Source organism: Schistocerca americana, chromosome 10 (assembly GCF_021461395.2).
Source record: "Schistocerca americana isolate TAMUIC-IGC-003095 chromosome 10, iqSchAmer2.1, whole genome shotgun sequence".
Classification (NCBI taxonomy): domain Eukaryota; kingdom Metazoa; phylum Arthropoda; class Insecta; order Orthoptera; family Acrididae; genus Schistocerca; species Schistocerca americana.
The window spans coordinates 144,089,392-145,242,824 of record NC_060128.1 but is presented as its reverse complement, the minus strand read 5'-3'; the positions used below and the strand labels follow the sequence as shown (position 1 = coordinate 145,242,824).

Here is a 1,153,433-nt window from a genome sequence, read left to right as displayed (position 1 = left end):
TTCAGTTTCGAGCGCAGGCTGAGGCTTCACTGTACGCTCTCCAGGGCACTAACGGCAGAAGGAAGGGCGAACGCGAACAAATGGAAGAGCGCACCATACTCGGACCGTTCGGTTTTGGAAAGCTATCTGGACTTGGGGCGTTCAATGATCACCGATACGAAGTATGACTTTGCAACACCTCTGCCCTACGTGACTGCACTGATTCGGTTGGGAAGGATGTCACAAAGCCACTGTATCCTCTCCTTTGGCAAGCTGCACCACAACTGTTCGATCCGGTCTCTGGTATCCCTGATGGTGGCACTAGGACAGAGTTTACTTCTGAGCTAACCGTATTTTGTGTTCACACATAATGACCTTTCTAGACTCTGAGAAGCTCATCTGCAGAAACCAGCACGGTTTTAGGAAACAGCGGTCATGCGAGACACAGCTGGCCCTCTTTGTGCATGATATACAACAGGCTCTAGACACCGGCTCCCAGGTTGATGCCATATTTCTCGACTTTCGAAAGGCGTTGGACTCATCTCCGCACTTTCGCATGCTCCAAAAAGTGCACGCTTACGGTCTATCCGATGACATATGCGGTTGGATAGAAAGTGTTCTAACAGACAGGTAGCAGTATGTCGTCCTGAATGGGGTGACTTCAACGGAAACAAGCGTAACTTCAGGTGTGCCCCAGGGCAGCGTAATAGGTCCAATGCTTTTTACGATTTACATAAACCATCTAGTTGATGGCATTGACAGCGGCCTGAGACTGTTTGCCGATGATGCTGTAGTCTACAGGAAAGTAGTATCACACGAAAGTTGTGAACAAATCAATCAGGATTTGCAGAAAATAAATGCGTGGTGTAATGACTGGCAGTTATCTCTCAATATTAGTAAGTGTAACCTACTGCGTAAAACAAGGCGAAAATCCCCATTAATGTAAGAGTACAAAATAAATGATCAGTCTTTGGAAGCGGTAATGTCCGTCAAGTACCTGGGTGTGACTATTCGAAATGATCTCAAATGGAATGATCAGATTACACAAGTAACGGGTAAGGCGAATTCTAGATTGCGGTTTATTGGTAGAATCCTGAAGCGATGCAGTCCTTCAGCAAAGGAAATGGATTACAATACATTAGTTCGTCCAGTCTTGGACTATTGTTCGTCTGTATGGGACCCTTACCAGTTGGGTCTGATTCAAGAGATTGAGAAGGTCCAAAGAAGAGCGGCAAGATTCGTGACTTGTACATTTAGCCACCGCGAGAGCGTTACAAATCTCATAGAAAGTTTGAACTGGGACACACTTGCAGATAGACGACGCGCTAAACAGAAGGGGCTTCTCACTAAATTCCGAAATCCGATCTTCACCGAGGATGTAGAGCATATATTATTACCACCAACTTTCAAATCACGCAATGATCACCATTCAAAGGTAAGGGAAATTAGAGCTCGTACTGAGGCGTTCAGACAGTCGTTTTCCCCTTGCGCGATCCGCGAGTGGAACGGAGGGGGGGGGGGGATGTGACTTTGGCGCGAATTGTGTCCTCCGCCACACTCCGCTTGGTGGCTAGCAGAGTACATATGTAGATGTAGACATATCTTCTACTGATGACAGTTCTGGGGCTCTTGCTGGCCACATGAGGACCACAAAATTCCGCAGACGAGTCGTAGAGGCACGTGCCATGTGTGGAAGGGCATTAGTAGCCTGTCGAAAAACGGCCCCACGATACATTTGCATGGGAGGTAAGACATGCAAATGAAGACTAAAAATGATCGTGTTGTACCATTGTCCTTCCCGAATTCCCTCAACCACTTCTGCTAAAGATGGCTCCCCACACCATGATGGCAGGATTAACGCTGCTCTGGCTCTTCTTAACATTGGAAAAAGGAGACCTCTCCCCAGGTAGCGCCCATATTGACAGGTGGTCATTCACGGTGGTGCACGACTGCAGTTCACTGCTGATCACAATACGACACTATCAATCAGCAGTCCATATCTCCCAAACACGGCACCACTCCAATTGTAGCCTTTAGTTGATCTTCGATAAGGGTATAAGGTGAAGTAATGAATTAAAATTTGTGCTAAGACTAGGACTTGAACCCAGGTCTCCTACTTACTAGGCAGATGTGTTATTCACTACACCACCCTGGCACTGTAGCTAACAAAAAAAATGGCTCTGAGCACAATGGGACTTAACAGCTGTGGTCATCAGTCCCCTAGAACTTAGAACTAGTTAAACCTAACTAACCTAAGGACATCACACACATCCATGCCCGAGGCAGGATTCGAACCTGCGACCGTAGCAGTCGCGCGGTTCCGGACTGCGCACCTAGAACCGCGAGACCACCGCGGCCGGCTGTAGCTAACACATCTGCATGCAATACTCTAGTCGAATCCTCGCCAGGAAAAAAAGTAATTACATCGAATCAATAGATCATCTATGCAGGAGGTACAGTCAAGATTTCCCCATTTTGTAAAACGTTTGGGTGCTAGTCCAGCATCGTAGAGCCTCAGCAATACTGCTGATTTAAAAAGGTGAAAATCAAGATGGTCCGAGGTGTGAACTGAAGTTTGTTCTGGGTAGGACATTGGACTAGAGTATTCTGCACAGCTGTTTTATCGACAATACGAAGGTGGTGTAGTGGATAACATCTGCCTGGTAACAGGAAACGCGGTTTCAAGTCCCGGCCTTGGCACAAATTTTAATTCAGTTTCTATTCTTATGACAGCCGTTTGTGTCATGGTGTTGACGCCAGCCTACATTCGCTAGTCTGACTGCTACTATAGTTCAATTCTTTTATCTTAGCGGCTCGCGCATGCCCGCCCAGACGCGGGAGATTGCTGCGTTGCCAGTTGCACACGACGCACGCGCCAAGAGAAGCAGCGCCATACTATAGCATAGTTCGCAAGCTTACGTTTAGGGGGGAGCGCGCAGTTCATGAAGTAAAGCCACCACGGCCGCATGAACCCTTTCGCTGCTACAAAGACGTGCTCCCTGCATTCCGCGCTGTGCGCGATTTTGTCACTGGACTGCTCGCCTGTGCAGACACATCGTGTTCCGACTGCTTTGACACTCTTATCAATCGATTCCACAAAAACAATTTGGCCCAAAAATTAGATTTTTACACATCTTCTTGACTGATACCTTCCCCTCATAAATGACGTAATTTTGTTTCGATGTTCAACGCAGTTATTATGCAGCATTAAATATAGTAAACCATTGCACGAAATTTTGAAGAGTTCGCAGAGGTAAAAGTCCATAGAGTATACAGTAAATTTTATATGAAATTTAGGTATCTTGTCCACATTTCACTCTCAACATTGTGGCAACTAAAATCGACCATACGGAAAGTATACGCTATGGACTTCTACCTCTGCAAACTCTTCAAAATTTGGTGCAATGGTTTACTATATTTAATGCTGCATAATAACTGCGTTGAACATCGAAACAAAATTAAGTCATTTATGGGGGGAAGGTATCAGTCAAGAAGATGTGTAAAAATCTAATTTTTGGGCCAAATAGTTTTTGTGGAATCGAATGATAAGAGCGTCAAAGCAGTCGGAACACCATGTGTTTGCACAGGCAGTGACAAAATCGCGCACAGCGCGGAATGCGACGAGCACGTGTCTGCAGCAACGAAAGGGTTAATAAAGAGACAAAGCACTAGAAATTTCAAAAGATTGCATTCAAACGAATATAATTCGTGAAGTAAGGCACTTCGATATTGTTTTTAAATAATGAAAATATTTAGCACCACACAAGGTTTCAACTCATAACCTTTCTGTTAGCAGCCCAACACCTTAACCGTTACGCTAACGCACCTAGTCTGACTACATACCGCCATGAGTGAGTACATAACCCAATAAGGACTATAATACGTCACACAAAATACTGACAAACACTGTTGGTATGACTACGAATTACTCACGCTTCGTCGAAGTACAATAGGAAATAAACAATTACCGCTGTTCTTTATTGCAAAAAAGCAGTTCGTGAGAGTGATACAAACACCTTTCCTTGCTATCGCCTGAATTAGGAGCCTTATTGCTTGTTTGGTTTAATTAATTAATAGAATATGAAGCAGTTGGTATAAAGAATGCTTTTTCCAAACTTTCTATAAAATAATGTCTGCTATCAAGACATTGCTTTTGTTCTATTACTTTATTTATGACTGAACGTTTCTAAAACTGAAGACACTCGTCCATGCTCTGCACTGCTGTCGAGATGTGGCAACGTCGTTCTCTGTTCATTGGCTGACTGTGTTTTGTGAGGTCAGATGCGCAGAACGAACCTAAACTCGGCCGCCAACATAAATGACGTGCACTTTAGTCCTCAACTGATGGTGCGGTACGACCATGTTGCTGCGAGTCCATTACTTGTTCTTGTCAGCGAGTATAGATGTGAAGGGGTTACAGTATGTTGGATGCACAGTACAGCGATCCTCCACTGTTGTGGTCAGACGTCGATGATCGGAACCTTGATGAGTATTCCTGCCCTCAGGTTCCCGAGCAGTCCAACATCTGTCCACTGTCACACTAGAGGTTTACTTTTGCAGTCTTCTATTGCCACACCAGATTGGTCAACGAGTGACTGAACATAACGGTTCGACATGCTTAGTGATTTTACGTAGGACCAGATATTGTTCTTGGTATCTAGGAAATATCCTTTGCTGAGGTATCATGGGAGTTTTTCTACGCACGAAATTCGACGAACTTTCGACATTATAACGTTCTTTTTTTTACTTGTGTGGACCGTTCGGTAGTGCACCATATTTTATCTTGAAATGGAACGTGATCTACCATGGAACACACGTTAGATGCAAATGAACTGAATCTCTTCCCTATCTCAACTATTTCCATCTTGAAAATGTGAATTAGTGTTAGTTGCGAATAGCTTTTATTTCAAAATATATTTAACCTGTACCTGGTTTTTGATGGAACTAAATTTGATTTCATTTAGTGATTATTGGTATACAGCATGTGACAGATCCTATTTTGGTTTAGCCAAGTATCTGAATACTGTGCGGGGCAAAGATGCAATATAAACTTGCCGGCGCTAAGAAGAAATATGTATGAAACCAGTGATGAACATTTATGGTTCAAATGGCTCTGAGCACTATGGGACTTAACATCTGAAGTCATAAGTCCCCTAGTACTTAGAACTACTTAAATCTAACTAACCTAAGGACAGCACACACATCCTTGCCCGAGGCAGGGTTCGAACCTGCGACCGTAGCGGTCGCACTGTTCCAGACTGAAGCGCCTAGAACCGCTCGGCCACACCGACCGGCGATGAACATTTATCTATATTCTAATGTTTCCTTAACCCGATATCAAATTTTTCATACTTCAACGATCTGTCTCTTCCCCTCCTTCATTCTGGGGGGACGTGTTGCGTGTCAGACAACAATATATATATTTATTATAAAATTTTTACAATTTATATTTTGGAAAGGGAGGCAGTCTCTTTCATTTCTAAATTGCTTAATCCTGAAAATGGTAAATGGATACACGGTGCCTGCAAACTTCGGAAAACACGGCGATATTATTTATGACTATTATACTGCATTCTTTATCACGGGGCTGGACGGTGCACCATTCAAGAAAGGAGAGGTAAAGATCTCTGTGTTCAATGGAGAGTTAATGTATCAATCTATTTTGGCTGTTACAATGGTAATTGTAGCGAGAGACTGTGGAGGTGCGAAGTTAGGCGCGTGAAATTGTGCTAGTGAAAGTATCCGCCAACCACATACACCTAGAAATAATGCACATTATTCGCACCTCCTTGTGGCGCCAGAACTTAAACAACAGATGAATAATGTAACACAGCACTGACAACATTTTGATTGCAATAGTTTTCAATTTAATTAGAATATTTGTTTCTTGGTAAGTGACTATATTGTTCTTTGGAACTACTTCTCACATTTGGAAAAAAACCTTAATTTTCTGGAATAGTTTTTGTAAATTGTTTTAGAGAAATAGTGCAACACTTAAAAAGTGAACGGAGTAAGAAAATAGTGGTCAAAATAAATGTAGCATATTGCTTTATTTTCAGTGCTGGACATAACAGGAAGCAAAACTGTTCTGTCAGATGCAGTCATGAAACAGAAATAAACCTAAACACAATATCAATTGATACACACAAACAAAAAATGAAAAAGCAAGACTTTCCAAAAAATTCCACTGCAAACATTCAGTTTCTTCTGAATATAATCTTGCATAGCACATTGTTTATGAACCATTTGGACCCTCGCAATTGGTGACACTTCTGAATGCGGTTAGGCATACCACTTACTAAACTGTCAACATAGGCCTGTGCGATATTGTTCCACTCCTCCGCAGTTGCTTCTTTGATGCCCTATAAGGTCTCTGGCGGGACTGGACGATAGCAAACCGCTCGTCTTAGCATGACCCACACATTCTCAATGCAGCTGAGATCTGGAGAATAGAGTGTCATTCCATCAGACTGATTATATGCTCCACTAGGAAGGTGCACACAATATTGTGGCGTTGGGGGCGTGCAGTGTCATCCGTCAGTGCGAATCCCGCTCTAAAATGTTCAAAAAAATGGAGCCACAGTCAAAATACTTCATTCCAGCCAGCTTTTCACGTATTGGCACACGGAGTGTCCTGAGACCACACACTATCCCACCTCAAAACATGACTGAACCGCCTTGATTAGATTAGATTCAATTTTCGTTCCATAGACCCAAAAAATGCACGGGTGTGGAACATGTATGACATAAAAACATAATATAATAAACATTATACGCTCCACTAGGAAGGTGCACACAAATTTTGTGGCGTTGGGGGCGTGCAGTGTCATCCGTCAGTGCGAATCCCGCTCTAAAATGTTCAAAAAAATGGAGCCACAGTCAAAATACTTCACTCCAGCCAGCTTTTCACGTATTGGCACACGGAGTGTCCTGAGACCACACACTATCCCACCTCAAAACATGACTGAACCGCCTTGATTAGATTAGATTCAATTTTCGTTCCATAGACCCAAAAAATGCACGGGTGTGGAACATGTATGACATAAAAACATAAAACATTTCAATATAATATTTACTACCCTGATCATTTGTCAGGAGATAGTCAAAATAAGTTTATACAATGCAGTAAAATGGGACAGCTAATATTTACAGAATCAACACACTATCAGAATGAAACACTGTTACGCACTATTAATAAATTTGTCATACACAAAATACCTACTCATGACTGTTGTCACCAAGTGTTGTCAAAACTGAAATCTAACATATTTTTACTTAAGCTGACTTAACCGTCTCTGTTAAGATATTCATCAGAGTAAGAGTTGCCTCTCAAGAAGTCTTTAAAACTCTGTTTAAACCGTGCTTTATGTGAAACCAAGTTTTTAATGATTGCTGGCAATATATTAAAATATGTGTTCCTGAAAATTGGACCCCTTTTTGGACCAAGGTAAGTGATTTTAGGCCTTTATGTAGATTGTTCTTATTCCCAGTATTGATACTGTGAACTGAGCTATTGGTTGGAAATAGAGATGTATTACCTGCAACAAATTTCATTAGGGAATAAATATACTGAGAAGTAGTGGTTAGAATACAAAGTTCCTTGAACAGGTTTCTGCAAGATGTTCTCGAATTTACACCACAAATGATTCTCATCACACGCTTTTGCAGCCTAAAAACTTTTTCTCGGTTTGATGAGCTGCCCCAGAATATGATCCCATACGACATAATAGAATGACAGTAAGCAAAGTATGCAAGTTATGCAAGTTTTTTTATATTTATATCTCCTACGTCTGACATCATTCTCACAGCAAATACAGACTTGTTTAGGCGCTTAAGCAGTTCTGTGGTATACCCTTACCAACTGAATTTATTATCGAGGTGTAATTCCAGAAATTTAACACTGCCAACCTCTTCGATCTGCATGTCTTCATACGTTATTCTGGAAGGAAATCTCTTACAGGTTCTGAACTGCATATAGTGGGTCTTCTCAAAGTTTAATGACAAAGAATTAGCTTTAAACCACTTATTAATGTCAGTGAAAATTTGATTAGCAGCTATTTCTAAATCTGTGCTTGACTTTGTACTTATTGCAATGTTTGTATCATCTGCAAACAACACAAACTTAACTGAGACGTGGATTCCTAAGACTCAACACACACATTAAAAAAGAGACGCAACCATGAAGGAGCTATCCGAAAGAGACGGACAAAGGTAGATGTCCTGTACAAGTACAAACAAATGATTAGTATCAGAAAAATTGGATGATTTATTGAAGAGAAAGAGCTTCACAAATTGAGGAAGTCGATAACGTGTTGGTTTACCTCTGGTCCGTGTTCAGGCAGTAACTCGGCATTGATAAAAGAAAAAAAGAAGTGTGTGAAATCTTACGGAACTTAACTGCTACGGTCATCAGTCCCTAAGCTTACACACTACGTAACGTAAATTATGCTAAGGACCAACACACACACCCATGCCCAAGGGATAACTCGAACCTCCGCCAAGATCAGCCGCACAGTCCAGGACTGCAGCGCCTCAGACCACTCGGCTAATCCCGCGCAGCTGGCATTGATAAAGGATCTTTAATGTGCTCATGAGGAATATCTCGTCAAATTCTGTCCAATTGGCACGTTAGGTCGTCAAAAACGGGGGCTGGTTGTATGATTCTGCTCAAAGTTACTGGTCAAGATACGGTTTGTTAAACGAGAAGATAATCAGTAGAAACACTCGCCGCTGTGCAGGCGGGCATTATCGTGCTGAAATGTAAGCCTAGGATGGCTTGCCCCAACATAACGGAGCGTAGAAAATCGTCGACGTAGCTCTGTGCTGTAGGGGTGCCACGGATGACAACCAATAGGCTTCTCATATATACACTCCTGGAAATGGAAAAAGAACACATTGACACCGGTGTGTCAGACCCACCATACTTGCTCCGGACACTGCGAGAGGGCTGTACAAGCAATGATCACACGCACGGCGCAGCGGACACACCAGGAACCGCGGTGTTGGCCGTCGAATGGCGCTAGCTGCGCAGCATTTGTGCACCGCCGCCGTCAGTGTCAGCCAGTTTGCCGTGGCATACGGAGCTCCATCGCAGTCTTTAACACTGGTAGCATGCCGCGACAGCGTGGACGTGAACCGTATGTGCAGTTGACGGACTTTGAGCGAGGGCGTATAGTGGGCATGCGGGAGGCCGGGTGGACGTACCGCCGAATTGCTCAACACGTGTGGCGTGAGGTCTCCACAGTACATCGATGTTGTCGCCAGTGGTCGGCGGAAGGTGCACGTGCCCGTCGACCTGGGACTGGACCGCAGCGACGCACGGATGCACGCCAAGACCGTAGGATCCTACGCAGTGCCGTAGGGGACCGCACCGCCACTTCCCAGCAAATTAGGGACACTTTTGCTCCTGGGGTATCGGCGAGGACCATTCGCAACCGTCTCCATGAAGCTGGGCTACGGTCCCGCACACCGTTAGGCCGTCTTCCGCTCACGCCCCAACATCGTGCAGCCCGCCTCCAGTGGTGTCGCGACAGGCGTGAATGGAGGGACGAATGGAGACGTGTCGTCTTCAGCGATGAGAGTCGCTTCTGCCTTGATGCCAATGATGGTCGTATGCGTGTTTGGCGCCGTGCAGGTGAGCGCCACAATCAGGACTGCATACGACCGAGGCACACAGGGCCAACACTAGGCATCATGGTGTGGGGAGCGATCTCCTACACTGGCCGTACACCACTGGTGATCGTCGAGGGAACACTGAATAGTGCACGGTACATCCAAACCGTCATCGAACCCATCGTTCTACCATTCCTAGACCGGCAAGGGAACTTGCTGTTCCAACAGGACAATGCACGTCCGCATGTACCCCGTGCCACCCAACGTGCTCTAGAAGGTGTAAGTCAACTACCCTGGCCAACAAGATCTCCAGATCTGTCCCCCATTGAGCATGTTTGGGACTGGATGAAGCGTCGTCTCACACGGTCTGCACGTTCAGCACGAACGCTGGTCCAACTGAGGCGCCAGGTGGAAATGGCATGGCAAGCCGTTCCACAGGACTACATCCAGCATCTCTACGATCGTCTCCATGGGAGAATAGCAGCCTGCATTGCTGCGAATGGTGGATATACACTGTACTAGTGCCGACATTGTGCATGCTCTGTTGCCTGTGTCTATGTGCCTGTGGTTCTGTCAGTGTGATCATGTGATGTATCTGACCCCAGGAATGTGTCAATAAAGTTTCCCCTTCCTGGGACAATGAATTCATGGTGTTCTTATTTCAATTTCCAGGAGTGTATATAAGACGGCGCCCAGATCACCACTCCTGGGTGTCGGGTTTTATGGCGGGTGACATACAGGTCAGCATCCCCCGCTGTCCGGGTCATCTCCAGACACGTCTTCGGCCTGGAAACTCATTGACTGGAGTAGAATTGTCTTCGAGCTGAACTCCGACGGCCAGCGAAAACGTGTCTTGAGACGCCCCAGACAGAAGTGGGATACTGACTTTATCAATTTGTGAAGCGCTCTCTCTTGAATGAATGATTCAGTTTTTCTGAAAATTTAAATTATTTGTTTGTCTGTACATGTACATCACATCTACCGACGTACGGTCCCTTCCGGATAATACATCTCCACATCTACATACATACTCCGCAAGCCACCTGACGGTGTGTAGTGGAGGGTACCTTGAGTACCTCAATCGGTTCTCCCTTCTATTCCAGTCTCCTATTGTTCGTCGAAAGAAAGATTGTCGGTATGCCTCTGTGTGGGCTCTAATCTCTCTGACTTTATCTTCACGGTCTCTTTGCGAGATATACGTAAGAGGGAGCAATATATTGCTTGACTCCTAGGTGAAGGTATGTTCTCGAAACTTCAACAAAAGCCCGTGCCGAGCTAGTGAGTGTCTCTCCTGCAGAGTCTTCCATTCGAGTTTATCTATCATCTCCGTAACGCTTTCGCGATTACCATATGATCCTGTAACGAAGCGCGCCGCTCTCCGTTGGATCTTCTCTCTCTCGTCTATCAACCCTGTCTGGTACGGATCCTACACTGCTGAGCAGCATTCAACCAGTGGGCGAAAAAGGGTACTGTAACCTACTTCCTTCGTTTTCGGATTGCATTTCCTTAGGATTCTTCCAATGAATCCCAGTCTGGCATCTGCTTTACCGACGATCAACTTTATACGATCATTCCATTTCAAATCACTCCTAATGCTTACTCCCAGATAATTTATGGAATTAACTGCTTCCAGTTGCTGACCCGCTATATTGTAGCTAAATGATAAAGGATATTTCTTTCTATGTATTCGCAGCACATTACGCTTGTCTACATTGAGATTCAATTACCATTCATTGCACCATGAGTCAATTCGTTGCAGATCCTCCTGCATTTCAGTACAGTTTCCCATTGTTACAACCTCTCGATATACTGCAGCATCATCCGCAAAAAACCTCAGTGAACTTCCGATGTTATCTACAAGGTCGTTTATATATATTGTGAATAGCAACGGTCCTTCCACAGTCCCCTGCGGCACACCTGAAATCATTCTTACTTCGGAAGACTTCTCTCCATTGAGAATGACATGCTACATTCTGTTATCTAGGGTCTCTTCAATCCAATCATACAATTGGTCTGATACTCCATAGGCTCTTACTTTGTTCATTAAACGACAGTAGGAACTGTATCAAACGCCTTGCAGAAGAGAAGAAACACGGCATCTACCTTGGAACCCGTGTCTATGGCCCTCTGAGTCTCGTGGACGAATAGCGCGAGCTGGGTTTCACACGATCGTCTTTTTCGAAACCCGTGCTGATTCCTACAGAGTAGATTTCTAGTCTCCAGAAAAGTCATTTTACTCTAACATAATACGTGTTCCAAAATTCTACTACTGACCGACGTTAGAGATATACATCTATAGTTCTGCACATTTGTTGGAAGTCCCTTCTTGAAAACGGGGATGACCTGTGCCCTTTTCCATTCTTTTGGATCGCTGCGCTTGTAAGTAGGCTGTTTAGGTTTTTTTTATTGGTAACGCCACCTCTGTATGAAAATCACTGGCTGTGCTGTGTGCAGTCTGTGGCTGCTTTGCATTGTTGTAATACTCGCCATTGTAGTGTTAGGCAGCTGGCTGTGAACAGCGCGTAGCGTTGCGCAGTTGGAGGTGAGCCGCCAGCAGTGGTGGATGTGGGGAGAGAGATGGCGGAGTTTTGTAATTTGTCATGAACTGCTATATATATTATGACTTTTGATGATACTAAGGTAAATACATTGTTTGTTCTCTGTTAATATCTTTCATTTGCTAACTATCCCTATCAGTAGTTAGTGCCTTCCGTAGTTTGAATCTTTTATTTAGCTGGCAGTAGTGGCGCTCGCTGTACTGCAGTAGTTCGAGTAATGAAGATTTTTGTGAGGTAAGTGATTTCTGAAAGGTATAGTTTAATGTTACTCAGGGCCATTCTTTTGCAGGGATTTTTGAAAGTCAGATTGCGTTGCGCTAAAAATATTGTATGTCAGTTTAAGCACAGTCTTGTATAATTGTTCTAAGGGGACGTTTCACGCTCTTCTAGACTCTGTCGTGGTGACTTTTTTATCTTAGAGTGTATATTGGTTCTCCCCTCACTTATCTTGCGAATGGTCATAAAGATGGCGGCTTACCAGCGATGATTCTTCTCACCAACCATTCTGAAGTCAATGTGGTATACAAAGTACCCTCCGCCCAACACCGCAAGATGGCTTTGGAGCGTACACGGAGTCAACTCACGCACTGATTGGTCTATCGTATGATGGGTCCCTTATGCCCTCCTCTCACGGGAAGTGGAAACGCACGTGGACGAGCTGTTTGAGTCACAGCGCAGCGTGGAACTCCACATTCCAGTAGAATGCGGACGTGAAATAAAGATTGCTCGTGTAGAGGAACATGGCCAAAGAGGTGCAACAACGTTCTATATCACTAGCAGAACTTAGGAACCGCTTCAAAACATCGTACTTGGTGCGTTTTCTGCACCACAGCGTATGTGGTATGAATGTACTGTTTCAAAGCATCAACAAATTAAGTATCTCTCGGAAACTTGTCGTTTGTTATAATAAAATGACAGGAAAGTGCATACCGGAAGATGGCGTCTTCTTGTAGTTCATGCTTTCAGTATTACACCTTGAATGATACGAAAGAATATCGTTTCAATACTATGGCACCATGATGATCTTCGAAAAGCGGACTTTCTGCATATTAAATATCAAGTAATGACAGTGTATGGCGCACAGGTGTACGAAAGTCTAGAATTTTCAAAATCTTTTAAAAACTGTATTAAAAGTTGAGACAATTAACTATAAGATTTGACTTCTTTCTAAAAATCAAGTTTAAATTTTAAACAGCTCATTCATTTCTTCATAAATTAAATAAATTTAGAGTTTCGTACACCTGTAAGTATGGTTTGCATGCAGCACAAAATTCATTGAAGAATCTCTTACTTATGAAGAAAAGTGTACCTATATCAACAAATGCAGCCAATAGTAGGTGAAAAATGATAATTTCACATGTAAAAAAATTTTTGTCATGCTTTTGAACTTCCAGTGCTATGAGTGTGAATCGTGAATCGTTCCTGGCCATGCTGACAAAGTTTTATGAATTTATTTGTAAAATAGACAGTGGAAATTAAAATGTCTGTAGTGCCTCTCTTGCTCAAAGTCAGCCCTTTGACGTCCTAGCCCCCCCCCCCCCACCTCCACCCCAAAGATCTTTGACCAACTTCTCAAAATTTTGTTCAAATGACTCTAAGCACTATGGGACTTAATATCTAAGGCCATCAGTCCCCTAGACTTAGAACTACTTAAACCTAACTAACCTAAGGACATCACACACATCAATGCCCGAGGCAGGATTCGAACCTGCGACCTTAGCAGCAGCACGGTTCCGGACTGAAGCGCCTAGAACCGCTCGGCCACAACGGCCGGCTTCAAAATTTTGTATAAGTTATACTTACAGTCCTGATCATATCTTCAGGACTGCTTTGTATACATTTAGTATTCGGACTTTTGCTTTTATACTTGTATATTTACATTCATGGCATGCACTACACATTTTAAGTAATAACTAATGCAATATGGTGGCTTAAATGATTTTAACCCTTGTAAGTAGTCATGTTATTTTGCACTTCATTGTAAAAACTTAACATTTCCTAAATGCTACATGTAATTATTTGTATGTTGGGATATCATCCCTGAAGATGGTCAAAAACCGAAACCTGTAGAGGATTTAAAATTAGAACAGCTGATGGTTCAAACCGAGCGAGGTGAAGCAGTGGTTAGCAAACTGGACTCGCATTCGGGAGGACGACGGTTCAATCCCGTGTCCGGCCGTCCTGATTTAGGTTTTCCGTGATTTCCCTTAATCGCTTCCCCGTCCTTCCCTAATCCGATGAGGCCGATGACGTCGCTGTTTGGTCTCTTCCCCCAAACAACCCAACCCAGCTGATGGTTCAAATACGCATTTTACACATTTAACCAGTGACTCCGTACTCCCCTTGGATCGTCATTGAGACGGGTGTTACGATTAATCAAGGAAAACTCCCAGTTGGGAAACGGGGCCAAAATTAGTTGGTTACTGTCGAGTTGCAATTTACAATTTCTTTATTGATTAATTCAACCACTAAAAGTCATTTCTTTATCACTTGACCAGGAGCTGATCCAAAAAAGCTAGTAGGCATGAATGCGTTTTCAAAACAATTTACTTTACAGTTAACGGCCAAGCCATTTCATTTAAAACCGACTTTGATAAAACATTTGAGAACAAATCAAAATTTTCCAAGTAATGAAATTAAAAACTACTTTACTGTTAATAGCCAAGCCATTTTACTTAAAACAGACTTTTATAAAGCATTTAATAACAAAATTAAAACTTTGCAAGTGTTGTTGTTGTTGTGGTCTTCAGTCCTGAGACTGGTTTGATGCAGCTCTCCATGCTACTCTATCCTGTGCAAGCTTCTTCATCTCCCAGTACCTACTGCAACTTACATCCTTCAGAATTTGCTTAGTGTATTCATCTCTTGGTCTCCCCCTATGATTTTTACCCTCCACGCTGCCCTCCAATACTAAATTGGTGATCCCTTGATGCCTCAGAACATTTCCTACCAACCGATCCCTTCTTCTGGTCAAGTTGTGCCACAAACTTCTCTTCTCCCCAATCCTATTCAGTATTTCATCATTAGTTATGTGATCTACCCATCTAATCTTCAGCATTCTTCTGTAGCACCACATTTCAAAAGCTTCTATTCTCTTCTTGTCCAAACTATTTATCGTCCACGTTTCACTTCCATACATGGCTACACTCCATACAAATACTTTCAGAAATAACTTCCTGACACTTAAATCTATACTCGATGTTAACAAATTTCTCTTCTTCAGAAACGCTTTCCTTGCCATTGCCAGTCTACATTTTATATCCTCTCTACTTCGTCCATCATCAGTTATTTTGCTCCCCAAATAGCAAAACTCCTTTACTACTTTAAGTGTCTCATTTCCTAATCTAATACCCTCAGCATCACCCGACTTAACTCGACTACATTCCATTATCCTCGCTTTGCTTTTGTTGATGTTCATCTTCTATCCTCCCTTCAAGACACCATCCATTCCGTTCAACTGCTCTTCCAAGTCCTTTGCTGTCTCTGACAGAATTACAATGTCATCGGCGAACCTCAAAGTTTTTATTTCTTCTCCATGGATTTTAATACCTACTCCAAATTTTTCTTTTGTTTCCTTTACTGCTTGCTCAATATAGAGATTGAATAACATCGGTGAGAGGCTACAACCCTGTCTTACTCCCTTCCCAACCACTGCTTCCCTTTCATGTCCCTCAACTCTTATAACTGCCATCTGGTTTCTGTACAAGTTGTAAATAGCCTTTCGCTCCCTGTATTTTACCCCTGCCACCTTTAGAATTTGAAAGAGAGTATTCCAGTCAACATTGTCAAAAGCTTTCTCTAAGTCTACAAATGCTAGAAACGTAGGTTTGCCTTTCCTTAATCTTTCTTCTAAGATAAGTCGTAAGGTCAGTATTGCCTCACGTGTTCCCACATTTCTACGGAATCCAAACTGATCTTCCCCGAGGTCGGCTTCTACTAGTTTTTCCACTCGTCTGTAAGGAATTCGTGTTAGTACTTTGCAGCTGTGGCTTATTAAACTGATGGTTCGGTAATTTTCACATCTGTCAAAACCTGCTTTCTTTGGGATTGGAATTATTAAATTCTTCTTGAAGTCTGAGGGTATTTCGCCTGTTTCATACATCTTGCTCACCAGATGGTAGAGTTTTGTCAGGACTGGCTCTCCCAAGGCCGTCAGTAGTTCCAATGGAATGTTGTCTACTCCGGGGGCCTTGTTTCGACTCAAGTCCTTCAGTGCTCTGTCAAACTCTTCACGCAGTATCGTATCTCCCATTTCATCTTCATCTACATCCTCTTCCATTTCCATAATATTGTCCTCAAGTGCATCGCTCTTGTATAGACCCTCTATATACTCCTTCCACCTTTCTGCTTTCCCTTCTTTGCTTAGAACTGGGTTTCCATCTGAGCTCTTGATGTTCATACATGTGGTTCTCTTCTCTCCAAAGGTCTCTTTAATTTTCCTGTAGGCAGTATCTATCTTACCCCTAGTGAGATAAGCCTCTACAGCCTTACATTTGTCCTCTAGCCATCCCTGCTTAGCCATTTTGCACTTCCTGTCGATCTCATTTTTCAGACGCTTGTATTCCTTTTTGCCTGCTTCATTTACTGCATTTTTATATTTTCTCCTTTCATCAATTAAATTCAATATTTCTTCTGTTACCCAAGGATTTCTACTAACCCTCTTCTTTTTACCTACTTGATCGTCTGCTTCCTTCACTACTTCATCCCTCAGAGCTACCCATTCTTCTTCTACTGTATTTCTTTCCCCCATTCCTTTCAATTGTTCCCTTATTACTTTGCAAGTAATGAAACAAAAACCACCAATTTGCATACAATTTCGCTACCGAACATGTAGGGAGCCAACTTCTTTTAAACTTTGGCACAAGAAGATATTAAATTACAAGGGCTCGCTAACAGGCAGGCAGAAGTAGCATTTTGAAAGGATGCCAAGTAGATTAAAACAATCAAAGTAAAGATCCAGTCATTCACCTTTTACAACAACTAACAATTTTAAAGCCACGTAATTTTTAAAAAAAAACACCAATGAAAGGCAAACTTAACCTTTTTAAACAGTGGCCAAAAACAATCAGAGTAAAATACAACCATTTAACATTTTACAATAACTAACAACTTTAATACCGTGTCCTGCCACCAGAATATCCTGGGATAGAAATAATTAACCGACCAGGTTTAAGGGCGGCCGCAATTGTCTCACGAAGGATGCTGAGGCTAGAAGCGGACAGAACAGACCCACAACGCCTCACATTCAGCAATCACATCGACCTCACGCGAAGCCAGGGGAGGAGGAATGAAATCAGGAACCATAATCCCTGCCCAAAAATACATTTCCTCCCAGGCAGTACTAATAAGAAGCCAAAAGATCACTGTCTATAATTACACCGGCGACAGGGACAGGAAATCCGAACGCAGGAGGCCACAAGGCAGAAAAAATGTGATATAACACAATCACTGCCAAAAAATACACTTCCTACCGGGAAGTACTAATAAGAAGCGGAAAAGATCACTGACTATAAATATACCGGCGACAGGGACAGGAAACCCGAACGCAGGAGGCCACAAGGCAGAAAAGACGCTGGTTGCACAAACCAAAATTCTTCAATTAACATCTAAACCTTTAAGCAACTTAACTTGCAGTTTATCAGAGAAACAGCAGCTGAACTCCGTTGAAAAATTTCCTCGCACACGACCGTGTCCACGTCGCCAGCGTACCAAACTTGGCACAGTCACGCAGCCACGCGCTCTGTCACCGGAGCCGTCGTCTTCTCTGCACCCACGGCGGCGAAATACCACTCCTCAGGTTAGGAGAGTTACTAGTCCATCATTCCCGCCTCCAGACGGGAAATTTAAAGACATCCGTTGCCGCTCCCACCAAGTAGTGACTCGGAACAGCCGTGGCCCCCGGGTGCTCACAGCAAGAGCTTACAGCATGGTCCCGTCAACTCGTCCCCATACGTCTCGCACCGCCAGGATAGACCACGCGGCTTCTCGGAACAGCCGACTCGCCACGCCGCGGCCTCATCGTACGACATTCTCTAATTCCCGATTTTAAAGACCAACCGACCGATTCGTCACCGCTAGGCAGCCAACCGGCCATCCCCCCCAAAGATCTTATTCCCTTACACAAGGCTAACAGGAAGCAACGGCTCTAAGGTCGATAAGACCAGACACGCCGCCAGGGGGGAGATCTCAGCAGAATCGTATGCAGCATAACGATAAATATGAAAGAATCAATTAACGATGGAATGGAAGGACTCAGAACAATCTTTACAGCGCGATATGTGTTGAGAGCCGACATACGGCTCAGTCATACGGACAGGTCTCTGCGCTGATCGGCGCTTGCTTTCGGAATACATCTGGTACGATGGCGACGTGAGGAGAGGAGTGGTTTTTCTGCAATGCGATCCGCGCGCAGGGCTACCACAGTCTAAACATAACAGTCGCGACACTTCGCCTCTATTTTGTTGCCTACAGCGCCAGCAGCGCCCCAAGCGGCCGGTAGGTTGAACTGTGAGTTCGGCGCGATCGTGAAAACGAATAGTGATTGTTTATTTTGATTTATACAATGGTTTTTACCATCGGGAGACAATAACAAACTAGTTTGGAATGTAATACCCACACTGTTTGACGTTCCAAATAAGCCCCCTCAACTGACGAAGAAGAAACTGCCACAAAGATTCGACAGTCAATCTAAAGCTGTAGAACAGTCCTGTGACACAGAAGCAGCCAGTTCGACTCTCCATGTATCAGTGCCAGATTTGTGTGAATCATCAACACAGATCTGCTTTGACGATGAAGTGGTTAAATTAAGTGTAGCTGTTTGTGTCTTAAAAAGCGTGTGAAGTGTCAGAATGTGCAGAAGCGAAACTATTACGGGACAAGGAAAGTGCCTACAGACAGATTGTTTGAAAATTATTCAAATATTTGGTTTTTCGTGAAATGTAATGTAATCAGCTCATTATAATGTTTTCAGCATATGTGTCCCACTATTTGGCAGTTGCTTGTCCCACTTAGAATAATATAAAAATGAAGGTCGTACTTCTGGCAACAGGCGACAATGACAAACACAGTAAGCCTACAGAACGATAAACGAGCTGTCGATCGCTTTTGCATGTAGAGGTACATGTCTGTGCTTCTTACATGTGAATCCATGTGTTTATATTCTTTTGATATCAACGTGGTAAGCTGAAATTCTGTCCAATGTCACAAGTGTTTCTTCACGAATGTGTTGTAGCTTGCCACTCTATTCACGGTTTTTGTCCACACTTGCGCATATTTTATAATCATTTTTAGAAACGTATATGCCGTCTGATACTACACAAACTCTTGGAGGCAAGAAAATAACTCGAATAATTCGGAAATTACGTAGGAAATGGATGCAAACAAATATTATGCTTACGACGCGTCTGACGTTCACCTTACCTGCCGCTTGGAGCGCTAGTGTCTCTCCATCTGTCAAACGGCAACAACTTTTACAGCAGTTGAGTGTCGCGACTGTTATGTTGGACTGTGGGGCTACAGTTACAGGCTGGTGGAGCGGCGCGTGTCGCAGGTAGTGGCTGCGGCCGTCCCTTCACCTTGGGCTGCCCCTCGCCTCCCCAGGCTCCGACACACAAGCTTTGTTTACGCGACAGCCGAGCACGTTAGGGCAGACACGTGGAGCGCTCTGACGCAGCGGTTTGGGCGTAAAAGCCGCGGCGGGATCAGCTTTCCTGCCGGGGCTGCGTGTGGCGGGATACCTCTCGTAAACAGATCTGTTGACGTAGCCAGCACGGATTAAGAAAACATCGCTCTTGTGAAACACAGCTGGCTTGGTTGTCCACACGAAGTTAAGTGTGTGGCTAGCCAGATTTCAGTGAGAAAAGATAGCACCGAATGTATCGACACTAACTGTCTAAATTTGTATTTATTACACATTTTCTTTACTGCATACTCAACACATTTTTCAGAATAAAATTCAGTCGTCAATTGCGAATGTATTTTTATTTCGCTTTACCAGTTTCGACAAATTTGACATCTTCAGAAACCTACAAAATTAGGTTGTTATAAATTTGGCTGTACATTTATGTGAAATGTTGTTGTTGTTGTTGTTGTGGATTTGCAGGAGAGCCAACCCAGGAATACTAGAGGAAGCCGAAAGGCACGCGTTTTAGCTCACGCAGGCTGGCGTGAGGTCTGGAACAGGACAGGGAAATTAGACTTTAGAAAAACGGACGTAGCTAGTGGAATACTTAACTTTAATCCATTAATGGTGAACGTCGGTCTGACGGTACATTCATCACGAGATCAATAGCAACTGATAATGGCGCCTTGCTAGGTCGTAGCAAATGACGTAGCTGAAGGCTATGCTAACTATCGTCTCGGCAAATGAGAGAGTATTTTGTCAGTGAACCATCGCTAGCAAAGTCGGTTGTACAGCTGGGGCGAGTGCTAGGAAGTGTCTCTAGACCTGCCGTGTGGCGGCGCTCGGTCTGCAATCACTGATAGTGGCGACACGCGGGTCCGACGTATACTAACGGACCGCGACCGATTTAAAGGCTACCACCTAGCAAGTGTGGTGTCTGGCGGTGACACCACAGTTGTGGTCCTCAGTCCTGAGACTGGTTTGATGCAGCTCTCCATGCTACCCTATCCTGTGCAAGCTTCATCCCCCAGTACATACTGCAACCTACATGTTTCTGAATCTGCTTAGTGTATTCATCTCTTGGTCTCCCTCTACAATTTTTACCCTCCACGCTGCCCTCCAATACTAAATTGGTGATCCCTTGATGCCTTAGAACATGTCCTACCAACCGATCCCTTCTTCTGGTCAAGTTGTGCCACAAACTCCTCCCCAATTCTATTCAGTACCTCCTCACTAGTAATGTGATCTACCCATCTAATCTTCAGCATTCTTCTGTAGCACCACATTTCGAAAGCTTCTATTCTCTTCTTGTCCAAACTATTTGTTGTGACTTGGCAAGACAGCCAAGTCACAATGAGAGGAAGCCGAAAGGCACACGTTAAGCTCACGCAGATTGGCGTGAGATCTGGAACAGTTAAAGGAATTGATAGTAGCAAATAAAGTACGTAGTTGATGTAATACTTAACTTTAATCCACAATTGTAGAACATCTCTCTTGACGGTACATGTTATAACCACAATATAAAATAATATCAAATGCTATGGCGCCTTGCTAGGTCGTAGCAAATGACGTAGCTGAAGGCTATGCTAACTATCGTTTCGGCAAATGAGAGTATAGTTGTCAGTGATCCATCGCTGGCTAAGTCGGCTGTACAACTGGGGCGAGTGCTAGTAAGTCTGTCTAGACCTGCCGTGTGGTCGCGCTCGGTCTGCAATCACTGACAGTGGCGACACGCGGGTCCGACGTATACTAACGGACCGCGGCCGATTTAAAGGCTACCACCTAGCAAGTGTGGTGTCTGGCGGTGACACCACACTATTTATCGTCCAGGTTTCACTTCCATACATGGCTACACTCCATACAAATACTTTCAGAAACGACTTCCTGACACTCGATGTTAACAAATTTCTCTTCTTCAGAAACGCTTTCCTTGCCATTGCCAGTCTACATTTTATGTCCTCTCTACTTCGACCATCATCAGTTATTTTTCTCCCCAAATAGAAAAACTCCTTTACTACTTAAAATGTCTCATTTCCTAATCTAATTCCCGCAGCATCACTTGATTTAATTCGACTACATTCCATTATCCTCGTTTTGCTTTTGTTGATGTTCATCTTATATCCTCCTTTCAAGACACTGTCCATTCCGTTCAACTGCTCTTCCAAGTCTTTTGCTGTCTCTGACAGAATTACAATGTCATCGGCGAACCTCAAAGTTTTTATTTCTTCTCCATGGATTTTAATACCTACTCCGAATTTTTCTTTTGTTTCCTTCACTGCTTGCTCAATATACAGATTGAATAAAATCGGGGAGAGGCTACAACCCTGTCTCACTCCCTTCCCAACCACTGCTTCCCTTTCGTGCCCCTCGACTCTTATAACTGCCATCTGGTTTCTGTACACATTGTAAATAGCCTTTCGCTCCCTGTATTTTACCCCTGCCACCTTCAGAATTTGAAAGAGTATTCCAGTCAACATTGTCAGAAGCTTTCTCTAAGTCTACAAATGCTAGAAACGTAGGTTTGCCTTTCCTTAATATATTTTATAAGATAAGTCGTAGGGTCTGTACTGCAAAGCACTGAAGATTTATAATATCCCTAATTTTGTAGGTTTCAGAAGATAACTAAGTTGTCAAACCTGAGAAGTTGTAATAAAAATATATTTGCAACTGACGACTGATTTTTTTTCTGAAAAACAGACTACAGTTGCTGCAAAGTACAGCTATGAATAAAACAATTATCAACACAATTACGAGGAGTACCTTTCAGTTGAGCGCGCAATTCTCAACTTTGTTTCCAACAGGCAGCGGGGCCTTATAAAAATCACTGCAGTTTTCACCATATTTGAAGGCTATGTGCAATTCAGTTTTTTATTAGATCAACTGAACACCTTTTCCGATCGTCCCTCTATTTAATGTTCATAATAAAGAAAAACCTTCCCGTGAAAGCGTTTGAAGGAAGTGCACTCTAAACAAATGTAACAAACACTGCACATTTCTGAACGCCAACAAAATAAATCAGAAACCATTGCGATCTCTGAACAAATTTTATCTACACTATTGGAATCAGAAGTACAAAATTTTTAAAGCCCTTATAATTGGTTCTGCCAACTGCAGTAGTACTTATTAGGCGACTAGTTTCGAATCCTTACCAGTTAATTTTCAAGCCCTGCCTACTGAAGCTGCACTGACAGCGACTGATCCTAATAATAAACACTGAGTGGTAATACATGCTCTATGGATGTTAGCAGCATGAATGTCACAATCCAAGTCAAAATCAAACTTACTTGTTTGTTTTGGGGCTCAAAAACAACTAAGGTCGTACGCGCCCATGCCAGAGCCGTAGAACACGAAGGCGAAAAAGGAGTTAAAAGCGACTGCTAGTTAGCACTAGGAATACCGAACTTTTCCGTGCCCCTAGAAGTACCATGTGGGTCATTTTTTACCCACAGTAGGAAACTATCATTTTATTCTTATTTGGGTGGTATTTTTTGAGTGCCACCATGTTAGCAATATGTTCAAGAAGACTCCAAACTGTAATCAAAGAATAATTTGACCTCTAAGATGAATAGTACATCGTCAAACATAGATTACCAGGAACAAACTTTCTTCTTTAATTTTACGGAAGAAATTCCACAGTCTTTCATTAATCATCATTAAAACAAATAAGGTATGTTACAGTGTTTTCCTTCATAAAATGATTGACACAGAATCAAAAAAGTATAGTTTATGGGAGTGCTAATAGTATTTTTACTTCCACAGACAAATTAAGTACGGAGTACTTGCGAAAGATTCTAAAACGCAACAGGTGACTAAATTCTTTGCCTGTTTTCTTCCTTTTTGTAATCGAGGAACTAAAAGATAAGGACAAATAACTTCAGTTTATAATTATAAATATTTGGAAATATTTAGAAACAAAGGCTTGACAATTGCCTAAGCAGGGATGGGCTCACAGTTCAGACATTCGACAAGACCTTTTGTCTGAAAGCTTTTGCATACACATTTGTTGCACTTTAAGCATACGTTTGATGTTTTATTCGCGTCTGTTCTTTTGTTGTTTGCAGGAAACTTGAATTTGACAACAGCTGTTATTTCCATATTGGCCAGCGCCAGTATCGAGTGTCTGTAAAGAGGTTGGCTCCTCTCTGCAGTTTGCGTAGGGCAGCAAGCTCAAGAATATTGTAAAATACATGTACTGGCCATCGGTGGGTGCCAGCTTGGACACTGCAGCGTCTAGCCATTTGGTCAATTATATAGGCTCCACTCTTAGTTTCATTATAAAACTTCAGAGTTTCTCGAAGTTTCTTCTCAGTATTCTCAGTCATCTGACATCCAGCATGCATGTTACTCAGAATAAGGATATTTTTTTCATTTTCCCTTGGTATGCCCCGGCCATTGTGGCCGAGCGGTTCTAGGCGCTTCAGTCTGGAACCGCGCGACCGCTACGGTCGCAGGTTCGAATCCTGCCTGGGGCACGGACGTGTGTGATGTCCATAGGTTAGTTAGGTTTAAGTAGTTCTAAGTCTAGGGGACTGATGACCTCAGATGTTAAATCCCATAGTGCTCAGAGCCATTTGAACCTCGGTATGCTGTGAGAAGTTTGTCGCAATCAATGCGTCGTCTCCACTCCACGCCGCAGGGAGGACCTCTTTGAGTCATCTCCGAAGAGTGCCAACTCAACTTGTTCCATTTTATTTCAGCTCAACCGCCAGTTTCATGGTGGCGAAGAAGTTGTCAAGACGTGATATTCCGTAAGGGGACGCGCCTGACTTCTGCTGTCGTGTAACAACTATTAGCAGTGATCCAGGCGTCCGCAGCTCGTGGTCGTGCGGTAGCGTTCTCGCTTCCCACGCCCGGGTTCCCGGGTTCGATTCCCGGCGGGGTCAGAGATTTTCTCTGCCTCGTGATGACTGGGTGTTGTCTGATGTCCTTAGGTTGGTTAGGTTTTAGTAGTTCTAAGTTCTAGGGCACTGATGACTATGGATGTTAAGTCACATAGTGCGCAGAGCCATTTGAACCAGTGTTCCAAGCAGTAGTGTAAGAAGAGGGGGCGGGGCGGCTTTCCCTCTGTTTAATATGTTGCTCTGTGGCTTCCCAGTATCTGTCTATAAGTCTATGTGTCGCCAGTTCGTATAAAATGGAAAACCGCGCTTATATACATAAAATATCGTCCGACCTCCAGATTCTTCGTATTTCGCGTTATTTTTGGCCCAAAGTGTCGTAATATACTCCATCATCTCGTGAATAATGTCTAGGCGCGCCAAGAAACTATTTAGTGTCTGAAAATCGCTGTTACTGAGTCCAAATAGCGTTAAAATGAGTATGGGTCAAAAGTGACTCACGTGGTACTACTGGTATAACAGGTAAATTTTTAATACTTCTAGGTGGGCTAGGGGGATGAAATTCTCGTTAGTTGTACAACCCCATACATGATAAAAGTCTCGGAAGGGTTTGGTCCTGCAATGATTATGGAGGGGGGTAGGGTCTTAAAAAAAAAACGTCGTGGGTCAAAAATGACCCCTGTGGTACTTCCAGTGTTAAACTAAATCGATGGAAGGAAAGGCAGCTAAAAACAGGGACTTTCTCTTGGTTGATGATGTTTGGTTTGTGGGGTGCTTAACTACGCTGTTATCAGCGCCCATACAAATTCCCAACCTTTGCTCAGTCCAATCTCACCATTTGAATGAATGATGATGAAATGATGAGGACCCAAACATCTAGTCATCTCGAGGCAGGTGAAAATCCCTGACTCCGCCGGGAATCGAACCCGGGGCCCCGTGCTCGGGAAGCGAGAACGCGACCGCGAGACCACGAGCTGCGGACTCTTGCTCTTGGAGAAAGGGCCGTGAAATAAGCCATAGACACAACGGAGGTCCTGAACTACAGATTAAATGCCCTTCACCAACTGCGACATGGTCGCGTATACAAACAGTGATCCAATACTGTCAAATGTATTTCATTCCAGTCTTTGATCACAATATGACTTCTTCAGACGATGACCGGTTTCAGTCCGCAATGACCATCCTCAAATCTATAATACACAAATATATACACCTAGTGTCTTTCAACATAATACAGCAATATGTATCACAATATACTATCATACAACCAGGGAGATGTACAGAAAATACGGTAAAACTTACCTTTTTTTTAATTTTTTTTACACCTTGTCCTGAAGTGATAAGGCCGTAATGGCATCGTCAAAACGTATAAATATAATCAGCATAGCATCGTCATATAGATCTAAAATAAGGTGTAGAATAGGCCGCATTATCCACACAGTCATTATTGCAACTGGCTACTGAAGTACAGTACCTACCAGAAATCTGTTTGCCTGCATCATCCCTAGATGTCGCTACTGTCGGCTTAGATGTGGGGAGAGGGGAGAAGAGGGAGGTGGGGAGAGGAGGGAGGAATATTCCCACACTGCCGAATTTATCCCGTGTTTATCTGAATGTATGGGGTGTGATCAAAAATATTGTAATCTGTTTTTCTTAAAGATCAAAATAATTCATATCATCTATACTTCTCATGTGCTGGCGCTTTCTCCAATTTGGGAAGCACTTCTCGGACTGTTTTCGCTATGGTTTTCAACTCCTCCATCGATTCTGCTTTTATCTCATCAGTGGTGGGAAAATGACGTCCACTCATGGTTCTCTTCTGCCTCGGCAATAGAGAAGTCTCAGGGGGCCATGTCCAGCGAATACTGTGGCTGAAGCAACAAAGGTTTTCTGTGTCGGCAGGAGCATTATCGTTATCCAAATTCGACCTTAAGTTTTGCAACAATTCTGCTCGTTTTCTTCTGATCGCTTCAAGCAAACGGTGCATTATTTCCAGGTAGTACTCCTTATTGCCCGTACCACCATAAGGCAGGAACTTATGATCTATCCCATTGTAATCGAAGAAAACCTTCACATGTGATCGAACTTGTCAATTTTTTTTCCGTCTTGTCTCTTCGGGCAGTTTCAATAGAGACGATTCGGCCTTTGTTCGGACGTCACAACTTTTTTTTTTTTTTAAATTTGTGGTAAGATCCTATGGGACTAAACTGCTGAGATCATGAGGGAGGACTTTAACGTCCGATGGGGATTGGGGGGGAAGCCGCACGGACCGTGGCAAGGCGCACGGACCGCGCGGCGTCATAACTGTATACCCATGTTTTGTCACCTGTTATGAACTGAACTGTTAACAGAATCTTCCGTCGTTTCTTGGTAGAACAACATTATAATAAATGAAAATCACCAGTTTTCTTTTGTTCTACAATATTACTTTTATTGTTAACCCGTTTTCGGCTTCATCTTCAGATAGCCTTGTAAACTGAAAACCAGTTAACAATAAAAGTAATGTTGTAGAACTAAAGCAAGCTGGTGCTTTTCATTTATTGTTATGAACTGCTTTAAAAGTTCTAGATCGTTGACTTCATTCAGCAATTCCTGGGCGGTGCCTATGTGACGTCATTTCTGATCGAAATACAGCAATTTCTGAACGAGCTGTGTTGCTACAAGTTTTATGCCCAAAGCATCCTAAAAATTTCTTGGCTTGAGACGAAAGATATGCTGATATTAGCAATCTCTCTGATGCAGCGATTTTCCAGAACCATTTCCTTTATTTCTTCTACAGTGCCGTCAGTAAATGTTCTAGCGCATGCAGGGTGGTTGTTTCCAACGTCTTCTCGACCCTCTTTGAAACGTTTGTACCACTTATAACGTCTAGTCTTATTCGTAGTAGACTCGCAAAAACCCACAGTAAACATTTCGAATGCGGTGCTACACTTTATTCCATTTTTCAAGTAAAAAATAATGTAAACTCTTTGATCCACCTTTTTCGTAAGTAAAAAAATTCGCCGAGGACTTGAAAACATGTACAACCTTTTCTACTGTCAAAAGAAACTAAACATTCAAAACAGCTGAAAATACAAACTTATCAGGAACATGTGTACCAACAAGATGAAAAAATTTGAAAATCGGGTGTTTACAGTGTGCAAAATTAAAAAAAAAAATTGTTACATTTCGATCAAACCTCACATAGCCACACAGTTACGTAAGTTAGCTCTAAGAGACTATCTCAGTACTATTCTCAGTATTTCTCAACACACAAAGCTCCTCTTACTAGGATAAGTGATTAGATCTCCGTGGTAGTTACCCGTGGAAAGTAACCGTTTCCTCTTTGCCGTATATCGATTAGCATCCATGGTACGAAGAATAAATTTTTCACTATGGATATAACGGATAAATAACTGCGTAAACACATCGGATCTTTTTCGAAGCTTTTTCTCTGACACCCTGCCCCCTCCACAAAATAGTGAAAGGAATACATTCTATCGCTTACTACTTTTTCCCTGCTCATGCATTACAAATTATGCATCAGGCTTGACATTTTAATTTATTACTTTTTTAATACAAACTCTATCCGCAAGTTTGCGGACAATATTCACGTTGTAACGCCGGAAATGCATATCCTCCTATTTCCATCTATTGTACTATAATTTGTTTTCCTTATTTTTGTTACCTGAATATATGACATTTCTGTGTCTTTACATATTGTAATTGTTTTACTATTTGTATATATATATATATTTATGCATTTATGTCGATGTATAATTGGTTTGTTTCGTAAATATTATTTGTATTTTTACGCTGGGTCTTGCCTAGGGAAAACTGCTATCGAACGATTACATCGATAGGTCGTGTGAAGACTCAAAGTGTGTAGGATCTTTGGTAGTGTTAACTCTGCCGCGTGGAGCGCGGGCAGAGCTGTGGGAGTCTGGCTGGAGTAGCGAGTGGAGCAGGTGTGTTGTGTGACGCTCCCGCGAGTTGCCGCGCTTTCGGGGTTTGGCAGCATGTAATTGCGCTCGACTCGCGATGATAGTTTCTGACATGGTGTCGCGGACGGGAACCATTAGCTGGCGCACATCAAGAGCCCGTTTCGCCTGGTGACCGTGTCGAGAAGAAGGCGCGCCAACATCCAGCTTCTGCAACAGCGACGGCCGACAATGAGTGACTGTCGCCACCTCCTCGATCGACGGCTTCAAACCTTCAATCGACCAACAAGGAAGACTAAAAGCACGTAAAGTTTCAGAACTGTATGGCAGACCTCAGCTTTTCAAATTGTTCCATTTGCCTCGCAAAATTACAGCAACTTAGCATGAACCTTTGTTGTTCATTGTCCCAATTGCATTGCCAAGCAGGGTCCCTTCCTTTTCCGAAATGAACCCGAGTGTCGTTGAAATTCAAACGCCAGCATAATTCCATTTCACTGCTTTAATTTCAAAGTTCAATTTAAGTATTCATAGCTGGCTACAATAGTTAGGTTACACAAGCACAAATTAAGAGTGCGAGTTTTGTTACCGTATTTTAGCTTACCTGTGACTGCAGCTCAGCTTGGTAGTACTAAATTTTACTATTGTTAATTGTTCAGAATCGTTTAATTCAAGTTCAAAGTTAAATCTCTTCTTTCTAAATTGCGTAGATTCAAGTAGCTTTAGAAATGATTGTTGAGGTAGTCCAAGACTAACTGTATTTCGATGTGCTTCAGAAAGAAAGCTCACTATTAACTTCAGTCACTAAATTAACTTTCGATTTTCCGGTTTCAGTAATTCTTTTGCTAAATTGAGTCAGAGTGTAGCGAAATTTATTACTTCTGACAAACTTTCAGTTTTCACACTACACGTGTCAACCTTCAGTTGCCACGCTTCTAGTGCTAATTATATGTGTAATAACCTTTCTTTTTCAGTTATTATAGTAATTGTCCATAGGACTGGCGACCGTAATTTCCCCCAAATCTCAAATATCTAATTACCGCTAGTTGATTGTTAACGTAACGGCCGCACATTTACTTTCTTTATTAATTTTATCCCTATTTCAAAATTAATTTCCACCAGTTTCACTTGCATTGTTCCTTTCATTTAGATGTAACCCTTTCCTCCCTCTTTACCGACAGGTTAACTTCGGTGACGATTGCTTTTCCAAAATTCCCATTAGGTACACGCGGTTTCATTTTTCACTGTCATTAAGGTCGATAAGTGAGGGGGAGGTTACAACGTATACCACTGAATGTACCTCACTTTTTATCACTGTACGACACGGTTCAAGATATGACGTCATGAACACACAGATGCCTGAAGAAGTAGGTTTTCTTAAAACCGATTCTAAATTACCCACACTATATCATTCAGTGTTTAAGGAGAGCATTTAGCTATTTCCAATGTTTTTCAAACCATCTGAAACCCTATCTAAACATTTTTTCGCTTACAGCCCAAAAATAATGAAAGAAAAGTAGTTTACCGTCTACTGAATCTGTAATCCGAAACTAATAAAACCAACATAATTAGGGGTTTGCGTCTTCGTCCGTGAAGATTTTACATGCTTAACGTAACATATTTACTACAGTATCTCGTCTATAAAGTAATCCTAATTAGACGCAGAAATCTAAACAAAAGAACAAGTACATTCTGGGCTTAAAGTCCCTAGACATGCATCAATTTATCAATCGACCGGTCGATCGACCAGTTTCGTGTCAATCTACACATCCCGACTGACCGTACTCTGCGTTTATAGCGCCGCCCTGCTGGTTTGTTTATCTCAAGTTCATGGAGTTTATGTTCTACGAGATCCCTCTGTTTTTCGCAGAAGCAAAAACGGGGTTTGCGTTGGGTGTTTTAGAAGCAACAAGGGAAAAAAAGCGGAGAGAAGGCTTTGGGCAAAAAAACGGATAATTGAAGAAAAGAAACTCACCCACGCTCTATTACTTAAACAGCTTGCAGCCGATGATTTTTGTGAATATCCAAGAATGGATGAAACATGCATTTCGGAGCTGCTGAACATCAAACCATTTCTAACGGAAAAAGAACACAGTGTTGAGAGAGGCTAAGCTACATTACGGTTTCTAGGCATTGGTAGAAGTTGGGATCCTCAAACTCTGTGCTCTTATCTCCACTATTATCTAAAGTCATTCCTGAAGCCTACAAGATGATTTATAGTTGCCTGAGGAAATAAAGTAAAGTAAAACAAAACAAAAGTTGAAGTACATGTTATTAATTTAGGTTTGTAGCATAAAAGATGACCTTTAAGTTAAAGAAATTCATTTCAAACTAGCTGTACCCAGCCACAGTTTACTGTGGCTTAGTCTGCTTAAATGGAAAAGTTTCTAATACTTACGGGAACTGGCGATACGTCCTAATCTCCTCCTTTCTGTTTTCTATGTCTATGTCTTGTTCCTCTGTCCATCTCCCCCCCCCCCCCCCCCCCCCCGCCCCTCCCACTTCTCCCCCATCCGACCAGAAGCTTACTTTACTGTTATTGCAAATTCAAATTCTGTAGTGGTATTCTAATCATAAACTAATAAGGCATAAATATTTTCCTGTTTGCTAACAACGTTTCACTATGGTATGTATGTGTATATATTAGAAAGTTTAGAGACTATGTCTAAACGTTTATTACAGTAACGTGTAAATATTTGAAGGAAATCGGAAAGGTAGATTTTGAGGCTTTTGGTAACAATGCTTTCCCTCCTATATTGTCAAAATTTCGAAGCAATCTGTCAAGAGCTTTCGAAAATTGATTTTGAACAAATGAATATTTACGTTTTTTTTATACAGGTTCGAAGAACAGACTACACATGGTGTCACACATCTAATAAACACAACAAACATTAGAAATGCGTCTATCAACTGTTAGAACTACATTTTAAAAAATCCTCACATTGTTCTTCACAGTAGAAGGCTTTTATACACGCTGGACTTCAACAGTTATGACAATGAACCAAGTATGTTTTGTGAATATTCTATTGAGTGTGTTTACGTTTTTAGATGAGATATCTGGCAAGTTTCAGAAATAAAAGCTAAGAACAGAAATACAGAAGTTCGACAGAATACCATTCTCTCTATGATATGTGCCACTCGATCGTTAAATAAATGGAAGTAGTTCATTTTTTTTGCGTCTGTATTGCTATATTACTCGCACGACATGTCCCACGAACATCAGCAATCTTTAAATTTCTCCAGAAACTCAAAGAATTCGGCACTCATACTCGGGGTGGGCATTCACGCCTATGACTTCAAGAATCTGCACTATTGCAGCTTTGGGCATATTGCCATTAACCAGTAGTACAGCTGTACTGTAGGACATGTCACAACCTAAAAATCTTCCAAATCTTATCTGTATGTTGAATCTGTTCACTGCTAGAAAGGGTCGTCATTAAATGAGCACGAGACTATCTACGTCGTAAAAATGCCGATGAGTTGTACGTAGCCTCACGGTTATTTAATGTCTAAGCATTCTCACAGTGAATAGCCTGAGCATACAGAAAACTTACACATGTCAGCTGATTTTTAGATTGATACGCCCTAAAGTAAAGTTGGACATTTGACAATAGTCCTACGCCGAAGTTGTAATAGTGCCAATAATTTTAGCACTGATAGGCGAATATGATTGTTTTACAAAATTCGTAATTTTAGCACACTTGAACTCTGTAAGGAAAACGTCTTCATTACGAATGGCAAGTAACCTGTTGATTTGTCCTATGAAAATACCTGTTTCAGTGTGCACGAAACTGTTCTCCGTTAGCTGCAACCAACAGCCGCAGTCAGCACGATTGCATCTCGGACGTCCGTTACTGGCTGCTGGCCTGTGAGAAGCCATTCGATGAGCGATACATCTGGCTGACGTCATCAAAACAGTCGCCGGCGCAGAAGGGGAGCATCCTCTCCTGAGTTTAACTACAAATTAAAGGCACCAATTTATCGGTCGGCCGACCGACCAATTTCGTGTCAGCCCACACACTCACGACCGACTGCACTCAGCGGCTACAGCGCCGCCCTATTGTGATTTGTTCATTGAGCTTTATGTTCTACGAGATCCCGCTTGGTTTTACGCGAGCAATAAGGGGGATTTGCCTTGGTTGTTTTTAAGGCAACAAGGCCAAAAAAATAGCCTAGAGGAAACAGTGGGCAAAGAATGCTTAATGCAATAAAAGAAATTCACCCGCTTCCGGTTAACTAATGCCCGTACACACGCACCAGTTTTTTGGGCGGCCGACCGACGGACAAATTCCGCAGCAGGCTACCTCTCGTCCCGACTGACTGCACTCAGCTATTACAAAAAAATGGCTCTGGGCACTATGGGACTTAACATCTGAAGTCATCAGTCCCCTAGAACTTAGAACTACTTAAACCTAACTAACCTAAGGACATCACACACATCCATGCCCGAGGCAGGATTCGAACCTGCGGCCGTAGCGGCCGCGCGGTTGCAGATGGAAGCGCCTAGAACCAACCGGCCACACCGGCAGGCTCAGGTATTACAGCGCCACCGTGTTATTATGATTTGTTTATCTTACCTTCATTTAGTTTATGCTCTACGAGATCCCGACGAATTTACCCAGAAACAAAAAGGGGGTTTGCAAGGTGATTTATTGAAGACTGAGGAAATGCGTCAGGGTGTAGCAAAATAAATAAAAGACGATCGTGTTAACCAGTGGCGGATACAGAAAAATGTCAAGGAGGGCGCGCCAAAGATATCTAGAGTTACCTTTACTTTTACCGTAATAAGAAATAATCAAGTCACATGCAAAGTTTAAGAAAGTTTTATTTAAACTGATTATACATGTATACAAGACAATGCCATTTTATGATATAATGAAGTTACTATTGTGGTTCCCTTCCTTAAATGATGAATTCTGTGCGCCTATTCTTCTTTGGAAATTGGTTAATTACATCGACAATAGGACAATCAATGCCAGGATGAATGTTCAAAAAAAAGCTAAGCCATTAAGTCGATCCTCCATTGTCGACCTCAGCCATGTCTTTGTACGCCACAATGTTGAAAAACTTCTTTCTATTGTAGCAATAGATTCAGTAATGCGGGAACACTGAAATCACGCACGACAAAAATATTAAAATACATGGGGCGTTCAATAAGTAACACAACAATTTTTTTCTCAGTCAATTTCGGTTGAAAGAAATGCGAAATTTGATGTGGGACATCGAGCAATATTCTCGTTTCCACTCCTATAAGTTCATTAAGTTCCGATAGGTGCCGGCACTATACATAACCTTCAAAATAGCGTTTGTAACAGAGATGCGTTCCAACCAGAAAGCTGAGTTTCTTTTGGCGGAAAACCAGAGCATCGCAGATATTCGTGAGCGCTTGCAGAATGTCTAATAAGACCTGACAGTGAACGAAAGAACGGTGAGTTGTTGGGTGAGGCACCTGTTATCATCGCGACAAGGTCACGAGAAACCTGTCCCATCTCCCGCTTGCCGACCGGCCGCACACAGCTCTGACTCCTGCAATGTTGGGACGTGCGGACACTCTCATTAGAGGTGACCGACTGATTACAGTCAAACACCTTGCTGCTCAACTGGACGCCAACTTTCTTATCGTGTTGTTTATGTAATTTTTACTGTGATGTTATGAGCATTACGCTAAATAAAATAAATTAATGACCAAACCAAAGTCCTGACACAGACTTCCAAATATTGGGACTGTGTCATCAAAGAAGCCATAGAGATCAGAGTAAGGGAGCCACAACTAAATCGTGACATCCTTAGCAAGGCGTGGGAACCCGCGATCACCCAGATTAAGAAGAAAAAGGATATTTCCCAGAGTGTACCGACTTCGGGGGAGGAGGGAAGAATAACGAGAGCGATGCCGGCAGACCCTCCTGAAGGAGAAGACCTAGGACGCAGCGCCCAGACGGCGGGAGAACGGCCGCTTTACCTGGACCGCACCGACTCATAGGAAGCGCCTAAGGGAGGAGCGGGAAGGGGATTGTTCTACACTCCTGGAAATTGAAATAAGAACACGGTGAATTCATTGTCCCAGGAAGGGGAAACTTTATTGACACATTCCTGGGGTCAGATACATCACATGATCACACTGACAGAACCACAGGCACATAGACACAGGCAACAGAGCATGCACAATGTCGGCACTAGTACAGTGTATATCCACCTTTCGCAGCAATGCAGGCTGCTATTCTCCCATGGAGACGATCGTAGAGATGCTGGATGTAGTCCTGTGGAACGGCTTGCCATGCCATTTCCACCTGGCGCCTCAGTTGGACCAGCGTTCGTGCTGGACGTGCAGACCGCGTGAGACGACGCTTCATCCAGTCCCAAACATGCTCAATGGGGTACAGATCCGGAGATCTTGCTGGCCAGGGTAGTTGACTTACACCTTCTAGAGCACGTTGGGCGGCACGGGATACATGCGGACGTGCATTGTCCTGTTGGAACAGCAAGTTCCCTTGCCGGTCTAGGAATGGTAGAACGATGGGTTCGATGACGGTTTGGATGTACCGTGCACTATTCAGTGTCCCCTCGACGATCACCAGTGGTGTACGGCCAGTGTAGGAGATCGCTCCCCACACCATGATGCCGGGTGTTGGCCCTGTGTGCCTCGGTCGTATGCAGTCCTGATTGTGGCGCTCACCTGCACGGCGCCAAACACGCAAATAACCATCATTGGCACCAAGGCAGAAGCGACTCTCATCGCTGAAGACGACACGTCTCCATTCGTCCCTCCATTCACTTGGTGCAGGGAGTGGCAACTGACCCTTAACATAGACAAATGTAATGTATTGCGAATACATAGAAAGAAGGATCCTTTATTGTATGATTATATGATAGCGGAACAAACACTGGTAGCAGTTACTTCTGTAAAATATCTGGGAGTATGCGTACGGAACGATTTGAAGTGGAATGATCATATAAAACTAATTGTTGGTAAGGCGGGTGCCAGGTTGAGATTCATTGGGAGAGTGCTTAGAAAATGTAGTCCATCAACAAAGGAGGTGGCTTACAAAACACTCGTTCGACCTATACTTGAGTATTGCTCATCAGTGTGGGATCCGTACCAGGTCGGGTTGACGGAGGAGATAGAGAAGATCCAAAGAAGAGCGGCGCGTTTCGTCACTGGGTTATTTGGTAACCGTGATAGCGTTACGGAGATGTTTAAAAAAACTCAAGTGGCAGACTCTGCAAGAGAGGCGCTCTGCATCGCGGTGTAGCTTGCTCGCCAGGTTTAGAGAGGGTGCGTTTCTGGATGAGGTATCGAATATATTGCTTCCCCCTACTTATACTTCCCGAGGAGATCACGAATGTAAAATTAGAGAGATTAGAGCGCGCACGGAGGCTTTCAGACAGTCGTTCTTCCCGCGAACCATACGCGACTGGAACAGGAAAGGGAGGTAATGACAGTGGCACGTAAAGTGCCCTCCGCCACACACCGTTGGGTGGCTTGCGGAGTATCAATGTAGATGTAGATGTAGATGTAGATGTCGCGACACCACTGGAGGCGGGCTGCACGATGTTGGGGCGTGAACGGAAGACGGCCTAACGGTGTGCGGGACCGTAGCCCAGCTTCATGGAGACGGTTGCGAATGGTCCTCGCCGATACCCCAGGAGCAACAGTGTCCCTAATTTGCTGGGAAGTGGCGGTGCGGTCCCCTACGGCACTGCGTAGGATCCTACGGTCTTGGCGTGCATCCGTGCGTCGCTGCGGTCCGGTCCCAGGTCGACGGGCACGTGCACCTTCCGCCGACCACTGGCGACAACATCGATGTACTGTGGAGACCTCACGCCCCACGTGTTGAGCAATTCGGCGGTACGTCCACCCGGCCTCCCGCACGCCCACTATACGCCCTCGCTCAAAGTCCGTCAACTGCACATACGGTTCACGTCCACGCTGTCGCGGCATGCTACCAGTGTTAAAGACTGCGATGGAGCTCCGTATGCCACGGCAAACTGGCTGACACTGACGGCGGCGGTGCACAAATGCTGCGCAGCTAGCGCCATTCGACGGCCAACACCGCGGTTCCTGGTGTGTCCGCTGTGCCGTGCGTGTGATCATTGCTTGTACAGCCCTCTCGCAATGTCAGGAGCAAGTATGGTGGGTCTGACACACCGGTGTCAATGTGTTCTTTTTTCCATTTCCAGGAGTGTATATATACCTGGCGCCGGCCCACCGCCGGTCAGTACATCAGCGCACCTGATGATGGCAACGTGGTCGATTGCCGAAGTATTGTGTCCTATGAACACTCATACCAGGCTGTTCACCCGAGATTTATTTCGTCAATCTATGACTTGGCGCCACACTATCTCGCCTCCGAAGAAAAAGTTCAAAGCTGCACCCTCAGCCGGTAAGGTAATGTCGAAGGTCTGAAGGCGATATACTGTTCGATGCTCTCCCTATGGTGCAACGATAAACTCTGAAGTCTATTGTGCTACCGTCACGAAACTGAAGACACGACTACAGCTTGTTCATTGCCACAAAAATGCAAACAAACTGCTCCATGACAACGCAAGGCCTCACATAAGTCTGCGCAACCCGAGAGGAGCTCACAGAATTTAATTAGATTGTTCTTCCACGTCTATCGTGCAGCCAAGACCTCGCACCTTCTGAATTGGCTCAATGAAGGACACACTCCGCGGGAAGCAAAATGTGGATGACGAGCAGGTTATTGATGGAGCAAAGACTTCGCCTCCGTCGTCGACTAGCAGAGTAATACCGCGCGAGCAGACAGGTCCTCCCAGTAAAGTGGCCTAAGGCCGTCGCGTTGAACAGAGAGTATGTTGAAAAATAGGGTTTCGAAGCCAAAAAGAGTGGGGCCTAGCATGGTGTACTGGAGCCCACAATAAAACCAACGTGCTTCCGGAAAAAAAAGTGTTGCATCAGTTAATGAATGGCCCTTGTATATGCAGTTCATCTGTGGTTGATTTTCCCCTTCTAAACCCTTCTTGCTGGAATCTAAGTACACTACTGGCCATTAAAATTGCTACACCACAAGATGACGTGTTACAGACGCGATTTTTAACCAACAGGAAGAAGATGCTGTGATATGCAAATGATTAGCTTTTCAGAGCATTCACACAAGGTTGGTGCCGGTGGCGACACCTACAACGTGCTGACATGACTAAAGTTTCCAACAAATTTCTCATACACAAACAGCAGTTAACCGGTGTTCCGTGGTGAAACGTTGTTGTGATGCATCGTGTAAGGAGGAGATATGCGTACCATTACGTTTCCGACTTTCATAAAAGTTGGATTGTAGCCTATCGCGACTGCCGTTTATCGTATCGCGACATTGCTGCTCGCGTTGGTCGAGATCCAATGACTGTTAGCAGAATATGGAATCGGAGGGTTCAGGAGGGTAATTCGGACCGCTGTGCTGGATCCCAACGGCCTCGTATCACTAGCAGTCGAGATATTATCCGCATGGCTGTAACGGGTCGTGCAGACAGATGGGGACGTTTGCGAGACAACAACCATCTGCACGAACAGTTCGACGACGTTTGCAGCAGCATGGACTATCAGCTCGGAGACCATGGCTGCGGTTACCCTTGACGCTGCATCACAGACAGGAGCGCCTGCGATGGTGTACTCAACGACGATCCTGCGTGCACGAATGGCAAAACGTCATTTTTTCGGATGAATACAGGTTCTGTTTACAGCATCATGATGGTCGCATCCGTATTTGGCGACATCGAGGTGAACGCACATTGGAAGCATGTATTCGTCATCGCCGTACTGGCGTAACACCCGGCGGTGATGGAAGGGGGGCTATTGGTTACACGTCTCGGTCACCTCTTGTTCCCATTGACGGCACTTTGAACAGTGGACATTACATTTCAGATGTGTTACGACCCGTGGCTCTACCCTTCATTCGATCCCTGCGAAACCCTACATTTCAGCAGGATAATGCACGACCGCATGTTGCATGTCCTGTACGGGCCTTTCTGGATACGGAAAATGTTCGATTGCTGCCCTGGCCAGCACATCCTCCAGATCTCTCACCAATTGAAATCGACTGGTCAATGGTGGCTGAGCAACTGGTTCGTCACAATATGCCAGTCACTACTCTTGATGAACTGTGGTATCGTGTTGAAGCTGCATTGGCAGCTGTACCTGTACACGCCATCCAAGCTCTGTTTAACTCAATGCTCAGGCTTATCAAGGCCGTTATTACGGCCAGAGGTGGTTGTTCTGGGTACTGATTTCTCAGGATCTATGCACCCAAATTGCACCCAGTTCTAGTATTCATTGCTCAAATATGAATTACCGTTTATCATCTGCATTTCTTCTTGGTGTAGCAATTTTAATGGCCAGTACTTACTTCCTCAGCATATGCTGTTAGCCGCCTCAGCAACAGCATGCTCAGTAGCTTGTAAAAAAAGAATTGTTGCATTACGTTTTGAACGTCCCTCGTATTAATTCTGACCGGTTGCAGTATTAAATCCTGGAAAAATGGAAATAGGAAAAGCTCTCACATGTCGTACTTAACACAACACAAAATTATCATCCTCATAAGGACGGTATTGTGACAGCTGTCTTACTTTTATTTATATTTTTCCTGGACGATGGTTTAAGACAGCAACAATTTGGAATAAATACAAAACTGAAAAACAGCACTGCGTCGTTGCATTTTATACGATATACTCCAATCTCTGGTCACTGTAATGTTTATATCATCCGCAAATAAATACTTGCAATCTAGTAACGTCGCTTATGAAATATCATTAATACACGACGAAAACGTAAGGGCGCTACATGCAACCTCGTGGGACGCGAGATGTAATTAAGTTTCCAGCTGGGTGACGCCTGATAACACAGGCCTCTTTGCTGTTGACACCCTTTGTTTGCCATCAGAGAGACACGATTTTAACAACTTCTCAACATTTCCTGTTTACGCTATGTTGTTGTTGGGGTCTTCAGTCCAGAGACTGGTTTGATGCAGCTCTCCATGCTACTCTATCCTGTGCAAGCTTCTTCATCTCCCAGTACTACTGCAACCTACATCCTTCTGAATCTGTTTAGTGTATTCATCTGTTGGTCTCCCTCTACGATTTTTACCCTCCAAACCGCCCTCTAGAACTAAATTGATGATCCCTTGATGCCTCAGAATATGCCGTATCAACCGATCGCTTCTTCTCTCCAATTCTATTCAGTACCTCCTCATAAGTTTTGTGATCTGTCCGTCTAATCTTCAGCAGTCTTCTGTAGCACCACATTTCGAAAGCTTCTATTCTCTTTCTGTCTAAACTATTTATCGTCCACGTTTCACTTCCATACGTGGCTACACTCCATACAAATACTTTCAGAAACGACTTCCTGACACTTAAATCTGTACTCGATGTTAACAAATTTCTCTTCTTCAGAAACGCTTTCCTTGCCATTGCCAGTCTACATTTCATAACCTCTCTACTTCCACCATCTTCAGTTATTTTGCTCCCCAAGTAGCAAAATTCATTTACTACTTTCAGCGTCTCATTTCCTAATCTGATTCCCGCAGCATCACCCGATTTAATTCGGCTACATTCCATTATCCTCGTTTTGCTTTTGTTGATGTTCATCTTATATCCTCCTTTCAAGACACTGTCCATTCCGTTCAACTGTTCTTCCAGGTCTTTTTGCTGTCTCTGACAGAATTACAATGTCATCGACGAACCTCAAAGTTTTTATTTCTTCTCCATGGATTTTAATTCCTACTCCGAATTTTTCTTTTGTTTCCTTTACTGCTTGCTCAATATACAGATTAAATAACATCGGGGATAGGCTACAACCCTGTCTCACTCCCTTCCCAACCACTGCTTCCCTTTCATGCCCCTCGACTCTTATAACTGCCACCTGGTTTCTGTACAAATTGTAAATAGCCTTTCGCTGCCTGTATTTTACCCCTGCCACCTTCAGAATTTGAAAGAGAGTATCCCAGTCAACATTGTCAAAAGCTTTCTCTAAGTCTACAAATGCTAGAAACGTAGGTTTGCCTTTCCTTAATCTATATTCTAAGATAAGTCGTAGGGTCAGTATTGCCTCACGTGTTTCATATCTACGGAATCCAAACTGATCTTCCCTGAGGAAATACACCGTTACACCATAAAATTTTAATTTATGTCAGTAATCCTCCAGGAGACTTCTCTTCTCCCCCCCCCCCCCTCCCCGCAATTCGGCGGGCTCCTGCTGAACTTGAAAGTTTTGTAGCTGTCAGTGGAAAACTCCTTCCGGGTTTCAGTCATGATGGACAAGTGTGAGTTGCGAACTGTGTATGCGTTGGATCTGTTTCTTGCTTCTTCTTTTCATTGTCTGCTGCAACGTATCTCCTTACATGTGAAGGTGCTACTTCCGTGGATGGAAATATCTTTCTGACTGGGGTTGGCCTTAGGGACCCTGTGACTATGTGGCATGTTTCATGAAGAGACACATCAACTAGGTTAGCCTATGCAGAGCTGTTCCAGACCAGTGCAGGTACTCCGCAACAGAGAAACACAGAGCAAGCGAGCATGTATGAAGGATGCTGGGCTGCAATCCCCTGCGTGGTGTTTGTCAGTTTGCAGAAATTGTTCTTGATGAATATCTTGTGTCCTTGTGCGTATACATTGTTGTTTGTAGGCTAATGCTCCTTCCAACTTTACCCCTACGTGTAGGGATGGTCACATAGATTGAGATTTATAAGAGAGGGTGTCAAAAAATAACCAGAATTACTTTTTTTGGATTTTAATGCGCTCGCACTTGAAATTGGTGTTGGCAGTACCGGAGAGTTCTGACGTTGAGTGACGTAATACCATACGCATCAGTCGCCTGGGGTTACACAGTTGGAGGCAAGCAGGGAAAGTGTTTATTGTACCTAACATGGATCTCAAGTTGCAGCAGCGAGCGTCAATTAGATTTTGCGTTCTTCTTGACAAAACTCCATCACAAACATTTGGAAACGTTGCGGCAGTCCTACACAGAGCAAGCCGTCGGGAAACACAAGTTTCTGAGTGGCATACACGATTTCGGGAGGGTGAACCTGCGTATGCTCCACACTCCAGGAGACTGAAAGCAACGTCAACACAATTGATGTCTTGTTGCGGGGAGAAAGTCGTTTATCGTTAGCAAAGATTGAAGAGATTATGAATATATCCTACGGATCAGCTAACGATATTGTTCGAAATATTCTACGGCATACAAAAGTTGCAGCAAAGTGTGTCTCGTGTGGTCAGTGACGAACAAAGGCTCACCGTGTGGTGGCGTGTCAACAATGGAAGAGAAGGCTTCAGCGAGAACCATGTTTTTTTGGAGAAAGTCGTCACATGCGAGGAATCGTGGTTTCATCATTATGACCCAGAGAACAAAACAGGACAGTGCCCAACAGAAACATTCTTCATGTCCAAGACCCAAAAAGGCCAAAGTTCAACCTAGTGCAAGAAAAGTCATGCATCTTGTCTTCTTCGATGAGCAAGGCATTGTGTACGATCACGTGGTGGATGAGCAACGTGCTGTTACTGCGAATTAGTAGTGTGATGTACTGAATCGGCCATTAAGGAGGAAAACTGCAACAAAAAGACCACATCCTGCTCAAATGGGATGGATCCTTCAACAGGACAATACACCGGCTCATCACTAAACTGGACATTGAGGTGTATCACATGCACCTTATTTACTGGACTTGCAGTATGACTTCCACCAATTTCCTGCTGTGAAAAAAGAGCATCAGGTCGGTATTTTCAGGGTGATCGAGAGCTTAAAAAATAAAATTTCATTTGTACTCAACAGACTATCAATAAGCGGGTTCGTGGCCGAGCGGTTCTAGGCGCTACAGTCTGGAACCGGGTGACCGCTGGGGTCGCAGGTTCGAATCCTGCCTCGGGCATGGATGAGCGTGACGTCCTTAGGTTAGTCAGGTTTAAGTAGTTCTAAGTTCTAGGGGACTGATGACCTCAGAAGTTAAGTCCCATTTTTTGAATAAGCGGCTTCAGAGAGTACTTTGAACATTGAATTGAACGTTCTGTGTACGAGGCAGATTGCTTTGAAGATATGTAATGGAATTTGAATAAAGGTGAGCAGAATTTTCCACTAAGTAAATAATTCTGGGTTATCTTTTGTATCCCACCGTAGCTACCATCAGACTGCCACCTCCAATTCAGTACGTGTAAAACCCTCAACAAGTTGAGAACAGCGGAGAAAAGTGAAAGATTAATTTGAAGAAGTGATGATGAGTGTTGCGATTGTGGGTGTGGTGGGACTCTGAACACCTGTTCTGCAGTAACCTGAGCGAGGCCTGTGACATGGAAGACTTCTTTGCAGTGAACAGCCCTGTCACGCTGGTTGCTGACACTGGATCCCCAAAATGTGAAATTCTCTGTAATCAGTGTTAGACTGTAGTTTTTAATAAATTGTATTGTAGTGTTCGGTGGACTAGGATAATTAAATACATTACTGGCCATTAAAATTGCTACACCAAGAAGAAATACAGACGATAAACGGGTACTCATTGGACAAATATATTATACTAGATCTGAAATGTGATTACATTTTTACTCAATTTGGGTGCATAGATCCTGAGAAATCAGTACCCAACACAACCACTTCTGGCCGTAATAACGGCCTTGACACGCCTGGTCATTGACTCAAACAGATCTTGGATGGCATGTACAGGTACAGCTGCCCATGCAGCTTCAACACGATACCACAGTTCATCAAGAGTAGTGACTGGCGTATTGTGACGAGGCAGTTGCTCGTCCACCACTGACCAGACGTTTTCAGTTGGTGAGAGATCTGGAGAATGAGCTGGCCAGAGTAGCAGTCGAACATTTTCTGTATCCAGAAAGGCCCGTACAGGACCTGCAACATGAGGTCGTGCATTATCCTGCTGAAATGTAGGGTTTCGCAGGGATCGAATGAAGGGTAGAGGCGCGGGTCGAAACACATCTGAAATGTAATGTCCACTGTTCAAAGTGCCGTCAGTGCGAACAAGAGGTGACCGAAACGTGTAACCAATGGCACCCCATACCACCACGCCGGATGATACGCCACTATGGCGATGACGAATACACGCTTCCAATGTGCGTTCACAGCGATGTTGCCAAACACGGATGCAATCATCATGATGCTGTAAACAGAACCTGGATTCATCCGAAAAAATGAGGTTCTGCCATTCGTGCACCCAGGTTCGTCGTTGAGTACACCATCGCAGGCGCTCCTGTCTGTGATGCAGCGTCAAGGGTAACCGCAGCCACGGTCCCTGAACTGATAGTCCATGCTGCTGCAAACGTCGTCGAACTGTTCGTGCAGATGGTGGTTGTCTTGCAATCGTCCCCATCTGTTTCCTCAGGGATCGAGACGTGGCTGCACGATCCGTTACAGCCATGCGGAAAAGATACATGTAATCTCTACTGCTAGTGATACGAGTCCCATGGGATCCAACACAGCGTTCCGTATTACCCTCCTAAACCCACCGATTCCATATTCTGCTAACAGTCATAGGATCTCGACTAACGTGAGCAGCAATGTCGTGATACAGATAAACCGCAATCGCGGTAGGCTACAATCCGACCTTTATCAAAGTCGGAAACGTGATGGTACGTATTTCTCCTCCTTACACAAGGCATCACAACAACGTTTCACCAGGCAACGCCGGTCAACTGCTGTTTGTGTATGAGAAATCGGTTGGAAACTTTCCTCGTGTCAGCGCGTTGTAGGTGTCGCCAGCGGCGCCAACCTTGTGTGAATGCTCTGAAAAGCTAATCACTTGCGTATCACAGCATCTTCTTCCTGTCGGTTAAATTTGGCATCTGTAGCACGTCATCTTCGTGGTGTAGCAATTTTAATGGCCAGTAGTGTAAATAAATTTTAATATATTTTGAAGGATGTTGTGGTTTACCCAGTAAACGCCTTTAGCAGATTACAGACCGTACCAGTAGACTGTGAATTCCCGTGTAACGGACTAAGATAGAAAAACTCAGAGAAGGGTCTCCGATCACCATACCTGTGACTTTTCCCTCATTGCCTGAACGCGGCCAGTAACTGCGGTATATTTCCCGCGCTGGAGGTAAATGTCTCGCCCGCCCGTCTGGAATGAGAAACGAGTGGCCACTTTCGCAATTTATCGGGCTCGCAGCCTTGGCTGGGCCGCATTTAATTCACCGGCCGGCTTGAGGCCTGCCCGAACCAGAAATAACACCGCTGCTTACCGTACTGACCGACTATTTCTAATCGAGCTGTTTTGCAGTGCTGGAGACGGGTTCTGAATGGGCGACGACTCAACATTCCAGCTGACGTAATTCACACAGGAATTGCGTCGTCTTGGCACGCCTCCACAAAGCTGTTGTTGCACCAGGGGCAGAGGGTCAGGTGCATGCAGATCAGCTAGGCGGCCCTGCACTTATGATTCTGCCAGGGCAGTCATAACTATCACCGCCAACAAATCAACCTGCTCTAGTGCAACTCGGTGTTAATCTATTCCTACATATTCACCCTTCAAAGCGTCACATTTTTTCTAGATGATAAACGACTTGTCGGAGACCTCGGTTGTGGAAGCCTGCCTTTTGCACTTCAGGAAACGTACCGGCTCGGAAATCACCTCGTCATTCTGCAACTACACTGGAGTGCAAAACTTAAGTGGCTTGTTCATGACGTGTCTCTGCCAAGTAGCATAGCTTGATGAAACTTGGACCATACACTGGTGTCCAAAATTAATGCTATAACATAGTTGTGTGGAGATAACAGCGATTAGTTTACTTATAATAAATTATTCAAAATGACAGTCACAATCGCATTATTTATTTTGCTGCCAACCGGTTTCAACTCGCGATACACAGCTGGAGGCAAGCAGGAAAAGTGTTTATGTACCCAACATGGATTTCGTGTTGCAGCAGCGCGCGTCAATTAGATTTTGCGTGCTCCTTGGCAAAACGCCATCACAAACATTTGGAAATGTTGCAGCAATCCTACAAAGAGCGAGCCATGGGGAAATCACAAGTTTCTGGGTGGCATAAACGATTTCGGGGGGGGGGGGGGGGGGGGGGGGTGAGGGGGTGAACCTGCGCCGGCCGGAGTGGCCGAGCGGTTCTAGGTGCTACAGTGTGAAACCGCGCGACCGTTACGGTCGCAGGGTCGAATCCTGCCTTGGGCATGGATGTGTGTGATGTCCATAGGTTAGTTAGGTTTAAGTAGTTCTAGGGGACTGATGACCTCAGATGTTAAGTCCCATAGTGCTCAGAGCCATTTGGACCATTTTTGATGAAACTTGGACCATACATTCGTGTCCAAAGTTAATGCTACAAACTTTTGTTTTAGACAACATACTTGTGTGCAGATAACAGCGATTAGTTTACTTATAATCAATTATTCAAAATGACAGTCACAATCGTATTATTTATTTTGCTGCCAACCAGTTTCAACTCGCGATAGGGTCATCTTCAGGGCAATTTACACTGTAAAGTTATAATATTTGTAAGTAATCATGTACGTAATCTACAAGCAATTAGTCAAAGTTACATAAACAAACAGATTTTTATACCCATTTGGTCGCTCGCTGGAGTCGTCACCCTGCCTGTGCACGGTTGGTAACTATAGATGGTTGGTTCTCTGCATGAGCTTCAATAACGGCCAACAACACGTGGACAAAATATGGATGTCGACGTTGCGCCAGCAGAATGGCAATCGATTACTCTTACAAGGGGAGGCCGCCAATTGTGAAATTCAGATTCGATTCATACTGCGCATAATAAAAGCTCATGGCCAGAGGAGTAATGTGGCAAAGCACCAAGATGCACTTCTCAGCCGTTGTCGAGAAAATCGACAGTTAAAAGAAACCGTTGCGGTGAAATACTCTCTACGATTAATAATTTTCCAGCGCGTCCTGGCGCAGCGGTAAGCGCTCGGGTTCGTAATCTGAAGGTCGCCGGATCGAATCCCGCGCCATATATATATATATATATATATATATATATATATATATATATATATATATATATATATATATATGAATTGCTTATGCATGTTGGTGAAGGCGGATCGCTCTTCAATTGTACCGCCTCCATTTTTCCGTTTTTTTAACAGGGTGTACCAAAGCTCTCCCGTCCGCACTGATTTTCGACGATGTTATAAGTTGCGCTAGGGACCGCACCTACCTTCTTTTGAAGTTAGCAGGCAACTACGCTGTTATGCGGCGGCTCGTTTCGGCCCATTCAACATCTGTCCTTCAAGTGTAACGAGCGAGTAACGGAGTTTATATTTCATACCTGCCACAGCAAATTTGTGTTCGTGGGGTTTCTATTCTAATTCGAACGTTTGACTTACGCTATAATATTCGTTTCGGAATATCGTTTCTACGTCTTCCGTTAACTATACGTGGTGAACATTATGAAGACAATTAATAACGTTTGTGAAATACAACTTTGTTTGCGGAAAACATAATGATGTTCGAAGTCGCCAGTTTTTCCACGACAAACGACTTTCAACAACTTATAATATGCATAATTGTTGCAACTGATTGCCGGGAATTATCTATATATATATATATATGAATTACAAAAAACAAATACTAAAAAAAAAGTTTGCATGGCGCGAGATTCGAGCCGGCGACCTTCAGATTACGAACCCGAGCGCTTACCGCTGAACCACAACGCTGTAGAAAATATTAATAATTTGATAAACATAGAAAAAGCCTTATAGACAAACAAAAATTACACGAAGCGAAATGTACTGTGAGGAGGGCTATGCGAGAGGCGTTCAATGAATTCGAAAGTAAAGTTCTATGTACTGACTTGGCAGAAAATCCTAAGAAACTTTAGCCTTATGTCAAAGCGGTAGGTGGATCAAAACAAAATGTCCAGACACTCTGTGACCAAAATGGTACTGAAACAGAGGATGACAGACTAAAGGTGGAAATATTAAATGTCTTTTTCCGAAGATGTTTCACAGAGGAAGACTGTACTGTAGTTCCTTCTCTATATTGTCGCACAGATGACAAAACGGTAGATATCGAAATAGATGACAGAGGGATGGAAAGAGAATTAAAATCGCTCAAAAAAGGAAAGGCCGCTGGACCTACCAGTTCGATTTTACACACATTACGCGAAGGAACTTGCCCCCTTCTTGCAGCGGTGTACCGTAGGTCTCTAGAAAAGCGTAGCGTTCCAAAAGATTGGAAAAGGGCACAGGTCATCCCCGGGTCCAAGAAGGGACGTCGAACAGTTGTGCAGAACTATAGACCTATATCTCTAACGTCGATCAGTTGTAGAATTTTGGAACAAGTATTATGTTTGAGTATAATGACTTTTCTGGAGACTAGAAATCTGCTCTGTAGCAATCAGCATGAGTTTCGAAAAAGACGATCGCGTGAAACCCAGCTCGCGCAATTCGTCCACGAGAGTCAGAGGGCCATAGACACGGGTTCCCAGGTAGATGCCGTGTTTCTTGACTTCCGCAAGGCGTTTGATACAGTTCCCCACACTCGTTTAGTGAACAAAGTAAGAGCATATGGACTATCAGACCAATGGTGTGATTGGATTGAAGAGTTCCTAGATAACAGAACAGAGCATGTCATTCTCAATGGAGAGAAGTCTTCCGAAGTAAGAGTGATTTCAGGTGTTCCGCAGGGGAGTGTCGTAGGACCGTTGCTATTCACAATGTACATAAATGACCTAGTGGATGACATCGGAAGCTCACCGAGGCTTTTTGCAGATGATGCTGTAGTATATCGAGAGGTCGTAACAATGGAAAATTGAACTGAAATGCAGGAGGATCTGCAACGAATTGACGCATGGTGCAGGGAATGGCAATTGAATCTCAATGTAGATAAGTGTAATGTGCTGCGAATACATAGAAAGAAATATCCTTTATCATTTAGCTATAATATAGCGGGTCAGCAACTGGAAGCAGTTAATTCCGTAAATTATCTGGGAGTAACCATTCGGAGTGATTTAAAATGGAATGACCATATAAAATTAATCGTCGGTAAAGCAGATGCCAGACTGAGATTCATTGGAAGAATCCTAAGGAAATGCAGTCCGAAAACAAAGGAAGTAGGTTACAGTACACTTGTTCGCCAATGCTCGAATACCGCTCGCCAGTGTGGGATCAGTACCAGATAGGTTTGATAGAACAGATAGAGAAGATCCAACGGAGAGCAGGCGCTTCGTTACAGGAGCATTTAGTAATCGCGAAAGCGTCACGGAGATGGTAGATAAACTCCAGTGGAAGACTCTGCAGGAGAGTCGCTCAGTAACTCGGTACGGGCTTTTGTTGAAGTTTCGAGAAAATACATTCACCGAGGAGTCAAGCAGTATTTTGCTCCCTCCTACGTATATCTCACGAAGAGACCACGAGGATAAAATCAGAGAGATTAGAGGCCACACAGAGTCATACCGACAATCTTTCTTTCCACGTACACTACGAGACTGGAATAGAAGGGAGCACCGATAGAGTTACTCAAGGTACCCTCCGCCACATTTCGTCATGTGGCTTGCGGAGTATGGATGTAGATGTAGATGCAGATGTAAATACCAGAGGCAGCGCCTGCGTTGGCTCCCGTGGAGTCTACACCTCGAACTAATATGAGCGTGTCAGCATGGGTCGATACCTGGTACCTCATAACCGCTTGTGTTATTGATCTGCAAATGTAATCATTTCACGTGCTCCATATGCAATGTTACAACAATAAATCTTGAGTGCATTGGAAACGTGTAAAAGGGTGTACTACCTTTTTTTCTGGCTGTGTAGAAAGAAATTCTTGTGTAGTGGGCAAGAGCTACACGACAAACACTGCAAGAGGTCGCCACCACAGAGGCCCAGCCACACGGCTGGCATCTCTCAAGTACGAGCAGTAGCTTCCAGTTGGCGCTCACAAACACGGACCACTCGCTGCTTCTGCGCCCCTTCCTTCAGCATGCTGTGTATGTCCGCTAATGATGTAGACAGCCTGTAGGGAATGCTGTCAACCATAGACTACTTTCCTTCTGCCAAGTACCGGCGGACCCGGAAATCCTTCGCGCTGACAGGCACCAAAAGACGATGTGCCACGGACGTGCACACACAGTTCCGCACCAGCAATTAGACAGTACCATTCAGTGCCTACACTTAGTACAGTAATCTGAAGACTATGATCCGACTTAGCAGACGCTATTTGCGTAGTAATTGGACTATCAAGGGTATTTGCAATATTAGTGTCAGTTGTACATAGACCGCCAAGAGAGAGCGAAGTTAAACTGAAGAGCCAAGGAAACTGTAACATCTGTCTAATATCGTGTAGGGCACGTTGAAGTGTTGCAACACGACGTGGCATGGACTCCACTACTGTCTGAAGTAGTGCTGGAGGGAATTTGAGCCATGCGTCCTGCAGGGCTGTCCATAAATCCGTAAGAGTAGGAGGGGGTGGAGATCTTTGCTGAACAGCACGTTGCAACGCATCCCAGATATGCTCAATAATGTTCATGTCTGGGTAGTTTGGTGGCGAGCGGAGGCGTTTAAGCTCAGACCAGTGTGCCCGGAGCCACACTGTAGCAATTATGGACGTATAGGATGTCGCATTGTCCTGCTGGAATTGCTCACGTCCGTCGGAATGCAAAACGACATGAATGGATGCACGTGATCATACAGGATGCTTACGTACGTGTCACCTGCCAGAGTCGTATCTAGACTTATCAGAGGTCCCAGATCACTCCAAACACTCCAACAGCACACGTCCCAGTCTATTACAGAGCCACCACCAACTTGAACATTCCACTGCTGACATGCAGGGTCCATGGATTCATGAGGTTGTCTCCATACCCGTACATTTCCATCCGCTCGATACAATGTGAAATGACACTCGTCCGACCAGACCAATGTGTTTCCGGTCATGAACAGTCCAATGTCGACGTTGATGGTCCTAGACGAGGCGTAAAGCTTTGTGTCGTGCAGTCATTAAGAGTACACGAGTGGGCCTTCGGCTCCGAAAGCGATTACCGATGATGTTTCGTCGAATGGTTGGCACGCCGACACTTTTCGATGGTCCAGCATTGAAATCTGCAGCAATTTGAGGAAGGGTTGCACTTCTGTCACGTTGAATGATTCGCTTCAGTCGTCGTAGGTCGCGTTCTTGCAGGATTTTTTTCCGGCCGCAGTGGTGTCGCAGATTTGATGTTTTGCCGGATTCCCGACATTTACCGTAACTCGTGAAATGGTCGTGCGGGAAAATCCCCACTTCATCGCTACCTTGGGGATGCTGTGTCCCATTGCTCGTGCGCCGACTATAACACCACGTTCAAACGAACTTAAATCTTGATAACCTGCCACTGTACCAGCAGTAACCGATCTAACAACTGCGCCAGACACTTGCTGTCTTATAAAGGCAGCAGCTCCGTATTGTACCTGTTTAAATATTTCTGTATTTGAATACGGATGCCTGTACCAGTTTCCTTGGCGATTCAGTGCAGTTGACAGTGACGGAACAGTATTAGAAAAATATTAAAGGTGACAATACCAGTGGGGGAGGAATAAAGAGAAGGAGAAAGTGGAAGAGAGGGAGAGCTAGTGATAATGAGAGACGGCGTCTGTTACACTGGCAACGAGGAAGAGAGTGTAGTGGCAGCAGCAGATGCAGTAATGAATGGGATAGCAGCAATCAGAGAGAGAGAGCAAGAAGGAGGCAGTGACAGGGAGAGGAGATAGTAGTAGTCGGACACAATGAAGTAGAATGCGGCTGTGACGCAGGAGACAGTGACAGAGGGACACAAAGAGATAAAGAAAATGAGTTGGGCTGCATGAGCGAGTGAGAATGAGCAAGTGGGAATGGATGGGTGTGAGTGACTTACAGAGATGGACTAGTGGGTGTGAGGGAGTTACAGTTAGGGGACCCTCTGGGAGTGAGAGTTTAGTTAAAAAGAGCAGGAGTATGTTCGCATGCCAAACTTTTTGGGAAAATTTTTAGATGTGCTGACGGTGATAGAATGAGGCAGCTGGTGGTCCACTTTTCAGTCAGTGTTTTTTGAACAGGAGTATATTAGCCTTGCGCATATTAGAGTCTTTCAAATAAACAGGAGCATAATCGCATTTTTTGTGCTGCAGTATAAGCCTTTTCTCACAGGTAATACACTACTGGCCATTAAAATAGCTACACCATGAAGATGACGTGCTACAGACGCGAAATTTAACCAGAGGACAAAGATGCTGTGATATGCAAATGATTAGCTTTTCAGAGCATTCACACAAAGTTGGCGCCGGTGGCGACACCTACAACGTGCTGACATGAGGAAAGTTTCCAACCGATTTCCCATACACAAACAGCAGTTGACCGGTGTTGCCTGGTGAAACGTTGTTGTGATGCCTCGTGTAAGGAGGAGAAATGCGTACCATCACGTTTCCGACTTTGATAAATGTCGGATTGTAGCCTATCGCGATTGCGATTTTTCGTATCCCGACACTGCTGCTCGCGTTGGTCGAGATCCAATGACTGTCAGCAGAATATTGTATCGGTGGGTTCAGGAGGGTAATACGGAACGCTGTGTTGGATCCCATCGGCCTCGTATCACTAGCAGTTGAGATGACATGTATCTTTTCCGCATGGCTGTAACGGATCGTGCAGCCACATCTCGATCCCTGAGTCAACAAATTGGGACGTTTGCTAGACAACAACCATCTGCACGAACAGTTCGACGACGTTTGCAGCAGCATCGACTATCAGCTCGGAGACCGCGGCTGCGGTTACCCTTGACGCTGCATCACAGACAGGAGCGCCTGCGACGGTGTACTCAACGACGAACATGGGTGCACGAAAGGCAAAACGTCATTTTTTTCGGATGAATCCAGGTTCTGTTTGTAGCATCATGATGGCCGCATCCGTGTTTGGCGACATCGCGGTGAACGCACATTGGAGGCGTGTATTCGTCATCGCCATACTGGCGTATCACCCGGCGTGATGGTATGGGGTGCCATTGGTTACACGTCTCGGTCACCTCTTGTTCGCATTGACGGCACTTTGAACAGTTGACGTTACATTTCAGATGTGTTACGACCCGTGGCTCTACCCTTCATTCGATCCCTGCGAAACCCTATATTTCAGCAGGATAATGCACGACCGCATGTTGCAGGTCCTGTACGGGTCTTTCTGGATACGGAAAATGTTCGATTGCTGCCCTGGCCAGCACATTCTCCAGATCTCTCACCAACTGAAAACGTCTGGTCAATGGTGGTCGAGCCACTGGCTCGTCACAGTACGCCAGTCACTACTCTTGATGAACTGTGGTCTTGTGTTGAAGCTGCATGGCAGCTGTACCTGTACGCGCCATCCAAGCTCTGTTTGACTCAATGATGATGATAATGATGTCGTGTAGCTAGGGCCTCCCGTCGGGTAATATTTGTCCAGTGAATACCCGTTTCATCTGCATTTCTTGTTGGTGTAGCAATTTTAATGGCCAGTAGTGTAACTGCTTAAACGCCTCTGTGCGTGCTATTATTACTGTAACCTTGTCCTTGCGATGACTCCGAGAGATATACGTAGGAACTCTCTCCGTCCAGGCAGGCCTTGAAGGCCCAACGGTATCGACCGACCGCCGAGTCATTCTCAGTCCATAGGCGTCACTGGATGAGGATATGGGGGGCATGTGAGTAGCACATCGCTCTGCCGGCCGTTGTCAGTTTTCGTGACGGGAGCCACTACTACTTAATCAAGCAGCTCCTCAGTGTGATTCAAAAGAGCTGAGTGCGTCCTGCCTTCCAACAGCGCCAGATGCCAATTGCTAGCCAAGCACGACAGCACTTAAGTTGGGGATCTCACAGGAACCAGTGTTACCACTGCGGCAAAGCCGTTGGCTATACGTAGTGGGTTGCAGTATATCCCTAGGAATATCTTAAAGTTAGTTCATGAAATTTTCTAATTAGGCATTCACGGGAAAGTTGACGTCTAGCGTCTGCAAGTGCAGTTTTTTCAGTGCCTCCGTGGCTTACACAAATCTGTGAAAATTTACCTTGACCTTATTTCTTTATGTTCAATATCCTCCACTAATGCTGTTTGGTTCGGGTCACACATACTTGACATACAGTCTGCAGTGGGTTACACCAGTGTTTTGTAAGCAATTTTCTTCGTAGAGTGATTACATTTTCGAGGTATTTCACCAATAACCTGGAGTCCACTACTTTACCTGCACTGAGCCTATGCGATCTTTACATTTCATACCCCTACAATTTGTTAAACACACGTTATTGTATCAATTAACAGATTCAGATCGTGACTCATAAGATTATATATATATATATATATATATATATATATATATATATATATATATACAATTATTGGTGTTTTGCCCTTAAAGAGCGCATTTGGACTCAACTACATGGCCAGTTCCTTTTGCTGACTTCCTTGCTGCCCAAACTTCCCTCATTCAATATATATATATATATATATATATATATATACAGGGTGAGTCACCTAACGTTACCGCTGGATATATTTCGTAAACCACATCAAATACTGACGAACCGATTCCACAGACCGAACGTGAGGAGAGGGGCTAGTGTAACTGTTTAATACAAACCATACAAAAATGCACGGAAGTATGTTTTTTAACACAAACCTACGTTTTTTAAATGGAACCCCGTTAGTTTTGTTAGCACATCTGAACATATAAGCAAATACGTAATCAGTGCGGTTTGTTGCATTGTAAAATGTTAATTACATCCGGAGATATTGTAACCTAAAGTTGACGCTTGAGTACCACTCCTCCGCTGTTCGATCGTGTGTGTCGGAGAGCACCGAATTACGTAGGGATCCAAGGGGAACGGTGATGGACCTTAGGTACAGAAGAGACTAGAACAGCACATTACTTCCACATGCTAACACCTTTTTATTGATCTTTTTCACTAACGCACATGTACATTACCATGAGGGGTGAGGTACACGTTCGACGGGCGTTTCATAGGACGTGGAGGACGCATAAATTGGCCAGCCCGTTCTCCTGATCTTACACCTCTGGACTTCTTTCTGTGGGGTACGTTAAAGGAGAATGTGTACCGTGATGTGCCTACAACCCCAGAGGATATGAAACAACGTATTGTGGCTGCCTGCGGCGACATTACACCAGATGTACTGCGGCGTGTACGACATTCATTACGCCAGAGATTGCAATTGTGTGCAGCAAATGATGGCCACCACATTGAACATCTATTGGCCTGACATTTCGGGACACACCCTATTCCACTCCGTAATTGAAAACGGAAAACACGTGTGTACGTGTATCTCACCCCTCATGGTAATGTACATGTGCGTCAGTGAAAAAGACCAATAAAAAGGTTTTAGCATGTTGACGTAATGTGCTGGTCCGGTCTCTTCTGCACCTAAGGTCCATCATCGTTCCCTTTGGATCCTTACGTAATTCGGTGCTCTCCGATACACACGATCGAACAGCGGAGGAGTGGTACTCAAGCGTTAACTTTAGGTTACAATATCTCCGGATGTAATTAACATTTTACAATGCAACAAACGGCACTGATTACGAGTTTGTTTATATGTTCAGATGTGCTAACAAAACTAACGGGGTTCTATTTAAAAAAACGTAGGTTTGTGTTAAAAAACATACTTCCGTGCATTTTTTTGTGGTTTGTATTAACCAATTACACTTGCCCCTCTCCTCACGTTCGGTCTGTGGAATCGGTTCGTCAGTATTTGATGTGGTTTACGAAATATATCCAGCGGTAACGTTAGGTGACTCACCCTATATATATATATATATATATATATATATATATATATATATATATATATGTGTGTGTGTGTGTGTGTGTGTGTGTGTGTGTGTGTGTGTGTGGACAAGCGACCGATTTCGTGCAATTAATACCATATCTTCAGGTGGCACATAACTATTATATTTATCCTCTAGTATAAGAGCATAATCTTAAATGTAACTGTAAGGTATTCGCGTATCCCCGTTCATAACATGAGCAACACTGGGGATATGCACTGAGGTGACGGAAGTCATGGGATAGCTCAAATGGTTCAAATGACTCTGAGCGCTATGGGACTTAACATCTGAGGTCATCAGTCCCCTAGAACTTAGAACTACTTAAACCTAACTAAGCTGACATCACACATATCCATGCCCGAGGCAGGATTCGAACCTGCGACCGTAGCGGTAGCGCGATTTCGGACTGAAGCGGCTAGAACCGCTCGGCCACCGCGGCCGGCTCATGGGATACAGATATGCACATATACAGATGCGTACGCAAAGTATAAAAAGGAAGTGCATTGATGGGGCTGTCATTCGTACACAGGTGATTCATGTGGAAAGGTTTCCAACATGATTATGTCCGGATGATGGGAATCAACAGACTTTGAACGCAGAATGGTAGTTGGAGCTAGACACGCGGGACGTTCCATTTCGGAAATAGTTAAGGAATTCAGTATTCCGAAATCCACTGTGTCAAGAGTGTGCCGAAAATGACAGATTTCAAACATTACCTCTCACCAAGGACGACGCAGTGACCGACGTCCATCTCTTAACGACTGAGAGCAGCGGTGTTTGCGTAGAGTTGTCAGTACTAACAGACAAGCAAAACAGTTCCTTCACTTTTTTTATGAAATGGAAAAGTACTTACAGGTAACTTCTAATTCATTTCATCTAAGCAAACTGCTTTTTCTCACCTGGCAACCAGGCGGACATCTTACAGTTCACTTTCAGTTCACTGTTTACGTTACACAACGCTGTAGCTGTCATCTTTTTAATACAGAGTTTCATTTGTTTTTCTAAGCGTTACCAACATTCTCAGTTTTCTGCATTTAACTGTTTTGTGAATGTGTGTGTGTGTGTGTGTGTGTGTGTGTGTGTGTGTGTGTGTGTAATAGAGAGAGAGAGAGAGAGTTTTTTAATAAAATAAAAATGATTTTATTTGTGTTACTATTTTTTATTCATTTATTTATTCTTAAAAAAAAATAATAATACTTATGAGAGGAATCAGATGTGTAATCATTTGTTGGCATTTCTGTCTATTATATGATCAATCAATGTAAACAGTAAGTTGTTAGTCATATTTTCTTGGTCATTTAGTAGTTGTTTCTTTTCAGCCTTTGTTTTGTATATATGATAATTTTCTTGTAATGTTAGATGTCTTTCATTACTTATTCTAATTATTTTCATATCATTTTCTCTTGTGGGTTTGTGGTTATTTTCTCTCAAATGTTCTGTAAAAGTTGAATGTCTCGTTCCATATTTCCATGCTCTGATATTTTCTTTGTACTGGGTGTCAAATGTTCTGCTGGTTTGTCCTATATACCTTCCATCACATGTGTTGCACTGTAGTTGGTATTTTCCTGCTTTGTGGTAGATATCTGTGTTTTTTGTTATTTTTTGGAATGTGCCTTTGGATTGAATTGTCTGTTTTGAATGCTATGTTTATCATTTGTCTTTTGAAAATGTTTGTTATTTTATGCGTGAGTTTGTGCTTGTATGTATGTCATTGTGTACCATCTTGAATCTTTTTTCTTGTTTTCCTGTATTCTTTGTGTGCTTATTGTTCTGTCACTGTTTGTGCCTGTTTGTGTAGTGTTTTGTTGTACTGTTGTTTGTGGGTGTTTATGTACTGTGTTCTCTGACTGTATTTGTTTTTTAATTTTTTGTTTAATTTGGTGACTAGATCCTTATTGTCCCCATTGTTTGTTGCTATTTGTGTGATGATGTCTAGTTCTTTCTGGTAATTTTTTGTGCTGAACGGTTTGTAACACTACCGCCCTGCTCGGACGTAGGTTAGCTCTATAAAGCCTGTACTGTAATAAGTTCACGGGCTTCACCTTATAAACAAGGATTTTTAGTACATTAGTTGACCGCGTGTACCTAATCGAAGCAAAATCGGACTTATCTTCAGTCAATAACTACAGTGACGCATCAAGCAAATGTACAGTATAATTATTCTTTCGCATGGACCAGAAATACACACAGTAGATGCTACCTATAACTAACAATTCGGTCGCCAGCCTACTTAGGCAATTAGTGAGTTTTTTCCTTGTACAAGTGGGTGCATGTACAAGCATAGTAACACGTAGTAATGATGCGTTATATGGCAAAGTTTGGAACTCGAAAAATCCACTGAACTAAAGTTTTCTCTTTTTGTACTAATTTGGACGAACTACATTTACACAACACCACACAGTAATGATTACTACTAACTGCATTTTGTATGTTGAGCAGACTGAAATCGGGCATAGATTACCCTATAATTAGCAGTTTTGAAAGCACATATACGATGTTACTATTAAAGATGGAAAAACAATAATACACTTAGGTATAATATAGAATTTAGCTTTACTGGTCAAATCTGAGCAGTACACATCAAGGTTTGAACGAATGGATAAGAGGAAAAAGGGGGGGGGGCGCCCTGAAACTGTTATAGTGGTTATACTGAAACTGTTAAGTACTGAAGGCAAATTAACACACAAAATTTATCAATCTCTGGATAACTACTCTTTTGTCTCACTTCTGAATAATTTAACTGTCATTATTTCTGTCTCAAATTAATTAAATAACATTGCTAACTCAATTCAAAAAAAAAAAAACTCTTTTGTTCTTTACCAACATTTGCAACAACACACAGAACTTTAGATCCCTTTATGGCATAGATTAATCTGCTGATAATTTTCATTAACACAAACATTAAACTTTCAGTTTAGGATACTCGGATTGCACAACACGAGGTAAGGATCCTGGCTAGGTCAGTGATCAGGATAAGTCATGGCTAAAGCAATTCTGGTAAAAGTCACGTTATTATTGAACCATTAGAAACAGTTTCGACACTGGTCCACACAGATACACTTCTAAAGATGAAATAAATGTTTGACCTGTGCAAGTCGGTGCGGCGGTTGGCGGGCAGCGAGATAGCGGGCAGCACGGCACACATGCAAGCACGGCTAAGGCTCACACAACATCGGCACTTTCCATCTCCTTAGCGTCGTAATCTTTCCAGTTTTGTGCCTCAGAATATAGCCATGCCAAGTAGTCGTCGGAATCGGTTCATCCGAGGCTCAATGGAATCCACTTTTCCTGGGTAGCCTCCTCGGTACAGTACGTGTACTTCCGACTGTTGCTCGCCTCCGACTGTTTTACTGAGCCCGTTGTGCAGAACCGCGCTAGTGTGCGTTTTCCCGCCTCGCCTGCCTCCACCTTTTCCCGCTCCCCTACAGGTAGGGTATTCACCACAGGTTTTCTACTACACATATCCTAACGCATTACCTACGTATGGACCAAGTGTATAAATTACAATTTTCACATCTTACAATAGTTTTAACACTAAATACACTTCCCTTTGATTACCACATTATTTGAAATCTAACAGAAATAATAATATTCGTTTCAAAAGTTACACACAGTTTCTTTAACATGACACGAAAAGAATCGAAAAAGAAATTCAACACATTGCTATTATTAATTTATCTAAATTCATAAAGAAAAAAATTTCTTATACGTATAATTCTCGTTACACATGCCCCTGTTTCCAGAAAATTTTCTTAAGTCCAAATTTTATGGGAACACTAAATCTTACAATTATACAGTGGTTCTGAATTTTTACTTAATTGTCCAAAAAGATTTACACTACATATTTCCTTTTGCTCACTGTATATAGGTTTACACTTTTTTAATACTTCAAGAATACTGACTTGTCATTTACTCAAGTGCCTTTCGCACAGTCCAACTTCCCATCACAATCTCACTAAAATAGCAATTTACTTATTTTTTCTAAATTTCTCAAAGAAATAATTTAAAATTCTGGAATACAAACATTTAACTACAAAAACAATTTCATATTTTGTGTACACTATAAGAAAATTTATCGCTGCATGCTTTGAATAGCAGTCCATTTTCTTACTTACTAAACAAAACACACACACATATATTCAGAAAATTAACTACATATATTTGCTGCCTATTATGTGGATTTGGGCAGTCCTTTTTACTTCATATTGTCACATCTCCTGGATCACATTTACAATTTTCCATCGATTATTTATCTGCCCTCATTGGTATTTGGCAGTCCTTCATATTATAGTTCATACACTGCCCATTTTCATTTTTGACAGTCCCATCTTTTATCTGGCTGATAGCATTTATCCTTTCTTTCAGCCCTTTTCTCCATACATTTTTACAGTTACAGTACAATTGGTAATCTGAAACTCACATAACTACATTAGCACACTTTCAAGGGTATACAGACATTTACAAAGATTAGATACATTTAGAATAATTTGGGTTCAGCATAAGATACAGCACATTTACTCGTTCCTAGGTACATACAATTTTAGGTCCACAATATTTCTTACGCCTAAAGGTCTTTTGGATTTTGGGTAGATCAGGTAGTAAGCATTGTCGTGTGGAATATTCTGTATTACATATGGTCCATTATAAATATACTTAAATTTTGAAATTTCATGGTTTAGTTGACTAGACTTTTCGTGGGTTTTTAAAAGAACATAATCTCCAATTTTAAATTTTGAAACTTTTAAATTTTTATTGTGTCTTTTAGATCTAGATTCAGCTTTTTGCTTTGCCCTTTTTATCACCAATTCTTTCTTTTGATCCAATCCCAAACTTGTACAAGGTGGAAACTCTAGTTTTTCTTCAATTAAACTTTTACTACTTCTGCCTAACAAAATTTCTTCCGGTGGAAATCCTGTAGTTTCATGATGTAAGGTGTTCATGACATTCTCAAAATCCGATATAAATCTGCCCCAGGCTCTATGATTGTGACTGCAGTATGTTCTACACAATCTCCCTATTTCTCGCATGTACCTTTCAACCGGGTTGCTAGCAGGATGATAAGCTGAGATATATTTAATCTCCACACCATTTCTCTCCATTCCTTCTTTCCAAATTTTGGATATGAACTGGGGTCCATTGTCAGATAGTACAGCTTTGGGCTTCCCGATGGTCCTAAAGTATTCGACCATCCTATTAAATACAGCTTTTGCTGTTGCTTTTTTTCAAGGGGTATAATTTCACAAATTTTGAAAATACTTCCAATATCACCAAAATATACGCACAGTTTCCCGAAGTCTTTGGGAGGGGACCATATAAATCTACTGATAATAAGTCTAGGGTGTCTTCAGGCAACGTACTTTGCATTGGTCCCTTACTAGTTTTGTTCGGCACTTTGGCTTTTTGACAGACATCACATGACTTAATTCGTTCCTTTACCTTCTTACTTATACTACCAGTAATCACTACTACATTATTCAATTTATCCAAACATTTCTTTGGCCCACTATGGCCCAATGCTAAATGAAAATAATCTATGACCTCGGTATCAAACTGGTGTGGCCAACATACTCTCCATTCCTCAGTGGCTAAATCTTTCCTCCTATATAAAATGCCTTTATAAATTTTGTAATATTTCTTAATTTGAGGATACTGTACACTGCCAAAATTTACCTTCACTGATTTCCAGGTTGAATCCTCATTCTGATGGTATCTCATATTTTTACATATCTGCTCAATTTTCCTCTTTCCTGAAACCTCTTTCATATACCTTATCTGAAAAGTACCCTCTTCCCCATTTTCATTTGGCACTTCACTCATACCATTAGGCAATCGAGATAAAGCATCTGCCACATAATTCTCAGTACCTTTAACATAGTAAATATCGTAATCAAATTGTTGTAGGTACAAAGCCCAACGAGTCAGCCTACCATTGAGTAAACGGCAATCTTTAAGAAAAGTTAAAGCTTTGTGGTCAGTATGTATGATGAGCTTATGGCCCCACAGGTAATTTCTAAATTTCTTTAGCCCCCATATAATGGCTAAAGCTTCCTTTTCCGAAATAGTGTAGTTCCTCTCGTATTTTGTTAGAGTTCTACTTGCAAATGCGATAGTCCTGTGTTCGATTTCTTTGTCATTACAGATTTCTTGGAAAACTTCTATACCAATTCCATAAGCGCTGCTGTCAGTACTCATATGGAAAGGTTCTGATAGTATGGGGTGATGCAAAATATTGTCATTCAAAAGTTCGTTCTTCAATTTTTCAAAATCTCTCATGCACCCTTCAGTCCACACAAAAGCACTATTTTTCTTAAGTAAATTATTCAGATGAGGACTATTAAAAACTTGCCCCTTGACGAACTTTCTATAAAATCCACATAAACCTAAAAAGGCTTTCAACTGTTTTCTATTTCTAGGAGCCGGACATCCTGATATTGCACTTAACTTTTCTGGATCCTTGCCAATGCCGCTTGTGGTAATAATGTGCCCCAGAAACTTTATTTCCGATTTCACAAATTCACATTTCTTCCACTTAAGTGTCATGCCCCCTGCTTGTAGAGCAACAAAAACTTTCCGCAACAACTCGCAATGCTCTTGCCATGCTTCTGTAGCAATCAGTAAATCGTCTACATAAATGGTTAGCCGGGAACTCAGTTCTCTCCCTAACACAAAGTCCAGTGCCCTAATAAATACTGCCACAGAAGTGCTAAGCCCAAACGGCACTACTTTATACTGATAGCATTTCCCGGCGAATAGAAAAGCGGTATATTTACGGGATTCTTTACTTAATGGGATTTGCCAGTATCCGGCTGTCATATCCAGACTGGTTAAATACTTCACGTTATAAAATTTTTGGAGCATTTCGTCCAGATTTTCAGGTCTGTCTATTTCCTTCTTTACAATTTTGTTCAAAGTCCTGGCGTCGATAACTACTCTCACTCCCCCATCCCTTTTGTTCACTATGATAAGGGGACTATTATACTCGCTACTACTTCGTTCAATTACCCCCCACTCTATCATTTTATCTATTTCCACTTGAACAGCCTGCCTCTTTGATATGGGTATCGAAAACGGTCTTACGAAAAAAGGTTTATGCTCTATGGTCTCAATCTGGTATTCAAAATTCTTAACTAGGCCAGGTTTGTCCGAAAATACGGGGCGGTTACTATCTAAAATTTCAAGCAATTCTGCTTTCTGTTCGGGAGATATTCCCTCTAAATTTTCCACCATTCCCTTAAATTCCTGCCCCTGCTCGTCACTCTCATTTAATATTCTCTGGACATGGTACACCTCGTACTTGTTTGTCAACCCATCATTCCCTTGGTCGATCTCCAACAACAAAGAATCGATTTTTGAATCAAACACTTTCCCACTTTCCTCAAAATTTAATTCCAAATTCCTAAATGTACTATTTATTTTGATCACTCCCTGGCTACAGTCAATAATAACCTTTTCTTTATCCAACCAATCTATCCCCAAAATCATTTCAGTACTCAAGTCTGGCACAACCAAGAAATCATGTTCAAAGTTTTGTCCTTTTATACTAAATTCAACCAAAATCTGGTTCTTTACCGGCTTGCTAGCCTTACCAGTTGCACCAACAATTTTTACACCTGTCACTGACATAATTACTAGCCCAGGTTTATCACAAATATGTTCGAAAAATGACTGAGAAATTGCACTTATCTGAGACCCAGTATCAAGAAGTACTTGCAATTCCACGTTATAAATTTCAATTGGTATTATAGTTTGTTTAACCGTCGAATGTTTTTCGTTAGCGTGGTCTTCCTTGAGCAAATCCGGGTCGACAATAACATCGTCCCAAGATAGGCTTTTAACATTCACTTCACATATATCTGGCGGTTTCTTGGGTTCCGGAAGTTCAAAGTTATTAATTACCTGAACTCTTCGCGAAATAAACCCTGAGTCGTCCGGTGGCTCTTTCTTTCTTTGTTCGGTCTCAACGTCTGGATTTTGCTTTGAAGTTTCTTCCTCATTAGGTACAATGCCACAATTAACTGCATCCCTATTATTTTCACTGATTTTCTCATACCCTCTTTCAGTAAAAGTATATTCATTTTCCTTTACACCTGAAAATTCATCTTCACTAGAGTCATTACTACTCTCTTCCTCAACATCAGATTCACTTAAGCACGCTACTTTTGCACAATAGGGAGAGTTAGTACATTCATTTTCGTCTGTATTTACGTATCTATCATCATCTGAACTATCGTCGGAATCCGACCATTCCGGATCGCTTTCAGGTTCTAACATAAAAGCTTTTCTGAGACAGGCACTAAGTTCTTCCTCTGTATTGTCGTCAGGCTTAGATTTTAATTCAATCTCCTCTTTTGGCAAAACGGCCTCATCCTCAGCTTTATTCACATCCACTGTGACTTCATATTTGGTGTAATCCTCGTGGACTTTAATTACTTTCAGGTAATCATCTACCCCTTCTCCACGGTGCCTCTCGGTAGCAGCTTGTACTATTGGCGGACTGTTAGCAGAAGTTATTTCTTCATCAATGCGGAGGATTTCATCCTCCAAATCCTTCCTATCATTAACCTTCATCCTATTGGCAGCACGCGTACTTTGCGCGGCGCTATTTATTCTCCCCTCTTCAAATTTGGGCCACGTCACTTTATGGACGTCCCTACTATCTCTCTTTCCACCAACTAATTTCTTCGCCTCATACTCCTTCTTAAAATCCTCCCACTCACATTTCTTTAGGCCCTTGTACAGATCATCGATCTGCACACGCCAATCAGTTACTTCTGCTAGTTCATCCTCGCCTTTTATCTCATTGCAAACACTGCTAACCGCACCTCTCTGTGTATTTACAGTTTCAATTATTGTTTCCTTTGCCACGGAATTATCACTCGTAAAATTTTCTTTAGCTCTGACGGCTATGTTCGTATCTACTGCTGCCGTATTGCTAGCGGCTTCTTTCCGAACAGATGTTCGGCTAGGCTGGGCCGTTGCCCTCTGATGCTCCACTCGCCTGTTAACATGTAGCGCTCTGTGCGGCAGCGATGATTCATTCTGGCTCGCACCTGACGCTTGTTTCGCCACAACACGTCGCGGCGTTCCACGCTCGTCCCTAGCCTGTCTTATTACATTACGGTCGGTCCGGTATCTTTTCTTGAATCGGGGCCGGTATATATTGTCCGCTTCCGTTTGGCCCGCAACGTTCGCGGAAATTAGTTTCCCGCGTCGTTATTATTTTGCGCGGTATACCCTCTACCGCGACCTGGATTATTTCCTCTACCTCTTCCTCTGCCTCTTCCTCTCTGTATTACATTGACGCGAAATCCATCGCCGTCATTTCGTTCGTCATTGTGTCGGTTATTACGGTTACCAAAACTTTGATAATTGGCACGACTTTCGCGCCAATGATCTTCGTCTTCGACTCTTTCGAGAAATGCTTGGAAGCTGCGATGATTGCTTCCTACATACCTTTTTGAATCCTCCGGAAGCTTTTTATATAGCTCCCAGATAATTTCCGAATCTGATCTTCTACCTCTTAGGTGTGTCAATTTCCGGTACCAATACTCACAGAAATCTTTCAAAGAATTTCTGCCCCGGTTATCATGCTGTTTGGCCATGATAAACTCGCGCCATAAATGGTCCTGCTTTTGTTCAGACCAATATTCTTCCGTAAATCTTTGCCTGAATTCTTCGAAAGTCATTCGTTCGGTATTTAAATTTATTCCCCAGCGCTTAGCGTCACCTGCTAAGGCGCTAATTACTACGTTTGACTTTTCCTGATCAGACAAGTGCTCAGGAAATACTCTCTCGCAATTTTTGATAAAATCTAACGGATGCCACCCGTTATGTTTCTTGGCCGGATCGAAGCGTTCCTCGCCTTCTAACAGCTTCGTAATTGGTGTGCCATTACAGACAACACCAGGCCTATCTTTAATTTTGCTCTCCAGATCGAAAATTTTGCCCTGAATTTTCGTAGTATTTTGTTCACAATTGTGAACACATCCGGTTACTTTTTTACTTAAATCACTTTCAGTGTCTGAAACTACCTTTTTCAATTGCGATATCCCGTGTTGACATTCGTTTACGATCTCAGTTTTAAGACCGAAAACTTTTTCGTCTACCTTAGTTTCAACCAAAGGTTCTACTTTCTCTTGGATGTTGAGAATTTCAACATCAAATCTACTATTAATGTTTCCAATTTCCTCCTGCATAGTATCCATATTTTTGTTAATGGTATCAATTTCAAATTTCAGAGTATTTACCACAGAACTTAAATTACCCACTTTTTGTTCTACCTGTTCTATCTGTTTACTAATTTTAATTCCCTGTCCTTCCACCTGTGCTTTAATTTGATCCACCTGTGTTTTGAGTTGCTCGTTAACGTGTGTTTTGAGCTGTTCATTCTGCGTTTTGAGCTGCTGATCAACATGTGTTTTAAGCTGATTAACCTGATTGCCGACTTGATTTTGAAGTTGCTCATTCTGTCCTGCAATTTGTTTGGTTGATTGTTCAAATAAGTCGTTCATACTTAAAATTTTTATACTGTTTTGTTCTACAGGATCGATGTGTTCCGATTCTACTTCAGAAGTTTCTTTCGGTTCTTTCTTTATCTGTGGTGAATCAAATATGTCAGTGGATTCGTTCACATACCCACTATCATCTACAAAGTCACCCTCTGCTTCCTGTTTTGTCCCTTGTTGTGTTCGAGGCGATCTCAACCTTTCAATCTGTTCATTGACATGTTCGTGGTATTGTATGTACGCCAACTGTCTTTCGCTAACGCCATCTGTTATTTGGCCGCGTAAACTCCGGCTACTGCCAGCCGCATTCTCCATTTCACTTGGCGCATCTACCCTGCCTACGTTCCTGTCCATATTGAATGCCAACTATACCACACTATTATACTTGACTCACACTGCAGTTTATTTTGCTAAACTTTATTGCAATTCGTGCCACTGAACATCCACTGTTCGGTATTTACATTAATTTGTAACCGACAACAGATGGATGTCCTGTCACCGGGAAGCCACTTGTAACACTACCGCCCTGCTCGGACGTAGGTTAGCTCTATAAAGCCTGTACTGTAATAAGTTCACGGGCTTCACCTTATAAACAAGGATTTTTAGTACATTAGTTGACCGCGTGTACCTAATCGAAGCAAAATCGGACTTATCTTCAGTCAATAACTACAGTGACGCATCAAGCAAATGTACAGTATAATTATTCTTTCGCATGGACCAGAAATACACACAGTAGATGCTACCTATAACTAACAATTCGGTCGCCAGCCTACTTAGGCAATTAGTGAGTTTTTTCCTTGTACAAGTGGGTGCATGTACAAGCATAGTAACACGTAGTAATGATGCGTTATATGGCAAAGTTTGGAACTCGAAAAATCCACTGAACTAAAGTTTTCTCTTTTTGTACTAATTTGGACGAACTACATTTACACAACACCACACAGTAATGATTACTACTAACTGCATTTTGTATGTTGAGCAGACTGAAATCGGGCATAGATTACCCTATAATTAGCAGTTTTGAAAGCACATATACGATGTTACTATTAAAGATGGAAAAACAATAATACACTTAGGTATAATATAGAATTTAGCTTTACTGGTCAAATCTGAGCAGTACACATCAAGGTTTGAACGAATGGATAAGAGGAAAAAGGGGGGGGGGGGGCGCCCTGAAACTGTTATAGTGGTTATACTGAAACTGTTAAGTACTGAAGGCAAATTAACACACAAAATTTATCAATCTCTGGATAACTACTCTTTTGTCTCACTTCTGAATAATTTAACTGTCATTATTTCTGTCTCAAATTAATTAAATAACATTGCTAACTCAATTCAAAAAAAAAAAACTCTTTTGTTCTTTACCAACATTTGCAACAACACACAGAACTTTAGATCCCTTTATGGCATAGATTAATCTGCTGATAATTTTCATTAACACAAACATTAAACTTTCAGTTTAGGATACTCGGATTGCACAATACGAGGTAAGGATCCTGGCTAGGTCAGTGATCAGGATAAGTCATGGCTAAAGCAATTCTGGTAAAAGTCACGTTATTATTGAACCATTAGAAACAGTTTCGACACTGGTCCACACAGATACACTTCTAAAGATGAAATAAATGTTTGACCTGTGCAAGTCGGTGCGGCGGTTGGCGGGCAGCGAGATAGCGGGCAGCACGGCACACATGCAAGCACGGCTAAGGCTCACACAACATCGGCACTTTCCATCTCCTTAGCGTCGTAATCTTTCCAGTTTTGTGCCTCAGAATATAGCCATGCCAAGTAGTCGTCGGAATCGGTTCATCCGAGGCTCAATGGAATCCACTTTTCCTGGGTAGCCTCCTCGGTACAGTACGTGTACTTCCGACTGTTGCTCGCCTCCGACTGTTTTACTGAGCCCGTTGTGCAGAACCGCGCTAGTGTGCGTTTTCCCGCCTCGCCTGCCTCCACCTTTTCCCGCTCCCCTACAGGTAGGGTATTCACCACAGGTTTTCTACTACACATATCCTAACGCATTACCTACGTATGGACCAAGTGTATAAATTACAATTTTCACATCTTACAATAGTTTTAACACTAAATACACTTCCCTTTGATTACCACATTATTTGAAATCTAACAGAAATAATAATATTCGTTTCAAAAGTTACACACAGTTTCTTTAACATGACACGAAAAGAATCGAAAAAGAAATTCAACACATTGCTATTATTAATTTATCTAAATTCATAAAGAAAAAAATTTCTTATACGTATAATTCTCGTTACAGGTTTTCAAACAAGTGACTAATTGGAATTTTATTTACTTACGTTGAACATACAGTCCTGGATTCTAAAACATCCGTAATGGATAAGCTTTCACTATCGCATTGTAATCGAAGAAAGCAATGAGAAGAACTTTCACATATGATGGAACTTACCGAGTTTTTTCGGTTTTGACTCTTCGGGCAGTTTCCATTGGGACGCTTGGGCCTCAGTTTCCACATAATACCCATATACCCATGTTTCGTAACCTGTTACAGCCTTCATTAGAAGTCCTGGATCGGTATCGACTTCATTCAGCGATTTTTGAGAGACGTCCACGCGACGTCGTTTTTGGTTGAAATTCAACTGTTACGAAACAAACTTTGCTGCTACACGTTTCATGCCCAAAACATTCAAAAAATTGCTTGGTATGAGCCAAAGGATATGCCGACATCATTAGCAATCTTCCGATTTGGCGATTTTCCAGAACCATTTTCTTTACTTCTTCCCCATTGTCGTCAGTAAATGATGTTATAGAGCATCCGGGTTCGCCGTCGTCTTCAACGTCTTCTCATCTCTCTTCGGAACGTTTATATAACTCGTAAACTCTCGTCTTAGTCATAGTAAAAATGGCTCTGAGTGCTATGGGACTTAACTTCTGAGGTCATCAGTCCCCTAGAACTTAGAACTACTTAAACCTAATTAACCTAAGGACATCACACACATCCATGCCCGAGGCAGGATTCGAACCTGCGACCGTAGCGGTCGCGCGGTTCCAGACTGTAGCGTCTAGAAAAGCTCGGTCACCCCGGCCGGCTTAGTCATAGTAGATTCGCCAAAAGCCACAATCAATATTCCGCATGCGGTGCTGCACTTTATTCCATTTTTCATGCAAAATTTAATGCAAAATTTTTGAGTCAATTTTTTCGAAGGCATGAATTGGCCAATCACCCTAACACATATAACCTTTTCGTCTGTCAACAGGAAAGTACATATTCAAAAGAGCTGAAAATGCAAACATACGGCCGGCCGGTGTGGCCGAGCGGTTCTAGGAGCTTCAGTCTTGAACCGTGCGACTGCTACGGTCGCAGGTTCGAATCCTGCCTCGGGCATGGATGTGTGTGATGTCCTTAGGTTAGTTAGGTTTAAGTAGTTCTAAGTTCTAGGGGACTGATGTCCTCAGATGTTAAGTCCCATAGTGCTCAGAGCCATTTGACCATTTTTTTTTTTTTTTTTTTTGCAAACATACATCAGGAAGATGTGTACCGACAAGAAAATTTTTTTTTAAATCGGTTGTATAAATCCCATGAAATTTTAAAAATTTCGTTATGTTTTAATCACATTTCGTATGTTCTCGATTGGCGACAGATGGTGATCGGGCAAGCCGAGGCCTCATGTCGACACTCTGTGGAGCATGTTAGGTTACAGCAGCGGTATGTGGGCGAGCATTATCCTGTTGGAAAACACCCCCTGGAATACTGTTCATGAAAGGCAGAACGACAGGTCGAATCACCAGGCTGACTTACAGATCTGAAGTCAGGATGCGATGGACGACCACGAGAGCGTTCCTGCTGTCACACGAAATCACACCCCAGACCAGTTGTAGATCTAGTGTGTAGAGCAGGAAGAAAGGTTGTGCCTGCAGGCTCTCAGCCGGCCCCTTCTAATCGACACACGGCCATCGCTGACTCCGAGGCAGAACCAGCTTTCATCAGAAAAGACAACAGACCTCCACCCTGTCCTCCAATGCGCTCTCGCTGGACACCGCCTAAGTAAAAAATGACGGTGGTTTGGGGCCAGTGGAATGCACGCTACAGGGGTACTGGCTCTGAACTGTCCTTGAAGAAACCAGTTCGTAAAAGTTCGTTGTGTCACTGGGGTGCCAACTACTGCTCAGATTGCTGCTACAGATGCGCCAGGGCCGTATGCCGAACCCGATGGTCTGCCCTATCGGTAGAGCCATGTGGCTGTCCGGGGCCCGGTCTTCTTGCGACCCTCTTAGTGTTTTTCTCCCGTCAGTGTATATTGAGCATGTGGCTCCTGTTTTTAAATTACTGGGGAAATTAGTGACAGAATGCATAAATAACTGCTCAAGACAGGCCACTTCGAACTGGTTTCATTTAGGTGTTCGCAGAACATGATGTCAAACCCTCTACCCGTCTGTCCAGTATACCGCATGGGGCAGTTATCACAGGGAATGCAATAAACCCCCGTGGTACTTCGAAATGCCTCAAGATCCGGCGTATTACTTATGCAGCTTTTTTTCAGACAGTACTTCACTGTACACAACCTCATTAACTGTGAAAAGTCTAAGGTTACTATTAATTGTTGTCTGAAAGGCCATTTGAACCGTGGTGCTACTCAATTCTTTGGAAAATCAAAATTACAATCTCACCACAGTTATTTAAAGGAAATAAGAAGCCCGGGATCAATAATGATGGACGAGCTTGAGATTGTTTTACAATTTTTATTTGACTCAAAACATACTCTATTATAAACTTCAATTCGGACATTTGCCCTCTTACTGATCCAATATCAAATCTTCACTTTAAATGAATAACATAAACACGAATAAGAGTCATATTTTGCGTCCGCGACCAAAATCATAGATAGTAGGCACGGTGAAATAACCAATCATAAACAATCGTTATTGTTTAACCATATCTCAAAAGACTAGTAACACTATACACTTCCAACCCAAAGTTACACAGACATATAATACCACAACTTCATTAAAAAACAAAGATCTTAAAGCTTAATAAAACTGAACTGCCCACATAAAGGTCCACAGTGAAACATGCTTATACTAAAAATGCAAAGTGGGCCAAGCAAAGTCGCAAAACTGGCACACAGGACAAATAACAGCTTGCACATTCATTAAAGATACACAAATACACTCCTGGAAATGGAAAAAAGAACACATTGACACCGGTGTGTCAGACCCACCATACTTGCTCCGGACACTGCGAGAGGGCTGTACAAGCAATGATCACACGCACGGCACAGCGGACACACCAGGAACCGCGGTGTTGGCCGTCGAATGGCGCTAGCTGCGCAGCATTTGTGCACCGCCGCCGTCAGTGTCAGCCAGTTTGCCGTGGCATACGGAGCTCCATCGCAGTCTTTAACACTGGTAGCATGCCGCGACAGCGTGGACGTGAACCGTATGTGCAGTTGACGGACTTTGAGCGAGGGCGTATAGTGGGCATGCGGGAGGCCGGGTGGACGTACCGCCGAATTGCTCAACACGTGGGGCGTGAGGTCTCCACAGTACATCGATGTTGTCGCCAGTGGTCGGCGGAAGGTGCACGTGCCCGTCGACCTGGGACAGGACCGCAGCGACGCACGGATGCACGCCAAGACCGTAGGATCCTACGCAGTGCCGTAGGGGACCGCACCGCCACTTCCCAGCAAATTAGGGACACTGTTGCTCCTGGGGTATCGGCGAGGACCATTCGCAACCGTCTCCATGAAGCTGGGCTACGGTCCCGCACACCGTTAGGCCGTCTTCCGCTCACGCCCCAACATCGTGCAGCCCGCCTCCAGTTGTGTCGCGACAGGCGTGAATGGAGGGACGAATGGAGACGTGTCGTCTTCAGCGATGAGAGTCGCTTCTGCCTTGGTGCCAATGATGGTCGTATGCGTGTTTGGCGCCGTGCAGGTGAGCGCCACAATCAGGACTGCATACGACCGAGGCACACAGGGCCAACACCCGGTATCATGGTGTGGGGAGCGATCTCCTACACTGGCCGTACACCACTGGTGATCGTCGAGGGGACACTGAATAGTGCACGGTACATCCAAACCGTCATCGAACCCATCGTTCTACCATTCCTAGACCGGCAAGGGAACTTGCTGTTCCAACAGGACAATGCACGTCCGCATGTATCCCGTGCCACCCAACGTGCTCTAGAAGGTGTAAGTCAACTACCCTGGCCAGCAAGATCTCCGAATCTGTCCCCCATTGAGCAAGTTTGGGACTGGATGAAGCGTCGTCTCACGCGGTCTGCACGTCCAGCACGAACGCTGGTCCAACTGAGGCGCCAGGTGGAAATGGCATGGCAAGCCGTTCCACAGGACTACATCCAGCATCTCTACGATCGTCTCCATGGGAGAATAGCAGCCTGCATTGCTGCGAAAGGTAGATATACACTGTACTAGTGCCGACATTGTGCATGCTCTGTTGGCTGTGTCTATGTGCCTGTGGTTCTGTCAGTGTGATCATGTGATGTATCTGACCCCAGGAATGTGTCAATAAAGTTTCCCCTTCCTGGGACAATGAATTCACGGTGTTCTTATTTCAATTTCCAGGAGTGTAACTACGCAGCCCCTGCAAAGTAAGGCAACCACGCTGACAGGAGAAAGCATGGTTGCGACCTTCGTACAGCACTATCCCGTAGGCAGCGTTACGGATGGCGGTTACAAGACCGGTTTTCGGTTATATCGTTTTTTTTTTTTACGTAATTTTGACCTGAGTGTCAAAAGCGCTCAGAATAGGCGGTTCATGAAATAACCGATTTTCGTTTGTATCACTAGCGCGTCCTGTAATAAACGCAGAAATCGAACAAACATTGAAAAGTTCAGACTCTTTTTCAAGAGATATAGAATAAAAATATTAAATGAAATAGGGAAATAAAAGAAAACTTTGTCCGCCCACTGTTCGCTGCTTTTCTCGAAAAGTGGTTGCTTACTATAGAAAGTCACCCGCATGCTCCTACTAATTCTAATTCTAATTTTTTGAAACTCGGCTCAAAAATCATGTTGCTATCGAGATCATAGCACTATTTGGGCATTACGAATAGTCAGCGCTGAAGAGTGAAAAATGAGGTTTAAAAACTCTATGTTCCATATTAATTCGTCCGTTTTCAAGGGCTTCAAGCAGATAAAGGCATATTATGTGGACAAGTAGCAGATTAGATACTTTCTATTTTTATTGTATACTATGAATGAATTACTGTCATCATAATTTCCTTCATCATTTTTACTTCACAGAAAGGGCAGACAAATCTTTAATCTTTTAAGCAAATGAAGCACTGTACCCCATTGCTACGTCACTTCGTAAAAATATTTCCACAATACAGTTGGTGCCATCCTGCAGTACCACGGATGTCCGGCGATGGTAATGAGAAACTGACGTACAGACCAGGTGGGGGCAAGTCACACACACTGCACGTGCACAGACGTATCTTAAGCCACGACACACGGCAACAGAGATATTATTGTCTCAACAATGCTGTAGCAATCCTTAAACCATTTTCTCGTTTCTGTCGGCATTGTTATTATAAAGGCACTGATCGCATTTTCTCATTTTCTATAATAACGTAATGTTTCAAACCAATACAGATTTTACGAATAAAAATTACTCCTTTTTCAAAGAGGCTTATTTAAAAACGAAAAATTTTAGCACTGCTGCTACGGGTAATTGATATTTCGGTTTCTTAACTTCTGTCTCTAAGCTGGTCGTAGGTTGTGTTCCAAAAATGAACAGCATAGAGACGCAAGTGATTACACTTTCTGCAGGACCTGACCATAATTTTGCAGGACAATGCTCAAGCACGTACAGTGCAAGCTGTTATTGATCTGTTTGACTGATGGGGCCGCTAAGTGCTATACCACCTACTGCACTCCCCTGACTTAAGCTCTCGTGAGTACAACTCGTTTTCTAAACTCAAAGAAACACTTCACGGCATTCACTTCAGAACTGCTACAGATTCGTCGGGCAATAGACCGCGCCGCTCGAGCTGTCAACACAACTGGCACTGCTAAGAGTATCCTACGACTTCCACATCGCTGGCAACGGGTTATACGCAATGCTGGTGACTAATTTGGTCAGTAAAACTTTGAAACACGTATCTATTTTGTGCGAGCTGTAAATAAATAGCTGCCACTATTAAACTTCCAACCCTTGTAATTACGATACAACGAAGCCACCTTACGGACAAGTAAAGTAAAAAAAAAAACCTGCATCATGAGCTCCTAGTAACCATGCTCGTCTTCCTTGCGTCCTTGCAGGAGCATGTACATGTAAATCAACAGCACACTACGTGTAAAGTTGTACGCGTCTTAGTAAGCTGGAAAACAGTAATGCTAGACAAAGCGGTAGCCGGCCGTTGTGGCCGTGCGGTTCTAGGCGCTTCAGTCCGGAACCGAGCGACTGCTGCGGTCGCAGGTTCGAATCCTGCCTCGGGCATGGATGTGTGTGGTGTCCTTAGGTTAGTTAGGTTTAAGTAGTTCTAAGTTCTAGGGGACTGATGACCTCAGAAGTTAAGTCCCATAGTGCTCAGAGCCATTTGAACCTTTTGAACAAAGCGGTAGACACGTTTACTTCCATATCTCCTTTAGCTGTCTTCTTCGACCTCAGGTTCCCTGCCTCAAATTGTTCATTGGAGCATTCTCTATGTGCTGTTACATTTTTGCACGCTCTTACGAAAACATCTTGTATAGAGCCCAACGGAGCAAGTCTTCCTCACTGTTCGATGGCCCACCTGAAGATGATTGGCAGGTGCCCACTCAATATATCGTGGGATGGATTAGACGACGGCGGGCTGCAAGTCTGAAATTTGCTAGAACATTCAATTCGCCGGAAAAACTCTAAAAGTCGCAACTTCAGTGTTGAGAGTGATTATATGGAAATGGAAATGAGCGTTTGGCGTCACTGGCCGGGAGGCCCCTTACGGGGCAGGTCCGGCCGCCTTGGTGCAGGTCTTATTACATTTGACGCCACACTGGGCGACCTGCGCGCCGGATGAGGATTAAATGATGATGAAGACAACACAACACCCAGTCCCTGAGCGGAGAAAATCCCCGGCCAAGCCGGGAATCGAACCCGGGCCTCTTAGGACGGCAGTCCGTCACGCTGACCATTCAACTATCGGGGCGGACATAGTGATTATAACAAAAGTTAGAAAGACTTGTCTAGCTTTTAATGTAATCCGTAAATACATGCAGGTTAACATTAAAAGCCTGAAGTTTCTATGTTGTCGTCCATATTCGTTGTAGTTTTGTGTATCTAAATTGAATTGCTAGCCTCTAACTGAACAAGTTGGCACAGTGCTGAAAATTTGACACGTATTTCAGAGGTCGGCGGTTCACACCCCTATCCCACCATTCAAGCTGCTTCTTTGTGGTTTCCGGAATTTGATTAAGGAAAACGCCGCGAGATGGCGATTTCCTTCCGTTAACGCATATATTCATAACTGAAGACTGCAGCCGAACATATATGTGCCAATTTAATGTGATAAATTTAGTAAACGGCGAGCAATTTTACCATATGCACTGCCTACCGAAGAAATTAATGGACACCTCACTGGGAGCCCACCCAGAGGTATTAAAGAGCACTGACATGGTTCCAGGCAGAGTATGGGTCGCCGGTATGGGAAGAGTCAGGCAGAGTAGGTGTAAGTAGGCTGTTTATGTTTTTATGTTGGTAACGCCACGTAGCGCTCTGTAAGAAAATCACTGACTATGCTGTGTGCTGGTGGCTGGTTGGACTCATTGTTGGAATATTCGCTTGTGTAGTGTTGGGCAGTTGGATGTGAACAGCGCGTAGCGTTGGGCAGTTGGATGTGAGCCACCAGCAGTGGTGGATGTGGAGAGAGAGAAATACGAGAGTTTTGAGAGGTTACTATAAGCGGACGATCTGGAAGTGTGTCCGCCAGAAAAAGGAAATTTGTAAAGATGGGTGTCATGACTTTTGAACATTATGAAGGTAAGTACATTATTTGTTCTCTATCAGAATTTTTCATTTGCTAACTATGCCTATCAGTAGTTAGTGCCTTCAGTAGTTAGAATCTTTTATTCGGCTGGCAGTATTGGCGCTCGTTGTATTGCAGTAGTTCGAGTAACGAAGGTTTTTGCGAGGTAAGTGATTCATGAAAGGTATAGGTTACTGTTAGTCAGCGCCATTCTTTTGTAGGGATTATTGAAAGTCAGATTGCGTTGCGCTAAAAATAAAATATTGTGTGTCAGTTTAGTGATGATCAGAATAAGTAAAGAGAAAATATGTTTGAGTACGTTGAGTTTTGCACAGCTGTTTGAAAATCAAATAACGTAGAAGCTTACCAGCACAGTCATTCACAAATTTTCTAAGGGGACGTTTCATGTGGATCGCCGGTATGGGAAGAGTCGGCTCTCGCAAAGCAATTACATGTTGCCCTCGATGAGGCAGAAAGAACTGTTGTTATTGGATGTATCAGACTTCCGCCTGCGACTGCTGTTTATCCCCTTGCGGATACAGCTACATCCGCAATCAGAACAGCAGTCGCTGCAGAGAACGGGAGGAAGATGCAAACAGAAGACCCAAGACGTACCGGGTGGTTGTAATTAAAGTACAGGTGCTCACAGAGGTCCATTGTGGGCTGTAATCATCACATGGCAGCCAAACTTGGTAGATATAGAAATGGTTCCAAATGTATTAGATTAGGCAGAAGAGGTCAAGAAAGTGAGGAAGGTGTAATGTTAATTTTATTATTAATCACCACTCACACAATTTGTTCAATATGAGCATCGGAGACTTCGATGAGGTGCTGCATCTGTAAAATGAAGCGATCAACAGTTGCTTGCAGCAGTTTCGGTGGAATCTGAACAACATATTCCAGTCTACTGGCCTTCAGATCAGATGGAGATTGAACGTGTCCCTGATAAACGCTGTCTTTTAGATATCCCCAGAGACAAAGGTCACATGGATTCCGATCAGGTGATCTTGCAAGCCACACATCTGGAAAACCTCAGGAGATATCACGTTCGTGGAAGGTTGCTTTAAGCAGATCTTTCACTGGGCGAGCGACTTGAGGTGTTTACCCATCTTGTATGAAAACAGTGGTTTCGACACAGCTGTGTTCTTCGAAAGTAGGAATCACATGCTGTACAATGTGGTCCAGATAATTCGTCATGGTATAGCTGACAAGCCCTATGGCTGTATTCTCTTCAAAGAAGAATGGACCGAGAATAAAGGTGTTTGTGAATACACACCACACAGTCACATACGGCAAATGCAAGGATCTTCGTGCACAAGACGCGGTTTAATAGTCCCTCAAATTCTGCACTTCTGTGAATTTACAGCCTGTAGCGCGAAACGTGTTCGTCATTCTATAGAATATTCCCTGGTCACGTGTCATCAACTTCGATCCATGCCGGAAACTGAAGAGCCGGAAACTTAAGAGTAAATTCAGAACGTTGCTGCGGAACATGAGGCTTCAGTTGCTGCGCCGTCCGGATGTTGTACGGATACAAGTGTAACATAGACCACAAAACTTTCCATACTGCTGAACATGGGATGGACAATTCTCGTGATACTGCCCGAGCACCAGCACTACCTGGGCACGTGCTGCGTGGTCAGTTACAGCAACAACAACCTCGTCACTAACTTTCAGCGGGACAGGACACGTCCCTCCTCCAGGTGCCACTCGAACTCTCAGAATTTCATCATCGTCTTTGAACCATTTAATGACATCGGGACGCTTCTCAGACCTTTCAGTCGGCGATACTCTCTCAGTGCAGCACTGTAATTGCTGCCATTCGCATAAAACAGTTTCATTAACAGTAGACAGTCTGAAACTTCCTGGCAGATTAAAACTGTGTGCGGACCGAGACTCGAACTCGGGACCTTTGACTTTCGCGGGCAAGTGCTCTACCAACTGAGCTACCCAAGCACGACTCACGCCCCGTCCTCACAGCTTTACTTCTGCCGGTACCTCGTCTCCTACCTTCCAAACTTTACAGAAGCTCTCTTGCGAACCTAGCAGAACTAGCACTCCTGAAAGAAAGGATATTGCGGAGACATGGCTTAGCCACTGCCTGGGGATGTTTCCAGAATGAGATTTTCACTCTGCAGCGGAGTGTGCGCTGATATGAAACTTCCTGGCAGATTAAAACTGTGTGCCGGACCGAGACTCGAACTCGGGACCTTTGCCTTTCGCGGGCAAGTGCTCTACCAACTGAGCTACCCAGGCACGACTCACGCCCCGTCCTCACAGCTTTGCTTCTGCCAGTACCTCGTCTCCTACCTTCCAAACTTTATAGAAGCTCTCCTGCTCCTGCGAACCTAGCAGAACTAGCACTCCTGAAAGAAAGGATATTGCGGAGACATGGCTTCGCCACATCCTGTGTCCGGCACACAGTTTTAATCTGCCAGGAAGTTTCATATCAGCGCACACTCCGCTGCACAGTGAAAATCTCATTCTGGAAACATCCCCCAGGCTGTGGCTAAGCCGGGTCTCCGCAATATCATTTCTTTCAGGAGTGCTAGTTCTGCTAGGTTCGCAGGAGAGCTTCCGTAAAGTTTGGAAGGTAGGAGACGAGGTACTGGCAGAAGTAAAGCTGTGAGGACGGGGCGTGAGTCGTGCTTGGGTAGCTCAGTTGGTAGAGCACTTTCCCGGGAAAGTCAAAGGTCCCGAGTTCGAGTCTCGGTCCGGCACACAGTTTTAATCTGCCAGGAAGTTTCATATCAGCGCACACTCCGCTGCAGAGTGAAAATCTCATTCCAGTAGACAGTCTCTCTTCTCGACAGCCATACTGTTCACTCCCGTTAGGGCTAGTCAAATGACAACGTGGCTGTCATGCTGTTATACAAACAACGTACAGCGCCAGATTTGCACCTGGTGGTCACAATTGGAATTAATTTGTTTCCGGCGTAAATTGGTTCCGCATTAACGCTTTAGCATATCTACCAAGATTCGCTGCCATACAATAATGACAACCCATACTAGAACCACGAGAGCCGCTGCACTTTAATTATCACCACCCGGTATGTTACACAGCGTGTCCCTAAAGGAATGCTCAACGTTGAGTGATGTGAAAGGAATGATCACGACCAACTTTGATGAGGTAATACACTATGTGATCAAACGTATCCGGACACCTGGCTGAAAATGACTTAAAAGTTCGAGGCGCCCTCCATCGGTAATGCCGGAATTCAATATGGTGCTGTCCCACCCTTAGCCTTGATGACAGCTTCCACTTTCGTAGGCATACGGGCAATCAGCTGCTGGAAGATTTCTTGGGGAATGGCAGCCCATTCTTCTCAGAGTGCTACACTGAGGAGAGGTATCGATGTCGGTCGGTGAGGTCTGACACGAAGTCGGCGTTCTAAAACATCCCAAAGGTCTTCTGTAGGATTCAGGTCAGGACTCTGTGCAGGCCAGTCCATTACAGGGATGTTATTGTCGTGTAACCACTTCGCCACAGGCCGTGCATTATGAACGGGTGCTCGATCGTGTTGAAAGATGTAATCGCCGTTCCGAATTGCTCTTCGACAGTGGGAAGCATGAAGGTGCTTAAAACATCAATGTAGGCTTGTGCTGTGATAGTGCCACGCAATACAACAAGCGGTGCAAGCCTCCTCCATGAAAAACACGACCACATCATAACACCATCGCCTCCGAATTTTGCTGTTGGCACTACACACGCTGGCAGATGACGTTCACCAGGCATTTGAGGTACGCACACGCTGCCATCGGATCGCCACATTGTGTACCGTGATCTGTCACTCCACACAACGTTTTTCCACTGTTCAATCGTCCAATGTTTACACTCCTTACACCAAGCAAGGCGTCGTTTGGCATTTACGGGTGTGATGTGTGGCTTATGAACAGCCTCTCGACCATGAAATCCAAGTTTCCTCACCTCCCGCCTAACTGTCATAGTACTTGCAGTGGATCCTGGTGCAGTTTGGAATTCCTGTGTAATGGTCTGGATAGATGACTGCCTATTACACATTACGACCCTCTTCAACTGTCGGCGGTCTCTTGTCAGTCAACAGTCGAGGTCGGCCTGTAAGCTTTTGTGCTGTACGTGTCCCTTCACGTTTCCATCTCACTATCACATCGGAGACAGTGGACCTAGGGATGTTTAGAAGTGTGGAAATCTCGCTTACACACGTATGACACAAGTGACGCGCAATCACCTGACCACGTTCGAAGTCCGTGAGTTCCGCGTAGCGCCCCATTCTGCTCTCTCACGATGTCTAATGACTACTGAGGTCGCCTATATGGAGTGCCTGGGAGTAGGTGGCCGCACAATGCACCTAATATGAAAAACGTATGTTTTTGGTGATGTCCGTATACTTTTGATCACACAGTGTGGTACACTCTTTCGCAGAAAGTAAAGCACACCGTGCCTTAGCAAAATTAGAGAAAAAATGGTGGGGGCTATGAGTCGAAGAAATGTGTAAAGTCTTGCTTGTCTCTTGTCGTTACTAGTTTTATGTTTTTCACACAAAAGAGGGGTCTAGTGAAGCAGGGGATACAACCCGTCGGCTTTGACCAATGACGTCATACATTAGTCATAGTAATGTCTTCACTTCGAGGCATAGATAATAAAACAGTTCTGTGCTCCCGATAAGCGCTATCATTGTACATTAAAATAATTATTCGTAACGATATTGAGGTAATTTGGAGTATTAGTTTGTTATTGTAGAACAATATTTAGTGTCTTATTTTCATTATAGGAATGGATTTGTCTGTTTGTGGGTATGTAATTTTCGTTACTGTCTGTCTACGCGAGCTTCGGTTATTCCTCGATATTTCCGTGTGGTGAGTTCACTTTTCCATTTGCTTCTTTCACTGTATTTCACTATTTTGACATGTTTCACTGTTTTATGTGTATTTTCGTGTTGTGAAGTACGTAATAGAAATTTCTCACCTGTCGATCTTCTTTCGTTTCCCAGCACTAGTATCAGTGACACATTTTCGAATGTCTACTTGCTATATTACAGGCGAAACCCCCGACACAACTAAAATTTGTATCCCGTCCTTCACTTCGCCTTTACACTGACACTATATATGTCAATTGGCGAGCAAGATAACAAATGTAACGAATGGGATACTATTAGCGTCCAAGGCAACAAGAAAAATGTACCCCATAGTGAAGTACGGGATACAAATTGTACATGTGTCGTATTCTTGTCTCCGTGTAGTTCAATTGAGGTACAGGTTGCAAATGTAACGTACGTCTATTTCCACCTTTTCGTTTCCAGTGTACGTATATAGAGGTCAACGGAAGTCTGGTATATATATATTACATACGTAGGTCCTTCTGTCGTCAGTAGTACTGATATGTGCGTAACAAAAGACTGTCAATAATAGCAGAGACGAAATAAACAACACATCTACAATTTGTATCCCATTTTCCACTTAGGCTTTGATAAATCGTGCAAGTGAAGAACAGGACAGAAATGCTAGTGAAAACGAAGAAATCGACGTACGATGAACTTGTATCCCGTACTGCACTTAAGCAATACAGTTCGAAAGAGTTTCGAGATACAACTGACACACATGTAACGTGATGTATTCTTTGCTAGTAATATACACTCCTGGAAATGGAAAAAAGAACACATTGACACCGGTGTGTCAGACCCACCATACTCGCTCCGGACACTGCGAGAGGGCTGTACAAGCAATGATCACACGCACGGCACAGCGGACACACCAGGAACCACGGTGTTGGCCGTCGAATGGCGCTAGCTGCGCAGCATTTGTGCACCGCCGCCGTCAGTGTCAGCAAGTTTGCCGTGGCATACGGAGCTCCATCGCAGTCTTTAACACTGGTAGCATGCCGCGTCAGCGTGCACGTGAACCGTATGTGCAGTTGACGGACTTTGAGCGAGGGCGTATAGTGGGCATGCGGGAGGCCGGGTGGACGTACCGCCGAATTGCTCAACACGTGGGGCGTCAGGTCTCCACAGTACATCGGTGTTGTCGCCAGTGGTCGGCGGAAGGTGCACGTGCCCGTCGACCTGGGACCGGACCGCAGCGACGCACGGATGCACGCCAAGACCGTAGGATCCTACGCAGTGCCGTAGGGGACCGCACCGCCACTTCCCAGCAAATTAGGGACACTGTTGCTCCTGGGGTATCGGCGAGGACCATTCGCAACCGTCTCCATGAAGCTGGGCTACGGTCCCGCACACCGTTAGGCCGTCTTCCGCTCACGCCCCAACATCGTGCAGCCCGCCTCCAGTGGTGTCGCGACAGGCGTGAATGGAGGGACGAATGGAGACGTGTCGTCTTCAGCGATGAGAGCCGCTTATGCCTTGGTTTCAATGATGGTCGTATGCGTGTTTGGCGCCGTGCAGGTGAGCGCCACAATCAGGACTGCATACGACCGAGGCACACAGGGCCAACACCCGGCATCATGGTGTGGGGAGCGATCTCCTACACTGGCCGTACACCACTGGTGATCGTCGAGGGGACACTGAATAGTGCACGGTACATCCAAACCGTCATCGAACCCATCGTTCTACCATTCCTAGACCGACAAGGGAACTTCCTGTTCCAACAGGACAATGCACGTCCGCATGTATCCCGTGCCACCCAACGTGCTCTAGAAGGTGTAAGTCAACTACCCTGGCCAGCAAGATCTCCGGATCTGTCCCCCATTGAGCATGTTTGGGACTGGATGAAGCGTCGTCTCACGCGGTCTGCACGTCCAGCACGAACGGTGGTCCAACTGAGGCGCCAGGTGGAAATGGCATGGCAAGCCGTTCCACAGGACTACATCCAGCATCTCTACGATCGTCTCCATGGGAGAATAGCAGCCTGCATTGCTGCGAAAGGTGGATATACACTGTACTAGTGCCGACATTGTGCATGCTCTGTTGCCTGTGTCTATGTGACTGTGGTTCTGTTAGTGTGATTATGTGATGTATCTGACCCCAGGAATGTGTCAATAAAGTTTCCCCTTCCTGGGACAATGAATTCACGGTGTTCTTATTTCAATTTCCAGAAGTGTATTTCATTCATTTCTTTCCATTGTATTTTGCGGAGAAATACTAAGATACAAACACGCGATATCATTAACGTGAAAATACTACTGGCCCTTATACAGGGTGTTACAAAAAGGCACGGCCAAACTTTCAGGAAACATTCCTCACACACAAAGAAAGAAAATATGTTATGTGGACATGTGTCCGGAAACGCTTACTTTCCGTGTTAGAGGTCATTTTATTACTTCTCTTCAAATCACATTAATCATGGTATGGAAACACACAGCAACAGAACGTACCAGCGTGACTTCAAACACTTTGTTACAGGAAATTTTCAAAATGTCTTCCGTTAGCGAGGATACATGCATCCACCCTCCGTCGCATGGAATCCCTGATGCGCTGATGCAGCCCTGGAGAATGGCGTATTGTATCACAGCCGTCCACAATACGAACACGAAGAGTCTCTACATTTGGTACCGGGGTTGCGTAGACAAGAGCTTTCAAATGCCCCCATAAATTGCCCGCATCTCGTGGTCGTGCGGTAGCGTTCTCGCTTCCCACGCCCGGGTTCCCGGGTTCGATTCCCGGGGGGGTCAGGGATTTTCTCTGCCTCGTGATGGCTGGGTGTTGTGTGCTGTCCTTAGATTAGTTAGGTTTAAGTAGTTCTAAGTTCTAGGGGACTTATGACCACAGCAGTTGAGTCCCATAGTGCTCAGAGCCATTTGAACCCCCATAAATGAAAGTCAAGAGGGTTGAGCGTGGAGACCATGGAATTGGTCCGCCTCTACCAATCCATCGGTCACCGAATCTGTTGTTGAGAAGCGTACGGACACTTCGACTGAAATGTGCAGAAGCTCCATCGTGCATGAACCACATGTTGTGCCGTACTTGTAAAGGCACATGTTCTAGTAGCACAGGTAAAGTGTCCCATATGAAATCATGATAACGTTCTCAAGCGTTTCCGGACACATGTCCACATAACATCTTTTCTTTATTTGTGTGTGAGGAATGTTTCCTGAACGTTTGGCCGTACCTTTTTGTAACACCCTGTATATGTGAAGTACAGTTTTTCTCTCTTGCATTCCATTGTTTCTGAACATTCTTCTGAGTTCTTTCATATATGTAATACATGCTCTCTGGCCAATTCTGACGTCATTGGTCAAAGCCTACGGGTTGTATCCCCCGCTAAACTAGAACCCAAAAGAGAAAGGTATTAGCTAATAGGCAAATAGAGTGCAAAAGTTTCTGAAGACTTCTTATTCTCCCTATCACAAATAACCCCAAAAGAGAAAGGTATTAGCTAATAGGCAAATAGAGTGCAAAAGTTTCTGAAGACTTCTTATTCTCCCTATCACAAATAACCCCATCCTGTATTAACTGTGAGGTTTTCTTTATTGTGGGGCGGGGGGGGGGTAGGTGAAAACCGACCGACTGGGAGTAGGAGAGGCACCACAGGACATTTTAATTTCCACTGCCCTGAATATAGACAAGGCTTCCATTACAAAATATAGACGTTAGAATTCCACAGAGCGAAATACAGTGACGTGCGACAGAAGAACGCTGTGTGAAGAGGCGTCTGGCACTGCACTTTAGCACCCTTAAGACCGAATAACATTCTTGCATTTCCTCGAATATATATGTTTTATATATCAAAGTATATATCTCAGACTACAAAATAAACATATGTTTGATAAATCGATTTCTCTAAATTTTTGACGTCCTGTCTCAAACGCTCGAGGACGAAGAGGGGAGCCAAAATCGAGTTTTTGCCCCGGTTCCGAAATATAGTAGATCCGGGGCTGACGTGCGATTCTATGTTGACCATACGACTCTAGTGTCAAGTGTTATGGTTACCATTTACAGCGTTTACTAGAGCAACAACCAAATACTAAATTACAAGTAATTATAAATGAAAGTAGTAACTCTACTTACTTTACTCGTCGGCCACGTCTTCTACATACATTCTACACTCCTGGAAATTGAAATAAGAACACCGTGAATTCATTGTCCCAGGAAGGGGAAACTTTATTGACACATTCCTGGGGTCAGATACATCACATTATCACACTGACAGAACCACAGGCACATAGACACAGGCAACAGAGCATGCACAATGTCGGCACTAGTACAGTGTATATCCACCTTTCGCAGCAATGCAGGCTGCTATTCTCCCATGGAGACGATCGTAGGGATGCTGGATGTAGTCCTGTGGAACGGCTTGCCATGCCATTTCCACCTGGCGCCTCAGTTGGACCAGCGTTCGTGCTGGACGTGCAGACCGCGTGAGACGACGCTTCATCCAGTCCCAAACATGCTTAATGGGGGACAGATCCGGAGATCTTGCTGGCAAGGGTAGTTGACTTACACCTTCTAGAGCACGTTGGGTGGCACGGGATACATGCGGACGTGCATTGTCCTGTTGGAACAGCAAGTTCCCTTGCCGGTCTAGGAATGGTAGAACGATGGGTTCGATGACGGTTTGGATGTACCGTGCACTATTCAGTGTCCCCTCGACGATCACCAGTGGTGTACGGCCAGTGTAGGAGATCGCTCCCCACACCATGATGCCGGGTGTTGGCCCTGTGTGCCTCGGTCGTATGCAGTCCTGATTGTGGCGCTCACCTGCACGACGCCAAACACGCATACGACCATCATTGGCACCAAGGCAGAAGCGACTCTCATCGCTGAAGACGACACGTCTCCATTCGTCCCTCCATTCACGCCTGTCGCGACACCACTGGAGGCGGGCTGCACGATGTTGGGGCGTGAGCGGAAGACGGCCTAACGGTGTGCGGGACCGTAGCCCAGCTTCATGGAGACGGTTGCGAATGGTCCTCGCCGATACCCCAGGAGCAACAGTGTCCCTAATTTGCTGGGAAGTGGCGGTGCGGTCCCCTACGGCACTGCGCAGGATCCTACGGTCTTGGCGTGCATCCGTACGTCGCTGCGGTCCGGTCCCAGGTCGACGGGCACGTGCACCTTCCGCCGACCACTGGCGACAACATCGATGTACTGTGGAGACCTCACGCCCCACGTGTTGAGCAATTCGGCAGTACGTCCACCCGGCCTCCCGCATGCCCACTATACGCCCTCGCTCAAAGTCCGTCAACTGCACATACGGTTCACGTCCACGCTGTCGCGGCATGCTACCAGTGTTAAAGACTGCGATGGAGCTCCGTATGCCACGGCAAACTGGCTGACACTGACGGCGGCGGTGCACAAATACTGCGCAGCTAGCGCCATTCGACGGCCAACACCGCGGTTCCTGGTGTGTCCGCTGTGCCGTGCGTGTGATCATTGCTTGTACAGCCCTCTCGCAGTGTCCGGAGCAAGTATGGTGGGTCTGACACACCGGTGTCAATGTGTTCTTTTTTCCATTTCCAGGAGTGTACATACATTCTAATTCCTCTCATTGTATTAAGCCGCCGGCTGCAATCCATTTTTCAACAGTCGTTGTCTCTGGTATTTCCCAATAGCCGTGTTCGATTCGTCTTATTTCAAAAACCTAGTTTTGTCTACCGATTGGAACACTCTCGTTCGTGACTATCAAGTAACAGGCTTCTTGGTAGAAATCGCAGTAGTCGCACACCGTGTTCGGTGACAATAGTGTTTCAGAAGCCGTCGCTTGTACCGCGTAGTATTTCATTCAACAAGATACTAAAATGATGATCTTTCGGTAATTTCCAAGAATGATTGCCTCTCGAAGTCGCGGGCTCCACACGATACATATCGAATGTGCAATCATAAATCGATTACGCGACTCTGGTGGCAGGCGTTATGATCAATTATTTGTGATCGTCATTTTCATCTGTTTTCCGTCGTTCCCTTAGTTGCTCCAAAATTACACATCTCTGCGAATTAATGGCAAAAAGGGAATTGTTCCCGTAGCGTGCACATCACATGGACTTTCACATGACGACAACACCGACAACGAGTACGGAAAGTCGTCTCCTTCGTACTTACAAGTATTTTTGTAACGCTCTTCTTTTGTATTTGCTGTAGTGACCACCGTAAACATACTCATAACGCACGCCACCAGAGTCGCGTGATCGATTTAGGAACGCACGTTCGATATGTATCGTTTGGACCCCGCGACTTCGAGAGGCAATCATTCCTGAAAATTACCCTCTTCGCAATGGATAACTAGGAAGAGTCAAACCACGTGTTCTTTCTTATAGAAGTTTTTTCGTCGCATTGGGCGCAGTACAACTGCGAAAGAAAATTAGCAGCCGCACCTTTCTTGTGAAGCTCCTTGGAGTTGATTCCAAGACAATCTTCCATTCCCGCTATAGTCATCTTAAGTTCTAACAAAATTTCAAACAACTTTCCACACTACATAACCGAGTAATTAACATTCGCCGTGTGAGACTATCAGCATTTCAAACTACAACGCTTTCACTCATTGCTATTCACAACCAAAAACAATAAACTATGTTCCCCTGGCACTCCACCAAACGTTTATTATAATTCGTGCCACCAGAATTGTGCGGTCGACATAGAATCCACGATCGATGTACATCGTTAGGGGCCGCGCATCCGATAAACAATTATTCTTGGAAATGACATAGGAGTGATATCGTTTAGGTATTGCTTGTGGTTAACTCGTGAAAAGATTTATTTCCACATATAAATTAATTATACAGAAGGATGCGGTTTGCATGGCATTCAGCGTCAACTAGACAACGCAAGGAATAACTACTCTACTGGCCATTAAAATTGCTACACCACGAAGATGACGTGCTACCGACACGAAATTTAACCGACACGAAGAAGAAGCTGTAAGACGCAAATGAGTAGCTTTCCAGAGCATTCACACAAGGTTGGCGCCGGTGGCGACACCTACAACGTGCTGACATGAGGAAAGTTTCCAACCGATTTCTCATACACAAACAGCAGTTGACTGGCGTTGCCTGGTGAAACGTTGTTGTGATGCCTCGTGTAAGGAGGAGAAATGCGTGCCATCACGTTTCCGACTTTGATAAAGGTTTATCGTATCGCGACATGGCTCCTCGCGTTGGTCGAGATCCAATGACTGTTAGCAGAATATGGAATCGGTGGGTTCAGGAGGGTAATACGGAACGCCGTGCTGGATCCCAACGGCCTCGTATCACTAGCAGTCGAGATGACAGGCATCTTATCCGTATGGCTGTAACGGATCGTGCAGCCACGTCTCGATCATTGAGTCAACAGATGGGGACATTTGCAAGACAACAACCATCAACACGAACAGTTCGACGACGTTTGCAGCAGCATGGACTATCAGCTTGGAGACCGTGGCTGTGGCTACCCTTCACGTTGCATCACGGACAGGAGCGCCTGCGATGGTGTTCTCAACGACGAACCTTGGTGCACGAATGGCAAAACGGCATTTTTTCGGACGAATCCAGGTTCTGTTTACAGCATCGTGATGGTCGCATCCGTGTTTGGCGACATCGCGGTGAATGCACATTGGAAGCGTGTATTCGTCATCGCCATACTGGCGTATCATCGGGCGTGATGGTATGGGGTGCCATTGGTTACACGTCTCGGTCACCTCTTGTTCGCATTGACAGCACTCTGAACAGTGGACGTTACATTTCAGATGTGTTGTGACCGGTGGCTCTACCCTTCATTCGATCCCTGCGGAACCCTACATTTCAGCAGGATAATGCACGACCGCATGTTGCAGGTCCTGTACGGGCCTTTCAGGATACAGGAAATGTTCGACTGCTGCCCTGGCCAGCACATTATTCTCCAGATCTCTCACTAATTGAAAACGTCTGGTCACTGGTGGCCGAGCAACTGGCTCATCACAATACGCCAGTCACTACTCTTGATGAACTGTGGTATCGTGTTGAAGCTGCATGGGCAGCTGTACCTGTACAAGGCCGTTATTATGGCCAGAGGTGGTTGTTCTGGGTGCTGATTTTTCAGGATATATGCACCCAAATTGCAATTTTAATGGCCAGTAGTGTATCTTATCAAGGGTAATGCTCGTTTCACAATAATCCCCGCAAATGTGACGGCAATTTGACGGCCAGCGCAACATCGACGATCAAATGATGGGGTATCGACTTTGTGATAAGGAAGAATATAAATATTATTGCTTCTGGATTCACGCGCAGCAGTTTGAACTGTCCTCTAGGTTCCTGTCTAACCACACACCCGGAAATCGCTACATATTCTCAAATAAAAACTGAAATATTTGTGACAAGGAAGAATGTGAATGTTAATCTTAATGCTCTTCGTTTCACTCGCAGCAATTTAAGCTGTCCTCGCCTGCCGGGGTGGCCGAGCGTTTCTAGGCGCTACAGTCTGGAACCGCGCGACCGTTTCGGTCGCAGGTTCGAATCCTGCCTCGGGCATGGATGTGTGTGATGTCCTTAGGTTAGTTAGGTTTAAGTAGTTCTAAGTTCTAGGGGACTGTAGACCTCAGATGTTAAGTCCCATAGTGCTCAGAGCCATTTGAACCATTTTAAGCTGTCCTCTTAGGTTCCTGCCTAACCACATACTCGGAAATTGCTAAATATTTATTTCATCCATCGTTATCATGTGACTGAATATACTTTAATTACATTCATAAGAAAGCAGCAGAACGAGTTAACAACTCTAACATGAAAAAAAAGAGATGCGCACGAAGCGGGATTCGTTCCAATAACTATAGACTCAAGAAACCACGCATAGTCATTTTGCGGTGTTTATTACAAGTTTTAGTTATATTCTACCTTGAAGACTTATATCGTTGATGCGTTGTTAAGTGACATTTAATGACAATGGTGATGTGCTCGTATACATTTTAAATGCTCTGCTTACTGAAACAGCATACTACAAATTATAAAAGACGTGTTTTTCATTCTTAATTTGTAAATTATTGACGATAGCAACCCACTCCTAAGAGAGCACTCTTATATGGAGGCATTAACCGCCGATAAACCATTACGTTGACATTTTATTATAGCAATAATTATAATACATCATTCCAAGAATAATGTGTTTTTTGTAAATCTCCGGTACGCGCACATGAAATCTTGAGAGGCCCATATCGAATGCTAAAGAAAGTCGATAGCGAATCATGCGGTCCTCGATATTGTTTGTGACGTCAAAACGACGTCACAATTGCGGGAGAGGGAAATGAGCTTTCACGATGACGTAGCGTTACGTCACTATGACGTAGGGTTCTCCTCATCCAGCGTGAGAATGAAGGGTAGCATTCTTCTCACGCTATGTGAGCAGGATCCTACGTCATAGTGACGTAACGATACGTCACCCTGACGTAAATAAACCTGAAAGAAGGAACCATAACAATAACGAAAATAAAAAAAGCGAGTAGTTATTTTTTAAAAAAATCTGATTAATTGAGCATAAATCATGTGGATAGAAACGTGAAACAGGGAGAAATTAAAGTGTTCCGTATTTTCATAAAAGCCAATGGATTGTACAAAATTCTTCTGAGCAGAAACGTTAAAGCGAGAAATTAATGTGGTTCCAAAAATAATTCGGAATGTTGCTGGAGTTTTAATTTTGCCTAGATGCTATTTTTGACTTTCGTTATTGTTATGGTTCCTTCGCTCAGACATTCATTACATTCAAGAAACACACACATACATCCAGAATTGTTGGGATTACAGCTTAATAAGTAATTCAACTGGGATGAGCATACCACACAACTGCTGTCACTTCGTTTGTACAGGTCTATTTACATTTAGTTTTCACATTATCGGTGCAACATCTATTGTACAACTGCAAAGAACGATGTACGTACTCATGTAGTCGATTTAGGCTATTTACATCAGGAAGACGTAGCGTTATGTCACTATGCCGTAGGTTCTCCTCATGCTACCCTGAGCCTTGACCCTAAAAAAACAGAGAATAAACACATTACGATACAGACCCATGGAATTCTCGTATAATCTACACCACTGTACCGTAGAACGTATATAGTAGGAGTCACTACTATTTCTTCTATGCATTTGTAGCTATTATCTGTTGGTAACTCTGATCTCTTGGAGATCGATGGTTGGTTCTTGGTTGGTAGAAATGGTTTCCCGACTGTAATCTATGGATACAGAAGTTAGGCGGACTGTTTGATGAGAAATTGTTGTCAGTGACAGGTACTGATATAACATTTTTTGTGTAATACATGCATATAGTGTATGTATCCATAACGTGAATAGTATTTTATTTTTCAGTATATGCTCCGTTGAAACAGAACGTATAGAGAATTTCAATCCGAGATATAGTTTTTTTGTCACATGTTGATGCGTCTAAGTAATTGTGTTGTATACTATTTTGTTATGCTAACTTTTTAAAAGTGTTCGATGATACGAACGTTACACTATGCCGCCGCTTTATCGTTGTCGCGTCCAGTTCTATATAGTACGGCATATCTTGATAGTGTGAACTGGATCGAGTTGTAGGGAGACGTGTTTCACGAAGCATTTATTTCGGTTTTGTTTTCTCTAGTTTATAATTCACACCCTGTAAGCAGCAGGGAATGCCGCCACCGTGAAACTTGGTGTGAAGTTATAATTAAACTCATTGCGTTTCTTTATTTTTACATCAGTAGAGGAATGGAATATTTCGCTCTATGAGACGAGATGCTGTGGGAAAATGATCAGATGCATATGTGGCGTCTGTTATGATATACTCGCGATCATTGGCATTGTATCCAACATCCCATGTGAAATGTAAGGAACAGTTACGTACCGCTCCCACCTTCCATTTATAGCAGTTTATGTACATAGTGTGCACGAAAATACTTTTTGTGTAATTGTATGGTGCGTAAAAATCCGGGCGTGGGGGGATATAGACTGTGTGACTGGCCCTTGTAAGGTATCTCAGATAATTATTCTCCTCCACCAACTTTAATTGTATTACTGGTATGTCATCATTTGGAAGACAGACATAATTTGTATGTATGCATAGCAGTATTTAGATTTTGATAAATTTTCTTTATAACTAGGCCTATAAATAGAATTTCATCATGTATTAACTGTCATACAGTCAGCTGAAGTGTAAAATTAAAAGTAACATTATTTACAGTACATCTGTCTTGATAGTGTTCCTGTGGCAGGTGTCTTGTGGCACACCTTATGATGTTGACACGGTCCTTTTTACAATAAATAAATAAAAAACAAAGTTATTGTTATGTTTTTCAGTTTCTCTAAATTGGAACAAGTATGGATGGAAGCAATCACAGCATTTTTGTGCATGGTTTGACAGAAATTGAAGTGAACCTAATGCGAGAGTTACTTGAAGTGTTCTGCAAAGATCGGAAAAGAAAATGGCTATCTTATACAGTGAAAAATACAAAAGATGATGACAGTACCATGTTCACTGTATTGCTGGTACAGGTATTTGTTATTCAGAATCTGCACAATTTGAGATCAGATATTATAGGAATGTTTTTGTAGAAAGTAAACACTTTAGGATTAAAGGATACTACTCATTCAAAAGTAGAGAGAGTGGGAGGGAGGGGGGGGCAGGTGGACAACAACAACAACAACAACAACAAAGCGCGCGCGCCCGCACACACACACACACACACACACACACACACACACACACACACACACACACACACACACACAGATATATATATAACAAAAATGTTTTGAACTTCAAATTTTCTCCCATGTAAAATCTATAAAATAGCCTTAACCCTTCTTCCCGTGTAGTCTTCATGATTTTATTGATGGACTGGATTCTTTTCATTAATTAAAAAATTGTAATATTCTGGACTTACATTAGCACTTTCTAAAATTAATTATCTACTGTATATGCCCTTACTTCATGTTATCTGAAAGTGCAAGAAGATGTGTTGTCTCTAGACGAGTCACCAGCCCTCCTAAATACATCCATATGCTCTGAGACATTTATAAAGTATAAAAGTCATTAGGTTCCCATGGAATGTGGGATACATTCGTAATTTTATTTCTGTCTCTACAGTAACAGAAATTTCCCTTGTGTAATATTCAGAAGGTAAAATTTATTATACTTAGTTATCAGATGTCTGGTCTCTGTAACACAACAAACGGTCCTGCAAACAGAATGCTTTGGCAAGATCTGTAACACAGTGTATCATTGAAACTGCATATCTTTGGAATATGCAAGTATAAATACGAAATCCACAGACTATGGCATGTTAGCTTCTGAAGCATTGCAATTAAAATGATGGCTGCTAGATTTACTAATGACACCCAGTCGTAGCAATCACAGGTCATGTGATCTAGTTGGCCAATTACAGTGAGCAGATGTGATCTAGTCAGCCAGTTACAACGTGACTTTTACATTGCATGCTCACACACATTCCTATACATACTGTATAGAAATAAGCAGAGCTATGCCTTCACATATAATTTTGGTTGTCACAAAAATTAGCTGCTTTTTAGGGGAGTTGTGGTTAGGCTGAGATTTAACAGTATAGCTTAAATTGCTCTAAACAAAGTAATGACATGGATGTTCCTATTATTGCACATTAGAAATGTTTGGCTTCCACCTCCCCAAATTGGTCGCAATCTTAGAGGGTGTGTTTAGGCTGTGTAACAAGAGTACAGCTTGGATTGCCACAAAAAGTCTTGTTCACAGCATATACGATTTAGTCTGTTAATTTGACTTTTCTTGAGTGTAACCTTTGGTTAATGTACATGTAAGCAAAGTAATGTCCTGTGTCTTCACACAATTCAGATTGTCACAAGAAATGGTCATTTTTTTCTTCAGTGGGAGGGGGTGGGGGATGAGGCTTGTGGTTGTGTTGCTATCGATGTGAGAGCACAGCTTCAGTTGCTGTGAGTGAAGTGATTACATTTCTATTCGTGGTTAACTGAGAAAAATGTGCCGTTATTATTCGATTATGTCACAATTTTGACATCATGATTTCCCAAGATATGTGTAGGCTTGCCCATCACAGCTTTAATTGCCATGAGTGAAGCGATTATGTTTGTATTCTTTGTTGTCAGAAATATTTGGCTGTTTTTCTCTGAGTAGGTCACAATTTCCAGTCTGGTTAGGCTTGGACACAAGAGCAGAACTTGAACTTCACAAAAAAAAAAAAAAACAACTTTATTGTGGTGACAGGTATATATGTAGCTTAGCTCAAGGTCTTGGTTAGGTTGGGATGTGACAGTTTGGTTGCGAGATGGCAAAGCAAATGAATGTAACGACCCCTCACCCCCCCGCCCTCCCCCGGGTACTCATCGCTCTTTGACGGATTCGTGCCTTGCCACCACGGGGCCCCAGCCATTGCAGCATCTTTTCCCTTCCGTGCTACATGTCTATCCTCTTGCTAATCTTTTTCTCCTCCCCTAGGGAACATGTCTGGGGTGTTTTCGGGAATGTCCCGCACTATCTATAGCTGACATACGAACAGTCACGCCATTGTTTTTCGTTCCTTTTTCCGTTCTTCGTTCACCTTCTCCTATCCTTCTTCCGCTTTGGTGTTTGAGGCTCCTCTTGCATCTGATGCATAACAGCTGACTGGGTAATGCGTAATTCCCAGCCCGACAAGTAGGGTTCGGATGTAGTTCCTGGTACAGGCCAGGCCTAGGAAGGGGTGATTGCTTGAGCTGCTACCTTCCCAAATTGCCGAGTGGTCCCTCTGTGAGGTGTTCGGGGGTGTGACCTGAGGTGTGAACAATCGCTTAAGGCGGGTGTGCCCCCTTGTGAAGGGGACCCCAGTGGAAGGAGCGTGCCATCAGTCATGGGGGATTTCCTCGCAATGAGCCAATCATCATCTTTGCAGTCCACCTCTACCAAATGTAAATTTAATGAAGCTCCCGATTCAAAGACCCAGCTCCACCACAGTTTTTTGTGGTTTCATGTACTGAAGACGGTCAGTTCTTTTCTACAGTAAATCCATTTATTACTGAGAAAGGTGTTGATGCAATTGCCGCCCCAATGAAATCCTGCTCTCATTTACGCAATGGCACTTTGTTTTTGAAGACTACTTCCGATTCTTAGGCACAACAACTGCTTGCCGCATAGCTTCTCCACAGCTATCTTGTTCGTGTCAGGCCCCTAGAACTCTGAATTCCGCCTGTGGTGTTATTTACATTATGCTGCTCAACAGTCTGTCAGAGGCCGAAACCCAAACATGCCTCTGTGATCAGCATGCCATTGCCATCTATTGGTTGATGAAAAAGGTAGATGCCTCCTTAGTGCTCACACACACTCCTTTTCTCACCATTGATAGAGTGGTGCTTCTGCCTGTGATCAAAGCAGGATATGAAGTTACCACAGTCTGACCGTACACTGCTACCAGTGTCATCATTTCAACCACAATTGAATGTCTTGTTGACACCCGGCCAAATGTGTAACTAGGGGTAGGGATGCACACGAGTGCAATTGTCCACCGTCTTCTCTATGCTGCCTCCTCTCGGGATTATCCCATGTACCTCGATGAGCGGGTTGTCCAGGAGATCCGGGTAAAGGAAAAAGTACCTTAGCCGCTCGCTCACAATGTATTGGGTAGTCGCAAACCCTGTGTTCTACCATCTGACACTTATAGTAATGTTCTTTCTACATCACGGTCAATAGAGGACATAGCCATGCAGACATGTGACCTCAAATTCAGCTCCGAGGTTGTGAAATCGCCAAGTGTTATGGTAGCATCGTCGTCCCCTCGTCCAGCTTTGCAACAAGCCATAAAACTCTCGCCTCACTGGGCGAAGTCACCAGCTACACAACTGGCAGGCCAGAAAGGACAGAAGGAATACTCCCGTGAAGACTTCCTACTTTCCTCCAGCCAACCAACCAACCCCTGAGTCTTCCTCTGCTAACTGGAAAACCTCTAAGAAATCCAACAAAGGCAAATGGTCTTCTCCTTCACTGCCTTGAAGATCCTCTTCAACGTTGTCGCCACGTGATACCTTTACCTGGTCAGCCTCTGTGTTGCCAGCGTGCACCACCCCTGCACTGTACTCTGCAGGCCAACAGCAGAAGAAAGTCAACGCTTCTGTAGACCTCATGGAGCAGGATCCTCCTGGCTCTGTGCGCTGTAGCAGTGAGTCTTCGCAGGCTGACACTCGCCAGCCACTGAGATGACAAGCCTTCATTTTTTCCTCATTGTGACTCTCCTCCAATGAAACATTTGTGGCCTTAGAGTGAACAAAGAGGATTTAAGTCTGGTTTTATAATTGCAGCATCCACTTGTACTCTGCCTTCAGGAAACAAAATTGTGTATTCATAACCACATTGAGCTTTTTCATTTCTTCCCGGCCCGTTTTGACCTCCATCCCGAGGTTGGCATTCTATCCCATGGGGGAATCATGCTGCTCGTACGGGATGACATTCATAGTCAACTCATGTCCCTGACCACCTGGTTTCAAGCCATTGCAGTTCGCCTGTTCCGTCCTCACTTGACCTTTTCCCTTTCTACCGTTTACATTCCTTCATCGTTCAGTGTCATCAGGACAGACATCCTCCAGTTTATTGGGCAGCTACCTCACCCGCTTCTGCTGCTTGATGACTTCAGTGTGCACCATCTCCTTTAGGGTTCTCCCAGAACCTGTCAGAGAGGTGTCCTCTTGGCTGACCTTCTTAATCAATGTAACCTCATATGCCTTAACACAGGAGCACCCATATTTCTTTCAGATTCCTCACACACCTATTCTCATTTGGACCTATCCTTCTGCACTGCCAGATTGCACATCATCTCAAGTGGTCCGTTCTTTCTGACACCTACTCAAGCGACCGTTTCCTGTGTGCTATCTGTTTGCTGACTCCTACGTAACCTTTGTGCACTTCCAAATGGCAGCTTACTAGGGCCGACTGGAGCCTTTACCCCTCACTGGTGATCTTCAACAAACAATATTTCCAAAGTTGTGATGACCAAGTGAAATATCTTACAGACGCTATCCTTACCGCTGTGGAACGTTCCATTCCTCACACTTCCTCTTTACCACACTGTGTCTCGGTCCCTTGGTAGACAGAGGCATGCCATGAAGCAGTCCGCGTGCGAGTATGTGCTCTCCACATTGTTAACAGTCATCCTACGATGGCAAACTGCATTCATTATAAACAGATGTGTTCTTAGTGTCGTCGCGTTCTTTGGTATAGCAAGAAAGCTAGCTGGATTTCATTCACTTGTTCTTTTCACAGTTCCACTCCCTCTTCCATAATGTGGTATGGCTCTCTGGGACCAAGATCAATCACTCAATTTCTGACCTGACAGTAACAGACGATGTCCTTGTGGACCCTATTGCTATCTCCAACACGTTGGGCCACCATTTTGCGGATATTTGGAGCTCCTCCCACTATCACCCTGTCTTCCTCCATCAGAAATGAGCGGAGGAGGCTCGGGCAATACCGTTCTCTTCTCAGAATTGTGTGTGTTACAATGCTGCCTTTACTGTGAGGGAGCTAGATCATGCTCTCACTTCATCTCGATCCTCTGCCCCAGGGCCAAACATTGTTCACATTCAGATGTAGCAGCACCTTTCTCTTGCGGCGAAGCACTTTCTGGTTAATACTTACAACCGCATCTGGGCAGAGGGCATGTTTCCCAGATGCTGGCATGAAACCACTGTCATACCCATACCTAAGCCCAGTGAGGATAAACACCTTCCTTCTAGCTACTGCCCCATCTCTTTCACCAGCTGTGTTTGCAAGGCGATGGAACGTATGATTCATGCCCGGCTGATATGGTGGCTAGAGTCTCGCAATTTATTAACTACTGTACAATGTGGATTTTGAACGCGCTGTTGTGCAGTTGACCATCTCGTCACTTTGTCTACCCATGTCATAAATAGTTTTCTGTGGAAATCAAAGACTGTGGCCATGTTTCTCGATTTGGAGAAAGTGTAAGACACCTGCTGGAGGTCTGTTGTAGCCATCTGCCCCATTTTCTGCCCCATTTCCTTGAGGAATTCTTAAAAGACCGAGTTTCCAAGGTATGTGTGGGTTCTGTCTTGTCAGACACCTTTATGCAGGAAAACGGTGTGCCTCAGGGTTCAGTGCTGAGCATCATCCTCTTTGCTATCGCCATTAACCCTATAATGGCCTGTCTTCTGCTGGGCATGTCTGGCTCCCTTTTTGTTGACGATTTTGCCATATATTGCAGTTCTCCATGTACCTGTCTCATTGAGTGTCGACTTCAGTGATGTCTCAATTGTTTTCGCTCATGGAGCATCAATGATGCCTTCAGTTTTCCACTGACGGAACCATTTGTATGAATTTCTGGCAGCACTATTGGTTTCTCCCACCATCTTTACATCTTGGACCTGTTGGTCTTCCATTTATTGAAACTATGAAGTTCCAGGGGCTACTGCTCAGTAGGAAACTCTGTCTGTCTTACCTGGCAGCCCACTGTACGCGGACCCTTGTTGTCCTATGTGTCCTCAGTGATACTTCCTGGGGTGCAGATCGAGCCACCCTCCTCTGTTTGTATCTTGTCCGTTCGAAACTAGAGTATGGGGGCTTTGTTTATGCATCTGGATGTCTGTTCCTCTTATGCTGTCTCAATACTATCCCCCACTATGGTATCCATTTGATCACTGCCGTCTTTTGTACTAGCCCGATTGAGAGTCTGTATGCAGAAGCTGCCAAACTACCACTGTCCTACCACTGTGACTTTCTGCTCAACAGATATGCATGCCATTTGTCTGCTAAGTGTGGCCACCCATCCTATGCCGCCTCCTTCGATGACTCCTTTGATTGCTAGTATGTGACACATCCCTCTTCTCTGTTACCTCCTTGAGTTCACTTTCGACTCTCGCTCTGGCAGATTAACGTCACACTACCTGCAACTTTCCCTGTGGGTGTGAACCCTTGACCATCTTGGCTTCGTGCGGCAGCCTGTGTTCACCTTGGCCTTTATTTGCTTCCTAAGGACAGCACTCCAGCCTTGCTCTATCACCTTCAGTTTCATGACTTTCGGATGGAACTTCGTGATACTACCTTTGCATACACTGATGGCTCTCGGACTGACCATGGTGTCAGGTGTGCCTTCATCATTGGCCCCTATGTTTTTTGTTATCTGCTTCTGGCACACTGCTCAGTATTTACAGCAGAGCTCTTTACCCTGTACCAAGCCACGGAGTACATCAAGCAACACTGGCGTTTCAATTGTCATCTGCTCAGACTCTCTCAGTGGTCTTCAAAGTCTCTGTACACTGTGCACCGGCCATTGCTTAGTGCATTGGGTCCAGGAAAACTGTCACTTGCTCACTCTTGATGAACCCACTTTGATGTTTATGTGGATTCCTGGTCATGTCCGTCTAACAGGAAACCAGGCTGCAGTCCTCATACGTCAGCCCGCTAATTCCCTCTGATCTGTGTGTTGCCGTATGTCTGGAGGTAGTGTCACTTTGGCATCACCACTGGTCCTCCCTTCATGGGAATAAGCTTAGGGTTGTTAAACTTCTCCCAGTGGCGTGGACGGCCTTCTCTCAGCCCTCCTGCCATGAGAGGTGAATCGAAAATATGAGGTTGTCATCGGCTGATTACATCATGAGTCATGTGCTCTGATTTTTGTGTGCTGCCATTGGCTGATGAGATCACATGTCCCTTGTTCTGATTGGCTAAGAAAAGCACATTGTGCAGTGCAATCTCAACTTAACAATATCTGAAGCTGTTTTGCCACATTTAGTGGCTCTCGTATTTATACTTGCAGGTTTCGAATATATGCAGTTTGTGTTACAGCACATTAAAAATATCTCAAAAACACATTGTTATTTGTAGGGATTGTTGTGCTACAGTGGCAGGAAGTCCGATAACGGTATATAAAAAAGATTCCATTCAGAATGGAGTTCTACAGAGTGTGGCAAAAGATGGTTAACTGGAATTGCAGTTCAGTGTTTTGTAGCTTTAGTGGTTTATACGAAGTAATTTTTTCTACTGAAATTGTTCAAAGTGACCTTTGTTACCCAGGCATCTAACACATTGTTCAGACACTTATTTATACCTTGTCATCTAACTCCCCATTATTACCAGAAATGTTTTCAAATTCTTATTTATTCAAATCAAGTGCTGTAGGTTTAATGGTTTTGTAGTAACAACATTGTCTTTCTGTAATCCCCGACATTGAAAAATGGCACAGTGTGAAGATCCATGACCAACTAATTTTACCCCCACCTACCTCTCCACTGTTGAAAATTGTCATTCAGAAATGCACAAACTTGGAAATCATAGTGAAGTGGAGCACCATCTTGCTGCAAAATGGGGTTGCTCCAAAAAACATCAAGTACAGGGTATTGTATTTACTAACTTCTCTTTAGTGTTTCAAGCATTAATAGACCCATCAAAAAATAAGGGCTTATCGCTCCTCTGCTGCACGTAGCAGCCCAAGCTCTGACTCCGAGAACATATACCTTCTCCTCAATAACAAATCATGGACTTTCAGAAGACCAGTACATACAGTTGTCTGTTAACTCTTCCATTTAACTCAAAACTTGCTTCATCAGACCACAGTATTGTTTTGTAAAAGTTAGGATAACTTTCACTGCAGATCTCTCACCATTCACAGAACTGATGTCTTCGATCAGGATCAGGCTTGTTTAGGGTGTGTAGTAAAGTAGGCTTAAGCGTCTTGGGATGTAATGTTTTTAACATTATCTTAAACTTCTGTAGGAAAATTGCAGTTCCTTAGAAGATCTTCTTTCAGATTTCTGGGGTGATTGAAAAAATGCAGATTATGTAAATTCTTTGAGAAAGAGATGTATTCTAGAATAGTATCTCACCTAAGAAACAATAATATCCTCAGCAAATTGCTTTGGATTTCAGATGATTTGCTCTTTTGGGAATGACATTTACATGTTCACTCACCAAATTTTACATGCTTTAAATAACAAAATACCACTAATTGGTATTTTCTGTCACCTTTGAAAGGCATTTGACCGTGTGAATCACAGTATCCTCATAGATAAACTGAAGTTTTATGGGATTGATGGTATAGCCACCCAATGGGTAATGTCATATCTAACCAAAGGAATGCAGGAAGTTGAACTTAGTAACTCAACCAATGTAATCCAGGAATTGCCAACTGATAGGGTGTTGTAACCTTTAAACATCAGTGTCATTCTTTAGTACCAGAGTTGTTGCCTTTGATCCCAAGTATCATTGCTTCAGTGCAATTTCATGGGCAATGTCCTAAGTACAGCTTTATTATGTACTTCACAGTGGTAAAAGTTCACACATAGGTCACTGCTCATGAAAGTTATTTTCTAAAGATAGTGAGGCTGATTTCTCAGTTTTGTGTGAATGAGATTCTGGAACGACAAGTTATAATTAATGCATTTTTGCAGTTTGGGAGGTTGTAGTAAGTGTACATGTTTCATGGAGCACTTTTTATGTTTGATGTTACCCTGCTGTAAATTAGTTTATTGTAGCTAGGTCATGCCTATTTTGCTGAAGATCTGGTGGGTAGCACATTATGTCCGCATCTACATCTACCTATATACTCTGCAAACCATCGTGAGGTGCATGTTAGAGGGTATGTCCCATTGTGCCAGTTGGTATGGTTTCTTCCCATTCCATTCACATATGGAGTGTGAGAAGAATGATTGTTTGAATACTTCTGGTATGTAGCCTTACCTTCATGCTCCCTATGTGAGCAATGTGCAGGAGGTCGTAGTATATTCCTAGAGTCATCATTTAAAGCTGATTCTTGAAACTTTGTTAATACTCTTTCTCAGGATAGTTTACATCTGCCTTCAAGAGCCTTCCAGTTGAGTTCCTTCAGTATCTCTGTGATACTCTCCCATGGATTAAACAAACCTGTGGCCATTCATACTGTCCCTCTGTATACATTAATTATCACCTGTTAGTCCTACTTGATGTAGGTCCCACACACCTGAGCAGTATTCTAGAACCAGCCTCACCAGTGATTTGCAAGCATTCTCTGTGGTAGACTGATTGCACTTCTCCAGTATTCTACCAATAAACCGGTCTACCACCTGCTTTATCTATGACTGAACCTGTGTGATCATTCCATTTCATATCCCTACGAAGTGTTACACCCAGGTATTTGCATGAATTGGCAGACTCCAACAGTGACTCATTGATGTTATAGTCATAGGATACTACATTTTTTTCATTTTGTGAAGTGCATGATTTTGCATTACTGAATATTTAAAGCAAGCTGCCAATCTTTTCATCACTTTAAAATGTTATCAAGATATGACTGAATACTTATGCAATTTCTTTCACACAGCATTTCATCATAGATGACTGCACCATCTGCAAAAAGTCTGAGGTTACTATTAATATTGTCTGCAAGGTCATTTATATGACACGGAGAGCAAGGGTCCAAACGCACTTCCCTGGGGCACACCTCAAGTTACTTTGTATCTGATTATGACTCTCCATCCTAGAAAACATGCTTTGTCCTCCCTACCAAAAAGTCCTCATTCCAGTCACAAATTTCACTTGATACCCCATGTGATTGTGCTTTCAACAATAAGCATAGGTGTGGCACTAAGTCAGATACTTTTTGAAAATGGAGAATACTGCATCTACCTGACTGCCTCGATCGAAAGCTTTCAGTATATCATGTAAGAAAAGTGCGACTTGAGTTTTACGTGAACAATGTTTCTGGAATCTATGATAGTTGGCGTTGAGGTGGTCATTATGTTCAAGATACTTCATTATGTTTGCACTCAGAATATACTCTAAGATTCTACAACAAATATATGTCAAGGACATTGGACGGAAGTTTTGTGGATCATTTCTGCTACCCTTCTTGTAGACAGATGTGACCTGTGCTTTTCTCCAAGACCTGGGAATACTTTTTTGTTTGAGGGATCTAAGGTAGATTACAGTTAAAAGAGGGGCTAACTCGCCACATGTTCAGTATAGAAACCGATAGGGAATCCATCGGATCCTGAAGCTTTGTTCAGTTTTAACAATTTCAGCTCTCTCTCGACACCACAGACACTAATTCTTATTTCATTCATCTTTTCAGTGGTATGAGGATTTTCTTGGGTTCTCCTTTGTAAAGGAACATTTGATAACATTAACTATTTCAGCTTTTGCTTTGCTACCATCAGTTTCAGTTCCTGTCTCATATGCTAGGGGTGTACACTAACTTTGGTGCCACTAACAGTCTTTACATTTGGACAGGATTTCTTTGGATATATAATAGCATATAAATGTGTAATAATATTTTGTAGTTTGAAAAGACAAATATGTTAGAAAGTTTGAAGTAAGCATTTAACATTGGCATTCCACAGTGGTAAATGTATGTTTCTGATCTCTTTGTAGCCTTGTACTGCTGGAGAAGAAGTGAGGGTGCAAGAATACAGCAGAACTGTGTGTGCCGATGATCTCCCAAATTCAGAAAAATCCATAGATGACACTAAACAAAGCTGTAAAAAACTTGGTGAAGCAGATTTTGTGATATAATTTAATTTTAAGAAATGCTTGAATATGTTTTTATTTAATAAGCAGTACCAGAGGCTTCTTCGGCTTCATTATTTATTTATTTTTTTATTTTATTTATTTTTTTAACAATATTATGAAAAGGATAGTTGCTGCTCATTCTGTTGCGGAGATACTGAGTTGCAGATAGGTGCAACAAAAAGACTGCAAGCAGTAGTGCATGGTGGGAGAGGCTGCTGGGTGGTGGTGGTAAGGAGGAGGTGGGGAGGGGGAAGGATGGAACGGTAGGAGTGAATGACAGTAAGTGTTGTTTGTGGGAGCAAATTGGGACGAGGTGTAGAGGGGGTAGGGCAGCTGGATGCAGTTGGGTTAGACGATGGGCAAGGGAGAGAGGGGGGGGGGGGGGTAGCGGAAAACGAGAGAAGTAAAAAGGCTGGGTGAGATGGTGGAATGAGAGATGTGTAGTGTTCGAATGGGAAGAGGGAAGGGGCTAGATGGGTGACGACAATGACTAACGAAGGTTGAGGCCAGGAGGGTTACATGAATGTAGGATATATTGCAGGGAGAGTTCTCACGTGCACAATTCAGAAAAGCTGGTGTTGGTGGAAGGATCCAGATGGCACAGGTTGTGAAGCAGTCACTGAAATGAACAATGTTGTGTTGGGTGCCATGCTCAGCAACAGCATGGTCCAGCTGCTTCTTGGCCAGTTTGTCAGTGGCCATTCATGCAGACAGACAGTTTGTTGGTTGTCATGCCTATGTAGAATGCAGCACAGGGGTTGCAGCTTAACTTGTAGATCACATGCCTGGTTTCACAGGTAGTCCTGCCTTTGATGGGATAGGTGTGCTATACTCAGTCCACCCTTTAGTACAATGGATCCAAGAAGGCCTCCACTGGTTTACTGTGGGGGGAACCAAAGTGGTGTTCCTGTGGGTTGTTGCTCACATTGTCATGCCAGGGAACAATGCTGCTGATGATGCTCCTCCCTCGGTCTGCTAGTCATTCTGTTCTCTCGGATGATCTTCATGTCGCTGTCTGCCGGCATGAAATACCACTTTCTACTGCAAAATGCTCTTCCTTCCAAGGGGACAAACTCTGGGATATTAAATATCTCCCAATAGCATGGTTGACTTCCTGTCTGCCCTCACACTGCGAGGAGGTCATTTTAGTCTGGTTGCGTATAGGACACTGTCATTTTAGTCACCACCATTTATTAAGTGGCTACAGTCTGTGCCTGTTGCCGTCAACCCTTGATGGTGTGTCACTTTGTGATCCGGTGCCCATTTTTTAACTGTTTGTCTGTTTTTTTGCCATCTACTTTGTCATATGTTTTAGCAGATGACGTGTTCTGTGGATCACGTCTCAAGTTTTATTCACTGCAGTGGCATGGCGAAGCAAATTTGTTTCTCCTCCCCACAGGGACCTCCACCATCTCAGCAATATTTTGAGAATTTTTTTGTAGGGACTTCCTTGTCCTTAGCTGCTCCTCTTTTAAAGTTGATTGATTGGGTTTTTGCATTTTTTGCCTCAGGTTTTTATTTAGTGCTTGTTTTTTCTTACATTATGATATGGGTGCTTGTGACCATAGCAGTTTTGCGGCCTAAAGCACGAACTACCCCTAACTAGGAAATACTTACGTGCTTCACTACTGTGTCTTCCTTACCTTAGTTCTCAGTTCTAGATTACTACCTTACCTTACCTTTGAATAAACTGTAAAATTACAGGGGTGCAGAATAGCTGGCCATTACTTGCTTCCTGGAGCCAAAATTCCAAGTGCTGGTGACGGCTGCATTTAAAAGCAGAAAAAAATTAGGTAGCTACCAGAACTGACAGTGCCTGCCCCAGAGAGGAAGGACAGCTAGGTAGTTAGGACAAGGTAAGAGATGAAGGTGAGGAAGGGGGGTGGGAGTTGCCGTAGCACTATAACAGCTTCAGTTCAGAGATGATAGGACAGAGTTAGAAGTAAAGAGGAAAAGAAGTAGGTAATAGAGTAAATATCGAAATTAAGAACTAGGAGGAACTCGGGAAAGGAGGCGAAGAAACACACACACACACACACACACACACACACACACACACACACACAGAGAGAGAGAGAGAGAGAGAGAGAGAGAGAGAGAGAGAGAGAGAGAGAGAGAGAGAGAGAGGAATGGGGGAGGATGAAAGTAAAAAATAGGAAAAGAAATACGTTGGAGAGCAAGTTCCCGTCGAGCTTCCTTTGTCCTCAGAACAGATGGCTGAGTTCTTCACAAGTTGTTTATCCTTTTCAATCCACCTCCAGCTATCCCTCTCTAAGAAAGGAATTTACATTTCTGAGAGTGAGATATAATTTTTTTCTACTTTTAGATGTGGCATATATTGACAGTACTTGGAAAGAAGCTGCTGCTTCCTCAGCTGTATTGAATTTCAGCTAACACTGATGTTCCTATTAATTAGGTATTAACCTTTTTGGTATATGCAATAGACAGCTGATAACATTCTCTTAAATCAGCAATGGTATGTAAATCCTTAGTATCAAATAGCAGAGAAAAACAGCAGGTTAGCAGTAAAGTAGGAAGGTGGATTAAAGTTGGTGGTAGAACGGATAATGAAATTAATCTTCCCCGCCCCTCTCTGCAATGTATCTCCTTTTTTCTAGTGTACATAACATTTTATAACAACAGTGGAAATTCCTGGATGGATAATATGTAAAAGAAATGAAAGGCAACCACTTATCTATAGCTGACTGGTATGTGGCACACAGGAACATTCAACAGAAAGCAGTGTTTGTACTAGCATTCGAGCTCTTGCTCTTTTGCTGGAAATAGTACGTATACAATCTCACACACACCCAAATGTGCTCACACATGTTCACAGCTCATGCGTTTGGGTGTCTCATTTTGTGCACGATGAATGTGTGCTTGTATTAGAGGAAGAGCAAGAACTCTATCAGTCAGCTATAGGTGAGTGGTTGCTTCTCCTTTATTATACAAGTATGAAATTGTGATTTATGATACGCTTTCAAATATATAGACTTAATTGCCCTAATGAGAAATGTACATAGATTAGCTCTAGTTATAACTGGCTGTTAGTATGTTACAGAAGCAATCAGAAAACGCTGCTTCTGCCCATTAACATATGGCTTAACTCATTGCACATCCCTGCAGGGTATACTTCATCATGGGATATGTGGAACAGGGTGTTATGAGACATCTTCTGCCTTTCAGTGGATGCTTGTTTTTAATAGAATTTAATCGTCAGTATTAATACTGCAGCAGAAATTTGATTTCTGTATCAGACCTCTCTACACTTTTTATTTAGGAAAGTCAAAAAGTAGTAGAATTCTTTTGTTACTCAAAATCTCAGTTCATGTAGTATTAACTCACTCCTTTAATTATGAGAGCTGACTGAAAAGTTCTCAATGGGCCCAATAAAGGTTGCCACTAGTTCAAATGTTTATGGCTATTTTTCAGTGTAGTTGTATTTCAATAGGCCCATTGTACCCACCTTGTAGAATATTTCTTCCTGCTTGGCAGAAAAGTCCTCCAGTTCAGCCACGATATCATCATCTGATGTGTACTGAGCTAGATGTTTATTGAGCTTAGGGAAGAGATGAAAGGTAGACGGGACCAAATGGGGTGAATAAGGTGAGTGCCAAAGCAGTTTGAAGCCATAGGAGTCTAGGGCAGTCATTAAAAAGCTGGATGTATGCATGGGTGCCTTGTTCTAACGAGAGCACTCATTTTGTCAACTTGGCATTCAGTGTCATACAGATTATTAACCCTTTCATCACTTATTGCTCCATCTTGGTTCATACAATCTCGTTGACTATCCTCTTCAAAATCAACATTTTCATTTTCATCTCCATTTGAACAACCCTTTTTGTCTCTTGGGTAACCAGTTTGTGTAATTGTTTCTGGTTGAATTGCTTGCATGCGCGTGCACACACACACACACACACACACACACACACACCACACTATTTCAGGAAAATAAACACAGTGTCCACAGTCGTCTTAATGAACCACATATCATTTTAAGTATTTAGCATCAAACTACTTCTGTTTTTGTGTAGGAATCCAAGCATAGCATTCTGTTCCAAATATCACCAAATTTTCCAAACAACCTTGTTTCTTCCAAAATATTTCATTTGGAGCTTTACCTTTAATCTTTGGGGGTCCAGATTGATTCAGAGTGTGTGTTGCTGCCAGAACAGCCTCCTCCCACAATGCTTTTGATAGGTATTGAGCAGAGAAGAGCCAAGAACTTACAATCTCACGAAGTATTCAGTTTTTTGCTCAGTAACTCCATTCTGCTGAGGAGTACATGGTGCAGTCATCGAACGTTTTAGTTCAATTGAATCAGCAAACGTATGTATATATTTATTATGGAACTCTGCCACTGTCTGTATGTAATTCTTTCATAGTAACATCAGCTTGAGTCTTTATCATTTTAATGAACAGTGGTAATTTTTCTTTAATTTCAACTTTATGTTGCAAAAGGTACGTTACTCTAAAACTGGAAAAATCGCCCTTAAAGACAGCAAAGTATCGATGACCCTGAAAATCATTTTCTTCTGTTGGTCCACAAATACCTGCATAAAATAATTCTCCAAGTTTAGTGGGTTCTGTACTCTTTCACCAAATGCTAGCCAATGATGTTTGTGATAGATACATACCTCTCAAAGGTTGCTGTCAGTCTTTGTTTCTATGCCATGATCCTTCAAAAACTGGTGCACATAGCATTTGTGTCGGTGACCCATTTTTTCATGCCACCTCTAAAGTGTCGTCATTTTCTGCAACAGCACAAGACTTTTCTTTATGAAAAACTTTCATGGGTAAACGATAAAGCTCATTTTCCCCACTGGATGTAGCAAACGCAATTGGAATATTGCTTTTGAAAAAAGTCTTTTTAACAGGAAATAGGTTATGGGAGTTTCAAATGGTTCATACATAGTGTAGCAAACATGTTGATTTGTTACAATGTGTCGCACCACTGTCAATGTACCACTTGTCACAGTCTAGGGGATTTACATCTACAGAAAAATTATTGTGTCCCATCATTAAAACTTTTCTCTCAATTTTTGAAGTAGGCCTATCTGTACGACGACAACTTCCTGAACGGTCCACTGGTGTTATACCCCTTGACAACATAGCACAGTCTTCTCTTTTGGCTGTTGTAGCACATGCATTTGACCAATGGCCCTTTTTCTTACATTTGAAACAAAGTAATCCTGTTTCACATTCTTCTGCTAAGTGACCTGCTTTACTACATGAAAAGTATTTTCTGTCTTTATTCCTTTTCTAATTAGATGTTGTAAATGTATCATATTCAGATGAAGATTGATTGTGTCTTTATTGCTGTTTGTTAATATTCATTTTCGACATCATTGCTGTAGCAACACTTTCATCATGGTCTGTTATTCTCGGTTCGTAATTTAAATACCGTTTTTGTAACTTATTCCATGTCTTCTCTTCAGCAGATAAGTTGTGCTACGTAATATGAATGTAATCGAACTCTTTGGGCAGAGTTTACAAAAATCATGCACAGAGATCACCACTGTCAACTGGCTTGTCTAACAAGGAAAGTTGAGTTTGTACTTCATCAAATTTGGCTAAATGGCCTTGTATACCACCAGGTGCTTCCCACAAAATGCTCCAAAATTTGTGTCGAAGCAGATCAATGTTTTCAGCTGAGTGAAAATCATAAATTTTATGTCACTTATCCCAAATCTCAGTAGCAGTATTGCATTCTCCAACAGGAAGTAAAGTCCACTTTTCCTGGCCTAAGCAGCTCACCATTTATGACTTCAAAAATTTTGTCACAATCCAAGATACTACTCATTATGATTCTCCAAGTCCCCAAATTGTCTTCGCCAGTGAGCTTTTCAATTTGGTGTCTTTTGTCAGCCATTGGCCATTGTCTCATGTTCTGCACTGCTACGTCAATTTGTCACGGAAATTGGCTTCAACTGTCGCACTTTAGCAAATCTTTATCTAGTACACACATTTGCTACCATGTTGACAAAACATGAAACATTGTTAAGAAATGAAACATTTATTTGAAGAACCACAAAAGCACAATAATACCACAATACTATCAGCGAATAACAGAGTCACACTATACATCACAGACAGCCATTATGCACAACTGAAAAACCAAAGAACAAAACCATGATGACCTGTGAAGGACAACTTCCAAAGATTATTAATAAAATGTCACCTGTATAACAACATTGAAAACGTTAATACTTTCACAACCCCTATGTGTTTCATGCTCGTGGGGCCCATAAATGCATTAGATGAGCAGCATAACATGTTTTGTTCACTGATTAACATTTTTTGAGGTATTCAGCCAGGATAACACCCCTCAAATACCGAAAAACAGAGACCAGCAGCTTGCCAGTTGGTGCCACTGATTTCAACTTCTTGGGAAATTGTGAGGAAAGGTGTTTCCACTGTTTCAACTGAACCTTGGATTCGAGTGGAAAGTGGTGAACCCATGCGTCATCCATTGTCACAAAACATTTGAGAAATGTCACAGGATATTCCCAAAAAAGACAAGGTTTTCACTGGTCATGACTTGTCTCTGGCATTTATTTTTTGCTGTCAACCTTCTTGATATTTACTGAGATGAGACCTAGTGCACATCAGGTACAACTCTTAGTGATCTGTCCAGCTCGTTGCTGAGACTTGTGCATTTAGGTCTCTGTGGTTTTGTGCGTAATGGATGTGTGTACTTCTACTAGAGGAAGAGCAAGAGCTCAAAAGCTAGTATAAATACCATTTCTGTTGCATGTTCCTAAATGCCACATATCAGTCAACGATAGGTGAGTGATTGCCTTTGCTTTGTTTTACGAATGTAAATACACTACTGGCCATTAAAATTGCTACACCAAAAAGGAATGCAGATGATAAACGGGTATTCATTGAACAAATATATTATACTAGAACTGACATGTGATTACGTTTTCACGCAATTTGGGCGCATAGACCCAGAGAAATCAGTACCCAGAACAACCACCTCTGGCTGTAATAAAGGCCTCGATACGCCTGGGCAATGAGTCAGACAGATCTTGGATGGCATGTACAGGTACAGCTGCACATGCAGCTTCAACACGATACCACAGTTCATTAAGAGTAGTGACTGGCGTATTGTGACAAGCCAGTTGCTCTGCCACCATTGACCAGATGTTTTCAATTAGTGAGAGATCTGGAGAATGTGCTGGCCAGAGTAGCAGTCGAACATTTTCTGTATCCAGAGAGGCCCGTACAGGACCTGCAACATGCGGTTGTGCATTATCCTGCTGAAATGTAGGGTTTCGCAGGGATCGAATGAAGGGTAGAGCCACGGGTCGTAACACATCTGAAATGTAACGTCCACTGTTCAAAGTGCTGTCAATGTGAACAAGAGGTGACCGAGACGTGTAACCAATGGCCCCCCTTCCATCACGCCGGGTGATACGCCAGTATGGCGATGATGAATACACGCTTCCAATGTGCGTTTACCGCTATGTCGCCAAACACGGATGCGACCATCATAATGCTGTAAACAGAACCTGGATTCATCTGAAAAAATGACGTTTTGCCATTCGTGCACCCAGGTTCGTCGTTGAGTACACCATCGCAGACACTCCTCTCTGTGATGCAGCGCCAAGGGTAACTGTAGCCATGATCTCCGAGCTGATAGTCCATGCTGCTGCAAACATTGTTGAACTGTTCGTGCAGATAGTTGTTGTCTTGCAAACGTCCCCATCTGTTGACTCAGGGATTGAGATGTGGCTGCACAATCCGTTACAGCCATGCTGATAAGATGCCTGTCATCTCGACTGCTAGTGACACGAGGCCGTTGGGATCCAGCACTGCATTCCGTATTACCCTCCTGAACCCACCGATTCCATATTCTGCTAACAGTGATTGGATCTCGACCAACGTGAGCAGCAATATCATGATACGATAAACTGCAATTGCGATAGGCTACGATCCAACCTTTATCAGCCTGAAACGTGACGGTACGCATTTCTCCTACTTACACGAGGCATCACAACGACGTTTCACCAGGCAACGCCAGTCAACTGCTGTTTGTGTATGAGAAATCGGTTGGAAACTTGCCTCCTGTCAGCATGTTGTAGGTGTCGCCACCAATGCCAACCTTGTGTGAATGCTCTGAAAAACTAATCATTTGCATATCACAGCATCTTCTTCGTGTCGGTTAAATTTTTGCATCTGTATCTCATCAATTTTGTGGTGTAGCAATTTTAATGGCCAGTAGTGTAAGTATACATCTACTGCCTTATAGTGGATGCACCGAGATATGTCCACTGTCTCAGTACCATAGCATTCTGTCCCACGGCCTCTGCGATGGTGATATCTTGGACTGCAATTGCGTTTTCCTCCATACTTGCTGTTACCAGTGTACCACTGTGAGGGCCATCTCAGAGGTGTTGTCACACTTGAATTCTGCACCCACTTTTTCACAGTGGAAATGGAAGGGAAATCCTGCCCTAATGTTTCCATCATTTGACTATGGACCCCCTGTGCAGTCATGCCCTTTTTCGGCAGGTATTGGATGACCACATGCTCACTCTCTTTATCCATTTTTCGAAATGTGGACACTTTGGACACTTGAGACTCTTGTACCTGAAACAGAAAAAGGATAGTCATGAACAGTTTTGTCTGTAATCTAGCAAAGAAATGTACTATTAGTTGATAAGCTGCCATTTGACAAGGACAAGTATTTCACGGCTTGGCTGTAAAACTTTTCAGTCACTCTTTGTTTGAGAAATAATACAGAACGTTGGTGAACACCAGTTTATTAATAGTTTCGCCAGCCTGAAGTTTATGTGGAGAGTGATTTCACCAATCTGGAAAAATCACATTGTCCATTAATTTTTCAAAGCTTTCTTCATGTAGTAGAGCCTTTCAAAGTTGCATTCCTTGACAATTCTTGGAGGGCTTTCCTGACATGGATCTGCTCCAGGCTGAAACTACAGTGTGTTGCCTGGTTCTTAGTGTACTTCTTGCTTGTCCCATTAGGGTCTATGAGATTGTGTGAGCCAAAGCTTCCTGTGTAAGGAGCAAGTCAGAGCATAGTTTACAGAGCACTAATTACAAAAATGAGAGACTAAAGAATTTATAAAACTCAGGAAAAATTATGAGAAAAATGTGATTAAATACCATATTACAAAATTATCTATGACTGTGAAGAACTCTTCTACAGAAATGCAGTGTGCCATAAGCAAACTTTTCAACTTGTATTTGAATACTATGGATTTATAACTACATTTTTTTTCAGTTCTGCTGGAAGACTATTGAAAATGAAACCTAATGAATAGTGCACACCCATCTGTGGAATACCTGAGGACTTATTATCCAAATATAAACTGAGAGTACTAAAGTCATGGGATGGTGATATGCTCATATGCAGATAGCGGTAGTATTGCATACACAAGGCATAAAATGGCAGTACATTGACGGAGCTGTCATTTGTACTTGAGTGATTCATGTAAAAAGTTTTCCGATATGATAATGATTAACAGACTTCGAAAGGAATTGGTGATCAGAGCTAGAAGCATGGGCCATTTAATTTTGGAAATCATTACAGAATTCAATACTCAGAGATCTACGGTGCCCAGAGTGTGCTGAGAATACCAAATTTCCGGCATTGTCTCTCACTGCGGACAACGCAGTTGCCAACGGCCTTCACCGAGAGCAACGGCATTTGCAGAGTTGTCAGTGCTAAGAAACAAGCAACTCTGTGCGAAATAATTGCAGAAATCAACGTGGGGCATAGAACGATCATATCCATTAAAACAGTGGGGCAAAATTTGACATTCATGGACTATGGCAGCAGACGAGTGATGCGAATGCCTTTGCTAAAAGCACACATAGCATGCAGCGGCTCTCCTGCACTTGTGACCTTATCAGTTGGACCATAGATGACTGGAAAACGTGGCCCGGTCAGACGAGTCTCGATTTCAGTTGGTAAGAGCTTATGCTAGGGGTTAGTGTGTGGCACAGACCCTATGAAGCCTTGGATCAAAGTTGTCAACAGGGCACTGTTCAAACTGGTGGTGGTTCCATAATGGTGTGGGCTGTATTTACATGGAATGGACTGTGCCCTCTGGTCCAACGGAACAGATCATTGACTGGAAATGGTTATTGTTGGCTACTCGGAGACAATCTGCAGCCATACATGTTCCCAAACAACGATGGACTTTCTGTGGATGACAGTGTGCCTTGTCACCGGGCCACAATTGTTCATGATTGGTTCGAAAAATATTCTTGACAATTTAAGCGAATGATTTGGCCACACACACCCGACATGAATCCCAGCGAACACTTATGGGTCATAATCAAGAGGCCATTTCTTGCACAAAATCCTGCACCAGCAACACATTTGCAATTAGGGATGACTATAGAGGCAGCATGGATGAGTATTTCTCCAGGGGACTTCTGATGACTTGTTGAGTCCTTGCCGCATTGAGTTGCTCCATTATGCCAGGCAAAAGGAGATCAGGCATGATGTTAGTAGGTATCCCATAATTTTTCCCACCTCAGAGTATATCTTTCTGGTTTACTGTTAGTCAGTATTGTGAGCTGTAAACACCAGTATGGGACTTGCACACAGGAATTACAGAGTTAAAATTCTGAGACAGCTGAACAGTGGCCTACACAGTGTTACCGATCTGACACCACAGATCAGTCTGACCATCCCTTTCTGGTCTGAGAACGTTCTCGGTGAGTGCACAGAATTCCTCATGTGAAATAATTTGAGAAAATGTAAGCAAAATAGACAATCCCTCATGCTTCAATAAGAATATAAAATAGTTGACTTCGTTGACTGTTTGATCACGTTGAGATAACAAAATTTCACTGTTACTAAAGTTCCATGTTGGAAACAGTATGCAGTGCATTATGTTGCAGTTAAACGTTAGTATGTTCTCTCGGTGCACAGTACTGATGTTACTGACTACCCTGTTCCCTATATCATTTGTTTTACATTGCACATCATTCACAATAACATTTGAAACATGGAAAGAGCACTCAGGAACCTATGAAACGCGCATAATACTTCAAAAATTAGCATCCTGCTAAAATACTCAAAACTGAAGCTGATGACACACAACAATGATGTCACAGGTGCCAATCCCCATGATATACTCACCGTTGTCGGAAGGGTCCATCCGAAAGAGGGAGCATTATAGTTCGGGGAAGGTTTTCGTGGCACTCCCTGGGGATCTCGTCACAGGCGCAATGGATGAACAAAAGTATTCATCTATTCTTGAAGATCATGTCCAGCTGTATATACAATTTGTTTTTTCTTGGTATAATGGCATCTTTTAAGCAAAGAAGGGAAAGCAGAAAGGTGGAAGGAGTATATAGAGGGTCTATACGGGGGCGATGTTCTTGAGGACAATATTATGGAAATGGAAGAGGAGGTAGATGAAGATGAAATGGGAGATATGGTACTGTGTGAAGAGTTTGACAGAGCACGGAAAGACCTAAGTCGAAACAAGGCCCCGGGAGTAGACAACATTCCATTAGAACTACTGACGGCCGTGGGAGAGCCAGTCCTGACAAAACTCTACCATCTGGTGAGCAAGATGTATGAGACAGGCGAAATACCCTCAGACTTCAAGAAGAATATAATAATTCCAATCCCAAAGAAAGCAGGTGTTGACAGATGTGAAAATTATCGAACTATCAATTTAATAAGTCACAGCTGCAAAATACTAACGCGAATTCTTTACAGATGAATGGAAAAACTGGTAGAAGCTGACCTTGGGGAAGATCAGTTTGGATTCCGTACAAATGTTGGAACACGTGAGGCAATACGGACCCTACAACTTATCTTAGAAGAAAGATTATTTACAATTTGTACAGAAAGCAGATGGCAGTTATAAGAGTTGAGGGGTATGAAAGGGAAGCAGTGGTTTGGAAGGGAGTAAGACAGAGTTGTAGCCTCTCCCCGTTGCTATTCAATCTGTATATTGAGCAAGCAGTGAAGGAAACGAAAGAAAAGTTTGGAGTAGGTATTAAAATCCATGGAGAAGAAATAAAAACTTTGAGGTTCGCCGATGACATTGTAATTCTGTCAGAGATAGCAAAGAACTTGGAAGAGCAGTTGAATGGAATGGACAGTGTCTTGAAAGGAGGGTATAAGATGAACATCAACAAAAGCAAAACAAGGATAATGGAATGTAGTCGAGTTAAATCGGGTGATGCTGCGGGAATTAGATTAGGAAATGAGACACTTAAAGTAGTAAAGGAGTTTTGCTATTTGGGGAGCAAAATAACTGATGATGGTTGAAGTAGGGAGGGTATAAAATGTAGACTGGCAGTGGCAAGGAAAGCGTTTCTGAAGAAGAGAAATTTGTTAACATCGAGTGTAGATTTAAGTGTCAGGAAGTCGTTCCTGGAAGTATTTGTATGGAGTGTAGCTATGTATGGAAGTGAAACATGGACAATTAATAGTTTAGACAAGAAGAGAATAGAAGCTTTTGAAATGTGGAGCTACACAAGAATGCTGAAGATTAGATGGGTAGATCACATAACTAATGAGGAGGTATTGAATAGAAATGGGGAGAAGAGGAGTTTGTGGCACAACTTGACTGGAAGAAGGGATTGGTTGGTAGGACATGTTCTGAGGCATCAAGGGATCACCAATTTAGTACTGGAGGGCAGTGTGGAGGGTAAAAATTGTAGAGGGAGACCAAGAGATGAATACACTAAGCAGATTCAGAAGGATGTAGGCTGCAGTAGGTACTGGGAGATGAAGAGGCTTGTACAGGATAGAGTAGCATGGAAAGCTGCATCAAACCAGTCTCAGGACTGAAGACCACAACAACAGCAACATGGCATCTACCAGCAGGACAATGCAACACGTCACACAGTTCACATTATACGTGCTTGGTTGAAAGATTACCAGGGTGAGTTTACCACACGCCCTTTGCCGTAAAATTCTCTGCATTTAAACCTAATCGAGAATCTGTGGGACCACCTCAGTTGGGCTGTTCACACTGTCGATCCTTGACTGAGAAACCTAGAGTAGCTGGCTACAGCACTGGAGTCAGCATGACCACACTTCCCTGTTGATACCTTCCAGAACCTAATTGACTCTCTTCCCACATGTCTACATTGCTTTTGACATGTGCTCACATTAATGTGACTGGACTGTCTGTGAAAATACTGGGAAATCAGTTTGATCAAGGTGTTGATGCTGTAGTATTTTCCATTTCTGTGAGTGTATGTGCCATAAGAATGGAACATGGAATTTTCATACTTCCTGATTTCAAATGGCAACTTTATTTTCAGATAAAGTGAGGAATGAATCTGTAGCATTGAAGCCCCATTTTGAAATAACTGAACAAAAACAGACTGGCAGAATTATCAAGGTGGTTCCTTATTGTCATTCAAGATCTGTACAACTGTTAGAAAATTATTTTGATGAAGACAGTAAAACAGCAGACGCTCCTGACGCACATCAACAAGAACACTGTGACGAAGAATCACTGGTGCGTTACAATGTGTCTAAATGCTTCTTTTTATTCTAGCATGTAGCTTTGAATGTGTTAAATAGCTGTTGGTAAATCTCAAACAATGGAAAGTGTAGGATGGAATAGCACCAATAGGGAAAAGAGAGATTACTATGCAGCTCATAAAGGACACTTTGAGTTAGACAGGTACAGTGAAAAAGAATGCTAAATATATTCAGCTTTCATACTATGTCAGTGTTTCTTTCGTAACATTGATCCACTACATTGTCAGAATGAGAACTGATATCCATTTGTTGCTCTATCTTACGGTAAGTTCACACTTGTATACAAAATTGAGTGATTGTCTGAACACATTGTAGAGGGACTGTCTAAAGACATGTTGATAGATAATATATACAGACAGTCTAGATATTTTGTCTCGTGTACACACTTGAATGCATTGTTAATCAATATTTGCTAAATATGGCTGAAGGGATTGTAGCTTGTGCAGTGATAACGGATAGTAAAAGAAATCAAAACAGGAGATGTTGGTGGAAACTTGTACTGTTTGCAGAGGGGTGTCACTTCAGCTATTGTTTATTTCAGAATTTGAAGGGAGAAGCAGTCTATTCTAACATTATTCACTGATACTTAATATTTTTTGATTGGCTCTTCCATGCAAATTTTTATACAGTCGAACCTCGGTGTAAAGAATTTCATGGGACCGTGAAAATTAAATTGTTGTACCAGGGTTATTGTTATTGTGACTTGGAGCAAGGAGCCATGTTTTCATGGCTGAGAAGTACGTTACTGTAGTACTTTTTTGATCAAAAATAACATTAAAACAGTCCACGGGTGTACTGCTGCTCTATAGTGTCCAACGGGCACAATATTTTGGTGATCAGACATGTCGCCATCGTCAGGTGCGCTGACGATCTGAGCTCCTGAGGGTGGGCAGCCGTCTTAAATGCCCTCCTCTCCCTGCGAGGTGTTCTCTCCGCTGTCTGCACCCGTGGCCATGCTTCGGTGGACGCTGAGATGCTGGCATCTCGACAACTTCAAGCTGAAAGACTCCGATATCCTGGTGAGTTTTGACGTTGTTTCATTATTCCCCAGGGTACCTCTTCAAGAGTCAGTTGAGCTTGTTGCACAGGAATTTGATGAGGAGACACCTGACCTTTTCGGTCACGTTTTTCTCTTTAATGGAGAATACTATGAACAGACAGGAGGAGTCACAGTGGGGAGCCCTCTCTCGCCTGTGGTCGCGAATTTCTATATGGAGCACTTCGAGGAGGAAGCTTTAGCGTCATCCAAATGGAAACCTACTTGTTTTCTCCGTTATGTGGATGACACGTTTGTGATCTGGCTCCACGGAAGGGACAAGCTCCTAGACTTCCTTACGCAGCTGAACTCCATACATCCAAACATCAAATTCACTATGGAGACCGAAGCAGAAGGAAGATGACGATTCCCGGACATCATAGTCAAAAGAAAAGTGGATGGCACCCTGGGCCATGGGGTGTACAGGAAAAAAATGCGCACCGACCTGTTTTTGCATTCGAATAGCTGCCACCACCCTTCACAGAGGAATGGGGTGCTAAAAACATTGCTGCACAGGGTGCGCACCATCTCTGATGCAGAGTGTCTGCCCCATGAGCTGGAACACCTCAAAATTGTATTCTGGAAAAATGGGTACTCAGAATGGCAAATCAGATGCGCTCTCCGCCCCACCTCTACAGTACAGCTTGTGGAGACGGAAGAAGTCATGGAGGAAGAGAGAGCCACTGCTTACATACTGTATACTGATGCACTATCGGGGGAAAATAGGACGAATATAGAGGAAACACTGATGAGGAACTGTCTTTTGCCTACCCAATAAAACAAGAGCATTACTGGGAAGTGTCAAAGACGATCTCGGTTTATGGAAGGTTGGCATATACCAGATTCCATGTCAGTGTGGGAAGACTCATATTGGACAGACGGTGTGCACCATCAAAGATTGTTGCCAAGAACATCTGAGGCACGCTCGACTTATGTACCCCGACAAGTCGGAGGTTACAGAGCACTGTTTGTCCAAAAATCACAAAATGGACTACCAATATACCAGGGTCTTAGCACAGACATGTAAATACTGGGACAGCGTCGTTAGAGAGGCTATCGAAATTTGTACCAGGGATGGACTCACCAACCGAGATTGTGGCTATAACCTCAGCAAGGCATGGGAACCAGCATTGAGTCTAATTAAAAAGACGCTCAGCAAAGAAAATGAACAGGTGGCCAGGGTGGACGAGGCAATTACACCAACGCCACCACAGATGCTGACGCCAGCATGTCAGTAACCACCGGCACGCGGGTGCGGACCACAGACAGAACGCCTCGCAGGGGGAGGGGACTTAAGATGGCCGCCCGTCCTCAGGAGCTCAGTTCATCAGCACACCTGACGATGGTGACATGTCTGATTGCCGAAATAGTGTGCCCGTTGGACACTACGGATCAGCAGTACACCCATGAACTGTTCGAGCAAGAAATACGCCAGGAGAAACTGAAGAATCGCACATTGAAAGACAAATATTGAAACACATTTTGTTCACTTCATTTACTAATACTGTACCTGTAGAATCTTACTTTTGTGTATAGAAAAAAAAAATCACTTATTTTCTTTTGTTTCTTTTTTCTTAAAGATTCTCTTGTGAATACTGTCTTTATCTCCTCAAACACAATCAATTCCTGTGCTGAAACACTGGGGACTGAAGATGCTACTTGCTGAATAGTTTCCAACTGACCTATTAGCTCCAGCACAGGAGAGGTATTCACACTTATCACATTACTGTCATCGTCAGAGTCTTCAATAGGCAGATTACCCTTTAACTCCTCGATTCGTTGGTATGTGCTTCAAACATGAACACTTCATCATCCACTGACAAGTATTCAAATACTGAAGCATCTATGGTTTTACCAGTAACTGCTGAATAAATCTCCAGGTCACTGTGAATATCATCCTGCATTATTTCATCCACCACAACATTCTCACCAACATCTTCACTTTTGGAAATTCTTGCATTTGTCCAGCAGTTCAGTCACAATTGGCTGTACACTGTTTCGGTGACTAGCAATTGTGTCGCAAGTCTACTTCACATTGAAACTGTAGGGATTGCTCACCTTTCTTTCAATGTTTCTGATCTGAGGTTGAACTAAACATGGGCAGTATTTTGTCTTAAAGTTCTTCATTATTCCCATATCTGGTGGCTGAAGAATCAAAGTACAGTTCGGGGGAGGTAGCATAGTTCAACGTTTTTCAGTGCTGGCCTGTTGTTATGCGCACTAAAAGTATCCACCAGCAATGCACTAGTCTTATTCTTTACTGACATCTCTGCATCAAGCAAAAGCAACTAATCAATAAAAAGAATAGACGTCATCTATGCTTTTCGATTTGCCTAGTAGTTGACTGCAGTAAAAGAAATCACGTAGCTGAAGCTATACTGTACTGAATTAACTTATAAATTAAAGGAAAGTAAAACAAAATGTATGTACCCTCTTATCTGGTAAGCTTCTTACATTTTTGAAGCACCGTGCGTTTGCTGATCATCTGATCACCAGTGGTGTCAATTTGTGTGTCTCTGACACATTGCTGCAGAGAAGAACAGTTAGATGTACTTCAGACTGCTTCCCTCTGGTACACTTTTCTCCTCTAAAGGCCATTGTCTTCTCTGGCATCAGTTGATAAAACAATGCTGTCTCACCTGCATTATAGAACTTATAAGTTCTAGAACTGTATTTCTGTAACAGTTTACACATGCTATTTTTCCTCCAAAATTATGCAGCACCTAAAGATTCTGATTTTTCTTCTCCCAAAATCACTTTAAAAATGATCTCATGCCTGTCCTCAAATCTTTGGAATTATTCGTTACTTGCCTTAAAATTAGAATCGCCAGGCAACTTAGCGAAATCTAAGGCTTTTTGACGTATCAGTCGACCATTAATTGGTACATTCTGCACAGGCATCTCATTAAACCACCGCAGTGGAGCACTGTCCACATCGTCAGCAGCAACCGTCATCATTCTTTTCCTTGAAGGGTTAAATTTGCCACCTACAAAACTTTCTCCAGTTTCTTTTCATATCTTAAGGAATGTAGTTAACATTGATTGTGCAAGTCCATAGTTCCTCACCACATCTACTTGTTTCATTCCATTATCAATGTCTTTGAAAACCATTTTTGTCTCCAACCTTACTGTATTTGTTTCAGAGTTCCAGCCATTGTTCAAATCTTAGCAAAGTCCAAAGCATTTATATCAACTAAAAACAGTTACAGATTGCAAAAATCACAGAGATAAGCAGCGTCTGTCTGCTACTGAAGCTCAACAGTGGACAAACTAAACACTCATTCAAATAAAGGAGCTCTTTGACGTTTGCCGCTCAGCACAGCTCGCCCACGGCTGAATACTATTTTCTTTACCACTAGAATAAATACAGTACTGTAGTATGTAGCAAAGCTTCTGGAAATAAAGTGCCAAAAGTCTAGTAGCTAAATAAACAGTACCTACCACTATAGTGAGCTGCTTAGAAGTAGGAAATAGTAAATGCCTTCATTGTTGTAATGAGGGGTAATTAACATAGTACATATAGCAAATCACCCTGGGCCATATAAAATTATTGCTGTACCCGGCTGTATCATTGTATTGGTAATTGTAATACGGAGGTTTGAGTGTATCTGGAATCACTAACTTCCCACAAATGCGATGCCACATGAAAATCTTCAGTCAGCAGCAACACTTTCTCCATTAGCCACATCTTGGTAAGTATTCTTTAACAATAAGAAAAAAATAATAAACTGATGATGTGTTTTCCACAGTGCAATGAGAATAATTGGAGGCCATGTCTACCAACATGTCCACACTACAAAGCGTTGCGCAACATTGTCTAGGAACTGCCTCATGTCTCCTATTTCAAACGGAAGTCGCAAGTTCTGCGATTTTGTTGCAAAAGCATGTCTATAGACAAGGAACATCTCTCCATTGTCTATATACAAAATAGCTTGATTATCTATAGACGCTGTCTAGATACAAAAATCACTCGACTATGTATACAGGGTTATTACAAATGATTGAAGCGATTTCACAGCTCTACAATAACTTTATTATTTGAGATATTTTCACAATGCTTTGCACACACATACAAAAACTCAAAAAGTTTTTTTTAGGTATTCACAAATGTTCGATATGTGCCCCTTTAGTGATTCGGCAGACATCAAGCCGATAATCAAGTTCCTCCCACACTCGGTGCAGCATGTCCCCATCAATGAGTTCGAAAGCATCGTTGATGTGAGCTCGCAGTTCTGGCACGTTTCTTGGTAGAGGAGGTTTAAACACTGAATCTTTCACATAACCCCACAGAAAGAAATCGCATGGGGTTAAGTCGGGAGAGCGTGGAGGCCATGACATGAATTGCTGATCATGATCACCACGACCGATCCATCGGTTTTCCAGTCTCCTGTTTAAGAAATGCCGAACATTGTGATGGAAGTGCGGTGGAGCACCATCCTGTTGAAAGATGAAGTCGGCGCTGTCGGTCTCCAGTTGTGGCATGAGCCAATTTTCCAGCATGTCCAGATACATGTGTCCTGTAACGTTTTTTTCACAGAAGAAAAAGGGGCCGTAAACTATAAACCGTGAGATTGCACAAAACACGTTAACTTTTGGTGAATTGCGAATTTGCTGCACGAATGCGTGAGGATTCTCTACCGCCCAGATTCGCACATTGTGTCTGTTCACTTCACCATTAACAAAAAATGTTGCTTCATCACTGAAAACAAGTTTCGCACTGAACGCATCCTCTTCCATGAGCTGTTGCAACCACGCCGAAAATTCAAAGCGTTTGACTTTGTCATCGGGTGTCAGGGCTTGTAGCAATTGTAAACGGTAAGGCTTCTACTTTAGCCTTTTCCGTATGATTTTCCAAACCATCTGCTGTGGTACGTTTAGCTCCCTGCTTGCTTTATTCATCGACTTCCGCGGGCTACGCGTGAAACTTGCCCGCACGCATTCAACAGTTTCTTCGCTCACTGCAGGCCGACCCGTTGATTTCCCCTTACAGAGGCATCCAGAAGCTTTAAACTGCGCATACCATCGCCGAATGGGGTTAGCAGTTGGTGGATCTTTGTTGAACTTCGACCTGAAGTGTCGTTGCACTGTTATGACTGACTGATGTGAGTGCATTTCAAGCACGACATACGCTTTCTCGGCTCCTGGCGCCATTTTGTCTCACTGCCTTCTTGAGCGCTCTGGCGGCAGAAACCTGAAGTGCGGCTTCAGCCAAACAAAACTTTGAGTTTTTCAACGTATCTGTAGTGTGTCATGACCATATGTCAATGAATTGAGCTACAGTGAATTTATGAAATCGCTTCAATCATTTGTAATAGCCCTGTATGTGTACAAGGCCTTACAAGTAGCCTGCGAATATACTCCTAAAAGTCTTTGAACATGTCTGGGGAAAAAAATCTTCATAGGCTTCACAGAAAGTGGCAAAATTGGAAAACAATTTAGTAATAAATTGCTCATTGAATTTCAGGCAGCTGTGGATGGCAAGTTTCCTGCACTGAAAACAGCATTTTGTGTATTAATGCAATTTTCAACCTCCAACCTTTGCAAAACTGGTTTTTCTGCATTGTTGACTCTGTAGACAAAATATAAATTTTAGCTAAACCAAGAGAAAAAAAAATTAATGTCTACTTCTAATATATTAAACCCTCCTTCAAAAACCTTTGCTCTGCAAACCAGACCAAACTGAGTCAGTAGTAATTACTAAACTTGTTTTCTTTTTAGTATTGAAAAGTTAATTATTAAATGCATTAGGAGGTTTGACCCACATCAGCTAATTAAAAATAATAAGTACCAACAAATAACACAAACCATCAAATTAACAGATGATCTAGAACAACTAGTGCCTAATCTTAAAAAAGAAGCAGAGAATCTAGCTCCCTTGAATCCACGAAGGAAACATGCATGGTGGACATCAGAATGTGACAAATTCCATGAAGATAGACACCAAGCATGGTTAAAGTTTCAAACACATAAAACTGAAGAAAATGCCATCAACCTAAAAAATGAAAGAAAAAAATTCACTCAAAATATTAGAAGAATCAAGAGAGGATTTCATAAAGATATTATAAAGTCTATAGAAGGTAATTATCATAAAACCAACTCCAGGAACTACTACAAAATCTTTGGGAAACAACTACAACAATATGAGGCCCCTACACTAATACTGAAAGATGAAGATGGAAGAATGACACACAGTAACAAGGAAAATGCAGAAATCATGGCAAAAGCATTTTACAAACTTCTGAATTGCGAGAAACCCAAAGAACCCTTACAAATCAACATAAATACCCCAATAAAAACCAAACCTAACAAACTAGACCCTCCAACTTTCCAAGAAGTAGAAGAAATTCTTAAAGAACAAAAAAATTATAAGGCATGTGGAGAAGATCAGGTTTTTGTTGAAATGTGGAAATATGCAAGTGACACAGTCAAGACTTCCTTACACATGGCTCTAACAAAAATTTGGGTAACAGAACAATTTCCCGAACATTGGACCACAGCTATCATCCACCCAATACACAAAAAGGGAGACAAGAGCAAACCAGACAACTACAGAGGCATCACTCTCCTAGATTGCACATAGAAAATTCTATCCAAGATCCTATATGAAAGAATAAGGAGCAATTAGAACAGGAGTTAGGGGAATATCAGGGAGGTTTCAGACCATGGAGAAGCTGTGCAGAGCAGATAATTAGTTTAAAATTGATTATGGCATACTACAAGAAACGGAACAAACCTCTGGCAATAACATTTGTAGATTTTAAGAAGGCATATGACTGTCTCCACAGACCTTCAATATTAAAGATTTTAAGAAATCTAGGACTCCATCCAAAACTAATTAAAATAATACAACTCACTCTAACCAACACCAAATCAAAAGTGAAGTTTAGAGGAGAAATTTCGGAACCATTCCTCATAAAAACGGGCTTAAGACAAGGTGACTGCCTATCACCATTACTTTTCAACTGTGCACTGGAATACATAATGAGAGAATGGTACAAGGACAATCCAAAGAGGATAAGAATTGGAAGTGCAAAAGATGATATTAGCTTAAACTGCTTGGGATTCGCTGATGATCTTGCTCTCCCAGCCAACACCGTTCAAGAAGCCAGGCAACAAGTGAAATCACTACAAGAAATAGCAGAGAAAGTAGGCCTTAGAATATCATTTGAAAAAATGGAGATTATGCTAACTGATCCACCACTTGCAAACAAAATTACAATAGGAGAACAGGAAATCAAAATTGTTGATAAATTTAAATGTTTAGGCGAAATAATAACATACGATCTAAATGAGAAGCCATCATGGCAAAATAGAATAAAAAAACTGAACTATGCAAATTACTTTACCAAAACTACATACAACAAAAAAACCTATCTATAGATGCAAAATTAAAACACTATAAAACAGTTACACAACCAGAAATAACATATGCAGCTGAAACTATTTTCAGAACAACTAATACAGCAGAAATTGACAGAATACTAAAAATAGAAAGAAGAATAGTTAGGACATGTATAAATAAACAGTATAAAATAAATGGACATTGGAGAATAGCATCAAATGAAACAGTATATAAGAAAATAGAACCAGTCATGAGCACAATCAGGAAGAAACACATCTCATTCTTTGGACATCTGATGAGAACTCCAGAAAACAGAATTAGTAAAAAAAGTAATACAAAAATTGTGGAATAGCTAGAGCGACATTAAATGGATCACAGAAATTAAGGAAGATATAAAAGAACTTCAAATTACAGTAGATGACCTAAAAAACAAGACAGAGAAAACCAGAATACTGCAAGACCCGCAAACCAGACTACAAATGAAAATCAATAAAAGGAGTACAGGAAGAGTTGTCTCAGATGCAGAAAGAAAGAAAATATCTGAAAGAATGAAGAAATATTGGGAAGACAGAAGAGCAAAACACCTTTCATATAAGAATAGACTCTAATTATTATATTACCTAAATATATTAAGTTATTGTCGAACCAAATTGTATCCATGTGTAACAACATGTTTAGAACTTTGTATTTTTGACCACAGTGGTCCAATGAAGGCCATAAAATAAATAATGATAATATTAAATGCATTGTGTAGTACTGAAATTCATTTCTGGGCTGCTGAAGGAAAAACACCAGTGGATATTAATCAGAGAATGAGGAATGTGTATGGGGCATCATGTCTGTTGAAAACCGTCATTGTGGAATGTGAATTTTAATTTTTTATTATGTCAGAATGTATGTTGCTTTCCTTTCCTTTCCTTCCAGTAAATTAATAAATTTTTGAATTAATGTTTTTTTTTGTTCTTTTCAATAAGGTAACACCCTCCATTTAGTGTTGTCATACCCCCCCCCCCCCCCCCCCCCCTAGGGTGATACATCCCACAAGTTGAGAAATGCAGCACTAAGTCCTTAATCAACTGCAGAAGACTCGCACACAAGCACAACTCTCACATGATTAGCACCGTTGTCTCCATGCATTAAGGTGTGACTGTTACTGTGTCTAAGGTGGTGGTGGTGGTGGTTAGTGTTTAACGTCCCGTCGACGACGAGGTCATTAGAGACGGAGCGCAAGCTCGGGTTAGGGAAGGATTGGGAAGGAAATCGGCCGTGCCCTTTCAAAGGAACCATCCCGGCATTTGCCTGAAACGATTTAGGGAAATCACGGAAAACCTAAATCAGGATGGCCGGAGACGGGATTGAACCGTCGTCCTCCCGAATGCGAGTCCAGTGTGCTAACCACTGCGCCACCTCGCTCGGTGTGTCTAAGGTAAACAGCAATCTTTTCTGGGGCTACAGAAGAGGAATGGGGTGGGAAGGGGAGGGGGAGAGATATCAATAGTGGGGTAGAGGTAGAGGAGGGGGGTGGGAGGGGGGGAGAGAGGGGGAGAGATAGCTTGGTGGAGATGGCAGAATGTGTTAGTGCTGCCTGTTGGAATGTGCAGGAACGGGATAGGGACAGGATAAGGCTGCTAGATGGATCATCGGAAATGTGCTGGGTAGGGGAGGTGGGAAGGGGAGAGAAGAGAAGTAGAGCAGGGTGAAAGACTATATAGGTGAACTTGGGGGCTTAGAAGGCATGTGAAGAGGGAGCAGGGAAGAGGATAGGCAGGTGGAGGTCAGGGACTAGTGGAGATTTGTAGGACTGCAGGCTACGTTGCAGGGAGTTTTCACACTTCAGAAAAACTGTTGCTTTTGGAAAGAATCAGAGTGACAGCTCGTCCACTCAGTTACTTTGCATGCGACCCAACCTGATGTGCTTCGCTTTATTCGCTGCTTCACAGCCTGTTCCATATGGATTCTTCCCACCACAACCATCTTTTCTGAAGTGCATGGGTGGAAACTCTCCAGTATTTCCGTAACCCCTCCTGTCCTCTACCTTTCGCTCCACTGCTACAAACCTTCTAACCACAGACACACATAGTCCTGTGTACTTCAGTCCCCCCTCCTCCACCTAGCAACATTAACCTATCACTGCATAATCTCACAGACAGCACTTCCATCTCCCCACTCCGCTCTCCTCCCCTACCCTACTATGGCCTCCCCATTCCTTCTCTGTATGACCACTATGCTCCCTAGCAAAGTTTGCTGCTTACCTCAGATACAAACACAGTGGGGCCTCAGCATTCAGAGATGGTACTGGGAACATGAATATATCTAGTACGCTTATTCGTTTGACATGTCTGCTGCTCATCACCTCCTCTGTGTACTGAGTAAGAATCTATCCTTTTCAAGTCATTGTTTGGAAATCTCTGTTATGAGTATCCATAGATGCTGTGTCATAAGGGGTGATCAAAAATTTTGTTTTGAGGGTATTGCTGCAGCATATATATTTAACATATCGTGACTCCGAAGCAGATATAGAAGCACCACCATGGAGACAAGGAATTACTGTGCCATTCATGTCTTTCTGTCACATGTGCAGTAAATGCAGAAACTTGTACTAAGGCTATGTTATTACCAAATGCTTCCAAAAAGGACCAATGTACTGTTATACTTCTCTTAGCTGCTGAAGGACAAAAGTCAGTAGACATCCAATGGAGATTGAAGAATGTGTATGGGGCAACATGTCTGTGCTTCATGTATGTCCCAGTATTCCAAATCACATGAATGTGTGGTGTCGATTCTTTCAGACATGTCCGAAAGAACAGACACCACTGTAACGAGGTGATTCACCTCGATGAGCTGCAAATGCACTATCTTCGTTGCAGATGCACTATTATGTTAGACTTCCTGCGGGAATCTCAGACTAGTGAATGTGAAGGGTCTGGAGGGGGACTGGGGACAGGTGGCACTCACTGAGTGTTTGGGCCAGCTGAGAGGCATGCTGAGATAGTCTATGCAATTGCGATAAACAGTGTGTTTGGGTGGCACAGGGTTAACGCAACTGTTTAGTAAGCAGGCGATCCTGGGTTCTATTCTTGCTCTACCGCACATTTTCACTCATTGCCGCTGATTCCACATAAAAGTCCCAATTCAGCTGATGTCAATAATTCCTTCTTTTTCCTTTGCTTTCTTCTCCCTCCACCTTTGGGTTACATAATAAATTTTGTAATGCAGAAGTTATGCCAACTCGAGTGGTCACACTTCAGCACCTGCCCCTATAATTGTGATCTCTCCCCATGCAATTATCATGCCCTCAGTCATTTAAAAAAAACCTTCATGGGTCTACAATTTCTGTCGAATGAAGATGTGCAGCAGCCAGTTATGGACTTCTTCACGCAACAGGACACAGTGTTTTGCCAAACAGGCATCTTCCCCTTGGTGCATCAGTGGAATGATTACCTTAATGCTCATAGCGATTTTGCATGATTGGCACACCAATTTTTGGCTGTACAGCCTTCATACAGGAATGCTTTGATTGCCCCTTAAACACTACTGGCCATTAAAGTTGCTACACCAAGAAGAAAAGCAGATGATAAACGTGTATTCATTGGACAAATATATTATACTAGAACTGACATGTGATTACATTTTCACGCAATTTGGGTGCATAGATCCTGAGAAATCAGTATCCAGAACAACCACCTCTGGCCGTAATAACGGCCTTGATACGTATGGGCATTGAGTCAAACAGAGCTTGGATGGCGTGTACAGGATACCACAGTTCATCCAGAGTAGTGACTGGTATATTGTGATGAGCCAGTTACTCGGCCACCATTGACCAGACGTTTTCAATTGGTGAGAGATCTGGAGAATGTGTTGGCCAGGGCAGCAGTTGAACATTTTCTGTATCCAGAAAGGCCCGTACAGGACCTGCAACATGGGGCCGTGCATTATGCTGCTGAAATGAAATGTAGGGTTTCGCAGGGATCGAATGAAGGGTAGAGCCACGGGTCGTAACACATCTGAAATGTTACATCCACTGTTCAGAGTGCCGTCAATGCGGACAAGAGGTGACCGAGACGTGTAACCAATGGCACCCCATACCATCACACTGGGTGATATGCCAGTATGGCGATGATGAATACACGCTTCCAATGTGTGTTCACCGCGATGTTGCCAAACACGGATGCAACAATCATTATGCTGTAAACAGAATCTGGATTCATCCAAAAAAATGACGTTTCGCCATTCGTGCACCCAGGTTCGTCGTTGAGTACACCATCGCAGGTGCTCCTGTCTGTGATGCAGCGTCAGGGGTAACTGCAGCCGTGGTCTCTGAGCTGATAGTCCATGCTGCTGCAAATGTCATGAAACTGTTCGTGCAGATGGTTGTCGTCTTGCAAACGTCCCCACATGCTGACTCAGGGATCGGGACGTGGCTGCACGATCCGTTACAGCCATGTGGATAAGATGCCGGTCATCTTGACTGCTACTGATACGAGGCCGTTGGAATCCAGCATGGCTTTCCATATTACCCTCCTGAACCCACCGATTCCATATTCTGCTAACAGTCATTGGATCTTGACCAATGCGAGCAGCAATGTCGCGATATAATAAACCGCATTCGCGCTAGGCTACAATCCGACCTTTATCAAAGTCGGAAACGTGATGGTACGCATTTCTCCTCCTTACAGGAGGCGTCACAACAACGTTTTACCAGGCAACGCCAGTCAACTGATGTTTGTGTATGAGAAATCGGTTGGAAACTTTCCTGATGTCAGCACATTGTAGGTGTCGCCACCGGCGCCAGCCTTGTGTGAATGCTCTGTAAAGCTAATTGTTTGCATATCATAGCATCTTCTTCCTGTTGGTTAAATTTCACGTCTGTAGCACGTCATCTTCGTGGTGTAGCAATTTTAATGGTCAGTAGTGTAGATTTTATCATTTATTGGTTGTGTAATCATTTGTTACTAAGCAATGAATACTCTTTCTACTTTAATACCACATGTTATCTATTCAGTGTCCCTTTTTCTGTTTTTAGCTGTGTGGCCTTCCTTTGTATGAAGTGAAGGCTAAGGTTAGAAGCAGACAGAGACTTAAAAAGATCAAGAATGTCGTTCTGCTAGGTAGTAGTCCTGGGTGGGTAATGTCTATACTAGTACGGAACTCTGTGGGTAGTGAATGGCAGGTAACATGATATTTTTAGACCATGTACATGAATCATTGATATCAACTGAGATTTCGAGATTTAAGCTTTCTTGAAAATGAGCTTGGTAAACATGATCGTGTAGTGGTTATTGGTGGGGGGGGGGGGGGGGAGGTGTGTAGGGAGGTGGGGGCTCAGGAACAGTCACAATTGAGGTTGGCATCAGGCACATTGTGAGGTGTTCCGTCCTGCTATTAGTTGTGATACTATTTTCCACTGGTTGCGGAATCTCTTAAATAGAAACTGAGCAAGGTGGTGCAGTGGCTAGCACACAGGACTCGCATTCGCGAGGACAATGGTTCAGACCTGCGACCAGCCATCTTGATTTAAGTTTTCCCTGATTTCCCTAAATCGCTTCAGGCAAATGCCGGGATGGTTCCTCTGGAAGGGCACAACCAATTTTCTCCTCCATCCTTCCCTCGTCTGATCGGACCAATGACCTCGCTGTTTGGTCCCCTCTGCCAAATCAACCAACCAGCCTTAAATATAATCTTAACAATTGAAAGCCTCTCAGTCTTAAATTACTTGCAGAGACATACCAGCATATTCAGGATATGGTGAAATGTTGTACTCTTGAAGGAAGAGGTGTTGAATTTTATTAAAATTTCTCAAAGAATGTGTCTGATATTACAGATGACCATGTGTATCAGCAGGACACCATCTCAGAGTAAAGTCTTCATAATTAATTTTTCATTAAATATGTCAGTGTCATATTATCACCTAGATGAGAGAAAACTGTGTTCTAGATTTTTAGTAAATTTTCTTCTTCATGTAAGGAGTAAATTTCGATCAATAACCAATAAGAAACTAAGAGTTGTTACTCTTCAAAATTCCTATGTTCATTTTCCTCTTTAATCTAAAATGATGATTGGTAAGCCTCACAGTTCCATCGTGCATTATTAGTTTGCAAAATTATCTCGTCTGTTCATGACTTCATAATTGATTTCAATAGTCGCCATCAGATAAAGGTAGAAGATCTATCTTTGCAATACAGTAGCACTCGGATGCCTTGAAAGATAATCTTACAAGCAGTCTAGCCCCAGTAACTTCATTATGGTTCAGTGGTACAATTACTATTCTATTCAGTAGACATAGTTGACACTCATGTGGTAAACATTCAGTTTATTTTACAAACACTGACAACATACAATGGTCATACAAGCTGAAGACCTGTAGAACTGGTACATTTTGATGTATTAATTTCAAACCTAAATATTTAATGAAGTGCAGAGAGATGATACTGATTGTGGTGACCCAATGTTCACAGTGCCATGGACCATTAGGGGTCTTGTGATAGTGACCAGCACTGACAAATTCCTGCGTCTGTGGAAAAGCAATGACTCACTTGTCAGGATCTCCTCTGTAAAACATGCAACAAACAGAAAACCTCAACTTTTCAGTACACAAATCCTAGTAAAGTTACATATGTGAAGCATTTGCTATTATGCTTTATCTGATATCACTCAAGTGAAAAGTAGGGACAGTGCTGATTACCATTTTCAAGCCCTACAATTGGTGAGAATGCTCCTCACACAAATGTGAAAATTGTCACTCTTTGAATGACGCACCCAGATAGCCATGCATGTAAGCACACTGCGTCTGGGATGGAGGATGGCATGCCAGCCATGGATCTAACAAGCCTGGCAAGATTAATGATCAGGGCCAATTTGCTGGCCGGGCTACATGTGCATTTAAAGTGGTTTCCTACATCTGACTAGGTCGAACACTTTCACATGGAGCAACCCTAAAGGCAGATGGATGGGGTACACAAATTATGTCTGGGGAGAGGGGGGGGGGGGGGGGGGAGACATAGGGAGGCCATCTGGCCACCAGCTACCACAAACATTGCGAGATCAAGAAATTGACGTGACGACTTTTTTAAGATAAGGGATAAAGACCAACAAAATGAAGATGATGTCACTCCTCCGAATCTCCGAATGATACAGAAAGTCCTGGCTGACATCTCCTATTGAACATGTAAATGAACGGCTTTGGGTGAGACTTAACAGATTGGGCCAGTCACACATGGGTGTGAAAGATGTGGCCACACCACACCTTGTGTCTACATCTGAATGTTTCCACGGAAAGGTTACTTGCACAACCACAGCTGATTTCCACAAGAATTCCAGGTAACTAGAACACTGTCCAATACCTGTGATTTACAGTAGTTGGCCTTTTTTGTGTAAATGTTTCCAAAAAACTGACCTTCCAAATAACTACAAAGTTCCAATAGGAAATAGGGAAACAAAAAACAGCTTGGGGCGTACAAAGGTGAAGTCGTTATACATTTAGAATTTTTCATCAGATCATAAGAAACTTGTTAAGTTAGAAAAATAAGTTTCTCATATCAATACAGGGCACTGAAAAATCTAAATGTATCCCTACAAATGTGTTGTTGTTGTTGTTGTGGTCTTCAGTCCTGAGACTGGTTTGATGCAGCTCTCCATGCTACTCTATCCTGTGCAAGCTTCTTCATCTCCCAGTACCTACTGCAACCTACATCCTTCTGAATCTGCTTAGTGTATTCATCTCTTGGTCTCCCCCTACGATTTTTACCCTCCACGCTGCCCTCCAATACTAAATTGGTGATCCCTTGATGTCTCAGAACATGTCCTACCAACTGATCCCTTCTTCTGGTCAAGTTGTGCCACAAACTTCTCTTCTCCCCAATCCTATTCAATACTTCCTCATTAGTTATGTGATCTACCCATCTAATCTTCAGCATTCTTCTGTAGCACCACATTTCGAAAGCTTCTATTCTCTTCTTGTCCAAACTATTTACCGTCCATGTTTCACTTCCATACATGGCTACACTCCATACAAATACTTTCAGAAATGACTTCCTGACACTTAAATCTATACTCGATGTTAACAAATTTTTCTTCTTCAGAAACACTTTCCTTGCCATTGCCAGCCTACATTTGATATCCTCTCTACTTCGACCATCATCAGTTATTTTGCTCCCCAAATAGCAAAACTCCTTTACTACTTTAAGTGTCTCATTTCCTAATCTAATACCCTCAACATCACCCGACTTAATTCGACTACATTCCATTATCCTCGTTTTGCTTTTGTTGATGTTCATCTTATATCCTCCCTTCAAGACACCATCCATTCCGTTCAACTGGTCTTCCACGTCCTTTGCTGTCTCTGACAGAATTACAACGTCATCGGCGAACCTCAACATTTTTATTTCTTCTCCATGGATTTTAATACCTACTCCGAATTTTTCTTTTGTTTACTTTACTGCTTGCTCAATATACAGATTGAATAACATTGGGGAGAGGCTACAACCGTCTTACTCCCTTCCCAACCACTGCTTCCCTTTCTTGTCCCTCGACTCTTATAACTGCCATCTGGTTTCTGTACAAATTGTAAATAGCCTTTCGCTCCCTGTATTTTACCCCTGCCACCTTTAGAATTGGAAAGAGAGTATTCCAGTCAACATTGTCAAAAGCTTTCTCTAAGTCTACAAATGCTAGAAACGTAGGTTTGCCTTTCCTTAATCTTTCTTCTAAGATAAGTCGTAAGGTCAGTATTGCCTCACGTGTTCCTGTATTTCTACGGAATCCAAACTGATCTTCCTCAAGGTCGGCTTCTACTAGTTTTTCCATTCGTCTGTAAAGAATTCGCGTTAGTATTTTGCAGCTGTGACTTATTAAACTGATTGTTCGGTAATTTTCACATCTGTCAACACCTGCTTTCTTTGGGATTGGAATTATTATATTCTTCTTGAAGTCTGAAGGTATTTCGCCTGTTTCATACATCTTGCTCACCAGATGGTAGAGTTTTGTCAGGACTGGCTCTCCCAAGGCCGTCAGTAGTTCCAATGGAATGTTGTCTACTCCGGAGGCCTTGTTTCGACTCAGGTCTTTCAGTGCTCTGTCAAACTCTTCACGCAGTATCGTATCTCCCATTTCATCTTCATCTACATCCTCTTCCATTTCCATAATATTGTCCTCAAGTGCATCGCCCTTGGATAGACCCTCTATATACTCCTTCCACCTTTCTGCTTTCCCTTCTTTGCTTAGAACTGGGTTTCCATCTGAGCTCTTGATGTTCATACAAGTGGTTCTCTTATCTCCAAAGGTCTTTTTTATTTTTCCTGTAGGCAGTATCTATCTTACCCCTAGTGAGATAAGCCTCTACATCCTTACATTTGTCCTCTAGCCATCGCTGCTTAGCCATTTTGCACTTCCTGTTGATCTCATTTTTGAGACGTTTGTACTCCTTTTTGCCTGCTTCATTTACTGCATTTTTATATTTTCTCCTTTGATCAATTAAATTCAATATTTCTTCTGTTACCCAAGGATTTCTACTAGCCCTCGTCTTTTTACCTACTTGATCCTCTGCTGCCTTCGCTACTTCATCCCTCAAAGCTACCCATTCTTCTTCTACTGTATTTCTTTCCCTCATTCCTGTCAATTGTTCCCTTATGCTCTCCCTGAAACTCTGTACAACCTCTGGTTCTTTCAGTTTATCCAGGTCCCATCTCCTTAAATTCCCATCTTTTTGCAGTTTCTTCAGTTTTAATCTACAGGTCATAACCAATAGATTGTGGTCAGAGTCCACATCTGCCCCTGGAAATGTCTTACAATTTAAAACCTGGTTCCTAAATCTCTGTCTTACCATTATATAATCTATCTGATACCTTTTAGTATCTCCAGGGTTCTTCCATGTATACAACCTTCTGTCATGATTCTTAAACCAAGTGTTAGCTATGATTAAGTTGTGCTGTGTGCAAAATTCTACCAGGTGGCTTCCTCTTTCATTTCTTAGCCCCAATCCATATTCACCTACTACGTTTCCTTCTCTCCCTTTTCCTACACTCGAATTCCAGTCACCCATGACTATTAAATTTTCGTCTCCCTTCACTATCTGAATAAATTCTTTTATTTCATCATACATTTCTTCAATTTCTTCGTCATCTGCAGAGTTAGTTGGCATATAAACTTGTACTACTGTAGTAGGCATGGGCTTCGTGTCCATCTTGGCCACAATAATGCGTTCACTATGCTGTTTGTAGTAGCTTACCCGCATTCCTATTTTCCTATTCATTATTAAACCTACTCCTGCATTACCCCTATTTGACTTTGTGTTTATAACCCTGTAGTCACCTGACCAGAAGTCTTGTTCCTCCTGCCACCAAACTTCACTAATTCCCACTATATCTAATTTTAACCTATCCATTTCCCTTTTTAAATTTTCTAACCTACCTGCCCGATTAAGGGATCTGACATTCCACGCTCCGATCCATAGAACGCCAGTTTTCTTTCTCCTGATAATGACATCCTCTTGAGTAGTCCCCGCCCGGAGATCCGAATGGGGGACTATTTTACCTCCGGAATATTTTACCCAAGAGGACGCCATCATCATTTGATCATACAGTAAAAGCTGCATGCCCTCGGGAAAAATTACGGCCGTAGTTTCCCCTTGCTTTCAGCCGTTCGCAGTACCAGCACAGCAAGGCCGTTTTGGTTATTGTTACAAGCCCAGATCAGTCAATCATCCACACAAATGTGTTATGTATAACAAAACATTACGTAGAAGTCACAGAGACTGAACAGTTGTACCCATGTGGATACGAGTTAGTATCACACTACTGTAGGTTTAATATGGGGAAAAAGGGAGTGGCTGTATGCAAAAGAAGTGGGAATAAAATCCCAGTGAATACTGTATTGAAAGCTGCAAGGGTGGTTCGATAAGATTGGTAAATTTCCATAAAAGATGGAACATTTTTTGTTGTGCTTTTGTGGTTGGTAAGTGTCATTGTTCTAAGAACAGTATAAAGAATTTGTACATTGTACAGAATACAGTTCACTGTTGACATCTGTTGGAATTGGTCAGTGTGTCGACTGTGATTTTAAATGGAGAAAAACTGAGCTTTGTACTGTTATTAAAGCTCCAAGACTAATTTTATTCCTCGTGTTCAAGTGACATCAGCACAGTACATATGGTGGCAGCTTGAATTAACAACTGTAAACAACAGACGTGGTTTGACCAGTGACTTGTGAGGAGGCAGTGTTAAGTAGTAGACGTGCAGCAATAGTGTGTCATTTGTTGTCACACATTACAGTGGACAACATCCCTAAATCAAATGTCCAAGACATTCTCCACGATGTTTTGAAGAAGAGAAAAGTGTGTAAAGAGGTTGCCTTAAACACCTTGACCCCCAAACAAAGACAATGATGTGCGGACACTTTCTGCAACTTGATTGAAATGCAAAATGCAGACAGATCTTTTCTGGAAACAATTATCATGGGTAATGATACAAGATGTTATCAATGCGAACCTACCACAGAATGACAAAGTATAGAATTTCATATGAAGGATCAGTGTTTCAATGAAATTACAGTCAAGCCAGTGCGATGGGTGAGTTGAAAACTTTGACAGTTTCATATGGCTGTAGGAATGTTCTGTGTGTTATACTTAAGTGCTTGGGGTCTCTGTATAATGCAAGCATTAAGAGCACCAGTGTAACTTTTCTCTATTTTTTAATTAATCAAGTCTCAGAACTTTTTGGGCTGATTGGGTACTTTGCATGCTTTCAATAATTTATGTTCTATGACACAATCATTCAGGCCAGTCCAGATAAGGTTAAAAGTATTTGTATGGAATAAGAATACTGTGTAAAGTAGATAATCGAACCTCTTTCAGAGTCCTCTTCGGGGACCTGGGGACTCCTACACTTAAATGCCAATCATATGCAAACACTCTAATGGTATTTATGGTTAATAAGAGTGAACTTAGGATGAACTTGGCAATTGATAACCACAATAGTAGAAGTAGATTACATACAGACTGTGCACATGTCTCTAGGGTTCAGAATAGTCTTACATTCTGGTGCAAAAGTCTATAACAGGTTACCAGTAAACATCAGGTAAGAAGTTAAAAATCCTGAAATATTTAAAAACAAAATAATACCTCATTACCCACTACTTCTATATTACATCAAAATACTTGCACTCAGGAATGTAAATTTCATGTAAATATAACATTTACAATGTGAATTAGGATTGATTTCTAATCACCATATAGAGTAGACAATGAGTGGCAGATACCCATATTTTTACCAAAAGTGGACTAAACTATCAGACAAAATTCTTATCAGATTTAGAGTGACACAAACACTAACATGTTCATAAAAACACACACACACACACACACACACACACACACACACGTCTCCAGGTGCTAAGGGCCTCTGCACCCAGAGATGACAGTGGTCATGTGTGTGAAATGTCACGCATACTGATTTGTACCTTAATGCACAGAGTTTCCATCACCCTGTTCAGATGAGAGCTGTTTTGAACACGTTAGTATGAAGAGCAAAAACTGTTTCTTATGAGGACTACTTGAAGTCCGAAATGATCCAACTGAAGCACGTGTTCCGATAGAATGGTTATGGTGTACACGATATAAAGACAGTGTTCTCCAAGAAAAGGAAATTTGAAAATGCTGCACACTCACAGGATGAAACACTGAGTGCGGTTCTTCCTTTTTGTGGCGCTATGTCCAGCAAAATAGGAAGAGTCCTGGGTAGAAGGGGTATATGACAAATTTTTCGTCCTCCTAGGAAAATTAAGGAGATGATGCGCCCTGTTAAGGACAGTCTCGGCCTCAGGGTCTGTGGAATTTATAATATCTCCTTTGAGTATGGAAGCAATTAGATAGGTCAGACCATTCGTACTGTTTCCGGTCACTGTGCAGAACACCAATGGCATATTAAAAATAGAGAACTGGAGAAATCGGCAATTGCGAACACAGCCTCACGAACAAACGTAAAATACTGTTCGATGAAACAAAAATTTTGTACCATGCCTCCACATACTGGGATTCTGTCATTAAGGAGGTTGTTGAAATAAGAATGAACGAGAAGAACTTTAACCGTGATAGCGGACACTATCGGAGCGGTGCATGGAAACAAGTGCTCGATGCAGAGAAGCAGCAGAGACATTCCTTTCAAGGTTTACATTCCAACGGAAGTGGTGCTCCCCCACCAGCGCACATATTGACACCATCTGTGACAGCAGTATGTAATCGCTGACCAATCAGAAGCTGTCCACAAGCTTTATAAGGCCACCAGTGAAGCTAGTCAGTTGCAAAACTGAGAATTTTTTTACATATAAGTGCCATCATGAAAGACTTCGTTCTCATTGTCTGGATTACTCATGGTATTTCGGAAAGGATGTTCCAGGGAGAAAATGAATGTGTGATAATTAGATTTCAGGATTTAGGCTCAAGAAGTTCCAATCCTGCAAATATTAAGTCTTCATAATAATTAGAGGAATTTGATCGACTGCAAGACATGTTACATAATCTAACAGATGTGAATGTATATAATGTGATGAAAACATTTGTTTCAGAATTAATGCTCATAAGAGTTTACTGTTTGATTGAAAAAATATAATTTCTTCAAGAATTTAATTAAGAAGTCATTGACATCAGAACACCAACCAATCTGAGCAGATGGTTGAAGGAGTAGAAGAAGCATTTAGCTATTGCTTCTCACAAATAAAACTTAGATATTAGAAAATGTAGTTGCTGTTTAGGAACAGAAGTGCAATATTTGATTTGTTTCTGATAATTGTGGAAGGAAAGTAATTTATTGAAACAGAATGAAATTGTTTACCAGCACACTCTAGACCTGCGTCAAATAATTTTTTTTGCTCTGGTAGTTACGAAACGCGTTTTTGGGCGTAAAAATGAAACATGGACCATTTTTACTTTGTGCGCAGAAACACACTGGTAAATCAAAGAGTATGTGGTTTAGTTGATTTTAATCATATCCTATATTTTTGTGATAAAAAAAAATCACAGCTATAAAATTATTAAAACAGTAACTGCACAGAAGTTAGTGTCACCATCAGAATAATCACATAATTAGTTTCATATCTCAGGAGCATTATAAGTAAGCGTATCATATTGTTCTTTTCCAGACATATAAAGATGCCAGATACTCCACTAAGAATAACCACAGAGAGGAAGAACCTCATATTGATACAGCCTCAGGGCTTGTTTACAGGTATGTTCGAAATATTCTTTTTCTCCTCTAAAGAAAAACTCAATTTATTTATTTTTTTTGTTTGCCTATGGTTTTATATTGTAGCAAGCCTAGACAACTGTTCATTCGATTTGGCTTCTGGAGTTGGTTGAGTGGATGCTACAACATATAAATAATATTAGATCACTTTGAGTAAAACTCTTAAATACAGGCTACTTAAATGTGAAAAATGCTGTAAGGTTGCAACTCCCCCCCCCCAACTAATGACTAAGATGATGGTGGTACTGAGTGCGGGTGATGAAAGTTGTGCACGTGGCACTGTGCTCTGATGTAAGTACACTTTTCAGCAACGACGACACACCAAGCCTCTCAAGGATATGTCATTGTTAATGTCTCTCATTCATGGCTGTTTCTCGCAGCAACTGTCTGCAGTTTGTTGTTCCGTTGTGAGATACCAAACTCTTAAATACAGGCTACTTAACGTGAGGGTGAATAATAGATATAATTGCAAAACAACCTCACTCTTTGGATGACTGCTGATTACTAATCTAACAACATGAGGGCTATACACAATATGTCATAACTGAAAAATAAGTCACCACAACAAAATTTACAAGCATGTCATATCCAAGGTGAGAGTTCAACTTTTTCATCCACATGGTTGTTCATTTAGACCCATGAGAGTTAGCAGAAATTTATACAAGAAACAACAAGACTGTAAAATCGGCAGTTTGTGTTATCTGATTCAATGTGTTTGGGAATGTAAATCGTTGCGGTCTTCGGTCTGAAGACTTGTTTGATACAGCTCTCGATGCTGCTCTATCCTGTGCAAGCCTCTTCATCAATGCGTAACTACTGCAGCGTACATCCTTCTCAATCTGCTTACTATCTCCAGCCTTGGGCATCCCTGCACTTCCCTCCAGTACCAAATTGGTGATTCCTTGATGCCTCAGAATACATCTTTATTTGATGTTAACAAATTTCTCTTCTTTAGAAATGCTTTTCTTGCCATTGGCAATCTACAGTTTATGTCTCCTCTACTTCAGCCATCATCAGTTATTTTGCTTCTCAAATAGCAAAACATACCTAATACTTTGTGTCTCATTTCTTAATTTAATTCCCTCAGCATCATCTGATTTAATTGGCTGTGTTCCATTTCCATTGTTTTACTTTTGTTGATGCTCATCTTTTAACCACTTTTCAAGACACTGTCCATTCCATTCAACTGCTTTTCCAAGTCCTTTACAGTCTGTTGGAAGTTTTTATTTCTTCTCTCTGAACTTTAATTTATTCTCCAAATTTTTCTTTTGTTTCCCTTGGTGCTTGGTCAGTACACAGATGGAATAACATTGGGGAATGAGCTACAACCTTCTCTCACTCCTTCTCAATTACTGCTTCCCTTTTGTGTTCTGCATGCTTATAAAAAGTAGTACGGTTTTTGTATAAGTTGCTCATAACTTTTCACTCTCTGTATTTTATCTCTGCAATTTTCAGACTTTCAAGCAGTGTGTTCCATTCAACATTGTCAAAAGCTTTCTGTAAGCCTATGAATGCTGCAAACATAATTTCCTTTTCTTCAACCTTCCTTTAAAGATAAGTCATAGGGTCACTCATGTGATCCTGCATTCCTGCATTTCTGCAGAACCTAAACTAACCTTCCATGAGATCGGCTTCTACCAAATTTTACATTTTTCTGTACATAATTCACGTCAGTATTTTGCAGACATCACTTCGTAAAATTATAGTTCAGTATTATTCGCACCTGTCAGCAATACTAAGCTGGCATTCTGTGTCAGGTGTTTGTTGATTCCCAATAACTTAAAAGGCTCTGAGCACTATGGGACTTAACATCTCAGATCATCAGTCCCCTAGAACTTAGAACTACTTAAACCTAACTAACCTAAGGACATCGCACACATCCATGCCCGAGGCAGGATTCGAAACTGCGACCGTAGTGGTCGCGCGGTTTCAGACTGAAGCGCCTAGAACCTCTCGGCCACCGGCGGCCGGCGCAATAACTTTTCGTAACAGAATGTAAAACTTTACATTCTGCGTCATGAGAAGGGTATTCTGGTAAAAGATGATTTGCATTGGTGAATCGTTCTTCCTTTATCTCTAGCTTCTCTACAATTCTCATAGCACAATTGCCACAGCTCTGCCTGACTGACCAATATACACTTTTTCACACCACTTGCAAGTGATTTTATACATCCCACTCTGTCCCAAGAGTTGCAGTTTATCTTTACTGCTAAATAAAACATGTGGTATGCTAATGGTATTATAAAATGCAGGTCTGCAGTTGCAAGACATCAACTTTTTGGAATGTTGTCTGAAATGTTGAAAGTATATGGGACTTTGCGCCAGGCGTTGTAGCTACTGACTAATGGCTGTTGGCCAGTGTACGGAAGTGGTTTAATTTTACGCATTTTCTTTTTTCCTTGATATTATCAATCTGGGAAGAGCTATGGCCATTGCTGGAATCGATGTGTTTGGTGATCTGTAGTTTTGTTTGAAAGGCTGCTTCACATAATGGAAAAGATATGAGGCTGATGGAAAGCTGCATGTTTCCACTTGTGTAGGTGCTGGGAGTGTGCAGGAATTACTGTGATTGTGGCTCAGTGTTTTTCTTTAAATGCTTATTAAGTGTCTTCTTGTACTAATGTCTATGTTAAGGCACAACAAATTTATATAAGAGCCTTCCAGCTACATTGTAAATCGAATTTTCTTATGTTGTGAGTATAATTGTTGTAGTAATGTACTTAATTGTCTATTGGTGCTGGTCCACAAACACAGCACATCATCCACATACCTGACCCAGTACTTTATTTTCAAGTCAGTGGCTCTTTCTATAAGAAAGTTTGTTTGAAATTGTCCATAAAAATTTCGGATAGTACAGAACTAAGAGGTGAGACCCTAGCTAGGCCATCAGACTGACTATAATACTTGTTTTGGAACGGGAAGTAATTCTGTTTTACACACATTTTAATAGCATTGATTATATCATGTAATTCTACAGAATTCAATTTGGCTTTGTTCAAGAGATCTGTTTGTATGTTTCTCCATTCATCAGTAGGAACACGCATTAATAAGCTCGTGATGTCGAACAATTTTTGTTTAGAATGGGATTTGATTTGCTTATCTTTAATTGTATCAACAAGAGCCATGGAATTTTTGATATCAAACTTAGATTTAAAAATGGTTTTCATTTTAATGATATAATTTACATGTTTTGCTAGTAGATAACAAGGGACAGAAAAGGATGACACAACTGGGCATACTGGAATGCCATCTGGGCATATACTTTAGGGACCATAGGTTTCAAATATAATAATACTTTTAAATGAAGATTTTAGTTTATTCATTGTAAGGTATAGCTGCATCTTTTTGTGCCAGCTGAAAGTAGGAACTATCAAGAAACTGTTACACTTCGATAATGTAATCACCAGTATGGTGTGTGTGTGTGGGGGGGGGGGGGGGGGTTAGAAATAATGCCAGCTTAACATTAAATGGTCACTCAAGTTCCTTTTTCCCCTTTCTTAAATAAAGTTTTCAGTACAAATACTAGATTCAAACTGTGTGTTCACCTTGTTTTTCATCAGTTGTTAAATGTATCTCCTCATAAAGTCTTTGTTGCCTGCCTCCCTTTTTTAGTTAATGTATTATTCCTGTTTGATGAAAACTGTGATTTTTTACTGTGTAAACAATGTTTGTTTCTTCTGTACAAATAATATCTGTGTAAGTTGCACATCATGTTCAATTGTGTTTATGACATTCAGTTATCACCTGAAAAAGTGTAAGAAGACAAAAATCAATTTGTGACCAAATAAATATATTTTAGCAGTACCTTACAAAGTGTCTTCCTATTATTATTATTTATTTACTTTCTCAGACGTTAAGTCTGGTTAAAAATGGAAAGTGACGCGGACCTTGATCAAGCGTCACTTCCTTTTAACTGTACGGTATGTGTTATATTGCATTTAGGAACTTTCGGGTAATTGAACATGTATCAATAATTACAGATTTCTGAAGTTGTATATACACGTTTGGATGTAGCTGTATTCCCTTAATATACTGGTGGATATTGTGTGGTATGACTCCTGTAGTTGATAGTATAATTGGTATAATGTCAACTTTATCCTGATGCCACATGTCCTTGACTTCCTCAGCCAGTTGGATGTATTTTTCAATTTTTTCTCCTGTTTTCTTTTGTATATTTGTTATATTGGGTATGGATATTTCGATTAGTGAGTATGATGTCAGGTTTGTTATGTGGTGTTGTTTTATCTGTTATAATGGTTCTGTTCCAGTATAATTTGTATTCATCATTCTCCAGTACATTTTGTGGTGCATACTTGTATCTGAGTAAACCCGTGGTCTAGGGGTAGCGTCTTTGATTCGTAATCAAAACGTCTTCGGTCCCGGGTCCGATCCCCGCCACTGCCTAAATTTTGATAAATAATTCAGCATTGGCGGCCGAAGACTTCCGGCATAAGTCAGCCTCATTCTGCCAACGGCCTTGTCAAAGAGGGCGGAGGAGCGGATAGAGGTTCAGGGCACTCTCTTGTCCTAGGGGTGGGAAATTGCCCCTAAAGGCGGAAGAATCAGCAATGATCCACGACATGAGGATGCAGAAGGCAATGGAAACCACTGCATTAAAGACACGTAACGTGTATCCACAGGACATGGGGCCTGTATTTGAAGAAGTGTCATGATGATCTCTCCATTGGCAAAAGATTCCGGAATAGTCCCCCATTCGGATCTCCGGGAGGGGACTGCCAAGGGGGAGGTTACCATGAGAAAAAGATTGAATAATCAACGAAAGGATAATGTCCTACGAGTCGGGGTGTGGAATGTCAGAAGCTTGAATGTGGTAGGGAAACTAGAAAATCTGAAGAGGGAAATGCAAAGGCTCAATCTACACTTCTGGAAATGGAAAAAAGAACACATTGACACCGGTGTGTCAGACCCACCATACTTGCTCCGAACACTGCAAGAGGGCTGTACAAGCAATGATCACACGCACGGCACAGCGGACACACCAGGAACCGCGGTGTTGGCCGTCGAATGGCGCTAGCTGCGCAGCATTTGTGCACCGCCGCCATCAGTGTCAGCCAGTTTGCCGTGGCATACGGAGCTCCATCGCAGTCTTTAACACTGGTAGCATGCCGCGACAGCGTGGACGTGAACCGTATGTGCAGTTGACGGACTTTGAGCGAGGGCGTATAGTGGGCATGCGGGAGGCCGGGTGGACGTACCGCCGAATTGCTCAACACGTGGGGCGTGAGGTCTCCACAGTACATCGATGTTGTCGCCAGTGGTCGGCGGAAGGTGCACGTGCCCGTCGACCTGGGACTGGACCGCAGCGACACACGGATGCACGCCAAGACCGTAGGATCCTACGCAGTGCCGTAGGGGACCGCACCGCCACTTCCCAGCAAATTAGGGACACTGTTGCTCCTGGGGTATCGGCGAGGACCATTCGCAACCGTCTCCATGAAGCTGGGCTACGGTCCCGCACACCGTTAGGCCGTCTTCCGCTCACGCCCCAACATCGTGCAGCCCGCCTCCAGTGGTGTCGCGACAGGCGTGAATGGAGGGACGAATGGAGACGTGTCGTCTTCAGCGATGAGAGTCGCTTCTGCCTTGGTGCCAATGATGGTCGTATGCGTGTTTGGCGCCGTGCAGGTGAGCGCCACAATCAGGACTGCATACGACCGAGGCACACAGGGCCAACACCCGGCATCATGGTGTGGGGAGCGATCTCCTACACTGGCCGTACACCACTGGTGATCGTCGAGGGGACACTGAATAGTGCACGGTACATCCAAACCGTCATCGAACCCATCGTTCTACCATTCCTAGACCGGCAAGGGAACTTGCTGTTCCAACAGGACAATGCACGTCCGCATGTATCCCGTGCCACCCAACGTGCTCTAGAAGGTGTAAGTCAACTACCCTGGCCAACAAGATCTCCGGATCTGTCCCCCATTGAGCATGTTTGGGACTGGATGAAGCGTCGTCTCACGCGGTTTGCACATCCAGCAAGAACGCTGGTCCAACTGAGGCGCCAGGTGGAAATGGCATGGCAAGCCGTTCCACAGGACTACATCCAGCATCTCTACGATCGTCTCCATGGGAGAATAGCAGCCTGCATTGCTGCGAGAGGTGGATATACACTGTACTAGTGGCGACATTGTGCATGCTCTGTTGCCTGTGTCTATGTGCCTGTGGTTCTGTCAGTGTGATCATGTGATGTATCTGACCCCAGGAATGTGTCAATAAAGTTTCGCCTTCCTGGGACAATGAATTCACGGTGTTCTTATTTCAATTTCCAGGAGTGTAGATATAGTAGGGGTCAGTGAAGTGAAGTGGAAGGAAGACAAGGATTTCTGGTCAGATGAGTATCGGGTAATATCAACAGCAGCAGAAAATGGTATAACAGGTGTAGGATTCGTTATGAATAGGAAGGTAGGGCAGAGGGTGTGTTACTGTGAACAGTTCAGTGACCGGGTTGTTCTAATCAGAATCGACAGCAGACCAACACCGACAACGATAGTTCAGGTATACATGCCGACGTCGCAAGCTGAAGATGAACAGATAGAGAAAGTGTATGAGGATATTGAAAGGGTAATGCAGTATGTAAAGGGGGACGAAAATCTAATAATCATGGGCGACTGGAATGCAGTTGTAGAGGAAGGAGTAGAAGAAAAGGTTACAGGAGAATATTGGTTTGGGACAAGGAATGAAAGAGGAGAAAGACTAATTGAGTTCTGTAACAAGTTTCAGCTAGTAATAGCGAATACCCTGTTCAAGAATCACAAGAGGAGGAGGTATACTTGGAAAAGGCCAGGAGATACGGGAAGATTTCAATTAGATTACATCATGGTCAGACAGATTCCGAAATCAAATACTGGATTGTAAGGTGTACCCAGGAGCAGATATAGACTCGGATCACAATATAATAGTGATGAAGAGTAGACTGAAGTTCAAGACATTAGTCAGGAAGAATCAATACGCAAAGAAGTGGGATACGGAAGTACTAAGGAATGACGAGATACGTTTGAAGTTATCTAACGCTATAGATACAGCAATAAGGAATAGCGCAGTAGGCAGTACAGTTGAAGAGGAATGGACATCTAAAAAGGGCCATCACAGAAGTTGGGAAGGAAAACATAGGTACAAAGAAGGTAGCTGCGAGGAAACCGTGGGTAACAGAAGAAATACTTCAGTTGATTGATGAAAGGAGGAAGTACAAACATGTTCCAGGAAAATCAGGAATACAGAAATAAAAGTCGCTGAGGAATGAAATAAATAGGAAGTGCAGGGAAGCTAAGACGAAATGGCTGCAGGAAAAATGTGAAGACATCGAAAAAGATATGATTGTCGGAAGGACAGACTCAGCATACAGGAAAGTCAAAACAACCTTTGGTGACATTAAAAGCAACGGTGGTAACATTAAGAGTGCAACGGGAATTCCACTGTTAAATGCAGAGGAGAGATCAGATAGGTGGAAAGAATACATTGAAAGCCTCTATGAGGGTGAAGATTTGTCTGATGTGATAGAAGAAGAAACAGGAGTCGATTTAGAAGAGATAGGGGATCCAGTATTAGAATCAGAATTTAAAAGAGCTTTGGAGGACTTACGGTCAAATAAGGCAGAAGGGATAGATAACATTCCATCAGAATTTCTAAAATCATTGGGGGAAATGGCAACAAAACGACTATTCACGTTGGTGTGTAGAATATATGAGTCTGGCGATATACCATCTGACTTTCGGAAAAGCATCATCCACACAATTCCGAAGACGGCAAGAGCTGACAAGTGCGAGAATTATCGCACAATCAGCTTAACAGCTCATGCATCGAAGCTGCTTACAAGAATAATATACAGAAGAATGGAAAAGAAAATTGAGAATGCGCTAGGTGAAGATCAGTTTGGCTTTAGGAAAAGTAAAGGGACAAGAGAGGCAATTCTGACGTTACGGCTAATAATGGAACCAAGGCTAAAGAAAAATCAAGACACTTTCATAGTATTTATCGGCCTGGAAAAAGCGTTCGACAATATAAAATGGTGCAAGATGTTCGAGATTCTGAAAAAAGTAGGGGTAAGCTGTAGGGAGAGATGGGTCATATACAATATGTACAACAACCAAGAGGGAATAATAAGAGTGGACAATCAAGAACGAAGTGCTCGTATTAAGAAGCATGTAAGACAAGGCTGTAGCCTTTCGCCCCTACTCTTCAATCTGTACATCGAGGAACCAATGATGGAAATAAAAGAAAGGTTCAGGAGTGGAATTAAAATACAAGGTGAAAGGATATCAATGATACGATTCGCTGATGACATTGCTACCCTGAGTGAAAGTGAAGAAGAATTAAATGATCTGCTGAACGGAATGAACAGTCTAATGAGTACACAGTATGGTTTGAGAGTAAATCGGAGAAAGATGAAGGTAATGAGAAGTAGTAGAAATGAGAACAGCGAGAAACTTAATATCAGGATTGATGGTCACGAAGTCAATGAAGTTAAGGAATTCTGCTACCTAGGCAGTAAAATAACCAATGACGGACGGAGCGAAGAGGACATCAAAAGCAGACTCGCTATGGCAAAAAAGGCATTTCTGGCCAAGAGAAGTCTACTAATATCAAATACCAGCCTTAATTTGAGGAAGAAATTTCTGAGGATGTATGTCTGGAGTACAGCATTGTACGGGAGTGAAACATGGACTGTGGGAAAACCGGAACAGAAGAGAATCGAAGCATTTGAGATGTGGTGCTATAGACGAATGTTGAAAATTAGGTGGACTGATAAGGTAAGGAATGAAGAGGTTCTACGCAGAATCGGAGAGGGAAGGAATATGTGGAAAACACTGATAAGGAGAAGGGACAGGATGATAGGACGTCTGCTAAGACATGAGGGAATGACTTCCATGGTACTAGAGGGAGCTGTAGAGGGCAAAAACTGTAGAGGAAGACAGAGATTGGAATACGTCAAGCAAATAATTGAGGACGTAGGTTGCAAGTGCTACTCTGAGATGAAGAGGTTAGCACAGGAAAGGAATTCGTGACGGGCTGCATCAAACCAGTCAGTAGACTGATGACCAAAAAAAAAACTTGTATGTGGGAATGTGTTGTTTTATAAGTTTATGTTGTAAGGCAAGCTGTTGATGTATTATTTTGGCTACATTGTCATGTCTTCTGGGTTATTCTGTATTTGCTAGTATTGTACAGCCGCTTGTGATGTGATCTACTGTTTCTATTTGTTGTTTACTAAGTCTGCATTTATCTGTTGTGGTATTGGGGTCTTTAATAATATGCTTGCTGTAATATCTGGTGTTTATTGTTTGATCCTGTATTGCAATCATGAATCCTTCCGTCTCACTGTATATATTGCCTTTTCTTAGCCATTTGTTGGATGCGTCTTGATCGATGTGTGGCTGTCTTAGATGATACGGGTGCTTGCCATGTAGTGTTTTCTTTGTCCAATTTACTTTCTTCGTATCTGTTGATGTTATGTGACCTAAGGGGTTGTGGAAGTGGTTATGAAATTGCAGTGGTGTAGCCGTTGTATCATATGAGTGATTGCTTTGTGTATTTTGCTAGTTTCTGCTCGTTCTAGAAAGAATTTTCTTAAATTGTCTACCTGTCCATAATGTAGGTTTTTTATGTCGATAAATCCCCTTCCTCCTTCCTTTCTGCTTAATGTGAATCTTTCAGTTGCTGAATGTATGTGATGTATTCTATATTTGTGGCATTGTGATCGTGTAAGTGTATTGAGTGCTTCTAGGTCTGTGTTACTCCATTTCACTACTCCAAATGAGTATTATTATATTATTATTATTATTATCATTATCTGCCAAGCACTGGTGGAAAATTCAGTTAATGTTATTAATGAAGTTATAACAGCTACTTCTCTTTGTTAATTTGCGCCTATTACTTGTGAACTATGGTTTATTCATCTCGTGATGTATGTTTACAAACCATTTGATATGTGCAAACTTACAGTCATTTTCATAAAAAAAACATTAAAATGATATTTCTATGAATGAGCAGCTCTATTTACCTAATGGCATAAATAATAAGTTTTATCCATCAGAAATTTATACTACAGCTTTTGTCAATATCCCCCATTGAGTAATTGGATCTCTCTGATAGCACCCATAATTTTTAGAATATATTGCACCTTTCCTGAATAAATTAGCATTTAAGTTCTAGTGGACCACTACAGATGATGATGCCAGACATGTTATTTGTTTAATTTCGTAAAACTGAACAAGAGAGCAGTACAAGAAATTGGACATGGAACTGTAGTAAGGATTGTACCATAGCCAGAGGCTGAGCAGTCTTGTGCCCTATCGTGTATGCGATGAGATCAACTGACACTAATTTTATCTGGCAGACTGCATGAATTTGCATATGTAACGGCCTAATTGGCTAACTTTAATGCCAACTAACTCAGAAATGGCACCATATCGAATTTTTTCGTAACAATTATTTCTCTGCACAACCTGATGCGCAACACCCTGACGAGCTTTTCAGACTGTTGCTGAGCACTCTCTGTGGGGATATGACAGTTGACAGTAAATGGGTTTCTGATGTGTGGTGCACATATTCAGATACATTTCTTGTCTTCCTTCGTCCTGTATATCTGTAGTGTTTGTGCTGCGATAGTTGAGTGTTTCCAAAGACACAATCCACACTAATTATATATTTAAAGTAATATCTATTTGCTACTTTCCATATATTGATGGCCAGTTGCAGCTGACATTCTTTAAGATTCTTTTATATGATAATATCTACACTGCATGGTGAATGAAAGAATGACCATGGAATGTCCGTATCTTTCCCTGAGTTTATTCAGTGATTGCTGTCCCCATCCAGACATTCCCCTATTTCCCTCGTGTGTCTGTTATCTTCTGAAAGAATAATATTAGCCTTTATTCTGCAGCCCTATGTTGCTTATTTGCTCAATCATGTCAGAAACACATTTTCTGGCTTTATTAGCATGTGTGTAACCTCCCTGGACAGAATGTTAGTCACCACTTAAATGAGCACAGTGGTTGCTTTGAAGCTCTGTGGATAGCATAGAACTGGTATTAGGTAGCCATGTAACCCTCCACTGCTGACAAAAATCATGCTGGTAGTATGTATAGAATCACCACAGTAACAGGCAATGAAATTACAAAACTGTCAAAATTGCACAGAAGTTTCTTATTTAAATGGATAATAGTTTCATTTTTAATATGTGGTCTTGCCTATTCTGTTTTTGACAGTGGTCATAAGATTATTCAAAGCTACTACTAGCAGGATGGTTCTGCTCAGTATGAATGGACTTCGCATGCATGATGTTAAATGTTATTCCAGTAATGTACGCACAATAAATGTTCTCTGTTGTGTGTTTGTTGATTTAGTTTCACATAATAGTGTATGCATTGCAGTGTATTTTATTGTCAATAAAAGTATATTGAAGTATATCTAAAAACAAAGATAATGTAACTTACCAAATGAAGGCGTTGGCATGCTGATAGACACACAAACAAACACAAAATTCAAGCTTTCGCAACCAACGGTTGCTTCATCAGGAAAGAGGGAAGGAGAGGGAAAGACGAAAGGATGTGGATTTTTCGTCTTTCCTTCTCCTTCCCTCTTTCCTGACGAAGCAACCGTTGGTTGCGAAAGCTTGAATTTTGTGTGTGTGTTTGTGTTTGTTTGTGTGTCTATCAACATGCCAACGCCTTCATTTGGTAAGTTACATCATCTTTGTTTTTAGATATATTTTTCCCATGTGGAATGTTTCTCTCTATTATATTCAAAATATATTAAAGCTTTGCTATGCTCTCGCTTAAGTGGTCTTGGACATTCAGTAATTTGGGCTGTGTATTTTGCCATCGCCATTTGTTAAGTGGCGATCCCAGTTCGCCATTTCCTGACATAATGTCCTTTTTTTAACCCTTACGTTCTCATTTATGTTAGTCATCTGAGTTATTAGCCATTTTGCGAACAATGTTCAGGCTTTGACCGCTTTTTATCTGTCATAGCAATATGGCGAAGGACATTTAATCTTTAGTTCAGGACCTCCGTTGTCTCTATGGTGTGATTTATAGACCTTTTTCCAAGTTCCTGGTTTTATGTGCCTATCTTTTCATTGATTGGACTTAACATGTAGTCACTTTTAGCTCCTTTTTCGTCTTTGTGTTCCACGGTTCTGACATGAGCATGTATGACCCTTGTTGTTTTTGCACCCTAAAAAAATTAAAAAAAGACAGACTGTATATTGTCATGAACAGTACATTCATTTGTTTATATTGATCGGTCACTGGTGGCACTACGAAGTGTAATGTTGGAGCGTTTGCAAAATTCTTCTTCTACTTGTTACTGTTGATTGTTTGACTTGGATATTTTAGTTTTTTATAAAAAAATTTAAATTGTGAACCATTATTTATGCTACAGTCATTTTAATGTTACACTGACTGGCCAGTGGCATCACTACGAGACAAGATGCACATATGTTCACAAGATTTCTTTTGTACATTCTTCTTCCATATTGTGACAGTTTTTTAACATCAAGCTAAAATGTGTATGACTTACAGTCATATGTAACCATTATTTTTTAAAATAAAACAACCTGTCCACGATGCTCTCCCTTCAGCACCATCCCTTGGCTTACCGAACAATGTTCAACGCTCACGTAACTTTGTTTTGCTGCACGCAACACAGGACTGTCATATGCAAATAGTACCTTGCACTGAGCCAATCATACAAACAGTGTGGTCAATGTACAAACATTATGGTGCTATGATAGGACTTCCATGGTATGTAATCATATTGCCAAACATACTTCTGCTTTGAGTGATCATATGTATTGTTTATGTTCATTCTAACACGGTGCATTTTCTTGTACAGGATGGCTTGATAATGGACTAAAGTCCAAAGCTGGTCGCCATTTAAATAATCAACATCTGTGCAACTTCGGTTACGTAATTTCATTGATTTTTGGTAAGTTGCTGCCTGTTGCCATCTGGTGTGCTAAAAGTGAGAATACACTAAGACTCTGATAATATAACAGAATGGTAGAAAGTAGCTGATGTGTTTGGATGTGTCTGTGACCGCACTGTGAATGAAGTTGCTCAATTTGTCAGTATATCAAAGAGGACTGTCCAAAGACTCTACAAGAAATTGTGTACAATTTGCAGCCACGTAACACAATATAAGAACAGTGATTGTACAGAGATCCTACTTGACAGGGTATGCTAACAGGAACTGCTGCAGTTGTGAATGCAGATCCATCTTGACGAGTTATCAAGTGAACATTTCGAAGGGAAATGCATGCAATAGACTTCAGGAGCCAGTCACCTGGCAAAAGACCATTGCTCACAGTATTACATAGAGCCACACATCTTAAATGGGCCAGACATACAGAAACTGGACTGGAGACACACAGTTTTGTCTGACGAGTCACGTGTTGGCCTTTTATCAAATGACGCAAGGTTTTGAGTGCACCAACTGTCCAGTGAGGCATTTAACACTCGCTGTAGTTCAAATCAAAGGAGGTTTCGTGATGTTTTGAGGTCATTTTTCATATTATATGTTGGTATACTCATTCACATTACCATGAGCATGGACCAGGATGTTAATTTCAACAGCCTCGGTGACTAAGTCTTGTCATTTCTGCTACATGTTGCAATGTTCATACTCTCAAATGAGATGTAAAAATTCAGTGAAAAGTTATATTTAAACATTGCATTTTCATTGACATAAAAATCAGGGATTTTTGCTAATCGTAGAAGTTTTTAGGGCAGAAAACATTACTTTTAACATTGTTACACATCTTGAAGAATCCAAGGACAATATTCATTGCTGCTTACAGTTGTCTGCAGTTTTTTTTTTTTTTTTTTTTTGGATAATGATAAATTCTTAAACAGTTTTCATAGGGAAGATTAGGGTTTAACACCGTGTCAAGATTAACATAGGATAACTTGTTGAAATCAAAAGATTAAACACTAATATACTATAAGTTTTGTTCATTTATTCATTTCAACTAATTCATACTTTTACTGCCATTGACAACTCACTTGAACCAATCAATAATTAAACAGAACTACCATCTCTTGCCGCAGTTGCGGCTATGATTACATATATATCTCGACTAAACATAGCACTTAGAATATTATTATATTTAATATTTTTATTATTTATCGTGGAGAAGAACCTGTACAATATTATTCATGCATTACACTGCGCTCAATAGGAAATATAAACCTATTTTGCTTAAATAGTTTCATAAAATAGAGAATCTTTCCAAGTTAAATTTTGTATGATGAATATTTTTAACAATGAATACTATGGTACAATATGCAAATTTTTGTCAGAAATAAATTAATATTCTGTGCACTCCCACTCAATCCTAAACCCTCACAATTTTGTACAAAACACAGTACCATCTTTTATTCAAGACAAGCAATTAAAATAGGTTTACAGTATGAACAAACATTTTTGACATTTAACAAGTTTATTTTGAGTCAGTATCCTCTTCACAGCAATATACAGTGACTGGTGTAAATTGAAAATTAGAACAGGGTGGTACATCTATTTTTATGTACTGAAATTTTCAATGTATTGAGAGGCATACTAAAATATGTATCATGTACTATTATTGTTGAATCTCAGTCTGTTACATTATAATTTTTATAATGAGTAAGCTGTGGACACTCCTGTCTTCCAAGATGACCACATCCATATGCACAGGGCTGCTTGAGTACATTTTCAGCTTGACGATCACTGACACAGCCTATTGCATCTCAATTGGTGCATTAAATAACCCCATCTTAATTCCATAAAAAATTTCTGGGATATTTTGGGAGAGCAGGTGAAATATTGTGGGACCTAATGATCAGTGATTGTCTTCAAACAGATATAGCATACCTCAAGAAATTTGTAGTCTCTCTTCCTCACCGATTGAGGCCTTTCTCAAGGCTAGAGCTGCTATTACACAGTATTAGCACAGTGTCTCTGAGAGTTGTTCTTATTTGGAGATTTTTTAAAATTTGTGTAATACACACTATTTCACTGTCAGTGTACATGATAAATATGATATGCGCAAAGTGTTTTTTTTTCTTTCAGTTTGGGTCCTCCATTTCCTTTATTAATGCTGAACAGTCAGCAACCGGAAAACAGTCACTACCACCTTATAAGATTTCTCGAACACCGCATGAAGAGGTCATCTCAGCTTGTGAGCAACTTGTATGAAAACCGTAAGTTATTTCCTCTGACAATGTATGTAGTCATTTCCATTTTCTGGAATCATTTTATTAAAATTAAATTAAATGGGAAAGCATATTACATCCTTATGCAAGACTTTTTCGTGATGTTTTATCAGATTGGTTTTATTGCTACAGTTGATGTAGCATTTGGCCAAATGGAACTCAGTTGTGCAAATCTCATTAGGAAGAATAAAGAAAAATGAAGATTGTGCTTCAACACATATCATGTTTTGAAAATAGATTAAATAAAAGCAGAGGGAGAATATACCGAGGTTGGACAAAATAATGTAGATGCTCTGGTATTGACACCACATTTTCGTAGTAATCTTTATGACTTCTATTCCTCGGGACTGGCTACAACAACCAACAAATATTGAAAGCAATTTCAGGCAATATCTGGAAACAGAGCACAACTGAGGAGGAGAGTGAGAAGCTCATATTTTTGCCATTCAGTGGTTCAGTGATGGGAGATTAACTAGCTGCTGAAGAGACATTACATCAAGTGGATGTTCAGGTCTCCATCTAAAATATGCCAAATCATAGGCCTATGGAAGATAGAGGAGCTTGATAAGTCCTGGCTTTTACAAAATAGCGTATGAGATCATCCAGTATTTATTCGGCCACACCTTGTATACAATAGACTGACATTAGATTGAAGGTGAGAGGTGTCTGCGACCATGCTGTCTAGAGAAATTAGCAGTAGTTGAACGTTCTTTGGAAAAGACCATAAAATATCATTTGATGGCATCCTGAAACATAATGAGGTCGAATAGATCCACTTGTTGTCATAGCTTTCCTAACATAAAATACTATATTTTTTCTCCTAGCTTTTCCATAAACAATACATATGCCAGATACACAAGAAATTTCCAAATTCTTCGCCAAGCTTTATTTTTCTAAACCTTATTATTCTGTGTATGAGATCTACGAGGGCAGTTCAGAAAGTAACCTCCGATTGGTCACAGTGCGGGTTGTGGGGGGAGTAGCGACGCCATCTGTGCGTTCACGCACTCAACAGGTCAGTCGGCATCAAGCCGTGGTCGAGTGAACGTCGTACCTGCGCTAGTTTAGTTTTTGTGGCAGTTTGAAATGTGTGCTGCAATAGAAAACCCCGCCAAATGTGAAGCGCGTGCTGTCATAAGGTTTTTTACAGCCAAAGGATATTCTGCAGCAGCTATTCATCGTGAGCTTTGTGCCGTGTACGGACCAAGAGTTATGAGTGAAGGAGTTGTCCGTGAATGGGTACATTTATTTAAAAGTGGACGAGAAAACGTTCATGATGAAGAGAGGAGTGGTAGACCATCATTGGTGACTGACGAACTCGTTCAGACAGTTGATGCAAAAGTTCGTGAAAATCGACGTTTCTCAATGTCAGAGTTGTCTACTGGTTTTCCACAGATTTCTAAGACTCTCTTGTACAAGATAGTGACAGCAAGATTGGGTTACCGTAAGTTCTGTGCACGATGGGTGCCCAAAATTCTTACCGACTACCACAAAACTCAAAGAATAGCCTCTGCATTAGACTTTCTGTCACGTTATGAGGACGAAGGAGAACCATTGTTAAACAGAATCGTGACCGGTGACGAAACCTGGATTAAGTACGTGAACCCTGAGACAAAAGAACAATCAAAGATGTGGGCACATTCAAATTCGCCTACCAAACCAAGAAAAGCCTCGCAAGATTTTTCTGCCAGAAAACTGATGGCAACGGTGTTTTGGGATGCCAAAGGGGTGTCGTTGGTTGAATTCATGGAACGTGGTACGACCATTAATCAAGACGTGTACTGTGAAACAATAAAAAAGTTACGACGGGCTATACAGAACAAACGCCGTGGTATGCTGACTTCCGGTATTGTTTTTTTGCACGATAACGCCTGTCCTCACTCTGCTCGCAGAACGACGGCCCTTCTTGAGTCCTTCAAGTGGGACGTTATCAACCATCCACCTTACAGCCCAGACCTGGCGCCAAGTGATTATCACCTCTTCATGCATTTGAAGAAATGACTCGGGTCACAGCGGTTTGATGACGACGAAGAGCTCAAAGATGCGGTCACAGGCTGGCTCCAGGCACAAGCGGGTGATTTTTATGCAGAAGGAATTTCAAAGCTTGTGAAGAGATACGATAAGTGCCTCAATCGCTATGGAGACTATGTAGAAAAATAGTGCAAAGATGTAGTTGTAAGATGTATATATTAAAATATTTTTATTTAACTTGGTGTATTTTTTAAATCAACCGGAGGTTACTTTCTGAACGGCCCTCGTACATTCTTCTGTTTGGTATCCATAAAGAAATATTCAATATTTATGGTTCATGAGAACCATGTAGGCTTGAAAATTTGACCCCGCTAATAATTCTTTGTTTTAAAATTGCCATACCTTATTTGAAAGCCTCATTTACATCTTTATAAATATCATCTTTTATGACATGTGATTCAAAAGTTATCACTATTCACTATTAGTTTTATTGTAAGAATTCAAAAATGTTCTAATCTTAAAATGCGGTCCATTCAAAAACCTGTTTTATAGTATTGTAGCTGTAATTTTCCTGTTTCGAAGTATCTATACCTTTATAGAGCAACCTGTGAAATATTTCAATCAGAAAATTCATTGCATCCTTTGCTAAGTCCCTGGGATAAAATGTCATGTCAAAAAATCCACACACAAAAGTAAAACCTGTTGTTTATATTATGAGAAGTACAAATAGTTGACAGTTAGACAAAATAACCCCATCGTTATATGTGTATGTACAAGGTTTACAACAAGACTTCCTGATCCTATAATTAAATAATTCGATAACAAAGATCGAACAGTACATTTATTGTGAAAAGTAAGAATTGTGTACAGAATTTCGAAGTAATAGTTGCAAAACTGCTAACAGATGGTGCTGTAACCTCAATAATAGTACCTATAAATAGTACTCCAAAGTTCAGAGCAATCAGTTCCACCACTGACATGTAAGAGGAGATTGAAATCATGTATTCCATTGCACAATGAGATTTTCTGATACTGGAATATCAGAGGCTAGAACACAGTATTATGGCAACAATGAATATTTTTCAGGCATGATTAAATTTCCAAAAGGGTCTGATGCCAATACCATTTGGAACCTCTTCACCAAATTCAAATTGACATACAGCATGGCTGATGATCTAGTGGGGAATGTTTGCCCCAGGCAAAGTATATTCTTGAAAGTGTTGACATAGTTCTAGATTTATTTACCAACATCTAAGATAATCTGTCTTAATAATTATAATAGACACTGGTTTGAAATGATCAGCATGCATAAAACACTGAATAACAGTTTACATAATCATGTTCCCATTCAAAATCCATAGTCATTATGTACAGTGAACATCATGACTTATGATGTATTGGATGGATAAAAAAAAATTACTCACGAAACAGCGTCAAGAGAACACACATATAAAAGATATTATGTGTGCAAGCTTTCAGAGCCAGTGGCTCCTTCTTCTGACAAAACGACTGAAGGAGAAGGGAGATAGGTGAATGAAAAGGACTGGTAAGATTAAGAAAAGGAGTCTTCCCTTACCTGGGGTTCTGGGTGACTTTTCCGAACTCTACCCTTTTCTGAACCTCATCAGTCATTTTCCTTGATCAGTCTTCCTTCCCCATCAGCCCCTCTGCCAGAAGAAATAACCACTGGCTCTGAAAGCTTGCAAACCTAAGACCTTTTATATGCATGTTCTCCTGCTGCCATTTGGGGAGAAGATTTTTTTATCTATCCAATACATTATACTTTCAGAGACTGATTATTTTCATTGGAACATCATGACTTGATACCCACCTCCATTCCCCCCCCCCCCCCCCCCAAACCTCCCCCCTCTCAAACCTGCCCCCTCGAACCCCACCCCATCACCAGTTGTGACATACTCCTCCAGAGGCACATGATTGGCCCACCTGTTATACCTTGAGCAGAGGAGTAGAAGGTCAAGCAATTATAAAAGAAACCAACACTTTGCCAGATGATGACCAGTAGGAAACTTGTTGAAACTTTACAACAAGCTGACACTACCATTCGGCTAATACCCTGAGATTTCATCAATGAAATACTCTGGGAATGGCTCACCAACTGGACACTTAAATAGGAAGATGACTTAGGAGGCATCCAACAGGTCAATAAAGTTATAACTTTTGTCATCACAAGTGCTAACATTTCTGGAATAGTGTAATGAAAGAAGGTATAGAGTAACAAAGAAAATGACTTGCAGCTCAGTTCAACCTGGAATTTGGCCATTGTGAGCTGTAGTCTTGTGTGGCAGAAGCAGGACATCAACATAGCTTTTGTATCAGTGCTGAAAGTGAGATACTTTGTTTTCCTTACAGCTGATATCACTACAGCACTGACCACCCTTCTGTGTTACGATGACATTCCAGCAAGCTGTCATGCAGGGCGCCGAAGTGGCATAGCAGCAGCTGTTGCAGCACCAAAACAAGTACCCACCAAAGCTCTAATTGCACGTGCCCATTCAGCCACCAGAGCATGCATCAATCGGTTGAGTCATTTGGCCACCATGCCGCCGGATCACCTGTGCATATGCCAGATAGCTGTTGTTCACTCATCAGCTACCACCCGTACAGTGACGTCTGGAGTTCAGCGCTCCAACTCACTGCCGCCATCAGCACTACTGTCGCAAACTGCAGTACCTCACGGGCCTGAGCAGTGAGGCTGTGACAGTCAGCTGCCACCGGATCAGTAGTGCCCACGTCTCTTGTAGTGCCATGTAAGCCGCCCGCCACATAGTTCCGCCTCTCGAGCCAGGCACAGTAAGACCCAGTTCACACAGAAATGGTGTGATGCAGATGTGTGGCAGGGAAGTGGTGCTGTTTTGTGCCACCTCCTTGTAAATAAATGAACATTCCACACAGAGATATAGCATGCGGGAACACGACACTTCATGGTCTGCACTACATCTGTTTGTCGCCGCAAATGGCGCACCGAAAGGGTGCATGGCAGAGACGTCAAAATGGCATGCTGCTGTTTTCAGCAATTTGAAGTCATCCGATGTGCCTTAAAAAAATTAATGCAGATGATGCAAAGATGAATCAGTCTCTGAAGGCAGTTTCTAAGTAAAACATGTACCTTTAATGTAAAAAAATAAAGGTACACAGTTTTGAGATTCACTTATGTTCACTGCTACACAGTCTTTCTTGTTCAATTTTGTGGGAACTATTTAAAAAAGTTTTTGATTTTATTTTATTTTTCCTCCAAGTTGTTGTCTGACATCACATTGTGGTAGTCAACTGGTTTTATTTTTGTTACTGTGCATAGTTATTGTGAAACTTCCAAAATAAATAACCACCAGGCATATTTTGAAAAGTTTGCAGTGAATAATGTAGTTGTTGACCAGTTTACGTTTGGTCAGTTTTAGGACATAGGCTGCTTTGTAGAAATGTAGCTAATACACCAAAATTGTTGTTAGTGGTGGAAGGATACAGATATCTCTTTCCAGTCCTGGGTAAATAAGTGATATATTTTGACATTTGGCGGCAATGAGCTATGAAGTGCAACAGTCGATGTTATGGTCTCACACAGTGCGGATTTGTGGCTCATGTTCCTCTTTCGTGTGTTGCTTATGAAGTCATTTGATCAATATTTTAAGTTAATATTCAGTTAAGAGTTATTTCCATTTTAAATCTAGAGGTAGACAATCACAGATCCAGTGTCAGAGTTAGCTGTGTACTGTGTATTGTATATTGTATATGTGAATTTTTTTTTGTCTACACAAACAGTTTCATTCACAAAACATTCAGTAACTATTTTTGTTCACATATTGTTGAAGAAATGGCTTGTGTTCCGGTGTGCAGTGAATGAGAAATGGTATTTTGCTATTGATATAACTAAAGTATTCTTTGTTCCAGATGTTTAATGTGTACCTATTTTATCTACATATTTGAGCTTTCTTAGTGCAGGTAGTGTATATGACATGAAATGACATTTTACATATTTTTGTTACAGTTATTACACAATTACTTATGGTATCAGTTAAAAAATAGTACTATCTTTTTTTATATTCTTGGACAAACAGTGTTGAATATAAGCAATTGCAATGTCATGCTGCTGAAACACTGGTTTTTTGTGTTACTTATTGCAGAAACAGAAACCTTATTTTGAGAAAGTATAACAACACATGTCAAAAAACTTAATGTTTACCACAATACAGATCTGCACAAGCAACAGCAGAAGATACACACAAATTTAATACTAGTCCTGCTACAATTACACTAAACATGTACAGTCAATATTACATTTTCCATCCTCGGTCAAAGATTTTGCCAGACAGACATGCAGATCCAATATTTTCTTGGTACTTGCTCATAGAAATTCTGTTTTTCAGCTGGGATATACTGTCACATGTCAAGTAAGGCTTTCTTCTTGATATTTTTTACTGGCAGAATTTTATCACACAGGAGAGGGCAAACTGTCAAGTTACCTAGTGGCAGATTCCTGTTCCTAGCATTTCTTGGTTTCTTTGCAGTGCTTTGACTAATTCATGGTTGCTGGATGTTATGACTTTTCCTACTCCGTAGTGTAGTAGGTTGTCAGATGAAATGTGTAGCCAGACATACCCAGTTACGTTGAATGAGCCTCTGTGCAATCTGTGATATGCTGTGCTAAGATCCCTGAAATCCTCTGGTTCCATCTTGCACAGAAGGAATGCATTGTCCTTGGTGTTGGCAATGACTTGAATCTAGTTTTATGGATAAAAGGATATTTTGATCCTCTCTATAAGGGCGAAATCTCTGTCACATGGTAGGAAACTGTGACCTATAACGAGAAATTTCTGGTGTACAGGAGGGAAATATTTATGGATGATCAGATTTTGGAAAAGTGTCAGAGTGTTTTGAACATCTGCCACAAAATCAGCAATCTTTAGGTTTACATTCATATGAAAAACAGGAATTGTGATCAAAACATTCCAGTTTCATTGCTTTTCTCTGAATGCTGTCCTCCACTTTGTCTAACACGATATAGAAACACTTTTGAGACATTCTATAATATGCTGGAAACATTCCGGATACATGTTTGTTGTTGTAGTCTTCAGTCCTGAGACTGGTTTGATGCTGCTCTCCATGCTACTCTATCCTGTGCAAGCTTCTTCATCTCCCAGTACTTACTGCAACCTACATCCTTCTGAATCTGCTTAGCTGTTTAGTTCTTTCAATACCTTGAACGTGCCATTATATTTCTTCCTTTTTTTCATCCATAACTGATGTACCTCGATGTACATCAATATCTTCATCTTATGAAGACAACATATTCTGATCCATTCATAGCATGATGGTCCCATACCTCTCTGACAGGCCAGTTCAGTGTGAAGTGTGGAGTGTGAACATGCCATATTAAACTGGAAATGCACTCAGACTGTATACAACTTGATTTTATATTTAACATTTCTCAACAACATAGATCACAAATCACATTGTCAGTATATTTCATTATTTTGGTGCACTGAATAATATAGTATTCGTGTGGGACAGACGCAGACAGTTTCACAAATTTTCATGCTCAGGTTGGCACGTAATCTTGACTGACTTAGTTTCAAACATCTTACACACACACACACACACACACACACACACACACAGGTCAAAAAATTGTTGCACTTTTGCAAACTCATTATGGGGACTTGGAAACTCTACCTGAGGAAAGCAATGTAGACATTCTGGACAGTTATAATATTAAAGGGAATTACTTTGCTGATCAATCAGTTACATCTGCATATGTGCAGGGGCTCTTGCAACTGAAACAACAAATGGTCTTGAAAACTGCTCGAAAACAGATGTTTGATTGTCAGTGTCCTCAAAATGTTTGGGGAACGATCATCGTAATTTTTCCAAAGCCACAATGAATTCTTCAGACCATGTGATTTTTTTTAGTACAGATGAGCTTAGGAAACTAGACAGTGTTTCTCAGAATGTGTTCCTTCTACAACATGGTTTTCTTTTTGGATCCATCAAATCAAAAAGAAGTTGTTTCTCACCTTGTAATGTCTTACTGTGGGCAGTATGCAGTCAAGTCCACTTAAAAACAATGTCAGCAATTAATTCTGGATGTTCTAATTTTTGTTGCTGACCCCCTTTTTCCTTCGTGAATTAAACAATAGCAAGTTTTAAATTGAAAAATCATTCCAGTCATGCCCCTTGACTTAGCCAATGTACTTCGCAGTAATATATACAAGTAAAGTCTCCATACTCTTTGTTCAGTTCCATCAAAAACTGTTGAAACTGACAGTGGGGTAATGCTTGTGACTTCAGGAATGTTGCTGTTCGTACCACCAATTTCTCCATGTATTTGTGATGTTATCTTTCAATAGTATAATGCAGGATTACATATGTGCTGTGTTGTCCTGACCTAGTTCGATACAAACAATGTTCAACTATTGCCCTGGCCATCACATTCTGCAACTTAAGCGCAAAGTACTTCATGAGGTACAGAACAATGAATTGCATCTGCTGATTGCTGTAATTTTTGGTCTTTAATTGTCAACTAAATATCTAGATTCTTTCTCCACAGTATTGTGGTGTTGTTTCATAACAAATATGTCGTACCTATCACTTATGCAACTTCATAATTTATACTGAGAACTCTCATCCCTGTTTTCTGTCATTCCCATTCATTGTGATAGGCTTGTGGTGATAGATCTCTAGACTGTCTGTTTTTGTGCAGACAGACATTGGATCTTTGAATGACCTTCACACCATGAACAAATAGTCTGTGTTCTTCCGAGAAGGACTGAGCAAATCCCGCCTGCAGCCTGCACACAAGAAGTTTGGCATGCCGTGGCCATTCATGTGTTTGATGTTACCTTAGTTACAGCTATGTGGAAGCATCAATACTTGAGCAGCTTAGGAAACAAGTGCTGTGTGTGGAGATTTGTGCCAACATTGCATGTCTGAGATTTCAAATCCTGTGCTATGAGGGCAGGTTGAATAGCAGCCTTATTCAAAGAATGATTGTTCTTGTTTAAATGTTCCTTGCATATAAATCATTATCTTTCATAGTTTATCTACATAGGTACACATTGCCTTATGCTAAGACCACCACGCAACGAGCTTGGCACATTGTTAGTTAGAGTGCATGTTCTGGGTTTCTTGCAGACACAGTTCTCCTGCAGATCGGATATCAGATGTTTCCAGAATGAAATTTTCACTCTGCAGTGGAGTGTGCACTGATATGAAACTTCCTGGAGGATTAAAACTGAGTGCCGGACCGAGTCTCGGACTCGGGACCTTTGCCTTTCGCGGGCAAGGTAGGAGACGAGGCGAGTTGTGCTCGGGTAGTTCCCCATCTGTTGACTCAGTGATCGAGATGTGGCTCCACGATCCGTTACAGCCATGTGGATAAGGCGCCTGTCATCTCGACTGCTAGTGATATGAGGCCGTTGGCATCCAGCACGGCATTCCGTATTACCCTCCTGAACCCACCGATTCCATATTCTGCTAACAGTCATTGGATCTCGACCAACGCTAGCAGCAATGTCGCGATACGATAAACCACCATCATAATAGGCTACAATCCGACCTTTATCAAAGTCGAAAACGTGATGGTACGCATTTCTCCTCCTAACACGAGGCATCCCAGCAACGTTTCACCAGGCAACGCCGGTCAACTGCTGTTTGTGTATGAGAAACGGTTGGAAACTTTCCTCATGTCAGCACGTTGTAGGTGTCTCCACCAGCACCAACCTTGTGTGAATGCTCTGAAAAGCTAATCATTTGCATATCAGAGCATCTTCTTCCTGTTGGTTAAATTTTGCATCTGTAGTATGTCAGCTTCGTGGTGTAGCAATTTTAATGACCAGTAGTGTATCTGTCATTTTAAGTGTGATGCAGCGTTTAATAAAAGTTATTTGACTTGCCATAATAATGTGTTACTTACTTTTGGAGTTCCCTCATATGACACCTGGATCTGCTAATAAAGTTTGTTTTTTATTTGTTGTTGTTGTTGTGGTCTTCAGTCCTGAGACTGGTTTGATGCAGCTCTCCATGCTACTCTATCCTGTGCAAGCTTCTTCATCTCCCAGTACCCACTGCAACCCACATCCTTCTGAATCTGCTTAGTGTATTGATCTCTTGGTCTCCCTCTACGATTTTTACCCTCCACGCTGCCCTCCAATGCTAAATTTGTGATCCCTTGATGCCTCAAAACATGTCCTACCAACCGATCCCTTCTTCTAGTCAAGTTGTGCCACAAACTTCTCTTCTCCCCAATCCTATTCAATACCTCCTCATTAGTTACGTGATCTACCCACCTTATCTTCAGCATTCTTCTGTAGCACCACATTTCGAAAGCTTCTATTCTCTTCTTGTCCAAACTGGTTATCGTCCATGTTTCACTTCCATACATGGCTACACTCCATACAAATACTTTCAGAAACGACTTCCTGACACTTAAATCTATACTCGATGTTAACAAATTTCTCTTCTTCAGAAACGATTTCCTTGCCATCGCCAGTCTACATTTTATATCCTCTCTACTTCGACCATCATCAGTTATTTTACTCCCTAAATAGCAAAACTCCTTTACTACTTTAAGTGTCTCATTTCCTAATCTAATCCCCTCAGCATCACCCGATTTAATTTGACTACATTCCATTATCCTCGTTTTGCTTTTGTTGATGTTCATCTTATATCCTCCTTTCAAGACACTGTCCATTCCATTCAACTGCTCTTCCAAGTCCTTTGCTGTCTCTGACAGAATTACAATGTCATCGGCGAACCTCAAAGTTTTTACTACTTCTCCATGAATTTTAATACCTACTCCGAATTTTTCTTTTGTTTCCTTTACTGCTTGCTCAATATACAGATTGAATAACATCGGGGAGATGCTACAACCCTGTCTCACTCCTTTCCCAACCACTGCTTCCCTTTCATGCCCCTCGACTCTTATAACTGCCATCTGGTTTCTGTACAAATTGTAAATAGCCTTTCGCTCCCTGTATTTTACCCCTGCCACCTTCAGAATTTGAAAGAGAGTATTCCAGTTAACGTTGTCAAAAGCTTTCTCTAAGTCTACAAATGCTAGAAACGTAGGTTTGCCTTTTCTTAATCTTTCTTCTAAGATAAGTCGTAAGGTTAGTATTGCCTCACGTGTTCCAACATTTCTACGGAATCCAAACTGATCTTCCCCGAGGTCCGCTTCTACCAGTTTTTCCATTCGTCTATAAAGAATTCGCGTTAGTATTTTGCAGCTGTGACTTATTAAACTGATAGTTCGATAATTTTCACATCTGTCAACACCTGCTTTCTTTGGTATTGGAATTATTATATTCTTCTTGAAGTCTGTGGGTATTTCACCTGTCTCATACATCTTGCTCACCAGATGGTAGAGTTTTGTCATGACTGGCTCTCCCAAGGCCATCAGTAGTTCTAATAGAATATTGTCTACTCCCGGGGCCTTGTTTCGACTCAGGTCTTTCAGTGCTCTGTCAAACTCTTCACGCAGTATCTTATCTCCCATTTCATCTTCATCTTCATCCTCTTCCATTTCCATAATATTGTCCTCAAGTATTTTTTGTAGTAGCTAACCCGCACTCCTATTTTTTTTATTCATTATTAAACCTACTCCTGCATTAGCCCTATTTGATTTTGTATTTATAACCCTGTAATCACCTGACCAAAAGTCTTGTTCCTCCTGCCACCGAACTTCACTAATTCCCACTATATCTAACTTTAACCTATCCATTTCGCTTTTTAAATTTTCTAACTGACCTGCCCAATTAAGGGATCTGACATTCCACGCTCCGATCCGTAGAATGCCAGTTTTCTTTCTCCTGATAACGACGTCCTCTTGAGTAGTCTCCGCCCGGAGATCCGAATGGGGGACTATTTTACCTCCGGAATATTTTACCCAAGAGGACGCCATCATCATTTAATCATACAGTAAAGCTGCATGTCCTCGGGAAAAATTACGGCTGTAGTTTCCCCTTGCTTTCAGCCGTTCACAGTACCAGAACAGCAAGGCCGTTTTGGTTAATGTTACAAGGCCAGATCAGTCAATCATCCAGACTGTTGCCCCTGCAACTACTGAAAAGGCTGCTGCCCCTCCTCAGGAACAACATGTTTGTCTGGCCTCTCAACAGATACCCCTCCGTTGTGGTTGCACCTACGGTACGGCCATCTGTATCGCTGAGGCACGCAAGCCTCCCCACCAACGGCAAGGTCCATGGTTCATGGGGGAAGGTTTTTTATTTATGTTTTGCAAATTAAACTCTGAAATTTCTCTTCCTTACAGCAGCTAATTTATTTTTTTCAGAAAATCAATTTCGTTTGAGATTAATAGAAACTCAGAAGGAAAATGATTTATTCCGTCAGCAGCTTCACACTTATAAGGAAGAACTGAACCAAGAGAGAAAGAGAGTGAGTATTTTACAATCAAAAATTTGTTTTTATGGTCAGTATTTACAGCACGATTGAAAAGATGTGAATCTGAATATCTATGGAAATTGACACTTTGACCTTGCAGCTGATTACAGGAGAGTGTTAAAAGTAGTTTCTACGTACGTTTTATGGCTCATCTGCTCAGTTTCCACTCCAGAAAATCAGACAACTTTTAAAGATAAGTTAGAATGAGAGATCCTCCAAGTGAACTAATTTTAAGTATATAGGTGTGCTTGTTAATAGCAAATTGCCTCGGTATCTTCATGTGTGGGTTTTTCTTTAGTGTATATAAAAACAAAGATGAGGTGACTTACCGAACAAAAGCGCTGGCAGGTCGATAGACACACAAACAAACACAAACACACACACAAAATTCAAGCTTTCGCAACAAACTGTTGCCTCATCAGGAAAGAGGGAAGGAGAGGGGAAGACGAAAGGAAGTGGGTTTTAAGGGAGAGGGTAAGGAGTCATTCCAATCCCGGGAGCGGAAAGACTTACCTTAGGGGGAAAAAAGGACAGGTATACACTCGCACACACGCACATATCCATCCACACATACAGACACAAGCAGACATATTTAAAGACTAGCCTGAGAAAATAAAATATGCGAGCGTAATCTGGCTAGGGCGAAGGCATGTTTGCGGAGGGAATGTAAATAAAACTTAATGGGGTCATTGTGGGGGTGTTGTGAGGGTGACATGGTGTTAGAAGGTGGAAAGTGTAACATGAGGTGAAATGAAAATGAAAATAAAAATATATATGGGGAGAGATAAAGGTGAACCGGAAAGAAACTGGAGATCTGGAATGAAAAAAGGCGAAAAGGTGTTGGTTACAGCTGGGCTATGTTGGACTTGGGTTGGTAGACAACGATGTGCATAAAGGTTAGGTGGTTGTGTTGCCGCCAAAACACGTTAAAGGACGGAGAAATTCGGGAAAATTTCGAAAAAACTGCGTGTAGTATATTAAAAGGAGTGGTATTGTGGTGGCAGATTATGAAAATGAGGCTAACAATTGTCTGACGAAGAAATAATGGCGTTAAAACCTGTGGGAAGCGGCTAAAAATGATCGGTGATGTGGGAAAAACGGAAATGGAAATAAAGCGAAAGTTATTAGAACTGGCCGAAATGGTTGTTTAAAAGGTGAAAGGAGCTGTTTGTGAACTAGAAACGGTGGATATTATAGCGGCGGTAGTGCTGAAAGCGGCAAAAAAATTTTTTGGTTATAGTTTGGAAGTGGGTTACGTATTGCTGAGTATATATATAGGCGGGATAAAATAGTATAGCAGATTACGGTAAAAAGGAGAAGGTGAATGCAAAGTGAAACTACTGGCAAAAACAGAAAGAGGAAAATAAGACGACAGAAAAGATTTCGAAATGGAACAGTAACAATAACAAACGTAATTGTTGGATTCAAATTAATGATATCAATATAATGGAAGGAAACATTCCACGTGGGAAAAAAATATATATAAAAACAAAGATGAGGTGACTTACCGAACAAAAGCGCTGGCAGGTCGATAGACACACAAACAAACACAAACACACACACAAAATTCAAGCTTTCGCAACAAACTGTTGCCTCATCAGGAAAGAGGGAAGGAGAGGGGAAGACGAAAGGAAGTGGGTTTTAAGGGAGAGGGTAAGGAGTCATTCCAATCCCGGGAGCGGAAAGACTTACCTTAGGGGGAAAAAAGGACAGGTATACACTCGCACACACGCACATATCCATCCACACATACAGACACAGACACAGACACAAGCAGACATATTTAAATATGTCTGCTTGTGTCTGTATGTGTGGATGGATATGTGCGTGTGTGCGAGTGTATACCTGTCCTTTTTTCCCCCTAAGGTAAGTCTTTCCGCTCCCGGGATTGGAATGACTCCTTACCCTCTCCCTTAAAACCCACTTCCTTTCGTCTTCCCCTCTCCTTCCCTCTTTCCTGATGAGGCAACAGTTTGTTGCGAAAACTTGAATTTTGTGTGTGTGTTTGTGTTTGTTTGTGTGTCTATCGACCTGCCAGCGCTTTTGTTCGGTAAGTCACCTCATCTTTGTTTTTATATATATTTTTTTCCCACGTGGAATGTTTCCTTCCATTATATTGATATCATTAATTTGAATCCAACAATTACGTTTGTTATTGTCGCTGTTCCATTTCGAAATCTTTTCTGTCGTCTTATTTTCCTCTTTCTGTTTTTGCCAGTAGTTTCACTTTGCATTCACCTTCTCCTTTTTACCGTAATCTGCTATACTATTTTATCCCGCCTATATATATACTCAGCAATACGTAACCCACTTCCAAACTATAACCAAAAAATTTTTTTGCCGCTTTCAGCACTACCGCCGCTATAATATCCACCGTTTCTAGTTCACAAACAGCTCCTTTCACCTTTTAAACAACCATTTCGGCCAGTTGTAATAACTTTCGCTTTATTTCCATTTCCGTTTTTCCCACATCACCGATCATTTTTAGCCGCTTCCCACAGGTTTTAACGCCATTATTTCTTCGTCAGACAATTGTTAGCCTCATTTTCATAATCTGCCACCACAATACCACTCCTTTTAATATACTACACGCAGTTTTTTCGAAATTTTCCCGAATTTCTCCGTCCTTTAACGTGTTTTGGCGGCAACACAACCACCTAACCTTTATGCACATCGTTGTCTACCAACCCAAGTCCAACATAGCCCAGCTGTAACCAACACCTTTTCGCCTTTTTTCATTCCAGATCTCCAGTTTCTTTCCGGTTCACCTTTATCTCTCCCCATATATATTTTTATTTTCATTTTCATTTCACCTCATGTTACACTTTCCACCTTCTAACACCATGTCACCCTCACAACACCCCCACAATGACCCCATTAAGTTTTATTTACATTCCCTCCGCAAACATGCCTTCGCCCTAGCCAGATTACGCTCGCATATTTTATTTTCTCAGGCTGGTCTTTAAATATGTCTGCTTGTGTCTGTATGTGTGGATGGATATGTGCGTGTGTGCGAGTGTATACCTGTCCTTTTTTCCCCCTAAGGTAAGTCTTTCCGCTCCCGGGATTGGAATGACTCCTTACCCTCTCCCTTAAAACCCACTTCCTTTCGTCTTCCCCTCTCCTTCCCTCTTTCCTGATGAGGCAACAGTTTGTTGCGAAAGCTTGAATTTTGTGTGTGTGTTTGTGTTTGTTTGTGTGTCTATCGACCTGCCAGCGCTTTTGTTCGGTAAGTCACCTCATCTTTGTTTTTATATATATTTTTTTCCCACGTGGAATGTTTCCTTCCATTATATTGATATCATTAATTTTTCTTTAGTGTGTTAGGCAAACAGTGTCCTGTTCCAAGTAATAAGGCTGTTCAAGGAAGGTTAAATGAAGCATTCTATTCCTTGATGAGGCCTCGTCTGGAGATTGCAGTTCCGTATGGGACCCATACCAACCACACCTGATTTCAAACCTCGAAGGCATACAAAGAGGGGCAGCAAGATTTATCCAGGAAAATTTTGAGCAGTACAGTAGTGTCACTGTCTTGTTAAAGAAGCTGAAATGTAACTCTGAAACCTGGAAAAAAATGGTCAGATTTGGTAACATGTATAGGGCTGTTGGATTGCATGCACTGGTATTAAAAATAAGGTGAATGTGGGGGAATGGAGGTTAAGGTTAGATCATTTCCATAAAATAAATGTGCTACTTTGCACCAAGTCTATGCCCACATTTTTGTTCAGAGGTAGAGGGAATTGCAGTGGAACAGTTTACCAAAAGAGGTCTTAAATCCATGGGCATTGATATTTTTTACCATAATAGTCATCAAGTGCATGTTCTCTGACATTTAGGCACATTATGCAGTTTTGTTTTAGCAGTGTGTAGCTGGAATAAACCCCAAAAAAATTTGCTCATTACATCTTTCATATGACACCCAGTTTTGATGAAAAGCAACAGTTTGCTTCTTATTACAAAGATTTTTTTTTTTTAAAGATGAATTTTACATGACCAAATTAGTCTAGTGCTATATTAATTTTATTGATATGTGTTAACAGGGACAGTAGAATAGAAAGAATAACCAGTGCTCCTTCAGTGACAGCACTGCCCCAGCCTGAAGTGCCTGCTGCCCCCTTGCGGAAATGATGCTCAGTTTCTGCTAGAATACTGATTCTTATTAATGTTTTAATATTCCTGTTAATACATGTAGATAAAATTAATATCACACTGAACTAATTTTGGACCCTCCTATTGAATGGGCACATAAAACTCTGCTTTAAAAATAATTTTGTTTGTAACAGGAAATACAATGACACTTTTCCTTATGCACTGAGTGTTGCATGAAAGACGTGATGAGCAGTATTTATCTGGGATGACTCCAGCTACTCACTGCAAAAATGAAATGTAGATACCTGCTGAAATACAAGAGGAAATGTGTCTGATGACTCATAGCAGTAACGCCAATATACAGGGTTGAGAAAAATTGTCACGAAATTTTAACCCCGGATACCTGATGCCAGTAGGAACCAAATTTACTGATGCTGTGTAGGTTGACAACGCACAAACTAATGCTAAATCACAGTAAGACACAGTTTTTACAGTTTCTAACACACAGTTCAAGTCGGCCGCGGTGGCCGTGCGGTTCTAGGCACTTCAGTCCGGAACCGCGTGACTGCTACGGTCGCAGGTTCGAATCCTGCCTCGGGCATGGATGTATGTGATGTCCTTAGGTTAGTTAGGTTTAAGTAGTTCTAAGTTCTAGGGGACTGATGATCTCAGATGTTGAGTCCCATAGTGCTCAGAGCCATTTTTGAACACAGTTCAACAAAACCTGATGTTTTAATTTCACAGAATGGGCATATGATTAGTGAAACTAGATAGTTCAATTTTCTAGGTCTTCAGATAGATAGTAAACTGTCGTGGAAAGCCCACATTCAGGATCTTGTTCAAAGACTTAATGCTGCCATTTTTACAATTTGAATGGTATCTGAAGTGACTGATCGATCAACACGAAAATTAGTCTACTTCGCTTATTTTCATTTGCTTATGTCTTGTGGTATTATATTTTGGGGTAACTTCTCCCATTCTGAATGGATATTTTTGGCTCAGAATGGGCGGTTCAGGTGATAAGTGGAGTAAGTTCACGATCTCTTGTCGACCCCTGCTCACGAGTCTGGGTATTTTGACATTGGCCTCTCAATACTTATGTTCCTTACTGTCATTTCGTGTTAACAATATTAGCTTGTTCCCAAGAATAAGGACCTTTCACTCTGTTAATACTCGGCAGAAATCAAACATGCATTTGGATCATATTCCCTTAGCTCTTGTGCAGAAAGCTGTGCAGTATACTGCTGTATCCATTTTCAGTAAGCTACCACCAGAATTCAAAAATCTTAGCAGTAATCCACATGCTTTCAAGTCAAAACTGAAGAGTTTCCTCATGGGTCACTCCTATTCTATCAAGAGTTCCTTGAAAAATTGAGCTGATTCATGTTGTATTGTTGATTGTGTTTAATGGCTTGACTTTTTTCGGCATCATTAACATTATATTTTTAGCTGTTATTACTTTTAAGATGTAATTTCATGTACTGACACATTCGATGACCTTGGAGATTTGCTCCTCAATTGAGAACTTGATGTGTAAATAAATAAATTAGTAATTTTGGTTGCTTCTGGCATCAGCTATCGAGGGTTCTCCACTGTGTGTGTGTGTGTGTGTGTGTGTGTGTGTGTGTGTGTGTGTGTTTATATACATATAATCTAAAAACAAAGATGATGTGACTTACCAAACGAAAGCGCTGGCAGGTTGATAGAAACACAAACATACACACAAAATTCAAGCTTTCGCAACCAACGGTTGCTTCATCAGGAAAGAGGGAAGGACAGGGAAAGATGAAAGGATGTGGGTTTTAAGGGAGGGGGTAAGGAGTCATTCCAATCACGGGAGCGGAAAGACTTACCTTAGGGGGAAAAAAGGACAGGTATACACTCGCGCGCGCACACACACACATATCCATCCGCACATACACAGACACAAGCAGACATTTGTAAAGGCAAAGAGTTTGGGCAGAGATGTCAGTCGAGGCAGAAGTACAGAGGCAAAGATGTTGTTGAATGACAGGTGAGGTATGAGTGGCGGCAACTTGAAATTAGCGGAGGTTGAGGCCTGGCGGGTAAGGAGAAGAGAGGATATACTGAAGGGCAAGTTCCCATTTCCGGAGTTCTGACAGGTTGGTGTTAGTGGGAAGTATCCAGATAACCTGGATGGTGTAACACTCTGCCAAGATGTGCTGGCCGTGCACCAAGGCATGTTTAACCACAGGGTGATCCTCATTACCAACAAACACTGTCTGCCTGTGTCCATTCATGTGAATGGACAGTTTGTTGCTGGTCATTCCCACACAGAAAGCTTCACAGTGTAGGCAGGTCAATTGGTAAATCACGTGGGTGCTTTCACACGTGGCTCTGCCTTTGATCGTGTACACCTTCTGGGTTACGGGACTGGAGTAGGTGGTGGTGGGAGGGTGCATGGGACAAGTTTTACACCGGGGGCGGTTACAAGGGTAGGAGCCAGCGGGTAGGGAATGTGGTTTGGGGATTTCATAGGGATGAACTAAGAGGTTACGAAGGTTAGGTGGACGGCGGAAAGACACTATTGGTGGAGTGGGGAGGATTTCATAAAGGATGGATCTCATTTCAGGGCAGGATTTGAGGAAGTCGTATCCCTGCTGGAGAGCCACATTCAGAGTCTGATCCAGTCCCAGAAAGTATCTTGTCACAAGTGGGGCACTTTTGGGGTTCTTCTGTGGGAGGTTCTGGGTTTGAGTGGATGACGAAGTGGCTCTGGTTATTTGCTTCTGTACCAGGTCGGGAGGTTAGTTGTGGGATGCGAAAGCTGTTTTCAGGTTGTTGGTGTAACGGTTCAGGGATTCCAGACTGGAGCAGATTCATTTGCCACGAAGACCTAGGCTGTAGGGAAGGGACCATTTGATGTGGAATGGGTGGCAGCTGTCATCTACATCTACATCTACATTGATACTCCGCAAGCCACCCAACGGTGTGTGGCGGAGGGCACTTTACGTGCCACTGTCATTACCTCCCTTTCCTGTTCCAGTCGCGTATGGTTCGCGGGAAGAACGACTGTCTGAAAGCCTCCGTGCGCGCTCTAATCTCTCTAATTTTACATTCGTGATCTCCTCGGGAGGTATAAGTAGGGGGAAGCAATATATTCGATACCTCATCCAGAAACGCACCCTCTCGAAACCTGGCGAGCAATCTACACCGCAATGCAGAGCGCCTCTCTTGCAGAGTCTGCCACTTGAGTTTATTAAACATCTCCGTAACGCTTTCACGGTTACCAAATAACCCTGTGACGAAACGCGCCGCTCTTCTTTGGATCTTCTCTATCTCCTCCGTCAGACCGATCTGGTACGGATCCCACACTGATGAGCAATACTCAAGTATAGGTCGAACGAGTGTTTTGTAAGCCACCTCCTTTGTTGATGGACTACATTTTCTAAGGACTCTCCCAATGAATCTCAACCTGGTACCCGCCTTACCAACAATTAATTTTATATGATCATTCCACTTCAAATCGTTCCGCACGCATACTCCCAGATATTTTACAGAAGTAACTGCTACCAGTGTTTGTTCCGCTATCATATAATCATACAATAAAGGATCCTTCTTTCTATGTATTCGCAATACATTACATTTGCCTATGTTAAGGGTCAGTTGCCACTCCCTGCACCAAGTGCCTATCCGCTGCAGATCTTCCTGCATTTCGCTTCAATTTTCTAATGCTGCAACTTCTCTGTATACTACAGCATCATCCGCGAAAAGCCGCGTGGAACTTCCGACACTATATACTAAGTCATTTATATATATTGTGAAAAGCAATGGTCCCATAACACTCCCCTGTGGCACACCAGAGGTTACTTTAACGTCTGTAGACGTCTCTCCATTGATAACAACATGCTGTGTTCTGTTTGCTAAAAACTCTTCAATCCAGCCACACAGCTGGTCTGATATTCCGTAGGCTCTTACTTTGTTTATCAGGCGACAGTGCGGAACTGTATCGAACGCCTTCCGGAAGTCAAGAAAAATAGCATCTACCTGGGAGCCTGTATCTAATATTTTCTGGGTCTCATGAACAAATAAAGCGAGTTGGGTCTCACACGATCGCTGTTTCCGGAATCCATGTTGATTCCTACATAGTAGATTCTGGATTTCCAGAAATGACATGATACGCGAGCAAAAAACATGTTCTAAAATTCTACAAGAGATCGACATAAGAGATATAGATCTACAGTTTTGCGCATCTGCTCGACGACCCTTCTTGAAGACTGGGACTATCTGTGCTCTTTTCCAATCATTTGCAACTCTCCGTTCCTCTAGAGACTTGCGGTACACGGCTGTTAGAAGGGGGGCAAGTTCTTTCGCGTACTCTGTGTAGAATCGAATTGGTATCCCGTCAGGTCCAGTGGACTTTCCTCTATTGAGTGATTCCAGTTGCTTTTCTATTCCTTGGACACTTATTTCGATGTCAGCCATTTTTTCGTTTGTGCGAGGGTTTAGAGAAGGAACTGCAGTGCGGTCTTCCTCTGTGAAACAGCTTTGGAAAAAGGTGTTTAGTATTTCAGCTTTACGCGTGTCATCCTCTGTTTCAATGCCATCATCATCCCGTAGTGTCTGGATATGCTGTTTCGAGCCACTTACTGATTTAACGTAAGACCAGAACTTCCTAGGATTTTCTGTCAAGTCGGTACATAGAATTTTACTTTCGAATTCAATGAACGCTTCACGCATAGCCCTCCCTACGCTAACTTTGACATCGTTTAGCTTCTGTTTGTCTGAGAGGTTTTGGCTGCGTTTAAACTTGGAGTGGAGCTCTCTTTGCTTTCGCAGTAGTTTCCTAACATTGTTGTTGTACCACGGTGGGTTTTTCCCGTCCCTCACAGTTTTACTCGGCACGTACCTGTCCAAAACGCATTTTACGGTTGCCTTGAACTTTTTCCATAAACACTCAACATTGTCAGTGTCGGAACAGAAATTTTCGTTTTGATCTGTTAGGTAGTCTGAAATCTGCCTTCTATTACTCTTGCTAAACAGATAATGGAGGTACTGTTGCTTGTTGGTGGGTTTGATGTGGACGGACGTGTGAAGCTGGCCATTGGACAGATGGAGGTCAACGTCAAGGAAAGTGGCATGGGATTTGGAGTAGGACCAGGTGAATCTGATGGAACCAAAGGAGTTGAGCTTGGAGAGGAAATTCTGGAGTTCTTCTTCACTGTGAGTCCAGATCATGAAGATGTCATCAATAAATCTGTACCAAACTTTGGGTTGGCAGGCCTGGGTAACCAAGAAGGCTTCCTCTAAGCGACCCATAAATAGGTTGGCATACGAGGGGGCCATCCTGGTACCCATGGCTGTTCCCTTTAATTGTTGGTATGTCTGGCCTTCGAAAGTGGAGAAGTTGTGGGTTAGGATGAAGATCTCTGCCCAAACTCTTTGTCTTTACAAATGTCTGCTTGTGTCTGTGTATGTGCGGATGGATATGTGTGTGTGTCCGCGCGAGTGTATACCTGTTCTTTTTTTCCCCCTAAGGTAAGTCTTTCCGCTCCCGGGACTAGGATGACTCCTTACCCTCTCCCTTAAAACCCAAATCCTTTCGTCTTTTCCTCTCCTTCCCTCTTTCCTGACGAGGCAACCGTTGGTTGCGAAAGCTAGAATTTTGTGTGTATGTTTGTGTGTCTATCGACGTGCCAGCACTTTCGTTTGGTAAGTCACATCATCTTTGTTTGTATGTATATATACAAAGATGATGTGACTTACCAAACGAAAGCGCTGGCAGGTCGACAGACACACAAACATACACACAAAATTCAAGCTTTCGCAACAAACTGCTGCCTCATCAGGAAAGAGGGAAGGAGAGGGAAAGACGAAAGGATGTGGGTTTTAAGGGAGAGGGTAAGGAGTCATTCCAATCCCGGAAGTGGAAAGACTTACCTTAGGGGGAAAAAAGGACGGGTATACACTCACTCGCGCGCGCACACACACACACACACACACACACACACACACACACACACACACACACATCCATCCACACATATACAGACACAAGCAGACATATTTGAAGACAAAGAGTTTGGGCAGAGATGTCAGTCGAGGCAGAAGTACAGAGGCAAAGATGTTGTTGAATGACAGGTGAGGTATGAGTGGCGGCAACTTGAAATTAGCGGAGATTGAGGCCTGGTGGATAACGGGAAGAGAGGATATATTGAAGAGCAAGTTCCCATATATATATATATATATATATATATATATATATATATATATATATATATAAAAAGAAAGATGATGAAACTTACCAAACAAAAGCGCTGGCAGGTCGATAGACACACAAACAAACACAAACATACACACAAAATTCTAGCTTTCGCAACCAATGGTTGCCTCGTCAGGAAAGAGGCAACCATTGGTTGCGAAAGCTAGAATTTTGTGTGTATGTTTGTGTTTGTTTGTGTGTCTATCGACCTGCCAGCGCTTTTGTTTGGTAAGTTTCATCATCTTTCTTTTTAGATATATTTTTCCCACATGGAATGTTTCCCTCTATTATATATATATATATATATATATATATATATATATATATATATATATACCATCATCTAGATGGAGAGATAAAAAATCTACTCACCAAGTGGTGGCAGGGGAACACACACACACACACGGATTTAACTTCTACAAGCTTTCAGAGCCATTGGCTCCTTATTCTGGCAGAAGAGTTGAAAGGGAAGGAAGAGGACTGGAGAGGCTTAGCGAAAGGGGTACGGTTTAGAAAAGTCACCCAGAACCCCAGGTCAGGGGAGACACACCTGATAAGGGTCTTTCCTTGTCATCCTGTTCAGTAAGTCTCCCCTGACTCATGGTTCTGGGTGACTTTTCTGAACTGTACCCCTTACCCTAAGCCTCTCCAGTCCTTTTCCTTCACCTCTCTTCCTTCCCCTTCAACTCTTCAGCCAGGAGGAGGAGCCACTGGCTCTGAAAGCTTGTAGAAGTTAAATCCTTTTGTGTGTGTGTGTGTGTGTGTGTGTGTGTGTGTGTGTGTGTTCCCCTGCTGCTGCTTGGTGAGTTGATTTTTTTTATCTGTCCATTTACATTGTATTATCAGTAATTGATTATTTTTGCTGTCATAAAGCCGTAGATTGCAACAAAAACAAGGAAGCTTCATTGCAATCTAATTTATAAATTGTAAAACATCATTCCATATTAAATGTTTCAGGTGAACTCGCTGGAACCAAAACTTTCACTCTTGAAGTCTCACATCAGAGCTTTCCAAAAGGATGTGGATGAGAAAGAACTTGTGTTACACATACTGGGGCGAAAGGTAAAGCTTTTAACCTCAATTCTACAAAAATGTATGCTGTATTGACGGACACTGTAATGCAAATGGAAGACTATGATATTTAGCAGATTGGTGTTAGACGCAAGTGCTCATTCTGCAAACAAAAGATTCTCCAAGAGTATCTGTTGTAGTCTGTGAGATTCTTACACAAACACAACAGAAACATTTCATAAGCACCTTCAAAGGCAACAGTAACACAACAGTTCAGATATACTCTCTATTACTTCAGCTTCCTTGAGGTGTGTATGCTCCAGGACAACCAGGAAACCCAGGAAAAATGGCAGAATAATACCGCAACGATAAAACATAACGAGAGAATAACACCAAACTAACACTATAGTTGCTAAGAAAATGTGCCATTTTCAACAACAAAATGCAGTGCATACAGAAGTGTCTGCTGACAGCAAAATGTGTCAAAGGCTTTAGGACGGAGACTTGTGCAATATTTTGTAACAACAAATTACTTATGATAAGTGTGACATCACACCTGTATACATTTCTAACAGGTCACGGGAGAATATTGAGTGGTGGTATAAGAAGCATTACTTTCAAAGTAAATTTCCTTTTACACAAAATGAATTAGGTTGTGTCACAACGTATATCACAAGCCAAAACTGATGTGTCTCCTGCACAATAAAATCAGATGATTTGTAATATGTATGGTATGAGATGAATAAAATAAAAGTACAAATACAAATTACATGTGAGAATGTGTGATCAGTTTCTTAAATCATGGAGTGTGTGTCTCTCTCATCCAAAACAAAAAGAATTATATGTGAAAGCTATTCTTTCCTTATAATTATACTGTATGTATATTAATCGAAATCCAGAAAAACCAACAACTTTTTCTGTTTGTGTGTTGGTGATAACTAACAGTGAGGTTGCTATTGTCTGACTATATGACATGAATATCTGCTGTCATTGGCTGGCAAGATAAAATAATGTGAGCTATGATTTGCTAACAAAACTACATCATGCAGTGCAATCTCGATTTCATCGCTTTGGAAGGCCCTGTGCTGTATTTGGTCGATTACTTATTCTTATTTTTGCAGTACAAAAATATGAAGTGCACATGTTACTGCACATCAAAAATCTTTCCAAAATGCATTGCTTTTTGCTGTGTTTCATGTGCCAAAGTGCCAGGAATCTCTACATCAGTGTATAAAAGCTTTACCATTCAAAGTATTGAGAAGCTTTGTACCTTTAAGGGAAAGTATATTGTCACTTAATGCAGAGAAAAAGGACTTTCACCCAGTTTTCCATATATTTTCACCTAGGAAAAAGTGTATTTTTAAATTGGGGAAAAATTTGATTTGTGGACCTTTCGGAGGTGGAAATCTGAAGCTTCCTCTGATCTTTGAACTGTCCTACCCATCAAGCTATGGGGGACCTGCAGTTTAATGTAGATTCTGAACCACGGCATCTTTAACATCAACAAACATTGCCAGAGGTGAAACAAGTGATAAGAGACAGATAAAAATCCTAGGATTTACTGGAGATCAAATCCAAGACCTCCGTGCTTGGCACTTTACCACAGCCACATTTCTGGTGGGAAGATATTCAACAAACAAAAGCAAGAAACTCTGTGTTGGATTAAAACTGTTTGCTGGACTACTACTCGAACGTGAAACCTTTTTCTTTAATGGGCAGATGCTCTACCGACTGAGCTATCAGAGTACGAATCATGACCCACCCTCACAGCTTAACTTCAGACAGTACGACAATTCCTACCTTCCAAAATTCACAGAACTTCTCTGACATTCCATGTGGAACTAGCACTCCAGGAAGAAAGATATCACAGGGGCCATACAAACGTCTTGGCTGATTAAAACTTTACACCTGACTAGAACTCGAACCTGGGACCTCTGCTTTTGGCCGGCAAGTGCTCCACCAACTGAGCTACATGAGTGCAACTTGAGACCTGACCTCACAGCCTTAGTTCCACCAGTACTTCTTGTCTTACCTTCCAAGCATCACAGAAGTTCTCCTGCACCCTTTGCACAAATAGTACTTCTTACAAGAAATGGTATTCTGGAGACATAGCTTAACCACAGCCTACAAGAGTTTTATCAGTGTGCGAAGTCTGGAAAGTAGGAGATCAAATACTGGCAAAATTGAAACATGAGAGTTAGTTGTGAGCCTGTGCACGTATAGCTCAATGAGCAGAGTACTTGGCCATGAAAGGCAAAGGTCTCAGGTTTGAGTCCCAGTCTGGCACATAGTTTTAATCTGCCAGGGAGTTTCAGATCAGTTCACACTCGATTGCAGTGTGTATATTCATTCTGGAAACAATCCCCTAAGCTGCGGCTAACAAGAGGGCTGTACAAACTTCCCCTCATCAATTTGATTGCTGTGTAAGACGTGACTAGACTTCAATATATGTATAAATAGCAAGAGGCAACTCTCAACCATTTTTGAGGAAATAGAGATTGAACATTTCATTCACACTTGCATACTTTGTATGGTCATTATTAATCACGGATTCTGCAGCCAAGCATAAGTGCTTAGTTTCCTAAGGGTGAGGTCTGAATCAAATCTTGCTTCCGGCACACACTTTTTATTTCATTCTGACATAATTCTACCAACAGATATGTGTGATATGCTGCAAAACTGTGTGATGACCAAGCACTGCTTATGAATGTGAACTAGTTTGTTTTGTAATGGATACACTGAAAAAACCAAACCACGCACACACAAAGATTCAGCATTTATTAAAAATGAACACAAAACAAAAATAAATTAACCTGGAAAGATTTTGCTTATTGAATGAACAAAAATTCCTGCTTTCTGCAGTTTCAATGTCCCCTGGAATTATTGGTGCCTGACATTGTGTGTCAGAATCAGTTAATGATAAAATCTTATTGGGTAATCAGCGAAGTGCCATTGGAATGTCCCTTGAAAGCCTGCAATCGTATAAAAGTCAGTAAATTTTCTGTCAAAAGATAGTTTCCTCTTTTCCAGCAACTTACACACTCTGCTCATTCTGGGTTAATTTAATCTTTATTTTAAAAACTGTGCAGCTGATTATGAGACTTCATTTTATAAAATACAAAAATAACTGGTACAAACAGTGATTAGATTTTAATATTTTAGCTCTGCTATATGTGATCTTCGTGTTGTTGTTGTTTCACTTGAAAAATGTTCAGGGGCAAGTAGCAGTTTTCATTCCTATACTTTCAGTCCATTTTGTTTCTGACACCCACTTTAGTCTGTCCTAGATATTTACTAGGATTTCCTCTTTTATGTACCTTGTTCACATTTCCCTGCCTCTATAACTTTGAATAACATAGTGAATTTAGTGGAATGTCAGTGAATTGTAGCATTTTGTGTTTTAGCTGCATGAGAAGGACCTTGCCCTCAAGAAACTTGAGCTGGAGAAAAATTTGATCAAACAGAGATATAGCAGCCTTCTTGTTTCTGAAACTGAAGAAATATCACAGAAAATGCAAAAGCAGTTGAAAATACAGTCGGAACTCAAGGTAACAAATGAACATTTTCCTGTTGTCCAATGAAACATAGTGTTTCATATTTCAATCTTACCAGTTCTTGCATTCAACGGTGAAATTAACTAAAATAAGCACAGTGTTGTCACTGGTCAGTTGAACTTGAAACTATAACAGACAGTGACAATAAAACTTTTAGGAAACCCCACATTTTTAATGCACCATTCTTCTTATCTGACCTCAGAAAAAAAGAGACAGAGAAAAGTGCTCCAAACTATGAAACATTATAGAAAGAAATAACTTTTTCTTGGTTAGTTGTTTGTGTTTTATCTGTAGGGTGTAGAAGTTTCATGTCCATCAAAATCTGATAGGCATTCTGAATTTATAGCAGTGTGGCATAGTGTATGGCAGACTTGTATCATTTGCACTTTTTTTCTAATATGCGATAATGATTATTAACTTGCACTTCACTAAATGAAAACCTTGTCCTCTTTGCAGAATACATAAATACTAGGGCAGTTCAGAACGATCTGCTGTTTTAGTGTGCCACTAGTGTTTTTCTGCAGCATCATTGTCACATTTGCATGTTCCCTGATTCAGTAAGCATCCAGCTGTGACAGTACGAACCTTGTTCTTCTGTACATTGTCTTATTATAACATCAAAGCATGAATGCTGTAATAAATAAATTACACAAAATGCAAAGTGCGAGCGGCAGTAGGATTTCTTTCAGCACAATTCTCCATGCAAGCCGACGAAAGGCCGCAAACTTTGTCATCAAGGAAGGTTATGGATGCATTTCTTGGAGATGCCGAGGGAATTTTGCTGGTTGAGTTAATGGATTGCGAAATGAATCATGCTGTGAAACTCTGAAGAAACTTAAGTGAGCTACTCCAAAGAAATGTTTCAGTAAGCTGACATCTGGGGTTGTATTTTTGCTTGACAACACTCGCCCTCACAGTGCCTGAAAAACTTGAGTGATTGTGAATCAATTCAAACAGGATGTTTTTATTATACCCCTTACAACTCAGACTTGGCGCCATCTGATTTTCATCTCTTCACTCACATAAAGTAGTGGCTTGCATTGCAGCACTTAGATGAAGATGACTAACTTCGAAATGCCGTAAAAAAATGGGGCTCACTAATTCTCCATGCAAGGTGTCAGAATTTTATGAAGAAGTAAATTAGTGAAAAGCTATGACAAGCACTTAGATCTAAATAGTGACTGTATTGAAAAATAGTAAGAAGCTGTAGTTAAATAATGTACATAATATTTAGTGCCATGGAAGTTGTTTTTTCTTTTCTTTTCTTTTCTTTTTTTTTTTTTTAAACAGCCAAACAGAGGTTACTTTCTGTTCCGCACTTGTCTAACAATAATCATTGGGAGGGGAGGGGAAGGGGGAGACAGCTAAATGAAAATTTGAAGATATCAACAGATTGTTCAGAGATAAAATTATCACTAAATGTATACATCTTCTTCTAAATTTACACAGTCACTCACTCACTCACTCACTCTCTCTCTCTCTCTCTCTCTCTCTCTCTCTCTCTCTCTCTCTCCCACCCACTCTTTGCAAAAATTGGTGGTGTGCATAGTAGAGGGTACTTCCCTGTACTACTTATTATGGCTTCTTCCTGTTTCATTCCATTCCATTCACATGTGGTGTGCAGGTAGAGTGATTCCTTAAATGTGCAATTAGTCTAACCTTGTCTTTGTGGTCCTAATGAGTATGAATTGTAGGGAGCTGTACATTCCTCTAAAATTCTAAAAGGTTTATCAGTAGGATTTTGTGTGATAGTTCAGGTTTCTGAGCATCTCCTACAGCCCAAACATACATGAGACCATTATCAACCTTACATGGCTCAGTATGCACAATTTGTTAAATGTCACACAATCCAACAACTTAAAATTATAATCCATTAAAATTCAGCACATAGATAAGGGTCCAGCTTCTGGAAGTACAGATATCTCATAAACTGAAATGGAAAATCCATTTCAGGTTTTAATGAAGCATCCTAGCTCAGTTACATGATTCCAGTTGATTGATTTAAAATGAAGAAGCTAGTCTTATCTGCCTTCAGAGTATTTGTGTCTAGTGTCAACGGAAAATGGCTACTTTCGTGTATCATTGAGGAGGGATGTTTCATCACTTGGTGGAAGAGATAAAGCTGGAAGCATCCCTTCTGTACTTTGAGGTGAAAATCACCTAAATAGGATTGTAGACATGGGTTGAGACCAGCGTTCTGGCCCACTTCAAAGATCCAAGAGACATGATACCAGGTAAAGATTACACGGGCATTAAAGTGCACGGTATCCCCTGCAAAAGCGGCAGCATCTGTGTAGGATAAATGATTTGGACTGTTGCTCAGAATTGTACTAGGCACATACACACCCCAAAAGACAAAGGGATCTTGGAAGTAGGCCATAACTGGACATTGCTTAGAGAACTGATGAAAAATACAATTTGAAAGGACAAGAGTATCAGCCCATGTGCTTTTGTGTTGAGGTTCCATTATACAGATGATGACTGACAAGATGTCCTTATGGACTGGGCCTCATCAATTTTATTTGTAATGTATAAGATTTAAGGCTCAGTGATCGGACATCTATTACCTAAAGTAGTGTGACACCATTTTAAAAAATGGAAAAAAGTTGCCTTTGATGAATGGAGGATTTAGAGTGCAACTGGTAGTTGAATGAACAGTGTAAAATTTTGATATTGTAAAATTGTTCCTTCAGGTCTCCATAGTAGCAACATTTTTTGTTACTTCTATTTAAATTTCTCATTTATTAAGAAGTGGAAATACTAATTAATAAATATAGCAGCAATTTTTTTAATAAAAATTATTATTTTTAGTTACTGCTCTTACGAAAATTAATTAAACCGTGATTCAAACATGTGAAATGTTAAAGTGTTAAATGACAGGGAATTTACATAAAAATATTTATTTTTATTTAAAAAGTATGATTCCATTTGTTAATAGCTATGGAAGTTTAAAAAAATGCTGCAGAGGAGATCCAAACCAGAAAAAAGACTTGCGCTACCCTCTAAGCTGCTAGCAAGTGGTTTAAATCAATAGAAACATTTTCGACTCACCAACGCTTAGTAATGTTCTAATTTTCAGGGGCTACTTTTTTCTTTTCTTTTTTTTTTTTTAACTAAAAAAAAAAATAAGGTGGATCTTTGGAGCTTATAGGTAGTTGGAAGCAACAGTTTCAGACATGGCACCATCCCCTCTCACCTCCAGATGTAACTCAATAGTGCAGAGGCTGCCTGAACTGCTTTGCCGCATGTGTGTCATTTTGCTCCTCATTTGGAAGGTTCTAGACATTGCAGTCATACCTATACAGGGTGTTTGGAAACCCTGTTACAAACTTCTAGGAGTTGTAGAGGGAGTGAGTACATAATGTGTGTGTGTGTGTGTGTTGACAAAGACCATTGGCTGAAAGCTTTAAGTGTGAAAATATTTTTGTTATGGCTATCTGCAGCTCAGCATCTCCGCTATATTGTGAATAGGAACTTTCCTTCTCATAATATTGTAGCATTTTGAATAGAAACTTATGCCTGGAAATGTACTGTTTCTGTGCTACAGCCATTCGAACACATTTGCTGGGTAGGTATGCAACAGGGCAGTTACAGTGGGGAGTGGTTAAGTCAGATCAGCTGGTGTCATTTGACGTCTGTACTACCTCTCCGACATGTTTCGAGCGTCATTCATGTATCTGTGAGTGTGGGAGCAATGTGGTTCAATACACATTTGCAGAACATCCAGACACGATCTTCTGAATGGCGAAGCTGTTCGTCACCTTTTTTTGAGATCATTCTCCACAGCGTCTGACTGTCGCACACTTTTTTGCCACAACTACACATTGGCTTCTAGAATAGGCACCTTCACTGTCAAAAGGTGGGGCTGTGGTGCTCCTAGGAGATGCTACACATCCTAATTGGAAGAGGCCGTACTGCATCACGTTGAAGAGAACCTGTCAGTGAGTGCATGAGTAATTTCTTTGGCTATTAATGAGTGTAATTGTAAAACAAGTGATCTACTGGGTCCCATCTAATCAGTTATGTGTGAAAGTGGTCATGTTACCAATATGTTTTCAAACAACTGTAGCACAGAAATTGTACGTTTCCAGACATGGGTTTCTGTTAAAAATATGGACACCCTTTATGAGCAGAAAACTGTGCATGACCCCAGAAGGTACTCCTGATTGTGACGGGGGAGATAGACAATTTTATTCGAAATGATGTGCTGTGAAAGCAGAAGTTTTCATCTGAACTAGTTCCATCTGCATCTTTCCACTGATTGATCAGGAATAGTCATTTTTTTAAGGAAATTGCATACAGAAAATTCTTCCTCAGAGTTCATTCATCACCACCTATAGATCCCACCAAGAATTATAAATATTGTATTAGTTCTAGAAGTTCCTACATGTAGATCTTTAAATAGCTTGTTGGTGTAACAACTACTTCACATTATATACACTAATTAATGTCCGTTCTCATGGGCCTACTACAAAACATGATAATACCAAGATGTCTGCAAATACTTTGTGGGTTTAATGATAGTTCGGATAGGAGTCAGACACTGGGATACACTTTCTTTCAACCACTTGCCACAGGATATTGAATGTTTTGAGGCAAATATGGTAGCACGAATTAAAGAACTGTTTAATGTCCAACTCAACCCAATCTAATGGAGAGTAACTTCACAAGGATTATCAAATATAATGTGAAATAATTGGAAATCTTTCACTGATGTGTCATTGTATTTACACCCAATGATATTTATGTTTACTAACAAAAATAAAATTTCATGTGAATTGTAAAATTCACAATTGCAGTACTAAAAGTAAAAATAATTTCCATGTAAACTATTCTTAACAAAGATTAAGATATGTAATGGCGTTTTATATTTCAGTGCCCAAATCTTTTGGAGGTTGCTGCAGATATGTCATGAAATTGAAAATCTCAGGATATTGAAAAATGAAATAAAAATTACTCCTTCCATAATTTATCATGGTTTTTGTAAATTCAATTTGACAGCAATATTCGTGAACCAGAATGAGATTTTCACTCTGCAGCGGAGTGTGCGCTGATATGAAACTGCCTTTCACGGGCAAGTGCTCTACCATCTGAGCTACCGAAGCACGACTCAAGCCTGGCGTGAGTCGTGCTTCGGTAGCTTAGATGGTAGAGCACATGCCCGCGAAAGGCAAAGATCCCGAGTTCGAGTCTCGGTCGGGCACACAGTTTTAATCTGCTAGGAAGTTTCACAGCAATATTCGTATTGAACAGGCACCGACTTTTCTAGTATGTAGACAGCTGATCACGTGCTCTGAAATCAGTAAAGTGAAAAGTATGCTTATATAATTTAAAAATAGCTGCTGACAAGGGAAGCTCCCCATCACACCCCCTCAGAGTTAGTGTTAAGATGACCCAGTGGATGGGCCATCAAAAACTGAACACAGATCAAGCATGAAAACAGGAGAACTGCATTCGGGGGCAGGGGGGGGGGGGGGGGCAGTGAATGGTCCAAGCTTAACAAGTGCAATATTGAGAGATATGCAACCACAGTGGTGTTAGGGTTGAGTGGCTACAGTGTTGGATTATAAACCGGGCCATTTATTTATTTATTTCACAACATTATGGTCATTGAAATGTTTGTTCTCTTTTTGTAGGCTTGGCAGTTGTCATACTATATACTAGTTACAGAATATGAGTCATGTCGTAAGAATATGTTAACATTGCAAGTAAATGTGATAAATGATGAGAGCAGGCAAGATATCACATAGACATCTCACAGAAATGAAGACAGCAAATAACAGGTGTGAACTATGTTATAACAAAGGAATTAAAACAGTCAAAGCTTCCAAAATGGAACACAACTTCAAAAACATTAAAAACATATGTTTTGACAGAGCACAAAGAAACTGGGAGATTGTGAAAATTTTGCTTATGTGACAAACTATTATGTTTTATCTTTTCTGTGGGAGTGATCACAATCACATTCGCATTCATACGAACACGCACAACGGAGATTTGAGCATGGCTCACCCACTGGGCTGTCCAACACCTTACCACAACACTATTGCTCATTCACCCTGCCTTATATTTCATTTCTTGTCGTTGGACCAGTCATTGTTTCTACTTTGTTTTTTTTTCCACAGTTCAATATACCACCTTCCTGTTTTCATGCTTGATCTGTGTTCTGTTTTTGACAGGCTGTCCACTGAGTGCTCTTCCTACTAAATCTGAGGAGAGTGCAATGGGGAGTTTGCCTTGTGTGTAGTCTGAGAAGTGCAGTTGCTGCTTCCAGAGTATCCACCTTTGTATCATCTATATCGAGATGTCTATAGTTAGTCCGCAATTCACGCTTAAGTATTTAGAAGAGGGTTAACTTACGGTGTAACACAGTCATACAGGAGAACTGCAATCATGTGAAAAACTTGGGGAAACTTATTCTAGTTCTGAATAGGTTACTAGAATAACAGGTCACTTTCTGTTCAAAAGTTCTCATTTACTAATGCATTTCAGGCACAGAACATCTGCAAAGTAAAATGATAAACCCAAAAATTCAAACATAAATGACGAAAGTCACTTAGAGTAAATTTTATTAAAACTATTGCGAAGAATGCTCGAGGAGAAGACATACCAAAAAGGAAAGTCTTTGTACAAAGTATTGAGTCACATGTATCAGCTGTCAGCATCAGAACTCGACAGATAGAGAGCGACGGCATCATAAAGCTTAACTAACAGAACTTGCCAGCAAGTGGTGTGAATGTATAACAACAGCGGCACTACATTGTGCCCACAGAAATAGCTGAACAACCTGATATTAAAACCAAAAGGATACCTATTTTGACAAGGCTGTCTTCCCATATAGTGAGAATGTAAGTAATTCATTATACAATAAATTACAGGCTGTTGCTACATTTTGTGATCTGTCAAAAGCATTTGGCTGTGACAACCACTAATCCTTTTAAATAATTTAGACTATTATGGTGTATCAGAAAATACTGCAAAATGATTCCAATCCTATATCTCTGCCAGGAAACAAAGAATGTCAACAAGAAACAGAAGTGCATCATCCGATTGGGAGCTAATTACACGCAATTTCCCCACAAGTTTCCATCTTAAGGCTCTTATTTTTTTGCGTGTACTAAAGACCTTCCAGTATCATTACTAGTTGTCAAGTTTGTTTTGTTTGGAGATGACACACTCACCGCAGTTAATAGTGAATAAAACATACTCTAAGGAAATCAGTTAATGAAATTCTTTTGAACATTAATAAATGGTTCCTCATCAATTCTTTGTCACTAAACTTTGAAAAGCACACTATATGCAATTCAGAACTTTTAAAACGTTTCCTGCTAGTACATTTGTAAAATACAATCACAAGCAGATAGAAGTACACTACTGGCCATTAAAATTGCTACACCAAGAAGAAATGCAGATGATAAACGGGTATTCTTTGGGCAAATATATTATACTAGAACTGACACGAGATTACATTTTCAAGCAGTTTGGGTACATAGATCCTGAGAAATCAGTACCCAGAACAGCCATCTCTGGCCATAATAACGGCCTTGATACGCCTGGGCATTGAGTAAAAAAGAGTTCGGATGGCGTGTACAGGTACAGCGGCCCATGTAGCTTCAACACGATACCACAGTTCATCAAGAGTAGTGACTGGCGTATTGTGACGAGACAGTTGCTCGGCCACCATTGACCAGACGTTTTGAATTGGTGAGAGATCTGGAGAATGTGCTGGCTAGGGCAGCAGTCGAACATTTTCTGTATCCAGAAAGGCCCATACAGGACCTGCAACATGCGGTCCTGCAGTATCATGCTGAAATGTAGGGTTTCGCAGGGATTGAATGAATGGTCGAGCCACGAGTGGTAACACATCTGAAGTGTAACGTCCACTGTTCAAAGTGCTGTCAATGCGAACAAGAGGTGACCGAGACGTGTAACCAATGGCACCCCATACCAGCATGCCGGGTGATAAGTCAGCATGACGATGAAGAAGACATGCTTCCAATGTGTGTTCACCACGATGTCGCCAAACACAGATGCGACCATCATGATGCTGTAAACAGAACCTACAGTCATCCGAAAACATGATGTTTTGCCATTCGTGCACCCAGGTTCGTCGTTGAGTACACCATCGCAGGCGCTCCTGTCTGTGATGCAGTGTCAAGGGTAACAGCAGCCACGGTCTCCGAGCTGATAGTCCATGCTACTGCAAACATCGTCGAACTGTTCGTGCAGATGGTTGTTGTCTTGCAAACGTCCCCATCTGTTGACTCAGGGATCGAGACATGGCTGCACAATCCGTTACAGCCATGCGGATAAGATGCCTGTCATCTTGACTGCTAGTGATACAAGGCCGTTGGAATCCAGCACGGTGTTTCGTATTACCCTCCTGAATCCACCGTTTCCATATTCTGCTAACAGTCATTGGATCTCGACCAACGCGAGCAGCAATATCGTGATACGATAAACCGCAGTCATGATAGGCTACAATCCGACCTTTAACAAAGTCTTCTCCTTACACGAGGCATCACATCAACGTTTCATCAGGCAACGCCAGTTGACTGCTATTTGTGTATGAGAAATTGGTTGGAAACTTTCTTCATGTCAGCATGTTGTAGGTGTTGCCACTGGCACCAACCTTATGTGAATGCTCTGAAAAGCTAATCATTTGTATGTCACAACATCTTCTTCCTGTCAGTAAAATTCCGCATCTGTAGCATGTCTACTTCGTGGTATAGCAATTTTAATGGCCAGTGGTGTAGTTGACAGTGTTAAATTCTTGGGGTCACAGACTGATAATGAAACTGGGAGGAGCTTACCACAGAACTGCTGAAGTGCCTAAACAAATCTCTATTTGCAATGTGAATGTTGCCAGATACAGGTGACAAAAATAAAAAAGCTAGCATACTTTCCTGACGTTCATTCCATAATGATGTAAGGATTATTTTTTGGGGTAATTCATCATGCTAATCTAAAATTTCTGAGTCCAGGAGCATGTATCAAAAACTGTTTGTGGTGCGAACTCGAGAATTTCCTGCAGAGGCCTGTTTAGGGCACTATGGATACTGACTACTGCTTCCCAGTGCCTCACACTACCTATGCCGTGACAAACCCAGACAACAGAGTGCGTTAATAAATCCCTTCTGGGATTCTGAGAGGCGAGCCTGCCCAATATCAAATCATCTCACAAATTAATGACAAGGGCCAGTGACCTGGCCAGCCCAAATATGCGTTTTAGGCAGTTTCCCCACACCTGACTACATGAGTATTGGGCTGGTAGTCATATCCTGCCTTGGATACACATTGCGCAAACATTTGGAAAATTCTCACACATTTGAACATGATGCATTCAGATGAGGTACACAGGTTCTGTCCTGGGGAGAGTGGCGGTGCCAGGAAAATCATCCAGCCACCAACATGGCCAAAACCTGTATTACTAATGCAGATCCCATAGATAACTGGGAAAATATGAGGATCCCATAGATAAATGGGAAAACCAAGAAGATGGAGCAGGAAGAAGAAGAAGAAGAAGAAGAAGAAGAAAACGCCGCCTACCTATGGCTATGCGTAACTATCATGTGAGTGGGTGTGGGCACAAATACGTGTGCGTGTCAGCTTTTATCTTCACCTAACTAAGCAAAAGTTTGCATACGATTTATATTATGTCTAATTGTTTTAAAAAAATAACTATTTCATTCTGGAAAGAATATTTCCTCTTGCAGTAGAGTATGCACTGCTTTTAATTTTCCTACCAGATGCCTTTCTCAGTGGTGCTCTGACTGACTTAAGCTGTGTGGGTGGCTCACGAGTAGTGGCCAGATACTAAGCTGGTAAGAGCACTAGCTGTAGAAGATGAGATTTTGGGATTTGAGAAAGACAGGCACACAGTTTTATCTCCTTCTTGTTACTTAAGAAATAATTACTGTATCTCTGACACATTACATACTATATATGTTAATCTTTCAGAGACATTTAGAAGTCAAGGACGAGAAATTGAGACAAATCAGACAGATACTGAACATTGCCCCTGCTGGCTCCCATATGGGTACATCCAGACTGAAGAGAAGCCATAGTTTGAGAGATGTTGCATTGGTAAGTGTGCTATGCAGTTAAAATTATAAGATACTATACATTTTAAAGACTCACCCAACTGACAAACAAATGTAGGCTCACAAAACCTACTTTTAACGAAGTAATTAATATCTCAGAGGACTTCAGTAGTTTTTCTCCTATAATTTGTTCACATTCGAACTTCTGTTCCTTAAAATTTTGATAATCTACTTTGCAGATGTGTACTAGAGATTTTATTTGTGATGGGCCCAGGAGTAACACCCCAGAATTCTGTAGTGTCCCTGTACAGTGATATGAGAATTAGCTCAATTACAATAACACAAAAATCAAATACAATACCTGGGGTTTTCTGGCCAAAGATAATCCCTAGCTCTTAATTGCATCACTTACAGACAATTTGTTTGAAAGGCAGCATAGAAGACGACAATCCTCGTAAACCCAATCGCAACTTTTTTCTACTTCAATCTCCACTAACAAAGAAGGAAAATGCAGTGGTTTGCAGAATATGTGAACAAGAGGCAGAAACGCCAATTACCTCAGAAGATTCTCTGTAAATAAAAGTGAAATGAGTCTGGTAAAAATTTCCAGTTAATTGCAGTAAACCTAAGATGGAGAAACCAATGACAACTGAACTCATCTACAGTGTTTAGTGTGTCATTGCCTAATGTAATTCCATCAGATGGACCTGACTTAATGTGACTATACTCCATTGTGTGTCCCATGCACACTAAAACTCTCAACTTTTCTGCCTGTTGACACTGATTAGATGGGGAGTCCATCTTCTTAAACCTCACTTCGATACACATCAACTGAGTGATAAAATCAATTGCACTGTTTTTGAAATAATTCTGTTTACAAGCTATCGATAGACACACATTACGATACTAGAAATAATTGTGTAAACAACTCTTCCTGCTGATTGGACAATATTGGTGGTCTTCAGATAATCCTTCCCACCACTGTATATGTCTACAAAGTGGTGCTGTGGTGTTTGCTCAATACTAGACTGTGCAAGGTGACACAATGGTTAGGACAGCTAATCAGATCCCTATCCAGCTATCCAGATCTAGGCAAATGCCAGGAAGGTTCCATTGTAAAAGACATGGCCAGATTCAAGGCCCAGTCTGAGTTTGTGCTTTTTATGTAACGACTTCATCATCAGTAGCACACTAATCTCTAATCTTCTTCACTCAGCCTTAAGCCGTCGGACACGGACCGTGCATCCGAACGTTGAGCGTGCCGACTTTCTGATGTCGTAGCGCAGAATAGCACATTCGGGAGTCTTTCCGAATGTGCAGAGCAATATCTGGCATGTCAGATATTCTGAGCATGCATCTGAGCGTTGACGAATGAGATGTCACAATGCCACCTACGTCACACGCACGCCGTCTCCCTTTAGTACAGAGTTGTGAGGCGCCATATTGGCATTCATTTCAAGCCTATATGTATATATGCCGTTTCTGAGCACCAGCAAATTGAGAATCACTGGAAAACCTGTTTTTTAACTGTGTAATTCGTTCCAATAAAATAATGAGAAACAACATATTCGTGGCAAGAGAATTATTGTAATTTGCATATTATGGGAGTAGGCTATTTGAAGGCAGCGACACACTGAAGATCCACCCAAAACGCATTGTTCTAGGTACAATTTGTTACAATTAAATTTCAATTAATAACATAATTATCTCCCCTGATACCTCAGAACATGTCCTACCAACTGGTCCCTTCTTCTTGTCAAGTTGTGCCACAAACTCCTCTTCTCCCCAATTTTATTCAATACCTCCTCATTAGTTATGTGATCTACCCATCTAATCTCCGGCATTCTTCTGAAGCACTACATTTCGAAAGCTTCTATTCTCTTCTTGTCCAGACTATTTATCATCCATGTTTCACTTCCATACATGGCTACACTCCATACTAATACTTTCAGAAACGACTTCCTGACACTTAAATCTATACTCGATGTTAACAAATATCTCTTCTTCAGAAACTCTTTCCTTGCCATTGCCAGTCTACATTTTATATCCTCTCTACTTCGACCATCATAAGTTGTTTTGCTCCCCAAATAGCAAAACTCCTTACTACTTTAAGTGTCTCATTTCCTAATCTAATTCCCTCAACATCACCTGACTTAATTTGACTACATTCCATTATCCTCATCTTATACCCTCCTTTCAAGACACTGTCCATTCCGTTCAACTGCTCTCCCAAGTCCTTTGCTGTCTCTGACAGAATTACAATGTCATCAGCAAACCTCAAAGTTTTTATTTCTTCTCCATGGGTTTTAATACCTACTCCAAATTTTTCTTTTGTTTCCTTTACTGCTTGCTCAATACACAGATTGAATAACAACAGAGATAGGCTACAACCCTGTCTCACTCCCTTCCCAACCACTGCTTCCCTTTCATGCCCCTGTGGGGCAGTGTGGAGGGTAAAAATCGTAGATGGAGACCAAGAGATGAATACACTAAGCAGATTGAGAAGGATGTGGGCTGCAGTAAGTACTGGGAGATGAAGAAGCTTGCACAGGATAGGGTAGCATGGAGAGCTGCATCAAACCAGTCTCAGGACTGAAGACCACCACAACAACAACAACAACAACAACAACAACAACATAATTATCTATGATTAACATTTTTAGCAAGGGTTGACATAATATCACTAAAAACCAAGCCTGTGTTGTTGGATTAGCGTAATGACTAGCGTCACCATCCACTGACGAATTCATCATTGGAGTGGTGGTTCGCGTCCAAACACTACCAAATTTTTTTTCCTAACATTCGCATTTTTATTAGGTTCTGATACTTTATTATTAGTTTAATATAAGTATATGCTATAATATTTTATGTTATGTAAATATAAGTTCACCTTTTTGGGGGGTGACTTTGTTCGATTGGCTTAATTTACAGGACAGCTTGCACTACTTGTATAAAGATATTTTGCTCCTTTTTCTTTTATGCTTCGTAATTCACATGTTGCAAAGATTCTGCTACTGGATAGGAACAGTGATCAAGTAAGACTGGCCTTGGGGTTTTACTAAAATGTGGGAATGATGAAATAATGTTTATCTTATGCGGAGAAGTATTCCAAATTTGTACCGCACTGTTTGTAATGGAACTTTTATAAGCCTGTGTCCTTATTGATTGGACATGGTACTTTCCTTTTCGTGGACGATGCAGGAAATGTGCGTTTTAATAGAGCTAACATTAGAATTTTATGTGCACCCGTTGAGTAAACAGTGTGATTTACGAACTAGAAACATCCCTCAACTGCCACTGGAGTGTGTGGCGATCGCGTGTACCACGTTGGAGCCCACGTACCATATGCACAAGTCGCATCGTTCCTGAGCGTTCAGCAGTACGTTGAACTTGGCATGCTCAACGTTAACATTCGACAGCATGGTCTGTGTGCCGACGGCTTTAGTGTGGACCAGGCAGGAGTGAGATATTTACCCATGAAAATCTTTGACCATCTACCCTGTCATGTAAAGAAGCTAATAAGGAACAATGAAATTGACGACGACAGTAATAATATAATAATTCTCTGTGGCTCAACAGCATGGTACAAGTATCTCGAACACCAGCTCATAAGCTCCTGTGTTCATTACCTACAACAATGATTTTCCTGAACAATTTATCACTCCTGCCAAATCTTGACATCACTGACAGATAAGGGCTAGGGTAGAATATACTCAAATATAGTAAACCTCTGTATGAAGAGAAGAGCACAAGATAATTATGTAAATGGTCAATATGTTGCCATATTTTCCACTGTTAAAGTGTACTTTAAGAGTAAAACTTACTCATTCCACAATACAGCAAGATATTGTAATCACAATCTGTAGAATAATTACTAACTATCTAATAAAATAGCTGCTTTCCTGTCCTTTACATTATTAGTGCTGTGTAAGGAAATTTATATTTAATGAACAGCTAAACTTGCTCATGCAGGAAAAACTGTGCTTTATTGTATCTAGGGAGATGCTGCACTGGGTGTTGATAGTGGTTCACAGATTGAAATACTGAGACAGTCAGCGGAAACGGGGAACTAATACCTGGAAAACAGTTGGACTGATGGAACAGTGCATAATACTTCAATCATATTGTGCTGTTCTTTGCCTCCAGGTTCATGAGGTCTCTTTTCTTCTTTGAAATGTATTTGGTTTTCTTTCTGTTGTTTGAGAGGTTAGACTAATTTTATTCTATTTGTTGAATTCTTTTTACAAATATTTAATGTTATTCTGTAGGACAAATAAAATAATTTGGCATTGTCTTTTACCCTGTTTGTCTTCAAAAGTGCATACACAACAAAATCAAAATGCCATGAAAATTTATATCATAAGTGACATTTATTTCTTTCACTGTTCATTCATTGTTAATAGAAAACCTTAAGGAGCATGAAACACATGAAGGTATACATTAATGTAGAAGCAGCTGTTAACTAACTCCAGTCACTTGCTGATCATTAACTGTTACTGTAGTGGTAAATTCTCTCCGTGCTTAAACTTTTGAGACCTATCATATGACTGGCCAATAAGATTGTGCCTGCACTATGAGACGATACAAAATTTTTGAGCTGGTCAGTATATGAATATAATTTCAGCATCAGTTGTACTTTTATTTTGTGTAAAATAATGGTGCAACTTATGCTCTAATTCTTTTCATATTGTACTTGTTAGTAATGAAATACTTTCTTGGGTGTTGCTCATGAAATGTTATTGATTCACCTACTTTTTTTTCCACCTTTTTAACAAGGTGTCCTCAGTGGGTGACAGTAAAATGTTTAATTCATTACTCAAAGATTGTGCTGTTTCCTACCATATGGAAAAGTGCTGTGACACACTAGAAACCAAAGATAACAGTTGGATTAATTTCTGTTATGAAACTATGGATGTCCATCTCCCTATTTTACCTTTTGCATTATTTGCTGAGTATTTTCTAAACATAAGTTACCCTCCATTCAGAGGCTGTTGCACGCAGCGATCATTATCTTTGATTTGTAAGTAATAGAATTCAGCGATCAGTCGTCCTTTGGAATTTTTATTGACAGATCATGTATTCAATGAACTGTGGACAAAGCCCGACCAACAGGCATTACATGCATGGACCAAAAGTGGTAGTGCATTGAGAATGGCTAGTTTCTAGCTGTAATCTGTTATTTACAAATAACTATTAAGCTTGCGACATATCTATGACAGCCACAAGTATTCTATATATATTTGTTCGAGGCAAACGCTTTTGCATCATATCGGAGGTAGTGTTACAGATTGTTTGTGTGGTGCTCTAGTACACACTTCTCCAAGTCTATAGATTTATTTATGTATTAATTCATTTAATAACTGAAACAGTGGATAGAAGATCAGCTGTATTGTGAAGAGGTCTGATAAATTTGTACTACAAATCAGCTGGGAAAATAGCTGTTCCAAGACTTACTGGGTGATAATGTATTTGTCCCACTTATTTGGTTCTTTCTTACTGTTGTGCTGAAACTCATCCCGAACAGTTATGTCACTGAGACATTAGTTTCACGAGCTTATACAAGTTTCATGGTTGCTAACCTTGCACCACTGCCAAATATATTAAACTCTCAAATCTCAGTTTTGTGGACAGGCTCTCAAATGTTTGCCCAGTCCCTCACCCTTCTGACACTACAACAATCCAGTGAACTCTATTGATGAAGTGTTAAACTGTGAACTTCCTTCCACACTCTTCTGCTTTGTTGTGGATGGAAAGGAACACACCGACAGAGAACAGACAGCTCACATTTACGTTTTAAGTGGCAGGTGCTTACTCGGAACGCCAGAGACAACTGCTGGTCGAACACTGCCCACACTGTAGCATAACATTTAGGATAAAATTGTAATGGCAGGCCTGTGGCGGTCTAGTGAGTTTGGGGGTCCTGGATAGAGGTGGGAATTTTTCCTTGTTCCAGCCCCTCCACGAAGGTTCCAGATCCACACAGCCTGTCCTTCAAAATGTGTGCCTGCAATCTGTCATAGGGGTGAAGAGCAGCCGGTCATCTTGTCAAATTTGCTGCCTTCCGAGCCCCTTATCCTGCTGCTGGTGCACACTTCGTTACTTTTGCAAGCTATTTCAATGTATTCCTCATAGTGACATGCTTATGACCGTGAATTAATACATTCAGATCCCAAGCACCCTGTTTCAATGACCCAGCCACATTTATGACGGGACACGAAAAAGCATTCAAGTCACCAAATTCTAAATAGAAGTTTTATAAACGTACCTGCTGAAAAAGGCAGAGAGAACCGCTGAAATAGTTCTGGTGATTCCAGCAGAGTGCAGAAACTGCAGTAAATGGGTACGTAATAAATTATGAGATTAAAAAAATTTTTAAAAATACAAGGCTCTATATCACAACATATTACACCAAAATTGAGATGGGTGTCACTTGGTCCAGCATAATATTAAATACAGATAAACAAGAGCAAGAACCTAGGAGCATCAGAGTGCAGCATATGTGGTGAACCTGTTGAGCCTGCCACATTGTGTAATACCTTTGGGTAATCGTAAAGGGGTATAAAATAGTGAACATGTGAAATCACTAATAGGAAAGTGAAGAAGACGACTCAGATTTTTCAAGGGGAATTATGGCAAATTAACGTGTCACCAGTTGGACTATTGCTGCAGTGTTAACTCCTTGTCATGTTAACAAGAAAAAAATTCAAAGATCGTAAAAGGTATATTGTAGGCATAATATCTAATTTTTCAAAGTGTTTACTTGCTTCACTGACAGTGTTCACTTTCAGTTGAATCTCTTCCATTTGCATGTGACAACACCTCTCTGTGTGGAGTAGACATCATTCATCAGATTGAGATTATTAAGCCAGTTATATGTAAACGATGAAAAATAACAGTCCCATCACGCCTCCAGAATTGAATCAATGCCAGTTTGATGACGTTGTCTGCTGATGATGTCTGTCTCTATTATTTTACAAATCCAATCCTGAGTTATGGGCAATTCATGGTATTGTGTCCTCTGTATCTAGTTTGTTCAGTGAATTCGTCCATAGTTCTATGAGGCCATTAAAAATAAAGCAGGGTATGATGTGACTCACCAGCTTATTGTATTGCACACAAGGAAAGACCAGAGGGCAGAAATATTTTAGGTTGATAGTTGACCATCATACTGCTGAGCCATCCCCAAACCTAGAATTTCTTTGCAATTATAATAAAAGTTATACATTAGTGTAAAATATATATTAAGGAGAAACATTACTAGCAAAAATTTCAGTTTTGACTGCTCTCTCTGTACCACATCATTTACTTCAGATTCTAGGCCACGCATGGGCAACCTTCGGTGATCTGCAGGCCTGATTGACATTCCCAAACTCAGGGGTCACTACATATGTGATGCAACAGCACCACTCTTGAGTGCATGAAGTAAAAAAATTATAGCATCCGTGACAATGTTTGAGGGGTAACATGCCAATATGAATGGCATGCATTTCCCTGCATACCATGCCAACAAATTATGCCTCAACGTGCTCTTTTTCGAGAGTACATTCATTTTATGTTCACCCCATGTTCAGATGTTTACATTTATTTACATGTATGAACATTATTACTTTACTCACGACATTTTACAACAGTTTTCTTAAAAATTGTTGTTGAAAAAGTCCTCACTGAAACAAGAAAAATAAACCCAGTGAACATAGGTCCAGAAGTTCATAATTAGAAGCCTATGGTATTGAGGTCTAGGCCCAGGTGTGAGGTCCGCCGCCCCCCCCCCCCCCCCCCCCCCCCCGCCCCAACCAATCCAGTTAGTTACATTTTGAGCAAGTACACCAAGTCCTTTTTCAGCCATACATGTATTTTTTCATCATTACTAACTTTTCTACAAGAACGAGTATACAATCTAAATGGCATATTACTATAGACATAACTAGGTCTACTATTAGTCTTTGGGTCAATTCCACAATATCACATCTTGTAGGCGATAACATCTTGATCGGTGAAAGATTCTAGTCCAGGAAGGGAGGCATTTTCACAATGGAGGATGGCTAGTGTAAGCCAACCACTACCATAATTTCCAGTAGTGACGTCCAGACTAAAATTAACCCTGCAGCCATGGAAGAATATAGGTCCATTTAATATAACTGCTTGGGCTGTTCCATTTCCTCCAAGTTTATTCTCGAGGCTAATTATGTGTTTGTAGACAAGCATGCAGTGACGGCGTTGATGATACACACGTCGATGAGGCATAGTGCTTCAAAGCTGTTGCAGATAGAGCTCACAGTGGAACGGTTCCGGCACACCAGGGTACATGTGCTGCTAGTGCTACTACAGCACACATACAGGATAACTCCCACCGGCTGGTGCCAGCAGAGTCTAAGTCCATTATCAGCGCGTTACGTAATCAAGGTCACCCGCTCTCTATCTAAGCGGGCAGTGCACGCCAGCGGAACCATTCCGCTGTGAGCTCTATCTGCAACAGCATTGAAGCACTATGCCTTGTCGACGTGTGTATCGTCAACGCTGCCACAGCATGCCTGTCTACAAACACATAATTAGCCGCATAACTAGCATAGCCTTCAGCTAGGTAGCCAGTATACTAATGAGAAAGTCCAGATAATGTGTGCCATTTAACCTCTGTGGTAGCAAGTATGGCCTTATTAATCTATTGCGAAGTATGCCGCCCATACATTGATTGACAGTCGGTGTTGATACCCTCTTTCCTGAACTGCTTGGGGATTTACATCTGCCCGTATATGCTGGTTATGGAAATACACAGCATCACCTCTCATAAACCCTGCCTCATCTTCAAATAAAATCTTAGATGTGAACAGTGGATCTGCGGCACACTTCTGCAACAGCCCTTGACAGAACTGTAATCTGCCATGATCGTCTTGTGGCCTTATGGCCTGAACTCACTCTAGATGATACGGGTACAGCATGCAGTAATTCATCCCCCCCCCCCCCCCCCTCCCCCCGATAAGAGAGTGAGACATGCCTTCTGATCATTGCACACAGGGGTTTCTTCCACCAAACGTAGCAGGCATGCAGACTGTGTTAGGCCTCCCACTGTCAGTCTTCCAAGGTGCAAGGGAACCTATGTCCCACAGACACTGGAAAAGTCTGCTGAACAGCTTAACAGAGGACATGGCTTGCAGCTACATCCATTTGCTAAACAAAAGCAGAAAATCATATCTGCCATTTCTCTTGTAGACTAGTAGGCTTCCATTGCTACTAAGTGACGCAAGAGAGAAAATGTAAATTTACTACACCATTTGTACTTACCGACACGGGTTACAGTAAACAGTTATGTGAAACCACATTTGGAACAAGATAAAACACCATGATACATACCCAGGGTAGACAGTACTGTGCAATAAGGCACACAAACATGACAAAAAGTAACGCAGCCCACAGCATGAGTCAAACCATACAACTGACTGCAGAGCGCATAATGGTAGGTAGAGTACTGTGAGTAGACACCTGCCAAAACATTTGACGGAGCGCCAAATGACTGTGGTAATATCCACAACCGAGAGTCGCACAACCCTTCCTATAGACGTGTGTGTATCTCCGAAAGAATGTATCTCCGGACCCTATGTAATGGACTTGTTTCAATGAGTACTACCAACTTTCAAAGTATTAGATACTTTTTTTCTGAACACCCTGTATATTATTTTGTGCACACTATTTTCTCTTCAGCTATATGATGTCATTATTTGTGCCACACATCATGTGATATTAAAAATCTGATTTCAGTAACAGAACCAACAAATGCTGTTATCCATTCAGATCATTGAAGCCAAGGAAGAAGGTTGAGCAAAACTTTTAATATCTTTTAAAACAAGATACAGTGTTTTAGTTTCTCTATACATATTAAACTAAAACAGTTTTACTTATGAAAAAAATTTAGTTCAATATATTTGTAACAGTATATAGCGGCAGTCTATCTTACTTCGAGAATATGGCAAAAAAAGGAAAGATAAGTTTCCAAAAATGGTACAAATTAAAATCTGTTATTGTTAATATTTTCAGCCATTTTTCCTCAGTTGCAACTTCAATTTGCTTTATCATACAGATTAGAAAAAAAATTGTTTTTTGCCAAGCAGAAGTAGCAGAGGGAGATGCGGAAGTGGTGAACAGTAGTGGTACACAGCAATCTTCAAGTTTCTTCATACACTTTCACACCACTGAACACACCCAGCATAAATACGAAATGTGTTCAGAACACACAAATAAAAAAAAATCAGCTGCTCAAGACACAACTTTTTCCTTATCTATGTGATAAAGCAATATTAAAATCTGTTCATGTTCTGGCTACAATGACAGTTTATGTATCACAATATCAATAAAAATCGGAACAACAGTAATGTACACATGTTCACAGTAATATAATTATTATTTCAAAATGGCACCAGTGCTTCAACTGGAAATAATGAGAACTAATCACAATAAATCATGAATTATGTGTAGTAAAAATGTTTTAAAAATGCCTGAAAATAACATCTGAAATGCATGCGAATGGAAAATGAATGACACGATGGGCTGAATGCTTCTTACAAACAAACAAATGGACGGGAGGAGATGTAAAAAGGTTTACACTTTAAATAAGGAGCACATTTGTAATCAACAAAGAAAACAACAACAACGACTTAAAAGCAATACACAATAAGCAATGTTGACTGAACTAAATTGTCCCTTCAATTTCTTACATTTTCTTTAAAAAATAAAACACTCCACTTATCCGGATAAAATTATCCAGAAACTACTTGTCATTCTACTGGAAGGGGTGACAAGATTCTTTGAGCTTTCAGCTCTCCTATAATTCTTGGAAGCACACACATCACAAATTCATGCTCCCCAGTGAAATGGGAGGAGAAAAAAGTGGATAAAATAACTGCTATGGTATAAAGATAATAATAAACTGAGATTAATATTAGAACAACAACATTTTTATGAGTATTTTATTCAGTGTTGACAGACAACCTAATACTCTATGCTGACGAATAACAGGGTATGATGAATGCTACACTATTGTAAATTCACAAATGAAATGATGGCATAGCAAGAAAATGAACTGTGACATTCTGAAACCTTCACCAGTGGTTCCCAAAGACACAGGTAGTGCCCCTAATGGAGAGGGTGGGGGAGGCATAAAAAAAAGTGTAAAATTATCCCCATGAAGTGCGGAAGTGGGAATAAAGACAGTAATGTGAGCAACAATTTCAATTTAGACTGAAAGCCTGTGATCCACCTTTCCCTGTTTTGAGAGAATGGATTGGATAGCAGCAGCTAAAGGAAGACACAAATTGGCATAAATGCTCCCTGAAACAAACTGTGAGCATGCAGTGGAACTGGTCAGCTTCCACATTTCTTAAAGCAAGAAGCAAACCAGCAGATCAGAAATTTCCCCAATTTTTTCTGTCTATGTGTGTTTACTTTCCAGTGTAATAAATACTGTCACATAGACATTAGGAAGTACTGGCAGTCTCCTTTCAGACTATTAATAGAATTAGTGTCTTGTTATGTACTTTTCTTCTCTTTTTGTTTAATAAAGGCACTTATGGGCAGTTTTAACTCCTAGCTAGGCACCTGCAGAATACCTTTTTCTGATGGAAGAAAAAAAATTTTGGAGACAATTTTGTGTTGTGCAAGATTATGGAGAGAACATTTGGTTTTTGTAGTTTCCAATATTCCACCGGGCTACATACAAGGAGGTAGATCGACAAAATATCTATTTTTCTACACAGTTCTCTCAAAACTGCAGGAAGAAAGAAATTTCTCAAGAAGAAGGATAAAAACACTGCCATATAAAATGCTTTCTCACAAAGATGGCAATTTGGCAACAGTGGCACATTATGATAAACACGTGCTGTATCATTTATTGCTGGTCAAGTGGAATGTTTACAACTTGAACAGGTAAATCTGTAAGGAGTACTAAATGCACATAGTGAAAACTTCGATGTATCTCCGGACGGACAGAATGAAAACGTTTGGGGGACAGGTTTGCAGCGTGCTGACAAGAGCTTCGAAGAGTGCCCACTCTCTTTATGCAGGTGCCTAGGTAGGAGGGTGTCTGCCACAAAAACTGTGTTACAGGACATAGGCCACTGATAAAGTACTCTTACAGATTCTACAAATACAATACAATATATGTAACAATTTTACAGTCACTCTTGGCTCCACGTCTGGGCTCTTGTCTTGACGAGGGTAAAATTATAACCGAAGCAAAATCGGCACAACTCTGTTTAAAATGTCTTATTCTGTATCGACGTTTGTTCACAAATGATTATTCCTAAAAAAAAAAACACACACAAATGACAATTTACAACAGCAATAAAATTCAGCATGCTAACAGAGAAACACAATAGTGAGAAATAATTGTCCTGTGGTGTAGCACGTAATGATTACTTGTAATATTCTTATAAACTATTGTATATAAAAATAAATTCAGAAGAGTAATTTTCATTTGGCACGATTTTATGCCCAAGACAAGGCAAAGAAGACCAAAAAAGTGGGAGAGATATCTTGATGTTCTTGAGGGGGAGGTGGGGGGGAATCAGTAAATGGAAATAGAAATTTGAATAGTCCCTTAGCCTGTGGGCTTGCTACAGTATCAGCAAGACAAGAATGAGTGTGATTCGTATTCTGAGCAATGTGAGCAGCTATAAGAAAACCTGCAGCAAACTTATAGCTGTCTTAGTAGTTATATTTATATTAAAATAAGATAAAATATGCTGTAAACTTCTTAAAGGAAATTTAAATTAGACCGTGATTGCTTCAGAGTAGCCAAATATAACAACACGGCACCAGAATGTAGCCAATACAGGCAGAGCATGTTAAACAAAACTAAAAGAACAACTCCATTAAAATGTATGCTTACTTGTCCTTTTTTCATACGTGACATTTGTCGTCTAGGAGGTAAGAACCCTCCTCCGAAAATTCAATGGTCTGACAATATTTCTCTCTAACACATACAATAACTAAGTGAAACTATACTGCCTTTTAAAACTGACCAACATTTTCAGAACTTCACCTTCAGAGGATCTGTCATCCTGCAATTGACTAACAAGTTGTAATCATAGAATGATGTCACTCTGCACCATTTACACAGTTTTGTCTGCACCGTGGCAGCAGGGAAAGTCACATGTAGTATAGAGGTGGACAGGCCCTCTCGAGTAAAGCAGAGATTCTCAGGTTTGCGTGTGACGGGAAACGGATTGCAGTGGGCCAGGAGCAGAGCCAAGAGTGGACCGGCCGGCCAAGGAACTGCCGGCCGAGCCGCGCCGCGAGGCCGGAAGCTGCCGTCACAGATCCGTGCGGCAGCGGCCACCTCACAGCGGCCGCGTGAAGTTGGCAGGGAACATGCCCTTCTCTCCTGTACCCTCTTTCACGCCCATCAGCCAGCCTTCCTCCTGGAACACAACAAAACCCATTCTATTAGTCTCCAAACATTCTTTATGACTATGGCAATATTTGAAATAGAATAGGAATGCTTATCTATGTAAAAGAATGCATAATGTTGCAATAAGGAACCCAGGGAGTGTGCACAATGAAACAACCTCTTCAGAATGTGGAATAATCACTACCGGTGTACTGGCTGGGTTTAATACCGGTTGCCATCTTGTTCTTATTCTATACTGGGTGGCTATAATTAAAGTGCAGCTGCTCACGGAGGTCCAGTGTGGACTGTAATCTTTGAATGACAGTGAAACTTGACAGATATTTTGCTGTGAATTAGAGACTATTTCGAGACAAGTGAAACAGTACACTGTAATGTTTCGATACGCTGTTTCGAAACAGTGAAACAGTTTGTGTTTCGTAATCTAATAAACCCCCACATTTTATCATCTTGAATGTCTACCGTATAAGTATGTCCATATAAACACAAAGGAGGTGCGAGAGCGCTGATCATATTGCAGAAAGTATGAAACTATCACTTAGGCGTCTTGCCAGTTTTGTATTTCCTGCAGCAAATGTGCTGCGTGTTGTGTGACTTCCATACTTTCCAATTGGCTGAGGACAGCCATAGCTGAAGATAGAAGAACCACCACGAACAGAACTGGAGGTGGAAGCAAACTGCAGAAACAACGGATGTGCAACTAGGATTACCACATTCCTTTAGTATGGTTAATATACCCATCCTGCTAATTTCCATGCACACAAAGGGAATCATTGTGGATAATAGGCACAGTGACTATAGACTCACAAATAATGCCAAGTAATTTGAATAAATAACAAAATATAACAAAAAATTTGTCTTTCAAGGTGTTTCGAACCGTTACTATAAATTCACCATGCTTCCCAGCCCTTCCCATTCACCATTACACTATCAGTGATATGTCAGATTGCTTGCAATTATACCTACATCAAATGTATGTATATGTCTAATAACTGTCACTCTACGCCTTTTTAATTCAAAATGTTGTAGGCTTACTTGCATTTCTTAATATGATTACTGTACATGAACAGAGAAGCGTATGTTATAAAAAAAGTGTAATTTAACTGAATGATTTTCACATATTATTTTGAATGTGAACAGTATGTGTTGTTTTATTGCTTGGTTAGTGTTTATAAAGCAGATGTTACGCCATTTCAGAATAGGACAGTCAGCTTGAAATGAAGCTTTATTTTCGGATATCTTAAGCTTCCTGCTTATTGCTTGTCAAAAAGATTTCGACACTCTTGAAAGTGTTTCACGAAGTGGTATGTTGTGTTTCAGTACCTGTGCCGAGCCCGAATCTTGTCCGACACAGAGCGGAATGAAACATCCCTGTTTCGATACAATTAGTCCGTTCCAAGCACAGGTGGACTGAAACAGCCTTATTTTGAAACAACGATACAGTTTCTGTGTCTGGCTCGAGATCGAATCTGGTCCGGTTATCTGAGACAGGGGAGGAATGAAACACCACTGTTTCGAAACAGTGAACCACAGCTGTTCCGAAACACTGAAACAGTTCCATGTATCGATACACTGTATCAAAAAGTAGAAACAGTGGCCAAGTCTACTGTGAATGCAAGAAAGACCTATAGAAATGTTTCCATATGCAATGGATTAGAAACGGGACATGGGCAGAAACGGTGAAATGAATGAGAAAGTCATAATGTTGATTTTATTATTAACTGCCATTTACACAATTTGCAGATGTACAGCAGCAGATTTGCACCTGGTGGCCAACATTAGAGCTATTTTTTTTTTCCAGTGTAAATTGGTTCTACATTAGCTCATCTGCCAAGTTTCTTTCTCATATGATAATTACGGCTCACACTGGATCTCCACAAGTAGCTGGACATTAATTATAACCACCCAGTATAAATGATACACCATTAAGCACCTGAGATGTCTGACTCTTTCTCTCTGCTTGCATTTCGGGAATTATAATTAAGGCTATAAGAATTAATAACTGGTTCTCTGCAAATGGACTTATGATACTTTTGTGAAAAAACTGTCTAAGATTGGCAAATAAACTGCTTTATTTTTATGCCATTTTTGGCTACTACTTTCATCAGTTATCTGCAATTAAGATTAAAGGAACATAAAGTGCAACAAGTTGTAGATCACTAAGCTACAATAAATTAAAAACAAAAGTTAAAAAATATATTTAATAAAGTTTACTGAACTTAGAACTTGCAAAACAAAGGTTCATTGTCAATCTTAAAGCTCTAATAATGGCATCAACTAACAACAGAGTTAAAAAATTATATGAAGATGGGTGGAGCTAGTGTGAGGTTGTTGCCTTCAAATTTTATTTTATCTTCTTTTTCTCCTTGTTCACTCCATTCTTGTAAAAAAGACAGACATTCTTTTAATTATAAACATACAAAGCTCAATTATAAATGGCAACAAATGAATATAGTTGGATACTCATGACATTAACTTTACAGATGGCGGCAATTAATCCGTGTGGACTTTGCTTAAACTTAACAAGTATTAATTGACTGTGTTGTATAGAAAATACTGTATAACAGCTGTGTGTACTTCAGTATTAAACATATTTTGCATTAACATAATGGGGAGTATTAATTAGTAATTGTTGTTACGATTACACATGTCAAATAAATAAAAAAACTGAACTAAAACTTAGCCAAACAATACTGTAAAATGTGTAGATTTTTAAAACAGACTGTAAAGAATAAAAGCAAATCTGATTGTTAAATTCAAATAATTTGGAACACAGCTCTGTCTAGGTCCACATGTTGCTACAATGAATGTCTTCATATTAGCTGACACCTCAATTAGGCATAGATTTTACGACTGACGTGGAACCTTGTTTTGCAAGTTCTAAGTTTTTCGGTGAGTGAACTTTCTAAAAATTTTTTTTTTTTAATGTTGAACAACAAACACCTGTCACTCTTTATGTTCCTTTTATCTTAATTGTAGATCTGACGTATCCAAAATAGCATAATAAATAAATCAATCAATTTGGTGAACTAGACTGTTTTATTCACAATAACCATATTGATAAGAATCTCACCTGGAAGTTACATGTTACGGCTCACCATAAATGCTTAAGCTTTACAACTGTTATATTACAGGTAGTATCAGATGTTGGAGATACCAGTGTCAAAGTCGACTTCACATTTTTTGGCACAACTCTCCATTGAGGAAGAAAGTGTTGTGGTACAGAACATGGACATGGCTCTTTTGAAATGTTGAGCATACTGACAATACCCTAACAGTACATTTAATTTCTTATAAAGTTGTTGACGGCAATTAATGACTGGTGAAAAACAACAGTATTATTCATAAATATAAGTTCAATGAATGGTCTCAGAAAATAAAGGAAACAATAGTTAAAAAAACCTTTCCTATTCTTCAAAATAATCACGTTTAGCTACAACACACTTCTGACATCAGTAGTAAAGTTTATAGAAACAGTCTGCAAATGCTTCCTGTGTAATCACTAGGCATCATGGTCATAAGTTGTTGGATATCCTTATCATTTGCAGGAGCTGAGTATGGGTTACCAATACAATCCACAGATCAAGTGACAGTTAATGGCACAGTGTTCATCATCTTGCTCACCTCCCCACAAAAGGGGGAACCTATCCTTCCTCAGAAGAAACAGAATTAATAATTCCAACACCATATAAAAGTAAATATTTTGCTTACTCAAGTTGAGTACTGGCCACTAGGTCTGTCTCATAAAGTAGAATTCTGTGATCAACAGAATCAAAGGCTTTGGGACATATCACAGAATTTTCCAACAGAACAATTTTTCTTTTTGAGCTCTGCCATGACATCATTTGTCAGGTCAGGTATTCCTGTATCTACCGAGATTTCTTCCTGAAAGTCAATGGGAGAGGCAGCAGACAAGTTCTGCTCACTTAAATGAAAACGTATTCTACCATAGGTCACTGTCTCAAACGCTTTTGCAAAGACTGGAAGGTAATAGATAGATCTGTAATTGGAGGTGGTTTCCATGTCTCCAGTTTTGCAAATGGCTGTTATTACGCGATATTTACGTCTTTTGTGAAATACACTCAGAGCTGTACATTCACTTCAAGAATAACTTACGGGTAATGCTATCAAGTCACTTTTTACACCACTTTCTGTGTTCGTGTTTTAACAAGAATTAAATATTCTGCTAGAAACACCACCACAGCCAGCAGATTTACTACTTTTTGGTGATCTGATGAATTTTGCAAATATTCTTAGGGGTTGTGTTTTTCAAACTAATATTTGTTGGTGGTACATGGAGTGTCTGTACAAGTAAATCTAACTTGTGTGCATTTTTTTGTTTGTTAGTGGGTGCAATGTCTGCTATCAATGTGAGGAAGTAACAACAGAATTTGTTGGTTGATGGTTTGCAAGTGTAACCATTTCTGCTAGGGGATGAATTTCATAATGGTCACTAAATTGTTTGTTTCATTTTTAATTACGATTAAAATAGTTTTTGGCTTATTCTTGGAGTAACGTATTTTTGTAGTAAAATACACAAGTTTTGAACTGCCTGGCAGATTAAAACTGTCGGCCAGACTGGGACTCAAACCTGGGATTGTTTCATTCAGCAGGCAAGCATGACCCACGGCCTGCCCTCAGTTCCATCAGTACCTCATCTTCTACCTTCCTACACGAGTTTTGCTTTTTTAATATCAGATTGGAGATTTTTACCATACTGGTGGTAATGCAGTTTCAACTCTTTAAATGAGTTTGAACATGGTGTGGTGTTACAGTTGGTGCACAAGCAATTGGACACAGCATCTCTGAGGTAGTGGTGAAGTGGGGATTTTCCCATATGACTGTTTCACGAGTGTACCGTGAATATCAGGAATCTGGTAGAACATCAAATCTCCGACATCGCTGCGGCCGGAAAAAGATCCTGCAAGAACGGAACCAATGACGCCTGAAGAGAATCTTTCAATATGACTGAAGTGCAATCCTCCTGCAAATTGCTGCAGATTTCAATGCTGGGCCATCAGCAAGTGTCAACGTGCGACCCATTCAATGAAACATCATCGGTATGGGCTTTCGGAGCTGAAGGCCCACTCATGTACCCAGCACAACACAAAGCTTTACACGTCGCCAGGCCGCATTAACACCAACATTGCACTGTTGATGACTGGAAACATGTTCCCTGGTTGGACAAGTCTCATTTCAAATTGTATCCAGTGGATGGATGTGTACAGGTATCCATGGACCCTGCATGTCAGCAGAGGACTTTCAAGCTGGTGGAGACTCTATAATGGCATGAGGCTTGTGCAGTTGGAACGATATGGGATCCCTGATACATCTATATACGACTCTGACAGGTGACACATACATAAGCATCCTGTTTGATCACCTGCATCCATTCATGTCCATTGTGCATTCAGGACGACTTGGGCAATTCCAGAAAGACAACGCGACACCCCACACGTCCAGAATTGCTACAGAGAGGCTCCAGGAAGACTCGTGTGAGTTTAAACACTTCCACTGGCCACCAAACTCCCCAGACATGAACATCATTGAGCATATCTGGGATGCCTTGTAACATGTTATTCAGAAGAGCTCTCCACCCTTTGTGCTCTTATGGATTTATGGACAGCCCTGCAGGATTCATGGCGTCACTTCCCTCCAGCACTACTTCAGACACTGGTCAAGTCTGTGCCACATCATGGTGTGACACTTCTACATGCTGGCGGGGGTCCTGCACAATATTAGGCAAGTGTACCAGTTTCTTTGGCTCTTAAGTGTATTTTATTATTAACAACTGTCTGCCATGGTAAGATAAACCATTTACTATTAACGTTAGTGCTAAATAAATGCAGACTGTTTGGTCTAAAACCTAATTGTCAATAGCTGTTGCACTATTTTGTTCACACACATCCATGCCCGAGGCAGGATTCGAACCTGCAACCATAGCAGCCGCGTGGTTCCAGACTAAAGTGCCTAGAACCGCTCAGCGACAAGAGGCCAGCTCAATCCTCTTGGGAAGTTTACTGAGGAAAATAATGCATAGCTGTACATTAACAACTTAGGTGCCCTTAGTCAGTACCATCTGACAGAAAATTGATGTTAAAGCCTCCAAAAACAATGATTCTCCAGGAACATCTGCATGACCTTATTAAAACTGTATCCAACTGCTTTACAGAGCTTAAGAGTCTTTCTTCATTAACCTGAAGGGTTGGAAACATTTTTAAGACCTTCATATGTCAAAACAGGTCTTGTTCTGCTATGCACAACAAGTCTGCTGAAATTCCATGTACCCTTTCATTTTCTTGAATGGATATAAGACAGTCACCTTTTATATTTATGAGGCTTCTGAGGTTTTAGTGGAAAATACTAAACACATTTCTTTTAATGTATGAGGTTTTGTTCAAGCAATATTTTATTTTGCCAGTAGCAGTAAATATTCAATCTGTGTCTGCACTTATCCTACAGCATTTGAAAGAATTGACCCTTAAATAGTTTAGGGAACACATGGTAGATCACTGGCATGGGATGGATACTGCCTTGGTCAGACTGGACAGTTTTGGGAATTAGCCATGCGGGCAGCCTCTTACCAGAAGCATTCGTTAACATACTGCAGCATGTATCGTGCGGCAGTACTGTGATGCATTAACAGATTTCCTGTTAACAATGAGTCTGTGTGTAAGGTCAGTGTGTAATAAGAGGTCTGTGAGCACTAGATGGAAGTCAAAACCAAAAGAGAGGGCACATAGTACAGAAAAAGTCCAGATACATTTTATTCGAGAAAATACAGTAAGGGGATTCATGTTGAACTTGGTGAAAGAATCAGAGCTTGACTGAGGATGAACAGTGCTCAGATTCCAGGATATCTTGCCCTCTCTAATCTAATACAATGCTCAATTTTGAGCCTTTTAGCCCCTGCTACTATTTGTAGAGAATAAAATTAAGTCTACTAGAAATGAGTTTCTGGGTTGCTACCACGAGCACATCAGTTGAGGAAGGGGGAGGGGGGGGGGCAGGTGATGAAAGAAAGGTGCACAGTGGAAGTGAGATGTGTTAATTTGTGCACCACTTACTAAAAATATCGTTTTCTGTCATCTAAGATAATCTGCCATCCAGAAATCATAAATTTCAGATAGCTTTTTTTTATTTATTGGAGTGCACAGCTATTTAAAACCAGTACCAGTAACATTAATTAGATCTTTGGTATTAAAAAAGCTGCATAATATATCATTCAAAGTAACATGGGGATATGCTGTTACCCTGGAAGTCACCATAGAAAAGAAATGTGACAAAAAATGATATCATCATAGCAAAATCACTGATAGACACAAAAGGTACAATTATATAGCTGTTATATACAACATGTAATAAATTAAAGTTTTATATTAATGACTTCATGTCCTCAGCAAAACAATATTTTACAAATGAGTATCATGCAGTCACACAAACAGAATATGGTACAAATCTGTGCCATATGTGTCAGTATCGTGAGATTGAAAGTGTTTAATTTTTGTCAAACATTTGAAAATTTCTTTGTCGAACACTTATCATCTTTCAGTGTGTCCTTTCAAGTGTACAGTGGAGTTGTCAATTCCTTTATTTTATGGGCACCTAACACTATCTATACCACCATGAAGGGACTCCTCACGAGGTGGAATCAAGTAGACAATTAAAAATGATAACTTTCTACAAAAGTATGGAATGTTGGAAATTAGAAAAGCAATTGCAAAAGCCATACAATGATGTACCACCAAAAGCTAAACTTAACTGATTCTGAACTGAACTGAACTGGAGAGCAAACAAAGAGACTGTCCGGTTAATAGCAACATCAGTACATAGAGTAACAGGCCATTTTATCAGTATATATGCCACTACACAGTTACATGAATGAAATATCTAAAGGTTCTGGTGGAATGAAGTGCATTAGGGAGAATGTTTTATGCACATTCTGCCACACTTTTATCACAGGGAATGCGTAATTTTATGCTTAAAGGAAAATAAAACGAAGAAGTTAATATAAAATGAGGCCCTTTCATGGTTGTCTTCAGTCTTAGGAATAGAAAGAAGTTGCAGGAGGCCATGGCAAATACAGTGGTTGAGGCAACATAATAGTTTTGTTTCTGTCGAAAAGTGATGAAAAAGCATAGATGTGCAAGCAGGAGCAGTATTATGATGCATTCAGATTGCTTGAGACAAATAGCACGTAACTCCCAGGAAGTATCCCTTATTGACAGTACGGCCATAAGACAGGAATTCATGATGGACGATTCCATTTTAATTGAAGAAAATAGTGAAAGGAACCTTCACACGTAATTCAACTTTAATTTTTTTCAGTTTTGGCAGTTTCGATTGGGATAATTAGGCCTCAGTTATGCCATCATACCCATATACCCATGTTTTGCTACCTGTTATAACCTTCCTTATAATTAGAAGTTCTGGATCATTGTTACTTCATTCATCAATTCCTGAGCAGTGTCTATTGTATGCGATGTCATTTTTGGTCGAACCTCAATAATTTCAAAACAAACTTTGGTGCTACACATTTCATGCTGAAAAAAAAAAATAGAAAAAAATTGCTTGGTATGAGCCAAAGGATATGCCGATATCATGAGCAACCCCTCTGATGGTGATTCAACAATTTTCCTGAATCATTTTCTTTATTTCTTCCTCATTGTCATCAGTAATTTATGTGCTAGGCTATCCTGGGCAATTGTCATCTTCAAAATCTTCTCAACCCACTTTGGAACATTTATACCGCTCATAAAACCTTGTCTTACTCGTAGCAGATTCACCAGGAGCCACAGTCAGCGTTTTGAATGCAGTGCTGCACTTTATTCCATTTTTCAAGCACAATTTAATGTACATTCTTTGATCTATCTTTTTTGAAAGTAAGAAGTTGTAAGGCACTTTACACCGCTTTTAACCTTCTCAACTGTCAACAATAAACTAAATATTCAAAACAGATGAAAATGCCAGCATACATCAGATAAATGTGTACTAACAAGATTTTAAAAATTGAAATTTGGATGTTTAAAGCCTGTGAAATTAAATTCCCATTATTTTTTGATCCCAGCTCCTATGAACTACAACGTTTCTCTCTACATTTCCCTTTCATATACATCCTCCCTGTTTAACTAACACTTAAGCAGCCTACAACACTTCGACTGGCAGACTAAATCATCCAATGTTAATCCCTAGAAAATGTGTAGGACTAAATGGAACAGCAAGTGAAAGCTTGATATTGACATCCCTGCAAAGTGGCAGCTCTAAAGGATCTAACCATCAGCTGGATACTCCATACCCAAAGAAACTTGTCAACATTTTTTTGTCTCATAATTGAGGCTGTTATTGATCCAATAGTGTTATACAGCATTAGCAAGATGTCTTCTTGTGGTAACTAATTTTTGGTGCAGTGTGATTATTTATGAGAAGAAATGCGGAACATGGAGCGGCATTCAATCAGGCATAAATAGAGTGCCATTAGTTGTCACTGACTGCACGTAAAATCCAGACACAGATTGGACAGTACAAAATCCTGCAACAAACCTGTAATGGCAGACTCTACACCAATAGACGCTCCCCCGTCACTCTTACTGAGCCGACAGCTACAAGTAGCAGAATGCTACAGCCACACAGAAGAGGAACCAGATGGGGGCACCACCGCTATTACAGACCTGTTCCTCCGGGTCGTCGTACTCCACGACTCTGATAATCTCGCCCACGTCGAATGACAGCTCGTCCACGTCCTCGCGATTGTACTTGTACGTCGCTTTCACACGGTACAGGACCCCTGGCGGGAGGTTGTCGGTTGTAGCACCTGTCGAGAAAATGGGTACATTTTTACAAAACAGTTTGCTAACAACTACTTGAGAAACTGGAGTCCATCACTGGCTTGCCTTAAATTAACAATTAAAGCATGTAGAACACATCAGAAAACAGGATTAGTATCACCTCCCTAAATTTGCAAATCTAACTGTGATGCCATGTCACCTGTGGGAAGCAAGAACAGACAAATGTTATCCCCTCTCACGTTCATTGCTAACCTTAGTGGCATGGCCTTTAATTTGGAAAGTCATTAACAGCAAATCTCTTATCTAAATATTTTCAGTAACATTCTTCTGCTGTAAAATATTAATTAAAAGGTGCAAAAGTTTCGAATAAGCAGTAAAATGCAAATTACACATACAGTCTATAAAACAAAATGGAAGCACTCATCTACTTGAAAAACAGGCATAAATAATTTCTTCCAGCCATCTGTAATCAGCTAAATCTTATATTCAGAAAGTGTGAATGCATAAGTAAACAGAAACAAAATTTATTCATTATATAAAAATTAATAGGTCTCGATTGTCATATTTGTGTAGTGCAGATAATGTGAGCATGAACACTGCAATGAGATAAAGAGAAAAGGTTGCTTCATCTGTAGTTATCTGAGGGTTCTTACTCACATAAGTTCAAATATAGCAACAAGTCATCAGCAGAATTTTATGTTATCATCTCCAATAGGCTCCACCTTGATAGCTGTGTGATGATGTTTACAACAGTGAATGTGAATTAAGTTTTGTGGCCATTATTTTTAAAATCAGCTTTTCATCAAATTTTTGTTGTTGTGGTCTACAGTCCAGAGACTGGTTTGATGCAGCTCTCCATGCTACTCTATCCTGTGCAAGCTTCTTCATCTCCCAGTACCTACTGCAACCTACATTCTTCTGAATATGCTTAGTGTATCCATCTCTTGGTCTCCCTCTACGATTTTTACCCTCCACGCTGCCCTCCAATACTAAACTGGTGATCCCTTGATGCCTCAGAACATGTCTTACTAACCGATCCCTTCTTCAAGTTATGCCACAAATTCCCCTTCTCCCCAATTCTATTCAGTACCTCCTCCTTAGTTACGTGATCTACCCATCTAATATTCAGCATTAATAAAAACATTTAGGAGAACAATGTACAGTTAATATTATGTTATTTGCTGGTTCTCAGTCATTATGTCATACACTGCAGTTTGTAATGGGACACCCTCCTCTAACATTGCCTGCCCCCCCCCCCCCCCCCACCCCCTTTTAATAGAAATGACAGATACAATGTATACTATCGATTATTCTATAGATGAACATTGTATCAGCTGTTTAACTGAATGAACTTCATTTGATTCTGTGTATGATGTATTACATTTCAGGCTGGAATGTATAAAAATAAATTAATTTGTTACAAGCAACATGTACTAACAGTTAAAATTCTTCTTCTTTTAAAAATATTTGAAATTACAAAATATCTGGCATATTTAAAATTCATGTTATTAATTGCACAATATAATGCTAATTATTAAATTTATTTCTGAATAATGATATATTCAAGAAAGTATGTAAACTCTTTGGAATATTGTGAGTATCGCAGAATGTTATTAGTAGTGTGCATGGTTCTGACGGAATCAGATGTGTTTTTGACTAGGTCACTAATAATGTAATTTGTGGTGTGATAGACGTGGATATTGTGTAGTCTGTGTGATATTTAATACAGCAAATCTTCTTCCGTTATTCAGTCATCAGGAACCCACAACATTAAATCAAAATTTCAGCCACAAGAATGTACCCCTAGATGCAGAAACTGGAGCCAACAACAAGAGAAAAAGAAGGTAAGTAAAAAGGTTTTCTTTTGCATCTTACACCTCACGAAGCTTTCAAAACTTGTGCAGAGACAGAAAATTTTAATAGTGATGTGTGGGAGGGTAATATTACAGGTTGCATGTAAGAGGTTGATTTGTATTTCATCTTCATCTCTTTCCATACTTAAAATTCAGCAATAGAATCAATCTTTCATGCCTAGAGGTCACTTCGTGATGGGACATATTTAGGAATATTACTCATTCAGGGATTTACTTCTCTGATAACACAAGGAAAAAACGTGTGCTTTATACACTAACTAAATTATGGCTATGGTATGGTTCAGTTACGTAATAAATCTCAATACAGAAACAATTTTAATTATTTCTGCACAAACAAGTCTTACTGTTAACACTGACAAGGTTTCTGAGTCCTATGGTCTACTGTTAGTCACCCTGGGAACAGATATGCTGTGTACATAAAAAGTTAATACGAACATGTTATACATTCAACAATAAATGTTATTTCCAAAATGCAACACTTATTTGTTAAAATGCTCAATTATTAACTACATAAAGTCAAAGACAGTACATTGTAGGGATAATGGGAAACCTTGGTTGTATAAGAAAGCTCTAGAACAAATTTAGAAAGAAATCATAACAACAGGTAATTGGCATTGCAGCACAAATAAACTCCTACTCAAAGAACAAGTTGAACAGTGAATAATCTTGCCTGTCTTCCAATTTGACAAAACTGAGCTTACACAATGACAGAAGAGGCAGCTGCATTGCAGAACAATGTATAAACCAACAGGAAAGAGAGACAGATTCAAGATATACAAAATAATATTTTCTAGCAAGTGGTTTCCAGCAATAGATTACTGTTACATGGTTATGTATAACTATTTGCTCACAAGAATAATTATTGTTCTCATTGTAATCATCATTTTTTTATAGTTTGGTCTTTTCATACAGAGTAGGTTAAATAAGACTGGATCAGAAAATATTTACAACAAGTGTGATGCGAGATTGACCCTCTTTCAGGGGGCTCCGACTGTGGGTGCTACAGGACTTGCGCACCCCATTCTAAATTCTTTCGGATGCTCAGCACCCACAAAATAAGAGGAGTGAATAATAAAAGTGATATAAAAATCATACCAAAAGCAGTTTTACAATGACAAGTGGGGATTGTATTGTAACCCACTCACCCACAAATGCATACAAAAATAAATTCAAAGTAGCATTGACGGTACTGATCTTTGAACCAGTTGAGTGATGGTCCATCTCTGAGGTGGACATTATGGAATGATGGATCAGCTCTCAGTCTGTGCAGATGGCTGCATCAGTCACAAATAGTAATTGATACGAACAGTTTTAAGTGGTTAGGTGTATAACGTTAGTGTGTGTAATGTCAGGCAAAGAGTCATAACTAGTGTTTTGTGTAATTGGGAAAACATAATGCAATTTATCAAGGAGGTTGAACTGCCATCAGCACAAGATGCAAGGCATAATAAAAAGTGTCTCCTATGAAGTGCACAATACATTTTGTACAAAGGGTGAATATGCAGACAAGAAAAACAAAACTCCCCAGATTTTTCCAGGATTTTGCAAGGGAAAATACAATTTTTGCAGGGTGAAAATACATTATGGCCCTGGTGAAAGAAAATTTTTCCGTGTTAAGTGACTGTATACTTATCCTCGGAGCTATAAAACTTATCAGTCCTCTGGTATACATTGGCATAGAACTTCCTGGAACTTCAGGAAACAAAAACCATGTGTTTTGGAAGATCTTTGATGCACTGCAACAGATACATTGCATATTTTCGTATTATGAAAGTATAAATATGAACTCCACCATATACAGCACAGTAGCTTCTGAAGCACTGAATCTGAAACTGCGATGCGCTTTTTCAGCCAATTTTAGTCCACGTCACATTCAAGAAATTCATCGCACAGTCTCACGTGCAACGTAATTCATCTTGCATAAAAAAAAAATCACTTTGAACGCAACACTTCTCAAACCGCCATTTGCAATATTTCCTGTGACCTGTTAGAAATGTAAACAGTTGTAATGTCATGCTCATCGAAAGCAGTTTGATATTACGAAGTACTGTGTAGCCTTCGTCCTAAAGGCTTTTGACACATTTTGCTGCCAGCAGACACTTTTGTGTCTTTTATGTTTTATTGCTGCAGTATTATTCTGGAGTAGCGGTTTAATTTAATTTTTTTTTTTTTTTTTTTGAATATCAGTTCATACCAGTCAAAATTACAAAAATTTAACTGAAAAGTAAACCAATGAAAAATTCCCAGGTTTTTCCCAGATGAAAAGATTCCCGAGTTTTTCCTTCATTTCCCGATTGTCCTGGGGCATATACACCCTGGTACAGTAGCTGAACAACCTATTAACCAGTCATCTGTTCTTTTTACTTGAGGAAAATAACAGGTCAGGGAACTGTGAAACAGATGCTGCACAGTAAATGGTAAGAACTCTAGAATGTAGCAGTAATAGGGGTCACCAGCAGACACATTCCCTACACAATAATATACCTATTATTCCATCCATCATATAATGCAGAACAATTAGATTGTTGTCATTATCGCATATTTATTTCAGGAATTATAGAATTTCATGGCAACAGTCACTTGTCAAAAACTGTATTAAAATTAGATACCAGTTTGCTGATAATACCACCATGCTATTTTTGAAGAGCACCAACCACGGAAAGTACAGAGAAAAAAAGAATTAGAAATGCTTATACGATACACATCAAACTAATTGTCGATTTCCATACTCACCCACAGGTATGTCGTACAGCTCTTCCACTTTCTTGCCAGGTGCCGTGCCATCCGGCACTGCCGAGGTAGGTGTCGGCTTGGCGTTACCGTTTACCTGCGGGCGGGGCTCGTCACCTTCTTTCGGAGCCGCCTCCGCCCTCGGTGGGGCAGCCGCTGTGGGGGGTGGGTTTTCGGCCGCAGGTTCCGGGGACGGAGCACTGGGAGGGGGGCTGCTAGGGGAGGGGGGAGGGGGGCCTTGGTTGTCATCGCCAGCTGCAACACACGGGGACCGTGCAGGGCATGCACACAACACCTCAGTCTCAGAGCCGAAAAGTCCGTACAGAATACCAGAAAGAGATTGCCAGGGCACATCTGTCACTCTTGTTCTCCCATAGTATGTGGTAATGAAGTAGTTATTGTGCACAATGCTGAATGACAAATCAAATGTCTTTGCTTAATACAAGATTTGTTTGGATTACCTGTATTCTGTCACTTGGAATACTCGTAATTACAAAATTTACTGTTTATACTGTGCTATGTTCTCAAGGTAAGTGTCATGGTGTTACTTTGCTATTATTTGACAAAGCAAACTGTGCACTTGGTAGAAGTGGATACTAATTCAGTCATATGACTAGGGACTGCCACACTACAGTTCAAAGTAGTATACGCTTTCACTACCACCCATGCCCAATTTGCAGGAATAAACACATTCATTGAACTCACACGAGGTGCGCATCAGGTAAGCCTACATCAGTAAACATATCCATACTGCAGTGTATCGCTTTTACTTTACAACCATCACTGCCAGAGAAACAAGCTCAAGACAGATCCAAGCAGTACTGAATGCAGGCTTGAAGGTAAAGAGTAAAGTGGGCATTACTGTCATCAACAGCAAGTACCACGAGTGAATGAAACAAATTTGTTTCCGAACAAGGCACACACAGCTCGTACCATTAACATTTGACATCTTTTATTTTACAGTTATACTGCATAATGTGCTTAACGATAGCTTATCCATTTTGGTTATATCAGTTGTGTGTGTCACCTATGTTCATAGCACTCTCCTCTACTGTTCTATTGGTCTGTCCCACATATGACGTACCACGTAGGCACAATATGTGGCATAAACCTAGGTATTGAATGCCTATATTGCTTTTATATTTATAAAAGCAAACCTTTAATTCTGTCATGGGAGTAAAGTATATTAAATGGAGTATTTTTGTAGCAGTCTTTCAATGATTTCCAAGTTCTGGGGTTAGCAAACAAACAGTTTGGTTTGAGTCCAAATGGTGAGCAAAAAGATTTCCACTCAATAACTGGTGAATACAGCTATGAAAGTGGAAAGAAAATGAACACCAACTTGGCTTCCACCACAGACACTGAGGAATCACCAAGTCTGGCAAAAGAATCTTTTAAAAGTGAGCCTACAGAGTTTTCAATAATCCGAGGCAGATAAGCAACTGTCTGTCAGCAGTCGGGCAGCAAGTACACAATGATGTAACTACATCTACATCGATAATCAAAATATTGTGCACATGAACTGGATCGTCAACTCAAATGGAAACCCAAACCGTACTATTGAATGTGCCACAGAAACTTCTGCAATAAAATTTCTCTCTCATACTCTGTACGAGATTGTATGAAAAATTGTGGAGCAATGTGGACTGTAATACCACAATTTTCTCAACAATCAGCTCTGAAACAACAGTTAGACTATTAATAAACACATGAAAGTTAATAGTATTAATACATATATGGTTCAGACGAAATGCTCAAGAACCAGGTATGCACAAACATTAATTAGTAGATGTACTCATGCTAATTCTCATTCACAATACTAAACAACAGCATACTTCATATATTCCTTGCAACTACAGCACAATGATACAGTAAGCCATACATTTGCTTAATTATCAATCTGGTTTTTATACCTAGAAAATCTAGTGACACACCAATGATTTTTTGTCTCCAGAAACAATCACTTTTACATTTTTAGACTACTTGTGTGACCATCACAAATGGTAATCTTCAGACCAAAATCAGTAACTAAAACCGTAAATGAGTCTCTGGAAATAAAAAATTATTGTAACAAGTACAAGAATCACAGTCACCTCCAAACAATAAAAATGGATAACTTTGTAACATCAGTGGTAATCACAAAACTTTGAACATTTTTGGATGAATTTTCTACATTGAAGCAAAAATATTCTTTTAATCAAAGTTTTAATATGGCACACAGGACGGTAATCTTTTGGAGAGATGGGCAACCATATCCCACAAGAAGATCTCTGCACTGTAGTTAATAGTAAGGTTCACTGATCAGAGACATAGTTTGCATTTCAAAACTCACTCAGTCATCTAGAACAGAAGACTAGGGTTCACATTACAAATGTAAGTCAAGTGGCTTTGGAGGCAACACAAACTACACAATTTCCATCCATGTTCACGTTTTCTATCATTTCCACAGATCCCTGTGTGTTAATGCCTTAATGGTTCTTTAAGAAAGGGCATCGCCTATTTCCTTTCTTGATCCAACCCATTCCATTTTTGTTTTCATATCCAGGATAGGCAATACAGTTATTTACAAAATTCAAATACAAGTATATACACAATACTTTGTAAATGTTAAACTGATTTTGAGGTCCAGAACCCAACAATATCAATTGTTGGAACATCCGATAAAACCAGGTCACCAGCATGCAGACTTCATACAACTTCTGGCAGACAAACCATGCTCGAGGCCATTTTGTGGAGTACATTTCACTGATGATGTTAAGCTCCATTATTACATTATTCTTCAGTTCTGCCAGGCGTGTAGCCACACACACACATTGGCATTCCTTTAAGGTAGCCTCACAAGAAGTATGGAGACAAATTGGGAAAATGTGGAGGCAATAAGACTTTAGAGATGAGTCAATCACAATAAGATCCACTGAAGAAACGATTTGTTTCATTAGATGTGTGAGAAGTGGCATTGTCCTGTTACCACCAACAATAACATTTATCAGCCTCTAGAAGCAAAATAAATGGCATAATGATGTCTCAATAAACAACACTGTTCACTGCAGTTAAAAAAAATTTGCCCCCACTATTTTCTGACACTTTATGGCACACCATACACCTATTTTTTGACTGGGCAAGGTATCTTCATGAAAGACACGTGGATTTTCAGTTGACCAAATTCTTGTGTTTTAACTAATCACATATCTTGCATTTTAACAAATCACATATCCACCAAGACCAAATGACAGCTCATCAGTGAAGAAAACATGTTCCCATTCTGTGATTCCAAGGATGTCAAAAAATCACTTAAACCATGTACAGTTTGCTAAAATATCTCTCTCTCTCTCTCTCTCTCTCTCTCTCTCTCTCTCTCTCTCTCTCTCTCCCTCCCTCCCCAACACCTTCAGTCAGTTCCTGCACACTACAAACATGATGTGCACAAAATTTTGTCTGTTCATCACTTTCTTATCACTCACATACAAAATCTGAGATTGGGCAGGTAATGTCCTCAAGTTTTTTGAAGGAAAACACACCATCACATCTATCTCCTCAGCCATGTTTCAAAATGACCTGTCTCCCTGTTCTCACTTTGTCTCCAACTGATCTGCATTGCCAGAAACATGTAATTAATATCATTATTACTGAATTGTCTGACACTGCGGCATTTGGATATTTCTCATGAAATGTCTACAATATACGCATAGGAAGGATGAAAACTCATTGCTCTTGGCAAAATGACATGCTTATCAAGCAATAAATTTTGCAATATTACAGACATCATGTCACCTCTAACCATAACACAGGTGTTGTCTGTTGTATGTAATACCTGTGGTACCATCTTGTGGTGGCTGATAGAATGAATGCAATTCGAGTCCTATTTGTAGACATTTATTTTCATGTGCGCGACTTTTCGATTGCACTGTACAATGATGGAGGGAGTGGGAGGAGCAATGTAGCAGAGCTGACAAGATGAGATGCAGGTAGGGGACAAATGGAAAATAGTGAAGAGGCCAAGTGTGATGGCTTGTGTTAAGACAAAAGATGCAAGGTTTTTGCTGCTCTTGGGTCACTCCAATTTAAAATCTCCACGGTTCCCCTTCGACAGGTGACTGTCAAGTATATGGATCCAGAGCTATTTGAGGGAGGGCGTGTTTGTGATGCAAATGCTCGGCTTCAGGACATGTTAGTAGAAATATTTATACAGTGTGTTTCAAACTGAATACACAGGCTTAAGGCTTTGTAGCATTTGTTATATTCAATTTACAACTATAAATAATATATCAAATGACTGACATAGTCAAACAGTTCTTCTTACAAGTAACAGTTTTTCTTTCAAGTGTTCAATGATGCACATTAAGTTCATAGGTGAGTTCTTCCCAAGCCATGATCAGTATGTCTGGAGTAATTGTTGGAACAATGCTGTTTATGAAGTTTGGTAGGTCAGTTGGTAGTATTGTACCATCTCGTGGGGACCTTCTGACCCCAGATGTGCACATTAAATGTGTTCACATTTACTCTTAGGTGAAATGTCAATTCATCACTGAAGATAACACAATTGAGAAAATCTTCATCGTCATGCAACAACATTTCATTTGCAAAATTGGCATGTAAACCGTGGTCTGTAGGCTTAGAGCTTGTAACAACTGCAGACGGTAAGGACATAGTTTTAAGCATCTCCTTTAAAGTTTCCATACTGAGACCACTGGAATTGCTGATTTACGACTAGCGTTCTGAACTGATTTCTTGGAGCTACAGGTGAAAGACGCACTCGTTCAACATATTCTTCAGTCACTCTTGGTCATTCCATATTCTTACCTTTGTGCACAGGTATAAAAACAAAACTATGAGTTGCTCTTTCATTTGAAGTATTATTTATTATTGTAAGTTGATTATAATCAATGTTCCAAAGCCTTAAAACCTACATGTTCATTTTGAAACATCCTATATTTTTACATATAGCACTTTCCAAATTCCTCTGCTAACTCTTGGAGAATAAAGTATCACAGAACTAACAGTCTCGAATATGGCAAGGAATTCTAGAAATTGCAGGCTACATTTAACACAGGATGCTTTTCAGTCCATTACCTGAAGAATAGCTCATATGGATAGGCCTCTTCCCCACAGCAGTTAACATACCTGTCATGAAAAGACAACCATTTACATATTGACTGTACACTGTACCTGTTGCCAACAACAAATACTACACAGTTTACGAGTCCATAGGTAGAACTACCAAACCACAAGTAGTTGAGTAAGGTGAGACAAAGGGGAAAGACCTTCCACTAAGGCAAAAGACTGATTTCCCCAATGTTGGCCAAATGACAAAGATACACTATTCTCTTTCTTAAAGCACTCATATAGCCACATACTTGTGTTCACAATACCATTGTTAAGTGACATACTGTCATTGGTCAGTGCACAGTTCAGTTTTATGTTGTATACCTTACAACACTGTCAAAGTTGACAGCATGTGATACTGTTACACGTCATCAATCATTTGCATGACACAGGTACCTCTCAAATTTTTTGACACGGGCTGCATTTCTCTGAATTGCATTTTCTTGGAAGTTATTCCATAACAGTGTTTCAATGTAAACAATTTATTATTATTATTATTAAACTCGTACATCCCTATTCCTAAGAACAGGAAAAAAAATGATTTTTTGGCCAATTTTGGTGTTAATTTTTGTCAAATCCGGTGTTATTTTCTGACTGCTTGTTGAATTATATTTATTTCCATCATACAACTCATTTTGTTTCATTATGTAAAAAGTTACTTCAGATCTATTAAATTTAACCAATTAAAGAACAATTAACTGTGCACCCAACCAGTGTTAAGTTTTCCAAAAGAAAAAAATTCCTATAACTAACAATTTCTATTTAGTGACAGCATGCTGTCAAAACCCTTATATGGTGTGAAAACTGCTGCTTGGAGTCCATATTTTCTATTTATATGAAAGTTGCTGTTTGACTAAATACTGAAGGGACTTGCATGTACCTGCCATTCCAGATATACACTACAGGCTCATGGCCATGTCATCATTAATAGCGTTCACCATCATCATCTTACTGAAATGAGAACCTACTGCTATGAACACAGAATTGCATTATATGTGGTCATAAGAGTTGGCAGTCTATTTGAAGGCACAGCCCAATGTGTTTCATGGTTTCATTCACCATTGCCTGAAGTTTCCTTCTATCTATCTATATCCGTATCCCGCTCCAGCTACTGCCGGGTCTGGGTGTTGACGAGTCCTCTCCATTTGGCTCGGTCCTCCCACCACTTTTCTTCCTCCACTTGCTGCCAGGTCACACCTCTCCTTTCTACAGATATTCTCACTCCCATTTTCCACCGTGTTCTTGGGCGCCCTCTAGGTCTTCTCCCATCCATCTTTAGTTCTTCCATAATTTTGGGAAGTCTCTCTGCCCATGCATCCTCTTAACATGTCCATACCATCTTAATCTCTTTCTTTCAATTTCTTCTCTCATACTTTCTTGTAGTATATTGCTTTCAAAACACAGAAGTTTCCTTCTAATGTTTTTAAAACATTTGTTTGCCACGTCATTAAAAATACTTTTTCTCATAATAATGAATTTACCCTTGAATCATTTTTATTTTTAACTGCTGACAGCACTTCTTCCCTATACTTTTGCACAACAAACAGTATCATGCATTTTGGAGAGATTTTTAATACTGAGACTTAAGTTTAAATACAAGAATCTTCAAAGACGGCACTTCAGCTTCACAAATACGTATATCAACATGGCACCTATTTGGTTTGTTACCATAAACCAATCACAACACAGGATACATGATGTCACGCAAAGGTGTTTCTGGTGTAGAAAAGAATACTGAGATTGTTTATTACAATATTTGCTCCATATTATTTCTACTATTTTGTAAAATGAATTCTGTGATGAGAACATGATCTGAGAGTAGCCCAAATGACTGACAGAAGGAAAACAAGGAGGTGCTATGCTGATTTACATGTTTGCAAAGCTAAAGTGCTGTACTTGGAGTTTTAATATTTGCTTGTCATTATAAAAATATGCTGTTTAACTGACATGCTGCATTAAGGATCTCTCCAAAATGTGACATTTTCCCCAGGTGTTTGTTGTGCAAAAGGAGGTACGAAATATGACTTCAGCAGAGAAAGCTGTTACCAGGCTGACATCACACCTAGGCATTTTTCATAAACGGGAAGTGAACTATCATTTTTGAGGTAATATGCATACCTCAGCCTAGAGAACAAAAGTCAAAACCCAATTTCAACATTAAATAACTATTGGTTGCCTTCAGAGTCACAAGATTTGTGTGCAGGAATGAGGGAAAATGCTAAATTTCATGATTTTTGTAAAAACTGCCAAATTAGTTTTACATGTCACATCATTCATTTATGTAATATTTTCTTGTCCCTGTTTATGGCACATTGCAAGCACGGATGGCAGCAAATTATAACTAGTGGGAGAAGTAACAAATTGAGCTTTCATAGAAGCCTTGGCGATGTCCTCCATAGATTGGACGAAAAGTTGGCTTTCTACAAGGTATTTATTCAACCACAATACTATACTCCAGAATATTTTAATAAGTATGGCCTTTAATGCATTTAGTTCTACTGACATATCTAAAGATTAATTCTACAGAACATTGGAGACTGTACACAGCCACTCTACATATGTGCTGCATGCTTCATTTTTGTTTTATTCTGAGACTGACTTACCCCCTATGGATGTCGGTGAAGATGGTACACTCTGGATCATGCTGAAACAATAAAAATATTATTATGCTAAAGTAATACATCTCAAAATTACAGCACTAATTAAAGTTGTCACCATATGAAAGTCATCGAATATTTTGCCTCGACGGACACACACATACTACAGGACAATCAAAAAAGATTTTATTTCTAATTCAGAATGTAATAGTGTGAGAGAACAGGTACCTGACATGCACAAACATCACTTTTCCAGTAACATTTTGTTAACTCTGAAGAGTTATACTCCGTTGTATTTACCCAGTACTGCTTCCGCCTCCTCCAATGCAGAACTGTTAAAGCTTTCTAGCCATCACTAGAAGAATGTAATCGACTTAGCCTGAGCCAATTTCGGGGCAAGTACAATTCGCCACTGATCAGGCGATAACAGACAAAAGCCTACTCAGAAGATAGAAGAGCAGCTTTCGTGCACTTTGTTACAGATCATCGACCACGGCTGACTTCGACAGGGAACGTCATTTAGTGAACTCTGAGAAGTGAACAGACAGTTGTTGTAAATTGCATTTGCTGTGTACTGTGTAGTTTACCTACGATTACTTGCACTTAGCCATTGAGGGCCTTTTTGGCATTATATTACATGCAGTGTTGCAGGCTTCATTATTCAGCAAGTCACCAAGATAAGTAACCCCTTTTAACTGATCTGTGTGACATTGTTACTAATTTGTTTGGGTGTTTTAGAACCTTCGTTCTCCTATCCTGTTACGTGATCCTGGAGGATAGCTGTGTAATAGCGGCAGGGAGAAATTTTCTTAGCGGTGTACTGCACAAGAAGCCATTTCATGAACTCACAAACTCTGCCTACAGCAACAACAATGGAACTCAGTCTCCCCAGCAGCAGTGATGAGGCCTTTGCAAAACTGAGGGTTTATGAAACACAGTAAGGAAATTCCTCGACAGTTGCTGCATCTCGTTGTGTCGCATTTCTTAAGTACTGGGGTGATGACAGACTGCTTCCATTCTGCCAGGATCCTTCCTCTACTCCAGATTAAACAAATCAGATAGTACACACTCTCGTAGGCTCCCCTTCTTTCTCTCAGCATCTCTGCATGTATTCCATCCATTCCTGATTCCTGTTCTTTCTTCAGCATTTTTATGATTACTACTGCCTTTTCTATGCTTGGCAATTCATTCTCCCCTGTTGGTACTGTTACTATTTCTTCATCTTCTCCCCCTCCTCTGTTCGGTTGAATGTTTTTTGCATAGAAAATTAGCCAAAAGCAGTTATGTCATTAGATAAATGAAGCATAACCTCTAAGCTTTCCCGAGTGCAGTCTAAACAGAAACACGGCAAGTATGAGAATTGATACAATAATGCATTATACTACTCACTTGTTATTACTAGTCGAAATCTTGGGCGACTTGGGTGAACTTTTCTTGACAGTGTATGATCCGCGTTGGCATTCAGTTGCTAGCTTGTCCACAATAGCCTCCAGTTCCCCGAAAACCTGCAGTACAGGAGAAAAAAGATATATCCTTAAAACGACAGCATAAGTGGATGACAGATAGCAGTCAGCATGCAGAGAAGAGGTAGCCAAGTCTCTACCAAAATGGAAGATTGACTGGAAATACAACAACTGCTGTTGTTGTAGAATGAAAGGCTTTCACGACCGGGTGACATGGCTGTTGATATACTTTCCGGGATGTGAGGTTGTGGTCCAAGAACTTTTCTGCTCCTTACGTTTCGCCCAGAACTGCGATAGACTTCCTCAGAGGCGCTGCTCCGCTGAGTCTTGCCGACTGACTGTCAGTCTCACTGACTCAGTCAGCACGACTCAGCGGAGCAGCGCCTCTGAGGAAGTCCAGCGCAGTTCTGGACGAAACGTAAGGAGCAGAAAAGTTCTTGGACCACGACCTCACATCCCGGAAAGTATATCAACAGCCGACTGCTGTTGTTGTTACTCTAAAAGAATAAGAGTGCAAAGAATTAGGATGTGTGAAATCAGTCAGTTTCAAGTGTGTGTTTGAAATGATATATTGTTATTTCATAAAACTGTAATATCAAGGCAGTTGCCATAAGCTTTGTGAAGTATGCAGAGAGCCACTAAATCCAATTTACAGAAATAAATAAATAAATAATTCTTAATAATATACAGATTGATACCAAATATCATATTGTATAACTTTCTCTGACATAAGGCACAGTGAAGAAAGAGCTGACTGTTCAGTAACATGAGTCAATGGCACATACAGTGCCACAGTTTGAGCAACACCTGGATTGCCGCATGCACAGTGATGGACATTTGACTGATAGGCCAGGCCAGGCCAGGCCAGGGCATCATGTTTGAGTATCTGCTGTCACCAATGGCAGACTTGCGGCAGTCAATGTGTTAAATGTGCTTCTCTCTCATTTGGATGATATCAGTGAATGACATCATCTAGTTGGACAGCCGCCAAGTTTCTCCTTTTATCTAACTGTAAAGAAGATGAAACTGGTGGACCTGTTTCTACACCTACAGCTACAGCTACATTACCTCTATAACTGCATCAGTTCTCCGTAAGTCACTATACAGTGCGTGCCAGATTGTACTTTGTACCACTACTAATCACATCCTTCCCTGTTCCACTCACAAAAAGAGCAAGTGATAAACAACTGTCTATATACCTCTGTATGAGCCCTAATTTCTTGTATCTTATCATCATGGTCCTTACACGAAATGTACATTGGCAACAGTAGGATCATTGTGCAGTGTGAACAACATACTGGTCATCTAAATTTTCTCCATAGCATTCCCTGAAAAGAATGTCATCTTTCCTCCAGTGATTTCCATTTCAGTTCCCTAAGCATCTTCGTAATACTTGCATGTTGTTCGAGCCTACCACTAACTTATCTAGCAGCCCATCTCTGAATTGCTTCAATGTCTTTCTGGTGCAGATCCTAAACACACTAAGAGCACTCATCAATGTGTTGCACTGACAACCTATATACAGTCTCCTTTACATGCGAACCACACTTTCCCAAAATTCTCCCGATAAACTGATGTCCACCATTCACCCTTTGTACCACAATCCTCAAGTGCTCGTTCCATTTCATATCGACCACATATTTAAACAACAAATGTGTCGAGTAGGACACTGCTAATGCCGTATCTGAGCGTTATGGGTTTGTTTTTCTACTCATCCTCCTTAACTTACATTTTTCTACACTTAGAGCTAGCTGCCATTCGTTACACCAACTAGAAATTTTGTCCATGTCATCTTGTGTCTTCCTACAGTAAATCAACTTCGACACCTTAACCGTACACCACAGCATCATCGGCAAACAACTGCAGAATGCTTCACGCCCCATCTGCCACATCATTTACGTATATAGAGATCAGCAGCAGTCCTATCACACTTCCCTGGGGGACTCCTGACGATAACCTCGTCTCCGACGAACACTCTCCGTCGAGGAAAACATACTGGATTCTATTGTTTAAGAAGTCTTTGAGCCATTCACATATCTGTGAACTAATTCCATATGCTCGTACCTTTGTTACCAGCTCTCAGTGGGACACCGTGTCAAGTGCTTTTCGGAAGTCTAGAAATATGGCGTCTGCCTGTTGCCCTTCAACCATAGTTCGCAGTATATCAGAGAACAGGGCAAGCCGAGTTTCGCATGAGCAAAGGTTTCTAAAACCGTGCTGATTCTTGGACATAAGGGTTTGAACTCAATTTACTACATTCAAACTGAGTGTATGTTCAAGAATTCTGCAGCAAAACGATGTTAAGGATATTGGTCTGCAATTTGTGGTTTCATTCTCTTACCCTTCTTATATCCAGCAACCACCTGCTCTTTATTCCAGTCACTCAGGACTTTGTGGTGGGTGAGAGATTCACAATAAATGCAGGCTGAGGAATGGCCAATGCTGTAGAATGTTCTTTATAAAACTGAATTGTGGTTCCATCTGGACATGGTGACTTATCTGGTTTCAACTCTTTCAGTCGTTTCTCTATGCCAGGGATGCTTATTACTACTTTGTCCATATGGGAGTCTGTTCAGTGGTCAAATGACAGTGTGTTTAAAGCCCATAACTGTGGTGTGTTCTTATTTCCCAGTGTCCACACCTTTACTTCATCTAGAACATGTAATACTCATCCCACAGACGAGTTTCTGCGGTTTCATTTGAAAGCTTTAAAGTTTATCTGGACCACCCACAGTAACGATGCATGAAGGTCATATTCTGCACCACTACTATTGTCTACTTCAATGGTAAACAAATGTAAACCAAACCATAGACCGAACCTTGGAAATTAACTTGGTCACATGGCTAGGTACAGCCATGTTCCAGTTCGAAGCAGAGCACGTAAAAAAGACTGAAGTCAGTGCTAACATATTTGACAATATTCTTCCTTGGGAGTTAATTAATTCAAACACTCATAAGAATTAGGATAATCTTGTGCTCCTTCCACTGTGTGTGTTCCATCAAAGACTAGTCTTACACTGAGAAGATCATACTCTTACGGAATACAATAGTGACCCTTTAATTGTATTTAATATCTGTCTCAAGATGACATCTTCCCCTGGAAGATTATTAAATGTCTTTATTCCCAATTGTGATTTTGGCCTATTATGCCATTCTCAAGTGACAGTTCACTATAAAGTATGTCAATGCCCAGTGATTCCTTTTAGGAAGACACCTTCCTCATCTCCACCATGTTTACATATTTCACATGCAAGGATTCTTTGTCATCTTTATACAAGGTTCATGCCATAAGTAATGCGATCAAATTTATAAAAAGTGATTTATTGACTGTATTCATACAAATAATCAAAAATTTTTCAAATAGCACCCTCTTGCGTCGATACACTGCCTCTAACGACAAAGAAGGCAATGAGCACGGTTTTGATCCTGGACTTGTTTATGCATGCCTTCTTGGAACATGGCGATGATGGGGTGTGCCACTCTAAACTCTGCCTTTTTGTCTCAGGGTCGTACAAAAAAAAATCCACGACTCATCACCAGTGATAACCGAGTTTAAAAAATGAGGATCATTTTCACACGTTTCCAACATTTCTCGGCACCGAAGCACTCACATGTGCTTGTGTTTGTCGACTTTTAGGTCGAGTTTGGCACACACCTTTCTCATGTTCAAATCTTCCGTCACAATGCAGAAAACAGTTGTTTTTGACATGTTTAGAGTTTGTGCTATCAATTGAAGGCTCAGCCGTCTGTCAGAGTACAAACAACTGCGCACTCGCTACATTTTTGTCGACTCGTGCCGTTGATGGCCGTTCACTGCGAGGTTCGTCGGTGATCTCCTCTCGGTCCTCTGTGAACGACATGTGCCATCGGAAAACTTGTGATTTGGACAAGCGATCATTCCCAAAGACATGCTGAAGTAATGGAAACGTTTCGGTGGCGGACTTCCCAAGTTTAACGCAAAATTTGATAGCATACCATTGCCCTACAGAATGATCCATTGTGCCGTGTTACATAAACTCAAAACGGGGTTGACGGAAACGCACGTCACGACTCTCCGGCAGCTCGCAGCCGAATGAGACAAAGAGCGTTTTGAAGCTAACACCGCCCTTCACTTAGCCCAGCCGGTTACAACACGCTACGGTGTTCCGTTGTGTCAGAAAAAAAAATTGGTCGCATTATTTATGGAACACACTCTGTAAAGGGGATGTGACACTTCATGTAAAAAATTTTATTCAATTTAAGGATCAGAATGCTTTCAGTTCCAAAAAGCAGACATCAATAGTTTATCCCCGATCTGCTCTATTTATGATGCACATATTAGAAGGATGCTCCTCCAGTCCTCTACCAGGGAGACTCGAGTACTGCGAGCACAATGAAGAAACCAAAATCCAAAGAAAAAGTAGGATAATAAAATGGAAAAAGGAAAAACAGTTCGATTTCCATTCACACAGGCAGAAGCATACTGACCTTCGCAGACTCGCAGTGAAAGACCTGTTCGGCAGCGAAGAAGGTCTGCAGGTTGGTGACGAGGAAGAGGACGCGCGAGTCGTAGAGGGCGGGCAGCTCGTCGTGTAGTTCCGAGTTGAGCATCTCGTAGGTGCGCTTCGCCTCCTCCAGCGACTCCCGCGCCCGCACCATCTTCAGCTCGTCGCGCTTCTTCGGGTTGCTCTGCTGTAGCGACTGATAGCTGTGTCGCTGGCTGTCGAAGTCCACCAGCTTCCGGCCGCGCTTCTCGATCTTTTTCTGCAATTACAAAATATTTGTTATAACGCTCAATTGCTTTTAACTCATTCACCCACTCGCACATCGTGTTCCATAAATCTCACTGTAAAGGAGAGCTTTCAAGGATGTGCAACGAGTCAACATACACATTAAAAGGCAGAAGGCAGCTCCTATGGTATACGAGGGTGAGTCAAATGAAAACCTTAAATTTGTAATAACAAAAAGAAATTTCGCGCCGTTACATTGTAAATTGGTAAGCGTCTTACAAACAGCGTGCAGAATGGCCTGTAGGTGGCAGCATAGTACAGATGCACACATACCGTCGCAGTATCAGTATAAAGATGGCCGCCGCACTTGCGACTTGCACCAGGGAAGAACAGCGTTCTGTTATTCGGTTTTTACGTAGTGAAGGTGTGAAACCTATTGAAATTCATGGACGAATGAAGGTTCAGTATGGTGATGAGCGTTTGTCACAGCAGCAAGTCTACGAATGGAGTAGGAAGTTCACAAATGGTGTGACTTCAGTGGAAGATGCTCTTCGTCTAGGTCAGGCGCAACGAGTTGTGACTCCACAGAACACTGCAGCACTTGAAGCCATAGTGAAGGAAAACCGCCGAGTGACACTGAATGACATTGCAGCATGTTTACAGATTAGTCATGGGTCAGCACACCACATTGTGCATGATGTGCTCCAGTTTCACAAAGTGTCTGCAAGATGGGTGCCACGGCAGCTGACTCCTGAAATGAGAGTATGACGTGTCGACGCTTGTGAAAAACTTCTTCGGCGCTTTGAACGAAAAGCCAATGGCTTCCTTGCTAGGATCGTTACTGGGGACGAAACCTGGGTTCACTTCCACCAACCGGAAACAAAGAGAGCGAGCAAGGAATGGCGCCTTTCCTCATCACCAAAACCAAAGAAGTTTCTAACAGAACCATCAGCAGGGAAGATTATGGTGACTCTCTTTTGGGATGAAAAAGGTCTCATTTTGGAGCATTACGTGCCTAGAGGGAGCACTGTCACTAGTGCATCATACACAGATCTCCAAAAAATCATCTGCGGCCTGCAATCAAATCAAAGCGACGTGGACTGCTGTCAGCAGGTGTCCTTTTGCAACTGACAATGCAAGGCCCCACAGTGCCCATACAACAGTTGCAACAATCACAGACCTGCATTATGAGTGTCTTCCTCGTCCACCATACTCAGCAGACCTTGCCCCAAGTGATTTCCATATGTTTGGACCACTCAAAGACGCAATGGGAGGAAAGAAGTTCCGTTCTGATGCAGAGGTACGCCACGCAGTGCATGAATGATTGCGCGAACTACCAAAAGAATTTTTTTCTAAAGGAATTTATGCGCTTTGTAACCGCTGGAGGACTTTCATTGAGCGTAGCGGAGATTATGTTGAAATTTGATACATCTTTGTACCACTTCTGCACAGTAAATAAGATTTTTTTTAAATATTTAAGGCTTTCCATTTGCTCACCCTCGTACTAACAGTAGACTATATATAGCGCTCATATAAACAAAGCAAAGAAACAAAATGTTCCCAGAGCGAATTTTCACTCTGCAATGGAGTGCACATCGATTCGAAACTTCCTGGCAGATTAAAACTGTGTGCCAGACAGAGACTCGAACTCGGGACCTTTGCCTTCCGCAGGCAAGTGCTCTACCAACTGAGCTACTCAAGCACAACTCACGCCCCGTGCTCACAGCTTTACTTCCGCCAGTACTTCGTCTCCTACCTTCCTAACTTTACAGAAGCTCTCCTGCGAACCTTGCAGGAGTAGCACTCCTGAAAGAAAGGATATTGCAGAGACATGGCTTAGCCGCAGCCTGGCGGATGTTTCCAGAATGAGATTTACACTCTGCAGCGGAGTGTGTGCTGATAGAGCACTTGCCCGCGAAAGGGAAAGATCCCGAGTTCGAGTCTCGGCACACAGTTTTAATCTGCCAGGAAGTTTCATATCAGCGCACACTCCACTGCAGAGTGAAAATTTCATTCTGTTCACGTGCTTCTGTTCGACGGAAGCTAAAATAGTTTAGCAGTATCACCGATTGCCGATTCAGCACACTGCGTTGTAAGATAAGGAGTAGTAAATTACGAGTAGTACGAGGGCAGTTCAATAAGTAATGCAACACTTTTTTTTCTCGGCCAATTTTGGTTGAAAAAACCGGAAATTTCTTGTGGAATATTTTCAAACATTCCCGCTTCATCTCGTATAGTTTCATTGACTTCCGACAGGTGGCAGCGCTGTACGGAGCTGTTAAAATGGTGTCTGTAACGGATGTGCGTTGCAAACAACGGGCAGTGATCGAGTTTCTTTTGGCGGAAAACCAGGGCATCTCAGATATTCATAGGCGCTTGCAGAATGTCTACGGTGATCTGGCAGTGGACAAAAGCACGGTGAGTCGTTGGGCAAAGCGTGTGTCATCATCGCCGCAAGGTCAAGCAAGACTGTCTGATATCCCGCATGCGGGCCGGCCGTGCACAGCTGTGACTCCTGCAATGGCGGAGCGTGCGAACACACTCGTTCGAGATGATCGACGGATCACCACCAAACAACTCAGTGCTCAACTTGACATCTCTGTTGGTAGTGCTGTCACAATTGTTCACCAGTTGGGATGCACCCTACAGCCCCGATCTCGCACCGTCGGATTTCCATATGTCTGGCTCAATGAAGGACGCAATCCGTGGGAGGCACTACGCGGATGATGAAGAAGTTATTGATGCAGTACGACGTTGGCTCCGACATCGACCAGTGGAATGGTACCGTGCAGGCATACAGGCCCTCATTTCAAGGTGGCGTAAGGTCGTAGCATTGAATGGAGATTACGTTGAAAAATAGTGTTGTGTAGCTAAAAGATTGGGGAATAACCTGGTGTATTTCAATGCTGAATAAAACAACCCCTGTTTCAGAAAAAAAATGTGTTGCATTACTTATTGAACTGCCCTCGTACATGATTACGGTGCTCACCCTCATCTCGGGGAACTGGCTCTGGTAGGTGTTGAGCGGGATGAGCACCTGGTCGCCCAGCTTGTGGCTGAAGTCCTGCCACAGCATCTCGCAGTTCTGCGCCTGCACGTACAGCAGGTCGTGGCCCGTCCAGTTGCTCTCGTAGATCTCGTTCAGGGAGTCCATCAGGGTTTTGCTCGCCGCCTGCACTGCTGTAAACCGAACAGACTCCCCGCTCTCACTCAGACAACGATCTGGTGCTTCGAGACTAACAGTAATAAGCGACTGCTCTGGAAGCTTTTACTTCACTTTCTACACTAGACAGTTCAGACAAACAACAGAAGGAGTATCATTAAGATATTCAAAGCATCATTAAGCTTCTAACAATATCTGCAACAGGGAAACAAAATACTTTAACCGAACCTTCACACACACAGACACACACACACACACACACACACACACACACACACACACACACACACAGAGAGAGAGAGAGAGAGAGATAGATAGAGAGAGATAGATAGAGAGAGAGAGAGAGAGAGAGAGAGGTCACACAGCGAGTGAATTATCCGAATTGGATGGAAATCTGTAGATGTCATGTACATGTATTAACAAGAAAATGGTTACAACGTCAGAAGAATTGGATGGTTTGTTCAAGAGAAAGATCTTCCCAAACTGAGTAATTCAGTAACACGTTGGTCCACTGCAGGTCATTATGCAAGCACTCATTCAACTGGGCTTTGACTGACACAGTTGTTGGATGTCCTCCTGGAGGACATTGTGCCAAACTGTGTCCAATTGGCACATTACATCATCAAAATCTCTAGCTACACTAATGCTCATAAATTAAGGATAACGTTGATACATGGTGAAACAACGCTCTGGTGGGCGGTTTCCGGGTTTAACTCACCTCGGGGTATGACCATGCGGTGCTTTTGACCTGCGCTCGTCGCACGGTAGCGCCGGCAGCAGTCCACATACGTAGTAGAGGTGTGTTGGTGCATGTCAGAGTACGGTGCAGCGAGTAAGTGTGCGGACGTTTTCAGACGTGCTAATGGTGACCGTGTGTTGAAAATGGCTCAAAGAACACATATTAATGACGTTATGAGTGGTAGAATACTAGGGTAACTGGAGGCTGGTCAAACACAGCAGGTCGTAGCATGGGCCCTCCGTGTGCCACAAAGTGTGATCTCAAGATTATGGCAATGATTCCAGCAGACAGGAAACGTGTCCAGGCGCTACAGTACCGGACGTCCACAGTGTACAACACCACAAGAAGACCGATATCTCACCATCAGTGCCCGCAGACGGCCACGGAGTACTGCACGTAGCCTTGCTCGGGACCTTCCCGCGCAGCCACTGGAACAGTTGTCTCCAGACACACAGTCTATAGACGACTGAACAGACACGGTTTATTCGTCCGGACACCTGCAAGGTGCATTCCACTGACCCCTGGTCAGAGGAGAGCCCATAAAGCCTCGTGTCAAGAACACAGTACATGGTCAATGGAACAGTGGTCCCCGGTTATGTTCACGGACGAGTCCAGGTATAGTCTGAACAGTGATTCTCGCCGGGTTGTCATCTGGCGTGAACCAGGAAGCACATACGAACCCCTTAATGTCCTTGAAAGGGACCTGTATAGAGGTCGTGGTTTGATGGTGTGCGGTGTGATTATGATTGGTGCACGTACACCCCTGCGTGTCTTTGACAGAGGAACTGTAACAGGTCAGGTGTATCGGGACGTCATTTTGCACCAGTAAGGCCGCCTTTTCAGGGGTGCAGTGGGTCCCACCTTCCTCCTGATGGACGATAACGCACGGCCCCACCGAGCTACCATCGTGGAGACCTTGAAACAGAAGATATCAGGAATGGAGTGGCCTGCCTGTTCTCCAGACCTAAACCCTATCGAGCACGTCTGGGATGCTGTCGATCGACGTATCGCTGCACGTCTTCAAACCCCTACAACACTTCAGGAGCTCCGACAGGCACTGGTGCAAGAATGGGAGGCTGTAACCCAGCAGCTGCTCGACCACCTGATCCAGACTATGCCAACCCGTTGTGCGGCCTGTGTACGTGTGCATGGTGATCATATCCCATATTGACGTCGAGGTACATGCGACACTGCGCAATTACCCTTAATTTATCAGCAGGACTGTAATTGGTGGGCCCAACCCGTTATGCACCAAACGTCCTCAGTTGGGGAGAGATCCGGCAACCTTGCTTACTGAGGCAGCATTTGGCAAGCACGAAGATAAGCAATAGAAACTTTCGCCGTGCTCGGGCGGGTATCACTTGCTGAAATGTAAGCCCAGGATGGCTTGCCATGGAAGAGGGCAAGAAAATGGGGCACATCATTTCGTCGACGTACCGCTTTACTGTAATGGTGCTGTGGATGACAGCGAAAAGTGTCCTGCTATGAAATGAATTGCAACCACAAAGCATCACTCCTGTTTCTTGGACTGTGAGGCAGGTGACAATTAGTTTGGTCTCCCACCGCTGTCTGGGGCGTCTCAACAGAAGTGTTCGTTAGTCACTGGGGCTCACTTCGAAGCGGAACGCGTCACTAAAATCAATTCTACTTCATTTAATGAGAATCCTGGACGACTGTGCACGACACCACTGCAAGCGGACTTGGTGCACAGAGGTATTCGAAGGCAGTGTTACAGCACCACTACTGTTCACAAAATAGAGTGCCTGGCAAAAAAATGTGAGGAGAAAACGAAATGAAATGTCATGGGTTGAGGGAGCATACAATGTTACTCCAGCGATTAAAAAAATCTAGTCAAATTTACAAAGAACTTGGCAGTATGAGCCCACATATCAGTACGTCACTGCAACCCTCTAGCTTGGATACCTGCACTGATTCACTTGAGAAGGGTGTCACAAGGTCATTGAATCCTCTCCCGAGTCACGCTATTCACGAACTGTTTACTCGGTTCTCAAGTCTCGCGCACCTCACACTTTCGGTGCATCTAAGAAATCGTTGATAGGGAAAGAATGAGCAGCTGGTGTATCTTAGCCAGCCACAATTCATTCATATCTGCTTAGCAACAAGTTTTTTTTGTTTTTTTTCCACACGAGTACGTAACAGAAGAAATACTGTACTTCAACTGATCGATGAAAGGAGGAAGTACAAAAATGTTCCGGGAAAGTCAGGAATACAGAAATACAAGTTGCTGAGGAATCAAATAAATGGGAAGTGCAGGCAAGCTAAGACGAAATGGCTGCAGGAAAAATGTGAAGACATCGAAAAAGAAATGTTTCTCGGAAGGATAGACTCAGCATACAGGAAAGTCAAAACAGCCTTCGCTGACATTAAAAGTAACGGTGATAACATTAAAAGTGCTTCCACTGTTAAATGCAGAGGAGAGAGCGGATAGGTGGAAAGAATACATTGAAAGCCTCTATGAGGGAGAAGATTTGTCTGATGTGATAGAAGAGGAAACAGGAGTCGATTTAGAAGAGATAGGGGATCCAGTATTAGAATTAGAATTTAAAAGAGCTTGGAGGACTTACGATCAAATAAGGCTGAAGGAATAGATAACATTCTCCATCAGAATTTCTAAGATCATTGGGGGAAGTGGCAACAAAACGACTATTCACGTTGGTGTGTAGAATGTGATAGTCTGGCGACATACTATCTGACTTTCGGAAAAGCATCATCCACACGATTCCGAAGACGGAAAGAGCTGACAAGTACGAGAATTACCGCGCAATCAGCTTAACAGCTCATGCATCCAAGTTGCTTACAAGAATAATATACAGAAGAATGGAAAAGAGAATTGAGGACGCGCTAGATGATGATCAGTTTGGCTTTAGGAAAAGTAAAGGCGCGAGAGAAGCAATTCTGATGTTGCTCTTAGTAATGGAAGCAAGACTAAAGAAAAATCAAGACACGTTCATAGGGTCTGTGGACCTAGATAAAGCGTTCGACAATGTAAAATGGTGCAAGATGTTTGAAATTCTGAAAAAAGTAGGGGTACGCTATAGGAAGAGACGGGTCATATACAACATGTACAACAACCAAGAGGGAATAATAAGAGTGGACGATCAAGAACGAAGTGCTCGTATTAAAAATGGTGTAAGACAAGTGTATAGCCTTTCGCTCCTACTGTTCAATCTGTACATCGAGGAAGGTTGAGGAATGTGAAGAAGAATTACATGATGTGCTGAACGGAATGAATAGTCTGATAAGTACAGAGTATGGATTGAGAGTAAATCGAAAAAAGACGAAGGTAATGAGAAGCAGTAGCAATGAGAACAGCGAGAAACTTAACATCGGAATTGGTGGTCACGAAGTAGATGAAGTTAAGGAATTCTGCTACCTAGGCAGTAAAATAACCAATGACGGACGGAGTAAGGAGGACATCAAAAGCAGACTCGCTATGGCAAAAAAGGCATTTCTGGCCAAGAGAAGTCTACTAATGTCAAATACCGGCCTTAATTTGAGGAAGAAATTTCTGAGGATGTACGTCTGGAGTATATCATTGTATGGTAGTGAAACATGGACTGTGGGAAAACCAGAACAGGAGAGAATCGAAGCATTTGAGATTCGGTGCTATAGGCGAATATTGGAAATTAGGTGGACTGGTAAGGTAAGGAATGAGGTTCTGCGCAGAATCGGAGAGGAAAGGAACATGTGGGAAACACTGATAAGGGGAAGGGACAGGACATTTGTTAAGACATGAGGGAATGACTTCCATGGTACTAGAGGGAGCTGTAAAGGGCAAAAACTGTAGAGGAAGACAGAGATCGGAATACATCCAGCAAGTAATTGAGGACGTACGTTGCAAGTGCTACTCTGAGATGAAGATATTAGCACAGGAGAGGAATTCGTGGCGGACCGCATCAAACCAGTCAGAAGACCGATGAAACAGAAAAAAAAGTAGGTTGTTACGGAATCTGCCACACATGTCGAGTTGAATAAATTGTTCATTCCAAATTCTGTTTTCTCTAAATCGTGATTAAAAAGAATTCGGGATAGGCCGCCGCCTTGTCGTGCACATGTTTTTATTCTGAAATGCTCTGAAGTTACTCCCATAAATTTTACTTTACAGACTGCATCAGTGTCTCACGGATTAGGTTTGCCAGTTTAGACTTTACGCCAAACTATCGAATTATTTGTCTATAGCTTCTCTATCAACAAAATCAAAAATCTTTTTGAAATTCGTAAACAAAACTACAATGTCCTTTGAATTAAGTAATCTGTGGTGAATTACTGACTTGAGATTAAATATTTATTCTGTGCATGACCTTCCCTTCGTAAAACCACCTTGATTTTCACCTAAATGACTGTCTAGTGTTGTTTCTATTATTATTATTATCTACATTTACATCCATACTCCGCAAGCCACCTCACGGTGTTTGGCGGAGGGTACCTTGAGTACCTCCATCGGTTCTCCCTTCTATTCCAGTCTCGTATTGTTCGTGGAAAGAAGGATTGTCGGTATGCCTCTGTGTGGGCTCTAATCTCTCTGATTTTATCCCCATGGTCTCTTCGCGAGATATACGTAGGAGGGAGCAATATACTACTTGACTCCTCGGTGAAGGTATGTTCTCGAAACTTCAACAAAAGCCTGTACCGAGCTACTGAGCGACTCTCCTGCAGAGTCTCTCTCTGGAGTTTATCTATCATCTCCGTAACGCTTTCGCGATTACTAAATGATCCTGTAACGAAGCGCGCTGCTCTCCGTTGGATCTTCTCTATCTGTTCTATCAATCCTATCTGGTACGGATCCCACACTGGTGAGCAGTATTCAAGCAGTGGGCGAACAAGTGTACTGTAACCTACTTCCTTTGTTTTCGTACTGCATTTCCGTAGGATTCTTCCAATTAATCTCAGTCTGGCATCTGCTCTACCGACGATCAACTTTATATGATCATTCCATTTTAAATCACTCCTAATGCGTACTCCCAGATAATTTATGGCATTAACTGCTTCATCTACATCTACATGTACATTTATACTCCGCAAGCCACCCAACGGTGCGTGGCGGAGGGCACTTTACGTGCCACTGTCATTACCTCCCTTTCCTGTTCCAGTCGCGTATGGTTCGCGGGAAGAACGACTGTCTGAAAGCCTCCGTGCGCGCTCTAATCTCTCTAATTTTACATTCGTGATCTCCTCGGGAGGTATAAGTAGGGGGAAGCAATATATTCGATACCTCATCCAGAAACGCACCCTCTCGAAACCTGGCGAGCAAGCTACACCGCGATGCAGAGCGCCTCTCTTGCAGAGTCTGCCACTTGAGTTTATTAAACATCTCCGTAACGCTATCACGGTTACCAAATAACCCTGTGACGAAACGCGCCGCTCTTCTTTGGATCTTCTCTATCTCCTCCGTCAAACCGTTCTGGTACGGATCCCACACTGATGAGCAATACTCAAGCATAGGTCGAACGAGTGTTTTGTAAGCCACCCCCCTTGTTGATGGACTACATTTTCTAAGCACTCTCCCAATGAATCTCAACCTGGTACCCGCCTTACCAACAATTAATTTTATATGATCATTCCACTTCAAATCGTTCCGCATGCATACTCCCAGTTGCATACTTCCAGTTGCTGACCTGCTATATTGTAGCTAAATGATAAGGGATCTTTCTTTCTATGTATTCGCAGCACATTACACTTGTCGACATTGATATTCAATTGCCATTCCCTGCACCATGCGTCAATTCGCTGCAGATCCTCCTGCATTTCAGTACAATTTTCCATTGTTACAACCTCTCGATATACCACAGCATCATCCGCAAAAAGCCTCAGTTATTACTACTATTATTACGCAAACTATGGTATGTTTTTGCGCCATGTGGCCTAAGACAAGACCTAATGGTGCACAAGATGGAGCTCGACGCTAGGCTTATTCAGTGTAACGGTGGCGCTACTTCTGTGACACTCACCCCGGACGCAGCGGATGTAGTTGTTGAACTCCTTCTGCAGGCGGTTTGCGGCATTCTGCTGGCGTGTGAAGTTCTGCAAGTGCTCGTCGAAAATTTCGTCTGCAGTGCGGTCCACCTTCCCCAAGTTCTGGAGGATCTATGAACAGAGAAGAAAAATGTCTCGTCAGCAAATAAATAGTAATAGACAGATTCACAGTTTAAGAGCTGGGAAAAGAAAATAATTATGGGCCTCACTGTACGTCAGCAACTTAGCGGAACAAGTCAATATTTTAGTTTTGCAGCCGACACGCTGAACGCATAAATCAGATTTAGCACAGAGTCAGGAACATGAAGAAATGAAAAGTGAGACTCTGCGCTAGGAGTCTGTCCATCGTGTTTCGTGCAGCTCTTTGGAATTCTGAACTTTTCTCTGATAAAATTCTTGTCTTTCGTTCACTTGCGCCGTGTTGTCCTGCAATGGTCGCAGGGTCGGCGTGGTTACAACGGATTTGGCAAGGTTAATTGAAAGGGGTGGCCGGATGCCCTTCCTGCCGCCCCCCCCCCCCCCCCCCATAGCGCGGAAGTGTTACAAATGTCTGCGTGTCGTGTAACTGAGGCGGGATGTGGGGACCAGCCCGGTATTCACCTAGTGGGATGTGGAAAACCGCCTGAAAACCACATCCAGGCTGGCCGACACAGCGGCCCACGTCGTTAATCCGCTGGGCGGATTCGATCTGGGGCCGGCGCGCCTACCCGAGTCCAGGAAGCAGCGCATTAGCACTCTCGGCTAACCTGGCGGGTCTTTTCTCGGATAAAATATAGGGTGCGAAAGATTATGTACAAATTTTACGGAAGCCAGAATGCAGTTATAAGAGTCTAAGAATGTGAAAGAAAAGCCATGGTTGAGAGGGGAGTGAGACACGGTTGTAGCCCAACCCCGAGGTTACCCAATTTATACAATGAACAAGCTGTGAAGGACATCAGAGAGAAATCTGTGTTGGAACTTTTAGTTCAAGGAGAAAGACTAAAACTTTGATGATTTTCGATGGCATTTTGTCAGGGACGACAAAATATTTGAAAGAACGTAGTTGCTGATGAATCTTCCAGAATGTATGACCGTGGCAGAAGAACCTTAAGTTCCTGGCTTGTCTGGAGACACTCTGGATACCAACCTGACTGATGCCCGTCACACGGTCCGACAACCAGGAATGATGGTCTGAAGTGGCATTTCTTTTCAAAGTAGAACCCCCCCCACGCCCCCTTTGGTTATCATCAGTGGCACCCTTGTAGCACAGTGGCACGCCTTGTTGCCCCTCGTCACAAGCCATCCTGGGCTTATACGATGGTAATCCCAAAAGTAAGGTCTCCTATATTTCTGTAAGTACAGAACTCTGTGTGGCAGTTGGTCACACTGTTATGAGGAGTGCTTCACGCGCTGTGTGTAAACATGCGCACGCCGCGCTGAGGCGCTCAGTCTTGGCTTGACAGCCGTTGAGAACGGAGCTCCCGTTGGATGTTACCGCCAAGTGCGAACTGCGAACAGTTATTCGGTTTTTGAGCGCAAAGGGCACTGCGCCGATTGAAATCCATCGGCAATTGACGGAAGCGTATGGTAAGTGCATGGATGTCAAAAGTGTTCTTAAGTGGTGTAGAGAGTTTACAGGTTGTCGGACCGAAATTCGCGACGAACAAAGGAGCGGGAGACTGTCAATTTCTGAGGAGACAGTGTTGAAGGTTGAGCAAAACATGCGTGAAGATCGGCGGATCACCCTGGATCGTCTCTGCACGTTGGTTCCTGAGATTTCCCGAAGCACCGCTCACAGAATTTTAAGGGAAACATTGAACTACCGGAAGGTGTGCGCAAGATGGGTGCCACGCATGCTGACTGAGGACCACATGCGTCAATGAGCTGATGCTTCCCGCGCATTTCTTCACCGCCTTGCAGCCGAACAGGACAACTTTCTGGGCTCAACTGTCACGGGTGACGAAACGTGGGCATTCCACTTTACACCTGAGACCAAGCAACAATCACGCCAGTGGCGGCATCCTTCTTCGCCAAAGCCGCGGAAGGTCAAACAAACATCGGAAAGGGGTATTGTTGGTCGACTTTATGCCCACTGGGACCACAATTAACGCTGACAGGTACTGTGAGACTCTGAAAAAACTCAAACGGGCAATTCAGAACCGGAGAAGAGGAATGTTGAGCAAGGGCGTACACATTCTCCATAACAACGCTCGCCCACACATCGCTCGGCAAACCGTTGCTCTCCTGCAACAGTTTCAGTGGAACATAATCACCCATCCACTCTCTATAGCCCTGACTTGACGCCCAGTGACTATCATCTGTTACCTAGGTTAAAAGAACATTTGGCCAGAAAGCAATTCAGCTCCGACGACGAGTTGAAAGAAGAGGTTCATAACATTTTGAACAGCATGGCGGCGAACTGGTATGACGTGGACATACAAAAACTGCCACAGCGTCTACAAAAATGCATCGACATAAATGGTGATTATGTCGAAAAATAGCTAAATGTTCAAGCTGTAAACTGATGAAAACCATTGTAGAAATAAAGAGGTCTATGTACTTATAAAAAAAAAAGGAGATCTTAGTTTTAGTATTACCCTCGCAATATAACACCCACCCGCGCACAGCGGAAGTTTCTACTGCTTGTGTTCGTTCTTGCCAAACCCTACCTTATCCAGCATGGTCGCCGGGATCTCTCCCCAACTGAACATTTGGAGCACTACAGGCAGGACCCTCAGGATTTTTACGATCTAACGCGCCAATCGGACAGAATACATACAACTGTATCAATTAACGTCAAGGCGAGTAAGTGCTTGCCTAAGGGTCAGCGGTGGACCAACGCGTTATTGACTTGCTCAATGGGTAAAGCTTTTTCTCTTTAATAAATCACCCCTTTTTTCTGAAACTGTATTGATTTGTTTGTCTGTACGTCTACATCACATCTCCCGATTTCGGCCCCATTGGGATAATTCCTTCGTGTGACCAATAGTACGTCCTCTAGCAATATGTGACTGAAGCATGGGACTAGGGAAAGGCAGGATTCGGTGTGGACGGCCGTTGGTTGCCGAGTTTCTTAAAAAAATCACATACACTTTATTTGGAACCAATAGCAATACAGTTGACAATAAGGAACAATTATCAAATTTGAATGTTAAGACACAATGTCTAATAAAATTCTTGAGCAAGTTGCACTGAAGGCTGAAGGGCTTATTGACAAGAAATTCAAATTACTTGTCGGATGAAGGCCCCAATAGTAGTAACTCAAATTTAAATTTAAAAAAATCAATCACCACAATCTGATCAAACCAAGAGAGAAGTGGGCCTCAGACAGTGCTCCAAGTATCAGCCTGGGAAAGTCGCTCAACTTCGTAACCGATGAGACAGGCAGCCAGAGCTGTATTCACTTAACCAGATGGCAACTCAAACTAGTGACAGTTCAAACGCACGCCAACACTCTTGCAAAATCTACCTAACGTCTGATAACCAACACAACGATGGTTAACCCAGGCCAGTCGGTACTGGCGGACAGTACTGCATCTTCAGAATCCGGTGTTTAGAACATCCGGAAGTAGAAAGAACTGGTACGACCAAAGTAGTCCAAAAGAAACAACACATCCGGACCACTATCAAGGAGGCCGTCTAACTACACACCTAACCGGACAGCAGCGGCAAGGCGAGGAAAGATTCACTCCGCGAAAATACCCTAACCTCCAGGGCAGGTAACTGGGGTGGTAGCGGCCACTAGGCAGAAAAATACCACTTGTTGAACTTCACCAATAAACACAAGGAATTCAATAATTAATAATAAGAAGCGGAGGACGGCTAACTACTTGCGCCAAGTCCAAATACTCCACTCGTTGCGCTTCATCTCAGCGACCCTGCGAGCAGCAACACGCGAACAAAGGGCGTGATCTCAAAATAGTGGAGGTTTCACCAATGGGTTAATGTTCACTCAGCTCAAACGTCCTGGGTCAGTGGGCAACGAGTTTGTGGCCCTCGCAACTACAACCCCTCGACCTGGCACTGCCTGCATGCCACCAGCGGCCCCGGCGTGTCCTCGTGCTGCTGGACCTCACTGCTGCTCCATCCCAACTGAACTGCCTGACACACTCCGACCTGGCACCACTTGATGTCCTTCCAAAGATAGTACCAAGGTACTAGATATCAATAACCGCTGCTTCTGCCACTCGCAAACAGACAATGCTAGCAAACATAGTGGCGCCAGTAAACACAAGATGAAAACGAGACGCTGTATCCCTATTACACGATGCCAACCTACCAACGGCACTAACGCGAGCCGCAACACGGCTCAGTGACACTTCTTTTAAACACTGTGCATAGCTTGTTTCTGGTCGTCCACTCTTTCACCCAACAGCCAAACATCCGATCTCAAACTTCCTGCCAGATTAAAACTGCGTGCCACCCGGGACTGGAATTCGGGACGTTTGGCTTTTGCGGGCAAGTGCTCTACCGGCTGAGTCCTTGCGGCTTTACTTTCACCAGTACCTCGTCTCCTACCTTCCAAACGGAAGAGCACTTGCCAGCGAATGGCAAAGGTCCCGAGTTCGAGTCCCGTTCCGGAAGGCAGTTTTAATCTGCCAGGAAGTTTCTTATCAGCGCACTCCGCTGCAGGGCGAAAAATTCATATGGGATCCGGTCTCTGTTTAGAGAGGTTTAAACAATATCCATTTTACAACTACAAATGCAATAATACTCTCAAGTGAACATCTACATCTACGTGATTACTCTGCTATTCACAATAAAGTGCCTGGCAGAGGATTTAATCAACCACCTTCAAGCTTTCTCTCTACTGTTCCACTCTCTAACGGCACGTGGGAAAAACGAGCACTTAAAAATTTTCTGTACGAGCCCTGATTTCTCTTATTTTATTGTGATGATCATTTCTCCCTATGTAGATGGGTGCCAACAGAATGTTTTCGCAATCGGAGGAGAAAACTGTTGATTGAAATTTCATGAGAAGATCCCGTCGCAACGAAAAAGGCCTCTGTTTTAATGATTGCCACTCAAGTTCACGTATCATGTCTGTGGCACTATCTCCCCTATTTCGTGATAATACAAAACGAGCTGCCCTTCTTTGTACTTTTTCGATGTCATCCGTCAGTCCCACCTGATGCAGACCCCACACCGCACAGCAATACTCCAGGATAGGGCGGACAAGCGTGGTGTAAGCAGTCTCTTTAGTAGACCTGTTGCGCATTCTAAGTGTTCTGCCAGGGAATCGCAGTCTTTGGTTTGCTCTACCCACAATATTATCTATGTGATCGTTCCAATTTAGCTTATTTGTAATCGAAAAAATGGCTGGCTCTGAGCACTATGGGACTTAACAACTGAGGTCATAAGTCCCCTAGAACTAAGAACTACTTAAACCTAACTAACCGAAAGACATCACACACACACATGCCCGACGCAGGATTCGAACCTGCGACCGTAGCGGTCTTTGTAATTGAAATCTCTAAGTATTTAGTTGAATTTACAGCCTTCCGATTTCTGTGACTTATCGCGTAATCGAAATTTAGCTGATTTCTTTTAGTACTCCTGTGAATAACTGCACACTTTTCCTTATTCAGGGTCAATTGCCAGTTTTCGCATCATACAGATATCTTTTATAAACCGTTTTGCAAGTCGTTTTGATCATCTGATGACTTTACAAGACGGTAAATGACAATGTTCAAATGTGTGCGAAATCTTATGGGACATAACTGCTAAGGTCATCAGTCCCTAAGCTTACACACTACTTAACCTAAATTATCCAAAGGACAAACACACACAAACATGCCCGAGGGAGGACTCTAACCTCCGCCAGGTCCAGTCGCACAGTCCAAGATTGCAGCGCCCTAGACCGCTTGGCTAATCCCGCGCGGCGGTAAATGACAGCATCATCTGCAAAAAATCTAAAACGGCTACTCAGATTGTCTCCCATGTGGTTAATATAGATCAGGAACAATAGACGGCCTATGACACTTCCTTGGAGAACGCCGCGTATCGACATGAGCCTGAACTACCTGTTTCTCTATACCACAGAAGGCATATCAGAACACAAAGTGTCAGTGTCGGTCGGCGGCCATTCGTGAAATGACCGCTCACTCTGTTTGCTCCGGTCGGCCTCAGACTGCTCGGCGGCTGCTGCGGCAGTACCGGAAATAACCGGAGGGAGGGCGCTGCTCGGTTAACCGGAGCGCGGCTGACCAGCTCTCCAAACAAGTGACCGACGCCACGTGAAGACGCCGGGGTCCCTCCTGTGGGCCAGATGGTCAGATGGGCTGCACTTCGCGACTCCGGCTCGCTAAAAATACGCGCCGCGCTGCACAGCGTTTCCAGGATGTCTCAAGTGGGCAGTGAGTCACGGCCCGGGGAAGCCAACGCGGCCCGTTCCCTCTCCAGGGGCACGCACGCCACTTACTTCAGCTGCGCTCTATCATCTCCTGATGGGAAACAACGCCTTATAAAAAAATCCGTCTGGGCACACACGTACAGTCACCGTGTGGTGTGTGCCTCTGGTCTCATAATACATAAGTTCAACAAAAATATGAAAACACCGCAAGAAATGCATCCTTGAACATAAATGTAGAGAGGAAATCAATAACGGGCTAAGAGCCAAAAAACTGACTCCGAGTTACTCAATTTTTCTGTTTTCACCAAGATGTTGTTGTTGTTGTTGTTGTTGTGGTGGTTGTGGTGGTGGTCTTCAGTCCAGAGACTGGTTTGATGCAGCTCTCCACGCTACTCTATGCTGTGCAAGCTTCTTCATCTCCCAGTACCTACTGCAACCTACATCCTTCTGAATCTGCTTAGTGTATTCATCTCTTGGTCTCCCTCCACGATTTCTACCCTCCACGCTGCCCTCCAATATAAATTGGTGACCCCTTGATGCCTCAGAACATGTCCAACTAACCGATCCCTTCTTCTAGTCAAGTTGTGCCACAAACTCCTCTTCTCCCTCTATTCAATATCTCCTCATTAGTTATACGATCTACCCATCAAATCTTCAGCATTCTTCTGTAGCACCACATTTCGAAAGCTTCTATTCTCTTCTTGTCCAAACTGGCTATCGTCCACGTTTCACTTCCATATATGGCTACACTCCATACAAATACTTTCAGAAACGACTTCCTGACACTTAAATCTATACTCGATGTTAACAAATTTCTCTTCTTCAGAAACGCTTTCCTTGCCATTGCCAGTCTAAATATTATATCCCCTCTACTTCGACCGTCATCAGTTATTTTGCTACCCAAATAACAAAACTCATTTACTACTTTAAGCGTCTCATTTCCTACTCTAATTCCCGCAGTATCACCCGATTTAATTCGACTACATTCCATTATCCTCGTTCTGCTTTTGTTGATGTTCATCTTATACCCTCCTTTCAAGACACTGTCCATTCCGTTCAACTGCTCTTCCAAGTCCTCTGCTGTCTCTGACAGAATTACAACCTCAAAGTTTTCACAAAGATATTATAATGAGAAAAACAGAGCAATATTTTTATTTATTTTCTACAGTAAGAGTCACATAACTATTACAGTTTTTTTTAAGTTCCCTTCCTTTTATCAATAAAAATACATATTTTATTCTGAAAAACGCATGGTGTGCTAAATGTCCTACACTTATCGACAAAAACGAGGTAAGTGCCAATGAAATCTCGATCATTTATCAGATTGTTGTGTCCACGCTAACCCATATATTGAAAAGCTTAGAATAGCTCTAGTCTTTAAGTTTGTACATTGTTCTCGTGTTGACGACACAAGGTGAAATTTTTTTCACTTGAATCCAACTGTATTTGGAAAAATTTATTTTTGTTGTGTTCATGTCTGTATGTTTTCCTAAAATCAAAAAGTCGTCAGGCTAGAGCATAGTAACCACGATTGTCTCCATAAGTTTTACAAGATCTGCAGGTACTTGACAGTCATCCAGCCTCTAGTGGCTAAGGTTGCTGCCTCTGTATCACGGGGTCCCAGGTTTGATTTCCCGGCCGGGAAATTTTCCAAATGGCTGTAGGCTGCATCTGGTTTACAGATGAAGCACACTTCCACCTGAATGGATACGTGAATAAGCAGAACTGGCGATTTTGGGGTCCCGAAAAGCCATATTGGTGTGAAGCGAAACCCCTGTATTCTCCTGAAGTTACTGTGTGGGCTGCAGTATGCAGCAGAGGCATTATTGGCCCTTTTTTCATTCGAGAAACGGTCACTGGTGCACGTTACGTTGCAATTTTGGAACAATTTGTCGCCACACAGCAAGCGTTTGAGGATCGACCAGGTACTGAATGGTTTATGCAAGATGGAGCCCGACCACATCGGACCGAACAAGTGTTTCGCTTTCTTGAGGAATACTTCGGGAATCGAGTCATTGCTTTGGAATATCCCAAATTTACTGGTGCAGGCATGGATTGGCCTCCATATTCGCCGGATTTGACTCCCTGTGACTTTTTTTTTGTGGGGCACAGTGAAAGACATGGTCTACCCGAAGCATCCCGCCACGCTGGACGAGCTTGAATCGGCGATCTCTGTGGCATGTGAATCCATTTCGGTTGAGACACTACGAAATGTGATGGCGAATTTCATTCTTCGTTTGCGCCACCTCTGTAGTGCCAATGGGGAACATTTTGAAAACATTGTGATGTGATTGTTTGCAAAGATTGTTTTCATACGATTATTTCACTTATGTATGCTGATATGAGCTGTACAGCGTACAGCACCATCTGTTAGCAGCTTTTGTAACTATTATTTCAAACTGCTGTATAAACTACTTACAGCTTTCACAATAAACATACCGTTTACTGCATTCCTCTATCGATCTTTGTTTTCGAGATATTTAATTTTGAAATCAGGGAGCCCTTTTCTGGACACCCTGTACATGCAGATGAACGCAGCCGAGTTGCTTCCTGTGAGTGCGGTGTGACGATCTACGGATCCTTGCTCATGTCGTCAGCTTCTGCATCCACTCGTGCATCACCAGCCATCGCTATTCCTCACCATCACGTCAGCCCCCCCTCTGGGATAACTCTTATTTCATCGAGCTAAATAGGCCGCATTCTGGCAATGCAAGGCCACGCAATTGTTGCGGTGAAGCCCTCACTAGTATACAACACTAAGCAGACCTGATAGCTCTTCCTTCCTAGAACATGTATACCTGCATGATTACTCTGTACTTAACACCCAGCTGTTTTAACAGACGGTTCGTCGAACCGCTGTCGAACTATTTCTCTACCGTGCTACCGCGCGAGAAACGCGCGCCTACATCTTTCCGTGAGAGCTCTGATTTGTCTTATTTTATTACGATCGTCATCTACCTGCACAGATGTGACTCAATAAAATATTTTCGCATTCGCAGGAGGAACTTGGTAAGCGATATTTCGTGACAATATATCGCCGCAACTGAAAACGGCTTTGTTTTAATGATCATCACCCCAACTCGCATATCATATCAGTGGCACTATATACAGGGTGATTATAATTAAACTTTCAAAACGCTGTAGAAATAACACCACTGGTCAGAATGACGTCAAATTGGAACGGAATATTATCGGAGAAGGGGGGAAAACGAATGGCAGAAGAAAAAAAAATAGTGTGAAAACTGATCAATAGATGGCGCTGCCATGCGCACGACCAAACGAAGTACACGGCTTTTCCTCCGTTCGCGTCTGCGACGTTCGCCATGACTGTCTCAATGCAGGATCGCGCTCTGCTTGTAAAGCTGTATTACAAGAATGATGACTGTTCACACGCCGCTCTGCAAAAGTTCCGGACACTGAAGGGTTTGAAAAAAGACGTTGGTCCGATGACTGCCGTGGGTCTGGAGAAAATGATTCGGAAATTCGAAAAGACGGGTGCTTTTAGTGTGCGACCTTGTACAAGAAGGACACGAATTGATTTGACGTTAGTGGCCACAGCAATGTAGGAGGAGACGAGTGGTGGTGTGCAAACGTGTAGTGCACGGAGAAATGCCCGAGCGTTGGACGTACCCGTGAGCACGGTGCGTAAAATCTTACGAAACATCCTTTTTTGCTATCCATTCAAAATTACCAATGTGCACGAGTTACTTCCTGTTGGACTGCCAGCAAGAGACATTTGCTTTAGAATTTCTTGCTCGCATGAAAGTGGACAATGATTGGCCGTGGACAGATGAAGCCCACTTCCATCCGACAGGATATGCCAATACACAGAACTGTCGAATATGGGCAACGGAAAATCCACACGCAAATCAACCAGTACCACTTCATCCTGAGAAGGTCACTGTGTGGTGAGGGTTTACGGCATCATTTATCATACGGCCATATTTTTTCGAAGAGACAGGTGCTTCCGGTCCTGTTCCCTGTACCGTCACTGGGAAGCGCTGTGAGTGTCTTTTGCACAACCACGTCATTCCAGCTCTTCAGCATCGTGGATATGTGGATGGGATCATTTTTATGCAAGACGGCATATGGTAGTATGAAATTTGAAAGTTATTTTTAGGGAGTGATCGTCTTGCCGTACTAGGAAACCATTTTGAAATGCCACCGAAGCATAATGTTCTAAAAAACAGACCCGGCATAACGATGAAGTCCGGTACAAAATCTAAAAAATACAGCTGCAGTGGCCATGCCTACTTTTCCTCTTTACTGTATCCACAGCAAGCTGCTTATGAAAAGTCAGTACAAACTTCACTGTACATTTCAACGGGAGCTATCCGTTCTAGCTATGTATTACTGAAAATACGCAGTGCGCTTACGAACATGCACCAGACAGCACCAAAGTCACATGACTTGAAGTCTGTGTACTATGACGACAGTAAACCTGTTGCGCGCATTTGAATGCGAACTCCTTAGATATTCCTATGCTACGAGTTGTTTTGAAGACGCCATCAGTGACGCTCGACAAACCTTTATTTGATACGGCTATATCACTATATCGGCCTGTATCACTAACGTCGAATTGCAGTAGGGTTTTGGAACATATACTGTATTCGAACATTATGAAAAACCTCGAAGAAAACGATTTATTGACACATAGTCAGCACGGTTTCAGAAAATATCGTTCTTGTGAAACACAGCTAGGTCTTTATACTCATGAAGTAATAAGTGCTATCGACAGGGAAAGTCAAATTGATTCCATATTTTTAGATGTCCAGAAGGCTTTCGACACCGTTCCTCACAAGCGTCTTCTAACCAAACTGCGCGCCTACGGAGTATCGCCTCAGTTGTGCGACTGGATTCGTGATTAACTGTCAGAGAGGTCACAGTTCGTAGTAATAGACGGAAAGTCATCGAGTAAAACAGAAGTAATATCCGGCGTTCCCAAGAAATTGTTATATGCCCTATATTGTTCCTGATGTATATTAACGACATAGGAGACAATCTGAGTAGCCGTCTTAGTTTGTTCGCAGATGATGCTGTCATTTACCGTCTTGCAAAGTCATCAGATGATCAAAACGACTTGCAGAATGATTTAGATATCTGTATGGTGCGAAAACTGGCAATTGACTCTGAATAAGGAAAAGCGTGAAGCTATTCACATGAGTACTAAAAGAAATCAGCTAAATTTCGATTACGCGATAAGTCACACAAATCTGAAGGCTGTAAATTCAACTAAATACTTAGGTTCAAAAATGGTTCAAGTGGGTCTGAGCACTATGACACTTAACAGCTATGGTCATCAGTCCCCTAGAACTTAGAGCTACTTAAACCTAACTAACCTAAGGACATCACACAACACCCAGTCATCACGAGGCAGAGAAAATCCCTGACCCCGCCGGGAATCGAACCCGGGAACCCTGAAATACTTAGGGATTACAATTACAAATACCCTAAATTGGAACTATCACATACATCTCATTGTGGGTAGAGCAAACCAAAGACTACGATTCATTGGCAGAACACTTAGAAGGTGCAACAGGTCTACTAAAGAGACTGCTTACACCACGCTTGTCCGCCCTATTCTGGAGTATTGCTGTGCGGTGTGGGATCCGCATCAGGTGGGACTGACGGATGACATCCAGAAAGTACAAAGAAGGGCAGCTCGTTTTGTATTATAGCGAAATAGGGGAGATAGTGTCACTAATGTGATACGTGAATTGGAGTGGCAAACATTAAAACAAAGGCGTTTTTTGTTGCGAGGGATCATCTCATGAACTTTCAATCAACTGCTTTGTCCTCCGATTGCGAAAACATTCTGTTGGCACTCACCTACACAGGGAGAAATGATCATCACGATAAAATAAGAGAAATCAGGGCTAGCACAGAAAAATTTAAGTGATCGTTTTTCCCGCGTGCCGTTCGAGAGTGGAACGGTAGAGAGACAGCTTGAAGGTGGTTCATTGGACACAGTGTCAGGCACTTTATTGTGAATAGCAGAGCAATCACATAGATGTATACGTAAAATCGACGCAGAACTTAACGTGTGAACAAGACAGCGGAAAACGCTTCCCGAAATTCCGTTTCCGTCTTGCGGAGGCTGTGAGACACTTAAACGTGGCAAGTGTTGCGCTGTAGCAGTGCGTGAGAGACAGCGGGCAGTCTCTCTCTCTCTCTCTCTCTCTCTCTCTCTCTCTCTCTCCGCGGCCCACGCCAACCGCCAACAGGTTCCCCGGCCGAGCCCCGGTCTCCGGGGGCACCAATGACGTCACACGGCGCCGCCTCCGCCAGCGCCCGCGCCACGCCCCGTAAGGCCAGGAGAGCATCCCACGACCAGAGGTCACAGCCCCGCCGTAACCCCTCGGAGGAGGCCGTTAAGGTCATTTTAAGCCCGCCATCCCGCTTGCTTCTCATCATACCAGCTCACGTCGCTTTGATCAGTCCTGTACTTAGTTGCCACGTTGTCGCGACAGGCGACATAAACGAGGGTGAAATATTACTGTGTCTCATTGCTACCTATCAGAACCCCTCGGAGAGCATTAAAGATAAACACCAGTCCAAACTGTCCAATTGTAAAGTGACCTGTTTCCAAATTACATACAAAAATAACCACTATTTCAGTAAACATATAATTCGAAAACGATGCTTTGCTGATTAACATTGTTCTTACGTGAGAAACACAATATAAATGTGAAATTAATACTGTAACTAATCGAAAGAAATGTAGCACATGGTCAGGATGTACCAGTAAACCTGTCAGTATAAAATTACTACAGCAAATTAAATAGAACATATAAATAAAGCATGTTAATTGAATCTCCGATATATGTTAGCACTAAAATTCAGGCACTAGTTGATTTGTTATAAACAAATTTAGAAATGTAATTGTTACATGTAACATAATTAGTCAGAAAATGTTATATTAACTCGTAACTAAGTTGAAAATAGGTTCACCTTGTTCAGCACTGAGATTGTAAATTTTTAGCAATGTGTATCTCATACTCGGTTTAACTTTTAATTGTGATTTTACATGAAATTGTAATTTTCATTGTAGGTAATTGTTAACAAAAGTATAAATAGGGGTCACGCAGGCGCCTTGGGACTAGAGATGGGCAAACTGAAACACGTAACTGTTTCGAAACAAATGAAACAGTACAATGTAATGTTTCGATACGCTGTTTCGAAACAGTATGTGTTTTGTAATCTAATAAACCTACACATTTTATCATCTTGAATGTCTACTGTATAAGTATGTCCACATAAACACAAATGAGGTGCGAGAGCGCTAATCATTTCGCAGAAAGTATGAAACTATCACTTGGGCGTCTTGGCAGTTTCGTATTTCCTGCAGCAAATGCGCTGCTTTCATGTCGTGTGACTTTCATACTTTTCAATTGGCTGAGGACAGCCTTAGCTGAAGACAGAAGAACCACCACGAACGAAACTGGAAGGAGGAGCAAACTGCAGAAACAACGGATATGCTACTGGGATACCCACATTCCGTTAGTACGGGTAATATACCCATCCTGCTAATTTCCATGTACACAAAGGGAATCATTGTGGATAATAGGCAAAGTGACTATAGACTCACAAATAACGCCAAATAATTCGAATAAATAACAAAATATAACAGAAAAAAATTTTGTCTTTCAAGGTGTTTCGAACCGTTACTATAAAGTCACCATGCTTCCCAGCCCTTCCCATTCACCATTACAGTATCAGTGATATGTCATACAGATTGCTTGCAATTATACCTAGATCAAATTTATGTATATGTCTAATAACTGTCAATCTACGCCTTTTTTATTCGAAATGTTGTAGGCTTACTTGCGTTTCTTAATACGATTACTGTACATGAAAAGAGAAGCGTATGTTATAAAAAAAAAGTGTAATTTAATCGAATGATTTTCACATATTTATTATTTTGAATGTGAGTAGTAATGCGTTGTTTTATTGTTTAGTTAGTGTTTATAAAGCAGATGTTACACCATTTCGTAATAGGTCAGTCAGCTAGAAACGAAGCTTTATTTTCGGATATCTTAAGCTTCATTGTATTGCTTGTCCAAAAGATTTCGACACTCTTGAAAGAGTTTCATGAAGTGTTATGTTGTGTTTCAGTATCTGTGCCGAGTCCGAATCTCGTACGACACAGAGCGGAATGAAACATCACTGTTTCGATACAATTAGTCCGTTCCAAGCGCAGGTGGACTGAAACAGCCTTATTTTGAAACAACGATACAGTTTCTGTGTCTGGCTCTAGATCGAATCTGGTGCGGTTATCCGAGACAAGGGCGGAATGAAACAGTGGTGTTTCGAAACAGTGAACCACAGCCGTTCCGAAACAGTGAAACAGTTCCACGTATCGATACACTGTATCGAAACATAGAAACAGTGGCCAAGTCATCTTGGGGCACTCGTTTTTTGGCAAGGGTTGCGAGCAAATGTATTGTAGGCTCACTCGTTTGTTGATTGTTGTGAACTCTGTGTCGTTTGATGTCAACTTTGGGTACATGTGATGTAACCAGTACAGTTCACCAGGCTCGGACGCCAGAGTCCTGGAAATATATTGGTATTAAAACTGCACTGTACTTTGGAATTTATTTGGGAGTCTTCCGCAATCCTTTTCATAGGCTGCACAGCGACGAGACACGAATCCAGGAATGTTACAAAACCCCGAGAACTAAACAACTCTCAATGTTGGTAGAATTGACGTGAAAACAACAGCGCATCGACTGGGCATTTCACTCAAAACGTTTGCAACGCGGAGGTGGTAAAATATAAACAAGGGACAGTCAGAATTTTAATAATCATCTTGGGGAAAAAGCTGCTTAATAATTTTTTGTCCGGAGATGCACGTCTGCAGTTGAGATTTGCCGATGTTTCGTTGTTTTGCCATAAAAGGAGAGCGCACATCGGTAGATGGTAAAATCCTCAACTCCCCACAAATACCCCCTTTTTTTTCATCCACAGTTGCTCCACATCACGGCATCTTTTGTGCTGCTGCTATACTGTTCATTAGACTCGAATAACCTGAAAAGTTTGCTGCCACTATTCTGTTAGAAACTGGCCCATCTCACTGTAAACATGCCACAACTGCCTACCTTCATCCCAGAGTGCTTTTTCCGTGTCGCTAGTGACGTCATTTTTTTCAAAAAAAAAAAAAAAAGGTTCAAATGGTTCTGAGCACTGTGCGACTTAACTTCTGAGGTCATCAGTCACTTAGAACTAATTAAACCTAACTAACCTAAGGACATCACACACATCCATGCCCAAGGCAGGATTCGAACCTGCGACCGTAGCGGTCACGCGGTTCCAGACTGAAGCGCCTTTAACCGCACGGCTACACCGGCCGGCCATTTTTTTCAGTCTCACAATTACGAAGTATGTTATGGCCACTCGTTCAATTTACAATGACACAAACGTCTAGAATAAGCACAGCGGAGTACGAAATCAGTTGTAATTTGTATATTTAACGCCTTCCGGGTGAAACAAAAATTTTATTTTCCATATTTCGCGTGGATATTGATTGAATTTAAAAATCTTAAATGCTCTCATAATGTGCTCATTAAGAGGTTATAATCTTATATCACTTATTTTACAAAATAGATTAAGGAAATCAAACCAACGTTTCTAGCATTTGTAGACTTACAGAAAGCTTTTGACAATGTTGACTGGAATACTCTCTTTCAAATTCTGAAGGTGGCAGGGGTAAAATACAGGCAGCGAAAGGCTATTTACAATTTGTACAGAAACCAGATAGCAGTTATAAGAGTCGAGGGGCATGAAAGGGATGCAGTGGTTGGGAAGGGAGTGAGACAGGGTTGTAGCCTCTCCTCGGTGTTATTCAGTCTGTATATTGAGCAAGCAGTAAAGGAAACAAAAGAAAAATTCGGAGTAGGTATTAATTAAAATCCATGGAGAAGAAATAAAAACTTTGATGTTCGCCGACGACACTGTAATGCTGTCAGAGACAGCAAAGGACTTGGAAGAGCAGTTGAACGGAATGGACAGTGTCTTGAAAGGAGGATATAAGATGAACATCAACAAAAGCAAAACTAGGATAACGGAATGTAGTCGAATTAAGTCTGGTGATGCTGATGGAAATAGATTAGGAAATGAGACACTTAAAGTAGTAAAGGAGTTTTGCTATTTGGGGAGCGAAATACACTCCTGGAAATGGAAAAAAGAACACATTGACACCGGTGTGTCAGACCCACCATACTTGCTCCGGACACTGCGAGAGGGCTGTACAAGCAATGATCACACGCACGGCACAGCGGACACACCAGGAACCGCGGTGTTGGCCGTCGAATGGCGCTAGCTGCGCAGCATTTGTGCACCGCCGCCGTCAGTGTCAGCCAGTGTGCCGTGGCATACGGAGCTCCAACGCAGTCTTTAACACTGGTAGCATGCCGCGACAGCGTGGACGTGAACCGTATGTGCAGTTGACGGACTTTGAGCGAGGGCGTATAGTGGGCATGCGGGAGGCCGGGTGGACGTACCGCCGAATTGTTCGACACGTGGGGCGTGAGGTCTCCACAGTACATCGATGTTGTCGCCAGTGGTGCATTTGTGCACCGCCGCCGTCAGAGTCAGCCAGTTTCCCGTGGCATACGGAGCTCCATCGCAGTCTTTAACACTGGTAGCATGCCGCGACAGCATGGACGTGAACCGTATGTGCAGTTGACGGACTTTGAGCGAGGGCGTATAGTGGGCATGCGGGAGGCCGGGTGGACGTACCGCCGAATTGCTCAACACGTGGGGCGTGAGGTCTCCACAGTACATCGATGTTGTCGCCAGTGGTCGGCGGAAGGTGCACGTGCCCGTCGACCTGGGACCGGACCGCAGCGACGCACGGATGCACGCCAAGACCGTAGGATCCTACGCAGTGCCGTTGGGGACCGCACCGCCACTTCCCAGCAAATTAGGGACACTGTTGCTCCTTGGGTATCGGCGAGGACCATTCGCAACCGTCTCCATGAAGCTGGGCTACGGTCCCGCACACCGTTAGGCCGTCTTCCGCTCACGCCCCAACATCGTGCAGCCCGCCTCCAGTGGTGTCGCGACAGGCGTGAATGGAGGGACGAATGGAGACGTGTCGTCTTCAGCGATGAGAGTCGCTTCTGCCTTGGTGCCAATGATGGTCGTATGCGTGTTTGGCGCCGTGCAGGTGAGCGCCACAATCAGGACTACATACGACCGAGGCACACAGGGCCAACACCCGGCATCATGGTGTGGGGAGCGATCTCCTACACTGGCCTTACACCACTGGTGATCGTCGAGGGGACACTGAATAGTGCACGGTACATCCAAACCGTCATCGAACCCATCGTTCTACCATTTCTAGACCGGCAAGGGAACTTGCTGTTCCAACAGGACAATGCACGTCCGCATGTATCCCGTGCCACCCAACGTGCTCTAGAAGGTGTAAGTCAACCACCCTGGCCAGCAAGATTTCCGGATCTGTCCCCCATTGAGCATGTTTGGGACTGGATGAAGCGTCGTCTCACGCGGTCTGCACGTCCAGCACGAATGCTGGTCCAACTGAGGCGCCAGGTGGAAATGGCATGGCAAGCCGTTCCACAGGACTACATCCAGCATCTCTACGATCGTCTCCATGGGAGAATAGCAGCCTGCATTGCTGCGAAAGGTGGATATACACTGTACTAGTGCCGACATTGTGCATGCTCTGTTGCCTGTGTCTATGTGCCTGTGGTTCTGTCAGTGTGATCATGTGATGTATCTGACCCCAGGAATGTGTCAATAAAGTTTCCCCTTCCTGGGACAATGAATTCACGGTGTTCTTATTTCAATTTCCAGGAGTGTAACTTATGATGGTCTAAGTAGAGAGGATATAAAATGTAGACTGGCAATGGCAAGGAAAGCGTTTCTGAAGAAGAGAGATTTGTTAACATCGAGTATAGATTTAAATGTCAGGAAGTAGTTTCTGAAAGTATTTCTATGGTGTGTAGCCATGTATCGAAGTGAAACGTGGACGATAAATATTTTAGACAAGAAGAGAATAGAAGCTTTCGAAATGTGGTGCTACAGAAGAATGCTGAAGATTAGATGGGTAGATCACATAACTAATGAGGAGGTATTGAATAGAATTGGGGAGAAGAGGAGTTTGTGGCACAACTTGACTAGAAGAAGGGATCGGTTGGTAGGACATGTTCTGAGACATCGAGGGATCACCAACTTAGTATTGGAGGGCAGCGTGGAGGGTAAAAATCGTAGAGGGAGACCAAGAGATGAATACACTAAGCAGATTCAGAAGGATGTAGGCTGCAGTAGGTACTGAGAGATGAAGAAGCTTGCACAGGATAGAGTAGCATGGAGAGCTGCATCAAACCAGTCTCAGGACTGAAGACCACCACCACCACAACAACAACAACAACAACAATAATCTTATATCAAAGGCTTAACACAACCAGACGGGTATTAAAGTTAGAGACAGTATACATTTGTATATGCGTAAGTCACGGCGCGCAAATTGCATAGACAGTAATGACCCAGTATTCGACACTGACAGCAATTAGCGACATCCAACAAACTTTACTCTTAATTTAAAACCCTTACGAAACATTTTCTCACTGAACAAAGACGATATATCTCCAATTTGGCTGTACATTTAAGTCTTCTAATTTTATTAGTGTTGATCATTTCCTAAGTTGGTTGTCTGGTTGACTGGGGAGAGGGGACCAAACGGCGAGGTCATCGGTCCCATCCGATTAGGGAAGGATGGGGAAGGAAGTCGGCCTTGCCCTTTCGAAGGAAGGTCTGAAGACCACAACAACAACAATCGATTCCACCACTGTGGCATTGGCGTTCACAAAATCATTCCACGTGCCCTTATAGCATCGAAGGAGTTGTTGTCTTATATGTCTGATAGGTCGTTTCATCGCACAACAGTCACAACTCGGAGACTCCCCAACATCACCTTTAGAGAGTGAGGCCCCCCGTCGGAGGTTAGAGTCCTCCCTCGGGCATGGGTGTGTGTGTGTGTGTGTGTGTGTGTGTGTGTGTGTGTGTGTTGTCCTTAGTGTGTAAGCTGAGGGCCCAATGACCTCAGAAGTTTGGTCCCATAGGATCTTACCACAAATTTGGAGAGAGTCAGAGCACCGATCACATCCGGTGCAGATTCTGTTTGATTTGACCCACAGTTTTCTGTCGAGTTCGACGTAAAAAAATATGGTTCAAATGGCTCTGAGCACTATGGGACTTAACTTCTGAGGTCATCTGTCCCCTAGAACTTAGAACTACTTAAACCTAAGGACATCACACACATCCATGCCCGAGGCAGGATTCGAACCTGCAACCGTAGCGATCGCTCGGGAGTTCGACGTCCACAGTATCACAATTATATTTCTCGAACAATTCTCGTTCTTGGTAATTTCCGATCTGTTGACAGTTCTCTTTCCAGAGGCCTCTTACTTTGGTGTTACCTGTAGACGCATGTAGACAGTCATTTTACCCTCACCCAATGCAGGTATGGAATAGGACGGAAAATCGATAGCACGGGTAAATGTCGGGCCGTTGACACGTGTGAACTGTAAATAGTCTAATCCAGCCCAGGAAGAATTTAGCTTCATCTCTTTCCAACAAACTCCCCGCAAGACAAAAATTTCCTGCCAGGCAGTCTTACCGGGATATTATGCCGTTCCCGGACCCCCCCCCCCCCCCCCCCCCCAACGCATGAAACAGAAAAAAACTTCACAGACTTAGCTTGCACCATGCTCCATTTCAGACAGTCGTATTAATTGTCAGGTGAAGAAGGTGGCACATGTGACTGATATCGACTAGTGTTCAGCGTAGCTTGGGCTAGACTGTATGCGTGTTGTTTTCACTGTCTAGCGAGCAGGCGTAAGACTTCGCGCACTTGAATGGTGAGCGGACGGGCGTAGTGCAACCAGCCGCGGTCCGTGTGCGTGCCGAGTGCGTGTCCGAAGCCCCGGGCCGAAGTTAAGCCTCTTATAAAACGCGAGGGGACCAGGCGGCTCTTGTCACACGCTACACACAACTCTGCAGGCGCTTCAGCCCGGTGAAGCTTCTCTGATGTTTTGGCATTATTTTTCCTACCATCTCTTGGACCCATTCATCCAGGTTACCGTGAACACCATCCATGATGTTTATTTGCACATGCTCGGTGACCGTAAGTGACCCTTTATTTTATGTCTACGTACACACTCCACAAGCCACCAGACGGCACACAACGGATGGTACCTTGTACCGTCGACAGTCATTTCTTTTCCTGTTTCACTCGCAAATGGAGGGTGGGAAAAACGACCACCTATACACCTCCGTACGAGCCCTAATGTCGGTTATCTTGTCTTCACCGTGCTTTGGCAGCGGTAGAATCGTTCTGCAATCAGCTACAAAAGATGGTTCTCTAAATTTTCTCAGTAGTGTTTCGCAAAAAGAACCTGGTCTTCCCTCCCATGTACCGACGGACAGGAACCGTCGTGCACTGCAGAGTCGTTGTAAAGAACAGTACGAAATTAGCGGAAAGAATGATTCGTGCGTTTGCACTCCGAATTTCTCCTTTTGTTTCCTTTACTGCTTGCTCAATATACAGACTGAATAATATCGGGGATAGGATACAACCCTGTCTCACTCCCTTCCCCACCACTGCTTCCCTTTCATGCCCCTCGACTCTTATAACTGCCATCTGGTTTCTGTACAAATTGTAAATAGCCTTTCGCTCCCTGTATTTTACCCCTGCCACCTTCAGAATTTGAAACAGAGTATTCCAACCAACATCGTCAAAAGCTTTCTCTAAGTCTACAAACGCTAGAAACGTAGGTTTGTCTTTCCTTAATCTCTTTTCTAAGATAAGTCTTCGGGTCAGTATTGCCTCACGTGTTACAACATTTCTACGGAATCCAAACTGATCTTCCCCGATGTCGGCTTCTATTAGTTTTTCCATTCGTCTGTAAAGAATTCGTGTTAGTATTTTGCAGCCGTGGCTTATTAAACTGATAGTTTGGTAATTTTCATGTCTGTCAACACCTGCTTTCTTCGGGATTGGCATTATATTCTTCTTGAAGCTCCCTGTATTTTACCCCTGCCACCTTCAGAATTTGAAACAGAGTATTCCAACCAACATCGTCAAAAGCTTTCTCTAAGTCTACAAATGCTAGAAACGTAGGTTTGTCTTTCCTTAATCTCTTTTCTAAGATAAGTCTTCGGGTCAGTATTGCCTCACGTGTTACAACATTTCTACGGAATCCAAACTGATCTTCCCCGATGTCGGCTTCTATTAGTTTTTCCATTCGTCTGTAAAGAATTCGTGTTAGTATTTTGCAGCCGTGGCTTATTAAACTGATAGTTTGGTAATTTTCATGTCTGTCAACACCTGCTTTCTTCGGGATTGGCATTATATTCTTCTTGAAGTCTGAGGGAATTTCGCATGTCTCATACATCTTGCTCACCAGATGGTAGAGTTTTGTCAGGGCTGGGTCTCCCTAGGCTGTCAGTAGTTCTAATGGAATGTTGTCTACTCCCGGGGCCTTGTTTCGACTCAGGTCTTGCAGTGCTCCGTCAAACTCTTAACGCAGTATCGTGTCTCCAATTTCATCTTCACCTACATCCTCTTCCATTTCCATAATATTGTCCTCAAGAAGATCGCCCTTGTATAGACCCCTTATATACTCGTTCCACCTTTCTGCTTTCCCTTCTTTGCTTGGAATCGATTAGAAACCTAGATATTAATATTTAGTCGTTTTATTTTGTTTTATGCAGTGACAATCATTACGTATTATAAATTTACTTCATGTGTTCATGCGAAAGAAAGTTATAACCGGTGGAGTAAAATCATCGCCCTTTCGTACACCCGGTAATTGCAACTGGGTTAGAACTTGAAATATACAAAGGTTAGCACTGCTTCAGTATGAGGAACCGTTTCGCGTACCCAATTATACTAAATTGCTAAAATATGAATATTCATATATGTATGTATAATAGTAGGCAGCTGAAAACATAAATTAGATTCGTCCAAAGAGTGTAAGACCTAAAACCACAATATCAACTGCTGACAGTGGAAATTAAAAAAATTGTTTTTCCACTGTCTGCAATTCTGCTTCCTCAACTTTAATACCATTTGGACATAATAATTGCAAAACAGAAAAAAGTTAAACATAAATGAATACTGTGAACTACAAATTACTCTACCACGCCAACATTTAGGGTTACACTCGTCTGGTATGAGAAGTTCCCGGGGGAGGGGGGGGGGGGGGGACGTTACACTGGGACCCCAACCGCACAATAACCCCGCGTTCGGTGTGGGGCGGCGGTAGCGTGGGTGGACTGCTGTGGCCTGTTGTGGGGTTGTGAACCACTGAGGGCTACGGTGGGACGAAGCCTCTCTGTCGTTTCTAGGTCCCTGGTTCAATACACAATGTGAACTACAACAATGGAAACGATAAATCTGAAGTACATCGAAGAAGAATGGTTCCACATCGACACAGACCGTTTACTAATGGAAAAAGAAGAAAATGTTGGCAGGGGAAAGTATAGCAAAATTTTCTATTTCTGTCAAATTTTAGCACCACACTTACACGCTGACGACCTCGCTCTAGTCACCTAGAGCACAGATTTTGCATCAGTGGAGAACAACCTCAAGAATGCCCTTGAAGATCTATCCAGATACTACAACACAAACCACTTCAACCAAACCCTTCAAAGACCCAAGTGTATGCTTTTAATTTGAGGAATAAGGAAGCCACTTGCAAGTTGAAAATAGTATGGTCGGGGGTCGAACTGGAACACTACGAGACTCCAAAATACCTAGGAGTGACACTCGATAGATCTCTCACTTTCATAAAGCACTGCATGAAGTCGAAAGTCTCCACCAGGAACAATCTCCTACGGAAACTGGCTGGATCACAGTGGGGTAGTCAACCTGAAACAGTCCGAACATCTGCAACGGCACTATGCTATTCTGCGGCAGGGTATGCCTGTCCTGTTTGGTATAATTCAACTCGTGCCAAACAGGTGGATGTAGCTCTCAACGAAACCTGCAAAATTACAAAAGGCTGCTTGAAACACACTACTGCAGTCGAATGGCTTTACCACACCGCAGGAATAGCACCACCGCCTGTTCGAACAGAGATAGCTGCGAACAAGGATAAAAAGGCAGTGGAACAGGAAATTACTCATCCTCTGTATGGACACGAACCGCATCCGCAACGACTTGGGGCAAGGACGAGTTTCCTTAGAACATCAAAGGAAGTTAGAACCGCTGCTGAAAATGCTAGGTTACAACTATCGAGGGTTACGACCTACCTTCCCCCTGGTTGGAAAAAAGAGTTGTTGAAGCTTTACCTCCAGGCCATGATAGAGAATGGACAACTCTGAAGTCCCTGAACAGACAGACCTGGAGTAGGAAGATCAAAAGTTAACTTGGCAAAGTGGATACATTGATCAAACTGACAATCGATCCAGTCTCCTGTACAGAAGATGACGCTCAACAAGCAACAGAATTAGCGCTTAAAGTGGCCAAGTTTTCGTCAAAAGTAATTTAACCATAACTGTGTGAAATGTATGTGCATGTAACTGTATGTTTCTGACACGAGAATAATAATACACTACTGGCCATTAAAATTGCTACACCAAGAAGAAATGCAGATGATAAACGGGTATTCATATGACATATATATTATACTAGAACTGGCATCTGATTATATTTTCACGCAGTTTGGGTGCATACATCCTGAGAAATCAGTACCCAGAATAACCACCTCTGGCCGTAATATCGGCCTTGATACGCCTGGGCATTGAGTCAAACAGAGCTCGGATGGCGTGTACAGGTACAGCTGCCCATGCAGCTTCAACAGTTCATCAAGAGTAGTGACTGGCATATTGTAACGAGCCAGTTGCTCGGCCACCACTGACAGACGTTTTCAGTTGGAGAGAGATCTGGAGAATGTGCTGGCCAGGGCAGCAGTCGAACATTTTGTGTATGCAGAAAGGCCCGTACAGGAACTGCAATATGCGGTCGTGCATTATCCTGCTGAAATGTAGGGTTTTGCAGGGATCGAATGAGGGTAGAGCCACGGGTCGTAACACATCTGAAATGTAACGTCCACTGTTCAAAGTGGCGTCAGTTCGAACGAGAGGTGAGCGAGACGTGTAACCAATGGCACCCCATAACATCACGCCGGGTGATACGCCAGTATGGCCATGACGAATACACGCTTCCATTGTGCGTTCACCGCGATGTCGCCAAACACGGATGCGACCATCATGATGCTGTAAACAGAACCTGGATTCATCCGAAAAAATGACGTTTTGCCATTCGTGCACCCAGGTTCGTCGTCGAGTACACCATCGCAGGTGCTCCTGTCTGTGATGCGGTGTCAAGGGTAACCGCAGCCGTGGTCTCCGAGCTGATAGTCCATGCTGCTGCAAACGTCGCCGAACTCTTCGTGCATGTGGTTGTTGTCTTGCAAACGTCCCCATCTGTTGACTCAGGGATCGAGACGTGGCTGTACGATCCGTTACAGCCATGCGGATAAGATGCCTGTTGGGATCCAGCACGGCGATCCGTATTACCCTCTTGAACCCATCGATTCCATATTCTGCTAACAGTGATCAATCTCAACCAACGCGAAGAGCAATGTCGCGATACGATAAACCGCAATCGCGATAGGCTACAATCCTACCTTTATCAAAGTCGGAAACGTGATGGTACGCATTTCTCCTCCTTACACGAGGCATCACAACAACGTTTCACCAGGCAACGCTATTTGTGTATGAGAAATCGGTTGGAAACTTTCCTCATGTCAGCACGTTGTAGGTGTGGCCACCGACGCCGATCTTGTGTGAATGCTCTGAAAAGCTAATCATTTGCATATCACAGCATCTTCTTGCTGTCGGTTAATTTGGCGTCTGTAGCACGTCATCTTCGTGGTGTAGCAATTTTAATGGCCAGTAGTGTAAATTTGAGTACCGGAAGTTCGCATTTGCTTGTTTGAGAAATGGACTAAGGACCGAGCCGCAGTCGATGAGATGATGAGCTCAGAAAAGGACCAAGTGTTACTGTTATCGATTATAGAGCTTTGGAACATGGTTTTCCAGAGAAAGAAAGAAACGTATAGTGCGGAAGGCTAGTGCGAAATAAAAGAGGTGTTTTCTTACCAAATACTGGTGCTGCGTTACCAGACACCTACTCGGTTATCTAAATAATTGAGTCACGGTATCAGTGCTCGACGATGTCGTATGGTGTCGAACAGCTTTTGAGAATTCTGACAAGACGACAGCGGGCGCTCGAGAATCTACTCGCACATAGGCAGCAGCACCAAACGGTGCTACAGGTGAGCATGAGCGGCGTCAGTCACATGAGCGAGCCGCCGCTAACAGCCGCTAACTGCTCGGTGACGGCCTTGGCCGACACTGCCGGTCCTTCAGCACGTGACAGCCCCAGTCTCTCTCTCTCTCTTCCTGTGTCTCGCACGGACTGGGCGTGCATCGCAAGCACAGACTTACACACCAGTATGGCAGGGAGTGGCAACTGACCCTTAACATAGACAAATGTAATATATTGCTAATACATAGAAAGAAGCATCCTTTATTGTATGATTATATGATAGCGGAACAAACACTGGTAGCAGTTACTTCTGTAAAATATCTGGGAATATGCGTACGGAACGATTTGAAGTGGAATGATCATATCAAATTAATTGTTGGTAAAGGCGGGTGCCAGGTTGATATCCATTGGGAGAGTCCTTAATGTAGTCCATCAACAAAAGAGGAGGCATACAAAACTCTAGTTCGGCCTATACTTGAGTATTCCTCATCAGAGTGGGATCCGTAGCAGGTCGGGTTACGGAGGAGATAGAGAAGATCCAGAGAAGAGCGGCGCGTTTCGTCACAGCGTTATTTGGTAAGCGTGATAGCGTTACGGAGATGTTTAATAAACTCAAGTGGCAGACTCTTCAAGAGAGTCGCTCTGCATCGCGGTGTAGCTTGCTGTCCAGGTTTCGAGAGAGTGCGTTTCTGGATGAGGTATCGAATATATCGCTTCCCCCTACTTATACCTCCCGAGGAGATCACGAATATAAAATTAGAGAGATTCGAGCGCGCACGGAGGCTTTCCGGCAGTCGTTCTTCACGCGAACCATACGGGAGTGGAACAGGATGGGGAGGTAATGACAGTGGCACGTAAAGTGCTCTCCGCCACACACCGTTGGGTGGTTTGCGGAGTATAATGTAGATGGCGGACGATGGAACAAAGCCTAGTAGCAGACTGTATGCTCAGGTCGACTTCTTTGGAGAAAATGGCGCGTTGACAGACTTCTCTGCAGGAAAATTGCTCTTAAGATAGTTTAGTCACACCACCTAGGTAGGTGGAGTGACTATTTGTCACCAGGTACAGATTGTTAGGAGCGAATGTGTACCCACACATCTACGAACCACAGACAATGGGTTGACGATGAGTTAACCACATACATTAGCCAAAACAAGAAAGACACGTTTTGAATACTAACCATCTCTGTGGTATGGTGCACTCATGTGGCTTGTTTATGGGGGAAGTATTTTCAGTATCCAGCATTGGGAACGTTTGTATCATCGCAAACCACACACTTTTTAGGGAGAGTCTTTGTGGTACCATGTATCAATACCAACCCATGGGAATAACAGTTGGCAATGCAATTGTAAGTTTCTGTCAGACGACGATAGCGGTTGTGCAGGATCTGGTGGACCCAATGGTGCAGGGATTGCAAGTTTCCGTCAGACGACGATAGTGGTTGTGCAGGATTTGGTGGACCCAGTGGTGCAGGAACAGCAAGCTTCCGTCAGACGGCGAGGGCGGTAGTGCAGGATCCATCGGACCCAATCGTGTGCGCCAGCTGAGCCAGACATTCAATGGCTGCGGACTACGAGCGCCCTCTGCTACCGCGATATACACTGAAGAACCAAAGAAGTTGGTACACCTGCCTAATATCGTGTAGGGCCCCCGCGAGCACTGAGAAGCGCCGCAACACGACGTGGCATGGACTCGACAAACGTCTGAAGTTGTGCTGGTGGGAACTGACACCATGGACCCAGCCAGGTTGTCCGTAAATCCGGAAGAGTGCGAGAGGGTAGAGATGTCTTCTGGACAGCACGTTGCAAGGCATCCCAGATATGGTCAATAATGTTCATGTCTGGGGAGTATGGTGTCCAGCGGAAGTGTTTAAAGTCGGAATAGTGTTCCTGGAGCCACTCTGTAGCAATTCTGGATGTTTGAGGTGTCGCATTGCCCTGCTGGAATTGCCAAAGTCAGCCGAAATGGACGAATGGACGCAGGGTTTCCATATCACTCCAACTGCACGCGCCCCACCCCTTTCAGAGCCCGCATCAGCTTGAACAGTCAACTGCTGACATGCAGGGCCCATGAATACATGAGCTTTTCTCGCAACCCGTACATGTCCATACGCTCGATACAATTTGGAAGGACACTCGTCCGACCAGGCAACATGTTTCCAGTCGTCAACAGTCCAATATTAGCGTTGATAGGCCCAGGCGAGGCGTAAAGCTTTGTGTCGTGAAGTCATCAAGGGTACACGAGTGGGCCATCGATTCCGAAAGCCCATATCGATTACGATTCGTTGAATGGTTCGCACGCTGACATTTGTTGATGCCCAGCATTGAAATCTGCAGCAGTTTGCGGAAGGGTTGCACTTCTGTCACGTTGAACGATTCTCTTCAGTCGTCGTTGGTTCCGTTCTTGCAGGATCTTTCTCCGGCCGCAGCGATGTCGATGATATGATATCGTACCGGATTCCCGACTTCAGCGCTACCTCGGAGATGCTGCATCCCATCGCTTGTATGTATCCTGTCTGATCACCTGCATCCATTCATGTGCATTGTGCATTCCGACAGACTTGAGCAATTCCAGCAGGTCAATACGACACCCCACACGCCCAGAATTGGTAAGAGTGGCTTCAGGAACTCTCTTCTGAGTTTAAACACTTTCGCTGGCCACCAAACTCCCCAGACATGAACATTACTGAGCACGTCTGGGTTGCCTTGGAACGTGCTGTTGCGAAGAGATCTCCACCCCCTCATAGTCTTACTGATTTGTGGACAGTCTTGCATGATTCATGGTGTCAGTTCCCTCCAGCACTACTCCAGACATTAGAGTCCATGCCACGTTGTGTTGGGCACTGCTGCGTGCTCGCGGGGACCCTACGCGATACTGGGCAGGGGTACGAATTCCTTTGATTCTTCAGCGTATACAAATGTGCGACACTTATTGTGAAATCCGGTTATAATTTTACAATTAATAACTACGACTTTGTATCTCCTAATTTGATTAGAGGCTTTCGTGAAATAACCTTCTACAGATATGGGTAAGTAAATGAAAACAAAAAAACAATAACACAAAATAAATAAAAACAGTAACCGGCATCCGAACACGAGGTGCAAGATTAAGAAGCCGCGTCGCTAACACTCCTCCCCCCCCCCCCCCCCCCCCCGAGTCTCCATTTTCTCTTGAGGTTATCGCGCGTTACTATTAGGGTAGTCCCAAAAGTAAAGTCTCCTATTTTTCTATAGGTACGTAGACCTGTTTATTTCTACAATGGTTTACATCAGTTTACAGCTTGAACATTTAGCTATTTTTCGACATAATCACCATTTCTGTCGATGCATTTTTGTAGACGCTGTGGCAGTTTTTGCATGCCAATGTCATACAAGCTCGCCGCCATGCTGTTCAGAAAGTCATGAACCTCTTCTTTCACCTCGTCGTCGGAGCTGAATCGCTTTCCGGCCAAGTGTTCTTTTAACCTAGGGAACAGGTGGTAGTCACTGGGCGTCAAGTCAGGACTATAGGGTGGGTGGGTGATTATGTTCCACGGAAACTGTTGCAGGAGAGCAACGGTTTGCCGAGCGATGCGAGGGCGAGCGTTATCATGGAGAATGTGTACGCCCTTGCTCCACATTCCTCTTCTCCGGTTCTGAATTGCCCGTTTGAGTTTGTTTCAGAGTTTCGCAGTATCTGTCAGCGTTAATTGAGGTACCAGCGATTCAGCTCCGCCGACGAGGTGAAAAAGGAGCTTCATAACTTTCTGAACAGCATGGCGGCGAGCTGGTATGGCATGGGCATACAAAAACTGCCACAGCGTCTACAAAAATGATGATTATGTCGAAGAATAGCTAAATGTTCAAACTGTAGTAAACCGATGTCGAAATGAACAGATCTATGTACTTATAAAAAAAATAGGAGATACTTTTGGGATTACCCTCGTTGTACATAATATACCTCGAAAACACTTGACCGCTGTTTTTTTTTTTTTTTTTCCAGAAACTTACGTTGCGCGTCTTCCACCGAGCCAGATTCCTGAGGAATCACTTGCCGTGTTGCGCTCGTAGGTAAACAGACTCGCCTTCCACATGAGATATTATGAGATCAATGTCTTTGCATGAATATCAAGAGCTCAGATGGAAATCCAGTAATAAGCAAAGAAGGGAAAGCAGAAAGGTGGAAGGAGTATACAGAGGGTCTATAAAAGGGCGATGTTCTTCAGGACAATATTATAGACATGGAAGAGAATGTAGATGATGTTGAAATACGAGATATGATACACTGTGAAGAGTTTGTCAGAGAACTGAAAGATCTAAGTCGAAACAAGGCCCCGGGAGTAGACAACACTCCATTAGAACTAGTGACAGCCTTGGAAGAACCAGTGCTGACAGAACTCTACCAAGATGTATGAGACAGGCGAAATACCCTCAGACTTCAAGAAGAATATAATAATTCCAATACCAAAGAAAGCAGGTGTTGACAGATGTGAAAATTACCGAACTATCAGTTTAATAAGTCACGGATGCAAAATACTAACGCGTATTCTCTACAGACGAATGGAAAAACTGGTAGAAGCCGACCTCAGGGAAGATCAGTTTGGATTCCGTAGAAATTGTGGAACACGTGGGGCAATACTGACCCTACGACTTATCTTAGAAAATAGATTAAGGGAAGGCAATCCTACGTTTCTAGCATTTGTAGGCTTAGGGAAAGCTTTTGACACTGTTGACTGGAATACTCTCGTTCAAATTCTGAAGGTGGCAGGGGTAATATACAGGGGGCGAAAGGCTATTTAGAATTTGTACAGAAACCAGATAGCAGTTACAAGAGTCGAGGGACATGAAAGGGAAGCAGTGGTTGGGAAGGGAGTGAGACAGGGTTGTAGCCTGTCCCCGATGTTATTCAATCTGTATACTGAGCAAGCAGTAAAGGAAACAAAAAGAAAAATTCGGAGTAGGAATTAAAATCCATGGAGAAGAAATAAAAACTTTGAGGTTCGCCGATGACATTGTAATTCTGTCAGAGCCAGCAAAGGACTTGGAAGAGCAGTTGAACGGAATGGACAGTGTCTTGAAAGGAGGATATAAGATGAACATCAACAAAAGCAAAACGAGCATAATGGAATGTAGTCGAATTAAATCGGGTGATGCTGCGGGAATTAGATTAGGAAATAAGACACTTAAAGTAGTAAAGGAGTTTTGCTATTTGGGGAGCAAAATAACTGACGATGGTCGAAGTAGAGAGGATATAAAATGTAGACTTGCAATGGCAAGGAAAGCGTTTCCGAAGAAGAGAGATTTGTTAACATCGAGTATAGGCGTAAATGTCGGGAAGTCGTTTCTGAAAGTATTTGTATGGCGTGTAGCCATGTACGGAAGTGAAACGTGGGCGATAAATATTTTAGACAACAAGAGAATAGAAGCTTTCGAAATGTGGTGCTACAGAAGAATGCTGAAGATTAGATGGGTAGATCACATAACTAATGAGGAGGTATTGAGTAGAACTGGGGAGGAGTTTGTGGCACAACTTGGCTAGAAGAAGGGATCGGTTAGTAGGACATGTTCTGAGGCATCAAGGGATCACAAATTTAGCATTGGAGTGCAGCGTGGAGGGTAAAAATCGTAGAGGGAGACCAAGAGATGAATACACTAAGCAGATTCAGAAGGGTGTAGGTAGCAGTAAGTACGGGGAGATGATGAAGCTTGCACAGGATAGAGTAGCATGGAGAGCTGCATCAAACCAGTCTCAGGACTGAAGACCACAACAACAACAGATGGGTAGATCACATAAGTAATGAGGAGGTATTGAACAGAATTGGGGAGAAGAGGAGTTTGTGGCACAACTTGACTAGAAGAAGGGATCGGTTGGTAGGCCATGTTCTGAGGCATCAAGGGATCACCAATTTAGTACTGGAGGGCAGCTTGGAGGGTAAAAATCGTAGAGGGAGACCAAGAGATGAATACACTAAGCAGATTCAGAAGGATGTAGGTAGCAGTATGTACTGGGAGATGAAGAAGCTTGCACAGGATAGGGTAGCGTGGAGAGCTGCATCAAACCAGTCTCTGGACTGAAGTCAACAACAACAACAACAACAACAACAACGTTTGAACACCTGAGAAAGTGTCAGAAAGTTGAGGTGTTGTAGCGTATGTTCTTTTTAAAGAATGTTCCGTTGTGGCAGTGCAGAGATCGGTGAATCGAAGCGCCGCGTGCTGTAGTGCAGCGGAAGCAGCCGACGAGTCTCGGCTCAGTGGGGGAGCAGTGGAGTGCCGGGGCGCTGACTCGACTGCCGGCTCTCGTCAGCAGAGGGCGCGCCCGCGGCGTCTGGTTACACGGCACGCCCGCACACCTCACCACCTCTAGCGGCACTCTGACGGCGCGATGGTATCCACACACTTGCCAGCGCTTCAATTGTCCTACGTCAACTTCAATTATCCTATGCGAGCGAACACGCGCGGGCTCTAATGCAAATCGCGATGCGACGAACTGGACGCGATTTTCTTCCTTCTTTTTGCGTGTCCACACAGCCATCTCCATGGTGAAAAAACGATCCTACAATGTCTTTTGAAAATTTCCTGTCAGTAATGACTATACGAATTTAAGGACAACACAACGCCCAGAATATCTCCCACCCGGTCGGGAATCGAACCGGGGCTTCATCGGCTAGCAGTCTGCCGCAGATAACGAGGCGGGCAAGACGCGATCAGTTAGCTTGATACCTTCGCGCGAACTGGACGCCGTTCGTGTTTCAACTGACGATGTCTGAAATTTTGATGAGATATGCCCTGTAGCGCAGCGTAAATTTACATCGATACTACACACACCAATGAAAAGTACATGGCAAAGAGTACGTTTCGTTGTACCAGTTGTTCGGGTTTTTTTCCGTTCTACTAGTGGACTTCGTGCAGAAGAGCTGCCATATCATGCAAATACGTCCACCGACCGGAAAAAACACTAATTTCAAACGAAATTATTTTCAATTATATGCACTAGTCGCCATTAAAATTGCTACACAACGAAGATGACGTGCTACAGACTCCAAATTTAACCGACAGGAAGAAGATGCTGTGATATGCAAATGACTAGCTTTTCAGAGCATTCACACAAGGTTGGCGCCGGTGGGGACACCTACAACGTGCTGACATGAGGAAAGTTTCCAACCGATTTCTCTTACACAAACAGCAGTTGACCGGCGTTGCCTGGTGAAACGTTGTTGTCATGCCTCGTGTAAGGAGGAGAAATGCGTACCCTCACGTTTCCGACTTTGATAAAAGTCGGATTTTAGCCTATCGCGATTGCGGTTTATCGTATCGCGATATTGCTGCTCGCGTCGGTCGAGATCCAATGACTGTTAGAAGAATATGGAATCGGTGCGTTCAGGGGGGTAATACGGAATGCCGTGCTGGATCACAACTGCCTCGAGATGACAGTCGAGATGACAGGCATCTTATCCGCATTACTGTAACGGATCGTGCAGCCACATCTCGATCCCTGAGTCAACAGCTTTTACCAGAAATATTGAGCCTTACACAATGTGTCTAACAGTGTATTTTAAATACGACAGTCTGCTATCTTAGGCACTGTATAACATTAAAACACTTGATAATGGCACTGTAAAGCCGCGGGATTAGCCGAGCGGTGTAAGGCGCTGCAGTAATGGACTGTGCGGCTGATCCCGACGGAGGTTCGAGTCCTCCCTCGGGTATGGGTGTGTGAGTTTGTCCTTAGGATAATTTAGGTTAAGTAGTGTGTAAGCTTAGGGACTGATGACCTTAGCAGTTAAGTCCCATAACATATCACACACATCTGAACATCATGATCGTGTAAATGTAACACTGCAAATAAAGACGTCTAATGGCGTTACTGACTTTAAAGAATTATATCTCCTGAATTATGTGTCGTAACATGGAATAATTTTGCCATTGCATTCAGTGATGTATGCCAATACTGTCTGCAATGTGTGTTGCCAATAGAGTTGGTAGTAGAGAAGTAATATATTAAAACGTCGTGCCGGATGCTCAAGTTATACTGCATGAATAGCTAAAGTGTAGTAGGAGAGAACCTTTGTTCCTTTCGTCGTCTCGCGGGTGTCCCTTTTTTTTTTTTATTATGGCTCTGAGCACTATGGGACTTAACATGTGAGGTCATCAGTCCCCTAGAATTTAGAATGACTTAAACCTAAGGACATCACACATATCCATGCCCGAGGCAGGATTCGAACCTGCGACCGTAGCGGTCACGCAATTCCAGACTGAAGCGCCTAGAACTGCTCGGCCACTGCGGCCGGCTTTTTTCTGAGAAACTGTCACATAAACCGCAGATTTCTCATAATTAATTCTCGCTGTCGTTAAATGTTATGGGCTGCTTATTTAAATTCATTGCCAGTATCTAACTACTATAAGCTACGGCAACCAGCAAAATATTGATGAAAGAGCTAAAATACGTTAGATGCTATTTATTATGTTACTAATATTTTTGTCAAAGCCATCGTGACTGAAATAGCGTAACGCAAACAGGTAGTACGTTGAATGCAAAGTCCAGGATAGAGTAGCAATATGGATTGGATAGACTGCTACTCACGATATAGAGAAGGCGTTGAGTCCCAGATAGGCACAACCAAAACGACTGCTAACATATTTAAGCTTTCGGGTACAGTCATTCTTCCGAGAAGCGCCGTCGGAATGAGTCTGTTTCTTTCCAGTTGCAAACAAAATATTTTCGAAGCGAAAATTTATGTTTTCATTCGATAAAGCACTCAGAGATTAGTCTAGTGTGGTATTCGCTTTATCGACGTGTATTAATTGGGACAGCAAAACACGAAGAATAACCAGTACTAAAGCAGCGACAGCACCGCCCAATTAATACACGTCGATAAAGCGAATACCACACTAGACTAATCTGGGAGTACTTTATCGAATGGAAACTTAAATTTTCGATTCGAAAATGATTTTGCTTGTACCTGGAAATATACCGATTATTTCCGTCCACACTGGATGTCTCGTGAACGACGTGACGAGCAGTATCTATTTGGGCTAACTTCACACTTCAAAAGTAAATTATAAGTTCGTGCCGAAACACCAGAGAAAATGCCTATAACGTGTTTTAGTAGGGAGACGGAGTGTCTGAAATTCTTTGCGACAGACGTCGCCGGTTGATAGATGACGTCACGGGAAACAACTGCCGTTAGACACAAACAAATATTCCCTGAAGCAGCGGTAGGTGTCTTTTTATATGTATTTCATTTGCTTGTTTCTTTCGCCGAGTTTTGCAGTAAGGAAGGGAACAGCAACAGCTAAATTAATTACAAAGCAAAGGAAAGTACGACTAAGCTGGCATTGCACCATGTCAGCGAAACTACTTATTTAAAATCTGCTAGCAAAAATAGTAAAAACCTGTGCTTGCACTCACCTTCTTCGACGGCTTAAGCCTCTTATACGCCATATTATTAGACTATAACTGCCTTAAGCTGGGTGCAAGGGTAAGACAGTATTTTAAGAAAGCTCGTGGAACACCAGCACGACTGTATTACTTACTATTATCTCTGGAGTTTATGCGCCCAGAGATACATCCAGAGAGTGATTGTTTTGTTTGCAACTAATTGTTTGTACGTGACATTTGGTTTTCGCAAAAACCATACACGACCGAAAAACTTCGCGAAACAGAAAATTATTTTCCACGTTGCAACACACCGCCGGTTCGTTACGTTCCACTGATATCCAATCCATTTGATACCGGGAATAAACCAGCTACGTAAATTTAAGGGCAAGTGATATTGCATTCTCCTTCTTCGCGATAGATGTCACAATTCAGATGCACTCGATTTTTGGTAGTTTTCGGTATGATCCGGCACTTTATAGTACTACAGAGCCTGACGCACATTTTTGCAGTGATAAGTCTTGCAAAACGACTTGACAGTACGCTAGCACTTTTGCAAGTGTCCGAAAAACATCGAATTTCCTCACATTAGTGGTTATATCCCTGCTAATTCGACCTTTTTTCTGCTATTTCTGCGTATTTATTTTCTCGTTTTTGCGATCTAAAGCACAATTTTTCTTATTGGTGACACTTTGAAGTGTTTATTTAACGCATTTTACGTACTTGCTCCCAGTTTATTAAATAAACAGTAGACTGAGTAAGAAGGGAGAAAAAGGCAGTCGGGGAATAAATGTACTGGAAAGCAAATACAGTTGGTCATGTAAGAGTCAACCCATTTAACACCATTAAGGGAAGTGGAAAGCGAGACAAATGAAAGAGTTTGGGGACATATTACGAATATTTTACGCTTCTTAATCAAATGATGATGAAAATAAATTGAAGGCAAAATACACCAAAGAAGATGAGTGTGTACTTTGATTAGCTACACTATTGTGTTTTTTATTTGATTTGTGCAGAAAATGTATTTAAGCTGAATGCAGAAATTGGTAGTAGGTGCTGTGGAAAATTAAAAATAGTTGGTATAGCATTACCTTCAGCCACACTCGTCCAAATTTTTCTCTTTCTAAACATTCCTCTTCAAAGTGTTTTGGACATACTTTGGAATATTTTGTGGGGACAAAATTACTCCTCATTTTCTGGAGCCACGTCTTTACTCATTGTTCATCCTTCGGGAAACTAAAATATAAATCACACATGATCATTCTCCATGTCCTAGACACACTTAACATGGTCTCCTACTGTAACTTTATAGTAAACAAAAGGTTTGGACACACATATTATACGAAGACAATTGCAGACTCCCAGTCTATTGAATTTATCTGTCTCCCGTCTTTCAAATCTATATACATAATCGACAAGTCACTGATAAATACATGGAAGTAGTAGTTCCTATTCCACTAGCAAATTTACGAGAGGAAGCGATTGTTTGTAAGCTTTTGTACGAGCCATAATATCTGTTATATAGTCATAAAATCGTAGAAAAATAGGTCTACAGAATCAAGCCTTAATTATAATGCGTCTCGAAATTTTTAAACATAGCACCCATGAAAAGTTACTATCCTTCCTTTCGCATATTTTTCTTTGCATCCGTAGCAACAACAGTAATTCACCATCCCTATTACACTATCAACAAACGGTGAAAACACAACAAAAACTCTTGATACAATAAACTTCAAACTCTGAGGAAAGCACACATGCACAGCGAAGTCCCGAAAACAAGTGACAATCCTGGTTTAATGTTGACAACATGCGCAGAACGCAATGTTCACTCCAGAGATATTTACTCTATGGAGAGAGAGAAAGAAAGAGAGACTGTGTGCAACATAGGGACAAATGTAATTACCATAGCCCATAACCCAACAGTTAGATTAACATTACATTAGCTTTTTGTTCCATAGATACGTACCAATGAGATCTTTAAGGATGTAGATGATGTCGTAAGACAGGAGTTCCATATTTATAAAAGAAACAGAGGACAAGAAGACTATAGATTTATGGACGCATACTGTATAAAGAATGGTCAGTAGCAGACTAACCAATTAGACCTTCAACTTACTAAAAAGCTACAATTCCAACCTTACATGGTTAACTGAAATTGACGAAGATACGAAAACCACTGGAATTAGAATAGACGTAATACTGTAGACAACACTATACTTTCTACAGTAGAAAAAGAAAGGACAGGTTTTTAAGAAAGAAAGACGTCAACAAAAGGAAAGAAATGGACCGACGAAGAGAAGGAACGACACTCTCGAAGAATGCAGAAAGTCTGGGAGCAACGAAAACTTAACACAAAGAAGCAAAACCAAAGTTGATTTATCGTACCCTCCAAAAGCGTTATTCGAATAAATAAATAAATAAAAATAAACAGAGAGGCTAACATATCTTCCACAGATTCTAATGAAATCATGTTCATGGATGTGGACTAAATTTAAAAAAATGGTAAGGTAATAACAAACTTGTCACAAAACATGTGAATCCATAATACACAGAAGTGCCTATGATGACTATTAGGTTATTGTGAACACGTGCGATCTCACAGAATAATAGTTTACGACACTTACATTGATCACATTAAAGTCTATTTTTCGTTATAGATTACATCTGTACCTACATACATAACCCGCAAGCCACCATACGGTGCCGGCCGGAGTTATCGTGCGGTTCTAGGCGCTACAGTCTGGACCCGAGCGACCGCTCCAGTCGCAGGTTCGAATCCTGCCTCGGGCATGGATGTGTGTGATGTCCTTAGGTTAGTTAGGTTTAATTAGTTGTAAGTTCTAGGCGACTGATAACATCAGAAGTTAAGTCGCATAGTGCTCAGAGCCATTTGAACCATTTTTTGAACTATACGATGCACTGCGGAGAGTACTTCGCCCACTACTAGTCATTTCATCTCCTGTTCGACTCGCAAAATAGTGTTCAGGAATAATAACTGCATCACTTCGGGCAGTATATGAAAGCAAAACAGTTTCCACAAAGCCAACTACCTTAGTGAAAGCCAAAGATAGTTATTAAAAAAATGGTTCAAATGGCTCTGAGCACTATGGGAATTAACATCAGAGGTCATCAGTCCCCTAGAACTTAGAACTACTTAAACCTATCTAACCTAAGAACATCACACACATGCATGCCCGAGGCAGGATTCGAACCTGCGACCGTAGCGGTCACGCGGTTCCAGACTGAAGAGCCTAGAACCGCTCTCAGAAAATTTCATTAACATTAGTGTCTACACATTCGGAACTGGGTCCATCGTTTCAAATCAAGCTATACGGCGCGGACGTGCCAGGAAGCCCGTCTCCTCGCTGTTGGCTGGCCCTTATCAAAATTAATGACAGTCAACTGGGAGAGGAAATCCTGGAAGGAGGGGGTGGGGGGACATCCAGAGCACACCGACCCTTCCCTCCTACTCCCTCTCAGCCTTCAGCCGCAGCACGGCCTTCCCTCCACCAACTGGCTAGTGCCGTCTGCTTGATAATATTGCAGCATGACAGGAGCATGGTGCAGTGTTCATTTGCTTGAAACAGTGGTGAGCGAAACTGTGAGCGATACACTACCTGAACGGAGGCGAATAGATTGGGTGTCTGTATGTGTAGGAGAATCGGATTCGTTTTTTCAAATGTACGTATGGCGGTTTGTTGGTTCCAGAATAGTAATTCTAAAGTTTGTTCCACTATTATATATGCATAATCCATAAGTTAGTACAATGTTAGGTAATGTTTCATTGGTAAGAATATTTAGACCAAAAAAACACAAGTTAATAACGATACGATACAAATTTTTTTAAGAACTTCCTATGAGACAATACGCATGATCTAATTTGGAAATAAAGTATTTAAAAATACAGTGTGAGAAAAAAGAAAAAAAGGAGAGGGAGAGAGAAAGTCACATATTCCTTGTCCAGACTAGAGCGATTCCTATAATTCTGTGTCCGGAAACCGATGCCTGAAGACATATGGGCCGTTGGAGATCCACAGTTAACAGTCTGTATTTTACTTTTACGTGAAGCAGAATTCAGAAGAGATGACCAAATAAATTATACAGCAGTATGCACATATGGGCAGATCCTCGAGCAATCATGGAGGTGAAGTGTCAGGAGCGGTTTATTGTCAGTGTGTGGGCAGAACTTGTCCATGACAAAATGGCTCTGAGCACTATGGGACTTAACATCTGAGGTCATCAGTCCCCTAGAACTTAGAACTACTTAAACCTAACTAACCTAAGGACATCACACACATGCATGCCCGAGGCAGGATTCGAACCCGCGACCGCAGCGGTCACGCGGTTCCAGACAAGCGCCTAGAACCGCTTGGCCACTCCGGCCGGCTTGTCCATGACAGATTTACAGGGCCACAACTCTACTAGACAAATTAACAGGTGCTGCCTATCACTGATTTCTGCGAGTTGAATTGCCAGCACTATGTGGAGAACGTTGCCCTTGCAGAAAAACTGGGTTGGGGGGGGGGGGGGAGTAATTGGGCTGTTTGGGGGAGGAGACCAGACAGCGAGGTCATCGGTCTCGTCGGATTAGGGAAGGAAGTCGGCCGTGCCCTCTCAAACGAACCATCCCGGCATTTGCTTCGAGCGACTTCCGGAAGGCGTTCGATACAGTTCCGCACTGTCGCCTGATAAACAAAGTAAGAGCCTACGGAATATCAGACCAGCTGTGTGGCTGGATTGAAGAGTTTTTAGCAAACAGAACACAGCATGTTGTTATCAATGGAGAGACGTCTACAGACGTTAAAGTAACCTCTGGCGTGCCACAGGGGAGTGTTATGGGACCATTGCTTTTCACAATATATATAAATGACCTAGTAGATAGTGTCGGAAGTTCCATGCGGCTTTTCGCGGATGATGCTGTAGTATACAGAGAAGTTACAGCATTAGAAAATTGTAGCGAAATGCATGAAGATCTGCAGCGGATAGGCACTTGGTGCAGGGAGTGGCAACTGACCCTTAACATAGACAAATGTAATGTATTGCGAATACATAGAAAGAAGGATCCTTTATTGTATGATTATATGATAGCGGAACAAACACTGGTAGCTGTTACTTCTGTAAAATATCTGGGAGTATGCGTGCGGAACGATTTGAAGTGGAATGATCATATAAAATTAATTGTTGGTAAGGCGGGTACCAGGTTGAGATTCATTGGGAGAGTGCTTAGAAAATGTAGTCCATCAACAAAGGAGGTGGCTTACAAAACACTCGTTCGACCTATACTTGAGTATTGCTCATCAGTGCGGGATCCGTACCAGATCGGTTTGACGGAGGAGATAGAGAAGATCCAAAGAAGAGCGGCGCGTTTCGTCACAGGGTTATTTGGTAACCGTGATAGTGTTACGGAGATGTTTAATAAACTCAAGTGGCAGACTCTGCAAGAGAGGCGCTCTGCATCGCGGTGTAGCTTGCTCGCCAGGTTTCGAGAGGGTGCGTTTCTGGATGAGGTATCAAATATATTGCTTCCCCCTACTTATACCTCCCGAGGAGATCACGAATGTAAAATTAACGAGATTAGAGCGCGCACGGAGGCTTTCAGACAGTCGTTCTTCCCGCGAACCATACGCGACTGGAACAGGAAAGGGAGGTAATGACAGTGGCACGTAAAGTGCCCTCCGCCACACACCGTTGGATGGCTTGCGGAGTATAAATGTGGATGTAGATGTAGATTTAGGGAAATCACGGAAAACCTAAATCGGGATGGCCGGACGCGGGATTGAACCGTCGTCCTCCCTAATGCGAGTCCAGTGTGCTAGCCACTGCGCCACCTCGTTCTGTGGAAAGACTGGTTTATGGACGTCGGAGCATCCCCCCCCCCCCCCCCCCACCATTTCCTTACGGCAGCACCTCACCACAACGTCTCATGGACGATAAACTGGTCGAGGAGATCCGCTGTCATAGCCTCCCCGTCCACCGGAATCCGATGGATTTCTGGCTACAGTGACGTTTACAGACTTTGGTGTATGTCCAACCCATCGACAATTTGCAGACTTTACAACGGTGTGTGATCAGTGCATGTTAAGTAATCCGAACGGAACTGGGAGTATTTCAGAAAGTGCATGATTCACTGCGGAAAACGGATGTGCCAGGACGCGAGGTAACAATGTGCAACAATGCCTGTAATGCCTACTTCTACGTAAAATACGGATGGGAATGAGACTGGTCTCTTTCTCAACAGGTATTGCTTTCCAGACACATCACTGTGGGGTCTTTTCTTCTAGTTTTGACCAATACTACCTCTATAGGAATGTACGATACTTTTTAAACATCTTGTTCAGGGTAGTGATCGAAATATCGCCCCCCGACTGCAGACTGCTCGCCAATTAAGCGCGAACTGCTGCCCGCCACGAGAAGGTACAACAACAATTAGATAAATCTGTAACAATTAGATAATAGAAAGATAATAAATAATCTAATGGAAAGGTCTACATTTACTGTATTGATATTGTCTTTTTCATTACATTAGGTGCTGAAAATGACCTAGTTCTTCAATACACTTTTGCGCGCGCCCTACATGTTAACGTAAACTTTGCGCTATTTTGCCGCACCAGTTTTCAAAGTTTAATTACGACTATTGTCTTGCAAGTCTTCTAACCTTATTTGGTTATTTGTATACACTTCTCCCTTCGGACTGTCTCACACACAACAGTCAAAAGTGGTTAGATCCGGTGAACGCGGCGGCGACAATCCTTTGCTGACACTCCTTTCTTCTGTGAATCTTTCACGAATTCGTGAGACTGACTCGCGTGAAGAGTTACGGGTCACCCCACCTGTTGAAAGACAGCGTACGTACTTTCATGAGGGGTCAACTCTGCCTAAAATTCCTCTAAGATTCGCATGTGCGCAGCAGTGTGTACTGTTGTTTCAATAAACATTGGACCCGCAATCCGACTTTTTCACTGTGAAGACGTTCATCATTAATCCTGTAGCGATTGTTTGTTGAGCAGTATCTGGTATTGTGTGAGTTCACATGTACTGTCAGAAGGAACCAGGGATCATCATTCATGGAACACAGCAGAACCGTTTTACATAGACACGTACAGCAGAACCGTTTTACATAGACACGTACAATAATCCACACGTTTTGCGTTATCTCCCTTCTTCAGTTCATGGACACATGACATTTCCAGAATGAAATGTTCACTCTGCAGCGGAGTGTGCGCTGATGTGAAACTTTCTGGTAGATTAAAACTATGTGCCGGACCGAGATTCGAACTCGGGACCCTTGCCTTTCGCGGGCAAGTGCTCTACCAACTGAGCTACCCAAGCACGATTCATGCCCCGTCCTCACAGCTTTAATTCCGCCAGTACCTCGTCTCCTACCTTCCAAACTTCGCAGAAGCTCTCCTGCATACCTTGCAGAACTAATCTGCCAGCAAGTTTCATATCAGCGCAGTCTCCGCTGCAGAGCGAAAATCTCATTCTGGAAACATCCCCCTGGCTGTGGCTAAGCCATGTCTCTGCAATATCCTTTTGTCCACGAGTGCTAGTTCTGCTGGGTTCGCAGGAGAGCTTCTGTGAAGTTTGGAAGGTAGGAGGCGAGGTACCGGCGGAATTAAAGCTGTGAGGACGGGGCGTGAGTCGTGGTTGGGTAGCTCAGTTGGTAGACCACTTGCCCGCGAAAGGCAAAGGTCCCGAGTTCTAGTCTCGGTCCGGCACACAGTTTTAATCTGCCAGGAAGTTACATGACATTTTGTAGGACTTCATCTTTATATCGTGTGAAACACGCTGACCAGTACTTTCACTTGTTGGGACAATTTACGGATCGACTCCTTTGCACTCTGGATCATTCGTGCTCGAATATCCGTGATCAAAGCAGGTATACGAACGGACAGGACTGGATTCTTTTTTGCGTTTCTAACTGACCTTGTACAAGAAACTTTGTCACCCGATCCTTTAAAGTGGTCTTCGCTGGTATGGAAACGCCAGAAAACTTCTTTGCAAAAATGTCGCGCGTTTCTTCAATTGAACCGGTAGACACGTACACCTCACTATTGCTATTCTTTCTTGAAGAGGGTACATCTCGCTGAGATATGTACTTCACACGTTTTAATCAAGTCGCAACGGATTTCCTACTGGAAGTACAAGACATAGTCACAACAGATTCGAAACAATAAATGACAACTGGCGGGTGACAACGAACAGTCTAGTACTAGGGGCCGGTTTTTCGTGCGCCACCCAGCATAAACGCTTCTACTAATATGAAGATAGTAACTGTTCCGAAAGAAGGGATACCAATGATGACCATGCAGCTTCTCTAGAAAGAAATGATAATTAATCGAAACCCTCAGCTGCCAACAGGTGTTGTTGATAGACTTCAATGGGGACAGCTGAGAATGTGTGCCCCGACCGGGACTCGAACCCGGGATCTCCTGCTTACATGGCCTACGCTCTATCCATCTGAACCACCGAAAACACAGATGAATAGCGCGACTGTAGATACTTATCTCTTGCACGCTTCCCGTGAGACCCACATTCCGAATTGTCCACAACATATATTCGTAATGTTTCTAAATGATATTTGCCCATTCACTCATTACTCGCGCCAACTAGGGTGACGATTTGCGTAAGAGTTGGGACAAAGGCCGGGTAGCCTTTAACTGTTGGCAGCTGAGGGTTTCCATTAATTATCATTGCTTCTACTAATGTATTTTCTGGAGAGTGGGAGGGGGAGGGGTGCGTCCATGATCCCCATGAACACCGGCCCCCTACACTCCCCCTCCTCACCCCCACCCCCAATTCTTTGACGAACGGCCGCTGCACTCGGCTGTCCTGGACTACGTCACAGTCACTGCCAGTGTACGCTGCAGCCTCCAGTCACCCCAGCCCAGCTCACAAGCGGCGCTGATTGGCGGTCTGGAGTCTCGCCAAGCGACGCGGGGCACGCACAAGACAGAACCAGACCAGACAGCTGCCCGTCACCAGCTAATGGAGCGCGCACACCTCTCTCTCTCTCTCTCTCTCTCTCTCTCTCTCTCTCTCTGTCCCGTCTCGGTGGCGAATAACAGCAGCCAGTGCAGTCGGCGTTTCTCTCAGTGGGCTGCGATTTGGAGGTAGGGAAGGGGGGGGGGGAGGTTAGAGGGCACGTCATCTACATCTACATCCATACTCCGCAAGCCACCTGACGGTGTGTAGCGGAGGGTACCTTCAGCACCTCTATCGGTCCTCCCTTCTATTCCAGTCTCGTATTGTTCGTGGAAAGAAAGATTGTCGGTATGCCTCTGTGTGGGCTCTAATCTCTCTGATTTTATCCTCATGGTCTCTTCGCGAGATATACGTAGGAGGGAGCAATATACTGCCTGACTTCTCGGTGAAGGTATGTTGTCGAAACTTCAACAAAAGCCCGTACCGAACTACTGAGCGTCTCTCCTGGAAAGTCTTCCACTGGAGTTTATCATCTCCGTAACGCTTTCGCTATTACTAAATGATCCTGTAACGAAGTACGCTGCTCTCCGTTGGATCTTCCCTATCACTTCTATCAACCCTATCTGATACGGATCCCACACCGGTGAGCAGTATCGCGTCTGGGTGCTTAAACAAAACTCAAAATTTCTATGTGCAGCATGCAAAAAAGGCATTTTCTTTGAAACAACTGCAATTTATATATAGCTGCTGCGAAAATGGCCACTACAAGAAATGTGAAATAGTAGAACTTATGCCAAGTTCCATCCAGCACGTGCCAGACGGAGGAGGCGATGCACCGTCGTTGAAGATGGTGGTGGAATCCAGAGTGATGAGCAGCGGTTATCTGGCCGGCTCCTGGCTGCAAAGGAACTGCTCTGCTAAGCTCGCACGCTGGGCTAAATAGCTGCCTCGTGGAAGGGCACATGCAGGCCTATTTTCGGCGCATGGCCCTCAAATGCAGGAGAAGGTGCGGTGCGTCAACGACCTCTAGCGCCGCCTGGTGACCGGGATGGAACGCTGTTGCCGCCACCTGCCGGCCTGACCCCGGAGTTTAGGCGGAGTCCGTTCCGTAGGGGCGGAGGTTGCGGCTACCCAAACGACGTACAAGTTGTGCGGGCTGCAGTCGGCGCCTGATGGCTAGGACGCCACGGCAATTAGGATATTAGATGTGGTGTTCTCCATAGAGCAGAGGTTCCCAACCTGGAGTGATTACCCCCGGAGGAGGTACACTACTGGCCATTAAAATTGCTACACCAAGAACAAATGCAGATGATAAATGGGTATTCATTGGACAAATATATTATACTAGAACTGACATGTGATTACATTTTCACGCAATTTGGGTGCATAGATCATGAGAAATCACTACCCAGAACAACCACCTCTGGCCGTAGTAACGGCCTTTACACCCCTGGACATTGAGTCAAACAGAGCTTGGACGGCGTGTACAGGTACAGCTGCCCATGCAGCTTCAACACGATACTTCAGTTCATCAAGAGTAATGACTGGCGTGTTGTGACGAGCCAGCTGCTCGGGCACCATAGACCAGACGTTTTCAACTGGTGAAAGATCTGGAGAATGTGCTGGTCAGGGCAGCAGTCGAACATTTTCTGTATCCAGAAAGGCCCGTACAGGACCTGCAACATGCGGTCGTGCATTATCCTGCTGAAATGTAGGGTTTCGCAGGGATCAAAAAATGGTTCAAATGGCTCTGAGCACTATGGGACTTAACATCTGTGGTGATCAGTCCCCTACAACTTAGAACTACTTAAACCTAACTAACCTAAGGACATCATATACATCCATGCTCGAGGCAGGATTCGAACCTGCGACCGTAGCAGTCGCGCGGTTCCGGACTGAGCGCCTAGAACCGCTAGACCACCGCTCGCAGGGATCGAATGAAGGGTAGAGCCACGGGTCGTAACACACCTGAAATGTAACGTCCACTGTTCAAAGTGCCGTCAATGCGAACAAGAGGTGACCGAGACGTGTAACCAATGGCACCCCATACCATCACGCCGGGTGATACGCCAGTATGGCGATGACGAAAACACGCTTCCAATGTGCGTTCACCGCGATGTCGCCAAACACGCATGCGACCATCATGATGCTGTAAACAGAACCTGGATTCATCCCAAGAAAAATGACGTTTTGCCATTCGTGCTCGCAGGTTCGTCGTCGAGTACACCATGGCAGGCGCTCCTGTCTGTGAAGCAGCGTCAAGGGTAACCGCAGCCACGATCTCCGCGCTGATAGTCCACGCTGTAGCAAACGTCGTCGAACTGTTCGTGCAGATGGTGGTTGTGTTGCAAACGTCCCCATCTGTTGACTCAGGGATCGAGACGTGGCTGCACAATCCGTTACAGCCATGCGGATAAGATGTCTGTCATCTCGACTGCTAGTGATACGAGGCCGTTGGGATCTAACACGGTATTCCGTATTACCCTCCTGAACGCACCGATTCCATATTCTGCTAACAGTCATTGGATCCCGACCAATGCGAGCAGCAATGTCGCGATACGATAAACCGCAATCGCGATAGGCTACAATCCTACATTTATCAAAGACGGAAACGCGATGGTACGCATTTCTCCTCCTTACGCGAGGCATCACAACAACGTTTCACCAGGCAACGCCGATCAACTGCTGTTTGTGTATGAGAAATCGGTTGGAAACTTTCCTCATGTCAGCACGTTGTAGGTGTCGCCAGCGGCGCCAACCTTGTGTGAATGCTCTGAAAAGGTAATCATTTGCATATCACAGCATCTTCTTCCTGTCGGTTAAATTTCGCGTCTGTAGCACGTCATGTTCGTGGTGTAGCAATTTTAATGGCCAGTAGTGTAAAATGAAATTTTCTGATGGGTAAAAACGAAACGATTCTATTCTGTTTCAGTCACGAAACTAAATTATTTCCAAAAGATCATTACGATTATCACAATTTAGTAAGACTCTGCTACCGGTTATAAAAGTTATCAATTATTACTTTTTTTAATAAGTAGCATTAATGCGGTGGAGGATACAGATTCTTCACATAGAACATCCACTACACACACATGATGTGCTTTGTCCTGTACATTGCTGATGATAAAAGTGAGAAATGCGTAACAAATGCTGAATGTCTCAAGATAATGTCTTCTCGAAGTTGTATATAGTACCTGCAGCAGGCCAGAAATTGCTTCATTACTCGTTTCGAAAGAGATAAATGAAGCAATTGACAGCACGACACAGCAGTAACTACCTAAGGCCTAAGATAGTTCCGTACACAGTATTATTGTTATTATTATGACTATTAGTGGCTGTGGTCAGAAACGAAGAATTAACAGTGTGAAGTCATCCAATTTCCGCCAATTCAGAAACAAGGAGTGCAGCAACGAAGTCATTTACAAACAGTAATTATAGTGCACACATCTGAACTTGTTTGATTTTCAGTGGGGGTTGCAGTGTGCAGGTCAAGCAAGTGCTGCAATGTAGAGGAGTAATGCAGAAAAAGCGTGTTTTGTAACAAGTGTGAACCCTTACTGTGGATATATAGCGTCCCTTTCTGAGAAGGAATTGTGAGTGGCACTTGCGATGCACCACGAATTCGTTCATCATTCATCCTGAAACATACAAACAGACAAAGAAACACACACACACAAACACACACACACACACACACACACACACACACAACATCGTTAATCTTTCATCATTTAAAAAATTAGTGTTCCAAGAAAAGTCTTTGAATATGCAGTTTAGTTAGCTGCTGAAGTTGGTGGCAATGTGAGGTTGGGGGGAGGACAACAAATGGGAAAAGGGGGGGGGGAATACCTAATGTCTAATTGCACTGAGAATTAATGGTCTGAGAAAGGTTGGGAACCACTGCTATTGAGCAAATAATGACAAAAAACTAGAAATTATGGCTGTAAGTTAATACAAGTAACAGAACCCTGACTTAATTCTTAATGATCAAATACAGTGTGTAACAAAAAGATATGGTCAAACATTCAGGAAGTAATGATCGAAAAAGACGAAATATATTTTAAAATTTGAGTTGCAGCCGGGACTCGAACCCGTGTCTCTTGCTTGCTAGGCAGAAATGCTAAGCATTACACCACCGCAGTACGATGGTCAATATTGCTGCACGAACTACCTAAGCTGAGTACCTTCCCCAACACAAACTTCATATGTCACTACTGCCAGAGCTCTCCGATATTGGCAAGCACTGGACGTAATGGGACGTCCTTGTACCGTTGGTGATCTTAGAGATCTTATAATTAAATGTTTCCCTGTTTTCATTTCGTCTGCTTCGATCATTACCGTAGGTAATAATAAAGAGACTTAAATGTGTCAGGGAAACATTTAATTATAAGATCTATAAGATCGCCAATGGTACAAGGACGTCCCATTACGTCCAGTGCTTGCCAATATCGGAGAACCCTGGCAGTAGTGACATATGAAGTTTGTGTTGGGGAAGGCACTCAGCTTAGGTAGTTCGTGCAGCAATATTGACCATCGTACTGCGGTGGTGTAATGCTTAGCATTTCTGCCAAGCAAGACGACACGGGTTCGAGTCCCGGCCGCAACACAAATTTTAATTCATTTCGTTTGCTTCGATCATTACCGAAGGTAATAAAAAGAGACTTAAATGTCTCAGGGAAACATTTAATTATTCAGGAAGTCATTTCAATGGATCGCTTCATTTCCCGTTTCTACAACTCTTTAACACAATCATAAGAAATGCACAGTAAAAGTACGTATGAGTACAATATGAAACAGTTTCCTGAATGAAACGTTCAGTACGGCCTCCTTTAACAAGGATGCAGGTTGTGACCCGTCGTCGCATCGAATTCCTGATGCGACCATGGATCTCTGGAAAACTGCTGCTGAGTGTGCCTGCACACGCTGTACATGGTAGGGATACGGCAGGTTCTAGTGTTGCAGCTAATTGTCTTTTACGCTAATACTAGGGTGTCCTGATCTGTACCAAAAAATTCCTCATCCAGCTGATGTCCTTCTAGGCCTACGTCCGGTCGAGAGTAGCAGGCTGAGACGTCCCGTGATCTCTAAGACCACAATCTACATCTACATCTACATCCATACTCCGCAAGCCACCTGACGGTGTGTGGCGGAGGGTACCTTCAGCACCTCTATCGGTTCTCCCTTCTATTCCAGTCTCGTATTGTTCGTGGAAAGAAAGATTGTCGGTATGCTTCTGTGTGGGCTCTAATCTCTCTGATTTTATCCTCATGGTCTCTTCGCGAGATATACGTAGGAGAGAGCAATATACTGCTTGACTCTTCGGAGAAGGTATGTTCTCGAAACTTTAACAAAAGCCGGTACCGAGCTACTCAGCGTCTCTCCTGCAAAGTCTTCCACTGGAGTTTATCTATCATCTCCGTAACGCTTTCACGATTACTAAATGATCCTGTAACAAAGCGCGCTGCTCTCCGTTGGATCCTCTCTATCTCTTCTATCAACCCTATCTGGTACGGATCCCACACTGCTGAGCAGTATTCAAGCAGTGGGCGAACAAGCGTACTGTAACCTACTTCCTTTGTTTTCGGATTGCATTTCCTTAGGATTCTTCCAATGAATCTCAGTCTGGCATCTGCTTTACCAATGATCAACTTTATATGATCATTCCATTTTAAATCACTCCTAATGCCTACTCCCAGATAATTTATGGAATTAACTGCTTCCAGTTGCTGACCTGCTATTTTGTAGCTAAATGATAAGGGATATTTCTTTCTATGTATTCGCAGCACATTACACCTCTCTACATTGAGATTGAATTGCCATTCCCTGCACCATGCGTCTATTCGCTGTAGATCCTCCTGCATTTCAGTACAGTTTTCCATTGTTACAACCTCTCGATACACCACGGCATCATCTGCAAAAAGCCTCAGTGAACTTTCAATGTCATCCACAAGGTCATTTACGTATATTGTGAATAGCAACGGTCCTATGACACTCCCCTCCGGCACACCTGAAATCACTCTTACTTCGGAAGACTTCTCTCCATTGAGAATGACATGCTGCGTTCTGTTATCTAGGAACTCTTCAATCCAGTCACACAATTGGTCTGATACTTCATATGCTCTTACTTTGTTCATTAAACGACTGTAGGGAACTGTATCGAACGCCTTGCGGGAGTCAAGAAACACAGCATCTACCTGTGAACCCATGTCTATGGCCCTCTGAGTCTCGGAAGAGAAAGTTGGTGATTGAAATTTCGTAAAAGAAAACGGCCTTTATTTCAGTGACTGCCACCCCAACTCGCGTCTCATATCAGTGACCATCAACTGCTTCTTACGCCGTCCTGTCCCCGTACTGTCTTTCTGGAAATCTCTCCCGACACAAACGTTAAGCGCCACAGACATTACCATTTGTTAATTCCCTCAGCAAATGGCCATCTGCCAGCTCCGAATTTGAGTACACTTCCACTGCACTGCACTGCACCGGAAAAAGTCCTTGATGAACACTAAACAGCTGGTGCTATGTGCTTGGTGTTAGTTAGTCGCATGTCAACACAAGCAACGTAGTCACATGTCAATATCTCCTTCGTTAAATTGGAACAACAAACGCTGGCGGTGAATCTAAGAATTTCAACTTAGTATATATTCTAACCAAACGTAACCAAGAGCGTATTTTGAACATTTATTGTGAGGAAAATGTTTCATGTAATGCTTATATCTTATGTTTTTGCGTGTTTCCCCTAATTAATGTGATTATGGAAAATAAAGCGTTTCCGTAGAGATGGCAACATAACTCTATTCTCTATGTGAGAGTAATGTTTCTTGAAAGTTTGTCCACACCTTTTATGTTACACGCTGTACAGTTCCATTATTCATCCTTGCTAAAGTATCAGCAGCCAGTTAATCTTTTTGGCACTATAAGGTAATACGATGGTTGTGAATAGTAAAACTCTTCTACATCCATATTCCATTAACTACTTCTTCCTATCTGCCCCTCGGTGCTTCCCCTTTTTTGTCTATCCATCACGCTTACCTGTCATTTTGTACAAATAACGTAGCACTCTTTGGTTCAAATGGCTCTGAGCACTATGGGACTCAACTGCTGAGGTCATTAGTCCCCTAGAACGTAGAACTAGTTAAACCTAACTAACCTAAGGACATCACTAACATCCATGCCCGAGGCAGGATTCGAACCTGCGACCGTAGCGGACTTGCGGTTCCAGACTGCAGCGCCTTTAACCGCACGGCCACTTCGGCCGGCTGTAGCACTCTTTGCCAGTACTCATTTGTCTACCGTTTTGCCCCCACATTCTCATACTTTTAATCTTAGAGGACAATGGAATAACAGGACCATTACTTCTCGCAATATACAGGGTGTTCCAAAATAATGTATTCACTTTTTGAAATTGAATATGTCTTCAATTAAGGGAGATGGAAATGCCGTTTCTACGGGTAATTATTCAGAAGGCAGCGTAAAACCTAACAACACTTACTTTTGTTCCAGGATTGTAGACATAGGGCCGGCCGGTGTGACCGAGCGGATCTAGGTGCTTCAGTCTGGAACCGCGCGACCGATACGATCGCAGGTTCGAATCCTACCTCGGGCATGGATGTGTGTGATATCCTTAGGTTAGTTACGTTTAAGTAGTTCTAAGTTCTAGGGGACTGATGACCTCAGAAATTAAGTCCCATAGTGCTCACAGCCATTTGAACCATTTTGTAGACATGGTGTTATTGTTGGCTAAACGGAAGTGGGTGCTAAAGTGTAACTGGAAAACAGAGAATGACAGTGAGGTATGATGATGATGGAGGGCTGAATTTGGAGCACCATCATCACCAAGGGTAACAATTACAAGAATCTGAGTTAAGTTTGACATCAAAGGAACAGTACAAAATATGAAGAAGCGACGTTTGCGGATGAAAGAGATTTTCAGCAGACAATGAAAGTGTTGACACAGTGATCCAGGCATACACACAATCCCGAATAAATCTGCGAGGCAATGCTCTCATGAGATTGGGACCTGCAAATGCAGTATTCATAGAATTCAGTGGGCTCAGAAATTCAAGCCTTACATTCCAAGACACTTCCATGCTCTTAATGAGGATGATCCTGATAGGTGAAGTTAATTTTGTGGTTGGCTCGTTAACAAATGAGAAGAGGAGCAAAATTTCCCCGAGCTAATTCTTGGATCAGAGGAAGTGACCTTTAAACTTAATGGAACAATTAACTACCACATTTGCGTGTACTGGGCCAGTGAGAACCCATACGTAACAGAGGAAAGGCATGTGAATCTATCAAGGGTACGAGTCTAGTGTGGTCTGTCATCTAGAAGGTTAACTGGGCTGTACTACTTTGAAAACACTCTCACATCTGAATAGCATATGATAATTTCTGGTCTTAATGACTTTTATGAAAATGAAGATTATTGCTTTCAACAGGATGGTGCACCACATCACTTTCACATTCATGGTTCGAATGGGTCTGAGCAGTATGGGACTTAACATTTGAGGTCATCAGTCCCCTACACTTAGAACTACTTAAACCTAACTAACCTAAGGACGAAAGCTCCTGGCAGATTAAAACTGTGTATCGGACCGAGATGTGCTCGCGGAATGCAAAGGTCCCGAGTTCGAGTCTCGGTCTGGCACAAAGTTTTAATCTGCCAGGAAGTTTCATATCAGCGCACACTCCGCTGCAGAGTGAAAATCTCATTCTGGTAATCTAAGGACATCACACACATCCATGCCCGAGGCAGGATTGAAACCTGCGACCGTACCAGCTGCGCGGTTCGGGACTGAAGCGCCTAGAACCGCTCGGCCACAACGGCCGGCACTTTCATGATGTGAGGATATTTGTCAGTTGTACATTTCCTGCAAGATGGATAGGAAAAAGAGGGAGAGTGGAGTTTCCAGCTCGATCTCGTGATTTAACTCCTCTAGACTTCTGTCTGTGGGGTACTCTCAAGGACACAGTTTACACTGCAAGACGACAAACACTGGATGACCTTAAAGAGCAAATTGAGGAAGCCTGTGATGCTATTGCGTTAGGAACAATACAGCTGGTATGTCGCTCTGTTCTAAGTCATTGTCGATGGTGTATTGGGGCTGAAGGAGGCCATTTTGAACATTTACCACCTTTATTTAGACCTTAAGGTACACCACAAACATTGTACTGTATTTCTATCTCCTTTAATTAAGGAAATATTCAGCTTCAAAAAGTGCATACATTATGTTGAGACACCGTGTACATAAATGACTCAGTAGAAACATCGTATGTTTGGTGAGGCTTTTCGCGCATGATGCTGTTGTATACAGAGGATTCGGGTCACTAGACAATTGCAGCGAAATACAGGAAGACCTGTAGAGGAACGAGGCTTGGTGCACGGTGTGGCAACTGACGTAACAAATAAATGTAACGTATTGGAAATACGTAGACAGATAGACTGTCATTGTACAATTACAAAATTGCAGAACAGTAACTGGAAGCAGTTACTTCCACAAAGTATCTACAAATATGCGCGCAGAGCGATTCAAAATGGAACGACCACATGGAATTAATCGCACTTACGGCAGATGCAAGACCGATTCTTTGGAAGAATCATTAGTAAATGTAGTCCATCAACAAAGGGAGTTGTTTACAAAACACTCGTTCGACCAATGCTTGAATATTGCTCGTCAGTATGGGATCTGTAGCAGATAGGACTGATAGAGGAAGTAGAGAAGATCCAAAGAAGAGCAGCACATTTCGTTACAGTTTCGTTCAGTAGACGCAAAAGCGTCGTGGAGATTGTCAGTCAGCTCCATTGGTTGTAAGACAGGCGTTCTGCATCACGGTACGGTCTACTGTTAAAATTCCGAGTTGGTATGTTCTTTGAAGAGTCAACCAATACATTGCTTTCTCCCACGTGTAACTCGCGAAAAGCTAGCCCCACATGGAGGCTTACCGACAACCGTTCTTCTCGCGGACCATTCGCAGCTGTAACTGGAAAAGGGGAAGTGATAGTGATACAGAAAGTATCCACCGTCACACACTGCAAGATGGCTTGTGGAGTAACGATGTAGAGGTAGATGTTGAAGGTTTATTTATTCACAACTTCTTTGTCTATTTCACTAGGTTTGTGTTTTTTCTATAGATGTGTAGTCGCAGAAGTAAAAGTACCTTTGTACAGCCGTAAATTGTCGCTGATGTGTTGACTATCTGTTGGGTCTGAAGTTGTTCGAGAACGGCCTAAAAAGGCGAAAGCCGTTCACAACGAACCATGAAATTAAGACAAAATTGTTAAGGCTTTCGTGGCCACTTGTTGACAAACTGCCTATTGACTTCTGTCTCGGGTTCTTCGACCGACGTTCATCTAATGAAATTAAGGTTGCTGTGGAGCATAAATACTGTGTATTTCAGTTTTTAATACTGTGGCTTTTTTCTGTTTCTTAGGATATAGTAAGCGGGAGAATCAGGAAATGGCTCTGCAGCTTTCCTACCCTTGTCCTCACCGTTCCTACGGGAATGACACGTAGCAGGCTAAAGAATTATGTCTTTACTCCTCACCTAACTGGTTCTTGAAACTCAAAGTTCGTTTTCCCAGAATAGTTGGATTGTCTGTCCGTTCAGGTTTTTTACTATCTCCGTCATTCTCTCCCATAGTTGAACAAATCTGTCTTCACTGGTACCGGCTTTTTTTTTTTTTTGTACGATCAATATCGCTTGTTAGTCCTATTTGGTACGGGTCCCACATACTCGAGCAATACTCTGGCATGGTTCGCATGAGTGTTCTGTGACTAATCTCCTTCGTATAATGATACCATTTTCCCGTATCCTACCAATGGACCCTTGTCTGGCACCTACTTATGAATGTTCCTATGCGATCATTTCATTTCACATCCCTACACAGTGTTACGCCCACTATATGTATGAGCTGACCGATCTCAACTGTAGCTCGTTGGTACAGAAGTCATACGATGCTACGTTGCAGCGTTTTGTGAAATACACAATTTCACGTTTCTGAAGATTTAAAAGACATTACTAGTCCCTGTACTTTATCAACTTCTAACTAAAATTAGCCATTGTTAAACCCCTCTACAAAAAAGGTGATAAACAACTAGTAGAAAATTACATACCACTCACTTTAACTTCCGTTTTTAGCAAGTTAATTGAAAAAATAATTCTGAAATATATGTTAGAGCATTTTAATAAGCACAACATCCTGGGAGATTTTCAGCATCGTTTCAGAAGTGGTCGTAACACCATGACTGCAACACTTCAATTTATTCTGAAAGCTCTTGACAAAATTGATGAAGGCATGCAAGTAGCTGGAGTTTTCCTAGACCTATCAAAGGCTATTGATAGGGTTGATCATAAGGGACTTCTGTCAAACCTGGGCAGAGATCGCATAATTGGGAAGCCATTGCACCTCATCACATCATATTTAAAAAGCAGAAGACAGTGTACCTCTATCTCACACAATAATGGAGAAACATTAAAAAGTTATACACCAAGGGACTGGAATATTAAATTTTGTGTGCCCCAGGGATCGAGAATTGGTCCCTTCCTTTTTATATGTTACGTTAATGACTTCCCAAAGATAGTAGAAAATGATACCTTCATTACAATGTATGCAGATGACACTTCAGGCCTTTGTTGGGGAAATGAAATTCTTACTCTCGGCATAGAGGTAAAAAAAAATTTATAGTTTTTGCAAAGAAAACGTTTGAAAATGACAATCTAAAAGACAACTTACAAAAAACAAATATAATACCCTTCAATGTTGGTGATTTGCAAATTTGTACTGACTCTTAAGATAGTAATATTTTAGGGAAAATCTGCAGTGAGTGTAAATTCCTAAGTACATGCAAAGATAACAAACTACTATGGGCACAACAAATTGACAATGTATGTGTACGGCTATCATCTAGCCTATATGTTTTAAGAAGAATAGTTCCATACGTCAAAAACCAAACAATGAGGATGATGTATTTTGGTTTAATACATCCATTTCTAGCATATGGTCTTTTATTGTGGGGCGGGGCTACCAAAACTCATATAGACGGAGTATTTAAACTCCAGAAAAGAGCCTTGAGAATATTAGGCAAAATAGATGCTAGAACATCATGTAAGGGATTTTTTTATAGAATTTAAAATTATGACTATCTATTCTATGTATGTGTTTGAACCAATAGAATTAACTGTAGAAGGTAAGAAGTATACATGTCGTAATGCAGAAATTCATGATAACAATACTAGACAAGTACAAATTTACTATATGATACACAGAAGACTGGAAAAAAAAAACAGCAAACAGTCCCTATATTAATGGAGCGAAATACTTCAATGCACTGCCAAATGAACTGAAGGTAAAAACTGGAGAGGGATTCGAAAAACATCTAAAATCTTGGCTGATTGAGCAGTGCTTCTATAGCCTACTGTAGAAACTAAAAATCTGAAGTATTATTATGTGAAATAATTTTGACCACATTCTTAAGTTCCTATTACAAAGTAAAATTAGATACTGTTGTACTTACTACCAATTGCTATGCATGTAATTACATTCTTTTCTTTCTTTCTTTCTTTCGTTTCTTTTGCTTGTGCCTTTTTCCCCGCAATGGCGCTGGGTCGGCACAGTTAATCGGATTTGGTAAGGTTAATTTAAGGGGTGGCTGGATGCCCTTCCTGCCGCCACCCCATACCCCCTGGGACGGAATTAGTGTACCCCAACTGTCTGTGACTAGTGTAATACATGGAATAGTGCGAATGTGTTCAGATGTCTACGAGCCATGTAACTGAGGCGGGACGTCGGGACCTGCCCGGTATTCACCTAGTGGGATGTGGAAAACCGCCTAAAAACCGCATCCAGGCCTCCGTCGTTAAGTCGCCAGGCGGATTTGATCTGAGGCTGGCGCGTCTACCCGAGTCCAGGAAGCAGAGCTCTCGGCTAACCTGGCGGGTGTGGTGTTCGGAATATGCCCCATAGATATCACGATCGAATACAGAGCTGCAAGGTACTGGTTACAGGTGGGGAGACTAGATAAGGTACACATAATAACCGGTGTGCCCATAGAGACGAAAGTTGGCGTTTGGATACATGGCAAGATGAGTGGAATGTAAGTGATAAGGGACGTAGACTGCACGACTTCCTCCCTGACATAAGGGAGCGGTTGAGAATGACACATATCGATCCCAGCCGCGGTATGGTAATTTCTCAGCCGGACACGTACCTTATCCCACGCACTTAAACCGAGTGAGTCTGAGGCAGACACCTACATGCACATGTGGGGAAGAAGGTTCCCCAGAAAACACTCTTTTTTTTGCGGGAAACACGCGGACAATAGACATACACTACACTTAGACTACACAGATACAGACATGGATATATACACAGCAATATGAGACGAAGAACAATGGGCACAATTAAACGCACTGACAAACAGTATTTCAAAAATAACACATGAAGAGTATATGCGGACACGACATTACAGACATGCGTATGCGCTGCGTGGCAACAATCTCCAGAGGGTGGACAGCGATACCCACAGTGACAGCGAAAACAGTGACAATGAGGAGGAACAGGAGGAGGAAGCTGAGGTGTGACAGTAAATAAGCAAAAGTGCTGGCGATCTAGCCAAGAAAACACCAAATGCTGTACATGGATGGGCACCTAAAGGAGTTACATATATAGTAATAAATAGGATAAGCAATATTATTTCTCTACTAATAACCATTTGTTTGAAACTTGCTGGCAGATTAAAACTGTGTGCCCGACCGAGACTCGAACTCGGGACCTTTGCCTTTCGCGGGCAAGTGCTCTACCAACTGAGCTACCGAAGCACGACTCACGCCCGGTACTACCTTCCAAACTTTACAGAAGCTCTCCTGCAAGTTTCATATCAGCGCACACTCCGCTGCAGAGTGAGAATCTCATTCTAGAAACATCCCCCAGGCTGTGGCTAAGCCATGTCTCCGCAATATCCTTTCTTTCAGGAGTGCTAGTTCTGCAAGGTTCGCAGGAGAGCTTCTGTAAAGTTTGGAAGGTAGGAGACGAGGTACTGGCAGAAGTAAAGCTGTGAGTACCGGGCGTGAGTCGTGCTTCGGTAGCTCTGTTGGTAGAGCACTTGCCCGCGAAAGGCAAAGGTCCCGAGTTCGAGTCTCGGTCGGGCACACAGTTTTAATCTGCCAGCAAGTTTCATATCAGCGCACACTCCGCTGCAGAGTGAAAATCTCATTCTGGAACCATTTGTGTGTGTGTGTGTGTGTGTGTGTGTGTGTGTGACTGGCGGTCAACGGCTCGAAGAAACCATTCCGAGGCATTCACCATCAGTCACATTCGGTGATGGCACTAACAAATCTCTCCTCTATCCTACCTTCTTTTTATATTCTTCTTAAAAAAAACAACAAAATTTGTCTTTATATTTCCACCTTAAATTATTGTTATTTTGAAAAGTATCATTCTTTGTAAATGTTGTAGATAAAACAAAAGAAAAGAAAACTGTAAAAAGTAAGATGTACGACCTGTTTTAAACATCAGGTAACAGGTCTATAATTTGGCAATAAATAAATAAAATAAAAAATAACCTGGCGGGTCGCTATGCATGTTATTACATGCTTCACGCAAATAAATTACAAATGAATGTTTCTGCAGGTTTTTTTTAGTTCTTCAGATACAGTAGAACCCCTCTAATCCGACCTTGGATGGTCCTTCACTCCGGTTAGTCCGACTATGCTGAGGCTCGCGAGCCTGTGCCAACTTGTCACTGACTGGACGCCTGTCGGGCCATTGTTGCGGTGTTTATCGCTGTGCATATTGTTATACTGTACGTTATTGTGCAGTTTTACCCTTTGTTGGGATTAACAAACTTCGCTGTTTGCTTTATTCCGCGTTCTCTACTGTACTTATTACTGTATATTCACTGTGTGTACGATAGTCTGTTTCTGAACATGTCTGGATTCGAACGTAAACACGCAACTCTTTCACGAAATGAAAAATTAGCAGTGCTACAAAGGCTGGACGAAGAAGATTCGCTCCAAAAAATTGCAAAGAAACTGAATATTGTTGTTACGACAATTAAGGATTGGAGGAAGAATCGGAAAGACATTGACTCCTATACAGTTACGATTGATGGTGAAAACACTCTGAAGAATCGCAAAACATTAAAAAAGCCTAATCTTTAACTGCTTGATAACGCATTGTGCATTGTGGATGTGGTTTTGTCAAGAAAGAAGGAAAGGAACTCCAATATCCGGGCCAATTCTCAAAGAAAAAGCGATACTTTAGCACAAAAAATCTGGAAGCCGAAACTAAATTTGCTGCCAGTGAAGGCTGGATTGCCGGCCGAAGTGGCCGTGCGGTTAAAGGCGCTGCAGTCTGGAACCGCAAGACCGCTACGGTCGCAGGTTCGAATCCTGCCTCGGGCATGGATGTCTGTGATGTCCTTAGGTTAGTTAGGTTTAACTAGTTCTAAGTTATAGGGGTCTAATGACCTCAGCAGTTGAGTCCCATAGTGGTCAGAGCCATTTGAACCATTTGAAGGCTGGATTGATCATCCTTGGAAAACTCGTCAAAAATGTATCCCCGACCTTTTTTTCAAGTAATCTGTTTTCGTTTTTACTGTAAAAACAATGCATACAGTATAATCATTTCTTAGTTTATACATACAGTAGTTTATTTCTTTGAAAAAAATTACCTTTTTATATGCAGTGCTATAAACATTTTTTAGTTTACAGTATATATCGTTTATACGTTATTATGTACAGTACAGTACTGTAATTTGTTTGTCGTTTTTCGTTTTAAAACCAATACATATTATAGTGTGTGTAGACGATTTTTAGTTAATATACTGTTTAACACTGTGTATAAAACATCTTTTTATATTCCTGTAGACATCTTTTAGTTCTTAAATCGTTTAATTTTTTGTACTAAATGTCTTTTTATATTTTTTGCGATAAATATTAGATTTTTTCGGATAATTCGACCTTTTTCTCGTTCCGACGATAGTGCCGGTCTCGAAGGTGACGGATTAGAGGGGGTTCTACTGTAGTACTTAATTGTAGGTAACCGAAAATCTGCAAGAATTCTGAAGTTGGCTATTCATATTTTCTGCGATGTTATTAACACTCAATATGAATAGCCCCGGTCCCAATATAATGCCGTGGGGATCACGCCTAAAGTTACTCGTCTACCTGTCTGTCTATGTCTATGTCTCTTCATCCAAAATAACTTGCCGCGCCTTCCTACACGCACTCCTCTGGCCTCTATCAAAAGAGCGCGTACAGGCGTTACGGGTCGCAGACCGGACTGGGGTAGGCACGGCGTGGAAGTGAAGGCGAGGTCGCCGTGTCGAGTTGGCCGCCCCCGCAGACAGGTGGGAGTCACTGTAAACACACTCCTATACACTCTATACAGTCCTCCCACCAGGCCGACTGCGAGCGCGCGCCGACAGCTCGAGGGCGACCGTATTTCTCCCGGTACTACAGAGCCATTCGTCTCACAGCGTGGCAGCCACTTGTACTGGGCAGCACAGTGCTACGCCGCACACTTGAAACGCGGAGCCCGCTACATTTCCTTAACGTGATTTAAAACGGACGTCCGGACGGGTATCTGCGTCAGAATGTGTATAGGAAACCGCCCGCCCTGATAGCTAAGTTGTCAGCGCGACGGAATGCCGCGCACTGGTTCGATTACCGGCTGGGTCGAGGATTTTTCTCCGCTTAGGGATTGGGTGTTGTGTTGTCCTCGTCCTTGTCATCGTGTTAAGTTGTCTTCATCATCGTCTCCTCCAAGGGGTGGCGACAGGAAGGGCATCGGCCACCCCTTTAATTAACCTTGTCAAATCAGACGATAACCATGCCGACCCTGCGGAGTGCGCGACACAGGCACAAGGAAAAAGAGAGAGATAGAGAGAGAGAGAGAGAGTATAGAAGACACAAAAGCAAGGGTGAGATTCAGTGGAGCACTGTCAGAAGAATTTGAGATCAAGACTGGTGTTAAACAGGGAGATGGATTGTCACCATTGTTGTTCAATATAGCACTGGACGAAGTGATCAGGCAGTGGAGAACAATAAACGAGGAAATGGGAATACCAAGGACCCATGTGGGGCACAAAAAGGACAACAGGGCTCAAGTGGATTGCCTAGCCTTTGCAGATGACATAGCAATAGTAAGTGAGACGGAATAAGACAACTCGACAACTTAAGTAAGGTACCCAGAAAAGTGGGACTGAGGTTCGCCTATAACAAGTCAAACACATTAAAAACCACTGCAGACTGGGAAACACCGGGAGGCACTGTGCAAATGTTGGACAAATTTAAATACCTAGGAGAATTTATAACAGGAAAGGAGCAAGGAGGGAGTAACAGAGAGAATAAAAAGATGAGGTCAGCCTTCTGCATGACGAGAGAGATATACAACAAAAAGAATATATCCACACAGGCAAACATAAGCTACTACAAGGCAAAGGTAAGGAATGCAATATTATATGCTGCTGAGACGATGACACTAGGGAGAAATGGGACAGAACAACTAGAGAAAGAAAAGAGAAAAATACCGAGAAAAATACTAGGTCCCAAAAGAGGTGGATGCGAAGACCTAGGGAACAATTGTACCGGAACACGAGAACAATATCCGGGGAAATCAGACTCTGCAAGGTTTGCTGGACATGTAGTTAGGATGAGTATGGACAGAATGAGGAAGAGAGTGTGGCAAACAACAGGGAGCACAAGGGCAAAGACAGGAACCAAGTGGGTTGGTGAACTTCGGAAGGACTGGTTGGAATTGGGGATCAAGGTCGAAGGAAAGGAAAATTGGAGGAACAAATATACACCAACCAATATGCCGGAGATCAGAGACAGACAAGAATACAGGAAAAGATTAGAGTGTCACCAGTGGAGGCGACAGGAGAAACGGAAACTGAAGATCTCGGAAGAAGAGCGGAAGAGAAGAGAAAGAATAAAGATGCTCTGGGAGAGAAGACGAAAATGCAGTCCACGAAGGGGCTACCCGTGGTCCTACAGAGGCCGTAACAGAAGAAGAAGAAGAAGAAGAAGAAGACACTCACAGTTACCTCTATATACACGCTCGGGGCATCATAAACTTGCTCGGTACTCGGACGGTGGCTCATAATTTCAAAGAAGAAGAGCCTTGCCGAAGGATAACAACACTCATGAATAGCGTTCCGAAGTCATTGGCCCTCATGTTGTCAAACTGTTTGGGCGTTCCATTCACAATGAAAAGAGCTTGATATTAATGCCGAGGGAGAAAAGAAAAAAATTCGCTTATCTACCTTATGGTCGCCCAGTATCTACATCTACATCCATACTCTGCAAGCCACCTGACGGTGTGTGGCGGAGAGTACCTAGAGTGCCTCTATCGATTCTCCCTTCTATTCCAGTCTCGTATTGTTCGTGGAAAGAAAGATCGTCGGTATGCCTCTGTGTGGGCTCTAATCTCTCTGATTTTATCCTCACGGTCTCTTCGCGAGATACAGGTCGGTGGGACTAATATACTGCTTGACTCCTCGGTGAAGGTATGTTCTCGAAACTTCAACAAAAGCCCGTACCGAGCTACTGAGCGTCTCTATTGCAGAGTATTCCACTGGAGTTTATCCGTCATCTCCGTAACGCTTTCGCGATTACTAAATAATCCTGCAACGAAGAGCGCTACTCCCCGTTGGATCTTCTCTATCTGTTCTATCTACCCTATCTGGTACGGATCCCACACTGCTGAGCAGTATTCAAGCAGTCGACGAACAAGTGTACTGTAAACCACTTCCTTTGTTTTCGGACTGCATTTCCTTAGGACTCTTCCAATGAATCTCAGTCTGGCATCTGCTTTACCGACGATTAATTTTATATCGTCATTCCATTTTAAATCACTCCTAATGCCTACTCCCAGATACTTTATGGAATTAACTGCTTCCAGTTGCTGACCTGCTATATTGTAGCTAAATGATAAAGGATCTTTCTTTCTATGTATTCGCAGCTCATTACACTTGTCTGCATAGAGATTCAATTGTCATTCCCTACACCATGGTTAAAATCGTTGCCGATCCTCCTGCACTTCAGTACAATTTTCCACTGTTACAACCTCTCGATACACCACAGCATCATCCGCCAAAAGCTTCAGTGAACTTCCGATGTGATCCACAAGGTCATTCACATATATTGTGAATACGAACGGTCCTACGACACTCACCTGCGGCACACCTGAAATCACTCTTGCTTCGGAAGACTTTTCTCCATTGACAATGACATGCTGCCTTGTGTTATCTAGGAACTCTTCAATCCTATCACACAATTGGTCTGATAGTCCATATGCTCTTACTTTTGTTCATTAAACGACTGTGGGGAACTGTATCAAACGCCTTGCGGAAGTCAAGAAAGACGGCATCTACCTGGGAACCCGTGTCTATGGCCCTCGGAGTCTCGTGTACGAATAGCGCGAGCTGGGTTTCACACGATCGTCTTTTTCGAAACCCATGCTGGGTTCTAGTCCCCAGAAAAGTCATTATTAACATAATACGTGTTCCAAAATTCTACAACTCCGTAACTTGTACGTTTACAACAGGTCACATTCACAAAACGCGATAGAAAACAGAGAAGCCTAGCGGAGAGAATGTGTTGCACTGCCCCCTACCGCTGAGGATAGGTTCGACAAGCCCAACCGTGACGTCACGTGTTCAGCATTTATGGGGTATTTCACGAAATTTGAACCCTATGTATCTCACATTAAATTACTTGTCTCAGCGACGTCTTCGTCACATGTGGCGTTTTGAAACGTTAACGAGAATCGTCCTGTATAGGCTATCTAGGGTGAGGCAGCCGCTTCGAGCGGACGGTAAGGCGGTGCCCCGCGGTCAGAGCCGTCCTAATTAATGCGACCTTTAAACTGCTGGCGCCGGGCGCCGCGCTAAAAGTGGACGCCGGTGAGTTCCTCACACCGCACGTTGCCTCAGCGGCGATCTGCGTCCACAACCGCAACTACACCCACACCCTGCGAACCACTGTGAATTGCTTCGTGATGTTTCCCACTGTACCAACTACACTACAGGCCATTGAAATTGCTACACCACAAAGATGACGTGCTACAGACGAGAAAGATGACGTGCTACAGACGAGAAATTTAACCGACAGGAAGAAGATGCTGTGATATGCAAATGATTAGCTTTTCAGAGCATTCACACAAGGTTGGCGCCGGTGGCGACACCTACAACGTGCTGACATGAGGAACGTTTCCAGCCGATTTCTCATACACAAACAGCAGTTGACCGGCGTTGCCTGGTGAAACATTGTTGTCATGCCTCGTGTAAGGAGGACAAATGCGTACCATCACGTTTCCGACTTTGATAAAGGTCGGATTGTACCCTATCGCGATTGCAGTTTATCGTATCGCGACATTGCTACTCGCGTTGGTCGAGATCCAATGACTGTTAGCAGAACATGGAATCGGTGGGTTCAGGAGGGTAATATGGAACGCCGTGCTGGATCCCAACGGCCTCGAATCACTAGCAGTCGAGATGACAGGCATCTTATCCGCATGGCTGTCACGGATCGTGCAGCCACGTCTCGATCCCTGAGTCAACAGATGGGGACGTTTGCAAGACAACAACCATCTGCACGAACAGTTCGACGTTTGCAGCAGGATGGACTATCACCTAGGAGACCATGGCTGCAGTTAACCTTGACGCTGCATCACAGACAGGAGCGCCTGCGATGATGTACTCGACGACGAACCTGGTTGCACGAATGACAAAACGTCATTTTTTCGGATGAATCCAGGTTCTGTTTACAGCATCGTGATGGTCGCATTCGTGTTTGGCCACATCGCGGTGAACGCACATTGGAAGCGTGTATTCGTCATCGCCATACTGGCGTATCACCCGGCGTGACGGTATGGGGTGCCACTGGTTACACGTCTCGGTCACCTCTTCTTCGCATTGACGGCACTTTGAACAGTGGACGTTACGTTTCAGATGTGTTACGACCCGAGGCTCTACCCTTTATTCGATCCCTGCGAAACCCTACATCTCAGCAGGATAATGCACGACTGCATGTTGCAGGTCCTGTACGGTCCTTTCCGGATACAGAAAATGTTCGACTGCTGCCCTGGCCAGCACATTCTCCAGATCTGTCACTAACTGAAAACGTCTGGTCAATGGTGGCCGAGCAACTGGCTCTTCACAATACGCCAGTCACTACTCTTGATGAACTGTGGTATCGTGTTGAAGCTGCATGGTCAGCTGTACCTGTACATGCCATCCAAGCTCTGTCTGACTCAATGCCCAGGCGTATCAAGACCGTTATTACGGCCACAGGTGGTTGTTCTGGGTACTGAGGATCTATGCACCGCAATTGAGTGAAAATGTAATCACATGTCAGTTCTAGTATAATATATTTGTCCAATGAATACCCGTTTCTCATCTGCATTTCTTATTGGTGTAGCAATTTTAATGGCCAGTAGTGTAAATTCCATGATTTTAAACTTCTATATTAGCTCAGGTATTACATGAAATATGCCACGAAGCGGGTAACTTCGATTATAGCGTCGTAGTGCGTTAGAGAACTGATGTGCAGTCTCTGAATCTGCTGTACGTATGAAGAAATTCGAGGCTGGGCAGTCAGTGTGGTCTCCTGGTGAACCCGCAGGCCGAGTATAGACTACTAGGCGGCAGGGTACCGGCGTAGCTTTCGCTGCCCGCTTCCAGGACGCCGCCCGCTGCGTTACGCAACGTGGCCGGCGGCGCGTGGCAGCTGCGTGTGCGTGAGGTCGGCGCACGCGACGGGCTCGCCCGTAGGCGGTAGGCGGCTCCGTCACTCACAGCGAAACACGCCACCACACAGTCTCTGCTTTCTTCCTCCATCCCGTACTGTATGTCACGGTCTGCCGTATCACATCTTGACAACTACTCCGCGGCACCAGGAAGGCGGCAAACAATAAACGTCAAACACATGAGGTCTACAACACGTACTTGGATATGCTACTTATTAACATGCATGAGTTTCTTAGAAGTAGATACCTTAGGGGTTGCGAAGCAACTCAAATCGCTTGATAGGGCAAGTCTTCAGGTCCAGATTGTATACCGATTAGGTTCCTTTCAGATCACGCTGATACAATAGCTCCCTACTTAGCAATCATATACAACCGATAGATACGTACCTACAGATTGCAAAATTGCGCAGGTCGCACCAGTGTTTAAGAAGGGTAGTAGGAGTAATCCATCGAACTACAGACCTATATCACTGACGTCGGTTTGCAGTAGGGTTTTGGAGCATATACTGTATTCAAACATTATGAATCACCTCGAAGGGAACGATCTATTGATACGTAATCAGCATGGTTTCAGAAAAACATCGTTCTTGTGCAACGCAACTAGCTCTTTATTCGCACGAAGTAATTGCCGCTATCCACAGGGGATCTCAAGTTGATTCGGTATTTCTAGATTTCCGTAAAGGTTTTTGACACCGTTCCTCAAAAGCGACTTCTAATCAAGCTGCGGGCCTATGGGGTATCGTCTCAATTGTGCGACTGGATTCGTGATTTCTGTCAGGAAGGTCGCAGTTCGTAGTAATAGACGGCAAATCATCGAGTAAAACTGAAGTGATATCAGGTGTTCCCCAGGGAAGCGTCCTGGGACCTCTGCTGTTCCTGATCTATATAAATGACCTGGGTGACAATCTGAGCAGTTCTCTTAGGTTGTTCGCAGATGATGCTGTAATTTACCGTCTAGTAAGGTCATCCGAAGACCAGTGTCAGTTGCAAAGCGATTTAGACAAGATTGCTGTATGGTGTGGCAGGTTGGAGCTGACGCTAAATAACGAAAAGTGTGAGGACATCCACGTGAGTTCCAAAAGAAATCCGTTGGAATTCGATTACTCGATAAATAGTACAATTCTCAAGGCTGTCAATTCAACTAAGTAGCTGGGTGTAAAAAATTATGAACAACTTCAGTTGGATACCACATAGATAATATTGTGGGGAAGGCGAGCCAAAGGTTGCGTTTCTTTGGCAGGACACTTGGAAGATGCAACAAGTCCACTAAAGAGACAGCTTACACTACACTCGTTCGTCCTCTGTTAGAATATTGCTGCGCGGTGTGGGATCCTTACCAGGTGGGATTGACGGAGGACATCGAAAGGGTGCAAAAAAGGGCAGCTCGTTTTGTATTATCACGTAATAGGGGAGAGGGAGTGGCAGATATGATACGCGAGTTGGGATGGAAGTCATTAAAGCAAAGACGTTTTTCGTCGCGACGAGATCTATTTACGAAATTTCAGTCACCAACTTTCTCTTCCGAATGCGAAAATATTTTGTTGAGCCCAACCTACATAGGTAGGAATGATCATCAAAATAAAATAAGAGAAATCAGAGCTCGAACAGAAAGGTTTAGGTGTTCGTTTTTCCCGCGCGCTGTTCGGGAGTGGAATGGTAGAGAGATAGTATGATTGTGGTTCGATGAACCCTCTGCCAAGCACTTAAATGTGAATTGCGGAGTAATCACGCAGATGTAGATTTCAGCCTCACGGAACGAAGTGTGTAAAAACGTCTTCAGGCTACAAGTGGCGCACCGAGACCATCCGAGCGCCGTGTCATCCTCAGTTGAGGATGCTGATACGAGGGGCGTGTGGTCAGCACACCGCTCTCCTGGTCGTAATGATGGATTTGTTTGACCGGAGCCGCTACTATTCGGTCAAGTACCTCCTCAATTGGCATCACGAGGCTGAGTGCACCCCGAAAAATGCCAACAGCGCATGGTGGCCCGGATGGTCACCCATCTAATTGTCGGCGACACCCGACAGCGCTTTACTTCGGCGATGTGACGGGAACTGGTGTATCCATTGCGGCAGTGCCGTTGCCCGAACTAAGTGTGTAGGGTGGTTATAGTTAAACTTTCCCTATTTAACACGTCATAATACGGAAACTAATTACCAGCCGAGGACCAAACTTGGTGGTATTAACGTAAAGGACTTGGGAAGAGAAATAATACAGAATCAGTTCAACTGAAACATGTTTACTATGCTGCTACGGTACATCATATCATTACATACTGGTACAAAAAAAAAAAAAAAAAAAGGTTCAAATGGCTCTGAGCACTATGGGACAACATCTGAGGTCATCAGTCCCCCAGAACTTAGAACTAATTAAACCTAACTAACCTAACGACATCACACACATCTATGCCCGAGGCAGGATTCGAGCCTGCGACCGTAGCAGCAGCGCAGTTCCGGCCCCCTCTTTCTGTTTGTGAATGGAACACGGAAGGAAATCACTAGTAGTGCAACAGGGTCCCCTCCGCCACGCACCATATGGTGGCTTGCGCACCATGTACGCAGATGTAGATCTAGAAACATCACTGATAGGGAGACGCATACACAGCATGTGGATTGGAGCCTAGATGACTCCAAACGTGAGAACTGTGGCAACTGGAGACACGAAACGAGTGAATCTTGCTTTACATGTGAATAAAATGTTATTGTCAAATGTAGGCTTGCCTACACATTGTTCTTGCATCCATAGACGAAAAGTTAGTGCAGGACCAAAGTCCGCCTCATTAAGCCACTGAACTCGTCGGAGGTGCTACCGCTACATTGCATCTAAACACTGCTGTGGTGCTTTCCAGGGATTTCTGTTGCACGTCTCCTTGTCCAGATTCCTGGAGACGTTTAGACTGTTTCCAGCAACACATCTTCAAGCACAGGTGTACCGCCTATCCACTCCTGCAGCATGTGCAAAGCTTGCAATGTCTCTGCGGCACCGATGCAGCCTTGCAAACGTTCGTCTTCGGGAGCTGTTTGCTTCTCGGTATAAGTCTGCAGCCTCCCGTACATTGCCGTTAGCCTTACTGCGCATGAAACGGTATGTCCGATCACATATACGGTTGGACAGAAAGTTTACTAACAGACAGGGAGCAGTATGTCGTCCCGATTGGGGTGACTTCAACAGAAACAAGCGTAACTTCAGGTGTGCCCCAGGGCAGCGTAATAGGTCCAATGCTTTTTACGATTTACATAAACCATCTAGTTGATGGCATTGACAGCGGCCTTAGGCTGTTTGCCGATGATGCTGTAATCTACAGGAAAGTAGCATCACACGAAAGTTGTTAACAAATCAATCAGGATTTGCAGAAAATAAATGCGTGGTGTAATGACCGGCAGTTATCTCTCAATATTAGTAAGTGTAACCTACTGCGTATAACAAGGCGAAAATCCCCATTAATGTACGAGCACAAAATAAATGCCCAGTCTTTGGAAGCGGTAACGTCCGTCAACGATTTCAAATGGAATGATGATATTACACAAGTAACGGGGAAGGCGAACTCTAGATTGCGGTTTATTGGTGCAATCCTGAAGCGATGCAGTCCTTCAACAAAGGAAATAGCTTAAAATACGTTAGTTCGTCCAGTCTTGGAGTACTGCTCGTCTGTATGGGACCCTTACCAGTTGGGTCTGACAGAAGAGTTGGGGAAGGTCCAAAGAAGAGCGGCAAGATTCGTGACTGGTACATTTAGACATCGCGAGAGCGTTACAGATCTCATAGAAGGTTTGGAGTGGGGCAGACTTGCAGATAGACGACGCGCTAAGCGGAAGGGGCTGCTCACTAAATTCCAAAATCCTATCTTCACGAGGATGTAGAGGATATATTATTATGACCAACTTTCAAATCGCGTAATGATCAGTATTACAAGATAAGAGAAATAAGAGCTCGTACTGAGACGTTCAGGCAGTCGTTTTTCCCTCGCGCGATCCGCGACTGGAACAGAGGGGGGGGGGGGGGGATATGACTTTGGCGCGAATTGTGCTCTCCGCCACACAGCGCTTGGTTGCTAGCGGAGTATATATGTAGGTGCAGATGTAGAAACGCATATCCGCGTACTTCTCGTTTCTGTAATGTTCCCTGTTAACACCGACACTCGCACAACGGAACTGAAGCTCCGCAAGCAACTGACATGAGTGGTCCGCTGACTGTATACCGTTATTGTCGTATCCATTCTGTGTACAACTCCACGTCTCGAAAATGTAAACAAAGACCACACCATGCGGTGTTTACACAGAATCACGTCAGCAGTGGCTGGCAAATACACATTCGCAATTATCTCGCAAACGGTTTGTTTGCGGACCTGTGTTTACCGCGGCTTGTCCGAAAACAATCGGCAAATTCCGCTATAGTTTTAGGATCAGTTGAATTATTCATTCACATTCTTCAATGAAACCAGTCAGTGGGAGCAATTCAATGAAATTAGTCGACGCAGTCCAATGAAATCAGTTCTTAGTGGAAACATTGTTGTGCCGTTGCTGAGTAATTTTTGATGGCTGCACTCAGTTATCACCTGTAGCCACTGTTACTTCCTTTCTTACTGAGTGCAAACAAGAAGCTTTCAGTTCAGTTTTTCGTCCTTATTTATGAATAGGTGTTTTGGTTTGGATTAGAATGCAGAAACGGTCAGCGGAGTGTGAATGCAAAAAATAGTATCAATGCATAAAAAGTTATCCTGAAGACAGATTCAGTATGTTTTACAGTGTCTACAAGGATAGTTCATATTAGGAAATTATATTAATTAAATGAGCCAATGGCCTTGCCGCAATGTAACACCGGTTCCCGTCAGATCGCCGAAGTTAAGTGCTATCGGGCTGGACTAGCACTCGGATGGGTGACCAGCCGGTCTGCCGAGCGCTGTTGGCAAGCGGGGTGCACTCAGCCCTTGTGAGGCAAACTGAGGAGCTGCTTGTTTTATAAGTAGCGGCTCCGGTCTCATAAACTGACATACGGCCGGGAGAGCGGTGTGCTGACCACATGACCCTCCATATCGGCATCCAGTGACACCTGTGGCCTGAGGATGACACAATTTGAAACGAGAGTCGTCTCACCAGGCAACATGTTAAGTCATCAACAGTCCGATGTCGGTGTTGTTGGGCCCAGCCGAGGCGCAAAGCTTCGTGTGGTGCAGTCATCAAGAGTACACGAGTGGGCCTTCGGTTCCGGAAGCCCAAATCGATGATGTTCCGTTGAATGGTTCGCACACTGACACTTGTTGATGACCCAGCACTGAAATCTTCAGCAGTTTGCGGAAGGCTTGCACTTCTGTCACGCTGAACCATTCCCTTCAGTCGTCGTTGGTCCCGTTCTTGCAGGATCTTTTTCCGGCCGGAGCGATGTCGGAGATTTTATATTTTGCGGGATTCCTGATATTCACGGTACACTCGTGAAATACTCGTTCGGGAAAATCCCCACTTGATCGCTACCTCGGAGATGCTGTGTCCCATCGCTCGTGCGCCGACTATAACGCCACGTTCAAACGCACTTAAATCTTGGTAACCTGCCATTCTAGCAGCAATAACCGATCAAACAATTGCGCCAGACACTTGTCTTATAAAAACGTTGTCGACCGCAACGCCGTTTTCTGCCTGCTTGCACATCTCTGTATTTGAATGCGCATGCCTATGCCGGATTCTTTGGCGCTTCAGTGTAAATCTGTGAAGATTTGTAGACAGAAGCTTTTCGCTTGATGCGGCGACTGTGAAAGCCATCGCGCCCTGCAAGAAAATCAGTTACTGACAGAGTAAACCGTTTTCTTATCATAAACAGCAGTAGTTTCAGCAATGTTCCTGGGAGCGTACGCATCTGCCGTGACTACAAATTAAAACCAGACTGCGACTGTGAATATAATATAGGTACGCGTCAATTCCAACAATTAATAAGAAGTAACTCAGCTACGAACCTATATAATAAAATCTTACCCTGCACATCTAACTGATGTTAGGTACAAATTTTTTTCGTCCACAGGATAGACTGACTGATTGATTGAGAGAGCTTATAGGATCAAACGACGAGGTCAGTCCCGTGATTCCGAAGTTAGTCACAGAAGAAAGAGCGTCCGCTAGAAGTGCACGGATCCAGTCAGGGAAGTCAAATTATAAAATAATGAAATTAAAACATACACATTAAAAGACATAAAAGGTGAGACCAAATCTAAAAACTGGAAAAAAGGCGGTCTTCCCATTGGGGAATGGTCATGGGATCCCAGGTCGAGAAGACATGACGAGTGGTCCAAACCACAATTACCCTGCCCCTGCTCCAGGAGTAAAGCCAAACCATATATCTGGAAATGAAAACCAGTTTCACAGATTAAACTGAGAACCAGTTCAACCACCCGTGAACCGTCCGCTAATTTAAGGAATCTGGAAGACTGTACTTAGCACGAAGGGCCAAAAGAAGGGGACATTCCATCAATATGTGCGATATCGTCAGTCTGGCTCCACAACCACACTGTGGGGGTGGTTCATTACGCAGGAGGAAACTGTAGGTGGGCCTGGTATGATCGATGCGGAGACGGCATGAAACAATGGAGTACTTCCGAGAGGGGCAGAAGGAAGAGCGCCACACTGCAGTAGAGTCCTTGCGGTTCACAGTGTGGGCGAATAAGGGTACTAAACGGTAAAGTACGTTCTGGGAACATCTCGTGTTCTGGTTCAGTTGGTAGGAGCCACGAGTACATTCCCGCAAGAGCTGATTTGCAAAAACAAACACACACACACACACACACACACACACACATATACATACATACAGAGAGAGAGAGAGAGAGAGAGAGAGAGAGAGAGAGAGAGAGAGAGACATGTTTGCAGAGAGTAAACACCTCAAGCGACGCAGCAGGGAAAGACAAGGGAAGACGTGACGTGTGAAGTCCAGGTGCGCCTGCTTATCCCCGGGACTCGTTACACAGTCGTCTCGCGTGTACAAAGCGAACAGTCGAGTTGAGGTACACAACCTGACGCCCGGCACGTATCTGCGCTGCAGACGGCAAACCGCGGACCCATCGCCTACGAAACTTTCAAATCCTAGGATGACTGACAACAGGCGGCATTCCTTCTTGTCAACAACAGAGTGCGAAACCTATGAAGCAACTGACAACGAAAGCATACGGATAAGGGGTCGCCGATTTCGCTCATCTCTCGCACTACTTTAGTAAGAACCTACCTGTAACAAAAGCTGGTCTATTACGCTGAGCCGCGCGCGATTAGCCGAGCGGTCAGGGGCGCTGCAGTCATGGACTGTGCGGCTGGTCCCGGCGGAGGTTCGAGTTCTCCCTCGGGCATGGGTGTGTGTGTTTGTCCTTAGGATAATTTAGGTTAAGTAGTGTGTAAGCTTAGGGACTGATGACCTTAGCAGTTAAGTCCCGTAAGATTTCACACACATTTGAACATTTTTTATTACGCTGCGTCCAGACGTTTCAGGAAATCAATGTTCCATGTTGTCAGATCCTATTCAACAGCAGGTGAGTACCACAGACGCCGAGTAGCGGTGTTAAGGGGGCTACAGCAGAGTATAATTTCTGTTTTTAAATTTTTTACTGGCTTAAAACCTCCCTTCTAGAGCCTATTTTTAAGATTCGTTCATACGAGGGTTGGAACTTAAATAGTGGCAACTATTTATTCACAACCGATACAAAAGAGTTACTTGTTTGCACCCCTTACTGTCCGTCAAAGTGAACAATGACCTATGAAGTCGACACCTAAACAGGCTTCGGAACGCGAGATCACATGAAAAAAGGCCGTAGCGTCACACGTTTTTCGATCTACGTTAGTAAACGAGTCATCGGATACAGACCGGAATGCCGGCAGGTGTGGCAGTGCGGTTCTAGGCGCTTCAGTCTGGAACCGCGTGACCGCTACGGTCGCAGGTTCAAATCCTGCCTCGGGCATGGATGTGTGTGAGGTCCTTAGGTTAGTTATGTTTTGGTAGTTGTAAGTCTAGGGGACTGATGACCTCAGATGTTAAGTCCCATAGTGCTGAGAGCCATTTGAACCATTTTGAACAGACCGGAATGAGCAAATTTTAGCGTGCCGTGCTTCAGCCCAATTTCCAAAAAAATGAACCGTGCCAAGGTTATGCTTTCAGATGAATGTGCAATATATTACAGCTCATGTGCTGCAAATATTGGTTTGGTCCAAAGAGAATCCTCATTACACAGTCGAGTTAGAAAGGAACCACCTCGCGTAATTACATGGTCGGCGATGACATCACGTCTCCATGGACCGTATTTTTTAAAAGGAAAGCATATTATTTTCAATTGTTACAAACGTGGTTAATACCCCAGCTTGAGAAACGAGGCCTGACACAGCGCATATGGTTGAAGGACGACGTAGCGCTTGCTCTCTACGCTCTTGCAGTGCACGATTTCCTAAGTGAATACTTTCCAGGACGGTGGATAGGCCGTGGTTCATCAGCAACACCGGCTCCCTTGAAATGGCCACCAAGAAGTCCTGACCTCAGGTGACAGCTCGTTATAGGGAGTCATTAAGGCGCATATATGTGCACGCCGTTATGCCACAAACGCAGAAATGCGCAATACTGTCGATGATGCATTTCGCACTATAACACCGGACATGCTGAAAGTGTGTCAAGATGAACGCGGAGGCGTGTGGAAATGCGTCTGCAGGAAGATGAGGAATATACTACAGACTTACTTACGTAAGTACTTGTGCTGAAACAAATCAAAGAGTCTACCCCAGGAATTGGAACCTCTGAGAACTGTATTTCGAGAAAAAAAGGGTACTCAGAGAGGCAGATTCAACGTCCTCTCCGCCCAACCACTGCAGCACAACCTGTGGAGATGGATGAAATCACGAGGGAGGAGGTAGGCACTGCGTTTATTCCATATACAGGCGCACTCTCGGGGAAAAATCGCCCGCATTTTGAAGAAACACCGGGTCGGAACTGTGTTTTGTCCTCCGAATAAAACTCGTGCACTGGTGGGGAGCGCCAAAGATAACCTCGGTCTGAGAAAGGCCGGCGTGTACCAGATTCCGTGTCAATGTGGGAAGTCGTATATCGGTCTGACGATGCGTACCGTCGAGGATCGATGCCGTGAACACCAGAGGCACACTCGACTGATGTATCTGACCAACTCGGCGGTCGCTGAACATTGTTTGTCGGAAAATCACGCCATGGAGTATGACCGCACAAGGATTCTGGTACAGACGTCGAGATACTGGGACAGCGTTGTTAGAGAGGCCATAGAAATTCGCACCAATGACGACCTCATAAACCGTGACTGTGGCTATAATCTTAGCAAGGCTTGGGAACCAGCGATTGGGTTAATCAAGAGTAAATCGAGCAAACGTATAGTTGTTAGGACCACGGCTGACAGAGCCATGACACCGACGTCATCTCAGACGCCGTCGCAATCTGTTCCACCGCGCAACCGTGGCGCGGGGCGCGGACGGCGGAGGGAATGCGCCGCGGGCGGAGGGTATTTAAATCGGCCGCCGCCGCCGCGACCTAACCCAGTTCCCCCCTGAGCAGCCATAACGTACGGATCTCCGTACCGGCACGTTCACAGGAGCTCAGTCCGTCAGTTCACCTGATAATGGCGACATGTATGATCGCCGAAATGTTGTGCCCGTTGGACACTGTAGACCGGCAGTACACCCGTGGATATTTTGATTAATTAAAATTCGTTACTGGGTGTTACGGGACTTCTAGCCCACCCTGTATACAAGTATTACAAGGGGCGTCTGACGATGAGACTCACAGTCCCGATTCGCTTATGCAATACAGAAATTCTACGACAAGGGTGGAAGCAGAAGAAATGAATTAAAATTTGTGCCACGACCGGGACACGAATACGGGTCTTCTTGCTTACTTTTTTCTAGCATTTCGTTCGTTATTGTTCGTTCTATTTGGTCGTAGCGGACGTAAGATGACATCCGTTGATGTCCGCTGTTGGTCCGTACACGCATTTATTTCTCTTTTTTTTTTTTTTTTTTTTTTTTTTTTTTTTACACTGCTCGCCATTAAAACTGCTACACCACAAAGATGACGTGCTACAGACGCGAAATTTAACCGACAGGAAGAAGATGCTGTGATATGCAAATGATTAGCTTTTCAGAGCATCCAAACGAGGTTGGCGCCGGTGGCGACTCCTACAACGTGCTGACATGACGAAAGTTTCCACCCGATTTCTCATACACAAACAGCAGTTGACCGGCGTTGCCTGGTGAAATGTTGTGATGCCTCGTGTAAGGAGGAGAAATGCGTACCATAACGTTTCCGACTTTGATAAAGGTCGGATTGTAGCCTATCCTGATTGCGGTTTATCGTATCGCGACATTGCTGCTCGCGTTGGTCGAGATCCAATGACTGTTAGTAGAATATGGAATCGGTGGGTTCAGGAGGGTAATACGGTACGCCGTGCTGGATCCCAACGGCCTCGTATCACTAGCAGTCGAGATGACAGGCATCTTATCCGCATGGCTGTAACGGATCGTGCAGCCACGTCTCGATCCCCGAGTCAACAGATGGGGACGTTTGCAAGACAACAACCATCTGCATGAGCAGTTCGACGACGTTTGCAGCAGCATGGACTATCAGCTCGGAGACTGTGGCTGCGGTTACCCTTGACGCTGGATCACAGACAGGAGCGCCTGCGATGGTGTACTCAACGACTAACCTGGGTGCACGAATGGCAAAACGTCATTTTTTCGGATGAATACAGGTTCTGTTTACAGAATCACGATGGTCGCATCCGTGTTTGGCGACATCGAGGCGAACGCACATTGGAAGCGTGTATTCGTCATCGCCATACTGGCGGATCACCCGGCGTGATGGTATGGGGTGTCATCGGTTACACGTCTCGGTCACCTCTTCTTCGCATTGACGGCACTTTGAACAGTGGACATTACATTTCAGATGTGTTACGACCCGTGGCTCTACCCTTCATTGGATCCCTGCAGAACCCTACATTTCAGCAGGATAATGCGCGACAGCATGTTGCAGGTCCTGTACGGGCCTTTCTGGATATAGAAAATGTTCGACAGCTGCCCTGGCCAGCACATTCTCCAGATCTCTCACGAACTGAAAACGTCTGGTCAATGGTGGCCGAGCAACTGGCTAGTCACAATACGCCAGTCACTATTCTTGATGAACTGTGGTATCGCCGGCCGGTGTGGCCTTGCGGTTCTAGGCGCTACAGTCTGGAGCCGAGCGACCGCTTCGGTCGCAGGTTCGAATCCTGCCTCGAGAATGGATGTGTGTGATGTCCTTAGGTTAGTTAGGTTTAAGTAGTTCTAAGTTCTAGGGGACTGATGACCTCAGATGTTAAGTCCCATAGTGCTCAGAGCAATTTGAGGCTTTTTTTTGCTAACCATTACACCACCGCAGCACTATGGTCAACATTGCTGCACGAACGACGCAAGTCGAGTGCCCTCCCCAACACAAACCTCAATTCATATCTTCAGCTTATTTCCCCCCTACATTGGCACTATTAGCATTTCTGCAAGAAGAAACGGGTTCGAGTCCCGGCCGTGGCACAAATTATAATTAATTTCTCCTGCTTCCATCATTTACGTAGAGTAAAGATGAGAAATGTATCGGGGAAAATTTAATTATAAGAACAAAGAAATTACAAACCATCTTCGCTGCCAGATGCTAAGTTGTTTACAGTGTAGCTGCGCATCATGTCACGGCACCTTTCCCATCACCCACTACGACGGGACTGGAGTAGTCTCACCGTGAAAAAAAGCTGTACAGGAATATGTGCACTATTCCGACTGTCCCATGTCCAGCAGGTTGGCAGAACAACACAAACCGTGCTCTCACTTGGGGCGGGCTTTGATCAAGGGAAACGTTACCTGTCGACATGCTCGGCGACCGCTGCAATGGTGCCCACCCGACGCTCCCTCTCACTCACCTGCAACAAACAAAGGGCCGGAGATGAGTCGTGTTGTCAATCATAGTTCTCACTAAAACGTATTACATTATTATCTTATTGGATGGGTGCTTAAGTTCGTAGAGTTTATTCATAAGTTTAATAAACACAACAGATACTCACAATAGAGACTTCAGTCACCAATACTACAGGGTGTACATTAAGTCCGCAAAAACTTTCAACTAGTTATTGCACAAGAACCAAACATTGTACAGATATCATACTTCACAAAGGTATTATGACTCCATCGACGGACAGACTCTTGTTACGATCCTGAAGAACAGAGGACTTTAGGGAACTACACAAGAACTCATAAAAGAAATTCTGACAGACACAAAAGCAAGGGTGAGATTCAGTGGAGCACTGTCAGAAGAATTTGAAATCAAGACTGGTGTTAAACAGGGAGATGGATTGTCACCATTGTTGTTCAATATAGCACTGGACGAAGTCATGAGACAGTTGAGAGCAATAAACGAGGAAATGGGAATATCAAAGACCCATGTGGGGGACAAAAAGAACAACAGGGCTCAAGTGGACTGCCTAGTCTTTGCAGACGACATAGCAAAAGTAAGTGAGACAGAAGAAGACACAACTCGACAACTTAAGTAAGGTACCCAGAAAGGTGGGACTGAGGATTGCCTATAACAAGCCAAAGACATTAAACACCACTGCAGACTGCGAAACACCGGAAGTCACTGTGCAAATGCTGGAAAAATTTAAATACGCGGGAGAATTTGTAACAGGAAGGACCAGGAGCAAGGAGGGAATAACTGAGAGGATGAAGATGAGGTCAACCTTCTGCATGACGAGAGAGATATACAATAAAAAGAATATATCCACAGAGGCAAAGATAAGCCACTACAAGGCAACGGTGAGGAATGCAGTATTATATGCTGCTGTGACGATGACACTAGGAAGACATGGGGCAGGACAACTAGAGGAAGAAGAGAGAAAAATACTAGGTCCCAAAAGAGGTGGATGCGAAGACCTAGGGAAGAATTGTACCGGAACACGAGAACAATGTCTGGGGAAATCATACTAAAAAGGGCAAGTTTTGCTGGACATATAGTTAGGATGAGTATGGACAGAATGACGAAGAGAGTGGTAAACAACAGGGAGAACAAGGGGAAAGACAGGAACCAAGTGGGTTGGTGAACTTCGGAAGGACTGGTTGGAATTGGGGATAAAGGTCGAAGGAAAGGAAAATTGGAGGAACAAATGTACACCGACAAATATGCCGGAGATCAATGAGAGAGAAGAATACAGGAAAAGATTAGAGTTCCACCAGTGGTGTCGCCAGGAGAAACGGAAACTGAAGATCTCGGAAGAAGAGCGGGAGAGAAGAAGAGAAAGAATGAAGAGGTTCTGGGAGAAGAAGAGGAAAATGCAGTGCACGAAGGGGCTACCCGTGGTCCTACAGAGGTAGTAACGTAAGAAGAAGAATATATCATACATATATCCATGGGCGTACCCAGCGAGGGGCAGGGGGGGCGCAGCTGCCCCCCCCCCCCCATAGAAGGTATTCGCAGTTTTTCACTAGTTTACTGTTTTATTTAATAAGAAGTGCTGTATGTTGCCTGAAGTCCTTGTTTCCTGAGACTAGTATGACCTGCACCCCCCCCCCCCCCCCAGTTCAGATCCTGGGTACGCCCTTGCATATGTCAGTTTGAAGATAAACCCTGAAAGTTTGTTTTTTCGTGTTTACCGCCACGGCGTAGTTTGGTAATTTGCCGATAGTCAGCGCTAGACGCAAACATGGCGGATTCGGGTGCGGAGGGAAGCTGTTTCATGAAATGGCCTCCCCGATCGCCAGATCCCACTCCGTGTGACTTTTATCTGTGGGGACACATTAAAGATCTGGTGTATGTACCGCCTCTACCACGTGATGTAGCAGAGCTCCGGGAGAGATTACGGGAAGTGATTGCCACAGTCGACGATGTCATGCTGGGACAGGTATGATAAGAATTCGGTTAGCATATTGACGCATGCCGGATCACTCATGGTTTGCATATCGAATGTTTGTTAAAAAAAAAAAAAAAACAAAAAAAAAAAAAACACTATCAGAATTTCTCTTCGAAATGCAATATGTATGACATCTGTACAATGTTTAGTTCTTGTGAAATAAATAATTGAAACTGCTCCCGGACTTTATGTACACCCCCATATTGTCTGTAAGGTCATTCATTATTACACAACATCAACAAAAATGTTCAAATGTGTGTGAAATCTTATGGGACTTAAGCTTACACAGTACTTAACCTAAATTATCCTAAGGACAAACACACAACCTATGCCCAAGGGTGGACTCGAACCTACGCTGGGACTAGCCGCACTGTCCATGACTGCAGCGCCTAAGACCGCTCGGCTAATCCCGCGCGGCCAACATCAACAGCAAGTGTCGCAATACACTATTCAATCTACGAAGTCACTCTGTCGAAGATCTCTTGTCTCCACAATCCATGATATTGTAACAGAAGGCCGCAGAATGAAAATCTGTGACATTGCTGAGACTTTACACGTCTCAACTAAGCGAGTGGATAATATCCTGCACGGAGAATCGGCCATGACGCAGTCCTATGCGGAGTGGGTGCACGACCGCTCACAGTCGATCAAAAGCGCATCCGGCACATTTCAACACAACGTCTGGCGATGTTTAATCGCAATCCACAAGATTTTTTGCGTCGACTTGTGACTTTTGATGAAACTAGCAACCACCGTTACACACCAGAGCCAAAACGGGCAGTCAAAACAACGGACTAACGCTGGTCAAAGTGCTCCGAAAGAGGCAAAGACAATTTTCTCATCTGGTAAGGTGCTGGCCACTGTTTTTTGGGATTCCCAATGAATAACCCTCATATCAAACTACGTATGCTTTCCCGGCGTAATAACTAATACTATTTTTTTCGGGTCTGCAGCCGGATCATGGAGTCAATTTGACACAATACTCCCGCGGAAAACAGATAAAGTGGCGATAGTATAGAGAATCACATAAATTACAAAAAGCTTTCCGAGTCCACAGAGGACTATAAAAATTACAAAACAAATAGCTAAAGAAGCCCAATGAATGAAAGCAGACTGCCGCACGTAATCATCACCCTCTGTTACGCTGACGCATAGGCGAGAAGTTGTTACCGCCAGAGGGCCCTTCGTACCCTGCAGCACGCCGTTCCAAGAGCTTGATTGTATGCCAGTTAGTCTCTGAACTTTTTCCTTTTTAACAATATAACTTTCGTCGTGTTTCATTTCACTGCTTTTTATTGCTGTAATGTCTCTTACACCTTATAAGCCCATTACAGACTTTCCTGATTGTATCCCCCTTTATTGTACATCGTACAATTATCGTTGAAGAACATGTGTACGCCTACAGTAGCGACACCTGCCGAACTCGCAACATACACATTTTGTGGCTACTGTACGGCAGTTTGTTTTCAACAGGCTCTTGTGTATACTGTTATTAGTGTATGTTTGACGATTCTGGCGCTGATTTTATGTTTAGTACTTGACGAAGCTACTATGGCTCCAGTATATTAGGACACGTTTTTATAAAACAGGTATGCATCATCACATTTAAAGCGCACAAATGCACATGTACTTTTCATCATGGCCCATTTCATTGTTTTGCGCTGCAGACAATCTGCTAGTTGTATTTGTGTTTTTCCCATTTCTGGTGCAGATTTGAAGATGGTCAATATAGACCGAAACCGGTAGTCTGATGACAAAAATTTGTGACTACAGACGTCAAGCAAAGGAAATTTATTTTAAGGGGTGTTCAAAAAGTCTCTCCGCAGTGCCGTATGATTGTTCGCCTGCCTGGGGTACTTCCCTTCAAGTGTATATTCTGTACCCATTCATAGGAGAACTTGTGTTAGGTGAAATACAGAACGGTTACTTTCAACAAGATGGTGCAACCGCGCATACAGCTCGCGTTTCAATGTCACTGATTGCTGATGTTTTTGGTGATCGCATAATTTCACAGCGACTTTGGACTCCACGATCGCCTGACCTAACACCACCTGATTTTCTTCTGGGGTGCAGCGAAAGCAACTGTCTAGAAAAACCGTCCAAAATCCGTCGACGAATTGGAAACTGCAGTATCCACTTCCAGTGCTTCTGTTACAGAAGAAATGTAACAGCTTATGTTTGGAAACATGATTAGACGAACTGAACTGTGTATTCAACAAGAGGGGGGACACTTTCATCGTTTAATGCTAAAATTTGTAAATAAAAATGAATATTAAATTAGTAACTTGTATTTCACTGAGTTTTATTTCGGTATATTCACTGCGACTTACGTCACGCGCGGCTAACAATCATACGGCACTACGGAGAGACTTTTTCAACAGACTGTGTTTTCGGGTCACTGTTCAATTCGCGACCATGTCGCAGATCTTGGAATAACAGACAAATATGTAAAAAATACGTAGGTGGACAATATTACCGACTTTTACATAAAAACAAGTGGCAAACGAGGATTTTGTAAAATATACATGATAGAAAATACTGATGGTTTTTAGAACTCGTTTGACGATTTTACATTACACTTAAAATATAGTCACTGTTGAATGTGAAGGATACCGTGGTGTAATGGTGATGCTAGGAGACACACAAAAAAATTATCATTGTTAAGGTGCCGACTATGGGGCCCTGTATTCAGACTTCGAATGACGGCTCCTTCACACCATCAGCGCGCACGAAAGAAATCATCGTTAAATGCCATATAGAGAAGGTGAAGGTTTGATTGAACGTATTTTTCCGGTGGGATGAAAAAGCTGGAGCATCGCTGGACCAACAGTATAACTTTCGAAGGAGACTATGATGAGAAGTGAAGTGAGTTGTTCATGAAACAAACCTTTTTTTCCCTAGCTTTTTTAGCAAACTCATCAAATCACCCTCGTACAATCACACGACAAAGGACACTGCTTACAAAACAGTCATGCATCCGATTCTTGACTATTGCTCTAGTGTGTGGCATCCTTACGAAATATGTGTAGTAGGAGACATCGAATGTATACAAAGAACGGTAACAAGGATGGTCAAAGGTTTGTTTGGCCCGTGGGAGAGCTTCAGAGGATCTTCCTGGCAGATTAAAACTGTGTGCCGGACCGAGACTCGAACTCTAGACCTTTGCCTTTCGCGGGCAAGTGCTCTATCATCTGAGCTGCCCAAGCACGATTCACGCCCCGTCCTCACAGCTTTACTTCCGCCAGTAACTCGTCTCCTACCTTCCAAACTTCGCAGAAGCTCTCCTGCGAACTTTGCAGAACTAGCACTCCTGGAAGAAAGGCTACTGTGGAGACATTGCTTAGCCACAGCCTGGGGGATGTTTCCAGAATGAGATTTTCACTCTGCAGCGGAGTGTGCGCTGATATGAAACCTCCTGGCAGATTAAAACTGTGTGCCAGACCGAGACTCGAACTCGGAACCTTTGCCTTTCCCAGGCAGTTTGGAAAGTAGGAGACGAGGTAATGGCGGAAGTAAACCTGTGAGGAGGGGGCGTGAGTCGTGCTTGGGTAGCTCATATGGTAGAGCACTTGCCCGCGATAGGCAAAGGTCCCGAGTTCGAGTCTCGGTCCGGCACACAGTTTTAATCTGCCAGGAAGTTTCATATCAGCGCACACTCCGCTGCAGAGTGCAAATCTCATTCCGGAAGCTTCAGAGGAACTTCAAAAATCCTGAACTGGCACACACTAAGACAGACGCCAGTGTCGAACTATCGCGCGAAAGCCTACCTGAAAAGTTTCCCAGAACCGGCACAACTGAGGAATCAACCAATAAATATACTCGAAACTCGTCCGTATTTCTTCCGTAGGGATCGCGAATACAAGATTATTGCTTCCGCGCTGCATATGGGCAAGAAAAGGGTCGCAAAGTCGAAAGTACCTCTGCCGTGAGCTTCACACTGTCGGCGTAGGTACGTAAGCACGTTGACGGGTACCGGCGAATGGTGGTGGAAACTGGCGAATTGTCTGTGAATGCTCGCTCGCCTTTGTTTGCTACCATTCGCTGCGGTGTGAACGAGTCTTTCAAATTCGCGTGAATGGGAGGCGTGCCTGCCAATACGGAATGGCGTGACCGGTTACCGTCGACAGCCCACAGTGGCAGCTGCCGCGTCAGTCGTCACAGCACAGGGAAGAACAGACTGTCATTCCAATGTCACTCACTGTCCAAAAGCGTACAACGATCCTGACGCCACGCTCTGCCGTCATTACATCTGCTAAACGGAGCTCCCAAATGTTTGTTTCCAAAACTCTTCAAAAAATTGTTCAAATGGCTCTAAGCACTATGGGACTTAACATCTGAGGTCATCAGTCCCCTAGACTTAGAAACTACTTAAACCTAGCTAACCTAGGGATATCACACACATCCATGCCCGAGGCAGGATTCGAACCTGCGACTGTAGCAGCAGCGCGGTTTCGGACGGAAGCGCCTAGAACCGCTCGTCCACAAGGGCCGGCTCCAAAACTCTGTCAATAAAATGTGACAATCCTCATAGTGATCCCGAGCACACTTTTCAACACGATATTGATCATCATCATCATCATCATCATGCTGATGATGGATTTGGGGCGCTCAACAGCACAGTCATCAGCCACTTGGTAAACTACCATTATTGCAGATGTCGATACCACTGTTTATAAAATCTACATCTACATCTACATTTATACTCCGCAAGCCACCCAACGGTGTGTGGCGGAGGGCACTTTACGTGCCACTGTCAGTACCTCCCTTTCCTGTTCCAGTCGCGTATGGTTCGCGGGAAGAACGACTGTCTGAAAGCCTCCGTGCGCGCTCTAATCTCTCTAATTTTATATTCGTGATCTCCTCGGGAGGTATAAGTAGGGGGAAGCAATATATTCGATACCTCATCCAGAAACGCACCCTCTCGAAACCTGGCGAGCAAGCTACACCGCGATGCAGAGCGCCTCTCTTGCAGAGTCTGCCACTTGAGTTTATTAAACATCTCCGTAACGCTATCACGGTTACCAAATAACCCTGTGACGAAACGCGCCGCTCTTCTTTGGATCTTCTCTATTTCCTCTGTCAACCCGACCTGGTACAGATCCCACACTGATGAGCAATACCCAAGTATAGGTCCAACGAGTGTTTTGTAAGCCACCTCCTTTGTTGATGGACTACATTTTCTAAGCACTCTCCCAATGAATCTCAACCTGGTACCCGCCTTACCAACAATTAATTTTATATGATCATTCCACTTCAAATAGTTCCGTACCCATACTCCCCGATATTTTACAGAAGTAACTGCTACCAGTGTTTGTTCCGCTATCATATAATCATACAATAAAGGATCCTTGTTTCTATGTATTCGCAATACATTACATTTGTCTATGTTAAGGGACAGTTGCCACTCCCTGCACCAAGTACCTATCCGCTGCAGATCTTCCTGCATTTCGCTACAATTTTCTAATGCTGCAACTTCTCTGTATACTACAGCATCATCCGCGAAAAGCCGCATGGAACCTCCGACACTATCTACTAGGTCATTTATATATATTGTGAAAAGCAATGGTCCTATAACACTCCCCTGTGGCACGCCAGCGGTTACTTTAACGTCTGTAGACGTCTCTCCATTGATAACAACATGCTGTGTTCTGTCTGCTAAAAACTCTTCAGTCCAGCCACACAGCTGGTCCGATATTCCGTAGGCTCTTACTTTGTTTATCAGGCGACAGTGCGGAACTGTATCGAACGCCTTCCGGAAGTCAAGAAAAATAGCATCTACCTGGGAGCTTGTATCTAATATTTTCTGGGTCTTATGAACAAATAAAGCGAGTTGGGTCTCACACGATCGCTGTTTCCGGAATCCATGTTGATTCCTACATAGTAGATTCTGGGTTTCCCAAAAACGACATGATACTCAAGCAAAAAACATGTTCTAAAATTCTACAACAGATCGACGTCAGAGATATAGGTCTATAGTTTTGCGCATCTGCTCGACGACCCTTCTCTCCACAGTAACTTACATCTGAAGTGCGTGACACATACGACGATATATAAGCAGTTACTTCATTCAGCATGTATTGTACTTCATAAAGGCATTTCTCCTGAGTGACAGTCAAGTGGAACATTTTTAACATATAGTAATAAAACTTTGTAAGCACATCGTTTATTTTAAAATAAACAAAATAACAGGCCGGCTGCTGTGACCGAGCGGTGCTAGGCGCTCCAGTCCGGAACCGCGCTGCTACTGTGGTTGCAGGTTCGAATCCTGCCTCGGGCATGGATGAGTGTGATGTCCTTAGGTTAGTTAGGTATCAGCAGTTCTAGGGGACTGATGACCTCAGATGTTAAGTCCCATAGTGCATAGAGACATTTGAACCATTTGAAAGAAAATAACACTTCATAGTCTCATTTATGTTATACTGTGTATTAAATACGTAATCTGTAAGCAGTATTTACAAAATTTGGCGAGTTTTTATTAAAAATGTTTCACATTAAACTTTATTATTTATTATTTAGTTGTCAGTTTTCTGACTATAATACAGTAGTGTAGTCAGTTTTATTAGAAACAATTTAGGTAAAGAAATATGATACAGGAAAATTACGATACCTAAAAGTACGTATTGCCTAAAATCTGTGCACAGGGGAAAGTTATTTGTGTTAGCCCTTACATACACCGTGTGTGTGTGTGTGTGTGTGTGTGTGTGTGTGTGTGTGTGTGTGTGTGTGTCTTAGAGAGAGAGAGAGAGAGAGAGAGAGAGAGAGAGAGAGAGAGAGAGGGGGGGGGGGGGGGGGGGGGATAGAGCCGACGACGGTATAAACATCATAAATAGAAGTTACTCTCGAACATGTACTTCGTTAGGTTGGCAACAAATAGGTAAACATACCAAAGAAGATGAAACACGTAATATTTACGTTGTGAAAAACAGTGTACGACGAAATAGTTGTATCGAGTGACGAAAGAACAACAGTCCACCACAAAAAAGAGTGAGAAACATGGTGAACAATGTGTGGAAGGCGAGGACACAAAGATGTGATTATATGGCAGTGATAAAAGTAGTCGTGCGACCCCCAGAACACTTGTGAGGAAACGCAGATCAGCAAATCGTAAGTAATTACCTTTTTTTTGCAAAAAAAATCGCGAAGTGGACTGTTTGATAATCTAAAACTAACAAAACTGTATCGTTATGGATCCCACTGATGATGCCTTAGAACAGGAGAAGGCGAAACGCGTATGGGATAAATAAAGTAACTAGCAGCAGGAAAAGGCAGTTTTGTTTACAAAACAAGTCCTCAACCTGATCGTCGCCACAAAAATGCAAACGAACTTATCCTTCCCATGACAAAGCAAGGCGTCACACAAGTCTGCGCACCCGAGACGAACTCGAGAAACTTCATTGCACTGTTCTTCGTCATCCATCCTGAAGTCCGGATCTCGCACTGTCCGACTTCTGTCCATTTGGCGCAATGAAGATGCACCCCGTCGAAGGCAGTACGTGGATGATGGGGCGGTTACTGATTCAGCGAGGCTTTGGCTCCGACCAGTTTGAGTGATACCATGCGGGGATACATGCACTTCGAGAAAAGTGTCGCAAGGACGCCGCATTCAAGAAATAAGGTTTAGTAGCCAAAAGACTGGAGAATAATATGGTATGCTTGAACACTTCTTCTTCTTTCTTGGCTCTACAGCTCATGATGAGCCTTGGCCTCTTCTACAATTTCCTTTGCCAGTACTCTCCAGTTTCTATAGCCCATCTTCCTAAGATCTTCGATTACTCCATCTTCCCATCTGGCTCTTGGCCGACCAGGTCCTTCCTGCCCTACTGACTTTCCTTGTACTATTCATTTTGGTACTTCTGTATCATTCATGCGAGCCACATATCCCGCCCACCTCAGTCTGGATGATTTCACTGTCCTTCTGATGGGTTGGTCTTTGTATATGGTATACAACTCATGGTCGTATCTCCTCCTTCATCTTCCTCTTTCCCAAATTGGGCCGATAATTCGTCAAAGTACCTTTCTTTCAAAGGCATCCAGTGTTTCAATATCTTTAGTTGTTAATGTCCAGGCTTCAGAGGCACATGTAAGTACTGGTCGTATAAGTGATTTATAGATAGTTAATTTCGTGGTACGAGTCACGAGCCTTGAGGATAGAAGTCTTGGTATGGCAAAATAGGGTCTATTGGCAAGTATTAATCTCTGCTTAATATCATAGGAGGTATCATTTAGATGTGTAGCTGTCAGGACCAGGTACTTGAAATGTTCAACTCTCTCAAACATACTGGACTACTAAATTAAAAAAAAACTGTTCTCAGAACAAAAAGTGTTGTATTATTTATTGAACGCCCCCTCGTACCTAATGACAAAACTCTTTGCTGATGACTAGCTTAAAACCATTCAAAAATTATATGTTACTGCCAAGAAATTTAACTGAACTGTTGTGTTGGCAGAAGAGCCAACACCGTGTTACTACTGGAGGCCGCAATGCACGCGTTTTAGCTCACGCAGGCTGGCGTGAGGAGGGAAGGACTACACGTGAGGTCTGGAACATGTCAAGGAATGAGAATTCAGAAAGCGGACGTAATTAGTTTGATACTTAACTGTAATCCATTAATGATGAACGTCGCTCTCAACGGTACATGATTCACAATATTATCTGTTCTGAAAACATTCGTAGTAATTGAATATGGCGCCTTGCTAGGTCGTGGCAAATGACGTAGCTGAAGGCTATGCTAAAATATCGTCTCTGCAAATGAGATCGTATGTAGACAGTGAACCATCGCTAGCGAAGTCGGCTGTACAACTGGCGACTGCTAGGGAGTCTCTCTAGACCTGCCGTGTGGCGGCGCTCGGTCTGCAATCACTAACAGTGGCGACACGCAGGTCTGACGTATACTAACGGACCGCGCCCGATTTAAAGGCTACCGCCTAGCAAGTGTGGTGTCTGGCGGTGACACCACTCCAACAATGTATTATTAATAAAAAGATCAACTAATAACATTTTACTGTATTGCTGTTGTCTTCTTCCAAGCCTCTCTAATCACGGCACCTTTCTTGTGTAGACAATATGCTCCATTATTTCGTTGCTTCGTCTTTTCAAGGACGCCTTGGACTACCCTGTTTCAGACTGCCAGGTGGCCTATATTCAAAAGTTTTCTCTGGCCATCGATGATCTGGCATTCTGAATGTCCATACCACTTTAATGGTTTTCTTTCAATCCTATCGATCACTTCACCATTATTTTGTTTTCTCTATTCTTCATATTATAACTCATCTTAGTAAATAATTCATTTTCATAATTATTAGTCTACTTTGGAGGTCAGCATTTATAATTTGTATTTCTGATCCGCAGCATGCGTTATCCTCCACTTTTCTTATTGTTTTTGGAAACGTGGAAACGTTCTTTTCCATTTAAAATTGTTCAAATGGCTCTAGGCACTATGGGACTTAAGATCTGAGGTCATCAGTCGCCTAGACTACGTAAACCTAACTAACCTAAGGACATCACACATATTCATGCCCGAGGCAGGATTCGAACCTGCGACCGTAGCAGCAGCGCGGTACCGGACTGAAGCGCCTAGAACCGCTCGGTCAGATCGGTCGGCTTTTCCATTTAATCTCGAGCCAAAAAAAAAAAAATCATCGCTTTTAAAGGTCAAGACCAAGTATCAATGAAAAATGTAACAAACGACTAGAAAACAGAAAAAGTGAATGAATTCGACTTTTTGAGGAATAACACCTCCTTCACAAACGAAGTCGGTATTACCGAAAGTAATTATCGATCAATAGGGGAAAGATCACGAGATAGACCAAGAAAAAGGTCGCGGGACCAAATAGCAACTAACCACCGTCAATGTAGGTACTCAACTAGAGACGTAACAGGCAAAGTCCTAACACGTGAAGAAAGAGTAAGAACAAGAGAAGGAGGTGACCGACTTGGACGGGAAACGCTGACCAGTCCCGGTTCCAGTAACGCTGCTAACCAGTTCTGCTATCACCCAGACGATGGCGGACCGCGTACGGTACCTTAGATAGCCAGCTAGTTTACATTCCTATTGTAGGTCACAGTTCCTGTGCTCAACCAGACGCGACAACGCGAGCTCCAAAGCCGTGGCTGCGCGTTGTAGTCGCTATACGGAGTGAGCCAGCTGCCCCTACCGATGTCATTTTATGCAACACGCAATGTTACACCGTGCCTTCCAAAACCACGCGCGAGTCTCCTATTATCTCGTTCGCTACGAGCAAGCTACTAGTCCTATAGCTGGGGACTAGGCACAGCAGTCAACTAACTGTTTGTGTGTTCCAAAATGATCCGAAACAAATTAAAGTGGTTGGTTCGCAAAGCACTTCAGCTCAATAATGCCTCGTCTCTATGGTTACCCTGGCCACGTCGCGATGACTGCGTTAGATAAGCGAAGAACGGTTAATGCTGAGTAGTGGGACACAGTTTTTCCAGAAGTCGCCGAAGAAATCGGGAAAAACAAACCTAAGCGTCGCACCATTCTTCATCACGACAATGCCCCATCTGTCACATAATACGCCATGCAGTCGACTGACGGAGAAACGTCCAAGTACTGTCTCATTTCTCGCATCCACTAATTTTAACGCCTAACGACTTCTTTTTATTTCATTGTGTCATATAAAAAATGCATAGCCAACGATTTTTATCACGCCAAGAAGCCTTCGGCTCTTACCAATAGCAGGCCAGGGTGGCCGAGCGGTTCTAGGCGCTACAATCTGGAACCGCGCGACCGCTACGGTCGCAGGTTCGAATCCTGCCTCGGGCATGGATGTGTGTGATGTCCTTAGGTTAGTTAGGTTTAAGTAGTTCTAAGTTCTAGGCGACTGATGACCTCAGATGTTAAGTCCCATAGTGGTCAGAGCCATTTGAACCATCTTACCAATAACCGAGCGAGGTGGCGCAGTGGTTAACCACATAAACAGGATTTTTTGCGGGAAATTAAATGCAGTTTAATTCTGTACTGGGACACTTTTTCCCTGGAGACCACGGTTTTTAAGTTATTCGAGAAAAACGTACTAAAGTGACCAAATGCTCTCCCACTGCCACACTCAGCCCCCACCAGTCAGGATTTCTATTATGTTGTTAGGGACTCCTTCCTACCACTGTACAAAAAATTTGGAACTGCGCGAATTATTTCTGTCTTTTTTTCGTCTTCACTGACTAGTCAAATTACGCCACTGGCTTAGTCAACGCCGGCCGCTGTGGCCGAGCGGTTCTAGGCGCTTCAGTCTGAAACTGCGCTGCTGCTACGGTAGCAGGTTCGAATCATGCTTCGGGCATGGATGTGTGTGATGTCCTTAGATTAGTTAGGTTTAAGCAGTTCTAAGTTCTAGAGGACTGATCACCTCAAATGTTAAGTCCCATAGTGCTCAGAGCCATTTGAACCAATTTGAGTTTAGTCAGCTAGTTACACAAACTGTAAAAATGAGGTCTGTGTAAAATTCACCCAAGAGTTCTGTGAATTTTAACAGTAAACAGTCAATAATTACGTGGATATATCTTTTAGGCCGTCTCACTACGAAAGTACTTTGGATATATGGCTTAAGTCGGGATCGAATTGCCAAAGTAATTAAAGTAACGTTTACAAAAGTCGTTTTTCTTTCATTACCCTCGTGGGCACGTTTAAATTATTAACGAAATAGACGACTAAGGTGGTGGCGCAACAGCCCAATCCATGAAGACCAAAAAAAATTCGAATATCGGGAGTAGTTCGTGTAGTCGGAAATTTTTCTGCAGTGGTAGGAGAGTGTGACAAGAACAACATACTAGAAATCCTGACTGGTGAGTGGTAAGTCTGGGGTGGACGTGCGTTCTAAGGTCCCTTTTGTACGTTTTTCTTTAGTGACGCGAGAACCGTGGCCTCTGGCGAAAACATGTCTAAGTAGAAAATTTAACTACATTATAGTTCCTCGCCAAGCGCAAATACCCAGACTGTATTCACCCAGTATTTGAGGAGCACTTTGCGACTTGCAACAAACTTCACACATAATTTCAAACCTAAAAAAGTTATCGCTCACTACATTTTCGCTATTGCTGCAGACAAATTTCAGCACTGATCATGATTATTTAATGTATGATTTCTTTCCTACTAATTCTGTTCGCTCACTACCTTGCAGTCAGTAGCCGCGTATACAATTGAATGTTCCTGGAAAATTATATCATCGTACAACACACAGTTCAGCAGATGTGACGTCAAAAACACTGAGGTGCTTGAAAAACTAGCTATTGCTTTTTAAAGGATCGCCAGTTTACTTCTATAAACTATTACACTAGTCAGAACCAATTCGAAAATATTTTTGTAGTCCCAAATTCCAGTCGAAGTAGCCCCATAGCGTATGAGCGTAGGGTAGAAGATGCAGGAATACTTCACCGCTGTTCTTTGTGAGATCCTTGCGTGGTTTGCCGTTGCTTTCCTCCGACTAGTTATGAAGTGTTAAGTGTGTATCTGCGTGGTGCGAATGACTGTGGTTCGAATGGCTCTGGGCACTATGGGACTTAACATCTGAGGTCATCAGTCCCCTAGAACTTACAACTACTTAAACCTAACTAACCTAAGGACAGCACACACAGCCAAGCCCGACGCAGGATTCGAACCTGCGACCGTAGCAGCAGTGCGGTTCCGGACAGAAGCGCCTAGCGAATGACTGATGAGTGCTTGTTCAGTGTAGTGTTAGGTTTGGTTGCATGAGAATGGTGATGATGATGATGATGATGATGGGGAGGAGGTGATCCCCGGTGTCTGCATACAGCCTACTCGTCTCGAATTGCACCAACGTGGCCGCCGAGCTTTACGTCCCCATCCGACGAATGGCTCACCAAGTGTCACTTGCCCTCACTTCATGAGACACTGCGAAGAGATTTGGAATTGAATCCAGGGCATTGGCGCCAAGTGTGGTGGTCAGGACAGTTACGTCAGCACCCTGCTCCCCTCGCCGGCCAGATGTTGGCAGTGAAAATTTCATCCATCACCAGTGCCTGGTACTCCTACGGATTTATGGATAGCCCTGCTGCCGGATTCATGGTGTCAGTTCTCTCCAGCACTGCTTCAGACATTAGTCGAGTCCCTGCCACGTCGTGTTGCACTACGTCTGTCCGCTTGCGGGGGCCCTACACGATATTAGGCTGATGTACCAATTTCTTTGGCTCTTCAGGACTGTGAAGCTACTGAGATTATCCCCAGTTCCTTAAATAAATGGCTGCAAGGTGATTTTTCCACGTCAGCATCTACAGGGTTATTACAAATGATTGAAGCGATTTCACAGCTCTACAATAACTTTATTATTTGAGATATTTTCACAATGCTTTGCACACACATACAAAAACTCAAAAAGTTTTTTAGGCATTCACAAATGTTCGATATGTGCCCCTTTAGTGCTTCGGCAGACATCAAGCCGATAATCAAGTTCCTCCCACACTCGGCGCAGCATGTCCTCATCAATGAGTTCGAAAGCATCGTTGATGCGAGCTCGCAGTTCTGGCACGTTTCTTGGTAGAGGAGGTTTAAACACTGAATCTTTCACATAACCCCACAGAAAGAAATCGCATGGGGCTAAGTCGGCAGAGCGTGGAAGCCGTGACATGAATTGCTGATCGTGATCTCCACCACGACCGATCCATCGGTTTTCCAATCTCCTGTTTAAGAAATGCCGAACATCGTGATGGAAGTGTGGTGGAGCACCATCCTGTTGAAAGATGAAGTCGGCGCTGTCGGTCTCCAGTTGTGGCATGAGCCAATTTTCCAGCATGTCCAGATACACGTGTCCTGTAACGTTTCTTTCGCAGAAGAAAAAGGGGCCGTAAACTATAAACCGTGAGATTGCACACAACACGTTAACTTTTGGTGAATTGTGAATTTGCTGCACGAATGCGTGAGGTTTCTCTACCGCCCAGATTCGCACATTGTGTCTGTTCACTTCACCATTAAGGAAAAATGTTGCTTCATCACTGAAAACAAGTTTCGCACTGAACGCATCCTCTTCCATGAGCTGTTGCAACCGCGCCGAAAATTCAAAGCGTTTGACTTTGTCATCGGGTGTCAGGGCTTGTAGCAATTGTAAACGGTAAGGCTTCTGCTTTAGCCTTTTCCGTAAGATTTTCCAACCCTTCGGCTGTGGTACGTTTAGCTCCCTGCTTGCTTTATTCGTCGACTTCCGCGGGCTACGCGTGAAACTTGCCCGCACGCGTTCAACCGTTTCTTCGCTCACTGCAGGCCGACCCGTTGATTTCCCCTTACAGAGGCATCCACAAGCTTTAAACTGCGCATACCATCGCCGAATGGAGTTTGCAGTTGGTGGATCTTTGTTGAACTTCGTCCTGAAGTGTCGTTGCACTGTTATGACTGACTGATGTGAGTGCATTTCAAGCACGAAATACGCTTTCTCGGCTCCTATCGCCATTATGTCTCACTGCGCTCTCGAGCGCTCTGGCGGCAGAAACCTGACGTGCGGCTTCAGCCGAACAAAACTTTATGAGTTTTTCTACGTATCTGTAGTGTGTCGTGACCATATGTCAATGAATGGAGCTACAGTGAATTTATGAAATCGCTTCAATCATTTGTAATAGCCCTGTATATCCTGCGATTACGGCAGGAGAGGGAAGGAGACGAGAACACAGAAACACAGGTGCTAGCGGTGACTCCCAGGCGCACAGCGGAATCTCAGATCGACTCCATACTCCTAGATTTCCAGAGGGCTTTTGATACAGTTCCTCACAAACGACTATTAATCAAATTGCGTGCATATGGGGTATCGTATCAGTTGTGAGACTGGATTCGTGATTTCCTCTCAGAGACGTCACAGTTCGTAGTGACGGTAAATCATCGAGTAGAACAGAAGTGATATCTGGCGTTCCGCAACGTAGTGTCATAGGCCCTCTGCTGTTCCTGATTTACATAAATGATGTAGGTGAATATCTGAGCAGCCCACTCAGATTGTTTGCAGATGACGCTGTAATTTACCGTCTAGTAAAATCATCAGACGATCAATTCCAATTACAAAATGATCTAGAGAGAATTTCTGTATGATGCACTTTTAAAGAAAAAAGTGCGAGGTCATTCACATGGGTACTAAAAGAAATCCGATAAATTTAGGGTATACGATAAACCGCACAAATCCTAGGACTGTCAGTTCAACTAAATACCTAGGAATTACAATTACGAATAACTTAAATTGGAAAGACAACATAGATAATATTGTGGGGAAGACGACACAAAGACTGCGCTTTGTTGGCACAACCCTTAGAATGGTTCAAATGGCTCTGAGCACTATGGGACTCAACATCTGAAGTCATCAGTCCCCTAGAACTTAGAACTACTTAAACCTAACTAACCTAAGGACATCACACACATCCATGCCCGAGGCAGGATTCGAGCCTGCGACCTTAGCAGTCGCGCGGTTCCAGACTGAAGTGCCTAGCACCGCTAGGCCACCGCGGCCGGCAACACTTAGAAGATGCGACAAACCTACTAAAGAGACAGCCCACATTACACTTGTCCATCCTCCGCTGGAATATTGCTGCGCGGTGTGGGATCCTTTCCAGGTGGGATTGACGGAGGACATGTAAAAAGTGCAAAGAAGGGCAGCTCGTTTCGTGTTATCGCGCTATAAGGGTGAGAGTGTCACTGATATGATACGCGAGTTGGGGTGGTAGTCACTGCAACAAAGGCGGTTTTCTTTGCGGCGAGATCTATTCACGAAATTTGAATCACCAACTTTCTCTTCCGAATGCGAAAATATTTTGTTGACACCCACCTACATAGGGAGAACTGGTCATCATAATAAAATTAGAGAAATCGGAGCTCGAACGGTAACATATAGGTGTTCCTTTTTCCCACGCGCCATTCGAGAGTGGAATGGTAGAGTAGTAGTATGAAAATGGTTCGACGAACCCTCTGCCAGGCAATTAAGTATGAATTCCATAGCAATCATGTAGCTGTAGGTGTATATGTAGAACGAACAACTGCATTGCCTGGAGGACGGACCCCAACACGTGAACATATCGGAAGACAACGTCGGACAATAAAGTGAAGTGTATTTGTACACAATTATTTAGTTAATATAACGCACCTTTCGCTATCGCAGATTTTATATTAAATTTTGCAAGCAGATAAACGGAGCGTATACATATCACCTTTATATTGTAAATTTGTAGTTCTTTTTCTATAACTGCACAAAATTTGTCCGTGAATAATAATCGAAACTGACAGTTGTTACCGATGTGTTTGAACTGTGGTTAGTTGTATGGCCGTGAAACCAAAAACCTAAATATATAAATAAAAGAACAGCGCACCTGACACGTAGAGCTACGAGGGTGAATGAAATGAAAACCTTAAATTTGTAATAACAAATCGAAATTTCGCGCAGTTATCCTGTAAGTATGTAAGCGTGCTACAAACAGCGTGCAGAATGGCCTGTAGGTGGCAGCATAGTGCAGATGCACACATACCGTCGCAGTATCAGTATAAAGATGGCCGCCCCACTTGCGACTTGCACCAGGGAAGAACAGCGTTCTGTTACTCGGTTTTTGCGTAGTGAAGGTGTGAAACATATTGAAATTCGTCGACAAATTAAGGTACAGTACGGTTATGCATGTTTGTCACGGCATCAAGTCTACGAATGGAGCAGGAAGTTCGCAAATGGTGTGACTTCAGTGGAAGATGCTCCTCGTCCAGGTCAGGCACAACAAGTTGTGACTCCACAGAACATTGCAGCAGTTGAAGCCATAGTGAAGGAAAAACCGCCGAGTGACACTGAATGACATTGCAGCATGTTTACAGATTAGTCATGGGTCAGCACACCACATTGTGCACGATGTGCTCCAGTTTCACAAAGTGTCTGCAAGATGGGTGCCACGGCAGCTGACTCCTGAGATGAGAGAACGACGTGTTGATGCTTGTGAAGAACTTCTTCGCCGCTTTGAACGAAAAGGCGATGGCTTCCTTGCAAGAATCGTTACTGGGGACGAAACCTGGGTTCACTTCCACAAACCGGAAACGAGCGAGGAGAGCGAGCAAGGAATAGCGCCATTCCTCATCACCAAAACCAAAGAAGTTTCGAAGAGAGCTATCAGTAGGGAAGGTTATGCTGACTCTCTTTTGGGACGAAAAAGGCGTCATTTTGGAGCATTACACGCCTAGAGCGACCACTGTCACCAGTGCATCATACACAGATCTCCTAGAAAATCGTCTGCGGCCTGCAATCAAATCAAAGCGACGTGGATAGTTGTCAGCAGATGTCGTTTTGCAACATGACAATGCAAGGCCCCACACTGCCCGTACAACAGTTGCAACAAACACTGACCTGCATTTTGAGTGTCTTCCTCATCCACCACACTCACCAGACCTTGGCCCAAGTGATTTCCATATGTTTGGACCACTCAAAGACGCAATGGGAGGAAAGAAGTTCCGTTCTGATAGAGGTACACCACGCGGTGCACGAGTAGACTACCAAAAGAAATTTTTCTAAAGCAATTTATGCGCTTTGCAAGCGCTGGAGGACTTGCATTGAGCGTGGGGGAGATTATGCTGAAAAGTGATGCAGCTTTGTACCATTTCTGCACAGTAAATAATATTTAAAAAAATATTTAAGGTTTTCATTTGACTCACCCTTGTACAATGACCGAATGGATCTTTTCACTGCATTTCCCTCATAGACTGATTCAAATGGCTCTGAGCACTATGAGACTGAACACCTGAGGTGATCAGTCCCCTAGAACTTTGAACTACTTAAACCTAACCCACCTAAGGACATCACACACATCCATGCCCGACGCAGAATTCGAACCTGTGACCGTAGCGGTTGCGCCGTTCCAGACTGTAGCGCCTAGAACCGCTCGGCCACTCCGGCCGGCTCGTAGACTGGTATCACTCGAACTAATTAATGAATAAATAAATGAATCAATAGTCCAACCGATACGTAAAGTTAGAACGGAATGAATTGTAGAAAAAGGCGACAGACTGGATTGTTTTGTTTCAGCTGTTTCCATCACAGCTCCCAGCGTTCCCGCATTCCCCTCTGAATATTCCTCCCCTTCTGCTGGAGGGGCAGTCGCTGGAAGCTGAGCACTTGCGCAGCTCTGGAAGCAATGCGGGGGAGTGGAAGTAAAGCCCTAACGAGGCTCCGCGTACCGGCTGGCGAGCCAGGCTTTATCACAGCAGCGCGGTCCTAATTGCAGCCGCGGATGAAGGCAGGTAGACTGCAGGCGAAAGGAGACAGAGCGACCCGGAAAATATCCAGCCGCAGCGAGCCAAAAAATCTGGAGGGCCGCACGCGCCCCGCCCGAAAGGCTCCAGCTGCACGTCATAATCCGCCGAATATGGCGCCGGCGCCATCTTGTTTTAAAGCAGACGTGTAGACCGGCAACTCGCTGTCACATGAACGCTAGTAATTGTTTCACAATAATGAACACGACAGCGTGCTCAGTTCAGTTCAACTAGTGTTCAAGTAATTACCGAATGTGTGGACAGGTTATTTCAGTATCATATTTTCCACTACATTTATACTCCGCAAGCCACCCAACGGTGTGTGGCGGAGAGCACTTTACGTGCCACTGTCATTACCTCCCTTTCCTGTTCCAGTCGCGTATGGTTCGCGGGAAGAACGACTGCCGGGAAGCCTCCGTGCGCGCGCGAATCTCTCTAATTTTACATTCGTGATCTCCTCGGGAGGTATAAGTAGGGGGGAGCAATATATTCGATACCTCATCCAGAAACGCACCCTCTCGAAACCTGGACAGCAAGCTACACCGCGATGCAGAGCGCCTCTCTCGCAGAGTCTGCCACTTGAGTTTTGCTAAACATCTCCGTAACGCTATCACGCTTACCAAATAACCTTGTGACGAAACGCGCCGCTCTTCTTTGGATCTTTATCTCCTCTGTCAACCCGACCTGCTACGGATCCCACACTGATGAGCAATACTCAAGTATAGGTCGAACGAGTGTTCTGTAAGCCACCTCCTTTGTTGATAGACTACATTTTCTAAGGACTCTCCCAGTGAACCTCAACCTGGCACCCGCCTTACCAACAATTAATTTTATATGATCTTTCCACTTCAAATCGTTCCGTACGCATACTCCCAGGTATTTTACAGAAGTAACTGTTACCAATGTTTGTTCCGGTATCATATAATCATAGAATAAAGGATCCTTCTTTCTATGTATTCGCAATACATTACATTTTTCTATGTTAAGGGTCAGTTGCCACTCCCGCACCAAGTGCCTATCGGCTGCAGATCTTCCTCAATTTCGTTACAATTTTCTAATGCTGCAACTTCTCTGTATACTACAGCATCATCCGCGAAAAGCCGCATGGAACTTCCGACACTATCTACTTGGTCATTTATATATATTGTGAAAAGCAATGGTCCCATAACACTCCCCTGCGGCACGCCGGAGGTTACTTTGACGTCTGTAGACGTCTCTCCATTGAGAACAACATGCTGCGTTCTGTTTCATCCTAGCCGTATCCCGTATCTTCGAAGACTCAGCATGTTATTCTAAATATGGCGAAGTGCGAGGGCGCTAAGCTTAGTTTGATAAATTTTCCTGAATCAATGGGACATTTTTGTTGCGCCCGTACGTTTGGTAAGCTTGATTATTCCATAAAGATTTTCAACAATGTACGGCGTACAGTTCATTGTTGACAGCCATCTGAAATGGTCAGTGTATTTATTGTCCGCGATTAAAAAATGGAGAAACCCTAGTTTCGTCCTGTTGTTAACCCTTCGTCGCTCGCGCGAATGACACTCGTCATCCACATGACTTTCCCGCTCAATTTTGTCTGACAGGGCAGGATTGAGTTCGTGCCACTTTCAGTACCTTTCCGTTAACTTTCTAGCAGTTAGCTCCAATCATTGTTGTCTTTCAATTATGAAAGATACATTGTTTATGAAACATTATTACAGACTGGAGGACACTTGTCATCCGCGCGAGCTCTGCTGCCACAATCTGAAACTAAGTAAGTCTGTGTTACTTTAGTGCTTTCCTGGACTCAATCTATCTCTCATGTGCGTAAATTTGGACTTATTGAAACTGATTGCAGTTACCTTCCGTGTTACCTAGTATTCTCTTTATTTTTAGATTGTGGAAGAAATGCCAACAGCAAAAAAACCTCGGACAGAGTTTAGTAGAGATCCTAATGTATGGTTGGTGATAGAGCTGACTCAGAGATTGAGGATTCTGTTCATGAAAGCGGTCATGATTCAGGAACAGGACAAGAAGTGCCAGAGAATGATGGATATGAGTCACTGGAAGAAGTAACTCAAGAGGATGCATTTGTTTTAGGGAAAGATGGAGTAAGTCAACGGAGGAAAAATAAATATCCTACCACTGTTAGAAGCAGATCTTGTAATATTATTACGCAATTGCCTGGACCAAAAAACCAAGCTCGTATAAAAAAAGACAGAAACAGAAATTCTGAATTTGTTCAAATGGTTCAAATGGCTCTGAGCACTATGGAACTTAACTTCTAAGGTCATCAGTCCCCTAAAACTTAGTACTACTTACACCTAACTAACCTAAGGACATCACACACATCCATGCCCGAGGCAGGATTCGAACCTGCGACCGCAGCAGTCGCGCGGTTCCAGACTGAAGTGCCTAGCACCGCTAGGCCACCGCGGCCGGCTCTGAGTTTGTTCTTGGATGAAAACATAATAAGCATTATTGCAAGATGCAGTAATATATCCATCAGTGAAGTTCATGGTAACTTCTCTAGCGAAAGCGATGCTAAAAAACAGATGCGATAGAGATCAGAGCTTTCATTGGTTTGTTATATGTGTGTGGATCTTTGAGATGTTCTAGGAAGAGTATATCGAAATTGTGGGATAACTCAAAGAAAAACGGACTTGAATCATGTTATTTGTGCATAAGTGAAAACCGATTCAGGTTTGTGTTGAGATGTCTGAGGTTCGATAATATCCGTGATAGAGGCGTTCGCAGAGAGACTGAAAAGTTGGCTGCTATCAGAGAGGTACTTTAACTATTCACGAACAATTGCCAAAAATATTTTTCACCTAGTGAATATCTTACTGTTTACGAACAGCTTTTGGCATTTAGAGGAAACTGCCCATTCCATTCAGGCAATATATCCCTAGCAAACCAGCAAAGTATGGGTTAAAAGTGTTTCCTTTGGTTGATGTAAAAACAGCTTACACTTTGAATTTAGAACCGTAAGACGGTAAGCAACCAGAGGGACCATGTAATGCCAGTAATTCAGCTGAAGATATTGTTCTTCGAATGGTCGAATTGTTTCAAACGTTAAAATATATTATACTGTGTACGAATATTAAATGTATTATATTTAGATGTAATAAAAAATGATAAAATCAGTCATAAAGACCGTTCAAAGTGAACAAATACACCGCTTGCTTTGTGGATGACACCTGTCATCCGCGCGAGTAACGGACGGTTGGAAGGGTTGGACTGCCGCACAGATCAAACAGAATTGAAGTTCTCCCGGACCCTGTACCATCACACTTTGCATTAATGAATTTAAAGGCGGTCGGGTAGGTACCGAAGTCGAATCACACTCCAGCAGTCCAATTGTGGTCACCACAAAGGAAACCATTGACAAATTCCGTCATAGGGTAATAGAAGACCGCCGAATGAAAACTCTTGGTATTGCTCCGACTGTAGGAATCTGAACTGAGTGAGTGCATAGCAAGATGCTGTGTGCGAGTTGGGTGCCGCGATTACTCACTGTCGACAAAAAGCACATCCGGCACATTACAACATAGTGGCTGGCGATGTCTAATCGCAGCCCGCTAGACGTTTTGCGCCGATTTATGACTGTTGATGAAACCTGGATCCATCACTACAAACCAGAGTCAAAAGGCCGTCAAAACAATGGACAAAGGCTGGTGAAAGTGCACTGAAGAAGGCAAAGACCATTGTCAGCTGGTAAAGTGATGGCCACTGTTTTTTGGGATTCCCTAGCAATAATCCAGCGCAACGGTCTTGCGAAAGTGGATACACCGGTTCCCGTCAGATCACAGAAGTTAAGCGCTGTCGGGCGTGGCTGCCATTTGGATGGGTGACCGTCCGGGCCGCCATGCGCTGTTGCCGTTTTTCGGGGTGCACTCAGCCTCACGATGCCCATTGAGGAGCTACTCGACAGACTAGTAGCGGCTCCGATCACAGAAAACCATCGTAACGACCGGGAGAGCGGTGTGCTGACCTCACGCCCCTCCTATCCGCATCCTCAGCTGAGGATGATACGGCGGTCGGATGGTACCGATGAGCTACTTGTGGCCTGAAGACGGAGTGCTTTTAGCAACAATCCAGATGGATTACTGGCAAAAAGGCACAGCCATAGCTGCACCCTATTATGGTTCATTGTTGGATCGTTTGAAACTTGCTTTGGCTGAAAAAAAAATAAAAAAAGGCTGGTGCGCAAAACAGTGCTCTCACCAAGACAATGCACCATCTCACACATCAGCGACAACTATAACGAAAGTGGTGCATGAACTCCGCTGTGTTTTCGCTCCCAATCCACCCTATTCACCAGACTTACAAGGCTAGGTTCCGAGTGCTGCGATCGACTTTTTGAAACTACCTATACAGTGATGTAGTTTAGGATCCCAGGTATCGCACACTGTAGCCATTCACCCCTTTGGGCCCTCGTTTGCGAGTGATAGACGAAAAAATAATCCTCAATTTCGTGTGACAACAATAGCGTTGAAAAAGTTGCATTATATAGTCTGGTTGTGTAGTGCAATGCATAGGAGGGTCAGCTGTGTTTCTGTTTAAGAGATCATTATTATTATCGCTATTTCGTGAGACTGTGATGCTTACTTATTACATAAGTTTTCAATAATTGCATTTTTTTAAAAAAGTACTAGCATTAACACGTGATACAATGTGGCAGGGGTTAGAGCTTGTGAAATGAATGGATGATCATCATCTGCCTCGCATTGTGCTCTGAATACACCCATACTTCGTACTGTTGTCGTCGTCGTCGTCGTCTTCAAGCCAGGGACGGGTTTGATGCAGCTTTCCATGCTACTCTTATCCTGTGTAAGCCTCAACATCTCCGACTAATTACTAAAACCTGCATCCTTCTGGATCTGCTTAGTGGTTCAAATGGCTCTGAGCACTATGGGACTTAACATCTGTGGTCATCAGTCCCCTAGAACTTAGAACTACTTAAACCTAACTAACCGAAGGACATCACACACATCCATGCCCGAGGCAGGATTCGAACCTGCGACCGTAGCAGTCGCGCGGTTCCGGACTGAGCGCCTAGAACCGCTAGACCACCGCGGCCGGCAATCTGCTTAGTGTATTCATCTCTTTGTCTCCCTCTTCGATTTATACCCTCCACGCTTCCGTCCAATACAACATTGGTGATCCCTTGATGCCTCAGAATGTGTCCCAGCAACCGATCCCTTCTTGTAGTCAAATTGTACCACAAGTTCCCCTTCTCCACAATTCTGTTCAGTACCTCCTGATTAGTTACGTGATGTACCCATCTAATCTTCAGCGCTTCGTACTATGAGAGTAGAATCGTGACATATGCACCACATACGCTTTAAGCTGTCATGAAAATGCCTTCTCAGAGTTGTAGATAGTTCCCGCAACAGACCAGAAATTGCTTCATTAGACAGCCGTCTGTTGTACACTGTACTATTATTAGTATTGTTATGATTATAAATGTTATTCGTGGCATTGGTCAGACACAAAGCACTGGCAGCTTTAAGTCTTCTGCCGGTTCAAAATTAAGGAGTTTAGCAAATAAATGTGTTACCGACACTAGGCCTAAGATTAGAATAAAGACTTTAGTGTGGTTTAGGATGTGGTTGAAGCAAGTGTCGGCACGGAGAGGAATCACGTTTTGTAACAACCGTCGACCCTCACTGACAAGGATACTCCTCATCGGACCCACTTCAGATTTAGTGGCAAGAGCGCCTAGTAGACAGCCCGCCAAAAAACTGAACACAGATCAAGCATGGAAGCAGGAAGAACGAGTACTGAATTGTGAGAAAAATATATGGCACGAGGGCTTTTGAACACGGCTTGTCCGGTTTTACACCGTGACCACTCAACTGCGACGCTGTAACTGATTTTCCTCGATATTGCTCTTATTAAGCTTGCTTTTCTTCACACTCATATCAAAAAAAGTTTTGCATCACTCCGGTTCCCAGAAAGCCTGAAGATAGCGTTGACTGTGGATATTGTATCACAGACTGTTCAGAGATGTCACTAAACCCGCCCAAAGATGTAAACAACCATACATGAGCAGTGCATAGTAGACGGGAGGGTCCGACAGCCGATCAGTTCCAGTCATTCCACCAGGAAGGAGGTACACGGCTCGTGTTGTCTGTAGGTCAACCGTGCCTAGACGGTCAGTACCGTTGCCCGCTAGCGTCCGCATTGTTACTTTGCGCCAGGAAGGGCTCTCAACAAGTGTACAGGCGTCTGGGAGTGAACCAAAGTGATGTTCGGACATGGATGAGATACAGACAGACAGGAACTGTCGATGACATGCCTCGCTCAGGCCGCCCAAGGGCTACTACTGCAGTGGATGACCGCTACCTACGGATTATGGATCTGAGGAACCATGACAGCTAAGCCACCATGTTGAATAACGCAGCCACAGGACGTCGTGTTACGACTCAAACTGTGCGCAATAGGCTGCATGACGCGCAACTTCACTCTTGACGTCCATGGTGAGGTCCATCTTTGCAACCACGACACCATGCAGTGCGGTACAGATGGGCCCAACAACATGCCGAATGGACCGCTCAGGATTGTCATCACGTTCTATTCAACGATGAGTGTCGCATATGCCTTCAACCAGACAATCGTCAGAGACATGTTTGGTGGCAACCCGGTCAGGCTGAACGCCTTAGACACACTGTCCAGTGAGAGCAGGAAGGTGGAGGTTTCCTGCTGTTTTGGGGTAACATTATGTGGGGCCGACGTACGCAGCTGGTGGTCAAGGAAGGCGCCATAATGGCTGTACGACACGTGAATGCCATCCTCTGACCGATAGTGCAACCATATCGGCAGCATATTGGCGAGGCATTCGTCTTCGTGGACGACAATTCGCGCCCCCATCGCGCAAATCTTGTGAATGACTTCCTTCAGGATAACGACATCGTTCGAGTAGAGTGGCCATCATATTCTGCAGACATGAATCCTATAGAACATGCCTGGGATATATTCAAAAGGGATGTTTATGGACGACGTGACCACCAAACAAAAAATGGTTCAAATGGCTCTGAGCACTATGGGACTCAACTGCTGTGGTCATAAGTCCCCTAGAACTTAGAACTACTTAAACCTAACTAACCTAAGGACAGCACACCCAGCCATCACGAGGCAGAGAAAATCCCTGACCCCGCCGGGAATCGAACCCGGGAACCCGGGCGTGGGAAGCGAGAACGCTACCGCACGACCACGAGATGCGGGCGACCACCAAACACTCTGAGAGATCTGCGTCCAATCGCCGTTGAGGAGTGAGACAGTCTGGACCAACAGTGCCTTGATGAACTTGTGGATCGTATCCCACGACGAATACAGGCATGCATCAATGCAAGAGGACGTGCTATTGGGTATTAGAGGTACCGGTGTGTACAGCAGTCTGGACCACCACCTCTGAAGGTCTCGCTGTATGGTGGTACAACATGAAATGTGTGGTTTTCATGACCAATAAAAAGGGCGGAAATGATGTTTATGTTGATCTCTGTTCCAATTTTCTCTACAGTTTCCGGAACTCCTTTTGGTGTGTCTATTTCAGTACACGTTCTGTTTTTCATGCCTGATCTATGTTCAGCTTTTGACGGTCAATATGCACTGGGCCATCTTATCACTAAATGTGATGGGGGGTTGAGGGGGGGGGGGGGGGGGTGCGCGTTTGGGAGTAATGCTAGCCGATGAGAAGTTGTAGGTAGCACTTGCGATCCATTGAGAACTGCTTTATCGTTCTTTAGGGATTAAGCAACCCATCTGCGTCACTGACTACAAAAAAGAAATACTGTATCATATATCTTTTGTGATTTTAAAAATGATTGTCCAAAGAAGTTTAAGCTGGGTGCTAATGTTGAAGGTGATAGTGCTGGTGTGCGTGAGTAGCGAGGGAGGGGGTTAACTGTAGCAGCGCGGGATTAGCCGAGCGGTCTCGGGCGCTGCAGTCATGGACTGTGCGGCTGGTCCACGCGGAGGTTCGAGTCCTCCCTCGGGCATGGGTGTGTGTGTTTGTCCTTAGGATAATTTAGGATAAGTAGTGTGTAAGCTTAGGGACAGAAGACCTTAGCAGTTAAGTCCCATAAGATTTCACACACATTTGAACATTTTTGGTTAACTGTATAATACAAGATTGCTCTCAGGTTCAATGGTCTCTGAGAGCTTGCGAGGCACTGGCCTAGGAAGTCACTTGCCCGCACCGGCTACGCTACCGTGGTGACTGCTAGCTGACTTGTCTGTCCCCCGCTCCTGTAGGCGCATCACGACTCGCTCCGATACGGCCTCGTTTGAAGATCTGCGCTGTGCCGCCGTGGCCGTGCGTCGCCTTTTAGCAACTGCCCCTTACCGAGTTCTGAGTACCGGGCACCGACCAGACAGACCCAGTAACCTCGAGAGGCGGGACTGGTTTTTTCTCGCCACCCGGCTACGTGCCGGCAACTGCAAGCTGCGTCACATCTGTGTCGAGCTGTAACGTACCAGCCCCGACTGCGACCGTGGACTCGTCCTTAATACGTAAATAATGTCGTGCATACAGGGTGATTCAAAAGTAACTGACCATTAAAACTGCTACAGCAAGGAGAAATGCAGATGACAAACCGGTATTCATTGGACACATATATTATACTAGAACTGACATGTGATTACATTTTCACGCAGTTTGGGTGCATAGATCCTGAGAAATCAGTACCCAGAACAACCACCTCTGGCCGTAATAGCGGCCTTGATACGCATGGGCATTGACTCAAACAGAGCTTGGATGGCGTGTACAGGAACAGCTGCCCATGCAGCTTCAACACGATACCACAGTTCATCAAGAGTAGTGACTGGCGTATTGTGACGAGCCAGTTGCTCGGCCACAATTGACCAGACGTTTTCAATAAGTGAGAGATCTGGAGAATGTGCTGGCCAGGGCAGCAGTCGAACATTTTCTGTATCCAGAAAGGCCCGTACAGGACCTGCAACAAGCCGTCGTGCATTATCCTGCTGAATTGTAGGGTTTCGCATGGATCGAATGAAGGGTAGAGCCACGGGTCGTAACACATCTGAAATGTAGCGTCCACTGTTCAAAGTGCCATCAATGTGAACAAGAGGTGACCGAGACGTGTAACCAATGGCACCCCATACCATCACGCCAGGTGATACGCTAGTATGGCGATGACGAATACACGCTTCCAATGTGAGTTCACCGCGATGTCGCCAAACACGGATGCGACCATCATGATGCTGGAAACAGAACCTGGATTCATCCGAAAAAATGACCGTTTTGCCATTCGTGCACCCAGGTTCGTCGTTGAGTACACCGTCGCAGGCGCTCCTGTCTTTGATGCAGCATCAATGGTAACCGAAGCCACTGTCTCCGAGCTGATAGTCCATGCTGCTGCAAACGTCGTCGAACTGTTCGTGCAGATGGTTGTTGTCTTGCAAACGTCCCCATCTGTTGACTCAGGGATCGAGACGTGGCTCCACGACCCGTTACAGCCATGCGGATAAGATGCCTGTCATCTCGACTGCTAGTGATACGAGGCCGTTGGGATCCAGCACGGCGTTCCGTATTACCCTCCTGAACCCACCGATTCCATATTCTGCTAACAGTCATTGGATCTCGACCAACGCGAGCAGCAGTGTCGCGATACGATAAACCGCAATCGCGATAGGCTACAATCCGACCTTTATCAAAGTCAAACACGCGATGGTACGCATTCTCCTCCTTACACGAGGCATCACAACAACGTTTCACCAGGCAACGCCGGTCAACTGCAGTTTGTGTATGAGAAATCGGTTCGAAAGTTTCGTCATGTGGGCACGTTGTAGATTTCGCCACCGGCGCCAACCTCGTGTGAATGCTCTGAAAAGGTAATCATTTGCATATCACAGCATCTTCTTCCTGTCGTTAAATTTCGCGTCTGTAGCAAGTCTTCGTGGTGTAGCAATTTTAATGGGCAGTAGTGTATTTTTTGAGTTCTGAAGGAACACATTTGCGACCGTCGATTTTCGAGATGCATGTCTGGACACAAGCATGGTTCCATAGCCGACAACAAACATTTTTCAGTGCAGGCATCGACCGTCTTGGCTCACAGTGGGATAAATTTATTAACAATTATGGCGATTACTTTAGATATAATAAAGTTTACTTTTTTTCCTCCATCTGTCTCATTTTCACTTGCTTACCCTTACAGATTAGAGCTCCACACATTGAGAAACATGTATGTGTGCTAAAATGCTGCAAACAGTTCCATAGGTAACAGTGCGCCGACATCATTTGTTTTGAGTATTATACAAGTGTGTCGTACTGATAGCGACAGCACTTTCAAAACAGCTGCTCATATTTCAGCCACAACAACTTCGTTACATAATCTATCAGGATCTTCAAAGCAAACAAAAGTTATGCCTTTTAGGGAGCAGGAGGAAATTCCCAACAAAATAATAACAAATGATCAGAAAATAGGCAGACTTAACTCGTTCAGCTTCTTACGATTTCCTACCTATTTCATGATATAAATGCAGATTCAAAAGAAAGCAGTAACCTTTAGTTACACTAACGGAACAATGTATAGAATCCTCAGAACTACAGGGAATAGGCAAATTAAGGTGAAAAGTCGTAGTAATAGGGTGGTTGTGTTTGACGGTCAACAACGCAGTGTTGTGCTGGTCTGTGCGTGTTCAGTACGGACTAGGCATCAGTGTAGGTTGTTTGCTAGTAGTACACACTTCGTATTTGCATTCAGAGGCCGATGTCGACGTGCAATGAAAGACCAACAGAGTTCCAAAGAGGGCAGTTTTTGGGGCCTCGATTAGCTGGAGCATCGGTAACCGAGACAGCCAACTTATTGAATCAAAGCATGAAAAGACATCTTCGTGTAAACGTAATAGTGGGCGCAAATCAAAACTAAATGACACAGATCGTCGCACGCCAACACGAACTGGTCAAAACAATGCAAAACTACGGGGGCTAAAGTGACTGCAGAGCTCAATACCCATCACCCCGTCTTTATCCACATTTTCCGCCGAGAACTAAACGGTTCAAATGGCTCTAAGCACAATGGGACTTAACATCTGAGGTCATCAGTCCCGTAGACTTGGAACTACTTAAAACTAACTCTCCTAAGGACATCAGGCACATCCATGCCCGAGGCAGAATTCGAACCTGCGACCGTAGCAGCAGCGCGGTTCCGGACTGAAGCGCCGCCTAGAACCGCTCGGCCAAATCGAGAAATCCGTAAAGCGAATATTCGTGGACGAGCTGCTATACCGAAACCATTAGTGACGACAACCAACGCAAAGAAGCGTAAAACATGGTGTCGGGAGCAGAAATCCTGGACGGCTGATCAGTGGAAACACGTCACATGATCCGACGAATCAACTTTTTCGTTATTTCCAACATCGGGCCGGATTTACGTCTGGAGGACGCCAAAACAAGCCTACATTCCTGCTTGCTTGATTCGATCGGTTAAGCGTGGAGATGGAAGTGTGATTGTGTGGGTAGCCATACTATGGTAATCTGCTGATCCCATAATTACTCTGAAAGGCCGTGTTACAGCGTACGATTCTGTGAACATTTTAGGTGATCAGGCGCACCGCATGATTCAGATGTTGTTGTTCCCCAACAATGGTGCCATATTTCAGGACGACAATGCACCCACTCACACAGCCAGGACAGTACAGTTGTGGTATGAGGAACATTCGACTGAACTGCAGCGTCTTCGCTGCCACCACAGTCCCCGGTCGTGAACATTATTAAACCCTCGTGGGCGCTATTGGAGCGCAGACTCCGGAGCAAATTGCGTGCTTATGGAATATCGTCAGTTATGTGACTGGATTTGTGATTTCCTGGCAGAGAGGTCATAGTTCCTAGTAATTGACGGAAAGTCATAGAGTAAAACAGAAGTGATTTCTGGCGGTCATCAAGGTAGTGTTAGAGGCCCTTTGCTGTTCCTTATCTATATAAGCTATTTGGGAGACAATCTGGGCAGCCGTCTTCGGTTGTTTGCAGATGACTGTCGTTTATCGACTAATAAAGTCATCAGAAGATCGGAACAAACTGCAAAACGAGAAGTGGAAGTTGACCCTAAGTAACGGAAAGTGTGAGGTCATCCACATGAGTGCTAAAAGGAACTCGTTAAACTTCGGTTACACGATAAATCAGTCTAATATAAAAGCCGCAAATTCAGCTAAATACCTAGGTATTACAATTAGGAAAAACTTAAATTGGAAAGAACACACAGAAAATGTCGTGGGGAAGGCTGCACAAAGGGTGAGTTTTATTGGCAGGACACTCAGAAAATGTAACAGACCTACTAAGGAGACTGCCTACACTACGCTTGTCCGCTGTGCTCCGCTGTGTGGGATCCTTACCAGGTAGGGCTGACGGAGTACATCGAAAAAGTTCAAAGAAGGGCAGCACGTTTTGTATTATCGCGAAATATGGGAGAGAGAGAGTCACAGAAAAGGGAACAGGATTTGGGCTAGAAATCATTAAAAGAAAGGCATTTTTCGTTGCGACGGAATCTTCTCACGAAATTCCAATCACCAACTTTCTCCTCCGAATGTGAAAATATCTTGTTGACACCGACCTACATACGGAGGAACGATCACCAAGATAAAATAAGAAAAATCAGGCCTCGTACGGAAAGATATAGGTGTTCATTCTTTCCGCGCGCTATACGAGGTTGGAATAATAGGGAATTGTGAAGGTGGTTCGATGAACCCTCTGGCAGGCACAAAAAAATGTGATTTGCAGAGTACCCATGTAGAACTAGACTAGTCGCCATTAAAATTGCTACACCACCAAGATGACGTGCTACAGACGCGAAATTTAACCGACAGGAAGAAGATGCTGTGATATGCAAATGATCAGCTTTTCAGAGAGTTCAGACAAGGTTGGCACCGGTGCCGACACCTACAACGTGTTGACATGAGGAAAGTTTCCATCCGATTTCTCATACACAAACAGCAGTTGACCAGCGTTGCCTCGTGAGACGTTGTTGTGAGGCCTCGTGTAAGGAGGAGAAACGCGCACCATCACGTTTCCGATTTTGATAAAGGTCGGATTGTAGCCTATCGCGATTGCGGTTTATCGTATCGCGACATTGCTGCTCGCGTTGGTCGAGATCCAATGACTGTTAGCAGCATATGGAATCGGTGGGTTCAGGATGGTAATACGGAACGCCGTGCTGGATCCCAACGGCCTCGTATCACTAGCAGTCGAGATGACAGGCATCTTATCTGCATGGCTGTAACGGATCGTGCAGCCACGTCTCGAACCCTGAGTCAACAGATGGGGACGTTTGCAAGACAACAACCATCTGCACGAACAGTTCGACGACGTTTGCATCAGCTCGGAGACCATGGCTGCGGTTACCCTTGACGCTGCATCACAGACAGGAGCGCCTGCGATGGTGTACTCAACGACGTACCTGGGTGCACGAATGGCAAAACGTCATTTTTTCGGATGGCTGGCTCTGAGCACTATGGGACTTAACATCTCAGGTCATCAGTCCCCTAGGACTTAGAACTACTTAAACTTAACTAACCTAAGGACATCACACACATCCATGCCCGAGGCAGGATTCGAACCTGCGACCGTAGCGGTCGCGCGGTTCCAGACTGAAGCGCCTAGAACCGCTCGGCCACCAGCGGCCGGCTTTTTTCGGATGAATCCAGGTTCTGTTTACAGCATCGTGATGGTCGGATCTGTGTTTGGCGACATCGCGGTGAACGAACATTAGACGCGTGTATTCGTCATCGCCACACTGGCGTATCAACCGGCGTGATGGTATGGGGTGCCACTGGTTACACGTCTCGGTCACCTCTTGTTCGCACTGACAGAACTTTGGACGTTACATTCCTGATGTGTTACGAGCCGTGGCTCTACCCTTCATTCGATCCCTGCGAAAACCTACATTTCAGCAGGATAATGCACGACCCCATGTTGCAGGTCCTGTACGGGCCTTTGTGGATACAGAAAATGTTCGACTGCTGCCCTGGCCAGCACATTCTCCAGATCTCTCAGCAATTGCAAATGTCTGATCAATGGTGGCCGAGCAACTGGCCCGTCACAATATGCCAGTCCCTACCCTTGATGAACTGTGGTATCGTGTTGAAGCTGCATGGGCAGCTGTACCTGTACACGCCATCCACGCTCTGACTCAATGCCCAGGCGTATCAAGGCCGTTATTACGGCCAGAGGTGGTTGTTCTGCGTACTGATTTCTCAGGATGTATGCACCCAAATTGCGTGAAAATGTAATCACATGTCAGTTCTAGTATAAGATATTTGTCCATTGAATACCCGTTTATCATCTGCATTTCTTCTTGGTGTAGCAATTTTAATGGCCAGTAGTGTAGATGTAGCACACTGGAGTCGCATTTTGGAGGCGAATTCTGGGATGGCTCCTTTGAAAGGGCACGCCCGACATCCTTCCGCATCCTTCCCTAGTCCGATGGAACCGATGAAGTCGCTGTTTGATCCCCTGCGCCAAATTAACCAAACGTCCAACCAACCTAAGATGTAGAAAATTAACAGACTAGCACGTGAGGTCCCATCGTAATTCGCAGGAACGGCGACGCGGCTTGAGTGTTTCCTGGGGACAGTGGACTGCCGACAGTTTGAGCGTGTCTCGGACGTGCAGCGCGGTGTAGCCACGCCGCTGTCTCAGCTGTGGGAGTCAGTGGGGCAGGCGCGTGTGCTGGCTGGGACGTGCCGACCGCGCCTGCCTCCCGCTATCTCCCGGCTCGGCCTCTCGACCGCCTCTCCAACGCGAGAGCCCGCCACCGGCTGTCCAGATAACCAACCGCCAGCTGCTCTCACACCAACACTTCCCCGCCTTTTGGAAGACGGCCGAGGTCCTGATGTTCAGGAAGCCGGGGAAAGACCACAGCCTCCCACAAAATTACCGACCCCACCAGCCTTGTTGAGAAGGTGATTCTCAAACGCATCACTAGGCACTGCATAACAAATGACATCCTGAGACCGGAGCAATTCGGCTTCAGGAATCACCACAACACAACAACTCTTACGGGTCGTTGAACATATAACACATCGCTTCAACACAAACAAAGGAACAGGGGCGGTGTTCCTGGACATCGAAAAGGCTTTCGACCGTCTGTGGCACAACAGCCTCATTCGCAGACTCAGCGACGCGGGATTCCTCGACGGGCTGGTGCGTCTAATACACTCATACCTCACAGACAGGAGTTTCAACACTGACGTGCAGGGAAAACAATCAACACGACACGGTATACACGCGGGAGTACTCCAGGGAAGCATCCTAGAGCCCCTACTGTTTAACCTCTACATAAACGATCTCCCAACCACACACAACACAACGATGGCAATCTACGCGGATGACACTGCCATCCTCGCGCAAGACTGGAAACCGTCAAACGTTACGTAACGCTTACAGACTGCACTCAGTGTGGCTGAGCCTTGGCTGGTGAAATGGCGTGTTAGAGTAAACGTCGACAAGTGCGAAGTCGTTCTGTTCACTAGAAGACCGAAGCAACTGCGCAAACACCGAGACTGCAGACCAATAACTCTACATGCACGCCCAATGCGTTTCCGCGAGAAAGTCAAATACCTCGGTGTCTGGCTGGACCGGAAATTACTCTGGGGGGACCACATACAACACACGACCAACCGAGCTAGCGCGAGGCTCAGACAGCTATGCTCAACAGGCGTAGCACACTGAACAGAAGGGTGTCTAGGTCCATGTACATGACACTTATCCGACCCCTGATGACGTACGCAGTCCCTGTCTGGGGATACGCTGCGCCTACACGCCTGCGCCGTCTGCAGCTCATACAAAACAAAGTACTCAAAATCATAAGCAATGCTCCACGACACACACGCATCGCGGACCTTCACCGGGAATACTGACTTGAGACTCTCACGGAGGTAATCCACAAACTCACCACATGACTATACAGAAACTCCAGACATTCGCAGAACCCGTTTATTCTGAATCTGGGGAAGTACGACCACAACCATAGATGGAAACATGAAAGATCAAAAGACGTACTTGTAAGGACCTAACATCTATGGCCAAACACACACAAACACAACGGTACAGGTGAGCCCCTGTTAATGAGACGCCATTACTGGATATCCAGCTGGAACACACGGCCGAATAACTGGCACCACGCAGCGAAGCCGTACCGTACACTGCATGCAGACAATCTCCACACATCCCCCACACAGTGAGATGATCTATGGCCGATCTCCCAGTACTACATAACGATCTCGATTGTTCCTGGAATGTAGCGGCTGCAGCAACTGGGATACATCGCCATCGCGTGAATGCATGATACCAATACTAACAAATCCAGCCTTGCATGAACTATCGCAGCTAACAAGCCACTACTGATTGCTCTTACTACCCATCCCACTGTGGCAGAGGTTTTTTCCCACGGCACGAGCTTTGGCACTTTTTTTCCCCTCTGCTCTTCAAATTGCTATCCTCACTCGCGTTTCGTCCACTATCTATCACCTGATGGACCGTGATAGTGCGTCGTCTTACCCAGACGCACGGATAACATCACAGCCCAGCATCCTGTGATCCATCTATTAGATAACTAACATGTTGACGGAGGTGACAGTAGAACTTTTGGTCTGGCCACCACGTTGGTGCGGGCGTGGAGGGGCCCCATCTCTATAAAAATGCTCTGCGGTTCCACTGCAGCAGGCCTCTTCTGTGGATGTTGGTGTCTGCCTCGGATATACGGCACAACTTCTCGTCTGCTTCACTAACAGACATAAGCGTCCACAGGAACGGGGTAGACTTTCTTATTATTTCAAAACCAGGGGTGTAAACGTAGACGAGAACAAAACAAAAAAAAATTCTGATATTTCCCTCATGTCCAAGTTGAAAATAGACTTTCTCACGGTTGAAAATACACCTTTTCCCGGGTGAAAATATACCCTTTCGTGTCAAGTGACAATGTATTTTCCTTCGGAGCTGTACCCCACAAATACTTTGAATGGTAAAGGTTTCATATACCGGCGTAGACCTTCCATGCACTTTAGGAAACGAAATCGAGCAAAAAAACAGCGCGCTGCATGGCAGCCGGCCGCGGTGGCCAGGCGGTTCTAGGCGCTTTAGCGCTTCAGTCTGGAACCACGCTGCTGCTACGGTCACAGGTTCGAATCCTGCCTCGGGCATGGATGTGTGTGATGTCCTTAGGTTAGTTAGGTTTAAGTAGTTCTAAGTTCTAAGTTCTAAGGGACTTATGACCTCAGAAGTTCAGTCCCATAGTGCTCAGAGTCATTTGAACCATTTTTTGTGCCAAGTGAGAGCTCATTGCAGGGCAGGGTGGAGGTCTGTTGTATTTTCCGATGGAAGCTGTTTCTACCTCGGCGCCAGTGACGGCCGTGTGTAAGTTAGGAGGAGGCCAATTGAGGACGTGCATTTAACCTGTCTGCTTGTTAGACACACTGGATCTACACCTGGGGTTGTAAATGTCGTGTGGCTAGGGCCTCCCGTCAGGTAGACCGTTCGCCGGACGCAAGTCTTTCGATTTGACGCCACTTCGGCGACTTGCGTGTCGATGGGGATGAAATGATGTTGATTAGGACAACAAAACACCCAGTCCCTGAGCGGAGAAAATCTCCGACGCAGCCGGAAATCGAACCCTGGCCCTCAGGGTTGACATTCTGTCGCGCTGGTCACAGAGTTACCGGAGGCGGATACCTGGGGTTGTGATTTCGTATGACATCAGGAGCGGCTGCGGAATGACTTCCCAACCGAACTCCTGTATGGTGTTTCCTGTCAGTCTAGCACAATGCGGGCAGGCGTTGCCGTGGAGTTCCGTCACTTGACGTAGTCTTCCCTGTCGCTGCTCTCCAATTCCGCCTGTAAGATGTTTCAGTTGCTGACAATAAATGTCAGCAGTGATAGTTCCACGTCGAGGAAGCAATTCGTAGTACACCACACAGTCACTGTTCCACCAGCTGCACATTATCTTTTGTAGAGGGAGGCTCAACCATTCCTCTGTCTTCCTTATGTCAGCATAAAAATACAATTTTTCGTCTCCAGGACAGGACAGGAATGGTCGGTGTTGTTCACGAGCCAATCAGAGTTGCAGATACGGCCATCCGTTGATTTTTGTGATTTTGGCTTAGAGCACCCCCGGTTTTTTAACCTTCCGCACTGCATACAGATGTTTTATTTTCACAAGTCCGTATTAATCACATAGATTTCTTTACATGTTTAACATGATGATGATTTATATCAGAATATTTTAACGTTACAACAGATCTGAAGATGGCGATAAACCGAAACTTGTGAAAATAAAAGTGCTAAATATAAAATGATCATGGGCTCATATACAGACTTTATGTCTTCAATTCATAAGCATACAAATGTGACACGATGGTGGGTTGAGCACAGTTCATCACATTTTCCAGTTCTAGAGTACACTGACGTCAAATATTGTGGATTGATGCGTTTAAGCAATCTTCATGAAACCCTCAAGGTCTTCCTGAACGTGGACAGTCACTAATGTCACGATCCTTTTTAAAACGACAAAAGCACTTTCTTGCGGTGCTCTGTTCAGTGGCACTATCCCCTAATCCGGCTCAAATGTTTCTCGCTACCTCCGCTGCTGTCAGCCCTGCATTGAAGCCACACAGAAAAATATGTCGGAAATGTTCCAATTTCTTGACTTGGTACTCCCATTTTCTAGCGTACACAGCTCCACTCACTGTCTTCAAATGGCAAAATGACAATACGGCAACTCAAATACGAACATTTAAGTACAGATAAAATACGACAATCTATAATTCTACATCTGCATAGATCCTCCGCAATCGGACGGTGTGTGGCGCAGGGTACCCTGTACTTGTCATTTCCTTTCCTGTTCCAGTCTCAAATAAAGCGAGGGGAAAACGACTGTCTATACAGGCTGAGTCACCTAACATTACCGCTGGATATATTTCGTAAACCACATCAAATACTGACGAATCGATTCTACAGACCGAACGTGAGGAGAGGGGCTAGTGTAATTGGTTAATACAAACCATAAAAAAACGCACGGAAGTATGTTTTTTAACACAAACCTACGTTTTTTTAAATGGAACCACGTTAGTTTTGTTAGCACATCTGAACATATAAACAAATACGTAATCAGTGCCGTTTGTTGCATTGTAAAATGTTAATTACATCCGGAGATATTGTAACCTCCGCTGTTCGATCGTGTGTATCGGAGAGCACCGAATTACGTAGGGATCCAAAGGGAACGGTGATGGACCTTAGGTACAGAAGAGACTGGAACAGCACATTACGTCCACATGCTAACACCTTTTTACTGGTCTTTTTCACTGACGCACATGTACATTACCATGAGGGGTGAGGTACACGTACACACGTGGTTTCCGTTTTCAATTACGGAGTGGAATAGAGTGTGTCCCGACATGTCAGGCCAATAGATGTTCAATGTGGTGGCCATCATTTGCTGCACACAATTGCTATCAAAAAATGGTTCAAATGGCTCTGAGCACTATGGGACTCAACTGCTGTGGTCTTAAGTCCCCTAGAACTTAGAACTACTTAAACCTAACTAACCTAAGGACATCACACACACCCATGCCCGAGGCAGGATTCGAACCTGCGACCGTAGCAGTCGCGCTGGTCCAGACTGAGCGCCTAGAACCGCGAGACCACCGCGGCCGGCAAAAACAGCTGTTCTTTACATCCGTATACAGTCCGCCACGCGCCCTCTTCCGTAATAAAAGCAGCGCAATCCTTCACTAATAAACATGAAAATATCAGTTCTGCACAAGCATCAAAGGATTCTTACGAAAATTCCAATAAAGTTTCAGTTTGTCAAGATAAGAAGGCTACACACAGCTTTTTTCCAGTCGCTTGAAACTTTGCGCTGGGCGAGGGATTTACGACAAATGCAGGTAAGGGGCCAGTGACGTAGAACACACTTCGTAAAATCCAAAACCCATAACAATATTAATATACTGAAGAAAAACGCTGCCTTCTTATGCACCACCCTAATACTTTGCGACCTCGGCATAAGGCACCGCCACAGCTCGCGAGGGCCAAGGAAGACCACTCTCCCTGCGAAAAAGCACTCGCATTATCGTGCCTATAGACTATAGACTTGTTGTCCGTCGCGCTCACATTCCGCCAGTAGCAGGCTTTACGCCTGCTAGTTAGACAGCCAGCTACACACGCCAGCTCCTATCTAGCTCCTCGCCACCTGCCTGTCAAAGCAGCAAGCATCTAGCCGCGCCAGTCTCTCATTCTCTTCACGAGCAAACTCAGCATTTCTTCTTTTAAAATATGTAAAATTAAATCAATACCTTTTTTAGTTTACTGCGAATACTACTTTTTGAAGCACTGTAAACATTTTCTTTGTTTAATTACAAAGAGAAGGGATAATATGGAAAATGTTCTCAAACATAATTTTGAACGACGGATGTGGAATATATATACGAGATTTGGAAGGCTTCCTAATACCAAACGCTGACTGGAAGTATCTTGCAACTGCAACAGATCCCAGCCATCAGCTTATTAGATTGCTAATTATCTCGTGAAACCTGTCCCATTGTGAGATTGTGCTTCTGGCTCGGGACGTGGGTCATTTTCTTGCAGGTATCGCAATTTTTGCTCATCCAGTTCTTTGTCCGGGTCAGAATGTATGGCATGGGAGCAGCCATGCGTAACGTTCTACGTATGAGATGCATACAGACGTATATCTCATTAAGGATATTATGAGTGTACTTATCGTGTTAGTTTGGTCGCGGTAAGAGGTAGTGGCTGAGTGAGGTAGGCAAAATCGGCGAAATATGGAGCGATAAATAGTGTTGCACCGAAGCGGTCGGCAACGCCTAGATAAGAGAACAAGTGTCTGGCGCAGTTGTTAGACCGGTTACTGATGCTACAATGGCAGGTTATCAAGATTTATGTGAGTTTGAACGTGGTGTTATAGTCGGCGCACGAGCGATGGGGCACAGCATCTCCGAGGTAGCGATGAATTGGGAATTTTCCTGTACGACCATTTCACGAGTGTACCGTGAGTATCAGAATTCCCGTATAAAACTAATCCCCGACATCGCTGCGGCCGGAAAAAGATCCTGCAAGACGGGACCAACGACCACTGAAGAGAATCGTTCAACGTGACAGAAGTGCAACACTTCCGCAAACTGCTGCAAATTTCAATGCTAGGTCAACAAGTGTCAGCATGGGAACCATTCAACGAAACATCATCGATATGGGCTTTCGGAGCCGAAGGTGTACGTTTGATGACTGCTCGACACAAAGCTTTACGCCTCGCCTGGGCCCGTCAACGCCGACATTGGACTGTTGATGACTGGAAACAGGTCGCCTGTTAGGACGAGTCTCGTTTCGAATTGTATCGAGCGGATGGACAGGTACGCGTATGGAGACGATCTTATGAATCCATGGGCACTGCTTGTCACCAGGGGACTGTTCAAGCTGGTGGAGATGTGAGGCCTGTGCAGTTTGAGTGATATGACACCCCTGAGACGTCTAGATATGACTTTGACAGGTGACACTTACCTAAGCAGCCTGCCTAATCACCTGCATCGGTTAGTGTCCAGTGTGCATTCCGACGGACTTGTGCAATTCCAGTATGACAATGCAACACCCCGCACGTCCAGAATTGCTACGGAGTGGCTCCAGGAACACTTGAGTTCAAACACTTCCGCTGGCCAACGAACTCTCCAGACATGAACATTATTGAGCATATCCATGATGCCGTGTATAATCTCCCATCTCCTTGGGAGATTACATGGGTTAATTAATGATTGTAACATAATAATCTTCTTGTTGTAGTTGACCGTGTATATCGAGACTTAGTTCATTGTTAAATGCAATGGCGTGGTACTAACTGATAGAGACGCATTAAGAACTGGTAAAATTTAATTTATTTCCTTTATCACACTGCACAAACACAAACACACAATTATTCAAACTGTGTGCCACTGCTATTAAACATAGAGATAAATCCTTCGCTACGCAACCGCCTTTGGCTCACGCAGCCTACACCTTCCACAGCCTCTCAACAACTGCCTCTGCTTGCGACTCTCTGCGCCACTGGGCATTGTCACCCTCCAAAGAACAACCACTTACAGATACTACACACTAGTACCCTCACACTTGCAACATGCTGTTCAGAAGAGATCTCCACCCCCCTCGTAACCATACGGATTTAGGGACAGTCCTGCAGGATTCATGGTGTCAGTTTCCTCCAGAACTACTTCAGACATTAGTCGAGTCCATGCCACGTCGTGTTGTGGTACTTCCTCGTAGTCGCGGGGGCTCTACACGATATTAGGAAGGCGTACTAGTTTCTTTGGCTCTTCAGTGTATATGACTTACGAACATTACCATATATGTAAAAATTTTTGATTGTTTCACTCTTGATGCAATGTAACGGTGATAGAGTCTTCAAGGTGTTTTATCAGTACTGTGGTGAATCGAGGCGAGTGGTTGTGATTGGCAGATACGTCAGTGTACTGCGCGATGTAGACCACTTAGTTGTCTTAGAAAAGGCTATTCTCTATGATTTTTTAACTTTATCATATTAGTTAATATACTCGCTTATAGAATTCTCACCCTGTTCCCTCCACACTGGCATTAGCGTTACGTTACGCAGAGATATTTAACCGCAGTTAACACAGCAGGGTCAGAGTCAGCTTAGTAACACTCTCTTAACATAATGCTATTTAAATTAAGCTCGAAAGGCGTGGAAGTTACTTTATTTCATTAGGCGTGCACTTTTCATTGCTTATACGTAATATATTGTTTTTACAATACTTGCTTACAGACTATATTTGCATTTACTGACGAAAACGCGCTAAATCATGAAGAGGATTATACATACGAAGAGTAAGCAAAATGCTTATCCGAAATCACTGTAGAGAACCGTTCGATTAATCATTTGTTAATTAGGGGTGGTTTTATCTTGTAGTCTATCTGGATTTATTTCTTTGTGTCTCTGTTGATTGTCGGCAAAGTGTAAGTAACGAAAACGCACTGATACATTAAAAACTGATCTATTTATTATAGTTTGAATGACGAAACTGCGCAAGCATCGTATGAAACAAATGTATTTTCACATGTACCGTAAAATTGGTAAATCACAGAGTATGTAGCTTTTCCTAAGAGTATTTGTTGCTCCGTATTTCACGAACTTTTGTTCGCCGGACTTAACCACTGCCGCGCACCAAGGCAAAAGTCCCTTACTAACAGCGTGAGACCAAGCGATATCTACCAACACAACCACGAGTGGGTGGTAGGGGGTCATGTAGAAAAGTCTGTCCGTAAAAAAAAAAAAAAAAAAAAAAAAAAAATAAATAAATAAATAAATAAATTCGTACGGCCTACCCAAACCATTGTTTTCCATTCGTGGTAGATGGCGCTGTAATCGACAAATATCAACTCTGCTGGTTTTTTCATTTAAGACACAAAGCATTTGGTTCTACTTTCATTTACGATGTAAATATAAACCTTTGTATTCTAAAGGTACATAGCGATCTTCAGCCGTTACTTTAGTGTGTTGTAAATGTGTACAATGCAAATAATATGGCTAGACATTTCTGGCAAATAAGCTACTTGCATAGCAACGTTGTCTTCTGTTTCCTACGGGGTTGGCTGTGACAAGTGCCCAAACCACCTGAATGGTTCAATTCGGTCGCCTCTCTCGAACCCCTCCAACAGGGTGTGCGTTTCCATCCAACCGCTGTAAATCTCACGCTGGCCGCTAGGCGGAATACAAACAACAACCAAGTTAAAATGCCCATGAGGTGATGATGACAGGTTCACCTCTCATGAATACTCAACGAAATCAAGCACTCCAACGGTGAGCGGCAAAGGTGCTCACCGATATTAACCATCCCAATGGGAACAAATTACTATTGCATGAAAGATCTTGTTCCTGGATCACGTTAAACGTCGATTTTAACCAGACATTGAAATCGCTAACCATATTACACTCTACAATCCAATTTGCAACAGTCGAGTTGGTATCCCACTGCTGACCAGGGCGACTCCAGACGCACCTTCGCTGAGCATTGGGGCTCAGTTCGAAGCGGGACTCAAGACGGAAGACAGATCTACCCCAGCCCATGAGATTCCAGGCCGAAGACGTTTGTAGCACCTCATTTATATGGTATACAACGTGTAAAAGTAAATGTCATTATTTGATATTTTAGTACGACAAAGTGTACCAAAAACGACGCACTCCTCATACATGATCACTGTGCCGCAGCACTGAAAAGCCATGGTTTCAGAGCAGTCACGTTATAGCACTGAAAGCATCAAATAGGAGGCCTTTGTCTACTAATATGTAGTTTCCCGTAATTTTATTATGGCAAATCTTAACTAAAAAGTCTCGTTTTCGACGGATCCTCAATTTGCTGATAGTTTGAAAAAGCTTATATTCATACCATATACGATGTTGTTGTTGTTGTTGTTGTTGTTGTTGTTGTGGTCTTCTGTCCAGAGACTGGTTTGATGCAGCTCTCCATGCTACTCTATTCTGTACAAGCTTCTTCATCACCCAGTACCTACTACAACCTACATCCTTTTGAATCTGCTTACTGTATGCATCTCTTGGTCTCCCTCTACGATTTTTACCCTCCACGCTGCCCTCCAATGCTAAATTTGTGATCCCTTGATGCCTCAAAACATGTCCTACCAACCGATCCCTTCTTCTTGTCAAGTTGTGCCACAAACTTCTCTTCTCCCCAATCCTATTCAATACCTCCTCATTGGTTATGTGATCTACCCATCTAATCTTCAGCATTCTTCTGTAGCACCACATTTCGAAAGCTTTTATTATCTTCTTGTCCAAACTATTTATCGTCCACGTTTCACTTCCATAGATGGCTACACTCCATACAAATACTTTCAGAAACGACTTCCCGACACTTAAATCTATACTCGATCTTAACCAATTTCTCGTCTTCAGAAACGCTTTCCTTGCCATTGCCAGTCTACATTTTATATCCCCTCTACTTCGACCATCATCAGTTATTTTGCACCCAAAATAGCAAAACTCCTTTACTACCTTAAGTGTCTCATTTCCTAATCTAATTCCTCAGCATCGCCCGACTTAATTCGACTACATTCCATTATCCTCGTTTTGCTTTTGTCGATGTTCATCTTGTATCCTCCTTTCAAGACACTGTCCATTCCGTTCAACTGCTCTTCCGGTCCTTTCCTGTCTCTGACAGAATTGCAATGTCATCGGCGAACCTCAAAGTTCTTATTTCTTCTCCATGAATTTTAATACCTACTCCGAATTTTTCTTTTGTTTCCTTTACTGCTTGCTCAATATACAGATTGAATAGTATCGGGGATAGGCTACAACCCTGTCTCACTCCCTTCCCAACCGCTGCTTCCCTTTCGTGCCCCTCGACTCTTATAACTGCCATCTGGTTTCTGTACAAATTGTAAATAGCCTTTCGATCCCTGTATTTTACCCGTGTCACCTTCAGATTTTGAAAGAGACTATTCCAGTCAACATTGTCAAGAGCTTTCTCTACGTCCACAAACGCTAGAAACGTAGATTTGCCTATCCTTAATCTTCTTTCTAAGAAAAGTCGTAGGGTCAGTATTGGCTCACGTGTTCCAACATTTCTGCGGAATCCAAACTCATCTTCAGCGAGGTCGGCTTCTACCAGTTTTTCCATTCGTCTGTAAAGAATTCGCGTTAGTATTTTGCAGCTGTGACTTATTAAACTGATAGTTCGGTAATTTTCACATCTGTCAACACCTGCTTTCTTTGGGATTGGAATTATATAGAGCCAAATGGGGCTGGACATGACAGGCAATTTGAGAAACGGAAGAAGACTCTCTCTCTCTCTCTCTCTCTCTCTCTCTCTCTCTCTCTCTCTCTCTCTGTGTGTGTGTGTGTGTGTGTGTGTGTGTGTGTGTGTGTGTGTGTGTGGAACGGTACGTTAGTTAAGAGCAGCTCTCTGGAACAGCAGTGTCGCTGCCGGAAGGTAGCAGAAGATAAAGCCGGCCGAGTTATCAGGGCTATGCTCTGTTCTGCAGGAAGCGGAAGTACACTCTGACTGAAGGCCACTCCGTGTCCAGGTTTAGTGGCACACATTACCGCTGTCTCCCTACTGGCCGCCTACTTCGGCAACAGGTTCGCAAGCATCGTCTTGAGCAGTTGTTGGACGAGCGACATCCGTGTCTCGTTTTGATGATGATCGAGAAACAGCACAGCTGTATTCATACACACTTGTTGTGTCACAAGCTGTTTATCTCGTCAGAACATCATGAGAGTGTCGAGTTTTGCATCACGTTATTGTCGAGTTGTGCCAATATGATGATATAAGAGGCGTAGTTGTCTTACGTAACGGTAGAGCAAAAATCTACAAATGAAGACGACATAAACATACCGCTGGCTGTCTGGCAGAAGCATGGTGAGGATTAAGTGCATGCGATACGGCATGATACCTACACTAGCCTCGAATCTCTCTCATTCTGTTCAAAGGTCGCCACATCTCTGCTTTCACTTATTTCCTTACTTTAATAGCTTGGCTTGTACATTCAAATGCCGGCCGGGGTGACCGAGCGGGTCTAGGCGCTACAGTGTGGAACCGCGCGACCGCTACGGTCGCAGGTTCGAATCCTGCCTCGGGCATAGGTGTGTGTAATGTCCTTAGGTTAGTTAGGTTTCAGTAGTTCTAAGTTCTAGGGGACTGATGACCTCAGATGTTAAGTCCCATAGTGCTCAGAACCATTTGAACCATTTTGTACATTCAACTCATTCCGAAAATTTTCATTTCTAATCAAATCATCATCTTGTGCAGTCCCTCACTCACCCCAACGATCTCACTTCTTTGTTTTGCTGTCTCTGTTTATTTATCCAGCTACCACTTCCATACAATAGTAATCTATTGCCTCGTGAAACACTCAGCAGTTTCAAACGTATGCCGGTTAGTTATAATTAAAGCATAGCTGCTTACGGAGGTCCAGTGTGAGTTGTAATTATTGTATGGCAGCGAAATTTGGTAGATATGGTAATGCGTTAATGCGGAACCGACTTAGGCTGCAAAAAAATTAGTTCCAATTTTGGCCACCAGGTGCAAATCTGGCGCAATGCAGCACCTAGTCGACTCCGGTGCTGATTTTGAACAAATTGTGTGTAAGTGTAGTTACTAATAAAATCAACATTATGTTTTTCTCACTTGTTTGACCTCTTCTGCCCAACGTCTTATTCCTAATTCATTACATACAGAAACAATTGTACACGTGATTCTTGCATTCATAGCGCCAGATTTGCTCCTGGTAGCCAATACTGGAACAGACTTTTTTTCGCCGGCCGTTGTGGCCGAGCGGTTCTAGGCACTTCAGTCCGGAACCGCACGACCGCTACAGTCGCAGGTTCGAATCCTGCCTCGGGCATGGGTGTGTGTCATGTCCTTAGGTTAGTTACGTTTAAGTAGTTCTAAGTTCTAGGGGCTGATGACCTCAGGTGTTAAGTCCCATAGTGCTCAGAGCCATTTGACTTTTATTCGTCAGCGAAAATCTGTTCAACATTAACGTATTAGTTTATCTACCAAGAAGAGTAATTCGTGGCGGGCCGCGTCAAACCAGTCAGAAGGATGATGACCCAAGAGAAACCAAGTTTCGTTGGCATACGGAAATTACAGCCCACATTGAGTTACTGCACTTTAATCACAACCATCCGATATGTACCCGCGCAACTGAGGGGTAGTGACGTCATCACACCGCCGCCTAACTTCGCAGAGACCCGACGACTTGTAGTTAAGGTCCACAACTTATTTAATTTCATCTTTGTTGATCCATTATGGACTGTGGGACAACGGCTGGCATGTATTTCTTGATGGAATAACTTACCAACAGCCGTACGTATTGTAGAAATTTATTTTATGAACTTCTTATATGCTACCAGTTTCGGCATTACATTGATGCCATCTTCAGGCCCCACTCGTCACAGTCGTAAAATCGCTACACACGGAAGGAGCCATATAACTGGATCCGCGAATCATACCGCTATACAACAGCTCTTGGTGGCCAGGCGACGCAGACTGAGGCGGTTTGCAAACATTGTTGTAAAATGGCTCTGAGCACTATGGGACTCAACTGCTGTGGTCATAAGTCCCCTAGAACTTAGAACTACTTAAACCTAACTAACCTAAGGACAGCACACAACACCCAGCCATCACGAGGCAGAGAAAATCCCTGACCCCGCCGGGAATCGAACCCGGGAACCCGGGCGTGGGAAGCGAGAACGCTACCGCACGACCACGAGATGCGGGCAAACATTGTTGTATCCTCCTCCTTTTCTGTAACGGGGTAGCCTTTTTTGAAAATTTCAGAAAACCGATTCATTTTATTGTTTTATTTATTTGCTTAAATGGTTTCAACGATGTCTACTTTATGGCAGTGTTCGTGCTAAGTTCTCGAGATTCTCAGTTACCGAGTTTCAAGGCGATTTGTCAAAAGGTACCTCCGAAAACCATTCACAGCGGAGGAAAAAAAAGGAAGTCGACATCACGGCCAATGTGGCAGCATGTAATTTCAAAGACGGTCCAACACGGATTACTAAAAGTATGAAAGTGCTCGAACTTGATATCCGACCAGCCTGTTACAACTTCTGCACAGAAACGGACGAAAAGCGTGTCGAGCGGGCAGACTAACTCAGCGGATGACAGAGGCTGCCAAACAGAGCCGCAGGACCGCCACACTCACGAAGAAGTAGAAGGAGGAGGAGGACCTGCTTTAGGAATCCTGGGATCGCTGACTTGAGGTGTGTTTAACTACAGAAAATGCAACCCAAAACTTTAAACGCGTTTTCCTCGAAACCGTATTTTTCGAATTGGCGCGAAACATAACTTTAGAACGACGCATACTACTTTGATCGGAATTTGATGTCAACATTCTAAATTGATTTCTCTATCAGCATATGTGCCAAAGGCCTTGTCGCAGTGGTAACCTCGGTTCCCGTCCGATCACCGAAGTTAAGCACTGTTGGCAAGTGGGGTGCACTTGGCCCTTGTGAGGCAAACTTGTTTGAGTAGTAGCGGATCCGGTCTCGGAAACTGACATACGGCCGGGAGAGCGGTGTGCTGACCACATGCACCTCCATATCCGCATCCAGTGACGCCTGTAGGCTGAGGATGACACGGTGGACGGTCGGTACCGTTGGGCCTTCGTGGCCTGCTCTGACGGAGTTTAGTTTTTAGTTTTATTAGCGTATATAGTTGCTTGCGATATCCTGATGAGTCTATTTTTGGTGCACGCTTCTGTCTCGATGTTTTGGACGAAAAACATATTTCCTTTCAACTCAATATTTTTAAGTTACCCTACGCATGATGACAGGCGATATATTTAAAATGACTTATGGAAAATTACCTTGTTACCACTCCAATAGGAGGGCTTCGGGAATTTCCGCCGATGACGAATGTTTCGGTTGCGAGGGGGCTTTCCACCTGGCGCAGTTGTAACAAGGAGCGTCCGATGTGAACACAGAAATGAGTTTATAAAGACAAAATAACAAAAGCAATGAAACAACATCATCAGATTCAGCATTACTCTTTACTTTACCAAAAAAAAATCAAGAAACGCCTATTCCTCATGCGTTCAATGCCGGCCGCTGTGGCCGAGCGGTTCTAGGCGCTTCAGACCGGAACCGCGCTGCTGCTACGGTCGCAGGTTCGAATCCTGTTTCGGACATGGATGTGTGTGATGTCCTTGAATTAGTTAGGTTTAAGCAGTTCTAAGTCCAGGGGACTGATGACCTCTAATGTTAAGTCTCATAGTGCTCAGAGCTATTTGAACCATTTTTTCATGCGTTCAAGGAGAGCTACCCCCTCAAAGTTGTTTTCGTGGTTTTCAATTTCCGTGACCCCTTTGTACATCCACCAAGTACTGATTTAATTTCGATAAAAACAATATGTGGGATAAATGAATTTGGTGGTTTCCTGTTGACAGCGCATGATATGCTACTGACGATTCATCCGCGTTTCCCCACACGAAAATTGTCCTTGTTTTCCGAGTTGTTATTTCTGTGTACGCTTGACCGCATGGGCAAGGGACTTTGTGACTGCATGTGCAAGTGGTTTTATACACTATCTTATCAAAAAAATCCGGATACGTGTTAATATGCATCGACATGGCGCGTGTGCACTCTTCGCCTTTACGAAGGTTTGAACTCTGCGGGAGACATTTCCGCTGAGGTGTCAGAATGTCTCTGGAGAGAAGGAAGGAAATTGGGTTTAACGTCCCGTCGACATCGAGGTCATTGGAGACGGAGCACAAGCTTGGATTGTCGCAAGGGCGGGGAAGGAAGTCGGCCGTGCTCTTTTAAAGGCACCATCCCAGCATTCGCCTGAAGCGATTTTGTGGAAATAACGGAAAACCTAAATATGGATGGCCGAATGCGGGTTTGAACCGTCGACCTACCGAACGCGAATCCAGGGTGCTAACTGCTGCGCCACCTCGCGCGGTGTCGGTGGAGGAGTGGCAGCCGAATCTTCCTCAAGAGCGAAAGTAAGAGAAGGTAGCGATATTGGTATCTAGGGTATAGTCTCCAGTGGAATGTTATGCCACTCTTCGATCACAACCTCTTCTAACTCCTGTAGTGACGATGGAGGCGAATATCTGCTCTGGAGTCCAATACCGCCCACAAGCGTTCGATAATGTTCAAGTCCGGGGACTGCGCTGGCCAGGAAAGACGCTGCAGTTCATTTGCATGATCCTCACACCACGATTGTACTGCCCTGGCTGTGTGAGTGGGTGCATTGTCGTCCTGAAATATGGCATCATCTTTGGGGAACAACATTTGAAACATGGTGTGTACCTGGTCACCTAAAATGTTCTCATAATCTTTGGCTATAACACGGCCTTTGAGAGTAATGATGATACAAGCAGAATACCATGATATGGCTGCCGACACCATCACACATCCACCTTCATGCTTAACCGTCGGACTCAAGCAAGCAGGAATGTAGGCTTGTTTTGGCGTCCTCCAGACGTAAATCCGGCCCGATGTTGGAAATAACGAAAACGTTGATTCGTCGGACCATGTGACGTGTTTCCACTGATCAGCCGTCCAGGATTTCTGCTCCCGACACCATGTTTTACGTTTCTTTGCGTTGGTTGTCGTCACTAATGGTTTCGGTATAGCAGCTCGTCCACGAATATTCGCTTTCTGGAGTTCTCGATTTGGCGGAGCGCTTCTAGGCGCTTCAGTCCGGAACCGCGATGCTGCTACGGTCGCAGGTTCAAATCCTGCCTCGTGCATGGATGTGTGTGACGTCCTTAGGTTAGTTAGGTTTAAGTAGTTATAAGTCTAGAGGGCTGATGACCTCACATGTTAAGTCCCATGGTGCTTAGATCCATTTGAACCATTTAGTTCTCGGCGGACAGTGTGAATAGAGACGGGGTGATGGGTATTGAGCTCTGCAGTCACTTTGGCCCCCGTAGTTTTGCGTTGCGCCCACTATTACGTTTACACGATGATGTCTTTTCATGCTTTGTGTAGGCTGTCATGACTGTTGAAGCAGTTGGCTATTACTGATGCTCCAGCTAATCGATCCCCCAAAAACTGCCCTCTCTGGAACTCTCTTAGGTCTTTCATTGCACGTCGACATCGGCCTCTGAATGCAAATACGAAGTGTGCACTGCTCGCAAACAACCTGCACCGATGCCTAATCTATAGGGAACACCCACAGTCCAGCGCGACACGTGCCTTATCTGCGTTGATGAGCATCAAGCACAACCACCCCTTACTACCACTGTTAACATTATTTTACCTATCCCCTGTATTTATACCCTATGGTTCTACAGCATGAAGAGGCGAATCGCTATGCACTGAAACGTGCCATGGGCAAAGGTCATCGATGAAACAAAATTCACAGAAACGAAAATATCATCCGTGAAAGCACAGGGGACACAAACATCGAACGAGCACACATTACGCGCTATCCTTGGGTACACATAGATGAAAAATTGAATTTCCACGAACACATAAGGTAACAACAGACAAAGCAGAAAAAATACTACACAAAGTGGTGAGGCTAAATTCAAAACAGTACCGACTACCTCTACCAGTCATACGTACATACCACTGTGCGCTCTTCGAATCAGTACTCAGCTTCGCAGCCAGCACGTGGGCACATAGACTGAACGTGGTCACAAACAAAGCATCCGTCAGACGAGGCTATCTGGAGCCTTCGGTACCACCTCAGCGGATGCACTGTGTGTGATGCTCGGAATATGCCCCATCGATATCACGATCAAATACAGAGCTGCAAGGTACTGGTTAAAGGTGGGGAGACTAGATAAGGTACACACAATAATCGGGGTGACGATAGAGACGATACGTCACCTTCAAAGTTGGCATTTGGATACATGGCAAGGTGAGTGGGATGTAAGTGATAAGGGATGTAGACTGCACGACTTCCGCCCTGACATAAGGGAGCGGTTGAGAATGAGACATATCGATCCCAGCCGCGGTATGGTACATTCCTTAACCGGACACGGACCTTATCCCACGCACTTAAACCGCGTGAGTCTGAGGCAGACACCTACATGCACATGCGGGGAAGAAGGTTCCCCAGAACACACTGTCTTTATCTGAGGGCAATACACAAACAATAGACATACACTACATTTAGACTACACAGATACAGACATAGATATATACACAGCAATAAGAGACGAAGAACAATGGGCACAATTAAACACACAGAAAAACAGTATTTCATAAACAACACATGAAGAGTACATGCGAACACGACATTACAAACATGCCTACGTGCAACGTAGTAACAACTTCCAGAGGGTGGACAGCGATACCCACAGTGACAGCGAAAATAATGATAACGAGCAGGAACGGGAGGAGGAAGCTGAGGTGTGACAGTAAATAAGCAAAAGTGCTGGCAATCTAGCCAAGAAAACACCAAATGCTGTACATGGATGGGCACCTAAAGTAGGTCATACATAGGATTAGTAATAAATTGTGGTTTGCTGTTGTCTTCAGTCCGGAGACTGGTTTGATGCAGCTCTCCATGCTACTCTATCCTGTGCAAGCTTCTTCATCTCCCAGTACCTACTGCAACCCACATCCTTCTGAATCTGCTTAGTGTATTCATCTCTTGGTCTCCCTCTACGATTTTTACCCTCCACGCTGCCCTCCAATGCTAAATTTGTGATCCCTTGATGCCTCATAACATGTCCTACCAACCGATCCCTTCTAATCAAGTTGTGTCACAAACTCCTCTTCTCCCCAATTCTTTCAATTCCTCCTAATTAGTTATGTGATCTACCCATCTAATCTTCAGCATTCTTCTGTAGCACCACATTTCGAAAGCTTCTATTCTCTTCTTGTCTAAACTATTTATCGTCCATGTTTCACTTCCATACATGGCTACGCTCCATACAAATACTTTCAGAAACGACTTCCCGACACTTAAATCTATACTCGATGTTAACAAATTTCTCTTCTTCAGAAACGCTTTCCTTGCCATTGCCAGTCTACATTTTATATCCTCTCTACTTCGACCACCATCAGTTATTTTGTTCCCCAAATTGCAAAACTCCTTTACTACTTTAAGTGTCTCATTTCCTAATCTAATTCCCTCAGTATCACCCAACTTAATTCGACTATATTCCATTATCCTCGTTTTGCTTTTGTTGATGTTCATCTTATACCTTCCTTTCAAGACACTGTCCATTCCGTTCAACTGCTCTTCCAAGTCCTTTGCTGTCTCTGACAGAATTATAATGTCATCGGCGAACCTCAACGTTTTTATTTCTTCTCCATGGATTTTAATACCTACTCCGAATTTTTCTTTTGTTTCCTTTACTGCTTGCTCGATATACAGATTAAATAACATCAGGGATAGGCTACAACCCTATCTCACTCCCCTTCCCAATCACTGCTTCCCTTTCATGCCCCTCTACTCTTATAATTGCCATCTGGTTTCTGTACAAATTGTAAATAGCCTTTCGCTCCCTGTATCTTACACCTGCCACCTTCAGAATTTGAAAGAGAGTATTCCAGTCAACATTGTCAAAAGCTTTCTCTAAGTCCACAAATGCTAGAAATGTAGGTTTGCCTTTCCTTAATCTAGCTTCTAAGATAAGTCATAGGGTCAGTATTGCCTCACGTGCCCCAACATATCTACGGAATCGAAACTGATCTTCGGCGAGGTCGGCTTCTACCAGTTTTTCCATCCGTCTGTAAAGAATTCGCGTTAGTATTTTGCAGCTGTGACTTATTAAACTGATAGTTCGGTAATTTTCACATCTGTCAACACCTGCTTTCTTTGGGATTGGAATTATTATATTCTGAGGGTATTTCGACTGTCTCATACATCTTGCTCACTAGATTGTAGAGTTTTGTCAGGACTGGCTCACCCAAGGCCGTCAGTAGTTCCAATGGAATGTTGTCTACTACCGGGGCGTGGTAATAAATAATAAATAGGATAACCAATATTATTTCTCTACTAATAAACATTTGTGTGTGTGTGTGTGTGTGTTTGTCTGTGTGTGTGTGTGTGTGTGTGTGTGTGTGTGTGTGTGTGTGTGTGTGACTGGCGGTCAACGGCTCAAAGAAACCATTTCGAGGTGTTGACCGTCAGTCACATTGGGTGATGGTACTAACAAATCTCTCCTCTATCCTATCTTCTTTTTATATTCTTCTTAAAATTTTTTTTTCATATTTTAACCTTCAATTATTGTTATTTTGAAAAGTATCATTCTTTGTAAATGTTGTAGATAAAACAAAAGAAAAGTGTAAAAAGATGAAAAACGAAAATTGTAAGATGTACGACCTGTTTTAAACCTCAGGTAACAGGTTTATAATGTGGCAGTAAGTAAATAGTAATGCTATCGCTAGTTTCAGAAACTTTACATTTTCTCTTCTTCGGCTATTTAAAAAAAAATTAAAACGACAGTAACAATACTGGTCCCAGCATCACGCCCTGTGGTGCACCCAAAGAGATCAGCTCCCCCAAAGACGCACGATCAGCGGCTGCGTTAAAACGCGCACCGACGCCTCCTTCCCAGCGTGGCTCGGCCGCTGAGCAGGCAGGCATCGGCACGCACAAGGGACAGAAATGCAGACAGTTGATCCGCGCGGCTGCCTAAAGCCGTCGACACACGGACCGTGCTGTCGAACGTTAACGTTGAGCGTGCCAAGTCCAATGTGCTGCTGAACGCTCTGGAACGATGTGACTTGTGCATACGGTACGTGGGCCCCAACGTGGTATACGCGATCGCAACGCACTCCAGAGGCAGTTGAGGGATGTTTCTAGTTCGGAAATCACATTGTTTACTCAACGGGTGCGCGTAAAATTCCCACGTTAGCTCTATTAAAACGCACATATCCTCCATCGTCCACGACCATTACAAACAGTGCGGTACAAATTTGGAAGCATAAGATAAACATTATTTCATCATTCCCACATTTTAGTGAAACCCCAAGGTCACTCTTACTTGATCACTGTTCCTACCCAGTAGCAGAATCTTTGCAACATGTGAATTACGAAGCGTAAAAGAAAAAGGAGCAAAATATCTTTATACAAGTAGCGCAAGCTCTCCTGTAGATTAACCCAATCGAACAAAGTCACCCCTAAAAAAAAGGCGAACTTATATTTACATAACATCAAATATTATAGTATATACTTATATTAATCTAATAATAAAGTATCTGAACCTATTAAAAACGCGAATGTTTTTCTTTTTTGTATTTTTGTCCGTTGTTCATCGTTGGGTTTGCTCGTTGCGGACATCACATGACATCCGTTAAAGTTCGTTTTGTTGATCCTTCCACTCAGTTTTTTTTAATTACAGATGCCAACCAGCTCCCTGACCGAACACGCTAAGGTACCGTGCCGGCGTGTTAGGAAATAAAATTTAGGGGTGTCAAAACGCGAACCTCCGCCCACACTATCAAATCAATTCAAGACAGTGACGCTTCTCATTACGCTAAACCAACAACACACACATTACAAGTAATCGAAGTATGTTACCCATTGCAGAAAACCTTATCGTAGATATGTTACTAATTGAAATTTAATTATAACAAATTGTACCAAGAAGAATGCGTTTTGGGTGGATCTTTCGTGTGTCGCTGCCCTCAAATAGCCTACTCTCATAATACGCAAGTTACAATGATTCTTTTGCCATGAATACGATGTTTCTCGTTATTTTATTACAACGAATCACACACTTAACGACGGGTTTTCCAGTGATTCTCAATTTGTTGGTGCTCAGAAACGGCATATATACATATAGGGTTGAAATGAATGCCAATATGGCGCCTCACAACTCTGTACTGAAAGGAGACGGCGTGCGTGTGACGTAGGTGGCGTTGTGCCATCTCATTGATGCACGCTCAGAATATCTGACATACCAGGTATTGCTCTGCACGTTCGGAAATACTCTCGAGCGTGCTATTCCACGCTATGACGTCAGAAACTCGGCACGCTCAACGCTCAACGTTCGGATGCACGGTCCGTGTGCCGACGGCTTAAGCCGGGTGGCGCAGCGCCCAGCAGTGCCGGACCGGGCAGGCTGGGAGCAGGGATTGCATATCGACCCGGCGGGAGGCGACGCGACGCGATGCGACCTCCCCCAACTGGGGGGGAGTCGCCCAGGCGGGGAGGCTGCAACCCCCGCCTGCCGCCCCCGCTAATTACCGGGGCACGCGCCAATTAGTCTGCTGCTGGCGGGCCGTCGCTCCACAGGGCACGACGCCGCTCACCAGTCCACTGACAAACAGCATTTCTGAAAATACACCCTATGCACGCTAATTAATATCGCGATTACAAACGGCTGCAACTACACTCCTGGAAATTGAAATAAGAACACCGTGAATTCATTGTCCCAGGAAGGGGAAACTTTATTGACACATTCCTGGGGTCAGATACATCACATGATCACACTGACAGAACCACAGGCACATTGACACAGGCAACAGAGCATGCACAATGTCGGCACTAGTACAGTGTATATCCACCTTTCGCAGCAATGCAGGTCGCTATTCTCCCATGGAGACGATCGTAGAGATGCTGGATGTAGTCCTGTGGAACGGCTTGCCATGCCATTTCCACCTGGCGCCTCAGTTGGACCAGCGTTCGTGCTGGACGTGCAGACCGCGTGAGACGACGCTTCATCCAGTCCCAAACATGCTCAATGGGGGACAGATCCGGAGATCTTGCTGGCCAGGGTAGTTGACTTACACCTTCTAGAGCACGTTGGGTGGCACGGGATACATGCGGACGTGCATTGTCCTGTTGGAACAGCAAGTTCCCTTGCCGGTCTAGGAATGGTAGAACGATGGGTTCGATGACGGTTTGGATGTACCGTGCACTATTCAGTGTCCCCTCGACGATCACCAGTGGTGTACGGCCAGTGTAAGAGATCGCTCCCCACACCATGATGCCGGGTGTTGGCCCTGTGTGCCTCGGTCGTATGCAGTCCTGATTGTGGCGCTCACCTTCACGGCGCCAAACACGCATACGACCATCATTGGCACCAAGGCAGAAGCGACTCTCATCGCTGAAGACGACACGTCTCCATTCGTCCCTCCATTCACGCCTGTCGCGACACCACTAGAGGCGGGCTGCACGATGTTGGGGCGTGAGCGGAAGACGGCCTAACGGTGTGCGGGACCGTAGCCCAGCTTCATGGAGACGGTTGCGAATGGTCCTCGCCGATACCCCAGGAGCAACAGTGTCCCTAATTTGCTGGGAAGTGGCGGTGCGGTCCCCTACGGCACTGCGTAGGATCCTACGGTCTTGGCGTGCATCCGTGCGTCGCTGCGGTCCGGTCCCAGGTCGACGGGCACGTGCACCTTCCGCCGACCACTGGCGACAACATCGATGTACTGTGGAGACCTCACGCCCCACGTGTTGAGCAATTCGGCGGTACGTCCACCCGGCCTCCCGCATGCCCACTATACGCCCTCGCTCAAAGTCCGTCAACTGCACATACGGTTCACTTCCACGCTGTCGCGGCATGCTACCAGTGTTAAAGACTGCGATGGAGCTCCGTATGCCACGGCAAACTGGCTGACACTGACGGCGGCGGTGCACAAATGCTGCGCAGCTAGCGCCATTCGACGGCCAACACCGCGGTTCCTGGTGTGTCCGCTGTGCCGTGCGTGTGATCATTGCTTGTACAGCCCTCTCGCAGTGTCCGGAGCAAGTATGGTGGGTCTGACACACCGGTGTCAATGTGTTCTTTTTTCCATTTCCAGGAGTGTCCCTCGGTTCACAGAGGAGAAACAAGGAAGACACCACACACAGAACAAGTGTCAACACAGACAAGATTTTCTTGCACATTTCTTCTTCCTTGCATTTGTACCTAGAGAATGGCAGGGTGTGCTCCTGTCGAAATATCGGCGGTGTTCGACGACGTCACCCGGCAGCAAACCCGTTAAGTTATTTGAACATTCGATTCGCCGGGAAAAGTTAAGGTCTCACAGTTGCAAAAATCATTGGAGTTGGCGGCAGAATTTTTAGCATCTGCATCCGCACTATGCAAACCACCGTGCAGTGGATGGAACTGCCATTGGTTACACGTCTCGGTCACGTCTTTTTCGGATTGACAGCACTTTGAACAGTGGACGTTACATTACAGATGTGTTAAGACTCGTGGCTCTACCCTTGTTTCGATCCCTGCGAATCCTACATTTCAGCAGGATAATGCACGACCGCACGTTGCAGGTCCTGTACAGAAAATGTTCGCTGTTCCCCTGGCAAGCACATTCTCCAGATCTCTCACCAATTGAAAAGTCTGGTCAATGGTGGCCGAGAAACTGGCTCGTCACAATACGCCAGTCACTACTCTTGATGAACTGTGGTATCGTGTTGAAGCTGTGTTTGACTCAATGCCCAGGCGTATCAAGGCCATTATTACGGACGGAGGTGGTTGTTCTGGGTACTGATTTCTCAGGATCTATGCACCTAAATTGCGCGAAAATGTAATCAAAAAAATGGTTCAAATGGCTCTGAGCACTATGGGACTTAACATCTATGGTCATCAGTCCCCTAGAACTTAGAACTACGTAAACCTAACTAACCTAAGGACAGCACACAACACCCAGCCATCACGAGGCAGAGAAAATCCCTGACCCCGCCGGGAATCGAAACCGGGAACCCGGGCGTGGGAAGCGAGAACACTACCGCATGACCACGAGATGCGGGCAAAATGTAATCACATGTGAGTTCTAGTATAATATATTTGTCCAATGAATACCCATTTATCATCAGCATTTCTTCTTGGTGTAGCAATTTTAACGACCAGTAGTGTAATTGGTAGTCTTTGCGGTATAGTTGGTGCCTGTATTCAAGCATCAATTTATTTATTTATTTTTAGCTTTGGGCACCGACGACCATACATCTAACAGTAGTTCCAAAAGCGCCATATTAACGTAATTGCAGTTTTCACAGTAGAACAATTAAAAAAAAGTTCGATGTACAAACATAGGTCCTGAATTTAAAATAAAAACGCTAAAAGATAAACACCAAACAGCCAGTGGTAGTTACAATAGCGCCAAGGTAACAAAGTACAATTTTGACAATTGAACAACGATAATAGTGTGAAGTACAAAGACAAGTTCGTTATATAATGAAAAAAGCACAAAATTACTACCCAAGGCTCGAACCAAGCCGGTTCCAGAGGAGAATAACATTCACAGCAACTTATAATTGAGAGCTAGGCATCGGCATAAGTTCTCAACGTAAAGTAAACAGAGGTCTCAGTTTTCGAAATGGACTGGTTCAATGGAAGGACAAGATCTACGGAACTTATAGGTAAAAGCTGGATACGGCATCTTTTAAATACTTCGTGAGCTAATAAGAACAGTATATATAGAACCAGTTAAGTAAAACAGTTACACTTGTGTTGTGTACATAGTTCCACGTACTCAGCGCGTACACAACTTTCCCACTCGAGTGCGTCCCGCTAAGCACAACAGCGCAGGCGCAGCGCTCGTTCGTCTCCGCCATAGAGACGGACCAAATTCTGCTTCCACCGATCCGCGTATTAATATGTAATGCAGCCAATGAGATTGCTGCTAACGTAGAACCTTTTCTCCTCGCGGATCACACTCGCGCAGTGATACCTGAACGCTCGAGGTATTATAACGAGTGTACAGACCTCCAATTAGTCAGTATGCACCAGTCTGCATTAGTCTGTACCAGTCTATAGTCAAATGGTTCAAATGGCTCTGAGGACTATGGGACTCAACTGCTGAGGTCATTAGTCCCATAGAACTTAGAACTAGTTAAACCTAACTAACCTAAGGACAACACAAACATCCAAGCCCGAGGCAGGATTCAAACCTGCGACCGTAGTGGTCTTGCAGTTCCAGACTGCAGCGCCTTTAACCGCACGGCCACTTCGGCCGGCTAGTCTATAGTCAAGTGTCAGTCTGTGCCTAATAAGATGACCATATTCCTGTACATAGCCATGAAGATAAATATATAGACACCTTTGTCAAGTATCAGAGATATATGTGAGAATAAGATTAACGTACCAAGACCAAAGGAACTTCAGATTGTCAATTGTAAACAGCATCCAGAATCAAGTTATGTCATGTCTATCCTTTTTATTATTTTAATAAATGTGTGTGAAAATTAATCAAGTTCTGTTTAAAGTTGGTCACCGTCAATCTGTTACTCTAAGCGTGCAAGTGGCATTTCTATCGTCTGACCTAACGGCAGAAGATAAACACGCCACGATAAGACCATGAGACATATTGCTGACACTCGCCCACTTCGCTAGAGCGACAAGTCAAATAATCTGATGGTGTGTGTGCGAGGTGCCGGGGCTAGCAGTGTATTTAACACTCAATTCTTCTAGAATCTACATATGTAAATGATGCTCTAAGCCCCCCCTATTCTAACTCCGACTTTTGCTGTTGCACAAGGATTTAAAAAAATACGCAAACTGACTCTAATCAACCATGCCAGTGGAGTAGAAGAGAGTTTAGCACCTGCAATAATTTAATTTGATAAATAAGTTAAATAAACGAAGGTTTCATTAACATAGTGAGAAATGATGGGTTGCTCTACCGATTAACAGAATGAAAGTTCTGTCCAAAATAACAATATGATTTATTAAGACTAAACACAAAATAATAAACAAAAACACATGAAACATTTATAATACATCAAATTGGCTCAAATTGGATACTCAAACAAAAGTTGTGAAGGTGAAGTTGTCCCTAAACTAGATTGTGAGGTTTAAGATGAAGTGGTATGTGAAGCCAATTCCTTGCCACTCAAATCTTAAGAGAGACACACAGCTAACCCAACATTAATTGCTGCTACTCAAGACAGAACAAAGTTAGAAAAAGACGAACAGGCGCGCTCTGCTGAGCTCTGATTGACTAGGAAAATCCCTATCTGCCGGTGCTGCGGACATACATTACCAAACTGTCTTCTTGACTGCCAGAACACGATCTGGCGTACCGTAGGCGATGGCTGGTTGCTTCGATATCCTCGACCGAAAGGCGAGAGCCGACTACTCTTGAGTACCCGTACATGCCGAACACCGAACATTCCCGCCCCCACGACAGTGGCCGTGGTTAAACGTTCCAATCAGCAACTCGAAAACCGGCGGAAAATTCCACTCCATTGCCGGAGCACTACCATTCCACCAATGGAGATTCTTGGCGCCAATTTCTGCGCTGATTTTGCTACGTCACGGAGCTATGCCCTGAGCAAGCCAATCACAGTTACTATTTTGCAGAAAGCGCGGGAATTTTCCCGCCACAACTGCCTGGGTACACAAGTCATTCCCACGCCTTGCTGGTAGCCCGCCAGAAAGTTTTTTCGCTAAGATTCTGCGAAGTAACGGAACCTCTAGCCCAGCCGCTACTTCAGACCCCTCCGGGCGTGTCTTTTGACAATGTCGGCGTCTGCAAAGCATTCACTCGACTTCCTCACACCCGTCGGCTTAACCCTTTCCAGATCAGCAGAGCCTGCCTGTCACCGGACCACCCGGGTGACGAGAGACACTGCGTGGGAAGTCCGCGTGTGAAGGAATAGCGACTTTTCACTGCATGCAATTAGAGAGGAAAATCGTAAGATAGAAATATGAGAGGGGGCTCATGCTACCTCTCATGTGTACCGAAGGTCTTACAGTACGCACACCACAGTCCGTCTGTACGGGACCCTTACCAGTTGGGTCTGATTCAAGAGATTGAGAAGGTCCAAAGAAGAGCGGCAAGATTCGTGACTAGTACATCTAGCCATCGCGAGAGTGTTACAAATCTCATAGAAAGTTGGAAGTGGGACACACTTTGCTAAGCGGAAGGGGCTGCTCACTAAATTCCGAAATACGATCTTCGTCGAGAATGTAGAGAAAATATTATTACCACCAACTTTCAAACCGCGCAGTGACCACCATTCCAAGATAAGGGAAATTAGGGCTCGTACTGAGGCGTGTATAAGGAACTGGGAGGCGGCAACTTCCTGACAGGTTAAAATGCCGGGACGAGCGCGAACAAGCAACACTCGGCAAGGCACCGCTAATTCCTCGATAACTGGATGAGTAAAAGTTTTTAGTAAGCGTTACAAAGTGAGCGGTAGCAGTACCAGTACAAAACAACCGGCCAGTGCTTAGACACGGGCCAAAAATATCGCGCGCGCTTCAGTTTAGCGAGTGCCGGCGCTGACTTGCTGAAGACGTGACCTGCCGAGTCGCGAGCCGCGGCGGAAGCACAATGGGTGATTCATCAGCCACGCCGACGGCGCCCCGAATAAACCGCTGCGCCGCGCGCGCTCTTTGCGGCTCCCTCCCCCACTCGCTTCAGCACGCCTAGGAAAAGTGCTCCATTCTGGGACCTAGCCGGGCGACCCACTTTGATGCCTACGCGCGCGAGCGAATAGTTTCCACCTGGTGCCAACTGAGCTCTGGTCTTCCGTGTACGGTACGCGCGGCGTGATTCAGCCGCCAGAAATATCTTCCGACATACTGCCGGCGGTGTTATAGTCTGTCACTTTTGGTGGGGGAAGTGGCCTTTCTCTTTGCGCTGCAGACAAAAATTACGCGAAGCGAAATGTAGTGTGAGGAGGGCTATGCGAGAGGCGTTCAATGAATTTGAAAGTGAAGTTCTATGTACTGACTTGACAAAAAATCCTAAGAAATTTTGGTCTTATGTCAAGGCGGTAGGTGGATCAAAACAAAATGTCCAGACACTCTGTGACCAAAATGGTACCGAAACAGAGGATGACAGTCTAAAGGCCGAAATACTAAATGTCGTTTTCCAAAGCTATTTCACAGAGGAAGACTGCACTGTAGTTCCTTCTCTAGATTGTAGCACAGATGACAAAATGGTAGATATAGAAATGGACGACAGAGGGATAGAAAAACAATTAAAATCGCTCAAAAGAGGAAAGGCCGCTGAACCTGATGGGATACCAGTCCGATTTTACACAGAGTACGCGAAGGAACTTGCCCCCCTTCTTGCAGCGGTGTACCGTAGGTCTCTAGAAGAGCGTAGCGCTCCAAAGGATTGGAAAAGGGCACAGGTCATCCCCGTTTTCAAGAAGGGACGTTGAACAGATGTGCAGAACTACAGACCTATATCTCTAACGTCGATCAGCTGTAGAATTTTGGAACACGTATTATGTTCGAGTATAATGACTTTTCTGGAGACTAGAAATCTACTCTGTAGGAATTAGCATCGGTTTCGAAAAAGACGGTCGTGTGTAACCCAGCTCGCGCTATTCGTCCACCAGACTCAGAGGGCCATGGACACGGGTTCACAGGTAGATGCCGTGTTTCTTGACTTCCGCAAGGCGTTCGATACAGTTCCCCACGGTGGTTTAATGAACTAAGTAAGAGCATATGGATTATCAGACCAATTGTGTAATTGGATTGCAGAGTTCCTAGATAACAGAACGCACCATGTCATTCTCAATGGAGAGAAGTCTTTCAAAGTAAGAGTGATTTCAGGTGTGCCGCAGGGGAGTGTCATAGGACCGTTGCTATTCACAATACACATATATGGCCTTGTGGATGACATCGGAAGTTCACTGAGGTTTTTGCGGATGATCCTGTGGTAAATCGGGAGGTTGTAACAATGGAAAATTGTACTGAAATGCTGGAGGATCTGCAACGAATTGACGCATGGTGCAGGGAATGGCAATTGAATCTCAATGTAGACAAGTGTAATGTGCTGCGAATACATAGAAAGATAGTTCCCTTATCATTTAGCTACAAAACAGCAGGTCAGCAACTGGAAGCAGTTAATTCCATATATTATCTGGGAGTACGCATTACGAGTGATGTAAAATGGAATGATCCTATAAAGTTGATCGTCGGTAAAGCACATGCTAGCTTGAGATTCATTGAAAGAATCCTAAGGAAATGCAATCCGAAAACAAAGGAAGTAGGTTACAGTACGCTTATTCGCCCACTGCTTGAATACTGCTCAGCAGTGTGGGATCCGTACCAGATAGGGTTGATAGAAGAGAGAGAGAGAGAGAGAGAGAGAGAGAGAGAGAGAGAGAGAGAGAGAGAGAGAGAGAAGATCCAACGGAGAGCAGCGCGCTTCGCTACAGGATCATTTAGTAATCGCGAAAGTGTTACGGAGATGATAGATAAACTCCAGTGGAAGACTCTGCAGGAGAGACGCTCAGTAGCAAGGTACGGGCTTTTGTTGAAGTTTCGAGAACATACCTTCACCGAGGAGTCAAGCAGTATATTGCTCCGTCCTACGTATATCTCCCGAAGAGACCATGAGGATAAAATCAGAGAGGTTAGAGCCCACACAGAAGCATACCGACAATCCTTCTTTCCACGAACAATACGAGACTGGAATAGAAGGGAGAACCGATAGAGGTACTCAAGGTACCCTCCGCCACAAACCGTCAGGTGGCTTGCGGAGTATGGATGTAGATGTAGAAGAATGCTGCCACAGGCCTACAGGGGCACCCCAAAATCAGTTTCCCGTTACCTGTCTAGTGGTATAGACCGGCGTGTAGTGATACATCGTTTCTGTCCATGGGGTCTTAGTTGCTAGTGTCAGTAAGTTAACCTTGTATGCTCACTGATAAACTTCGGTATCCGGAAGTGATGGATGTTCACCCTCATTGCAAGAAAATGTGCAGAATATTAATAAGAGGACGTGTTTGCGGAGTAACGAGCGTTCGATCGTCTCTAATGTTATTACAGCGTTTGTTAAAGAGGCGACACAAAAAGAACTTTTGGCGCAATATTACCAGTCCCAATCAAAGGGCTGCAATTTATGCAAACGTCAGTCTCACCACAATAGGACGCATAAGGAAGTAAAAGCAAAAATAGGCCGCATGCTTTACTGGAATCGCCACGAAAGAAGACTAATAATTTTGGGAGGAAACCCATCGTTATAGACAGTTGCACAATCACGTAAAACCTTAGATGCCTATGAAACAGCAGCATTTGAATATATTCTGTCACTAAATATCTATTTCGTTTACTATTCATCTGGTTGTAAGACATACTGCTTAAAACATGTGAGCAATAGCTACTCTAAACACTGTGAAATTTCCTTCGAAATGTGTAAAACGATATTGGACTTCTAAGTAAAAAGCTTGACATACGAGGTGGGTTCACATATTAATTTTTATTTTTTGCTAAGAACTTCGTTTGTTAATCTACAGCAACGTTATCATCTTCAAAATATATTCCATTACATTCTGTACACTTATGCCAGAAGCCGGCCGCTGGTGGCCGAGCGGTTCTAGGCGCTTCAGTCTGGGACCGCGCGACCGCTACGGTCGCAGGTTCGAATCCTGCCTCGGGCATGGATGTGTGTGATGTCCTTAGGTTATTTAGGTTTAAGTAGTTCAAAGTTCTAGGGGACTGATGACCTCAGATGTTAAGTCCCATAGTGCTCAGAGCCATTTGAACCATTTTGAACTTATGCCAGAACTTTATCCAATTTCCGAAACACTTCAGGAACTGTTTCCTTCAGGATAGTTTATAGGTCTCTTAACTGTGCATTTTTAATCTTATCTGTGCTTGTAAAACCGCTGTGCTTTAAGGTCTGCTTTGAAATGTTTATACCAGTTGTATTTCCTTGGTTTACTCATAACAGACACACCAAAAGCAATATTTAACATTTCGAAAAATTTCATAGACTTTACTCAATTCTTGTAACAAAATTTAATACAGATTCTCTAATATATTTTTGTAGAAAATAATCGTTGGTGCTACCAAAACACATGTAACATTTTTGACAGCTGACAACAGAGTAAATACCCAACATGCATAACATTTTTCACATACTTTTCAGACATGTTAACGAAGACAATGAGAAAAAAAGTACTGAAAATCTGACTAGTACAACATACAAGATTAAAAATTTTTAGTTACTTTTTGAACACTCTTCGTGTTGCAAGAATTGTTAAGTTTCAATGCAGCGCTTAAAAAAAAAACTATCTTTTAGTGGAATCGCGAAGTAAGAAAAAGCCTTAAATTATACAGACTGATTGCGTTACATGGAGTTCTTTTTACGAATAACAATAGAGGAACATACGTTCACATGAACAGGCATTCGGTTCTACGTTTGTAGTAAAATCCTGGAAACTGGGAATTTGTGGCAAGTTCCTATGGGACCAAACTGCTAAGGTCATCGGTCTCTACGCTTACACACTACTTAATCTAAATTAAACTAACTTACACTAAGGACAACACACACACTCACGCCCGAGGGAGGACTCGAACCTCCGACGGGAGGAGCCGCGCGAACCGTGGCAAGGCGCCCCAGACCTCGAGGCTACCCCGCGCGGCAGTAGAATCCCGACTTCCGTTCTTATGTTAATATTACTTACTCTATAATGTTGTGTTTCAGAAGAAGCTGTCGTCTTTGTATCCCTTTGGTATTAACGCATTTGTCTAAAAATAAAAGCAGCAGCCGGGACGTATATGTACACGGCGTCGCCACAGATTCAAAGCGCGCGCCGCGGCAGGGTCGGCACTACGTTGTGAAACAGCCTGTAGAAGCGCCCTGTGACGTAGCTGGGTTGGCAGAGTGGGGACTCGCTCACTCGCCCTTCAGTTTACCGACACACTGTAGTACGGTACTCGGAACGGGGACCGTGAAGCTACAATCCACACTGAACAGGAAGTTTTCAAAGTCCTTCATATCTAGACAGTCCTCACAAGCATTGTCAGATATTCGACCTTCAAGCCGCCACGAGGAATGTGGCCTGAATCTTTGACAACACTAGCCACTCGTGCTGACAATTAAAACTCAAACGCAGGGCTTCATGACAAATCTACATCTACATATATACTTCGCTAGCCACCAAGTTGTGTATGGCGGAGGGCACTATTCGCGCCAAAGTCATATTACCCCCCCTCTGTTCCACTCGCGGGTCGCTCAAGGGAAAAACGACTGCCTGAACGCCTCAGTACGAGCTCTAATTTCCCTTATCTTTGAATGGTGGTCATTACGCGATTTGAAAGTTGGTGGTAATAATATATGCTCTGCATCTTCGGTGAGGATTGGATTTCGGAATTTAGTGAGCAGCCCCTTCTGTTTAGCGGGTCGTCTATCTGCAAGTGTGTACCACTTCAAACTTTCTATGAAATTTGTAGCGGTCTCGCGATGGCTAAATGTACCAGTCACGAATCTTGCCGCTCTTCTTTGGACATTCTCAATCTCTTGAATCAGACCCAACTAGTAGGGGTCCCGTACAGACGAAAAATACTCCAAGACTGGACGAACTAACGTATTGTAAGCTATTTCCTTTGTTGAAGGACTGCATCGCTTCAGGATTCTACCAATAAACCGCAATCTTTAGTTCGCCTTACCCGTTACATGTGTGCCGGCCGGAGTGGCCGAGCAGTTCTAGGCGCTAGTCTGGAACCACGCGACCGCTACGGTCGCAGGTTCGAATCCTGCCTCGGGCATGGATGTGTGTGATGTCCTTAGGTTAGTTAGGTTTAAGTAGTTCTAAGTTCTAGGGGACTGATGACGTCAGAAGTTAAGTCCCATAGTACTCAGAGCCATTTGAACCATTTGAACCGTTACTTGTGTAATCTGATCATTCCATTTGAGATCATTTCGAATCGTCACACCCAGATACTTGACGGACGTTACCGTTTCCAAAGACTGATCATTTATTTTGTACTCATACATTAATGGCGATTTTCGCCTTGTTATACACAGTAGGTTACTATTACTAATATTGAGAGATAGCTGCCAGTCATTACACCACGCATTTATTTTCTGCAAATCCTCATTGATTTGTTCACAACTTTCGTGTGATGCTACTTTCCTGTAGACTACAGCAACATCGGCAAACAGTCTAAGGTCGCTGTCAATACCATCAACCAGATCGTTTATGTAAATCGTAAAAAGCAGCGGACCTATTACACTGCCCTGGGGCACACCTGAAGTTACGCTTGTTTCTGTTGAAGTCACCCCGATCATGACGACATACTGCTTCCTGTCTGATAGAAAACGTTCTATCCAACCGCATATGTCATTGGACAGACCGTATGCGCACACTTTCTGTAGCAAGCGACAGTGCGGAACTGAGTCGAAAGCCTTTCGAAAGTGGAGAAATATGGCATCAACCAGGGAGCCGGTATCTAGAGGCTGTTCTATATCATGAACAAAGAGCGCCAGCTGTGTCTCGCATGACCGCTGTTCCCGAAAACCGTGCTGGTTTCTGTAGATGACAAATAACAAAGTTTTACTTGTTGTGCGTGTGAGGGAGAGAACATAATTAAATTGGTAAGTGACTTGAATGTATGCAGGGTGCATAATTAACTGTACAGAAATGCCAACTCTGGCAGCAGCGACTGATCTAACCCAACTGGGCATAAGGTCGAACAGGTAAGCTTGGATGACATTTGCAGGGGCTGGGCAAAAATATGGAAAACCCTCACGAGAGAGAGAGAGAGAGAGAGAGAGAGAGAGAGAGAGAGAGAGAGAGAGAGAGAGAGAGAGAGAGCCGTCGGCACACACGACGGGCGCCTTATTGGAAAAAAAATCTTTATTTGCAATACATAATAATTATACAATATAACCCACCACCTTAATGGCTGGGTCTGAACACCATGGGACTTAACAAATGGCTTTGAGCACTATGGGACTTTTAGAACTACTTAAACCTAACTAACCTAAGGACAGCACACACATCCATGCCCGAGGCAGGATTCGAACCTGCGACCGTAGCAGTCACGCGGATCCGGACTGAGGTGCCTAGAACCGCTCGGCTGCCGCGGCCGGCTCCACCTTAATGATTAGTGGGTCTTAAGTGGTACAGTGGTCTATGTTATTTGCAGCCATTACAGTTAATTTGTAAATCTGGAAACTACAGACAGTGTAAACAGTACAAGTTAATGGGCAGACTTACGACTTTTGTTAAACTATACACTACTACCTACTTATTAGTAACCCGAACTGCCTGCACCGTTACAAGCGTGTCAGTGTAGATATAAACCTAGTTTTTAGAGCCTGGCTCATCGAGCTAATCCCAATGAGCGTGCCCCTGAACTGGGCAGGCCAAAACTACTAGTCGCTGCAGGTTCCTATTGTAGTATCTATTTCTATTCCTACTAACTACTAACTAACCTACGTCAAATCCGGTGCTGTGATAATCGTGAAGTTTATGTACCCCAGTCCCCCTAGCCCTGCACGTGGCGGATTCCAACTAGCGAGTCGACGTGTCCAAGCACAGGCGGTACAGGATTAGGGTACTAGGACACGTTCAGCAGTTGGTTTTAATCGCTAATATCCCGCAGTTACGCAGTCAGAACTTTACGTGATACCTCGTTTGCCAGGTTATTCAAAGTTTCGAAAGTCTCTTCGTGTCTCAGTAGGTCGTATGTATCGTTGTTTGGTAGTAGTTGTCGTAATGTAACTGCTGAATCATCGAATAGGGAGCACTCGTAAACCACATGGTCGGGAGTGCCCTGCGATGCGCCACGGTCACACTCAGGTGTAGCCCTCTTCTCAAACCGGCATAGATATGTCGGGTAGGGCCCATGACCAGTGAGAAAATGAATCAAACCCCGGGATGGCTCGAAATACCTCATGCCTAACATTTGGCAAGAGTCAGAAAGTTCTTCTACCAGATTCATCCATTTCCCATAATTCCTGCCACAGATCCTCGCCCCTTTTCCTTATCTCCCCCTTGTCCCTAGCCCGAACTCTCAGAATATTTTCTATTTTCATATCATTCCCTTTCTTAGCCCAGTACCATGTTGCTTGATTTCTAATTTTGATGTCCAGAGGACAGAGCCCCATTATCACTAATAGGGCACCCCCTGGAGATGTCCTATAAGCCCCCATAGATCTTAACAGCATGTTCCTCTGTACTATTCTCACTGTCATGGTGGCCACCACCCTTGTGAGCCTGTGTGCCGAGACTCCCGAGCCGTATCCCACTATTGAAGTTAGTAAAACTGTTATGGTACAATTTTATTACGTGGTGGGAGGGTGGGGGGGGGGGGGGGGGTGTGAAATCTTTTGTGTCCTATGGAGATGAGGTTATTGAGTACTTGTAATGCTCTTTCAGTTACGGATTCAATGTGCTTCCTGAGTTCCTTTCGCGAATTCCGCTCTCACCGATCCTCAGGAGCCGTTGTCAGCTGTATTTGGCCCCCAAACCACAGTTTCTGTACGGAAAACGATTCGCGGAAAACTGCTACGTTAACTCTATGAAAATGCACATTTCCTCCCTTGTCCGTATGTTAGTCACGTAATCCCCTGTAACGTACCTAAACAGAGACTTCAATATCCTTGAAACCGAGCGAGGTGGAGCAGTAGTTAGCGCACTGAACTCTCATTCAGAAGGACTACGATTCAAACCCGCGTCCGGCCATCCTGATTTAGGTTTTCCGTGATTTCCCTAAATCGCTTCAGGCAAGTGCCGAAATGGTTCCTTTGAAAGGGCACGGCCGAATTCCTTCCCCATCCTTGACGAATATACGAGGGGCGTTTGAAAAGTCTGTGCAAAAATAAAAACTACTTACGTGTTTGGGGTACACCTTTTTTATTTTTCGACATAGTCTGCTTGTAGACTTATACACTTCGTCCAACGCCGTTCTAACTTGTTGAGCCCTTGCGAATAATAGGAAATGTCCAAGTCTGCAAAATAGCTATTAGTTGCTGCAATCACCTCCTCGTTTGAACAAAATCTTTGTTCTGCCAGCCATTTCTTCAAATAACGGAACAAATAGTAGTCCAAGGGAGCCAAGTCTGGAGAATAGGGGGGGATGTGAAACGAGTTGGAATCCTGTTTCCATTAATTTTGCGACCACAACTGCTGATTTGTTTGCTGATGCATTGTCGTGATGGAAATGGACATTTTTGCGGTCCACACGCCGGCGTTTTTCTTGCAGCTTGGTTTTCAAACGGTCCAGTAACGATGAATAATATGCACCTGTAATAGTTTTACCCTTTTCCAGATAGTCGACGAGGATTATCCCTTGCGAATCCCAAAACACAGTCGCCACAACCTTTCCAGCCGAAGGAATGGTCTTCGCCTTTTTTTGGTGCAGATTCTCCCTTGGTAACCCATTGTTTAGATTGTTGCATGGTCTCAGAAGTACAGCAATGTATCCATGTTTCATCCACAGTGACGCCACAATGCTTAAAGTCCTGCGGATTCTTCCTGAACAGCTGCAAACCATCCTTGCAACACTTCACAGGATTCAGTTTTTGGTCAGGCGTGAGCAATCGCGGAACCCATCTTGCGGATAGTTTTCTCATGTCCAGATGTTTATGCAAAATGTTATGTATCCGTTCATTCGAGTTGACCACAGCACTAGCAAACTCACGCAACTTAACTCTTCGGTCATCCATAACCATATCATGGATTTTATCAATGATTTCTGGAGTCGTAATTTCCACAGGGCGTCCAGAACGTTCAGCATCACTTGTGCCTATACGGCCAATCCGAAAATTTTGAAACCACTTATAAACTGTTCTAATCGAAGGTGCAGGGTGACCGTAATGTTTATCAAGCTTCTCGTTAGTCTCCTCAGGCGTTTCCGGGTTCGATTCCCGGCGGGGTCAGGGATTTTCTCTGCCTCGTGATGACTGCATCTTGTGTGATGTCCTTAGGTTAGTTAGGTTTAAGTAGTTCTAAGTTCTAGGGGACTGATGACCTCAGAAGTTAAGTCCATAGTGCTCAGAGCCATATTGAACCTGAGGCGTTTTGCCTTTCATGAAGTAATGTTTAATCACCAAACGAAATTCATTTTCGTCCATTTTTTTGACAATCATTCGACTTCGTTGATTCGCACGAATACCAAACACAATGAAATAGACCAGTATGGCTGAAACTTGGTGTGTCTTCTTTCCAAAGATGCTACAAATTGAATATGACTTCGATACGCGCCGGTGGTGCCATCTCTCGGACTTTTCAAACGCTCCTCGTAATATGGCGTTTCCCAACTTTGTATATATATATATTAGTTAAGGCTCACCGGCCACTTGACCATCTTCTTCTTCTGTGCGGATGCACAAACAGTGCCCGAACTCTTACGGGAATCGGCAACGCGCCGCGAGTAATGAGTACAATGGGCGGGGGCACTACGAATGTAGTGCGGGACAATACGTTGAGTATGTGGGTGTCGCGGGAGGCGTGCCAGGGATAAATCCCTGCAGTCGCACTATCCTCTGTGTTCTCCCTTCGTTCTTGTGGCTTTTCCGTTTTGTGTTTCGTCCGTTTTATTGTCACACTTGTGGCATTGCTTTATTAGGGTAAAAAAAGATTGATAGAGCGTCTGCCATGCAAGCAGAAGCAGGAGATGCCGGGTTCGAGTCCCGGTCGAGGCACACATTTTCATCTGTCCCCTGTGACGTATGTCAACGCCTGTAAGCAGTTAAGGGTTGACTTTTCATTGTAATTTCATCCCAACTTTGTTTGTGACTTTTGTATTTCACTTTACGGAATAGCCCCTCAAGGTGAAATAGTAGCGAGTGACGTCACAAAACTCGTACAGGTCCACGTCAACGTTAAGGAAGTCGTCCCGTGTGAGGACGGCTTCAGAAGAGAGCGTTTTCCGCGGTCGGTCCCACGCTGCGACTGAGGCGAGGCGGTAGCGAGGCCCCGCCGCCTGGCAGGTGCGGGAGGCCCTCTGTGTGTGTGCGTGTGTGTGGCTGGCAGATTTTCAGGCAGGAGGGCTCAGAAAAGAGCAGACGGCGGAATGCGTCTATTCCCGTCCGCAAGTCTGCTGCCCTGCCCGCGACGCGTGGCCCACGTGAGCTCCCCACGCGCGCACAGTGCGGCTGCCTCCAGCTCTAGGCCTGGGTTAGCCTAGGCAAGGCTAGACTAGACTAGACTAGACGACCCGAAGATTCGCCTCTGGCGAGCCTCGATGCCCGCGGCTTCAAGAGCTGAGCAAAACCGGCGCCTCTCCACCCACGCTTAAATGGCTCTGAGCACTTTGGGACTTGACAGCTGAGGTCATTAGTCCCCTAGAACTTAGAACTACTTAAACCTAACTAACCGAAGGACATCACACACATCCATGCCCGAGGCAAGATTCGAGCCTGCGACCGTAGCAGTCGCGCAGTTCCAGACTGAAGCACCTAGAACCGCTCGGCCACCACGGCCGGCTAATAACTAATATCCAAAGACGTTATTAACTATCTTGTCTTCGGTAACGCAGCAACAAATGAAGGTGGCAAAAGGTCATCATCATCATCATCATCATCATCATCATCATCATCATTATTATTATTTTGAAAACCTGAAATTTAGTCGCCGTTACAGTGAAGATTTCTGTGGCTGCTCCATCTGATATCAGGCATATACAGTAGATAACAAACATCAGTATCTTACGTCACAGAAGTCGACAACGGCAGATCGACGGAGAGCGGCTACAACTGGCATAGGGCAGAAATATGGTGGAGTCAAATATATAATTATATAATGTGAAAATACGATTCTTCCATGAGCAAACTCAATTATTCTCGTTGAACACCCAAACCTGTCTCGGCGGGATGTTTCTCCATAGCCAGTGGGTTCATTTGTTTTCCTAGTATCACATACTGATGTTAATGTGCGTGTCGTTCGCAGTACAACGGATACGTTGCTCCAGTTTGTCGTATTTTTGGTTGGTTTCGCTTTTTCTTGCCTCTGTAGGGTACATAAACTGTGATTCCTAACACACACATTGTGTTACTGTTAATCAGATATTCAAGAGTTCAGTCAATAAAATAAAGAAAGGTGAGAAACCGAAGAAAAATACAAGCTGTACCGCAAATGATAACTAGCCACATAAACGTCAATGACAGTAAGGAGACAAATGAACCTACTGACGATGGTGAAACATCATCGAAACTCGTTTGGGTTTCACACAAGAACACTGACAATGCTCAATGCAGATCGTATTTGCACACTATGTATTTTGAAACATACACGGACAAAAAGTAAGGGTCAACAGCAAGATGAATATCGACGTTATTTTATCCATTATGTTTTGAGAATACCCCGGCTATTATCGTAAATATCACTCAAGAAACCCATTGAGACGTTTTGAGTGAACTGAATTAATTTTTCCGTAACTTAATACGGACCTGAGCCCTCTTTCATACGGCAGCTAGGATTACTTTCACAAATTTCACATATAACGAACGTTTTCACGGCAGGTGTTGTCATCACTTAACACTTCCGAGCTGAGATGCCGTGGTCCATACATAAAACTCTCGCCTGACGTTTCGCCTTCGACTGCCCAAGGCATCCTCTGAAGGAAATCGGCGAACTGATGAAATTTCACACATTTGTCTTGAGGAAAGGCTTTTCTTTATCTATTACGGCATGGAGGTGTACGTAACTGGAATAAAGCGTGTTGAATATGAGCAGCACTGCTCATGTACGGCAGTCTCCATTATAACGTCAACTACGGAAATTACTCATCCTCGAAATCAACCTAGTCGGCTTCGACCACCACCCATGTAGAAGGATCACGGAAAGACCGATCTGTCACCCTTAGGCCAAACAAAAAAAACCCTCCCTCCTGGAGCCCGGAACTTGCCAGGGCCACTGCAGTAGCGAACAGGCTAGCACACTCTAGCACACATGGATGGCCACGCAATAAGATACACTCTTCGTGTTTTCGGTGGATTACACTGAGCTTATCCCTACAGAGTACAGCCGTCGGTACATAGGAGGAGGTAGCTAACGCTGACGTGCAGCTCTGCCATTTTTGTGACGATATTTCTGCTATTTCACATTGAGGAGATCGAAACGCCCGCTAAACCCGCTGGGCAGAACAGGTGATTAGGAATGTGGAAAGGGCCAAATAAGGTGTCGGTCAGGTTCACTCAAAATTGTAATTTAATAACACCTTTAAACCAAAACGGCACACAGCCGAACTTTTAGAGCTACGAGTTTCAAAAAGGCAATTATTTCACGGCTGAAGGCCCCCAAACAAGAAATCTTAAAAAGCAACAAGATAAATCTCAAGCGGTAAAAACATGCAGTTAAAGTTGCAAATATATACAGCGAGGCTGAGAGCCTCAAGGCAAGGGTGAACAGACAAACACAATGCAATACAAACGGCTGAAGGACCACAGTAAAAAATTTTCAAGATTTTAAAATAAATTACGATAACCTTCAAAGGCAGAAGGCCGCAATGCTTTCTCTTTTTTTTTAAAAAAAAAAAATAAGGATAAATGGCTGAAGGTCCACAATTGATTTTCCAAAATTCTAAAATACATAAAATCTAGTAAAAGCAGGAATTTTTTAAATCATTGGCTATGATAGATTATAAACAGACAATTAAACACCGGTCAGAAGGACAATACAGAAAACGGCACTCACAAGCCTCCAGGGAGGTCGGTCTGCCCTCGTTCACTTAGGTGAGACAGGTGGTGAGCCCAACTACACTTGATCCGTCGGAACCCAACCAGGGGACGTGGACAGCCACAGACCGACTGACAAGACGACTTGCTTGCCACCAATCGGTACATGAGAACTCAAACACAAAAGTTACGAACGTGATTGTCCACAATGAAATATGTATTAAGCTGTTGAAACTACACAACCTGTTGGACAGCGACAACAGGTGAGGAAAGGACGCTGCCTGAAATTACGTTAGTGGCCAGGGCAGGTAACAAAAACACTAACGGCCACAAGGCAGAAAATTCCGCTGGTGCACTCGAATTGTAGTCAACCAATACAGTTCATTGCACCACATGGCGGCTAAATTTCAGCAATAGAAACACTCAGAGTTGATCACAGGAAAACCTCCCCAACGGCGAACCACCGAAACGAACCACACAACATGAATGGACGTGGCTTGGGTACTTGAAAAGCACTACTGAACTTTGATGTCCTGGGTCGGTGAGCCACGAAGCTCGTAGCGATCGGACAGCTCCACACACGCTCCGACACTGCGCAGGGACCGCCAGCGGACCCAGCCGACTGCACCGTGCGAAGGTATAACTTCCCTGGTCCGCAGCAACCGACCGACTGCCCTCAGAATGCCGTCCATATCTAAAATAGTCGTCAGTGGAAATAACGCCAACTACACACACAATCTGACAAACACTTGCACGAAGGCCTGAACGATACCCAACAGTAACTAAGCACGCACGAAGATAACTCGGGAGTCGATGCACACTCAAATATTTCGATTTCGGAAAAGAAGCTCTGTATTTCGCCAAGATGTCGAAGAAGTCCCTTACGTACTGGTTGTATCGAGTAAGATGTGGAGACGGCGGTTTGAAAGCGGACAGAAGAAGTACGAGGAAGGGCGTCCCTTGCCTGAGGGATCGCTACTCAAGCTACCTGGCGAAGGGGCAAGTGTGGCAAATGTCCGGCATTCGTCAGTAGCACGGACAGCGACCCGTGTGGACGCCTGGAGCCAACACCGACACAAAGGAATAAATCGGCGCTTGTTGGTGACGTCACGTCAGCTAGGCACGGCGAACGCCAGGTCTGTTGCAGGCAGAAACGCCCGGGCGAGCTGATCACTATAAATCTCTTATTTTTTGACAAAATGTTTGGTATTGTTTTGGACTCTGCAGTTTTATTTAGATGAAAGGTTTTCTTACTATCGTAAAGCTACAAATTAAGATCATAGTTCTGTATTACTGAATCCTGTCGAAACAAACGTAGATCAATATGAGAAGATGCTTTGCCCCATTGCAAGCTTCGGAAATTTTACATTCAAATAACTATATTTACCTGATCCATGTCGTTATCGAAACTTACCCCAACCCCCGTACAATTAACTCGTTACTTTTATTTATTTTTTTTATTTTCGTTTGACATCGTCACTGGAAATGTGAACTAATTTACATGTGTAAATGTCCAACTGTTGCCAGTCATTAGATCACAGTCGTTTTCAACGAAAGGAATTCTAAACAGGAAACAAAATAGCTTCACACATCGAAAATACCGCTGAGCTTAAACTTTTTTAAACATGCACATTAGAAAAGATAAATATTCCCCTCTTGAACTGAAAGGAGAAACTTTATAAGATAAAAAAAAAAAATTATTTGATAAAACAAGTATCTCTCTTTTGCCTCTTCTTCTGTCCCCCACCCCCTCCCCCAACGTGTACAATCGCAAGATATTTGATTGACATTCAGTGCTCCTCACCCCGTAGTCAACCAAGATACCTAAAGAAGAGCACCTAAATGTTCACAGTTTCTTGTAAAAGCAACCCAGTGCAAACGTAACTTCCTCAGATTTACAAATAAGGTAAAGAAGCACGAATTCTGTTGCTGCTGGACCGTGAAGTTGTTTTTGTATGTCAATTCTTAAAACAGGTGGCAATTTAAGTTCAGGAGTACACTATTTGTTAAGAAGTGTAATGAATTGCCCAATTAGTTGACTGCAGAAATCTCTAAGAACAATGTGTGTTGGTCAACTACCGCCAGTAGTTTCACATTTTCCTGCGTCAGAGAGGGAGACACCACCATTATGAGTATGCCTGCAACAGGCCTGGCGTTCGCCGTGCCTAGCTGACGTGACGCCACCAACAAGCGCCGAGGCCTTCCTCGCTGGAGCCCTCTCGCTCTATTTCCACCCTACCCCCACCCCTGCCACGCTCCCCCAGTGCGGCTCGGGCTATTCCGACGTGCCGTGACTCAGCCCGGCAGCCCGCGCTCCATTAGCGCGGTCGCAGCCCGTTCGGTTGGGCGAGGTCAGCGCTTCGCACCCCCGCGACGAGCCGCCGCCGACTTCCCTAGTAGCGAACAGTTCCGTTCGCAGCGCCGCCAACATCCAGCCGGCTATTTCGACCGCACGCTGGCCGCCGGACGGAAAGTAGTCCGCGCTAAAAGTAGCCGAAGCCAGCCTAATTCCTCGCGAGGGGTCGGTTTGTTGTGACGCGCCGCTGCCACTTTATTTTCCGGACGGCGTTTTGCCGGACCTTAGCACGTGATTCGCCCTCAGCGGAGTATCTCAACAGCGCGGCCGTACGACTTCAAAGAGCAGCAGTCACGACGCAGTTACACGCCACCCATCCGCGCTCGTATCACGTGATTTGTTTATTTCCCCATCAAGCTTTCGGACAGTGTGCGCTCTGAATTTATGTTTTAACACTGCTGGTACGGTCAACACAGCCATTATAAGCAGCAATACTGCTAAGGCTAACACACAGCGATTTTACTTGTTGCTCGCGTAACGAGGGTAGTATTATAGGCTCTCTACTGTTCCTAATCTAAAGGGTCGTCCTTTGATCGTGACCGGGTCAAATACCTCACGAAATAAGCGTCAAACGAAAAAGCTACAACGAACGAAACTTGTCTAGCTTGAACGGAGAAACCAGATGGCGCTATGGTTGGCCCGCTAGATGGCGCTGCCATACGTCAAACGTATATCAATTGCCTTTTTTTTTTAAAGCACTCCATCTTCAGGCCACAAGTGGCCCATCGGGACCATCCGACCGCCGTGTCATCCTCAGTTGAGGATGCGGATAGGAACCCATTTTTATTACACATTCGTGTAGTACATAAAGAAACATTAATGCTTCAGTTGGAACACTTTTTTCGCTTTGTGATAGATGGCACAAACATATGGCTCACAATTTTACACGAACAGTTGGTAACATGTAGGTTTTTTAAATTAAAAAATGGCTCTGAGCACTATGGGACTTAACATCTCAGGTCATCAGTCCCCTAGAGCTTAGAACTACTTAAACCTAACTAACCTAAGGACATCACACACATCCATGCCCAAGGCAGGATTCGAACCTGCGACCGTAGCGGTCGCGCGGTTCCAGACTGAAGCGCCCAGAACAGCTCGGCCACCACGGCCGGCTTTTAAAATAAAATACAGAACGTAGGTACGTTTGAACATTTTATTTCGGTTATTACAATGTGATACATGTACCTTTGTGAACTTATCACCTCTGAGAACGCATGCTGTTACAGCGTGACTACCTGTAAAGGCCACATTAACGCAATAAATGCTCAAAATGATGTCCGTCAATCTCAATGCATTTGGCAACACCTGTAACGACATTCCTCTCAACACCGAGAAGTTCGCCTTCCGTATTGTTTGCACATGCATTGACAATGCGCTGACGCATGTTGTCAGGCGTCGTCGATGGATCACAATAGCAAATATCTTCAGCTTTCCCCACAGAAATAAATCCGGGGACGTCAGATCCGGTGAACGTGCGGGCCACGGTATGGTGCTTCAACGACCAATCCACCCGTCACGAAATATGCTATTCAATACCGCTTCAACCGCACGCGAGCTATGTGCCGAACATCCATCATGTTGGAAGTACATCGCGATTCTGTCATGCAGTGAAACATCTTGTAGTAACATCGGTAGAATATTACGTAGGAAATCAGCATACATTGCACCATTTAGATTGCCATCGATAAAATGGGGGCCAATTATCCTTCCTCCCATAATGCAGCACCATACATTAACCCGCCAAGGTCGCTGATGTTCCACTTGTCGCAGCCATCGTGGCTTTTCCGTTGCCGAATAGTGCATATTATGCCGGTTTACGTAACCGCTGCTGGTCAATGACGCTTCATCGCTAAATAGAACGCGTGCAAAAAATCTGTCATCGTCTCGTAATTTCTCTTGTGCCAACTGGCAGAACTGTACACGACGTTCAAAGTCGTCGCCATGCAATTCCTGGTGCACAGAAATATAGTATGGGTGCAATCGATGTTGATGTAGCGTTCTCAATACCGAAGTTTTTGAGATGGACGTGTACGGGTATGGAGATAACCTCATGAATCCATGGACCCTTCATGTCAGCAGGGGACTGTTCAAGCTGTTGGAGATTCTGTAATGGTGTGAGACGTGTGCAGTTGGAGTGATACGGGACCCCTGATACGTCTAGATACGATTCTGACAGGTGACACGTACGTAAGTATCCTGTCTGATCACCGGCATCCATTCATGTCCATTGTGTATTCCGACGAACTTGGGTAATTCCAGCGGGACAATACGACACCGCACACGTCCAGAATTTCTACAGACTGGCTCCAAGAACACTCCTCTGGGTTTAAACAGTTCCGCTGGCCATCAAACTCGCAGACATGAACATTATTGAGCATATCTGGGATGCGTTGCAACGTGCTGTTCAGAGATCTCCACCTTCTCATACTCCTACGGATTTATGGACAGCCCTGCAGGATTCATGGTGTCAGTTCCCTCCAGCATTGCGAACATTAGTCGAGTCCAAGCCTTGTCGTGTTGCGACACTTCTGCGAGCTCGCAGGGGGCCCTGCACGATATTTGAGAGGTGTACCAGTTTCTTCGGCTCTTCAGTGCATATAAAATGATTCGTAAATTTGCGTGTATTTTGAATCTACTTTTAGATAAGTAAAACGTATTTTCTTGCGACACACTCTTTTTCAGAAAGGCTGGACAGTATGGCTATTGTTCCTGCTGCACACCGTATGGTAGGGCAAAGTCTCTGCTCTACAAGCGCGACTGGAGTTTCTAACCTCAGCCAGATGAAAATGTGAGCAAAATACACTCATGCTCATAAATTAAGGATCATGCTGATACATGGTGGAACAACGCTCTGGTGGGCGGTTTGCGGGTTTAAATCACCTCGGGGTATGGCCGTGCGGTGCATTTGACCTGCAGTCGTCGCGTGGTGGCGCTGGCAGCAGTCCACATACGCAGAGGTGTGTTTGTGTATGTCAGAGTACGGTGCAGCGAGTAAGTTTGCAGACGTTTTCAGACGTGCTAAAGGTGACTGTGTGTTGAAAATGGCTCAAAGAACACATATTGATGACGTTATGAGGGGTAGGATACTAGGGCGACTGGAGGCTGGTCAAACACAGCAGGTCGTAGCACGGGCTCTCTCCGTGTGCCACAAAGTGTGATGTGAAGATTATGGCAACGATTCCAGCAGACAGGAAACGTGTCCAGGCGCTCCAGTATGGGACGTCCACAGTGTACAACACCACAAGGAGACCGATATCTCACCATCAGTGCCTACAGACGGCCACGGAGTACTACAGGTAGCCTTCCTCGGGACCTTACCGCAGACACTGGAACAGTTCTCCAGACACACAGTCTACAGACGACTGAACAGACATGGTTTATTCGCCCGGAGACCTGCAAGGTGCATTCCACTGATCCCTGGTCACAGGAGAGCCCGTGAAGCCTGGTGTCAAGAACACAGTACATGGTCATTGGAACAGTGATCCCAGGTTATGTTCACGGACGCGTCCAGGTATATTCTGAACAGTCATTCTCGCCGGGTTTTCATCTGGCGTGAACCAGGAACCAGATACGAACCCCTTAATGTCCTTGAAATGGACCTGCTTTGATGATTTGAGTGGGATTATGACTGGTGCACGTACACCCCTGCATGTCTTTGACAGAGGAACTGTAACAGGTCAGGTGTATCAGGACGTCATTTTGCACCAGTATGCCCACCTTTTCAGGGGTGCAGTGGGTCCCACCTTCCTTCTGATGGATGATAACCCACTGCCCCACCGAGCTGCCATCGTGGAGGAGTAGCTTGAAACAGAAGATATCACGTGAATGGAGTGGCCTGCCTTTTCTCCAAACCTAAACCCCATCGAGCACGTCTGGGATGCTCTCGGTCGACGTATCGCTGCACGTCTTCAAACGTCTAGGACACTTCAGGACCTTCGACGGGCACTGGTGCAAGAATGGGAGACTATACCCCAGCAGCTGCTCGACCACCTGATCCAGAGTATGCCAACCTGTTGTGCGGCCTGTGTACGTGTTCATGGTGATCATTTCCCAGATTGATGTCGGGGTACATATGCAGGAAACAGTAGCGTTTTGTAGCACATGTGTTTCGGGACGATTTTCTCAACTTATCACCAATAGCTAGAACTTACGGATCTGTGTTGTGTGTGTTCCCTATGTGCCAATGCTATTAGTGCCAGTTTGGTGTAGTGCCACGTTGTGTGGCACCACATTCTGTAATTATCTTTAATTTATGAGCTCGAATGTAGAAACGAAACGAAATACACCAAGGTGTCAAATGATCACAAACTGCGAGTGGCCGCTAGTCGAAGACACCTACTGTACAAGACTTCCACTCGCTGAAGAAGCCAGCGACAGATGACGGTAGATAGCCCGTGCTGGAGGAAGAGATGATTGGGGCAGGATTCTGTTCCTGAAATTGAAAGCCAGGCCGAGTCTGGTATTGGCGGCTGAGTGGGCTGTCGTCGCGGAGCGCCGAGAGATGAGGTCGATACGGGAGGAAGGCGGCCGTCAGCACAGCGACGCTCGCTCCTGCAGAACACGCTGTGCATGTCACGAGGAGACGGCAGAACGCACGTCACGTATAAGGTATCACATAGCCAGACTGGCCACAGAAGATCGTTCGTAAACAAAAGCGAAACGCTTCTAGTGACATATTGAAACTGCAATAATTTAAGACGGAAAAACTAATAATGACTGATATATAGCAGCTACTGCGGAAGATGGTTCAAATGGGTCTGAGCACTATGTGACTTAGCCAGCCGTTGTGGCCGAACGGTTCTAGGTGCTAAGTCCGGAACCGCGCTGCTGCTACGGTCGCGGGTTCGAATCCTGCCTCGGGCATGGATGTGTGTGATGTCCTCAGGTCAGTTAGGTTTAAGTAGTTCTAAGTCTAGGGGACTAATGACCTCCTCAAATGTTAAATCCCATAGTGCTCAGAGCCGTTTTTTTTTTTTTTTTTTTTTTTTTTTTTTGCTGCCAGGTCTCCATACACATTCTGCAAGCGCGATGCTCTGGTTTTCCGTCAAAAGAAAGCAATGACAGCTCTCTGCTTGGAACGCACCTCCTTTTCAAAAAATCACATTGAGCACTATGGGACTTAACATCTGTGGCCATCAGTCCCCTAGAACTTAGAACTACTTCAACTTAACTAACCTAAGGACATCACACACATCCGTGCCCGAGGCAGGATTCGAACCTTCGACCGTAACGATCGCGCGGTTCCAGACTGAAGCGCCTAGAACCGCACGGCCACTCCGACCGGCACCTCCTTTACAGACGCCATTCTGAAGCCTACGTACAGCCCTGCCACTTGTATGAAACTATAAGCGTTGAAGCGGGAATATTCCACGATGTCCCATAACAAACCCCACTTTTTTCGCAATACTCATTGAGTGCCCCTCTTATACTGCTTACAGTTACTCCTTTGTCCTCTCGCAATTTGCTCATAGGATTGAGTTTGCGCTGTCACGTAACTTCCATAACATCGGCATATAAAAATTCAGGCGTTTCAATTTGTAAAACTAGTATGTACCAACTTCCTGCGCAAAATGGTCCACGTCAACAAGATTCTGAATACTTTCGAAAGCTGGAGGTTTAAGTTAAATACGACTTGGCTCGAACAGCAAGCAAATTTTACGCACAGAAGCCGTCGCGAAAAAGGTTCTGCGCCGAACTACTTACCTTGGCCGAATTATTTTTTTAAAAATTCTGCAGGTGACGTGACACGCCATTTTAAATCATTGGATAAAGAAACAGTCTACTCAAATGAATCTTGATAATTATACAGGGTGTCCATGATTAAATTCCAGTTTAAAAATCCTGTAGGAAGAGAACTATCATTAAAAATGACATCAAATTTGAACAGCGTATCAGTGGTGCAGAGGGAAAAAGTCATCGAACAAAAAACAAAACAAAAAATAACATGTAGCGAAAATTTGGCCCATAGATGGCGCTGTAAGCGTCAGAATGTGCACACCAAGGGACGCGCGACACTCGGCTGTACCTCAGTTTGGGTCCGAGACGCCAAACGGCTGTCTCCATGTGTAGGATCACACCCTGCTGGTAAAACACTTTTACAAGAACGATGATTACGCGCCCGTAGCCCTGCTTAAGTTCCGGACACTCGAGGATATGAAAAAAAAAAGGCATTGGTGAAATGTCTGCTAACGGTCTGGAGAAAATTATTACAAAGAAAAGACACGTCCTTTTGAAGTGCAATGGGGCAGAGGGAGGAAAGCAGCTGATTCGGCGTCTGCCACAGCATTGTAGAAGGGGTCGAACGGTGGTTTGGAAACAAGGAGTGCACGGGGAATTGCCCGAACTTTGGACAAGACTGCAATCACGGTCCACTGTTATCCATACAAAATCACCCATGCCCACGAGTTGCTTTCTACTGATCTGCCAGAAAGACAAACATTCGCTCTGGAATCTCTTGCTCTCATGGAAGTGGACAAGGAATGGTCGTGGGACGTTCTGTGGACAGACGAAGCATACTCCCATCTCCAAGGGCACGTCAATATACAGAATTGCAGAATATGGGCCATGGAAAATCTGCACGCATATCAGCCGGTACCACTTCAGTCTGTAAAGGTGACTGTCTGGTGTCGGTTGACGGCATCGTTTATCGTAGGGCCTTATTATTCCTAGTAGATGAGTCCTGCGGATTGTGTTACCTGTACAGTCACTGGCAAATGTTGTTGAAGTCTTTTGCCCACCAGCGTCATTACAATCCTTCGAACCGATGGATGGGGATGGGGGGGGGGAGGAGGGGGGTAGGACCATTTTTATTCAAGATGGCGCTCTTCCGCACATTACACAGCAACTGAACCACTGAAGCGGCTGCTGCAGAGGCATTTCGGAAATCTTAGAATTGTCGGCCGTCATTTCCCTACAGCCTAGCCATCCACATCACCTTAGTCCGTGTGACTTCTGGCTGTAGGATTATCTGAAAAATGTGTTCAGTGCTCCAATTACAAAAGTCTGAACCAAAGACACGCATTGCGCAACGAATTCTGAACGTGGCTCCCGAGACACTTGGACGTGGGCCGGCCGTTGTGGTCGATCGGTTCTAGGCGCTACAGTCTGGAACCCCGCGACCGCTACGGTCGCAGGTTCGAATCCTGCCTCGGGCATGGATGTGTGTGAGGTCCTTAGGTTAGTTAGGTTTAAGTAGTTCTAAGTTCTAGGGGACTGATGACCTCAGAAGTTAAGTCCCATAGTGGTCAGAGCCATTTGAACCAATTTTTTTGTTATCAACTTCATTTACGTTATTGCTCTTACAGCACCATCTATTGACAGAAGTTCCGCAAATTTTTTTTCGTGGTGTTTCTCCGTGCGTCAATAATGTTCTGTTTAAATTTGTCGTCATTCTGAGCAGTGGTTATCTTTCTAAAGCGTTTTGAAATTAATTATTGACACACTGCTTAACACTGCTGGCACAAAAAGCTTTCAAAAACATTGCACTGCGAAGCATTTACAAAAATGCACTCTGCGTTACGGAAAGTGATCCGCTGGTGGACATCGACGCAGCGTCTGCACTGTACCTGCTCTTAGATCCCATTCCTGGTACGCCACACACTCCCCATGCTGTCAGCTACTCACCTGAAAAGCAAACAAAAAGAGTAATTAACACTCTGTCCTGTTTACAGTCGTAAATACATTTGTATATCTGGGAACTGCACCGTCATGAAGGAATGGGGCAAATATTAAGAAACCTGAAGAAAGTTAATGGCTCGACATGACAAGTATTCTACACTACTGGCCATTAAAATTGCTACACCACGAAGATGACGTGCTACAGACGCGAAATTTAACCGACACGAGGAAGATGCTGTGATATGCAAATGATTAGCTTTTCAGACCATTCACACAAGATTGGCGCCGGTGGCGACACCTACAACGTGCTGACATGAGGAAAGTTTCCAATCGATTTCTCATACACAAACAGCAGTTGACCGGCGTTGCCTGGTGAAACGTTGTTGTGATGACTCGTGTAAGGAGGAGAAATGCGTACCATCACGTTTCCGACTTTGATAAATGTCGGATTGTAGCCCATCGCGATTGCGGTTTATCGTATCGCGTCATTGCTGCTCGCATTGGTCGAGATCAATTGACTGTTAGCAGAATATGGAATAGGCCTAAATACCGTGGAAAGTGGGCGCTACAGAATCGATGAGAAGTTTTTATCTTTGACGTACTATGATCGATAGTTATATTTTATCTCTGACATGGTTTATCTCTGCTGTCACGTGAAATCCAGACCACGACCACTTCCCACGGTATTTAGGCCATGCTTCGACATCCGACTCGTCAGTCGGCAAGACTCAGCATAACCAGGAGCACCTCCGGAGATGTCCAACGTAGCTTTGGACGAAACGTCAGGGATAGAAGAGTTCCATGGACCACGTCCATACAACCCGGAAGAATATTCGGCAGGTAAAACATCCGGTCGTGAAAGCATTCATTCACTGTATGAGTCTCGAAAGTCTTGGACTCCCTGGACCGATAGACTGCCAGTGTTATAGTCGACAAGAGACACATACCTAGAGATCATCGAATCGAAGAATGGTTGAACTGTACACATAAGATGATCACTCCAAAAGAAATGCACACTATTTTTTTTAAATCCATGTTTTATTCTACAGGTCTGACAGTTTTACAGTGTTTAGATACATCCTTTAGGAACAATATTTTCATTTCTCCACGTACTTTCCATCTCTCTCAACTGCCTTACGGCATCTTCAACCCAGCGCCTGTATACCCGCACGGTAAAATTCTGGACCAACCAGTTGGAGCCACAGTTTGGCAGCGTGCACAAGGGAGTCATCATCTTCAAAGCTTGTTCCACGAAGAGAGTCTTTCAGTTTCCCAAAGAGATGATAGCCACATGCAGCCAGGTCAGGACTGTAAGGCGGGTGTTTCAGTGTTGTCCATCCGAGTTTGGTGATCGCTTCCATGGTTTTTGGACTGACGTGTGGCCGTGCATTGTCGTGCAACAGCAAAACATCTTGCTTTTGCTGATGTGGTCGAACATGACTCAGTCGAGCTCGAAGTTTCTTCAGTGTCGTCACATATGCATCAGAATTTATGGTGGTTCCACTTGGCATGATGTCCACAAGCAAGAGATCTTCGGAACTGAAAAACACTGTAGCTTTAACTTTTCCAGCAGAAGATGAAGTTTTGATTTTTTTTTTCTTGGGTGAATTTGCATGATGCCACTCCATTGATTGCCTCTTCGTCTCTGGTGAAAAATGATGGAGCCATGTTTCACCACCTGTCACAATTCTTCCGAGAAATTCATCTCCACCATTCTCGTACTGTTCTAAAAGTTCGCTGCATAACGTTTATCTTGCTTCTTTGTGAGCCACTGTCAACATCCTGGGAACCTACTTGGCACAAACCTTTTTTAACGCCAACACTTTCGTATTCTGCAAACACTTCTTTCCCCTATCCCAACGTAGTGTGACAATTCGTTCACTGTGATGCGTCTGTCAGCAGTCACCAATTCGTTAACTCTCTGCACACTGTCTGGAGTGTGTGCAGTACGAGGCCTGCCGCTGCGAGGACAATCCTCAATATTGCCGTGCCCGCTTTCATCACGTAACCTGCTTGCCCACCGACTAACTGTACTGCGATCGACAGCAGCATCTCCGTACACCTTTTTCAACCTCTTGTGGATGTTTCCCACTGTCTCGTTTTCACAGCACAGGAATTCTATGACAGCACGTTGCTTCTGACGAACGTCAAGTGTAAGGGCCATCTTGAAGACATGCTGTGACGGCGCCACTCACGGGAACAGGTTGAACTAAGTTTGAAAACAAGCGGGAAGGATGTATCTACACACTGTAAAACTTTCACACATGCAGAATGAAAATAGTGTGCACTTCTTTTGGAAGTGCCCCTCTAAGCTTGTACTGAACCCTGAGTGTCCGAGTGCATCTGGCAGCTGGACAATATTTTTGTCGTCACCTTTTATAGGGGGAACCGTGGCTCGTTCGGATTGCCGATATTTGGGCAGGGCAGAGCAGAGCAGTGGAGAGGGGTGGTGAGGAGAGGGGAGGGGAGACAGGTATGATATGGTATGGCATGGCATGTGCGGCAGGCGCGCCGGCTCAGCTTACATAACGGTTCTGGCTGGGCTCGCAGCCACACACGGCCGCATTCTTGAGCCGGCGCTCTGCACAAGGCGAGGCCGTCACCGCCAGAACAGACTGCTGTAGCTTAGCTCCAGCTTTCACTGGTGGGACCGATCCACTTGTGGAAGCCGTCACTGCGATCGAACAGCCGCCGCCGTCACCTGAAGAGCCAGCGACAGCGCATCGGAGGCGGGTCCCGTTCGGGAACTCTGAGCTACACAAGCTGTCTCGAATGCCGGACATTTGCCACGCCGGACATTTGCCACACTTGCCCCTTCGCCAGGTAGCTTGAGTAGCGATCCCTCAGGTAAGGGACGCCCTTCCTCGTACTACTTCTGTCCGCTTTCAAACCGCCGTCTTCACATCTTACTCGATACAACCAGTACGTAAGGGACCTTCTTCTTCGACATCTTGGCCAAATACAGAGCTTCTTTTCCGAAATCGAAATATTTACAACTTTTGGGAAACGAAGGCAACGGCCTTGCCGCACTGGATACACCGGTTCTCGTGAGTTCACCGAAGTTAAGCGCTGTTGGGCGTGGCCGGCACTTGGATGGGTGACCATCCAGCCGCCATGCGCTGTTGCCTCTTTTCGGGGTGCACTCAGCCTCGTGATGCCAATTTAGGAGCTACTCTACCGATTAGTAGCGGCTTCGGTCAAGAATAGCATCATAACGACCGGGAGAGCGGTGTGCTGACCCGACGCCTCTCCTATCGGCATCCTCCTCGGAGGATGACACGCCGGTCGGATGGTCCCGGTAGGCCACTTATGGCCTCAAGACGGAGTGTTTTTTTTTGAGGGGGGGGGGGGACGAAAGCAATACCGACGATTATGTCAGTATGTAATTAGTTCCGCCAAGTATAAATATAGATCCCTCTGTCTGAAGCGTAACTCCCTTTCACACTTACTGATTGTGATAGAAACAGTCCATCGGCATGGGAGCAACAAGAAAGGAACGATGTAAAAAGAATGCGAATGTACGCTAATCATTTCTTCTTGATCACTGCATTTGTGCCTACTTTAATAACTACAACTGCAAAGACAATAAGGGGAATGGGAACGTGAATGTTTGAAGAAAAAAGAAAAAAAAGAACGACATACTCCATATTAATTTACTCTCTAAAAAACGATATTCCTTGCGGCGAAACATTAGTTAGTAAAGTGTAGCGGGACAATGTTCAAAACAAGACTGAAAATCTGAAAATACGTCCACTAAATAGAATAAGAACATCCATGAAGAACATGTCATCTAGAGTCGACGTACAATTTTTAAAGTGTTAGAAATAAGGAAATGAAGTACTACGGAATGCTATGTTTGTAACGTACGTTGTCGTTCTACATTGTTTAGCTCTGGTATTTACTGGGTCACAAAGAAAGCATCCTAGGTTTTGGAGGGAAAAGCCGTAATTGTAATGATCTGCACTACAACAGAAACAAAAAGCACAACTTAAGGAAAAATTATGTAATGTGTGTTTCAGCTCACAAGCGACATTGAAGCAGATAGTTCCTGTGACTTAGTGTGGGCAGAGGTTATATTCGACAACCGGAATAAATTAATAACTGGCTCCTTTTACCGACTCCCGGTCTCAGATGAAACAGTTGCTCAACATTTCAAAGAAAACTCGAGTCTCATCGCAAACAGGTACCCTACTCACACGATTATAGTTGGCAATGACTTCAATCTACTTTCCATATGTTGACAAAAATACATTTTCAGGCCCTATTGTAGATAGAAAACAACTTCCGCGATTGTTCTAATTGCTTTTTTTAAAAAAATATTTTGAACAATTAGTTCACGACGCCGTTCAAATTGTAAATGGTTATGAAAACACAGTTGACCTCTTAGCCACAAATAATTCTGAGCATCGCGACGGATACATTCGTAGCGAGGCTCAATTCCGTTACAAAGAAATTCACCAAAACTAAACGCGACATATATCTATTTTTAATGCTGCTAAAAATTCGGTTGACGTCTTTCTAAGAGACAGTCTCCAATCTTTCCAAACTATGTAAGTAAAGACCATATGTGACTTAAGTTTAAAGAAACAGCACTGGAGAGATTCATACCAAATAATTCAATAAGAGACGGAACTGATCCCCCATGGTACACAAAACATGACAGAAAGCTGCTGCAGGAGCAGCGAAAAAGGCACGTATAATTTAGACGAACGCAAAATCTGCAAGATTGGCGAAGTTTTACTGAGGCTCGAAATTTGGTGCGGATTTCAATGCGAGATGCGTTTAATAGTTTCTAAAACGAAGGTCTCTCTAGAAATGTGGCGGAAAATCCAAAGAGATTCTGGTTCTATGTTAAGTAAACCCGCGGAAAGGCTCAGTAAGTACCTTTACTGCGCGTCGGCGATGAGGAGGAGGAGGGGGAGACAAGGGACCCAACCCTTCGGAGCAGGTAAAACCGTGGCAAACGTCCGGCGTGGCAAATGTCCGCACACCGCTGTCTCTGCTCGACGTGGTGAGGCATTGGCGTGTTCCTAGTGTGGCATTGGTTCACAAGAGGGCTGCAAGTAAAGTCAGCATCCCAATGTTTTGTTCAAACAGTTTTGAAACGGCTACTTCCACTAAACACATTAGACATACACACTAAAGCGCCAAACAAACTGCTGTAGCCACGCGTATTCAAATACAGAGATGTGTAAACAGGCAGAATACGGCGCTGCGGTCGCCAATGCCTATAAAAGACAAACAAGTGTCTGGCGCAGTTGTTACATCGGTTACTGCTGCTACAGTGGCAGGTTATCAATATTTCAGTTTGGTGTTATAGTCGGCGCACGAGCGATGGGACACAGCGTCTCCGAGGCAGCAATGAAAGGGGGTGGGGATTTTCCACTACGACCATTTGGTTAAAATGGCTCTGATCACTATAGGACTTAACTTCTGAGATCATCAGTCCCCTAGAACTTAGAACTACTTAAACCTAACTAACCTAAGGACATCACAAACATCCATGCCCAAGGCACGATTCGAAGCTGCGACGGTAGCGGTCGCGCAGTTCCAGACTAGCGCCTAGAACCGCTCGGCCACCCCGACCGGCGTACGACCATTTCACGAGTGTACTGTGAATATAAGGAATCCGGTAAAACAACATATCGCCGACATCGCTGCGTCTGGAAAAAGATCCTGCAGGAACGGGACCAACGGCGACTGAAGAGAATCGTTCAGCGTGACAGAAGTGTAACCCTTCCTCAAATTGCTGCAGATTTCAATGCTGGACCATCAACAAGCGTCAGCGTCCGAACCATTCAACAAAACATCATCGATTTGGGTTTTCGGAACCGGGCAACCCGTGCGCATTCGCACAGAAAAAGGTCAAAGGCCGGGTAGCCATTTAACTATATATAAAGATAGTAACTGTTCTCGAAAGAACAGACACCACTGATGACCGTGCAGCTACTCTTACGGGAATCGTCACCCTAGTGTGCGCGAGTAATGAGTGGATGGGCAAAGTATCTATTAGGAACATTACGTATCTAGATTGTGGACAGATGGGAATGTGGGTCTCACGGGAAGCGTGCAAGGGGTAAGTCCCTGCAGTCGCGCTATTCCCTGTGTCCTCAATGGTTCAGATGGATAGAGCGTCTGCCATATAAGCAGGAGATCCCGGGTTCGAGTCCCAGTCGGGGCACACTTTTTCAGCTGTCCCTATCGAGGTATATCAACAACACCTGCCAGCAGCTGAGGATTACAATTAATTACCATTTATTCTAGAGAAGCTGCACGGTCTTCAATGGTATCTGTTCTTTCGAGAACAGTTACTATCTTCATATGCAATAAAGCGTGCCTGTGAAATAGCGCGGCACGTGGAAACATACTGTAGAGTTGAAGTAGGAGGTTTGTCCGGAAAATACGTATAAGCGTTGAATAATGTCTTTATGTTACAAGTTGCAGTCACCGCCAGGTGGGAGTACTGCTGTAATCAATCCCATCAGCGCTCAGTTCGAGTCAGATCACTTTGCGTGAAGGTGGGAGTGTGCAGCAGCTTGTTGACACGTTACCCTTTTCACCTGCCGTCGGCACGGAGCTCTCTCTGATTGACGAACAGCGCGTCAACATCAAGTTTCTTGCAAAGCTAGGCAAGAATGGCCGTGAGATTTTTGAGTGTTTGAAACAGGTTTACGGAGACAATTCTCTGAAGGAACCAACCGTGAACAAGTGGTTGAAAAGGTTCCGGGATGGCCGAGAAGAAGTGAACGATGACCCTCGCCCAGGACGCCCGTCGACATCGAGTTCCGATGCAAATGTTGAACGAATTCGGGCTTGTGTTCTTAAAGATTGTAGATTGACAGTCACAATGATTGCTGACGAGCTGTCAATCCCCAAAACAATCGTTCACGAAATCCTGACCCAAAAACTTGAAATGAAGAAATTGTGTGCGAAAATCGTACCGAAGCTCTTGACGCCAGAACAGAAAGCAAAGAGGGTTGAGTGCTGTGAGGATTGGTTGGAAGCAGAGGAACGAGGGGACTTTGTCAACAGAGTCATCACAAGAGACGAGTCCTGGTTTAACGAATTCGATGTGGAGCTCAAAGCAAGGAACGGAAAGTAGCAGGAGAACCGGGAGCAAAAAAGTCGCAAAAATCAAGGTCCAATGTGATGGCAATGATTGTTTTCTTTGATTCTAGGGGCATTGTTCACAAGGAATTTGTCCCTCCCGGCCAGAGAGTGAACGGAAATTTTTACGTTGAAGTTCTGACACGTCACAGAGCTCGTGTGGCCCGAGTTCGACCGGAGTTGGCAAAAGGGGGCAGGTGGATCCTTCATCACGACAATGCGCCCGCCCACACGTCGCTCGTTGTGCGCGAGTATTTGGCCCGAAACTCAATCACCGTGGCAGACCACCCGCCTTATTCACCCAATTTAGCCCCGTGTGACTTCTTCATGTTCCCGAAATGCAAAATGGTGCGTCGGGGGCGGCACTTGGGAGATGTGGAACCCATCAAGGCGGAAACGACACGGCAACTGAACAACATCACAACTGAAGACTTTCAGCAATGTTATCAACAGCGGAAACGGCGTTGGCAGAAGTGTATCGCGTCTCAGGGCGAGTACTTTGAAGAAGACCATATTGTAATACCTGAATAACTGTAAAATAAAGTTATTTTTCAGCTTTTATACGTATTTTCCGGACAAACCTCGTACACGGGACAGTACAATTGTTGTGGGAGAAACGTCTAAACAGCACAGAGAATGACCGTGAAACTCTGGCGGCATATGGGCAAAATCCAACGTCGCGTCCATCTGTAGTGAAATGTTGTCAGCAACTCGACCGAGTCCGCACAGACCTGGATGGTGCTGATCGGTACGTCAATGTTCTCCCCCACACCATTTCCCTCTTTTCTGCGAGCTGAAAGAACACGTGCGGGCAGCCGGGAGTGGTTTTCCAACGATGAGAATGTTGACGCGGTGTTCTCGGACTGCTGCAACAACAAGGAGCTGATTTCTACCGTCGATGAAAGGAGCGATTCGTTCCGACTGTTCTTTAGAGAGTCCTGGTGACTACGTTGAAAAACAGTGTCACGGTTTTTTTTTTTTTGGTAAATAAAACACGCCTTCTCTTGCTGTAGTGTATTTTATTTTCCCAGACACGTTTCGCCTTTTTTCACTTTAAGGCATCATCAGTGGGATGGATCTTCATGTTTTTAGTTGACATTGGTCACATGGAGGTCGCACTGCCGCTTTGTTTAGGAAACATAAGCAGGTTTCATCCCACTTTTCGTTTTGTTTGCCTCGTTACGTACATGTACGTAAAGAAACCAAGCGAGATGAGAAGTGCAAGGAAAATTGAAGTGTCCTTTTTGCTGTTGTTGTTGTTGTCTTCAGTCCTGAGACTGGTTTGATGCAGCTCTCCATGCTGCTCTATCCTGTGCAAGCTTCTTCATCTCCCAGTACTCACTGCAGCCTACATCCTTCTGAATCTGCTTAGTGTATTTATCTCTTGGTCTCCCTCTACGATTTTTACCCTCCATGCTGTCCTCCAGTACTAAATTGGTGATCCCTTGATGCCTCAGAACACATCCTACCAACCGATCCCTTCTTCTAGTCAAGTTGTGCCACAAACTCCTCTTCTCCCAAATTATATTCAACGCCTTTTTAACTAACAAAAAACCTGTGTAACAAGAAATCTGTATTCATAAATGCAAAATTCCGGCACAACAACACTGTCATTAGAACAGAATGCCTTTCGTTGAATACAGCCCAATAATTAGGTGAAATAGAAAAGAAAAAAAGGAAAATAATCATGAGAATGTTGGAACCAAGACATCACAATGTGAAATGGATATTAAGAAGTAATAAAAAACATTTATGAAAGATTAGAATGAATATTAGACACATTCATTCTACGAAGAATTGTATTCTATGGACATTTAAAAACAGTTACACGAAAGAAAGATACTGACAAGATTTTTAATTGTTTTGACAGAACCACTCAAAACATCAATAATGGGTATTAAAGTAGTTAAAGTAGACCTGGAGGATATGGAAATAACGAAAGAGGAAAGTTCAGAGCAGAAGTAAGAAGTTTCAAGGGCTTCCAAGAGAAAAAGAAAAATAAAGGCGCAATATGGACAGAAGAAAGAAGAGAACAACGTAGGGAAAGAATGACAAACTACTGGAAAGAGAAAGAAAGAAAGGGAGAGAGAGAGAGAGAGAGAGGGGGGGGGGGGGGGGGGGGAAGAAAGTATTCCAGACCAATGAAAACAGAAATCCCGTAAATGCGAGTAGAACTCGCGCTCTCAGGGCTCCGTACAAACTTAATTATGTATGTAGAGAGTTCATCCAGCCCAGGAATCTAAAATCTCGACGATTTTTGCTTGTTATCGATATCGCCAAGGTTGGTCCCGCGAATTCCAAAACTGCCGAGAATGACCAAAAAAAAAAATGTTTTTTCATGTTTCAAATGGCTCTTAGCACTACGGGACTTAACATCTGAGGTCATCAGTCCCCTAGAACTTAGAACTACTTAAACCTAACTAAGGACATCACACACATCCATGCCCGAGGCAGGATTCGAACCTGCGACCGTAGCAGTCGTGCCTAGAACCGTTCCGCCACACCGGCCGGCATGTTTTTCACGTGATAAAATTATGCATTAACAATTTTCGGATTTTTCGCTTTCTGCCAAATTTCATGAATCTAGCTCTAGTGAAGCACCCTCTAAGATTTGATGAGCGAGTTTGAGAGTATCAAAATATGTGACAGAACTGCCCGTATCTTTTGACTGCAATGACTTAGAAGCTTACATTTATTACACCGCCAAAGGACCGTTGACCTTAGTATGTGAGATAAATTTCAACTCGAAACGTCTGCCCATTCCTGAGAAAAATGGTTTCCAACAGTCGGACACAGACAGACAGGGCGACAACAAACTGATACTCTCAGGGTTCCGCTTTAACCGATAGAGGTTACAATTAGGTGCGCAGATAATATCCCTTTCCATGCGTAGTGTTTTATACGATTTTACCAAGCAATTTTTTTTGTTTTGAGTGGAGCACATTCATTGTTTGTGATATTGAAGTCAGTTTAGCAGCAGTATCATACTGTACTGACAAGATGGCTAAATTTCATCTTCTGCTTTCACTCATACTCTACGTTAAGTTTCCGCAGTCTTCAATTTTCGGACACCGCACTACTTACAAAATGCCGTAATCACTACCGTTGCCATATACTTCTGCAAAGCTGTTGCCCCCCCCCCCCCTTCCCTCGCTCCCTTTCTTGCTTGCTTCCTCCACCGCAGTGTCTCGCTCGCCCCAGTCCTAAATCGGTCACGCAGCATTACCGGTTCGATTCAGCACTTGTCCGCCGACTTCTTGAGACTCTTCAGTAGCGTAGCGAAGCAACAGCGAGAAATGCACTGTCAGTACAAGAGTGAGCGAGGAAGGAGAGCACGGCTCGTAACTGTGTCATGAAAATGAAGTCTACCCCGATATCTCAAAGAACCAATACCTTCTTTCTAATTTTATAATCACGTTTCTAGCATTTGTAGACGTAGAGAAAGCTTTTGACAATATCGACTGGAATACTCTCTTTCAATGCAGGGAGCGAAAGGCTATTTACAATTTGTACAGAAACCAGATGGCAGTTACAAGAGTCGAGAGGCATAAAAGGGAAGCGGTGGTTGGGAAGGGAGTGAGACAGGGATGTAGCCTATCCCCGATGTTATTCAATCTGTATATTGAGCAAGCACTAAAGGAAACAAAAGGAAAATTCGGAGTAGGCATTAAAGTCCATGGAGAAGAAATAAAAACTATGAGGTTCGCCGATGACATTGTAATTCTGTCAGAGACAGCAAAGGACTTCGAAGAGCAGTTGAACGGAATGGACAGTGTCTTGAAAGGAGGGTATAAGATGAACAACAAAAGCAAAACGAGGATAATGGAATGTAGTCTAATTAAGTCGGGTGATGCTGAGGGAATTAGATTACGAAATGAGACACTTAAAGTAATAAAGGAGTTTTGCTATTTGGGGAGCAAAATAACTTATAATGGTCGAAGTAGAGAGGATATAAAATGAAGACTGTCAATGGCAAGGAAAGCGTTTCTGAAGACGAGAAATTTGTTAACATCGAGTATAGATTTAAGTGTCAAGAAGACGTTTCTGAAAGTATTTGTATGGAGTGTAGCCATGTATGGAAGTCAAACATAGACGATAACTAGTTTGGACAAGAAGAGAATAGAAGCTTTCTAAATGTGGTGCTACAGAAGAATGCTGAAAATTAGATGGGTAGATCACATAACTAATGATAAAGTATTGAATAGAATTGGGGAGAGGAGGAGTTTGCGGCACAACTTGACTAGAAGAAGGATTCGCTTGGTAGGACATGTTCTGAGGCATCAAAGGATCACCAATTTAGTTTTGGAGGGCAGCGTGGAGGGTAAAAATCGAAGAGGGAGACCAAGAGATGAATACACAAAGCAGATTCAGAAGGATGTGGGTTGCAGTAGGTACTGGGAGGTGAAGAAGCTTGCACAGGATAGAGTAGCATGGAGACCTGCATCAAACCAGTCTCAGGACTGAAGACCACAACAACAGACGAGATAAAAGAAAATTCGCAGACCGCGCTTCGAGCGATCCAACAATAGGCGTAACGAGACTGCTTCCCGAAGTGAAAATGGAGTTGGGAGCGGTGTATCAATTGTGGAGAAGAGTAGTTTGAACGAGACCATGCACAATAAGTAAAAAGTAAGGATAGAAAAGTTTTGTGGACGAAGTTTCGAAATTTTTAGAACAGGCCTCGTACTATGACGGTTTCAGAGAGAGGAATTCTCCTTTACAATAGTCGAAAAGATGTTGCGAAACCCAACTCGGTCTGTTCCTCCATGAGGCCCATACCGTTGCAGATAGAAGCGTTCGATTTGATGGCGCCTTCTGCTATTTATGGCTGGAATTCGTTTCAGCCTCACACTGTCCTTTAGGGGGAAAAAGAAAATTACTAGCTTACTGTCTATTTTTTGAACAGATCTCGTTTTGAGGGATACGTTAGTTTCGGTAATCAACAGGTAGCTTACACACGTTGATGATAACACAGTATAGCCGTCGCTTGCAGAGAGCCCAGCAGGTAGCAGCGGTCCCGAGACAGAGCAGCCGCAGGTGAGGGCGGGCAGAGAGCCGGACGGCGGGCAGTGGCAGTGGGTCACCAGGACAGCGAGGTCGGCCTGAGGGTCACGGTCAGGGTCAAGAGCCGCCGCGCATGCGTACTGCCCCGTCTGTCGGCCCGTCCACACGGCTTTCCCCACCCGCACGCTTTCCACCACGGCGCGCCTCTTAGCCTTATTCCCCGAGATATGCCGGACCTGCTATAACCGGCTCCCCCCCCCCCCCCCCTCATCGCAATCGCCGCCCGCATCTCTGTGGGCCTCGCTTCCCCCTGGGTTTCCATCTCACAACCAGCCGCGCGAGGAGGGAGAAAACTGTTTACATCAAACCAGCACGCCTTCCCGTCTCCTTCGCTCACTACCCAGCGCATGTCCCTGCGTGAGAGTTTCGTTTCGGTTCGCATGCGACAGCATGCGCTGCTTAGCACACTACTGGCCATTAAAATTGCTACACCACGAAGATGACGTGCTACACACGCGAAATTTAACCGACACGAAGAAGATGCTGTGATATGCAAATGATTAGCTTTTCAGAGCATTCACACAAGGTTGGCGCCGGTGGCGACACCTACAACGTGCTGACACGAGGAACGTTTCCAGCCGATTTCTCATACGCAAACAGCTGTTGACCGGCATTGCCTGGTGAAACGTTGTTGTGATGCCTCGTGTATGGAGGAGAAATGCGTACCATCACGTTTCCGACTTTGATAAAGGTCAGACTGTAGCATATCGCGATTGCGGTTTATCGTATTGCGACATTGCTGCTCGCGTTGGTCGAGATCCAATGACTGTTAGCAGAATATGGAATCGGTGGGTTCAGGAGGGTAATACGGAACGCCGTGCTGGATCCCAACGGCCTCGTATCACTAGCAGTCGAGATGACAGGCATCTTATCCGCATGGCTGTAACGGATCGTGCAGCCACGTCTCGATCCCTGAGTCAACAGATGGGGACGTCTGCAAGACGACAACCATCTGCACGAACAGTTCGACGACGTTTGCAGCAGCACGGACTATCAGCTCTGAGACCACAGCTGCGGTTACCCTTGACCTGGTTACATGAATGGCAAAACGTCATTTTTTCAGATGAATCCAGGTTCTGTTTACAGCATCATGGTCACATCCGTGTTTGGCGATATCGCGGTGAACGCACATTGGAAGCGAGTATTCGTCATCACCATACTGGCGTATCACCTGGCCTGATGGTATAAGGTGCCTTTGGTTACACGTCTCGGTCACCTCTTGTTCGCATTGACGGCACTTTGAACAGTGGACGTTACATTTCAGATGTGTTACGACCTGTGGCTCTACCCTTGATTCGATCCCTGCGAAACCCTACATTGCAGCAGGATAATGCACGACCGCACGTTGCAGGTCCTGTACGGGCCTTTCTGGATACAGAAAATGTTCGACTGCTGCCGTGGCTAGCACATTCTGGTCAATGGTGGCCGAGCAACTGGCTCGCCACAATACGCCAGTCACTACTCTTGATGAACTGTTGTATCGTGTTGAAGCTGCATGGGCAGCTGTACCTGTACACGCCATCCAAGCTCTGTTTGACTCAATGCCCAGGCGTATGAAGGCCGTTATTATGGGCATAGGTGGTTGTTCTCGGTACTGATTTCTCAGGATCTGTGCCCCCAAATTGCATGAAAATGTAATCACACGTCAGTTCTAGTATGGTATATTTGTCCAATGAATACCCGTTTATAATCTGCATTTCCTCTTGGTGTAGCAATTTTAATGGCCAGTAGCGTATGTCCCCAAAACGCAGCGCGAAATACAGGAATTTTCCGGAGCTCATATCTTCGGTTCTATTAGTGATAGAAAAGCACTATCAAGAGTTTTGGGTAGTCCTTAGGCTATAAAATGTTCCGCACACCGTAAGACAGAATTGAAGAAAATACTTTCTTCAAAAAAATACCTTTATGGGCCTTCAATACACTCTGTATTCTTGCTTATGGCAGCTTCCCAACGTTTTGGCAATTTCGGTATTTCGGATGAGGCAACTTCTTTGTTGAGCTCTCTCATTACTCGGGTCATTTCACTGTAGCTTCCATCAATTGCATCACAATGTTTACCACTGTAATGACTGACAGTTCAGTTTTGGCTCAAAATCTCGTATCGAGGCTTCACAAAGTGAAGCGACTGTCCTTTTCAGAACCTTTTCTCCTCCTGTTCGATGATGTTAAAGCAATTCTTCTGCGACTCTTTTGCGACCTGCTTTCTGCATTTCACTCAGACGATACAGAACCCCTCTGTCAGCATTTTTCTCATCTTTAAATTTTCATACAATGTAGGCTTTCACGGCCGGTGTTGTCTTCAGTTGAAACTTCCGCGCTGAGTGACCGTGGTCGATGTATAAAATTTCCACCTAGCGTTTCGTCTCCATCTGCAGGAGACATCTTCAGAGGTTGTCGGGCTCCAGGTACTCTCGCATTTATAGAGCGCATAGAGGGCACCACCATTCGTCACGTGATGCCGACGGTATGCCTATCTTTGGAAGGCGTCATCATTCTCGATTAAGAGTAATCGATTGTCATTCTGCTGGCGCAACGTCGACATTCGTATTTTGTTCAACTTTAAAACTTCAACTTTTCTATTAAAATTATTATGGTGTTTGTGAATCTCTATTGCTTCTCTATATATGCGCGCATGGTAACGGGATGTTCGTGCTAGAACGCATGTCTCATTAAATTTAATTTCGTGGTTCCCATCTCGAAAAACATGCACTGCTAAGCGACAGTTTATATTCGGCTAAGCGGGTGTTTACATTTCTTTTGGTTGTTCCAATATATACTTGTCCACAACTACATGGAATTTTGTATACCCCAGGTGTTGCTAGAGGATGTCGGGCGTCTTTTGCAGTTCTTAAATATTCCTTAATCTTCTTGGTGGATCTGAAGATTGGTTCGATCCCATACTTAGCCAAAACTTTCCCGATACAGTCCGTGACTTTATTAATGAACAGTAGGAAAACTTTTCCAGTAGGTGACCGTTGTTGCTCTGGACTTCTAGCTTCTTCTCTCCTTTGATGGATGGCTCGATTAATTTCCTTGCTGGTATATCCGTTTTTCATGAAGGCTGACCGTAAGTGATTCAGTTCATCTTGTAAGTAAGCCGGCTCGCAGATTTTGTTGCCTCTGTCCACCAAGGTTTTCATGACACCTCTTTTTTGCCTAGTATGATGGTTTGATTCCTTGTGAAGGTATCGATCCGTGTGAGTGTTCTTTCTATAAACCTTGTGGCCCAGCGTCCTATCCACCCGTTTAATTACCGACACAGCCAGGAAAGTGAGTTGACCGTCACTCTCTTTCTTCATCGTAAACTGTATCTTCGGGTTAATACTGTTCAGATGCACAAAGAAGACATCCAACTCTTCTTCAACATGAGTCCACACTACAAATTTGTCATCAACATAGCGGCACCATTTAGCTGGCTCTTTACTGGCAGTCTGCAGCGCTCGCTGTTCGAAGATCTCCATAAATAAACTGGCAACAGCTGGACTGAGAGGGCTTCCCATCGCCACCCCGTCGATCTGATCGTAATGCAAATTTCATACACCGACTACGGCCTCTCAGCCCGGAAGTTTCGACTGAAGAGTTTAAGTTTTCAATTATGATTCTGTAAACTGAAGTGACATTCTGGTCTCATATGCAATTTCCTCACACGTTTGCCGTCGATCCTCTCCCACAGTGATATTAACAGCTACCTGAGAGTTTTAGCCTGTTGCCACTGATGGCCTCCCACTTTTCAGGTTGTCCTCAGTTCTTCCCCGACAATCGCGGAAACGGGCAGACCTGAGTGATATTGTGCTGGGATCCACTACAATATTCCCACACACCTCGCTCAAAGCATTGTAAATTCCCGCTGGGGTCTTTCCACGTACGGATTCGATATTGATATAGCAACGCTGGTCACTATGTGTAATCCGATTTGAGTCAGTTTCAGCTTCGATTTTAAAACTGAATTACTCACGACTGAGGCACGCGAACCAGTAAACAAATATACGATTACATCTACGTCATTACTCTGCTATTCACAATAAAGTGTCTGGCAGAGGGTTCAATGAACCACCTTCAAGCTGTGTCTCTACCGTTCCACTCTCGAACGGAACCCGGGAAAAACGAGCACTTACATTTTTCTGTGCCATCCCTGATTTCTCTTATTTTATCGTGATGATCATTTCTCCAACAGAATGTTTTCGCAATCGGAGGAGAAAACTGGTGATTGAAATTTCATGAGAAGATCCCGTCGCAACGGAAAACGCCTTTGTTTTAACGATTGCCACTCGAATTCACATATCATGTCTGTGGCACTACACCCCCCCCCCCACCCCCCCCCCCCTATTTCGTGATAATACAACACGAACTGCCCTTCTTTGTACTTTTTCGATGTCATCCGTCAGTCCCACCTAATGCGGAACCCACACCGCACAGCAATACTCCAGAATTGGGCGCACTAGCGTGGTGTAAGCAGCCTCTTTAGTAGACCTATTGCACCTTCTAAGTGTTCTACCAATGAATCGAAGTCTTTAGTTTGCTCTACCCACAATATTATCTATGTGATCGTTCCAATTTAGTTTATTTGTAATTGTAATCCCTAAGTACTTAGTTGAATTTACAGCCTTCAGATTTGTGTGACTTATCGCGTAATCTAAATTTAGCTGATTTCTTTTAGTACACATGTGAATAACTTCACACTTTTCTTTGTTCAGGGTCAATTGCCACTTTTCGCACCATACAGATATCTTATCTAAATCATTTTGCAAGTCGTTTTGATCATCTGATGACTTTACAAGACGGTAAATGACAGCATCATCTGCAAACAATCTAAGATGGCTACTCAGATTGTCTCCTATGTCTTTAATATAGATAAGGAACAACAGAGATCCTATAACACTTCCTTGGGGAACGCCGGATATTACTTCTGTTTTACTCGATGACTTTCCGCCTGTTACTACAAACTGTGACCTTTCTGACAAGAAATCAGGAATCCAGTCGCACAACTGAGGCGATACTCCGTAGGCACGAGTTTGGCTAGAAGACGCTTGTGACAAATGGTGTCGAAAGCCTTCTGGAAATCTAAAGATATGGAATCAATTTGACATCCCCTATTGATAGCACTTATTACTTCATGAGTATAAAGACCTAGTTGTGTTTCAAAAGAACGATATTTCCTTAAACCGTACGACTATCACGCCTGAAGTCTCGCTCACACTGACATGACTTTCAACTTGATTACACCACCGTAACACTCGCACATGCGCAGTGTGCAAGACTTTTGAAATGACCCTCGTACAGCCAACAGAAGGATCGTCTTACTGCAACACTCTACAGTAGAGGGGCAAACTTTGAATATTACACATTCGTCCAGATTACGCAAATGATGCAAATCGGTTGCCTCTTCTTGCATCAACTGTGGTCTGCGAAGCCCCTTAAAGGGGGATGTACGTAAAAATTGGTCAAGAATGTTGTAGTATCGCCGGCCGAGGTGGCCGAGCGGTTCAAGGCGCTGCAGTCTGAAACCGCGGGACTGCTACGGTCGCAGGTTCCAATCCTGCCTCGGGCATGGATGTGTGTGATGTGCTTAGGTTAGTTAGGTTTAAGTAGTTCTAAGTTCTGGGGGACTGATGACCTCAGAAGTCGTATTGTGCTAAGTGCCATTAGAACCTTTTTTTTTTGTTGAAGTATTTTGCCAAGATTTAGTTCTGTAGTATGTTACAAAGTATGTCTCAAATTTTCGGAGTGTAATTCGCACTGCAAATGCTGCAAAATTCATCTTGTTTCAACCAATGCGTAATGCGACACCCCCTTTTCTACACGACTCTGTTTGCGATGTTTTGTCATTTTCTGCGTTCAGAGAAGCATCTGAAGAGTATACAAGGCAGTGACGAAGTTTATGATGCGTTATCTTTGCCTGCCGTTAGCTATGTTCGCCTGCTGTCAATGTCTGGTGGAACACAAAACCTGAACAAAAGCTTCGGTTACCGATTTGGCAGAGATGCCCAAATACAACGTTCTGCGCATCTACTACGGTTAGAACTGGTCCATATGATGCTTGTTTGCTGTTAAACGACGGTAACACCGGAAGAATCATGACCCTTGTAAGACTAGGAGTTAATGCAGGCTGGTTAACTGAAATCCCAGTGAAGAAGATTGGTGATGTGCTTATTGCCCGTACTGAGGAGTCAGTGATGGATATCGTCGGTAGACGTCGAAGGGCGTCCTGAACGAGGGCCGTCCGACCATTTTCAAACCGTGTGAACCATTCGTGACACCGAGTACTACTCAAGCATTCATCACCGTAGACTTCCTGCAATATTTGGCGTCTTTCTGTAAAGGTTTTCCTGAGTTTCACGCAAAATTTAATGCAGGCGTGTTGCTTCTCTAATTCTGCCATCTCTAAATTCGCAAGCAGTGCGTCACAACGTTCTACTCAATACAGCACTGGACAATAACTAACACACATACACCAATGAAACTTCCGGCAGTTCCACATTAAACACAGGCGTTTGCTGGGATGTCAACTGCATTTCGCTTCAACCCATACCGCTAGCGCGAAATCACGGATGCTCCGGAATTTTCTGAACAGACCTCGTAGGTAAGCACATGTTGTTGTTGTTGTGGTCTTCAGTCCTGACACTCGTTTGGTACGGCTCTCCATGGTACTCTATCCTGTGCAAGCTTCTTCATCTCCCAGTACCTACTGCAACCTACATCCTTCTGAATCTGCTTAGTGTATTCATCTCTTGGTCTCCCTCTACGATTTTTACCCTCCACGCTGCCCTCCACAACTAAATTGGTGATCCCTTGATGCCTCAGAGCATGTCCTACCAACGGATCCCTTCTTCTAGTCAAGTTGTGCCACAAATTTCTCTTCTCCCCAGTTCTGTGCAATACCTCCTCATTAGTTACTTGATCTACCCATCTAATCTTCAGCATTCTTCTGTAGCACCACATTTCGAAAGCTTCTATTCTCTTCCTGTCCAAACTATTTATCGTCCATGTTTCACTTCCATACATGGCTACACTCCATACAAATACTTTCAGAAACTTAAATCTATACTCGAAGTTAACAAATTTCTCTTCTTCAGAAACGCTTTCCTTGCCATAGCCAGTCTACATTTTATATCCTCTCTACTTCGACCATCATCAGTTATTTTGCTCCCCAAATAGCAATACTCATTTACTACTTTAAGCGTCTCATTTCCTAATCTAATTCCCGCAGCATCATTGGATTTAATTCGACTACATTCCATTATCCTCGTTTTGCTTTTGTTAATGTTCATCTTATATCCTCCTTTCAAGACACTGTCCATTCCGTTCAACTGCTCTTCCAAGTCCTTTGCTGTCTCTGACAGAATTACAATGTCATCGACGAACCTCAAAGTTTTTATTTCTTCTCCATGGATTTTAATACCTACTCTGAATTTTTCTTTTGTTTCCTTTACTGCTTGCTCAATATACAAATTGAGAAACATCGGGGATAGCCTACAACCTTGTCTCACTCCCTTCCCAACCACTGCTTCCCTTTCATGCCCCTCGACTCTTACAACTGCCATCTGGTTTCTGTACAAATTGTAAATAGCCTTTCGCTCCCTGTACTTTACCCCTGCCACCTTCAGAATTTAGAAGAGAGTATTCCAGTCACCATTGTCAAAAGCTTTCTCTAAGTGTACAAATGCTAGAAACGTAGGTTTGCCTTTCCTTAATCTATTTTCTAAGATAAATCGTAGAGTCAGTATTGCCTCACGTGTTCCAACATTTCTGCGGAATCCAAACTGATCTTCCCCGGGGTCGGCTTCTACTAGTTTTTCCATTCGTCTGTAAAGAAATCGCGTTAGTATTTTGCATCCGTGACATATCAAACTGATTGTTCGGTAATTTTCACATCTGTCAGCAATTGCTTTCTTTGGGATTGGAATATAACATGTACCATAATTGTACAACCGCCGTCAGCGACATAAGCCTATGAATATGTGCATAATGGTAGTTCTGCTGTTGCTACGTGTATCGCTGCATTGGGAATGACTTCTGTTCCCGATACGGCGGCTGTGGCGCCGGAAGTTACTACGCGGCACGGGCCGGAAGAGGCAGGACGCTCTCTTCCGGCAGGCGAGCCACTGCTGCGTCCTGAGGAGACGACCGCTGGTTGACACTTCTGCAGGCCCACCTAAGTAAAGCCGTCCTCTCACGGGGCGTGAAAACGCACGTGGGAGCAGAGCTGGTGACGTCACAGTGTGCAACTCCACGTTCTGCTCCACCGCTGAGCGTGAAATAAGGGGAAATTTAAAATTTTCTCGGCGACATCTCTTCGAACAAAAGGTGAACAGCCTGTGATGCCAGACTTTTGCGTGGGGGAGAGGAACGCGGCCGGTGAGATGCGACAACGTTTTTACCTCACAAGCAGAACCGAATAGGCGCCATGTTCATTTGCGTTGAACTACACTACTGGCCATTAAAATTGCTACACCAAGAAGAAATGCTGATGATAAACTGGTATTCATTGGACAAATATATTATACTAGAACTGACATGTGATTACATTTTCATTCAATTTGGGTGCATAGATCCTGAGAAATCAATACCCAGAACAACCACCTCTGGCCGTAATAACGGGCTTGATACGCTCGGGCATTGAGTCAAATAGAGCGTGGATGGCGTGTACAGGTACAGCTGCCCATGCAGCTTCAACACGATACCACAGTTCATCAAGAGTAGTGACTGGCGTATTGTGACGAGCCAGTTGCTAGGCCATCACTTACCAGACGTTTTCAATTGGTGAGAGATCTGGAGAATGTGCTGGCCAGGGCAGCAGTCGACCATTTTCTGTATACACGAAGACCTGTACAGGACCTACAACAAGCAGTAGTGCATTATCCTGCTGAAAAGTAGGGTTTCGCAGGGAACGAACGAAGAGTAGATCCACGGGTCGTAACACAGCTGAAATGTAACGTCCACTGTTTAAAGTGCCGTCATTGAGAACAAGAGGTGGCCGAGACGTGTAACCGATAGCACCCCATACCATCACGCCGGGAGATACGCCAGTATGGCGATGACGAATACACGCTTCCAATGTGCGTTCACCGCGATCTCGCCAAACACGGATGCGACCATCACGAAGCCGTAAACAGAACCTGGATTCATCCGAAAAAATGGCATTTTGTCACTCGTGCACCCAGGTTCGTCCTCGAGTACACCATCGCAGGCGATCCTGTCTGTGACGCAGCGTCAAGGATAACCGCAGGCATCGTCTCCGAGCTGATAGTCCATGCTGCTGCAAACGTCGTCGAACTGTTCGTGCAGATGGTTGTTGTCTTGCAAACGTCCCCATCTATTTACTCATGGATCGAGACGTGGCTGCACGATCCGTTACAGCCATGCGCATAAGATGCCTGTCATCTCGACTACTAGTGATACGAGGCCGTTGGGATCCAGCACGGCGTTCCGTATTACCCTCCTGAACCCACCGATTCCATATTCTGCTAACAGTTATTGTATCTCGACCAACGCCAGAAGCAATGTCGCGATACGACAAACCGTAATCGCGTTAGGCTACAATCCGACCTTTATCAAAGTCGGAAACGTGATGGTACGCATTTCTCCTCCTTACGCGAGGCATCGCAACAACATTTCACCAGGCAACGACGGTCAACTGCTGTTTGTGTATGAGAAATCGGTTGGAAACTTTCCTCATGTCAGCACATTGTCGGTGCCGCCACCGGCGCCAACCTTGTATGGATGCTCTGAAAAGCTAATCATTTCCATATCACAACGTCTTCTTCGTGTCGGACGTGGGATGTGTATATGTTTCGGAGCACCGGCGAATTGAGGATCTCTCGAAAACGCACCATTTTAGCTACGATTTCGTGTATGAGGGTTGTAACTTTAATAGTGGCAATTATTTATTTACAGCTCGTATAAAATAGATACGTGTTTCAAAGTTTTACTGACCTTCGAAGTAATCACCAGGAAAGTGTATATCCCGTCGCCAGCGATGCGGAAGTCGTAGGAAACTCTTAGCAGTGCCAGTTGTGTTAACAGTTCGAGCCCGACGAATTTGCAGCAGTTCTGAAGCGAATGCCGTGAAGTGCTTCTTTCGGCTTAGAAATCGAGTTGAACTCACAAGTGCTTAAGTCGGGGGAGTGCAGTAGGTGGTACAGCACTTAGCAGCCCCATCAGTCAAACAAATCAGTAACAGCTTGCACGGTACGTGCTTTAGCATTGTCCTGCAAAATGATGGTCAGGTCCTGCAGAAAGTCTCATCACTTCTGTCTCTAAGCTGGTCGTAGGTTGTGTTCCAAAAATGAACACTGATAAGAACACGGGACAGAATGATAGGACATCTGTTAAGACATCAGGGAATAATTTCCATGGTACTAGAGGCGGATGTAGAGGATAAATACTGTGTAGGAAGACAGAGATTGGGATACATCCAGCAAATAGTTGAGGAGATTTTGACATTCTGCGTGGTTTCTGTTTGTTCTAAGTCGTGTCTTCCTACCACTTTCGCGCAACGACGCTCTCAGCGTGTTTTTTAGGGAATTGACTAGTTTGCCTCGCCTGTTGGGCCAGTGGCCGATTCTCCGGCAAGGTCCCGACAGTCACAGAGGGCGGGCCTATTAGTTATAGGGAGCTCCAACGTTAGGCGGGTTATGGAGCCCCTCAGGAAAATAGCGGGTAGGTCGGGGAAGAATGCCAGTGTGCACTCGGTGTGCTTGCCGGGGGGTCTCGTCCGTAATGTGGAGGAGGCCCTTCCGGCAGCTATTGAACGCACTGGGTGTGACTGGCTGCAGATAGTAGCACATGTCGGAACGAATGACGCCTGCCGCTTGGGTTCTGAGGCCATCCTTGGTTCCTTCCGGCGGCTGGCTGATTTGGTGAAGACAACCAGCATCGCACGCGGAGTGCAAGCTGAGCTTAATATCTGCAGCATAGTGCCCAGAGTCGATCGCGGTCCTCTGGTTTGGAGCCGTGTGGAGGGTCTAAACCAGAGGCTCAGACGACTCTGCGACTATAATGGTTGCAAATTCATCGACCTCCGTTATTGGGTGGAGAACTGTAGGGCCCCCCCAGACAGGTCAGGCGTGCACTACACACCGGAAGCAGCTACTAGGGTAGCAGAGTACGTGTGGCGTGCACACGGGGGTTTTTTAGGTTAGAGGGACCCCCCCTTGGGCGAAACGATAAAATACCTGACGGCTTACCAGAGAGGACATTATCATCGTTGATAAAGAACGTCCGTCCTCAGAGACCAAAAACAGGAAAAGTTAACGTAATATTGGTAAACTGCAGGAGTATCCAGGGCAAGGTTCCTGAATTAGTATCTCTTATTGAAGGAAATAGTGCGCATATAGTATTAGGAACGGAAAGTTGGTTAAAACCGGAAGTGAACAGTAACGAAATCCTAGACACAGAATGGAATATATACCGCAAGGATAGGATAAACGCCAATGATGGAGGAGTATTTATAGCAGTAAAGAATTCAATAATATCCAGTGAAGTTATTAGCGAATGCGAATGTGAAATAATCTGGGTTAAGTTAAGTATCAAAGGTGGGTCAGATATGATAGTCGGATGCTTCTATAGACCACCTGCATCAGCAACCGTAGTAGTTGAGCGCCTCAGAGAGAACCTGCAGAACGTCGTGAAGAAGTTTCGTGATCATACTATTGTAATAGGGGGAGACTTCAATCTACCAGGTATAGAATGGGATAGTCACACAATCAGAACTGGAGCCAGGGACAGAGACTCTTGTGACATTATCCTGACTGCCTTGTCCGAGAATTACTTCGAGCAGATAGTTAGAGAACCAACTCGTGAAGTTAACGTTTTAGACCTCATAGCAACAAATAGACCGGAACTTTTCGACTCCGTGAATGTAGAAGAGGGTATCAGTGATCATAAGTCAGTGGTTGCATCAATGACTACAAGTGTAATAAGAAATGCCAAGAAAGGAAGGAAAATATATTTGCTTAACAAGAGTGATAGGGCACAAATCGCTGAATATCTGAGTGACCACCATCTAACGTTCATTTCTGAGGAAGAGGATGTGGAACGAAAATGGAAAAAATTCAGAAACATCGTCCAGTACGCCTTAGATAAGTTCGTACCGACTAAGGTCCAAAGCGTGGGGAAAGATCCACCGTGGTATAACAATCATGTACGAAAGGTACTACGGAAACAAAGAAAGCTTCATCATAGGTTTAAGAGTAGTCGAATCATAGCTGATAAGGAAAAGCTGAACGAAGCGAAAAAGAGCGTAAAGAGAGCAATGAGAGAAGCATTCAACGAATTCGAACATAAAACATTGGCAAACAATCTAAACAAGAACCCTAAAAAGTTTTGGTCATATGTAAAATCGGTAAGCGGATCTAAATCCCCTATTCAGTCACTCGTTGACCACGATGGCACCGAAACAGAGGACGACCGAAGAAAGGCAGAAATACTGAATTCAGTGTTCCGAAACTGTTTCACTGCGGAAAATCGTAACACGGTCCCTGACTTCAGCCGTCGCACGGACGCCAAAATGGAAAATATTGAAATAAACGATATCGGAATTGAAAAACAACTGCTATCACTTAGTAGCGGAAAAGCATCCGGACCAGACGAGATACCCTTAAGATTCTACAGTGATTATGCTAAAGAACTTGCCCCCTTTCTATCAGCAATTTATCGTAGATCGCTGGAAGAACGTAAAGTACCTAGCGACTGGAAGAAAGCGCAGGTCGTTCCCATTTTCAAGAAGGGTCATAAATCAGATGCGAATAATTATAGGCCTATTTCGCTTACGTCAATCTGTTGTAGAATAATGGAACATGTTTTGTGTTCTCGTATTATGACATTCTTAGATAATACAAATCTCCTTCATCATAACCAACATGGATTCCGCAAACAGAGATCATGTGAAACTCAGCTCGCCCTATTTGCCCAAGAAATTCACAGTGCCGTAGACACTGGCGAGCAGATTGATGCCGTATTCCTGGACTTCAGGAAGGCATTTGATACGGTTCCGCACTTACGTTTAGTGAAAAAAATACGAGCTTACGGAATATCGGACCAGGTTTGTGATTGGATTCAGGATTTCCTAGAAGAAAGAACACAAAATGTCATTCTTAACGGTTCAAAATCTGCAGATGTAGAGGTAATTTCGGGAGTACCGCAGGGAAGCGTGATAGGACCTTTATTGTTTACAATATACATAAATGACTTAGTTGACAACATCGGTAGCTCCGTGAGGCTATTTGCAGATGACACGGTTGTCTACAAGAAAGTAGCAACATCAGAAGACTCGTACGTACTCCAGGAGGACCTGCAGAGGATTAATGCATGGTGCGACAGCTGGCAGCTTTCCCTAAACGTAGATAAATGTAATATAATGCGCATACATAGGGGCAGAAATCCATTCCAGTACGATTATGCCATAGGTGGTAAATCATTGGAAGCGGTAACGACCGTAAAATACTTAGGAGTTACTATCCGGAGCGATCTGAAGTGGAATGATCACATAAAACAAATAGTGGGAAAAGCAGGCGCCAGGTTGAGATTCACAGGAAGAATTCTAAGAAAATGTGACTCGTCGACGAAAGAAGTAGCTTACAAAACGCTTGTTCGTCCGATTCTTGAGTATTGCTCATCAGTATGGGACCCTTACCAGGTTGGATTAATAGAAGAGATAGACATGATCCAGCGAAAAGCAGCGCGATTCGTCATGGGGACATTTAGTCAGCGCGAGAGCGTTACGGAGATGCTGAACAAGCTCCAGTGGCGGACACTTCAAGAAAGGCGTTACGCAATACGGAGAGGTTTATTATCGAAATTACGAGAGAGCACATTCCGGGAAGAGATGGGCAACATATTACTACCGCCCACATATATCTCGCGTAATGATCACAACGAAAAGATCCGAGAAATTAGAGCAAATACGGAGACTTACAAGCAGTCGTTCTTCCCACGCACAATTCGTGAATGGAACAGGGAAGGGGGGATGAGATAGTGGTACAATAAGTACCCTCCGCCACACACCGTAAGGTGGCTCGCGGAGTATAGATGTAGATGTAGATGTAGAACCTGGGACCTGTTGGTTGGTTGGTTGGTTGGTTTAAGGATTAAAGGGACCAAACTGCAGAGGTCATCGGTCCCTTTTTCCAAAACACTAAAAATACCCACAGAGAATAAAAAATGTGCAACAGAATAGGAGACAGACGACACACAACAAAAGAAACATAGACAAGGACCAGACAAAACGAAATAAAATCACACGGAGTGTGACGGTGGTTGGCCGACCATAGGAACAAAAAAAAGGGAAAAGCTAACCACCGAAAACACATTAAAAACTTAGTTTAAAACCGTAGGCCAAAGGCCAGAATCAACACAAAACAATAAAATAAAACAGAAACACTCAGATTAAAGAATAAAAACTCCCTGCCCTAATAAAACGTAAAACTAAGGCAGCCATAACAGGGTCATCAGATAAAACGGCAGGGAGCGTATCAGGCAGCGCAAATGTCTGCCTGACCACAGCTAAAAGGGGGCAGGCCAACAGAATGTGGGCCACTGTCAAAGCCGCCCCGCAACGACATACAGGAGGGTCCTCCCGGCGCAGTAAATAACTGTGTGTTAGCCGTGAGTGGCCAATGCGGAGCCTACAAGGGACGACTGAGTCCCTGCGGTTGGCTCGCATGGATGACCGCCACACAGTCGTCGTCTCCTTAATGGCACGGAGTTTATTGGGTGTGATCCGATCGCGCCATTCAGCGTCCCAAAGCGGTAAAACTTTTCGGCGTAAGACTGCCCGCAAATCAGTCTCTGGGAGGCCAACATCCAGAGATGGTTGCCTGGTGGCCTCTTTCGCCAGGCGGTCAACATGTTCATTGCCCGGGATACCGACATGACCGGGGGTCCACAAAAAGACCACAGAGCGGCCGCAACGCGCAAGAGTATGCAGGGACTCATGGATAGCCATCACCAGACGAGAACGAGGAAAACACTGGTCGAGAGCTCGTAAACCGCTCAGGGAATCGCTACAGATAACGAAGGACTCACCTGAGCAGGAGCGGATATACTCTAGGGCTCGAAAGATGGCGACTAGCTCAGCAGTGGAAACGCTGCAGGCAGCCGCCAAGGACCGTTGTTCGGAATGGTCCCCTAGAGTTAGCGCATACCCGACACGACCAGCAACCATCGAACCGCCGGTGTAAACAATTCCAGAGCCCTGATACGTGGCCAGGATGGAATAAAAGCGGCGGCGGAAGGCCTCTGGAGGGACCGAATCCTTCGAGCCCTGTGCCAAGTCGAGCCGAAGGCAAGGGCGAGGAACACACCACGGGGGTGTACGCAGAGGCGCCTGGAAAGGAGGTGGAACAGGGAAAAACCCAAGCCCGCAGAGAAGCTCCTTGACGCGTACGGCGATCGGACAACCCGACCGGGGCCGACGGTCCGGCAGATGGACGACCGACTGCGGGAACAGGACACGGTAATGTGGATGCCCGGGCAAGCTAAAAACATGGGCAGCATAAGCAGCCAGTAATTGTTGGCGTCGTAACCGCAGTGGAGGGACACCTGCCTCAACAAGGATGCTGTCCACAGGGCTGGTGCGGAAGGCACCAGTGGCAAGTCGGATCCCGCTGTGTAGTATTGGGTCCAGCACCCGCAACTCAGAGGGGGATGCTGAGCCATAAGCCAGGCTCCCATAATCCAGACGGGATTGGATTAACGCCTTGCAGAGCCGCAACAGGGTAAATCGGTCGGCGCCCCAGCGGGTGTGGCTCAAGCATCTCAGAGCGTTCAGATGCCGCCAACACGCCTGTTTAAGCTGCCGGATATGAGGCAGCCAAGTCAACCGAGCATCGAAAACCACCCCCAAAAACCTGTGTGATTCCACCACTGAAAGAAGTTCGCCGGCAAGACAAAGCCGCGGCTCCGGGTGGACAGTGCGTCGCCGGCAGAAATGCATTACGCAGGTCTTGGCTGCCGAAAACTGGAACCCATGAGCACCCTGTAGCTGACGTTCAACAGCTGCAATGCCAGTAGAGCTGTAATAAAGGCAGAAGTCGTCAGCATACAGGGAAGCAGAGACAGAATTTTCCATGGCCGCAGCGAGCCCGTTACTGGCTATTAAAAACAGGCAGACACTTAAAACAGAACCCTGTGGCACACCGTTCTCCTGGACGTGGGTGGAACTATATGAGGCTGCGACTTGCACGCGGAAGGTACGATACGACAGAAAATTTGGGACCTGTTGCTGGTAAGGAGACGCCAGATCACATATGACATGTAGAGTTCAGTGAGACTAGCGATGATATAACCAAATACTTAATGATTTCAGCGTCAGCTCCACTGCACCCCCTGTAAAAGAATCTTAATACTAACTAAATTTAGTGGAAGGGGTTCAAGGCTTTCCTATTTTTAGTTAGCTGGGAAAATAACGTCGAAAAATCAGTTAAGTTTACCATTGCAAATTTTATTCTACTCACAAAACATTGTTTATAAATTGCACTATTGATAAAAGGAAATACACTCCTGGAAATTGAAATAAGAACACCGTGAATTCTTTGTCCCAGGAAGGGGAAACTTTATTGACACATTCCTGGGGTCAGATACATCACATGATCACACTGACAGAACCACAGGCACATAGACACAGGCAACAGAGTATGCACAATGTCGGCACTAGTACAGTGTATATCCACCTTTCGCAGCAATGCAGGCTGCTATTCTCCCATGGAGACGATCGTAGAGATGCTGGATGTAGTCCTGTGGAACGGCTTGCCATGCCATTTCCACCTGGCGCCTCAGTTGGACCAGCATTCGTGCTGGACGTGCAGACCGCGTGAGACGACGCTTCATCCAGTCCCAAACATGCTCAATGGGGGACAGATCCGGAAATCTTGCTGGCCAGGGTAGTTGACTTACACCTTCTAGAGCACGTTGGGTGGCACGGGATACATGCGGTCGTGCATTGTCCTGTTGGAACAGCAAGTTCCCTTGCCGGTCTAGGAATGGTAGAACGATGGGTTCGATGACGGTTTGGATGTACCGTGCACTATTCAGTCTCCCCTCGACGATCACCAGCGGTGTACGGCAAGTGTAGGAGATCGCTCCCCACACCATGATGCCGGGTGATGGCCCTGTGTGCCTCGGTCGTATGCAGTCCTGATTGTGGCGCTCACCTGCACGGCGCCAAACACGCATACGACCATCATTGGCACCAAGGCAGAAGCGACTCTCATCGCTGAAGACGACACGTCTCCATTCGTCCCTCCATTCACGCCTGTCGCGACACCACTGGAGGCGGGCTGCACGATGTTGGGGCGTGAGCGGAAGATGGCCTAACGGTGTGCGGGACCGTAGCCCAGCTTCATGGAGACGGTTGCGAATGGTCCTCGCCGATACCCCAGGAGCAACAGTGTCCCTAATTTGCTGGGAAGTGGCGGTGCGGTCCCCTACGGCACTGCGTAGGATCCTACGGTCTTGGCGTGCATCCGTGCATCGCTGCGGTCCGATCCCAGGTCGACGGGCATGTGCACCTTCCGCCGACCACTGGCGACAACATCGATGTACTGTGGAGACCTCACGCCCCACGTGTTGAGCAATTCGGCGGTACGTCCACCCGGCCTCCCGCATGCCCACTATACGCCCTCGCTCAAAGTCCGTCAACTGCACATACGGTTCACGTCCACGCTGTCGCGGCATGCTACCAGTGTTAAAGACTGCGATGGAGCTCCGTATGACACGGCAAACTGGCTGACACTGACGGCAGCGGTGCACAAATGCTGCGCAGCTAGCGCCATTCGACGGCCAACACCGCGGTTCCTGGTGTGTCCGCTGTGCCGTGCGTGTGATCATTGCTTGTACAGCCCTCTCGCAGTGTCCGGAGCAAGTATGGTGGGTCTGACACACCGGTGTCAATGTGTTCTTTTTTCCATTTCCAGGAGTGTATTTTAATACGGGGTGATAAAAACCAACTGCGTTCAACAAAAATGTGAACGAATATTCCCTGAATGGGTTCCCAAGTTCTACAATGGATCGAAGGATGACCTATGCCATATCACATCTACAATCTAGGTTTAAATTAAGTTTCACAAAAGTGACCCTCAATTATCTTTAATTACATATCTAACTTGTCGTAAATTACAGTGGCTGATGTGGCTTTTCAATAATTATATAACAGAAAAATCATCGCATTTCAGATTTTTACTTCAAGTGGCAAATGTGAACACCATGAGCTTTAATTGACGATCGACACTGGTATTACGCAAAAAGGGGGTGTAACAGATGAGACTTCTGCAGTTCTGAGTGAAGCCTTATGCGCTCTTAGGCGGCATCGCGTGCATTCATTACCTTGTCGGTGTTCGTCAGGGGGCGGCGGTCGGCGCAGCTCCATGCATCTCGCCGTCTCGGAAGCAACTCTTTCCTAACTTCTCCTTACTACAATTCACCGAAGTTGGTTTAAAAAAAAAAAACTATCTGGCTGTCTTTTCATCTGACCAGTTAGGGTCTCAATGTTAACCTTAAGCTCCGCCTACAAAAATTCTGTTTATCCAATGAGAAACGTTATACTTTTCGTGGTGGGGCAATGTTTTTAAAGTTTGCAACGTAACGGAGACGCGAAAAAGTCTCACGCTAAAACTTGCAGCTGGTGTGGCCCTTTTAGTGTTATCGTAAGATCTATACTGTTCTTCTGGAGGGCTCTAGCTTTTAACATGGGCTGGGGGGTGGTTCTGGCGGTTAGCTGGCGACGTGGGTGTCCATCCCTTATCGTAGAGCCTTCTAGCTTAACACGGTTCTGCTCTCGGCTTCTGTTCTCGTTTCTCCCCTCGGAACTGCGTCTGTCTCACGGTGGGAAGGTATGACATACATTTAGGCATTCTTGTGTTAGTCTGTGGTATTCCATTTGCTCACTCGTTACTCGTATTACTTTGGTTAATTTAATGTCACGATTTATTCGGAGCTATGTGACATACTACTGAATTTGCTTATCATGTCAGGGTTTTCATGGAAGGTGTTGGATTTGCCTGACACCTTACAACGTAGGTTGCAAATGCTACTCGGTTGCCACAAAATAGGAATTTATGGTGGACCACATCGAATTAGTAACAAGACTAAATGACATAACGTATATATTCGATGATTCTTGGAGTTGTGCTTTATCTGATAAGATAATGTTTACAATCGGGTAAATAATTTTTTAGATGTGTCAAAATCGAGGGCGCTGGCATTCATTTGAAGCCAGCAAGGGGGCGCTGAGTTGAAATATATTGGGAACCACTGTTCTCTCATATCCACTTGACGTAGCACCGCAGTCTGCGCACAGACTGGTTGCTGTCTTCGCAACTGCGAGCTTTCTGTGGGAAACCGAGGAGCTTCCGCGGTGGCCAGCTGTTTACCGTACTTTCCTTTCTTCCCCCATTCTGCAGATAACTTCGTCACTCCTTATTTTATCAGTCCACCCAATTTCAACGTTCTTCTGTTGCACATCTCAAATGCTTCGATTCTCTTCAGGCCTGGTTTTCCCACAGTCCATGTTTCACTACTACACAATACTGTGTTCCAATCGCACATTCTCAGAAATTTCATCCTCAGATTTGAGCGGATGTTTGATGCCAGCAGATTTGTTAGCCAGAAATGCTATGTCCCCCTTTGCTTGTCTATTTATGTCTCCGTTGCTCCGTTTGTCACACGCTATTTTGCTTCCAAGGCAGCATTCCTTAACTTCGTGGTCCCCAGTTTTGATGTTACGTATCTCGCTAATCTAATTTGTACTACTCCTCATCACTTTCGCCTTTCTTCGCTTCAGCCTCACGTCCTGCACTTCCAATGAGCACTTCTTTCAGCTAATATTATCACCGAATATTTTTTCAGCCTGAGATTTAATCTCAATTTTGAACCTTTTTTTGATTTCTCTGATTGCTTCTTCGATATAGTGAACAGTAGGGGGATGAAATACTATATCCCTGTCTTACACTCTTTTTAACTGGAGCACTTCTTTGTTTGTGTTCCATTCTTACTGTTCCCTCTATCTTATTGTTTACACTGTATATTTCCAGCCTTGTCCAATAGCTTACTGCAATTTTTCTCGAATTCCTACCAACTTGCACCATTTAAAATGGCCGAAAGCAAATGTGTGGCTACAAAGTAACGGGACTATTCCTGTAAAACATTTCATTTCGAAAACATACATATTTAGCTATTGCCACCCTCAGTGTACTCCCCTCCTCTATCCCCTCTACGTTCCATGGGAATTTTCCATTGATGGAAACAATGCTGCAAGTCTGTGGGCTGGCTAATGACGCGTGCCACTTTTTCTTTCTTTCACTGCTTCAACGGATTGAAATTTTGTTCCTTTTAATGCAGATTTGACCTTGGGGAATAGATAAAAGTCACATGGTGCTAGGTCAGGCGAATAAGGTGGTTCGTCTAACACTGTACTTCGCTAGAAACCTCTTAACAGACAACGCGGTACGAGATAGAGCGTTGTCTTGATGCAGACTTTCTTCCACCGTTCGGGTCATTTCCTTCTTACGGAGTTGGGCAAGAACCTCCAAGGCAGTAACGTTCATTATAGGAAAAAAAAACCCTAGCTCAGAATCTTTAATTGCTCATTCGAGTGAAATTGGGGCCTTTCCAGCGTGTAGATTGATGCTTTTTTTTCCTAGCTCTTCAGTGAAAACCCAAGATTTGTCACATGTTATCATTCTTTCCAAGAAGTTAGCACAATTTTCAATGGTATTCAAAGCCTCAGTACAAAAATTTTCACGATCATTTTTTTGTTCCATCGTGAGAATTTTTGGCAAGTGTTCTGCACGCATTTTTCTCATGTTACAATGGTTTTGTAAAATTTAACTTACTGTCACAAAAAATCAGTTTATCCACTTTTTTCGATATTTTCACCCTTTTCTGATGTTGATGGGCGACGCGAGCGTGAGTTATCTTCAACGTCTTCTCGACCATCTTGGAAACGCTTGAACCACTCAGAAACTCGGGTAAGTGATAAACAGTCTTCGCCAAACACTTATTTTAGTAAAAAGATAGGTTTCAGTAGGAACCCGCCAGAGTAGCCGAAAGCGCTAACGCGCTACTTCCTGGCCTCGGGTAGGCGCGCTGGCCCCGGATCGAATCCGCCCGGCGGGCTAACGACGAGGGCTGGTGTGCCGGCCAGCCTGGAAGTGGTTTTTAGGCGGTTTTCCACATCCTTCTAGGTGAATACCGGGCTGATCCCCACGTTCCGCCTCAGTTACACCATTCGCAGACATTTGAACTCGTTCGCACTATTCCATGGCTTCCACTAGATGCAGACAGCTGCAGTACACTTATTCCCTCCCAGGGGGGGGGGGGGGGGGTTTGGCAGGGGGGGGGTGGCGACAGGAACGGCGTCGGGCCACCCCTTAAAATTAACATGCCCGTTTAACCATAACAGCAGACCCCGCAACGTCGGGATTAATGCTTGGAAAGAGAGATAGGTTTCAGTAGGAGTTCTTCCAAGTTTCATGTGAAACTTAACGGCATTTCGTTGCTGCATTATTACGCTTATGATTTTTCCGGCGAAACAAAACGACAGTTTTAAGGCCACGTTAAAAACTAAACTCCGTCCGAACAGGATGTGGAAGGCCCAGCAGTACCGACCGGCCGCCGTGTCATCCTCATCCAACAGGCGTCACTGGATGCGGATATGGAGGGGCATGTGGTCAGCACACCGCTCTCCCGGCAGAATGTCAATTTACGAGACCGGAGCCGCTACTTCTCAGTCAAGTAGCTCCTCAGTTTGCCTCACAAGGGCTGAGTGCACCCCGCTTGCCAACAGCGCTCAGCAGACCGGATGGTCACCCATCCAAGTGCTAGCCCAGCCCGACAGCGCTTAACTTTGGTGATCTGACGGGAACCGGTGTTACCACTGCGGCAAGAGCGTTGGCTCTAAGGCCACATTGATTCGTCTATATACAACAGAGATGCCGCATTCGACTGAGAAGGCTTCACAGCTAATGGCCGTTCATCTTTGACGCATGCAAATTTACGGTGTGACAGCGGCAGTCCCATTATTTTATAGCCACACGTCGCACGGTAGCTGCTTCTATGTGGGATCCGTCCGCCGGCTTCTGTCAACCGAGCACTGCACCCGCTTCCTCATCGTCTGCCACGGAGGCAGCGGAGCCAACCGGAAACTCCGAGTTAGCCGCCGGTTAACCGGATCCGCTGAGCACCGCTACGGAGCAGACAGCCGGACAGCAGGCGCAGGTGCTCAGCTTCGGACGCTCCAGTTTCTTCGGCAGCAGCTGTAGCTGCAAACAGGAGCGGCGGCGCTCGTTAATCGCGCCGTGTGTAGCAGTCGCCCGTGGACGAGTAAACAAGCACGGCGCCAAACTCAGCACACACAGGCCGAAGGCGGACAGCTGACAGCGGGCGGCCAGTGGCACTGAACTGCGTCTCCATCGCGTGGTGCTGTGTTTCTGAGAGGGAATCTGACCATCGCCACCCTCCCTTCCCACCCACCCACCCCCCCCCCCCCCCAACCCCCGTAGATTTAATGGTAAAATGGCCCAGTGCATGTTGTTGTTGTAGTCTGTACTCTTCAGTCCAGAGACTGGTTTGATGCAGCTCTCCATGCTACTCTATCCTGTGCAAGCTTCTTCATCTCCCAGTACCTACTGCAACTTACATGATTCTGAATCTGCTTGGTGTATTCATCTCTTGGTCTCCCTCTACGATTTTTACCCTCCACGCTGCCCTCCAATACCAAATTGGTGATCCCTTGATGCAGCTCTCCATGCTACTCTATCCTGTGCAAGCTTCTTCATCTCCCAGTATCTACTACAACCTACATCCCTCTGAATCTGCTTAGTGTATTCATCTCTTGGTCTCCCTCTACGATTTTTACACTCCACGCTGCCCTCCAATACTAAATTGGTGACCGCTTGATGCCTCAGAACATGTTCTACCAACCGATCCCTTCTTCTAGTCAAGTTGTGCCACAAATTTCTCTTCTCCCCAATTCTATTCAATACCTCCTCATTAGTTATGTGATCTACCCATCTAATCTTCAGCATTCTTCTGTAGCACCACATTTCGAAAGCTTCTATTCTCTTCTTGTCCAAACTATTTATCGTCCATGTTTCACTTCCTTACACTGTTACACTCTATACAAATACTTTCAGAAATGACTTCCTGACACTTAAATCTACACTCGATGTTAACAAATTTCTCCTCTTCAGAAACGCTTTCCTCGCGATTGCCAGTCTACATTTTATATCCTCTCTACTTCGACCATCATCAGTTATTTTGCTCCCTAAATACCAAAACTCCTTTACTACTTTAAGTGTCTCATTTCCTAATCTAATTCCCTCAGCGTCACCCAACTTAATTCAACTACATTCCATTATCCTCGTTTTGCTTTTGTTGATGTTCATCTTATATCCTTCTTTCAAGACATACTTGTGCATACGGTACGTGGGCCCTAAATTGGTACACGCGATCCCAACGCACTCCGGCGGCAGTTGCGGAAAGTTTCTAGTTCGTAAATCACACTGTTTACTCAACGGGCGCTCGTAAAATTCTCACGTTAGCTCTAATAAAACGCACATTTCCTCCATTGTCCACGAAAAGGAAAGTATCATGTCCAATCAATATGGACACAGGCTTATAAAAGTTCCATTACGAACTGCGATACAAATTTGCAATACTTCTTCACATAAGATAAACATTATTTCATCATTCCCACATTTTACTAAAACTCTATGGTCAGTCTTACTTCATCACTGTTCCTACCCAGTAGCAGAATCTTTGCAACACGTGAATTACAAAGCGTAAAAGAAAAAGGAGCAAAATATCTTTATAGAAGTAGCTCAAGGTGTAGTGTAGATCAAGCCAATCGATCACCCAAAGAAAGGTGAACTTATATTTACATAACATCAAAAATTATAGTATATATTTATATTAAACTGATAATAAAGTAACAAAACCTAATAAAAACGCAAATGTTAGCAAAAAAAAAAAAATTACGTACTGGCGAGTCGCGAACCACAGCCCAAACATAAAAATTTCACAAATGACTGACGCTATTCACCACGCTAAACCAACAATTTGAGATTAATAGCCATTCCTAGGATCTTACCAATCTTAGCACTTGCTGAAAGCTTTAATGGTAACTATGCTACTAAATGAAATTTAATTATAACAAATTGTACCAAGAACAATGCGTTTTGGGTGGATCTTCAGTGTGTAGCTGCCTTCAAATAGCCTACTCTCATAATACGCAAGTTAGAATAATTCTTTTGCCACGAATATGATGTTTCTCATTAATTTGTTGCAACGGATCACACAGTTAGCAACGGCTTTTCCAGTGATTCTCAATTTGCTGGTGCTCAGAAATTGTATATATACGTGTAGGCTTGAAATGAATGCCAATATGGCGCCTCACAACTCTGTGCTGAAGGGAGATGGCGTGCATGTGACGTAGGTGGTGTTGTGCTATCTGATTGGTCAACGCTCATACGCACGCTCAGAATATCTGACATGCTAGATATTGCTCTGCACGTTCGGAAAAGACTGACTGAAATCAGTAGACAAACTACGTTTCTACACTTGTTAACTTGTAACTAGGCGTCTCCGTAGAAACGAAAACTGAATCTTATACTGCAATCTGCTATTATGGAATATTTCTGTTACTAGTCCTGTAATGATAGGAAGTACAAGGGACTACTTATAATCTGTTACGGCTGTACTGGCGTACAGTAAAACAAAATCATGCTAAAATGAATATCAGTTCCACGAGGCACCACTTCCAGCATGTAATGAGTACTGTTAAGCAGAATACAATAAACTGTTAAGCAGAAGACTAAATGCTATAAACACGCCGTTATAAATTTATATAGAGGATTGATCTTAAATTAAATTTTGCTGTACTATTATTGGCTCAAATGGTTCAAATGGCTCTGAGCACTATGGGACTCAACTGCTGTGGTCATAAGTCCCCTAGAACTTAGAACTACTTAAACCTAACTAACCTAAGGACAGCACACAACACCCAGCCATCACGAGGTAGAGAAAATCCCTGACCCCGCCGGGAATCGAACCCGGGAACCCGGGCGTGGGAAGCGAGAACGCTACCGCACGACCACGAGATGCGGGCTGTACTATTATTAATCAGTAAGACTTCATAATAGCAGATTCCAGTGGAAGATGCAATTCTCGTTAGTACTTACACGCCCAGCTGCGAGTTGACAGGTTTAGAAACGCATTTTGTCTGCTGACCTGAGCGAGCGAGAGAGTTCAGGACTACCTTCGTGACGTACGCGCCGCGGCCTGTCTTTCTCGTGGGCCTCGTATTCCACGCTATGACGTCAGAAAATCGGCACGCTCAACCCTCAACGTTCGGATGCACGGTCCGTGTGCCGACGGCTTTACTACAAAAACGCAGTTCCTCCTGCTTCGTAGCGTCCCTTCTGACGTTAGGTTACTCGTTTACTGGCACGCCCTGTGCTACTTTATACCCTCGGCTGTGGACTCACAACACTTCACGCTACACATTCGCGACAGTGGGATTCCACGCTGTGACGCCAGTCAACTCTAGTAACTGCTCGTCCACGAACGCATTCACGTCACGCGGGAAGACGCCTTTATTGGTGTCGGGCCGGTGTAGAGCAGCCGGGGCGACACGTCGTTCGAGCCTTTAAACTGCGAGGCGGCGGCTGGCTTTGTGGCTGTGGAGTAGGCGCGTCCGGTGCTTTGTGAGCCGGCGACATTGAGGGCCACTTACCTAACAGCTGGCCAATCACGGACCAGCGCACTGCAGTCTGCGACTGCGACGAAGACCCTCAGTCGTAAAGCTCCGGAGGCAATGGCTTAACAACAGAATGTAGCAACACGTCACAATAGCTAGACTGCACGAAACGTAGGACAAGGTAAACAGTTGTGTTTCCAAACTGCCCCACTTCCCACGAGACACTGCAGCAGACATTGCGTTAGCTTAAAATTAGCGAAAAAGCAGTCTAGATCGCGATCGGTATTTTACACTACTCGCCATCAAAATTGCTACACCAAGAAGAAATGCAGACGATAAACGGGTATTAACTGGACAAATATATTATACAAGAACTGACATGCGATTACATTATCATGCAATTTGGGTGCATACATCCTGAGAAATCAGTACCCAGAACAACCACCTCTGGCCTTGATACGCCCGGGCATTGAGTCAAACAGAGCTTGGATGGCGTGTACAGGTACAGCTGCCCATGCAGCTTCAACACGATACCACAGTTCATCAAGAGTACTGACTGGCGTATTGTCACGAGCCAGTTGCTCGGCCACCATTGACCAGACGTTTTCAGTTGGTGAGAGATCTGGAGAATGTGCTGGCCAGGGCAGCAGTCGAACATTTTCTGTATCCAGAAAGGCCCGTACAGGACCTACAACATGTGGTCGTGCGTTATCCTGCTGAAGGGATCGAATGAAGGGCAGAGTCACGCGTCGTAACACATCTGAACTGTAACGTCCACTGTTCAAAGTGCTGTCACTGCGAAGAAGAGGTGACCGAGACGTGTAACCAATGGCACCTCATACCATCACGCAGGGTGATACGCCAGTATGGCGATGACAAATACACGCTTCCAATGTGCGTTCACCGCGATGTCGCCAAACACGGATGTGACCATCCTGATGCTGTAAACAGAACCTGGATTCATCCGAAAAAATGACGTTTTGCCATTCGTGCACCCAGGTTCGTCGTTGAGTACACCATCGCAGGGGCTCCTGTCTGTGATGCAGTGTTAAGGGTAACCGCAGCCATGGTCTCCGAGCTGATAGTCCATGCTGCTGCAAACGCCGTCGAACTGTTCGTGCAGATGGTTGTCGTCTTGCAAACGTCCCCATCTGTTGACTCGGGGATCGAGACGTGGCTGCACGATCCGTTACAGCCATGCGGATAAGATGCCTGTCATCTCGACTGCTAGTGATACGAGGCCGTTGGGATCCAGCATGGTGTTCCGTAATGCGCTCCTGAACCCACCGATTTCATATTCTACAAACACTCACTGGATCTCGACCAACGCGAGCAGCAATGTCGCGATACGATAAACCGCAATCGCGATAGGCCACAATCCGACCTCTATCAAAGTCGGAAACGTCAACTTCAGCTGATGGTGCTATTTTGAAGATGCCCTCTTCTTAGGTTATTTAAAACATAATGACCATCGCGCTCTAGACTGTTGTCTGTCACTAATTTTATACAGCTTACAAGATAGCTTTTCCCCAAAAATGTTACAAAAAAATTGTGTTCACTGGATGAACAAACTGCAAAACGATTTAGAAAAAATATCTGAATGGTGCGAAAAGTGGCAGTTAACCCTAAATAACCAAAAGTGTGAGGTCATCTAAGTGAGTGCTAGAAGGAACTCAAACTTCGGTTACACGATAAATCATTCTAATCCAAAAGCCTTAAATTCAACTAAATACCTAGGTATTACAATTACAAACAACTTAAATTGGAAAGAACACAGAGAAGATGCAGTGGGGAAGGCTAACCAAAGGCTGCGTTTTATTGGCAGGACACTTAGAAAATGTAACAGACCTTCTAAGGAGACTGCCTACACTACGCTTGTCCGTCCTCTTTTAGAATACTGCAGCGCGGTATGGGATCCTTACAAGGTAGGACTGACGGAGTACATCGAAAAAGTTCAAAGAAAGGCAGCACGTTTTGTATTATTGCGAAATATGGGAGAGAGTGTCACAGAAATGATACAGGATTTGGGCTGGACATCACTTAAAGAAAGGAGTTTTTCGTTGCGCCGGAATCTTCTCACGAAATTCCGATCACCAACTTTCTCCTCAGAATGCGAAAATATTTTGTTGACACCGACCTACTTAGGGAGGAACGATCACGAAGATAAAATAAGGGAAATCAGAGCTCGTACGGAAAGATACAGGTGTTCACTCTTTCCGCGCGCTATACGAGATTGGAATAATAGAGAATGAACCCTCTGCCAGGCACTTAAATGTGATTTGCAGAGTATCCATGTAGATGTAGAACAACTTGTTGCTAAGGCGGTAAGAGCACACACTTCTTCACTGACACGGGGACACCCCTAGCTTCGGTTTGCTGTTGAATTCTTGAACACATTCACGAAGCTTATGCCCTCCAATCAGCATGGCTTTAGAAAGCATCGCTAGTACGAAACTCACCTTGCCCTTTTCTCACTTGAATGAAGGGCAACAGGCAGATTTCGTATTTCTACATTTCCGAAACCCTTTGACACTGTGCCCCACTGAACGCTATTAACGAAGGTACGAGCATACGGCATAGATTCACGGATACACCCCAGTATGTTTTACTTGACGGGGAGTGTTCATCAGAGACAAGGGTATCGTTAGGAGTGCCCCAGGGAAGTGTGATAGGACCGTTGTTGTTCCCTACACACATAAACAATTTGACAGACAGTGTGGGCAGCAATCTGCGATTGTTTGCTGACGATGCCATGGTGTACGTAAAGTATCGAAGTAGAGTCACTTTAGGAAGATACGACTTAGACAAAATTTCCAGTTGGTGTGATGAATGGCAATTAGCCCTAAATATGCAAAAATTTAATTTAATGAGGATGAGTGGAAGATACAGTGTTACTAGTTTCCTGCTTGACACAGTCAAGTCGTTTAAGTATTTGGGTGTTACGTCCAAAGAGAGACAAAATAGGACGAGCATGTGAGAACTGTGGCAGGGAAGGCGAATGGTCGACTTCGGTTCATTGGGAGAGTTTCAGGAAAGAGTGGTTCACCTACACGAGACTGTATTTAGGGTACTGGTGCGACCCATTCTTGAGCAGTGCTCGAGTGTTTGGGGTCCGGACCAAGTCGGATTGAAGGCAGGTGAGTCGTACGTGGCTCGTGTTCCCGCCATACACCCTGTTTTTAACGTACGAGGGCAGTTCAATAAGTAATGCAACACATATTTTTTCTGAAACAGGGGTTGCTTTATTCAGCATTGAAATACACCAGGTTTTTCCCCAATCTTTTAGCTACACAACACTATTTTTCAACGTAATCTCCATTCCATGCTACGGCCTTACGCCACCTTGAAATGAGGGCCTGTATGCCTGCACGGTACCATTCCACTGGTCGATGTCGGAGCCAACGTCGTACTGCATCAATAACTTCTTCATCATCCGCGCAGTGCCTCCCACGGATTGCGTCCTTCATTGGGCCAAACATATGGAAATCCGACGGTGCGAGATCGGGGCTGTAGGGTGCATGAGGAAGAACAGTCCACTGAAGTTTTGTGAGCTCCTCTCGGGTGCGAAGACTTGTCTGAGGTCTTGCGTTGTCATGAAGAAGGAGAAGTTCGTTCAGATTTTTGTGCCTACGAACACGTTGAAGTCGTTTCTTCAATTTCTGAAGAGTAGCACAATACACTTCAGAGTTGATCGTTTGACCATGGGGAAGGACATCGAACAGAATAACCCCTTCAGCGTCCCAGAAGACTGTAACCATGACTTTACCGGCTGAGGGTGTGGCTTTAAACTTTTTCCCGGTAGGGGAGTGGGTGTGGCGCCACTCCATTGATTGCCGTTTTGTTTCAGGTTCGAAGTGATGAACCCATGTTTCATAGCCTGTAACAGTCTTTGACAAGAAATTGTCACCCTCAGCCACATGACGAGCAAGCAATTCCGCACAGATGGTTCTCCTTTGCTCTTTATGGTGTTCGGTTAGACAACGAGGGACCCAGCGGGAACAAACCTTTGAATATCCCAACTGGTGAACAATTGTGACAGCACTACCAACAGAGATGTCAAGTTGAGCACTGAGTTGTTTGATGGTGATCCGTCGATCATCTCGAACGAGTGTGTTCGCACGCTCCGTCATTGCAGGAGTCACAGCTGTGCACGGCCGGCCCGCACGCAGGAGATCAGACAGTCTTGCTTGACCTTGCGGCGATGATGACACACGCTTTGCCCAATGACTCACCGTGCTTTTGTCCACTGCCAGATCACCGTAGACATTCTGCAAACGCCTATGAATATCTGAGATGCCCTGGTTTTCCGCCAAAAGAAACTCGATCACTGCCCATTGTTTGCAACGCACATCCGTTACAGACGCCATTTTAACAGCTCCGTACAGCGCTGCCACCTGTCGGAAGTCAACGAAACTATACGAGACGAAGCGGGAATGTTTGAAAATATTCCACAAGAAATTTCCGGTTTTTTCAACCAAAATTGGCCTTGAAAAAAAAATGTGTTGCATTACTTATTGAACTGCCCTCGTACTTCCACATCACTACGTTAATTTAAATTACTACGGTCACTGAGTTGCTGCTTTGCTTGATCGTGAGCGGCGCCGTATAGATGTATCCCCTCTCATAGTATCTTTCCTCGGCGGCTATTGCTTCCCGGTCGTTGTCTGTCGTGAGAGAGTTCGGGTTTCGAATCCGGGTCTGCCAGTCAGTTGGAACGCGTCTGGAGCGCAGTCCGGACCTGCCAGTCGGGGAGTGGCAGTGCAGTCGGGTTGTGTGTGTGTGTGTGTGTGTGTGTGTGTGTGTGTGTGTGTGTGTGCGCGCGCTGGTGTGTGTGTGTGTGTGTGTGTGTGTGTGTGTGTGTGTGTGTGTGTGTGTGTGTGTGTGCCAGCGCGCGCGCGCGGAGGCGCACATGAACTCCCGATTTGTCTTCGTGCATGCTTAGTTACTGTTGGGTATCCTTCAGGCCTTTGCTCAAGTGTTTGTCAGGTTGTGTGTGTTGTTGGCGTTATGTTCACTGACGGCTATTTTAGATGTTGTCGGCATTCTGAGCGAGTCAGTCGGTTGGCGCGGACCAGGGAAGTTATCTCCGCGCGGTGCAGTCGGCTGGGTCCGCTGGCGGTCCGTGCGCAGTGTCGGAGCGTGTGTGGAGCTGTCCGATCGCTACGAGCTTCGTGGCTCACCGACCCAGGACGACAGAGTTGAGTGGTGCTTTTCAAGTACCCAAGCCACGTCAATTCATGTTGTGTCGTCCGTTTCGGTGGTTCGATGTTGGGGAGGTTTTCTGTGAGCAACACCGAGTGTTTGTTTTGTTGAAATTTAGCCGCCATGCGGTGCAATTAACTATACTGGTTGACTACAATTCAAGTGCTCCAGCGGAATTTTCTGCCTTGTGGCCGTTAGTGTTCTGGTTACCTGCCCTGGCCACTAACGTAATTTCAGGCAGTGTCCTTTCCTCACATGTTGTCACTGCCCAACACGGTGTGTAGTTTTGACAGCTTAATACATATATATATATATTTGATTGTGGATAATCATTTTGAATTTAAATTCTCATGTACGGATTGGTGGCAAGCAAGTCGTTTGACGGTCTGTCCGTGGCTGTCCCTTAGTTGGGCTCCGACAGATCAAGTGTAGTTGGGCTCACCACCTGTCTCACCTAAGTGAACGAGGGCAGACCGACCCCCTAGAGGCTTCTGAGCGCTGTTGTCTTTACTGTCTTTCTCACCGGTGTTTAATTGTCTGTTTATAATTTATCTTTGCCAATGATAAAAGAAAAATTCTTGGTTTTACTGTGTTTTATGTAAGTAAGTTTGAATTCCGGCAAGTGGATATTTGCTGAAAGGTTATTGCCGTCGTGTTGCCTTTTCTTTTAGTCTGGTTTCAGCTATTTAAAACTTAAGGCTTATGGTTATATTTTTTTTTTAATTTTGGAAAATTGCGGACCTTCAGCTGTTTGTATTGTATCTTGATTGTCTATCCACCCTTGCCTTGAGGCTTTCAGCCTATTTTAATTACTTTATTTGCAATTTTAACTGTGGGTCTTCAGTCACTTGAAATTTACCTTGTTGATTTTTAAGATTTCTTGTTTGGAGTGCTTCAGCCATGAACGATTTGGAGTCTGAAACTCGTAAAAGTTCGGCTATGTGCTGCTTGGTTGTAAATGTGTTATTAAATTACAGTAAATTACAATTTTAAGATGAAACTGACACCAACCTTATTTGGCCCTTTCCACAGTCCTAATCACCTGTTCTGCCCAGCGGGTTTAGCGGGCGTTTCAGCAGGCATCGAAGCAATTCAGATGCTGGCTGGTAGATTAATTATCGGTAGGTTCGAACACGTAAGTGTTGCTTGGGGAACTCAAACGGGAATCCACGGAGGGAAAGCGACGTTCTTTCCGAGAAACACTACTGAGAAAATATAGAGAAACGGGCATTTGAAGCTGACTGTCGAACGATTCTACTGCCACGAACTGCACCTAAAGACCACGAAGATAACATACTAGAAATTCTCACACGGTGGCATACAGACACACTCTTTTCCTTCGCTCTATTTGCGGGTGGAACAGGAAAGGAAATGACTCTTAGTGGTACAGGATACCCTCCGCCATGCACCGTTCGGTGGCTTACTGAGTATCGACGTAGATGTAGGTGAACAGTTACTTGGCCGTCCATGATAATGCTTAACTCACTTTTTGACATCTCCTAGCGAGTGTATTTTCCTCTGAAAGTGACTGACTACCGAAAGTCGAATGAAGGTATCGTTGCTGTGTTAGTCACTCATAAAAATTGCAAAACATCGGTGCAACGAAAAGCTTGAAGCGAAATTTCCGTCTCTTCACAACTCTGTCCCTTTAAACGCTCATTCTCAAGAAACTACTGGGGCAATCTCTGATTTATTCTTTCGACAATAATCAATATTAAAAGACAGATTTTAACACAAGTGTCGTAGGACCGTTGCTATTCACAATATACATAAATCACCTTGTGAATAACATCGGAAGTTTACTGATGCTTTTTGCGGATGATGCTGTAGTATATCGAGAGATTGTAACAATGGAAAATTGTACTGAAATGCAGGAGCATCTGGAACGAATTTACGCATGTAGCAGGGAATGGCAATTAAAACTCAATGTAGACAAGTGTAATGTGCTGCGAATACATAGAAAGAAAGAACCTTTATCATTTATCTACAATATAGCAGGTCAGCAGTTAATTCCACAAATTATCTGGGAGTAGGCATTAGGAGTGATTTAAAATGGAATGATCATATAAAATTAATGGTCGGTAAAGCAGATGCCAGACTGAGATTCATTGGAAGAATCCTAAGGACATGCAGTCCGAAAACAAAGAAAGTAGGTTACAGTACACTTGTTCGCCCACTGCTTGAATGCTGCTCACCGGTGTGGGATCCGTACCACATAGGATCGATAGAAGAGATAGAGAAGATCCAACGGAGAGCAGCGCGCTTCGTTACGGGATCATTTAGTAATAGCGAAACAGTTACGTATATGATAGATAAACTCCAGTGGAAGACTCTGCAAGAGAGACGCTCAGTAGCTCGCTACGGGCTTTTGTTGAAGTTTCGAGAACATACCTTCGACGAGGAGTCAAGCAGTATATTGCTCCCTCCTCCGTATATCTCGCGAAGAGACCATGGGGATAAAATCAGAGAGACACAGAGGTATACCGAGAATCTTTCTTTCCACGAACAATACGAGACTAGAACAGAAGGGAGAATCGATAGAGGTATTAAGGTACTCTCCGCCACACACCGTCAGGTGGCTTGCGGAGCATGGATGTAGATGTAGATTTTAACGCAATAGCAGTATCTCGCATCAACAGCGGCTCCTAGTGGCCTGTTTCTAAGAGTGTCCTCTATACAAGCTGTTCCGCCAGAGCTACAGCTTGTGAGCAAGTATAATGGCGAACTTGTCTCCAGGAACGAAGCAACTGTTTTTGTGAATGGTGGTGGAAACCAGACAATACCCGAATCTGGAGCGCAGAAAATCCCTGGCCTTATAGCCACTACTAATCTTAATGTCAGGGGTTCAGTTCTCCGAGGACAATTTAACACTTTTTCTGTCCTTTATTGCTTCGTTCAACTCTTTCAGCAATTTTTTTGACTGAAAAATGACGATGGACTGTGATTAGGGGTCCACCTTACCGTTAGATGTGCTGGACCTTCACACAGGTTACTCCTGTTGGGTGGTGAGTAAGTCTTTAGGGAGGCCAAACAGCTATGGTCATCTGTCTCCTATATTCAACCCCCACCCCACAGCTCGTGGTCTCGCGGTCGCGTTCTCGCTTCCCGGGGGGCTCAGGGATTTTCACCTGCCTCGTGATGACTGGTTGTTTGTGTTGTCCTCATCATTTCATCATCATCATTCATGGAAGTAGCGAGACTGGGCTGAACAAAGGTTGGGAATTTGCACGGGCGCTGATGAGCGCCCCACAAATCAATCACCACCACCACCACCACCACCACCACCACCACCACCACCACCACCACCACCACCACCCCTCCCCCAAGGACAGCAGCATTGTGCCCAATCTGTCTGCGTATAGAGTAAATTACGTGCGCAAGTGTGGGAAAGTGCTCTTAATGCTTGCGTAGGGTGTATCTGAGGTAGAACACGGCAACCAACCCGGTATTCATCAAATGGCATGTGGGAAACTGCCTAAAAACCACGTTCAGACTGTTCAGCACACCTCCCCTTCGTCGTTAATCCGGGGCAGCATACCTCCCCGTCGAAAAAGCGGTCGCGTTAACACGCCTGGATACGCGGCGAGTACACGATCGATACGGTCATCGTAGACTGAACGTAATTTGCGCTCATAAACGCAAAATGAGAACAACGACAGATAACAATAGTAATAATCTCTTAAAGTACCTACACAAGAAATGCGCAAGTAGAAAAAGAAAACCAAAACACCGTATCACGGTGGTGAGACCACAATGTTTCTATCCATGTGACTGCTTCACGAAGAATTCACTCAAGAGCCAAAGAAATTGGAACAACTGCCTAATATCATGCAGGGCCTCCGCGAGCACGCAGAAGTTCCGCAACACGACATGGCATGGACTCGTCTGAAGTAGTGCTGGAGGGAACTGACACCATGAATCCGGCAGGGCTGTCCATAAATCTGTAAGAATACGAGGGGTGGGAGATCTCTTCTAAACAGCACATTGCAAGGCATACCACATATGCTAAATAACGTTCATGTCTGGGGAGTCTGCCGGCCATAGGAAGTGTTTAAACTCGGAAGAGTGTTCCTAGAACCTGTAGCAATTCTGAGAGTTTGGGGTGTCGCATTGTCCTGCTGGAATTGCCCAAGTCCGTCGGAATTCACATTGGACATGAATGGATGCAGGTGATCAGACAAGATGCTCACGTACATGTCATCTCTTAAGAGTCCTATCTAGACGTATCAGGGGTCCCAACTGCACACGCCCCACACAATTACAGAGCCTCCACGAGCTTTAACAGTCCTTTGTTGACACGCAGGGTCTATGGATTCATGAGGCTTGTACGCGTCCATCCGCTCGACGGAATTTGAAACGAGACTCGTCCGATCAGGCAACATGTTTACAATCATCAACAGTCCAGTACAGGTATTAACGGGTCCAGGCCAGGCGTAAAGCTTGGTGTTCTGCAGTCATCAAGCGCACACGAATGCGCCTTTGGCTGCGAAAGCCCATCTCGATGATGTTTCGTTGAATGGTTCGCACGCTGACACTCGTTGACGGCCCAGCATAGAAACCTGCAGCAATTTGCGGAAGGGTTGCCCATCTGTCACGTCGAACGATTCTCTTTAGTCGTCGATTCCGTTCTTGCAGGATCTTTTTCAGGCCACAGCGATGTTGCAGATACGATGTTTTGCCAGACTCCTGATATTCACGGTACATTAGTGAAATGGTCGTACGGAAAAATCGCCACTTCATCTCTACTTCGGAGACGGTGTGTCCCATTGCTCGTGCGCCGACTATAACACCACGTTCAAACTCACTTAAATCTTGATAACCTGCCATTGTAGGAGCAGTGACCGATCTAACAACTGCGCCAAACACTTGTTGTCTAATACAGGCGTTGCCGACCGCAGCGCCATATTCTGCCTGTTTACATATTTCGGTGCATTTGGATACGCATGCCTATACAAGTTTCTTTGGCAATTCATTGTAGAAGCTGCAAACAATAGAGGTACTTGAAAGACGGATTACTAGCAAAATAATGAATGCAATACGAACTACAGATAACTGGAAAATGAGAAGTTACGAAAATATACAGAAAATATCAGAAGTAATGGCAAAGCTAAGATTAACCTTCCTTGGACGTGTCTGCTGAATGAATGAGAACAGGCAACGAAACAAATATTGCTGTATTCCTGAAAAAACAAATCGGTAATAGCATGGATTACATAAATTAGAGGATTGGAAAGAAACAACATCAAAGAATCGGAAATAATAGAAAGAAACGCTATTAAGAATAAAATACTAAATTCATGATGAGACTTTCAAGGCAGAGTAAGACATCGGGAACAACTTGGACAGCATAAAGGAAAAGACGACGCGGGGAGAAGATTAAGGACTACTAGAAAAACAGGAACTATGATGTAATAAGAGGAACTGAAGTCGTTATGTGATTCTAGTTGTTCAACAGGAAGATTAAACAAAAAAACTTGAGATTTTTTCTCCACGACTGCATCAGTGTGTAATACTATGCCGAAAAATCAGCCGGCCGCGGTGGTCGTGCGGTTCTAGGCGCTTCAGTCTGGACCCGCAGGACCGCTACGGTCGCAGGTTCGAATCCAGCCTCGGGCATGGATGTGCGTGATGTCCTTAGGTTAGTTAGGTTTAAGTAGTTCTAAGTTCAAGGGGACTGATGACCTCAGATGTTGTCCCATAGTGCTCAGAGCCATTTGAACCGAAAAATCATAGCTACGGTGCACTGGCCAGACCTCTTCAGTCACTTCCAACTCCCATTAACGCAGATGTAATTTCAAGTGCATCGTTTAAGCACTCGGAACTACTGGAAAACAGTTTGACAGGTTATCAGCAACGTCGGCGGATTGTAAGATAAAAACAGAATACTACGAATAGTTTCAGATCTGATACCGACAGCTCACTGATAAGGTCTCCTATCAGAATATTTTAAATGCCGACCTGTATCTGAGCACGTTCGGAGCATGCGGGAGAAGTTATAGCCCCGGCGGTTGATGGCTATTTGCTGCGTTACCCAACGAACAAATACGAACGTATACTTTACACCGGCTACCGTGATTAACAGCAAATAACGACAAAGGGTACGTCCACAATAATAGAAATAAAATCATTACAGCGGAGCGAGTCTTTTCAGAGAGAAATGCGAATGGATGGTTACCAACCGCTACTTCAGTATCGTAAACCGGGTATACTTTGACCACTCATACAGTTCATGTTTTACAGCTCTCTGCTGGCTTTCAGTTGGGTGGTACAGTTACATCGATATACGTCAAATGGCGCCAGGTAGTGCCTTGCGTAACAGTTGGCGAACCTGTTGCGACTTTTAATTGTATACGAAAAAAGTGTGTCAAGATCAGTGCCAGTCTGCTATTTATACCCTCCTTGCTCCGTCCGTCATGGAATATTTTCTGCTTAAGTAGCAGAATTCCTTAACTTCATCTACTTCGTGATCACCAACCCTGGTAAGTTTCTGTCCTCATTTCTGCTACTTCTCATTACTTCCGTCTATCTTCGATTTACTCTCAACCCATTTTCTGTACTCATTACACTGTTCATTCCATCCAGAACATCATTTAATTCTTCGTCACTTTCTACATCTACATCTACACCCATACTCCGCAAGCCACCTGACGGTCTGTGGCGGAGGGTATTTTGAGTACCTCTATCGGCTCTCCCTACTATTCCAGTCTCGTATTGTTTGTGGAAAGAAAGACTGTGTGGGCTCTAATATCTCGGATTTTATCCTCACGGTCTCTTAGCGAGATATACGTAGGAGGGAGCAATATACTGCTTGACTCCTCGTTGAAGGTATGTTCTCGAGACTTCAACAAACGCCCGTACCGAGCTACTGAGCGTCTCTCCTGCAGAGTCTTCCACTGGAGTTTATCTATCATCTCCGTGACGCTTTCGCGATTACTAAATGATCCTGCAAAGAAGCGCGCTGCTCTCCGTTGGGTCTTCTCTATTTCTTCGATCAACCCTATCTGGTACAGATCCCACACTGCTGAGCAGTATTCAAGCAGCGGGCGAACAAGTGTACTGTAACCTACTTCGTTTTCGGATTGTATTTCCTTAGGATTCTTCCAATGAATCTGTCTGGCATCTGCTTTACCGACCATTAATTTTACATGGTCATTCCATTTTAAATCACTCCTAATGCCTACTCCCAGATAATTTATGGAATTAACTGATTCCAGTTGCTGACCTGCTATATTGTAGATAAATGATAAAGGATCTTTCTTTCTGTATATTCGCAGCACATTACACTTGTCTACATTGAGATTCAATTGCCATTCCCTGCACCATACGTTAATTCGTTGCAGATCCTCCTGCATTTCAGTACAAATTTCCATTGTTACAACCTCTCGATATACCACAGCATCATCCGCAAAAAGCCTCAGTGAACTTCCGATGTCGTCCACAAGGTCATTTATGTATATTGTGAATAGCAACGGTCCTATGACACTCCCCTGCGGCACACCTCAAATCACTCTTACTTCGGAAGACTTGCCATTGAGAATGACATGCTGCGTTCTGTTATCTAGGAACTGTTCAGTCCAGTCACACAATTGGTCTGATAGTCGATATGCTCTTACTTTGTTCATTAAACGACTGTGGGGAACTGTATCGAACGCCTTGCGGAAGTCAAGAAACACGGCATCTACCTGGGAACCCGTGTCTATGGCCCTCTGAGTCTCGTGGACGAATAGCGCGAGCTGGGTTTCACACGATCGTCTTTTTCGAAACCCATGCTGATTCCTACAGAGTAGATTTCTTGTCTCCAGAAAAGTCATTATACTCGAACATAATACGTGTTCCAAAATTCTACAACTGATCGATGTTAGAGATATAGGTCTATAGTTCTGCACATCTGTTCGACGTCCCTTCTTGAAAACGGAGATGACCCGTGCCCTTTTCAAATCCTTTGGAGCGCTACGCTCTTCTAGAGACCTACGGTACACCGCTGCAAGAAGGGGGGCAAGTTCCTTCGCGTACTCTGTGTAAAATCGAACTGGTATCCCATCAGGTCCAGCGGCCTTTCCTCTTTTGAGCGATTTTAATTGTTTCTCTATCCCTCTGTCGTCTTTTTCGATATCTACCATTTTGTCATCTGTGCGAAAATCTAGAAGGAACTACAGTGCAGTCTTCGTCTGTGAAACAGCTTTGGAAAAAGACATTGAGTATTTCAGCCTTTAGTCTGTCATCGTCTGTTTCAGTACCATTTTGGTCACAGAGTGTCTGGACATTTTGGTTTGATCCACCTACCACTTTGACATAAGACCAAAATTTCTTAGGATTTTCTGCCAAGTCAGCACATAGAACTTTACACTACATTTCGCTTTGCGTAGTTTTTGTTTGTCTGCAAGGCTTTGGCTATGTTTATGTTTGCTGTGAAGATCCCTTTGTTTCCGCAGCAGTTTTCCAACTCGGTTGTTGTACCACGGTGGCTCTTTTCCATCTCTTACTATCTTGCTTGGCACATACTCATCTAACGCATATTGTACGATGGTTTTGAACTTTGTCCACTGATCTTCAACACTATCTGTACTTGAGACAAAACTTGTGTGTTGAGCCGTCAAGTACTCTGAAATCTGCTTTTTGTCACTTTTGCTAAACAGAAAAATCTTCCTACCTTTTTTAATATTTTTATTTACCGCTGAAATCATCGATGCAGTAACAGTTTCACTCAGGATAGCAATTTCATCAGCGATTATTATCACTAAAATCCTCTCACGTTGAATTTTAATTCCACCCTTGAATCTTTCTTTTATTTCTGTCATTACTACTTCGATGTACAGATTGGACAGAAGGTGAGAAAGATTACAGCCTCGTCTTACACTCTTTCTGATTCGTACACTTCGTTCTTGGTCTTCCATTCTTGTACATATCGTATACTGACCGTCTTTCCCTATAACTTACCCTATTTTTCTCAGAATTTCGAACATCTTGGACTATTTTACATTGTCGAACCCTTTTTGCATGTCGATAAATCATATGAACGTGTATTTTTCTTTAGTCTTGCTTCCATTCTCAGTCGCAACGTCGGAACTGCCTCTCTGGTACCTTTACCTTTCCTAAAGCCAAACTCATCGTTATCGAACACGTTCTCAATTTTCTTCTCCATGTTCCGTATATTATTTTTGTCAGTATCTTGGATGTACGAGTTGTTAAGCTGATTGTACGATACTCCGCGCACTTCTCGGTTCTTTCAATCTTCGGATTGTGTGGATGATATTTTACCGAAACTCAGATGGTATGTCGGCAGACTCATACTTTCTACACTCCAAAGTGAATAGTCGTTTCGTTACCGCTTCCCTCAATAATTTTAGAAATTCTGTTGGAAATTTATCCATTCCTACTGCCTTACTCGATTTTAAGTCTTCCATAGCCCTTTTAAGTTCTGATTCTAGTAGCCGGCCAGGGTGACTGAGCGGTTCTAGGCGCTTCAGTCCGGAACCGCGCTGCTACTACGATCGCAGGTTCGAATCCTGCCTCGGGCATGGATGTATGTGATGTCCTTAGGTTAGTGAGGTTTAAGTAGTTCTAAGTCTAGGGGACTGATGACGTCAGATGTTGAGTTCCGTAGTGCTCAGAGTCATTTGAACCTTTTTCTTCTGATTCTAGTACTGGATCCGGCATGTCTCACACAAGACCCCTGTTCATTCTTCTCCATGTCATCAGCCGTCTTCCCCTCACAGAGGCCTTCAATGTATTCTTTCCATCCATCTGCTATCTCCTCTGCATTTTGCAGTGGAATTCCTATTGCACTCTTAATGTTAGGATCCTTGCTTTTAATTTGACAGAAGGTTGCTTTGAATTTTCTGTATTCTGAGTCACTTCTTCCAGCAATCATTTCTTTTTTTCCCTTCAAGTTTTTCAGGCAGTCATTTCACCTTAGGTTACCCGAACTTCCTATTTATTTTATTCCAAAGCGACTTTAATTTCTGTATTCCCGATTACCATGAATATTTTTGCACTTCATTCTTTCATTGATCTATTGAAGTATTTTTTCTGTGACCGTCTTTGTAGCTATGTTATCTCTTGAGTTTCTGTGGTTGTCGTTTTTAGAGATGTGCATTCCGTTTCAACTGAGATGCCTACAGAGCTATTCATTATAACAGCATCTACAGCCTCAGAGAATTTCCAGCGCATCTCTGAAGTCATGAGTCCTTCCGTATCCCACTTCTTTGCGTATTGATACTTCCTGACTAGCCTCTTCATTACTACTAAATTGTGATTCGCGTCTGTATCATCTCCTGGTTACGCCTTACAATCCAATCTTGTCACGGTCCTCGAGGCTCTCACCATCGGAGGTTCGAGTCCTCCCTCGGGCATGCGTATGTGTGTCGTCCTTAGCGTAAGTTAGTTTAAGTTAGATTAAGTAGGGTGTAAGCTTAGGGACCGATGACCTCAGCAGTTTGGTCCCATAAGACCTTGCCACAAATTTCCAATTACCAGTATCCGATTTCGGAATCTCAGCCTGACCATGATGTAATCTAACTGAAATCTTCCCGTATCATTGGCCTTTTCCAGGTATACCACCTTCTGTAGTGATTCTTGAGGAGAGTATTCGTTATTACTAGCTGACATTTATTACAGAACGTCTGTCATTCCCAATACCAAGCCCATATTCGCCCGTAACCATTTCTTCTATTCCTTCCCCTATAACCGCATTCCGATCCCCCACAGACTATTAAGATTTCCATATCCTTTTATGAATTACCTGTTCAAAATCCTCATATACTTTCTCTACCTCTTCATCTTTGGCTTGCGACACCGACATGTATTCCCTAACTATTGTTGTCGGTGTTATTGTAGGTTTGCTGTCGATCCTGATGAGAACAAGAGTATCATTTAACTGTTCACTGCAGGTTCCATTTGGTTGCCATCAACAGTATCATTACAGCACAGAGATCGGTCGACGATGCGCTACAGCCCTTTTTATTGCCCTCCATGGCAAGCCATCCCGGGCTTCTATTTCAGCAAGATAATGTACACCCGCACACGGCGATAGTTTCTGCTGCTTTTCGTCGTAGTTGGCTATCGCTAACTTGGCCATTAAGGTTGCCGGATCTCTCCCCAACTGAGAACATTTCGAGCATTATGGGCAGTGCCCTACAACCGTCTCGGGATTTTCATGATTTAGCGCGCCAATTGGACAGACTTTGGCACGACATTCCTGAGGAGGAAATCCAAAACTAAATCAATCGATGCCAAGTCGAGTAACTGCTTACATAAGGGCCAGAGGTGGGCCAATGCGTTATTGAGCTTCTCGATTTGTGAAGCTCTTTCTCTTGAATAAATCATACAATTTTTCTGAAATTGTAAAAGTTTGTCTATACATTTACAAATCTACCGATTTGTGTTCATTTCGGTAATCCCTTCGTAGTGCGTCGTCTTCTTTTTCCGCTTAGAGTGTATATTATCTCTCATTCGACACCATCGTGGTGACGTTCTTGAACAAATCAATCTCTCTTTCGCTTACGGCACGTGTGTCTGAACTGTATGCGTGATTTTGAGGTAGTCCCCTGATCAACTGGATCCTCAGATCTGGCCCCAACAGGATGTATGTAGGGTCACCTTCGACGTCATCTCCGTTACAGTGCCAGCACACAGGATATCAAGAACCAATTGCAACATTTGTGGGCCAGAATGAGAATTTCACTCTGTAGCGAAGTGTGCGCTGATATGACCCTTTTTGGCAGATTAAAACTGTGTGCCGGACCGAGACTCGAACTCGGGACCTTTGCCTTTCACGGGCAAGTGCTTTAGTGGTAGAGCACCTGCCTGCGAAAGGCAAACGTCCCGAGTTCGAGTCTCGGTCCAGCACACAGTTTTAATCTGCCAAGAAGTTTCATTTGTGTGCCAACTAGCCTCAGGACTGGACACGGCTTTATGATGCGCTTCCCAAACGAATCAGCGTGTGAATCGAGGCCAGAGTGCGTCTAATGTCATGATGGGATCTGGGGCCATAATGCCAACTTGTCTGTACATTTGACTCAATATTGTCATCCCTGAAATAAAATCAAATTATCTCTGAATCGGTCAGGATTCCTTTCGTTTCCTTCTCCTCCTCCTCCTCCTCCTCCTCCTCCTCCTCCTCTTCTTCCTCTTCTGCGTGCCTCTCTTTTCCAGTCAGCAAGTGTGACTGTTTCGAAAAGATTCTTCTGGGTGTGTGAGCGCGTCATACGATAAAACTAGCGACGTTTTGGCTATTGCTGCAGGCAGCTTTCATGGGGCTGGCTACATGGTGACCTGTGATTGCTGCTTTACATGTAGAATACCATTAGCTCTCGGCTGTCGCCAATAGCTGCAGACCTTGTTAGAATGAATGACCGACGTCCTGTTGACACGTGTGCCAGTTGAACGCTAACCGAGAGTAAGCGCAAATGAAACGGACGGCGCCTAAGCAACGATACACAATGTGTACTGTCATTTGGCACTTACCATCTGTCACTAGTACCTACCTTTCTTTGAGGCAGGAAATCATCTCTTCGGGATTGGCATGCAGACGTGCGCAGCGCGAACTCACCTGAAAAATAAAAGTACATATCAGAATGAACAGAGACCTTCCCTAAAACACTTTTATTTTTTAGTTAATTAGTTAATTGATTTTATTATTTTCCATGTGCCTGTTTGACGTTTACGATCTGATATCCTGAATAGAGCTACCTGTGTCGGGTATATTATTACGAAACATGACGGACGCACCTCAGCTTATTCTGATTCACGGGAGAGAGTGACGGATATGTCGAAAAACATTAACCAGTAAACGCCCGAAGGTGGATGCCAATTTCGCCGCTAAAGCCCACTTACTAAGTTTTAGGAAGCGGTATTAAGTGAAGACTGTAGATATAGTCATCTCGAAGGCTTATCTACTGTAGTCTGAGTCACGAAGACAGATTAGTCTTATTATAGGACGCACAGAGGTATTTAAGTTCCATATGCTGTTGAAAGGGAAATAATCCCTTACATGTGATTGTAACGGATCCGTTACATACGCTTTTTTATTCCCCTTTAAGGTATTATTTTCACGTATAAAGCAAGAAAATAGATATCGAACATGTAAATAACAGATTTCAGTTATCAGTCGTCCTTTTTAAATTTTATTGACAGATCTAGATTTCAGCTAGGAACTAGCCATTCTCAGTGCCCTATCACTTTTTTTTTATCAATTCATGTAATGCCTGTTGGTCGGGCGGGCTTCATCCACAGTTCATTGTATTCAACGACCCCCTCCACAAATCGATGAAAGGAAAAAAGTTTATCGCTTATTGCAGTTTCACTTTTTGTGTAGTAGAACTTCAGCATCGAGAAGGACATTTTAATTTATTACTTCTTCACTACTAACTCTATTTGCAACACACTTAGTAAACAGCGTCCATACATACGAATGAACGTATAGATTGTTCGATTTCTTAAAAAAAACTAGGGCTGGAGGAGGAGTTACTAATTGCAACTGAATAATGAGGAGAACGCTAAAAACTGCTCATCCTTCTTAACCTGCCCGACATCGATTGTTTAACAAGGAAAAACTACAGCTGTACAAACACATAATGAAAACTTAAAACAAGACTATATAAGGAAGAGTCTGAAGTACTTTGTATGTTGCTAGGAAAAAAAGTGAGTGTTGGCCTTAGGAAAAGGGGGACAATTAGCAAGGAAGTGTGACTTGGTACACTCACGTCCCCACTGATGACGGCAGAGTCCCGCCGAAACGTGTCGCGTCATTTTACTTCGTAAACAGAGACAGAAGCAAGAGGTAAGTATCTGCCACGTACGTAGAACACGCGCTGTTTTAATACTGTGTACGCTACATCCGAATCTGGAACACGGTTTCAACAAAAACTAATTTTTGAACCATCTCTATGTTTATTACGTTCCATTTCCTGATGTATGTGCCGCGCAATGATATAATTTTTAGGTACAAAAAATGGTTCAAATGGCTCTGAGCACTATGGGACTTAACAGTTGTGGTCATCAGTCCCCTAGAACTTAGAACTGCTTAAACCTAACTAACCTAAGGACATCACACACATCCATGCCCGAGGCAGGATTCGAACCTGCGACCGTAGCAGTCGCGCGGTTCCGGACTGCGCGCCTAGAACTTTTAGGTACATTCAATGATACATATGCGGATATGCAAAATGAATTGCGAATAGAGTTATTAATTAGTACAGAAATAATAAATTGTAACATAATGTATGGTGCTTAAGTTTTACTGCACGAACAACGAAAAATTAGTAAGCGATAAACCTTTTCCTTCCATTACTTTGTAATCACTACAACTGTTAAAGCATTTACACTAAAGCCGGCCGGAGTGGCCGTGTGGTTCTAGGCGCTACAGTCTGGAACCGCGTGACCGCTACGGTCGCAGGTTCGAATCCTGCCTCGGGCATGGATGTGTGTGATGTCCTTAGGTTAGTTAGGTTTAAGTAGTTCTAAGTTCTAGGGGACTGATGACCTCAGCTGTTAAGTCCCATAGTGCTCAGAGCCATTTGAACCAAATTTATACTAATGTGAGAGAAGTCCATGTCTTCGTGGAAGAAACTAGTGTAGGCATGTGTATTCAACTGCAGAGATATGTGAACACCAGAATACGGCGCTACGGTCGGCTACAGCTATATAAGACAATAAGTGTATGGCGCAGTTGTTAGATCGGTCACTGCTGCTTCAATGGCAGGTTATCAAGATTTAAGTGAGTTTGAACGTGGTTTTATTGTCGGTGCACGAGCGATGGCACACAGCATCTTCAAGGTAGCGATGAAGTGGGGATTTACGAGCATTTCATGAGTGTACCGTAAATATCAGGAATCCAGTAAAACATCAAATCTCCGACATCGCTGCGGACGGAAAAAGACAACGGGACCAGCGCCGGCTGAAGAGAGTCGTTCAACGTGACAGAAGTGCAACCCTTTCGCAAATTGCTGCAGATTTCAACGCTGGGCCATCAACAAACGTCGGCGTGCGAACGATTCAACGGAACATCATCGATATGGGCTTTCAGAGCCGAAGGCCCACTCGTAAACATTTGATGACTGCACGACACGGAACTTTATGACTCGCCTGGGGCCGTCAAGACCGACATTGATCAGTTGATGAATGGAAAAGTTTTGCCTGGTCAGACGAGTCTCGTTTCAAATTGTATCGAGAGGATGGACGTGTAGGGGTATGGAGACAACCTCATGAGTCCATGGACCCTGGATGTCAGCAGGGGACTGTTCAAGCTGTTGTAGACACTGTAATGGTGTTGGGCGTGTGCATTTGGAGTGATATGGGACCCCCTGATACGTCTATATACGACTATGACAGGTAACACGAACGTAAGCATCGAGTCTGTTCACCCGCATTCATTCATGTCCATTGTGCATTCCGACGGACTTGGGCAATTCCAGCAGAACAATGCGACTCCAACAGACGTCTAGAATTGGTATAGAGTGGCTCCAGGAACACTCATCTGAGTTAAAACACTTCCGCTGGCCACCAAACTCCCCAGAAATGAACATTTTTGAGCATTTCTGCGACGCGTTGCAACGTGCTGCTCAGAAGAGATCTCCACCCCCTCTTACTCTTATGGATTTATGGACAGCCCTGCAGGATTCATGGTGTCAGTTCCCGCCAGCACTACTTCGGACAATAGTCGAGTCCACGCCACGTCGTGTTGCGGCACTTCTGCATGCTCGCAGGGGTTCTACACGATATTAGGCAGGTGTACTGGTTTCTTTGGTTCTTCAGTGTACTATCGGCTGAGATAGGGACTGTGTGGAGGACGTGTAAGCACTTCGCAGCGACAGTTCTGGAGCGTGGTCGAAACGACCTTGGTAACATTTGGACGGGCATTTTCCTAAAAGAGACTTATGTCCGTCAACATTCCTGGGCGGCTGGACTGACCTGCAGAAGTTTCGCTGGAAAGCCCTTACACATCCTCCATACAGACCACAATATTTCCATGTACTCGGCACTCTGAAGAAAGACATTCGTGGCTGTCTATTTGCTACGGACGAACAAGTGCATGCCTAGGTACAATCATTGTTCCGTACGCAACAGCAAACATTTTTTCATGAAGGCATTGACCGTCTTGTCTCCCATTGGTATAGATGTATTAATTGTTTTGGAGATTACTTTTGAAATAAATATTTACTTACTTTTAAGAATTCTTTAAGTCAATCGGTAAAAACAAAACCGTTACAGGATAGATTTGTTGTCTGTCCGTTCGTCCGTCCGACTGTTAACACTCTGGCATCCGGCGACACTACAGTGGTGTCGCGAGCGTAGTGTCGCTCAGTGACCGGCGACACCACAGTGGTGTCGCGAGCGTAGTGTCGATCAGTGACCGGCGACACCACAGTGGTGTCGCGAGCGTAGTGTCGATCAGTGACCGGCGACACCACAGTGGTGTCGCGAGCGTAGTGTCGCTCAGTGACCGGCGACACCACAGTGGTGTCGCGAGCGTAGTGTCGCTCTGTGGCCGGCGACACCACAGTGGTGTCGCGAGCGTAGTGTCGCTCAGTGACCGGCGACACCACAGTGGTGTCGCGAGCGTAGTGTCGCTCAGTGACCGGCGACACCACAGTGGTGTCGCGAGCGTAGTGTCGCTCAGTGACCGGCGACACCACAGTGGTGTCGCGAGCGTAGTGTCGCTCAGTGACCGGCGACACCACAGTGGTGTCGCGAGCGTAGTGTCGCTCAGTGACCGGCGACACCACAGTGGTGTCGCGAGCGTAGTGTCGCTCAGTGACCGGCGACACCACAGTGGTGTCGCGAGCGTAGTGTCGCTCAGTGACCGGCGACACCACAGTGGTGTCGCGAGCGTAGTGTCGCTCAGTGACCGGCGACACCACAGTGGTGTCGCGAGCGTAGTGTCGCTCAGTGACCGGCGACACCACAGTGGTGTCGTGAGCGTAGTGTCGCTCAGTGACCGGCGACACCACAGTGGTGTCGTGAGCGTAGTGTCGCTCAGTGACCGGCGACACCACAGTGGTGTCGTGAGCGTAGTGTCGCTCAGTGACCGGCGACACCACAGTGGTGTCGTGAGCGTAGTGTCGCTCAGTGACCGGCGACACCACAGTGGTGTCGTGAGCGTAGTGTCGCTCAGTGACCGGCGACACCACAGTGGTGTCGTGAGCGTAGTGTCGCTCAGTGACCGGCGACACCACAGTGGTGTCGTGAGCGTAGTGTCGCTCAGTGACCGGCGACACCACAGTGGTGTCGTGAGCGTAGTGTCGCTCAGTGACCGGCGACACCACAGTGGTGTCGTGAGCGTAGTGTCGCTCAGTGACCGGCGACACCACAGTGGTGTCGTGAGCGTAGTGTCGCTCAGTGACCGGCGACACCACAGTGGTGTCGTGAGCGTAGTGTCGCTCAGTGACCGGCGACACCACAGTGGTGTCGTGAGCGTAGTATCGCTCTGTAGCCAGCGACACCACAGTGGTGTCGTGAGCGTAGTATCGCTCTGTGGCGGGCTACACCACATTGGTGTCGTGAGCATAGCATCGCTCTGTGGCCGGCGACACCACAGTGGTGTCGTGAGCATAGCATCGCTCAGTGACCGGCGACACCACAGTGGTGTCCTGTGCATAGTATCGCTCAGTGACCGGCGACACCACAGTGGTGTCATGAGCATAGTATCGCACAGTGGCCAGTGACAGCACTTTAGTATCTTTTTCATTCTGTTGGTATTTCGCTTAGGTAACAATAAGTTACACACGTCAACAAGTTTGTTTTCATAAGTAGTTGTGCCCTTTCATCATGGCGGACGGGAGTGACAATAGGATTATTAACGACGAATGCGCAGACGTCTTGTCTGACGTTCCAGACGACTTGGACGATTGCGAAGAAGACATTGGATATCAAAAAAGTGAAAGTGAAGCAGAATCGTCGGAAGATAGTGAAATACGTTCAAGAAGAATTCGGCGAACGCTACGGTTGCCAACTGATTCCGATGAATCAGGTGAAGAAGGCAGACTATGATTTACTCAGGACCGATAATAAATTTGAAGGATCTCCGGGTCCAAACATATTTCCCAAAGATAAACACAGCGTCGAGGATATCGTAGAATTATATATTGGGAACGATCTTTTTGAATGTATTAGCAACGAAACCAACAAGTACTACAGTCAAAGTTGCAAAGAATGAAACTGGATTAAAAAAAAAAAAGCCAAATTTGTCGACGTTACGGAACCCGAACTTAGAAAATGGTTTGGGCTTGCTATCCTTATGCGAATTGTAAGAAAAGCATGGATCAATTATTATTGGTCAACGAATCCGTTGATAGACACACCGATATTTCGCAAAACGATGTCCCGAAACCGATTCAGACAAATATTATCATTTTCACATTTTTGCGACAGCAACAATAAAACGGATAATGCCTGCTGAATTTCTTAAGTGCAATACGTAATGTATTATTTTTCCAAAAAGTTTAAAGAAACGTTTAATCTAAGTTGAAACATCTCAATTGATGAAGGAATGATACCGTGGCGTGGACGGTTAAATTTTGAAGTTTACAATCCGTCGAAAATTACGAAATACGACATACTCATTCAGATGCTGTGTGATTCGAGTACGGGGTACATTTCCTCATTCAAGATATATTCCGGTGCTGGACAGCCTTCAGCAAAAATAGTGATCGAACTATTGACACCTTCTTATGGAAATTGGCATCACCTCTGCGTGGATAATTATTATAGCAGTGTAGAACTTTCACAGAAGTTACTTGGAAGAAAATTCGAGTTTTGTGGAACGATACGGCAAAATAGAGCATTTCCGGAAAATTAAAGCGCGCAAAAGTCAATGTGTTTCAAGCTTGTCATCAACGGAAAGGTGACAAGCGGCCGGCGACAAGCCAAGTAATTCGAATTAGCGCTGCCGGCGCCAAGCGAATAAATTTCTACGAGACGTGCGGACGGCAAAGTGTTAAGCATCCCCTTTTCTCAGGAACGAGTGGACGTATCAAGCTCAAATTTCTGTCACAAAGTAAGTACTATGATCCCTTGGTGGTGTAAAAATCGTAAGTTTCTAAGTCAATGTAATGAGAAAACTGTCATTTACGTCACGTATTTTGATACTCGCATACTCATTCATCAAACCTATAGGCTGTTTCTCGTTGACCTAGAATCGCGAAATTTGGCAATAAACTAGGTTTCGCAGTACACACAACCGTTAACTTGTAATTATATACACGTAAAAATATTTTTGTTGTCATTTGTTATCCAACTGTGTCCACCTGTGTGAGAGACCATTATTTCTCACGAACAGATACACGTAGAACTTGCCAGTATGGATAGCTATAACAGGCAAATATCTTAGACATTCTCTACTCACGGGATGGATGAACTCTCTGTATACATAATTAAGTTTGTACGGACACACTCTGTTCGTGAGCCCACCTATCCAGGTTTTTGCCATTTGTCTCAATCTCATTTGATTGCCCCCTTAGACTTTTATTGCTATATTACGCCTTTAAGACAAAATTATACCTCTTGATTATGGCAGCACTTTAAATTTGTAAACTGCGTCATTAACTATACGAAATGAAAATCACATTTCTGTTGCCCCTGAAAGCAGTTAGATAGGCAACCTGCACCTAGGAGGCAACGTGCACTGTTTTAGACGTTACGCCAAATATTAAAGAGTAGAATTATTTACTGAAAAAAATCCTATGGTATAACACAGTTTTTACGTTAGCCATATTATAATGGATAACGTCCGATGGGAGCTGTACAAGTGCTTTATAGCAGAGCTGGTCACTGGTCCCGGTTAACCAATAAGTTCCCTTTCGTTGTTTGTAGTTTTATCACAGGATGCGGTGAGGTAGCGGATGAGGCGGTTATCTCACGAAAGACAGCTGGCGCGGCCGGCCGGAGTGGCCGAGCGGTTCTAGGCGCTACAGTCTGGAACCTCGGGACCACTACGGTCGCAGGTTCGAATCTTGCCTCGGGCATGGGTGTGTGTGATGTCCTTAGGTTAGTTAGGTTTAAGTAGTTCTAAGTTCTAGGAGACTGATGACCTCAGAAGTTAAGTCCCATAGTGCTCAGAGCCATTTGAACCATTTGAACAGCTGGCGCAAATTGACACTGTTGTGTTGTCAAACACTTTGTGTGCTGCACACAGAAGCAAGTACGTAGAAATTTATATACAGGGCTATTACAAATGATTGAAGCGATTTCATAAATTCACTGTAGCTCCATTCATTGACGTACGGTCACGACACACTACATATACGTAGAAAAACTCATAAGGTTTTGTTCAGCTGAAGCTGCACTTCAGGTTTCTGCCGCCAGAGCGCTCGAGAGCGCAGTGAGACGAAATGGCGACAGGAGCCGAGAAAGCGTATGTCGTGCTTGAAATGCACTCACATCAGTCAGTCATAACAGTGCAACGACACTTCAGGACGAAGTTCAACAAAGATCCACCAACTGCTAACTCCATTCGGCGATTGTATGCGCAGTTTAAAGCTTCTGGATGCCTCTGTAAGCGGAAATCAACGGGTCGGCCTGCAGTGAGCGAAGAAACGGTTTTACACGTGTATCTGGACATGCTGGAAAATTGGCTCGTGCCACAACTGGAGACCGACAGCACCGACTTCATCTTTCAACAGGATGGTGCTCCACCGCACTTCCATCATGATGTTCCGCATTTCTTAAACAGGAGATTGGAAAACCGATGAATCGGTCGTGGTGGAAATCATGATCAGCAATTCGTGTCATGGCCTCCACGCTCTCCCGACTTAACCCCATGCGATTTCTTTCTGTGGGGTTATGTGAAAGACTCAGTGTTTAAACCTCCTCTACCAAGAAACGTGCCAGAACTGCGAGCTCGCATCAACGATGGTTTCGAACTCATTGATGGGGACATGCTGCGCCGAGTGTGGGAGGAACTTTATTATCGGCTTGATGTCTGCCGAATCACTAAAGGGGCACACATCGAACATTTGTGAATGCCTAAAAAAACTTTTTGAGTTTTTGTATGTGTGTGCAAAGCATTGTGAAAATATCTCAAATAATAAAGTTATTGTAGAGCTGTGAAATCGCTTCAATCATTTGTAATAACCCTGTACATTAGTGGATTTTTCTCGCTAAATTGATTTATATGAGCGTATTATTATACTTCTACAAGGAATATAGATTTGAAGTTTCTCATAGTGAGAAACAAGGAGTGGTCTGTACGTACTGTAAAAGAATTTTTTTTAATAGCCAAGATAGGGTTAAAAACTTTTTTTTTTATTATTCGTTTCGATAGTTAACACTCATCCAAATCCCGGCCACGCCCGACAGCGCTTAACTTCGGTGATCTCACGGGAACCGGTGTATCCCCTGCGGCAAGGCCGTTGCCGGAGAATGGATAGGTCGCTTAATAATGAAGAGGTACTGAACCAAAATGAATAAAAAAAGTAATTTTTAGCACAAGTTGATTAAAGGAAGGGATCGGTTGAGAAGATACATTATGAGGCATCAAGAGATTGTCAATTTGGTAACAGAACGAAGTGCGCGGGGTTAAAATTTAAGAAGTTGACGAACATCTACATCTACATTTATACTCCGCAAGTCATTTACGTGCCACTGTCATTACCTCCCTTTCCTGTTCCAGTAGCGTATGGTTCGCGGGAAGAACGACTGCCGGAAAGCCTCCGTGCGCGCTCGAATCTCCCTAATTTTACATTCGTGATCTCCTCGGGAGGTATAAGTAGGGGTAAGCAATATATTCGATACCTCATCCAGAAACGCACCCTCTCGAAACCTGGACAGCAAGCTACACCGGGATGCATAGCGCCTCTCTTGCAGAGTGTGGAGTTTGCTAGGCCGGCCGAAGTGGCCGCGCGGTTAAAGGCGCTACAGTCTGGAACCGCAGGACCGCTAAGGTCGCAGGTTCGAATCCTGCCTCGGGCATGGATGTTTGTGATGTCCTTAGGTTTAACTAGTTCTAAGTTCTAGGGGACTAATGACCTCAGAAGCTGAGTCCCATAGTGCTCAGAGCCATTTTGAGTTTGCTAAACATGTCCGTAACGATATCACGCTTGCCAAATAACCGTGTGACGAAACGCGTCGCTCTTCTTTGGATCTTCTGTATCTCCTCTGTCAACCCGACCTGGTACGGATCCCACACTGATGAGCAATACTCAAGTATAGGTCGAACGAGTGTTTTGTAAGCCACCTCCTTTGTTGATGGACTACATTTTCTGAGGACTCTGAATCTCAACCTGGTACCAGCCTTACCAAAAACTAATTTTATATGATCATTCCACTTCAAATCGTTCCGCACGCATACCCCCAGATATTTTACAGAAGTAACTGCTACCAGTGTTTGTTCCGCTACCATATAATCATACAATAAAGGGTCCTTCTTTCTATGTATTCGCAATACATTACATTTGTCTATGTTAAGGGTCAGTTGCCACTCCCTGCACCAAGTGCCTATCCGCTGCAGATCTTCCTGCATTTCGCTGCGGTTTTTTCTAATGCTGCAACTTCTCTGTATACTACAGCATCATCCGGGAAAAGCCGCACGAAGAGATGAATACAGTAAGCAGGTTCAAACGGACGTAGTTTGAAGGTCGCTGATCGAAACATAACAGGCTCTCAGTTAAAATATGGCATCCAGAAATGTGTACTCCACATGCACCGCAAACGACCTTAGTTTCGTTCTTGGATTACGTGGAAGATGCCCCCTGTTAACAGCCACTTACGTAAGACGGACGATGCAGTCTACACAGGAGACTGTAGTTGTTTCAACACTCTCTTAAAGCGACTAGGCTAATAACGGCACCGCAGGGGCGCAAAGCCACAAGAAAATCTTGAGTCACACATTACACAGGTAAGCGGCCTGGCCAAGTACGAGAGTCACCGCTGATTCTGTGGACTCGGGCTCACCGCCGAGGTGCACACGGTCTAACGTCGCCACAACAACCGCCCATTCTGGAGTCAGGTCCATTACTGCAACGAACCACCGCCTCACCGCCCCCCCCCCCCCCCCCCCCGCCCCGTGAAAACGGCGACCACGACCATCTACATCTACATCCATACTCCGCAAGCCACCTGACGGTGTGTGGCGGAGGGTACCTTGAGTACCTCTATCGGTTCTCCCTTCTGTTCCAGTCTCGTATTGTTCGTGGAAAGGAGGATTGTCGGTATGCCACTGTGTGGGCTCTAATCTCTCTGATTTTATCCTCATGGTCTCTTCGCGAGATATACGTAGGAGGGAGCAATATACTGCTTGACTCTTCGGAGAAGGTATGTTCTCGAAACATTAACAAAAGCCCGTAGCGAGCTACTGAGCGTCTCCCTTGCAGAGTCTTCCACTGGAGTTTATGTATCATCTCCGTAACGCTTTTGCGTTTACTAAATGATCCTGTAACGAAGCGCGCTGCTCTCCGTTGGATCTTCTCTATCTCTTCTATCAACCCTATCTGGTACGGATCCCACACTGCTGAGCAGTATTCAAGCAGTGGGTGAACAAGCGTACTGTAACCTACTTCCTTTGTTTTCGGATTGCATTTCCTTAGGATTCTTCCAATGAATCTCAGTCTGGCATCTGCTTTACCGATGATCCACTTTATATGATCATTCCATTTTAAATCACTCCAAATAGGTACTCCCAGTTAATTAATGGAATTAACTGCTTCCAGTTGCTGACCTGCTGTTTTGTAGCTAAATGATAAGGGATCTTTTGTAATGATGACCGCGACCACGTTAGTGACCACTGCCCCTTTTGGAATGACGACCACCACCACTACAATGGCCGTAACCACGCCACTTTTGGAATAACGGCCACGAACACTACCACCACAGTGGTCAGGCGCTAAAGCGCGTGATTGAGAGGTCATGGGATCGAATACTGAACGGCCCACGGAAACTTTCATTCTGCATTTAATCTAACCTTCACTTCTCAACAATCTGAAATGTCGACACCAACGGCACGTGATTCAGATTCAGCTGATCCCCTTTTCCCTGTCGGATAACTGGGGTGGGTTAGGGACAGATGGTTCAAATGGCTCTAAGCACTATGGGGCTTAACATCTGAGGTCATCAGTCCCCTATAACTTACTACTTAGACCCAACTAAGGACATCACAAGCATTCATGTCCGAGGCAGGATTCGAACCTGCGACCGTAGCGGTCACGTGGTTCCGGACCGAAGCGCCTAGAACCGCTCGGCCGCCGCGGCCGGCCCAACAGGTAGTCATGGTGGGAGGCGGTTACGTCGGATCGGTTGATGTCATTTGACGTATATCCTACCCCTCTGATCGGGTTCGAGCCTCGTTCAGATGTCTGTGAGTTTTAAAGCAACATGGTTGAGTGCCCGTTTGCGGATCCTTCTGAATGGCTAAGCTTACGCTAATGGAACAGCTGCTTGTCGCCATTATCAAGAACGTTCTCCACAACGTCCGACTCCATCGCATACCCTTTTCGCTACAATTACGCAACGGATTCGAGAAGGAGTACTTCCACCGTCAGCAGGCGTGACTTTGGTGCTGCAACGAGACGTACTGCGTCACGTTGAAGGAAGCCCGCTAAGAGGAGTAGACGAGCAATCTCTTCGGCTATTAATGAGTGGTAAAACAAGAGACGTATTGGGTCGCGTCTGATCAATTCCTTGTTGTATTGGTGCGTTACTAACATTTTTTCAAATTTTTGTAGCACGGAATTGGTACTTTTCCGGACATGGGTTTCAATTCAGAATACAGGGCGTATAAAAAAGAATCATCCGATTTTTAAAAAAAAAATCATAACTATTATGTAATTTGAGATATGTGCGTGAAAAACATACTGTTGGAATGAGAAAACTCACGAGTTTTACGTGGTTCCCGCTAGGCAGCAGCAGTGTGCGCCCACTTCACTTCTACTAAAAATGGTGTCGGGGCAACAGAAAGCGTTTTGTGTTCTACCTTTTGAGCATTGCGGGTCATTGATAACTGTTCAGCGTGACTTCCGTACTGGGTATGGTGTGGATCCTCCTAGAGCACAGAGCATCACACGATGGTATGAACAATTCCGAGCCGGCAGCGGTGGACGAGCGGTTCTAAGCGCTTCAGTCCGGAACCGCGCTGCTGCTACGGTCGCAGGTTCGAATCCTGCCTCGGGCATGGATGTGTGTAATGTCCTTAAGTTAGTTAGGTTTAAGTAGTTCTAAGTTCTAGGGGACTGACGACCTCAGAAGTTAAGTCCCATAGTGCTCAGAGCCATTTTGAACCATTTTTGAACAATTCCGAGAAGCAGGTTGTTTGCGTAAAAGCAAATCGCCGAGTGTCCGACACAGACGTCGGACGGATTCGCCATAGTTCCACAAGGAGTCCGCAGAAATCTGTTCGCCGTGCAGCTCGACAGCTCAACATTCCCCCGGTGTCCGTCTGGCGTGTGTTGGGTCGACATTTACACATGAAACCGTACAAAATTCAGCTACCGCAAGCACTTCATTAACATGCCAAAAACGAAATTACAGGACTCCACACGTTATTGTTTGTCAAGATGGAGAATGACAGTTTTCTTCCACGTTTATTGTTTAGTGACGCGGCAACGTTCCATTTAAATGGGAAGGTGAACCGTCATAATGGGAGAATATCGGGTACAGAACAACCACATGAAGTTACACAATGCGAGAGGATCTCTCCAAAATTTAACGCGTTTTGTGCAGTTTAACGGCAAACAGTAAACAGGTGTAAGGTCCGTTTTTCTTTGCCGAGAACACTGTTACAGGAAGCACATATCTCGAAAAGTTTGAGTTCCTTTTCCTACAGTTGCGGACTGATTCGAACGACTTCATTTACCGACAGGATGGGACGCCGCCACACTGGTATCTAGAAGTGCGGGAATTTTTAAATCAAAGGAGTACTGCACGATGGATCGTTCGTACTGGACCACATGATTCAGCCTTACATTACGGGGCTCCAAGGTCACCGGCCCTGACTATATGTGATTATTTCTTGTGGGAGTTAATAAAAGACTCCGTTTATGTGCCTCCGTTACCAACAACAATGAATGAACTGAGACATCGCATAACAGCAGCTGTGGAAGCTGTAACTCAAGATATCCTCGCTGCAGTGTGGGAACAATCTGAATACCACATTGAGATATGCAGTGCATCTAAAGGGGGGCATATTGAACACCGATGAAAACGTATAAAAAACTGAGTTCCCCATTCATAAAAAAAATAAAAAAATCATTGTATTAGTTTCAGAACTATAGACGTGCCACATCGGATGATTCTTTTTGATACACACTTTGCAGTATTATCTGCTCACTTCGTACTAGAAGTTATACCGTCCCCAGTGAAATACTAAGAGAGACTTAAAACAGTATTTATAAAGAAGAGACAATTAAAAATTGAATAATAAGTGGACACTAGCCGCTCAGGCGAACATGTATACGTATTATAATAATTTATCCGTATAAATTTCGAGGGCAAAGAAATATAAAGATGCACTCTAAACAAAATGATCTAAAGGGACGACAAGATGCGCTCTTTTGTTAATTTTTTAGTCGTCTTGACTTCTTCTCTTGTCTTGGTTGCGTGTAGACGGACATCTTGCGAGTACTGGCAAATGTAAGCCTATTCGTAATAATAAAGCGGATAATATATTTATTTAATATTATTGTTCACTTTTAATTTGTCGGAGGTGATCCAGATTTCATGTCCGCCTTTCTTGAATTAACCTGCATTCGAGTAATTTACAGCGCAACAATCGCAGCGGCCGACGCAGCCAACGACGCCATTACGTGGCGATATTATAAAAATTAGCGGAAGCGAAAAACTCGCCCACTATTAACATAATATACATTTTTCTCCACAGCCGCCCGACGTTGTATAAAATACGTAGCATTAAGATTCTTATTTTCAATACAACAGCCGAGAGCCAGGACTCCAACTACAATGCAATGATTAACTGAGGTACGAAGAAATACTCTCAAGCGTGTGTGGGCCGCAACTGTAATTAATAACTACAGATTTTTTGCTTTTAAAGTCAACTGACTAGCCGAGAGAATTAATATCAAAAGTCTATTCCATTTTACAACTTACGAGGGCCACTCCGAAAGAAATGCACACTATTTTTTTAAAAATACAGTTTTCGTTCTGCATGTGTGAAAGTTTTACAGTGTGTAGATATAATCTTCCCGTTTGTTTTCAAACTTAGTTCAACCTGTTCCCGTGAGTGGCGCCGTCACAGCATGTCTTCAAGATGGCTGCTACACTTGACGTTCGTCAGAAGCAACGTGCTGTCATAGAATTCCTGTGCTGTGAAAACGAGACAGTGGGAAACATCCACAAGAGGTTGAAAAAGGTGTATGGAGATTCTGCTGTCGATCGCATTACAGTTAGTCCGTGGGCAAGCAGGTTATGTAATGAAAGCGGGCACGGCAGTATTGAGGATTGTCCTCGCAGCGGCAGGCCTCGTACTGCACACACTCCAGACAATGTGCAGAGAGTTAACGAATTGCTGACTGCTGACAGACGCATCTCAGTGAACGAACTGTCACGCTACGTTGGGATGCGGGAAGGAAGTGATTGCAGAATACTGGAAGTGTTGGCGTTAAAAAAAGGTTTGTGCCGGTGGGTTCCCAGGATGTTGACAGTGGCTCACAAATAAACAAGAAAAACGGTATGCAGCGAACTTTTGGAACAGTACGAGAATGTTGGAGATGATTTTCTTGGAAGAATTGTGACAGGTGATGAAACATGGCTCCATCATTTTTCACCCGAGGCGAAGAGGCAATCAATATAGTGGCATCATGCAAATTCACCCAAGAAAAAAAAAAAAAAAATTCAAAACCACACTTTCTGCTGGAAAAGTTATGGCTACGGTGTTTTTCGATTCCGAAGGACTCTTGCTTGTGAACATCATGCCAAGTGGAACCACCATAAATTATGATGCATATGTGACGGCACTGAAGAAACTTCAAGCTTGATTGAGTCGTGTTCGACCACATCGGCAAAAGCGGGATGTTTTGCTGTTGCACGACAATGCACGGCCACATGTCAGTCAAAAAACCATGGAAGCGATCACAAAACTCGGATGGACACCACTGAAACACCCGCCTTACAGTCCTGACCTGGCTCCATGTGACTATCATCTCTTTGGAAAACTGAAAGACTCTCTTCGTGGAATAACGTTTGAAGATGATGACTCCCTTGTGCATGCTGCCAAACAGCGGCTCCAACAGGTTGGTCCAGAACTTTACCGTGCGGGTATATAGGCGCTGGTTTCAAGATGGCGTAAGGCAGTTGAGAGGTATGAAAATTACGTGGAGAAATGAAAATATTGTTCTTAAAGGATGTATCTACACACTGCAAAACTTTCAAACATGTAGAATAAAAGATGGACTTAAAAAAAATAGTGTGATTTTTTTTTTGGAGTGACTCTCGCATACGCTCGTGTTTTAAGATTCAGCGAGTCTTACAGTGATTAACGTAACAAATAATTTCCACTGAAGAATAATATTGTTAAAAAAGGAAACATCACAAAAGCATTTAACTGTAAATCAAAATTGAATGAAATATTTTCATTAGGGCCCACCACGTAAGTCGGAAACAATCACCATTTCCAGTCAATTTGTGTAGTAAATAATAAATTAAATTACGACGGCCGACAGAAAGTACTGACAAGTTTGTTATGGGAATCTCCGAACATCCTGTATTTCTTCTTTACTCCTCTTTGTATACAGCGGGTTACCTAACTAGGCTTTACCAAGCTCAACTTGTGTACGCTGTCGCGTACAAGATTTACAGGAAAAACTCGATTACACTGGTGTGAGGCTTGCGTGCACAGGGAGCGTGCTTATTACCCAGAGCGGCTGGTGCGTGCGGAGCTCTCGAGCGCAGGGAGGGAAAAGGCGCCGAGATGGAGTAAGAAGGAAAGGAAGGCTTTACACGGAGAGACACGCAGAGGCACGTGGGATGAGGCGTGGCCGCAAACCGGTTGCGCGGCCTACGCGCCTGCCGTGCTACAGCTTCAGCTGTAACTGTTTGCTGAGAGAAGCGCCGTTGCTGCCTCCACACTATAAGCACAGTCTACAGTCGCGGCACTCACTGCTGTAAAAGTTGTTACCGTTTGACAGATGGAGTGACACTAGCGCCCCAAGCGGCGAGTAAGGTGAACGTCAGACGCGTCGTAAACATAATGTTTGTTTTGCATCCATTTCCTACGTAGTTTACAAAATATTTGAATTATTTTCTTGCCTCCAAGGGTTTGTGTAGTATCAGAAGACTAGTGTGTTTCCAAAAATGATTCTAAAATAAGCACAAGTATCGACAAAAACAATGAATCGAGTGGCTAGCTACAACACATTCGTGATGAAACACTTGTGACGTTGGATAGAATTGCAGCTTACCATGCTGATATCGAAAGAATATAAACACACAGATTCACACGTAAGAAGCACAGACATGTTGTTCTACACGCAAAAGCGATCGACAGCTCATTTATCGCTTTGTAGGGCTACTGTGTTTGTGATTGTCGCCTGTTGCCACAAGTACGACCTTTATCTTCATATTATTTATTATAAGTGGGACAAGCAACTGCAAAATAGAGAGTGAAATATGTTGAAAACATTATAATGAGCTAATTACATTACATTTCAAGCAAAACCAAATATTTGAATAATTTTCAAACAATCTGTCAGTGAACATGGTGCTAACAAAATAATGTCATCACACGAAGGAAGCAAGGAAAATTGACTAACAACAACAGAATGTTCAAATGTGTGTGAAATCTTATGGGACTTAACTGCTAAGGTCATCAGTCCCTAAGCTGACACACTACTTAACCTAAATTATCTTAAGGACAAACACACACACCCATGCCCGAGGGAGGACTCGCATCTCCGCCGGGACCAGCCGCACAGTACATGACTGCAGCGCCTGAGACCGCTCGGCTAATGCAGCGCGGCTGACTGACAACAGAAGTGAATGAAATACGTACCAAACATTACGCTTTTGTACGACACGAATAACTGCACTTAATCTAACCACTTCATCGTCAAAGCAGGTCTGTGTTGACGATTCACACGAATGTGACACTGATACATGGAGAGCTGAATTGGCTGCTTCTGTGTCATAGGACTGTTTTACAGCTTTACATGGATTGTCGAATCTTTGTGGCAATTTCCTCGTCATAGTCAGTTGAGGTGGCTTATTTGGGATGTCAAACAGTGTGGCTACTGCAATCCAAACGAGTTTATTATTGTCTGTGCTCATGAACTGGTGGTGTTCGGAATGTAGCGAACAAAACCTATTACTATCCTATAGGTAAACTGTGACTTTTTTCAAAAGGTCTTATATTAACTAGCCATTTTCTGCTCCTAAAACGTAACATTAGTCATTACACACGCGTAGTTTGCAAGTGAATCCCGACGATACAGTTTAATAACATAATGGTATATACCTCTTAGGATCCTCAGGAAACCTAAAAATAGACAGCTGTGGTGTCTATAGGGCGCTGTTGGCGCGGTAGGCAACAAAATCGAGACGAAGTGTCGTGACTTATGTTTTTAGTCTGTGCCATAAACCCGCACCGACAAATAAAGAGAAAACGGGGTCCATATTTTCCAGTTGTTACGATCGTGCGCCTTTCGGCCCCAATTGTTACCACTCATCTCCGCTGGTGCTCAAAGGAAACAATACTCATGTGTAGTGACAATCATTTCGTATCCGCTATCAAATGGTTCAAATGGCTCTGAGCACTATGGGACTTAACATCTATGGTCATCAGTCCCCTAGAACTTAGAACTACTTAAACCTACCTAACCTAAGGACAGCACACAACACCCAGCCATCACGAGGCAGAGAAAATCCCTGACCCCGCCGGGAATCGAACCCGGGAACCCGGGCGTGGGAAGCGAGAACGCTACCGCACGACCATGAGATGCGGGCTATCCGCTATCACTCCCTCAGATTTTTCGTACACTAAATACCTCCACCAATAACAGGTGAACCAGTAAATGAGAAGCAAACACCTTCTAACACAGAGAAGGGTCAGTGGCGCACAGTCAACGAGGTACCATTCGTTGTGCAACACATGTTTTCTACTGATCTAATGCAGTTCCATTTTCCTTAATACATGCTGTCGTTGTTGCTGTTGTGATCTTCAGACTGGTTTGACACAGCTCTCCATGCTACTCTATCCTGTGCAAGCCTCTTCATCTCCGAGTAGCTACTGCACCCAACATCCTCTCAATCTGCTTACTGTATCCATCTCTTGATCTCCCTCTACAACTTTTACCTCCCACGGTTCCCTCCTGAGTTGGTGATCCCTTTGTAACACGCCCGAGGGTACAAATGACGGGGGTACCTTTTAACTGGTTGTTGTTTCGACCGTGCCCCCTATCCCACACCGCGTACCTGATAATCCCGCGGCGGTCGTATTGTTCTGCTCCTGTACAAGTTTATGCGACATTTATTAATTTGTGTGATGCAGACTTGCCAGTCCTCGAGATACGCAGCCACTAGGCACACGGCGGCGCCGCTGCAGTTGAGTGAACGCGCTGTCGGACGGGCGTGGCAGGCTCGCCGGCTCTGCTTCCCTTCCTCGGCTCTGCTGACCTCCTGGCCTTCGCAATGGAATTCTCGCACGCAGCGCTCTCGGCAGGTGGCGGGAGCAGTGCTCGCACCACATCTCACGCACTCGACCGCGTCAGGTGATCAAACCTCGTCTCCTCGTCTGCTACGCTTACAATCTCAAGCGCAGTTTAAATCTGCGTACATCTACACGATTACTCTGCAATTCACATTTAAGTGCTTGGCAGAGGGTTCATCGAACCACAATCATACTATCTCTCTACCCAACTCGCTTTATTTGTTAATGACACCCAGAAAATATTAGATACAAGCTTCCAGGTAGATGCCATTTTCCTTGACTTCCGGAAGGCGTTCGATACCGTTCCGCACAGTCGCCTGATAAAGTAAAAGCCTACGGAATATCAGACCAGCTGTGTGGCTGGATTGAAGAGTTTTTAGCAAACAGAACACAGCATGTTGTTCTCAATGGAGAGACGTCTACAGACGTTAAAGTAACCTCTGGGGAGTGTTATGGGACCATTGCTTTTCGCAATATATATAAATGACCTTGTAGATAGTGTCGGAAGTTCCATGCGGCTTTTCGCGGATGATGCTGTAGTATACAGAGAAGTTGCAGCATTAGAAAACTGCAGCGAAATGCAGGAAGATCTGCAGCGGATAGGCACTTGGTGCAGGGCGTGGCAACTGACCCTTAACATAGACAAATGTAATTTATTGCGAATACATAGAAAGAAGGATCCTTTATTGTATGATTATATGATAGCGGAACAAACACTGCTAGCAGTTACTTCTGTAAAATATCTGGGAGTATGCGTGCGGAACGATTTGAAGTGGAATGATCATATAAAATTAATTGTTGGTAAGGTGGGTACCAGGTTGAGATTCATTGGGAGAGTCCTTAGAAAATGTAGTCCATCAACAAAGGAGGTGGCTTACAAAACACTCGTTCGACCCATACTTGACCATTGCTCATCAGTGTGGGAACTGTACCAGGTCGGGTTGACAGAGGAGATAGAGAAGATCCAAAGAAGAGCGACGCGTTTCGTCACAGGGTTATTTGGTAAGCGTGATAGCGTTACGGAGATGTTTAGCAAACTCAAGTGGCAGACTCTGCAAGAGAGGTGCTCGTCAGGTTTCGAGAGGGTGCGTTTCTGGATGAGGTATCGAATATATTGCTTCCCCCTACTTATACCTCCCGAGGAGATCACGGATGTAAAATTAGAGAGATTCGAGCGCGCACGCAGGCTTTCCGGCAGTCGTTCTTCCCGCGACTGGAACAAAAAAGGGAGGTAATGACGGTGGCACGTAAAGTGCCCTCCGCCACACACCGTTGGGTGACTTGCGGAGTATAAATGTAGATGTAGATTCCACTCCCGAACAGCGCGCGGGAAAAGCGAACACCTAAACCTTTCTGTTCGAGCTCTGATTTCTCTTATTTTGATGATCGTTCCTACCTATGTAGGTTGGGCTCAACAAAATTTTTCGCATTCGGAAGAGAAAGTTGGTGGCTGAAATTTCGTAAATAGATCTCGCCGCGACGAGAAACGTCTTTGCTTTAATGACTTCCATCCCAACTCGCGTATCATATCTGCCACACTCTCTCCCCTATTACGTGATAATACAAAACGAGCTGCCCTTTTTTGCACCCTTTCGATGTCCTCCGTCAATCCCACCTGGTAAGGATCCCACACCGCGCAGCAATATTCTAACAGAGAACGAACGAGTGTAGTGTAAGCTGTCTCTTTAGTGGACTTGTTGCATCTTCTAAGTGTCCTGCCAATGAAACGCAACCTTTGGCTCGCCTTCCCCACAATATTATCTATGTGGTGTTTCCAACTGAAGTTGTTCGTAATTTTTAACACCCAGGTACTTAGTTGAATTGACAGCTTTGAGAATTGTACTATTTATCGAATAATCGAATTCCAACGGATTTCTTTTTGAACTCATGTGGATCACCTCACACTTTTCGTTATTTAGCGTCAACTGCCACCTGCCACACCGTACAGCAATCTTTTCTAAATCGCTTTGCAACTGATACTGGTCTTCGGATGACCTTACTAGACGGTAAATTACAGCATCATCTGCGAGCAACCTAAGAGAACTGCTCAGATTGTCACCCAGGTCATTTATATAGATCAGGAACAGCAGAGGTCCCAGGACGCTTCCCTGAGGAACACCTGATCAGTTTTACTCGATGATTTGCCGTCTATTACTACGAACTGTGACCTTCCTGACAGGAAATCACGAATCCAGTCGCACAACTGAGACGATACCCCATAGGCCCGCAGCTTGATTAGAAGTCGCTTGTGAGGAACGGTGTCAAAAGCTTTCCGGAAATCTAGAAATACGGAATCAACTTGAGATCCCCTGTCGATAGCGGCCATTACTTCGTGCGAATAAAGAGCTACCTGCGTTGCACAAGAACGATGTTTTCTGAAACCATGCTTATTACGTAACAATAGAGCGTTCCCTTCGAGGTGATTCATAATGTTTGAATACAGTATATGCTCCAAAACCCTACTCCAAACCGACGTCAGTGATATAGGTCTGTAGTTCGATGGATTACTCCTACTACCCTTCTTAAACACTGGTGCGACCTGCGCAATTTTCCAATCTGTAGGTACAGATCTATCGGTGAGCGAGCGGTTGTATATGATTGCTAAGTAGGGAGCTATTGTATCAGCGTAATCTGAAAGGAACCTAATCGGTATACAATCTGGACCTGAAGACTTGACCGTATCAAGCGATTTGAGTTGCTTCGCAACCCCTAAGGTATCTACTTCTAAGAAACTCATGCTAGCAGCTGTTTGTGTTTCAAATTCTGGAATATTCCATTCGTCTTCCCTGGTGAAGGAATTTCGGAAAACTGCGTTCAATAACTCCGCTTTAGCGTCACAGTCGTCGGTAACAGTACCATCGGCACACCACATACAGATACGTTACGCAAACCACTATGAAGTGAATGGCAGAGGGTACGTCGCATGGTGTCAGTTATTAGGGTTTTTCTCCATTCCATTCAGAGTGTCTATTTCTAATATTAAACCCTTCTTCGAAAAATTCTGCTCTGCAATCCAGGCCCAAGGGGCAAACCGTTAATTACAAAACTTATTTTCAGTTTAGTATTGAAAAGTTAATTATTAAATGCATTGCGCAGAATTGATACAGTCCTGTTTATAAGCCCGTTATATCAGTGTTAAGAGTTAATTTCACTTTCTTATTGTGTCAGAATAATTTTGCTTTTCTTTTATTTTCTTGGAGTAAATCCTTTAATTTTTGAATTAATATTATTTTCTTTTCATTAAGCTCGCCCTCCCCACATTGTGTTACCACGCCCCCAATGTTAAAAATCCCGGCGCTAGGTAGACCCTCGTATTTAGCACAAATTTCAACTTGACACATCTTCCCCCTGCTGAGAAGAAGGGGTGGTAACAGACAGACAAAAATTGATCCACTAAGGGTCCCGTTTATACTGACTGAGGTGCGGAACACTATCTCCTTTCCTCCCCCCCCCCCCCCCCCCCCCCCCCGAACTACCACTTAACCTATCTGGTACCGCTCCCACAAGTCGAGCAATATTATCAATATTGTAAGGCGGGATACATAAGTGACTTGCAAGCAGTCTCGTTTATCGCAGACTGACTTCATTTCCCAGGTACTCTACCAATGATCATCTTGAGGTTCAAGCTATTTTGTCTGTGTTTGCTTTAACAATAACATATGTTTTTAGATGGGGTCCGCCTTTAGCAAAACAATTTTATTTTTTCTCTCAGACATGTTTCACCGCAGTTGCAGCATCATCAGTGGTTTTTTTTTATTCTTATGGCTGTGAAACATAAGGAATGTTCTTTACTGTTTAATTACATGTAAATATTAGTTTGTAAATCGTAATTACAGATTTTTGAAGACCACTTAAAATTATGCATTCATACCTTCTTACCACATGGTGTGGTTTCCCTGCTGTATTACGTTTTTACAGTGTCTGTTTTTTCTTTACAGTTTGTCATCTGCAACTATATACAACTTAATGTAGGCAAAATATTTACGCAAAAATTACGATTTCTGAACTGTTATGGCTATGCCTGAAATTAATAATTTATGTGAAAGGTTAAGTGAAGCCTACATTAAGTTGTATTTAGTTGCAGTTGACAAACTGTAAAGAAAAAAATCAGACACCGTAAAAACTTAATACAGCAGGAAAACCACATTATGTCGTAAGAAGGTATGAATACATAATTTTATGTGCTTTTCAAAAAATCTGTAACTCATATTTATATGTAATTGAACAGTAAAGAACATTCCTTATGTTTAACAGCCATAATAATAAAAAAACCACTGATGATTCTGCAACTGCAGTGAAACACGTCTGGGGCAAAAAACAATCGTGTTTTGCTGAAGGCGGACCCCACCAAAAAACAAATGTAACTCTACCAATGAACCAAGCTCTCCCACACCCTTTCCCTAAGACTGAGCTTATTTTATCATTCCATTTCATATATTTTATATCGCGCATGTTCTTACACCTAAAAGATTCCGGTTGTGACCTATAAATATTGTTATCGTTAGTTACTAAGTTTCAGCGTTTTGTAAAGTGCACAATTTTCCATTTCTGTACATATGAAGCAAGCTGACCACCTCTGCACCAGCTTAAAATCCTACTGTGTTGCTTTTCACCAGACAGCACTTTATTACAGCTAACCGACGTCTGTAAATAGTCTGAGGTTGCTATTAATATCTCTGCCAGGACGCTAACACTTTGACTGCCGCAGCAGTTCAGCGAGGATGAGCCCACCTCCGCCGTGTATGCTCGTATAGTTTATCGCTAAGCTGTAATTGAATATCAAGTTCATTACATTGCGCTTAAAAAAAGACTCATCATCTCTGACGAGATAATGCCTTTTGCTGACGAAGATTTATTATGTAGAACCGTTATGGCCGAGAGAGAGAGAGAGAGAGAGAGAGAGAGAGAGAGATAGATCCACAGTCTTCACAACCTGAAATTACTAGTGCGCTGTCAACGACACAACGACATCGAGGAGACAAACGGTCCTCGGATGAAGATACAACACAGTTCAAATGGCTCTTGAGCACTATGGGACTTAACGTCTGAGGTCATCAGCCCCCTAGAACTCAGAACTACTTAAACCTAACTAACCTAAGGACAGCACACACACCCATGCCCGAGGCAAGATTTGAACCTGCGACCTTAGCGGACGCCCGGTTCCGGACTGCAGCGCCTAGAACCGCTCGGCCACAACGGCCGGCTACAACACAGTCAACACACAAAAGACAAATGAAATGGAAACATGCAAATACAAATCCCGAAACGCATTCAGCGTCATCAGTCACAATAATGAGAAAATGCTGTGTACATAGTTGAGCGCTTACAAATCACTCCGTTCGATGCATCCTATAATATTGCTCCAGTTTGTGGGGCGCGTACCAAATAGGACTAACAGGCACACTGAACGTATACAGAGACAGGCATGGTTGTTTCAACCATGGGAGAGCGCCATACTGATGCAGAAACAACTGAACTTACAGACTCTTTAAGACTGACGAAAACTATCCTAAGAGAGCCTACTTACAAAGTTTGAAGGACCAGCTTTAGTTGATGACTCTAGGAATATACAGGATGATTCAAAAACAAAGTTTCCAATTGTTTATAAAAGACAAACAATAAAAAAACAGAAAGGCAATGCGCATGTCACTGGACAGAGGAGGGTTAAAAGTTTTATACTCGCATAGTCAACGGCCTTGCCGCAGTGGATACACCGATTCCCGTGAGATCACCGAAGTTAAGCGCTGTCGGGCGTGGTCGGCACTCGGATGGGTGACCATCTGGGCCGCCATGTGCTGTTGCCACTTTTCGGGGTGCACTCAGCCTCGTGATGCCAATTGAGGAGCTACTCGACCGAATAGTAGCGGCTTCGGTCAAGAATATCATCATAACGACCGGGAGAGCGGTGTGCTGACCCCACGCCCCTCCTACCCGCATCCTTCTCTGAGGATGACACGGCGGTCGGATCGTCCCTGTAGGCCACTCGTGGCCTGAAGACGGAGTGCTAATATTCGCATAGTCACTACACCAAACCCTCAACATGAGCACCGTGCCTTGCTCGAGAAACATGGAAACGGCAGCCCATTTCATTCCACACATGAATCAACAACTTCAACAAATAGATTTCTCAGATCCTGAAGAATAGCTGCCATAGATGGAACAACGACTGTCTTATGTACCCCTCTGAAAAAAACCTCAAGATGTGGTCTGGTGGCCTGGCACGCCAAAAGCAATGAAAAAGGTCTTTGTTGTCCACCTCTTGCCATCCATCGTTGTGGCGCGGAGTCAGAAGTCCTTGGACACCTTCACAAGTTGGAAGATTAAATGGAAAATTGAAATGATATGATGGGAACATAGGTTTGACGTGGTGCCGCAACTTTTGGAGTGAATGCCATTCATGGCCGCCATCTTGAAATCAGCGATTTTGGATTCAAGCCTTTTTTATTAAATGGGAAGGGGGGTGTATGACAACAAATAACACTTGCTTGAGCCCTGGAATTTAGTGGTGTAATTTGTTTTTGTCAATCTTATACAGTTTAGAAGTTATTAATGTTCAAAGTTACCTTGATACCGACTCATGTCTCTCTTTGTTCCAGGTCTGACACGTGAACAGAAGATCGAAATCATCCTTATATCAGGGGAAGGCAGCTACCGAACACTAGCAGCTGACTACAACAGACGGCACCCAGACAGAGAACCGGTATCGCACAGCACGGTGGCTCACGTGATCACCAAATTCCGAAAGACGGGCTCTGTTCACGATAGGGCACGTAGTGGGCGACCAAGGACTGCCACCAATGAGGAAACTGCAACTGCGGTTGTTGTGTCGTTTGTGAAAAGTCCTAAAAGAAGTACCCTTCGTGTGGCCCCAACATGTGGAATAAGCCAAACCTCCGTTGTCCGGATATTGCACACCAATATGGATGATTTCGATCTTCTGTGCTCGTGTCAGACCCATTTTAGATCACTTGGAACAAAGAGAGACATGAGTCGGTATCAAGGTAACTTTGAACATTAATAACTTCTAAACTGTACAAGACAGACAAAAACAAATTACACCACTAAATTCCTGAGCTCAAGCGAGTGTTATTTGATGTGTCATACACCCCCTTCCCATTTTTAAAAAAATTACTTGACTCCAAAATGGCTGATTTCAACATGGCGGCCATGAATGGCATTACCGAGCGAGGTGGCGCAGTGGTTAGACACTGGACTCGCATTCGGAAGGACGACGGTTCAATCCCGCGTCCGGCCATCCTGATTTGGGTTTTCCGTGATTTCCCTAAATCAATCCAGGCAAATGCCGGGATGGTTCCTCTGAAAGGGCACGGCCGACTTCCTTCCCCATCCTTCCCTAATCCGATGAGACCGATGACCACGCCGTCTGGTCTCCTTCCCCAAACCAACCAACCAACCATGAATGGCATTCACTCCTAAGGTTGCGGCCCCACGTCAAACCTATGTTCCCATCATCACATTTCAATTTTCCATTTAATCTTCCAACTTATGAAGGTGTCCAAGGACTTTTGACTCTGTGTGTGTGTGTGTGTGTGTGTGTGTGTGTGGTGTTCTTAGCATGAGTTAAAGTCAGTTTCAGTAGTGTGTAAGTCTAGGGATCGATGACCTCAGCAGTTTGGTCCCTTAAGAATTCACACACACACACACACACACACACACACACACACACACACACACACACACACACACACACACAAACCATCGTTGTGAGATGGTGGTGTTAACGCCGCACCTCAAGGTGAAAGAGTGACGAGGCGCCGTCATGAATAAAGATAAAATCATTGGAAACTTCGTAAAACTGAGAAAATTACCACTTTTCCAGCATGTCCCAGTACGACACTCCTGTCACAGCTTCCCCCGCAAAAAAGAAAAGTCCATAAAGTTTGTGAACAGAAAAGGTAAAAAAACACGTTCAGTTTCGGTCAATCTCACGTTCGACGACGACGCCAAGATTTTGTGACCCGAAAATTCTGACATTATGGAAGCTTACTTTAATCGAAAGATGAAACGTCGATTCGTCCGGAAAGGTGAGTCCTTTGCCATACCAGGGAGAACTGAAATGCAGAATTCGTAGCTTCTGTTATGGTTGGCGGGACGCAGTTGCTGCAGTAACTGCAACTCCATACGCAGGAGTCTTTCCACAACAGGCCAAACCGTTGTTTGATGAAGTTCCTGGGCTGCTCATCCTGTGTACTTCCGAGGGATCCGAGTGAACCCATATCTGATACGCTGGACATTTTCATCAGACATGGGAGGCCGGTCTTTGCGTACGAGGGGCATTTCAAAAGTCCGTTCAAAAATAAAAACTACTTACATGTTTGGGGTAAACCTTTTTTATTTTTCTACATAATCTCATTTTAGACATACACTTCGTCCAACGCTGTTCTAATTTGTTGATCCCTTCCGAATAATAAGAATTGTCCAAGTCTGCAAAATACCTATTAGTTGCCACAATCACCTCCTCGTTTGAATAAAATCATTGTCCCACCAGTCATTTCTTCACATTGGGGAACAAATAGTAGTCAGAGGGAGCCAAGTCTGGAGAATAGCATCATGTGAAACGAGTTGGAATCCTATTTCCATCAATCATACGACTGCAACTTCTGAGGTATGTGTCGGTATTTTTCTTGCACTTCGGTTTTCAAACGGTCCAATAACGATGAATAATATGCACCTGTAATAGTTTCACCCCTTTCCAGATAGTCGATGAGGATTATCCCTTGCGAATCCCAAAAGACAGTCGCCATAACCCTTCCGGCCGAAGGAACGGTCTCCGCCTGTTTTGGTACACATTCTCCCTTGGCAACACAGTGTTTAGATTGTTGTTTGGTCTCAGGAGTATAGTAGTGTATCCATGTTTCATCCAAAGTGACGAAACGACGCTTATAAGTCCTGCGGATTCTTCCTGAACAGCTGCAAACCATCCTTGCAACATTTCACATCATTTCGTTTTTGGTCAAGTGTGAGCAATATCGGAACCCATCTTGCGGATACCTTTCTGATGTCCAAATGTTTACCCAAAATATTATGTACCCGTTCATTCGAGATGACCACAGCACTAGCAATTTCACGCACCTTGACTCTTCTGTCATCCACCACCATATTATGGATTTTATCAATGATTTCTGGAGTCGTAACCTCCATAGGGCGCCCAGAACGTTCAGCATCACTTGTGCCCATGTGGCCACTCCAAAAGTTTTGAAACCACTTATAAACTGTTCTAATCGAAGGTGCAGAGTCACCTTAATGTTTATCAAGCTTCTCTTTAGTCTCCTGAGGCATTTTACCTTTCATAAAGTAATGTGTAATCACCACACGAAATGCTTTTTCGTCCCTTTTTGACAATCACTCGACTTACTTGATTCGCACGAATTCCAAACACAAAGAAATAGACCAATATGGCTGAAACTTAGTGTCCGTTCTTTCCAAAGATGCTACTCACTAAACATGACCTCGATATGCGCCGGTGGTGGCATATCTCGGACTTTGCATGGGCTTTTCAAACGCCCCTCGAATGGAACCAGTTCCCAAGAATTGTGTGTGCCACTCATAAGTCTGCTTGTTCAGAGGAGACTTCCTGCTGAATCGTTCCACGTGAACAATGAATTGACTTCGCGCGAATTCCCAAACGAAGAATGATCTCTCTTGCTGCTACAAACTAACAACAGCGCAGCTGTGCCAAAAATTTCAACTTTCCTCTATCCACGGCCCTGTGCAATGTCTTCCTATCTTTTGTACAATGAAGCGCCAAAGAATCTTGTATAGGAGTGCGTATTCACATACAGAGATACAGTGTACAAACAGGCAGAATACGGCGCTGCTGTCGACAACGTCTATGTGAGACAGCAAGTGTCTGGCGCAGTTGTTAGATCGGTTACTGGTCATACAACGTCAGGTTATCAACATTTAAGTGAGTTTGAATGTGGTGTTATAGTCGGCGCACGAGCGATGGGGCACATCATCTCCGAGGTACCGATGAAGTGGTGATTTTCCAGTACGACCGTTTCACTTGGTACCGTGAATATCAGGAACGTGGAAAACATCAAATCTCCGACATCGCTGCGGTCGGGAAAAAATCCTGCAAGAAAGGGACCAAAGACGACTGAAGAGAATCGTTCAACATGACAGAATTGCAACCTTTCCGCAAACTGCTGCAGATTTTAATGCTGGGTCATCAACAAGTGTCAGCCTGCGGATCATTCAAAGAAACATCATCGATACTGGCTTTAGGAGCCGAAGGCCCACTCATGTACTCTTGATGACTGCACGACACAAAGCTTTACGCCCCGCCTGAGCCCGTCAACACCGTCATTGGGCTGTTGATGACTGCAAACATGTTGTCCGGTCGGACGAGTCTCGTTTCAAATAGCATCGAGCGGATGGACGTGTAAGGGTATGGAGACAACGTCATGAATCCATGGACCCTGCATATACAGGGGATTGTTCAAGCTGGTGGAGGCTCTGTAATGGTGGGGACGTGTGCAGTTGAAGTGACATGGGACCCCTGATACGTCTAGATACGACTGACAAGTGACACGTACGTAAGCATCCTATCTGATCACTTGCATGCATTCATATCCATTGTGCATTCCCACCGACTTGGGCAATTCCAACAGGACAATGCGACACCCCACACGTCCAGAATTGCTACAGAGACGCTCCACGAACATTCTTCTGAGCTTAAACACTTCCGCTGGCCACCAAACCCCCCAGACATGAACATTTTTGAGCATATCTGGGATGCCTTGCAATGTGCCTAAGGCGCTGCAGTCATGGACTGTGCGGCTGGTCCCGGCGGAGGTTCGAGTCCTCCCTCGGGCACGGGCGTGTGTGTTTGTCCTTGGATAGTGTGTTTGTCCTTGGATAGTTTAGGTTAAGTAGTGTGTAAGCTTAGGGACTGATGACCTTAGTAGTTAAGTCCCATAAGATTTCAGACGCACATTTGCAACGTGCTGTTCAGAAGACATCTCCACCCCCTCTTACGGATTTATAGTCAGCCCTGCAGGATTCGTGGTGTCAGTTCCCTCCAGCACTACTTCAGACATTAGTCTTAGTCCATTCCAAGTCGTGTTGCAGCACTTCTGCATGCTCGTGGGGGCCCTAAACGATATTAGGCAGGTGTACCAGTTTCTTTGGCTCTTCAGTGTATTATGTCTGCAATAAACAATTAGTATCTTATTTCTTTTAGAATCACCCAGTACTACAACCCCCTACATACTGCTCCGGTACGGACGGCGAGCACGAGATTACACTCATTATAGCGCGCAGGGCATTTAGACAGTAATTCCTCCTGCGCTCCACACGTGAATGCGGCGGGGAAAAACTCCTCTTAGCTGGTACAATAGGCGTACGCTCTGTCATGCACTTCACAGTGGTTTGCAGAGTAGGATGTAGAACAGTTGTGAATACTTGCAAAAAAGCAAAAAAAAGTCGAAGATGAAATATGCATATGTGATCAATAACCACATACGTGTTTTGCACGAAATCTGTTGCAACAGTCGACATAGCTTTCTCCCGAATAAATAAGGAGCTCCGAAAAACTGCGCCAAGCAGACGCACCGCTAACTCGGACTGACTGCAGCATCGCCAGGCTACGTAGTCACAGGTGTGTGTGTGTGTGTGTGTGTGTGTGTGTGTGTGTGTGTGTGTGTGTGTGCGTGTGAGAGAGAGGGAGAGAGAGAGGGAGAGAGAGAGAGCGAGAGAGTAGAGAGAGAGCGAGAGAGGAGAGAGAGAGCTCTGCTAGGCGGCCGCCCACACACACTCAGAGGGCAATGACACGTGCCGTGCTGTTTCCACATCGGTCCTACACCTGCCCACCCGACGACGACTAAGCAGTAAGGAAGCTATCTACATCTACACCCATACTCCGCAAGCCACCTGACGGTATGTGGCAGAGGGTACCCTGAGTACCTCTATCGGTTCTCCCTTCTATTCCAGTCTCGTATTGTTCGTGGGAAGGAGGATTGTCGGTATGCTTCTGTGTGGGCTCTAATCTCTCTGATTTTATCCTCATGATCTCTTCGCGAGATATACGTAGGAGGGAGCAATATACTGCTTGACTCTTCGGTGAAGGTATGTTCTCGAAACTTTAACAAAAGTCCGTACCGAGCTACTGAGCGTCTCTCCTGCAGAGTCTTCCACTGGAGTTTATCCATCATCTCCGTAACGCTTTCGCGATTACCAAACGATCCTGTAACGAAGCGCACTGTTCTCCGTTGGATCTTCTCTCTCTCTTCTATCAACCCTTTCTGGTACGGAACCCACACTGCTGAGCAGTATTCAAGCAGCGGGCGAATAAGCGTACTGTAACCTACTTCCTTTGTTTTCGGATTGCATTTCCTTAGGATTCTTCCAATGAATCTCAGTTTGTCATCTGCTTTACCGATGATCAACTTTATATGATCATTGCATTTTAAATCACTCCTAATGCGCACTCCTAGATAATTTATGGAATTAACTGCTTCCAGTTGCTGACCTGCTATTTTGTAGCTAAATGATAAGGGATCTATCTTTCTATGTATTCGCAGCACATTACACTTGTCTACATTGAGATTGAATTGCCATTCCCTGCTCCATGCGTCCATTCGCTGCAGATCCTCCTGCATTTCAGTACAATTTTCCATTGCCTTCAAAGTAAAATTCTGCCTATCGACCCCACTGAAAAAAAACTTTACAAACCCTGGCTTTACGCAAAGCCAGCAAATCGATGAACGTAATCTACATACTCGCTCAGCGACCTAATTGGCAACAAGCAGAATGAGGATAACACAGGCAAAGCCGAAACGCCGAATTCGGGTTTCGGAAATCATTTCACCGCGGAAAATCGTTGTACCGCGCCTCCTATCAGTCACATCTTACCAATGCTAAAACGGTAAGTACTCAGGCAACTGTCTTCGAACACATCTACCTCCACATGCCTCCGGAAACCATTAAAACACATGACAGAGGAAGCTTACCATTCTAACCTGCACATTCACTTCTTCCCAATGCATTCGCGTTATTTACCACGCGAAGAATCTACGCCACTAAACAGTTAGCCCGGTACATGGTACACAGCTGCAGATTGCCTACCTAACAGTTTTCAGGAGCAATAAAAATTAGATTTTTCACAACTTCATGTTATTGACCTAATTTAAAAGTCTATCACAATCTGCTCATTAAGAGGTATAATCTTTACTTTTATACGCAGTAAGACAAGCATTAAAGTTGGGGCCGGCCGGAGTGGCCGAGCGGTTAAGGGCGCTACAGTCTGGAACCGCACAACAGCTACGGTCGCAGGTTCGAATCCTGCCTCGGGCATGGATGTGAGTGATGTCCTTAGGTTAGTTAGGTTTAAGTAGTTCTAAGTTCTAGGGGACTTATGACCACAGCAGTTGAGTCCCATAGTGCTCAGAGCCATTTGAGCCAATAAAGTTGGAAACTTTGTATATGTTTGTTTTGTAAATAAAAAGGCCTTCTCTTACTGCTCTGTGTTTGATTTTCCCCAGACGCGTTTCACATTTTTTTTCATTTTAAGGCATCGTCGGTGGGATCTATAATGATATTCAAAACCAATCAGTCAGCTAAATTGCTCCGTATCCAAATTACAGCAACAGCTGCACTGTTTTCCGCGTGCCCCGAGCTGTATACCCTCCACTGCTGGTGCTGCCACCTGTCACATGAGAGCTGTTATTGCACGATGACGTAGAATGTGGCAGTGGTCACCTTAATGTGACTCGGCCGTGTATAAACCGTGTGGTGGCTACCGTCGGACGCTCCGTGAGGCTGTTCGTGGATAATACAGTTATCTATAATAAGGGTGAAACGCCAGGAGACTGGCGAAATGCACGAAGACGTGCGCCGGATGGTGCTGGGACTGTAAGTTGGCCCTCATCACAAGCAAACTGCGTATACGCAGGCGACTAGAGGCTTTGATGTTCGATTACACTGCTGGCAGTAAGTCACGCGGAACAGAAACAACAGTAAATCACCTTAGAGTGGCCGTCCGTGGCCACCTGAAGTGTAACGGCCACATAAAACTAGTGTGGCGCAAGCAGATGTCAGGCCGAGATTTACTGGGAGAACCTCAAGGAAGTTTTAATACATCCACGGAAGATGCGACTCACAAGATACTCGTCCAACCGATTCTTGAGAATTGTTGATCAGTCAGGGACGCTTGTCATGTAGGATTCATACAGGAAAAAGGGAAGATCCAAAGAAGAGCGGCGGGTTTTATCACAGGGATCGTTTACACGACGCGAGAGCGTTACGCAGATGTTGAACAAACTGCAGTGGCAGGCGCTACAAGAGAGACCCGGGGCATCACGTACAGATCTGAGGGCCATTGACGCTGGACGTCAACAAAGTTGAGTGACAGATCATCGACTTAACGACGCATCGCTTAGCCCAGTACTGAAATGCGAAAGTGATGTTATGAAGTATCGACCGCGATACAGGAAGTCTGAATATACAGGGTGAAAAATTAACATCTTAGGTCATCAGCCCCCTAGAACTTAGAACTACTTAAACCTAACCAACCTAAGGACACCACACACATCCATGCCCGAGGCAGGATTCGAACCTGCGACCGTAGCAGTCCCGCGGTTCCGGACTGCAGCGCCTAGAACCGCACGGCCACCGCTATACAGGGTGAACTAAAACTCCAGAGATGGTAGTATCCTGTCGCTCGGTCCGTTGACTGTCTGTCGGTTGGCCGGGCGGGGTGGCCGAGCGGTTCTAGGCGCTACAGTCTGGAACCGCGCGACCACTACAGTCGCAGGTTCGAATCCTGCCTCGGGCATGGATGTATGTGATGTCCTTAGGTTAGTTAGGTTTAAGTAGTTCTAAGTTCTAGGGGACCGATGACCTTAGAAGTTAAGTCCCATAGTGCTCAGAGCCATTAGAACAATTTTGTCTGTCGGTTGGGTTGCCGTCGGATTGAGAATTTGTTGGGCCGACTGCCTGTCTCACCTAAACAAGCATTAGTGTTTGAATTCCAGGCCGACCCTTGGAAACTTCTGAGTGCTGTATGATGTGCTGCCTTTTCTTATTTGCCCTTGTTGTTTGTTTATATATGGCTTCTAGCCAATTTGAAATTGAAGTTGTTTTGCCCTTAAGGCGTGAGATTGTTTGGGCCTTCAGCTTAATTTAGAGAAATGTTTTAAGATAAGGCCTTCTACCTTTCAAAATTCAAATTCTTGTTTGTAAGTCTTAAGTGACTGGTCTTCAGCAGGTTTAAAATTAAAGTTGTTTTGCCCTTGAGGTGTGAGATTGAATGGCGCATTTTGCCGCGAATTAAGTTCTAAAATTAATGTTGGCTTGCTCTGTTTTTAATGTTTTCTTTACTCTTGTAATGTTTGTCAAATGAATAAAGTAGCATGTTCGAGTGCAACTGACAGCCATTCATTCATTTTGGCCCCTTTCCACAGATTAAACTATCTGTCCTGTCCTGCGGATATAGCAGGGGATCGCGGTGTGTTTTAACGTTTCATTCAGTAACGTACAGTGTAAATCAACCTTCCCCGTTAAAATTCCGAGCCGCCTTTTGCCGGCCGGCGTTCCCGAGCGGTTCTAGGCGCTACAGTTTGGAACCGCGCGACCGCTACGGTCGCAGGTTCGAATCCTGCCTTGGGCATGGATGTGTGTGATGTCCTTACGTTAGTTAGGTTTAAGTACTTCTAAGTTCTAGGGGACTGGTGACCTCAGAAGTTAAGTCCCATAGTGCTCAGAGCCATTTGAACCAGCCATTTAAAATTCCGAGAGCGTACCGTTGTAAAAACAGCATTAAGACATTACTTTCTTGTACGCATATGTCGGTAAGCGACCGTGACGAGAAAAATCAGAGGAATTATAGCTAAGAAGGTGCCTTACCAACGGTTGTTCTTCCCACGAATCATTCGCTAATGGAACGGGAGGAGAGCTTTGCAATGGACGAATTAGGAGTAACAGAAATTCCCGCTGGAAATGCCCTTTATACGCAGACGACGCCACACGCTGAAGGGGAATAAAGATGACGGACGAAGATAGTTTTTGAAGGAGAACGCCCTGTACGGACAAAAATTATAATTAATAACAGAACAGGCTGAACACTTTAGGTTGCTGCGCCACACATGAGTCTGACGAAGTATGGGAGTTTATTTCCAACAATAAACATATGTCTTAAAAATAAGCCGCGAGGGATTAGCCGAGCGGTCTGAGGCGCTGCAGTCGTGGACTCCGGCATGTGTGTGTGTGTGTGTGTGTGTGTGTGTGTGTGTGTGTGTTTTTGTCCTTAGGATAATTTAGGCTAAGTAGTGTGTAAGCTTAGGGACTGATGACCTTAGCAGCTAAGTCCCATAAGATTTCACACACATTTGAACATTTTTTTCTAAAAACAAAGAGAGGAAAGAAACGAAACTGAAGTTTTACAAGAGTATAGCATCTCCAATGCTTGTTTACGGGAGTGAATCGTAGGTTATAAATATATGCCCAAGAAAGTCGCATGCTAGCAACAGAGATCAGATTTACGACAGCAGAAAGGAGGTGAACAAGAGCTGGTAGATTAGGAGACAACTGAATATATTATCTTCAATAAACTACAAAAAAATATTGGAGATAGTTGGAACCACTCTTATTTGGATGAAAGATACGGTGCTATGATTCTTAGCGATTAGGAAGCACAAGGAAATAATATTTTAAAAATAGATATTCAGAAAATATGGACCTCAAAAAGCAAAAGAATTAAAAATAATGTAGTGTACGAAATATGAAGCTATTTGTTTCTTATTTTTTGTGTGTGTGTGTGTGTGTGTGTGTGTGTGTGTGTGTGTGTGTGTGTGCGTGCACGCGCGCGCGCGCGCGCAGTTCTTTGACTGCTAAGCGTCGGCGCTCTTTTTATCATGTTCGTTTATACTGATAAGAGATAAATATAAATGTTTTAAAGAAAAAGTCAATTTATGCACTGATCGATCAGAAACAAAAGTATTGGCTCTGAGCACCATGGGACTTAACAGCTATGGTCATCAGTCCCCTACAAAAGCATTGGGAAAATAGTTCCACAGTGGGAGTTTTGTGTATGAACAAACTTAACTGCTTCTGCAAGTGACAATTAATATAACTCGTAGCGTTTACGAGCTAGACGGCAATTTTCATTTAAAAATACAGGCTTTTATGCGATTCTCCTTTAACTAGTGGAAAACTAATGTATTCACAATTACAAAAGTGCATTTAAATTTGAAAAAAAATCAGAAATATTCAAATAACCTTTTGAAAACTAATTTTAATTTCTGTACAGCTTCTTCCGCAGAACTGTTTACCTATGTTTCGTAGCGAATACATGTAGGCTACGGAACTTTATCTTACACTGACATCGAGCGAGGTGGTGCTGTGGTTAGCACACTGGACTCTCATTCGGGAGAGCGACTGTTCAAACCCGCGTCGGGCCGTCGTGATTTAGCTTTTCTGTGATTTCCCTAAATCATTTCAGGCAAATGCCGGGATAGTTCCTTTGAAAGGCACGGTCGACTTCCTTCCGCATCCTTCACTAATCCGATGGACCGATTTCCTCGCTGTTTGGTCCCCTCCCCCAATCAACCAGCCGGAGGCTGTGGCCGAGCGGTTCTAGGCGCTCCAGTCCGGAACCGCGCTGCTGCTACGGTCCCAATTTGAACCATTTTTTGAATCAACTAACCAACCAACCAACCAAACCAACCAACCAACACCTGTTAGAGGATGTAGCGGTAGCAATGAAGTTCAGTGCCCAATTTGCTTTGAAAAGTTAAAAACGGTACACAAACTTGCAACATCATATATGTTGAAAACACCCACAATATTCTTTTAAATACTTACAAGTTACCGAGCGAGGTGGCGCAGTGGTTATCACGCTGGACTCGCATTCGGGAGGACGACGGTTCAATCCCGCGTCCGGCCATCCTGATTTAGGTTTTCCGTGATTTCCCTAAACCGCTTCAGGTAAATGCCGGGATGGTTCCTTTGAAAAGGCATGGCCGACTTCCTTCCCCATCCTTCCCTAATCCGATGAGACCAATGACCTCGCTGTCCGCACTTCTTCCCTAAACAACCCAACCTCAAATTAACCAACAAACCTTACGCTGACAAATTCATTTACAGAGTCAAAAAGTAGAAGACAGTACCATTCTTGTGCTGCTTTCCTTATCGGATACCAGAGATACCCACACATAAGAAATAACCGGCGCGATTAATTCGCACGCACGTATAACATGGAAGGAGACGGCACCAACCGAAACGAACATCTCTAAAGAGTGGGTGGAGGAAGATTACCTTTCCAGATATGAAGATTTAATCCAGTTGTGAGAAGAAGCAGTGGAAGCTATGGGTACCGTAACAGGAAAAACAAAAAAGGCCTACTGCTTGAAGTAAAGAAGAGGATTGTTGAACACCAGTGGTGTAAGGCGCGCCGCCCCAGGTCTCTAACCGCAGACTCCCTCGTCGGCGGCCCACTCTGCCGGACCACAAGAGTCCCTCCCAGCGGCGCTGCCTCCCCCTGGCCAGACTACGGCGGACACTTAATGAGGAAGCCCGCCGTCTGCCAGCAAAGCTCGGGCCACCGACCTACGTCGCTGACGTCACGCGCCGCCCCCGCCGCGGAGACTGCCAACCTGTCACCACAGACCGGCAGAGGACGGAAAACCAATTAGCTCCCCAGAGCTCGGTGATGCCCCCTCAACTATTCATCTCGCATGTAAGTGTTCCGTTTACATGGTAGGCTTTCTTAATCGGTAGCTACGCATATTCGAAGCTCACACATTAGGACGTTTCTGGATTCAGGAAAAACCACTCATTTTAAAGACGGCGTCGTTTATTCATACAAGAAATCTTTCAGACAATGAACGCAGTTCGACACGCGGACTCCGCCTTCCTAGAAAAGTCGTGAGAATAAGCAAGAGTCACTTAACATATTTTTAGTCGGAGAAAGCTAGAACAAGTAAAATTCTTTCTTTATCTGGGAAGTTTAATGACACGGAATGCAAGCTGTACAGAAGTAACAATATGTCGGATATACACTATCAGAAAAAAGTACACTCTTTATAGGCTTCCAATTCCCTCAAGATGTACTGTTGCAATAGTGCATATGGTGTATATGAAATGATTAAAAAAATGGTTCAAATGGCTTTGAGCAATATGGAACTTAACATCCGAGGTCATCAGTCCACTAGAACTTAGAACTACTTAAACCAAACTAACCTAAGGACATCACACACATCCATGCCCGAGGCAGGATTCGAACCTGCGACCGTAGCAGTCGCGCGGTTCCAGACTGAAGCGCCTAGAACCGCTTGGCCACCGCGGCCGGCGAAATGATTACAGATAAATGACATATCGGCTCAGAAATGCACACTATTTTTATTAAAACCATCTTTTATTCTACATGTTTGAAAGTTTTACAGTGTGTAGATACATCCTTTAGGAACAATATTTTCATTTCTCCACATAATTTCCATCCCTATAACTGCCTTACGCCATCTCGGAACCAGCGCCTGTATACCCGCACAATAAAATTCTGGACCAACCAGTTGGAGCCACTGTTTGGTAGCGTGCACAAGGGAGCCATCATCTTCAAACGTTATTCCACGAAGAGAGTCTTTCAGTTTTCCAAAGAGATGATAGTCACATGGAGCCAGGTCAGGACTGTAAGGCGGGTGTATCAGTGTTGTCCATCCGAGTTTTGTGATCGCTTCCATGGTTTTTTGACTGACATGTGGCCAGGCATTGTCGTGCAACAGCAAAACATCCTGCTTTTGCCGATGTGGTCGAACACGACTCAGTCGAGCTTGAAGTTTCTTCCGTATCGTCACATATGCATCAGAATTTATGGTGGTTCCACTTGGCATGATGTCCACAAGCAAGAGTCCTTCGGAATAGAAAAACACTGTAGCCATAACTTTCCCAGCAGAAGGTGTGGTTTTGATTTTTTTTTCCTTGGTTGACTTTGCATGATTCCACTCCCCTGATTGCCTCTTCGTCTCTGGTGAAAAATGATGGAGCCATGTTTCATCACCAGTAACAATTCTTCCGAGAAATTCATCTCCACCATTCTTGTACTGTTCCAAAAGTTCGCTGCATACCGTTTTTCTTGTTTATTTGTGAGCCACTGTCAACATCCTGGGAACCCACCTGGCACAATCCTTTTTTAACGCCAACACTTTCAGTATTCTGCAATCACTTCCTTCCCCTATCCCAACGTAGCGTGACAATTCGTTCACTGTGACGCGTCTGTCAGCAGTCACCAATTCGTTAACTCTCTGCACATTGTCTGGGGTGTGTGCAGTACGAGGCCTGCCGCTGCGAGGACAATCCTCAATATTGCCGTGCCCGCTTTCATCACGTAACCTGCTTGCCCACCGACTAACTGTACTGCAATCGACAGCATCATCTCCATACACCTTTTTCAACCACTTGTGGATGTTTCCCACTGTCTCGTTTTCACAGCACAGTAATTCTATGACAGCACGTTGCTTCTGACGAAAGTCAAGTGTAGCAGCCATCTCGAAGAATGCTGTGACGGCGCCACTCACGGGAACAGGTTGAACCAAGTTTGAAAACAAGCGGGAAGGATGTATCTACACACTGTAAAACTTTCACACATGCAGAATGAAAACTGTATTTTTACAAAAATAGTGTGCATTTCCTTTGGAGTGATCCTCGTATTAGAACGTGGAGCAGGCTCCACGAGCAGCAATGCAGGCGTTTACTCTGGCAACTAGTCGACCGTCCAGATGGCGAATACTGTCCTGAGATAGATTATGCTACGTCAGCTCAACCTGTCCACATAGTTCTGTAAGAGTTGTTGGCTGACGAGTCGCTCGTGAATTCTCGTTCCATCATATCACACACATGCTCGACTGGAGACAATTCCGGAGATTGTGATGGCCAGGGAAGCTGCTGCAGAGCACGTTGGGCTTCACGGGCATTGTGGGCGAGCGTTATCCTGTTGAAACAACAAATCACTTTCCTGCTGCAAGAACTATAAAAGAACACACGACATTGTGCATGCACTGAGCGCTGGTTAGCATCCCCCCGAGAAACACCAAAGATGAACGAGAGTTGTGGCTCATTGCACCACAGACCATAAAGAGTGGGGTGGGCGCAGTGTGCCTTGGGCGACAGCGCTCGCCTGGTCTATCTCATACGGACTAACGACCACCACTTGGGTGCAGGCAGAATCTGCTTTCATCGCTGAAGACCACGGTGCGACATCCCTTCTTGCAAGTGATCCTCTGACGGCATCAGATTTTAGAACATGCTTTTTGCTCGCGTATCATGTCATTTGTGGAAACCCAGAATCTACTCTGCAGGAATCAACATGGATTCCGGAAACCGATCGTGTGAGACCCAACTCGCTTTATTTGTTCACGAGATCCAGAAAATATTAGATACAGGCTCCCAGGTAGATGCCATTTTCCTTGACTTCCGGAAGGCGTTCGATACAGTTCCGCACTGTCGCCTGATAAAGTAAGAGCCTACGGCATATCAGACCAGCTGTGTGGCTGGACTGAAGAGTTTTTAGCAAACAGAACACAGTATGTTGTTCTCAATGGAGAGACGTCTACAGACAAACTAACGTCTGGCGTGCCACAGGGGTGTTATCGGACCATTGCTTTTCACAATATATATAAATGACCTAGTAGACAGTGTCGGAAGTTCCCTGCGGCTTTTCGCGGATGATGCTGTAGTATACAGAGAAGTCGCAGCATTAGAAAATTGCAGCGAAATGCAGGAAGATCTGCAGCGGATAGGCACTTGGTGCAGGGCGTGGAAACTGACCCTTAACATAGACAAATGTAATGTATTGCGAATACATAGAAAGAAGGATCCTTTATTGTATGATTAGATGAGAGCGGGAAAAACACTGGTACCAGTTACTTCTGTAAAATATCTGGGAGTATGCGTAAGGAACGATTTGAAGTGGAATGATCATATAAAATTAATTGTTGGTAAGGCGGGTGCCAGGTTGAGATTCATTGGGAGAGTCCTTAGAAAATGTAGTCCATCAACAAAGGAGGTGGCTTACAAAACACTCGTTCGATCTATACTTGAGTATTGCTCATCAGAGTGGGATCCGTACCAGGTCGGGTTGACAGAGGAGATAGAGAAGATCCAAAGAAGAGCGGCGCGTTTCGTCACAGGGTTATTTGGTAAGCGTGATAGTGTTACGAAGATGTTTAGCAAACTCAAGTGGCAGACTCTGCAGGAGAGGCGCTCTGCATTGCGGTGTAGCTGCTGTCCAGGTGTCGAGAGGGTGCGTTTCTGGATGAGGTATCGAATATCTTGCTTCCCCCTACTTATACCTCCCGAGGAGATCACGAACGTAATATCAGAGAGATTCGAGTGCGCACGGAGGCTTTCAGACAGTCGTTCTTCCCGCGAGCCATACGCGACTGGAACAGGAAAGGGAGGTAATGACAGTGGCACGTAAAGTGCCCTCCGCCACACACCGTTGGGTGACTTGCGGAGTATACATGTAGCTGTAGATGTAGATGTAGATCAGTCGAGTCGCGCACGTCGATGCTGTGGCATGTGTAGAAGACGGGCTACAGTTGTGCGTGTCCGTAGTCTTACTGCTAATAACGAGTTCGCAACAGTTCGTGTCGACACGTCTGGGGTCACAGGCCCTCTTATCTGTGTTGTGGTAGCTTAACGAATTGCCACTGCTGCACTTACAATACGAAGATCCGAGTGAGCGTCTGCACTGCGTGGACGTCCAGAACCTCGTCTGCAGATGTGAGAATGTTCTCGTAACCACGAACACCAGCATCTTTGAACAACTGACGCAGCGTCTCCAGCTTGTCTGGCAGTTCTCCGAAAGGAGCATCTCGCCACTCTGAAGACCACAATATGACCCCTTTCAAACTCTCTCATTTGGCTGTAGGAAGCACGAGTGCGTCTCCGTGTCATGGTTTCCTGATTGCTTAACTCGTTTACACCACACTCAACCTTCTAGCTGTGAGCGTTCCGTATTAATGGTAAGACACAGATGGCACTCAGGCCGCTATGCTATTCTGCTTTTGGCGGACGACACAAACCACTATCAGTACATCTACTATCTTCACAAGCTGCGACATCGTCGCGAAAAAAACAGTGACCCGTATATGTAGTAAGTTTCCTTTAATTTGCGTCTATGGTCACAAACTTTTTGTTAACACATTACCGGTTTCGGTCTTTAACGACCATCATCAGATCTGTTTCATAAAAACAAAGTCCTAATGTACTGCAGCCGTAGCGGCATTTAACATTTGACGATGCCACTATGGCTGCAGTACATTAGGACTTTGTTTTTATGAAACAGATCTGATGATGGTCGTTAAATACCGAAACCGGTAATCTGTTAACAAAAAGTTTGTGACCATATGCGTAAATTAAGGGAAACTTATTACATCTGCTATCCCCCAGACGGAATATGCTGTCATCGGATCGAAATCGACGTCGTCTTTCTAGGTGTATTAAATTTTTTCAGACAGAGTATGTGGGAAAGGGAGCATTTGAATATGTGAAGCACTTACTAATACCCAGAATATGAGTAATATTCCGATGGAACTGAGAAAAGACTTGCTGAATGTTATATGTGGAGTGTAGTATAACACTGCAGTGAATCGTCGACAAAAAGACAGAAGGAAGATATTTAGATAGTTTTGAAATATGAATACAGAGAAAGAGTGCTTCAGAATTAAGAATGTTGTTGTAAATAGGGAAAAAGTGCATATATTGGAATTGATCAGAAAGAGGAAAATACCTTGGCTGGGACATGAATTGCGCAGGAACTGTCTGCAGCAAAGCATAACAGAGGAAAATGTGGGAGGCATGTGAGCAACAGGTGGGAAGAGAATTGGAATATTGGACAACATTGAGGACGAACATACAACAGATGATGAAGATGCTCAGAACAGTGCACAACGGAAAGTGTCCTGCTGAGATCTGTCGTAAGGCGCGCGCGCGCGCGCACACACACACACACACACACACACACACACACACACACACACACATACACACAAAGAAGAAGACTACGCGGTCAGCAGCGCCCGTACACATTCCAAATCTGAACACAATCTAATCTTGTAACTTGCATGAATGATGATGGAATGATGAGAGACAGCAAAAACTCCCAGTCCCCAGGAGGACAACAAATACACGCAGTCCCCTTGGCAACGAAAATCCCCAACCCGGTCGGTAATCGAACCCGGGACCCCGTGATCCAAAGGTAGCCAACGCTAGCCACAAAACCGCGATCTGCCGACACATCCTAGTGGCGGCTCCATAAAGGTGACAGTTGTGTTTACATGGAATGCACTAGGTGGTCTAGTCCAACTAAATAGATCATTGACTGGTTATGTTTGGCAACTTCGAGATAATCTGCAGCCATTCACGTATGACTGACAATGCGCCATGCCACTAGACCGCAGTTGTTCGTAAATGGTTTGAGAAAAATACTGGACATTTCGAGCGAATGGTTTGGCCGCCCAGATCGCCCGTCATGAATACCATCCAACATTTATGGAACATAATCAAGAGGCCAGTTCGTGCACAAAATCCTGCACTGGTAAGACTCACAATTACGGACGGCTATTGAGGCAGCATGAGTCAGTATTTCTACAGGGGACTTCCAAAGAATTGTTGAGTCCAGGCGACGTCGAGTTGCACACGACGCCGGACAAAGAGAGGTCCGACACTACAGGGTGGTCCATTGATAATGACTGGGCCAAATATCTCACGAAATAAGCGTCAAACGAAAAAACTACAAAGAACGAAACTCGTCTAGCTTGAAAGGGGAAACCAGATGGCGCTGTGGTTGGCCCGCTAGATGGCGCTGCCATAGGTAAAACGGATACCAACTGCGTTTTTTTTACATAGGAACCCCCATTTTTTATTTCATGTTCGTGTAGTACCTAAAGAAATATGAATGTTTTAGTTGGACCACATTTTTCGCTTTGTGATAGATGGCGCTGGAATAGTCACAAACGTATAATTACATGGTATCACGTAACATTCCGCCAGTGCGGACGGTATTTGCTTCGTAATACATTGCCCGTGTTAAAATGGACCGTTTACTAATTGCGGAAAAGATCGTTATCGTGTTGATGTACGGCTATTGTGATCAAAATGCCCAACGGGCGTGTACTATGTATGCTGCTCGGTATCCTGGACGACAGCATCCGAGTGTCCGGACCGTTCGCCGGATCGTTACGACATTTAAGAAAACAGGAGGTGTTCAGCCAGTTGTGAAACGTCAACCACGACCTGCAGCAAATGATGATGCCCCGAGGTGTTTTAGTTGCTGTCGCGGCTAATCCGCACATCAGTAGCAGACAAATTGCGCGAGAATCGGGAATCTCAAAAATGTCGGTGTTGAGAATGCTACATCAACATCGATTGCACCCGTACCATATTTCTACGCACCAGGAATTGCATGGCGGCGACTTTGAACGTCGTGTACAGTTCTGCCACTGGGCACAAGAGAAATTACGGGACGATGACAGATTTTTTGCACGCGTTCTATTTAGCGACGAAGTGTCATTCACCAACTGCGGTAACGTAAACCGGCATCATATGCACAATTGGGCACCATAAAATCCACGCTGGCTGCGACAAGTGGAACACCAGGGGGTGTTAATGTATGGTGCGGCATTATAGGAGGAAGGACAATTGGCCCCCATTTTATCGATGGCAATCTAAATGGTTGCTTATTACCTACGTAATGTTCTACCAATGTTACTACCAAGATGTTTCACTGCATGACAGGATGGCGATGTACTTCCAACATGATGGATGTGCGGCACATAGCTCGCGTGCAGTTGAAGCGGTAACGAACAGCATATTGCATGACAGGTGGATTGGTTGTCGAAGCACCATACCGTGGCCCGCACGTCTACCGGATCTGACGTCCCCGGATTTCTTTCTGTGGGGAAAGTTGAAGGATATTTGCTGTCGTGATCCACCGACAATGCCTGACAACATGCGCCAGCGCATTGTCAATGCATGTGCGAACATTACGGAAGGCGAACTACTCGCTGTTGAGAGGAATGTCGTTACACGTATTACCAAATGCATTGAGGTTGACGGACATCATTTTGAGCATTTATTGCATTAAACTGGTATTTACAGGTAATCACGCTGTAACAACATGCGAAATGATAAGTTCACAGAGCTACACGTATCACATTGGAACAACCGAAATAAAATGTTCAAGCGTACCTACGTTCTTTATTTTAATTTAAAAAAACCTACCTGTTACCAACCGTTCGTCTAAAATTGTGAGCCATACGTTTGTGCCTATTACAGCGCCATCTATCACAAAGCGAAAAAAGTGGTCCAACTAAAACATATTTCTTTACGTACTACAGGAATATGTAATAAAAAGTGTGGGTTCCTATTTAAAATAACGCAGTTGATATCCGTTTGACCTATGGCAGCACTATCTAGCGGGGGAACCATAGCGCCATCTGGTTTCCCCCTTCAAGCTAGACAAGTTTCGTTCTTTGTAGCTTTTTCCTTTGACTCTTATTTCGTGAGATATTTGGCCTGGTCACGATCAATGGACCATGCTGTATATTAGGAAGTATTCCGTAACTTCTCTCACCTCAGTGTATTAAGCATGCCGACCCTGTGCTGATGCAGGTCAGAGATACAGTAAACGAACGCCTGATCGGGAAATCTTAGGACTTAAGCGCGGTGTAGTGCGTGTTGCTTAAGAGTATCTCCGACTAGGAGTTTGTCGAGAGTGTAACGGGCGACGTGCTGGGACTGCGAGACGAGGCAGCGGGGAATGCGGAAAGCGGCCCGGTCAGCTGCCGGCGCGGGGCGTGACGTCACAGCTCCCGTGGGCTGCGCGGCTCGGCCGCTTCCGCCGCTCCTCGGTGCAGTTCGTGGTGACGTCACGCGGAGACGGGTCCTTTCGGCGTCGGTTGCCAGGGAGACGGCCGGCCCGCCGCCGCCCGCGCTGCTACATTACTGGGAATGGCCCGAAAGGTCAGAGCAGTGGCCGAGGTGTGCGGGCGGCAGCACGCCTCAACCCGCTATTGCCGCACTCCGCGCCGGTCACGTCCACGTGGGCTACGCAGTACGGATGGCGGTTATCGCAGAAACAAACTTTTTTCGGTTATATCTTTTTTTCGTCACCACTTTAACCTGACCTTTAAAACCGATCAAAACCCGTTTTGGAAATAACAGATTTTTTCGGTTTTTTTTGCTACTATTTCCAATTTATAAATTTGGTCTCTCAACAAAGGTGAAAAATTCTAATAAAGGTGATCTCGATTAACTTCTCATGGTTGGGATTCAAAGTCGTAAAATATTTCTTAAAAGACATCATAGTTGCCGTTGACTGTATAAGGTGTCAGGCAAATCCAACACCTTTCATGAAAACCCTGACATGATAAGCAAATCCGGCAGTATGTCACCTAACTCCGAATAAATCCTGACATTAAATTAACCAAAGTAATACGATCAACGAGTGAGCAAATGGCATACCACAGACTAACACAAGAACGCCTAAATGCATGTCATACCTTCCCACCGTGAAACAGACTCAGTTCCGAGAGGAGAAACGAGAACAGAAGCCGAGAGCAGGAACCGTGTTAAGCTAGAACGCCCTACGATAAGGGACGGACACCCACGTCGCCAGCCGACCGCCAAGACCACCCCCAGCCCATGTTAAAAGATAGAGCCCTCCAGAAGAACAGTATAGATCTTACGATAACACTAAAAGGGCCACACCAGCTGCAAGTTTTAGCGTGAGACTTTTTCGCGTCTCTGTTACGTTGCAAACGTTAGAAACATTGCCCCACCACGAAAAGTACAACGTTTCTCATTGGATAGACAGAATTTTTGTAGGCAGAGCTTAAGGTTAACATTGAAACCCTGATTGGTCAGATGAAAACACAGCCAGATAGTTTTTTTTAAACCAACTTTGGTAAATTGTAGTAAGGAGAAGTTAGGAGAGAATTGCTTTCGAGACAGCAAGGTGAGCGGAGCTGTCCTGCCCGCCGCACCCTGACGACCACCGACAAGGCAATTAACACACGCGATGCCGCATTTTTGAGCGCATAAGGCTTCACTCAGAACTGCAGAAGTCTCATCTCTTACATCCCCTTTATGCGTAATACTAGTGTCGATCGTCAATTGAAGCTCATGGTATTCACATTTGCTACGTAAGTTAAAATCTCAAACGCGATGATTTTTTTGTTATATAATTATTGAGAAGCCACATCAGCCACTGTAATTTACGACAAGTTAGATAAGTAATTAAAGATAATTGAGGGTCACTGTAGACCATTTTGATAGTTTTCTCTTTTGTGAAACTTAATTTAAACCTAGATTGTAGATGTGATATGGCATAGGTCATCCTTCGATCCGTTGTAGAACTTGGAAACCCATTCAGGGAATATTCGTTCACATCTTTGTTGAGCGCAGTTGGTTTTTATCATCCTGTATTAAAGCATTTCCTTTTATTAATAGTGCAATTTATAAACAATGTTTTGTGAGTAGAATAAAATTTCCAATGGTAAACTTAACTGCTTTTTCGACGTTATTTTACCAGCTAACTAAAAATAGGAAAGCCTTGAACCCCTTCCACTAAATTTAGTTAGTATTAAGATTCTTTTACAGGGAGTGCAGTGGAGCTGACGCTGAAATCATTAAGTATTTGGTTACATCATCGCTAGTCTCACTGAACTCTTCTGAATTCTACATGTCATGTGTGGTCTGGCATCTCCTTACCAGCAACAGGTCCCAGGTTCAAACTAGTCAATTCCCTGAAAAACACGCTCAGAGCGTCGTTGCGCGAAAGTGGTAGGGAGACACTACATAGAACAACAGACACCACGCAGAATGTTAGAAGACCAAGAGATGAATACACTAAACAGATTCAGAAGGATGCAGGATGCAGTAGGTACTGGGAGATGATGAAGCTTGCACAGGATAGAGTAGCATGGAGAGCTGCATCAAACCAGTCTCCGGACTGAAAACCACAACATCAACAAGGAAAGCTTCACAAAAAATGCTAAAATTATGATAAACATGAACTGGACAGCATTCCAGAAGTCGCTTGAAAACGGATGCGGCACCTGACAGCTGATCGAGACGTTGGTTTCAATATAATGAGGTGATTCGCGGTCTATAACGTGTACTGTCTGAATAACTTTCCGCACGCGCCGTGTTTTGCCTCCTGTTTGGCGTAGCCCCGCCCGCTGAGGTTTTAAACTGCCCTCTGCAGCCCGTTGTGCTTCCGTTCGTGCCTTGAAGACGCGGGGTGTTCACCGGTCGAAATATGGAGCGCTGCCGAGGTCGTTACCCGGCTGTAACCTGAACGAGAGAAACTCGAGAAAATCTGGTCGGCCGGGGGGAATCGAAGCAACGACCTACCGAGTGCGAGTACAGTGTTTCACCCAACGCGCCAGCTCGCTGTTCTCGACTGCGACCTTCACCCAAGTGGAACCGGGTCCGCGTGTGGGAAGTGTGGCAGACACACGTGACGCAGAGAGAACACGGCAGAACACGCAAACGCCCGAGATTGCGCCACACTGCTGCCCACGGATACACTACACTAGCACTTACGCGTGAAATTTGTTTGGATAGCAATAGGTTTCTTACGTCTTATTAAGAACTTCAACCAATCGTGGTTAGATGTTGTTGGCGTTGTTGTTGCTGTTGTTGTTGTCTTCAGTGCAGAGACTGGTTTGATGCAGCTCTCCATGCTACTCTATCCTGTGCAAGCTTCATCATCTCCCAGTACCTACTGCAACCTACATCCTTCTGAATCTGCTTATTGTATTCATCTCTTGGTCTCCCTCTACGATTTTTACCCTCCACGCTGCCCTCCAATGCTAAAATTGTGATCCCTTGATGCCTCAGGACATGTCCTACCAACCGATCCCTTCTTCTAGTCGTTCCACAAACTTCTCTTCTCCCCAATTCTATTCAATACCTCCTCATTAGTTACGTGATCTACACACCCAATCTTCAACATTCTTCTGTAACACCACATTTCGAAAGCTTCTATTCTCTTCTTGTCCATACTATTTATTGTCCATGTTTCATTTCCACACATGGCTACACACCATACAAATACTTTCAGAAACGACTTCCTGACACTTAAATCTATACTCGATGTTAACAAATTTCTCTTATTCAGAAACGCTTTCCTTGCCATTGCCAGTCTACATTTTATATCTTCTCTACTTCGACCATCATCAGTTACTTTGCTCCCCAAATAGCAAAATTCATCTAGTATTTTAAGTGTCTCATTTCCTAGTCTAATTCCCTCAGCATCACCCGATTTAATTCGACTACATTCCATTATCTTCGTTTTGATTTTGTTGATGTTCATCTTATATCCTCCTTTCAAGACACTGTCCATTCCGTTCAACTGCTCTTCCAAGTCCATTGGTGTTTCTGATAGAATTACAATGTCATCGGCGAACCTGTAAGTTTTTATTTTTTCTCCATGAATTTTAATACCTACTCCGAATTTTTCTTTTGTTTCCTTTACTGGTTGCTCAATATACAGATTGAATAACATCGGGGAGAGGCTACAACCCTGTCTCACTCCTTTCCCAACCACTGCTTCCCTTTCATGTCCCTCGACTCTTATAACTGCCGTCTGGTTTCTGTACAAATTGTCAATAGCCTTTCGCTCCCTGTATTTTACCCCTGCCACCTTTAAAATTTAAAAGAGAGTATTCCAGTCAACATTGTCAAAAGCTTTCTCTAAGTCTACAAATGCTAGAAACGTAGGTTTGCCTTTCGTTAATCTAGCTTCTAAGATAAGTCGTAAGGTCAGTATTGCCTCACGTGTACCAACATTTCTACGGAATCCAAACTGACCTTCCCCGAGGAAGAACAAAAATTAAAAAAAGGCCCTGAGCACTATGGGACCTAACTGCTGAGGTCATCAGTCCCCTAGAACTTAAAAACTACTTAAACCTAACTAACCTAAGGACATCACACACATCCATTCCCGAGGTAGGATTCGAAACTGCGACCCTAGTAGTCGCGCGGTTTCGGACTGAAGCGCCTAGAACCGAATAAGGGTGTATCACAACCTTGTAAAAAATCCTCATCTCGTTATCTAATACCTTACAATTCTGAGACTCGTTATGCAACACTGACCACGAATGTATACCACCATACTTTGCGTCTTACCTCCTTGTGGAAGCTTTGATCGTAGATGTGTTATTAACTGACATTTAACTTAACAAATTGTATCAAGAACAATGCGTTTTTGATGTATCCTCAATGCGCTGTTGCCTTGAAAAGGCATACTTTCATAATGCGAAAGTTACAATAATTCTTTTACCATCATTACGAAGTTCCCGTCATTTTATTACAACAAATTCTACAATTAACGACTGGTTTTTGAGATCCTTAATTTGCTGTTGCGGCAGCATATACAGGGTGTTCATAATTCCCCGTTACAGACGTCTAGTTCTTTTAGAGGGGACTCAGTACATAATATTTTGAATAGGAACCCATGCCCGGAAACGTCATCCATCGACGTTAAAGAGCGTCCAAGTCATAGGCCCCGGCGCCTGTAATGCATGTACATAACACTCAAGGTGATATCGCGATGATAAAGATTTTCTAGTATGATGGAGAAGGATAAATGCATCAATTTGAGGTAAGAGCCCATGTACCGGAAACGAACGAAAACCGTTCTACTATGTCTGACAGTGGAAGACACGTACTGCCACTGTTGTTCCTAAGACTGTACGGTAGACAACAGCTTCTAGAGTTGGTAGTATGGACCATAACAAGGAAAAAATGTCCATGGACTCTGAAATGCTTACCGAGGAGCCGTTTTCAAGAAGGGACGTGGAACAGATGTGCACAACTATAGACCTATATCTCTAAAGTCGATCAGTTGTAGAATTTTGGAACACGTATTATGTTCGAGTATAATGACTTTTCTGGAGGCTAAAAATCTACTCTGTAGGAATCAGCATGGGTTTCGAAAAAGACGATCGTGTGAAACCCAGCTCGCGCTGTTCGTCCACAAGACTCAGAGGGCCATAGACACGGGTTCACAGGTAGATGCCGCGTTTCTTGACTTCCGCAAGGCGTTCGATACAGTTCCCCACGGTCGTTTAATGAACCAAGTAAGAGCATATGGACTATCCGACCAATTGTGTGATTGGATTGAGGAGTTCCTAGATTACAGAACGCAGCATGTCATTCTCAATGGAGATAAGTCTTCCGAAGTAAGAGTGATTTCAGGTGTGATGTAGGGGAGTGTCGTAGGACCTTTGCTCTTCACAATATGCATAAATGACCTTGAGGATAACATCGGAAGTTCACTGATGTTTTTTGCGGATGATGCTGTAGTATATCGAAAGGTAGTAACAATGGAAAATTGTACTGAAACGCAGGAGGATCTGTAGCGAATTGACGCATGGTGCAGGGAATGGCAATTGAATCTCAATGTAGACAAGTGTAATGTGCTGCAAATACATAGAAAGATAGATCCCTTATCATTTAGCTACAAAACAGCAGGTCAGCAACTGGAAGCAGTTAATTCCATAAATTATCTGGGAGTACGCATTACGAGTGATTTAAAATGGAATGATCATATAAAGTTGATCGTCGGTAAAGCAGATACCAGACTGAGATTCATTGGAAGAATCCTAAAGAAATGCAATCCGAAAACAAAGGAAGTAGGTTACAGTACGCTTGTTCGCCCACTGCTGAATACTGCTCAGCAGTCTGGGATCCGTACCAGATAGGGTTGATAGAAGAGATAGAAGAAGATCCAACGGAGAGCAGAGCGCTTCATTACAGGATCATTTAGTAATCGCGAAAGCGTTACGGAGATGATAGATAAACTCCAGTGGAAGACTCTGCAGGAGAGACGCTCAGTAGCTCGGTACGGGCTTTTGTTAAAGTTTCGAAAACATACCTTCACCGAGGAGTCAAGCAGTATATTGCTCCGTCCTACGTATATCTCGCGAAGAGACCATGGGGATAAAATCAGAGAGATTAGAGCCCACTCAGAAGCATACCGACAATCCTCCTTTCTACGAACAATACGAGACTGGAATAGAGGGGAGAACCGATAGAGGTACTCAGGGTACGCTCCGCCACAAACCGTCAGGTGGCTTACGGAGTATGGATGTAGATGTAGAAACGCACTTTCAGAATATCTGACGTGCTAGATATTACTCTGCACGCTCGGAAGACTCCCCAACGTACTTATCCACGTTACGACGTCAGAAACTCTGCACGCTCAACGCTCGAATGCACGGTCCGTGTGCCGACGGGTTTACAGCGTGCTCGCACAATTACGCCTCGCTCGGCGCTTGAGCTGTGTTTTAAATGCCGCGAGCCCGCAATGAGCAGAGCGTCCTTTTAAAGCATCGGGCACAGCACTGGCGGATGTTTTATGAACGGCTAGTAGCGCAGCGCGCTACCTGCTGAGGCGGCCCTCCAAGGTGACTCTGGGTACAGCGAGACAGCACACAACGGCCAGCTCTGCCGCTGCTCGCTCATCTACACTCCTGCTCCGCGTAGAAATGAAGTGCATGGCAGTGGGTACTCCCCACTACGTTATTTAGGGCTACTTCCCGTTTCATTCACGTTTAGAGGGCGCGAAAAGGCTCTTGCGCGAGCTGTAATTAATCTAATCTTATCCTCACGATCTAATCTCTTCTTCGGGAGAGCGACACACACACACACACACACACACACACACACACACACACACACACACACACACAGAGAGAGAGAGAGAGAGAGAGAGAGAGAGAGAGAGAGACTGATACATGAGAAGTGGAAACGGCTACAAACCGTCGGTGATAGACGGTTATAATTTCTGTTCCAATAAGCATCTCGTAGATGGCGCTGATACACACAAACGTGCGAGTAGAACATTTAAGTGTTTTTTTGAAATTAAATTCTTTAAATTGTACTTTCGCAGTTTGACCACAGTCATGAGAATGATGACTCTGATCAATTTAACCGGCAAAGATTTTATAATATTGTAAAGAGAAAGTCAAAATAAAACTCGTGTGAGCGTCCTTCGAATACTGCACTCTTCGACGAAACTCAGAACTCAGAATTTGGTTCAAATAAGGAAGAATATTAATGCCACTGCCAGCCGGAGTGGCCGTGCGGTTCTAGGCGCTGCAGTCTGGAGCCGAGCGACCGCTGCGGTCGCAGGTTCGAATCCTCCTCGGGCATGGATGTGTGTGACGTCCTTAGTTTAGTTAGGTTTAAGTAGTTCTAAGTTCTGATGACGTCAGAAGTTAAGACCCATAGTGCTGAGAGCCATTTTAATGCCACTGGATTACGCAAACTTCCGAAGTTGCCCCATAACTCACTACAATTACATGAAGTTACATTGAAATGAACACCCCTAGCTGCATACAGGCGTAGATATAAGTCAACGGGAACAGTTGAAAATGTGTGACCCGACCGGGATTCGAACCCGGAGTCTCCTGCTTACATGGCAGACGCTCTATCCATCTTTTTTTTGTCATAGTTCGTTGCATGTGTTCTCGGCGGACGTTTCCTGACGCCCGTTGAAGTTCTTAGTTGATCCATTCATTCATTTTTGTTTTATTACAGAGCGCAGCTAACCCTCTGACTGAACACTCTGAGCTACCGTGCCGGCATCCATCTGAGCCACCGAGCACACAGAGGATAGTGCGCCTGCAGGGACATCTCTAGCACGCCTCCCGTGAGACCCACATTAGCAACTTTTTGTTCCGCACTATACTCATAGTGCCCCTGCCCATTATATTCATTACTCGCGACTTTACCACAGATTCCCGTAAGACTTCGGGCATTGTTTGTGCATCCGCACAGAAGAAGATGGTCAAATGGCCGGTGATCCTTAACTATATATTTATATGAAGGCGGTATCTGTTCTTTCGGACAGCTATCGCTGGAGAGTGCTAAGAGCGCAAAATTACGTTAAGCAGCTTTTGCCACGTGTCGGCGGTGCTGTCTCTTGCGGCGTTGTACGCGCACATCCCATCTGCGTGCACGTCGACGTTAGCTGTCTCTTCCCGTGTGCCAGCAGCTTTAGGATCAGGCTGTGCGGGCGGGAAATGTACGACAGCCAGTAGTTCAGCGAGACTGCGAAACTGCTCATCCGCCTGCGCCGTAGATCGCGGTTAAGAGGCGAGAAGACACAGGCCCGCGCCACGCACCGCACTGCGGCGGTTATTTGCGAAGGAAGCGCCGCATCAGTCGGCTGCCAAGTGGCTGCCTTCCAGCTGCTGCCGACATCTCCGTCCAGCGCACGGCGTCCCGTGTCCCAGCCGGGCAGTACACGCCGCTACAGCCGCCCTCTCACGGGAACACGAGCAGCTGGTGACGTCACACCGTCGAATTGCGCGCCCCACTACTCCGCGGAGCGTGAAATAAACTGGTACGTCAGACTTTTTGCCTCGTGGAGAGGAACGTGGCCAATGAGATGCGATACAGTTTTTACGTCACCAGCGCCACTTAGGCCCCGCCATACTGTACGGAGTTAAACATCGTATTTGGTGAATTTTATTTGTCACAGAGTACGTGATACGAGTGTAAGCCGTTTCAAAGCATCATCAAATTGAATACCTCTCGAAAACGCGTCGTGTAACTTTGATTTGTTATACACTACTGACCATTAAAATTGCTACACGAAGAAGAAATGCATATGACAAACGGGTATTCATTGGACAAATATATTATACTACAACTGACATGTGATTACATTTTCACGCAATTTGGGAGCATAGATCCTGAGAAATCGGTACCCAGAACAACAACCTCTGGCCGTAATAACGGCCGTTCTACCGTATCTTCCTTCGCCGTCGGCGTTGTCGTGGTTACCGTGAGACACCGTTATACCAAGAGGAAAGGCGCTTCGATCTTAGAGCATGAGATATGATGACCTTAAGCCATTGACAACACACAACGGTCACGGTAGCACCTGATTCCAGAATAGCTGCAGTAGTTAAGATCTACGAACTATCCCCTGTTGACCAGGTCCCCAAAACTTAACTCGTAACGAGATCCCTTCAAAGCAAATTGTCATAACGATCGTCTATAAAGGCTTCGTACAACGCGAATAAATGTTACGGTTTATGGAATAATAACAGATACGACCAAACTGTCTTGTCTCTTCTCCTTTATTTAACATAATTTCGTTCACAGTTTCATTTCGCATTCACCACTCATTCACCGAAACCCTTTGATGAACAGTTTTGGTTGCTTAACACCAACAGTCAATAATAATGATACAGCTTTTCTCCTTTTTATAAATTGAAGCCCGCTCTCCGTGATATAATATAAAAAAAACCGGTCTCAATACCGCGTCCCTCGTGAGATGCGAATAGACTTATCCCGGAATTGACCGCCCTGTAGGTGTACTCAATTTAATGACCACACTTCACTGTCCGCTATTTCGCGTAACTGAATGTCCATTTGTTAGTCTGATTATACACTGTAGCTATTTAAAATTCGCCCCTATATTTTTCACAACGCACAATTAGCACTTCGTTACTTGTTTTTTTTCCTTTTTCTTCTAAGAGTAAACGGAAAAAAAGACGCCGTATCATCGGCTTAGTCGATACAAAGCAAAACACCTTAATATGCCCAATTTTACCTCTTCTTATAGGATCGGCTACCTGACTCATTAATTTATTACATATTATTTCCAATAACGCTAAACAGGTATCGCCGTGATATTTTAATTGTATTCAAAAGCATGTTACTACTATTATGACCGACCGAATCGTAACAAATCGCGCGGCGTGCGTTTTTAATGATAACTTTACGCTATTCAATTTCCGTTACAGCTATCTTGACTCGTAATGTTACACCGTGATACGCCTGGGCATTGAGTCAAACAAAGCTTGGATGGCGTGTACAGGTACAGCTGCCCATGCAGCATCAACACGATACCACAGTTCATCAAGAGTAGTGACTGGCGTATTGTGACGAGCCACCATTGGCCAGACGTTTTCAGTTGGTGAGAGATCTGGAGAATGTGTTGGCCAGGGCAGCAGTCAAACATTTTCCGTATCCAGAAAGGGCCGCACAGGACCTGCAACATGCGGTCGGGCATTATCCTGTTGAAATGTAGGGTTTCGCAGGGATCGAATGAAGGGTAGAGCCACGGGTCATAACACATCTGAAATGCAAAGTGCACTGTTCAAAGTGCCGTCAGTGCAAACAAGAGTTGACCGAGACGTGTAACCAATGGCACCCCATACCATCACGCCGGGTGATACGCCAGTATGGCGATGACGAATACACGCTTCCAATGTGTGTTCACCGCGATGTCGCTAAACACCGATGGGACCATCATGATGCTGTAAACAGAACCTGGATTCATCCGAAAAAAATGACGTTTTGCCATTCGTGCACCCAGGTTCGTCGTCGAGTACACCATCGCTGGCGCTCCTGTCTGTGATGCAACGTCAACGGTAACCGTAGCAATGGTCTCCGAGCTGATTGTCCATGCTGCTGCAAACGTCGTCGAACTGTTCGTGCAGATGGTTTCTGTCTTGCAAACGTCCCCATCTGTTGGCTCAGGGATCGAGACGTGGTTGCACGATCCGTTACAGCCATGCGGAAAAGATGCCTGTCATCTCGACTGCTAGTGATACGAGGCCGTTGGGCTCCAGCACGGCGTTCCGTATTACCCTGCTGATGCAATCGACTCCATATTCTGCTGACAGTCATTGGATCTCGACCAACGCGAGCAGCAACGTCGCGATACGATAAACCGCAATCGCGACATTGTCGGAAACGTGATGGTACGAATTTCTCCTCATTACACGAGGCATCACAACAACGTTTCACCAGGCAACGCCGGTCAACTGCTGTTTCTGTATGAGAAATCAGTTGGAAACTTTCCTCATGTCAGCACGTTGTAGGTGTCGCCACCGGCACCAACCTTGTGTGAATGCTCTGAAAAGCTAATCATTTGCATCGTTAGCTGCCTCGCCCCGCTTGCCGACGGCGTTGTCTCTCGTGGAGTCGGATGTCCCCTCCGCATCCACGCCAACGTTAACTGGCTCGCCCCGTGCTATGACGGCTTCAGGAAAAACTTTGAAACTTGTCGTAAGTACCTAAGGGATCAAAGTGCTGATGTCAGCGGTCCCAAGACTTACACACTACTTAAGGGGAGGTTTACTATCGTTTGGTTCAAAAAATCGTTTTTTTTAATTGCATTTTTGGATCCAAAAAAGTGTTTAGAATCCACCCCTGAAACGGTTTTTCCGAATACGGAACGGAAATGTTTGTTATTCGGGGTTGAACAAAAAAATGCACCTGCCTGAAATCGGCCTTTTTCATGCACCAGTTTTGTTCTTTCGGAGGACGAGTTACTGTACCGGTGCTTGGGGGAGGGGGGGCGTGGGGGAACACACAAAATTCAAATGAAAGTTTGAACGCGTGTGTTTGGAAGCTAGCCCCCAAGCATTTGCATTCTGGTGCGAAGACTTTGGAGATTGCGACTTTCCTGGCAGTGAGCAGCTTCAACGAGGAGTATTCAGCAATTCTGAAGACCATGACAACGATGGACGTCACCCTGGGACTCTATTCGACGCAGTTCGCCAAACATTCGGACGACCACCGGATTCAAGCGGCCGAAAACCGCTTGTCACCGGCCGTACGAGCGGCTCTGGAGCAGCGCAGGATGGCCCAGATCGAGCAGAACGCCCTCTGTGAGGAAGAGGAAGGACTAGTTTACGGACCCGGAATAGCAGGTTGAACGTAAGTTGCATAATATTGCGTTTTCATGTAGTCAATACTTCAAAGGCGTTTTTCTCGAAATGAATTTTTCATCGCGCGTATGGTAACTTCAAATCTACTGAACCGATTGGCATGATTCTTTGTTTCCGACGAAGCTAACTAAACTGTCTATGAGTTTTACCACTTTTATTGCGATCCATCAACTATAAATATTTTTACTTGGCCGACGAAGTCGAAAAATCGATGAATAAACCCTATCTTTTCCAATGGACGCCATTTTGTTTCCTATGGTCCGAATAACTTAAGCGAGGTACAACTCCTAATGAATCTTATATACTTCGCTAACGTCAACTCAATTTTGGTTTCAGACGAGCCGGCTGACCTGTGACATACGGCGCGTGGAGGTCTACATCGAAATTTTGTTTCGTTCCGATGGCACTTTCGCCTTTGCTCTTCGACATTCCGGTCGAAAAAATTCCGGTTTGTAGAGCAAATATCAAACATTTTGACCAAATTTGACATTGATATCTATAACACATCCCAGGAAAAAAATTCTCAAAGAACATGCTTTTTTCGGGCCAAAGACAGTAAACCTCCCGTTAATTAAACTAACTTACGCTAAGGACAACACACACGCCCATGCCCGAGGGAGGACTCGAACCTCCGACAGGGGGAGCCGGGCGAACCGTGGCAAGGTGCGTTAACCTCACAGCTACCCTGCGCGGCGACGGCTTAAGGCTGCGGTTACGGTGGCACCGATATCGATGTATTCCGCCGACGACCGACATCAAAAAATGTGTGTGAAATCTTACGGAACTTAACTGCTTAGTTCTTCAGTCCCTAAGCTTACACACTACTTAACCTAAACTATCCAAGGACAAACACACACACCCATGCCCGAGGGATGGACTCGAACCTCCGTCGGGACCAGCCGCACAGTCCATGACTGCAGCGCCTCAGACCGCTCGGCTAATCCCACGCGTCCGACATCGGCCGAAGACGTCCGATCTTTTCAAATCAGCACACCACTACGTACGCGGCCACAATGCAGCCGATCTCATCACCAGAACGTACAGTCTTCGGACGACATTTAGGAGCCCGTGTTTACTAGACACTTTTTCTTGTTTTGATCCACACTACCACGTCTCAAATGTGCCTACCGCACAGTCTTACCAACAACAGAAACGGTTCATGTATTGCGCTGCCATAGGTATCAAACGATTTTCGCTCACAACTTTGGACCCCGTCGTTTCCGAACCACGGTCCTTTACCTCAAACTGATGCATTTATCCTCCTCCATCATCCATTAAAGTTTGTAACGTCATCACGGAATAACCCTGTAAACATACACTGAAAAGCGAAAGAAACTGGTACACCTGCCTAATATCGTGCGGAAGTGCAGTAACACGGCGTGGCACGGACTCGACTAATCTCTGAAAGGTGCTTGAGGGAATTGACACAATGAATCGTCCAAGGCTGTCCGAAAATCCCTAAGAGTACGAGGGGGTGAGGAGATGTCTTCTGAACAGCACTTTGCAAGGCATCCGAGATTTGCTCGATAATGTTCATATCTGGAGAGTTTGGTGGCCAGCGAAAGTGTTTAAAGTCAGAAGAGTGTTCCTGGAGACACACTGTAGCAAATCTGGACGTGTGGGGTGTCGCATTGTCCTTCTGGAATTGCCCAAGTCCGTCGGAATGCACAACGGACATAAATGGATGCAGGTGATCAGACAGGATGCTTACGTACGTGTCACCTGTCAGAGTCGTATCAGGGGTCCCAAATCACTCCAACTGCACACGCCCCATACCATGACAGAGCCTCGACCAGTTTGAACAGTCTCCTGCTGACATGCAGGGTCCATGGACTCATGAGGTTGCTTCCATATCCGTACATGTCCATCGGTTCGATAGAATTTGATACGAGGCTCGTCCGACCAGGCAACATGTTTCCAGCCATCAACAGTCGAAATTCGGTATTGACGAGCCCAGGCAAGGGGTCGTGCAGTCATCAACGATACACGAGTTGGCCTTCGGCTCCGAAAGCCCAGGCCGATAATGTTTCATTGAATGGCTCGCACGCTGACACTTGTTAATGGCCCGGAAGGGTTGCACTTGTGTCACGCTGAACGATTCTCTTCAGTCGTCGTTGGTCCCGTTCTTGCAGGGTCTTTTTCCGGCCGCAGCTACGTCTGAGATTTTAATGTTTTACTGGATCTCTGATATTCACGGTTCACCCGTGAAAAGGTCGTACAGGAAAATCCCCACTTCATCGGCACCTCGGAGATGCTGTGTCCCATCGCTCGTGCGGGACTATAACATCACGTTCAAATTCACTTAAATCTTTGTAACCTGCTATTGTAGCAGCGGTAACTGATGTAACAACTGCTCCAAACACTTGTTGTCTTATACACGAGGGTCGTTTGAAAAGTCCGTGCAAAATCCGAGAGATGTCACCACTGGCACCATCGGCCCATGTTTCGTTAGTAGCATTTTTGGAAAGAACGGACACCAAGTTTCAGCCATATTGGTCTATTTCTTTGTGTTTGGCATTCGTGTGAATCAAGGGAGTCGAGTGATTGTCAAAAAGGGACGAAAAAGCATTTCGTGCGGTGATTAAACATTACTTTATGAAAGCCAAAACGCGTCAGGAGACTAAAGAGAGGCTTGATAAACATTACGGTCACCCTGCTCCTTCCATTAGAACAGTTTATAAGTGGTTTCAAAATTTTCGGATTGGCTATATGGGCACAAGTGATGCTGAACGTTCTGGACGCCCCGTGGAGGTTACGACTCCAGAAATCGTTGATAAAATCCATGATATGGTGATGGATGACAGAAGAGTCAAGGTGCGTGAAATTGTTAGTGCTGTGGTCATCTCGAATGAACGGGTACATAATAGTTTGCATAAACATTTGGACATGAGAAAGCTGTCCGCAAGGAGGGTTCCGCGATTGCTCATGCTTGACCAAAAACGGAATCGTGTGAAGTGTTGCAAGGATTGCTTGCAGCAGTTCAGGAAGAATCCGCAGGACTTTATGCATCGTTTCATCACTGTGGATGAAACATTGATACATTACTATACTCCTGAGACCAAACAACAATCTAAACAATGGGTTACCAACAGAGAATATGCACCAAAAAAGGCGAAGACCATTCTTTCGGCCGGAAAGGTTCTGACGACTGTCTTATAAGATTCGCAAGGGATAATCCTCATCAACTATCTGGAAAAGGGTATGACAGGTGCATTTTTTTTCATCGTTATTGGACCGTTTGAAAACCGAGCTGCAAGAAAAACGCCGGCGATTGAAACCGCAAAAAGTCCCTTTCCATCACGACAATGCACCAGCACACACCTCAGCAAATGTGGTCACAAAATTAATGTAAGTAGGATTCCAGCTCGTTTCACAACCCCCGCCCCTATTCTCCAGACTTGGCTCCCTCGGACTACTATTTGTTCCCCAATTTGAAGAAATGGCTGGCGGGACAAAGATTTTATTCAAACGAGGAGGTCATTGCAGCAACTAATAGCTATTTTGGAGACTTGGACAATTCCTGTTATTCGGAAGGTATCAACAAATTAAAACAGCATTGGAGGAAGTGTACAAGTCTAAAAGGAGACTAAGTCGAAAAATAAAAAAGGTTTACCCCAAACACGTAAGTAGTTTTTATTTTTGCACGGACTTTTTCAAACGCCCCTCGTAGCAGTTGGTGATCACAGCGCCGTATTGGACCTGTTTACATAACTCTGTATTTGAATATGCATGCCTAAATCAGTTTCAAAAATGGTTCAAATGGCTCTGAGCACTATGGGACTTAACATCTGAGGTCATCAGTCCCCTAGAACTTAGAACTACTTAAACCTAACTAACCTAAGGACAGGACACACATCCATGCCCGAGGCAGGATTCGAACCTGCGACCGTAGCGGTCACGCGGTTCCAGACTGAAGCGCCTAGAACCGCACGGCAACACGGCTATATCAGTTTCCTTGGCGCTTCAGTGTAGATAGATATACAGGTGCCTCTAACTTGTTTCCGGAGACGGGATTCTGTCCTCACTTTGTTCCTCAGGACGCCTTCTGTATCCCCTCGAAGTTTGTCGGTGTAATTCTGAAATACCGTGTATACGGGACACGAGTTTGAAAAGTTTTTCTTTTCTAGCTAATCCACGAATCTCACTAGCTCTGTGGAAACGTCGTCTACTCCATAGACAGACTGCTGTATTCAGTGCTGGCGCCGGACGCCACAGTGCGCGATTTTAGTGGAATTAGGCGAGTCGTAGTGGGGAGGAGAGACTGCGTTAGTAGGTGGAGGCCACGGTAGTTAGCGTGTGGGAGACGCGAGGAACAGGTAGCGAGAGATAAGCCCGCCTGGCGCTCACAAGGGGCAGGCAAGGCCAGAGGCACGTGGACTGCAGGGGGCGCTCCCACGCAGGCCCAGTCGCGGATTGGGGCCCTGCTAGGGACCTACAGCTAGTCATAAAGCTTCAGTAACCTCCAAAAAAATGCAAGGTTACGCAATTAAAATTGTTTGTTCACTGGCACACGACTACAGTACGGACAGTCGTTGAAAGCGCCGGCCGAAGTGGCCGAGCGGTTCTAGGAGCTACAGTCTGAAACCGCGCGACCCCTACGGTCGCAGGTTCGAATCCTGCCTCGGGCATGGATGTGTGTGATGTCCTTAGGTTAGTTAGGTTTAAGTAGTTCTCAGTTCTAGGGGACTGATGACCTCAGCTGTTGTTCCATAGTGCTCAGATCCATTTGAACCATTTGGACCGAAATTGTCTGTTATCCTACGTTGCAAAGCGCTTCATTTCAATACTAGAAGTTCAAAAATCTAATGGCTCTATGCACTATAGGACTTAATAAAATATGGTTCAAATGGCTCTGAGAAGGAGGAGGATATTAGTGTTTAACGTCCCGTCGACAACGAGGTCATTAGAGACGGAGCACAAGCTCGGATTAGCGAAGGATGGGGAAGGAAGTCTGCCGTGGTCTTTCAAAGGAACCATCCCGGCATTTGCCTGGAGCGATCTAGGGAAAATCACGGAAAACCTAAATCAGGATGGCCGGACGCGGGATTGAACCGTCGTCGGCCCGAATGCGAATCCAGTGTGATAACCACTGCGCCACCTCGCTCGGTCAAATGGCTCTGAGCACTGTGGGACTTAACATCTGAGGTCATCAGTCCCCTAGAACTTACAACTACTTAAACCTAACTAACCTAAGAGCATCACACACATCCATGCCCGAGGCAGGATTCGAACCTGCGACCGTAGTAGCAGCGCGGTTCCGGACTGAAGTCCCTAGGACCGCTCGACCACAGCGGCCAGAATACTAGAAGTAATCGAGTGGACAACCAAGAGTTCGTAACCGCTCAGAACGTTCGTTCGTTACTGCATACCGGAAATATATTTCTGTGTTGTTGAAATGGATTTAGTACCAGGACCTACAACAGGTTTGGCTCAGACAGACTCGGGGCCTGCCGCCATAGTTGGTTCCGCTAACGCCGCTGCTCGACCGCTAGCGATCTCGTACTTTACAACGTGGAACTTCGATTTCTTGGAAGAGTGCCGTAATAGATCAGCATTTGTTACAGTGACTTATGTACAACAACCGCGACAAAGATGAGCAAAATCGGCGACACGTTGGATCTAAGCTTCATTTGTAAACTGCCCTTCACACCGCAAGTGAAGCGAATGTGCATTCGTAGACAATTCGCCAGCGGTCACTACGATTCGCTTGCATCCGTGAACGGCAGAGAACAAAATAGAACGAGCGTAACCTATGAAAGTTGTGTTATTGTTTTTTGGCGCTAAAAATTGGTGCACTGGATGGAACGCTATAAGGGGTGGGAGGTTGGACGTGGTACTTCATGCCCAAATTTTGAAAATATAGTAAACTTATATTTTGAAAAAAAATGATTTTTAACGAATTCTTCTACCAGATTCCACGATTTTTTTAAATTTTTCTGCTACAAAAAATGGCTCTATGCACTATGGGACTTAGCATCTGAGGTCATCAGCCCCCTACAGCTTAGAACTACTTAAACCTAATTAACCTAAGGACATCACACACATCAACGCCCGAGGCAGGAATCGAACCTGCGACCGTAGCAGCAGCGTGGTTCCGGACTGAAGTGCCTAGAACCGTTTCTGTTACAGTTGAACCAAAAATTTAAGCTTTTGGAGTAGACATCACTTTCTCAGTGAGTGCGATATGCAATATTTTTATGTTCAGGACCTCGTTTACACATCACAGTATCTCTCTACATAGTATGTCGTGAGTAAAAGTCAACAATAATTAATGAAATTTGCATTTTTAATCATACTATTTTTTATTCCCCTTTATTAGTACACGTTATTGAAAATGTCGATATCGCTAAGAGCGTAGTAAAAGATGTTTCAAATAAAAGGTACAAATGGCTCTGAGCACTATGGGACGTAACATCTGAGGTCATTAGTCCCCTTGAACTTTTTTTTTTTTGTCGTCAGTCTACAGACTGGTTTGATACGGCCCGCCACGAATTCCTTTCCTGTGCTAACCTCTTCATCTCAGAGTAGCACTTGCAACCTACGTCCTCAATTATTTGCTTGACGTATTCCAATCTCGGTCTTCCTCTACAGTTTTTGCCCTCTACAGCTCCCTCTAGTACCATGGAAGTCATTCCCTCATGTCTTAGCAGATGTCCTATCATCCCGTCCTTTCTCCTTATCAGTGTTTTCCACATATTCCTTTCCTCTCCGATTCTGCGTAGAACCTCCTCATTCCTTACCTTATCAGTCCACCTAATTTTCAACATTTGTCTATAGCACCACATCTCAAATGCTTCGATTCTCTTCTGTTCCGGTTTTCCCACAGTCCATGTTTCACTACCATACAATGCTGTACTCCAGACGTACATCCTCAGAAATTTCTTCCTCAAATAAAGGCCGGTATTTGATATTAGTAGACTTCTCTTGGCCAGAAATGCCTTTTTTGCCATAGCGAGTCTGCTTTTGATGTCCTCCTTGCTCCGTCCGTTATTGGTTATTTTACTGCTTAGGTATCAGAATTCCTTAACTTCATAGACTTCGTGACCATCAATCCTGATGTTAAGTTTCTCGCTGTTCTCATTTCTACTACTTCTCATTACCTTCGTCTTTCTCCGATTTACTCTCAAACCATACTGTGTACTCATTAGACTGTTCATTCCGTTCAGCAGATCATTTAATTCTTCTTCACTTTCACTCAGGGTAGCAATGTCATCAGCGAATCGTATCATTGATATCCATTCACCTTGTACTTTAATTTCACTCCTGAACCTTTCTTTTATTTCCATCATTGCTTCCTCGATGTACAGATTGAAGAGTAGGGGCGAAAGGCTACAGCCTTGTCTTACACCCTTCTTAATACGAGCACTTCGTTCCTGATCGTCCACTCTTATTATTCCCTCTTGGTTGTTGTACATATTGTATATGATCCATCTCTCCCTATAGCTTACCCCTACTTTTTTCAGAATCTCGAACAGCTTGCACCATTTTATATTGTCGAACGCGTTTTCCAGGTCGACAAATCCTATGACAGTGTCTTGATTTTTCTTTAGCCTTGCTTCCATTATTACCCGTAACGTCAGAATTGCCTCTCTCGTCCCTTTACTTTTCCTAAAGCCAAACTGATCGTCACCTAGCGCATTCTCAATTTTCTTTTCCATTCTTCTGCATATTATTCTTGGAAGCAGCTTCGATGCATGAGCTGTTAAGCTGATTGTGAGATAATTCTCGCATTTGTCAGCTCGTGTCGTCTTCGGAACTGTGTGGATGATGCTTTTCCGAAAGTCAGTTGGTATATCGCCAGACTCATATATTCTACACACCAACGTGAATAGTCGTTTTGTTGCCACTTCCCCCAATGATTTTAGAAATTCTGATGGAATGTTATCTATCCCTTCTGCCTTATTTGATCGTAAGTCCTCCAAAGCTCTTTTAAATTCCGATTCTAATACTGGATCCCCTATCTCTTCTAAATCGACTCCTGTTTCTTCTTCTATCACATCAGACAAATCTTCATCCTCATAGAGGCTTTCAATGTATTCTTTCCACCTATCTGCTCTCTCCTCTGCATTTAACAGTGGAATTCCCGTTGCACTCAATGTTACCACCGTTGCTTTTAATGTCACCAAAGGTTGTTTTGAGTTTCCTGTATGCTTAGTCTGTCCTTCCGACAATCATATCTTTTTCGATATCTTCACATTTTTCCCGCAGCCATTTCGTCTTAGCTTCCCTGCACTTCCTATTTATTTCATTCCTCAGCGACTTGTATTTCTGTATTCCTGATTTTCCCGGAACATGTTTGTACTTCCTCCGTTCCCTTGAACTTAGAACTACTTAAACCTAACTAACCTAACGGCATCACACACATCCATGCCCGAGGCAAGATTCGAACCTGCGACCGTAGCAGTCGCGCGGTTCCGGACTGAAGCGTCTAGAACCGCTCGGCCACCGCGGCCGGCTTTTTCAGTAACTGAACCCTACTTACTCATTAGCACGTCTTCAAAAAGTGTCTTATTGGTACAAGTCAACAAGTAGTGAATTTTTTTTCAGCTACTTTTACGGTGGGCATGAAGTAACCCCCTCCCTCTGGTAACGCGCGCTATGGAAAATGCGTTGGCACTGCTACGCTTTAAGCCACGATGCAGAACCTTGATACTCTGTATTTTACATGGTGAGCGCACTGCATCTGACAAAGCAAGCAAAATGGCGTAGGAAAGCGAGAGTTTAAGTGTCTGAATTTGTACGTAAAAGAGAACTGCGTGGACGTAGCGCACTTTACGGTGAATTTGACCTCCAGCTTTCTTTAACATTATTCCACAACTGCACTTAACGTCGGTTGACGCTTTTCGCTGGCTTCTCATTACAACTGAAGAGGAAGTTTAAAAGCAGAACATTAATTACCGATGACCAACACAACCTCAAGAAACGCTAGGATTTACTATCTGATTATTAGCAACCGGTAACATTTACCTTAGTGGCTGTTTTGCTTTTCAGTAGCTGCTGTATACCACATAGTTTCTTATGTCAGCAGTCACAAGTGTGAGGCACTTCAAGGATTTTTTTGAAGTCCATAGAACGGAGAAAACGCCAATAAAATGCAATTACTGAAATGTGCAATATTCGCACGACCTGTCACATACGCTATTTGATAAAATCTGCTCTCTAGTTTGTTAGAAAACTGTTTTAATTTCCCATTAAAGATCTCTGTCCTAATAGTGACACATCAGCCATGAACATAAGCAACGAAAATCATTACGTTTTTCGTATTTTCTTAATTTTAATCAGTATAATAGATACACATTCGCGGTTTTTTTTACTTCCATGGATATTTGTTGTCCTTTTCCTTTTTAATAAAAAGAATTACAAAGCATGTGCTTATTTACTCTGTTGCCTCCTGGTTCAAGCATCTAACGCATTTATCAAAATTGGTTCAAATGGCTCTGAGCACTATGGGACTTAACATCTGTGGTCATCAGTCCCCTAGAACTTAGAACTAATTAAACCTAACTAACCCAAGGACATCACACACATCCATGCCCGAGGCAGGATTCGAACCTGCGACCGTAGCGGTCGCGCGGTTCCAGGCTGAAGCGCTTAGAACCGCTCGGCCACTTCGGCCGGCCTAACGCATTTATCGTCTTTCTCATCTTCGCACAAGAGCGGTTGAATGCTCCGAGAATTTTCTACCGATCTCATTTCTTTTCCTTCGCCATCTGTGCTGTGGATTTCGTGGCTTTCAGAAGGGCATATGGTATTCATAATCTTCTATCAGCAACACTGCATTTTTGTCGGAGCACTCCATCGCTAATAGCTCAAGCAGATCATGTCGACAACAACAGTATTACTCCGAGCACAATACAGAGTGTCCATCAAATATCTGCACAACTTAAGACTTAACTAACCTCAAAACTATACTAGATACTAACAAATGGTTTTCGAAATGTGATAACTCAGTGTTTTTTTTTTACCTTCCGGGTGACTCTGTTTTGACGTGAAATTGAACTTTAAAACGTGATAAAATGTGGACGCCACAGGAGAAAGCGCAGTATGTGGTCTGGTTCATACAGCGACACCCGACACCCAAGTGCAACGAAACTTTCAAATTCGGCATGGAAGGCAACCACTGTCCCGACAGACGATGCGGGCTCGGCATAGACCACTTACAAAAACAGGTAATGTCCTCCATAAGAAGGGGGCGGGTCGTCTTAGTTACAGACTAACATAGACAAGGTGCGGCAGGCGTTCGCAAGGAGTCGGACAATGTCGTTGCGTATGGCGGCCAGAGAGTTCGAAATGAAACACCCAACAGTGCACAATGTCTTGCACAAGAGATTACGGCTATATACCTGCAAGAGGCAGCTGCTTCAGGCAATAAAGCCGACGAACAAACCTCAGCGCTAGCAGTTTGCAGTGGATATGCTAGGCAAGACTGACGCAAACAGTGACTTTTTGGAAAAGATTTGCTTCTCTGACGGGGAACGTTTAATGTATCCGGCAAACATAATCGTCATGACGTTTGTATATGGTGAGATAAAAGAAATTATTGATATAGTGAGCGGAGACGAAAATTTAATGGTCATGGGTGACTGGAATTCGATAGTACGAAAAGGAAGAGAAGGAAATGTAGTAGGTGAATAACGATTGGGAGTAAGGAATGAAAGAGGAAACCGCCTGGTAGAATTTTGCACAGAGCACAACTTGGTTCAAGAATCACAAAAGAAGGTTGTATACATGGAAGAAGCCTGGAGATAGTGGAAGGTTTCAGATAGATTATATAATGGTACGACAGAGTTCAAGGAACCAGGTTTTAAATTTTAAGACATTTCCAAGGGCAGATGTGGACTGACCACAATCTGTTGGTTATGAACTGTAAATTAAAACTGAAGAAACTGCAAAAAGGTGGGAATTTAAGGAGATGGGACCTGAACAAACTGACTAAACCAGAGATTGTACAGAGTTTCAGGGAGAGCATTAGGGAACGATTGACAAGAATGGGGGAAAGAAATACAGTAGAAGAAGAATGGGTAGCTTTGAGAGATGAAATAGTGAAAGCAGCAGAGGATCTTGTAGGTAAAAAGACGAGGGCTAATAGAAATCCTTGGGTAACAGAAGAAATATTGAATTTAATTGATGAAAGGAGAAAATATAAAAATGCAGTAAATGAAGCAGGCAAAAAGGAATACAAACGTCTCAAAAATGAGATCGGCAGGAAGTGCAAAATGGCTAAGCAGGGATGGCTAGAGGGCAAATGTAAGGATGTAGAGGCTTACCTCACTAGGGGTAGGATACATATTGCCTACAGAAAAATTAAAGAGACCTTTGAAGAAAAGAGAGCCACTTGTATGAATATCAAGAGCTCAGATGGAAACCCAATTCTAAGCAAAGAGGGGAAAGCAGAAAGGTGGAAGGAGTATATAGAGGGTCTATACAAGGGCGATGTACTTGAGGACAATATTATGTAAATGGAAGAGGATGTAGATGAAAATGAAATGGGAGATACAATACTGTGTGAAGAGTTTGACGGAGCACTGAAAGACCTGAGTCGAAACAAGGCCCCGGGAGTAGACAACATTCCATTAGAACTACTGATGGCCTTGGGAGAGCCAGTCATGACAAAACTCTACCATCTGGTGAGCAAGATGTATGAGACAGGCAACATACCCTCAGACTTCAAGAAGAATATAATAATTCCAATCCCAAAGAAAGCAGGTGTTGACAGACGTGAAAATAACCGAACTATCAGTTCAATAAGTCAAGGCTACAAAATACTAACACGAATTCTTTACAAACGAATGGAAAAACTGGTCGAACCCGCCCTCGTGGAAGATCAGTCTGAATTCCATAGAAATGTTGGAACACGTGAGGCAATACTGCCCCTACGGTTTATCTTAGATGACACATTAAGGAAAACCAAACCTACGTTTGTAGCATTTGTAGACATAGAGAAAGCTTTTGACAATGTTGACTGGAATACTCTCTTTCAAATTCTGAAGGTGGCAGGGGTAAAATACAGGGAGCGAAAGGCTATTTACAATTTGTACAGAAACCAGAAGGCAGTTGTCAGAGTCGAGGGGTGGTGGTGGTGGTTGTTGGGATGTTTAAGGGGGACTAAACAGCGAAGGTCATCAGTCCCCCAGAGTCGAGGTGCATGAAAGGGAAGCAGTGGTTGAGAAGGGAGTGAGACAGGGTTGTAGCCTCTCCCCGATGTTATTCAATCTGTATATTGAGCAAGCAGTAAAGGAAACAAAAGAAAAATTCGGAGTAGGTATTAAAATCCACGGAGAAAAAATAAAAACTTTGAGGTTCGCCGATGACATTGTAATTCTGTCGGAGACAGCGAAGGACTTGGAAGAGCAGTTGAACGGAATGGACAGTGTCTTGAAAGGAGGATATAAGATGAACGTCAACAAAAGCAAAACGAGGATAATGGAATGTGGTCGAATTAAATCGGGTGATGCTGAGGGAATTAGATTAGGAAATGAGACGCTTAAAGTAGTAAAGGAGTTTTGCTATTTGGGGAGCGAAATAACTGACGATGGTCGAAGTAGAGAAGATATAAAATGTAGACTGGCAATGGCAAGGAAAGCGTTTCTGAAGAAGAGAAATTTGTTAACATCTAGTGTAGATTTAAGTGTCAGGAATTCGTTTCTGAAAGTATTTGTATGGAGTGTAGCCATGTATGGAAGTAAAACATGGACGATGAATAGTTTGGACAAGAAGAGAATAGAAGCTTTCGAAATGTGGTGCTACAGAAGAATGCTGAAGATAAGGTGGGTAGATCATGTAACTAATGAGGAGGTATTGAATAGGATTGGGGAGAAGAGAAGTTTGTGGCACAACTTGACTAGAAGAAGGGATCGGTTGGTAGGACATGTTCTGAAGCATCAAGGGATCACCAATTTAGTATTGGAGGCAGCGTGGAGGCTAAAAATCGTAGAGGGAGACCAAGAGATGAATACACTAAGCAGATTCAGAAGGACGTAGGTTGCAGTAGGTACTGGGAGATGAAGCAGCTTGCACATGATAGGGTAGCGTGGAGAGCTGCATCAAACCAGTCTTAGGACTGAAGACCACAACAACAAGAACAATACTGAACCACTTGATAGTATAGTAAAACTGTCTGGAAATCGGTCGCGGTATCGTGTCTTTTCCTCACTCGCCACTGTACATGTTTGCTGTAACGTCACCGCGTGGATGCGAGGCTAGGTGCAATAATATCGTGGTTGGATAGTAACAGCCGACAACTTTCCGTACTACTAGCGCCGAAGAGGACAGGACGTCAACTTCCTTTGAGGGATCGCAAGAAGACCGTCGCGAACGGAATACGACCGTAAGCTCGCTGCTCACGCACGTCTAGACCAGAGAGCATTATCGGTCGCTGTTGGATGTTCGCTCGGGTTCCCTACGGTGTGAAGGTGGACGAACAGCTGGGCCGTCGCCAGGCGACACAACCTGTGCTGGCCCGGCAGACAGGTTCGTGACGCAAGCAGGCGGCAGCGCCCGTGATGCAACCTGCGGAGGAAAAACGCCGCGGCCCAAGGTCTCTGCTACACGGGAACCCGCGTCCTAGCTGCAGGCGCCGCTGCCGACAAGTAGCTATCCTCAGGACGCCTGCAGCGTACACAGAAACACCGCAGCGCGGCCCCAACTCTTCAGAAGCGCAGACTGAGAATACCGTGTAAAGTACACTACTGGTCATTAAAATCGCTACACCAAGAAGAAATGCAGATGATAAACGGGTATTCATGGACAAATATATTATACTAGAACTGACGTGTGATTACATTTTCACGCAATTTGGGTGCGTAGATCCTCAGAAATCAGTACCCAGAACAAACACCTCTGGCCGTAATAACGGCCTTATTACGCCTGGGCATTGAGTCAAACAGACCTTGGATGGCGTATACAGGTACAGCTGCCCACCATGCAGCTTCAACACGGTACCACACTTCATCAAGAGTAGTGACTGGCGTATTGTGACGAGCCAGTTGCTCGGCCACCATTGACCAGACGTTTTCAGTTGGTGAGAGATCTGGAGAATGTGCAGGCCAGGGCAGCAGTCGAACATTTTCTGTATCCAGAAAGGCCCGTACACGACCTGCAACATGCGGTCGTGCTATTATCCTGCTGAAATGTAGGGTTTCGCAGGGATCGAATCAAGGGTAGAGCCACGGGTAATAACATATCTGAATGTAACGTTCACTGTTCAAAGTGCCGTCAATGCGAACAAGAGGTGACCGAGGCGTGTAACCAGTGGCACCCCATACCATCTCGCCGGGTGATACGCCAGTATGGCGATGACGAATACACGCTTCCAATGTGCGTTCACCGCGATGTCGCCAAAACACGGATGCGACCATCGTGATGCTGTAAACAGAACCTGGATTCATCCTAAAAAATGACGTTTTGCCATTCATACACCCAGGTTCGACGTCGAGAACACCGTCGCAGGCGCTCCTGTCTGTGATGCAGCGTCAACGGTAACCGCAGCCATGGTCTCCGAGCTGATAGTCCATGCTGCTGCAAACGTCGTCTAACTGTTCGTGCAGATGGATGTTGTCTTGCATACGTCCCCATCTGTTGACTCAGGGATCGAGACGTGGCTGCACGATCCATTACAACCATGCGGATAAGATGGCTGTCATCTCGACTGCTAGTGATATGAGGCCGTTGGGATCCAGTACGGCGTTCCGTATTACCCTCCTGAACCCACCGATTCCATATTCTGCTAGCAATCATTGGATCTCGACCATCGCGAGCAGCAATTTCGCGATACGATACACCGCAATCGCGATAGGCTACAATCCGACCTTTATCAAAGTCGGAAACGTGATGGTACGCATTTCTCCTCCTTACACGAGGCATCACAACAACGTTTCACCAGGCAACGCCGGTCAACTGCTGTTTGTGTATGACAAATCGGTTGGAAACTTTCCTCATGTCGGCACGTTGTAGGTGTCGCCACCGGCGCCAACCTTGTGTGAATGCTCTGAAAAGTCAATCATTTGCATATCACAGCATCTTCTTCCTGTCGGTTAAATTTTGCGTCTGTAGTACGTCATCTTCGTGGTGTAGCAATTTTAATGCCCAGTAGTGTAAAATAACTGACGATAATGAGAAGACGAGATTAGGAAATGAGACACAGGATAGAAAACGACTTTTGTTATTTCGGCAGCGAAGTAACTGATACACTGAAGGCTTTCTCTACCGGATGTTTCAGCTGCTGAGAATCTCAAAGTCTAGTGGACAGAGCTAAAAGTATTTCTACGCCGGAACACCTGGACGCCGATTTAAAACATCTAAAGCAGGCTTTTGAGAAGAATGGGTACTCTAGTAAGGAAATAGAGTTTTGCGACCGAATAACAGGAGGCCTAAGGACAACGATAGGCCACGGTTTCTCTACCCTTCATCAAAAAAGTAACAGATCAAATCGGCAAGATTCTAAAGAAACATGACGTTCGGCCGATTTTCAGACCAATTAAGAAAATAGGCCAAGCACTTCGCTCCGTTATAGATAAACGTCCCCATGTGTCTGCAAGTGGTGTATATAACATTCCGTGTACGTTTGGCAAAGTCTACATTGGAACTAAAAAGAGAAGTGTGTGTACACGTTAGGAGGAACATAGAAGTCTTCGACGACTAGGGAAAACAGACAAATCAGCCGTGGCGGAACATGCTATTCAGTCAGGTGATGACGGAGTGAAATTTTCGGAAACTGAACTTCTATGTACTATGACGAACTATTATCCGCGGCTATATAGAGAAGCGATCGAAATATATAAACATGGGGATGATTGTAACAGAAAAGAAGAAGCCATTAAACTCTGTGATATATGGACTGTGGCGCTACAGAATCGATGAGAAGTTTTAATCTTTGACGTACTACACACGATATTTAAAAAATTTTGTCTTTGTCAAGCTTCATCTCTTCTATCACGTGAAATCCAGACCACGTCCACTTTCCAGGGTACTTAGGCCGCTCTTCGACGTCCGACTCGTCAGTCGGCAAGACTCAGCACAACCAGGAGCACCTCCGAAGATGACCAACGTAGCTTTGGATGAAACGTCAGGGATAGAAGAGTTCCCATGGACCAAGGCCACACAACCCGGAAAAATTCGCATCAGCGAAATAAGTGCCGAAGGACGAAGTAGGGACGAATTAAATGAAGATTCCTTCTAGGAAAAAAAATTATAAAAAAAAGTGTAGTGGTGGCAGAAGCGCAAACACAGTGTTGCTAGAGGAGGCCGAAATGCACGCGTTTAATTACACGCTGACTGGCGTGAGGTCTGGAACAGGACAATATCTTGAGAACTGCAAATGAAGTACGTAGATGATGTAATACTTAACTTTAATCCACAATTGTAGAACATCTCTCGTTACGGTACATGCTTCATAATATTAATTATCAACTGAATACGGCGCCTTGCTAGGTCGTAGCAAATGTAGCTGAGGGCTATGCTAACTATCGTCTCGGCAAATGAGAGCGTATCGGTCAGTGTAGCTTCGCTAGCAAAGTCGGCTGTACAACTGGGGCGAGTGCTAGTACGTCTCTCTAGACCTGCCGTGTAGTGGCGCTCGGTCTGCTATCACTGACAGTGGCGACACGCGGGTCCGGCGTATACTAATGGACCGCGGCCGATTTAAAGGCTACCACCTAGCAAGTGTGGTGTCTGGCGGTTACACCACAAAAAGAATACTTGAAATCCAATATAAAGTTAAATAGTCATATTTAGAGCTTTGTACCTCAGTCTGTAAAAACGGAGCCTTACAAGATCACTTTGTTATCCGTCTGTCTGTCTGTCTATCTATCTATCTATCTATCTATCTATCTAATCCGTTCGTCCGTAATCAGTAACGGGTAACAGTTTCAAGTTGAAAATTATGCGACATACTAAGGTCTGTGGTCCCTTGGAGGTGTAATAAATGTGTGTCTAAGTCAACGCAGTCAAAAGACACAACCAATTATGTCACATATTTTTATACTTGCAAACTCACTCATGAAAACCTATACATTACCTCGGGTTGACCTGGAATCATGAGATTTGGCAGAAACCAAGAGTTCACAGTAAAAGTGAAGGAAAAAATTGGAAAATTATCCATTTGTAATTATAGCACACGAAAAAAAATTTTTTTCTCAGTCTCGAAAGCTTTGCAACTCTCGGGACCAATACCGTGCCATTCCTGGAATGGATAAACTGTCTACATACGTAATTAAGTTTGTTCGGAACTCTCAAGAGCGCGAGTTCTACTAGCACCTGGCCAATATTGTGTGTTTTCCATCACTCCTTACCCTCTTCTATCCGTCTACGCAACTAAGTGGAAGCCACTTTATTTTATGCCACATGCGTTTAGCTTTGGTTTATTTATGAAGCGGTTCATATATGGTTCATATGGCTCTGAGCGCTATGGGACTTAACATCTGAGGTCATCAGTCCCCTAGAACTTAGAACTACTTAAACCTAACTAACCTAAGGACATCACACACATCCATGCCCGAGTCAGGATTCGAACCTGCGACCGTAGCGGTCGCGCGGTTCCAGACTGAAGCTCCTAGAACCGCTCGGCCACAGCAGCCGGCGACTCATAGAGCGCCCCATCGCTTGGAGATATTTGGTGCCCATGTTGAAAAATAATGTCATACACCTGTATCATTTTGCAGTGTAGTACACCACTCAGTAACAGGTACTTGGCCTGCCATGATAATCTTTAAGTTACTTTTTGAAGTCTTCTCCTGCTACATGTCCACCGATGACTCCCGCAGGGACCACGAAAACAAGATTAGATTAATTACGGCACGCACAGTGGTGTTTAAAGATCGCTGTTCCCGCGCTACATACGCGAATGGAGCAGGAACAAACCACGATACGCAGTAGAACGGGAAGTGCCCTCTGCGGTGCACTTGTAGAGTATGGACGTAAACACACTATTGGCCACTAAAATTGCTACACCACGAAGATGACGTGCTACAGTCGTGAAATTTAACCGACAGGAAGAAGATGCTGTGATATGCAGATGATTGGCTTTTCAGAGCATTCACACAAGGTTGGCGCCGGGTGGCAACACCTACAACGTGCTGACATGAGGAAAGTTTCCAACCGATTTCTCATACACAGACAGCAGTTGACCGGCGTTGCCTGGTGAAACGTTGTTGTGATGCCTCGTCTAAGGAGGAGAAATGCGTACCATCACGTTTCCGACTTTGATAAAGGTCGGATTGTAGCCTATCGCGATTGCGGTTTATCGTATCGCGACAATGCTGCTCGCATTGGTCGAGATCCTATGACTGTTAGCAGAATATGGAATCGGTGGGTTCAGGAGGGTAATACGGAACGCCGTGCTGGATCCCAACGGCCTCGTACCACTAGCAGTCGAGATGACAGCCATCTTATCCGCATGGTTGTAATGGATCGTGCAGCCACGTCTCGATCCCTGAGTCAACAGATGGGGACGTTCGCAAGACGACAACCATCTGCACGAAAATTTCGACGACGTTTGCAGCAGCACGGACTATCAGTTCGGACACCGTGGCTGCGGTTACCCTTGACGCTGCATCACAGACAGGAGCGCCTGCGATGGTGTACTCGACGACGAACCTGGGTGCACGAATGGCAAAACGTCATTTTTTCGGATGAATGCAGGTTCAGTTAGAACATCATGATGGTCGCATCCGTGTTTGGCGACATCGCGGTGAACGCACATTGGAAGCGTGTATTCGTCATCGCCATACTGGCGTATCACCCGGCGTGATGGTATGGGGTGACATTTGTTACACGTCTCGGTCAGCTCTTGTACGCACTGACAGCACTTTGAACAGTGGACGTTACATTTCAGATGTGTTACGACCCGTGGCTCTACCCTTCATTCGATCCCTGTGAAACCTTGCACTTCAGCAAGATAATGCACGACCGCATGTCGCAGGTCCTGTACGGGCCTTTCTGGACACAGAAAATGTTCGACTGCTGCCCTGGCCAGCACGTTCTCCAGATCTCTCACCAATTGAAAAGTCTGGTCAATGGTGGCCGAGCAACTGGCTCGTCACAGTACGCCAGTCACTACTCTTGATGAACTGTGGTATCGTGTTGAAGCTGCATGGGCAGCTGTACCTGTACACGCCATCCAAGCTCTGTTTGACTCAATGCCCAGACGTTTCACGGCCGTTATTCCGGCCAGGGGTGGTTGTTATGGGTACTGATTTCTCAGGATCTATGCACCCAAAGTGCGTGCAAATGTAATCACATGTCAGTTCTAGTATAATGTATTTGTCCAATGAATACCCGTTTATCATCTGCAGTTCTTCTTGGTGTAGCAATTGTAATGCCCGGTAGTGTAATTCCCGCAAGATGTCATGGTCGAGAGTGGAGTCGGCAGAATAGAAAGATTGGGAAACGCGTGGAGGTTTCTCTTGCGGCCGGCCTGAACCTGAATTACAGAAATTTCGCTGCAAGTGACGCTGCGCTTTGGTTTCCACACAGCTGGCCACCTCTGCGTCCCTCGGTGATCTTTCTCACCCTCCTCCTACAGCATCTCCTAAATATATTTTTCAGTATTCTAAATATATTTTTCCAGTATTCCTACCATCTATGTGCACTACAGAAGCTGTTGTCTATAACAACAGGAGGTAGGAAAAGGTCGATGCGCTGGTCTGGCCACCCGAGTGAGGTCTGTTTCCCAATTTGCTTTACTGAATTGAGTTAGGACCGCATTATGAACCACCTTGGAGAAAATGACTTATTCATACACAAACAACACTGATTCAGATAGTATCGTTCTTGCGCAACACAGCTAGCTCTTCATTCCCATGAAGCAATGATTGCTGTCGACAAGGGATCTCAGATCGATTCCATATTCCTAGATTTCCATAAGGCTTTTGATATCGTTCCTCACAAGCGACTACTAATCAAATTGTGTGCATATGATCGTCTCAGTTGTGTGACTGGATTCGTGATTTCCTCTCAGAGAGGTCACACTTCGCAGTGATAGACGGTAAATCATCGAGTAGAACAGAAGTGATATCTGGCCTTCCGCAAGGTAGTGTCATAGGCCCTCTGCTGATCCTGATTCACATAAATGATCTAAGTGATAATCTGAGCAGCCCTCTTATATTGTTTGCAGATGACGCTGTAATTTACCGTCTAGTAAAATCATCAGACGATCAATTCCAATTACAAAATTATCTACAGAGGATTTCTGTACGGTGCGAAAAGGGGCAATTTGCAATAAACAAAGAAACGTGCGAGGTCATCCACATGGGTACTAAAAGAAATCCGATAAATTTTCGGTATACGATAAATCGCACAAATCTAAGAGCTGTCAATTCGACTAAATACCTAGGAATTACAATTACGAGCAACTTAAATTGTAAAGACCACATAGACAATATTGTAGGGAAGGAGAAACAAAGACTGCGGTTTGTCGGCAGAACACTTAGAAGACGCGACAAACCCACTAAAGAGACAGCTTACATTACACTTGTCCGTCCTCTGCTGGAATATTGCTGCGCGGTGTAGGATCCTTACCAGGTAGGATTGACGGAGGACATCAAAAATGTGCCACGAAGAGCAGCTCGTTTCGTGTTATCGCGCAATAGGGGTGAGAGTGTCACTGATATGATACGCGAGTTGGGGTGGCAGTCGCTGAAACAAAGGCGGTTTTCTTTCCGGCGAGATCTATTTACGAAATTTCAATCACCAACTTTCTCTTCCGAATGCGTAAATATTTTGTTGACAGCCACCTACGTAGGGAGAAATGATCATCATAATAAAATAAGAGAAATCAGAGCTCGAACGGAAAGATTTAGGTGTTCCTTTTTCCCACGCGCCATTCGAGAGTGGAATGGTAGAGAAGTAGTATGAAAATGGTTCGATAAACCCTCTGCCAGGCACTTAAGAGTGAATTGCAGAGTAACCATGTAGATGTAGATCAAAGTTCAAACTTGTCTGCCAAATTCGGTGTTGTGCCCGCACGCATTTGTCAAGCAAGGGTGGAGTCGTGCTTACTACGACGTACGTTTGTCAAACTTAACTTCACTTTTGAAGCAGCTGTCACTTGTGGCCAATGTAAGAGATGCAATGCACGATACAAACTTTTTAAATCTTCGAAGTATACTCCAGTTGCCAGATATCGCAAAATTATAGAAAACAGTCTGGCAAGCGACTGGCTATTTGAGAAATGCATATGTAAACGGTGAAACTTACTTGTCAAACGAGATTTTCACTCTGCAGCCGAGTTTGCGCTGATATGAAACTTCCTGACAGATTAAAACTGTGTGCTGCACCGAGAACCAAACTCGGGACCTTTGCCTTTCGCGGGCAAATGCTCTACCGAGAGAGAGAAAGAGATAGTTGCTACAAATACACTCCTAGAAATGGAAAAAAGAACACATTGACACCGGTGTGTCAGACCCACCATACTTGCTCCGGACACTGCGAGAGGGCTGTACAAGCAATGATCACACGCACGCCACAGCGGACACACCAGGAACCGCGGTGTTGGCCGTCGAATGGCGCTAGCTGCGCAGCATTTGTGCACCGCCGCCGTCAGTGTCAGCCAGTTTGCCGTGGCATACGGAGCTCCATCGCAGTCTTTAACAGTGGTAGCATGCCGCGACAGCGTGGACGTGAACCGTATGTGCAGTTGACGGACTTTGAGCGAGGGCGTATAGTGGGCATGCGGGAGGCCGGGTGGACGTACAGCCGAATTGCTCAACACGTGGGGCGTGAGGTCTCCACAGTACATCGATGTTGTCGCCAGTGGTCGGCGGAAGGTGCACGTGCCCGTCGACCTGGGACCGGACCGCAGCGACGCACGGATGCACGCCAAGACCGTAGGATCCTACGCAGTGCCGTAGGGGACCGCACCGCCACTTCCCAGCAAATTAGGGACTCTGTTGCTCCTGGGGTATCGGCGAGGGCCATTCGCTACCGTCTCCATGAAGCTGGGCTACGGTCCCGCACACCGTTAGGCCGTCTTCCGCTCACGCCCCAACATCGTGCAGCCCGCCTCCAGTGGTGTCGCGACAGGCGTGAATGGAGGGACGAATGGAGACGTGTCGTCTTCAGCGATGAGAGTCGCTTCTGCCTTGGTGCCAATGATGGTCGTATGCGTGTTTGGCGCCGTGTAGGTGAGCGCCACAATCAGGACTGCATACGACCGAGGCACACAGGGCCAACACCCGGCATCATGGTGTGGGGAGCGATCTCCTACACTGGCCGTACACCACTGGTGATCGTCGAGGGGACACTGAATAGTGCACGGTACATCCAAACCGTCATCGAACCCATCGTTCTACCATTCCTAGACCGGCAAGGGAACTTGCTGTTCCAACAGGACAATGCACGTCCGCATGTATCCCGTGCCACCCAACGTGCTCTAGAAGGTGTAAGTCAACTACCCTGGCCAGCAAGATCTCCGGATCTGTCCCCCATTGAGCATGTTTGGGACTGGATGAAGCGTCGTCTCACGCGGTCTGCACGTCCAGCACGAACGCTGGTCCAACTGAGGCGCCAGGTGGAAATGGCATGGCAAGCCGTTCCACAGGACTACATCCAGCATCTCTACGATCGTCTCCATGGGAGAATAGCAGCCTGCATTGCTGCGAAAGGTGGATATACACTGTACTAGTGCCGACATTGTGCACGCTCTGTTGCCTGTGTCTATGTGCCTGTGGTTCTGTCAGTGCGATCATGTGATGTATCTGACCCCAGGAATGTGTCAATAAAGTTTCCCCTTCCTGGGACAATGAATTCACGGTGTTCTTATTTCAATTTCCAGGAGTGTATGTACCGCCTTTCAATAATTAGGCATGCGCATCCACGAAACCATATTACTTTCATTTGAAGTTTATATCATAGCAACTGATTGGTACGAGTTGGGCACGCCTCTAAGTTGTCAATACTGGAAGACAAACAGTAAAAAATTGCTCCTGTCATATTCTCTAACACTCCATTTGCAGCACTACTTACCCTTCTGCCCCTTTGGTAAGAGGCAAACTTTACTTAGCTCACGACCCCAAATTCACCGACGTCAGTCGAAACTAAACACACCTGAAAATGTCACTGTCTCTAAGTATTTTTATTACTGAATAGGAAAACTGCACTCTCAAAAGCTCCAAATGTCAGCCGTTTTCGATTCGGTTCTTAGTCGCGAGATGCGAACAAGGTCTGTTGAAAGAATTCCAGAAAATTCGAAATTTCACGCCAACGGTCTGTTGGCGCGAAATGCGGTTGGCATTCCTGCACACGCCTGCCTTTAATGTGCCGGAAGTTCCATTCTTTTATGTCTATTAGTTATTGTTCAGCGCTGTATTCAGTAGAAATTGTGTCTCACAGTTTGCGAATTTCGAGATGGCACAGTTAGGGGAGCAACGCGTGTGCTTGAAATTTTGCGTGAAACCAAAGAAAACCTTTACAGAGAAACGCCAAATGATGCAGGAAGCCTACGGTGATGAGTTCTTAGGCCGTATTCGGTATTACGAATGGTTCACAGGGTTTAAAAATTAGAATTATATCAATACCTTCAGCTGCTGACAGACGTTGATATACACTCCTGGAAATGGAAAAAAGAACACATTGACACCGGTGTGTCAGACCCACCATACTTGCTCCGGACACTGCGAGAGGGCTGTACAAGCAATGATCACACGCACGGCACAGCGGACACACCAGGAACCGCGGTGTTGGCCGTCGAATGGCGCTAGCTGCGCAGCATTTATGCACCGCCGCCGTCAGTGTCAGCCAGTTTGCCGTGGCATACGGAGCTCCATCGCAGTCTTTAACACTGGTAGCATGCCGCGACAGCGTGGACGTGAACCGTATGTGCAGTTGACGGACTTTGAGCGAGGGCGTATAGTGGGCATGCGGGAGGCCGGGTGGACGTACCGCCGAATTGCTCAACACGTGGGGCGTGAGGTCTCCACAGTACATCGATGTTGTCGCCAGTGGTCGGCGGAAGGTGCACGTGCCCGTCGACCTGGGACCGGACCGCAGCGACGCACGGATGCACGCCAAGACCGTAGGATCCTACGCAGTGCCGTAGGGGACCGCACCGCCACTTCCCAGCAAATTAGGGACACTGTTGCTCCTGGGGTATCGGCGAGGACCATTCGCAACCGTCTCCAAGAAGCTGGGCTACGGTCCCGCACACCGTTAGGCCGTCTTCCGCTCACGCCCCAACATCGTGCAGCCCGCCTCCAGTGGTGTCGCGACAGGCGTGAATGGAGGGACGAATGGAGACGTGTCGTCTTCAGCGATGAGAGTCGCTTCTGCCTTGGTGCCAATGATGGTCGTATGCGTGTTTGGCGCCGTGCAGGTGAGCGCCACAATCAGAACTGCATACGACCGAGGCACACAGGGCCAACACCCGGCATCATGGTGTGGGGAGCGATCTCCTACACTGGCCGTACACCACTGGTGATCGTCGAGGGGACACTGAATAGTGCACGGTACATCCAAACTGTCATCGAACCCATCGTTCTACCATTCCTAGACCGGCAAGGGAACTTGCTGTTCCAACAGGACAATGCACGTCCGCATGTATCCCGTGCCACCCAACGTGCTCTAGAAGGTGTAAGTCAACTACCCTGGCCAGCAAGATCTCCGGATCTGTCCCCCATTGAGCATGTTTGGGACTGGATGAAGCGTCGTCTCACGCGGTCTGCACGTCCAGCACGAACGCTGGTCCAACTGAGGCGCCAGGTGGAAATGGCATGGCAAGCCGTTCCACAGGACTACATCCAGCATCTCTACGATCGTCTCCATGGGAGAATAGCAGCCTGCATTGCTGCGAAAGGTGGATATACACTGTACTAGTGCCGACATTGTGCATGCTCTGTTGCCTGTGTCTATGTGCCTGTGGTTCTGTCAGTGTGATCATGTGATGTATCTGACCCCAGGAATGTGTCAATAAAGTTTCCCCTTCCTAGGACAATGAATTCACGGTGTTCTTATTTCAATTTCCAGGAGTGTATATCAACGGGAACAGGTGAAAATGTGTGCGCCTACGGGGCGCATACCGACAATCCTTCTTTCCACGAACAATACGAGACTGGAATATAAGGGAGAACCGATAGAGGTACTCAGGGTACCCTCCGCCACACACCGTCAGGTGGCTTGCGGAGTATGGATGTAGATGTAGAACCCAGGATCTCCTGCTTACATGGCAGACGCTCTATCCATCTGAGCCACCGAGGGCACAGAGGATAGTGCGACTGCAGGGACTATCTCGCGCACGTCTCCCGCGAGACCCACATTCGTAGTGTCCCACCCCAACACACTCATTACTCGTGGAAGACATTCTTACCAAGTCCCGTAAGAGTTCGGGTAATATGTGTACATCCGCACAGAAGAAGAAGGTCATGGCCGGCATTGCCAGAACTATATACTTAAGTATAGTCATCAGCTGTTTAGGAAAGCCGATCCAGTTGCTGTAGATACCTTTGTAAACCTTATCAAGGAACAAGAGTGGCAAGATGTTTATAGCGCTGATACAGTAGACGATAAATAAAATATGCTTTTCTCAAGACTTTTCTCGTGCTCTTTGAAAGTTGCTTTCCGTTAGAACGTTCAAAACAGGGTACTAGCACAAACAGGCAGCCTGGGTGGCTGACTAGAGGGATAAGAACATCCTGTAGAACAAAGTGGCAATTATATCAATACGTTAGAAACAGTCAGAATCTAAATGCAGCAGCCCATTACAAACAGTATTGTAAGGTGCTTAAAAATGTTATTAGGAAGGCAAAAAGTATGTGGTATGCAGATAGAATAGCTAAGTCTCAGGATAAAATTAAAACCATATGGTCAGTCGTAAAGGGAGTGGCTGGTCTGCAGAGACGGGTCGAGGATATAGAATCAGTGCGTAGTGGGAATGTCCGTGTTACTGATAATTCGCATATATGTACAGTATTTAATAATCACTTTCTGAATATAGCATTTGAACTAAATAGAAACCTAGTCCCAACAGGGAATCATATGGCGCTCTTAGAAAAAAGTGTTCCGAGACTGTTACCTGAAATGCTCCTCCATGATACTGACAAGAGGGAGATTGACTTAATAATTAAATCACTGAAGACCAAGAACTCTCATGGATATGACGGGGTATCTAGCAGAATACTGAAGTATTGTTCTATGTATGTTAGCCCAGTACTTAGCCATATCTGTAACTTTTCCTTTAGGAGTGGTCGGTTTCCTGGCCGATTAAAGTACTCGGTAGTGAAGCCACTTTATAAAAAGGGAGACAGGGATAATATTGACAATTTTAGACCTATTTCTATGCCATCGGTGTTTGCTAAAGTTATCGAGATGGTTGTATATACAAGGTTACTGGAGCATTTAAATTCACATAATTTGCTGTCAAATGTTCAGTTTGGTTTCAGAAATGGTTTAACAACTGAAAATGCTATATTCTCTTTTCTCTGTGAGGTTTTGGACGGATTAAATAAAAGGTTGCGAATGCTAGGAGTTTTCTTTGATTTAACGAAGGCTTTTGACTGTGTTGACCACAAAATATTACTGCAGAAGTTGGACCACTATGGAGTAAGGGGAGTAGCTTACAATTGGTTCGCCTCTTACTTTAAGAACAGAAAGCAGAAGGTAATGCTCCGCAATATTGAGAGTGGTAGTGATGTTCAGTCCCAATGGGGCACTGTTTAGTGGGGCGTTCCCCAAGGGTCGGTGCTAGGGGCCACTACTGCTTCTTATTTATATAAATGATATGCCTTCTAGTATTACAGGCGATTCAAAAATATTTCTGTTTGCTGATGACACCAGCTTGGTAGTGAAGGATCTTGTGTGTAATATTGAAACAGTATCAAATAATGTAGTTCATGAAACAAGTTCGTGGCTTGTGAAAAATAATTTGATGCTAAATCACAGTAAGACTCAGTTTTTACAGTTTCTAACAATTCTAAAAGAACTGATATTTGGATCAGACAGAATGGGCATATTATAAGCGAGACGGAACAGTTCGTTCCTAGGCGTTCGGATAGATAGTAAGCTGTTATGGAAAGCCCATGTTCAGGGTCTTGTTCAGAAACTAAATGCTGCTTTATTTACCATTAGAACAGTATCTGAAATAAGTGATAGTTGAACACGAAAAGTAGTCTACTTCGCATATTTTCATACGCTTATGTCGTATGGTATTATTTTTTGGGGTAATTCTTCTGATTCAAAAAGGGTATTTTCGGCTCAAAAACGGGCTGTTCGAGCTATATGTGGTGCAAGTTCGAGAGCCTCTTGTCGACCCCTATTCAATAGCCTGGGAATTCTGAGATTGCCCTCACAGTATATATTTTCTTTAATGTCGTTTGTTGTTAGCAATATTAGCTTATTCCCAAGAGTTAGCAGCTTTCACTCAGTTAATACTAGGCAGAAATCAAATCTGCATGTGGAATGCACTTCTTTGACTCTTGTGCAGAAAGGAGTGCACTATTCTGCTGCATCCATTTTCAATAAGCTTCCACAAGAACTCAAAAATCTTAGCAGTAGCCCAGACGCTTTTAAGTCTAAACTGAAGAGTTTCCTCATGCCTCACTCCTATTCTGTCGAGGAGCTCCTGGAAGAGCTAAAAAATTAAGCAAATTCCAGTGTTACATTGTTGATTTTCTTTATTTAAACTTACGACTTGTCACCTGAATGCGTTTCTTGTATTTCATTTTATCTGTTTCTACTATCGTGTTATAATTTCATGTACTGACTCGTTCCATGACCATGGAGACTTCTCCTTAATTTGGTCCCACGGAACAATAAATAAATAAATAAATAATAAACCATGTTGCCGCCAAATTCGTCCCACGGCTCATGGGTCAAGACCAAAAGGACCTCTGCCTCGCAACCTGTGAAGAGCTTTTGGATCGCGCAAATGGGAACGAGGTGTTTCTTGGGAGAATCATAACTGGTGATGAGACGTAGGTCTACGGTTATGATTCTGAGACCAAAGTTCAAACTTAACAATGGGTCGGGAAAGGTTCTCCAAGACCAAAAAAAAGCTGGTGAGGTCAGGTCAAATCTCAAAACCATGCTGATAGTTTTCTTTTACTTTGAAGGTTTAGTTGATCAGGAACTAGAACTAGAGCCACAGGGACAAACTGTTAATCGATTGTACTACCGGGACGTGCCTCGACGCCTGCGAGAAAATATGAGAAGTAAACAGTGTGAAATGTGTCGGGACAATTCATGGCTCTTCCATCGCGATAACGCACCGGCACAGCACATTCATCCCCGTTGGTGCGTGACTGTTTTTTTTTTAAAAAAAAACGAAATCACTGCACTGCCTGATCTTCAGTACTCTGCACTCCTGGTCGCTGCGGACTTCTTTTATTTATTTTCAAAGTTGAAAACCCCGTTGAAAGGACGAAGATTTGCACCGATAGACGAGATAGAAGAAAATTCGCAGACGACGCTTCGCGCGAGTTAGTTAGTTACGTGTTCCATTGATCAATAGCACGGAAAAGCGTTATGATGTGGAACGTGTTAAATGCACAAGAAATGCGCACAGGAAACAAGTTTCTTTTTGTTTACATTATAGTATTTAACCTAAATATTCCTATTATATATCCCATTCCCTTAAATGGCACAAAATACATATATCTCCACATTTATTTACTCACATTCAAGAATTCATCTACGGTATAGAAGGAGTTTTCATGGAGGTAAGATTTCAATTTGTTTTTGAAACTATTACTGCTGTCTGTCAGACATTTTATTTCATCTGGTAATTTATCAAAAAGTTTTATACCAGCATATTTTACCCCTTTCTGTGACAAAGATAGGTTAAGTAAATGATAGTGGTGGTCTTTCTTTTTTCTGGTATTGTAATCATGAATTTCGCTGTTGATTTTAAACTGGTCCATGTTGTTGAGAAAAAAATTTCATTACTGAGTAAATGTACTATGAAGCAGTTTTAAGAATTCCTAACCTTTCAAACAGATGCATACAAGATGTGAGACTATGAACCCGCCACACTATTCTACACTACGGGGCATTAAAATTGCTACACCAACAAGAAATGCAGGTGATAATCGGGTATTCATTGGACAAATATATTATACAAGAACTGACATGTAATTACATTTTCACGCAATTTGGGTGCATAGATCCTGACAAATCAGTACAGAACAACCACCTCAGGCCGTAATAACGGCCTTGATACGCCTGGGCATTGAGTCAATCAGAGCTTGGATGGCGTGTACAGGTACAGCTGCCCACCATGCTGCTTCAACACGATACCACACTTCATCAAGAGTAGTGACTGGCGTATTGTGACGAGACAGTTGCTCAGCCACCATTGACCACACGTTTTCAATTGGTGAGAAGTATGGAGAATGTGCTGGCCAGGGTAGCAGTCTAACATTTTCTGTATCCAGAAAGGCCCGTACAGGACCTGCAACATGCGGTCGGCATTATCCTGCTGAAATGTATGGTTTCGCAGGGATCGAATGAAGGTTTGAGCCACGAGTCGTAACACATATGAAATGTAACTTCCACTGTTCAGAGTGCCGTCAATGCGAACAAGAGGTGACCTAGAAGTGTAACCAATGGCACCCCATACCATCTCGCCGGGTGATACGCCAGTATGGCGATGACGAATACACGCTTCCAATGTGCGTTCACCGCGATGTCGCCAAACACAGATGCGACCATCATGATGCTGTAAATATAACCTGGATTCATCCGAAACAATGACGTTTTGCCATTCGTAAACCCAGCTTCGTCGTTGAGTACACCATCGCAGGCCCTCCTGTCTGTGATGCCGCGTCAAGGGTAACCGCAGCCGTGGCCTCAGAGCTGATAGTCCTTGCTGCTGCAAACGTTGTCGAACTGTTCGTGCAGATGGTTGTTGTCTTGCAAACGTCCCCATGTGTTGACTCGGGGATCGAGACGTGGCTGCACGATCTGTTACAGTCATGCGGACAAGATGCCTGTCATCTCGACTGCTAGTGATATGAGACAGTTGGGATCCAGCACGGCGTTCCGTATTACCCTCCTGAACCCACCGATTCCATATTCTGGTAACAGTCATTGCATCTCGACCAACGCCAGCAGCGATGTCGCGATACGATAAACCGCAATCGCCATAGGCTACAATCTAACGTTTATCAAAGTCGGAAACGTGATGGTACGCATTTCTCCTCCTTACACGAGGCATCACAACAACGTTTCACCAGGCAACACCGGTCAACTGCTGTTTGTGTACGAGAAATCGGTTGGAAACTTTCCTCGTGTCTGCACGTTGTAGGTGTCGCCACCGGCGCCAACCTTGTGTGAATGCTCTGAAAAGCTAATCATTTGGATATCACAGCATCTTCTTCCTGTCGGTAAAAATTTCGCGTCTGTAGCACGTCTTCTTCGTGGTGTAGCAATTTTAATGGCCAGTAGTGTAACTCCTTTCTAGAATAATGTGTGGGGTTGATAGTCTCACATCTTGTAGGCATGTGTTTAAAAGTTTAGGAATTCTTACAACTGCTTCACAGTACATTTACTCAGTAATGAAATTTTTTCTCAGCAACATGGATCAGTTTAAAATAAACAGCGATCCAGCAAAAGGCGCACCAAGACTGCTTTCGGAACGGCGTTGGGAGACCATGCACAACTAGTGAAAGATAAACGTTGATAAATTTTGCGTGCGCGCTCGTCCTACCGCGTGTTCCTTATCGGCGCCACCCATGCATACGCGTAAACACACACACACACACACACACACACACACACACTACCCGCTGTGTCCTCGCCCTCCCACTGCCGCTTTTGTCTCGCGTCGCCCACATGTCCTTGCTACACCGCTGATAACCGCAGTATTTAGACACGCTACGGTGCCCCTATCTGCAACGTACCTTTCAACGAGTTATTCTTGAGAAACGTACACAGGTTCGCCACTTTTTGTCTGTTCAGCTCTTTGCCGAAGAGGGACTTCTCACACGCCACACACTGCTTCATTGGGACACAGTTGCTTCAACAAATGGGTCAAGACCAAGCCGCCAGAATGTATCGACATCGAAAACGACCCTTCCGTCGCGTCCGCGAAGCTTCCACTACGTCGCACAAAAGCCCCACATACGGCGGGAGTGGTAGCAAAAAATGTTCAAATGTGTGTGAAATCTTATGGGACTTAACCGCTAAGGTCATCAGTCCCTAAGCTTACACACTACTTAACCTAAATTATCATAAGGACACACACACACACACACACATCACACACACACACACACACACACACACACACACACACACACACACACACACACACACATGCCCGAGGGAGGACTCGAACCTCCACCGGGACCAGCCGCACAGCCCATGACTGCAGTGCCTAAGACCGCTCGGCTAATCCCGCGCGGCGCGGCGGTAGCCATAACCCTCACTCTCCGTAACATCTTGTACGTCGTATTGTTGCGTTTTCCAACCAAATCGCCGAAGCGCATAGTCCTTTCCGATTGGCAGTGTACGGGCGGGCGTCATCGTGCAACAGAATGATTCCGTCCGACAGTATTCGGACAGTCCGAGAGCAAACAACAAAGTCAATAGTGGAAACATCCCACTTCTCTCTCCGCCAAAGAATTCCAAAGCTCTTCGCACAGGTTCCAGTAAGGTAACGCTGACCACCGACCGTTGTGGCCGAGCGGTTCTAGGCGCTTCAGTCCCGGAACCGCGTTGCTGCTACGGTCGTAGGTTCGAATCCTGCCTCGGGCATTGGTGTGTGTGATGTCCTTAGGTTAGTTAGGTTTAAGTAGTTGTAAGTTCTAGGGGACTGATGACCTCAGATGTCAAGTCCGAAGTGCTCAGAGCCATTTGAACCATTTTTGACTAATTCTCAAATTGCAACTATAATCTTGCCGGATGGTGCTACTTCGATGAGGAACCACTATGCGACTGTCCAAACGGACGACCACCTACTGAAGTTCAAAAATGGTTCAAATGGCTCTGAGCACTATAGGATTTCTGAGGTCATCAGTCACCTAGAACTTAGAACTACTTAAACCTAACTAATCTAAGGACATCACACACATCCATGCCGGAGGCAGGATTCGAACTTGCTACCGTAGCGGTCGCGCGGTTCCAGACTGTAGCGCCTAGAACCGCTCGGCCACTCCGACCGGCATTACTGAAGTGCCAAACCCTCAGCACAAACTGTACCCCGCTAGATTTCGTTACCTAATAACAAGACCATCTGTGTAACTGATTATTGAGCAAAAAATATTTAAACTTTAAATTTCATTACAATTGGCATATTTTCTTTAAAGATTTCTTGGAGCCTTCAGTTCTGCCATCCTCTTCATTTCCTGTACGATTGTATAATTTCGGCCACAGTCCAATTTCAAGTATTTCATGGATGATTTTCTGGCAGCAGCTTATGTCATATACGTCGTTGCTCCTATGACATGTTATGCTCATAAAATAATTCCGAGGTGGTGTTTACGCTATTTTAGGAGCACGTTACCACCGAACAGTTGTTGCAAAGCTCTTTATATATGTAACTGAAGGCTTCAATAAGTCTTTCAAAAAAATTTATCGAAGCTACGGACCCTATCGCATTGAAAAAATGCCGTAACAAGATTAAAGCACCAAAAAAAGTAATGATTTCACAAAACACATTCTTCAAATGCGCGCCGAAATGAAATTTTTTAGCAAATGGCTGCTAACACTCTTTCCCAGAAAGCAGAGCTTCAGTTAAGTGGTCAGCAGCATAGCTCAAGAACGCAGTGAAAGTTCGTAGAACGTTGGTTTGTCCCCGTAGCTAAGGGAGTTGACAAATGTTGACAAGGCAGACAGCCTCATCACGTTATTTACAGTCGGCGCGAAGTACAGTGATATGAATTAGTACCTCAGGTGTATGGGAAGACGAGCCCGCGAAACTCCAAGACAAACAGAATTGTCTACATTTGAGTGGTATGTTCTGTTTGACATGTCCGACACCACTCAGATATAAACAGTTCTTTAAGACCGCCACAGCTCTATGACATTTGCTTCAGCTCGAATGCATTAATATCGTCAGAACTAACGGGAATTAACAACTTGCAAGCCGGCCGAAGTGGCCGTGCGATTAAAGGCGCTGCAGTCTGGAACCGCAAGACCGCTACGGTCGCAGGTTCGAATCCTGCCTCGGGCATGGATGTTTGTGATGTCCTTAGGCTAGTTAGGTTTAAGTAGTTCTAGGTTCTAGGGGACTGATGACCACAGATGTTAAGTCCCATAGTGCTCAGAGCCATTTTTTTGAGATGAACATCAACAAAAGCAAAACGAGGATAATGGAATGTAGTCGAATTAAGTCGGGTGATGCTGAGCGAATTAGATTAGGAAATGGGACACTTAAAGTAGTAAATGAGTTTTGCTATTTTGGGAACAAAATAACAGATGATTGCCGAAGTAGAGAGGATATAAAACGTAGACTGGCAATGGAAAGGAAAGCAATTCTGAAGAAGAGAAATTTGTTAACATCGAGTATAGATTTAAATGTCAGGAAGTCGTTTCTGAAAGTATTTGTATGGAGTGTAGCCATGTATGGAAGTGGAACATGGACGATAAATAGTTTAGACAAGAAGAGAATAGAAGCTTTCGAAATGTTGTGCTACAGAAGAATGCTGAAGATTAGATGGGTAGATCACGTAACTAATGAGGAGGGACTGAATAGAATTGGAGAGAAGAGAAATTTTTGGCACAACTTGACTAGAAGAAGGGATCGGTTGGTAGGACATGTTTTGAGGCATCAAGGGATCACAAATTTAGCATTGGAGGGCAGCGTGGAGGGTAAAAATCCTAGAGGGAGACCAAGAGATGAATACACTAAGCAGATTCAGAAGGATGTAGGTTACAGTAGGTACTGGGAGATGAAGAAGCTTGCACAGGATAGAGTAGCATGGGCAGCTGCATGAAACTAGTCTCCGGACTGAAGACAACAACAACAACAACAACAACAACAGGAAAGTGACACACATGGGTGGAGAGAGCATCTCGCTGTCTTACGATTCGAAATACGAGGCGTGGTCTAGCTGCACTAAGAGGCAGGCGTGGCAGAACATGGAGACAAATCATCTTCCCCGGAGTATCGAATCAGCTCGCGCCTGCAGACAGGCAACACAATGAACGGGTTTCCAAAGCGGGTTGCTGTCGCAGCTTTCCGCGCGTTTCGTGTCAGCGATCCCAGTGAACTACAAGCTGACGTTTGCCACATCACAAACTGTGCCCATTTTCTTATACTGAGCACACGTAATGTGAGTTAATCCGTCCGGCAGATTTGTGTCGAGGTCCGGTGAACCGGTCAGTCTGTGGATGGTTTTTAGGCGGTTTTCCATCTGTCTCGGCGAATGCGGGCTGGTTCCCCTTATTACGCCTCAGTTCCACTATGTCGGCGATTGCTGCGCAAACAAGTTCTCAACGTACGCGTACACCTCCATTACTCTACCACTCGTCTGGTGTGAGACGTTCCCTGGGATAGGGGGGCGGGGGGGGGGGGGTTTCCACCGGGGGCCGAACGGCACAATAACCCTGGGTTCGGCGTGGGGCGGCAGAGTTGTGGACTGCGGTAGTCGTCGTGGGGTTGCGGACCACTGCGGCTGCGGCGGGGACGGAGCATCTCCGTCGTTTCTAGGTCCCCGGTTAACATACAATACAATGTGAGTTATAAACTTGGACAGATGCTTTGTCCACTGATACGTGTCTACTTCCTGCATCTCTTGGAGTTTTCGTGGAGTCGTCTTCTGAAACCCAAGTTTTAACTGTCCGCCACTTCCTGACGGAATGCCAATTGTTTTAACCGTTTACGATCCCGCTTGGGTTTGCCGTCTGAGTTATCGGCCGTTTTAGCAAATGACGCGCGGACTGTCAACCGCATCTTACTCTTTATCAAAAAAATGGTTCAAATGGCTCTGAGCACTATGGGACTTAACATCTGTGGTCATCAGTCCCCTAGAACTTAGAACTACTTAAACCTAACTAACCTAAGGACATCACACACATCCATGCCCGAGGCAGGATTCGAACCTGCGACCGTAGCAGTCGCACGTTTCCGGACCGAGCGCCTGAGCCGCTAGACCACCGCGGCCGGCTTACTCTTTATCAGCCAAAGCAATATGGCGAAGGCCATTCAATTTTTCGTTTTGGACCTCCGTTTCCGTATAGTGTCTTTTTTAACCCTTTCTACACGTCCCTGTTTTTAGCTGTCTTGTGTCAGTTGGGACTGACGTATAGTCGTTTTTTAATTCCTCTGTTAACGTGTTCTATAGTTCTGACTTGGGCGCGTATGACCCCAGTTGTTTTTTGCGCCCTGAAGCAAAACAAAAACAAACCAACCGACGCACGACGAAAGGATAATCCGAATGAGACGGAGATCTGTACATGTGCAGATAAACAAATTATTATAATTTCAGAAAAATTGAATGATTTATTCAAGTAAGGAGCCACAGAAATTGGTCAAGACAATAACGTATTGTTCCACCTCTGGTCCTTATGGAAGCAGTTAGAGTTGCTGGGTGTGGTCCTGAGGGATATCGTACCAAATTCCGTCCAATTTGCGTGTTAGATGGTCAAAATCTCGAGCTGGTTGAAGGTACCTCCTCATAATATTCCCAAGGTTTTCAATCGGGAGAGATCTGGCGATCTTGATGGCCAAGGCAGCTGAAATGTAAGCCCAGGATGGCTTACCATGAAGACCAACAACACGTCTTCGGCCTCACCCGCCATACGGTCCGACAAGCAGGAGAGGTGGTTTGAAGTGCTGTTTCTTTTCAGAGCAGGACCCCTTTGGTTATCATCCACGGCACCGTTACAACACAAGTCGACGATATTGTACGCTCCGTTTTGTTGCCCTTCATGGCGACCCATCCTGGTCTTGCATTTCAGCAAGATAATGCACGCCCGCACATGGCGAGAGTTTCTACTGCTTATCAAATCCACCCCTGGCCAGCAATGTCTCCAGGTCTCGGAATTTGGCACGATATCCCTGAGGAGGACATCGAACAACACGACCAATCAATGCCAAGCTGAATACCTGCTTTCATATGGGCCAAAGGTGGACCAACGAGTTACTGAGTTGCTCAATTTGTGAAACTCTTTCTCTTGAATGTAGCATCCAGTTTCTCTGAAATCATAATAATTTGTTTGCTTTTACATGTACCGGGTGGTCAAGAAGTCAGTATAAATTTGAAAACTGAATAAATCACGGAATAATGTAGATAGAGAGGTACAAATTGACACACATGCTTGGAATGACATGGGGCTTTATTAGAACCAAAAAAATACAAACGTTCAAAAAATGTCAGACAGATGGCGCCTCATCTGATCAGAATAGCAATAATTAGCACAACAATGTAAGACAAAGCAAAGATGATGTTCTTTACAGGAAATGCTCAATATGTCCACCATCATTCCTCAACAATAGCTGTAGTCGAGGACTAATGTTTTTAACAGCACTGTAAAGCCTGTCCGGAGTTATGGTGAGGCATTGGCGTCGGATGTTGTCTTTCAGCATCCCTAGAGATGTCGGTCGATCACGATACACTTGCGACTTCGGGTAACCCCAAAGCCAATAATCGCACGGACTGAGGTCTGGGGACCTGGGAGACCCAGCACGACGAAAGTGGCGGCTGAGCACACGATCACCACCAGACGACGCGCACAAGGGATCTTTCACGCGTCTAGCTAAATGGGGTGTTTTTTTCTAATAAAACCCCATGTCATTCCACGCATGTGTGTCAATTTTTACCTCTCTATCTACATTATTCCGTGGTTTATTAAGTTTTCAAATTTATACTGACTTTTTGATCACCCGGTACATCACATATCCCGCTTTCCGTCCCGTCCCTCCTTCGTGGTGAGGCAGTTTTTCTTTTTGTGTGGTGTACTTATGAATGGCCGTGTATATCACGGATACTACAGCTACTTCAGGAACAACCTGATTGTTTAAATCACTGAAGCTGAATCCCCGCTCAGTGACGGAAACATACATTAACTGTACTCACGCGCTCACCGATTATGAAGCACACCCAACAAATGTAGAGTTCACAAACCTGCAACAGAATACAAAAGTTTGTATTAGGTACACTGAAGGGTAGCCACAAAATAAACGTAAACTTAATGGTAATAGAATTGGGTAACTTTGCAAACTTTCGCTCTGCAGCACGGAGCTCGCCGATACGAGATCTCTCGTGTAAGGAAGACTGTTTGCCGAGCTGGGTCTCTAAGATGGACACATTTTTGCTGCTGCTCATTTAGCCATCCCAGACTTCTTACGGACCCACCCAGAACTTGAATCTGCCACAGTACGCGTTTTGCTGGTTTCTGTTAATCTCGCAACATTCAAACTGTTACTTTTTGCTTGGTTTCCGGTTCATAGGAGGAACTTCTATCACCCGTTATGACGTTGTATACAGATTTTGCATCTCCTCAGTCGAACTTTTGCAGTCTCGGTCGACTTGTGCGTAATCAGATCTTTCCCCAGCGAAATGGTCAAACCAAATCGAGGTACGAGGCGTGTTTTTTTTTAAGTAAGTACCGTTTTCAAATCAAAAAAAGACGTGCTAAGGTATCTCAATAATTTTATTTTTACATCAAAGCCTCTACCTTAATCTACGCACTGACGCCATTAGTCTGATTCTTCCTTGTTTACGTTGTGTACTGAGTGTTTAAGATGCCTCCGATTATCGTGAGTCCCGCCGACTGTGAAGTACGGGCTGTCATAAGATTTCTTAGTGTTAAAGGCCTAAAAGCGATCGATATTCATCGTGAGATCTGTGTAGTTTACGGAGAAAACATTATGGAATGGTAAGATAGAGGGTGAAGGCATTTAAAGATAACCGCACGAATGTGCATGATAAACAACGGAGTGGGCGTCCTTCGGTCGTTAATGAAAGTTTGGTGCAGGAAGTGGGCAATAAGGTGGGAGAAAACAGACGCTTTACGATTTCCTCCTTGCGGGATGACTTTCCTAATGTTTCTCGTAGTGTTTTGTATGGCATTGAGACCGAGCACTTGAATTACCGAAAATTGCGCGCACGTTGGGTATCGAAAATGTTGACGGATGTGCACAAAACCAAACGTTTAGACACTGCATTGACTTTCCTTGAGCAGTATCACATCGACGGTGATTATTTCCTAAGCCAAATTGTTACGGGCGATGAAACATGGCTGGACTACGTCACACCAGAATCAAAGCAACAGTCCATGGAAGTTGAGCAAGGGCATCGTTTTGCTGCAAGACAATGCCCCTCCGCATGTGGCGAATCAGACCCAAGATCTCATCACATCTTTTCGATGGGAAACGCGAAATCATCCTCCGTACAGCCCCGATCTTGCGCCCAGTGTATACCATCTGTCCATGCACTTGAAGAAACACCTGGGCGGTCAGCGTCTTCAAGACGATGACGAAGTCAAAACAGTGGTGATGCAGTGGTCAACAAGTCAGGCGGCAGACTTCTATGAGGAGGGTATTCAAAAACTGGTACAACGTTATGACAAGTGCCTCAATATTGACGGAAATTATGTAGAAAATTAGATTAAGGCACAGGCTTTCATATAAAAATAAAATTATTGAGATATCTTAGCACGTCTTTTTTAATTTCAAAACGGTACTTACTTAAAAAACATGTCTCGTATGTATAAGGATGCACCTATCACTTTGTGAGTCATGAGTAGGTCCTCTTGAACCATAATACACAAAGCACGAATGATTTTTGGAAAGATAACCTATTTTGCACGACCTTTACCCAATTCCTGCACACCCACGGCGAAGTTCTGCAAACCGATCCTAAACAGTCTTTACTGAAGATAAGATTTTCAAAAGTTGAACGAAACGAATCTCGGCATTATAGAGTAATTAGGCATTTACGAAAACAGTAGTAAATCGCCCAACGAAAACCTTCAAGTTTCAACGTTTTCGTAAGAAAGTGTCTTTCATAGTCGCTGTAAACAAACTACTGGGATACTTTCTACGCTGCCATTGTTACAACAGCACAAAATGACAGTTTTTGAAACAATACGTACAGCGCATATCAACAGTATCAATCGATCGAGTGTTCGTTTGTAAAAAATTGAAATGGTGCCCGCAATATCCTTGTTCTGGACGAGACAGCCTCCGATTGTTCCTGAGACCACGAAGTCCAGGTAATGAAGACAGCGCTTTCCTGCCGTGTTATTGCGCAACGTGAAATGCGAGGCACTCGAGCTACGCGGAACAAACATACACTCTCATTATCTACGTCACAACCAGCGACGAGAGAAACTCACCTAATTTCCGGAAGGCATCAACAGAAACAGCGACATAACATTCTGTTCCGGGCTGCGAAACAGTGCGCTACCGACGACCCAGCTTTAAGTCTAAGACTGGTTCTACACAACTTCTACATCCACACCCTTGCAGTTCAGCTATGCAGAAAATCTAGGAGGATCTGTCTGTCAGGTCGAAACAGGCAAAGTCTTTACTTCTTGAAATGAAAAAGATAAAAAAAATGCAATTATGGTAGAGAATATCCAATCTATTGAGCGTCGTGTACGATTTGCCGCTGACACGCCAGAGGACAGGTTACAATGGTCAACAGCGAAAGTGCTTTGGAGATAAAAGTAACCATTTCTTACTAATCTGAGAGCGCTGACAACAAATATGACATTAGCATTTGAAGATCGGTGCTGGTTTCCAATGCCCAAGTGCGCAAAATAAGGGTTCGTGACAACTGCAGATGTCTGCTTATTTAATAAACATCCACTGTTTGGCGTTCAACTACGTAGCTCCTCTTATTGCTAGCACTGCAGAGGGGTCCAAAAAACTGTATCCATTGTTGTCTCATTTTTTGATGAAAGTGTAGCTTGAAGTCCAACTTAAAAATATCACTGTAGGTGTTCGAAATGGTCACCATCTGGGTCGTCCTCGTTCATTGCGTGTAACAATCGTTGGAAGTAGCACTTCGACTTTGCTGTCTTCAAAATTGGCCGAACACTTGAGCGACTCACTCCAGTTTCACGGGCACACTGTCTCACAGACTTCTGTGGTGGGCGAGTGAATTGTAACACACGAAGGGAGTTAGCTGGACTTGTTACCGTTACAGGTCGTCCAAATCGTTGTTTGTGTACATCTTTAACACAGCCTTCGGCTTCAAATTTGTCTCGAATGCGACAAATCGTTAGTGTCGGTGGCTCTGTTTGATACTCATTTCGCCATTGCCGTTGAAACTCAATGGTTTCGTACTGAAAATACCACTTCAAAACTGGCTTACTTTCATCGAATGTAAGCCTTGCGCCAGCCATGTTCACTCGAGTAACTAGCAACCAAGAACAAAACACTGACTATCTGGCGACTGTCATCTGACAAAACAAAACAACGCAATACATCGCTTGTGTGGCGATTGCCGGACTACAAACTATTACACTACCAAAGATGAGACAACTCCGTCAACTAGTTTGCCAGTTATGGACTTTTAAACAGTGGATACATTTTTTGGACCCCTCTGTATAATGCTGACAAAGAAACATCAACTTCAAAATCGTTTAAATGGCTCTGAGCACTATGGGACCTAACTAACCTAAGGACATCACACACACCCATGACCGAGGCAGGATTCGAACCTGCGTCCGTAGCGGTCGCGCGGCTCCAGACTATAGCGCCTAGAACCGCTCGGTCACTCCGGCCGGCAAACATCAACTTCATCAGTGTTGACAATGCAGTAGTTTTCTCACTAAATCTAGTGGATTTTGTATACTCTTCAGCGGGAAAAATCTTTCTGATTTTACATTGTTTATATGGTAGTTTATCGGGTGTCTAAATTGCTGCTAGTGGGGAAAATACATTTTTTACATTGAAAACAACTGGTAGCGGACTTTTTTTTTACCAGCGCTTCATAGTTTTGCTTGAAATTAATTAGCAACAATGGACATCTACATCTACATCTACATTGATACTCCGCAAGCCACCCAACGGTGTGTGGCGGAGGGCACTTTACGTGCCACTGTCATTACCTCCCTTTCCTGTTCCAGTCGCGTATGGTTCGCGGGAAGAACGACTGTCTGAAAGCCTCCGTGCGCGCTCTAATCTCTCTAATTTTACATTCGTGATCTCCTCGGGAGGTATAAGTAGGGGGAAGCAATATATTCGATACCTCATCCAGAAACGCACCCTCTCGAAACCTGGCGAGCAAGCTACACCGCGATGCAGAGCGCCTCTCTTGCAGAGTCTGCCACTTGAGTTTATTAAACATCTCCGTAACGCTATCACGGTTACCAAATAACCCAGTGACGAAACGCGCCGCTCTTCTTTGGATCTTCTCTATCTCCTTTAGTTTCTGTTAAAAACTTTTTCAGGGAAAGCGGGTTGTGTAGAGTTCTTCAGAAGTTACAATTTGCATTTCCAGGAGTGGTCGTTGTGAGATAGTATGTACTGAGTTGTGTTTTCTCTCTTGTCGTTATTTGAAGTGACTAATTTTACACATATCGCCTAAATGTGTTAACAGCGCACACGAAATTGATGTTCGAGATGATGTGACGCATGACCATCGGAAAAAAAGCACAATTTCGTGGCCATCAAAAAGAAGGCGTACCAGGACTTGTACGTTTGTAGTGCTCGTAATGTGAATTGACAATCGCAAATGTGATCGTAGTGACGTAATGTGTGCCTGCTTCTGTGTATGTGTGTATGTATGTGTAAACAGTGCTCACAACTCATGTTTGCGGTGAGATAACCTCAAAAACGAAATTTCACGTCAATCATAAAGAAAGCATAGTACTTGTATTTTGGTTGTAAACTGGGAGACATGGACAAGAAGTGCACGCCACACATTTGTTGCAATACACGTTCTATAAACTTGTGGGACTCGCTACACAGATAAAGACCAAACATGCCGACTGCTGTTCCCATGATACGGAGAGAGCTGAGCAAGCATTCCACAAATTTTTATTTTTGCATGGTTCCCCCAATTAAGGGCACATCCAGAAAAAAAAGTGAACTATCAATTATCGCAACATCCTTTTAGCTATTCCTGTGCCACATTCTGAAGAAATATTATCAGAAGCAGTTAATTAAATAAATAAACTGGTCTCCCCGTAATTTCCTTTCATACCCCTTTCCAATTTTACTACCCTTCAATCAGTTATCCCGTACTACTACTACTACTACTACTACTATTTTCCCTCCTCCTAATCCTCCTCTGCCTCCAGCCTCATTCATTTTCTCTTGCTGCCTCCTGCTTCATTCACTCCCTCCTATTCCTAATTCTCCCTTGCCTCCTGCTTCATTCACCTCCTACTAGTCCTAATTCTTCTCCTCTCCCAATTTTCTCCTACAATTACTTCTTCTAATTCTTCTCCCACATCATATAAATCTTATTCTACCACTCCTCTTACTTCTTTCTACTACTACTACTACTACTACTACTACTACTACATCTAATGTTTCTCCTACTTCTAATTCTTCCCCTTTTACTTTCAAGTCTTCTACTTCTTCCTTCAGCTCTCATCTACCTCTTCTTTTGTGGTTCATCTTTTTTTTTTCCTTTTTTGCTGCAGGTACACGGAAACGGTGCCCCAGCTGCCATACCCTGGCTACGGTGCTGGGTGGAGGGGACTTCCCTGGATTTGGACAGCAGACGTCTGTGTAGATTCTGCAGGGCAGCTGTTCCTGGTTTCCCTGCCCGGGCTCAGCCGGTGCCAGCAGCAGCGGGCGCGCCTAAACATAGCGGACAGCCGCCAGGCAAGCCAACCCGTCCCGGGGACAAGCGCGGCCTGGAAGTATCTGCTAGCAGCGCTCGCTGCCCGCTGCCACCTGCTTTCTTCATCTGCATCTAAACTCCGCGAGCCATCTCATGGTGCGTGGCGGAGCGTACTTCGTGCACCACTAACCCTCCGACTCCTTCTGCTGTTGCAGTCGAGAAAGGCCCGCAGAAGGAACGATTGCTGGTAGGACTCCGTGTGAGTTCGAATATCTCTGATCATACCTTTGTGAACTTCTCGCGAAATATACCGGGTGATCACAAAGTCACTATAAATTTGAAATCTTAATAAACCACAGAATAATGTAGATAGAGAGGTAAAAATTTACACACATGCTTGGAATGACATGGGGTTTTATCAGAAAAAAAGTTCACAAAATGTCCGACAGATGGCGCTGGACAGCAAAACGTCAATGACTGCGCATGACAATCGTGTATAAAAGGAGCTGTAATGAGACAGAGAATCAGGTGCACCGGCAGTCGCAGCATGTTGACGTTACCTGAAAAGGCGCTTTTAATGAAGCTGTATTATCACAATGGTGAATATGCTAGTTCAGCGTTACGATCCTATCGCGATAGGAAGGGGATTCGAACGGGTAAAGGTCCGTTGACAAATGCAGCTGTTGCGAGAATGATTTCGAAGCCACGGGTTGTTTAGACGATAGACCCCGTAGTGGCCGACCGAGCAGAAGGCGTAATGCTGCTGAGACAGTTCAGGAAGAAATGGAGACCTTACCGCAATTGTCTATGCACGGGGAAGTCAGCGCTCGTGCAGTCGCACGTCGCACCGGCATTCCATACACTACTGTTTGGTTGGCACTTAGGCGTACCCTCCGATGCTATCCGTACAAAATCCATCGGCATTATGAACTATTACCTGGCGATTTAGTGAAGCGTAGGGCATTTGCGGTGTGGGCGCTTCAAAAGGTGGCGGAAGATGACGATTGGTTGAGTAACGTGTTGTGGATCGACAAGGCTCATTTCACGCCCCGAGGGTCTGTCAACGCCCACAACTGCAGAATTTGGGCTACCGAAAATCCTAGAACTGTCGTGGAAACTCCATTGCACGACGAGAAAGTCACGGTATGGGTTGGATTTTCCACATCTACCGTTATCGGGCCTTTTTTCTTCGAGGAAATGCGTGATTCTGGTTTTGTAACTCCTACCGTGACGGATGAGAGTTACGCCGATATGTTACAGAATATCATCATCCCCAGCTTGGCTGATAAACACCTGCTGGAACGTACGATGTTTATGCAGGATGGCGCTTCACCCCATATTGCTAGACTCGTGAAAGATCTCTTGCGCACGTCGTTTGGTGGTGATCGTGTGCTCAGCCGCCACTTTCGTCATGCTTGGCCTCCCAGGTCCCCAGACCTCAGTCCGTGCGATTATTGGCTTTGGGGTTACCTGAAGTCACAAGTGTGTCGTGATCGACCGACATCTCTAGGGATGCTGAAAGACAACATCCGACGCCAATGCCTCACCATAACTCCGGACATGCTTTACAGTGCTTTCACAACACTATTCCTCGACTACAGCTATTGTTGAGGAATGATGGTGGACATATTGCGCATTTCCTGTAAAGAACATCATCTTTGCTTTGTCTTACTTTGTTACGCTAATTATTGCTATTCTGATCAGATGAAGCGCCATCTGTCGGACATTTTTTTGAACTTTTATATTTTTTTGGTTCTAATAAAACCCCATGTCATTCCAAGCATGTGTGTCAAGTTGTACCTCTCTATCTCCATTATTCCGTGATTTATTCAGTTTTCCAAATTTATACTGACTTTTTGATCACCCGGTACGTAGGAGAAAGGAGTACATTGGTTAAATTTGCTAGGAATGTACGCTCTCGGAAGTTTAACAGTAAACCACAGCGTGACGCGCAACGCTGCACGTGCACCGTCGCGCACTTGAGTTGGGTGGGCATCTCCTAAATGAATCTGTGAACAAGCACGCTCCTATTCTTTGAATCTTCTCTAGTTTCTCTATCGGTTCTGTCCAGTACTGATCCCAGACTGACGAGCAATATCCAAGCATTGGTCTGACGAGTGTGTTGTAATCTAGTCCCTTTGTTGATGGACTATATTTGCTGAGCATTCTTCCAACAAATTTGCTGCGATTAGTTTTGTGTTTTCGTTCCACCTCAAATCGCTCCATACACATACTCCCAGATATTTACACTGAGGTGGCAAAAGTCATTGTGCACCAAGCATCGATGTTCTGCAGGTCGCCATGCATTTCGCTACGGTTTTATAGCGCTGCAGCTTCTCTGTACACAACGGAATCGTCCGCGAATAGCCTCAAGAAACTTCCGACGTTATTCACTTGGTCACATATATACGAGGGCAGTTCAATAAGTAATGCAACACATTTTTTTTCTCGGCCAATTTTGGTTGAAAAAACCGGAAATTTCTTGTGGAATATTTTCAAACATTCCCGCTTCGTCTCGTATAGTTTCATTGACTTCCGACAGGTGGCAGCGCTGTACGGAGCTGTTAAAATGGCGTCTGTAACGGATGTGCGTTGCAAACAACGGGCAGTGATCGAGTTTCTTTTGGCGGAAAACCATGGAATCTCAGATATTCATAGGCTCTTTCAGAATGTCTACGGTGATCTGGCAGTGGACAAAAGCATGGTGAGTCGTTGGGCAAAGACTGTCTGATCTCCCGCGTGCGGGCCGGCCGTGCACAGCTGTGACTCCTGCAATGGCGGAGCGTGCGAACACACTCGTTCGAGATGATCGACGGATCACCATCAAAAAACTCAGTGCTCAACTTGACATCTCTGTTGGTAGTGCTGTCACAATTGTTCACCAGTTGGGATATTCAAAGGTTTGTTCCCGCTGGGTCCCTCGTTGTCTAACCGAACACCATAAAGAGCAAAGGAGAACCATCTGTGCGGAATTGCTTGCTCGTCATGTGGCTGAGGGTGACAATTTCTTGTCAAAGATTGTTACAGGCGATGAAACATGGGTTCATCACTTCGAACCTGAAACAAAACGGCAATCAATGGAGTGGCGCCACACCCACTCCCCTACCAAGAAAAAGTTTAAAGCCATACCCTGAGCCGGTAAAGTCACGATTACAGTCTTCTGGGACGCTGAAGGGGTTATTCTGTTCGATGTCCTTCCCCATGGTCAAACGATCAACTCTGAAGTGTATTGTGCTACTCTTCAGAAATTGAAGAAACGACTTCAGCGTGTTCGTAGGCACAAAAATCTGAACAAACTTCTCCTTCTTCATGACAACTCAAGACCTCACACAAGTCTTCGCACCCGAGAGGAGCTCACAAAACTTCAGTGGACTGTTCTTCCTCATGCACCCTACAGCCCCGATCTCGCACCGTCGGATTTCCATATGTTTGGCCCAATGAAGGACGCAATCCGTGGGAGGCACTACGCAGATGATGAAGAAGTTATTGATGCAGTACGACGTTGGCTCCGACATCGACCAGTGGAATGGTACCGTGCAGGCATACAGGCCCTCATTTCAAGGTGGCGTAAGGCCGTAGCATTGAATGGAGATTACGTTGAAAAACAGTGTTGTGTAGCTAAAAGATTGGGGAATAACCTGGTGTATTTCAATGCTGAATAAAACAACCCCTGTTTCAGAAAAAAAATGTGTTGCATTACTTATTGAACTGCCCTCGTACTATCGGTCAAAAGTTTCCGATCACAACTGTGGATTTGTGCTTAAATGAGGGATTTCGTTTCGAATATTCTGTCATATCCTCGTTCAGATAACAAAACTAGTATAAACATGTAAAGACTAAGCGTCTCTCTTCTGGGTTTGACGGATGTTCGCGTAGAGGGTTGCTGATGGGTATCCACAACAATACTGATGTGCCGTTACCTGAAAGGGTCCCATGCGAGTAGGTCTCATTCCTTCAACTATCCGTACAGCAATCATTGCACTTTAGTTTACAGTACACTGTGTGCATCTAGCTGATTGTTTGTATACCTGACCAGGTTCGTACCTGTTACTTCCTAATAGGACGGAAACAGGAGATTGGAACTGAAGGACGAGCTGTAATTTTAGCTCTGCATCAGGAAGGCTACTGTAGTAGAACAATCGCAGCGAAAGTTTGTGTATATACCGTAACCCTCCAAGCAAAACTGGCGTCAATGCAAGTGTTTCGCGATCTATAAGATCATACAATGAAGGTCAGTTCATGTGGGTACAGAGTAAACGTCAGAGGACTTCTACTGCACATGAAATTCGCCAGGAAGTAAACAGTGTGCGTTCAGCTCCAATCTCTGTCTCAACAGTGCATCATCATATGCGTGTAACGAGGTTTACAAGCGTGCAGAGCGGCCAAAAAACTTTTATTACGCAAAAGGAATAAGGTAAGAAGATTGCATTGGAAAAAGCAACATAAAAACTAGAGCGTGCAGTAACGGTACAAGGTGTTATTCACGGACAAATCTAAGTTTGAAGTGTCTGGGAGCCATTGTCGAATGCTTGTTCGTCGACTTCGTAGAGAACTTAGGCAGAGTCCGTGGGAGAACATGGTGGAGGGTATGTCAAGGTGTGGTGATGTAGTGAGAATTATTGGAACGTCAGAGGGGGAAGGATATTACGGGATACTGATCAACAATGTAGTTCCACGTAGGAAGAGACTTATTGGTCGTGAGTTTGTCCTGCAGAAAGACCACGATCCCACACATGCCTCTACATTGTGCAGAGCGTTTGTCAATATAAAAAGGAAATGTGAGGAACCGAGAATATTTGAAAACTATTGAACTCTTGTCGGATGAACCTGACAGGGAGGTCAGAGAACGGAGATCTTATAATATTTAAGACTTATGCATTAGTTTACACACGTGTTGGACTCCAACATCTGCAAAAACACTACAGATCTTCAGAATGCCAAGGATTTGTGCAAGACTCACGGTGGCTATTTTGGAGAGGCTAAAATCTAAACCTTATTGCATTGTACTGTGTGTGTGCGTGTGCGAGTGAGAGAGAGGGAAAGAAAGAATATGTATTTTCTTTGTCTATTTAGTTTGTACATTGACATGAAGTATATAGCTTTTCTTATGGGTGATCCAAAACTTTTGACAGGTAATATATACTCTGAACAGTAGTTGTCCTACAGCACTTCGTTGGATATGCCCGAAGTTACTTTTACGTCTAAAGATTTCTTACCGTTAAGAATGACGTGCTGTGTTCTTTTTGTTACAAACTATTCAGTTCATCGGACATTTGCCCTGGTATTCTGTACGATCTTATTTTCTTCACTATGCGACCGTGCGAAACTGTAATGCACTATGGAAGTCGGAGAAAAAGGCATGAGCCGTGGCGTATGTATACACCGCTTTCCAGGTCTCGTGGACAAACAGAGTCACCTGGGTTTCATATAGTCCTTATTTGCTAAATCCATGCCAACTGATAAAGAGGAGGCTTTCGGTCTCCAGAAGTGTCATAATATGCAAGCATACAACTTGTTCCAAAATTCTACAACAGACGTATCCAACGACTTTCTTTGAAGGCTGGAAAGACCTGTATGTTTTTTAACTAAGCGTAATGCTTCGTTCCTTCCGCGACATAGGTGCACTGCTGCCAGAAGAGAGGCAAGTTCTATAGGTAATATAACTGTCCCATGCAGTCCCCTTACATGTGTTGAAGGATTTTATAACTTTATTTTCTATTCCGCGGGCACTTACTTCCATATTAGTCATTGTGAAGTTCGTGTGACACGATGAGCCTAAAGTACAATCCTCCTCACTGAACCAAATGTGGAAGAAGGAATTTAGTTCTTCAACGTTTCGTCTCGGTGCCATTATGATCACTGACTGTTTGAGCAGATGGCTTTGCTCCGATTATTGATTAAGCTCGGAAAACTTATTCAGACTTCTTTTCAGATCGGTACACAATAGAATTCGTTGAATGCTTCACGATTGGCACTGCTTATACTATTTATGTTTCCGTACCTCTATCGGTAAAAACAGAACTCTCATACGATCACATTGTTGTCTTTCTGCCCAGCTACTCAAAAACCCTTTTTCTCAGGAACAGGTAGCGTATCATATTGAAATTTATGCCATATATTAAGACCTAAGTTCCTTCGGCCATGTAAAAAGGTGAAGCATCTAAGTCAATACAGACGGCCGGGGTGGCCGAGCGGTTCTAGGCGCTGCAATCTGGAACCGCGCGACCGCTACGGTCCGCAGGTTCGAATCCTGCCTCGGGCATGGATGTGTGCGATGTGTTTAGGTTAGTTGGGTTTAAGTAGTTCTAAGTTCTAGGGGAGTGATGACCTCAGAAGTTAAGTCCCATAGTGCTCAGAGCCATTTGAACCATAAGTTAATACAATCAAAAGATATCACCAGTTTGACACTCGCAAACTATGTCATCAACGGGATACCTCCTCATTGAAACAGAATCATGAAATTCGGCAACAAGAAAGGTTCCACAGTACATGTAATGGGGGAAAAAAAAAAATCATAAAATTGTTAATTATAACTGTTGTTGTTGTTGTGGTCTTCAGTCCTGAGACTGGTTTGATGCAGCTCTCCATGCTACTCTATCCTGTGCAAGCTTTTTCATCTCCCAGTACCTACTGCAACCTACATCCTTCTGAATCTGCTTAGTGTATTCATCTCTTGGTCTCCCTCTACGATTTTTACCCTCCACGCTGCCCTCCAATACTAAATTGGTGGTCCCTTGATGCCTCAGAACATGTCCTACCAACCGATCCCTTCTTCTGGTCAAGTTGTGCCACAAACTTCTCTTCTCCCCAATCCTATTCAATACTTCCTCATTAGTTACGTGATCTACCCATCTAATCTTCAGCATTCTTCTGTAGCACCACATTTCGAAAGCTTCTATTCTCTTCTTGTCCAAACTATTTATCGTCCATGTTTCACTTCCATACATGGCTACACTCCATACGAATACTTTCAGAAATGACTTCCTGACACTTAAATCAATACTGGATGTTAACAAATTTCTCTTCTTCAGAAACGCTTTCCTTGCCATTGCCAGCCTACATTTTATATCCTCTCTACTTCGACCATCATCAGTTATTTTGCTCCCCAAATAGCAAAACTCCTTTACTACTTTAAGCGCCTCATTTCCTAATCTTATAACTGTATCTTATCTTATAACTGTATCAAACTAAAAAATATTTCTTTTATCACTTGTTACCCGACTTCAGACTTCAAATTAAAACATTCTCGAAAGTCTTGGAATCCGTGGGACTGATGTCTCGCCAGTATCATTGTCGATAATGGGCGAAAATCCTTGAATACCGGAATGGATGAACTGCCTGTGTACATAATTCAGTTTGTACGGAACCCTCGCAGCGCGTGACCTACTCACACCCGGCCTTTTTTTGGCTTTGTTCATTTGTTTGTCAATACGGCTTTTTTACGGCGAGGCGCTCTCTGATTTGGGAATAGCTTTATAAGTTTTGTAGTCATCTAATGAAAAACATTCACTCTGTTGTTTATCTGTCGACACATCCGCGGGTTTTTGAACACAACTGACCGTGGTAAAAATTGCTGCTTTGAAGAGCGCGCCGCAGCGCGTAGTGTGAAGCAGTCGGCCTCCGTTTCTGGCGGTGGCGCCGCTGTGGCAATCGCAGCTTTGGTGTCTCCCTCTGGTGGGAAAGGGTGTGATGATGATGATTATTAGTGTTTTAGGGCGCACAACAGCGAGGTTATCAGCGCCCGTTCCCAAAAGTTCAATTCAGAGCCGAATTGTGAGAGAATGGGTATTGTTCAAATTGCAAGATTGGACACAGCACATCAAAACAGGGAGATGTGGGAAAGGGGAAAGGTTTCTGTTCACGTGCATTTAAGGGGCGCTATGAGTTCGGCAGGGGTCAGTCTGGGTCAGTCTCTCGTCCCCAGCTTGCTAGTCTGTCTCTCGTCCGCATTTGTTAGGCAGTTGGTGTCTGTCTGTCGTTCAGAGTGCTAGTATGTCTGTCATTCGGATCAACCTTTAAAGACGGCAAAATGAGAGTCTTTCCACTCCGCCAGTAAGAGAACTCAGCGAGTGGTCGCCCGGTCGGGGCTTAGTTCCTGCATCTGAGTCTGGGCGTTAGGCTGCCAGTCTGCCCGAGTTGCTCAGGCAATGGTCATTGACGGTTGGATCGATCGGTTGGTCGGTCGCGCACTGAGACACAAGATGACTTGTCCGCCTTGAGCGTCGGCACATGTGAGGTCGCCACGTGAGTGCAGTGGGCCGCGGCGTATAGCGAGGGGTAGTGGCTTCGCGGCTGACACGAGAGCAACAGGAGTCAACCCACGACATCGGGCTGGCCGGTGTGAGCTGCGACGCAGTGAGACGGGAGATCGGCCCGCCTTCCTGCGTCCGTTGAAGCGGCTGGCAGCGGACGGTTCGTGATTGCGATTTGGGGGTGCTGCCCCAGGTCTTCTCGAGAAATCGCAGTTTATTAGAAGTTAAGTGATTCGTGACATGTTTTTTGATTTACTCTTGTTAAATTCTACTCGTTTTCTTGGTGAGGTCACCAGCCGCTTTGTTTTGGGGTCGTCCCACCATTCTTCTCCGTTTGCCCACCCGCAGGAAGGTGGTGGTTTATGAATTGGGTGGTCCGTTTTTCCCTTGTGGAGTAGGGGCGGGTTAGAGCAACCTGCGGTTCGGGTTGTTCGGTAATCTCCCTATCGATCTACCGTACGTTAGTAGCTGCCTCTGTAATGTTTGTCGGATTCGGTGTGTTAACAGATTTATTGCTTGGAGTGTAACGGCCTAATTCCTAAAGTATGTTTTTATCTTGCCTATTGTCTTGAGAGGCGGTATATGTGTACTGTAGAGCATCTTAACTATTGTTTGGCCAACCTTGTCGAATTTTATATAAGATTGCATTTCATGGGCTTTTATTTAAATGATCATTTTAGTATATAAAGTTGCCACCCTCTCACTGTAAGACTTTCTTAGAAGTTAAAATCAAGTTGCAGCTTCGGTGGCAAGGTTAATGTTTTAATTGTTAGTGTTTTGTACCATTTCCATCCCTCCTACGGGGGTGTGCATAGTTTGTGCGCTTGTGTGAATTGTTAAAACTCTTAGTTTAAAGTAATCTGGTGTGTTTGCAGATTTGCACCAGTGTAGTCTTTCAGAGGCTGTTGTTAGCGGTCGTAACTACGGCCGTGTCAAAAGAGCTCGGCAAGGTTCTCTGCCCAAAAGCTCATACAGTCAAAACTTGTTTCTTTCTGCCTCTGAATAAATTGTAACTGATATTTGGAGCGTGATTTCTGATTGTAATTTTAAATCTGTTTCTTTTAAAAAATGCTTTTAGGCACTATTAAAGTGAATAAAATTCCCATTTGTTAAAAGGAATTTGCTTATGATTTCATCAGTTACTCCCTGGCAACTACATCCTGCGTACCTTGCAGAACTAGCACTCCTGAAAGAAAGGATACTGGCAGAAGTAAAGCTGTGAGGACGAGGCGTGAGTCGTGCTTCGGTAGCTCAGACCGAGTTCGAGTCTCGGTCCGGCACACAGTTTTAATCTGCGTGATTAAATGTGTTAATGTTCTTGATGAATCGCAAGTAAATAAAATAAATTCTTAAGAATATTCTTTGAAAATAAATCACGGATCAACAACAATAGAGGGCGATGTCAATGGAAAAACATTTAGAGCGAGACGTCGGCTGCAACTACTTCACAGAAATGAAGAAAGCAGGAAGGCGTGAGAGACTGGAGATCTCATGTCAACGAACCCTTGGACTGATCACTGGAGGAAGTCTTCACTTCACAAAGTCTCAGGACGTCTACTTTCAACGGCATCTAACGTTTTCTCATCTGGCACGATGTCGGACACTGTTTTTATGCTCCACGCTTCCGTACGAGGAACTGTGTACGTGTCTGTCCTCAGATGGAAGTGCGACTACGCTGTAATAGCAAGAATATCCTTAATTATGCGGATTCGGATCCGCCTCATTATGTAAATAAATAGTCCAAAATCTTTCAGCACATTTATGCTATCAACAGTGGGTCAGTATTGTTCTTTAGAATATCATGGTCTGTACACATTTATTAATAAAAGGAAATACATGTTTTGTCTAACTTTAAAACTTCCTTTTTTCTATTAAAATTGTTATGGTGTTTGTGAATATTGCTTCTCTATACATGCGCGCATGAGGTGTCATGAAAACCTTGGTGGACCGAGCCAACAAAATCTGCGAGCCGGCTTACTTACAAGATGAACTAACTTACTTACAGTCAGCCTTCATGAAAAACAGATATACCAGCAGGAAATTGATCGAGCCCTCCATCCAAGCAGCAGCCCGGAAGTCCAGAGCAACAACGGTCACCTACTGGAAAACTTTTCCTACCGTTCATTAATAAAGTCACCGACCGTATCGAGAAAGTTCCGGCCAAGTATGTGATCGAAACAATCTTTAGACCCACCAAGAAGATAAAGGAATATTTAAGAACTTCAAAAGACGCCCGACACCCCCTAGCAACACTTGGGGTATACAAAATTCCATGCAGTTGCGGCCAAGTATATTTTGGAACAACGAAAAGAAGTGTAAACACCCGCTTAGCCGAACATAAAAGAAACTGTGGCTTAGCTGAGCATGTTGTTAGAGATGGGAACCACGAAACTAAATATAATGAGACAAGTGTTCTAGCACGAACATCCCATTACCATGCGCGCATGTATAGAGAAGAAACAGAGATTCACAAACACCATAATAATTTTAATAGGAAAGAGGAAGTTTTAAAGTTGAACAAAATACGGATGTCGACGTTGCGCCAGCAGAATGACAATCGATTACTCTTAATCGAGAATGATGACACCTTCTAAAGCCAGGCATACCGTCTGCATCACGTGACGAATGGTGGTGCCCTCTATGCGCTCTATAAATGCGAGAGTACCTGGAGCCTCAGTGGCAGTAGCCGGACGACCTCAGAAGATGTCTCCCGCGGATGGAGACGAAACGTTAGGTGGAAATTTTATACATCGACCAGGGCCTCTCAGTTCGGAAGTTTCAACTGATGGATTATTTATGTCTGTTATCCTGCTTTCCAATGTGGTCAGATCGTTTTAAGTCTACCACTCCACCTATGTTTCTTGTCGCCTGTGATTAGCCCTGTCGAACAACGTCTGTGTTCCTTAGCAGTTGTGAAGCAATGTAGCAGTCCGCCTCTGGCGCGCTGAAAGGATATATGCGAGGATAAGCGGCGTTCTCTTGTATGACGTCTTCACCAACAGCATCGCATTCGGCTGCCAAGGCCTCTCCTGAGCACACGTGTAGAAAGCGCCCTTCTGCCCAAGAGCCACACTGCGGAGATTTCGCAACTGTAATAAGCTAAGAGGATAATTTGCTTGGCGCTGTGATGTAAACGTCACACACTAACGTGAAGGCAAATGCCGGAGAAAATAAATGATTGCGCATAATCGCTAATGACTATTCAGTTATCCGGAGAAAGGAGCTGCCATATTAAGTGACTGCAAACTGCGCGCCTTGCTCCTCGCACTCACAACCGGCCCGAAAAGGAGGCGGTTCGGTTTCAAATCCGCTGACTCCCTCAAATACTCTGTCCTTTAAGTCTACGCGGCCAAACTGTTACTTTTCGAGTACACGGAAATCTAGACTGAAGAACCCGTATCCAAAAACGAATGAGGTGTGTGTGTGTGTGTGTGTGTGTGTGTGTGTGTGTACCACTGTAGATGGCTCGAATGGCTCGGAGCACTGTGGGACGTAACTTCTGAGGTTATCAGTCCCCTAGAACTTAGAACTACTCAAACCTAACTAACCTAAGGACATCACATACATCCATGCCCGAGGGAGGATTCGCCACAAAGGAATTATCCGAATCGGACGAATTCGTGAATTCCGTCAGAGAGGTCAGAGTTCGTAGTAATTGACGGAACGTCATCGTGTAAAACAGAAGTGATTTCTGGCGTTCCCCAAGGTAGTGTTACAGGCCCTTTGCTGTTCTTCATCTACATAAACGATTTAGGAGACGATCTGAAGATCAAAACAAACTGCAAAACGATTTAGAAAAGATATATGTACGGTGCAAATATTAGCAATTGACCCTAATGGGAAAGTGAGAGGTCACCCACATGAGTGCTAAAAGGAATTCGTTAAATTTCGGTTACACGATAAATCAGTCGAATGTAAAGGTCGTAAATTCGACTAAATATCTAGGAATTACAATCACGAACAACTTAAATTGTAAAGAACACATACAAAACGTTGTGGGGAAGGCTAACCAAAGACTACGTTTTATTCGCAGGAGACTTAGAAAATCATTGACGGAGTACATCAAGAAAGCTCGGAAAAAAAGGGGAGCACGATTTGTATTATCGCGAAATACTGGAGAGTGTGTCATTGAAATGACACACGATTTGGGGTAGACATAATTAAAAGAAAGGCGTTTTTCGTTGCGCCGGAATCTTCTCACGAAATTTCATTCACCAATTTTCTCCTCCGAATGCGAAAATATTTTGCTGACACCGACCTACATAGGGAGGAACGATCACCACGATAAAATAAGGGAAATCAGAGCTCGTACGGAAAGATGTGTGTTCATTCTTTCCGCGTGCTATACGAGATTGGAATAATAGAGAATTGTGAAGGTGGTTCGATGAACCCTCTGCCAGGCACTTCAATGTGATTTGCAGAGTATCCATGTAGATGTAGATGATATAGATGTACCCGGTACGGTTGCGTAATACTCCCGGCGAACCCTAGCCTCCAAGGCGTACTCTACATCTACATCGATACTCTGCAAATCACATTTAAGTGACTGGCAGAGGGTTTATCGAACCACCTTCACAATTCTCTATTATTCCAATCTCGTATAGCGCGCGGGAAGAACGAACACCTATATCTTTCCGTACGAGCTCTGATTTCCCTTATTTTATCGTGGTGATCGTTTCTCCCTATGTAGGTCGGTGTCAACAAAATATTTTCTCATATTGAGGAGAAATTGGTGATTGGAATTTCGTGAGAAGATTCCGTCGCAACGAAAACGCCTTTCTTTTAATGATGCTCAGCCCAAATCCTGTATCATTTCAATGGCACTCTTTCCAATATTCCGCGATAATACAAAACGTGCTGCCCTTCTTTGAACTTTTTCCTCGTACTCCGTCAATCTTATCTGGTAAGGATCCCACACCGTGCAGCAGTATTCTAAGAGGACGGACAAGCGTAGTGTAGGCAGTCTCCTTAGTAGATCTGTTACATTTTCCAAGTGTCCTGCCAATAAAACGCAGTCTCTGGTTAGTCTTCCCCACAACACCCTCCATGTGTTCCTTACAATCCAAGTTGTTCGTAATTGTAATACCTAGGTATTCAGTTGAATTTACGGCCCCTAGATTAGGCTGACCTATCATGTAACCGAAGTCAAACCAATTCCCTTTCGCACTCATGTGGATGACCTCACACTCTTCTCTATTTAAGGTCAACTGAATGTTCGTACTATTCAGATATCGTTTCTAAATGGTTTTGCAATTTGTTTTGATCTTCTGATGACTTTATTAGTCGATAAACAACAGCGTCATCTGCAAACAACCTAAGACGGCTGCTCAGATTGTCTCCCAAATCGTCCATATAGATAAGGAACAGCGAAGGGCCCACAACATTACCTTGGTGAACGCCAGAAATCACTTCTGTTTTACTCGATGACCCTCCGCCAATCACCACGAACTGCGACCTCTCCGACAGGAAACCACAAATCCAGTCACACAACCGAAACGACACTCCATAAGCACGCAATTCCACTACAAGCCGCTTGTGTGGTACAGTGTCAAAACCCTTCCGGAAATCCAGAAATACGGAACCGATCTGAAATAGCACTGAACACCTCACGCGAATAAAGAGCCAGTCGTACTTCACAAGAACGATGTTCTCCAAACCCATGTTGACTGTGTTTCAACAGACAGTTTTCCTCGAGGTAATTCGCAAAGTTTGAACACAATATATGTTCCAGATTCCTGCTGAATATCGACGTTAACCATATGGGTCTGTAATTTAGTGGATTACTCCCACTGTCTTCCTTGAATGTTGGTGTGACCTGTGCAACTTTCCAGTCTTTGGGTACGGGTGTTTCGTCGAGCGAACAGTTGTATATGATTGTTAAGTATGGAGGTAATGCATCAGCATACTCTGAAAGGAACCTAATTGGTATACAGTCTGGACCAGAAGCCTTGCTTTTATTAAGTGATTTAAGTTGCTTCACTACTCCGAGGATATTTACTTCTACGTTACTCATGTTGGCAACTGTTCTCGATTCGAATTCTGGAATATTTACTTCGTCTTCTTTTGTGAAGGCATTTCGGAAGGTTGTGTTTTGTACCTCTGCTTTGGCAGCACTGTCTTCGATAGTATCTCCACTGCTATCTGTTGACAGTATTAGCGGGTGTGTCATACAATGGTCGTGCCGGCATGCGATCTGCTTATGGGAGTAGGGCTACTCGTGACGGGTGAGTTGCTACAGCCGAAGACGCGGCAGTGAGGCTTATACGAGGGTCACTCCAAAAGAAATGCACACTATTTTTTTTAATCCATCTTTTATTCTACATGTTTGAAAGATTTACGCTGTGTAGATACATCCATTAGTAACAATATTTTCATTTCTCCACATAATTTCCACCCCTCTCAACTGCCTTACGCCATCTTGGAACCAGCGCCTGTATAACCGCACGGTAAAATTCCGGACCAACCTGTTGGAGCCACTGTTTGGCAGCGTGCAGAAGGGAGTCGTCATCTTCAAACCTTGTTCCACGAAGAGAGTCTTTCGGTTTCCCAGAGAGACGATAGTCACATGGAGCCAGGTCAGGACTGTAAGGCGGGTATCTCAGTGTTGTCCATCCGAGTTTTGTGATCGCTTCCACGGTTTTTTGACTGACATGTGGCCGTGCATTGTCGTCCTGTCCTGCTTTTGCCGATGCGGTCGAACACAACTCAGTCGAGCTTGAAGTTTCTTCAGTGTCGTCACATATGCATCAGAATGTATGGTGGTTCCACTTGGCATGATGTCGACAAGCAAGAGTCCTTCGGAATCGAAAAATACCGTAACCGTAACTTTTCCAGCAGAAGGTGTGGTTTTGAATTTTTTTTTCTTTGGTGAATATGCATGATGCCACTTCCTTGATTGCCTCTTCGTCTCTGGTGAAAAATGATGGAGCCACGTTTCATCACCTGTCACAATTCTTCCAAGAAATTCATCTCCACCATCCTCGTACTGTGCCAAAAGTTCGCTGCATACCGTTTCTCTAGTTTCTTTGTGGGCCACTGTCAATATCCTGGGAACCAACCTGGGACAAACCTTTTTTAACGCCAACACTTTCAGTATTCTGCAAACACTTCCTTACCCTATCCCAACGTAGCGTGGCAATTCGTTCACTGTGATGCGTCTGTCAGCAGTCACCAATTCGTTAACTCTCTGGAGTGTGTGCAGTACGAGGCCTGCCGCTGCGAGAACAATCATCAATACTTCCATGCCCGCTTTCATCACGTAACCTGCTTGCCCACCGACTAACTGTACTGCGATCGACAGCAGCATCTCCATACATCTACATTTTGCAAGCCACCCAACGGTGTGTGGCGGAAGACACTTTACGTGCCACAGTCAGTACCTCCCTTTCCTGTTCCAGTTGCGTATGGTTCGCGGGAAGAAAGACTGCCGGATAGCCTCCGTGCGCGAACGAATCTCTCTGATTTTACATTCGTGATCTCCTCGGGAGGTATAAGTAGGGGGAAGCAATATAGTCGATACCTCATTCAGAAACGCACCCTCTCGAAACCTGACGAGCAAGCTACACCGCGATGCAGAGCGCCTCTCTTGCAGAGTCTGCCACTCGAGTTTGCTAAACATCTCCGTAACGCTATCACGCTTACCAAATAACCCTGTGACGAAACGCGCCGCTCTTCTTTGGATCTTCTCTATCTCCTCTGTCAACCTGACCTGGTACGGATCCCACACTGATAAGCAATACTCAAGTATAGGTCGAACGAGTGTTTTGTAAGCCACCTCCTTTGTTGATGGACTACATTTTCTAACGACTCTCCCAATGATTCTCAACCTGGCACCCGCCTTACCAACAATTAATTTTATGTGGTCGTTTCACTGAAAATCGTTCCCTACGCATACTCCCAGATATTTTACAGAAGTAACTGCTACCTGTGTTTGTTCCGCTATAATCATACAATAAAGGATCCTTCTTTCTATGTATTCGCAATACATTACATTTGTCTATGTTAAGGGTCAGTTGCCACTCCCTGCACCAAGTGCGGCACGTTGCTTCTGACGAACATCATGTGTTGCAGCCATGTTGAAGATGCCGCTCACGGGAACAGATTTAACTGTTTGAAAACAAACGGGAAGGATGTACGAGGGTGGGTGTGGCGCCACTCCATTGATTGCCATTTTGTTTCAGGTTCGAAGTGATGAACCCATGTTTCATCGCCTGTAACAATCTTTGACAAGAAATTGTCACCCTCAGCCGCATGACGAGCAAGCAATTCCGCACAGATGGTTCTCCTTTGCTCTTTATGGTGTTCGGTTAGACAACGAGGGACCCAGCGGGAACAAACCTTTGAATATCCCAACTGGTGAACAATTGTGACAGCACTACCAACAGAGATGTCAAGTTGAGCACTGAGTTGTTTGATGGTGATCCATCGATCATCTCGAACGAGTGTGTTCGCACGCTCCGCCATTGCAGGAGTCACAGCTGTGCACGGCCGGCCCGCACGCGGGAGATCAGACAGTCTTGCTTGACCTTGCAGCGATGATGACACACGCTTTGCCCAACGACTCACCTTGCTTTTGTCCACTGCCAGATCACCGTAGACATTCTGCAAGCGCCTATGAATATCTGAGATGCCCTGGTTTTCCGCCAAAAGAAACTCGATCACTGCCCGTTGTTTGCAACGCACATCCGTTACAGACGCCATTTTAACAGCTCCGTACAGCGCTGCCACCTGTCGGAAGTCAATGAAACTATACGAGACGATGCGGGAATGTTTGAAAATATTCCACAAGAAATTTCCGGTTTTTTCAACCAAAATTGGCCGAGAAAAAAAATGTGTTGCATTACTTATTGAACTGCCCTCGTATCTACACACTGTAAAACTTTCGCACATGCAGAATGAAAACAGTATTTTTACAAAAATAGTTTGAATTTCTTTTGGAGTGAGAGGCTCCTACTTGTTATTGGGTGCCGTAGCGGTAGCTGCCGTGTTGTGCGTGGCCAGCCGGTAGCGCCTGGGGCCCTAGGCCGCCCAGCACACACTCAGAAATAGGCAGGGGAGGCGCCTGCCAGCGCCCAGGCTCTGCTCTAGGTTACTACACCGGCCTGTAGTGGCCGCTACTCAATGGACCCGGCTTTACTATATGGCAGCCACGCGGCATCACTAACTGCACTTCTGGTATCAAGTCCCAAGGCTACGCTATGCTGTGAGTCTCTTCACCTCCGAGTTACGACTACATCCAACTGGACCTGCTAACCGTAGTCAAACCGTTGTCTCCCCGTACAATTCACACTCCACACCTCCCTCCACAATCTAACTGGCTATTCCTTGATGCTTCACCGTGTGTTCTTTCAACGGATCCCCTTCTTCAGTCAAGTAATGCCACAAATTTCTCTTCTCCCCAATTCGATTCAGTACCTTCTCATTAGTTATCCTATCTATTTATCTAATCTTCAGCATTCTTCTGTAGTTCCACATATCAAAAGCTTCTGATCTCTTCTGGTGTGAACTGTTTACCATCCATGTGATTACGTAGGCTTTCCCGGCGTAATAAGTCTTCGGGTTTGCTGCCGGATCCTAAAATCAACTCGACTCGATATTTCGGCGATCCACCTGGTCTCCATCTTCAGGAAAATGCTGCTTCTGCTGATGACTCCCGCTGAGGACTGACGCCATGCTGCAAATCGACGTCTTATACATGGTGTTACAAAAAGGTACGGCCAAACTTTCAGGAAACATTCCTCACACACAAGTAAAGAAAAGATGTTATGTGGACATGTGTCCGGAAACGCTTAATTTCCATGTTAGAGCTCATTTTAGTTTCGTCAGTATGTACTGTACTTCCTCGATTCACCGCCAGTTGGCCCAATTGAAGGAACGTAATGTTGACTTCGGTGCTTGTGTTGACATGAGACTCATTGCTCTACAGTACTAGCATCAAGCACATCAGTACGTAGCATCAACAGGTTAGTGTTCATCACGAACGTGGTTTTGCAGTCAGTGCAATGTTTACAAATGCGGAGTTGGCAGATGCCCATTTGATGTGTGGATTAGCATGGGGCAATAGCCGTGGCGCGGTACGTTTGTATCGAGACAGATTTCCAGAACGGAGGTGTCCCACAGGAAGACGTTCGAAGCAATTGATCGGCGTCTTAGGGGGCACGGAACATTCCAGCCTATGACTCGCGACTGGGGAAGACCTAGAACGACGAGGACACCTGCAATGGAAGAGGCAATTCTTCGTGCAGTTGACGATAACCCTAATGTCAGCGTCAGAGAAGTTGCTGCTGTACAAGGTAACGTTGACCACGTCACTGTATGGAGAGTGCTACGGGAGAACCAGTTGTTTCCGTACCGTGTACAGCGTGTGCAGGCACTATCAGCAGCTGATTGGCCTCCACGGGTACACTTCTGCGAATGGTTCATCCAACAATGTGTCAATCCTCATTTCAGTGCAAATGTTCTATTTACGGATGAGGCTTCATTCCAACGTGATCAAATTGTAAATTTTCACAATCAACATGTGTGGGATGACGCGAATTCGCACACAATTGTGCAATCACTTCATCAACACAGATTTTCTGTGAACGTTTGGGCAGGCTTTGTTGGTGATGTCTTGATTGTGCCCCATGTTCTTCCATCTACGCTCAATGGAGCACGTTATCATGATTTCATGTGGGATACTCTACCTGTGCTGCTAGTACATGTGCCTTTACAAGTACGACACAACATGTGGTTCATGCACGATGGAGCTCCTGCACATCTCAGTCGAAGTGTTCGTACGCTTCTCAACAACAGATTCGGTGACCAATGGACTGGTAGAGGCGGACCAATTCCATGGCCTCCACGCTCTCCTGACCTCAACCCTCTTGACTTTCATTTATGGGGGCATTTGAGAGCTCTTGTCTACGCAACCCCGGTACCAAATGTAGAGACTCTTCGTGCTGGTATTGTGGACGGCTGTGATACAATGCGCCATTCTCCAGGGCTGCATCAGCGCATCAGGGATTCCATGCGACGGAGGGTGGATGCATGTATCCTCGCTAACTGAGGACATTTTGAACATTTCCTGTAACAAAGTGTTTGAAGTCACGCTGGTACGTTCTGTTGCTGTGTGTTTCCATTCCATGATTAATGTGATTTGAAGAGAAGTAATAAAATGAGCTCCAACACGGAAAGTAAGCGTTTCCGGACACATGTCCACATAAAATCTTTTCTTTCTTTGTGTGTGAGGAATGTTTCCTTTAAGTTTGGCCGTACCTTTTTGTAACACCCTGTATAGGCCAACGTTCAGTACATGGCGCATGCGTCTCCCATCACGGTTTCAGCCTTCGAAGACAGGGAGGTGGCGCCGCCCTTGGTGGAACACTGCTGGCAAGGATATATCGCACTCAGGGCCGCACCGAAGAACGTTCAATTTTGATGCGAGACAATACAGGACTCCACGTTTTGCTAAGAGGAAACCCGTTGTCTCTGTTGATTGGCAACCTAATTTCAGTCGCCTCTTAAAGACACTGTTCCAGAAACCGGAAATGTTGGCAACTACGACAGTTTCATCAAATTTCATACTGTGTCCCTCATTTAGGCAATGTTCTGCTACTGCCGATTTTTCCGGCTGTTGTAGCCTCGTATGACGGCGATGTTCCACACACCTGTCATTCACTGTCCGAATCGAACGGCCAATGTAAGCTTTCCCACATTGACACGGAATTCTGTACACACCGGGTTTCCTGAACCCCAAATCATCCTTCACAGAGCCGAGCAGAGCCGAGCAGAGCCCTAATCTTAGAAGGTGGACGGGACACACTCTTAATGTTAAAATTCCTTAAATGTGGGAACGCTTACAGTGGCCGTTCGATTCGCACAGTGCATGACAGGTGTGTGGAACATCGCCGTCATATGAGGCTACAACAGCCGGAAAAATCGGCAGTAGCAGAACACTGCCTAAATGAGGGACACAGTATGAAATTTGATGAAACTGTGGTAGTTGCCAACATTTCCGGTTTTTGGAATAGTGTCTATAAAGAGGCGATTGAAATTAGGTTGGCGGATAATTTGATCAACAGAGACAGTGGGTTTCCTCTTAGCAAGACGTGGAATCCTGTATTATCTCGCATCAAAACTGAACGTTCTTCGGTGCGGCCTTGATTGCGATATATCGTTGCCAGCAGTGTTTCACTAAGGGCGGCGCCACCTCCCTGTCTAGGAAGGAAAAAACCGTGAAGGGCGGTGCATGCGCCGTGTACTGAACGGTGGCCTATATAGGACGTCGATTTGCAACCTGGCGTCAGTTCTCAGCGGGACTCATCAGCAGCAGCAGCATTTTCCTGAAGATGGCGACCAGTTGGATCGCCGAAATATCGAGTCAAGTTGATTTTAGGATCCGGCAGCAAACCCGAAGAGACTTTCAATGTTTACCATCCATGAAACTTCCTGGCAGATTAAAACTGTGTGCCGGACCGAGACTCGAACTCGGGACCTTTGCCTTTCGCGGGCAAATGCTCTACCATCTGAGCTACCCAAGCACGACTCACAACCCGTCCTCACAGCTTTACTTCTGTCAATATCCTTTCTTTCAGGAGTGCTAGTTCTGCAAGGTTCGCAGGAGAGCTTCTGCAAAGTTTGGAAGGTAGGAGACGAGGTACTGGCAGAAGTGAAGCTGTGAGGACGGGGCGTGAGTCGTGCCTGGGTAGCTCAGTTGGTAGAGCACTTGCCCGCGAAAGGCAAAGTTCCCGAGTTCGCTCCAGCACACAGTTTTAATCTGCCAGGAAGTTTCATATCAGCGCACACTCCGCTGCAGAGTGAAAATCTCATTCTGGTTTACAATCCATGTTTGACTTCCATACAAGCCAGAACTCCACACAAATAATTTCAGAAAAAACTTCTAACGCTTACATTGATAGTGAGTAAGTCCACCTCCTATTTTCCTCTCTCTCTATCGATCTCCCCCTCCCTCTGTCTATCTGCTTCTCCCCCTCTTTCCATCTTCTCCTTCCCCCTGTCCATCTCCTCACCAACCCTCTCTCTGTCCACCACCTCTTCTTCCTTTTTCTGTTCAGCGCCCACTTCCCCTCTGTCTGTCCATCCCCCCCCCTCCCCTATTTGTGCCCATCTCCTCTTCCCCCATCTATGTCTATCGATTTCTTTCTACGATGATGATGTTGTTTGGTTTTTGGAGCGCTCAACTGCGCGGTTATCAGCGCCCGTACAAATTCCCAACCTTTGCTCAGTCCAGTCTCGCCACTTTCAGGAATGATGATGAAATGATGAAGACAACACGAACACCCCGTCATCTCGAGGCAGGTGAAAATCCCTGACCCCGCCGGGAATCGAACCCGGGACCCCGTGCTCGGGAAGCGAAAACGCGACCGCGAGCTGCGGACATTTCTTTCTACCTCCTCCTCTTTGAACGTTATAACGCCTACCACTACAGTAGGTTGCTAGTTTTTACCCCCACTGTATTTCTTCCCAGACAGTAATATCTGTACGGAGTCTGGTTGAAATCGATCCAGGGGTTTCTGTGGAGTTTTTACCCTGTGGCTTTGCCCACGTACACACGTCACATATACTGAACATATTTCACAAATATTTGTACACCTGTATCTCTACCTAATCTCACACAGCAGTTGTGTTTTCTCGCAGTATACATTTTATGACATATCTCCTGAACCGTGTGTCGTACAGTGGCATATTTTTACAGGAACAGTCAGTGGTATATGTGAATACTGTCTGCAAAACGCGTTGCAAATAGAGTCAGTAGTAAATAAGTAATAAACTTTAATGTCACGCATGATGCGACAGTTTTTCCACGCAGCTCAGTGTTGTCACGTCTCCTGAAGTGTGTATCGTTCAATGACAGTTGTGCAAGTGCATTCAGTGGTGTAAGTTAATACTGTCTGCAAGATATGTCGCGAGTACTGCCACTGCTAAGAGAGTAATAAATTAGTACGTCATGTCCGAAGCGACATTTTTCTGCATGAAAAGCGAAAATGTAGTGAGTGATATGTGTACCAAGTTTCGTTGAAATCGGTCAAGTGGTTTAGGAGGAGACGGGGAAATTACATTCATCAATTTTATAGTATGTATGGGTATATATTTATTTAACACATGTTGTTGTTGTTGATGTCTTCAGTCCTGAGACTGGTTTGATGCAGCTCTCCATGCTACTCTATCCTGTGCAAGCTTCTTCATCTCCCAGTACGTACTGCAACCTACATCCTTCTGTTTAGTGTATTCATCTCTTGGTCTCCCTCTACGATTTTTACCCTCCGCGCTGCCCTCCAATACTAAATTGGTGATCCCTTGATGCCTCAGAATATATCCTACCAACCGATCCCTTCTTCTAGTCAAGTTGTGCCACAAACTCCTCTTCTCCCCAATTCTATTCAATACCTCCTCATTACTTATGTAATCTACCCATCTAATCTTCAGCATTATTCTGTAGCACCACGTTTCGAAAGCTTCTATTCTCTTCTTGTCCAAACTATTTACCGTCCGCGTTTCACATCCATACATGGCTACACTCCATATAAATACTTTCAGAAACGATTTCCTGACATTTATATCTACACTCGACGTTAGCAAATTTCTCTTCTTCAGAAACGCTTTCCATGCCATTGCCAGTCTACATTTTACATCCTCTCTACTTCGACCATCGTCAGTTATTTTTCTCCTCAAATAGCAAAACTAGTTTATTACTTCAAGTGTCTCGTTTCCTTATCTAATTCCCTTAGCATCACCCGACTAAATTCGACTACATTCCATTATCCTCGTTTTGCTTTTGTTGATGTTCATCGTGTACCCTCCTTTCAAGACACTGTCGGCGAACCTCAAAGTTTTTATTTCTTCTCCATGGATTTTAATTCCTACTCCGAATTTTTCTTTTGTTTCCTTTACTGCTTGCTCAATATACAGATTGAATAGCACCGGGGATAGGCTACAACCCTGTCTCACTCCCTTCCCAACCACTGCTTCCCTTTCATGTCCCTCGACTCTTGTAACTGCCACATACATTACAAAATATGTAGCCTATGTCCACTCAACACTTATTAGAGTATCGTGTAATGGTCTGGAGTAAATCGGTCAAGAACCTTTCGATATTTCTGGTAACAATATTAATAAACGATTTGTGTTTATATTGTACTATACACGTGTTTTATCGAGCACAGAAGTTAGGTAGCGTCCGTGAAACACTACGGGACCAGTGCGGAGTAAAACGAAGCATCACGCCCGTGAAAATCTCTGAATGTCAACCTAATCAGCGAGCGGCGACAACGAAAGCAAAGTCAGGGGTAAACACGGAACTAAGAGAGCATGCCAGCGCGAATGAATTCGCGACACGAACGCAAGCGAGCGAAGGCTGTGTAAACAAGAGTCAGAGTTAGGCCGGGATGGCGTTGGCTCCAGATCCGTGCTGCCGAACGTGGTGAGTTAGGACTGCAGAGGGACTGCCCAATGTATGTGACACCACGCTGCTACGGTGTAGCCGCGGATCACTACGACTCACGACCGCAAACAACTCCTCGTCTAACATGCATGACTGGCGGAGGTATCAAAACATCTTACCAAAGACCTGTTTTACAGAAACGCTTTTCTTATCACAGCCAGTCTTCGAATTACATCCTCTCTACTTCGGCCATTATTTGTTATTCTGCAGCTACGTAGGAAAACTGATTTATTATTATTATTATTATTATTATTTTTCACGTATGGGCCCAATAGGACTCCGCGAGGTACGATCAGTCAATGTCGCTTTTGATGGTTGACCTCCCTTTGTGACCAAATTTATTTCATTCTTTCATCAGACCACGGTGTTCCGCCGGCCGGAGTGGCCGCGAGGTTCTAGTCGCTGCAGTCTGGTACCGCGTGACCGCTACGGTCGCACGCTCGAATCCTGCCTCGGGCATGGATGTGTGTGATGTTCTTAGGTTAGTTAGGTTTAAGTAGTTCTAAGTTCTAGGGGACTGATGACCTCACATGTTAAGTCCCATAGTGCTCAGAGCCATTTGAACCATTTTTTGAACCACGGAGTTCCATTCCGTTTTCTTATTTCCCTCTGACCAACTTTCCAACCGAATATCTTTTGCCTGAATGTTTTTGTAACGTCTGCCTGAGTTATATCAGCTACTTTAAAACCCTCCTTAATAGGAGCGATCCATATACTTGGCTCAGGATTAGCCGAGTGGTCTGAGGCGCTGCAGTCACGGACTGTGCGGCTGGCCCCGGCGGAGGTTCGAGTCCTCCCTCGGGTATGGGTGTGTTTGTCCTTAGGATAATTTAGGTTAAGTAGTGTGTAAGCTTAGGGACTGATGACCTTAGCAGTGAAGTACCATAAGATTTCACAGACATTTGAACATACTTGGCTCAGTTTTGGCCTTACTTCTGGTTTCGTAGAATTCTACTATTTGTTTTGTCGATCTAATGAGTGCCATCCTTTTAATGCGCCCGCAAAATTTTAGACTTCGTTTTCTCATGTTAACCTGTATGTCTCTGTATTCTTCTATTTCCTTATTACTTCTCAGCCTATAAGTTTCAACAATACACTAAGCAGATTCAAAAGGATGTAGGTTGCAGTGGGTACTGGGAAATGAAGAAGCTTGCACAGGATAGAGTAGCATGGAGAGCTGCAGCAAACCAGTCTCGGGACTAAAGACCACAACAACAACAAGTTTCAACAGGTGCGGTGTGCTGCCTACGAGCGCAGAACAGGGAGTTCTGCGCTCATAGGCAGCACGTCGCGCCTGGTACACGCGGCGCTCGGGGACCACAGCACAGCTACGACACCTGAGGATGGGTTATAACGGTCCGAAACCGGTCGTGTGAAAATTAAGTAATTTACAACTGAAGCGGTGTTTTCAACCTCTGCTATAATGCTCAGTTGCGGATGTTCTTCCAACAGGATTGTCTGTATAAAAGTAAGTTAATGCGGATGAGTAGGAAGAACAAACCCGCAATGCTGGGATACAGCATTATAGTACTGTCCTGCTTGACACAGTTACGTCGTTTAAATATCTGAGCGCAAAGTTCCAGAACGATGTGAAATGGAACGAGCGTGTGAGGAAAGAGAAGGGTCGACTTCGGTTTATTGGGAGAATTTTAGGAAAGAGTGGCTGATCTGGAAAGGAGACAGCATATAGGACGCTTTCACGGTCTATTCTTGAGTACTGCTCGAGTGCTTAGTATCCACACCAGATCGGACTAATGGAAGACATCGAAGCAATTCAGAGGTGGGCTGCTAGACTGGTTACCGGTATGTTCGAACAACACGTATCTGTTACGGAGATGCTTCGGGAACTCAGATGAGAATCCATGGAGTGAAGGCGAAGTTCTTTTCGTAAAGGGCTAGTGAGAAAATTTAGAGAAACGGGCATTTGAAACTGACTGCCGAACGATTCTACTCCCGCCAACATACACTACTGGCCATTAAAATTGCTACACCACGTGGGTGACGTGCTACAGACGCGAAATTTAACCGACAGGAAGAACATGCTGTGATATGCAAATGATTAGCTTTTCAGAGCATTCATACAAGGTTGGCGCCGGTGGCGACACCTACAACGTGCTGACATGAGGAAAGTTTCCAACCGATTTCTCAAACACAAACATCAGTTGACCGGCGTTGCCTGGTGAAACGTTGTTGTAATGCCTCTTGTGAGGAGGAGAAATGCGTGCCATCACGTTTCCGACTTTGATAAAGCACGGATTGTAGCCTATCGAGATTGCGGTTTATCGTATCGCGACATTGCTGCTGGCGTTGGTCGAGATCCAATGACTGTTAGCAGAATATGGAATCGGTGGGTTCAGGAGGGTAATACGGAACGCCGCGCTGGATCCCAACGGCCTCGTATCACTAGCAGTCGAGATGACAGGCATCTGATCCGCATGGCTGTAACGGATCGTACAGCCACGTCTCGATCCCTGAGTCAACAGATGGGGACGTTTGCAAGACAGCAACCATCTGCACGAACAGTTCGACGACGTTTGCAGCAGCATGAACTTTCAGCTCGGAGACCATACTGGCGTATCACCCGGCGTGATGTGGTGTGCCATTGGTTACACGTCTTGTTCGCATTGACGGCACTTTGAACAGTGGACGTTACATTTCAGATGTGTTACGACCCGTGGCTCTACCCTTCAGTCGATCCCTGCGAAACCCTATATTTCAGCAGGATAATGCACGACCGCATGTTGCAGGTCCTGTATGGGCCTTTCTGGATACAGAAAATGTTTAACTGCTGCCCTGGCCAGCACATTCTTCAGATCTCTCGTCACAATACGCCAGTCACTACTCTTGATGAAGTGTGGTATCGTGTTGACGCTGCATGGGCAGCTGTACCTGTACACGCCATCCAAGCTGTGAGTGACTCAATGCCCAGGCGTATCAAGGCCGCTATTACGGCCAGAGGTGGTTGCTCTGGCTACTGATTTCTCAGGATCTATGCACCCAACTTGCGTGAAAATGTAATCATATGTCAGTTCTAGTATAATATAATTGTCCAATGAATACCGGCTTATCTTCTGCATTTCTTCTTGGTGTAGCAATTTTAATGGCCAGTAGTGTAGATATAGAGATTGCGTGGAAGTACCGATATGCACCATCTAGCAGAAGACTCTTTCAAAGAGGACCACGGAGATAAGATACGAGAAATTATGTCTCGTACGGAAGCATACAGTCGTTTCTCCGTCGCTCTATTTGCGAGTGGAACAGAAAGGGGAATGACAAGTAGTGGTACAGAGTATCCGCCGCGAAGCACCTTCTGTGGGGAGTATGGATGTAGATTAGATGCGGATGTAGATGAATATGAAGGGGGAAGGAGGGGGGACAGTGCATCCTCCCCACCGCACAGCCCGATGAGTCTTCAGGAAGGGAGGGAGGGAGGGAGTGGAGAGGGGGAAGGAAGGAAGGAAGGAAGGAAGGAAGCAGCAGCTCGCTGGCCGCCCCCGCCTCCCTGACCTTCCACAAGGTTTATTTTCCGCCCGCTGTCTCACGCCGAGCCGCAAACAAACACACGAGGCGGACAGACAGACAGACAGCTACTCGGCCTGTTTTCCTCCGGGCCGCTACGGCTTTCAGGTCAGGGCACGGTCCTCTTATTCGCCCAAGTCCAACTCGCCATGTTCCACTAACATGCTACTGGTCACAGTGCGAGTTAAACTTTAAGGTTGAAGTGCGATTGCAGGTCGAGACAATGTTATGGCCTTTCAACCTAAATACCCAATATGGTAAGAAATACTAATGAACAACGGAGTAATTTAAAAAGTGTCAAAATATGCCTATCTACACTCCTGGAAATGGAAAAAAGAACACATTGACACCGGTGTGTCAGACCCACCATACTTGCTCCGGACACTGCGAGAGGGCTGTACAAGCAATGATCACACGCACGGCACAGCGGACACACCAGGAACCGCGGTGTTGGCCGTCGAATGGCGCTAGCTGCGCAGCATTTGTGCACCGCCGCCGTCAGTGTCAGCCAGTTTGCCGTGGCATACGGAGCTCCATCGCAGTCTTTAACACTGGTAGCATGCCGCGACAGCGTGGACGTGAACCGTATGTGCAGTTCAAGGACTTTGAGCGAGGGCGTATAGTGGGCATGCGGGAGGCCGGGTGGACGTACCGCCGAATTGCTCAACACGTGGGGCGTGAGGTCTCCACAGTACATCGATGTTGTCGTGAGTGGTCGGCGGAAGGTGCACGTGCCCGTCGACCTGGGACCGGACCGCAGCGACGCACGGATGCACGCCAAGACCGTAGGATCCTACGCAGTGCCGTAGGGGACCGCACCGCCACTTCCCAGCAAATTAGGGACACTGTTGCTCCTGGGGTATCGGCGAGGACCATTCGCAACCGTCTCCTTGAAGCTGGGCTACGGTCCCGCACACCGTTAGGCCGTCTTCCGCTCACGCCCCAACATCGTGCAGCCCGCCTCCAGTGGTGTCGCGACAGGCGTGAATGGAGGGACGAATGGAGACGTGTCGTCTTCAGCGATGAGAGTCGCTTCTGCCTTGGTGCCAATGATGGTCGTATGCGTGTTTGGCGCCGTGCAGGTGAGCGCCACAATCAGGACTGCATACGACCGAGGCACAGAGGGCCAACACCCGGCATCATGGTGTGGGGAGCGATCTCCTACACTGGCCGTACACCACTGGTGATCGTCGAGGGGACACTGAATAGTGCACGGTACATCCAGACCGTCATCGAACCCATCGTTCTACCATTCCTAGACCGGCAAGGGAACTTGCTGTTCCAACAGGACAATGCACGTCCGCATGTATCCCGTGCCACCCAACGTGCTCTAGAAGGTGTAAGTCAACTACCCTGGCCAGCAAGATCTCCGGATCTGTCCCCCATTGAGCATGTTTGGGACTGGATGAAGCGTCGTCTCACGCGGTCTGCACGTCCAGCACGAACGCTGGTCCAACTGAGGCGCCAGGTGGAAATGGCATGGCAAGCCGTTCCACAGGACTACATCCAGCATCTCTACGATCGTCTCCATGGGAGAATAGCAGCCTGCATTGCTGCGAAAGGTGGATATACACTGTACTAGTGGCGACATTGTGCATGCTCTGTTGCCTGTGTCTATGTGCCTGTGGTTCTGTCAGTGTGATCATGTGATGAATCTGACCCCAGGAATGTGTCAATAAAGTTTCCCCTTCCTGGGACAATGAATTCACGGTGTTCTTATTTCAATTTCCAGGAGTGTAGATTGCGATATCCTGAATGCGTTCGGTACAGTTCCGTACTGTCGCGTGATCTATGTGAATAAACATGTAAATGTGTGTGTGTGTGTGTGTGTGTGTGTGTGTGTGTGTGTGTGTGTGTGTGTGTGTGAGTGAGTGAGTGAGTGAGAGAGAGAGAGAGAGAGAGAGAGAGAAGCCAAATAATTTGCTCTAAATTGCAAATAATGTTCTTCAAAACAATCGCGAGCTATTGGGGCCCGGTGACATGGTGCATTCTCATCCATAAAAATTGCATCGTTGTTTGGGAAGAGGAATTGGTGCAAATGGTCTTCAAGTAGCCGAACATAACCATTTCCAGTGAGTTCTCGGTTCAGTTCGACCAGAGGAACCAGTCCATTCCATGTAAACACAGCTCGCAACACTCTGGAGCCACCACCAACTGGCGCAGTGTCTTGTTGACAACTTGGGTCCACGACCTCGTAGAGTCTGCGCCACACCCCCAACGCTACCATCAGCTCTTACCAACTGAAATCGAGATCCATCCGACCTGGCCACCGTTTGCCAGTAATCCACAGTCCAACCGATATACTCACGAGCCCAGACGATGATGATGAGTTGGGTTGAGGGGGCGCTCGACATCACGGTCATCAGCGCCCTGACGAAAAACCAACAGGAAATCTCATGGGTGGGGACGAAGGCTGGCCCCACATGCAGAGCAGTTTATAACGTACTAAAGTCTGGCGCCCTTCCTCACAACTTTAGAGATGAGGCCTGATAGTTCACAAAATTTCACCACTCTGTAACACTGGTATCGGTATCTGCGAAGACGGTGGGCAGATCTCCAGCGAGAGCAAGGGCTGCCCCATTATCAGTATACAGAACACACGTAGCCACAATATGCTGAACTGAAAGCGGCACGCCACAAACTTCACAGAAAGGTGGATTCTCTCCCCTGGAGGAGGAATCTGTGTGTGAAAGGGCTATGTCCGATGCGCAATCTGGTAAGCAAAACCTCCTTAAAGCGGTGGGGCTGACACGAAGTCCGCCAAGCTTTTGTGGGGTCGGCCTGAGTGACCGCAGTTTGTTGTCCGACACCTGAAACCATTCTGTCTCCCACTGACGCATGATGCATCTGTCAGAAAATGAGACAATGGGGTGCAACCGGATGGGACACTGATGAACTATCCCTGCATGCTTCGTTGGCAGCTTTGTCAGCCATGTCGTTACTCTGTATCCCAACGTGGCCAGGTACCCAGCAAAAGATCACCTCCTTGCCAAGTCGTTGGATCCGCTGTAAGCAGTCATGGATGAGCTGAATCAGCGGGTCTACAGGATACATTTGGTGATGCGCTTGCAGTGCACTAATAGAGTCGGAACAGGCAAGACAACTCGTACGGTGATGTCTGTGAACCCTCCCCAGTGCCATTAGAATGCATATAACTCCGCATCGTAACTTGTAAATCGTTCTGGAATACGCACTTTAAAAGCCCTATCAGGTAAAACCACAGAACCACCGACAGCATTCTCCTGCTGGAATCCATCTGTATAAATAACGATAGAGCTATGGTACGTACTTAAAACAGACGAAAACAAAGTTGTAAAAACCATATCTGGAGTACAATTTTTCGGGTAGTGCGTGAAGCTTAGAATAACTTAGGGCCTCAGAAGACACCAAGGCGGCAGTGCGTTCCATCCCTGGGTGTGTATTTTCATGCCCGAGAGATCCATATCCTTGAGGCAGGCCGTAGCACGTATACCAAATAGCTGGGTCGCGAGGGGCCGATTCCTGAATAGTCGTTCGAAGGCAGGTTGGCTCACTGAACTAAATGCCAGCGACTGAGGTGACGCTGAGATTTTCAGCGCCTATCGAGCCAAAAGGATACGTCGCCGAATCCAGAGTGGTGGTTCACCAGCCTCTGCACACAGACTCTGAACTGGGCTGGTCCGAAAGGCTCCAATTGATATCCTAATGCCCGCATGGAGGACAGCATCTAACATCCGGAGGTAGGAAAGACGGGCCGATCCATAGACCACGCTGGCAAGCCCAGAAGAGGCGCTGCAGGCGATATCGCGCTATTAGCAAAAACACTCGCGTCGTTCGTCTACTGTACGCAGTACTGCCGCCATCTATATACACAGAAGAGCCATAGAAACTGGTAAACCTGCCTAATATAGTGTAGAGTCCCCGCGAGTTTGGTGGCCAGCGCAAGTGTTTAAACTCATAAGAGTGTTCCTGGAGCAACTCAGTAGCAATTCTGAACGTGTGGGGTGTCGCGCTGACCTGCTAGAATTTTGCAAGTCCGTCGGAATCCACGATGGACACGAATGGATGTAGGTGATCAGACATGATGCTTACGTATGTGTCACCGGTCAGAGTCGTGTCTAGACATATAGAGGGTCCCGCATTACTCCAACTGCCCACGCCCCACATCATTACAGAGCCTCCACCAGCTTCAACAGTCCCCTGCTGACACGCAGGGTCCATGGAATCATGAGGTAGTCTCCACACCCGTACACGTCCATCCGCTCGATACAATTTGAAACGAGACTTGTCCGACCAGGCAATATGTTTTCAGTCTTCAACAGTCCTATGTCGGTGTTGACGGCCCCAGGCGAGGCGTAAAGTTTTGTGTCGTGAGTTATCAGGAGTACACGAGTGGGCCTTCGACCCAGAAAGCCCATTTCTATGACGTTTCGTTGAATAGTTCGCACGCTCACACTTGTGATGGCCCAGCATTGATATCTGCAGCAATTTGCTGAAGGGTTGCGCTTCTGTCACGTTGAACGATTCTCTTCAGTCGTCGATGGTCCCGTTCTTGCAGGATCTTATTCCAGTCGCAGCGATTAGGAGATCTGATCTTTTACCGGATTCCTCGTATTCGCGGTAGACTCGTGAAATGGTCGTACGGGAAAATCCCCACGTCATTGCTACCTCGGAGATGCTCTGCTCCATCGCTTATGCGCCGACTGTAACACCATTTCACACTCACTTAAATCTTGATAACGTGCCCTTGTAGCAGCAGGAACTGCGCCAGACACTTGTCTTGTATATGCGTTGCCGACCGTAGCGCCATATTCTGCCTGACTGCCTATCTCTGTATGTGAATACGCATGTCTACTTGGTGGTCCACTGATCGTGACCGAGCCAAATATCACACGAAATAAGCGTCAAACGAAAAAACTACAAAAACGAAACTTGTCTAGCTTGAAGGGGGGAAACCAGATGGCGCTATGGTTGGCCCGCTAGATGGCGCTGCCATAAGTCTAACGGATATCAACTGCGTTTTTCAAAATAGGAACCCCCATTTTTTATTACATATTCGTGTAGTACGTAAAGAAATATGAATGTTATAGTTGGACCACTTTTATCGCTTTGTGATAGATGGCGCTCTAATAGTCGCAAACATATGACTCAATTTTAGACGAGTAGTTGCTAACAGGTAGGTTTTTTAAATTAAAATACTGAACATGGGTACGTTTGAACATTTTATTTGGTTTGTTCCAATGAGATACATGTACATTTGTGAACTTATTTCTGAGAACGCATGCTGTTACAGCGTGAATAACTGTAAATACCACATTACTGCAATAAATGCTCAAAATTATGTCCGTCAACCTCAATGCATTTGGCAATACGTGTAACGACATTCCTCTCAACAGCGAGTAGTTCGCCTTCCGTAATGTTCGCACTTGCATTGGCAATACGCTGACGCATGTTGTCAGGCGTCGGTGGATCACGATAGCAAATATCCTTCAACTTTCCCCACAGAAAGAAATCCGCGGACGTCAGATCCGGTGAACGTGCGGGCCATGGTATGGTGCTTCGACGACCAATCCACCTGCCATGAAATATGCTATTCAATTCCGCTTCAACCGCACGCGAGCTATGTGCCGGACATCTATCATGTTGGAAGTACCTCGCCATTCTGTCATGCAGTGAAACATCTTGTAGTAACATCGGTAGAACATTACGTAGGAAATCAGCATACATTGCACCATTTAGATTGCCATCCATAAAATGGGGGCCAATTATCCTTCCTCCCATAATGCCGCACCACACATTAACCCGCCAAGGTCGCTGAAGTTCCACTTGTCGCAGCCAGCGTGGATTTTCCGTTGCCCTAAAGTGCATATTATGCCGGTTTACGTTACCGCTGTTGGTGAATGACACTTCGTCGCTAAATAGGACACGTGCAAAAAATCTGTCGTCTTCCCGTAATTTCTGTTGTACCCAGAGGCAGAACTGTACACGACGTTCAAAGTCGTCGCCATGCAATTTCTGGTGCATAGAAATATGGTACGGGTGTAGTCGATGTTCATGTAGCATTCTCAACACCCACGTTTTTGAGATTCCCGATTCTCGCGCAGTTTGTCTGCTACTGATGTGCGGATTACCCGCGACAACAACTAAAACACCTACTTGGGCATCATTTCTTGCAGGTGGTGGTTGACGTTTCACATGTGGCTGAACACTTCCTGTTTCCTTAAATAACGTAACTATCCGGCGAACGGTCCGGACACTTGGATGTCGTCGTCCTGGATACCGAGCAGTATACATAGCACACGCTCGTTGGGTATTTTGATCACAATAGCCATACATCAACACGATATCGACCTTTTCCGCAATTGGTAATCGGTCCGTTTAAACACGGGTAATGTATCACGAAGCAAATACCGTCCGCACTGGCGGAATGTTACGTGATACCACGTACTTATACGTTTGTGACTATTACAGCGCCATCTATCACAAACCAAAAAAAAAGTGGTACAACTAAGACATTCATATTTCTTTACGTACTACGCCAATATGTAATAAAAAATGGGGTTCCTATTTAAAGAAACGCAGTTGATATCCGTTTGACCTATGGCAGCACCATCTAGCGGGCCAACCACAGCGCCATCTGGTTTCTCCTTTCAAGCTAGACGAGTTTCGTTCTTTGTAGTTTTTTCGTTCGAGCTTATTTCGTGAGATATTTGGCCCCGTCACTATCAATGGACCACCCTGTATAGGCGTTGCCGACCGCAGCGCCGTATTCTGCCTGACTGCCTATTTGTGTATATGAATACGCACGTCTATACTAGTTTCTTTGGCGGTTCTGTGTATACAGGGTGTTACAAAAAGGTACGGCCATACTTTCGGGAAACATTCCTCACACACAAAGAAAGAAAATATGTTATGTGGACATATGTCCGGAAACGCTTACTTTCCATGTTAGAGCTCATTTTATTACTTCTCTTCAAATCACATTAATCATGGAATGGAAACACACAGCAACAGAACGTACCAGCGTGACTTCAAACACTGTTACAGGAAATGTTCAAAATGTCCTCCGCTAGCGAGGATACATGCTTCCACCCTCCGTCGCCTGGAATCCCTGATGCAGCCCTGGAGAATAGCGTATTGTATCACAGCCGTCCACAATACGAGCACTAAGAGTCTCTACATTTGGTACCGGGGTTGCGAAGACAAGAGCTTTCAAATGCCCCCATAAATGAAAGTCAAGAGGGTTGAAGTCAGGAGAGCGTGGAGGCCATGGAATTGGTCCGCCTCTACCAATCCATCGGTCACCGAATCTGTTGTTCAGAAGCGTACGAATACTTCGACTGAAATGTGCAGGAACTCCATCGTGCATGAACCACATGTTGTGTCGTACTTGTAAAGGCACATGTTCTAGCAGCACAGGTAGAGTATCCCGTATGAAATCATGATAACGTGCTCCATTGAGCGTAGGTGGAAGAACATGGGGCCCAATCGAGACATCACCAACAATGCCTGCCCAAACGTTCACAGAAAATCTGTGTTGATGACGTGATTGCACAATTGCGTGCGGATTCTCGTCAGCCCACACATGTTGATTGTGAAAATTTACAATTTGAACACGTTGGAATGAAGCCTCATCCGTAAAGAGAACATTTGCACTGAAATGAGGATTGACACATTGTTGGATGAACCATTCGCAGAAGTGTACCCGTGGAGGCCAATCAGCTGCTGATAGTGCCTGCACACGCTGTACATGGTACGGAAACAACTGGTTCTACCGTAACACTCTCCATACAGTGACGTGGTCAACGTTACCTTGTACAGCAGCAACTTCCCTGACGCTGACATTAGGGTTATCGTCAACTGCACGAAGAATTGCCTCGTCCATTGCAGGTGTCCTCGTCGTTCTAGGTCTTCCCCAGTCGCGAGTCATAGGCTGGAATGTTCCGTGCCCCCTAAGACGCCGATCAATTGCTTCGAACGTCTTCCTGTCGTGACACCTTCGTTCTGGAAATCTGTCTCGATACAAACGTACCGCGCCACGGCTATTGCCCCGTGCTAATCCATACATCAAATGAGCATCTGGCAACTCCGCATTTGTAAACATTGCACTGACTGCAAAACCACGTTCGTGATGAACACTAACCTGTTGATGCTACGTACTGATGTGCTTGATGCTAGTACTGTAGAGCAATGAGTCGCATGTCAACACAAGCACCGAAGTCAACATTACCTTCCTTCAATTGGGCCAACTGGCGGTGAATCGAGGAAGTACAGTACATACTGACGAAAGTAAAATGAGCTCTAACATGGCAATTAAGCGTTTCCGGACACATGTCCACATAACATCTTTTCTTCATTTGTGTGTGAGGAATGTCTCCTGAAAGTTTGGCCGTACCTTTTTGTAACACCCTGTATATGTGCATATCGCTATCCCACGACCTGTATGTGGATGGACGGCGCGGCTTGCAAAGCTTGCGGCACCTAGCGGTGAGATGAGGCGGGGCTGCGGAAGGCGGTCAGCCGGCGCTCCTCCCGGACGTGTGGCGGGGAGCGGCAGCACGTAGAAAGTCCACTCCACTCCAGTCCCGGCTGTGCACTCCTCTCTTCCTTTCTCCCGGCTGATCGGCCGCTCACGACTCTCCGCTTTGTGGGCCGCTGACCTACACACACACACACACACACACACACACACACACACACACACACGCGGCCCTGAACCTGACCAGCTTTCTTCATCGTCTGCTCTCGCCCCTGCCCCGTGCAGCCACGGCGCTTGCTGCTATACCGGGAAGCTCTAACGACTGCCCGCTCTTCACATTTTCCAAGACGCACTGGCCAACTGCCGGACCAAGGCGCTGCACCTGGAGACGTTGGAAGCCGGTTAAAACCGATACCTGTATTTTATAGTCCGCTCCACGGATGAAGGCGGTTCGCGCATGCCGAGGCATAGACGGGGATTGCATTTTTGGCGATTCCAAACGACAGCTGCGGTCCGCGCATGCGTGTGCTTTCCGCTTGAAGAAAGCGTATATCCTGCATATTATGTCGCTCGCGTGCTTCTGCAGAATTCACTTACCACCACCATCTGTGATGACAACTCGCGACAAATGATATGGAAATTCACTAAACAACTCGCTACGGTCGTGTTTAATGCTAGCATTAGCTACGGCATTCACAGCAGAACACTTCTCAACGCTAATTGGCTGTCGGGTACACGTGACGTAGATGCACAGTACAAGCTTAAACTTCACGCCATCGTTCGTGACTCCAACTATAATTCTGAATAACCGATATTTTTCAATATTTGATCTCAGTTATAACAGCTGTTTTTTTATTTCTTACAAATAAGCGGACAAAAAACCAAAGTATCAATCGGCCACAACTGCATTGCTGAAATTTTTCGATTAAATATTATTTTCGAATAAATATTTAAAAAAAAGTAATGCTCGTAAAATTTCCATTTCTTTAATACACTACTGGCCATTAAAATTGCTACACATTGAAGACGTCATACAGACGCGAAATTTAACCGACAGGAAGAAGATGCTGTGATTAGCTTTTCAGAGCATTCACACAAGGTTGGCGCCGGTGGTGACACCTACAACGTGCTGACATGAGGAAAGTTTCCAACCTATTTCTCATACACAAACAGCACTTGACCGCCGTTGCCCGGTGAAACGTTGTTCTGATGCCTCGTGTAAGGAGGAGAAATGCGTACTGTCACGTTTCTGACTTTGATAAAGGTCGGATTGTAGCCTATCGCGACTGCGGTTTATCGTATAGCGACATTGCTGCTCGCGTTGGTCGAGATCCAATGACTGTTAGCAGAATATGGAATCGGTGTGTTCAGGAGGGTAATACGGAACGCCGTGCTGGATCCCAACGGCCTCGTATCACTAGCAGTCGAGATGACAGCCATCTTATCCGCATGGCTGTAACGGATCGTGCAGATGGGGACGTCTGCAAGACAACAACCATCTGCACTAACGACGTTTGCAGCAGCATGGACTATCAGCTCGGAGACCGTGGCTGCGGTTACCCTTGACGCTGCATCACACACAGGAGCGCTTGCGATGGTGAGGACGAACATGGGTGCATGAATGGCAAAACGTCATTTTTTCGGATCAATCCAGGTTCTGTTTACAGCATCATGATAGTCGCATCCGTGTTTGGCGACATCGCGGTGAACGCACATTGGAAGCATGTATTTGTCATCGCCATACTGGCGTATCACCCGCCGTGATGGTATGGGGTGCCATTGGTTACACGTGTCGGTCACCTCTTGTTCGCATTGACGGACTTGGAGCAATGGTCGTTACATTTCAGATGTGTTGCGACCCGTGGTTCTACCCGTCATTCGATCCCTGTGAAACCCTACATTTCTGCAGGATAATGCACGACCGCATGTTGCAGGTCCTGTACGGGCCTTTCTGGATACAGAAAATGTTCGACTGCTGCCCTGGCCTGCACATTCTCCAGATCTCTCACCAACTGAAAACGTCTGGTCGACGGTGGCCGAGCAACTGGCTCGTCACAATACGCCAGTCACTACTCTTGATGAACTGTGGTATCGTGTTGAAGCCGCATGGGCAGCTGTACCTGTACACGCCATGACCCAATGCCCAGGCGTATCAAGGCCGTTATTACGGCCACAGGTGGTTGTTCTGGGTACTGATTTCTGAGGATCTATGCACCCAAATTGCGTGAAAATGTAATCACATATCAGTTCTAGTACAATATATTTGTCCAATGAATACCCGTTTATCATCTGTTTTTCTTCTTGGTGTAACAATTTTAATGGCGAGTAGTGTATATTGCGTTATTGCAAAAAATGCGGAAAACCGATCAGTGTTATTTTAACAACAATGACGACAGAAACAAGCAATAATCACGTGGCAGAAGAATTGCTACAACACTTTTGAGACAATAATGTCCGTGTTGCCGTGTGTGTCGCCTTGCGGTACGCGAGTACGTCCGGTGTCCAACAGTTACCCCACCTCATCTATACGCTAGTTTCTCGCATTCGTCGCAAGACACCCACAAAGACTTATAGTTTATTCGTGTGTCTACGTAATATCCCGTTGTTTGCTTGTAGACCTTGAAAACGTTCAAAATAACACAAAAAATAGGATTCTGCAATCTCAATTTTCATTCGTAATGCCCATATAGTGGTATGACCCTCGATTACAACATGGTTTTTGATTAGAGTTTCAAGTAATAGAATCAGTAGGAGTACACTCTTGTTTTTTGTAGTATTCTATCACATGAATTTTCGTGAAAAGCAGCGAACGGTGGACAGAGTACGCTTTCTTTTATTTGGTTATTCAATGTTGATTCTATGTATCTTGAAATTGAGGGAGTCAAGATTTTTCTTATTCCGATTACTACGGGATATGATAAGAATTCGCTTACTTCAGAAACATGTTATTCTGATCCTTTTTAACTCTCAGATTTAACCGGCACTGTAAAAAAAGAGAAAACGATTTAACCTAAAACTGGTTATCTGTTTCAGCTATAAACACCACCCCTAGGCCCCCATTTGCTGCGAATCTACTACTTAGATATCTATTTTTTCCTTTTTTCTAATATTCACGTAGTGTGATAACTTTGTTTTCGTGGCTATTATCCGTAGCAAGTATGTTTACATTTATTTTATACATTTTCCTCGCAATTTATACTTGTTCCAGGCGCATTTCCCCCTTTTACACTATGGCATAAGATTACATTGAGTGACTGTATGAGAACAGAGGATGACTTGGATGGCATTTGTAACTTGCGTGAAGAATATGAGCTTGACCTAAATGGGGGGAAATGTAAATCTATGCAGATGAGTAGGAAAATCGATCCTGTAATGTCCAAATACAGTATTAGTCATGTGCTGCTTGACAGTCTGGTTGCTTAAATGTCTAGGCGTAACTCTGCGAAGCGACATGAAACGGAACGAACATGTCAGGATTGCAGCATGGAACGCGAATGGTCAACTTTAGTTTGTTGGGAAAAGTCCAGTAAAGTATGCGTTGTCTGTAAAGGAAACAGTATGTAGAACACCTGCGTGACTCGTTGTTTGAGCGCTGCTCCAGTGTTCTGGATCACCAGCAGGTTGGATTAAAGACATCGAAAAAATTCAGAGACATGCTACTGCATTTCATTTTAGTGTCGTGTGATTAGGGCCTCCCGTCGGGTAGACCGTTCGCTGGGTGCAAGTCTTTCGATTTGACGCCACTTCGGCGACTTGCGCGTCGATGGGGATGAAATGATGATGATTAGGACAACACAACGCCCAGTCCCTGAGGGGAGAAAATCTCTGACCCAGCCGGGAATCGAACCCGGGCCCTTAAGATTGACATTCTGTCGCGCTGACCACTCAGGTACCGGAGGTGGACGCTACTGCATTTGATACCGGTAGGTTCGATCAAGACGCGACTATTGCGGAAATGATATGTGAACTCAAGGGGGGGATCCATGGAGTGAAGACGACGCAAAACACTGTCCAGAAAATTTGCTACAGAAAGATATTACTGCCACCAACATACGTCTCACGTAAAGGCTGCGAAGAAAATGTAAGAGAAATCAGGACAGTCGTTTTTTCCTCGCTCCATTTGCGTAGTGGAATAGGAGAGGGAATGATTAGCAGTGCTATCCTCCGCCATGCACCGTATCGTGACTTGCCAAGTATATATGCAGATGCACCGAAAAACCTGGTCCTACGATACTGCATAGTACACGACCCAACAAAGGTCGCGGAAAGAAAGTATGAACATTGTCAATCGACTATGACTGCAGCTTCAGAGCGCATGGTATTTAAGAGATTCAGGCAGAGCATGTAGGCCTCACACGAATATTAATAAAACAAGATATTTATTACAATTAATGCCCCATCCCAACTGTGTTTCCTGCAGCGCTGAAGAGGGCATATAATGTGATACATTCAACTATCTATAAAAATAGTACGCAACGTTCAAAAAAAAAAATAGAGGTTACTTCTCTCAGAAGTCTGTGCAAAGTCCGAGAGATGGCACCACCAGCGCGTATCGATGTCATGTTTAGTTAGTAGATACTTTGGAAAGAACGCACACCAAGTTTCAGTCATATTGGTCTATTTCTTTGTGTTTGGCATTCGTGTGAATCAGGGAAGTCAAGTGATTGTCAAAAAAAATGGACGAAAAAGAATTTCGTGTGGTGATTAAACATTACTTTATGAAAGCCAAAACGCCTCAGGAGACTAAAGAGAAAGTCGATAAACATTTCAGTGACTCTGCTCCTTCGATTAGAACAGCTTGTAAGTGGTTTTAAAATTTTCGGAGTGGCCATATGGGCACAAGTGATGCTGAACCTTCTGGACGCCCTGTGGAGGTTACGTCTCCAGAAATCATTGATAAAATCCATGATATGGTGATGGATGACAGGAGAGTTAACCTGCGTGAGATTGCTAGTGCTGTGCCATCTCGAATGAACGGGTACATAATATTTAGCATACGCATTTGGACATGAAAAAGCTATCCGCAAGATGGGTTCCGCGATTGCTCACGCTTAAACAAGAACGGAATCGTGTGAAGTGTTGCAAGGATGGTTTGCAGCTGTTCAGGAATGCACAGGACTTCAAGTGTCGTTTCGGCACTGTGGATGAAACATGGATACATTACTATACTCCTGAAATCAAAGAAAAATCTAAACAATGAGTTACCAAGGGAGAATCTGCACCAAAAAAAGGCGGAGACCATTCCTTCGGCCGGAAAGGTTATGACGACTCTTTTGGGACTGGCAAGGGATAATCCACATCGACTACCTAAAAAAGGGTAAAACTATTACAGGTGCATATTATCCATCGTTATTGGACCGTTTGAAAACAGAGCTGCAAGAAAAACGCCGGCGATTGAACCGTAAAAAAGACCTTTTTCATCACGACATTGCACCAGCACACGCCTCTGCAGTTGTAGTCGCAGAATTAATGGAATATTCCCCAGACTTGGCTCCCTCAGACTACTATTTGTTCCCCAATTTGAAGAAATGGCTGGCGGGACAAAGATTTTATTCAAACAAGGAGGTGATTGCAGAAACTAATAGCTATTTTGCAGACTTGGACAATTCCTTTTATTCGGAAGGGATCAACAAATTAGAACAGCGTTGGAGGAAGTATATAAATCTAAAAGGAGACTAAGTCGAAAAATAAAAAAGGTTTACCCCAAACACGTTAGTAGTTTTTATTTTTGCACGGACTTTTCAAACGCCCTTCGTACTAGGTGCATTACTCGCTTTTACGTGTCCAACGATAAGAATGCAGTGGGAATGTATTCACATCTGTTGGACGAATGTAATGAAAACAAACACTCCAAACCGACGTAAGTCACATGCAATGAAAATCTGTAACGCAACCATCTGTGTGGCGTGCTTATAATTATGTATTATTTATATTTTAGGACAATTAATCTGTAAAAAAACGTTGTAATGAAGGCATGAAAACCGTCTGAAGATGAATGATAACGACTCGAAACCGGCAACGGTGCACTTTGAATAAAGAAACTGAAAATAAATTTGTGGCTGGTTGCTGTCTCGACACCATCAACATTTTTTGTTTATCATTATGTATACCTCCTTATATACAAATAAAGGTTTATATAAAAAAACTGTGTCTGCTACTACAATGGTGCTGTCAGATTAATGGAAGAGGGCGAGCCGAAAAAGTAGTGCCTTCGAACTTTTTATTCCGTTTTCAATATCGGTTGAGGCATTACATGTCTTGCATATTACTGTCGGCTTACCCGCTTGGCTGACAAGTTGCAACACACTGCCCCTAGAGGGCTCCGAATTGCAGCTTGTAACATGCCGCTGTTTAGCTTAAATTCTTCGGTGCGTGCGAAACAGCGGGCAGCAATCAAAATACCGAAAACATGAGCTCAAAGTGAGAGTCCATATGGAGCATCGTCTCTTTCAGCACGATAATGGCGGACCAAATATGAGCGCTGCGACATGTGCAACAATCCGACGCCTTGGCTTCACTGTCGTCGATCACCCTCACACACTCACGACTTTGCCCCACCCAATTTTCACCTGTTTCCAAAATTTAAAGGGAATCTTCGAGGACTTCCCTTTGACAGTGAAGGAGTGGTACTACTAAACACCTAGGAATTACAATTACGAACAACTTAAATTGGAAATAACACACACAATATATTGGAGGGAAGTCAATCCGAAGACTGCGTTTTACTGACAGAACATTTAGAAAATGTAACAGATCTAATAAAGAGACTGCCTACACTACGGCTGTCAGTCCTTTTTTGGACTACTGCTGTGCAGTCTGGCATCCTTACCAGATAGGATTAACTGAGTACACCCAGAAAGTTCAAAGAAGAACAGCACGTTTTGTAATCGCGAAATAGGGGAGAAAGTGTCACTGCCATGATAAGGGATTTGGGGTAGACATCATTAAAACAAAGGTGTTTTTCGTTGCGGCGGAAATATCAATGACCACTTGCTTATTTTCTTGACGCCGGCCTACATAGGGAGAAATGAGCATCATGATATATATATATATATATATGAAGTGTGACGAGGGCCTTCCGTCGGGTAGACCGCTCGCCTGGTGCAAGTCTTTCGATTTGACGCCACTTCGGCGACTTGCGCGTCGATGGGGATGAAATGATGATGATTAGGACAACACAACACCCAGTCCCTGAGCGGAGAAAATCGCCGACCCAGCCGGAAATCGAACCCGGGCCCTTTGGATTGACAGTCTGTCGCGCTGACCACTCAGCTACCGGGGTCGGACATCATCATGATAAAATAAGGGGAATCAGAGTTCGCACGAAGAGAGATGGATGTTCGTTTTTTCCGCGCACTGTTCGAGATTGGAATAACAGAGAAGGTAGTTCGATGAACGCTCTGCCAGGCACTTACGTGTAATTTGCGGAGTACCCATGTAGATATAGATGTAGACCAGGTGAGGTTGTGGCTCGGTTAACCAAATCAAACATTTTTACAGTGACGGCATCAATAAACAGGTCTCTTGTTGGGAGATGTGTGTTAGCCGCCAGAGTTACTATGTTGAGCAAAAACATGAAGAATAAAGATGTAGAATGTTGACAAAGCTTGTTTTATTTAAAATGCTTTACGAGTTTTCACAGAAATTCGGAGGCATTCTCGTTACTTTCAGATCACGCCTCGTACGGGCTTTCTTTACCACGGCCGACATTTCAGTGTTACTTTGAACGTCCAGTGTTGAGTTAAGCGACGTGACGTTGACGTTCCGCCTAGTTTGGAAACAGTGCCGTTTTGCGGTGGCGGTGACGTTCAGTATGGGCCGACCTTTATGCCGACGGCAGGGAGGCGTCCGCAGACAAGGGCTGACGTATCGCGTTCGGAAATCGGCCGACACGCCGCCTATTGTCTAGCCTCCGGCGATTGTTCTGCCCCCCTGATTAAGGCTGGCAGCCGGAGAACAGAATCGGATACGTAGATGACGCGCTTTCTGCCGACACGTATCGGATTTTAGCGCGCGGAACGCTTCACTGTGGGACAACACGGGGTGAGATGAATGAGGCGGAAAATAGCTTTCGCTTCGGCCCGTTTTATTATGGCACAAGGACGGAACAATGAACGTGCGATATTCCGCCCACTGCATTAAGTCATTAATATTCCATCAGGTTCAAAAATGTTTCAAATGGCACTGAGCACTATCGGACTTAACATCTGAGGTCATCAGTCCCCTACACCTTAGAACTACTTAAACCTAACTAACCTAAGGACACCACACACTTCCATGCCCGAGGCAGGATTCGAACCTGCGTCCATAGCGGTCTCGCGGATCCAGACTGAAGCGCCTAGAACTGCTCGGCCTCTACGGCCGGCAGTCCATCAGGTATGCGAGAAATAAAACTGTTATTGTAATAAGATATACACAGAATATCATACAAAAGTTGATAACAATTGGAGAAATGGATACATTAAATGTATTCGCAGTTGCGAATAAGAACACCAATCAGCCACATCTATCTACATCTACGTGATTACTCTGCTATTCACAATAAAGTGCCTGGCAGAGGGTTCAATGAACCGCCTTCAAGCTGTCTACCTTTCCACTATCTAACGGCACGCGGGAAGAACGAGCACTTAAATTTTTCTGTGCGAACCCTGATTCCTCTTATTTTATTGTTATAACCATTTCTCCCTATGTAGGTGGGTGCCAACAGAATGTTTTCGCAATCTGAGGAGAAAACTGGCGATTGAAATTTCATGAGAAGATCCCTCGCAACAAAAAACGTCTCTGTTTTGATGATTCCCATTCCAATTCACGTATCATGTCTGTGACACTATCTCCCCTATTTCGCGATAATACAAAACGAGCTACCCTTCTTTGTACTTTTTCGATGTCATCCGTCAGTCCCACCTGATGCGGATCCCACACCGCACAGCAATACTCCAGAATAGGGCGGACAAGCGTGGTGTAAGCAGTCTCTTTGGTACATCTGTTGCACCTTCTAATTGTTCCGCCTATGAATCGCAGTCTCAGGTTTGCTCCACCCACAACACTATCTATGTGATCGTTGCAATTTAGGTTATTTGTAATTGTAATCCCTAAGTATTTAGTTGAAGTTAAAGCCTTCAGATTTGTGTGACTTATCGCGTAATCGAAACTTAGCTGATTTCTTTTGTACTCATGTGAATAACTTCGCACTTCTCCTTATTGAGGGTCAATTGCCACTTTTCGCACCATACAGATATCTAAATCATTTTGCAAGCCGTTTTGATCATCTGATGACTTTACAGGGCGGTAAATGACAGCATCATCTGCAAACAATCTAACACGGCTACTCACATTGTCTCCTATGTCGTTAATATAGATGAGGAACAATAGAGGGCCTACAACACTTCCTTGGGGAACGCCGGATATTACTTCTGTTTTACTCGATGACTTTCCGTCTATTACTACAAACTGCGACCTTTCTGACAGGAAATCACGAATCCAGTGGCACAACTGAGGCGATACTCCGTAGGCACGCAGTTTTGTTAGACGCCGCTTGGGGGAAACGGTGTCGAAAGCCTTCTGGAAATCTAAAAATATGGAATCAATTTGACACCCCCTGTCGATAGCACTCAGTATTGCAGAATGAAATGACGACAACGAAAATTTGTGCTGGACCGGGGCTCGAACCCGGATTTCCCGCGTTACACAGTGGCCGCCTTAACCGTTTCGGCTATCCGTGCATGACTCACGACCAGATCTAAACTTCCAGATGTCCACAGCCACGCCTCACTGTCTGTACGATACACATGTTAAGTAATTTACGTACAGGTAGGGTCCTTCTGGATTGAAAGTCGCTGCCTGACATCGGCGGTTAAATACGATATTGCGGTGCATGTGTTACGAATAAAAACGTCTGTAGTCGCCGCAGTGCCTGTTCCTTCTGAAATGCGTCCATGTTTGAAGGAACACTGCACGATTCAAATGGCTCTGAGCACTATGGGACTTTTGAGGTCATCAGTCCCCTAGACTTAGAACTACTTAAACCTAACTAACCTAAGGACATCACACACATCCACGCCCGAGGCAGGATTCGAACCTGCGACCGTAGCAGTGGCGCGGTTCCGGACTGAAGCGCCTAGAACCGCACGGCCACCTCGGTCGGCCCACTGATTTGTTGTTCTAAACAACACAGCCACTGTAATATCGTACATTACATAAAGTTTTATTTTTGCTCGCACTACGGTCTACGAGTAGTCTGCAATATCTGACACACAGACACACACACACCTCTACATGTCTGCCTCTGCATACCGGTACACTTTAATGTCAGTCGCAGTCGGAGATTTGAAAGAGTCCTCTGCTAGATGGTGCATATTAATACTTCCACCGGCCGCGGTGGTCTAGCGTTCTAGGCGCGCAGTCTGGTACCGCACGACTGCTACGGTCACAGGTTCGAATCCTGCCTCGGGCATGGATGTGTGTAATGTCCTTAGGTTAGTTAGGTTTAAGTAGTTCTAAGTTCTATGGGACTGATGACCACAGATGTTAAGTCCCATACTGCTCAGAACCATTTGAACCATTTTTTTCAATACTTCCACACCATCTATCTCTACACTACTGGCCATTAAAATTGCTAAACCAAGAAGAAATGCAGATGATAAATGGGTATTCATTGGACAAATATATTATACTAAAACTGACATGTGATTACATTTCACGCAATTTGGGTGCATAGATCCTGAGAAATCAGTACCCAGAACAATCACCTCTGGCCATAATAACGGCCTTGATACGCCTGGGCATTAAGTCAAACAGAGCTTGGATGGCGTGTACAGCCCATGCAGCTTCAACACGATACCACAGTTCATCAAGAGTAGTGACTGGCATATTGTGACGAGCCAGTTGCTCGGCCACCATTGACCAGACGTTTTCAATTGGTGAGAGATCTGGAGAATGTGCTGGTCAGGGCAGCAGTCGAACATTTTCTGTATCCAGAAAGGCCCGTACATGCGGTCGTGCATTATCCTGCGGAAATGTAGGTTTTCGCAGGGAGCGAATGAAGGGTACAGCCACGGGTCGTAACACATCTCAAATCTAACGTCCACTGTTCAAAGTGCCGTCAATGCGAACGAGTGGCGACCGAGACGTGTAACCAATGGCACCTCATACCACCACGCCGGGTGATACGCCAGTATGGCGGTGACTAATAAACGCTTCCAATGTGCGTTCACTGCGATGTCTCCGAACACGAATGCGACCATCACGATGCTGTAAACAGAACCTGGATTTATCCGAAAAAATGACGTTTTGCCATTCGTGCACCCAGGTTCGTCGTTGAATACACCATCGCAGGCGCTCCTGTCTGTGATGTAGCGTCAAGGGTAACCACAGCCATGGTCTCCGAGCTGATAGTCCAAGCTGCTGCAAACGTCGTCGAACTGTTCGTGCAGATGGTTGTTGTCTTGCAAACGTCCCCATCTGTTGACTCAGGGATCGAGACGTGGCTGCACGATCCGCTACAGCCATGCGTATCAGATGACTGTCATCTCGACTGATAGTGACACGAGGCCGTTGGGATCCAGCACGACGTCCCATATTATCCTCCTGAACCCACCGATTCCATATTCTGCTAACAGTCATTGGATCTCGACCAATGCGAAAGCAATGTCGCGATACGATAAACCGCAATCGCGATAGGCTACAATTCGACCTTTTATGAAAGTCGGAAACGTGATGGTACGCATTTCTCCTCCTTACACGAGTCATCACAACAAAGTTTCACCAGGCAACGCCGGTCAACTGCTGTTTGTGTATGAGAAATCGGTTGCAAACTTTCCTCATGTCAGCACGTTGTAGGTGTCACCACCGGCGCCAAGCTTGTGTGAACGCTCTGAAAAGCTAATCATTTACATATTACAGCATCTTCTTCCTGTCGATTAAATTTCGCGTCTGTAGCACGTCATCTTCGTGGTCTAGTAATTTTAATGGCCAGTAGTGTACCTTGATACTCTGCATATCACACGTAAGTGCATGGCAGAGGACTCATCGAACTTCCTTCACGAAATTTTTCTATTATTTCACTCTCTAACAGCGCGCGGAAAAAAGAACGAACACCTCTGTCCCCCAGCGCGAGCACTGATTTCCCTCATTTTATTACGATGAACGTTTCTCCCTACGTAGGTCGGCGTCAACAAAATATTTTCGCATTCGTAGGAGAAAGTTGGTGACAAACTCTATGAGAAGATTGCGCGACAACAAAAAACGCCTTTGTTTCAATGATGTCCACCCTAAATCCTGTATCATGTCAGTGACACACTCTCTTCTACTTCGCGATAATACAAAACGAACTGCTCTTCTTTGAACTTTCTCGATTTACTATGTCAATCTTATCTGGTAAGGATCCCAGACCGCACAGCAGTACTCCAAAAGTGGACGGACGAGCGTAGTGTAGGCGGTCTCTTTAGTAGATCTGTCAAATATTCAACGTGTTCTGCCAATAAATCGCTTCTTCAGTTTGCCTTCCCCAAAACATTTTATATGTGCTCTTTGCAGTTTAAGTTGTTCGTAACTAATTCCCAGTTATTTAGTTGAATTTACGGCTGATTTACCGTGTGACCGAAGTTTAACGGGTTGCTTTTAGCAGCCATGTGGATATCCTCAACACTTTTCATTATTTAGTATCAATTCCCAACTTTCGCACCATACAGATATCATTTCTAAATCGTTTCGCAATTTGTTTTGATCTCTGATGATTTTACTAGACGACAAATGACAGCATCATCTGCAGACAACCTAAGACGGCGGCTCAGATTGTCTCGTAAATCGTTTATACAGATAAAGAACAGCAGAGGGCCTATAACACTACCCTGGGGAAGGCCAGAAATCTCTCCTGTTTTACTCGATGACTTTCCGTCAATTACTACAAACTGTGACCTCTCTAACAGAAAATCACGAATCCAGTCACATAATCGAGACGACATCGCGTAAAAGCACTCAATTTCACTACAACCCGCCTCTGTGGTACAATGTCAAAAGCCTTCTGGAAATCAAGAAATACGGAATCAACAACAGCACGCAACACTTCCCCATGGGAACCAGCTGTGTCACTCAATCTCTGTTTTTGCTGGCATACGATCAACGAGTTTTCTGCAAATCTCCGCAAACGGAAATCTATATTCTCACAGCCGATTGTTACTAGTTATATCTCCTACAAATATTTTTATCACATATTGACGAAATGTGTGTGTAGCAGCTATGTTACACAACGCTATCTTTGGCCGATCCTGCACTTCTCAGAAAGTGTGTTCATGGCAAAACCCAAATGAGTCTCAAAATTCACTATGGAAACAATGCCCTAAAAAACACATTAGCATCTGCTACAGTTGTCAGAATTGCAACTTATGATGCAGTTATTGTATTTGATGATGGGAACGTCGGGAGAATGAAGGTATTAGAAAGAATGGGCATCAAGATAAGGAATTTTACTAATGACATGCTGAGAAAAATAGATTTACAGCGCGTATCTGCAGCTCAAAAGTCAGTTGAAGACCTGGTAAAGGAAAGAAGACAGACAACAAGAAGCCAGAGCAGAAGCCTTAAAGAGAAAGACGATCCAGAGCACAAATGAGGTGCCTTCTGAAGAAGTGACATAAGGAAAAACATTAGGTTGAACTTTTAATTGCGTTTCCTGAAAAGTTTGTTTTTTAAAGTTTATGTACCTTTCCCTCAGATTCTGTGAATGCTAGAATTATGAAATTTTGTACACATATTTCTGTAAATCTAATAAACGTTGTCTCAAGAGCAAATTTTGAAATTTTGATTGCAAATGAGGTATGGGGCAAAGTGCTTGGAATTTTGCATGAATTAAAAATTGTACTTGTGGAATTATAATTAAAAAAATTATGAAAATTCTCCTATTTCACCTATCCCAAAGACCTCATGAGAGAAGCTTACCACATATAAGTAGGTGAAACAGAGAAATTTTTGTAGAAATCTCTAGAATACTTGCTGAGAAAAAGGGACATACATTATTTTTTGAAAATAGAACTTCAAATTTAATTAGAAAAAGTTTAATATATATAATCAAAGGATTTTATATGTAAATGTGTCACTTTCATGTAAAGTGTAGTACAAAATTTCATTGCCATATCTCCAAAACTGTAGATTTGGTGCATTTTTGAAATAGTGTTTTTCTCCAACGTCCCCCATTAAATAGTTATCAAAGATAAGGCCACTGGAGGGTTTCAACCGGAAGACGACGGTTCGTGGTAAGACTTGATTTCTTTTTAAAAAATCAGGACTCCGATATATCGATATTTTAAGAAATTATCACCATCAGTCCTCGATACATCGAGAAATGTCTCGATAATCGGAATATCGACGGATGAAATGTCGTATACCGGCCTATAAAAGAAAAACTACTTATTGTAAATATAATACCGGTTTTAGAGCTGTATATTTAAGTATTGATTTATTATTAGATATTCTGTACATCAATAAACTAGCAGTCTGCTTATCCCCCATAGAGCAAGAATTGAACGGCGAACTATGCACGCCTGGCGATAACCACTTTGCTACCAATGGTGACTGCATGTAAGTGCCACAATGAAAGGTATCCGATGGGTCCGTCGTTCGGTGTCGTTACACATCGAATTCGTCCGGAACATTTCATTTCATGTAGACTTCCACGTTTTCTATGTTTCCGCAAACACCAGCGACCTGGCAGTTGTAGTGTTAAAACTGCGCGGAGACGCTAAGCGTCGGGGCAACCCCGAATCCTCCCAAGCTCGCATGGTTCTGAAAAAACGATGGGACCGAATCCTCCCGTTTGAAGCAGGTAGCAGTTCTAAACGTCATGAATACTCCAATCAGGCAAAGGAAATCGTATGAAGTTACAGTAAAGGATGTAAAAATTTTTCGCGTGTATTATACGTTTAAAAGTTGTATCTTTTATCTTATTGAGATCGAGTCCAGCCTGCACAGCGCCAGCGACTAACAAGGGGAGGCTACGACGTTTGGAACGCGGATTTACTTCAGACTTCGTACACTCGTAATACTCCATGAGGACAACATGTGTAAGCAGTAGCGCGTACTTCTCAAGCGTTACTGAGAAAAGCGCAAGATAATTTCGGTCGTCAAATATATACCTTGCGATTTTCTCAGTAACGCTTGAGAAGTACGCGCTACTGCCTGCACATTCTGTTGCCCTAATGGAGTATTACGAGTGTACGAAGTTTGCAGTAAATCCGCGTTCCAAACGTTGTGGCCTCCCCTTGTTAGTGCCGCTCAAGCTGACGCGCAAAGTAAAACATGGGAGGGGTAGGGGAAGGAGACAAGGAACATGGCAGAGATAATTATATTATTGTCTATAATAAAACATACAATGTGTCAGTTTGGGAGGATTCGGTCCTGTCACCTGCTTACCTACCTGGTTTCTGGAGGATTCAAGCCTGCGCCCCTCACGTCTCCACCAACCGCAAAGACCAACCTTGTCATTTAGATTTTTGTGCATTATTTTCACCAACTGTTTTTGAAGAACGCCGATGTGAATAAATAGAACACTAGCTACGATAAAATTTTGCTTTAACGTAACTGGTTTGTTAACTCTTCTCATCGGAAATCTTGTGATTCTATTCAGATCTCCACCTCCCCTATCCCCCCCCCCCCCCCCTGCTTCTGTGACACTTATACTTGCTTCACGCAGTCAAAGCGAAAGATTGGGCGTGATTAAAGCTCAAAAAGTAGGACTGCTTCACACAGTATAAACAAAATTATGTTCTACCACCATTTAAAAAGAACAATTTACCGAAAATTACAAAAGAACTACAATATAAAATAAAAATATCGGCACTCTATATTGCCATTTCGAAACAGATAAAATGGTTCAATGGCTCTGAGCACTATGGGACTTAACTGCTAGCCGGCCGGAGTGGCCGTGCGGTTCTAGGCGCTACAGTCTGGAGCTGCGCGACCGCTACGGTCGCAGGTTCGAATCCTGCCTCGGGCATGGATGTGTGTGATGTCCTTAGGTTAGTTAGGTTTAAGTAGTTCTAAGTTCTAGATGACTGATGACCTCAGATGTTAAGTCCCATAGTGCTCAGAGCCATTTGAACCATTTTGAACTTAACTGCTGAGGTCATCAGTCCCCTAGAACTTAGAACTACTTAAACCTAACCGAGGCAGGATTCGAACCTGCGACCGTAGCGGTCGCGCGATTCCAGTCTGTAGTGCCTACAACCGCTCGGCCACTCTGGCCGGCCGAAACAGATACATCAGAGGAAAATGTCGCTGTTATATCTACATCTGCAGCTACATGGATACTGTGCAAATCACATTTAAGTGCTTGGCAGAGGATTCATCGAACCATCTTCACAATTCTCTATTATTCCAATCTCGTATAGCGCGCGAAAGAATGAACACCTATATCTTTCCGTAAGAGCTCTGATTTCCCTTATTTTATCGTGGTGATCGTTCCTCGCTATGTAGGTCGGTGTCAACAAAATATTGCGCTCATGTGGATGACCTCACACATTTCGTTATTTAAGTTCAACTGCCACTTTTCGCACCATTCCGATATTTCTTCTAAATAGTTTTGCAGTTTGTTTTGATCTTCCGATGACTTGATTAGTCGATAAACGACAGCGTCATCTGCAAACAACCTAAGACGGCTGCTCAGATTGTCTGCCAAATCGTTTATATACCGGGTGATCAAAAAGTCAGTATAAATTTGAAAACTGAATAAATCACGGAATAATGTGGATAAAGAGGTACACATTGACACACATGCTTGGAATGACATGGGGTTTTATTAGAACCATAAAATACAAAAGTTCAAAAAATGTCCGACAGGTGGCGCTTCATCTGATCAGAATAGCAATAATTAGCATAACAAAGTAAGACAAAGCAAAGATGATGTTCTTTACAGGAAATGCTCAATATGCCCACCTTCATTCCTCAACAATAGCTGTAGTCGAGGAATAATGTTTTGAACAGCACTGTAAAGCATGTCCTGAGTTATGGTGAGGCATTGGCGTCGGATGTTGTCTTTCAGCATCCCTAGAGATGTCGATCGATCACGATACACTTGCAACTTCAGGTAACCCCAAAGCCAATAATCGCACGGACTGAGATCTGGGCACCTGGGAGGCCAAACATGACGAAAGTGGCGGCTGAGCACACGATCAAAACCAAACGACGAGCGCAAGAGATCTTTCACGCGTCTAGCAATATGGGGTGGAGCGCCATCCTGCACAAACATCGTACGTTCCAGCAGGTGTTTATGAGCCAGGCTGGGGATGATGCGATTCTGTAACATATCGGCGTACCTCTCACCCGTCACGGTAGCGGTTACTGATGTTTTGCTGTCCAGCGCCATCTGTCGGACATTTTGTGAACTTTTTTTTTTTTTTTTTTTGGTCTAATAGAACCCCATGTCATTCCAAGCATGTGTGTCAATTTTTACCTCTCTATCTACATTATTCCGTGGTTTATTAAGTTTTCAAATTTACACTGACTTTTTTATCACCCTGTAGATAAGGAACAGCACAGGGCCAATAAGTCAGCATTTTTTGTAAAAATATCGCCATATCAACATTTTATGAACAGCCCTAGTTACAATTTCTACAGAAAGCAGATGGCAGTTATATGAGTCGAGGGGCATGAAATGGAAGCAGTGGTTGGGAAGGGAGTGAGACAGGGTTGTAGCCTATCCCCGATGTTATTCAATCTGTATATTGAGCAAGCAATAAAGGAAACAAAAGGAAAGTTCGGAGTAGGTATTAAAATCCATGGAGAACGAGGATAATGGAATGTAGCCGGCCGCGGTGGTCTCGCGGTTCTAGGCGCGCAGTCAGGAACCGTGCGACTGCTACGGTCGCAGGTTCGAATCCTGCCTCGGGCATGGATGTGTGTGATGTCCTTAGGTTAGTTAGGTTTAAGTAGTTCTAAGTTCTGGGGGACTGATGACCACAGCAGTTGAGTCCCATAGTGCTCAGAGCCATTTGAACCATTTGATAATGGAATGTAGTAGAATTCAGTCGGGTGATGCTGACGGAATTAGATTAGGAAATGAGATACTTAAAGCAGTAAATGAGTTTTGCTATTTGGGGAGCAAAGTAACTGATGATGCTCGAAGTAGGGGGGATATAAAATGTGGCAATGGCAAGGAAAGCGTTTCTGAAGAAGAGAAATTTGTTACCATCGAGTATAGATTTAAGTATCGGGAAGTCGTTTCTGAAAGTATTTGTATGGAGTGTAGCCATGTATGGAAGTGAAACGAGGACGATAAATAGTTTAGACAAGAAGAGAATAGAAGCTTTCGAAATGTGGTGCTACAGAAGAATGCTGAAGATTAGATGGGTAGATCACATAACTAATGAGGAGGTATTGAATAGAATTGGGGAGAAGAGGAGTTTGTGGCACAACTTGACCAGAAGAAGGGATCGGTTGGTAGGACATGTTCTGAGGCATCAAGGGATCACCAATTTAGTATTGGAGGGCAGCGTGGAGGGTAAAAATCGTAGAGGGAGACCAAGATATGAATACACTAAGCAGATTCAGAAGGATGTAGACTGCAGTAGGTACTGGGAGATGAAGAAGCTTGCACAGGATAGAGTAGCATGGAGAGCTGCATCAAACCAGTCTCAGGACTAAAGACCACAACAACACCATTTTAAAAGAAGAATTTCAAATTTTTAGTGAAAATTACGAAAGAAAAACAGTATAAAATAACAATATCGGCACTCTATATTGCCATTTCGAAACAGATACATCGGGGGATAATATCGCCGGTATATATCGATATTTTTTGTAAAAATGTCAACATATCAATATTTTATCAACAGCCGTAGTTCGTGGGTGCCATTAAAACCCGTGTGCCAGACGAAGGTATGTGGCAGCTTTCCTGGAGTGAAGGTACTAAACTGTCCTGTCGCTGCGGCGGCCACATTAGCACTGAATGGAGCGTGGAGCGCCGCCCGGCATGCAGCCTCACGCACCGGTCCCGGAAGCCACTTCTCGCCTACTTTCCACCTAGACCGGCCACCAGCCGCACGCGCCGCCTCATTTCTCCGACGGAGACCACATGCTGACACTCTGAACTGGAATCATTTACTACCACCACACATACCATTGCAGATGACCTCCGGCTGTCTCGACTAACGATGCTAGGCCGTATCTCCGGTACTGCCGTAGCGGGCGACGACCAAACCGAGCCTGGCCGGAGCAAAAGGAAAGGGCAGTCATTTGAGTGGAGCACAGCTAGTTATCGGTGCCGGTTAAACGGCGACTAAATCGGATGATGATGATGTTTGCTTTGTGCGACGCTCAACTGCGCGGTTATCAGCGCCCGTACAAATTCCCAACTTTGCTCAGTCCAAACTCGCCACTGTCAACAATGATGATGAAATGATGAGGACAGCACAAACACCCAGTCATCTCGAGGCAGGTGAAAATCCCTGAGCTGGCCGGGAATCGAACCCGGGACCCCGTGCTCGGGAAGCGAGAACGCGACCGCGAGACCACAAGCTGCGGAGATTCACCGTCGAGTGCACCAGCCTCGGTCAAAAAGCAAGATAACCAAGGTACCGTGATCACCGTAAGCAAGCCGCGTTTACAATGTCTCTGTGGAGCACCAACGTTAGCGTCGATTAGCAAACATTCGCAGGATAAGATAGGATAGCATATGTTGCTATAGGCGACGACAGAAAGGTTTTCATCGCTCGCGCGGAAACGGTTTGAGACGAGTGTCGGTAAGATACACTAAATAGGTACGAAATGGTTCAAATTGGACTTAACATCTGAGGTCATCAGTCCCCTAGAACTACTTAAACCTAACTAACCTAAGGACATCACACACATCCATGCCCGTGGCAGGATTCGAAACTGCGACCGTAGCGGTCGCGCGGTTCCAGAGTGAAGTGCCTAGAACCGCTCGGCCACACCGGCCGGCAAATAGATAAACTGAAGAGCCAAAGAAACTGGTACATCTGCCTAATATCGTGTAGGGTCCCAGCGATCACGTAGAAGTGCCGCAACGCATCTTGGCGGGGACTCGACCAATGTCTGGTAGTGGGCAGGGGCACTACGTATGTAGTATGTGGGCATTAAGTTGGGAATGTGGGTCTCATGTGGAGCGTGCAAGGGATAAATCCCTGCAGTCGCACTACCCTATGTGCCTTCGGTGGCTCAGATCCATTGAGCGTCTATCATGTAAGCAGGAGATCCCAGATTCGAATCCCGGTGGGAGCACACATTTTCCCTGTTGATGTATATCAACGCCTGTCGGCAGCAGTGTCTTAATTTAATTATCATTTCTTTCTATGGCGCTGCATGGTCACAGATGGTATCTGTTCTTTCGGACATGTCCGAAAGAACAGATACCCTCTCCATATAATGTCGGAAGTAGTGCTGGAGGGAACTGACACAATGAATCCTGTAGGGCTGTCCATAAATCCCGAAGTGTACGAGGGGGTGGAGATCTCTTCTCAACAGCACGTTGCAAGCCACCCAGATGCGCTCAACAATGTTCATGTTTGGGGAGTTTGGTGGCCAGCAGAAGTGCTTAAACTCAGAAGAGTTACTCTATAGCAATTCTGGATTTGTGGGGTGTCGCCTTGTCCTCCCCGAATTGCCCAAGCCCGTCGGATTGGACAATGGACATGAATGGATGCAGCTGATCAGACAGGATGCTTACGTACGTGACACCTGTCAGAGGCGTATTTAGACGTATCAGTGTTCCCATGTCACTCAAACTGCACACGCCCATTATTACAGACCCTCCACCAGCTTCAACAGTCCCCCGCTCACATGCAGGGTCCATGAATTCATGAGGTCTCCATACCCGTACGCATCCATCCGCTCCATACAATTTGAAACGAGAGTCTTCCGACCAGACAAAAATGTTTGCTGTCATAACAGTCCAGTGTCGGTGTTGACGGGCCCAGGAGAGGTGTAAAGCATTGTGTCGTGCAGTGATCAAGGGTACATGAGCGGGCATTCGGCCCTGAAAGCCCATATCGATGATGTTTCGTGGAACGGTTCGCACGCTGACACTTGTTGATGGGCCAGCACTGAAATCTGCAGCAATTTGCGGAAGGGTTGCACTTCTGTCACGTTGAATGATTGTCTTCAGTCGTCGTTGGTCCCATTCTTCCTCGATCGTTTTCCGGTTGCAGCGATGTCAGATACTTTATGTTTTACCGGATTCCTGAAATTCACGGTAAACTCGGGAAACGGCCATACAGGAAAATCCTCACTTCATCGCTACCTCGGATATGCTGTGTCCCATTGCTCGCGCACCGACTATAACACCACGTTCAAACACACTTAAATCTTGATAACCTGCCATTGTAGCAGCGATAACCGATCGAACAACAGCGCCAGACACTTGTCTTACATAGGCTTTGCCGGGCGCAGCGCTATATTCTGCCTGTTCACATCTCTGTTTTAATAGCCATGCCTGTACCAGTTTTCATTACGCTTCAGTGTCTATAAAACAGCACAGAAAATAAAGATAAAAAATGTTGGAAAAATATGTGCGTACCCACACACAAGCATGCAACGAAGTATTGCGCCATTATTAAAACACCAACTGAACAGGAAAAAAGAGGTATAAGGAATTAAAATATAGTATCAGTTGGACGTGGCTGGATGTTCCAAGAACAAAAAAAGGGTGAGCCAGGCATTTTGCAACACAGCAAAACCTCCAGCCTAAACGCTTAGGCCAGAGTCCAGGCACATCGCAAAACTTTAAAACTTTAGTCACACGCATGTCATCAGCAGCTAAAATAGAGGGCAGATCCCCACAGACTTTGCTTCTGGCCTTACATCACGTTATAAAATACAGGGTGTTACAAAAAGGTACGGCCAAACTTTCAGGAAACATTCCTCACACACAAAGAAAGAAAATGTGTTATGTGGACATGTGTCCGGAAACGCTTACTTTCCATGTTAGAGTTCATTTTATTACTTCTCTTCAAATCACATTAGTCATGGAATGGAAACACACAGCAACAGAACGTACCAGCGTGACTTCAAACACTGTTACAGGAAATGTTCAAAATGTCCTCCGTTAGCGAGGATACATGCATCCACCCTCCGTCGCATGGAATCCCTGATGCGCTGATGCAGCCCTGGAGAATGGCGCATTGTATCACAGCCGTCCACAATACCAGCACGAAGAGTCTCTACATTTGGTACCGGGGTTGCGTAGACAAGAGCTTTCAAATGCCCCCATAAATGAAAGTCAAGAGGGCTGAGGTCAGGAGAGCGTGGAGGCCATGGAATTGGTCCGCCTCTACCAATCCATCGGTCACCGAAACTGTTGTTGAGAAGCGTACGAACACTTCGACTGAAATGTGCAGGAGCTCCATCGCGCATGAACCACATGTTGTGTCGTAAAGGCACATGTTCTAGCAGCACAGGTAGAGTATCCCGTATGAAATCATGATAACGTGCTCCATTGAGCGTAGGTGGAAGAACATGGGGCCCGATGAAGACATCACCAACAATGCCTGCCCAAACGTTCACAGAAAATCTGTGTTGATGACGTGATTGCACAATTGCGTGCGGATTCTCGTCAGCCCACACATGTTGATTGTGAAAATTTACAATTTGAACACATTGGAATGAAGCCTCATCCGTAAATAGAACATTTGCACTGAAATGAGGATTGACACATTGTTGGATGAACCAATCGGAGAAGTGTACCCGTGGAGGCCAATCAGCTGCTGATAGTGCCTGCACACGCTGTACATGGTACGGAAACAACTGGTTCTCCCGTAGCACTCTCCATACAGTGACGTGGTCAACGTTACCTTGTACAGCAGCAACTTCTCTAACGCTGACATTAGGGTTATCGTCAACTGCACGAACAATTGCCTCTTCCATTGCAGGTGTCCTCGTCGTTCTAGGTCTTCCCCAGTCGCGAGTCATAGGCTGGAATGTTCCGTGCTCCCTAAGACGCCGATCAATTGCTTTGAACGTCTTCCTGTGGGACACCTCCGTTCTGGAAATCTGTCTCGATACCAACGTACCGCTCCATGGCTATTGCCCCATGCTAATCCACACCTCAAATGGGCATCTGGCAACTCCGCATTTGTAAACATTGCACTGACTGCAAAACCACGTTCGTGATGAACACTAACTTGTTGATGCTACGTACTGATGTGCTTGATGCTAGTACTGTAGAGCAATGAGTCGCATTTCAACACAAGCAACGAAGTCAACATTACCTTTTTTCAATTGGGCCAACTGGCGGTGAATCGAGGAAGTACAGTACATACTGACGAAACTAAAATGAGATCTAAAATGGAAATTAAGCGTTTACGGACACATGTCCACATAACACCTTTTCTTTCTTTGTGTGTGAGGAATGTTTCCTGAAAGTTTGGCCGTACCTTTTTGTAATATCCTGTATACTCTGTCAAAATATGGTGCACAGAGATTTGCACGCCACAAGCATCATAAAACGGGGGATCTCTCGCCGTAGTAAAAAGCCATGTGTAAGAGGGCAGTGCCCAGTTCTAAGATGTGTGGGGGTCAGTTCATCCTATGGGATGAATGCCACGGCTGGATGGTTGACTTCACCAACCGCAGCTTATTGTCCGTTACCGCCAGCCATTCCTCATTCTACAACTGCGTGAGCTTCCTATTTAGTGCAGGAACGACAGCCTCTAAGGGAACAGGACACTGTGACACATCCTGTCCTCTGCAGACCTCATTGGCAGCTCGATCAGCCTGTTCATTTCCCGGTATCCCTATATGACCTGGCACCCAACAGAATATAACCTGCTTTCCCTGCCGCTAGAGCAAGTATACGAGGTGCAATCCAAAATTTCCGGGACTGGTGCTGCCATCTGTTGAAAACCTTACCTTTGGACTAATGGTCACCATCACCCTCAAGTAGTTCCCATGTGCACGAACACACTGGTCTCATCACTTCCGCCACTGGTCAAACGTTTCCTGGAAGTCCTGTTCTTTGAGGGTGCGTATCACCGTCAGCGATGCTTCTTGAATCCTCTCTAGAGTGTCGAACCGGCGGCCTTTCAACTTGAGTTTCAGTTTTGGGAATAGCGCGAAGTCGCAAGATGCCAAATCTGGTGAGTACGGTGGGTGGGGTACAACCGCCATGTTGCTTTTTGCCAAAAAGGTCCTGGTGAGCAAGGACGTGTGACAGGGCGCGTTGTAGTGAAGCAACAGCCAGTTCCCTTGACGCCAAAGTTCGGGCCGTCGTCGCCACGCGTTTTCACGGAGCCGTCGCAAAACATCACAGTATGCGGAATTCACTTTCGGGTTGGGTGGGACGAATTCTTCGAGCACAATTCACTTTGTATCAAAGAAAACGATGATCATGCTCTTCACCTGTCTTGCGTTTTTGGGTCTTGGAGAGTCCGGGCTCTTCCAGTGGGACGATTGTTGCTTTGTCCAGTTGAATTAAAAAAAAAAAAAATAATAAAAATAAAAAAAAGTTCAAATGTGTGTGAAATCTTATGGGACTTAACTGCTAAGGTCATCAGTCCTTAAGCTTACACACTACTTAACCTAAATTATCCTAAGGACAAATACACACAGCCATGCCTGAGGGAGGACTCGAACCTCCGCCACAACCCAGTTGAATCACTGCAAACGTCTCCGTAGCACTTTTCCCGCACAGAATTTGACACACACACACACACACACACACACACACACACACACACACACACACACACACCTACACTCACTGTTGTGTTCGCAGATCAATCGTAAAATCGCCACACACCAAACACAGAGTATTACGGAAATCACTGTGGACACGCAACACGTCCTCTCAGCTGAATGCCACTCACACTGACTCATCAGTCTTCAAGAAGGGTCGTAGAGCAGATGCGCAAAACTATAGACCTATATCTCTGACGTCTGGCGTGCCACAGGGGAGTGTTACGGGACCATTGCTTTTCACAATACATATAAATGACCTAGTAGATAGTGTCGGAAGTCCCATGCGGCTTTTCGCGGATGATGCTGTAGTATACAGAGAAGTTGCAGCATTAGAAAATTGTAGCGAAATGCAGGAAGATCTGCAGCGGATAGGCACTTGCTGCAGGGAGTGGCAACTGACCGTTAACAGACAAATGTAATGTATTGCGAATACATAGAAAGAAGGATCCTTTATTGTATGATTATATGATAGCGGAAAAAACACTGGTAACAGTTACTTCTGTAAAATATCTGGGAGTATGCGTGCGGAACGATTTGAAGTGGAATGATCATATAAAATTAATTGTTGGTAAGGCGGCTACCAGGTTGAGATTCATTGGGAGAGTGCTTAGAAAATGTAGTCCATCAACAAGGGGGGTGGCTTACAAAACACTCGTTCGACCTATGCTTGAGTATTGCTCATCAGTGTGGGATCCGTACCAGATCGGTTTGACGGAGGAGATAGAGAAGATCCAAAGAAGAGCGGCGCGTTTCGTCACAGGGTTATTTGGTAACCGTGATAGCGTTACGGAGATGTTTAATAAACTCAAGTGGCAGACTCTGCAAGAGAGGCGCTCTGCGTCGCGGTGTAGCTTGCTCGCCAGGTTTCGAGAGGGTGCGTTTCTGGATGAGGTATCGAATATATTGCTTCCCCCTACTTATACCTCCCGAGGAGATCACGAACGTAAAATTAGAGAGATTAGAGCGCGCACGGAGGCTTTCAGACAGTCGTTCTTCCCGCGAACCATACGCGACTGGAACAGGAAAGGGAGGTAATGACAGTGGCACGTAAAGTGCCCTCCGCCACACACCGTTAGGTGGCTTGCGGAGTATAAATGTAGATGTAGATGTAGATATGCAGCTCTCGCCACCTAGCGGTGCAAAGATCTACTACTCCTACTTTCCAGGTGGCAGCACCAGTCCCGAAAATTTTGGATTCCACCTCGTAGTTGGTCATATATCAGCTGGGCGAACTTCTCACCTGGGTACAGATTTTGTGTTCATCAGCCAACCGTGCGTTTGACCGCGGTTAAATCCGTGGAAGCAAGACTGAACTACATCAAGACACGTTCATACGATTTGTCGACCTCGAAGAAGCGTTCACAGAGTAGAACGGTGCGACGTCTTCGAAATTCTGAGAAAAATAGGGGTAAGCTATAGGGAAAGACGGATAACATACAACATGTGCAAGAACCAAGAGGGGACAACAAGATTGGAAGACCGAGAATGAAATGCTCCAGTTAAAAAGGGTATAAGGCAGGGATGTACGCAAGCAATGACAGGAATAAAAGAAAGATTCGACAGTGTACCTGAAATTCAGGGTGAAAGGATATCAATGATAAGATTCGCTGATAACATTACTATCCTCAGTGAAAGCCAAGAAGAATTACAACATCTGTTGAATGGAATCAAAAGTCTAATGAGCACAGAATATGGACAGAGTAAATCGAGGGAAGACGAAAGTAATGAAAAGTAACCGAAATGAGAACGTCGCGAAACTTATCAGAATTGAGGATCAAGGAGCAGACGAAGTTAGGTAATTCTGCAACCTAGGGAGCAAGGAAGACATTAAAAGGAGACTAGCACTGCCAAAAAGGACATTCCCGGCCAAGAGAAGGCTGCTAGTAACAAATATAGGCCTTCATTTCAGGAAGAAAGTTCAGAAACTGTACGTCTGGATCACAGCATTGAATGGTAGTCAAACATGGAGAATGGGAAAACTAGAACAGCAGAGAATCGAAGCCTTTGAAATTTGGTGCTTCAGACGAATTTTGAGAGTTAAACGGACTGATAAGGTAAGGAATGAGGAGGTTCTCTACAGAATCAGTGCAGAAACGAATATGTGGAGAACACTGACAGAAAGAAGGGACAGGTTGTTGAGGCATCAAGGAACAGCTTCCATGCTATTAGAGGGAGCTGCAGCGGGTAAAAACAGAACAGGAAGCAAATAAATGAGGAAGTAGGTTGCAAGTGCTACTCGTGAGATGGAAATGTTGAATTCATTGCGGACCATATAAAACTAGTCAAAAGACTCACGACAAAAACAAAAACCTCCGTATACTGCAATGTAAGGCACGACCGCCTAAATATCTAAGCTTCTAGACAATCGCTGGTGAGTGACGTCATTGATACATGCTCTCACTTTCGTCAAGAAGCAGAAATGTGTTTATACTTCGCTAGGTGCAAGTTCGTTTACGTTTGGCGACTACGCTATTCACATTTCCGTTTCCTTGAGGTCGAAAGAAGATTAAAAATATGGCACCTGAAAATAAAATCTAAAGAATTACTTCCCTAAAAAAATTGAACTTTGTTAAACTGTTTATTTCCTGCGCGTCATTCAATCGAATTAGTTTTTTTTTTTTTTTTTTTTTCCTTCTTTCAGGGAAGTATCATTTTTACGTACTGGATACCGTTTCTTCCGCTGCTACATAAGGCAACATCTGAGTGTAATATTTGACACAAACAGGTGAAATGCCCTTTAACTTTGCACTTTCAGCTTTTTGTTGAGTCATTCTTTCCGCGGGTATCCTTTCAGTAGGCTTAGCACTGCACACTTCCCACTCGTTTATGTAGACTTTACCGTCACTAGCGTGATGTTTGAGCAACAGGACTTCATTTGACAGATAATCAACAAATTGAGCTTCATGGAAAAGCCTAATTTTGAATCTGAACATTTGGCACAGGCAAAAATCGAAGATCTAATTGACACGACCCTGCAGCTGACATTTGGCAAAAGAAGAAGCTAAGAGCTGCTAGATTGCTCGATAGATATTTTTAGACCTTTCGGCAACAATACTGTCATTCACATCGAAATGCGAGCATGTTGCCAACAATGTAGGAGCCGGGACAACCTGCTTTATACAAATATAGCACATTTCGGCGTCCACGTTAAATCGTAAAATACTCTTCTTTGCGATTTTCTTCCTTCCTCCTAATACCAAAAAGTTTTTTGTCGCTTCTTATAATTTCGAATGGATTATTTTCGACAGGTCGACGTACCAAAGCAATGTTGCTGCACTGCGAATCTGAATCTAACTATACTGGAGTGTGAATGTTAAGAGTAACTCACCTTTTTTTTTATATTTTATTTTCGCAGTTATATCGCGAATGTTACACGGCGTACAATGCAATAAAAACGTAAAGAATACAAAGTGAAAGGGCAGAGAAGATAGAAGCTGACTAATCCATTCATTTTCCTTCTCTCATTATTCATAGGTGATGTCACTCATTAAAATAAATTTACATTATTATCTACCGCAAACGAAAGTTCCATTCTAAGAGAAATATTTTCTAAGCAAGATATTGAATTTAACTTACGAAATGAATATTTTTTAGAATGAGATTTTCACTCTGCAGCGCAGTGTGCGCTGATATGAAACTTCCTGTCAGATTTAAACTGTGTGCCGGACCGAGACTCGATCTCGGGACCTCCCGAGTTCGAGTCTCGGTCCGGCACACAGTTTTAATCGGCCAGGAAGTTTCATCCGCATTTCTTCTTGGTGTAGTAATTTTAATGGCCAGTAGTGTATATATGTATAAGAGGAAAAAGGGGCGGGGGGTGGCTAGACCAGAGTGGAGCACTGATTCACACGAATGACTGAAGAACACAACCACGACAAAACATTTCTAAGTGTAAAATGGCAAAATCGTAAACAGCTACGTGCAGTATGAAAGCTGCAAAACGCCTACTCACGAGCAAGTAATGTGGCCGCTGAGCTGGGACTAAAAAAGTCCTACTGCATGCGGCTCGACCTTGGCTCCCGCTGACCTTCACACAGGCGCAGTCTGAAGCGCAGTCCGCTTGGCTTTTAAAGACAGTACGCAAGTCATTGGCGGAACAAATTACACGAGGGGTTTTCGATAGGTAGGGCAACACGTTTTTTCTCGGCCGATTTCGCTTGAAAAAAATGCCTCAGCTCCAATAGTTTCATGAATATTCAATAGGTGGCAGCGCTATACGTAAAATCCAAAATGGCGTCCTATAACGGAGGTGCGATCCGAACAGAGCTGTCATTGAGCTTCTTTTGGCGGAAAACCAGAGCATCGTAGATATTCGCACGCGCTTGCCCTAGAGAGCTGAAAGTGAACAAAAGCAAGGTGATTCGTTGGGCGAGGCGTCTGCTATCATCGCAAGAAGGTCACGCAAACCTGTCCAATATCCCGCATGCAGGCCGCCCGCTCACAGCTGTGACTACTGCAGTGTTGGAACGTGCCGACAACCTCATTCGGGGCGATCGACGGATCACAATCAAACACCGTGCTGCTCAACTGGACGTCTCTCTTGGTAGTGCTGACATTGTTCATTAGTCGGGGTACTCAACGTTGTGCCCACTGGGTTGCTAGCCTTCCGACTCGTATCTGTTTGGACCATGAAGGATGCACTCCGTGGGAAGCAGTATGTCGTTGATTAAGAGGTCGACGTTTGCTGTGACGTCGACCAGCAGAGGGGTATCAAGCGGGCATACAGGCTCTCCCAGTAAAGTCGTCCCATTGAACGGAGATTTTGTTGAAAAATAGGGTTTTGCAGCCAAAAGAGTGGGGAATAATATAGTGTATTGGAATATTGAATAAAACCAACTTTCTTTCAGAAAAAAAAAAATGTGTTCTACATCTACATCCATTTTCCGCAAGCCACCTGACGGTGTGTGGCGGAGGGTACCTTGAGTACCTCTGTCTGTTCTCCCTTCTATTTTCACAGAGGAAGACAGCACTGCAGTTCCTTCTCTAAATCCTCGCACGAACGAAAAAATGGCTGACATCGAAATAAGTGTCCAAGGAATAGAAAAGCAACTGAAATCACTCAACAGAGGAAAGTCCACTAGACCTGACGGGATACCAATTCGATTCTACACAGAGTACGCGAAAGAACTTGCCCCCCTTGTAACAGCAGTGTACCGCAAGTATCTAGCGGAACTGAAGGTTCCAAATGATTGGAAAAGTCCCAGTCTTCAAGAAGGGTCGTCGAGCAGATGCGCAAAACTATAGGCCTGTATCTCTTGACATCGATATGTTGTAGAATTTTAGAACATGTTTTTGCTCGCGAATCATGTCATTTCAGGAAACCCAGAATCTACTCTGTAGGAATCAACATGGATTCCGGAAACAGCGATTGTGTGAGTCCCAACTCGTTTTATTTGTTCATGAGACCCAGAAAATATTAGATACAAGTTCCCAGTTAGATGCCATTTTCCTTGACTTCCGGAAGGCGTTCGATACAGGTCCGCACTGTCGCCTGACAAACAAAGTAAGAGCCTACGGAATATCAGACCGCTGTGTGGCAGGATTGAAGAGTTTTTAGCAAACAGAACACAGCATATTGTTCTCAATGGAGAGACGTCTACATAAAGTAACCTCTGGCGTGCCACAGGGGAGTGTTATGGGACCATTGCTTTTCACAATATATATAAATGACCTAGTAGATAGTGTCGGAAGTTCCATGGGCTTTTCGCGGATGATGCTGTAGTATACAGAGAAGTTGCAGCATTAGAAAATTGCAGCGAAATGCAGGAAGATCTGCAGCGGATAGGCACTTGGTGCAGGGAGTAGCAACTGGCCCTTAACATAGATAAATGTAATGTATTGCGAATACATAGAAATAAGGATCCTTTATTGTATGATTATATGACAGCGGAACAAACACTGGTAGCAGTTACTCCTGTAAAATATCTGGGAGTATGCGTACGGAACGATTTGAAGTGGAATGATCATATGAAATTAATTGTTGGTAAAGGCGGGTGCCAGGTTGATATCCATTGGGAGAGTCCTTAGAATATGTAGTCAATCAACAAAGGAGGTGGCTTACAAAACACTCGTTCGACCTATACTTGAGTATTGCTCATCAGTGTGGGACCCGTACCAAGTCTGGTTGACAAAGGAGATAGAGAAGATCCAAAGAAGAGCGGCGCGTTTCGACACAGGGTTATTTGATAAACGTGATAGCGTTACGGAGATGTTTAGCAAACTCGAGTGGCAGACTCTGCAAGAGAGGCGCTCTGCATCGCGGTGTAGCTTGCTGTCCAGGTTTCGAGAGGGTGCGTTTCTGGATGAGGTAACGAATGTATTGCTTCCCCCTACTTATACCTCCCGAGGAGATCACGAATGTAAAATTAGAGAGATTAGAGCGCGCACGGAGGCTTTCCGGCAGTCATTTTTTCCGCGAACCATACGCGACTGGAACAGAAAAGGGAGGTAATGACAGTGGCACGTAAGGTGCCCTCCGCCACACACCGTTGGGTGGCTTGCGGAGTATAAAGTAGATGTATTCCAGAATCGTGTTGTTCGTGGAAAGAAAGATTGTCGGTATGCCTCCGTGTGGGCTCTAATCTCTGATTTTATCCTCATGGTCTCTTCGCGAGATATACATAGGAGGGAGCAATATACTGCTTGACTCCTTGGTGAAGGAATGTTCTCGAAACTTCAACAAAATCCCGTACCGAGCTATTGAGCGTCTCTCTTGCAGAATCTTCCACTGGAGTTTATCATCTCCGTAACGCTTTCGCGATTACTAAATAATCCTGTAACGAAGCGCGCTGCTCTCCGTTGATCTTCTCTATCTCTTATATCAACCCTATCTGGTACGGATCCCTCACTGGTGAGCAGTATTCAAGCAGTGGGCGAACAAGTGTACTGTAACCTACTTCCTTTGTTTTCGGGCTCCATTTCCTTAGTATTCTTCTAATGAATCTCAGTCTGGCATCTGCTTTTCCGACGATTAATTTCATATGGTCATTCCATTGTAAATCACTCCTAATGCCTACTCCCAGATAATTTATGGAATTAACTGCTTCCAGTTGCTGACCTGCTACATTTTAGCTAAATGATAAAGGATCTTTTTTTCTGTGTATTCGCAGCACATTACACTTGTCTACATTGAGATTCAATTGCCATTCCCTGCACCATGCGTCAATTCGTTACATATCAGTACAATTTTCCATTGTTACAACCTCTCGATATACTACAGCATCATCCGGAAAAAGCCTCAGTGAACTTCCGATGTTCTCCACAAGGTCATTTATATATATTGTGAATAGCAACGGTCCTACGACACTCCCCTGCGGCACACCTGAAATCACTCTTACTTCGAAAGACTTCTCCCCATTGAGAATGACATGCTGCATTATGTTATCTAGGAACTCTTCAATCCAATAACACAATTGGTCTGATGATCCATATGCTCTTACTTTGTTCATTAAACGACTGTGGGGAACTGTATCAAACGCCTTGCGGAAGTCAAGAAACACGGCATCTACCTGGGAACCCGTGTCCATGGCCCTCTGAGCCTCGTGGACGAATAGCGCGAGCTGGATTTCACACGATCGTCTTTTTCGAAACCCATGCTAATTCCTACAGAGTAGATTTCTAGTCTCCAGAAAAGTCATTATACTCTAACATTACTTGTTGAACGCCTCACGTAAATTTTGATTTCTCGTTCCGTATCTTTTTCCACAGACCACACCCTCAATTGAGCAAGACATAAATCTCTGCTGTCGAGTTATTTTACTCGTCACCATGAAAAATGAAATCAAGGAAATAAACGAAAGTGAAAATCGATATCACTCTCTGTTGCAACTCAGGAAGCACGCTCGTATTTGTAACAAGTTGGTGATAAAAATTGTGTGTCTCTTTACTTGCGTTGCCTACATTAAATAATAATCGTTCAATTACATATGTTTAAAGCAACAGAAGCAAAGGCCAAACGGAGGAACGTCTGAAACAATTTAGAGATTTATAATGCATACAATTTCTCGGGACTCCGTGCATATATTGCAATAACTTCCAAGTTAGCACCTTTTATTGATTGTTTTCTTCATATGAATTACGCCAGAAGTGCAAAACAGGAGTAATTTCGCGAAATTTGTTACACTTCAAAATATGTTCAAATGTGTGTGAATTCCTAAAGGAGCAAACTGCTTAAGTTATCAGTCCCTAGACTTACACACCACTTAAACTAACTTATGCTAGGAACAACTAACTTATGCTAGGAAACACACACACACACACACACACACACACACACACACACACACACACACACACACACACACACACACACGCCCGAGGGAGGATTCGAACCTCCGGCGGGAGGGTCCGCGCAGTCCGTGACATAGCGCGTCAAACCTCGCAGCCACTCCGCGCGAGTGAGCTCAAGCGACCAGTTCGTCTCGGTTGATGTTGGTAGTAGTCGGATCAATAAATTTAAATAAAAAATGGTTCTGTTGTTAAGTTATGGTGCACCGCATATAAAGGCCGGAAAAGAAAGTAAAATATTTAACCCCAACGCAAGTATGTTGTATGTTTTGCTCTTATGCTGAAACAGTACTGGTACGTCTCAAACATGAAAATGCGTATATGCTGATGTCCTCTACAAGCAAAGTGAATAGCCGCACAAACTAAAAAGGTTTGTTAACTCTGACGCATTAATTAAGGTATGCGTAGTATTCCTTTTTTTCGTATTGAAAGATTTCTGCAAAGCACCTGTCCGTGTAGCCGCATTTAGAGATATATTGCCAAATTTTGGTTTGCCACCACAATCTATTTTAATCAGATGGGAAACCTGGATAAGTGCTGCCGTCTTTTACTGTGCCAATTTTGATGAATTTACGTCGGTTGGGGACCGTAAATTATTGAAATTGACATCTGTTTGCTAACATCCATTTAAAAGCCTAACGCTGCTGCTGCTGCCGCTGCCGCCGCCGCCGCCGCCGCCCCCCCCCCCCCCCTCCCACCCCATCACCCCTTCGTCAAGTTTTGAGTCGTAGACACTTTCAAAGCCACTAACGCAGCTTGCGGAAGTACCATTCAAGAAAGCAGATTTGAAGAAAGACTTGATTTACATCAAATCAAATAGTGTGTATTTGCCTGCGGCAATAGCAAAGTTGGAAGTAAGTGGTTGAATCTCTGACGTTTATTGAAGAGGTTAAAAAATCTGTGTAGCAAAACATAAGATGAACAAAGTTATCGAAGCAAGAGCTGATTTTTGAGTTTATAAAAAATACTTTGTAGCCAAAAAATTACTTTCAACTTAATCTGACTTGTCCGAAATTTTTTCACTTAAGTATGCACCTGTCACTTTTCGACGTAGAAAGGTTGTAATTACTTTACCCCGAAGTAATTAATTACTCGCGTCGATTCCTCTGACTTTTGATATGTGTCGCCAACATGTCTCTACAAGATCATTTTCTATGTACAAAAATATTTTCCGATAAAAGCATGAGCCTGAGGGATGAAAATTTGGAGAAATTTTGTTGTTGTTTACTGTATTAGAAGAAAGTAAAAATAATTATGCAACAATTTTGATACCGCATGTTTTTGTTTTGGTGTCTCATTATGCGTGTTTAATGATGATATTACACGAATGCATGCATGTTTTACTATGTAATAGTACGTAAAAATCCAGATCTTATTTGTTATTTCAAGATTCTTTATACCACTGGGTTTTAACACACAATAAGGCCGATTGATGATTCAAACCATCAATTTCTCCTTCTGGTATTATACGAGTGTAATCCCAAAAGTAAGACCAATTTTTTTATTAGTACATAGACCTGTTTATTTCTACAATGGTTTACATCAGTTTACAGCTTGAACATTTAGTTATTTTTCGACATAATCACCACTTCTGTCGATGCATTTTTGTAGACGTTGTGGCAGTTTTTGTATGCCCATGTCATACCAGCTCGCCGCCATGCTGTTCAGAAAGTTATGAACCTCTTCCTTTAAAAAAAAAATAAAAAAAATGGTTCAAATGGCTCTGAGCACTATGGGACTTAACATCTATGGTCATCAGTCCCCTAGAACTTAGAACTACTTAAACCTAACTAACCTAAGGACAACACACAACACCCAGCCATCACGAGGCAGAGAAAATCGCTGACCCCGCCGGGAATCGAACCCGGGAACCCGGGCGCGGGAAGCGAGAACGCTACCGCACGACCACGAGATGAGGGCACCTCTTCTTTCACCTCGTGGTCGGGGCTGAATCGCTGGGACAATTAACGCTGACAGGTACTGTGAGACTTTGAAGAAACTCAAAGGGGCAATTCAGAACCGGTGAAGAGGAATATTGAGCAAGGGTGCACACATTCTCCATGACAATGCTCGCCCACACATCGCTCAGCAAACCGTTGCTCTCCTGCAACAGTTTCAGTGGAACATAATCACCCACCCACCCTACAGTCCTGACTTGGCACCCAGTGTCTATCACCTGTTCCCTAGGTTAAAAGAACATTTGGCCGGAAAGCGATTTATGAATGCGATCATTTTCGAACTGTGGTTGTTGACAACGAACTTCGTAAGGTGGCTGTATGCTCTTTAGGCAAAAATAATTAAATAAAATTTCATTAGGGCGTAAATGTATTGTGTTGCTGATGTCAGTATGCCCAAATATTTAAAGAGCTGGGCGCAAGTTTCACATGCGACATTATTGCGTGAGTCATCTAATTACATTACTAAACAATTCATATAATTCCTTCTATTCGATGTCTGATGGGTGGATATGTCCGGTGGACACACTGAACGCTTTATAAGTTTGTTAACCTAGCTAGGTGGGAGAGGTAGCATTCAGACAATCGCTATTTCGTGAAAATTTCTTGCGGATTGGTGAAGAGTTCTCGGGCTTCTAGCCGGGTGGCGGTCATCAAACTGCGACGTTTCGACGACTGACATACTCATCAAGATGATGAGTATGTCACTCATCAAGATGATGAGTATGGCACTCGTCGAAACGTCGCAGTCTGAAGAGACCGCCACCCTACTGGAAGCCCGAGAACTCTTCACCAGCTGTATACGCCGGGAAAGCAGACATTCACATTCTTGCGGATTGGTTATAAATAGGATTTTCGCTAGCGGAATGGATTGTCCAATGATAATCGGAACGAACCAAAACCGAAGAGCATACAAAGCGCTACCGAATGAGAAGAATCATCATCTGGTGCATTCCCATACAGTACTTGTTGAAGTACGGTAGTAATACACTTTTACAAGGATACTCGGTATATCGTGATATTACGGTGGGAAAAAAATTCTTGCACACTGGCGTTTACATATTTTTGCAGATCTAATTTAACAGGGACGGGAAAGGTAGTCAGCGGTGCCCCTACCGTAGGAACCATCTGGTATTTACCTGGAGTAATTTAGAGAACCCACGGGACATCTTCCATCAGGATGTTCGGGGAACTAGAATATCCATCCCCCTCCCCCGCATACAAAGCCAGTCAACTGACAACATCTCGACTTTCTACGCTTTATGCCTACCATACAATATTGTTTTGTTTATACATCACTGCAATTAAATTATTTAATAATTTAAAAAATTATTTCATTTCACTAATATATTGACGAAACTTCTGGAAACAATATATTCACTCACTTTCCGACGGTCATCCTTTTATCCACTTTCTTTAGCCCTTATTTCACCATACGTACAAACCGAACTGGTAACGAATGAGGCTTTTTTTTTAACTGGTAAATACGCAGAAAAAATATGTAATGGCATCTCCCCTGGCTTCGATCTAATTATTCCTGTCTAGGAACGCGACATGGACGACTTATTTTGGTGGTGTATTTTGCTCCTAATCCAATCGATTAGGAAGATCACTTGAGCCGCTGTCTCTGCTGTCAAACTAATTTTCAGGAATAAAGTTACGAATACAGTATTCGAGAAGGCGTTTGGTATATGAGCAAGAAGCTTATTATAATACATTTAATAAATCATTAGTGTGCAAAGTAGTAATCCCAGTGTGGGCTGTAACTTACATCGTTCTATTCAAATTATTACACCAAGTTACAGAAAATGAGTTGAAAAGAAATTAGCCCAGTAATTCACAACTCGCTGAACGGACAAACTGATTGACATTTAGATTAGTAAAAGAGGAATAACTGATGGAGACAAGTTTTCCATTCTAAAATAAAACTCATTTTTCCAAGAGTCACGAGGTGTTAGGGCGGTGGTGCTATAAAATACGCTATGAGAGGCTATGGCGCTCAACGTCTCCCACAAATTTCATGTGCGAAGGAAGAAAAGCCCAACGATGTAGAATGTATTGCCCGTAGAACCCGATCGCTTCCTTCTTAAGATACTGAGAGCGTAGCGTCCCACTAAGGAAAAATACTATTCACACCATATAAATAACCCCTCCCCCCCCCCCCCACCCTCTCTCTCGCGCCCTCTTATCTCTGCAATAAGGCAGTGATAGACGCTACAGAACAGGTGTCCGGGCGTCAAAGAGTGGTTTGCTATTAAAACTCGAAAGACAGACTACTCCGTCTCGTGAAATGATCTCGACAGAAAAGTGCAATCCCATAAGCAGGATTATTTAAGGCTGTTCTTCCCGTGCACCATTCGAGAAGGAAAAACAATAAACTCTCAAAAGGCCTGCTGTTCCCCGTTAGGAACGAGAGGAAAAAACGTTTCGAGAACGGAACAATTAACTATCGTAGCACGAGGTACGCGAAGTAACCTCCGCCACACACCGCAGGGTGGTGGCCTGCAGAGTATAGCAGTAAACGTAAAGTCGAACACTGAATTCCTGAAATACATCAGCAAACTGAAAATCATTTTTCTATTTGATTTTACACACACACACACACACACACACACACACACACACACACACACACACACCAACAAATTAACTAATTCACATGGAGAGATGTCAAAAATATTCAGACAGTAAGAATTCCCTCCGACGTAACTACAGCAACACTGTGTTCTCTGATGGCATTCTTCATCAGATGATGCACATCACTTCTGGAATCTGTTACACACACATACTAACAGAATTGTAAAAATATTTTTTTTAAAAAACTCCAACAAGAAGATGAACAGATCTAGTATATGTTCTGTAGTCAACTCGACGGACACAAAAAATTAAATGATCATGTACGACATACTTTTAGACGGACACAAAAAATTAAATGATCATGTACGACATACTTTTAAACACACTTCCAAAATAAACACGATACCGCGGACAATAATACTGAATCTTCGATGCAGAATTATGTTATCACAGAGAAGACGACATTTTAGACAAGGCCATGCGTATCAAACACAGAAAAACGGGCACCCACTTGTTGTTGTTCAGAAGACGTAATACAAAATGTAATAAAAATACAATCATTACATGGAGAAAAGTGCGATAAGGTCATTTTAATTAGGCTCCAATTAACATCTTGTCGACCTAACTGCATTCTCTCCGCGTCAATTGGCTCTTTTACTTTGCCTTATGAAAGGTGAATAAATTACAATTAAGGAAATGCTTCGAAACATAGATTTAACGGTATGTACGTACACTCTTCTTTGCAGAACTGCAACAAAGCATTGCGAAAAAAATGAAATTAAATACACAATACGATCCTTATTCGTATTAACACTTGAGACTTGGAAGAAAAGAAAATGAATGTACCAGAAGTTAAAAAGTTAACAACTCGCGTTATATCTGGATTCAGGTTGTCTGGGTTATTTTCTAAGTTAAAAAGTAAATTACTCATTTTTCTCGCTGTTAACGTTTCGTTTTTTTTAAAGACATAATCGAGATAAATTTACGCAAATCTCAGAAAGCATTGTCATCAGTTACAAAAAAAAAGTGGGAGTCACTATTGTTAAAGATCGTGTTAAGACGCCCACTACACCATAATTACTTCAAAATCACCACTGTTTTATTTTAAGCTAGTTTTAGACAGGATATAAATAACCTTAGGAAACTGAATACACGCCGGTGCTCTTGGTCGCGCTAGCTGTATTATTTTTACATTTCATACATCCAGGACAAGTGGGTGTTGCTTCTCCAATACAACGGGAAAAATGAGTCCTCTGTCACATGATTTAATTAAATTACGCACAACAAGAAGTTATTTAATACACAGAGTAATGGTATAAAATAAAACTTAGAATAACAGTATTTTATGTAGCGCGCCTGCGGTCAGCTGTTCGCATGTGATATTGACAGACGCGCAAACTACGTATTTTTATATCTTTGCACTGTCGTATTCGGTATGCTTACACAAGCAGCCGACCACTCCGCTTTTGGTAATAGTCTCATTATTTCGAGGTTTTGCGATCACAGCAAGAAAAGCTCTATGATTTAGAAAGAACACCACCCGAAAAAGGCGAAATAAATATTGTCATTGGAAACTCACCTTTTCTTTCGCTCTTCCCGCATGTTTTTGCACCGATTTAGCAAGTAAAGCACCCTTACTCTCTGCCATCTTGAGTTCACTTCAGAGAAAGCAACTGGTTCGCTTACGTTCCTTGCGTTAAAATATATACTGGACTGGCGCGCGACTCGAAACGTTCCTTGTACAAGAAGCGAAAAGCTTCCAAATACCAGGCTACAAAGACGCGATTCTGATGTCAGTGGGAGCAAAATTCCTAGTTGTTATTATAAACTAACATTCAATTGGAGGTTAGCGTAAGGCTACAATAGTATGAAGACCCGCTAATGTAGAAATGAGAAAACATGCCTACCGTTCCCTCAGTTAACCTATCCAGAGATAAAAAAGTTTAAAGTAGTTCGATTTAACATCAAATTACATCGTAAAAATTTTACGAAACAACTACTTGACGTTCAATTTTGAAAGGTGTCCCAAAACACCCCAGGACAAGGTGTTTTCACTACAGCTGGAAGAGTTATTTTGTTGATTAAAAACATAAAAATAAAAAATGCCGCGAATAGTGCAAAGAAAAGCTATCCGACGACAACGTTGTAATTATGCAATTCCATATTAATAGTTTTTTGTAAAAAAATATTCGTTTAACCAGACTTCGATTACGAACGAAAATGGCGATTGTGTGTGTTACGAAATGGGTGGCAAGGAGGGGTAGTTTGTTTTGAGCTATAGTATAGCTTCCTTCTGTTTATTTTGTGAGTTTATGTAGGAAATGTAGCCTTTTTAACACATAGGATATTGCCCCCAGGAGTAAGTCCAGTTCACCAGAAAAAAGTACTGTCATATAATAGGCAAAATGATTTCGTTCGAAGTTGGTGTCATCTTGCCGTCAGCTGGAACAGGTGAACGGGTCGGAGCATCGTCACCAAAACAATACATCGAAATAATGGTAATAATTAGTTTTAACTTCTTCTGAAGAATGCAATACCACAAGTGAATAATCGAAAACGCCTTTGTTTACAAACAATAGTTATGTTTATAAACATGACCTAACCTCAACTTCAAAAACGTTTGCCGGTAAATTTATGTATTACTGATTTTGGTGTTGATGATTTCGTAATTTTCCGGCCACATCATCTGATGTTAAGCCCTAATTAGCGTACATTCACCGAAAAATGTTTTTAAACTTTAGTACCCGTCTCTTTTTAAGTATGTGTTGTGTAGAACTTTAATACCAGTGCCTCAGATTGCACATTTGCATCAGTTTATTTTATATCACCTTTGCTCATCTATTTTTGTTCTGTTATTTGATAATATAGGCAGTCCATCTTGTTGATATTACACATATCTTCCGGGAATAGCAGTAAATTACTTATAGTTGAATATTGAAGTGTGACAGAGGGGGTGTTAGATATAACATTATTGCAGGAACTCTGCAACACACAGTATGAGCGATCCACCTTTAATTATGTTAATCCAGGGTAACATTGAATGCTGTTACTAACTCCATAACTGTGCATGCGATGAGCGTTCCTACGTACTGTAATACTATGACGTTTCACAAATTTAATTCGTTTAATTGTATAGCACTTCAACATAATGTAAATCCTTGAGTCCATTAGATACCCCAGACACCATATCCCATGGGATCTATAGCATGTGAGTAATGAAATGTAGTCCAACGTGTGGCCTGTGTTGACTGATCTCTATATATTACAACTATCTGGAGATTCAAATATTTCTCTGTAGTAAACGGCATGAATTTGACTAAGAGAAATCGTGTTAAAATTAGCTCAGTCTGTTCGCCCATTAAATCCAGTAGGTAGTAGATAGCACCGTAACTGATGTTGTATGGGTTGACTAGTGCAAAGTGTTCATTGCATTTCAGCCTTCTTCCGTAGTGCACAAAATATGGGCCTTCAGAATTCTGGACCCACATTGCAACATGATTGATTTTATGTCAATTTTAATTCTGGAATTTGAATCTGTAGCTAACATAGAATGCACCTTCACCTTTCCGGAGAAAGAGTAAGTTTAATGCATTCTGGCACCTGCATGCGCTTTGACTGCCTTTTCAATTTGCTTCAGAGGTTTCTTTCCTACGACTGCTAAACTGCCTTGACTTATTTACTTACTGTTGATATTTTACCATAAGCACTTCACTGAGCTTCATGTTTACAATCCATGCATCAGTTCATTATATGAAATTGTGTAGTAGGAAATGCCATGACGTCTTTTCAGAAGAAATACACATTTTTTGTACCATTAAAATAACTATGGACACTACCAACATACCAGCTTTTGTAGTCCTAAAATTATTGTATATACTTAGTGTTTTTTTAGTATGGTTTCACACTCTTACTGTTCCTTTTTGTGATTGGTGTGTGTACAGCTACATAAACAGAACTTTGTCTAATTTTAATGTCTTTATGATTATATGAGAAATGTTTGTGTAAAGAAGTAATACATAGGGCCTACCTTGATTTTCTTGGAATGACCAGTGAGCTTACACACTTCATTTCCTGTAGTTTTTTTTTTCCCTGGGGATTGTTGAGGATCTTCCCACCAAATGAACAAATCCATGATGAATTCTGCAATTTAAATTTGAAACAAATGCATTGTGCTCTGTAACCAGTTGGACAAATTTGCTTTATATGAGTGACCTTCAATGTTTGTCTCACAATTTCTTAGTATTTTTCAAATGAATATGCATTCACCACAACTGTTTCCAGTAATTGATATGGCTCCCTGCATCAACTTTCTGATTTATTTTTATTTATTCATGTCAGATTTGTGTTAAATATGTAGGAGGGATGGGCAGTCTTCGGGGATATGACAGGTACGATCATTCAAAGCAGACGTCTACTTATACAAAACCAGAAATCAGCCCATCTAAATGCCATCATAAGCATTTGGAACTAGATTTTGCTTAATATGGAAGTAGACAAAAATGAGGCAGCCTTCTCAGACGAATCAGTCCAGCAGTCACCTTTGGTGACTTACAGATTATTTCAAGTACTGAACACAACCCCAAAATCTTTTCCATGCTGTGTGTTGTTAAATTATAACTACACCAGGAATTGATTCCATCCCCAGAATTTCTTGAAACTACACTCACATTTATTTAGCTGATTTTCTATAAATATAAATAAATCACTATGTGAGTCCTTGATGTGATGCAGACCTTTGTTGTAGATGTCTGCACTTTGACTGTTGAGGAAATGCTCCACCTCTAAAATCACCTCTTTGTCATTCTGGAAATGCTTGCTGTGTAGTGGTTTTTTCCTTCTAGGAAAGAACAGTTCACTGGACGGGGTGTCAGGTTGTTAAAAGATGGGAGGCAAAATTTGATAGCCCAAAAAAAGCAGGAGAATGAGCAGGGGTTTTGTCATGGAACAAAACCACCTCCTCAGACAGATTCCTGCTATGCTATGTCTTGAAAGCCTGCCATAATGTCAGGAGGTTTTGGCATTATGCTCCCGTGATGGTTTGCACCATAAAATGTACTCTGTTGACACCACCCCAAGGCAGTCTCAGAATCACCATGCCTGATGATATTTGTGTCTTCGCCATTTTTGGTATTAATTAATCCACATGTTTGCACTGCTTGCTTTGCTCCTATGCCGCTTTGTCACAGTGATACACGCAGCACTTGTCCATGATGATCAAGTGGCTAAAGAAGTCATCTGGATCGGGTTGACACAGTTGCAATCTTTCCACTATCACATTTTATTCAGCAGGCTTTTTGAATGGGTACGAACAGTTGAGGAACTGAGCAGATGATGGCCTTTGTCACTATCAGAATATTGTATGAGGTGGGACTGTAAGCTTTCTGGGCAAATTTCAATGATGAAATCTTCTCAGTTTATTAGCCGAGTCGAGACATCACTCTGTGGCAACATTTCAACACCATCAAACTACCTTCCATTAGCAAAATGCAATGCACTCTGCGACTGTGATATAACTTTCGAAATGGTAATGGGCAGCAAAGTGTTGTCATTTCCATTGTAGTGTTATTAGAGCAGATCCAGATTTCGGCTAGTAAGTAGCCATTATGGATGCAGTATTCTGGAGTTGTTATACATGCCCTGGTACATCTACACCTGTTCCTTAAGCTCTCGTCCCAGTTCATTAAAGATTATTGTGACGAGAACCTGAACAAAAGTTGTAGACATACTAGGGCACGTATAATATCTAAGGAATACCGCATTGATAATGGCTAGTTACTAGCCAAAATCTGGAATTGCTGTAATAAAGCTAGAATGGAAATGACAACTGGTTGCTGCTCTTTACCATTTTGAACATTTTAACAAGTTTCTTACTCATCATCTTCAGGTGAAGTGTCTGTTTCATGTCCAGTTCATATCTGTATAGCCCCTGCATGCTCCTTTGCCTTGTCTGCAACAGCTGGTCCAATTATGTGCCTTAAGAAGGGGTATTGTGGACAGTGAAAGGGAGGGGGGGGGGGGGGGGGAGCGTTGTGGACAGTGGTGGTGGGGGCTCCCGCTGTGTTTGACGACCCTGGCATCATTTTTGGTGCTGCCTGTCTATTCCAATGCTGCCTTCGCCACTTTTGCATCAGAGTGCTCTTGATGTATTCCTGCTAGCATTACATCCCATTCAGAGCTCAGCTGGAAACCACTAAGCCGGTTGACAAGGTCATCACATACCCTTACCTCCACTGCCTCTTTGAAGATCACATCCCAAAACCTGTTTGTGTGGCACAACACCTCTGTCTGTTCAAAATCAAACACATGGCCTCCATTGAGGCTGTGCTCTGTCACTGCAGATATGTCCATTTGGCTGAGGCAGACACTTCTCACATCTTCCGAGTGATACTGTGAAATATACTGCTGTGTAGGCCAATATTGCTTGCCACATTTGCAACTGATGCTTAGGCCCCAGTCATGGTTCGCCTTTCATTGAACCAAGCATATATTTGATTTTAGCCGATGGCTGGAAAAAGACATAAATGTGTGTTGTTCCTTCCTTATGCTGGGCCATGGTCAAGGTTACCCGGCTACTAGAAAAAAACAACATGAAAACCATTTTCTGCTCATTGCCCCCAAAATCAAAAATATGTTTAGCTCAATGAAAGACCAACAAGGACTGCGGATATCAGGAGTCTATGGCATTAGTTGCATATTTGGCAAGCAGTAAATCGGCCAGATGCAGCAGTATACTTTGCAGCACAGCTCAGAACATCTGAGAAGCAGTCACCTCAGACGAACAGACAGCTCTGCAGTGGCAGAACACGGACTCTATGAATGTAATATGTTTAATGTTGAACAGACAGAGGTGTTGCACTGGAAAAATGAGGTCTAGGACTCGATCATCAAAGAGGCAGTAAAAATATGAGTCTGTGATGATCTTGTCAACCAGAGCAATGGTTTCCAACTTTGCTCCATATGGGATATAGCACTAGCAAGAATACGTCAGGAGGACTCTGGCGTGAAAGCAGCAAAGGCAACAAATGCAATAGACAGGCAACACCAGGACGTGACGCTGGGACCCTCCAATGTGCCAGAAGTCCCCCCTACCACTGTCCACGATCCCTCTCCACTGTCCACAATATCCCTTCTGATGGCGCGCAATTGGCCCAGCCGTTGCAGATGAGGTTGAGAAACCTGTCATCTACCGACTATAAATATACAAACTGTACATAAACCTGATGCTTCGCCTGATGGTGAGAGTAGAAAACTTGTCGAAATACTGCCGCTGAAAGATGTCTCGGCTCGGCTGATAACCACAGAACACTTCCTCATTGTGCAATCCGTGACTGATTTAAACTTGTTCCATCACTGCTTCGATAGTGATTCCCTGGTCTTTGAGCAAGAGGGTCACCAGTTCCTACGGTTCTCAATGGAGAGACGGCTAGCTACTTCATTCTTTGTCACTGAGACGTGTGTGGCCGCACTAGAAGTGCCTGCACCACCTGATCTCTGTATCATATGATGGTGTGTTGTTGTCTTACACTTTCACCAACTTAGCACAGATTTGTTGCAGCACTTTTTTCCCATTAGATGCAGAAAATCAATGACCTTACGATACTCTACCTTAATGGTGGACTGTGTTGTTTCGTTCTCGCCGTCTAGCAGAGTGGTACCGTACTGTGGTGTGGGAATTCAGTGTGTACCAGGACTGCAGATATGTACTTGCAAATAAACAAAAATTGTAATTAAATACCTTAATTTTTTGAGAGATAATTGAAACTTTATAACTACCCCTCGTAATAATGTGTTAACCCTTGCATTACTGAGGGGGGAGGGGGTACTTTGTGCCCACCTTTTAAAAATATTGTGATCTCGAGTGGTACTTTATATTTTAAAATTTTGAAAAAATGTTTATTGTTTTTGGTGATTTCTTATATCAGATTCCATAACTGTTTTAAATTTTCCAGTAAAACTTAACCAAAAATCTAAGTCCTATTACCCACTGTGACTTTTCACAACAAATGTGATATTCATATTTTCAGGTTTAGGTCCTGTCTTACACATCTGTAGAATTTTGAAAGGCATGATGTGAGGTGAAATCAATGACAGTTAATGAAATTTATATTTTTTTAATTTTTGGTCGTGGTCATGAAGTACCCCTGCACTTGGAGTAAACATTATTGAAAATATGTAGGTGTTGCTAAGATCATGCTAAAAAATGTTTTCAGGTTCCATACCCTTCTCATCCATCAGTACCTATGTTTAAAAAATATATTGTTAATAAAAATTAAATACATTTATTTATTTATTTATTTATTTATTTATTGGTGGTGTGGACAAACTAACTCCCTGCCCCAGTATTACACATTTTTGGAAAATGCATTGGTAACACTGTGGTTTACTGTAGTAAATATCTGAGATTTGGAATTTATTTCACTATGGTTATGGAATCCTTAGATGCTGTTTATTTCCTCTATAGATTACATTTTCTTTTTCAGTGACTGTCTGCTCAGATCTACAATGGATGCAGCATAGCACTGTTGTTACCGTGGACCAGTAGTTAGCTTTCTCAAATGAGGTTATTTTTTAAGCTTCTCAGTAAGTCTTACTGTGCCTATTTCTCTCTCCCTCTTCTTTTTTTTGGCAGTGTTTTCCTCATGCTCATTCACACATTCATTTCACTGTCATTCATTTGGCAACACAGTTTCTGAGCTATGTCACTGCACTATGTGTTTTCACTTAGACATTATGAGGACTAATAGGATCAGTTTTTAAACACATATCGCCTTACTCTTTTGCAAAACGTTTGCTTTCAAAATTTATACACCATTGCATGGCTTTGAACTAATTCTGGTCAATTTTTTTTTCCCACTCGTATGTTGATATCTCAAAATGTGATTTCGGACTGTTTCAAACCCTTAAAGGTGATGAAAATCACTGTTGTACATTGTTTGACGTAAGGCAACAAAAATGTGTCATTAAGTGATAAATCAGGTGAATGTGGGCAACAATGTTTTTCTCCATCAAATTCAGTTGTGTGTAGTGTGACTCTACAAGGAACAATGATACAACATTTTCAGTTGATTTTCCTGACTTCCATCAATGACTTGTGGCAGAACGTTGTATAGTACCTAGCATTGTACTTGGTCCTCTAAAGGAATGCTCACAACATGACCAGTGTAATCAAAGAAAGGAACTTAAACAATGGACTGTCCAGGTAAGAATTCAACAATGTAGGAAAAAGATGGATTGCTGGTGCTGTAAAGAAGACATATCAAGTTTCAGACAGGCACAGTTAAAAGACTCTCACATATAGCTTTTGACCACAGCCTTCATCAGTAAAACACACACACACACACACACACACACACACACACACACACACACACACCATACAAGCAAGCACACCTCACGCACACACGACCGCCAACTCCAACATCTTGGACTGGAATTCCAGCCCAAGATGTGCTTGCTTGTGTGTGTGTGTGTGTGTGTGTGTGTGTGTGTGTGTGTGTGTGTGTGTGTGTTTTACTGATAAAAGCTGTGGCCGAAAGCTATAAGTGAGTGTTTTTTAATTGTACCTGTCTGCAACTTGACTTGTCTTCTTTACGGTAAGTAGCAAGCTGTTTTTTCCTACATTATCAAAGAAAGGAACTATGATTTTGTAGGAAGTCGTGAAGTGCTTTGTTGGTGTTTGTTCACTTCAGAACTCTCAAACAGTTGACCATTCCTCAGTGTCCATCTCTTATGCAGATTCTGAAGATTCACCTCCCATTATGATCTCACATAAGGGTTTTGCATGTTCTAGGTCAAATGTTCCAGGCATTTCCTTATAACAATTAACATGGGCCAATTTTTGGACTTCTGTCAAGCTGTGCAGAATCCATCAGTAACAGATTTTTTTTGCAGTTGAATATCAATGCTGAATCAAATGTACCGAAGTCCTTGCTATACCTATGGATAACTCCATCTCATGATAAGTCACATACCCTTCAGTTATAAGTCTTTTCTGAAGGTGGTTAATTGATTGCCAAACATTGAGTCATTTTTGTCAAGTTTGGCATTTACGAAAATCATAAAAAAATCAAGTGACAGAAACCTTTATTTGAAATTGCCATTTTTTCACATTGTGGTCTTTTTAGCCAGTCACTGTGAACGATCTACTCAGTCAGTTTCTGGCTGCCACCATTTGATGAATAACCAATGACAAACATTAAAATAACAGTAATGCCAAATCTTACGGGGAGCTGCTCATGAACAGGTAGCATTTTCATCCTGTACTTTCAGAGTTCATTACTCTTTATATCTAACACTTAGGACATTGCTGTTTTATCTACATCTACATTTATACTCTGCAAGCCACCCAACGGTGTGTGGCGGAGGGCACTTTACGTGCCACTGTCATTACCTCCCTTTCCTGTTCCAGTCGCATATGGTTCGCGGGAAGAACGACTGTCTGAAAGCCTCCGTGCGCGCTCTAATCTCTCTAATTTTACATTCGTGATCTCCTCGGGAGGTATAAGTAGGGGGAAGCAATATATTCGATACCTCATCCAGAAACGCACCCCCTCGAAACCCGGACAGCAAGCTACACCGCGATGCAGAGCGCCTCTCTTGCAGAGTCTGCCACTTGAGTTTGCTACACATCTCCGTAACGCTATCACGCTTACCAAATAACCCTGTGACGAAACGCGCCGCTCTTCTTTGGATCTTCTCTATCTCCTTTGTCAACCAGACTCGGTACGGGTCCCACACTGACGAGCAATACTCAAGTATAGGTCGAACGAGTGTTTTGTAAGCCACCTCCTTTGTTGATGGACTACATTTTCTATGCACTCTCCCAATGAATCTCAACCTGGTACCCGCCTTACCAACAATTAATTTTATATGATCATTCCACTTCAAATCGTTCCGCACGCATACTCCCAGATATTTTACAGAAGTAACTGCTACCAGTGTTTGTTCCGCTATCATATAATCATACAATAAAGGATCCTTCTTTCTATGTATTCGCAATACATTACATTTGTCTATGTTAAGGGTCAGTTGCCACTCCCTGCACCAAGTGCCTATCCGCTGCAGATCTTCCTGCATTTCGCTACAATTTTCTAATGCTACAACTTCTCTGTATACTACAGCATCATCCGCAAAAAGCCGCATGGAACTTCCGACACTGTCTGCTAGGTCATTTATATATATTGTGAAAAGCAATGGTCCCATAACACTCCCCTGTGGCACGCCAGAGGTTACTTTAACGTCTGTAGACGTCTCTCCATTGAGAACGAGATGCTGTGTTCTGTTTGCTAAAAACTCTTCAATCCAGCCACACAGCTGGTCTGATATTCCGTAGGCTCTTACTTTGTTTATCAGGCGACAGTGCGGAACTGTATCGAACGCCTTCCGGAAGTCAAGAAAAATAGCATCTACCTGGGAGCCTGTATCTAATATTTTCTGGGTCTCATGAACAAATAAAGCGAGTTGGGTCTCACACGATCGCTGTTTCCGGAATCCATGTTGATTCCTACATAGTAGATTCTGGGTTTCCAAAAACGACATGATACTCGAGCAAAAAACATGTTCTAAAATTCTACAACAGATCGACGTCAGAGATATAGGTCTATAGTTTTGTGCATCTGGTCGACGACCCTTCTTGAAGACTGGGGCTATCTGTGCTCTTTTCTAATCATTTGGAACCCTCCGTTCCTCTAGAGACTTGCGGTACACGGCTGTTAGAAGGGGGGCAAGTTCTTTCGCGTACTCTGTGTAGAATCGAATTGGTATCCTGTCAGGTCCAGTGGACTTTCCTCTATTGAGTGATTCCAGTTGCTTTTCTATTCCTTGGACACTTATTTCGATGTCAGCCATTTTTTCGTTTGTGCGAGGATTTAGAGAAGGAACTGCAGTGCGGTCTTCCTCTGTGAAACAGCTTTGGAAAAAGGTGTTTAGTATTTCAGCTTTACGCGTGTCATCCTCTGTTTCAATGCCATCATCATCCCGTAGTGTCTGGATATGCTGTTTCGAGCCGCTTACTGATTTAACGTAAGACCAGAACTTCCTAGGATTTTCTGTCAAGTCGGTACATAGAATTTTACTTTCGAATTCACTGAACGCTTCACGCATAGCCCTCCTTACGCTAACTTTGACATCGTTTAGCTTCTGTTTGTCTGGGAGGTTTTGGCTGCGTTTAAACTTGGAGTGGAGCTCTCTTTGCTTTCGCAGTAGTTTCCTAACTTTGTTGTTGTACCACGGTGGGTTTTTCCCGTCCCTCACAGTTTTACTCGGCACGTACCTGTCTAAAATGCATTTTACGATTGCCTTGAACTTTTTCCATAAACACTCAACATTGTGAGTGTCGGAACAGAAATTTTCGTTTTGATCTGTTAGGTAGTCTGAAATCTGCCTTCTATTACTCTTGCTAAACAGATAAACCTTCCTCCCTTTTTTTATATTCCTATTAACTTCCATATTCAGGGATGCTGCAACGGCCTTATGATCACTGATTCCCTGTTCTGTACATACAGAGTCGAAGAGTTCGGGTCTGTTTGTTATCAGTAGGTCCAAGATGTTATCTCCACGAGTCAGTTCTCTGTTTAATTGCTCGAGGTAATTTTCGGATAGTGCACCCAGTATAATGTCACTCGATGCTCTGTCCCTACCACCCGTCCTAAACATCTGAGTGTCCCAGTCTATATCTGGTAAATTGAAATCTCCACCTAAGACTATAACATGCTGAGAAAATTTATGTGAAATGTGTTCCAAATTTTCTCTCAGTTGTTCTGCCACTAATGCTGCTGAGTCGGGAGGTCGGTAAAAGGAGCCAATTATTAACCTAGTTCGGTTGTTGAGTGTAATCTCCACCCATAATAATTCACAGGAACTATCCACTTCTACTTCACTACAGGATAAACTACTACTAACAGCGACAAACACTCCACCACCGGTTGCATGCAATCTATCCTTTCTAAACACCGTCTGTACCTTTGTAAAAATTTCGGCAGAATTTATCTCTGGCTTAAGCCAGCTTTCTGTACCTATAACGATTTCAGCTTCGGTGCTTTCTATCAGCGCTTGAAGTTCTGGTACTTTACCAACGCAGCTTCGACAGTTGACAATTACAATACCGATTGCTGCTTGGTCCCCGCATGTCCTGACTTTGCCCCGCACCCGTTGAGGCTGTTGCCCTTTCTGTACTTGCCCAAGGCCATCTAACCTAAAAAACCGCCCAGCCCACGCCACACAACCCCTGCTACCCGTGTAGCCGCTTGTTGCGTGTAGTGGACTCCTGACCTATCCAGCGGAACCCGAAACCCCACCACCCTATGGCGCAAGTCGAGGAATCTGCAGCCCACACGGTCGCAGAACCGTCTCAGCCTCTGATTCAGACCCTCCACTCGGCTCTGTACCAAAGGTCCGCAGTCAGTCCTGTCGACGATGCTGCAGATGGTGAGCTCTGCTTTCATCCCGCTAGCGAGACTGGCAGTCTTCACCAAATCAGATAGCCGCCAGAAGCCAGAGAGGATTTCCTCCGATCCATAACGACACACATCTTTGGTGCCGACATGAGCGACCACCTGCAGATGGGTGCACCCTGTACCCTTCATTGCATCCGGAAGGACCCTTTCCACATCTGGAATGACTCCCCCCGGTATGCACACGGAGTGCACATTGGTTTTCTTCCCCTCTCTTGCTGCCATTTCCCTAAGGGGCTCCATTACGCGCCTGACGTTGGAGCTCCCAACTACCAGTAAGCCCACCCTCTGCGACTGCCCGGATCTTGCAGACTGAGGGGCAACCTCTGGAACAGGACAAGCAGCCATGTCAGGCCGAAGATCAGTATCAGCCTGAGACAGAGCCTGAAACCGGTTCGTCAGACAAACTGGAGAGGCTTTCCGTTCAGCCCTCCGGAATGTCTTTCGCCCCCTGCCACACCTTGAGACGACCTCCCACTCTACCACAGGTGAGGGATCAGCCTCAATGCGGGCAGTATCCCGGGCAACCACAGTCGTAGTCCGATCAGGGGATGCGTGGGACGAGCTGGCCGTCCCCGACAAACCCCCATCCGGACCCCCACAGTGATGCCCATTGGCAACAGCCTCAAGCTGTGTGACCGAAGCCAACACTGCCTGATGCTGGGAGCGAAGGGATGCGAACTCAGCCTGCATCCGAACACAGCAGTTGCAGTCCCTATCCATGCTAAAAACTGTTTTGCAAAGAAGGTCTGAACTAATCTACAGAGAGCGCAAACAAATCAACAAAATTTAAACGGTTATTAAAATACAAGATTGCCTAGTAAATGCAGTAATGCTGCTACTTGCGCAATGCTGACACTGCTCGGCGGCGGAAGGAGACTAGGCGAATTTACACTATTCAGGTACATAAACGCGATGCTACACTCTCAAATACTGTAATACGCCCGAAATTTATGAATTAAACAATGCAAGTACCAAAAACACGCAAAGAAATTAAGAATGAAACTATGTAACAAATGAGTGAGCTAGGAGTATACAACTTACTGCTCAGCTGCTTATCCAACGGCGGCAGGAAGCACACTGAATGACATTAGGGTTGTTGCTGTTGTTGTGGTCTTCAGTCCAGAGACTGGTTTGATGCAGCTCTCCATGCTACTCTATCCTGTGCAAGCTTCTTCATCTCCCAGTACCTACTGCAACCTACATCCTTCTGAATCTGTTTACTGTATTCATCTCTTGGTCTCCCTCTACAATTTTTACCCTCCACACTGCCCTCCAATACTAAATTGATGATCCCTTGATGCCTCAGCTTATGCCCTACCAAGTGATCCCTTCTTCTAGTCAAGTTGTGCCACAAATTTCTCTTCTCTCCAATTCTATTCAATACCTCCTCATTATTTATGTGATCTACCCATCTAATCTTCAGCATTCTTCTGTAGCACCACATTTCGAAAGCTTCTATTCTCTTCTTGTCTAAACTATTTATCGTCCACGTTTCACTTCCATACAAGGCTACACTCCATACAAATACTTTCAGAAATGACTTCCTGACACAGACTTTAAGGTAAGTATTACTATAAATTGTATTTATTTATGTATAATACTTTAACTACTACAGCACTTTGTTTATGCAATGAATTTTGAAGACATGTTTTGTTTTTGGGGCCATAATCTGTGACATCATGTATTGTATTTATCACTCAGCTGTTTCAGGCATTTCTCAATACCCACACAATTGTGTAATGCCTCACATTATACAGTTTGGAACTCCAGATAGGAAGATCAACAATGTAGGAAAAGGTAGATTGCTACTCTTGTAAAGAAGACACATCAAGTTAGAGACAGGCATGATTAAGAGACACTTACATATACCTTTTGGCTGCAGTCATTGTCAGTAAAAACACACACACACACACACACACACACACACACACACACACACACAAACACAAAAAGCAAGCAAGCACACCTCACGCACAGACGACCACCAATTGCAGCATCTCGGGCTGGAATTATGTAGTTTGGAGTATACTACACATCATTATTGATGGTCATCCTTCAAGAAAATTACTGATTAGGTGAAACAATATTTAATGTATCTCAGACATACTCCAAGCTATATAATATGATACATAACATAGTTCTATGAATGTCGAGAGAGGCCTGACACAGTTTGAACAGTATTGGGTGAGATAATGATACTGAAAACTAAACCTAACTTCAAAATTCATCGCACAGACAAGCTGTTGTAATAATTAAAGTATTATGTATAAATAAATACAGTTTATGGTACTGCTTAACTTAATGTCATTCAGTGTTGGCATAAGACAGCAACTTAATAGCCCATCTAAGGGAGATGTGTAGAAATTTAATATGTGACCCTTGCAATAACGGCTGTGCTGAAATGTGTTTGTTGTTACTAGAACACCCAGCTAATTGTGAGTGTTTAAATTGCTGACAGGGCAGGCCCCTTTTGCTGTACGCTCTGGAGGAGGTGTTGCGGCCGCCGTGGGTTCGTCGTGTCGCGCTGGTCGTGGACTCCCCGGAGAAAGTGCAGACGGTTCTGGACGGGTCCGGCATCAAAGGTGCAGATCGTGTGTCTGTTGTCAGAGGGGGCTGCAGCCGACACCGCTCCATACGGAGTGGCCTGCAGGCACTCCAGAAAGCTGGTATGTCAATGTGTGGGGGATGGGGTTAGAGATCATTAATCTGATTACATACATTTACAAACTGTTTGGTTTGTATACAGGAATCATGTCAAAAATTATTCATAGAATAATTTTGGTACTAGAAAAGAATAATGCAGCAAGTTTCGAAAAGAATATATGTGTTTTGAACACTTACGTTTATTAAACTGTAAGATATAAAACTATGAAACTTGTACACTCCTGGAAATTGAAATAAGAACACCGTGAATTCATTGTCCCAGGAAGGGGAAACTTTATTGGCACATTCCTGGGGTCAGATACATCACATGATCACACTGACAGAACCACAGGCACATAGACACAGGCAACAGAGCATGCACAATGTCGGCACTAGTACAGTGTACATCCACCTTTCGCAGCAATGCAGGCTGCTATTCTCCCATGGAGACGATCGTAGAGGTGCTGGATGTAGTCCTGTGGAACGGCTTGCCATGCCATTTCCACCTGGCGCCTCAGTTGGACCAGCGTTCGTGCTGGACGTGCAGACTGCGTGAGACGACGCTTCATCCAGTCCCAAACATGCTCAATGGGGGACAGATCTGGAGATCTTGCTGGCCTGGGTAGTTGACTTACACCTTCTAGAGCACGTTGGGTGGCACGGGATACATGCGGACGTGCATTGTCCTGTTGGAACAGCAAGTTCCTTTGCCGGTCTAGGAATGGTAGAACGATGGGTTCGATGACGGTTTGGATGTACCGTGCACTATTCAATGTCCCCTCGACGATCACAAGTGGTGTACGGCCAGTGTAGGAGATCGCTCCCCACACCATGATGCCGGGTGTTGGCCCTGTGTGCCTCGGTCGTATGCAGTCCTGATTGTGGCGCTCACCTGCACGGCGCCAAACACGCATACGACCATCATTGGCACCAAGGCAGAAGCGACTCTCATCGCTGAAGACGACACGTCTCCATTCGTCCCTCCATTCACACCTCTCGCGACACCACTGGAGGCGGGCTGCACGATGTTGGGGCGTGAGCGGAAGACGGCCTAACGGTGTGCGGGACCATAGCCCAGCTTCATGGAGACGGTTGCGAATGGTCCTCGCCGATTCCCCAGGAGCAACAGTGTCCCTAATTTGCTGGGAAGTGGCGGTGCGGTCCCCTACGGCACTGCGTAGGATCCTATGGTCTTGGCGTGCATCCGTGCGTCGCTGCGGTCCGGTCCCAGGTCGACAGGCACGTACACCTTCCGCCGACCACTGGCGACAACATCGATGTACTGTGGAGACCTCACGCCCCACGTGTTGAGCAATTCGGCGCTACGTCCACCCGGCCTCCCGCATGCCCATTATACGCCCTCGCTCAAAGTCCGTCAACTGCACACACGGTTCACGTCCACGCTGTCGCAGCATGCTACCAGTGTTAAAGACTGCGATGGAGCTCCGTATGCCACCGCAAACTGGCTGACACTGACGGCGGCGGTGCACAAATGCTGCGCAGCTAGCGCCATTCGACGGCCAACACCGCGGTTCCTGGTGTGTCCGCTGTGCCGTGCGTGTGATCATTGCTTGTACAGCCCTCTCGCAGTGTCCGGAGCAAGTATGGTGGGTCTGACACACCGGTGTCAATGTGTTCTTTTTTCCATTTCCAGGAGTGTATTTTGAACACTTATGTTTATTAAACTGTAAGATATACAACTATGAAATTTGGGACACATGTTTACGAATCTCTCAAGTTAAGATTATAGATGGTCAATATGTCCCCTGCGAGCAGTATGAACAGTATCACAGTGATACTCGAATTCCTCCCATTGGAAGAATTTTGTTCAGATAGTCACGCACTTGGCAACTCCAGTGAGGAAGGTGATGTGTCTTAATAAAAAATGAAGTTGTCCTCTTTTTTTTTTTTTTAAGTACAAGTGTTTTGCTGCACTCTTTATTTATTTATTCATAGTGATACAATGTACAAGATGAGCTCATGTCAGTGATTTGCCATTGTCTAGTGTACGTCTTAGCTTGTATGATTGGAACCTAGGAGTATAAATGTCTTTTTTTGCTACAATAAGATCACATTATGCAAGGTGCGGGCCCACTAAAAGGGAGTCTCGGAAAAAAGCAAGTTTTGTAACTTAGCAAGGTACTGCTGACTGTTAACTGTGACTCCACCAAAGAAGAATGAGCTGTAAACAGACAAGTGGGATATCGCTCAAAACACATTGACTCTGGGTGAATGACATACAAGTTCAGTGTGTGCATGTGGATACTGTAGCCCCAATTTTGAACATTGTGTTTGTTCACTTTCCTACTAGGATGGCATTGTGTGAAAGTGTTGTTATTATCAACAGCATTCCGAAGCTTATCGAAAGATTGCACACGTTTGCATTTCCCGTCATGATGTAGAGCCTGTAACAGCTGTAACTTGTGCAGCTTCATAACCTACCAACATCTCAAAACATGCTAAGTTGTTGTTGTAGGCAGTTGTAACTCCCAACTTTTACAATGAGTTAACTTTATAGGACTGCATAGGAAAGCAGTTTGAATTCGTGCAACATTTGCATCGGAAGTACAAGGGCAGCCTGGACTCCTTCCTTTACATACACAAACTGTCGATACCATCTGCGAATGTTCCATCCATTCTGATTATTAGTTTGGTACCTCACCCTGAAACGTCTTTGCACTATAATCACAGAATTACACTTAGCAAACTCGAGAACACAAAATGATTTCTGTGCTGTATAGCATAGCCATTTTACAACCTGTGACATTGACCAAGCAAACAGAAGGATACCAACATGTAGTAGCAATTAATATAAACTAGAAAATGTATTTGTTCCTCCAATAACTGAGCCATGGCACAGTGATAGACAGTCTTTACAACATAGTGCTTTGTGATACATATATTCTTTTTGAAACACCCTGTATAACATTATAAGGTTAACTACACTGGACAAAAAGTGAGTCTTCCTGCAGAAACATCACACTAATAATGTGCTGTGTAAGACTGCATCTATAAATAGCCTCAATAATGGCTTCAATTTGCAAGGAAATGTGTCCACACATTTCTTCAGGTATGTCATACTCAGCTGGAGCCACTTATTAATAGTTAGATCCTGTAGAGCAGAGATCAGAGACTGCCCCTCACCATTTGTTCGTGTAAAAATTTTGTAATCATCTTGTATTCTTTCCCAGAGGAGAGAGGGTGGAACCCTGTGGAAACTACGAAATGGCATATTCCTTCCACCCCCTCCCCATCCCTGATGTGGTCACCAGTTAGGGGCTTGCAGCCTTTAGTACTGGGAAATCTGTACACCCCTGCTGTAGAACTGCCAAATTGCAAGCAAATTGATTCATCTGCTGATCCAAATAGTTCCAGATGATGTTTTCTTTAGGACTAAAATCAGGTGATTTAGCAGGGCTGTCGACGTGCAATAGTGTTCATCAAAGTGGGAACTTGTGCATGTAGGACTGTGAATGTGGCTGTTGTCCTCTTGCAGAATAGTAGTGTCCAGAGCATGCTCATCATAATGATATAGAAGAAAGGACAACAGTTGATCTCCAAATATATTGAAATAAGTAGCCCAGTTCATGTTCACCATGACCTTTACTGAGGAGGCCAGAGTTGTGTTATCAAAAATATCACAGAACTACCACTGACCTCCACTATGCTCTGCAGCTTAAATATTACATTGGTCATTCGTAAAGTAACCTGCAACCATTGATATCGGTGCTACAGGTGTCAACCACTGCAAAGAGCCCACACATCCCCCTAACGTCACAGGCTGCCATTCAGAAAGAAGAAATAGCAACACCCCCCCCCCCCCCTTCTGTCCCCGCCCCCACCCCTGCCAGATTTGCGAGGCGCCCTCACCGTGTCATGGCTTGAGAAGTGGCCACAGGTGAAAGAGTGGCAGTTCTGTTTTGACCACTGTCACAGAGAAGACATACTTCTGCCTCTAGTATATGCTCATTGTAACATCACACTGTTATTTTCCTACCAGTCTCTGTTATACAGTGTTTTACTGGCCATCAACAGACGTGTTTTTATTGTAACTGAATAATATTGTTCATTTTTCTACAGACTTGTGATTTCATGCACCTCAGAGTGTTTGACTGCTTCTTGTGTTTGGACCCCAAAACATTGAATTGCATACGTAGTTCCACATGTGAACATTCAGCCACAGCCATGTACACCACAAAAATAAGTGTATCACTTTTTGCTTCAAATAAAGTGTTCCATACTTAGACTAATAATTGCATTGACTGTTCTCTTTGGCCACCTGTGAGTTCGAAAGCAGAACACAAAAAATCTCCATTTATTTAAAAAAAAGTGTGAATGGAGTTACAGCATTTGTTTTACAATACTGTGAAAGTACACACTCTAATTTATTTTTCCTGAGTGTTTCCAGCCACATTGAGACATTTGTTGTAACATTTGATGAGCTGTGAAATTCCGCAATCATAGAATTGTGCTACCTGCACCCATTTGGCACTAAATTTCTAGTAGTCAAAATCTTCTGTAACAAGGGAAGGTGGTGTGATACAATGAAGCTGTATGTTCAAAAATGGGCAAACCAGTGTCCTTGCCGCAATTGTGATATTGTCAGGTCACCAAGTTAAGGGCTGTCGGGCATAGGTAACACTTGGACGGGTGACCGTCCAGGTCTGCTGAATGCTGTTGGCAAGTGGGGTGCACTCAGCCCTTGTGCGGCCAATTGAGGAGCTGAAACTTCCTGGCAGATTAAAACTGTGTGCCAGACTGAGATGCGAACTCGGGACCTTTGCCTTTCGCGGGCAAGTGAGGAGCTACTTGACCGAGAAATAGCAGGTCTGGTCATGAAAACTGACTGGCTGAGAAAGTGCCATGCAGGACAGGAGTGTCCAAAACATACTCACCATAAATATGTACAAGAAAGGACAATAATTAGTCTCCAAGAATGGTGAAATAAATATCCTGGTTCATGTTCACTGTAAACTTTAATGAGGAGGTCCAAGTTCTGTTATCAAATACATAGCAGAACTATCACCGACCTGAGATACCCTCACCATCCTCCCATATTTGCATCCAGTGATGCCTGTCAGCTGAAGATGACACAGCGATCGATCGGTACTGCTGGGCCTCCTGAGGCCTGTTTGGATAGAGCTTGAGTTTGACAAGTCCACGATGAAGAGAAATGTGCTTGGCCAAGTATTGTGAATGCAGATCTGTTTCGTCTGGTTCGGGAAAGGGCTACAGAAAACTGAAGACTCATCATGGTGGAACTTTGTATTCATTTTCCATAGATTAGTAGTAATCTTCTGTACAAAAGTGGTTACTGAGATTTGAGCTACAGGAAATTTGATGCCAGGTGGATGCAGACAGCAGAATTCTACAACTGCAGAATTTCAAAGCTTATCGTATGCTATGAGAAATCTCTCATTGTGGCTGGAAATTGTGTGGAAAAATAAATGGGAGTGTATTCTTTCACAATATTGTAAAACAAATTCTGTAACCTCATACACATAATTTTTTATTTATTTATTTATTTGTTATATATAATTGGAGGTTATTTTATGAATAGTCCTCATATGTTAAGCTGCCAGTGCACTAGATAGTTTGCATCATTTGAAAAAAAGTCAAAAATGACAACTCGTCAGACCACCCTACACACCTACTGTTTATAAGTTTTTATGGAAACTGGTTGAAATTAACCTGCGTTCACTGACAGCAGCAATTCTTTCAGGTTTGAAACTGATTGTCATTGATAAGACACGACAGATGTCTCCTGCCCCATTGGTTAGGATTTGTTTATGACCACTGTTCTTATACTATGCTACATGGTTGTGAGTGGTACATCATTGCTCATAGACATGTTAAATAGTCTCCGTTCATACATCAACAAGTCTACCAGCTTCGTTAAAGGAGTGATCACAGTCACGCCAGAACACGATAGCTCCTTCCTGGCATTCTGTGACATCTTCATGTCGACCCATCTCACCGTACTGATTCCATATAACTGACAGCACATACATGCCACTTCATTACCACGATTTGCTGCTCGACCGTGCTATTATTGCACTTGGCCACCCGTGGCCGTTACCGGAAATGTGTGGCGACACTACAATAAACAAAGGAAATAGTGACAGTGGGAAACACAGCACAGTGTGAGTGCTTTCAGGACAGTTGTGCTTGTACTGTCAGTACGTCCTCAGAAATATCACAATAAAAACTCACAGTAAGAAGACCAAATTGCCCTCACTCCCAAGTGTAGTAATAATGTAGTCAACTAATAGGTAAGTAGTGGAGGGTCACATTAGTGCCTGGTACCAATCCTGCATATTCTACAGTGCTCCAATTTGATGAAGGTGCTCTTTTAAGAGGATGAGTAAAATTTGTCCTGTGAGGTTACACATGAACACAGCAAAATGGTTCAAATGGCTCTGAGCACTATGGGACTTAACTTCAGAGGTCATCAGTCCCCTAGAACTTAGAACTACTTAAACCTAACTAACCTAAGGACATCACACACATCCATGCCCGAGGCAGGATTCAAACCCGCGACCGTAGCAGTCGCGCAGTTCCAGACTGTAGCGCCTAGAACCGCTCGGCCACTCCAGCCGGCATAAACACAGCATGTGGAGGGCATCACGACATATGCAAGTACCTCACATCGTGCTTTTCACGCAGAGGCGGGTGTGCGCGTGGTGGTGGTGCACGATGCAGTGCGCCCTCTGGTACCTGCGGAGCTGCTAGAGAGGCTGGTGGTACTGGCTGAGCACCACGGGGCGGCAGGTGCGACGCGGCCTCTCACGTCGACTGTGGTGCGCGCGTCTCCGGACGCCGGTGGGACGCTGCTGCTGCAGGCCAGTCTCGACCGCGACTCTCACCTCGCGTCGGAGACCCCGCAGGCATTCCGGACGGAGGTGCTGGCCACTGCTTACAACAAGGTACTGCTGTCCCGAGACTCAGATTTCTGTAGTACTCTGTCATTTCTGAAATATGGGCCAGATGCACTCAGTTCAGAGAATTTATGGACACACTTTACGAGTATGTGGAGACACTATCGTGTTGTTTTATAGCACTATGTTTTGGCCTGTTTTGGAATTGTCATACCTCATGGGATTTTATTTGCAGTAAGTTACACCTTTGTCTCATGGTTCCCCTTTTCTAACTCCATTAGTTCTCTACTGCATGGTATGAGTTGGAGGGTAGATAGTATTTACAGCATCCTGTTGAAAACCACTTGCAGTACTGCCTGAAATGTTGGTTTGTAAGACAGTGTAGTTACACACTTAGGGAAGTTTTATCGAAGATGAGGATGGCTGTACTTGCACAGTGTAATGTGTTAACTGGCAGCACCCTGTCTCATGCAACTGGAAAAGTCAATGATTTAGTTCGCTCTTCTACATCTACGTCCATCCTCTCAGGCCATTGTACCCATGTAAGGACTCTTCCCCGTTCCATTTGCACATGTAGTATGGAAGAATGTCTGCTTAATTGTCTCTGCGTGCACTGTAACCATATTGATCTGACTTAAAGCTGTTTCTTGAAACTTTGTACACTTTCACACGATTTTACCATTTCGCCAACAGGCATTGAACTGAATGCAGATTAGCTGGCATCTATATCGCAGTGAAATTATGCAGAATATTTTCACGGAAGGCACACATAAAGTGTGGTATCAGCTGACCCACTGATCCAGGTGTTTACTTGCCAGTTGCAATAGGCCTCGACCAGCAGCTCTTACAGAATTTCAGTGTGCTTGGATGTGGCTCTCACTTTGCACCATACTCGTGGTTTCCTTGTATCAACTTGCTCAGTCATTTGCAACAGTGACATTGTGTTTTCCTTTGTGCTCATCTCTGTGTTTTCTGATTCCCTCCTCCCCCACAGATTAACATGTTGGTTTTTTTTTCTTTCCTTTTTTTTCATGTCTTGTTCCATAATAGCAAATTGAGGAGCAAATCACCATTATAATGGAACGAGTCATTATATGAAATTAACATAAACAAAATAGAATGTAGACAAATCCTATGCAGATGACAAGCTGCAAATATATATATATTACTATAGTCAGGATTCAAATTAATGATATGAATATAATAGAGGGAAACACTCCACATGGGAAAAATATATCAAAAAACAAAGATTCTGTAACTTACCAAACGAAAGCATTGGTACGTTGATGGAGACAATAACAAACACAAACACACACACAAATTTCAAGCTTTCGCAACCCACGGTTGCTTCAACAGGGAAAGATGAAAGGATGTGGGTTTTAAGGGAGGGGGTAAGGAGTCATTCCAATCCCAGGAGCGGAAAGACTTACCTTGGGGGGAAAGAGGGACAGGTATACAATCGCGCGCGCGCGCGCGCGCGCGCGCGCGCACACACACACACACACACACACACACATCCATCCGCACATATACAAACACAAGCAGACATATGTAAAGGCAAAGAGTTTGGGCAGAGATGTCAGTCGAGGCGGAAGTACAGAGGCAAATATGTTATTGAATAACAGGTGAGGTATGAGTGGCGGCAACATGAAATTAGCGGAGGTTGAGGCCTGGTGGGTAACGGGAAGAGAGGATATATTGAAGGGCAAGTTCCCATCTCTGGAGTTCTGATAGGTTGGTGTCAGTGGGAAGTATCCAGATAACCCGGACAGTGTAACACTGTGCCAAGATGTGCTGGCCGTGCACCAAGGCATGTTTAGCCACAGGATGATCCTCATTACCAACAAACACTGTCTGCCTGTGTCCGTTCATGTGAATCGACAGTTTGTTGCTGGTCATTCCCACATAGAAAGCTTCACAGTGTAGGCAGGTCAGTTGGTAAATCACGTGGGTGCTTTCACACATGGCTCTGCCTTTGATCGTGTACACCTTCCGGGTTACAGGACTGGAGTAGGTGGTGATGGGAAGGTGCATGAGACAGGTTTTACTGGCCCCGGCCTCCTTCAGCAGCAGATTCGGTGTGGGGTACAGTTTTTTGTGCTGTGCGATCTGCTCGACATTACACAGGGGGTCCTTATGCTCGCACGTAGAATAGCAAAGTTTTCCATTGGTTGTCCTTCCGATGTTGCATCATCACATACTCCAGTTCCTGTGTGTGTCATGCTAGAGTCTCCCATTTGAAGGCTTTGGTGCTTCCTCACATCTAATGGCTGGCGATTGATCACGATATTGGACACCTTATGTGGGCTCCTGCACTGGGTTGCAATGCTGCATCAGTTTTCCACTTGGTCCCTTTCGGGGCACGCTCGGGAGAGCATGCACACAGTTTGTGGGCCCCTTTTCTGGAAGCATGTAGTTGTTTGTGATCGATGCATTGTCAGATTTTCTGTTTGTTTCCAAACTTTCCTCCATGTTATCGATGAGGACTCTCCCCAGACCCTTGTCCCTGAAATTGGTTTCCAGTTTGTGTCTCGGGGGTTTGCAGACTTTTGCATTTGCAGCGGTATCCAGCATCTGACTATTGCCCCATCTCACCTGGCGTCTAATTCAGAGGTGGAGGGATTCTTGCAAATATTTAAAACTCAAATGAAGAATTCTGTGTCTTCCTCATACTCCAACGATGCCCTGTCTGGTACCAGGCGATGCTGGTTAACAGATGCAGTGGAAAGTTTGCACCGGAGCTAGCTGCGGGATAGTTTGGATTTATTGCACCCCTAACCACAGGCCCCAGACCATTGCAGCCCACTGTGTTTTCCAACAGGGCTGCCGTTTTGGCCAGATTTTTTGGCTGGTAACAGGGGTGCCTGCTGGGTGGCATGATGCTCCACAGGCTGGCATTTATGTGTGATGAATGTCAGTCAGGAGCAACCGACCTACCATACCAGTCAGTTGAGCCCACGACCTGTCGGATCCTCAATACTGCCGTCTCCTAGCTTGTCATCAGGTGACAGGGTCTGTTGCAGCATTGTTCCATTGGGGGGGGGGGGGGGGGGGGTGGGTCCCTATTGTAGCAGTGTGCTCACCTGCTGCTGCCTCATTGCACCTTCCACTGCCCTACATTTGACCATGGAGAGGGTCATGGTGGGGATAGTTATCGTGACTACTGATGCAGAACCTGTGGAATATGAACCTGAGCGCTCTTTGTCCTACTCGCCAGTGGACGACAATTTGCCCCCAGCGATGCTGGTAGACGCACTGTTACCCCAGCTTCCAAAATCTTCTGCCCCTATGGTGGAGCCAGCCTTATCAGTGTCATCACCTCCATCGGCTAATTTGCTGTTGGAGAATTTCGAGCACTCTCCAGTTTTGCAGCGGATGTTGCAGCAAAAGCCAGGTCACTTTCAACCATACGTGTCCTTTTCAGCGGAGAGTGATCCGGTATTCCTACCAGCCGACATTGAGACAGATATGGGCGAGGGTATCGCAGTGGAATAGTGCAGAATGCTGTCACAGAGGACGCGCACGAAGCGTGGCATGGGCACAGAGCCACGGACATGAGTGTTTACTTCCTGGCAGAAATAGTCCGGGCATGGAAGTTGTTACGCTGGCATCGGCATACTCAAAACTGTGTAGTGAATCCAATGTGCTTTGGTGCTCTCGGTAGCTGCCATTTCTTCTCTCAGTTGCTGTAACAGGCTCGAAACTGTTCGTGATAAAAAGGATAATTCTAATGATGCGGCCCACACAGTATTTAATGCTGGAAAACAATCAATTTTACTTCGACTTGTGACATATTCACGAATGATGACCAGTTTGGGTTTCACAGTTCCCTTTTGCATGCAGTTAAGGGAAAACTACATACTGTATACACTCTTGATGATATAATTGACAGTAGTTCAGTGTGGCAGAGGACAATCAACTGAAATATCACAAGCACCACCACATTGTTGAGTGGCATATAATTACACCAGAGTAACAGACAGTATGTAGGTTGGAAAAAAAAACATCACACTTAAATACAGTTACATAGTGAAAAAAAAAGTTGGCACTAATTAATACTACCTCTACCAAAATGACCTCAGCAAACCTTTCTGTACAGTTTGACATAATTATTCATGCATGAGTAATTCCTGGTCACATATTCTTTCAACAAAGATTTAATGCGTTTCATATCTAAAGCTGTATTGTAATGATACTACATAATGATACTACATGATCGCTTGCTGGTCAGACTTTTAGATACATAGATGTTGCTCAAGTTAATTCTGGTGGTAGACTGCATGATTTTTGGGCAGGGGTGACTATTTGCAGACAGCATAAAAATATTGTGTGGTTTCTGAAAGTACCCAATGTTTTGAAAATTGGCTGTGTTACATTTTGTTATTTTGTATGTTACTGCTATCTGGTTTATGACAAATGTTGAAGGTCAGTAAATTATAGAATATATGGTGCAGTGTTACGCTTCTGTTGTTAGAAATCCCCTACTTATGATTATGGCATCTGTCTTGAAAATAATGTCATTTGATTCAAAAAGAAAAGGTCAGACTTTTATAAACATTAAGACAAAATAGTCAGTCAAAATTATGAGGCTCTGAACTTTCAGTGACAGTTATCTCAAAAGCTAATTTGTTTCAAGCAGTTTAAAATTTGTTTTCAAAAGGAGCAAAGTACCTACATTCAAAAGACTGGTAACTGCACTTTGTATTCTGACTATTAGCTCAAAGTGTTTCCCCATTACACACTACAGTCAAGATTTCAATTAGCTGTAACTTTTAATGAACTGAGCTCTTTAGTGAAGCTAATTGTATAATTGGAATCAGGAAGATAAATATAACCAGCTGAACTATAAATGTAACTGGAACTTTGTTTAAATAACGTTCTGAAACATTCAGGTACATATGACATATTACATGTGAACCTGCAGTGAAAAGAGAAGAACCAAAAAATTAATTATTGATGGGAGTAGAAAACATAGTGAATGGAGAAGCTTCCAACTTCCTATGTTTCGCTTGCCTCTAGTTTCCATGTTGCTAGTTGCTCAGACATTTGCACAAGTCATGCTCATCTCTACACAGTGTTAAAATCTTCTGTTCCCCTGTAGAAAATAGCGCACTTTGAGTTCATTTGCTTTCCTGAGGTTCATCTCCCTGGCTTTGCATTCAAGCCACCACTGATTTGTACCATTACATTTGTGGTGCCATTTGCAGATGCAGAGAGGATGGTTGCCGCATTTCCACAGGCATCTATAAGGGGTGTTCAAAAAGAAACAAGTCGGAGGCATAATTACAGAAGCCAGTACCTGTATGCTAGAAGTATTGACAGTGGCTGTTGAGACACTTGTCCCACTGTGACACAAGGCAATGAATGGCTGTCTCATAAAATTCCCAGGCATGCTATGTTAACTAGTTCTGCACGTACAGCTGGACGTCGTCATCCGATGTGAATCGTTTGCCCCTCAGAGCCTTTTTAAGGGGACCAGAAATGGCGTAATCACAGGGAGAGAGGTCTGGACTGTATGGAGGGTGGCCAAGAACCTCCCATTTGAATGTCTGCTGGAGTACCATGACTGTGTTGGCTGTCTGACGCTTTGCATAGTCGTGGAGCAGAATGACCCTGCAAGTGAGATTGACTTGTCGTTTTGATTTGATCACTTGGCGAAGGGTGGTCAAGGCTTGCAACAGGTTGAACTAAGTTTGAAAACAAGCGGGAAGGATGTATCTACACACAGTAAAACTTTCACACATGCAGAATGAAAACTGTATTTTTATAAAGATAGTGTGCATTTCTTTTGGAGTGACTGTCATACTATCATGACCATACTGGGTACTTACCTAGAAAGACCACAACTTTCATCTTATGTAACGAAGTTTTAAGACTTTATTCTATACATATATGTTTTACCCAATGTGCTATTAACTGGAAGTCATCTTCTTATACTCGAATTATTAGTTTTTCATGTGCAAATAGTAGTGTGCTTAGATTCATGTGTTTATCCAATTTAATTCCTGGGTAATCATCAGATTTCAAATTTTTAAGGACACTGTCACTATAGCTGCAGGCTAAATGTGTCATCAACCCAAAGGTTGCACTTAACACCACACTGCTTTACCAGACAAGGTCCTGCTTTTGCCTTCCTCCGACTTTTGAACTGACTTACCCAGCCAGTTAAAGGGGGTCTGCAGTTTAACACAGACTTTGAACAAGGTGCAGTTCAGCATTTATCGCATTAGCAAAGACTACCAGAGCTGAAAGAAGTGATCACTAACAGGAAAAAATTATAGGATGACTCAGGTTTGAACTCCAGGTCTTAGTCAGCATAAGTGTTAAAAATACACAGAGGAATTACAGACCTGGGCTGCGAGTGAGCATTGATTGTAATCAGTGGGGAAAGTCAAACCCGTGTCCTCTGCTTACTAGGCAGAATCTCTGACAACTGAGACATCTGCACCCGATCGGTTGCAGTCAATGCCTGCTCACAGCTAAGGCCTGTGGTAATTTCCAAGAAACAGGGCACATCAAAATTGCAGCCTCACTGCAAACGATATGTATCGAATGCTTGATCCTTGAAGTGGAATGTCACCTGAGAGTAGTAGAACGTTACATGAGAGTAAGCATTTCAGTTTTTATATTTTCACTACTTATGACTGGTAAATCTCTCTCCTGTTAGTTTCTCCCAATTTTCCAACAACGTGTGAAAAATGTATCCTGGGTACGGGGAGAAAGGAATGGTTCTTACGCCAGACACGGTATTGTACATGATGCCGATACCTGATGAATAATGTAAGTGATAGTATTCATTTCTTTAATTAATTCCTGTGAGTGAAATAAGTGCTGTTATTCTCTCATTTTTAATGACTTTCTATTTTCAATACATTTGTCATTTAGCGTCTCTCTTGTCAGCATCTCGAGAGTGAAGCAGTCAATCTGTATATTTCTCGTTGTCAGTCCATGATTTTGATGTGAACCATTTCTTGGAAATTACCAAGTCTGTATGTCCTTTTTGTATTAATTCATAGTGGCAGCTGGATCAAAAATAGTGTCTGTTCTTTTGGGCGGTTCTGAAACAACAGACGCCATACATATGTAAATGTTAATAAGAGTGGGTGAAAGAGAACACCCCTATTTCACTCTTTGGTTGATTTTTATCTCATCTGCCATCTTTTCTCCTGTATTTATTACTATTTTTATTTCACAATATAAGCTTTCAGTTATACTGATTAAGTGTGCTGGGTAGCTTGTATCATTCACTCTTGCCCATAATTTATCACAATCAGTTCAGTCAAGAGCTTTTCCAGAATCTACGGAGTGTTCAAAAAGTCTCTCTGCAGTGCCATGTGATTGTTAGCCACGCATGCCGTATGTCACAGTGAATATACTGAAATGAAACTCGGTGAAATGCAAATTATTAATTTATTGAATATTCATTTTTACTCACATATTTTCACATTAAATGTTGAAAGTGTCCCCCCTGTTGTTGAATACACAATTCAGTTTGTCTAACCATGTTTCCAAACACAAGCTGTAACATTTCTTCTGTAACAGAAGCAGTGAAAGTGGATATTGCAGTTTTCAATTCATCGATGGATTTTGGACGGTTTTTATAGACAGTTGCTTTCACTGCACCCCAGAAGAAAATGTCAGGTGGTGTTAAATCAGGTGACCGTGGAGGCCAAAGTCCCTGTGAAATTATGCGACCTCCAAAAACATCAGCAAGCAGTGACATTGAGACACGAGCTGTATGCACGATTACACCATCTTGTTGAAAATAACTGTTAAGTATTTCACTTAACACAAGTTCTTCTATGAATGGGTACAGATTATCACTGCAGTATCATTGTGTGTTTATTGTTTCGTTGAAAAATATGGGACCCACAATCCGACGTCTAGAAATTGCAATCCAAATTCCTATTTTCACAGGATGAAGTGGTTCCTCATGAATACACAATGGATTTGCAGTACTCCACGTACGAGAATTTTGCGAGTTCATGTACCCGGATAATGAAACTATGCCTCATCAGTGAAAAACGTTTCATTAAGAATATCCCTTCCATTTTGTTGAACGAAATTTGTGAACCATTGACAATAATGCAGTCTCTTGACATGATCAGTATTTTTAAGTTGTTGAACGACTGTCACTTTGTATGGAAAATGTTTCAATTTTTTCCTTACAGCTGTGTGGGCCATTCTGACACTAACATCGATTTCCTGGGCAAGTTGTCTTACAGACTTGTTCGGACTTGTTGACATTTTATTGGAAATATCGAGTAGTTTATCCTCAGACAAAACGCTAGGACAACCACTTGTCAGTGCATCTGTCACTAAACCCGTACTTCGAAATTTGTTAATCAAATCTCACACAGTATCGCGATGTGGGAGTGTTGTCTACGGGAAAACTGAATTAAATGTTTGGCAAACTGAAACTGTGTATTTGCTGCCAGCTTTGAACACTTGTTTGACTAAAAACACATTTTCTTCAATGGTTAGCATTTTAACACTGACAAAAACAAAACAAACGAACAAAGGAACTAAACTTAAACATTAACGTCAACATGTAACAACACACACCAACGATACTACTGACGCTGGTTGAGATAAATGAAACAGTGGAATGTTGGAAGAGTCCGTGGAATGTTGGAAGAGTCCACTTGAAGGGAAGTAACCCAGGCAGGCGAACAATCGTATGGCACGCATGGCTAACAATCATACGACACAGGGGAGAGACTTTTGGACACCCCAGGTAAGCAATGTGGATTGTGAGATAAATTATCTTTTCACTATGAGCCAGTTGATTGTGAAAATCTGGTCCCAGCGGAGGTTCGAGTCCTCCCTCGGGCATGGGTGTGTGTGTTTGTCCTTAGGATAATTTAGGTTAAGTAGTGTGGAAGCTTAGGGACTGATGACCTTAGCAGTTAAGTCCCATAAGATTTCACACACATTTGAACATTTGATTGTGAAAATATTGACTCAGTGTAAATTTAAGACACTTGTGCAGAGAAATGTTTTCCATTGCAGAGCACAGAGGATGAGCTGGATCGTGGGACGGAGTGCCTCGCGCTGGTTCTGCGACACGCCGGCGTGCGGCCACGTCTCCTGGAGGGTCCGCCAGACCTCTGGAAGGTCACCCACAAGAGGGACGTGTACGCCGCTGCTGGCTGCCTCAGGGGTGAGCTACAGCTGTGTGATAATGTCAGTGGGCAGAGTGCAAAATGTAGATGCAACACATTTCTGCAAAAGTGCAGACAATGATCATTTAACACTCAGGCTGCTACAGTCGATACTTGGTAGCCGTGCTTCTGGTGCACCACTGCCGCACTTGTCAAACGTACCGGGTGACAAATACTTCAGACGTGCTCGTCTTTTCTCATGAAGGGAACACACCATAGGCTGCTCTCTGATACAGTTGAAACTTGGTGGGTGAAAGAAGGGGGAAATAAAGTTACATGTATTTTGGCTCTGGTGCCAACGCTCAGTAGTTTCTGAACAAGTTGTGGTCAGAAGTTTCAGTGTTACTAGATCACTCCCATTGTGCAACGAGTATCCCCGAGACTTGGTAGCACAGTGGCTGAGCAAACCTGTGCTCTAGGGGTAATGTCTTTGGCCAGGCCAATAAAGAAAATGTCGTGGGTTCCAGGTTAGAACTCAGCTGCTGCTTAAATTTCAGAAGGTTGGAGTCCGTGGGGGGTGGGGGTGGGAGGGAAGAGGGAGATAAGGAGCACAGCTTCAGATTTTTGTGCCCCATGTTCAAATTCAGTCATATTTTTTTATTTTTCTTTACTATCTCACTCTCTCATTCTCAAGGAACGGTGTTACATCAATGCTTTTCGTGCCGTCATGAAATCTAGTGGAAGTACTTTCAGAAGAAATGATCCTTTCAAATCTTACTAGAAACAGATTTTATTCCCACAAATCTTATATACTAAGTGGCAACTGAAAATTAAAAACATCTTAGTATTTAAGTATTAGTATTTCAGTTTTTGCTTTGATTTTTACTTTTTTGCTCAAGAGAACCATTGTGTTCCCCAGGGTGATACCTGCAACAAAAGATGTTCAAAATATAGAAATTCAGAGCACCACGAGCATTGTGTTAAGTATCATATGCCACAGTCACATTTTTATACTGTGAATATAATTAGGAAAACATCCTCATTAACATAGCTAAATACCTCGCAATCTGGTAATGATTCAGGGTGAACTACGCATATTCAAGCATTTTCTCAATAGCTGGAACCTGATATTGATGTGTGTCAAACCGTGTATTTTAATAACATCACTTCTACTTGTGATTTCCCTTTGCTGTGCAAGGGAAACAGGACTCTTCTATAATCCGCGAATGCCATTCATCACTTTTCAGTAAAAGTATACATCACATGATTAACAAAAAGGCATACACTTTTGGTGGAATTACTTTAAATTAAAAGTTCGGTTTTCCTATTTCATCGACTAACAGCCAATCATGTAATGAGTGATGACTTTGTCCACTACTTAAGTCAATAATGTAGAGAAACGGCCTCATTTTTATGTAAGTTTGGAAAAGTTTTCCAAAAACTGATGAGTGGTTTCTTCTGTGAGCTCTCCCAATTTTGTGGCCATTGCCATTCTATTACTTGGTTTAAGTCTTATTGGACTAAATGACAAAATTTGCCACTGACTTATTAGAGACAAACAATTACTGTTGGCAACAGATTTCTGGAATGCCTTAATCCATTCCAGTTGTGATGGTAAAGGCTGTTTTTAATACCATTTAAATGCTTACTTCTTTTTTCAATAATTCCATTGTATTTCAAGATGTCACAAAAAATATTGATGTCACACACTTTTGTGACCAAAACAAAAAAAAAACACAAGACTGGATTTGAACACAGGATGTAGAAACTCGAAACTATGCTCCTGGCCACTCCAATACCAACTTACTTGGATACATGCCGAACAAGAGGACTGATGAAGTGGCATCGAAGCTTTGATTGCCGTTTTCTTGGAAACTATTATGTCTGGGCACATGAGCCAGAACAGGTGTCCCTTCATTTTCACCCTTCTTTCACCCTACTGAGTTTCAACTGTATCAGAGAGTGACCTATGACAGTTTTCCCTTTCTAGTTATCTTGTTCTGGATTTATGATGCACATTAGGATAGACAGGAATATTTATTTATATTATTTGCTGCAATCTGCAGTGACAGAACAGTTCCACAGCAAAGTGTGAAGACACAGAGTCGACATCAAGCATGGACCGTATATTGAAACATCATCTGTCCATTTCATATTGAATGACAAAGTGCAAAGAAATTCTGCCAGACACACTGACATACAGCGATGACAAAATTGTGTACTCTGTCACCTGAAAAAGTAAAGTGGTCGGGTTGGTAGCACTGTCATGTTTATAAGAATTTTTAACATGTTGCAGCCCTGTCAGCAGCTGTGATAAATTAATACATCAAATATCCGCCTCAGTTGCGAAAAGTTACTGGTCTTTGCCCAGGTTTCAGCTAGAGTAATCTAGCCTTCTTCAGAAGCATAAAATAAACTAATACATGCCAGAATAAGGCATGGTCAAACATAAAAAGCTAAAGTACTGTGGTACCATTACTTAGCTGAGGAACAGCCCCGGCCCTACTCCATGGAAAGCGGTCGGTTAGCCGCAGACGCTGCATCCCAAACATCAGCTGTACAATGGAATGACAGTAATGAAAATCCATGCCGGACTGTATTTTATAACAGTTGTAGTTGTCACAGTGCCTGTTCCTTTGGACCTGCATGCATGTCCAAAGGAACTTTGCATCATAATCAGAATAACTCAGGTGCTGCAATATTGTAAAAGTTTTGTAATCGTGAAGTTGCCAATTCGAACCTTGCTAGCAGCAATGTCGCTCTTTTTTCCTGGTTCAAGTTACCTTTTTATTTGCAAATAGAAAAGTTAGTTAACAAATATTGAATTACATTTTTAATAATAATAATATTATTAACATCTTTTTATGTTTAATTACAAACTGCATGAAAATACCAGTATTCACAATAAGTTTCTTGTTCATGTCTGATGACTGAAGACTGCATTAATGATTTACAGTGTGCGCACATGTGTGTGTTTTGTACTACTGGTTTAGGGAATTTATGTCTTGGAAATGATCTGCAAGTGGCTATAAATACTAAGAAATTCAAAGATTGTCTGTCCATAAGATCTCATTGTGAGAAGTAATGCAGCTATTGTTGAAACTTGGTGTGAAAATGCGAAACCCCAAATAAAGAATAAAATAGTCTTTTATTTTTAGAGATTGAACAGTATTGCTGATGTGCATAATGTTTCTCATTTAACAACAGGGTATTTTGCATGTATGTATCAAATTTTAATTTTTCATATGACCAGTAATTAAAAATAAAAAGATGGACTTTTTATTGAAAAATATGATTCACTGTTCATTAATCAACATTTTAATTTGCTAACAAATGTGGAATTTAAATAGAAAGAAAAATAATATTACTGCCAGTGAGAACTGAATCAGTGACTATACAATTCCCAAGCTTTTACGTTGCTCACTTGGCTACTGATGACTGAAGACTGCATTAATGATTTACAGTGTGCGTACATGTGTGTGTTTTGTACTACTGGTTTAGGGAATTTATGTCTTGGAAATGATCTGCAAGTGCTATAAATACTAAGAAAGTCAAAGATTGTCTGTCCATAAGATCTCATTGTGAAAAGTAATGCAGCTATTGTTGACACTTGGAAAGTGATAGGTTTTGTACTTGACAACAATAGTTGGTATTACTATAAAACTATGTTGACCTTACAGATGACATTATATGAGGAAGATACCATATCAACCAGTAACATCAGTTCAGTCTCAGTAAACAGCATGCATACTGCACCCAGTAGCCCACATAGCAGCTTTATTCACTGAACTGCAAAGTTTGTGATGAAACTGATAGCAGCCTGCACAGAACTAATATTTTTATTTAAGTGCAAAGAACTTTGTCATACAATGTGTACAGTTTGTTGGTACACTGAAACTGAAGGGGCAGCTTCTATGATTTGAAACAATGAACAAAACTTATAGGACATGAACAAGAGTTGGTGGTTTGTAAAGATAGCTTGACAGGTCTGCACTTTCCCACAGCCACATTGTGCTGCTGTGGCAAGGGAAGACAAAATGAGGATTGCCATGCTGACAGTCTGTGCTTCTACAGATGCTGTGTAAATAATTGTCTTGTTGCAAACAAACCCATTTCCTAACCTGAGGTACATAGTGTGCCTGTATGATCCTGCGTGTCTGAGCATACACTGTCTGTTCTCTCGTTCACTAAATACACGGTATTTAGTATGCCGCTCCTGAACCCATCAATTATAGTTGTGAGATGTCAATCAAAATGAGCAGCAATATGAAATCACAAACGACAATCACAATAGGCCACAGTAATGCCACTCCTGAATTCTGACATATGACAGTAGATGCCTTTTCCACCTAACACAATGCATAACACATTTTGCTCACAAACAACCGATATACAGGTGCAATTTATAAAAGAGAAACTCAGTGCATAATCATTCCTATATGCAGCTCCTTGCTTTCTGTGGTTGTGCTGAAATGACAATCTTTTGCATATTCGAATATGTGGTACTCTCAGTGTCAATTTGACATTTGTTACATGCTGTCTTCACGGTATTGTAATTTTAATGGTCCGCAGTATACTCTGTGCAGAACCAAACTTGGAAGCTTTGCCTATCCATCGCTGCAACAATTATAATCTTATGTTTTCCGTTGCCTGTAGACACTGACAGCCTTTTAAAATAACCCTCTATTTATACCACTGCATACCGGAGTTGAATGACAGTCGCCCGTCTCTGCAGAGCGCAGCACACGCGTGTGCGTGGTGGCGGCGGCAGACACAGAGGCGGCACGGCTGCTCGCGGAGGAGCTGACCCCGCGGGTGGGTGAGCTGGCGCGCATCACGACGGGTAGCCTCCCGGAGCCCGGGGACTCCCCGCCCGGCACCCCGCCCGCCACAGCCGCGGCAGCACCAGCGGTCACCTCCACGTACAACACGGTGGTCTTTTTCCACGTGCACGAGATCTCGCAGGACGGGCAGCTGCTCGACCTGGCCACGGTGCTCGATGTTGAGAAGCAGGTGTGTACATCTACATCTACATTTATACTCCACAAGCCACCCAACGGGGTGTGGCGGAGGGCACTTTACGTGCCACTGTCATTGCCTCCCTTTCCTGTTCCAGTCACGTATGGTTTGCGGGAAGAATGACTGCCGGAAGCCTCCGTGCACATTCGAATCTCTCTAATTTTACATTCATGGTCTCGTCGAGAGGTATAAGTAGGGGGAAGCAATTTATTCGATACCTCATCCAGAAACACACCCTCTCAGAACCTGGACAGCAAGCTACACTGTGATGCAGAGCGCCTCTCTTGCAGTGTCTGCCACTTGAGCTTGCTAAACATCTCCGTAACGCTTACCTAATAACCCTGTGACGAATCGCACCGCTCTTCTTTGGATCTTCTCTATCTCCTCTGTCGACCCGACCTGGTACAGATCCCACGCTGATGAGAAATACTCAAGTATAGGTCGAACGAGTGTTTTGTAAGCCACGTCATTTGTTGATGGACTACAATTTCTAGGGACTCTCACAATGAATCTCAACCTGGCACCCGCCTTACCAACAATTAATTTTATATGATCATTCGACTTCAAATCATTCCGTACGCTTACTCCCAGATATTTTACAGAAGCAACTGCTACCAGTGTTTGTTCCGCTATCATATAATCATACCATAAAGGATCCTTCTTTCTATGTATTCGCAATACATTACATTTGTCTATATTAAGGGTCAGTTGCCACTCCCTGCACCAAGTGCCTATCTGCTGCAGATCTTCCTGCACTTCGCTGCAATTTTCTAATGCTGCAACTTCTCTGTATACTACAGCATCATCCGCGAAAAGCCGCATGGAACTTCCGACACTATCTACTAGGTCGTTTATATATATTGTGAAAAGCAATGGTCCCATAACACTCCCCTGTGGCATGCCAGAGGCTACTTTAATGTCTGTAGATGTCTCTCCATTGAGAACGAGATGCTGTGTTCTGTTTGCTAAAAACTCTCCAATCCAGCCACACAGCTGGTCTGATATTCCGTAGGCTCTTACTTTGTTTGTCAGGCGACAGTGCGGAAACTGTATCGAACGCCTTCCGGAAGTTGAGGAAAATGGCATCTACCTGGGAGCCTGTGTCTAATATTGTCTGGGTCTCATGAACAAATAAAGCGAGTTGGGTCTCACACGATCGCTGTTTCTGGAATCCATGTTGATTCCTACAGAGTAGGTTCTGGGTTTCCAGAAATGACATGATACGCGAGCAAAAAACATGTTCTAAAATTCTACAACAGATCGGTGTCAGAGATGTAGGTCTATAGTTTTGCGCATCTGATCAATGACCCTTCTTGAAGACTGGGACTACCTGTGCTATTTTCCAATCATTTGGAACCTTCCGTTCCTCTAGAGACTTGCAGTACATGGCTGTTAGAAGGGGGGCAAGTTCCTTCGCGTACTCTGTGTAGAATCAAATTGGTATCCCGTCAGGTCCAGTGGACTTTCCTCTGTTGAGTGATTTCAGTTGCTTTTCTATTCCTTGGACACTTATTTCGATGTCAGCCATTTTTTCGTTCGTGCAAGGATGTAGAGAACGAACTGCAGTGCGGTCTTCCTCTGTGAAACAGCTTTGGAAAAAGGTGTTTAGTATTTCAGCTTTACGCGTGTCATCCTCTGTTTCAATGCCATTATCATCCCATAGTGTCTGGATATGCTGTTTCGATCCACTTACTGATTTAACGTAAGACCAGAACTTCCTAGGATTTTCTGTCAAGTCGGTAACAGGGAATTTGAGAAATTAGAACTTTAATTTATCTGAATGAAATAAAAATGTGTCTGAGAAAACTGTGAAATTATGAGCAGATGAAATGGCTGGTGTAACATTTGCATTCTGTCTAAAATGTCCAAAAATTATAATTTATCATCATTGTAATTGTCTCGAGTGTTTTTACAGTTCACGACCTATAACACATAACCACATGCCAGCAATAATGACAGAAATGTTAAATTACTGAACTGCAAGCCCATTTTAAAACTTATTTCCATAGCTGTATGTTTTGGTCCAGGTTTTTGCAGCTAGCTTCACACTATTGTCATAAATTTCCATTTATCTGAAAAATGTGCTATACAAAAATGTGCAGTCTGCTTGTCAAATCAATCTCCCATGGCCTCTGTCACATATACATTTATACCCTAACAACAATCAGCAGAATACCTCATAATAGTCAAAGTTCCATCTTGATTAACTTCATTACAGTACAGCATTTTTTTGAAAAACTTTTTAATCAGAATTATTTAGCTCTTATATTTATTATTAATTATGTAATAACTGTTCAATGTTTTTCCATTAGTCACATTCTACATTTCTTTTTCACATATTGCTACTTCTAACACTTGCCCACATTTATATATTATTTATTTAATAGGTTTTATCTGTGTCTATTTTAGTTTTTCTAATAACTACATTTTTTGCACAAAACATATGCAGACTTTGGTTACAATAAATAGAGGAGTATACATTATTAGTGTTGCATTATTTGCTACATATAATGTGAAAAATGTTATTTCACTGTTATTAAACTGAGAAACACGTATTTATATTGTCACGTGGGATCCAGACTCGAGTCCAAATCTGAAAGCAGGATCATCGGGAAAGTACAACACTTAGTAGTGAAAACATGTTTATTACGTGCAGCCAGAGCAGAGCAGAACAGAACAGCACTAAACTCTCAGGTGGAGAGTGCTGCTGTTTAGACAAACATTGAATATCCCCAAATATGCAACCATTAAAAATGTAGGAACTTTTGAGAACCTTCCGGAAATGACAAATACTAAATACAGATAACTGTTGGTGGTGGGGTTTGAACTAGCAACCCACAGCACACTGATCAGTGACACTAACCACAGTGCCACACTGCTTGCAGCACAGCTTGTGGCAGTATCTATATTTGAGAACTATTTAGTAATCGATATTTCGGAATGCTGCATAACTTCTTTGTTTTAGAAAAAGTAATCTTTTTGACTGCACAAATGGGGTGTCAGACACAGACGGTTCATAATGTACTGGTATTGGTCAGTTCATAGACTTCCTGTTGTATCAGTTACATCAAAATGGCTCTTACTTCCACAAGGGAAAATTCAGGACTGTACAACACCGTTGTACCTTAATTTACGTATCAAATGTGGCAACTGATCACGTAAAGTAGACACTGCACCAGAACCACAGGACAGGAGTTGTTCTTACTGTGTACCTGTTGTTCTCATATTTCTGTCTTCTGGAATAGGGAACTGTGGCTAATAATTATTTATGAAATGGTGAAATAAATTGCTGAATTTTACTGTTGGGTTTTTTTTTTTTTTTTTTTTTTTTTTTTTTTTTTTTTTTTTTATATATATCAATACAAGAAATCAAGCAACTTAATAATCTTACTTACTTACTTACTTATCCGTGACATGGGCCTTAGTGACCATATGCCTGCTCCACACCCCTCCTCCATCGTTCCCAGTTGCGAGCTTCCTGCCACCACTCTCCCGCTCCTAGTCCCATGTCCTCGGTGTCCTTGTCAATATTGTCCTTGCATCTTTTCTGAGGTACCTCCTTCCAGCTGCAGCTCCCAGAATCACATCATGGGGTATCCTCCCTTCATTCATCCTTGCTACATGTCCAGCCCAGGTCAATCTTCTTCTTCTTCTTCTTTTTATAATGTCAGGCTGTGCGTAAAGCTCTTTTAATTCTTGGTATTTTCAAATTCTCCATTCCCCTGTTTGTGAATCTATCACAGGATCATATATTTTTCGGAGGATTTTTCGTTTGAAAACAAGTAGTTTCTCTCCATCTTTTCTCCTAAAGGTGAGGCTTTCACAACTGTAGATAACCACTGGCATAATCATACTTTGGTACAGCCTGATCTTAAAACTTCTTGACAAGGATCTTTTCTTCAGCACATCCTAAAGGCTGAAGTATACTCTGTTGCCTCCAACAATTCTTGCATTTATTTCAATTTCACAGTGGTTCTGATCACTGCAGAGACTACCAAGGTATTTGAAAGCATTTGACCTTTTGAATCGGAGATTGTCCACCGTGAGCAGGTCCCCGTCTCTCTCTGACTTGCTCAGGACCATGTTTCTGTCGTATCTTCACTGACTTGCAGGCCAGCCCTACCAGCAATCTTGCAGTACGAGCCTGCCATTCTTCTGATCTCTTCTCTGCTACCGCTGATTAGTATTATATCATCTGCATATGCCAGTCAAGTCATTGACATGTTGTGTAGGGATATTCCAGTGGGATCAGTTTTCATAATTCCCGGTCTAATTTTTCAAGCACAAGGTTGAATAATATAGGGGAGAGGGCGTCTCCCTGTCTGAGGCCAGTTCAAACTTCGAACTGTTCAGTTAGACCAGTACTTGTCTGCACTTAACAGAGTGTTTGTTCTAGACACATTGTATATTCCCAGCATTTCTCCGTTGTTTGACGTAGGGTAAATAGATGGTCCACCATTGATCTGTTGCGTCTAAACCCACATTGGTAATCTCCTACAGCTTCTTCAGCAAGTGGTAGTATCCTATTTAGGAGGCATAAAGATAGCACTTCATAGCTGATATCTAGCAGAGATATTCCCCTATAATTGTCACATACCAGGGTGCCATTCTTTTTCAGTAATGATGGCCATTTTTGAAACTTCTGGGAGACTTTCTTGCTCCCAAACCTTCCGTATGAGGCTTACCATGGTTCTTACAAGGTCAAGTTCTCCATTTTTTTTGAGTTGTGCAACAATTCGGTATTCCCCAGCCGCTTTATTATTTTTTAATTTTTGGAGTATTTGTGTAATTTCATATTCAGTGGGAGTAGTCACGTCTGTGTCCACAGTTTGAGGGGACTCAAAAGGAAGAAGTTCTATAGGGTCTTTCCAATTTAGGAGCTGGGAGAAATATTCTGCGCATCTTTGCCCTCTCTCTTTTCCATTCACTAGTGTTCTCCCCTTTTCATCTTTAGTCAACTGTTCTTTCTTTACATACTTTTTGGTACATTTCTTCTCGTTTTGAACCATTTGTCTAGTCCTGCACTGAGTGAGATCCTCCTCTGCCTTGTTAAGTATGTCATTGTAATATTTCCTTTTTTCCTGTCTGAGAACTGTTGATGTTTCTTTCCTTATTCGAGTAAGTTCTCTTTTAGTTGTATATTGTTCATGTTTTCTAACCACTCTTTTCTGGCTCTCCTTCTTTCCTCAGTTTTTCTTTCGCCTATCTGGTTGAACCATACTCGGTTACGTTTTTTCTGTTTTCCCTAAACTTTTGCGGCTGCTTCATTCAGGGTGGTTTTGATTTTAGCTATTACTAGGAAATGATCAGTGTCAAAGTCTGCTTCTTTGTATGAACTGGTGTCCTTGATGCAATTTGCAAAATGTTTTTGGATACATACGTGATCTGTCTGGTTCACAGTGTGGCCATCAGGTGATATCCATGTCCCCTTACGAATATTTTTATGGGGGAACATGGTACTAGATATGCATAAGTTGTGATCTGTAGCAAATGTAATCAAACGGCTACCATTGTCATTACTTTTTTTATGTAAACTGGCATTTTCAATGACAGGCCTGTAAGTTGTCTCTCTTCCTACCATAGTGTTGAAGTCCCCATACTATGGTTTGCCAGTGAGTCATACGTGACATGCAGTTGACTATAGAATTCTTCTTTCATGAGTTCATCTTTGTCTTCACAAGGAGCATGTGCATTAAGAAAGATCTTATCTATGCTTTGTCCACCAATTGTTATGTATGAAATTCTGTTATTTATGGATTTGAATTCTTTTACCAAGTTTAGCACTGTGCTACTGACATAAAAGCCTGTTCCAAATTCTTGGTGGTCACCACAATCTCCATGTAGAATACTTCCTGTACTTGTTCTTACAGACCCTGTTCCTGGCCATCTGATTTCCTGCAGTGCCACAAATTGTAGTGTGTGTTTTGCCAGTTGGCTGACTAGAGTTTGCATGCTTCCCGGCCTGAACAAACATCTTACATTCCATGTTCCAATTCTTAAGTCCGGTTTTCTTTTCTGAGTTCTGTTCCAGTTAAGACAGTCCTGTTTCTGAGGCACGTGTATTATTCACTATTATTCGGTTTAAACAGTGGTTTTCAATCAGATTAGCCACTTGGATTGAGTCTTACAGTGGTTGCAAATGCTAAATTCTACAAGTTTCGCCATTAATAAATTCACCTTCAGAAAGGAAATTATATTCCTGCAAATTACTACATATCACTTAATGGTCATTGATGTTCAAAAGTAACTGACTGAAATGCATCCTGCCCACTAAATATTGTCACGGTGTTCTCCAATACACTGATGATACATGTCTGCCCTTGAAAAGATTCCATTTCTGACACTTTGATAAGCTGACCAAAACCCACATAAATTCTCAAACACAGTGTTGATGAAATCTACATCTGTGCTCTGCAAACCACTGTGAAGTCCATGAGATACGAGGGATCTTTCCTATCCCAGTTACTTATGGAATACGGGATTAAGAGTAGCTTAAACACATCTGCGTGTGTTGTAACAGGTGCCATTCTTATGGCATCAGAACTTAGGCAGTTGTACTATATTCATAGATTCCTCACTTAAAGCTCAATTGTGAAACTTTGCAAGTGGGCTTTGATGGGATGTCTGAAAGAACAGCCACTGTTGACAATCCACAGCTGTACTAAATACTTCAAAATTAATTGGCTGACTGCTAATTCTTTGATATAAGTTGTATCAGGTGTAGATTTAATACTCAGTAGTGACGTATTAAAATTTGTACTTGACCAGCACTTGAACCCAAATATCCCGTGTATCATGAGTGGTCTCTTTAACTACTTTGGCTATCCATGCATGCTCCCCAGACTGACTCAGACTTCCATATGTCACACTGTCTACATCCTCCATTGTACTCCACTAATTTCATCACCTAATGCTCACAACATTACATGGACTCAATAGTAAAATTGGTCTCAACTCCTCATCATCTCGTTCTCCCTGCTGCGGGAATCCACGTAATGGTGGGAGCATTTGGTGATGAAATAAGTGGCCACATAGATAGTGTGATATACTGAAGTTTGTGTCAGTCCAGAGAGCGTGCACAAATAGCTGAAGTGGTTAAGGTGACCGCTCACGGCAAGAGGAAATCCAAGTTTGAGTCCCAAGTCCAGCACAAATTTTCATGTCACTTTTGGGTAGTAGATCTATACCTAATATAGGTGATGCCAAGGAATTCACAGACAACAAATTAATTTTGAAGTATTTTTAAACAATTTGCATCCATTTTCTAGTGTCTGCCATTTCAGTTTTTTTACCATCCCCTCGGTGATCTTCAGTGAGGCAGATAAACATGTGACCATTTGTGCTTGCTTTCTTTACATGCATCCAATATTTCCTATTAGCCCTATTTGGTATGGGTCCCACTCACCTGAGCAATACTCTATGATGGGTAGTGTAATTGATTTGTAAGTGGTCTCCCTTGTAGACTGCATTTTCATACTATCCTGTCATTGAACCAATGTCTGCCACCTACCTTACCTTTGATTGAGGCTACGTGATCATTAGGTTTCATATTTGTAGAAATTGTTACACCCAACGATTTGTACAAGTTGGCCAAATCAAATTTGTGACTCATTGATATTGCAGTTATATTGTAACATATTATTTAATTTTCTTGAAGTGATGATTTTAAATTTTCAAACATTAAAAGCAAGTTGCCAATCTATGCACCACTTTGAAATTTTATCACACCGTGACTGAATATTTATGCAGATTTGTTATTTATGGGGCTTCATTATTATGGATAACTGCATCAACTGATAGAGACTGAGGTTACTACTAATACTGTCTCCAGGGCCATTAGAATACAACATGGACCTTGCCACGGTGGAATGGCTCGCAGGCCTCTATGCGACACATAGCTGTGCCATAGATTCAACCACAGTGCAACACAGCCATTATATTTCCTAAGGATATACAGCTCTAATTTATGGCATAATGATGCAGGCATCCTCTTGAGTAAAACATTCCAGAGGTAAATTGGTCCTCATTTGGATCTCCAGGCAACGAACACTGAGGGAGATGATGTGATCAGGAGAAACAAAACAGATGATCTACAGATCAAAGTGTGGAATGTTAGATAACTTAGTTGTGTAGGTAGCTTGAAGAATTAGGTATAGAGGAAATTAGTGAAGTATAGTGGCAGGAAGAAAAGTATCTCCCTTCAGGTGAATGAGGCTATGAATACTAAAAGAGACAGAGGTGATACAGGAGTAGGTCTAACAATGGATAAGAAAGTAGGAGTCCTGGTAAGCTACGCTGAATAAATGAATACATTATCTTAACAGAGGTAGACAGGAAGCAAACACCTACCACAGTAGTACATGTTGTAACCTACTGGCTCTGCAGATGATGAAGAGGCTGAAAAAATGTGTGATGAGAAATAATTCAAATTGATAAAAGAGATGAAAATTTAATAGTGGTGGAAGACTGGAATTTGGTAGTAGTAGGTGGAAGAGGAGGAAATGTTGTGGGAGAACATTGGGAGAGGGGGGTGAAAGGGGAAGCCACCTGGTATAATTTTGCACAGAGCAAAATTTAATCATTGTAAACATTTGGTTTAAAAACCATGAAATAAGGTTGTATGTGTGAAAGAGGCATGGTTCACTGTCAGGTTTCAGATTGACAATATAATGGTAAGACAGGGATTTCAAAACCAGGTTTTAAAACAGTAAGACATTTCCAGGGATAGATGTATACTCTGACCATAATTTATTGGTTACAAACTGCAGACTAAGAGTGAAGAAATTGCAAAAAGGACAGAAATGAAGGAGACAGACTGTGGATAAACTTAAGGAATCAGAAGCTACTGAGAGTTTCAGAGCAAGCATTTGGCAATGTTGGACTGAAACATGGGGAAAGCAATGCAGTTGAAGATGAGTGGGCAGCTTTTAGAGATGAAATAGAGAAGGCAGCAGAGGATCAGATATTCAAAAAGACTAGTTCCAGTAGAAATCATTGGACAACACCCAACATATTGAATCTAACTTATGATAGGCGAAAATATAAAAATGTAGCAAATGAAGCAGGCAAAACGGATTACAGATGACAAAAAAATGAGATGACAGAAAGTGCAAAATGTCTAAGCAGGATTGGCTAGGGGACAAAAGCAAGCCTTTAGAAGCATGCATAAGCCAGTGGCCTCGCTGCTAGTGGCAAAACCGGTTCCCGTCAGATCATTGAAGTTAAGCACTGTTGGGCTCAGATAGTACTCGGATGGGTGACGGTGACTGTCCAGATCTGCCGAGTGCTGTTGGCAAGCAGGGTACACTCAGCCCCTGTGAGACCAGTTGAGGAGCTACTTGAAAGAGCAATAGTGGGTCGGGTCACGAAAACTGAAAACAGCCGGGAGAGCGGTGTGCTGACCACATACCCCCTCTCAATATCTGCATTCATCAGGTGAGGGTGACATGGCAGTTGGGCAGTACCATTGTGCCATCCGAGGTCTGTTCAGACAGAGTGCCCCTCATAATGAGGGCTAATGTAGGTGCTACCTACAGAATTCATATCAGAGTTATTAATATTATTATTTGTACTCAAACTCATTTGATTTACAGAGACACAGTGTGACCTTTAGTATACCTAGTTTAAAACTTTCCAAATGATGTACAACCTCAGTTGTTAGTTACAATGTGGGCCCCTGCAAGTTAATAATTTTTATTGTCTTCCAGTTTTTATCACTAGTTACACATGCCACCATATGAGTGCTGGAATTGATGGATCAAAGTGCAAAAACAGTACAGAGCCTGTACTAAGTGCAGCGTTCTTTGAATATTGAATTAGGAGGCTTGAGAGAGAGGCCACGTGAGTGCCTCCCATGTCTCTCTACAGAGACAGACTTCAGAATTACACTATCTGGTAATTACCACCTCCTACAGAGGAGATAGCTTAAACCATCTGGCCCCCACTCTTGCAACTTACCTCTGCTTCTCTCTATTATTCAGCATTTGCCCCAGACATATTGTTGTTGTTGTTTTTTTTTTTTTCCTCTCACCGCTGTCACCCATGTGACTGGGTATAACTACATCCATTCCTAACGGTCCTAATGTAAAGCCAAAACTGCAATAATCGCATACAGTTTATTAGAACTTATGACTCTCAGTCACTCCTGACAATCACATCTCCATTTCTGCCTACATCCCTTTCACCACCCTGTACAATTATAAAACAATAAATAAATAATGTTACAGAAAAAATACATCCAATCTAACAGAACAGCACATTTAAACTGTGTAAAACTTTGCCTCTAGAAAATATAAATGAACAACCTAAAATTAAATTGTTTGCTTACAAACGGATGGCATAGGATGCAAAAATTGCAAAAGGTACTGACTGATACTGTGGCATCAAAATAATCAAAATAAGTGAACAATCCGATACCTCACAAAGTAGAACCCTGTGATACTCCTGATAATATTACAACTAGCACACTTGCTTTTGAGGCAGTTTAAATTACTTGTATGCCTACAGCTGGCCATCATTCCAGATTACATACCACACGCAGTTGTTTGCTGATTCCTCCATTCGGTAACTGATACGAAAATGAGTTGTCACGTAGGTCAAGGCGGCAGTAAGTGGTACACTTCTGTCGGCAGGGTGTCATCGTGCACGTGATCGAGCACCCGGAGGGGGACGGCATGCGCGGTGTGTCGGCACTGGAGCTGCACCGCTCTGGCCGCCACATGGCGCGCCACCACGAGAAGTTGCGCAAGGCGGTCGTCGTGGTGCACTGGCTCTCTGCCGGCGAGGAGCGCGGGCTCGCGCGTCTTGTCTCTGCCCTCGTCCTCTCTGATGACCCGCGCGCATTCTCGGGGCAGACGCTGTTTCTCTGAGTGTCAGTCGGGATAGAGAGGAGGAACAGGTAAGTGGAGGGAAGCTGTTGTCACTCTATGAAAGTGTATTCTTGTGTGCATATCTTGTCTTTTATATATCACTGATCATTCGAAATATGACAAAGCAACATTATGGACTACCTGTCCTCAGTTTTCCCCATGATTGTAGGATTTAAAGGTTAATGCCCTCCCATCTGTTAAAACAGTATGATGCACTTCTCAAAAACATTTGGTAAAACTGATTGTTTTAAATGATTTTTGAGAGCTTTTAAGTAAAAAAAAAAAAAAAAAGAGAGAGAGAAGAGAAGAAAGAAATATTGACCCCTTTGGTAAAGCGATCCCTAGCTGTATAGATTTTTGAACTTGTAATCATGAGGTTGTTGGTCCAATCTCTATATCTACATTTACATACGTAATCTGCAAACCATTGTGAAGTGCATGACAGAGGGTTATTTCTCTTCTACTCAATCCATTTGGGTATGAAGCATGGGAAGAATGACTACTTAATCCTCCATGGCTTGTGCAGATGACACTCATCATCCACATGATTTTCCCAGTGTATTGTGAATGATTGGATTGGATTTAATTCACGTCATTTTTTGGGATCTTTCTGTTAACTCTCCATCTGTTAGCATCAGCCATCATTGGCTTTCCGTTATGCAGGGTTGCATTGTTTCTGAGACATTACTGTAGCATGGAGGACACTGGTCATCCATGTGAGCACTATTGCTACAATCTGAAACAAACAAAGTGTATGTCACTCTACTGCTTTCCTACGAGCGTAATCCCAAAAGTAAGATCTCCTACTCTTTTTTATAAGTACGTAGACATGTTTATTTCTACAGTGGCTTACATCAGTTTACAGCTTGAACATTTAGCTATTTTTCGGCATAATCACCATTTCGGTCGATGCATTTTTGTAGAAGCTGTGGCAGTTTTTGTATGCCCATGTCATACCAGCTCGCTGCCATGCTGTTTAGAAAGTTATGAACCTCTTCTTTCACCTCGTCTTCAGAGCTGAATCACTGGGCCCACAGTTAACGCTGACAGGTACTGTGAGACTCTGAAAAAACTCAAACGGGCAATTCATAACCAGAGAAGAGGAATGCTGAGCAAGGGTATACACATTCTCCATGACAACACTCGCCCACACATCACTCGGAAAACCTTTGCTTTCCTGCACCAGTTTCAATGGGACATAATCACCCCCCCCCCCCCCCCCTATAGTCCTGGCTTTGCACCCAGTGACTATCACCTGTTACCTAAGTTGAAAGAACATTTGGCCAGAAAGTGATTCAGCTCTGACGACGAGGTGAAAGAAGAGGTTCATAACTTTCTGAACAGCATGGCGGCGAGCTGGTATGACATGGGCATACAAAAACTACCACAGAGTCTACAACAATGCATTGACAGAAATTGTGAGTATGTTGAAAAATAGCTAAATGTTCAAGGTCCAAACTATTGTAAACCATGTAGAAATAAACAGGTCTATGTACTTATAAAAGAAACTGGATACCTTACTTTTGGGATTACCCTTGTAGATTCAATCCAACATTCTTGCCCGTAGTTATAGTTAATTTGCTTTTTACATGGAATACTTACCTACAAAAAGTAAATATTTCCTATACTTTTAGTTTGTGAAATAAATGTAAAAGTTAAAAAAAAGCTAGGACAGAGTTTAGCAGAGATCTTGATGTATGTCTACAATGGTTCCATGAGCTGAGTGATGGAGATCCTGAGATGATATTGCTGACTCAGAAAATGAGGATTGTGTACAAAAAAGTGGTCATGATTCATGAAAAGAACAAGAAGTACCTGAAAATGACGAATATGAATCACAGGAAGAAGTAATTCAAAAGGACATATTTCTTTTAAGAAAAGATGGAATAGCTAAATGGAGGAAAAGTAAATATCCTGCCAATGTTAGAGCAAGTTCTTGTAGTATTATTACACATTTACCTGGACCCAGAAACAAAGCACGTATAAGAAAGACAGAAATACATATAACGAAGCTATTTTGGGATGAAAATATAATATTCATTATTGCTTCACGTACTAATATTTACATTAGTGAAGTTCGTAGTAACTTTTTTAACTAAGAAATGCTAAATGAACAGATGTTATAGAGATCAGAGCTTTCTTTGATTTTTAATGTCTGTCTGGGTATCAGAGACATTCAAGGAAGAGTTTATCAGAGTTGTGGGAAAATTCAAAGGGCAACTAACTTGAATCGTGCTACTTATCCATGAGTGAAAACCAATTCAGTTTGCACTTGAGATCTCTGAGGTTTGATAGCACACTCGATAGAGGTGTTGGCAGTGAGAATGCCAAGTTGCCTGCCATCAGAGATGTACTGGAGCTATTTACGAAGAATTCCTAAAAATATTTGTCACCTAGTGCATGTCTTACTGTATCTGTGTATTATATTTAAATTTAAATAAAACACTTCGTTAGCTAGCATGTGCCGTTCTGTATTTGTGTATTAAGTGTATTATATTTAGAATTAAGTAAAACACTCCTAAATCATTCACATACACCATTTAAAGTATCCAAATGCACCATTTATATTGTGGATGACACCTGTCATCTGCACAGGTAACTATGTCAGGAATTATTATTGCATGATTAACAGAGGTTAAATGCCTCTGTGAGCTGTAATTAGACTGAGCTACTGTCCCTACATGAGCAATAGATCTCAGTTATAGTAGTCTGCTGTGAAGCAGTTAAGGATGGAAGTAACTTTCTCATGATGCGGCACTGCCAAATAAGATAGCTCAGTAAAACTTGGACCATCACAGAAAGAACCACTACAATATAGTACAGAAGATAACTAAGAGAAATACACAATGACACAAACAGGAAGGTCACTTTCATTCGATGACTATAATTACACCGAAGTCAGTGCAATTCATGATTTTCTCCTGGAGATTACAAATGGTGGGACATGGTTCTTAATAGGGTGTGTGATCACCACAAATGGCAGAGCATGTTACAAATGTTGGACAGTTATTGGTGCCCGTTGTCATGCTGCCGTACATCTCCACAACACATACTACATGTGCTCGATGGAATTTAAGTTGGAGAATGAGCAGGCCACCCATTTGATGAATATCCTCTCGTTCTAGAGCTTTTTCGTCTGTGCAGTTTAAAGCAGTCGTGCATTGCCATCCATTAAAACTATGGCAGGGTAAAGTGACCCATGATGCACATGTGGAAGTAATCCGTTGTCACAATAATATTGAACTGTGAGTGTACTGCGTTCAAAGATTCGGAGATCAGTATGTCAATGCAACATTATGCCTCCTCACAACATAACACATGGACCACTAAAACGTGTTTGAAATGTTCACTGGCTGCCTTACGTGCTCCCACCTCTCACCGTATGAGGGTATGTATAGCATTGTCAAACATGATCCAGGTAGATGACAAAGCACGAGCGCATCGAACAGTGGTCGTGGAGGAGCTCTTGGAATGAAAGGATATTCGACGAATGAATTGGTGTGCCCATTCCCCCAACTTAAATTCCATCAAGCAGATGTGGGATGCATTGGGGATATGTATTGCAGCATGTCCACATGCGCCAATGACCATCCAGTAGTTGTCATCCATGCTAGTTGAGGAAATGGAATGCTTTAGCACAAGAATTCCTTACTAACTTTGTGGCCAGCATTGGAGGACTTTGCAGAGCATGCATTACCATCTGTGGTGATCACACAGCCTATTAAGAACCTTGTATTCTGTTCTCAATATCGGTTGAGGTATTACATGTTAACATTACATTACTCTGCTGCCAGAGGGCTCCGAATTGTATTGCGTAACATGGAGGTGTGTAATGTAACTATGTCATTGTGTGAAGAACAGACCCTCAGAAAACTGAAAGCACGAATTCTGAGAGTTTATCCTCACATGTACACCCTGTCCTTCAGCGCGACAATGCCAGACCACACTAGTGCTGTGACATCTGCAACAATCTGATGCCTCGGGTTCACCAGCGCCAGTCATCCTCCGTACAGTCCTGACTTGGCCTCATCCGATCTTCATCTGTTTCCAAAACTTAAAGAACACCTTCGAGAACTTCAGTTTGATAGTGATGAAGCAGTACAAGCAGAGGTGTGATTGTGTCTCCCTCAACAAAGTGAAACGTTCTACAGTGACAGTATCAATAAACCGGTCTCTTGTTGGGAGAAATGTCAGACAATGGAAACCCCACGTTGGAATATCAACAGTATAAGAGAAAGATAGATTGCCGACAAGTGCTTGTACTCCAGTGATTCGTGCAAAATGGTTTCTGATGCAATTGTGTCTGCACGGTGGGAATTAACCTACTCTGAATGCGGAATGATAGTTGGAGCTAGATGCATGGGACATTTCATTTTGGAATTGCTATGGAATTGCAGACAGGCACATTGAAAAGACAGTTACACATTTAGCTTTTGGCCAAAGCCTTCTTCAGAAATGGAAACACACACACATATTCATTCACACGAGATGCCACACACACACACACACACACACACACACACACACATGACATCTCCAGCAGCTCAGCTTGTGTGAATGAAAGTGTGTGTGTGTGTGGGGGGGGGGGGGGCAGGGGCTGTCTGCAATTCAATGTGTTATCTTTACGGTGAGTAGCCATCTATCTGTCCCTTATATTGTTGGGAAAAATGTGTTTGTCACCAGAATGATTATGCCCAGAAATAAATATGTAGACATGAGAAATAAATGTGTAGGCTGTTAATAAAGTTTGTTTTATTTGGAAAGCGCTAAGAGTTTTCACATAAAAAAATTCAGAGGCAGTAATTTTCAGCTTACCTTCATATATGCCAATTGTAACAAGCATGAAGGAAATATTTGGCTGGTATAGTAGTGATAGGATAGCAGCTACCAATTAATATTTCGATCGTTTTTTCTTAGTAACAAGGAAATATCCTGAAGAAGAAGAAGAAGAAGAAGAAGAAGAAGAAGAAGATGATGATGATGATGGTGATGATGATGATGATCCTGAAGAAGAAGAAGAAAAAGAAGAAGAAGATGATGATGATGATCCTGAAGAAGAAGAAGACAAAGAAGAAGATGATGATGATGATGATGATGATGATGTCCTCCTTGCCGTGTCTGGCGACAGCAACTCTGTCAGTCGTTTAGTCCATATTGTGGCGGGCTCAGATGTGGCTTCCAAAACTGAGCTTTGCTTTGAAGATCCGGTCGCATGAAGAGCAATACAGTTTCCCAGTGGAGTTATACGTATGGATGTAATTAGGCTTGGGCTTAGATTTGCGGAGCTTTCGTTTATCGTCCAGGTTCTTTAGGCGGATATGCTCGAATTGTTCCACACTCTTGTGTACAGTTGAGCGCCACTCTGATCGGTGCAATGCAAGCTCCTCCCAATGTTTGCTCAGAATGCCACAGGCTGTGAGGTGGCGTTTGATGGTGTCTTTATATCCCAGGTGCTGGCCACCTTGCTGCCGCTTTCCACACGAGAGCTCTGAGTAGGCCACTGCTTTGGCAAATCTACTGTCGTCCATGCGTTTGAGATGGCCACTCCATCTCAGTTGGTGTTTGATTAAGAGAGCTTCAGTACCAGGCAATTTCATGCGACGCAAAATCTCTGTGTTTGGAACACAGTCCTCCCATTTCATGCAGAGAATTGATCTCGGACAGCGAAGATGAAAGGTGTCTAGCCTCCCAATATCAGCTTTATAACAGCACCAGGTTTCCAAGGCATAGAGTAAAGTTGGTAATATTAATTGCTTTGTAGACCGCAATTTTAGTTTTTAGTCTGAGATAATGTGATTTCCGTACTCGGTGATTCAGTTTGCCAAAAACTGAGGCTGCATTGGCTATACGAGCTGCAATTTCTGTTGTCAGGCTGTTGTCACTTCTAATTTGGCTACCTAGATATTTAAAGTATGACACATTTTCCAAATGTTTATTGTCCAGCTTAATACTGCAGTCATCTGTATTGGAACACCTGAGTGGTTGTTGAACCTGCTAAATGACTCCTGCAGAAGATTTTGTGTAGTCATAAGCATCACCAAGGTGCAAATCGTGAATATAATAATTTTCTGTTAAACAATACTAGTGTGGCATGCATCTGTGCAAGTAGGCTAGCCGACAGTCAATTAATTGAAAGTGGAAAGTACACAGAGGTGACGGAAGTCATGGGACAATGAAACGCGCATATACAGACTGCATAAGCAAGGTATAAAAGGGCCGTGCTTTGGCAGAGCTGTCATTTGTACTCGTGCTCCAGAATGAAATTTTCACTCTGCAATGGAGCGTGTGCCAAAATGAAACTTCCTTGCAGATTAAATAAAACTGTGTGCCGGACTGGGACTCGAACTCGGAACCTTTGACTTTTGCAGGCAAGTGCTTATACTCAGATGATTCACATGAAAAGGTTTCCGCCAAGTGCTTGTACTCCAGTGATTCATGTGAAAGGGTTTCTGATGCCATTATGGCTGCGTGACAGGAATTAACAGACTCTGAATGCGGAATGGTAATTGGAGGTAGATGCGTGGGACATTCCATTTTGGAATTGCTACGGAATTCAGTATTCTGAGTATCGAGAGTGGGCTAAGAATATCAAGTTTCAGGCATTACTTCTCACCATGGACAACACAGTGGCTGATGGCCTTCGCTTAATGACCGAGAGCAGCTGTGTTTACGTAGAGTTGTCAGCACTAGTAGACGAGCAACGCTGTGTGAAATAACCACAGAAATCAACGTGTGATGTACAACGAACGTATCTGTCAGGTCAGTGCAGTGAAATTTGGTGTTAATGGGCTATGGCAGCAAATGACTGTCGTGAGTACCTTCACTAACAGCACGACATCGTTACAGTGCCTCTTCTCGGCTCGTGACCGTACCGGTTGGATCCCAGATGGCTGGAAAACTGTAACTTGGTCAATTGAGTCCCTGTTTCAGTTGATAGGAGCTGATGGTAGGGTTTGATTGTGGCACATACACCACAAAGCCATGAACTCAAGTTGTCAGCAAGGCACTGGTGGTGGCTCCATGATTGTGTGGGCTGTGTTTACATGGAATGGACTGGCTCCTTTGGACCAAGTGAAACTCTGTTTGTCTACTTTACCACCATTTCTTGGATTTCTACCAAAATGAATTGTAATGCAATCATTAATAGAAAACAACATAACAAGGAGACCATTTTCAGCCATTCGTGAACTTCACATGCCCAAATGATGGAATTTTTATAGATGGCAATGTGCCATGTCACCGGGTCACAATTGTTCGTGACTGGTTTGAAGAACATTATAGACAATTTGACCACCCAGTTCACCCAGCATGAATCCCTTCAAATGTTTATGGGACATAATCAAGAGGCCAGTTTGAGCACAGAATCTTGCTTCGGCAACACTGTCAAGAGTTATGGACGGCTATAGGGGCAGCATGGCTCAGTACTTCTACTGCGGACTTCCAGCAACTTGTTGAGTCTGTGTCACATTGAGTTGCTGCACTGCATCGGTTAGAAGGATGTCCGGCATGATATTAGGAGGTATTCCGCGACTTTTGTCACCTCATTGTACCTCAAACATTAATTTTAAAATTATTTTGATGTGTCTACATAAATTTCTCCTCAACATTATGTTAGAGTACAAAGGGAATGTGATTGTAATAGAGCACTGGACTAGTACAGGTTGCCATGTTGGAAGCTAAGCCGAGAGATGTGAGACTTCGTGGAGATTGAAGAATTTACATCACAGAAGCAGATTACTCATTTTCAATTCTAATACTTTACCTCTTTTGAGAACGTTTTTTCTAATATCTGAATTTGGTTCAAATAGCTTCCTTTGTGCTTCTTGGGCAGTTTTATTTCTGTCTTTCCCCCTTGTGATTCTATTTATGCTTTTTATTACAACAATACGAGAGAAGGAAAGTTGCTACTCACCATATAGCGGAGGTGCTGAGTCGCGGAGGTGCTGAGTCGCGATAGGCACAATAAAAAGATTCACACAATCATAGCTTTCGGCCATTAAGGCCTTTGTCAAAGTAGACACACATACACACACACACTCACGCAAGCGCAGACTGCAGATGTGTGTGCAAGTTGCGCTTGTGCGTGCGCGCGCGCGCGCGCCTGTGTGTGTGTGTGTGTGTGTGTGTGTGTGTGTGTGTGTGTGTGTCTACTGCTGACAAAGGCCTTAATGGCCGAAAGCTATGATTGTGTGAATCTTTTTATTGTGCCTATCGCGACTCAGCACCTCCGCTATATAGTGAGTAGCATTTTTCTTTCTCTCGCATTGTTACATTTCATCCTGGATTTTCCATTGTTCCATTTATGCTTTTTATTAGGTTTCTTAGCTGTCCTAAAGTGTTTCCATTCCAAAGCTGCATACACACTTTTTTATTATGATGACTAGTGGTCCATCCCAGCTTCACACAGATAGCACTAAGACTCTGGGACGGGGAAACTTGTCTGACATAGCTCTAATTTTGTTTATGGGCCAGTGCATAGAGTTAAGATTAAAATTCAGAGAACAATGGTTGGTAAATAAGTATCATAACTGTCATATAACTTCTGCAACCTGCCTAACAATGCGAGCCGGGCATCGGAGGTAACGAGCTGCCACAACCACTTATTTGTCAGTGGGGCAGTCACCAGCCTGTTTTGTATCCCATAGCGGATATAAGAGCCACTCATTACCTGGCAATCACCGGTGGACCCTGCTCCTGCCACTGTAGGTTGTGCAGTAGCTCACAGCTCCCACCATTGCAGCAAGATGTCACTCCAAACAGTAACTAACGATGGAAAAGATAACATTCTGCTGACTCCAGCACCAGCCCAACGGGAGTATGAAAATTTCTACAGTATTTTATGAGATTAGCCTTCACATACAGGTGTAAAAAGTAGCAGAGGACATTAAATTACAATATTTATAGAAGGACAATACATGACAGATTCTGATAATAATAATTTTGGATTGTTCAGTGGCCTGGTGCAAGTCTTTCAATTGGACATCACTTCAGTGACTTGTGTCTGCCTAACCATTTATCCCGTCAGAGAAAGGGGCCCTACAGTTCAACATGGAATCCAAACCGTTTTAGTTTCTGGTGAATCTCCACATCATTGTGCAGTGAATGCTGGGTTAAAAGGAAGAGTGAGAAATCCATGGTGTGCCTGGGATTTAATCCTGCAGCCTCTCACTTTCCAGACACACACTTTACAGATAGACAACCAGCCTCTACACGAATTTTGGTCAATATTTGCTCTCTGGAATTGCAGCAGGTGCACCGCTAAGTGGCAATGGCATCATTTTCACAGCGGTGGGACCTTTCATTCATTGTAGTTCACTCAATTTTCATGAAATATTTATATATACAAACTTTACTTATGAATCATTTTATGTATTAGTCAAAACTGGATCAAAATCTTCAAAGCAGTTCCCAAGATTAGCCCTAACATACAGACAGAAAGTGTGGCATGGGACTGTAATTTATGTAAGTATAGAAGACATATGGAAATGCAACTCTCTCTCTCTCTCTCTCTCTCTCTCTCTCTCTCTCTCTCTCACACACACACACACACACACACACACACACCAATCTGCAGTTGAATAGTTCCTGTCTTCATTTGTGTTTGTGTGCATTACTTTGCCGTCTTCGTTTAAATTTGTGACCCATTGTTTCTCGGATTTTTAATTTCTTATAGCAGTCCTCTATGTTTCTTCCTTTCCAGAGAAACACCTCTGCTACCTTCAGCACAGATTGTCAAGATTTCAAGCCTTGTTCATTTATCCCCTTCCAAGGTGTATACGCACCAGAAATCTGGGAAAACCCGGAAATTTTTCCATCCAGAAGAAAACCGTGAATTTTCATTGCTTTAGACATCAGTTAAATTTTTGTAATTTTGACTGGTAAGAACTGATAAACAGCAAAATGTGTCAAAGGCTTTAGGACTATGGAATACTTCATAACAATAAACTGCTGCTGACGAGTGTGACATCACAACTGTTTACGATAAGTTCGTTTGAGCAGTTGCCCGTAGGCCCATGCGCATGCGCAGTTGCGTTGAGTACGGGCAGTACCTTCACCTGCTTCTGGCTTCTTTAGTGTGGCTGTTAGCTGTATCAGCAGTAGCAACAAGCAGCCAGGTGCTATCTGGAAAAATTTTGCTGGTGTGCCCAAGCTGCCAGATTGCCAAAAACAAAACGGATATCTGTGGTTGGGAGCTATCGAGTGAATTAAAATACATTCACATAATTACAGAAGACTAACATCTATTATTAGTTTCATTTTTCTGCTTTTGTTTTGTTTCCATGTTTTTGGCAGTCAATTGCCTTGCAGAACAATGAAGTTATTTTTGTCGGTTTGCTAAATAAATGTGGCTTTTATTCATCTTTTCCTACCGAGCGAGGTGGCGCAGTGGTTATCACACTGGACTCGCATTCGGGAGAACGACGGTTCAATCCCGCGTCCGGCCATCCTGATTTAGGTTTTCCGTGATTTTCCTAAATCGATCCAAGCAAATGCTGGGATGGTACCTTTGAAAGGGCACGGCCGACTTCCTTCCCCATCCTTCCCTCATCCGATGAGACCGATGACCTCGCTGTTTGGTCTCTTCCCTCCAAACAAACAACAACAACAAACATCTTTTCCCGAGACGCGGCCAGTTTACTAGAAACGAAGTGTTTCATTCCATGCTACTGGCTAGTTTCAACTGCTCACTGAATTTCAAGTGCACATTTTCATCTTCTGGCACGTATGGCATTATGCCATAATATAAGAATCAAACATGAGCTAATACAGTACTGGTACTCCAAGAAAGTTTGCATCCCGAAAACCACTCTCAAATCTTAATATCAGGTTGGGGCCTACTTTATTGTGAGTCTGGGCATATGAATGTGCACTTTAAGCTGAATTATGCCTTTTACTATGGTGTACAAAATTCCGATGCTCTTTGAGTATCCTGTTTCTTTTATGATTTAATGTAAGGCCCCCCCCCCCCCCCCCCCCCCCACACACACACACACACACACACACACACACACACACACACACAAGCGCGCGCACACGCGAACATATGGGCTTCCTACGTCATCGTAGTTGCCCACACACAGTAATGCATGTTTTCTGGAATACTACTGAAACAAAGCTATTTGTAACATGTCGTGGGAAAATATTGTGAATGGTAATTTGAAAAGCGTTAGTTTCAAATTAAATTTCCTTTTACGCATGATGAAGTATGTTACAGTGCGAAAGTGCAATGAATTTCTTAAATCACATCGCATGTGACTCTCATTTAAAACTTAACACATTGAGGACTAGCCACTTACAAGTATTTTGAACCCAGAAGACCAGACATTAATGTCATTATTTAAAATTTTACTGACATATTTGTATGATGTATCTTAAAGTGTTAACACATGCTTGAAAGACCAATATTATATGCGAAAGCTTAGTTTTTCTTGTAGCTTATTAATCTTCATGACGAATATTGTATGTGAAGGCTTAACTTTTCTTATAGCTACACTATGTACATTAATTTAAACCATTAACTTTTCCTATTTGTGTTTTCACACTTCTTAACAGTGATGTTGCTATTGGCTGCCTATGTCACGCGTCCTATGCTCTGAATATCTGCTGTCATTGGCTGGCGAGATCATGTGGCATGTGCTATGACTGGCTTACAAAAGCGCATTTCAATCTCAATTTCAAAGCTTCAGAAACCTAACTTCAGAATCCATACTTTCATAATATGAATACAAAAATATGTAGCATATCATAAAATGAAAATAAGCAGTGCAAATGTTACTGCACATCACAGATCTTTTCAAAACTTTTTTCCCCCCTGAGATTTTTCATTCTCTGAAATTCCACACTGCTGTATAAAACCTTTACCATTCAAAGGATTGATATTTTTACAGCTCCAAGGTAAAGTATATTGTCACTTATCATGGAAAAAGTGTACTTTTCACCTTGAAGAAGAGCATTTTCATGTGGGAGAAAGTGCATTTTTGATTGAGAAATCTGGAATTTTTTTTTCCTGTGTGCATATACGCCGTGCCTTCCCTTCATATTTTTCATCTTCACTTTACTTCTGTGATTATGAGGTAACGTAAGTAATGCGAAGCTGTGGCATTTCTTTGAAGCTGTCCATAAAAAGTATTTGTAATTACAGCAATGATGACATTCTCATACAACAGTGCTATTTAAGAAGGTGTAATCTAAAAGCATATACCATATCCAGTAAGTGCAGCTTCAGTGGTTTCCAGATTACTGGAAGAACAGACAATTAACAGCACGAAAATTTCTAGTCATGCTTGCAAAGTCAAGGGTTACACTAAAGTAAATGCCTCGTGTTTGCCAGTATGATACAGACATTGCAATTTTAAAGTCGCTCCAACACCTTGTATTTCAATCAACCACTAGACCACAGGGGTGAAAACTGACCCAGTTTGCATTAGGCAATGCCACATTGAAATGCTGGAAAGGGAAGGATGGAAAACATACAAACTTCATGTGAAAATATTTACACAACTAAGTTTAAAACTTTAAAGCATGTATTCAGATAATTACTGTGCTGATAAATACACAAATTGGAGGTTCAAAGTGCTGTGGGGTCTGTTTCGTTTGAGAATTACACTAAACTAAAAGTACAGCAAACATTGTGTTAAATATTGCAAAATAATAAATTGTCATATATTTATTGGAATTATTCAAATACCATCCAAAAATATTCATAGACCTTGATTTCCATGCCCTTGATGATTTTATTGTACAGTTGCACATGAAATGTATCATTCCAGATAAACTGTTCAGACCCGCACACATCTTTTAGTTTGTGGCTGCCTGTGGACAAATCACTGTATCATAAAACACACAGGAGAAGATGAACATCTATGATTATGTGTGCTCACTTTTGAAAGTTACACTAAAGTTACAAAACATTACTGACAGAGAAGTATGTCCTACATTTTTTACATCAGTCTTATGACTTGTTTGATTTAGCCCACTACAGACAAAACTTTACTGGAGAATTAAGAAACGTGTTGGAAAATTTCTCAGCATCTGCATGCTTTCAACTGTGCAATATATGTGCTGTTTACATAGTGTACATATTACAGAAAAATCATTCACAAAACTAGCAAATACGTCTCATGATACAATAAAAATTAAGTTAGAAAGTTTTTTATGTGGTTCACAAGAAATGAGAGCAATGTCACAGACAGTCACTGTATTTTGTTCACTGTATAAAGTAACAGGATGCCTTTGACTTCATAAACATTGCAAAGAAAAAACTATTGGGTTGGTGCATGAATGTGTATCATTGTTCTGCATGTTTAATAAACACTAAAAAGAAATTAGTCATCAATAATATATTCTCCTTCACAATTAACAACTCTCTGCCAATGCTGGGGTAACTTTTTGATTCTGCAAGTGTAGAAATCATGTGGTCTTGAGGTGAAGAACTCATCAAGCTATGTTCAGAGTGCATTTCGATCTGGAAAGGGAGTTCCTTGAAGATTGTTCGAAAGAAAGCAGAAAGGTGAAACTCTGAGGGCGCAAGATCAGGTGAATAAGGTGGGTGACTAATGACTTCACAACCTATCGCCTTTACGAGGTGCATTCAAGTTCTAAGGGCTCCGATTTTTTTTCTCCGGACTGGAAAGAGATAGAAACATGCGCATTGTTTTAAAATGAGGCCGCATTCATTGTCAATGCGTCCCAGAGATGGCAGCACCGTACGGCAGATGGAATTTTACCGCCAGCGGCGAGAATGAGAACTGTTTTAAATACTTAAAATGGCGCCGTTTTCCTTACGCGAACAGCGTGCAATCATTCGTTTTCTGAATTTGCGTGGTGTGAAACCAATTGAAATTCATCGACAGTTGAAGGAGACATGTGGTGATGGAGTTATGGATGTGTCGAAAGTGCGTTCGTGGGTGCGACAGTTTAATGAAGGCAGAACATCGTGTGACAACAAACCGAAACAACCTCGGGCTCGCACAAGCCGGTCTGACGACACAATCGAGAAAGTGGAGAGAATTGTTTTGGGGGATCGCCAAATGACTGTTGAACAGATCGCCTCCAGAGTTGGCATTTCTGTGGGTTCTGTGCACACAATCCTGTGTGACGACCTGAAAATGCGAAAAGTGTCATCCAGATGGGTGCCACGAATGCTGACGGATGACCACACGGCTGCCCGTGTGGCATATTGCCAAGCAATGTTGACGTGCAACGACAGCATGATTGGGACTTTCTTTTCGGCGGTTGTGACAATGGATGAGACGTGGATGCCATTTTTCAATCCAGAAACAAAGTGCCAGTAAGCTCAATGGAAGCACACAGATTCACCGCCACCAAAAACATTTCGGGTAACCGCCAGTGCTGAAAAAATGATGGTGTCCATGTTCTGGGACAGCGAGGGCATAATCCTTACCCATTGCGTTCCAAAGGGCACTACGGTAACAGGTGCATCCTACGAAAATGTTTTGAAGAACAAATTCCTTCCTGCACTGCAACAAAAACGTCCGGGAAGGGCTGCGCGTGTGCTGTTTCACCAAGACAACGCACCCACACATCGAGCTACCGTTACGCAACAGTTTCTTCGTGATAAAAACTTTGAAGTGATTCCTCGTGCTCCCTACTCACCTGACCTGGCTCCTAGTGACTTTTGGCTTTTTCCGACAATGAAAGACACTCTCCGTGGCCGCACATTCACCAGCCGTGCTGCTATTGCCTCAGCGATTTTCCAGTGGTCAAAACAGACTCCTAAAGAAGCCTTCGCCGCTGCCATGGAATCATGGCGTCAGCGTTGTGAAAAATGTGTACGTCTGCAGGGCAATTACGTCGAGAAGTAACGCCAGTTTCATCCATTTCGGGTGAGTAGTCAATTAGAAAAAAAATCGGAGGCCTTAGAACTTGAATGCACCTCGTACAGTGCTTTTTGTCAGTCTAGCATAATGTGGGCAGATATTATTGTGGAGTAGCATCACTTCACATGGTCTTCCTGGTCATTATTCTCAGATTGTGTCTACAAGATGTCTCAGTTGTTGTTGATAAATGTCAGCAATGATGGTTACACCTCAGGGAAGCAATTGATAGTACGCCACACCATTGCTGTTCTGCCAGATGCAAGACATTGTCTCTTGCGGATATGCACAGTTTTTGCATGGGAAGTTGCTACTTTGTTGGGGTTCAACCATTCCTTTCTTTTACCTTACTTTAGCATAAAGACAATATTTATCATTACCAGTGATGATACAGGGTAGGAACGGTCAGTGTTGTTCACGAGCCAGTTGATGACGAGGAAGCAGAGATGCACATATGGCCACCTGCCGATTGTTTTTGGATTTTGGCTTAGAGCACGCGGCACCAATACATCTGATTTTTGAACCTTAACTGTCGCATCCAAGTGTTGCAGAATGGTGGAATGATCACGGTTCATCACATGTGCCAGTTCTTGAGTGTACTGACACGAATCATTGTGGATTAATTTATTTAAATGATCTTCATCAAACCCTGAAGGTTTTCCTGAACATGAAGAAGTACTAATGTCAAAAAGGAGCCTCCTTAAAACAAGAAAACAATTCTCTTGCTGGGCTCTGTGCAGTGGCATTATCCCCATACAAGGCACAAATGTTTCTGGTTACCTCTGCTGCTGTCACCTCTCTACTGTACTCACACAGAAGGATGTGTTGGAAATGTTCTGATTTCTGCACTTGGCATGGCATTTGTAGCATCCACAGCTCCACTCACTGTTTTCAAATGGCAACACGTGAACTCAAACAGCAACTACAAATAAAAAATGATAATTGATAAATTTGATGTGATTCGTTATTGGTCCAGTTTTATCATACAGGGCAAATTGTACAATTGATATTGGACAGGTCAAAGATAAGTTACAATAATACATAGTATTAGCAAAATAGTAGGCAAATTAAAAATAGGTACCTGTTACAATTAATTTTGTTACGTACTCAGAAATTCTCTGACAGAATAGAAACAGTGCTTTATTAGAAATGCCATTAGTTTAGCTTTAAATATTGGATGAGTAGCATTTTTTATATCCTCTGGTATCTTATTGTGTAATATTACACCAATGTTAATTATACTCCTCTGATAGGTGGTTGTTCTGTGATATTTTTGACGTATATTTGATTTCCCTCTAGTACTATAGTTGCGTACATTTTTGTTCTGTAGCAGTTTGCCTGTTTTCAGGAGGTAGTCCCTAGTGAACAAGATAGTTTCATAAATGAATAAACTTGGAACATTTAGAACACCAAGCTCAGTAAAATGGGATTTACAGGACTCCATCTTTTTAATGCCACAAATTATTCTTAGAGCTCTTTTTTGCATTCTAAAAACCTTTACACTGTGAGTTGAGTATCCCCAGAAAACGATCCCATATCGAACTAATGAGTGGAACTGTGCATAGTATGCCTGCAGTACTGTTGTTTTGCTTGTTGTAGCCTTTAAAATTCTTAGGCCATAGCACACAGATGATAGTTTTCTAGACAAGTTATTTATATGTGTGTCCCACTTTGTCTTGCTGAACCCATAGACCCAAAACTTTTGTGACACTTAGACCCATAGCAACCGGGAACATTCAAACAAAAACACTACGAACTTATGCACCAACCTAGTACATTGCTGATGGTCTTCACCCCTCATAAATTATGGAACTGTATAATCTGAACACCAACAGAAAGTTAAAAAAAAAATGTACATTTTAAAAATCAGATTTGTGCATTTCTTTATTTAGTAGGTGAAGAATATATGCATTACAGTAGGTGCTGCAGACATGCAGCTATTAAGGAACACTAAACTGCTGATTTATACTGAAATTGGATTGGGTTACCAAAATTGGATCAGAAACTACTGAAGGGAAAGATGTCTTTACATGTGTGCAGATTTGTAAAGGCTGTTAATTTCCAGACAGGCTTCAAAGTCAGAAACTAGTGTTTGCGGCTAGAATAACGTAAGTCTCAGTGGCCAAAAATCTTAGAGTGACAGAAGGAGACGGTGCAGGAAGCATTTCAGAAATATTCAGAACAGGGTGAACCCTGTCGCTGGGTTAATCCTGGCCCAGGTAGAAAACAAAACACAGGCTACTTAGCACAGGTAGACGCATCAGATGGTAATGGCACAGTGCTCAGCTCAGTGTGCAGCAAGCCTGTCTACAGCAACTAAAGTCCTCCAATTTTTCAGCATTATTATATTTTGGGTTTTGTAGATGATGTCTTCCTGCTTCTTTACCATTGTCAGGTGTCAGTACGGAGAGTGCTCATTGGTTACTAACTGGCTGGTTTGCTTTACCTCAAAATTCAAGACCCGATGCGTCTACCTGTGCTAAGTAGCCTGTGTTTTGTTTTCTACCTGGGCCAGGATTAACCCAGCGACAGGTTTCACCCTGTTCTGAGTATTTCTGAAATGCTTTCCGCACTGTCTCAAGTGTATCATGATTTCCAAACAGTCCAATGTGAAATAACTACTCTTTGTGCTCTATTACCCGTTCCTACAATCACGTAGTTGAGAATTAGTGCACAGTAGTACACCATTTTAAACTGAAACTGCCTTGGCAGCTTCTCTCCTTAAAGTGAAGGACAGTTAGTCAATAATCCATAAGAATAATTGTGGGAAAACTACAACCAAGTACAAATACAGAAATGTATATTTCTAAGACATCTGTAAGTTAGAAGGAAATTAAAAAATGAAGTTTCTTTTTCAGGCAGAAAAAGAGAAGATACAGGAATTGGGTCTATGTGAACTGTATGAGAAAGTTGTGCAGGACACGTCAATGAGGGGGACCCGTGACAGCATAGTGAGGACGTGTGAAAAAAACCAAACTTTCTGATACTTTTTCTGTATTTGTTTTTGTAATTTTATTTTCAACTGTTCTTTTCTTATAAAGGCTTTAATGAATATCAAAACTTATGAATTTAGTTCTTTCAGAGATGTTCGAAAGTTGAAAAACTTGCTGCTACATATTATTTTGTAAACTTTGTTAAGAGCATACTTATTATCGCATTTCATGATACACATTTATACAATATTGGACCGCACTAATAGACAATTACTTCTTAATTCATTTAAATTAATTTTGTTATTTGTAAGATCTGTATTGTATCCCCAGCTGCACAAGTAGCTGGAGTTGTACCAAAACAATGAATCTGTTTGAAGGATCTCACTTAATTTTTTAACATGTTATAGTAATGAAGAGGCATTATGTGTTGTACCTGATACATGTGCAGTCCCATCAGTGTTTGAGAAAATGGTCTTATTACTTTTTACTGGACCTTTTTTGGTTTGTCTTTTGGCAGCCTGTAGTGTGAGAGGAAGAAAGAAAAAACGGAAAAAAAACCGAGATGGGTTGGATCCCTCCTGAAATTGCCCCTGATTTGTCAGACTGTTAGTGTCATAGAATGCCACAGTATTAATGTGGTGTGTGCTTTGTAAATGTATATGTAGGTTTTTGGCAAGTCTCATTTTGACATATAAGTGTCTTGTTTATGTAGTAAATGTCATAAAGTAATATTCAGTAGATAGGTGGTGTAGCTGCTAATTCATGCCTGCATAATGTTATTGGTGTGTATTAAAAACGTAGAATATGTGTCTCGAAGTAGTTGTATAATATTAATGTAAACTGGATGTAAAGTCTGTTTAACTGAAACTTGAAACGGGTAAAATACCATATATTTACATGGATGTTGGTTAATGTTTCTTTGTAGTTTACACTTATATTAATGTTTACACTAACTGCAAATGATGGAGTTCTATTTTTCTGTAGCTTCTTGTGACTCCTGAAAGGAATGAGATTATATGTCGATTTACTTATATTAATCATTGAATACAATTGTATATACTGTATGAGAGTCAATTCATCAACAGATCTTAGAGATGCGGTGTATGTGCTTGTCTTCCTTCCTTTATTTTTTGATGTTAAAATTATTGGAATTTAACACTGAAGCCAGCAGCAAATATTGGATGTGTTATAGAGTAGTGTTTTAGCACACAACATATAATTCAGATTATTATATTTCATGTATATTTTACTCTAGAGATTTTCCTGGTGATCAGTGTGGTCAGGAAACCACAGTACAAAATAAAGTGATGAGAAAATATTGATAAATTTTCCTGCCATTGAGAGTACAACACATTGTTGTAGTCTAAAAAGATTAATTACAAAACTTCTTCACAGCAATAATTTTTATGAAGTTCCACATTATTAGGAGCTCGAATACAGCTGGACTAGCCAAAATTGCTAGATTTTGAATGCTGTTTCCATTAAAAATTTTAATATTCGTGCTGCATTATATTACTTTATTATGAAGTTAAAAGCTCGATTATAGCTGATCTAAGCTAAAATTGCAAGATTTTGAATGCTATTTCAGTGGCTCAAAGCTAAAGAAAATGTTGGATGAAGAAGGGACAGCTGTTAATGATTGCAGAACTTGAAAAGTGGCCAGTTCTGAAATAAACCAGATGTGGTACCTGGGCCACTAGACATGATTCCGCAAGAATATGTACTGTGATTTGTTCCTCTTACACGTGTAACAGTCCCGTCCCTTGATTTCAGTGTCACTTTTACAAATGTCTTGTTTGTCTTTTAAAAATTGTTGTATATTTTTAAATATGTTAGACTGATAATTATAATATTTAGTCAGCACTACTGACATCTAGATAAAAGAAATTTCTCCATTTAGTGCTAGTAATATAGTTCTGTGTCTGTAGTTATGTTAATTAAGAAAGTGGAAGTTGCTGAAAACTGAACTTTGCACAAAAAAAATGTATTTTGTTGGAAATTTAACTTAACAGGAGGTGGCTTTATGAGGTGGGCCATTGTTTCTGTTCTCCATTCCCTACAGTCACTAGGATTTTGACTCGAAAACTGCAGTGCTTGGGAAGACAGATATATTTTTGTAGATTGAGGCAGGTAATTGAAGACTACAAACTATAAGAAACACTGAAAGACATGAAGATTCCTGTGTTATTTTTGTGACCCAGCACAACAACTTACTACAATATCACATGTCAATTTTCGGGAATAATGCAACTTTGCATTACAAGTGCCACACATAAATAAACAGTGGTCCTCTGTTAGAAGTTCTAAAATGATAATGAGTCAGGAGAGTTCACTTGATGTGGCAGGCATTGAATGTTGGAAACCTGCAGTGAAATTTTCATTTACTTTATGTGTTGGTTGGTATCCCAGTATCAAATGGAAAATTGCTGATAGGCACATATAAAATATGCAACTCTATCCTAGTTTTTTGAAGCAGTAGTTCCTTCATTGGGAGGAGACAGGAACAGAAGAATAGGAGTTATCATGTCTACCCATTCGAGTTGATATTTCGAGTGCCACCCTTTCGATCATTGCTGAACTTGCAGTTCTCCACTAGAATGGTTCACACTGTTTCTGTGTATGCATCATTCAAACTACCACACTGAAGTATTTCGTCATTAGTGCACACACACTGACTGCCATTGCAAGAAGTAAAGAAGCACAAGTTGCTCTTGGACATCTGGCTCCAACTCCACTCGCAAGGAAATAACAACTTAGCTTCTATACCAGCTTGTCAGAGAAAATGAATATTACTTAGAAAATTGTCCCAGTGAGTTCCTAAAGATTTTAAAATGAAAGCTTTGAAGCATGAAATAAAAGGTGGATCAGTCATGAACACTTTACGAGGGTTATTTCTTAAACATGGCAGTTTTTTAAATACATTTCTGTGTAAAGTTTTTTTGACATTGCTGCTTTACAGTGCCCCAATATAGTCTTCGTGCTTCTAAGCGACATGTCCCAGTGTTGGGAAAGTTTTACAGTTTGATCTGACACGCAGACTTCGTTCAGATGACTAATGGCCCATGTAGCAGATGCACCAAGCTCTCATAGAGATGAATGCAAAATTGCTTAAACTTTGGGAATTAGTCAAAGACAGTGGGCTAATGTCAGAAGCTGGAGGTAACACTTTCTACCTGTATTGGCACAGCTTTTGAGTTATAACTTTGGCACTGTATGGATGGGCAAACATTGTCGTGGTGAATGAGTAACCTGACCTCGGCGGAAATGTTGGACTCTAATAACTGCTGGACCTTAGAGTTTGACGGAATTTTTTGGGCCACAGGGAAGTCTTGTACTCGCCACTCATCCGACTCGTGCTCAAAGCATGTAAGCCACATATCATCAGTAGTGACAATTTGGTGCAAGAAAGCTTGATCTTCAGTGTTAAATCTCTCTTTTTGAAAAGGTTATGATGACTAGGTGTTTGCACTTCAGTTCAGTGCTCAAGTAGTGAGGGACCTATCACAAAGAAATCATAGTGTGTCAGAAATTTCCTCATGTGTTGCGCTCCATTCTCCTTCGAGAACACCAGCCACAAGTTTCACACTCCATTACATCTACGTCTACATCTACATCTATACTCCGCAAGCCACCTGGCAGTGTGTGGCGGAGGGTACTTTGAGTACCTCTATCGGTTCTCCCTTCTATTCCAGTCTCGTATTGTTCGTGGAAAGAAAGAATGTTGGTATGCCTCTGTGTGGGCTCTAATCTCTCTGATTTTATCCTCAAGGTCTCTTCACGAGATAGACGTAGGAGGGAGCAATATACTGCTTGACTCCTCGGTGAAGGTATGTTCTCGAAACTTCAACAAAAGCTCGTACCGAGCTTCTGAGCATCTCTCCTGCAAAGTCTTCCACTGGAGTTTATCTATCATCTCCGTAACACTTTCGCGATTACTAAATGATCCTGTAACGAAGCGCGCTGCTCTCCGTTGGATCGTCTCTATCTCTTCTATCAACCCTATCTGGTACGGATCCCACACTTGTGAGCAATATTCAAGCAGTGGGCAAACAAGCGTACTGTAACCTACTTCCTTTGTTTTCGGATTACATTTCCTTAGGATTCTTCCAATGAATCTCAGTCTGGCATCTGCTTTACCGATGATCAACTTTATATGATCATTCCATTTAAATCACTCCTAATGCCTACTCCCAGATAATTTATGGAATTAACTACTTCCAGTTGCTGACCTGCTATATTGTAGCTAAATGATAAAGGATCTTTCTTTCTATGTATTCGCAACACATTACACTTGTCTACATTGAGATTCAATTGCCATTCCCTGCGCCATGCGTCAATTCATTGCAGATCCTTCAGCATTTTAGTACAATTTTCCATTGTTATAACCTCTCGATATACCACAGCATCATCCGCAAAAAGCCTCAGTGAACTTGCGATGTTTTCCACAAGGTCATTTATATATAATGTGAATAGCAATGGTCCTACGACACTCCCCTGCGGCACACCTGAAATCACTCTTACTTCGGAAGACTTCTCTCCATTGAGAATGACATGCTGCATTCTGTTATCTAGGAACTCTTCAATCCAATCACACAATTGGTCTGATAGTCCATATGCTCTTACTTTGTTCATTAAACAATTGTGGGGAACTGTATCGAATGCCTTGCAAAAGTCAAGAAACACGGCATCTATCTGGGAACCCGTGTCTATGGCCCTCTGGGTCTGGGTTTCACACAATCGTCTTTTTCAAAACCCATGCTGATTCCTACAGAGTAAATTTCTAGTCTCCAGATAAGTCATTGTACTCGAACGTAATACGTGTCCCAAAATTCTACAACTGATTGACGTTAGAGATATAGGTCTATAGTTCTGCACATCTGTTCGACGTCCATTCTTAAAAACGGGGATGACCTGTGCCCTTTTCGAATCCTTTGGAACACTACGCTCTTCTAGAGACCTACGGTACACCGCTGCGAGAAGGTGGGCAAGTTCCTTCGCGTACTCTGTTGATAGTTTGAGATTAATGGTCTCGGTTCATTTTCAGCACTCACACGACCTTCACGAAAATGATTAGTCCAGTGAGAAAGTGTATTGTGGCCCCGTGTTAACTGACATTAAAAGTTACTCATATCACTGGATTTTAATTGGACTTTTTCATGTAGTAGTTTGCACTTAAATGCACAGTTGCTGATCCTCATCAATCACAGTATCTAAGATTATTTATGAAATGACCCTTGTAGATTATAAAAATAGAAAGAGCAGTTGGGGGTGGAATAGGGACACGGGAGATATAATAGATCCCAGGATAACAGGACCACATACAGGTCAAAACTGTATCCCTCAGCAATAACTTTCTTGCATTACGTGAAAAGAAAATGGCAGCTCAGTTAAGACTCATATCAGTGTGACAATATGTGAAGTGCAGAACACACAAAAATTATATTCCTTGGTAAAAATAGCCTGACAGATGACAGGTGTGCAATTAATTATACGAGTCAAATTATAACAAAAAAAAAAGACTGAGTAATGGATGTGTTATGTCTTAAAATAAATGGTTATCCCTTGGTTTTTGTCTCAATGTGTTGACAATCAATTTTCCCTAAATCTGTTGAGCCTCAGCTGATGATATTTTACTCTTGCTTGTCAGAGAGTATTCTAATGTCTATTTATTGTTTAAGATGTTCACTTCATATTTACTGAAAAGTATCTGGTTTAAGAAATTTTCTACAAGACTGGATTTTGTATGTATAAATGTTCCACTGTGCTCGTGCCATATTTGCTATATTCATTGTAACACACTGATATTAGCGTCTCGCCAGCTGAGCTACAGTTTTGCTGCAGCTTCCACACGAGGTACTGACCGAGGCTGGCATTGTAATATTGTTGGCTACATAACTGTGCAAAGTATTTTGAGATTAATCTCGAAGTGATGTCTGCAAGGTGCTATTTTGATCACCACTAGATTCTTATTCTCGGCAAGTTACAGATTCCCAGAAGTAATCAGATAGTGAATACACACAGAGAGGATGGACAACAAGTTTCTACATTGATGCTTACGATGCAAAGATGTTGTGTAATTGTTATTTTTGCATCAGTCTCAAGAAGAGTGTCAGGCCCACAAAGTATTTAATTTTCTGTAAAAGTGCTATTCACCTTTCTATTCAGTCGGCTGTGCTCTAAGCCCTTTTTTGGCAGCTATATATGTGCTTCTGGACATTACACACACCTCCTGTGGTATACTGCCTGAAGGTGAAGATATTTGAATAATATTACTTCTTATGATCATCAGTCTAATGACTGGTCAACACAGCCCTTCTAATTAGTCTGCCCTGTGTAAGTGACTTCATCTTTGCACAACTACCGAATCCTACATCAATTTGCAACTGCCTACTCTACAATTGTTACCCACATCAGTTCTCCCCATAACCAAACTGATTCTGTGATGTTTCAGTATGTGTGCTATCAACTGATCTCATCTTTTAATCAAGTTGAGACATAAATTTCTTTTCTTCCCAATTCAGTGCAGTAGCACTTCACTGGTTGCCTTATCTACCCAATGAGTGTTTGGCATTCTCCTGTAGTAACAGATTTCAAAAACCTCTATTATCTTCTAGTCTGGACTATTTATCATCCACATTTAACCAAGAATATTATCATGTTTATCTTTTGTCAAGAAATCTTTTGTTGTTATTACCAGTAGTCTTCAAGTATATTCTCTTTACTTCTTAGTGCTCAAGACATCCAAATGAAGTAACAGAGCATCACATAATTCAGCTTATTATGTGACACACACACACAAGCTATTCCTCTGTTCCTATAAATTGTCGAACACACAGAGATAGAGGAGGAGGGTAGTTACACAGATTAGATATGCTGCCTTATGGTAACAGTGATAAAATCATAATTTTTTTATGATATACACTGTGTACCTCCAAAGATCCATCAGGTGCATTTTCTCTGGTGTTTCAGCAGGTATTTGTAGTTTTGTTTTTATAATGTGTAGGTGAAGTCAGCCCAAACCAATACCACTCATAATGTCTTTCATGCGACGTCCAGTGTCAGTGGATAGCATTGGTTTGTTTCCCATCGAAAACTTAATGATTTTTAAACTGGAATTTCAATTGCCTATTAGATGGTGTAGTCCCAAATTAATCTAGTGTGATATTAATTTACCAGTATGTATTAACAGGCACAGTAAAACATGAAGAATAACCAGTACTCCAGCAATGACTCATTTGTCACCCTGGCTCGTGCTGACTGTTACTGTCATGTAGCAGCACTGCTCATTTGCTGGTGGAGTACTGGTTATTCTTCCTGTTTTACTGTCCCTGTTAACTGATATTGATAAAACTGGGCATCATGTGAAAGACATGATGAGCAGTATTTATTTTGGGCTAACTCCATCCACACATTGCAAATATCTTCCGAATGTCAGAGAAAATGCGAATTATGACTTTTGGGAGGGACACACAGTATATCGGCCTGAAGTCACCTTGAGTCACCTGAGGCTGATATATATAAAATGGAAAAATAATTACAATTTGGTTTTCTTCATTCGAATTGCAATTATCAATGATATAACACCAGCTACAGACATTACTCCAACCCCTCCCCCCCCCCCAAAAAGGGGGGGGGGGCAGTGGAAATGTAATATTATGTGCCACTTTATTACAAGAAACACAATTTTACTAGCTGATTCTGCATCATTTCCTAATTATCAGTATCCAAAGCATAGTGCAGAAGCACTCTCCTGGTACATTTGATAGTCCCATACTTCATATCTGTCTACTGTCCTTTTTTTTTTTTTTTTTAATGGCAGCTGCTTTCTTATTTATCTCAGTCCTGAATTTGCTCTCCCTGATCTTGGAACTCCTAACACAATCAGACACCAGTATAACTAATTTTTCCCCATTGGCTTACTAATCCACAGTATTATTATTATTATTATTATTATTATTATTATTATTATTATTTTGCCCAAATCAGTTTTGAGGCTGAGTAGATTAAAGTATACATCTTGCTACTGAAATTCTGATACTTACATACGTAGTATCTGTGCAGTGGATAATGAGCAGAAAGAGTTCTGCAATGTGCATTACAGATAATGGTAATAACAATAATAATTTGGGGAGATTAGTTATTTGCCCATACAAATTAAATGGATTACAGTATGTGTTAGACTATATTCGCTTTATTGGAAACAAATCAAAGATTCACATCACATATGAAGGGAAACAAATTTTAGTATTGTGGACAAAGAGAAGTGGCTATAAAAGTAATAGTAGTTGGGATAACATTGTAACACACTGCAGACACCACAAAGAGTGTTATTCCGTATTCTTTTCCTCTGGTAAGGCACTGTTGTAGAATTAATTTCTACCATTAAGTCTATTTTAGATGTTTATAAAATAAAATTTTTATATATAAAGTACAGATATTTTCAAAGATTTATTTTTATCAAAACATTAAGGAGAGATTCCACTGTCATTTACAGCTGAAAAACTATTGTTGTTTAACAATTAATATGACATATGTTTAAAAATATATTTACAAATTAAAGCTGTGTTATTTGTTGAGGCCAGTAAGTGAACATAAGTGTATAACTATTTAAATTTTATAATTATATTCTACTCGCTAGCATGACTTCATAATTTTTTATGAACTTCCTTATTATTTCTTATCAGCAGATACATTGGTGTATACTAAATAATTATTTGACCCCATCAATTTGGAGAAACCTTGTGCACTGCTGAAAAATTAAAGAAAAAAAAAATCACGCACATACAGTTTAACTCATATGTCTTGACTGGAGAAACCAAAGAATCAATTTTCTGCTTTTTTTCTCTACATGCATACTCTCAAAAGGTATGTGTCCTACAGCAGTATTGTAATAGAGTAACATAGTCAGCTTTTATGTGTGCAGATTGTTAGCATGTGTGTTTCAACTAGAAAATATGTAACAGTATTCTCATGTGTATGTCAATATTTAGTGCTTATCATGTTCTGCAGCATACATTTGTTAGAAGACAAGATATTACAATGAAACCAAGCTTTAATAACCTGCAGCAGCTATAATAAATGGTTTTATATGCAAGGAAGCACAGGCTATTTTTATTCACATTTATTTTTTGTGCAAAAATATGTAATTGTGATGTTATGTACATAATAAAAACAGTTTAAAATGACATCTGCCCATTTTAAATTCCAACAATTCCTCCCCCTCCAAAATTTCTTCCATCTTTTTTCTACAGTTATTGTATTACTTTAAAATTAGAGAAATTTGTGGAATCTTTACTTTGGAGAAAAGCAACCACCACAGTCAGTGTGGTAGTTCAAGTGAGACCCATTTCTGGGACAGTTCTTGGATGCAACACCAGCTACATGTAGGTGCTTAGGTTCTGTCAGTATTAAAAAATTGACCTTTGTGTCTGGGAGCCTTTCGCTAATGACACATACTATACTGCATTTCGCTGGGCTTTTGTTGATTATATAAATGGAAACAGTTCTACCTATGTACCTCAATTTTCTATGTTCAAAAGACCCATTTTATATCTTTAAACTAGCACCATCTACAAATAAACTTCATATATTCACATTTATGAAAATGGCATTGTGAAGTACATTGCATGTTGCATACTGTTTCGAGGCAGGGAGGCAATTATGAAGCAACTTGGATCTCTCTTTACTTCCATTCAGTGCAACATACCGATAACCCTTCTTTCCACGAACAATACGAGACTGGAATAGATGGGAGAACCGATAGAGGTACTCAAGGTACCCTCCGCCATACACCATCAGGTGGCTTTCGGAGTATGAATGTAGATGAAGATGTAGATGCAGGGTGGTTATCTGTCTGTAAAATCGGGAATTCTCAGGGAACCTGTGTTTACTGGAAGGGTCAAGAAAATCCCAGAAGGAAATTCTGAGAGACTTAGAGAATTCTGGGGAGGGAGGCAGGAGGGGGTGGGGGTGGAACGGAATGCTATTTTGTTACAAATCACTCTGAAATTCTGCTTTGGAAAAAATTGATTGCGGAGCCCCGTAAGTAAGGTGGAGAAATGTATTGAATGTAATGTTTGTTACTCAACTACTCACAAAGTCCTTGCGAATCCTGGTGAATTTTCTTTATTGTCCATTGTGCAATTTTGAGTGTGATGGAGATCTGGTAGGTCAGCATTGAACATTCAGGATTTGGATCTTCTTTATTAATTTCAGTACAACACAGTATTTTGCCAGTTTTTTGCAGTGCCGTGTTTCAAGTTAATAATGATCGTAGTATGTGATGAATCAATATCAGAATCTATTGGCTTTACATTCCAGTGGCAACAATCTGAAGTGTGTTCCTGTGAAGATTTTTAATACACTTGAGGTTGTCACATGGCAACATGAAATAGTAATTGATGACAGTAACATAGGGATTTCCTGCGTCAGCAAGAGCATATAACCTGCAGAATTGTTGATAAGTATTAAAACAGTAAACCCCATATGAATTTGGAGTAATCACTAATAAGTTATACAACAACCGAAAAAAAATAATTTGTGGACTATTAAGGCAAAAATTGCATATATGTGATACACAAGAATTGGCACAGAAATATCTGCAGAGATAAGCACAACATTGGCTGTTAAATATAAGGGCAATTCAAAAAGTAATATCCATTTGCTTACTAAGATAACATTAACACATGGAATGACTCTTAACTGTATACAAAAAGTGCAGCTCCATCTTTGAGCTACTTCTCAACGTAATTTGCTACAACTGTTCCGCTAAGCACTAGAAACACAATTCGATATCTTCTTGAAGATGATCAATGTTTGTGAAACATTGTGAAGAAAGCCTTTTTATGCATTTATGGAACATAGGGTAACTGCTGGGAGCCAAAGAGGAAGGGCAAATGACTTCAATTTTGAGCTTGTCAACAGTTCTTAAATTTTGTTGACAGTATGCAGATACAGGATAAGCACTGTAATGCAACAAAGCACCCAATTCACAAATTGTCCCAGGAATATACTAATGACACCATATATTGTCTCAAGACAATGCTGATTACCTTCTTTGAAAAAATAATAAAATATTGTGGCTCCCTTTCGCTTATTTCCATGGTAAACATGCGTGAACTCAATTCCATTTCCTACAGGGTTGTTATGAGCAAGTGAAAATATCAGACAGCTTGTGAACCAATCATAACGTAATTGTAAAGAGTAATGAATCCACTTCCTGCAATGTGGGAGGCCCAAATCTCTGATGATCTCTTACTGCCAATTGGTGCTCGATGTGGAGCCCTCAAAAAATTATCAAACTCAAATGGCATTCATTATAGGGAATAAATAGACTTATTTTGGTACAGTATGTGTTTTCTTATTTTTGCATGTATTTTGATGGCATGTAAGACATTCTGGCATGGAAGAGCACCAAATTCCTAGGAGGCAGTAACAATATCAATGATCAAAAGTTAAGAAAATAGTTTTGAATTGTCTATAGTTCGTATGAGTTTCATCTGAAGAAAAGTTGGATGGTTTTTGAATGTGCAGCACTTGGACAATGTAATTAAAATGTTCAATTGCCTTGAAGGTGTTTTATTTTAAATTAAAGTAGAACATAAAATGTATGTGGTGTTTAGTCATTTGCAGGAAACAAGGTTAGATGATATGGTCATAGAATCTTTGTGGAAGATGGCATTTCTAGTGAGTGAATACCCACAAGTACACACAAAGAAAAAGTAACACCACAAATATCACAGTCGTTACCAATAACACTGATTGTAACTGATAAAATAACAATGCCACATAGGATGCGGAGTGCTGGGGGTGCCGCACTGGTGGCATAGGTTCTCAAACTGGTGAAGGGGTAGAGTGGGTTCTACCTGTGTAAAGGCTAGAATAATTATGAGTAATACATTAAAATTCTGCAATTCCAGCCCAGTAATAGGTTGTTGTTGTTGTTGTTGTTGTGGTCTTCAGTCCTGAGACTGGTTTGATGCAGCTCTCCATGCTACTCTATCCTGTGCAAGCTTCTTCATCTCCCAGTACCTACTGCAACCTACATCCTTCTGAATCTGCTTAGTGTATTCATCTCTTGGTCTCCCCCTATGATTTTTACTCTCCACGCTGCCCTCCAATACTAAATTGGTGATCCCTTGATGCCTCAGAACATGTCCTACCAACCGATCCCTTCTTCTGGTCAAGTTGTGCCACAAACTTCTCTTCTCCCCAATCCTATTCAATACTTACTCATTAGTTATGTGATCTACCCATCTAATCTTCAGCATTCTTCTGTAGCACCACATTTCAAAAGCTTCTATTCTCTTCTTGTCCAAACTATTTACCGTCCATGTTTCACTTCCATACATGGCTACACTCCATACGAATACTTTCAGAAATAACTTCCTGACACTTAAATCTATAATTGATGTTAACAAATTTCTCTTCTTCAGAAACACTTTCCTTGCCATTGCCAGTCTACATTTTATATCCTCTCTACTTCGTCCATCATCAGTTATTTTGCTCCCCAAATAGCAAAACTCCTTTACTACTTTAAGTGTCTCATTTCCTAATCTAATACCCTCAGCATCATCCGACTTAACTCGACTACATTCCATTATCCTCGTTTTGCTTTTGTTGATGTTCATCTTATATCCTCCCTTCAAGACACCATCCATTCCGTTCAACTGCTCTTCCAAGTCCTTTGCTGTCTCTGACAGAATTACAATGTCATCAGCGAACCTCAAAGTTTTTATTTCTTCTCCATGGATTTTAATACCTAATCCAAATTTTTCTTTTGTTTCCTTTACTGCTTGCTCAATATAGAGATTGAATAACATCGGGGAGAGGCTACAACCCTGTCTTACTCCCTTCCCAACCACTGCTTCCCTTTCATGTCCCTCAACTCTTATAACTGCCATCTGGTTTCTGTCCAAGTTGTAAATAGCCTTTCGCTCCCTGTATTTTGCCCCTGCCACCTTTAGAATTTGAAAGAGAGTATTCCAGTCAACATTGTCAAAAGCTTTATCTAAGTCTACAAATGCTAGAAACGTAGGTTTGCCTTTCCTTAATCTTTCTTCTAAGATAAGTCGTAAGGTCAGTATTGCCTCACGTGTTCCAGTATTTCTACGGAATCCAAACTGATCTTCCCCGAGGTCGGCTTCTACTAATTTTTCCATTCGTCTGTAAAGAATTCGTGTTAGTACTTTGCAGCTGTGGCTTATTAAACTGATTGTTCGGTAATTTTCACATCTGTCAACACCTGCTTTCTTTGGGATTGGAATTATTATATTCTTCTTGAAGTCTGAGGGTATTTCGCCTGTTTCATACATCTTGCTCACCAGATGGTAGAGTTTTGTCAGGACTGGCTCTCCCAAGGCCGTCAGTAGTTCCAATGGAATGTTGTCTACTCCGGGGGCCTTGTTTCAACTCAGGTCCTTCAGTGCTCTGTCAAACTCTTCACGCAGTATCGTATCTCCCATTTCATCTTCATCTACATCCTCTTCCATTTCCATAATATTGTCCTCAAGTGCATCGCCCTTGTATAGACCCTCTATATACTCCTTCCACCTTTCTGCTTTCCCTTCTTTGCTTAGAACTGGGTTTCCATCTGAGCTCTTGATGTTCATACATGTGGTTCTCTTATCTCCAAAGGTCTCTTTAATTTTCCTGTAGGCAGTATCTATCTTACCCCTAGTGAGATAAGCCTCTACATCCTTACATTTGTCCTCTAGCCATCCCTGCTTAGCCATTTTGCACTTCCTGTCGATCTCATTTTTGAGACGTTTGTATTTCTTTTTGCCTGCTTCATTTACTGCATTTTTATATTTTCTCCTTTCATCAATTAAATTCAATATTTCTTCTGTTACCCAAGGATTTCTACTAACCCTCTTCTTTTTACCTACTTGATCGTCTGCTGCCTTCACTACTTCATCCCTCAGAGCTACCCATTCTTCTTCTACTGTATTTCTTTCCCCCATTCCTGTCAATTGTTCCCTTATGCTCTCCCTGAAACTCTTTACAACCTCTGGTTCTTTCAGTTTATCCAGGTCCCATCTCCTTAAATTCCCACCTTTTTGCAGTTTCTTCAGTTTTAATCTACAGGTCATAACCAATAGATTGTGGTCAGAGTCCACATCTGCCCCTGGAAATGTCTTACAATTTAAAACCTGGTTCCTAAATCTCTGTCTTACCATTATATAATCTATCTGATACCTTTTAGTATCTCCAGGGTTCTTCCATGTATACAACCTTCTATCATGATTCTTAAACCAAGTGTTAGCTATGATTAAGTTGTGCTCTGTGCAAAATTCTATCAGGCGGCTTCCTCTTTCATTTCTTAGCCCCAATCCATATTCACCTGCTACGTTTCCTTCTCTCCCTTTTCCTACACTCGAATTCCAGTCACCCATGACTATTAAATTTTCGTCTCCCTTCACTATCTGAATAATTTCTTTTATTTCATCATACATTTCTTCAATTTCTTCGTCATCTGCAGAGCTAGTTGGCATATAAACTTGTACTACTGTAGTAGGTGTGGGCTTCGTATCTATCTTGGCCACAATAATGCGTTCACTATGCTGTTTGTAGTAGCTTACCCGCATTCCTATTTTCCTATTCATTATTAAACCTACTCCTGCATTACCCCTATTTGACTTTGTGTTTATAACCCTGTAGTCACCTGACCAGAAGTCTTGTTCCTCCTGCCACCGAACTTCACTAATTCCCACTATATCTAACTTTAACCTATCCATTTCCCTTTTTAAATTTTCTAACCTACCTGCCCGATTAAGGGATCTGACATTCCACACTCCGATCCGTAGAACGCCAGTTTTCTTTCTCCTGATAACGACATCCTCTTGAGTAGTCCCCGCCCGGAGATCCGAATGGGGCTAGGTCCATGGTTCATGGGGGGAAGTAATAGGTACCAGAAATAAATAATTATTTAATAGACTCCACATAGGCTATGAAGTACACTGAAACTAGCAAAATATTTCGCTTTACTGGAGCAATGTTGCCCAAGTATTGTTGTAAAATTTCTATACTTCACTTTCTTATCATATATCACATTTCTGTGATGCATGAATACATGAAGTGTTAAATGCCGTTTAGACAAATGACATTTCACACTCCTTGTGTAGTACAAGGAAAGATGATTGTGACACAATAATATTAAGTAGGGAGCAAGTCGGGGAACACATACTGTGAGTGAGTGTTTGTTTTCTTTATGTTCAGACATTAAATGGGATGTGCGGAATGCAAAAAAATGGCAATGTATGACAAAAAATAAACGGCTTCACCTGCTGTGGTTGGGTCTTCTACATTTTGGCGTCGCGGCTTGTTGGTGGCTTGACCATTGAATAGCAAAAAGTAGAGTCTAAAAAGTAATGACATGCCTGTCAAGGCAGAAAATGCAAACAAAGAACTAAAATCCGAGATAACAGGACATGCCAAACAGGAAACAGAAGCTAAATTAACTAACACTGCAAAACTTTGACTCAGTTGCCTCACAAGTCGAAGAATGAGACTACTAACCAATGCAGCTTAGTTCATGAGGCAGTAAAAGAGCAAATCTCAGAGGTGAATGAGCATGTAATTGTTTTAGAATAATGCAAAGAATTTGGAGAAACAGTTAATACACCTGAAACGGAATCTCATTTCAAGGAAAGATTACACAAATTTGTAAATTCTACCATACAAGAGAAAGTAGAATCATTAATTCTAACACTCTTTCTAAAAAAGATACTGAAGAACTTGAATGTTCGTCAAAATACGTTAAACTTTATCCCATTAAACAAGCAAATACAGAAATGCATTGTGTGCAAGAGTATTTTCCAGACGTGGGTAACCACAACATCTATTAACTGATAATGGCCCAGAATTTATAAGCCATAATTTTAAGGAATTCTTGGCTTGGGAAGGGTAAGACACGTTACTATATCCAAGTATAGTTCACAAATTAATCCTTGTGAACCTGTAATGTAGGAATTAGGACAATTGTGTAAAACATACTGTTCTACAAGGCACACTACCTGGGTACAACTAGTGCCGGAATTTCTAGCAATCCTTGATGAATTACTGCATATGTCAACAGAATTAGCTTCTTTAGAAATTATGAATAAAACTTTTATAACAGAGCCCTTGTTAAAAATTGTGTACATGGCGAATTCACCAACAATTTACTAGGAAAAATTGCAAAAGAAATTACAAGAGAATCTGATTACGCAGGCACAAAAAAAAAGTCAGAACTTTTAATGATAAGGCTATTGTACCAAACTTTAAAATAAATAATTTGGTATTAGTAAGGGATTTTCACCATAGTTCAAATTTAAGGAAGGAAACGAGCAAACATTCTCAGCATTACAATGGATCTTTTAAAGTTCAGAATATATCACATCTAAAAGCAGTATATCTAACTGATCCTGATACACAGCAAGGTAAAGGATTATACAATATAGAAATGATTAAAAGATTTAAGGCCCCTTGATAGTTCACGGCCTATGAGAATTTGGTGGATTGACACCACCAGCCATCCGAGATTTTATTGTTTCCGTATTTCTATCTTAGTTTTTTCGGGGACAATTCCTATCTTCTTTGACTATTCTATTATCTTTTATTAGTATTATACCTTCTACTACCACTTCTTCCAAAAACAGAACTAAAAAAAAAGTACGACCCCAGCACCTATATGCATTGTGTCTAGTGTTTATTTGGTAACGAATGTATCCGTACATTTACAAAGATAGCCATGAGCTTAGTTAATAAACTTAATTATAACTTAACATTTCAAGGAACATTTTGAAGATGTAGGATGTTCATGTAGTACACGATAAGCCAACAAGAACAACAATATTAGTTCTGTTATCATATGATAGTAATAGAAAGTGGAAGAGGTTATAGCTCTATGAGACTGCAGAGATATGTTTTAACTCACAAGGTCTTTGCATAAGCTATGGGTATAGCAAGCTAAATATTCTGGAATTTAGAATCAGAAATTATTAGTTTTGTACATTTAAAAGAAAGGAGAATAGAATGGTTGGGTCTGTATTTGAAATTTTTTACGAGATGTTAATCATGGGTAGTGATATAACCTCTATTGAGTATTGACCGATTAATAGACGGACCACAGAAGTTATTATTAATGACCATTGACAATGGCTTACATGAATATAACCTATTCCATTGCATTTCACAGGGGTTTGTTAGAATAAACGCTGAAGCTGTGACATGCCCTGTCTGCGGGGATGCCGAAGAACTTCTTCCTCCAGCACCATGGTGAAGTAACTTAGCATATGGGATCCCTGTGGAGGGGGTTGTAAGGGAATCCATCTAGGGGGTATGGTCCTCTTTTCCTCTTCAGTCCTAGCACACCTGTCTCTCTATTTCCTTTCCTCTTACTTCTCCTTTAGGAGTACCAAATCTATCTTCCTTCTGTCCATATGCAAAGTTTCTATTGCAAGATCTCTTCTTTTTACAGTCTGTATAGTAGATTTTACAACATACTACAGTAAGATTGTACTGGCATTTGAAGCATGACGATGACAATAGACTAACAGAACTTTTATTTTTTTCAGCGAAATAGGTGACACACATTTGTCATGCCACACATTATAGGGGAGAAGAGTTCAAGTAGGAGATGGAAGGCAAGACAAATTGATGGCGTGCTTACATGTTGTTGTTGTTGTTGTTGTTGTTATGGTCTTCAGTCCGGAGACTGGTTTGATGCAGCTCTCCATGCTACTCTATCCTGTGCAAGCTTCTCCATCTCCCAGTACTTTCTGCAACCTATGTCCTTCTGAATCTGCTTAGTGTATTCATCTCTTGGTGTCCCTCTACGATTTTTACCCTCCACACTGCCCTCCAATGCTAAATTTGTGATCCCTTGATGCCTCAGAACATGTCCTACCAACTGATCCCTTCTTCTAGTCAAGTTGTGCCACAAATTTCTCTTCTCCCCAATTCTAGTCAATACCTCCTCATTAGTTATGTGATCTACCCATCTAATCTTCAGCATTCTTCTGGAGGACCACATTTCGAAAGCTTCTATTCTCTTCTTGTCTAAACTATTTATCGTCCACATTTCACTTCCATACAAATACTTTCAGAAACGACTTCCTGACATTTAAATCTATACTCAATGTTAACAAATTTTTCTTCTTCAGAAACGCTTTCCTTGCCATTGCTATTCCACATTTTATATCCTCTCTACTTCGACCATCATCAGTTATTTTGCTCCCGAAATAGCAAAACGCCTTTACTACTTTAAGTGTCTCATTTCCTAATCTTAATTCCCTCAGCATCACCCGATTTAATTCGGCTAAGTTCCATTATCCTCGTTTTGCTTTTGTTGATGTTCATCTTATAACCTCCTTTCAAGACACTGTCCATTCCGTTCAGCTGCTCTTCCAAGTCCTTTGCTGTTTCTGACAGAATTACAATGTCATCGGTGAACCTCAAAGTTTTTATTTCTTCTCCTTAATCTTTCTTCTAAGATAAGTCGTAGGGTCAGTATTGCCTCACGTGTTCCAACATTTCTACGGAATCCAAACGGAGTCTCACTCCCTTCCCAACCACTGCTTCCCTTTCATGCCCCTCTTCTCTTATAACTGCCATCTGGTTTCTGTACAAATTGTAAATAGCCTTTTGCTCCCTGTATTTTACCCCTGCCATCTTCAGAATTTGAAAGAGAGTATTCCAGTCAACATTGTCAAACGCTTTCTCTAAGTCTACAAATGCTAGAAATGTAGATTTGCCTTTCTTTAATCTTTCTTCTAAGATAAGTCGTAAGGTCAGTATTGCCTCACGTGTTCCAACATTTATACAGAATCCAAACTGATCTTCCCCGAGGTCAGCTTCTACCAGTTTTTCCATTCGTCTGTAAATAATTCGTTTTAGTATTTTGCAGCTGTGAATTATTAAACTCATAGTCTGGTAATTTTCACATCTGCCAACACCTGCTTTCGTTGGGATTGGAATTATTATATTCTTCTTGAAGTCTGAGGGTATTTCGCCTGTCTTATTCATCTTGCTCACCAGATGGTAGTGTTTTGTCAGGACTGGCTCTCCCCAGGCTGTCAGTAGTTCTAATGGAATGTTGTCTACTCCAGGGGCCTTGTTTCGACTCAGGTCTTTCAGTGCTCTGTCAAACTCTTCACGCAGTATCATGTCTCCCATTTCATCTTCATCTACATCCTCTTCCATTTCCATAATATTGTCCTCAAGTACATCGCCCTTGTATAGACCCTCTATATACTCCTTCCACCTTTCTGCTTTCCCTTCTTTGCTTAGAACTGGGTTTCCATCAAAGCTCTTGATATTCATGCAAGTGGTTCTCCTTTCTCCAAAGGTCTCTTTAATTTTCCTGTAGGCAGTGTCTATCTTACCCCTAGTGAGATAAGCCTCTACATCCTTACATTTGTCCTCTAGCCATACATTTGTCCTCTAGTCATCCCTGCTTAGCCATTTTTCACTTCCTGTCGATATCATTTTTGAGACATTTGTATTCCTTTTTGCCTGCTTCATTTACTGCATTTTTTATATTTTTTCCTTTCATCAATTAAATTCAATATTTCATCTGTTACCCAAGGGTTTCTACAAGCCCTCATCTTTTTACCTACTTGATCCTCTGCTGCCTTCACTATTTCATCCCTCAAAGCTACCCATTCTTCTTCTACTGTATTTTTTTTCCCCCATTCCTGTCAATTGTTCCCTTATGCTCTCCCTGAAACTCTTTACAACCTCTGGTTCTTTCAGTTTATCCAGGTCCCATCTCCTTAAATTCCCACCTTTTTGCAGTTTCTTCAGTTTTAATCTACAGTTCATAACCAATAGATTGTGGTCTGAGTCCACATCTGCCCCTGGAAATGTCTTACAATTTAAAACCTGGTTCCTAAATCTCTGTCTTACCAATATGTAATCTATCTGATACCTTTCGTCTCCCTTCACTATCTGAATAATTTCTTTTATCTCCTCATACATTTAATCAATTTCTTCGTCAGCTGCAGAGCTAGTTGACATGTAAACTTGTACTACTGTAGTAGACGCGGGCTTCGTGTCTATCTTGGCCACAATAATGCATTCACTATGCTGTTTGTAGTAGCTTACCCGTACTCCTATTTTTTTATTCATTATTAAACCTACTCCTTCATTACCCCTATTTGATTTTGTATTTATAACCCTGTATTCACCTGACCAAAAGTCTTGTTCCTCCTGCCACTGAACTTCACTAATTCCCACTATGTCTAACTTTAACCTATCCATTTTCCTTTTCAAATTTTCTAACCTACCTGCCCGATTAAGGGACCTGACATTCCACGCTCCGATACGTAGAACGCCAGTATTCTTTCTCCTGATAACGATGTCCTCTTGAGTAGTCCCCACCCGGAGATCCGAATGGGGGACTATTTTACCCCTGGAATATTTTACCCAAGAGGACGCCATCATCATTTAATCATACAGAAGCTGCATGTCCTCGGGAAAAATTATGGCTGTAGTTTCCCCTCGCTTGCAGCTGTTCGCAGTACCAGAACAGCAAGGCCGTTTTGGTTAGTGTTACAAGGTCAGATCAGTCAATCATCCAGACTGTTGCCCCTGCAACTACTGAAAAGGCTGCTCCCCCTCTTCAGGAACCACATGTTTGTCTGGCCTCTCAACAGATACCCCTCCGTTGTGGTTGCACCTACGGTACGGCTATCTGTATTGTTGAGGCATGCAAGCCTCCCCACCAACGGCAAGGTCCTTGGTTCATGGGGGGGGGGGGGGGGGCCTTATATATGTAGCCAAATAAGAAGCAAGATCTTACGGGTTAACCTGAGAACAAGAAGGTTTGATAACTAGTATTCAACATGGAGCAGGTCCATGAGGAAAAAATTTTAGTAATAGGAGATGAAGTGCTAACATTATCTTCATGAATTCACAAGAAATACCTGGAATAAAATCTTTTGTATTGTCTAATTCTAGTAATTATAAGAAAGTAAAGGATAAGCTATATGCATCAGTAAGCAGGAGCAAAATACGTAAACATCAGAAGTATGTGTATGTAGTGATGTTATATGTGTTGTAAACAAGAGTAAGAAAACAAAAAAAAAAAAAACGTTAGAAGAGAGGAATTAATATGTTTGGATAGGGAGCAGTCAGGTAATGTCTGCAGAAAGCAATTATGGGAGAAACTTGTTCAGAGCGACTAAATACAGTAAAATGTGGCTAGTAACTGTGTTTACTGATGAAGTTAAGATGGGGTATACTCATCTAGTTGATAATCAAACAATGGAGAATTCAGGATGGAATGTAAGAATCTATGAGAAGGAAAGTTGCTACTCACCATAAAGCGGAGATGCTGAGTCGCGGATAGGCACAACAAAAAGACTCTCACAATTAAAACTATCAGCCATTAAGCCCTTCGTCAACAATACACATACATACGCCCGTGCGCACACACACAGTCTCAAGCAGCTGAAACCACACTGTGAGCAGCAGCACGAGTGCATGAAGGGAGTGGCGACTGGGTGGGGGTAAGGAGGAGGCTGGGGCGGGGAGGGATAGTATAGTGGGGGTGGTGGACAGTAAAGTGCTGCAGGCTAGACATAGAGCAGAGGAGTGGTGGGGAGGGGTGGGGGGGTGAAGAAGTGGAAAAAGAGAGAAATAAAAAGACTAGGTGCAGTGGTGGAATGACAGCTGTGTAGTGCTGGAATGGGATCAGGGAAGGGGCTGGATGGGTGAGGACAGTGACTAATAATGGTTGACGCCATGAGTGTTACGGGAACGTGGAATGTGTTGCAGGGAAAGTACCCACTTGCACAATTCAGAAAAGCTGGTGTTGGTGGGAAGGATCCATAAGGCACAGGCCATGAAGCAGCCACTGAAATGAAGTATGTCATGTTTGGCAGGGTGGTCAATTTGTTCCATTTCTCAACCACAGTTTGTCGGTGGCCATTCATGCGGACAGACAGCTTGTTGGTTGTCATGCCTACACAGAATGCAGCACATTGTTTGCAGCTTAGCTTATAGACCACATGATGGGTTTCACAGGTAGACCTGCCTTTGATGGGATAGGCGATGCAAACCCATTACACACATTGAAACTCTTGCCCTGGAGGAACTTGAGCAACATGCACAATGCCACCTCAAAAAGTTCTCCATCCTGCTCAGTTCCTACTCCCACCTTGGAATACCACTATCCATCACCTCTACAACCACCTCCAAACCTCCCCCACATTCCCTCATAGCTGACAAACCCTGTCTCGCAAACCTACTATACTTAACCCACCCTCCAAAACTCCCTCCCACCACCACATAGAAGCCAGAACCTAAACAGACCCACAACACAGTCATGAATCTTTCCTCCAGAAGCCTTAGCCCCACAGAAATATCAGTCCTTTCCAAAGGCCTCACCTTTTGTCCCACTCCCAAAGTCAATCATGCAGGACTTGTTACCAGAACTTCTCTCCTTCTCCCGGACCCTACGGTGAAATATTTTTTTGCCATCAACCCTACCAATCAGACTCAACCAAAGACCAATATTGAACCTTGCCTAACTCAGTTCACTCCTCCATCCAACCATGATCCACCCCCACTGCCTCCAAACCACCCCCTGTTAACTTTCCAGAATTTCTTATCCTCGAACCTTGCCTCACCATCATTCCCCAAATCCCTCAACATGCATACTAACCTTACATCCGCAGAAAGAACCGCAGTCCACCATCTAAAAACTGATCCTGATCTTATAATCCTACCTGCAGACAAAGGCTCCACCACCGTTGTTTTGAACTGCAAGCATTATGTGGCAGAAGGACTCCGTCAGCTGTCACATACTTCCACCTACAAACCATGCCACAGTGATCCCACCCTCCTATATAAAAAATACCAACCATTTCCTCCACCGACTCTCCACAGTTCCTGCCCCTTTACCACACAGTGCCCTGCTCATCACTATTGATGCCACCTCCCTGCACACTAACATTCCTAATGCCCATGGTATTACCACTATTTTCTACTACCTTTCCCAACGTCCTTTCCTAATTGCCATGACAAACTATATTCTCACCCACAATTACATCTCCTTTGAAAACATTACCTACAAAAAAATCCTGGGTATGGCTATGGGCACCCACATGGCACCATCCTATGCCAATCTATTTATGGACCATCTAGAGGAATCTTTCCAAAAAACTCAGAATCCTAAACCCCTCACCTAGTTCAGATTCATTGATGGCATCTTTGCTATCTGGACCGAAGATGAGGACACCCTTTCCACATTACCCCAGAACCTCAACAACTTCTCCCCCATTTGCTTCACCTGGTCCTATCATCCCAACAAGCCACCTTTCTAGATGTTGACCTCCACCTCAAAGATGGCCACCGTCAGTACCTCCGTCCATATCAAACCTACTAACCACCACCAATACCTCCACTTCGACAGCTGCCACCCGTTCCATACCGAGAAGTCCCTTCCGTACAGCCTCAGCCACCTGTGGTCGTCACATCTGCAATGATGAGCACTCCCCCTCAAAATATACCGAAGGTCTCACTGCAGCCTTCACTGACTGTAATTTCCTCCCAACCTTGTACAAAAACAAATCTTCCGTGCCTTATCTTTCCAGTCTCTCACCACCTCCCAAAGTCCTACTGTCCAGCCACAGAGGAGCATTCCCCTTGTAACTTGGTATGACCCAGGACTGGAGCAACTGAATTATATTCTCAACGATGATTTCGATTACCTCTTGTCATGCCCTGAAATGAGAAATGTCCTACCCACTATCCTTCCTACGCCCTCCCATAGTGGTATTCCACCGTCCACCGAACCTACACATATACTCGTCCATTCTTACACAACCCCTGCTCCTAACCTCTTACCTCATGACTCATACCCCTGTATTAGACCTGTCCCCTACGTCCTCCCACCATCACCACCTACTCCAGTCCGGTCACTAACATCACCTATCCAATCAAAGGCAGGGCCACCTCTGAAACCCATCATGTGGTCTACAAGCTAAGCTGCAACCACTGTGTTGCACCCTATGTGGGAAGGGCAACCAACAAGCTGTATATGTGCATGAACAGCCACCGGCAAACTGTGGCCAAGAAACAAGTGGACCACCCTGTTGCTGGACACGCTGCCAAACATGATATTCCTCATCTCAGTGACTGCTTCACAGCCTGTGCCATATGGATCCTCCCCGCCAACACCAGCTTTTCTGAATTGCCCAGGTGGGGACTTTCCCTGCAATACATCCTACAGTCCTGTAACCCTCCTGGCCTCAACTGTTGTTAGCCACTGTCCTCACCCATCCAGTCTCTTCCCTGTTCCCACTCCAGCACTACACAGCTGTCATTTCACCACCACACCCAGTCTTTTTATTTCTCTCCTTTTCCGCTACTTCCCCACCTCTCACCTGCCCGCCAACTAGCCTGCAGCATTTCACTGTCTACCACCCCTACCACACTATCCCTCCCCCTCCCTGCCCCAATCTCCTCCTTGCCCCCACCCAGTCGGCACTCCCATTGCCTGAGACTACTCGTGTGATTTCAGTTCCCTGAGACTGCAGTTTGTGTGTGTGTGTGTGTGTGTGTGTGTGTGTGTGTCCATTGCTGACGAACAACTAGTTGATAAAGTGTACGAGATGGAAAGAGTAGGTGGGTCTCTAGGACGAATGGCATATACCTTGGTTGTGTGAATCCATTGAGGGAATGCCCTATATCATATTTTTTAGGGAAATAAGGGTACACCCGCACCTACACTCATGCTCATAAATTAAGGATAATGCTGATACATGGTGAAACAATGCTCTGGTCGCTGGTTTGCGGGTTTAAATAACCTCAGGGTATGACCTTGCGGTGCATCTGACCTCCGGTCGTTGCACGGTGGCACTGGCAGCAGTCCACATACACAGAGGGGTGTCGGTGCATGTCAGAGTACGGTGCAGCGAGTAAGTGTGCACATGTTTTTGGATGTGCTAATGGTGACTGTGTGTTGGAAATGGCTCAAAGAACACATATTGATGACGTTATGAGGGGTAGAATACTAGGGCGACTGGAGGCTGGTCAAACACAGCAGGTCGTAGCATAGGCCCTCCGTGTGACACAAAGTGTGATCTCAAGATTGTGGCGACGATTCCAGCAGACAGGAAACGTGTCCAGGCGCTACAGTACAGGACGTCCACAGTGTACAACACCACAAGAAGACCGATATCTCACCATCAGTGCCCGCAGACGCCACAGAGTACTGCAGGTAGCCTTGTTTGGGACCTTACCGCAGCCACTGGAACAGTTGTCTCGAAACACACAGTCTACAGATGACTGAACAGACATGGTTTATTCGCCCAGAGACCTGCAAGGTGCATTCCACTGACCCATTGTCACAGTGAGCCTGTAAAGCCTGCTGTCAAGAACAGAGTACATAGTCATTGGAACAGTGGTCCCACGTTATGTTCACGGACGAGTCCAGGTATAGTCTGAACAATGATTCTTACCGGATTTTCATCTGGCATGAACCAGGAACCAGATACCAACCCCTTAATGTCTTTGAAAGGGACCTGTATGGAGGTTGTGGTTTGATGGTGTGGGGTGGGATTATGATTGGTGCACATACACCCCTGCATGTCTTTGACAGAGGAACTGTAACTGTTCAGGTGTATCGGGACGTCATTTTGCACCAGTATATCCGGGTTTTCAGGGGTGCAGTGGGTCCCACCTTCCTCCTGATGGATGATAACGCACGGGCCCACCGAGCTGCCATTGTGGAGGAGTACTTGAAACAGAAGATATCAGGCGAATGGAGTGCCTGCCTGTTCTCCAGACCCAAACCCCATCGAGCACACCTGGGTTGCTCTCGGTCAACATATTGCTGGACGTCTTGAAACCCCTAGGACACTTAAGAAGCTCCGACAGACACTGGTAAAGAATGGGAGGCTATACCACATTATGTGGCACCACATTCTGCAATTATCCTTAATTTATGAGCATGAGTGTATAATGGAATAGACGTTTCACACAGTGACTGCCCTTAGAAGGAGTGTCAGTGCATAGAAGACAGAAGTGTGAAGCTGTATAATGACTGGTGGTCACAATATGGAAGTTATCTCCAAACTGGTTCTATAATCTGATAGACTTAACTGTTAGTAATGAAGAAAATAGTTGGGCAGGAATGTTGAGTAGAGCCTGTGCTAAGATTTGACTCTAAGAGACCAAATAGTAGGCACATACCTGACAAGCAACTCCTAAGATAATAATAATGTGAGAATGAGTAAAAGGTAAGTAACTATGTACATATACAAAAAGTAAACAATAAAGTCTCAAGTATGTTGCCTTGAAGACAACATATTGTTAAATAAATAAATATAAAAACAGTAATTAAGTTGTCACAATAAATACATGTGCACACGCTCACTCATGGAGTGACTCCACTCTCCAAGAATGAAAATAAAAGACAAAATGGTTTTTTGAGAAATGACATATATTGTAATCTTGAATGTCATGTTGAACCTTTAAGGTAAATAGTATGAAAAGTTGTGTTCTACTCTAATTCACAAGTCACTAATGATCTGTGCACCCATTTAAGGAAATATATGTTTGTAGAAGGAAAGTAGTGAATGTGCTTTTTCGTTATATGAGTAGTAGTTATCTTCTTTTGCTCCAATAACAGCTGCAGAGCATGAAGAAGTTGAGCCTTTCCTGGGCTGCTCACGGGATTTCAGAGGCACTGATTAGTAGGACCTGTACTTCAAGAGAGTCAACTACAGCAACTAGATTAAAAGAAAAAGGTAAATACATCAGATGTTACATTGGAAGACAGATCTCATGAGGTGTTCTGACCCACCTTCAACTACAAAGTGTGAGCCATCAGCTACATAAAACCCTAAACTAACAAGGAAAACACTTCAATGAGTGCACCCTAGAGTGCACAACACACTTCAAGCTATAAACATTCTGAAGAAATGAGTATGTTGGAGTTATGCAAATAACATTTGTGTATGCATTTTTTCTTTCTTCTTTTTTTTCAGAGTAAAGTGTGGGTTTCATAGCACATGGCTTCACAGATTTGGTGGGAATCTCTTGTGCTGTTTAGCATACAACAGACAACTGGTGCCAATGTGCATTTTATTGTGCAATGTATTCTGTTTACGCATTTGTGCAATTTATGTCCAACGATGTCTGTTGACAGAAATTTGTAGCTGATTATAGCAAAAAGAAATTGCTTGTTACTCTTCTTCTAAAGATTATTTGAACAAAAGCTTCAGGTGTGATGCTTTGGGTGCCAAGGTTGGCTTGCTTTAGTGGGAACTAAAAATTATTTTATCTCCAGTCGTATTACTGGAAATAACAGGGGAACTTCAAAGCATGAAAACAGAGAAGAAGCAGTCAACAAATTTGTGGAAAGGTTATGTGTAAACTTTGAACAAATATCTTTACTTTGGTCACTCAATAATAAAACTGAGGAGGCAGCAGCTGAATGACTGACATGGGGGGCACACATGGAACTCGTAAACAAACTGTAACTGAAATGAACGATACAGGTATCCAGACTACTAAAAAATTTGGAAAATAATGCCTCTACTGCTGTGGATTCTCGAGTCAATGACATTTCCATCTTTGGAGAGTTGGAGAACATTTCCTGATTGAAGTTCCCCCCCTGCCCCAGGTACTTCCTTCCTTTGACAACCTAAATAGTCACTGTTGAGCCATAATACACTCAGTAAGTCTCATTCTTTTATTTGTGATATGCCAGCTTTCACAGTGTATATACATTGCCATTCAGTGTAGCACCTCTTGCTACATTACATCCACCGCAAACTTGCCAACTTAAACAACACTAATGAAAAATACTCAATGAACAACTGTTTCCTTTGTTCAATTATACCACATACAAAACTGTAACAGTAGCTGTCCTTTATTTTTAATCGATCAGATTTTTCATCTGATATTGGTAAAAATTGACAGGAATGGGGGAAAGAAATACAGTAGAAGAAGAATGGGTAGCTTTGAGGGATGAAGTAGTGAAGGCAGCAGAGGATCACGTAGGAAAAAAGACGAGGGCTAGTAGAAGTCCTTGGGTAACAGAAGAAATATTGAATTTAATTGATGGAAGGAGAAAATATAAGAATGCAGTAAATGAAGCAGGCAAAAGGAATACAAACATCTCAAAAATGAGACGACAGGAAGTGCAAAATAGCTAAGCAGGGATGGCTAGAGGACAAATTTAAGGATGTAGAGGCTTATCTCACTAGGGGTAAGATAGATACTGCCTACAGAAAAAATAAAGAGACCTTTGGAGAAAAGAGAACCACTTGTATGAATATCAAGAGCTCAGATGGAAACCCAGTTCTAAGCAAAGAAGGGAAAGCAGAAAGGTGGAAGGAGTATATAGAGGGTCTATACAAGGGCAATGTACTTGAGGACAATATTATGGAAATGGAAGAGGATGTAGATGAAGACGAAATGGGAGATACGATACTGCGTGAAGAGTTTGATAGAGCACTGAAAGACCTGAGTCGAAACAAGGCCCCGGGAGTAGACAGCACTCCATTAGAACTACTGACAGCCTTGGGAGAGCCAGTCCTGACAAAACTCTACCATCTGGCAAGAAAGATGTATGAGACAGGCGAAATACCCTCAGACTTCAAGAAGAATATAATAATTCCAATCCCAAAGAAAGCAGGTGTTGACAGGTGTGAAAATTACCGAACTATCAGTTCAATAAGTCACAGCTGCAAAATACTAACGCGAATTCTTTACAGATGAATGGAAAAACTAATAGAAGCTGACCTCGGGGAAGATCAGTTTGGATTCTGTAGAAATATTGGAACACGTGAGGCAGTACTGACCCTACGACTTATCTTAGAAACTAGATTAAGGAAACGCAAACCTACGTTTCTAGCATTTGTAGACTTAGAGAAAGCTTTTGACAATGTCAACTGGAACACTCTCCTTCAAATTCTGAAGGTGGCAGGGGTAAAATACAGGGAGCAAAAGGCTATTTACAATTTGTACAGAAACCAGATGACAGTTATAAGAGTCGAGGGACATCAAAGGGAAACAGTGGTTGGGAAGGGAGTGAGACAGGGTTGTAGCCTCTCCCCCGATGTCATTCAAACTGTATATTGAGCAAGCAGTGAAGGAAACAAAAGAATAATTCAGAGTAGGAATTAAAATCCATGGAGAAGAAATAAAAACTTTAAGGTTCGCCGATGACATTGTAATTCTGTCAGAGACAGCAAAGGTCTTGGAAGAGCAGCTGAACGGAATGGATAGTGTCTTGAAAGGAGGGTATCAGATGAACATCAACAAAAGCAAAACAAGGATAATGGAATGTAGTCGAATTAAGCCGGGTGATGCTGAGGGAATTAGATTAGGAAATGAGGCACTTAAAGTAGTAAAGGAGTTTTGCTATTTGGGGAGCAAAATAACTGATGATGGTTGAAGTAGAGAGGATATAAAATGGAGACTGGCAATGGCAAGGAAAGCGTTTCTGAAGAAGAGAAATTTGTTAACATTGAGTATAGATTTAAGTGTCAGGGAGTCGTTTCTGAAAGTATTTGTATGGAGTGTAGCCATGTATGGAAGTGAAACATGGACGATGAATAGTTTGGACAAGAAGAGAATAGAAGCTTTCAAAATGTGGTGCTACAGAAGAATGCTGAAACTTAGATGGGTAGATCACATAACTAATGAGGAGGTATTGAATAGGATTGGGGAGAAGAGAAGTTTGTAGCACAACTTGACTAGAAGAAGGGATTGGTTTGTAGGACATGTTCTGAGGCATCAGGGGATCACCAATTTAGTATTGGAGGGCAGCGTGGAGGGTAAAAATCATAGAGGGAGACCAAGAGATGAATACACTAAAGAGATTCAGAAGGATGTGGGTTGCAGTAGGTACTGGGAGATGATGAAGCTTGCACAGGATAGAGTAGTATGGAGAGCTGCATCAAACCAGTCTCAGGACTGAAGACCACAACAACAACAACAACAACAACAACAACAACATGGATAGAAAGATCTGTGATTGTGCTGTTTCCTCTGTGAATCAGAGCATACTGTTTCCACCAACTTCCTGGGATGATGACTGGAGGACCCCATGCTGGACCAAGTGGAATTTCACTTCATAAGCCCAAGATGTTCTCTTTGTTTCTGCCACCCAAGCTCATACAGTCATCCATACACTGTATAACATGTTTACGATAATTGTTAGTTTATTTTTCAAGCAATTAGTTTGGATATCCTCAACAACTATGTTCACCACACAAGCAAACCTTGCATTTGGTGCAAATAAAAGAGTACCCATGGACTGCCACAACTTATTTCTCATAAGGAACTGAAAAATAGTGAATAATAATAGTTTATTGTAAGAAAACGAAAGGAGAAATTTTTCTGATCAGTAATTTGCATTCTTCTTCATTTTGTCCAAGTCAGTGACAGTTCTAGGCAGCATACAGGTAAGTGATCTGCCCAAATGGTGGTGACGGATGCGTTGTCTGTGTAGGCTAGTGAGCCACTCGACGAGTCCAGTCTGTGCCGTGATGCCTGAGCCACCTATAGCCAGTCGGGATGTCCCGGTACAGCAGAGCTTGGCGCACCAGCCCAGGTCGAGCAGGCCCCGGCAAACGGGGTTGGGCTGAGCCCGCTGCCATATAGTCCGTGGTCACAGCTGCCCCGGGATCGATGAATTCCGACGATGACCAGATTGTTTTCTTTGGTCAAACTGATCAACATTCTTGCACATGAAATATGGAACTTGAGAAACTGATAAGTTTAGTCCAACAAGTCCAAGAGTGAGTTTGTGGCATCCTGATGATGAAAATATCATAATCGGGCTATAGTTCAGAATCTATGGACTGAAACTGAAGGTGTATTCGAAACCTCAAATAGGCAAAATCCTTATTGGAAAATTTAGTAATAGATTATAACCTCAAAAATAATTTGTTCAAGTGAAAAGGGTGGAGTACCTTATAGCTAGTGTAGTGGATCTTTTTTGTGGTAGATTGTCATTAGTTGTCCACAGATCATTAGTACTCTTTGCTGACGTTTTATGCAAGTATGGTAGTGATTCTGTTAATATGAAGTGATTTGCAAATGTGGCATACGATTTGTACTTCCACTTTTAAGTGCTTTAGGTTTTCTGAGTATCTTATACTACACTTTATGCTTGTCTTCCACCCGTGTGCTAAATGACAGTCGTTGAAGGTTAGTTGTCATTCGTCTGCACAACTTTAAATAAACGCAGCGAAACAGAATGTTTATGACTTGCTTTCAAGTTCGCCACCAATTATCTCGAGTATAAAACAGAACGTTTATCCCGTCAGCTCATATATTTGTAAAACTTATCTGGTTATTCCGATAATTGAGGACAGTCTGTATAGTACTAGCCACGTTCTTTACGAGACAGGAAAGCTTATTCACATGCATTCGGCTTCTCTTTAACAGCAGAAGCTGCTATGCGGGACTCGTAACCACCCACAGATGTATCGTGGTATCCACCTACCCTAAGAGATTAAAATCTAATCTACTTCATACATGGAATAGATTCTAACTTGACCTAACCCCCTTGGCCCGGCCAAAAACTGAGGAAGGAGATCGGATGCACTCTGACTACGCTGTTGGCCAAAGTCATCGGGCGACCTCTGGCGACGCGGTCTGACGACCGTTTTCGGTGCCACTGTGAATTACGGATGCCGGCCCGTCCGAGGTGGGCCAGCACTGGTTGGCGGCGTTCGATGCAAGCTTCTGGTTTTGTAAGATCAGTTCAGATCACGCACCGCAATGCCAGTATCGGCTGTTGAGTAAAAATGTTTCACGATCGCTGCCATAGACCAACAACATGACAAATGCGTAGGGTTAAAGAATTTTTCAAGTTCTATGACTGAATATTCAGAACGTCGTGGTGATACATGGCACTCCGGAGAAATGATGCGTATCCCTACATCTTCTTACCGACGAATCATATTCGCAACAAAAGTTATTTATAGAATATAAAATAACATGACGAGTATAAATGTACATATATCGTCAGTTGATTGTGTTTTGCAGGTGCTGAGCTATATCGAGAAATGGGACGGCTTTCACAGAGGCTTCACGAAAGAAAGCGACGATGAGTGTTCCGTGTATCGCCATCCTGGCTTATTGATGCGCACTGCGCAGACGGGTAAAGCTCGTTTCATAATTTCTTTATTCCCGTAAACGTGACGTCATTTTTACGTCACACACAATATCGACGACAACATGATCAGCTATCGACTTTGGTTAGCATTCGATACCGGTCTCTCACAAAATTTCCTTTGCGCGTACCAGATATTTACAAAAACTTGTCATTCTTATAATGAATTATTATAATAATTGTTGTAATAAAATGTCACTTAATGATTTATCGATGTTAATGCGTTCATGTAAGGGAGCTCTTTTAGATGTGAGTTGTTATCGTCAATAACTTACAAATTAAGAATGAAACACACTTATAATTAGCAGCATGTCGTTTCAGTATAACGGAACATTGAAAATTTGTCACAAACACATCAGCATTATCATTACATGCCACTTAATACGCACCAACAGTACAAACCGTCAAGATGGAATGCGATAACCAATACCGGAGTTAAACGTCGCATGAATAACATCGTGGTTGCTGGAGTCGGAAGTTGTTGGTTCGCATCCAGTTACATGTGACTTTTTTCATGTTGGTGTTGTTAATACGTTTTGTTAATGTAGTATGAATGTAATACGAGTATGTTCTGCAATATTGGATGTTATTTACATTCTGTCTGTTCTGAGATCGAAGGATGAAATAAATACTTAGCGATTTCCGAATGTGTGGTTAGGCAGGAACCTACAAGGACAGCTTAAATTGCTGAGACTGAAACGAGCTACAATAAAACTCACGTTCTTCCTTCTCATAAATATTTTGCCCTTTATTCCCGAATATGTGCTGCCTTTCGAGTGTGATTAGGCAGGAATCTAAAAGGACAGTTTAAATTGCCGCGAGTGAAAAGTGGAGCATTAACATTCATACTCTTCCCTGTCACAAATATTTTGTTGTTTGTTTACGAATGAGTAGCGTTCCCCGAGGGTGTGGTTAAACAGGTACCTAAGAATACAGCCGTAATTGTTGCGACTGAAACGAGCAGCAATAACATTCATATCCTGCTTTTTCACTAATATTTGGCTCTTTATTGTCGAATATGTGGCAGTTACCGAGTTTGTGGTTAGGCTGGAACCTAAGAGTACAGCTTTAAATGCTGCGACTAAAATGAGCTGCAATGAAATTTGTATTTCTTCTTCTCGCAAATATTTCTCTCTTTAGTTCCGAATATGTAGCAACTTAGGAGTGTATGGTTAAGCAGGAATCTAAGAGGAGAGCTTAAATTGCTGCGAGTGAATCGAGAAACAATGAATGAATGATATTTATATTCTTCCTTGTCACAAAATCGATAGCTGACCATGTGGTCGTCGATATTACGCGTGACGTCAATATGCATCACGTTCGCGGGGATTGTTGTGTGGAAACCGCGTTACCCTGCGCAGGCTGTCAAAGAACCATTATATTACCAACAGACGCATGTTGTAACAGACGGAGAATGGACTAGATTAGTATGACTCTTCTATACTGAACGACTGAATTTTGTAGCTCAATGTAGTTCATGTAACGATGAAAACAATGGACGGCTTGTTGACTCTTACTAGTAATGAAAGTTATTTATAATGAATAGCGAATATAGAAAGTATGGATTTTTAAGTAATTACGCCAGATTTGGAGAATGAGTCTGGGAGAATAACGATTACACAAATGTAAATAAGATAACAGCACACTCGAAGAAATAGTTACACCGCAACGTCTACTTTCGACGAGCTGAACACCAGGTAAGTACGCAGACTAGCGTAAAACGCTCGTAAAGTGTCTTGGGGTCTAAATTACACAAGAACTACTTACTTATGCTTTTCTTAATTTCACGAAGTTTATCATGTTCACACCACAGTTTCTGGGAGTATCGATGTAAACACGGAATCGATGCATCTCACGTCTAAAAGAGAGAAACGTAGTGAATAAAATTTAGCCGTGTTTGTACGAAAACTGCGCTAAAATTTATTCATAGTGTTTCTGGATGGAAGGGAAAACAAGGAGCTTCCAGTTACGAAGTTTCTGTATCGATGGCCTCGTGAATTAGTATAGGCGGCCGTGGTTTATGGCAGTCTTTGAGTCAGTAATAACCTCTGGTTGATCAGCTGACTTGGGGGGCGTGATTTTAAGTGTAGTACGGTTTGCGTGAACAGCTTGTGGAAAATGGCATTACATTCAGCCTACAAAGGAAAACTCGTCTCAGTCATTGGAGATGAGGTATGTTTTCTGACCTGGCTGGATGTCACACTTATTTTTTTACATGTGTTGTTGTTATTGTTTTTCGTTTTTAGGACACTTGCGTTGGCTTTCTTCTCGGAGGAGTTGGAGAAGTAAATAAAAGCAGACATCCTAACTTCATGGTGGTAGACAAAAGTACGTAAATTCTTCAAATAAATGCTAATAATATCCCATAGTTTATTAAATGAGAGTTCGTATTCCATTGCATTGGCAGAGTAATACCGTGTTGTCAGTGTCGTAAGAAGATCCATGTCCACTATCGTATGTGATTAGATCACGCTACCGGGCAAAAGATACGACTGCATTTTTCGTCATAATGTATTACTCTAGCAACAATATAAATAATTCCTTCTATAACATTCAAAAGGAGCGTGTAAGAAATACAGCGACTCTCCCCTTTTATCCACTGTGCTATTTTACAGACCAAAACGCTTGGTATTTAAACTAGTGAGATAGATTGTTATCTTTACATTATTCACCCCTATTTCTAACGAAAAAAATATTCAATTTTGCACCATTTGCGGTTATTGAAAACGCATCATCCATTTTTGTGATGCTAAGTTATGTAGATGTTACGTAGTTGCAACTTTCCTCTTTGTATTTTGGCTAGAGGAGTATGTTACATGATACTACCCTTTGTTAATTTCTGTAAACTTTTATCATTTCCTTCCAGCATTCTTCAACCTTGATACGCCTACCTAAAAGCAGGAGTAACAAATTGTCACCATGTTACTTTTCCAATTAAATCAATACATTTTACAGAAAACTTCAAAAACCTTTATTTTTTGTTAAATGATGATGAGTATTTCTACAACACATTATTGTCTACAGTGAAATGTGCAGCATTTGTGAGGAAACACAAAAAATAAGTGTATTCAAATGCTAGGCAGAGACGGGGGGACGACTGCTGCACTCGGACAATTTCACACAGTTAATTTCACATGTGTAATCATTATTGCTCTTTGACATGCTCTGATGGCCTGACGGATGTGCAGTTGCCCAGAAACAGCGAAGTGGCAGAAACATTTATTATATGAAAGACATAGCAAAACATGTATTACAAAACAAATTAGCACATCTCATTCAAGGTGAATCATTTATGGCTCTTCAGTACTGTATTAGATGTTAGTATCTGCTTCAGCTCTTTCTTAAATAAACCATATGTATTTATTTTTGTATTTTCGCGGGCAGTTCATTGAAGATTATTTTTGGTTAATACACTTTTCTGATATAGAATCTTTGTAGGCACTTCTGTATGAAAATCATACGTACTTCTGGTTTCATAATTGTTTAATACTGTGAATTATTTATTTGATTTCACATATATGTAATCCGAAGAATATAATAATTCCATTCCCAAAGAAAGCAGTTGTTGACAGATGTGAAAATTACCGAACTATCAGTTCAATAAGGCACAGCTGCAAAATAGTGTTGTGAAGTCTTTACAGACGAGTGGAAAAACTGGTAGAAGCTGACCTCGGGGAAGACCAGTTTGGATTCTGTAGAAATATTGGAACACGTGAGGCAATACTGACCTTACGACTTATCTTAGAAGAAAGATTAAAGAAAGGCAACTCTACATTTCTAGCATTTGAACACTTAGAGAAAGCGTTTGACAATGTTGACTGGAATACTCTCTTTCAAATTCTGAAGGTGGCAGGGGTAAAATACAGGGAGCGAAAGGCTATTTACAATTTGTACAGAAACCAGATGGCAGTTAGAAGAGTCGAGGGACATGAAAGGGAAGCAGTGGTTGGGAAGGAAGTGAGACAGGGTTGTAGCCTCTCCCCAATGCTATTCAATCTGTATATTGAGCAAGCAGAGAAGGAAACAAAAGAAAAGTTTGGAGTAGGTATTAAAATCCATGGAGAAGAAATAAAAACTTTGAGGTTCGCCAATGACATTGTAATTCTGTCAGAAACAGCAAAGGACTTGGAAGAGCAGTTGAACGGAATGTACAGTATCTTGAAAGGAGGGTATACGGTGAACATCAACAAGAGCAAAACGAGAATAATGGAATGTAGTCGAATTAAGTCAGGTGATGCTGAGGGAATTAGATTAAGAAATGAGTCACTTAAAGTAGTAAAGGAGTTTTGCTATTTGGGGAGCAAAATAACTGATGATGGTCGAAGTAGAGAGGATATAAAATGTAGACTGGCAATGGCAAGGAAAGCGTTTCTGAAGAAGAGAAATTTGTTAACATTGAGTATAGATTTAAGTGTCAGGAAGTCGTTTCTGAAAGTATTTGTATGGAGTGTAGCCATGTATGGAAGTGAAACATGGACGGTAAATAGCTTGGACAAGAAGAGAATAGAAGCTTTTGAAATGTGGTGCTACAGAAGAATGCTGAAGATTAGATGTGTAGATCACATAACTAATGAGAAGGTATTGAATAGGATTGGGGAGAAGAGAAGTTTGTGGCACAACTTGACTAGAAGAAGGGATCGGTTGGTAGGACATGTTCTGAGGCATCAAGGGATCACCAATTTAGTATTGGAGGACAGGGTGGAGGGTAAAAATCGTAGAGGGAGACCAAGAGATGAATACAGTAAACAGATTCAGAAGGATGTAGGTTGCGGTAGTTACTGGGAGATGAAGCAGCTTGCACAGGATAGAGTAGCATGGAGAGCTGCATCAAACCTGTCTCAGGACTGACCACAACAACAACATATGTAATCCTTTAAGAGTCAACTTTCATTTCCACAGAACAGGATGTTTTAGTCTTATCTACGAGGAATGTTGTGGAGCTAAAATTGAAGATTTGTTTTTAGAAATACTTGGGTGGAAACTAAAATTCCGCCACAGAATCTTAATACAAGGTGTTCAAAAATTCAATACCCAAACTTATAGATACAATGGAGGCATCAAGACATATATTTAATTTAGCAACCAGGTGCCACAACCGCATATTGAGTACCGAGTGTCCGGGAGATTGTTGACTGTGACTGAGAAGAAAACAATGTTAAATGTGTTCTAGTTCTTTATTATTCTGATCAGTCTTACAGTAAGTGCTTGAAATGAATGCCATTAACTTAAGTGTGCTGCCAATATCGATGCAGCAGGACGTCCCGTGTTTGATGGGAAGTATGTTAGGGTCGACAGAAGCGTCCGATCCCATGTGTCTGCATTGACCCGTGATGTAAGGGTGTTGTCGTGTGTGACGACATGACGGCGCGGAGTTTGGTTTGTGAGTGTGGCGTGTTTGTAGATGTCGTCGTGTTGTGGTTTGTTGTGTTCTCTGGTGGTATGTTCAGGGTTTTCGTTTGTGTGGTGTAATGGGCTCAGTTTGATTTTGTTCATTATCCAGAATTGTTCGAGTGTCGGCTGTGTTTTTTAGTGGAATTCGTTTCAGTGAGTTAACGATTTTGTGTGAAGGTTAATTTACTGTTGTTCGCTGTACATCGTGTGGTAATTTTAGTAAAATTAATTGGTTTTGTTTTTCTTCAGGAATGGGTATGACGGATAAAATTAACTATACGCAGGTCAAGGGAAGTGTTCGATCCCAATGTGTGGCTGTGTATGTTGATATTGGTATCGGGAGATGTTTTTGAGCTATATAGGCCAAGGGAAGTGTTTGGCCCTAATTTATGGGATCGGGAGCTGCTGTTGGGCTACATAGGTCGAGGGAAGTGTCCGATTCCAGATGATATTGTGTTTAGTGGTATTTGGGGAGTTTTGTGGTGTCGGTTTTTTTCGACGTTTTGTGTGGTTTTGTATGGGGGTGGGTGTCTAAATTTGTTTGTATTTAGTTTGCCCCCACCCCCCCGAAAAACACCCCGTTTCCCGCGCTTGTCCCGTTAGTGTCATTACACTTTTTGTGGAAAGTGTGTGTGTTTGTTTCTCGATGTATTTTCGTCCTCATAATGTGTACGTACAGACTTTATATGCGCCATATTGGAATCGTGGTTTATGGTCGTTTCAGCCATATTTGTGACGTCATGGGTCAAAGCAGACGGGCGGGATCGGATGCTTCCTTATTTCCATATGTTACATGTTTTTTACGTGTGGGGCCACTTTGAGAGTTCTTGCAAGTAATGCCTGTGGGCCCACAGGGGAATAGGGTGAGGTCAGGGATCTAGCATATCGATGTACTGGTCCTCCCTAGCCAGTAAGTGGGGTCAGTGCCGCATGTACTGTTTCTGCAAAGTGTGCCTGATCATCGGCGTGCTGGAACCACATCCTCTCACTGACACACAGGGATACCTCCTCCAGTAACATCAGCAGTTGCTCTTGCTAGAACATTCTCTATTGGCCACCACTCAAGAAGACAACATGTAGGACCCAAGCAAGAAGTCACCCACAATTCTGGTGTCTCCGATGATCTCACATAACTTACGTGGCTTTTTACCTACCCACACCTGCATGCATGTAAATTGACTTTCATCCGTAGAAAACTGAAGGTGTTTGCTGGCTTGATGCAGGACTTTGTGTACAAACTTGTAGGCTGTTGCAGAAATCTGTATACAAACTCGAGCTGAGGGGGGGGGGGGGGGGGGGGAGATAGTCATCTGGTCCCAGGGCCAGTACTCTTGTGGAATGTAAAGGACTAAGCACCTTTTAATGCAACACACCCTATACTAACCCGAGCTGAACACTGAAGTTGGCAGCAATAGCATGTGTTCATGCCTTGAGCCTGTCCTCAACACACAGTAATGTGTCTTCCTCAAACATTGGCGTACGCACTGTCCTTTACGTGCCTGCATTTGACCTGCATATCGCCAATATTGCTCAGTTGATGGTGGATGTCTGTAAAGGTGTGATAATGTGAACATGTTCATGTGGGGAAACTTTTGTGGTTAATTTGCCAAGCTCTTTGACTGTTGCCTTCAGCTGCACTGTTAAACAAAGTTCGTCTTGTAGTGTTCTTCACATACAGTGTTCAGTGTTACATACTGCAACTGGCAAGCATGTGCTGCAGCGTTATATGCCATTTACGGACTCACTTTGAATGTCGTGATGCCCTAACACTATGTAACTCAAATCGACTTTGGTGTTCGATATTTAAAGAAGGTACTTTTGTGAGTCACTGTTTACCTGCATGTTGAACTCACTCCATGCGCACTTCTGACACCTGCTTGTTTAACAAAATATATTTGTTGTTGGTGCTGCCTAATATTTCGGTTTGTGCATTTAACTGTTAAACGCCCTGTATAATGCCTTTGGTTGAAAAGTCTTTACTTGTCACTTTTCTCTTCCTTTTCTGTAGTCACTTTTGTAAGATTTACTGTGTAGTAAAAAGTATTTGTAACATGTTACTTAATGTGGTGTTTGTTGTTAACAGACACCAGCGTTGGTGAAATAGAGGAATGCTTCAAGAGATTTGTGAGGAGAGATGATATTGACATCATACTGATTAACCAGAATGTAAGTACTGCCATTTATTTCAGCTGGGCTTGGTACAATCGTAGGGGCTTAAGACAAAATAGGTCTTTATTCTTTATTGACCATGTTAAGTATAACTTACAACTCTCACAAAATTTTTTCCTCTCTCTCTCTCTGTGTGTGTGTGTGTGTGTGTGTGTGTGTGTGTGTGTGTGTGTGTGTGTGTGGTCGATATCAACCCCTTGGGGTCGATATCGATTTCCTAGGGGTCGACATAAACGAAAACTGATTTTGGGGGTCGACAAGGTCTAAGAATTGACCGCTATTAAATTAACACAATATTTAAAACTGTCTGCTAACTTAAAGCATTACTAATTCTCACTCTGTCTTCTTCTATTGACGTAAGTCAGAATGAAAAATAACACTCTGTAGCAGCTGCTTTAAGTTAGTAGACCATTATGAATAAGGGGGTTGGTCTTAAAAGTAGGTAATTTGGCCACGGGGGTCTGAGGTAACAGTTCATTTTGGAAAAGGGGTCACTTGTCCAAAATAGTTTGGGGATACCTGCTTTAGAAGAATGCCTATTGAACCAAATGTTATGTTTGTCTTTGATTAAATGTCTTCTCTATATGGTGAGCAGCAGCCTGGGAAATATGGAAGCATCCGATCCCGCCCGTCTGCTTTGACCCATGACGTCACAAATGTGGCGGAAACGACCATAAACCATGATTCCAATATGGCGCATATAAAGCCGTTACGTACACATTGAGGACGAAAATACATCGAAAAACACACACACACACACACACACACACACACACACACACACACACACACACATTCCACAAAAAGCCTAATGACACTAACGGGACAAGTGCGGGAAATAGGGGTTTTTTGGGTGGGGACGAACTAAATATAAACAAATTTAGACACCCAACCCCATACAAAACAACGAAAAAAACCGACATCACAAAACTCCCCAAATACCACTAAACACTATTATCATCTGGAATCGGACACTTCCCTTGACTTATATAGCTCAATAGCAGCTCCCGATCCCATAAATTAGGACCTAACACCCTTGACCTATACAACTCAAAAACATCTCCCGATACCCACATCAACAGCCACACATTGGGATCAAACATTCCCTTGACCTGTTATCCTTACGACATCTCCACATACAGCCGTCCCTGGTCCGAGATGCCGGAACTTTAAGTAAGCCTCATTTCTTCACGACATACTGAACACTTCATGACTTCATCCAAAAATCCGAATAGTTGAAGAAATTTTATTAGAGACAACCAAAAACTGTTGACTCAGTCAGTCATATCCATACCTCCCAAAGACATAAAAAAAGCAATTTACCAAAATTCGCTCATGATGCCACACTCGCAAACTAAACCAAAAACATCACCTAACACACCACCAGAGAGCACCACCAATCCCATCAAAACAACACCTACAAACACGCCACCCTCACAAACTAAATTCCGCGCCGTCGTGACGTCACACACCACAACAGCCTTACGTCACGGGTCAAAGCCGACGGGTGGGATCGGACGCTTTGATCGACCCGCAGCCTGTTATTTTCATCATAATATTGTCATTAATAAGGAAGAGCATTAAAAGAGCTCTGAGTATCAATCCTCCTAAACAAACTGACTACATAGTGACTAATCTGAATAGGATTTTCTCCTTGGACAGCCTGTTAGCTGGTGACTAGATGTAATCACACCAGTGTGCACAAGTGGCAATGTGGCACAGTGGCTTTCACCTTAAATGTTGGTTGACTATGTTTCACTGTTACATGGACAATGGAAAAAAAATTCTTATCCCAGGTTTCGGCTATTGCCGTTATTTGACAGTATAACTACCTCTTTATAGTTATTCAGCCACTTTTTCCTATATGGTAATGACCTGATTTCAGATAAATTATGAGCTTGAGAAACAAATAAATAACAGGGTGGTCAGAAACAGTCTGAAAAGCTTGTAAAGGTGTTGTAGAGTAGGTTATGCTAAGAAATAATTGTTAACAAAAAAAAATTCTGTATGCTATTTCTTTTCCAAATTGATTAGCTGTGAAATCAGCCATGTGGGCCATTGCACATGCCAATTCAAACAAGACACTAGATACATTTAATGTCTGTTGTTCTCATTGCGTAGATGACAGTGCACGAGGCTGCTCAGCCTTTGGTTCAGGTTCATGCCGTGGGTCCCTGTCACCAGTTGTCCTCCATACAGTCTCAACATGGTGCAACCCCATGTCCATTTCTTGTATTGCTGTCTTGTTCAGTAGTAGGAAATCAAATGAAGAACATATTTGGTGAAACCATCTCTGGCGGGCCACTTAAATTTGTGCGTTCAATGGCCTGATTGGCTAACTTCAATGTTAATTAACTCAGAAATGGTGCAACATGCAGAATTTTCTTTCTTAGCAATTGTTTCTCAGCAAAAACCTCTCCAGTAACATCCGTACAACCTTTGCAGACTGTTTCTTACTCTCCTGTACGTGAAAATTCTTAACATTTTTTAAATAAAACAAACTTTATTAACATTGTACATATTTATTTCTCACCTTTGTCGTCCTGATGCCTTATTTCTGCCAATGAGAGACCAGTTTGTTGGTACTGTCACTGTAGAACGTTGACCTCTACTGGAGCCACTTCATCACTATGAAAATGAAGTCCTTGAAAGTGTTCTTTAAATTTGAGAAACAGATGAAACTCGGATGGCACCAAGTTGAGACTGTATGGAGGACGATTGGTGACAGGGAGCCCACGGCGTGAAGTTGTTGCAGATGAGAGAGAGAGAGAGAGAGAGAGAGAGAGAGAGAGAGAGAGAGAGAGAGAGAGGGGATTTGTCTAATTTGTGTTAACTGATGAGTTGTGCAGTGTGGTCAAGACACAGGAGCAACTCATTGAGAAAGTGCATTGGTATATAGACTGGAACCATGTAAACAATGAAAGATTGTGTGAACAAACAGTTTTAGTGACAGAAAATTTATGCAGTTCAACAATAAAATCAGTGAATACATATTATGAGAATGAGGGGAGGGGGGGGGGGGGGGGGATATTAAATCCAAGGATACAAGATGGATCAAGACAAAATCTTAAACTTTCCAACAGAATTCTGAAATTGGATCAGTGTTCTCAGTATGCCCTTGCAAAAAGTCTTGCAAAAAAACAGCGTAGAAGTGGCTGTATTAACTGTAAAAGAAAAAGGCAAGTCAATTTTTGTACTGTTTAGTTTTTAAACGGCTCCATTTTATGATAAATTTAACATACAGTTTGACTATCAATAAAGGACAAGGGCCATCATACCAATGTTGTCGAATGAATTTATGAGAATTAGAATTGTGTTTCTCGCACAAACAACTGCACAGTGCGTGTTCTTGTGCTTGGCAGATTACAAAACTTATTTGTCTTTGTCTCCAAAGCAAAATACCAACTGTAGTTCATAATAACATAATTTGCATAAGTTATATACTATGCAGGTAAAATGATTAATTGCACTCTTTTTCCAGTTCAAAAATAAATGGAAAAAAGCCCAAGTGAAGCTGTTCATTTGCAGCTAATACTGAAAATGTATATTTTAACATTTCTCAGAAATAACTGGTCTTACTCAGATGCAATGAAAGTAGATGGCTTATTTTTGCACCAGTTAGTGTTCTTAATTTCAAGAACATTTAACAAAATAACTCCACATTGTAATTATGGTGGAGTTAAAATAAAAACATAATAGCAGGTATTGCAAACAAGGGGTTAATGGTCAAACTATGTTGAGAAAAGCTGCTTTGAACTGAGTTATTAAAATTTAGTCTCACAGACTGCAAGAACCTATTGTTTGTACCGTATTTTTAATAAAAGAAAGAAAACAAAAAGTGAATGAACAGCATGAAGTGGTGCGAAGCAGAGCCACAGTGACACAGAAAATTCTTTAGTTACTTGATATAACCTGTAGAAGCTTTTATTTCAGCCCAAAGGAGCTTCTCGAGGTATCGGCCATATAATATTCGTGTTAGCCTGTAACTTACAAGATGTACTTGCATCACCATTAGTTAGGTGTGGTATCAAATTAATGTCTTTAATTAGTTTCTTTACAGTTCTACAGCTTTCCTTGAGGAGCTATTGAGTTTCCAGAATGAATTTTCACACTGTAGGGGAGTGTGCACTGATTTGAAACTTAGTGGGAGATTAAAACTGTGTGTTGGACTGGACTGAACCTGCGACCTTTGACTTTAGCAGTAAATGCTGTGGAGACTTAGCTATTCAAGCACGCCCACATTCACAGCCAGTACCTCATATCATACCTCCCAAACTTTTCCATGATTTTCTACATACCTTGTGGGATTAGCAATCTTGAAACAAAGGCTATTGCAGGCACCTGGCTCAGCAACAATGTAGGGGAGGGTGTGTGTGTGGGGGGGGGGGGGCAGGGGGAGGGGGGGGGTTCCCAGAATTGAATTACCAAGTTTGTAAGGTAGAAGATAAGGATAAGGCACCAGTGGATGTAAAGCTTTGAGGGCAGGTTGGAAGCTGTGCTTGGAAAGCTCAATCAGCAGAACACTTCCCTGTAAAAGGCAAAGGTCCCAGGTTTGAATCCCAGTATGGCACAAAGTTTTAAGCTGACAGGAAATTTCAGCTGTTAAATTAACATAGCTGAGAAAGCAGCAGCTTTTATCAAAGCTGTGTCTTTATTTTTAATGTAGTACAGTGCATAGATAGATAGAGAGAGAGAGAGAGAGAGAGAGAGAGAGAGAGAGAGAGAGAGAGAGAGAGCGAGCAGCAGATTTTCTCATCAACTGTCCAACTTCTATTGAACAACGTTGGGTGTAAATGTAAGTGCTACACTTGTACTCTGGGCTGAAGAGAGGGAAACTGTGGTGAGCTGCATCAAACCGGTCATATTCAAACACAGTAAATGAGTGAATGAATTAAGACTCGGACCACCTAATTATTTTGAAGGTACAAGTGCAATGAGAGATCGCTGTGCATGGCAACTGTGATTGCAGAACATTGCCTCAGTGTCACTCATTTGATGGAATGTAACAACACAGAGTTTTCGGCTCTTATTTACAATTACTCTTGTGCTGTTAACAAAGAAGCTGTTGAGATTAAACGAGCAAGTGACCTTAGAGATAGAGATCTAAGTTTAAGCATAAAATTGCTTGAAATTGTGCTCTCTCTCAGAGTTCCCGGAGGGACAGAGTTAGTGCTGCCTGCTAACCCATTGTCGGTTAATATTTCACTATTGATAACGTCTGAATTTGGTCATCTGTTGTATATGCTGGCATTTGTTGTTAATGGTGTGTATCATCTTTCTGCAATAAATAACTTAATAGGATACATTGAAAAGTAAATGATACGTAAATATCTACAGGACTGTCTCAAATTTATTTAGGTTTTAAGCTTTTTCATGTAATTTACCCTCCCCCTCTCCAGTCCTTTTTTTCCTACTAACCTTCACTCTCACTTAGCCACAACACTGTAAAGTGCATCACATTAAGGAATCTGAGACCATTTATGTACATTCTCCAGATTGCCGAGATGATTCGACACGTAATTGACAGCCACTCGCAGCCCGTTCCAGCTGTTCTCGAGATACCGTCCAAGGATCATCCTTACGATGCCACCAAAGACTCGATATTGCGAAGGGCGAGGGTAAGCCAAAGTTTTGCGAGTGGCAACTTTCTCGAAGTTTCACTGTGTGTTTATTTATCCACATAACTGTTCATCGTGTGTAGATATTTTAATTGATTACCTTAGCTGCTAACGGTTTCCAGATTATTTTTAGTGTCCTTTCATAATTAATACCTCATTTGTGAAGTGTTATTTACAATATCAATAGAATTTCAGTTATTAGTGTTATAGCATGCAATATGTCTTTTAGTGTTCTTGTAAAATTATGAGATAGACTTACACCGGAGATACTAAATTTTTACAGCTCCTGATAAATACACATAAAAGTAGTGATGGGACAACCGACTGTTTTCAAGAACCGACTGCCCAGTTAACTTTTTTTTTCCCTTCAGTTGGTTTTTTTCACTCGAATGAAACAACCGAATGAGAGAGTCTCTGTGGCCATGTCAACTATGTGAATGTTTTCACTCACTTGTCTGATTTGAGTGATTTCATCCAATCTGAGACAATTGACTGACACAAATATCTTCAGTTTCACCAGTTATATGAATGTTTTCACTCAGTCTCTGGATTGAGTGATTTCACTCCCCTACTTTTTCACCCTTTTCGATGATGCTGACGGTCGTTAGGGCAGGCACGTGACGATGCCACCGTAGCCGCCTCCTGGTGCTGCCAGGACTAGGGTTGCAGCCAGCGAGAGTGCAGCGCAGCATTCCCGGGACCTATGCTGGCGGTGACTGGCCTCCACGCCACCTCCTCGCACCTGTTGCAACCCCGGCCCTGGCAGCAACAGTATACTGACATGGAACATGCACGATGCTCAGAGGCATTTTTTACTTGAAACATGGTATGAAAAACACCGAAGGGTTGTGCCAACTGTTTTCATTTGGTTGCTCCCATGGACTGGTTTCACTTAGAAGAAATGAATGTATAATAATCCAACTGATATATAAAGCTAGAACCAACTGATTCACTTGTTTTCCATTTGGTTGCTCCCATACATAGACTGGTTTCAGTCAAGAGTGAATGAATAATTCAGCTGAGACGTAAAGCTACAAGCGAATGAGTTGACTGTTTTCCAACAACCGTCTGAATCGATTGTTTTCATTTGATTGTTCCCAACACTCTGTAAAAGTGCCAAAAATTATCCTAACTCTTGGAACTACACTTGTGGTCATAAATTAAGGATAATTGCAGAATGTGGTGCCACACAACATGGCACTACACAAAACTGGCACTAATAGCATAGGCACATAGGGAACACACGCGACACAGATCTGTAAGTCTACGGTATTGGTGATAAGTTGAGAAAACCATCCCAAAATGCGTGTGTTACAAAATGTCACTGTTCCTGCGCATGTACCCCGACGTCAATATGGGGTATGATCACCATGCCGCACAGGCCGCACAATGGGTTGGCTTACTCTGCATCAGGTGGTTGAGTAGCTGCTGGGGTATAGCCTCCCATTCTTGCACCAGTGCCTGTCGGAGCTCCTGAAGTGTCCTGGGGGTTTGAAGACGTGCAGTGATACGTCGACCGAGAGCATCCCAGACGTGCTCGATGAGGTTTAGGTCTGGAGAACAGGCAGGCCACTCCATTTGCCTGATATCTTCGTTTTCAAGGTACTCCTCCATGATGGAAGCTCAGTGGGGCTGTGCATTATCATGCATCATGCATCAGGAGGAAGGTGGGACCCACTGCACCCCTGAAAAGGCGGACATACTGGTGCAAAATGACGTCCCGATACACCTGACCTGTTACAGTTCCTCTGTCAAAGACATGCAGGGGTGTATGTGCACCAGTCATAATCCCACCCCACACCATCAAACCACGACCTCTATACCGGGCCCTTTCAAGGACATTAAGGGGTTCTTATCTGGTTCCTGGTTCACACCAGATGACAACCCTGTGAGAATCACTGTTCAGACTATATCTGGACTTGTCCATGAACATACCGTGGGACCACTGTTCCAATGATCACGTACTGTTTTCTTGACACCAAGCTTTACGGGCTCTCCTGCTAACAAGGGCCAGTGGAATGCACCTCGCAGGTCTCCAGGTGAATAAACCATGTCTGTTCAGTTATCTGTAGACAGTGTGTCTGGAGACAACTGTTCCAGTGACTGTGGTAAGGCCCCGAGCAAGGCTACCTGCAGTACTCCGTGGCCGTCTGCGGGCACTGATGGTGAGATATCAGTCTTCTTGTGGTGTTGTACACTGTGGACGTCCCATACTGTAGTGCCTGGACAAGTTTCCTGTCAGCTGGAATCATTGCCATAATCTTGATCACACTTTGTGACACATGGAGCGCCCGTGCTAAGACCTGCTGTGTTTGACCAGCCTCCAGTCGCCCTAGTATTCTACGCCTCATAATGTCATCAATGTGTGTTCTTTGAGCCATTTTCAACACACAGTCACCATTAGCACGTCTGAAAACATCTGCACACTTACCCGCTGCACCATACTCTGACATGCATCAACACACCTCTGCGTATGTGGACTGCTGCCAGCGCCACTGTGCGACGACCGCAGGTCAAATGCACCGCATGGTCAAACCCCGAGATGATTTAAACCCACAAACCGCCCACCAGAGCATTGTGTCACCTTGTGTCAGCATTATCCTTAATTTATGAGCATGAGTGTATTAGATTCGTCCTCTTGAAGGAAATCGGGATCAATTGGGGAAGGGCAAGTCATTCAACACCAGGGTGAGATGGGACCCAGCATGTTGCCAGATAACTGTTTTAATGTCTTTCACACACTACCAATAAAAAAATGTGAAACACCCACAAGGGGAAGAGGAAATTAAATAAAACTTTGTGGGCTGAGATGGTATGTGATGTTATTTCAGAGATTACGAATCACATTAAATTTACAGAGAACATGGTAGTGTGGGCCCACTTTATCAGTGTGACATTGTTCCCTCTGGCTTTGATGTGTGTACCAATTTGGTGGTAAGAGCATCATAAAGCAGTTGTATCCTGTCTGAGGTAAGCTGGCCAACAACTGTCGTAACTAGTCCTCAATATCCCGGATATTGGCACTGCAATGTTGATGTCCGAACTGGTGTCGCGTGTTCTATCAAAGATAGATAAGGGAATCTAGTTGGCTGAGGGAACACCTCAGCATCAGACAGAAGGTTCATAAAGGCACGTGTACGTGTGGACGAGCTTTGTCCCATCGAAAAGTGGCACGAGAGAGAACGTGTAACAACACAGAATATCCGTGACATAGAATCGTGTCATAAGAGTTCCCCGATTCAGTACTAGCTGTGACCTGAAATCGTACCCTGTAGCTCACTGCACCATAATGCCTGTCCAAAACACTGATGAATGAGACACCTCTGCAGGTTGCTGCCATACTCTCGGATAGTGGTCATCCAGGGTACTGCAGAACTGGGATTCTTCATTATACACAACGTATCACCATTCATTACCAGTCCTTGCTTCCCAGTCACAGAATCACTCCGAGCTCAGCCATTTGTATTGTGCTGCTAGCGGCAGCCTACATGTGTGATTGCGGTTGTCTAGTCTGACTACTGATAGTCTCCAAACAGTGGTGCAGGATGACTTAGAATGTTGCAAGGAGTCCATTACTAGTTCTCGGATGGAAGGCACAGTTGTAAAACGGTTAAGGTGTGCTCGGTGCACGATATGGTGATCATCCCTTGTGGTCGACCACAATCTTTGTAAGTATATCTGCCCTGACCTCACCATGCAGTGAACAGTGGGCAACTCGCTGAATGGAGACCCACAATCGGGCCATTTTTCAAGATCTGTCGAGTGCTGATAATGCTATCTCACATTAGTACGTGGCCTTTGTGTGTCTTTCACAGTGATCACTTGACATCTGATGCTGTCACATCCCTTATATAGCCTACTGGGTCCAGTAACAGCACTAAACGTGAAAAATGCTAATGCATTCTGGTGGCCATTTTACCTGTCACAGAGGAGTCCAACATTCTGGAATCAGTTTACATGCCTGCTGACAGTATGTACATGTATGAAGTTACGTGGACATCTGACTGTGTCTTGTGAGTGGTTCACATTGTTTGTCAGTGTACCTGCATGTATTGCAAAGAAGAGCAACACAAATGGTGACAGGTTCGTTGATCCGTGGAAGGGTGTCAGTGAAATGCTGAAAAATCCAAATTGACAGACTATTGAAGGGTATCGTGCAAAAGCCTACCTATCAAATTTTTAAGAAAAGTGTTAAGTAAGGAGTCTAGGAATATACTACAGCTCTTTATTCATTCCTCCTCCTTGTGCAAATGGAAGAAGGGAACACCCTAATACTAAGTACAATTTGCCATGCATTGAACACTGGTTCGCACGCTGTGGCTGTATGTGTAGTTGTAGAATAGGTACAGTCTGCTCTACTAAGTACACTCCTTAGTAACCAGCTGAAAATGGTGTTCATTCTACTCTTCCAGTTGTTAATTTACTATTGCACGCCAGTTGTCATATCGAACAAGGTCTTTAAAGACATAAATAAGTAATTGGGATAGTGTATACAGTCAATTGTAAGACACATTTATGTCCCCTCTGTACTTATGAACTGTTTATCTTTATGCAAGCAATTTTCAACCTATATATGATTTAGAAAAAAGATAATTTTGTCTTACTGTCTCATACATTAAAAACTCTTAACACCACATTCCACAGTAAGTGGTTATGAAAATTTATAATAGATTTCAGGTGAAAATATTGACAGTATGGAATTAGATTTGCTGAAAGAAAATAACATGTCAACCTTGTGCAAAATTTGATTATTCAGTCACAGGATCGTTAAAAGGTTATAAATCTTCCTTTGTAGAGTAATCTGATAAACTTGTACAAATGTTGTAAATTAAGATTTTTTTTTTACACATTGTATGCCTTAATTATATTACTTACATTGATGAGTCTTCTGTACATTAAACTAGTAACTTATGTAATGAGATTTCATGTAATGAGATGATAAAATTGTGATTTTAGTGAGATGAAGAAACTTCTGCAAACCATTCTATCTATGTACAATGTAAACTTTAGTTTATTCTAGCCAGAGGTCAAATGTTTTGTGGTCCATAATTGGACTACATGAGTGCTTCCTTGCTTCCCTGCATAATTTGTCAAGGGTGCATTTACTGGGGCAGTTGGGACGGGTCATGAGGTGTTCCGTATCCTGATATTCTTCAGTCACATCCGACACCGTATTCACCTGTAAGGCTGCACTCGATATGATCTGCTTTCACTGGTGCCGTGCTCACTCTGATGCAGTTCAGGCCTTTCCAAATCGTCCATCTCGTTCTCTGCACTGGGTATCTCCCGTGGTGGATGATAGTTGTGCAGGGGCTCGAGTTCTTTGTTCAGGAAACTTTTGCAGGATGTAAGTTTTCCAGGTTCACCGGAAGCTCCAAATGAGGTGTGGCATCGAAGGTTCATTTAAGCTTCAGTATGTTCGTAACCAGCTCTTTGCCAGTTGGGATCTATAAGTCCGGCCACTTTATAAGTTTATCGAACAACGTGGGTTTCGTGCTACCTGTTATGAGTTGGCATTTGTAGTTTAAGCTTAACCTTTACAAATGAATGGCCATCCTCAATTGAAAGGGCAGACTGGATACCAGTGCTTTGCTAAGCAACGTGCTCGTGAGAGGTGATATGTTGTTCTTCTTTGTAATTAGCAGTGACTTTCCCAGACAGTTAGAGGATGACCCAGAATGTATTTTGAACTCCAGGCCACAGTGCAGCTTGTTGCTTTTTACAGATAGTTGTTTGTTAGAGGTGAAAGAAGCAATAAATCCCTGGACCAGTTGAGGTTTGAACGTCAGATCTTTGCATTGGTAATATAACACTTACCCACCGAGCCACAATTAAAACCATCTTATGAAAGTTTGATATCTGAGTGTTTAGTAGAACTTCGGTGGTTAAAATGTCATTTATGTACAAGAAATTGAAGAAGAATGTGACTGGGCCTAACAAACCGGAAGCTTTTACTTTCAATGATAATGGCAGCAAAGTCTGCAGACTTACGTAATACAGGGTGTTTCAAAATGAATGTACGGGTTTTAAGGCTTGGTAGCATTTATTACATTCAACTTACAGTTATAAATAATACATCAAATGAAAGAGCAACTCAGATTTGTTTGTATACCCGTGCAGAGAGGGAAGAGCATGGAACAACCGAGAATGAATGAAAAAAATCATGAATGAGTGAGTCTCACGCATATTCCCAAGAAATCAGTTCGTCCTTGTCGTTCGCAGTTGTTACAAGCTCTAAAGCCTACAGACTACATGCCAACTTCACAAACAAAATTTTGCTGCATGAGATGAAGATTTTCTAGATCGTGTTGTCTTCGGTGGTGAATCGACATTTCACCTAAATGGAAATGTGGACACATGTATTGTGTGTATCTGTGGGTTAGCATATCCTCATGAGATGGTACAGTTGCAACGAGACTCCTCAACTTTTTCGATGAAGTAACTGTAACTGGTGTTTCTCATTTTAATGCTCTAGTACTATGACACTCTCCTCAACTGGAAGAAGCTGAACCACAGAATTTTATTTGGCAGCAAAATGGTGCACCATCTCACTGGCATAACTCAGCATGCAACTGGTTAAATAACATTGTACGCGACCACTGGATTGGCCGCAAGGCACTGGATGAAAGAGCTCATTTTATATGACCTTCATGTTCACACATGTTCTTATCCCATTCCTTTGAGGATTCATAAAGGATGATGTGTATATGTCTCCGCTGCCAGCTGATCTCAGAAACAGCATCGTTGCAACAATTGATATAGACACAGAGATCAAGGTTTTGGAAGAACTTGCATATCAACTCTTGGTTCAGATTGAACACTTTTAAGAAAAAGTGTTATAGTTTCTCTTTCACTTGATGTATTATTTATAATTGTAAGTTAAATATAATAAATGTTACAAAGCTGTAAAACCCGTTTATTCATTTTGAAACAGCCTGTATATGCATAGTCTTTTCTGTATTGGGAACCAACATTGGAATGATTTACTGCTTTCCAACTTCTATTAATGCCCCACCCTTTTATCAAAATAACTCTCTCTTCCACATTTTTGTCTGCCTTTCTTTCTTGTTAACTCGCCCTCAAGCCTTGTCTGTAAGTTTATCCGAGATCTGTGCGTAGGTACAGGCCAGTTTACTTCTTAAAGTAGTCTGTGATGTTGATCTGGTTCTGAGAGTAGTACACATTTTTCACATGGAATTTTTAATTTTTCTTGCAGCAATTATATCATTTTACAAAAATCCCCTCAGCCCATATGATCTAGAAGAATATAAACACATTGCAGTACGGTACAGTGACTGACAAGGTCACTGTCTTCACCCACACATTCACATTCACTCTCCTCTTTGTTTTGTTGTGAAGCAACAGTCACAATTTTGGTGTCACTCGTATACTAGAAACTGGGTTCACATGCATTGTGGCTTCAGACACTCATTCAAATTTCAGTCATCGACACTTTCAAAACTAGTTGGAGCCATTGTCAGTGCACAGTTGTTATTTTTCATCACTGAAACCTTGAAAACCACTTTCTTCTATATGTGGAAGAATGTTCCTCCACAATCATTCTCATCAAATAGTATTCTCAGTAGACCAGCCTGGTAATACCGTTTTATTGATGCATTTATGCATTGGTCCTTTGGCCTTATTACAGCAGACAGTTTAAGAGGTAAGAACGTAGTTGGGATGAGACCATCGTATGATACGAGAATCTTCTGATCAAGATGTGAAGAGACATTATCAAGCAGTAGAACTGCATTCGAACTAGGGATACATTGTGTGCGTAGAACCAGTTTTTGAAAATTTCACTATCAGTCTGTGCTCCTTTATGACTGTTTAATCCACAGGAAGATCCTTAGCTGTGGTATCCTTGAATGCTCTTTCTTTCCCCCCAATCAGTAGCAGTTTCACTTTGTGGTTACCAGAAGCATTAAGGGTGCACAAAATAGTAATGCTTTCTTTAGACAGCATATGTCCAGGAGCATGAACTTCACTTTTAAAAGCAAGGATACTGTTGGCAGTTTTTACTAGGTATCTCTTTAATCAGCGTTGTGGGTAAAATCTTCTCAGGTATTGTTGAAAAGGAAGTGTGAGTATTAGTTGAGGACAAATTGGATGAAAATCAGTGTGGGTTAGGCCTCTTAGAGGTTGTCAGGACCAGATCTTTAGCTTATGGCAAATAATGGAGAAATGCTAAGAGTGGAACAGGGAATTGTATCTATGGTTTATAGATCTAAAAAAGGCATATGACTGGGTTCCTAGGAGGAAGTTATTGTCTGTTCTACGAGATTATGGAATAGGAGGCAAACTTTTGCAAGCAGTTAAAGGTCTTTACATGGATAGTCAGGCAGCAAAATTGATGGTAAATTGAGTTCATGGTTGAGAGTAGTTTCAGGGATAAGACAAGGCTGCAACCTGTCTCCACTGTTGTTTCATATTATTTATGGATCATATGTTGAAAACAGTAGACTGCCTGGGTGAGATTAAGATATGTGAACACAAAATAAACAGTCTCGCATATGCGGATGACTTAGTTGTGATGGGCAGATTCGATTGAAAGTTTGCAAAGTAATATTTCAGAGCTAGATCAGAAGTGTAAGGACTATGGTATGAAGATTAGCATCTGCAAAATGAAAGTAATGTCAGTGGGAAAGAGATATAAACGGATTGAGTGCCAAATAGGAGGAACAAAGTTAGAACAGATGGGCAGTTTCAAGTACTTAGGATGCATATTCTCACAGGATGGCAACATAGTGAAAGAACTGGAAGCGAGGTGTAGCAAAGCTAATGCAGTGAGCGCTCAGCTACGATCTATTCTCTTCTGCAAGAAGGAAGTCAGTTCCAAGACTAAGTTATCTGTGCACTGTTCAATATTTCGACCAACGTCGTTGTATGGGAGCGAAAGCTGGGTGGATTCAGGTTACCTTATCAATAAGGTTGAGGTTACGGATATGAAAGTAGCTAGGATGATTGCAGGTACTAGTAGATGGGAACAATGGCAGGAGGGTGTCCACAATGAGGAAATCAAAGAAAAACTGGGAATGAACTCTATTGATGTAGCAGTCAGGGCGAACAGGCTTAGATGGTGGGGTCATGTTACACGCATGGGAGAAGCAAGGTTATCCAAGAGACTCGTGGGTTCAGCAGTAGAGGGTAGGAGGAGTCGGGGCAGACCAAGGAGAAGGTACCTGGATTTGGTTATGAATGATTTTGAAGTAATAGGCTTAACATCAGAAGAGGCACCAATCTTAGCACTGAATAGAGGATCATGGAGGAATTTTATAAGCAGGACTATGCTCCAGACTGAACGCTGAAAGGCATAATAAGTCTTACATGATGATGATGATGATGATGATGATGATGATGATGATGTGATATTCTCTTCTTCCACAAATGTTTGGAACTCTTCTTGGAAGGAATCAGCTGCTGCAACATTGAATTAAGTTGCTCTCCTACCACAGTAAGCTCGCAAATCTTATGATGTCATATGAATCTGGTTAGCCGTACTGATGAGGCATTAAATTTGCCCTCGAACCCTAGAGCTTCATGAAAAAAGTTTGTTTGGTATGTATGAAAGGATGACACCTGTTTGTTTTTGGCTAAAAAGTTGAAAGGAGCAGCATTTAATTCATCAAATGTAAATCCCTTAATGTTTTTTCGTGTGCATGGTCCAGGATTAGAATTGCATTTCCTGACAAAATCCTGTATTTTCTGCTTATTCGTTTTATAATGTCCCAAACAGTCTGCATTTCAACACCATAATCAGCATTTGCAGCAGTTTCTCCCTTTTCAAATCTTTCAGTTTATTCTAATTTTTGTTCGAAGGTCAACACGTTTCTTTCGTTTCTCCACAATATCCTTTACAATTTTTTTTTAACTAGATTTGTCGACACTTACACGCCGATTAAAATTGTAAAACTGATTTTATTTTTGATTTACATGGAACATGATGGGCAATAACAATTGAAATGGTACTCTAATGTCAGTACGTCATTTAAACGATGGAAATGGCGTTTATGACCATGCTGTGTGTTGTTTATTCCTGTTTGCCAAAAAAAAATATCACACACCACACACACACACACACACACACACACACACACACACACACACACACACATTGTTACTTCTCATTTTCCAACCATTAATGGCCATTATTATTATTATTATTATTATTTGCTTTGGGGATTATAATTATCCCCATAACAGTGCCTCAGGTGCATACATAGCTGCACCACAAGTACACATAGAAACTGAGAAACTTGGTAAAAAAGAAAGGGGGAAAAAAACGGATTTGCAATAGATTGTGTCAATCATAGGAGCTGAAGGCCATGATCTAGTCATGATAAATTAAAAAATTTAAGAATTACTTTACTTGGAATTACTGTTATGGCTCATAGATATTGTGATGAGCCCTATTGTGCTGCTAGTGACCATTGGTTTATAAATATCTTTCATTTGTGCATCACTACTGTCACCCCAGCATATTAAACTTTGAAGAGAGAGTCTTCTTTTTCTAAACTATTGTTTTTGTTTTCATAATTTTCAGTTACCAAACTGAGCTTATTTTTCACAACTTCTTGCTTTAACATATGCCTTTTCTTTGCAGGGAATGTTCAACCCAGATGACTTCAAGTAAAATCATTGCATTGCAGATTCCAGATGGAATAATTTACATTTTACCTTATGTAATTACATGTATCTGCCTTGTATTGCTTAAAATTAATTAAGCATATACTATATTTAAGGCTCAAATGAAAATGGTGTTGGATAAATAGCTAATTAGAATATCAAACACATTCCAGTCTTGTAGTGTGACTGTTGTACAGTCCTGTGTAAATGCATTATTTATTGTGGGATCGACAAAAAGTAATACTGTTTCAGTTTAAAAGCTAGGGACCTGTGTTGTGATAAGGGTTGTAACTCTGCTACCCACAGTATTATAGTATGATTTGGAAATAAGTTGATTGTATCATGTGTAACAATATGGAGTTCTATTGGTAGCAGACAGAAACAATTCATAAAATATGTTAATATCTTGTTAACACTTATTGAATACTTTGTTGAACATGATTTAAAGTTGAATGGTTCATTTATGTAGAAATATAAAGCTACAGTTCTTATACTTTGTTTGCTGAAGCTGAGCAGTTATTTTTACATTATTATTGTTGTGATCATTGATATTTGTTGAACATCCTATATAATATTATGTAAATGGTACATTTGATGATTACAACAAATTAAGACAACAAATCGCAACTCATCGTAGTATTACTTCTGAAGTGACATTGCCACATTACCTTCTGGTTTTATGATGGCTTTCATAAGTTAAAGATGAAGTAAAATGCAAGTATAGTACTATCACAGTTATATGCTATGTGCTGATTACACTCAGTCTCCTCCTCCTCTTCAGATATTATGTGAAATAACCTGTTACGGTACCTATCTTGGGGTACTAGGAGTAGTGAGTGTTTTCTGAGAGCTGGTTACCAGCCATATCGCAGCCACCTTTCTAGGAGGACCAAGATTTTTTTTTCGAGGGTTATTTCTCTTAGCTGATATGTTCTGGTTATTTAAATGCACCAGAAAACATACCTTTCATCCTCTCCTGTTGACTACATAATGTACAGCCACTGTATGCCATGTACTGAGCAGAGGTCATGCAATTCGTGTCGCCTTGTATGTGGGAGCAGGGTTTGTTGGCAGAGCTGCCTTGAATTCTTCAAGGTCTGATTCATTTCATCAAATTTCAGTAGACGCTTCTCACAGTTTTGATTGTGAGCAGGTATAGGCAGCCTGAACCGACTGAGATCCTGTGCTAACCTTTGACATCTTTCAAAGTCATGTAATTGTATTTCCTGATATGATGATGATGTCAATATTTGTGGAAAACTGGTGGCTTCAATTTTTCTTACAAGGAAAATATTTGAGCTCGAGCAAACGCATTTACACCACAATCCTGTGAGGGATTATTGGAAGATCTCTAATTGCACCAGTGATATTCGTTTATCTGTGAACCTCTGCAATTGCTGTGCTGAATTCAACTTTTGCCTGCTACTATGGGAGTAGGGACCAGTAGAGATAATGCATTATGTATGTGAAGTTGCATTTTGTGACGTTACTTGTACAATGATGTGTCAGGTGAGTCAGCAATTAGTAATTGATCCTGCTAATGTATTGCAATTGGTTGGGCTGAAGATACAGTGAACTTTTCTTTGCGGAGATAGTTTTGGTGTAGAAGATGAATCATTCAATTGTTTTCTGATATCTATTATAGTGCAAATATTTTAATCACAGGTTACAACGGATAGTATTGTAACACATAACACAGGAATATTATGGTTGTGACTATAGTGATGAACACCTCACTGGAAGTGGTAGTGATATGACAAATCTGTAAAGAGGCGATGGAAGCAGTGACCTTGAACTCCAACTTTCTCCTGATAAGAAGTTTAAAGTGGAAAGTATAATCACGGTGTTTGACAACCCATGAAGAACATATACAATGATTATCATGTCAGGGGGTTTCAATGTATATGATAAGCTCCTGAAAAGATACCCTAAACTGAAGGCTATAAGCAATGTTAAAAGCTTACTGGACTATGTGGCAGAGAAAAGAGAAGTCAATACAGGTTTCAAAGAAAATAGTTCGTTGCATTTCGATATCATCAAGCAATGTGTAATGATGAAGTGCGAAAATGCGGTTTTTCCATTCATTCCATTCCACGGATTGCATTTACAACACTGGACGATGGATATAGCCAGAAACTGCGGGTGTACAATCTTTACATCCCTGGGCTTTATTACTAATTTGAAAAAAGTATTTAAGATGATGTGCTCCAAGTATGAAAAGATGAAGATGATGAAGAAGAGATGATTCAAAGAATTCAAACATTTGTTGATGAAGTTTATATGCATATCATGACAGAAAATATCTGAATGGGTTCTGTACAGAACTGTTAGCTTTTTCCAGAAGAACGCTGTCCATGAAAAGGAAGAGGAACGTTGTCTTGATGTTGCGATCAGTTAACAGTGCAACACAGAGCTACATGATCAATGTTGCTGTGTCGATGGATGGATGTTTGGCAGACAAGATATATATATACACATATGCTGCCAAGAACCAAATGGAAAGTTTGGACCCTGTGCATGCGTGGGGGAGGGGGAGGAGGGCACAACCTCTGGACGTGTATTTCTTCAGCCAATATAAAATATATGCCAAGAGAATAACAGACTTTCTTACATTACGTTCCAGGAATGTGCAGCCAAAATTCTGTGACAGATACTTTATCATGAAAATGCATTCTGTCATTTGCATTCAGTTATCTGCAGAAGTATACTGACCAATTCTTCGTAACGCAGGACAATATTGGTGAAGCTATGGACAACTTCAAAAGTTGATATGGCATTCAGCACTAATATTATAGACTGTAGACTGTGCAGTTTTGACATGTGATCAACTTGCTTTCCTTCACTGTGCATTTTGTAGGCGTTCATATTGATTGAAGCATTTTATTGAAAGTCATCACTTGCATTTGTAGTTAAGATATCTGTATTGTTTGCTTCTACATGGCATCTAGAGCGCATCTGCAGAGTCTTGGTGAAAAACGACTCTCTCCAGCAAATTGAGAGGTACGTAATGGTCTTGCAACCAAAACTTCACACAGACGTGTTCATTAAAACGCAAATAATTTCCTTGTTAGTGTCACTCACAAAAGCAGTTGCTGGTTGACTTAACACCCACGCGAAAAGTATGAATGATATAAATTACATTCCCATGTGGAGTGTAGCAAGCAAGTCGAGGAGTGTGATGGCTGTCGTGCAGAGGTGATGAGATGTTTCTGTGATGGAAATGCAGCCTTATGATGGATGTTGTCTACTACATGTTCGATCCAAAGGTGCGGGTGGGGGGGAGATGAGTTGCATGTCAGACATGATAATGGCTGGGAAGTCTTTTGCAACTGTTCCCTTAGATAAAAGTTTCTGATTTAACTTGGTGCATCAAATTTGGACAAAATCCAAAGCTTTTGATGACTGCCTGTATCCCTGGCATCACAGGCTACCATATTTACTCGAATCTAAGCCACACTTAGAAACATGAGACTCGAAATCAAGAAAAAAAATTTTCCCGACTCTAAGCTGCTCCTGAAATTTGAGACTCTAAATTCAGAGAAAAGTTTTAGACCACCCCTCCAAATCGAAACAAAGTTGGTCCATTGTAACATGAGACACAATTGAGGTCGAATGAATGAAGATACAGCTACAGTAGTTTGGTTCGAGTCGTAAGCTTAACAGTTAAGCTTTACCAAGTAGCCATTGCTACGTGTCAGGCGCTCCATCCGTATTTATACAGGTAACCCTTTCTTTTTCACGTGCTTCGTCTGGTTTGAATCAATTGATTATTTTGCTTTGATCTAATAAGTGCCATTCTCTTTGTTATAGGTGTTTACATCACTCTAAGCTGAAAATGCATTATTGTACTGTCATGCATTGTTTGTCGCATTCTGATAATGAGTGTTTACAACCTGTCGCCGCTCGCAGCATGGCTTGCTTTTGTGCGCGCTACTGCGGCTTACAATTAAAAAAAAAAAATAAAAAAAAAAAAGAGAGAGGAATTGTCTCATAACCGAAACAACGGCAAGAGACTGTTATTTGTTGTTACTTATACTGCTGTTTTTTTTTGATAATGATCAACAAGAACCAAATAATAGACTGCGTATGATAGAATTTGTTCCGAACGAGAGTTTAGCGAAAAATTTTCTCCGTTTGAAAATCTTTGTAGATGCCTCTTTAGTACATTACATTCTGCTCAGAAATTAGTCATCTTAGATTCGTGCTTCATTTCTGACTGTGTCACTATTCAGCATAAGAATAATACGAATGTAAATGTGACATTATATGTATATTCTTCTGCGTTTGCTGTTGTCTCACTCTAGTTTCGTAGTTTATTAGGCAGATGGGATTTAAATCAGATAGCAGCAAACACTAAAGAATACATGGCATAATGATTACATTCTTCTACCTTTCTTTTAATTTATTTACTGACGTATAGGTTTTGGCGCCAGTATTTATCTTTGTGCCTGCAGAGCATACCTGTTCAGTGCTACATATATTAGATGGCAGAAGTTAGTTGTGGCAGCACGTACCAACATTTTTCAGAACTTCCGCTTACTTTGCACTCGATTCTAAGCCGCACGTGGTTTTTTGGATTACAAAAACTGGAAAAAAAGTGCAGCTTAGATTCGAGTAAATACGGTAAGTCTGACCTTTGTCAAATTAGAGATGTTCCATCTTTTATGCCCAGAGGATGACATCTGATAAGGTAGATTATGTTATGACGAAAGCACAGGTATGCCGCACTCTGCATCCATAGATTTCATTTGTGCTCCCTGTCTAACACCAGGTGGTGAAGTCTTCCTATACGGTTTTTATTTGTTGAATGCTCACTTCCCTGCACTGCTAAGTTAACAGCTGGTCTCTCTTCCCTAATCAGAGCCCCAATAGTTTGAAGCACAAAGCAAAATCCTCACCTGCTCGGTCATAATCTTGTGTTTTTACATTAGACTGCTGAGCCGTCACTGATTTTCAAAATTTCTGTTCTTAAGGTGGCCGTGGTCACCCAGGAGTGATTAGCTCTGGTCCGTATAGACTGACTTAGGTATCTGCTGCATAATGAGGAATGTTATGAACCATTGAACTGTCCCCCCCCCCCCCCCCCCCCCTCTTTAAAGAATTAAACTCTCATGTATAAAGCAGCTTCAAACTTTTCATTACTTTACAAACAAATTAAAGTGTTAGATGCTTGATGTTAAGATTATAAGCGAGAAAAAGTATAGAAAAGGTTTGAAATTACTTTCACAGTTTGTTGCAAGTCGTCAGGAACTCTCATTCTGAAGTACTGGATGAAAATAGTATGGCTAATTTGTGCACCTCGAGCTACAGTGCCTCATGACATGTACACAGTTTCCAGTTTGTAATACTTACTTTAAAATTTTGATTTAAGATTATATATCATAATAAGTAGGTTGACAGCATTTTAATTTCAGTCAAGGATTATATGAAATACTGAAAACAAATTTTTTGTTACCCATGCAAGCCAGTAAATAAGCAGCTTACAAACTGGTGACTGTTTTAGCCATTTAGTAATATAGATTGTCTGTTCACAGAACAACTCAACCAAATAAGCCCAAACAAAATAATGAATTCTATATTTTTCATGATTATAAGAGGGCTGCCTTACCAGTATATTTTTATTTCAGTTTCTTGTGTCATGGGCCTCTAGGTTGCACCGGAGATGCCACTCTGGTGTGTGTGTGTGTGTGTGTGTGTGTGTGTGTGTGTGTGTGTGTGTGTGTGTGGTGTGTGTGTGTGGGAAGGGGGGGGAGGGGGGCGTAGTAGGAGCGCATTTTTGCCAGACTACCTAGCTATCTTGTCTGCCCCAAGTAGATTAAGATGAATGCTGGGATGGTCCCTTTGGAAAGTGACACTGCCCACATCTTTCCCAATCCATGTCCTATTTCAGCTTGTGCTCCATTTCTAACAACATTGCTGTTCACTTTCACCTTTTTTTTTTTCATTTGGTTTTTTTCTTTGCACTGAACACCTCTAGAAGTGTTAACCAGCTGCCATTACACCATTAACTGTTGTGATGGTATTAATCTACAGCTGTGCTGGGTGTCAGAAACTTCAAAAAATGACGAGTTAGTGGCATTCATATAATTGGTGTACATGTGACACACTGCATCATATTGATATTGGATTTTTTTTTTTTCTGATTTTCCGCTGGCTAGCTTGCACAAAGTTAAACAGAGAACTGTTTTAATCTCCACTTCTGTCCTAACTTTAAGCCATATATTTCATTTCGTTGGGTTTCATGTTGTTTTTTGAACAATGTGTTTGTTAGTGATGTGTTATTAGTAGGTCTTGGTGGTGGCAGTATATTTTCCTTTTTCTTTCCTGCAAGACGCTGGAGCGTGATCATTTGTATGTGACAGACGAAAGTCTTGGAATACATGAATCTGCAAGTTACATTCTTTAGTATAAGTCATTTGCAAATGAGAGGTCACACACATGAACCTGGTAAGCACTGCAGCTGCAGATTGATCTGTTGTTACAGTGTTCAGGTATTTGAAAGGTCAAATAATGATAGATTTTGCTCCTGCAAAGCCCGAGACTACTACTTGTCATTATGACTTGAATGATGTATTGTTAGTTTCAAAACATCAAGTAATGTCAGGTGATTTATAGTAAGAAAGAAACTGAATTATTTTCAAGTTTTGTAAAAATTTGAAGCCCCATAATGGACAAAATGTGTATTTCTATCTATAATTTGATATTACCTCTTTTTCCCCCTGAGGGGGTTCATGTTGTACTAGTTTCTGTTGTATTGTTTATTTATTGATTTATTTACTCATTTATTATGAAAGTGCTCGTGTAACATTCAAGATATGCACTCCAATAATATGTACCATGGCAAGAAAAGTGTTCCTGAAGAAGAGAAATTTGTTAACATCAAATGTAGATTTACGTATTGGGAACATCTTTTCAGAAGACAAGAAGAGACTAGCGGATTTTGAGGAATGTGGTGCTACAGAAGAATGCTGTTGATTAGATAGGAGACCATGTGAGTAATGAGGAGCTGCTGAATAGAACTGTGGAGAAAAGAAATATGTGGCACGACTTAACTAAGAGAAGGGACTCATTGATTTGACACATTCTGAACATCAAGGGATCACCAATTTAATGTTGAAGGAAGTGTTGGAGGTAAAAATCATAAACGAGCTGGATACAGTAAACAAGTTCAAAAGGATGTCTGTTGACTGTGTTGTTTGGAATGCATGAAACAGTCTTTGGACTGATGATCACAACAACAAATATGTAATTGGATAGATAAAATAAAAAATCTACTTACCAAGGAGCGCCAGAACACATGCATAAAAGACAGTTGTAATTGGCCAGCTTTCGGAGCCAATGAAGTGGATTAGATTGATATTTTTTTGTGAGGGAGGGGGGTGGAAACCAAACAGCAAGTCATGGTTATCATTATTGGATTAGGGAAGGACGGGGAGGGAAGCCGGCTGTGCCCTTTCAAAGAAACCATTCTGAAGCAATTTAGGGAAATGACGGAAAACCTGAATCAGGATGGCCGGACACGGGATTGAACCGTCATCCTCCCAAATGCGAGTCCATTGTGCTAACCACTGCACCACCTCACTTGGTTCAGAGCCAGTGGCTCCTCCTTCAGGCAGAAGGGTTGAAGTGGAAGAAGAAGGGTGAAGGAAAACGTCTGTAGAGGTGTAGGAAGAGGGATAGATTTCAGGAAAGTCACCCAGAACGGTGGGTCAGGGGAGACTTAGCTTAGCATACAGGATGAGAAGGAAATCTATCCAATTAAATAATTGTGTAATAGGTTTGTTTATAAATAACTCATCTGCTACCAGTCACAATTTACTTTATTTTTCGTATATAAACAAACTAATTTGCTTTGTCACAGGCTTTCAGAACCATTTATAATGGATCAAATCAAATAATTGTCTCTCAATAATTGATTGTTTTCATTGTTATATTACAACAAGTTTGCATTATAGCAAGGTATCAGATAGAGGGTATTGGTATATGAATCTTTGTGCTTTCTTGGAAGTCCTTGCCAGTAAAATGATTTCAAATCGACTTCCCCCTTTCCTCAGTGATTTTAAATTCTAAATGTGCTTTGGATTCAAGAACTACTGTGTCCAGTGTCAAGACAGTGCATAGAATTCACAAAGACTTTTTGTCTGATGAATTCAACAGTAGAAGAAAAACTAAACTTACTTAAGTCCATGTTACACAGGGCCAGTTTCACTTAAGTTTGCTTAAATGGTTTGTGTAACTGTTGAAGGCAACAGAAATAGTGGATCTGCTTGTTGAAAGTGTCACATGGAGTATGTTCTGCTGCAAGTTGTTGGGTAGCAAATATGCAGTATTTGCTGTAATGACTGGGAGTTTCTCAGTATAGCAGCTTGATTCATCCCCATATCCATCATGTAAAGCAAAATACTTTCTTTCACTGTAGAATCATGTGCAGTAACTGGAAGGCACTTTGAGGTTGGATTCTATCTGCACACTTCCTAGCATGGCTGCACTCGTGGAAAGGCCCTCCCTTCAGGTAGTGGAGCCGAACACTGACAGGACTCCTGATTGGTCTCGGCATAGGTAATTTGAAGAATCTCACAAGGAAGACAGTAAGAGAGCTATCACCAAAAAGCCTAGCAGTCAAAGCTGCATTTTTGGGGGCTGTCACGTTAACTGTAAGTTAAGTTACAATGATTCTTACTGTGTTAGACAAGAAGGTATTGAAAAAGGCTCATTAATCATAATAAGAGCACCACTGCCACGACATTGACTGACGAGTTTTAATATACACTGTCCAATCACATTAATGTGACCACCTGTCGGAAGCCTGATTAACTACCACCTGCAGTGCGGACTACTACGAGACATGCAGAAAAAGTCGTGAAGTTCTGGTAGGGATGTGGAGCCATGCCATCTGTAGTGCCCTGGCCTGCTACACTGGGTGTTTCAGTTGAAGGTACGTGGTGTGAAAGCTGGATTGTGGTGGTCCCACAGTGTCTCCTTTGGGTTTAAGGGGAGTTAGAACAGAAATTTTTTTTTCCACATTTTCCGATTTTTATCTTATTATAAAATTTGAAATTTTTCAATATATAAACTCACATTACACAGGTTGAAAATTTTAAAATTTTGACGTGCATTGCTTCAATATCTAATTGGTAATTTTTTTTTTTATATATGGAAGGCTATGGACAGCTGTGTTATGAAGGTTAAATTACATGTTAGTATTAGTAGCACTGTCAAAAACAGTATCGTATCATTTCACAATATAAACGCACATTTTATATTGAAGTGCTAACGTTTTACCGAGGAAAAGTGATGAATAGATTCGTAAATCTCTCAAAAAGTAAAGTAAGACGCCAAAACGAAGTGTTTTTAAGAAATGTGGGGTTCATGGTAATAGATTTTCGATAAGGGGAAACATTGTGTTCAACATGTGGCGTGGGAAGTTACAGACAGTGAAATACAAGCAAACTCGTCAGTATCTGGAGAAACACCCATTAGTGCTTCGAAGATTAAAATAAAACGTTGTGATACAAAGTTTTCTCAAAATGAAAGTGGCGTAAATGGTAGGTGAGGTTATATTCTGATAAGTTTACACATCCTAACAAGGGTGTTATGTGAATGTGTGTGTTTTAAAATATGTGGAGGCCCAGTTTACATGAAGACAGTGAGGTATCAAATGAACTAGCCAGGAAACTTATCATTAGTTGTGCCAGTTGTGAATATACTCATTCATCTTGGAATTCTGATAAGTGTAAAGATAATTATGTTGAAGCAAATGTTAGATGGTGTTATGGATTGAGAGCTAATGGCAAAGGACACACTGCAGCAGAAACAATGTGTGCCGCCATGAATATGCCACTCCCACCTTGTAAAATTGACAAGTATTCAGGATTTATTTGAGCTGCTGTGGAATCTGTTGCATAAGAGTCAGTGAAGGGTGCTGCAAACAAAGCTGTTCAAATAAATGATGGTATGACTGACATACCAGAAGCTCTTGATGGCACTTGGCAGAAGCGTGGCTACAGTTCTAAGAATTCTGTTGCTACGGTGAGCAGTGTGGATATTGGAAAGGTAATCGGTTTCCAGATCTTAACCAAACATTGTTAGAAGTGTAAATCAGGGAATGAAGAAGGGCATATCTGTGACAGAAATTATGAAGGAACAAGTGGTGATATGGAGGCCTCGGCAGCTATTGAAATTTTTAGTCGATCTGTGAACGAAAGGGAAGTGTGTTACACTAAGTTCTTAGGTGATGGAGACGCAAACGCGTATAGCAGTGTAGTAGCGCTCAGCCGTATGGTGAGAAGATTATTACAAAACTGAAATGTGTTGGTCATGTCCAGAAGAGGAAGCTGAAATGACGTTTGAGAGACAAACCTTCTGATGGTAAAACCGTGAGGCAGGCTGACAGACAAAATGATTGATGAACTGTAGCAGTATTGTGCGATGGTCATTAGAAATAATACTGAGGATTTGTTGAAAATGAAGCAGGCAGTATTGACTACCTTCTTTCACAGACTGTCAGTGATGGAAAAACCAGTACACCACCTTTTCCCTCCTGGACCTGATTCATGGTGCAGTTACGGCAATGCCCAGTACTCAAACAGTTCGTACAGCCATAAACATTCCATCCCAGCAGCAGTCGTGGATATCATAAAACCTATTTACAGAGAGCTGGAAAATCCTGAATTACTGAAGAAGGATCTGCATGGTCAAACTCAAAATCCCAATGAGTCCTTCAATAATCTTACGTGGACTCGCTTACCAAAAAAATGTTTTTGTTGGAAATAGACACTAAAGTGGGGGGCAAGTGATGGTGTTATTGCTTTTAATGATGGCAACATTGGTAGGGTGAAAGTGCTACAACATATGGGAATTAATCCTGGAGAAAACTGCATCAGATAACTTGAACAGGTGGACAAGGTTCACATTGATAAAGCAGAGTATGCAGCACAATTGGCCACTAAGGAGTACAGAAAGAAGGAAAAACTTGGAAAAAGGTGATATACGGTATGGTGCGGGGTACTTCTGAGTGACTAAATAAAAAATTAATCATATATTAAGTGAGTTACAGTGTTTTGAAACTTTAGAAGCCATTCCTGAAAAATTTACATTTTCTGTTGCATTTTTCCTTATATCTCAGAAACCACTTTGAGTAGATTATTCAAATTTTCAGCGAGTAATAACATACATACCCTGAGTCTACTGAACTAAAATAAGAACATAATGTTATGTATAATTAAAATTATACAGGATAATGTACAAAAAGTACACAAAATTTTTAACTGTGTAATTAAAAAATTGTATTTCCGAATGCAGTGGCTAAACTGCAATTAATGTACTTCAGTAGACTCAGAACATATAGTTTAATGTCCTGTAAAAGTTTCATGTCAATGGCTACAGCGGTTCCTGAAATAAGGGAAGCAAAGTCACTAAATTTAACATTGTCGAGATAGGGAGTTCCAACTCCCCTTAAATCCTGTGCGCTTGGTGGCTAGGGGAGTAAGCTGAACTCGTTCTGGTGCTCTTTGGACCACGCACATACACAGAGAGCTGCATGACACGTCGCATTGTCCAGCCGATAGGTGCCATCGCGCCAAGGCAAAACAAACTGTATGTGGGGGTGATGGTCCAGGATAGATGCATACTCGTGTTGATCCATTGCGCCTTTCAGAATGACGAGATGACCCAGCGAATGCAACAAAAATGTTTCCCAGGTCGTAACGCTCCCCCTTCCGACTATTATTGCAGGGTATTGGCTTTCATGAATTTCGCACAGATGGAGCATAAAACTTGATTCACCTGAAAAGTCATCTGTCACCGCTCGGTGGTCGTCCGGCTTCCACTTGTGGTCCGAAAGCCAATGATCATGCACTTTTGGATGTCAGATAATCTGCCCTGTTGTCCGTGTCCCTCCGACATGCTTTATATACCATCCACTGCTAGTGCTGTCACCTTTCATTCACAAACCCTTATGGGACGATGGGTAGCCCATTTGTATACTGCATTTTCGTCTCCTGCTTCAGAATCTCTTCACCCTCTTCCTTCTTCTCTCGTGCGCTTCTTCTGAGATCTTCGGGATCCTCTTCTCCTCTATGCTCCATTGATAATACTGTCTCTTTGTTCTGTGCCCTTCATTTATCTCAGGCGATGCACTGAGTGTGTACATGCTTCTCCAATTTTCCTTCCCTCCCACATTAATCCCCACTTCCAACCAACTTTTTCAGAGTTCAACAATTAGTTGGTTCCTCTCTTTCCTCTTATCCTGCTCACTGTCTACCATACTCCTTTGGTCAATATGCCCACATTCATTCTGGTAACACATCCTGTATATCTTGCCCACGTCAGTGTTGTTTCTCCTGATATTGTCCTTATACTTTGGTACAGTTCTTCTCTATGTTTTCACAACTGTTTTTCATAATCTCTGTCAAGCCCCGTATTCTCCTTAGTATTTTTCCCTCTTCTTTCTCTACTCATTGTGTACCATGTCTTCCTACTGTTTTTGTCCCAGCCACATATAGGACTGCATTTGTCACCACTGCATTATGGTGTCTTCTCTGTGCTTCAATAGCTACGAGGATAATCCCAAAAGCAATGTCTCCTATTTTTTATAAGTACATAGACCTGTTTATTTCTACAGTGGTTTACATCAGTTTACAGCTTGAACATTTAGCTATTTTTCGACATAATCACCATTTCTGTTCACGCATTTTTGTAGACGCTGTGGCAGTTTTTGTATGCCTATGTCATACCAGCTCGCTGCCATGCTGCGAAGAAGGATGCCGCCACTGGTGTGATTGTTGCTTGGTCTCAGGTGGAAAGTGGTATGCCCAGGTTTCATCACCTGTGAGAATTGAGTCCAGAAAGTTGTCCTGTTCGGCTGCAAGGCGGTGAAGAAATGCACAGGAAGCATCAACTCATTGCCGCATGTGGTCCTCAGTCAGGATGGGAGGTACCTATCTTGCGCACACCTTCCGGTAGTTCAATGTTTCCGTTAAAAATCTGTGAGCGGTGCTTCAGGAACCGATGTGCACAGATCATCCAGGGTGATCTGTCGATCTTCACACATGCTTTGCTCAACCTTCAACACTGTGTCCTCAGAAATTGACAGTCTTCTGCTCCTTTGTTCATCGTGAATTTTGGCCCAATCAGCTGCAAACTCTCTACACCACTTACGAACATTTTTGACATCCATGCACGACTCGCCATACACTTCCATCAATTGGCGATAGATTTCAATCGGGGCAGTGCCCTTTGCTTTCAGAAACCGAATAATACTTGGCGGTAACATCCAATGCGAGATCCATTCTCAACGGCTGCCAAGCCAAGACTGAGCGCCTCAGCACAGCGTGCGCATGTTTACACACAGTGCGTGAAGCACTCTTCATAACAGTGTGACCAACTGCCAAACAAACAGAGTTCTGTACTTATAAAAACATAGGAGACCTTACTTTTGGGATTACCCTCATATATTATTTCTATTGTATACATTATGGGTCACACATAAAGCTGATTTCCTCCTCCTCTTCATCCTCTTTATGATTGCCTCACTTCTCCTGTTTCTTTCTGTTATACACTATCCTAGGTATTTAAATTTCTCCACCTTTTGCACAGTGCTGAGAAGTCCTCTGTGTGTGACACAGATCTTGATCTCAAACTCTTCTGACAGTGCTCCTGTGAATCTTACTGTTGCCTTTATGTTTGTCAAAATTCCTGTTATCAGTAGTGGTGTCTAGTCTGTCTTTCAAAATCCTTCGAGCGGTAAGGATGTCATTGGAGTCGTATGCCTTCGTGAAGTCCACAAAGTTACCATTGTCTTTTTCTTCTTTAAAGCCCTGTGTTCTGTTAGTTGTTTAGGGTGAAGATCTGTACTGTGAATACACTTCCCTACTTTCAGTCTGTACCTTCTATCTGTTCTCCTACTCCCTTCAAGAGAAGTTTCAACATCATCTTGTAGCTCAGATGTAGTACCAATATTTCCATCTCTTCTGTCTGTACTCTTATGGATTGACACTAAGATCATATTGTTCCTCCCATCTTTGGCCTCCAAATTTAGCAGTACACTGTATTGTATTATGTAATTGCATCTTCTAACAGAAAAGGTGAGCAAAAGCTTAAATCTGTTCAGCATTTGTCATTTACCTCATTAAAATTTTAGCCATTTTACAGTAAAACAGAAATTATACTGCAAGCATGCACAAAAGTCTTTCAGAGACTAAAAATATTGAAATATATTATGCCAGAAAGGACAACAGAAAATTAACTGCATGCACAGAACTTTCATCACAGATATAGTATTGTCAAACATTAGTAAACTGGGTGAAGGTGAATGCAAAGAAGCAGCTTCAGTAGTTTTAGGAGCACAACACTTGGACCACCAGCCAGTGGAAACATGTCTAGATGACTGGAATCCAATGAGTCTTGTTAAGTGTCCGCTATGGAGGAATGTGTTTACCTGTGACAAAGAAACTGGACTGCCATCTTCCCACTGCTAAACTCTGTAATGTTTCAGAAAATTGTGTGGCAGTTTTCGAAGGTTGTATATTCGCACTAAACCATTGACCTCACTGAGATGGATTGACACAAATGCTTGAACGATACAGATACTTGGAACCGTAGGTACAATCACAACAGTGGGGTGTCTGTGGAGAGACCAAACAAACCTCTGATTCCTGAAGAGGGACAGGATCCTTTTCAGCACTTGCAGGCACAACAGTCTCAATGATTGCCTGCCCTGGCCTTGTAACACTAGCCCACATGGCCTTGCTGGGTACTGTGAATGGCTGAAAGCAAGGGGAAACTACAGCAATCAACTTTCCCAGGGATATTCGGGCTTAATGACAGTGGGATTCCAGAGGTAAAATAGTCATGTGTTCGGTTCTCTGGGTGGGAAGTACTTGGGAGGATGTCATCAAGAACAAACTTAACATGTTCTGCATGTGGAGTGTTGACTCTTACATCCCCTTCATTGGGTAAGTAAGTTGGAGAATTTAAAAAAAGAAACTGATGGATTGAAGGTAGATATAGTAGGAACTAGAGAAGTATGGTGGCAGGAAGAAGAAACAAAAGGACATTGTCAGGTGAGCTCACAGTTACAAACACAAAATCAAATAGGAGTAATGTGTGAGAAGATGTAATAATGAAAAAGAACATAAGAATGTGATTAAGCTACTATGAACAATGTAGCAACAGCAGTCCTCTTCGTCATCCGGCATAGTTTGTAAATGTACGGCCATTGAGTAGGGAAGCATCAGATCAGAACATGAAGTTGGATGACAACAGAGAACGAAAGCAAACTCATTGTCGCTCGGGATTAAATCGACAGGCTAGCTGTTCTCTCATGACCAGATGGCCAGAGGTGCTGTGTTCACCTTTCTGGCAGTGCCCTCACTGGATTTAGATGTAAAGACACTTGTTAATAATGCTGTATCTTTAACTGATATGTCTAGTGGTATTTCAAGTGACATTTTAATTTTGGTGGGAGAATAGAGCTAGATAGGAGAAGTACACTGGTATCCAAAATTAAAGCAACAAACCGCTATTTCCCCATTCTGTGTCTAATTCACAATATAATAATAAAAACTGTCAACAATGTCCATAACACTGTGTTCTGCATGGAAGATGGCGTTGTGGTCAACAGAAAATCATGCCACCGATGACGTTAGGGAACCTATTGAACGAAGCAGTGTTGGCCTGGTAGTCCCACACACAGTTGTAGACGGTGGAGTGTGGCACAGACAAGATTCCTACCATACTCTCTGTGGGGGAGGGCCGTAGGAAGAATGGAAACAGGACAGTTGCAAACTCATGTGGCCCCCTATGGCTTAAGGTGGATCGTTCTGCTGTTTTTTGGATGTGGCGACAGTGTAAAGGGATCAAAACTGTGTCCCGAAGGGAAGGGCAGGGCAAGCCAAGAGCAACACCAATAAGAGAGGACCGTTATTCGGCGGTAAGGGCATGACACTATCGCCTTAGTACTGCGCACCAACTAGCATCTGAATCTGACCTCACAGTGTCCACTGGACATACTGTATCCAGGCAAACAGTGTACAGAAGGCTTAAATAGAGTGGGCTTTATTGTCCAAGGCCTTATGTATGTTTACCTCCGACGTGTTTTCACAGAGGGAAACGTCTAGTGGAGCTGTCAATATGCCACTTGGGCAATCCAACAGTGGGCCAATGTTCTTTTCACAGATGAGTCCCAATTTGGTCTGGAGAGTGATTCTCGACGGTTTTGAATCTGAAGGGAATGTGGAACATGATTTTGAGACATTTCTGAATTGCAATAAGGTTTCCCGCTTTTGATGACAGCCTCCAAAATCAAAATCTTGTGGTTTTATCTTAATCCAATGTGTAAAGTTAACAGAGTACTTTTTATCTAACTACATTGTATTGTAGTGAAAGACTTCATAGACTTCTTCTTTTTTTTTTGTGAGTGGTTTCAAATAGAAATAATCATTTTCTTGACATGGCTAGATCCAGTGTTTGGAGGCCACGTAATAGGGCATAAAACACTGACATTAACAATATGCTTTTATCATTACCATTTATTTGCATTCTCTGTTCTTGTGGCTCTCAGGCTTCGGCAAGAGCCATACCGGCTTGCCCACATATTTCTTATCCTCCTGTGTCCCCGTCATTTGTTTTTCTTCACAACTACACTATCAGTTTTCATTTGAAAAAGATCGTGTGAATCGTCCACGTCTCGAGTGCCACCTACTTCATGCTATCTACATCTACACCATACTCCACAAGCCACTTAAAAGTGTGTGGTGCAGAATACATCTGGTACCGTTAACTGATGCCCCCTTCCATGTTCCAGTCACAAATGTTCCTTGGAAAAAATGATTCTCAGTAAGCTTATGTATTAACCCTAATTTCTCGCCATGGTCATTTTGTGAGATTTTATGGGAGGAAGTAATACGTTGTCCAACTCTTGCCGAATAGTGCCAATTTGGAATTTCAATATTAAACTTTTCCGTGATGAACAGCACATCTTTTGTAACGTTTGCTACCAAAGTTTGTTGAGCATTTCTGTAGGGTGTGCACAGAAAGCAGGCTACCTGCATAGCATGTGGCTGCTTGACCCAGTGTGAAAAATATCCCCTAATGAGGCAGAACACAATGGCAGCAATGGAACTGCGCCGACTAGTGAGGCCCTGCACCTGCTGGCGAGCCAGAATGGATGAGACATTCTTTAACTGCTTCAGTGCGCTGGCAGAATAACGATGCATACCCTGCAATGTTTCTCAAACAATTTTATACAAAATAATCGGCAAAAAATTAATTTTAGTGTTAGCTATAGCTTTATACGTCAGCTTCCCGGTGAAGTGCCCAAACGTTCAATGATGGTCATACTTAACGCGATATTCGCAACTAAGTATGACACTGCGTGAAGTTTGCAGCGGAAAATGGGTTGCTATGATTTTATGTTTAGTGGGTATTACACTATATGTTGCTGCAAATGAAATTAGGCTCAGATATTTAATTTCTGTTTAGAGTTAGAAAGAGCTCTCGATCTGTCTCCAATTTCGAGAAAATAGAATTTATGTAGCTCATTCATTTCTGACCTCACTTGTGAGAGAGTGAAATATTCATACACCATACACTATGTGATCAAAAGTATCCAGACCCCCCCCCCCCCCCCCCGCCCCCCCCCAGGAACATACTTTTTCATATTAGGTGCATCGTGCTGCCACCCACTGCCATGTACTCCATATCAGCAACTTCAATAGTCATTAGACATTGTGAGCAGAATGGGGCACTCTGTGGAACTCACGAACTTCAAACATGGTCAGGTGATTGTATGTCACTTGTGTCATACATCTGTATGTGAGATTTCACATCCCTAGGTCCACTGTTTCTGATGTGACAGTGAAGTGGAAACATGAAGGGACATGTACAGCACAAAAGCGTACAGGCCAACCTCATCTGTTGACGGACAGAGACCGCCGACAGTTGAAGAATGTCGTAATGTGTAACAGGCAGACGTCATCCAGACCATCACACAGGAATTCCTAACTGCCTCAAGATCCACTGCAAGTACTATGACAGTCAGGCGGAAGGTGAGAAAACTTGGATTTCGTGGTCGAGCGGCTGCTCATAAGCCACACATCACATCAGTAAATGCAAAATGATGCCTCGCTTGGTTCAAGGAGCGTAAACATTGAACAATGGAAAAACGTTGTGTGGAGTGACGAGTCACGGTACACAATGTGGCGATCTGATGGCAGAGTGTGAGTATGGCAAATGCCCGGTGAATGTCATCTGCCAGCGTGTGTAGTGTCAACAGTAAAACTCGGAGGTGGCAGTGTTATGGTGTGGTCGTGTTTTTTATGGAGGGGGCGTGCACCCCTTGTTGTTTTGGGTGACACTATCACAGCACAGGCCTACATTGATGTTATAAGCACCTTCTTGCTTCCCACTGTTGAAGAGCTATTTGGGGATGGTGATTGATCTTTCAACATGATCGAGTGCCTGTGGCAGAGTGGTTACATGACAATAACATCCCTGTAATGGACTGGCCTGCGCAGAGTTCTGACCTGAATCCTATAGAACATCTTTGGGATGTTTTGGAACACCGACTTCGTGCCTGGCCTCACTGACTGACATCAATACCTCTCCTCGGTGCAGCACTCCGTAAAGAATGGGCTGCCATTCCCCAAGAAACCTTCTGGCACCTGATTGAATGTATGCCTGCTGGAGTGGAAGCTGTCGTCAAGGCTAAGGGTGGGCCAACACCATACTGAATTCCAGCATTATTGATGGAGGGTGCCACAAACTTGTAAGTCACAGGTTTCCGGATACCTTTGATCACATAGTGTAACACCCCTCATACAGCCTAAACTGTTTGAGATATCTTTGAGATTTTGACAAGTGAAAGCATGCAGAGAGGAAAGTATTTTTCTATATAGGTTCTTATCTACTACGATATAGCAAGAGCTATGGTTTTTTTCCAGTATTGTAATTTTTTTAAGGTCTTTGACATCTCTTGAAAACAGACTTTGCTTGTACGAAAATAATCATGAAATTTCTTCTCTTATGTTATTGCAAACCGAAAGTATGAGGTTTTCTGTGAGCTTTTGACCTCTCTGATTGCCAACTGCTTAATATGACAGTTTTTCAGAATTACATATCACAATAGCTACAGCAAGGTTAGCTAGTCCAACTTATGTTGTATTTTGGCAAAAGATCAAAATGAAACAAGAGAAATGTGGCTGTTCCGTATAACTGATCGTGCTTCTTTGAATGACAAAAAATTAACAATTCAGACGAAAATAACTCGCTAATGCTGTTGAAATTTTGGGAGGATCCCATAAGCCATCGTATCTTGAATAGTGAATGACTTGAACTTACCAAAGGATTTTCCATTTCTGTTCCTGTCCCCATTCAGAATGAACTTCTCTACCATAATGAACTGTTAATGTATTTTAGATAGATTATAGATCTTTATGATCTATTTTTAATCTCGAGTGGTTCGTCCAGTAATGCACCACAAGGGTCCAGCTGACCAAGAAAAGATTGGACTAAACTCAACTGTATTCGAAGTGGCCACACAAGGTACAAGGCCGCGCTTTTATAAATGGGGACTTGTGGACAGCTCAGCTGCGACTGTGGACCGTATCATAAATATGTACCCAATAAGAAAATATGGTGGCTCAGTCAAGGAAGCTACAGCAACCACACTTCATGCTTCGAAGTTGATATAAAATCTGGGCATCGATGAGTAGTCACCAATTTGTTATGTGACACTTGTTACATCTTCTACATTCTCTTACGTGTTGTAGCACACTTTTATTCCCGTTTATTATTGTATTTATATTTGTATATATACTGCTGCCCAGTGCCATATGATAAAAAAATAAAATAACTATTCCTTATTTCATCGTCTGTTTCCTCTGTTATTCTAACAATCTCAACCTCACATCCAGTTGTTCCATGATGGATGTCCTGTGCAAGCGGTCACTTTGTATATTCAGCTGTTTTCACCCACTTGATTTTCTTCTAAGCTTTGTGTTATTCCATGCGGACGTGCACTTACTAGTTCTTTAGTCTGCACGGGTAGTTTCTGTGACAATTCTCCAATTGTGAGTTCATCACTCAAAAGAACCTCAACAACACACTAAAGTTTGTCATCTTCTCACAGTTTGCTTTTGTATTGCTCCCGCTACCCCAGACTACAATCATCAGGAATTCTCTTATGATTCTTGTCTGAATGGCATATTGCTGAATCAAGTTCTCTATACAGTCTTCAAACTGTACAATGTTTCCAATTTCGTAAGCCCAGAGTTGTCCACACTTAGATACTAACCAACTAATTTTATACTTTTTGCAGTATGACTAAAAATTATCATGTAGCCCTGTGGAATAAGGTCATGTCTGGATTATTTTGTAAATGTTTTTAATCTAACTTTTTTTTTTTTTGCCAGTGCAATTTCCTCTCACAAGGTGTCAACCTCAGCTTTAGAGTTACCTTGCTCTTCACAAATATCCTCATATCCTCCCTCCAGTCATCAGTTACCTCAATGTCTGCAGTATCTTCTCTACAAGCAGTCCTAAAATATCACCTGATACTTTGTGTGTGAATTTGCCTCCTTTACCACAGATATTTTGTCCTAAATTCTCGATATTCTCCTCTGTTTTTTTTTTTTTTTTTTTTTTTTTTTTCACCTCACCTTGTGTGATTTCCAAATCTGCTAAACTAGTCTTGGGACGTGAAATATTCTCTAACAAACTGTTTGACTTTGTCTCACAATTGTTCAGAGAGATTGGCCCACACCAATGTGAGTTTCTCCCACATAAATCAACTGTACATCAGATCTTCACCTGGAAGCAAATTTTAGAAAAGATAACTGAATCCAGGATCGGCACATATTACCTCTTCATTGACTAAAAAGCAGCATATGATAGCATGTATAAGAGCAACTGAAATGTGCTTTGACTGAACTAGTAACTTCTGGAAATTTGTAAAGGCTCTCTAGAACGATGATGAATGAGGGACAGAGTAGTCTAAGAATGGGAGGAATGAGGTCTCATCCACTAGATGTAAAAGATGGTCCGCTGGTGGTGGTGTTTCTTATGTAGCCGTGAAGAAGTTATGAAGGGGACAAACTTCCTGGGCGGAGAAATGATCTTTTACAAATCACTGCAGATATTCGCCCATGCTGATGACAAGAACTCAGAAGGAAATGGAGGAGACATCCACTGCATTTGAGCAAGCCAATAGAAATATGAAACTGAATATCAACCAGCAGAAAGCTAAAACCATGGTTGCTGGGAAAGCACATACAGAGAAAATGTCACCCTCGATAACTTTGAGCAATTACACTTTCGAGAGAGTTGAGCAGTTTAAATATATGGGATGGGCAGTTACCCACTCAAATGACACTTCTTATAAAATTAAACAGTGATTAATAGCACCCAACACAGTATTTTGCATTAAAAGACTATTTTCCTCGTGGCTCTCAATGTGTGCCATCTACTCAACCACTTATAAAACACTTATAAGGCTATTGCTTACATATGCTTCAGAAACATGGTCATTAACATCAAAAGATATCTGAATACTAGATGCCTTTGAGAGAAAGGTACATCGAAGGACAGCTGGCCCAACCTGTGAAAGAGGAAGATGGAGAAGAATGTAAAGTTACAAGTATCCTCCAATTAGAAGAACTGTGGAATCATCTGGACTGAGACAGACCAGGCACATGGTATGGATGAGTGATATGGAAGTGACCAAAAAAGATATTCGTTGGAAATCCAGGGGTGATAGAGGACGGGGTTTACCAATTACCAGATGGATTCATGGAGAACCTGAAGAAATTGGACTGTAGGGGTGGAAAGCTCAAGTACTAGATTGTTAAAACTGACAGAGAATTACTGAAGAAGCCAAGGTTCACAGTGAAGCTGACACTGAAGAAGGAGAAAGAGTCTTCGCCTTTGCTTCCATTTATTTGGCATATCAAATATGTGAGCAAGCAGTTTCCGCATTCTTCCTTGACTTTGATGTTCCCTCTGCCTGTCTTCCTACTCTAGGATGTCCACAGAACAGTGGTACTTATTTTACAGTTACTATCACTGTTTGCTCAAAACTACACGGTGGTGCACGAAATGATCCAACATTTGTTTCAGTAAAATACATTTATTTCAGTCAGGATACATAAATGTAAAATACAATGTGTTAACAACATACGTGAAGATTACGTTCTGCTTATTGCCTGTTCAATATGACCACCAACACATCTACCAACTTCTCCTTCACAAACTCCTATGTTTTGAATTACTCATCAAAATACATCTTTGGTATGACTCTTGCCTTAAAATTTTCATGCAGAAAGTTTAAGACAACATTAGCTGGATCCATCCTGCATGAGCCACTCGTTTTCTAATTTAAACCTTTTTGCAAGAAGCTGAGGACCAAAATTATTATTCAGCATGTTAAATAATGTTCATTGTTCGCTGTCTGCTCCAAAAAGAATGGCCGTATTATGCCACGATTTGAGATACTGGCACATACAGTATTATTGTAGTCAGATGCACCTTTTCATGAAACACGTTTGAATTCTCGGAAACCAAAAAGCACGCAATTTGTTTATTAACAAGGCCACCAAGGTGAAAATCTCTCATTCAAAAAGCAGACATTGTTAAACAGTACGCTGTGATTCACCTCCCATTCAGTGAATGTGACCGATTCTTCGACCTTTGTCACCCGTCATTAACTTAGGCAAAAGTCTTATTTTGTACATATACAGATGCAAATTTGTTTTTAAAATTTGCTGTACAGATTGTCTAGAAATCCCAAGCTGTGCCGCTGTTTTCCTTGTCGAGTTGCCAGGTTTCTCAATAATGCCGGTCTGACAGTTTCGACATTCTGTGGACCACGAACATTCGCAGGCCATTTGCGCTTCCTCTCAAATATTGAAACACCTTTATTAAATGTTTTGTAATGTCTACATATTGTTTTAAATGAGGGCAATCACTGAGTTTTAAAATGAACATGAAACTGTCTCTGTGAAAGCACCACACTTTTAATTTCATGAAAAAATAAGTTTTAATGTGCTGTTCAACAGGCGGTCTTCCTTTGTCTGCCATCTTGGAATAACACACAAACAGTGCACTTGGAAATAAAAGAAACTAATCTCCGTGAGATATTCTCACTTCTAACAACAAAATGCACAATAAAAATTTATTACCTGAAAAAATTAATGCCAATACAAATGCTGGATAATTTTATGCACCACACTGTTGTTCGAGGCAACTGCCCAGCTCCCATTTCACCTGGAATATCGTTCATTAGTTTTGACTATTATTTCTTCCACTGACAACATCCTTTATTTACTTAACCTATTCACATATGATTTTTTGAGAGCAGATTTGTCATTGGATTATGATTACTTTTGCGGTGTGTTTTTATTTCTCACACAGACATAATTATTAACAAAATATGAAAAAAATATACTTTTTCTAGGGACTTACATCATCACAATCATTCGCAGAGTTTAGTTGTGTATGGTATATCGTGAAACATTTGTCCACATGAAGGGCAACTTAACGTACTTCACATTCAAAACTTGTTTCTACATGATCGAGGACGTAGACAGGACTTCATTAATTGGGGGCAGGTCCAATTCATTAAAGAGGACCTTAAAAAGACTTGTGTTTTTCATTTTATGTTGAAAATATACATAATGAAATGTAATAAAAATGCCTCAAGTTTTCAAGCACTCTTTCATAAAGATGGGTCAAATGGAAAATACATTTTGTGTTGGATCTATTCATAGAGCTAAGAGCTACTCTTAAGAGAAAAATAAATCTTATTTGTTTTAAAATACAGGTATTATACAGCATTCCTGGATGATTTTATTTAATGATATTCATTAGCATATGTTCAGTGCTCTTCTTGAAGAGGGTCTTATTCTGTTAATAGTAGCAATATCTCTCCTCATGAGTGCTGACAGGGGAAACTGAATCATCTGGTTTCATGTGCTGTTGATGATATGATCTATATCCACTAACATTGTCCATTCCATTCTTGCTTGTTGGGCGAGCATACTATGAAAATCACTGTACGCTATTTCAGTGGAAGTACTGCTATACCATATTCGCCAGTTGGTGTGCACATTCATTGCCCTTAACACCAACTTGCCTAAACTGTGTTCTTGAAGTGCACATTTCATGAGAAAATTGCAAGCTCTTGCTTATAAAACATCTTCCACATAATCCAAAACTATTGCCTCAAATTATATCGTTAACTGCTATTGCAAAACTTTTCTCTGCACATTCATTTTTCTTTCCAGATATAGAATCCTACTGCAATATACTTTAGTTGAAAATTCTACCAGTTTCTGTAACAGGTAACACTCCATCTTTGATAACTAGTCATGAAGTGTAAACACTGATAATCTTCACAATGAACATAACACACAAGATAATATGCTTTGTTATTTAAGATATCAAAGTTGATGTGGCATGCAACTATTTGTTATGAAACATGTGCAGCCTACAAAACGTGATTCACATGGATTGCTCATTCGGTACTTCTAACCCCTGACTTATTAATTTTCGACCATTAGATCTTTATCTCAGCTTACTCAATTTATAATTCTCCACTGTCTGTATGATTTTGACCCTTAAGCTTACAGGCACCCTTTATCCGCCTCACTCAAGAGTGACAAAATAATGCTAAAATACTAAATTAAAAAAATTTTAGGCATGTAGCATACATGTTCCAACAAATGCACTTTAAAGGGGGAAAGGGACGAAAATAAGTAGATGTAATTTACATGTAAATGATTACAATGTCACAGAGACTGTACGACTTATTCAAGAGAATGAGCTTCACAAATCGAGCATGTCAATAAAGTGTAAGTACATCTCTGGCCTATTATTCGGCTTGGCACTGACAGACAGAATTGGCGGATATCCTCTTGAGGGACATCGAACCAAAATTCTGTCCAATTGGCATGTTAGATTGTCAAAATCCCAAGCTGATTGGAGGGTCCGGCTCATAATGCCCCAATGTTCTTAAATGGGGAGAGATTCAATGACGTTGCTGGCCAAGGTACAGTTTGGCAAGCATGAAGACAACTCTTGCTCTGTGTGTGTGTGTGTGTGTGTGTGTGTGTGTGTGTGTGTGTGTGTGTGCACGCAGGCAGGCATTATCTTGTTAGAATGGAGGCTCAGGATGGCTTGCCATAAAGAGAAACAAAATTGGGTTTGGAATACTGTCATCTTACTGCTGTGCTGTAGGTGTGCTGTGAATGACAACCAAATGGGTCCTGCTATGAAATGAAATGGCATCCCCAACCATCACTCCTGCCTGGCAGACGACAATTAGGTTGAAACTTCCTGGTAGACTAAAACGGTGTGCCGGACTGAGACTCGAACTCGGGACTTTTGCCTTTCGCGGGCAAGTGACCTACCCAAGCACGACTCAAGACCCATCCTCACAGCCTCAATTGTGCCAGTATCTCGTCTCCTACCTTCCAAACTTCACAGAAGCTCTTCTGCGAAACTTTCAGAACTAGCACTCCTGGAAGAAAGCACTTGCCCACGAAAGCCAGGTCCTGAGTTAAGAGTCTCAGTCTGGCACACAGTTTTAATCAGCCAGAAAGTTTCACATCAGCGCACACTGCGCTGCAGAGTGAAAATCTCATTCTGGAGACAATTAGATTACAGGAGCATGAATAGATTTTGGATGAAACAGGGAGCATGCAGAGCGCAATTCCCTTAGTGACTTCAAGCAGCCTGCTGAAAATATCTTTTAGGAATGAGCAAACTATAGAATGTGCTGTCATCACATACCCCTTGCACTCTCCACAAACTGACCCCCCCCCCCCCCCCCCCCCCAGCACCACCCACCCCTCTTCCCACTCCACTTCCATGTCATTCTACATTAAAACCCTTGTCTGGGGCGTCTCCAGACAGGTCTTGCTGATTACCGGAGTGCAGTGTGAAGTGGGACTCATCACTGAAGACAATTTTACCCCAGTCAAGGAGATTACAGGCTGAAGACATGTCTGGAGATAGCCCAGACAATGGTGTGGTACCAATCTGACTGTCACCTGCTATTTGGCCCAGCAACCAGGAGGGATGTTCTGGGGTGCCATTTCTTTTCACAGCAGGATCCCTTTGGTCGTCATCTTGCAGCACCCTTGCATCGCTGCAGTACGTCAATGATAGTCTACACCCCATTTTGTTCCCTTTCATAGCAAGTCACCTCACCTCCCAAATCCAATGACTGCTAGCTCAGTGCCCCAAGGCGCAGAGGTACACTGCTCAGTGGAGAATTTGGGAAAACTGGTTGTTGTACGTTCTTTTCAAATCAAATAAAATACACCACAAAAAAAGATGAAAATCTGATATTGCATGTTTCTCCTTCACATGTACATTCGATAGTGCATGAAAGCATGAATATTTTAACATTTAGTTGTGCAGGGAATTCGTTGCCTAAGTTATTATAGTATTACAAGAGTGTGAATAGATTTTGGATGAAACAGGGAGAATGCAGGGCGCAATTGCCTCAGCGACTTCAAGCAGCCTGCTGAAAATATCTTTTAGGAACGAGTAAACTATAGAATGTGCTGTCATCACATACCCCTTGCACTCTCCACAATACGATCCCCACACCCACCCACTGCCCACTCCACTCCCAAGTTGTTCTACATTAAAACCAGTTTTAATAACTGAGTACCACCTGTATGAACAGATTGGGCGATATTTTTGTTGATCAACGCAATTTCAGGGTGACATTGGCCAGTCCAAGTCCATTTTTATGCACTGATTTTAATTTAATGTTATTTGAAATGCACTGCTGCCTTGTGAAATGCTGAAATATTGTAACCCCAATGTTCTATCATTCTCCACATAACAACTCCAATGCTAACATTAAACTGCTATAGAAATTGTGCACACTATTTTATATGTAGTGCAACCACAGCTGAAATATTCCATGATTTGAATAAACAAGACCACTGTGGTTGTTAGAATTCTTTGTCGAAGAAGATGACCGGTTTCACAAATTAAATTGCACCTGAAGGTGCCTCAATGGATATAAACAGACAAAAGAACTTGTCAGAAATTGAGCCATGCCAAGAAATGGACAAATAAAAGTGATAAGGTCTGGGTCTATTTAAAAGATTTAAAGCAGACAAAGCCACTCCCAACATTTATATGCAGGTATTTAAAACTTATGACTCACGAATGTGTAACCATATTTCTTGTTACAGCTTATCCATTATTAGAAACTATCAGGACAGCATCCCACAAAAAACACTAAATGACAGCACTTACATTAAATTCAACTGCAAGTAAGAACTGAAATGATTAACAAAACAACAACTCGACTCAAGTAAGGGCAGTGATGTACAATGTTTGGTCTTGGCTAAAGTAGGGATGGTCGTCAGCCGTTAGGCTGAAATATCTATATATCGATAGCACTATCAGTGAACTTATTGACTGTTGATAGTTCATATTATTTTTGCACCATACGATGGAACATCAAAATACAAGGGGAATCGAAAAGTTTCTGTTTAAAGGCCGTACAGTCCACAAATGGTATGCCACTCGGGCAAAATCACTATGGGCATTGAGGAAATTATTCCATTAACGCACCATGTTGAAGGTAAAACAACATGATCTGCTGCATGAAGAAGTCTGTAACTGCCTGCTGCACATCCTTGTCCAACAGGAATAGTTGACCCTTCAACATCTTTTTTAAGAGAACAAAGGCATGATAATCACATAGGCAGAGATCAGGACTATAGAGCGGGTGCCCGAGTGTCTCCTACTCGAACTCGCTTAATGTCTGTGTTACAACATTTGCAATGTGGGTATGTGCATTGTCAGGGAGCAGCAGCACTCCAGAACATACCATAATGATGGTTTTCAACAGATGTGCTTCCCTGTACACATTATTCGTTTTCTTATGGATGTCTGCCAGTGTTTGCCCTTCCACAGCTACGAAAAAATTAACATCACATAGGTACTGTTTGGACGCATTTGGTAATAACGTCACCATAATTCACATTTCCACATTCATCCCACATGTCAGAAAGACACTAATGCCACACTAATCCTTTGCCCCTGTTGGTGCTTATACACCCAAATCGGAGTCGCACTACATTGCGTATATACAGCAGCAATGTTCTCAAATAGAAAATTTGATCGTCCCTTTTATCCTTCTATTTGATTACACAGTAACGTCATACTCTCATCGATGCTGACATTTTTACTACGAAAATATACTCTTTGAAATTTGTCGAGTACCTGTGAAACGACTGATCTCAGTTTACCATGTTGTGTTTCTGGTGATTCAGTAGCAAAGTGCAAATACTTAGAGATAACATCTTCTCAGTGGCATTATTTTAGCAAGTACTGGAGTCTCAATTATTTTTCTTTGTGACCAACTGTCTTGTACAGAAGGTTTTCATGTCTGTGACATGAGGATGCAGGGAGCAAAGTGTGCATTCAGTTTATCAGCTGTTATAGGAAACAAGCATGTGTTGTCACTGCTTGAATTAGTAGTCTGTGGTTTCGCTGCAAAAGAGATAGTTTCTCTCACAATGGAGTCAAAAGCTGTTGTTATAAACTGATTTACGACCTGAAGTTATGTAGGATTTTGTCCCAGATGCTGCAGAACCATTGTTTCTATTTCAGATGTTACGGAGCAACTGCCAGTTATAGGACGAGTAGCTACATTGTCCCAGTTTCAATGGGCCACCTTTCAAGATGCCGCAAAATATTTTGTCATCACATCGGCACAAGTTTCGCGTGACGCTGCACTTCATTGTGCACTTACAGTTTCCCTATCCTCCAATATGCTAACTGTTGATATCTCACTTGCACTCTCATTGTCTTCACCATTATCTGCATCACCAATATCACTCTCTTCGAAAAAATGTCAATTTTTTGTGGCCATCTTGTGGCGTGGCGTCAGTTTCATAAACATACAACTAGTGCCATCAAGCGGTATGGCTCACAATTATTACAGAAAGCACAGAGCTACAGAAGACTCGTATGTTGCATCTACAGTGCTGTGATGGGTGTACCAGTCATTGTAGCACAATACACAGAGCTGCTATGATGGCTATATCCATGTACTGTAGGTGAATGGGTTAATTTAGCTTGCAACCTTTTTAGTGTAAACAATGTCACTGGCACTTTGAAATCCTAGATTACACTCTCAGCCTCTTATACTTATTGTGTAATTATCAGCAACTGTCTGTCATCAAATAAAATGAGAGTTGACTGATGATAATGTACCAATAATGCCTGGGCTGTGGTACTCCAGCATCAGCTATCGTTACTACCACACTATCCCTCACCTGCCCTACCTCCCAAAATGAGTCAGTGGCGTTGAACTACTCTACTGTCTGGACAGTCTTCATTATTATAATTGTGTATGTTCTATCCTTGTTAACCAGTAGTGTAATACTGCACTACGGACTCTGGCAAATTACCAGCAGCAGTAGTTTGTTTTGTATATCGCTCTGTTGCTGTAGAATGACAATTGAATTTCGTCACAGACCTGATGGAGCTTTTTGTCACAAGGACAACGAGAGGTTATCTGTAAATGATTACCATGTGGTAGGTGTCACTGATAAGCTGTTAATGGTTGTGCATCACTTCTAATAGCACTGTTTTATGTTCGCTCGATAATCAAATTTATTTGGTACAAAAACCTTTTTCAAGCTAGAATACAATGCCCACGAACAAAAATACACACATGCCGCCATGTCTCGATCCCTGAGTCAACAGATGGAGACGTTTGCAAGGTAACAACCATCTGCATGAACAGTTCGACGATGTTTGCAGCAGCACGGACTATCAGCTCGGAGACCGTGGCTGCCGTTACCCTCAACGCTGCATCACAGACAGGAGCGCCTGCGATGGTGTGCTCGACGAAGAACCTGGGTGCACAAATGGCAAAACATTTTTTTCGGATGAATCCAGGTTCTGTTTACAGCATCATGATGGTCGCATCCGTGTTTGGCGACATCGCGGTGAACGCACATTGGAAGCGTGTATTTGTCAGCGCCATACTGGCGTATCACCCGGGCGTGATGGTATGGGGTGCCATTGGTTACACATCTTGGTCACCTCTTGTTCGCATTGACGGCACTTTGAACAGTGGACGTTACATTTCAGATGGGTTACGACCCGTGGCTCTACACTTCATTTGAGCCCTGTGAAACCGTACATTTCAGCAGGATAATGCACGAGCGCATGTTGCAGGTCCTGTACGGGCCTTTCTGGATACAGAAAATGTTCGACTGCTGCCCTGGCCAGCACATTCTCCAGATCTCTCACCAACTGAAAACGTCTGGTCAATGGTGGCCGAGCAACTGGTTCGTCACAATTCGCCAGTCACTACTCTTGATGAACTGTGGTATCGTGTTGAAGATGCATGGGCAGCTGTACCTGTACATGCCATCCAAGCTCTGTTTGACTCAATGCCCAGACATATCAAGGCCGTTATTATGGCCAGAGGTGGTGGTTCTGGGTACTGATTTCTCAGGATCTATGCACCCAAATTGCACAAAAATGTAATCACATGTCAGTTCTAGTATAATATATTTGTCCAATGAGTACCTGTTTATTTATTGGTGATTTATTTTTGGCCTGAACTTATCTGTCGTATGATAGACTCTTGCGTATAGCTTCCAAAAGAGCAGTGCAGATGCAGTCAAAAATCGTTTCCAAAATGAGTAAGAAATTTTACTGGCTTAACTTTCTGTAATCAAACTGGGAAATTGACCATCTTACGACACCATCAAGTTCCACAACCACATGCTTTACCTTACAATTTTTCATTCATTTCTGGAGCACTGTATTCCACAACTGAATTAGTTACTCTCTTTCAAGTCTGAGCTGTTCTAATATACTACTCTGTTCAAAAGACATTAAAAGCAGAATTTCTATCTGCGTTAGCAGTACTCAAACAAGTTACCCAACCGGTCAGTGTGCGCAACTTACCCTTTTCAACACATATATTTTTATCTTTTGCCTTTTATTTGAAAATATACAGGATCAAATGTGGTACTCACACTATAAAAAAGGTTCAGCAGTAATCAAATCTGTATTGGAAATACAGTATTTGGAAACTGTGTGTCGTCACAAATGCAGAGAGAGAAGTAAAGCTGCAGAATGCAGCTTACATCAGCAGTTTTCACATTAACCAAATCATTTTTTATGGACCTATTAGAAAATACACTGATCAAAGCTACAACCATAGACACAAACATGCAAACTAAAAATTAGCAATTCAAAACTCATTGCACATACAACGACGAATCTGATAATTTGATCAGTCATCAGATTTGCCAAGAGTACATTAAAATGTAATCAACTGCAGTTTTTCCATTACAAATTCAAAAAGAACTTTTTTTTTCTCATGCATATGATCTCACTATATATAAATGGTAGGTTTGTGATAGTTCACGAAGCGTTTTCTTCTTTCACTTTGAAGCGTAGTTACAGTAACAGTTCACAGCCTACGACGAATGCCGACCACTATTAAAATGCCTCTAGTTCTGCTGCTCGGTGGTGGGGCCCTCAACAGCCCCTGAGTCGCTGCCCACTGCCTGCTTCGTCTCCTCCTTTTTCTCTTCCTCGTTTGGCTGAGCTGGCTGCTTCTCGTCATCAACGTCCAGGCCGTAAGTGAAGCGCGCCGCTATACGCACTTTGCGGGTTTTGCGCGCTGCCGGCCCACCAGAGCCCTTGCTGGATGTGGAGACAACTTTGTCTGGAGTTCCCACGTTGCCCCCACTCGACTTATTCACAGGCGACTGCTCGACGGAAGTTGTCGAGTTCTGAAAATTTGTGGTGCACAGACATTAATAAACAATAAAAAGTAAAGGACCTTCCACACAAGTATTAAAAATCTGTTAAATTTGGATTACACGGTAAATATCACAAATGTAATGGTTGCTGATTCAAATAAATATCTAGGGATTACAATACGCTATTTTTTATATTAAAAATATGGTTCAGATTGTTGTTATTTGGAGTGATTATATCAGTTATTTGGAGTGATTATAACGTTCAAATCACATTTGCAATCAATATTCGCACAAAATCTCTCTTATTTTTGTGTAATTAAAGCTTAAAAGTCATTAAATTTCAAGATTTGGTCATATGATCGAAAATTCTCTGTTATTGACTGAAGCTCTGGTGACGTCACAGACTAGGAGTAAAACGAAGCTATATGTGTGTTACATGAGTGTTAGCCAAAGTTACTAGGTTTTTACGTACTTTTTCTGCAAATAGTTACACTATTTAGGTATGTAAAACACATTTATTTCTTTTAAGCAACAACAGAAAGGAATTTTATGAATGCTGACAGTGTAAACTTCGCAAAAATTGATGTGTTTATGCACCACTCATTCAGAGCAGTGATATGTGCAAGGATGGCCATTCTTTTCCCCCTTCTTGTGGAAAATCTTAGTGCTGATTTCCAGTATACAAGTTACGCAGCAGAGGAGCCACAAACAGTATGCACTCTGTTGTGCAATGGATAGCGTTTGTGATTATGGAAAGGAAGAATATAGGTTTGAGTCCTGGAGGGGTCATAATTTTACACAAAATCTGAAAATAGTGTTAGCAAGAACTCATTGTAGCAGTTGCTTCAATGATGAGATGTATTGGATATAGCTTCACGATAATCTACTCTGAAAAATGGACAACTGAGGATAAATGTATCTACTTTGCTTACAAACAATTACCTTTTTTGGAAAGCATTGCAAACAGTGAAGATATCACCATACTCCCACAGTACAACGAGGTTTAGTACAACATCCAGGTAACACAAAGGCTGCACTGTTTGCGAGTGTAAACTAACATCATGTCTGAAGCAGACTTAACTTCATTTTATGCAAGATGATGAAACTTCAAAAGCTTAAACAAAAGGATCCTTGCTGAACAGTATGAAGATTTCTTTTAAAAGAAAAACTACTACTACTACTACTAAAATAAGAAATTAGTGGTCACATTAACTAGAAAATATCTTTTTGAAAGTGATGTGTGTGAACAATTATTGCAAATGTACGTGCATGTAAATGCCAAGAAAAACATAAAAATACACTGTTTGTAATCAGTCTGGTGAAGTTATGTAATTGTGATTTGGTTTTCACATGAAAGGACTGTCAATTTGTTTTATAAAGAAGTTAAAATATTATTGCAGGCTAGATTTAAACCAGCGATCTACGGATATCATCTTCTAATATTCGACAGTCCACCGCTCTACCGACCAAGTTGCCAATGCTGTGCAAGGAAGTGGGTATAACAATAATTTTTATTAAGAGTTAATTTTCGTTGACTGACACTGTCCTTCTTTGTAACAGTGAGAAAGCATATCTCTGAGGTAAATTAATGTTAACTTCAGAGTGCAAAACATTTATAACTAAGTAAGGGAATTTTGGCGGCGACATGATGGCATTTTGCTGGTACAGTGCAACTAATTTTTTACATACCTTCTCACTCTCTGAAACAATCAAAAACAATTTTTCAAGAGTTTTTATGGATGTATTAGTACAGTGTAGTACTACACACCATTTGGAATCCATTTTCTGACATGTAAATTCCACACCAAGACATCACTGTGAATTAGCTTTATGACAGTACGAGCAGCGAGCTAGCCAGTTGACTCAAATGGAGCATTTTAGCAGGCATTCAAATTATTCAAATTTTATTTCTGTTTTTATAAAAGGGTGCTGAAATTCATGAAGGCAAAAAGCATAAAATGGCATAATTAACAATTTAAGATGAGTTCAAGAAAATAGTCAAATACCCTATTACAAACATCTTACGTAGAAGCTATCTAACAGAAAATGTTGTGGGGGAAGGCAAACTAAAGACTGCAATTTATTGGCTGAACATTTAGAAGATGCAACAAATCTATTTAAGATACTATCCACTCTACACTTGTCCATCTTCTTCTAGAGCATTGCTGCAAGGTATGGGATCCTTAGCAGACAGGAGACGGAAGATATCGAAAAAGTTAAAAGAAGGGTAGCTCATTATGTAGTATCACGAAGTAGGAGAGAGAGAGAGAGAGAGAGAGAGAGAGAGAGAGAGAGAGAGATGTTATGGATATGATAATCAAGTTGGGATGGCAATCATTAAACCAATGGCTTTTTCATTGCCACGAGATCATTTTGTGAAATTTCAGTCACCAACTTTTCTCCTGAATCTCACCAACATAGGAACCACAGTAATAAAATAGGAGAAATATGAGCTCAAATGGAAATATTTAGGTATTCATTTTTTCCATGTCCTATTCAAGAATGGAACAGTTGAGAAACTATCTGACGGCAGCTTGATAAACCCTCGAGAAAGGATGTAAGCGTGAATTTCAAAGCAGTCATATAGATGTCAATTAGTGAACATCTGCATCAGAAATTTACCCGAGAGGGACAACATTCTAAAATTACCATTGTTAAAAATACAACCGATTCCAAGAATTACATAATGTGTCATGCTCTAAGAAATTAATTTGATGGAAGGTATGTAAAATTCGTATCTCAAGTGCTTGTTACTGAGCTATTAAAATATGATTTGGAAGATTACTTTAATACACAAAAGGAAAACATATTTAATGAATACAGCAAGCTTCCAATTATCTAAGTGCAGATAATCCTGCTTGCAGATTATTCGGACACAGGTTGATGATTTTTGAAAAAATAACAAACAGTGTTGAAGTATTCTGTTTTAGTTAGATCAAATATTTTCATTCGTAGTACGTATTTTTGACTAAAAAAGTAGATGTTGAAAACATTAAGGAGCCATTAAATAGCGATGTCTGTGAGCTGGCATTCAAGTTGGAATGCGATGATGATACAGTGAAGAGTGACAGGTATGCTTACATAAATGGAAAGAGTTACAGCACAAAACATCAGGGGAACATTCATCAATAGGGACAGGAAAATTCTGCAAAAACAATAATGCAAAATTAGCATTTTTAGCAAAATTACGTGAGATAAATGGCACTGAGGTATTGGAACATTCATAATTTTGCTGCATAAAAATGTTATAAATCTGAGGACAGCAGTTCACTAATATTCATAACTGATCATTACTGAACATTAAAACTGCATTTTGACTTCTAAATTCCTAAAGGCTGAGGTTGGTGTATAATGTTAAACTGACACTTCATTTCCTTTGTAATGAGCTTCGATGTCACGATGATAATAGTACCAAAATTAGCAAAAATAATAAAGAATATAGCTATGAAACACTGAATTTGGCAAGGAAACACTAAATTTGGCAAAAAAAACTCTGCATTTTGGCAAAAAAGTAACATCTCTATTTGAGGAAAAAGTAACATCAAATGTGGCAACATGGTCAATGAATTTGGCAAAAAACTTACACCGTATTTGGCAAAAATAATAGAGACTTTGGCAGAAGAGATACCATATGTGGCAAAAATATAAGAAATTTGGTAAATAAATAATAAGAAATTAGTCAAAAAATAGCACTGAGTTTGATCATAGAACAAAAGGATTTTTTTTTCCAGTTCCTATTTATCACACTCTTCTCTTTTGTTCAGATGTTCATTGCATAATGAGTATTAAATGAGTACATTTTCATTCTGTTTGGTACTGATGTCCATTAGCAACATCATTATAAGTTGTGACCTAGGAATGTCATCTTAAGCAATTTCTTGCTATGCCTGAAGCACATGCTGTGTCACTTCACTAAGATTGTTGATGGGAGGCCAGTATGAAAGTATATCGCTTACCAGACATGCCCTTTCAGTGACAAATCAGTGAACTGGCCAGGTCAGTCTAGGATTGCCACAATTATCTAGACATCTATTGTGTGAACTGCAATGCGGGTTTTGCACTATCCTAGATGAAAATGCTATCTGGAACCCCAGTCATGAAAGGTATACCATTCTTGCCACATGCTAGTGAGCATACGGCCTCCCTTCAACAATTACCAAATCAGTCCTATTGCCATATCCACTAATTCCTCACACCAAGACTCTACAAGTCAGAGAGTGACACATCTCGAGAACCACTACCTCACCAGGTCATATAAGGACACGTAAGAGTCAATTTGATTACCACAAACAGAAGTGAGACCTATCACTCAACATAACAGAATACATTCGAAACATTGATCCAGCTCCCAGTGACCTGTTCCTGACGGTCTGTGGAGAACCTCTCGCCAGATCTCAGCTGTCATCATCCACAAGCTGTGCAACAATGCTACGACTTGCTTGTGGTGCAGTCCTCCTGGAACTTGCTGTGCTTACTCTTCCATGTACAATCCTTCTACTCACCACTCATTCTGCAGCCATCAGGCTCAAGGGCAAGGCTACATATGAAACCAGTCATGTGATTTACAAGCTAAGCTGCAACCACTGTGCTGCATTCTATGTAGGCAAGACAACCAACAAGCTGTCTGTCGGCATGAACGGCCACCGACAAACTGTGGCCAAAAAACAAGTGGACCACCCTTTTGCTGAACACGCTGGCAAACATGATATCCCTCATCTCAATGACTGCTTCACAGCCTGTGCCATATGGATCCTTCCCACCAACACCAGCTTTCTGAATTGGGCAGGTGGGAATGTTCCCTGCAATACATCCTACTTTCCCATAACCCTCTTGGCCTTAACCTTCCTTAGTCACTGTCCTCACCCATCCAGCCGCCTCCCTGTTCCCATTCCAGCACTACACAGCCGTCATTTAACCGCCACAACCAGTCTTTTAATTTCTCTCCTTTCTGCTACTTAACCCCCCCCCCCCCCCCCCAGCATCTTCTCTCCTGCCCTCTGTCTAAACTGCAACACTTCACTGCCCACCGCTCCCACCATACTATCCCTCCCCCTCCCCGCCCCACCCCCGCCCCAGCCCCAGCCTCCTCCTTACCTCCATCCAGTCGCCACTCCCATCATGCACTGGTGCTGCTGTTCGCAGTGTGGTTTCAGCCCTCTGAGACTGCAGATGTGTGTGCAAGTTGCGGTTACGTGTGTGTGTGTGTGTGTGTGTGTGTGTGTGTGTGGGCGCACGCGCGCATGCGTATGTGTCTACTGCTGACAAAGGCCTTAATGGCTGAAAGCTTTAATTGTGTGAATCTCTTTGTTGTTACTATCGCGACTCAGCATCTCCGCTATATGGTGAGTAGCAACTTCCCTTCTCTGGTATTGTTAAGATATTGAAAATCATTTTTCTTGCCCTAGAAGCTGTTAAATAGGCAACCTGCTGCTGTTACTAGGCTCCAGATTCTGGGATAGTTGGTTAGAAATAAAGGGTGTTTTAGGATCTAAAGATCACCAGTTGTTTGAAATAATAAAACCAGTGACCGACAGATGGAAAATAAGTCTACTGTCTTAAATTTACAATTTAGAGAAATTTATCAGATAGTTGTATATAAGATAGAGGGAGTGAACCGACCTGCACCTGCTCACTCTCCTGCCCTCTGTGACGACCCTCCTCGCCTTGCGAACCACGACCGGTGACGGCACGTGACTTGACGGCCGCCTGCAGCGGCACGAACGGCTGCGCCTGCTGCCCGAGAAAACGAGGGGGCAGTGCCCCTGGCGGAGGGGCCACGTTCTGGAAGAGCTGCTGGTGTGGCTGGTGGTGATGGAGGTTCTGCAGGCGCGGCGGGAGGCCTCCGGCGACGCCTCCGCCCGTGCCCGGGCCGTACTGAGCGTGGCCGGCCTCTGCCAGACCAGAGCGGCGGTTGTACTGCTGCTGTTGTGAACCCTGCAACAGAAGCCGTAAAGTGGGTGGTTGCCACAATCGTGAAACTTCTAAGTTTTAGAATATACTATAGTCCAAAGTAGCTAACCGTTCAGTTGCACTATCACCAGAATTTGTAACATTAGTGAAATATTTATGAATACCTATTTGGAATGGATTTCAGTTGGAACGATTGACTGAACATAGTTACAGGATATCAAAATTGAAAAACCATCTGTGAAAGTCTAATTCAAGCACTGACGGCATCATTCACAAAATTTGCCAGACTAATTCCTGACTGTACATCATCCTGGGCACCCAATTTGATTACTGGAAGGTAGAGACACATAACACGATGATGATTCAGTAATAAAGGGAATGAGTCATCTGTGAGAAAATGTTCATTTGGGAAGTTGAAGAGAGAGACAAAATTACTGAGGCGCTCTGTGTATTTATTTAGTTGGTGCATAAATTTGCAGCATTTTTGCACAAGTTTAATAAACACAACAGATACACATAGCGGAGACTAGTCGTGAACAATATATTCTCCTTCACTATTTACAACAGTCTTCCAATGCTGGGGTAGCTTTTCAATTCCATCACTGGTTTTGAGGAGAACAACTCGCCAAGCCATGCTCAGAGTGCATTATCATCTGTAGTGGAATTTCCTTGAACATTGTTTAATATGGAGTGGAAAAGGTGAAAATCTGAGGATACAAGAACAAGGGAATAGGTTTGGCACAGAATGACTTCCCAACTCAATTTCTGTGTAGTGCTTTTTGTCAGTCTAGCAGGATGTGGCCGGGTGTTATTGTGGAGTAGTACCACTTCACGCAGTCTTCCTGCTCACCGTTCCTGGACTGTGTCTGCAACATGTCTCAGTTGTTGACAATAAATGTGATTAGTGATGGTTTCAGCTTGGGGAAGCAATTCGTAGTACACCACATCATTGCTGTTCCCTCAGATGCATAACATTATCTTTTTTAGATGCATGCAGGTCTTTATACAGGGAGTTACTGCTTTGTTTGGGCGCAACCATTCCTTCCACTTCCATACGTTAGCATAAAGACACCATTTCTCAGCACCAGTAATAATACAGGATAGGAGGAGATTAGGGTTTAGCATCCCGTTGCCAATGAGGTCATTAGAGACGGAGCACAAGCTAAGACTAGGGAAGGGTGGAGAAGGAAAGTGGCTATGCCCTTTTAAGGGAACCATCCCAGTATTTGCATTAATGAATTAGGGAAATCACGGAAAAATTTAAATCAGGATGGCCGGACAGGTATGAACAGTCGTCTTCTCGAATGCGAGTCCAGTGTACTAAACACTATGCTACCCTGTTCACTTACAGGACAGGAATGGTCAGTGTTGTTCATAAGTGGACTGATGATGAGCAAGCAATGATGCACAAATGACCACCTGCTGATTTTTGTGATTTTGCTTTAGAGCATGAGGTGCCCTTTAAGGAAGATCATTCTGACATTAGTGACTCTCCATGTTCATGAAGACCTTTGAGGTTTGATGAAGATCATTTAAAAACATTAATTCAGAAAGTGTTATCCAAGCATTAGTGCAGCAGTTTCTTCTCAACAAGTCAATACTGCCAACAACAAATGTCACGGTGGAATATATGTACATGGTAACAGTTACAATTACACGACAGCTGAATGATGGCTTACACAAAGTTGACAAACCGACACTACAACCAACCTGACCGCCCCTTACTGGACTCGGAATGTTCTTGGCACGTGCACACACTTGCCCACAGATGTAACCCCGTACCAGATAATACGAGTGAAAGTAAACAAAGTGAGTAACCATTAGTGTTTTTGTGTCAGAGACAGTGGAGACCATTCGGATAATGCTCCATATTGCTTTTCCATTCAGTCACCACACTTGTTTGAGCATTCATTCTACTGGTAAACCAATCTGTGGTAAACACACAAGAGAACTCAGGCTCGAAGTTAAGGAGTCACTTAACAGCAGCCCACCTGTCTGTGCCAATTCTGAAGGAAGGGCCAGGCAGGTGCTTCTTTAATGGTCAAAGAGGTGAAAATCACTTGGAATGTGAGCCGGGCAATAAGGGTGTTCCAAAACAGTCCATTGGAAATGCCACACCAAATGCTGCATAACAGAGAATGTATGCAATCAGGTGTTTCCTTCTTACAGATTCTGAGGACAACTGTAAAGCCGAAACTGATTACATGATCCCGATTGAGTCCTATGATCAAAGGCAGCCAGTTTTTATATACATATAAGAAGAAGAGAGGGAGAGGTACAAACCTTGTTTCTAAGTGTAGCTGCATGGGTATGACTAAAAAATAAGGTGTTCATTAATGTTAACACTAATTGTGTATACATATTCCATAATTGACTCGTTCCAAATAATTTCAATAAAAGAATCATTCAAATAATCTATGGAACAACTAAATAACTGACTGATTAACTAACTAACTAACTACGTGTTATTTAGATATGAAGGTAACTTGTTTTCTCTTAAGGTTCAAAGTATTCTCATTTTAAGAAAATGTAATGCTGTCAAGTTTGCCAAACACAATATGTGAGACTCTCATAGATCAATTTAGTAAGGCATGGAGAGAAGAAATGGATGGTTCAACACCAATAATTATCTCAAGTAAAATGAGTAATCTTTTTTCCGTGATGACTGTTTCAGACTGTAATGCCCTAAATGAATGTCATAACTTACAGAATGAAGAAGTGAATTAACAAAACCATTAACAAATTTAATACACAGTTCAATTGGGAAAGTTTCATGATCATTTAAAAATCACTTAGATACCACCAGCACAGAAAGACAGCACCAACTGACACAGAATTACAGATCAACTTCCATGAACTCAGCACTGAGCAAGTTACCTGAAAGAGTAATCCTAGATAATAATTTTTTGAGGCTTTCAATAGCAAGCCACTTCAGTGACTTATGTCCCTAATCTACTCACATTATCCAGTTGGGGAAAGGGGATCTCTACAAGTTGATGAGCAATCCAAACAATGTGTTGTTTCTGACAACTCTTTTTCATCATTGAGTAGACAAGTAGTTTAAAGGCAGACTGAAAATTTCTATGCTCCGGCCAGGTTTCAATCCCGTGACATCTCAATTTCCAGTCACATACTTTAATGCTAGATCACTAGGACCAATCAAATGGAATCTTTCTTCAGTAAACGGAGGCTACTACACAACTTGCAGCACAGATTCAGAAAATAGCAATTCATATAAAAGCAGTAGTATCTTCTCTCATGAAGTGTTGAACAGAGTTGACATAGGAAAATCATTGGGACATTTATAGATTTCCAGAATGAATTTTCACTCTGCAGTGGAGTGTGCACTGACACGATACTTCCTTACATACAAAAGCTGAGTGCTGATTCGAACTCGAGCTCAGGATCTTCGCCTTTCACAGGCAAGTGCTCTACGAACTGAGTTACGCGACAACTTGTGACCTATCTTCGGAGCTTTATTTCCATCAGTATTTCATCTCCTACCTTCCAAACTTCACAGAGGTACCCGTGCGTAACATGCAAGACTACTATTCCTGGAAAAAAGGATATTGCGGGGACATGACATAGCAACAGCCTCGTGAGATTGTTTCCAGTGTGTGTAAGTTATGCAAGTGAACTCAAATGCAGTGACCAGGTTCATGAACAAAAGAGAAAAAAAAAAAAAAAAAAAATAGGAGCAACTAAGTGAAATGAAGTTTTTTGAGAAATCAGATAGGGGTGGTAAAAATGGAAAAGATTTAAAATAAAAGTGTTAGGTAACAACAGGTGTGAATATCAGTTTAATAATAAGTTGTCATTACAAAACAATGACAAATTATTTACAGAAGATGGAAAAAACTGGTAAACTCCACCTCAGAGAAGATCAGTCTGGGTTCTGGAGAAATGTAGGAGCAATAGTGGGGCCTTACTATGTGTTTTAGAAGACAAGTTAAAGAACAGCAGACCTGCCTGGATAGATGTGCATGTTAAAGCAGCACTTCTGGGAAGGGGAGCTGCACTGACCCCGGATCCAATCAGCCTGACAGGTTAAAGATGAGGGAGACATGCCAGCCAGTCTGGATGTGGTTTTTATGTGGTTTCCCACATCCAACTAGGTAAATACCAGGCTAGTACCAGAGTCCTGCATCAATTATGCAGTTTGCAAACATTTATGAAACTTTCACTCACTGTCATGTAAATAACACTATATGCAGACTGTTGGAGTACACATATTTTCTCCTGAGGGGGTGACAGGAAGGGCATCTTGGCACCTCATAATTAACCATGACAAATTTGTCCATAACAAATTTTGACCCTGTGCTAATGTGGAACAAAGGCACAAGATCAAAGTAAGGTTAAAGAATAGCTTTTCTATGTTTATAGCAGTCGTTAATTTAGGGAAACCTTTTGACAATGTTGACTGCAGCACACAAACTTTCAAATTCCGAAGACAGCAGGGAGTGGAATATTCTTGGCAATTTGTGCGTAAACAAGACTGCAACTATAAGAGAAGAAGGACATGAAAGGAAAGCAGTAGCTGAGAGGGGAGTGAGACAAGGATGTAGCCTATCCCCTATGTTTCTCAATCTCTACAGTGAGCAAACAATAAAGGGAACCAAGGAGACTTTGGAAAGGGAATTTAAGTTCAAGCTGAATAAATAAAAACTTTCACAGAATTACAATGTCATCAGCAATCCTCAGAAAATCTTAAAGGACTTGGAAGATATGTTGAAAGGAACATATAATGTCTTGAAATGAACTGAATATTAAGAAAGTAAAACAAATGTAATGAGATGTAGTCAAATCATATCAAACAATGGTGAGGGAATTAGATGAGGAACTCACACATTAGAAGTAGTCAACGAATTTTGCTATTTTGGGCACCAAAACACTGATGATGACTGTAGTGGATAGGCCGTAAAGTGCAGACTACTAATAGCAACTAGTTTATGGAAACATCAAATGTAAATTTAAGTGTCAGAAAGCCTTTTTCTGAAGATGTGTGTCTGAAGTGTGGTGGTGGACAAAAGTGAGGTATGGGCAAAGATTAGATATGTAGGCAGGTTAACTACCAAGGAGGTGCTGAACCAAACCCTGGAGAAAGGAAATTTGTGTCACAACCTAACTAAAATAAGAGGTCGGTTGATAGGACATACAAACTGAGATAAAAAAAATAATAGGAATTTTTCAATTTCATGGGCATTATAAGTCTGATTTTCAAAGAAATTTTATTATATTATTGGTACACAATTTCCCCATGTACATATGCATTTTCAGCTGCTTTTAATACTTAGTCTATTGTTGACAGTCAAAAAGGTATGTGTTTTTGAAGGCTTGGCAAATTTTTACTTTCGAAAAAGAGGGATTGAAGAATTTGCATTAAATTTTGCTTGAGAAATGGAATAATGTGCACCACATCATTCAAAATGTTGACCGTGGCTTTTGAAAATGTACTACATGTAAGACAAGAGTTTACAAGTGGTATAAACATTTCAGATAAGGCCGAGAAGACAAAGATGATGACTGCCCTTGATACCCTAGCACATTAATTACTAAAGAATTGTTGATTCTTTGAACCTCAGAATACCAGGTGTGATCGGAAAGTAACAAGAATTGCGTTTCTTGATTTATTCATCAATTTCAACTTTGTCCACATCAGAATAATCCCCCTGAGATATACTACACTCATGCCAGCACTTTTTCCAATCTAGGATGCACTACTGGAACTCACTTTTCATTGCTGTTGTTGTGGTCTTCAGTCCTGAGACTGGTTTGATGCAGCTCTCCATGCTACCCTATCCTGTGCAAGCCTCTTCATCTCCCAGTACCTACTGCAAACTACATCCTTCTGAATCTGCTTAGTGTATTCATCTCTTGGTCTCCATCTACGATTTTTACCCTCCACCCTGCCCTCCAATACTAAATTGGTGATCCCTTGATGCCTCAGAACATGTCCTACCAACCGATCCCTTCTTCTGGTCAAGTTGTGCCACAAACTTCTCTTCTCCCCAATCCTATTCAATACTTGCTCATTAGTTATGTGATCTACCCATATAATCTTCAGCATTCTTCTGTAGCACCACATTTCGAAAGCTTCTATTCTCTTCTTGCCCAAACTATTTATCGTCCATGTTTCACTTCCATACATGGCTACACTCCATACAAATACTTTCAGAAATGACTTCCCGACACTTAAATCTATACTCAATGTTAACAAATTTCACTTCTTCAGAAACGCTTTCCTTGCCATTGCCAGTCTACATTTTATGTCCTCTCTACTTCGACCATCATCAGTTATTTTGCTCCCCAAATAGAAAAACTCCTTTACTACTTTAAGTGTCTCATTTCCTAATCTAATTCCCTCAGCATCACCCGACTTAATTCGACTACATTCCATTATCCTCGTTTTGCTTTTGTTGATGTTCATCTTATATCCTCCTTTCAAGACACTATCCATTCCATTCAACTGCTCTTCCAAGTCCTTTGCTGTCTCTGACAGAATTACAATGTCATTGGCGAACCTCAAAGTTTTTATTTCTTCTCCATGGATTTTAATACCTACTCCGAATTTTTCTTTTGTTTCCTTTATTGCTTGCTCAATATACAGATTGAACAACATCGGGGAGAGGCTACAACCCTGTCTCACTCCCTTCCCAACCACTGCTTCCCTTTCATGCCCAACGACTCTTATAACTGCCATCTGGTTTCTGTACACATTGTAAATAGCCTTTCGCTCCCTGTATTTTACCCCTGTCACCTTTAGAATTTGAAAGAGAGTATTCCAGTCAACATTGTCAAAAGCTTTCTCTAAGTCTACAAATGCTAGAAATGTAGATTTGCCTTTCTTTAATCATTCTTCTAAGATAAGTCGTAAGGTCAGTATTGCCTCACGTGTTCCAACATTTATACGGAATCCAAACTGATCTTCCACGAGGTCAGCTTCTACCAGTTTTTCCATTCGTCTGTAAAGAATTCATGTTAGTATTTTGCAGCTGTGACTAATTAAACTTATAGTTGGGTAATTTTCACATCTGTCAACACCTGCTTTCTTTGGGATTGGAATTATTATATTCTTCTTGAAGTCTGAGGGTATTTCGCCTGTTTCATACATCTTGCTCACCAGATGGTAGAGTTTTGTCAGGACTGGCTCTCCCAAGGCCGTCAGTAGTTCCAATGAAATGTTGTCTACTCCCGTGGCCTTGTTTCGACTCAGGTCTTTCAGTGCTCTGTCAAACTCTTCACGCAGTATCGTATCTCCCATTTCATCTTCATCTACATCCTCTTCCATTTCCATAATTTGTCCTCAAGTACATCGCCCTTGTATAGACCCTCTATATACTCCTTCCACCTTTCTGCTTTCCCTACTTTGCTTAGAACTGGGTTTCCATCTGAGCTCTTGATATACATACAACTCGTTCTCTTATCTCCAAAGGTCTCTTTAATTTTCCTGTAGGCAGTATCTATCTTACCCCTAGTGAGATAAGCCTCTACATCCTTACATTTGTCCTCTAGCCATCCCTGCTTAGCCATTTTGCACTTCCTGTCAATCTCATTTTTGAGACGTTTGTATTCCTTTTTGCCTGCTTCATTTAATGCATTTTTATATTTTCTCCTTTCATCAATTAAATTCAATATTTCTTGTGTTACCCAAGGATTTCTACTAGCCCTCGTCTTTTTACCTACTTGATCCTCTGCTGCCTTCACTACTCCATCCCTCAAAGCTATCCATTCTTCTTCTACTGTATTTCTTTCCCCCATTCCTGTCAATTGTTCCCTTATGCTCTCCCTGAAACTTTTCATTATGATGTTCATTTCCTTCAGCATCCCCTCTGGCCCATGCCAAGCAATTTTCTCAATGTTTTAGGCATGAAACATGTAGCAGCAAATTTTCTTCCAAAATTGTTGAATTTCGACAAAAAATGTCACTCAGACATTGCTCATGAGCTGCTGAATGAAATCAACAATGATCCAGAGTTTCTGAAGGAGATTATAACAAATGACAAAATATGGTTATATGGGTATGACATTGAAACCCGGCCCAATCGTCCCAATGGAAACTGCCTGTAAAATCAAGATTTAAAAAGATTTATATATATATATGTGTGTGTGTGTGTGTGTGTGTGTGTGTGTGTGTGTGTGTGTGTGTATACCTGTGAGAGTGTATACCTGTCCTTTTTTCCCCCTTTCCGCTCCCAGGATCGGAATGACTCCTTATCCTCTCCCTTAAAACCCACATCCTTTTGTCTTTCCCTCTCCTCCCCTCTTTCCTGATGAAGCAACCATGGGTTGCGAAAGCTTGAAATTTTTGTCCTTTTTTCCCCCTTTCCGCTCCCAGGATCGGAATGACTCCTTATCCTCTCCCTTAAAACCCACATCCTTTTGTCTTTCCCTCTCCTCCCCTCTTTCCTGATGAAGCAACCATGGGTTGCGAAAGCTTGAAATTTTTGTGTGTGTTTGCGTTTGTTATTGTCTCTATCAACGTACCAACGCTTTCGTTTGGTAAGTTACAGAATCTTTGTTTTTACCATTTTCTTTGATTACAATGAGATGCTGTTTGTGTGAAGCAATCTGAAGAAAACAACTAGAATTGTAGCAAAACTACTTGTGGAAATTGTATCACAATAATTCTCCCAGTCACACCACATTACTTGTAAATGATTATTTCGGCAAAAAACAACTACTATGTTGCCTCAACCACTGTATTTGCTGGGTTTGGCCCCCTGTTACTTCTTTCTATGGCTGAGGCTGAAGAGAACCATGAACGCCCGTCATTTTGCCACCATTGATGAAACACAAACTGAATCACTGAAGGAGATGAACATTGTAACGAAAAGTGAGTTCCAGAAGTGCATCCAAGATTGGAAAAAGTGCTGGCATGAGTATTATATCTCAGGGGGATTATTCTAAAGTGAACAAAATTGAAATTGATGAATAAATAAAGACACTTTAAGAAACACAATTCTCATTACTTTTTAATCACACCTTGTATTCTGAGGTTCAAAGAGTCACCAATTTGGTAACAGAGGGAAATGTGGGGGGTAAAAATTGTAGGTGGTGACTAAAACCCAATGACAGTAAGAAGGTTCAGAAAGATATATGTTGCAATCATTATGAAGAGGCTTGCAGAGGGTTGAATTGTATGGACAGCTGCAAAAAATTAGTCTTGAATGGAAGACCACAACAACAGGGAGATAACGAACGAGGCAGTTATCAGCAAGCAATTGCCATTCAGCCTACCTGCCCAAACGGTGGTTGGAATCCCTGGCCATGACGTCCGTGATGTTGCAGGTGCTGCTGTTGATGCTGATGCTGCTGCTGATGTTGATGCTGATGCTGCCACCCTGGGCTGCCCCGAGATCCTTTCGGAGGGTGCCCCTGATGGTCCCTCAGCCGACTCCGGTCTGACGTGTCAGCTGGAAGGCAGATGACACCATTGTATGTTAAGCGTTGAAACACTGCATGGTGGAATATCTCTACTTGCTATAGAAACACTACTAACTTAAATCTATTTTGCTTTTCTGATAAATATATAACAATATGGTTTAGAGAGACAAGGATGAATTGCTGCATCTCCCCTGCCCACCAGTCGCCAGATCTCAATAATATAGATCCTTTTTGGTCTAATTTGGAGAGAAGAGTGAACAATCGTTAGCCACCTCCACCACTGTTATATGAACTTGCCACTATTTTGCAGGAAGAATGGTATAAGATTCTAAGAGTCCTATGAAAACCTTACAAGGTTTATCCATTCTGAGATGACTGGAAGCTATTTTGAATGCCAACAGTTTTCCCATATTGTATTAGTCATGGTAATGTGATGAGTTTTTGCTGTTTCCATATTTTTGTCCACCTTGTGTGCACTGGAGGCAGTAGGATCTTTTTGCAGTCACAAATGTCAGTTCTCTAAACTTTTCAATAGTGTTCCCATCAGGGATTCCCATTCAAGATTACAGAACATATCCGTAACACTAGTGTGTCGATTGAACCTTCTCGTAACAAATGTAGCAGCATGCCTCTGAATAGCTTCGATGTCTTCCTTTAATCCAACCTAGTGGTGATACCAAACATATATAGGAACCTTTTCTATATACTCAGGCTGCCAATAACAGTTTGCAGTGTGGCACTCTGGCAGACGCTTTCCACATACCTGGGAAGATAGCACCAGGATGTTGCCCTTCATCCATGGTTTGCAGGTTATTATGTGATTAATGAGTAAGCTGATTTGTCAGCATTGCTTAGTAATGAGCAAGTCCCTCATAGTCAGTCTCCCAACTTTAGATTGGGCTACTAAACCAATGTTCACCTATACCGGGAGCTGGTTTAAGGTGATGTGGGCCCATAACATTGAGCAACTGTCAAGGCTATTCAGCAATATGTGCTAATTTTTTAAAAAATATTGCTTAATCCCATACAAAATATGACGGCATCCTAAAATATATTTTGGGCCGCTACCTACATAGGCCATCTATTCACTAACATTGACCAAGAGACTCAACTGTTATTACTATTATTTTCGCTAGGTCGGAAGAATATGTATTGTTTTGTCCCAGAACATGTGCCTCTGTAGACAGATGTACTTACTGGGTACGTGCACTGAGTAATATGTTTATATTTTACGTATGTAATAGTGACGTATCACATATATGGTTATAGAAGATCCAATAACTGTTAAATTGATGAATAAATATGATACTCATTCTGCACTGATCGACTTGCGTGTTCACTTGCATCATACCTGGCAATATTTGTGAGCTCACTCCATAAAAGCAGGATAGCAGCGCAGGAGGTTATGAATTTGTCACATGTGCAGTAGTTGCCTTGAATTGAGGAGAAGGATATTATACCATTTTGAGTCCTACATGTGTTGCCTATGGTGTCCAGTGCTTGTTTAGAATGATGAAGTTGGCTGAAAATCCTGCTGATTGCGGGGTTGGATCTGTAATTAATTTCCTGAATGCGGAGAAGACCACACCACATTCATTTGTGAGGCTTGCAAAGAAAATATGAGTGATTCAATGGTAACAATAATATGAAAGGATAGAGTGCTACTCACCATAAAATGGAGATGTAATAAAATGGAGCACTTAAATCCATCCTTATGACGACGCTTATATGGCTACCAGTTTGGGGGCTTCAGAGCACCATCTTCAAGCCATAACTGACGCTGAGAGGGTTAACTCCAATTGTCTCAGTTATGTGACTGGATCTGTGATTTCTTGTCAGAGAGGTCACAGTTCGTTGTAATTGACGGAAAGTCAGCAAGTAAAACAGAAGTGATTTCTGACGTTCCCCAAGGTAGTGTTATAGGTCCTTTGCTGTTCCTTATCTATATAAACGATTTGGGAAACAATCTGAGCAGCCGTGTTCGGTTGCTGGCAGATGACACTGTCGTTTACCGGCTAATAAAGTTATCAGAAGATCAAAACAAGCTGCAAAACGATTTAGGAGAAATATCGGAATGGTGCGAAAAGTCGCAGTTGACCTTAAATAACGAAAAGTGTGAGGTCATCCACATGAGTGCTAAAAGGAACACGTTAAACTTCGGTTACACGATAAATCAGTCTAATCTAAAAGCTGTAAATTCAACTAAATACCTAGATATTACAATTACCAACAATTTAAATTGGAAGGAACATACAGAAAATGTTGTGGGGAAGGCTAACCAAAGACTGCGTTTTATTGGCAGGACACTTCAAAAATGTAACAGACCTACTAAGCAGACTGCCTACACTACACTTGTCCGTCCACTTTTAGAATACTGTAGCGTGGTGTGGGATCCTTACCAGGTAGGTCTGACAGAGTACATCGAAAAAGGTCAAAGAAAGCCAGCACGTTTTGTATTATCGCGAAATATGGGAGAGAGTGTCACAATCACCAACTTTCTCCTCCGAATGCGAAAATATTTTGTTGACACCGACTTACATAGGGAGGAACGATCACCAAGACAAAATAAGGGATATAGGTGTTCATTCTTCCCACACGCTATACTTGATATTGGAATAATAGAGAATTGTGAAGATGGTTCGATGAACCCTCTGCCAGGCACTTAAAAGTGATTTGCAGAGTATCCATGTACATGTAGTAGTCAACAACTATGAACTGATATTTGCAGACTGCCTGTAACAGTGATGTGGTGTCCCCGGCCATCAACTACAAACTATATCAACAAGTGGAGACGTAGAGTCACAGAAAGGTACCACAAGAAGACTGCTAAACAAGTACACTTTCAGTCGAGAGGCCTTCTTCTGAAGTAGACCACACACACATACATTCAGGCCAATACAACTCACTTACCATGACCACTGTCTCTGGCTACCGTGACCAGACTGGGAGCAACTGCGGATGAAGGGAGAATCAATCTGGAGAGGAGAGGGGGAGGGATAGCAGGGTAGGGGTGGAGGACAGTCAAGTGCTTCTTATGGGAACTTAAGGGATGAGGTGAGGAGAGGGTAGGGCAGTTAGGTGCAGTTGGATGGATGGATGGATGGATGGAGGGTGGGGAAGGAGAGACAGTGGGTGCATTGTTAGAACAGAAGGCTGTGTAGTGCTGAAGTGGGATCAGGAAAGGGTGAAAGACAGTAACTAACGAAGATTGAGACCAAAGGAGGTTACAGGAATGTAGGATATATTGCAGGCAGAGTTCCCATCTGCACAATTCAAGAAAGCTTATGTTGGTACACAGCTTAGACTGCTTCTCCCCTCATGGACAGTTGCTCAAAATCTGGCCTTGGTGGCCAGAAACAGTGGTCATGTGTGTGTTGAGTTATGTCTGTGTCTGTATATGAGTCAGTGTGTGTGTGTGTGTGTGTGTGTGTGTGTGTGTGTGTGTGTGCGTGGATGGGTGGGGGTAGTGGTTGTTTTGTCTACTTTAGAAGAAGGCCTTCTGGCTGACAGCTTACCTGTTTAGCAGTCTTTTTGTAGTGCCTGTCTGCGACTTAACGTCTCTACTTTACAGGGTGGAGAAAAATTGTCACGAAATTTTAACCCTGGATAGCTGATGGCAGTAAGAATCAAAATTACTAATGTTGTGTAGGTCGATAACGCACCATCTTTAAACTACGGAAGCTAAGGGCCCACATTCCGATTGGTCGTGGGATTGCCCTGTTGCCATTCATCAGCTGACGAGCAGCGCTATGGTTGTCGGTTCACACATACACTATGTGATCAAAAGTATCTGGACACTTGGCTGAAAATGACTGACAAGTTCCTGACGCCCTCCATTGATAATGCTGGAATTCAATATGATGTTGGCCCATCCTCAGTCTTGATGACAGCTTCCACTCTTGCAGGCATACATTCAATCAGGTGCTGGAAGGTTTCTTGGGGAATGGCAGCCCATTCTTCACAGAGTGCTGCACTGAGGAGAGGTATCAATGTCAGTTGGTGAGGCCTGGTACAAAGTCGGTATTCCAAAACATCCCCAAGGTGTTCTCTAGGATTCAGGTCAGGACTCTGTACAGGCCAGTCCATTACAGGGATGTTGTTGTTGTGTAACCACTCCACCACAGGCCATGCATTATGAACAGGTGCTCGATCGTGTGGAAAGGTGCAATCGCCATCCCCGAATGGCTCTTCAACAGTTGGAAGCAAGAAGGTACTTAAAACATCAATGTAGTAGGCCTGTGCTGTGATAGTGCCATGCAAAACAACAAGGGGTGCAAGCCTCCGCCATGAAAAACATGACCACATCATAACACCACAGCCTCCAAATTTCACTTTTGGCACTAAATACACTGGCAGATGACGTTCAATAGGAATTTGTCATACCCACACCCTGCCATCGGTTCGCCACATTGTGTCCCGTGATTCGTTCCACTACACACCGTTTTTTCCTCTGTTCAATCATCCAATGTTTACGGTCCTTACACCAAGCGAGGCATTGTTGGGCATTTATCGGCGTGATGTGTGGCTCATGAGCAGCCATTCAACAATGAAATCTAAGTTTTCTCACCTCCAGCCTAACTGTCATAGTATTTGCAGTGGGTCCTGATGCAGTTTGGAATTCCTGTGTGATGGTCTATATAGATGACTGTATATTACACATTACGACCCTCTTCAATTGTCGACAGTCTCTGTCAGTCAACAGACAAGGTCAGCCTGTATGCTTTTGTGCTGTACGTGTTCCTTCACATTTCCACTTCACTATCACATCGGAAATAGTGGACATAGGGATGTTTAGGAGTGTGGAAATCTGGCATACAGGTGTATGACACAAGTGACACCCAATCACCTGACCATGTTCAAAGTCCGTTGAGTTCTGTGGGGCACCCCATTCTGCTCTCACGATGTCTAATGACTACTGCAGTCACTGATATGGTGTACCTGGCAGTAGCTGGCAGCACAATGTGCCTAATATGAAAAATGTATGTTTTTGGGGGTTTGATCACATAGTGTACAAATGTCCCTCTTCCCGTTACTGCCACAATGTGATACACACACACACACACACACACACACACACACACACACACACACACGTCGAATAGGTCTTAGCTTCAGAGCACACACGTCACCTGCGATTTAATCATACAGTAAGCATGGTGGCACAGCATTCGTTTGAAGAACGAGCTATTGTAATGTGCATGAAGCTCGTTGGTTGTATGAGGAATGGTACCCAGCAAGATGCCACCCACACCTGCAAACTTTTACAACAATTCACTGGCAACTTGGCGAAACAGGCTCGTTAGCGGGATATCATAGTGATGCCGGAAGATCTGGAACACAACGTGATACTGCATGACAATAACATCCCTGTAATGGACTGGCCTGTACAGAGTCCTGACCTGAATCCTATAGAACACCTTTGGGATGTTTTGGAGTGCCTTTGAGAAAGCATCTAGACAAATACTCGAGGAGTTGGACATGACATGGGGGTCACTCATTGGTTAGTCTGGGAGGTTTTGAGGGATGATGGCCAGCATTCATTTAGTTTCCACCCTGTCCAAGACCTAAATCCTGTGGTGAACTACAAACACAGGCAAGGGTTTTGCCTGGGGTTTCTGCGATATGTTGTATGAGATCCCAGCTTCCCCACCATTGTGTTGTTTACAGATGAGTGCACCTTCCATTGGGATGTCCTCCACAACACTCGAAATGTTCACTACTGGGCAAGGGGAAATCCTCACATCAAGTAAGTCCGCAGACATCAGGAACGATTTTTGCTCAACATTTGGGCAGGCATTGTGGGTGACCATCTAATTGGGCCAGTCCATCTACCTCCCTGACTTACCAGGGCAAATTATCTTCACTTTTTTCATGAAACTCTGTCCAGCCTGCTGGAAGATGTTCCCCTGGACATATGGCTACGAATGTGGTTGCAGCATGATGAGGCACCCACACAATACAGTCGTGCTGTGTGCGGATATTTAAATGAACTCTTCGACAGCTGGGTAATTAGCAGAGGTGCTCGTATGACATGGCCCCTGCAATCACCAGACCTCATGCCACCAGACCTTTTCCTGTGGGTATTCTTCAAGGTTCTAGTTCACCCACCCAAACACGAACCACCTAGAAATGAAGAGGAATTAATGCCGCCAATCACATAAGGGCAATGCCGCGAATCTTTGAAAGAGTTTGGCAAAACACCACTCGACGTTACCAAGCTTGTCCCCCATCAGAGGGTCCCAAGTTCGAGCACCTGCTTTAAGCAAACAATGTCCTAACTACAAAAAAGGCCCTTTTTCAGAGCCGACATAATTTATAAAAGACTTTCTGTACGTGAACTAACAGCTGTTGATGGGTTTGTTCCCAGTATGTCTTATCACAAAACTACAATGGGTGTATCGGGACCACGGCAGATTTGTCCCCAGGCCACCAGAGTGGAAGGCTGGCCCACTAGCACAGAGCATGCGGGCCCGCCTTGGATACATGGCGAACTCTGGCAGGCAAAGCATTTGTGGTCATGCATTGTCCACAGCATCTGGCAACAGGGCAATCCCGGGGCCAATTGGAGCATGTGGTGCCAAGTTTCCATAGTTTAAAAATTGTGTGTTGTCGACCTACACAGCAGAGGTTCCTACTGGCATCAGCTATCCAGGATTAAAATTTCGTGACAGTTTTTCTCCACCCTGTCTAGTGACTAGCAATCTGTCCTTTTCATAACATTGTCATTATTCCATCCTGGATTTTTCACTGTTTGATTCAATAGTAAGAAAATGGGTCAGATAGGTCAATGAAGGACGATATCAAATGCAACGATGACAAAAAAAGTGGGTTTCCATGTTCGGTTAATAAAGAATTCATCTGTGCAGTTGAAAGACTCGTAGAGGAAACCCGAAAGATTACAGTTTCTGACCTTTCCACAAATTTTTGTCAAATTTCGAGATCATTTCTTCTCATTGTTCGAGCAGAGCATGTTCTAAACAGCAAAAAGAGTTCCAAAAGTGCAATACCTACCTGAATACCGGGTGCAATCTCTGGAGGAATATGACGTAAAGGCCAAAATTCAGTTAACTGAATTATTATTGGAAGTCGAATTGAAGGCTAACATTTATCCAAAAGGCAAGAGCGAAGACAAGTTATGCTAGAAATTGCAAAGTTTATTTGCAAGGAGGGTGTTAATTATTACAGACAACATGTTGGGTCAGACAGAAGGGAGGCCTCCGAACAGTTGAGAAATGTTTACCTGCTGTGTGTGACCTCCACTGCCCGTGTGGCTGCTGATTGAACCGGGCACTGGGGCTGCCATTCTGGAACCACTGCTGGGGAGGTGCTGGCAGTGCACCTACCCCTGCACCTTTGCTGTGGTGGACTCCACTCCCACTGCCAAACGGCTGTTGTTTTTGGTGCAACTGCATCCAGCTCTGGCCAGACGCTCCAAACTGCAGTGCACCGCCGGCAGCTTCCAACTCGGCAAGTGCCACTCGGGCTGCACTCTCTGATGCCTGCAGTGCACAGAAAAGGCACTTTAAAGATGCTCCTACCAATTATTAAACACTGAGCAATACGCAGGTATGTCAGATGTCATTATCAAAAAGTAAAGTTTTGAAGGCACTACAAAAGAAACGGGCAATTATACAGACTAGAGGAGGTCCCCAGTGGTGGGATCTACTTTTTGAAAACACTTGTACTGTAGTGTAGGTTCTTGTCCCAGGTACCACACCTGCTACCTTTCACTTTTTTACCTTGGTTGACCCTCAGTTAGTAATGCACAAAAAATTCAGGACTGATACGCAAGTGGTTGAGAGTTTGCCTCAATGAGTGCCCCCCCCCCCCCCCCCCCCCCTCTCTCTCTCTCTCTCTTTCTTCCTTTTCAACTATGTCCAAAATCTGATAACAAGAGGATGACACCACACACACACACACACACACACACACACATACACACAGAGGGAGAGAGGGAGGGGGAGAGGGAAATGTTGGGGGGGGGGGGGTGAGGGATAAGGGATGAGACAGAGAGAAGGATGAGCCAAAGGGAGAGATTAAGGTAAAGGGAAGGACAGTGACAGGTATGGGGAGGGAGATTATGTGAGAGGTATGGAGAGATGTGGATGAGGGGCAGATGTGGGGGGGGGGGGGGTGACGTGCAGATGCGGGGGGTGGGGGTGGGTAGACGTGGGCAGGTGCAGATACAGATATGTGGGGGACAGAGGCCGATATGTGGGGGGGGGGGGTGGCAGATATGCAGGGGGGGGGCAGTTATGCCGGGGGGGGGGGGCAGTTATGCAGGGAGGGGGTCAAAATTACGGAGCGGGGGGGGGGGGGGGGGTCATTCAGAGGAGGATGTGGCGGGGCAGGGGCAGATGCGGGGGGCAGGAGCAGGGGCAGATGCAGGGGATTTCTATAACTATCTCAGATGAGCATGCTATCTTTGCTGGGTGTTTGTGATGAGTTTTAGTTATCAAAGTACTGTGGCAAAAATAACTAACTATAATCAAAAGTGAATAAACTGATGAAAAAGGAAGAAGTTAAGTCATAAAATAAGTAGAATAATGAACTGCACATACAGCATATAAAAGTAGTGATGAATCCAGGGCTGTAAAGCCATGTGTACAATGAACTTCTGTGAAGGTCCGTGATACAAAACATAAGTAAAACTGTGTTGGGCTTCCTGTTCTCAAATATTTCTGAACATCGCAACATACCAGTTATTTTGGTGTTAAATGCAATTGGAAATGAAAATTTAATACATTTAATAGCTGAGAGCAGGAATAACACATTACACTGTTCGGTACAATACATTTCTTAGAAATGACACATTAATTCAAAGTCTTGTGCAGAAGCTGGATGCTGCTATCTTCACTACCACAATAATGTCATTGTGTCTGACTTTGAAACGTTAAGGCTTGTTTACTTTGCTTGCTTTCACTCTCCTATCTCACATGGCGTTACATCTTGTGGCTATTCTGTACAGTCACTATGAATACTCTTAGCCCAGAACCACGTAGTCAAACTGCTTTGCAGAGTCAGTTTGCTGTAGGCCATAGGCAATTTGTTGTTGCCAATATTGATTCATTAAGAATTAACTGCAACATTCAGTCACCGAATGGCAGATGGAAAAATGATATAATAGTTTCTTAAGCACTGTAGAGAAAAGTGTGCACCATTCAGCTGATTTCATTTTCAACAGGCTTACAGCAAAATTTTAAAAAAAATCGAGAGCTAAATCTGAAGTATTCAAATTCAAGTAGAGAGGTTTCCTCCTCGACATTCTACACTCTACATGAGTTATTCGCTGAAGCGAAGAACTTATCTCTATAATGTGTTTATTAATTCTTTAATTCTCAGTGAATCTTGAAATTTTCCCAGAGTAAAGAGGATTCCATGAAGTTTGGCTGTTGCAGCCCAATAGCAGTGACTTCTTGCCATAATATTTTGCCAGACAACGATTCAGCCATCTTCAGGTGACAGATTTGCACTGGAGATTACTAGTTCACATTGCTGCCTTTATACAAAAACCTGGCACAAAGACCGTTGCGCAAAGATAGCCACTACACGAGTGACCTCTGCCTAGTTACGCACCCTCTTCGAATATTGCTCCATCTATGCCGCACGCAGGATTGGGGGGGGGCAATGTTACTGCAACAAGACACTTTTCGACACTCCGTGGTCAGTTTCATGGATAAAGTTCTGGACAACATGATGCTGTCAGTGCTTGGGAAATGCTTGAAATTTGTGTTTGTGCCTAGAAACTTGCCTGTAACGGATTTTATTGGTGCTGGTGAAGAAGCTATTAGACCTCTTCCCAGTGATGCTGCAGAAGAAATAAGACGTGAAACTATCACGTACTCACGAGAGCTCCACCCCAGAAGAATAACATTTCCTTGACAGAAAGGACCACACTACGAAAGCTACAAGACGATCCACACACTGTGGTCCTTCCAGAGAATAAGGGAAATGCCACTGTGCTGCTATGTGACCTCTATTAACAGAAGATTTATAGCTTGCTGACTGAACCAATGCACAGGAAGATTGATAAAAACCCCACAGGGACAGGAGAAAGAGAAATAACAGTGGTGCTGTATTCTTCTTCTCTTCTGCAAGAAGCTGTAAAAAGATTAAGACATCGTAGCTCTGTCCCAACACGGTTATATGGCTTACCAAAAATACACAAAAACGGTCTTCCATTACATCCTATTGTGAGCAATATCGGCACTCCAATGTACGACCGAGATTGACGTACTGTATCTTTACTGAGAACTTTTGCGGGGAAGTGTTCATATCATATTCACATCGTGTGGGACATATTAGTAAGCTTTGATGTCATCTCACTCTGCACTAGGGTCCCTCTCATGGATTTGCTGTCACTCATCAGAAGTAAGTCTAAAGCTGATATAATAGCACTATTTCACTATGTCCTTTCCTCAACCAACTTTTTATTCAACAGTGAATATTTTGAGCAAATTGATGGTGCTGTCATGGGTAGTCCTCTGTCCCCTCTGGTAGCAAACTTTTTTTATGGAAGACTTTGAGGAGAGGGCACTTGATTCAGCGCAATTTAAACCAAAAGTCTTCTGGTGAAATGTCTTCCCATGGCGAAGAAGAACTGTCACGCTTTTGGCAGCATTGGAATTCTATCCACGAGAATATCAAATTTACGATGGAAGTGGAGAAGGGTGGCTGTCTGCATTTCTGGATGTCTTGGTCACATGGAAAGTGGACAGATCATTGCAGGATTCCGTTTATCTTAATGCCCACACATACAGACCAGTGTTTGCAGGCATTTAGCTGCCACTACCCGTCACAAAATATGGGCGTCCTTTGAATGTTGGTTCACCGGGCACATATTGTGTCTGATGGAGAGCCTTGCACAGAAGCTGGAGCTCCTTCAGTCAATGGTTAAAGATAATAGATATTCTCTATATCACATCAGCATAGCTTTACGGAAGAATAAACGTGACCATTCACATGATCAAGATGAGAACAACTGGTTCAAGTCCAGGGCATTCCTCTTGTATGTCAGCAACATTTTATTGGCATTAGGCAGAATATTATGAAAAAGTCAAGTCAAAGTAATCTTCCGCTTACCTACAAAGACATGTGCTCGTCTCAGTTCAGCAAAAGACAATCTGGGACTGTGGAAGACTAGAATCTGCAAAGTACCTTGCCAGTGTGGCAAAGCCTACGACGGTCAGACAACGTGCACTTTGCGTGACAGATGTGTTTAACTTGATTGCCACACTCACCTTTCGCAGCTCAGTAAGTCAGCCATAGCCGTGCACTGTATCTCCACAGGACATTCCATGGATTACTCTCCCTCGCAAATCTTAGGCTTCAACGACATCCTTCTGAGATTCAGTTATTAAGGAATTGGTCAGTTTAGTACAAGATCTTATTAATCATGGTGGCTTTCAACTGGATAAGGCATGAGACCTGGTGATATCTTTAATTTCTTCAGAGAGAAAACATTTTATGACCTATGATACATTCAGTGACATTTTATTTTATTAATTTTGAAATTTGAATTTTAACTCCGAAACTCCGCATTCTGATAGAGCACATGCATGCAGTATCTCATTACCCACATGCCTGTGCATCATAGATGAAACAGTACTTGAAGAAAGTGCTGAACTTGACAGAGGTCACTCATGTAGCGGCTGTCTTTGGGTATGCATCTTCTTGCCAATTTTTTGTATAAAGGTAGCAATGTTTACGAGCAATCCCTGCAACAAAATTTTCACCTGAAGATGGTTGAATGATTGTCAGCTAAAATATCATGGCAAGAAGATGACATCATCTGACTGAAATCCTAAAACTTCATGGAATACTTTTTAATTCTCTGTTTACAAATTTTCTCATTGTCATTTTGTGAAGTACGTACTGACTTGCAAGTTCGCATGAAACATTAAAAAAATACGTATTTTGAATCTCCAATGAAGTTTTGAAATATTACTTCATTTTCTTCTAATTATTTCAAGTTCTCGCATTTCTCTCCACCACTCAGTATTTTTGTATGTAGCTGCTAAAGAGCACAACACAGCAAAATTTTAACACATCTATGATACAGAGACTACAGCAGGTGAAGATGTGGCGAATGACAGACCTGTTCCCTGTTGGCAGCACACTCCCCGTGGTAGGTTGTGTTGTCCGGCATCTGAACGTTAGCCAGCACTGTCCCGTCTTCCTGGGGAATGTATGCATAGCGGGGGATGCCGAGTCCTACAAAAAGAACCACAGAAACATTTCATTATCCTGCTGCACACACACACACACACACACACACACACACACACACACACACACACCTCCTCAGATGTTAATACTATGTGGTCAGTAATTTTTACTGTCTTTTCATCGTGTTAAGATTATGCATTCAAGTGTCCTATCATCATACCCAGGCACACATCCTGCTACACAAGTGCTGAATCACTGGACCAAAGTCTGAAGGCAAGACAGAGCCCTACCAACGAGGAAACCACATGGCAATAAGATTTTTATAATTTTTTATATTTGTGGTACGTAAAGCTCACAACTCAAATATAAATGACCCAAAGCAGTTAGATACAACATTCTAAAATACTTGAGAAAAACAGCTTAGAATTTTTCCTCACATGTCTATCTTGCCAAAGCTAGAATGAGTCTTCAATGGACCACTTGGCTCCTCACACGTGTCGTTCAGGTTCTATTCCTGGCTGACGTAAATTTTTAAACAAAACTGCAAGTCCTGTGAACATTTACCTGAAGTGTAAAATATGTAAAGATAGGGATGGGGATACATGAGAGAGAGAGAGAGAGAGAGAGAGAGAGAGAGAGAGAGAGAGAGAGAAATCGGTAGCACTTGAGACCAGGAATTACTGGATCCCTGGTTCGAGTCTTGTTTCAGTCATTACCTTTTTCATTTTTTTTTCTAGCCAGTTTGAACTCCTACATCATTTGAATATGATATTCACCAAATATACACTAATTAAAACAAATCTAATTCACTTTTCATGAAAAGTGTGGATCTTCTTATTAATAATTACATATCACACACAAAATTCCACTTTTCATACCAAATATAAATGATTAATTACTGACTTTTAATAAATGATGGTCAATAAAGATTGTTTGAATTAAAAAAATAGAAATTAATTGATTTTATGTTTCACAGACACGCTTATAAGAGCATGCATCTTTGTTTAAAAATTTGAATCAGCTGGGAATCAAACCCGGACCACCCACACTGCAAGCAAGGAAAGTATATTTTCTCGAGAATTTTCGAGACTCGCTTGAAACTGCTTCGGGGATACATAATGGATCCCCAACTTCACATACCATAATAAAAAGGTCTGTTACAAAGTATATGGCCTTGGGCAGGGAAATAAAAGCTGGCTTACCTGGAGTGTTGGACACACAATCACAGTTCCCTTTAGACTCCACAAACTTCTCCCAGCAGTGCCACCATCGTTGGAAGCATGCCGAAAAAGCCTCTTTCTGAATGGAGTTTAGGTTGGCTGTTGTTGCTGCCATAATGTCCTCTCTTGTTTGAAATTGTGTCTCTTTCAATGGCCTCCTGAGTTTGGGGAACACCAGGAATTGCAGGGGGGCCAAATCAGAAGAGCAAGGAGCCTGTTGAAGCACAGGTATCTGATTTTTCCCCGAAAAAGTCTGTATCAAGTGCAAGGAAAGTGCTGGAGCATTGTCTATGTCTACATATATACTCCGCTAGCCACCAAGCGGCGTGTGGCTGAGGGCACAATTTGCACCAAAGTCATATTCCCCCTCCCCGTTCCATTCGCAGATCGCACAAGGGAAAAACAACTTTCTGAACACCTCAGTACGAGCTCTAATTTCCATTATCTTTGAATGGTGATCATTGCGCGATTTGAAAGTTGGTGGTAATAATATATGCTCTACATCCTCAGCAAAGATCGGATTTCAGAATTTAGTGAGCAGCCCCTTCCGTTTAGTGCATCGTCTATCTGCAAGTGTATCCCACTTCAAACTTTCTACGAGATTTGTAATGCTCTCGCGATGGCTAAATGTACTAGTCATGAATCTTGCTGCTCTTCTTTGGGCCTTTTCAATCTCTTGAATGAGACCCAACTGGTAAGGGTCCCATACAGACAAACAATACTCTAAGACTGAACGAACTACCGTATTGTAAGCAATTTCCTTTGTTGAAGGACTGTATCGCTTCGGGATTTACCAATAAACCGCAATCTGGAGTTCGCCTTGCCCATTACTTGTGTAATCTGTCATGCTGGAGGCATGAATTTTCTGCTGACCACAGTCTCTCATACCGCACAGCATCACATAGGTGACGGAGGGCATCCTGGTAGTACTCTTTGGTGATTGACCCTGCGGTGGATACTTGTGGTGTACCACACCACAGGAGTCAAAGAAAGCAGTCAGCATCATTTTGATATTGCTGTTCACTTGGCGGCCCTTGTTTGGTCTTGGTGAGGAGCAATGCTTGCACAGTGATGGCTGGGATTTGGTTTCCGGATCATACCTGTACACCCAGGACTCGTCACCAGCGATTATGGTTTTGCGAAGTCAGGGTCACTTGCTGTGGACTTCAGCGTGTCCTGCGAGACTTCAACATGAAGTTGCATTTGCTCCGCTGTCAGCAGCTTTGGCACGAATTTTGCCGACACTCTCTTCGTGGCCAAATCTTCTGTCACAATGGGATGTGCCGAAAAAGTGCTGATGCCCTCCTCTTCCAAAATTTCTCTGGCACTCACATGATGGTCCTGCATCACTACAGCAGAAATCCATCTGAATTCCCACATGACTGTCACACAGTTGCTGGCAAAATTTGATGCAGTAGCACCACTCCAGTCTGTCTGCCATTTCAATTGCAATGCAAACCCAACACGAGCACTACACACTACCTCAGTCAACAGCTTGCCAGCAACTACACTATCGACTGGTGGGAAAAAATTCACCCATGTGCATGAAGATTCAAGTCAGCTCATGCACCGAAGAAGAAGAAGGTAGGGGGGAGAGAAAGATAGAGAAAGAGAAAGAGAGAGAGAGAGAGAGAGAGAGAGAGAGAGAGAGTCTGATACTTTTTAAACAGACCTTGTGTAAAGAATCACAAAAATCCAACAGCCATGTGGTGACCTTGCAAGATGCAGTGCAGCCAGGAGGTAGAGAGACAGACCACATGGCTGCATCCAGCATCTGCCTGCAGAGAGATTGCTCGATTACACTCTCTTGTGTTTAGCATGTCATTCAGGACACACAGCTTTTTGCCATCTGTCTCTAAGACTCTAGTAATGTGCATCTGTTCCTATCTCTATTATTCAGCACTCACTCCTGTAACATTTCTGCACCTTTCTAACTTTTGCATGTAGCATATGTAATAACTAACTCCATCCTGGAGAGTTTCTTTGTACCCTGAATCGGTAATAAATGCAGAAACTATATTTGTGTCTTTTAATCACTCCTGATCATCACCTCTTCCATTTTGACCGCACAGTGCTCGCAGTCCGGCACACACACACACACACACACACACACACACACACACACACACACACACACACACACTCTCTCTCTCTCTCTCTCTCTCTCTCTCTCTCACCCATGCCAGTTGCATGGCTGCAGGTATGGGTGGGTAACACACACACACACACACACACACACACACTCTCTCTCTCTCTCTCTCTCTCTCTCTCTCTCTCTCTCTCATAGAAGAAATTATTCCCCATGGCTGCAGGCACGGGTGGGTGATGACACACACACACACACACACACACACACACACACACACACACACACACACCTCTTTAGAAGTGGTTATTTTGTTCGATTATATCTCCTGTAAAGCTTACCCCTGGCCTGGAACATGTGCAGAAGTTTCATGCAGCTGCTCTCTGTTGTAGGTTTCTGAATGCTCTTGGCTGGCGAAGTCTGGAAAAAAAAAAAAATAAAAAATAAAAAAAAAAATTAAAAAAAAATGCTAAATGATGAGTGTGCTGAAAAGTGAAGGACTAATTCTACACTTAATGGGCAATTATGGAAGTAAGCAGAACAGAATTATTACAGTATCAGGGTGCTGCAGAATTTACACAATGTGAAAGGAGTAATAATGTAAGGAAGGCGTTGCTGCTGTGGTCCTTCAGCCCACAGACTGGATTGATACAGTTCCCCACACTAGTCTATCTTAAGGATGCCTCTTCATCTCTGCATCCGTTTGAACCTGCTTACTGTATCAACATCTGCCACTACATCTACATCTACATGGATACTCTGCAAATCACACTAAGTGGCTGGCAGACAGTTCATCGAACCACCTTCACAATAATTCTCTATTATTCCAACCTCTAACAGTGCGCGGAAAAAACGAACCCCTATATCTTTCCATGTGTGCTCTGATTCCCCTTATTTTATTATGATGATCGGTTCACCCTATGTAGGTCAGCATCAAAAAAATATTTCTGCCTTCAGAGGAGAAAGTTGGTGACTGGAATTTATGAGAAGATTCCACCGCTTCAAAAAACACCTTTGTTTTAATGATGTTCACCCCAAACCCTGTATCATGTCAGCAACACGCTCTCCCTTATTTCACGATAATACAAAACGCGCTGCTCTTCTTTGACTTTCTCAATTTACTCCATTAATCCTATCAGGGAAGGATCCCAGACCACACAGCAGTACTTCAAAAGAGGATGGATAAGTTCAGCGTAGGCAGTGTCTTTAGTAGATCTGCAACATTTTCTAAAGTGTTCTGCCAATATAACACAGTCTTCAATTTGCCTTCCCCGCCATTTCCTATATGTTGTTTCCCATTTAAGTTGTTCAAACTGTAGTTTCTGCATATTTAGAAGAATTTGCGGCCTTTAGACAGGAACGATTTATCATGTACCCAATGTTTGATGGATTCCTTTTAACACTCGTGGATGACCTCAAACTTTCCATTATTTAGGTCGACTGCCAATTTTCGCACCATACACCTAGCATCCCTAAATTGTTTTGCATGTGTGTTGATCTTCTGACAATCTAGATGATAAATGGCAGCATCATCTGCAAACAACCAAAGATGGCTGCAATAAATCATTTATATAGATAAGACAGCAAAGGGCCTATAACACTACCTTGGGGAACGCCAGAAATCACTTCTGTTTTATTCGATGACTTTCCATCAGTCACTATGAACTATGACCTCTCTGAAAGGAAATCACAAATCGAGTCACACAATTGAGACAATATTCCATAAGCACAAAACTTCACTACAAGTCACTTGGGTGTTACAGTGTCAAAAGCCTTCAGGAAATGTAGAATCACAGAATCAGTTTGAAATCCCTCGTCTGTAACACTCAACACTTCATGTGAGTAAAGAGCTAGTTGTGTTTTACAAGAACGATGTTTTCTAAATCCATGTTGACTATGTGTCAATAGACTGTTCTCCTTGAGGTAATTACTAATTTTTCGAACACGATATACATTCCAAAATCCTGCTACAAATCGACGTTAATGATATGGGCCTGTAATTTAGTAGATTAGTCCTACTACCTCTCTTGAATATTTGTGACCTGTGCAACTTTCCAGTCTTTGGGTACAGATCTTTGGCAAAGAGAGCGGTTGTATATGGTTGCTAAGTACGGAACTACTGCATCAGTATACTTGAAAGGAACCTAATTGGTATACTGTCTGTGTTGAGTGTAGAATTTATGAGACTAGAGAAATTCCATTGGGATTTGGAAAAACATCATACATATTATCGTGAAGATAGGGAATGTAAGACATGTGGCACAATTAGCTTGCCATCTAAGGTGACCATGTTACTGACAAGAACAGTATAAAGACAACTGAGAATCTTGTAGATGATGATCCATTTGGTTCTAGCAAACATAAAGACACTAGAGAGGCAGTTCTGACAATGAACATGGTAATGGAGGCAAGATCTAAGAAAAATCAAGACACTTTCACTAAATTTTTCAACTTAGGAAAAGCATTTAGCAACATAAAATGGTGGCAGATGTTTGAAATTTTCAGAAAATAGACATATGCTATAGGGAATGACCATTTATAAACAATAATCAAACAATGGAAAATCCCGGATGGAATGTAACAATATTATGAGGAGGAAAGCTGCTACTCACCACATTAACGGAAATGCTAAGTTGCAGATAGGCACAACAAAAAGACTCTCACGATTATAGCTTTCGGCCATTAAAGCCTTTGTCGACAATAGATGAAGACTTTAATGGCCAAAAGCTATAATTGTGAGTGTCTTTTTGTTGTGCCTACCTGTGACTCAGCATCTCCACTATATCACGAGTAGAAATTTTCCTTCTCATAATATTGCTACATTCCATTAATAAACAATATATAGAATAACCAAGAAGGAATAATAAGAATGAAAACCGAGAGACAAGTGCTTGCATTAAAAAGGGTGTAAGACAAGAATGTAGTCTTTTGCCTCTACTGTCCAGCCTGTACAATGATCAAGCAAAATAAAAGAAATGTTCAGGAGTGGGATTAAAATTGAGGGAAACAACATCAATATTGAGATTCAGTGATAACACTGCTATTTTCAATGAAAATGAGGAAGAATTACAAGGATCTGTTAAATACAATGAACAATCTAGTGAGCAAAGAATATGTATCAAGAGTAAATGAAGGCAATACAGAAGTACTGAGGACTATAGCAGAAATCAGATTATTGATAAATTTAACATCAAAATTGGGGATCAGGTAGTAAATAAAATGAAGAAATTCCACCACCGTGGAAGCCAAATAATGCATGACAAATGAAGCAGTGAAAGATATAAGAAGCAGACCAGTGTACAAGAAGGGGCATTCCTTTCTAAATGAGGTCTACTGTTATCAGACATTGACCTTAACCTGAGGAAGACATTTCTGAGAGTGTATGTCTGTAGCATAGCCTTGTATGAAAGCAAAACATGGACTATGGGTAATGCAGAACAATCTTTGCAACAAATTTTGCACACACCTCTCTACCTCTATCACCTTTTTAATCTCTATCTGTCCTAGTGTCTGTATATTACCGTTTTTACCCAAATGTAATGTGACAATTCTTATCCTAGTGAGGCTGGCATTTATTCTAGAGTATCACTGTTCATCACCTGTGTCTCAGCAGTCACAGATGCAGCACCCGTCTTGCGTTTCTCTTTGGCTGCCGCACCGTCAGGGCCATCTGGCACGATTCTGAGCACTTTCTTCAACAGCTCTGTCCCCTGGTCTTCCACCTTCAGAACATACACACAGCATAAAACCACAGTCACCTTCCACCTTCAAATTATACTTCAACAACTATTCTGGTAGTATATTAGTAACTTATTTACCTGAGGAACACTTTACGATGATACACAATGTGTCTACTAAATACAAGGAAAAGCATAATTCACATATTCAAACATATGGGAACATAAGGTATACCATAATTATTAGTAAAGACTGACAATAGAAACAAAAACTTTCCAGTAAACATTGATATGAGTTGTTGATACCATAATTGGGAATGTGGTTACACGTTTCCCTGACTTCAGGACGAAACATTGGCCTAGTTTGTACAAATGTGAACTTTTTAATCAAGTCACCGTGCATTACATCTCTACTGGCCATCGAGGCTCAGTTTGAAGTGGGACTCATCACCTAACAGAGTTCTACTTCAGTCAATGACATTCCAGGGCAAAGACGTGTCTGGAGATGCCACCAACAGCTGTGAGATACCAACCTGACTGTCGCTTGCCATACGGCTCGACAACTGAGGGGGAAGGTCTGGAGTGCCATTTTTTCCAGAGCAGGACACCTTTGGCTGTTATCCACAGCACAACTGTACATCGATGATATTCTATGCCCTGTTCTGTTGCCCTTCATGGGGAGCCATCCTAGGCTTACATTTCATCAAGAAAATGCCTGCCTGCAAATGACGAGTTTCTACTGCTTGTCAAACCCTACATTGGGCAGCAAGGTCGTTGGATCTCTTCCCAATTCAGAATGCTTTAAGCATTACAAGTGTCGCTCTTGAACCTGCACAGAATTTTCTTGAACTAACATGTCAACTGGACAGAATTTGGGACCATATCCCTCAAGATGACATCCAACAATTCTATCAATTAATGTCACACACAGTAACTTAACTGCTTGTGTAAGGGACACAGGATGACCAATGCATTATTGGCTTACCTATTTGTTGTGAAGCTGTTTCTCTTGAATAAATCATCCATTTTTTCTGAAACTGTAATCATTTGTTTGTCTATATATACACATTACATCTACTGATTTCCATCCCATCCCATTCATGGATAAATTCCTTCATGGTGTGTAGTCCCTCCCCCAGAGTGTATACATGTAATTGGCCCACAACTACGGTCGTTCAATTTTTAATTTCATTGGCTGTCAGAACCTCAACAGAACTCCGCTGTACTTCTTTTTAACACATTCTTTCTTTTTATGGTTTGGATGTAGCAATTGATTTGGACTTGACAATGTGAGCATGAATCGTTCCGGAAAACGTCTTTGATCTACAATTGTAACAGCCTGATCTTGAAGGCCAAGGTGCGCACCATGCTTGACCTATCTGTCTCTGATCATACTGGCAAGTTAGATGTCTTACATCGGCAATACAATGTGCTGGTGCCGCAACACAGAACTACCACATTCTCTACTGTTGTGCAAGAGTAACATTCTTGAGCAATCATAGAAGGTCCTGCCACAAAACCTGGAGACAGCCATGTTCAAGTTTTCTCAGAAGAATGTGAAGCACAATAAGATGATCACCCAGAACCCCTAACTACTTTTTGAACGAGAAATGTTGCTCATGTATTGACTAATAAACAGCATACGGGTTCATGTCAAATTTCAGCCGAATTAGATGGAAGCTCAACTGAAAAGTTTACATTTCAATACATTTCTACTGATTAGGACAATACTTAATACTGAACTCAGTGGTGACTTGCAACCACAAATTTGCAATTACCTTGCAAACAACTCGTATACTGAGCTAAGTCTACTAAAATGGTTTTGCTTCTATTATCTTGTACATTCACCAATGTCAATTTTCTGTATTAACTATAGCACACACTGTGCATAAGTGCTTAATGATGACAGAAAATGTAGTCAGCTGTGGCCATGCTGAAGGCATCATCCTGATATTTGCCTGAAATGATTTAGGAAAACTTAAATCAGGATAGCTGGACACAGCATGAGCTTCTATCCTCATGAACCTGAGGCCAGTGCCTTAATAAATACACTCCTCATCTGTTATACGTAACAACATTGCTCTCATGTTTATACACAGTTGGATCAGGTTATCTTCCAGAATGAAATTTTCACTCTGCAGCAGAGCACGTGCAGATTACAGTTGTGTGGCAGACCGAGACTAACTTGGGACCCTTGCCTTTTGCGAGCAAATGCTACTGACTGGACTACGCAAGCATTACTCATGACCCATCCTCACAGCTTTACTTCCATCAGTAAATAATAAAAGTACACTGTTCACTGCCTTTAACATTTATCACTACACACATGCAGTCAACTTCAACAACATGTCCTTGCTTTCATGCATCTCCTTTTCCCTTCCTGAAAAACTGGTCCAAATTCCCTCATGGCAAGTGAGGTACTGAGCTCCGAGAAATAGTCAGACATTAGCATTATGTGCTCCCAATCTCAGGTGTGAGATTTTTCTGTAAAAGGCATTACATTGTGAGCGTATGTCAATAAATCAATATAGGTGTTTCAGTTGTGCCCCTATTAATTACTACTTTGAATTTTATAACTACTCTCTCTTAGTCACGTGAACGCTATAATGATTCGTTCAGTAAGGCCATGGCCAGCTCTTTACCTAATACTTCCAGAGATGTGCGAGAGCTACACTTCTAGCGACACCACTATCATTAAGATTACAATCCTTAAATCCTTGAAACTTCCTGGCAGATTAAAACTGTGTGCCGGACCGAGACTCGAACTCGGGACCTTTGCCTTTCGCGGGCAAGTGCTCTACCAACTGAGCTACCCAAGCATGACTCACACCCCATCCTCACAGCTTTACTTCTGCCAGTATCTCATATCAGCGCACACTCCACTGCAGAGTGAAAATCTCATTCTGGAAACATCCCCCAGGCTGTGGCTAAGCCATGTCTCCGCAATGTCCTTTCTTTCAGGAGTGCTAGTTCTTCAAGGTTCGCAGGAGAGCTTCTGTAAAGTTTGGAAGGTAGGAGACGAGATACTGGCAGAAGTAAAGCTGTGAGGACAGGGCGTGAGTCGTGCTTGGGTAGCTCAGTTGGTAGAGCACTTGCCCGCGAAAGGCAAAGGTCCCGAGTTCGAGTCTCGGTCCAGCACACAGTTTTAATCTACCAGGATCTTTCATATCAGCGCACAATCCACTGCAGAGTGAAAATCTCATTCTTAATTTCCTTCCTTATCAGCAATGTGACCATTTCCACTGTATATAATGTATGTACAGTTCCTGACATCTTTTGATTTCAGCTTAGACAAATGTAGTGGCTACATGGAAAAGTAATTAATACCAGTGCCTTACAATTGTGTGTGTATCTTTAGTTTCCTGGACAAATCTTTTCTAACAAAGGACTTGTCCCATTACTTTTTGAATAATGCTCATATTAAGAGAGGTTCACAGATCATCACCATACATTTCTTTTCAATGGCACGCAAAAACTATCGGCTCTTATCTTGTCAATATGAAGTACTGATTGTAATAACTTGCAAGCACCCTTACCATGGTGGTTACTTCTGGAATGTATTGTGGTGTTAGCAAGTAGGTAGTTTTGTTAGAGCATGTGCAATTTTTTATAAAAAACATAAAAAACAATTACACATGTACAAAATTGTTAGAAAATGAGTGTACATGAAAGAAAATACTTTTATGGACAAAGCTGCAGTTAAGCCAATGACAACTTATTTGATTAGATATTCAACTCCAGAACAACAAATAAACCAGATAAGAAATGTTTCAGCTTTTGTCCACTGTTGACAATATCACTCACCACAGAGTAGGATTCATATGTTTTTTACATTACATCTACATACATACTCTGCAAGGCACCGTATGTTGTGTGGCGGATCAGTGGATCACATTACCACTACTAGTTGTTTCATTTCCTGTTCCACTTGCAGATAGATTGAGGGAAAAAACAATTGCTTATATGCCTCTGTATGAGTCCTAATTTCTTGTATTTTACCTTTGTGGTCCTTACACGAAATGTATGTTGGCGGCAATAGGATCATTCTGCAGTCATCTTCAAATGAGCGGTTCTCTAAATTTTCTCATTAGTGTTCCTCGCAAATAATGTCATCTTCTCTCCAGGGATTCCTGTTTGAGTTTCCAAAGCACTTCTGTAACACTTGCATTTTGTTCATACCTACTGGTAACAAATCTAGCAGCCTGTCTCTGAAATTCTTCGATGTCTTCTTTAATCCCACCTGGTGTGGACCCCAAAAACTCGGGCAGTACTTTAGGATAGGTCGCACTAGAGTCCTATATGCAGCCTCCTTTACAGATGAACCTCAGTGTTCCATTACTTATGGCAGGTGGGATTATAAAACATGTTGGGAAATCTAACCAATTTTAGCAGTTCAATATTGTTTTGTGTGCATACGCCAACATAAAAGTATGAGCAAAGAATCCCAAAAGACATTTAGGTAACATACGTTGCAACCAACATAAAACCGTTCCCAGGAGGATCTAGTGTTTAATGTACGTACCTCTACAGATTTAGGCACCAGTTTCCCGTCAGGTTTCTTAGGCACCACACTGTTGTTGGCTGGCAGCTTCTGAAAACAGGAATAACAACATTTCTAAGAACATTATCTGGTCACGGGCAAAGTTTTATATCTGTCACCTAACACTACATAAACTCACCTGCAAGTTGCTCCATAGAGCACGGAACTCGGCACCTGCTGTATTCTCCTGGAGAACGGCTGCTTGTGGTGGGTTTTTACTTGCAGCACTCTACAGAGTAAAGGAAACCAAGTGAGAGAAAGGCAGAAAATAATTATGTATGAAGCTTGAAAGAACACAAAAAGGATAATGTACCAAATTTTATTACAAGATTTTCCTGTTGCTAGTTGCAATTTGCATTCGATCAAAGGACAACACAGTTGGGAAATGGGTCTCAATATTTATATCTACATCCATATTCTGCAAACCATTGAAGTGTATGGCAGAGGGTACTTCTCACAGTATAACATATTAGGGTTTCCTCGTGTTCCATTCAAATATGGAGTGTGAGAAGAGTGACTGTTTAAATGCCTCTGTATGCGCTGTAATTAGTTTAATCTCATTTTCGTGACCATTACAGGAATAATATATAGGGGGCTATAGTATATCCCTACATTCCTCACTTAATACTGCTTCTTGGAACCTTGTAAGTAAGCCTTTATGGAACAATTGTCATCCATCCTGAAGCAACTGCCAGGCCATGTTTTTGACAATTACTGTGACGCTTTCTGTGGATCAAATAAACCTGTCACCATTTGTGCTGCCCTTGTTCGTATATACAGTTCATCCAAAAAGTTACAAGCTTATTTTATTCTTGGCATACAAGCGACGTCAGTGCAGTAATTTACAGGGGCAGCTTGAACTAACAACTGGAAACAACATACATGTATTTCACCAGTCAGTGGTGTGCAGGCAATATTAAGTAGCGGACATGTGAACATAATCTGCCAACTTTATCATGTCATAATTTACAATGGAGCACTGAACTGAACATTTCTAAATCAAGTATCCAACAAATTCTCAAAAATGTTTTTAAGAATAGAAAAGTGTGTGGAAAGTTTGTACCACACACCTGGACTCCCAAACAAAAACAATGACACATGGACACCTGCAGCTCCTTAGTTGAAATGCAAAATGTGAACAAATCTTTTCTGGAAAAAACTGCCATGAGTGACGAGACTTTTAGTTACCAATACAAACCTACCACAAAATGGCAACGTGCAGAAACTCACGACAGGGCGATGGTTTGATGACATATATGACACTTGAGAAAATGTGATGAGCAAATTGAACAGCACCCCAAAGAAGAACTTATGTGGTATATTCTATGCTGCATGTTAAATCCGTTTGGTACAATGTCCACACAACTGAGAAGCATTCTAGGATGGGCAAGTAATTTGTAAACAGTCTCCAATGTAGACTGCATTTTTGCTAGTCTCGTACGTAGACTACATTTTTCATGCACTGCGCAAATGAACTGAAGTCTGACACCTGCTTTACTTATGATTAAGCCTACAGGATTGTTCCACTTCATATTCCCACAAATTGTTAAACCTAGGTTTTTTATGAGTTTACAGAATCCAACTGTGATTTACTGCCATTGTAGTCAAAGGACACTGTCTTTCTCGATCACATTACTCCACCATCAAAACACACACCTGAGAAAGTGGGAGTAACATCCAGAAACACTTTCTAGGGCTGCATGGGTGTGGGGAGTGATTGGCAGCAGTGTTCATTAACAAGTGCTTTGCACAAAACTTTTCATTATAATGAGTGCCAGTTACAAAAGTGTGTAGCAATTGAGTTGAAAATTACAAGTGATGCCAATACTACACAGGTACAAACTGAAGAGCACTGTTCTGTCATCACATAGGGCAATTTGCAAGCACCTTGAAACTTAGCAACACACAATACCTCCACTTCTTGTAATACCACTCCTAACATGAATATTATTTTCTCTTTCTGTTCTCCTTTTCATGCACAATTCCTAAACAGTGTATATATGAAATATACAAATTCTTTTTTAAGCCAAAATTTTCAAAATTTGCTATTCAGTACATAATTTGCAGGCCACTGATAACAACAGTAAACACAGAATGTGTAGTAGAATTTTATTCAATAAAATATTTGAAATTTATGATTCATAAAAGCCACAAGCACTCAAGTATTCCACTGTGCTAATAACTGTTTTATTACCAACTCACCTTATTTGAACACCTTCTCATTTTCTCTATTCTAAAAAAACATTAGATCTTTTTTGAAAATTATGTCAATGTCACTATTCAACATTACTATTAATGTAAGAATTCTATGATGTTTGAACCTCAAAATGTAATCCCTTCAAAACTCAAATATCACAGTACTGTAGCCCTGATTTTTCTGTTTCCAAAAACATTTTAATATATAATTTTACTAGATTACCACATTAAGTAATGAAATATTTCAGTTTGAAAATATGAATCAGCAGAAAACTCTTGCCAGGTTTTGCTAAATCCCGGGGATAAAGGAGCATGTCCGAAACTCCTGCTACCTGTGCTATTTTGAAGAGATTGAAGTAAAAATAACATCACTGCCTAATGTGTATATATAAACTCTTCTCCTCCTGTCTTTTGTGTTGCTATTTAAATTGTAACAAGTTTGTATTCAAAGAATTTGTATACACATTATTACAAGCATCTTTAAATAGGTTCTGCAGGCAATGCTAGATTCAGTCTACACCGAGCCAGGACAGAGTACAGTCAAATGTATGTAATTGCTGCTGGGCTTCAGTGGCACAAAGATCCATGCCTATCAGTATTATGTACAGTCAACTATTTAACACCCATCTGCTCCGAGCTATCACAGCACCCAATCACTATTACTGAACATGGTCAATGTATTACATATTCTCAACATACTGTCAGTTGGAACCATGACAAAAACAATCAGAAAAAAATTATTTGCTTTTGTCCATAGACTTTTATTTCATCTAACAACTACTGATTTTGATACCACTTGCCAACAACAGGCCATCACAAAATCACAGCACAGAGTGATAAGATCACTATACTTACAACTGCACAGTGCCAACAGGATTAGCACTTAAGTTAAGAGGACAACATTCTCATCATGTCTCCGTGGTACAGATTGGTGTTGTGGTCTTTGGGAAGGGGGGAGGGGGTTCTCCTAATGCTAAGGCTCATCGATATAATGCCTCACAACTTTACACTGCATACGAGGAGCAGTTATCACAGCCATAATGGCAGGTAAATTGCAACATGGTGTGGAGAAAGCACAATGTTGTGCTGCAGAGAACTCCATTGTACACACGGACACTGCTGAGACGAACTGGAAACTGGAAATACAGCCTAAGATCAGTTACGGAATAATATGTAGCCACACTGTGCGATTATTCCCTATGGTTGCTGATATCTTTCCATTATAAATAAATTTTGATTTTCAGTAAATAATGCTATTATTATGTACCAGGTGGTTCTAACTAAATTGCAGCTTCTCATAGACGTCCAGTGTAGGCTGTAATAATAGTATGGCAGTGAAACTTGGTAGATATTCTAACGCGTTAATGCAAAACTGATTTACTGTGGGGAGGGGGGAGAGGGGAGAAAGAAAGTTCCAATTTTGGTCACCAGGAGCACATCTGGCACTATAAATGCAAGAAAGAGGTATAGAAATGGTAGCATAAGTAATGGATTAGAAATGGCATGTGGGCAGAACAGGTAAAACAGGTGAGAAAGACATAATGTTCACTTTATTATTAACCGCAACTTACATAATTTGTTCAATATGAACACTGGAGACATTGGCAATGTAAGATGATGTACAGTGCCAGATTTGCAAATGGTGGCCAAAAATGGAACTAACCTTTTGCCAGTATAAATCAGTTCCGCATTAACACATTACAATATCTACTAAGTTTCACTGCCATATGACAGTTACAGCCCACACTGGGTCTCTATGGGTAGCAGCACTTTAACTGTAACCACCTGGTACAACATGTACTTGATTAGAAGATACAAATGGTACATGTTCAGGTCGTTTTATAGGGGTATGCATCATATACAAATGTTGGATGAAACACAGCAATTTAGATGAGTTATTCTGCCTTTAACATTTTATTACAGTGGGGATAGCTTCACCCTTTGTGTTTCAATATATGTTCGCTTACATTGTGACTCCCTCCTCTTTTGTGTCTGTGTGTGTGTGATGTGTGTGTATGTGTGTGGGTGGTGTGTGTGTGTGTGTGTGTGGGGGGGGGGGGGGGGGGGGAGGGAATAATTCTGCACACAGGGGGCACTTGTCGCTTCTGGCTGCAATTTGCACTTATTTAAAGCACAGTACTGACTGCATTAATTGACTGTTCTGTTAGGTTTTGGTAGAATATTTTATAGATTGAGAATGAAAAAACACATGGCACTGGTGTAATACTCAACAATATTTATTATTTTACAAACTAGTTTTTGGCTGTACACAGTCATCAGCTACAAAGATAAATATTTGTGGCTGTGAAATTTTGGGAGATCAAAAATTTTAAAATACTAAAACTACACAGTATCTCAGTTGTTTTTGCGAGATGACAATTGTTAATGTTTGATTTAGGATTAAAACGAGATAAAATCACTTGCAACTGTGGCAAATTCTGTATATGCCAGTCAGAAAGAACACTGTCTTCCTGCTTGAGGGAACACCAAAGAAGTTGACATAGAAAAGGAGACTAGTTTTGCACACCACCTGCTTAAAGAAGGCCACAATTACAGGATGCAACATGAAGTCTCACGTCACATCTATATTCATAAAGGTAGGAAGATTAACTACCTTGAAACAGTGGAAATCAATAAACTTATGTCCACTTGCCCAAGCTTGGAACTGAATGATCGGACACAGTTCCCTTGCTTGCTAGTAATCCCATTCAGACCACGTTATAAATTACCCTAACTAGGTACATACTCCATTTATTTTCTTTATTTCCATTACTGCAGTTTCACTTGAACTGTTAAAATTTTACTTTGAATAATTACAGTTGTGTCATTTAAATTTTTAATCTCGCTTGATACATTGCACCTGTTTGTAATTCTGGACCTTTTAAAATGCATTTAAAATAAGTTGCAACTTTTGACAGTTTGGTTAAGAGAGAGTGGAAGGAAGTGTAGTTGCCAGCATGTGTTAAGTGCACACTATCTGATAAAAAATTACAATTTTTGCACATGTTATAGCTTATGATTAACCATCCTTCATTTTGTTAATGGTCATGGTTATTGTAATATTTCAAATTAGGTAAGCTACTGTACAAAATTCTTAAAGTTTGCTATGAAAAATAGGGGTCGCTATGAATTTGCATTTTGTGTGTGTTATGTCGTATGTTGCTGCACATGAAATGTAGATAACATATTGAATTATTTTTAAACATGGAAGGATATCACTGTCTGCCTCCAATATCAAGAAAATGAAGCATCCGTAAAGGGCTCAGTCATGAACGGGCATGCCAGCAAAAATGCCAGAATAAAATACTCCTAAATCCCTCACACCTTATAAAAGCCTTGAGATATCAAAACAAGATTATGGCAAATGATAACACGCAAAGAGGGGAGTATTTTGCCATTTGATTAATACACAAAACTTCCATGTCTACCAAGATGTTCAAGCAACTATACCTCCCCCCCCTCCCCCCCTCCAATGAAGTAACGTTATTTTTAAGAGCCGCCGATAGCTTGTGAAACAATAAATGCTTTGGGTTCTACGAGAATATAAGTGAAGAAATTGCATGTTTACTGTTATACTGGGGAATGAGCTTCTTCATAAAATATGGACTTGTCTTGTCCTCAGTTGCTGCATTAGTAGGTTAGTGAGATGAGTATTCATAAATCTACCATGTTTTGGTACAAGAAGCAGATTTTAACATGGAAACAAGAGAAGTTACATATTACTCAAAACTTGTCAGTCATTCACGAATCCACATCTCCTGAACTACTGTCTCGATATGGCTGACAACTTGAAAAGAGTCCTATGGTGTCATCTGCAATGGCTTCTTTTGTCAGCATTTCAGTCTCTCTGAGCATAATCTTCTTCTTGTTATTTGCCACATTACTTTATGTGGGACCATATACTCTCAATCAGATTTAAACGAATGAGATATGGAGGAAGCTCGATTTAACTATGCTCTTCAGCATTAGCTACATTGTCAACTGGTAGCATGGAGTTCTTAACTTGTACAGCACTAAAAGTTCCGTTAACTCCATCTTACATGTGCTAGGTTCAACTTATTCCATGGAACACTTTTTTGCACTTAGATCAAAATATCGCTAAACTCCAGTGCACTGTTGGAGCTTTATCCATCACAACAGAGTTGTATGGTGACTTGTTCATTACTTTTGTCAAATTCGGAGGAATATTTTCCAATAAAATATTATTTCTCAGCTGGTAAGCATGTTCCTGGATGACCACTTTTATTTCGAATCTCGTGCTGAGACATGGTGCACTGTTAAATGTTAATGAAACACCTAAATAAAACACTCATTCACAAAACCTGACAATCACAGAAAACTTCAACAGCAAAAAATACCACTTTACAATGACAGCTGATGAGCGTCATGCATCTAATGCATGACACCACATGGTACTGTTTATTTATGCCGTGTTAACGGGGATGCTTTACCAAATGAACTGCTGGTGGCTTGCCATTGGTGTTACCTCGGCAAGGGCATCATATCACCTTCGGTGAGCCAAATGTCAAAATTCGCAACCAATTTTAATGCACTATAAGTGCAAGATTGTCTTGTTCAGTCAACTCCTAAGAACATATCACCTAATTTTACTGTATATTTTTCCAACTTATTTTTCCTCTTTGAACAATTGTTTTCACTTGTCACATAGGTTCATTATTTAATGAGCCACAAATTTTATCTAACCTAAATATACTGAGTCACATTTTTATTGAAATAATCCACAAAGTCATAGTCCTTAATCATATATTAACAACTGTCATCTCTGGAATCAACTGAGTTGCACTACTTTAAAATCTTTGATCTCATAAAAATTTCACAGTCGCTCATATTTATCTTTTTACCTGATGAGTGCATAAAATCCAAAAATTGGTTTATAAAATAATAAATATTATATAACAACACACCAGTGTCACGTGTTTTTTCATTCATACTGTAGTACTGACCTTTAGTTTTGAGAAAGCGTGTTTGACGAGTGCATGCCTATATTTTCAGGCTTTGCTGTTTACTAAATGTTACTTATCAAAGAGGAAAATATTTTGTAACTGTTTCTCAAAGCATATGTTAACTATTATTACTGTGAGGTTATGATCATATGATTGTCTGATGATGGTACATGGTAACAAAACCAGCAGTCACACAATAAGAGTGTGACTATAGGCTAAAGCGCGTACCTGTTTCTTGTCAATGTATTATTGTCACTTCCAATCTTTTGTTGAACTCTTTAAGTCTACATGATTTACTGTTTTGTTATGATATAAGTATGAAGTATGCTATACAAAAGTTGAGTATGATCAAATTGAGACTTGTAATAATTATGCATAAAAGTGAAAAGCTTCTTTGATGGGGTTGTGTAAAGACATTCAAAAATTATTCAGAGCCCCCAGCAACTGACAACTGAACTTCAGAAGAAGAGGAAGCATTATAAGGCACTCATTCAGACAGGTAAGTAAATTTACAGCCCAATTTGTGGAAAATGATTGCTGGCCAGTGCAATTTAGCAAAAACAATGGAGAATAACATCAGAACTTGCATTACACAAAACAAGTCATTGTTTAACTGCACCGCACAACTTACCAAAACAAACAGTGAAGTTGAACATTTTACATTCCTAGGACTATACTAAGGTGACGAAAGTCAAAGGATACCTCCTAATATCATGTATGACCTCCTTTTGCCTGGCAAAGTGCAGCAACTCAACATAGCATGGACTCAATAAGTCGCTAGAAGTCCCCAGTAGAAATATTGAGCCATGCCGCCTCTCTAGCCATCCACAATTGTGAAACTGTTGCCAGTGCAGAATTTTGTGCAAAAACTGACCTCTCAATTACGGCCCATACATGTTCGATGGGATTCATGTTGAGCGATATGCGTGGCTAAAACATTTGCTCAAATTCTCCACAATGTTCTTCAAATGGATAATGAGCAATTGTGGCCTGATGACATGTTTGGGGACATGAAGTGCATGAATGGCTGCAAATGGTCTCCTAGTAGCTGAACATACCTCTTGCCAGTCAATGACTGGTTCAGCTGGGCCAGAGAACCCAGCCCATTCCACGTACACACAGTCCCCACCATTTTGGAGTCACCACCAGCTTGTACAGTGCCTGGTTGACAGCTTGGGTCCATAGCTTTGTGAGGTCTGCGCCACACTCTAAACCTACCATTAATTCTTGCCACCTGAATCAGGCCTCATCTGACCAGACCACAGTTTTCCAGTCATCTAGCGTTCAACTGATATGGTCACCTACCCAGTGCAGGCACTCCAGATGACGATGTGCTATTAGCAAAGGGACTCGTGTCGTCATCTACTACCGTAGTCCATTAAGCCAAATTTTGCCATACTGTCCTAACGGTTATGTTTGTCGTACATCCCACAATGATTTTTGTGGTTATTTCATGCAGAGTTCAGTGATTAAATTTTGTAAAAGAAGGCTTAAGACAAATTGAAATTCATTTGCATCTTGTAAAAGTGTATTGCAGTTCTTCATCTTCAGCTTCCACTGTGCAGAGATGGGCAGCCGCGTTTAAAATGTGGCTGCGAAAGCACCCAAGATGAGCCATCTGTAATCATTGATAAAGTGCATTACAAGATTCTGGGAGATTGGTGTATAATGGTGCATGAAATTGCTAATGCTCAAGGTATATCAAAGGAACATGTCGGTCACATCTTGCACTAGGAATTGAACATGAGATAACTTTGTACAAGGTAAGTGCCCTGCATTCACTGTGGATCACAAATGTATTAACACGACACTTTCCAAAAACCAATAGATGCATTTTAAGAAAAACTGACTTAACTTTCTGCATTGATATGTGACAGTAGATGAAACATGGACTGAATCCAAACAGCAGTCTATGCAATGTACAGACTCTGGTTCTTCAGCTCCAAAGAAGGCAAGGAGATGCCATCAGCAGGAAAAATCATGGTGTCGTCATTTTGAGATGTGAAAGGAATTTTGTTGATTGGCTGTCTTGAAAAATATAAAGCCGCAAGGGGAGAATACTACTCTCACCTTGTAACAAAACTGGAAACAAGCATTCATGAAAACAGACCCGCCTTAAAGAAGAGAAAATATCATCTTCCATCAGGACAATGCACCTGCCCACAACAGTGTCTCGGCAATGGGGGAATCGAGTGATCTGCTCTATGATGTGCTGGAACATTCACCCTACTCTCCCATTTTGGCTCCCCCAGATGTCCATCTCAAAACCACAAAAATTCTTCCCCAGTCGCTATTTGGTCCAACTGATACGCCACTGCGACTTAAGGTGGCTACCTTGCAGCCCTTCCGGAGGAAAACAACAGACAGAGGGTAATGACATTGAAACACCACTGGATCAAATACGTTGATACTGTAGGAATTACATGGAAAAATAAAACTTCTTTGAAAGCATAAATTATCATTTCCACTATCAGACAGAGAACTTTTCAGACTGCCCTCATACACATGGGTACGCAGAGGAAAATGGAAATTTGATGAAAATAAAAACAACAGATAACTCTACTACCTAATACACAGGTTCACTGATACAATGTGTGTAGTGAGAGACAAACGTCATGACGACGACAATGACGACATTGGTGACGATGGACACAGGTGTAGACGAAGGTGTAGCTTACCACCAGAGGAGGTCCCTGCACAAACGCCACTGCAGGCGGGAACTGGTGCGGAGGCTGCACCTGGGCTTGGCTGTGTGCCGGCCGTTGTGGGGACGTGACGCCCCTGCCGGCCGTCCAGCTGACAAACGCTGAGCCCTGCTGCTGGTTCGGTTGCTGCCGTAGGGGAGACACTGACACAGGAGCTGCTGCCTTCTTCCACGGAGGTGCGAATGTGTGTACAGGTGGTGCCACTGGCAGGTTTGGTCCTGGGGATCAAGTGAAGCATTATGCACTATAGCTTATAATATGCCACAATTGGGTAGTTATCTATACAATTTGTACTTAGCTATGTTCAGTCTCTCTTAAGAATGAAGACAGAGACACACACACACACACACACACACACACACACACACACACACGTGCGCGCGCACACCCATGTGTGCACGATGTAATGTCACAAATCCATTTGTGACACTGTTTTTTCTCCAGCTGCCAAGCCAATGTATGTGTTAAGTATTTTATAATTATTTGTTGTGTTTATAAAGTATGAATGTCATTCTTTCTTGTAACTAAAAACATACGGCATTTTGTTCCTTTTTCTGTTTGTGGCAAGTAACAGAAACAAATGAGCTTTGCCGAGTGCCCTGATGCGCATGTGCGTTGTGCGCTGAAGACCGTGGCTCTTAGGAGAAGCACACATGCATTATCCCATGATGTTCTGAGCAATGTTAAAGGTTGTTTTATATTTTTCTTTCTCTGGTCGAGATATTCAGTAGTTACATCAACATGAGGCAGTCCGTAAAACCAGGATAGATGTATATCTTTTACACAGTCTCACAATAAGAAAGGCTTCCCATGAGTAACTTATGTTTGCTTTCTGACACAGACTGGCAGTCATGTTAAGATTTCTGGCAACTGAAGAAACATTCCAGTCTTTGGCCTATGCAATAAGAGGTACAGGAAATACAATATTTATAATAAATAACATCGACTATTGCAGATAATACTCCTATTAAATTAGTGAGAATGTCTCAGAATGTTTTAGGGGGAAAAAGGTAAAAGAAAAGGGGAAGTAGATGGACATGAACCTACAACCTAAATTTTGGCTTAAAAAAATTACAGTGTGGCCTATAATCAAGATTTCTCCCCTCAGATCATAAATTGTGAATTTCAAAGTGATGTGTACACCTATCTTGTGGGTTGAAATTAATATCATTATCAGTTACTGCAGTGTAACATCAGGAGCTCTTAAATAACATCAGCTGGGAAGCTTTCTCCCTTGGGGATGGGTGGTTGATTAAAATCTGCAACAGTGGCACTTTTGTCTGTCAGCTGTAATGCTCAACATCATTGTACACAGCTGCTTTCAGTACCACTTGTACATATTTTCACACTATGTTCCCCTACATTACTTACTGTGATGCTGTTTGGTACATTTTTTATTTGGGAATGTAAATAAAAAATTTTACATCAAAGCTGGATCGTGTAGCAATGGAAAGATTTCAAACTGTTTTTGTAAGCCTGAGACAGCTTTTCACGATTGCAGTTCTGCGAAGATTAGGTAAATTATTTCATTGCATGAATCACCGAACCCACTCATACAAAACTTTAAATTCCTTTGGCAAAAAGTTTCTTTTCCATGCTATTCATTTCCATATGGACCCAGAGCATATTATTGTTGCTCTGTACTGTTCACTTGTTATGTAGGGGTGCCAACATAGTTTAGTGTCTGCACTGAGAATGTAGTTGTAGTACTTAGTAATCTGAGGTATACTGGCTGTTTTATCTGAACTTCAAGCCACAGAATGTGCTTAATGAAAATGATGATAACAAAAATCATGAAGAAAGATAGAGAGAGAGTGTGTGGGTGTGTGTGTGGAGGGGGTGGTGATTCACCCCCAGTTATGTGAGAGCTGAAGAAGGGGAGTGAGACAGACATAACTCAGAGTACTGCCTTATTGAACTTTCTCGTTAATTCAGCAGTGTGGCCTATATTCGAGATTTATTTTTTACTGTAATCTCATGTCAGAAGTTCAGATGCAGCCTACATTCGCACAAATATGTTAGTCTAGGTGAATTTCATGTTGTGAGGTATGCTGTCTCAAGACATACATATTGTTTCTAACTGTAATACTTATTGTTGTAAACCTTTAAAGCAAGTCTAAAGCTCCTAATGTGTAATTACAACAGCATTTTAAATTTTTAAATTTGGTCAATGATTAAGAAAAACAAATCTTTGTTGTCGCTGGGGTCTGAGATAGTCTCATAGTAACATAAATTTTTGAATATTAGTGTTGTTTTCAAACTGTGACCGACTGTTGACAATAAACTTTGACAGTGAGTAAATTTTTTGTGAGGCTGTTGTCGGTATGCCCAACTTTTTAAAAAGCTGTCTACAAGAAGGAAGAGCAACGTTCAACATCCTGTCAACATCGAACCCATTAGAGACGGAGTGCACACTCTGAACGTTTTAAGGATGGGGAAGGAATTTGGCCATGCCCTTGTAAAGGAACCATCACAGCATCTGCATGGAACAATTTAGGGAAATCATGGAAAACTTAAATCTGGATGGCATTTGAACAGTCATCATCCCGAGTCCAGTATGCTAAACACTACGCCACCTCGCTCGGTTTGTCTACGAGATGTTCTAGAGAGGGTACAACACGTTATCCTCATTACATGCCTCTATACAACAGTAACGTTCTTCTTCAATGACAAAATACACCTAAATATGATGGCACAGAGCTTAATGAATGAAACCAGAAAAGGTTAGGCAATTATTTAACATTTTCATCTCCAAAATATGATATTATCCATAACGCAAAATCTGCAGACCTTACTTGTTTCAGAGAATTTGTAGTATGTAACTTCCATTTCAGATTCTCATCAACATAAACACATAAGAATTTAGGCTATACTGCTTCATTTATTGATTTTTTTCCCCCTCCTGCATTATTTCTAGTTGTGCAATCAGGCCTTGTGCAAATTCCTACTCTTCAGAACTGTATCTCCCTTTCCCAACTTTGAATAAAATCCTTAGATAACATCCACCTTTATTTATTTCCATTTTCCTGTTGTATTTTGTTTTTTGCCTTTTTCCAAGTGCTGAAGTTTCTCTTTTAGCCTTGAATGCGATACTTCAGGATTATTTCTGCATTGTGTATAGATGATGGAGGGTCATTTGTATTTAATGAGACCAAGAATGGACACAATATTGATCCCTATGGTACACTTGTGGCAATTACTCCCCAGTCAGATGATGCTGTTTCATTGTGTGCACTCCCTGGGTCTCTCAACGTGAAACTCTGCATACTTTTTGTTTAAGTAGCTTCTAGGCAGGCCTTTAAGTATCAAGCCATGTCTACTGCCTGCCACATAATCCTCTGCCTTATGGTGCCACGCAGTTGCGGTACGGAGGGGCGTGTGGTCAGCACACTGCTCTCCTAGCTGTTTTGCAGGCTTTCCATACCATGTAGCTACTACTACTGGTTTGAGTAGCTCCTCAATTGGCATCGTAATGCTTAATGCACCCTGTATCCATCCTCTCACCACGGAAAAATCCCTGGCAGCACCAAGAATTGGTCCTGAGTTCTCTGTACAGGAGCCATCTATGGAGGCAGCCCTTTTTTGTTAGATACATCAACAAAAATAATCAATTTTTTGAAAATGTAATTAGATACACAGAAACTCTCTCACCAAGCAGTAGCAGGAAAACACACTTGAGAGTTAATGAAATGTGCGTAGACCCAGTGCTCCTCTTTCTGGCAGAAGTGTTGAGGCAGAAGGAAGCGGGATGAAGGAAAAGACTGGCAACGATTACGAAACGAGCACGAATGAGGATATGTTACCCACAACCTCGGGTCAGGGGAGACAAACTGGACAGGATGAGAAGGAATGACTGAATGCATCATCTGGTGCAGTCCCCAACGATCAGTCTTTCCTTCCCATCCCACCTGTAAGTCTCCCCTGACCCACAGTTCACTCCGTCTTCAGGCCACAAGTGGCCCATCGGGACCATCCGACTGCCGTGTCATCATTAGATGAGGATGCGGATGGGTGTGTGGTCAGCACACCACTCTCCCGGTCATTATGATGGTATTCTTGACCGAAGCCGCTACTAATTGGCCGAGTAGCTCCTCAATTGGCATCACGAGGCTGAGTGCACCCCGAATAAATGGCAACAGTGCATGGCAGGGATGGTCACGCATCCAAGTGCCGGCCAAGCTTAACTTCGGTGATCTGACGGGAACCGGTGTATCCACAGTGGCAAGGCCGTTGCCCCCCTGACCCACAGTTCTCACCCATTTTTCTCTAATTATCCCCATTTCTTAAACCTTGTTAATCTTTTTCCTTTATCCTTCTTCATTCCCCTTCAACCATTTTGCCACAGGAAGGAGCAACTGGCTCCGTAAGCTTGCACATTTCGTTAAATTTTGTGCATTTTCTCCTGCCGCCACTTAGTGAGTAGATTTTTTGTCTATAATTTTAGTCAGACAGGATGAAAGCCAGTTATCAGTGTGATCTCCAATACCATACAATGTGCACTACCACATAAAAATGTAGATGTAATTATCAGTAAGGCCTCTGATCCTGGCTCACCTCCGGAGGGCTGCACGACGGCGGTGGGCTTGCTGAGAGGCTGCAGCTGGCGACGGCGCTGCTGGCGCTCCCCGTGACTCAGGTTGACGAGGGCCGCCGCCGGCAGTGAGTAGCTGCGCTTCTCCGAACACAGCAGCGACAGCCCACCGGGGAATGCCTCGTCGAACATCACGTCGTGCATCACGTCTGCCTCCTTGTCTCCCATCTGCCGTATACCTTCAGAGATGTATGACGGTGAGGTTTCACTTATTGTCTGTGTTGTACAACTGAATGTTTGCAAAACACAGTAAATATTCAAACTTCAAACACTTTTTTAAATCCATGAAGCCCTTACAACAGAAGTAGATTATGAAAATGCTACAAAAATTGTGCAACAGTTGGGAAAACATTGCACAAGCTATAAAATCCTAATGAGGACTGGAAAAACAGTGGAGAAGGTACAAAATCTGTGCCGGAGCTACAAAAACCGCCGGAGCTACAACAACTACGCAAGAGCTACAACAACTACGCAAGAGCTACAACAACTGCGCAAGAGCTACAACAACTGCGCAAGAGCTACAGCAACTGCGCAAGAGCTACAGCAACTGCGCAAGAGCTACAGCAACTGCGCAAGAGCTACAGCAACTGCGCAAGAGCTACAGCAACTGCGCAAGAGCTACAGCAACTGCGCAAGAGCTACAGCAACTGCGCAAGAGCTACAGCAACTGCGCAAGAGCTACAGCAACTGCGCAAGAGCTACAGCAAGTATTGTAAACAAGAGAAACTCCAGCATTGGTCATATAAATTTGAAACCATCTTTTTTATTATTGCACATCAATTTCGGTCACAGATTGATCATATTCACTGCAAGACTAAGTCCAGTGGACTCACATAGTCATGCACAAGATATAACTTCAAACATAGGTGTTTGTAGTGAAGAACATGCAAACTAGCAGGTAAGATTCAATTCTTAGTTGGCATTCAAATCTAACCTACTAGTTGGCATGTTGTTCACTATGAACACCTATGTTTGAAATTATGAGTCCACTGGACTTAGTCTTGCTCTGAAGATCATCATTGAAATCGATATCCAATAATAACTGAAAGGTTTCAAACTTATAGCACCTATGCTGGAGTTCTCCTCATTTGCATTATTTTTTGTGTGGTCGTAGTGCACAAATTTCCTAATGAAATCCAATCGCAAGAGCTACAACAATTGTGCAAGAGTTACAACAACTGCACATAAGCTATAACAAACTGTTCAAGTGCTACAAATCATACAAGAAAAAAAGATAAGCAAGAGCTACGGAACATATCACAATTACAAAGACTTATTGTGATCAGTCAAATGAGCAGATGGAAAAAAATTAGTAAACTGTTTATAATTTCAAAAGTAATTGCCACAACTGTTAATACATTTATCCCACTGTGAGATAAAGTGGTCAATGCCTTCACGGAAAAATGTTTGTAGTTGTCAACAGAACCACAACAGTACCCACATGTGCATCTCTTCATCTGTATCAAACGTCTTCCTTCTGGGCTAAAAGAAGAAGAAGAAGGAAATCAAAGGTGGAAAGATCAACATTGTCTGGAGGATGCATAAGGGCTTCCCCATGAAACTTCTGTAGCATTCTGATGTGTCTAAAACAGGTGACTGCCCCTTGTACTAGAAGAAAATTTGGTAGAAATAGCTATCAACATAGAAAATTGTGTACCAGAGGGAAGGAAGTCACAGAAGCATCATTTCACACCAGTAAGATATTAACGTCCAGAAGATTAGTGAAATTAAAAACTGGACAAAAGGAACAGTGTGACCCTCAGCCCACTGTTCTGTTACATGTTTCTAGTCACATAATAACATTGTCATTCAGAATTTTGCAACTGAGTGTTTTACTGGGGCTGTGCTTTTTGAAACTGATAGCCATCCTGATCATTACTCTGTCCAAACCAGCCTCAGTAGTTTCATTCTTTCCTCATGAGCAGCATACCTGCACCTCTCCACTTATTTCTTTACCATGCCATTTACCCTTGTGAGAAATCTCTTTGACAATACCGGCTCCATCAGTGCCACTACTGAAACCAGTTCATTTCATTAACAAGCCAGCTGTAACTATTGGTGAAAACAGTAAGTTGTAGTTTGGTGACATCACTAAACTCCCACAGACACAGGAATGTCTACTGCCAGGCAGGCAGCACAGTTTGCAAGTCGCGTGGAGGTGTGTGACAGGCTGCTCTTACTGATCGAGCTATTTGGAGACAATTTGAGACTGACCTTACAGTTACAGCCTGCCATATCCCATCTCCAGTGATCCAAACCTCTCAGAAACTGTTTCTATAACCCAACTGGACAAATATCCCATGGTCAATGGCTCATTACAGCACGAGTGGAAGGTGCATCCTGGAAACAACGCTGTGACCTCAGTGCTTCCGTCAGACCTCCCACCTTTGCATTGTTAGAGCCTACGCAGGAACTAACTACGCAACTCGTTTCAGTGAATCTTGTTACTGACCTGGGCGTCCGTTGTGGAAATCTCTCTACCAGAATGAATTGAGCACTCTACTGTGGAGTGCACATTGTTTTGAAACCTCCTGCCAGATTGATACTGCTTCGGACTGGAATTGGAACCCCAAAACTCGGCTTTACCCCCAGCTGAGCTATCCTGGCACTACAAACAGCCCAGTCTCTCTGCTTACTTCTGCCAGTACACATCCTACCTTCCAAACTTCACACAAGTTCTCGGGCATCTCTTGCAGGGCTAGCACTCCTGGAAGAAAAGCACTGGCAGAGAAACAGCTTAAACATAGTCTATGGGATTCGTTTCCAGAACGAAATTTTAAATCTGCAGCATATTGGCACTGTTCTGAAACTTACTGGTAGTTTGAAACTGAGTGCCAAACTAAAAAAGTTTTCAAAGTAGGAAGTAGGAGAGGTGTACTAGCTGCAGCAAGGCTGAGCGGGCAGGTTTTGTGTCACGCCCAGATTGCCCAGCTGGAATGTTGCCTGCAAAAGTCAAGGTTACAAGCTCGATTCTTGGATGGCACACAGCTTTGGGAAGTTCCAAAATCTCTCTCATTGCCTCTTCCTTTTTTCCTTATCCCCCACCCAGCCAGCCCTTACCCTTTACTCTTGAGGACAGCATTTACGTATCCCAACTTTAAATAAAATTCCTTTCCTTTTTTTATACTTTCTAGCTTGGACAATCATTTCTTTTCCTTCAGTTTTGGTCTCTTCTCCACAGCTTGACACAGGACGAGAAAAGTTGCTCAAAGCCCTCAATTAAAAAAAAAAGTGCTATTTCTCAACAACTTTTGTTTTATGTCTACTTCAGTGGAAATAAGTCACATTATGACAGGTGGCAGAAAACAAGTAGTCCTCTAGTATAATTTTCCATTTTTCTTTTTGAAATGTATCTCCAAGTATGCTCCAATTTCTCTAGCTTTACTCCTACAATCATTAATAGAAATGTAGGTGTGAGGGCAGTAATATATTTCTCAACACACTTTCTACTGTAAACTCTCAAAATATTAATTGCAAGCCTCTATGTTAGTATGACATCTTTAGTAACTGTACCCCACTAAAGATTGCTCAAGTGCGCAACTGAATGTTTTTATTCACAGAAACTTTTATTGTAAGGCACTATCTATGTGGATGAATCACATGCCAATAGTATTGTCATCTCAGTCTAGCATCTGATGGGCTTACTTTCTCCACCTTTCCTCTTACAAAGAATTTTTTTTATTTTTTTTACCCTTTCTCATCACCTCTGATAGCAGACATACTACACATATAAAAAAAAGTTTTGCATCACTTCAGTTCTGAGAGTTCCGGAACCTGCATAGAAAATTGGAATAGAGATCAACATAAACATCATTTCCACCCTTTTTATTCCTCAGGAAAACCATACACTGCAAGTTGTACCACAATACAGCGAGACCTTCAGAAGTGGTGGTCCACACTGCTGTACACACCGGTACCCTTATACTCAGTAGCACGTCCTCTTGCACTGATGCATGCCTGTATTTGTTGTGGCATACTATCCACAAGTTCATCAAGGCACTATTGGTCCATGTTGTCCCACTCCTCAACAGCGATTCGGCATAGATCCCTCAGAGTGGTCACGTTCGATAGGGTTCATGTCTGGAGAACATGCTAGCCACTATAGTTGAATGATGTCATTATCCTGAGGGAAGTCATTCACAAGATGTGCACGATGGGAGAGCGAATTGTCGTCCATGAAGACGAATGTCCTGCCGATATGGTTGCACTATCGGTCAGAGGATAGCATTCACGTATTGTACAGCCGTTATGGCACCTTCCATGACCACCAGTGGCATACATCAGCCCCACATAATGCCAACCCTGAAACAGCAGGGAACCTCCACCCTGCTGCACTCACAGGACAGTGTGTCTAAGGCCTCCAAACATGTCAGGGTTCCTCGAGCCTTAATCCATAGGTAGCGGTCATCCACTGCAGTAGTAGCCCTTGGGTGGCCTGAGGGAGGCATGTCATCGATAGTTCGTGTCTCTCTGTATCTCCTCCATGTCCGAACAACATCGCTTTGGTTCACTCCAAGACGCCAGGACATTTCCCTTGTTGAGAGCCCTTCCTAGCACAAAGTAACAATGCAGACGTGATCGAACCATGGTATTGACCTTCTAGCCATGGTTGAACTACAGACAACATGAGTCATGTACCTCCTTCCTGGTGGAATGACTGGAACTGACCGGCTGTCGGATCCCATCTGTCTAATAGGCACTGCTCATGCATGGTTGTTTACATCTTTGGGTGGGTTTAGTGAGATCTCCGAACAGTCAAAGGGACTGTGTCTCTGATACAATATCAGCAGTCAACGTCTATCTTCAGGAGTACTCGGAACCGCGGTGATGAAAAACTTTTTTTGATGTGTGTAAATCTGCGTTGCTGTGCTTGCTATGAACAGGGATCTAACAAAACTGAAATGGGAATATTAAATACCGCCATAAAATAACATAGGCTAGTTGGAGAAGTTTTTGTTAACTCACACTTTTATTTACATCTTCACACTTATCTTAGACATACTTTGACAGTATGGACATTAATACGAGCGTGGTTTGCTAAATTTTCTCACCTCTTTCATGTGTCTTCCTCTTGCAATAAAAAATGAAAGGAAAGTGGCAGCAGAATATAAATATTCAAACAAGCTTATAATCAACACTAAAATACATTAAGACGCAAAGATATATAGGATTAATTTATGTTGCAGCCAAAGGAGGTATAACAAGACATAACTCATCCTGCTAACATGTTCCTAATTAAATCTCATACACATTCCAATATAATTTACTCATTACATGGTAGCACAGAACCATACTGAAAGGTTGGAACATTGCATCAATTAGTATCCTCCAGTCTACTTCTGAATCGACTGTAAGTGTCTCATGCCTCCCCTGAAGCAGAGCTTGGAACAACTTCCCTTTCCTCAAGACATGTTGCTGATGCTGTTTTCAATCTGAGACAACCTACACTAATCTGAAACTGTTTACTGTGGTCAGGCCTTCATCTCCCTCTAAAAATTTTATCCCCCAGTCTTCCCTTTGTTACCAAATTGACAATTCCTTGATGGCTCAGGATGTATCCTATAAATGCATCCCTTCTTTTAGTCAGGTTGTGCCACAAATCTCTCTTTTCCCCACTTTGATTAAGTACCTTACTAATAATCTAACTTGCCCATCTAACCTTCATCGTGCTCTGGTAACACAATTCCAAATGCTTCTATTATCTTATTGTCTGACCTGTTTTCCGTCCATGTTTTACTATCATACAAGACTACATTCTAGACAAATACCATCAAAGGCTTACTAACACTTAAATTTCTATTCAATATTAACAAATTTCCCATTTTCTGAAATGCTGGCAGTCTGACTTAATATTCTCTCTACTTTAGCCATCTTGAGTATTTTTTGCCTTTTTTCTTTTCTAATCTAATACCTGCAACACTGGCCAATTTAATTTGACTACATTCTATCACACCTGTTTTACTTTTAAGCCCCTATTACACAATGCACGTAAACCATACACCTATGCACCAGCACCCCAAGTGTGCATATCTGTAACTACAGGCTGGTTCACATAGACCACATGGAAACACCTGGTGCACATGCATAGTAGATATTGATAACTTGTGAAACGCAAACAGAACTGTCTGATCTCTTGTAAACTCGTACATTCTATCGAGTGAAACACAAGGGGGACCGTGTGACATTGGAATGTCATTCGTTCAAATTATTTATGTGACTCAAGGTTCCCATTTAAGAAGAAATGTATTAATTGTTATTCTCTTATGTAGGTTACTACTGTTCTGAAGCACAGACTCAGCAGTTAGTTTTATATTACGACACTTGGTTACAACAAGTATATGTATTTATACTGCATTTTGCACATGGAGGGCTCACTTGTTTTTGGAGCTTTTGCCCTGCCAGCGACAGTAAATCTTCGAATTTGGGCAGAATGATGACGAAAACAAAAAGCCAGACGTTGTTGAATTCAACTCTGGCTGGAAATAAGGGACAAAGGCTGGGGATTATATTCACTACTTACGAAAGAACTGAGGCTTGAACATCCGGATGAATTTAGGAGCTTCATGAGGATGGACATGGCCTGTTTCGAGAAGCTGCTGTCTATGATACAAGATGGATTTAGCAAGTGTGACACAGTCATGAGGGAGGCTGTCTCACATTCTTGAAAGTAAGAATTAAATCATATGTTTATACATTTTATGATCAAACTGGTAAATGTCCCGTTATGTTTCAGGCTGGTTGTAACATTACGTTTCCTGGCTACTGGGGAATCTTTTTAGAGCCTGGCCTTTAGCCACAGAATGGCACAGCCCACCTTTTCAAAAGTTGTTGTGGATATATGCACTGTAATTTGCAACACTCTGAAGGACTGATACGGAAGGGTGCACTTGTGTTATTTTTCCAAGTTTTGAATATATATGTGCTACTCAGTTTTTTGCAGTCCTCGTCTGTCACATTCGGCCAAACTGCACTGACTTTCTCTCCTATCACTGCCAGTTTCTCTTCTCTGGCATGCTGAAATAAAGCAAGAGATGCAATCACATCAAACATGAACTTTCGTAAACTAAGGCATTACGATACAAATTGAAAATCACCGTATAATGTTATATGCATATTACTCAGAAAGAAACAATTACCAACATACTGTATTATGAGAGAGCGGGTCGTATATACACCTCTCCTCGCTGTATGCCGGAATTAAGACGCTTAAAGTCTCTTCGCTCCATTTCATCTCCAGATACAAAGCAACCAATAGAAAAATGCTTTCATAAACAGCTAGTATAAAAGTCTAATGAAAAAAAGTATTTTTTCTGCATTTATGAAACCTACTTACTGGGGAGGGCAGGGAAGGAGCAGGAGCAGAAAATCTCCAACACAAAAATCTGAAATTAGCCACTAGCTGCCGAACAATAAGCAAATAACAAGCAGAAAGCACTGTGTTACCCCCTTCTGTGCATGCGCAAGTTATCACTGCCTACTGTGCATGCGCAGATTGACATCAGTTTAGAACTGCTGTTTAGATTAGATTAGATTTACTTTCATTCCAATTGATCCGTAGTGAGGAGGTCCTCCTGGATGTGGAACATGTCAGAAAAACAACAATACATGACAAATATTTACAACTAAAACAAATAAGCTAATGTACCATTCCACAGGTCCCAAGTGGAATGATCGTCATTTTTAATGAACACTAAGAGTCATTTTACAAATACTAATGCACTGAATTTAAAATAAAAAACGTTTTTTATTTATTTATAAGGTAATAAACATGTAATACAACTACTGTAATACTTATTTACAATGAACACATTACTGCACTGAAATGGTGCAGAAGTCAGATTATACTTACACACACACACAAATTTTCAATGAACACATCACTGCACTGAAATTGTGCAGAAGTTATGTTGTACTTATATACAAATCAGTTGGTTTTACTAAGAAATTCATCAATGGAGTAGAAGGAGTTGGCCACCAATAAATCCTTTAGGCTTCTCTTAAACTGAATTTCATTGGTTGTTAAGCTTTTTATGGCTGCTGGCAAGTTATTGAAAATGTGTGTTCCTGAATAATGCACACCTTTTTGTACAAGACTAAGTGACTTTAAATTCTTGTGAAGATTATTCTTATTTCTAGTATTGATTCCATGAATTGAGCTGTTGGTTTGAAAAAGTGATATATTTTTAATGACAAATTTCATTAAGGAATAAATATACTGGGAAGCTGTAGTTAGTATCCCTAGTTCCCTAAACAGGCTTCTGCAGGATGTTCTTGAGTTCACACCACATATAATTCTTACTGCACGTTTTTGTGCCCGGAAAACTTTAGCTTGGCTTGATGAATTACCCCAAAAAATAATCCCATATGACATTATGGAATGAAAGTAAGCATTCTATTCTGGCACACAGATAATGTGTCTGCTAATTTTCGTAGATTCACCCATTCTACCGCTAGATGGCTGTCGGGCTAGACCAGTACCGTTTGTGGTGGATCATCGTGTAATATTCACTTTATTGGCATTCATCCTACAAACTCTCTTCAATCCACCATCTGTTCCATTCAACACTCTTTCAAGTCCTTCGGTGATACTCACTTTCTATCTTCTCCATGGACTTTAACCCCTTTCCAAATTCATCTTTTGTTCAATGTACAGACTGAATAACATCGGGGCAATGGATGGTCACAGCATATCTGCAAGCTGGGATGATGATAGAAATGTTACCACATTCACAGCACTTGCTGGTTGGCTGGTTTATTCTGTGTCATCAGGTCCTACCTTGGAAAGGAGACACTATGCAAGCCAAGGAATAAGAACGGCCCTGATATTACCAATGACATCACGGAGGAGGGGGGGGGGGGGGGGGGGGAAGTTATCTACCAGGGACAGACAAATGGAAACCAAACACCCGCCACAACAAGACCGTGGACTGATTTCATTCAAGAGTAGTAACAACATGCATTACGACAACCCACTGGGAGAAGAAGCAATCAATTCCTGTTCTGTAGAGGGCGTTTGGCCACTGACAGATCCACAACAGCACCCACTCTTGCATTTCCTCATCAGACTGAAACAGACGGCCGTGTGTGTCTTTCCTCAGGACCCCACAGACATGAAAAATCATGTGGTGAAAGATCTAGGCTGTATGGAGGATGTTGCAGTTTTTCCAAAATTACTGAAGAATAGCCTTCATCCAATTGGCAGTGTGGGGCAGGTATTATCGTGCAACAGGATGATTCCTGTCTGACAGCGTTCCTGGGTGGTTTGACTTTACGGTACGTCACCGTTACCGACAGTGTCTTCGTAGTGCTGAGCATTGATTGTCATTCTGCACTCTAGGAACACAATGAGCAGAGAGGCCCTAAAGTCGAAGGAGGAGGTCATTGTAATCTTACCAGGACTTGTGTGAACAGCTTCAGATTTCATTAGTGGGAGTGATGTGGGATGTTTCCACTGTTGGCGTTGCCTGCCCCTACACTGCCAATCAGACAAAGGCTAGAATGAGATTTTCACTCTGCAGTGGAGTGTGCACTGATATGAAACTTCCTGGCAGATTAAAACTGTGTGCCGGACCGAGACTCGAACTCGGGACCTTTGCCTTTCGTGGGTCAAATTCTCTCAAACAGGAATCAATCATCTAATTCTCCAGTGGGATAAATGCCTTTATGTGTGATGATTACTTTAGAATGGAACCATTCCACAGTCCTGTTGTCGTAGATGTTCGATTTTCACTGACTGCCCCTCATATATATTCAACTGGTACCTGTTAAGACAGACCATTTTAGATATAGTCTGAATTAATGTATCTGTGATGTTCTGAATAATAAGCACACTTTGTTATGGAAGGTCTTTGTAAATGACAGTACAATACACAACATGTTGTTTATAAGAAGCACTGTATTTATTTCGAGAATTTTATGTTGGACTCTAGTCTTAACTTCCAGTGTTAACTGCAGCACTTCAAGAAAGAACGTCCGACAAGACACTTACTGGCAAGGTTGATGAAATAAAAAGGTGAGCAAATGAACAATGAGAAATTGTAGTCTCAGAGCAAACTTGACATCATTACTCAATATCATGCTAATGAACCAGTGGAACATCGCGTTCTCTTCACAACTACTGCTTCTCTTTCACATCTTCTGGTTCCTATAACTGCAGTTAGGTTTCTGTACAAACTGTAGACAATATTTTGCTCCCTGTATTTTAATCCTGTTAATTCAACATTTCAAATATTGTATTCCTGTAAACACTGACACTAGGAAATCTTGCACTAAATCTGCAAATGTTATAAATGATGGTTTGACTTTCTTCTATCTGCCTCCTAAGATAAGTCATAGGGTCAATAATTGCCTTGTGTGTTTACCGTAATTCTCTGATACCGAACTGACATTCCCCCGAGACTGATTCTAAAAGTTTTTCCATTCCTCTGTAAACAGTTCATCCTACACGTTATATTCTTGCTTTTTCTTCTTCCCGCTGGCTCCCAATGAAAAAAATTTTATGGACTGTAAAGCTGTAATTTATTTACTTATTTATTTTTTATTTATGTATTATTCAGCCCTGCTCCAGTTTTTTCCTTTCTGTCTCAAATACTGTTGACATTATAAGATTTTTGTTGAATCTCATATTATAATTCTAGTTTATCACCTTACCTATGATGGTCCCCCTGAGGCCAAGGGGCACCGTGTAGCCCTCCCGCACATTTATGACTCGGTCCAGTAGACTGTACGTGGCCGTCGTATCAGGCGCGAGGTTCCCGTCCTGAAGTTCGTGCTTTAAACAGACACACATGTTACTGAAGCAAACTCACCTCAGGTTTCTTTCATGGAATGTCACGACTTGCACAACAGCTGTATCTCTTTGTATTACAAACAATCAGTTTTAGTCAGATAAAGGACTGCTCTCAGGTACAAAATATCACTTACAGAACATATGTCAGAACATGACAAATGTATCTACAACAATGCTAAAGGCCTTACAGAATTTGACTCACACATAATGTAAAAAGTTAAAGGGGTGAAGCAGATGGTTGTGTCTATGTGATCTTTATGAAAAAAAGATGTAAAGATGACGCAATGAGCTGCAGACAGGCATAACAAAAAGACTTGCACACAGAGTTTTTGGCTAAACCTTCCTCAGAAAAGAAATGTGCATACATGCGCGCGTCTCCCCCTCCCCCCCCCCCCCCCCCCCCCCCCCCCCCCCCCCCCCACACACACACACACACACCCACACACACACACACAGAGGGGGAAGGGAGGGGGAGGGAAGGGAGGGGGGCAGGGTGAGGGAGGGGGGCAGGGTGAGGGAGAGGAGAGGGGGAGGGGGAGGAGAGGGGGAGGAGAGGGGGAGGGAGAGGGGGGAGGGGAGGGGGACGGGCATGGAGATATGTTTGCAGCTCATGTTGATTTTTATGTAAGTATAACACACAAACACATGTAAATTTATCATTCCCATTTCTCTTATTTTCAGACCAAAATGTAAAACTTAATGTTTATGCCCATTACCAGACACAAGACTTTCCTCCATGTGAAGTGACAGATGCATCACATCACAACAGTATCAATGATATGGCAGCCACTCACGTTTCACTGTCATCCATCTATTGTACCTAGTATTTGCATTTAAAATTCCTTAGTGTGGCATAGAAACAATTGTAAAATACCAAGGATTGAAATAAACTCTTCTTCTTCTTCTTCTTCTTCTTCTTCTTCTTCTAAAAAAGAATCATATTGACCAACTAGGATCATGTTAACAACTTCAGTTCCTCTTCTTCCTTTGTTGTTGTTTCCTATTTTTCCAGTATTCCCTTATTTTCTCCCAATGAAATCTCTTCCTTTCTTCTGTCCATGTTGTTACCGATTTTTTATTTCTTCTGCTTTGAAAGCCTTCCAAATTTAGTATTTAATTTCTAAAACAGTTTCTTTCTGCTATTTCTGATTCTTTGATGTTTGTTTCTAGATTTTTCCTTACTTCTGTAATCCATGCTGTTGTCAACTTCTTCTTCCAGAAATATAGGAGTATTTGTTTTGTTAGTCTGTTTCCATCCATCCGGTAGAGGTGTCCGTGAAAGGTTAATCTTCGTTTGGCCATTACTTCAGATATTTTCTCTGTATTTTTGTAGATCTCCCCACTACTTCTTATTTTCAAACCATCTGCAGTTTTTATTGCACCCATTATTTTTCTAATAATCCTTCTTTCCAGTATCTCTAGTCTGTCCATCTTATAGTTCATCGTTAGGCATTCATTCAGATCCATATAAACATTCTGGTTGTACCACTGTGGTGTAGTGTTTTAGTGTTGAAATAATCTACTTATTCAGATTTTATTTGCTGGTTTTATGCTTGACTTTCCTTCTTTTATTTCTTTTGTTTGCTGTAACGATTCACTAAACGCAAGTAAACGAATGAGAAAACCATAAAGAAGTCTTTATGAATTTAATATTCACTAAACCAAATTAAACCATAATGATGTGTTGGATCAGTTACATATCATCATTGATTATTTCAACCATCTGCAGACAAATAAACAGCATTGATATGTCAAGGATTTTACCTCACATTATTCTGCAGCAACTTGAATAAAGAATTTGCACGAGGAAACCAATTCAGTTCTTTGTTACACAATATTCTCATCAGTGAAACTTAAACCTATAGGTGATGTAGTTAATGCTTGAAAATTCTGCTTGCTGCATACATCCCTTAAACAGGAATTCTGTAGAGTTTCCTGCCCTTCAGACCTTCAAAAGCGCAGCAGAGAGAACAATACTGCAGCATTATTTCAATGGAAAGTTCCGAAATATGTATCATTCCTATGCTAAACATGAACATGGGGACCTAATTTGGATGGGAGTTTCACGTGAAGTGATTAAAGCCAATTGTGAACATCAGATGGCAGCAAGCCAAGGGGAAAAGAAAGGCCATACATTCCATAAACAGAGCTTCAGTTTGCAAGACTTATGAATTTTTGCTGCCCTATACAGGTGAAAGTGTCAACATTTTTGTTTTGTGAGCTTATCTGTATACATGCTGAATGGAACTTATGACAAGAAAAGCATATGATAATTCTCTGTGAAGCACTCATACGTGTCCACAAAATACAGGGTGAGCTACCGGAAACACAATTTTTTTAGATTCACTAGTACATTCATGTTAGTGGTGGGAAGGAGATGGCACAGACTATTCATTTTGGGACTATCCACCATTTCAGCAGGAATGGAACTGTGACAACAAAAGATTGAGAGTTTGCATACAGTATGTTTGTCCTAAAAGCCATTGCAACATGGCAGATACTCTATTGCCATTCCTGTCACACAGCTCTGAGTTGAAACACAATACAATACTGAGTTTGCAATGCCCGGTTCTGATAAAAAAGCAAGAACACCTGAAAACATCATCATTGTGAGAGAATCAGTCATCGGAAGTGTAAAAAGATCGACACGTTAATATGTCTTCCATCCACAGATGAACTGGGAGTCTGTGAGAAAAAATTGTTACAACTAAATTTACAATTCCATCTGTATAAAACGCTGGTGGTTTAGCAGATCAAAGTTACAGACTTCCAACAATTAGACAACTTTGCTGTGTGTATGCAGATGAACTATGAGGATGATCCAAATGAAATAGTGTTTATGAGGAATGAGGTACATTGCTAGTTAAATGTGTCAATTAACAAACAAAACTATCACTTTTTGGGCCCCTAAACAGCTTCGAGTTCATTAAAGATCTCTTCACTCCTCAAATGTGACAGTTTGATGTGCCATACCTGCTATCGGTGTTCTTAACTGAACTTTATTTTTTGAGAATGTAATAATAGTGACTACGAACACTGAACATTATGTACAAATGCTGAACATTTTCTTTCAGCTAGAATTACGGAGATGGTAAATAAACATGCATAGTGTTCATTTTCAACAATATTATTATGCAACACTGCACACTGCAAATGCATCCATGGCAATTGTGAGTAACATTTCCCCCGGATGCCTCATTTCTCATTTCGGTGACATGCTGCAGCCACCAAGATCACCATTCTTGTCTGCTCGTGACTTTTTTTGTGGGAATATTTGAGAAGAGCTTGTCTATGTTACAAGCCCCAAAGTTTAATTGAGTTGAAAGCTGCCACTAAAGAAGAGATGGGCTTGACTGACCAATGCTCATTGCACCAAGCTGTGAGTAAGTAACTTCCGGCATAGACTTAAAAACTGTGTTCAAGAGGACACCTGCCTCTTGGATGACAAAATTTTTTATAAGTGATCATGCAAATGAAACAGCAGTTGTTTAGCTTTGATTTTATACAAATGCTGTTTTTCTTTAACAATTAACATATTACAATTTGAAAACCATATGTTTCCTATAAGTATAAGTAGTATTTCCACTACAACTGAGGATCTGCCTCAAATGAACATTTGTGTGTACACTTGTTATCTGACCTGACTTACCCTGTACAGAAGCCTTGGTTTCACATGCATGCCAACATTCTTGCTTGCTAACTTCTTTGCGTGGTGGGCATCCACGATCTCCATGAGCATTTCACCGACTTCCGGTTCCAAATACTGTGATCCACAGGGCCTCCGTTCAACAGACGAACAGTGCTGGTTGCGGATCCACGTATTTATTTGTGAAACATAGTTCCAGCTAGTAGAGAGAATGCAAATAGGACATGAGTTTTGAGCCTTGCTTGCTTTGAGTGTTAATTTGGGAGTGTAATTGTTAGGAATTCGACATAGTAAAGCACGACGTTGCAAAAAAAAAAAAAAAAAAATTACACACTAAATAATATGGACTGAATTTTGTAAACACTTTCAAAGAAGGAATCTTCACAGAGGAACTCCAAAAGAAGGAGAATATATTTTGTAGTAAATTCCATCAAAGGATTTAGAAAGATTGCACAAAATACACATTAGGGAAAACCTTCCTCGTGGACCAAATCAAACAATGGAAAATCCAGGATGGAATGTAACAATATTATGAGAAGGAAAGTTGCTACTCACCATACAGCGGAGGTGCTGAGTCACAGATAGGCACAACAAAAAGACTCTCACCATTATAGCTTTTGGCCATTACGGCCTTCATTAACAACACACGCACGCACGCATGCGCGCGCGGGCGCGCAACTCACACACACGACTGCAGCCTCAGGCAACTGAAACCACACTGTGAGCAGCAGCACCAGTGCATGATGGGAGTGGCAACTGGGTGGGGGTAAGGCCGGTATTACACTATCAAATTTCTTTGTCCAATATCTTTGTCAAAGATATTTAACAGTGTAATAGGGACTTTGTCAAATGTCGTCCAATATTTGATCAAATCTAGAGCCCCGCTGTATATTTGATCAAAGAAACCGCTTGTCTTCTGTTCACTGCAATGTGACATGTTACCACATGGAGCGCTAGCATCGCTGCAGCGTTCTGTCGTCTGTAGCCTTTTTATAACCATTGCCGGTAAATACAATTGGTGTGTGCCGACAACTACAAAATTAATAGAGATGTCTGAAGCTGATGAGGCGCTTTACAACGTGAGGCACCCTGAATACAGAAATAGATTAAGAAGATTGGAGACCTAACCTAACCTAACCTAACCTTACTTAACATAACCCTCTCCTGTAGCAAGGAATCGGAGTGTTATAGTGAGCCTGTCTTCTGAAGATGTAGCAGTTCTTAAGTGAATATTGTGCTTTGTGATATGAGGATACACTTCATTGAGCACATACAGAAATGTATGCTCATCCATTCTTAAGTAATTGATGTACGACTTGACATCTTCCACTGTAAGCTCACGTAACAAGTGTTGTTGAATGCTTTTATCGTGTCGTCGTAAAACCCACGGCTTCACCCAGATTAGATTAGTTTTTCGTTCCATAGATCCATGCTGAGGAGATCCTCGTGGATGTGGAACATGTCGATTTTTTTTAAGCTGAAATAACAATAATAATTATATGAATAAATACATCATTTGTTTCTATTAAAAATTTCGCCAATGTAGTAGAAGGAGTTGGCCAGTAGTAAGTCTTTCAGGCTCCTTTTAAACTGATCTTTATTTATAGCTAAATTTTTTATGTTTCCTGGCAAATTATTGAAGGTGAGTCTTCCTGAGTAGTGGACCACTTTTTGAAGTAAAGTAAGTGCTTTTAAGTCCTTGTGCAGATCATTTTTGTTCCCGGTATTGTATGTATGAACTGAGTTGTTTGTTGGAAAAAGAGATATATTATTTACGACAAATTTCATTAAGAAGTAAATATACTGAGAGGCAGTAGTTAGTATACCCAGTTCTTTGAAGAGGTTTCTGCAGGAGGTCCGTGAATTTACTCCACAAATAATACGTATTACACGCTTTTGGACCTTGAAAACTTTTGTTTGACTTCAAGATTTACCCCAAAATATTATCCCATATGACATTATGGAATGAAAGTATGCAAGCTTTTTACAGATTTGTTAAGGCCTTTCTGCAGTTCTGTGGTGTGCTCCTCCCAACTGAATTTATTATCAAGTTGTTAATCCCAGGACTTTTAAGACTGTCAACCTCGTATGTATGGTTCCATTCCCCCCCCCACTTCTTTTCCGCATGTACACACAATGCAGTTGGAGTACGTAGAACTGCTGCGGTTAATAACAAGTTGTTGTCAGCCATCTTGAACTTTGACGAAAAATTTGATGACAGTGTAATACCCCTTCTAGCGCTACGTCAAAGATCTTTGTCAAATATATTGGACGGAATATTGGATCACATCTTTGATCAAATCTTTGACAAAGAAATTTGATAGTGTAATACCGGCCTAAGGAGGAGGCTGCAGTAGGGAAGGGGGAGGGATAGTATGGTGGGGGTGGCGGACTGCGAAGTGCCGCAAGTTAGACTGAGGGCATCGGAGAGGTGGGGAGGGGAGAGTAGTGGAAAAGAAGATAAATAAAAAGACTGGGTGTGGTGGTGAAATGACGGATGTGTAGTGCTGGAATGGGAACAGGGGAGGGGCTGGATGAGTGAGGACGGTGAGTAACAAAGGTTGCGGCCAGGAGGGTTAAGGGAACGTAGGATGTATTGCAGGGACTGGTGGAAGAAAGGAGCTCTGAGGAATGACACTGTCCCAAAGTTATTATTATTTCTTGCTCGATCTGCCAGATACATTTTACAAAGAACACATAAGATTAATATAAATCACAATAAACGTTTGGAACTTACAATGTGGAAACAAATTATATCGGTTATTACATTACAATTATGTCAGGGAAACTACATTATTACATTAAATGGAACAAAAATAACATAAATTGAAGACAATTAATTACACAGTGGCATTAAGATTATGGAGTCATTTCCTAGCATTGTCCGTTAACTTGTGGAGTGATATCAGAGAGCCGTCTCTGAAACCATGAATGTTACAAACCAGAAGATGGTCCATTGTTTGTACCTCGCCACAGTCACAACACGAATCGTCTGTATAGCCCCATTTGGTTGTTTGCTGTCTGCATCGTCCAACTCCCGTGCGAAACCTGTTTAGGGCCAACCAGTGTTTCCTGTTGAGATTGAAGCCTTCAACCCTTTTGGTTGGGTCATGGATTAGGTGATGGTTTTCCACGATGCCTCTTCTCAGACCCTGCCATGCATTCTTCCATTCAGCATTGAGACCCTCTGTGCCCAATGTTCTGCTCCAGGCGATACGTTTCCTGGACTTGAGTCTCGTGGGTCCTCCCATGTCGGCATGTGTAGGTAGCCTTGGGTTTGCTTCAATTTTTTCTACTATGTCCTGGGTTGCTTTCTCTCTACGTATGGAAGCAGAGCAATGTTTGCCAGCACCAGAAGCCACTCAACGGGGGTTGGCCTGAGAGTACCGGTGACGGTTCTCAGAGTGGCAGCATTTAGTTGTACATCCACTTTTTGGCGTGCGGGCTTCTGCTCCAGACTGGGGCACAGTATTCTGCAGCGCTATACACCAGTGCCTGTGCAACAACCCAAAGTGGTGCCTGCCAGTCTGTTGAGCAGGTTGTTTCTCGTCTTTAGCTTTTGGGCAGTATCAGTTAGGTGTTGTCTGAAAGTCATGCTGCGATCTAGCTTAATACCGAGATATTTTGGGAAATTCTTGTGGCTTTACCATTTATAACCAGGCGCAGTTCCCCTCCTTGTTGTTTAGACGCATGACTGTGCTTACTGTTTTTTTCACATTGATTTTTAAATGCCATTTGTCATAGTATTTTTTCAGTGTAGCTAGATCTTCATTTAGTATTGATTCCAGGTTTTCAAACGAGATACTTTGTGCTGTAATAACTAAATCATCTGCGTAGGCAAATTTACGTGAGTGCAGATCAGGCAAAGCTGCTATATAGATGTTGAAGAGCCAGGGAGCTAAGACTGATCCTTGCAGAAGACCATTTTTTAGGGTATGGCACTTGCTGGTTTCACCATTTAATTTGACCCTGAACTTCCTTTCGCTCAGCATGTTGTTCATGAGCTTCAACGACGTTTTGCATTTGACTATCTTTGCCAGTTTTAACATAAGAGCATTTAGCCATACAGTGTCGTACGCTGATGTCAGGTCAATGAGGACTATCCCTGTTTTCTTCTTTTCCTCAAAGCCTCGTTCAATGTGTGTGGTAAGTGCCAGCATCTAGTCGCAGCAGCTTCTTCCTTGTCTAAAACCTGCTTGCTCCACTGGTAGTTGCTCCTCCAGTACTGGTTTAAGTCTTTCCAACAGTATCCTTTCGAACAGTTTGTAGGTTATGCACAGACTGTTCGAAAGGATACTGTTGGAAAGTGAAACTTCTCCAGAGAAAACTATAAAATTATCAAAAAGAACGGTTTGCTATAGTTTACCTTCAGGAAGAATGTCAGTACTTCCAATGGAACCATTTAAAGGTATGTGCAGTATCCCACTGAAGGTGCAGAAGAGATTGCCACATGACTAAAGATAAGACAGACAAGAATTGCAGATGACAAACGCCACTGTCTGGCAGCACAGCAAGCGTAAGCTTCTGTAGCCACTGTTATCTCCACTAAAATGTTTCCAGATATGTGACAGCTTTGTAGTGTTGCCTTTCAGACCAGTGTTTCGGCCACTGTTGCTAGCACCTTCTTCAGGGTGCTATAATTATGATTGGGCCACTGCTGTATTCATATTGTACATAGTCTAATTTAATCCCGCTCACAGTGTTAGTTTGCCAGGACTATTACTGAACTATATACACATACATCCACGATGACTAATAGATGTAATGTAATAACTTCAGTTACTCTTAATTCTTTGGAGTCTCCTATTTATACAGTAGTTCATCTCCCCCTGATGTTGTCTATTCCTTTCTTCTGTGTATGTTGTTGTAGTTTTATTATTTTTTCTGGTTCAAAAACTTTCTCAATTTAGTATTTTATTCTTTTAGTTGTTACCTATTCTCTGATTTTATTTTATTCTATTTCTTGTCTTATTTTTGCAATCCATGTTATCTTTTACTCCTTTTTTCCAGAAGTCCAGCAATGTTTGTTTCTCAGCCTAGTGTCACTTATTCAGTAGAGGTGCCCAAAGACGATTTTCTTTCTGTATATTTTGGTAACGCTCCTCATTACTTCTTTCTATCCAATCCTCTGTTGTTTGTACTGTACCAATTATTTTTCTATTCATGCAACTTTCAAGTACCTCTGTTCATTTGTGTTAGTGATAGCAGCTTTTATTTTAATTTCTGTTGGCTGGCATTGGCAAATGAAGGACAAGCAAGTTCAATGACTTGGCATTTTCGTCCCAAGGTGTCCAGTGGCAGTTGAGACAACTCAGTGGGTCACATGTTTTCGGATGCTATGGTTACTGCAGCACTTGACAGGGCAGTCTCAGAGTGCCATTAAATCCATAGGCCAACTACTACTGGCTGCAGAAATGATGGCAGCTTATATCTATCATCGCAGTTCTTGTTGGCAGGATGCATCAAATTTTAAATTTCCACTATTTATCTTTCTCTAGCAAATATGTGGCTGCCTGGTTACTATGCAAGCTTCCTGGATCTGTGTAGTTTTGCTTGAATCAGTGCCGTGTTCTGCCACGGTTGGCTTGTTGTGTTGTCGGAACCCTGTATGCCAACCGTATACCATTGGGTATGTGTTAACATAACTTCCTGCCTCACCAGTATGTACTATTCTGCACTCACAGCTAACTTCACAGACTCCATGCTTGTGCAGCTTGTCAGTGCATCCTCCATGGAGTCTAGCACATCTAGCAACAGATAGGGAATCCAGCCACCCTACTAGCCATTGCACATACAATGATAACCATGATGACACAATTAAAGTAGTAAATGAGTTCTGCTATTTGGGAAGCAAAATAACTGATGATGGTCGAAGTAGAGAGGACATAAAATGTAGACTGGCGATGGCAAGAAAACCGTTTCCAAAGGAGAGAAATTTCTTAACATCCAGTATAGATTTAAGTGTCAGGAACTCTTTTCTGAAAGTATTTGTATGGAGTGTAGCCATGTATGGAAGTGAAATATGGATTATATAGACAAGAAGAGAATAGAAGCTTTCAAAATGTGGTGCTACAGAAGAATGCTGAAGATTAGATGGGTAGATCACATAACTACTGAGGAGGTATTGAATAGAATTGGGGAAGAGTTTGTGGCACAACTTGACTAGAAGAAGGGATTGGTTGGTAGGACATGTTCTGAGGCATCAAGGGATCACCAATTTAGTATTGGAGGGAAGTGCGAAGGGTAAAAATCATAGAGGGAGACCAAGAGATGAATACACCAAGGAGATTTAGAAGGATGCAGGTTTCACTAGTTACTTGGAAATCAAGAAGCTTGCACAAAATAGAGTAACATGGAGAGCTGCATCAAACCAATCTCTGGACTGAAGATTACAACAACACTACTAGTTATGTGAGCTTTCAAAAGCTTCTATTTTCTTCTTGTCTGAACTGCTTATCATCAGTGTTTTGGTTACATACAGAACTACACTACAGACAAATACCTTCAGAAAAGACTGCCTAACACTTAAAATCTATATTTGATCTCAACACATTTCTCTTCTTCAGGAATGCTTTTCTTGCCATTGCCAATCTACATTTTACATCCCCTCTCATTCAGCCATCAGCAGTTATTCTGCTGCTCAAATAGCAGAACTCACCTATTCTTTTTAGTGTCTCATTTCCCAATCCAATTCCCTCAGCATCACCTTATTTAATTTGACTACATTCCATTATCCTTATTTTGCTTTTGTTGATGTTCATCTTTTATCCTCCTTTCAAGACAACGTCCATTCCATTCAACTACTCTTCCAGGTCCTTGGCTGTCTCTTACAGAATTACTATGTCATAAACAAACCTCAAAGTTTTTATTTCTCCTCCCTGGACTTTAATTCCTACCCCAAATTTTTCTCTGGTTTCCTCTGCTGCTTGCTCAATGTACACATTGAATAAAATCGGAGATAGGTTACAACCCTTTCTGCTTTTTGAATTGGAATTATTACATTCTCCTGGAAGTCTGAATGTACTTCACCTGTCTCATACATCTTGCAGACCAGATGGAACACATTTCTAATAGCTGGCTCGCTCTATGTTATCAGCAGTTCTGACATAATGTAACCTACTCCAGGGGCCTAGCTTTGACTTAAGTCTTTCAGTGTTCTGTCAAATCACTCTTGCAGTATCATAGCTGTAAATATCTGATGCAAAAAACCATCACCACATACTTCTTTTAGTTTTTAATTATTTCTATGTTATTATACAATAGGTGAGATATTCTTGACCATTGATTTCTTCATTTTAAATTTTTTCAGACATCTACTTCTCTTAATACTTCTCTTAATACTACCAAGTATAAACAAAAGAGGCAGCTGTTACACCAAAACTTAACACTAGAAAGTATCATGGATTTTATCTTACTCTTTCCCAGGGAAGACATCACTAGCGACAAAGCAGTCGTTGCCAACATTTGACGTGAGGTACTGAAACAAATCCGGAAACTCCCTCACGTATGCTGCCACAACATCCACTGCACGTTGACTGTACAACCAGGTCGTACCTTCTTTCCGTGTGTAGCCGGGAACCTGGAGTTGAGAAAATTTGAAATTAATAAATAGAACTATTCTCAAACATTTTATGTCATAACTGTTTCCAAATAATGATACTGCTAAATAATTCTGAAAAAGCCCTAGCAATATGAAGGGGAGAGGGGGGGGGGGGGGGGGGGGACAGAGAGGCAGTGATAAGCAGACAGGCACAGAGGAAGGACGATGGAAAAAGTTATCTTCCAATGCTTTAATCAAATTGGGACAAGTAGGGACCTTTGTTGGGGAGAGGGAGGCACAGGATGGGAGGGGTTAGTGAAAGTCGGTGGGAATTAACCGTGTACGAGTGTATAGGGTAACTGGAAAGGACCAATAGAAGCAATAATGGGGGATGATTTGGTGAAAGGTTAAAGCAACTGGAGACACAAGAAGAAAAATGAAATAAGGAGTGTGCCTTGTTACATCGCATAGCGGTAGATTACACTAGCTGAAGCTGAGTGGCTCTTGTCATATATAAAATTGACATAAAAACCAGAAACATCACATGCCGTGATTTAAGACAACAGCCAGATTACACTCAGCATATGTCAGAATAAATGCATAACTGTATTTGCCAAGTGGTAAAAGCTCTTGTCTACATTAAATTATGACAGGAGCCCAAAGAATAAAATATCTGCATAACGTAAGTATTTTATAAACATCAAAACCTAAGTTATGGGCTAAATAAACCTTTGGTTTGCAACTGGTTGGCTGATTTTTTCAACCTCTTCAAATTTATACAGTTGCTGAATTGCAGCCATGAAGATTTTGTAATGGTTCTGTGTTGGGAGAAACTGAATGCACAAAACTGGTGTCATCTGGGTAGGTGAGAAATTGCCACACAAAAGACTCAAGTGAGACCATTATGACAGGCTGGTGTGGACATTGTGACACAGGCTTCAGGATATGAATGCAGAATGTGTTTAATCGTATGAGGGAATGACGAGGAGGAAGTACAAAAGTAATTAAAAGTTTAGTTAAAAATTGTGATCGAGTAGGTCTTAAAATTTAAAGCAAAGGAGTGTGAGCTGACACTCACAACAGGAAAAAAGGATACTGGGTGGAGAGCAGCTGTAAAAGGTGGAAAATTTCACGTACTTGAGCTGTGTAACACAGGAAAATGGAAGAAATGACAGAGATAAGTGAATGTTCAATGCAAGCCAACAGCTGAGACATGTGAAGGAAATGAAATGTAATAAAGAAATTTTCCTGAAAAGTGGACGTCAAGATGCTGAGCACTCAAGTGAGACAGAGCATTATCAGCAACTGACAAAGTTTTATATGGGTTTCATTATGGGTCCCCATTTGGCTGGCCAGTTTAAATGTACAATATCCAGATTTGTGGAGCATTTGGGTGACAGTGGCCTGATGGTGGACTGAGGGCAGGCATATTCTTCTTTAAGGTCTGACATGTATTACAGTATTGTAGTACTTTTAAGTGATGTGTTGTGTACAGTAGCAAAGGTGATCCTTGATTAAAAACTCATCATCATTCTCCTTGTGTTTCCATTTGATTCTAGCCAGTGGACAAGTTACTTTACTTCAGGTACATTCACTGCGTGCTTTTACAGTAGAGTCAAAGGCAATTTTGTTATGTGCATTTTTCCCCACCCTCCTCCTGGAAAAAAAAGGATGTCTGGAGGGGGATAGGTAGCAAGATAAATAAAACACCTAGTATTAATGTGACAGCATATTGTCCCCAGATTATGAGAATGTTTTCTTTTGAAAAACTTTCAACATAGTTTGGATGAAGAGTTATTTCTTCCTTAGTGGGTTGATTTTAATATTTTTATATTAAAGCAAATTACAGAAATAAATGAGGCATGTGCTGTCAATAAATATAACTGACAGGTGTATGTTCATTTTCAATATGACTTAGAAGCAATGAAATATGACAAAAATACAGAACATATTTCAAAAATAATTCATCATGAAGTAACACCGAAATCGGGCAAAATGCAACATCAAAATCAGACAAAAAGCAACACCAAAATCAGGCAAAAAATAACAACAAAATTCTGCAAAAAAAAAAAAAAAAAAAAAAAAAAAAAAAAAAAAAAAAAAAAAAAAAAAAAAAAAAACTTTCCCTATACCTGTTTATCAGCTCTCTCAATTTTGTCTCAGTTTTGTTTTGCTCTGATACATACTGTATACTAATTCTATACACTGAACAAACATGAGTCAGGAAGGATCGAGAAAAAACAAAGTTAAATGACATTCTTCAGATGTCAGACAGTTAGAACAAAAATGGAAAACTAGAGAATTTAAAGTATTTGGGAGATAACACAAGAGGAATCCCTACAAGAGAAGACTGAGGATAAAAAATTAAAATGGTACAGGCATGTAAAGATAGTCTGCAAAGTCGAAGGCACCTCAGAAGGAGCCCAAGATGGATATGGGAGGCAAGAGACTGGGGGGAAGGACAGGGGACAAGTGGCAAAAGGGTAGGAAGACAACAGCTAGATGAGTGAAGCAGCTATAGCAAGGTTATTGGAAGATTGGAGAAGCTGGAGAGGCTCTTGTTCCAAGCAGATTCAGTCGGTGGTAGGAAGCTGTACAACATGGCTGAGAACCACTACCTTCCATAGGTGTGGGTGAAAAGGGCTAACTTAAAAGCTTAATGCATGAATGTCTGGGGCAATTTCAACCAAATTTTGTTTGCACATGGTTCATTACTTGTATCAAACAATGGAAACTCCAGGTGGGACGTCAACAATGTAGTAAAAGACAGATTGCTACTTAACGTAGAGAAGACACATGAAGTTGCAGACAGGCACAATCAAAAGAAACTTACTTATAGCTTTCGGCCATAGTTTTCATCAGTAAAACAAACAAACACCATTCACACACACAAGCAAGCACACCTCAGGCGCACACAACCACCATCTCCAGCATTTCAGGCCTGTCTGCAACTTGATACATCTTCTTTAAGATGAGTAGCACTCTGCCCCTTCCGACATGGCTCATTACTTGTAGGGAAACACTGTGTGGGTAATTTGTATCTTATGTGAGTTATTCGACATGTCAACCACGTCTGAGCACGAGACTGAAAAGAACCAATAATTTTGGCAGTGTGTTTTGAGGGTACAGATCCTGGCACGTGGAAGAGAGCCACAGATATAGTTTATGTCATCTCTGGAGGGGCATGCTATAAACTAGTGGAGAATCAGGCAGCCGTGAGTGACAGATTTTTCTAGATATGACAATCAGTTACTGTTGTAAATATGCCTCAAATGAAGTGTAGCCTATTGGACAGATCTGGCAGAAAAAAAAGAAAAAGTGAGACTACTGTGAAGAAATGAAACAGAATATCAGTAACACCATCGACTGCAGGCATATGGGCATGCAAAAAGTTAGTATAAAATAAAATAAAAATGTGCGGAGCAAAGGTTGTGACCAGCCAAATGAATCATTTGCACAGACACAGCCAGTTGAAATGATAGTGATGAACATAAGAGAAAAATAGGAATCAGCAATTCATGTAATACATAAAACTGCTGCAGTGACCACAGCTAAATGACAAAGGGAGGAGAGGAGTTTGACTGATACGAAAATGAGTTTGAGCTGTAACTGTCTCTCACCTCTTCGTTCCTCTTGTTGAACTTGAGATTGAGACCGAGGTTCAGCTTGGCGGACGAGGACGCCCCAGCCTGCTTGATGACGTAGACGGTGCCCGTGATGCGTGATAACAGGTGTGGTGAGATGCTCAGCCTCTGAGCTGCCTGTCCCACTGCAACATAAACAGTTTAAATTAATGCTGGAGACATAGTGGTTTTTCTGGAAGTGGAGCTTTTGCACCCTTCCAAATGGATCCTTGAAATTGATCCAGCTGATTCGTGAGAGAGGGAATTTCAAACAGCCAGCCTCTGCCATCCCAGGGTAGCATCACGGTCAATAATTACGTGAAATATTGCAAACCATATTTGTGTAGTGTCACTTCCTCAAACAATATGTGTAGCGTGAGGCAAATCTATACAACTTAACATTCATTTTGATGGTGTAAACACACTAATAATGCTTTTGCAGCATGACAAATAGTCACCACCAATAACCCCCTTGATTCTTTAAAGAATCAAACTTCCATGCAAAAACAGCTTCAAATTTGTGATTTTTTTACACTGAGTTAATGAGTAAAATAGTTGCTTTTAATCACTCTGTTGGAACATGCCAAGTTCTGGGAAATTTGTACTCCATTTTAAGTGAAAGGTACTTTCTCAAGCAGCTCAATGTTTATGATGTCAGCATCTCCAGAATCACGCATAGTACAACGACGCAATTTTTGAGCTACATTCAGTGATATATGCGGACACCGTAAGCAAATTGTGTTGCTAATAGAGTTGTTAGGTAAGGACTAATAAATTAAAATGCTGTACCTGGTGCTGCTGTTTTACTGTACAAACAGCAGAAATGTAAGTGATAAACATTTTTCCTTTCGTCATTTTGTGCGAGATGCCAATGAGAAAAAGTTTTGAAATTACATGTAAAGTTAGTTAGAGGTCGCTAAGTGTTCTCATTCTCAAATACTAGATGAATAAAGTGCTTTTGCACACTGGCAGTTACATTGCCTTGAGAGAAACGGACGTTTTCCTGTAATATTTGTCTTACTGCGTTAAATGTTTAACGCAAGCTTACACATCTTAATAACTTGTCAATATCAACATTTAAAATTGTTAAATTTGGTTATTAATTACATGAAATATTGCAAATGAAATTTTTGGAGCCCCTGGAAGCTACTGGATAGCCAACATGCAAATGGCTTCGGATACTGTGCCCCAGCCCGGCTTCTGCGACCATAGTTTAGAAACATAGATGGCCTCATAAAATTATGAAATATTGTTTTTTGCTCCTTCCAAATGAAACTATGTGTTTCATTTTATGTTCAGGATAGTTGTTCTAGATGAGTTCTACTGTTCTTTATGCATTCTGTACAAATTAGAATATTGGCAGATAATTCTTCACCAGTAAAAAATCACTGTATTTAAAACAGTCATAAATCAATAAATTCAGTAAGGTCATATACAATTCATAAAAAGAGCGCGCGCGCCCACACACACACACACACACACACACACACACACACACACACACACACACAAACATTAGAAATTTTTAATAGGTTTGCATAAAATTATCATCAGAATTTTTCATGTACAAGTTCTCTTTTACGAATTGGAAGACTCCCTTATTTTTTTGGCCTATCATCATTAGAATACTCTTTGTGGCTAGTATGAAACAATTGCACGGGGCTAGATGTTTCCTTGTCAGTGGCATGTGTTGTTGTTGTTGTTGTGGTCTTCAGTCCTGAGACTGGTTTGATGCAGCTCTCCATGCTACTCTATCCTGTGCAAGCTGCTTCATCTCCCAGTACCTACTGCAACCTACATCCTTCTGAATCTGCTTAGTGTATTCATCTCTTGGTCTCCCTCTACGATTTTTACCCTCCACACTGCCCTCCAATGCTAAATTTGTGATCCCTTGATGCCTCAAAACATGTCCTACCAACCGATCCCTTCTTCTAGTCAAGTTGTGCCACAAACTTCTCTTCTCCCCAATCCTATTCAATACCTCCTCATTAGTTACATGATCTACCCACCTTATCTTCAGCATTCTTCTGTAGCGCCACATTTCGAAAGCTTCTATTCTCTTCTTGTCCAAACTGGTTATCGTCCATGTTTCACTTCCATACATGGCTACACTCCATACAAATACTTTCAGAAACGACTTCCTGACACTTAAATCTATACTCGATGTTAACAAATTTCTCTTCTTCAGAAACGATTTCCTTGCCATTGCCAGTCTACATTTTATATCCTCTCTACTTCGACCACCATCAGTTATTTTGCTCCCCAAATAGCAAAACTCCTTTACTACTTTAAGTGTCTCATTTCCTAATCTAATCCCCTCAGCATCACCCGATTTAATTTGACTACATTCCATTATCCTTGTTTTGCTTTTGTTGATGTTCATCTCATATCCTCCTTTCAAGACACTGTCCATTCCGTTCAACTGCTCTTCCAAGTCCTTTGCTGTCTCTGACAGAATTACAATGTCATCGGTGAACCTCAAAGTTTTTACTTCTTCTCCATGAATTTTAATACCTACTCCGAATTTTTCTTTTGTTTCCTTTACTGCTTGCTCAATATACAGATTGAATAACATCGGGGAGAGGCTACAACCCTGTCTCACTCCTTTCCTAACCACTGCTTCCCTTTCATGCCCCTCGACTCTTATAACTGCCATCTGGTTTCTGTACAAATTGTAAATAGCCTTTCGCTCCCTGTATTTCACCCCTGCCAGCATGTAACTGCCCTTAAAAGCTACATATTGCTACTTTTTGGTCATCTGCATTTTCAAAAAATAGTCCCGTATCTGACCTTCATTTTTATCGTAGTATTTATTTTCTGATTACAGTGACAAAAGTCACTGGATACCTCCCAACATTGTTCCAGGCCTCCTTGTGCCCAGGGTAACGCAGCAACTTGATGTGACATGGACTCAACAATTCATGGGAAGTCCCCTGCAGAAACATTGAGCTGTCTATAATTGCCAGAGGATTTTGTGTACGAACTGACCTCCCGACTGTGTCCCATAAATGTTCGAAGGGGTTCACGACAGGTGAGCCTGGTGGCCGAATCATTCCCTCAAATTGTTCAGAACATTCTTCAGTCACCCAGTGACATGGCACACTGCCATCCATAAAAATTCCGTAGTTTTCTGGGAAAATGAAGTCCACGAATGGCTGCAAATGGTCTACAAGGAGCTGAACATAACCATTTCCATTCAATGATCAGTTCACGTGGACCAGAGGTGTCCGTCCATTCCATGTAAACACAGCCCACACCACTATGGCGCCACCATCAACTTGCACAGTGCCTTGTTGACGACTTGGACCCATGGCTTCATGGGGCCTGCATTGCACTCAAACCCTACCGTCAACTCTTACCAAGAGAAATAAGGACTCATGTGACTAGGCTGCAGTTTTCCAGTCATGTAGGGTGTAACTGATACAGTCAAGAGCCCAGGAGAGGTGCTGCAGATTATGTCGTGCTGCTAGTGAAGGCACTCACTTCAGTCGTCTGCTGCTGTAACCCATTATACCAGATTTTGTTGCACTGTACTAACAGATACATTCACTGTATGTCACATATTAGTGTCTGTGGTTTTTCACGCAGTGTTGCTTGTCTGTTAGCAATGACAGCTCTACACAAATGTCACTGCATTTGGTCGTTAAGTGAAGGCCACCACCGCTGCGTTGTCCGTGTGAGAAGTAATGCATGAAATTTAGCATTCTTGGCACTCTCTTAACACTGTGGATCTCTGCATATTGAACTCCTTCACGATTTTCAAAATGGAATATTCCCTGTATCTAGCTCCAACTACCATTCCGCATTCAAAGTCTGTTAATTCCTGTAGTGCAGCCGTAATCACATTGGAAAGCTTTTAATGTGAATCACCTGAGTACAAATGACAGTTCTGCCAAAGTACTGCCCTTTGTACTGCATGTGCGTGATACTACCATCATCTGTAGATGTGCATATTGCTACCCCAAGATTTTTGTCATATCAGTGTATGAGAATACACAGTGTCGGTCTGTCCACCGTCTCTCATCAAATGGTCACCTAATCTGTTTCCTCTTCGCCTCCCATGAGAGCAATGTAGATAAACAGAGGGACAACACTAGTCAGACACTCCAATGTGTTTGCCAGTTAATAAGATCTACTGACCAGCTCCACTTTATATGACACTGATGCTTGAAGGGTATTATGTACTGGCTTCAGAAAGTAAGTTACGTCATCTCACAGGAAGACCGCCACACAGCACAAATGAGAGTACATTTTCCTAGTTCCTACACATAAACTCCACTGTGGTATGCATAACGTAAGTCAGGTTACCTTCCATTAAGAAGGCTGTTGCACGCAGCGACTGTCATTGACTTGTAAATAATAGATTTCAGCTATCAGTCATCCTTTTTAAATTTTACTGGCAGATCTAGATTTCAGCTAGAAACTAGCCATTCTAAATGCACTATCAGTTTTGATCAATGCATGTAATGCCTGTTGGTCGGGCTTCATCCACAGTTCATTGAACTGTGGATTAAGCCCTGTTGGTCGGGCTTCATCCACAGTTCATTGAACTGTGGATTAACCCCAACCAACAGGCATTACATGCATTGATCAAAACTGATAGTGCATTTAGAATGGCTAGTTTCTAGCTGAAATCTAGATCTGCCAATAAAATTTAAAAAGGACGACTGAAAGCTGAAATCTATTATTTACATAACATAAGTATCACACGGTGAGAGGGAAATGGCACAGTGTAGTTGAAGCAAGTGGTACAGTACGATTCTTATGGACAAAACATCTAAACTGCACACAGATTCACTGTGAAATTGTGGTGGTATATGGACAAAATGCAATGTCACATCCAGCCAAAGAGAAATGGTGCTAACAGTTTTTCAAGGCTGTACAGACCTGGGTGTTGCCAATAGGGAGGTTCAAAATTTGCACTCTGCAATTTCCATCTCTGCGTCAAGCAGCAAGATCATCAAGAGAGAGAGGGGAAGAGATTTTCCAAAGACGAGGATGTTTACACAGCAATTCTCAAATGGCTTCACAACAAAGGAGCAAATTTCTGTCATTCAGAAACTGAACTATCGGTAGGGCATTCTGATTAATGTTTACGCAGACTGTGTGACTGTTGAAAAATAGTGTTGTGTATATGTGCCACATTGAAACATAGGGCAGCAATCAATAAAAGTAGCTTCACTTCCCATAATAATGTGAAACTTACATTTGGAAGCCCCCCTTGTGCAGGGTTTTCTACCTAGCATGACATAGAGGATGGGAGAACATTAAGCTTTGCGAGACACTACTGTAAAGAGCACATGCATAGGCCATCTGTATTACCTTCTTTGGCTCTTAACTACCAGAAGAAGGAAAATACTGCAGGGGTAAGTAATAATGTCCATTTACCATACATCTTAAGCAATACAGCTAAAGAATAAGAAAGAAAATAACTGTCCATCCAGCTTTGTTTACGAACTTTTACATTATTTATTAAATTCATTGTTTGTGTACAAACTTATTTCCCTGCACAACATGTAAAACATCTAGTTTTCTGGGTAATATCTACAAATTTATGAACAATATTTTGCAATTAACATGCATCTTGTTGGAAAATCTTACTGTGTTACTGCTTCTTATGTTGTTCTCTACCTGCTGAGAGCAGCAGCTGAATCAATAGAAATCAGGTGGCACTCATTGACATCGATTGCTTTCTAGTTATTACCAACTTAAGCCACAGTCTGTATGGGAAAGAAGAACGATGCCAGGTAAAAGTTGGCTCACTGTGCCTGCCTTGCACGTCTGCCACAACCGTCACTTAATGTGATCCTGCATACATCTCTACGGCAACATCTCACTGTCGCTGTCACGTATAGGAGATGACTATAATTTTCAGTGTTGCCAGAAGACTTAGCAATGAGCAGTCAAAAACTGGCAACAATTGCTGCCAGCCACCACGGATCATCGTATGGCGAAAAGACATACAGTATGTATGGCACTGTGAATAATATCAATATAATGGAAGGAAACATTCCACGTGGGAAAAATTGTGTTTGTTTGTGTGTCTATCGACCTGCCAGCGCTTTTGTTCGGTAAGTCACCTCATAACTGTGAATAATATGAATGACATCTTAATAAATAAAACTCAGTCACACATAACATTCCTAAGATTGTTAGAACTGCACACAACTTTGGCTTTCCTACATTTAAATGTCTAAAGATATTGTCATCTGCCAGTAATCAGAACTGGTCAATTCTGCAGCTCTTGTCAACCACACCCACTAGTGTCTTCATAGAGTGCATGCATAAAACAACCACCCCAAAATGTTTTCACTGTCAATGATGATGACAGGGTGTTCCATTTACATTAAAATTTCACAATGACATTTCTTCAGTAATTTCTTCCTTACAAATTCATTTTCTGGAGATAATATGACACCACTTAAATTTTTATTTCTACGATTTTTTGGCCTTCCTGTAGACTCTAAGACAAGAGGATTACATCTACCTCCAACCTCTATTTTCCAGCACAATCACACACAAATTAAATATGAAATTACCAGTTTCATCTTCAGATCATTAGGTTGAAGTAGCAGTACATTCCAACAGCTGAAAAAACTACACTGTCATTATTTTTGCTCAACATTATTCGACTACTGCATTTCCAGCTTTTGGTTTTCCTATGCAATTTTTCTCAACAAACACAAGAGAATGTAGTCAGTATGTTAAAACAGCAAACATTCATTAATCAACTACAGACCTACATAGATAACACTGAAAGTCATCAGTAACCCAACTGAACTTAAATTTTTAATTTTTTAGACAAATTGACTATTGAAACTTCGTGGAAGATTAAACCTATTAGCCAGATCATGCTTGGATAGGTCAGTCAGTACAGCACTTGCCCATAACTATAACTGATAACAGTGTTAGCTGTAGAAGGCATTAACACTGAGAGATTTCTGTAAAATGCCAAAATATATCAGTGGGAAGACTTTAAGAACAGAAAGCCAGCTCACCAGTCATATAGTTGGCCTGTATGTTCTTGTACGTTCTGAACAGCTGCGACAGGTCGGGCTCTACCGGCACTGACACAATAACCTTCAGGCGCAGGGTTCTGTTGTCCATTATACTCTCCTTCACCTTGTGACACAAAAGACAGATTATGCAGTTTTTTTACGTTCCATGGACCAAAATTACAAACTCTCACTACAATATGGAACAAGTCACAGTTTTACAATATTACTGTATATCTTCTCTGTGGAAAAAACAGCAAAATGCTCACCGTTTACATGACTCCTTAAGTTCATTTTACTTAATTAATTTCTCATACTTGGTTTATATACACACAAAATGACACATTCAGAATTCTTCTGTCTAATAGAAGGGCAGAAGTTATAAAGCAGATATGATTTCAGTTCGCATTTGAAGTTTATTTTATTATCCACTAGTAGGGGCCTGAAAAATCTGCAGTTTGCAATAAATACAAATATAAACACAAATTGCAATAAATGCAAAAATAAACACAAATTCCTACCCCCATGAACCATGGACCTTGCTGTTGATGGGGAGGCTTGCGTACCTCAGCGATACAGGTGGCCGTACCATAGGAGCAACCACAACGGAGGGGTATCTGTTGAGAGACCAGACAAACGTGTGGTTCCTGAAGAGGGGCAGCAGCCTTTTCAGTAGTTGCAGAGGCAACAGTCTGGATGATTGACTGATCTGGCCTTGTAACACTAACCAAAATAGCCTTGCTGTACTGGTGCTGCGAACGGGTGAAAGCAAGGGGAAACTACAGCCGTAATTTTTTCCGAGGGCATGCAGCTTTACTGTATGGTTAAATGATGATGGCGTCCTCTTGGGTAAAATATTCCGGAGGTAAAATAGTCCCCCATTCGGATCCCCGAGCGGGGACTACTCAGGAGGACGTTGTTATCAGGAGAAAGAAAACTGGCGTTCTACAGATCGGAGTGTGGAATGTCAGATCCCTTAATCAGGCAGGTAGGTTAGAAAATTTAAAAAGGGAAATGGATAGGTTAAAGTTAGATATAGTGGGAATTAGTGAAGTTCGGTGGCAGGAGGAACAAGACTTTTGGTCAGGTGAATACAGGGTTATAAATACAAAATCAAATAGGGGTAACGCAGGAGTAGGTTTAATAATGAATTAAAAAAATAGGAGTGCGGGTAAGCTACTACAAACAGCATAGTGAACGCATTAATGTGGCCAAGATAGACACGAAGCCCATGCCTACTACAGTAGTACAAGTTTATATGCCAACTGGCTCTGCAGATGATGAAGAAATTGATGAAATTTATGATGAGATAAAAGAAATTATTCAGGTACTGAAAGGAGACGAAAATTTAATAGTCATGGGTGACTGGAATTCGAGAGTAGGAAAAGGGAGAGAAGGAAACATAGTGGGTGAATATGGATTGGGGGAGAGAAATGAAAGAGGAAGCCGTCTGGTAGAATTTTGCACAGAGCATAACTTAATCATAGCTAACACTTAGTTCAAAAATCATAGAAGAAAGTTGTATACATGGAAGAATCCTGGAGATAGTAGAAGGTATCAGATAGATTATATAATGGTAACACAGAGATTTAGGAACCAAGTTTTAAACTGTAAGACATTTCCAGGGGCAGATGTGGACTCTGACCACAATCTATTGGTTATGAACTGTAAATTAAAACTGAAGAAACTGCAAAAAGGTGGGAATTTAAGGAGATGGGACCTGCATAAACTGACTAAACCAGAGGTTGTACAGAGTTTCAGGGAGCGCATAAGGGAACAATTGACAGGAATGGGGGAAAGAAATACAGTAGAAGAAGAATGGGTAGCTCTGAGGGATGAAGTAGTGAAGGCAGCAGAGGATCAAGTAGGTAAAAAGACGAGGGCTAGTAGAAATCCTTGAGTAACAGAAGAAATATTGAATTTAATTGATGAAAGGAGAAAATATAAAAATGCAGTAAATGAAGCAGGCAAAAAGGAATACAAACGTCTCAAAAATGAGATTGACAGGAAGTGCAAAATGGCTAATCAGGGATGCCTAGAGGACAAATGTAAGGATGTAGAGGCTTATCTCGCTAGGGGTAAGACAGATACTGCCTACAGGAAAATTAAAGAGACCTTTGGAGAAAAGAGAGCCACTTGTATGAATATCAAGAGCTCAGATGGAAACCCAGTTCTAAGCAAAGAAGGGAAAGCAGAAAGGTGGAAGGAGTATATAGAGGGTCTACACAAGGGTGATGTGCTTGAGGACAATATTGTGGAAATTGAAGATGAGGTAGATGAAGATGAAATGGGAGATACGATACTGCGTGAAGAGTTTGGCAGAGCACTGAAAGACCTGAGTCTAAACAATGCCCCGGGAGTAGACAACATTCCATTGAAACTACTGACGGCCTTGGGAGAGCCAGTCCTGACAACTCTACTATCTAGTGAGCAAGATGTATGAGACAGGTGAAATACCCTCAGACTTCAAGAAGAATATAATAATTCCAATCCCAAAGAAAGCAGGTGTTGACAGATGTGAAAATTATCGAACTATCAGTTTAATAAGTCACTGCTGCAAAATACTATCGCGAATTCTTTACAGACGAATGGAAAAACTGGTAGAAGCCGACCTCGGGGAAGATCAGTTTGGATTCAGCAGAAATGTTGGAACACGTGAGGCAATACTGACCCTACGACTTATCTTAGAAAATAGATTAAGGAAAGGCAAACCTACGTTTCTAGCATTTGTAGACTTAGAGAAAGCTTTTGACAATGTTGACTGGAATACTCTCTTTTAAATTCTAAAGATGGCAGGGGTAAAATACAGGGAGCGAAAGGCTATTTACAATTTGTACAGAAACCAGATGGCAGTTATAAGAGTCGAGGGGCACGAAAGGGAAGCAGCGGTTGGGAAGGGAGTGAGACAGGGTTGTAGCCAGTCCCCGATGTTATTCAATCTGTATATTGAGCAAGCAGTAAAGGAAACAAAAGAAAAATTCGGAGTAGGTATTAAAATCCATGGAGAAGAAGTAAAAACTTTGAGGTTCGCCGACGACATTGTAATTCTGTCAGAGACAGCAAAGGACTTGTAAGAGCAGTTGAACGGAATGGACAGTGTCTTGAAAGGAGTATATAAAATGAACATCAACAAAAGCAAAACGAGGATAATGGAATGTAGTCGAATTAAGTCAGGTGATGCTGAGGGAATTAGATTAGGAAATGAGACACTTAAAGTAGTAAAGGAGTTTTGCTAATTGGGGAGCAAAACAACTGATGATGGTCGAAGTAGAGAGGATATAAAATGTAGACTGGCAATGGCAAGGAAAGCGTTTCTGAAGAAGAGAAATTTGTTAACATCGAGTATAGATTTAAGTGTCAGGAAGTAGTTTCTGAAAGTATTTGTATGGAAGTGAAACATGGGTGATAAATAGTTTGGACAAGAAGAGAATAGAAGCTTTTGAAATGTGGTGCTACAGAAGAACACTGAAGATTAGATGGGTAGATCACGCAACTAATGAGGAGGTACCGAATAGAATTGGGGAGGAGTTAGTGGCACAACTGGACTAGAAGAAGGGACCGGTTGGTAGGACATGTTCTGAGGCATCAAGGGATCACAAATTTAGCATTGGAGGGCAGTGTGGTGGGTAAAAATCGTAGAGGGAGACCAAGAGATGAATACACTAAGCAGATTCAGAAGGATGTAGGTTGCAGTAAGTACTGGGAGATGAAGAAGCTTGCACAGGATAGAGTAGCATGGAGAGCTGCATCAAACCAGTCTCAGGACTGAAGACAACAACAACATCCATCAAACTTACTGTGCTGCATCAAATTAAGTAAAATGCACATGAAATGTTAAAGAGATTGCAGAGATATAAACACATCGTGTAAATGCATAAAATGTAGATTAGGTATTGATATTTCATTTAAAACTGCCAGCAGAATGATATCTCATTGTTTGTTCTTAAGTTACTGGGTTTCACCTCCAATGTAAAGCTGTGCGCAACATGCCCAGTTCTGTCCAGACAGACTTGCCAGCCGCTACGAAATACATTTCATTTGATTTTTTTTTTTTTTTAAAAAAAGAACTATTGTGTAAAAAAATTGATTTTGAGACATCTTACAGTCTAATATCTTTGCTCCACAAAGGACTGAATTTCTTTTCATTATATGCCACAGTTACTGTGGTGCATCAAATTAAGTAAAACACAGTGTGAAATTTTAAAGATTTAACAGAGGTAAAAAATTCATTCCATAAACTTTGCATATGGTTGATTTTAGCTCACACATTGCATTGAATGGAATGTAGACAAGAAAATGAAATTTTATTTACAATTTCAAACAGAACAATATCTTATTTCGTTCCTGAGTTATTAGGTTTTATATCTGATAGATGCTCACATGCAGTGCTCCCATTCACAGCCTTGCACATCATGAATCATGTAATCAAAACAAGAGGCATATTTTAAGAACATTTCAATGCACTAAAATTCAGTTTCTTTTTTTGACAACAGTGAGAGGTCAGCGGCTCAGGACACATACAGATGTCCATAGCAGTATAGGAAAACCCAAGTGGCATCCAAATACATGTTCACAGCACCTGGGGAACGGAGCAGCGTGTTGTGCGTGTGCATCCACAGCAGCGAAAGGGTTAAAGGGTTAAAAGAGTCACCCGTGTCATGTCCTCACTAAAGCCATCACAGGCCTTCTATCACAGATAGGATAAGCACAGTAAACAGTTGGATATCTATCTGTTGCACCTATGAACTTCAGTACTAAAGGGTAATAAATCACAACTGAAATATTTGTTCTGTTATTCAAGATTTCTTTGGAGCTACCCCCCCTCCTACTTCTATTATGTTGTTTGTTTGATTTTCCGTTGTTTGGAATGTCCATTCCTCTTAAACTCGACTGCCTACTACATTATTCATTGCTGCAGCATCTACAGCTTCAGAAAACTTTAAACACGAATCATTATTCCTCAGTGCTTCAGTAGCATCACTACTTCACACACTGGTTCTGCCTAATGATTCTGTTAAACTTCTGTCTTCCTTAATCATTACCAAAGTGAAAGCTGAACCTATATCTCCTTATATGAATTTGGAATCTCTATGGCATCATGACCTACCTAATCCAGGTGGTATCTTCTGATGTCTCCAGATCTTTCCCAAGTACATTTCCTCCTCTTGATCTGCGTATTTGTTATTACTAAATTTATTGCAAAACTCAGTGTCGCCTCTTTCTCACTCCTGCTACCAACCCCATATTCTCCCATAATTCTGTTTTTCATTCCTTCCACAAGGACAGTGTTCCTATCAACCAAGATAATTTCTTTTTCATCTCTCTTTACATATTGAATTATCTGTTCAGTATCCTTATATACTTTCTATATCCCTCTGCCTTATGCTTGTTTCAGTGGCGTGTAAAACTGAACCATTGTTGTTGACATTGGTTTGTTGTCAATTCTGACAACAGCCCTATTATTGAACTGTTTACAGCAAATAACACATTGCCATAACTTATACTCCAGATACACCATTTTCTGCTGCTGATAATATTACTCCATATTCATCTATCCAGGATTCCTTATCTTCTTTCTATTTCACTGATCATTACTGTATCACACTGAGTCACTGCATTTTGCTTTTCAGATTTTCTAGCTTCCCTAGCATACTCAGACTTCTGATATTCCACATTCAGACTCATAAAACGTTACCCTTTCACTGGTTATTCCATCTCTTTCTTCCCCTTGGTAGTCTCCTTCCTAAGGATCAGATGGGGGATTAATCCAGAATCTGTTCCAATGGTGAGATCATTGTCACACTTTTTCAATTTCAGACAACATGTTCTTTTGATAAACATTACCCGACCATAATGAAAGTGTTTCCATTGCCTTCTGCAGCCCTATACCGTTGATTACTAATTATTCTTCCACTTCCAGGGTAAATTTCTGACTTCATTTTCTTCAACAAGGCTGTTAGCGGAATGAGGGTGAATCATTATACCAGAATTTGTTGGCCAACACTGTTGTTGATATTTGTTTGAAATCAGTGATGGATTCAAACATGAGCCCCTGAATATTTTGATTAATAGTCAAAGACAAGGCCCTTAGACTATGTTGACAATACCTGGAGACAAAAACTAATCTTTCCTTGACTCCTGTTTGTGTAAGACAGCTTGCTGTTGCTGTCTGGTAAACTTTAAGAATTTTAACATCTTTATTCTGTCATAAATTATTCCACGACTATCATTACTGTAATCATTTTGTAGCATTTTAGAAGTTGGAGACCTAATGTGATTGGGGAAAATACATAAAAAAGGAAACAAAGTTATCTTGACATTATTCCCAACATTCCACACCAAGTTCGTCACTCATAATAATTGCACATTACAGCAAGATGAGTCACAACCCATCTGATGTCAATGCTCTTAGATATTTACACAGATCAGACACACTGCTGGCTCATACTTGTCTGGCAGTATCTTCATTTAACAGCTGTCTCTTTCTGGGTGTATGCACATGTATGGAAGTGGGCATGCTGCGCATTTCTGTCAACTAGATTTAAAAACCAATAGCTCGAGAAAGAAATGAGACACTACTTTGCTCTTAATTTTAAATAAAGTTTTGATACTTTTTGTGCATTTCATACACAGCAATGTACAGGTGCATTTACAAAGTTTCAAGAGTGGTCTCATAACAAAGAAATTTACTGAAAATTTATGTACAGTGAACTAAAAGTTTTCAAAATATGACCCCTGTCATAAAAACAGTGCTGCCAACATTTTTTCTATCATTCATAGGTTCCTTGGAACTTTCTGTGCAAAAGGCTGTCAAGGGACCTCATCAGAGCTGCCTGGACCACTGGAATCATGATAAATCACTACCTTTTCAGGTCTCTCTCGATTCAGGGGAACAAAAAGAAGTTGCTGGGAGCTAGGTTGGGACTGTAGGGTGGCTGCAGCAGTGTTGCCATGGTGAACTTGACTAAAACTTCGCTGGCAGTGAGCGACCTGTGAGAGGGTGATTTGTCACAGTAAAGAACTCTATAGTCTTTGGTCTCTTGGCAGACCCAATCCCCCAAATGGCAGAGCACTCCAGCTTAAAACTAACCTGCGACAGTCTATTTGGCAGGAACAAACGCACTTTCCCAAAAATTTTCATCAGTCCCGCTTGCTGAAGGTCTCCCAGTGTGGTCGTTGTCTTAAATGTCCTTGTAGCCATCTTTGAACCTCTTGTGCCACACAAAAACCATTACACATGACATGGTTTCTTCTTTACAGGCCTTTTAATCATACCAAAAGTCTCTGTAGTGGTTTCGTTTAGTATTGCACAAAACATTACCGAATAACGCTGCTCCAATCGACACCACATTAACGGCTCCGAGTTTTTGATGGTAGCCACTGACATGTACTCATGACACCAGCAATCTACTCCCTCCAATAACTCAGAGGCAACTGCCACCGGTGGTGTCGGTTAGCTGACGCCCCCCACTACTTCACTCAGTCAGTGGAACCAGTCTGTGCCCTCTTCCCCTACCTAGGAAAAAACCATTCTTGAAACTTTGTGAATGCATCCTGTATGACCTACCACAAACCACACAAAAAGTTTAGACTATATGCTTTTACCTCTGCAAACTCTTTATAATTTGTGAAATGGTTCACTTAATTTTATGAAATGCAATAACTATGACAAATAATGAATAGAAGTTCAGTCTTCAACTTTTGTAGTCCTGTCTTCCTCAGTTGTGTGTAATATTAAGGTATGTTGATGATTTTTACTTATGGACCATCTGACAGCAACTGAATAAAACACAATTTTAGTGCCATACACGTTTCACCTTTATTTTCTGCAGGGCATCATCAGTGGCCTGGAATATGTAGATATGTTTGCTATTTAATTTACATTTTTGTCACTGTGCATATAGGTTATAAACAGTTCTGGTGGTTGGTATTTCCTATTAAGTAGTAATGTTTTGAACTGTACTTACAGGTTGCATGGACAATTTCTTACATATTACACTCCTGTTGGGTTGGGTTGTTTTGGTGAAGGAGACCAGACAGCGAGATCATCGGTCTCATCGGATTAGGGAAGGACGGGGACGGAAGTCGGCCGTGCCCTTTGAAAGGAACCATCCCGGCATTTGCCTGGAGCGATTTAGGGAAATCACGGAAAACCTAAATCAGGATGGCCGGACGCAGGATTGAACCGTCGCCCTCCCGAATGCGAGTCACTCCTGTTGCATTTTTGCTGTTGTTGTTCTTCTTATGAATGCCAATTTGCGTTTTTTTTTTTCCCCACATTCCACAGCACTACGAACTGAACGCTTGTTTCAATGCAATGTTTTGGTTTCTGTTGCTGACTGTCAAATGTTTTTGCCGAACATCGAATGTTATTGCCAAACTTTCGAGTGTAATTATAGAAGTATCTGTGATCTGTTCGTGTATGCATTTGTGTGTGTGTGTGTGTGTGTGTGTGTGTGTGTGTGTGTGTGTGTGTGTTGCTGTGATATAATTCTTTTGTGCTGTGTGTGTGTGTGTGTGTGTGTGTGTGTGTGTGTGTGTGTGCCCACACACACACACACACACACACACACACACACACACAAATGCATAGACGAACAGATCACAGATACTTCAATAATTACACTCGAAGGTTTGGCAATAACATTCGATGTTTGGCAAAAACATTTGACAGTCAGCAACAGAAACCAAAACATTGCATTGAAACAAGCATTCAGTTCATAGTGCAGTGGAATGTGAAAAAAACGCAAATTGGCATTCGTAAGAAGAACAACAACACCAAAAATGCAACAGGAGTGTAATATGTAAGAAATTGTCCACGCAACCTGTAAGTACAGTTCAAAACATTACTACTTAATAGGAAATACCAACCACCAGAACTGTCTATAACCTATAGGCACAGTGACAAAAATGTAAATTAAATAGCAAACATATCTACACATTCCAGGCCACCGATGATGCCTTACAGAAAATAAAGGCGAAACGCGTATGGCACTAAAATTGTTTTTTATTCAGTTGCTGTCAGACGGTCCATAAGTAAAAACTGTCAACATACCGTAAGATGTTCAGTCCTTTATCGAGCAAAGATATCAGACTGTAAGATGTGAAAACATCAAATTTTTTCACCGAATAGCTTTCATAAAAGCAAATGAAAAGTATTTCGTAGCAGCTGGAATCCTGTCTCTCAGCGCAGATAGCAGCTTTAGACAAACAGTACAGCAACAACAAAGCTATGCTCAGCATAGAATGCAGAGAGCATGACTGCAGAAGTCTAAGGGTTGGTCTTAGACTTCCGAGTTACCAGCTTTATACAATTATGTTGTTAACAACAGCCTTCAAATCCACCAATCAGAGTGCAGATACGTGCATTATGTAAGCTCCCCCAAATCTGTTCAATGGATGAGTTAGTGTGTAGCTTTCTGAACTATGTACAGTTCTGCCTACAATCTAGTTTCATTTGTAATTTAGTTTCCTACTATCTCCACAGCCATATTCCTCTCTTATTCAAACAGATCACCTGATGATGACTTGCTAAAAAGTTGGAACCAGTTGTGATACCAACTGTGTGGCCCAAGGCGAAAAAATAAATAAATAAAATAAAATAAACCTATCAGATATACCCACCTCTCCCATAGCACCATAGTGTGGTGGAGCCATCACAAAGCACACGCAACCACGCGGGAAGAGATCGTCGATGGTGCGGTACTTCGGGCCGTCGGCAACCTTGTCTTTTGTCTTGATGTCCTTCACCGTCGTCTGGAGAGCATATGCTACAGGTGTGGAGCTCCACTGCAAAGGACCAGGTCAAGACTTCAGTGGAAATAACAATACTGTGTGACACAATTACATCGAGTGGAGTACTGATTGTCCTGAGGGACAGAGAGGACTTCCCTGTCTAGCAATAATGACCTAAACATGCAGAAAGATAAACAGTACAGGAGCTGAACAAAACAGTATGAACTCTTTGGAGCAATGTGTACTGTATCAATACCACCTATATACACTGACCCTCATCATTATGAAAATGGCAGACATAAACCTCTCTCAGTGATTTACAGTATGCGTAAATTGTAAATTGTAACCCCCCCCCCCCCCCCCCCCTTCCCCACACACACACCACAAAACATTTGTCTGGATGGGACAGACATTGGTACATGTGATGTACCTGTACAGACAAACAAATGATTACAACTTCAGAAAAATTGGACAACTTATTCAAGAAAAGAGCTTCACACATTCAGTAAGCCAATAATGCACTGGTCCATGTCTGTCCCTTACGCAACCAATTATTCGACTTGGCATAGATTGGTAAGAATTGTTGGACGTCCTCCTGAAGAATATCTTGCTAAATTCCATCCAACTGGTGCGTTAAATCATCAAAACACTGAGCTGGTTGGGTGCTCCAAACATTCTCAATTGGGGAGAGATCCGGCAACCTTGCTGACCAAGACAGGGTTTGGCAAGCACAAAAACAAACAGTATAAACTCTCACTATGTGCGGGCAGGCATTATGTTGCTGAAATGTACGCCCAGGATGGCTTACCATAAGACCAAGAAAATGAGCCTTGAATATCATTAGTGTACCACTATGCTGAAAGGGTGCCACTGATGATAACCATAAGGGTCATGCAATGAAAACAAATGGCACTCCAGGCCATCACTCCTGGTTGTCTGGCATTATGGTGGGCAACAGTCAGGTTAGTATCCCACCACTGTCTGAGGTGTCTCCAGACATGTCTCCAGCCTGGAACCTCACTGCTGGAGTAGAATTGTCATCAGCGGTGAGTCCTGCTTAGAACTGAGTCCCAATGACCAGTGAAGTAGTGTTCGGAGATGCCCTGGGTAGCAGTGGTATACCAGCCTGTCACCCATGATAACGCCTGACAGCCAAGAGTGGTGGTCTTGTGGCACCATTTCATTTCATTTCATAACAGGACCCTTTTCGTTGTCATCTGCGACACCCTTACAGTTTATTGGTACACTGACTACATTCTACATCTTGTTTTGTTGCCATTCATGGCGAGCCGCCCTGGGCTTACATTTCAGCAAGATAATGTTCGCCCACACACAAGTTCCTACCACTTGTATTCGTGCTTTCCAAACCATACCTTAGCCATTAAGGTCACCGGACCTCTCCTCCATGTGAGAATGTTTGGCATTACTGGCAAGGCCCTCCTACCAGCTTGTGATTTTGACAATCTAACACACCAACTGGACATCCAACAACTCTGTCAAGCAACACTAAGATGTATAATTGCTTGCATAACGGCCACAGGTGGACCAATGCATTATTGACTTCCTCAGTTTGTGAAGCTTTTACTCTTGAATAAATCATCCAATTTTATCTGAGATTGTATTCATGTGTTTGTCTGTACAGGTGCATCGTGTGTACCGGCGCATACTCGGTAGTGGGAAAATTTTGTTGGCTGAGCAAATAAGTGGGGAATATACTGAACTGAATGAGAGACAGTGCAGTGCCACAAAGCTGTTGGTTCTGGATCACTCAATCCTGCCACTTGCACAATCACAGTTAATGTCCAACTGTAATTAATTTTGTACTTCAATATATTATGAAGTTATTACATTTTATATTTTAATATGCTACATTTTCAATTTTTATATACATAAATTTTTTTGAACACTGTTACTTACTCCGTAATTAATAAAAAAATTTTAGGTACAGACACTATAACTTTTTGTCATCTTGCTGCATTACACCCTACAAGTCATTTTCTTACTGTCTTTGGGGTGGCTAGCTGACAATCCTCAACAAACTTGAGTCTTCTGTGGCACTTATTTACTTCAAAGGAAAGAGAAGCCTTGTGTTCGCCCAAAAAATCTTACACAGTTTATCCAAAAGTATTTGAAAAGGATCAGAAGACTGGAGCAACTAAACATACAGGTGACGCCATCACTGATCACAAAGTTGCACATTTTCCTTGCACTGAATAGCACTGGTAAAGTCACCTGCTCTTAGGTGAAATTATTTCTAAAATTTGGTTTTCATCAGGAGGTGTCTTTGCAGGTTCTACACTCTAGAAAACAATTATGCATCACCTGTTTGTGAAGAACCACCTCGCTGTTATTGATGATGTGTTTTATGCCACAAAGAATCGCTGCGTGGACCAAAACTGACGTAGAGCCGATTTCCACGCCCCTCTTGGTCATGTACCTGGTAGGAAAGCAAGCAATGAAATAATTTGTAACAAACGGAAAGCACATTGCTACAAACACTGCACACATCCTTCACACAGTCAATATGCAGAAGTAACAGCATTCACATTCATTTTCCTTCTATGAAACTACAGAACATCTTCAAAAGTTTTTTTGTGAACATTGCCAGAGCAGAGGAATAGTTAGCATCACATGAATGAGCTCAAGATGAAAGTTGTAGATTCACACTGGGGGGACACGTCACACCATCCCAGCCGCACTTCCAACAGCCACTGTACGTAACGCATCACGTTACATCACATTGAGGGTGAATCAAATATAAATGGGATTCTTGTTCCTGAGCATCAACAGTTGGTAGGAATGGATCTGCATTTCTAGTAGTGTTGGGTGGGACCATTAAGAGTAGGATACATACTTCCAACAGCATCATCAGTAATGCTCAAGATATCAAAGCAACAGGAGTACCCCTCCACTGCGCAGTGTGCAATTACAAAATTTCTTGCTTGTGAAGAAATGTACTGTGCAGTACATGTACTAGTAACAATGAAATTCAGAAGCTTAAACTCATCAATTTGTGCTGAAGTACAGTAGGGTTTTTTTTTTGTGCTGTACTTTACAGTAAACCATTAGAGAGATTGAGGCCGGTAAGTAAAATATCTTATCTCACTGTAAACACACAGTTGTCTAATGCAGTGAAAGAAATGTTGCTAACCAGACATAACCCCGAGTCCATGCATTAAAGCCGCACACAAGGGCTCAAAGCTAATGTCAATACTTGACTTAGGTTGGGATGATCAGGTGAAACAGACCGATAGGCTCGACTGCTGCAAATGTGGTGAGCTACATCATCTGGTGAGGTCACATGTTCAAAATTGTCATCCCCTTTCCACCTTTCAACGGCCTCATACCTCCTAAACTAGTAGGTTTCTTTCTAATTCATACAATTAAATTTAACTGGTTTATGCATTAATCTTTTTGCTTCTACAGACAGGCTCTTTGCTTTCTGTGCTGAGCCAGTTTTTGTTATGGCTGTACTGCTCACCAAATGCTGGTATCTGTGCTGAGAAATGTCATTCCAGCCTCTATGAAACACTCGTCCGATTTTTCGAAAACTATTATGTGAAAAAATTTGATTTTTGCACATCTTACAGTCTGATATCTTAACTCAATAAAGAATTGGATTTCTTTTCATTATCTGTTATATTTACAGTGCTGCATCACATTAAGTAAAACAGTGAACAAAATTTTAAAGAGTTTGCAGACGTAAGAATGCACTGCGTAAACTTTGTATATGGTCGATTTTAACCCTTACTTTGCAGTGAATGAAATGTAGATAAGATATTAAAATTTCATTTAAAATTGAGTACAGAATGATGTCTCATTTCATTGTCACATTATTCAGTTTTATAGCCGACAGATGACTGGACGCAGCACGCCTAGTTCCATCCATGCGGACTCACCAGCTGTTGTGAAAGACTTATCATCTGTTTTTAAGAAAACTATTACGTGAAAAAAATTAATTTTTGCAAATCTTACAATTGGATATGTTCACTTAATAACGTAATAAAGGTTTTTTTTTTTCTTTTACTGTGCCGATACATTACAGTGAATGAAATGTAGATAGGATACCAAAATTTTACACAGAATTGAGAGTAGAAGGATATCTCATTTTGTTCTCCAGTTATTGTGTTTTATATCCAAAGGATAACTGCATGCGACAGGCCCATTCATACAATCGGCGTATCTCAAACGATTCAAGATACTGAAACGAGGTTTTTACAAATGACAGCATGCAATGAAGCACATTTGTTGTACGATAAATACCCGAAATGTTTTTATTCACTGAGACATGGAAATAACTCATCCACAGCAGTGAGAGTTCAGTGGCTCAGGGCACACTGAGACATCCTCAGCACTGTAGGAAAACCTGAGTGGCACGCTTTTACAATCGACAAGACCTGGGGATTAGCATAGCAAGACGTAGCAAGCATAGCCCATGGCAGCGAAATGGTTAATAGCATTAAGCAGTACAATGCCAATTTATTGTCAGAACACTATACTTGATAAGTTTATGTGATTTGCTTGTCTTTTTATAATGTATGCCGTGACTAGTCTCACATCCCTGAAGTTTCTCCTTCTTGATGGGAATGTACAGAACACAATGATTGACTGGACGAAATGCTGCACGCTCTAGGCTGACTACTCACTGTCTCTTGATGGCCTGCACCTGGCGCGACCACGCATCCCTCCCTTCGGCGCTCTGCCTCTCCTTGTTAAGCTGGCCTGATGCAGCCAATGACAGGTTGAACTCGTGGTTCGAAACAGCATACACCCTGTGCACAAAAATGGGGTAATAACAATTTGCCACTCTAGAATTATTAAAGAACTTACAGCTAGTTGAAAATTATTGGAAGTCAAGCAAGATGCAATGACACAACACGATTTTAATGTTAACCATTCAGATATGCTGAACACACAATGTAATGCATATGTAATGTTTAGAAACTGTAGGTGGAAACATTAACATAAACACTACTCAGGGGTTAGGCCTAGGGTCTGTTCCAACCAGCTGACTGCTACCTACTACACAGTACAAGGAGCGATCCACAATATTCAGATGCGAGATCAACGTGCCACCAATCTCTCTGGCAATTATTGCCAGTATATGAACGAATAGAAGCATATTTCACTTGGGGAACCAGGAAAATCCAATGTACCTTTCTAGAAAAGGGAAGCAGCTGTATGAATATCAAAAGCTCAAATGGAAAACAAGACTCAGCAAAGAAGGGAAAGCTGAGAGCTGTAAGTAGTATATAGAGGGTCTATACAAGGGAGATGAATTTGTAGGCAATATTATAGAAATGGAAGAGGACATAGATGATGATGATGATGAAGTGGTGGTGGGATATGTCATACTGCTAGAAGAATCTCAAAGGGCAGTGAAAGACCTACGTCGAAATAAGATCCTGGGAGTAGATGACATTCCAGAAGAGCCTGCCAGGACAAAACTCTTTCATCTGGTGTGATAGATGTTTGAGACAGGCAAAATACCCTCAGACTTCAAGAAGAATGTAATAATTTCAATACCAAAGAGAGCAGTTGCTGACATGTTCAAAAATTATCGAATTATCAGTTTAATATGTCACTGTTGCAAAATACTAACACAAGTTATTTACAGAAGAATGGAAAAACTGGAAGAAACTGACCTCAGGAAAGATGAGCTTGGACTCTAGAGACGTGTAGGAATATGTAAGGCAATACTGACCTTATAACTTATCTTTGAAGATAGGTTAAGGAAAGGCAAACCAATGTTTATAGCACTTGTAGACTTAGAGAAAGCTTTAGACAATGTTGACTGCAATGCTCTCTGTGAAACTCTAAAGGTATAGGGGTAAAATACAGGGAGCAAAACTTGAACAGAAACCAAATGGCTATTATAAGAGTTGAGGGGCATGAAAGGGCAGCTCTGGTTGAGAAGGGACTGAGACTGGGTTGTAAACTATCCGCGATGTTATTGAATCTTTGCACTCAGCAAGCAGTACAGAAACCAAAGAAAAATTTGGAGTAGGAATTAAAATTCAGGGAGAAGAAATAAAAACCTTGAGGTTTGTTAATGACATCGTAATTCTGTCACAGACAGCAAAAGGCTTGGAAGAACAGTCGAACAGAATGAACAGTATCTTGAAAGGAGAATATATGATGAACATCAACAAAACTCACACGCACGACTGCAGTCTCAGGCAACTAAAATCGCACTGTGAGCAGCAGCACCAGTGCATGATGGGAGTGGCGACAGGGTGGGCATAAGGGGAGGATGGAGCAGGGAGGGGGAGGGATAGTATGGTGGGAGTGTTGGACAGCGAGTGCTGAGGGCACATGACTAGTTTCACGGGTAGCCCTGCCTTTGATAGGATAGGTGATGTTAGTGACTGGACTGGAGTACATGGTGGGAGGATGTATGGGACAGGTCTCGCATCTAGGTCCATCACAGGGGTATGAGCCATGAGGTAAGGAATGGGGAGCAGGGGTTGGGTAAGGACGGACGAGTATATTGTGTAGGTTTGGTGGACGGCAGAATACCACTGTGGGAGGGGTGGGAAGGATAGTGGGTAGGACATTTCTCATTTCAGGGCACGGCAAGAGGTAATCGAAACCCTGGCGGAAATGTAATTCAGTTGCTCCAGTTAGAGGCTAATTAAATACATGAAGTGCAGTGTAAAAACAATTATCAAATTTTTAATTTTCGAAATAAATGCCACTGCCATATGGCATTGCTAGTTGCTTACATGAGCTAATATTTCGTGTTTACATAAGCACTCAATGTAGGTATGGCATGGTCATATATAGATATAATAATTAATCCTTTAGAGTGCAACATTCACAAAATGTTGATATGACAAAAGTAACCACATATATAAACAGTGACTGAATTATTAGACGACCATAGTGCCATACATATAGTGGGGATGTAACAGGATGAATCAATCAATGTATAATCCTACTTTGTATTTAGAACAAACTGTTCTTACAACTGACTCATAGTTACTTCCAGCACACTTTTCTTTTTCTTCTCTTCTGTATATTGAATACAATGTGATTTTCATAACAGCACATTTGCTATTTCCCTCCTGAATTTTAATTGAGAAATTTTTGGTTCGCCTGATTTATTGTACAGAATCAAACTCTTTTGCATAGCTACATCAAGCATCCACGTCAACAGCAGCCAATACCAATTCTTGCTATGAATTGCAGTTTGGTAGCATCCCAGATTTTGATCCATTTGGTCTGTTCCTCTCATGTACATGATATAGTCTGCAATTAATTGAGGCCTCAAGATTTTCACATGAAGAGGAGATGACTGTGATTATGGCATTTCCATCCAGCAGTCCATTATTTCTCTCAATTGCAATGTCACAGCACCGAAGATCTTCCTCATGGAGAAATAGCCTATACTTTTAAGTGAGCTTTTTTCCTTATTTTCACTTATAGTTCCAATGGCTGAATATCTGGAGAATTTTAAAAACAACAAAAGGACAGAACCAGAAAAAAGATTATCCATGAAATTTGCACATCCCTCTTCTCTACTGGAATTTCATCAAGTTATATCAGTAAATGGCTCGCTGCCTTGCTAAATACACCAACTGGGGAAAGGGGGAGGGGGGGGGGTTGATCCAGCACTAAAGAGGAATTGGGAATTGTGTGACATAAATGGAAGTTGGTAGGTGTCCTCCTACATCTAAAAGATGGTGTCTAACTTTTGCACCAGGTGCATAAGGGTGGTGTTCGTAATGCCACTATATGGATGCAAATTAGGATTGCTTTAAACAAACATTGTAATGGTCATGAGTGTTAGTTACTTTTGAGATTGGATGCAGTGAGTTGATGTTAGTCATGACTGACTTTAAGGCAACAAACACACCATTATCAACATCTCACTCTGTTTGTAACAGAGTCATGTGACAGGACTACAAGAAGCTGGATGCTCCCTGTGCAATAGTGAACAAAGACTTGGCAGAAATGTAGACATTGTACACGACTGCTGGCGGTGGTGGTCACAAGAATGTACGATCGCAAGAGCAGGCTCCAGATGGCCACGTGGCTCTGCCGAGAAGGAAGACCATCATGTTCAGCATATGGCTCTGGCACATCACAGCATCAATTTGAGCAGCAGTTGGCACCACAGTGACACAACAAATCGGTTACTTCAAGGACCATCCCGAGCCAGACACCCTGCAGCATGCATTCTGCTGACCCGAAACCACTGCACCATTTGCGACTTCAGTGGTGTCAAGCAAGAACCCTGTGAAAGGGCAGGGTGGAGGTCAGTTGTGTTTTCTGATGAAAGCTGGCTTTGCCTTGGTGCCAGTGATGGCCATGCGTTGGTTAGGAGGAGATTAGTCTGCGTGTTATACACATTGGACCTACACCTCAAGTTACGGTCTGGGGTGCAATTTCATATGACAGCAGATCCCACACACCCTGACTGCAAATTTGTACATCAATCTGGTGATTCGACCTGTTGTGCTGCCAGTCATGAACAGCTTTCCAGATGTTTTCCAACAGGATAACGCTCACGCACATACTGCTTTTGTAACCCAACATGCTCTACAGAATGTCAATATGTTACCTTGGCCTCCTCAGTCACCAGATCAATCTCCAATTGAGCACATATGGGACATCATCAGATGGCAACTCCAACATCATCCCCAAACAGCATTAACAATCCCTGCACTGACCAACCAAGTGTTACAGGCATGGAACTCCATCCTACAAACTGACGTCCGGCACCTGTACAACACAATGCATGCACTTATGTTGCTTACATTCAACATTCTGGCATTTACACTGGTTATTAATGTTCCAGCATTTCACCTTTGCAATAGCTTTTTTCGCTTACATTAACCTGTGATCTTGCAATGTTAATCACTTAAATATGTTACTTACACAAATGTATTCCCAAAATTTCATTTCTCTACAGTAATTATTGTTTTGGTGCTGAGATTTTTTTTCCTCATCATTGTACTTTCCTCTACTCTTTAGGACCTTTACTGTGGTGGTGCTCAAAATTGACTAAATAGCCATTATTAGTGTTAATAATCTGTATTTTGTACCAAAATCTTATTAGTTAACCCCCAATAAATTCCTTACAACCATGGTGGCCAAAATATTTAACAATGCTTTTGCCATATGCCTGGTTCTCCTCAAGTTCAAAATTATCTATAAACTGCTTCTTTAGCATTTCCATAACCAGATAGATTTTCCAAGCCTTACGTTAAGGTCAATTTTGGTGTTACCACCATAGTGCAGAAATCGACAGATTTGTACAAGTCTATCATGCCTCAAGAAGTTACATAGAGCTCAGATCTTCATGTCATCATTACTATCCCAGTAAATCCTTTTATTAGCACTCAACTGCCAAGAAGATACATTATCAACAAGCCTATAATGGTATACTCAACACTGGTAAGTGATGTGTAAAATGGTAATCACAAAATTGTTAATTATATAGGAAATAACACATTCACTTGCCCTCATTCTTGTCTCCTGAAGCTTCATCTGATTTCTACACTGACATCTGAAGGCTCCACAAAAATCCCTCATGTAATATCATCATTTAGTAATATGTCTACAACTTCAGGAAGTGAAAAAACCTGGCCTAAAATATGATACATGAAAAATAATGTAGCAGTGCAAACACCTACTGTTGCCAAAGGGCAACACCAATGTTCAAACTAAGATATGCTGATCATTATTTCAAGTTGTATTATAACATGGAATGTAGCAATATTATGAAAAGGAAAGTTGCTACTCACCATACAACGGAGATGCTGAGTTGCAGATAGGCACAATGCAGATGCACTGGTGCTGCTGCTCGCAGTGTGGTTTGTGTGTGTGTGTGTGTGTGTGTGTGTGTGTGTGTGTGTATTTTTAATGAAGGCCTTACTGGCCGAAAGCTTTATTTGTGACAGTCTTTTTGTTGTGCCTATCTGCAATTCAACATATCTGCTATGCTGGTGAGTAGCAACTTTTCTTTTCATAACACTGTTACATTCCATCCTGGACTTTCCATTGTTTGATTGTATTGTAACATGGGTTATTTGTGAGAATGACCTGTTTCACTGAGGATTCTCACACTGTTTCTTATAAAAATTTTATGTTGTGGGAACAATCCATTGTGTGCGCCCCTATCTGTGGTCTGTGCAGACGGTACATACATAGTGAGGTAACATAGCATGGGCAAGGTGCAACGTGGTGAGCACAGTAGCACTTGGTGGACGTGTGTGTTTTGGCCTTGGTGATGCCCCCTTGAAGGTGTCATGAACACCTCAGAGAAAACAGGCATACTACAATGTAAACACTCAAGACAAATGAAGACTGTAAATCTTATGTCTTTAAGTCGAGTTCGATGTGGTCAGATGTACTGATCAATGTATTCGAGTTTATGACTTAATAGATATTTGGATCTATCTCCGTAATTGATGAAAATAGTTTGAACAATACAGCAGATTATTATTGAAGATGTGTGTCATTCGGTACCTGAACTGAGAGTAAACCAAAGAAAGACGAAAGTAATGAGAAGTAGCAGAAATGAGAACAGCAAGAATCAGAATTGGGGATCACAATGCTATGTAGGCAGCAAAATAACCCATGAGGGAAGGAGTAAGGAGGACATAAAAAGCACACTAGCATTGGCAAAAAAGGCATTCCTGGACATGAGAAATCTAGTAGTATCAAACGGAGGTCTTAATCTGAGGAACAAATTTCTGAGAATGTATGTTTAGGGCACAGTATTGTGTGGTAGTGAGACATGGATTGTGGGAAAAGCAGAACAGAAGAGATTCAAAGCACCTGAGATGTGATGCTACAGAAGAATGTTGAAAATTAGGTGGAATGATAAAGTACAGCATGAGAATATTCTCTGCTGAATCAATGAGGAAAGGAATATATGGTAAACACTGACAGAAAGATGGGACAGAATGATAGGCCATCTGTAAAGACATCACAGAATAACTTCCATGGTATTAGAGGGAGCTGTAGGGGGTAAGAACTGTAGAGGAAGACAAAGATTGGAATACATCCAGCAAATAATTGAGGACATAGGTTTAATTGCTTCTCTGAGATGAAAAGGTTGGCACAGAAGAGGAATTCAATGGCAGACCACACCCAACCAGTCAGAAGTCTGACGTCTAACAAAAAGAAGAAGAAGAAGGAGACTCACTCTTACAGCATCACCCCGCCTGGATATGAAGTCAAGAGAACAAGTTCACGCACAGTTGTGGTACGGAGTAGCTGGACCACAAGAACAAAACTAAAAGACAGCTGCACTGGACGAAGAACAGTCAAAGGTAACTTAGACCACATCACACTGAAAGATCTGCCATGCAGTGGTCCCTATTCACGGTGTTACACCCAAGTCACCCCCCCCCCCCCCCCACCCACCCACACACACACACACACGGGATGAAACACAGCAAAATTTTTAATACCATACTACTGTATTCAGTAGTATATCTATAATACCACTACAAAACATGTTTCTAAAAATAAAATTAAAAAATAAATAAAATAATTTATATGCTCAATAATAAACTCACCCAAAGCGTCACTCATGTTTCTTGCAGCACCTGTCAACGGTCTTATTACTTTGATAATAGCATGCTACATTTGAGGAAATGCTCCCCGCCATTTTCATTCTAGCTTGAAATTTGTATACATAGGAAAATATTTAACAGAGTCGTGTGTACCACTGTAATATGGCAACGTGAAGCATTAATGGGTTAAACACTCGCATGTTCTTTGTACCATCATGCCAGATTGTGCTTTCTTTCTTCTCAAAATCACTTTGTCAGCACACTGCGAGAGCTCTGAAGTGCACAGCTGCTGATATCTTCACCACTTGAAGGCACACAGGTTAGAGAATGCTTCGGCTTCCATAGGTAGCATTTATATAATGTAATATGTGCATTTATGTGTGGATATAGACTTGCCTTTGGTTTTGTGCAACATGCAGCAGCAGGGTGAAGTCAGAAAATTTTGGTAGCTTATGCAACTCTACGGACTCTTGTTGTGCACTAAAAGGAGCCAATAAACTGGCAATAAGTGTTAAGGCAAATGCTGGCAGTAAACAGGAAACCCAGGTTCGAGTCCCAGTCTAACACAATCTTCAATTCTCACTACATACTTATTACACTGCGTGTTCAGCATATCCAAATGGGTAGCACTGGTATCACTTCATGTCACTGCATCTTCATCAGTTTCATCCCCATCGATCCATTCATTTTATTCACTTCAAGGTTAGAAGTGTAGAAGCAGATCAAGAGTATTAATTTACAACTATATGCAATGCTGCACATCATTTCCCTGTGTTACCTGGCTTCCACCAAATGAGGCCACGCCACAAAGATGTTCTTGCCGAGGAGGTGCGTCGCAACTTCCTCGGGATCTGGTTTGCCTTGGTTCTCGATAGATAGAATCATATTTTCACCTCTAGAGGGCTGGTCAAATACGTGGACCTCACGCTTCTCCAATTTTGCCTGTAATAAACATAACTTTATTCAAAAGGAAGTGGAGGGGGTCGCTAATAGTATAAAGAAAATTGGAACTGTACAGTGATGATGATGATGATGATGTTGATAGTAGTAGTAGTAATAATAATAATAATAATAATAATAATAACAACAACAACAACATTGAAAATGTAAGTCTATATTTAAGAGACACTGATGACTGTATGAAGACAAATTGTCACACATTAATTAGATGATGAAGATTTCTTGGGTTATCAGTCAAGTTGAGGTGTCATTCTGTGACAACGTTTCGATAAATTTCCTACTCATCACATTCAGGTGAAGCGTCAGGTTCATGTCCAGTTTTTATCTCTACAGAATCTGGATCACTGCCTCCCCTGCCTTGTCTGTAACAGCTGAGCCTATAGCACATCCGGAAGGAGTGTTCAGATGGTGGTGAGGGTGACTCCCGGCACACTGGAGGGTCCTGGTGTTGCGTCCTCGCACTACTTGTTTAGTCCATCTGCTGCCTACACCTCTTTCACATCAGGGCACTCTTGACATACTATTGCTGGTATTAAATCTCATGTGAAGCTCAGTTGGAAATTACACAATTGGGAATTACACAATCCCACTAGATGAGATCATCAGGGACCTGTACCTCCACTGCCTCTTTGATGATCGAGTCTCAGAATCTCTTCATCCAGCACAACACCTCTGTCTGTTCAAAGATCAAACATATGACCTTGTATCCATCTTTTTGATTTGCAGCTCCTTGTATTGGGCATGTTTGCAATAAAAATTTTTTTTTTGGATTTGAGGTCTGCCAGTTATGCAAAACACCGTTTTTCTCAGTACCCAAACATGTTTCGGCACCACCGTGTCATCATCAGTGGGTTTTCATTTTTATTTTTCTGCAATGTGAACATTTTTGTTACATGATTATAAAATTATGCATATTTTTAATTCAAACAACAGATCGTTTCTTTTGTAAATACCTTTACATTTGGTGAGCATGAATTTTCTGGACCACTTTTGTGTTGATTATTAGAGGTAGCTTGTCATCTACAACCAAACGATGTTGATGAGAAAGATTTTTTCTTTTTTTTCTGAGAGTTAACCTGTCTTCTAGAGTGTAATTTAGTTTTTCGCGATGCTTTCGCGCCTATTTTCGTATTTACTTACGTTTACGTGTGGCAAGCACTTCCATTATCTGCATCGTGCTGAGATGTTGTGATGCATACGTAACTATAACAAGTATTTTCCACAAATAACATAGTAAAATGCTTTTCACTACACCAGAACACAGTGTGATTGTGCTTTGTTATGTGTCCCAGCCCAGTCAGTGTTCATTTGTTCACCAGAGAGTTCGGCGCCAAATTTGAAATTTTATTTGCATTTTATCTCTGTGTGTGTGTGTGTGTGTGTGTGTGTGTGTGTGTGTGTGTGTGTGTGTGTGTGTTCTGTGTCCTTCTTAGCTGTGTGTGCCGTCTTTTACAATGGTATTCCTATTTGTGTGTAAATGGTGCGCCTTTGCAGATTTTAGTGTATTTATTTTGTGTGAGTATGTGTGTGTGTGTGTGTGTGTGTGTGTGTGTGTGTGTGTGTGTGTAGACTTTATTGGTTTGTGCTGTTTTTATTTGTAAAGTTCCTTTAATGTATTAAATAGTGTACCCTTGCAGAGTGTAGTGTATTTGTTTAAGACTAGTTTTCCTTGCGCTATTGCCTTCTGTATATGGAAGTTTTCCTCAATGGTCAGTTTGCTGTATAGGCTGTGGGTGGGTTTTAGTATTCTGAAGTCTGTTTCTATTGTGGTTGGCTGGTGGTTGTTGGCTATAAGGTGGTCAGCAAATGTGCTATGGGAGCTGTTGTTTTTTAAAGCTCTGAGATGTTCTGAATATCTTGTTTTGAAGTTTCTGCATGTTTGTCCTATGTATACTGACTGGCAAGTGTTGCATGTGAGTTCATATATTCTTGACCTGTTAAATTTATCTATGGGTGTTTCTTGTGTTCTGATCTTTTTCTGTGTTGTGTTCTCTGTCCTGTATCCTATTTGACCTTGGTTAAAGCTGTGCTCTGCCACTACAGATTTATCTGTTTGTCCGAGGCAAATGCTTGTCTCATGTTCCAAGCAGCACAGGAAAATACACCAATGTGCCTGGCCGATACACTCATTGCCACGTTCACAATGTATGCTGTAGACTCCATGTGTCCATCCACATAACAGTAAAACGCCTCTGGTTTCAGATGTGTGGTTCTACTGGTATGTGGATGACACATCTGAAGTGTGGCCACAGGGAGGAAAAAAAAAAAAACTGCAGGAATTTCTTTACCACCTTAACAGCATACACAATATAAAGTTCACCATGGAGGTAGAAGAAAATGGATGCCTTCCTTTCTTTGACATCCTGATAAGGAGGAAAACTGGTGGCATGCTGGAGCATTCTGACTGTAGAAAAAAAATACACAAGCAGACCAGTACCTAAACACCAATAGCTGCACCGTCCAGCACAACACAAATCTGTTGCACAAGACATACGTGACAAGGAAGTTCTACTCAATGAGCTGCAGCATCTGAGGGAAACTTTTGCAAGAACACAGGTAAGACGCGCTCAGCAGCTGAGCAAGAAGAAGAAATAAGACAATTTGGAAGAAGATATAAAGCATTTGGTGCTCCTTCCTTCTGAAGCCAAAATTGCTAGGGCATTACAGCACAACAACATTAAAACCATTTTCCACTCATTGGCTAAAACCAAAAATATGTTTGGCTCAATGAAATACAAACTAGGACTACGAATAGATGGAGTCTACAGCACCAGTTGTGAGTGTGGCATGCAACATATCGGACAGATGCAAAGGTGTATTTCACAGCATTGCTCAGAACATGTGAGAAGCATTTGCCTTGGCCAAACAGACTAATCTGTAGTGACAGAGGGCAGCCTCAACAAAGGTCATATGTTTGATTTTGAATAGACAGAGGTGTCATGCAGACGAACGGGTTCTGGGACTCAATCATCAAAGAGGGAGTGGAGATATGGGTCCATGATGATTTTATCAACTGGGATAGTGGTTTCCAACTGAGCTCCACATGGGATGTAATACTAGCAAGAATCTGTCAACAGCGCTTCAATGTGAAAGTGGCAAATGCGAGAGATGGAATAGACACACAGCACCAGAACTCTCCAACATGCCAAGAGCTCCCCAACACTGTCTGCAACATCTCTTCCACACACACCCAATTAACCCAGCCATTGCAGATTAGACAGAGGAGCCTCCAGTCCAGTGTCTGTAAAGATACGATCTAGACATGAACCAGACACTTCACCCGAAGATGACAAGTACACATTGACTCTGATGATATCCCGAGAAGACTTCTTCATCAAAATTTATCTGTGAAGCTTGCATTTGCTTATAACACATTTGATAGATTTGCAGACCAGAAAATGGTAACAAAGTCAACCCAGAGAATGGTGTACGTTTTTCTAGCCTCACGTAAAACAATTTTTGTGCACTCTTCATGTTCTTATTTTCTCATAGGTGAGGTGCATTGCTTGCTCCACATTACTATACATTTTTCAGTTATCACTAACAATGTACCAACAACGTTGAAACAATACTACACAACTGACTTTTTTGGTTTTATGGATTTTGGTTAGTTGGCACAAGAGTCAGTGCATCTGTTTCTACTGTGACTAGAAACTTGCTCAGTGCACAATTAAGTTCACTGTAACTATTTTCGAGGCTAGGGGTCTTTTACAATGGTGCAATCAAATAAAATCCTTGGCATTTTCAATATTATTTTGTAGCCATGCATCAGGCGATAGTCCACCACAAGCTTACATACCTCTCTCCCTTCACTTTTTATGCCACATGGGTTCAATAGAGTACTCAACAACAGAATGATACACTGCCATGTCCACAGAGAATACAAATATCTCCTGATTCGTCCTCCGGAGTCTTTGGAATATGTCTGAACACTGCACCCAGATTATATCTCAAAAGAAGGACCCAGATTATATCTCAAAAGAAGATTTATCACCTTGTTAATAACTACATGACAGAACAGAAGAAATACAATGAGGATTTTCTTCATTATTCAAACAAAGAGGGATAGAACACTCAATTATGATGAAAGTGCCTAATAATTATTCACAAAAAACTTTCTAATGTAAGACTTTTTAAATCTGACTAGAAAGTATAAGATAATTTCTCCTAACCACACTCAGATTCCTAAGCCAATGCAAATAGCCCCACAAAAGTTTTGCTTGTGAATTTTTAATAACTATGACAATATTTGTGAAATCTAAAATGAAAAATGTAGGGCACATGCGATACATAACTGACAGATGAACAGTTAACCTAACTCGCTAGCAATTTTTTTCTGCTGCCAATGATATGAACTGATCAGTATGAACTGCTGTCCTCCTCCCCCCCTCCCCCCCCCCCCCCCCAACACATCTACTCTCTAAATGCCTTACTACTACCTACTGCATGCATCACACATTTGCTATTTTTAACTTCAAAAGTACTGTCATAAATATTAAAAATTCACAAAGACAAATTTTTCAGGATGTCTGTATGGGGTCAGAAATCTGTATGGAGCTCGGAGATAATCATTTTATTCTTTTTAACCAATTCTGAAAACCTGTTATAGTAAAAAGCTTTTTTATTTAAATTATTAAACCTCTTTCAAATATTCTGATGAAATGACAACAGACATTTGGTAAATTTCAGTATTATTTAACTTTGTTTTCACCTGAGGCAGCCAATATACCACACTTCCTCCTGTATGTACCTTACGAAAAAGACTGAGAAGGTAAAATTTAGGAAAATTTGAGCTCATACACAGGCTTACCAGTATTCATTCTTACTGTGAAACATTCATAACATTCCAGCAGTGGTATATAAAGTACCCTCCACCACACACCAGACAAGAAAGCAAGTTAATATTGCACTGTAATCAAGTTCTGAAATATGCTGAAAGTTTTAAGTCTCTAGCTCATCAGAAGGTTACTTTCGAACCAATTGCAAAATTTGTACCAGACAGAAAGACAAACAGAAAACAAAAGTACAATTCACTACACACCAGACTGAGTTAATATTTTCGGGTCACCAGTTCTGGGTCATATTGACAGTTTCAAGTAGCTCATTGGCAAGTTATTTTACAATCAATTGCAAAATTTATACTGAACATACAGACAGACAAGAAAGATGCCTAGTAAAATCATGTTAACAAATATAAGAATGAAAAACACCTCCATCTATTAACTGAATAGCAGAGGGTACTGCATATCATACCACACATAGGGGTCCTTTCTGTTCCAGTCACGTACAGACCACTTTAAGAATAACTGCCCAAGTGCCAGTGTGTGTGTGCCATAATTAATATAATCTCATCTGGACATGATACATAACAAGATGTAATTTATTCCGAGGTTAATCTTTTAAAGCTTGCTCTTGAAACGTTGTAAGTAGGTCTTCACTGGATAAGTGGCATCTATCTCCAAGCACTTGTCAATACAGGTTTTCTAGGATCTTCGTGACCCTCTCCCACAGATAAAACAAACACCTGACTATTTGTGCTGCACTTCTTCGTGTACACACAATATTCCCTGTTAATCCTGTCCTGTACACTATTATAGGATGGGTCTTACATGTGTTTTGCAACCAATTTCCTTTGTAAACTGACTTCACTTTCCCAGTATGCTGCCAATGGCCTGAAGTCTGCGACCTGTGCCACATGTCATCATTCCATTTCGTACTCCCACAATTTGTTAGACTCGCGTATTTTTATGACCTGACTGATTCCAACTGTAGTTATAGGATACTACAATTTTGCATTTTGTTAAGAACAACATTTCTGAACATTTAAAGCAATCACTCTGAAATTTTCTAAAATTGTAACTGGATATTTGTGCAGCTTTTTTCAGAGACTACTTAATTTTACATTACTTCATAATATGAAAAAAGTCTGAGGTTACAACTGATCACATCAGCCAAACAGCGAAGCTCCCTGCACCACATCTTAAGTTACTTCTATATTTGCCAATGACTTTCTATCCCATATAATACCCTGCATCTACCTGCCAACAAGGCCTCAATCCATTCACAGTTTTTGTTTGATACCCCAAAAGACTGAACTTTCTTTAATAGATGCTGGCGCAGTACTGAGTCAAATACTTTTCCTGCACATTATGTCTTTCTAGATTCACAGTTTAGAGCAATATTTCAGTCACTCTAGCAATTTCACACTTTTAATTAACATTATGTTTCATGCAGGAGGCTGGAACTGGAAAATGCTGTAACTACCAAATATACATACATACTAATCTGGTGTGGGATGTGTTTCATCATAGGAAAGCCAATACTCACCTTGTGTGGGATGTGTTTCATGGTAGGAAAGCCAGGATAGTAAACATCCAGCTTAACACCAGGCCAGAGTCCCTTGATGAGATCTTTCTTCTCCACATTAAGCTCATCTCGCCAAACTTCGATAACTTTTGCGTGGTTCGTCTCCAGTGTTGGGAAATATTCTGGTGCTTCGTACACACCTGCAAGCAAAATTCTGTTACATTACACTGAGCATATGCTGGTCTGCTACATCCACACCAATATTCTGCAAACAACTGAAGTGTGACTAACAAGGAGAGGATCCGACATGTGGATCACCAACTTTGATCAAATTTTGCAAGGATGTTCTACATAGAAAATAAAGAGACAAATGTTTCAGGTTTTTGCTAGAAACTCCCTAGATTTTGAAAAAAAATTAGATCAAAGTTGATGATGGAAAACAATATTTTCACTGCTGTAAATTGAAAAATTGTCAAAGTCAAAGTCAAAATTTTTTTGTTAATATATTACAGGGTCCAAAGTTAATAGTGTTTGAGTTATTAACATTTTTGTGTTTTTATTATTTGGCTTGGGTACTCATCTTTTGGGGTGGTAAGCAGTCCAAGGTTGGCAGTCAAGCAAACAAGGCATTAGAATACTGAACTGGTGGTTTGCGTTTGATTCTTGTCATGCCGTTTTTTTCGATCTGATATTGTTTTCATTGTATTTAATAATATTCTGTTAATGGAAATAGATTTCTTTCCTTTTTTGGGGGTAAATAATTGGGAGCTGTGATTACTGATCAAACATGTATATATGATGTACTGACAGTGTTCAAATAACTTACGGGTTTGCTGCCAGGTGACGTCGTCGAACACCGCCGATATTTTGACAGGAGCACACCCTGCCATTCTCAAGGCACAAATGCAAGGAGGAAGAAATGTGCAAGGAAATTTGATACCTCAGTTCACAGAGCAGGAAAGCAGGTGAAAAGAGAAACCTCTCTCTCTGGTAGAGCACTTGCCCGCAAAAGGCAAAGGTCCCAAGTTCGAGTCTCGGTCCGGCACACAGTTTTAATCTGCCAGGAAGTTTCGATACTTCTGTTGTTTGGCCTCATGGTAGTGGGAATTTAAACCGGTTTTTGGAACACCTGAATTCAATCCACCCGAATATTCAGTTCACTATGGAGGTGGAAAAGAACTGATGCCTTCCCTTCCTTGATGTGTTGGTCAAAAGGAAGACTGATGGTACGTTGGGACATTCTGTTCATAGGAAGCCTACTCACACTGACTTGTATCTGCGAGCTGATAGTTGTCACCATCCAGCTCAGCGTGAAGGAGTACTTCGTACCTTGGTTCACAGGGCCCACGTTATCTCAGACCCTGAAAGTTTGGCAGCTGAGCTATCACATCTCAAAATCACCTTCCGTCAGAATGGTTACAGTGAGAGGCAGATCAAACTTGCGTTGCACTATCAGCCTTCTGTGCAACAGGTGAGTGACGATAGCAACAAAGTGGCACCTAAGTCTACGACCTTTTTGCCTTACGCAGGAAGCATTTCCAACAGGATTGGCCGTATTTTGCGGAAATATGATGCGAAATGTGTTTTTCGACCACCTTCTAAGATTAAGGCCCTGTTGGCGTCCGTAAAAGATGATCTTGGTTTGCGTAAGGCTGGGGTCTATCGTATTTCTTGCAGTTGTGGCATGCCATATATTGGTCAGACAATCAGGACTGCGGAAGACTGGTGTATTGAACATAAGCGTCACACACGCTTACAACAGCCGAGCAAATCCGCTATTGCAGAACATTGCCTTGACACCGGTCATCCTATGAAATACAACAACCCGGAGAATCTGGCTTGCACGTCCAGCTATTGGGTTAGTGTTATTAAGGAAGCTGTTGAAATCAAACTATCAAGCAACCTTATTAACAGAGATGGTGGATTTTGTTTAAATGCTGGTTGGAATCCAGCTCTGTCTCTCATCAAAAAACAGAGGGACAGAATTAGTGCTACCACACCTGTTGATTAACAGTAACTATCGATATTTCTGATGTTGGTTATCTTTGTTTGTGTTGACACTTGTTCTGTGTGTGGTATCTTCCTTGTTTCTCCTCTGTGAACCGAGGTATTAAATTTCCTAGCACATTTCTTCCTCCTTGCATTTGTGCCTTGAGAATGGCAGGGTGTGCTCCTGTCGAAATATTGGCGGTGTCCGACGACGTCACCCAGCAGCAAACCCATAAGTTATTTGAACATTCAATTTGCCAGGAAAAGTTAAGGTCTCACAATGTACTGACAGTTATTTTCCTCATAACACATGATGCACTATGACATGACTTTCGCAGATGATGATGTTCAACTGAGCTGCACTTTGAAAGTGAAGAATTGAAATGAACCTGTCTTTGTCGATCGTGTGACATTTATTTCTTAATATAAGTAAAGAATTACATCACATGATGTCAACATCATGAGCCACCACAGCACAGCAGATAACTTTAAGATAGGGTGGGTGCTATCAAAACTCATGCGTTGGTCCATGACCAGTTGTCCATGCCTGTTTTTCAAGATATGCTTTTATACGGTTGGAACAAACCCAAATTAATATCTGACGGATCTGTTTTTAGCAATAAGAATAGAATTGTTTTCCATGGCTAATGTGCCAGAAAACATCTAAATATGGTAATATTTCATTAGCGTGTTGCCCATGATGCGAGAAATATTTATGATTTGCCTGTTTCTATAACCAGTTTCACACCACTGATGGCGAGAACGTTCACAAACAGAAAATAGGTTAGGATTATCCATTAATAAACTTTAGGTATATTTTTGTACTATGTATCACGATGAAAATAACTGTCAATACATTATATATACTTAGATGATTATTAATCATACCTTCCTATATTTTATTTAAAAAAGAGGAAAGAAAGGTATTCTGATAATCACAATATGATCAAGATATGCTAAAAAAATATCAAACGAAAAAAAGGAAAAAAAAAACAAAAACAAAGGCATGGCCAATAACCAAACACAAAGCAGCTGTTTGGTAGTCTAAGGCCTTGACAGTTCGACAGTCAACCTCACCCTGCTTGACACAAGGAATGACGCATTCTCACCAACAGCATAAAAACACAAAAACATTAATAACTCTTAACATTAACATTAGATGACATATTACATTAATAAAAAATGTTTGTTTTTAGATGGTCTTTCAATGTATAGCATTGAAAAAATTATTTTCTGTCATTAACTTTGACCTTGATTCTTCCAAAAACTAGGCAGTGCCTAACAAACAGCTCAAACATATGCCTCTTTACTTTCAATATAGAACATCTTTGCAAAACTTGATCTAAATCAGTAACCCCTATGTCAAACCTCTCCATGTAAGACAATTATTATGCTATATATAGCATACAATGATGAGTTAAGAAATGATTACTGTCTGCTTAACACATTCCAGTCAAGCCACAGTGACTGCTGCAGTCTCCCCAGAAATCAAACTTTTTTTCACTTATTGGTGTGAATAATGCTTACGAGATGGAGGAGAAAAGCAGATTACCATCTGTTTCAGAAATACTGTCACTGATTTCAAAACCGTCACTGTCAATTTTGGAACCAGATTCTTTAAGCAGACCTAGATTTTCTTCATCAGCCAAACTGTAGCCTCATTTTACAACAGACAAGACAAAAACAAATGTGCCTGTAACATGTTTTTCAAGTCACACAGCACTTCGCAGAAACAGGAACATCCACCTAGTGGCACTCTGAAGCACCAAAAGAGTGAATATTTACATCACCTGCATATACATGATTATTCTGCAGTTCACAAAATAAATGACTGACAGAGGGTTTACCTTCAAGCTATTTTTCTACCATTCCACTCTCAAACAGCACATGGGAAAAACAAACACTTAAATCTTTCTGTGCAAGCTCTGATTTCTCTTATTTTATTGATGACTATTCCTCCCTATGTAGACAGGTGCCAACAAAATATTTTCACACTCTGAAGAGAAAGATGGTGACTGAAATTTCATGAGAAGATCATGTCACAATGAAAAATGCCTTTGTTTTAATGACTGCTACCCCAATTCGCATTGCTAACCCAATTCCCTTATCACATCTGTGGCGCCCTCTCCCTTATTTTGCAATAACACAAAACAAACTGCTCTTCTTCAAACTTTTTCAACATTCTCCATCAACTTTAAATGATGCAGATCACACACCACACAGAGATAACCCAGAAGAGGGCAGACAAGTGCAGTGTAAGCAATTTCTTTAGTAGAACTGTTGTGTTTTGTAAGAGTTCTGCCAATAAACTGCATTCTTTGGTTTGCTTTCCTCATAACATTGTCTGTATGATTGTTCCAATTTAAGATATTTGTAATTGTAATCTCTAAGTATTTAGTTGAGTTTACAGCCTTTAGATTTGTGTATTGTGTCCTGTAACTGAAACTTAGCAGATTTCTTTTGGTACCCATGTGGGTGACGTCATGCATTTTTAAATACAGACTGTTAGCGAAATCAAAATGAGCCTGTAATTTCTACATGCAATGACCAGAACATGTTAACAGCGTGTCCACCTCTGGAACACTGTACAGCAGTGATTATACATAATACAGATTTGGCGAGTCCTCGATAGGATTCAGGAGGTATGTGGCATCAAATGTCTAGACACAAGTCATGCAATTCCTGTAAATTACAGGCTGGTGATTTCTGGCCGTGGAGCTGACACCTGACAATGTCACAGATTTATACCAGTTGAATTTGGTAGCCATGACATCAATGCAATATCACTGTCATGCTCCTCAAACTACTGCAGCATAATTCTCACCTGGTCAAAGATTCTGCAATAAATGAGTCGTCATGTGCAAATGATATTACAGTCTCAGGAAAAGCAGACTACATTAAACTACTACAAATTAATGAAGGATCAGGTTTAAAATGACCAGTGGTTTATTCAGATGAAATGTGTATTCGCACACATTACACTGTGAACAAATGTTTTCACAGTAATAGTGTGAATTGACCCAGTGTGGAAAACATCGCTTCATTATCCAATGAGGCACCACACAGTGGCATCTGGGTGGCAACACCAACTGGCGCGTTCTTGCTGCCTCTGGCTAGATGGAATGAAAGAAACATTCTTTGTCCACATTCATTGCGTTGGTTAGCAATGCACTGCACTGACAAAATCAAGGTGTACGTCCTATCATTTTTCCTCAAACAATTTTACAGAAACTATTCAGTAAAATTTTTTATTTTTTACAGTACTTACAACTTTATGTGTCAGCTTCATGGTGAAGTGTCCATTATATCCCGAATGGTCTTACTTATTGTGATATTCACATTTAAGGAAGACACTGCACAAAATTTGAAAAGTTTACAATGAAAAATAGGGGTAGCTATGAGTATCAACAATGTCAGAAAAGACAGGTTGCTACTTACCGTAACGAAGACATGTTAAGTTGCAGACAGGCATAATTAAAAGACATCTACACGAAGCTTTCAGCCAAAGCCTTCCTCAACGAAAGAGAGGCACACAATATTCATACACACAAGCAAGCACACCTCACACACACATGACTGCCAATTCTGGCAGCTCGGGCCAGAATGTAACTATCATGCTGTGGGGAAAGACAAGGAATAGCAGTGTATGGGCAAGGGGAGAGAGGAATGATGTCTGGCAGAGTGTGTAGGGACTAGGGTACCAACAGGTGCAGTGTCATGAGACTGCGGGGAGGGACATGGAGGAAAAACGAGCAAAAAAGGAAAGGAGTTGGAAAAGATGGGTCGATTCGTTGGCAGAGGGGTGACAAACAAAGAGGATGGCAGACGAGAATGGGGAGGAGATGATAGGACAGAAGAAGAAGAAACTGTTAGGTGGAGGATGTGGGAACAGTATGTTACCGTAGGATGAGGCAATTCAGAAAAGCTGGTGATAAGAGGGGAAGATCTACTGGGATAAGGTAGTGAAGCAGCCATTGAAAACAAGCATGCTATGTTCAGCTACACATTGTGTCACAGGGTAGTCTACTTTGCTGTTGGTCACAGTTTGGTGGTGACCATTCAACCTGCTGGACAACTAGCTGATAGTCGTATCATCATAAAAAGCTGTGCAATGATTGCAGCAAAGCTGGTAAATTACATGGCTGCTTTCACAGGTGGTCCTGCCTTTGATGTGGTAAGATAAGCCTATGTAGTAGGAAATGCTAGGTGGGTGGACTAGGTAGGTCTTTCACCTGGATCTCCCTGTGACAAGGGGTTGAGATTGGAAGTGGCATACGGAGCGGCCAGTTCTTGAGGAAGATGGGAGGATTGGGGATATGAGGGGGAAATCGCACAGGAGATCTGTTTGTGGCCTTTGTCTAAGGGACAGTGTTTGTCTGTGGAGGCCTTGGTGAGAATACACTGACCCCGGGTGGCCAGCCTGTATAAGAGGGGTTTTTTGGTGTGAAAGGAATGACAGCTGTGAAAATGCTGGTATTGTTGGTGGTTGGTGGGTTTAATGTGGACAGAGATGTATATGGAGTCATCAGAGAGGAGAAGGTCATTTAGGAAGGTGGCGTGCTGGGTTAAGGAAGACCACGTGAAGTGGATGGGAGAGAAGGTGTTGAGGTTGTGAAGAAACGAAGATGGGGTGTCTGGATTCCGAGTCCAGATAATGAAGATATCATCAATGAACCTGAACCAGACTAGGGATTTGGTGTTTTGGGAGGCTAGGGAAGTCTCATCTAGATGACCCATAGAATGGTTAGCATAGGAGGGCGCCATGCAGTTGCGCATGGCTGTGCCATGGATTTGTTTGTATACCTTCCCTTCAAAGGATACGTAGTTGTGAGTTAGGATGAAGTTAATAAGGTGTATGAGGAATGAGGTAGTGGGTTTGGCGTTTGAAGAACTTTGGGAAAGGTAGTGTTCAATGGCAGTAAGACAAGAGGCATGAGGAATGTTGGTATGTACAGAAGTGGTATCAACAGTGACGAATGGGTATCCAGGAGGTAAAGAGGTGAGGATGACGGGCAGTCGGTGAAGGAATGGTTGGTATCTTTGACGTGGGAAGCTAGATTATAGGCAATTGGTTGGATGTGTTGGTCAATGAGGGCTGAAATTCTTTCAGTGGTGGTACAATAACCAGCCACAATGTGGCATCCAGGATTGTTGGGTTTGTGGATTTTGGGAAGCATGTAGAATGTGGGTAGGTGGAGTGTCAGAGGGGAAGTAGGGAAATGGATTCGGGGAGGGGTTCTGGGAAGGGCCTAAAACTTTAAGTAGAGACTGGAGGTTGTGGTGGACTTCTAGGATAGGATCACTCTGGCAGAGTCTACACATGAAGGAGTAAGATAATTAGCGGAGGCCTTCTGCCAGGTAATCATCACCACTCATAACAACAGTGATGGAACCTTTGTCTGCTGGTAGGATGATTAGGTCAAGATTTGTTTTGAGGCTGTGTAAGGTTATTCTTTCTTCTGTTGGAAGGTTGGTATTCTGGGGAAGGGACCTGGAGAAGGATGGTGGGGCTAAGTTGGAGGTAAGGAAATCCTGGAAGGTGACAAGCAGGTGGTTAAGTGGGATGGGGAAAAGACACAGCTGGATGGTAGTGTGAACTGGGAGTGGCAGAGTTCACTGTTAGCATTATTTGGTTTTGGTTGAAGGGATTGGTGGCAAAGCTTCCACTGCAGGGATCGGGAGAAGGAGAGGTCTTTGACAAGTCCAGCATGATTAAATTTGGGTGTAGAGCTAAAGGCGAGACCTTTGGATACGTCTGAAGCTTCTGTGGAGTCAATGGTTTTGGTGCAAAGGTCAACAACCATGTTGCGGGAATGTATTGATTCTGTATTTGCTTGGGATGTGCCAAATTGAAAAGATCAGCTAGGCAGGGTTTATGTGCTATGTGGGGTGGACAAGGAGGAACACTGCGTGTAAGACAGGGGTTGGTTAGTGGTGCCCCGAGTCAGCAGTAGGATGTCAACAGGTTGGAATACTCCTCCGGCACTGGAGAGCAAGGGATTCAATATAAGAGATGTGACAAATGAAGCAGTGATTGCACAGTAGTACAGTGAAACCCCGCTTTTACACTTTTCAAGGGACTTCAAAAAAATGGTGTAAAATGCGGGAAAATGTAAAATGTGGGAAATAATGTTTTAAGCTGTAAAAGTTACGTACAGGATACTTCCTTGTACTTTATGTATGATGTATGTACATAACAGGCATAAAAAGACCTGTCAGGGACTTTTTTTATAACGTAATAAAGATTTATAATCTAATAAAAACTGCTGATGTAACTGGAATTGATAACTGTTTGGCAAGTGGAAACATTTGACTTGATTTCGAATGTCATAAGTGATGTTTTTGAAAAACCTGTAGCTGTAATTCATTATTTAAATAATGAAATACTGCACTAGTTACGTATTTTGTCCTGCTTAACGACACGTTTTGAGAATTTTTAATTTCAAACGTCATAATCGATGTTTTTGGAAAGCCTGCAGCTGTCATTCATTATTTAAATAATGACATACTGCACTAGTTACGTATTTTTTCATGCGTAGCATGATGTGTTTTGAGAATTTTTTCTCGTTGTCAAGTGCAAATATGTAAATAAGTATTTTGTATAGTGTCTGAATATGTGTTATTCTGCGTCTCTTGCACTGTACTCGTCTTTTTGAGGTTATCAGGTACTGTGCCTCATCAGTTATGTAGAAAACCACACACACACACACACACACACACACACACACACACACACACACACAAGCAAACTATCACTCACATTGTTTGTTTATGTAACATCAGAAAAATACATACGTAAATACTGCACTTGATAACAAGAATAAATTCTCAAAATACGTTTTGCTCAGCATGAATACAATACGTAACTGGCATTGTGTTTACACTAAAAACATTTGAGTAACACAAAATGAATGATGGTGTCAACTAGCACTCCATGTGGCCATACACCGAAACATGCTAAATATGGTTCTATAAAAGTGTCACGATGATTACAACAATGAAACTGCATTTGCACAGTAGAGACAGTTTGAAAATGGTTGTGATTGGTCATATCTTCATTCAAATGAACCTAGTTAGTCCCATTAGCCACCACAACACATAGAGCTAGACAGCGGCAGGAGATAGGCACGAATTGTTACAACTTTTACTCGTTTACCCGTTCAAATCTGCTGAATAGAGTGCCCTGGTGCAAGAAACTTAACCACTTAATATTTGTAAACACTACTGGACAGCCAACATTATGCCAGCATCATATTTTCTCCACAAACATTTTTTTGCTGAACTGTGCTATCATCAGCAGCCGTACACATCTGAATACAGTCCAATCTCGCCACTTTTCATGAATGATGACGGAATGATGAGGCCAACACAAACACCCAGCCCCAGGGGAGAGAAAATCCTCAACCCGGCCAGGAATCAAACCCAGTACCCCATCATCAAGAGGTAGCAATGCTAGCCACTAGACCACGAGCTACGGACTTATTGACTTTTTGCAGATTCTGACACACAAAATAATTTGTCTTGCGGTGTAGTTGCCATGTTGCAACACACAACAGTGCAGCTGTGTCAAAACTTTGAACCTCTCTCTATCCAGTGGCTTGTGCAATGTATTTCTATCTTTTACAGTTTGTCTGTAATAAACGATTGAAATCTCTTCTATCATTCTGAACCACCCCGTACTTGTGCTCCACACGCCTCACATACATACGCACCAAGATCGTCGTCTGTGTACTTGTACACTAGCATCGGGCCGGGAGTGTTCCTCTTCCGCTCCTCCTCCATCAGCTGAGACTCGTAGGGAGCCATCGCTTTCAGCAATTCCTCCTGTGAGTGCAAATTAGAAAAAACAAATTGTCACAGCTTTAGCATCTTTATGAAAACATCTAGAAAATAAATTCCACTGACATGTTATCCAGTATTTGTCGAGCCAGCTCTGATGTGCAAGTATGGCAGAAAAGCAGTTAGCTCTGTGGTCGTCACCCTATGGCAACTTGGTGGCCCCCTACTGTCTCACCTACCTCAGAACAGTATACTCCTTTCCACCTCCCCCTCTTCAACTGACCTACCTACCATCACCACCGCAATTCTTCCTAGTTTCAACACACTCAACATTTACCTTATATACAAACTGCCCTAAGTATAAATTATAGTCTTAATCACAACTAGAATAAGAGTTTTTATACATAATAATTCCAAATGAAAATAAATTAAATTCAGTCTTGTTCACAGACTATATTTTCAGTCATTTCAGTGGAAGTATTAAAATTTAACATTTTTGAAACTAAACCACAGATTTTCTAACAACAAAAATTTATTTTCTTTCTTACTTGTAAATTTTTATATGTATTACAGATTAGTGTTAATTATGAAAATTACCAATACTGTTTTAAAAGAACAAATGACTGACACACTAAGACCATAAGGGACCAAAAAAAAGAGACACAAAGTTTTGGGAAAAAAAGATGTTTGTGAAAATCAGATTTGTAGGAAAACCACCATTTTCATACAGCTGACTGTTTTTTAACCAAGTTTCAACATCCTATATTTCCTACGAAGAAATAATGAACATGAAATTTTAATTAACATTTACAATTATTATTATTAATCATAATTCACAAACTTTTCATATATGGGATAGTGACTATAGTGTCTTTTTGACAGTTTGAAAATTTGTAATTAGTGAAACTAAAATCAGAACAAAAAAGGCAGATACTAAATGCACCACACATATAATTATGATCTATTCCAGCACTTCATGGTCCTCATTATCATAATTTTCATTAAGCACATTCTGTGGCTTGAGGGGTAGATAAAAGTGACTGTCCACTTCAGGAATCAAATCTAGTAGTTCTTTAATGTCTTTGTGTTTCAAGCTTGGTATTTCCCTTCCACATACATATTTGAGCACTAGATTTTGCTAGGCATCTACAAACTATGGGGAAATGACAAATTGTCATCTCCCTCAGCGTGACTTGCAGAAAATAGTGGCTCCCAAAGTGTCCTACGAAGAATATGTTACTTCAGAAACAACTCTAGCAACTTTTGGAAACATCATTGTAAAATTCCTGAACTGTACAGTGTTATCAGGACATCGAAAAAGCGCAAAGAAGGGCAGCTCATTTCGTGTTATCGCACAATAGGGGTGAAAGTGTCACTGATATGATACACGTGTTGGGGTGGAGTCACTGAAACAAAGGCAGTTTTCTTTGTAGCGAGATCTATTTACGAAATGTCGATCACCAACTTTCTCTTCCAAATGCGAAAATATTTTGTTGACACCACCCCCCCCCCCCCCCCCTACATAGGGAGAAATGATCATCATCATAAAATAAGAGAAATCAGAGCTTGAACTGAAATTTCCCATGCGCCATTCGAGAGTGGAATGGTAGAGAAGTAGTATGGGTTCAATGAACCCTCTGCCAGGCACTTAAGTGTGAGTTGAAGAGTAACCATGTAGATGTAGATCAACTTTTGGGTCAGTGGTATGGTCTGTAACACTTCCACAGGTTCTGAAATCCTCACCATCCATTATACAGACTGTAAAAGGTTTAGTCAGTCTTTCGAACATTGGCATGGTAGTTTAACCTTACATTTATCTCGCTGATTACACAGGTAACCATTTCTCTGCTCTTTCCGTGTGATCATCCTGTTTATGGTATTCACATAGCCCTCACCAATGTTCCTATTCTGCTTCCTGACCTTTCTCCACTACTTTTCATCCCTTAGACTTTTTTTTACCTTTATTTTGTAGCATTTCATTATCGCAAGCTATAGCCTCCATCTTCAACAGCAACTCAAAACAAACACTATTGCCAATCTAATTACCTGGTACTACTATGAATGTCACACAGACACTAAATTATGCTAGCAACACTCTCTAACAACTTAACAGTGCAGAGCAACAAAATTATGCTATTTGTCAATGTTCATATTTAAAAGGGCATGCTGGAAAGTAGTCCTTCCAAATTTTTTATGTGGAAACTCTTAAACATTATTAACATTCTACACTTTCATTCTTCAGCCTACATGTTTATTTCTCAACATAGTCACCTTGGCGATGAGAACATTTCTCGCAACAAGAGATCAGTTTGTTGATACCATCACTATGGAATGTTTGGCTTTGCTGACTGAGCCAGAACCTCATCTCCACTTACACGCTTCATCACTATCAAAGTTTTGGAAATAGATGAAAATCAGATGGAGCCAAGCCAGGACTGTATGGAGGATGACTAATAATGGTGAACCCAAAGTATCAGATTATTGCATATTTCACAGCCTTTATGTGTAGCCTGGCAAAGCAATGCTGAAGGAGGGAGTGCTCTATATGTAGACAAACTCTTCTGTGTTTAGAAACTCTATTACAGCACACTGTTTCTCATTCACTGTCATAGTTACACTGCGCACCACCATGTTAAATGCTACAATTTGAAGCCCTCTAGCAGCAGAGGGCTGTAAGTATGTAGACATGAAGAACAAAGGTGTAGAATGTTAGTAATGCTTGTTTTATTTTAAAAGCTTTAAGAGTTTTCAATACAAATTTGTAGGCATTACTTTTCAGTAGACCCTCATACAATGTGGGACAACATTTGTCAGGCTCATGAATACATGCCACAATCTCAAAATCAATTATGGTGTGCTTTAGGCCTTTATGACTCTCACTACCTTAATTCGTATTTCAATTATTACATTACAGAATTCGATAAGAAAATTTAAGTTACCCATTGATCTTTAATTTTCACGAGATTAATAGGAAATGCAAGTTAATGTTTAGTTTCTTGTTCCATGGATCATTTCGCATGACAGATCACGATGATGAGGAACTAGTCATTTTACATTGAAATCACAAATTAATATGTTCAATCAAATTTAAATAATAATAACAGATCATGTCCAGAGCAAATTTTCAACCTCAAAATCGTACTCAAAATGCGAGCTCTCAGACAAAAACTAGTAATATGCACATTTATAGGTTTCAAAAGAGTATATGATTCAATAGACAGGCCCTCACTATTCCAAATTTTAGAAGAGAAGGGATAAGACCCCAAAACGAGAAAAATCTTAAAACAAACACTAAATGGCACAAAATCTAAAGTAACATATATGGAGCAGATCTCAGAACTCTTCGACATTCAAACAGGTCTGAGACAAGGTGATGGACTCTCTCTTATTCTGTTCAACACAGTTCTAAACAAAGTTATGGAAGAATGTGTATAATAGTGGATCCTAGAATGAAGGAGGAAGATAAGGTTGTACATCTCATGAAGGGTGATACTGAGGATATGTATCAAGCCCTACTCCTGAAGGAGGTTTCAACAGCAGACGACTTCATAAAATGGGCCAGTATATTGAGACAATGCATCAAAACAGAATTACACGCAAGAAGTTTTAACGGCTTCCAAATGTCGTATCGATGTCTGTGATGGAGGAAGGAACTGAGTTCACAAGTGTTCTTCGTCAGATAGTGAGAGAGGAAGTTCAGAAGGCACGTGGATTGCAAAGCGAGCAAAAAACAGAGACGCTTCAAGTGGTCATAAGGGAGGAAGTGGAACAGACATTGAACCTAATCTTTCATCATTAATTTCCCCTTAAAATGGTGAAAAGTCGAGACCCAGGTGAAGTTACGTTCCTACAATGCCACATGAGGAACCTGTTTGGGCACCAAAGAAGACTGACATCTGGAGGATCCGGATAACCAACCAGTATGTTTCCATTGCGAACGACTGGGACATTTGGTGCGCTACTGCCGAGAAAGGCGGTGGATATTTGATTATGCCCGCGCCAGAAGACAGCAGATCGATCTTAGCCGACACCAACTCCGAGATGAAGAAGATGAACAAGAAGATGTGGGTGAAGGATGATGTAGGTCTAAAGGGTGCGACATTCTTTGGAGGTGAGGCTGCCGAAGAGAAAAATGACTACAGTCCAGTTCTTACTACCCACATCTTGCACAGAACACAAAAACGGAAAATTATACCCCTCCTCTATGCCCCACCTGCTTCCCCATCTACTGTCTGCAAGAAATGGTGTACACTACCATTTCTAGGTGAGGTATCACAGATTGTAGTCAAAGCACTGAAAGCCTGCAAGTATAGGCTTTCCTACTATGTTAAGAACACGGCAGCCCAGTGTGTGTTTAATAGCAAAGATACAATCCAGTTATTAGCCAACAGTGGGGTATACAAAATCACCTGATCTGATTGTGACAAATTTTACATCAGTCAGTCAGGCAGAGATATAGCAACTAGGCTGGCTGAACATGAATACAGCTGGAGGTTGCAGAATTCTGACTCCGCATTTGCTGAGCATGTACTGAGTGAGGGTCACAACTACCAGCCAGTGTCCTGTGTACTTCACTTACCAAACAAAGGCCATAAACTCAACCTTCTGGGAGCCCTGGAAATTAACAAAGATCTAGCTCACAGTCCAGATCTAATCCTAAATGAGCAGATACTACTCAACACTTCCCCTCTCCAAAACTTCATATAATCATCTCTGTTGTTCATTACTTCCCACACTGTCTGTTCCTACATATTCCCATTTTCCTGTATTCATTAAGTTATATTGTTTTATTGAAGTTGTCTTTGTATCCCATATAGACCGTAGTTTCAATAGTTAAGGCTTTCTTTTAACTGGTACTTTTATTACTGCCCATGTTTAACATCTCTTTTAGTTGCCTCATCAAATATTGTTCATATTTTACTTTGTTCATTTATTTAATGCAAACTATTACATAGCCACTGTTTTGAATATAACGTTAATGTTAAAATGCAGTACCACCACACTCTCAAAGATTGCATTTACTGTATGTTCCCTCAAATGCCTCCATTTTCCTGCATTTATTTATTTCTGTTTTTCTTATTGATACTGCTTAAGTTCCTTACGTATTCTGTATTTACATTGATAACTGTCTTTTATTTTAATTGGTTTGTGTATCACACTCCATCTTTCATACTGCTTGATGTAGCCTTGTCTAGTACTAATTTTATTTTATTGTATTAGTTTTGTTTATTAATAGAAACTGCTATGTAGGCATGCTGTTCCCATTCTGTGTTAAAGGTTTTCCTGTCTATTCCACTGTTATTTATTTACTGTTCAATTCTTACTTTTTCATTGCATTACCACCACATTGTCAAAGATGTTACTTACTGTATGTTTCTACTTCAGTCTCAATGTGTTACTTCTCTTCCAATGTTGTTTGCAAACATTGTAACTTCTTTGGTGACAACACTCAGTAAATGTCTGAAGATGGCCTTGTAAGCTGAAAACCGGTTAACACCATAACAGTAATATTGTAGAACAAAAGCAAACTGGTGCTTTTCATTTATTATAATGTTGTTCTATGCAGAGCCAACGGAAGATTCTGTTAACTATAAATTCAGAGTGTTGCATCACAATGCTACGAACGCAAAACGACGGCTAACAAGGGTCAAAAAGGGAAAGGGAAATGTTTTCCTGCAGCATGACAATGCTAAACCACACACTTCACGTGCCACCACAGCAGAACTTCAGAGACTGAATCTCACCACCATACGGCATCCTCCATACATTCTAGATTTAGCGTCATATGTTTCTTCCATATGTTTCTGATGAAGACACTGAGAGACCTGTGAGACTGTGGTTGCAGAAACAGTGTGTCGACTTCAGAAAACTTGTTCATCGTTGGCAGAAATGTATCCAAACTGAATGGTGATTATGTGGAAAAGTGAATATTGGTAACTAAAGATCACATTCTAAGGATTGATTTATTAAAATATTCCTATCCAAACCCAATTAATGAAGGTGGAGGCATTACTTTTCATTCAACCCTCGTACATACATTTTAACATGCTCTGATTCATGTTTTGAGATGAAGTTGTTGTGTAAAAGCTAGTTTATAATATTATTCATGGAGTTTTTGTTCCGATACAGAAATCGATAGCCTGGAGATAAAAAAGTAACTAGAATTAAAAGAGAGGAAAACAAAATCTGGCTTTCAAACTGACACTTGTTACATTTATTCCAGTTTTTTAACTTCTTACATAAATACATTATTAATAAATGCCGCCATCACTGCATTATGACCTCTGTTGGCTTCATATTCTGCAGGTACTGGAATTTCTGTGTACACTCTTCTCCCAGAAAATACATCAGTTTCAGGCTCCTCCACTGAGGCACTGACAGCCATATTGTGCAAGACAAATGCTGCAACTATTCTAACTGCCGTATGATTTACTTTCACTCTGAGTCCTAAACTCAAACAGGAAAAGTGTCTTTTTAGTAATCCAAAAATTCTTTCAACTGCTGATCTGGTTTTCTTGTGGGCACGTTTACAGATTCACTCAGCCGCCATTTCTTCACGAAGTCAACTAATACCTGCAACACTGATAAACACTGACTCCCAGAAGTATCCCTTCTGGAATTTCTCGCATTTTCAATTGAGCATGTATGTGTGAGTTTCCAAAACTACTGCTGTCACGGGCAGATCCTGGCCACCCAGCCACAGTACTTAAAAATCACAGCTTAGCATCTGAGATCACTTGTGCGTTTAAAGAAAACCGCCTGTGACAGTTTCTAAACATCTCAGCATTGTCAGCACCTGGCACTTTGATGGGGATAAGAGTGCAGTCAACAGTGTCTAAAACGCTACTGCACTATTCGATAAAAATTATGCTGGGTATTATTAATGTCATTTTTATCCATCGAAATTTCGATAAATTCATTTTTCAATGAGGCAATGTAGGCTGATACCTTATGGACAGATCTGCAGGCTGTTGCTATGCCTACTTTAAACAGATCACCAACCACTATTTGAAAGGTTCCCATGGCATAATATCTTAACGTCAACAGAAACATGCACATTACAGTCAATGGCTGGTTTCTTTTGGTTGGTTTCATCAGATGGTCTCTGAGCCTTAGTTCTAACAACTCTACAGTACTTTTCTCCAAACAAAACCTAAGCTTAAATGACTGGTTATTTAACTCCAAGAGTGGGTTCACGGAACATGTGGATAACTGGATCTCATCATCATCATCATCATCATCATCATCATTGGCCACATCTGAATACTCATATCTGTAAAGTAAATAAAAGGAAACAATGTAATTCACATTGCGTAGTGTTGTTGCACACAGAATTTTGCCCAACAGTGGTCCAGAACGCTCGAAAAACAGAGTGTATGGTATGGATGCAATAGTATTGAATGGAATGGCATGGTAATGTTGTTATAATTATATTTATGACCAATAAAGTGGAGAAGGTAGTAACAAATGGAAAAAAAGTTCTAAGAACTGACATGGGTTCCAACATGTGATGATCTTCACTGAAGTTTACAACACAACTTTCGTGTCATCAAAAGAAATGAAACAGAATTATGCAGCTAGTTTATTTCAAAATACTTGTTTATGTTCTATTTATCACAGCATGTGGAATTATTAGCAGTTTAAGGATGTGTTTGGTAGTTACAACATTTAATACCAATCGCACAGTTACTGCTACTTGAGCCGAGAGAGAAAACGTATAAGAGATGTTGAATCACTATGGGGTTGTGTCAAAATTCCCATACCTAACTGTTCACTGCAAATATTTTGAATTTTCCTTTCTTACTCTCCTGCCACATGTTTACAAAATGCTTTTGAATTAATCACATGAATTATGAATCGTCTCTCAAGAGCTGATTTGAGATTTTCTTAATGGAACCTTCGAGATTTAAAAAAATAAATAAAAATAAAATAAAATAAAAAATCACAGAAAAGCAACAGCTGCATGGGAGTGGTATAGTCACATACTTATTTACAATTTTTTTGTGTGTGTTAATAACAACTTTTTTTACTATTTCAATTGGTATCTGCTAAAAACAAAAGTCACAAACCGTTAAGTCACAACACTATATACTGATGAGCTGAATCTGTCTTTGAACTGTGAATTTTCACCAGTCAAATACAGAGTGTACATAAAGTCTGGGAACACTTTCAATTATTTATTGCGCAAGAACCAAATACTGTAAAGATGTCATACATATGGCATTTTGAAGAGAAACCCTGAAAGCTTTTTTTCCATGTATACCGCCACAGCATAGTTTGGTAATCTGCCGATAGCACTAGTCGCAAACATGGCGAGTGCAGGTGCCGTGCTACAGAAGGGGATAGCTGTTTCATGAAATGGTCTGCTCGATCACCAGATCCTACTCTATGTTACTTTTTTCTGTGGGGATACGTTAAAGATCTGGTGTATGTACTGCCTCTACCATGTGATGTAGCAGAGCTCTGGGACAGAATACAGGAAGCGACTGCCACAGTCGATAATGCCATGCTGGGAGAGGTGTAGCAAGAATTCAATTACTGTATTGACGTCTGCCAGGTCATTCACGGTACGCATATTGAATCTTTGTAAAAAATAAATAAATAAATAAAATAAAAATATTTCAGAGTTTCTCTTCAAAATGCAATATGTATGACATCTGCACAATGTTTATTTCTTGTGCAATAAATAATTGAAAGTATTCCCAGACTTTATGTACACCCTGTACAATCCAACTTCATGGTGATATAAGTTGGGATTACCATTTATACAACACAGATTTCCAGGTTAAGCTCGATCTGATTTCATTTCCTGTCTTAAACTAAGGTTAAAAGCTTGATACAATCGGCCCTTAGTGATCAATTCTGCACTGCACTGGGGTGTGCAGATACTTCTGATCAGGTGGTGTATATTTCAGACTCATGGTGGCACTCTGCCGAATACAACACAGTAAATTACTACTGTTAGATGCAGTGGCCTACTACTTGCCTCATTTATGAACGGTATCAGGACGACAGCTTCCCACTGCTGCTTTTTCCCATTTAGGTCTGTCTTGAAGTCCGTCGGGTAGAAAGAGATGAGTGGAGAGTCTTTTTCTTCCATGAGATGTTGGTAAGGCTCAGGCAGAAGGTTCTTGCTGGAAGGAAGGAACAAACAGCTCACAATGGATAATAGTGAGAATGTGACAGATTTAATTACAGTTGTTTGGAAGTCTCATGATGTAGATATCCATCTGTTTCTTAATGTTGCTTTACATACGTCATTACAAATAAAAGGTGATCTCGTGTCAAGTGCTCTAGTTTTAAAGACTATCTTCACTAGATATCATCAGATTTTGCATGAATTTTTCTTGTGGAATTGTTAAATGATCAAAGAAAATTACACTATTATGCACCAGATTAGCTGCTTATAGTAACTAATCTTTATTCATGAGATGCTGTTTCAGTATTTATTACCACTGTCAAATACATCTACATTGGTGAGAGAGCGATATTATGTAGTTAGGAAACTGTCTTGTAACTGTCACTGTTTTGGCAAGAAGGTAAATAACAAACATATTCAAAGTAATATGTCAATTATGGGTTGACAGTAGCTTGACAGTTCAACTCTTACAACACTATATGTTTACAATTTTACTACTTAGTGAGTATGAGTCTATTATCTGAAGGGTGCTAAAATGCCACAGCAACATTTATTGATCGAAGCAATTTAATTCACTGGATGATTGTTGTGGAGCTGCGACCCTTGGCAAGGTGGTTTAACAGTTTACACTGTGCACATTCTATAAGTTTTATGTTGTTTGCCTAACTAATTTTGCCCCATGTAGCACTCAAACCGTTCAATAAATTTTGACATAACAAAATTTCTCTCAAGTTGAAGTACTTTGATTTCTTGATCTGAGGGAATTACACTTTTCTGAAAACATACGAGTCTCAACATTATCTTTGATACAGATAGAAGCTGAAGTAATGAATTAAAATTTGTGCCAAGGGCAGGACTGGAACCCAGGTCTCCCACTTACTAAGCAGATGTGCTATCTACTACACCAACATGGCAATGTTGTCCAGTGCACTCCTTAACAAAAACCGCAATTCATATCTTCAGCCCATTTTCCCCTTCTTACTTTGTCAGTATTGCTGTGGTTCTCTGATACTGGAACAGCATCCCAGCTTTGTACATAATGGGGAAGGCATGAATTGAGGTTTGTGTTAGGGAGGGCATTGGACTAGTGTAATCCGTGCAGCTGTGTGAGCCACAATGCCACACCCAGGTTCAAGTCCCAGCCTTGGGACAAATTTTGATTCATTACTTAAGATTTTATCCTTATCAAAGATACTTTGATGCCTTTATGCGGCTGATTTATAGTTCTCCTTTTTCTGACTTTGTTATTTAGGAGCTTGTTTACAAAGCTTGCTAGTTCCATCGCTTTCTGACTAATAGGTTGTGAGATAGATGGAAGTGAACTAGACCCAATACACATTTGCTGCAAAAATAAATGACTTTTAAACCTCTGTATGTCTGAAGGAAAGCCTAATCCGTACTCTTATCAACTACCATTTGAAAACGCACTTACCTCTGGACCACAAAAAACAGTTTCCATACAGTTACAGGAATAAACAGACATATCTTACCTGAGTGTGGGCAGAACAGCGAGCAGCTGCTGGAATGGAAGGAAGGGTTTCCCCATGTCATACTCGAGCCGCAGGCCCGACGAGAAGTCACGGATGTCCGAGACATAGGGGGCGTAGTGGTGGGGGTAGAACCACGACCACGAGCACACGCCATTGTAGTAGTAGTGCAGGTTCCACTGGATGGCACGCACGTAGCCCTCTGCCTGCGACCGCATCACCTCCCTGCACATTGAAACAATTACACTGTCACATCGAAGGCAGACTGATTATTGGGGTCAAAACTGACAAAACAGCAAGGTTATCACTCCCTTCTACCTTTAACAATCAAAACCTGAAGGATTCCACAAGAACACAATGGTGGACAGCCAATTTGATCTTTTGTAGCATCACCTCCAATGTAGCATACCCTAAGAGGAGTGAAGCTACAAAAAACCTTAAAAAGTAATAAAATGCAGGAAGAGGGGGCAAATGCAAGAACCATAAACCGCTGAAGGTCCCATGTCACTTATTTTGTGGCGGGAGATAAGCATCTGGCTGACAGCAACTCATGCAGTGTAGAAGATGGGCAGAATACTCAAGTCACAGAATAATAAAACAGGTGAATGGGAAACAAATATAGAAGCAAAGAAGAATAATGTCAGTGTTATATATACGCATACTGAAGTGACAAATGAAAATTTGTACCAAGGCCAGGACTTGAACCTGCGTCACCTGCTTGCTAAGCTGATTGGCTAATTACTACGCCATCCCAGCACAGTGGCATTGCACAACTGCACGACCTACCCTAGCATGCATCCCTCCCAAATCTAAAATCCCATTCACACCTCAGCCCATTTGGTACTTCCCATAACAGGAATTTTGATTGGGAAAAGAGGCATGTGGGGTAGTCCATGCAGTTATGCAAAGTCACTGTGCCAAGGTGTGTAGTGCTTAGCGCATTTGCCTAGTAAGTAGGAGACCCTGGTTCGTATTCCAGCCCTAGTACCAATTTTCATTTGTCGTTTCAGTCTGCACATATACATCACAGATGCTCGAGACCTGAAAAGGTCTCTGTAACCATGTAGTTTCATTTGAATGTTGTTGTTGTTGTTTTCTGCAATTTGAAGACCGCCTTGATGCTGCTCTCCATGCTAATCTATCCTGTGCTCCTCTTCACCCCTGCATATCTACCACAACCTACATCCATTCCATTTGAACCTGCTTACTGTATTCATACCTAGGTCTCCCAATAAAATTCACCCCCCCCCCCCCACACCCACTTCCCTCCAATAGCACAAAATTCACTATTTGTTGGTGCCTCAGGACATGTCCTACAAAGCAGTCCTACTTTTTAGTCAATCAAGTTGTGCCATAATTTCTTTTTTCTCAAGCTTGACTCAATACCTCCCCATTAGTTATTCGATCTATCTATCTATCTATCTATCCAATGTTCTCAATCTTCTGTAGCAACATGTTTCAAAGGCTGCTATTCTCTTCTTGTCTGCACTGCTTATTGTTCACATTTCACTTCTGTACAAGGCTACATTCCAGACAGACACCTTCAGAAAATACTTTCTAACACTTACATTTACATTGGATGTACAGGAATTCCTCTTTCTTGAAATGTTTTTTATGCAATTGTGGACCTGCATTTTATACCTTCTTTCCCTCAGCCATCGTCATTTACACTCTAAGACAGAAGTGACACACAACAAAGGAACTATCTGAATGCAATGGAAATTTGTAGATGTGAAGTACATATACAGACAACAAACGATTATTATGTCAGAAAAACTGGATGATTTAATCAAGAGAAAAAGCTTCACAAATTGAGCAAGTCAACAATGCGTTGTTCCACCTCTAGCCGTAATGCAAGCAGCGTTGATTGATACAGTTGGATTTCCTCTAGAGAGATACTGTGCCAGACACTGTCCAATTGGTGCGTTAGATCACCTAAATCCCGAGGTGGTTGGAGTGCCCTGTCTAAACGGCTTTAAACATTGTCAATTGAGGAGAGATCTGGCAACCTTGCAGGCCAAGGGTGGGTCTGGCAAGCAGAGAGGCAAGCAGTAGAAACACTTGCCATGTTCGGGAGAGCATTATCTTACTGAAGTGTAAGCCCAGGACAGCTTGCCATGAAGGGCAACAAAATGGGGCATAGAATACTGTCAACATACTGCTGTGCTGTAAGGGTGTTTTGGATGACAACCAAACGGTCCCTGTTATGAAAAGAAATGGCACCCCAGATCATCACTTCTGTCTGTTTGAATGTATGGTGGGCATCAGTCAGGTTGGTATACCACCACTATCCAGGGCATCTCCGGACCACCTTCATCCTGGAATCTCATTGACTGGAGTAAAATTGTCTTCATTGATGAGTCTTGCTTCAAATTGAGTGCTGATGACCAGTGAAGACATGTCTGGAGGCCTCCCTTTTGTTGTCCTTCATGGCAAGCCATTTTGGGCTTACATTTCAAGAATATAATACCCACCCATACACAGTAAGAGCTTCTACTACTTGTCTTTGTACATGTCAAACCCCACCTAGGCCAAAAAGGTCACCAGATCTTTTACCAATTGAATATTTTCGAATCATTATAGGCAAAAACCTCCAACTAGCTCTGGATTGTGATGATTTAATACACCAATTGGACAGAATTTGGCACAATATTCCTCAGAAGGACATCTAGTAATTCTATCAATCAATGCCAAGCCGAATAAGTGCCTGCACCCCGGAGGTGGGCCAATGTGTTACTGACTTGCTCAATTTGTGAAGCTTTTTCTATCGAATAAATCATTCAGTTTCTCTGAAATTGTAATCACTTGTTTGTCTGTACATGTACATCACATCTACCAATTTCCATCATATTTGGACAATTCCTTTGAGGTACATTTTTTTTTTCTACACATTTTGCTGCCAAAACAATTAAATTCATTACTTCTTTCATTTTCCCCCTTTGTAATGTAATTTCTTCAGTACTGTCCAAAGTAATTAGACTAAATTTCATTATATTCCTTAGACTTCTGCTGGCATTTGTCTTCTAAGGTATTATTAAGACACTATCCATTCTGTTAAACTTATCTTGCAAGTCCAATATCCATCTAAGAGAGTAACAATGACACTGGAAAACTCCCTGAATTTTAATTGCCTTCCCAAATTTCTCTCTGGTTTCCTTCACAGCTTCCTCAATGTACAGATTGAATAACATTGGGGATAGGCTACAAAACCAGCAAAGAAGAATTTAAAAGTATAGTAGGGCTGAAAAGGCCACGAGTCAGGCTGCTCTACTGTTCAGGGGCAGTTAGACAAACAGTTCTGTCTTTAATGGTTTCACCTAAGTTGTAGAACCAAGTATGAGGTACAGTAAAGGTTAAACAGCTGTAGTGAAGCAATGAACGACACTGAGATGAGAAAGGTCTATTAAACAGAAGCAGCAGAAAGCCTACCAGGATGGAACAACAGCCTCTGCAGACAGTAACGGCTACTGCACAATTGCTTGCCGATGTTAGCACTGTTGTTAAGTGAGGTACTTCAGGTCTGACCTCTACCAGTTTTTGCTGCAATCACAGTTTTAAAAAACTGCTATTTGGTGTCCACTTTATACCAACTCTTGAAATTTGGCTAGCAGACAAACGCATGCGTTCCTTCGTTCTAAGATGCTAGGTCCTGCAACTGAGTCCAACATTGCATTACACAGTGTGTATCCTTTATAGACCATTCAACCATCCAGGATTGACATAGCACCAGCACATCAAGCACACTGATACATTATTGCATTCATCACCTTTTTGCTTTGAAAACACATTCTTACACAGATTAACTTTAGGAACTGGGTTTCAGCAGATGATTTTCAATACCAGTATCCAAAACCTGAGTACACTTTTGGTATTTATATACAGAAAATAAAGCAATTTCAAACTGTATCTGATAAAATACTTCATCTGGATACAATTCACTATGAAACAGCATTTAATAGGTAATTTTGTGTTTCTGCATTTTGAGGCAAAATTTGCATCAATATTTGCAATTATTGGAAATTGTGAATTTTTCAGGTCCCTACTTATTGTTAACTATTACTCAACAAAGTGAACCCATAGGTCCAGCCATAGCAGGGATTAACTTTGTCATATAACAAAGCATAGCCACATTCTAATCAAAAATAGTATGCGCTGTTACCTCTTGATGCAAACACAGAAAGTACCTTTGCCAATAGTCACAGCCACCTGCTGTCAACATCATTAAATCTGCTGATGATGAGAAGCAGGAAGTATTAGTGGTGCAGACCAGAAAAAGTGGCAGAATGCACAATCACTGCAATGTCAAAAGTGTGCGAATTACAGCATGAGCAATATTATGCTGACCAGAGTAAATTTCAAGAAGAAGGGAAAAAGTGTACACAATATATATCGCACTCACAATATCGACAAATGAATTATTTCACAGCTGTTTCAGCAATATTATAAACAATAAGATGATGTACCAGTTTTATCAGAACTTGATAACTTTTACAAAACTTAATTTCAAGACTAGCAAGAAAAAACCTTAGTACAACTGTTCCATCTATGGGATTTAGTTTTACAAAGTTCCAGAGTAATCTAGTCATACGTGAACAAGAAAACAGATAAACTAAAAGAAAATGTCATGACAAAAAACAAAGCATCACAACTAAATTGGCCAATGGTTTGTTCAGAAGAAGTGTAGATTGATACACATTACACTGTCACTAAATGAAGTTGAAGTGACAGTGTGTGAGGACTAAAGCTTCCCAACATCTAGAGCAGAAAAACAAGCAGGATACTCACGGCGTGACTGCCTCGTATTCCAGCTTGTTAATATAGTAGTCCCTCTTGTGGAGGTCGAACTCCTGCAGAAATATCTTCTCCTCTTCATCGCTCCCTGCAGTTGACAATTCCTCATCCTCCAAGCAGAACTCTGGTTCCTCACTGTCCGAGAGTCCATCTGCAAGCTGTGTGTCAAACGAAGCAGACACCGTCACCAACAGAGCAGTCACAAACACAATTTCTGTATTGTCAATGAATGTCTGTTATTTCTGCTGTTATTAGCAGCTACGCAAAACATTTGTTTCTTTCTCAATATGTATACAACATCATTAGTGAACTGTCTTATAACTGTCAATTTTTTGATTAGATGGTAAATGATGTAAATGTATCAAAATAATATTTTAATTATGGTTTGACAGTAGTCTGACAGTTAGTCTTATGGCATTATTTGTTCATGTATACATATTTTCATCATTTACCATCTAATCAAAACATTGACTAACAACATAATATGGACATCGCATCATTCTAGACATACTTGACAATGGCAATAAATGCCTAAACAGTCTGTCATTAATAAAGTTTAATTATTGTAGGCAGCTATTCTGGTGCATCTTTCTAATACTATTTCTTAATTACTCTTAATACTGTGGATATAAATGAGATATACAGTTCACATATACTTTAAAATCTTTCAGTCACTCCTCATCAGTGAGAGATGAATAGTATTTTCAATTCAACCAGTTTACCTTTTCATCGAAATCGAATCCAGAGCAGCATCAATTACGATACACACAAAATATTCATACAATATGAGCAGGAAAAAAAATTTATTACCATTGATGGATGTCGGATTTTAAATTTTTATTTTCACAAAGATTTTTTTTTTACCAAGAATTGTCTCAGTTTTATAACATCTTCATCAGAGTCCTGATTTGTGGACACTTTTCAGGGTTCCTTTGGAGCCTTCACAGCTAATGTAAGCAGTCTTGGGGCACTGGTTCCCATGATACTTCATGCCATTGCCCATCTCTCGAAATTTCATGGAAGACGTGACAAATACATAAGTGAAAGTACAAAAGAAGATGATTGCTTTATAGGCTATGCGAGAGGAATGATATGGAACAAACAAGTTTTCACGAAAAGTAAGAATGTGTTATATTCAACATTTTATACACCAATTCTAACAAAAAAGGGGGGGGGGGGGTCATTAAGTAGCAGACAGGCACACTCAAAAGTGGAAGCATGCACACGCTGTGTCTAATAGCTTAGTCTACTTTTAAATATAAGGGGCAGTGAAATTAAGTAAACTGTTTATTAAAAACAGATGGTCAATGCCTTCACAGAAAAATGTTTGTAACCCAAGGAACCATGATAGTACCCACATGTGCACGTCTTTGAAGCAAATCAACAGCCACAAATGTCTTTCTTCAAGGCTTCACATGAGGAGAGATCAGGACTGTGAGGAGGATGTGTAAAGACTTCCCAACAAAACTTCTGCAAGGTACTCAAAACAACCTTGGCAATACGTGGACAGACATTTCTTGACTAAAAAGATTGGAGATTGGTGCTTTGTTTCTGGTAGTTGAATTATGAACCCAATGTTCTTTGACACCACTATCAAATCAGTGCAGACATTTATCCTGAAATTTTTGAGAACATCTGCCCTCAGATAAATGGGCAGAAAAGGCAGTATCCCTTTTTCCAGCAAGGTGGACCTACATCTCGTATTCACAAAGTCTTCTGAGGATTGTGGTCAACTAATTCACTGGTCTTTGCTGTTTGTGATTTTTCGTCATGGGGGTATTTAAAAGAAAATGCAAAACAAAATAACCCTAATATGGTACACCAACAAAAAGGAAACTTAAGTCACAGTGTTCACAAGCTCAAAACTACGTAATTTGTTGTGAAATAGAGCTGAAAATTCTGGAGGAATAAACTTTTACTATTAATGTGCTTTTCGATGTTCAGCTGAGTTGTCAATTCCACCTTATGCACAATGTTTTGACGAGTGACACAAAGGTCTTCTTCAGGTGCAGTGAGCTATGTTGTTATATGTACTAACTACCTGGACTCAAACCAGAGAGTTGGCCCAGTCATCAAAATACTGGGCATAAATTGGAATTGACAACTCTGCTGAACACCTGAAACATTAATCAATCACGCCAAGAAAACCTATTGGATGACAACTTGTAAAACATGACAAAAAATTATTGCCACAGGTATGAACATAGCTCTGTAGTATCACATAACAGCAATGGATATATTTGAGTGGAATTAACATCAGACCAAAATGTAAACTACAGACAAACTGGACTTTGTGAAGTCCACTCTTGCATATTATGAAATGCTGGCTCACCATGTCTTCAGTGCGGCTGATCAGATCACTGAGGTCGGGGTCCAATGCCTTCCTGGGGCTGTCATCCACTGCATCTTCAGTTTGATCTGGCCTGTACTGAAACATCCGAAGAGGGCACCTTGCAGGCCCTTCATACTTCAAAGCAGTCCACGACATTGTCATATCTAATTTTCCTTAAGAGAATAAACAGCACTTATCAATCACACCAACACTTCACCTACCAATCTGTAAGATGGGCACTTCACTATTTCACAATGTTTTACAACTTTTTGATCACAACGACTTAATACAAAGCTGAAATTGACTTGGATGCAATTTGTGGAATCTGCGTCTGTGATATATAGGTACAATCAAGAATTTCTGAGAGACAGTTTGGCTCCATACCATAGAGTTTTTTTGGAAATGTCGGGATAAAATCTTAAGAAGTGTTTTGCATTAATATGTAATTTAATTATCAACTTCTTTATTATAATGCTTTCTCTGATTAGTATAACAGTTACAGAATAGATAAATGGCAAGTTTGGCCATGGTATACCCAATGGTTGAGTTAAGTAATCGCTTTGTGCCATTCAAGGGCGTACCCAGGATCTGAACCGGGAGGGGGGGGGGGGGGGGGGGGGGGTCAGGTCATACTAGTCTCAGGAAACAAGGACTCGAGACAACATACAGCACTTCTTATTAAATAAAACAGTAAACCAGTGAAAAACTGCTTTTAATAAACATTATAAATACAAGAATGCACTTGTACAACCCAAGAAAACATGCAGCACTTCTTATTAAATAAAGCAGTAAACTAGTAAAAAAATTGTGAATATCTTCTGGGGAGGGGGGGGGGGCAGCTGTCCCCCCCTGCCCCTCGCTGGGTACGCCCATGGTGCCATTCCTTCATTTCTTTTTTGACCCTACCTTACCTCTCGAATTCACTTCGCACTGGACTCTTTGGATTCCTTTGAATGCAAGCTTTCCTCTGATTTGCATTGTCTGTAATTTGGAGCATATGTACGCATCAGGTGTGACAACAACTTTAATTGTTTGTAATTTTCAGTTTAATACTGATTTTCACGTTTGCTCTGGCAAATATTTTTTTTGTCTCACTTTGGGCCCTAGCAGCCCTGAGAAAGCTCTTCACAATGACATCCAAATCAATGCCCTAGCTAAGCAATGTTGGAAGCAGTTGCTGTGAGGTATGGCAGGAACACAAGATGCTCTGTTGACAGCTGATTTTAAGTTACCAATGACCAAACTGAATCAGAGGGCACATTTTGTAGCCAAAACCTCGTGATGTGCAATGTATCGGAGAAAGCAACGGTCAGCAACCCACGACAGAATTATGAACTACACTTGCTTTTTTCACAGTGATTAAAGCTAAATTCTAAGGGCAGACTCAAGTCAGAGAAACTGTTTGAGCATTTAAAGTAAACTGTAACTTCTCTCTTTCATTGATTACCTGAAACTATCCATGCACTGGCTACGTGAGTTGCCGGGTTACCATTCGATGAGTAGTCCTGGTTACAGGTTATAGGCAACACATGAAAGTTTGAAACAAAAGAAAAAGGTAGGAAGAAAAAAAAAAAGCGCAAATAAAAAAAAGTAATACTATAGTGAAAAAATATGCAGCAAAGTACTAGAAATAAAAAAGTCACATTTAGAGCAATTTATTGTGTAAAAATAATAACCAAAGTTATCTTGATAAGACTTGGCAATAAAAATTCAAACCCCATTACGAGATTCCAACCCAAGATCTTCCACACAACTGGAGTGCATCTTAAACACTATGCTATGTCACTGTTCTGCAGAACACTTATTTTTATGACATTTCCTGCCTCCAAAAACTTCAGCCTCACATATGAAAGTTATTTAATGTGGGCTGCTCTTTGTAATGATAATAACTGTATATGTGACTCCAAATCTTGTCTTGTGCTAAAGGATCCAGCAGTGTCTGGTTTGCAATATGTATGAAAGGTGTGTATTTTGTTAGTACCATTGTGTGTGTTATTACATCTGATGAAATTCAAAATAAAAAGGGCAGGCCCAAGAATTTGGACCTAAATTTCCAAACACATCAAGACAGAAAGCTGAACAAGGAACTGGAAATGAACTGACTAATCGTTTTGGCAATGATAAAGAGTTTGGTTGTGACATTAAGTGATTGGAGTAAAACAGGTTCGAAGTGTGAAGTGTCAACCCACAAGTAATTTTAATCAGAATACAGAATGGTTCGCATGGGAGTTTTGTAAGCAATCTTCTTTATAAAGCGATGGTATTTTCAGAGTATCCTACCAATGAATCGCATACTGCCATCTGCTTTACCTCCACTGAGCCTGCATGATCATTCCACTTCGCACACCTCACAAAGTGCCACTTGTCACGTTCCACAAGGTTTGTGTGCTCATGTAATAGCATCAAGCAGCCAGTGTTATCCCTTCTGACCTCTAATGACCACAGCATTTACAGAATGTTAAACCCTTACACTTCCTTCAGTCCTTTTAATTTTACAGATTAAAAAATGAAAACTGGAAGACAGACACAAGAAAATACTGTTGTCACATTAAGTCACACAACCCCAGTGCTAGCATTCTTATATTGGAAAAGTTATTGTTCAAACCACTGAAATACAACATAAAAAAAGAAGAACTATGGTTACACAATTCTGTACTGCTACACAAAAATAATGACTGTGCTAGTTTTATTCAGATTATCTGCAACTCACACTTTTCCTTTCATTTCCAGGCCGCCTACCAGTCTTCATCTCAAATTCCCGCAAGTCAGCGTACGTATCACGAAACTGGTCGACGTCAAATGTCGCTAACCTCTGCATGAACTGCTCAAATCTCTTTAGGTTCAGGTCACCTGCTTCATTAATATATCCTGCAAAAACAGAGAGTGATATTAGTCATCACATACCATCAAATGTAGTAAATCACAGTAACTTCCATTAACTCACTGAGAAACGAACTGGGAAGCAAAGTGTGAAACAAAATTATGGTAAAGACATAAAAATCTACTTCTCTGGTGACATTAGAATGATTTATGCACAGATAAGATAACACATACTGGGAGTCCGTTTTCTTGCGAAAGAGTGAGGAAGGGTGGAAGGGCATAGAACTTTTCTGTAATTATGGAGCAAAGTCACTGAGGACTGTCAATCATCACTGAAGACACACAATGATGAGATAAAATGGAAATTAAAATGTGGTAAGACATTGTGTGTCTTTTGTTGCACACATACATAACCCCATTACTAACTTTTGTAGTTAGTCAACTATTCTATATCTCGCGAGTGTGCACCAGGCAGTCTGTGGGTCAGGATGTCAGAATGCCTAGCACCAAATTAAAATTCTAGTTTATTATCCATAAACATTAACATCACAAATGCTATACTTTGGAATTTGTGCATTAGGGTCACTGCTATCTCATCACATGAGTTCCGTTACCTTATTGGCCGTGCAGTCTGTAGAAGTTCTAATGAGTTCTACTATCATGGGTTTGAGCAGTTTTGGCCACTTAATGCAGTGCTAACAACAACATTCAATTTGTGACTATCATCTGCAATAGTATAAGTGTAACACAGAAGTTAAGAGGCCCTCACATGTTCAGTATTATTGGTAATATAATGAGCACCTGGGTTTGAGTATTATTGTATTGACAATATTAGAAATACTGAAGAACAATATTAAATCTGACCAAAATATTCTCAGTATTACCAATATGTATAGAGCATGTCAGAGCGAGTATTATCAGGTAACAATTTGCCATTCTGTTCTTCGCATATTTCCAGTTTGGCTTCTGTGTAATATAACTGATATGTGCTACATTCAAGTGATTTCAACTTTTATACTTTTTATTGTCAACAAAGAAATAATGGCTTAATTCATTTAGTGTTACAGAAACAACACATGCATACAGTCAGTCACCAAAAGTATTTTTGGGCAAGTATTCAAAAATCTAGCTAATAGTGTTTGTGGATATTTACATTCTAAATTTCTAATACTTCAATGACTTGACAGTGACCAAAAATTGCAAAGTATTCCTAATTGCTTGGCAAAGGGGCCTGCACATTTAATTGCCACTTTTTTTATATTAACATTAGTAAATAATTCTTAATCTGTTGTGGCTGTATTAGGACAATGATTCTGTTGAAGTTGTAGGAATTTATGAAGGTTTAGCTGCCACCAGTTTCTTCTGCAGGTGTACGATGACATTTCAAAATGCCTGGTATATCAACTTCAAATGTTTCCATTTATTCGTGTGTTCTGAACATTGTTTCTTTACTAACGGCATCACAGAACTTAACAATGTAATATTTTACGACAGCTACTTTAAAACAATGTAAGTACCGTACTGCAAAGAAACAGTGTTCACAACACATAATTAAATGTAAACTTCTGAAGGTGGGGTGAACATAAAATGAATGTACTCTCAAAACATTGTTTTAAGGCATAACTTGTTGGTGAGGTATGACAGGAAAGGGGTGCCAGCCAAATCAGTATGTTATCCCGTAAACATTAACGTCGTGGATCCTATACTTCTGACTTTATATATGCTACAATCACTAGTATTGTGTCATGTGATGAGCCGACCCACGAGTAAATGTGTGAATCAGGCCTGCGGATCACCAGAGGTTGTCCAGGCCTCCTATATATCATCATCGTAGAAATAGAACTGTGGAACTGACTGCTCTGATTTTCCACATTTCAGTCATTTGCTACATTTGACTCAATGCTTCTGTTGTTACTCAAGAACGCTGAATTTTCAATTATCTGTAATGAAACTGAAAAAAAAAAAAATTACTGCATGTATCAAACAAGGTAGAAGAAAGGTCTAAATTCTGCGCAATTGCAAAAGAATGAAATACTGCATAACTGCGCTGTCAAATGGTCTGCGAGGGGGGATGGGGATGATTGTGTTGTTCGGTAGGCGGCTGCAACATCAGAAGTCTTTAGCTAACACCAGGAAGACCCACAGAGGACTGACAATTGGTAGAGTGGCTGGAAACAGTCTATCACTTTCCAAATAAAAATTTCCACCATGCTAATATCTTTCTTGACAGAAAGATTGTCTGTAGAAATATCAGTCATTACCATCAACTGAGGCCTTGACACAACAAATGCTTTCCAGCACAGACAGAAATGTAACAAGTACTAATAATGTGCTGTGCCTGTGTGCACCCTTGCATGTGTGAGGGTATATAATCTGGCTGAATTAAATTTGGGAATTTTCTCATAAACATTAGAGGTGTGAAATATTCTGTACCCTCACTGGCTATATATGAGCAAGCATCTGCAGAACTAATGTTGTTATTACAATTTTAATAATAATTAATTGGGATAAAAAAGATGTTATTTGTATATAAATGATATCCTATATACATTCAGATATTTGTTTTGCTTTTTTATTATTTGATTGAGGTTCTCCTCGGTTGGTGTGCAGCAGATACACACATCAATAACAAAGAAATATAAATTTTAAAATATTAAATTTAGAAGGCTCTCAATGCAGAATAAAGAAGAAATCGGAAACAACATGGACAGAGGAAAGGAAAAGACAATATGGGGAGAAGATGAAGAAGTAGTAGACAAATAGAAAACAACAATGAAAGAATACAACAATGAAAGAAAATGAGTTGAAATTGTAACTTGATCCTCGTTGGCCAACAGGGAGAAAAAGATAGTTTTACATAAAGTCTCTGTTTCAGTACAAGCTTAGTTACTGCTCAAACCATACACAGGTGTATGTACTCACTTATGTAATAAAAGTTCATCATTACTGAAAATAGTAGAAACTATTGTGCAGCAATTAGGGAAACAAGATAATGGAAGAACATGTGCGGTGTCTGTTGTTTCAAACGTGTCTGAAAGGACAGACACCACACAGATACAAATATGTCCATATACGTGCCTCAATGGCGAAATATCTTCAGCACCGACACACTCACTCATCTGAAACCTTGCGGGCTCAGCTGAATAGCTGCGGGCAAATACGGGATAATGTACGGAGGACAGGGTTTGTGTAATGTGCAGCATGTGGGAATTTGGGCTGGACGGGAGGTGTGCTTGGATGGCTGAGGTGGTTATGCACTCGTTTTAGAGAAGCATAGCATCTATGTCTGAGTCTCAGTTTGGCACAAATTTGTACATGTCACCGTTGCATTTAATGCAATACCCATATGCAGCTAAAGTCTGACAATTTCTCTTTCATTCTAGAATATAAGAAGCCCGAATTTAGTAAATATTACACAGTTGTTGGTTTCAAAAATTCTAAAAGGAGGAGATATATATTTAAAAGCAAATACTCATCATTTTCATTTTGACTCCAATCCTGACAGAATTCACATCTTCGCAGCAGATCACCATATAGTTCGTTATATGGTACCATTTCTTCAACAAAAATATATATTAGTATGCACAATATCAATACATTGTAAGCAAAGAAGTAAAGCTGTGAACAACAGAAAAGTTTGTTCAAACACTTTAGCTCTTCACTAGGAAGGCTCCTGTAGAGGTGGTAAGCCGTTGGTTTCCTCCGACCTTTGAACTGATTCACCCAACTAGTTATAGTGGAACCTGGAGTTTAAAGTAGATTCCAAACCACAGTGCAACTTGGCATTTTTCACAGTAACTAACAGTGCCAGAGGTGAATGATATGGTAAGTGAAAGATAAAAATCCTAGGACCAACAAGGAATGAAACACGAGGGTTATGGACCAGTCGCCTGACTATCAAGATAAATACAATAACAGCAAATTATGGATGCAAATTGAACGCTGTGTTATGCAAAGACGCATAAATGTGGAAACAAAAGAATGAAAATTCACGGGTAAAATGGTCCTACACTGCAAGAAAAATTTGGAACAGAGACAGCAATGACAGGTAGCAGAGGGCAGGAGGAGTCCAGAGTTTGTTGCCCACCCAGTTTCCCACTGCTACATCAATGTCAAAACAAACCAAGTTTCTCTGATATCACACTGCTACCTCCCTACTGCACTAAACTGAGTACTAACCTCCGAGCTGTGGCAGCACATCGATGTAAGCCTTGTACAGCATTGGCAGCGCTCCACTTGTGATGTGCATGTCCGGAAGCGGAGGGATGAAGTCGTTGCCAACTAAGAATCCCATCAGAACCTACAAGTCATAGTTGAAAGATTAAAAAAGACCTGCAAAGACAGTTCACAAACAGTAATCCAAACTGTTCACATATCAAAGTTCTACTTCTCTAAACGGTGCAGCCTATCCTGCAATTATAAAATTTCTACACCTGTACTCTGGAAGGTTTTCTTCTTGTCTCAATCACAGATAGGGGTCCGGGGCAAATAGTCAGTCACTGTCTCTAAGTATGGTTTCGTTACTCTAATTTGCCCTTTGCATTCTCTATGGGAGTAACGTGTAGGTGTTTCATGGATATTTGTACAGTCTACATTTGCGTATGTACTCCAAAAACATTGAAAAGTGCACAGTGAATGGTACTTTGGTACCAAATCGCATGCAGTTCGAATAAAGTGTCCGTGTGGCCCACGGTTCTCAGCTGTATTTTATAATAATACACTTCTAGCAACTACCTAATAACAGAAGCTAAAAACCTCAACTAGTGTTAAGAGCTTCTTAAGAGCATAGTTTTCTTGCTCAGTAACGAACAAAAATACTTACAGAAACAGTAATATAATACGATATGCTTTCCTCAAGGGCAGAGTGGTAAATAGCACAGTCACTGGGGTGTTAATTGGTTAACAGAAGTGGGTGGCTGGGGAGGGCGGGTATTTTATTGTTTGCGTTCCAATGTTGCCAACTCACAAGTGTGTGTGTAACTCAAACCAATCAGCTGCTATGGCATAAATGTCAAACAGAAGTAACATGGATTTAGGAATGCCCATTTCAGAGACAGTCATCTTCAAATGCAGTGCATCTCTGTAGCACATAATTTGAAATCAAATTAACTCCGTTGTAATACAATGCAGAAAAAAGAGAAGAAGAAGAAGAAGAAGAAGAAGAAGGGCATTCGACACAACTGATAATCATTTGTGATTGTGTATAATATTGCAATTGCTGCTCTTAGTTAATATAATGCACTAATTTATGTAGGTACCAGTTAATAATAATATTGGTATTACATGTTCACATAGGCTATAATGACCCTAACAATCAAAAGAGCACAGTTCTTAATTCTCTTGACATCTACTGGCGTGCCTGCTTAACAGGTGCACTGTGTTTTCCCACAAAACTGCAAGCAAATCTAAATAATTCTATTTCTTTAAAAATGATTTTACAGTAATTAGCACACATGAACTCATTTTCTTCAGTAGCTATTGGTATTCTAATGAATACTAAATTTTGGAAATCTAGAAATACGTGTCTAAGGACATAAATGTGTGAAGAAGGCAAGTTAGATTATCATGACTGCCTACATCTACTACATACACACACTGCAAAATACTGTCAAGTGCACAGCAGAGGGTACTTCAGATTGTACCAGTTATTAAGATGTCTTCCCATTTCAATCACAAATTGAACATGAGAAGAACAAATGTTTAAATACCTCTCTGTGTGTTGTTATTAGTATACTTGCAGTCTGGTTTTCACAGTCCTTACCACAGCAATATGCAGGGGGATGAAGAATACATCTAAATCCATCATTTCATACTGGTTGTTGAAATTCTGTAAGTATTCTCTGTCAGGACCGTTTGTGTCTGCGTTCAAGTGTCCGCCTGTTCAGTTTCTTCAGTACTGTATTCTGCAACACTCTCCCATGACTCAAATCTTTCTACACATTAAATATCCCCAGTTAAGCCTTATTGGATATGGGTCCCACACACTTGAGCAGGATTTTAAGATAGGTCTCATCTGCAGACAGTGTAATTTCCCAGTATCCTGCAAAAGAAGTGAAGTTTGCCACTTGTCTTTCTTACGATTGAGCCTACATCATCACTCCATTTCACATCTCTTCAAATCGTTCCACCCATTATTTGTATGAGTTGACTGACTCCAACTGTGATTCACTGATATTTTATTCATGTGATACTGTTTTTTCTTTCCATTTAGCAAAGTGCACAATTTTACATTTCTGAACATTTAAAACAAGTTGCCAATAACTGCCCCACTTTGAAATCATATCAAGATCTAAATGGATTTTGTGCAACTTTTTTCCAATATTACTTCACTAGTTATAACTGCAGCACCTACAAAAAGTCTTGTACGCCAGATCATTAAGATACAACACGAACAGGGGGTCACAACACATTTGCCTGAGCCATGCATGAAGTTACTTCTATTGTCGGGCAAAATATGCTCAGAGTATTTTCTAAGATTCTAGAGCAAATGGATGTCATGGATATTCAACAGTACTTTTTGGATCATTTCTGCTACCATTCTTGTCAACAGTTGTGATTCATACTTACTTCCAATTACTAGGTGCAATTCTCACCTACATTATTTTTTACTGTACATATTTTTCAAAGTTTGGAGGACAAATGAATTGAAAATTCTCTTTCTAGGCTACCCTTATGTTCTTTATAAAAGTTAACATTACGGTTTTGTGTTTACAGTACATTAATCTACATTACTTTGCTTTCTGTGACGCATTAAATGCCACCACTTGTGAGGTGCAATCTGAGATTATGTTTTGCTTGATAAAAAAGCTGCAAACGAACTGAAATATGTCAAACACTGACAAAGTTAGGGCAGGCTGTACAGAACAGGAGTTGGGGAAAACTTAGCGCAAAAGTTTTCTTTTTTCACGAGAACGCACATCCACACACAGCCAATTGTACCCAAGATCTCCTACAGGGTTTTGGATGGGAGGTATCTGATCATCCACAACACAGCCCGCACTTGGCACTGAGCAACTAACACCTATTCCCAGAAATGAAAATGGCTCACTAAACAATGCTTTGATACTGGTGCCGAACTGCACACCGGTCAGTGTAAACCAGTGGTTCCAATCGCATATAGCAGATTTCTACAGAGACGGTACTGAAAAACTTGTGCCACAGTATGGTAAGTGCCTCAGTTTGAATGGCAATTATGTAGAAAAATAGCTTAAGACTGTACCTTTGAAATGTGTATAATAAAATTTGGTTTTTTCCATATTGTTAATTTTTTATTTCAAAACATCTGTTACTGTCTTGATAGCATTTGTATAATATGAATACTTTTCCTTTGCGTTAAATTATTTTTCCATCCTCGTTCCTGTACATATTGTATATTACCCATCTCACCCCTATAGCCGACACCTATTTTTCTGAGTATTTCAAAAGAGTTCCATCATTTTTCATCGTTGAGGGCTCTTCCTCTGTTGACAAATCCTACGAAGGTCTCTCAATTTTTCTTAAGTCTCACTTCTATTATCAAGTGTAATCTCAGAATCTCAAGGAGGAGAAAGAAATGGCTAGCAGGAAAGTAGCAAGGGGCTGTCAGAAACAGCAGAGCAAGGGGGCCAAGGACAGAGACATGGGTGACTCGAGGATAATACAATGTGTGTCAGATGGAATCCTCACCTGCGCAGTTCACAAAGTTTTTGTGGATTGTGGTGTTATCAACGCCTGCCCTATGATGTCTATCGCCACGCAGCCCACAGCCAGCTGTTTCTGGCTGACACGTAGTGCCGCTCAGCCAGACAGCACAGCCACAGCCACTACACACAGTCGCCTCTGTGGTACCGCTGGCAGACCCTTGTGAAATAACTACACGCCGACCCCACTCCAATCACGTTGGGCCACACCAGAGCAGACTCGCTGTCAGTAGGCACATTCGCACATGCCAGGACTAACTGCATGCAGCACCGGAATCCGGCAGTCTCGGCCTCGAATAAACTACAGCTGCTGCCTCATGCCTCACCACTCTGATTGACCTCACCTGGTCTTTACTCTGCTCGGTACTGGACTTTCCTGGGATTTGTATTACACGGCAACCCGACCTCCAAATTTGTCTCCAGATATTGCTACTCAGTGTCTCAGTTGCAGCACTCAGCTTAGCCACTGACGTCATGTATACTTCTTTTTGTCTTCACTTGTGGGAAAATAAACTGCATTGTTTACTCATGTCTTATATGATTTGTTGTACACAGAGTCACGAATGGTATGTGAAAGGCACAGGCCGTGGGCTGCGAAAGAGCAACTGAAGTCAACAACATCATGCTGCACAGTATGACCACAATCTGCAGTCAGGCTCTCTAACTGGCATCCCCCGTCTACTCATGCTTTTACTCGCTGTACCATCAAACGGGGTGATTTCAGACCCTAGGGCGAATTTGGACAGTATGGCTTATTTACTCTTTGCTAATGCATAGAAACAAAGAGTTACTTATTTTAACGTCCATGCGCCAGTAATTTTAAGTGCAAGATTGCATTTATCGCTTTCCACAACTTTTATTTTGCATCAATTGTTTCCGTAGGTGAATAATTGACGAACAGTCTTAGTGTTAAAAATCCTTGCATTATTGTAAAGTGGAAACTTTCTATTGTTGCACCGAGTGGGAAGTTATTTTATCGTAATTGTCGACGCGCACAGTAGCCAACAGCATTGAGACAATTTCTGTACAAGTTTGTTGAGTGTCTCGTGCAAGGTAATAAAATAACGACGGTTTTTGTGAAACTGTGTACTGTGTGGGGTCATTTCGGACAATGCCAACAACGTATAAGAGCAGGAGAGGTGCTACAGTACGGTGTAATTATGACTTTTAGATAAAGCTGATCGTGATATTCAGAGTGGTAAATTATCATACAGAAAATCATGTGATTTGTATGGTATACCTAAATTAATCCTACAAAATAAAGTGCAGGAAGCACATCCGAAAAAAATGGGCAGACAGCCAGTGCTAAATAAAGAAGAAGAAGAAATGTTGAAGCACGGTATCTTGAGGGCTGCACACTGGGGATTTCCCTTCACTAAATTGGAGATTAGATATTTAGTTAAAGGCTACTTTGATAAATCTGACCGAAAAGAGAAGAAATTTCGTAATAATTTGCCAGGAGAAGAACGGGTGCATTTATTCCTCAAACGACAGTCAGGAGATCTTTCCTTATGCTTAAGCGAAAATATTAAACGAGCTCGTGCAAAAGTGAACAAAGAGACTGTTTATTTAAATTCTTGCAAAATAAAAACTTATCTGTAATATATAAAATTCATTAGATCAATCCATATCACTTATTTGTAACAAAGGGCTACCTTAAAATGTGTAAAATGTCACCAAAATTAAATAAAAATCATGTAGAATTTAAAAAAAAGGCAGTAACTGTCCGAATTTGCCCTCTATATACTGTAACTTCGGACAGAGATTTAAAAAACACGTGACCTAAATCACCCCAATCCATGGGTTGACTTCGGACACTTTATTTAACTGCCTCTGGTTCTGGGATATTTTAATCGTTACACATATACCCTACCATTTCCATAACAATCAATTTAATCTAAAATATATACGAAAGTTACAATCAAAATAATGACAAAACCGTCCGAAATCACCCCGTTTGATGGTACACTAGCAAAATCTATCGCAACCTCTCCCATCACATGACTCACTCACTCCAATCACACAACACTGGGACTGGGAATTGAGTAACTTAAAAGTGTATACAAAAGTTCATAGCGCGATATACTTTTAGATGTCAAATGTATACAGTGTAACACTAATGGTACGAAAAAAAAATCTGAAGGCTTTTTCTTATTGATGATAGATCTTGAAGCATTCTTCCACATGAAGAGTTGACTGTACTTGATAAATGAGACAACAGTGCTGGAAATACTCTACACAGCTTTGTGGGTAGAGTTTTGTTCTCAGCGGCAGGTATACCCTCTGAGTGATGAAATCTGCCTCCTGTTCTAGTTTCCTTCTGGATGATTGGCACCTTATCCTTCATCAATGCCTGAATACAGGTTTCTCTTAAAGGTAGATGCCTGGTACACCATCCAGTTACTTGAATGAAAAATAGCAGTGCACTGCATGGATATATTTCTATGATGGACACACTAATTGTTTACAGCCATCTAATACATTTTTATACAGCTGAATAATTTCAAATCATTTGATCAGACTGAACAATGCCCGACATTCTATTACTGTAGTATTAGTATGTCATATTTCAAACCATTTAAAGAGAAAAACAGATCACAAGAACTATAAACATTAGCAAACCACCTACGATGAATAATGGACATGTATTGACGGAATCACAACACAGACAGTACTGGTGAATATCATTGTCGTTGTTGTTGTTGTTGTTGTGGTCTTCAGTCCTGAGACTGGTTTGATGCAGCTCTCCATGCTACTCTATCCTGTGCAAGCTTTTTCATCTCCCAGTACCTACTGCAACCTACATCCTTCTGAATCTGCTTAGTGTATTCATCTCTTGGTCTCCCTCTACGATTTTTACCCACCACACTGCCCTCCAATGCTAAATTTGTGATCCCTTGATGCCTCAGAACATGTCCTACCAACCGATCCCTTCTTCTGGTCAAGTTGTGCCACAAACTTCTCTTCTCCCCAATCCTATTCAATACTTCCTCACTAGTTGCGTGATCTACCCATCTAATATTCAGCATTCTTCTGTAGCACCACATTTCAAAAGCTTCTATTCTCTTCTTGTCCAAACTATTTATCGTCCACGTTTCACTTCCATACATGGCTACACTCCATACGAATACTTTCAGAAATGACTTCCTGACACTTAAATCTATACTCGATGTTAACAAATTTCTCTTCTTCAGAAACGCTTTCCTTGCCATTGCCAGTCTACATTTTATATCCTCTCTACTTCGACCATCATCAGTTGTTTTGCTCCCCAATTAGCAAAACTCCTTTACTACTTTAAGTGTCTCATTTCCTAATCTAATTCCCTCAGCATCACCCGACTTAGACTACATTCCATTATCCTTGTTTTGCTTTTGTTGATGTTCATCTTATATCCTCCTTTCAAGACACTGTCCATTCCGTTCAACTGCTCTTCCAAGCCCTTTGCTGTCTCTGACAGAATTACAATGTCATCGGCGAACCTCAAAGTTTTTATTTCTTCTCCACGAATTTTAATACCTACTCCGAATTTTTCTTTTGTTTCCTTTACTGCTTGCTCAATATACAGATTGAACAACATCGGGGAGAGGCTACAACCCTGTCTCACTCCCTTCCCAACCACTGCTTCCCTATCATGCCCCTCGACTCTTATGACTGCCATCTGGTTTCTGTACAAATTGTAAATAGCCTTTCGCTTCCTGTATTTTACCCCTGCCACCTTCAGAAGTTGAAAGAGAGTATTCCAGTCAACATTGTCAAAAGCTTTCTCTAAGTCTACAAATGCTAGAAACGTAGGTTTGCCTTTCCTTAATCTTTCTTCTAAGATAAGTCGTAAGGTCAGTACCGCCTCACATGTTCCAGTGTTTCTACGGAATCCAAACTGATCTTCCCCGAGGTTGGCTTCTACTAGTTTTTCCCATTCGTCTGTAAAGAATTTGTGTTAGTATTTTGCAGCTGTGACTTATTAAACTGATAGTTCGGTAATTTTCACATCTGTCAACACCTGCTTTCTTTGGGATTGGAATTATTATATTCTTCTTGAAGTCTGAGGGTATTTCGCCTGTTTCATACAACTTGCTCACCAGATGGTAGAGTTTTGTCACGACTGGCTCTCCCAAGGCCGTCAGTAGTTCCAATGGAATATTGTCTACTCCCGGGGCCTTGTTTCGACTCAGGTCTTTCAGTGCTCTGTCAAACGCTTCACGCAGTATCATATCTCCCATTTCATCTTCATCTACATCCTTTTCCATTTCCATAATATTGTCCTCAAGTACATCGCCCTTGTATAGACCCTCTATATACTCCTTCCACCTTTCTGCTTTCCCTTCTTTGTTTAGAACTGGGTTTCCATCTGAGCTCTTGATAATCATACAAGTCGTTCTCTTATCTCCAAAGGTCTCTTTAATATTCCTGTAGGCAGTATCTATCTTCAATTAAATTCAATATTTCTTCTGTTACCCAAGGATTTCTACTAGCCCTCGTCTTTTTACCTGCTTGATCCTCTGCTGCCTTCACTGCTTCATCCCTCAAAGCTACCCATTCTTCTTCTACTGTATTTATTTCCCCCATTCCTGTCAATTGCTCCCTTATGCTCTCCCTGAATCTCTGTACAACCTCTCGTTCTTTTAGTTTATCCAGGTCCCATCTCCTTAAATTCCCACCTTTTTGCAGTTTCTTCAGTTTTAATCTACAGGTCATAACCAATAGATTGTGGTCAGAGTCCACATCTGCCCCTGGAAATGTCTCACAACTTAAAACCTGGTTCCTAAATCTCTGTCTTACCATTATATAATCTATCTGATACCTTTTAGTATCTCCAGGGTTCTTCCATGTATACAACCTTCTATCATGATTCTTAAACCAAGTGTTAGTTATGATTATGTTGTGCTCTGTGCAAAATTCTACCAGGCGGCTTCCTCTTTCATTTCTTAGCCCCAATCCATATTCACCTACTATGTTTCCTTCTCTCCCTTTTCCTACACTCGAATTCCAGTCACCCATGACTATTAAATTTTCGTCTCCCTTCACAATCTGAATAATTTCTTTTATTTCATCATACATTTTTTCAATTTCTTCGTCATCTGCAGAGCTAGTTGGCATATAAACTTGTACTACTGTAGTAGGTGTGGGCTTCGTATCTATCTTGGCCACAATAATGCGTTCACTATGCTGTTTGCAGTAGCTTACCCGCATTCCTATTTTCCTATTCATTGTTAAACCTACTCCTGCATTACCCCTATTTGATTTTGTGTTTATAACCCTGTAGTCACGTGACCAGAAGTCTTGTTCCTCCTGCCACCGAACGTCACTAATTCCCACTATTTCTAACTTCAACCTATCCATTTCCCTTTTTAAATTTTCTAACCTACCTGCCCGATTAAGGGATCTGACATTCCACGCTCCGATCCGTAGAACGCCAGTTTTCTTTCTCCTGATAACAACATCCTCTTGAGTAGTCCCCGCCCGGAGATCCGAATGGGGGACTATTTTACCTCCGGAATATTTTACCCAAGACGACGCCATCATCATGTAATCATACAGTAAAGCTGCATGCCCTCGGGAAAAATTACGGCTGTAGTTTCCCCTTGCTTTCAGCCGTTCGCAGTACCAGCACAGCAAGGCCGTTTTGGTTATTGTTACAAGGCCAGATCAGTCAATCATCCAGACTGTTGCCCGTGCAACTACTGAAAAGGCTGCTGCCCCTCTTCAGGAACCACACGTTTGTCTGGCCTCTCAACAGATACCCCTCCGTTGTGGTTGCACCTACGGTACGGCTATCTGTATCGCTGAGGCACGCAAGCTTCCCCACCAACGGCAAGGTCCATGGTTCATAATGAATATCATTATAAATATGGAAACTGGGGATTGGTTGTTAACCATGGGCTACTTCACCGCCACTGTTTGAGAACAATTTTCTATCCTGTACAACTACTATTGTAAAACACACAAGTCTCATTTTCCCACCAAATCAACTTCTTATAGCTGTCAGTGACAGTGAGTGATTATATATGAGAGAATGAATCCAACTGTATTAATTGCTGAGCATGGAGTAGTCTGCCCAATTTGACCATGGCGATCAAAGAAACTCTTACCTGAAAGTAGCTTTCATTGGGACTGTTCACCAAATCCAAAAAATTTACATGGTGTACACGCAGACAGGGGAGGAAAAAAATAATCTGGATTTCCCGGTTAAAAATACACTTTTTCCCTGCTGAAAGTACACTTTTTCCCAACATGCAAATACACTACTACCCTTGTGAAAGTATTTTTTCCGAGTCATGTGACAATATACTATCCATAACAGCTGTAAAACTTTTCAATCCTTTGAATGGCCAAGGTTTTGTACATTGGCATAGAACTTCCCGGCACTTTAGGATATGAAACACAGCAAAAAACATTGAGTTTTGGGAAGATCTTTAATGTATGGCAACACTTGATTTTTGCTTTTTTTTTTTTTCTTCAAGGGATAATCCTAGGAGCACAGCTTGAATTGCAACAGCTTAAGACAGACATCAAAAATTTTTCATCAGCCCAATTCCCAGAACTCCTGAAGACAGACGTTGACTGTAGATATTGTATCACAGACACAGTCCCTCTGACTGTTCAGAGATGTCACTAAACACCTCAGACACACTGTTCAGTGAGTGCAGCAAGGTGGAGGTTCCCTGCTGTTTTGGGGTGGCAGTATGTGGGGCCGATCTAAGCCGCTGGTGATCATGGAGGACACCGTAACGGCAGTACGATACGTGAATGCCATCCCCTGACCGATAGTGCAACCATATCAGCAGCATATTGATGAGGCATTCGTCTTCATAGACAACAATTCGCGTTCCCATCGTGCACATCTTATGAATGACTTCCTTCAGGATAACGACATCACTCGCACTCAACTAGAGTGGCCAGCATGTTCTCCAGACATGAAACCTATAAAACATGCCTGAGATAGATTGAAAAGCGCTGTTTATGGATGATGTGAGCCATCAATCACTCTGAGGGATCTACGCCGAATCGCCGTTGAGGAGCGGGACAATCTGGACCAACAGTGCCTTGATGAACTTGTGGATAGTAAGCCATGACGAATACAGGCATGCTACTGGGTATTAGAGGTACCGGTGTGTACAGCAATATGGACCACCACCTCTGAAGGTCTCGCTGTATAGTGGTACAACATGCAATGAGTGGTTTTCATGAGCAATAAAAAAGGACGGAAATGATGTTTATGTTGATCTCTATTCCAATTTTCTGTACAGGTTCTAGAACTCTCGGAACCGAGGCGATGAAAACTTTTTTAAGTGGCTGGTCCTCAATACGAGGGGGGTGGGATCAATAGTCTGAGCAACAGGTCTACCCTTCCATTGCGCAACACATAATTATCAAATCTCTTGCTCATGAAGGAATTACAGTGGTGGAAATTAGCCAAAGATTGACTGTACAGTTCGGTGATAAAACCATTATCAAGGACGCGTGTGTTTGCCTGGCACAAATAGTTCAAGGAAGGACAAGAACATGTGGAAAATCAGCAACATGATCGCTGTCCTCGGACCAGCTTTACAGACAAAAACATTTGTGGGGTAAAGACATTATTGAAAACGATCAACTGGAAATAGTATCAGAAATTGCAAAAAAAGTCGGAATCAGTTATGGAAGCTGTCAAGCAATCTTCACAAATGACTTACAGTTCCGTAAAATGTGTTCCAGATGGGTCCCTAAGCTTTTGACTGAAAATATGAAGTTGAGACGTTTGGAGGTCTGTCAGAGGCTTACAGCAAGGTTTGCGGAAGAAGATGATGCATTTTTGAGTCGGATCATGGCCTGTGATGAAACATGGGTTCACCACTACACTCTAGAATCCATACAAGCCACTAAGTAGTGGTGGAGGAAAGGTGAGGCAGCACCAGTGAAAGCCAAGATTCTACTGTCAGCTGGCAAGTTGCTTTCAATCTTCTTCTTCTTCTCCTTCCCCCCCCCCCCCCCCCCCTATCAGCGAGGCATTTCGTTGATTGATTTTTTGCATCAGTGACGCACAATGAACGCTGCTTACTACTGCGAACTGTTGAACAAGGCGAATATTGTATATCGCCACAAAAGACGAGACCAATCAATTCGACAGGTCATCCTCCTCCATGACAATGTGCGATCCCATACTGCAGTTCTGACTGACTCCAAGCTACAGGAAATACACTGGACTACACTTGATCATCCTCCTTACAGCCTGGACTTATTGCTCTGCGATTTCCATTTATTTGGACCGCTTGAACAAGCTCTAGGATGGTGGCAATTTGAAGATGACGAGAGTGGAAGACTTCATGTGCAACTGGCTAGTAACACGACCCAGTTCTTTTTATGATGAGGGCATCAAAATGCTGCCCATATGCTGGGACAAATGCATTTTCAAAGCAGGAGACTATGTGGAAAAATAAATTATAATTGCCTTGAGTTTTTCAATAAAGGAATTTAAATAAAAAATAAAATCCCATTTATATTTGATCCGCCCTTGTATTAAGTTTTGAAAGAGAATCAAACATTCAGTGATTTAAGAAATTCATTGCACATTCTCACATGTAACATAATTCATCTTCTGCAAAGGAAATTTACTTTGAAAATAATGCTTCCCAAACCACCATTGGTTCCCAAATCACCATTCACAATATTTACCTGCGACCTGTAAGAAATGTAAACAGCTGTGCCGTCACATTCATTGAAACTGAGCCCACAACAAAGATGCATCAAAAGCAGTTTGGTGTTACAAAGTACTGAATACTCTTTGACACATTTTGCTGTTCGCAGATGCTTCTGTGTGCACTGTGTTTTGATGTTGTAAATGGCGCATTTTCTTTGCAACTAAAGTTTTCTTTTGGTTTTATATTTTATTGCTGTAGTATTATTCTGGAGTAATGGGATAAAGTAAAATTCTTTGTTAGAATATCAGTTCTTACCACTCAAAATTACAAAATTTTAACTGAAAACTAAAACAATGAAAATTTCCCAGAATTCTAAAAAAATACCCTGACTTAAAACAATTGCTTAAAATTCGGCCAAGCTAAAAAACGTTTTCCAATGAGAATTTAATTATTATTGTATCTACACGTTACCTATTTTTAATTATTCAGCCTGGAAGAAGACCCCCTTTGGTCATTTTCACTATTAATGGTAATCTTCCAATTTGAAGAGTAAGTGATAATCAATTGGGGGCTAAGCCTGGATTGTATGGTAGATGCTGAAACATTTTCATGAAGGAGGATTACTCCTCTAGTTAGCACTCTGCGTCGCTTATTTTCAATAGTGCGGCAAGTGTCTGACAGTAGGCCGAAGCATTTATGGTCTTACCCTTTGGCATATAATCATTATTTTGCTTTTTTTGGTTTCACTGGGGATTGTGACTGATGCCATTCCATTGATTTGGCGTTTGTTTCTGGTGTTAAATGTCTCATCACAAGTGGCAATGTGATTCAAAAATTCATCAGCATCCTTTTCATAGCGACTGGGAAATGTCAATGCAGCTACAATTCATTTGGTTTGGTGTTCACCTGGCAAAATTCAAGGGACCCACCTGGCACACACTTTTTATAGCCCAGATCTGCACCGACAGTCTCTTGCATACAGTTCTTAAAAATGTTTAGAAAGCACGAGTGCAGTCCATTAATTGTGAAATGACTATCATATTGGATTTTTGTTTTAATTCTCCCGTTGAGTCCACCAGTCACCAATGTGGATCAGCCTGGGTGATCTTTGTCATGAACGTTCTTTTCTCCGCCATTAAACACAATACACCACTTCCAAACTGACATCTCATCACATTACCATAAACCTCATTTATTTGCCTATAAATTTAGATGGGTTGGACTTTTTGCCCATTAAAAAAAAAAAAAAAAAAAACACACTGATAATACAACACACTTCACACTCTGTGGAATCATCAATTCTGCAACACATTTTACAGTTGCATTATTGAGTAAGCAACTGTATTGGATCATAGCTGCCACCAAATTAAATCAGATGAGTACCAAGGTCAGTGCTCGGTGGCGGTGGCATTGGCAGTGGGGGTGGGGGGGCCATGGTCACTTGTCAAAACAAAACTTTCTTTACATTCTGAATGAGCCTCATATTAAGCACTGTCGAAAAATCTGGAAACATTCCCTATGCCAAGAGATGTAGCTTTCTTTCTAAATTAAAATTTAGAAGTGTTTCACATTTATTGTGTGTTAAGACTAAATAAAAAATTTATAGAAATGATCAGGTGCATTCATGGAATGATTAATATTTTAGATTCTGAAGTAGTGAACGGTAGTCACTCTTTGAGGAGCAAAGTGGTTTCCAAAGACTATTTCTGCAGCCCTGACGTGTTACTTTATTACTATACCTAATAACTCTACTACCTCCGAGATCAATATGTTTTATACCCACTTTTATTTCTACTGTTTACTTTCTTCTGTTCCTGGTGAAGAGAAGACCTGCTTCTGATAATGTAAAATCTGTCACTTTTAAACAATCTGTATTTATGCTAGCTGTGGCCCATTTGATTGCCTGCACAACTGGACAGCAAATTTTCTTTTTCACCTAAATGGAAATACACTGAAGGTCTTATACACCCAAAGCCTCACCCAGTCATCAATTATTTTCTCCAGGTCAAATGGGAATGGCAGCTTCTCCTTAAGTTCCGAGAATTCATGCTCCAGATATTCTCGCATAAGCGAAAGGTGAAGCAAGTAGAAAGTTGTCTCTTCGGGCGCCACAATCCTCTTCTGTTGGTTCCTTCGCCCAAATTTCACCTGGAAAATAAAAACTGACGTGTAGCTGTATGCAACTCACTACGGAAACAGATTCTTGTATCGTACTGCTTTAGCCACAGTGTTATTACCAAACAGAAAACGAAGACAGAAAAGTCTGTCAACAGATATACAAAATTTACTGGGCAGCATTTACCACTTGTTCACTGATGACACTATTGTCTGCAGGAATACGTCGTTAGTAAGTAACTATCAGTTAACTTGTCACAATTTCAACTAGTATAGTCAATGGCAGCTTGGATAAGTATTACGAACAATGAATGGCATACTGAAGACCTCAGTTCACTTGGAGAAACCTGGGAAAGTATTACGAAGTCATGTATAACCTATTCTGGAAAACTACTCATTGTTCAGCGTCCCATCAAGCCAAGCAGAATTAATACTATGAAGGTAGAGGACTGGAGAACGACTATTGTGTGGCAGCTTGCTGTGTATGTTCATACGCAACAAGATGTACATCGTCATTATTAGCCTTTTCGTACAAAAACAATTCTGTTGAATTTTAAGAATAAGACTATGCACAACACAATTAGATGGACTGTATAAAATGTAGCAACAACAGTCTAATGAAAAATGGAAAGACCAATCAATGGAAAATCCAGGATGGAATAATGACAAGATTACGAAAATGACAATATTACGAAAAGAGTAGTCTTTCCTTCTTATCCCATCCACTAAGTCTCCCCTGACCCAGGTTCTGGGTGAGTTTTCTGAACTGTACCCCTGTCCCTGAACCTCTCCAGTCATTTTCATTCACCCCTCTTCCTACCACTTCAATTCTTCTGCCAGAAGGAGGAGCCACTGGCTCTGAAAGCTTGAAAAAGTTAAATCTTTCTGTATGTGTGTTCCACTGCCGCTGCTTGGCGGGTAGATTTTTTTTATTTAACAATTTATATTATATTATCAGCATTTTGCCTATTTAAAAAAAAAAAAAAGAAGACCTTCTGCCCAAAAGCTTGTGTGTTTAGTACTCTTTTTTGTTGTGACTGTCTGCAACTCAACATCTCTGCTATGTGGTGAGTAGCAATCTATCCTTATCACTGTCAAAAAAGGGAAAGAATTTGTTATCTTACAGTTGTATCAGAGTGCACCAGAGCTCTACACTAAGCTGATTCAAGTCATGTGATGGTGATATGCACATATACAGATGGTGGTAGTATTGCATACACACGGTATAAAAGGTCAGCGCATAGACGGAGCTGTAATTTGTTCTCAGGTGTTTAATGTGGAAAGGTTTCCAACGTGATTACGGTCACACAACGGGAATAACAGACTTTGAGCGTGGAATGGTAGTTGGAGCTACACGCATGAGTCACTCTGGAAATCATTAGTGAATCCAATACTCCAAGATCTACAGTGTCAAAAGTGAGCCAAAAATACCACATTTCAGGAACTACCTTTCACCACGGACAATTTAGTGGCCAACAGCCTTCACTTAATGACTGAGAGCAGCAGCATTTGTAAAGAGTTGTCAGTGCTAACAGACAAGTAACGCTGCATGAAATAAGTGCAGAAATTAATGTGGGACGTATAACAAATGTGCAGTGAAATTTGGCATTAATGGGCTATGGCAGCAGATGACCGACACGAGTGCCTTTGCTGATAGCACATCGCCTGGAGTGCCTCTCTTGGGCTCGCAATGGTATTGGTTGGATCTTGTCTAACAGGAAAAGTGTGACCTGGTCAGATGACTCCCAATTTCAATTGGTAAGAGCTGATGACATGGTGCACACCCCAAAAAACCACCGAACCAAGTTATCAACAAGGCACTGTGCAAGCTGGTGGCGGCTCAATAGTGGTGTGGGCTGTGCTTACACAGAATGGATTCGGTCCTCTGGTCCTACTAAACCGATTCCTGTCTGGAAATGGTTATATTCAGCTACTTTAAGACCTCGTGCAGTTACTCAGGACTTCATGTTCCCAAACAATAACGTCACGTCCCTGGGCCAAAACTGTTCGCGACCGGTTAGAAGAACATTCAGTCAATTTGAGCAAATGATTTGGCTAGCCAGGTCGCCCAATATGAATTCCATCAAACATTGAGGTCAGTTCGTGCACAAAATCCTGCACCGGCAACAATTTTGCAATTACAGATGGCTATAGAGGCAGCAGGGCTCAATATTTCTGCAAGGGGCTTCTGGCGACTTGTTGAGCTCGTGCCATGTCTCGTTGCTGCAATATGCTGGGCAAAATGAGGTCCGACATGATACTAGGGGTAGCTCGCAAATTTTGCACGTCAGTGTATTGGGACACCACTCTGCTTGAAAACTTGAGTACGAATTGGCACTACAGTTCTATAGCAATAGTAATCCACATTTCTGGCATACTGTTCATATACAGAGCAGTCCAAAAAAATGTATCCACTGTTTAAAAGTCCATAACTGGCCAATTATTGGACGTAGTTGTCTCATCTTTGGTAGTGTAATAGTTTGTAGTTCCGGCAATTGCCACACAAGCGTTGTTTTGTTTTGTCAGATGACAGTTGCCAGATAGTCAGTGTTTTGTTCTTAGTTGCACCTAGTTACTCGAGTAAACATGGCTGGCGCAAGGCTTACATTCGATGAAAGGAAGTCAGTTTTGAAGTGGTATTTTAAGTACGAAAACATTAATGAAGTTCAACGGCAATGGCAAATGAGTATCAAACAGAGCCACCGACACTAACGATTTGTCGCATTCGAGACAAATTTGAAGCCGAAGGCTGTGTTACAGATATACATAAACACCAATCTGGACGACCTGTAACAGTAACAATTCCAGCTAACTCCCGTCGTGTGTTACAACAATTCACTCGCTCACCACAGAAGTGTGTGAGACAGTGTGCCCGTGAAACTGGAGCGAGTCGCTCAAGTGTTCCGCAAATTTTGAAGACAGCAAAGTGGAAGTGCTACATCCCACAATTGCTACACGCAATGAACGAGGACAACCCAGATCGTAGAATGGAGTAATGCGAGTGGTTTACTAACATGCTGCGCAACAATGAAGAGTTTGCGGAGATGATTGTGTGGTCTGATGAGGCACGGTTCAAACTCAACGGTACAGTAAATCACCACAATTGCAGCTACTGGGCCGCCGAAAATCCAAACTTCTATGTAGACAAAGCCGTGAATTTTCCAGGAGTAAATATGTGGTGTGGGTTGTCTTACCGGGGCTTCATTGGGCCATTCTTCTTTGACGGCACAGTTACCGGTGAGGTGTACCTTCAGAAGCTTCAGACATCCATTTTACCTGCCATCCGGGACTTGTATGGAGACGGAAGAGTTTACGTTCAACAAGATGGTGTCTCAGCTCACTACCAAAATCGTGTTACGGCATATCTCGATGAAAATCTACCAGGAAGATGGATAGGCCATAGAGGTGCTGTGGAGTATCCACCACATTCCCCAGACCTAACTCCTCTGGACTTTTACCTGTGGGGAACACTAAAGGACGTCATTTATCGACAAAAGCCACACACATTGGATGAACTTTGAGAATCCATTGTACATTCATGTGCAAATATCCATGTGAACACGTTGCAGTCAGTAGCTCGTCCTGCAGTTCGGCGGCATTGTTTGTGTGTGGATGTTAATGGTGACCATTTCGAACATGTACAGTGATATCTTTAAGTTAGACTTTAAGCTACACTTTCACAAAAAATGAGACAACTCCATCAATTAGCTTGCAAGTTATGGACTTTTAAACAGCAGATACATTTTTTTTGGGCCCCTCCGTATAATGGTGGATCCTTTTGTGTCATCTCAGTTGTAAGGACATGCACCAGCTGATGCCAGTGATAGTGACAGCCTTGTATTTTAGATAACTGGGTAGCCATACCTTCCAACTACTATTACAAAATGTTTTACTTCTCTTTCTTCTAGTTCTAAAGCTAAATATGGCCTAATTCACCCAAAATTGGTCACAACACTTACATAAAAATGTTATCCTGACAGTTTTGTTTGTAAAATATCATAGACTTGCTAGCAAACTAGTTCTCAGCTTCACAAGCCATCACAAGTGACAATGGCCTAAGCAGCTGAAAACTGGCATCGGACCAAATAAATATTGCAAAACACCAGGACAGTGTTTCCTTTTTTTCATTAAAAATCTTGCTTTATAATTTGTATTCTTTATTAATACTTTTACGAATAAGCAACTAAAATAACTCCGATTTTATACTATACATCAAGCAGATTTCCACCTCGACATAGATACCTCTTCGCGGAGGAGGGAGAAGTGTGGCTCGTGGCTGCAGAGCCCCAGCATGATGAGGTCGGCGTCCAGCCCATACAGGCAGTGCCGCGTGTTGGGGTCGTGGTCCGGCCGCGACCGCGCGTACCTGATGTAGTCCATTATCTTGTGCTCCCCTTCACCCGGGGTCTGAAATCAGAGAATGTACATCCCAACATAAAATTGTTGATGTAATTCCAAGGTTATATGAAAGATGTGTCATACTTACAATATTAAGCTTTACCAGGATGGCTACTCGAACTTGGGGAAAGAAAAATGTCCCTGAATTCCAGGTGTGAGGAGGGAGATGATGGCAAGAAGCTCCTGATAAATTAATGGTAAGCAGGGCAGGGGCAACATACCACAATAATGGCTTTTCTTTCCTTCCAGCTGAGCTATATACCAGCCACAAGCAGTAGTTTAACTGCAGTTCTGAAGCATCTATAATTCATATGAGATATTAAGTATTTTTAAATGTGTGATTTACCAGACTCAATGAAATTCAGTTTGAATACCAGGTCAAAAACTCAGAATTTTATGAAGTTCCTAAAATTCCCCCGAGATTTTAACGATTTTTCCAGGTAAAATGTAAGTCCTTGAGAATTCAAAGTTTTCCAGGAGAATCACCACCCTGTTTACTGAATTCACCATTGACACTCTTGTAAACCGAATTCTTTTATTTACTTTTCAAGTCAGACAAATGACATCATAACCAGTTTTGACTTCATGGCCAGTCACCATCAGATAATATGTTTAATAAGAAACACAGAATTTGCAAGGAAGAACAAAGAGCAACAATACGATTTCTTTGGACAGAAGGAGTGAAAGAGGCTGACATTCATCACAGACTGCTAGCAGAGTACAGGGACAGTACACAGTCACAGTCAGGCATTTTTGGGTGGATCGAAAAGTTCAAAAGTGGCCAGACAAACGTGATGCACAGACAGGAAGCAGGGCGCCTATCAATGTTCACAATAGCTGACAAAATGGAGCAAGCTCAATAGATGTTCGGACGAAATCTGGATACAATGGCGTAGTGTCTGCATTGAACACGAGTCATGTTTCTGCCTATACCATTCATATATGATGAACCTGATTTCCACAAAGTTTGTTCACGATGAGTGCCACGACAGCTCACTAAAGAACACAAACTCAAACACCTCGAATTTTGCCAACACTTGCTCAACTGTTACAACAGTGAAGGCAAGTCATTTTTGGAAGGAACAGTGACCTGTGATGAAATGTGGGCCCGTTACTATGAGCCAGAATCAAAGTGCCAGAGTATGGAGTGGAAGCACCCCAAATCACCAGTGAAGAAATATCCATGTTTGCGGCATCTGTGGGAAAGGTGGTGCTAACTGTGTTTTGGGATGCTACAGGGCCTATACTGGAAGACTACATACAGAATGGGAAAACCATAACAAAGACTAAAACTATGCATTGTGGAATAACAAACTTAAACCAGCAATATGCAGCAAACACCGAGATCTTTTGTCACAGAAAGCAGTGCTGTTGCACAGCAAAGCTCATCCTCACATGGCTCACCTCACCCTTGAAATCATCCAGAAATTGGGTTTCGGGCTGCTGGAACATCCTACTTACAGTCCAGATCTTGTACCAGCAGACTTTCATTCGTTTGGGCCACTAAAAGATGCTCTGTCAAGTCATCAATTCTCCAGAGACACAGACATGCAAGAATCAGTGCATCAGTGGCTTTGCAACCAACCAAAAACCTTCTTCTTGGCACGAATACACAAGCTAGTGGAGCACTGGACTAAATGCATTTCAAAGAAGGGGGACTATAATGAAAAATAATATGTAAATAAAACAGTATTTTCAAAGTAAAGTGCTTTCATGAAAAGTCTGGATAATTCTTAGCTTATCCTTGCACTATCTATTTTGCAATGCATGTATGAAGAAAAGCTGCACATATGGTCACAGGTTCATTTGGCCGATGAGAGAGAAAGAGTTACAGAGATGCTGAAAAAATTGGTCTGGTAGATGCTTCGTGATGGACACAAAATATCCCTTGAAAGCATACTTAGTAAGTTGTAAGAACCAGCTTGAGTGAGCAATCCCTAAATTTTACTCCTGTATGTATCACAAAGGCAAAATTAAACTAGTTATAGTGTGCACAGAGGTGTTCCAGCAGTCATTCTCCTTATACTCAATACACAAAAGGACATAATAAGGCCTAATAACTAGTACAACGTGAAGTAAACTATGTCATGCACTTAACAATAGTTTGAAAAGTATAGAAGTAGATTTAATGCTAAATGTTACTTCTAGAAATAAATATTTTTATCTTTATGACAGTTTGCTATTGCATTTTCAGGAAACTAAAGAAGATTCTGTCCTCTCCACCTCATAAAACAGCATTCTTGGAGGGAATGGATATGCTGCAATGACATTCTCACCTCGTGACCAGACAGTATGACAGTGACGTTCTGCCACAGCCTGTCAGTGGACACCTTGTACGTGACGAAGTACTTGAGCTGCTGGTGTAGGCGGTCCATGAAGCACGTACCAGGGGTGATGCAGTTCGAGTCAAACCGTGCCTCCGAAGGCAGCTTCTCACCCCTCTCGCGGGCGTTGCGCTCCAGAATTTCTGCCTCTTTGGCTGAACGAAATCTGTATACAAAGGCAAGTTGATTTAACACACTCCACTGTGCACAAAGAGACAATAGAAATACGCTGAACACAAGAGGAACACCTATCTTCTAGGTTGTTAACGCACACTAAGTGCAGCAGAACATATTGGACTCTGTCAAGTGCTGTTCCAAATTCATAGAGAAAATACATAAGTAGGCCTGTACAAAGTGAGGCCACACACCGTCAGGTGGCTTGAGGAGTATGGATGTAGATGTAGATATTACCAAGATCTCACCCTTTCTTTTTGTTACAATGACTTAATATTCATTATACGAACTGCCGCACATTTATGTTTGTAGAAATTTTTACAAAGATAAAGAAAATCTGTTTATCACCATCTTACTGTCAACTTCGTAGTGGAATTTCCTGAAAGACTAGAGGTTTAAGGAATACACACAAAGCGCAGAGTATCATCAACAAACCTATCAATTCAGACACCTACCTGAACACTATTACTGATCTTTGAACAGATGTTGTGTGTGCGCGCGCGCCCACACACACACACACACACACACACACACACACCTATTTCTATTTTCCTTTTTCTTTAATTGGTAGTATTATCTTTTTTGCTCAATAATTTCCCCTGTTACTTCTCTCTCTCTCTCTCTCTCTCTCTCTCTCTCTCTCTCTCTCTCAGCCCTCCTGTCTGATTTCTCCCCACCTTCCAGTAAGGTCATTATACTTCTAATTTACTTCTAATTTCTCTCCCCCACTTGATTTTACTTCTCACTCCATCCATCTATTATTTTTGTACCGACACAGTGCTTAATAACATGCAGGTCACCCCAGAACCCAATATGAAAGGGAACCCACATATTGAGAAGGTGGAACGAAACAAAGATGAAGCATATTGTATCACTACTATAAAAACTTGTAAAGCTGACAGCTACATACCATACTGATCAATGCACTTGTCAGTGATGTTCAACCAGTAAGAATACTTTCTTATATATGAGACCAGGCAGTCATAAAGGCTGCTTATTTTGCTTACTTGCACTTCATTATACCATATGGAATTGCTTCCTGGGGTCCACTACAGATACTTTTCAGTAAATCGACAGCAACAACTGAAATATGCCCAAGATAAAGATTGTGTAGCCAAATGCAGTATTAAGTCACCATTTAGTGACATGAATATTTTGATTCACTACCAGTCAGAACACTGTGAAGTTCAAACTTGTCAAAGATGAAAAAAAAAAAAAAAAAAAAAAAAAAAAGATAACAGTGACAGGTGTTGTGCAGAAATTGACCTTGCAGGGAAACTTCACAGGGACAAATTCTTCTGTCATTCCTGGAGGATGAACATGACTACAGAAACCACTGGACTGATAATGTGGAAGAAAACAAGTCTAGAAAACACTGAAGCTAACCACTGAGGAAAAGCCAATGGTTTTCTCTCTGAACACGAGGCTCTTCTAGACAGGAGTGCGAAAGAGAAAACGTGCCATACAGTTGTCACCAAAGAAGATGGTCCCCTGCACGAGGGGTTCTTCCGAGTCAATCATTGCTTCAATGCATAATAATTACCAATCAACAGTGTTCCTTGATGGCTTATGAAATTGCCACACACACTTGTTGCCATTCTGACAACTGAGCCACATGAGATGCCGGAGTCTACACAACACTAGGGCTCCCTATGTCGCTGCTGCAATTCGTGCTCCAGAACACAGCTAAACTATCTGTGTCCAGCAAAACTGTGGAACAATTGTTCCTTCAATTTCTGTCATGCTCAACCGAATTCTGCATCTTCTTCTGATGACATGTTTGTCACGTAGCAGCTTTTACCAGGCTGCCAGTGTTCATAGATACTTTTCCATTGCCAACCCAAGTAACACATTGTGTGTCAATATCTCTAACTATGCTACAGCTCTGGAAGGTAGCAATCAAATCTATGCCCTCGATCTGGAATGTACTGGCAGTTACTCCTGCTGAGGAATCGTCAAGTGACATTAAACTGACGACTGAGGCACGGGGGTAGATGATCGAGATATTAACGAAGCATGGGCTCTGCATTACTCACACTGATGGGGAGGGAGGGGGCAGTACTGTCAAAGACTTTTGAGAAGAGATTTACAACTACAGCCAGTCCTGTGACCTGAAAGACACCGGTTACTCATTCACTGCAGCTGAGACAGGGCGTACTTCATCTCGTGTGAACAGTTATTTTTGTGGTGATGAACATACTGAAGTCATTTTTTTCACTTTCCTGCGAGCAGCACAATACACTTCAGACACGGTGTGGCACCACTCCACGGATTGCCGTTTAGCTTCTGGTTCAAAGTGATGAACCCACGTTTCACAGCCTGTGACGATGTTCAACAAAAAAATTGTCACAATCAGCCTTGTAATGTGCAAGCAATTCTGCACATATGGTCCTTTGTTGTTGTTTATGGTCTTGTGTTAGGCACCAAGAAACTCAGCAGCCACAAACCTTTGAGTACCCAATTGGTGGACAAATGTGTCAGCACTACCAACACAGATGTCCAGTTGAGCAGTGAGGTGTGCGACTGATTTGTCAATCACTTTGAATGAGACTGTCTGCATGTTCCAACATTGCAGGAGTCACAGCTGCATTCAGCTGACCGGGACATGGGAGATCAGACAAGTCCGAGTGATCCCGTTGCGATGATGACAAATGCCTTGCCGTGCTTTTGTTCACTGCTACATCTCCGTAGACATTCTGCAAGCATCTATGAATATCTACAATGCTCCATCGAAAGAAACTCAATGACACCTCTCTGCTTGGAACACACCTCTGTTACAGACAACATTTTGAAGGCTATGTGTAGTGCCACTACCTATCGGAACTTCATGAAACTATAGGGGCTTAAGCAGGAATATTTTTCAATGTCACTCAAGAAATTCCAGTTCTTCCGACCGAATGTGTTGCATTATTTATGGAATGTCGCTCATTCACGTGTGGAAAGAGCGAGACATCTATCATATTGGTACTACATGGATAGCCTTATGTGACAGCTTATCTGTTCAGCATGCATAGCAGTCTTCCTGTTGCGTGCCTGTGACTTGACTCTCCTCTGCATGGCGAGTAGCAATCCTCCCTCTTCATAATACTGCTGTTAGAAACTACAGATACTTGAGGCTATTGGATTCCCATCACGAAAGCAGGGACCAATGTCATAATTCTTGTAAACCTGCACCAAATATCGACAGACCAATGTGGTCTTTAATATGTTTCAGTTGACAACTGTACATTTTCAGCTGATCAGTAATGCTTTTGCAAAGATTGATTTGGTCTCAATCTGTAAAAAATGTTTCATCCATAAACACTACCATGTCACTTTGCAGTTTTTGTACACACCCTACAGAAAACTGTGTTCAATTTTGAAAGCTTGTCAAAAGCCGTTGGTAGAGCAAAATGTGGAGGATGAAATGGGTTTGCACAATTTGCAACACACACCTTTGGCGGATCCCATTTGCACATTCCAAGCTGCTTCACAGTGCCATGTGGATAGCATGTTACTGCTGCGACAACGTTAGTTGCATTTATCTCATCAGTTGCTGTTCTTTCTTGTTGGTATATTTTATTCTTCTTTCTTCTTTGAAACTTCATACAATGTTTGAAAGGGCTGATTCTACATCTACATCCATACTCCACAAGCCACCTGACGGTGTGTGGCGGAGGATACCTTGAGTACCTCTATCGGTTCTCCCTTCTATTCCAGTCTCGTGTTGTTCGTGGAAAGGAGGATTGTCGGCATGCCTCTGTGTGGGCTCTAATCTCTCTGATTTTATCCTCATGGTCTCTTTGCGAGATATACGTAGGAGGGAGCAATATACTGCTTGACTCCTCCGTGAAGGTATGTTCTCGAAACTTCAACAAAAGCCCGTACCGAGCTACTGAGCGTCTCTCCTGCAGAGTCTTCCACTGGAGTTTATCTATCATCTCCGTAACGCTTTCGCGATTACTAAATGATCCTGTAACGAAGCGCGCTGCTCTCCGTTGGATCTTCTCAATCTCTTCTATCAACCGTATCTGGTACGGGTCCCACACTGCTGAGCAGTATTCAAGCAGCGGGCGAACAAGTGTACTGTAACCTACTTCCTTTGTTTTTGGATTACATTTCCTTAGGATTCTTCCAGTGAATCTCAGTGTGGCACCTGCTTTACCAACGATCAACTTTATATAATCATTCCATTTTAAATCACTCCTAATGTGTACTCCCAGATAATTTATGGAATTAACTGCTTCCAGTAGTTGACCTGCTATACTGTAGCTAAATGATAAGGGGCTGATTGTGAAAGTTTGGTACAATCAGTATACTTTCCTGCACACAACAGCTATGCTGCAACAACTTGATGATATTTGCCAAAAATGAAAACCATACACCCTTTCCTGACAGGCATATTCATTGTGAGTCACAAAATAGCTTCTTTAGTAAGTTTTTGAGTTGCTACAACAATAAAGCACAGCCTGACAGGCTTCAAGCATACAAGTAAACAGATGAACCGTACTTAATCACACATCTGATTACATTTGGTACAGTAGGGTAAACATTATGGGACATACTCTTCTTACAGCGGGACAGCTTGCAACTATTTGATCCAGTTCCACATGTCATGTCCCTGATGTCTTCTTCCAAAGACTATTTCAATGCTGCAGAAAAAAAAAAACAACACAGTCCATTTACAAAAACAGTTGGCGTCATAAAAAGGCAGACATAAATTTTTCAAATAACTTTTGTACGTCACAAAATTCACCATACTTGCCGCATAATTTAGCGAAAACTGCAGCTCGATATGTTTACAAGTTACGCATTTTGCTTAGCTGCCTCACCCTATACTGTGTTAACTCCTGAGATTGGCCAGCTGACATCAGTACTATAACAAGTTCTCCTGTAACTCATGCAAACAGTGTTGTCCTCATGCTGAAGATGTATCAGTGTCATATGTGGCCATAATTAATACATTAAAAACACCCTGAACTTTTTAAAAAGAGCTTGTAGCTAACCATTTGCACTATCCACTGTGAGGGTTAAGAACTGGGCTGAATTGCGTTCAGACACTAGGGGTGAAAAAGTTTGTGTCCTCACCAGCTATAAACAACAGAATGTGTTTACAATTAAAGTTGCTACCATTTTAATGATGAGTATATGACACAAAATATGTTATTTGTAGGAAGATGATATCCTCTACTCTCTCAAATATTTGTTATACATTTCATTATTTCTTTGAGCACTCTTTGGACAGCACTATGTCACAACAGCTATTTCATTACAATTACAGGACAATATGCCACAACTGGTGCCACCTTACACCACCAACCTGTTCAGTAAGTCACTCTGACAAATTTATTAATGCGCAACTTCCTGTGAGGAACTTCTGTGGTCATACAGAACACCATATTTCTACAACATGTGTGGTTACCAGGAGCGAGTTCTTGCAATATGTGTCTGTACAAATTCACTTAAGCCCTTTACACCAAAGCAAACATGCAACAGCGAATGAGAATTCTCTCTGGTTTACACGCTTAGTGCATGGCATTCAGCCATGTGCGGGTCGCATTCGCAAGTATTCCCCTGTGAACTGTTGGGCGTCTGTTTTAAAGCAAACTATCAAAGGAAGTTCCTGTCCTCTCCATTTCAATGCTTGCTTCAATGGCAGACACAGTGCGCTTGTTTTCCTGCAGTGTGCTGTGTTGTTTTTTTTTTCCATGTGAACTATTGTTGGAGTTGTTTATTGTAAGTGTTTTTGTGGTGAAACAGTGCTTCTGTAGACAGAAGAATACAGATCCCGCAGGTGATTGTGGAATCCTAAAGATCCAAAGTGGAAATACACTGAAAAAATAAAATTAAAAAATAATAAATAAATGAAAATGCTTGGTGAGAAATTGCTGAAGTGCTGGCAGTGCCAACAGGTGAAGTTAAGGACAAAATTAACTCACTACTATCTTCTCTTAGGTGTGAAAGGCCTAAACAACATACAGCATTGGGAATGGGTGGGGTCGAAAAATGTAATTCCAAATGGTTTGCCTTCAAACTGCTGTGATACAATATACTCTTTCTCCCTCTCCACATCTACAGATCCTGCGTAAGTGACAGATAATGTGGTCCACAAACTTTCTGGTATCATCAGTGTCCTGATTTTTTTTTATCTGCTTTAAGAGAAATGAAGGTCATTGAAATAAACAGACAGCTTAGGTTAATGTAAAACAAGAATACACATAAGACCTCATCGTTCCAGTGGTTTACATTCAAAGTATCTGTCTTAATGTCACAATTTTAGAAAATTTAAATACAGGAACAGAATAAATGAAAATTTTTTTCCCTGTTGTTTCTTGTACATTTTTACATTACATCACTCATTTTTAATGACTGTATTTCCCTTGCATTTACCTTTATAAAACTGCGGGTGTTTCACATAAGGCACTACATACTTCAGGAATTATTTGGAAAACAGATGCGGTTGATATACCACATAGATATTTGAGCTAAGAAATGCAGGGTTAGTGCTGGCCTGTCTTCTACTGATATGGATCATCAATAATTTGTGCCCATTGGTTCAGTTGCAGTTATAAGAAGATGAAAATTGTCCACCGACATGTGGGTGAAGTTTTGGAATAAAGCAAGTGATGGTTGCAGCTGCAAATCACTAATCAGAGCCCAACCACCGCTTCTTTCATGCCTGTGCAAAAATTCAGACACTCATATTTTTATGTGTGTCTGCCATTTTGCTTCCACATCCATCAGTGTGCTCATTATACACAATAAACCTAGTTGTATGTTCCTGGTTAAGCATATTTATAGGAACAATGTTTTAGCACCAAAAACCAAAACACGTTGAATGCTTTTTCCTTCCGTTTACTCTAGTGCAAATGCGTATTTGCAGGTACAATTCAATAAAGGTATGTGAAAGCAAACCCCGTGTGTATCGGTTGTGAATGTGCATTCACTCGTGTTCGCTTGAGTGTAAAGGTGGGCTTTACACGGTGACCCATGGGTCTGCATTTCAAATCAGACCCCCGTTTGATGTGAGCGATACCTACAGCTGCAGCAAATGACAACCAAGTAATTCCACTTGTTATTAGTCCTCTCCTACTTTCCAGCATTTTCTACCTTGTAACATTCCTTAAAATGTAATAACTAGACAAACCTTCGTCCACGCTGCTGGTTCATCTTTGCTCTAGGGGCTACACCATCCACAGCTAGGAAGAATAGTTTCTTTGGTTTGATCATACGAAACAATACCTAGAACAACAGAAAAACAGAATTAAGTTCAATAAATTCAATATAAAAACACACATTATTATCTGAAGCAGTACATACTTTTTGCATAATGGTAAGGTAGTTTTCTTTTCGACTAAAAACATTTCAATACGACTTTCATATGTTCTGCAATGAAAAGTGGGTTGTTTTCTCATTCAAAAAGCAAACTGATGCTCCAGCTGTACGTGCGGAACTGGTTAACAACACAGCCCTGGGAATTTTATGAGAGAGCCATTCACAGCCTTGCGTCACAATGGGGCATGTGTTTCAACAGCCAGGGTCAATACTTCTAACTTATAGGTAGTGGTTTCTGTAATAATGCCTCCGACTCATTTCTTTTCAAACGCCCCTTATACAAGTAGGACAGGAACTGCTAAATTGCGTGCAATATAATCTTTTTCCTCCTGACGTAGAAATTTGAAGGGAGGAAGGGGGATGGAATGAGTGTCCGCCAATCTGATGAGAAAATAAAAGTGCTAAAATACAAGTACATTACACAATCTGTTCCCCCACCCCCACTGGTGTCACAACTGACATGGCAATGGTGACTTACCACTTGATAAATTGGTCAAAAAGTGAGAAATATATCAAACAATTAGGCAATATAACAACCCACATTAAACATTTTGTACCTACTTTATATTTTCCAAATTTTCACTAAACTATACGTCTCAGGTGTTAAATCTAACACCCTGGTAGCCATTGTTATATGTTTCAGTGGAAATATTGACACATATCATAACCTGCACTTTAGCTACATGCAATACCATACTGGAACACCTTTCTTTAATTTCCAGTCAATGGTATTTACGTGAGAAATAGCATTAACCTCTTGTCAGTATCAGGCTGAATGTCAATTTTGACTACATGTAACACATTGTGGAGTTTGTCAGCTCCATACATCACTCATCGGGAGCCACACGTCCTGAAGCCCATTTCTCTTCTGGTTGGACTATATCAGCAAGATGAAGCTTAGTATTCTACACTGCAATGCTATCTGTTACGGCTGCAACTTCCTTCTATACTGAACATAAGTAGACGAAGGAAGCATAAAAGTATCTTTACAGCTGGATATACTTCCAAAAAATGAGGTGAGATATTATTAAACTTCTTGCCATGAGTAAGTCTAGGCATTACAACAAGAATAAACATTCTGCCTGCTAAGTTGTAACATTTTCAGTAAAAAATAAAAGAAAATAAACAATTCTCTGCTACAATGTATTATTAAAATATCCACAATTGATGTAATACTTAATAGTTTTGCAAAAACTCACTCTGGGAGAATCAACTACCTTCTCGATGTGGCCTATATTGTCTGCATGAAGCTAACATGCAGAAATTCTGTGAAAATATTGAACTTGCTGGTAGCACTCAGCTGATTTGTCTCACGACATCATCAAAAAGGCAGATTCATCAAAAACCAGCTAGCATAAAATATGCACCCTAACAACAATTTTAGTTATTTTTATAAAATCACATTTGTTGGGTTTGGTTGGCTGGGTGATTAAAGGGACCAGCTTACTAGGTTGTCCCTGTTTCATTAAACAAACAGGTCTACATGAGTGCACATCAGAGATGGCCTAGCTCGCAAGACCCAGGGGAAGAAAATTTCCACGGTCTACCAAAGGTCAACAAAGGCTAGACAAGGGACACAATAGAAGAAGAAGAGGATATAGGAAGAAAGGCAGGCAAGGTACCCTACCTAGAGAGCACTCAGAAGCACCTAAAAACAGAATACGCCCACCACCAGTTACCAGAGGTGCCCCACTCAGAAACTGCCTAGGAAAGACTAGCAACAAGGATTGGGCAAGAGAAGCACAGATAAACATAAGAAAAACAAGTTGAACAGACCACAAGAGAGGGGAGGGAGGAAAAGTAAAAGGTGGCAGCAGAGTGCTCTGCCAACCCCTCAATGGGCTAATAGGTAAAGTAGCTCTCCCTTATAGAAAGGGGTAAAAGCCCTCTTCACGAATAAAATGTAAAACTAAGTTAGCCACGGAGGCATCGCCTCCTAACACCAAGAGCAGTGAGTCAGGGAGATCGAGTGTACACCACAGGGCGGCTAGGTTGGGACAGTCTAACAAAATGTGCACCACCATCAAACAGGAACCACAACAACAGAACCATGGGTATTCGCGATTAAGGAGATGACCAAGAGTCAGCCAAGTATGGATGATGCAGAGCCGGCAGAGTCATTGTGAAAGGGGATCCCAATAGCTTCATAGTCTCCTTTATCACCCATAGTTTGTTTGGTGAAGTCAGAATGACCATTCCATATCCAGAACTGTAAAAAATGATGGGGTAATAACGATCGGAGGTCTGCTTCTGGAAATATCAATCTCAAGAGTCAGCTTAGTGGTAGCCATTTAGGTGAATTTATCAGCGAGTTCATTCCCTGTGATCTCAATGTGGCTCAAGATCCAGACAAAGGTCACTGGGCATCCACACTGTTCAAGGGCATATGAGGCATACTGGATAGCCAAGACCAAAGAATGGCAAGGGTAACACTGGTCAAGAGCTTGCAAACTGCTCAAGGATTCACTGTGGCTGACAAAGGACTCACCGGTGGAGGAACGAGTATGCTCAAGAGCACGAGAGAGGCAACCATCTCCACAGTGGAAACACTACAGCCCTCCAGCAAGGAGCTCAGTTCAGTATGTCCGGCATGAGTATATGCGGGGCCACATGATCAGCAACCATCGAGCCATCAGTGTAAACTACTTCTGAAACTCAGGATGCACCAAGGATGGAGAAAAATTGATGGTGGGGGGGCCTCGGGCTGAACTGAGTCTTTCGGACCCTGTGATAGGTCAACACAAAGCTGTGGCCAAGGGATGCACCATGGAGGTGTACAGGAGTGGGCCTGGAGGACGTGTTGCAGAGGAATCAACTGGTATACAGAGAGGGAGGGCTGGATGTGGATTGCGATCATAATCCCTGATCTGGATTGCTGCTGTGGGAGATGGATTTCCATGTTTGGAGAGAGGAGATGGTAGTTCAGATGCTTAAGGAATGTGTACAGTATACTTGACAAGCTTTTGTTGTTGCCTGATCGACAATGGAGGGACCGCGACCTCCACAAGTAAGTTGTTCACAGGGCTAGTTTGAAAGGCTCCTGTCACAAGTTGAACCCCACAGTGGTGTATCAGACCAATTATCCGCAATGCTGAGGGTGATGCTGAACCGTATGCCAGACTCTAACAATGAAGTCAGAACTGTATCAGGGCATTGTAAAGCTGCAGAAGGGTAGTGCAATCTGCACCCCATCCGATGTTACTCGGGCAGCGAAATGTATTAAGGTGCAGCCAGCACTTTCGCTTAAGCTGGCGAAGATGGAGAATCAACATCAACCGGGCATCGAAGACCAGTCATAAAAAGCAATAAGTCTCCATCACACTGAGCAGTTGGTCATCAAAGTAAAGGTTAGGTTGTGGGTGAATGGTATGATGTTGACGGAACTGCATGGCACAATTCTTGGTGACTGAAAACTGAAAGCCTTGAGTGAGGGACCATGGCGGCACCTTTCATATGGCACCTTTCAGTTGATGTTCAGTGATACCCACACTAAAGGAGCAATAGTAAAGGCAAAAGTCGTCAGTATATAAGGAGAGTAATGCTGAGGACCCCACAACAGCTGCTAAACTGTTGTTGGCTACTAGAAAGAGAGGGACACTCAGTAGAAAGCCCTGCAGGCCTCATTCTCTTGGATACGGGAAGGGGGGGGGGGGGGGAGGGTTTACAGTGGGAAGCACCAACTCGAACCCAGAAAGTACAGTGTGATAAGAAGTCCTAGAAGGCAGACTCTAGGTAAACCAGATTATCAGTAGCTGAACAGCCTGGGACGGAGCCAGAAAACCTTGAGGTTCAAGGAGTCAACACAGTCGCTGGCTCATCAGCTGTGCAAGCAACTTGCAGAGAACATTGGTGTGGCTAATTTGGCCATAACAGTTCACCTATAGAGAGTGCTTATCCCGTTTCAGTACTGGGATGATGATACTTTCTTATGACTGCGATGGAAACCTGCCCTCGCTCCAGATGCAATTAAAGATGGCAAGGATATGACACTGACAATCCACCGATAAGTATTTGATCAGTTGGTTGTGGATGTGATCTGACCGTGGGGCTGTATCAAGGGAGTGGGCTAGGACACTAACGAATTCCCATTCACAGAATGGAGCATTATGCGGCTCCAGGTGGCATGCAGTAAAAGATAACTGCTTTTGCTCCACCCACTGTTATAGGACATGAAAGGCATGTTAATAATTCTCAGACGCTGTGGCTCAAGAATACTGCAGGGCAAAATGTTCGGTGACAGAGTCTGGGTCCACGTAGACATTGCTATTCAAGGTAGTATCACATATACTTGCAGGTGTCTGGTCTCTGCAGAGACATCTGATCTTTGCCCAAACCTATGAAGGAGAGATACGTGATTTGCACTTCTGTCATTTTATTATGTGTTGGGCCAGGGGCATGAAGCCACTTAAAGGCAGTGGAGTGCTCCATTGATAGATGCTGCTTATGGTATTTGAGAACCCGCCTACAATCTCTAATGGCCTCTGCAATTTCTGATTACTACTAATGTAATATCTTCTGTCAGGAAGGAATAGAAGATCACCAATTCAGCTGCAGAAAGGATGGCTGTAGTTGTATTCTGGACTCCCTAGTTGATATCTCCATCCGGTGGGGAGCCTTAGTCAGCACTGTTGAGAGCCCATATGGGTAGGAGTTACCACCTTCAGATCTCAATGGACAGTTTAACAAGAATAAAGATTATTACTAGCGATCTTGGCAAAGGAGTTTATCTTCTCTAACCTCCGCAAATTATCGAAAAACTGAACAAAAATTATTGCAGAAAAGCAAGAAAACACTTGACTGTGTCAATACGTAATGTATGACAGAATGATGCACTTTGCATCACATATTGACTACAACACAATACGTCACCAAAGAAGGTCTGTCAGAAATCACATGATGTAAAAATGGTATCACATTTCTTTAAAATGCACAGAAAACGAAGCAATACATAATGTGCACCCTAAAACGATATGCACCAGTGGAAATCAAGGGGACAAAAACTGTAAATTTGCACCTACAAAACAACCGGAACATTTGTGAAACAAACATTGGTAGTAAATACAAAAGCCTACTGGTTTCTTTAATATTTATCCAAATCCAATAACATCTGTTATTAATAGTTAATATGCGCAGCTATGAACAGAAGTTGTACAGCATAGGAACACCACAAAAAAAGTAGGTAGAAATGTTTGATGATTTACATGCGATTGCACAATCTACAATAATAAAAACATTGATTATAAAAGGTAAACCAGAGTCACGATATAGAACAATAAACAGAAACTTACCTCGATATAATGGAATATATCTTTAAATATTTTCTCTTCTGTAATCCGAAAATGAGGATCAAAGTCATTTGGGTGTGAGCATGTGTGAATGATTCCATTCATGTCAAGATATAAGTTGTCAAAATCTGGTATCTGCAAAACAGAGGCAAATATATGCAAAACAAAATAATGTCACTAGGATTGCCAAAGTATTAAGTTCAACTAAAACAAAACATCGACAAGTTCAGGTATTCATGGCTACAGTGCCAAGTTATGATTGAAATTCAATACTTTCTGTTATTAACAGAAAATAAATGTCCGTTCACCGATACGAATAACACTTCGAAGAAGAAAATTTCAATTTGTCAGTGCACTACGCGAATAAATACATTATTTACAAATTTCTGATAACCTAAACAACGTAACGAAAACACATTACATTTCTTCTAAATTATGATCCTACCTGGTACTCCTTCACAATTTCGCTTAGACAAGGGTATCTTTCACTAATCCATCTAAAAAACTTAGGGACACCCATTTTTTTCTACTAAAATTTAAAACGCTACAACACCACAATATCAGCTGCTTACACAACTGTTTATATTCCACATTTTCAACGATTCACTGTAAGAGCAAGATAGCCAACATTAGCTGAATCAACGGTTATTTGAATGACGTTTCTTTCAACAACGAGTTTGTTTTCGCGTCCATCCGCAGCAATCACAGAAATATTCGTTTTGTAAGTAAAAACCGTCTTTTTCTCGCTGCAATGTATTTTATTTGTTTCAGATGCGACTCGCCTTTTACTTTAAGACATTTTCAGTGGAATTTTGGTTGGCTCTGCGCTTACTCTGAGTAGGCCACATGCTGGTGGTCGCACTATAACTTCACTTACGAAGTATAAGGAAAATATGCTTGTGTTTTGTAAGTGAAGTTACAGTGCATCCTCTAGTCTAGCATGTGACCAGATGAGAGGAAATGCAGATGCCAGCTAAAACAATCGAATAACTATTCCACTGAAGATGACTTCAAGTAAAAGGCGAAACGCGTCTGAAACAAATGCAATACATTTCAGCAAGAAAAAGGCGGGTTTTATGTACAAAACGGACATTTGTTTCTCCCTGAAAGTAAATTTTGAACCGAGGAGTGTACCGTTTTGGTTGGTCATATCGAACGCTCCGCAACGGTTAATGTTTAGCCACATAGTCTACCAGTGTTATTCTTCGTAAACATCACAGCATTGTTGAATGCTGTGTTCAAGCACTAAGTAAATGCTCGTAATCTGTGTAATTGCAATGAATTTCACTGTCAACATTTTCATGTAGGTATCCGGTATATTCTTCCGTTCCTCGTACTTTCTATCGCGTTTTTCATTTTCGGCAATCCTATTCATAGTTTAAGTTCCAACATCATTCTTTCTGATGATGTGTAGGGTGACCCGACGGTTAGGGCTGTGGGTTATGTTGGTGACAATTTGCCTGTTCGGGTATGGGTTGACGAAGTCAACAAAGATTAAAATGAATTAGATGTACGGTACTTTTCGTTTCACAGAGCCTTAGTGAGGAGATCTCAAGGATGTAGAACAAATCAGAAAACAAGTATACACAACATATATTTACAAAGAAAAAAGATATGCTAATGTACCCTCCATAGATGCCAGTTGAAATACTCTTCAAACTCTATGGCTGCCAGAACAGCCACTTTCAGCAAGTTGCTAATTGTAAGACCTGCAGGCATCCACACTGAATGCACAACGTGATACCTCTCAACCCGTGCTGCTATTTCCCTAAGGGTTGCCATTTTTAGTGCTGACAATTAATAGAACTTTACCAGTACCCTTTTGCATTTGTCTCCCCTTGACACAAGACAGTTGGTACCTCAACAGGCAAAGTGAATCTCTCAGACTCAGTTTTAATTAAAAGCAGCGCCTTGAACTTGTTGGTTAGGGGGATAGGGTAATACCCTGACTCCTCTCTAGCCCCTGTCTCCCATGTACAGGGACCCTAGACCCACCACTGCAACTGCCAGCCGTAGAGGCTGGCAATGACTGCGGGCAGTTGCGGCAAAGCAACGGAACATTTGTCGTCGTAACTGCTCGGCAGTCAGCGGTCGTGACGTCATCGCGACTGCCGCGTCTCGTCCGCTGCAGAAGCAGTCAAGCAGTTGGGCCCCGACTGCCAGGTGTGTGACGACTGCAGAAATCAACGACGCGCTGTGTCGAAGAAAGGTTTTTCACGATGACGACGACGAACAGTTAGTGGAGTATGTGAGCAGCTACTCAATACTGTACAATCATAAGCATACAGATTTCAGAAATGTGATGGCAAAGGATAAGGTGTGGAAGAAGATAGGAGAAGCAATGAAAAAAGATGGTAAATGTTTTGCATATACACATTCATTTATTTATGTTTTTTTCCTACTGTGACAAATTGTACAGTATGGAGGCTACAACAATGCTTCCATTCTTTCTGTCTCCAAACGATTACAACAATAGTCGTTACGAGTAGTAGCAATACTTTATTTCCTTTATTTGAGCCTTAGTTCTTTTCCAGGTTGTAATCATGGATTTGTAGGTTCACAGAAGTAATTCTTAAATGTATCTCGTACCTGAAACCCTTCAGCTTGGTAGAATCCTCCTGTTCGGGGCAGGGGAATAATGTTCTGTGGTAAACTCATGTCATGGTCAAGTTCATAAAAAGGTCGTCCTCTTTTTTCTAAATAGGCATCCCTGAGGAAATTGTGTAGACAGCAACAAGCTGTAACGAGTTTATCACATGTGTTAGGTTGCAGATTCAGAGTTGTGTAGAACACTCGAAATACCTGACACAGAAGTCCAAAAGCGTTTTCAGAAACCCGGCGCGCTCGTGACAATTTATTGTTGAAGGTCGCTTTTGATTTATCTTGCTGGGCAGATGACCAAGTGTACGGCTTGAGAATATGCTTTCGCAAGAGGAATGCCTCGTCGCCTGCTATAACAAATGGCATCTTGATTTAAGTTAATGGAAGCTCTTCATCTGCTGGAAACACATCTCCTTTCATGATCATTTTCCCCACTGCCGACTTATTAAATATGCCACTGTCTCCTTCCTTCCCATATGAACCTACGTCTGTCGCAACGAATTTACAGTTCACATCAACCAATGCCAAAAGTACGATGGAGAAGTGCCCTTTGTAATTCCAGAAAAGGGAACCACTTTTTCCAGGGCACTGTATCCTTATATGTTTCCCATCAATCGCAGCACAGCAGTTAGGGAAACCCCAAAGAGTGTAGAATTCTTTCGCACCTTCCCTGAAAGATTCTCGAGATGGAGGAGGCAGGAAGATAGGTGCCAAGTGTTGGCACATAACTTCTACTGTTTCACGAACTATGATGCTCACGTAGCTTGGTGATGTCCAAAAACCATATCCAAGGGACATGAAACTCTCCCCTGTAGCTAGAAACCTGTAACACAAACCATAATTATTATTAATACATGACACATAAATAATATGTGTACTGTCTGCTATCGGGTTCCCCTAAATGGCAGGCAGCACCGCATAACAGCTACGCTATGAGGGAACCAAACCAACAGTCAAACAGGCGAAGACATCAGGTAAACACGCCGAAGATTCCAGTCGATTAATAGGAACCTTTCCTTGCAGAGGTCGCCCCGACATATCCGACCACGGATTCCTACGCCGGGTTTCTATTGGCTCCAGCTCACTATATAGGCCCGGCCGGTCAAAGGCAGACCAGTCTTCGTCCGCTGCTAATGGCAAGCGCTATAGTAGAGTCTCCGAGAAGATATCACCGAAGCCGCTGTACTGCACCGCCGATCGAAGTACCAGCCGACTGAGAGGAACCACATCTCCGGCTAGATCGACGGACGTCTACATCTATTGTACAGCCAGGTATTGTATTGTAGAAGAAGTTACGTTCAATAAACTGTTGGAGAATACAACAATATGTCTTGTCCTAATTACACAGCTAAACAAATATCGTTCCGTTTTAGGTAACCAGTGTAAGAAGAGATGGGAAGACATCAGAGATAACTACTGGAAAACAGGTTCTGCAGCACCAAGTTCAACAACAAAATGGGCGTTTTTCAACAGACTAGGCTTTTTGAGAGATGTAGAAAGGGAGCGGTCGTCTTTTTGTAGTGTTCCGCTGATGGAGCCAACAGGTATTGAAGGACTGTTATCTGATGAAGACGGACAAAATGCCAATGAAACAGGGCCTGACACTCCACAAGCCATTGCTTCCTTGTCCTCTAATGACGCACCTGCTGCCAACTGTTCCACCTCAGCTCACAGATCGAGGAAAACACACTGGGATTCAATCAACCGAAGTGGCCAACAACGATTGGAATTGCTGCAGCACTTGGCTAATAATCGGGAGCCGGAAGATTATGTGGGGCAGTTCATGAGAAGCATCGCAGCGTCCATTAGGAAACTACCACGTCACTTCATTAATAAAGCGAAAATTGACATTTTAAGCTACGTTACGGTACTTGACAGTTCTTCAGAATCATCTCTTGTGCCACTACCTGTCAGCATCAACCCTTCCAGCTCGTCTTCCCTTTCATCCCCGTTCGAACGAACTTCATCAGTTGGAGACGATACGTACACTTTCACCCCATTAATAAACATCGAACCACAAGCAGGTGATATTACTTTTGAAAATAATTACTAATCATAATGTAAACATAGTGTAAAGACAATGCAAAAATAAACAACGAACTGTACAGGCCCTGAGTCGTTTCCAAATAAACCTATTATTTTAATAGAAATTTATGTTATTTCATAGAGATACAAAATTATGCATTTTAAACCATTGTTGATGATTATGTATGTTTTTATACATATACTTACCATAAAGTTACTGCCATTTTTTCGTCGGCTTCTATTGGAGTTTGCACTGCACTGGTAGCTGTTCCTGCTATATCTTCTTTCACCAGACTTAAAACAAAATCGAACTGAGATGGGTTAAGTCTAAAGAAATTTCTGAACCTCTCTTCATCGTTTCGCAAGTGACCGGTTACTAAGTTAGCATAAATTCCTTCACTTTTTCGTGTTTGGAAAATGCTGAGGGGACAAGCATTGCAATAATTTCCTCTTCTTCTTCCTCGTCCACCACAAGACCTAGAATGGTATTAGCATCCATGTTGCGAACTCGCGTGCGTGTTCCTTTCACACAGGTAACTCACTGACTGGCGTGGCTGCTGCGGTCAGCAGTCTCAACGAAATACACAGGCAGTGACGGTCGCCATTTATGGGTGGCAGTTACTGTCCTTTAGAGGATATTAGCCACAGGAGAGGACAGTACTTGGTGTACTTTTGATACAAAATTGTTAAAGCTTTTGTGGCCACTTGTTGACAAAATGCCTGTTGGCTTCTGTCTCAGGTTCTTCTGATGATTTTTCTGACATTTCGCCAGCATGAATGGCTTGCATTGTTAAAGTTTAATCTTCCATTACTGGTGCCGGACTGGAACTGAGCTCGCGGCTGCGAACTATATGTACCTGATGCATCATTGTCCAGGGGCTTCTCTGCGGTCATTTCCGGCGTGGTTCTCCTCTTGTTATCTGTGACGGTCGTTCGCTGCAGCACAGGAAGCCAGGACGCGTTTACCTTTAGACTTTCTTCTTTCTTGTTGAAGCTATTTTCACGTTTGTGTATTTCTGTAGTTTCTCAGAACAAGCAGGTGTGATAGTTCTTCTCTACAGCCAGAACTTCTGTGTCAGCGAATTTTACTATGTGGTCGGTCTCACACAACGTGTGCTCTGCCACAACCGATTTCTCGACCTGTCCCAACCTGCAGCGTCACTTACATTCTGTGATCACGGTGTTGGTTGATGGTCCAGTCATTCCAACATAAACTTTTCCGCACGTGCATGGTATGCGGTGTATTCCTGACATTGTAAGTGGGTCCATTGCCAATCTGAGACACTGTTTGATTTTCTTTGTCAGTTTGTAAATAATCTTTACGCCGTGATTTCGCAATATACGGCTGATCTTGTCTGTCACTCTGGGAATGTGCGGCAGAAAGGCCATGCCCAACATTTCTTTTTCTGGCTTGTCACTTCACTGAGTCTCTGGCTCTGTTATACGTTCAATATAACTTGTGGAGTACACGTTGTTCCTCGGAACACTTTCCAAGTATTATATTTGCATCTGAAGTGCAGCGGCTCACATATTCGTGTGGCTCTTGCATATGTGAGCTGCAGCACCTCAGACGCAAAATATAAAAATCATCAGACAAACATCGGCCAAAGAACCCAAGACAGAAGCCAACAGGCAATTTGTCAGTACTTTTGATGAAACTTCCTGGCAGATTAAAACTGTGTGCCCGACCGAGACTCGAACTCGGGACCTTTGCCTTTCGCGGGCAAGTGCTCTACCATCTGAGCTACCGAAGCACGACTCACGCCCAGTACTCACAGCTTTACTTCTGCCAGTATATCGTCTCCTACCTTCCAAACTTTACAGAAGCTCTCCTGCGAACCTTGCAGAACTACCACTCCTGAAAGAAAGGATACTCGGTCGGGCACACAGTTTTATTCTGCCAGGAAGTTTCATATCAGCGCACATTCCGCTGCAGAGTGAAAATCTCATTCTAGTACTTTTGATATCTCTCAACAGCCCTCTAATGTATTCATGTGCAGGAGATTCTAATCACTCTACAGCAGTCCGGGTGATTTCTAACTGCTTTTGAACACCAATGAACTCATCCCCTACCTGACAATAGCTTTCACAGTGGGGCTGTGTTATGGCTGGTGCTATGTTTTACAGAGAAGTAAAGTTTTTTTAATATTCTGTTGTTTAATTTGTAGGTTTTCTCAATTTCCTGCTTTATCTCTTGGTAGGAACTTATTTAAGACCTTCAAAATGGAGTACAAGATGCTACTCTGCCTCACAGGATAAATTATGTGTGGTAATCAATTGTGTCTTGAATTGCAATTGTGTATGAGCATAATACTTGCTGCTTCTGTGGGATTCTTGATGAAGGCACATGTGCCGCCCAGGTCACTCCAAATGGTGAGCACCTCAGGGAGCTCAGCCAGAGTAACTGAGTACGAGTGTGGTATACATGGGGTTCCTGATCAGGAAGTGGTAAACACCACCAGTCCTCTATCACCACACACCCTTAGCATGTTGCAGCAACCACCATGAGCTGTGATGATGGATTGTTGTGTTTCTTGGTGAAAGAGGCTCTTGGCCTTACCACCTGGCTCGCAATTGGACAAACCTTTATAAAAACCCTTCAACCTTAATGTGAGTGTAAGTGTTGAGGTTTAACACCCCAGTAGAATGAGGCTTACCCAGATATGCAGGTCTCTGGCTGGAAGGACACTGACTTTCCTAGCATCACATAGGGCCACAAATGGATGTTGCAACTGTCAATGACAAGCCTCTGATGCTTGGAAGGGGGGGGGGGGGCTGCCAGTGAGTGAAAAATACCTCATCAACAAAGAGGGCTCAACCCAAGGAATGGATAATTGTGGCAAAGTTACAGGTGTGTAAAAGGGAACACACGGGCAAGAATATTTATTTACTGATATTAAGATGAATAATTTCAAACGGTATCCCCTTTGTATATAAGTAAAGTTTTGCGTAAAATTGCAGTGAGTTTGAAACCTGTAAAATTGTTATGCAGCGACACACTCTTGATGGAAACTGCTACATTTTGCCAGGGGACCATGCTTTTCGCGGCTGAGATCCTCGATCAACATCGAAAAGTAGTGGAACAGCATAAGACCCTTAACTTCAGTAAGGGTGCTAAAAGCTGTGAAGATATCATGAAAATGGACACAGCAGAGCTACAAAAGGAATGGGAAATGGAAAGTGTCAGAGAGGCACAAAATACGATGAAAGAGTTAATTGCAAAGTACAAAAATCTACTGCTTTCATTCCAGCACTCAGTTCACCACAACTACCTGAATTGATCAAGGCTGTATCTATCTGTCACAAAGTAAGACCATAATTATATACCAAATCCAATGTGATGCTATAATTGTCACAGATTTGGTCAACCCACAATACCTTGTAAAGGAAGGGCAATGTTTGGAAGATGTGGGAAGATGTCCACGCAGCAGGAACTTCTTGTTCATGTGCAGGAAAATATAGAAACTGCTCAAATGCACACCCTGTTGGGAACAAAAATTGTACTGTGTATTTTGAAGAAGATCAAAGAAATTAAAGCAACAAAGTGATTTTCATATGTGGAAGCTAAAAAGGAGTATAAGGGTCTACGACCTTCTGCTTTGGCAACATCCTTTGGATACGCTATGAAGAAAGCAGTAGCTAAAGTCAGGGCCACCACACAAACGAAAATAAGAGAAGGCTCCAGAAACTTCTGCACCTGCAAGCACCCACAGAGTAGTTCTCAGCATACTAATTCCTTAATGTCTTCCATGCCACGGAAAGCAGAAATGGCTACCAAGTTACAGACACAAATCAAAGCAAACAGGAAGATTGCTCTTCATCCTCAACTCAACAGAGTGCCTCAGGAATGAATATATCACAGCCAAAGCAAGCAGCTATCATTTCTACGCAGTTCATATGACTCTGTCATGGACTGTGATATATGAGATGATGTACTGAGAAGTCCTCAGACATGCCCACTGCCAACCTCGTCTCCACACTTCTCCACTCAAAAGGTAGAACAGAAAGAAGGAGGACTTTTGTTGATCAATAGCAAAAATATTACAGTTGAACACAAAAGGATTTTGAACTCACTTGAGGAAATTAAGCTGTTGGTAGAGGGGAGGCTACTGTACTTGTCCTTACTCACTTCAAACCACCAGCCGTCTCTGTGTTATTCCATTACATGTTTCACAGGAAAAATAATCAGCATGGAGACAGAGCTAAGGGCAGAGTGGTAGTCTTTGTTCATGACTCTTTCTACTCCTCACATCCGCTCTTACTATGCTGCCCAGTTGCATTAATGTGACCATCTGATAAGAGTCAGAATAACCACATTTGTCAGCATACCCTATTGCGAGATGTGCCAGAAGAGAATTAGTGAGGTTCTGGAAGGTACTGACAGGAATTTGGAACCATGCCAACTCCAAGGCTGTGACCAACTGTGTTAGGTTTCTTGGTTGAGGATCCATGGCACAATCAACACAATGAAGGTCCTCCCACGGATTCACGATTTGGTTTAAATCCAGTGAGAGTGGTTGCCAGTGGAGTATGGTAAATTCATCCTGGTGCTCTTCAAACCAGATACATACACCACAAGTTGTGTGATACGTTTCATTGCCCTGTCGGTAGATGTCATCGTACCAGGGAAAACAAACTGCATATAGGGGTGGACATGGCCCCAATGGAGAGATGTAAACTTGTGTTGATTCATTCTGTCTTCCAGAATGATGGGATCACCCACAGAAAGCCACAAAAACATTCCCTGGACCATAACACACGCTGGGTGTTTGCTCTCAGACATTTCACACCATACACACGAACAGCCATCTGTCTGACGGAGCATAAAATGTGATTCATCTGGAAAGGACACATGTCGTCACTCAGTGTGTAACCTCCACCTCACTTATCGACCTTAATGACAGTGGAAAATTAAACCGCGTTTACCTAATGGAAATTTGGGAAAATTAATCGTCACCAAAGTTAATCTGTCGGTAAAGAGGGAGGTTTACATCTAAATGAAAGGAAAAATGCAAATGAAATTGGTGAAAATTACTTTTGAGAAAAGGGTAAAATTAATAAAGAAAGTGAATGTTTGGTCGTTACGTTAACAATTAATTGGCGTTAATTAGATATTTGAGATTTGGGGAAAATTACAGTCGCCAGTCCTATGTACAACTACTATAATAAGTGAAAATGAAAGATAAATGCACATATAATTAGCACTAAAAGCGTGGCAACTGAAGGTCAGCACGTGCTGTGTGAAAACTGAATGTTTGTCAGAAATAATAAATTTCGCCACACTCTGACTTAATTTATCAAAAGAATTAATAAAACCGGAAAATTGAAATTTAGTGACTGAAATTAATAGTTAACTTTATTTCTGAAGCACTACGAAATTCAATAAAATAAGGTTGGTCTTCGGCTACCTCAACAATCATTTCAAAAGCTACTTGAATCTATGCAATTTAGAAATAAGAGATTTAACTTTGAACTTGAATTAAATGATTCTGTACAATTAACAATAGTAAAATTTAGTACATACCAAGCTGAGATGCAGTCACAGGTAAGCTAAAATATGGTAACAAAACTCGCACTCTTAATTTGTGCTTGTGTAATCTAAATATTGTAACCAGCTATTAATACCTTTACTGAACTTTGAAATTAAAGCAGTGAAATCGAATGATATTACTTTAGTGCTGGCGTTTGAATTGCAGCGACACTCGGGTTCATATTGGAAAAGGAAGGGACCTTGCTTGGTAATGCAATTGGGACAATGAGCAACAAAGGTTCATGCTAAGTTGCTGTAATTTTGTGATGCAACAATTTTAAAAACTGAGGGCTGCCATACAGTTCTAAAACTTTACATGCTTTAATCTTCCTTGTTGGTTGATTGAAGGTTTGCAGTCATCGATCGGTGAGGTGGCGACGGTCACTCATTGTCGGCTGTCACTTTTGCGGGAGCTGGACGTTGGCGCGCCTTCTTCTCGACACAGTCACCAGGCGAAACGGGCTCTTGATGTGCGCCAGCTAATGCTTCCCGTCCGCAATACCGTGTCAGAAACTATCATATCGAGCGCAATTACATGCTGCCAAACTCCGAAAGTGCGGCAACTCGCAGGAGTGTCACACAACACACCTGCTCCACCGCCCTACTCCAGCCAGGCTCCCTCTGCCCGCGCTCCATGCGCCAGAGTTAACACTACTAGAGATCCTAAACACTTTGGTTCTCCACACGATCTATCGATGAAATCGTTCGATAGCATAGTTTTCCCTAGGCCAGACCCAGTGTAAAAATACAAATAATATTTACAAAACAAACCAATTATACATCGACATAAATGCATCACAAGTAAGCCAATGCACTTCATCACAGCAACAGGATCATTCTCAGCCACTGATTCATCATTTACTTCTCCTTCCATAGCAAATGTAGTGTAGTGGGGAGTAATATAAAACCTACATTTTATATATATATATATATATATATATATATATATATATATATATATATATATATATAACCATTACACCAACAACCTGAAAACAGCTTCCACATCCCGCAACTACCCTCCCGACCTGGTACAGAAGCAAATTACCAGAGCCACTTCCTCATCCCCTCAAACCCAGAACCTCCCACAGAAGAACCCCAAAAGTGCCCCACTTGTGACATCCTTTCGTCTTTCCCTCTCCTTCCCTCTTTCCTGATGAGGCAACAGTTTGTTGCGAAAGCTTGAATTTTGTGTGTATGTTTGTGTTTGTTTGTGTGTCTATCGACGTGCCAGCGCTTTCGTTTGGTAAGTCACATCATCTTTGTTTTTAGGTATATATATATATATATATATATATATATATATATATATATATATATATATATATAGACACACACACACACACACACAAATAGTAGGACAATTACAATATATAAAGACACAGAAATGGCATATCTTCAGGTAACAAAATAAGGAAAAAAATTTATAATACAATAGATGGAAATAGGAGGATATGCATTTCTGGCGTTACAAGTGGACATCCAGTGGTGGTACTGGAGTCCAAAATTCTGCCTTTGAATAGCGGTCAGCATGTGGGCACAAACGAAGTGCCTTCCATGGAGGCGCATATGAAGCTGTTGAGGAGACACTGTTCATAGCTTCTTGGTTCATCTGGGTGGTTAGTTGCTAAACAGTTGCACATCTGTTCACCTGCACACATCTCCGCAGCTGCCATTCACCCATGTCGTGTAGGCCCATGGTGCACCACAGCTGCATTGGCGCCGATATTGGATAGTGCCATTTTGCTACGCATGGTATACCTTAATCATGGCAGCACATGAGCAGTTTACAAACTAACCCATTTCAGAAATGCTTCCATCCTTGACACAAAAGTCAATTGATCATGCCGTTTTGGAAATCAGTTTAATCGCTCCATTCCCGCATTACAATGACTGCACTGTTTAGTGCATCCCCTGACACACTGTATACCCTCGCTGCTACTGCTGCCACCTGCTGTCTGTGAGTAGTTATTGAATGTTGGCACTGAACATAGACAATAGTTCCATTAATGTGACTAGACCATGTACGAGGGCTATCCACAAAGTACATTACGTTTTCGTTTGTGTCTGTTAGGGGCGGGGCTAGCGCAACCATCTTGGTGTCATGGCATTCCGCCGCTCAGTCGGCATCCTGCCGTGCTAGTGAGAGGTTCGTGCTGTACACCGTTGAGTTACTGCAACAGTTTGAAATGTCAGTGTTAATTGAAAATGCCGCGAAGTGTGAAGTGCGTGCTGTAATAAGGTTTCTGACTGCAAAAAACTGTACACTGATAGAAATCTATCGGCAGCTTTGTGATGTGTATGGGGACAACATAATCACTGAAGGTGGAGTGCGTCAATAGGTCATAAAATTTAAAAATGGCTGAACTAACGTTGACGACGAAGAGCGAAGTGGAAGACCGAGCATAGTGACTGCCGAACTTCTCAAAAAAGTCGATGCCGCGGTCCGTGAAAACCGTAATTTCACAATAACGGAAATCTCTATGAGTTTTCCACAAATTTCACGAAGTTTGTTGCATGAAATCATTACCGAAAAGCTTGGTTACCACAAGTTTTGTGCAAGATTGATACCAAAAATCTTGACAGAGATTCACAAAAATCAGCGAATGGCTGCAGCGTTAATGTTTTTGGAAGCTTACGAGAAAGATGGCGATTCATTACTCGATTGCATCGTTACTGGTGACGAAACATGGGTTAAGCATGTGAACTGCGAGACAAAATTGCAGTCAATGCAGTGGGGGCACACAAATTCCCCCCAGAAATCCAAGAAATGCATGCAGACAATGCCGGCAAGAAAGGTGATGGCGACTGTCTTTTGGGACAGAAAAGGTGTGATTTTTGTGGATTTCCTGGAAAGAGGCACTACAATAAACCCTCAAAGGTATTGCCAAACTCTGAACAACCTCAGAAGAGCAATACAAAACAAGGGCAGGGGAAAGTTGGGCTCAAAGATCTTGCTGATTCACGACAACGCCTGGGCCCACACGGCAAATTCCACTCGTGAAGTTCTCGAATTTTTTAAGTGGGAGTTGTTTCCTCATTCGCCGTACAGTCTCGACCTGGCACTGAGCGACTTCCACTTATTCCCAGCAATGAAGAAGTGGTTGGTTATGCAGCATTTTGATGACGACACACAGCGTCAAGAAGAGGTAACCATGTGGTTGAAGGCACAGGCGGCCGAATTTTACGACGAAGGAATTTCCAAGCTCGTCCATCGCTATGATAAGTGCCTTAATTTAAATGGCAACTATGTAGAAAAGTAGTATTTAAGTGTGGCTTTCATCTGTATATAATAAAAAAAATTTCCAATACTTTATTTATTTTTAATTCCAAAATGTAATGTACTTTGTGGATAGCCCTCGTATTAACTCCAAGGCAGTAGCTGCAGATATTTGTATATTGTCTAAAATTACCATGTGTTCCCTGTATCTTTTGACACACAATCCAATTGATGTAGTTGCTCTTGAAGGCTTGTTGATCAACTTCCCTACCCTTTCTCTTCCTTGGAGACTACACTGCCCATCACAAGCAGTGGGGCTCTATCTGCACCTTTCTCCAGGGTTACACAATCGAGAGTTTTCTCTTACATGGCAATGTCTATCTTCTGAACACAAGTAAGCCAACACACATCATCACAGCAACAGGATCATTCTCAGCCACTGATTCATCATTTACTTCTCCTTCCATAGCAAATGTAGTGCAGTCGTGAGTAATATAAAACCTACATTTGAGTGACCTCTTTCCCAATTGACTTACCTAAAGCAAAGGGCACCACCCGAAATGAGTCCTCCAAAATGTATACTCAACAGAACCAACTGTGCACTATTCAGCTAACTCATGGTCTTTGAACAAGTAGACAGTGTCCAAGGCAAGGTGGATCAAATCACTAGGACGAATTGGGCTATAGAAGCACCTATTCCAAAGTCATTCTGGAAGCATCTCCAGATGCAGAGTCCTAAGATGAAATGAGGAGTGAAATACAGCAGTTACGAAAAGATGAAGAGTTCTGTGCTGATTCCCCCATACACCAACAAATGAAAACCTGACATCATCTCAGGTGGCAAGAGCCATATGTGTTATCAAGATCAGCAAAAGAAAGTCGTGATAGGAGTTCTTGAAGCCCATTAATCATTCTACATCATTCGGAAAAATATGAGAGTCAAAGAGATGGATTAGTGATAAAGGATGAGTACTGCCTAAAACCGAGCTCTTCGTCCAGGCCATGAAGGCCCAAGGGATGTCTACTGGCCATCATGTCATCCTTTGCCCTGTGGTGTCAGAGAGATGTGGTATGGAAGGGCATGTGGTCAACACAGTGCTCTCCCAGCCATTTTGCAGACTTTCCAGAGTGGAGCAGCTACTACTTGGCCAATTAACTCCTCAATTGGCATCACAAAGCTGAATCCATCGCATACCTGGCCTTCCGCCAAAGAAAAATCCTTGGCATTACTGGGAATTGAATGTGGGTCCTCCACATGACAGTCATCTATTATGAACACTCAGCTGCAGAGGCAGACTTGATTACTTTTCTGCAGTAGCTGTATTGGATAATGAAATTCTCTGAACCACACCACATGCAATTGCCTAGTTTATGGTCAGCCATTTTCACAACTGAACATCAAATGTGAACGTTAATGCATTACACTTTTGTCATCGAGAAATCCTATCTAATTTTAGTTCAGTAAATTTAGAGTAATACAATTGCCCCTTTCTCGTGTGGGAGCTGTAGCATGTGTTGGCCGGCCGCTATGGCCGAGCGTTTCTAGGCACTTCAATCTGGAACTGCGTGACCGCTACGGTCACAGGTTCAAATCCTGCCTCGGGCATGGATGTGTGTGATTTCCTTAGGTTAGTTAGGTTTAAGTAGTTCTAAGTTCTAGGGGACAGATGACCTCAGATGTTAAGTCCCATAGTACTCAGAGCCATTTGAACCATTTTTAGCATGCGTTGCCTGTAGCCCACAGTACCATACTAGGGGCAGATGGTGTGTAATGAAATATTAAAAAATTTCAACAAAACTTTAGAAGAAACTCTCATCACCTTTTTCATCTAAATATAGGCTGAAGAAAGACTGTACCAATCCCCATAGTTATTGAAATGGAGCTCTCACCCGCTGCACTGAGAAGACTGTTCAGCACATGATCAAACAGCTACTTAGTTTGGGTCCTTGAGTCTAGGAAGGTGCTAAGCCCTGCCCAGCGTGTTTCACGAGACGTTGCTCACCACTCGACAACCTGATCTCGCCAGAAGTGACAAAACAAGAAGCCTTTGTCTCTAGGCAGCATTTAATGGACATATTCGTTCATACTGAAAAAGGCCTATGACACAACTTGATTGTGTAACGTCTTACAACAGGTACACAATTAGGAATTCCATAGCCAGCTCCGAATTATATTTCAATCATTCAGATTCGGAGTTGACAATTCATTCTTGGACCTATACTCACAAGAATGTGGAGGTCCTCAGGGGAGTGTGCCAAGTGTTACACTCTTTACCGTAGCAACTGGCAGTATATTACCAGAGTAAGGAGTCCTGTTAAAAGCTGTCTATTTGTGGAAAATTTTACAGACTTCAGTTCTGACTTCCCTCCATTGGCCACTGCCTGTCAAATGCAAATGACACTGATGAGACTAGAGGTTTGGGCAGAAGCCACAAGTTTTTATGTTATCCCTTGAGAAAAGTATGTGTTAATTTGAACATACCCATCTTGTTTTTAATGTATCGTCGTTGCACTTAGCAGACAGCCTCATGTTTGAGTAGAAACTTAGTTGGCTCCCATTTGTAAAAGAGCTTAAAACAAGAGCTCTAAAGACCTTAAAAATTTTAAAATATCTGAGTAAGACAACTTAGGGAGCACACAGATTTTTCCCTGTTTTATAAAGTTTTTCTTCAGTTGCAGCTGGACTATGTCTACATGATCTATAGATCAGCATGGAAATTGTGAAACAAGCCCACAGACCCTTACCAGCACATTTACTCTGCACCATTGCTGCTTGTCACACTGCTCACTTCAATCCTCACCAAGCAATCATATCAAGCTGGTTTGAGTTTCTTACTGAAACCATTGTCACTTGTCCTCAAAATTGAGCTGTGATTGACTGCTTTGTGGTCGCTCTAGCAGTGCCGTGTTTGACTGCTCCACATTTCTCACATTTTCTCGGGGCCTATATGAAGACAGTATCGTATGAGCAATGGAGACAATATCAATAGCTAGAACTATGAGTGATGATTTTAAACAGTTACTTATTTTGAACAATGGAAAGTCCAGGTTGGAATATGAACAGTTATGGAAAGGACAGATTGCTAATCATAGTAAAGATGACGCATTGAGTTGCAGACAGGCACAACAAAATGACTGTTACACATTAAGCTTTCAGCCAAAGCCTTTCTCAGACAGAGAGAACACGCACACATTCACAAAAACAATAGCAGCAGGGCCATGGGCATTAGCTCTTGAACGCTACCTCTCCATATGTCCTTTAGACTCCAACCCCAATACCTCATTCCTCATACACCTTACTAACTATATCCTAACACACCACTAATTCTCCTCTGAAGGGAAGGTATAAAAACAAATCTGCAGCACAGCCATTGGCACCCATATGGCCTTCTCCTATGACAACCTAAAGGAAATTATACTAGCCTCCCCCCCCCCCCCCCAAAAAAAACCCAAACCCTTGATCTGGTTCAGGTTCATTGATGATATCTTCATGATCTTGATTTAGAACCAGGACACCCTGTCGTCATTCCTTCACAACCTCAACACCTTCTCTCCAATCCACTTCACTTGGTCCTTTTCAACCCAGTGTGCCACCTTCCTGGACATTGACCTCCTTCTCTCTGCAGGCTCCATCCACAACCTGATTCACACTAAGCTCACCAATCACCAACAGTACCTGCATTTTGTCAGTTGTCATGCCTTCCACATCAAAGCATCCCTTCCATACTGCATAACCACCCTGGTACAGCATGTCTGCAGGGACGCCAGTTTCCTTGCCCAGTATTCTGAAGGTGTCACAAAGGCCTTCACAGACAGGCACTATCCACCAGACATAGTCACAGACAGTTCTCTCGTGTCATATCCCCACACCCCAAATCCTCCCACCACCCCCCAAGAATACCACCTCAGACAGGAACACCGGAACCACATCCTTCGTCAGGGTTTAGATTATCTATCATCATATCCTGATATTAAGGAAATCCTGCCCAAGATCCTTCCCACCCATCCTAAAGTGGCATCCCTTCACCCACCCAACCTTGACAGTACGTTTGTCCACCCTTATGCCACTCCCAATCCCAACGTCTTTCCACAAGGATCTTATCACTGTGGAAGATCCAGGTGCAAGACCTACCGTATTTACTCAAATCTAAGCCGCACTTTTTTCCGGTTTTTGTAATCAAAAAAACCGCCTGCGGCTTAGAATCGAGTGCAAAGTAAGCGAAAGTTCTGAAAAATGTTTGTAGGTGCCGCCACAAATACCTTTTGCCGTCGGATATATGAAGCGCTACACAGGCATGCTGTGCAGGCACAAAGATAAATACTAGCGCCAAACCCTCTGCGTCAGCAAATAAATTAAAAAAACAAAAAGGGTGGAAGACGAACTTTCTTCTCCGCCCCGAGTTTCGACCACTGCATTTTCATACATTATCCAACGAAGTAAATAGAAATTCCGTATTGTTCATCTCCAAATGTAGCAGCCTTTCAAATATTCGTAGCAACAAAAATAAATTTCTTTACACAAAAATACCAACAATGGACAAGGCTTTAGGATTGTTGCACCAGTTGATACGCTGGGGTCATTAAGATTTCACGTAGCAGCACCTATTGCTTCGTGGAATTTTGTGAAGTGCTTGTTGGTGTTGGTGAACCATAATGATGCGCTTTCATTACAGTGCCAAATTCAAGAGGGGAGTTATTTCTTTTGCCGAACAAGGTCTGCGATACGGGATTGATGAGAGCAACGTCAGGTGATGGCGACTGCAGAGAGACAAATTATTTCAATGTTCAAGTAGCAGGAAAGCATTTAGTGGGTCTAAGTGTGGCCGATATCATGCACTAGAAGTGATTTTAAATGAATTTGTTAAGAAACAGCGTCAGAAATTCGTGCCTGTGAACGGAGAAATTTTAAAAATTACGGCACATGAAATTGCTAGAGAGCAAAAAATCTAAAATTTTAAGGCTAGTTGCAGCTGTATTGATATGTTTATGAAGCACTGGGGGTTTTCACTTCGGAGACTAACTTCAGTTGTGCAGAAGCTGCCGAAAAATTATGAAGAAAAACTTGTGGAATTTCAGTGCTTCATAATTAGGCGGTGCACAGAAAAACAATACCTTCTCGGTCAGATAGGAAATGCTGACCAAACTCCCGTATATTTTGACATGCCATCAAATAATACGGTTGATGCCAAAAGAAAGAAAGATATAAGTGTTCTTAAATCAGTGGGTGAAAAACAGCGGATGGCCGTCATGCTTGCTTGCACAGCAGACGGACATAAATTACCCCAATTCGTAGTTTTCAAGCGATAGACTTCAACGAAATCGGAAGTGTATCCAAAAACTGCAATTGTACGAGCAAACGAAAGTGGGTTGTTTTCGGAGGACATGGTGCTAGAATGGATTAGGCGTGTGTGGAATCGTCGTCCTGGGGCAATGCTTGGTTTACGCAGTCTGTTGGTATTAGATGCGTACGCGGGCCATACAAGACCTGCAGTAAAACGAAAATTAGAGGAAAGCAAAACGGCTTGGCACTAATTCCAGGCGGGATGACGTCAGTTCTGTAACCACTTGATGTCTGTTTGAATAAACCATTTAAGGACAAGCTTAAACGCATGTACACAGACTGGCTTTCAAAAAGAGAGAGGCAACTGACACCAACAGGACATGTAAAACGCGCAAGTTTGTCGCAAGTGTGCGATTGGATTTACGAGGCATGGAAGTTTGTTCTTCAATCAGACTGCGCAACAAGCATTTAAAAAATGTTCGATATCCACTGCACTAGATGGTACGGATGACAATGCTCTATATGAAGAAATGAGCAACAAAGAATCGAGTGATAGTGATTCAGAATCAGGACTGATATTTTAAAAATTTCGTATAAGATGTATTACAAACCTAATAAAATTTTGTTTTAAATTTCTGCGTTTAATTTCTAGGTTATTTTAATTCTTATTTTATAAGTGTTGCTACTGTGCATTGCACAGGATATAAAAGCGCGGAGAGCTGCATCAAATCAGTCTACGAACTGAAGACAACAACACACTCTGCATTTGAAGTCATCACTAAAAATCTACTACTCATGGTCTTTGAACAAGTAGACAGTGTCCAAGGCAAGGTGGATCAAATCACTAGGACGAATTGGGCTATAGAAGCACCTATTCCAAAGTCATTCTGGAAGCATCTCCAGATGCAGAGTCCTAAGATGAAATGAGGAGTGAAATACAGCAGTTACGAAAAGATGAAGAGTTCTGTGCTGATTCCCCCATACACCAACAAATGAAAACCTGACATCATCTCAGGTGGCAAGAGCCATATGTGTTATCAAGATCAGCAAAAGAAAGTCGTGATAGGAGTTCTTGAAGCCCATTAATCATTCTACATCATTCGGAAAAATATGAGAGTCAAAGAGATGGATTAGTGATAAAGGATGAGTACTGCCTAAAACCGAGCTCTTCGTCCAGGCCATGAAGGCCCAAGGGATGTCTACTGGCCATCATGTCATCCTTTGCCCTGTGGTGTCAGAGAGATGTGGTATGGAAGGGCATGTGGTCAACACAGTGCTCTCCCAGCCATTTTGCAGACTTTCCAGAGTGGAGCAGCTACTACTTGGCCAATTAACTCCTCAATTGGCATCACAAAGCTGAATCCATCGCATACCTGGCCTTCCGCCAAAGAAAAATCCTTGGCATTACTGGGAATTGAATGTGGGTCCTCCACATGACAGTCATCTATTATGAACACTCAGCTGCAGAGGCAGACTTGATTACTTTTCTGCAGTAGCTGTATTGGATAATGAAATTCTCTGAACCACACCACATGCAATTGCCTAGTTTATGGTCAGCCATTTTCACAACTGAACATCAAATGTGAACGTTAATGCATTACACTTTTGTCATCGAGAAATCCTATCTAATTTTAGTTCAGTAAATTTAGAGTAATACAATTGCCCCTTTCTCGTGTGGGAGCTGTAGCATGTGTTGGCCGGCCGCTATGGCCGAGCGTTTCTAGGCACTTCAATCTGGAACTGCGTGACCGCTACGGTCACAGGTTCAAATCCTGCCTCGGGCATGGATGTGTGTGATTTCCTTAGGTTAGTTAGGTTTAAGTAGTTCTAAGTTCTAGGGGACAGATGACCTCAGATGTTAAGTCCCATAGTACTCAGAGCCATTTGAACCATTTTTAGCATGCGTTGCCTGTAGCCCACAGTACCATACTAGGGGCAGATGGTGTGTAATGAAATATTAAAAAATTTCAACAAAACTTTAGAAGAAACTCTCATCACCTTTTTCATCTAAATATAGGCTGAAGAAAGACTGTACCAATCCCCATAGTTATTGAAATGGAGCTCTCACCCGCTGCACTGAGAAGACTGTTCAGCACATGATCAAACAGCTACTTAGTTTGGGTCCTTGAGTCTAGGAAGGTGCTAAGCCCTGCCCAGCGTGTTTCACGAGACGTTGCTCACCACTCGACAACCTGATCTCGCCAGAAGTGACAAAACAAGAAGCCTTTGTCTCTAGGCAGCATTTAATGGACATATTCGTTCATACTGAAAAAGGCCTATGACACAACTTGATTGTGTAACGTCTTACAACAGGTACACAATTAGGAATTCCATAGCCAGCTCCGAATTATATTTCAATCATTCAGATTCGGAGTTGACAATTCATTCTTGGACCTATACTCACAAGAATGTGGAGGTCCTCAGGGGAGTGTGCCAAGTGTTACACTCTTTACCGTAGCAACTGGCAGTATATTACCAGAGTAAGGAGTCCTGTTAAAAGCTGTCTATTTGTGGAAAATTTTACAGACTTCAGTTCTGACTTCCCTCCATTGGCCACTGCCTGTCAAATGCAAATGACACTGATGAGACTAGAGGTTTGGGCAGAAGCCACAAGTTTTTATGTTATCCCTTGAGAAAAATATGTGTTAATTTGAACATACCCATCTTGTTTTTAATGTATCGTCGTTGCACTTAGCAGACAGCCTCATGTTTGAGTAGAAACTTAGTTGGCTCCCATTTGTAAAAGAGCTTAAAACAAGAGCTCTAAAGACCTTAAAAATTTTAAAATATCTGAGTAAGACAACTTAGGGAGCACACAGATTTTTCCCTGTTTTATAAAGTTTTTCTTCAGTTGCAGCTGGACTATGTCTACATGATCTATAGATCAGCATGGAAATTGTGAAACAAGCCCACAGACCCTTACCAGCACATTTACTCTGCACCATTGCTGCTTGTCACACTGCTCACTTCAATCCTCACCAAGCAATCATATCAAGCTGGTTTGAGTTTCTTACTGAAACCATTGTCACTTGTCCTCAAAATTGAGCTGTGATTGACTGCTTTGTGGTCGCTCTAGCAGTGCCGTGTTTGACTGCTCCACATTTCTCACATTTTCTCGGGGCCTATATGAAGACAGTATCGTATGAGCAATGGAGACAATATCAATAGCTAGAACTATGAGTGATGATTTTAAACAGTTACTTATTTTGAACAATGGAAAGTCCAGGTTGGAATATGAACAGTTATGGAAAGGACAGATTGCTAATCATAGTAAAGATGACGCATTGAGTTGCAGACAGGCACAACAAAATGACTGTTACACATTAAGCTTTCAGCCAAAGCCTTTCTCAGACAGAGAGAACACGCACACATTCACAAAAACAATAGCAGCAGGGCCATGGGCATTAGCTCTTGAACGCTACCTCTCCATATGTCCTTTAGACTCCAACCCCAATACCTCATTCCTCATACACCTTACTAACTATATCCTAACACACCACTAATTCTCCTCTGAAGGGAAGATATAAAAACAAATCTGCAGCACAGCCATTGGCACCCATATGGCCTTCTCCTATGACAACCTAAAGGAAATTATACTAGCCTCCCCCCCCCCCCCCCCCAAAAAAACCCAAACCCTTGATCTGGTTCAGGTTCATTGATGATATCTTCATGATCTTGATTCAGAACAAGGACACCCTGTCGTCATTCCTTCACAACCTCAACACCTTCTCTCCAATCCACTTCACTTGGTCCTTTTCAACCCAGTGTGCCACCTTCCTGGACATTGACCTCCTTCTCTCTGCAGGCTCCATCCACAACCTGATTCACACTAAGCTCACCAATCACCAACAGTACCTGCATTTTGTCAGTTGTCATGCCTTCCACATCAAAGCATCCCTTCCATACTGCATAACCACCCTGGTACAGCATGTCTGCAGGGACGCCAGTTTCCTTGCCCAGTATTCTGAAGGTGTCACAAAGGCCTTCACAGACAGGCACTATCCACCAGACATAGTCACAGACAGTTCTCCCGTGTCATATCCCCACACCCCAAATCCTCCCACCACCCCCGAAGAATACCACCCCAGACAGGAACACCGGAACCACATCCTTCGTCAGGGTTTAGATTATCTATCATCATACCCTGATATTAAGGAAATCCTGCCCAAGATCCTTCCCACCCATCCTAAAGTGGCATCCCTTCAACCACCCAACCTTGCCAGTACGTTTGTCCACCCTTATGCCACTCCCAATCCCAACGTCTTTCCACAAGGATCTTATCACTGTGGAAGATCCAGGTGCAAGACCTACCGTATTTACTCAAATCTAAGCCGCACTTTTTTCCGGTTTTTGTAATCCAAAAAACCGCCTGCGGCTTAGAATCGAGTGCAAAGTAAGCGAAAGTTCTGAAAAATGTTTGTAGGTGCCGCCACAAATACCTTTTGCCGTCGGATATATGAAGCGCTACACAGGCATGCTGTGCAGGCACAAAGATAAATACTGACGCCAAACCCTCTGCGTCAGCAAATAATTTAAAAAAACAAAAAGGGTGGAAGACGAACTTTCTTCTCCGCCCCGAGTTTCGACCACTGCATTTTCATACATTATCCAACGAAGTAAATAGAAATTCCGTATTGTTCATCTTCAAATGTAGCAGCCTTTCAAATATTCGTAGCAACAAAAATAAATTTCTTTACACAAAAATACCAACAATGGACAAGGCTTTAGGATTGTTGCACCAGTTGATACGCTGGGGTCATTAAGATTTCACGTAGCAGCACCTATTGCTTCGTGGAATTTTGTGAAGTGCTTGTTGGTGTTAGTGAACCATAATGATGCGCTTTCATTACAGTGCCAAATTCAAGAGGGGAGTTATTTCTTTTGCGGAACAAGGTTTAATCGTGCTGCAGGTCTGCGATACGGGATTGATAAGAGCAACGTCAGGTGATGGCGACTGCAGAGAGACAAATTATTTCAATGTTCAAGTAGCAGGAAAGCATTTAGTGGGTCTAAGCGTGGCCGATATCATGCACTAGAAGTGATTTTAAATGAATTTGTTAAGAAACAGCGTCAGAAATTCGTGCCTGTGAACGGAGAAATTTTAAAAATTACGGCACATGAAATTGCTAGAGAGCAAAAAATCTAAAATTTTAAGGCTAGTTGCAGCTGTATTGATCTGTTTATGAAGCACTGGGGGTTTTCACTTCGGAGACTAACTTCAGTTGTGCAGAAGCTGCCGAAAAATTATGAAGAAAAACTTGTGGAATTTCAGTGCTTCATAATTAGGCGGTGCACAGAAAAACAATACCTTCTCGGTCAGATAGGAAATGCTGACCAAACTCCCGTATATTTTGACATGCCGTCAAATTATACGGTTGACGCCAAAGGAAAGAAACATATAGGTGTTCTTAAATCAGTGGGTGAAAAACAGCGGATGGCCGTCATGCTTGCTTGCACAGCAGACGGACATAAATTACCCCCATTCGTAGTTTTCAAGCAATAGACTTCAACGAAAACTGCAATTGTACGAGCAAACGAAAGTGGGTGGTTTTCGGAGGACATGGTGCTAAAATGGATTAGGCGTGTGTGGAATCGTCGTCCTGGGGCAATGCTTGGTTTACGCAGTCTGTTGGTATTAGATGCGTTCGCAGGCCATACAAGACCTGCAGTAAGACGAAAATGAGAGGAAAGCAAAACGGCTTGGCACTAATTCCAGGCGGGATGACGTCAGTTCTGTAACCACTTGATGTCTGTTTGAATAAACCATTTAAGGACAAGCTTAAACGCATATACACAGACTGGCTTTCAAAAAGAGAGAGGCAACTGACACCAACAGGACATGTAAAACGCGCAAGTTTGTCTCAAGTGTGCGATTGGATTTACGATGCATGGAAGTTTGTTCTTCAATCAGACTGCGCAACAAGCATTTAAAAAATGTTCGATATGCACTGCACTAGATGGTACGGATGACAATGCTCTATATGAAGAAATGAGCAACAAAGAATCGAGTGATAGTGATTCAGAATCAGGACTGATATTTTAAACATTTCGTATAAGATGTATTACAAACCTAATAAAATTTAGTTTTAAATTTCAGCGTTTCATTTCTAGGTTATTTTAATTCTTATTTTATAAGTGTTGCTACTGTGCATTGCACAGGATATAAAAGCGCGGAGAGCTGCATCAAATCAGTCTACGAACTGAAGACAACAACACACTCTGCATTTGAAGTCATCACTAAAAATCTACTACGAAAATCCGACTGGCAAGACTATTTGGAATGTATGTCAACACGGCCAACTCTACGTTCTGAATTTTTTCCTACCTGTGACAAGAGATGGTTGCTAATAGAAACTTCTATGAATCGTGAATCACATGCAGTATTCTCTTCACTATAAGAATAATACGAATGTAAACGTTATGCCATGTATTCTTTCGTGTTAGCTGCTATCTCATTTAAATCCTATCTGCCTAATAAACTACAAAACTAGAGTGAAACAACAGCTAACGCGGGAGAATATACAAATCATGTCATGTTTATATTCGTATTATTCTATGCTGAGCAGTGATACAGTCAGAAATGAAGCACGGCACCTGACTGGATTTTTAAATCTAAGATGACTCTAATTTCTGTGCAGAATGTAATGTGCTAAAGAGGCGTCTGCAAAGATTTGCTAACGGAGAAAAATTTTCACTAAAATCTCGTTCTTAACATCTTCTATCATACACAGTCTATTATTTGGTTCTTGTCGATCATTAGCAAAGAAAGCAGCAGTGTAAGTAACAACAAATAGCAGTCTCTCGCCATTGTTTCGCTAATGAGACAATTCCTCTCTTTTTTTTATTATAAGCGGCCGTAGCGCGCACAAAGGAAGCCATGCCGCGATCGGCGACAGGTCGTAAACACTCATTATCAGAATGCGACAAACAATGCAAGACACAGTACAATAATGCATTTTCAGCATAGAGTGACGTAAACACCTATAACAAAGAGATCGGTACTTATCAGATCAAAGCAAAATAAGCAATCGATTCAAACCAAACGAAGCACGTGGAAAAGGAAGGGTGCCCGTATAAAGGGTGTTACAAAAAGGTACAGCCAAACTTTCAGGAAACATTCCTCACACACAAATAAAGAAAAGATGTTATGTGGATATTCATCCATTCGACCTAAATTGTGTCTCTTGTTACAATCATAGACTTACTAAATAAAAACTAGACCGCGCATTGGCGCTAGTGTCGCGTCCCCACATTGAACGTGATAGAAGCCGCCATTTGCAGGGAAACTGTGCGTAAACTTGGTTCATTCGTGTGCTGCTTGTAATTGTAACAGTAAGAATGGAAGCAAAGACGAAGACGGAAACAATGTTACATTTCACAAGTCAGTCATTTCTGGTTGTTTGTTGCTTTCTATTACTTGTATATAGTATTTTCATGGAGAAATAATACATCATGAGCGTTTGTTTTTGTTTAGATTTCCCCTTACAAATGATTTTCTAAATCGGAAATAGATTGTTGCTACTCAGAGAGAGAACTTCCAACCGACAGCAAATCATTTGCTGTGCTCTCTTCATTTTGAAGAGAATTGTTACGTGGAAAATTATTTAAATAGACGTCAACTGAAGGACGATGCTATACCGACAGTATTTGGATTTCCAACTCATTTGAAAAAGGTATAGTGTTTGCAAAGCCAATTAATGCAAATGCTAAATGTAGGTGACAGCAGATTGTTCTATAGCCTAACCTGATGTATATATTTACACCTTATACTGTATCTAATAAACTTTCTACTACAAAAATTGCAAGTTACATAGGGAGGAAGTTGCAGTGTTAGATTACAGACATAGGTACTTTGTTGCATGTCAAGTACTTTTATCGTATTTGCATATAAATTACTAAAAATACTAACAGGGTTAATGTACTAAGTTGAACTGAATGAGGAACTAGGCACATGATAGGTATTTACATTTTTAATGAAATATATATTACGTATGAATCAGAGGTAGGTCGAAAAATTGCGTTTAGATACTTAACATGTTGTCAGGTGGTGATTATACTTCGTAAATGGTCAAATATTTGATCAAATGTTGCAAACTCAACCACTTTCAGAGGTGCTATCAGTGTTAAAAACTAATGTGCGAATGAAATTCCTACGGTATTTAAAGTGATATGGGTTATTACAATTAATCATACCAAAATTCGAGTGTGGACAATACTGTGCTAAACAAAAGTAAGCTTGCAAAATGTACACAGTAGTCGGCAAAAAGCAAACAGGACCAGACAGGAAAATTATGTGAATTAAATAATAATCGTACTGTCTGCTTCTTTAAAAGTTTCATGTAATTATATAATGCAAATAGTTCTATGTAAACTCGCTCCACCTTGTCAGGAGAGGGCCGTACATTCTTAAATTTCGCGTCTCTTTGCAGACGTATTTCGGAAATCGGGAAACGTCATTTAAGTATACTTCTAAAATAAACTCGATTACTCAGTATTATTTTTTAAAGAAAAATGTGTTTAATTTGAGCTTTAATTTGCTCTTGTCGCGTCTCATATACTTCAACAGTACTAGGATTCATCCCTGCAAATGGCGGCGATCAGCTGCTTCAATTGGGGGACAGTTGCCTCGCTTCTCCGCTACGGCGTGGTAGGGGCTTGGTTACAATGGACCAACTTTGTTTCGATTTGGAGGTGCGGTCTAAAACTTTTTTCTCCCCTTGAATTTCGAGTCTCAAATTTCAGGTGTAGCTTAGATTCGGGAAAATATTTTTTCTGAGATTTGGAGTCTCATTTTTCAGGTGCGGCTTAGATTCGAGTAAATACTATACTCAGTTCGTGCATCCAGCACTTCCTATTCAAGCCCCGCCACAGGCTTATCCTACCCAATCAGATGCTGGGACACCTTTGAAAGCAGCCATGTTTATGTACCAGCTCTGCTTCAGTCACTGCTCAGTTTTTTATAGTGGTATGACTTCCAACCAGCTATCTACCAGGATGAACGGCCACAGCCAAACTGTGGTCAAGAGCATGTTGTAGAACATGCAGCTGAACGTCACATGCTCGATTTCAATGGCTACTTTAAAGACTGGGCCATTTGGATCCCCCCCTTCACCACCAGATTTTCTGAAACGTGCCGATGGAAGTTATCCTTACTACACACGCTCTAGTCCTTGCACATTTCACTCTTCCCTCAACTGTACCCAGCTATCCCTTTCCCTTCCCAAATCTACTATGGATTGTTGCTCTTGTACAGTGCATTTCAGTTTCAGTTTGGCCGGAGCAGCCATGTGTGTGTGTGTGTGTGTGTGTGTGTGTGTGTGTGTGTGAGAGAGAGAGAGAGAGAGAATTGTGCTTCCTTGTATGAATGCATGCATGTTTTTCTTTTCCGATGAAGGCTTTGGCCATAACTTAATGTGTAACATCTTTTTGTTGTGCCTATTTGCAACTCAATGTGTCATCTTTATGGTGAGTAGCAGTCTATCCTTTCCATAATTGTAAATACTTATTTCATCCATTTTTGAACGAAAAGTCATCTGGGACCAGAGGCGTGCAGAACATCACAATCTGCTTACATTGGAGAAAGTTGCAGTAAAATTTGGGACATGTAAGTTGCATTTCAAAATTGTTCATTTGATCAGACAATATTTTCGTCATTAAAATAACATTGAAATAAATTCCATATTTTTAGCTTCAACAGGAGCTGCATTGTTCATTCTTGATGCGTAAACTCCGAGAATTATGTCCCTGTACTCCACAGTGTTCAGTGTATTCTCTTTACCTGTAATGAAAGTATGTGAAATACAAACATCTGAGGAAATAAGGTATAGTTGTAGGTAAACAACTAGAATTCTCTCATATACAGATTTATTCACACTTAGCTTCTACACAGATACAAGTCCGGAGGCTAACTTCTTTAGCGTCTAACATCCTGCCCCAAAGCCCTCTCCTCAAAGATAGCACACTCGCACACAGAACGAATATCGATATTTATGGCGCTCTACGCCACATATGCCCCCCCCCCGCACAGTATAGAGTACGTCCCTGTGAATGGGGGGGGGGTGAGAAGTTAGGAAGATAACGCACAGTTCTTCTGCGTCAGGCGGAAGCGGTCGACTGGTAGGAGACCGGGGGCTGAAACCCGGTATGTCGACAGTGAAGTCAGCAAGCGACGCCGGCGGCTGAAGACGACGTCCCGTCCTGGAGTGGAGGTGTAGCACTTCGTCAGCCGGCAGGCGGAGAATCACCTTGCCAGAAGGCCTAACAAAGGCACGCAAATTGCTACACGCAGCACTTCTGCTCAATTTAAAGCGGCGCACCACACGAGATTCTGCACTTCCTCCCTCAGTATTTTCACACGCGAGTACCACACACATCGTATCGCCATCTACGACAACAGATAATTTATGTGTGTCATCATGGTGCACATGTGTTGTGAATTCTTGGATGGCACCTGTACGAGCAATGGTAGGGAGGCAGGGAGGTGTGGGAAAGCCATGGCAGGGGGAAGCATCTGCAAAGAGGGGGGTGGCAGGTGCACTGGACTGCGCAGGAGACAACCTCAGGCGATCAGCTGACAGACGAGGGAGCGTGACCGAAGGCAATGAAGAGCCAGCGTGGATTGAACGGCGTGACAAAGAGCTGTTACACGAAGATGGTAACACAATGGTAGAATCTGAGTGGTTGGCAGTTCGACTGCGAGGGCTGTGAGGAGTGAAGCCCCGAAAAGATTGGCCACTCGAATTAGATGAGTGCGGAGAAGAAGCAGTGCTCGGCAGAGAAGCATGCTGTGGAGAATCAATACCCAAATGCATGGTGTGGGAAGATGGATGGCCGCTCGAAGCAGGAGTGGGAGAAATAGGGGCAGAATCGGGGAGGTTCACCTGAGGCTCAATGAAAGCTGGTTTCACTCGGTTGAGTGAGACCGTGGTTACAAAGTCTTTTATGAGGAGATCCATGTTATTCTCAGAGCGTTTGACGACCTTGTAAGGACCTGAGTAGGGCGACTGAAGCGGGGCTTTGACTGAGTCATCTCTGAGAAACACGTACTCACAAGAGTCTAGCGTGCGTGGTACGTACACGCGCGGAGGTGTATGAGCAGCCAGAGGTGGTGGCTGAATTTTGCTGCAGCGCAAGCGCACCCGCTCGAGAAGTGAAGGGAGTTCAGAGAGCTGTGGAAGTGAGGTCGGAGTGACTAATTCTCCAGGCAAAACCAGAGGTTGGCCATACACATACTCGGCTACGGAACCCTTGAGGTCTTCCTTGAAAGTCGCACGAAGCCAAGAAGCACGAAGGGCAGTGCCTCTGTTCATAGTGAGTCATGGCAACGCAGGGCAGACTTTAAGGTGCGATGCCATCGCTCGACAAGCCCATTGCTTTGGGGGTGGTATGCAGAAGTATGAATTTTGACAATACCACACATTTTACATAAGTCAGAGAAAACTGAAGACTTGAATTGTCGCCCCTGGTCAGTGGTGAGGTAAACAGGTGAGCCAAATCTAGAGATCCACGAATCTAAGAATGCTCGACTTACTGTCTAGGAGGTAATGTTCGGAATAGGCACAGCCTCAGCCCACCGAGTCATCCTGTCAATAGCTGTAAACAAGTAACGGAAACCCTCGGAGGGGGGCAAAGGGCCTACGAGGTCGACATGAACATGGTGAAACCGGCCTGGCGGTTGGGCAAAACAGCCAAGGGGTGGAGAAGTGTGCCTGGAAACTTTGGTCTGTTGACACACCATACATGCCCTTGCCCAAGACTGACAGTCACGGCGCATGTCTCTCCAGACAAACCGTTCAGCTACCAGACGGGTGGAAGCTTTGACACCGGGGTGTGCTAATGTGTGTAGTTTGTCAAAGACCTGGCGTTGAAGGGGCTTAGGAATGAATGGCCGCAACGTACCAGTCGATTCATCACACCACACTAAGTCAGTTATGCCAGAGAAAGTAGAGCGTACCGGTTGGAGAGAGGAGCTGTGGTCTGAAATTAACTGCATGGTATCGGGGTCTGCCGATTGCAACCGAGGTAGGTCCGTTACGTCAATTAAGGTTGTGACAGCACCAACACGCGAGAGAAAATCAGCGACCACATTGTCCGCTCCTCGGATGTACCGAATGTCATTTGTAAATTGCAAGATGTAATCGATGTGACGAAAGCGTCATGGGGGAGGATCAGCCGCAAGATATTTTATGGCAGGAACCAACGGCTTGTGATCAGTGAGCACATAGAAATCTCGTCCCTCAACATCAGTTCTGAAGTGTCTTACGGCCTCGTAAACTGCAAGTAATTCTCTGTCGAATACTGAGTATTTCTTCTGCGCGTTGTTTAGCTTTTTTGAGAAAAACTGCAGGGGGGTCGTAACATCGTATGTCTGACTCAGTACTGCGCCGATAGCATTGTCACTAGCGTCAGTAGTGATAAACATTGTGGCGTCCGCCCGTGGGAGAGCAATAGTGACAGCGTAGGCCAACAGCTGTTTGAGTTCATTAAATTCCTTGTCCATGTCTGGTGTCCATGGTACCTGGCGGGTGCCAGAAGTTTGTGGGCCAGCGAGAACATCTGTGAGAGGAGCCTGCACCGCAAAAGCGGCTGGCAAATGTTTCCGGTAATAATTAACTGTTCCGATGAACCTGCGTAATTCCCTAAAGGTCTGAGGGCGCAGCATCTCGAGAACAGGCTTGATATTGTCCTTTGGTGGTGTCAGACCGTCTGATGACACAACATAACTTAGGAATGTGACAGATGACTGGTGCAATTGAGTCTTTTTATTGTTCAGTTCAATACCAGCGGCCGCTAAAATATCTGTCACAACTTGAACACGCTCCTCACTCTGTTCCAAAGTAGAAGCAAAAACCAATATATCGTCCATGTATACGAAGCAAAAGTCTAGATGGGATAAAGTTTGATTGATGAAACGCTGCCATGTTTGGGGGGCGTTTTTCAACCCAAGCGGCATAAATTTGTATTGGAACAGCCCGAAGGGAGTGGTTATGGCAGTCTTCTCAATGTCCTCCGGAGCCATAGGAATCTGATGAAATGCGTGCTTACAGTCCAAAACAGAGAAGTACTTTGCACCTGCGAGTGCATGATTGAAGTCTGCGATGTGTGGGACCGGATATTTATCAATGATGGTGCGGGCATTTAAACGCCTATAGTCTCCGACCATACGCCAAGTACCTGTGTTCGACACAGGAGTAGGAATGTTCCGACCAACACGCTGTGGAGAACACGTGGGAAGGTCCATGCTAACAAAGCCAGAGTCCACAACCCTTGGCGGTTGGAAGATACTGGCGGCACTCGATGAATTCCACTGCATGTTCTGGGTGAAGGATTCCAAAGATTCTTGCGGCATGTCCACTATGACGGCAGGAGTGCTGGAGAGATGTTGCTGGAATCCGGGCAGCGGTGAATGCTGAAAGGCCATTGTCTGGAGCTGAACAAAGGCCCTCGCGATCGCAGAGAAACCTGACACGGTAGGCGCGTAAGTAACCTTCGGGCGGTAACTCGGACGCGTATTACACAAAAACGGGGTCACCAGTGAGGGAATAAGGTATAGTTGTAGGTAAACAACTAGAATTCTCTTATATACAGATTTATTGACACTTAGCTTCTACACAGATACAAGTCCGGAGGCTAACTCCGTTAGCGTCCAACATCCTGTCCAAAGCCCTCTCCTCAAAGATAGCGCACTCGCGCACAGAACAAATATCGATATTTATGGCGCTCTACGCCACACATCTTTTACAATCAGTTCTGCTGTCTCAACTTTTGTTTCAATGGGTTTGTTTAATGTTCACTGCTCTACTGTCGCAGTTCCTAAAGCACATTACAGTTATTCTGACCTGTGGAAGGGCTTTTTTGAACTTTTCTTTTGAGCGATCAAGACGTTTCCATGCATGTTTCCTCTGGTGTCTGAGCAGGAGATACGCTTCATCATCTATAAAGACAAAGGGAGTTTCATAGCACTACTTGGGTGGAAGTTGTTCTCAGGAATGTGAAGCACATCTTTTACTATTTTATGGCACACAACAGCCATCATAAAAGTTCCTCCATCAGTTTGTTTTCCATGTCCTCCAACGTCAATAAAGGTGAATTTAGAGTTTGCATCCCACAGAACTGTTGAAAAGTAGCTTTTGTAATTAATGAGTATGGTTCTAGACTATTAAAAGCTTAGAATTCGAATATGCTTCCCCTTGGTGGAACCTAGACAATTTGGGAACTGCCATTTCTTGTAAAACATGTCAGCTATTCCTTTGAATTCTTCTGCCAATAACGGCTTCATATGTCATGGTTATAAGATTTTCCACAACACTGGTGCAACCTGTTTGACAATCTGAAAAACTGTAGTTATTCCTTCTCTTAATTCTCCTGCTAGACTTGCATATGTATTCCCTGTTGCCAAGAACCTGAAATTGAAATAAAATAAAATTGTGTTACTCTCTACTGTCTATTTATGAAAATGCTTTCTATACTTTACAGAAATGGTTTTTTATTTAATGTTAATACAAAGATATTTTTCCACTTATTCCAGCAATCTGCAGTGTTAAGAAACAATGGGAAAAATCTTCAACAGCAGTCTGAAGAAATGCTGAACATGCATTCTAGATATGCTTCAAGCAGTGCTGGTCACACAGATCCGGTACAATGGCCATCTTTTGAGGCTATGTTGCTCCTAAGAGATAATTTTGAACCTAGAGCACCTAGTGGGAACTTGAATGTGGCGGAATCCAGTGATAACATTGAACAAATAATTGATTATTGGGTAATAAGGATACTGGTGAAAAAGCCAACCAACAGCATGTTTAACATCTCCTCTTCTCCACTCTCATCAGATTGCCCTGAAAAACCATCTACCTCAGCAACAGCTCAGTGTTCAGGATGCAGGAAGAGATCACAATCCGTAGATCCAGTTGGCATTCCATTAACAGAAATCAGAAAGGGGAAGTTGTGTACATGCAAAGAAAGAGAGTTGCAGCTATCAGACAAAAACAATGAAGATGTTACATTTTTCGCATCGCTTCTTCCTCGCATGAGATACATGACTTCTTCCGACAAAATTTCATTCATTGATTGGCGACTCCATGGAGTGTCCTGTGCACCACGACCAGATAATGGATATACTTGGAAGGAGAGACAGCATTGGTCGTATTTTTTTGTTTTATTAACTGCAAAATCGATTTTCGGTTACTTAGTGACCAGCCTCAGTGCTGTAATATACAATTTAAATTGGTAGGCACTGGCTTCAACAAGCTTAGAGCGATCACATAACTCATGTGGCTAGTCACTAAGTGACCGAAAATCGATTTTGCGGTTAATAAAACAAAAAAATACGACCAATGCTATTTCTCCTTCCAAGTATAAAAAAATTTCATTCAGAATAGGTGTACAGGAGCAAGTTATGAAATGAGTACATGGATCTTTAGATCAGAATTACAGAAGGAATGATGCAGCTACTCAACAGTGAGCAGATATTTATTCCTCAACATGTGCAATGAACATTAGTAATCACCATGGATCCAGCAATTTTGCACCAGAAACAGCACTTAGTCACGAACATTGTACAGCGTTTGGTGGCAGGGACTCAAATAATGCAGACGAGACTGAAGCAAGTAACATGAATCTCAAAGACTCAATGAGAACTGTGCTTAAAATGGGACTAAATGAACTTTTTTCTATATTTTAATTCACTTCTGAAATGTTGTTAGAACATAGACATACGGTGTCACATATCTCCAGAAACCTACCGAGGATGTGTTGAATCCATGCTACTTATGTGTTCCACAGGTGCACCAACACGCTGTTAAGCAGGTGGTCATAACATTTTGGTTTATCAGTGTATTTATATGTAACAGTTCTTTTTTAATCAGACACTTTGGACTATGCAGTTAAAGAGTATTGTTAACTTTCACATGCAAGTTAATCTGGAAGTGGAAAAGGATTCTGTTGCTGCTAATTCAAAACATTACGCAAAATATCAGTTTTCAATAGAGGGAAACATTCCACGTGGGAAATATATATATAAAAAATGAAGATGCTGTAACTTACCAAATGCTGGTATGTTGATAGACACAATAAAAAACACACAAATATTCAAGCTTTCGCAACCCAAGGTTGCTTCATCAGGAAAGAGGGAAGGAGAGGGAAAGACGAAAGGATGTGGGTTTTAAGGGAGAGGGTAAGGAGTCATTCCAATCCCGGGAGTGGAAAAACTTACCTTAGGGGGAAAAAAGGACAGGTATACACTCACGCATGCGCACACGCGTGCGCACACACACACACACACACACACACACACACACAGATATATATATATATATATATATATATCTAAAAAGAAAGATGATGAAACTTACCAAACAAAAGCGCTGGCAGGTCGATAGACACACAAACAAACACAAACATACACACAAAATTCTAGCTTTCGCAACCAATGGTTGCCTCGTCAGGAAAGAGGGAAGGAGAAGGAAAGACAAAAGGATATGGGTTTTAAGGGAGAGGGTAAGGAGTCATTCCAATCCCGGGAGCGGAAAGACTTACCTTAGGGGGAAAAAAGGACAGGTATACACTGGCACACACACACATATCCATCCACACATACACAGACACAAGCAGACATTTGTAAAGGCAAACTCTTTGCCTTTACAAATGTCTGCTTGTGTCTGTGTATGTGTGGATGGATATGTGTGTGTGTGCCAGTGTATACCTGTCCTTTTTTCCCCCTAAGGTAAGTCTTTCCGCTCCCGGGATTGGAATGACTCCTTACCCTCTCCCTTAAAACCCATATCCTTTTGTCTTTCCTTCTCCTTCCCTCTTTCCTGACGAGGCAACCATTGGTTGCGAAAGCTAGAATTTTGTGTGTATGTTTGTGTTTGTTGGTGTGTCTATCGACCTGCCAGCGCTTTTGTTTGGTAAGTTTCATCATCTTTCTTTTTAGATATATTTTTCCCACGTGGAATGTTTCCCTCTATTATATATATATATATATATATATATATATATATATAATGGAAGGAAACATTCCACGTGGGAAAAAATATATATAAAAACAAAGATGAGGTGACTTACCGAACAAAAGCGCTGGCAGGTCGATAGACACACAAACAAACACAAACACACACACAAAATTCAAGCTTTCGCAACAAACTGTTGCCTCATCAGGAAAGAGGGAAGGAGAGGGGAAGACGAAAGGAAGTGGGTTTTAAGGGAGAGGGTAAGGAGTCATTCCAATCCCGGGAGCGGAAAGACTTACCTTAGGGGGAAAAAAGGACAGGTATACACTCGCACACACGCACATATCCATCCACACATACAGACATAAGCAGACATATGTCTGCTTGTGTCTGTATGTGTGGATGGATATGTGCGTGTGTGCGAGTGTATACCTGTCCTTTTTTCCCCCTAAGGTAAGTCTTTCCGCTCCCGGGATTGGAATGACTCCTTACCCTCTCCCTTAAAACCCACTTCCTTTCGTCTTCCCCTCTCCTTCCCTCTTTCCTGATGAGGCAACAGTTTGTTGCGAAAGCTTGAATTTTGTGTGTGTGTTTGTGTTTGTTTGTGTGTCTATCGACCTGCCAGCGCTTTTGATCGGTAAGTCACCTCATCTTTGTTTTTTTATATATATATATATATATATATATATATATATATATATATATATATATATATATATATATATATATAGAGAGAGAGAGAGAGAGAGAGAGAGAGAGAGAGAGAGAGAGAGACACAGGCAGACATACACGTTAGAGAAAGTGGTTGGTGTCTTTGATGAAGGATGGGAGATTGCATGTAATGGGTTGAATGTGTTGATCTACGTAGGCAGAGATACATTTTGTGGGGGCTTGGTAACCAGCTACAATGGGGCGGCCGGGATGTTTGGGTTCCTGTTACCTGGAAGGTGTACATGATCAAAGGCAAAGCCACGTGTGAAAGCACACACGTGATTTACCAACTGACGTGCCTACACTGTGAAACCTTCTATGTGGGAATGACCAGCAACAAACTGTCCATTCGCATAAACGGACACAGGCAGGCAGTGTTTGTTGGTAATGAGAATCACCCTGTTGCTAAACATGCCTTGGTGCACAGCCAGCACATCTTGGCACAGCGTTACACCGTCTGGGTTATCTGGATACTTCCCACTGACACCAACCTATCAGAACTCCGGAGATGGGAACTTGCCCTTCAATATATTCTCTCTCCCCGTTAACCACCAGGCCTCAACTTCCGCTAATTTCAAGTTGCTGCCCCTCGTACCTCACCTGTCATTCAACAACATCTTTGCCTCTGTACTTTTGCCTCGACTGACATCTCTGTCCAACGTCTTTGCAATTACATATGTCTGCCTGTGTCTGTATGTGTGCGGATGGATGTTGTGTGTGTGTGTGTGTGTGTGTGTGTGTGTGTGTGTGTGTGTGTGTGTACCTGTCCTTTTTTCCCTCTAAGGTCAGTCTTTCCGCTCCCGGGATTGGAATGACTCCTTACCCTCTCCCTTAAAACCCACATCCTTTCGTCTTTCCCTCTCCTTCCCACTTTCCTGATGAAGCAACCTTGAGTTGCGAAAGCTTGAATATTTGTTTGTGTGTTTTTTATTGTGTCTATCAACATACCAGCGGTTTCTCGTTTGGTAAGTTACAGCATCTTTGTTTTTTATATATAAATATTAGTTTTCATTAGATGAGTGTATAAAAGCAGTCTGTGGTAGTCTTAATCCACTAGATACTCCTTGGTGTTTCTTTTCGTGTCAAGATATAAGAATATATAGTAACTGATTATATGTGAAATATGAAAAACGGGAGGTATGTGCTGTAAGAAATACAGGCACAGAAATTCTGAACACTTATTGTTAGTGCAGCAGATCATACAAATATCTTCTGGATGAAAACATAGGCATGGCAAGGTGAAGAAGAGATCCCTCATATGTACATAATCAATTTATTTGTATAAAACTCCTCTCTTCTTCCACCTCCTCTTCCTGCCCCTACCTGTCCCTCTCCTCCTCCCCCTCTCTCTGTCCATTTTCTCCATCCATCACTCCTCCACTCTGTGTGCATTTGGTCTTCCTCTCCTTCTTTGATCTTGAGCACTGTTTATTGTTATTTCGAACACAAACTTGATTTGGAATTGAAGTCACTTAAAAGGAATGGGTAAATCAGTTGGAATCATTGGTAAACAGGGTATGAGACAGACCTCTCCAACTGCTGAATCTGTGAGGAGAACAGCTTCAGTGACAGTATTTTGCACAGTTTTAATGTGCCAAAGGGTAGGATTACAAAGTTTTTGATGACTGAGATTCCATATTAGTATTCTAACTTTATTACAAACACCAAAAAAAGTTTTGCATCACCTCGGTTCTGAGAGTTCTCGAACCTGTACAGGAAATTGGAATAGAGATCAACATAATCATCATTTCTGTCCTTTTTACTGCTCATGAAAACCACACATGGCATGTTGTACCACCATATAGCGAGACCTTCAGAGGTGGTGATCCAGATAGCTGCACACACAGATACTTCTAATAACAAGCAGCACATCCTCTTGCATTGATGCATGCCTGTGTCTATCGTGGCATACTATCCACAAGCCACATATAACACTCCTGTCTGCTACTGCTATACCATAACCTCGAAACTGGAGGCAGTTTGCAAACAGAATTATTATGTTAGAGTAATAATGGTATAAAGCAACAGAACAGTGTTACCCTCTGAGAGGAATTTTGCTAGGTTGACCGTGTTGTACCTAACGGGAATGGCTTATCGGAATGAAAGTCAGAATTACATAAATATTCAAACAATAACAAACAAAATGTTGCCTATCTGCACTGTTCAACGGATAAAGAAAACGGTCGCCAGCCTAACTAGGCAAGAGAATGATTAACATTCTCGTTCAAGAAAATAGTTATTAGTAACTTTAATGGATAAACACAACCTATACTTTGTCACACGCGAGTGCAGTGAACTCTGACACATAGATATGTTTATGGTAAGATTGAAACTAACAGTTAGAGCAGCAGAAACTATTTGCAAAATTATAAGAGATACCGAAGCACGCTATTACTTTCAGGGCTTAAAGAAATTATGGTTTTTATAATTAGTGGTCTTTCCGTTACTTTTTACCGAGCATTAACACAATAGACAAACTGTGGATCCTTTTATACTATTAATATGCACTTCTAATACACAAGAGAGACAAACACTTAGCAAACATAAGTATATAGCATTTCACAACTGCAACTTTCCACTTTTACTACAGTGAGACACAAAATTAACATATATGTAAGATATTGACTCACCTTTTGCGATTTACAACAGGCAGTAATGTGATCATTTACTAAGCAAAACTTTATAAGCCTCAGTCTTAAGAACTTTTAATTTGAAGTTGGCAACAACACATTAATAAGCAGTTTTACTAGGAAAATTATTTTCAGCAAGCATCATTAACTTTAACTCACTCTCTTGCCACATTAACTTTAACTTTCTCTTTACTATGTTCAAGAGGCATTAATTAGAAAACTGGGTTTTAATGTACTTTCAGTAAGGACACTCGGTAATCACTTTAGTTCAAACGGAGAGGAACCTGAGAGGTGTTATATTGAGGAAAAAATCAAGGTAGGTACTTAAATTCAGACATAAATTACCTTATATTTGAGCACACTAACACATCCAGTAAGCTGATCCTTTACTGTACATAATTATAGTATTACGTTACAGTGATTGCGCAATGTGGTGGCAACTGCATGTTGGTAGGTGGATTCGCAGGCAGAATTGCTGGACTCTGGCCCTTCTTGGTGGCGATGATGAATACCAAATCCAGAATCGTTCCAGCTATTTATCCATCCATCCGAGGCATTGGACAGTAGCAGAAAAAGCCTCTCTCGGAACCAGGACAATATGCATCTTTTACATGGCAGTGCACAGTTTGGTAGCTCGTCCCCGACTCGTAGCTTGTCCCCGACTGACTCTTGTTCCACCTTTTCTACCTAGGCCAACCACAATTTGCGCGCGCTACACAGTTCCGTTCCCGAGGGGAACCACTAAACCATTTACATACACAATAACTAAGAACCCTAAGTGAGGATCAGCAGTTTACATAACAGCAACCAAATATTTTAAACAAAACAGAACATTTGCACATATTAGTAGTTCTACAAAAAAATTATTCACACAGAATTACAATCATATACAGTAAGTTTTGTTCCCTCCAAATGGGACAAAGCATTTAAATGACAGATACACTACTTTGCATTGAACCAAACCATGACATCAAAGTTTGTACAAAGAAAGGAGTATACAATTCTGTGTTATCTATTCAATCAAACACATTTACAGAAGCTCAATGATGGAACATTAAATGAAACAAAAGCAAAATAAATCCGTACAGCTTAAGAGCTATGGTGTTACAATGTCTCTGACGATTGTCTGGTTGAAGGCATACGCGACACTCATCGGTGAAGAGAACGTGATGCCGATCCTGAGCGGTCCATTTGGCATGTTTTTGGGCCCATCTGTAGCACGCTGCATGATGTAGTGGTTGCAAAGATGGACCTCACCATGTACGTAGGGAGTGAAGTTGCGCATCATGAAGTCTATTGCGCACAGTTTGAGTCGTAACACGATGTCCTGTGGCTGCGCGAAAAGCATTATTCAAGATGGTGGCTCTGGTGTCAGGTTTCCTCTGAGCCATAATCCGTAGGTAGCGGTCATCCACTGCAGTAGCAGCCCTTATGCGGCCTGAGCGAGGGTTGTCATTGATAGTTCCTGTCTCTCTGTACCTCCTCCATGTCCAAACAACATTGCTTTGGTTCACTCCGAGACACCTGGACACTTCCCTTGTTGGGAGCCCTTCCTGGCACAAAGTAACAATACGGATGTGATCGAACCACAGTATTGACCATCTGGGCATGGTTGAACTAAACAAGAGCCATGTATCTCCTTCCTGGTGGAATGATTGAAACTGATTGGCTGTATGAGCCGCTCTATGTAATAGGCGCTGCTCATGCATGGTTGTTTACATTTTTGGGCGGGTTTAGTGACATCTCTGAACAGTCAAAGGGACTGTGTCTGTGATACAATATCCGCAGTCAATGTCTATCTTCTGGGAACTGGGGTGATGCAAAACTTTCTTTTGATGTGTGTATTTGCACAGGTGTGACTATTCAATAGGTGTAGGTGCATCAGAGGCTGCCAGTGGCTCAGTAATACTCAGGGAACAAAACCCTGTGAGAGGAAACAAAAGCTCACTGTGCTGGTCAGTCAACAGGAAGCAGAAAGTCTAGAACCACATAGAGAAGAGCACAGGGTAAACTTGGCACACTGTTGGTGCAGGTGGCTGAACACTCAGCAACAACAGTCGACATGAAGCGCAAGATGAGTTCTGCAGTGGCTCAACCCAGCATAAGCCCTGCCCCCCCCCCCCCCCCCCCCCCCGGCTTTCTGCCATGCCATCTGCTGGCAAAAACTTCTATCAGCAAGTCTGCTCTCATGTCACGTGCACCTTCCGTGGGAGGTTTCTGCACTATTTCACCGTGCTGCCTGTACCGTCTCTTCTGTTTCCATCACAATGCCTGCTAGCAGGGATTCTAAACTAATCTTAGGCCAATACACCATAAATACAACTTTCCTGCTTTACGTTGAAACCCAATGCAAGGAAGAAAACAAAACAGCACATTGATGTGTATACAATTCTTATTTAAAATTACATTTAATAGAGAGAATACAGTTTGTCTAATGGCTTAAATCCCCAGCTATTGTACTTAAAATCAACTGCAAGAAAGAAAATACAACCATACATTTCTACAGCAGAGTACACCACAGTGTTTTCTTTCTCGCAGTCAGTTTTAACAGAAAACCTGTAAATTCTTGTTTAAAACAGGTATGCAGCTTAAGTCCATCTGAATGTTTATTAGAGTATCATGTAAAAATCTGAAGTAAATTGGTCACTAACTTTTCAAGATTTTGGCAACATTTTGCCTTGATATAGTAGTGTAGCTGTATACTAAACACTAAAATACAATGCTCTATCTTAAGAAAAATGCTACAGTAAAACATTTAATTCAGTACTGGCTCTTAAAGTTACTGACATTGTTTCGCAGATACTGTGCTGGAAACAAGTTATTTTACAGGCAATCACAGAAAATACAAGCAACAACCAACCTCTGTTAATAAAGCTATTTATTAACAACAAATACTGTTTTTAACAAAACAGCATTTAGTTATTTTACTTGTGAAGTATTAACTTTATGAGAGATAATTTCATGCTTGTACACAATCTGCATAGGGTTTCATACATATAACCTCCTCTTTCTGACTTCATATTTGTAGCTGATTATGTCTGTTTACCCTTCCCCACTACTGTGTAATTTCCTGCCACACTGCTGAGTATGAACACACACCACTTCAGATAAGCGTAAGAGAATTTTGCTCTCTGTATCAAGAATTACAGAATTTTTTGAGTATTAAATTTTGCACTTAAGTAGGTTTCACAATATATTATTTACATTTGCAGCACAGAATTTTCCCAGCTAGCATTTCCCCAATATACTAGTCTCAGGGTATAGAAAATTCGTGGAATTAAATTTTTTGAAGATTTCTGTACTGTCATCATCTATAAATGACTCAATGTGTTGCAAATTAATTTTATGTTAAAAATTATGTCTTTCAAATGAAGTGCAGGTGCGTGTTTTTATATGTATGACATAATGTATTAGTGAAAGTATTTATTTTGGGTTGTATTATTGTTTGTTTTCAGCCTGCCTTTAACCTAGTGTCCATCTCTCATTGATCTGAAGATCTATCTGGAACGACATGTGGTTCAGGGTCCACATTAAACTGTAGGTCCTCTTTTCCCGGTAAGATTACTGGGGTAGTGAAGACGCAAGTCATCAAAGTGGCATCTAGTTGAAACACTTGCATCAGACCATTGAGCCACACAAAATAATAATAATAATTATTATTTTTATTTTTATTCATGTCACAACAATTATGGCACAAAGTGACCAACACAACATGGAATGCTTATGGAGAGCCTGATGGTAGTTGATGTTAAGACCTGTCAATCAACAACATTCATTAACAATGAATTAATTAATTTTTCTGTAATGTATCTGCAGAATGTTTTAATGTTAATGGTATCCCCAGACTGAAACCACATCTTTAATGTTGAGGTAATGAATTTTTTTGGTCATATAAACCAGCTGAAAATCATTTCAAATGTTTGAAAGAAGAGTTAACAAGTAATGCACTAAAATTAAATACACGTTAAGACTATACTACAATTTCTGCTGTGAAGAATCCTCTTACCATGTAACTGTCTCAATATGTTTTTTGTGTAGCTCTAATCTCTATTGTAAACTATACTAAAGGTGTCAGGACCAGATGAAACCACAAGCATCTATCCATAAATGTGAGTTCTTTGATTGCTCTGGGAGGTGGCTCAGTGGAACTACAGCATATGAAATATTAATTCACTTTATTACATGAACAATCCAAATATTTACTTAAACAGATAAAATCCTTTGCCACAGGAGTGCTTGATAATTTACAATTGTCATTGACTATTAAAGTATCAGTTAATGCCATAATTAACACACTGTTCTCCTGAAGTACAGTGTTCAACATTTACAAAAGTACATTTTCATCTGGGACTTGAGTAAGTCTTTAATCGTAATCAGTGATGCTGACTGCTTCAGATGAGATTACGAACTGATGCAGAGCACTTCCATGCTCAGCTCTATATTGACCTCCACGTGATGCGTATTGCTGACTTCGGTGTGGCACCGCTATCTCTAGACAATGTCATAAAAGATTCATAGCTGGCAGAGCATACAACAATTGTGACAGCTTCTGATATCCCTTAGAAACAGCAGATGTCTGTCCTTCATAAGCTGCCACAAATTTTCAGTTTTGCCCCATAAATGTAAAGTGCACTTTTAAAACAGCAAGGAACTATGCAATGTAAGAACACTTTTTATCGTCCATTTTTTTTTTTTTTTGAGACATTATGTACCAATACCATATGTGTTGTCACTTCCAAACTAAAAGCTACACTTTGAATTCAGTGCATTGATTCTAGATAATAATGACTATCCACAAAATCAGGAAATCAGTGGCAAATATGTTGCGAAGGACCTGTTCTCATAGCAGTGATGTGTGGATGATTTATGTAATGCCAATTACACTAAGCATAAAATTAGGTGCTTCAACTCTTTATTCACAAATACTGAAAGTCTACAACTGTTAGAAACACATATAAAATAGTTCTTCACCAATTTGAGAGTTTTGGTCTTTTGATGAAAACTGTCACATGCTGATTTGCGCAGTCTGTCCTGTCAAAATAGTTTTATTCACTAATAACACTAAACAAATCCATAAAAACTGTTGACCTGGAAGTGTGGTATATCAGGATGAACTGGAGCAAATTATGATCCTCTAGATGAGCAAAAGTGAAAAAATTATATTATGTGGTGACTTAATAAACTAACTTGTTTACTATTACATTATGTTTGACAAACATGGTCAAGCTACATACAAGAGTAACACTTCAGTTGATGCAGTATTTATTAATCCTACCCCTACATCAGTACTCAGTTTACAAAATTTGCTCAACAGGCTCTCTGATCATGAAGGTTCTGTACTTCAATAATAAAACGGGTGGACATTAGCAAAAACAGATCCTAATAATCTAAAAACATCTACAAGCCTTGATAAAAGACTCTGGCAATTTAATTTCATAAATGTAACTTAAGAGAGAACAGGGTTAAAACAGATGTGGACGGTGGCCTATGTCGGAACTCTGAAATCACTCACATTCCAGTGACTTGCTTATGGGATTTCAATTAAACGAGCTGCAGCGTTTTCCCCAGACAATTTGATGGTGCCCTGGTGGTGAGACGATTGGAAGCTTCAAATGTAGAGTGAAGATTCTGCAAAAAGTTAGAGTGTAAATTCTTAGACTTGTACTATAACATTGAGAACTGTAGGGTCCCCTTAGATGGTCAAATGTACACTACACATCAGAGGCTGCTACTCAGGTAACTGACTGACTATCAGGTGCACATAACGGATTTTTTAATCACGAGACTCTCCATCCAGTCCAAATAATAATAGCTGTTAGAGACCCCAAAATATTAAAATAAGATCCATAGAAATGCCCCTCCAGGTGAGAGTATTAAAATCTTAGTGATTAACTGCCGAAAAAATTGCAGCAAAGTACCTGGGTTTCTAGTGCTCCAAAAAGCTACTGAGCTCACATAATACTGAGTATAGGAGGTTAAGTGAAATTTAAGTGAAAATTGAAAGAGTGGGCTAATGGGAAACATAGGTGATGTATTCATTACAGTAGAGTCTCGGACTTGGATATAAAAACTGAAGCAGCATATGACATCCATTGGGCAAGACTTACCATCAATGGTGGACATACACTGAGTATTGGATCCTTCTATTGACTGCTTGACCCACTTCCAGATGTAACTAAAAAATTCGGTGAAAATCTCAACTGGCTAGTACACATTCCAAAATCACATTGTCATAAATGTCTCTACTATTCCCTTTACCCCTAAATTATATTCATTCTGTCAGAACTTTCCAACCACATTGAAATGTATTATTAATTTTTAGCCTCTCTCCTGTGCCCTAATTTAATGATTATTAAGTGTATACCTTTCGGTATGGCTGTATTTTCATAATGCCTTAAATTATCCTACTTTCTCTGCACACACAATAGTGGACATTTACCTGAGAAAGCGACACATCCTGTTAGCGAGGCACAAACTGTGCCCAGAATGTAGGAGCTGTCTCGATGACACCAGGTACGCTGCTGTCTGCCGAAGGCACTCCGTCTGACTTGATTGAAAAGTTCTGCAGGAGTGTTGAGAATGTGAGGAACAGGTTCTGCTTCGAAAAAGTCTCTCCAGCACACAGCCGCTTACCTGCAACATCCAGGGGAGCAGGTTCAAAAAATGGCTCTGAGCACTGTGGGGCTTAACATCTGAGGTCATCAGTCCCCTAGAACTTAGAACTACGTAAACCTAACTAACCTAAGGACATCACACACATCCATGCCCGAGGCAGGATTCGAACCTGCGACCGTAGTGGTCGCGTGGTTCCAGACTGAAGCGCCTAGAACCGCTTGGCCACACCGGCAGGCGGGGAGCAGGTGTGCATACTCTTCTTCCATTATGTGCAAATGGCTAGAAAGTCTTAAGGTTGTGCAGTATGATACAGACCAAAAATTGGGGTGTCAATACAACGGATTGTTCAGGCATGATCTTGAAGTACAAGTAAAATCAAATTCAACTGAGTAAGAAGTGAATTTATACTTTTATCTTGCATCTGTTTTACAAAGTGAGTGATAGATATACTTGCAAATATCAAAAACAACATAAATAGGTTACATTAACTTCCATTGTTATCATTTATTATTTAGGCAAATCACAGTCCCACCAGCCTCAGACATGATATTTTTGTTTATACATTGTTTGCATTTACAGAATCACTGTATTCTGGATTTCTGCACAGAAAGCATCTACTCTCCTCTCTGTAACATCTTAACTGAACTCGTGGCCACCCTGGGGACATGAGCAGCTGGTGCTCTCTGTTTTTGTCTTCATTAAGATGTTTATTAATACCTTTAATATCTTTAATTCTTCATGCAGCCCATTACAATCCTGAATGTCACGAATAGCATGAAGAATGGGGATAAAATGTTTTAGACATATGGACTGCTGACAATGCTTTATTTCATTTATATGAACTAAGAGGGGGCAGGAGGGGAGAAAAAACACAAACACACACACATATCTGAGAGTTCAAAAATATAATAAATTTCTTATTGAATTTTGAAGTACGAACAAACTTGTATTGATGTTTGCACTTATAAGCACAGTAAAGAAGCAGTATCAACAGCTACATCTATCCTCTGCAAACTACCGTGAAATGTGTGGCAGAGGGCACATTCCATAGTGCCAGTTATTAGGGACTTTTATCCTCTCCGTTTGCATATGGAGCATGGGAAGAAGAATGATTGTTTAAATGCCTCTGTGCCTGTTTTGTAATTAGCCTAATCTTGTACTAATGTTTCCTATGTGAGCAATATGTAGGGTGTTGTAGTATATCCTTAAGAGTGTTGTTGTTGTTGTGGTCTTCAGTACTGAGACTGGTTTGATGCAGCTCTCCATGCTACTCTATCCTGTGCAAGCTTCTTCATCTCCCAGTACCTACTGCAACCTACATCCTTCTGAATCTGCTTAGTGTATTCATCTCTTGGTCTCCCTCTACGATTTTTACCCTCTACGCTGCCCTCCAATACTAAATTGGTGATCCCTTGATGCCTCAAAACATGTCCCACCAACCGATCCCTTCTTCTGGTCAAGTTGTGCCACAAACTTCTCTTCTCCCCAATCCTATTCAATACTTCCTCATTAGTTATGTGATCTACCCATCTAATCTTCAGCATTCTTCTGTAGCACCACATTTCGAAACCTTCTATTCTCTTCTTGTCCAAACTATTTATCGTCCTCCATACAAATACTTTCAGAAATGACTTCCTGACACTTAAATCTATACTCGATGTAAACAAATTTCTCTTCTTCAGAAACGCTTTCCTTGCCATTGCCAGTCTACATTTCATATCCTCTCTACTTCGACCATCATCAGTTATTTTGCTCCCCAAATAGCAAAATTCCTTTACTACTTTAAGTGACTCATTTCCTAATCTAATTCCCTCAGCATCACCCGACTTAATTCGACTACATTCCATGATCCTCGTTTTGCTTTTGTTGATGTTCATCTTATATCCTCCTTTCAAGACACTGTCCATTCCATTCAACTGCTCTTCCAAGTCCTTTGCGGTCTCTGACAGAATTACAATGTCATCGGCAAACTTCAAAGTTTTTATTTCTCCTCCATGGATTTTAATACCTACTCCGAATTTTTCTTTTGTTTCCTTTACTGCTTGCTCAATATACAGATTGAATAACATCAGGGATAGGCTACAACCCTGTCTCACTCCCTTCCCAACCACTGCTTCCCTTTCATGCCCTTCGACTCTTATAACTGCCATGTGGTTTCTGTACAAACTGTAAATAGCCTTTTGCTCCCTGTATTTTACCCCTGCCACCTTTAGAATTTGAAAGAGAGTATTCCAGTCAACATAGTCAAAAGTTTTCTCTAAGTCTACAAATGCTAGAAACGTAGGTTTGCCTTTCCTTAATCTATTTTCTAAGATAAGTCGTAGGGTCAGTATTGCCTCACGTGTTCCAACATTTCTGCTGAATCCAAACTGATCTTCCCCGAGGTCGGCTTCTACCAGTTTTTCCATTCGTCTGTAAATAATTCGTGTTAATATTTTGCAGCTGTGGCTTATTAAACTGATTGTTCGGTAATTTTCACATCTGTCAACACCTACTTTCTTTGGGATTGGAATTATTATATTCTTCTTGACGTCTGAGGGTATTTAGCCTGTTTCATACATCTTGCTCACCAGATGGTAGAGTTTTGTCCGGACTGGCTCTCCCAAGGCTGTCAGTAGTTCCAATGGAATGTTGTCTACTCCCGGGGCCTTGTTTCAACTCAGGTCTTTCAGTGCTCTGTCAAACTCTTTACGCAGTATCGTATCTCCCATTTCATCTTCATCTACATCCTCTTCCATTTCCATAATATTGTCCTCCAGTACATCGCCCTTGTATCGTCCCTCTATATACTCCTTCCACCTTTCTGCTTTCCCTTCTTTTGCTTAGAACTGGGTTTCCATCTGAGCTCTTGATGTTCATTCGAGTGGTTCTCTTATCTCCTAAGGTCTCTTTAATTTTCCTGTAGGCAGTATCTATCTTACGCCTAGTGAGATAAGCCTCTACATCCTTACATTTGTCCTTTAGCCATCCCTGCTTAGCCATTTTGCACTTCCTGTCGATCTCATTTTTGAGAAGTTTGTATTCGTTTTTGCCTGCTTCATTTACTGCATTTTTATATTTTCTCCTTTCATCAATTAAATTCAATATTTCTTCTGTTACCCAAGGATTTCTACTAGCCCTCGTCTTTTTACCTACCTGATCCTCTGCTGCCTTCACTACTTCATCCCTCAAAGCTACCCATTCTTCTTCTACTGTATTTCTTTCCCCCATTCCTGTCAATTGTTCCCTTATGCTCTCCCTGAAACTCTCTACAACCTCTGGTTCTTTCAGTTTATCCAGGTCCCATCTCCTTAAATTCCCACCTTTTTGCAGTTTCTTCAGTTTTAATCTAAAGGTCATAACCAATATATTGTGGTCAGAGTCCACATCTGCCCCTGGAAATGTCTTACAATTTAAAACCTGGTTCCTAAATCTCTGTCATACCATTATATAATCTATCTGATACCTTTTAGTATCTCCAGGGTTCTTCCATGTATACAACCTTTTATCATGATTCTTAAACCAAGTGTTAGCTATGATTAAGTTGTGCTCTGTGCAAAATTCTACCAGGCAGCTTCCTCTTTCATTTCTTCCCCCCAATCCATATTCACCTACTACGTTTCCTTCTCTCCCTTTTCCTACTACCGAATTCCAGTCACCCATGACTATTAAATTGTCATCACCCTTCACGATCTGAATAATTTCTTTCATTTCATCATAAATTTCTTCAATTTCTTCATCATCTGCAGAGCTAGTTGGCATATAAACTTGTACTACTGTAGTAGGTGTGGGCTTCATATCTATCTTGGCCACAATAATGCGTTCACTATGCTGTTTGTAGTAGCTTACCCGCATTCCTATTTTCCTATTCATTATTAAACCTACTCCTGCATGACCCCTATTTGATTTTGTGTTTATAACCCTGTAGTCATCTGACCAGAAGTCTTGTTCCTCCTGCCACCAAACTTCACTAATTCCCACTATATCCAACTTTAACCTATCCATTTGCCTTTTTAAATTTTCTAACCTACCTGCCCGATTAAGGGATCTGACATTCCACGCTCTGATCCATAGAACGCCAGTTTTCTTTCTCCTGATAACGACATCCTCTTGAGTAGTCCCCGCCCGGAGATCCGAATGGGGGACTATTTTACCTCCGGAATATTTTACCCAAGAGGACGCCATCATCATTTAACCATACAGTAAAGCTGCATGCCCTCGGGAAAAATTACGGCCGTAGTTTCCCCTTGCTTTCAGCCGTTCGCAGTACCAGCACAGCAAGGCCGTTTTGGTTAATGTTACAAGGCCAGATCAGTCAATCATCCAGACTGTTGCCCTTGCAACTACTGAAAAAGCTGCTGCCCCTCTTCAGGAACCACACGTTTGTCTGGCCTCTCAACAGATACCCCTCCATTGTGGCTGCACCTACGGTACGGCTATCTATATCGCTGAGGCACGCAAGCCTCCCCACCAACGGCAAGGTCCATGGTTCATGGGTAAGAGTAATTACTCTGGGTAAGAGTAATTACTCAAAACTGGTTCTTGAAACTTTGCATGTAAGCTTTTTCAGGATAGTTTATGCCCATCTTCAAGAGTCTGCCAATTCAGGTTTTTAAACACCTCTGTGACACTCTTCCACAGGTCAAACAAATCTGTGGCCATTCATGCTGTCTTTCTCTGTACACTGAGGTGACGCAAGCCATGGGATACTTCCTAAGATCATGCCTGACCTCCTTTTGCCCACTGTAGTGCAGCAGCTTGATGTGGCATGGACTCAGCATGCCACTGGAAGCCCCTGAAGAAATAATGAACCATGCTGGCTCTACAGCAATCCATGTATATTGAATTGTGATTTATTTGTCTCATAACATACATAATCTAAATCATTTGATTCAGGTGCAGGAGACACGTTAAATTGTGGTAAAATTTCACCATAAACAAAGAACAGCTGATTTTAAGAGGCAACATAGTAATAATAATAATAATAATAATAATAATAGTAATTAGCAAAGGTACTACCATTGGTTGTCTGCTGCCATAGTCCATTAATGCTAAATTTTGTCACACTGTCCTGATGGATATGCTAATCGTATGTCCCACATTGTTACCTCAGTGCATACACTCAATATCCGCTGTTAGTTCTATTTGGTATGGATCCCACAGACTTGAGAAATAGTCTAGGATGTGTCACACATGTGATTCTAAGCAATCTATTTTGTAGACTGGATGCATTGACCTAGTATTCTACCAATAAACTGTAATCTGCTATCCGAGTTAACCATAACTGAGCCTAAGCCTTCATTCCATTTCATATCCCTACAAATTGTTACATACAGGTATCTGTATGAGTTGACCAATTCCAACTGTAACTCGCTGATTCTGTAGTGATAGGATACTATGTTTTTTGACCAATTGTAACAGTGACTAGTTGATACTGTACTCATAGGATACTATGTTTTTTGATTTTGTGGAGTGCACAGTTTTACTCTTCTGAGCATTTACAGCATGTTGCCAATCTTTCCATCACTTTGAAATCTTATCAAGATGTGACTGAATATTTGTGCAGCCTCTTTCAGACTGTACTTCATTACTGATAACTGCACCATCTACAAAAAGGCTGAGGCTAATATTAACATTGTCCACACAGTCATTAACACAGGAACAAAAGTAGAGCTTCAGACAGCTAAGATTGCTATTACTGGTTATGATGGCCAGTCTAGGCAAACTACATATCATCATCAGATCTTCCGCAGTACATTTCACTGAATCTTGACCAAATGCATCTTACATTTCATCATATCATAGAACAATATTTCACGAACATGAGACCAACAGTATACCAGCAACATGAGCTTATATACTCAGTGCAATATGTATGCATGTTTATTATACTTGACTCGCTGATATACTATTGAGCGCATGTTCGTGTAATATTGTTCTATGATAAGACGTGATATAAGATGCATTTGGTAAGGATTCAGTGAAACGTATTGCAGAAGACGTGATGATGGCAATGTAGTTTCTTGAAACCAGTCATCACAATAAATGCAGTAAAATAGTGATCCTGGCTGAAGTTGTACTTCTGTTTCTGCATTAATCTACATTGCCCCCTAACTTGACAAGTCAATCACAGATGACAGTCATTAATACATGACACAAACTGCAAGGGACCCAACACACTTCCCTGGGGTACAACCGAGGTTATTTCTACATCTGTTGATGACTCTCCATCCAAGTTAACTTGCTGTGACCTCACTACCAAAAATTCCTCAGTTCAGTCACAAATTTCACTTGATGCCTCATACGATAATACTTTTGACAATGAGTGTAGACATGGTAATGAGTCAAATGCTTTTCAGAAATTGAGAAATATTGCCTCTATCTGACTGCCTTGACCTATGACTTTCTGTATGTCATGTGAGAAAAGAGTTACTTGGGTTTCACATGATCGATGTTTTGAAATCCATGATGGTTAGCATGGCGGAGGACATTCTGTTTGAGATACCAAATGCTGGAGCTTCAAAACTATGGAAATCGCACAGGGAGAAATCAGGACTGTGTGGAAGATGTGCAAGGGCTTCCCAGCAAAACTTCTGCAGTGTGCTCAAAACAGCCTTGGCAACACGTGGGCTCTCTCGACAGCCAAATGCATTTAGTCTGGCATCTCTCTATCGCTAGTCCTTTTTTTGTACCTATTATGCAGGTGTCTGTTTTTTTAGATGCACGTACCGGCTCCAAATGGCAGAGTAAAGTCTTTCTTGATGAGTTTTCCATCACTGTCCAAAAACCTCTCAGGCCTGAAGGTGTTTGGGTCACCCCACAGATCTCCATCCATGTGCATGCTATATAAGCACGTTATCACAATGGCACCCTGCAACACGAAAGGCACATGTTCAGTTCTTCACACAGTGTATTCACTTATAGCTTGCATACAAGGGGGAAATTACTATTTTGACACAAACATCACTCTCAAATGGAAGTGAGGCACCAATCATTAAGCTCTACCATCAGGCTTTCGATAATCACAGAAGCTGAAGCCTGTAATGTAATCCTGTCAATCATACTAGTTATTATAACAGAACATTGTTCCAAAGATGACAGAAAGAGGCTCAAAAACAACACTATACACTGGTGTACAGAACTTAATGATGAAAGTAACTTTCATATCATGTGTCACTTACAAATAATATAGCTCAATGAAACTTGGATCAAACATAGAAAGAAATGCTACAGTACAGTACAGAAAGTAACTGAAAGAAATACGCAATGAGACAACAGAAATGACACTTTTATTCAAAGACAATAACAACACTAATGTCATTGCGATTTATGATGGTCCTCTTGACATTACAAAGGGTAGGACATGGTGCTTAATGGGGTGTGTGATCACCATGGACAGGAACGCATTCCCTGCAACATGCTCCCATGCTGGCTGTTGTAACATCTCAAATATGGAACCCCTAATGAAAGCCCTTTGGTAGTAAAAGAAATAGCAAGATTAGTATCCTGACATTGACAGGAGCTACTGACAACAAAATAAACACTACTGCAAGTTTGACTAACAGGAATACTATGTAACTAATAATGTTTATTATACAGAAAGGACTAAATGAAAGACTATCAGATGATACGAAGCCTGAAACTTTAAATAAATAATTCAAAATCTATTCATTACGAAGGTTAAAGCCCAGACCATAAATAGATCAGAGATAACATTTATCCAAGAAGAGAGTTGTAGCCCCACCGAGCTGTAAGTTTGCTGCTACTACAATGTAACACTCCAATGGAGATGTTAATTCAGTCTCTCTTGTAAATGACGCAGTAGTAGTAAGCCTATTGAACACTACTAGATTGTTTCAAAGTGATCTGAAATTTTAAAAGTTTTCCAGTATCAAATTCACATACTAGTCAGAATTTCAAACTGAAGCAAAATAATATTTACGGTTTATCCAGACAATGGAACAGTTATTATATGTGAAAGAAAAGTAAATCGTGCGATACCTGATTAACGCTGGGACTTAGCCTTCATGATCGGTGATTGTCATGAACATCAAAGGACACAGCAATATACCAACCGCCAACATAAACTCTATTATTAGACTTGAGCAGGAAACAGCTACATGAGATCATGAAGAACTTACGGTTACGCTGTGTTGTCGGAAGCTGCAGTTAATGTCAGAATCACTGATGCAAATAGATTCAAGACCCTGAATGACAGATCGGTGTCTTTACAGTGCAGGTTTAAATAATTACGAAGTTCAATAAACTCCAATATAACCTTAATGCTTTGTGTTGACTATGTAATTTAATAGAAATTTACTGTGTAATCATGAAATTAACTATTTCTTGAGAGAACGCAGAAGCTGAAGGTGATTTTATTAACCGTGAACAGCAAGTTTACACCGATATATGTCGCTTTCTGTATGTTATCAGAAGAGTATTTATCTCTGGAAGAACGTTGTGTTAGTTATTGAATTAACACCATAGTGACGCCTTGATGACGCTATATTAATTAATAAATCAACATCCTCGCAAAACTATGATGTGGCATCGGCTTGAGTGATGGACTTTATAATTCAAGATATCCTATTATCTGCATTTGAACACTCATTCGCAAACTGGGCATAAGAACTACAGTTATCAAGTTTGTGTAAGCTTATCGGCCTGTCACGAACACGTGAAGCATATCTGGTTAATTGTTTCAGATCAAGGGAGTTGCAGTACCGAGTGGTGCAGTCACTGTGGGTTCGAAGTAAAGAAGACCGACAGACTTCGAACACCAGTGCTTCAATTTTAAACAAGGGCTGCTCACACATTCCAGCATGCTGCTACATCGATACACTGATATCAGTCTAAGGGAGATAGTACAGGGTTATTACGAGGGCAGTTCGATAAGTAATGCAACACATTTTTTTCTCGGCCAATTTTGGTTGAAAAAACCGGAAATTTCTTGTGGAATATTTTCAAACATTCCCACTTCATCTCGTATAGTTTCATTGACTTCCGACAGGTGGCAGCACTGTACAGAGCTGTTAAAATGGCATCTGTAATGGATGTGCGATGCAAACAACGGGCAGTGATCGAGTTTCTTTTGGCGGAAAACTAGGGCAGCTCAGATATTCATAGGCGCTTGCAGAATGTCTACGGTGATCTGGCAGTGGACAAAAGCACGGTGAGTCGTTGGGCAAAGCGTGTGTCATCATCGCTGCAAGGTCAAGCAAGACTGTCTGATCTCCCGCGTGCGGGCCGGCCGTGCGCAGCTGTGACTCCTGCAACGGCGGAGCCTGCGAACACACTCGTTCGAGATGATCGACGGATCACCATCAAACAACTCAGTGCTCAACTTGACATCTCTGTTGGTAGTGCTGTCACAATTGTTCACCAGTTGGGATATTCAAAGGTTTGTTCCCGCTGGGTCCCTCGTTGTCTAACCAAACACCATAAAGAGCAAAGGAGAACCATCCGTGCGGAATTGCTTGCTCGTCATGTGGCTGAGGATGACAATTTCTTGTCAAAGATTGTTACAGGCGATGAAACATGGGTTCATCACTTCGAACCTGAAACAAAATGGCAATCAATGGAGTGGCGCCACACCCACTCCCCTACCAAGAAAAAGTTTAAAGCCATACCCTCAGCCGGTAAAGTCATGGTTACAGTCTTCTGGGATGCTGAAGGGGTTATTCTGTTCGATGTCCTTCCCCATGGTCAAACGATCAACTCTGAAGTGTATTGTGCTACTCTTCAGAAATTGAAGAAACGACTTCAGCGTGTTCGTAGGCACAAAAATCTGAACGAACTTCTCCTTCTTCATGACAACGCAAGACCTCACACAAGCCTTCGCACCCGAGAGGAGCTCACAAAACTTCAGTGGACTGTTCTTCCTCATGCACCCTACAGCCCCGATCTCGCACCATCGGATTTCCATGTGTTTGGCCCAATGAAGGACGCAATCCGTGGGAGGCACTACGCGGATGATGAAGAAGTTATTGATGCAGTACGAAGATGGCTCCGACATCGACCAGTAGAATGGTACCGTGCAGGCATACAGGCCCTCATTTGAAGGTGGCGTAAGGCCGTAGCATTGAATGGAGATTATGTTGAAAAATAGTTTTGTGTAGCTAAATGATTGGGGAATAACCTGGTGTATTTCAATGCTGAAGAAAACAACCCCTGTTTCAGAAAAAAAAGTGTTGCATTACTTATTGAACTGCCCTCGTACAAATGATTGAGGCGATTTCACAGCTCTACAATAACTTTACTATTTGAGATATTTTCACAATGCTTTGTACACACATACAAAAACTCAAAAAGATTTTTTTAGGCATTCACAAATGTTCGATATGTGGCCCTTTAGTGATTCGGCAGACATCAAGCCGATAATCAAGTTCCTCCCACACTCGGCGCAGCATGTCCCCATCAATGAGTTCGAAAGCATCGTTGATGCGAGCTCGCAGTTCTGGCACGTTTCTTGGTAGAGGAGGTTTAAACACTGAATCTTTCACATAACCCCACAGAAAGAAATCACATGGGGTTAAGTCAGGAGAGCGTGGAGGCCGTGACATGAATTGCTGATCATGATCTCCACCACGACCGATCCATCGGTTTTCCAATCTCCTGTTTAAGAAAGCCGAACATCATGATGGAAATGCGGTGGAGCACCATCCTGTTGAAAGATGAAGTCGGCGCTGTCAGCCTCCAGTTGTGGCATGAGCCAATTTACAGCATGTCCAGATACACATGTCCTGTAACGTTTTTTTCGCAGAAGAAAAAGGGGCCGTAAACTTTAAACCGTGAGATTGCACAAAACACGTTTACTTTTGGTGAATTGCGAATTTGCTGCACGAATGCGTGAGGATTCTCTACCGCCCAGATTCGCACATTGTGTCTGTTCACTTCACCATTAAGAAAAAATTTTGCTTCATCACTGAAAATAAGTTTCGCACTGAATGCATCCTCTTCCATGAGCTGTTGCAACCGCACCGAAAATTCAAAGCGTTTGACTTTGTCATCGGGTGTCAGGGCTTGTAGCAATTGTAAACGGTAAGGCTTCTGCTTTAGCCTTTTACATAAGATTTTCCAAACCGTCGGCTGTGGTACGTTTAGCTCCCTGCTTGCTTTATTCGTCGACTTCCGTGGGCTATGCGTGAAACTTGCCCGCACGCGTTCAACCGTTTCTTCGCTCACTGCAGGCCGACCCGTTGATTTCCCCTTACAGAGGCATCCAGAAGCTTTAAACTGCGCATACCATCACCGAATGGAGCTAGCAGTTGGTGGATCTTTGTTGAACTTCGTCCTGAAGTGTCGTTGCACTGTTACGACTGACTGATGTGAGTGCATTTCAAGCACGACATATACTTTCTCGGCTCCTGTCGCCATTTTGTCTCACTGCACTCTCGAGCGCTCTGGCGGCAGAAACCTGAAGTGCAGCTTCAGCCGAACAAAACTTTATGAGTTTTTCTATGTATCTGTAGTGTGTCGTGACCATATGTCAATGAATGGAGCTACAGTGAATTTATGAAATCGCTTCAATCATTTGTAATAGCCCTGTATATGTAGGTGGACCAGGGCCATGCTTAGTGGAAGGAAGGTAGAGGCTACCATGATCAATGGAAAGATGGTAATTAAGACCACCAGAGGCTACCCACAAGGAGGAGTTTTGTCTCCTCTATTGTGGAATCTAGTGGTGAACGAACTCAGTGAGGAACTAGATTCTGGACAATTCTTCTGCAGGGATATGCAGGTGACCTTGTCATAGTAATACTTGGCAAATTCACTGACACAGTCAGGAATATGGCACACGGAGGGTTGGACATTGTGGAAAAATTGTGCATTAAACAGGATCTGAGAGTTAATCCTAAGAATACTGTTGTGGTGCCATTTACAAAGAGACATATTCAGCATGCAAGTTGGAATCTAAAGCTCTTTGATGAGACTCTACCTGTGAAGGGGACAGTGAAATATCTAGGGGTAACCTTGGATGAGAAGCCAACTTGGACCCCTCATATTAAAGAGTATCTGCTCCAAGGCAAAAAGTACTTTAGTGAGTACTAGGAGGGTTTGTGGCAAAAACTGGGGCCTAAGTCCCAGGGGTATGCACTGGATATTCACCACAGTGGTTAGACCTAGGATTTCCTATGGGGCCGTAGTGTGGTGGAAGAAGGTAGAACAGCGGGTTGCTGCTAAAGAGCTTGCTAAGATTGGCCTGATTAACCATAACGGGCAGAATTAGCAGCACACCAACCACTGGCATGGAAGCCATGCTGGATATGCCTCCATTTCACCTTTGGGTTAAGATGGGGGCAGCAGCTGGGGCATACAGACTTAAAACTGGGCAAAACTGGGTCTCATTCGGATATCCAGAACCACACACTAACATAGTGGGTGAGGTAAATATAGGTATGGCTGGGGAAATGCCTGCCGACTATATAATAACTCCCAACTGCTTCGACAAGCCTTACAACATAATAATTGGAAGTAAGGAGAGTGGGAGAAAACAGTTTGACACCGTACGGCGGACATCGTTTGGTTCACCGATGGGTCGAAAACAGACGAAGGCGTTGTGGCAGGGTTGTACAGGGTTCAGCCAAGACTGGAGAGCATCATCTCTCTAGGGAAACTGGCCTCTGTATTCCAAGCCGAAATTACTGCTGTCAGGGCATGTGTGGAGGAGAATATGCATAGGTGCTACAATGACCGTAGCATCTACATCTACTCAGACAGCCAGGCAGCCCTGAAATCATAGGCAGCTCCTGCAACAAGATCTAAGATTGTTGCAGATTGCCACAGGGCTCTGGTGGAGTTAGGGGGAAGCAAGATGGTGAACCTAGTGTGGGTCCCTGGCCACTCAGGGATCTGTGGCAATGAATAAGCCGATAGATTGGCTAGGATGGGGGCAACAACTCCATTTATTGGACCGGAACTTGTCTTGACAATCACGAAGGCTATAATCAAACTACAATGGAACTGGCTTAGCACGTAGGATATTGGACCAAGGTCCATAAACAAAAATGGTAAGGTAATGATGCCCAAGCCATGTTTTAAAAGACGCTCTGTAATCCTGGGATTCAACAGGAAAGAGATCAAACTCATGACTGGACTTATGACCGGCTATGGGAACTTCAAAAAACACCTACACACAATGGGTATAACAGAAGAGGACCAGAAATGTAGGATCTGTGATGAGGGTGAAGAAACTGCATCACACATCATCTTCAAATTCATGGCATTGGAGAGTAAAAGCTACAGAATCTTCGGGACAACTAGACCTGAAGAAATTGTGTCTAACAAAAAACTGGTAGAGGGACTCCTTGCACTATTTAAGGGCACTGGTTGGCTTTACTAGATGTACAGGGAGTGATACCGCACAATAAACCTAGTTTCGGTGCAGGCAGTGGCGGTCAGACCTAATCTGTTTTAGCTCTCCTGTTAAAATCAATCAATCAATAAAGGGAGACAGTGTTTGAAGCTAATCAACCAAGTGAGGAGTTTGTTTTTAACAGTTACAGATCAGAGTCATTGCGATCGACGGATGCTGTTCCATGTCAACCAGACTGGGACAACCGTCACCATCGAGCCGATACAAATAAAATGCCACACTGCATGGCTGGTAAGGAGTTCTCGTGGTAAGGTGTTCCATTTCTCCACCAGCACAGTTGACAAATGCTGGATGGTTGTTGTTGCATGTGCATGTCCTGCAATACATCTTTCCAACACATTCCACATGTGCTCGAAGAGATTTCAGTTCGGAAAATGGCCAGACCAATACGCTCCCTGAATATCTTCTTATTACAAGAGCTCCTTCACCTACACTCTTTGATGTAGTCACACATTGTTATCCATAAAAATGAAGTCAGGGCACAATGCAGCCCTGAAAAGGGAAGGAGTACTGTGCCACTATAACACTGACTGGTATCTGTACCCTGTTTAAAGATCTGCAATGGTCCCAAGTGCAAAGGATTGGACCAGTGTGAGACAGGGTCACTTGCTCTTCTCAGATGGCAGCAGATTTATTATGTGCTGGTCTTCAAATCTTTGAACACAGTACAGACACCAGTCAGTGTTATTGTGACACAGTACTCTTCCCCCATGTGCATCTTTTCAGGGGTGCATTCTGCCCTGATTTCATTTTTATGTATGACAAAGTGCAACCGCAATAAAGAGTGCAGGTTGAGAAACTCTTGAAATGAGAAGATCCTGGCCATTCCTCAAACTTAAATGCCACTGGGCACATGTGTAATGTGCTGGGAAGATGTATTGTAGCATGTTAACATGAATCAACAACCATCCATCAGTTGCCATCTGCACTGGTAGAGGAATGGAAGTCCCCACCACAAGAACTCCTTACCAGCTTTGTGACCAATGTGGGTGCAGGCTGCAAAGAATCCATTGCTGTCTGTGGCGATCACACACCCTATGAAGCACCATGTCCTGCATTTTGTAATCCGCAATAAATGTGACTACAGTTTAATTATTGTCATTGAATAGAAGTGTCATGTGTACTCATTTCACTAGTGCAGAAATGTTACTATTCAGAAGAAGAATACATACATGACAACCTGAAAATTTGAGCAGGAGAGAGCGACTACTTAGGACCGTTAATACAAGTTTGTTACTTTTGAAGAAAATTTATTAATTGCTTAAATAAGTAATTATTCAGTACTGTATATTATATTACTGGTATTATAAGGAAAATTGTAAACCATTTTTTGTGTTTTGACAGGTCTCCTGTACTTTAAGTCAACTGCTTGAAATTGTAAGTTACGAGACAATAAACTTCCAGAATGAGATTTTCACTCTGCAGCAGAGTGTGCGCTGAATTACCCAGGCACGACTCATGACCCGTCCTCACAACTTTACTTCTACCAGTACCTCGTCTCCTACCTTCCAAACTTTACAGAAGCTCTCCTGTGAACCTTGCAGAACTAGCACTCCTGAAAGAAAGGATATTGCAGAGACATGGCTTAGCCACAGCCGGGGGGATGTTTCCAGAATGAGATTTTCACTCTGCAGTGGAGTGTGCGCTGATATGAAACATCTTGGCAAATTAAAACTGTGCGTTTGGTAGAGCACTTGCCCACAAAAGGCAAAGGTCCCAAGTTCGAGTCTCGGTCTGGCACATAGCTTTAATCTACCAGGAAGTTTCATATCAGCGCACACTCTGCTGCAGAGTGAAAATCTCATTTTGGAAACATCCCCCAGGCTGTGGCTAAGCCATGTCTCCGCAATATCCTTTCTTTCAGGAGTGCTAGTTCTGCAAAGTTCACAGGAGAGCTTCTGTAAAGTTTGGAAGGTAGGAGACGAGGTATTGGCAGAAGTAAAGCTGTGAGGATGGGGCGTGAGTCGTGCCTGGGTAGCTCAGTTGGTAGAGCACTTGCCCACAAAAGGCAAAGGCCCCAAGTTCAAGTCTTGGTCCAGCACACAGTTTTAATCTGCCGTAGGTTTCAATAAACTTCTATTTCTATTTCTTTAGTTAGCTATCTTCTGTACTATAATGTATCACGTTGTTTCTCCGTGTGGTCCTAGTTTCATTGAGCTGTGTTACTTGGCAGTAAATTCATGTGAAAGTTACTTTTGTCCTTAAGTTTTGCACACCAGTGTACAAACCTGTAAACATGACACAGGATGCACAATCTAAACTAACACTTGTTAATCACAACCACTTTATTCTAATATTTAAATAAATGAATGTTTCTTATTCGAAATATGTATAGACAGGTATGTGAGGCCAACAAAAATCTGCAATTGTTACTGTTTATTGGCCATGATATAACTAATACTACAATACTGACTGTGTTATAAGTAGTTTGTTTAGAAACAGTGGACGATCTGGGATGGAATAACAACAATATGAATTACGACATACTGCTGCTCACCACACAGTGAAGTGGTTGAGCAGCAGACAGACGCTTTTAAAAACAGTCTTAGCTAATGGACAGTCACGCATGCACAAGCCACACACATATGGCAACTGTAACCTCTGGACATTGAGTCACAACTGCAGTGAGTAGCGATCTCAGCTGGGGTGGGTAATAGGGTTACAGAAGTGCTGTGGCGTGCGACCCTGAGGTGACAGCTGCCATCTGTGTGTGAATTATGCACGTATGAAAGTGTGCGCATTTTTTAAAGTGTTAGTTAGTTATATATTCCATAGATCATTTGAACTATTCTTTTATCAAAATAATGTGAAATGAGTCAGTTTGCAGGAGATGTATATATGACGTGATTAATGCGAACATTTAGGGAAACATTCCACGTGGGGAAATATATCTAAAAACAAAGATGATGTAACTTACCAAATGAAGGCATTGGTATGTTGATAGAGACACTAACAAACACAAACACACACACAAAATTCAAGCTTTGGCAACCCACGGTTGCTTCATCAGGAAAGAGGGAAGGAGGGGGAAAGACGAAAGGATATGGGTTTTAAGGGAGAGGGTAAGGAGTCATCCCAATTTCGGGAGCGGAAAGACTTACCTAAGGGGGAAAAAGGACAGGTATACACTCACGCACACACACACATATTCATCCGCAGATATACAGACACAAGCAGACATATGTAAAGGCAAAGAGTTTGGGCAGAGATGTCAGTCGAGGCGGAAGTACAGATGCAAAGATGTTTTTGAATGACAGACGAGGTATGAGCGGCGGCAACTTGAAATTAGCGGAGGTTGAGGCCTGGTGGGTAACGGGAAGAGAGGATATATTGAAGGGCAAGTTCCCATCTCCGGAGTTCGGATAGGTTGGTGTTAGTGTGCCAAGATGTGCTGGCCGTGCACCAAGGTATGTTTAGCCACAGGGTGATCCTCATTACCAACAAACACTGTCTGCCTGCGTCCATTCATGCGAATGGACAGTTTGTTGCCCATGCACCCTCCTACCACCACCACCTACTCCAGTCCTGTAACCTGGAAAGTGTACACGATCAAAGGCAGAGCCACGTGTGAAAGCACCCTTGTGATTTACCAACTGACCTGCCTACACTGTGAAGCTTTCTATGTGGGAATGACCAGGTGTTAAGAAATTCCTCTGTTTCAGAACCACTTATCTTGTTGTCACCAGTCTGCAGCTTATATCCTCTCTATTTTGGCCACCACCAGCTATTTTGCTGCCTACACAGCATAACTTGTCTACCACTTTTATTGTCTCATTTGCTAATCTAATTCCTCAGCATCATCTGATTTAATTTCACTGAATTCCATAAGTTTTACTCTTTTTGGTGTTCATCCTGTAATCTCTTTCCAAGATACTATCCTTTCTGTTCAACTGCTCTTCCAAATCTTCTACCTCCTCTGACAGAATTACATGTTACTCCAAGCCTCAAAGTTCCGATTTCTTCACACTACACTTTAATCCCCTTTAAGAATTTTATTACATTATAGTTGAATTAAGTCAAAGTCAACAATAAGCTGAATACCTTCACTGAAAAAGGATTTTGCAGTAGCCACCAGAAAGATCGCAGGAGGCGCACATCGGCACGGTGCGTCACGGACAGTAGTTACCGCAAGTAAAGTCCCGTCCACCACAGGGCACGCGAGAATTCGGCCACACCCTCTGCCGGTGGAGCAACAACAACTCAGGCAGCACGGGCCGTGCCCAGCCAGTTTAACATCGGGCATGCCTAGCAGACAGTTCCCAGTCAACACTGTATGAAGTGCGATGGACAATGTGAATCGTGTTAATACAGATTTAGAATAAATAATATAAAAGCTGAATAATAACTGATAGAGAAGTGTTTAGGGAAGAGGTATTGAATATGCAAAGATTCCAAGGTAGGAGGGTGGGGGAAAAAACTGGTCTGAAGTGCTCAGAACACAGGAATAAAAAGTACAGTGAACAGATGAAAGAGTATGGGAAAAAAAGAACAATGAACAAGGAACTGAAATTAGCATGTTGTCCTAAGTGGAAAAAAAAAGTTGAATGAAGCCCTCATCCTAGATTGCTACATGAGCTGAACAATGAGTTGCACTAAAGAGCTTTATGTCAGGAGAAAGTTCTGCCTTTAAATGAGGCTAATAAAAGAACAGTATGCCTCTCTACTTACAAATGGGGAGACTATAGGTCAAACGAGAACCTTCTTTTACCTTGCCTCACACATCTAGTCCCCACTGTATTATTAAATGTCCAACCAATAAACAACTAATTCTGGATTGTTATAGCACAAGACTAAAAGACATGTATCAACACAAAAGGTTATTTCAGATATACTTAAACTGTGCATTAAGTGAGCTATGAAGATAAAATTTATTTGTAAAAGACCTTTCCTTAAAAAATCTGTTACGACATTCTTCTTGTGGACTCGTATGTAAGTAATCTCACAATGCCTGAGTCGCTGTACCACATGAGCAGTCCACAACATAAATTAGTAAGTCATTTCTGAAAGCTATACAGTATTATACTTGTGTGAAATTTTAAAGCATTTTACACTACATTCATATAAAATTTAGATGTAGATTTTTTATTCAACATATTCACTACAGAAAAAACACATAAGAAAGACTCACTCTGGGCACACTGTAACCTTGGAGGGTAGTGTCTTCCGTGGCCTTATGGAAGACGGAGAGAGGAGTGAGGGTTCGGATCCTCATTGCCTCCCGTAGCGTTGCTTCTGTGTAGGGCAGGCTGCAGGATGAAATAAGCATAAGCACTAGTGTTTTCATATGCCACCATTTAAAGTGAATTTCAAATTTAGAAGCTGATGGCAGACTTAAAAAAAAATGAAATTCATTGAAGTTACTGGAGTATTGCAGCTCTGTATGGGACCCCTACCAATCACATCTGATTTAGACATGGAGGGTGTACAACAAAGGTTAGAAAGATTCATCCATGCAAAGTCTGAGCAACACAGTAATGTCGCTGCTACAATAAAGGAGCATAAATGGAACTCAGTGGAAAACCAAAAAAAGGTAAGTAACAAACAAAGGGCTGTTGTAAGTTGCATTACATAGTATGGTATTAAAAATAAGTTGAATGTAAAGAAATGGAGGATAAGTCAAACATTAGACCATTACCACAAAATAAATGTGGTACACTGCAACAAGTTTGGGGCAGTTTATGTAACAACAAAGATCATATTATGAAATTATAGTTGACTTTCTTTCTTATGCAGTAGTTAGCACAGTTTGTTACAGCCACTAGATGGCAATCCTAACATCTGATGTCAAATACATATATAAACAAGCCCATGAACAGATTTCTTTTCAGAAAGAAAGGGGAAGATGAGTGGAACAGTTTACTAAGAGAGGTCTTAAATCCCTAGCCTGGGATGCTGCTGTGTTTCAGGAAAAAAATGTAATTGGTTCTACTAGAGAATTAAATGCATTTCAGCAATTGTACATATTAGAATAATTTGTATGATTAAAAATATATATTGCCACAGAAACATGAAAGTTTAATTTTCTTGTTTATTCACGTCAAAAACATCCAACTTCAGCATACAAAACACATACATATACATAGAATATAGCACATACAAGCTAACTGCTGATTTAAAATTTGAAGACAAAGGCACATCTCACAGTATAATGCCTACCCTGGTATAATATGCTGAACTTCACAGTGACAGTCACTCTCATAAACTAATGCTAATTTGGAATATGAAGAGTACACAAAGAATACTGAAACAAAAGAAATAAAAACAAAGATGACACTGACTTTAGACTGAATCACTACAATTTCAGAGCTTTAAGACATCAGGTTATCTGGAAATCCTGACATAATCTACATTGGTATAAGTACTCTGTAGTTCATTGAACTGTATGATCACAAAGGGTTGATTATGAGAAATAGACCCATTTCTGCAAACTGTCTTGTGGCTTTACAATCCACGCTGCCAGATTGTCTGATGGTGTCATCCAATGGTGTTCATACCACACCTTCCCACACAGATAATCTGAACATGTCTGCTGGATAGTGTTATCTGTTGCCCTCATGAAACTTTTCCTGGATGTCAGTCTTGGAGGAGCAGGACAGCGACCATAAAATGGGTGTACATTGGAGGCAGATACCTTTCTCTGCATGTAGCTACTCCATACTGATGTCAAGAGCGGAAATTCCAAATAAATAGTGCAGTTAATAACATGGTGTAGGTTTCATAAATCCAATAATGTCTACATGAGTCATTAAAAGCAATAATCACTTGTTTAGTAAGGGCATAACTGTACCAAACAGGGGTAGTATACTGTATTTAGCTGGTGTGTAACCCAAAAATAAAGCTGCACTTTTCACTGGTTTTGCTGGTGCAACCCAGGATGTACCCATAATTTCGCTGCTTGAAAGTCAGCGCATAGCCAAAAGTGCCTCCCATGATATTTGGGCTGGAAACTGTGTTCCAGCTGCACTGCTCTTCAAGTGACTTGTAGTTTCCTGAGGACATGTCTGTCCCTAGATGGAATGTCTGTCAAAATACGCTATTATCCAGTTAAACGGCTGCTTGAAACGTGCTCAGCATCATGAATTCAGGCTAGGTAGGGCAGTATTAGACTATGGTGGACATTCACCCAACGCCCATGGGATCTGTAGCAGTAATCTAAGGCATCATGGCAGCTGTGGGCTAGGTGAACAATTACTGTTGACCACTTATATCCATTCTTCTTTGGCGACTTCCCCAATGGCGATAGCATCTTCCAGTGTGATGACTGGCCGTATCACAAGGTCAGAATCATGTTACAGACATTTGAGGAGCAGCATAGTTATCTTCAGTTGATGTCCTGGCTATCCATTTCTTCTGATCTGGGCGCAATGGAACACATCTGGGATGTCAGCTATTCACCCACAAACCACTCGTACAAGGACTTATGAGGTGCGACAATAAAGTAATGAGACTGATGTGAAAAAAATGTTGCTTGCCGTTTTAGTCACATTTAGTGTTGTCTCCTTCAAAGTAGTTCCCTTCTGATTGCACACACTTTTTCCAGCACTTCTGCCATTGATGGTAACATTTCTGGATCTCATCTTCTGTAATATCTTCCAATACCCCCGTCACAGCTTTTTGGACATCTTGTGTTGTTTGAAAATGGTGTCCCTTGACCGCCATTTTGACTCTTGGAAGTAGAAAAAAGTCGCATGGAGTGATATCTGGTGGAGAAGGTGGCTGTGGTAGTACTGAAATTTGTTTTGAGGTTAAAAATTGCTGTACTGACAGAGGATTTTTGGGGACCATTTTTGCACAAATCTTTCTCATACCAAGATCTTCAGTTATTATTAGACGAACTGTTTCTCGATTGATGTTCAGTTCTTCTGCAATCATTTTCACAGATAATCTTTGATCAGATTGTATGAGTTCACACACCCTGGTCAAGTTGACATCCGTCCATGAGGTTGATGGTCGTCCACTGCGGTCTTCATCTTCAACATTCGTTCTGCCTTCACTAAACATTTTACACCAACAAAAAACTTGAGCTCTTGACATAACCTCCTCTCCAAAAGCCTTCTGAAGCTTCCCGTAAGTTGTTGTCATGTTTTCACCCAATTTAACGCAAAAAGAAATGGCATACCGTTGCGCAATATTATGCGGTTCCATTTCCGTGATGAGAGACACAAACATGTGTTAACTTACTACAGCACAACTCACGACTGAGCAGTTGCATTGATGTGCCACTTGGTCTAGAAGCAGCTTATAGACCATGGTCAAAGATATTGTGCCTACGCAAGCCTGCAGGGTTGCCACATCTTGCAAAGAAAATCAGTCTCCTTACTTTCTTGTTGCACCTTGTATCACCACTTTTCCATCAATCCACAGTACAATTTCAATCCTGATGTCGTGGGTCAACAAGGGAACACACACATGTAGTCTGCTGTTGAGCTCCATGTTCAACAATGTGTGCTGAAAGGTGATCTCTGAAAATATTTTGGACACACCAGCAATAAATACTGTCATATCTGCCACCTATCCCACTATACAAGTTCTGTGATGAGGCATGGATGTCCAAGACTGTCACCTACTTGTGTTTACACTATCCTTCAGCCACTTTTCATAGATACTCTAACCATTCCTGAGACGCTCAATCCCAGATGCCAGATCATAACAGTCTGCCATTTGTCAAAGGTATATCTGGTGTCCCTTCTTTGCCAGTGCAAGCTTTTGTGCATGAACTGGCCTCTCAATTATGTCCCATAAATGTTTGACGGGATTCATGTTGGGTGATCTGTGTCGCCAAATTATTCATTCAAACTGTCCAGGATGTTCTTCAAATCAGTGACATAGTGCACTGCCATTCATAAAAATACCATTGTTGTTTTGGAACATGATGTCCGTGAATGGCTGCAAACGGTCTCCAGGTAGCCAAACATAAATATTTCCAGTCAATGATCAGTTTAGTTGGATCACAGGACCCAGTTCATTCCAAGTAAATAGAGCCCACACCATTATGAGGCCACCGCCAGCATGCACAGTGCCTTGTTGGCAACTTGGTTTCACGCCATTGTGCGGTCTACGCCACACTCAAACCCTACCATCAGCTCTTACTGACTGAAATTGGGGCTCATCTAATGAGGCCATGATTTTCCAATCATATAGGGTCCAACCGATATGGTCATGAGCCCAGAAGAGGCACTGCAGGCCATGTTGTGCTGTTAGGAAAGGCACTCGCGGTGGTTGTCTGCTGCCATAGCCCACTGCCAAATCTCATTGCACTGTCCTAAGGGATATGTTTGTTGTACATCCCACATTCATTTCTGCAGTCATTTCACACGATGTTGCTTGTCTGTCAACACTGACAATTCTACGCAAATGCCATTGCTCTCTGTTATTAAGAGAAGACCATCATTGTCCGTGGTGAGAGACAATGCCTGAAATTTGATATTCTTGAAATGCTCTTAATACTGTGGATCTCAGAATATTGAATTCCCTAACGATTTTCGAAATGGAATGTACCCTGCACCTAGCTCCAACTACCATTCGCATTCCAGTCGTGTGGCCATAATCATGTTGAAAACTTTTTCACATGAATCACCACGTTCAAATGTCAGCTCTGCCAGTGCACTACCCTTTTATACTTGTGTACACAATATTACCACCATCTGTATATATGCATATTGCCAACCCATGACCTTTGTCACCTCAGTGTACAAATAGTATTCAAAGGTTTTGAACAACATTAGCCACATTGACCGTCAAATGAATCAATGGTAACAGGTGAAAATTTGCGCCACACCAGAACTGCGGAGAGGTTACTCCAAATGCCTTGGCATCCGAGCACACTTCCCATTTGACCCAAATTCCCAGCTTGTTACGCATTACTAGCATAGTGTCACCTACCCATGAACCCCTCACTTGCCATTTCGGAAATGTCTGCAAGAAGACTGACACATTATATACAAATGTTCAAGTACCAGTCTGACACAAATTTTCATGTGTTACCATCAATTCATTTCAATGCCCAAATGTGGCTAACATAATGGAAAACCTTTGAAAAGATGCTTATGTTAGTAGATTTCCCCATTTGCAGCCAGAGTTTTCACTAAAATGATTCCCTATTCATCTCCGCTTTACTCATTGTGTCATTTTTTCTTTTATTGATCAGGGGTTGATGGGAATAGCATGCTTCATTTGAGATGATGTAAACTGAAGTGTTCGATACCGTATTATCTTGTATGTTTGGGTGTTTCTTGGTATCAAAAAAATGGTTCAAATGGTCTGAGCACAATGGGACTTAACATCTGAGGTCATCAGTCCCCTAGAACTACTGAAACCTAACTAATCTAACGAGATCACACACATCCATGCCCAAGGCAGGAGTAAAACCTGCGACCGTTGCGGTCGCGCGGTTCCAGACTGTAGCCCCTAGAACTGCTCAGCCACACCAGCTGGCTTCTTGGTATCGCCTGCTTCATTTGAGCTGTAGTAAAGTCAACTGAAGAGTCAGATACCATTTTTTTTTGTAGTTCGACATGTTGATGACGTCATGGCTAAAAGCAGACGGGTGGTATCCCATGCTTCAGTTATACGTAATTTTAGCTGCATTATATCCAGTGTTGGAGTACCCTCAAACTTCTTTTTAGAAAAAAAGCACTGTGTATATGTGCATATTGTCAAGCCATGACCTTTGTCACGTCAGTGCACAAATAGTATTCAAAGGTTTTCAATAACATTAGTCACATTGACCCTCAAATGATTCAATGGTAATGGGTGAAAATTTGTGCCAGACTGGAACAGCAGAGAGGTTGCTTCAACTACCTTGGCATCCAAGCCCACTTCCCATATGACCCAAATTCCCTGCTTGTTACGCATTACTAGCATAGTGTCACCTACCCATGAACCCCTCACTTGCCATTTTGGAAATGTCTGCAAGAAGACACTGACACCTTATATATAAATGTTCAAGTACCAGTCCGGCACAAATTTTCCTGTGTTATCATCAATTCATTTCAATGCCCAAATGTGGCTAACATAATGGAAAACCTTTGAAAAGATGCTTATGTTAGTAGATTTCCCCATTTGCAGCCAGTGTTTTCACTAAAATGATTCCCTACCCATCTCTGCTTTACTCACCGTGTCATGTGCCCACAACATCAGCAGCTTACAATCTTGTGGTGGGCAGCGGTCAAATTTTTTTGGTTAATCAATAAATGTTTGGCTGTTTAATTATAGAATTATCATTGTAGTAAAGTACAGGTTCAATGGAGGATAATTCAACCAGTCCAGACTCCATTCAAAAAGGTTCACCAGTACCACTTGTGTGACAGAGCTGCAGTATGCTGATGACAATGCCTCTCCAGCTCATTCACCTGCAGAGTTGCAGCTGTCAGTTGATTCCTTCAGCAGGGTGTACGAATGATTTGGTCTTTCCATCAATATTCCAAAGACAAAGGTGATGGCGCAGCCAACTCCTGGCTCCTCCGTTCCTGATTTCAGCATATCCATTTATGATACACCCTTGGAACAAGTGGACCATTTCCTCTACCTAGGAAGCATACTGTTGTCTAACTGCTCACCTGGAAAAGATGTGGAGAACAGATTACGTGCTCCCCATGTAGCATTTGGACGTCTTACAAAGCGTGTCTTCCTGAATAAAGACCTAACACTGTACACCAAACTGATGGTGTACAAAACTGTAGTCATTTCCACCCTGCTATATGGTTGCGAAACCTGGACATTATATTGCTGTGATCTCAAGAAACTAGTTCAACCAACAGTAGCTAAGATATATCATGAACCTGAAATGGGATGACTTCATATCCAACACGGCTGTTCTTGAGAAAGCAAAAATGTATAGCATGGAAGCTCTTATCATTGGGCATCAACTCAGATGGGTCGGACAAGTCCAGCGGATGTAAAATGAGAGACTTCCATGCCAAATGTTGTACAGAGAAGTGAGCACAGGTAAAAGGCCATGAGGTGCCCCTCTCAAACCTTATAAGGATCAGTACAAGAAAAATCTGAAAAACGTGAACATCGATCTGAGTAACTGGTCCACAATAGCAGAAGATCAAAGTCACTGGCACTCAGTTACCTCAAATGCTCTTCAAAACTTTAAGCTGGAACGTTGAAGAATGGAGAATGACAAATGCTGGAGACGTAAACTCCTCCAGACTCAGCCATGTCCTCCACCTTCCATCAGCTGTAACGATTGTGGCCGCCTGTTCCATGCTAGGATTGGATTGCTAAGCCATCAATGACACTTCCACGCCTGAACCGCGACAAAGGAAATCCCAGGAGAGAAATGAAAGCTCTGCCACCACCGACTTAGCATTTTAGTAATAAGTATAAACATAAAGTGTGACGAGCTGCGTGTAGTGTTCTCATCCTGACTCACTTTGGCCGGTCGTCCAGTGTGGGGAGCCTCCCGCGGCCCACGACTGCATCCAACTCATCCTGTACCTTCTTCTGCACCCCCAGGTGGTGAGATGTGAAGAGGAGGGCCCACGTCAGAGTGGCCGGCAGTGAGGAGGCCGTCGGGAAGAAGAAGTCCAGCAGAATGAGGGACAGCTGCTCCGCTGTAACAGCCAGCCATGTGGATTCTCTAAATTTCCATGATATGATGATACATTATACACCATCCAATGTTTCTGCCACACTACTGGCATCTTACTTAGATTGCTGAATACCAGTTTTGCCTGGTATGTGATGTGTTATCAAAAAGTAAGATAAATTTTGTAATTTCACATATTGCAACAGCCAGATTTGCACAATTTTTTAGTTAATGTGCTGGTAAACATGTCTGAAAACTACCTGTACAGTCAACTGCATGATAGCTTTTGGAAGAAATCTCCTCTGCCGTTGTCAAGTGCTTGACTATTGCGTGGATGCCACTGCCGTGCTTATATTGTCGCACCTTTGTCAGTGATGTCACTGGCTCTCAGTCCTGCACCATATATGGTAACGTTTTGGTGGTGTAACCACCACAGCTGCTTGAACTCCCCAATCACAGGTTGCAAGTGACCGTCTTTATTGCGGGTGTTGTCCGATATTTTGATCTCTGTTGCTTTGTTTATTACACTATCCCAGAAACTGTTGGTCCATTTAATAATAGAAATGTCCTCAAATGCAATTCAATGGCCATTTTCTGGCGCATGTTGTGCTACAGCTGATTTTTTGGGACAGTGCAGGCAGAAACACTTTCATGTTCTATGCAGCACTGTTCAATAGTGCAGACAGTCTGATTGACATAAAACTGCCCATACCTACATGGTATTTGTATAGTCCAGGTGTTTTGACGCCTCCATCACCTTTTACAGGCTTCATTAGTTGCTGGACCTTTGCTAGGAGTCTGAAGACTGTGTTGATTTTATAAACATGGTGGATTGCAGCCTAGTACAGCTAGGGATCCTCTGATTGGGCAGTTGAAGCAGACACAGCAGTTGCACCACCCAAACATTACCCTATATGGTGCATAATTGAGCACCAGTGATGTCACTGGTAACAGTGTGGCTATATCAGCCTGGCAGCGGCATCTACACGACAGTCAACCCTTGACAATGGCAGAGGAGATCTTGGCCAAAGGTTTGAGGGCAGTTAAATTTGAAACTCGAGAACATTTTATTAATGGATATGGCCACGAGAGCAGTGTTAATCATATTGCATGTTTAAATGGTGGAAACTCCAGGTAGGAATATCAGCAATGTAGGAAAAGACAGATTGCTACTTACTTTAAAGATGACACATTAAACTGCAGACAGGCACAATTGAAAGACGCTTTTTTTTGTGGCTTTCTGCAATTTAAAGTGTTCTTTTTTACAGTAAGTAGTAGTTCCTAAATTGTTGATATCGAGTGTTTAGTATTTTGTCAGCTGTCAAGTTAATTTCAGGTGTGAAACTTGAGTTCTTCCCAGTGTAGAGCACAGTGCAAAAAAATTGAAACCCACCATAATATGGCAGAAAGAAACACACACACTTAAACAACTAGTGCCACCATACAACCTGAAATGATCATTGTCAGAAGTTATCAACAGTGAATATTAATTACCAGCAGGTTGGCAAATTAACTCTGTCTCTTTGTTATTTTACTAAGGAGAGAGGAGGTTAATTTTGGGCAAAAACTTCCATCTTTTTATGAGGCCACAAGCTACTTAAATTTCAATGACACTACTCCAGTACCAGGAAGCACATACCACAATTTGTGTGCTGTTATATTCTGGCGTGCACTTCCAGCAGTTACTATTGTACAGTTACCACTGACATATAGAAACATTACATTTTAGGTATAAAATTGTGCGTGTTCATGAAAAGAAATTCTGTTTTTAATGTATCTAACATCAGGGAATTGTTTTGAGAAGATGTGTATAACAATTCTCTCAAATAGGTACTGCCACATTTTTCTTATAAAAAATTTATAAATAGTGCAGATGTATGATGGAAGTAGAAGACAAATTAAAATCACACATAAATTATATAAGTACATCATAAATTATGTAATTATAAATTAATAAAAAATATTTGTAAGGAACAACGTATTGTGAATACCAAAAAAACCTACATTTTATAAAATTAGACTACTAACTAATTTTTATTACATCAATACTGGCTGTCATTAGTGTGTAAAATACTAAAGCTTCAAAAGCAATATAATGTTTAACACAACTTATGGGTACAAAAAGAGTTTTGAACTGAAAATATCAAATTCTTCAAATGCAAGTTGTAACCAATTTTCAGTAAATGACACACAACAAATTTTATGGTATAATGAGTGGATGATGTATACATTCGGAACTTTGATTTTCAGCTTGAGGGTGAGAATCCAGTTCCTTGCTCGTTCCTTCGACGAAGGAGGAATTTTGAATTTCACTATATGAGTGCAGCTGAATCAGGTACATATGCCTTTTTATACCAATTGTAATTTGCTAAAATGTAGTGGCAACTTAACAAGCAACTATAAAATGAACAGTTATTTGGCAGGATACCAGATATCTGGCCACCCTTTAAGCCGGGTATCCGGTGGGAGGGTGTTCATCCGAACATTGACATGGAGCATATCTTATTGTGTAGGTCTGAGTGAGCACATAGAGAACAGGTGTAGGTGACTGGGTAGATTCAGGTAGATATGGACATTGTTGTTCATGAATGAAGTGAGCAAATGACATATAGACCAACTGGCTTGAATATTTGATTTGCTGCAAACTGTGATATAAATAGTGCCATTAACAAGTTTGCTGTTTGTTTGTTGTGCCAAGTTCAAATTCCATGTAGTAGACAAGGAGATACAGCAGTTATATATCAAAGCCTTAGCTTGTCCTTTATTCTTTCATTTTGAATTGTTTTATTACACTGATCAGCAAGGTGTTTTTCACAAATATGATAATTAAGACTTTTAAAAGTTCCTATTTATTGAATATTTCTTTTAGCTAAACTTGTCTGGAATGCACTTTGTTTGGTGGAATAGTTATAAAACCATTTAAACTAACAGAAAATACCTAACCTACCATAAACCAATGAAGTATTTTTTGGCTAACAGGTACATCAGCTATGAAAAATGCAGATAAATTCCCTGCAGTTAATAAAGATACAACTGCTGCTGTGCTTACAATATATTGAGTCATCTCTGGTACAAGTTCATCTACAACATTAACAGAAAAGCGACTGCCTCTATTAGAGTTATGTGAAAGGAAATTGCTTTGGATGTAAACAATGCTAAAGCCAAAAATATTGTTATTTAATGCCAAACAATGGAACATCCAGGATGCAACGTAACAATACCCGAGAGGGAAATTTGCTACTCACCATACAGCTGAGATGCTGAGTCACAATAGGCACAACAAAAAGATTCACACAATTATAGCTTTCGGCCATTAAGGCCTGTGCCAGCAGTAGACACACACACGCACACACACACACACATACACACACACACTCATGCAAATGTAACTTGCACTGAAACCACACTGCGAGCAGCAGCACCAGTGCATGATGGGAGTGGTGACTGGGTGGGAGTAAGGACGAGGCTGGGGCGGGGTGGGGGAGGGATAGGATGGTGGGAGTGGCGGACAGTGAAGTGCTGCAGTTTAGACAGAGGGCAGGAGAGAAGGTGCAGAGGGAGAGAGGGGTAACTAGCGGAAAGGAGAGAAATAAAAAGAAAAGAAATTAAAAGACTGTCCCACAGTCCGGCCACAGAGGAGCATTCCCCTCGTAACTCAGTACCATCCGGGACTGGAGCAACTGATTTACACTCTTCACCAGGGTTTCGATTACCTCTCATCGTGCCCTGAAATGAGAAATGTCCTGCCCACTATCCTTCCCACCCCTCCTACTGTGGTATTCCGCCGTCCACCAAACCTACACAATATACTCGTCCATCCTTACACAACCCCTGCTCCCAATCCCTTACCTCATGGCTCATACCCCTGTAATAGACCTAGATGCAAGACCTGTCCCATACATCCTCCTACCACCACCTACTCCAGTTCGGTCACTAACATCACCTATCCCTTCAAAGGCAGGGCTACCTGTGAAACCAGTCATGTGATTTACAAGCTAAGCTGCAACCTCTGTGCTGCATTCTATGTAAACATGACAACCAACAAGCTGTCTGTCCACATGAATGGCCACCGACAAACTGTGGCCAAAACACAAGTGGACCACCCTGTTGCTGAACATGCTGCCAAACATGATATCCCTCATCTCAATGACTGCTTCACAGCTGGTGCCATATGGATCCTTCCCACCAACATCAGCTTTTCTGAATTGCGCAGGTGGGAACTTTCCTTGCTATGCATCCTATGTTCCCGTAACCCTCCTGGCCTCAGCCTCAACCTTCGTTAGTCACTGTCCTCATCCATCCAGTGCCCTCCCTGTTCCCATTCCAGCACTACACAGCCGTCATTTCACCGCCACACCCAGTCTTTTAATTACTTTTCTTTTTATTTCTCTCTTCCGCTACTCACCCCCTCCCCCCTCCACACCTTCTCTCCTGCCCTCTTCTAAACTGCAACACTTCACTGTCTGAAACTTCCTGGCAGATTAAAACTGTGTGCCGGACCGAGACTCGGGACCTTTGCCTTTCGCGGGCAAGTGCTCTACCAACTGAGCTCCCCAAGCACGACTCACGCCCCGTCCTCACAGCCTTACTTCTGCCAGTGTGAGGCTGTGAGGACAGGACATGAGTCGTGCTTGGGGAGCTCAGTTGGTAGAGCACTTGCCCGCGAAAGGCAAAGGTCCCGAGTTCGAGTCCCGGTCCAGCACACAGTTTTAATCTGCCAGGAAGTTTCGTACCAGCGCACAGTCCGCTGCAGAGTGAAAAATCTCATTCTGGAAACTTCATTCTCTGCCACTCCCACTGTACTATCTCTCCCCCTCCCCACCCCAGCCTCCTCCTTACCCCCACTCAGTTGTCACTCCGATCATGCACTGGTGCTGCTGCTCGCAGTGTGGTTTCAGTTGTCTGAGACTGCAGATGTGTGCACAAGCTACATTTGCATGAGTGAGTGTGTGTGTGTGTGTGTGTGTGTGTGTGTGTGTGTGTGTGTGCTGACAAAGGCTTCAATGGCCGAAAGCTATAATTGCGTGAATCTTTTTGTTGTGCCTACTGTGACTCAGCATCCCGCTATATGGTGAGTAGCAACCTTCTGTTATTTAATACCAGAAATGATTGCACTACAGAAGGAGCCATTGTCTGTCTTAGAAAGGACCAGGTTTACAGGACTCCTAGAATAAATTGTACCCCATTATAGAAAGCCAAGCCAAGCCAAACATCAATCATTCAACCTTAGCCCAAGAACAACCATTGGCAACCCAAATGGAGTTAAATTTACTGGTGCTTGAGTCAGTGCAAGATATCAGCATGAGGTGGAAATTAAACTTCTGTGTGGAAAAAAATTGTTGGAAAGAAACTAGGATATGTTGCTGTATGTGGCTGATAATTATATGCTTACTAATTGTAGTGAATGATGTAGCAGTACGTTAAGTTTTTGAACCCCTCTGAAGAACAAATAGAAGTTCAGGTCTCCCCTGCATATCTGAACTAACACCAGGCTTTGTGGCAGCAAATACGTATTTAGATAAGACAGCACAAGGAAATTTGACTTACCACATAAGAGTCTCATTGAAAACTGAAGCAGAAAATCATTGCAGCTCCCTAAATGATCCTAATTACATGACTGCACCCTTTCTAGACCCAAAATTCAAGCAGTGTGCGATTTGTGCTTTTACCAGTGGGGGGGATGTCTTAGGGGGTTAGTATAATTATATATGTTACTAGCTTGGACCGTGGCGTTATCCATGGTTAAACACTTATTTATAAATAGATGTTAATGCCGAAACTCACTATTCACGCATATGCACTATCAGAAAAGCCATCCCTTGTTATATCTTTAAAAGTACATTATATGTAAAGCTTATTTACAAAATCATCTACATACAGGTATACGACGGGAATTCAAAAAGTAAAGGCACATTTGTGAAAAGCTGTACTTATTCTGATGATAGAAAACTGAAACATGCGTTATTTTTCTACGTAACCTCCCTGGACTTCAGTGCAGTTTTCCCGACATTTTACGAGTTTTTTTTTCGGTTGCATCTGTAACCAATTTTGCACCGCAGCAATGACGTCTTCATTACTTTCAAATCTGCTTCCCTGTAGTTCTTCCGTTAATGGTCCAAACATGTGAAAATCACTTGGAGCCAGGTATGTACTGTATGGTGGATGTTCCAGCACCTGGAATCTCAACTCCTTTATTGCGTCGGTTGTCCGATTGGCAGAATGGGGGCGAGCGTTATCTTGCTGCAGGATGACACCTCTTCACAGTTTCCCACGACGTTTGGATCTGATTGCAGGTTTTAGCTTCGTACGCAACACATCACATCCACCATACAATACAGACCTGGCTCTAAAGCCTCGTTTACGCTGGGGCGACGTCTTGCAACATTGTGGCATGCTACGGAAATGGGGCGTGCGTCGTCTTGTAGCATGCTACAACAGGCAACATCTTGCGGCGTATGTTGCATGCGGCAGGTTAATTTATACCAAAGCAACAGAATTTGTGCCACACGTGTGTCGGTCTTGCAGTATAAAGGATGATAAAGTATCGCAGCGGCGGCCTACTTGGTACTTGCACGTGCAGCTAACAACGGAAATGAAAACCAAAGGAAAAGAAAACGATAGTGGAAGAGAAGAGTATTTAAAGAAGGTCCACGAAATACACTCCTGGAAATTGAAATAAGAACACCGTGAATTCATTGTCCCAGGAAGGGGAAACTTTATTGGGGTCAGATACATCACATGATCACACTGACAGAACCACAGGCACATAGACACAGGCAACAGAGCATGCACAATGTCGGCACTAGTACAGTGTATATCCACCTTTCGCAGCAATGCAGGCTGCTATTCTCCCATGGAGACGATCGTAGAGATGCTGGATGTAGTCCTGTGGAACGGCTTGCCATGCCATTTCCACCTGGCGCCTCAGTTGGACCAGCGTTCGTGCTGGACGTGCAGACTGCGTGAGACGACGCTTCATCCAGTCCCAAACATGCTCAATGGGGGACAGATCCGGAGATCTTGCTGGCCAGGGTAGTTGACTTACACCTTCTAGAGCACGTTGGGTGGCACGGGATACATGCGGACGTGCATTGTCCTGTTGGAACAGCAAGTGCCCTTGCCGGTCTAGGAATGGTAGAACGATGGGTTCGATGACGGTTTGGATGTACCGTGCACTATTCAGTGTCCCCTCGACGATCACCAGTGGTGTACGGCCAGTGTAGGAGATCGCTCCCCACACCATGATGCCGGGTGTTGGCCCTGTGTGCCTCGGTCGTATGCAGTCCTGATTGTGGCGCTCACCTGCACGGCGCCAAACACGCATACGACCATCATTGGCACCAAGGCAGAGGCGACTCTCATCGCTGAAGACGACACGTCTCCATTCGTCCCTCCATTCACGCCTGTCGCGACACCACTGGAGGCGGGCTGCACGATGTTGGGGCGTGAGCGGAAGACGGCCTAACGGTGTGCGGGACCGTAGCCCAGCTTCATGGAGACGGTTGCGAATGGTCCTCGCCGATACCCCAGGAGCAACAGTGTCCCTAATTTGCTGGGAAGTGGCGGTGCGGTCCCCTACGGCACTGCGTAGGATCCTACGGTCTTGGCGTGCATCCGTGCGTCGCTGCGGTCCGGTCCCAGGTCGACGGGCACGTGCACCTTCCGCCGACCACTGGCGACAACATCGATGTACTGTGGAGACCTCACGCCCCACGTGTTGAGCAATTCGGCGGTACGTCCACCCGGCCTCCCGCATGCCCACTATACGCCCTCGCTCAAAGTCCGTCAACTGCACATACGGTTCACGTCCACGCTGTCGCGGCATGCTACCAGTGTTAAAGACTGCGATGGAGCTCCGTATGCCACGGCAAACTGGCTGACACTGACGGCGGCGGTGCACAAATGCTGCGCAGCTAGCGCCATTCGACGGCCAACACCGCGGTTCCTGGTGTGTCCGCTGTGCCGTGCGTGTGATCATTGCTTGTACAGCCCTCTCGCAGTGTCCGGAGCAAGTATGGTGGGTCTGACACACCGGTGTCAATGTGTTCTTTTTTCCATTTCCAGGAGTGTAGTATCCTAGGAACTAGAAGCAGACGATGGTGCGCTATTTAGTAATGTGTGCTTTCGTCCCAGGCGCGTTAGTCCGCGCCATACCGTTGCCAAAAGGTGGCCTAACGGTAGATGTTCACACAGGTACCGGGCCGGCCTCCACCCTGTGTCAGGGCCCGGGGTGGGACTTTGAGCCCCCAGCTCACCCAACTCTGCGGTTCGACTGCTGCGGTATGACTGACACACTACTTCCCTCGCAAGCTCGCAAGTAAACGGGTGACGCACCTTAGACGAAAGCAACAATGACAACACGAGAATGATGATTTAGTTCTAAATGTTTTGAAATGTTTAACTACTACATAACACTTTTTCAAAATTAATAAGCAAACATATTAATAGTATGAATAGTAAGACTGTATTAAAAACTTTCAGTGTTCGGCTCCACAAATTTAAATTATATGTAAAGTTTTACTCCAGTGCGTGGGAAATAAACATCCCAGGTTGGAATGCATAAACTAAAACCAGAGGAGGGGATGGTCTGACGCAGAGGGGGGGAAATCGCCCCTCCCCCCTGCAAATCGCACGCTGGATTCAAGACAGATTATTAGGCAGCTGTTGAAGCTGAAAGTGCATGACAAAAGATCTACTGGAATTTTGCGGGCAATCTTCCACCAGTAGCATTTCATCTCCAAACCCTGCTAGAAGAAGTACAGTAGATGAGATTGAATCAACGGTGACCGGCAAAGTTCATGGCATGTTTTAGGATTACTTAACTGGGTGGTAAATGAAAATGATAGTAAGTGTGACAATGAAGAAACAAACATGACTGCACGTGGGGCTGACTGTTATCTGAAGACATATCGAATCAGGTGCAATTGCTGCTCATTTATTGGTGGGTCGCTAATGTGGGAAACTACCTGCTTTTGACATGGAGTTTGCCAAAATTTAGCTTTCAGTGGCTTGCAGCAACGTACACTGGGTGCTCTAAAATTCCTCTTACAAATTTCTAGGGATTGTAATGACGACTGACTAGAAAATATTAACTGAATTCGAACCCATGACCAGAAACGTACAATCATTCATTTGAAAACTTTCGTAATGCAAGCACTGTACAAATAATTTATTAGGCATGACCCAGTACATTACTTGTTTCACAATTCCACTCATTAAAAACACAGAAACAAAAAGGAAATTTAATCAATTTTCACAGAGGGGGTGGCATTCTAATCCACTACATATAAAGCTCGACCAGTGGCGCAGCAAACTTAACTGGCAACCGGAACACAACACCTCATTGGACCCATGCCACCACTGCCCCTATTCGTCGCCCGAAGTTCGACCTAAACTTTACTGCCTCCCCCCCTCCCACGCGTACCCTTCCAGAAACACATAACAGTAATATAATGTATAGAATTTACTATGATAATAAATGATAATAAATCTACAATATAGGCTATTACGAATATTCACTACTCATTTAAGCTTGTACAAAGTACTATACTGTTTTTTGGGTGAATGCTGAGACGGGCTCAGGTTAGTCTTTAATTTGAACCAAAAATCTTCTTAAAAACCATCAAAACTTGGATTCGATTCGGAACTGCTTCCGTGTGAGTGTAAAAACCGGACAATATTTATTTTACGTGTTTGTACAACTGTTTTAAAACATACAGTTTTTTAACAAAATGATAAAATATTTATAACTTGGTTAATAATAATAGTAGAATATTATAATATATTGAGACAAATAAGTATTGTGTATTCATATATTTTGCCATTGATGAAGTAAAGTAATCAATTACGTCACGAAAGTCGATCATTTCGAATTTTTCGTCTTTCCACACTTAAAAACGCTACGTCACAAGGCGATATTGTCCCACCGTTGATGGTAAACAATGTGGAAATGAATTTCGATTTGCTGAGCTAGCAACTGATACTGATCTCGTAAGGAGTATTTGAAATGCGATTCTCAGTTTGGAGAAACATCTCCTCTGTACGAAATTATAAAGGTAAGAAGCTCCGATAGAGTTTTAGGTTAAATGTCTATTCTATTGCGAAGAAACATCTTGCAGTCATATATTTCGACACAGAGTTATAGAGTTCTGTTCCATTAAAAACTGCATTATGAAATTCACCAAAATCTTAAGGTTCTTGTCAAGACGGTTATCACCTTAGCATTGTTTAATAAATTTTCAACGTCCAGTAAAAACCAAAATTTGGAATTAAGGCCACACAGTCGTATAAATCGTGTCCTTATTTCTTACTGCTTTTCATAATGCGAGAAATTTCACTTTCTGCAGAGAGGCCAACATCAGTAACGGGTATTTTTCGGTTTCTGTAAGACGGACTGTTATATCAGTATCCCATTTTTCAAACAAGGACTTAGCCTTTTGTTATTGCCTCTTTACAGCTCTCGTCTCGAATTTTTGCAAGTTCAGTCGTTCATGAGTCAAAATCTGGAACACTTCTCTATTCGTTTTAGGATCTTGTAAGCAGAACTGCGCGTGATCAGTTCTGCTCAAGATTTAGTGCCAGAAACGAACTTAAGTTATGAAATTCAATTTCAGTGTGTTTTGCAATAAAATTGTAGCTTCACTTCTGATGTCGCTTTTGTAGTACTACCCTCTGCTATTTTTTCTAATAGTACTAATTCTTTCAGCCCATCGACAAAGCTAAGCTAATCGCTTGTGGCCTGGCTCTCCACCGTGTTTCAGATTCATGATTAACAGGCTTCTTTAAAGCATTTTTTTTTTAAATAATTCCCATCGTAATCTTGAACGTGAGAAAACACGGTATATCATCAGTTACTCCAAAACGTGTTACAACGATTGGGTCAGCTGCAATAACTCCTACTAAATTTAAGGAGTGGTTATTACAATTTACAAATAATGCTTTATCTTTTCCTAATTATTTATTGAACGCCAGATATGTGATCTAACATCACGGCAGCGTTGCCATAATACTTTTTTTTTTTTAGTGAAATCTGATCCGAATTTGGTTTTTCAAAACTCGTATTTTCAATTGAGAATTCATCTTTCGCATGTATTTTAAGAAATTTCCAAAAATATTCATTTACAGAAACTTCTCTGTTTGTAAAATCAATACCTACATACCTAAAGACTTGCGACATTCGATTTCAATGAGCGACATCAGGAGTCGAATCAAATAAAAGACTGTAATATTTCTTTCTTTTTATGTCACTTATTAGCTGATTTCGAATTATGGATGCCGGAAGATGAATAAATTCATTTGGATGTACTAGTGATAGGTATGAGACGGTGTTTCCATGACATTTTAAGATGATTTGCGACCTACAAGTTTAAGTGTAGCTCATTGTTTATCAACATTTGCACCAATTTGAAGTGCTAGATTTTAACTTGACCACGCAGAGGAAGATTTTGGATGATCAGATACTTCATGGAAAGCTAATATTCATTGGAATATAGTTTGCCTGTATATTTGTTTCCAATAATGCATCGATTCTAGTTTTATTAATTAATGTTCTTTCTGTTTCTTTCCAAGTTGTAAAGGACTCTCCATGACTGGACTTCTTTCACAGCTAACCAATTTTTTTCCTGCATTCACTAAAACCATGTGTAATTGCGAAAGATGTTTATGTAGCGGTATTCATTATGAAAAACAGTAGGCAAAAGTATGCTGCATTATTTTTTGGTGAATGTTATAACCAAAATCGGTTAATTTCAGTTCCTTCTTCTTCACTACCTACCCGTCGAAAAACCCAAGATTTTCGCATTAGACGATTAGCTGATGTCGCTGTTGCTTTAGACTGCATTCATTCTGAAATATGCGAGATCTACGAATAATCACTTCTGTGTGAAGTTGGTTCGATATTACTGGAAGATAATTACTGAATTTTAAAGAAGCAAAATCTTTAAATTCCACAACGTCTGGAAATACAGTGAATGGGAGTTGGTTTGTTTGGGGGAGAAGACCAGACAGCGAGGTCATCGGTCTCATCGGATTAGGGAAGGACTGGGAAGGAAGTCGACGAAGTCCTTTCAAAGGAACCATCCCGGCATTTGCCTGGAGCGATTTAGGGAAATCACGGAAAACCTAAATCAGGATGGCCGGACGCGGGATTGAACCGTCGCCCTCCCGAATTCGAGCCCAGTGTTACAGTGAATGATTTTGTTAAATTTTCTGTAATTTCGTTAGATATAGACATGGATTTGGATCTTCAGATATACTTGGGGTCCGCATATTCATCGTTAGAGCAGTGAATGTGACGAAAAAAAGTGTACCCGTATGCATTCGTTGCTAAAACCAACAGTTCTCGATACTGACGATATCGTAAAAATCTTACGGAATCCAGTCACATTCATACATATTGGTACTTGGTATATGTATATTTTATCCCTGAATCCGTTTGAAGCTGGTTTTATAATGAAATAGAAACAAAAAAAGCAGCAAGTTTAATTTATTTAGTGTGGAAATTAAAGATAGCCTTTTTACAAATGCATATTAGATATGTATTTTGAATAACTGATAAGCGAAATGAAACTAATGTTCTCAATTCTTCAGTTAACTAAATAAATTAAAAAAGGCATTTTGTGCTTCATTTCAAAGGAGGATCCCAATTATAAGTTTATATATAAAAGAAGATATACCTTATGATCATGGTGTGGCGAATTGCGTGTCCACGACTTTTACTTTGGTTACATATGTAGGCTATATAACAACAGTCAGTTAGAAAATTTAATTTTTGCCACAATTGTTCTTTTTTTTCGAAAGTCTTGGATTCAAGTTTAAAAATAAAAATTTCCTATGCATTTAGACTTCGGGGAACTTCGCCTATCAGGCAATATTTGATTCGTTTTGTAGAGTGTCCTCTGACGGCGCTGGAATAGCCATGACAAGTATTTTTCTGCGAGGCATGACAGCCCAGGGTAGAGTAGAGCTTGCACCTGTCACCATTTTAAAGGACACTCTTAACCTACTTACTAACTTTTCTTCCATATATTGCGTCACTGAAATTATGCTGGTAGCAGATGATGTCGTATAGCTTGGCGTTGCCTGTGCATTGCATTCTTTCCAAATTTAGTCCTCTTCGTCAAAAGGAATGGTGATACGGACTCAGTCAACTCTATTTCAAGTGGTGTCCTTGAATGAATACTTTTTTTCTAATTCAGTTTTTAATGAACTTTTGGCGTACACAAATAGATTCGTCTTTAAAAGCAAGCCTCTTAAAACTTGAATCTAATGTAGGGTGCCCAAACGTCCTGGAAAACCGGGATTGTCCCGGTTTTCATCCCTGCGTTCCGGTGTCCCGAAAATTTGTTTCGGGACGCTCAAAAGTCCCGGAATTCAGTTTTTTCATGAAACTTTCTCAAATTTTTGGGATTTCGCTATATTAAAGGAAATACAACACAAGAAATTAATATATTTTAGCTTATTTGTCTAAAACCTCCATTGTCCCATACTAGTAATCACAGGCAATACATTAGGCGGTACTTTGGCCAACAAATAGTAAGTTGTATTATTGTAACAGAGCTATGAAACAGTCCGATTGTCGCACCACTTACTCACACACTCATTGTCAGAACATTGCAGTAGTTGATGTTTTGCTAGACAAACTGAATAGTTTTTTCTCATATTAGTGGTATTATTGCTGCAGTACTGTGAAACGCAATGCCGAAACGTGCCTGCAAGTTCAGTGACTGTTATTCCAAGGAATGTAATTTCATTAAGAAAGGTCGTTTTGATTACGAATCAGAGTGTTCCGTATGTAACTGTTTTATTAGTATAAGTTGTGGTGGACGTTCCAACATAGTTGATCACATCAGGTCAAAGAAACACATTAACAGATACAGTGCACCGAGCTGCAGTAAAACTCTACAAAATTATTTTGCGAAACATCAGTCAAGTGAAGAGACGAAAGTTCGAGCAGCCGAGCTTACACTAGCCTACCACACGGTAAAGCATCACCAAACTTATAGATCTAGTGATTGTACTAATAAGCTTAACAGAATTATGTTTGATGATTCTTCCATTTCAAAAAAGTTCTTGCTGAACTAAAGTGTCAGCCTTAGTGAAAGGAGTTATTGCTCCCCAGAGTGTAAAGGAAAGCCTTGAATACATCAAAAATCTTCTTTCTACGGGATATCCACTGATGCCAGCAATCATAAGGCCACTGAAATATTTCCGTTTGTTGTTCAGTTTTTCGATATTAATCAGGGAATTCAGACCAAACTTTTGAAGGTGAGTTCCCTACCTAATGAAACATCTGACGAAATTTCAAGATTTTGTATGAATACTATCGAAATGTTTGATCTTGAGAAAAATAAATGTGTGGCATTTTGTGGAGACAACACCAACACAAACTTTGGTGGTTTAACAAGACAAGGCAAATTTACCAAATTAAAGGCAACATTGCATGAAAACATTGAAGGCATATGGTGCCCTGCACATGTTTTACACAATGGCGTGCAGACATCTGCTGACAGTTTAAGCTGTGATGTTGAAACTATCGTCATGAAGGTATACTCACACTTTTACATATATACTGTTAGAACAGAGAGGCATAAGGGGTTCTGTGATTATATGGGAACTGAATATATGAATGTTATGTGTCACTCGAAAACTCGCTGGTTATCGCTGTTTCCAGCAGTTGAAAGAGTAATCCGCCTGTTTGAACCGTTAAAAGATTTTTTCCTAAATGAAGACAAAGCCCCCAAAATATTGGTTCAGTTTTTCAGTAACCCTTTAAGTGAAGCCTACTTATGGTTCATTCACAGTCAGCTTAGCACTTTGCAGCATGGGATAAAGGAAATTGAGGGAAGCACGAAAAGTGTAATAGAGGTAAATGATGTTTTGAAAAATACTCTGGAAACTGTTGCTAAGAGGAGAGAACAGCAGTTCATTTCTTTTAATGTTAAGTCTGTCCTTAAAAGAGCATAAGTATCAGAAGCAGCGGAAAGGAGTTTTAGAGAAGAAGTTAACAAGTTTTATGACACTTGTGTAGAATATCTCAGCAAGTGGAGCGCCTCATATTTACCCTCATCGATGGATTTGGATTGGATGTTACTGAAGAGAGTGCCAAAATGGGAAAGTGTTGAAGAGACAGTTTCTTATTTGAAGTGTAAAGAGATTGAAATCGATGATTCCATTCTTTTTGATCAGTTCGGCATACTGACAAATTTTGTTGAAGAAAGTCTTCACAAGTGGAACGATGAAAAAAAAAAAAAACAAAAAAAACATTGGAATGTAATGAGAAGTGGGTGAGTTTTTTTAAAAGCTGTGACTGTCTTCAGCATTACTCTGAGTTGGTAACAATTGCAAGGTATTTATTTGCAATCCCAGCCCATAATGCCAATGTGGAAAGAATATTTTCGTTCATGAATATCCAGTGGACTGATGAAAGAAACAGAACGGAGGTGGACTCTCTTGAAGCAATCCTGCAGATCCTGTACAACTACAAAATGGATTGTGCCGAGTTTTATAACTGTGTCTCAAAGAACAAAGACATGATCAAGAAGGCTGGAGGCAGTGAAAAGTACCCTTTTCTCCAAGGACAGTCAATTCCATCTACAAGTGCTCAGTAATATTAAAGCTCATGTTAGTATTAATTGATTAAAAGTTGAATGGCTGTAAAATTTTGTAAAATCGTAATACATTTCTTTATTACTGTATACGATTATTAAATGTCATTAATTATACAGATAATTTAGATTATATCAATCTTTTGTATCCTCTTATTAGTTATAATAATCGGGTTAACAAAATGTATCAACAAAACATTAATATTTAAAATTAAGAAACCTGGATACATGTGGAATGAGGTGTCCATTGGCACCAGGGTGAATGTGTCCCGGTTTTCACAGAAAATAGTTTGGTCACCCTAATCAAATAGGACCGCTTTCGAAAGGACTGGATGTCTAGCACAGTTCTTAAACCAGTTATTAAATTCTGTAATTAGCTTAAGCAGAATGTTCTTTGCAATTTCCGTACCTACTTTAATATATAAATTGTCAAATCTTCGCAATACTATCGGTGGGTACTAGCACCTTCGAAATTGGCACTCGCGTTGAAATTGGCACTTGCGATTGCGAGCATATTTCTTCTGTAAATTGTTTAAAAGACCTTAAAATTTTAACAACTTCTGGTACAGATTTCCATTCAGTTTCAAGGAGACTTTTCACAAGGTTGTGGAGAAGTTCGAGCGCCTCTTCAAGCGGTTCTTATTGAATAGGAGTCGTTTCCATCAGTGTGCTGCTCGACCTAGTGGCAACGTTCATTTTCAGTTTTAAAGGACTTTGCCCATTCCTGTACCGCTCTTGCATCAATTTTTTTTGTAGACTTTTACTTCTGTGGAAAAATTCTACAATATTTCCTTTTTTGTGTATTTTCATTGCTCTCAAGTCCCGAATGCACTATTAAATTGAGTATGCGCGACACAAGGCATATGTTCACAGCCCACCAGTCGAGTCGCTGCTTTCATGTTAGGGGCATCATCTGGACACAGACAAATATTTTATTTTGTAATTCCTACTTACATAATTGCATTTGAATATAGTCAGCTGTACTCCGCTCATAACGTTCAAAACATCCTAATAATACAGACTTGCGTTCCCAATTTACGATGTAGTGTACTGTGACTGCCTGATAGGACACGGTTGCTCGAGACGTCCAACCATCAATAGTGACGGAAACGCGTGACGCACTTCCCAATTCGTCTTTTAATTTATTTTGCACCCTTACATACTGAGCGTCCTGTAATGTACTCAAATGAACCTAAATAGTAATTTATGATTGGGCTCCAAATACTCAACCAAAGGTTTGAACTGAGCACATTCAGTCACAGAAAACGGTTGCAAATATTTACTTACCATTTTAAAAATTCTTTTCTCTTTTAGCACTTAAGGGTTTTTTGATAAATGTAGTAGCAATGGTTGTTTGTTGTTGTTGAGGCTGAGGTTTTAATGAAGGACCTTCACTTCTTGATGCAGACGGAACTGGCATTTCAGAAGAAAATTCTCGGACTTCTTGGGATCTGGTGGGCTCTAGCGGATATGATGAAATTGTAACTGTGGTCTCTTATGATGATCGATATTTTTTACGAGGCTGTTTGAAACCGCTTATCACGAAACATAAGGTATGACAAAAATCAAACTTTGTCTTATCATCGGCAACTTCGGTAAAAAGTTCCACAATCTACTTCTTTCCTTGTCCATTGTAAATTGCACGGAAGAGAAAAATACAGAACTATCAAACAGGGGTCATAAGTAGGGAAAACGTTTAAGGATGCTAAATACTGTTCCTGCACCCTATCTTGGAGGCTTGGCCCGAAGTTCGCTCATGGAATGTCAGAACCAATCGGAACATTTAGTGACGACTGTCATGCTTTCCACTGCCACCAGTGTGTCCGCTCATAGTTGTAGCATTACATTTGCGGGCTGCACGACTATTATGCTGTGTTTTGTGACATTAACATTTAAAATAATATCGACATGAGTGAAAAAGTATCGCATTTGAAGATAACAACTCTTTTATCCTTTTTATACACCTTTTTATGCTAGATGAGATAAGAAAACGAATAATAACTGTTAAACTGAAACATTTACAAGTAAACAAAAAAAAAAAACAGAGTGTGTGCATTAAAGGTGACCTGCAGATCATGAAGGATTAATCTGTAAACACAGACCTAGACGTAAGATCTAAAATATCTTAAAACAAATAATAACCCTCTACATCATAGAGTTACTCACTTAAAATTCGTCAGAACGTCTATATAAATTACTCATCTCACCATATTAACACAGAATATTCCAATTCTAAATACAATATTTTAAATGAAGCTAAATTTACGCGACAACAAAGCTCGTACGACACAAAGAATACTCTCTAAATAGCAGCTAGTGCACCGATAAGTGCTGCATCCTTAAATCTTCCGAAAAAAGATGACCAGAAGCGAACGAGCCGAGCCGAACAATCAGAAAGATTCCCAAAAATCAGTAATAAAACGATATTTATTAAATATGCAGAAATACTTAATTTAAATGATGCTTCTTCTTGTGAATTGTCCAGCACAATTAGACGTTTGAAATTATTATAAGTCCTCTAAAATATTAAAAGTCCTATCACTGTGCCCCATAGTGATGGCTACGTAGAGTCCAGAGCTGGCCTACGACGCCTAAGCGTAGGAGATGCCGGACAAACACTGTAGCTTGAAGACTCATAGGTAACTGGAGACTGTACACGACTCAGCCAAAGAAGAGAACTGTCTGCTGTAGTTCAGTGCTTCGGTATATAACAAGGCATCGACCAATCGATAACCACACACTTGATGCTCATGGCTTGGCAGCTGCGGCCCTTGTAGTTAAGTGTTCCAATATTTAACGAGGCATTGACCAATCACTAACCACACACTTGACGCTCATGGGTTGGCAGCTGCGGCCCCTGTAGTTCAGTGTTCCAGTATTTAACGAGGCATCGACCAATCACTAACCACACACTTGATGCTCATGGGTTGGCAGCTGCGGCCCCTGTAGTTCAATGTTCCGGCATTTAAAGAGGCATCGACCAATCACTAACCACACACTTGATGCTCATGGGTTGGCAGCTGCGGCCCCTGTAGTTCAGTGCTCCAATATTTAATGAGGCATTGACCAATCGCTAACCACACACTTGATGCTCATGGGTTGGCAGCTGCAGCCCCTGTACTTCAGTGTTCCGGTATTTAACGAGGCATCAACCAATCACTAACCACACACTTGATGCTCATGGGTTGGCAGCTGCAGCCCCATGTAGTTCAGTGTTCTGGTATTTAACGAGGCATCGACCAACCCCTAGCCACACGCTTGATGCCCATGGGTTGGCAGCTGCGGCCCCTGTAGTTCAGTGTTCCAGTATTTAACGAGGCATCGACCAATCACTAACCACACACTTGATGCTCATGGGTTGGCAGCTGCGGCCCCTGTAGTTCAGTGTTCCGGCATTTAAAGAGGCATCGACCAATCACTAACCACACACTTGATGCTCATGGGTTGGCAGCTGCGGCCCCTGTAGTTCAGTGCTCCAATATTTAATGAGGCATTGACCAATCGCTAACCACACACTTGATGCTCATGGGTTGGCAGCTGCAGCCCCTGTACTTCAGTGCTCCGGTATTTAACGAGGCATCAACCAATCACTAACCACACACTTGATGCTCATGGGTTGGCAGCTGCAGCCCCATGTAGTTCAGTGTTCTGGTATTTAACGAGGCATCAACCAATCCCTAGCCACACGCTTGATGCCCATGGGTTGGCAGCTGCGGCCCCTGTAGTTAAGTGTCCCAATATTTAACGAGGCATTGACCAATCACTAACCACACACTTGATGCTCATGGGTTGGCAGCTGCGGCCCCTGTAGTTCAGTGCTCCAATATTTAATGAGGCATTGACCAATCGCTAACCACACACTTGATGCTCATGGGTTGGCAGCTGCAGCCCCTGTACTTCAGTGTTCCGGTATTTAACGAGGCATCAACCAATCACTAACCAGACACTTGATGCTCATGGGTTGGCAGCTGCAGCCCCATGTAGTTCAGTGTTCTGGTATTTAACGAGGCATCGACCAACCCCTAGCCACACGCTTGATGCCCATGGGTTGGCAGCTGCGGCCCCTGTAGTTCAGTGTTCCAGTATTTAACGAGGCATCGACCAATCACTAACCACACACTTGATGCTCATGGGTTGGCAGCTGCGGCCCCTGTAGTTCAGTGTTCCGGCATTTAAAGAGGCATCGACCAATCACTAACCACACACTTGATGCTCATGGGTTGGCAGCTGCGGCCCCTGTAGTTCAGTGCTCCAATATTTAATGAGGCATTGACCAATCGCTAACCACACACTTGATGCTCATGGGTTGGCAGCTGCAGCCCCTGTGCTTCAGTGTTCCGGTATTTAACGAGGCATCGACCAATCACTAACCACACACTTGATGCTCATGGGTTGGCAGCTGCAGCCCCACGTAGTTCAGTGTTCTGGTATTTAACGAGGCATCGACCAATCCCTAGCCACACACTTGATGCCCATGGGTTGGTAGCTGCGGCCCCTGTAGTTAAGTGTTCCGATATTTAACGAGGCATCGACTAATCGCTAACCACACACTTGATGCTCATGGGTGGTAGCTGCATCCTCTGTACTTCAGTGTTCCAGTATTTAACGAGGCATCGACCAATCGCTAACCACACACTTGATGCTCATGGGTTGGCAGCTGCGGGCCCTGGCGGACTACGGTGTAGTTCATGCAGCCAACCCAAACAGCTGCTGTGCTACGGTGTGTTATGAGCGTGCCTTATCGATTGTAGTGTGGTGCTCTGTGGAATCGTGAGTACGATCACCACAGCCACTTTCCAATACAAGCATACCCCATATTGGTGCCTGTTACAGAGATTGTATCGATAATGCGCGTAAACAGAGTATATTTATGAGTAACGATTTAGTACTTCGAGTTAGGCAAAGCATTCGTTACTCAGTACAGAATATATACGGTTTGCTACAGGTCTGTTCATGATCTTCTAACTCTCTGGTTTGTTGTGATGTGTTACCACAAAAATTTAGCAGCAGCAATACTAAACCTGAATCCGATTCTGAGTCTTGATTTTACTTCTTTATTCTTCCTATCGTCTTGCTTTTCTTTTTGCGATTTTTTTTACTAAATATGATCCCATTGTTATTCTGTCTTTCTGAGCTTCTGTTTTTTGCTTCATTTTTCTTTTTCGATTCTGGGAACTGCTAAGTTTTATTCCAGGTTTTGATGTGGTCTAAATGAAAAACGTATTTTTATTATGTAAATTAAGGTATTACTTTTGGACTACACAGCAATAAACAAAATATAAAAAAGAGCAATTAGTCCATTGAAAACTACAGACAGTAGTCGTGTGTGTGTGTGTGTGTGTGTGTGTGTGTGTGTGTGTGTGTAACTCCAGAAGAAGAAATTTCGGACGAAAGCCTATTTGTTTAGCAGTCTGTTGTGTCTGTCTGCGGCTCAACATTCTGCTAACGACTATGTGGCAAGTACCAATCTGCCCTTTTCATAATACTGTCAACTTGTCTTATAGCATGTTTGACGGAATCACGGTATGCTACACCAAACAATGCAATTATGAATGAATTTGCCTTGCTTAAATTGTAGTCTAAATCAGTTGTCATAATAACTTCTACAATGTAGGAAAAGGCAGATTGGTACTTACCATAAGGAAGACACGTTAAGTCGCAGACAGGCAGAATTAAAAGACATGTATGCTTCGTTATGGTAAATAGCAATCTGTCTGTTCCTACATTGTTGATATTTCTATCTGGAATTTTCACGTTCTCTCAACTTCTATGTATTTCTAAACTAGTGAGCTAATAAACTACTATTTGTTGAGATGTCACCAAGCAGCATTATATCAAAACTGACCCAACTTACAGGTAAACATTGTCGGTTCTCCAGTTTTCCCCCGTTCCCCAATTTCCCGGAGGTAGGAGTCAATGAAGTCCCGCATGTAGTCATCGGAGTACGTCTGCTTGTGCTCTTCGATATGTTGCTGCATAAAAATGAAACATACAAATTACACATACGCCATAGTGAGAAAAATGGTAAAATAAAACACAGGCTCCGTCAGATGACAAAATATCGCAGATATGGAGCCAAAAATAAATATTCAGATATACTGAACAAACTAGTGATTCAACAATGGATAATTATTACCTGCTTTTAAATAAAAGTCTGTTAGAGGAATGAATATTCCACTCTGCACTGGAATGTGCTTTGTTTTGCAAGTTCCTAGCAGTTTGAAACTGTGTGCTTGGCCAGAAGTCAAATACAGAAGCTTGTCTTCCCGGCTGAGCGATCCAGGTACTACTCACTACTGTAAATAAAGTCGTGATGGGGAATTGTGTGTTGGCTCAGAGTCATTACCCGCAAAAGGCAAGGTTGCAGGTTCTAATCCCAGGTTGGGATACAGTTTTGGTATGCTAGAGAGTTTCAAATGTTAGTTAGCCACTCAAACACATCACCAAAGTTCTCTTTTAAAGGAATTTTTTTAAAATTAAGATTTCGAGTTTCAAGTAAAGCACTGAAGTTATCCTGAGATGTTTGCTATGCTCATAGCTGCCAACGTTGAGAAGAGATTGTCAGTAATCATGTAACAGATAAGGAAGGAGATCGGCGCCCCCCCCCCCCCCCCCCCCCCAACGTCCTGGAGAATTTTAAACATTAGAAGCGTTATTTAGGCCTTTAAACATTATATATCAGACATTTCTCGACCCTAAATATAGAACATAATTTAGTTAATCATATATTTATTTTTGTTACCATATTAAAACTAGTTCAAATTGTAAATGGTTGTCACTACACTTTTCCTTACATCTACACTACTGGCCATTAAAATTGCTGCACCAAAAAGAAACGCAGATGATAAACGGATATTCATTGGACAAATATATTATACTAGAACTGACATGTCATTACATTTTCACGCAATTTGGGTGCATAGATCCTGAGAAATCAATACCCAGAACAACCACCTCTGGCCGTAATAACGGCCTTGATACGCTTGGTAATTCAGTCAGAGCTTGGATGGCGTGTACAGGTACAGCTGCCCATACAGCTTCAACACGATGCCACAGTTCATCAAGAGTAGTGACTGGCGTATTGTGACGAGCCAGTTGCTCGGCCAACATTGACCAGACGTTGACAATTGGTGAGAGATCTGGAGAATGTGCTGGCCAAGGCAGCAGTCGAACACTTTCTGTATCCAGAAAAGCCCGTACACGACCTGCAACATGCGGTCGTGCATTATCCTGCTAAAATGTAGGGTTTCGCAGGAATCGAATGAAGGGTAGAGGCACGGGTTGTAACACATCTGAAATGTAACGCCCACTGTTCAAAGTGCCGTCAATGCGAACAAGAGGTGACCGAGACGTGTAACCAATGGCACCCCATACCATCACGTCGGGTGACGAATACACGCTTCCAATGTGCGTTCACAGCGATGTCGCAGAACACGGATGCGACCATCATGATGCTGTAAACAGAACCTGGATTCATCCGAAAAACTGACGTTTTGCCATTCGTGCACCCAGGTTCGTCGTTGAGTACACCATCGCAGGCGCTCCTGTCTGTGATGCAGCGTCAAGGGTAACCACAGCCATGGTCTCCGAGCTAATAGTCCATGCTCCTGCAAACGTCATCGAACTGTTCGTGCAGATGGTTGTTGTCTTGCAAACGTCCCCATCTGTTGAATCAGGGATCGAGACGTGGCTGCACGATCCGTTACAGCGATGCTGATAAGATCCTGTCGTCTCGACCGCTAGTGATACGAAGCCGTTGGGATCCAGCACGGCGTCCCGTACTACCGTCCTGAACCCACCGATTCCATATTCTGCTAACAGTCATTGGATCTCGACCAACGCGAGCAGCAATGTCGCGATACGATAAACCGCAATCGCGATAGGCTACAATCCGACCTTTAGCAAAGTCGGAAACGTGATGGTACGCATTTCTCCTTACACGAGGCATCACAACAGTGTTTCACCAGGCAACGCCGTTCAACTGCTGTTTGTGTATGAGAAATTGGTTGCAAACTTTCCTCATGTCAGCACGTTGTAGGTGTCGCCACCGACGCCAACCTTGTGTGAATGCTCTGAAAAGCTAATCATTTGCGTATCACAGCATCTTCTTCCTGTCGGTTAAATTTCGCGTTTGTAGCACGTCATCTTCGTGGTGTAACAATTTTAATGGCCAGTAGTGTAAATACAAGTTTTCTGTCAGGAACCAAATCAGAAGAAGAGCATGCAAAATAAGTATCCGAGAACCTTTTCCTAAAGGAACTTTAAAATCGCCAGTACCGTCACTCACTTTCCAGCAGGCATTCATGGAACGATTCTGATTCACCCATGTTTGATCAAGGTAATACACTGTAGAACTGCCTCCTTCTCTTGTATAGTGCATCTTTATAACGGACATGCTTCGTGCTGCTTCTATGTCACTTCTTTCAATTAAAAACTCTCTTCCTAAAATGTTAAAACCAACGTACTTAAAATTCCTTCCATGACGAAGCGCTACATTTGAATCCACTTTGCCCATGAATAACTGTAATAAGTTTTTCTGATGTTGGGTATTACCTTCTTATATACATTTTAAACATGGAGCACTTTAAAACATCGTTTTCAAAACCATCTGTTTGTGTTACAACCTTCTTGCGATTTCGATGATTTTCAGGTGGCATGAAAACAAAATTTCCTGAGTTTTTTACAGCTCGCACACTTTTGTTCACCATCCTGTGTACGGCTCCGATACTTTTGTTTACTATTCTCTGTACAGTTCTCTTGCCGACACGTGCTTCTGCAGTTCGTTCTCGAGTCTTGATATGTCAAAAATAGAAGTATCGGTTTCAGATTCAAATTTGAAGTTATAAATGCGGGACGTAAACCACCTCGACTGCTTGTGAAGCATCTACATCTACACGATGACTCTGCAATTCACAATTAAATGCCTGGCAGAGCGTTCATAGAACCACCTTCAAGCTATTTCTCTACCGTTCCCCTCTCGAACAGCGCGCAGGAAACACGAACATTTGTATCCTTCCTTGCGAACTCTATTTTATCTTATTTTATTATGATGAACATTCCTCCATACGTAGGTGAGCGCCAAAAAAGTATTTTCACACTCTGAGGAGAAAGTTGGCGACTCAGATTTCATGAGAAAATCTTGGCCACAACGAAAAACGCCATTGTTTTGCCACTCCAATTCGCGTGTCATATCCGTGGCAGTCTCTCCCTTAGTTTTCGAAAATACAAAACGAGCTGCCCTTCTTTGAACTTTTTCGATCAATTCTATCTGCCGTGGACCCCACTCCTGACAGTAATCCTCCAGAAGAAGGCGGAAAACCACAATGTAAGTAAGTAGTCTCTTTAGAGGACCTGCTGCATTTTCTAAGTGTTCTACCAGTAAATCGCAGTCTTTGGTTTGCTTTCTACACAACGTTATCCATGTGATAGCTGCGTTTTAAATTATTCTTAATTGTAATCCCTAAGCGTTTCGTTGAATTTAAAGCCTTTAGAATCGTGTGTTTTATCCTGTAAACCGAATTTAGCGGATTCCTTTTACTGACTATGCGGACGACCTCAGACTTTTCATTATTTAGAGTCAATTGCCACTTTTGTCACCGCACTGATATCTTCTCTAAGTGGTTTTCTAATTTGTTTTAATCTCCGGTGACTTTATAAGACGGTAAATCACAGCATCATCTGCAAACAGTCTAAGAGGGCTTTTCAGTTGTCTCCTAAATCGTTTATTAGATCAGCAACAAGGAGCGCCTATAACACTTCCTCGCAAATGCCAGATATTGCTTCTGTCACTTCTGTTTTACTGGATGATTTTCCGTCGGTTACTACATACATACATCTTTCTGACAGGAAATCACGACACCTGTCGCACGACTAAGACGATACTCCATATGCACGCAATTAATTAAAGTTGTTTGTGAGGAACTTCACGTTTATAGCCGTCACATGACATTTTGATTTGGAACTCACACTAAAACGTTTACAGACACACATACACGGCTATACTGTTACAAGAAAGCAAAATACTAAAAGCATTTCCAGCAAAATACTAAAAGCTTGCTCTCAACAGATAAGTAAGATTCTCAGCCACCTGTGTAATAGCTCTCTGGAACAGGGCATTTTCCCTGATAGACTGAAATATGCTATTGTTATACCTTTGCATAAAAAGGGGGATAGATCTGATGTCAACAATTACCGTCCAATCTCCCTTCTAACAGCTTTATCCAAAATTTTTGAGAAAGTAATGTATTCAAGAGTAGCTTCACATATCTGTAAAAATGAAATACTAACAAAATGTCAGTTTGGTTTCCAGAAAGGTTTTTCAACAGAAAATGCCATATATGCTTTCACCAGTCAAATTTTGAATGATATGAATAACCGAACACCTCCCATTGGGATTTTTTGTGATCTCTCAAAGGCTTTTGATTGTGTAAATCATGAAATTCTGCTAGACAAGCTCAAGTATTGTGGCATGAGTGGGACAGTGCACAAATGGTTTAATTCGTACCTAACTGGAAGAGTGCAGAAAGTTGAAATAAGTAGTTCTCGTAACATGCAAAGATCAGCACTTCCTCAAACTGGGGAACTATCAAGAATGGGGTTCCACAAGGGTCAGTCTTGGGTCCTTTGTTGTTCTTATTATATATTAATGACTTGCCATTCTATATTCATGAAGAGGCAAAGTTAGTTCTCTTTGCTGATGATACAAGTATAGTAATCACACCTGAGAAACAAGAATTAACTCATGAAATTGTCAATACTGTCTTTCAGAAAATTACTAAGTGGTTCCTTGTAAACGGACTCTCACTGAATTTCGATAAGACACAGTACATACAGTTCCGTACAGTGAATGGTATGACGCCATTAATAAATATAGACCTTAATCAGAAGCATATAGCTAAGGTAGAATATTCCAAATTTTTAGGTATGTCCATTGATGAGAGATTAAATTGGAAGAAACACATTGATGATCTGCTGAAACGTTTGAGTTCAGCTACTTATGCAATAAGGGTCATTGCAAATTTTGGTGATACACATCTTAGTAAATTAGCTTACTACGCATATTTTCACTCATTGCTTTCATATGGCATCATATTTTGGGGTAATTCATCACTGAGGAATAAAGTATTTATTGCACAGAAGCGTGTAATCAGAATAATAGCTGGAGTCCACCCAAGATCATCCTGCAGACATTTATTTAAGGATCTAGGGATATTCACAGTAGCTTCTCAGTATATATACTCTCTTATGAAATTTGTTATTAACAACCAAACCCAATTCAAAAGTAATAGCAGTGTGCATAACTACAATACTAGGAGAAAGGACGATCTTCACTATTCAAGATTAAATCCAACTTTGGCACAGAAAGGGGTGAATTATACTGGCACTAAAGTCTTTGGTCACTTACCAAATAGTATCAAAAGTCTGACAGATAACCAACAAGTATTTAAGAAGAAATTAAAAGAATTTCTGAATGACAACTCCTTCTACTCCATAGAGGAATTTTTAGATATAAATGAAGAAAAAAAATATTAAAAAAATAAAAAAAATAAAAAAATAAAAATAAAAAAAACACAAAAAAGTAGTTATATTAACTTAAGTATGTTGTTAAATTAACCTAATTATGTCATGTATTGGAAAATTCGACTCGTTCCACATCATTACGAAATATCATATTCATGATCCATGGAACTAGTATTAATCTAATCTAATCTAATCTAATCAGAATGAATAATTCGGTCGCTCTGTGAATGAAACTGCGTTGTTGCAAGATAAGGCAACAGTGCAGCATATGGGAGGGAGATCTTCGCAGTCCAGTCTGTAACTCGCGGCTAGCCGCTCGGAAAGAGAATGAATGCTATTGGTTACTAGCAGTTAATGGTGGGGGATGCGCAGAATGGCTGAAAATAGGGCCACCTTCCAGCATGACGCAAGCTAGAGCCGCAAACAATGTTGTGAAGAATGCTGCAGAATGTGTTTCGAACTCAGTGTAAATACGCCTTTAGTAATTGGAGACAGGTTTACTATCTATAAAACATTTTAGTGGCATATGATTAACGAAATGTGAAAAGTATCTTTTTAGATTTTTTAAAAACATCAATTAAAAATGTCTATTTCTGTAATTTTTTAGTGACTTCTTGTGAATGTGTAATTAAGGTTATGAATTCCATAATAATGACAATTTACGGTCAGTCCGTAGTAGTTGGCAGCCATGTATGTTTACTACTGTAGGCATCTGCGACTATAGTCTGATTAAAATTATTTGATAGTTGACACCTTACGTGCTGGACTAATTTCCTCCAATCACAGCTCTCAACTTCAACTCCGAACCATTCGCTGTTCAAAACTGTCATGACAGTTGGTCACTTCACTTCCACTTCCTTGTTCGGCATTCTTTCTTGATGTGTTTGGATTCCGACTAATGGGTCTGGCACTTTATTTCGTATTTCATCACACATGATAACTACACCAAACACAACACACACACACACACACACACACACACACACACACACACACACACACAACAATGCTAATTAAATACATACTTTTCATATACAGAACTAATCAGACATTATTGGATACTTCCTCACAAGACGTGATAAAGCGTTTCATACACAGTTATGATAATCACAGAGCTCAGCTTACATTAGATAAGCTTTTCACGTAATTGAGTAAAGCCAAATTTTTGAAGGCTGCAGCTCATCATTCTGACTGCAGCACCACAGTGATAATTAGTATAAGCACTACATGCAGTGCCGGCCGGTGTGGCCGAGCGGTTCTAGGCGCTTCAGTCTGGAACCGCGCGACCGATACGGTCGCAGGTTCGAATCCTGCCTCGGGCATGGTTGTGTGTGATGTCCTTAGGTTAGTTAGGTTTAAGTAGTTCTAAGTTCTAGCGGACTGATGACCTCAGATGTTAAGTCCGATAGTGCTCAGAGCCATTTGAACCATTTTTGAACTTCATGCAGTGTTGTGGCATAGCTCAGTTAACTTGGTAACCTGAAGTGCAGCGGGTTGTAGGTCCGAATCTCGTCAACTATGGCGATTTTTTATTTCTATATTTAATCAAAAGAGTTTGATTATTATTTATATTCAGTTAATTGGTTTAAATGTAATTTTTTATTCTTAATTCTGTGCCACAACATTTTAATCTTTATACTAACGTTTTATTTACTCCTACTTTTCTTCCTATGATTCTTTTTTCCTTTGTAATCTACCTGTGTCGCCTATAATCTGCAGCCATGTGCCAACGAGCACTGAGTATTGGTTGGTATCTTAGCAGTTTGTGTAGCTAGTGTGATAATAGGCCCAGGTAACCAATGACAGCGAGAAATTACAATTTGCTTTTCGTGCTGAAACTGAATTTTTCCTGTCTTGAGTTTGTCCTAGAGGTTAGCTTTAATCGCCATGAGCAAAGCGATGTTAGTGCTGCTGCAGATTGTTGATCACCGTTTTCTACCTAGGTTGTGGTTAACTTAGGACTTGAGTTGAAGTTCAGGGCTACAAAACTCATCTGTTGCAGTTTAGTCACTGTTCTCTTAAATTCAGCTACACTTCAAGAGCATTTGTGAAGTGACCCACCATGTTTGTGTGTCACCTAAACCGTGCGGTTGCCGGCAACCGATGTGGCAACACTGTAGCAGCATGTGGGAAACGTCAGCTCTCAAGTAATTTTAACGGACTGTAATGTGCAGTTTGGGTAAACTGCCCCTAGGAGAAGCCGTGCTCACCTCCAGGAAAAGGCGCATCTTCTCGGAGCCCTGGATATTGTCCTTGTAGCCGGAGAGTCGCGGTGCCAGCCACGCCAGCCAGGGATGCAGTGTGAGGAAGCCTCCCGTGGCGTCACTGGATCTCTGGAACTGCATCGCTGCGTGCCCCAGATGGCGCACCGTAGCATCTGCGGAACGCGGCAACCGCGCACCCGTGTACACGGACAACAGCGCGTTCACGAAGACTGGCAAAAGGACGTCCGGCAGCAGCACGCTAAGCGCTCCTGACGACGGCCGCACCACCCCCTGCCGAAACATCACAGAGCGTCACTTGTATAATCGTGGGAGACACGCCCAGATTGTTTTTCCTGATAGTAACACACATAAGAAAGACTTACCTGGGCATGTAACATTAGCTGACATGGTCATGCTGTGCTGGTACTTCGAACAGCCGAAAGCAAAGGGAAACTACAGCCGTTACTTTTCTTTGCAGCTCTACTGTATGGCTTAATGATTCTGGAGGTAAAATAGTCCCCATTCATAATCTCTCGTCGAGGGCTACTCAAGAGGGTTTCATAGAAAAAAGATATCAAAAACTGTAATTCTACCTGAAATTTTGTTATTTAAGCAACCATCTGAATGCTGCATTAGCGTCATGTGTAGGTGCCTTCTGACATACAGCTTCTAATAAAGCTGCTAGCAGTTGGTGTCATTAACCTAAAGTCACGTTAATGAGAGCAACAACAACTATCAACAGATATGACTGCACCTGGCTGGACACCCAGGAATGATAGACTCTGCTATCAACTTTATTAGAAGGTGTATGTCAGAAGGGGCCTGAAGAGGATGCTTATGAAGCATCGAAACTGATTGCTTGACTAATAAAATTCTTATAAAGAATTATGGCTGTTGGTATCCTTTGTCTATGTGTTACCGATCAGCCACAGTTCCACATCCACATCTTTAAGATGGATCTACAAAAACTACTCAGGAAGATGTCATCATCAGGAAAACTAGAACTCAACAGGTCGGAGTGTGGAATGTTACCTTAATTGGGTAAGTTTCGAGAACATACCTTCACTGAGGAGTCAAGCAGTATATTGCTCCCTCCTACGTATATCTCGCAAAGAGACCATGAGTATAAAATCAGATAGATTAGAGCCCACACAGAGGCATACTGACAATCCTTCTTTCCACGAACGAGCCTGGAATAGAAGGGAGAACCGATAGAGGTACTCAAGGTACCCTCCGCCACACACCGTCAGGTGGTTTGCGGAGTATGGGTGTAGATGTAGGTGTAGATTGGAGAATTTGTAGAGGGAAACAGGTTAAAGTTAGATGTAGTGGGAATTAGTGAAGTGCAGTAGCAGGAAGAACAAAACTTCAACTTGGGTCAGTACAGGGTTATCAACATAAAACCTAATAGAGGTCATATAGGAGCAGGCTTAATCATGAATAAGAAAACAGAAATGCGGATAAGCTCTATGAACAGCGTAGTGAGTGAATTATTGCAGCGAAAACATACATGAAGCCAACTCCTTTCATAGCAGTACAAGTTTATATGCCAGCTAACTCTGAAGATGAAGATGAGATTGAAAGAATGTATGAAGAGGTAAAGGAAATTATTTAGATTGAGATGGAAATTTAATTGTGATGGGAGACTAGAATTCCATAGTAGGAAAAGGAGGAGAAACGAACATTTTAGGAGGACATGGACTGCGGGAAAGGAATTAGAGAGAAATCGCCTGCTATAATATTTTGCAAGGCATAGTTTAATCGTAAATAACATGTGCTTAAAGAATCATGACAGAAGGCTGTACACATGGAAGAAACCTGGAGATACCAGAAGGTTCCAGATTGATTATATAATGGTAAGATAAGAGACTTTGAAACCACGGCAGATGTGGACTCTGACCATAATTTACTGCTTATGAACTACAGAGACTGGAAGAGGGTATGAATTTAAGGAGATGTGCCTTTGATGGACTGAAGGAAAGAGATATTATTGAATGCTTATGAAGGAGCATTAGGAAACGTTTGACTGAAACAAAGAAAGGAAGTACAGCAGAAGATGAACACAGCTTTTAGAGATGAGATAGTGGAGGTAGCAGATGATCATATAGGTAAAAAGACAAGGCCTAGTAGAAACATCTGGACAAAACAGAAGATATTAAATTTAACTGATGAAAGGAGAAAATATAAAAATGAAGCAGGCGAAAGGGAATACAGATGTAAAAAAAAAAAAAGGGATTGGCAGAAAGTGAAAAATCGCTAAGCAGGGATGCTAGAGGGCAAATGCAAGGCTGTAGAAGCATGCATAACCAGGGGAAAGATAGATGCCACCTTTGGGAACTAAACTGTACATGCCTGTGACTGCGGAATAAGAGACCCTTGGAGAAAAGAGAAGCAACTCTATGAATATCAAGAGCTCAGATGGAAAGCCAGTACTAAGCAAAGAAGGTAAAGTTGAAAGGTGGAAAGGATATACATTACTGTTTTTTAAAAAAAATGAAACACTCAGAAGCACTGGTCTGCAACACTTGGGTGGCGTGCATGTAGGGACAACAGCGCCCTCTTTTGTGTGACCGGGCAGATAAGTGTTATGCAACACTCATTCGGTGAGCAGTCATCATACAACATGAAAGCATTTAAGCAAGTGCTACTATTCTTCGTCGACAGCACAGCATGGAATTTCGGCTAGTGAGAACATTCAAATGGGGCAGAATGATTGATGTGTGGAAGGTGGATCTGTTGTTCAGTAACATTGTGACTCATACATGGCATGCAGCTTCAATAGTGTGGTGTCTATGGAATCACTGGAGATAAGAGGGCAGTACACAGCGACGAAAGGGTACTGGATAAGATAATGTGACCACAGGGCGAGAGACGGCCGCCATCTCGTTCTCCTGACTGTAAAGGATAGAACTGATTTGTGCACGGTGTTGACACCATGTTGGGATGCGGCAACAGGTGTGGACATGCCTGCGTCGAATGTTCGACGTCGTCTTCTGTGGGTGGGACTGGTGGCACGCATGCCATTGTGTTGGCTTCCATTGACCAGAACTCACCAATGCCGCAGACTGCAATGGGCACTGAAGAAAAGTTCTTTGTCGGAGGATACTATCAAGAGTCTTAATTCTTACTGTGCTGTACCACATAGATTATATGGCCTCCCTAACGTCCATAAAGAGGCTGTCCCAATGAGGCCTATTGTTTCTAATATTGGTGCTCCGACATATCGTGTAGCAAAACATCTTGCTAGTTTGTTGAGCCCACTAGTAGGTAGGTGTGAACACCACATTAAGAACTCTGCAGATTTCTTACGTCGATTGCAGGGACTGCGTTAGAATGACTCTGATATTTTAGTCAGTTTTGATGTGGTTTCTCTTTTCACTCGCGTTCCTCTCTCTGATTGAGGTTAAGTTTGGTGTCGAGTTAACAAATTTGTTTTAACATGTGCTGACTTCTACGTACTTTGTATTCAATGGTCAGTACTACGAACAGACTGATGGAGCTGCAGTGGGAAGCCCCGTTGTCACCTATTGTGGCCAATTTGTTTATGGAAGGCTTTGAGGAACGTGCATTGGAGTCAGCGACCTTGAAACCTCCGTGTTTTTATGTATGTAGACGATAATGGTTCAAATGGCTCTGAGCACTATGCGACTTAACTTCTGAGGTCATCAGTCGCCTAGAACTTAGAACTAATTAAACCTAAGGGCATCACACACATCCATGCCCGAGGCAGGATTCGAACCTGCGACCGCAGCAGTCGCTCGGTTCCAGACTGTAGCGCCTAGAACCGCACGGCCACTCCGGCCGGCTGTAGACGATACTTCTGTTGTTTGGCCTCATGGTAGTGAGAATTTAAACGGGTTTTTGGAACACATGAATTCAACCCACCGAAATATTCAGTTTACTATGGAGGTGGAAAAGAATGGATGCCTTCCCTTCCTTGATGTGTTGGTCAGAAGGAAGACTGATGGTACGTTGGGACATTCTGTTTATAGGAAGCCTACTCACACTGACTTGTATTTGCGAACTGATAGTTGTCAACATCCAGCTCTGAGTGAAGGAGTACTTCGCACCTTGGTTCACAGGGCCCACTTTATTTCAGACCCTGAAAGTTTGGCAACTTGAGCTATCACATCTCGATGTTACCTTTCGTCAGAATGGTTATAGTGAGAGGCAGATCAAACGTGTGTTGCGCTATCAGCCTTCTGTGCAACGGGGGAGTGACGATAGCAACGAAATGGCACCTAAGTCTACGGCCCTTTTGCCTTACGCAGGAAGCATTTACAACAGGATTGGCTGTATTTTGCGGAAATATGATGTGAAATGTGTTTTTCGACCACCTTCTAAGATTAAGGACCTGTTCGCATCCTTAAAAGATGATCTTGGTGTGCGTAAGGCTGGTGTCTATCGTATTCCTTGCAATTGTGGCATGTCATATATTGGTCAGACAATCAGGACTGTGGAAGACTGGTGTGTTGAACATAAGCGTCACACACGCTTACAACAGCCCAGTAAATCCGCTATTGCAGAACGTTGCCTTGACACAGGTCATCCTGTGGAATACAACAACACGGAGAGTCTGACTTGCACGTCCAGCTATTGGGAAGCTGTTGAAATCTGCTTGGAATCAGGCTCTCTCTCTCATCTAAAAACAGAGGTACAGAATTAGTGCTACCTCACCTGCTGATTAATAGTCACTTTCGATATTTCTGATGTTGGTTATCTTTGGTTGTGTGTTGACTCTACAGTTACTTGTGCTGTGTGTGGTATCTTCCTTGTTTCTCCTCTGTGAACCGAGGAATTAAATTCCCTAGCACATTGCTTCTTCCTTGCAGTTGTCCCTTGAGAATGGCAGGGTGTGCTCCTGTCGAAATATCGGCGGTGGTTGACGACGTCACCCGGCAGCAAACTCGTAAGTTATTTGAACATTCAATTCGCCGGGAAAAGTTAAGGTCCAACTTGAAATACTTTGGGCTTCAACTAGAGTCGTAGCAGATGGGCCCAGCTGAGTAGCTGGGCAGCTAGACAGGCAGACAGCCAGTATAGACAGACGCACCTGGTCCTCGCGGCCCCCGCGGATCAGCTCCACCAAGTCTCGCAGCTCTGCCGCGATCTCCGCCTCCAGCCTCTCAGAGCGGCGGCCGAACCCGAAGTCCCGCATGTTCCTCAGCGAGAAGCGCTTCTGCTCCAGCCAGTGGGGGCCCTCCGTGAAGAAGATGCCTGCGGAAGAACAACAGGCGTATGTGTAGACTGATTCCTGCAGGCTAGTTGGTACACATTCGTTCTCAGTAAAAAGAAAAGGTCTTTGCACACTTTAGGCGGATGGTTTCGATTCATAAAAGACATTTCAGTTACAAGAATCGAACAGCACGAGAAGAAAGAAGTAGCCGAGAAGGTAGAGAGCCACGGTCATACCCTAACCCCAACGTTATTCAAGCTGTATGACCAAAGAGTAACAGAAACCACATAGAAATTTGGAAAGAGTAAATTTCAGGAACAAGAAGTTAAAACTTTGAGATTTCTATGACATTGTAATTAGATCAGAGACGGGAAAGGAGCTGGAAGTAACTTGAACGGACTGCGATTGTGTCCTGAAAACAAGTTGAGACGAATAGCAACAGAAGTAAAGCAATTAGACCCGCACCTCGGGGAATACGATGGAGGTTTTAGAAAGGGTAGATCATGTTCGGAACAAATACTAAACCTCAAACACATCATGGCATACCAAAAATCAAGGGCAAAGACATACGTAATCTCCTACAGTTATTTCAAAAAAGCATATGATTCGATTGATAGAGAATCTCTATTGTCAGTCCTGGAAGAAATGGGTTTGGATAAGAAAACAACTAATATTATAAAAGCGACCCTTACAAATACATTTTCGAAAGTTAAATTTATGGGCGAGTTATCGGAACCCGTTGAAATAAAAACGGTAGTGCGACAGGGGGATGGGCCCTCACCGTTGCTATTCAATTGTGCGCTTGAGAACGTAGTCAGAGAATGGAACACAAATATTAAGAGTGGTATAAGACTGGGTTGCAAAAAGAAGAACCTTAAAGTAAATTGCATTGCTTTTGCAGATGATATGGCCCTGTTTGCTGAAACAATGGAAGAAGCACGGGAGCAAATCCTTGAGCTAAAGAAACAAGCAGCTAAAATAGGTCTTCACATCTCCTTTGAAAAAACTAAGATATTGACAAACATCAAGCACTCATGTAAATACCTCAAAGTTCAAGAACAGAAGATTGAAATAGTAAAAGAATTCAAATATCTCGGAGAATGGATTAGTTGGAATGCTGGGGAAAGCAAAGCAATGGAATCTAGAAAAAATAAACTTGAATTGGCCTTCCAACTAACAAAAAATACATACAACAAAAAATCCCTTTCATGGGGGTCCAAAATTACACATTACAAGACAGTGATTAATCCAGAAGCACTGTATGCAGCAGAAACACTAAACAGAAATTTCAAAGGCCAAATGGAGAAACTTGAGCTAAAGGAAAAAAAATTTTAAGAAAAATCATAGGACCAAAATTTCAAGACAATAAGATTACATATATCAAAAATGAGACACTCTACAAGAAAATTGAAAAACTTTCAAATACTATGCGAAAAAGAAGAATAAATTTTTATGGTCATCTTCTCAGAATGAATTCCAACAGATTAATCAAAAACATCTTTGACTTTTTCCGTAACCGCAAAACGAAAACCAACTGGTTTAAAGAAACTGAGAAAGACCTAGTAGAATTAAAGATTTCAGAAAATTCACTTATTGATCGAACAGCTAAATTAATTACTAAAGATGAAAACATAAGGTTCCAATACAAGTCTACATAAAATCCAAACCCTTCATCTCAGAAGAAGAGAGGAAAAGAAGATCAGAAAGAATGAAGAAATACTGGGCCCTAAGAAAAGAACAACACGCAAAGAAATGACTGATCCAGCGTACCCCAAAGAGGGTGCAAAGAAAGAAGAAGAAGAAATATAATTGAATCAAATGAGGTGATGTTCAGTGAAACAGTTTAGTAAATGAGACAGTGAAAGTCATACATGAATCTCGTTATTATTAATACACTCTAAGACAATAAACGATGGCCCCTTAAGAAGGAATTATCCGAATGGGATGGAAATTGGTAGATGTACATGTACTGAAAAACAAATGATTACAGTTCCAGAAAAAAAAAGGATAACTTATTCAAGAGAAAGAGTTCTACAAACTGAGCAAGTCAGTAATGCGTTTATCCACTTCTGGACCCAAACAAGCAGTTATTCGGCTTGGCGCTGATTGAATGAGTTGCCGGATGTCCTCCCGAGGGATATCGTCCCAAATTCTGTCCAGCTGGGGCGCTAGATCGTCAAAATCCCGAGGTGGCTTGAGGACCCTGCTCATAATGCTCCAAACATTCTCAACTGAGGAGAGATCCGGCGATCTTGCTGGTCAAGATACTGTTTGACAAGTGCGAAGACGATGAGTACAAGCTCTAGCCATGTGCAGCTGGGCATTGTCTTGTTGAAATGTAAGCCCAGGATATCTTGCCATGAAGGGCAACAAAACGGGATGTAGTTTATCGTAGACATACCACTGAGCTGCATGGTTACTGCGGGTGACAACTAAAGGGTCCTGCTATGAAAAGAAATGGAACTTGAGAGACCATCGCTACTGACTGTCAGGCCGTATGGTGAGCGAAAGTCAGGTTGGTATCACACCGCTGTCTGGTGTGTTTCCAGGCATGACTTTGACCTGGAATCGTATTCACTGTAGGAGAGTTCTGTTTAGCGATGAGTACCACTGGGAACTGAGCTCCGATGACCAGTGAAGACTTGTGTGGAGACCTCCCAGAGAGATCCAACTTCGGCCTGGAATCGTATTCACTGTAGGAGAGTTCTCTTCAGTGATGTGTCCCGCTGGGAACTGAGCCCCGATGAGCAGCAAAGGCGTGTGTGGAGACCTCCCAGGGAGACACGACTTCGGCCTGGAATCGTATTCACTGCAGGAGAGTGCTCTTCAGTGATGAGTCCCGCTGGGAACTGAGCCCCGATGAGCAGTGAAGATGGGTGTGGAGACCTCCCAGAGAGACACGACTTCGGCCTGGAATTGTATTCACTGTAGGAGAGTTCTCTTCAACGATGAGTCCCGCTGGGAACTGAGCCCCGATGAGCAGTGAAGACGTGTGTGGAGACCTCCCAGAGGGCGGTGAGATACGAACCTGACTATCGCCTGCAGTATGGCCCAACAACCAGGATTGATGGTCTGTGGTGCCATTTCTTTTAATAGAAGGACCCCTTTGATTGTCATTCGCGGCACACATGCGGCACAGCGGTACATCGACGATATTCTATGCTCCGTATTGTTTCCCTTCGTGGTAAGCCATCCTGGGCTTACATTTCAGCAATAAAATGCCCACCTGCACGCGGTGAGAGTTTCTACTGCTTGTCTTCATGCTTGCCAAACATTACCTTGGTTATCAGGATCCGTGGATCTCTATCTAACTGACAATATTTTGAGCATTATGGCTGGAGCTCTTCAACCAGCTCAGGATTTTGACGATTTAATGCGCTAGTGGGACACAATGTAGCACGATATCCCTCAGAAGGAAAACCAACAACACTGTCGATCAATGCCAAGCCGAATAACTGCTTGCGTAAGGGTCAGAGTTGGACGAACGTTATTGTCTTGCTCAATTTGTGAAGCTCTTTCTCTTGAAGAAATCACCCATTTTTTCTGAAACTGTAATCATTTGTTTGTCTGCATATGTGCATCTATTAGAAGTATATGTTGTTGTTGTTGTGGTCTTCAGTCCTGAGACTGGTTTGATGCAGCTCTCAATGCTACTCTATCCTTCGCAAGCTTCATCTCCCAGTACCTACTGCATCCTACATCCTTCTGAATCTGCTTAGTGTATTCATCTCTTGGTCTCCCTCTACGATTTTTACCCTCCACGCTGCCCTCCAGTACTAAATTGGTGATCCCTTGATGCCTCAGAACATGTCCTACCAACCGATCCCTTCTTCTAGTCAAGTTGTTCCACAAACTCCTCCCCAATTCTATTCAATACCTCCTCATTAGTTATGTGATCTACCCATCTAATCTTCATCATTCTTCGGTAGCACCACATTTCGAAAGCTTCTATTCTCTTCTTGTCCAAACTATTTATCGTCCATGTTTCACTTCCATATATGGCTACACTCCATATGAATACTTTCAGAAACGACTTCCTGACACTTAAATCAATACTCGATGTTAACAAATTTCTCTTCTTCAGAAACGCTTTCCTTGCTATTGCCAGTCTACATTTTATATCCTCTCTACTTCGACCATCATCAGTTATTTTGCTCCCCAAATAGCAAAACTTCTTTACTACTTTAAGTGTCTCATTTCCTAATCTAATTCCCTCAGCATCACCCGACTTAATTCGACTACATTCCATTATCCTCGTTTTGCTTTTGTTGATGTTCATATTATATCCCGCCTTTCAAGACACTGTCCATTCCGTTCAACTGGTCTTCCAAGTCCTTTGCTGTCTCTGACAGAATTACAATGTCATCGACGAACCTCAAAGTTTTAATTTCTTCTCCATGGATTTTAATACCTACTTTGAACTTTTCTTTTGTTTCCTTTACTGCTTGCTCAATATACAGATTGAATAGCATCGGGGAGAGGCTACAACCCTGTCTCACTCCTTTCCCAACCGTTGCTTCCCTTTCATGTCTCTCGGCTCTTATAACTGCCATCTGGTTTCTGTACAAATTGTAAATAGCCTTTCCCTCCTCGTATTTTATCCCTGCCACCTTCAGAATTTGAAGGAGAGTATTGCAGTCAATATTGTCAAAAGCTTTCTCTAAGTCTACAAATGCTAGAAACGTAGGTCTGCCTTTCCTTAATCTTTCTTCTTAGATAAGTCGTAGGGTCAGTATTGCCTCACGTGTTCCAATATTTCTACGGAATCCAAATTGATCTTCCCCGAGGTCGGCTTCTACCAATTTTTCCATTCGTCTGTAAAGAACTCGCGTCAGTATTTTGTAGCTGTGACTTATTAAACTGATAGTTCGGTAATTTTCACATCTGTCAACACCTGCTTTCTTTGGGGTTGGAATTATTATATTCTTCTTGAAGTCTGAGGGAATTTCGGCTGTCTCACACATCTTGCTCACCAGATGGTAGAGTTTTGTCAGGACTGGCTCTCCCAAGGCTGTCAGTAGTTCTAATGGAATGTTGTCTACTCCCGGGGCCTTTTTTCGACTCAGGCCTTTCAGTGCTCTGTCGAACTCTTTGCGGAGTATCGTATCTCCCATTTCATCTTCATCTATATCCTCTTCCATTTCCATAATATTGTCCTCAATAACATCGCCCCTGTATAGATCCTCTATATACTCCTTCCACCTTTCTGCTTTCCCTTCTTTGCTTAGAACTGGGTTTCCGTCTGAGCTCTTGATATTCATACAAGTGGCTCTCTTTTCCCCAAAGGTCTCTTTAATTTTCCTGTAGGCAGTATCTATCTTACCCCTAGTGAGATAAACCTCTACATCCTGACATTTGTCCTCTAGCCATCCATGCTTAGCCATTTTGCACTTCCTGTCGATCTCATTTTTGAGACGTTTGTATTCCTTTCAGCCTGCTTCATTTACTGCATTTTTGTATTTTCTCCTTTCATCAATTAATTTCAGTACCTCTTCTGTTACCCATGGACTGCTACTAGCCCTCGTCTTTTTACGTACTTGATTCTCTGCTGCCTTCAGTACTTCATCCCTCAAAGCTATCCATTCTACTTCTACTGTATTTCTTTCCCCCATTCCTGTCAATTGTTCCCTTGTGCTCTCCCTGAAACTCTGTGCAACCTCTGGTTCTTTCAGTTTATCCAGGTCCCATCTCCTTAAATTCCCACCTTTTTGCAGTTTCTTCAGTTTTAATCTACAGGTCATAACCAATAGATTGTGGTCAGAGTCCACATCTGCCCCTGGAAATGTCTTACAATTTAAAACCTGGTTCCTAAATCTCTGTCTCACCATTATATAATCTATCTGATACCTTTTAGTATCTCCAGGGTTCTTCCATGTGTACAACCCTCTTTCATGATTCTTGAACCAAGTGTTAGCTATGATTAAGTTATGCTGTGTGCAAAATTCTACCAGGCAGCTTCCTCTTTCATTTCTTAGTCCCAATCCATATTCACCTACTACGTTTCCTTCTCTTCCTTTTCCTACTGTCGAATTCCAGTCACCCATGACTATTAAATTTTCGCCTCCCTTCACTACTTGAATAATTTCTTATATCTCATTATACATTTCATCAATTTCTTCATCATGTGCAGGGCTAGTTGGCATATAAACTTGTACTACTGTAGTAGGCGTTGGCTTCGTGTCTGTCTTGGCCACAATAATGCATTCACTATGCTGTCTGTAGTAGCTTACCCGCACTCCTATTTTCCTATTCATTATTAAAGCTACCCCTATTTGATTTTGTATTTATAACCCTGTATTCACCTGACCAAAAGTCTTGTTCCTCCTGCCACCGAACTTCACTAATTCCCACTATATCTAACTCTAACCTACCCATTTCCCTTTTTAAATTTTCTAGCCTACCTGCCCGATTAAGGGATCTGACATTCCACGCTCTGATCCATAGAACGCCAGTTTTCTTCCTCCTGATAACGACATCCTCTTGAGTAGTCCCGGCACGGAGATTCGAATGGGGGACTATTTTACCTCCGGAATATTTTACCCAAGAGGACGCCATCATCATTTAATCATACAGTAAAGCTGCATGCCCTTGGGAAAAATTACGGCTGTAGTTTCCCCTTGCTTTCAGCCGTTCGCAGTACCAGCACAGCAAGGCCGTTTTAGTTAGTGCATACAAGGCCAGATCAGTCAATCATCCAGACTGTTGCCCCTGCAACTACTGAAAAGGCTGCTGCCCGTTTTCAGGAACCACACGTTTGTCTGGCCTCTCAACAGATACCCCTCCGTTGTGGTTGCACCTACGGTACGGCTATCTGTATCGTTGAGGCACGCAAGCCTCCCACCAACGGCAAGGTCCATGGTTCATGGGGGAGGGGGGGGGGGGGGGGTAGAAGTATATAGCCTGTGGCTTTCTGAATATTTATTAGATTATTTTGCAAGGAACGAAGTATATCGCCTGGGTCAGAGTTGGACCAATGCGTTATTGACTTGCTCAATTTGTGAAGCTCCTTCTCTTGAAGAAATAATCCAATTTTTCTGACATTGTAATCATTTGTTTGTCTGCATTTGTGGATCAATTAGAAGTATACAGCCTGTGGCTTTCTGGACATTTATCATATTATTTTGCAAGGAACTGAAGTATATAATCTGGAACATTTCGATGTTTTTATATAACTTACAGATAATTACGTATATACCATATACGGGATGATTCACGAAGATACGCAAATAATTCAACATGTTATTCTACATGCAAAACTAAAGAAAAAAGTTCATAATAACATAGGTCCGCAAATGTTTAGTTACGGAGTTACGGCTAATAAAAGATTTCGCCTGAGATTTAGCAACTTCGCCAACATGAAGCCATCGCAAAACTGTACGAGGTTAAAGTAAAGCACAATTTCCATTTATTTTGTTGTTATTGACATGGCTATTCTAATAATACAGGTCCCAGACGTGTGTCTGCCGTAGTTTTCCAGAACATTCAGAGAAGCAAAGACGTAATTGCGTAAAATTTATTGACTACTTGGCCCAATTTGTTTTTTTTTTTTTTTAATTCCAGGCAACTGCACAAAGTTTTCAAGAGAAGTTGTAGAGAATTTAATTGTAAAAAAATGATGGTAATAACGTAACCTGAAACTGTATGAATGTGTCACATAATCTGCTTCTTTTAATACCACGAGAATTAATACATGTGAATTCATGTTAAACCGGAAAAAAAACAAAGCTCAGTGTTAAGGAAGTTGTAGAGTGTACGTACAACTTTGCAGTACATTCACAATAAATGTTAAAAAATGTCTCCACCGAGTTCAATGCATTTAGCTGCACGTGTATGAACAGAATTTGTTGCTCATTTCAGTTTCACATGGTTGTTCTTAATTTCGTCTATTGCATTCATAATGCGAGCAAGTAAGCCTCACGTGTATTGACTTTGTCCTCATAAACTATGTCTTTCATCTACCCCCATACACAACTATCCATTGGTGTTAAATCGGGCGATAGTTTGGCCACAGACGTGTCGCACCACCACCCTCCCATTTCTGGGGAAAATGTTCGTTTATGTGTAAGAACTGAGTTGGTGAAATGTGGAGGCGCGCTGTCATGTTGAAAACACATTTGCAATCGCGTAGCAAGTGGAACATTTCCGAGCAAGCGGGGCATTTCTTCTTCAAGGAATTGTGAATACGTCTCGCCAGTTAGCGTTGCTCTGTTGCATGTGGATTTGCTTCAGACCATACGTGTTCGTTATGTAAATTGTTTATACCATTTCGAGCAAGCTGTTCCTCATCAGTGAATAAAATGTATTTGTGTGACTGCCGATCAGTATTTGAACAGTTGCACAACTCCAAGTTAAAGGTAGGATCTACGGGATGTAGACGACGCACTTTTTGTTAATGGTAAGGATACAGATTATTGTACTTCATTGTACGCCATACCTTAGATTGTGAAATGCCTGATCGTTGAGAGATACGCCGTATACTGGTTTCCGGGTTACGTTACGTTGAACAACATCGATAACATCCTCATCGTCGTCTTCACGTATCGAGCGCTCGTACTGATTATGAACGCTATGTAGAGAACCTGTCTGCCATAACATTCGAAATACTCCGCTAATGGTCCGTGTATTCTCCTCCGAGTTGGATAACGTACGCGATATTCGCTAACTGCAGCCGTAGCTTTACCATCAGATTTTCCATAAATAAACACCATATCGGCGTATTCCTCTGTCGTAAATTTGAAAGGCATCCCAATTTCGTAAATAATCTACAAACTACAACAGTTACTATGTGGTTTCACTTAAATATACTGTTGTTAAGAGGGTGAGTCAAATGAAAATCTTAAATATTTTTTTAAAATATTATTTATTGTGCAGATGTGGTACAAAGCTGTATCACTTTTCAACATAATCCGCCCCCCCCCCCCCCCCACGCTCATTGCAAGTCCTCCAGCGCTTACAAAGTGCATAAATTCCTTTTGAAAAAAATTCTTGTGGTAGTCCACGCAACCACTCATGCACCGCGTGGCGTACCTCATCATCAGAACGGAACTTCTTTCCTCCCATTGCGTCTTTTGTGGTGTCACTGACAGACACCACACTTGCTAGGTGATAGCCTTTAAATCGGCCGCGGTCCGGTAGTATACGTCGGACCCGCGTGTCGCCACTATCAGTGATTGCAGACCGAGCGCCGCCACACGGCAGGTCTAGAGAGAGACTTCCTAGCACTCGCCCCAGTTGTACAGCCGACTTTGCTAGCAGTGGTTCATTGACTACTTACGCTCTCATTTGCAGAGACGACATTTTAGCACAGCCTTCAGCTACGTCATTTGCTACGACCTAGCAAGGCGCCATATTCAGTTACTATTGATATTGATATTGTGAATCATGTACCGTCAAGAGCAACGTTCATCATTAATGGATTAAAATTAAGTATGAAACCCATTACGTCAGCTCTCTAAATTCTAATTCGTTGTCATGTTCCATACCTCACGTCAGTATAGTCCTTCCCTCCTCACGCCAGCCTGCGTGAGCTAAAACGCGTGCATTTCGGCCTCCTCTAGTAACAAGGTGTTGGCTCTTCTGCCACCTACAACATCTTTGAGCGGTCCAAACATATGGAAACCACTTGGGGCAAGGTCTGTTGAGTACGGTGGGAGAGGAAGACACTCCAAATGAAAGTCTGTGATTGTTGCAACTGCTGGACGGGCAGTGTGGGGCCTTGCATTGTCATGTTGCAAAAGGACATCTGCTGACAGCAATCCACGTCGCATTGATTTGATTGCAGGCCGAAGATGATTTTTTAGGAGATCTGTGTATGATGCACTGGTGACAGTGCTCCCTCTAGGCATGTAATGCTCCAAAATGACGCCTTTTTCGTCCCAAAAGAGTCAGGATAACCTTCCCTGCTGATGGTTCTGTTCGAAACTTCTTTGGTTTTGGTGTTGAGGAACGGCGCCATTCCTTGCTCGCTCTCTACGTTTCCGGTTGGTGGAAGTGAACCCAGGTTTCGTCCCCAACAACGACTCTTGCATGGAAGCCATCACCTTCTCGTTCAGAGCGCCGAAGAAGTTCTTCACTAAGTGTCCGCAAGTCCTACACGTCGCTCTCTCATTTCAGGAGTCAGCTGCTATGGCACCCATCTTACAGACACTTTGTGAAACTGGAGCACATCATGCACAATGTGGTGTACTGACCCATGACTAATCTGTAAACATGCTGCAATGTCATTCAGTGCCACTCGGCGGTTTTCCTTCACTATGGCTTCAACTGCTGCAATGTTCTGTGGAGTCACAACTCGTTGTGCCTGACCTGGACGAGGAGCATCTTCCACTGAAGTCACACCATTTGCGAACTTCCTACTCCATTCGTAGACTAGCTGCTGTGACAAACATGCATCACCGTACTGAGTCTTCATTCGTCGATGAATTTCAATAGGTTGCACACCTTCACTACGCAAAAGCCGAATAACAGAGCGCTGTTCTTCCCTGGTGCAAGTCTCAATTGGGGCGGCCGTCTTTATACTGATACTGCGACGGTATGTGTGCATCTGCACTATGCTGCCACCTACAGGCCATTCTGCCCGCTACTTGTAGCATGCTTACCAACGTATAGGATAACGGCGCGAAATTTCGATTTGGTATTACAATAGTCGTTTCATTTGACTCACTCTCGTATTATGTTCTTTCAGTGAACAATACATAAAACTAACTCGTTTCAAGGTTAGGAAACGACTGAAACGACTCACTAACGGTTGCAAACAAAGGCATAAACGTTTCTACATTCTTAATGGAAAGTAAACTAATTTACTTGTATAACAATCTTTACTTCTCTGGATGCTCTGGAAAACTACTGCAGATACACGTCTGGGACATGTTTTATTAGATCCACCAGACCAATAAGAGCAAAAAAATGGGAATCGTGGTTAGGTCTTATGGGACCAAACTGCTGAGGTCATCGGTGTCTAAGCTTACGCACTACTTAATCTAACTTAAACTAGCTTACACTAAGGACAACACAAACACACACATGCCCAAGGGAGGACTCGAACCTCCGACGGGGGGAGCAGCACGGAAATGGAAATCGCGCTTTACTTTAACGTCGTACAGTTTTGCGATGGCTTCATATTAGCGAAGTTGCTAAATTTCAGGCAGAATCTTTTATTAGCCGTAACTCCGTAACCAAACATTTGCGGACATATGTTTATATGAACTTTTTTCTTTAGTTTTACTTGTAGAATAACTTACAAAAATATTTGCATATCTTCGTGAATCACCCTATACATAGAAGAGTTTTCTATGTACATCCGAATTTTTATCACAGTACTGTGCAAAAATTTTGAAGTAAACTGGACAAGAACTTTTCGAGATTTTTGCTAACAACCTTTCCCGTTTATACAATATATTTATACTTACATAGGATATATATTTAAATATATATAGTCTATGCCCATTCGAACATTTGCTAGAGTATTCTATAAAATTTGAAGTAAATCGCTCAAGAACTTGCCGGGATTTTTACTATAAACCTTCCCATAGGTCAGACGGATATTAACTGGGTTTTTTAAAATAGGAACCCCATTTTTATTACATATTCGTGTAGTACGTAAGGAAATACGAATGTTTTAGCTGGACCACTTTTTTCGGTTTGTGATAGATGGCGCTGTAACAGTCACATCCATATGGCTCACAATTTTAGACGAACAGTTGGTAACAGGTAGGTTTTTCAAATTAAAATGCAGAACGTAGGTACGTTTGGACATTTTGTTTCAGTTGTTCCAATGTGACACATGAACCTTTGTGAACTTATCATTTCTGAGAACGTATGTTGTTACAGCGTGATTACCTGTAAATACCACATTAATGCAATAAATGCTCAAAATGATGTCGGTCATCCTCAAAGCATTTGGCAATACGTGTAACGACATTCCTCTCAACAGCGAGTAGTTCGCCTTCCGTAATGTTCGCACATGCATTGACAATGCGCTGACACATGTTGTCTGGCGGATCACGATAGCAAATATCCTTCAACTTTCCCCACAGAAAGTAATCCGGGGACGTCAGATCCGGTGAACATGCGGGCCATGGTATGGTAATTCGACGATCAATCCACCTGTCATGAAATAGGCTATTCAATACCGCTTCAACCGCACGCGAGCTATGTGCCGGACATCCATCATGTTGGAAGTACATCGCCATTCTGTCGTGCAGTGAAACATCTTGTAGTAACATCGGTAGAAAATTGCGTAGGAAATCAGCATACATTGCACCATTTAGATTGCCATCGATAAAATGGGGGCCAATTATCCTTCCTCCCATAATGCCGCATCGTACATTAACCCGCCAAGGTCGCTGATGTTCCTCTTGTCGCAGCCATTGTGGATTTTCCGTTGCCCAATAGTGCATATTATGCCGGTTTACGTTACCGTTGTTGGTGAATTACGCTCCGGAATTTTCTCATGTGGACGTTCAAAGTCGTCGCCAAGCAATTCCTGGTGCATAGAAATATGGTACGGATACAATCGATGTTGATGTAGCATTCTCAGCACCGGCGTTTTTGAGACTCCCCATCTCGCGCAGTTTGTCTGCTACTGATGTGCGGATTAGCCGCGACAGCAGCTAAAACACCTACTTGGGTCGTGGTTGACGTTTCACATGTGGCTGAACACTTCCTGTTTCCTTAAATAACGTAACTATCCGGCGAAAGGTCCGGACACTTGGATGATGTCGTCCAGGATACCGAGCAACATACATAGCACACGCCCGTTGGGCATTTTGATCACAATAGGCATACATCAACACGACATCGACCTTTCCCGCAGTTGGTAAACGGTCCATTTTAACACGGGTAATGTATCACGAAGCAAATACCGCCCACACTGGCGGGATGTTACGTGATAACACGCACCTATACGTTTGTGACTATTACAGCGCCATCTATCACAAAGCGAAAAAATTGGTCCAACTAAAACATTCATATTTCTTTACGTACTACACGAATATGTAATAAAAATGGGGTTCCTATTTTAAAAACGCAGTTGATATCCGTTTGGCCTATGGCAGCGCCATCTAGCGGGCCAGCCATAGCGCGATCTGGTTTCCCCCTCCAAGCTAGACGAGTTTCGTTCTTTGTAGTTTTTTCGTTTGATGCTTATTTCGTGAGATATTTGGCCCGGTCATTATCAATGGACCAACCTGTATAATTAAAAAGTGTTAAGTCTGTGTGCGCCCGCATTTTTATTAGAGTAACATGTAAATATCTGAAGTAAATCGGCCAAGAAATGACAGAGTTTTTTGGTAACAAAGTCAGATACTAGCTATCTTTATACAGCAGTATAGATTTCATTGTAGACTATTCAGTAGTGTGCTGTGATGATGGGCAACTGTTTCATTTAACTGAGCACAACTTGTTAACCACCTGCCAGTTTGGCTCTTCTAAGGATTCTGTACAAAGAAAACAAAACAATGCCTCACAAATGAAGTGCTACCAGAAAAATTATCCTGTTAGTACATTCTGTGACATTGCTAAAGCCTTTGATTGTGTCCCTCAAAGTTTAACTTCAATTATAATCACTCCGTACATCAACAAAAGGCAAGCAAATCATAGAAACTTAGTATGCGTAGTATTTCAACATACTGCTTAAGCTACGTTCACAGTGGCACCCTAACAGTTGCCAAAGGCCGTTGTGAGAGGTTGCCTGACTATATGGGCCGACAGATGAACACAATGCATCCGACCTTCTTCGTCAATTTTTTGGAGGATCGAGTATAGAGTCTATTCTATGTAGGAGGTTGTATTTTAACCTCCTTGGGCGGGATGGATGACACGACCCTCTGTGCTTGGAGACAAGTGCTGCATTGGGCGTTTGATATTAAGAAGACGTCAGATGCATGTGAATGTCTCTAAAAGACTGCGGCGATTAGTTTACACTCAGTTCTTGGAATAACTAGACAAGTTTCACGAACATACGAGATGAGGCGAGGAACATTCTATTACATACTCGAGGTGATTACTGATGACACTGAAAAGCAAGATTACAAACACACTGCATGATTTGAAACCAATTCAGCAAAACAGACATATGTCAGTTGATCTTCAATGACTGTCATTCAGCATAAGTGTGAAAGAGAAACGTAAATTTTAGAATAATATACTCTGAACATCTAATGCACTGAAAAGTGGAAAAACGTACACCACATTTGCAAACATACATTGTCCAGTCACACTAAGGCAGTGCTTCCCGATCATTCTGAGATCAGTACGCTCCAGTGCAATCAGATGTTAGCTAGTACGCCCCCCCCCCCTCCCCCACCTCCACTCGCTCCACCATTGTCAACAATGGATTTTCGTTGGACCCTTTCATTTTTAAAATGACGAAAGATAATTGATACTTAGTTATTGTGGGTGTTTTTATTAAACTACCAACTAATGATTCAGTGAGACAATTGTTACTGCTTATTTGTTCAAATGTGTGTTAATTCCTAAGGGACCAAACTGCTTAGGTCATCGGTCCCTAGACTTACACACTACTTAAACTAACTTATGCTAAGAACAACACACACACCCATGCCCGAGGGAGGACTCGAACCTCCGACGGAAGGGGCCGCGTAGTCCGTGACATGACGTCTCAAACCGTGCGGGCACTCCGCGCGGCTTACTTCTTATTTCCAACCACCTGTTTGATAGAATAATGTCTTAGTTCTCAATGCAATTTGACTCTTTCTGAGCCGCCCGGAATGGCCCAGCGGTTCTAGGCGCTACAGTCTGGAACCGCGGGACTGCTACGGTCGCAGGTTCGAATCCTGCCTCAGGCATGGATGTGTGTGATGTCCTTAGGTTAGTTAGGTTTAAGTAGTTCTAAGTTCTAGGGGACTGATGAACTCAGAAGTTAAGTCCCATAGTGCTCAGAGCCATTTGAACTATTTTTGAACTCATTCTAACCAGTGGTGCTATTTCTACAGAGTTTTGAAAGTTTAATTACAATCACCCTGTGTACCTCGACTTGTTACCTATCCGTGGAGATTCTTCTTCTCGATGGGATTTACAGAACGTGATGAATGAGAAGTTTTGCCTTCAGCAGGAAGAGAGGGAATATGAGCCTGTGATTACCGAGCTCCTTGTTGAACATGCGGTGCTTGAGAGCGATGTTGACAGGGCGCCCCTGCAGGTGTGGGTTGTTGAGCACCTCCTTCACCGACTGGTAGTCACAGGCCACGATGGTAGGCGATTCCCCAAGGAAGAAACCGATCACTTTGCTCTTGTAGAAGCGCGTCATCAGGTCCAGCATCTTGTACGGGTGCTTGTAGTTGACCAGCAGCATCTGCACGTAGTTGCCCCATATCGGCATCGGGGGCGGCCCTGGAACCGAAGGTAAGCATTGCCACGCACTCCCATCTTAGTAAATCGTCCAAAGGCCTCCAACACAGCTCATAGGCCTTAAGGGGACCACACCGTGGTTCAGGTCGAAAAAAATCGATTTTCGGTTTTCATCACATTTCGATAGATTAAGGTTTTATTTTAGTACTCTGAAAAGGAATTTGCTGGAAAATTTTTTTTTCGAGCATTTAAACATAATTTTCCTACCACGTGTGTTGATGTGCCTTGACTTCTGTCACCCACTTTTCTGCATATATTTTAGATCTTTATATCCCCTACATTGCACGTTAGGGATGTTTTCTTTTTTACTCCCGAGTGTGTTGGCTATTCTTGAAATGCAACTGTTGGTATTCTTTTGTTTCTGCTGTTTGTAAACAACACGCTTTCAAACACGCGGTTAGTTTTGTTCACGTGTGAGTCTGAGCAATTGTTATAAAAAACTTGCAGGTATACTACGGGCAGACAATTAGGAGAAATAAAGAAAATCTAGAGGCAGTGAAGAGAGATGTTTGGGCCATATTCTTCCATAAGTCCTCTGCTGATGATAAGCCATGTCATGGATTGTGTCCATCAGGAGAAAATTCGTGGTGCAAATACAACAGGGCTCAGGCAACTGGAGAATCTTATTCTCACCAGCATTCTCTTCCTGTTGCTGTTATTACAGCAATTAAACCTATTTTCAGAAATTTGGCTCATCTTGACCTTCTAAGGAATTGTCTGCATGGGCAGACACAGAACCCAAATGAATGTTTCAACAGCATAATTTGGAACCGCCTTCCTAACACTGTATTTGTAGGCATGCATACAATGAAACTAGGAGTTCATGATGCTGTTATTACATTCAGTTTTGGTAATATTGGAAAGTGTTGGGTACTGAAAAAGCTGGGAATTAATGCTGGTGAAAATATGATCACTGGGCTGCAACATTGCGATAAAACGAGGATAGCCGATGCAGACAGGTCTGCATCTAATATGGCCAAGAAAGCAAGACAAACACCCAGGAAGGTGAAGAAGAAGCTGGAAGACCTGCTAGAGGCTAAAGAACGGCCATCATATGCAACAGGACTGTTTTAATTAACCGTAAGTAACAAATTTCAAAAGTTTTTTCTTTAAAGTAAATTTCCAAACTAAAATTTTCGGTACATATGCCCCATTATATCAGAAACTGTCATAGATAAATGAATGAAATTTTCAGAGACTCTGCGTAACATAAAAAGCCACCTCTTGGACTACATTCATTAATATAGCCCCATTAGGAAGCTCCCAAAAAAAAAAAATATTTTCTGCAGAAAAAACTTAATATTTTTTGTTAATAAATTAAAAAAAAATTCTTAAAAACTATAAAGTGGATAAAATAGATTTTAGTACAGTTGACTCTATTAGCATCATGTAACATACAGTAAAAATATTAAGGTCCTGCATCAAATAGTTTTTTCAGAAATGGGTCGAATCCTTGCCTAAATTAACATGGGTTAGATAGGCAGTGTGTGGTTCCCTTAATAGTAGCTGGTACCCACGTTGTCCGCGAGAGTTAGTTATTCAGTACAGTGTATTGTAATTATATGGAACAGCTCAATTAACAGATTGTTGAACTAATATGTCCTTAAATTCATTTATTTATGAGGCTCCATGAGAACATCCAATCCAAAGCTATTTGGTCATGGAAAGAGTTAGTACGGTTTGCAGAATGCTGACTGAAAATTCATAAACAAAAGGAATTAAAAAATTAATAAACGTAATCAGCGCTCATGGCTTAGCGTAAGAACACAGAGGAAGACGGTAACCTGCGTACCAATTCGCCACACTGTTTGGAGCTGGTTAGCCTGCTAGTTAAGATGCAGCAATACCATTACGAGTAGAACGTCACGCGCAGTATTTCTCAGAAGATTTTACAGAAGCTATTCGGTAAAAAAAATCTGATTTTTGCACTGCTTGTAGCTTTATATGTCAGCTTCCTGGTGAAGTGTCCATCGTCTCGCTAATGGTCATACTTATTGCGGTATTCTGCAGTTAACTAAGACACTGCGCGAAATTTCAAAGTTCGCAATAAAAAATGTGGATAGTTATAATTTTACGTTTGGTGTATATTACATCATAAGTTGCTGCATTTGAAATTTAGCTAACATATTGAATTTTTCTTTAGAACCCGCCAGGGTAGCCGAGCGCGCTAACGCACTGCTTCCTGGACTCGGGCAGGCGCGCCGGCCCCGGATCGAATCCGCCCGACGGATTAATGACGACAGCCTGGATGTCGTTTTTAGGCGGTTTTCCACATCCCGCTAGGTGAATACTGGGCTGGTCCCCACGTTCCGCCATGGTTACACGCGTCACAGACATTTGACATACATCTGCACTATTTCACGATTTACACTAGACAAAATGGTTCAAATGGCTCTGAGCACTATGGGACTTAACAGCTGTGGTCATCAGTCCCCTAGAACTTAGAACTACTTAAACCTAACTAACCGAAGGACATCACACACATCCATGACCGAGGCAGGATACGAACCTGCGACCGTAGCAGTCACGCGGTTCCGGGCTCCGCGCCTAGAACCGCGAGACCACCGCGGCCGGCTTACACTAGACACAGACGGTTGAGGTACACTGCTTCTGTCCTGGGGGGGGGGGGGGGAGGGGGTACAGGGTGGCGGCAGGAAGGGCATCCGGCCACCCCTAACATTGCCAAATCCGTTGTAACCACGCCGACCCTGCGATCGCTGCGGGACTATGGCGTAAGCGAAATAAAGAAAGAAAGATTGAATTTTTCTTTAGAGTTTGGAGGAGGTCTCTGTCACCAATCTCGACAAAACTGATTTTATGTAACAAACTAATTTTCCGATTGTGCACGCCAGTGATAAAGCCAGTATCAAATATTCGAACACCCATAAACGTCACTGAGATTTTGACACGAAGTTTTGACAACTGATAGCACACAAAGCATAGAATGTTTTGCAACATGCTTAATATGTGAAACTTCATCATATACTGAGTTTTTAAATGAAGGAGGAGGAGATTAGTGTTTAACGTCCCGTCGACAATTAAGTCATTGGAGACGGAGCACAAGCTCGGATTAGGGAAGGATGGGTAAGGAAATCGGCCGTGCCCTTTCGAAGGAACCATCCCGGCATTTGCCTGAAGTGATCTAGGGAAATCACGGAAAACCTAAATCAGGATGGCCGGACGCGCGTTTGAACCGTCGTCCTCCCGAATGCGAGTCCAGTGTGCTACCCACTGATTTTAAATGAACAAACCACGGTTTGACTGTATTATTGTTTATTTAATTCGACCCAGGCTTCGGCCTGTTATGCCATTTTCAAGTGATTGAGTTTATGTCATTAACATATATTTCAGGAAATCAAGCTCAAAAATGGCCACAAATTAAGAAAAATATTTGCTCCCCATATTTCTTAATTTATGGTCAATTTTGAGCTTGATGTCCTACAATATATTTTTGTTTATTTACACGTTTAGTTCCGTAGGACGAAACTGAGAACCGCGTCTCCAAGGTCACGGAATGTGTCAGTACATGAAATTAAAACATAAAAGTAATATCAGATAAAATAAAATGTTCATAAACCCAAAAAAAGTGAAGCCATAATTTTAAGTATACGCAATCAACAATATATCATAAGAATCAGCTTAATTTTTCAAAGAACTCCTCAACAGAATAGAAGGAGTGACCCATGAAGAAACTCTTCAGTTTCAATTTGAAAGCGCGTGATTACTGCTAAGATTTTTGAATTCTTGTGCTAGTTTATTGAAAATGGATGCAGCAGTATACTGCACATCTTTCAGTACAAGAGTTAAGGAAATGCGATCCAAATGCGGATTGGATTACTGCTGATTATTAACTGAGTGAAAGCTGATAATTGTTGGGAATAAACGACTGTAAAGGATATATATATATATATATATATATATATATATATATATATATATATATATATATTGAGAGACCAATGCCAAATACCTAGACTAACGAACAGGTGTCGACAAGAGGTTGGAAAACATATCACTTATTGCCCGAACTGCCCATTTCTGAGAGAAAAATATCATTTCAGAATGGGAAGAGTAATCCCTAAATATAATACCATACGACATAAGCGAATGAAAATAAGCAAAATAGACTAATTTTGGTGTCGAACGATCACTCACTTCTGATATCGTTCAAATAGTAAAAATGGCAGCATTAAGCCTTTGGACAAGGTCCTGAATGTGGGCTTTCCATGACAGTTTACTATCTATCTGATCACCTCGAAATTTCAACTGTTCAGTTTCACTAATCACATGCCCATTCTGTGAAATTCAAATGTCGGGTTTTGTTGAATTGTGTGTTAGAAACTGTTAAAAACTGAGTCTTACAATGATTTAGCTTTAGTTTGTTTTCTACAACCTATGGACTGCACTATTTGAAAGTGCCAATGTTGCACACGACACCTTTACTACCAAGCTAGTTTCATCAGCAAACAGAAACATTTTAGAGTTACGCATAATACTACAGGGCATGTCATTTTTATAAATAAAGAACAGAAGTGGCTCCAACACTGATCCCTGGGGCACCCCTCACTTGACAGTACCTCACTCAGACCCCACATCACAGCCGTTATCACCATTGCGAATAATGACCTTTTGCTGCAGTGAGAGGTGAGCCAGTTGTGAACTGCTCCCTGTATTCCGTAATGGTCCTACTTCTGCAGCAATATTTTGTGATCAACAAAATCAAACGCCTTAGTTAAATAAAAAAATACGCCTAGCGTTCGAAACCTTTTGTTTAATCCATCCAGTACCTTACAGAGAAAGGAGAATACAGCATTTTCAGTTGTTAAATGACTTCTAAAGCCGAACTGTACATTTGATAGCAAATTATATGATATAAAATAATCAATTATCCTTACATACACAGCCTTTTCAATAACTTTAGCAAACACTGATGGCATGGAAATAGATCTAAAATTGTTTACATTACCTCTTTCTCCCTTTTTATAAAGCGGCTTTACTACTGAGTACTTTATTCGTTCAGGAAACCGACCATTCTTAAAGGAAAAATAACAACTATGGCTAAGTACAGGGCTATCTTGTGCAACATAGTACTTTCATATTCTGCTAGGCACACCATCATATCCATGAGTCCTTAGTCTTCAGTGATTTAATTATTGATGTTAATGACATAAAACTGAATCACCTGAAAATGGCATAAAAGGCTAAAACCTGGGTCGTAATTAAATAAACAACAATACAGTCAAGTCATACAATGTAGGCTTTCACGGCCGATATTGTCTTCACTTAAAACTTCTTTGCTGGCAGGCTGTGGTCGACGTATAAAACTCTCCCCTAAAGTTTCGCCTCCAACTGCGGGAGACATCTTCCGAGGTAAGCAGCGAACTGCAGAGAGAACTGACTATATAATCAGCGCTTCCTTGAGTTCTCTTTGCAGTTCGCCACTTTACCTCAGTGTATATCTCCCACAGTCGGATACGAAACGTCAGGAGAGAGTTTTATACATCGGCCACGGCCTATCAGCCCGGAAGTTGTAAGTGAAGAAAATACAGTCAAATGGCGGTGTGTTCATTTAAAAATTATTGTATGACTATTGCTCAGCAACATCAAAAACTATATACTGAGTTATTCAAGTAACTAAGATTAAAAAAAAACACTTCTTTATTCCAGCTACTCCTCATTTGGCGACCCGAGGTTTTGTGGACCCAGTTCCAGAGCTTCCTATTTCAGAAGAATCTGAGGTGTTACTGGGAATCGAACCCAGGTCCTTCTGATAATGACGATAACCATAATGCAGTACATAAGAGTCACCAACTACTTAGAGATGGGCAGACTCGTTCATCCTTGGGAACTAATTCACTGGCGATCACTCTTTTTTGGGAACCGCTCATTTTTACTCTTTCACCGATCATTTCTGCTTGGTATATGGTTCTTATGAAAAACTGAAAATTAGTAGTATAGGTGACTGAAGTGGAAGGCGCCAAGAGGGGGCACTTGCCTCCCCCCTGGAGTACAGAGTTTTTATTCATAACAGAATTCCCACACACTTGTAATTTTCGTGATTCTGCAAAACCTCTCGTTTAGGCAACTGTAGCGTTACGTGGCTGATCGCAGTGAAATAATATTGGGTAGCACACGAAAAACCGTCCCCGAGTACAGACTGCTCGCCAATTACGCACGATTTGTTGACCGCTACGAGCAGAATAATAATTAGGCAGTGAATAAATAACAAATAAGCTAGTGCTAACAACAACTGCAAAACAATAGATGACGACTGGTGGGCGACAATGAGCAGTCTAGTACTCGGGGCCGATTTTTCGTGCGCCACCCTGTACCACTGAAATAATATTGTACGAGTTATCATATTCTCTTTACAAAATGTGACACAAGACACTAGATTATGGATCGCGGACTTCATTCGGTTGTAAGTCGGTCTGCCTTCCATAACAATGAACATGCTCTTTTACCTTGGATAAAAAAAAAATACGGAAAATGGTCACCCGCGTGTGTCGTGCCGACTTCCTTTGCATGTGTAATAACAAAAAAACTTGCCTTTTTACAAGTTCAAATGGTTCAAGTGGCTCTGACCACTATGGGACTCAACTTCTGAGGTCATTAGTCCCCTAGAACTTAGAACTACTTAAACCTAACTAACCTAAGGACATCACACACATCCATGCCCGAGGCAGGATTCGAACCTGCGACCGTAGCGGTCGCGCGGTTCCAGACTGTAGCGCCTAGAACCGCTCGGCCGCTCCGGCTGGCTACAAGTATTTCTTCTGCTGTTTATCGAAATGGTGAAGTAAGCTTATATCCCGTTTTGTTACATAAAAAAGATGTATGTATTACATTCCACGTAATTTTATGTAATTTACGTAATTATAAAATGCATTTAATTACCGGTCATGGACGCTGAATACACTCCTGGAAATGGAAAAAAGAACACATTGACACCGGTGTGTCAGACCCACCATACTTGCTCCGGACACTGCGAGAGGGCTGTACAAGCAATGATCACACGCACGGCACAGCGGACACACCAGGAACCGCGGTGTTGGCCGTTGAATGGCGCTAGCTGTGCAGCATTTGTGCACCGCCGCCGTCAGTGTCAGCCAGTTTGCCGTGGCATACGGAACTCCATCGCAGTCTTTAACACTGGTAGCATGCCGCGACAGCGTGGACGTGAACCGTATGTGCAGTTGACGGACTTTGAGCGAGGGCGTATAGTGGGCATGCGGGAGGCCGGGTGGACGTACCGCCGAATTGCTCAACACGTGGGGCGTGAGGTCTCCACAGTACATCGATGTTGTCGCCAGTGGTCGGCGGAAGGTGCACGTGCCCGGCGACCTGGGACCGGACCGCAGCGACGCACGGATGCACGCCAAGACCGTAGGATCCTACGCAGTGCCGTAGGGGACCGCACCGCCACTTCCCAGCAAATTAGGGACACTGTTGCTCCTGGGGTATCGGCGAGGACCATTCGCAACCGTCTCCATGAAGCTGGGCTACGGTCCCGCACACCGTTAGGCCGTCTTCCGCTCACGCCCCAACATCGTGCAGCCCGCCACCAGTGGTGTCGCGACAGGAGTGAATGGAGGGACGAATGGAGACGTGTCGTCTTCAGCGATGAGAGTCGCTTCTGCCTTGGTGCCAATGATGGTCGTATGCGTGTTTGGCGCCGTGCAGGTGAGCGCCACAATCAGGACTGCATACAACCGAGGCACACAGGGCCAACACCCGGCATCATGGTGTGGGGAGCGATCTCCTACACTGGCCGTACACCACTGGTGATCGTCGAGGGGACACTGAATAGTGCACGGTACATCCAAACCGTCGTCGAACCCATCGTTCTACCATTCCTAGACCGGCAACGGAACTTACTGTTCCAACAGGACAATGCACGTCCGCATGTATCCCGTGCCACCCAACGTGCTCTAGAAGGTGTAAGTCAACTACCCTGGCCAGCAAGATCTCCGGATCTGTCCCCCATTGAGGATGTTTGGGACTGGATGAAGCGTCGTCTCACGCGGTCTGCACGTCCAGCACGAACGCTGGTCGAACTGAGGCGCCAGGTGGAAATGGCATGGCAAGCCGTTCCACAGGACTACATCCAGCATCTCTACGATCGTCTCCACGGGAGAATAGCAGCCTGCATTGCTGCGAAAGGTGGATATACACTGTACTAGTGCCGACATTGTGCATGCTCTGTTGCCTGTGTCTATGTGCCTGTGGTTCTGTCAATGTGATCATGTGATGTATCTGACCCCAGGAATGTGTCAATAAAGTTTCCCCTTCCTGGGACAATGAATTCACGGTGTTCTTATTTCAATTTCCAGGAGTGTAGAATACGAAAAGAACCAGAAGTTCTAAGTTCAAAAAAGGTTTGAAACAGATCTAGAATGGGGGTGCGCAGCGAACGAAACGAACAACTCTATGCTGAACTATGAGCAGTCGGCAGTGGAACTGCGAGTGGCCACGCGAAGAAGGACGAGTTCGGCCGAGCGAGACCGAGACAGATGGGAACAGGACCGAGGCTGGAACGAGATCGACCATTTCCCGTTTCGGGGAACTATAAGTAGAAAGCAGCAGCCGAAGTGAGCTATGGAAGACCGATCCTTAGAATTCGTTCATCGCTCGTTCTGTTCATATTTATGAATCGTTCCTTCGGACCCGTTAGTTCGCTAACGACCCATCTCTGCAGCTAGTGCTGGGAGATAGAAGTGTGCCACCAAAAATCCTTTCGACTTAGATTTAATTACTTGGGGTTGAACACATTACTTTTTTCGTGTCTGCTGTAGGACTCTTGAAAATGAAAGCTGCTAGTTTGTGTTCACCTTTCTGGAGCGTGCTTAAGGAAGTGTGATCCAAGTGTAAGTTGTCATTCCATCTGGTGTTCACTGAACGAATATTGCAGTTTACACGGAACAAGTGAATATTGTCAACAGCAAATATCGTGATCGAATATAAGCACAAGGATTGCAGAGTTAGAAATCCGATACATCTAAACAAGAGCCTACACAAGCCTTTTGGGGTATAAGGACGTGGCCCACGAAACTCTTCTGTTACTAACGTTTCGTCCAGAACTGCACTTGACATTTTCAGAGGTGTTGAGTCTTACTGGCAGTCCGCAGGACTCAGCAGAGGAGCAACGCCTCTGAAGATGTCCAGTGCAGTTCTGGACGAAACATTAGGAACAGAAGAGTTTCGCGAGCCGGCCGGTGTGGTCGAGCGGTTGTAAGCGCTACAGTCTGGAACCGCGCGATCGCTACGGTCGCAGGTTCGAATGCTCCCCCGGGCATGGATCTGTGTGATGTCCTTTGGTTAGTTAGGTTTAAGTAGTTCTAAGTTCTAGGACTGATGACCTCAGAGCCATTTGAACCAGAAGAGTTTTGTAGACCACAACCTTATATCCCGAAAAGTTTACCAGGAGCAATGTCATCAGGTCGTGAAAGCATTCATTCAGCCTAAACAAAGTCTTCGTTCAGACATCCGAGATCTGACTGAACGTGCTCTTCTGAAATAAGAATATTGTTGGTGGATGCAAACAGTTGCCCCAAAATAAGATGGCCTAGTGGATAATACACACATCAAAAAAAGTTTTACATCAGCACAGTTCCCAGAACTCCTGGAGATAGACGTTGACTGTGGATATTGTATCACAGACACAGTCCCTTTGACTGTTCAGAGGTGTCACTAAACCTGCCCAAAGATGTAAAGAAACATGCATGAGCAGCGCCTATTAGATGGAGGGGATCCGACAGCCGATCAGTTCCAGTCATTCCACCAGGAAGGAGGTACACGGCTCGTGTTGTCTGTAGTTCAACCATGCCCAGACAGTCAATACCGCGGGTCGATCGCGTCCGCATTGTTACTTTGTGCCAGGAAGGGCTCTCTCAACAAAGGAGGTGTCCAGGCGTCTCGGAGTGAACCAAGATGATGATGTTCGGACATGGAGGACATACAGAGAGACAGGAACTGGCAATGACATGCCTCGCTCAGGCCGCCCAAGGGCTACTACTGCAGTGGATGACCGCTGCCTGCGGATTATGGCTCGGAGGAATCCTGACAGCAACGCCACGATGTTCAATAATGCTTTTCGTGCAGCCGCAGGAAGTCGTGTTATGACTCAAACTGCGCGCAATAGACTGAATGATGCGCAGCTTCACTTCCGACGTCCATGGCGAGGTCCATCTTTGCAAACACGACACCAGGCAGCGGTACAGATGGGTCCAAAAACAAAATGGACCGCTCAGGATTGGCATCACGTTCTCTACACAGATGAGTGTCGCTTATGTCTTCAACCAGACAGTCGTCGAAGACGTGTTTGGAGGTAACCCGGTCAGGTTGAACGCCTTAGACACACTATCCAGCGAGTGCAGCAGGGTGGAGGTTCCCTGCTGTTTTGGGGTGGCATTATGTGGGGCCGACGTACGCCGCTGGTAGTCATGGAAGGAGCCGTAATGGCTGTACGATACGTGAATGCCATCTTCCGGCCGACATTGCAGCCATCGCCAGTATAATGGTGAGGCATTCCGCTTCATGGACGACAATTCGTGCCCCCATCGTGCACATCTTGTGAATGGATTCCTTCAGGATAACGACATCCCTCGACTTAAGTAGCCAGCATGTTTTCGAGACATGAACCCTATCGAACGTGCCTGGCATAGATTTAAAAGGATTGTTTATGGACGACGTGACTCACCAACCACTCTGAGAGATCTACGCCGAATCGCCGTGGGACAATCTGAATCAACAGTTCCTTGATGAACTTGTGAATAGTATGCCAAGACGAATACAGGCATACATCAATGCAAGAGGACGTGCAACTGGGTATTAGTTACCGGTGTGTACAGCAATGTGGACCACCACCTCTGCTAAAGGTCTCGCTGTATGGTGGTACAACATGCAATGTGTGTTTTTCATGAGCAATAAAAAGGGCGGAAAGGATGTTTTGTTGATCCATATTCCAATTTTCTGTACAGGTTCTGGAACTCTCGGGACTGAGGTGATGCAAAACTCTTTTTGATGCGCGAAGAGTCTCAGTAAAGAAAGTGAACAAGCCTTTATGATTCGGTGTAATTCTTATAGTGAAGCAGTCAGTTTCTGCACAAGTTCTTGAACATCATGGCTCCAAGAAAACTTTTCATCTACTTCCAGTTATCTGGGTATTTTCTGGTCGACTGCATTAACTAGCTGATCACTTTGGGACAATATAATTTCACTTTTACAAGAGTTCTGGGTCGGAAACTGTGTGCATTTCACTTTGTTCTCAAAAAGCCACATGCTGATGTTACTGACTACCCTAAAAGCTAAATCATTTATATTATGCCCCACAACGACAGTTTCCTGCAGAAATAATTTCTATTCTAGTCATTTGTTACGTTTAATGTAAATGAAGAAAAGTAACAGATCCAGAACAGTACCCTGTGGCATTCCTACTTTTCATGACCTCCATTGTTTGGTTAATATAAATGATTTTTGCTCTTTTATTGTGTGCAAAATATTTTTAGGGACATCTGGTGAACTTGTTGGGGAAAGGTTAGATCATTTCACATGTTTTCAGTTAACACACACTTTTAAATCATAGCTGTCTTACTACATTTCGGTAGTATATTTTTTTCGGCAAGGGCTTTTATCTGGTAAGACAGGCAGTGTAAAACGTCATCTCCCACGAATTTTGCACTTTTGCTGGTCTGGAGAAATAGCTTTCTACCAGCGTCAACAAACAGGGAGACAGTATCTGAAAAGAACATTCTCGCTGCTATCGTCGTATTAGAAAAATATCTCCAGCAGTGAGGCACAACACTGGTTTTTAAGACTTCATAACTTTTTGAAAGTTTTATTACAAGTGTTAAAGGGCAGCAACCTGCCAACTGTCTTTGTATTTATATTTGCATACATTTCTTTCCAAATTCCATACCTCTTATCGTAAATGAACCGCATTTATGAAATTAATAGTTATCTCACTACAGTTTTGAGGTACGATGCAATATTAACAAAGACGTTCGACTGCAATTCAGAACACCATAATTACTTGGTCCCGTCCACCAAAACTTTCCAAATTTTTGGTACCAAGAATCATATTAGTAAGTTAGTTCATCAAGCGTATGAATTACCGGTACCTGAAAACCAAAGTGTGATCGTCAGTCTGCTTGTAACTGGTATAGAGCCTTTCATATTGATACTGGTCTTACCAGTTCTCGGACCAAAACCTTTTACGATGAATCCCAAATCATGTTTCACTTTAGAAAAGGTTATCCATCGCCAATTCACGAGCTAAATGGTTCAAATGGCTCTGAGCACTATATGACTGAACATCTGACGTCATCAGTCACTTAGAACTACTTAAACCTAACTAACCTCGGTCTAGGGGTAGCGTTTTTGATTCATAATCAAAACGTCTTCAGTCCTGGGTTCGATACCTGCCACTGCCTAAATTTTGATAAATAATCAGCATTGGCGCCCGAAGACTTCCGGCATAAGAAGTCAGCCTCATTCTGCCAACGGCCTTGTCAAAGAGGGCGGAGGAGCGGATAGAGGTTCAGGGCACTCTCTTGTCCTAGGGATGGGAAATTGCCCCTAAAGGCGGAAGAATCAGCAATGATCAACGACATGAGGATGCAGAAGGCAATGGAAACCACTGCATTAAAGACACGTAACGTGTATCCACAGGACATGTGGCCTGTAATTAAAGAAGTGTCATGATGATCTCTCCATTGGCAAAAGATTCCGGAATAGTCCCCCATTCGGATCTCTGGGAGGGGACTGCCAAGGGGGAGGTTACCATGAGAAAAAGATTGAATAATCAACGAAAGGATAACGTTCTACGAGTCGGGGCGTGGAATGTCAGAAGCTTGAACGTGGTAGGGAAACTAGAAAATCTGAAAAGGGAAATGCAAAGACTCAATCTAGATACAGTAGGCGTCAGTGAAGTGAAGTGGAAGGAAGACAAGGATTTCTGGTCAGGTGAGTATCGGGTAATATCAACAGCAGCAGAAAATGGTATAACAGGTGTAGGATTCGTTATGAATAGGAAAGTAGGGCAGAGGGTGTGTTACTGTGAACAGTTCAGTGACCGGGTTGTTCTAATCCGAATCGACAGCAGACCAACACCGACAACGATAGTTCAGGTATACATGCCGACGTCGCAAGCTGAAGATGAACAGATAGAGAAAGTGTATGAGGATATTGAAAGGGTAATGCAGTATGTAAAGGGGGACGAAAATCTAATAGTCATGGGCGACTGGAATGCAGTTGCAGGGGAAGGAGCAGAAGAAAAGGTTACAGGAGAATATGGGCTTGGGACAAGGAATGGAAGAGGAGAAAGACTAATTGAGTTCTGTAACAAGTTTCAGCTAGTAATAGCGAATACCCTGTTCAAGAATCACAAGAGGAGGAGGTATACTTGGAAAAGGCCGGGAGATACGGGAAGATTTCAATTAGATTACATCATGGTCAGACAGAGATTCCGAAATCAGATACTGGATTGTAAGGCGTACCCAGGAGCAGATATAGACTCAGATCACAATATAGTAGTGATGAAGAGTAGGCTGAAGTTCAAGTCATTAGTCAGGAAGAATCAATACGCAAAGAAGTGGGATACGGAAGTACTAAGGAATGACGAGATACGTTTGAAGTTCTCTAACGCTATAGATACAGCAATAAGGAATAGCGCAGTAGGCAGTACAGTTGAAGAGGAATGGACATCTCTAAAAAGGGCCATCACAGAAATTGGGAAGGAAAACATAGGTACAAAGAAGGTAGCTGCGAAGAAACCATGGGTAACAGAAGAAATACTTCTGTTGATTGATGAAAGGAGGAAGTACAAACATGTTCCGGGAAAATCAGGAATACAGAAATACAAGTCGCTGAGGAATGAAATAAATAGGAAGTGCAGGGAAGCTAAGACGAAATGGCTGCAGGAAAAATGTGAAGACATTGAAAAAGATATGATTGTCGGAAGGACAGACTCAGCATACAGGAAAGTCAAAACAACCTTTGGTGACATTAAAAGCAACGGTGGTAACATTAAGAGTGCAACGGGAATTCCACTGTTAAATGCAGACGACAGAACAGATAGGTGGAAAGAATACATTGAAAGCCTCTATGAGGGTGAAGATTTGTCTGATGTGATAGAAGAAGAAACACGAGTCGATTTAGAAGAGATAGGGGATCCAGTATTAGAATCGGAATTTAAAAGAGCTTTGGAGGACTTACGGTCAAATAAGGCAGAAGGGATAGATAACATTCCATCAGAATTTCTAAAATCATTGGGGGAAGTGGCAACAAAGCGACTATTCACGTTGGTGTGTAGAATATATGAGTCTGGCGATATACCATCTGACTTTCGGAAAAGCATCATCCACACAATTCCGAAGACGGCAAGAGCTGATAAGTGCGAGAATTATCGCACAATCAGCTTAACAGCTCATGCATCGAAGCTGCTTACAAGAATAATATACAGAAGAATGGAAAAGAAAATTGAGAATGCGCTACGTGACGATCAGTTTGGCTTTAGGAAAAGTAAAGGGACGAGAGTGGCAATTCTGACGTTACGGCTAATAATGGAAGCAAGGCTAAAGAAAAATCAAGACACTTTCATAGGATTTGTCGACCTGGAAAAAGCGTTCGACAATATAAAATGGTGCAAGCTGTTCGAGATTCTGAAAAAAAGTAGGGGTAATCTATAGGGAGAGACGGGTCATATACAATATGTACAACAACCAAGAGGGAATAATAAGAGTGGACGATCAAGAACGAAGTGCTCGTATTAAGAAGAGTGTAAGACAAGGCTGTAGCCTTTCGCCCCCATTCTTCAATCTGTACATCGAGGAAGCAATGATGGTAATAAAAGAAAGGTTCTGGAGTGGAATTAAAATACAAGGTGAAAGGATATCAATGATACGATTCGCTGATGACATTGCTATCCTGAGTGAAAGTGAAGAAGAATTAAATGATCTGCTGAACGGAATGAACAGTCTAATGAGTACACAGTATGGTTTGAGAGTAAATCGGAGAAAGAGGAAGGTAATGAGAAGTAGTAGAAATGAGAACAGCGAGAAACTTAACATCAGGATTGATGGTCACGAAGTCAATGAAGTTAAGGAATTCTGCTACCTAGGCAGTAAAATAACCAATGACGGACGGAGCAAGGAGGACATCAAAAGTAGACTCGCTATGGCAAAAAAGGCATTTCTGACCAAGAGAAGTCTACTAATATCAAATACCGGCCTTAATTTGAGGAAGAAATTTCTGAGGATGTACGTCTGGAGTACTGCATTGTATGGTAGTGAAACATGGACTGTGGGAAAACCGGAAGAGAAGAGAATCGAAGCATTTGAGATGTGGTGCTATAGACGAATGTTGAAAATTAGGTGGACTGATAAGGTAAGGAATGAGGAGGTTCTACGCAGAATCGGAGAGGAAAGGAATATGTGGAAAACACTGATAAGGAGAAGGGACAGGATGATAGGACATCTGCTAAGACATGAGGGAATGACTTCCATGGTACTAGAGGGAGCTGTAGAGGGCAAAAACTGTAGAGGAAGACAGAGATTAGAATACGTCAAGCAAATAATTGAGGACGTAGGTTGCAAGTGCTACTCTGAGATGAAGAGGTTAGCACAGGAAAGGAATTTGTGGCGGGCCGCATCAAACCAGTCAGTAGACTGATGACCAAAAAAAAAAAAAAAACTTCGGGACATCAAACAAATCTACGTCCGAGGCAGGATTCGAACCTGCAACCGTAGCAGTCGCGCGGTTCCGGACTGAAGCGCCTAGAACCGCTCGGCCACCGCGGCCGGGTTAAGTTCCGGAAACAAGACCTTATTTAGAAAAGAACGTATCCGCAAAGCCCGGTTTCTCATTTTCTTTCTAACTTTATTCCTTTCCGATACTGTGGTCCCTGGAAACGCTTGCGGCCTGCGATTGTATTAGTGTTATCGGAGAGCGGTGGCCAGCAATGTTGCCGAACATGTTGGCTGGAATTTGTCTATCCAGAAATGATGCCAGAGAACATTGCTGAGCAATATTGACGGCAGTTTGCAATTTCTATGTTCCCAGTAAACGTGTCTTAAGGTCGTGGTGTCAGGTTATTTTCCCAAGCTACCAGCTTATTTTCACTTGTCGCAGCGAGCACGAGTTTGTGAACGTAAATACGTAAGTTACCCAGTGCACATTAGCCTATTGCCGGAACAGTAATTAAAAAAAAAAAAAAAAACACCCTTTCTCTCTGTAGCACCAATAACCATTCGCAGAAATTCTCATTTCGCCACACTTACCTACTCACCTGCACGACTCCTTGTTGGGGCAAGAAACGCTTTACGTTCTACCCACGTAATGAGCGTGAGTATTATGTGGATGCCCGCCCGATTAGCCGTGCGGTCTAACGCACGGCTTTCCGGATTGGGTAGGAGCGCCTCGTCCCCGGCGCGAATTCGCCCGGCGGACTTGCGTCGAGGTCTGGTGAGCCGGCCTGTCTGTGGATGGTTTTTAGGCGGTTTTCCATCTGCCTCGGTGAATGCGGGCTGGTTCCCCTTATTCCGCCTCAGGTACACTATGTCGGCGATTGCTGCGCAAACAAGTTATCCACCTACGCGTACACCACCATTACTCTACCACGCAAACATAGGGGTTACACTCGTCTGGTGTGAGACGTTCCCTGGGGGGTCCACCGGGGGCCAAACCGCACAATAACCATGAAAGAGTGGCTCGGTGTAGGCGGCGGAGTGGTGAAGTGGACTGCGGTAGTCGTCGTGGGGTTGTGGACCAATGCGGCTGCGGCGGGGACGGAGCCTCTCCGTTGTTTCTAGGCCCCCGGTTAACATATAATACAATACAATATATGGATTCTGGCCTCATGACATCCTGCCATACTAATGGTGCTAGATGGGCAGCTTTAATTATATGTGTGACATTTATGCACAGAGGAGTAGAATGCGCACAAAATTGCTTGGCTCGTACCTGCGCGGAAAGCGCATTAGGACGGGGTACAAAGACTGCAGACTATGCAGAAATGTATAACTCGCATTCCTTGTAAGCTACAGCTAGCGAGGCTGCAAAAACGTATTAAACGGTTACTTCAGTACGAACGATAACTCGAGAACAACAACTCAGTCCACAGCCTTTGGCAGGCCTACCGGGTACCGACCGACCGCCGTGTCATCCTGTAGCAGTGGCATCACTGTATGCGGAATGGAGCAGCATGTGGTCAGCATACCACTCTCCTGGCCGTTGTCAGTTTTCGAGACCTGCAGTTGCTTCTATTTGGTGGAGTAACTCCGTAACTGGCATCACAAGACTGAGTTCACCCCATTCCCTCCCACCCACCAAGGAAAAATCTCTGTCAGTACTGGGAATCGAACCCAGGTCCTCCACATGGCGATCAGCAGCACTGAACACTTAGCTACAGAGGGGGACAATACTGAAGATGTAGACGTCAAAAATCAATAGTTTCACACTAGAATATCGAAAAAGGAATACTCACTTAAACAAAGTCAACCAAAGTACAAGTCCGACCGTGTGCTGGCAGAGGGAAATCGCACAAAACAGGTAATAGCTTAAAAATTAAGAGCAAAGCAGACATCTTTTAACTACGAGACTCGAAATGAAATATAAACAACACATTCCACTTGGAAATTATATGTCAGTCCCCTAACAAACTATTCGGCAGTACCACCTAAATATAAAGTTTTATTTCCCTTCTTCCACAACATTCCGGGGAAATGATGCCTTGGGAAGTATTTGTAACTATTTCCCTTTCCGTGTTTGTTTATTCTCTTTGAGTGAATGGTATAGCTAGAGTCTCCTTCAACCTCTTGAAGCCCAGTTTTTAATGAGGTTTTTGCTTTATCCCTCAACAAAAAATAAATACAATCGCACATCAGTACATAAACGGAAGTGCCTGTTTATCTACATCTACATCGGTACTCGGTAGATCATATTTAAGTGCTTCGCAGAGGGTTTATTGAACCACCTTCACAATTCTCTATTATTCCAATCTCGAATAGCGCGCGGGAAGAATGAACACCTATATCTTTCCGTACGAGCTCTGATTTCCCTTATTTTATCACGGTGATCGTTTCTCCCAAAGTAAGTCGGTGTCAACAAAATATTTTCGCTTCCGGAGAAGAAACTTGGTGATAGGGATTACGTGAGGAGATTCCTCCGCAACGAAAAACGCCTTTATTTTAATTATGTCCCTTGCAAATCCAGTATCATTTCAATGACTCTCTCTCCCCTATTTTGCGATAATACAAAACGCGCTGCCCTTCTCTGAACTTTTTCGATGTACTTGGTCAATCCTATCTGGTAAGGATCCCACACCGCGCAGCAGTATTCTAAAAGAGAACGGGCAAGCGTAGTGTAGGCAGTCTCCTTAGTAGGTCTGTTACATTTTCTAAGTGTCCTGCCAATAGAACGCAGTCTTTGGTTAGCCTTCCCCACAACATTTTCTGTGTGTTCCTTCTGATTTAACTTGTTCGTAATGGTAATTCCTAGGTATTTAGTTGAATTTAGACCTTTAGATTTGACTGATTTATCGTGTATCCTAATTCCCAGGTATTTGGTTGAATTTAGGCCTTTAGATTTAACTGATTTATCGTGTAACCGAAGTTTAACGGATTCCTTTTAGCACACATGTAGATGATTTCACACTTTTCCTTATTTAGGGTCAATTGCCAATTTTCGCACCAAACAGATATCTTTTCTAAATAGTTTTGCAATTTGTTTTGATCTTATGATGACTTCATAAGTCGATAAACATCAGCGCCATTTGAAACTTCCTGGCAGGTCAAAGTGTGTGCCTGACCGATACTCGAACTCAGGACCTTTGCCTTTCGCGGGAAAGTGCTCTACCATCTGAGCTACCCAAGCACGACTCACAATCCGTCCCCACAGCATCAATTCTGCCAGTACCTTGTCTCCTACCTTCCAAACTTCACAGAAGTACATTCTGGATCAGCGTCATCTACAAACAACCTAAGACGGCTGCTCAGATTTTCTCCCAAATCATTTATGTAGGTAAGGAACATCAAAGGGCCTATAAGACTTCGTTGGGGAACGCCAGAAATCACTTCTGTTTTACTCGATGACTTTCCGTGAATTACTACAAACTGTGACCTCTTTGACAGGAAATCACGATTCCACTCACGTAACTGAGATGATATTCCATATGCAAGCAATTTCACTACCAGCCGCTTGGCCGGCCGGGTGACCGAGCGATTCTAGGCGCTACAGTCTGGAACCGCGCGACCGCTACGGTCGCAGGTTCGAATCGTGCCTCGGGCGTGGGTGCGTGTGATGTCGTTAGGTTAGTTAGGTTTAAGTAGTTCTAACAAGGGAACTTCCCCATCGCACCCCCCTCAGATTTAGTTATAAGTTGGCACAATGGATAGGCCTTGAAAAACTAAACACAGATCAATCGAGAAAACAGGAAGAAGTTGTGTGGAACTATGAAAAAATAAGCAAAATATACAAACTGAGTAGTCTATGTGCAACATAGGCAACATCAAGGAGACTGTGAGCTCAGAATCGCCTTGGTCCCGTGGTTAGCGTGAGCCGCTGCGGAATGAGTGGTCCTTGGTTCAAGTCTTCGCTCGGGTGAAAGATTTATTTTCTTTATTTTTGCAAAGTTATGATCTGTCCCTTCGTTCATTGACGTCTGTGTTCACTGTAATAAGTTTAGTGTCAGTGTTTTGCGACCGCACCGCAAAACTGTGCGATTAGTAGACGAAAGGACGTATCTCTGCAATGGGAACCGAAAACACTTGATCGCAAGATCATAGGTCAACCAATTCCTCCACAGGAAAACACGTCTGATATATTCTATACGACACTGGTGACGGCATGTGCGTCACATGACGGGAATATGTTGTCAACCCACCTAACTTGTACACTTGGCGAATGGGTAAAAAGATTCTTCTACCTTGCCCGATTTAGGTTTTCTTGTGGATGTGATAATCACTCCCAAAAAAGTGATGAAAACATAAGCGTTTGTCACATAAACTGAAAAAAAAGTTAAATTTTTCAGCCAAGGGAATGCTTGAACCAAGGACCTCTCGTTCCGCAGCGGCACTCCTGAATTTACTCTTTCCTTGTTGTTGCCTATGTTACGCATGGACTACTCAGTTTGTATATTTTGCTTATTTTTTCATAGTTCCACACAACTTCTTCCTGTTTTCTCGATTGATCTGTGTTCAGTTTTACAAGGCCTATCCATTGTGGCAATTTGTAACTAAATCTGAGGGGGGTGCGATGGGGAGGTTCCCTTGTAAGTTCTAGGGGACTGATGACCTCAGAAGTCAAGTCCCATAGTGCTCAGAGCCATTTGAACAAGCTGCTTGTGTGGTATAGTGTCAAAAGCCTTCCGGAAATCCAGAAATACGGAATCAATCTGAAATCGTCAATAGCACTCAACACTTCATGATAGTAAAGAGCGAGTTGTGTTTCACAAGAACGATGTTTTCTAAACCCATGTTGGCTGTGTGTCAGTAGACCTTTTTCTGGTCATGAAGAACTTTTTCTGCACCTGTGACTTGTGAAGACTGCGGTGCAGTGCTGCGCGATAAAGAGACAGTTATTAGAACGCTGGGAGTGTGCAGGTCAGCAGCAGACAAAGTGAGGTGTCCCACCCCTTCGGAACAACCGTTTGGACATGCGCAGTGCAAGGGTGAGAATGCGTTTCTGCGTATGTGTCATGTTATTTTGCACGAGCTCTGCAGAGCTACATTATATGGGTACAACTCGTGCGAGATAACAGCATGGAGACATTTGCCACCTCAGGCTTTCGCTATGAGACGGCAAACAGATGAGGCGCTGTGAACCATAAGGGCCTGAAGCACACTGTCATCAGTTTTGATATTGCAGTATGTATGGATTCTCCTGACGTCTGCTGCTCTAATAATGAACCAGCTTTATCTGTCTCTGTAGCCCCACACTGTATATATATCAACAGTCACGAAATGCTGTCTCACTGATTTCTCGGGTATTCATTTCCATTAGGGTCCAAAGCAAAAAGCGTAATTTTGTTTACGTTGCTCAATTGTTGTCTGGGGTTCACAACGTACTTTAGTGTCTCCATCATGTACATGATAGTAGTACTACATAACCAGAGGTATCGGCAGTTTTATCTGAACCTCAAACTACAGAATATGCTTAATGAAAATGATATTAACGAGGACTGATTGTTGGAATAGATCATAATTGTCTTTGTGATGAATTTAGTATTTGTTCTTTATTAGTAATTTTTGAGAACATTTCTGGTGAAGCATGTTCTAATTTTAATTTCACGTTAATTATAAACTTTACAACATCCAAAAGACACTATTGTCCCTGACCTATATATGGAAATTTTGTAAATTAACATTAATAATAAATATAATCTTAAATATTAATTAAGCTTAATAACAAAGTGCGTATATTATTTTTGAAAGGGAAATGTAGTATGTTGGGACTTGGTTAAATAACAGTTTAAACCTATTAAGCAGATGATTTCTCTATAAATTTAATTTTCACAAACATCTATTTTTCTCCAAACTTTGGTTCTGTCTTTGAGCCCTTATGGTTCTTAGTGCCTCAAATGTGTTTTGGTACTCGAATGTGGCCTACGCCAAAACTGTACTATTATACAGAATATAAACTAGAAACTGACAGCTCCGGACGCAATTGAACTTTTTGAAATGGAAAGATGTTCGATTCATTTTATTCGTGCAGTTAATATCACCGCAGCAGAAAGCGTTACCACATCCACAGATTATTTAAGTTATTCTGACAACCGAATGCATCAAGGTGCGAGTGGACTGTCCTTCTCAGACGACATATGGGAATCAAACGTACATCGCCTATTAAAGTGTAATTCACGCCACGTCTGACATTTTAGCGAGCCGATATGGACGTATCATATAAGTGGGGAACTTTGTCTGATATCAGAGTAATCTCGCAAAAATGTTGCGTGGTGGCTTAGGTTGATAAGCAGTGCAGGAACAAAATAACATTCTGCGCCTGCCACTGTATTCACTGCTTGCGTTATCAGCTCCGAAAAAAGAGGTGCGAAAAGTACTGGAATTGCCGTTGTCTATTTTCAAAAATGTTCAGATGTGTGTGAAATCTTATGGGACAACTGCTAAGGTCATCAGTCCCTAAGCTTACACACTATACACACTACTTAACCTAAATTATCCTAAACACATACACACCCATACCCGAGGGAGGACTCGAACCTCCGCCGGGACCAGCCACACAGTCCATGACTGCAGCGCCCTAAACCGCTCGGCTAATCCCGCGCGGCTGTCTATTTTCAGGTTGGTTGGTTGATTTGGGGGAAGGGACCAAACAGCGGGGTCATCGGTCCCGTCGGATTAGGGAAGGCTGGGAAAGGAAGTCGGCCGTGCCCTTTCAAAGGAACCATTGCGGCATTTGCCTGCAGCGACTTAGGGAAATCACGGAAAACCTAAATCAGGATGGCCGGTCGCGGGTTTGAACCGTCGTCCTCGCGAATGCGAGTCTAGTGTGCTAACCACTGCGCCACCTCGCTTGGTGCTATTTTTAGCATCTGCATCTATGCTGTGCAAAGTATCGTGAAGTGTAGAGAGTGCTTCTTATTGCACCACGTGTTACGGTTATTTATCGTTCCATTTGTATAGAGAGTGCGGGAAGTAGGGATGGTTATACGCCTCTGCCCGCGCTGTTCAAAAATGGCTCTGAGCACTATGGGACTTAACTGCTGAGGTCATCAGTCCCCTAAAACTTGTAAGTTGCGCGGGCGAGCGTTATCCCGTTCGAAAACACTGCTTGGAATGCTGTAGAATCACCAGACTGACATACAACCTAAGGACATCACACACATCCATGCCCGAGGTAGGATTCGAACCTGCGACCGTAGCAGTTGCGCGGTTCCGGACTGTAGCGCCTAGAACCGCTCGGCCACCCAGACCGGCCCCGCGCTGTAATAGCTCCGTTTACACTGAGGGAAAAGAAATCGCAACATAAAAAAAGTTAATGTGCAGCTATACGATTTCGGGCATACATTTGTTTGGATGACATATTTAAGTAATTGACATTCCAAGATCACTGATTAATGTAACTGCGTGGCAAACTGTTGCAAACATGTGATGCAGGTACATTAACAAGCAGTGTAACCACCAGATTGTTGAATGAAAGCATACCAACGTGCACGCATTGTGTTGTACAGGTGACGGATGTCAGACTGTGGTATGGAGTTCCATGCCTATTGCACTTGGTCGGTCGAGACAGCAACGGTTAACGCTGTTTGGGGATGGTGCTGGATTTGTCGTCCGAAGATGTCCCCTATGTGCTATGATCTGGTGATCGAACAGGCCACGGCATCATGTCAAAACACCGTAGAGCATGTTGGGTTACAACAGCCTTGTGTGGGCTTTCGTTATCCTGTTGGAAAACACTGCCTGGAATGCTGTTCATGAATGGCAGTACACAGGTGGTACATACAAATTTTCAGTCAGGGTGCGTGGGATAGACACCAGAGTGTTCATGCTGTCATACGAAATCGCTCTCCAGACCATAACTACAGGTGTCAGTCCAATGTGTCTAACACGCAGACAGGTTGGTTGCAGACTCTCAACTGACCTCCTTCTAACCAACACACGGCCGTCACATGGCACCGAGACAGAACCAGCTTTCATGAGAAAACTCAACAGACCTTCACCTTACCCTCCAATTAGCTCTCGCTTGACATCACTGAAGTCGCAAATAGCGGTGGTTTGCAATCAGTGGAATGCATGCTACGGGGCTGAGTTGCCCTTGAAATAATCGAATTGTTACAGTTCGTTGTGTCACTGTGGTACCAACTGCTGCTCGAATTGCTGATGCAGACCCAGCGCGATGCGCCAGAGTCATAAGCCGAACATAGTAGTCTTCCTTCTCGGTGGTGCCACGTGGCCGTCCGGAGTCCGGTCTTCTTGCGACTGTACATTCTCGTGACCAGCGCTGCTAGCACTCATGTACAACGGCTACATTCCTGCCAAGTCTTTCTGCAGTATCGAAGAAGGAAAATTCAGCCTGTGGTAGCGCTGCCGCGCACGGTCTAGGGAGCCTTGCCACAGTTCGCGCGGCTCGCCCCGTATGAGGTTCGAGTCCTCCCTCGGGCATGTGTGTGTGTGTGTGTGTGCGTGTGTGTGTGTGTGTGTGTGTGTGTGTGTGTGTGTGTTGTTCTTAGCGTAAGTTAGTTTAAGTTGGACTAATCCTTTCGGTCATGGTGTCTTCATATAAGGACATACTAAATAAATGCTTAGTATATTAAAATTCATTAAATTTCACCATTTGTGATGTTTGTCCTCATATTGTCACAAGCATAGAGTTTGAGAACAGTGTCCACATCTCCTGTCAATCTGTGGTAGCACAAAACAAAACTGAATGTGCACAGTCACATGGACGATTCCCAATAATCTTCGTACCTCCTATCTTTCTTTCTTTCTCGGGGCCTTTATCCCACTCCAACGCGGGGTCAGCTTTGTTAGTACGGATTTGGCAGTGTTAATGGCAGAGGGTGGCCGGATGCCCTTCCTGACGCCAACCCGAACCCCCCCCCCCCCCCCCCTACGGGACTGAAGTAGTGTACCCCAGCTGTCTGCATCTAATGGAAGGCATGAAACAGTGCGAACGTTTTCAAATGTCTGTGAATCGTGTAACTGAGGCGGAACGTGGGTACCAGCCCGGTATTCACCTAGAGGGATGTGGGAAAACCGCCTAAAAACCACATCCAGGCTGGCCATCATACCGGCCCTCGTCGTTAATCCGCCGGGCGGATTCCATCCGGGGCCGGCGCGCCCACCCGACTCCAGGAAGCAGCGCATTAGCTCTCTCGGCTACCCTGGCGGGTAATCTTTGTACCTCGTACTCCTATTAGCCGGTTAATATCTTCTGAGTTTAGGCAAAAAAAAAAAATTATTTGTATGTAGAAAGGTGCATTCTTGAAGGTGAAAACTATAGGTGTCCCTCAGAACGAAAGGTAAGTGACTTTACAACTTTATACACACAGCGTGTTTCAAAAATGACCGGTATATTTGAAACGGCAATAAAAACTAAACGAGCAGCGATAGAAATACACCGTTTGTTGCAATATGCTTGGGACAACAGTACATTTTCAGGCGGACAAACTTTCGAAATTACAGTAGTTACAATTTTCAACAATAGATGGCGCTGCAAGTGATGTGAAAGATATAGAAGACAACGCAGTCTGTGGGTGCGCCATTCTGTACGTCGTCTTTCTGCTGTAAGCGTGTGCTGTTCACAACGTGCAAGTGTGCTGTAGACAACATGGTTTATTCCTTAGAACAGAGGATTTTTCTGGTGTTGGAATTCCACCGCCTAGAACACAGTGTTGTTGCAACAAGACGAAGTTTTCAACGGAGGTTTAATGTAACCAAAGGACCGAAAAGCGATACAATAAAGGATCTGTTTGAAAAATTTCAGCGGACTGGGAACGTGACGGATGAACGTGCTGGAAAGGTAGGGCGACCGCGTACGGCAACCACAGAGGGCAACGCGCAGCTAGTGCAGCAGGTGATCCAACAGCGGCCTCGGGTTTCCGTTCGCCGTGTTGCAGCTGCGGTCCAAATGACGCCAACGTCCACGTATCGTCTCATGCGCCAGAGTTTACACCTCTATCCGTACAAAATTCAAACGCGGCAACCCCTCAGCGCCGCTACCATTGCTGCACGAGAGACATTCGCTAACGATATAGTGCACAGGATTGATGACGGCGATATGCATGTGGGCAGCATTTGGTTTACTGACGAAGCTTATTTTTACCTGGACGGCTTCGTCAATAAACAGAACTGGCGCATATGGGGAACCGAAAAGCCCCATGTTGCAGTCCCATCGTCCCTGCATCCTCAAAAAGTACTGGTCTGGGCCGCCATTTCTTCCAAAGGAATCATTGGCCCATTTTTCAGATCCGAAACGATTACTGCATCACGCTATCTGGACATTCTTCGTGAATTTGTGGCGGTACAAACTGCCTTAGACGACACTGCCAACACCTCGTGGTTTATGCAAGATGGTGCCCGGCCACATCGCACGGCCGACGTCTTTAATTTCCTGAATGAATATTTCGATGATCGTGTGATTGCTTTGGGCTATCCGAAACATACAGGAGGCGGCGTGGATTGGCCTCCCTATTCGCCAGACATGAACCCCTGTGACTTCTTTCTGTGGGGACACTTGAAAGACCAGGTGTACCGCCAGAATCCAGAAACAATTGAACAGCTGAAGCAGTACATCTCATCTGCATGTGAAGCCATTCCGCCAGACACGTTGTCAAAGGTTTCGGGTAATTTCATTCAGAGACTACGCCATATTATTGCTACGCATGGTGGATATGTGGAAAATATCGTACTATAGAGTATCCCAGACCGCAGCGCCTTCTGTTGTTGAAAATTGTAACTACTGTAATTTCGAAAGTTTGTCTGCCTGAAAATGTACTGTTGTCCCAAGCAAACGGTGTATTTCTATCGCTGCTCGTTTAGTTTTTATTGCCGTTTCAAATATACCGGTCATTTTTGAAACACCCTGTATCTCCAAACGAGCACATTGTGTTTGAAAGGTTATGATGGCGTAGAAATTTAGGACATTATTTCTCTTTCTTTTTAGTCATCTGACTGTGATTTTACATTGGCCCTAATCAAAAATAGACGACGGCCACTTACAGAAGAAGAACTTATACAACTCCTTAATTCATCTGAAACTGACGATCTATCCGGTAAATGTAAATGTCGTGTGGCTAGGACCTCCCGTCGGGTAGACCGTTTGCCGGGTGCAAGTCTTTCGATTTGACGCCACTTCGGTGACTTGCGTGTCGATGGTGATGAAATGATGATTAGGACAACACAACACCTAATTCTTGAGGGGAGAAAATCTCCGACCCAGCCGGGAATCGAACCGGGCTCTTAGGATTGACATTCTGTCGCGCTGAACACTCAGCTACCGGGGGCGGGCGATCTATCCGATGATACTGGCGATAATTTTGAACAAGAGGATAATGATGGAGGTAATGTTAGACGTTTTATATCATATGGTTTATTGAAATCCAAGTAGCCTAGACGCAAAGCCCGCTAACTGCATGATAAGTGACACTGAGATAATCACGAAACACTCGTTCCATCCAAACGACAATGCATTGGCAGCGAGAATGTTAGTGTTGCGTATGAATTTGTTACAGCGCAGCCAACCTAAAGCTCAATAAGAAAAATATCTATTCTAATAGTAACAGACTGAAAATTAGCTTTGAATGTGCAGATTGGTAAGTCTGATGTCTGTTCACGTGCTTTGCATCAGGACATGGCGAAGCGACAGCCATGCCTATTGGGCATTTAGCGGGCTTTGCACCCGAAGACAACAGTTAGCTGCTTTTGACACCGAACACGATATTCGACAGCCATTGCCGACGATTTAACAGCCGGTTTTGCAACCTGAAACATATTCCATCATGCAGGCGCTGAAAAAATTTATACGGCCGTGTGTCCACCTCAAAATCGACACAAAATGAATTTTTCAATGTCTATAAATTTCAGCAACAGCCGTATACTTTAACATATTTTATTTTATTCTGAAAGCAACCAGTTTCGGCAATTCATTGCGCTTTTATCCAATTAAACGAACTTATCGTATAGCGCTATAAAACACTGGATATAGTGAATTCCGATCGTTAAGCAAATGCTTCATTTGTGTAATTTATGTATTTCGGTGAAATAAAATCAAATAAAATACTTTGACTTTTAGACTTATTCTGCACCCACTTGAACACAATCCCCTCATTTGGGGACGCGTTGTATCTCTCATTGATGGGCACCTCGGAACGCTTTATACATCTGAAAAATCGTAATTTAATTCGAAGAACTGGATAGCACAGCCATGATTTTTTTCAGGAAAAAAATAATTCGTGGCCGAATACTTAGCATAAGTTAATTTAAGTAGTGTGTAAGTCTAGGGACCGATGACCACAGCGGTTTGGTCCCATAGGAACTTACCACAAAATAGAAAAAAAAATGTGGTAGCGCTATTACGTGTCCTCGTTTATACTCAGTGAGGCATCGATAACGGCGTCTTTGTCGCCTTAAGGGCGTTCTTCACTAACATCAAATGACCACACGTCGAATCGCAGAGGTAGCTAACGCTCACGACCATTACAGCGTGTGTTTAAAGTAAACCTCATTTGCATCTTTATAGTGGCGCTATTTAGACGTGATCTTTCAGATGCAGAAACATGCCTTCCAACTTTCGTTAATGTTATAAAACTCCTTCTTGGTAATAAAAAAAAAAAAAAAAAAAAAAAAAACGTGTAAATGTGTGTGAATTCCTAAGGAACCAAACTACTGAGATCATCGGTCCCTAGACTTACACACTACGTAAACTAACTAATGCTAAGAAAAAAAACACACACACACACACACACACACACACACACACACACACACACACACACACACCCATACCCATACCAGAGGGAGGACTCGAACCTCCGACGGGGGAACCGCGCGAACCGTGGCAAGGCCCCCTTGACCGCACGGCTACCTCGGGCGGCCAGCATCGAAAGGTTTCAATCGTGTTTCCATGTTTTTTTCCAAACCCTGTATGACAGTAAAAAAAGAGTAGGAAAAATGCTCTGATAGCTTTACAGTGTGACTATGAAGAAAAATGCTAAACGTGAAATCGACTGATAGGATAGTGAATGGAAAGCACTTCTAAGATTAGATTAGATTAGATTAGTACTTTTTCCGTAGATCATGAATACGACACTTCGTAATGATGTGAAACGTGTCTATACAAGATATTACATTACACAAAATATTACATGACACTTAATACTTTTTTGTGGGGGTTGGGGAAATAACCCACTTACTATATCCAAAAATTGATCTAGTGAGTCGGAGTTGCCATTAAAAAATTCTTTTAATTTCCTTTTAAATGCTGTATTGCTATCTGTTAGACTTCTGATGCTATTAGATAAGTGACCAAAGACTTTTGTGGCAGCTTAATTTACCCCCTTCTGAGACAAAGTTAGTGAGTAGTGAAGATCATCCTTTCTCCTAGTGTTGCAGCTATGTACGCTGCTATTATTTTTGAATTTGTTCCGATTGCAATAACAAATTTCATAAGTGAATATGTATATTGTGAGGCTACAGTGAAGATCTCTAGCTCTTTAAATATCTGCAGAATGATCTTAAATGACCTCCAGCAATTATTCTGATTACACGCTTTTGTGCAATGAACACTCTTCTACTCAATGATGAGTACCCCAGAATATGATGCCAAACGAAAACAGAGAATGAAAATAGGCGTGGTAAGCTAATTTACTGAGCTGTATATCGCCAAATTTTGCAATGACCCTAATAGCATAAGTCGCTGAACTCAAACGTTTCAGCAGATCTTCAGTGTGTTTTTTTCCAGTTCAACCCCTCATTAATACATACACCTAGAAATTTTGAATATTCTACTTTAGCTACCGATTTCTGATCGAAGTCTATATTTATTAATGGAAAGGAAATAAACTAGTGAAAATGATAGGAACGAGGCAAATATCTCGTTTGTGGGACATAAACCGCGAATAAATTGCCTGCGACGAAGAGTGAGATGGAATGATTGTAGGGAAGACAGGGTGACGATGGCGACCACTTGGAATGCTGCATGACGTTAAAAATGTTAGACGTTAGCAGCGGGTAAGGGAAGAGACGCACACAGCAGATGAAAGTGGGGAGCGGCCGAGTCTCTACCCTGTCGTAACACAGGTACCCCAAACAAGAAATTTGTTGTTGTCAGGGATGTGAGACATGGGGGAATGTGAAACCCAGTGGTTTCAAAAGCGTGCGGCTGACACGCAATGTAAACAACGCGTTATGTGGTGTGAGATTTACCGCCACTGACGTCACAGGCGGTAGCGCTGCTATCTGAGGTCGAGGTCTTCGACCGCAATGTAGTGCGAGTGAATAGGAAAAAATGTAATTCCGTGGTCAGGCTTTGAAGCCAACGCGATATCGGCCAGCTGCCTTGTCATCCCATGTCTTAATGAGTCGTTAGGGTGCGATATGAAGGGGCAAGGGGTTAGCGGACCGCTCTCTCGGCCGACGTTGGCTTCTAAGACGCTGGAGCAGCTATTTCTCTGTCTAGAAGCTCCCCAGTTGACGTCATGAGGGTGAGTGCTCCCAGTTCCAGCCGTCACAGTAAGAAAAACCTCCGTTCCCAGGAACGGAACCCGCGTCATTCGCATAGCAGTCAGGTAGGCTGACAGGCGGTTCAGACAGATGGAGCAAGTTACGTAAATTCGTTCCCATTCTAGCAGCAGCTTATCGTAGGTCTCTGAAGCATTGATCGAAAAAAGCGGCCTCTAGATGGTCAATAATATTGTGCAATTTTTTCCGGACACTCAATAACGTGTAGGGGTGAGATTGAAAGATTGTGCAGAAATATTGAGCCCGTGAAAAACGTATGAAATACACTGGGCGCTGCACTCGTCAACGCCTATATAAGACAAGTGTCTGACGCAGTTGTTAGGTCGTTTACTGCTGCTAAAATGACAGGTTATCAAGATTTAACTGGGTTTGAAGTGGTATTATAGTCGACGCACAAGTGATGGGACACAACATCTCGGAGGTAGCGATGGAGTTGGGATTTTCCCGTACGACCATTTCACGAGCGTTCCGTGAATATCAGGAATCCGGTAAGACATCGTATCTCCGACATCAATGCGAACAGAAAAAGATCCTGCAAGAATGCGACCAACGACGACTGAAAAGAATCCTTCAACGTGACAGAAGTGCAACCCTTCGGCAAATTGCTGCAGATTTCAATGCTGGACCATCAGCGAGTGTCAGCTTGCAAAACTAAACATAATCGATATGAGCTTTCGGAGTGAAAGGCCCACTCGTTTGCCCTTGATGACTGCACGACACGAAGCTTAACGCCTAGCCTGGGCCCGTCAACACCGACATTGGACTGTTGATGACTGGGAACATGCTGCCTGGTCGGACGAGTCTCGTTTCAAATTGTATCGAGCGGATGGATGTGTACGCATATGGAGACAACCTCGTGAATCCATAGGCCATGCTTGTCAGCACGTGACTGTTCAGGCTGGTGGAGGCTCCGTAATGGTGTGGGGCGTGTGCAGTTGGAGTGATATGGGACCACTGACACGTCTAGATACGACTCTGACAGGTGACACATACGTAAGCATCCTGTCTGATCACCTGCATCCGTTCATGTCCGTTGTCCATTCGGACGGACTTGGGCAATTCCAACAGGACAATGCGACACCCCACACGTCCAGAATTACTAAAGAGTGACCCTAGGAACACTCTTCTGAGCTTAAGCACTTCCGCTGGCCGCCAAACTCCCCATACATGAACATTTTTGACCATATGTGGTATGCCTTGCAATGTGCTGTTCAGAAGAGATCTCCACCCCATCGCACTCTTACAGATTTATGGTCAGCCCTGCAGGATTCATAATGTCAGTAACTTCCAGCACTACTTCAGACATTAGCCGAGTCCATGCCACGTCGTGTTGCGGCACTTCTGCGTGCTCGCGGGGGCCCTACACAACATTAGGCAGGTGTACCAGTTTCTTTGTCTCTTCAGTGTATATTACGCTGCCTGCAAATAATGCGCTTCATGTGGACAGAATTGGCAATATCTTTTTCAGCTTCTCACGTGCTACAGTCTCCGCACATCTTTGAGTGCGTTGTTCGTGCCGGCCAGTGTGGTCGAGCGGTTCTAGACGCTTCAGTCCGGAACCGCGCGACCGCTACGGTCGCAGGTTCGAATCCTGCCTCGGGCATGGATGTGTGTGATAGATCAAATGGCTCTGAGCACTATGGTACTCAACTGCTGTGGTCATCAGTCCCCAAGAACTTAGAACTACTTAAACCTAACTAACCTAAGGACATCACACACATCCATGCCCGAGGCAGGATTCGAACCTGCGACCGTAGCAGCAGCGCGGCTCCGGACAGGAGCGCCTAGAACCGCACGACCACCGCGGCCGGCTGTGTGTGATGTCCTTAGGTTAGTTAGGTTTAAGTAGTTCTAAGTTCTAGGGTACTGATGACCTCAGATGTTGTCCCATAGTGCTCCGAGCCATTTGAACCATTTTGCGTTGTTCGTTGTTGTTTTTGTGTTGAAAATGAGTTCCAATGGTTCTGAGCACTATCGGACTTAACATCTGAGTCATCAGTCCCCTAGAACTTAGAACTACTTGAACCTAACTCACCTAAGGACTTCACACACATCCATGCCCGAGGCAGGATTCGAACCTGCGACCGTAGCGGTCGCGCGGTTCCAGACTGAAGCGCCTAGAACTGCTCGGCCACACCGGCCGGCTATGAGTTCCAAACAATATCAAAGAGCGTACTTATTAGAGTGCATCTAAAATTATAAACCACGGTGGAATGTTAGGGCAGATGAGTAGGAAAACAGAGATGCTAAATATGATTCACATGATTTGCTGCTCAAAAATATAGGGGATAGTACCCCACATCCAGGAAGGAAGATACTTATATTACGCAAAGTTATGAACAAAAGTATGTACAGGGTGGAAAGAAACAGTCTAAAAGGCTTGTAAGGATATCACGGGATAGGCTGTGCTGAGAAACAACTATTACGAACAAAAAATTGATACGTTACGCCATTTCCGAGTTAATTAGCTTTGAAGTTATCGAATCAGGCTGGCCAGAAACGGTGTCGTCAAATGTGTGTGATTTCCTAAAACCGAACAAGAGCGACGTAAAAACTGAAAATGTGACGTTAGTAAGGATCGAACCCGAGCCAGTCTAGTGCGCTGTCATCTAGGCTTTGATAACATCTGAACTAATTGTATCTGGCGGGCCGCTTGAATTTGCGCGCAACGGTTTGATTGGCTGACTTCAAGGCTATTTAACTCGGAAACTGTGCAACGTAAGGAATTTTTTTCTTAACAGTTATTGCTCATCACACCCTACCTTGCAACACCCTCACAAGCTTTTCAGACTTGTTCTGACCACCGTATACAGGGTGTTACAAAAAGGTACGGCCAAACTTTCAGGAAACATTCCTCACACACAAAGAAAGAAAATATGTTATGTGGACATGTGACCGGAAACGCTTACTTTCCATGTTAGTGGTCATTTTATTACTTCTCTTCAAATCACATTAATCATGGAATGGAAACACACAGCAACAGAACGTACCAGCGTGACTTCAAACACTTTGTTACAGGAAATGTTCACAACGTCCTCCGTTAGCGAGGATACATGCATCCACCCTCCGTCGCATGGAATCCCTGATGCGCTGATGCAGCCCTGGAGAACGGCGTTTTGTATCACAGCCGTCCACAATACGAGCACGAAGAGTCTCTACATTTGGTACCGGGGTTGCGTAGACAAGAGCGTTCAAGTGCCCCCATAAATTTAAGTCAAAAGGGTTGAGGTCAGGAGAGCGTGGAGGCCATGGAATTGGTCCGCCTCTACCAATCCATCGGTCACCGAATCTGTTGTTGAGAAGCGTACGAACACTTCGACTGAAATGTGCAGGAGCTCCATCGTGCATGAACCACATGTTGTGTCGTACTTGTAAAGGGACATGTTCTAGCAGCACAGGTAGAGTATCCCGTATGAAATCGTGATAACGTGCTTCATTGAGCGTAGGTGGAAGAACATGGGGCCCAATCAAGACATCACCAACAATTCCTGCCCAAACGTTCACAGAAAACCTGTGTTGATGACGTGATTGCACGATTGCGTGCGGATTCTCGTCAGCCCACACATGTCGATTATGAAAATTTACAATTTGATCACGTTGGAATGAAGCTTCATCCGTAAAGAGAACATTTGCACTGAAATGAAGATTGACACATTGTTGGATGAACCATTCGCAGAAGTGTACCCGTGGAGGCCAGTTAGCTGCGATAGTGCCTGCACACGCTGTACATGGCACAGAAACAACTGGTTCTCCTGTAGCACTCTCCATACAGTGACGTGGTCAACGTTACCTTGTACAGCAGCAACTTCTCTGACGCTGACATTAGGGTTATCATCAACCGCACGAAGAATTGCCTCGTCCATTGCAGATGTCCTCGTCGTTCTAGGTCTTCCCCAGTCGCGAGTCATAGGTTGGAATGTTCCGTGCTCCCTAAGACGCCTATCAATTGCTTCGAACGTCTTCCTGTCGGGACACCTTCGTTCTGGAAATCTGTCTCGATACAAACGTACCGCGCCACGGCTATTGCCCCGTGCTAATCCATACATCAAATGGGCATCTGCCAACTCCGCATTTGTAAACATTGCACTGACTGCAAAACCACGTTCGTGATGAACACTAACCTGTTGATGCTACGTACTGATGTGCTTGATGCTAGTACTTTAGAGCAATGAGTCGCAAATCAACACAAGCACCGAAGTCATCATTACCTTCCTTCAATTGGGCCAACTGGCGGTCAATCGAGGAAGTACAGTACATACTGACGAAACTAAAATGAGCTCTAACATGGAAATTAAGCGTTTCCGGACACATGTCCACATAACATCTTTTCTTTATTTGTGTGTGAGGAATGTTTCCTGAAAGTTTGGCCGTACCTTTTTGTAACACCCTGTATAGACAATTCTGTGTGTGCATACATTACTTACCCGAATATAATGCATTGATGCACTTATTATTGCGTGACACGTTCACGTAACTACGACTCATATACTTTGACGTCAAACTGAACTCGTCAGTTTCAAATCTTCGAATGAATTGCCTGTAGCACGGCATCGCAGACAAGATACACTGAAGAGCCGAGGAAACTGATACACCTGCCTAATATCATGTAGGCCCCCCGCGAGCACACAGAAGTGCCGTAGCACGATGTGACATGGACTCTACTAATATATGAAGTAGTGCTGGGGAAACTGACATCATGAATATTGCAGGGCTATCCATTAATACGTAAGAGTACAAGGGGGCGGAGATCTCTTCTGAAGAACACGTTCCAAGGTGCCCCAGATATGCTCAATAATGTTCAGGTATCGAGTTTGGTGGCCAGCGGAAATGTTTAAACTCAGAAGAGTGCACCTGGAGCCACTCTGTAGCAATTCTGGACGTGTGGGGTGTCACACTGTTGTGCTAGAATTGCACAATGGACATGAATAGATGCAGGAGATCAGACAGGATGCTTACGTACGTGTCACTTGTCAGTGTCGTATCTAGACGTGTCAGTGGTCCCATATCACTCCAACTGCGCGCTCCCCACACCGTTATCAATCAGCTTGAACAGTCCGTCCTGACATGTGACATGCAGCGTCTATGGTTCATGAGGTTATCTCCATTCCCGTACACGTCGATCCACTCTATACAACTTGAAACGACACTCGTCCGACCAGGCAACATGTTTCCAGCCATCAACAGTCCAATGTCGGTGTTGACGGACCCAGGCCAGGCGTAAAGTTTTGTGTCGTGCAGTCATCAAGGGTACACGAGTGGGCCTTCGGCTCTGAAAGTCCATATCGATCATGTTTCGGTGAATGGTTCGCACGCTGGCACTTGTTGATGGTCCAGCATTGAAATCTGCAGCATTTTGCGGAAGAGTTGCACTTCCGTCACGTTGAACGATTTTCTTCAGTCGTCGTTGGTCCCGTTCTTGCAGGATCTTTTTCCGTTCGCAGCGACGTTGCAGATTTGATGTTTTACCGGATGCCTGATGTTCACAGTACACTCGTGAAATGGTTGTACGGGAAAATCCCCACTTCATCACCACTTCCGAGATGCCGTATCCCATCGCTCGTGTGCCGACCATAGCACCACCTTCAGACTCACTTAAATCTTGACAACCTGCCAGTGTAGCAGTAGTAACCGATTTAACAACTGCGCGATACATTTGTTTCCTGTTTACATATCTCTTTATTTGAATACCCATGCCTATTCCAGTTTCTTTGGCACTTCAGTGAAGTTTAAGCGCTGCCTTGATCGAATTACGCCTCTCATTGTAGTATTTTCTTTTTTGATCATAAGGATACGGGCGCCCTCAGAAATTAATGCAGCCGGCGGGTATGGTGCGAAGGAACGGAAAGACTCTAAAATTACCATTTTTTATTTTTCTATAAATGAATTGGTCAGTTTCGAGAGAGTCATTGCCAGAAGGACCAAACTTTTAATGGCGACGCAAAAAAGTTATTATATCCCAGAAAATTTATGGTTAACCACTCAGCATTTATTTTAGGCAGCTTACTTTGATACTTAAAACCAACAAACAAACGTAAGTTATTCTGTAACTGCTAAAGTCAGAGTACTGTCTCACTGCGGGTACACACGCAGCGTTAAATTTCGCTAAACGAGAGGTTTAGCAGAGTCATGGGGAATGATTTCTAGTGGTGTACGGGTATGAGAATTTTGTAATTTAGTGACTCGTCAGTCGTGTGATAACTGGCGGAATGTTTGTGTGCTTAAGCAAGCAGTATTAATTTGCATTTATCTGTTGTTTATTAATACGCTCTGCAGTTATAATTATGATGACACGATGCCAGTACATTACGTCACTTCTCTCTCTCTCTATCTGAGGCAGCTACTGCAGGTCATCCCAGATATTGCTAGAACAAGTAAATGACATGCTATTCATAATTGGCGGTGATTAGGTGGATGTTCTGTTGGCGCAACGTTCATTTGAGAGCTGTATTCAAACCAGTACCCATTTTCCAGCATGCACAAATTGCTGTGCCTTCTAAACGATCTGCGGACAAAATGTAAAGTTTCTGTAGTTTCATGTTGTGTAAATGGAATGGAATGGGACTGGGGCTGTCACTACAGGTGTTGAGAATCCACGTCTACAGAAAAGATTTGGAAACCTACGAAAGACAGTTGAAATTAGTGCTCCTTGTAATAGCACAGACGTTTAGGTGGAGTGGCCTGTAGATGAGGTACCGAAACTGGTATTTAAATGAAATAATTCATAAAATTACGACTGTAGGTATTATTTTATTCAAGACGTAAGTTGGAAAGCGTGCTACAAACAGCGTGCAGAATGGTCTATAGGTGACAGCATAGTGCAGATGCACACATAACGTTGCAGTGTCAGTATAAAGATGGCCGCCCCACTTGCGGCTTGGACCAGGGAAGAGCAGCGTTCTGTTATTCGGTTCTTGCGTAGTGAAGGTGTGAAACCTATTGAAATTCATCGACGAATGGAGGTTCAGTACGGTGATGCATGTTTGTCACAGCAGCAAGTCTAGGAATGGGGTAGGAAGTTCGCAAATGGTGTGACTTCAGTGGAAGATGCTCCTCGTCCAGGTCAGGGACAACGAGTTGCGACTCCACAGAACAATGCAGCACTTGAAGCCATAGTGAAGGAAAACAACCGAGTGACACTGAATGACATTGTAGCATGTTTACAGATTAGTCATGGGTCAGCACACCACAACGTGCATGTGGTCCAGTTTCACAATGTGTCTGCAAGATGGGTGCCACGGCAACTGACTCCTGAAATGAGAGAACGACGTGTTGATGCTTGTGAAGAACTTCTTCGGCGCTTTGAACGAGAAGGTGATGGCATCCTTGGAAGAATCGTTACTGGGGGCGAAACCTGGGTTCAGTTCCACCAACCGGAAACGACGAGAGCGAGGAAAGAATGGCGCCATTCCTCATCACCAAAACCAAAGAAGTTTCGAACAGAACCATCAGCAGGGAGGGTTATGCTGACTCTCTTTTGGGACGAAAAAGGCGTCATTTTGGACCTTTACATGCCTACAGGGACCACAGTCACCAGTGCATCATACACAGATCTCCTAAAAAGTCATCTGCGGCCTTCAACCAAGGCCGGCCGGTGTGGCCGTGCGGTTCTAGGAGCTACAGTCTGGAACCGCGTGACCGCTACGGTCGCAGGTTCGAATCCAGCCTTGGGCATGGATGTGTGTGGTGTCCTTAGGTTAGTTAGGTTTAAGTAGTTCTGTTCCAGGGGACTGATGACCACAGATGTTAAGTCCCATAGTGCTCAGAGCCATTTGAACCATTTGAACCTTCAACCAAATCAAAGCGACGTGGACTGCTGTCAGCAGATGTCCTTTTGCAACATGACAATGCAAGGCCCCACACTGCCCGTACAACAGTTGCAACATTCACAGACCTGCATTATGAGTGTCTTCCTCATCCACCATACTCACCAGAACTTGCCCCAACTGATTTCGACACGTTTGGACCACTCAAAGACGCAATGGGAGGAAGGAAGTTCCGTTCTGATGAAAAGGTACGCCACACGGTGCACGATTGGTTGAGCGGACTACCAAAAAAATTTTTTCTAAAGGAATTTATGCACTTTGTAACCGCTGGAGGACTTGCAATGAGCGTTGGGGGGGGGGGGGGGGGAGATTATGTTGAAAAGTGATACAGCCTTGTACCAAATCTGCACAATAAATAATATTTAAGAAATATTTAACGTTTTCATTTGACTCACCCTCGTACTTGTGAATGTTAGACAAGGGATGTACAGCCAGCACAGTGGGGCGCCAGCCCATTTCACCGTTGCTGTGAGGAAGCGTCTGAGAGCTATCTTCTGGAATAGACGGGCGATCGAGGTGGCCCTGTGGCCTGGCCATCCAGGTCAGCTGGCCTCACGTGTCTGGATTTCTTCCTCTTTAGGCATATGAAGCAACTGGTGCATGAAACTGTTGTGGAAACAGAAGAAGACGTCGTCGCTAGAACTGCAGTCGCTGCTGGTACCATTGCGGACCTGCCAAGAACTTTCGAACGGAGACGACTACCGGGTGCATAAGGCCAAAGGTGTGCATTCGAGTAGTTAGTGGGAATACCATTGCTGTAATTAGCGTGCTAAACTACCTTCTGTGTAAATTGTCCCTAGCATCAGAAACTGCCGTATGTACCATAACTACAGGGCTATTACAAATGATTGAAGCGATTTCATAAATTCACTGTAGCTTCATTCATTAACATATGGCCACGACACACTACAGATACGTAGAAAAACTCATAAAGTTTTGTTCGGCTGGAGCCGCACTTCAGGTTTCTGCCGCCAGAGCGCTCGAGAGCGCAGTGAGGCAAAATGGCGACAGGAGTCGAGCAAGCGTATGTCGTGCTTGAACTGCACTCACATCAGTCAGTCATAAAAGTGCAACGACACTTCAGGACGAAGTTCAACAAAGATCCACCAACTGCTAACTCCATTCGGCGATGGTATGCGCAGTTTAAAGCTTCTGGATGCCTCTGTAAGGGGAAATCAACAGGTCGGCCTGCAGTGAGCGAAGAAACGGTTGAACGTGTGCGGGCAAGTTTCACCCGTAGCCCGCGGAAGTCGACGAATAAAGCAAGCAGGGAGCTAAACGTACCACAGCCGACGGTTTGGAAAATCTTACGGAAAAGGCTAAAGCAGAAGCCTTACCGTTTACAATTACTACAAGCCCTGACACCCGATGACAAAGTCAAACGCTTTGAATTTTCGGCGCGGTTGCAACAGCTCATGGAAGAGGATGCGTTCAGTGCGAAACTTGTTTTCATTGATGAAGCAACATTTATTCTTAATGGTGAAGTGAACAGACACGATGTGCGAATCTGGGCGGTAGAGAATCCTCACGCATTCGTGCAGCAAATTCGCAATTCACCAAAAGTTAACGTGTTTTGTGCAATCTCACGGTTTAAAGTTTACGGCCCCTTTTTCTTCTGCGAAAAAAACGTTACAGGACACGTGTCTCTGGATATGCTGGAAAATTGGCTCATGCCACAACTGGAGACCGACAGCGCCGACTTCATCTTTCAACAGGATGGTGCTCCACCACACCTCCATCATGATGTTCGGCATTTCTTAAACAGGAGATTGGAAAACCGATGGATCGGTCGTGGTGGAGATCATGATCAGCAATTCACGTCATGGCCTCCACGCTCTCCCGACTTAACCCCATGCGATTTCTTTCTGTGGGGTTATGTGAAAGATTCACTGTTTAAACCTCCTCTACCAAGAAACGTGCCAGAACTGCGAGCTCGCATCAACGATGCTTTCGAACTCATTGGGGAGATGCTGCGTCGATTGTGGGAGGAACTTGATTATCGGTTTGATGTCTGCCGAATCACTAAAGGGGCACATATCGAACATTTGTGAATGCCTAAAAAAACTTTTTGAGTTTTTGTATGTGTGTGCAAAGCATTGTGAAAATATCTCAAATAATAAAGTAGAGCTGTGAAATCGCTTCAATCATTTGTAATAACCCTATATACACAGTGATCAGCCAAAACATTATGGCTACTGCTCACCGAGACGTTGGATGCAGCCTTGGTAGACACCAACTATCACTCTAGGGAAGACATGGGCTGCAGATGAGGAAATCCGTTGAGATAAGCGACTTTGACGAAGGGCAGATTACACTACTGGCCATTAAAATTGCTACACCACGAAGATGTCGTGCTACAGACGCGCAATTTAAGCGGCAGGAAGAAGATGCTGTGATATGCAAATGATTAGCTTTTCAGAGCATTCACACAAGGTTGACGCCGGTGTCGACACCTGCAACGTGCTGGCATGAGGAAAGTTTCCAACCGATTTCTCACACACAAACAGCAGTTCACCGGCGTTGCCTGGTGAAACATTGTTGTGATGCCTCGTGTAAGGAAGAGAAAGGCGTACCATCACGTTTCCGACTTTGATAAAGGTCGGATTGTAGCCTATCGCGATTGCGGTTTATCGTATCGTGACATTGCTGCTCGCGTTGGTCGAGATCCAATGACTGTTAGCAGAATATGGAATCAGTGGGTTCAGGAGGGTAATACGGAACGCCGTGATGGATAGCAACGGCCTCGTATCACTAGCAGTCGAGATGACAGGCATCTTATCCACATCCGCATGGCTGTAACGGATCGTGCAGCCACGTCTCGATCCCTGAGTCAGCAGATGGGGAAGTCTGCAAGACAACAACCATCTGCACGAACAGTTCGACGACGTTTGCAGCAGGACGGACTATCAGCTCGGAGACCGTGGCTGCGGTTACCCTTGACGCTGCACACATTTTCAGCTGTCCCCGTCAAGATATGTCAACAACACCTGTCGGCAGCTGAGGGTTTCAATTAATTATCATTTATTGTAGAGAAGCTGCACGGTCATCAATGGTATCCGAGAACAGTTACTATCGTCATATACAGTTAAATGGCTACCCGGCCATTGACCTCTGCGCGAATGCGCACAGGTTGCCCGAACTCTTACGGGAATCGTCAACTTAAGTGAGCGCGAGTAACGAGTGGATGGGCAAAGTATCTATTAGGAACATTACGTATGTAGATTGTGAACAGGTGGAAATGTGGGTTTCACGGGAAGCGTGCAAGGGATAAGTCTCTGCAGTCGCGCTATTCATCTGTGTGCTCGGTGGCTCAGATGGATAGAGCGTCTGCCATGTAAGCTGGAGGTCCCGGTTTCGAGTCCCGGTCGCGCCACACCTTTTTATCTGTCCCCGTCAAGGTATGTCAACAACACCTGTCGGCAGCTGAGGGTTTCAATTAATTATCATTTGTACTCTGATTATGCAAAACCTGCTTAATAGCGTGTTGGTCCACTTTTGGAACGCAATAAAGCAGCATTTCTGCGTGGCATGGATTCGACAAGTCCTTCGTATGTTTATGGAATTATAGGGCACGACATATCTACGCACAGGTCACGAAATTTTCGTAAATTGCAAATTGGGAGATTGTCGGCCTGCAGTTGGCGCCCGATAACGTCCCAGATGTGTTCCATCGGATTCGGATCAACCGAATCAACGTCAATTAACAACCATGTTTCTCAAATCACTTTAGTACGGTTCTGACCTTCTGACACAGATACTTATCCAGCTGGAAGATGTCATCGCCATCGGGGGAGACATCAAGCATGTAGGGAGTCAGATGTGGGTCGCAATAATGTTCACCCGGTTCGTGATCCAGCGATTCTCCCTTTGGGCAGCAGGAACGATTCATTGACAAGAAAAAGCGGGTAGCGTTTCAATTAGTAATCAAAACGTCCCTCGTTCCGTGCCATTGCTTTATTTTGAATAAAAGTCATTACCAATAGTGGTTAAAGACCTCCGGTATAAGAAATCCCCATCCTCCTGCCAATGGGCTTGTCAAAAAGGGCGATAAAGCGGACAGAAATTCATCGCATCTTCTTGCTCTTAGGGTGGGAAACTACCTCTAAGGCGCAACAATCAGCAATGATCAACGGCATGAAGATGCAGAAGGCAAAGGACACTACATTAAAGACGCATAATGTCATGATGGCAAAACTTTCGGATCCAATATCTGTCACCTTGTACATGTATCACTTTTGTCAAAGTAGACCACATGTAGTACGCACAAGTGCACATCTCTTCCTGTAAAATGTATTTAATGTCCTGCTGAGAGAAATACATGTATCATGATAAGTAGTGCATCATTTGAGATAACACATAAGTAAAATGTATTTCGCACTACACTTAGTCGCGGGTGGCGTTGCATGAATACATCAGCGTGTGCTAAAGAAGTATCACATGCGTTGTTTTTGCCATCAGTAGGCACGTCTGAACAAACCGATCTCAATTTTACTAAAGATATGTCTGCAGTTTTTATAAGATATAGTATCTGATTTATCGATTTCATCTGCATCTGTAAAGCAAAGCACAATCAGCTCTCTGATCCACCTGTCAAAATCAGATTTGCTCTAGACCTGAAATGACGAACTAGAGCAGTTTAGAAGTAGCTACCCTCGGCTTGATGAAGCAAATTAAGTCACTTAACAAAAGCAAGTCTTCCAGTCCAAACTGTGTACCAGTCATGCTCCTTCCGAAGAGTGCTGATGCAACAGCTTTCTAGTAGTTAGACACAACTTCTCGCTCGACAAAACAACCGTACCTAAAGACCCAAAAGTTCGACAAGTGCCACCTAATTACAAGAAACATAATAGAAGTAATCCACCGAATTATACACCTGTGTCCCTGACATCTATTTACAATAGCATGAAATACCACGAAAAAGAGCGATATGTTGAAACATAGGAGCACGGATTCAGAAAATATTGCCCTTGTACATGGTTCGAATAGTGGAAATTAATCCTGAACAATAAAAAAGAGTGAAATCCTACACATAAAAAGCCGATAAATTACACAAACCTAAAGACAGTCGATACAGCTAAATAGCTACGGATTACAATTACAAACAACTTAATCTGGAAACTATCACATTGAAAATGTTGTGGAGAAGGAGACTGAAAGACTTTTACTGGCAGAGCAGTTAGAAAATTCAATTATGTCCCCTAAACACAGTGCCAACACTGTGTTTTTCCACTCTCTTCTAGACTATTACTGCGCGGTGTAGGATCCTTAGCACATAGCATTGTCAGAGGACATCGAAAAAGTTGAGAGAGTGGCAGCTCGTTTTGTATTATCACGAAATAGGGGAGGGAGTGTCACAGACAAGATAAGCGAGTTGGAATGGGAACCATTAAAACAAAGGCGTTTTCGTTGCTGCGAGATCTTTTTCCGAAATTCCAATCAGCCAACTTTCTCCTTTGAATGCGAAAATTTTTTATTGGCTCTCATCTACAAAGGAAACATTTCCATCGTAATAAAATAACAGAAGTCAGAGTTTGCACGGAAAGATTTAAGTGGTAATTTCTGCTGCTGTTGGGGAGCTGAAACAGTCGAAGTGTTTGAATAGAGCCTCCATCAAACATTTAACTATTAATTGCAGTACTCGTGAAAATGTAGATATAGATATGGAACTTCAGATGTTTTTGACACTGCTTTTGAAACACATTTTGTTCTTCTCCAGAAATCTGAAACATTCGATGTAATGCGATAGCCGTCCGCTGTGGTCGAGCGGTTCTAGGCGCGTCAGTCCGGAATCGCGGTGCTACTACGGTCGCAGGTTCGAATCCTGCCTCGGGCATGGATTTGTGTACTGTTCTTAGGTTAGTTAGGTCTAAGTAGTTCTAAGTTCTAGGGGACTTAGGACCTCAGATGTTAAGTTCCATAGTGCTTAGAGCCATTTGAACCATTTTGTAATGCGATACTGCAATGCCTGTGTTATTCTGATTACGATACACTGCTTTTGAAACACATTTTGTTCTTCTCCAGAAATCTGAAACATTCGATGTAATGCGGTAGCCGTCCGAAGTGGTCGAGCGGTTCTAGGCGCTTCAGTCCGGAACCGCGGTGCTGCTACGGTCGCAGGTTCGAATCCTGCCTCGGGCATGGATTTGTGTGCTGTCCTTAGGTTAGTTAGGTCTATGTAGTTCTATGTTCTAGGGGACTTATGACCTCAGATGTTAAGTCCCATAGTGCTTAGAGCCATTTGAACCATTTTGTAATGCGATACTGCAATGCCTTTGTTATTCTGATTACGATACAAAGTTCCGTTGGACATGCATACGAATATCAAATGAATTCGCAATTGCGAATAAGGGCTACCATCAGCTGTAGAATGGAATGGTGACAATGAAAATTTGTGCCTGACTGGGACTCGAACCCGGATTTCCCGCTCATCGCGAGCGGTCGCCTTACCTTTAGGCTATCCGTGCACGATTCACGACCAGACCCAAACTTCCATATGATGATGATGATGTTTTGGTTTGTGGGGCGTTCAACTGCGCGGTCATCAGCGCCCGTACAAACTCCCAACCTTTGCCCAGTCCAGACTCGCCACTTTCATGAATGAAGATGAAATGAAGAGGACAACACAAACACCCAGTCATCTCGAGGCGGGTGAAAATCCCTGACCCCGCCGGGAATTGAACCCGGGACCCCGTGCTCGTGAAGCGAGAACGTGACCGCGAGACCAAACTTTCATATGTTGTCAACGATGCGTCTACGGCCTGTATTCGTACATCCATTATGTATATTCCCGTACAGGTGAGACGTTCATTTGGAAGTCGCTTGCCCGGAATCGGCAGATAAATACGAGATCGCATGCATGCATGTCCTAAGGAACTTTGCATCGTAATCAGAATAACGCAGGCACTGCAATATTGTATTTATCTGCCAATACTGGGCAAGGGACTTTCAAGTACAACGTCTGTCCTACCCAATGGATGTACGAGTAGCCGCGCGGGGTAGCAGCGCGTTGTGAGGCGCCTTGCCACGGTTCGCGCGGCTCCCCCCTCCCCCCCTTCCCCCCCCCCCTCCGCCCCTCGTCAGAGGTTCGTGCCCTCCCTCTGGCATGCGTGTGTGTGTTGTTCTTAGTGTAAGTTAGTTTACGTTAGATTAAGTAGTGTGTAAGTTCAAAATGGTTCAAATGGCTCTGAACGCTATGGGACTTAACATCTGAGGTCATCGGTCCCCTAGACTTAGAACTACTTAAACCTAACAAAACTAAGTACATCACACACATCCACACCCGAGGCACCGAGCGAGGTGGCGCAGTGGATAGCACACTGGACTCGCATTCGGGAGGATGGCGGTTCAATCGCGCGTACGGCCATCCTGATTTAGGTTTTCCGTGATTTCCCTAAATCGCTCCATGCAAATGCTGGAGTGGTTCCTTTGAAACGGCACGGCCGACTTCCTTCCCCGTCGTTCCCTAACCCGACGAGACCGATGACATCGCTGTCTGGTCTCCTTCCCCCAAAACAACCCATGGCCGAGGCAGGATAAGGACCTGCGACCGTAGCAGCACCCAGGTTCCTGACTGAAGCGCCTAGAACTGCTCGGCCACAACGGCCGGCAGTGTGTAGGCCTAGGGACCGATGACCTCAGCAGCTTGGTCCCATAGGAACTCACCACAAAATAAAAAAAAACTACGAGTACAGGTTGTGGTGGACGCATGGTTGACGACAGGTTGAAGTTTGGGCGTGGCTGTGAGTTACCAAATGGTAAGGCGACAGCTCGCGATAAGCGGGAAATATGGGATCGAGATCTGGTCCGACACAAGTATTTATCGTCGTCATTCCATTCTATAGCTGATAGTAGTCCTTATTCGCAACTGCGATTTCATTTGATGTAATCTGATGTAATGTGTGGGCGGAAAATCGGAAAATATTTTCGTCTGCCTTCTAGTGACAATTGCTGGCCAAAGTGCTGTTGACCGAGCGAGGTGGCGCAGTGGTTAGACACTGGACTCGCATTCGGGAGGACGACGGTTCAATCCCGCGTCCGGCCATCCTGATTTAGGTTTTCCGTGATTTCCCTAAATCGCTCCAGGCAAATGCCGGGATGGTTCCATTCAAAGGGCACGGCCGACTTCCTTCCCCGTCCTTTCCTAATCCGATGAGACCGATGACCACGCTGTCTGGTCTCCTTCCCCAAACAACCAACCAACCAAAGTGCTGTTGTTAGGTACGGATAGATATCCGAGGATCATTGTGCGGCCATTCAGACAGTTGTAGTTAGGTATCCTGTTAGGCATAGATCACTGCCTGTTGCTGTCGCTTGCAACTTTCTGAAAGCCAGTTCATGCTTTTCGTAACGTCACGTCAAAACATTCCACAATGCATTTCAAATGGCGCCATTCACATAGGCCGTCAACGCACTGCGCCGTCACATCAAGAAAGTTTTGTCGGTGTCGGCGTCTCACCTATTTTCGACGCAACTCATATTTTAGTAGTGGATGTTGTGTTTTTCTGTATTCGTAATCTTAATTTATTATGTACTTCGTATTCTGTGGATAATTGCAAAATTTTTCATAGCGGCTTCGATATTTTTCCATTGAATGTTCTTCTGTAAGCGAAGTCAGATATGTGAAAGCGAAAAATTATTTAGGTTTTACAATAGCAGAACTGGTGCCAACCTGCACTGTGCATAAGTAAGAACTCAAGATGAGCAATTTTCTTTACACAACATTTTAAGTGAAGAATTCAGCTGTAGCGAAGGAGAAAATACGATTGTTTATGACGTTATTGGTTACTTAAAGTCAGCCGGCCGAAGTGGCCGTGCGGTTCTAGACGCTGCAGTCTGGAACCAAGAGGCCGCTACGGTCGCAGGTTCGAATCCTGCCTCGGGCATGGATGTGCGTGATGTCCTTAGGCTAGTTAGGTTTAACTATTTCTAAGTTCTAGCGGACTAATGACCTCAGAAGTTGAGTCCCATAGTGCTCAGAGCCATTTGAACCATTTGAACTTAAGGTGAAAACATAGCTGATAAGGTAAACAGGCTCTATTTATTTCTCTATAAATATTGTTTGATGTGTATGTATGGTTTTTTTTTTTGTTAGCAAATAAATGTCGATATTTTGGAATATTGTTTCATTTCCCAGCACTTCTCCACACGAAATGTCCGCCCCGATAGCTAAGTGGTCAGCGCGAAGGATTGCCGTCTTACGGACCCGGGTTCGATTCCCGGCTGCGTCGGGGATATTCTCTGCTCAGGGACTGAGTGTTGTGCTGCCTTCATCATCATTTCATCTCCATTCGGCGCGCAAGTCGCCCAATGTGGAGTCGAATGTAATAAGTCCCGCACCAAGGTGGCCGGACCTGCCCCGCAAGGTGCCTCCCGGCCAATGACGCCAAACGCTCGTTTCTATTTACACCACACGAAATTGATCAAGAACATACGTTATGAAGTTTGTTTTCGGCATTAATAAACTCTATAGTTGTTAGTTCCTCAATTCTGATACTATACTTCTGCTTTTTGCATCACGGATGGTATCTCATAACCTCACTTTCACTGTCAGGTATTGTGCTTCAGCGAATTGACATGTCTGGTATGAATACAACCTGGCATAGCCATTCCGTCACGTCAAGGTCCGTTGACATCTAGTGTAAAGCTTCCCAAACTATTCTTCTGGCAGAACACTTTGAGGATCCTAATACTTTATTGGAGCACTTTGTTTATTTTGACAGTTAATAATTTTTTTAAAAAAATGATAAGAATTCGGTCTTTTCAGTGATTACTTCTATTTTAAATCATAACTAATAACACAGAAATCATAAAAGAATTTTTAAAAGTAATTAATATCGTCAAAATGTAAAAAAAAAATACAATTTTATTTATAGTTTTTCGCAGAGCACTTATTCATTTCCCGCGTATCACCATTGCTTCGCGGAGCATAATTTTGGAAACGAAGGTCGATTGTGAATCTGCTACGCGACTCACCTGGCGGGAAGTTGTCAGGCCTGGAGAATGCGACGAGCATCATGTAGAGCAGCAGGCCCACGGCCAGGGCTGCCAACAGAACCCCGACGAGAGCCATGGTGAGCTTTCGGTGGCGCAGTGCGAGCGGCTCTGGTTGTCCTCGCCGCGCGCGGAGCTCTTTAGGGGATTCCCCCACCACCACCTCCCGCCCCACCAGCAACCGGGACAGGGGCTGCGTCCCCTACTCGGCTGTTCTACATAACTGGGACCTGCGCTTTGATAAGCGGCGCCTTCTGTTACGATCGGAAACATCTGAAGCCTCCTTTGCAGCGGGGTATTCGCAGAGGTTGCACCAGTGTTCGCTACCATTTGCTTGTACATATGAACATGAGCTTGCACTGGAAGGGAATGCAGACAGAACTTCGATATTCAGAGAGTAATTAATGGCTCTGAGCACTATGGGACTTAACATCTATGGTCATCAGTCCGCTAGAACTTAGAACTACTTAAACCTAACTAACCTAAGGACATCACACAACACCCAGTCATCACGAGGCAGAGAAAATCCCTGACCCCGCCGGGAATCGAACCCGGAAACCCAGGCGCTGGAAGCGAGAACGCTACCGCACGACCACGAGCTGCGGACTCGGAGAGTATTATCTCTGTGGTGTGCGTACTGTTTTTGATGACGTAAGCAAAATGGCACAGGAACAGATGCCCTCTTGGAGGACCGCCCGCATTGCCACCCTCGCCGCCCACGCCAGTCAGCCCGCACGCTATTCGTTCGTTTCTTTCGTCAGTCGACTCGACAGAATCGACTTATCGAGTAGTTGTGCTTTCCTGTGTAGCACGCGCGTCCGCCTATTCTATACGTTTCTGTCTGGCACACACAGTGCTTTTTTTTTTCTAAAAAAAAAAAGTTTGAGGGTACTCCGGCATGGGATATATTGCAGCGAAAATTAGTTATAACCGAAGCATGGTATATCACCCGTCTGCTTTTAGCCATGATGTCATCAACATGTCGAACTACAAGAAGAATGGTATCAGACTCTTCAGTTGACTTTATTACATCTTAAATGAAGCAGGCGATACCGAGAAACACAAACATACAAGAGAATGTGGTATCGAACACTTCAGATTACATCACCTCAAATGAAGCATGCGATTTGAGCGTACGCATATCTGTTTAGCACTGCCACCACCCACTATTAGCGGGCGAGGGCACTACATGCTTGTCGAACTGGCTGCCAGCGATTCAGTTGTCGAGAACGGTTGCCGCAGCTTCGAATTGCTTGAAACGGTCAATGGCATCGACTTTCCCACCAAAAACTGCACTGATATCGTTCGTATTGCAATTGCCAACACGAAAGAATAAAATAAAAAAATTAAGTCCGTCAAATAAATCTTTGGCACTCTTCCACGTACTCAACATCGTAAAAAAATTACTTTGTCAACGAACAAGTTTAGAAGGATGCATCCCCCAGCGTTCCCCCAGAAACACAGCACTGGGCACACAGATAGCTAACATATACCTAGGAGAAAAGTCGCGACCATTCTAGTGATCTCGATACGTTATTGTGTATGGCATTTGTCGAAGAGAAGTCGCGAATATTCTACTGTTTTCTTGTACAGAGAATCTTCGATACGTAGCATTATAAATACCGACTACATCTACATCTACATTTATACTCCGCAAGCCACCCAACGGTGTGTGGCGGAGGGCGCTTTACGTGCCACTGTCATTACCTCCCTTTCCTGTTCCAGTCGCGTATGGTTCGCGGGAAGAACGACTGTCTGAAAGCCTCCGTGCGCGCTCTAATCTCTCTGATTTTACATTCGTGATCTCCTCGGGAGGTATAAGTAGGGGGAAGCAATATATTCGATACCTCATCCAGAAACGCACCCTCTCGAAACCTGGACAGCAAGCTACACCGCGATGCAGAGCGCCTCTCTTGCAGAGTCTGCCACTTGAGTTTATTAAACATTTCCGTAACGCTATCACGGTTACGAAATAACCCTGTGACGAAACGCGCCGCTCTTCTTTGGATCTTCTCTATCTCCTCCGTCAACCCGATCTGGTACGGATCCCACACTGATGAGCAATACTCAAGTATAGGTCGAACGAGTGTTTTGTAAGCCACCTCCTTTGTTGATGGACTACATTTTCTAAGCACTCTCCCAATGAATCTCAACCTGGTACCCGCCTTACCAACAATTAATTTTATATGATCATTCCACTTCAAATCGTTCCGCACGCATACTCCCAGATATTTTACAGAAGTAACTGCTACCAGTGTTTGTTCCGCTATCATATAATCATACAATAAAGGATCCTTCTTTCTATGTATTCGCAACACATTACATTTGTCTGTGTTAAGGGACAGTTGCCACTCCCTGCACCAAGTGCCTATCCGCTGCAGATCTTCCTGCATTTCGCTACAATTTTCTAACGCTGCAACTTCTCTGTATACTACAGCATCATCCGCGAAAAGCCGCATGGAACTTCCGACACTATCTACTAGGTCATTTATACATATTGTGAAAAGCAATGGTCCCATAACACTCCCCTGTGGCACGCCACAGGTTACTTTAACGTCTGTAGACGTCTCTCCATTGATAACAACATGCTATGTTCTGTTTGCTGAAAACTCTTCAATCCAGCCACACAGCTTGTCTGATATTCCGTAGGCTCTTACTTTGCTTATCAGGCGACAGTGCGGAACTGTATCGAACGCCTTCCGGAAGTCAAGAAAAATAGCATCTACCTGGGAGCCTGTATCTAATATTTTCTGGGTCTCATGAACAAATAAAGCGAGTTGGGTCTCACACGATCGCTGTTTCCGGAATCCATGTTGATTCCTGCGTAGTAGATTCTGGGTTTCCAAAAACAACATGATACTCGAGCAAAAAACATGTTCTAAAATTCTACAACAGCTTCCTATTCGCCGAATAGGAAGCTGGTTGGCCTTCAGAAGCAGAAATATTAAGACTGAAGAATGAATAAGTAAAAAGTCCTAGTTGTAGCAAGTGTGAAGATGTCAAGAGTGTATATGTGTATAATCAGTTTAAATAAAACTTTCTTAAACTTTGCGTGTGACTTGATTCGCTAAGTACAGTGCAGCAACTGGAGATAGCATGGACTCAACAAGTCGCTGGAAGTCCCCTGTAGAAATATTGAGCCATGCTGCCTCTATAGCCGTCCATAATTGCAACAGTGTTGACAGTGTACGAACTGACCTCTCGATTACGTCCCATAATTGTTCGATGGCAACCATGCCGGGCGATCTGGGTGGCCAATCATTCGCTCGAATTGTCCAGAATATGCTTTTAGTAATCGCCAACAGTACTGGGCCGGTGACATGGTGCATTGTTATTCATTGAAATTGCATTGTTATTTGGGAACATGAAGTCCATGATTGGCTGCAAATGGTCCCTAGGTAGCCGAACATAATCATTTTCAGTCAATGATCGTTTAAGTTGGACCAAAGGACCCAGTCCATCCATGTAAACACAGACTACACCATTATGGAGCCACCATCCGTACCAGATAGGGTTGATAGAAGAGATAGAGAAGATCCAACGGAGAGCTGTGCGCTTCGTTACAGGATCATTTAGTAATCGCGAAAGCGTTACGGAGATGATAGATAAACTCCAGTGGAAGACTCTGCAGGAGAGACGCTCAGTAGCTCGATACGGGCTTTTGTTGAAGTTTCGAGAACATACCTTCACCGAGGTATATTGCTCCCTCCTACGTATATCTCGCAAAGAGACCATGAGGATAAAATCAGAGAGATTAGAGCCCACACAGAAGCATACCGACAATCCTTCTTTCCACGAACAATACGAGACTGGAATAGAAGGGAGAACCGATAGAGGTACTCAAGGTACCCTCCGCCACACACCGTCAGGTGGCTTGCGGAGTATGAGTGTAGATGTAGATGTAGATGTAGATGTCATGGTGCCTTGTTGACAGCCTGGACCAATGACTCTGTGGGGTATGTGTCACATTCGAACCCTAACATCGGCTCTTACTAATTGAAATCGGGACTCATCTGACCAGGCTACGGTTTTCCAGCCGTCTAGATCCAAACGTGAGAGAAGGCCATCTGAGGGTGTAGCAAATTAAAAACCTTCAACTACACACGTGACCTCGTCCACGGCACTGTCAAAGATGACAAAAATTTAGACGTGATCACTGAAAACGTCTCACTTCTTAAATATACTCCTGGAAATGGAAAAAAGAACACATTGACACCGGTGTGTCAGACCCACCATACTTGCTCCGGACACTGCGAGAGGGTTGTACAAGCAATGATCACACGCACGGCACAGCGGACACACCAGGAACCGCGGTGTTGGCCGTCGAATGGCGCTAGCTGCGCAGCATTTGTGCACCGCCGCCGTCAGTGTCAGCCAGTTTGCCGTGGCATACGGAGCTCCATCGCAGTCTTTAACACTGGTAGCATGCCGCGACATCGTGGACGTGAACCGTATGTGCAGTTGACGGACTTTGAGCGAGGGCGTATAGTGGGCATGCGGGAGGCCGGGTGGACGTACCGCCGAATTGCTCAACACGTGGGGCGTGAGGTCTCCACAGTACATCGATGTTGTCGCCAGTGGTCGGCGGAAGGTGCACGTGCCCGTCGACCTGGGACATGACCGCAGCGACGCACGGATGCACGCCAAGACCGTAGGATCCTACGCAGTGCCGTAGGGGACCGCACCGCCACTTCCCAGCAAATTAGGGACACTGTTGCTCCTGGGGTATCGGCGAGGACCATTCGCAACCGTCTGCATGAAGCTGGGCTACGGTCCCGCACACCGTTAGGCCGTCTTCCGCTCACGCCCCAACATCGTGCAGCCCGCCTCCAGTGGTGTCGCGACAGGCGTGAATGGAGGGACGAATGGAGACGTGTCGTCTTCAGCGATGAGAGTCGCTTCTGCCTTGGTGCCAATGATGGTCGTATGCGTGTTTGGCGCCGTGCAGGTGAGCGCCACAATCAGGACTGCATACGACCGAGGCACACAGGGCCAACACCCGGCATCATGGTGTGGGGAGCGATCTCCTACACTGGCCGTACACCACTGGTGATCGTCGAGGGGACACTGAATAGTGCACGGTACATCCAAACCGTCATCGAACCCATCGTTCTACCATTCCTAGACCGGCAAGGGAACTTGGTGTTCCAACAGGACAATGCACGTCCGCATGTATCCCGTGCCACCCAACGTGCTCTAGAAGGTGTAAGTCAACTACCCTGGCCAGCAAGATCTCCGGATCTGTCCCCCATTGAGCATGTTTGGGACTGGATGAAGCGTCGTCTCACGCGGTCTGCACGTCCAGCACGAACGCTGGTCCAACTGAGGCGCCAGGTGGAAATGGCATGGCAAGCCGTTCCACAGGACTACATCCAGCATCTCTACGATCGTCTCCATGGGAGAATAGCAGCCTGCATTGCTGCGAAAGGTGGATATACACTGTACTAGTGCCGACATTGTGCATGCTATGTTGCCTGTGTCTATGTGCCTGTGGTTCTGTCAGTGTGATCATGTGATGTATCTGACCCAAGGAATGTGTCAATAAAGTTTCCCCTTCCTAGGAGAATGAATTCACGGTATGGAAATGAAATGGAAATGAGCGTTTGGCGTCATTGGCCGGGAGGCCCCTCGCGGGGCAGGTCCGGCCGCCATATCGCAGGTCTTATTACATTCGGCGCCACATTGGGCGACCTGCACGCCGGATGAGGATGAAATGATGATGAACACAACACAACACCCAGTCCCTGAGCGGAGAAAATCTCCGACCCAGCCGGGAATCGAACCCGGGCCCAGAGGACGGCAATCCGTCACGCTGACCACTCAGCTACTGGGGCGGACATATGAATTCACGGTGTTCTTATTTCAATTTCCAGGAGTGTATTTTTCATTCAGTAATCGGTTTCACAAGCAACATGGGCCTAGTGCGCTTTATTGCCGATGTTTTTGTTAATCATTTAGATTTTCATTATCTTTGACGGTACTGTGGACGAAGCCCCGTGTATAGTTGATGATTTTAACTCGGTACGCCTTCAGATGGCCATCACTCACGAAATAATGGATGACAAGACAACAAGATTATTAATTACTTAGATCTACAATTACACCTAGAGGAAGGTAGTATCAAATTTGACATCTTTAGCAAACCAACAACAAGCGATTCCATTATTCATTCCTTTTCTTGTCATTCATACGGTCAGAAGATGAGTTTTGTCAAATCAGTGATTCACCGCATTGCCCTAAGTCAGTCTTCTATCGAGAGAAAACTAGCTAATCTTACGCATCTACATCTACATCTACGTGATTGCTCTGCTATTCACAATAAAGTGCCTGGCAGAGGGTTCAATGAACCACCTTCCAGCTGTCTCTCTACCGTTCCACTTTCGAACGGCACGCGGGAAAAACGAGCACTTAAATTTTTCTATGCGAGCCCCGATTTCTCATATTTTATCGTGATGATCATTTCTCTCTATGAAGGTGGGTGCCAACAGAATATTTTCGCAATCGGAGGAGAAAACTGGTGACTGAAATTTCATGAGAAGATCCCGTCGCAACGAAAAACGCCTTTGTTTTAATGGTTGCCACTCCAATTCACGTATCACGTCTGTGGCACTATCTCCCCTATTTCGCGTTAGTACAAAACGACCTGCCCTTCTTTGTACTTTTTCGAGGTCATCTGTCGGTCCTACCTGATGCGGATCCCACACCGCACAGCAATACTCCAGAATAGGGCGGAAAAGCGTGGTGTAAGTAGACCTGTGGCACCTTCTAAGTGTTCTGCCAATGAATCGCAGTCTTTGGTTTGCTCTACCTACAACATTATCTATGTGATCGTTCCAGTTTAGGTTATTTATTTAGGATATTCTACCAGCAACAAATATAACCATATAGCCCTGACATTATAGATGATCTGTATCAGCAAAAAACTAATTCCGATGAATCTAAGTTTCCATTAGGTCTGATACCCAAAAATCTATTTATAAAATACAGTGTTAACGTTTCGTCGACAAACAATGTCCAGCATCGGTACAACTATAATGAGATAAACTATTAAAGACAAATACGCTCAATCCAGGGTTTACAGAATAGAGTGCGTCGACTGTGGAGCATCATATGTGGGCCAGACTGGTACGAAATTTTGAACCAGATTTAGTGAGCATTTGCTTAACGAGTATGGACACATTAAAAAGAATTCGGCCTTTGCAGAGCATCTAAAATGTACTGGGCACCGCTCCTAGACATTCAGCACTTTACGTGTAGTCCTTACCGCCGGCAACGGGCAAAGGCTACATCTTTTAGAGGAAATTGAAATTCTGAAGTACTCCGGTACAGGGAAATGTATTTTATTGGTTCAAATGGCTCTAACCACCATGGGACTTAACATCTGGGGTCATCAGTTCCCTATACTTACAAATACTTAAACCCAACTAAGGTAAGGGCATCACACTCATCCATGCCCGAGGCAGGATTCGAACCTGCGACCGTAGAAGCAGCGCGGTTCCGGACTGAAGCGCCTAGAACCGCTCGGCCACAGTGGCCGGCTGTATTTTATTGAACGATCAATTAGTTAGCAGGAACCAGTCTTATTATGATATAATGGTACCCCCCCCTATTCCACCCCCTCCCCCCACCCACTAAAAGCTTTTATTGTGAATGCGACGCTGTCTTTTTTATTCCTTATCTTTTAACTACCCCCCTATTCCACCCCCCCCCTCCAATAGCTTTTATTGTGAATGTGACGCTGTCTTTTTTATTCATTATCTTTTAACTACTTTATCTCACTGACAAATGTTTTAGCGTCATTTTGAGTTTTACTGGTTGACAGGCTTTAAAAAATTTGCACTTTATAGACATCTTTTTACGTATTAACTTTGTGTTTTTGCCCCTATTTTATTAATATTCTTACACTAAATTCAATTTTAATTCTTCACTGTTTTTATCTAATTTGTCTTCCGCATATGTAATTTAGTTATGCAAGTGCTTTTTCTGAGCACTTTGGTTGACCAACGCCACCCACCTGTAATGTCTCTACTACGGTCGTATTGATTAATTGAGGGGGTTATCGGACCTAACGATGAAGTCATCAATTCCGCGGTCGTATAATCTTGCCTCTGCGGCTATGTTTGTGTGGCCAGCTTGGAGGGCTGACGTATTCTGTTCTCGACCGCATTATCTGATGTTTGTCAGCTGTACGCAACGCTCCATGCTGTGTACGCCGGAGCGAGGTTGGCTCCACATTACGCAAGATCTCTTAAATTTTCTTGGTTTCTCAAAGTTTTCCTGTCCAGCAGACATTGTAGTTATACTTAACATTGTATTACCGGTGCCACGTTACATAAAGCTTTTACTCGTATCATGACAATTGGACGACTGTTCCTTGTAAAAATTTATCTTAATGCCGTATGTGGGCATTAATGGACGATTGTTGGTTTTCCACAAAAATTTTTACGCAAGTTCACTGTTGTGGGCAATTGTAGAGACGTCTGCGCGGCATGGAACTTTGCCTCATTTATGTTTCTATATTAACTCCATTTCCCTATTTTAATCTGCATATGCCTCACTATTGTCATTTTTCACCCCTAGGCCTATCTGATGATGCCCCGAAACGGCGAAACGCGTCATTGCCTGTAAATGAAAAAATATTTTGCAACCGAGACTTTCTTGTTTTAAGAAATTCATAACCCGTTTCTGCTCCACGCGCCCAGTATGGACTGGAACCAGAGAGTAGAAGCCGGCCAAAGTGGCCGTGCGGTTAAAGGCGCTGCAGTCTGGAACCGCAAGACCCCTACGGTCGCAGGTTCGAATCCTGCCTCGGGCATGGATGTTTGTGATGTCCTTAGGTTAGTTAGGTTTAACTAGTTCAAAGTTCTAGGGGACTAATAACCTCAGCAGTTGAGTCCCATAGTGCTCAGAGCCAGAGAGTAGAAGCCTATGAAATGTAGTGCTACAAAAGAATGCTGAGCAATAGTTAGGTAGATCTCGTAACTAATGAGTAAGTACTGACAAGAATTGGGGAGAAAAGAAATTTTTGTTACAACCTAACTACAAGAAGGAAATTGAGAGGACACATCCTGAGACATCAAGGGATCATCAATTTAGTACTCGAGGGAACTGTAGGGGGTAAAAATCGTAGAGGGAGACCAAGAGAGGGACAGTATGTTGACTTATAAGGATATAAGTTGTAGTAGTCATTCGGTGATGGAGATGCTTGCACAGAATGGAGTAGTATGGAGAGCTGCAGCAAAACAGTCTTCGGGCTGAAGACCGCAACAACGGTATGTATAAGGAAGATAATGTAAATAAAATATGATCAATGAAATGTGAAATATACATACAAACTGTCGCACGGGCTACTTCATAAAATCTGATATATAGTTTCTTAGAGCGCAGATATTGCGGTTCTGACGAGGGAACCTCCCCATCGCACCCCCCTCAGATTTAGTTATAACTTGGCACAGTGGATAGGCCTTGATAAACCGAACACAGATCAATTGAGAAAACAGGAAGAAGGTGTGTGAAACTGTGAAAAAATAAGCAAAATATACAAACTGAGTTGTCCATGGACCACATAGGCAACATCAAGGAGCACATGAGCACAGGAACGCCGTGGTCTCGTGGTAGCGTGAGCAGCTGTAGAAAGAGAGGTCCTTGCTTCAAGTCTTCGCATAAGGGAAAATTTTACTTTCTTTATTTTTGCATAGTTATATCTGTCCGTTCGTTCATTGACGTCTCTGTTCACTGTAATAAGTTTAGTGTCTGTGTTTTGCGACCGCATCGCAAAACAGTGCGATTAGTAGACGAAAGGACGTGCTTCTCCAATCGGAACCGAAAACATTTGATCGAAAGGTCATAGGTCAACCGATTCCTCCACAGGAAAACACATCTGATATATTCTATACGACACTGGTGACGGCATGTGCGTCACATGACAGGAATATGTTGTCGACCCACCTAACTTGTACACTTGGCGAATGGGTAAAAAAGATTCTTCTACCTTGCCCGATTTAGGTTTTCCTGTGGATGTGATAATCACTCCCAAAAAAGTGATGAAAACGTAAGAGTTTGTCACATAAACTGAAAATAAAAAATTAAAGTTCTCACTCGATGGAAGATTTGAACCAAGGACCTTTCGTCCCGCAGCTGCTCACGTTACCACGAGACCACGGCGCTCCTGCAATTCTTAGCGTCCTTAATGTTGCTTATCTTCCCATAAGCTACTCAGTTTGTATATTTTGCTTATTTTTTCACAGTTCCACACAACTTCTTCCTGTTTTCTCAATTGATCTGTGTTCAGTTTTTCAAGGCCTATCCAGTGTGCCAACTTATAACTAAATCTGAGGGGGGTGCGATGGGGAGGTTCCCTTGTAACCGATTATATTTGCCATCAAAAATTTCGTACATAGCAGTGATAAATTAGCTTTGTAATTACAGCTGCCATGAACGTAAACAGCAAGAATGATCAGATCTTTCGTACGTTATTAATTTTAATCATCATACCCGCTCTGGGTAGCCACGGTTCGCGCCCCCCCACTTCCCCCCCCCCCCCCCCCTCCCCCGTCGGAGGATAAGAGTCCTCCCTCGGTACGGGTGTGTGTGTGTTTTGTGTGTGTGTATGTGTGTGTGTGTGTGTGTGTGTGTGTGTGTGTGTGTGTATTTTGGCCTTAGCGTAAGCTAGTTTAAGTTAGATTAAGTAGTGTGTAAGCCTAGGGTCCAATGATCTCAGCAGTTTGGTCCCACAGGAACTTACCACAAATTGCCAAGTTGAATCATCATAATAGATTGATCTTCGCACATGTTTAATTCCAACGATATTTGTTGAACTTCTCCTTTTTAATAAACGGAAATACGAGGTGTACGCTCTGGTTCCTCGTGATACAAGCTTATGTAAAGAACTTATCGTATTCTCGTGTCCTCAGTTGACACTGCTAATCATATCTTTGTTTTTTTTTCGGCATTTTTGCAGACTATGGCTTGCATCCGACAAGGTCCTGAGATGTCTTTATTGTTATATCACTAACATCACATTATCTTCAGAACACTCTGTCGTTTACGCAAGACATGTCAAATAAAAGTAGTTCTCAAACAAGACACAAGACGAAAGGTTTGTGTACTGCTGCCGTCAAAGCGAATTTCCATTGATGGTTCGCTAAAAGACCGAGAACCGGCCAGCACTAGCTAATGCGAACCGATCACATCTACATCTGTATACAGACTCTGCAAGCCTCCGTAAATGTTCGCGGTCAGGTACCGTTTACACCCGACAGAATTCTCTTTCGCCGAAGCTAGTTCGCCTGTATTCACTCCGGTAAGCCAGGCTTTAGGAAATACTAAAGCACGATTCTTTAAAGAGACGAAGTTCCATGTGTAAGACAGCTTGGAACTTCTGATTACTTAACAGATGAGTTTATGTGTTAAATATTTGGCGCTAAGATTGCAAGCAAGAAAAAGTTTAGAAGGGGTTTGCAATTATACGAGGTGTTTTTTAAGTAAGTACCGTTTTGAAATTAAAAAAGACGTGCTATCTCAATAATTTTATATTTACATGAAAGCTTGTACCTTAATCTACTTTTCTACATAATTTCCGTCAATATTGAGGCACTTGTCATAACGTTGTACCAGTTTTTGAATACCTCCTCATAGAGGTCTGCCGCCAGACTTGTTAACCACTGCATCACCACTGTTTTGACTTCGTCATCGTCTTGAAGACGCTGACCGCCCAGGTGTTTCTTCAAGTGCAGGAGCAGATGGTAGTCACTGGGCGCAAGATCGGGGCTGTACGGAGGATGATCTGGAGTTTCCCATAGAAAGGATGTGATGAGATCATTGGTCTGATTCGCCACATGCGGAAGGGCATTGTCTTCCATCAAAACGATGCCCTTGCTCAACTTCCATGGACTGTTGCTTTGATTCTGGTGTGACGTAGGCCACCCATGTTTCATCGCCAGTAACAATTTGGCTTAAGAAATCATCACCGTCGTTGTGGTACCGCTCAAGGAAACTCAATGCAATGTCTAAAGGTTTGCTTTTGTGCACATCCGTCAA

The 1,153,433-nt window shown here is 42.8% G+C and overlaps 5 protein-coding genes, 1 non-coding gene and 2 pseudogenes across 7 annotated transcripts; 3 read left to right on the top strand and 5 right to left on the bottom strand.

Moving 5' to 3' along the window:
* Window positions 1-77,872: 77,872 nt before the first annotated feature.
* Trnas-cga lies at window positions 77,873-77,947 on the bottom strand. Its single transcript has one exon. It is a non-coding gene; the product is annotated as a tRNA-Ser (tRNA).
* A 123,506-nt stretch (window positions 77,948-201,453) lies between these two features.
* LOC124552417 (myc box-dependent-interacting protein 1) lies at window positions 201,454-637,544 on the bottom strand. 2 transcript variants are annotated; one of them, XM_047126684.1, is made up of 9 exons: window positions 637,404-637,544; window positions 243,178-243,313; window positions 236,296-236,486; window positions 233,065-233,340; window positions 228,524-228,639; window positions 227,141-227,181; window positions 219,438-219,689; window positions 214,714-214,856; window positions 201,454-205,058 (listed from the first exon to the last, which is right to left on the bottom strand). In XM_047126684.1, the coding sequence occupies exons 1-9, from the start codon at window positions 637,470-637,472 to the stop codon at window positions 204,978-204,980; spliced, it is 1,305 nt and encodes a 434-aa protein (XP_046982640.1). In that variant the 5' UTR covers window positions 637,473-637,544; the 3' UTR covers window positions 201,454-204,977. The 2 variants fall into 2 exon arrangements, with proteins under 2 accessions (XP_046982640.1, XP_046982641.1); XM_047126685.1 differs by lacking the exon at window positions 219,438-219,689.
* Window positions 440,616-440,733, bottom strand: LOC124552882 (annotated as a pseudogene).
* Window positions 487,007-487,124, top strand: LOC124552768 (annotated as a pseudogene).
* A 538-nt stretch (window positions 637,545-638,082) lies between the features above and the next one.
* Window positions 638,083-701,599, top strand: LOC124552640 (D-ribitol-5-phosphate cytidylyltransferase-like). The gene is made up of 8 exons (XM_047126968.1): window positions 638,083-638,322; window positions 651,737-651,944; window positions 658,588-658,847; window positions 667,812-667,962; window positions 672,639-672,746; window positions 672,798-672,916; window positions 683,554-683,819; window positions 701,486-701,599. The coding sequence occupies exons 1-7, from the start codon at window positions 638,230-638,232 to the stop codon at window positions 683,788-683,790; spliced, it is 1,176 nt and encodes a 391-aa protein (XP_046982924.1). The 5' UTR covers window positions 638,083-638,229; the 3' UTR covers window positions 683,791-683,819; window positions 701,486-701,599.
* A 34,101-nt stretch (window positions 701,600-735,700) lies between these two features.
* On the top strand, window positions 735,701-757,987 carry LOC124552555 (V-type proton ATPase subunit F 1). Its single transcript, XM_047126874.1, has 5 exons — window positions 735,701-735,857; window positions 735,932-736,013; window positions 741,160-741,242; window positions 746,741-746,863; window positions 757,467-757,987. The coding sequence occupies exons 1-5, from the start codon at window positions 735,804-735,806 to the stop codon at window positions 757,494-757,496; spliced, it is 372 nt and encodes a 123-aa protein (XP_046982830.1). The 5' UTR covers window positions 735,701-735,803; the 3' UTR covers window positions 757,497-757,987.
* Window positions 757,988-788,932: 30,945 nt separating this feature from the next.
* LOC124552402 (5'-3' exoribonuclease 1) lies at window positions 788,933-972,670 on the bottom strand. The gene is made up of 34 exons (XM_047126666.1): window positions 972,508-972,670; window positions 972,066-972,197; window positions 966,590-966,684; window positions 959,242-959,455; window positions 956,810-956,974; window positions 952,433-952,600; window positions 938,335-938,455; window positions 934,046-934,203; window positions 931,336-931,431; window positions 928,998-929,161; window positions 924,216-924,437; window positions 922,573-922,720; window positions 913,520-913,631; window positions 903,840-904,018; window positions 897,331-897,494; window positions 889,668-889,793; window positions 887,344-887,458; window positions 884,911-885,075; window positions 875,290-875,413; window positions 868,289-868,437; window positions 864,544-864,707; window positions 857,132-857,327; window positions 853,344-853,464; window positions 842,657-842,872; window positions 838,076-838,320; window positions 828,377-828,466; window positions 828,220-828,288; window positions 823,620-823,742; window positions 820,362-820,440; window positions 816,644-816,759; window positions 811,787-812,045; window positions 804,400-804,575; window positions 794,872-795,186; window positions 788,933-789,282 (listed from the first exon to the last, which is right to left on the bottom strand). Exons 1-34 carry the CDS (start codon window positions 972,580-972,582, stop codon window positions 788,998-789,000), a joined length of 5,346 nt encoding a protein of 1,781 aa, XP_046982622.1. The 5' UTR covers window positions 972,583-972,670; the 3' UTR covers window positions 788,933-788,997.
* A 44,751-nt stretch (window positions 972,671-1,017,421) lies between these two features.
* LOC124552310 (probable cytochrome P450 304a1) lies at window positions 1,017,422-1,141,498 on the bottom strand. Its single transcript, XM_047126584.1, has 10 exons — window positions 1,141,377-1,141,498; window positions 1,093,118-1,093,366; window positions 1,077,775-1,078,056; window positions 1,073,504-1,073,517; window positions 1,072,846-1,073,130; window positions 1,064,970-1,065,087; window positions 1,043,355-1,043,535; window positions 1,036,104-1,036,221; window positions 1,024,330-1,024,471; window positions 1,017,422-1,017,639 (listed from the first exon to the last, which is right to left on the bottom strand). The coding sequence occupies exons 1-10, from the start codon at window positions 1,141,471-1,141,473 to the stop codon at window positions 1,017,467-1,017,469; spliced, it is 1,659 nt and encodes a 552-aa protein (XP_046982540.1). The 5' UTR covers window positions 1,141,474-1,141,498; the 3' UTR covers window positions 1,017,422-1,017,466.
* Window positions 1,141,499-1,153,433: the final 11,935 nt, after the last annotated feature.

Bases quoted from the DNA above. Each gene is read 5' to 3' on its own strand.
- LOC124552402 (XM_047126666.1), bottom strand. From the start codon at position 972,582: ATGGGTGTCCCTAAGTTTTTTAGATGGATTAGTGAAAGATACCCTTGT. The intron at 934,204-938,334 runs GTTAGTACTCAG...CTGTTTTTGCAG, and splicing joins TGTGCTGCCACAGCTCGGAG to GATATATTAATGAAGCAGGT. The intron at 897,495-903,839 runs GTGAGTATTGGC...TGTTTATTACAG, and splicing joins TGAAACACATCCCACACAAG to GCAAAATTGGAGAAGCGTGA.
- LOC124552310 (XM_047126584.1), bottom strand. From the start codon at position 1,141,473: ATGGCTCTCGTCGGGGTTCTGTTGGCAGCCCTGGCCGTGGGCCTGCTG. The intron at 1,036,222-1,043,354 runs GTGAGTCAGGAT...TTCATCCTGCAG, and splicing joins ACACTGGACGACCGGCCAAA to CCTGCCCTACACAGAAGCAA. The intron at 1,017,640-1,024,329 runs GTACGTGCATCT...TGGATGTTGCAG, and splicing joins TACTCTGCCATTTGGAGCCG to GTAAGCGGCTGTGTGCTGGA.
- LOC124552417 (XM_047126684.1), bottom strand. From the start codon at position 637,472: ATGGCAGAGAGTAAGGGTGCTTTACTTGCTAAATCGGTGCAAAAACAT. The intron at 233,341-236,295 runs GTGAGCACCGTA...TTGTAATTGCAG, and splicing joins GCCAGTTCCCCGAGATGAGG to AAAAAGATCGAGAAGCGCGG. The intron at 205,059-214,713 runs GTCTGTAATAGC...GTTGTGTTCCAG, and splicing joins ACGACGACCCGGAGGAACAG to GAGGAAGGCTGGCTGATGGG.
- LOC124552555 (XM_047126874.1), top strand. From the start codon at position 735,804: ATGGCATTACATTCAGCCTACAAAGGAAAACTCGTCTCAGTCATTGGA. The intron at 735,858-735,931 runs GTATGTTTTCTG...TTTCGTTTTTAG, and splicing joins TCTCAGTCATTGGAGATGAG to GACACTTGCGTTGGCTTTCT. The intron at 741,243-746,740 runs GTAAGTACTGCC...TACATTCTCCAG, and splicing joins TCATACTGATTAACCAGAAT to ATTGCCGAGATGATTCGACA.
- LOC124552640 (XM_047126968.1), top strand. From the start codon at position 638,230: ATGATTTCGTTCGAAGTTGGTGTCATCTTGCCGTCAGCTGGAACAGGT. The intron at 638,323-651,736 runs GTAATAATTAGT...AATTGCTGACAG, and splicing joins AACAATACATCGAAATAATG to GGCAGGCCCCTTTTGCTGTA. The intron at 672,747-672,797 runs GTAGCCTCCCGG...CGCCCGCCACAG, and splicing joins GCTGGCGCGCATCACGACGG to CCGCGGCAGCACCAGCGGTC.